Raw genomic sequence first — 1,153,433 nt, forward strand, 5'->3', positions numbered from 1 at the left:
GGAAGCATTGTTCTAAGTCAGCCGTAAAAATGTTGGCATACTGTGGGGCCAATGCTGGTACCCATAGCAGTGCCGCTGACTTGAAGGTATATATTGTCCCCAAATGTGAAATAGTTGTGGGTCACAAAGGTCAGCCACCAGGTTTGCCGTGACATTATCGGGGATACTGTTCCTGATAGCTTGTAGTCCATCTTTGTGTGGAATGTTGGTGTAGAGGGCTTCTACATCCATAGTGGCCAGGATGGTGTTTTCTGGAAGATCACCGATGGATTGTAGTTTCCTCAGGAAGTCAGTGGTGTCTCCAAGATAGCTGGGAGTGCTGGTAGCGTAGGACCTGAGGAGAGAGTCCACATAGCCAGACAATCTTGCTGTTAGGGTGGCAATGCCTGAGATGATGGGGCATCCAGGATTTCCAGGTTTATGGATCTTGAATAGCAAATAGAATACCCCTGGTCAGGGTTCTAGGCATGTGTCTGCACAGATCTGTTCCTGTGCTTTTTCAGGGAGTTTCTTGAGCAGATGGTGTAGTTAATTCTCAGTGGGATCAGAGGATAATGGCCTGTAGAATGTGGAGTTAGAGAGCTGCCTAGCAGCCTCTTGTTCATATTCCAACTTATTCATGATGACGACAGCACCTCCTTTGTATGGCAACTTCCTTATTCTCTGTATGTATATATATATATATATCTTCTTACTATATGTTCCATTCTATGCATCCGATGAAGTGGGTGGTAGCCCACGAAAGTTTATGCTCTAATAAGTTTGTTAGTCTCTAAGGGGCCACAAGTACTCCTGTTCTTTTTGTGGATACAGACTAACATGGCTGCTACTCTGAATCCTCCCTCAGGATTGCTCTTTCCACTAGAAAACCATTCCCACATCCTTTATATCAAAGTGGAATGACAGGTCACCTGCCTCAGGGAATCAGCAGAACCTACTTATCCCCAGTGTCAATGGTAGGTTTAGAACTCAGGAGTTCCTGGCTTCCACTCCCAAGTTTGGATCACAGCCCTCAAGAAATTGACTTCTCAATTTGTTTGTTACACGTGGGCCCATCCTTTATTCACAGTGCATCACAAACCTCCAGTGACCTAAGTGAGAGTTTTGCTCAGGCCCTAGCCCTACAAATAGTGTTTGATATTTTATTGTAGGAGGTCAACAATTTGAAGCAGAATGTGTATTTTCTCCTGGTACAGGATTAAGCACATGGAAGGCACTTAATAAATACTAATTATAAAGCAGCAGAAATGAGACACTGTCAAAGGCCTTCTCATAAATCATGTTAGTCACATAATAAACATGAGCAATGATTTACAACAAAACACCTCAGGGCTGATTGACGAAGCAGATACTGAATCATTCAAAATCCTCTTGTGATTTACTTCATTTCATGTACGGTATCACACGTGTATGTGATGTTCTTGTGTCATGTTCAATTTGCATAAGCAGCATCCCAAACCAAATTTTAAAAAAGCAGAGCCTGGCACAGATATTCAGCCCTGTTATTTTCAGTAGCTTAATATTCTAAAGGCAAGTTGAGATATGTCCATCCTCCAGGAGTTTGCCCTCATAATGCCTGAGCAGAGACTTTGGGACTTGGCCATGGTGTCTTAAATGCCCTAAATCCTTTGTAATGTGAATAAATTGGGATACAGGCTGTTATTTTGAAAGAGAAAATAGCTCCACCATAGCGGAATGATGAGTTAATTTGAGGTGTTAATTGAATGTATTCCTTGTTCATGACACCAAAAACAAAAAGGTGAGCAGTGATAATTTGTATCCAAACATGAGGAGAAAGTTTAAAATCTGGCAGTGCGAAGGGGACAGAATGCACAGCAGAGCCCTTTATTAACTACTAATTCATGCAGTAGCTGACAAATAGCTTCACATATCTTACATCTCGCTGGGAAATCAACAGAGCTAACCAAATGAGTTCAATTCTTTAAACTTTCAAACATTTAGGTTTGGCACTCTTGGGCAAGGGTGGGCAAACTATGGCCCGGGGGCTGCATCCTGCCCTTCAGATGTTTTAATCTGGCCCTTGAGCTCCAGCTGGGCAGTGAGGTCCGGTGCTTGCCCCGCTCCAGCTGGGGAGCGGGGTTGGGGGCTTACCCTGCTCCATGCATGCCAGGGCTCTGCGTGGCTTTCGGAAGCAGCAGCCTGTCCCCCCTCTGCCACTTATGCCTAGGGGCAGCCAGGAGGCTCCGCACACTGCCCCCACAGCTCCCATTCACTGTCAATCGCGGCCAATGGGAGCTTCAGGGGTGGTGCCTCAGGACGGGGCAGCACGCAGAGACACCTGGCTGTGCTTCCGCGTAGGAGCTGGAGAAGGGACATACTGCTCCTTCCAGGAGCCACTTGAGGTAAACACTGTCTGGAGCCTGCACCCCGACCCCCTCTTGTGCCCCAACCCCCGGGCCCAGCCCTGATTCCCCCCCTGCCCTCCAAACCCCTGGGGCCATCTTAATAAGGAAAAATACTAGAGATTTACTTTAAAAAAAATGAAAGCTGAGAGTCTTGTTACAAGCACCAAAGAATAATTCTATTAACAAGGGGCTCATATAACCCCCCAGAGTCCCTTTGTCAGTGTACCATCCTTCTGATAGCCATTATACACTGATAATTAATGTTCCCTTCAGAACATATTTAAGACTGAGGTTTTAATGAATTTATTAGATATGGACTGAGCCACAAAATTCAGATCCACATTTGTAGGTAGAAATATCCATTCCTCTTCCGCAGAAAGATTCCAGGTGTTTAGATCTGGGACTATGGTGGTTTGAAATGACCTGCCATAGTTACAAAACTTAGGTCTAGATTTGGACTCACCACACAAAGACTCAGGGTTTGCGTTCAGGCCCATCTCTGTGTTAAGCCCAGTTATTGAGTGTACAGTACAATTCAGTCAGCAAATACAGAACTGCTGACATGAAAATGATCTGGTTTGTGATTGCTTCAGGGACCTGGATCTGAGTGTAATTTTTGGACAGCTGGTTGTCTAGCAGGTGAGGATAACATTGAAGCAGCAGGTCACACTAGCTCACCGCTGGAAGAGTCTTTACATCCACAGTGTGGCCATGCCCCTGCTGTTTCAATGGTATCTATGGAACAAGGCAGGCAGCAAGATTAGAAAGCACAGTCCCTAAATTATGCAAAATGTGAGTATAATTAAATATGAGGCAAGAAAATCATCCTTTATATTTGGTGACTCTCTTCATCATTAGATATTTCAACAGAGCATATTCTGCATAACATTACAGTGCAGGTACATGTTAAATTTTCTAAGTAGATCTGTGCAGAACAGAACACAAACTATTGCATACAACCGGCAAAATGCAATATTTGCCTCCATTGTAATGCTGTTTGCATCTGAGTCATTCTATGAGTATAATATAGCAATGTATTTTATAGAAACAGGATTTAGCTAGTAGGCATTGGCCTGCATTGGGGGTGGTACAGAACTGCACATCCCCAGGAGACACAATGGCTCTTACAGCTCCCTAGCAAGCAGAGAGAGTGTGTTCACTGTACTACCCCTTAGGAGGGTGCAGCATGCATTCCCTTTCATGGCCAACCACCTGTGCTAGCTGATATGGCAGGAGAGTACAGGCTTAGAACTGTTTCCTCCCTGCTGCCTTTGGGGAGCCTAGTGTCCTAGGATGCTAGCAGAGTGCAGTCTCTACACAAAAGAAAGCACAGAGCTTGTAACTGTGCTTGACTCCTGGATGAATGGGGGTGTGGTTGTAAGGGTGGGAAGGTTCTGCATCCAGACAGACTACAGGAAAGAGAGATGGGTGTCAATTGGCTGGATGGGGGACTTTATACACTTTCAGTTCCAGATTGCTGGAAGATAGAGGCATGTGCTCTGTCCCCAGTGGCTGACTGTTGAAATGGGTTCCATCACTGAATGTCAGGGCATATGATCACATAGTGGGGATTTGCAGCAGCAGTGTCATGAAGAACAAGTTCTCCCAGTGTCTACTCATTCTTTCTTCAGATCCGAGTAAACCTGTAAAATCCATGTGGTGAAAACAAAAACAAAACCTGTAGCCCAGAAAATTCCTAACAACTAGAGAGCCAAGAGCCCAGATACCTACATGTGTTTTGTCCTTCTAATGCCAGATTGTTATCCTTTGATAACTAGCTTCTGGACAGTTACCACTAATGCTGCCTGATGCCTGAACTGGTGTATAAAACCTGCTCAGGAGTGACCCTTACAAAGTGATAGGAACTCCCAACTTACTGATTTGGTTAACAATGCTCATAACTGTTATTCTTTTTCTCTTCACCTGGTGGTACACTGCAGCTATATCTGCTCCTCATAATTGGTACTCAATGAGGACAGATGCAGTTGCCACTTCATTTTGACCTCTTTTCCTCTTAACTATTTAATCCCTGTAGAGTATAAGCAAAGTTCATCTCCAAAATAGAACAGAGTATCTTAGAAACTGTCTCCTGGTGTAGGTAATATAGTTCTGGCATATTTCCTGCTGGTCTCTTTGGATTTATGCAGTACTGCAATTAATATAACTGACAGAAGGCAGTATTTTAGCTGTTATACAATGCACTATTCATACATTTGCTGGTGTTCATTTTGTCCTCATTTCATTTTGTGACACAATGTGCTGCAGGAACAAACAGCAGTTAATACAAGTCAACACTGCATTACATTTTGATCATTTACTCTTTTGATCAACCTGGATATGTCTAAGCAAGGTCAGCTTAGATTGTCCTTGCCAGCATTTAAATTCCAGGGCATGCAGAAGCGAAGATCGGCTTTTGTAAATGTTTGTACTCTGAGTCATTGTTTTCATACATGGGTCTGCTTTGCTGTTACATTATATATTTCAATTAAAAATAAAGGAGAAATTAAATTTTGTTTAAAAATATTAAAGGAAATTAAATAATGGTTCAAACTGAACAGCGGTTACTTGCAAGAGTTAATTTACAGGAGCAATGAAACTACTCCAGTAAATAAGTGCTACTCAGTGTGAGTAGAAGTTGCAGGATCTGGCCTATTATATTACAGATGGGAGCCAAATGGAAATCTTGGGCCTGGTGTACACTTAAAAATGAAATTGACCTACTTTTGTGAAACATTTTGTGCACTGTGCGCCATAGTTAGGTTGCCCGATGTGGCTAGGTCAATGGAAAAATTCTTCCATCAACCTAACTAACGCCTCCAGGAGAGGTGGATTAACCCCATTGATGGAAAAACCCCTTCTGCCAATGTAGCTGTGCAGCAGCTGTAGTGTAGACATACCCTTGGATCCAAACATTGCTGAAATTTGAGGAAGTTATGGCTAGAGCCGATCTTTGTACTTTCCAAGCCAATATTGTTTGAGCTGTGAATGAGGCTAACATCATTATGAGACATTCAGGGTCAGAGCTTTGAGGAACATAACATATGATTGTAACAGAGCAGTTAGGTGCAGATGTGGCTAACACATCCGTTATGGGGACATAGTCCCTTTAGGACCAGGAGTTGCTGAGTGTTGTAATCTCTAGACAGGGAACAAAGTGGTCAGCTGATGAAGCATCATATGACTGCCTGCTGGGGAGTATATGTAAGGGGACTGTTGCCTTACATATACTAAAACTCAGTGGGGCTGTTTTGGTTGGCTAGCTCCTAGTACCAAAAAAATGGGGAAGGGTAAATGGTAAATCAGGACCCTGAGATCGACAGTCCCCAGAAACAATCTGGAGAGGCCAATGCTCCGGGTCAGCCTGATTGACAGGGCGGGCAGGCTAATCAAGGAGTCAGGAGGCCCGGGGGAGGGGGGGATCCCATCCTCCATGTGAGCTGGAATTGGCTGGGTCAGGCAGAGTGGGGCCAAGCTAAGGAAAAAGCAGGGGCCCAAGCTGAGCTGGGGAGCAGAGCTGTGCCAGATCCAGAGAGGCCAGAACAGCAGCCCAGGAAGCAGGTCAGTACTGGGAGCAGAGTCACAGAAGCAGCCCACAGAGCAGACGTGCGCTGGGAGCAGAGCTGCAGCAACCAGAGCCAGAGGGGCCAGAGAAGCAGCCCAGGGAGCTGGAGGCAGAGCAGCAGCAGCAGCTGTGCTGAGGCAGAGTGGTGGGGCTGGAGCTGGGGCTGGAACAGTCCGGAGCCGAGTGTCGTGAGCAGCTGGGGAGAGAGCGGGGGACCCTGGGCAGCAGGCCCAGTGCAGGGAGACGCCCCCAGCCAAGATGTCTGGCAGGCCAGACTTGGAGGGGGGTCGTAACCCCGGCGGGGCGGGGGTGACGCTGGGAAGAAGCGTCCTGCCATCTAAAGCCTGAGACTGTGTGGCCACTGCCAGAGCAAGTGTCCGACCTGCAGCATCCCTGCAGCACAGACATGGCCTGGGCAGGAGGCCTGAGACTTCTGCGGAACAGACTGTGAACTGTCCTTACGTTCCAGAGATGCTGGTTGTGACGTCCCCATGCCACAGAGTGGGGTGATGTGTTTTCCTTTAACCTTTCCCATTTTTTCCTTATTTTTTAAATTGATTGCTGTTTAATAAATTGTATTTGTTTTGAACTGTATGTAATGGTCAGTGGGTCAGAGAAGTGCCCAGTGCAGAGAGAGTACCCCGGAGTGGGGACACCCTAGCCCCTGTCCTAGGTGACCACAGCAGGGTTGGGGGTTGAGCCCCCCAGGAATCTTGGGCCCAGCCTTGTTGGGGTTATGAGGACTGTGCCACACAGGAGGGTGGAAGTGGAGCAGTTGAGGTCAGGCAGGCCTCTGGGTAAAGGAAGTGGGAGTGAGGACTCAGAGCCTTTCACTAGCCCACTTCACTGGGGTAGTGTATAAGCCAGGAAAGTTCCCCACAATAGTGGAACCATTCCCCCACTTACATATATAAAGGAATGTTCCTGGCCCAGTCATGGGAAAATGAGGATTGAGGTAAGACCCTGAGGGAAGTCTATACATGGAATCCTGGCAGGAAGCATAAGTGATATCCAGGAGCTATTACATAAGGGGAAGAATGTGTCTGATCCTGCTTGCTGAAATCTAGAAAAGCTGCTCCTTGCTTAGCAAGTCTTTTATGTTATTTTGATTCTATTTTTGGAATTTGTTTAAGAACTGCGGCAGAACCTGGACTTTGCTTTAGTTCCCCGACTGGTTTATCTGACCACTAGCTTACAATGACCATAACTCTATCCAGTTATGCTCTAATACACCAATGGGCTTTGCTGGACTGTCTGAGTTTGGCTTCTCCTTAGTGGGAATCAGCTGCTCTCCTTGGATGTGGCTCCTTGAATAGGGAAGAAAGCATGTGGCGTGTCTGCTAAGCACCATTCATGGTGCCATAATGAGCGGTCATCATAACATCACTCTCCCTCCCCTTTCTTCCATGCTTTAATCAGCAGTGAAGTAAGTTAAATATCAACACAGTTAACTGTAATAATTGCATATTGCACTTAACAACTCACTTAGATAAATGGGGCAGTTCACATGCTCTAAAGCTATTCTTTCAGGGTACCTACAGATGCAGTGTAAGTCTTCACTGCAGAGTTAACTCGAGTTATCTACACTCAAGTTACTCCTCTGACTTAACCGAGCTCAAATGAGAGCAGTCACACTGTGAAATAACAGTAGAGCTGTTGTCTAGCACTGCATTGACTTGTATGTAGTGCTAAGATGTCTGTCTTGGTTATAGTTTACCTTGATCTCCAGAACCTTAGGGGTTAGACACTTTTTTGTTTTAATGAAAGTGGAGAGTCTGCAGTGTAAGATGGCAGCTCAAAAGAGGTGCTGGTATGTGTAATCTCCAAATTCTGGTCCCATGCATGTACTTCAGTGCTTTGCTGGATCATGGCTTAAATGCAGGATTGCAAGTCTCAGTCCACTGTCTTAATCACAAGACTATCCTTCCTGTCATGCATGCTAGGAGACTGTTCCTGCAAGGTGCTATGCACCTACTGTAATATGTGGAATGCCTTCAACTTCCATTGAGTTCAATGAGAATTGGGGGTATCATAAATATAAAGGGAAGGGTAAACCCCTTTAAAATCCCTCCTGGCCAGAGGAAAAATCCTCTCACCTGTAAAGGGTTAAGAAGCTAAAGGTAACCTCGTTGGCACCTGACCAAAATGACCAATGAGGAGACAAGATACTTTCAAAAGCTGGGAGGAGGGAGAAAAACAAAGGGTCTGTGGCTGTCTGTATGCTGCTTTTGCCGGTGCAGAACAGGAATGGAGTCTTAGAACTTTTAGTAAGTAATCTAGCTAGGTATGTGTTAAATTATGATTTCTTTAAATGGCTGAGAAAAGAACTGTGCTGAATAGAATGACTATTCCTGTCTGTGTCTTTTTTTTGTAACTTAAGGTTTTGCCTAGAGGGATTCTCTATGTTTTGAATCTAATTACCCTGTAAGGCATCTACCATCCTGATTTTACAGAGGTGATTCCTTTACTTCTATTAAAAGTCTTCTTGTAAGAAAACTGAATGCTTTTCATTGTTCTAAGATCCAAGGGTTTGGGTCTGTGGTCACCTATGCAAATTGGTGAGGATTTTTACCAAACCTTGCCCAGGAAGTGGGGTGCAAGGGTTGGGAGGATTTTGGGGGGAAAGACATGTCCAAACTACGTTTCCCAGTAAACCCAGTTAAAGTTTGGTGGTGGCAGTGGAAATTCCAAGGGCAAAGGGTAAAATTAATTTGTACCTTGGGGAAGTTTTAACCTAAGCTGGTAAAAGTAAGCTTAGGAGGTTTTCATGCAGGTCCCCACATCTGTACCCTAGAGTTCAGAGTGGGGGAGGAACCTTGACAGGGGGCATTTAGCATATATCGGGAGTGCCAGAAGAAACTCAACATCTCACAGGACACCCAAACACTCACCAGCAGCCTAAAAATGCCCCCACCCCCGCTTGTTATAAGTTAATATTTTTATTATCCTGTTCATTTCTCATTCTCTTTCTTTTATGCTATTATCTTTTCCACCAATACAATGGGCAGTAGGCCAAGGAAGTGATTATTCTGAATGGATCTAAAATAAAAGAATTCTGGAGGATTCTCTGCACCTTGAAGTCTTTAAACCATGATTTGAGGGCTTCAGTAGCTCAGACATAAGTTAGGGGTTTGTTACAGGAGTTGGTGGGTGAGATTCCGTGGCCTGAGTTATGCAGGAGGTCAGACTAGATGATCATAATGGTCCCTTCTGACCTTAAAGTCTATGAAAAGCAAATCAAATATAATGCAGCTGCAATAAGATTTTTCCCCAGGCAATTAAGCTTAAGTGATTGATCAGAATATTCCAGTCTAATTCTCCTATAGTGTGTGCAATTTTGGATAACTAAACTCAGTGGAGAGGCACATACAGTTCAGAATGCCAATGCAATGCAGAAAAAAATTATATTAAAAAATAAATAGAGAAAAGTAATCATAGATTTTGATGGAGCCTGTCTGGAGATGTACCAGGAGATCTGATAAATTACTAATAAATTGCCTACTGTATGCTATTCAAAGGATCAATAAGATAAGGAAAGAAAAAATTATCCAATGTACAATAAGTGGTCAGTAATTTTTGCTTAGAGTATTATAAGTAAAATGTATAATGGATATTTCACAGTGTCTGGCAATGCTGCTGTACAGTAGTTCTGTTTCTGTTAGCATTTCCATAACTATTTTTCATCTGTTTTTTAAGAATTTTATAACTTTGCTGATTCTATTAATTATTAAATTTGTTTTCCAATTGTGGAAGTTTCTTTCTCGCTACCTATTGGTGGTCAGCAAAGGCCTCAGAAACAGCTTTGGGAACGGAGCTTGCCATAAAATGAGTGGGAGGATTGCACACACTTGACTGTTGGGTTTTTGGGTGTGTAGACCTGTTAGAACTTGTATTTATAGATGGTTAAAAGGCAATTGGATGCAGCAGTGTGAACTGACTGTAATGTTAGCAGAGAAACTAGACTCCAAGTGCTCAGGTGAAGAAGTAGAGACTGACCTCCAAAAAAAAAAAATAGGCAAGTAGATGACACAATGCTTGTGTACAGCATCTTTTTGATGCTATGTATACACTTGGGATTTGCTACAAATAGGCAGAATTGCTCCGGTAAATCAAGAAGTCAGGCACAGAGAGTGGTGCCCTCAGCACATGGGAAAAGCCACTGTGGAATGTGTGATGTTACAGGGTTATGGAATGAGGTAGGATCTGATTTGCCAGTGACCATGACACTTATTGTCTATTCTGTAAAATAACTGTGCCTGGACTCTTACAGCAGCCACACCCTGTGTCAGACGAGGCATCAACCAGCAGCAGTGGTAAATGGTAAAGATTCTCTATCCATTAAACAATTATTAACCATGCACTGTGTGAACATGAAATGTGTTTTTAGCCAACTATGTCTCTGCTCAGTTAGAGGGATTACTGTTTGGTGATGCAGAACAGGTGTGGGAAGGTTTAGGCAATCCAGCTTTTTAAGGTACAGAAAGAAGAAAAAGAAAGCAGGAAGGAGTATGTAAACAATGGTTATCCATATGGTTATCCAAGATTCTTTCAGCTTTCCAAAAAGGGAACAGCATGATGTGAATTACTCTTATTCTTGAAGCAGATGTGTAGCCTGTAGTAACGATACTTCAAGAGTGATTAGCAGATAATAAAGTAAATAGTAAAAGTTGTTAAGAAAGTACTAGTATTTCTATCGGGACTCTGACATACCGGATCTAGAGAACCCTGAGGGAAAACAAGAAGGAGCAGACCTATAAGGGTTTGGGGAGTGTATAAAGCAGATTACTAGAGGAAACAACTACAATAAAATGAGTCAGTCAGCTTTATACCTTATGGAGAAACTGTGCAACAGTCTGCTATGAATAGGGTTGCCAACTTTCTACTTGCACAAAACTGAACACCCTTGCCCTGCCCTGCCCCGCCCCTCCCCTCATCCGAGGCCCCGCCCATGCCCTGACCCTTCTCCAAGGCCCCACCCCCGCTCACTCCAATTCCCCCCTCCCTTTGTTGCTCACTCTCCCGACCCTCACTCACTCGCTCATTTTCACTGGGCTGGATCAGGGGCCTGGGGTGCGGGTGGTGATGAGGGCTCTGACTGGGGGTGCGGGCTCCAGGGTGGGGCCAGATATGAGGGGTTAGGGGTGCAGGAGGGGGCTCCGGGCTGGGGGATGGAGCCGAGCGGTTCAGGGTGTGGGAGGGGGCTCCGGCCTGGGGCAGGGGGTTGGGGTGTGTGTGGGGGGGTGAGGGCTCCAGCTGGGGGTGGGTGCTCCGATGTGGGGACGGGGATGAGGGATTTGGGGTGCAGCAGGGGTCTCTGATCTGGGGGTGAGGTGTTCAGAATGTGGGAGGGGGCTCTGGGCTCGGGCAGGGGGTTGGGATGAGGGGGGTCAGGGGTGCAGGCTCCAGGTGGCTCCAAGCAATTCCCGGAAGCAGAGGCATGTCCCTGCTTGGCTCCTACATGGAGGCGCGTCCAGGTGGCTCTGCGCACTGCCCCTTCCACAGGTGCCTCCCCCTCAGCTCCCATTGGCCATGGTTCCCGGCCAATCAGAGCTGCAGGGGAGGCACTAGGGGAGCGGGCAGGGTGTGGGGCCCCCCAGCTGCCGCTACGTGTAGGAGCCAGAGTGGGAACATGCCGGCTGCTTCCCGGGAGCCACATGGCGCAGACGCTAGCAGAGAGCCTGCCAGCCCCGCTGCGCGGCACCGCCAACCGGACAGTCAACAGCCCAGTCAGTGATGCTGACCGGAGCCACCAGGATCCCTTTTCGACCGGGTGTTCCAGTCGAAAACCGGATACCTGGTCACCCTCGCTATGAATCTGTAGTAGGGTTGGTTGTGTATGTGACTGACCTGAATGGAGTTAACTTCTGAAAGCAAAAAAAAAAAAAAGAAAAAAGAAAGAAAGAACAAAGGTGGCAGAATGTTTGTGGCAGAAGGGGAAATTACGTGTCAGAAGAGTTCTGATCAGAAGGAACTTGATGAATCAGAAATGGGGAGAATAAATGCCCTATTTATAAATAATATTGAAATATGAGTGTGAGGAAGCGGAGGGACTGCCGGCTAGCACAACAGGAGTTTGAGAGCCTTTGGGAAGGAAAGAACCTGTCTCAGTTTGACTGACTGGCAAAGAGGCAGGAGTTAGCTGCCTCACTAACTGAGAGAAAGGGTCACTAGCCTGCCCTCTGAGGCACCAGGAAGGAAGCACCATCTCCCTGGCTAAAGGAGACGGGGGAAGAGACTTAGGATCACCTGCCCTAAGAGGTAACCAGGTGAATGAAGCACTGAGATCTTGTGGGGTTCCAGCCCCACTGAATTTACAGCTGCCCCACCCAGAGGAATTTGGGACTGCAGCAGAACGCTGCCAAAGGTCCATGAGGGGGCACTCCTAGAGACAAGCCATAGCGACTTGGATTATAGGGGCCATGCCCCAAACTGAAGGGGCAACAGTAGAAAGTAGCCAGGGCAGTGGACATAGACTCCCCAGTGGGAGGTGCCCTTCGGGTGACCACTTGTCCCTAACTGTGTGGGACAGTCGCAAAATGTAGATTTCAAGTCCTGGCCCCGGGCTGAATGACTCTGGGACAGCATTTGTCCCTGATTCCCTTTACCACATTCACAGTGCTTACCCTGCCCCAAAATGACTGACACATTGTGTAGCCAATCAAAGACATAATTTATTGTCTCAGTATCACATGACTTGTTACACGTCTCAACTGTTCCCAAATGGATGAAACTAATCTGCTTTGGAGATGCAGATGGAAAACAAAATATACACAGCAGTATCATTATTTAAATTTCAAACCAGTCAGTATCAGGGGGTAGCTGTGTTAGTCTGTATCCACAAAAACAACGAGGAGTCTGATGGCACCTTAAAGACTCACAGATTTATTTGAGCATAAGCTTTGGTAAAAACCCCACTTTTTTTTTTCTTCCTGTGAAATGGCCGACTCCAAAAGTGGAAGAGGCACTAATAGTGATACATAAGACTCGGAGAAAGAAGGACCCTCTACCTCTACCACTCCATCAAAGAACAAAGGGTAAGTGACTGTGTAAATTCAGAGAGGAGTAAGGTAGGTCATCCATGTGGATTCAGAAAAATCCAAAAGATTCGACTACAGATTTTTGTGCCTTATGTAGAAAAGACGCTGGAATTGTACATGGAGGTGAAAATGATATAAAAAAGCATTTAAAGTCAGATGGACACAAAGTGAATGTTGTTTCTGATGCCAGGCAGATACTGATGACTCTATTTGCTGTGAAAACAAATGATGTAGCTCAGATAAAGGAATGTACGGCAGTGGAGATAACCATGGTTTATCACACAAACCAACATCACCATTCTTACAGAGCTTTAGACTGCACAAGCTAGTTTGCAGTATGTTTCGCGATTCAGATGTAGCAACGAAAATATTATGTGGACCCACAAAAGCTGTGGCCATAACCAAAAATATACTTGCTCCATACAGCATAGAGCTTATGCCCAACAAATTAAAGAAGCCCTACATGTTTTACAGTGTATCATCTGATGCATCAAATAAAGGAAACACTAAGCTCTTCTCTATTGCTCTGAGTTATTTTGTACCAGCACAGACAGGTCTGTAGGATTTTTACAGTGACCATGATGAGACAGCAGTTGATTTCAGAGATGATAAAATGCATGCTAGATTCTAGTGGTCTTGACTTATCCCTCATGTCTGCCTACTGTGCTGACAATGCCAGCATGAATTATGGAAAACACCATTTAGTATATCAGTTGCTTAAAAAAGAAAACAGCATGCTCATAGCTGCCAAGTGCCCAGCACACATAACCTGTCACTGTGAAAAATTTGCTGCTGATCAACTGGAATGTGATGTGGAGACTGTGATCATTAAAATTTTCAACCACTTTTCAGCAAAGAGAGCAGACTACTTAAGAGAGACTTTTGAATTTCTTGCGATAGAGTGGGTAGAGTTAGTAAGACACATTCCAACTCGATGGCTTTCCCTTCTACCAGAAGTAGACAGGATTTTAAAGTTCTGACCAGTGATCAGATTTTATTTCCAGTCTGGGAAAGGAAGAGTGCCCCATCGCTAGCTGGAAGTTCATACCAGATGAAATTGGTGATCAAATTGCTACATCCATTCCAGAGCGCTACATGCTGTGTCTGCAGAATGTGTTACAAATTTTCCAAGAAACCATTCTTAAACTTGAAAAATAGTTTGTACTATTTGCACCACTAGTTTGTACTGTACAAGGCTGTCATTAAGAAACAAACTACAGAGAAGGAAAGAGGACAAATTCTTCAGCTATTTGGTGAATACAGGTCTGAAAAAACTGGCGGATTATGATGCTAAAAAGATTAAACATGATCTGCTCGGTTTTTATGACAGAGTGCTAAGATCTCTTGAAAAGTGGTTTGTGTTCTCAGATGCCAATCTCTTAAAATTTGTTGAAGTACTGTCACTGGAAAAAGATTGCCTGTTGACCTAGGGAGGCTTGTGCAAAGTTGCAAAGACCCTGAATTTGACAGATTCCTTAAAGATTGATTTGGATGAACTTTAAGAAGGAATTTCAGGTATTGCTCCAATACTTAGCTGTGTTACAGAGACCAGTATGACCAGTGACCAAAAATGGAAGAATATCTTTGACAAGTTTGAGCAGAATTTGAAACATCTTTTAAAAATTGTTTCATTTGTACTCAGCACACCTTGCTTTAATGCGTACATTGCGGGAGTATTCAACTTGATGAACATGATATGGACGGATCAAAGAAACATGTTCTGTGGATCTGGTAAAAGCTGAACTGCAAGTGAAACTAAACTGTCGGTTCACTTGCTTTGCGTTCTATTGATTTGTCAGATCAAATACCAAACTCTTGAAATCTGCAAGTTCAGGTAGGAAATACACATTTAAAATTGAAATGAACGCTGCTGGTTTTATTTTTTATTTTATTTTATTACATTTTTCAGAGAACTGTAACATTTTTACTGCAGAAATTTTTGAAAAACAATCTGGTGGATTAAAGTCCAGTGAAGAACAAGACACACTGGTAAATTGATATTTAATTTTTAATTACCATTATGAAATATAGAATATAAAATGTGTACACATATAATACCCCTCCCCCCGATTTTTTTAAAATGGCATGTGTCCCGTATTTTGCACTTTGAAAAGGTCACTCTAGGTCCCCTTCTTGGGAGTTGATTCACCCAGGGCCCTGGGCTGGGATCTCATGGAGTGGGAGAACCCAGGTCCCCCTAGTCCCCTGCCTTAAAGACTGAGACACCTCAATCAAGCAGGAGACCAGAAGTCAAGAGCTCCAAACACCAGGCTGCCCAGCCCTCCAAGACACTGTGTTACAGGGAGTCTCATTTGTTTCTGACTAGATTGTGAAATAATCTCTCAAATGTGTAGCCTTTTTACGGACCTAGCTTAATTTCCCTCCTTAAAGTTAGTTTACTATAATTACATTTACACATGAACTATGAGTTCATGAGTATTAATATTCATTGACAAACTTAAATGAGATTTGCCAAATGTCTGTTTTAAGATTTGTAATGAGACTTGCCTTTCCCAGCTGCATTTGTAAAAGGGAATAACTTAGCAGTTGAAGTTAGACTTTTTTGGGGGGGAATTTTTTTATACACCGTTATTTTTTAAAGTCTATTATTAGCCATTTTAAAACACACGAGGAATATTTGTAATGGGTAAATTCTTACAGAGATCATTAAAATTGTGGTAAAAGAGGCTGAAACCTCAGGTGCAGCACTTGGTACATCTAAGAGGACAGCAAAGGTGTCTTGACATCTTTATGCTCCTCCCCTGCACTGATCCAGTAAGCAGGAATTGACTGGTTTTGTCCTGGATGAAATTTAGAGGCCTCAGGGCTGCTCTAAGTTTCACTGGTAGGAAACAGTCACCTAATATTCATTATAGCAGTAGGGATTGCCTGAATGCAGCATGCTTGAGGCCATGCCCCTTTACATCTCCAGCATGCTTCATATGATGGAGGCGGGGAATCTGGAGGGAGGAGGTATAGAACTGGATACACTGGTTCCTGACCAGATGAGGATTCTCCTACACTGGAAGACACTGTAGAATCCCTTTGCAGCATTGAAACAGTGCAAAAGGGAGTTAGCAAGGCCAAGGCTCTGGCTTATAATGTTCAGGATAGGTTAGATAATAAGGCTCCAGCAAAAGCAAATTAAACCACTAATTTCTGATGCACACGTTGATTCAAGTTGCGGTGTGGGCTTTTATGTACATTTCAAAGAATTCTCAGAAGTCTCACCGGCAATGCAGGGTTATTGTTTCCTTTTGCTTCTGGTGGGCTGTGAATGTTTATATCTGTGAGCAGGAGGAAAAAAACTCAATGCATTGCAATCACTGATCTGGTTCCTGTCATCATGTGGCCTAAATATTCCTGATGGAGGTTTTTTCCCCTCATCATAATTATATTAAAAGCTTTCAACAAGATCAACCGTTCTGTTTCTGTCGGGTGGAGATTATATAAGCATTGATTGGTGGCATATCTGTAAGGTGAAATATAAGTCAATTCCTTTAGAAGCAGAGGTAGTAGAGTACCAGGCCCTATTTCACTGAAGTTTCATAAGAAGATATATATCTTAGTCACTTAACTAATAGGCGGAGAGCACAGACTTAGATCAGTGAAGAAAAGACGCTCTGCAATACTTTCAGTCAAATTGATTCTCTGCTGGTTGTTTAGCATACCCAATGCCCCAGAGAGTTTAATCTTGCTCTCATATAATGGACTTTGTAGATAAGCAGCTCCATTACGTATTAACTTTTTGCTTCTCTTAACTCATTGAGCATGCATTCTGTTAAGGGGCAAGTATGTACTTTGGATGCTCATTGGGGCTATGGCACTCTCCAAAAACTATCAAGACTCTTTTAATAATAGCTTAGAGTTTAGCACCTTTCATTGAGAAGGATCCCAAAGTTCACTACAGACCTTATATCCTGGAATCAGTTGAAATGCAGCTGCCTCTGGCATGGAGCAGAGCAGTTCAATAGCACATAGCAGTGGTATACATCAGTTTAGGACAGGAAGTGAAGAATACTGTATTCAATGGACATTGTCAGGATTCAGGTAAGCAGAATGAGATTATCCAAAGGGGAATTCTGCTAGGATACTGGAGCTAACACTCAACCTGTATGGGACCTTTAATGAGCTCAAATAATGAAAGGATCTTAAGATCTGATTCTCTTCACCTACCAGCTTTACACTTGTGTAATTCCATTGATTTCAATGAAGTTACTCCTGATTTACACTGGGGTGACAGGTGAATCACATCCTCATTTTTTTGGTGGACCAAATCCAACTTCATTGATTCAATGGAATGACTCCTATGGACTTCAGGAAAGCTGGATCAGGCCCTCAATTCCATCTGAAAGATGTACCTCTAAAAGCATACTATAGCCTAATCCCAGGCTGGGACATTGGCGTATTAGTGACTCACAGGAAAGAGAGCCAATAAACGAATTACTCTGGCTTTTCTTTGAAGTATTCTCATCTAAATATTGACTTTGCTTAGTTCATGAGATCTGATGAGATCACAACCTGAACTGCTATGGCTGCAGACCATACATACCATGCAGCTGCATAGTACAGCCCAGATATGGAACTGCTAAACAGCCTGTTGAAAATGGACCTGGTTGCAGTTTCCAGCGTGGAAGAAGATGCAGACCTGTCAACTTCTCTGTACAGTGTAGTCTGCAGGGAGCTCAGGCCTGTAGGGAAAGCCCCAGCCTCTTGGGAAATTCCAGGTGATTGGCTACTTTCCCCAGTAGCCTTGCCCTTGGGGAATGGCAGCCAACCAGAGCTGCTGCATGTGCTGAAGCCCAGCCTCAGCATATGTAGCAGGGATTGCTCTCCCCACCGCCCCTTCTGGAAATACGGGGCTGCAGCATACCTGCAGCACTGAGCCCTGTGTGCTTGTAGTTGGCTAAGGAGCAGCTGCTCCCTGCCAACTCTGCAGCAACTCCTACCCCCCCTGCTGGTCTCCTCCCTGCAGGCTGCTGTGTGTATGAAGAATGTCCGAGGGGCAGAATCAATTATAGGGCATGTGGAAGTGTTGAGAATCAGAATTAACTGGGTGGGAGGCCCCAGAATTAACTGGGAACTTGGAGAATGCCAGAATCAAGTGCATGGGAAGTCCCCACTATCAAAATGTGTGGTTGCAGGGGAAGGAGTGCCAGAATCAATTAGTCTGTGTTGCTGGCAGAATAAATTGTTGGTGGGAGAGTTGTAAGGAGGCAAAATTAAATGGCCTGTGTTATGGGGGGGCAGATTAGACAGTTTTGGACAGGAAAGGATGAGAAAGTGGTGGGTGGGGAGGAAAGAAGGAAATATTTGGAATGAAGAAAAATCTCCCTTCTTCCCTCCGTCCTCCCACTCTCCCTTGTAAACTGCAATCACTAATCTCCCCCACATCCACTCCCTCGCCTCTTTCCCAGGCCACATTTCCCTACTTTTTACATAAGGAGAAAAAGATTGACAAGGTGCAAGGGGTCTAGAGGGAAAGCACATACCCTACCTTCATCCAGGGTGGGAAGAGCTGCTGTGGCACCAGGACCAACCATATCCACTTCCCGCCCTCAGCCCCCTGGAAAAGGAAGAGACATACACCCCATACCATTGAGAGCTCCACCCATGTTAAAGGAGGAGAGCTGGATGCCTCAATCATGAGCAAAGTCTTTAATTTGGTTATATATAAATGTATGCAAATTTGTACTCTACTGGACTTTTTGTCAGCTAGTGTTAGCATATATGTGATGGCAATGAAATATGTAATAACCTTTGGCCACCTCCTGTGAAGATGCCACCACCACACCCACCTGCTGCAAGACATCCTAGACATTAACTATTAACATTTGTCAGCTTGACAAGCTGTATGTGTCTAAGTCAGCTTCAAGGTCTGACTAAAAGCTCATATTGCCAGTTAGTAAAGTGGTGTGAGAATACAGAGAGCAAAGCACCTCTTCACCTCACTCTTACATAATAGGAACCATTGACTAACCTATTAATGACTGTACTTGCTGCAAGATGTGCTTTGTAGTGTAAGTGTGTGGGTAGAAACTGGTGTCCCCCCATAGTCAATGGCAGAAGATTTGACTGTAGCTTCTACTAAAGATTTTGGAAAAAGAAAAGGAGTACTTGTGGCACCTTAGAGACTAACCAATTTATTTGAGCATAAGCTTTCATGAGTTACAGCTCACTTCATCTGATGCATACTGTGGAAAGTGTAGAAGATCTTTTTATACACACAAAGCATGAAAAAATACCTCCCCCCACCCCACTCTCCTGCTGGTAATAGCTTATCTAAAGTGACCACTCTCCTTACAATGTGTATGATAATCAAGGTGGGCCATTTCCAGCACAAATCCAGGGTTTAACAAGAACGTCTGGGGGGCGGGGGGTAGGAAAAAACAAGGGGAAATAGGTTACCTTGCATAATGACTTAGCCACTCCCAGTCTCTATTCAAGCCTAAGTTAATTGTATACAATTATACAATGGCTGTTACTCTGAAACCTAAAGATTTTGGAAGAGCCTAGAGAAACACAGCCATCATGTTAAATGTCATGCATTAGCCTGGGGAGCATATAATAAAATGGTGACAGGTTTGAGTGGTAGCCATCTTAGTCTGTATCAGCAAAAACAATAAGGAGTCCTTGTGGCACCTTAGAGACTAACACATTTATTTGGGCATAAGCTTTTGTAGCTTATGCCTGTCATAAATATAAAGGCAAGGGTAACCACCTTTCTATATACAATGCTATAAAATCCCTCCTGGCCAGAGACAAAACCCTTTCACCTGTAAAGGGTTAGGAAGCTAAGGTAACCTCGCTGGCACCTGACCCAAAATGGCCAATGGGGGGACAAGATTCTTTCAAATATTGGGGCGGGGGGAACAAAGGGTTTGGTTTGTCTGTGTGATGCTTTTGCCGGGAACAGATCAGGCATGCAGCCTCACAACTCCTGTTACGTTAGTAAGTAATCTAGCTAGAAATGCGTTAGGTTTCTTTTGTTTAATGGCTGGTAAAATAAGCTGTGCTGAATGGAATGTATATTCCTGTTTTTGTGTCTTTTTGTAACTTAAGGTTTTGCCTAGAGGGATTCTCTATGTTTTGATTACCCTGTAAGATATTTACCATCCTGATTTTACAGAGGTGATTCTTTTACCTTTTCTTTAATTAAAATTCTTCTTTTAAGAACCTGATTGATTTTTCATTGTTCTTAAGATCCAAGGGTTTGGGTCTGTGTTCACCTGTACAAATTGGTGAGGATTCTTATCAAGCCTTCCCCAGGTAAGGGGGTGTAGGGCTTGGGGGGATATTTTGGGGAAGATGTCTCCAAGTGGTCCCTTTCCCTGTTCTTTGTTTAAAACGCTTGGTGGTGGCAGCATACGGTTCAAGGACAAGGCAAAGTTTGTACCTAGGGGAAGTTTTTAACCTAAGCTGGTAAGAATAAGCTTAGGGGGTCTTTCATGCAGGTCCCCACATCTGTACCCTAAAGTTCAAAGTGGGGAAGGAACCTTGACATGGTGGCAGAGCGGTGGGATCATTTTGAATCAAAGATCATTTTGAACCAGAAGCACAGCAGGATTTTAAAAGGTTTTGTAAAAGGTGATTGCAGCTGTAGATTCTGTCTCTGTGACTGAGGGACAGAGCAGCAAGCATAACAAAAGGATTTTTCTGTAGGCTGAAAACAGGTATCAGAGAAAAAAGTATGAGGTTACAGCACAGCAAAATTTTACAAGCCAGTTTTTTGTTTTGTTTTGTTTCTAACTCTCGGGTGTAAAGTTAGTTAAAAACAGAGAGGTTAGGATGACAGACTGCACTGTTCAACAGAAGCTGGAATTAGCCAGATTTGAGGCTGAGGAAAAACAAAAGGAACATGAAAGATGGGTAGAACTCAGACAGATGGAAATGGAGGCAAAAGAAAAAGAAATGACAGCCAAAGAAAAAGAAAGGGAGGCTGCCCACAGGAGAGAAATGGAGGCAAAGGAAAAAGAGAGGAAGTATGCTGAGGAGGCAAAGGCTAAAGAAATGGAGGAGAAGAAAAAAGAGAGGAAGCATGCACTGGAGATGGAGAAGGCAAAGGCTCAGCAGAATATACCGAATAACCCTAACAGTCCTTCCCCAACAATCCACAAATGGGAGCGACTATGTCCACAGTATGATGAATCCAGTGATATTGCTGAATATTTTCTCACCTTTGAGAGACTGTGCTCACTCCATCAAATTCCTGAAGCTCACAAGATGACCACACTGGTTGCAAAATTGACTGGAAGAGCTCTGGACATATTCAATAAGATGCCTACTGATGAGGCTTCTGACTATAATAAATTCAAGGATTTGGTTTTAAAACAATTTCAAGTTACATCTGAAACTTACAGAGTAAAATTTAGAGCCCTTAAGAGAGGACCTAGACTAAGTAATTTGGCTTATGTAAACCAGATGACAGATCTGTTTGATAAATGGCTTAACGGATGGGCTGTAACTAACTTTGGAGGAATGCAGGATTTGATGATACAGGAGCAATTCCTGAATATGTCCAAGGAGGATATAAAACAGTGTTTATGGGATAAGAAAATGGACTCAGCAGAAAGTCTTGCTTCTTATGCTGATCAATACGAGCAGTCCCAGACTGCCACAGAGGTGGGGCAAGCCGGAACAAAACCGGTGGAGGAAGGAGAGAGGAACAACCCTGGTCGCAGCTGGAGCGGATACCAGAAGGGACACCCTCAGACCACACCCTACTACCAGGGGCAGCCCAAGGCCCCAACTACACCCCAAGGAACACTCCAGACACCTTATTGTCCTGCCACACTGTTCTCTAGCAACCCTTGCCCCAGTGACTTGTCATGGCCCAGTGCATGTTTTAAATGTAACGAGCCAGGGCATGTAAAGGCCAACTGCCCCAAGAACCCCAACAGATTACAGTTCATTGCACTGGAATCACACCAGAGGTCCTCAGGCCCAGATGCCTCCCAGATACCCTCAGAGCAGAGGGAAACTGTGAGTGTGGGAGGGAAGAAGGTCATAACGTGGAGGGACACAGGAGCACAAGTGTCAGCTATTCATGCTTCCTTAGTGGACCCCAATTTAATTGACCCAGAGATCCAAGTGATGATCCAACCCTTCAAGTTAAACTCTTTTGACTTGCCTACAGCCAAGTTGCCGGTCCAGTACAAGGGCTGGTCAGGAATGTGGACTTTTGCAGTCTCTGATGATTATCCCCATGCTGTTGGGAGAAGACTTGGACAATCATGTGAAGCTAGCCAAGAGGGTGGGAATGGTCACCCGCAGCCAGGCTAAGCAAGCTGTCACACCTAGCTCTATTCCGGAAACTTCTACCAGGACCCGGTCAGGGGTGATGGAATTGGACCCCATTCCAACATCTGCAACAGCAGTAGTGGATCCAGTCCCAGAGACCCAGACAGAGCCAGTCTCAGAACCGGAACCGGTGGAACAACCAGCACCAGAACCATTGCCAGCACTGAATCCAGTACTTGCAACCCCAACACCAGAGGGCCCCAGCGAACCTGCACCAGCAGCAGCAGATAACCCTACACAAGAGGCTCAGCTGGAGCCTGAACCCCAACATAGTGCACCAGCGGAGAGCAGTTCACAGTCAACGGAAACAGCTCCATCACCTGCATTGCTTCCAGAGGGACCAAGCCCAGGTCCACAATCCAATGAGGAACTGATGTCTCCAGCACCAAGGGAACAGTTCCAGACCAAACAGGAAGCAGATGAAAGCCTCCAGAGAGCTTGGATGGCAGCACGGAGCAACCCACCACCTCTCAGCTCTTCTAATAGATCCAGGTTTGTTGTAGAAAGAGGACTTTTATACAAGGAAACTCTTTCTGGTGGACACCAGGAAGACTGGCATCCTCAGTGACAGTTGGTAGTTCCAACTAAGTACCGAGTAAAGCTATTAAGCTTAGCCCATGATCAGCCTAGCGGCCATGCTGGGGTGAACAGAACCAAAGACCATTTGGGAAAGTCATTCCACTGGGAGGGAATGGACAAGGATGTTTCTACCTATGTCCGGTCTTGTGAGGTGTGCCAAAGAGAGGGAAAACCCCAAGACCAGGTCAAAGCCCCTCTCCAGCCACTCCCCATCATTGAGGTTCCATTTCAGCAAGTAGCTGTGGATATTCTGGGTCTTTTTCCAAAAAAGACACCAAAAGAAAAGCAGTACATACTGACTTTCATGGATTTTGCCACCTGATGGCTGGAAGCAGTAGCTCTAAGCAACACTAGGGCTAAAAATGTGTGCCAGGCACTAGCAGACATTTTTGCCAGGGTAGGTTGGCCCTCCGACAGCCTTACAGATGCAAGAACTAATTTCCTGGCAGGAACTATGGAAAGCCTTTGGGAAGCTCATGGGGTGAACCACTTGGTTGCCACCCCTTACCATCATCAAACAAATGGCCTGGTGAAGAAGTTTAATGAAACTTTGCGGGCCATGATAGGTAAATTCGTAAATGAGCACTCCAATGATTGGGACCTAGTGTTGCAGCAGTTGCTCTTTGCCTACAGAGCTGTACCCCATCCCAGTTTAGGGTTTTCACCATTTGAACTTGTATATGGCCGCGAGGTTAAGGGGCCGTTACAGTTGGTGAAGCAGCAATGGGAGGGATTTACACCTTCTCCAGGAACTAACATTCTGGACTTTGTAACCAACCTACAAAACACCCTCCGAACCTCTTTAGCTCTTGCTAAAGAAAACCTACAGATGCTCAAAAAGAGCAAAAAGCCTGGTATGATAAACATGCCAGAGAGCGTTCCTTCAAAGTAGGGGACGAGGTCATGGTCTTAAAGGTGCTCCAGGCCCATAAAATGGAAGCTCCTGGGAAGGGCCATTCACGGTCCAAGAGCGCCTGGGAGCTGTTAATTATCTCATAGCATTCCCCACCTCAAACCAAAAGCCTAAGGTATACCAAATTAATTCTCTAAAGCCCTTTTATTCCAGAGAATTAAAGGTTTGTCAGTTTACAGCCCAGGGAGGAGATGATGCTGAGTGGCCTGAAGGTGTCTACTACGAAGGGAAAAGTGCTGGTGGTGTGGAAGAGGTAAACATCTCAATGACCTTTGATCTGCTGTCTCTGCATACGCCCAAGGAGCTGTGCACTAGCTACGCGCCGATGTTCTCAGCCACCCCAGGACTGACTGAACGGGCATACCACTCCATTGACACAAGTAATGCTCACCCAATTAAAGTCCAACCTTACCAGGTGTCTCCTCAAGCTAAAACTGCTATAGAACGGGAGATCCAGGATATGCTATAGATGGGTGTAATCTGCCCCTCTGGCAGTGCATGAGCATCTGCAGTGGTTCTAGTTCCCAAACCAGATGGGGAGATAAGTTTTTGCATGGAATACTGTAAGTTAATGCTGTAACTCGCCCAGACAACTATCCAATGCCATGCACAGATGAGCTATTGGAGAAACTGGGACGGGCTCATTTCATCTCTACCTTGGACTTAACCAAGGGGTACTGGCAGGTACCACTAGATGAATCCGCCAAGGAAAGGTCAGCCTTCATGACACGTCAGGCTGTATGAATTTAATGTGCTCCCTTTCGGGCTGCGGAATGCACCCGCCACCTTCCAAAAACTTGTAGATTGTCTCCTAGCGGGATTAGGAGAATATGCAGTCGCCTACCTTGACGATGTGGCCATATTTTTGGATTCCTGGGCAGAACCCCCAAAACATCTACAAAAAGTCTTCGAGTGCATAAAGAAGGCAGGACTAACTGTTAAGGCTAAAAAGTGTCATATAGACCTAAACAGAATAACTTACCTTGGACACCAGGTGGGTCAAGGAACTATCAACCCCCTACAGGCCAAAGTGGATGCTATCCAAAAGTGGCCTGTCCCAAAGTCAAAGAAACAGGTCCAATCCTTCTTAGGCTTGGCCGGATATTACAGGCGATTTGTACCGCAATATAGCCAAATTGCCACCCCACTGACAAACCGAACCAAAAAAAACCCAGCCAAATGCCGTTCAGTAAACCAAAAAGTGTCAGAAGGCCTTTAACCAGCTTAAAGCGACACTCATGTCTGACCCTGTACTAAGGGCCCCAGACTTTGACAAACCGTTCCTAGTAACCACAGATGCATCCGAACGTGGTGTGGGAGCAGCCTTAATGCAGGAAGGACCGAATTAAGAGTTCCATCCTGTTGTGTTTCTCAGCAAGAAGCTATCTGAGAGGGAAAGCCACTGGTCAATTAGTGAAAAGGAATGTTATGCCATTGTCTACACTCTGGAAAAGCTACGCCCATACATTTGGGGGACAGCGTTTCCACCTGCAAACCGACCATGCTGCGCTACAGTGGCTTCATACCACCAAGGGAAATAAAAAAAAACTTATTCGATGGAGTTTAGCTCTCCAAGATTTTGATTTCAACATACAACACATTTCAGGAGCTTCTAACAAAGTGGCTGATGCACTCTCCCGTGAAAGTTTTCCAGAACAACTGGTTAAAATCATCCTTGAGATGTGGAAAATATTGTTAGTCTTTATACAGTCAGTAGTATATTTAGAGATGCATGTGTCTGATTAACTCTGCTTTCTCCTAGAGCTCCAGGAAGAAATTACAGCCAGTGTTTCACCCTATCCGTGATTTGGGGGGAGGGGGGTGTCATAAATATAAAGGGAAGGGTAACTACCTTTCTGTATACAGTGCTATAAATCCCTCCTGGCCAGAGCAAAACCCTCTCACCTGTAAAGGGTTAGGAAGCTAAGGTAACCTCGCTGGCACCTGACCCAAAACAACCAATGAGGGGACAAGATTCTTTCAAATATGGAGGGGGGGGGGACAAAGGGTTTGGTCTGCCTGTGTGATGCTTTTGCCGGGAACAGATCAGGAATGCAGCCTCACAACTCCTGTTAAGTTAGTAAGTAATCTAGCTAGAAATGTGTTAGATTTCCTTTTGTTTAATGGCTCGTAAAATAAGCTGTGCTGGATGGAATGTATATTCCTGTTTTTGTGTCTTTTTGTAACTTAAGGTTTTGCCTAGAGGGATTCTCTGTGTTTTGATTACCCTGTAAGATATTTACCATCCTGATTTTACAGAGGTGATTCTTTTACCTTTTCTTTAATTAAAATTCTTCTTTGAAGAACCTGATTGATTTTTTCATTGTTCTTAAGATCCAAGGGTTTGGGTCTGTGTTCACCTGTACAAATTGGTGAGGATTCTTATCAAGCCTTCCCCAGGAAAGGGGGTATAGGGCTTGGGGGGGATATTTTGGGGTAAGACATCTCCAAGTGGTCTCTTTCCCTGTTCTTTGTTTAAAACACTTGGTGGTGGCAGCATACGGTTCAAGGACAAGGCAAAGTTTGTACCTAGGGGAAGTTTTTAACCTAAGCTGGTAAGAATAAGCTTAGGGGGTCTTTCATGTAGGTCCCCACATCTGTACCCTAAAGTTCAAAATGGAGAAGGAACCTTGACAATGCCCAAATAAATTTGTTAGTCTCTAAGGCACCACAAGGAGTCCTCATATAATAAAATGATATTTGTTGCTGTTTCCCACCTCACAATTATTTAAAAAAATAAATCTCTTTTGCCGCATCTTTTGGGTTTGTGATAATGCTTCTCAATATTGAATCGCAAAGGAGTTGCTTCATAATGTAGATAATTCACATTAATTCACTCTTTTGTGGCTCTTTGGTCCTGCTACTAGGTCAGGAAATGTATTTCACCAACCCTGAATTAGTTTAGTCACTGGTGACAGCTGTAATCATTTGTTAACCTAGACAGTGCAGAATTAAGCAATAAAACAGCACTATATTGCTTGGGGATTATAATAATTGCATAGAAATGTTTTTGTCTGAAGTGCCTTTTTTACTGTTATGTTGAAGTAGTCCATACAAATGGGGGTGGGTTTATGAATCACTGACAGCCAAGATCAAAGCTTCAGAGGTTACAGAACTTTCAATACTGTTTCCCTTGAAATCAGTGAAATCACAGCTACCATTGACTGGCAACCATTCAGTGAAATTGACACAAGATGTGAAACATTTCGGTGTCACCAAATGTACATTTTCACTAAAATGTTTCATATGAAAAAATTCACCTACCTGTAGTCAGGAGTTGGCATTTGCAGGTTAACTGATCCAACTGACACTGCTCCTTAATGGTTCTGTGGCTACAGGTTAACTTGGGCACTAAAGGTTTAAAAAGACTCCCAACCCACTGCTGCCACAGGACTGGTGGAAGTGAGGCAGGAGCCTTGTGGAAACCCTTAAAGTGCAGAGACATTGCAACTGAGCTTCCCTTGCACCTCCTTTCACAAAGCACTGATCTATGGCAACATGGGAGCTGGAAGGTGTAATTTCCAGCTTGAGTAGTCATACCTGCCCTCTCCCTGATTGAACTAGGGCACTAAAAATAGAATAGTAGCCATGGCTGCCCGAGTGGCTGGCAGCCCAGATGCTCAAATACAATCCTGTCCAAGACTCTAGGTAAACACTTCAGCGGCTAGCTCATCCTGCTGCTTGCACTGCCACGGCTAAACTTCTATTTCTAGTGTGCTGCTAACTCAGAGCAAGCAGAGGTATGTCTACTGGAGCGAGAAATTATGCCTTCCAGCTCCAGTGTAGATGTACCTTTTGTAACCCAGTCTAAACCAATGAGTCAATTGCAAAATAAAGCCAGATTCACCGGAACACTTTAGTTGTTTTTCACTGCTCTGGCGGTATGAGGCAGCAGTAAAACACAGCTTACCTGGACAGTGTTTGGTGCTGTTGTGACTCTGCCTGCTTTATGCTGCTCTGAATCTGGCCTTAAAAGTAAAATTTGTTTAGAAATGATTTAAGGTTGAGGCTGCATATCTTCAAATCATTAGAAATAGCATGTGATTCTCTTTGGGTGCCTTCTTCATATATGGACATTGTAATGATTTTTAAACCCAAGGAAATTCAGAAAACTACATTAAAATGGAGTTGAGGTTAAGAGTATTTATCACTATAAAAGTTAAAAAAAAAAAAATCCCCAAACTAAGCATAACATAGTAAACCCAGAAAATTCAGAGTTAAGGTTACACTTTAAAAAATCCAGTTATTAAGCTATCATAATAAACCATTAAGGCACCCAAACAATCTTGACTCTGCCCAGCAGAGACACCATGAAGGGGAAAAAATGGGTCTTCAAAAATAAATTTAATCTAATCTGGGATTACAAACATTAAAAATGCTATAATCAAAATAGTATGGTATCACTATAAGGAAGAGTTTAAGGTTATTTGTATTTCTTAATGGTGCATTTCCATTCCTCAACATATTTCCATTTCTTTAAGTACAAGCCTAATTCTAAATTTCCTGGGTTTATAATGCCTGGTTTGGGGATAATTATAATTTGACGGTAATGTTTTGTACCTTTAAGTTATTGATGCAGACTCTTCCTTAACTTCCTTAATATTAAATGTAGTTTTATGTCTGGAAAAATTCAGTAAGTATAAATTCCACTTCCAATTTTTGTTGAGTATATCCATAAACAAGTGTATTACAAACATATTGGGGGGGGTTCTGAATAAAGCTGCGCCAGCCTAATAGATATTTGATTTCTATAATCATTAATGGTTTTCAAAATATACCAGATTCTCACTGTTTGTGGAAATAAAATGTTTGCTTACTAAGACTGGAAATATGGGTGATTAAAAATTTACTGAAAGGAGGACAACAGTTAAAGAAAACTTCCTGTTTTCGGAATTAAAATTTTAGTTTTCCCCTGTAAAACTTTATACCGGTATTCCCTATAATTAGAATGGACGTTCGACACATTCTATGTTAAATTTTATGAGGTGTCCAGTTGGGAACAGTACACACTGCAGACTGATCCAAATGGACCTTTAAGTGAGCTGCTTCAGTAGCTGCTAAAGCAAAAACAAATACTTGAGAACATGAAATCTACAGTGCATGCGTGTCTTGTTTTAGGACCCATATATGACGAAAAGCAGTTAGCCAATGTCATGATGTACATTAGTGGGTTATTATCACTATAGACTATAAATGAAGGTGCATAGAAGAGGTAATCTCTCAATCTTTTTTCTCTGCAGATGTTAGGGTTCTGGATCCACAGGTAATCACCCCAAATGTTCCCTCATGATACTGATACATGACTGACCCCAGGGCCTCATTTGAGGCATCGGCATGCGAGGTGAACGAGTAGGCCATGATTGGACGATTGGACAGAACATCAATCAACTATTCGATTGATGTAGTTCTGTCCATGTCACTTGGTTGGCAGGTAATTGTCCTGTTCCCTTGGGAGTTCTTGTCTTTCTTTTTGAAGCCATGGTATTTGGGATTGGAAAGAAGATCGTACAGTGATTTTGACATCCTCCAGAATTCCTTTATAAATCCCTTGTAACAGCAAAGGATCCCAGCCAATTTATTAACTGCCCTCCCCATGGAAGGAGTACTTTCTTTCAAAGCCTGTACATCAGCAATGTCTTTTGGTACATTTCCTACGCCTCAGCTGACACCATCTATCCACAATAGCACACTGTCTTCTTGGAAAAAAAAATCACATTTAATTGGTTGCAGTTTGATACCCCATTTCTGCTGACTTTTGAGAATTTTCCTACATCCTCCACATGGTCCCTGAAATCTTTGCTGTAGATGAGTACATTATCAAGGTAGGGTATGCACATTTCACCCTCAAGTCTTCCAGGCATTCTTCCATGCAGTACTGGGATGCTGCAGGGGCATTAGTAAACCCAGAAGGAATGAAAACCCATTCCTATAAACCCCAGGGTGTGATGAGTGTGTGCACTTTGTTCACCTGAGGATGTTTTATTTTTATCAAGGACAGAGACCCAGGAGTTTTCCACCTAAGCAATTGAGGATCTCTTGAATTATGAGTATATGATGTCTTGTTTAACTTTGTATAGTCTAGACATAGTTGTAATGTACCATCCTTTTTTCTGACGCAAATCACAGATAATATGTTGACTTAGACCTTTTTATCCACCCTTTTGCAAGAAGATATTTTATGTAGCTCTTCCCTCCATTATACAATGGTCGGGGAATGGCATTAGCATGTTTTCTAGACAGGAGTCTTGTTAGCCAGTTTAATGTCCATTGGTAAAGTTTCAGTACACACTACATCTGAATTTTCCTTTTAAAGGTGTTGCATTCTTCATGCAGCATTTCTCTGATCACTTCCTGATCTTCCTCTGTGAGGTGTTGCAAGTTGACACAAGGGTCCCATACTTCACTAGGGGTTTGTAATGTATCTTTATGCTTGGCCAGCATTGTTGATTGGTTATTAAAATGTTCATGGGGAGGTTCATTCCAGTGTTTCAATGGGGGCCCACTTCCTGGCTCCTGTGGTAATTGGATAAGACAGATAGCAGTGATCAGCTGTAATCGTCCTATTATGGTTCTCCTTTTTAAATTGATACCATGTTTAGTGACATTCACTCCAATCTGATGAGAGTTTCCTTTTGGGACACATATTAGCTGTTCTGTAATATCTGGTCCTTCAGGCCAGGGTGCTGTTTCCTTTGGAATAAAAGTTTCCCTCTGTGCAATTGGTTCTTGCTATACACTTCACTTCAGCATCTTGTCCTCTCAGAAGAGTGGTATCTCCTGTTTCTTTCTTCATGTGCAAATATCCGCTGTCCTTTTGTCTTTCTGCTGTATGACATTAACTATAGTTTTTGCTTGATTTAACTCTGTCTGAAGTGCCAAGGTTAAGAGTTGCACACAAGGTGAGAAAGGGGCATTAGTCTTGATAATCTCTACAGTGACATGGAAACCTATTACAGGTTGCTCCATCTTCCCATGTCACCAGCATAGGGACATTTTTCTTAGTTGCATGATTGGTAGTAGATCTTGATAAGCAGAATTCTATTTCAAACCATTCTTCAAAAGGAACTTTGGTGTCATTCACTGCTTTTATATCTAGTCTCCCTTCAGTATCTAACAATTCTTCAGTGGGTCTTATGTCTAGCCTTGGGAGATGGTCCTCTTTCCATTTTTTTTTTTAATCAGTCATGGATACCTGGGCACCTGTGTCCCGTAATGCTGTTACTTTCTTGTCATTGAGATAACACCACACTAAATAGTTCTTTCAAACTAACTTGGCAAGTTTTCCTGGCTCTCTAGGAGCACCTACATTAAAGCTTTGATGAGCCTCAGGGTTCGATAACTTATTACTGTTCTCTGTGGAACCTTGCTGGATTTGACAGGTTATTTTATGTTTTCTCCAGTGCTGCATTTGACAGTCTCTTGAACAATACATTTCGTGAAAACACTTTGAACTGTCTTTCATTCCCTTATGTTGGCTAACGGAGCAAGTATACTGGAGCTTCTGTTTTGGATTGATCACGCCCTTTCCCTCTGGCTGTGACCCTCTCTCATTTCCTGATTGCTACTATTGACCTTACCCTTGCCATCTTCTCGGCCAGTGTGCACTGCTATAACACTTGTAGCAGCAATTGCATCTTTCAGTTGAGTTTCCCCAACTGGCAATTTTGACAGCATTTCTGAAAATTCTTTTGCATTTGTCCTCTCTGGTTAGCATAATTCGGGGAATTACTAGAGGTCTTCCCTGAGATCATGGTCTTTGTGAACACAACTATTTCAATTGCTATATGTTGGATTGCTTCATTGTTCTTTCCCACTTGAGTAACTAATGACTTTGGCAATTTATGTTCTTTGACAGCGGTGACATTTTCAGTTTCTCCTTTTCTCAAAAGAGATGGCATAGCATTTACCTATAATGGCCTCAGTTGCCCCAATCCACTTATTTTTTTTCCTGTTGTTCTACTTATAAGAAGGACACGGGATCTTTATAGCGAAGAAGGTAGCACACCACATTTATTGAGAATACAACAGTTAGCATATGCTTTTCAATCACACACACACACACACAGTCCTGCCAGTTGATGTTTATCGTTACCAGTCCAGAGTCTGGATCAATCTAGTGGCCAGCCAGATTGGACGCTGAGGGGAGCAGGGCTCTGTTGGTCGCGATCCGATGCTCCTGAAGTGTGGCAAGACGAACCCAAAGTCCCATGGCAAAGCACCCTGTTCTTATAGTCCTTTTTCTATGTTGAAGTCTATAGATTTTTGCTGTGTCAGTTTCTGACTGGTTACTCCTTGATTGGTGTTACCATTCCAAAACACCTCTGAGAGGGTCATCCTGTCCTGGTTTCAATTTAATCAATTGTCTTTAGGGGTGCCAGCCTTCAGCTCAGGGTTGTCAGTTTGCCCTTCCTCAATCATGGATACGCGTTGATGGTTCTTTGGTGACAACAAATCCCGATAAGTGTCTTTGCTCCTCCTTTCTTGACCACCTGGTTAACAATGGCCTTCAGACCTTATCTTTTCCTGATGCATGCATTCCTCATTCTCACAAGCAGTCTCTTACAGAGACCAAACAGTCTCTTTTACAGAGACTTTGAGAATACAAACAGTAGTATTTTATATCGAGCAAAAAGGCATTGCAAATTAAACCTTGCTAAGTTTTACAATCAATAACCAAGACAATTTACATTGAGACCCAGACCTTCAATGTTTCTCTAATTTACTTAACATAGACACAATACAGAATCCTGTCTCTTACTAACTGAACCTTAAAACAAAGAACTAAAGAGGGCCCAATTTGTAATGCATATGGGAAAACAGAATCTCATAGTCCCAGAGGGTCATTCCTTTCTGCTATTCAAATGGGGGTGACTAGCAGGATGAAATCAAATTATACATTAATTCTTATAGTGCAATTCTAAAATCCTGCCACTACACTGTCATATTCTCATTGTGCATACCCGTCCCTATAGACTATAGAAACTGACTTTGGACCAGTTCAGTTTATTTTAGTTAGATTTCATCTTCTTGATGTTTAAGATAATTTTGTGATGAAGATCCATGGCATATGCCAGGAAATCCAGTGGAGTCTTTTTGGGTTCTTGAACGGCCTTAATCAATTTCTGATAGAGATTGGTGGCTTTTTTTCCCACGATAATGTGCTCATAGAATCTGCCTTTGCTTGGGCAATGTGAGATCACATTTGCCCTCCAGATAACTTGGGAGTTTTAATCCTGGGCTGACTGTACATCTTCTATAATGTCTGGCTCTCAATAACCCTTCTTTAATCCATTTTCAATTTGGTATTCCAGACTTACTAAACTGAATTTGTCCTTTTGTGTGGAATCACCAATCTGTCCTGTAATTCTGAAATCTTTCCTAAATACTGATTGCAGATTTTGCTGGATCCGAGGGTGCGTTCCCATATTACCTCAATTTTCAATAGGTTGCACTGATTCAATTTTCATCAGTTTAGCTCCAAATTGCTCTGTTGTTTTTTTGATGCTGCAGCTCTACCTGTTTCCAGTTCTGATTTCCATGCCTGAGTGGGGTTTTCCTGTTTAGCCGTTTCTGGATCTGGTCTGCCCTTCTCTTTCTGAATCAGATCCTGTGATCATTCTGATGAAGTAATATAGACATTGCCTCATCTTCCAGTGAGCTAACAGATTCACCTGCTAAAGGCTGCAGATTATACTGGATCAAACCTCCGTGGCTTTTGCCCGGCAATTTGCAGCCATTTAGTCACAGTCGGGATCTCCCACATAGCCAGGAGACACAGGCAGCTCTCAGTCTCAAGCAGCAAGCTTTCAGTCACGGCCATTTTGTGGCCTGCTCAATAGCATTCCTTCAAAAGGGCCCCGAACAAATAAGCTTAGTAGGACGTTCAAATTTGTTACACCCTTAATGATAGGATTCAGTTTTTCAGAGAGAACATTAATTATTCTGGGAATTGAAGCCTTTTGCTTTAGGTGCTTCTTGCAGACAGAGACCTCCCCAATTTCCAGCGCCAGGCCAGCCTCCTCTTGCTGCCGCAGCAGCACGTTGTCTGAGTGCTCCAGCCTCTGCAGTAACCCAGTCAGCCTGCCGCTACACTTTAAGGGGCATCTCCCATTTCTCTTCTTATATAATTTATATCCCCATTAACGAAAATACATACAATGATAAACAAATATTGAAATTATTACTAAATACCAACAATGTGAACATATTTCTAAAATGTCTATTCCAGGGCCCACACATAGCCATGGGGATTCTTTTTTTGATCACTAGTGGAAGGCCATATTGAATTGTATTAAGGTGGATTCCGCTTAATAGCAATATTTCACTCCTGGTTGTTAAATACTGCCAGATTTCATGTTCTAAGAGCCTGACCCAAAGCCCATTGAAGTCAATGGGCTTTGGCCCAGGCCTAAGTATAGGAAATAATGGCAGTAATTTGGCAAGTCGCATGACGCACTGATTTTAATGATTTTTTTTTTTAATAGCGCCTATATAATAGTGGACATGCTTAACTCTTACAAATGTCTGCTAGACATGGCAGGCACAGTGTGGTAAATGAATCAGGGTGATGGTTCTATAGCACCTCACAACATTAAACACCAGTTCAGGACAGATAATGACTAATACCATTCTCAACTAAAACTTCATGGGGACTTTCAGAAGGGAGTATGTAATTATGTAAATTGAAATTTGTCCAGGGCACCACCAGGATTAACACGAGCACTCACACAGAGTGATGTAGACTGTTTAATTACCAAAAATGGCCAGGACTTCAATATGGTGTTGTGTCTAGAAACAAACAAGAACAACCACAACAAAAAACTCCAGCTCCTTCAGCTGAATAGTATGCCTATCTCCGTGCTCGGGCAGTGGTTCAATAATGATGTGGTGGAGAGCATACCATACACTACACCACCAGTGCCACTTTCCTGTACCATTGCTCAGAGCTCCCCTTCCATCCCATCCTTGGGCATCTCACTTGGCCTGACCCTGCTCATCTTGTGAGATCTGATGAAATCACAATGCAAGATAAGGCTACAGACAATCCACTGGCTGTGCTTTGCTGATAGCCGTGAGAGCTATATGGGAGCAGGCACGCACTGTTACAAAGGCTAGATCAGGAGCCACTATTATGCCATTAGTTGAACACTGGGAAGTAATACATTATATTTCTGAAAAGTGAACATTAACAAATGCATGCTGAAGAGAAGCCTGTTTCTGTTTCATACATTGTGGGAGTCTTAATGCCTACTTAGACACCTAAATAGATGGCTGACTTTTAAAGCTGCTGAGAACCCTAGCGTTCCCACTAAAGTCAATAGGGACTGGAGTTGCCTGGCTTCTCTGAAAATCAGACCACTTACAGTTAGGTGCCTAAATAAGGCTTTAGATGCATAACTTTGAGCACCCAAGTTTAAAAACCTTGGTCTGTATGTAACTGTTACCTTTGATCATGCTGAGACCAAGGGTGACCTGCTGCGTAAGTGTCGGGGCAGTTTGAATGCATGGATTCATTTCTGCCAGAACTTCAGTATAATTTGCAGAAGAGAATATGTATCTTGTTCATTTGAGCCTCATCCTGGGGAAGAAATACCTACCTCTCTAGGGGCCTAATCCACTTCCCATTCGGTGAATCAGAGAAAGACCCAAGTGATTTCAGTGGGAACAGGATCAGGTTCCAGATGTACAGTGCAGTTTCCTGTGTCAATCTGAAAGACACAAAAAAGGGCAAAAAAAAAAAAAATTGGGATGGTTGGGGTTTTGCAAATCTTTGTCAGATTACTTTGTAATACCATGAATAGTTCAGTTATTCTTAGCATTTTTGGGTCTGCCTGCAAAATGTTTGGTTTTAGCTGTGTTGATTTTCCCATTAAAACTAGTAGAGTTTGTGTTCAATGGTTACATTATTTTAGTCTTGTTATGTAAATGTATAAACACACAGGAACAAGAGCTTGCCCTTTAACTGCAGCTTGTAGCTCTTTGTTCTTCTCAGCAGCCACTGAGCTCCACCAGCCAACACAGCGAGGGTGACCTTTGCTCTCTTTAGTCATTTCCTACCTCCTTACACACTAGCAGCTGCTCTACATGATAGCAAATGCCTGTTGACCACAATCACAGCACAAAGAAAAGGCAGCCTAGGGAGTTTGGGGAAGGTTGGTGAAATAATTTGTTGGGATAGACCCATTTTACATAAAATGTGGGAAAGTGAGAGCAGATTTAGGTTCCTCAGAGCTCCTTCTGCATCAGTGTAGCTCACCTGCTTTTTCTTTTTCATCCTACCGATTGGTCTATAGTGGTTTCCACTTATCTCAACATGGCTGGATATGCATTACTCATAAAAAAACATTCTCCTTGACATTATGAGCTTGTGCCTTGTGGGCCCAAAGCCAGCATTAGCAGTTCAGATGCACGTTCCATGTTCTTTCTATGTTTCTTTTATCCATAACCTTTTGTGTTCCATACCTTGAGCACAGCCAGATTTCCTTACTATATTGTACAGTAAAATGCTTTCGGTTAGCTATGAAAGGCAGTGGTTGAAACACAACTCAGTGGAAGTCTTTGCAGTGAAGCACTATAATGGCTGAGCATGTGGACTGTCCACCACTTTTTATGGAGTGTTGCACTTGAAGAAAACAATAATCAAACCTGAAGCTCAATGCTGAGCTGCTCATCATGTGCCTGGGAGTGTGACTGCTGTGAATTGCCATATAGGGGCAGGGAAAGGAGGCTACGAGGATACACATGTTAGGAGAGAGGCTGCAGGTAGGCTGTGGTCTTTGTAGGTGCTATTGTGAGTTAATGACACTTAGTATAAGCATCTATTGGAGTGGGGTTTTGTTTTTTCTTTTTTTCTTTTAATCACGCTGAGATCTGCAGTGGTATGAACTAATCCTCACGTGCAAAACTCTGTCCTCTGCAAGGACAAACAGAGAGCTTAAGCACAAGCAGTGTAGTGCCCTCAGAACTAATTCTCAAGAAACAAAAAATAGAGATAAGTTGTAATTTTCCCTTTCCTGGGTGAGTGAAAAGGAAGAAGATCCAAAGCACCATTAAAAGAAGAATTTATTGTGAGGCGTCAGTAGGAAGTGGAAGGCATCTCCTGGAGATAAAACCATGTTTTGATTTCCTGCCACTGTACAGTGCATAACCCAGACACACTTTAAGCCTGTAATAACTCTCCCTTTCCCTTAAGCGCTGTAGGGCCCTTGCAGACTCAGGCAGCATGGTTCACACACTCAGTGCAAATATCCCACCATATCAATCACTGTCAGTCTTCTGCAGGGTAAAAGCTTCTCCAGGAGGCCTACTACTCTGCTGCTACTGCGCATCCAGTCTGGGAATCACGGGGATCTCCAAGGGACATTTCCTAAATTCTGAAGTAGTCCAATAGGCTTTAGTATAGAAAATAAATTGCACTCAGCCCCTGTTGTCAGCAGTGATTTAAAAGCAGGGTATAAAACTTTTATGGAAATACTTTACACTGCTCTGCCTTAAGCCAACAGAAACGATTTACGTGCTGTTTATAGTACACTGGGCCAGATCCCACTTGCTGATGTGACACCAGGGTGGCTTTGTGCCCATTGTGTTTGACATCCACGTGTATGGTTTGGGCCTCACTCCTGCAATTCTTCCTTTCACAAAAACTCCCCTGGATACAGTTACTGAAGTTGGGGGCAGAAGAGGGGGGGTTTGCCCATGAAAGGCAAGCAGGCAAAGCCCTCTTTTGTGGATCATAATAATAATAATAATTATAAAAAATAATTAATAAAATGACAAAAAATCCTTGTACATTTTTGCCCCTTCCAAATGTATACATCGGGGCTAGGCAACCTATGGCACGTGTGCCAAAGGTGGCACATGAGCTGGTTTTCAGTGGCATTCACACTGCCTGGGTCCTGGCCATTTAACTTAATTTTAAATGAATTTCTTAAACATTTTAAAAACCTTATTTACTTTACATACAACAATAGTTTAGTTATATATTAAAGACTTATAGAATGAGACCTTCTAAAAATGTTAAAATGTATTACTGGCATGCAAAACCTTAAATTAGAGTGAATAAAAATGAAGACTCAGCACACCACTTCTGAAAGGTTGCTGACCCCTAGTATACATGATTACTCTGGCCTAATAATGCTTAAAATTCAGTGTACAAAACCCAGCGAGTGAAGTCCTGTAATCAATAGGCATTTTGCCATTGACTTCAATGGGGCCAGGGTTTCACCCAGATATTTTCAAACTTGGCTCCTCAGGTACATATGTTAAATTGATTTCAATAATACAACACAACTTCAGGGCCTGCTCATGCTAGCTCTCTGTATTCATAGCTTGTGCTGAAATCAAAGGGACTGTTTGTAGGATCCACCCCCTTCTTATGCACAGTGTCTGTCAAACAAAAAATATGTGGCAGAGTTAAATAATACATTTCACCAGCTCAAATGAAAGGTAACAGCAGAGGAAGAGAGAAAATAGGCGAGAGAGATGTTTTGAGCTGATTTTAGAAGGTGGTGAGACAGAAAATATAGGAAGATATGGGAACTGACATTTCAGCCTAATCCACCAGCTTTATAAATAGTGTATATTTACATATGTGCAATCACACACACACAGAAATTACAATTAAAAAGTCATTGTTTACCAATATCTGTGCACAAAGGTGTTTGGAATACTGTAGTTATTTCCTGTAATTTTTCACTTTTCAATATGGATTAATAGATTTGAAGGTGAGAAGGTACCACTAAGATCATCAAGTCTTACCTCCTGTATAACACAGGCCATTAAACCCCCCCTCCCCTTCCTGGCTTCTGTTTGAACTATACTATGTCTTTACATGGACAGCTCATCCTGATTTAAAGACTTCAGGTGATGGAAAATCCAACATGGCCTTATGTAAAGTGGTCCAATGACTAATTATCCTCACTGTTAAAAATGTGTGCTGCATTTCAAGTCTGAATTATTCTAGCTTCAGCTTCCGGACATTGGAGCTTGTGATGCCTTTTTTTCCTGCTAGGTTAAAGAGGCATCTGCTATCAATCAGAAATTTCTTCCGCAGTGTAAGTACTTATAGATTGTGTTCATCACCGCTTAAATCTTGGGAGGGAACCTGAGGAACGATTGGTCATGTACAGGGCTTAAATTCAACCAGAGCCCAGCAGAGTGGAGCTCTGGTAAATATTTTCAAAGCTGTGGAAGCCTGGCTAAAGCTCCAAGCCCTGGAGTCCCCCCACCCCTGTGGGGCTAAAGCCCAAAGCCTTGGTACTCCCGTCCCTCCCCTGACCCCCCGCAGGGCTAAAGCCCTGAGCCCTAATGGGGGGCAGGAATCCGGGAAATAATCATTGAGAATTTAAGCCCTCGTAAGGTATAGAAGGAAACTGCAGAAGCTGTTGGGAAATGTTGACATTTTAGTGCTGACCACTGTCTGTAAACAACTATGCTTTCTAGACTGTGCCTTCAGGCACAATCCTGAGCAAGGGGCGGTGTGTAAACTGTACCACCTACAGCAGCTCAGGAAGCTCTGTGCCTCAGGGACAAAATTCCCACCCCCCTTCTCCCTCAACACTATGATAATGAAATATTCTGGTTCTACAAAATTAGGCTGGACTACACAGCCTTAACTTGGCCTGTCTCCGTGTGCAGATGTCTATCATGATAGTGTTTAATTCCATGATACTGTATCTCAAGCAATATCATGCCATACAGTTTTTGTCTACAGAGCAAGGTACTCACGGTTTAATCTATTTCAAACTAAATATGTTGTGGCTCATCCTGCATTGTTTACTCTAGCAGAGCTTTCCTGGGCATCAGTGAGTCCAGCACTGGGTTTGTGCCCAGGCGTGGGGGTATGACCTTTCAGGGAAAGATGATTCTGCCAGCATAACTCATGTGAGGGCTTGAGCACTCCTAAAGTTCAGCATGAGGCGTAAAACCAGGCATAAATACTGTATGTTAAATAGCAATGTTACACGGGCTTCTCTCGCTCCTATATTTGTGTGTGTATGTTTCTATAGGGTCTGCTTGGTAGGCCTTAGAAATTAAACTAGCTCTCTTGCAGTTTTTGAGACAGTTGGATGTGGAGGAAGTGGTGGTATTTTAGGCCGTGGCGGTACCGATGCAGCTGCGCCACTGTAAGATTGCTCGTGTAGCCACTCATAATAAAAGCGCCTCAATAAGCCGCAGTAGCTATGTTGGTGGGAGACGCTCCCCCACGGACATAGCACTGTGCACGCTACCATTTATGCCAGCGAAACTTATGTCACTCAGGGGGTGTTTTTTTCAAGTTTTTTTTTTGGTTATGTTTGATATAAGACATGGCCTTAGTCTCAAGCCTTATTTGCCATGCCAGTCTGGACTCTTTAGATACAAGTAAAGGGTCAAGGCCACTAGCAGACCCCTATGGGTATCTTTTAAAAATATGTAAATCTGTGAGCATGGGAGCAGAGTCCCCAGTTACTATTTAGAAATAAGCCCCACATTGTATGATGACATTTGCACTTTTAGACCAGAGGTGTTTGACTTCTCCATCCCCCATAACCATCCTTCCTACAGGGGCCCTCAAGTCCTCTTCACTCTGTCCTACGGCTGCTTAAAAACATTTTTGTTTGACAGTTGGACAGCTCCTCTAGCTGATGCCATGAAGGAGCCCTAGTTGTCATCTGGTGGAAGTTTCACTGGTTGTGGGGAAGGGGAGGTCAAAATCCTGACGCCTGCCAAAATTGTTTTAATTCATTTTTTTTAAACCAAGTGAGGATCAGAGAAAAGGTGATTCCAACTGTGTTTTAACTGTAGGAGGCATTTTTGAGGATGCAAAAGTCTGCTGTACTTGTTAGAGTTGATCTATTACCAAAGCATTAAAAATGCACATGCACAGGACACAACCTTTAAGGAAATGTAATAAGCCACTCATGAGTTAACAAAATAAACTCCAGCTACTCCTCTCAAAACCCATATTAGCCAGATGGATGAGCTCATGTGTTATAAATCTTTCTGTTCAGATGGGTTGTACTGAGCCTCTTGTTTGCATGTAAAACATTTTTTTGATTTGCCAAGAGTTCTTCATCCATATAGAAAAATAAAAGCGTATTTTAAAAGTGTAAATGCATGTATAATGATTTAAATTAAACTATATATCAGCCTTTAATAAGTATACATGTTTTGCATCTAACTTTCTCTGCTCAGAAGTGTTGCCTCTTCCATCCTCAAGGTGTCAGAGTTGCTGTTTCTCTCACACAGACTGTGACTTTCTTGAAAAGAGAAGAACTGTGAGAACTCCTTCACTCCTGATGCAAAACTGCAGTAGAAGGTTATTCCAGAGAATGTCTTTCATACCAGCCGCACCCAAAGTGTATCATGGAGATAAAATGATACGGTTTCAAAGTGAAAATAACACTCGAAAGCAGAGGGAGAAAGAAATGCTGAGATTTGGGCATGGTAGAAAAAATAAGATGAGATATGAGAGCAGCTTGTGTGCTCTAACAGACAGGGCACTGGACTGGGAACTAGGATGCCTGGGTTCTTCTTCCGGCTCTACCACTCATCTCCCATGTTACCGTGGAAAACTTATTTCACTTCTATTTTCCCTCCTAATCTTTGTCTTGCCTAATTGCACTGTAAGCTTTTAGGGGAGGAGCTGTCTCATGCTATGTTACAAACAGTGTTTCATTGTGGTTTCAGTGGTTAGAATGCTAGCCTGGGCTGCGCGACCTGGGTTCACAAATAGCCAGGATGGCCCGGAGTGAGTTTTAGTGCTTGTCTACACTACGGGGCTAAGTCAGCCTAAGTTACGCTATTCCAGCTGTGTGAATAACATATCTGGAGATGACATAACTTAGGTTGACTTACTGTGGTGTATGCACTGCACTGCATTGACTTACCTTACTCTTCTTGGGGAACTGGACTACCGGAGTCGACCAGAGAGTGCTTTGTGATCGACTTAGCGGGTCTTCACTAGCAGCCGTGTTAGTCTGTATCCACAAAAAGAAAAGGAGGACTTGTGGCACCTTAGAGGCAAATAGGAAGCTCAATAGAGGATATACACAGTAATAATAATATGTACGGGAGAGACAAGCTTCAGGGTAGCTGGGATCAGAATTAAAGACAGCAATATAGTCCGCCAGTGAGTGCAGGCCCAGCCCTGCTGCAGTCCTCAGGGGAGTGGGTGTGGGGTGGGGGCGGGAAGAGGCGGGGCGGAGCAGGAGAGGGGGCTTTGGGGAAGGGCTGGAGTGGGGGCGGGGCTGGGGAAGGGGCCATGGGGAAGAGGCGGAGCAGGGGCTAGAGTGGCACGCAGCTGCCCTACGTAGCTGCATACTTTGCGTATGGGTAAAGATGGCCCTGAGTGGCACAGAAGGCAGTAACAGAAGAAAAAAGAGAAAAGCGGCTAGTGCTACAGGAAGAGTCAATGGAGATAGACAGATTTTGGAGCCCCAGGAGGATGGAGGATGATTTGTAGAAGATTTCAAAAGAGAACAAAAGACAAAAGGACTTGCAGCCAGAAAGAACAGGAGGAAGACTGGAGAATCACACCACCACCAGGAAGAAGGTCTATATGACTGGTGACTTCCTACTAAGAAGAGCAGACAGGCCTGTCACCAGGGCTGATCCACAGAACAGAAGGGTGTTCTGTCTGCTGGGAGCTAAGATATGGGATGTGGATCTGATCGTCCTTCATGTGGGAACAAATGACACAGCTAGATTCTCACTGGAACACATCAAGGGAGACTATGCCAGGCTGCGGAAGACACTTAAAGACATGGAGGCTCTGGTGATCTTCAGTTAGATTCTACCTGTCCCCTTGAGAAGGAAGCTGACACTTCAGTTAGATTCTACCTGGAGAAGGAAGCTGACACGATTATGATCATCAAACTGTTCTCTATTAAACTTGGGCCCTGCACCTTTTCTACTATGAATATACATGCAATGGACCATACTCAACTGTGAAATAAGGAAATGAATGTGTCTAATATGCAAAAATATCTGATGTGATGGTATGTCAGTAGTGTGGAACTCCCAATTTTTTTTTTTTGCTGGCGCCTGGGGTTGGGGGGGTGGGGGTTGCATGACCCCTCTTGTCGCTTCCCTTTGCTTCCCCCATCAGAGAGTCATTTTTCTGCAGAGAAGCAAAGAAATCTGCGGGGGACATGAAGTCTCTGCATGCTCAGTGGCCCAGAATTCCCCCAGCAGTAGATGGGAGGAACTATTTTTGAAGTCAGATAGAACTAACTTCTTGCCTAAATTTTGTTTATAGTTGAAGTTAAGTCAAGACCACATTTAAACTTAAGTGTTGTGGAGGAGAACACTGTTGTAGAATAGTAACTGACATTTGTTGAGGCACTCCTGTTTCCTAACGTGCCTAAAGCAATTTCACAGTACCATTGCATTTTAATGCAAATATACGCTTCCTATAGTTTGTCTTGCTGCAGCCTAATCTTCAAAATGTGTGGTGTTTACTTCTAGCTATCTTGGGATAGATGACTTGATCCCCAATGCATTGTGGTTAGTCCTCTAGCACTGGTATATAATAACCCCACCACTTCTGCTTCTACTGCAAAAATAAATACCTTCTAGATGGAGGTACTGAAGAAAACGCACTAAATCTGTAGAAGCTGCCTTGAATAACTTTTTCACAACACTTGTTAAGTAGAAGTTAAGGAGTTCAACTTTACAATTCGTATTCTGAAGATATATCCATGTTAAAGTGAATATAATCACTCTGTTGGCCAGGATTCCCTGAAGGAAAAGAGGAGCACTAACCTTAAATCATGACACTTGCTACTGTGTCTACTTTGATACTTAAGGTTGTGGTTTTAAGGATTTGATTGGGTTTATTGTATTCAGTTTCTCTTATAACAGGGGTGGGCAAACTTTTTGGCCTGAGCGCCACATCGGGGTTCCAAAACTGTATGGAGGGCCCGTAGGGAAGGCTGACCCTATTAATCTTCATGGATGGTTGAGGGGTGAGCCTGGGTATGAGCAGGCAAGAAGAAAGGGGTGGGTAACACCAACTGTCAAGCTCAAACTGTTGGCTCAGGCAGTGGTGCTATAAGGAAGGCTTTGGGATGTTCAAAATGAAACAGTCAAATCAGTTTACAGCTTTTGCTATGTGGGTTCTATACTTAGCAGCTCCTCCAATTCTCACACGGAGGGTCTCCATCAGATTGGCATCACTGTTTACAATGGATATGGAATCAACATCACCTTAGTATGACAACCAAGTTCAGGATTTATTCGAGCTGTATCCTCTCCTTACTGTTGTACGGCTGTAAAACATGGCCACTATGCCGCGCAGACTGGACAAAGCTGGAAGGCTTTCCACACAAAATGGCAACGTTGTATATTGGGCATAAAGTGGAATGACTTCATCTGTAATGCAGATATTTATGGTTGTTCGGGTTTGCAGACTACTGGGGCCATTGTCCACAGGAGGTGCCTTACACTTTTCGGACATGTCGCAAAGATGCCACAAGACGTACCAGCCAACGCCAGTCTCCGGGCGGCTTGTAACATCCAGGATAAAATTCCACCAACCGAGGGGTGGAGGCGGCCCATAGGCAGACCACCCCATTACATGGGTTCATCAAGTCTGTTCCAGTGTTGGACTCTCAGGCCGTCAAGCCTTCGCAGTTGTGCAGGAACGCACCAAATGGCGAACGATCGCTACAGCTGACTGGCTGGCTAAGCGTTGAAGACGAAACAGCAGCATTTGAATGAATCATTTCTTCCAGTCCATGAAAGTGCCTGTGCGTTTACCAAAAGACGTTTAGATGAATCTGCTTCTGTCATCTGCAAGTTTAACCCTCCTTGGAGCGTCATCCTAATGGGTATCACTGAACCTAGTATCTCTGGCTCCTTCATCTACCCATTTCATCCTCAGCACATCACCAGTAGCAGTGCTAAGGAAATTTTAGGTCGAACGCTATAACCCAACTTTAGTTGCAGATGCTGTTATTAAGGACAGGCACTTCTGACTGTGCCTCCTTAGTCCTCTGTTATGGTTACAGGGCTTTTTACAGCATTGCAGGTGCCCTCCCTAAAGTCCAATGGTGTCTTTGTGACTTAGTAAAATGCTAAATACACATAAGGACACAACTGACTTGCCCAGAGCTTACACTGGCAAACTCTACATGGGTAAATTAATGGAGCTGAGTGAAGATACATTTATTTGATCGTGCTTTACTTTCCCTTTGTGTGTGTGGCTGGACTCAGGGAGGGGGCAGTGGTTCAGTGATTCCCAATGGTAGCCTTGCCACTGGCCCTTTCCTCATCAGTCAGTCGGTTACTAGTTGGTTGATACCATCAAAGTTAATAATGATACAGGCAGTTCAGATAGGACTTCTTCAGTTGAAGGATGTTTAAACTATGTAGGCAATTGCTGACAGGATCGTGGCTCCTTTACTCTATTAATAGTTACTAAATGTGGGATATCTCTTGCATGGCAAAATATATGCACCTTCTTCCTCCCTTAGCAATCTCTCCCTAAAGAAGGCCTGTTTATAAACCCTCACTAAGGAAAGGCCAGGGAAGATAGACACACGTGGATGAATGCGCGAGATTTTTAATTGTGCTTGGTATCTAGTTATTTTGGTGAGTGGAGCATTAGAAATACAGAGTTGTTGGACAGAATCATGGACAAACATGCCGCTTATGTAGGCTCCCTTAACTGAATTTGCAGAAATTCCCAAGGAATCTAGGAAATCTAAAGTTTTCCTTACTTTTATGCCAATTTAAACTTCATTCTCTTTCACCGTTACATGATTTATCTTCTATAAAATGCATTTTAACTTAATTTTAAAGTATACAAGTGTGAACAACTCTGTGACTGATTTGGTGACGATGGTAGGGCTCCGTTGGTCCAGAGGGGAATGTACTATTCTTTACCATTTTCATGCTACTTAATTGTCCTGATTGCTATAAGAATGCATTTAAAGCTGTAGTACATATACGTGTAATAGAGTAGCCACATAATTAATGTGACATTGCAGAAGGACAGTGCAGTGTAAATGCTAAGTGCTTTGCACACAACCTAACCATGCAAAGCACATGGCAGGTGGTCCAGTGTTTGTAAGAGAGTGTCACATGCCAATCCCATTAGCTGGATTATTAGGATTAAGATGGTGATATATGGTTTGGTTTGGTTTAATGGTAAGATGGAGGAGGGGAATGGGAAAGGCCACCGGGGAAAAGAGCAAGCCAATGGACACCCCTCACCCCCCAAAAATCAAATGCTGTGACCATGTAGCATATAGACAAGTGGTTCCATATTGTTGCCTCATTTGGTCTGAGTGGTTAGGCGATATTCAGGGCCTTGCAATTGTTTGTTAGGTGGAGAAACTGAAGACAGTCAGGTGGTTCCATGGTGCAGTCCTGCTTATTTAAAAAGAATGAATATAAGTTCCTGTTTCCCTGAAAACATAGGCACAAAAAACAGGAGGCAGTTTATTTGCTCACAAATCCAAGCCTGACTTTCCCACCAGCACTCTGCCCAAAAGCAGCTCTCTCTTGGCTTCCTCTCCGAGCCACGTTCACCAGTGTTTCTCTTGCTTTCTCCTGGCATTCTGCTTCTGATACAGACACACACACAACTGCAATCCAAGGAATGCCTTAGCCCCCTGCATTGCAATCAGTTCACAGGGAAACCCCTCTTATGTTCCGTGAGTTAGTCTGTGCTCAGGCCTTCCATGTAGCCTCTGATTTGGGCTTCGATTATTTCAGCCATCTTACTGTAAGCAGAGTCAGGATGAGCTCCACCCTGACAGCTGGTGGTGAGGTGTGGCAAGTTGTGGAAAAGAACATCAGGGGCCGATCTCATTTGCATAGGCACACCCACCCTGCCTAGAATGAGGCCATAGCTGCCCAAATGGTCACTTTGGCTGCTGTGGGATTCCCAGTGTCTCTGTTATTGGGGCAGGAAGAATAAATTTTTATTACCCTGATTATGGGAATCAAGGACAGTGGAACTGTACTTGGCCTTTTGTTATGATGGAGGGACTCGCCATCAACTAAGTAGCACTCGCTAGGCAAGGGTCATGGGTTCCAAAATGCCGTGAATTGAGAGAGGTTGGGGACAGGTATGAATACTTGGTGGCATGGGCCCCCTGATGAGGGCTTTACATGCTAATTGCACTTCTTTCTCTCTCCACTGTGCAATATCAGAGCTAATTTTGATTCCATTAGGAGTCTAGTTACAGGCTGTTGAGCTGACTTCACTCTGGGCTAATGGTGCACCAGCACTGAGGCTCCTCTACTACAAGATGAAATCACAAAAGAGCTAAACTTACTAAGAGCTGAAACCACTGAGAGTTGTGATAAGTAGTGGGGGAGCCTGAAGATATATGGTGGAGCAGTTTGTGGGATGGCGACCAGAGCGGCTTGTGGAGCAGAGCAGTTGGCGGGACGGCGAGCAGAGCAGAGTGGCTGGTGGAGCAGAGCAGTTTGTTGGATGCCTAGAGCAGCTCATGGGGCATCTGGCAGAGCGGAGCCCCATGGAGAGGTGGGGCCATCAGCTTTGGACCACATAAGGTGCCCCTTAACCCCCACTCCCCCCCCCCATCTCCACCCAGGTTGGGAGGTATAACTCTGCAGATAAACTTTTGAACTCTGGGGCTGCCCTGACCAGGGACAGAGACTTTTGGGTTGTTGGACTTTTGGGACTTTGGGTTGCTGGCCTCAAGAACCAAAGGGAAAGGGCATGCCCCAATTTGCTTGGGGTGGGTTTTTTGCTCATGGGTTGTGTTATGAATCCTGTTGGTGGTGTTTCCCCAGCATAATGCCACATTATTTCTCTCTGTTATTAAAAGGCTTTTTGCTACACTCAGACTATGTGCTTGCGAGAGGGGAAGTATTGCCTCTTGGAGGCGCCCAGCGGGGCTGGTATATATTTGTCCCAGGTCACTGGGTGGGGGCTCGAGCCAGTTTTGCATTGTGTTATTGGAATGGAACCCCTAGATACTTAACCCAGCCCTTGTTGCTGCCCACTTTGACAGGCAGAAGGGTTACATTACCTATTAAAGGAGCTTAATTGCTTTTTTTCCATTTAGCCAGAACGAAGGGTGGCAAGCACATGCCTCAGCTTCAGCAAGGTCTGTGATTGCCCATAAATCACACACACTTGCTGGCAGCTTCCAACACCCTCCGGCATAACAATATATATTCTTAATGTAGTGCTCACACTTCAAGAGATGTAGCCTGGAAACTAATGTATAAGTTCATAAAGATTTCATTGGTATTTATACCTACATAGTGTAGTGCCCAGTAAAGTGCAACATCATTCAGTTCCCACCAAACAATCTTTGCGAGGCATTCATGACCTCAAAGCTGGATGGATTCTTTACTGCTATATTGACTCTCCCTTTAGTCATTCATTAGTGAAAAGTAGCAGATACAGTACAGAGCTTGTTAGAGCAAAACACTTGAATTTTGGCCAAAGCCTGAACAAAAAGCCTTTTGTACTGTGGTTCTGTAAAGGGCTCCAGGAAGAGACCTCCTCTCTCCGCTGCCAGACCACACTCAGCGCTGCTCCAGTGTTACTACTGCAGGCTCAGGGCTGCAGTACTGTCCAGCTCAGCTCTATGCTTCCCCTTTTCAGAAGATTTTGGCCAATAGATCTACATACTGAAGGAAGCACTGGGAGCACTCTTCTCCCATTTCTCACACTGCTGCACGCTGCCACTCAGAGCCTGTGATGTGGCACAGAGAGTGTATGGGGCTCCTGCCAGGTTGACCTGTGCTGCCTCATCCCATGCTGCAAAACTGGGCTGGTTTTCTACTGCATTTAGGGGTGACGCAGAATGTTGTCCTGAGGGGTTTAATTTTTGACAGTGTAATATTACAGTACAATGACTGCCAGAAATAGAGGTTTTCTTCAATGAGAGCGCTGCCATATTGCTGCAGCATTAAGAATAGTATTTCATTTACATCGTTGCTGTTCGGAAAATAAAAGCTACATTATTCTTTTGTTTTCCTGTGTGATGCTCTATGAAGATCACAACTTCTTTTAAAGAATGGTGCAAGTCATTCCACTTAGTAAAGAAACGAAGCATCACGTACCAATTCTGTAAAGAAAATGTTTTATTTAAAGTGTTAAATACCATCACCAGAATGAATTTGATTTACATTAGTTGGTGGTCATTACAGGCCTAATCTGCCCTTTTTTCCCCAACTGTAATTCCCTTTCACTTTTAAAACGTACTATGTACAAGACAGCAGTGATCACTGGAATAGTGCTATTTACATGACTAAATCATAAGTAGAGTTGCAGATGTGTGAAAATTAAAAAAAATTAAATTTTAAAATAAATACTGCATAATGCAAGTATGTACAATCCTTCCATATGGTCGTGTCCTCCTTTTCAAAATTAGAAATAATTTATAGAGGAATATGCATAAAAGAATGTGTGACTGCATCTGATAGTATTAGGAAAACAGTTTTGTACTTTTTTTTTTAAATTCTAGGGGATATCGTAGACTGTATGTCTTTAGCATTTATCTGTTGCTGGTACACAGGTGTCTACATTATTTCAATAAACATAGTTTTAACGGTCTGTTCATTAACTTAACATTGACCCATCATATAATCTCAGAATGACAAGACACAGTCTTGATGTGTATCATATTGCACCACATAAAGGAAAAGGCATATAAAGTGATACTGTTGTTACTTTTATGAAACATGGACAGTTTTCTGATGGGCACCATTAATAGGTTTTCAAACAAAATCAGAATAATTCTGTGTGCATGGCCTTAATTTAAAGTTAAATGCAATGTATATTTCAAAAATTATTGCAAGTTTTCACCATTAAACAATAATTATGTATTAAAGGCATATAAAGACCCAGAAAAAGAGAGAAAGTTTATCATTAAATGTAAGCCAGTTACCTTCCCTTTAAATATGAGAAGTAAATGAGCGATCTGGACTTCCAGCACCACCCAATGGTAGGAAATGCCTACTACATGGAGACGGGCATTTTATCATCTGTTGACTTTGCATTTAGGCTTGTGGTGACGGTGTCAAATAACTGTTTGATGGTAAATGTTCTACTATCTTTAATGCAATTACAAATCAAAGTTTGGCAGACCGATCTTCACTAATTACATTGTTGCCATCACAAATATAGACCATGAAAAACCGAACTTTACAGCAGAAGAATTATGAAGAATTAATAATCTTTGTTGAAAGAAAAGGAGTTTCTTTCTTTCTTTGTTGAAAGAAAAGGAGTACTTGGGGCACCTTAAGGTGCCCCAAGTACTCCTTTTCTTTTTGCGAATACAGACTAACACGGCTGCTACTCTGAAACTAATCTTTGTTGGTTATTGTGACTCTAAATATGCAGCAATTTGTTTGGCTGAGTGCAAATGAAACCGCTGAAATTTAGTTCCTAAAAATCAAACATTTGGTTCATTTTTTTTCCTCTCTCCAAGACCTTCAAGAAATTATAGTTCAACCCTTGAATGAATGATGCCGGTGCTGAAAACAAATTTATTGAAGACATCTTACAATGGCCACATGATTCCAGTATTTTGCTGTAGAATTCAATTTGAAGGTGAGAAAAAAATGAAAATAAGTTACCATGCACTGTACAATTAATTGCAAAAAGTTCAAATATCTTCTTTATCAAATACATGCTGAATTACTTTAATGAACTCTCAAGCCATGTTGCAAAATCCTTTTCAACATGCTTGAAAAAAGTAAGCTCTTAAACAATATTTTTGTCCAAGAATTCAGAAATGCAAAACAATCTGCAACCCTGAACCAAATATGGGGCATAAGAAAGCAATAAGTCAAAAGGTAGCAGTTTTAGGATATAATGGATCATTCTGGAAAATAAGAGGGGGGGAAAAGAGCCAAAGGAAGATTCAGAAGAGAGAAAAAGGAGGAAGAAGTGTACAATTTGCACATAATGTTGACCTTTACAAGGCTTGTACCTTTTACATTTAATAAATTTAATATAGTACACTTATTTCTTGTCACATAAACAGAATTTTAAATATTAGCTAGAAATTATCATCTTTTATTTTTAATATATGTCTGCAAAAACACAGATCATGATTGGTTTAAAGAATGATAAACGTGGTGTCTTTGTATCACCCTGTTGCATTCTCTCCCCTTTAAAACCATGCACTAGTGAAATTTACTTTTAAAAATAATATAAATTGTTGAAAATGGCTGATTTATTCTTTTTTTTGCAAGTTGCAGCCCCAAGAAAATAATTTAAGTGTTCAGCTAAATCTGTGTCCATGCAAAAAAGTTTCTTTAATTTCATACAGTACAGTATATCCAAAGAATTTTATTTTTCAGAGAGTCCATCATATCTGGGGTTTCACTGTAGCGATAGCTGGAGTTATGAAGCCTGCCACTATAACTTTTAAAGCATTCTAGTACGAAGAGTTTTCTCTGGTCTTTGTTCCATATCACAGCTGACTTTTCTTTTTCGATGGTCTTACGTTCTTCTGTTGTTCTTCTGACATCTACTGTTCCACTGACTTGTAACATGGCTTCATGGGGGAGAGGGGTAGCTCCATTTCTGTGGCATAAACAGGCTTTGGGGGGCAGTTAAAAGGGAGCAACAAAATAGATATGCCATTGAAAAGGACTTTTGTTGCATGAAACACATTGATCTTTTAGTTTAATCCATGGCTTCAGATTGGACCAAAACTTAAGCGTCACTGAACTCCAAACCTGTTAGTTCTTTACAGCTCCACTCTTTCACCTGAGGGCCTTCCTTAGTGCACAATGTGTGCAACTTCCTCTGAGAACACAGGATCGCTTGGTAGCCCTAGAAACAGGCTCAGAAGACACAACATTAAGCATGCAGTGTTACCAGGGTTTGCGACCTGTAATTTTTTTTTTGTAACGCTGGTTGCTATGACAACAGTTTCACAGCTGCTATGAGCGAGCATAAGAAGGTCCTGTTGAACTTTCAAGGGATGACTGGGAAGCTCTTCTAGTCAGAGGAGCCAAAGTTGGATCTACTAAGGAGGAAGGGGGGAAAAGTTTGAACCATCCAATCACCATATTTGACAGGTCCAGTTCATCTAAAAGTATCTGAGCCACTCCCATAAAAGATTTGTGATCCATACGTCCATAGTCTCCCCAAACAATTATCTGTTGGTAAAGGAAACAAAAGATAGAGAAGTTTCAGCAACAAATTCGAAAGTTGTGATCTGATGCAATCAATTCTTCAGATGTAACCAGTTACCTATTCACAAACCAACAATCCTAAAGAAAAATGGCCTATTTGACTTTTGGCGTGGGCTAATCCTGGTTCTGCTATAGTGGAGCAGCCACAGAAGTCCCCTGGGCTGTAAACCTATTTAATCATGTTAAATAAGAACTAAAAGATTGAGGCCCAGTGTGAAATGGAGCCCATATATTACAGACACAATATGACTGTAAGAATGCTACCCACACAGTTTGATGGATGGGAGACTTGACTGAATCCACAAAGTGCTTGACAGCTTTGGAATGAAAGGGGGAATATACCCAGGGCTAGACCCCTCCTCTCCCTGAGTGCTCCACCACCTACTGCCCAGCCAAAGGGAGATGGGAGTAGACTGGCTCCTTGCTCCCCACAATCGTTAATCTCAACAAGAGTTCAGGGTTTCCTGAGCCTCTTGCTCCATTTTAGCTGAACCCACCCTCTCTCCCAGTAGTTATATAATACAGGAACTGTGTTTCTAGGGCGCCATGAAACTGGTTTAGAGGGTCAGGAAGGATTTGTTTCCCCATCGGTGTCAAACTGGCTGAGGCTTATTAGATTTTTTTCAATTTCCTGGTAGCATCATGGAGACACAGTCTGGTTACACAGGAACAGGAATTAGGAATTTAACATTAGGAATTTGTGTGAATGTTTAGTTCATCATAACTTGCAACCACTGTACAGTGCAGATAAAAGGCCAAAAGGGCCAATGACCAGAAACCAGAGAACTGGGATTTTGCTGGTGGATCTCAGACCTACGGGAAAAGGGGAGACCTGAAGTCTTTGCAGACTGAGGTCCCTTTTTGATACCTTCGGTCTCCTTTACAAGCGGGGAGGATGAGATGATTCAGCAAAGTGAGCTGAATCATAGGGGTAAGCAGTGGAAAGTCTACCCGATGTTAAGGAATATCTGATAGGAGCCCTCTAAACCCCGTACTGGACCCAAAGGCCTAGTACAGGGAGATGGGGCAGATGACACCCCACCTGGGTATTAAGTTTAATGAAGTTGTGGCCTTACAATTAAATCCATCCCTGTGCCTGTTCTCATTTGCCTGCGTGTCCGAATCAATGTTCATGCAGCACCTCTTACTGGCTAATCATCAATAGAGCATAAGGCATTGCTATGGTAGCCATCTGCTCAGCAAGGCTTTGAAATAACAGGACTTGTAGAATGAGGCGTGGAAGGAAGTCTTGGGCTCATTCAGTGAGAATTGTACAAGTGAAACATTTTCAGATAGACAAGAATATTGATTTAAATTACCTGTAAAACTTTTCCTTGGGGGCTTTCTTCAAATGACAAAAGTTGCTGATAAAGAGGTTCAAGTGTTTTTCTTGCTACCTTTGTTTTCTTTTTGGCTATGCAGGCTCCATTTTCTAATAGATACACCTTTACATATGGTGCTTAGAGGGGAAGAAAATGAAAAAAAGTAAGTGAAAGGCTAATCCAGATTTTGCAAGCTAGCTGCAACGTTCTATCACCATTTGCTGAGTCCTGTCATTTAGTAGATAAATAATTAAACAAGTGCTCGAATACAGTATTCAGTAACTATGAACCTTTATCCTTACGTATCATATTCATGTATATCAGATTACAAACCTTCGCTATATTTCTCTCTCTTTTGGTATTGTCTACTTTATGAATCAATTCAGTTTTTGAACTGAAAAAAAATCAAATATTTCTTCAAAGAACAGTATGTGCCACAAAACTAGGGTCTGATCCACAGCCCATTAAGTAAATAAAGGACACAGACTTCAATGGGCTTTGGATCAAGCCTCAAATATTTTATGCTCTCAAATTATCTGCAAGACAAAAAGCTGCAGAAAGAAAGATTCTAAACTGATTTCTATTTTGACAGAAGAACTTGCTAAACATGTCACTGTATTGTCCCCTTCATTCAACACTGTATACTAACATAGTAAGACAATATATTGTGAAAAGAGAAGAAAATAAACATCAGGTACCTGTCTTCTTTCTAAGTTATGTATCTATTCCAAGCATTTTGTTAACTTCCTCCTCTCCCTTAAATTACTTATGTCACATCTTCAACACATGCTTCCTTTCCCTTTCCAAGGAGGCATTTGTTGTTATTAAAATAGCTGTTGCCCTTCAATGGGAGCCCAGAGCACAGCACCACCAAAGACATTCGCTGTTAACATTTACTGCTGACGTTGGGGTTGAAACGAAATCTTTACATGTACATGTAGGCTTTCATACTGGGTCAGTACATTTTTACTTTTCAATGTACAACAAATGCTATAACCGACTGCTATTAGCTATCTGTTAATAGATTTCACTCAACTTCAACAGTGAAGCCTCAGAAATTTTTCTGCAGACAGAACTTAGTGTGTTAGCAAGGTATTCCTATTCACAAAAGTATGTTGTTCTTTTCTTACCTGGCAGTGTCTTTGAACCTGGTTTTACAACAAGGCCACGGGCTCGTATTATTTCTACCTCCAACTGTCCTTTTTTGTCCATCATTCCTATCTGGATATCGCCTGGGAGAGGAAAACGTTGAGACATTGCTATTCAAGAATATCCAATCATGTTTAAACTAGTGGCATGTTATGGAATTAATGTATGACATCTTGTTTCTTTCACATAACACCAACAAAGTCAATAAGGAATTAACTATAATAGATACGTTTTAAAGATTTTTTCCCACTGCTATTTGAGGTCCTGTACAGTACAAAACCCACTAAGATAATATTCTCATCTTGGTTTCTCTCCCCTAATCTACATTACATTTCTTTTTTTCCTTTACATACCCTTCAGTGAGCTAAGAGTCACTACAAGAGCTATTAAAATACATTTGTAAAGCTGTTGCAAACTATTTCCACCATGCTTCTAGTTTAAAAAAATATGCATCAAAAGATGTTTGTACATTTAAAGATTATATGAACAATAACTACACGTTTTTGCATTTAAATAGCACTTTTCACTTGACAATCTCCAGCTGCTCATACCAGTGGGTAAGTAATATTATCCCCATTTTACAGATGGGAAACTTAGGTACAGAGAGATTAAGGACCAAATTTTCAAAACCGGCCCTCTAGTTTTGAGCGTCTGAATATTTCGATGAGCAACTTTAGTCACCTAGGTCCTGATTTCAGAGCTGTTGAGAATTCACAACAATCATCAATTTCAGCTGAAGATGAGGTACTGATAGTTAGAAGACACTTTTGAAAATTTGGCCCTTGGCGACTTGTTCAAGATCATACAACAAGTCAATGGCATGGCCAGAACTAGAACTCAGCTCTCTTGACTCCTAGTACTATTCTTTAATTACTAGACCACAAAGATTATGCTGAAACTGCAAGACATGAATTCTTACCCATAGATGGTGTTGCCAGCGTTTGCCGTCCTACTAGCTGCGCAGGGCCAAGTCCATCCAGAAAATCACTGAACTGACTGTCAGAGGCCAACCGCACACCTGGGAAAATCAGACTAAGGAAACAAAGGAAACAGAACAGTTTAAATTACCAATTGCAAGCTCTTTTTAACAACCTCAAACAATGGCAACTCAGGCACCGGAAGACAGTTGATTAGGGTGATCTAATTCCCATGTTCTTTCCTCCCATTATGACATTTCTCCATCTTGCTGCTTTTTTGTTGCATCAAAGATATTGTCAATTCCTGCGGTATTAATAAGGGCCTGGATTCCACAAGGTACTTAAGCACATATTTGACCTGAAGGACGCGAGCAGTTGCACTGAAGTAAAGTTTTTGGCAAATATTTGTTTACATTTTTAAGTGAACTCACTTTGACTGCGATTGCTCTCTACAAATACTCAACCAAATGAATGCCAGTAATGGCAGAAATGTTTGGTGAAATAGTGAACTTTAATTGAGCGTGCAGATATTCATAGAAACAAATTTCAGAATCACATGCATGTGTATTTGCACCCGAAAACTCTTCTAAGAGTTACACTTATCTAATCAGAGAAGAGAAATGAACCATAAGGCATATATAATTAAACAAAAGAACTCAAATTTCATATATTAAAATTTGCCTGTGAACAACTACAGACCAAAAATTAGTCTAAAAAATTATCTGGTTAATAACTAATACTTTTGACACAATCTTTCTATGGATGATTTATAAACAGAAAAAGAGGCAAAATGGGTCACATTAATTATCCATTACACATTATTTTCACAGCTCTAGCCACATAAAAATTATGTGCTTTGATACAACAAGCTCTGTAGAGTATATTGCTTGGTAGAGTATACCACGCTAGTATAAACCATACTTTGTGAGACATTTGTGTAAACTGTTTGTGCAGATTTTATTTAAAGAATTATTTAACTTGGGCCCTCTTGAAAAAGCCTAGTGTAGGAAGTTTAAAAACATAGGGCCAAATCTTTACTCTTGCCCATGCCAAAACACACCAAGGGTCACCTTGAGGACTTTCTAACAGGTTGTGTCAGTACAGGCAGGAGTATTTGGAAAAAGAAGTAGGTTCAGATTACAGAGCTTATGGATCACGGGAGATCTGCTAGAGGTCCTCTGCCTGAAGTAGGCTTCACAGAATAGAAAGACTCCTGATGGCAGATTCTCCACCAGGTTACAAGAGGTATGATGCACTTACTCCACCCATTTGTATCCCTCCCAACCTGTACACTCGGAGCCTAGACCCACTGAGAACTCTCTGCAGGTCGTGGTGATGGTGCTGCAAAAGTGACACTAACAACTGCAACATAGGCAGTAGGAAATCCCTCCATATACAGATCACAGAAGAACATTTTAGCCATTGGTTTTACTTGAAAAACCTCCCGCAGGCAAACTGATTTAAATGGGAGTTCTGCCCTGAGTAGGGACTTTAGGATTCAACTCCTGTTTTTTTATAGGACTAGTTTAGTGGAGAAACATAAAACAAGAACATCATAACCAGTCAATCTTACTCACTTTCCCTCAGAACTGTAGCTGTTCATGCTGCCATCTGTAGATTCCCGGCTGGCCTGACGTGTCATCCAGTTTCTCATTTCCACAGCTAGCCCAGTTTCTGTGCTTCTCTGGACAGTGCTCCGCAGCTTCTTACCACCCGCTTCTGTAAAAACAGACCAGAACACTTACGGTATCTCACTATAATAACAGGTTTCAGAGTAGCAGCCATGTTAGTCAGTATTCACAAAAAGAAAAGGAGGACTTGTGGCACCTTAGAGACTAACCAATTTATTTGAGCATAAGCTTTCGTGAGCTACAGCTCACTTCATCGGATTATGCATCCGATGAAGTGAACTGTAGCTCACGAAAGCTTATGCTCAAATAAATTGGTTAGTCTCTAAGGTGCCACAAGTCCTCCTTTTTGTTTCACTATAGTAAACAGATCTACTTAGAAGGCAATAATATAGACAATGAACATTATAGAAGGATGCCAAAGTAGGAATATACAAATATGTATTGAAAATACTGTGCACATATATTTGAGCAACAGACACTTTGACACAACAATCAGCAGACTGTGATATTGTAGATCTTTTAAAATATATTGGTTCTATGAGTTGCTGGTTTTTTATGACAGCATTGAGAGAACGAGAACATAAAAACCCTTGAAATATATTCAACTCACAAAGGTACTTAGATTTAGTGTACTTAAAAATATTTTGTCCTGTGATAAATGCACTCTTCTCCGGCGATTCTGTTGAAATGTCACTATTAAACTAAAGCCTACACTATTTCAGAAATGCTCTGATTCGGGCTGAAAAGCATTTGGTTATCATTTGCTAAATGAAGTTATAGATATCTATTAGCGAGGAAGGTGAACAACAAAATACAATCCCTATTTCAAATCTTTCCTTTTCCTTTCCTATTATTTTTAGTTAGTTAGCTTTATCTATGTATTGCAGAAGAAATACAGCTTGTGCTTAGTTTTATGCACAATAATATGGAAATTCTATCTCTATACCTAAAAGTAGACATCAGTGCTTACATATGTTCTATTTTAATTTTAGATACTGAGACAGACAGATGAAGAAAAATTGAAGTAGAATTTGGGAGTAGTGATTTGACTAGGGATTATGATCTATTCCCCGGGTGGCACACTTGTTGACAGCCTTGACAAAAAAGCTAAGTACTGAACTGGCATAGAGACTGAACTTCCCTCTTTCATGACTAGAGATAGTCACTCCAGGTTGTGTCTGAGGTGTTATGGTATCTCTAAATCCAGCGAATGGAGTAGGGAAGCTTGAATTCCAGTTGCTTGGCCCTGTTCTATGGATAAATAGCTGACTTCAGCCTGTATACTGCCCAAGGCTTTTACTTTTAATCACTACAGTGATATGATGAATAATAGGACGATTAACTTTGCTGCAAAATTTTGGCCACTCATATGAATTTATCATCCAATAAACAAAATCAGTTTTTGTTACATCAAAACTAACTACGTCCATCAATATCAATAAACATAAATGCAAGAACTAAGAGCTTTGTATTAGCTATGAAAAATGAAGGGCAAAGGGTGACAATTTCATTTGTATCTACTTATACTGTTCCAAGTGTCTACTTGTTTTATTATTTAGATTAAACTAATGGAAGTTGACAGCTGACGTCCAACATTGGTCCAGAATGATCTAAAATCCAGTTACTATGACAGGAACAAAAGAATATTCTTACACAGCTACGTGGACAAACAGGCATTACAGTGGAGGCCACATAAAAGGTTCACAATACCGGAAGCTCCATACTCTTCACATTAAGAGACTTGTGATATTACACTTTTTAAAAAATGTTCTTTGCCCCATTCAGTGTTAGTTTTTGTTCAGTTTATATTTAAGTACGGATCGTTCCCAAGTCAGTGTTGTTATACTCTCTAATGCAAACACGATAGAACACTTCCACTGTGCATGATTCTAAAAGGTCACTATAATACACCTTCAGAATGGTCTTTTGGTCTTGTCCTTAACTGTTGTTAATCATGTAAGGAAGAGTGAGAATTCTAAATCTATTTGCCTTGACGCTTCAACTAAACGTACATTAAGAATGAACACATATGTTGCAACTTGATTTACTGCGAAATTATGGAAGAGGCATAAGAAACAGCAGAGCAACAGCTGCTCAAGGCTCAGCGCATGTGCACCTATTTCACTAGCTGTTCTGAGTGTGGCTATTGTGGTTTCTCATTTTAAAATATTCTTCTTTTCCCATATTCATTTTATCTGAAACAAGTGATTCAGTTCAGATGAGAGGCCAGAGTGATGGCTAAGTAGAAGAAGGAACATTGCTGTTGCATGGATGTTACCAGTCCAAAGCTAACCTAAACCTTTATGTGTATGTATAAATTCCTAATCTGGAATAATTTAAAACACCCTCATCATCCCCAGCCCTTGACTGGGATTGAAAGAAAGTTGTATGAGGAATCATTGGTAAGCGCTCAACAGAAGTCAATTTAGAGTTGTCTTATGGTCTCAAAAGAGACTGTCTGCCTTTTTAACTGCACAATACCACACCTTTATTTTTTCTGGGTATTTCTGAGCAGCTTCTTTTTCTCTTTTCCTCTCTGTACTCACTTGTATTTGCATTAGTATTAGTGACAGTTATGCCTGTGCACCCATAAGGAGAATATAAGGGTTGAATTATCAAACTGTTATTGTTGTTAAGTGACTCATTGTAAAATACAACAAATATAAAAACCATAATAGTTGAAATTCACATTTCATGTGATCATCATTTATCGAAGAAAATCTAAGTGGAACAGTTAATCAACCAAGAATGCAGTTTTATAGTTGTACAGAAAAAGTATTTCTGACATTAAGGCAGAAATATATACTACAAAAAAACCGTAACTTGTGCTAAATCTTTAGTTGCTTATTTGGCCAAAATGAAACAAGGATAGACCCACAATGCTTATGATGGAACACTTTCTGAAATTTTTGCCCATAGCTAAAAGGAGTAAACCTCAATTCATCACTCTGCAAAGTAAATTACAGTACAGTTGCTGATTTGGGAATATAAAAACACACTAAATATAATCACAACTTCTGATCTTTTATCTTTAACTAACTCCTAAACACTTTAACCTAGCTATGGCTAACTTTATTGATATTGTTACAGCACTGAGTGGTTCATGCACTGGAACCCAAGAAGTGGGTTATTTCTGTTAGGAGAGAAAAATAAGTAGATGGCAAATGTAGGCTTATTAAATTATCCTAATCTACTTTTCTTCACAAATGTACAATTCCTTAGAATAGGATATGAACACACAGCAACTCTCCCTGGCTATTTTCCAGAGTCACAGTAATGTTCTCAAACCTCATACCTCATGGGCCTGATTCACAACTGCCTTGTACTTTGCATAGTCATCTACACCTGTGCAGAGTGAGTATAAAATGCTACCATATTAGAATGGTACCATTTTACATCCACCTTGAACTGTGTATGCACAGACTACACAAAGTACAAAGCAGTGGTGAATCATGCCCACCCCAAACTATTAAAATCCCTAAAAAATTAGAGCAAGTAATTTTGTTGAATAAAACTCTTATTTTATATAATCTATATGAGGATTAGAGAAGGAGATATATATCCCCATCACTCAAACCATTCAACTCCAAGACTTTAATTTTGTTAGTTAGAGCGGTCAACAGCTGATCATCTTTAGAGACAGTCTATGTCAAAACTACTAAGATCATGGTATTTCTGGGTTATGCTGTTAAATGCATTCATATAATTTTAGGTGGTATACTCTCTTCATGTGCTCATCAATGTTAACAGGAATTCTGCAGTGTCCTGGATAGAATACACTTCCGTAAATTGTAAATGTTGTATATATTTAGGAGAAATCCTACCTTTTAAAAAATTGTTTTTATTGCAGTTTTATTACTATTTACATATATTAGAAAAGTAAACATTTGAAACATGCAGTAATCATCATAAAACCAATCTCTACCCAACTCTTGTTTATTGTTAGAGTTGCGAAGGACCATTATACACATTATCAGCAGGATCTGTGTAACATTTTTGAGCAATGTAGAGAGTGTTTAAATAACTCACTACCCTCTGGTAGGACTTAATGAGAGAAATCTTGCCAAAATAGTTGGATGACATTACTGACATTACACAAATTAGACACAATCCTAAAGCCTATTTTTGCAGGTGAGATATAACAGATGAATATCTATACGATCCCAGGCAGCAAAAAGAACATTATTTAAACAGACCCCTTCTGCCAAGGTTTAGTCCCAAACACTCTCCTAGATATAGTGCAAGTTTCACAATATAGTGGGGACTGCAGGTGTTTTCAAACCGTTCTGCTACACATTTGTAACTCCAGCTGAAACAATGGTGCTATGGAGTTTTACTATTCTGACTATATGGAAACATCATCAAAGTCAAAAGTTTTAAAGCTCTCTCCAGTCACTAATGTCAAATATTCAGGTTGCGTTATGCTCTGACGCTAATAGGTCTAATAAATGTCAGTCAGCCAGCAGATCTTTTCTAATTTTCTCCCTTGGTTTTCCTGGTAGACTTGGGTCCCAGAATATGCAAGTTATGTTTCAGTCACATTTTTAGTTTTGCTCAAACTGTTTCGGCATTTTTAAAAGAAGATCTAGACATCTATGTCGCCTTCATCACCATGGTATCTGAGTGTAGTTGGTTAAGTCCACTTGGGGGTGGGGACAGAGGTACAAGCTGCCTGAAATCACCTCCAGCTCTGCCAGAACAGCTGAAAAAAGCAGGTGACGCTGGTCAGGGAGGAGCTAGGTCCAGGGCAACTGAGGGCTTTGCTGATTCAGTGCATCTTCTAGGCGGCTTTGCCAAGCTGCTGTTTAACATCATACACCAATATCACAATACCATTTAGCAGAGGAAGTAAAAGTGTTATGAAAAAAGCCAAACTGCAAAAACCTGGGAGTCCAGAGTGCAGGGGTCTGGGTGGGGTGTTTTTATGACCAACTGCAAGGGACTGGGTGGGGTGTTTTTATGAAAAAAAAAACAAACCCCAAGCTGAATCCCTTATACTCCGACTGGGGGTCTGGCATGTGGGGAAGGGTGGGAGGCAGGGAGAGACCCTTTCCTGGGTCCTCTGGGAAAGGTTGCAAGGGGAGGAGGTCCCCAGTCCAAAGGGGTGTAGGATGAGAAGACCAAGGGAGGGCTGCTGCGGGGCAAATGGGGAGCAGCCCCTAATCAGAATTAATCTCTTTTCACTATGTTAGAATGTGTTTCTCTTAACCAGGGTAGATTCACTGGTGCACTCCAGCTCCTATGCCACATTTTGGCAATCAAAACATGGTTTGATCAGCCAGTTAAATTGGGGGCTTGTCTACACTACAGACACTACTGCAACACATTTACGGTGCTGTAGCTGTTCTGCTGGAGTGCAGTAGCTTAGATGTGTTAAGTGGCGGAAGGTGTTTTTCTGTCGCTGTAGTTAATCCACCCCCCGAATGAATTCTTCCTTTGAGCTAGCAGTGTCTCTAGTGGGGTTTAGGTCGGCTTAACTAGTTCACAGCCCTGACCAACATAATTAGATCAACCTAAGTGTTAGCTGTAGACCTAATTTGCTAATGTTAATGAAATGGCAAAAATTAGCTGGAGTATACCAATGAACATGTCCTTATATGGGGAAGGATCAAATCTTATCCAAACACTGTGTGTATCTCAGTAGTATTTAGAAGATGTTTCAGTTGTCGGTGATGGCTGGCTTTGTATCTAGGTCAGGTAACATTTCTATGATATGGAAGCACACATACCATCAGTGCCTGACTTAGGCCTTGGGAACCACTTAGACCAGTGGTTCCCAAACTTTAATAACCTGTGAAACCCTTTCAATAAAATGTCAAGTCTCACAAGCCCCCTCCTAAAAATGAATATTTCCAGGGATTTTCTCCTTTACCTGAATATAAATTATAAAAGCAGTGATCTTGGAAACATAAAATTTGTTTTTATGACATGCTTATTACACACTATTTGTTAATTATTATTTATCATTACAGTATTTTTATTACATTATGAAAACTGCAACACTCTTCCAAGATCTCACTTTCGTAGCTTGTATCACTTTGAATAAGCCTGTTATAAGACAAGGCTCCTATGTTTCATCAAGGAGTATCAGATGTGAAACAGCATGAAGGTATTTAAGAAGCCAACTCAAAGAGTTCCTCCTACGCAAGCATTTAGGTCTTGAGCAGTCCAGGCAAACAACGCACGTTACAACAAAGCTTAAACTTGTTCTTCATAATAATTTTAAAAACAACACTAGCTGCCTATTTAATTTTAAAAACGGCAAAAAATATCCACCTCCCTTTCCATTTCTTATAAGGAGTCTTGAAGTTTAAATCTCCTCAGTGTGATAGATATGCTTGCTTCGATCTGTTTAGCTCTTGGAAGTCCAGGGGCTCCGGGCTGCCGGCCCCGTGCTGCCTGGGGTCCCTAGGGACAGCTCTGTCCGCCATTAAAGAATTTTTTCCCGAGAACCCCCGTAACATTTTGCAAACCCCAGTTTGGGAACCACTGGTCTAGACTGATGGTGGCATTGCTGGCATGTAAGATGTGTGAAGTTACACACTGCAGTGAAAATCAGGCTGTGTCCACACTGTGGTGTGGACGTACTTGTGAAAATCAGGCCTTCGTTCTGCCAGAGCCCAGAAAAAGCTCAGCAAACTCAAACTCACCATTTTTACATCATGGAACAAGCTCGCACTGTGGAAGTGTGGCCATCTAAAAAGGTTTCTAACAAACTCAGGTCACAGGGTGAATTCCTGCGTTCTATGAAATCAGTGTCAAAATTCCCATTCATTTCAGTGGGGCCAGGATTTCATATTCAAAAATGGCTGGATTAGACAGGTGGAGATTGTCACCCAAACTTTTCTCCATGCTAAATGTGATTTCATTTTGTTCCAAATATCAAACACTTCTTTCAGTAGGGGCTAAACTTTTAACTTTCAGTTAATGTGACACATTAATGCTAAAAAAAAATCCTTTGATAGCATCTATATGTGACTCAAGCTTTGCTCTAATACCATATGGATGTCTACTGGGGTGTGCGCGCGTGTGTGTCCACCATACACTTCTCTCTGGCTGTCTAATCTAGAATTAGCTTTAATAATGTTTTTTTTACTATACATACCATAGATAAAAATAATAATGAAATAAAATGTTATTCAGAATAAATAACTGGCTGAAACGTCAGTGTCCACATAGATTCTTCAACAGAGAGGCAACTAGGAAACATAAAGCACTCTGTGTACTGTAAAAGTTGCTCAATTTCTTAGCTCTTATTCGTGATTGTTACAATCATTATATCCCAGCAATACAATGTGTTTGATAAATACTGACTAAAGGCTAGCTTTTCCAGTCTGCTAAGTGGCGCAAAGTAGTCTTAAAGTGGCTGGAGATTGCCAGTGGGGAATTCTCCCTGTGCAGGGGAACTCTGAGTTACCTCTGCCACCTTCTATGCCCAACCGCCACCCCCTGGGGGCATTCTTGAAGACAGGCTGAGGAGGGGACGTGGTGAAGTAGAGCAAGCTTTGTTACACCCAATTGGCCACTGTCATAAATTCTCTCTGACATAAGTTAAGACTGCCTATGGGCAGGACCTAACTTACACTGAGGGTCAGGTGATTTTGAATCAGGGAGCTCCCTGTGTCCATCCTTTTCCACTATATTTGAGCACAACTTGGATGTAGTGGGGAGTCAGGACCTAAATCTTTCTATAATCAATTTCCCTTGGGCTATGTTCTCTCAAACATGGGATTAAAAATAGTAGCTTAACTCTTAATAAATTTGATTGACTTACACTTTGCTCACTTCTAAAATAAAGATTATTATCCACATTGTATCTTTTCAGATGTAAAAATACATATATGTGTATTCAATTCAATGGTTTATGGACCAAAGGTCCTCTAGTCAGTTTCACAAATCCACACTAAAGTCTGGAAAGACAGATTTTCCTTTTGTACTAGTATGTCTCATTTAGCTGAAAATTTTTGTAAAAGCTCATACGGTGAGACATCTATCTTTTCCCTACGCATCACATGCAGCAGTTATTCCACCTTGGGGCTGGAACAGTTTACTCATGAAATGAATTTGGGATCTGCCCTTTCAGATGACTGCATACAAAGATCGTGGAGGGGAGAGGTTGTTTGTGTATACTGCTCACTTAAGCTCAAACCATACCTACTTATGGGATCTGACAACACATCAAAGTCATGATATAAAATGTTTCAGAATATGGCAGATCCTGATCTGTGTGCGGAGGCTACTTGGAGTCCATCATAGACATCTAATGTCTATTTTCACAGATTCACTGAGTGTGTTTGAGAGATGAATTTGACTTCCACGCCTTTTCACTCCCTTTATCTCCTCATGTGTATCCAAAATATTAGGCAGCAGAAACCCAAATTCACACAAAGTACATGGGAAACATATTTCAATGGTCTCATTTAAATTACATGAGAATCATTGTCGTATATGGTTGAACTCAGAATATGGTTAGTTACTAGAGGTTAACAAAATACTGAAAAGTGTACATACATCTCTTTTTTGTTCTGATACAGAGTCAAAAACAACCAGGATGGGAAAATATACAAACTGATATTACAAAGTAAGTAAAGGAAGGATTATATATATGTCAATTGATTTTTAATTAGATATTCTAGTTGTTCCTCTACTGACTTACTATCCATTCATTGGAAAAGTTCTTTAAGGTGGTTGAAATTTCATGAAATTACCAATCCTCAGTTCTTAACATACAAAGGCACCTGCTGAATAGTAATTATTAGTAAGAGAAACAAAGTAAGTAAAAATAAATAAAATAACTAGGTGCACCAATACCATGGTGATGAGACAGGATACATATAATAATTGTAACCCATGCTAGAAAATGAAAGAACTGTTCTGAAATGTACGGAGATGTTCTCTTAACAGAAAATCTAAATACATTTAGCATAATTGATGGTAATTTAATTGCTTTAAAAACAGCATGTTTTTAACAGAAATTTTTGGAGCATATTTTAATTCCTATTTCTTTAAACATAAACCTTAAATTCCTTGTGATAAATGCCAATGAAATTTAAAATAGTTCTACCTGTAAAATTATGAAAATGCCAATTTATTTTTTTTTGAAGTCAATTTTCAAAACATAAGCTGAAGAAAAGTCGTTTGTAGCCAAGCAAGAATTTGGTATTATGCATAAGTACATACATTTTCTATGCGTACACTCCAAATGGAAAATGATAAAGATACAATTTTGTTTTTCAGGTTCTGTGTTCATTGGGTAGCTCAGTATTCCTAATTTTCCATTATAATCATCTATTTTAACTACAGTCAAATCTGACTTGAATTAATTTACTACTGTTATTTGGGAAAATATATTTCCATTATTTTTCTGGTAAGGGTCTGATCCTGTAACTCACATAAGTAATTCATATTTATGCTAATAGTCCTACTGAATTGACTGGGGCTACTTTCATGAACGGAGATTATTTACATGAGCCAGGATTTACAGGATCTGGCTCTAAAACTAGGTCTTCTGCCTATATTCATAAAATGAATTACTAAGGAAGTGTTAAATAGGGACAGTATTTAATTATTCAAAACGGATTGTAACTGTTTTGGAACTGGTGTGTTAACTACAGAGTAAGAACTGTTGGCAAGCTCAACATTGAGACTGTATTTACTGCTCTCCAGACAGTTTACTAAAGAAAATGAAACCGAAAAACCCAGAAACATTTTACAGTATAAATAATGCTTAGCAAATGATCTAATATCAAAATTACTCTTAACGGTTTCATTGACCATGTAAAAGGCTCCTTCTAAATTACAGCTCAGTTCTGATTTACAAAACAGCGTGTCATTAATTACACTGAACACAAAGAATTCCTAGCGTATTATTAGTTGTAATAACACACAACAGATTCAATTCTATATACCTGGGGCGTTCAGAACGTAAACAAGAAGCAATTTAAAAACGGAAAACAATCTACCGTCGAGGTCCTCAGCACTGTTCTCTTCTAAATGGGGAAAAGCGAAGCCTGACAGTAAAGCACTGAGCTGGTTTTGCACGTTAGTCGCCTCATCCTATAAGAAGCCAACCGCGGCTTTAAACAGCAAAAGTGACACTTTTGACCACTTGCTTGAGGATTCCCGGGACAACGCCCACCACCGGCCCGGCGCCCCCAGGCCAGCACGGGGCCCGGCGCAGCGCGCTCTCCAGCCGGGCAGCCCGGAGCGGAGCCCCCGGCACACAGGGAGGGCTGCGCGCTTTCTGCTCTCACTCCTGCCCTGTGTCACCCCAGCGTTCAAGGCCCCCGCCGCCCCGCACAGCTCCTGGGAGTTGGCTAAACCGCACGGGGCATCCCCGCCGCCTCCTTCCAGCCGAGCTCCCCCTGCAGCGCCCATCCCCGAGCCCCGCGCCGCCCGGCTCCTCACCGCCATCGTCCTCCTCCTCCAGGGAGCCCATGCAGGGGAAGTAGACGGCGAGCGCCTCGAAAGAGGCGGAGAGGCTGCTCCGGCTCGGGGACCTCTCCACGCTGCGCCCCGCGCGCGGCCCCTGCCGGCCCATCCTGGACGAGCCGGACCTGCCTTTGGCGCGGTACAAGAAGCGAGGCGTCTTGGCGGCTTGCGCAGCCCGGCAGCAGGTGCCGCCGGAGCCTGGGCAGCGGGGAGGGGGCAGGCGGCCCCTTTCCCCGGGCTACGGGGAGCGGCCGGCCCCGACAGTCAGCAGGCGGCCGCGCTCCCGGGCTCGGCGCTAGACCCAGCTCTTCTCTGCCCTCTGCGGCTGGCTCAGGGGAGAGCGAGCGGCGGCGGCGTCCAGCCGAGCCCGGGAATTAGCCGTCAGCGAGCCCGGCCTCCGGGACTGCTGCCGCGGGTCGCAGCCAAAGCCATGTCGTGTGCAGCTCGCCTGCGGACCGCCCAGATCGCAGCTGGGAGTCGATACTGACTGCTCGGTGTGACGGCAGGAGACCAGCCAGCCCCTGATCCGCCGGCGCTCACAAAGCGCTCAGCAGACTCTCTGACGACTCCTCTCTCTGTTCATAGTTAAGCCAGCGAGTGAGTCCCCCCCCCCCCCAAACCAGAACTTGGAGCAGAGGGAAAAGGGCCGCAGGCTAAGAGAGGAGACAGTGCTCGAGAGAGCAGCGGGTGTCAAGGTTTTCTTTTATCACATTTGTCGGTCTACTTTACTTTTTCGATAGGGGGCTCCAAGGGAGCAGCACTACTGCCGCTGCTCAGTCCCTAAATGTCAAGTGTCTTGTCAGCACTTCTGTTGGACTTCATAGTTGGTGCTTTGTCCACACTTTTCACCCAAACCTTGCTAAATGGTATCAGAACATTTAGAATCACTGTCTCCTTGGTGGTGCAATCTGTTAGCATTATTAATAGAATAGGTAGTACTTGGATATTAAGCACAAAACAACCCAAAGAACTGGCTATCCTCAAAAAGGGCTAGTTTTTACTGTTGTAAAACTATTTAATGAAAAAAGACAAGGAGTACTTGTGGCACCTTAGAGACTAACAAAGTTATTTTTGTTCATCTCTAAGGTGCCACAAGTACTCCTTTTCTTTTTGCGAATACAGACTAACAGGGCTGCTACTCTGAAACCTGTATTTAATGAATTGTTCTACAACAGTCTGTGACAATGCAAAAAAGGCAGCAAGCTGACAAAACTGCTTTAGAACTCATACAAGTGCATCTTTCTGACTGGCTCTTTTATGCCCATATATATCATGCCGAGTAAATGAAACATTAAGTGTTTTTAATGTTATGTATTAACTCCTCAGTAATAAATTATTATTATGTAGGGTTTGAATGCAAAATGTCTAACGTCTGACGTTCATGCAGGATCTGGTCATTGGAGCAAATTTTTATTGAGTTGGTCTCTTCAAAGGAATATTCATTTCTAGATAATAAGAAGTTATAAATGCTCAATATTATCCGATGAAGTGAGCTGTAGCTCACGAAAGCTTATGCTCAAATAAATTTGTTAGTCTCTAAGGTGCCACAAGTACTCCTTTTCTTTTTGCGAATACAGACTAACACGGCTGCTACTCTGAAACCAATATTATTATTCTTCCACTATGGTAAAGAATCACATTTGGATGGAACATATGATCCTCTGCACTTATAAAAAGTGATTCTTGTGTATTTGTAATCCGCTAGCTATTTTTAGAGTGTGCATCACATTTTTTATTTCCAAATCATTATAATCTAGTATTCCTAATAAGTTATGTTAGATATGACTAAATGAAAAAAGAGAACGAGCCAAATAAATGGAGAAACCCTCTCTCTTCTTCCGTGAGCAACTAAACAAGAAAAAACTGACATTAAAATTTCCACAAGAAAGTACACAATTGAATGTTAAAATGAGTCTAGGGGTATGTCTACCCTGCAATATAAGCCTAGGGTTCGAAATCAGGCTCAAGCCTAACTTCTGTCTACACACAAATCGCACTAACCAAGGGTTTGGACCCAGGATCCTACAGAGGTGGAGGATCTGCACCTGACTCAAGTCCTGTTGCTTTGCAGTGTGGATACAGCCCCACTGCACTCATGCTTTGGAAGTCCGCCAAAACTATTGAGTTTACTAACCCTGTGCTTGCATTGCAGTGAAGACATACCCTGTGGCAAATTTTGTCTGTAACAGCACATGCTGCATTAATATTCAGCCACTCATATTACATCATTTTGCTTATATTTCACAAGGCTATGTATCACTGTATTTTTATTAGAACAAAAAACCAGATATTCCATACAGTACATTTTAAATTATGCATATTCCTTGTCAATGATAAACCTACTTGAGCCTGTTTGTCATTTAGGCTTAGACACCTCCGCCTCCCGCCCCCTGTACACCACTGGGGCAGCATAAAGGGGCTTTAAAGTGGATGTAAATGTAATTTATGCCACTTCAAAGCCCCTTTTCACTGCCAGAGCTGTGTAAAGGGGCCACATATATTAGTTTCTGTTATAAAATCATCAATAACAGTTAAGGGCTAAATTCCACCAGAAGTGTGTGTGTGTGGGGGGGTGGACAGCAAAGTAACACATTGTGCACATTATTGGTTCTTTCTATATAAGTGGGATAACAGGTCCAGTTTACCAAATAATGGATTCATCAGAGCTAACAGTGACGGAATTCTCTCTAATTAATCCTCTCCACCTTGGACTATTCTGCATCATATTCAGTTACTTGCAAACTACAGATAAACTTGGTTTCAAGCTAAGGATGGAATGCAAGTCAACATTTTTTGTTTGCAGCTCACTCTAAAATTTAAATCTATCCTAAAATACAAAAATAAACTCTAAAATACAGTATGAAATAAGTGGCTAAAAGGCTTGTGGGTCAAGTTTTCTACACTTTTACACCTGTCTTCAAATAAATGGTTGAAGCAGAGATGTAAAATGGCTTTTGCGTTTGCAGATCATTCCGCCTATTAATATAAACTAAAGTGCACTAAAAATAAAATATTTGATATGTGCAAATACTGCAAAATTCTGAACAGAATTGTCCATGGTTTGATTTATTTTAGTTTTCACTAAAGAGTCCTTTTGGGATATGGAATGTAAAAAACTGTAAATCTTAGTTGAACTATCACTGATTTCCATAAAAAACTGTTGCATAAAAATTAAAAGAAATATGACAGGGACACAGAGGGAAAAAGAAAAGGAGGACTTGTGGCACCTTAGAGACTAACAAATTTATTTGAGCATGAGCTTTCGTGAGCTACAGCTCACTTCATCAGATGCATGCAGTGGAAAATACAGTAGGGGGATTTTATATACACAGAGAACATGAAACGATGGGTGTTACCATACGCACTGTAACGAGAGTGATCAGGAAAGGTGAGCTATTACCAGCAGGAGAGAAAAAAACATAAAACACGGGTTGAGCAACTACAACTGTGACTTTTACAGAAGCCTGGACAAACAATAGAATCTGCTTTCAAGCATGCCACAAGATTTACACCATTTTAAAATCTATTTCTGCCATTTTCCCTAAAGCCTTATCAGGATTGTAGCACACCTTTTGTATTACAAAAAAGAGGCAATATAAGCTACTGGACTAAGAGTATGGAGTTGTGAGATAAGAATTCCAGAGTTCTAATACTGGTTCTAGCACTGACTTACTGTGTGCAATGGGCAAATTGCGTGTCTTCTCTATGAACAAATCTCCTCTTCTGTGAAATGGGTATATTATTAATATTTAAGTATTATCTCCATCTCACAGAAGAGATGGAATTGGAAAGATTATAACTAGTGCTTGTACTGAACTTGGAAAATATTTAACACAATTTTTTCAGTCTTTCCTTGTAGGTCAAGTTTTCTACACCTTTAATCATTTTTGTTGCACTCTGCTGGACTTTTTGCAATTTGTCCACACCTTTCCCAAAATGTGATGCCCAGAACTGGACACAGTACTCCAGTGGAGGCCCTACGAGTGCTCAGCAGAGTAGAAGAATTACTTCTAGTGTCTTGCCTACACCACTTCTCTTAATACAGCCCAGAATGATTGGATTTTTTTGGCAACAGTATTACATTGTTGACTCATATTTAGTTTATGACCCATTATAACCCCAGATCTCTTTCCTAGACAGTCATTTCCCATTTTGTATTTGTGCTCAGGAACATAAGAATGGCCATACTGGGTCAGACCAAAGGTCCATCTAGCCCAGTATCCTGTCTTCCGACAGCAGCCAATACCAGGTGCTTCAGAGGGAATGAACAGCATAGACAATCATCAAATGATCCATTTCCTGCTATTGCTATTGATTATTCCTTCCTGTGTGTAGTACTTTGTATTGTCCATATTTAATTTCATCCTATTTATTTCAGACCATTTCTCCAGTTTCTCAAGATCCTTTTGAATTTTAATCCTGTCCTCCAAAGTGCTTGCAACCCCCTCCCAGCGTGGTATTGTCTGCAAGCTTTAGAAGAGTACTCTCTATGCCATTACCCAAATCATTTATGAAGATATTGATTAGAACCAGACCCAGGACAGATCCCATGTAGTTCTGGGACAGACTATTAAATTTCCTTACTTTGGACCACATCCACCCTTCCCATGCTTAAAACCACTGGGAGGAGGTCTGGGGGAGGAAATCTCTGCAAGGAACCTTCCCTCCATCCCCGCTCCAAAATCCTTCCAAATGATCTCATTAGGGAAGCCACTGCAAAACCTTTTGTCTCCTGTGGGAGCCTACCCCACACACTTTGCAGATTTTAGGAAACCATCTGTGCTTTCCTCTCACAGTCTATGCCCCTCAATATTTCCCTACCCGTCTCGCTGGCAGTGGGGTTCCATTGGAGCTGCAATATGAAAGATTTCTCTTGACCATGGTTGCCTCCAGTGGTCTACATAGAGGATATAGCTGCCTAGATAATACTGTTATATGAGAAAGATAATTATGCCTAAGCCCTCTGGGACTTGAGAGAGTTCAGTGTAACTCCACCCCTGGCCTGCCCCACCTCCACAAATTTCCATGGCAGAGGACTCAACATTCATGGAACACCCTCCACGGGGTTTGTCAGGAGGAGACGCTGTAGTACTGTAGAAGAGACCAAGTCGCCTTCCATATGTAATGGGCCTCTTTCCACATGTAGGAGGGTCCCATCTATGCATGGATCTTACAGACACAGTCCAGGCCTCAGTTTATATGTTTTAACTGAGTTTTGCCCTGTAACCTGTTTGTCATTCCAGCCTCAGCCTTCACTAAGCAGCAGGGGCTGGTCTGACTATAGACAAACTAGGCAGTTGCCTAGGGCATCAGATTTCTGGGAAGCTGCCCAGAGCAGCAGAGTTGACCCAGCTCACCCTCCATGACATAGGCTAAATTTGAGTGGATTTGTGTGTCAGGTCACAGTGCCATTCACTAAAATTTGGGACAGAGGGGCAGCCAGGCCAAATCTGCTGCAGGAGGCCCAGACCGCGACAGATTGTCCTGAGTGGCTTCAGACTGGCAATGCAGTTACAGAAGGAGAAAAGCATTTGTTTCTTACCATAAAGAAACTATTTGATAAAGGTCTAGAAGGGGGTTCACAGGCTGCTATAATAAGCTAATAAGAAAACAAAAAGAGAATATGGGAAGCGAGCATTACCTTATTCTCGAATGTTAGAACTAAGGACTAACAAATATTCACTGGAAAAAAACATTATCTGTGGTAATATTGTTTTAATTATAAACACAGTTAAATGTAGGAACAGCTAGATTTTGCCTGTAGCCTATTCACATTCAGTATCACGCTTACTTAGATGTAAACAAATTCTTACATTTGAAAGAGAAAAAACAGTCTTTCGCACAAAGAGTCCATAAAATGTTGCCCACGTCATGTGGAATAGTGTTTGATGTGAACTGAATCTAACAGCATACACAGTGACTCACACCACTGAAGACTTTTCTTCAGATTTTAGTCTGAGGAAAATAGTGCCGGACATACCACTGAAAGCAATGAATGGCAGAACATTCATAATAGAAGTCAAAAACACTGACCAAATTCTTCCAATATATGAATACTGATAATCACTGGACAAAATGTAAAAGCTTTCTTTGATAACTTTACTTTGGAACTCCACAAAGGACTTTGTGAAGTCAGAGTTTCAGTGTGTGCTATTTGATAGTCTGTTTCATTTGTATTTGGAGTGACAGAGGAAGTGTTTTTTGCTAACTGGTCAAGTGAGAGATTGTGTGGTTCCGAATATCCTATGACTCATACATTTATTTTCATAATATCATATCAAATCAATTGATAATTTCAGAATAAAACTGTTATCTTGCTAAATGTGACTTTTAAGCTCAGCTAGACTAAGAGAATAAAACAGTGGGCCACCCAAAACCAGATTCCTTAAGACCCTGCACCACACTGCCCTTGGAACTTGCATGGAATAAATATATTTTAGAAACACTGTCAAAGGACTATTCTGAATCTCAAAGAGCTTCAGAAGAGGAGTTTTTCCCATCCCAGAGGAGACTATCATGTGCTGAAGCAATCAGAACATTATCCAGACCAGGATCTCAAAAACCTGGAATAGCAAAAACTTTATAAAAGGCATTCCACGTGCCATATCATATGGACTATACTGTGCACTTATTTTAGTCCTCAAATTTACATTCGGTAAAGGAGATGCCAAATATGAGATACATATGGTCTAAGTTTTAAACGTTCTGAGCACCCACAGCTATCACTACTATGCATTGCTCGTCTGATTTTCAGAGATGCTGACCAGTGGGAATTGGAGATGCCTTGCACCTCTGAGACCTAAAGTGCAATAATTATATACTGGTTTACATATGTAGTAGAAAGAGTAACGGATACAGCTCTCTGTTTGTTGTGAATCTAAGATGATTCCTACTTTAAACAACTGTGATTTTTATCCCTCAAACACATTTAGTTTTGACTTTTTTTCTGTATGGATCCATACATGTTTGATGTTTAAAGCCAAAGGTGGCACACAAGCTGATTTTCAGTGGCACTCACACTGCCCAGGTCCTGGCCACCGGTCCGGGGGGCTCTGCATTTTAATTTAATTTTAAATGAAGCTTCTTAAACATTTAAAAACCCTTATTTACTTTACATACAACAATAATTTAGTTATATATTAAAGACTTATAGAAAGAGACCTTCTAAAACGTTAAAATGTATTACTGGCACGCGAAACCCTAAATTAGAGTGAATAAATGAAGACTCGGCACACCACTTCTGAAAGGCTGCCGACCCCTGTTTTAAAGTATGTCACACTCAGCTAAAAAGTTTTGTTTTTACTTAAATATAAAATGTTTATTGACTTAAAAATGCTGTTTAGAAAATTATATACAGTTAATAGACTAATCTTGAATTAGTAAATAAATAAATTTAAAAATTACAAATTAAAGGTACATTAGGTACAGGATTAGCCTTCAGTGGTTAGCTACTGTCCTCCTGTCTCCATATAGTTTCCCAATACAAGGACCTCTCCCACAGTATTCCTTGAGTAATTGCATAGCAATTGGTTTGATGTCATTTTTCTGGCTTTCATTCTTTTTTCAATATTTTCTGAGCATCCAGTGTTTAGTAATTTGATATCAATCCTTAAATATTTTTGCTATTATACAACTGAAAGCAGTTGATTTCTATTCTCTTGATTCTCATGCATTTCCTACTTTGAGGATCAACTTCATCCCAAGTGTTAGCCTACTGCAGTTAATGGATGACTTTAGCCCTGATAACTATAAGCTGAAAATCCTGATTAATGAATGATTGAACCAGCAATTATTTGAAGATCTCACAGTGATCTTCACTGCTTCTCTTTTGAACACATAAGTCTCAACCACTAAAGGTGAACTTTTTAGAGATGTAAAAAAAAAAAAATCTCAAAAACCTAAGATGGAAAAATAATTAAAATAGTTTGATTTTTCTTTATGAAAAAAACCAAACAGAAACAACAAAAAGAACACTCTAAATTAGACATTTTAAGATCCAAGTAGGTGTTAGATGTTCAGATTTTTAAAAAACAACACAGCAGAATTAGCTTTGCACATGACCCTTCCTCCTTTATTATGCCTTAATGACCATCAAGGAGCTTTGAAAAAAAAATCCCTTTGGATTAATTTTAACCTTTGCAAAACTTGAAGGCTTTTTGTCTTATTTAAATAAAATATCCTCACCATTTTCTTCTGTTGTTTATAATGAAACTACAAAGTAGGGTAAGTCACACTCCGTATAATTAGACCATGTGAATGGTCTATCCATGTATTGGCACACTCTATATAGTTCAGCAGTAATTAATTAAGGCTTCTGAACCAGAGCAGACTACTTAAGTCAGTTAAAGTAATGCTGTTTTGATTAAAATAATATTGCACCTTGAAGATCACAGAACAATTTGCAAACTGGGGAGGAGATCAGCAAAATATGTTAATTCATAATGTTTTCAGTAAGGATGAGAAAAGAAGGTGCATAGAAATCAAAGCACATACCTTTTTAAAAAGAAATATATTTGAGAAAAAATGTACACTAAACAATATAAATAAATATATAGATAATATTTAGTGATTTTAAAGAACTGAAAATTCACACAACCTATCCATTCACTTCATTCTACCCTTGTCTGCCCTTCTTACTTAGCACATGAATCTAGATAGTCTAAAGTATTCTATAACCTCTCAGAGCCCTCAAATAAAAAATAAACAGAAGGAATTCACAAAATAAAAATTCCTATTTCTTTCCTTATAACTGCATGTATACCATACTGTAGGGATCCAACACATATTAGATTACTACAGTGTAATTGAATTTGGTTCCTGAAACCATGTCTTTATGAGACATGACTTGTCTCCACCCATAATTCAGACTTCACTTCATAAATGGCAGAAGCTGTCTAAAAATGTTGACTATGATGCATGCTGCATAGAGTTATTGTAGCTGTGTTAATGCAGCAGTCTTCTGGCATTATTTAATTAGACTGTGGAAAAGCTCTTTCTGATCTATATGCTGGTATTTCTGCCAGTAGTTGGCCACAGAAACAGATTCCAGTATAATGCTGTTACAAGTTGCATAAGAAAATAACAAATAGAAACAACGTGGCAAGAAAAAGAAGTCACAGAAAACAAAATAATTTAGGTACCACACCCTGCTTCCGATTAAGACAAGCACTGTATCTATCAAGAAAAACATACAAGGTTTGCTGATAATTTTGTTGTTGGAGTTCATGTTCAGTCAGCCATGGCAGTCATTTACCAAGTTAAGAAAAATTCACTGTGATAAAACAATGAAGGCTTTTGGAGCATCTGGTTGTCAGCACTTAAATGAGACATTTGAATGCGAAAGTCTATGCCCTAATTTTGACATCACCTTTAGAAACTTAAAAGTCCTCTAAATGCTAATCATGGAAGCAACTCTATTTCAGGCACCTTTATGCATAATGAAATGGTCTGTTTTCTTTACATGACAGATAATGTGTGTTGAATACGTTATACTATAGAGTGTATTGCTTCACTGACTAGCCATCAAATGGCCCTGAGATTTCTTTTGGTGTATAGGGCCTTGCCCAGCCCCTCAGCACTACAGCAAATTTCACTTAGGGCTCGATCTTGTAAAGTGCCTGCACTGACTTCAGCGGGTGTTGAGGGCATTCAGGACCTCATAGGAGTGTTTCACACTATTAGCCCTTAATTTTTTTACCCACTGACTTCAGTGGGACTCCATGTGGGTGCAGAAGTCCATAGTGTGGAACCAGATGCAGGACTGGGGTGTTAATATGGGGCTGAAAGGACAAAGGGCCTTGTATGGCACATAGGACTGTCTGCACACGGGGGTGGGGGTGGGGGTGGGGGTGTGGATTTCATCTCCAAAGAGTTCACTTCCCCAAAGGGTCACTTTAATATAAAAAGGCATCCATTAACTCACTGACTACAGGAACTGGAGTTTATAAAGCTGCCAGTGTAGATCAGGACCCATCCAAAATTGATCAGTTTTTCCTACCAATTTAATTTTTAACTGACAGAATCCCAAATTTTAGTTTTATTTTATAGATATTACAATTGTTGATCTGTTCTATTTAGATACTTATACTGCACTCATCATTAGGAGCTAAGTCCTGAAAGCATCTTGCAGCCTGGTTCCCAAAAGGACTTTTCACCTTAAGAGTAGCACTCACAATATTGACACCCCTTCTTCTGCTCAAAATCTTCAACCAACTGATACACAAACAACCTCCTCCATCCAAAACAAACAAAAATTCCGGATACAAATCAACCTAAATAAACCCCCAATAAATGTAAATTAATCAAATAAAAAATCACAAGCCCTCCCCTAAGCAGAGTTTTAACCCCGAAAAGGTAGAAGTGCCAGAAGTGCCATTAAGTCCACTATGGACTTCACTATTGCTACAGATTTTACATGGAAAGTCTCAGATATTATAGTAATGTGAAGCAGTATAATATCCTAAGGCAGGGTATCTATCGAAGGTCCAATGACCACTGAAGACAGTGGGAAGAATCTCATTAACTTTAATGGACTTTGGATCAGATCTTCTAAAATTAAAGGTCCATTTCCATTAAAAATCTGCTTTTAAACAGCATTAACACAACAGAAGTGTAAAGAATGAGGCTATACGGCATGTGAGGAAAATCTTACACTATTCTGGCAATCAGTTTGCCCTCAGAAGTCAGACACTACCACAGGTTTGAAACTGCTGAGCTAGAAAAGGATTATGGGTACTGAAATGTAAAAAATAGCATACGGCAAGCACCGGTTTTTTTGTTTCAGAACTCCTATATGCAGTACACCACAAATAACTTCTGAACAGAGTTAAGCATTATGAAGGCTAGGTGTAGTATCATACCTCATTGTGTTCCTGAACTCAAAGGTGATTTGAAAGTTTAATTCTGAATTTTGTTGATTCGGTTGCTACTGTCAGATCACTGACAATTATTTTTAAAGTACTTCTGTGCATTTAATATAGTCAAGGACAAAGGTATGCTTTCAGTTACTCTGGTGTAAATCCAGACTAGCCCTATTGAAGTCAATGGAGTTACTCTATACTTGACACCAAAATTAATAGGAGCACAGTATGGCTAAAGAGCTCTGTGTTTAAAGGTTTAATAGTTTGCAGCCAAATTCTACCATTAGATGCCAGCCAAAACGAAGTACTTTTTTTACTGAAATGTATAACTTGGAATCTATAGAAACAATTCCCACTCTAGATAGAATTGTGCACCAAATCCACACTGCTACTGGTTGGAACTGAGTGGTCACCACAGGGTATATGGTTTGGCCAAAAGGGGACATTTTCAGCATCATCAGACATCACGAAAATAAGTTGTTCCATCCAAACATTATAGCCTTTAGGTGGAATAATTAATACACTGTCGCATCTTCAAATGTGAAGCCACTAAGCAGATGGCAGGTACATATCTTCACACATATATCTGTTAATTTAAAGGTTACATCACACAATCATTATCACACAAACATTATGTAGATTTAAAATGCTCCCCAAAGAATTTCAGTTTTGTTTAAACAAACCTTGGCAGTTTAAGATTAAACTTGCCACCCTAGATTTCATGTAAGTTAAAGGGAAACTACCCCTTTTTCTTAGATCAGCACTACAGTTTATAAAGATACAATGCACTTTTATGCATAAATAATCTCTAGAATATATAAGAAGCCTAATTTTGTCATTTCAGATTTCTGGGATGAGAAAAATTGATACGTGTAAATACTAACAGTTGTTATTATTTGTATTACCATAGCATCTAGGAGCCCTAGCAATAGACCAGCTGGTGTGTATCTGGCCTTTTGTGTTCACGTATCTGGGCTCAGTCTTGTGCAATGTGCTGAGCACTCTCAGCTCCCACTGAAGGCACCCTACAGAATCAGGCCTATAGCTAAGGAAATGTACGTCTATATCTAATAATGTATATAGTGTCGTTGTAGCCACGTGGGTGAGGTAGTTGGTCCAATAAAAGATGTTACCTCACCTACCTTGTCTCTCTTATATCTAATAATGTCTTTCAGTATAGCAAGCCATATGTGACAAGTGGTCTGAAAAGATCTCAAACACCAAGTGCCTGAAAAATGCATTAATAGTTTAGAATAATGTAATAAAAGTGGAATTTGTAACAGGAAACATCATACAAAATGCTTTAAGCATTTACGACTGAAATGTTGAGGTAAGTGCCTTAGAGTTTTTATATAATGTACTGAATGATTTATTAAATGTTCTATACTATATAAACCAGGTAAAAATTAAAATGTTCTATATCTTCTTATACATAAATTATTGTATAAGGTATAGGTGCTCTTTTCAAAGAGGTCAATTTCAGGTCTAAAAACTCAGCACATAACACATATGACAGCTGCATTTACTCTTTCTGAGGTCATTCATGTAGAAATAAAATCAAGCCAGGCAACAATTAATATAACTCCTCAAGCAGAAATCAGACATTTTTGACTGTCATTTTGAACTAAATGTAGGGATCTGATTATCACACAGAGAATAAAAATAGACTGACCATATTTCCATGATATTCAGCCAGTGCAGTGAACTTTGACAGCTCAGTTATAGATATCAAAGAAATAATGGAACCAACTGTCCTACAACACAACAATGAGGACAGGGGAAATTTTGGCCATGTACAGTTGGGCAAACCTCTACTCTTGTGAAAAGTGCCATGGAATTGCAAATATCTCTATACCACAGACAGGTACTCAGTTTATTAAGGTTTCTTTCAAAGACCTCCATACAGTAAATTGCATGACACTCCTTTTAGCTGATTCAAAAGGATAATGCGCTGAATGGACCTTGCTGAGGATTGATCATTTGATTCAAAAGACCTAAGGTGTTCAAATTTCATGCTTCTGGCACTAAATTATCCCCTCTCAGATATTTATCCTTTTAAAAAATGCTACCGGAATACATTTGATATTAAGCTAAACTACAAAATGGTAAAATACTTATAAAGTGTTTTTCAGAACTGCATTGTGCTGTCTGCTGACCTCACTAAAGAAAAACCCACCAGCTACCCAGCTCCAAATCTGGGTTTTTCTAGAAGAGACTGTCAGAGAGGAAGAGAATGTCTGTAAATTGCCCTCTTTTAGCTACCTAAATACCTTAATGTTAGAGGATATTCTTTAATTGGGTTTATTTGCTGGTCTCCTTGTGCCCAAGCCCCCATACAATGCACCAACACATAGTTTATATCAGGGTCACCACCTTTCAGAAGCAGTGTGCCGAGTCTTCATTTATTCACTCTAATTTAAGGAATCGCATGCCAGTAATACATTTTAATGTTTTTAGAAGGTCTCTTTCTATAAGTCTTTAATATATAACTAAACTATTGTTGTACGTAAAATAAATAAGGGTTTTAAAATGTTTAAGAAGCTTCATTTAAAATTAAGTTAAAATGCAGAGCCCCCCGGACCGGTGGCCAGGACCCGGGCAGTGTGAGTGCCACTGAAAATCAGCTCACGTGCCGCCTTTGGCACGCGTGCCATAGGTTGCCCACCCCTGGTTTACATTAACTGTCTAAACCCCAAATTGACATGCAAGCTGAATTTCAAAAGCACTGATAGTTGGTACAAAATCTTTCAGATATAATTTAGGTTGTTCCCTGCAGTGTAACCAAAAGAATGTGAGAGGAAAAAAAGAGAGAAGTGTCACTGATGCACTTCAGGTCTAGATACATTTTCAACCTCCAGCCTCCATTTGTACATGTGCAAGACTGTGCATCTGTGTATGCAGCTGAACAATTTTAACACTTACACAAATGCATTATTTGCCATGTTATTTGCATTTTAATTAGTTTTCATAGTGTTGTATTGTATTGTAAATTGATTGTATTTTAAAAGGTTGAACAATGCCCCATGTGCTTCAGCTGGGTTAGGAGTGCTTTTATTATTATCATTATTCAATATTTATATTGTGATAAAGCCTAAAGGCCACAACAAGGCTGGGCCCCATTGTGCTATAAACTCTACAAAGGCATAATAAAGTCCAATTCTGCTCCAAAAGCATACAGACTAAATGATAAGACATAACAGGTGGACAAATCAAACAAGTGGGTCACAGAAACAGGGTAACAAATTTAATAGGATGTGCACAATTCTTAGGGCTTATCTGTATAGAGAGTTAGTTCTCGGCAAGCCGGAGTGTAAATCTACAGCACATCAGCCTGCCATGCACTAAGTTTTCATGTGGACCTTTCTACCACGCACTAGAAGTTCCATAATGCTCTATGACCAACTGCTGTTCCAAACGGCTGCAAGTCAAAACACACTGTGGAACGAGTAGTTCACTGTACCAAGGAGGCAGGTTAGGGTGAGGCAGGTTAGAATGCTGGAGATTTATACCCTAGCTTGCTGAGCCCTAACTCTCTGTACAGACAAGCCCTTAGCTAGTCAGAAGCAGCGATCACTACCTGCCATCTGCCTAGCCACTATCAGGTTGCAGTTTTCTGTGTGCATTAGCAGTAACATTTGTGTAGCAAAATTCTTGTCATTTTTTAATATTTAATATTTTATGAGCCAGAGTATATTGATCTAAATGTCACCAGTGCCAATCTGGAATAGTGCCACTAAAGTCAGCAGAATTACTTCAGATTTCCTCCAGTAAAATGGAAATCAAAATTTGCTTCTTTTTTAAAATTAAAAATAAAGAATAGCACTCCGCAAGTGTTACTAAGGGGGCTAGGATTTATAGCAACACCTGCTGAGGACAGCGATTAATTCAAGATTTTTGGAATAGCAATACATATGATCCCTGGTAAAAGGATCAGACTAAGTACTACAGTACTTTCCCCAGGTTAAAGATCAAAGCAGAAAAAAGGTCTTATTTCACAAGTGGTATATCCTGCATGACACACATGGAAACTTTTTTTAAAGTGCCTAAGAGACTTAGGAGACGAACTCCCTCTAATTTCTATGGGACTTGGGCTCCTGAATCAAGTAGTATTTTTGAAAATGTTACCCACAATATCACTGTGCTGGAAATCAACTCTAGTGTTGGAGCATTGGTTATGGTAAATGAAAGACATTTCAGTTAACTGCTGGTATCAACTGGAAAAGGGAAAGCCATAATTTTACCGAGACCCCATTATGGGACTTCATGCAGTCACATAAATAAGAACCAAACCCAGAAAATAAAAGAGGACCCAAGACTATACCAATAGTAGATAGAACAGAGTGAAAACTGCATTTAGGACTGTAGCTCTTATCTTTGTGATATCTCGAGGTGATGTATATTTTTGTAGGTACCTTCCAACACCAGCAAGTAAAACAGTATGTTTAAAAAATTAAAATCATAAATGAAAATAATATTTTAATAAAACTATATTACTGTTAAATTCTCAAACTACAAAACAACAAGCATTTTGGGAACAAAAGAAGACAAGCATTTTGTAAATTAAAATGCCGTTTTTGCTGAATGAACTCTCTGGCAATTGTTACTTTCTGAAAAAATGTTTTGCAGATTTAACAAATGCCAGACACTTATCAGCATTCTGAGCCAGCATTCACGTATAGTCTTCTAATAATGCTGAGAAACCTCTACAAAATCCAATTAAAGAATAGATACAGCTCACTAATGCAAATTGATTATTTGAATATAACTTTCCTGCATCTGCCTGTTATGAAGTGTATCAAGAGTTCTCAACTCTCGTCTCATTGCCTTAAATTTACAAATCTGGATTCTTAGCTAAGTGAATTCTTAGCTAAGTTTCTACTATAGCTTAGTGAATTACAAAAAAAGCTCACTTAACTTTCACTACATATGGTTCAAACCCAGTCTGCTACATATGGTTCAAACTGCCATGTGCTATTAAACAACTTGGGATATGCCGCCAGTCTCTGGGTCATATAATACATGGATTAATTCAATATTGTATGTATGAAAATAGAGGGAAGATATTCTCTATATTTGAATGTGACAAATGAACTAACATTATTTCAGTCCCTGCAATGTGACAATAGCACAGTATACTGAAGTAAACGTACTCTTATGATAGTTTTCAGAGCCCCAGTTCCAGTTCTTGTTGGAGCAACAAGAAAGACATGTAGTTTTCCTCCCCAGTACGCAATCCCCCAATAATACGGACAAAAACTAATCAAATCATTTAGCTTGAAACTCATCTGAATGAAAGGGAGAAATTCAATTTTATACAAAAGCTACCCAGCCACTCGGCCCAAGACAGGGATACGCTGCAGATGTGAGGCCGGCTTCTGACAGGGTTACATATATTTAAGCCTGGAGTCACTCCATGGACTTCAGTGGACTGCAGAAGAGCTCTGTGTAAGCTCGAATGCTTATCTCTCTCACCAACAGAAGTAGGTCCAATAAAAGATATTACCTCACCCACCTTGTCTCTCCATACTAGGATGGTGATTTTCAAAGGAGCCTAATGTAATTTGGTGCCCAATTATATCGAATTTCAGTAGGAGTTGTGTGCCTAATGCCTTCAGGCTGCTTTGAAAATCAACCTTACATTGGTGTAACCAAGGTCAGAATCAGCTTGTGGGGATAAGAATGAAATCTTAAGCCTGTCTAACTGGAGTGATGAAAAATCAGCTTAAGATAAGGTGGTTAAACTTCTATACAGAATCAAATAAAACCCAGCATGGGCCAATGCAAAATTTAGAATAAGAAAACAGAAAAGGTCCTTTAGAAACTAGAATAATCTTTAATGAATAAACCATATATAAACTTCTGATTTCCAGAATCCATGGAGTTGGATGCTGAAGAGCATTGAAGGTGAGGACAAGCAGCTTGAATGTGATGCACTAGGAAACAGGGAGCCAGAAAGGTGATATAGTCAGATCAGTGGTCAAGGAAGGTGGTTTTAGCAGTAGCATTTTGCATGGCCTGGAGAAAAGGTGATGTAGCTATACAGCAAAATAAAGTAGTGAAGTGAACAAAACAAAATGGGAAACTGAAGTATGCCATGTAGAATTATACAGTAAGAAAGACTCTTTTATTTTCCTTTTTTCGTGCTAAAAAAGCCCTCTCTTTACAATTTCAGACATAGGTAGGGCAAGAGTCTGCTCTCGGTTACATTTACCTAAGTAGCATCATTGACTTCTTTGGAGTTACATCTGAACTGATGTAACTAAGAAGAATCTGAACCAGTGTCCACAGCAACTGCACCTGCTTTACACATGATGTTTCTTTCCTATACCTATTAAATGGTGACTGGAATTAAAGGGCTGAAGTGATTTTCATGGATGAATTAAGTCATTTGACAAAACAAACACATTTTTAACCACATCACTGCCTCAGCTTCACTCGCTCCTGCCTGGATATATTTCACTTGTATTATTACTATGGTAATAATACCTAGTTCTTATATAGTGCTTTTCCTCAGGTATCAAAGGACTTGACAAAGGAGGGGAATTGTGGGTGCTCAGCACCATTACTCACGCTGACTTTAAAACATTTTTAATAACATTCCTGCTTCTCCTTCGTCAGTATGCAGTGCCTCTTCTGAAAGGGGCTCAAAGAGTTTTACAAACAGCGAGGGCCAAAGTATGATTTGCTGAGCATCTAGAGCACTCTGGTGTGGGCAGCAGCTCTAGCAGTAGCGAAGGGGCATTCTGGGATGCTAGAGCTAATGCAATAAAGGGCAGGTCTTTTTAGATATCTAAAAAGCTGTAGCCTGAATTTCTCCCTGAATTCCACTGCCAGCATTGTCTGTTCTCAGGTGGGTCTATGGCTCCACACCTAACTAGGCTGATACACTCTGTCAGCAGCGCTACCCAGCCTCCACCTTCTGTGCTCCCAAGCATAGCCAGTCAAATTATGGCTGCCTTCTGAACAGGTTGTGTATGTGAGAAAGGGGCTCACTGCACCCTCTATCTACTCTGTTGTACCCATGACAGCAAGCTATAATTTGGTTCTAATTTATTAAACCTATCAATCCCCTAATTTACAGATTAAGAATCCGAGAAAAGGAGGTCTCCTGACTGCCTGGCTTCTATCCTAACAACTGGACCCCTATCCATCTACCAAAAATATATCCCAGATAAGAATCATTAGTAGAAACCTTTGCCCCAAAACATTCAATTATAAAGATCCAAATAGAGTACAAGCAAATACAGCTCAGATAATAATTAATAATGACTTCCTCATGCTGTCACTTTTTCCTTCCTTCTTCCTAGGGCTCACAGCTTAACAAATGGGGACCGCTGTGTATTTCCAACCCTATAATAACTAGGTGGGAGATCATTCCCTAAGAACGTATGCTCACAGGATCATATCTGCACATGGATCTCATCCTTCCTCCATGGAATGAGTCAGCAGCATCCACAGCACCTATGTCCCTGGACCCATGGAGGTTTGCTTGCGGATTCTGATCTGCGTGTGGGAGAGAGATCAGCTGAAGTCCCCTATAAACAGGCCAAAGAAGCACAACCCTATTTCCTGCTTAGTGAAAGTGTATTACAAAACAGATTGCATAATCAACACAGTACATACAAAAATATCAGCCAAAATTATTATACAAATCGCACTGCTGCCTGGCTCTTGGATGGCAGAATCTGTTAGCCTAGACACTCAGATTTGACAAAGTGGTGTCTTTCCTGTTGTGAACTATTCAATTCGAAAGAAATAGATAAGGGTGGAAAATTAAAGCAGAATAGTATGTATCCATAAATATGTATCATGCAATATTTCAGAAGGCAGAATTATAAAAATTAGGAATAGAAAAAAGCCTATTAGGTCAGCTAGTCCACTGCCAATGCAAGATTGTTCACTACAGGATGTAACGTCTTTGCAATACAGAACAGAGAATACTCACAGTGCAAGTGACAGTCCCAGGGCACGGTGCTGGAGATGCTGCTATACGTCACATGAATTGTACTTTTCTTAAATAATTCAACTTGACTACAACTTGACTATAATGCAGCAGTAAAAAGTGGCCTAGGAAGTAAAGTGGATAATAGACTAGATTTTCCCCCTCTGGAGAGCTGGGTTTAAATCTGGTTTAGGGCACAAGTGAAGTGAATTCAGTGTTCTCAGTTTAATCCCTAAGAAAAAATAATAAACACAATGACTAGCAAATCTCCAGTTGGCAGTCTCTGCTCAGCAAAGGCTCAGAAGTGGAACAACAGGAGACTCCCAAGTCAGAACAGAAATATACCAAATAGGATAATATTAGCATGAATATATTATTTATTACTTGTATTGCAGTAGTGCTCAGATGCCCAGCCCTATTGTGCTAGGCACTGTGCAAACATATAACAAAAAGATGGTTTTTCCTCCGAAAAGCACACAGTTTAACTAGGTACGTGAAGAAGCTTGTACGAGGTCTTTAATTACTGCTATGAGTTCCCATTGTTATAAACACTGAACTCTATCTTAGGTATTTACTCTATAAAGTACCTTTCATCTGGACATCTCAAGTGCTCAGATAATAGGGTGATGGACAGCAGTGTAAAACCCTAAGATCTATCTACTACAAGAAATGCTTTAAGAGGGAACAAAGTTAAATGAAAAGGGCTATTAAAATATACAGTAAAAGATATAAAATGAGGGCTGATTCTCTGCTCTGAAGTACCTTAGAACTCAGCTTATACTGGCTACTGACCATCTGCAGAAAGGTCGTAGCAAACAGTTCATGGATAGGAAATTTTTTCAGTCCAAAAATTTAGACCAGTTCTAATCACTAAAGCACCATAAGCATTTATAAGGCCATACTGTCCTTTACAATAAGGCTCCTTTACACTGCTCTGGCAATGTAAGGGAGTGTCATAAATATAAAGTGAAGGGTAATCACCTTTAAAATCCCTCCTGGCCAGAGGAAAAATCCTTTCACCTGTAAAGGGTTAAGAAGCTAAAGGTAACCTCGCTGGCACCTGACCAAAATGACCAATGAGGAGACAAGATACTTTCAAAAGCTGGGAGGAGGGAGAAAAACAAAGGGTCTGTGTCTGTCTGGGTGATACTTTTGCTGGGGACAGAACAGGAATGGAGTCTTAGAACTTAGTAAGTAATCTAGCTAGGTATGCGTTAGATTATGATTTCTTTAAATGGCTGAGAAAATAGCTGTGCTGAATAGAATGAATATTCCTGTCTGTGTGTCTTTTTTGTAACTTAAGGTTTTGCCTAGAGGGATTCTCTATGTTTTGAATCTAATTACCCTGTAAGGTATTCACCATCCTGATTTTACAGAGGTGATTCTTTTTTACTTCTATTAAAAGTCTTCTTGTAAGAAAACTGAATGCTTTTTCATTGTTCTAGGATCCAAGGGTTTGGGTCTGTGGTCACCTATGCAAATTGGTGAGGATTTTTACCAAACCTTCCCCAGGAAGTGGGGTGCAAGGGTTGGGAGGATTTTGGGGGGAAAGACGTTTCCAAACAACGTTTTCTCAGGAACCCAGATAAAGTTTGGTGGTGGCAGTGGAAGTCCAAGGGCAAAGGGTAAAATAGTTTGTACCTTGGGGAAGTTTTTAACCTAAGCTGGTAAAAGTAAGCTTAGGAGGTTTTACATCTGTACCCTAGAGTTCAGAGTGGGGAAGGAACCTTGACAAGGAGTCTTACAATTTTTATACCTGTTTTATACTCCTGGGGGATTTCACTAAGAACAAAGGGAACAATTCACTAAGCAGGTAGGCTGCTACATTCTGTTCTGCCTGAGGGAACAGAGCCTGCCCCATGCCTACCTCTTCAGAAACACCCCAAAACCCTGTCCCTCCATGCCGAGGGTGCCACAATAGCAAGCGAGAAGGACAAAGTGTCTCTCTTACCCACACACATGACCACCATGGGGAGGGGATGGGCACTGGGTAATTTACATATCTACTGGCTGCTCTGGGTGCCCACACTGAATTGACTGCAAGGTGCATGACTGCTCTTGTGGCTTCCCTTTGCTTCCCCGTTTAAGTAGCTCATGCTGAAGACCACGATGCTGCAGCTTAACTGCTTTTAGAGAGGTTTGGTTTCCCAGGTACAGACCCACATGAGCTAAGTGAGTCTGGGAGCAGTCTCTCTAAGAAGGATTCTGGGGTGATTTGTAGAGACTGTAACCAGAGCCCAGGAACAATGCAGCTTTTGCTCTGTCATTCCTCAGAGACTTGTTCTCCTGAATTTAACATTGTTTAATTACATTCACAGTATAATCATAGAATCCCAGGGTTGGAAGGGACCTCAGGAGGTCATCTAGTCCAACCCCCTGCTCAAAGCAGGACCAATCCCCAATTTTTGTCCCAGATCCCAAATGGCCCCCTCAAGGATTGAACTCACAACCCTGAGTTTAGCAGGCCAATGCTCAAACCACTGAGCTATGTTTATGTTAATCTCCCCATTGAACAGAGACAGCAAACCCTTATTTTAAATAGTTGCTAAGAAGCAACTTCCTGATATGGTAATGTCCAACATGTTGCAGAATCTCACAATACACAGCATCAAAGCAGCTAGTAAATGGAATAGTAGAAAGTGCACAGTGTACTCCACTGTATACAGATGTTTTCCCTAAGAAAGGCAGTTACCTACTTGTTTAAATTGCATTCTGCAGACTGTTCATTACTCATCATAACCATTACTCAAACTTACCTTTGTTTTGCTGCTTTTGCTGTCATCTGGCTGTTCTGAGTGTGTTCAGTGAAGCAGCAAAATATCTTGGCTTGAATACTACCTAAGCAGTATTGTCTTCAAGAGTCACTCCAGAGCTAATGTTTGCATTGAGCCAGCAGGTAGGTACAGTGATGACATGGTGAACTGTTGCTGTTACCTAGGCAGGATGGTCTCCTTTGACAATCTGAATTTGTCTTACTAGTTTTGCCCATGAGAGTTTTATTAGTTCCTTGGACAATGTTTACCCCATATACAAAACTTCAGTTTAAACTATCTCTTAATTTTTCTTTATGGGCCAAGTCCAGATGCGTCGGCTCAGGCAAAACTCCTAATGAAGTAAACAGCCTAAGTGAAGACCTTACAATTTGGCCCTTCCAACAGTGAGCCTTGGCTGATCATTTAAAGGACTAGCAAGAGAATAGATATCCTTCACCATTGGTACCCAATGGTGAGTCTGGCATTCACCATCAACTTATACATTGTTGCCCACTATCAAATACAAGAGAACATCTTCCATCCTACATAACTCAAGAGCCAATTTACTATTAACCAACAGAGGCCCAACCTTGAACTCCTCACTAATTACTGCTTACATGTAGTGAATGGAAGTTTGGTCCACAGTTTCCCCCTTATTAGAATAATTGAGGATTGAGTAACTTTGCCCGTAACTTTCCATTTTTTAAAAGAAGAATTTGCAACTGTTTGTTTTGCATGCCTTAAGAACTGTGCAATGACATTCTATGAATACTTATCTAAACAGGAAGATGCTCACCGAATAGCTGCTCTGAAAGATACTATCCTCTCAAGTTTTACACCATTTTTGTTCCATAATTTCAAGGTATGGGGCATATATCACATTGGTTATGAAAAAGTTTTCCTTTCTGTATTCATGGGGGGAGGTGGCATACTACCAATATGTTATTCATGTTTCTTGGACTCTCCCTCTGCCCTGGGTCCAGATATGGAATAGATTCAGCTACATCATCTCCCTCTTAATTTCACCATCTCTTTTTAATTCTTGTGGAGAAACATTGGTGTGAAGTTCTCTGCTTGAGAACATTGGTATTGGTGTGAAGTTCTCTGCTTGATGAAAACTCTGTCTTTTCATGGAGGATGGTACATCCTCCGTTGCTGCTTCAAGCTATCATTTATAAAGTATTAATTGTGGGAAATGGTATCAAAAGTTGCCAAAATATTCTGAAGAAACATCATGGACACTATCAATAGTCTCAGTTCCATATTTAACTCGGATGTATAGGGAAGAAATAAAGCAGAGGAATCCAGGTGCAGTCAGAACTGACTTTCTCAATTACTTTCCATAAAAATGGGAGGTTCAAAACAGAGTAATTCTTGAGTGAGTATTTGTTGTACACCTACTAACCAAATAGCCAACCTGTGTTGTGCTTAACCTGTTGATTACACAAGATCAATGACTGGCACTTACTTCAGTTCCTCACCCCTCCTACACTGCTTTATTCCCCCTTAACCTAACTTTTTTCCTTTAACTTCCCCTCACTGCTTACTCAGTTCCTCCTGGACGTTAAAAATATTTTATTCTAAAGATAAGACATGATATATTAATTTACAAAGCTGACTGAAACCGCTCCTGAAGCAATGAGATCTGTAGCATGACTGTTTCTATAACTAATTTATTTACTCAGAAAATCAGAGCTTAATCACAGTGTCTGGTTTTCAGTGAGGTCTTGCTCTTTAGCCACTATCATTCTGATATCAATCTGTTTCTAAAAGGGCTAGCAGCAAACACAAACAAACAAACAAACAAAAAACCCCAGCAACAACAACAACAGCAACAAAACAAAAACTAAAACAAACCACCGCTGCTTTACCTAGGTCCTAGGCCTCGGAAAACTGCATTGTGTATATATATATAATATTCATAATTGCTTTGTCAGCAGATCTTCAGAAAAAATCCTATCTCAGTCAGCCCTACTCTACTGTATTCAGAATTCAAGATCAGCTGAAGCAAGACTGGCAAACATGATTCCTTTCTTCCTTAGTGTTTAAATCTTTCAAATATTTGTAACTGGTATGTCCCCCTTAGTGGTCTCTTAGACATGTTATACATAGCAGATGAGCTGAATAAATATTTGCTAAACACAGTCAACCTATTCCAAGTCAACATCAGTTATTTTAGCTTTTTTCATCTTTCCCCATAAGTCAGAATCTTCAGCCCCTAATTGTCTTTTACTCTTCTCTAACTTTTCAATTTGTTAAAAATTTTTCTCTTACCATAGTATCCAGAATCAAAAACTATTTGCCAAGTGTGGTCACACCAGAGATGAATGGAAAGGGAAAATATTGGTTTCCATCTTTATCACGCCTCTAACTATGCAGCCCCAAATTGCACTGGACCTTTCTGATGTCATGTCACATTGCAAACTCAAATTTAGAAGCGGCGCCATGGCTCTGGGAAGGGGGGATGCAGACTGGGTAAGAAGGCCCGAGGCTGGGGCCATAACTGGGGGCAAGGGTGCGAACAGAGGCTTGGCTGGGGGCCAAGGCCGGCAGCTGGTGCCCTAGGCACAGGGCTGGTGGCTGCGGCCAGAAGTCGAGCACCAGGCATGGGGCAGGCAGCCACAGCTGGCAGCTGGATCCCCAGGCGTGGGGCCGGTAGCCACGTCTGGCAGTGGGAGCCGGGACCAGGAGCAGAGCTGGGTGGTGCTCCCTCCATGTGCCCTGTGGCAGCTGGCCTGGGCCCCAGCCATGCCCCCCCGAATGTTCCTCCATGCCCCTCAAGCGAGGCACGCCCCACAGATTGCGGACCTCTGAGCTAAATGCTGAGTATGATGCCGATATACATGCACAGTTTGCAAGCAGAAGAAGAACCATCAAAGATTGTTGTTCAGCTGAATGAAAACCAACTCCTCTAAACCATTGAATTTTAACACCCTTGCTGCTAGCAGTAGCTTTGCCCCTCTCTTCCTGCAAGGATAGGATGGAATATTAAAAAAATATTCTGATTCAAACAGTAAAGCTTCCCTGAACAGAAAAGAAAGGATCATTTTAAAATCAAAGTTAGCTCCCAGTTCAGGAAAGCATTTAAGCATATGCTTCACTTTAAATACCTGCTTAAGTCACTTTGAAGTGTTAAGGTTAAGCCCGTGCTTAAGTGCTTTCCCTAATCAGGGCCTTGCAGACAATGGTCTTCAAGGAACGGTTGAAAATTTAGTTTCTTCCTTATATAGGGAGGGTGGAAGATGCAAATACACTGGTTGTAATGACATAAGTCTTAGGTAAAGAATTAGAAACTCTGCAGTCTGAAATAAAATGTATCTTAGCCCTAACTTTGTTTTATTCTATTTATTAATTTAATAGACATTTTTATGGTGCTCAACACCAGAGTCCCTGAGTGCTTATACAGATTGAAAAAATGAGGTGATCCTCAACTGGGTAGACATAAGGAATCTTTGTCAGATAGCAGAATGTATTTAATTAAAGATGTATAACTTTACACTGTGCAGAACATTATTTAATATATTTTAATTATGTGAAGAAAAACTAGACAGTGTCACCACAGATTTTTTCCATTAAATTAATTTTTAATTAAATTGAAGAAGAAAATCATGGATGAGAGATCTGATAATAGAAGGAGCCAAAATTCCCACCTGATTTCTTCGAGAAATAAGATGAATGACTGGGAAAACTTTCTCACATTTTTAATTTTGAGGTCACATTAGCAGGAGAGGCCTTTTCCTCTGAATAGCCAAGAAAACATTACTCAGTTGTAGTAAAGGAGCTAGTGAGGAGAAGTATACAGACAGATTCCCATAAAGTATTACTGTATATAGCTTACAGCAAAATTTGTGTGAAATGAACCACAGCCCAGAAACCTTTGGCTCTTTTGTGATATGCATTAGAACAGTGTTTTTTCGATGTTGTGACCCCATACGATACAAGCAAAAGGCTTCAGAACCCTTCTCCCATAGTTTTGGGACCCTCCCCTTCCACCTGACTATAGAGAAAAAGAGGGTGGTTGTGGCCCTTTAGACCTGTTAAAGTCCACCATGACGTAAATGACTCTCAGGCTGAGAATCCACATGGAGGTGAGTACAACCCACTGGAATTTATGGTATATATAAAAATGAAACATATATTTGTTTTATTTTCAAGTTGCTGAAACTAAACATGGGTGAGTATGCCAAAGTAATTATAAAAACAAATATAATTGGCTAAAATTGCAATCCTCTAAGATAAATCACGCCTATCACCTATTACCAGTGTGTGTGTGTGTGTGTGTGTGTGTGTACACCAAGAGATCTCCAGAACTCCCCCTGACGTAAAGAGAATCCCATCTCTTTCTACTGCCACCCATCACCTTAGTATCTGAATGCCTTTCCTGTAAAATCAATAGCAATAACGAAATCCCTAGTAGACTTCTCAGACTTTCTGGCTCTTCTCCCTTTTGGGGACAACAAATCTGCTTGGCATACATGCTGGAGTTTAACCTTGTTTTTTGGCTAGCTGATATGTTTATTTCAGGTTTTTTGGGGCGGGAAGAGCATTGGAGAAGAAGGGGTTGTCAGTGTTGTGAGTGGCATTCCTGCTATGGCAGAAAGGCTTTTTCAAAGAGAGGTTTTGCAGCATATCCTCAAGATAGTCAGAGTCTGGATTTTCCTCATCACCTCTGGAATTCCCTCCCTTCCAAATGATCAGCTGTTCTCTGGCATTTTAAAACGGTTATGGAACTACATGCAGCATTTACCAAGAAGTTTCTGTCTGATTATTGACAAGCATGCAGACTGAAATGTATGTTTGTCATAATAACAGGTTCACACTTTAAGATACAAAGTTTACTTATAAAGTCTATGGAAGACCATTTTATGGGAAAACATATTTCTGATTATTTTGACAAGTATACAGAATAGCCTTGTTCAAAATAACTAATATTTTATAAAAATATTAAAAATCATTCATAGAATAATTCAGTTGGGTAGGCGTTTCTAGAGGTTTATCAATAACTAGCCAATCTCCCCACATTATGGAATGATAGCTGTAATGATTTATGTCACTTTTAATCACTTTTTTAATAGATGGTTGCCTAACTTTGAATAGCCTTGAAAATGCTTCATCAGTCTCCATCGGCAGTTTGTCCTACTGCCCATTTGGTGTTATAATTATTCATGTTTTCTAATATTAAACCTGAAGTCTCTTTGCTACATCTTAAATCCATTACTTTTTGTTCTGTTCTTGTAGATTAATAAGAATTGATCCCTTTTCTCCACAGAACATCTCTTTTTACTTCAATCATTTTTGGAAGCTGCTTAGAAATAGAAGACCCCTATTTAAAAAAAAAAAACCTCAAGATTTTTTGTTCCACTAACGATAATTGTTAGTATGGCTGAGTTAATACTTACTTTATAATACTTTAATACTACTTTGCACTTCTATAGTGCCTTCTATCCAACGATGACTGGTTGCTTTACAAACATGAATGAATTAAGTCTGACAACATGCATTTTACAGATGGGGAAACCAAGGCACTGAGCAACTAATGCCACCATTTTTACTCTTGGGTTTCAATATACAATATTGATTGTACAATACAATATACAATATATATACAGACTATATTACATATGGACTTTTATAAGTAGCTATATTTTTGTGCATCTCTTGCTAAGGGAAGAAAAAGCCAATGATAATGGAAAGAAATATGGACCAAGCCTGGATAACCTTAACGTGCCTTAGTTACTCGAAATGTACAGAGGCATCTTCAGACATCTGACATTTGAAATATGGGGCATTTCACCTCAGAAAAACCCCCGTGTAAAAGGTCTAGCATGGGTAGGGCAATTATCAGCGTTGCCCCCGTTATTTTTCCTGTACCACTTTGTTTCTATTTCTGATAATCAGCAATGAACCAGATCAAGCATGAACATCTGCTTCTGCCTGTTTAGTCTGAGTATACTTGGTATGATCTTGTGGGAATCTTGCCAGAAACAGCCACACATCCCTAAAATAACAGGTGCAAAACAACCTTAAGAAACAGATTTTCTATGGTCATTTCCCTAGGAGAAGATGAGTCCTGCATGTAGCCAAGCAGCCAGACAGTGAGATAAGAATCAGAAGCTACAAGAAAAGGAGCATCTCTGTTCATGTCCTTTTTCTTTGTATTTCTATTGTTTTCTGTGTTTCAAAGTAATGTGCATTACTGTTTGTGTAAGTAACTGATGAGATATGACTCATTCTGGATACTGCCAGTAATTAAACCCAGGAGTATTTTCTATACCTCTTGTGCTTGGGTAGCTGAATCTCTTCACCAATAAAGAACTGATCTAGCATATAAAATATGATGGGAAGAGTTAAACTACAAGTCACAGTAATTGCTGTAATGGAGTATTTTGAGGCTGCACAAAGAGGTAGTGAAGCTCAAGGGCTGTAGTCACTCTCAATCCCTATGTGGCCCTAGCAGAGAGAGAAAGGGAGTTGAAAATAGTGAATAGGGCTGCCTTTGAGTAGGACATGAATTTACATTAGTTCCCCACTTCTTCAGTAACTCTGCATCTCCCTGCTGTGCAGCAAGTACCATTGACTTCAATGCAACTGTTCAGGTGCCTGAAGCTAAGCATGTGCCCAAATGCTTTGCTGGATCAGGGCCAGAGTGTTCAGCACCTTTCAGGACTGAGCAGCTCATAAATAATATCAGAGTGCCTCTATCACACCTCCATAATAACACAGTTCAGCTCTAAATCCCCTCAACTTCCTTCATTTTCAACAGTGCTACTTATTCATAAAAGCTATTAGACCAGGAGAAAGGGTAGTGGATCTATTCTATGTCACGTAAAGTACAATAATCCAGTATGCAGATCACAGTGCCTCAAGCATCTCTCAAACCTCAACAAGCAAAATGCTGAAATTCCTTCAAAGATACTACTGCAGATTTGCACCCAGAACAGTGAAAACTCAGTCCAGATCAGACCTATCTTATCTGAGAAACAGACAGAAATTTCCTAATTCTGAGCAATACCTGACTGCATCTGAGTGGATGCAGCCTGGAGGAGTCTGATGCAACAAAGAAATGCAGCTGGCATCAAGAAAGCAGTCTCTCTACAAAATCAGTTTCCTTGTCTTAGTGCAGAAGCCACGTATATTTTTTGTTAAATTACAGGCAATGCTATTAACTAGAACTTCAAGTTCAATAGTGGTTTTACTTTAGCTTTAAAGATCTTTTCAGAGTGTACAAATTTTAACATGATAAATTATTCCAATTACTGGATACGGAGCTTGAAAAACATTAACTAATCTTGCTCAATCTTGACATTACTAAAAAAAATTAAAAGACTATTAATTGATTTCAAATTATAAAATGTTGACATTTAAACCAAGTGGGTACTGTATTGTAAGTATGCTTATTACAAGAGAACTTGTTCTCATGACTAATATACTGAATATATCAATGGGTAAATACATGTAATATAAAACAAATCTACAGAAAATAATTCTAATTCTTATGTACCATAGCACAGATTGATGCTATATAAGAACACAGAGAGACAATCAGCTTGTTAAAACAGAAAATATTTTAACGCTACTTAAAAATCTATACAATAAAGAGTATCTGAAAAAAATCATAACTCTAATAATGACATGCAAATGTAATCTAATTTACTTGATTATTTAGATGTCATTTTCTAAACAATATCAGGTTTCACAAAAATACTGCATGAGTTTTAAATTTAGTAATATATTCAAGATAGCCATGAAAGTTGAGCAATTAAGAGAAAAAATGGTTCGGGGGGTCAGTTAGATTGTTTAAAACTCTGGTTTTGTTTATTTTTGTTATCAGCTATTGATCTTTAATAACTAATTAACATTCTGGATAAAACACCTTTATTAAAGTTGCCAGAAAACCTCCGGTTCAACAATGAATGTCTTAGAGCTCACTATAAACATGTTCTGAGTCTTCAGTTAGATCCTTCAGCAAAACCAGAGAAGACTAGACTAAGGCCATGTCTACACTACAGAGTTTTGTCGATACAAGTTATGCCAATGTACATCCACTGCTGTAATTAAACCGCTGTTGCATGTCCACACAATTTTCCTTGTGTCGGTGGAGTGCATCCACAATAGCAGCTCTTGCATGAACACAGAGAGCAGTGCACTGTGGGTAGCTATCCCACTGTGCAACTGGCCACAGGGTAGGGAAGGGTTTGCAGTGCCTCATGGGGGCAGGTACAGCATCACATGATGAAGATTTCTCAGTCCCATCGTTCCATGGGCATCTTACTAGAGTGTCACCTGCTTTTCAACTGCCCTGATAACCTGCAACCCAGCCATCTCTGTCAGAAAGCATGGATGGGATCTGCTCTTCAGTATTGTGCTGTGCGTTATGAACACAAGGCTATCAGAGGAGCCCAACAGGGGGCTATATGGCTGGGGAATGCCTTGAAGGAGCATATTAACACTGAGCCACAGTAATGTGGTGATGCTCTAGTGTGCTGAGCCTGGCATTGCTTGTTTGCACCATGCTATGAGGCTTGTAATGGTTGTGGTATGTGCCCGTAAAGTAACATATTTTAAATCACTATTTAAAGTAGCACTTGGTAATATGACCAAACTGACATTGGTGAACACTAACATAAGAAGCCCATAGAAGGGGCAGGGTGGGAGGGGAGACTGTGTGTGTGTGTGTGCGCGTGTGTGTGTGTGCGCGAGAGAGAGACAGAGACAGAGACAGAGTGTGTGTTGGGGAAGTGTGTGAGTTGGGGGAGAGTGAGTGTATCAGCATGCTGTCTCTAAGTTCAGACAGCAGCCAGAAGCAACCAATCCTTAGGCAGAAGGTAGTGCACAGATAGTTGGTGTCCCCCAGTCTCCCCACACCAGTTCACCAGCCCCCCACCCTCCAGCAGCAGCCCACCCTGCCTGCCTGCCACTGTGATCCTAGTACCAGGGAGAGCAGAATTCTGCATTAATGTTTTGATTCCATGATTTCCCTCAGAGTTCTTCCACAGCTTCTTCTCCCCACAGACCAAGGAGATCCACCCCCTCCCTTGTAGTCCAGGCAGGAGAGCATTTGCTGCTGTGAGCCAGCATGCTCAACTGGGCAATGGCTATGTGAGCTCTCCACACTGAGCAATTTCAAAAACTTCCTGGGGTTTTGAAAGGGGATAGGCGAATGGCTGCATAGCTGGATGCAGGACAGTGGAGTTAAAAATGGTGAGCAGAGCAGTTACATTGTGGGATACCTCCTGGAGGCCAGTTACAGTGACATAACAAACTCAGTGTCTACACCGATGCTTTGTCAATCTAACTTTGCCCCAAAAAGTTCTACGCCGCTCGCGTAGGTCATTTATTTTGTGGGCAGGAGAGTTTTGTTGGTGGGAGGAGCATTGTAGGGTGTACAAACCTCCACGGGTTTTTCAACAAAAGCAGTCTTTTGCTGACAAAACTGTGTCGTGTAGACAAGGCCTATATTCCTGATATTTCTAAGGTAAAAAAAAAAAGCAGAAAAAAAGTTTTAAAAAGCTTTCAGGATTCCTTTATACATCATTAAAAAAGGGGGGAAGGACATTAAAAAAACACCTGTGCAAGATCTGAGAGTAAAGAACAGGGGATGACCATGGTCTTGAACAGCCAGTGGACAGCTAGGGCCAGGACAGCAAAATCAGGCTGGGAAACCAGGCTTGGTGTAGTTACAAAGGAAATAAATCCTGCTAAGGTCTGACCTGTGCTCCAGCTGTAATATGACATTCCAATTTCAGCAGGAATGCTACTTAGATTCCATTCTTCCTCAGTAGATTTAAATCTACGTTATGAAGTAACATAGTTTACATTTTACAGACAGGGAAATGAGGGATAGACAGGTTAAATGACTTTCCCCAGGTCACTCAGCAAGTATGACAGAGATGGGAACAGAACCTTGATTTATTGCAGCTCAATCCAGTGCTCTTAGACGACAGAATCACAGTAAATGTAAGGCTTAAGGAGTCATTGTTTTAAAAAAATGATATTAAAGTAACTAAATGTTAACGTTTCTTGGGTAATGCAAAGCAGTTGCCAAACCAGATATGTTGAATTCTGTACTTAAATAGTTATAATCAAGCCCCCAACTGATGTGATAATACTGATATTTGAATGCACTGTGTGATGTCAACCCTGACATGTCATCTGGTTTTTCCCACACACTGTATTAAATGTTCTTGAATGACCTTTTCCTGCTGCCTGATAGGCACAGGGCTTAGAAACAGACGAAACACACCCATGTGCCATACTGGCAAGTTTCTGAAGCTATCATCTTATTCTCCAGAAGAAAACCTCAAAAACATGAAGCAAGTGTGAAGCAGATATGAGTCTGCAGACACCTTGGAACAACAGATCTGAGAGGAGACGTGCAAACTGACCCATTCATCTCAGGGAAATGATAACTCAGGGGCCCAGTGATGATAATTTAAATGTCAAAATTATTAACTATTTCATTCCTCCTGTAAGAGAGGAAAGGAAGAATCACCAATCTGTACAATTTACTGGGAGCAAGTCTCATTTTGGTGCCCCAAGTGGGTGGCATTTGGGAGATACCACAATTATTCTTTCCCCAATTAAGAGAGAGCCAAGGCCAAGGAGTCTGGCAGCATCTATGAATATATTCAAGCCATACTGAGGGTTTGTCTATACTGCAATAAAACACCTGTGGCTGGCTCATGTCAGATGACTCAGGTTCATCGGGCTCAGGCTGCAGGGCTATAATTGCAGTGTAGACATCCAGGCTTTGGCTGGAACCTGGGTTCTGAGGCCCCACAAGTAGAGAGGGTCCCACAGCCTGGGTTGCATCCTGAGCCTGCGCGTCTACACTGCAATTTTATAGCTCCACAGGCTGAGCCTTGTGAGCCCAAGTCAGCTGACATGGTCCAGTCATGGGTGTTTTATTGCAGTGTAGACGTACCCTAAGAGGGAATCAAGCTCAAGGATCTCAGTGGAGTCAGTGAGCACACACAATCATATTTTGAATATCTGCACAAACTACAGTAAGTAGCATGTCATGGATACAGCTTTGGAGGGTGGAGTTTAGAAGAGTAATATTAATACTTTTTGCCCTCAGATCTGGATGAGGGGGGCGTCAATGTAAAATCCCATTTACTACAGTGGTTTATTTTCAGCAGACAGAAGGCCTACTCAAAGCTGCAATATTTTACATGCTATGCTAGCAAAAAGGTAACAGGAAAGTTTTTATTTTGTAACCATTGTATAGTATACAAGGTTGAGTCTGCAGCACTGTCTTGAATTATTCTGCAAAGGATGTTTGTTAACATGGGCTTTACTTTTTTGGATTACCCTTATTATTGTCTGTTGAGACCAATTAGTTTACAAATTACTTTTTGTCCTTAGAAACATATCCCCATTTACCATAAGAGCATTATTGTATTGCTGATTGCATGGATGATGGTTGAATGTAATGTCACTAGTAAGATTTCACTTGCTAAAGAGCACTGCACATCTCCTTCTTTGAAAGTACAACAACTTCTACAGTAATAGAAAATTACTGAATTGAAAATATACAGCCCTATAAAACTCTAGTGTTTCAATGATCACAATAACTCCATAAAATAATATCACAGAGAATGTAACTCAAATTTTGAGCACTATTCAAAATATGAATTGAATCAAAGTTCAAATGCTGTAATTTTTTGTAGTTAGAACAAGTTTCCGATTATTCACACACACAAATAGACCCAGTAGCCTTCCCTTTGGCCAGGCCTAATAGCCCTCTCCTCATTAGCCTATTTGCAGCTAGCGCAGTGTCTCCCTCCATAGCACACAGCCAGCTGGTCTGCCCCCAATCCTCCTGGTGTCCTATAGCAACATTTCTGTGGTGGAGAAGGCTTTGTGCAGGCATTCTGTGGGTGCATAAATGTCACCCTTTATGGATAACTGAGGTTATTTTATACAAGCCTTGACTTTTGGGAATGGCCATGTAAACCCGTGGCAATACTAGAAATATTGCTCCATCTGGAAACAAGAAAAACTAAAAGCCTATTCACTAAAATGTAAACTATGTACTTAATATATACACAGTGTAGTGATCTGGAATTCAAGTATCTTGGGAATATTAGCAGATTGCAGAAGTGAATAATTACTGGAAGAAAAGTATGAAAGTAGCTTACAAACATATTTATTATGCTCTCAAGCTTTTTTAGAGTTTCCTTCTGCAGAACATCCATCAAGAAATTCATATGTACTAAATCAAGTTAGCAGGAGACTTAGAAAATCAGCAATGGGATGGCCTGCCCAGCCCCTTTCAGTTCAAAATGCAGCTTCTGTACAGGAAGCCAAAACTGGTTTTATAGAATAGAGCTCAGCTGACATAAACAAAAAAAAAATGGGGCCATATCCTCAGCTGATATAAATCAACATCTGAGGATCTAGGCACTGGTCCCAGCTGAATTAGATTATAAGGGATTGTCACAGACTTATGTAACACAATTTAGTAAAACCTGTTTTATTGTGAAAACAGATATCAAAAAAGCTGAAGACTTATTATGATAAGGTGTGTATATTTTTTTAAGCACAGATTTCTTGAGAATTCATATGCTCTGAATAAAAACAAGCTAATTTAGCAATACTCTTGCCAACAAATATCACACTACATTTATCTCACTGCTCACACTGCTAATTACAAAACAAAAAGAAGACTGGTAGAAGAAGGTCAAGCTAGAGTTTATATTTTACTCACATCTTTTTCCACATTTCAATTTTGTCTTGATAATAAAATAGATGACCTGGCGTAAGAATATAGATTGTATTTGTTTTTTTAAGGAAGAGGCTGACAACATTGAAAATCATTTGCGGAAAATATTGCTCAGGTTTATTAGTCGATACCATCCTGATCCTGCAAACATGTATGCCTGGGTTAACTTTACGACCATTGAAGTCAAAGGGAAGATTCATATGCATACATTAAACATGTGCCTAAGTGGATTGGGCCCTAAGTACTACAGGGCACATTTTTAAACAAATTAGGGCCTGATCCAAAGCGGGCTGAAGTCATTGGAAACACTCCTACTGACATCAGTGTACTTTGGAACTGGCCTTTAGTGAGACTAGAATCATAGGTCTAGAAGGGACTGCCTGGGTCATCTAGTCTAACCCCCAACCAAGATGTAGGATTAGAAGTTAGTTAATAGAACAGATCTTTTCTATAGCTAACTTTTATAATTCTAGAAAATAAATAAATAATAAAAAACTATGGCACTTTTAAGAAAAAAATATATTGGTCCAGGAGGTACCAAGTTGAACTGCGTCCATGGAACTCTTTGATTTGGCACCTCTGTTTGGAAGAAAGCATCAAACTACACAGAACACAAAATGAACTCTAAGAATACCGATATTTTCCAGATTGCCAATTATGTAAACGCTTAGTTTGATATATGAGATATATATACACCTTGTTCAAAGAGCAATCCTTTTATTTTTCTTCCCACTCCCTTCAGAAAACATTCTTCTGATACACCTGCATCTTCAACCCATATATGGCATACAGAATGTCCAGTATTTTATATGAGGGAAGGGCCTCTAAAGGCTGATTGGCCACAAACCACTGTTGTTCAACAATAGTTGCTCTTTTTTAAAGTCAGCATGAGTTTTGCCTAAGTATAGAGTTCAGCATGGAGCCCTGAGCCATGTATTTCCTTTTACTGTAGGCATCCCTTATAGGAAGTGCAACCACTGAGAGGCAAATATGTCCTGTTCAAAATAACTGTTAGGCACGAATCCATTAATTTCCTATTTTATTTCCTCTTTTTCTACTCCAAAGAGACATCTTATTTGTAATTTTTCTACTTACAGGTTAAAAAAATGAAATCAAATAAAAATCAACCACACAGGGCAGGGATGGGGGATATAGCTGCCCCAAAATTTGCTTTAATCACCTTATAGCTACCCCTTTCAGCAAAAAGGTCAACCATTATGTAGAAGTGAGGGTGGCGTGGTATGGTATTGTCATCCTTACTTCTGCTCTGCTGCTGGCGGCAGTGTGACCTTCAGAGCTGGGTGCCCGGCCCGCAGCTGCCGCTCTCTGGCCAGGCACCCAGCTCTGACGGCAGTGCCGCTGCCAGCAGCAGTGCAGAAGTAAGGGTGGCATGGTATGGTATGTGTGTGTGTATGGGGGGGGGTGATGTGTTATATGTATAGTACAGACCCCCCCAATTTTCTGTCTAGCTCACCTCAACTCCCCACTGGGAAGAGGCTGGCACAGCTCCTACAACCACAGACTATGCTGACAGCTTGTGCCACACACTCTCAAAGAAACTGTGGAATCACCTGATCAACATCCTCTACAGCAAACAGGGAAAGATTAAGAATGAGTTCTCAAAACTGGATACTCTCATAAAAAACCAACCTTCCACACAAACTTCCTCGTGGCTGGACTTTACTAAAACTAGACAAGCCATTTACAACGCACACTTTGCTTCTCTACAAAAGAAAAAGGACACTAAACTATCTAAACTACTGCATGCCACAAGAGGCCACAGCAATCGTTCCCTTAACCCACCCAGCAATATTGTTAATCTATCCAACTATACTCTTAGCCCAGCAGAAGAATCTGTCCTATCTCGGGGCCTCTCCTTCTGCCCCTCCCCCCCCATGAACATGATACAGTTCTGTGGTGACCTAGAATCCTATTTTCGACGTCTCCGACTCAAGGAATATTTCCAACACACCTCTGAACAACATACTAATCCACAGAGACCTTCCTACCAACACTACAAATAGAAGGATTCTAGGTGGACTCCTCCTGAAGGTCGAAACAACAGACTGGACTTCCACATAGAGTGCTTCCGCCGACGTGCACGGGCTGAAATTGTGGAAAAGCAGCATCACTTGCCCCATAACCTCAGCCGTGCAGAACACAATGCCATCCACAGCCTCAGAAACAACTCTGACATCATAATCAAAAAGGCTGACAAAGGAGGTGCTATCGTCATCATGAACAGGTCGGAATAAGAACAAGAGGCTGCTAGGCAGCTCTCCAACACCACTTTCTACAAGCCATTACCCTCTGATCCCACTGAGGGTTACCAAAAGAAACTACAGAATTTGCTCAAGAAACTCCCTGAAAAAGCACAAGAACAAATCCGCACAGACACACCCCTGGAACCCCGACCTGGGGTATTCTATCTGCTACCCAAGATCCACAAACCTGGAAATCCTGGGCACCCCATCATCTCAGGCATTGGCACCCTGACAGCAGGACTGTCTGGCTATGTAGACTCCCTCCTCAGGCCCTACGCTACCAGCACTCTCAGCTATCTTCGAGAAACCACTGACTTCCTGAGGAAACCACAATCCGTCGGTGATCTTCCTGAAAAAACCATCCTGGCCACTCTGGATGTAGAAGCCCTCTACACCAACATTCCACACAAAGATGGACTACAAGCCGTCAGGAACACTATCCCTGATAATGTCACGGCAAACCTGGTGGCTGAACTTTGTGACTTCGTCCTCACCCATAACTATTTCACATTTGGGGACAATATATACCTTCAAATCAGCGGCACTGCTATGGGTACCCGCATGGCCCCACAGTATGCCAACATTTTTATGGCTGACTTAGAACAACGCTTCCTCAGCTCTTGTCCCCTAATGCCCCTACTCTACTTACGCTACATTGATGACATCTTCATCATCTGGACCCATGGAAAAGAAGCCCTTGAGGAATTCCACCATAATTTCAACAATTTCCATCCCACCATCAACCTCAGCCTGGACCAGTCCACAAAAGAGATCCACTTCCTGGACACTACGGTGCTAATAAGCGATGGTCACATCAACACCACCCTATACCGGAAACCTACTGACCGCTATTCCTACCTACATGCCTCCAGCTTTCACCCAGACCACACCACACGATCCACTGTCTACAGCCAAGCTCTACGATACAACCGCATTTGCTCCAACCCCTCAGACAGAGACAAACGCCTACAAGATCTCTATCAAGCATTCTTACAACTACAATACCCACCTACTGAAGTGAAGAAACAGATTGACAGAGCCAGAAGAGTACTGAGAAGTCACCTACTACAGGACAGGCCGAACAAAGAAAATAACAGAACGCCACTAGCCGTCACCTTCAGCCCCCAACTAAAACCTCTCCAATGCATCATCAAGGATCTACAACCTATCCTGAAGGACGACCCATCGCGCTCACAAATCTTGGGAGACAGGCCAGTCCTTGCTTACAGACAGACCCCCAACCTGAAGCAAATACTCACCTCCAACCACACACCACACAACAGAACCACTAACCCAGGAACCTATTCTTGCAACAAAGCCCGTTGCCAACTGTGTCCACATATCTATTCAGGGGACACCATCATAGGGCCTAATCACATCAGCCACACTATCAGAGGCTCGTTCACCTGCACATCTACCAATGTGATAGATGCCATCATGTGCCAGCAATGCCCCTCTGCCATATACATTGGTCAAACTGGACAGTCTCTATGTAAAAGAATAAATGGACACAAATCAGATGTCAAGAATTATAACATTCACAAACCAGTTGGAGAACACTTCAATCTCTCTGGTCACTCAATTTCTGATTTAAAAGTGGCAATTCTGCAACAAAAAGACTTCAGGAACAGACTCCAACTAGAGACTGCTGAATTGGAATTAATTTGCAAATTGGATACAATTAACTTAGGCTTGAATAGAGACTGGGAGTGGTTGAGTCATTACACAAAGTAAAACTATTTCCCCTTGTTTATTCCCCCTGCCCTCCACTGTTCCTCAGACGTTCTTGTTAACTGCTGGAAATGGCCCACCTTGATTATCACTACAAAGGGTTTTCTCCCCCCCGCCACTCTCCTGCTGGTAATAGCTCATCTTAAGTGATCACTCTCCTTACAGTGTGCATGATAACACCCATTTTTTCATGTTCTGTGTGTATATAAATCTCCTCACTGTATTTTCCACTGAATGCATCCGATGAAGTGAGCTGTAGCTCACGAAAGCTTATGCTCAAATAAATTGGTTAGTCTCTAAGGTGCCACAAGTACTCCTTTTCTTTTTGGATATCTGAAAATATACAGACAAAAATCCTGTCTTACTAGCCCTTGAACTTTGCTATTAAACAAGTATATGCTTTTATTATGGCACTCCCTGCATGTTGTTTAGTAACAGCTGATTACTCTTTTTGGTAACATTATTTATTATAATAATATTTTCTAGCTGATAAAGGATCCAAGTCACATTTCACAAGTAAAAATTGGAAATTTAGGCCCTAATCCAGGGATAGGCAACCTATGATACGCATGCTGAAAGCGGCATGTGAGCTGATTTCCAGTGGCACTCACGCTGCCCGGGTCCTGGCCACCGGGCCAGGGGGATCTGCATTTTAATTTAATTTTAAATGAAGCTTCTTAAACATTTTAAAAACCTTATTTACTTTACATACAACAATAGTTTAGTTATATATTATGGACTTATAGAAAGAGACCTTCTAAAAATGTTAAAATGTATTACTGGCGTGCGAAACCTTAAATTAGAGTGAATAAATGAAGACTCGGCACACCACTTCTGAAAGGTTACCAACTCCTGCCCTAATCTCCTATCAGTATTTAAGTTGATATTTCTTATTCTCAACATGTGTGGTTTATTTTGAAATTAACTCAGAATAAACTTTAGAAATACTTATAAAAGTGCAATGTTATAAGAAAATATAATTTACTAATCTTACCTACCTTTCTTTGGGAAAAAAGAACTTTGTTTAAATTCCTTTAACGATTTCTTTAAGAATGTAAAAGGTACACAGTTAAAAAATCATGGGTCAACTCCTCAGCCTTATATTATTGTACCTATGTTACCAAGAACAGTTTAGATTATAAAATCCAATTTGCTTTTCCCTATATAAACTCTGGGTTGTTTTTTTTTAATTTCCCTCATTTTGGACAATGACAGTCTATTGAAATCAGACTCACTTTCAGTTTCAATGTTACCATTGCTAACCTTGCAGGACAGTGAACAAACATTTGTTTAAAAACAACCGTGTCAGCTGGAAATGGGGGAGGGGGGAGGATGGGAAAGGAAAGAACACAGAAACATTTCTGATGCGCATTTGGTAAAAGCTTGTTTTTACAAAATCTGAAGTCTCATATAAATTTGAGATGAGAAATTTAAGATCCAGGACATGACTGTGCCCAGTACTTGACTGATTCCCTACAATTATTTCAATGATTGTGAAACGGGATCCAGATATACTGTACATTTTATTCAGGACAGATATCATCATAACTAAAAATATCAGAGCAACAACTACTATACAGGGCCCAAACTTTCCAGTTTCCTGCAGTTTGGCATTATTAGCGCAGAAAGTTACAGTTAGATAAAATTCAGCTCAAACCTTCTCCCGAATGCTTCATTGTTCCTAGGATTCCTCCCTCTGGGTCCCTCATCCCACAGTCTACATCCTCTTCATCTAAATAACCATTCCCACTTCCCTCATGCCCAAGTGCTATAAAGAACATAAAATACGTTTACATATTTGACAAATTAAAATTGCAAAAGGCTTCTGTCTAGTTTTGCTAAGTTTGCATGCTGGGTCTCCTGAAAAGCTGTGTAAAAGTAACCGACTATAACGGAAGTGCTTCTTTGCATGCACTATGTAGGACACAAAAGTAAGTCAACTTTTTTTCATTTGCAATGGATTGATCTTATTTTCCTTTTTACAAACCAGTATTTCATTGGTATAATTTCATGAGTATCATTATGACTTTCATAATTTAACAGGAATATTTGTAAAAAGTAACACCTGTTTTGAAATGTTACCAGGTCAGAATGGTAGTACTTTACACACATCTTTCACTGGTGTAAATGATTACACAGGATGGATGGCATCAGACAAACAGATTCTCTTTCTCCAACTGGAGTCTCACCACCTTATACAGCTGCTGTCCCTTCTGACTTGCATCTCAGCTACAACATGGCACACCTTCTACCTCTGACCTCCTTAGGTAAGTATCCGACCTACTTGCTACACTTGAGGGCCAATTCACTGTCACCAACCCCACTTGTAGGTTGCTGGCCTCCATATTGTTCCTCTCTGGCTCATTGCCTCAAATTCCCAAAATAATCTGTTTTTACCCTAGGGACTGATTCTAAGGTCACTTCCAGGGAAAGTGGGATGCATCAAACACACAGAGGTGGTCTGTTTCTTGTAGTAGTCAGGTAGTATGGGACTCAGGGTTAAAGCCAGTCCTCACTCACCTTGTTTCTCCACTGGAAGATATCCTGTCTCATACCTTGGCCTGCACACATTAGCCACCTCCTCACAACCTGCCAAAATTAGCTAGTTCCCAAGTGTCATCCAACCATTAGCTCAGTTCCTAACGGTTAAAGGAACTGCAAAACTCTGCAGTCTCTTTTATGCATTGCTTTGTCACAAATCACGTCAGGAAACTGGATGTTCCCTGTATATTCAGTGATATTAAATGTTTGTTAAATCTATTAACAGTTATGGAATAACACACTGAATTTGCACATTTGTACAAGTAGACAATGTAACAAACTTTCTAAAAATAAACTGCGGTTATTCTTTAAGCACATATTGAAACCAGTAAGTATACAAAGAAGTATCCTCCTCTGTTTGTCTTCATATTTTCTGTACTGTCATCAACTTCCTTTTGGCTACTGTTCAATTTCCTTTTACACACGGGACAGTCTGGCACTATCTCAGGTCTTATGTATATGTGCTCAAATGTCACTCATATTTACTGCACATACAGTGCCGTGTCCTATGATCAACTGAAAAGAAGGTCAGTGCTTACTAGTTGTTTCAGTTAGGTTAGCTCCCAGATCTCTCAGAGTTTCCTGAGTCCTAATGTTGCACTGGCAAGTTACTTTTGATGAGCTTGGTCAGCAGGGTTAAGCAGGTTGGCAATTTATCATCTCCTATGCATTGCAAGTTTGTGTTATTACTGCTCCCAGGAGACCACAGCATTGCTTATCTAGGCCTTTGTTACATTTCAGATGGATTTGCACAACTCTCTCTTTGGAGTCCTTCCAGCCCAGAACACACACTGGCTACAACTGAACTAATTCAAACTGCCTATGCCGAGATTTAACATTGACTAAATAACGTCTCACACTTTACTTGTATTGATAAATATGCACTAGCTTCTAATTAAATACTGTATTAATTTTTAAATGTTTGTGAGTGTATTTAAGATATTACATTAACTCAATTCATCTTATTTTAAAGAATTTAGCATGCTTTACTGTGGTACCACATCCTGTCTGCTGCTGATTTATCTGTTCATGAAGATCATCATGACTATATGCAGAGCATATATGCCCTGACCTTTAAAATTTTCAGCTGTGGATAGTCGGCTTGATGACTATTTGTAGTTTTTAAATTAAATTTTTAACTTTAACTAATTTTAAACAAGCTGTAGCCTAAAATATTTATTTGTATCTTTTAGCTGAATTTGGGAACATGAGCAGGCGTTTCAGTGCTGGAAACTACAGTCCTGAACAGACACTTTCTTGCACAAAAGTCTAATTAAAGTGAATGGGATTCCACTCAGGAGTAAGGACTCACACTAGAAGACCCTTTGGGAACATCAAGCTCTGTATCAGTATGTTGACTATTGCTCTGTCTAGGAACTTACAGTATTTCATATACCATGCTAGGTAAGACATTCGGAGAACTCCTTTTTTATTCAACTAAAATGGTTCTTTATTAAAGCAACTATTTAAACAGCTGGTCAACTGGAGTTCAACATTCCTACAGACTGACTTCCTTGTGCCTCCTTCAAATACTTCCTCCGTGCAACCCATGCTGCTCCCTCCAGGTTCCATGCAGCACTTATCTGAGCACTTATTAGATTGCAATGTAAGCTACTTCTAATATTGACACAGAAATAAAGATGGTTTTATTTTTGTATTTTAGGGATAACATGGAGATCACAATAAAATATGTAATGCTAATAACAAGGCTTCAGTAGCCACATTTGCTTATATTGCATGTCCAAATACTGATTATGATATTATGTTCCATCTAAGCTGCCAAAGGAAATACTTTGTGAAAAGGTGGCTGAAGCGTCGGGCTGTGAGTCAAGAGTTTTGGGTACCATTTTCAGACTTGCTGTGTGAGCTTGAGTAAATCACTTAATCTCCCTGTCCCTCTAGAACAGAATGACAATAACGATAATACTAGACTGCCACAATAATTTGAAGATGCATCTTCATTGAAATTGGTTTTAACTATAGTAAATATATGCAGAGAACGTATAAGGTGCATGTTAAATATATGAATGGTTATACCATGTGCCATTTAAAAAATAAACATACACATAGGATGTGTGCTGCTGGACATCTATCAGGGGAGGTGTACTGGGTAGTGGTGGTGGTGGAGTGTTTGTTGAGGCATGCCAGATGAGACTGGTGGTGGGTGGATGTGCTTCGTGATGATGCTAGATATTGCTGGTTGGGGACTGGGAAGAATGCTAGATGCAGAGAGTGGAAAGATTAGTGTTTGGTGGGGTACTTAGAACTGGGTGCTGCTAGGATGTGTGCTTGTGAGCTGGATGGGGAGTAACAACCTAGACTCTTCTTTCTTCTCCCTCCACCCCAAACTATCCTAATCTTTTGGGGAATGTACCATTTAAGGATGGCATTTGATCAACTCTGGGGCTGAGTGCTTTTGAGCAGTATGGGCCATGAGGCCCAGGCAGCTGCCCTTGAGAAAGTTCCACACCGTCTTTAAACTCAGGATTTGAATACGGTACAGAGGCTATGGGAGAAGTGAAGATCTGCCGTGGAGGGCAGCAGTAGCTGAAAGAGGGTTCTTCTCCTTCCCTCCAGTTCTCTCATCCTAGGCCCTAGCAACCACTTCTAATCAGTAGGATAATTAAAAAAAAATAGGGGTATGTTGATTTTGTACTCATTACCTTTCCCCTCTTGATCTACTCTGAGGTCATGATCCCAGTGATGAGGACTGTTGACTGTGGGGCAATAAATGGATCTCCTTCTCATGGTGGATCAGTGTAGCATGCACACAATGCTGTATTTACAAAAACATACCCAGACTAGTACCACTAAATATTCTAATTTGAAAGACTGTCAGTCACAGGGCCACATTACTAACTTTCTTCAGTGGGCATTCTGTCTGAGTAACAACTGACTAAGATTGGTCCTGGCCTATTGGTCTTGGGATACCTGAGTTCAATTCCCTGCTCCACCACAGGTTTTCTGTGTGACCTTGGAGTTCTCTGTGCTTCAGTTTCCCATCAGTAAAATGGGGATAATAGTGCTTCTCTATCGAACAGGGGTGCTGTGAGGATTAATATATTAAAGATTGTGAGGTGCTCATTTAATTCAGTGATGGGGGGCATATAATTACCTAAAATAGATACATATCCTTCAGGATATGGCATGTAGTGTAAGAAATCTTTCTAAACTTGCAAGAAAGTTGTCAAGATTCCTTCCCCACTCTGAACTCCGGGGTACATATGTGGGGACCCGCATGAAAGACCCCCTAAGCTTATTTCTACCAGCGTAGGTTAAAACTTCCCCAAGGCACAAAGTCTTTGCCCTTGGGTTAGATAAAACGCTGCCACCACCAAGTGTTTTAGACAAAGAACAGGGAAAGGACCACTTGGAGTTCCTATTTCCCCAAAATATCCCCCCAAGCCCTTACACCCCCTTTCCTGGGGAGGCTTGAGAATAAACAAGATGAGCACAAACCCCTTGTGAGAACATTCGTATAATGGAGAAGCAGTGCACATGGAGGAACAATAGCAATAATGTTAAAAGGCAACACTGTTAAATCTGTTTTTAACAAGAACATTAAAAAAGGTGACATTGAAATTAAGAATGAATGAAAATATTGACTGTAGACAGGAGTTGGTAATGAAAAGTAGGTAGAGTAATACTTGGAAAAAACTGAACACTCACACACACACTCACTCACAAAGCAGCAGGCCCAGACATTATGAATCCAGAGTTTTAAGATATTCACTAATGAACTTAATGAACCATTGGCAAATGTCTTTGAAAACTTACAGAGAGTCAAGGTGATACTAGAGAACTGGAAAAAAATAACGTTGGACCAATCTTTAAAAAGATACTAACTGATAAGTCTTACTTGAATCTCTACTTAAACTATTACAGATATTCAGAGAAGTAATCTTCACAGACAAAGGAACTGTTGGATTCTGAGCAGGACCGGCCCTAGGCACCAGCAAAGCAACCACGTGCTTGGGGCGGCACATTTCAAGGGGTGGCATGTTCATAGGTGCCGACTTTACCCGGAACCGGTGGGTGCTCGCGACCCCCCACCCCTGGCCCTGCCCCAACTCCGCCCCTTCCCCGCCCCCATTCCAACCCCTTCCCCAAATCCCCAGGCCCGCCTCCTCCCCCGGGCGTGCCGCATTTCACCTCCTCCCCCCTCCCTCCCAGGCTTGCCATGCGAGACAGCTGTTTTGCACGGCAAGCCTGGGAGGGATGGGGGAGAAGTGAAGCGGTGGCGTGCTCAGGGGAGGAGGCAGAGCAGAGGTGAGCTGGGGCGGGGGAGCGCACAGGGAGGGCTGCAAGAAGTAACCCTCGGCGGGGGGCAGAGGAACTGCTCCCTGCCCCAGCTCACCTCCGTTCCTCCTCCGCTTCCTCCCCTGAGCACACTGCTGCTCCGCTTCTCCTGAAGCAGCTGTTTCACAGCAAGCCCGGGGCGGAGGGAGAAGCAGAGCGGTGGCAGCGCACTCAAGGAAGGAGGCAGAGGCGGAGGTGAGCTGGGGGGGGGGGGGGCGCAGGGAGGTGCCGGTGGGAGCAAAGCACCCACCAATTTTTCCCTGGGGGTGCTCCAGCCCCAGAGCACCCACAGAGTCAGTGCCTATGGGCACATTTCCAGAGGCGGCACATTTCAGGGGCGGCATTTCAGCCAAAAAGGAGGGGCAGCCAAAAACTTTTTTGCTTGGGGTGGCAAAAAACCTAGAGCTGGCCCTGATTCTGAGTATGGCTGGTTGAAAATTATCCGTCAATATTTCTGACATAAAATTGAGTTTTTCACTAAATGAAAATTTGCATGTAAAGGGTTCACTTTCCTTGAAAATATTGGATTATTTGTTTTCTTCATTTTTTGGAAGTTTTCAGACAAAAAATATCTGGTTTTATGTTTTTGATTTTTTGGGAGGGGGACAAAAAGTAGAAATTTTCCATAGGAAAGTTCTGTTTGCAACCAGGTTTAATTCTGAGAGCCTCAACTCTGAAGTTTGTCAGTGTATTGAGCTTGCTAAAATCTCCTATAATACTTTGTACTTATGCTAAGTTTGTCAAAACGTACTAAGAGATAAATTGTTGTAACCTTTGTTCTTTGAAAATGAAGAATTTGTCTCAAGCAAGTAGTACATTCTGTTGAGGTTTGCCAAATATGAATTGTATGCTTGGTACAGTTAGTGTAGATGTCTCTATGGCAGTGGTGATCAAACTTTTCAGGGTCATGTCCCCACCTTACCCGTGTCCGCACCACCACCCCCTCCCTGAGCCAGGGCCAGAAGTGGGGCCACAGCTCAGGTGGAGGAAACACAGACAGAGGTAAGGGGGTGGAAGCTGTGGCTGCAGCTGGGAGCGGGACGGGAGCAGGGCTGGGGCCAGGAATAGAGCCATGGCCAGGTGCCAAGGCTCGGGGCAGGGCCAGGCACTGAGGCCGCGGGTGGGGCCACAGCAGAGCTGGAAGCTGAGCGGGGCTAGGTAGTGCTCCCTCCCTCCCAGACCCGCACCGTGCCTCCTGAATGTTCCTCTGTGCCCCTCTAGTGGGGTGCGCCCCATAGTTTGGGGACCTCTGCTCTATGGTTTACTGACCTTTGGAATGTTGTATACAAAACCTTGATAAGAAAAGGTGTGTAAGGTCTATTGAATCTGTGGAATGTTCTACCTGTCACAAACAAGGGGAGTGTAAATATGAGCAAAATTGAGCTCATAATTTGGAACCGAGTGAAGATGTAACCACTAAAAGACTGTTCTCCAGATTGGTAACATATTGACCTTTCTGTATTATGCTGATTTTACTTTTGCTAAATAAATCCACTAAGCCTGGTTATCTGACATCTTGACTCACTTAATATCGAACCCCAGTAGCTGATAAGTTTATTGCCAGCATGTAAAGAGTGTGTATCACCATGGTATCTGTGTGTTTTTACAATGCTTCAACTAAGTTATTAAAAAGCCAAATTGGAGCAACAAAACACCATGGTCCTGATTTTAAGGGGTGCTTCAAAGAGAGTTGTGTGCACTACCATCCTGGAAAATTAGGTTCCATGTTGCCTGATGCCAACATCCCACATCTTTTAATCTGATCAGTGAAGTAGGAACTAGATTTACTTTAGTCAAACACAAAATACTGGGCTCAATACAGGGCTAATTTGATGAAATTAGTGGCCTGTGATATACAGCTCAGACGAAATGATGGTCTCTTCTGCCCTTAGAATATGGACCCAAGATGTCATTGTTGGATCAGTGGGAAGACCTATGGAAAAAGGTGACAGCTCTTTCTAAATATGACCAGGGTTCATGCTTAATTGTATTTCTGGATGATGCAAGTTTAAGAGGGCCAGGCCTAATAACAAAAATGTCCGGTCTCTAGCATCTAGGTGGGCATTGCATTCTCACCTACCCACAACTTCTGAATAGAGAGCATGAGTCCAGCCAAGTACTTACAAAGAGTGGATGATCAGTGAAAAATCCACATATGACTGAAAGTAACACAGTCTACACGCAGATAGGATTCTTGTAAGGCCCCAGATTGTGAACTGTATGGAGAAAGGCCAAACAGATACTTGCAGCTGATGGAGAAGCTATAGATTTTGCCAGGCCCTCAAAGCAATTTTCCCTGCCCGTCAGCAACACCTCCAACTTTCCCATGCCAAGCTATAGCCAGCTGGCTTTCTTTCAACTTCTAACTTCTGCCAGGCATTGAGAAAGCCTAGAAATAAAAGTGCCTAGGTCAGAATAGGAGAAACAGAATTGGGTGTTATCAGCAAACAGATTACGCTGCAACCCATATTTTCTCAGTCTCCTTTGATGGATGTTGTAGAGGTGATAGGACTAATCTATGCAGCACCTCACAGATGAAAACCCTTGTGTGGAGGAACTAGCAATTACCCAACATCACTCTCAAGGAACAATCAGAAAGAAATGTGCAGAATCATTCTGTAGCAATCTGTCCACATCAGGTAGGTCATAAAATATCAGCAACACCTTATGATCAGTAGTGATGAAGGTAGCTGGAAGACCAGTCTGAGAGCCCTTATTGGCAATTCAGTACTCTCAGAACTTACCTGAAGGCATTCAGCTTCTGTAGGAGCAAGCACTTAGAGAATAACAAAACTGTAAACAAACAGCATTAGATGATAAAGGACAAACTGGTCAAAAGACCATACACAAAAGATGATAATAAAAGGTACCATGTCAAGTTGGGTGGAGAGGAGATATGCACTGGGATAAGTGTTTTGCCTTGTTTTATTTAAAGTATTTATTAATGATATTGCAAAAGAGGTAACTAGCACATAGAACACTCAGAACACACGTACTTGGGAGGTACTGCAAGTACAAATGAGGACATAAAAATAAGGGGAGCTAGAGAGATGAGATCTAAAGACAGAAGACAACAGAACTACTCATGAGATGCAAAAATTCATCCTGGGGAAAGAAATCTAACAGAGGTTCAGTGGGAGGCTGATACTTGGAAAGCAGTAAAGCAGAAGACAGCAAATTGAATATGAGCTTGCAATATAATATGTTGGCAAAAATTCAGTCTGAGTTTGGTCTGTATACACAGAGGCATTGTGTCAAGGACTTGTTAGAAATATTTCTTTTATATAGTAGCGAGTTCTTTAATAAACTTAATGTTAAAATTATATAATACACAGATTAAGGAAAGAGTGTCTGTACATTTGGATATAGTGCTTAAATTATTCAAAGTTCAAAGGTTGGCTTAAAAGTAATACAATATATACAGACAGTTCTGGGCCAATTCAACATCAGAAAAACATCAACAATAAGCTTACAAATAGTTACTAAGGGCCTAGGAAGGGACTGATTTTGAATGAAAGACTAAACAACTCAAACTGTACAGCATAGCTAAATAATGACTACAAGTATTTGAAGGGTGTAAGTACCAAGGGGAAGAAGAATTGTTTAGGTACAGGTTTCAGAGTAGCAGCCGTGTTAGTCTGTATTCGCAAAAAGAAAAGGAGTACTTGTGGCACTTTAGAGATTAACAAATTTATTTGAGCATAAGCTTTCATGAGCTACAGCTCACTTCATTGGATGCATTCAGTGGAAAATACAATGGGGAGATTTATATACATAGATAACATGAAACAATGGGTGTTACCATACACAATGTAATGAGTGTGATCACTTAAGGTGAGCTATTACCAGCCGGAGAGCGGGGGGCGGGGAAAAACCTTTTGTAGTGATAATCAAGGTGGGCCATTTCCAGTAGTTGACAAGAACATCTGAGGAACAGTGGGGGGTGAGGGGGGAATAAACATGGGGAAATAGTTCTACTTTGTGTAATGACCCATCCACTCCCAGTCTCTATTCAAGCTTAAGTTAATTATATCCAGTTTGCAAATTAATTCCAATTCAGCAGTCTCTCGTTGGAGTCTGTTTTTGAAGTTTTTTTGTTGAAGAATTGCCACTTTTAGGTCTGTAATCGAGTGACCAAAGAGACTGAAGTGTTCTCCAACTGGTTTTTGAATGTTATAATTCTTGACGTCTGATTTGTGTCCATTTATTCTTTTACGTAGAGACTGTTCAGTTTGACCAATGTACCTGGCAGAGGGGCATTGCTGGCACATGATGGCATCTATCATATTGGTAGATGTGCAGGTGAACAAGCCTCTGATAGTGTGGCTGATGTGATTAGGCCCTATGATGGTGTCCCCTGAATAGATATGTGGACACAGTTGGCAACGGGCTTTGTTGCAAGGATAGGTTCCTGGGTTAGTGTTTTTGTTGTGTGGTGCGTGGTTGCTGATGAGTATTTGCTTCAGGTTGGGGGTCTGTCTGTAAGCAAGGACTGGCCTGTCTCCCAAGATCTGTGAGAGTGATGGGTCGTCCTTCAGGATAGGTTGTAGATCCTTGATGATGCGTTGGAGAGGTTTTAATTGGGGGCTGAAGGTGATGGCGAGTGGCATTCTGTTATTTTCTTTGTTGGGCCTGTCCTGTAGTAGGTGACTTCTGGGTACTCTTCTGGCTCTTCCCCCCCCCTTCCCCCCCACACTCTCCTGCTGGTAATAGCTCACCTCTAAGTGATCGCTCTCGTTACAGTGTGTATGGTAACACCCATTGTTTCATGTTATCTATGTATATAAATCGCCACACTGTATTTTCCACTGAATGCATCCGATGAAGTGAGCTGTAGCTCACGAAAGCTTACACTCAAATAAATTTGTTAGTCTCTAAGGTGCCACAAGTACTCCTTTTCTGTTTAGGTATAGCACAGTTTCATATGACCTATCGGGAAAACTTACAGTGCCTTGTTAGATAACTATTCCCTCCCCATTATTTCTTTCCCCTTCTTCCTCACACCTCACATCCTCTGAATGGACAATCAGTCGGGGAAAGGAGAAGACAATAGGAATAGTTCTGCACAAACCCAAATCCAATCTTCTAGATTTACCATCCTAGGGGTGGTAAAGTTTTTGTTGTTATCATGACCAGCGCCAGGGTTGTCAACTTTCTAATCACACAAAACTGAACACCCTTGCCCGGTCCACTGCCCCACCCCTTCGCCAAGGCCCTGCCCATGCCCTGCCCCTTCTCCAAGGCCCCACCCTCACTCACTCCCTCCCCCCTCCCTCCGTCGCTCGCTCTTCCCCACCCTCACTCACTTTCATTAGGCTGGGGGAGGGGATTGGGATAAGAGGGGGTATGGGCTCTGGGCTGGAGGTGCAGGCTTTGGGGTGGGCTCAGGGGATGAAAGGTTTGGGGTGCAGGGGGGGAGCTCTAGACTGGGGCAGGAAATTGGGGTGTGGGGGGGTGAGGCTCTGGCTTGGTGTAGGGGAGGAATGAGGGGTTTGGGATGTAGGAGGGGGCTGTGGGCTGCGTTAGGGGTTGGGGGGATGAGGGCTCTGACTGGGGGTGGGGCCGGGGCTAAGGGTTTTGGTGTGCAGAAGGGGACTCTGGGCTGGGGCAGGGGGCTGGGGTGCAGAAGGGAGTGCAGGGTCCCAGCGGTGCTTACCGCAGTGCCCGCAGGTCCCGCCTGCCGCAGCACCCATTGGCTGCGGTTCCCAGCCAATGGGAGCTGCAGGACCGGCACTGGGGCGGGGGCAGTGCATGGAGCCTCCCAGCTCCTGGCCACCCCAGCGCATAGGGGCTGCAGGAAGTTGTCAGCCACTTCCAGGATCCGCGCGGAACCATGCCAATCAGTGGTTAAAATCTGGGCTAAATCCAACTTCAGACTTTGGGAAGTGGTACTCCACAGGAGGGAATTAATTTCATTGTTATAAAGCACTCAGATGCTATGGGGATGGATGTGATATAAAGACGTAGATGATATCACAATTTGATTAGATAGAAACAATTCATTTATTCAAAATAGATAAATTGGAGACCAAGAAAAAATTGAATCCTCCTATTGTAAACTTACTGCAACATCGCTATTACAAAATCATTGTAAATCTACTACAGGATCACTACGCTTTTTGGTGTCCTCTGATGTATTTAGTTCAATTCACATCTGGCACTTTGACAATCTCAGCAAAAAGGCCAAGGATCAAAGTAGCCTGTTGACAAATATGTCCTTTCACGACTGAAGGTGGATCTTCAGAATATGTCTGAAGTAGGGGAGTATGAAGAAGCATAGTCCCTGTGTTGTATTTGTTCTGTGGAGATAGGTTTCCAGTGCTGTCAAACTATCGAGATAGCACCTTTCAGGAGCACTGAAAAGTCACTTTAAAACTAAATATAGCAAAACATTTTAAATCAAATTCAGTCCTCTCTGCTTGCTTTGCCTTCATGGCTGTACATCCTAGATCTGCTCTACTTTAATGTTGCCCCCTGCCCTCTCCACTTAACCTACGATGTAGCCTTGACAACCTCAGACATCTCTGTGCCTTCTTCCATGCTTGGAATTCCCTTCTCCAACCTATTCATGAAGCCACCTGCCTTGCCACATTCAAATCCTTCCTGAGTACTCACATCTGCTACAAAGCCTATTGGGAGACACACACACACAGACACACAGAACCATAAAGATTATGATGTGTACATGCTTTATCGAGTAGCAATATGATATTATAATTGTCTCCTTGCCCCCTTTTCTTCCCTCTTGTTGATCTGTTCACTCACTTGTTATGTCTTGGTGAATTAATCTTTTCAGGGCAGGGACTGTTTTCATGTGTATCTAACACAATTTTGGGACTCAAAAAAAAACCAATAACAAAAACATCTGAATGCATTAAACAAATGTTAAAGATTAGAATACAGAGTACATTAATTTATTCATCCCGAGAGTTGAAAATTGCCAATTCTACATCTACTAACAACAAAGAATGCATTAAATTTGCCTGTAACACGAAGTTAAATTCAAATGACAATAGAAATTAGCTCTTTTATCAAATTATATCACGAATATACAGGATGTTTGACTCATAGCCACAAAAACGGTCATGAGATGAACTCAGCTTTTTAAACAAAGCCACATTCTGTAACAGTTTTTAGCCATTAAATATAAACAAAGACAACTACAACATATAACTGGGAGGCATCAGAAGGCAATTTTATAGCGACACTAATATACCGCTATGTAACGACTTAAATTGGCCAACATGATTTGGACAGTAAAAGTTAAGTACTTGTAAGTGTGATGGCAATTTCAACAAATGCTGTATTGTTATTTCATAATTGTTGTTTCAGCCTTGGCATACCAATTTAAGAGACACTTAGCTGACAGCGTAAGCATGATACCCGTTGAACTATGTTGGTATTGCTGGAAATTAATTTCCTACTCCCTTTATTTCAGGCAGTTTCTATATCATGATAGTGCTTTGCTATTTTAATAGGATCCATTGCTTCCTAGTTATACTAAAATTTACTTACAAGTAATTTACAGCACGTTTCGTGTTTTATCATTAGGTCTTATAGTCTAAGGACTGGAAAATGACCCAGTGGATAAAATAGATGGAACTTACCTATAAGTAAATTCAATTTGAAAAGTTTAACAATCTGTTCTTAACTTAGGCCCTCACTCCAACTACATGAGGGGAAAAGCTGAGCAAAAGTCTGCCTGTCTGTCATTACTGTACTGTCTTTAATTGGTTTCTTTCACAACTCTAATAGTGAAATGAATTTGTTTATATTTGGGGATTATTTAAAATACCACCTGCTTCTCAGTCCAGGAAAATCAATGGCAGTCAGGCTCCTACTTCAATGAGGCAACTCTGAAAATTTTACCCCTAGTTTTTGTTTATAACTACAGGATACAAAATAGCGACCAACTGATTTTAAAAAGTAGTGATGGAGATACTTCATATTAAAAATATTGTGCCACACAAATATCTCAACATGATATTTAGTCTGATCCTGTCTTACTTTGGATCCAGGCTATGGCAATCTTCCGACTCTTCCAAGAGAACAATATAGTATGAACTGAACATCCACCCTGAAATCATTTGATGCCTCTCATAGTAAGGGAGTCCTGACAGACTATCCCTAATCATATAGCACCTTATTTTCAGCTCTGAAATCCACACACATCTGCACATTTACATTACAAGAACATTATTGCATGTGCAAATCCTTGATTTGCTTGCACACCATGTCTAGGTGGACATGCATCTAGCCATGGGCAAACTGCACACCCAGTTAGAGGTTTTCCAGAATTGTGCAAGGGAGAGCTTCCATAAGGTGGCACCTTTGTAACCCCATCCTTTCCCACTCAGACATGTGAGCTTGGGGAAGAGAGAAACATCAGAAAGCACTGCAGTTTCTGCAGCCAGAAACTGAGCTGGCAGGAGCTGAGACAACTAACTGCAGCAGGGATCTTAGGGTGCTGATGATATCACCAGTGTCTGACTGTTTTTACAGCTTTCGCTCTGACTATGTTTTCCCCTCTGGTGATTGGGCTGTTTGGTACAACAGCCTCCCAACTCCCACAGTCTCTTCATTAAACCTCACTCCATGCTCCTCTCCTCCCGCATATTCTGTTTTTTCCTATCCCCTTCTTCATTGTCCCCGCTCAATTCCATTGTTCTCCCTTTCTCAGTTCAGCTAATCTACTCCCAACAAACACCATCCAAAAAAGTTTACAAACAAAACAACAAAAATTTATGACACCTGGAAATCATTCCATTGTTCACTCTGTTATATTCCTTCTCTCCTTCCCTTTGTCTGTAATTTCTATGTAGATTATGAACTCTTCAGGGCAGGGACTGTCTCTAATTGCATCTCTAAACAGTGCTTAGTACAATGGGGGCCTGATCTCAGTTGGGAATTCTAGGTGCTACCATAATACAAATAATAAATAATAATTTCTCCATGCATGTATGAACAGAAGAGAGTGAGCTGCTTTTTACTGTATTTAGTATAAACCACATACCAACATAACACGCTACTTTTGTATGAATATTAATGAGCATACACTATATACTGCATACCACACACACACATTTTAATATAAAATATCCAATTTCCTTTGTAAGAAACAGTAGTTTTACTCAACTTCCTTAATTGCTAATGACAGCTTTTCAGAGTGAATTATATATAAATGATTTTTTCCAGATGTAAGGTGTGAAATAAACAAAGTACCTAACACTGATTCTGGATGTCCTGGTATTAAGTCAGAATATAACTCTATCCCTATTTATGTAGAATATTTCGGTATTGAATTTTAACTGGTAAATGTAAAAAGCAATGACAAATGCAAATTGAAAAGAAGGGGAGTACTGATCAATAAAATGGTTATACTAATCCAATAAAATACAAGATACCTTCTTGGTAATGAAAACTGTTCCACATCAAATAAATTTTGCAAGTTCAAATGTGAGAAAAAGAGGACTGAAATATACAAAGAATGTTTATAACAAAAGACAGACAATTCTGCAACTGCATTTTAGTGATCCTTCACAAATCATTAATAACAATCCCCAAAACATAAGCACAACTCACATTGGTTCCTGAAAAGGAAAGGATTATTGCATTAGGTGTGCTCTAGTAAGCATAAAAACACAAGCCACAGTCCAATCGGTAGGAGGATCTTTGCTAAAGAAACAAAACAGTTTGGTAAATGTTCAGCCAGGTAAAAAGTTTCCACTCTCCTCTTTTCCCCTAGAATACTGTTAATTAGGCAACTGCAGCATTACATTCAAATGACTACATTGTAATATATACATATTATACATATTTAAATCGCAAAGAAAAAAAATCTGATTCCTACCAGTTTGGCTGAGTTGAGAAGTGCTGCGGCTTTTTCGTGACAGCCCCACAATCGCTACCATCTTTGCGCCGATACTGGAGCGTCGTTTTTTGCCACTAGTGCCCACAGTGCCCACTGCTGTGTCAGACTGGCTGCCGTCGTTCTTCTCTAGCGTGTACATGTCCCCGCCGATGCTGGTGCTCTTAGTCATGTTCTTTCCTGAGGCGCCCATCTGTCTGCTTTGCATTTTGGATGTAAAGACACTGTCAGCCGATGGACGGACAAACAACATAGACAACAGAAGAGTAAAAAGGGGAAGACAGAAAAGGACAGGTTTCAGATGAAAAGTTTTGGGAGATTGTAGGAGCAAAGCAGCTAATTCACACAGGTAGGGTTTTGCTTTTGTTAGAGGTAGAGAGGAACAACTTTAATTGTCAAGTTCCTGCTAGCACTTTATTGGTTTTCTCTCTTTAATCATATACTTCACTTGTTAAACTTTTTTTTTCATTAAAAGGCTTTCCTTCTACTTATGAAAGTTCTTAAAAGTATATTATCTACATATAGCATAATGGTAAATACACTTGTATAGCATTTGTAAATGTAGTGAAAACATCATGTATTTTCATATTTAATATACAATTTATTAGTTCAGTATTTCCTTTCCATGTTTAACTCTTGGCCAGTCAAATTACACACATCTGTTCCTCCGGTCTGCCACTCGGCAGATTCTGCAAATCAGTTAAGCAAAGATTGCCTAGGCCAGGCAAAAGAGGCAAAGCAAATAAAGGATCAAAAGTGTCATCTGTAATGTCATTTTTTTTTAACTAAAAATCTAATGCTGCAGAATCCCTGAGTAGATGAGTAGTTTTTTTGCACTGGATTCTTTTTCCTGAGTAGGCTCTTTCTTGATTCTAAAACTTATTTGCACTATATTGACATTTGGGTATATTATCTTATAATTGCAAGTGATCAGCCTCTCATACAGATCAGTGATTCCCAAACCATTGCACAGTGCAGACTTCTTGGTAAGAAAGACTTGCTCACAGTCACTTCCCAATGATCATGAACAAGTTACTCCCCAACCTCCCAGTCCTGATCCCTCACCTTCCCTGCAGGAACTATGGTGCTTGATTACATGTAAAAGCGATATGAGGGCAGGCTTAGAGAGACTAAATAAAAATAAGCTTGCTTCAACATGGCGGACAGGGCTAATTGCTTATTTTCCTCCCCTGCATTTTGTATCTGTGTTGTGCCCAGGGCCGGCTCCAGGCACAAGCAAACCAAGCAGGTGCCTGGGGCAGCAAATGTAAAGGGGCGGCAGGACTGGCTCCGTGTTCTGCGGCAAGGTTTTTTGTTTTGTTTTTTTGCCGCTTGAGGTGGCAAAAACGCTGGAGCCGGCCCTGGCTGTGCCATACGTTTATTACTACCATGTTCCTATTGCTGTCTGCATCTCCCACTATACTGCTTAGGTGACACTGCAATTTGATTCTCTCCTTTTGTATGTTTGCTGCCACTCCAACATAGCTGTCATCCACAAATTTATGATTTACACTAAAGAAACACCCTACACAGAACACACAAAGTGGCTACACGGCAGGGTGCAGATAGGTACTTCTTTTTGCTGGAGTCACAGGGGGGTATTTATTTTGGTTTGTTTAGTTTACTTGGTCAAAAAATCCTCTGGAAACCCTAATCATCCGTGACTGGGGGACAATTAACATGAAGTATCACAACTTGAAAATTGGTAAATGGCAAAGCACTGTGACAGAAGCAGCTCCACGCTCACCTATAAGTGTTCCATGAATCATGATGTGAGAGCTACATAGATCAGTGTTATACCATTTGGTGAAAAAGGGCTGTCTGAGACACATGATGTGGACAGTTTGGGAAAAAGTTAAAGTCCTCCCTTCAGAAAGACAGAAATATATGCAACACTTTACAGTACTGCACTTTTGTGTTAACTTTGAGCCTGCTGCTACAAGGTCTCCATGTTGACTTCCATGGAAACTCCTTGCATAGGATTCGGCCCTTTATTAGTTCGATTTGGTAGGCGCCTACTCTTGGTAACTCTGCTTTAGACACAATGCTGGATAGTAAAAATAGAACAAAGTGGAATATTTTAGTGAGGCAAAGAAAATAATTAACACAGTTTTGCTTACAAGTAGTGATACCACAAAGATTAACAAAGGCTTTTTGTTTGTTTGTTTTAAACACAGAACTGGGACAGGGAGTGAGTGATTTCCGCCAGCATAGGGCTCCAGTGTGGCTTTTAGCCACAGTCCTATGAAGTCAATCCTCCTGGAGCTCCTGCTACTCAAGACGAGTGGATCCACTTCGGGGGATCCAGCATGTGCTCCCTGTAGAGCCAGCCAGCTCTGTTAGTTAGTGCAGAGGAGGACTGGGGCCATAACCTTGCCTCTTACTGTCTTTGGAGTGAATATTGGGGCTGCAAATGTCCTCACCCCTGCACAGACTAATGCTGTGACTCTCTCACTTGTGCCTCTGCACAGGCAACAGCAGCCCTCTGGCCCATTGTTATTTCGTTCCACATCCATTTGAAAAAGCAGGGATGGTGTCTTTGATCCTTGCAGTTTCCACAGTAGATGTTATGCAGTTATAAACATATTCACTGAGTGTATGTGGTGCCCTCCAGAGTGCACACATTCCGCCATTATTATACACTCATATATACACAAATATAGTGTCCACTGTACTGGGTGGCTGAGTCTGTTCCCCCCTTTCTGGAAAGGGAAGGAAAAATCCAGCATGAACAAAGCAATTGGTACGTCAGTTCACATTACTGGAAGTCTGCTTTTCTGTTTGGGTACCTACTTTACAAGCTAATCAGCAGTAGTGGCCTGACTAGGCATCCCTAGGCACTATCTATAAATAGTAAAGTGCAAACATCTGGAAAAATACTGCATACTTGAATAACTTTAATTGTGAAAAATAAAGACAATTATGCTGACTTTCAGAGCAGATCTACGTCTTCTATGTCTAGAGACACCACAGAGATGGTGGGGGCTGTTAGTGGGCCTGAGGTCAGGGAAACCCAATCCCCTAATGGACAGGAGTACTTGTGGCACCTTAGAGACTAACAAATTTATTTGAGCATAAGCTTTTGTCAGCTACAGCTCACTTCATCGGATGCATGTAGTCTAATGGACAGGGTTCCCCATTTTAGGAAAACTCTTCCCTTGATGATGCCTATAAAAGCAGAGTCAGACTTCATCTACCCCAGGGTGCCAGCCGGACTGGGCAGAGGAAGTACAATAACAAGTCTCTTGACAGTTTTAGAGAGTGCCCCCTTCATTGATCTGGCTCCTTGAATAAGGAGGTGGGCTAGCCACTCACTTCAACATGATAACTACGGAGAAAGGGAGAATGAAAGTCAGAGATCTCCATCCCAAAGATTCCAAGGATAAGTCATGAGTGGCCAGGATTACCTAATTAAGTGGGTTTATTAGCCAAAGGGAACATAGGAAATATACGGAGATTAAGAGGTGGGGAATCTGGATCACTGCAAATCTCTGGGATTATCTTGGCCAAATTTGGGGGGAGAGTAAACATATTCCTCTTCAGTATCAAGGAAATGTTACTTCTCATTCTTCTGTGAATCCTTGAATTATTTTCAAGGTCTGGGAAGCTTATTGGAGTATCAATATGATTTGATTAATGAACACTATTCAGAACTGAAGAATCCAGCAAGGTCAGGCTCTTCCGAGGAGCAAAATGATAGAAGAAGAAGAAGATACTTCCTTTTGTGTGTGTGTGGGGGGGGGGGGGAGAGAAGTGAAGGGATATGGGGTGTGAGGAGAGACAGAATTTGCAAATTACAGAGCTTTTCCTTTTCGATCCTGACTCACATTTACAGTGTCTGATTGAGGAACAGAAGATGAATCAGACAATTAAAAGGGGTGATGAGTAACTGTATAGAAACAGGGTAGCCTCATTAGTGAGAGAAGCCTTAGACTCTTAGACAGCTTGACCCATTAAGGGTAAGATTTCAGGGTAGAACTCCTCCAGAAAAAAAATATCTTATTGCTTGAAATTCACTCTCTCTCAGCTGAAGGCCCATGCTTTAGGAGTAATGGCCTCAGACAATGTTCCCTGTTGCCCCACCGAGGGGAGGTAGAACTGGAGTGCTCACATGACCCGAGCCTGAGAGAAACTTTCTTATAGGTGACTGTCCCTAAGATGCCAGCAGAGGTGCTCTGTCCCTGCAGAAAGAGAAAGGTTGGTGTACTGGATCCTGTCAGACTGCTCAGCAAATAAATAGTAAGGCCTCTTTAATGCACCACTCACCCTGAAGAGGAAGAAAAATTGCTGAGGACCAGAGCAGTTTGGAAAACTTGTGGAATACGTTGTCTGCCCTGAAGTGGGAGGAGAAGCAGGAGCCTGAGGTCTGAACATTTGCTGCCTGATGAGGTGAGCATAAGAGGGTGGACACAAAACCTCGGTCCTGAGATGAGCCTGGTGGTCTGCCAACACTGCTATGGCCTTTGTTATAATAGTGATGGGAGACTGTGAGACTGGGTTTCTTCCACATGGTCTCAAGGGAAAATGAGAAGAGGCATTAAATTTGGCACCAAGAACCTTCCACTAAAGAAATTTGGGGACCTATAACTTTCTGTTGTCTGGCTGATTGCTACATGAGGAGGCAAAGGTCTCTACCTGCAGCCAAGGCAGAGTTTAAGCAGAGGAAAGTGCAGGAGCTAGTCTGTAGAGGAAATACAACTGTGGGGCGAGAAAAAAAATCTTGGAGGCCAATGACTGGTCAGTCAGTTTAGCAAGTGTCATAAATATAAAGGGAAGGGTAAACACCTTTAAATCCCTCCTGGCCAGAGGAAAAACCCTTTCACCCACAAAAGGTTAAGAAGCTAAGACAACCTCGCTGGCACCTGACCAAAATGACAAAAGTGGAGACAAGATACTTTCAAAGCTGAAGGGGGAGGAAACAAAGGGTTCTCTCTCGGTCTGTGTGTTGTTTTTTTTCCAGGACCAGAGCAGGAATGCAGGTCAGAACTCCTGTAAAAAGTCAGCAAGCAATCTAGTTAGATATGCATTAGATTCTGTTTTGTTTAAATGGCTGATAAAATAAGTTGTGCTGAATGGAATGTATATTCTTGTTTTTGTGTCTTTTTGTAACTTAAGGTTTAGCCTAGAGGGATTCGCTATGTTTTGAATCTGATTACCCTGTAAGGTATTTACCATCCTGATTTTACAGAGGTGATTCTTTTACTTTTTTTTCAATTAAAATTCTTCTTTTAAGAACCTGATTGATTTTTCCTTGTTCTTAAGATCCAAGGGTTTGGGTCTGTGTTCACCTATGCAAATTGATGAGGATTTTTATAAAGCCTTCCCCAGAAAGGGGGTGTAGGGCTTGGGGGGATTTTGGGAGGAAAGACATTTCCAAGTGGGCTCTTTCCCTGTTATATTTGCTAGACGCTTGGCGGTGGCAGCAAAAAAGTCCAGGGAGAAAAGGTAAAATAGTTTGTACCTTGGGGAAGTTTTAACCTAAGCTGGTAAAAATAAGCTTAGGGAGTTTTTCATGCAGGTCCCCACATCTGTACCCTAGAGTTCAGAGTGGGGAAGGAACCTTGACAGCAGGTCTGTAAAACAGGAGGGATACCCATTAGTCCAGATTGTCAAATAAGTAGGTACAGAAAAGGAGCCATAGAAATGTTAGGCAATTTGGGAAAATAAAGAGCCATCTTTGAGTCTTTTAATTTCCAATGAGATTTACACCAGGAGATTATGAAGCAATTAGGGTTTTTCTATTTTTTAAATGTAAAAGGCATCCATAATCACCCTTCGAGTAAGACCTTGGCTGCACCTTAGCTATAGAGAGGCTGCTGCCTCTCTATATTACATAAAAAATGGAGATTAAGTAGGAAGGAGCAGCTAAAAGCTCAGGGCGAAGCCACATCCTATGCAGGAAAATCCCATGGTTGGCTTAAGAAACTCTGAGTGTTAACTTGCAGTATCCTGTTCAGAATTCTATCGTTGGTGCCAAGTGTGACTTGCCCTGAGAGCAAATAGGGCTGTGGTCTCAAAAGGCCATTCCAGGTTTAGCACATGTGTAAAATGTTCTCCAAGAACTGAACAGAAACCTAAGAGGTGTTGAAATAGGATGGGATAGGGAAGGAAAGAAGCGGTTGTCTACTACCAGGGTCTTTCACCCGTGGCAGCATATTCTCTTAAAAACTGCCCTGGCAACTGTTATGAGAACCCAGCTGTGTCTATCTTGGACACCTTTAGGGGTTACAGCACAGAGGGGCAATTCCAGTCAACACGAAGTAATACGCAGTGTCAGCATCATTTGCATGATAAAATCCTTGTAAGATCAGAGAAGGTTGATACCGGGAAGAGCAACTATCTTCATGACTACCTTACAGTAAAATCCTTGCAGGACTCAGAAAGTGGTACTTACATCCTGTAAGAAAGTGATACTTACATACAAATTGTGTGATAAAAACTGTTCATTTCCTAGGAGCAAATAAAACTTGCATTATTTAATACATGATTGTAATGCTGGGGAAAGGAAAGGCCCTAGAGTGATAGCACTCCAAACTAAAGTCTTCTGTTTACCCACAAAATATGTAGAGCAGTGAATGCTCCCACATGGTTCAGAAATATGCCATTACTAATCCTTAGGCTGAGCTGTTCCGTTCCCCCTAAATGAAAGAGGTTCAAACAGTCATCCCCATTAAATAAATCTGTAGCAAGGTGCTTAAAATGGCTGTCAAACAAAGTTACTATAATTCCATTAGACACAGAGTACTGTAGCTCATTATTAAAGAACTACATATTAGAAAAGTCAGCTAGTTCACTACAGTTAGGTAACTGGAAGCATAAGATCATGTTCTGCTTTGTCTACCTTAGACAATGAAGTAGATTTCATTCAGGCAAGTTCTGTCAACCAAACTAGTGTAGAAGGAAAGGGCTTCAGCTTCTGAAATGTGTGTAAAATCTCAAACTTTCCTTTGTGTGAAAAGTAAAAATTAGTAATTCTGAAAGTTTACTTGGGTCACAAAATGTAGGACAAATTCAGATTTTTTGAGTGCTAAATTAAACTGTAAATAAGGGTGTGATAGATTATGTGATGGAGACAATGTTTTCGAGCTGGTTGAGATAACTGGGAACACCGTGAATTGATAAGCTTGAAATGTAGGTAAGGTGAGGACATAAGTCATTGGGCCTTACATGATCCATGCAATATTCAAACCAATTAGATATAAGAAAAATAGATGTTAATAGCTAGGAAAAATGTATATAAACTGTGTATTGTGTGACTTGATTTGGAATTGTGGTTTCACTTTGTACTTAACACCCCTGCATCTAAGCCTGTATAAGATGGGCATAGAGCTGTATAATAAAATAACTTATTTGATGAGCAGGAGTTGAACTGAATATTTTGATCTTATAAAACTGGATAAAGCATTCTCCAGAACTAGACAAGGTGTTCTGGATAAGCTGAGTGGAAAAGGTCTCGGAGGGAATCACAATGCCTGGGATGACTGATTGAGAAAGGGCTTGCTTACCAAAGAAGATCAGTCTTGAACCACCTAGATTTCACCAAAGCTTTCAACTGTATTCATAGAGAATTGCTATGGAAGATCTTGTGACAACATGGACTTCCTAGAAAGATAGTGGCAGAGGCTAAGATGCTGTATGAAGGTTCAAAATGCTGTATAAAGAGAGAAAGTGCAGAGACCAACTGGCTCGATATTGTCTCTGGAGTAAGACAGCAATGCACCTTATCACCTCTCCTCTTCTGCATTGTGATAGATTACATAATGCAAAAATCAACATCAAAGGAAGATACAGGAATTACGTGGAGGAATGAAAACTTCAAGATCTCTACTTTGCCGATGACATTGTTCTGTTGGACACAGATGATGATGTTAGGAAAAAGGCCATTATCAATGTCAAATGTGAGGCTGCCAAAGTAAGATTAAGAATCAGCTGAAAGACAGCAAAAGTCATGAACGTTGAAAGAGGAGTCAGCAATGATGATGTACATGTGATCGATAATGAAGAATACAGCATGGTTAACAAGTTTTTATATTGTGGAAGCAGAATTTAGTGCTGATGGCTAACTCCATAAGGAGATGAAAGCAAAAATTGGAAAGACAAGTGGTTCCTTTTCAAGACTGGCAAATATCTGGAAAAATAAGGAGATTCACACAAGAAGCAGGATAAAGTTATACAATGCCATTGTGATCTCCACATTGTTACATTGTTCTGAAACTTGGCAAGTGCTAGAAACCCACATAAAAATTTAATGTATTCCATCAGAGATGCTTGTGAAGAATAGTTGGTAGGATAAAGTAACCAACGCTGATAAGTTACAAAGGACTGTCCAGTAGACTGTAGAGACAATGATTGGAGAAACAACTGTGAAAATGTAAATCAAGTACAATAAAAAAATGCTTAAACCCCATGCCATAAATATAAAGGGAAGGGTAACCACCTTTCTGTATACAGAACTATAAAATCCCTCCCGGCCAGAGGCAAAACCCTTTCACCTGTAAAGGGTTAAGAAGCTAAGATAACCTTGCTGGCACCTGACCAAAATGACCAATGAGGAGACAAGATACTTTCAAAGCTGGGGGAGGGGTCGGGGGGCAAAGGGTCTGTCTGTCTGTGTGATGCTTTTGCCGAGAACAGATCAGGAATGCAGCTCAGAACTCCTGCAAAAAGTTAGTAAGCAATCTAGCTAGAAATGCGTTAGCTTTTCTTTTGTTTAATGGCTGGTAAAATAGCTGTGCTGAATGGAATGTATATTCTTGTTTTTGTGTCTTTTTGTGATTTGCCTAGAGGGATTCTCTGTGTTTTGAATCTGATCACCCTGTAAGGTATTTACCATCCTGATTTTACAGAGGTGATTCTTTTACTTTTTCTTTAATTAAAATTCTTCTTTTAAGAACCTGATTGCTTTTTCATTGTTCTTAAGATCCAAGGGTTTGGATCTGTGTTCACCTATGCAAATTGGTGAGGATTTTTATCAAGCCTTCCCCAGAAAGGGGGTGTAGGGCTTCGGGGGATATTTGGGTGGGGCGGAGATGTCTCCAAGTGGGCTCTTTCCCTGTTCTTTGTTTAATACGCTTGGTGGTGGCAGCATAGAGTTCAAGGATATGGCAAAGTTTGTACCTTGAGGAAGTTTTTAACCTAAGCTGGTAAGAATAAGCTTAGGGGGTCTTTCATGCAGGTCCCCACATCTGTACCCTAGAGTTCAGAGTGGGGAAGGAACCTTGACACCCCATAATTTTAAACTGTGAAAATTTAAAATCAAGAACAATATTAAAAAAGCTTAAATAAATATTGATATTGTCTGTCAAAATTATAAAAAATAAAAATTGAATTCTGCCAAGCCTACATATAAGGGTAAGTGTTAGTTATGTAATTTCTTTCTCTGTGTAATTCAAGATGATGTTGCTAAAGTCCAGATTCTGAATATTGCCGACTTAATGGTTGGAGACAGATTGTGGACACCTGACTCACATGAAATAGTACCTTGCCCCCAGGGTAGTTTCTCTGAGGTCATTATGACTACTTTTTGAGTACGGTGCTACTAAATGTAACTAAAAGTATGTATCAGAATCTGGTCCTGAATCAAGGATATCTGTTGCAGGAAACAACATAGTTCACTTCACATAGGTTACAGAGCCACAACTGAGAAAATGGAATTTTACAGTTCAGTAACTGCATAATCAGTGATAAGTTACTTACATAAGTATCTAATTTAATTTTCTTTTACTCAGAAAAAGTAAAAAAAAATTATCACTTGTGTTCCCCAGTATAACTGAAAGCCAACTATTCATGTGTGTATATCAAATATTTTACTGTTTATTACTTACTTGTGAAATACGCTTTAATAAAAACTTTATGACCAAACATTGCCTCTTTCTTATATTTACAATATTGTTAATATAAATAGTTTTTAGAGAATCAAAAGATAGATCTAGATTATCATTTTTTATCTAGTGATATAATCTAAAAAACTGTATCTCACTTATTGGATATCTTGTAGAACTTTGTTACTGTTTTTTTTTTATTTTTTAAAGCCTGAATTGCAAATTAATTTGCAAAATTAATTTGGGCCAGCAATACTTTCTTGTCTTTATACTAAAGATGTAAATATCAGAATCTGATTTACATTGAAATCATTTGTTTTTCTCCAATAAAAATGCCAATATTAATACCTCCTTGTGATTTTTCTTACTTCTTTAATGAATGATTCTTTATTAAAATGAAGCATTTATAACTAAGGCTGTGAGTTTGTTATGGAGGTCATGGAAGTAATGGATTCTGTGATTTTCCGTGACCTCTGCCCATGACTTTTGCAGCAGCAGGTGCGCCTGGCTCAGGGGCAGCTCAGGCAGTCTCTGGTGCAGTCTCCCACACCCACAGCAGAAGAGTTTGGGTGTGAGTTGGGGCAGGGGGTTGGGGCAAGACATGGGGTGAGGTGGGTTCTGGGCAGCGCTTACTTGGGGGGCTCTCTGGATGTGGTGACATACCCCTCACTCAGCTGCTAGGCGGAGGCATGGCCAGGCAGCTCTGAGCACTGCTTCTGCCCAGGGCACCACCTCTGCAACTCCCATTGGCCACCTGCCAGCCAATGGGAGTTGCAGGAGCGCTGCCCATCCCCCCTTCAGCAACTGGGCTGCCCTCCCCCAGCAACCGTGGGGCCGCTGGGTAGCCCCTGCCATGTTTTAGTCATGGGTATTGTCATAAATATAAAGGGAAGGGTAAACCCCTTTAAAATCCCTCCTGGCCAGAGGAAAACTCCTCTCACCTGTAAAGGGTTAAGAAGCTAAAGGTAACCTCGCTGGCACCTGACCAAAATGACCAATGAGGAGACAAGATACTTTCAAAAGCTGGGAGGAGGGAGAGAAACAAAGGGTCTCTGTCTGGCTATATGCTGCTTTTGTCGGGGATAGAACAGGAATGGAGTCTTAGAACTTTTAGTAAGTAATCTAGCTAGGTATGCGTTAGATTATGATTTCTTTAAATGGCTGAGAAAAGAATTGTGCTGAATAGAATAACTATTTCTGTCTGTGTATCTTTTTTGTAACTTAAGGTTTTGCCTAGAGGGATTCTCTATGTTTTGAATCTAATTACCCTGTAAGGTATCTACCATCCTGATTTTACAGAGGGGATTTCTTTACTTCTATTTACTCCTATTTCTATTAAAAGTCTTCTTGTAAGAAAACTGAATGCTTTTTCATTGTTCTCAGATCCAAGGGTTTGGGTCTGTGGTCACCTATGCAAATTGGTGAGGCTTTTTATCCAACATTTCCCAGAAAAGGGGGGGGGTGCAAGTGTTGGGAGGATTGTTCATTGTTCTTAAGATCCAAGGGTCTGGGTCTGTAGTCACCTAGGCAAATTGGTGAGGCTTTGTACCAAACCTTGTCCAGGAAGTGGGGTGCAAGGGTTTGGGAAGTATTTTGGGGGGAAAGACGTTTCCAAACAGCTCTTCCCCAGTAACCAGTATTTGTTTGGTGGTGGTAGCGGCCAATCCAAGGACAAAGGGTGGAATATTTTGTACCTTGGGGAAGTTTTTGACCGAAGCTGGTAAAGATAAGCTTAGGAGGTTTTCATGCAGGTCCCCACATCTGTACCCTAGCGTTCAGAGTGGGGGAGGAACCTTGACAGGTATTTTTAGTAAAAGTCATCAAGAGGCCATGTGCCTGTGACTTGTCTGTGACTTTTACTAAAAAACCCGTGATTAAAATGTAGCCTTATTTATAACTCTAACATTTCATTTTGCCATAGAATGGATATTGTAATGAACTAACATACTATGACGTTTTAGGGGGGAAATGATTTCTTAAGTGCTCCAGAAAGATCTTTCATCATAGTTGTCTCTCATGAGGTTAGTAGACCCCTCAAGATTTTCTTACACACCTTTTTTACAACTGAGAAAGGAATTTAAATGTTAATAGATGTTTTATATTCAAAGATGCTTTCATTCCATTGATTTGCTGAAGAAATTGAACAATAACAGCATTTTTGGAACAACGATGAGGTAGAAAGTAACATTTCCATGGGAACTATGCTTCAGGCTAATACGTGTATTCATCTGTCAATTCACATCAGAGAGAGACACTACAATGGGAAATTATAATGAATTATAATTATAATGACTGGTCCCTAGAGTCCTCATTTGGCCAAAAAAATATTGTATTGACTCATTCTTACCTATTTATACAACTGATGTAAACTTCTAACAGCTACCCTCCTTTAAACCATAATTATTAGATTTATTTAATTGAACTTATAATTAGTAGGTTGACTGAAAACAATTGAGCAAATAATGAGTATGGTTTGTTTAAAAGAATGCTCGCAACATGCAATATTTCTCTGAAGAGAAATTAATCAGTGAATACATAGGTGACTTCAATTTACTCTCTTATATATAAACATTATTCAAGCAAAGCATGTGTGTATAAAAATAGAAACAATAGGCAACACACAAAGTGCACTCTGGGACTGTTAGACTTTATCTATACTTGCCTACACCTGTGGTGGCCTGGAGGGTAAATGTAGCTACACACCACAGCGAAAGGCAGAGTGGGTCCACACTCACTGTAGTGTGTAGCTACATGCGACAGTGAAAGGCTCCAGTGGGGGACAGGCAGCAGGGATATGCTCCAGCAGCTCCCTGCTACCAGAGCCTCTCACTGCAGCAAGAAAGGGCTCTGGCAGGAGGGAGGCGGCAAGGAAAGTCTATATCAGCTCCCTGCTGCCAAAGGCACTGCTTGGGCATTTAAAGAGCTGTCTATGGTATACCCTAGGGTTCAGGGGTGTACCCTAGCCAATGCCTCATTACTATTTATACCCATTGTAGCTGGGTGTGCAGTGATGTTACTGCATGGCAAACTACTGTGCTGTAGATTCATACCGTGGCTTGCTGGGCAGTAAAGTTCCATGTAGTCAGGCCCCATGAGATCCCGCATTACAATGTTATCACATATGTATCTGTACTGACACCCTTTGCTGGGATAAACTTGTATGAATTCCATAGACCTGATTCTGTGTTATAATCTTTCCCTCACTTTGGCATTTCAAGACAATAATTCAGTACTAACGTATCTTGGCACAAGTTTCTATTTGATAAAATTACACTATATAAGGATTTCAGATATGCAAATTCCTATCTCAGATATTTATTTTTCTATTCTTCAGGACATTATATTTCAATACCTTGTAAAATTTCTAACAAAGACAAAATCTGAGTGCCAAATTGCATGATAATAGTTTTCTCTTATTTGTAGAACCTTCCTGTAAATGAATTCTCCTCTTGCTTTAACATACTTTTATCACTATACAACTATTAAGAACAGGTTTGACCAAGTGAACTAAGTATAAGATTGGAAGTAAATAATACTTAATTATCTAGCTCCCAGAAATGTAGCAAAGATGAGTTAGTTAGTACTATTATATTTTTTTAGTTTCATATAAATCTGTAAATATGGGGGGTCAATCAGAGATCAGGGTTAGGACATAAATTAAAGTGTGACTGAATCAGTGGAACAGAACTCATGAGGCTGAAACATCTAGCAGTTATCCACATCTTTCAGCTAAGAAGGTGAACAGCCTGTCTGCCTAAACCTGTCAACCAAACAACAACATTTGTCAATAGTGCGTTAACAATGAAGTTTCCACCTTTAAAAAGGGCAGTTCGCCTTCTACAAGCCTGCACATTATGGCCCTGAAAGCATCCCTATTAAAAATGCACTTAAGACACAGGTTTAAATTTGAAGTGAACGTTAAGCACACTTTAAATACTTTTTTGAATTGTAGCCTACTTTACTGACGGTGGAAAGTCAGAGAGGAATGCTTTTTGTTTTCAGATCTGACAATGCTTATTAAATCCAAGAATACAACTAAGCTGCAAGGTTGCTTGAGAGGTTTATTCGTGGAAGAATTGGAAAGTTAATTTTGAAATGAAGAGAATGTAGTGAGCTGATCAACCACATCCTGAATCTACCTTGTGTCCCAGAGCTAAAACTACCAGAGACAGAATTTTAAATCAAGCCAGAAAAGTGAGAAAAATCTTGTAGAAAAAAAGATCTTTTCATATCCTTTCAGACTTGAGGTTATAAACTGTCAAAATATACAGAGATGATACTGTCTCACATGACCTTCTCATAAACAAACTACAGAAAAATAGCCTAGACAAACCTACCATAATGTGGGTGCACAACTGGTTGGAAAACTGTACTCGGAGAATAGTTATCAATGGTTCACAATCAAGCTGGATGGGCATACTGAGTGGGGTGCTGCAGGGACCTGTCCTGGGTATGCGTCAATATCTTCATAAATGATTTGGATAATGGCATAGAGAGTACTCTTGTAAAGTCTGAGAATGATACCAAGCTGGGACGGGTTGAAAGCACTTTGGAGGACAGGATTAGAATTTAAAATGACCTTGACAAACTGGAGATATGGTTGGAAATAAATAGGATGAAATTCAATAAGAACAAATGCAAAGTACTACACTCAGGAATAACCAATTGCGCAAATACAAAATCAGAAATGACTGCCTAGGAAGGACTACTCCAGAAAAGAATCTGTGGGTTATAGTGGATCACACTAAATATGAGTCAACAATTGTAATAAGGTTGCAAAAAAATGATCATCATTCTGTGATGTATTAGCGGGAGTGTTGTACACAAGACACATGAAGTAATTCTTCCACTCTACTCAGCACTGTTAAGGCCTCTACTGTAGTAGTGGGTCCACATCTGGGCATCAGACTTTGAAAAAGATGTGGACAAATTGGAGACAGTCCAGAGAAGAGCAACAACATTAATCCAAGTTCTAGAAAACATGACCAATGAGGAAAGATTGAAAAAACTGGGTTTGTTTAATCTGGAGAAGAGAAGAGTGAGGGGGGATATGATAACACTCTTCAAGTATGTAAAAGGTTGTTATAAAGATGAGGGTGAAGCTTTTATTGCTTCAAAGGACATTTAGGTTAGCCATTAGGAAAAACTTCCTGTCAGGGTAATTAAGCATTGGAGCAAATTATCTAGGGAGGTTGTGGAATCTCCATCATTGGAGGTTTTAAAGAAAAGTTTAGACAAACACCTGTCAGAGATGGTCTAGATAATATTTAGTCCTGCCTTAGTGCAGGGGACTGAACTAGATGACCTATCTGAGGTCCCTTCCAGTCCTACACTTCTATGAGTCTATGAGAAAAATCATGTACAGCTTCAGGGTAAGACAAGCCACAATTTATCATCTTTACTTGAGTAAACACATTATCTATAAGGAAGCGTTCTCCTAATTAGCAAACACACCAGAAGCTAAACAACTTGTTAATTAAATTATGCAAGAATCAAATGGCAATGGCTACTGGAATTAGATTATTTAATATCTGATATAGACTCTAAAGAACAGATACTTGCCCTACAGTAACTGTGGTTCTTCAAGATGTTGTAGTCAGTGTGGATCCCACTATAGGTTTGCAATCATAGATGCAAGATTGGAGTCTTTCAAATAGCTATGTCCATCAAGGCTACACAGGTGCTTCATGCCTTCCTGTGAACACATATAAGGGCATAAAATGTGGGGTGGTCACCGCCCTTCTTCAATTGCTTCGCAATTCAAAGCGTAACGGTATGTCTACACTGTCCATGTTATAAGGTGGCTGCGGCAGCACTGTGATGTGAGCAGCATAGACACGCTTTATTGCAAGAGCTCTCCCGGAGATAAAAAATAACCACCCTGAATGAGCGGTGGTAGCTTTATCACTGGGAGTGCGGCTCCCAAAGATAAAGCACTGTCTATACTGGTGCTTTTCAGCGCTAAAACTTTTGTCGGTGAGGGGTGTGTTTTTCACACCCCTGAATGACTAAAGTTTTGGCACTGAAAGTGGCCGTGTAGACACAGCGTGAGTTGCTGAGGACTCTGAAAAGCCAGGATGAAGGGCAGGTTGTGGGATCCACATTGATGGCAACATCTGAAAAAATACACAGCTACTCTAGGGTAGCCATTCTCTTTTCTTCATGCCTCAGTGTGGAGTCCACTGTAGGTGACTGACAAACAGTATTCCCTCTGGACCGTGGGAATGAGCAGTACCAGCTACATCTGTCCAATAATGATTGGAATACTACTCTCCCAAACATCAGATCTAGCCACCACGTCAAGGGCGTAATACTTGAGGGGCATAGTACAGAGGGTTGTTCCACATTGCTGCTTTAGAGAGCTCAGATACTGGCACATTTCTGAAGCAGACTGAAGATGCTGTATGTACATTGGGGGAGTGTGCCATGATGTTCGGAGGGAGTGGCTCACTAGCTAACTAATACATTACTTGATCCACTTAGAAAGTCTCTATGATGTGACAAGTTGGCCTTTCAATGAGCTGGATACTGCCACAAAGAAACGAAGAGACAATTTAAAGGAGTTGGTCCTATCCAGGTAATAGAGCTAGGCTCTGGACACATCCAACTTCTCCTCTACTAGTGTTGCATATGCTTTTGGAAAGAACACTGAAAGATTAAATCAACTGATTCAGGTGAAAATCAGGACCACCTTAGAGATGAACTTAGGGTGCAGTTTCAGAACCACCTTGTCCTTGTGAAAGCATCAATATGGAGGTCTGGCCATAAGGGCTTGGAAATTCCTTACCCTTTACATCAAGCTGATAGCCACCAGACAGGCTTTATTAAGGGTAAAGTGATGTATCAAACAATCCAATAGCATCTTGAACAGAGGCTCCATGACCTTTGAGGAGGAGGATGTTGAGATCCCATATAGGAGTCAGATCTCTAACAGGTGTGTAAGTATGCAGGAAGTCCGTGAGGAATCTTGATACCATTAGATGTTGAAAGAATGAGTATGACCATATCAGAGCATGACATACTGTTATTGCTACAAGGTGGACTTTGAGCAAAATAAAGAACCAATCCAGCCTGTTTTAAATGCAGCATGAAGTGGAGGATCTGTGGTATCGGAACCTCAACTGGGATCAGCTTATGCTGAGCTGTCCATATAGAGAACTGTTTCTATTTGGAGAAGTAGTCTTCCTAGTAGACAACTTCCTGTATTGGATGAGAATTTCTTGAACCTTCCAAAAACAGTCTGTCAATGGTGCTCAACCAGCCAAAATCCAGACTGTAAGATGTCACTGTCATAACTATACAGCTAAGGGTAGCCTAGAGCTCCTCTTTACCTGTAAGGGGTTAAGAAGCTCAAATAACCTGGTTGGCACCTGACCAAAAGGACCAATGGGGAAAGAAGATACTTTCAAATCGTAGGGCGGGGACGGGGGGGAGAGGCTTTTTGTGTGTGTGTTCTCTTGGGAAGCAGAGAAGCATCAGGTCAGAAAACTCCTTCTATAAACCATCCTAAAAGTCTCTCATATTACAAAAATTGTAAGTAAAAGCCAGGCAAGGCATGTTAGATTATCTTTTGTTCTGCTTGTGAATTTTTCCTTTGCTGGAGGGAGGTTTATTCCTGTTTTTTGTAACTTTGAAACTAAGCCTAGAGGAAGTTCTGTTGTGTTTTTGAATCTTTTGTTTCCCTGTAAAGTTATTTTCCATTCTGATTTTACAGAGGTGATTTTTACCTTTTTTAAAAAAAATAAAATCCTTCTTTTAAGAACCTGACTGATTTCTCTATTTTCCTAAGACCCAGGGGTTTGAGTCTGTGATCACTGTGATCCCAATTGGTTAGGATATTATTCTCAAGCCTCCCCAGGAAAGGGGGTAGAAGGGCTTGGGGGATATTTTGGGGGAATAGGAACTCCAAGTGGTCCTTTCCCTGATTCTTTATTAAATCACTTGGTGGTGGCAGCATACCTTCCAAGGGCAAAGAATTTGTGCCTTGGGGAAGTTTTAACCTAAGCTGGTAGAAATATGCATAGGGGGTCTTTCATGAGGTCCCCACATTTGTACCCTAGAGTTCAGAGTGGGGAGGGAACCCTGACAGTCACGACTGCAGGTCTGGATGCAACATCTCTCTGTGGTTCTGGAAGACAATGTTTTGCAGATTAGGAGATGGATGGGGTGCAAGAGGTCTGCCAGCCAAAATTCCCATGGTCAATAGTTTAGCAATTCTTAGCTAATCACTGGTGGACAGCATGCTATGAAGCAGCAAAACAGCCCATTAGGAAGAGAGTCTTAAAGTATACAAACAGACCCTGACATTTCACTGTGTATTTGGACAGAACCAAGCAGGAAGTATGACCCTGATTGGATCTACCATAATACAAACCATAAATAATCATTTTTATCACTCTGCACCCTTCACGCTAACAACAATTTTATTAATATAGTTTCTTACTTTCTTTGGGTTTGGGTCTATGAAATCTTGCCAAGTTCTTTCACAGTCATATTGTACATTGCCAGGCAGGATATATTTGCAGAATTTTAATCAAATGCACAAACCTTCAAAGAACATATAGCAGTTCAGTGAAGGAACTGAAGAATGAGGTACTACAAGAGATGACGGTGGATCTAAGTTGCTCATTTTTCAGAGAAGTGTCATTGCTTTGAGACAAAAATAATTAGTGTAGGAGGGAGCATTCTCTACGAGACCTAGTATTATGCATCACAAGGCTGGCATGACAAACTGAACTATGATTCACTGAAGCAACACTAGAAACAGTTCAAACAATACACTAAACTTCTGATCAGACACAAAAAGTATTATCCTTTCATAACATGAGGACTGAATTGTTTAATTAACTATGAAGTCCAAATAAAGTTTTAAACTAGAAGCTATTGAACAAAGTGTAACCCACACACCTCCTGGGTGTGGTGTTCTGTCCCACCTAGTGGCATTGAGACCACTTAGAGAGAGAGTGTGCAATTAATAAGTCTGCTCTACAGCCTTAGCTAACAGCCAGGTAGGTTTTAGTTCATGCGGTGGAGGCTCTTGCAATAAATTCCCGAGATCCCAGGTTCGATCCCACCCACCGACGACCGGGGTCTGTTTGTTTTACATAAGGATTCTTCCAGTTACTTTATTCTCAGAGTATTATTTATAAGGGACTTTAAAATGAGTTAGTATTAGAAACAATTGTTTTTGATACAAACAAAAGGACACAGCAGCATGGATACAGAATAGCTTCAAATAAGAAAAATTATTTAAGAAGTTTGATCTATGCTGTGATTTTACTAACATGCATTACACAAAAAACACGCAGTTGTGTTTTAGCTATATATCAAACAGATGGCCAATTTTTAGTGTCATAATGCTTAATCCAGGCAAAAATTTACTCCAGCTCTATTTCTCCCAGGAAGATTTATTGACTTTCACTTCTCTAAAAATGTGGGGGCTAACTGCAGTTCTCTGGGGGAAACCTGCTTTCTTCAGCAGGCATGGACCATAATTAGCCATCCCATACTCCCACCTTTCTCCATAGCAGTCTGAGTTTGTGTCCGATCAGGGTCCCCATAATAAACAAGATTTTGATTTCTGAGGCCCTCCTTCTACAGTTCTAAAGTTTGTGCATCTTAGCTGCTTATAGCAAGTAGTCTGTGTTGCCATTATTCATGAGTATCATCAGCGCTTTGCTTAGGTGTGTGTGGGAGGGAGGGGTCTCTAACATTCTAAAATCTGGAGGTCTGACAACTTCTCAAGAAACCAATTTTTGATGCTGACTAGGGCTCCATGTCTTTCGGTGACCTTTGCGACTTCTGCAGCTGCCAGCGTGGGTGAGCCCAGGGCCACCTGTCAAGGTTCCTCCCCCACTCTGAACTCTAGGGTACAGATGTGGGGACCTGTATGAAAAACCTCCTAAGCTTATCTTTACCAGCTTAGGTCAAAACTTCCCCAAGGTACAAAATATTCCACCCTTTTGTCCTTGGATTGGCCGCTACCACCACCAAACAAATACTGGTTACTGGGGAAGAGCTGTTTGGACACGTCTTTCCCCCCAAAATACTTCCCAAAAACCTTGCACCCTACTTCCTGGACAAGGTTTGGTAAAAAGCCTCACCAATTTGCCTAGGTGACTACAGACCCAGACCCTTGGATCTTAAGAACAATGAACAATCCTCCCAACACTTGCACCCTCCCTTTTCTGGGAAATGTTGGATAAAAAGCCTCACCAATTTGCATAGGTGACCACAGACCCAAACCCCTGGATCTGAGAACAATGAAAAAGCATTCAGTTTTCTTACAAGAAGACTTTTAATAAAAATAGAATTAGAAATAAGAAATCCCCCCTGTAAAATCAGGATGGTAAATACCTTACAGGGTAATTAGATTCAAAACATAGAGAACCCCTCTAGGCAAAAACCTTAAGTTACAAAAAAGATACACAGACAGAAATAGTTATTCTATTCAGCACAAGTCTTTTCTCAGCCATTTAAAGAAATCATAATCTAACACATACCTAGCTAGATTACTTACTAAAAGTTCTAAGGCTTCATTCCTGGTCTATCCCCGGCAAAGACAAAATGTAGACAGACCCACAAACCCTTTGTTTCTCTCCCTCCTACCAGCTTTTGAAAGTATCTTGTCTCCTCATTGGTCATTTTGGTCAGGTGCCAGCGAGGTTACCTTTAGCTTCTTAACCCTTTACAGGTGAGAGGAGATTTCCTCTGGCCAGGAGGGATTTTAAAGGGGTTTACCCTTCCCTTTCTATTTATGACACCACCCAAGCAGCCAGCTCCGGGGCCAGTGCTCAAGTGGCCCTGGGGACAGCCACACTGGCTGCTGCTGGAGTGGCTCTGCAGCCAGCCGCTCAGGTGGCCCTGCAGCCAGCTGCAGTGGCCACTGCTCAGGCAGTCCCCCTCCCCCTGAGCAGTGGTCCTCTGGTTCCTCCCCTCCCCGACAGCAGCGGTCCATGGGGCGGCCAGGGGAGCTGCTGCTTGGTGGGCCCCAGCAGCTGGTGCCACTGGCCCAGTCCCCCATGAGCATCATCACCCCGAGCAATGCCACACTGGGGTTTCCCCCAGGAGCGGCCCCCTGCAGCAGTGCCCCCCCCCCCCCCCGATTTAGTCAGGGGTGGTTATAGTATAAGTCACGGACAGGTAATGGGCCGTGAATTTTTGTTTATTGCCCGTGACCTGTCCATGACTTTTACTAAAAATACCCATGACTAAATTGTAGCCCTAATGATGACATGTTTGCTAACAGTCACTTGGCCTCCAAATGCCCTTTTTTGGAAAGGTGATTTAGAAGGTGGTGGCTATTGAATCAAAGGTGCACTTGTGTACCAATAATATCCTTGGTAGATTCCAGTCTAGGTTCAAACCTTTCTTAAGGGCTGAGAGCATAATAGCCAGAGTCCCAAATGATTTCCTGCTGCTTTTGAAGTAGAGCCAATTGGCTAGTTTGGTTATGTTAGACCTCTCAAGCAGGTTTTGATATGACTGAACATTGAGTGTTGCTTTGGGACTAGCAAATATTGGCAGTGTGTCAGAAACTTCTCTTGGTTGGTTCAAGTTGCCAAGCTGTGATGATAGGCTAATGTGTATCAACACTTTATTTATGAAAACCCCAATCCCGCAAACACTTCTGTGAAACTACTTTTGTGCACAAAGATAAGCACATATGCAAATGTTTATAGAATTGCGGCCTTATATATTGATGGATTTAAATTTATAAAAATAAAAAAGGTTCCTATCTGAGAAATATGAGCACCTCAACATGTCACCAGAAAATATCTGCAATGAGGGATTTGATTTGTCGTGTCTCTCAAGGATCTATCCTGACTTTCATTTTGCTCAATTCTGGAAAGTTTTGTTTCAATAGGCTACCATTTGGCATGCCATCTACCCCGAACTCTTCAAGAGGAAAATGTCACAGCTCCCAGAGAGTCTGGAAGGGGTTCTCAGCCAAATGCACGGTATCCTTAGCTATGGATCAACAGAAACCCAACATCTCATTGCAGTCCTGGAAAAACTGGAGAAAGCAGGCCTAAACTTAACAAGTGTGAATTCTCAAAGACAGAATCAAGTTTCTAGGCCCATTGATGGACCAAGGGTCAGACAAGATCCAAAAGAAAGTACAAGTGATTAGCTACATGAAGGAGCCACAGAGTGGCAGTGAAGTGACACATGTGGGAAAATTCCTACCTCACCTGGCATAGAAGTCAAAGCCATTATGAGATCTCTTCTGTCCAGAAAATTCCTGGTATTGGGGAACTACACAAGCCAGTCATTCAGAAAAATATAGCAAGACAACTGTCTTGGATGGTTTAGACACAAAAACCCGTGCATCTTAGCTGGGGGTTACACTAGATAACCCTTGCAGTCCCTTCTAACCCTATGATTCTATGACAAATGAGACCAGGTCAGAAACCTCTATAAAACCATATTGGGTGGTTTCTTGGAATCTTACCATAAAACAAAATCTGTTTATGAAGGAATCCAGATAGGTTATACCTACATCAATGCAACAGGAAATTATTGACAGACCGCATGAATGGCACCAAGGCATTACCAAAGTCAGGGAGAGAGCTCAAAAGTCTATTTGGTGGCCTGAGCTGAGCAAACAACTACACCAGAGTGCTGAGAAATATAATATTTGTGCTTGCATGAGAACCAACCCATCAGAACCATTGTTACTATCTGCTCTTCCAGACAGGCCACGACAGAAATTCAGGAGTGATCTTTTCTATCTTTTGATGACTGATTAATTCTCAAGATTAACTGAAGCTGCCAGGTAGCTCAAAATGACATCAAGTGCCATGGAAAGGATAGAACACTTATTTGCTAATTTTAGGATTCCAGGGCAAGTCATCTCTGATCCTGGTCCTCAGTTTTTTTGAGAGATTTAAGAGGTTTGAAGATACCTATGGTTTTATTCACGTCACATCCAGGCACAATTTTCTCAGAATAATGCTGAAGCAGAATGTGCAGTAAAGATAATAAAACTCTTCTAGCAAATGGACTCTGCCCTATGGAACTGTTGATATGAAAAAAGTTGAGGTCCACTATCCCAGCCATCCCTGCTCAACTAGACTCTTGCTGGCCTGACTTCCCGAGACTACAGAAGAAGGAAGATCCATATAAAGCCCATCAGAAGAGAGACTTTGGCAGGCTCTATGGAGTCAAATCCTTGGTAGTACTGAATCCAGGAGATCATGTTTGGGTGAAAGATTTTCAAGAAAAGCGGACAATGCAGGGATGTACCAGGACACTTGATTCTACTTTTTAGGGTGCTAGTAGGAATCATTTTTCAGAACCAGTGTCATCTTGTCACCTCCCCAGGCAGACTTCCAATACACAGTGATCACTACCCCGAGACTGAACCTGTGAAGACCCCACCTGCCTTCGTACTAGTGATTCCTCCAGCTCCTCTCCCTGCAAGGAGATAGCCAGTAAGAAAAAGACAGCTTCCTGTAGTATGGAGGATTACACAGGACTTGAGAATTCAGAAAAGTCAGAGGACTAGTAGAGAACGTCTTAAAAGGGCAGAATAAATCCCTGACACAAGTTCAGGCAGCCTACTCTATCCTTTATAGGGCTGTTTATTCTTGTTTTGCTGTGATATTTTATTCCTGTTAACTGTTGTTTAATGTAAAGTTTGGATAAAAGTTGTATCACCCTTCACAAGGAATATGGTGCTACCTGTGAATATTTAAAGCAGTCACTAGGGGGCATAGAGCTAGGAAGTAAGCGCCTGTATAAACAGGAAATACATCAGTCTTGCATTCACCGCAGCCATGCTGTGCTGGATCTCTGTAATCTCTACCAAGAGAAAATCAAGAGCAAAGGGAAGAATGCTGGACCAGCTGGCTGCCCCAGAGGTTATAATAGTATATTGAACCTCAAGAGATCAAGAAAAAAAATTACAAGACTGTCCCCACAAACCATGAGATTTAAAAAAAACATAATCAAACCATGTTTTGTAGTCTGTCTCCTGAGTTTTTAACTCCCATCTGCTCCTCTGGCAATGTGTCTGTAATAAATTTCAGGTTGAAAAGTTGGTCTTTAACATACATATGCCTCTCCCTGGCTTCTGAGAGTGGGAAAGATGTATAATATTTAAGTCGTTGCTTTATTTGGGCTAGTCCTACGTAGCAAGAAACTCAAATTTCCATGTAATTGTAATGCTTCTGTTAGTGGTATCTCAATATTTGGATAGATGTCCCCTCAAAAATATCCCTACAAAAATGGAGAGATGGACTGGAGGGAAGACATCCGTGCTGGTGGGAAAAAGGGGGAGTACTTATGCTCTAGGCTGTTGTACACACATATAACATACATACTCAGTGGAGAGCTCTACAGTGTGAAAAAAACGAATTTGTGCATATTTAGAAATATACTGTAAAAATCCTATAAAATGGAGCTGGAAAATGAACAATGAACAGCCAAGGATGACACAGCACTTTATGTATCAAGCTTTCCAATTCTATTTTTCAATTAAGACTTTGGGGAGCTGCAAAGATCTTTACATGCAAGAACATCTTTACATTAACCACCTTTTAGAGCTTTCTATATTTCAGTTCAGTTATTATATTGATAATCCTAAATATTATTTTTAAAATAATCAATTCAGTCACATTCAAATTATTTGAAAAAAACATAAATCATTCTTCTTCTGTCTATAATTTTGATAACTACATAAATGATGCAAATAATTCATTTTTGTTTTAATTATTCTTCCCTCCCACAGCCTCCAGGGGTTCTCCCTTTTCCTGAATCCATGAACATCCCCTCATCAGTCCCCACCTACTTCACCTCTGCTCCTGCTAGAGTTCTTCATTCCCCTTTCCCAGGCCTGGGGATTGCAACAGGGTCCCCTTTCCCTGGCTGGGGGTGGCCGTTTCAGAAGCAGAGGCAACATCCTGTATGTGTTTCTCACAGGAGGGGCCAGGGTTGAGGGAGTGGAGCTATAATGGGTTGCTGGGCTCTTTGCTCCCTCCTTCCCTCACCCCTGCTGTGAGAACTCCAGGAGTGAGTAGAGGTGAGAGACTCTGCTTATGGCAGCACTGGGGGCTGGAGCTTCCCATGTCATTGTGAGATGGGCTTCAACACCCTCTAAAATCCCATTACTCGTGATAAAATAGCAAGAGTTGGCAATACTGTTATAAGAAAGAAAAAATCCCCTCTACCATGTACAACGGAGCAGTTCACAGATGGTTGCACATCCTATTGCATGAGGACACCTTTCTATTGCAACAAAGGTGACATTGATTCTGTTTCTTTAAATCAATAGCAAGGCAGGAGGGGTCTGACCTAGGTCCTAAGCAGAAGCTCTGCAGTGAAGCAGAGAAAGTGTGAGAGAGTAGCCGTTAAGATAAAACTGCTTTTCTCATTCTAAAAGAGTTCCTTGTTCAGCATTAAAAGAAAGTGACTCTGATTTTTTTCCCTATTGTCACATGACAAAAAGAGGGGCAGAAGCATTCAGCCAATCAAGAAATCCAAATGTTTTATCAATGAGTAAATCAGATAAGGAATATTGCATTTTCCCATTATAAACTAAGTGGAAAACACAGCAAATGTAATAATTGTATATTAAATATCACAATTCCAGACTATTTAATTGTAGCTATAGTGTAACTCTGAGTGTGTTGAAGTAGAAACTACATTGGTAAAAGCATATCACAGACCTGATTAAGCCTATGGGTGTTGCATGAAATGAGCTTGTTGAATTTCAGAAGTGTAATAAATGTCTAACTCAGTCTCTCCCTGACTTACATGCAAAGTGCACTCAGAATTAGGTGCTGACCAGGACTGGCTTCTTGGGCTAAGGCAGAGGGAGGATCTTTCTTCCCTCCCCTTTCCTGGCTTCACCCAGAACTGCCACAAGATAGAAGCAGCCAGTCCTTTTTATCTGGCCTCCAGAGGCCTCAGTGGCTTCTGCCTGCTCCCAATCCTTCTAGCACGCTGGAGTACAAAGTCTCACTTGTTCTACCAGCAGCTGACCCTGGGAGGCCTTTCTAGACAACTCCTGAAAGTCCAAACTCTTCTGCCCTTCTTTTCTTAAAAGGCTGTTTCCTAGGGCATGGCTCACCAAGATAGCAGGGTCTCCAGCAGAGGGCAGCAAATGCATAGGACACCCAGTCACAGGCACCTAAAATATTTTAGGCTTACTACAGTCGCAGACCTATACAACGCTACCACTTCACACCACACTAACCCATTAATGCAAATGGGTGAAAGAACCATTTTTGATTATCCATGTCCACAATTGATCCACACACATATTTATCAGCCTACACAAAAGTAATTTCAGTACAGAGAAGTCTTGACGTTCTCTCTGAAGTTGGGCTCAGCTAGTTCTATTCCTCCCAACCAGCACTGCCTTCTTGTGCCTTTGTATCAGTCCTCAGCTAATGGGTTAATTAGCCCTTTAGCACCCCCAGACTGCTAGCTTGGTTAGATAAAATTACATCCCAATATCCAATCAGACGTCTCTAGGGGACCTAAATACAGTAGAACCTCAGAGTTACGAACACCTCGGGAATGGAGTTTGCTCATAACTCTGAAATGTTGATAACTCTGAACAAAGCGTTATGATTGGTTTTTCAGAAGTTACAAATGAACATTGACTTAATAGAGCTTTGAAACTTTACTATGCAGAAGAAAAATGCTGCTTTTAACCATCTTAATTTAAATGCAACAAGCACAGAAACAGTTTCCTTACCTTGTCAAATCTTTTTTTTAAACTTTCCCTTTATTTTTTCAGTAGTTTACATTTAACACAGTACTGTACTGTACTTGTTTTGTCTCTGCTGCTACCTGATTGCGTACTTCCGGTTCCATATGAGATGTGTGGTCGACCGATCGATTTGTAACTTTGGTGTTCGTAACTCTGTGGTTCTACTGTAGTGCTCACCTGCTAGCTCCCCAGCAGTATGTCATACAGTCAAATGCAAACTATAAACCAGTTCAAAAGGAACAAAAGGCTGTGGCTGCCTGCATCCTAAGGGGTAAAGTTAAGGTGTTTAATTATTCTGTTTGCAGAACCATTCCATTAAAATCAAGAGATAAATTTGTTCACTATTGAAGAATTATGGCTGAAAATGAAGAAGGATTCAAGGGAACATGAACAACAAGCTATGTCAAATAAAATACAAATGGGAAAACAAACAGGGTCCAGGCATTGGAAAAAGAGCTACAGGACCATAGGGAACTACCTACAAACAGTAATATATTTTACCTGACATCATCTTGTGAGAATTGCCTTTGTAAATCCTCTTTTTTCCTCTGGTTTTTCTCTTTCCCTTCCTCACTTTGATCATCATGGGTCTTTTCATCATTTCCTGATTCTTTGCTTTCCTCCTTATCACAGTTTTCTGACACCTCTTGCTCTTCCCCCTTTTCATTAACTTGTTCTTGCTTCACTTTTTCCTCAAGCTCCTCCTCCTCAGGAAATATCTCCTCATGCTCATCCCCTTCCTGCCCTCCCTCTTTTTTTCCTTCTAAATCCCTTGACCTTCTGAAGTCAACACAAGTTGAGGAAGGCATGCAAACAAAAAAGAAGGCAAAGTGTAGTTAGGGTTGCAGAGAAGAAGCATGCATGCAGTACACAAAAAGAAATTTAAAAGAAAAGAAATAAATTAGAAGGGAAAATGTAGTGACGGGTAAAAGCATGCTGGCCAACTTCCAGCACAGGCTAGACAAAGATTAAGATGCAAACATTTTTCCTGACAGTCTGTAATGCACATATTTTGTATACAAAGTTACACGCTGATAAATCACACAAAACGGTGCTTAAATACACGGAATGCACACTTCTGTGTTCCAGACAATATCAATTATGCAAAATCAGAGATATTTAAACCTACCCTTTTTTTAAAATATAATTTCTCTTGGGAGGGGAAATTTCCCAAAATAAGGAATACTAGTGCCAAAATATTTAAGGCCCGATCTTACATTCCTTTCATCGGTGTTTTGAGTGTTCAAGGAATGGAAGTTGAGCCCATTTCTGCTTTCAGATATACTGTGCAACTCTTATTAAAGACTAGACAATGAGTGTTGCACAGCAATATATTTAAATAGAACTGGGTCCAGTATCTATAGAAGCACTTTACAAGAGGTTTTAAGAGTCCGGCAATTCAAGTAGGGCTGTCAAGTGATTAAAAAATTAATCGCGATTAATCACATGATTAATTCCACTGTTAAACAATATTAGAATACCATTTATTTAAATATTTTTGGATGTTTTCTACATTTTTAAATATATTGATTTCAATACAACACAGAATCCAAAGTGTACAGTGCTCACTTTATATTTATTTGATTACAAATATTTGCACTGTAAAAAACAAAGGAAACAGTATTTTTCAATTTCCCCCATTACATGTACTGTAGTCCAATCCCTTTATCATGAAAGTTGAATTGACGGGAGATAATGCTGCCGAATGATGAAGGGGCATAGAAATGTTTACCATATCTGGCACATAAATACCTTTCAATGCCGGCTACAAAAGTGCCATGTAAACCCCTTTTCTCACTTTCAGGTGACACTGTAAATAAGAAGCAGGCAGCATTATCTCCCGTAAATGTAAACAAACTTGTTTGTCTGAGCGATTGACTGAACAAGAAGTATGACTGAGTGGACTTGTAGGCTTTAAAATTTTACCTTGTTTTGTTTTTGACTGCAGTTATGTAATAAAAAAAAATCTACATTTGTAAATTGCACTTTCATGATAAAGAGATTGCACTATAGCACTTGTATGAGATTAATTGAAAAATAGTATTTCTTTTATCATTTTACAGTGCAAACATTTGTAATAAAAATAATAGTATAAAGTGAGCACTGTACACTTTGTATTCTATGTTGTAATTGAAATCAATATATTAGAAAATATAGAAAAACATCCAAAAACATTTAATACATTTCAATTGGTATTCTATTATTGTTTAACAGTACGATTAAAGTTGTGAATAATCACGATTAATTTTTTTAATCACAATTAATTTTTTTGAGTTAATAGCATGAGTTAACTGCAATTAATTGACAGCCCTAAATTCAAGCACAGAAGTTGTGGAGATGCAGGAGGATAGTCTCTGCTCCAATTTGTAAAGAATGTTGTAATGACTCTGAGACTACTGGCAAGTATTTTGTAAATAAAATGATCATTTAAATTGTTCAATATTTTTCAAGAGTCTTTTTTCAAAAGATGCAAGTCTAAGTGTAACAAATGCCTTCTGATAGCAGCGTCATCTCAAGATGCTAAAGTCTGCATGCAAGAAAATCCCTTTATTCACTTACAAAAAATATCTAGCATAAGGAACCAAAAGGGCAGTAGAAACACAAAAATAAACTAAAACCTATATTTTGGAAAGCCCTGTAAGTTTTATTAAAATTATATATGTTAAAAGTTTAGCAAAATATTCACATGCACTCACCTGAAAAGTGTTCTAAAAGCATATAAGTGACCAACTTCCTAGTTCTGTTACTCACCTTATTTTCTTGTTCCCTCTCAGTCGTTCTGATTGGACAGACATGTAGCTTGTGCTGCTGAAACGAGAAGCACTGCTTGTCCTTGATACAGCTGACACATCACTGACATCACTGTCTGAAGACTTATTGGAAATATTGTCTGAGCCTCGCTGAGGATCCCGTCCTGACCGATACTATAAAAACAGAATGAAAAAGACACAGACGTAGTCAGTGAAACCACCATAAATCAGCTGTTGGGGCTTTCCCATAACAGTATGTTAATTGACTCCATCACCAAATTCTGTCTGCATTATTACAGTGAAGTTCTTAATTGGTCATACTGTATGGAAAACAAATCTTGTTTTTGTATATCTCAGTTATAACCTAACTGCACTACCCAACTAAAGATATTATATTAAGGTCCTTACCATGGGCCACATGTTCAGTAACTTGTACAACACCTTTCGTCTGACAATTTTCAAGGGCTTTGCAAATTTTAGTGAAGACTCCCAACATCACTGTGAAGGATTTAATGATTATACCTATTTTACAAATGGGTAAATAGAGTCATAGAGCCAAGTGACTTCCCCAGACTTGTTCAGCTAGCAAAAAGCAGAGCTAGGGATAGAACTCATGTTCTGATGGTTAAATAACACTGGTATTCTAGGGAACTATACTGTTTGCCTTCAAAAGATTTTCTAACAGATATTAACTCTTGTTTACTTAAAAGAAAGGGGAAAATGAGATTATTAAACTAAAACTGGGAACGAGATTGGGAATTTTAAAAGGTCTTAGGGGAGCTAGTGGCCAGATTCTTTTAAAGTCAGTAAGCACATAAAGATGCAGAGAAACATCATACCTTTAAAAATCTGGGCCTAAGCATTTAACTCACACTGACATTCAAGGAGATGCAGAAAGCCTGCGACCGACCCAGAAATTGAACATGGGTTTCCTGAGCCCCAGACCAGTGCGCAGTCTGCTAAATCAGCCTTCCCACACAGTCATGCTAGGCTGTGGCACAAAGGCCAGGGCACAGCCCCAACTCTACATTAGGTATAATCTGCATGATTCTTAAATATAACCCAACTAGTTCAGATAAGAGTTAAGATGTTTTGTGAAATTTAGGATGCAGAACCAAAAATAGGAACAGTGTCATTTCTACCCACATAGATTCCAGGCTTTGACAGCTCTGTCCCCTCAGACCTTATAAGAAGAGGTTATATGTATTGAGCCATAAGTTTAGGAGTACACCATACATTTGAATGTCACAGCATTTCTTGACTTGTGTTGTAGCCACATAGTCAAACTTTTTTGCCTGATAGAATAAAATAAATTCCTCTTTACATCCCAGTGGAAACAGAAATATGACAATTAAGCAACTGTCCAGATCTTCAGAGTTACAGGAACACATCATACAAGGAGATTCTGTTTATTTTAGAGCTTATTAAAACAGGGAATGTAAAACACATTAACATAAGAAAGGTGACTATAAAAATGGTACATTCTTACTAAGATCTCTTCTCTGTGTACACTTAGTCATATCTACTCCATTTGATTTCTCTTAGCATTCTAGACCCAATGCAGCTATACTATGGTGAAGTAAATTGGATTATATTTTGGAATTTAAATAATCAACAGAGTTGTTAACTAAATTCCAATGACAGGATATTTAATTACTTGTGGTAATGAATGCATTAATACAACTTGAGTAGCAGATTCCATATCAAGCTTGCACCATCAGCAGGAAAAAAAAAGTATAAAATGAACAAATGAGAATAGCATTAAGTGTAAAGCAGTGCCCGAATTTTGAGAGAGTCACTTTACAGAGTATAACTGCACTTCAAAAATGTTTTTAAAAAACTGTATTAAGGTCATGTGACTTTTTGTGGCGGCCATAATCAAGCCAGAGAGAAGCATAAAGTGAAAATGGGACACTCAGTTAACAGGGTTGCAGACAACATTCAGCAAACCATTCAAAGTGAATTTATATAATTTGGTGTACCTTCAATCCACTGCTCAGAGGCATCAAAAAGAGTTGCCCTGGTTCTGTTCCCTGGTTATCAGCCCAATTTATCAGGGTGCTGATGAAGATCTAAACCGTGGCAGGCCCTAAGCATCTGGCAATATGGGAGAGAAAGGAGTGAGGACATTTACCCAGCCTTGTGCAGCCAGTATAGGGGCTGCCCTGAACTGCAGCCCCCATGCCTCCTAGATATCTGCTCTGGGAAGTACTGTACTTTTCTGAAGCAGAATGTTCTCTGATACTCTACCCTGGTGGTGAGGCTTTGCAGTGCACCCAGCACAGAGCTGTGCCTAAATGCCACAATTCAGCCCTAGTATATTTTACTGCTTGTTTTTATTATTTTTTTATAAAATCCCTTACAAAGTTTACGAGATACACAGTTCTGTAGTGCACTTATATACACACACACATACATGCATGCACACCGAAGGAGAAACGGGTGGACAGATATTAAATATGCCCCAAATGTTCACCTCCTTTTTCAAAATGATTATAAATCCTCGATTATCTTTTATCATTTGTTATTCCAACGGCCAATAACTGCTCCTGTAATGCATTTAGGTATAAATTTATAATTGATTCAAGCATGTAAGTCCCACTAGTGTTTATTTTATTTTGATTTATAATAATATATACTAAAAGATACTTCAGGCATCTTTGCAAAATATATTATTATTATAATCCCTCAGTATTACATCATGGGGATTATTTTTTTTAAAACAGCCGTCACAGCATAAAAGATCTTTAAGCACAGAAAGGAGAGAGCTACTGCTTAAAATTTATCTGCATGAGTCACCAATAAATCCTGACCACGAACTGACTCCACATGTTTGGGGAGTCAGGAGTTTCATTAAATTCTCTACAGAATTTCTGCATTTTAGGTGCTCAAATGCATTTGTTCTCCTCTGACTTTCATTAAAATTCTTGCAGTGCCTAAGAGTGCTGACTTCTGGAGGTCACTGATTGTGATGTCTTGCATTCCTAACAAGTTCTTGCATTGCTCAATCATACCCTTAGCGATTGCGCCAAGTTCTCCAGTAATCATTGAGATCATCTTTGTTTTAGTTTTCCATAATCTTTCCACTGCATGACAGAGTTCTTCATGCTTCTCTTGTTTCTTTTTTATGTTTCTATCTGCTGGTATTTCAATATCAATTAACACAGTTTTGTTTCTCCTCTTTTCTGCATCAACCATGGCCAGCCTGTTTCCCTGCACCATTCAGTCTTGACAATTGCCAGATTAAATAAAATTTTACACTTTTCATTCGCTAGAGCATTTTCAATTTGGTGGCTGTAATTAAATCGTTTAAATCTGTACTTGCCACAGGGGCTTCAATGCAGGCACTTGGCAACCTCATTGTGTCTGTTCATATGTTCCCTCCCAGCCAGGCTCCTGCAGGTGCTCAATACATTTTCCACCCTCTCTTTCTTTCTGGAACACATTCTGCAGTTTGGGAAGCAGTTCTATTGGTCAGTTTTGTTTTAAATGTAATGAAGCCTTTAAGGACTGCTCTTGTGTACTCATAATGAAGCTTTCTCTCTCTCTGTTGAGGAATCCTTCTACAAGCCATGAGTTTGTTAATCTTCGATATAATGGGTTTGATCTCTCTCCCACAGTGTCTGTGCACTGATTCTATGTAAATCTTTCAAGTCTTTCTTTAGTGGTTTGCTTTTTCCTTTCTTTTATGCTTCTGGGATACATGTTCGGTCATCACTTGTTATCATGACCGGTCATCTTTTATTCTGGTTGACTCCTCATATAGTTTGATGTTATAGACTTTATTGTCAATTGCTTCCTCCACAGATAGCAGACCTTTTCCTCCAACGCATAATCGGATGTACATCCTGTTCACATCTTGATTGATATTTATTACTCTATGTATTGCCAGAAGCTTTCTTGTGTGGATGTCAAATTTTGTTCTTCTTTTCTTGATTCCACTTGATCACTCCAGCAGTGTACCATACTATCACAAATTGCTCACATATTAATGGCTGGGATCAAATTCCTTAAGTTCTGTACTTAAAGAAGTTCTTATTCAGCTGTAATATTCTTCCTCACTTCTTCTTTGACTTCCTTATATTGTAACTCTGACAATTCCCTGATTCCTAGGTATTTGGGGGTGTCATGTTGAGAGATATCTTTGCTAGTACCTTTGTTAATTGTATGCCATCTCATTGTACCAGTTTGCTCCTCTTTACAGATGCTGACACACATTTAGCCAAGCCAACTCACAGTTTTATACCTTCACCAAACTTGTCTACCATTGTCATCAATCTCTATCTCCTTTGTGACCATCCATATAGTTTCAAATCATCCACATATAAAAAAATAGTTAACTGGTTGTTGCTCTTTGCTGATAAGATCACCACAATTCTTCTCATGGAGCATCCAGGTCAGCAGCAGCATTGCTATCATGTTAAGGAATACCCATTATTACTATTATTAATTATTTGTATTGCAGCACCTTGGAATCCTAGTCATGGATCAGGACAGCCCTGTGTTAGGTACATACAAACACAGGACAAAATGGGGCTTACCTACAAGCCTACCTCCCAAAATGGGGCTTACCTACTACAAGGGGAACATACCCCGCAGCTTTATTTTTTCTGCCACTGCTGGTTATGTAAACTAACTTTTTGTCTTAGAAGTCCTTAGAAATGTTTTGGGAGGAATCTGCATATACCTAATTAGACATTTTCCTAAACTTTAGTGCTTCTATCTAGAGCTGAGCAAATCATGGATTTTTCGATTTGGGGGCTGAACTGAAAAATCCAAAAATATTTCAGTTTGGCTAAAATGGTTTTTCTTGATAAAATTAAAAACTGGGGGGAACCTGTTTCGGGTTGAATGAAATGTTTCATTTGACCCAGTAATTTTTTTCCAAGTTTTTGTTTCATTTTGTGTTGGTTTTGCGGTGTTTTCCATCCCTTACAGTAGCTAAATTGTTAAACAATTTTTGCCTAATTCAGTTTCTATCTTTCTAAAATATCTAAATCACTTGTGCACAATGTGGATCAAGAACAGCAATAATTTCAATTTTAAACAGCCATACTTTAAATATAAGAACACTGAAGGAAACCATCATCTGATCTTTCTTCTCTTAATCATGGTTTTATTCAAATTATGTTAAAATAACTCTCTGCTCTTGTATTTTATGTGTTAACCCCAATAAAATATTTTATGATTGAGTTAGAACATACATAAATGTAAAGGGGATAAATATTTATCATTTTAGGATAATGTGAGTTTGGGATGAAGGCTGTTTTTAGCAGAAATAACATTTTGTACTCCCTATGAAAGTTTTAATATACAATACCTCTTTCATTAAAAAAGGCAAAATATCAGTAACAGGTTCCACTACATAGTCACACATATCCTCTTGAATCTAAGATATCAGCCTCTCTAAATTATGTTCCATAGTAATATCTAGACTCTGCAACTTTGCTGCCTCCATGGACTAAGTTCAAATACCTCAGTCAAGGCATGCACAACTCTGCTCTGAGTTACTGTTCAGACTTTGTTTTCCCATAGTACAGATCTCAAAAATTATGCTCTCCTGCTAACTTCCATCCTTCAGAAATCTATTTCCGCTCTTGTATCTGACCCCTTGATTAGGGCAAGTATCACAGTAGTCAGTGTGTTGCGTGTTAGGGTTTAAAGGCCTGATTTGCACTACTGAAGTCAACAGAAGTCTTGCCATTGACTTGAAAGGGGCAGTATTGGGCCCTAAGTTCACTATGATTTCAATACAGGGAAGCTTCCAAAGTGCCCCTCTGTATTATGCTTAGACATTAAATTAGTCCTTCCGTTTTATGAGTAATGTTAAAAAAAGATATGGGCAACATTTTTCTTCTTGTGGTGAAGCCTTATTTTAAATGTATATATTTGCATTATTCAATTTGTGGAAGGTTTAGACATTAGCCTGAAGATGCCAAATAAAAGCATTCCCTCATCCAGAGCTTCCTATTTCAACTTGTTCAGAATCTTCTCAAGGTTTGTTGTTGGGGGTTTTTTTTGGTTTGTTTGGTTTTTTTTACTGTTTTTACTTTATGGATTACAAGTACTACAGTGGCCTTTAGAAGTAGCAGTGTCCACACTTTAGGAAAGTTGTGGACAAATTGGACAGAGTCTAGAGGGAAGCAGCAAACATGATAAAAGGTTTTAGAAAACTTGGCCTATGAGGAAAGGTTAAAAAAACTGGACATGTTTAGTCTTGAGCAAAGAAGGCTGAGAGGGGACCTGGTAGTAGTCTTCAAATATATTAAAGAGGACAGTGATCAATTGTTATCCATGTTCACTGAAGGTAGGACAAAAAGCAATGGGCTTAATCTTCAGCAAGGGAGAATTAAGCTAGATATCTGGGAAATTTTTCCAACTATAAGGATATTTAAGCACTGGAATAGGCTTCCAAGGGAGTTGAAAATCTTCCAGTGTTGGGGATTCCACAAACACCTGTCAGGGATGGTTTACCTGAGCTAATGTCAATGCAGGGGACTAGATGACCTCCAGCCCCACAGTTCTATGATTTACCAGCAGCTATCATGTCTTGATATCTGAGAGACATTAGTTATTTCTCATCTCAGACATGTTGTGGGAACTGCTGTTAAGTACTGACATCTCTATTTATTTAGGACATTTTAACAGGATAACAAATCAGTGCCATGTAAGTATCAGAGACAAAATGATAATCAAATATTGCCTTTTTAATTACAACTACTGTACTGAAAGAAGCTGCGCTTTACTTTCCTTCATTTGGAAGTAGATATATTTTAAAAATTTTATTATTTACGGTAAAATTTTCAAAAATACTTAGGTGAATTAGAAGTCTAAGTCCCACTGACTTTCAATGAGACTTAGGCTGCTCAGACACTTGAGCGCATTTGAAAATTTTACCCTTCGTCAGATACACGTAGGCTGCAGAAAGGAACCAAGCTCTGCTGTCACTTCAGTTTCAGCTATTGCAACATTATTGCAGCTGACAAGAACGACTCCTGATATGCCTATCAGGAACCAGGTTAACACTGCATGGTTATACTAGTAACAAGTACTGTATCTAACAACAAGCTTTTGTGGACTCTTAAAATCCTATCCTCCGTGGTAGAGAAAGTACTCGTAAGAGGCTCTAACAAACTGATATTGAAGTACTTTTGTGATATCTGATTTCTTGCACTGACAAGGGAATATTTTTCTGTGGTGACAAATCTTACAAGAGTATTACACCTGAAAAAGGAATAGTTATTCTGTTTTCTATTACAATGGGCTTTTAAGTGCAAGCACAATTTCTGATTGATTGGCAAACTGCCATTACATGAGCAATTGATTGTGTGTAAATCTGAAACCTTCTTACACTCATTTCTTGAAGTTAACTACCCTGGAGCACTCTACACACAGTTAAAGAAATTGCTATTGCTCAGTTTTAATATAGTGTTACTGACCTTCCAGGTTGAACTAGATAATTCGGCTGCCAGATAATCGCTCAACTCCCAGACAACTGAAATTTGCAGGGATTTCCAACTCCCTTCCTATTTGATTAATATGGTTTCTTTCTCGTGTTTTTGTCATCAGTGTTCATGTGTTAGCATTTATATTGGAACATATTGATCTGGTCAATCCTTCTACTTTCTTACTAATGGATCAGATTGTTGTGGGGTTGTTGCAGACTACAGTACTTTGCTCCACCATACCACGATCTAGGAACTGTCTCAACCTCTTTAGGGCTTTATACTTGCTAAATTTGTTTGTGACTGCAGAATCTACAGAATCTCCATGAGCAGCCAGGGCTCAGCAATTGCAGGGGCTCCTTCTTGATGTGAAGGGAAACTTCTGGACCAGTTTACAGCCTCAAAGGGCTGTGCAACTTTCAGCTGCAATACCGCATTATACTTATTCTCATTAGATTGTTGTTTTTTATTTAATACCTTGATAATGGCTGCACCACACACCAAGCCAATAAAATAAATACAAATGACAATCATGATAAATAGCAAGACTACTAATAATATTACTTTTGTATTGTATCATTGACCACAAAAGATTCCAAACCTCTTTACTAACATATACAGGTAAGGGATACACATATAAGATACATGTTTGTATGTATACTATATACTCACAAAATACATGCAAAAAGCTACATAAATGATGTGATAAGGTTGCACGCTGCACGTATATCTTATATTATGTTATCTATTTTAATATAAAATATTTTCAGCTACACATTTAAGAAGGGATATGGAAATAAAAATAATAAAAATGTTTAATGTAGCTCAGTTGTAATTTTAATTGGAACCTTAGGCTAAAAATTTCAAATGGAGATGCCTAAATAAGCACCTAAATCCATATTTAGACATCTAAATAAGTGATCTGATTTTCAGATGTTCTGAGCACCCCCAGGTACTGTTAACACTAATGGTAACACCACTTGCAAAGCCACTCTGAAAATAAGGCCACTAATTTAGATGCCAAAAGAAGCTTCCCACTGAACAAATCCTGTGTGTGTATAACACCCAACCACTTGGAAAAAATACTATTCACTTTCAAGGGCCCTTGTTCATTCTTACTTGGGGTTTGGAGCGTAAGACTTATCAGTTCTGCTCCCTCTCATGAATCAGAGAGGCGTATAAGTATTATGTGTAGGATTGTCTTGTATGAGAGGTCCTAAACCAAGGGGGAGGTCTAAGGAACATGCCTCCATTACCTGATCTAGGCTATCTTGTGGACAGCATCCTAGTGCCAGGTCTGGGAGCAACTGAAACCTGAACACTGAGAAATAGCAAGTGAGTCAGGAAATTCTGAAAGCTGAAGGAGAAACTGCAAGCTCAGCAGCTTATATTGAAGCCACCCTTGGTACACTGTCTGAGAAGAAAAAAACCTAGAAGGAAACAGTCTGGAGGTGAGCCAGAAAAGCACCATCTGCTTCAGATATGCAAGCAGATGGTGCAGTTCTTTAAGGACTTCCTGGATACAAATGGCAATTTGAAACAAAGATAATACCGCACTATAAAGGACTCTTACATTAAGCAGAAGATCCAGAGCCTGAAAATAGATGTTAAAGTGGGAGAGGACTAGGAAGACTCAAGAGGGTATTCAGTGAGTTTGAGAATTAACTTGTCAATACCCAAATCTGGTTGCTCACAGTCAGTTTTAGGAAACTGAGTAGTCTCTTGCCCTAGCTGTTCATTAGAGGGAGGCAAATAATGGATTTTTCAGTTCACTGGCAGTTTCAAAAAACTTGAAAACAAACATTCATTTTGGGTCAAACCAAAATGACATTTTTTTAAATGTATCAGCAAATCAAAAATTTGAAGGAAAAAAAAGTCAAGTCAAAACTAATTGACATGTTTCAACATTACTGACGTGAAAATTTTTGAGTTAAAACATTTTGACTTTCAAGCATTTTGATGAAAGCAAATAAAAGATTCACATAACATCTGGAGCAGGAGGAGGTGATGGCTCTGCCGCTACTGCATCCCTCTACAGACTTTAGCTCAGTCATTCATAGTGGCAGTTCATAGTCATTCATGATAACAATAAACATAAGAACGGCCATACTGGGTCAGACCAAAGATCCATCCAGCCCAGTATCCTCTGACAGCGGCCAATGCCAGGTGCCCCAGAGGGAATGAACAGAACATGTAATTGTCAAATGATCCATTCCCTGTCGCTCATTCCCAGCTTCTGGCAAACAGAGGCTAGGGACACCATCCCTGCCCATCCTGGCCAATAGCTATTAATGGACCTACCCTCCATGAATTTATCTAGTTCTTTTTTGAATTCTGTTATAGTCTTGGCCTTCACAACATCCTCTGGCAAAGAGTTCCACAGGTTGTCTGTGCGTTGTGTGAAGAAATACTTCCTTTTGTTTGTTTTAAACCTGCTGCCTATTAATTTCATTTCGTGACCCCTAGTTCTTGTGTTATGAGAAGGAATAAATAACACTTCCTTATCTACTTTATCCACATCAGTCATGATTTTATAGACCTAAATCATATGCCCCCTCAGTCGTCTCTTTTCCAAGGTGAAAAGTCCCAGTCTTATTAATCTCTCCTCATACGGAAGCTGTTCCTGTCTCCTAATCATTTTTGTTGCCCTTCTCAGAACCTTTTCCTGGAGGAATGCAGTGTAGTTGTAGCCACTTCAGTCCCAGGACTGAACCTTTTCCAAGTCCAATATATCTTTTTTGAAATGGGGTGACCACATCTGCATGCAGTATTCAAGATGTGCGCATACCATGGATATATATAGAGGCAATATGATATTTTCTGTCTTATTATTTATTCCTTTCTTAATGATTGCCAACATTCTGTTCGCTTTTTTGACTGCCGCTGCACATTGAGGGGATGTTTTCAGAGAACTATCAATAATGACTCCAAGATCTCTTTCTTGTGTGGTAACAGATAATTTAGACCCCATCATTTTATATGTACAGTTGGGATTCTGTTTTCCAATGTACATTTTCCAATGTGCATGAATGATCATTGGGCCAGGGAAAGAGAGGAAGAATGACTCTATAGACTGTTAGTTAGGCGTTCATCTAGGATGAGTGAGATCCAGATCAGATCTGTGCTCCAATAACTATTTAATTGTTGATAAAAAGTGGAACAGCCTCAAGAGGAGAGATTGAGAAAGCCCCATACAAGGACATCTAACAACCAGGACACTCTCCTACAATGGGGAATGGCTGAGTTTAAATTCCTTCTCAACAACAGGCAGAAAGGGGACTTGAACCTCAGTTTCCCAAAGCCCAGGGACTTGCCAAACCACTGGGCTAAAGCTCACATGGGAAGGGATGATGGCAGCATTGTCTCCTCCTTCTCTTGCCATTTTGTGAAGCCTGAAAGTCAAAACTAATTTTTGGGGGTCAAAACAAAACAAAAAACATTTTGTGTCGACATCAGTGAAATGTTTCTACTTTTTCAGTTTGGACAAAAGTATTCAGTGAACTTGACATAAATTTGCAAAGAGTTCTGGTGGACTTGACAATGCATTTTTTGAAGAACATACAATTTGATCAAAAATTTTTCCCAGCTCTACTGTTAATTTCCAAAAGAGATGAACAAAAATAAAAGACAATCCCTAATTCCAGCTGTAGAAGCACCTGTATTTGCCCAGAAGAAATCTAAAATCTGTGGCCCTGATGTAGATTTCATTCAGACAAGTTTTTCAACAGTGTAATTTCACAGATGTCAGTGGAGTTGCTCCTTTTGACATCACTGTGACCTAGATAAGAGATCACTGAGAATTTTCTCTTGAGATTTGAGACGTTAGAACATGGTTGCCAAAAGAGGAATGGACAGGAGCTTCAGAAGAAGAATTCTTTATGGAGTAGCATTAGGTAGAAGACTGGGCACCCTCTGTCCAACCCAAATTTAATTTAATTTCCCAAATTAAAAATTAATGAGGAAAGGCAGGAGAAAAGGAAAAGAAACAAAACTAGTTCTTGAAGCTATTTGGTACAGGTGGCATATCAATTTTCCCCATTCACACTACTGGCTCATTTCCTGGCTTGTCAACTGCCATTTAAGAGAGATTGGGTAGTCTACCATCTAATTTCACTGACAAGATTGATTAAAAATAACAGGTAAATATACCACCAAGTAAGTATGGCATTCTGTTTATTCATCAAGTGAAGCTATCAGAGTGCCTGATGAACTCTACCCCTAGAAGATAATTCTTCAACCCATCCAGCATCCTTTTGACACATATTAACTTTTTGACTCAAACATAACTGGTCTCTGGAGGAAATTGCTTTTGTTTAAAGGAGGAGATAAGCAGTTCTTTATTCTTCTGGGACAACACTGTTCCAAATTCTACTGGAAATGTATCATCTTGAACACAGTATTAGCTGCTGAAAATCTGAGTTGTTCAAGCCAGGACAATCACACACAAGTTGTTCTCCTAGGCTTGAAAGTCACTTCACAGTCCACAATCTACTTCTCTTTATTAGATTTTGCTTCCAGAACAGGTCTCTTAGGGAAATTGCAAAAGCGGAAAATGCGGGCTAAATTGTCTAATTCAATTTAAAAATCCCTGGAAATCTCTGACCTTCATCATCATCATCCTTTGGTCTGTTGTTCAATGGATGGGTTAAGATTTTACATTTGTGGTTTAACTTTCTCATTATGTATCCCAAGTACTTTACCTCCTGGTGAACCCAAGCATACACATTAGGGTTTACTGTCAAACCCACCTCTCAGATATTTTCTGGCACAATCTGTAGTAAAACCACTAGTTAACTGGGTTAATTCTTGTTGATGATCAGCAGTTCCATTTCTGGTTCCTTTTGGCCTTTCACCACCTATAAGTAGGCTTGGGATAAATATCTTCAAATGCAGCTCTTGCATTCTCTCCTTTCCATCTCTCAGAAAGTTCACATGCCATATTTGTTGCCTCTTAAATCTGTTCAGCATAAACCTTTAATAGATGATGGTGCTCACCTTCTTCTGGACTTTACAAAGCTTGCCACTTTGCTAGCAGTTCACTCTATGATCTTCTGCTCTGCTTTAAAGTCCCTCTTCTGGCTATGATCTTCTGGATGGAATGGATTTCTTCCAGATGTTTCTGGGCAAGTTCCCTTATCAGAGTCACACAAGTTGAGCATCTTCAGGACGTATGAGGCCACACTCCCCAGAGGCTTGTTTTTGACCAGTGGTTTCCATGATTACATCTCTTGGCCCTTTCACCTGTCACAAAATGTGAAAAACCTTTCAAGGCCTGTCAGTGAAGCAAAAGGAAGGCAGGAAAATCATCTTTCCTTGTCACATCAACACTTTCCTTTAAAGAAAAACACATTTCCCTTGAGGCCCCGGTAAAACTTCCAACAAGCCAGTTGGTTGAGACAGCAGGGTGAGGTTTTAATCACCTTAATCCTCAATTCTTTATATAAAAGTTTAATCATGCTTTTCATAAAATGTGTACCTGGACTTGTCAGCAACTCCAATGGCATTCCTGCCTAAGAGAACAGCTGGACCAACACAGACACCATCTGGTAACCTTTTTACTCCCCTAAGCAAAAATGCTGTTGTGAAATGTGTGGAATAATTGTGCAAGAACAAGATATAAATTCATGTTTACATGACTCTACCCCAAGGGTCCTCTAATGGCCACACCACAGATATTCTATCAAGCAGGGCTTCCAAAATGGGTAGGATTACAAATCTTTTTTTCCTGAGTGCTTGTTTTTATTAACACTCAGGACAAACCTTGAAAAAGTCCTGCACAAAATAGTATGCACCAGGTCAAGATTGCTCTTTGGCTACAGGTTTTGTGATGACTCATATGTCTAAGGAAGGGGATGAAATCAGCAGGAGGAAATCTGCTAATTTGGGACCCCTCAATGAGTAAAATGTAGTTTCCTAAAATAAATGTTGCTCCCTTCAGGCAGATTTCCTTAGCACCATTACACCATTTACTTTGAGAACTTGGGGGGAAAGTGTCTACAGGGATAGATCTTCTGACTGCAGTCTCTCTTATCTAGGGATTGGAAAAAATATGTCACTCTCTCTATACCTTGAACTCCACCTCTGGAGGAGAGAGAAACTAGAGAGAAATAGACTGTTTACCCTTAGGCTGGTGAAAGCCACCTAGCACTTTCTAAATATTCTAATTTGATTGTTTTACTCACTCTCAAGCTGAAACTGTAGTCACTTTTTAAATTAACCTGAACAAGCAGCATATGTTGTAACTAACCAACTGGAGGAATACAGTGTAGTAGCCATGTAGATTATTGGACCAAATTCTGGGAAAGAAGAAGAACTCTGTGTGCCTCAAAAGCTTTCTCTCTCACGAACAGAAGTAGGTCCAATAAAAGACATTACTTCACCCACCTTGTCTCTCAGCTAGAGGAATGAGTATTACTTACAGCCTCTCCTCCAGATTACACAAACCAGCATGACAATACAGACCAAAAATATGTAACATTTTAGGACAAGAAATGTCCCAACCAGTTGAAATTACAGGAGGAATTTATGCCATTTCAGAAAATAGTTTACCCACATTAGAATTTGACTAGGTATTGGGGTTGATGCCTTTACACCTGTGAAAATGTTTTGAGATCTTTCATGACTAAAAGGGGAGAGAATCTTGTTTTACATCTCATTTAAAATATAGCATCTCCCTTAGCACAACATTACATAACACCATTCTAGGGTATTGGTTTAGTACTGACAAAGAAAGAAGAATGTCACCAACACCATTTCCTATATATTTACCAGCTTTTTACCATTCTTGAAAAACTTTGATTCTGCAGATTTTTAAGTAATCAATTAAAGTTGTCACTTCTGAGTTTTAGGTAACTGTAAATCAAGAAAATGTGGGAGTTTTCTGTTTGTTTTTGGAAAATCTGTTCAGAGTAAAAATATGTAGAAATTAAGCATTAATAAGAGGGTTCTGTTGTGGGAATCTAAAAACTGATAGATTTGGTCTTTCAATAATAAATGTGATTTACCATTCTAAACAAACAAAAAAAAGATTTCAGGATGACAAACCAAACTCCTAATTCTGAAAAATGTAACTGGTCTAAAATACTGAACACAAAGAACATGAATATAATTTGTTGTCAATATTTGACAAAGTTTTAAGTAGAAAAATACAATTTTAATTTTTTGCTTATGAGTGAATCTGTGTTGAACTACAGAACAAAGGTAATGTAGGTATGACTATTTGATCGATTATTTTTCCTAACATGGCTTACATGGGGACAAGTTCTTTCAAAATCATTTGTTTTCAATTTATGTTGCACAAAGGTTTTAGATGAAAAATCATGTATTCTCCAAGATAAGGGAAAAAAAGTTTTAATTTTAATTTTGAGTATTACTTATAATCTATATTGATTGATTATTACTTATGAGGAAATATTGACTCCAAAGTAAATTTCACTTTACACACTTGGAATTCTACTAATAGAATTAAGTTTGTTTCAATAATCTAACCATTTCAAAATCTAATTTATAAAAAGATTTATATCTCATGAATAGGAATTAATGGTGATGCTGTAACAGCTCCCTACATCTGTAAATATGCTTGAGGATGAGAAGAAGAAGATATCTCTTGGGAATTTTTTGTGTGTGATAATTATTACCTCCGTCTACAACTGGGACTTAGACTTTCAGCATGACTTGTGAGGTAGTCTTATTCTTCTTATTCTCCTCATTGGTCCAAGTCTGCTCCCACCAAAGTCAATGGAAAAACTATGTTTCATTTCAATAGGAGTAGGATTGTGCTCTTTCTGATGTACTATTATCTAACAATAAATTAATACATTTTTTTAAAAAGTGAAACTTTCTTTCACATTGGCAGATAGTGCAAGCAGGCAAGAAGTGCTGTATTTCACATCTCATGTTTTAATGGTGTTCTCAATACAAGTGCTGCTAGGGGGAGAAAGGTTTTTTTGAAGGAAAGCTATGTGGAACAGGGCTCCTAAAGTCTGATCCTGCTTCCATTGACTTCAATAATGCAGGATCTGGATCCAATGGAACAAAGGCAATATATGACTATTTTCATTATTGATTAGCTCTGTTACATGTTCAAGTTAATTCTACACATGCCTTGGTTTCAATACATATGCTAAAAGTCAGTATAATAGTCCCTCGGATTAACTGTAATATATATAGTTTGGAATATCCTATATATAGGGATATTCCAACACATGAGATAAAATGTGGAGTGCTTTGGAAAATCTGATGCAATACCACAGCTTAAATTATTGTATAACAGATGGCAAAGATTTATAGAAAACTATAAAATCTGCTCTCTGGAAAGAACCTAGAAATGGCCAGACTTCCACTGATTTAAATGGAAGCACAGAAAATCAACTTCATTGTATTTTATGTTATTTTTACCTTAAATGAGGACTGTTTTTTATAAAATTAATCAATTACATATGTTCCACTCTTATAGTCAAGCTGTCTTTTGTGAACCAGCATGCTGGGGGCCCAGTTCTGCCCTTTCTTAAATCAGGAGTAACTCCACTGAAGTAAGTGTAGTTACACAGTGGTAAAACTGATGTATAGAAGAAGAAAAAGCCCATGGTATTACATGTTGTTAATGTAACTGTGTACATAATTCTATACACACGTATAAGTAAAATATGCCTCACAATAGTTTTTTGGCATAACATATCTAGACTTGGGGCTAAAATCTCAGCTGCACCTAAGAGCTGCTCTAACTTACCCCAGCTTGGCCCCAGCTCACTAGTGGCTATTATGCCAGTAAGCACTGCAGAGTACTGTGCACTCTGGCTCTGACATCCCAGGGCAAGGGGAAAGGAATAAGAAGCTGGCACAGAACCAGCTACACAGGCTTTGCACCAGCTGAGGATTCCCCTCACATCCTCTGCTACCTAATTTGGGCAACTGTAGGGTCCTTTTTGAATCACCTGGCATGGGCCAAATATCCTGGTCCTTCACTTTTCAATCCCACACACTTTGGCATATTCCATGTAATCACTGTACAATGACTTCACACACTACATTTTATACTTTTGCTGACGTGAATTAATGCTTGATTTGACATTTTCAAATGGAAAAAAAGTACTGGATTCAGGCAAATATGTTTCTGACTTATCTAGTAGTTTGGGAATACACTCAACCATTGCTTTGCCATTGCTGACCTTCATCAGATGTCCATAATCTGTTCTGGCTGTCACAGAAACTAATTAGTACTAAAAGTCTCTGGACTGGATACACAACATTCATGTTTCCTTTCTTGACATGTTCACCCCTCCATCAATTAAATTAACTCATTAAACTGTTAATTTACTAACTGTTTATGAGTGTTTCACTTCAGCACTCAGATATTTATCTAAATTATACCCAGCTAATTCTAGTCCTGGCTTTTCCCAGATTTTATTAATACATATAGGGCACCATTTTATTAAAAACAGGGAACATAACTGTGGTTTTTGTGTGCCTTAGACAAGTGAAACAAGTTACTTTAACAGTGCTGTTTTATGTAATGATAGCAAATTATTTGTATATAGCACTTGATATCGCCAAGAATTTTACAGATTAAACTAACATAAACTATATAGAGAGATCATTTACTTCACCATGAAAATATAGCCATGTCTGATCTAAAATACACTAATAGTAAATCAGTTCATAACAACAGAATAGCTTTGGACACAAAATGAAGGTATTATATTTAATGAAAATTGTGAGAAGAAATCGAGTAGACAGAGTATGATTGCCCTTGTTGGAATTTGGCTAGGACAATAGCATTAACACCCTTATCTTTTTTGATCATTAGTAGGGCTGACTGAAATTTTAAACTAAAACTGTTTTTCAATGGGAAATTGGGTTTTTTACTAAATGACATTTTCCATGGAAAACAGCTGCATAATATTTAGCAGTATCCTCACTAAACCTATAATACAGGAAACACAAATTAGAAAATTAAAAACAAAATAAAAAGGAGTGGAAGCAAAATAAATAAACAGAACAATACCAGAGTTTGAACTTCAGCAGTGAAGAAGAAACTACAGCTAAGCAGATTAGTGCCACAGATGCAACATAAATGCTTATCTCATAATTTGGATTTCAACAATCCCAGAAGAAAAACTAAAGCTATTGGGGGAAAAATAAACAATTATATTAGATTGCATTTTTATCCAAACACATTTGATTAATATCATAAAAACTGAAAATGGCCTTGGATATAATACATCAATGGAAAGAGAGAAATTTCCCAAACCATCTTCATCATCATCATCTTGCCCTTGAAACTCAAATCTAGAATTCTGAAAAATGCTTCGCCTCAGGTAAATCTTGAAAACTACATGTTTGGGTCCTTCCACATTAAACAAGATTTAGCAGAAAACAGATCTGCAATATCAGCACCCTGGTCCACAAACTTTACTGTTTATAATAAGTACTCTTGACTGGAAGTTTGCATGTCATAAGCAACACCAGAAAAGGGATGAATCCATTTCTAGACGTATAATTTTTTGCTCTATTGATGTTATCACATGCCATTTGTCATCAATCAATTAAAAGTCCTAATATATATCAAGAATCAAAACAATTGTGTTGAGTACCTTTAGTGCTCACAGACTTGATGGGGACATAGGAATTGCCACACTGGATCAGAGCCATGGTGCATCTAGTCCAGTACCATGCCTGACAGTGGGACCAGATACTTCACAGGAAGTTACAAGAAACCTTGTAATGGACAGTTACCAAATAGCCTACTCATGGGGAAAGTTCCTTCCTAATCCTAATAAGTGGTTGGCTTATGTTCTGAAGCACAGGGGTTTATTATATCTCTTCTAAACATACTTCATATAATGTAACTGTGGATGTCTCATTCATCTAAATGTCTAATCTTATTATGAATCCTACTAGAAATGTAGCTTTCCCGTAGCTATGAGTTCCACAGGGTAATTATGTGTTGTGTTATCAGTGTCAATTTTTCCCCCTCTCAATTATTCTTCAATGAACCATTGCATGCCTCCATTTGAATTATTTAGCCCTTTCGAGCTCAGTCCATATACTTAGAAGTTTACTCCTTAAGTTTGGAATTTTAAAAGGCGTCTAAGGACTTACATGTTTACATGGTGCCTTAGTCTGCACCAGCATCCCAAGCATTATCTGGCCCATGTGGATCCTGCTGAAGTATATTAAAAGTTCCCTTATGTGTGTTTGAAATCGGAATACATTAATAGGCACACGGGAACTTTTAGTGCATGCCAGCAGGGTCCACAAGGGCAAGTTAGTGTGCAACATGCTGGTGCAGACTAAATATTTAAACCTCACTGGTGTGGTCTAGCACACTGTGTAGACAAGCCCCTAAGGATGATACATTTCCAAATTCCATTGAATTCATTGGAATTTGGTGCCTAACTCCCTTAGGTGCCCTTGAAAATCCCAGCCTAAAGTTTTAGGTTCTGTTTTGGATGTTTCTAACTGGATCTAACAGTTAGTCGGGAGCTGTGAGAGACAATTATAGATGCAAAGAGGCAGAATCTCGGCTCATGTAAATTTTCATTGCTCCATGGAAGACCAGCTGAAGATCTGCCCCAGAATTCCTGACAGCCTGGAGGATTGAGCCCACACATCTGCAGAAGGTGCTACCAGTCTCTGGAACACAGGCCACAAATCACCAACTTTTGGTATGGTATGTGGGGATGGGAGCAAGAGTCTTAAACTACTCCTTTGATTGAGTGTTCCTTCTCCCCTCCAGCTCTGAGGGCTTAAAGGCAAAGAATGTTTTCAATACTCTAATAGTAGTTTCTGTGGTTCTTATGGCTGCCATTTGCAAGATATGCAAAATATTGAACAACAAAGAGAGGTGACAAACTCTTCTCTGGTACAGCATTTAATCAAATGTTTTAATAGATTATAATGGTACAAATCAGAAGGGCAGCACAGACAAAAGCATCACTGAAGCAAATATCTCAAGGAGTGCACAAAAAATAGATAAGAACGACATTTCCAGAGAGTGGGATGAAAGAACAAATTGTGGCCAGATTGGCAGCTAAAGAGAACCAGTAATGTGTGTGTGTGTGTGTGTGTGTGTGTGACACACACACACACACACACACACACACACACACACACTCACTAACTCTGTTCCTCATTGAATGTTCACTCAAAGGGAAGTGTCATACTGAAGCCTAGGTATTCCAAAGAAGTCTTTTGTCCACAGTTTAATTTGGCTTGACCCAGTTACCTTATAAATTCTAATGGGATCACAAAGTAAATATGGCCTTAGCTTTTTTACTACCTTTCTCCCAAATCAAATACAGCGCATTCCTGGTTATACATGTATTTTGCACTCAATATTTAGCAATTGTGAGACTTGGACTGTCATTATAGATTAAACAGAATTACAGTGTCATACAAAATTCAATATATAGAAGGTTTTTGTTAAAATATATACATCAGTTATATCATCAGTCTAATAAAAGATTGTTCTCTATACTAAGAATTTGAGTTCCATGAACATGAAGAATTTTTCCTCTTTTCTTTCTTCCTATTTTGAATCCAGCCTCTTCTTTCTCAATAATAACAAAGGATTAAACTTCTCTTTTGTTATAGAATGCCTCAATGGCCCCATCTTGACCTTTCCCTCTTCTCCATTTACCTTCTCTTCTACTGGTTCAAAACACTATAGTCCTCTTTCTAGGTAACAAGTCCTTGTGATAGAGTATACTGGACCTAGGAATACTCTACGTGAAAATACCATAAACCACGTAAGCATTGTAGAGATCTGTAGAGCATTGTATAGCCACTGGCTGTTATCTTGGAAGATAACTGTTGGAACACTTGTGTGGAACTGTGGTGCTGTTCCACAATACCAAAGTTCTTACTGAGCCACTCAGATCCCAAACCACCACCCACCACCTGGGTGCAGATCCATCAGATTGGCAGTGGGAGTAGAAGGTGGTAGTCAGTGGGGAGACATTCATTTGATGGAGAGATACTGGGACTGCTAAGACTATAGTTAAGCTCCATGCCATTAAACCCCATCAAATACTCCCAGCATGTGAAATCCAGGTTAAAGTTGCTAGTGTAAAAGTGTTTGCTCTACCTACAGCACAGATTTCATTAGATCCAAGAACAGTCAGGGCTGCTGGTTGTAGGTGTATTGTCAGATATTCCATAGTATTTGCTTTTGAGGAATGATTTTATGGCTTTAAAAGCAGAAGGGGTGAATCAGACCTTCTCAGTTAGCTCCAGATCTACAAGAGACTGTGTTAGCCAAAATGCAAATAGAGTAGCTCACAGGAAGGAGTGGGAGGTATATCCCCTCTGACAGTATCCAAGAGAAATCAAGTTACCTCCCCAGTGTATGCAAACCAGTATCTGAGGAGGGTGTGTATGTGGTGTGTGTGTGACAGACAGCATCCTACTCCAGGGGAGTAAGGAGACCTAATGACTTGAAGGGAAATTCTCCGAGTCTTGTAGCACAGGCCAGGGAAATAATCTCTCTGACTACCCTGACCAGGGGACCAGAGGCAGTACAGAGCACGGTTACTCACACGTCTAATCCTTTTTTGAATTCTACTAAGCATTTTACTTCAATACTGTCCTGTGGTAGTAAGTGTCACAGTTTCAGGGTAACTACACTTATATTTCCTCCTCCATGGTCCCTCCAGTGCAACCACTTAAAGGTTTCCAGCTCCCAGCCATCACTTCTCCTGGGCAGAGCCCCACGTCTCACTCCCTTCTTCCCTGGGGATTTGAAGTCTGCACAGCTCCCTATCTTACTGTGACATCCCCAGCCAGCTGGTCTCCCTAAAAAGCCAGCTCCTGCGGTTTGATTTCTTTCTCAGGGCTATGACCAATGTATTGCCAGCAGTTACAAGTTACCACATAGCTCCTTCTGAGCAAGCACATTTATTCTTAAGGAAAAAGTGTTAAAGAGAAAGCATATAAAATAATAAAAGATCCTACATGCCTGCTGAAAAGCATACCAGAGGTCACCCTTGACTTTAAGGCTGCAACAACACTGGATAGATAGATAGATAGATAGATAGATAGATAGATAGATAGATAGATAGATAGATAGATAGATCGATCATCTGCACTCACACCAGCTAAAAGAAAATTTTATAAAGAAAAGTCAACTTCATACTTCAGCCAACAGCTAAAAGCCCTGGGGTTAGGAAAAATCTTCTTCCACAGACTTATTATTGCATAATTAGCTATTTGGGGCAGAGGGGTTGTAGCTTCCTCTGAAGCATCTGTTCCTGGCAGCTGGCAGCGATGGAACAATACTAGATAGACCATTCGTCTAATCCAATATGGCTAGCCCTGTTGTTGTTGGTACACCTTTCCACTTCCTTAGCAATCATAATAGGAGGGTTATTTCCCCCCAGCAAATAGTAATTATGTTTATTTCCACCAAAATTAAAAATAGAATGGAGATACAACAGAAAATTCCACCTGCTAAACTCCACTTGCATGCCATCTACAGCTTAGTTAAAGAAACTTGTTCTCAGGTGAGGGGCTGCAGTAAACAAATTGTCTTCCCAGAAAACAGCAAACTTGACCTTATGCTAGTTGACAAATTTAGAAAATCAAAGCCACTTGCAATAGATATAGACTAGGAGTTTTCAGTTAGTATCTGACATACCCAGATCAGTTCATCAATATAAAAGATACTTGGCAAAAACCAGGTATATCATATGTATTTATTTATTTTCCTAACTCTATGTAATATTAATATTTAATTAAGAAAAATGGAACCAACAGGGAAATGGTGAGAAAGTGAAGACTGAACTCTCTGGGTATGACTTTATAAGATCTTAGGGATTCTATGAGATTCTATTGATGCACACTCAGTGATGCTTGTGAATGTGCCATTGCCTGTCTTCCTGGGCTAACTGGTAAGGCAAATCATTACCTTTCCAATGGTAAAGTGGATCCTGGCAGGGAAATAAATCTGAAAGTATACTTCTAGAGATAGTTTGCATAATTAAGAAGTGATTATTTTTAAAAATCAATCCGATATCAGACTTCCCATCCTCAACGCAGGAGGATAATGATGAAGATAAACTCATATACAGGGGGAGACAGCAGAAATGATGAGATGGTGGGGTCAAGGGGAAGAAGTGTTTCTTTGGAGCTACTGTGTTCTATGTGGTTTTCTTTGAAAAACACTTTTGAGGACCTAAAGATGCACCTTTCTGCATGTGTAGTCCCAGTGCTGTCTTATGGAGTCAGGAACTACACAGAATCAAGGGGACAGAATCAAACAGTGAGGGAGCAACTGAATTGGCTGAATAACTGCAGATCTATTTATATATTCACCATCCTTACATGGTACATAGAATTATAGCAGCTATTTATGGGGAAGTCTGGTCACAGCACCAAGTCCATTCCTGTACAAGAAAAGATAATGCCCTTCAAGAAAGGATATAACTGATAAACGTAAGAGTGATGTTTCCATATAAAATAAACATGAAAACATTTTCTGACCCAAACCCCCTTATACATGTTATTACATTACATTAAGTACTATGAGTGAACACATCCTTAAGTCATACAATACATCTACTGGTCTAAATGTTCAGAGCATAACTATATAGTTTGCCCATTTGTTCCAATGAATTCTAAATCTTTTCAGTTATAGACTCTTCCATTTTGTCTAGGACCTCTCACGAGGCTTTCATGTAATACTCCCACAATATCATGTACATTTTTTACTATGAGGAATTATGTTTTTAGAAAGCAATTCACTAAATTAACCAGAATTCTCTACAAAACTAATAGCACTTAATACAATTAATGGCTTCTTTATTTTCACATATTAGATAACCTAGTTTTACCTTATCTTCCCCATTACTTTGAGTAATGAACTGCACAATTAACATACAATGTCTGCAACAGAGTTTTTCTCCTCAGCAAGATTGTATAGCTAAGAAGTCTTATGTTTACCATTTACAGTCTCAAATTGATTTATCAGGTCTCAGAGAGGTCACTTAATTATTTTGTATAATGGAATTTTAAAATAATCAAGATATTTTCAATTCAATTAACATATAATAGATGACATGACCCAGTTCCAGATAACAGGAAATTTGGATCATAAATTTAGAACTGCATTGCTACATAGCCAACCTGATTACTTGCAAATTGCCACAATTACGTTGGAATCTTGTGTACTGATTTGACTGGTAAGGTTATCTATCCAAAGGCTAAACTTTCACTACCAGAATAAATAAAAACGATTATGTCTGTGCTGCAGAAGTCTTTAGAAGGCCAAGAAAACAATAACAAAAAAAGTTTGGAGGTCTATATGACTATTTGCTCCATAGCATGGAATTCAGGCACAGGTTTTAGTGGATCTCATTCTGAATTAGGACTCTAGGTACTTCCTGAGGCCTTATCTACACCTCAGGAGAAATTCAATCTAAGCTACGCAATTTGAGTTACATGAATAGCATGGATCTACTTACCGTGGGGTCCACACTATGCGATGCTCTCCCTTCGACTCCCCCTACTCTTCCTGATCCGGTGGAGTACAGGAGTTGACGGGAGAGTGATCTGCGGCCGATTTAGCAGGTCTTCACTAGACCTGTTAAATTGACCGTTGAGGCATCAATCTCTGCTCGTTGATCCCCTGGTAAGTGTAGACAAGCCCTGAGTCTATCGCTCCCTCTTTATCTTTTCTAAACTTGGGTCTTAATTGCTCATTCCACTAGACAACTAAATGGTCATTTCTCACTTTTTGAAGCAGATGAACACTACATTTAATCAATTAACTCCTATATCTTAAACTTTAGTAATCAAGAATGTTCTATATTATAAGGGTTTGTATGGTTGCTGCACTTATTTTAATTACTTTGCAACAGACATGCAAGAACCCCATGCAAGGTTCACTTGTCTACATCACCCTAAAAGAATATCAAATGTTTCAGATTAGCATATTTTGCTGCTTTTCAAAACAAAACTCCCTTGCCTTAGAATGATAATCTTGCTCCAGCCTGGAGTCTGATCCTGCTGCCTGTTTGTACTTGCTTATTTTCATTTGACGATTTCTTTCTTCTACATCCATACCACCTGTTAAATAGAAGAAATAAATAAATAATCAATTAATTTTGAATCCTGAGTTTAAAGTGGTGCTCATACAATTTCTTACAGAAGGGATATAATCTGACTTTTGCTTAAATTACTGTATCTGTGTTTCCAGGTAAATTAAAAACATGTCAAAATTATCCTTTTGTGGAAAAATTGGGAGAAAAGCCATAATTGCAAGAAATAGTAGTAAAGAATTAAGTATTTTAACTGTACCTTGACAAATATTTTATTCTCCACAGTTAATATGAAGAAAACTTTCAAATGAGGAGAGAATGTAAATGGAATAGAATGTTTCACTGAATAATTTATTGCTGCTATAGAAGAAATCAAGACTTTTATTTAAAGAAAATAAAGAGTAATGCAAAGGCAACATGTTTATTTCCAAAGGAGATATTGATCTTGTGATATGTTCTATTATGGTGATTTTAGCTCTTTTATATGAAATGACTGATTTTAGTTTCTATCAGTAAATAAGGATCACTGGAAATAGTCTGATTGGTTGGCATAGCTTTGATTTACCATAATTTAATATATTCATAACAATTTTTTAAAAATAATTTTGGAAAGGAATGCTAACAAGCTGCCCAGTGGTGTTGCTGTATCACTCTACAATGACATTCAGCCTCAAGAGTGATTTCAGGATTCATTCTTCCTGGACCACAGGAGACTAAGCACATAGTTAGCCTCAGTATGGGAAAAGGATGCTTGCTATGTCACTCAGGCAGCAGCCCTTTTCAGCCAACCTGCAGTGGCTGAAAGTACTAAAAGTGCCAAAAGAAAGTACCAAAACAAATGTGTGAGAGAGAACACTGGAGGTGGAAGGTTGCAGCCCCCAAACAAAATGGTAGGCAAATGTCCAAGCAAAAAGGGCATCTCTCCAATCAAGCAAAATATAGATATTTACTGGGTACATAAATGGTCTGATTCTTCTCCCACTTATTCTGATGTAAATCAGGAATAACTCCATTGCAGTCAATTGAGTTATACCAGTGTAAACAAAAACAAGGGAGTGGAGAATCAGGCCCAAAGTTTCTAGCTGAAGCAATGTAACTAATAGCATTACTTTTCATACAGTATTGTGGCTAAGTCACATTAATTTTGACTGATATATTTCGCATACTATACATTTTTCTGAGGAAGATGAAGATTTGCAAAGGAAAATTTCATTTCTGAATGGAAGCTGCTGTGTATTCAGCATTGTTGAAAATCTGTCCATTTATTTAGGCACCTAAATATAGGATTGGGGGGGAGCCTAACTTTATTTCCCCGGTACCACTGAAGTCACACACAAACCCTAAACATGGGTCTTAAGGAGAAATCTAAGTGGTAAAACAGGTCCATGTGCAGGCCCTCTGAACTATGCTTTGAATATCCTCTAGCGATAGTTCTACTGATGGCACTACTTGGTACCCGCAAAACCTGCAACTCTAACAGGAAATTGTGGGTGAGGAAGGGTGTGGAAAAGAAAAAATAAATGTGATGCACTATCAGCAGCATGCCCTTATGGTCTCTGCTTTTCCTTAAAAAACCCTAAAATAACCTAAACGAAAACAGTACATCCCAAATACTAACTGGAATGAAAATCAATGGGGGAAATGAATGAACAAGAAGAAAATGCTGTTAGAGGGATAGAGGCAGCTAATAAATAAAGCATACAGTGAAAAACCCTAAAAGAAGATAAATCTAATGTATCCCACGTTTAAATCAGCTACTGTATAAACCTGAACCAATAGTTGGCAAGCATCAAGGGACCACACTGATTCTTTGGTAATTTTCTATTTAATTAAAGTGCTTTTGATAGCGATTAACTTTATTTTTCAATAATTATTTTATTTCCTACTCTGAAAAGGGAGATGCAAGTGCTTTGATTAATAGATTGAAAGATAGTTGAATTTCTCGATAGCTTCTAAAAAGCACAGCTAAATGAATCCTTACTTGGAATATTTTTCTTCTTTTCAATGACAGAAATAACACAACAGTGTCACTGAAGATTAATGAAAATACTCCAACCCATAGTTAAAAAAAATAGATTTCCATGAAAACAGAATATTTTGAAGATTAATCCATACTTTTGGTGTTTTTAATGAAAAGAGAAAGGGATGAAGGGTAAAATATAAGCATTTTGGTTTTGCCCTGGTATGAAATAATCACTTCTGTTAAACTTGGAAAAGTTCATATTCTGTCATTTTTGTCATGAAAAGCTGAGGAAATTGTAAGAAATGGAGAAATATTAACTCTTGTATATGGAAAATCTCACAAATAGTTGTGAGAAAGCTGTTTTTATACATGTGGCAAAGTGAAAGCTGATACTTTGCATAGCTCCAGTTCTACACCCTCTACTGTGATACAGGTCTTGCACCTATAGCAAATATCAGCCACATGCAGAGACCCTGCTCAAGGCGCAATACTTCACTAAAGCCCTTTATTACAGTGGCAGAAGAATCTCTTCTGTTGCTGCAGTACATGTCCATACTGCAGTAGTGCAGCTGCAACTCTGTTGCTGAAGTATTTCTAGTATAGACATGTCCATATATAGCACCCTCTACTGAATCTCCAGGGTGAATGTCACTCCTAATTTACCTGAATAAGTAAGATTATTAATATAAACATATGTTAAAAGTTTTTGTTTTTGTTATATTCATAGTTAGCCCAATTTATAGACTCAGAGTTGATTTAATTATGCTGGGATACTTTCTGTTTATTGCAGAGAGAACTTTGGAGACCTACATTGTTTATAGATCCTCCCTTAAGTTTTAGCATTATTATTGAATTTTTGAATTCCTTCTTCCAAGAAATCTTCAACCCTACTAGCAAATCAATGAAAACTCTACAACTTTACACTGCCCCCTATTTCTGAATCACAGCTAGAGGGAAGATGGTGAGAACTGACAGCCATTTTGATACATATCCTGGTTGGGAACAGGAAGGGAATTCAGGATGGCTGAATCGCCCATATGTCAAAAACAAAAAGCCAAAGTTGGCTCACTGTGCTCTCAATAAGAAGAAATATATTTTAAAAAATTCAGACCGGTAACATGGAGAAAAAAATTAACCAAAATTCACAAAATGTAGGTTCTTCAGGACTGTTATAAGATTGCATTAATCAAAATCTGACTTCTTATAATATATTTTATCTCATATTAAAACATCTTCAACAAATAAATTGGATGCACAAAGGGGAAATCCTGGGGGTGGTGGGAAGTTCATGATGCAGCAGATCAGGTGTGATTCCGTTGTGCACAGAACTGACACATATAAAGGCTTTGCAGGGGTCACTGACAGCTATAGGCTAAGTTCACCAGTGACCCAATGTGTGGGAATACAGTAGAGAAAAGGTGTGGCTAGAGTGTCAAGATCTACAGGTGTAGAAAGTTTTGTGCAGGGAGAGAAGCATCTATCATCTGAGCTGTTACTTCTGAACATAGCCTGCAGTATTGGGCATGAATCAGCTCCATGTAAGCTATTATAGGCTAAGGTCCCAAACAGACGGAGTTGATCGCTCCAACAATTTTCTTATGCTTTGAACCTCGTCTCAGAATTTTATTAATAGATAATATTCTATACGTAACAGATCCAACATGGTTGGTGAAGAGCCACAATAGCTGGTACTGTGTACCTCCTTCCCAACCCTGGCAGAGAACATGTGTCATGGGGAAGCAGGCGTGGCTGTAGTGCTGCTAAAATTCAGCATGCCAGGCTGCAGAATGGCTGCTTGGAGGTGCTGGAACATGGCCACAATTTAGAGCAGTCCTGATAACACGCTGGGTGGTGGTGGTTATGTTTTCTACTCCTGATTTTGTATTAATCAGAGGAAATACAACACTGTATACCAGCTGTATAATACACGTTCTGGCTAAATATTGTAGTTGTACATCGTCTAAGGATGAGAGATTTTTAATAAGCTGCCCTACCTGCATTCCCATTCTCTGGATCTGCTTTCTTTTCTTCTATAAACAAATGAAAGCAATGTGTAAACCAAAAACAAAAGGAGAGAAAGAATGCAGAAAATAATAATAAAAGTAATAGGAATCATGCATTAAAGGAGTAAAATCCATCAAATTCATTTAAATTCATGACTTTTGTTAACCAACCAAGTAAAGTGTTCTACATTCCGAAGGTTATTCACTGCATACTAGCATGTACATTTTTGCACCCTTATTAGAGATTTACTGGAGGGAACCCATGGGATCCCTCACTCTCACAGATCTTGGGAGACAGACCAGTCCCGGCTTACAGACAGCCCCCCAACCTGAAGCAAATACTCTCCAGCAACCACACACCACACAACAAAAACACTAACCCAGGAACCTATCCTTGCAACAAAGCCCGATGCCAACTCTGTCCACATATTTATTCAAGTGACACCATCATAAGACCTAATCACATCAGCCACACTGTCAGAGGCTCGTTCACCTGCACATCTACCAATGTGATATATGCCATCATGTGCCAGTAATGCTCCTCTGCCATGTACATTGGCCAAACCGGACAGTCTCTACACAGAAGAATAAATGGACACAAATCTGACATCAGGAATCATAACATTCAAAAACTGGTAGGAGAACACTTCAACCTCTCTGGCCACTCAGTAACAGATTTAAAGGTGGCAATTTTTGCAACAGAAAAGCTTCAAAAACAGACTCCAATGAGAAACTGCTGAGCTTAAATTAATATGCAAACTAGACACCATTAACTTGGGTTTGAATAGAGACTGGGAGTGGCTGGGTCATTACACAGATTGAATCTATTTCCCCATGTTAAGTATCCTCACGCCCTCTTGTCAACTGTCTAAATGGGCCATCTTGATTATCACTACAAAAGTTTTTTTCTCCTGCTGATAATAGCTCATCTTAATTAATTAGCCTCTTACTCCACCTTTTCATGTTCTCTGTATGTATATATATATATATCTTCTTACTATATGTTCCATTCTATGCATCCGATGAAGTGGGCTGTAGCCCACGAAAGCTTATGCTCAAATAAATTTGTTAGTCTCAAAGGTGCCACAAGTACTCCTGTTCTTTTTGTGGATACAGACTAACATGACTGCTACTCTGAAACCTGTCATGGGTGTTTATGCACTTTCAGTCTCATTAACACAGTCCATACAAAAGACAGCAAGGCAGGTGTCAAACACAGTTAGCCTATCGTTCTCATGAATAGTGCGTCATATAAAGAAAAGCCAAAAACATACTTGTGCTGTATGATTTAAGAAGCAAATACAGGATTCAGTCAAGCGGTTCAAGCAGGAATATTAAATGTCTCAATTTTTTCCCCAGTAACTACTTTAAATCTTTTTTTAGATAACCAATTCTTGTAGCTCCCATAGGTCACCAGATTTAACAACAATGCTACTGTAGTTTTGTCTTCAAGCTGGGGTATGATGAAAAATAAAACAAAAGATAATAAAGGCAATACACAGCCCTGTTTTTGCACATAATTCCTACTGACTGATGTCAACAGATATTTTGAATGCAGATCAAGGGCTGTATATAGACCTAAGTGTTTCTCTGGAAACAGGAAATGAAAATTAACTGAATCCCTATCCAAAAAATTTGCCAGCATATACACTATACTTTGAAATCTAAGTTTGGCAATTAATGTATAAGCATTCAATGTCAAAAGGAAATTTACTTTTAATTAGAATTATAAGTATATTTATTCTTCAACTCAGTCTCTCTCTTTCTCATCATAAGCCAAAATAAGATTAATTAAAAACAAAACAAAACCAAAACCAACCAAACAAAAATGACTGAAATGTTGATGGAACAAAAAACTCCTGCAAGTCACAAATCCAAAATACATTGTATTATTCAAATTATTAAACCTTTTATTTCAGAATTGCCACTTATTAGGGGATCTTTTCCACATTATTATTATTTATAGTGCACAGACCACCTCTGTCCTAGTGGAATAATACAAAAGATAAATCTTAAATAAATATCACAAATCTGACTTCATCTATAATTTGTAGTTAGCTACCAAAGGAAAGGGCCAAATTGTGCCTAAAGAACAACTCACAGCAGGGTCAGGGTATATGTGCATCATACAAATATAGGCTCTTGGAATGCAGAGAAAGCATGGATAGTGCATCATCCTTTGATGTAGTACAGCTTTCATTCACCTTCCTGTGGGGAACCAGCTCTGCTGGTCAATGTGGAGGGGAACATGGTAAGCCATCATTCTACCCCCTCTCTGCTCACTTGGGGAAGTCAGTATAGTGTAAGGCATATTAATATGCTTGGTTCCTGGGTATATATGCAGGCTTTGTGGGATGTTCTTTACACCTCCTATCCAGCCTTGTGCTCTCATATAAAGAGGTCTTCATATAACCTACAGCATGAATGGTATTAGAGAGACAGGTGGGTGAGGTAATATTTTTTATTGGACCAACTTCTGTTTGTGGGAGAGACAAGCTTTCAAGCTACACAGAGTTCCTTTTAGAAGTAGGTCCAATAAAAGATATTACCTCACTCACCTTGTCTCTCTAATATCCTGGGACTGGCACAGCTACAACACTGCATGCATCATCATCTGGTAGTGAGTAATGATAATTAGATATTTAGAAACAGACTATTTTTGCTCTTGCAAGTACTTTATTATTTGCAGTTAACTTTATTTGTATTCTCTTGCCTTATGTTATGGTATGTTGCCCCGGCAAACTCATTTCATCTTCTTAATTAAACAAATTGCTAAACCTTTTGAGTTTTCTCTATGTTTTCTTTTACACCACTCGGACTCACCAATATGATGGCTAGGAATACAATACTTTATCACATTACGTCCTCAAAAGTATAGCTATGCTTTTCACTGACTAAAAATAATTGTACACAAGGAATTATTGTTATTGGTTCAATCTAAAGTTTGTGAGAGTTAAGTGGCATCCATCATGATAATACCCTTGATTTGGGGCACAGATTATGATTAAATATTGAGAAGAAATCTCTGTTCAGTCTGCAACAGCATCTAAAAATGTGGAAATATATTTCTGCTATGATGTAGGATAAACTTATTTTCCTGATACGCTGGTATGATTCAACGGACATATTTGTCCAACTGCCTAAATTACAAGATTTTTCTGCAGTACATCTTTATATGAGTACGTGGTTGCTAAAAAGAAGGGAGCTTGAAAGGGGCCTGATATTTAGAAAGTGTTCAACACCAACCCAGTGACAATCAGCCATTTTAAATTGACTCAGATTGGACACCTTACATTTGAGGAACCCCAAATCATTAGTCACTTCTGAAAATTCCGGCTCATATCTCATCTGGTTGTATTATCTTTCTGCCCTTCAGTGTGTGAGTCTGGTCAGGGGCCGGTCTCTATGACTTCAGTAAACTACACCAGTTTATGCTAGCCAGGAATCTGACCCCCATTCTTAATAAGCTCAAGAAAATTCCCTGAAGATTAATTTAGTGTTTTGAAAATGGAGTGACTTATTCTATGTGTATATTTGGTAAGAAAATAAGACTAGCTGAGCCTTAATTTGAAATATGACCTATAAGCACAGCTTACATATTTACAGCAATGCTTCAAGAGAAGCAATTAAATAAGCTTGCGTATTTCAGTATTTATGATTACTTAATTAGGCTTTTATTTCCTTTCTATATCCTTCATATTAACCAATATTTTTCCTTTTTTACTTTGCTGTGTCTTGAATTAACCTTGATATATAGACTGAAATCCTGATATTGTATCCTGTGTATGACCAGCTGAACTGAATAAAGTATTGAACTCTAACTGTATCAAAGTTATCCAATTTGTCTGGAAAAGAAACAATACACTTCACATAAGTGGATTTCTGTACATTGCTGAAATGATCTGTTTTGGGCCGCAGCTAGATCAGACTGTAGGTCTGTATATCTGTGTTTCTCTTTCAATAGTCACATATTCCTCACTTTGCTACAAAACAGAATCGCCCCTGTATTTGACCTTTGTAATCACAATGATCCCTAAGCCTGCATTTAATAGTTAACCACTGCATATGTTCCCCACAGATCTTGTAGGGGCCTTTTTTTCAGTTAGATCTATATGTCTATTTAGGAGATGGAATGAAGAGGACAGGATGCTAATTAAATTCATAGCTGATTTTAAAGCTCAATGAAATCTTCATTTCAAGTGTTTTTGACAAAATGTATTAGTATGAATGTGCACAGTGCAGCAAAAATTGCAACAAAAATAATATGAATTGTTGAGGGATATTAATATAAAACATTATGGCAGTGGTGCTCAATTCAGGGGCAACATGATTTAGAGAAATGTGCACAGGGCTAGAATCCCAGAGCTCCTGACTTGCATTCTGTGTTTTCTGTTAAAAAAAAAAAATAGAAAGAGAAAATTCTGTCAAAATTAGTATTGTGTTTTATGGAAAGAGTTTTTATGTGTGATTTTTGTTCAAAGGGATAATATCAGACATAATGGGCGCAAATAATAAAAAAACTAATATGTTTATTTTCATGTAGTAAAAAACAAATGACACTAATTTTTAACTATTTTGTTGCTTTTTAAATGTTGATAGTTGATGAATATATATTGTTATAGAAAACTTGTATTTGGAAAATTGCATTCTTTGATATTAATGAAGTTTTGATTTTCTATAAATGGGTAGATCTAGACTATAGCAATGAGTGCAACTGTCAAAGAAAAGAATAAGAAGCTGGTTAAAATGTCTGAGTTGTGTGTATATATTGTACTTGGTGAATATGAATGAATCCCTGAAATGCTCTGTTTTATTTCTTTTTTAGATTGACTTTATATTAATATATCAATTAAAACATTCTGGGAATGTCAGACCATTTACCAATAGCAAATAAAACACATATTACTAAAACACCTACTATGACTATCCCAACTCATGCCAGTACACAGTACTCCATGTTTTCCAAGGGTTGTGGTGGATTCTCAATCACTGGCAATTGTTAAATCAAGATTGGACGTTTTCTAAAAGATGTGCCCTAGGAATCATTTGGGGGAAAATTCTCTGGCCTGTGTTATACAGGAGGACTAGATGACCACAATGGTTCTTTCCTATCACTAGCTACTGCAATACAAATGTTTTTTTTCCTCCCAAACTTATACAAACATACAGCATTAGATAGGTGGGTGCGACTTTTCTTTATGAATGTTGTTGAATCATATTAATCAATATCATGCTGATAAGCAGAAAATACAAACTTTTAATTCCAAAGGAAATGACAGTGATTAAAATGTAAAAAATGATTAAAAAATAAAAATAAACTAGAAGCACTTCAGCATTATGAATTATGGCCAACCAATAGAAGCAACCTCCTCAACAGATGCCCGAATCTTCTTTGTGATAAGAAACACTTTTCCAACCCCAAAAGATAAAAAATATATATTGTTTACATCATATAACATATTTTTTTCTAAATCTTTAGGCTGAAATAAATGGTATAACCATAGTAATGGTGGTCAACTTAGACCCTAAATCCATATTTAGGTGCCTATTTTTGTTTTATAAAAGGGTAGGAGGCTGATTTTCTGAGGTGCTGAGTACCCACAACTTCCATTTAATTGAGATGCCTCAATATGGGTTTAGCAACCTAACTTTAGGTACCTACTTTATAAAATGTTAGCCAAAACTACTATAAGTTACCACACTGATTTCCATACAATGTAGAAAAGGAGGTAACCTTCTTGTAATTTGCTTTATAAAGCGTATAATAGCAACTTTGTGTTAAAACTCACTAAAATAATACTCTTCTCAAAACAAACATTTTACAAGAGTATTTTTGGTCTCATTTTTTTAAAGTGTTTGGTTTCAAATAGCAAAACTAGGACATATCAACAGCTCTGTACTCCTCTTACATGCAATAACAAAGAGTTAAGATTCCTTGAATTTTTCAAAGCTTTCTAACTAATTCAGTTTCCACTTCTATTTCTACCCCTTCCTTCCCCCCCCCCCCCCAAAAACCCCTATCACTTCTTTTGTGTTCCGAAAAAAATATTTTACTGTATGCCTTACCTCCTGATTCAAGAGAGAGACTGGCTGGGTATTTGCCACTACTTTTATTCATATCCCATGAATAGCATATATTTAACAAAGTAAAACTCTTCCTAAGAGTAGGCCAACCTGTGGTGTAACTGAGGAAAAGCCTATGTTTACCACCTGTTTCCACAGGATCAGCTAATACAGATTGCATTTGAGGCCTTTAAGGACAGCCTCCAAGTTTAGTTTCTAGCACTGCTATTCCTGGAACAAGCATATTGGCTAAACTGTCCATTCTACCTGAATGAGGAGGATGCTGGGGTAAGAAGACTGGCAAGCCTTAGTCATACTCCACCTTGCATTATGAGTCTGTCCTGATGCCCTTTATTCTTGCTCTCCATAGTTCCAAAGAAACTGCTGGTGGTGGCTGTTTTTCATGATTGTTGTACTACAGTCAGGGGCTGTACAGCCAAAGTAGACAAATGTGTAAAAGCCACCTTCAGTGCCACCTGCAGGACCTACAGATATCTGACCCCTTACCTCTGGAGAGACACTGTATGCAGCCATTCTTTCCAGGGGGGTTATATTATTATCATCTATCTCTGACCCACACACAGCCTGAGTGTAGAGAACTTGAGTAGCTGTTGTGGAAAGAAGTTAAATGTTTCTGTACAAGAAACAAAATATTTTTTTTCAGAAAAGATCTCCTTTATTATTTTTAAAGGAAATTTAAAGGAGATTGAAGAGTCAATCACAGTACTCACAGGGGAAGGGTCGGATGAAAACTCTTCAAGTCAGTGGAGTTCCTCAGGGAGGAGTATGTCTTTACTGTTTTCTATTTGAGAACTAGCCATCATGTTTTTTCTTGGCCTCAGACTGATACATTAAAAAAAGACTCCGAGGATATTTCTCATCAATTACACCAATTTCTATCACAGTGCCTAAAACATATTAATGACGTTACTTTAAATTGACTGTAATTTGCAAAATAAATAACACTGCTTAGTAAAACCACTGAAGGAGATGACTTGGTGATCTAAGCCTTAGGAAGGAAAGACCAAGACTCACTAGAACCATAGGTTCAAAAAATGATAGGGTCAACTCAGTTCGATATTCTTCTGCGCTAGACACATTGAGGTGGTAAATTTGCATACATTTTTTGGAGGAGGCCTTAAAAATGAGGTTCTGACTGACCTAAGTACAGTAGGAAGGCACAATCCTTGCTCAGAAGAGCTTACAGACTAATTTAAAACAGGACCCAAAGGAGTGTAACAAACATTAGGGTGAAGTAGGAGAGGAAAGACAAAGGTAACTAATAGGAGTGTGCAGTTATAGAGGCTTGTAATATGCAAGACTGGATGATTCAGAATTATTTAAATGTTATATTTTTAAACAAAACAAATAGTCATTGTGTGTGAGAGAGATTAGGATGCGGTAGGGGACGAGTGGTAGCAGACACTCTGGAAGGTTCATACTTGCATCAGTGAAAGTGCCAGTAGTGGCAGATCATACTGCTCCCCATTTCAGGGATGGCAAGAATCAGTGCAGCCTCATGCTCAGGCTTGGGAAGCTCTGAGTATTTTGTGGAGGCAGAGAACCAGCTCAGGTCCTCCTTCCTCCTATTCTTGTTCTGTCCCTGTTTCAACCAACCTCTGAGATGTGACATAAAATCATTGTTGGCAGAGTTGGGAATAGAATCTACATCCCTTAATACAGCAGATCCAATTCTCATCCACTTTGATGGACTGCCTCTTCTAAAGGACCTGTAAAATCTCCATGGTTGGCCATGATGTCTGAAAAATGGAGCAACTTCAGTATACTAACTATTTCAAAATGTTATATTCCTCCTGTAGTGGCTGGTCCAAAGAGGATAACAGCCTACTCTAGCTGCTAGCCATTGCAATTACTCCTTTATTCAAGTAGTAGAGGCTTAAGCTGTATTGCTGAAAGGCTAGGGTTCACTTTCTCTTGATGACCCTGAAGGAAGTATTACAACTGCACATTACTTAATTTGTTTTTTTAAACAAACTAACAAACCAAACAACACTAGGAAATTACATACAGAATCTAATTTAGTAGAATGTTATTAAATTTGCAAAATCAAGCTCTCAAAAGTTATGAAATGCCAGAAGTGAGGTTGCCCATGCAACCTAAGTTCCATCTCTTGTTCATCATGGTTCAGTCTTTAATTACATGATCACATACTATTTTGTCCACAGGACCCTTGCCTCATTCAGTCCACAGGATGGACAGTGCTCAGGCAACTGTTCAGTATTTCTTGTGTATTCTCATCATTAAGTTGTGTCCCCACACCGAATGTAGTACTCATCATCCAAACTCTGCACTGAATATGGAATTATTAATTTCCTTAAGGGGTTTTCTATGGTACTCATCAGTGAAGTATCTGAGTGCCTCACAAATGTTAATTTATATTCACAACTCTCCTTTGAGATACAAAACTATTATCATCACTATTTCACAGATGAGTACAAAGAGCATAAGAACAAAATTTGCATATGTTGACCAATTATGGTGCATAATTTTTCAAATACTTAGCATTTTACAGTTTTACATGAATAATAAATGAATCTTCACAACACTCCTGCCTGAGAGGTAGCTGGGTAACTATTGCAGATGGGGAAATGAGATAGAGCGGCACAGTGAACTACTTAAAGCTACACAGTGAGTCACTATCAGAGTCAGGATTAGGCGTAGGGGTCTCCTGAGTCCCAGCTCTGGCCAGAGGTTTCACAGCTGCCAATTACTTTAGCTGCAATTGTGAGTGCTCAGCACTTGTGAAAATCAGGCCCTTCTCATGTTGGGTTCCCAGAACATGGGGAACACACAGCAAAAATCTGGTTCCAGTAACTCACCTAGAAAGTGTGTGGCAGAGGCAGGGAGAGAATCAAGTTCTCCTAAGTAGCATTCACCTGCTTTAACCACAAAATCATCCTTTCTCTGCCCTATTCTTTACACTCCTCCTACACCTTCTACAGTAAATAGGACACATTGCTACACATTTCTGCCTCACTCACCACACAGCCCTAATTCATTTAGTGAGCTCAGTGCATTCTGTGCACTGAATAATGCTGGGTCCTTTAGAAAAGGTAGTATGTGATCATGTAAATAAAGACTGTATCATAATGCATACACACAATGGAGCAGAATGAAGGTTGCATAACCTACCTCAATTCTGTCTTTTCCTAAGTTTTGAGAGCTTAATTTTGCAACCTTCATAAAAGTATTTAAATGTAGCTTTATTATCAGCAATATACTGCACAGCTGGAGTGATAGATATAGTTAAAACTGGCCAAGAATTTCTACCCTAGATCATTTCCATTCATACTTTTCTGAAAAATAAAATTTTCCAGACCTTGTCTCTGACTTTGATGAATGTTGAGATATGGAGGTGCTAAGTCATTTACTCATGCATTATGGGTGGTATATCCACATCTGAGTATGTGAAAATAGTGTTGTTAATTAAGAAGATACCATACAATTACAATATATGCCCATGTACTATACCTGACCTTGTTCCTGCAAAAATTAATATGTTTACCTTGGCATAAATAAGTAATTGAGGAAAACTACAATCATGCATGTTTCACAGAATCATAGGACTGGAAGGGACCTCAAGAGGTCTTCTAGTCCAGTCCTCTGCACTCAAGACAGAACTAATATTATCTAAGGTGTTTATCTAACCTGCTCTTAAAAACATCCAATGATGGAAATTCCACAACCTTTCTAGGAAATTTATTCCAGTGCTTAACTACCCTGACAGTTAGGAATTTTTTCTTAATGTCCAACCTAAACATCCCTTGCTGCATTTCAAGCCCATTGCTTAAATGGGCTTGTTTGTAGGATTATGACCTCTCTGGGCATATACACTGCAGCAGGCATTGTGGTTCTATTGTACACTTATTTAAAATATTTTCAAAAAATATGAGATGCTGTTTTTGGCTGCACATTCCTAAATGTTTTATTCATTCATTCCTTACACAGACATTATTAACATATTTAAACATTCCCTGGTTTGAACTGTATGCTCAATTAGATATGTTCATATTCGTATTAAAATAAGTTAGCATTATATGTTGCATTACATATAGTGGACCCAACGTGTGATTAAAGAAACAGAAGAGAACATCTTAAATAAATCCAGGTCTCTCTGCTCCCCCCCTTTGACAAGTATAATTTGGGCTTCCCTCTTTCTACTCCGAATGATTGAGTCCTTGGTTCTCCTGCTACCCTCTCTCCCAACTAATGAACTATGGGTTCTTCTATTTCTCCTCACTGGTCCATTAATTCTGTGCACTTCCCTCCTCCCCACATTTCTTTGCAGGCGCCTCTATTGCAGTCAGTGTTGCTGACACTTCCAAACTTGATCACAAGTCTCACAATATTTGTTTTGGGTTTTTTTGAGCCCCAACCGCAGTGGTCACCTTATTACATAAAAACCTCCGGTTTTAGCCATCATAGCTGCAAAGAAAAACTTGAAAATGTGAACTTTGAACTAGTTCAAAAAACTAGAATGCAACATCTTTTATCTTTAAAGTATCATGATTTTTATTCAGTGTTGTGATTTCAGAACCTGACTCATGATTTTTGAATCCTCAGAGTTGACAATACTGCTGCTTATACTGGGCTCTCACTTTCCTAGGTCTTCCTCTCCACCTAACTCCTTCTCCGTCCTCACTAAGGAGAGTCACAAGGACTCCAGTCACTCCTTCCCTGCTCCTTTTATAGGATAAGTGGCCATTCAGCTGTTATACGTCCTGTAAAAGAACTCTGCTTCCTGTCCTCCATTCCCCTCCTGAAAAATGGGGTGAGTGGTGGGCTGCTCAGTAGTTATCCTCCCTCATCACCTACTACTAAAAACAGCAGCAATGATATGAAGGATGAAATCTCCAGAAGAAATAAGAAGTACACAGCCTTGAGAAAAGCACTGAACAACATAGATATTAATCACTACCCAAACAGCTCTCCAATGTTTAGTCATTACATCCTTATATTCTTATCACACCCTTTTTGGTATGGGAGAACAGTGCTTGAACTCTAACAAGTTTTTCTTCCAAAATCAATCACAGAATCACAGAATATCAGGGTTGGAAGGGACCTCAGGAGATCATCTAGTCCAAACCCCTGCTCAAAGCAGGACCAATCCCCATTTTTTGCCACAGATCAACTTAACAGCCCCCTCAAGGATTAAACTCACAACCCTGGGTTTATCATCATGGTGCATTTGATTAAGCTAAGATCAGGATCTCAGAGCATCAAATGCAACCCAATGAAAATCTTCAATTTTGAAACTACCTCTTCCCCAAGAAAAAAAAAGAATGCTAAAATATTTGAGTTTCTGTAACTTCTGGAACAGTTTTTGAATGTAGTGATAAACCAGACCTCACCAGTAGGCAATGTGAGTTGACAGGGATCTTAAAAGCTAACATGGAAAGAAAATGGATATGGGGAATAAACAGTGAGTTGGAAAAACTATAATAGGTAGTTTGAAATGAGTAAGATAAGGTATTTTTTTTTATGTGTAGGGCACCATTTCATTTACTTTAACACTTCATATTTTTTGTGCAGTATATAGTTTATATGCACTGGTAAAAATAATTATCTATACACAAATGATAAACATCTAAAATTCATTTTTTACAATCATAAAGTGTTTAAGTTTAAGAGGGGAAAGTATGTGAGACGGGGTATGATAAAATGTACAGGACAAGCAAGATGATAAAATCCACAGGACAAGTAAAATGAAAAAATAACAGAGAGATAAGCACTATAAGAGACAGACCTGAGTTTCTTCTCCTTGATGATTCCGCTTCTTCTGTGATCACATCATATAATGGATAGACATAGACAAAGGAGATGGGCGTGAGTGGATGTACTCAGAAGGTAAAAACCGACACTGAGGGAAAGGGCTGAAAATTGTTTTAGAGAGAGGCTTGTAGTGCAGAGTTAGAAAAGGGGGTAAAGTAACACAACAGACACCAAAAGGAAAAAGAAAGCCAAGAAAGAGCTGATTAAACTACTGTTGGAGAAAAAGAACCAGAAATACAGAGTTAGTGTAAGAGATAAGGAAATAACAAATGTTACAGTTGACTGCAATGCCAGTCCTGGCAGCGAAGCCGAGGAAAGACTTGGTTAGTAAAAGGCAGGCTAATTAGCAGTTACCACTTTGTTCATGACATGGATTATTCAGCTTCTTGAAACAATATCTACTTAAAACCAAGTAACTTTTTTTTTCTTTAAATGAACCTTAAAGATAACAAACCCTGATTTCATTCTTAAATTGCCAACATCCGGAACTGTATTATTAAAGTATTTTAATTATTTCTTTTCCTTTCTTATTTATGCTGAACCAAAGTTCCACATATCCAGAATTACAGATTAATAACTGGAAAAGGACAAAAAAGTCCAATATTTTCCAGAATCCACATAACACATTCTGCAAATGATCTGTGTTATCATAACATTGTGCTACTGCAATATTCTCCAGCCCAAACTGTAGAACAAGACCAGACAATAAAAAAACAGAATATATAATTATTTTCTCTTGCATTCAAATGAGTAGATAATATTCTAGTTCCCTCACTTGTAAACCAATTATATATGACTTACAGTACAGGATATTTATACAAGTCAAGTGCATGAAGCAACCGTGTCCTGTACCTTACATTAAAATGTAGCATTCAAAACCATGCACTGCCATTTAAGACATGAGTATATTTTGGGGAGAGTTTCACTCAGTGTACCATATGTCTATTTCCAAATACAGGGTGGAGGGAAGTCATCTTCAAAGGAAGTGGAAATTACACAAATGTTGGTGACCTGCCAACATCAGCAACATAAATATATTCTTGTCTTCCAAAACATAAGCAGAGCCAAATTATGGCCTAGCTTTAACTTGCAATCCATACTGATCCTGAGACTTCCCTCATATATTCAACCCCCAATCAGAATTCATTTGCAGGCACTATATAAAGAATCCCAGAAAAGTTTGGGCAGTTGTTTTGCAATCAGTGTTGTGATTCCAAAAAAAATTATATAAATTAGAACACATCTGCATAAGTCAATACATTGAAAATGATGCTAAAGACAAAACTTAATGTTATCTGTTACCAATTTAATGTTGTCTATTCTAAGAATGACATTTCTAACTTTATTCCATGTTAAACTACAGCTGGCATATTGTAACCTATTGCATACTGACAAATGCCAAGATTCTGCAAATCTTCTGTAATAAATCAACTTGTAAAAGACACATCTGATATTTATTTGTGCTAATTGAATAGGAATTTGTTTACAATATGGGTGCTAATCAATGAGCATATATGAAAGCAGTAAAAAGTTAAACAAAAAAAACAAAAAAAAAGACCAGAGCAGCTGAAAGCTTTGATAAGGACTGTTATGTACCTACACTCTGAAAAGGTAAAATGTTAGGATGAGTACATATCCTTTTAGATAGGCAAGACATATATGTCATAAACCAAGATATGAACAAGTGAATACGAAAGCTCAGCTTTTCCTAGGTACTGTATATCCTGTATTGGCAATATGTGAAAATAATTGCCACAAACATATTAAAAAGTCCAACTTTGTTAAGTTCTTTGAACATGTTTTATGTTGTATTCACATATCCCTGAAACCCACACTATTACCTCAACTAAAAGTATTATTAGAAAGTGTTAAAATGAACATGGAAAAATATAATCTCTCTCTTTCTCTCGACCGCCTTATATTTTTCATTGGTTATTTTTAATATCCAGCCATTTGCTTATCTTAGAAAAAGACACTTGCAGTTGGCCAAATCTCTCTTTAAGAGGTCGTGAAGGGGAGTTTGGCCTGAGAAAGGAATAAAGCCCCAGTTTTGCGATGGGATCTACCCATGAGGAGTTCCAGCAAACAGGACTCTGTGTGAGCGAAAGAGTCCATGAGGGAAGCTCCTTTGCAGGATCAGGTATATGATTTAGGCCCAAATGATCAATATCTAGCTTCAATAATATAAGTAACATGTCACAATATTTACTACCAATTTGCTACCTCGTGCAACACTTGTCATGAAAATTCAAGTGTATTTTATTTAAATTTTAACAATCCAACAGTGTCATTATCAATTAAATGAAACAATTTTTAACAGTACAAATGCACTGTTATTCTTCTGCTTCTGTTACCAGACAGAATGTATTAGAAGCCCAATATTAACACGAGCCAGGCAGGAAAATATGAAAAAGTTACTTGTTTACTTGATAGGTTTCAGAGTAGCAGCTGTGTTAGTCCGTATTCACAAAAAGAAAAGGAGTACTAGTGGCACCTTAGAGACTAACCAACTTATTTGAGCATAAGCTTTCGTGAGCTACAGCTCACTTCATCGAATGTAGCTCCCGAAAGCTTATGCTCAAATAAATTGGTTAGTCTCTAAGGTGCCACTAGTACTCCTTTTCTTTTTGTTTAGTTGAGGACATCTGTCAGCTTGTGTCTCAAGAACTCAGAAAATTTTGCCATTGGTAATATTTTACTTTTTGATAATGACTGATTCATAAAAGTTCTGTAGCAGCTAAATTAATAGTGCTATTAGGACTTCCTTCTACTGATGGTTAACTGAAAGGGGTTGGTGTGTTGCCATGTCATAACTTTTAGTGAGTAATCCATGAATATTTATAGCAGTTTCCTTTTGACTAAGAAGCTATGCCATACATCCCAAAAAGTAGAGTTTTAAAACTCTCTCTCTCTATTTCTTTTAATCTAATGAATTAAATCTTTGTTGATACAATTTATTAGCATCTGAAAGCAAAATTATGGGGTGAAAGGCTGTTAAATTTGCATGGTAGTAATAGGCAGTCGGCTCATTTACGTAGTCATTGCTTTGGTAAGGAACTAGCATTTATTTGGATCTATTGTTCGTTCTGATGTGGAACAATGCTAAGTATAAATGCCTATTGCACAGAAATTAGGAAATGTGAGTGTCTTCTACTGCATACATTTATAAAGAAAACTAATGCCAATTATTGTACCATACAGTTGAGTAAAACAGAAGTTAATTGATTATTCTTTTATCTTGTTCTGACACAAAATTCTGTAATGTTTTTCATGACAAATAAAATGTGAATTACTACAGAAACGTGTTTAATTAAAGGTATCAATCTCAGTGCACAAACAACTCTATCTGAAACTTTGCATATTACTGAGGTCAAACTTTGCTTTAACCTGCCACAAGGCAGGATAATTACACTAATCAGATATGCCCATATTAAACACTAATGGTAGTACAGGGCATAGAAGTAAAGGGCAAACATCTTCCTCTCCTGGCAGATTTTGATTCCAATATTCTTTGCTCCTCACATACACAGATCTTCCATTATATCTTGATGCTCAGCAGCCTCTATGGATCCTAGCTCTGCAGTGCTTCATTGCTGTCCTCAAAATATAATTAATTGTGTGTAGAAGCACAGTGTCCTGTTCAAAATCCTACAACATGGAGAAAATTCTAGGACAGGGATGATCCAGGATTTTGTATGTCTCATAAATACATTTGACTAGAACACACATAACTGGATCAGGAGAATAGAGGCAAGTGGCACCTCACCTCCAGGACTCAAGAAAGGCAGCTGTTCCCTGAGGCTAGGTGAACAGTGAAAGGGTGGGGATAGTGTAGGTGATCTGGGAGTAGATAAGAGCAGGGAGATAATTATTAGAGGAGGAGTTTGGAGAACAGCAGTCAATTTATAATGAAGAGGAAATAAAAATCACGTTTCAGCATAATCTCCCTGTCAAACAGAGAGAAAACCAAATAATAATGATTTTAGCCCTCCTTATAGGTATACTAAATCTCAGACTCAGACTTCCAGTTCTTTCCCCAAGTATATAAGATCCCTACTACTAAAGGCTAGTTCTTTAAAGTTCAGAATCATCCATCGACAATCATTACAGCAGACTGGACAGTGACAGAGATTTTTTGCACAAAACAATAGTCAGAGGACTGTGATGTAAAAATCCCCACAGAGATCAAAGAATTGGAATACTGTATTTTGTAGTTTGATCTTTCAGAGTAAATATATGACTAGATAAAAAGAGAATAGGAATATGGAGAACCTACAGACACTCCTTTACATAGATAAGGGCAATAGATAGAAAGGAGGTTGGGAAACACATAAAAGAACAACCTTTAGATAATTTGGGCAGCATTGTCTCTGTATTGCATGAAAAATATCCAGTGTGCATCAAACTTACTGCTTTACAAATCTCAAGAGATATAACTGATCACAGAATATAAGAAATACAAATGAGAAATGCAGATAGATTGCAGTTATGATTTTGTTCCTTTAAACCAAATTCAGATTATATGTTTATATAAAAAAACAGAAAGAATTTTCAAACAGTCTTTTGCCATTACACACTGAAGGGCTTTTTGAAATCCAGTTAATAAAAAGTATATCATTAATCTATGCTGAGAAGATGGTAGATAACTCCCATCAACAGGTCATCTAATTTAAGTTATTAAAACTCTAATTCTGCCTCAGAAAATAAATTTTTCAGGGTATGTTACCACATTTATATACAATCTACTTGCAGTATAGGGTATAGAGTGGCTATTTGAAATTGAAGTAATTGCTGTCAGACGGTTGATCTTTCTGGTCTAATCCTACTCCCAAAGATGTCAGTGGTTTCAATTTGGGATAGAATCAGGCCTTCCATAGGCCTATGATAAGAGAGTTCACAAGAATTCTGTCCAAAGTAGCAGTCAGAAATGGAATTAGGAATAACTACACACAAAAAGTAGTATGAAAAAGGATGCTACATCAGACAGTTGGTCTGCATGCATACAGAATCCAACAAGCCATATGTGTGGTATGCTGTAAAGTTCCTTCCTGACCTCTGTACAAGTTCCGTTTCAACTCAGAAGCCCAAGATTTCATTATAACTGCCACCTATGCAATAGCACTACAGCAGCAATCAGCATACAGACCCCTGATTTAAAAGGAGACACAGAGATGGCAGGACTTTTTCCTATGAGAAGTCCTTATACTCCCTGTCAAGTCTACTAGAGCCTGAATTTGTTTCCATTCATAGAGGCCATGAAAAGTAAACCTTTTCATGTGGACTTTTGACAAGGATGTGTATTAAGGGCTGCAGGTGGTTAGATTTAGGAGAGGGTCTTATATTGATTTTACTCAACTGTTATTCTAGTCTGAATGATTTGGGCTGGGCAGTTCATTTGCATTTCATATTTGATTTTTGTTGCTGCCCATTTGAAGTACTATAACTTAGAGCTGTGGGTTATTAAGAAATCTAAATAAACATAAAAATCAATAAATTAATGGAGTAATTGTTTTAAGTTTGTTGCCCTGGAGCAGAAAGGAATCACTGAGTGTTTTTTGATAATGGGCAAACAATTGATTTTTTAGTTCATTGGCAATTCTGAAACATTGAAAAAATAAGTGTTGGTGAATATAACAAGTAAATTTCATGTTGAATTGAACATTTTGCTTGACACAAAACACTTAATTTCTAAGCATTGTTAAAGGATTGATTCACAAACTGACCGGACGAATGGGTGGCATTGCTCCTGCCCTTACGAGCTTTAGCCCTCCCCAGGGATGGGGGAGACCCAGGTTCAATTCCCCCAGTCTGCTTAATGTGGAAAAGGATTTGAACAGGGATCTCCCATCTTGCAGAAAAGTACTCTACATACTGAGCTAGTCTGATGTGGATTCCTCTCAATCTCTCCTGTGGTAGCTGTTCCACTATTTATAAATAAACAAATAGCCATTGGAACAGGGACATGAAGTTAGGTCTCTCACCTCCCAGGTCAGCTGCCTTAACCAGCAAGCTATAGAGTCATTCTCAGACCCTTTCTTTCTCTGGCCCCCAGTGACTAATTATTTATACAAAGTGGAACAGTTCAACGGGAAAGATTAAGAGAGACCCATATCAGAATATCCCATATCCCAGTGGCTAGGGCACTTTCCTGTAATATGGCAGACCCATAGTCAAAATCCTTCTCCACATCAGACAGACAGCGGGAACTGAACCTGACTCCCACATTCTTGGTGGATGACCTAATCAATGGGCTGACACTAATCAGGGGGCTGCTGCTACCACCTCCTCTGGCTGTTTTGTGAATGGTGCCTCAGTCCTGAAATATATATAGGCCAAAACTATTCAGCATGTCAAATTTGGGAATAGGTTTGGTGTCTGGAAAAATGCATTTTTGGTGAATTTACTATTGGCCAAAAAAAGTCGCCAGCTGTAATTCTGAGTACTTTAGTCGAGCCAGCTCTTACTCTTCCCATGTTAAATAATCCTAGTTTTTGAAATCGCTCCTAACATGTAAATCCTGCTATAAATTTTAACCACCTTTACTTTCTTTCATGACCTTTTCAATCTTTGCTGTACCTTCATAGCCTCCTCTATCCATAACTTCTCCTCTCTTTCCCCTGTCATGACCCAGTCGGCATGGTGTTAGCAATGAACTCTTTTCCCCTTACAATTTCTGTTTCCTACCTCTTCTCTTTCCCACCCATTTCCTTTGAATCCCAATCCATTGTGTTTTCCTTTATCCTCTCTAAGTGGACATTATCTGCTCCCCACCTTCCTTCCTGTCAAGCTTTAATGGCTGGTGCTCTTTCTTCTTATTACTCTAAGCTGCTATCTTAGTACTAGGTAATTTCAGTTTCAGTATCAGTTACCCTTTTGATTCTCCTGCCTCTTCACTTTCTTTCACTAACCTCCATGTTTAATCACCAATTTTGGATGGGATTTTTTCCCCCAAACACTGTTCTCTCTTTGTTTAAATTTCTTCTGATCACCATTTGCTCTTTCTCAATATTGCTCACTTCCAATCACATCCACCATTTGTATTCTTTGGTCTAGCAAACTTTCTGACTTTTCTGCTGCTCTGTCCTTGTCCCACTCACTGCTACTGATGCCACTGTTTCTACTTTCAAACTCTATGCTCTTCACTCTCCTCTCACAGCAATCTTCCAATTGTTTTAATCCCTAACCTTGACTTTTTCCCATCATTCAATACCTCCACACTTTTCTGAGTTCTCTGCGCCTTTGTACAAAGTCCTGTAACTACACTGACTTCCTCCTCTCTTCTCTCAATTTCAATTTCCTCTATTCTAAACAAATTGATGTCATCTCTCTGATGGACTTCCATGACACGAATTTCCACTTAGAGTTGTATTCTTACATGGATTCTCTGTGCAGTCTGTTGGGAAATATGTATGTCCCTCTCTGGATCAGAGCCTGCTCCCCACACGTGGCTCTGGTACTCCACAGAGGGCTTTCTGTGAGAGCCCAAGAAGGGGAGATGGTGCCACAGAGGCACAGATCTTCTCCTTCTATATGTGAAGAACTTCCACATGGCTGGATCATGGGGATGACTAAGGACATCAGAATTTAGTCAAATAAAAATAATAAACTTTCTTAATTCAAATAATTAAAATTTGGACACTATATTTCAGATAGGTGATAAAATGTTAGGATGATACCATTGTATTATTTTCCATTTTGTTTTCACAAATCCAAGCATCCTATTTTCTATTTTAACTGTTGCTACACAATGGACAGATAAACGGAGGTCTCATTTTAAAATCCTTCTGCACGATATTTTCTATACACAATTGGGAAAAACATCCAAACCAGAAGAAACATTTTAAACACAATCACTAAATGTACTGAGCTATCCATGACTCCTAAGATTTCTGTCCCTCATGATCCTCTAAGTTTAGACATTCAACATATACGAATTTAGACTATTTTTGTGAATGTTCATTATCTTTCTCTTATTCTAGCTAACTTCACTCTAACATTGTGCTACCTCTTCTAAATCATTAAAAATACATTGAACAATATTGCTCCCCAAAAATGACAATTGGGACTCTCAAATTTTAACTTCTTTGTACTCTGAAAGGCAGAAATCCACGTCAATTACTCTCTTTGTCTTCAATTGTTAATTGCTTTTTAATAAATGCTAAGACTTTCCCTCTCACCCGGGGGTTATTCATGTTCCTTAATTGTGGCTTGTAAACTATGAGTGAGTGTGGCAAGGTCTGCATTTTTGATTAAATAATGCTATTTCCTTGACAGAGAAAGATGAAGGAAACCAGTCCTGGTTATTGCTGTACATTACCATATAATAGCAGGTAGAGATACAAGAGGACCCTGATTGCCCACCTTACTAATAAAAACAGGGAGAAACCCAAATATCAGCTTTGTCATCTCATCTGGATATTTTCTGAATCACTTTTATCATGTCTGGATTGAGCTTTAATGAGCTAGACCTCATTAAATCCCCAATTTTTTCTGGACACTGTGAAATCTGAAAGACTGCACAATCCATATAATCGTTTCTGTGTCACATGTTACTCATGTCTCTGACATATTACTGGCTTGGTAATCTAAACACTTCAATCTCTCCTCCAGTTGCTTCTCATACACATTGAACAAAAAAGATGAAATGATGTGGACCTGCAGTATCAGCCCAAGAGAGCTGCTGGGATTGGATGTTATCCTTTGGTCTCTTTCACAGAGTACATACGCCCATCACCCTTGCACAACTCTTCATCTATCCTTGCCAGAAAGTACAACACTATCAACTATACATCATGAGATATAGTATTAAAGGCAACTGACAGATCTAAAGTAAACAACTGGCCACTTAGTTTTTGTCCATTGTCAAGAGATTATTGACAGATGATCATCGATAGATCAGTGCTGTGTCTGTATCATTATTAGTTCTAAAACCAGGGGATCTAGGAAATCTGAGAACCAAGAGCTTCTTCAGCACAACTTTACCAATTACCTTCTCGAAGAATGGAACAGTAGAGACAGGGTGATACTGGCAAGATTACCAGCATCAAGATAGACCAATCCTGGCATCTTGCCCTATCTTATTTCCATCAACATAGGGTATACCTATTCTCTGCCCACATACAATTACCTTTTACCTCACACTCTTGAGAGTAATAAATCAGGCATAAGTTACTAGCTCTCAATGCAGAGGACTATGCCCAGTGTTTAACATTGCTCCCGAACGTGATCTCCACTCATTGTTACAGTAGAGAGCAAGAGACTGAAGCTCTGTCCCTTTCCTTGCACTGCATAAGAAAACAGAAGATTCAAGGCCTCAGAATGTGATTCCTGACACTGAAACTCTAACCCACCTGCCTTCATGCTTCATCCATCATAGCTCAGAGGGAAGCAGTGTTTACAGCAGAAGCCACTATATCAACAGTTAAGGACAAAAGGTGAATACTGTATTGCATCAGGTTGTTGACACAGTGGTGCACTGACTGTGGAACATTCTCTCACAGAGCCATGAAACCATTTAAAATAAGGCACCACACTAGCCTTGAGTTGTTATGGTTCTTAAGGATATATTGCTTACCTATATCAATATTTCTGCCATTCTGCACTTAATTTCTTTCAAAACCCATAGATAAATACTATCTACTCTTCGTGATTTACTGAACAATAGCCACCAAATTACCCCAAAACTTAGAGATTTCAATTTATGTTAAAAAAACGCCATTGATTTACCATTAGGAATACCTTAGATATACGAATTTCCCTGTCGTCTTCTATGGCAGACACTGATCATTTAATTCCTTTAATTTCTCCACATCTTTATTATCATCTTCACTTGTCCACAAATACCCTTGATAAACTCTAAAGCATTTCTAGTCAAACATGCATCTGGGTTCTAATGCTTTTGTAGGCTTTCTAAAATTATATTTCTTGTGATTCTGAGCTATTTCTTTTTATTTTCATCTCTTTACCTTTTTACTTCCAATTTGCCCTCACCTGACCCAATTCATGAGTCACTATATATATATATTTAAAATTCAACTGGGATTTATAGTTTTAAAAAAGATGCTTTATAAACTACAACAATACCATGTTCCATGTGACCACGTAGGTTATATTGTCAACTGCATCCTGCACAAATTGGTCTAGATTCATTATGCCAGAGCTGGCTATGGCAGAGGGTCCTTAGCACTGGAATGTCCATCAGGAGGGGGCTGCAGCAGTGCAAGGTGCCCACAATCTTCCCAGTGCCAACAGTCCTGCAGATAGTCCAATGCAGCCTCAAAAGCAGATGGCCTGGCCAGGGACTGTGCTGAATTAGTGGCTCCCTGTCGCAGCCTGTGCAGCCTCGGTTCCTAAAGTGTTCTTGGTAAAAATTAAAGCCACTCCTACCTAGAGGCTGAATCCCATCTTGGAAAGTTTCAGGAAATCTGTGTCCCTTCTGCAGTACAGGGGATTTTGGCAAGATTACCCCACTGTATGTATATATGGCGGGGTTGGTGATTCTCTAATGGCATACAGCCTCTACAGGGGCTTCTACACCACCTCTCCTCTCAGCTGTAGTGCACAGAGGGTGGGCCGAAAAAGGGGGATAGTTACAGTGCTCCTATGCTGCCCCTGTGCCAATACTGGGCTGTAGCTGTGGTCCATTGTAGCCATTAGCAGTAATGTAAATTAGAACAGACTTTAGGTTATTTTACCTTGTCTCTTTAAGGTTCTGACACACTACAATATTTTGCATAATAATTAATTTAAATCAGGTTTTAAAGATTCTGTAATATCATGGTGATATGTGTAGAATCAGATCCTAAATAGATTAGATAGAATAGATAAGATAAAATAGATAGCCACTCCTTGGGAAATAATACATAGGGGATGTTATCCAGATTAATTTAGTGAATATTGTTTAATCTCTTCATACAAAACAATATTATTCAGGTTAATTCTATCAGCCCATTTTATAAAAAATCTATGAAAAATAATGAAAGTGTTTAAGTTTAGGTCATTACAAAATTAGTCCCTTTTCTTCAATGATACTTTCAGAATTTGATACTTACATCTTGGCTATGACAAAGACCTGGCTGAGATCAGGTAAAGAGTTTGTGTTACTTAATGGTTATGGTTAACTAGTTGGTTATGTTCCAACTAGTTATATTTTCTTTCATTATCCTAGAAATAAGGCCACTTCAGTTGTACAGCACAGTTTGCTCTACATCATTTCCATCTCCATTACTGTATTTTATCATCTTTGGTAAAGTTTGTTTAGATTTCTGACTGATTTTCTGCCAAAATCTCTATTTCTCAAATGTTATGTGCTATACAAGGTGCAGATCATCCTTATTGTTATTTATTTCAGTTACCTGAAATAGTTATCTATTTTTTCAAACATTTTTATATACACATGCAGATATATTCTGTGAACAACATGCAGATGTTATCATTTTAAAATTTAATTCAAAATATTTCTACTTAAAACACACTAGAGATCATTCTTGTCCTGGTTATTTCTGTAGGTTTTATCTTATTTTCTGATTACTTTTTGCAATATATCAAATCTTTTATTTTAAAAAAGTTTCTAGCATTTATTTATTTGTGCAGAAAACAATCGGAATGTGAACTAAGTGTAAACTGATGCACTGCAGTGTTATTGAGTCTACAAAAAGAAAACCTGAAAAAATATCTTTCAGAGAAGTGTGAACTGTCTCATTCATCAGAATAAATTGTTGATTCTGAAATCTAGTTTTTGGCAATGTAGTAATTTTTCAGTGCTGATCAAAAAAAAACATTCTGCTCATGTGCTTATCCAAAATTTCTGGATGCAGAAATGGGTGTTGAATGGGAGATCAGGGAAAGTTATTACTGTTAATTATTAAGATGGGGAATTAACAATTCAAGGCTCCCCAAAAATTCAAGTGAAGTCTTCTCTGACCCACAAGGGGAAGGAGAGAAAAAGTATCTCTTCCCGAGTACAAAAAGCCTCAATCATTTCCTGGATTCAAAAACCCAAACTGCATCCCACCATTCTTAATGTATGTCCCTTAATGAAACTACTCTATATGCAGCTGCAAAATCCTCCTGCTTCCCCCTGACATATACTACAATGCAATTATGTGTAATCAATAAAAATTCTGTGTCATACTGAAATGAAAATTGGAGGCAATTAAAAACTGGAAAACATTTCATAATTCTGTAATTGTACTGATTTTCATATCAACCAAATTATACAAGGAATAACATACTGACTGAATTATTAATTTTTATATTTAACTAAATCTCCCTGGTTTTCAATTTACTGGGAGTTGACCTATGATCAAAAGGTTGTATGAGCAAGGAATATGTATGGCTAACTGGCTTCCCCTTCAGCAAACTCCCTGAATACAAATTCTCTTACATCATTTGTTTCTCACTCAGCATCTCCCCTGCATATCTCAAATTTGTTGCATTCCTCCTCAAGAAATCAGAAGACTGGGACCCTCTCTCAACTAATTTTTATCACCAAAATCTCAGAGTTAATCCCAGTCATTAGCCAATAGCAACACAGTTACTTGCAATACTATTTAATTCAACCAAACAGTCAGCAGATTATCGTAGTCCTCCAGCTTGGTCATGTGACCACCCAAGTTGGAGGACTGAAACAATCTGCTGAGAGCTTGGTTGAGTAACAGTGTCTAATGTAACTGCTTTGTTATTCATAGGGGGAATCCCCCCAGTGATTGGCTAAACTAGCTTTAGAGCATTGTTGCAATAACAGAATAGTGCAGAGCTGCTCAAATGTAGCCCAGAATCTGCTATTGATTTCTCTTAATGTCTAACTTCTGATGCTATTAATTAAAATTTGATTCCGCAAGTGCAAAGAGTTTTGAGATACAGTATGTTCAAAAGATGGTATGTGATGTCATATATTGAATTATATTAATAAGGTAACCCACTATTTTCTCATATAGCATCTTTTTTAACATACTGTATCTCAAAATGCTCTCTTGATTGCAGAACTAAATGGTTAAGCATCCATTTCATTTATTAATTTAAAACCTTTACCAGAAGATATATAAAGTGTACATCATGTTCAGAATATTTAGCAGGCTCATACATTTAAAATTATAAAAAAAATTAGGATTATTTTCCTAAAAATGTGTATGTTTTTACCCAGCTAATTTATTTTAGAATGTATATTTTATATTTGGGAAAAGTACTCAGTTAGAAAATGCATAGGACTCACTTTGATGGGTCTTAGTAAATCCTTACAATGACAAATCCTCCACTGATAAGTAAGGACTAAATAAAAATGGAGTAAAACTCTCCCAACCGGCTCTTAGCAGTCACCCAACAGACAGCAACAACTCTGTTGCACAAAGGCCAATCCTACAAACCTTTACTTGCATGAGTAGTGATGTGACTGACACCTGCCACATGTTGTTTGTTCTCTCATGCTCTCCCCAAGGGAGAATTGTGTTCTACATAGTGTCTTGTTTGGGTAGGGTGTTTTTGTTTAGAAATGTGCCAGTGAGGTTTGCAATAGTCATTAGTTCCTGGGGTAGTTCATTCTACAGTCTTAGATTAGCTCCTGAGAAAGTTCTGTCTTCTGCACAGAGGAGCTTTATTCATATTGCAGGTTAGGGTACACAGACTTAAGTACATTCTAAACTTTAAGTATGTGAGTAGACCCATTGAGCTCAATGCTATGCACATCTCTGTAGGATAGGGGCTACATTTCCAAACCCAGATTTAAGAGTTCCTATCTTGGATACATGCAAAGAGTGGCACTGGAAAGACAGGGATGGTTGAGCCTTTTTATGCTTTAAGCGACATCTGACATAGCAGGAAGGATTCTGTTTCAGATCTTGGGAGGTGAGTGTCCCACCTCCTTATATGCAGTGTATACCTTGGTTGGGATTAACCAAGATAAGGATTAGCAGAACTCAGACTTGGATTCCTGAGACTCACACACATATATAAATCAAAATAGAATTGAAACTGAAAAGCAAGCTAATGCTAATATTATGCCAAATTATATCTATGTCTAATGCATGTGCAGTCTAACACAATTGCTTACACAAGTGGATCTACTTTTGCTAATCTAAAACAGAACTGTGTACAACACTAAACTAAATGGTCTCTACATACTAAAAATTTCACACCAAAGTGAAAAAATAAGGTACATCAAGCACACACTCATTATAAAAGCATGAAATGTAATGCAATGCTTCTATAGTCTCATGCTTTCATGTGGTTTTCCAAACCCTGACAAACCTGGCTCAGAATGGTGTTTCTTTTTCGGCAATGGTTTGTCATCAGTTATTGTACCATTCACCTTTTTCTGCTGGTCCTCCCATGTAACTTCTAGCATAAACCAAAAGAAATCAGAGCTTGTCAGAAACATTATGTAACTTCCATTATAAGACACCTAACATCATTTGGAACAGCTTAATCTAAACAGGTAAACTGTAACTGGCAGGCCAAAACTTGAGTTCTTTCATTACTTTTCTTTATCAAATGTCTTAAAATACAGAATAGGACATACAATGTATATTAATATCCATACAATCTACCAAATATTTTAGTTGCTGTCTCTGCTATACTTAACATTTTGAATAGGAAAAAAGTGTATATTATAGTGCAGTGGTTCTCAACCAGGGGCTAGGGGGCCGCAATCAGGAGTCAGGGGGTGCGCCAAGCAGGGATGGTATTAGACTTAATGGAGCCCAGGGCAGAAAGCCAAAGCCTTCCTGTATGGGACTGAAGCCCAGGGCCCCCTGTGTTGTGGGGCCATGACAAATTGCCCTACTTGTTACCCCTAACACTGAGCCTGGCTTTTATACGCAGAAAAACAGCTGTTGTGGCACATGTGGGCTGTGGAGTTTTTATAGCATGTTGGGCGGGCCTCAGAAGGAAAAAGGTTGTGAACCCCTGATATAGTGCACAGTGATCAGTTTTTAAAGATTAGTGTGTTTCTAATCTAAAGAGTTTTAGTATATTTTTATATTTCTGCAAGTTAAAAAGACCTTTACCAACAATATTTTGGTAAAAAAGGCTTTGCAAATTTATAATTCAAACAAACAAAGAAAAAATGAAACCATCAACTGTGTATGTTTCTTTTCAAATCAACAGCCTATTTTTAACAAATACATTATCTGAGTTACCCGCAGTTTCTATTAAAATATTTATGCCAACTATAGTTGAGGTTGCCATTTTAAAAAATCATAAATATTCAGTTTTAACTTACAGTTTATGATAAAGTTTTGGGTTTGGTTTTCTTTCATTTGGTATATTAAGGGTAATATATCACTCAATTAGCACTCTCATAATGTGTAAATAGCCTCCAGACTCCTATACCGTGTAAATGAGCATATCTGACCTCAACACCAAGATAAATTCTCAACAGAAACTTATGTACCCTCCGCCATCCAGGACACCATTTTCTTGATTCAGAAGGATTCTGAAATTTCTTTCTTTGGCTGTTACAATATTCTGGGCCTAAAGATTTACTCTCCATCTTTTGCTAGGGTTAAACTGGCCTCAGCAATCTCCTTTTTAGGTTTTAAAGCTTTTTTAACCTAATCTCTTACTAAAGGGGAATTTAGACTCATAGACTTTAAGGCCAGAAGGGACCATCCTGATCATCTAGTCTCATTTCCTGCACATCACAGACCACAGAACCTCACCCACCCACTCCTGTAATAGACCTATAATTTCTGGCTGAGTTACTGAAGTCCACAAATCTTGTTTTAAGTCTCAAGTTACAGAGAATTCACTCTAGTTTAAACCAGCAAGTGACTCATGCTGCAGAGTAACATGAAAAAAAGCAGGGTCTCTGCCAATCCGACCAGGGGGAAATTTCCTTCCCAACTCCAAAAATGGCAATCAGTTAGACCCTGAGCACATTGGCAAGATCCACCACCTAGACACCTGGGAAGGAATTAACTGCAGTAACTCAGAGCCCTGCCTATCAAGTGTCCCATCACCAGCCGTTGGGGATACTTGCTACTAGCAGTCGCAGATAGGCCACAAACTATTGTAAGCAATCTCACCACACCATCCCCTCCATAAAGCTCAGTCTTGAAACCAGTTAGTTTTCTGCCTCCGCTACTCCCCTTGGAAGGCTGTTGCAGAACTTCACTCCTCTGATGGTTAGAAATCTTTGTCTAATTTCAAGCCCAAACTTGTTGATGGCCAGTTTATATCCATTTGTTTTTGTGTCAGCACTGGCGCTCCTTCTTCCCTGGTATTTATCCCCCTGTTGTATTTACCGAGAGCAAACATTTGTTTGCCTCAGCCTTCGTTTGGTTAGGTTAAACAAGTAAAGCTCCTTGAGTCTTCTCTCATAAAGTATGTTTTTCAGTCCTCTGTTTATCCTAGAAGCCCTTCTCTGCACCTGTTCCAGTTTGAATTCATCTTTCTTAAACATGGGAGAATTGCACACAGTATTCCAGATGAGTGCTCACCAATGCCTTGTATAATGGTAACAAGACTTCCTCACCTCTACTGGAAAATTCATTACCTGATGCATCCTAAGACTGTGTTATCCTTTTTCATGGCTGCATCACATTGGTGGCTCAGTCATCCTGTGATTGACCAATACACCAAGGTGTTTCTTCTCCTCTGCCACTTCCATCTGCTACACCCCCATCTTACAGCAAAATTTCTTGTTAGTCCCTAAGTGCATGAACTTGCACTTTACACTATTAAATATCATCCCATTTCTATTATTCCAGTTTTCAAGGCCATCCAGATTTTCTTGTATGTTATTCTGGTCCTCCTCAGTATTTAGGTCAATACCTCCCAACTTTGTCATCTGCAAATTTTATTAGCACAATCCCACTTTTTGTGCCAAGAGCATTGATGCAAATGTTATATAAGATTAGTCCCAAAACTGATCCCTGAGGAACTCCACTACTAACTTCCCACCAACCTGACCATTCAGTTCACCATTCAGTATGACCTATTGTAATCTCCCCTCTAACCAGTCCCTTACCCACCTTTCAATTTAATATTAATACTTTAGGGAGCCAGGGTGGCTTCCCTCCGAACCAGAGGGTAAAGAGCCACCCTCTCAGCCTGAGTGGGGGGGCCAGACCAAGCTTACGCCAATCCCCAGAAGGGGAGGGGTGGGACAGGAAGTACAAAGGGTGGGGCCCTTTGCCCAGTGAAGAGAGCACCAGGGAGGAAGGCAGACACAGGCTGCTGGCTGCTCCCTCGCGATCCTGCTGCCGCCCCAGGGGAGGCCCGGGGCCAGGAGGAACCTGACCGGGAGGAAGGCCTGTGGCGACCAGGACTGCCCGCCGCTGAGTACCCGGAGGACCTGGAGGGGCCCGGCTGTAGCCTGGGCCAGCGTGAGCCCGACACAGAGGGGGAGCTGGAGCTGCCAGCAGCGGAATACCCGGACGAGCTGGAGGGACCGGAGAGACCCGCTTGAGAGACCGGGTAGGAAGTAGCCCAGGGGCAGAATTGCACCATGGGGTGGGTGTGTTTGGTCAGCGGGCACGGATGGCCCCCTGCTGACCAAGCGGCGGGACCTTCACCTCCCGCCACTGTCAGGGCCCTGGGCTGGAACGCAGTGGAGTTGGGTGGGCCTGCGTTCCCCAACCCCGGCCAACCTGCCTTTGGGTGTGCGCTACCAACCCATACCGGTGCTCCCCTGCCTGAGGGGTGCACTGCCGACTCGTGCCAGCACACCTTTCCCGCTAATTCCCCAGTGCCCGAAAGGTGTGACTAAGGCCTGCCAGTGGGACCATAGCTCTCCATCGCCCCCTAGGAGCTTGGAGGACCGACTGAAACCTGTCACAAATACTCATCTTCTCCGATTTAACTAATAATTTCCCACAGAGAACTGTATCAAATGCCTTACTGGAATCCATGTAGATTAGATCTATTTAATTTCCTTTGTCTAACAAATCAGTTATCTTTGCAAAGAAAGAGAGTAGGTTGCTCTGGCACAATTTACCTTTTGTAAAATCATGTTTATTTTATTTCAATTACTGTTTATATCTATATCATTAACTACTTTCTGTTTCAAAATTTATTCCAAGGCCTTGCATACAATTGAGGTCAAACTAATGGACTTCTTATTTCCTGGATCTCTTTTTCCCCCTTTCTTAAACAGGTTCCCCCAAGTTTACAGATTCATTAAAAATCCTTGCTATTAGGCTTGCAATTTCATGTGCTAGTTTCTTTAATATCAGCCTAAACAGTTGGATAGTACTATGCCCCTGATAAATCTTTGTCTTAATTTTGGACTATTTGGGCATTTGCTTTGCTGACCCAGCAAACCATTTGGACTACTCACAAATGGGCATGTTTACAGGATCACACCCACAATCACCAGTGGGGAAAAATCATGAGAGTAGTGAAGCACATTTCCCACTGTGTAATCACAAAGTCAATTTGCCATAAATGGATATTATTCGACACTCTTCCATTGTTATTATAAAGGAGGATGAATACACCTTTGTGTTAAAATGTAGAAAAGCACCTGTATACATCCTTCAAGCCTTCTGAGCTGATGCTACTCCATTTCACTTTTCAATATCAGAAAAGCAACCCAAGCCCATTATGACGACTATATTACTAAACAGATGCTGTAACTCTATGGTGATATAATACCTAAATTTAACTTCTGAAAATTCTGGAAGTATTAATTTAATGAAATGATCTTCCCCAGTTCTATCTATTTCTGTCCTATAAACAAATAGTGACTTAATCTCACAAGTTAGAGTACATGCACATCATCTGTAGTGCCACTGAACTATCAATGCAATGCTGAAAAAAAACTAATACCACTGATATCTATACTGATCATTGGACACATCAAGGAATGAAGGATAAAGTGTCATGTAATCTGACATTATCAAAAAGACTGGTCACTATGGAAGTCACATTACAACACATATTTTTATGTTATACACATAACACTGAGGATGTTGGGAAGGCCAAGACTATAACAGGGTTCAAAAAAAGAACTAGATAAGTTCATTGAGTATCCTATTAGCCAGGACGGGCAGAGATGCAAAAGCATGCTTTGAAGTGTCCCTAGCATCTGTTTGCCAGAAGCTGGGAATGGGCGACAGGGGACGGATCACTTGATGATTACCTGTTCTGTTCATTCCCTCTGGGGCACCTGGCATGGGCCACTGTCAGAAGACAGGATCCTGGGCTAGATGGACCCTTGGTCTGATCCAGTATGGCCGTTCTTATGTTCTTAATTTATGATATTTTGGTGTAGAAAAAAATCAGTATAGGCAACAACTTACAAATTGACATTAAGGCCATATCTAGACTAGCAAAACTGGTTGCTTTCTAAAATGTATTAGCCAACACGCTTTAACTAACACGATTTTAAACAGTCCTCTGTACCTCCTATGAACAGGACAAGTCATGTTTAAATATGTGTTAGCCTGTCATGGTCAACATCAGGGAGGGAGCCTACTTTCTTAGTGCAGAAGATGATGCAAAATGTATAATGCCACGTTCCATAACGACTGGCATTTCAATTTTAAAGCTATTGCATTGCATTTATGATCAACTGTTTCAAACCCAAGTAATTCTGAAATGATTCTCTAAGATCAGATAAGCAGAGATTCTCAGAGGCATTAAGAATAGATTTTTTTTCAACAGTGCTGAGCATTTACAGCAGCACTAGTTGGACTCATTGCCCTCATTAGGAGCTGTAGGCATGGAACACCTATGAAAATCAGGTCATTTATCAAAGTGCCTAACTTTATGCACCTTAGTCTGAAAATGTTATCAGAAGCCTCTAGTCCCCATGGACTTGGATAGCACATTTCACTTCTCACAGGGGACCACTAAAATCCCAGACTACTGTGTTTATGAAGTGCAATAATGTTAGATATTTAACCAGACAAAATAAAAAAGAAGAAAGTACCACATAGAATCATAGAATAGAATCATAGAATATCAGGGTTGGAAGGGACCTCAGGAGGTCATCTAGTCCAACCCCCTGCTCAGAGCAGGACCAATCCCCAACTAAATCATCCCAGCCAGGGCTTTGTCAAGCTGGGCCTTAAAAACATCTAAGAAAGGAGATTCCACCACCTCTCTAAGTAACACATTCCAGTGCTTCAACACCCTCCTAGTGAAAAAGTTTTTCCTAATATCCAACCTAAACCTCCCCCGCTGCAACTTGAGACCATTACTCCTTGTTCTGTCATGGCCAAGTTAACTTGGATGGGGAAACTTTAGTGTTTCCATTTTCTTTCATTTTAAATTTGTAACGTTGTTAAGTTCAATCCAAATCTTCGGAGGCACTGCAGTCCACCATGCCAAAGGTGGTGTAACAATGATGGATCCAGCCAATGAAGGATTTCCTTTGCTTAGGGGAATTCATAGCAACTCCTATGCCACTGGGCTAGAGGATGTGGTTATTAAGGGGGAATGGGTAAGATATCCCTGACCTTCAGACACTGGACTAGTTTTGGGGGCCTTATGACAGCTTGTGTAAAGTAGACCAACCTAGAGGGTTCTCTTGTTCATGCTAAGGACAGGACTGGTAGACAGTCAGTTCCAGGAGAGGGAAGGACATAAAGATTGCATACAATGACCTTTGTTCCCACCTTGACTTACACCAAATGCAGCTCAGATGCACCCCAGCATCTGGCCCTTAACCCTGCATTATGGAGGTTTTTGCATTTAGGACCAAATCCAGAATCAAGTTCCCACACCAGCTAATTGAACTGAGCATTGGACAGAGGGCTAAGGAAAATATGGGAGGCATCTTCCCCTAAGTCTGGAATGGCTACAGAGCTACTATTCAGTCACTCTGTTCAGCTATTTCATACCAATAATATAGTCATGCACAAACACCCAACATGTCCCCCCCTGTAGGCACTGAAGGATGCACATAGCAGCAGATCACCTGTCCTCTTCTTCCTGTGGAGCTGAGCTACGTGCTATATAAGGGGGGTGCAACCCCTGCACATTTCTCCAGAATCATACCCACCTCTTATGGAGCAAAGTAATACCAGTTCTGCTACCATATGAGCCTCTATGCACAGAGTAGCAGAATTTTTCCTCAGGTGAGTAATACGTTGGTTGTTAGCAGCAACACTACTACTATGAATGAAGAGCCCATTTTAGCTGTTTTTGGTTTGAAAAAACGGTATAAGTAGGTTCTCACTGAACCATTTCCTGGACTACTGTGAAGCTCTACAAAACATGTCAATAAAATACTAAAAGCTTCTAGTGCTCTTTCTTCTGTCTAATACTATCATTAGTCATGCCACAACTAATGATAAACTGAACTATTTTATTCAGCTAACTAGGCAATGGCTCCTTGACTATTCTCCTCCTCTCTTCTCCAATGAGTGCACATGAAGTATCATAGAATCACAGAATCACTGAATATCAGGGTTGGAAGGGACCTCAGGAGGTCATCTAGTCCAACCCCCTGCTCAAACCAGGACCAATCCCCATCTAAATCATCCCAGCCAGGGCTTTGTCAAGCCTGACCTTAAAAACCTCAAAGAAAGGAGATTCCACCACCTCCCTAGGTAACACATTCCAGTGCTTCAACACCCTCCTAGTGAAAAAGTTTTTCCAATCTAAACCTCCCCCACTGCAACTTGAGACCATTCCTCCTCGTTCTGTCATCTGCTACCACTGAGAACAGTCTAGATCCATCCTCTTTGGAACCCCCTTTCAGGTAGTTGAAAGCAGCTATCAAATCCCCCCTCATTCTTCTCTTCTGCAGACTAAACAATCCCAGTTCCCTCAGCCTCTCCTCATAAGTCATGTGTTCCAGTCCCCTAATCATTTTTGTTGACCTCCACTGGACACTTTCAGCTGGACGGATTCTGCACTTGTCCTTGTTGAACCTCATATAATTTCTTTTGGCCCAATCCTCTAATTTGTCTAGGTCCCTCTGTATCCTATCCCTACCCTCCAGTGTATCTACCTCTCCTCCCAGTTTAGTGTCATCTGCAAACTTGCTGAGGGTGCAATCCACGCCATCCTCCAGATCATTAATGAAGATATTGGACAAAACCGGCCCCAGGACAGACCCTTGGGGCACTCCCCTTAATACCGGCTGCCAACTAGACATGGAGTCATTGATCACTACCTGTTGAGTCCAATGATCTAGTCAGCTTTCTATCCACCTTATAGTCCATTCATTCAGCCCATACTTCTTTAACTTGCTGGCAGGAATACTGTGGGAGACTGTGTCAAAAGCTTTGCTAAAGTCAAGGAATAAGTAAAGTCAAGTACAGACAGCATATAACATAATATGATCATTTAGTCTCTCCTGTATCAAGTGTTTGATTTATGTTTACAGAAGATCTAAGAGCAATGAAAAAACACACAACAGAGCCAACTTAGATTTTGTGGGGCCCTGCACCAAGTAGAAGATAAAATCTTCATGCAGAGTTCTATAGCCTTCAAAAGCAACTCTGGGGCTAAGAAGATTTGACAGCTGGATAGATCCAGATGCAGATATGGGGGATGCAATCACTGACCTTAGTATTCACTGGGTTTCCCATGTCTTTACTCAATATGCAGTGTATAACACTCTCTTGGCAATATCAAAATAATAAATGATAATAACATGTAGATTCTCAGACTTTGTGACCGCCCTTGTCCATGCCCTTGGCTACTTCTTAACCCCCACCAATCCTTCACATGAATTGGGATGATGCAAAACTGCAGTGCTAGTGATGATGCAGCAAAATTGCAGGGTTACTGAAGCTCTGGATCTTTCCTATGTAAGTTCTCCCCTTTCCATGTGTTTTTCTGTAGTAGGGGAGGAAACGTCCCTCAGTAAGCTAAAATTATACGTTATTTACCCTGTGCATCAAACCCTGTTTCATGCACTTTCCATTTTATCCAAATTTCCAATATTTTAGATTAAATCCACTCTCTCTGAATCTGTTTTTATCAATTCAGTTCCAAATTTCTAAAATTTCAATTAAATCACCAGAAAGTCTTCGCTTTTCGAATTAGAACAAACTTAATGTAGCGACCTTTCCTTATAGATGAAAACTCTGAGAACTTCTTTCTATTCCTCACACTATAAATGAATCCCCAAAAAGCAGTTATAGTCTTACTAATGTCTGGAGACAACTACTGTAAAAATTAATCAAGGGTGGCTCTGACTAGTGACTTATGAAATACAAAGCAGCACACTGAAATACTGTTAATCCTATTACATAAATTGTCAAAGGCAGAGAAATTACATGTAACATCAAATGCTCATGCACTAATAGAGTAAGAAAGATGAATGATGTGAAGTAGGGATAGATTTATTAGGCCATCGAAAAGGCCTGGTCCACATTATACAAATTTTTACTTTACGATGAAAAGTCCTCTTTTGAGCGTTAAGAGAATGAAAAAAGACAGTGTGGTCAATACATATGCACACTTTAGGCCAGATTCTCAGTTGTGCCAGAGCACCACTTGGCATAGGAATGGGAGGAGGGCAAAGGTGGCTTTAAAACATTGTTGCGCTTCCCTCATATCTGAGCCAGCCAGAACCTATTATATTATCTGGAACAACTCCAGTCCCACCTTCCATCTTAACATGCTGCTCATGTCATGAAGGCCAGGAAGGAATGGCATAGACCCAGCTGTGTTGGCTTTATGCCAGTGTAGGACTTCCTCACACCAGAAGAATCTACAGCTGCCCATCAGGACAGCTTTCCAGACCCTTTGTACTCAATATGTTACATAAATAAAATTTCTACGGTATATCTTATAAAAATCCAATTATATCAACATTTAGTAACGATAACACCATTTCTCTGGGCTGTGTCATACACCAGCTTGTATTCAGTCATGTATAAACTCTGAAAATAGGATCTTATAATGGAAATCCTATCACACTCTTACCCAGAGCATTTCACCCAAGCAATACATTCACCCAGCAATACTCAAATATTTTTATCTCTTACAGTGCCCATCAACAGTTGATAATTTGGCCACAAGTTTTTATGGATTATTCAATAACTCTTCAATGTCTATCCTAGGTAGTATAATACACACATACTGTATATATTGATTTGCTATACATTTCATTTTGCTATCAATTTATTACCATGTTCTTTGTTTAGAGATGATTACACAACTGATATTACAAAACTTATCGTAACTCATCTACGTAACTATTTTTAATCTTAGTAAGCCAGATTCCTAGAATTAATTCCAGAATGGCACAGCCTGTGTAAAGCTTCAGTTTGATACCACCTCAAGAAACTGGTTTTCTTTCTTATTAAAGACTCATCATAGATCAGTGGTTCGCAAACTTTTGTACTGGTGACCCCTTTCACATAGCAAGCCCCTCAGTGCGACCCCCCTAATACATTAAAAACACTTTTTTATATATTTAACACCAGTATAAATGCAGGAGGCACAGTGAGGTTTGGGGTGGAGTCTGACAGCTCATGACCCCCATGTAATAACCTCGCGACCCACTAAGGGGTCCCAACCCCCAGTTTGAGAACCCGTCATCGATCTTGTATTATCAACTAGTGCCTTTTGCAGGAGTTCATTGTTTTGACAAAATGTGACTTTGAGTGTCAAATAATTTTTCATTAAAAGAGATCATTCCATACGTTTCAGATATTAAGAGCCCTTCTTCCTACTCTCTTTATGTGTGTAAATAATTCTGTGTTCATTTTTAAATCTTTTCTTGCATATTAGTTTTAACTATCTTTAATGTTATAGAAAAATATATACAATACATGCTCTCCCAATTGTTTATTGTTCTGGCTTGAACTTCCTTGTTGAGTCTACATGTTCTGAAAACAACTTGTACTTTGTTCCTCCCTGTGACTGCAGTGGAAATGTATATGAACAACACTTACTAGGGCTCATGAAGAGTTTTAGTGTACATCCTTTGGGCACTGATAAAAATAGAGCCAGCTGTCTATATTTTATATTACTATAGCTAGTATGTATTCTAATACAGTTTAGTTTAATTTTTTCCTCCAGTTATATTTTCTTTCACAGACTTTTGGTAATTCAATTATTTGTAGTAGCAAATCACTTAGGGGAATGGAATGGGAATCCTTATTGCAATACTCTCTAAATGCAAATACCATCCATGTCTGGTTATTTTTTTTTTTAAATAATGTACTGTACTGGTGGTTTCTTCCATTTTTTTGCGGGGGCGGGGGAGTGTATATAGACTCCTATTCCTTGAGAATTTAAAAGAAATTACTTATGTACCATCACTCAAACAAAATACTTAGCTGAACACTACTTGCATCACTGCTTAATTGATATCACCTCTTCCCAAAACCAAAATACATCGCTATTGTTAGTATAAATATTATTGATTTTGCCAAATATTAAGAATACTAGTTACATTTCATAAAACTATAAAATCAATAGATTTGAAGTACTAATTTAATGGGTAAATGGAACTTTCAAATTGTATGAATATATTTAAATAACAATGAGCAAATATTAGAGAGATAAGTTGGGTGAGGTAATATCTTTTATTCAACCAAGATCTGTTGGTCAAAGAGACACTGCAAATGAGCAAATGTGTTGTTTTTAAGCCAGCACTGAGATTTTTCCTTACAGCTGGGTAGGTTTTTTGGGTTTCTAAATATTATGACTCTGTTTTTAAAAGATGGAAGTTTTGCTCCCTCTTCTGGTTACATGCACATAACACATTAGAAGCAAGTATGGTACAACAGGCCTAATGGCCTGATCCTGTAGGCCTTACTTAAATGAGTAGTCCTGTTAAGGTAACATGAGTCACTTCAGTAGGTGAGGGCTGCAGGATCGGGCCCCAAATCAAAATGACTCTTTAATGGCTTTTGGTTTGGTTTTGGTTTTTGTGGGGGGTTTTGGAGGAAGAGGGAGGGAAAAAAACAAAACATCTTCAGAGTCCAACACTGCAGCCCTAACTCCTACTGAATTCACAGAGAGGCTTGCCTGAATCTGGACAGAAGGACTGGGCCAACAGTCTCAATCAGAATGGAGTTTAATAAAACATCTGACAGTTAGTAGTCAAGGAGTTTTGCAAACATTGTAATAAAGAAATTTAGAGGATTATGGACAATGCAAATGTGGAACAAAATTCTCCCTTTTGCTCTGCACTACTTCAGATCTCTGTTGCTACATTCATTTTTCATTCAGCACTCTCACAAATGTAAGTGAAAGTTCCATGCATAGACTGAAATCAGAATACTGATAGACTCACACTGCAGAAAAGACCCACACTGCAGAATGCAGAGGTTAAGTTTCTACTTGGTGCAGATAGTTGTTAAAGTTATACTTCAAAGATCCACATTATACATTGCCTATACATTAAACAATGTAATACCTAAGTGGAATCTGTATAAAAGACCTTCTCTTACAAATTCTGAAAATATAACATTGTGATTCATCTATCTATATTTCTTGGCACATTTGAGGAACTATTTCTGCTACACAACACAATTCTGCATCTTTAGTGTTTATGATTAATCTGTTTCTTCATTAATTTTTTGCATAGCTTCATCTACAACCAGAAAACTAGATTTTGTTCAAACTATTTAAAATACAATAGTTTATACATGTTATTTCTTATATTTACAAGGTTATTAAGACTTTATGTAGCTATCATACAGTATATGGTAATGATTACAAGATCTCATTTAAAGCTACATTAAGCAAGACAACAAGTCTTGTCATCTATAATGCATACTTTCCTAGCTGAATAATACTTTCATACAGTAAGCTGTTCCTACTTTACTGAAAAAGGTGTGTTCTTAATAAAGCAGTCAAGTTGAGCAAATTATTTGAGAATTTGTTAATCAAAAGGACAATTAAAATTAATCATTACATGATAATGCAGCATGACACAACCTGGAAAAACCTGGATGGGAGGGAGATTCCCACACCTGAGCCATTTTTAAGTGACAAATCAGAGGAAATGTCCCCTATTGAGGTGTCATTGGAGGAGGTTTTGGAACAAATGGATCCATTAAACAGTAATAAGTCACCAGGACAAAATAGTATTCACCCAAGAGTTCTGAAGAAACTCAAATATGACATTGCAGAGGTACTAACTGTGGAATGTAACCTATCACTTAAATCAGCCTCTGTACCAGATGACGGGAAGATAACTAATGTAATGCCAATTTTTAAAAAAGGCTTCACAGGTAATCCCAGCAATTACAGGCCTGTAAACCTAACTTCCGTACCAGGCAAACTGGTTGAAACTATAGTAAAGAACAGAACTATCAGACACATAGATGAACATCATTTGTTGGGGAAGAGTCAACATGGCTTGTGTAAAGGGAAATCAAGTCTCACCAATCTATTAGAATTCCTTGAGGGTGTCAACAAACATGTGGATGGGGGTGGGGGATCCAGTGGATATAGTGTAATTCGACTTTCAGAAAGCCTTTGACAAGGTCGTCACCAAAGGCTTTTAAGCAAAGTGAGCTGTCATGGGATAAGAGGGAAGGTCCTCTTATGGATCAGTAACTGGTTAAAAGATAGGAAACACAAGGTAGGAATAAATGGTCAGTTTTCAGAATGGAGAGAGGTAAATAGTGGTGTCCCTGTACTGGAACCAGTACTGTTCAACATATTCATAAATGATCTGGAAAAGGGCTAAACAGTGAGGTGGTCTGAGTGACCAAATTCTATGACAGAGAAAACCCCTTTTCCTTATAAATTGATTAGTAGGCAACTCTGTGAGCTGAAATTTGTTCTTGTTCCCAAGAAACATATACAGGCATAAAAAGATTTCCATTAGTATTAGATATTTCATAGAGGCAGTGAGTGACATTTCAGAGCTCTACGTTGAGCCTCTTCCTAGTGGGTATCTGCACTCTCATACCTTTAAAAAATTTTAATGGCTATATGAGATATGTGATTTTTTGAGGTTTACTTTGTGATACTCTTCCTGATGCAATACAGAATCTTTTGTAAAATCTATTCTGTGAATTCCTCTTAATTTATATCAGATCTCACCATACTTCCCAATTGATATCATATTACTCCATCCCAAGGCTCAAATATCAGAGTAAAAGTTGACAGAGACATTCAAATCCAAATTAAGTAAAACTTTATAAAGAACAAGGGAAGAGAAAACAGAAAGGTTTTCAGGTTCCACAGCTCTAAATATGTCATCTATTATGAGCCCTAATTAGCACATACAAAAGAAGGAGAACAATACCAGCAGCCTTCTCTCAGAATCCCAAACCATTATCCAACAGTGTCACATAAGAGAAATGAAAAGGCAACAATTTACACAGGAATGGAACAGAGTCCAGGGGGACTTAATATTTTTGGGAATCGGCTGTTTGGGCCCAAGAATCAGACACAAACTCTGTTGCTTTGGAGGCAAGGAGCTCTGAGGTGCAACAAGAGCTTTCGACAGAAACAAAATGTAAACTGGTCCCTTTAGACAGATGACTAAATACATAAAAGTGAACTATTCTGAATACAGTTTAGCAATATACTAAATATACAGTTCACTGTATAGAGTAAGCTATTTGATCTATATGAGTATGCAAAGGACAGGTTTGTAGTTCAATTTATGAAGACAAATTGTGCTTGAAATCAAACTATATACACTATAAACTTAATCAATGAGAACCAATTTCTAGTCCTACTGAAGCCAATGGCAAAAACCCCAGAACTTCAATAGGACCAGGACTTGGCCCTACAATGCAATATAATCAGTGAACTATCTGGTAATTACCACTGAAGCACAGAATCTGATCAATAACGTTTACACAATAGAATTCAGTCAGGGCTAGATTATGCTTTAGCATGGAGTATACAGTAACAGATTGGTGCGAGGTACACTGCCCCATTGTGTGTAATATGACAACCTGGCTGCACTGGGGTGGGGAGAGAGAAATAATTGATTACCCACCTCTAAAAAGACTCCACACAACATGCACACAATGAGCCAGCGTAGGGGAAGGTAGCGCCATGGCTCTCCCTAATGCCTACTGTAATCCTCCCTGCCAACCTGTTCTTGGAAGGAGCCTGTGGGCTCCCCAAAGTTGTGGACTTGAAATTGTGGCTAGCCCTTTCATGGGCTGTAGGGAGAGAAGGAGGGTAAGGGGAATATTTACTCTTGCTTCTGTGCCGCTGCATAAAGACAGGGCACTATCTAGTCCTTAATCAGCCCTCTGATAAAAGAAAGCCTTCTTAATGGATGAAATAGGGTCAATGTAATGCATTTTTCAGTATCGCTAAAAGCTGGATAAATGGCACACATGATGTATTCAAAGCTATCATAGTAATTTACAAACATGAATTGCTATTTTCTAGTATAAAAATCTTGTTGTTAAGCCCTGTGGGTGCTTCATTCTGCTTTCCTGTTCCAATTATGACTAAGTCAACCTATATGTTTGAATGTCTGAGTGCTTTATACTATACTTGTTTTCATGAAACAGAAGTGAGTATTTACAAGAAAAATGTATTCCTATGAGGCCCAGATAATTGGGAAGATTGTCTAATGGCATGAGCCTATTTCCACCAGGATGTACCAATTAAGAGGATTCCACTGTAATGTGATTAGTAAAAATGTGCCAAACTTGCAAAATATATAGCCTGATTAGGTAAATGACTGGTAAAAACTGGATGACAATGCAGTCTTATCTGTAAATTATTATAAAGTTTACTCAGTCCCTTCGGACTCAGCAGATTGGGACCTTGTGCATCTGGACTAATGGAAAGCATCAAGATGGAAAAACTTGACCCCTCTGCAGTTAACTTAGTTAACTTAACTACACATATAACTAATAGTTAACTTAACTACACATTAAGAAGGTGTAAATTCTAACTTCAGTATTGTGTCATAAATAAGGGTCAAAAATGTTGGAACTACTAGTTCCAAGAAAGATTAAAAATCACACAGATTTTTGCAAATCTGCAAACAAAATGTTGCATTTAGAAGTGAATTAAGATCTATGCTAGTACTTGTTTTATTCTTTTTTTTAGTACCTGTATATTTTTAGATAATGGTAGATATCTATAAGGAACAGGGTGGAGCATTTAAATTATAGAGTTTGTCTGAAAAACAGCAAGAACAATAATTTTAAAAGAGGTTCAAGAAAGTAAGACAGAACATAAAAGCTAAACATGAATGGAGTTACTTATTTTAAACTAATATAACTAAGAAACACAGAGATGTGCAATACAAAATACAAGTGATGAATCTCCAGATACCCCAAAATCCACTATGTTATAAACTTGCCTTTTCTCCCATTAATCGATGGATTTTGTTGTTTTTCCTCATAATCTTTATGATATTAAAAACAGACAATGATGATTAATAATTAAGACTAATGATAACATGAACAACTTAAGCATAACACACCAGAGGAAAGTGGAAACTATGAAAATACAAATCCATGCACTACGTTTGAACTATCACAAAACTGCAAATGACTGCACAATACACATGCAGAGACACAACAACACAAACAACAATGTAAAATGTGCAACTTAATAAAAATAGCAAGTGTCTATGATCACAAAGGCACAACTACATTGCTCTACTAATTCCACTCTGAAAATAAATAAATGCTGTAGGTCAAAGACTACACCCACAGATCAAATTATTTGTGAGATGAGCTTTAACCTGAAAATTGTAACAGATAAACTGTCTTTGACCTACTTAAGTTGTAATATGTGTAACTATACATTTATGTCTTTTCAACATTCTTCCTTTAAGGAAGAATTTTGAGAGCAAGGCTGCAAATTTTGAGAGCTAGACGACCAAATAAATCCTTTTGAGCTCTGTGTGTTATTGTAACTGTAGGAAGCATGTTTTCTGCTATTAGAATAAGCTATCCTAAACATTTTGAGCACACTAGTATTTGGGACAATTTAAAAAAAATTATTTACCATTTGCCTTTCTATTTGATTTACAAGGGACAGTGTCTATTATAAAAGAGTTTCAAATTTTGTTTTTTTAGCCTCTAGGGGGCCTGATTTCCCTCAGCCCTCCTCATACTTGACCTCCCATTTGTATCAACTAAAATTTTTTGCAAGCAGGATCAGGGCCATTGCTTGAAATACATACTTAGGAGCTTTAAAATAACAATCTTCTCTGCTCATTTTGTACTTTCTACCCAGCTGTATTTTTTATGGACAATAGAGCAATATGACAAAGTCTTTACTTCCTTGCTTGTCAAAAGCACTGTGACTAATGTTAGCACGGTTCTGTGACAGGGCTTGTTAATTAACCTGGGCTTATTCTGATCATTGGATGGCTAACTCTGCAGCAACACAAGAAAAATATTGCAAGACTATGCATTTAATAAATGGTGAGATTTGTTCTTGGTGACAGAACAGAGGATTTTTATGAAAATGGATCTCTAGAATCCAGATGACAAGATTATAACAATTTTGTATGTTCAACATTTGATTGAGAAATGCTTGACAGTGTCCCTGTAAGCATTTTAAATAATCCATGATGCACTGGTTTTGTTTGCTTTCAACTTAAATGTAATGAAATTATTACTGTCTGGCTTTTGCATCTTAATATATTTCCAAGCTATCTAGAGAAGTTTGTATATGTGCTCATAGGGAAATATATCTAAAGGGGATATGCAGATGTGGTCTGACAGACCTGCCTCAACCTCTGACCCCTGCTCTCCAATATGCTTGTTTTCTTCATCTCCTTCTGCATTCATATAAGCAAAACAGAAAAAAAAAGTGAGACAAAAACATGTATACGTCGTTACAAGCTGATCAAATAAACAATAAATGACAAACACATAATATACAATTCCTCACTATTTGGAACAAATTATTTTTTTTTGAGTGAATCAAGGGTGAAATAAATCTTGTGTATGTGGTCGTACCTAATTCTAGTAGCACCAAATCCTGTTTTGCTTTTTTATGCATGACTTTCATTTAGTTCAATGAAAGCTTTGTGCAAGGAAAGAAGGTCGGATGTGGCCCTTAATATTCCTGACCTGGTGGTTTCTGAATTATTTAGTGATGCATATAAAAGCGGACAATAATTATTGAAGCAGAGAAAAGCAGACACAGCATAAGCTTTAAAGATCTAAAGTAAAAGCATCCACTCTGGTTTTGTTTTGTTTTTTCTTGCAACAATCTTCCAACCAGTGAACAGCTGATTTAAATATGTGGGCAAATCATCAGTAAGAATTTGAGAGTTACCTGCATATGCCCCCAAAGAGCAATGTGAAAATAATGTCCCCCTCCCCCAAGTTCAGTCACTTGCAAAGAAAAAAAAAAAGGAAGAAGATGATCAATTTGTAACTTAAACAGCAAGTTAGCTTAATTTCGGAAAACCTAGAATTCAACAAAACATTAACTCAATTGACTTTTCTTTAGGAACTACAATTAAAATGAAAGTGCTAGTATAAGTACATGTAGATTTTACTGTCATCTGAAAAAGTTCACAAGATTCAGTAACAACAACATCAGGTGGTACATTATTATAAGATAAACAAAATAAATCTTATTTGATCTATTTAATGTACCAATGAGTACATATAAAAAAAGAACCAGAACTCTTCCTATATAACATATCTGTGACCATAGTAACTACAGTAGACAGAGAAAAAGCATGTTGAGTTGGACACTTATCCTTCTATAAACCCACATTTTTGAATGCAATTAATTTATTTGGTTGTTTTAACTTATTTTTAACATTGCATTTTTTCTGGTACTTATTGACAGTTTCTCACAGAATTTTAAAAGAAATATTTGTATTTTTGCTTCTTCACTGAGTGTGATGTTCTGTTTCTAATTCTTTGTTAATGATTCCACTACTACATAGGTTTATTATAATTTTACTTGTAAACATATTGTGCAACTAACCAGTATACTGAATATCTAGATATTGGGATTTTCTAGTTTGTACTCACAACTTAAAATTACTGATACCAAGCCATTAATATTAATATTTAGACAACAAGTAGTGTCAGTAAAATGGAAATAGATGGGTGCTTAGATTTTTCTCTAGATTTCTACAATAAACTTATGGTATTTCAGATTATTAATAGCACATTGTAGTCAGTAGAAAAACTGATTGAAATGGGAGCAGGATTAGATCTGCTATGGCTGTGTTAATGGAAATACAAGATTGGTTCCACTAAAAGTTTGCAGAACTGAGCTAGAATGTTATTGGTACCCAGGGTTACTAATACAGGACTCAACTGTGGCTGTCACAAGCTCCAAGCAAGGGGCAGTGCATTGTTGCACTGCCACAGGAGCAGACTGGAAGCATATAACTGAGCTACTCTCCTCTTTCAGCTTCTGCCAGTCAAGGTAGCCAGTGCAAGGAAGTAAGGCGGTGTAAACTGGGCAACAGTGATGTGCACATTATCCCAGATTAACTCTATGTGGAATGAGAATGTCCACACATGGAGTTAATTAAGAATGGTTAATCAGAAATAACTACATATGTAGACAAGCCCTAAGTGACTTCTCCAAGGAGAGACAGGGTGGCAGAATGGTATGTAATTAAAGGCTGTATCACAGTTCATATGTGCAAGGAAAACAAATTAAGGTTACACGGACAACCTTAACATGTCTTTTTCCTAACGTCTGAGTACTGACTTTGCAACCTTAATGTTCTTTTAAAATTATTTTTCAACTTTATAGGTAATTTCCCCCTTTTTCCCACCCTTATTTTTAAGATCAACTGAAAAACCAGAAATTCCATCATATGGACCCATATTGATTATCACTGGTCATCAGTAGGGAACCCACCACCTTTGGATTCACAGCACAGACTTCTAGAGACTGCATTAAAGTAGTAAGCAACACTGCAGGGAAATGCAACACACTCTTTGCCAGTAGTTTATACAACTAATTGATAGCAGAGAAATACTGGGAATTGGGAATCCAGGGTTTAATTCCCAGCCTGGAGTAGAGCCTACAACCCACCCTGAACCCAAAAGAACCCAACTACAAGTGTTTGGGTTGGCTTGGGTGGGAAAACAAATGGACTGTCTGAGGCTTGGGTTCGCTTCCCTCCTTCTGCCTTTGGGGCTGTCACCACCTTAGCTGCATGCCCCATCCCTGCAAGCCATCGCCACCTTAATATGTTGTGTGCGCTCTGGAGACAGTGTGCTGGTGAGTCAGAGCACCTCTCACTCTACAGCATGCACAGCGCAGCAGGATGTGGCAGACAGCAGAAGCAGGGCACACAGCCACTGTCTCGCCACCTCCTGGGCAGGAGGAGGAGAGCTGACCCCATAGGCAGGAGATGGCAGCTGTGGAGCTGACTCAGGTTCAGGGGGAAGGCTCCGGATTGGGTCAGAAAACAACCTGACCCTCTTAGGTTGTGTGAGCTTGGGTCTAAGTTGGGTCCATGTCAAAAACTTAGGCCCAAGCAGACCTCTACTCTGGAGGGTCATGTGGTCTAATGGTTACAGACAGCACAGATACACATATAGATTTGGTATATTCATTCTTTAACGCTGTGTGAACTCCCAGTTCTACCAGAAATGACCCTGGACAACCTCTTAGTTACCCTGTCTGTAAAACAGGTGGGGTATGCTATGCTACAGTAGGAATACAAGGCTTTGATAGCTTATAAAGTCTGTAAAATGAACAGAAATAACCCCCGTCAGTGGAAGGGCTGAGGCTAGAATCTGAGGCTGAGGTCACCTCCTGACTCCCAATCTATGGTACAGTTCCCTAGGATAGAGGATTGCCTAAATCTATTGCATCTCCCATCTGGTGTTCTTGCACTATGCTTAACACATAGCAGGTTCAGCAGAGGATGTGCGTATACACAGTGCAATTGGCATGTAATGAGCTCATATTGGGCTGGGAAAGGTTTAAGACACATGGAACGTTTAGACATTTTAGCACTCCCACGCTAAAGGCTATACTGAACACATGTAAAGGATGATGCTCACAGACTTAGAACTTGGACAAATCTGAGTGGGTTTTCATAAGAACAGAAAAAGGAATTGGCCTCACACTATCCCTCTGCTAAATTTCAAGTCCCTGCTCTATAGCATGGAGGTGTTAGAGCTCTTCAAAGAAACAGTTGGACGGTGGTTTTTGCAAGTCAGCTGAGACAGAGAGCAAACATGGAAAATTTCAGCCCCAACACTTAAAGTTTGGTGAAGTTATTAGCAATTGAAAATGGGGTCTTACAACAGAAAGTATTATGCAACTTTAACTACAGATATTACCAGTTCTATTATAATTTCAATATAGTATAGATCTTAATAAACAATTATTTACAAATTAAAACACAGAAGATTATCAATAATTTGTGATTTCTTTGGAGAATAATGAGTGAAGCATCGATCACTTCAAAGCGCCTCAAAATCTTGTGAAGTGGAAAGTCTTATTGTTATAATTAAATGTAGCAGATAGGGTTAAAATATGGGAAGTCAAGAAGTCCAATATTTGAAATAGTTTTAAGAGTAATTTCATGGGGTTTATATTTAAAATATAGACTGCAGGCAGTTACTGAATTTAGCCTTGTTCTTAAAGCCAAGTAGGACCAAGACTTGCATTTCAGCAACCTATAAAGTAAAACCTCTTATTTTCCTCCTATTAGATTAGCAATAGTTATAAACATTCACTGGTAATAAGTTTTTGATGCCTCTAACACCGTTATAAAATTGTAGGAGGTGTATTTTCAGCTCAGTACACACAGTTTTAGCTGTGTAGCTCCACTTAATGCTAAAAGGAGTTGTATAGCTAAAGCCCAGAACAAAATATTGAAAATATTCCTAAAAAATGAGAAGAAAGAAAGAAAGAAAGAAAGAAAGAAAGAAAGAAAGAAAGAAAGAAAGAAAGAAAGAAAGAAAGAAAGAAATTCTCCAAGCCTCTAAGAAGTACCATACCATATGCAGGATCCAACATAAAAAATAAGTGTTTTCTGGTCTGAAAATGCCCTTGAAATATTATATACTTAAAAAGCACACACACAAACAAACCAACCACCTTCTAGAGCCAGACACTTCACTGCAGTACACCACTTTTGTACTGGTTCATCAACACAAAGAGGTCATAAATGTGGCAGATCTAGCCAACTGTGGATTCCCTACTATGCCCTTGAGAATGGATCGGCCCCTTGCTGCCACAAGCAGTCACCATAGTTTAAAGCAAGCTTTCGCGCTGTTACACACTAAAAGCTGAGTACTCAGCTACAACAAAAGGGGACCCAGATTGGGGAGCTGTGAATAGCTCAATTTGTTCCCTCCTAGAATCACAGCATTTTACTATTTTTCTTCAGACATGTGTAATAAGTGTCTGACCCTGAAATAAGTACAGATTATTCATGTCACTAAGGGTCAACAGATCATGTTATTTTTAAACCTTTTTCCTTCTAGTACAATACAGAGATGACATGGACTAACTCCTGTTTGTAATCCTTTGATAATTTTTTAATTATCTCTTTTGTTACATTAACATCTGAACTTCAACTGGTCCAAGCTAAAATGTTGGTTTTTAAAATGCAAGAAAGTTATATAATACAGCATATTCTACATACAGTACTCAATCCTATATTTTACAGTCATTTTCTTTAAATCATGGAAAACTTTGCCCTCTTTGTTGCCCACATTTACATCACTCTTACAGAGCATTTCTTAGCACGTGTTAGTACAATGCCTAGCATGAGCAGCTGAGCCTGACTGGGGCTTCTGCATACTATCGCGCTACTCATAATGATAACTAATAATCTGCAGAATGCCTGACAACTTTCAGTTTTACTTGCTATTGCCTTTAATGCTGTTCTCTTTGCCTCAATGTTCTACTTAGTTTTTTAAATTATTTATTAATTAAATAACTCTTCCATTGTGGTCAATGTTCTGGGTTCCACTGGTTTTCGGTCAGAATCTTCATGCTTTTTTTGTTGTTGTAACAACAGTAATATTTTGGGACATAATCCACATTCTTAAAATTATATCAATTTTTTCTGTAAAATGCAATCTTCCTTTGCAATCAAGCTACACAGAATAACAGCATAGTAATCATAATTTCATTGAGTCGCTGTCAGAGGTTACTTACCAGTAACTGCATAAAACGAGTTACAAAATGGAGTTACCTGGCTCCTGAATTACCACATGAAAAAAACTATGTAGAATATTGAGACAAAGATTGCATAGCTGCAGGTTATGGCAGATAAGCTAGGGTATATAAAAGTAAAATATTTATATTTATTCTACATATTCTCTTTAATTACATTTGTACTTTTTCTTCACATATTATAGAAAAAATATATATACAAAATTTAAAATGCCATAGGTCAAGCCACTGAGGCCTGAACGTATGATCATACTTTGATTATATATTGATCTCCAATATCTATGTACTTTACAGTTCTCTGTAACCCAAATCTTCAGAAAAATCTAATTTTTAGATTGATATTCAGTAATAACAAAATACCACTTCATTCTTTGAAACCATCAGTGTAGTGTCTCATGCAACATCAGGACAGCCAACAACTCTTTAGATTTCTCATAAACAAATATTACAATCTTTAAAAATGTATTTATTATGGTAGTGCCTAGGAACTGACTGAGTACAGGGCCCCATTGTGGTAGGCCCTGTACAAACTCAGCGTAATAGCCAGTCTCAGCCACAAAAGCTTACAATCTAAATAGATAACACAGACAAAGGGTAGGGAAAAAGGATAGAATATACAAACATAATGAACAATGGCACAGAAGTCATGTTAGTATATTATTTCCTGACATAGCTAGACTACATTTAACTGTGATATAAACATTTTCACAACGCAAAAGACACTGCAGAAAAGTACACATAGGGTAATGATCTGGAGAGTCTGATTCCAAAACTGAAATAAACACCATAAACACTAAATAAAAAGTCTGTTGAGACAGATATGTATAGACCCTCAGTGACGTAAAAAAGGACTGCAATTGATATCTTCTGGTTTGCCATTAAGCAAATTGAGTATCAAAACTGGCATTAATTCTATGAAATATTTTTCACTTCTGTGGGGAGATTAATTTTTAGGAAAAATCTTACCGCTTTTTGTTTTAAGTCTACCTTGATTCAGGGAATTTTTACTTCTCGGTCCAATGGGTGTGACTTAAAATCCAGTAATTGCTTTAGACAACAAAATAATGTTACATGTGTACTTGTAGTGAACACTAATGCTCCAATCCCATAAAGATGTACGTACAGGCTTAACATTAAGCATGCTGAGAAGCCCAATTGAAATTAATGGTACTACTGTAGTGCTTAAATTTAAATACACACCTAAGGTCTTGATACTGCAAACAGTAATACATGTGTTTAACTTCATGCACATGATAGTCCAACTGACTTCAGTAGGACAACTCATGAAAGTTTGTGCAGGATCAGGGCCTAAATATTTCTAGGAAATATACAGTCTGAGGAATCATATATCTATGGAATCATATACAGTCTGATTCTGTAAGGTACTAAAGTATGTGTCTAACTTTAAGCACATGAAGTGGTCTCATTTAATGCAATCTAACTACTTATGTGTTTAAAGTTAGGCACATGCTTAATTACTTTGCTCAATTGGGGCCATATTTAGGTAGTTATCTAAAGAAAAATTCTACATTTTTAGGGCTGACCACTGTACAATTTATGAACTACAAATGGGGAAAAATACATGAGTGAATAATTATCACAAAAATTCTTCCACTGACCTAATAAAAGTCTATGCAATCAAGCAACATCAATTGCAGTTGGGTTTATTTTTGCTTATACAGCCTCCCAAAAAGACTTTCAAGCAGAAAACAAACCCTCCTTTATGTACAGACCTTCATAAGGTTCTATCTCCTTGTCTCCATTGTCTAGGGAGAATAAAAATAAAACAAAAAAGGGAACCAAAGAATAGGGTTTAAAAACAACAGCACTTTTACAAAAGGTATAACATACATCTTCATAAGGGAAAAAAAAAAGAGAGCACATGGGCATTTAGACTGATTTTGCAAAGCATGTTTATATACTATCAATAGAAAAGCTGAAAATATATTTGATGCCAAAAATGTAGTTTTATTCCTATGATTTTGAAGTTTCCTGAAAATGTCTTGTCTACTGAACAACACTTTCATGAGGCATTCAAAGGAACAGTATTGACAGTATCCATAAAATATGCATCACCAAGCATCTTGCTGGTATTTATTTTTGTTGTTAAAGACGATGCCCTTTTTTTTTGTTCCTTCTGTGTCAAGAGTGATATCTATACTTATGCATGAGCTAATCATCCTTTGTACTTGTGAGATTTTTTCCTTTATTGTTGTTAGCATAGGAGCTTTGTGCTACTATTCTACCACACATTGATCCTGATCCTAGAAAGGATGCTACATTCTCAACACCCAGGGAAGACAGTGGGCACTCTGAATCTTTCAGAATTGGACATTTTATGAAACACATTCATTACGCCATAGTTTTATCAATAAAATGCTAAGCAACTGATACAGGACCTTCTGCTCCTGTTGAAGTCAGTGCAAAATGCTCATCGACTTCAATGGGAACAGAATTGAGTCAATGCATAGTCCACTTTGGTCTCTGTTTATTGAATTATTTTGATGATATAGATTAGTTTAATTCAAGTGGCAGTAGATGTTAGTCAGATTTTGAAAGAAATGGCGGATGGTACAAAACACAAAACTATTGGCAAATACTGGTTTGACACAGGAAAAACTCAAGACCTTTAGGTTCTAATTTCAAGGAATAAATAATAACCATTATTAATAAATAATAACCTCCTTCATTTTAGCAATCCACAAACAATTCTGAAGTCACATAAAAAATAACACTTACTTCTTTCCAATGTCCCCTTTGGTGGGAGCTGTGGTAACTGCCTGCCCCTTCGTCCTGCTACTGGAGTACTTGATGGGCTTGTTTGGACAGACCCAGTTCGAGGATGTGACCTACAGAACACACATCAAAACAAAACATGCCCTTTAAAAGTCACTTTCATCCTTCGATACCTACAGAGCTAATACAATGACTAAGAAAATTTTGGTGCGCTTAGAACCCTTGAGGTACTGTAGTGGTACTGCTGTCTTTTTTCACAGAAGGACTAGTTAACAATTAAACAGAGAAAACTCTATCTAAAGAAAAAAGCCAAAATAAGGCTAAATATTGACATGTAATATGTTTGCGTAGCTGACTCCACATATTTTCTATGTGTATGTATTCATGTATGTGTGTGTGCTCTTTTATTAAATACACACATACATACAAAACCATCTAGGGGCTACATGCTAAGATCCTTATTCCATTTATATTCAGTTAAGCTTTTCTGACTAAGTAAAAATGAAGTAAAATAGTGAGAAATGATATCAGGAATTGATTCTTGATATAATTAGCTTTCACTATCGGAAAGCCAAGAAATATATTCTACAATCCTAAAATAAGGTGATGTTTCATTCAACTTCCTACTCGGCCAAATTGGCTCCACATATAGTCATACTTTCTTTACTGTAGTTGCACTAAAGGGAGTTTACATAAATTGGTAAAATTCTGCATCAGTACTAATATAATGTACTTTAACAGGAACTATACAGACTATGGGACAGTAAAATGTAGTCAGAGAAAACAGTGGTTAATACACAACGTTAGTACAATCCATTTAAAGAAACTTTTTTTTTTAAAAAAAAATAGTTTCATTTGATGTTATGATGGTTGTTCCATAAGCGATGTCTGATGAACACAAAAAAATTCTCATTCTGTAAGAGAAGAACATGATAGTTATGAGGTGCTTTATGTGGGAAATCTCCCAGGATTCCTGATAAATGAGAAATCACAAAACAAATGTAGTTAAATACGTTAGTAAACAAATTACAATGGCAGCCACACCATTATATCCACAATAGAATATAAATAGTGTGTTGGCACTGACAGGGTTAGTATCTACTGCTACTAGTGATCAGCCAAAGATGGAAGGCGATACCAATTAGCTACTGGGAAAATAAAATGTGAGTTGGTGGGGCAAAAGGAATTAGTCTGATTGATTTGTCTGTTTCACCTCGATAAGGCAGGTGAAGGAGGGGCAGATCTTCCAGTCATTAATGAAGGCATCGACCTCATGAGGTTTGAGTCAGGACGCTCTGTGGATCGGGAGCGGGAGTTGGTCCGCTCTAGCACAGGACGCTGTTCTGTTGATCTGGATCTTTGATATGGCTGTCTATCTGCTGCTTCACAATTCCTGTAATGTTAGTCAAAAAGCAGCTCAGTTGACCTTTAACTGTTCTGTTAGTTATAAAATATGCTGCTTGGTATTGATTTGGAGAAAAATCATTGTTAAATACATTTTGGTAACTTTTCTGAGTTCGCTTCTTGATAACATACAGTATTTATAGATGTATGCAGTCTCTTATGCAAAACTCTGGATAAATAGGCTAAAATGTTTTCTGTGTCTCAGTAATGACTTCCCATGCTATAATCTGTTTCCAGGCAATTTCTCAGTAAAACTATTTTGTTAACCAACTACACCAGTACACCAAACGTTGAAGGAAAAATCAATTTGATTAGAGAATATTAAACCTAGTTGGTGTTTATAAGTTGTCTGGTTCTGCATTCTCACTCATATAAGTAGTTCTTACCGATTACATTAACTTCATTAGCACTACTCATATGAACAAGGGTTTGCAGGATAAGGTCCATAGTAAATATTTACAAGCTATATCTGATCTAATTACAGTACGTTGACGTCAGCTGTAAGATTCAGCTTTAGAAACAAAGGACAATATATACGCCATGCATTAAGAATGGCTCATACAGTTAGAGTACTCGATGTTCTGGTTAATAGAGACCTCTAGTACCACTAGCACAGTACACATTCAGATGACCCACAGGGGAACACAAGATTTGTCTCTGATAAAAGTTAGCTTCTTGTTTTCTTGATCTAATGTATGGTGCCAATGTAATGACAGAAAGGGGAAAACACTGAGATGTGAAAGGAAAAAGATGGGCAGAGGAAAATAAGAGGTTCCATAACAACTGACTAAATTAAGATATAGTACAAAATAATTTGTGGGGTTCAGCTTCATTTGTTCTGAAATAATTATTGGATTTCTGCGGTACTTTTCTATCTCAGGTCATAGTCTGATCCTTTTGCTTGCAAACAGAAATACAAAGGGGGAAAGTTGGCTAGCAACTTCCTTAAATATACACATCCATTTTAAATTTTAAAACTAAGTTGTACATATTAGTTGGGCTGATTCTGTAATAATTTGTACCTCACACCTCCAATGGAGTAAATGGAATCTCCACATAATTACAAACTCTTCACCTAATAGTACCTTTTAAGGCTTTTCCTATAGCTAAGTCCTGTATTTTACAATGAAGTTGGTTAATAAGAGTGTGTGGTTGGTTGGTTGGTTGGTTAATAAGAAGAGTGACTGGATGGTGATTAAATGTAACAAAAAGTCAAGTTTTAATTAGTATTTTAAATAGAGAGAGACACTGCAGGCAGCCTCATTATGAAGAGTCTTACGTTATTAACGGCATTATTTTTATAAAAGACTGTACTGAGACAGAGCAAAGTTTTCTCTAGGGCTGCTAACTTTGCTGAGTGCTTTGATAAAAGAGTCATTAAAATGAATGTCTGTTCACGCCTTCCATGAGGTAGTAATTGGATTCGTAGAAAACAAAATGAAATTCCCCCAGACAGGTCTAGAATAATGCCAGCCACCATTACCCTACTTCTAAAGCTCCTAACAAACAAACACACCACAATGAGACACACAATGGTAATTATAAACTAAAGGCACTGACAATCAGGGGAGAAGTAAAACTAGCCTGGCACAAAACCACAAAGATTACCTCATGTCTTCTTCTGGCTCTATCAATTCTGTTTCTGAATGGGAAGCTTGATCAGCCAAAACATCCACTGTCTCGCTTCTTTAACATTGTGGATAAACAAAGAAGTGTAACCTTAGCTTTGTAATAGATGTTGCTTAGCTTAGATAGCCATTTAAAGAAGGGTCTCAGTGCTACAGATGATGAGTAAGGGAGTCAAGCATCCACATGGTGGTGAAGAAATAAGCTTTCTCTGGTTACAGAAATAAATTCTGAAGAAAGCAATTCACCCCGAGACCTGAATTCTAAAAACAGTGCATGACTAAAGCCAGACTGTGCCTAGTCCTTGTGCAGGTGGGAAAGAGAAGGAGTTGGCACAAGGAACATCTTTCTCTCTTCCTTCTGCCTTCCACAGAGGGGTCAAGCACAACAGAAGTTCTTATACTAAAGGAATGCGAAAATCCTTGTAGGACTAGTGCTGCTTTCCTGTGCTCATCTCTGTAAGAGAGGCAGTCTCTGCACACTGTAGGAGTTTGGTTTGCTATCTGGGGTCAGGCAGGGCTTGGTCCTTGCACCCTCTTCAGACGGGGTGCACATGCTGTAATCTGCAGAAGAGATGCAATGCCAACCAAAGAACCAGCTGCAGAAATGCAGCTTCACATCACCTATAATACGTGGCTGTATTGGTCACAATCTGGCCATAACAGTGGATGGATGAAATTTGTAAAACCCCTAAGTGACTAAGGGGCATACATCCTACTCTCAATTGACTTTCAGTAGGACACGAGTGCCTGAGTCACTAAGGTGCTTTTGAAAATCCCATCCAATATGAATATAACTTATTGCATATGACTACTGAAAGCCATTTTAAAGGGGAAAAATAGATAGTCAAAGTTAAAGCTATCCAACACCCACAGCTTTACTTAAAGTGTTTTGCTCCTTTGCATTACCAACAGCCTTTGTGCAAAGGTTTTCATTTTTAAATCTAATGAAATGTCAGTATGGCCTCCCACTTCTCCTTTAGTACTACCTACTTCACCATCCTTCTATATCTACTGGCAAAGAACATTCACTTTAGGTGGTCTATTCTCTTATCAGTGTGTGGGAGATTTGCGCACATAATTCTCCCACGCACTGACGGAAGAATGGATCAGTAGGTGTTTACATCTTAACCAAGCATATCGATCACACTGACAAAGTTTCAGCTTTCAGTAAGCCACCATGTAGAACAGCACTCTGGCTATTCTACATTTAAAATAAACATTTTAAAAGGCCAAAATTTAGAATTACCAAGATGTTATAAGAAAGTCACCTCTAGTATACAGTAATAATTGTAATTTCTGTTCACTACCATCTAACCTGAGGGGCTATAAGCCTTGAGTTAAGTACTAACTTATGTGCATTGGTTCATGCTCATATTCTGGGAATGTCCAAAGTTAATAATTTTTTCGACGCACAAAGTGAGCATTTCTCATTTTTAATTATTCAAAAATTAATGTTACTTTTTTTAACAAGTAAAAAGGAGAATTTTCATCAAATGAATAAATAGTAGTTTATCTAAGTGCATTCATACAGAAAGACTTTTAGGAGGCAAACAATAGTGAATAATCATAAAAGCTGTCAGTGCAAGCACACAAGCATCTCACTACTTCCCAAAACAATTGGATGTTCTTCCCATATTTCAGCTGCCATCCCATGTGCAATATTCATTTTACTGTGCACAATACATAAAAGTAGATTATAGCAGCAGGCCAGTTAAAATCACAGTTTGTTAAAATTTCAAAAGTAGTTAATATGTCCTCATAACAAAGAACTGAAGAAACAGCAGTATAAATGTACACTATGCAAGGGATTTTAATGCAACTTTTGTGATCATATCAGGCTTTCACTACTTCTAGAAACACTTAGCAAATAACAAGAGAAATACAAAAGGTACAATATCTAATAGTCACTACTTCAAGAATAGGCCAGCTACTATCCAATGGGATACCTGTCAGTGTCCGTGGAAGGTTGCTGGATTTCAATCCTTGGACATGCTGTTCTTCTACTAGCTATAGGAACTTTGCTGTTTAGTCACAGACACAAGATCCTCTGTTAGCATAACATAAATAAGCATGTCTGCAAAAAGTGAGATTTCTAGTAATAACCATTGATTCATGAATATTGTAACAGGAAGTGTGTGAAGATGTGAAGAAGCAGTTCATTGTAACCACACAGAGATAGAGAAATAACTAGTTAGCAGCTGCAGGGTAATTTCATTTTTACGAGGATCAAAAGCAAATACCTATGAAGAAGCTTAACATAATATAAAAGTATGTTCTCAAATAATACTTAGTGCAGAAAAGAATTCAATGCTTGCATCAACTCCAGTAAATAAAATATAAATAAAGTAATGTACGTGAATAGTCAATCATATATTAATGTCATATACTATGGTATCTGTGTGATAACTATAAAGAGAATAAGTGATGATATAGTATAAAGATTTTCAGTGGAACTACACTCATTATCTGACTCTTCATTGACATCAGTTTGGGATGGGTGCATTACATATGAACAATGCCATGAGTGAATTACACTAGTCATGCCAATAAAACCTTTATGCCACACCATGGTCTCATGTCATCTGTTCATGTTAGAAATACTATTACAGAAATATTTTAGGAAGTTTTTAAAAATTGATTTGGTCCATTTTTTCCTATCTTTTCTTCCTATAAATTCACTTAATACTGTTGTCCATCTTTGACCTGAGCGGCTAGTCAAATTTCAGGGCCCTGGGGACATTCTATTTGGAAGCAGAAATTGATGGAGACTGGTATTCTTTGATGCAATTTTGTTTATTTACAAGGAATATACAAAGTCCTGCTTCAACATATGAAGGAGGAATCAAAAGAAAGAGGAGCAGTTTCTTAGCTTACAGCCCCAAGTCTCTTTAGCCAACATGCTGAGAATCTCTCTCTCTAACTTTTCCCAGGGTCACCCTGTGCTCACAGGCTCCTGCTGGACTTGCTTGCTTTTTGACTCTTCCTCTTTCTCTAGTCTCATGTGTTCTCAGCTTGTGTGTGTTCTGCTTTCCCTCACACACATCCACACACTTGATCACAATACCAAGTGGAATCTCCCACACACATGGTGCTAGTTTCCAAGCACACACTATTTGGTCTTGTTTTAGGTGTGCCCCTTAAATATCTCTTACAACTACCTTAAATGAAAGGCACATTCACACATCAGTTTGATGAAGTTTTAACCCATTGCAAGGCTTTACCCAGTTCTTAATAATTTCATGAGTTCAACAACATAGGTCTTGGAAGAAAAGAGAAAAAATAACTAATACATTTTTAAAATACTTCTAAAAGTTACCTGAATAGCTTTTTCTTACATTATATCTCAGTTTAAATATTTCAAAAAAATCTCACTATCTTCCAAGATTTAGTACAAGTAGTGTGTGTACTGTTCAGAAAGGGGATTCAGGACTTTCTAATTATTAATAAATCTTTCTAAATAAATCTCCAGTTGTCGCAGATCATATTTAATACTACTTTAAATGAAAGCAGACACAGCACCATGAGGTGATGACACTGTTAGCTTAATTTAAAGGATCCCACTTTCCACTTTTAGACTTTAAGGGCTTGTCCACAGCAAGGATCTTGATGCACAGCAAGCTGGGTATAAATCTGCGCACACTAGCCTGCTGTTCACTAACTGGCCATATGGACCCTGATACAGTGCACTAAGGGTGTGTCTTCATAGCACAGTTAGCTTGAGTTATAACTGGAGTTTTACCCCTAATTTGACTCCTGTCCACACAAAAATCTCTAGCTTGAGTGAAGTGGTGCTTTGGCCTTGAGCTAGCTGACTGGTCAGGAGTGGGTAGGTTGAGACCTGAGTGATGCTGATGCTCCAGCTACTAATGCGGTGAGGCTGCAACAGCTCAAGTTACAGCAACTCAGCAGCAGCTAATCCAATCACTCTTCTAATCCAATCAGTGTGCTGCTAATCAAATCACTGTGTAACTCCAGTGCTGTTTTGAAGTGTGGTCCCTCTCATTCAAGCTATGGTATCTTGAAAGCAGTAACCTCAGTGTACTAACTCAAGCTAACTGTTGCAGTGAAGACAAGACCTAACAGTGCTGCAGTGCACTTTGACTTACTGCTGTTTCAAACAGCAGACGTCAGAGTGCACTACAGAACTTTTAGTGCACAGTAGTGGGGTCCACAGGGCCAGTTGGTACTCAGCAGGCTACTGCACAGTAGATTTACACCCCGTCTTGCCATGCACTATGTCTCTGTGTGGACAAGACCTAAGATTATTTTTCAAAAAATAAGGATACCAATCTCACATGCATACAATGGCATGGTTTGACTTATTTTTATTTTGGCATGGCACCTTAATTTTAAATTTTAATATAAAAAAATCTTTGAAAAACCAATTTGAGCAGTCGGACATTTATGCAAGGTATCCTTTCACTATGAATGTGAACAAATGTAAACACCTTTTCTTATAATTTTGAATCCATTAATTGTAAAAAAAATCACCCCAGGTTTCTTGTACTCATGGGACCTCTTCTCCCTCCTCCCATCACCTACAGGATCACAGCTGCCTTTCAGCAGTGCTTTGTATCTCAACAACCACTTTTGAATCTCACCCTCTAATCTTGCTTCTCTTCTGCTGCCTTCTCCTCTTGCATAGCCCATTCCCTACAACTGAGTATACTATACCTCTTAAAAAAATAATCACACCAATGTTAATGGAAATACTAAAACTATTCAAGCATGCAAATCCACAACTAAGTCTTATATGTTTAAAATGTTATTTTCCCCTAGGTAATTCAGTGTATATGTAAATTCACCCACTCACTGAAAAGCTCTGAAATATTTAATAAAAATGGCACCTTAAAATGGAAAGATGTATATGCACAGTAGCAATTTTCAAAATTCCCTACTGAACATGTAATTTAATGAATGAGAATTAAGGGATATATCAGGCAATACAAACAGAAATAATGTCCAATAAGGGCTCATTCCTTAAAGGTGCTGAACACTCTAGTCCAATCCAGCAAAACACTTAACCACATGAGTATTACCACTGATGTCAATGGGACTGTTCTCAGGCTCAGAATTAAACTTGAGTGTTTTGCTGGACTGGGTTTGCGTGCACAGAATCTTTCAGGGTTGAACACTACATTTGGATAAACACATGATATATAATTCAGCCCACAAGTAGTTAGTGACAAAGGTTCAACCTCTGCTCTGAATTTCCTTGCTTCTGGGATTTTGTTTTAAATCTTACATGCTACTAATAACACAATTTCTGATTTAATTTTCCTTTATTTTTGGTAGTAATTTGCTGACTGATACCCCGGCAGATCTTTAACTATAATTGTAAGAGTCCACACAAAAGCTCTAATTCTGGAAAGGTTTATGCATCTGCTTAACTTTATGCACCAGACCATACTGCCATATCTCAATGGGACCACTTGCAGGGTGAAAATTTGGCCCCATTGAAGTCAATGGGAGTTTTGCCATTGACTTTAAAAAAGGTCAAGATTTGACTCAAAGTCCAAAATCCCTTGTTTAATTCCTCTGATAATAATGGAATTTGTTTCATAATTATTAAGGATTTTTAAAATATTCAAAATATTCTTTATGGTCTGCTTAAATGTCAAATTGAACCATATATGTCCCAAACCAACTTTTGCTTTTTTGTAACAGCCGTGCTGATCTTAATTTAAATTGGTACACAGAGTACCAACACAAATTGTTTCTTGAATTATAAACTGTGGTTATTTTTTCCTCTCTACCTACCATATTAACCTCTATTATGAGCTGAGCCTAAGAAATATCAGATAAATAATAAAGGTATTTTAAGTTTCTAGTGCAACAAAACAGCTTAGACCTACAACTTTTTTTTTTTTGCACTACAGAGCTTTAGTTTAAATTGACCAAATTAATATTTTTTATAATATGGAGTTAAGAAAAACAAGAAGGAGCTAGGACCTGGTATGTCAATTTTCAATGCAAATATATTTTTATACTACAACTGCTGATTTAATTACAGATGTGCTGATGGAAGCTTGTCTTGAAGGGAAACTGCCAAATTGGAAAACAATCAGTGGAACATTTTGTACCTAATACTGTCACAAGGAATATCTTATATATCTAGACAGAAAAAGATAATAGAAAGCATTCAATTTTTCTCTCTCATTTCAGCTTGTTTACTTTGTGCATTTGAAAGCATCTTGTTTGACTGTTTTGTTGATGATCATCTGCATGCTACTCATGCACTGTTCCAGGGGGATCTCACATACATGCTCTACCCCAGGCTCTGCAAGAGGATGTTCCCCACTACCAGTAAAACTGAAATTGAAGAGTCAGCAGGCAGGTGAGTGCACAGAAAGAAAAGGGACCTGAAAGTACATTGGGTGATGTTGCTCTGGGGCCCATCCAAAAGTCTGTTACAAACATAGCTGCGGAGTAGGAACACTGATTAATTTTTTTTACTTTTGTCATAATTCTCAGAGTGGGTGGTGTTGGGGGCCTGTGATATACAAGGATGCCAGACTAGATGGCTAACAAACAAAAAATTTCTCATTAACAGTGGAACACACAGAGCAAATACAAATTACTATTTTAGTAAAATCTTTAGTCTTAAAGATATTAAAATAAGTGATCATGTATCTACAATTTCTTTCAATATATCGGGTCAATCATTCACACTTGTACAGTCTATAATATTCTGATCAGCACAGCTTGAGTCTTGCACATCTGTTTTATACAGGCAAACATACATTTGACTAAATAGTTCTGCAAAGTTAAATGTCTACTTTGTGCTGCTATAGAAAAATGAGTAAATACACCATTTCCATACTAGAGACACAAATAATGTTACTAATGAAACAAAATGAAAATATAACTTTGTACTCTTTCAATGGTTATGGAATTTTTTCTACACTACTTTATATTTGAAAAATTGGCACAATACATATTGCATTTCAAATATCCATTTATATTTACAGGCTTTATTTTGTGTAATTTAAAACATATTTTTGATATTTAAAATATTATAGGACAGAGACAGATGAGTGGTTATTATTTTTACATAATTAATTCATATTTATCCTAAAATAAATATAAGGAGTTTTACATAAAAGAAAAGAAAAGAAAAGAAACACTGCAGGTCCACTGATGAAGACCTTAACCAGCTCTCACTATAGAAAAATTCCCAGTAAATCAATGGGAGTAAGGACTTCAGAACTGACCACTATATGCATCACACTCTGTGCTTGATCCTCCAAGATCCCACTCAACCAGTACCCAATGGGGCTGCTCACTGCAGTAAGGGCTGGTAGGATCAGGTCCAAATTCTTTAAGCTAAATTCAATATTGGACTTTAATTTATCTTGTTCCAAATTGTATGTGTCCTTCGTCCACCATAATCCTTTTTCTCAAGAACAACCCAACATATTAAAAAGATTCACATAAAGTAGTTCAAGCATCATCACTGTTTTTTCTGTCCTCATAATGGAAACCTTGGAAAGAGACAAGCCAACAAATATGCCTTTTTTGGGATCAATAGAGAAAGAAATGGAGGATGATTTACATGACATCAGAAATAAAATTGGTTACTACAGTTAGTCAACTCTACAAGCAGATTAGGAACACATATTCAGTATCACTACACTCTTTACTTACCCATAGTTTTCAGCTGAACCATTGACTACATGATCTGCCCATGAACTTGCACCATTGTACCACCTTTACAATGCAGTTAAAATAAAGAGGTGTTATAAATAAATATAGGTAGTATTAAAAACACTATAATTCATGTGTCATATTTGCTTCTCACTAATCTGGAGATTTTTTTCAATTGCTTCCAATATGTTTTCTGCATTTCCTCTTCTTTGCTAAGAGGTATTAAGAAAAACAGGCACTTTCTGGCAACAGTTATGTATATTTTTTTCCAGATCTAATTCCCAATATATTTCAGTAAGTGAATTCTATCATTTTCAGCAAGTTTGCCTAACTATTAACTTCTTTCTTTAAGGCTTGATCCTTCAATGCCTTTGCATGCAATACTTCCATTGTCTTTGAGTGTGTGTGGAATACTTTTAAGATTAGACCATAGAGAGATAGTGTCAAACTTAAAAGCCATATACTGTAAGCCAAACCATTTTTTTACCTATGTCCTAAAAACACCTCTAAATAGTAAAGCAATTTTTAAAATTCTGTTTACTGTTATGTATTGAAGGGTTTTTTTTTGGTGGGATTTTTTATTTGTTTTGGAGGGAGGCGGGAGGGGGGTGTTGCATTCTATTCAGCCTCCACAATGAAAAATCAATGAAATGACAATCATTATTACTCTGCACTGCTCTAGCTGGGCTAAATGATTTAAACATGTGTAACATGACATCAGCAACATCAGTCAAAACAACATCAAGCGGTTTGCAGAAAGGTTATGTTTGAACGGAAGCAGAACGGGAAAAAGAGATTCTGGGCAGATGGAGTCACAACCTCTAAGTTAAAAACCTGTCCTTCTTCCAGAAACCACATGATAATCTTCTTATCATTCATTACCCTAAAACTCTGGAAACATGTGCAATTCATATAACTCTGGGTTAGAGAAATGGTGATGCAAATCAACTTTGGTACTACATGGAATCCTCAGATCTCCTGCAAGTGGCCTGGGTATGTAACATTGAGACTACAGTGGTTTCATGGATCACTGATCCAATTAAGTCTCTGGGATCCTTGAAAGTCAAAGGGAGTTGGATACCTAACTTCTCTAGGCTCCATTGAAAATTCCAGACCAAGTGTCCATGCTGAACCTCTTAGTGATTTTGATACTGATGAACACAAGGTTTTTGCTGAAACTATTGCAAACCATGGCAAGGATGGATGGAGTAGTTCTTGAGTGACACAGTTGTTTCCTCTGAGGTCTCAGGGTATAGTACTGGAGCAACCTCATGTGGGGTATCACATAATTTTGCCGTCACCCTTCCTGATTAATGTGTGTATTCGGTAGTTGCGGGAAGACAATGAAGTGGTATGGGCTTTACTTGCGTCTTTACTATATGGATGTCACTCAGCAGTTCATCTCCTTTTCATATCAAACTGGGCTGGAGCAGTTGATGGGGTTATGTAGTATCTGGCCAGGACCAAGACTTGAATGAGGGCAATTTACACAGGACCCACCAGCTTCTGGATTATCAGGATATAGCAGAATGCAAGAGTGCTCCTGATCATGTGTGCTTGACCAACATGTTGCAAACTTTTGTTTCAGGTTCAAAATTTGTATCTGCTATTTTGTCAACTCAGGTTTGGATTACTGCAATGCATGCTACAGGAAGCTACTTCTTAGGACTGCTCTGAAACCATCGAACACGATGGTCCATTCATTAAAGGGTGTTTCTCAGAGGAGGTGAGTTATCCTTGGTGATCTTCACTGGTTTTCAATCCATTTCTGGGTGAAATTCAAAATTGCTGATTTTAATCTGTAAATCCCTAACTGGGTTGGATCTTTGGTTACCTTTGAGATTCCATCTCTTTTCATATTTTAACATGACAATTGAGATCATCTTCGGTACTCAATATCTTAGTTAAATTGGGAGAATGCTAGGGGTGGGGGAGAGGTGCATTTTCAGTTAGGGGTCCTCAACTGTGAAATCTGATTCTCATATCAGTTTGCTAAACTGAGAATTTGTTTACTTCCAGGTCATACTGAAATGCCCATTTGTTCCTTCAGCCTTTTCCTTAGGGATAGGAGTAAGATGATGGGTTAGGGTGTGGTAAAGTTCTAGTTGCCTTGATCGCAGGGATTTGGTGCAACTGAGTTGGTCTGATCTTTGGCTTTCTTTTTATTGGGGATATTTTGGACTGGATGTAGATGCATCCAGAGCAGTGGATGAGACCATTTGGTAAAAATTGCAATACATAAATAAAATACAATAAACTTATGTTGTCTGCATCATGACTCCATGGCCTTGGAATGGTTCATATTCCATTCTAACTCAATGACCTTGCCTAATAAGTAATTTGCATTATTATGATTATTATGCTTACATTTATTTTTAATTATTTATAATATAATAATTTTAGGAAGAGAACTGGCATTTCTTGAAAGAAATCTAGCTGAAGTTCTACACCATATCGTAAAAACAAAGTAAGGAGTGGATGTCACTCAGCAGGGAAAAAAGGAGATGGAACACCTGGATACTCAGAGAACAAGAGTTTTTCTAACTGAGTTAAATTCAACCCTTTTTGTGTCTTTATTTTTATTAATAACAGCATTTAAAACTAAATCAGTGCTGTATTAATTATAAAGTTGTAATGGTGGCTATTTATGAAATGATCAAGACTATCTTGATTTTAGGAAATTAATTGTTTGTATTAATTATATTTTAATAAATATATTCAATAAAACATCAAACCTCTATTTTAAAATATTGTAGAGGTCTTTTACTGTAGACAATTGTAATGTATAAATATGAAACTAAATTTTACAAAAGGGATATAAATATGATTGTATTTGTGTATGAGGTTTGAATGTAGACTAAATAAATTGCTTGTGGTTAATGAGTTATCAATTCTCTCAACTCTTCTCACACTTTTGAGCTGACTAGATGTAGTCTCAGAATTGTGCAAATTTTCAGATACACTCCAAAATTTAGGAGGGACAATACTGACTTAGTCTCCAATTCAGCAAAGAACTCAAGCATGTGCTTAATCACACCGAAATCAATGCAACTACTTGCATGCTTAAAGTTAAGCACATGCTTAAGCACTTTGCTGGATCAGAGCCTTAAAATAATACAACTGAGAAAACTACACTGCCCTTTTAACAATAAAATTACTTTAAAATCCTAGCTATGGGAGGCATATTGTAATTAAGGGGGAAACCACCTAACTCACCTAAATTGTTGGTATTTTCCCCCACTCCTCCCTACCAATAAACATGTTTCCTGGTAACATTTTTAGTTAAAATACAGAAAGTAGTTCATGTAGTGCTAAAATAACATTTAGCATTTCAAACCATGAAGCCTGATTGCTCCAAATTTAAACAATACTCCATGAAATGCATTGTAAATTTCAGTATCATGATTCTTGGCCAATTCATAATTCTACAGTACACTGCTCACAAAATGTTATATTACTGAAACTTATCTATTTCTACTATATAAATGAAAATACCTTTCAGGAGTATGGGTAGTGTCGTCATAATATGTATTAGGCACTCTTCTCTCCTGCCTAGTCCTCCTGAATATGAAATAAATAGCACAGATATTTAGACATTTTAATAGTGCCTTATAATTGAGTGTTTATCCTTGTTGTATCATAGAGATGATGCACATACAGTATGCTAGTCCACTTCCTGTACAGCAATATCTACTAAAAACATAAATATTCAAAGCCAAATTAATTTTTTTCACATTCAATTAGTATTCAGCCATGATTAATAATGTATTCAGGCCTTGTGAGCTATACAAAGATTTTTCCTAACAGCTCAGTCATATCAGCATGTAAGTGGTGTTTAAGCAGGTGAGTATTTCAGGAAATATAAGATATGGATGTTGTGAAATTCCATGATTGGTAACAGAAATCAAAAGTTAATTTCCTTATTGTAAAGTGAATCAATAAATAGCTGAATGGATGAGAAATACATCTCCTGCACCTACATGCATAAATCAGCTTCCATTGTTCTCCAAGCACAAGCCCTTTGATGTAAACAAAAAGGATGAAAATAAAAGAGTCATGAAGGCATCTTAAAAGAATAAAAAACACTGTGGTCTCTTAAGTGATGAAGCTGGGCTTTGAGATGCCAGATGAGAAGGGAAGCGTTCAACAGAGTCCACCCAAAACTCAAGTTTGATATGAGTGTGACTAGTGAATATTGGCATAGCTAGACTACATACACAGAATGTTTTCCTTTTAAAATGAATTTGTAATAAAAATGTTGAGACCATTCATTATGCTACACTTTTGAGTTCATCTGAGTCTCTTTAAAGGGAGTGACTGTGGAAGTGTGAACTGTGATCTGAACCAAAATCATTGTATTGAATTTGTGAATAAGGAAAGAAATATAGGAGGAAAGCAGCTGAATGATTTCCCAAGTATTTATAAAAGGGCAAGTAAAACTCTGAAAGGCCAGCTGGGATGATGGCTAAAATGACTTTGATCTGAGTAGAAATTAGGTGCTGTGTGGTAAACTGGGGTACCAACTAGTGCAACCATCTGGGCTATTACATTAAAAGAGGTCAACTACAAGTTGGAAACAGGGAGTTCATGAATTAACAGCCACAAGGACTCCTCATTGTTAATTCATGTTTCAGCGTGGTATCCATGTTAGTCTGTATCAGCAAAAACAGAGTATCCTGATATTAATGGGTTCCAAACAAAAGACAACCTGCAGTAATAGCAAACTGCCATAAAGAATGGCTATTGAAAGATCTAAGACAGTTTCATGGCATAGGTTCCTTTTTTGTTTGTGAACAAAGATCAAGAAAGCTATAGATGAAGTGCAAGTATATTTTTACTCTGGAGACACAGGTGGACTCAAATGGCAGCTAAATCACTGAAAGACATACAGAAAACTGAAATGGTTAGAGATTAAATGAAATGATTATCAAGAGAGTTATGAAAAACTGAAAACCTGTATGGAATGGAGACATGATATAAAGGAAGGCTGAAGAATACAACATCTAGAAAGACTAGAAACTAAAGGAAGAGCAAAAGAGAAATGCGCAGGCAGCCATCTCACACTGATATCCACAATGTCTAGTCTAATTGACAAGAAAGAAGAAAATTCCAATGATGAGAGCCCACGGGAGGTAAGTAGCTGGCCCTAAATAGTTAACAACAAGCACTGCATGGCAACCATCAAACAGAAAGAAGCAGCAAGTAGTCCTGATTAATGAATCCATCGTGAGAAATATGCCACAAGATATCTTTGGGCCAGATGAAAACAGGATTGCCTGCCTTTTCCTGGATGTCAGCACAAAATATGTTATAAAATAATGTTTGATATCCTCATGAACTATAGAAAATTCCCAGTGATTGTAATCCATGTGAGAATAAATGACACCTGTGAAGGAATATTAGTATAATCAAGAATGATTTCAGGAACTGAATTTGGAATTGATGTAGCTTATCTTCTCAGACATTCAGTGTTAAGTAAAAGTGAAAGAGGTATGAGACTGATAGTAAAGACTAACAGTATAAAAAAGTGGTGTTTGGATTTAAGGAACAGTTCTTGATGAGAGGTGATTGAATGAATTAGCTGGTCTTCACATGGGTTGTAAATTGGATTCAGATGTGGTATATTGCTTGTTAGACAGGTGTTAAACTAGGTATATGAGAAGAACAGGGAAGGTTTTGCATAACTGAAGAAATTTTTCATGTATTCCCAAAACACAAACTCAAAACAAGAAAGAAGATTTAAACTATTTGATTTTTTGTAACTGATACTGAAGAATAAGATAAGTACTGTGCATTAATTAGCACTCAAGTGTCTATGAACAACTGTCAGAATATGGGATAAAAACAAGAAAAAGTAGGAGAAATGATGGAGACTATAATCTATTAGATTTAACTAAAACTTGGTGAGATGATTCTCATAACTGGAATGTCAACATAGATAGATACATACCACTTGGATTGAAGAGATCAAAACATTCCTTAAATCTGAAGGCACTCTGAACCTCAACAGACCATTTTAATAGTTGAATTAAGCCTGCACAGCACTATTTTTGCTTTACTAGATTTCTTTTCTGACTCCAGCTGAAGTTTGTTACAACTACTTTGAGCAGGGGATTAGATTTGATGACCTCCTGAGGTCTCTTCCAAGCCTAATATTCTATGATTCTGTACTCAGGGCTTTGTGCAAAGTTACAAACTATCCCACAATTCACATATGGCTTTTCAGTTATACATATACACACGTTCATGTTCTGGCATTACTGATCAAAATTTTTCTCTTTTAGGTGACTAGCACAGGTGCTAAAATGAGAACTCTGAGAGTGAGATCCTGAGCTAGTATAAATTGGTATAGCTCCATTCTTCAGTTATGTTGATTCATAGCATCTGAAGATCTGGCCCACAGTCTGAAACCAGACTCAGACAAACCAGGGTAACTGCTTTTTTATTATGTAAAAATTAACTAATTAATTAAGATCGCTATTTTAATTGGCTAATTTCTTTTCATGCTTTCAAGAAATGCTTTACATATGCAGCAATTTGGTTGAATTGTCTCTGTCTTCTTGAATCACAAGACTGTGATTCAGAAGATCTGGAGCCAGATCCTCATCTGTTATATGTCAGCGTAGCTCCAGTGACTTTCTACCAACTGAGGCTCTGGCCCCAGGAATATATTTCCTGCTCTGCTGTGAAATTGTTATATGATCTCTGGCAAGCTGCATACCCTCTTTCTCTCTGTGCCTTTGTTTCCCCATTTGTAAACTGGGAATAATCACACACACAGGAGGCTTGAATTATATTTGTAAGCAATCTTGAGGGCTTTAAATTGAAGGTACTTTGGAAGTTGTAATCTGAATGTTATTTTTCTCTTTTTGGTCACACAGCAGTGACTGAGGTACCTTTTGAATGTTCTGTGTAATTTGGAGATAACACTAATGTGTCTGTTGCTTAACTTATTTACATGTTGACCTACACTGCAAAAAGCACTATATCTTCATATTAATATATAGCTATGCAGGATTTAATGAACAAGATTGCTTTAGGCTAACAAGTAAGATAGAAGATTCAAGCAGAGAAGAATGCATCTGGATCATCTGCTTATGAGTAAGGGGGGACTAATAGAGAATGTGGGAATAATGAGGAAGCTTAGTACCATTGGCCGTTAATTACTTGCATACACCATAATAATCAACGGGTTCAAAGGCTACAGAAGTACAACACTGAATTAGATAATAAACACAGCAGATTTGAGAAATCTAGTGAGTAAATTACAATAGAAGGTAAAATGCAACAATGGGGAAGAATACTAAAATACTTCATCGAGATACAACAGGGCACAATAACCTATGAAGAATCCAAAGTACAAGATGTGGCTAATTTAGCTTCAAGAAGGACTGCTCAATGATCTGAGGTTAAAAAAACCCTACTTGTAACAGCTTACATTCTCTGCTGTATAAATCTCTCTAAATTCTGATTGACCACTTTATGTTCTCCAGGAGCTTTACCAAAATTCCCTGATAAAAATATGCATATAAATCCAAAAAAAATTTTTTTAAAGGAACCATAATCCTCAGATTAGGCAAAATAAATGGTATAAAGCTTGCCAAGTAATAGCTATTTATACACACACACACACACACACACATGAAGAAAACATTATAAAGGAAATAAAGTAGCTATATTAAAAATTCATGATCGTTCAAAATGTTCATGAAGGAGTCAGATTCTAATCTCAGATGTACAGAGCATATTGCCATTTATATTAATACATATTCTGTTTTGTTCCTGGGCAAGAGAAGATATTTAGTTGCACAGTGAAATTGCTTTATTAGTGCCATGCTCCCTAGAAACAGAAAACAGGACAATTTTTTCTGTCAGGACAATGATCCCCGAGAACATTTCCATGCCAAGAATGACCTGCTCTACTTGCTTTGACTCATACACCCACCAACAACAGCTAATATACAAACCTAACTGTGAAAATTTAAGCAACTTAACAATACATATCTTATGCTCTTGCACCTACAAGTGCAAGTCTTATCATTATCACAACCACTATACACCACAGACCAGACACCATAACTTCTGCACACAGCCCTTTACCAGATTACCTCCCTCACCCTGCACCTACACAAGGAGTTGTGAATGCTGGGTGTAGTAATTGGTTTGGTTTGGAGACCATAGGTTGGTAAAGTGGTGAAGTGATCCAGTTAAAGTGGATGATGGAAGACTGGCATCCCCAGCGGGGACAGAGTTCATACTGTGGTACATTGTTGTGGTGACAGAGAGGGACAGTCTCCATGCTCTCCGTTCCAGTTGTTCATACCACAGTAGCTGGTGGTAGCCAGGAGGAGTAGGTTTGGAGCCCTGGCAGGTCCATACTTAGTGCAGTGTTTTTGGAGACAAATGAACCATTGTATCTTAAACTTAAATAATAGTAATAATAATATAATCTGCCTGAGGCTAACAATCATCATGGAAAGTTTTAGCCCAAATGATTGAGGTTTGGCAAAGTTATAACCAGCTGAAAACAGAGTCTTGTAATAGAAAGTGTTAGGAAAGTTTCTTCTTAGCATGTGTGCAATGTGCCTCAGGTGGCATGTGACCAGGATTAATCACTGAATTTTGTCCACTGGTTGGATCATCAGCTTCCCCAGTCAGGGCCGGGACTGACAGGGAGTGTGACATGAACACATGCAGCACTGCCTTGAGAAGTGTGTCTGCACAGTTATGGCAGAATTAACCTACTGTTAATTCACTCAGGGAAGGTGGCACAAGCCACAAAAACAAAAAAATCTATGGTGATGATTTGTTAATCATTCAGTTTAGAATAACCAAACTCTACTGTAGGTAGCTTCCTAGGTAACAGCATTTATGGGTGTTCAGTCTCATAACTCACAGACTTTAAAGCCAAAAGGAACCATCATGATCATCTAGTCTGACCTCCTGCACATTTCAGGCCACAGAACCTCTCCCACCCACTCCTGTAATAGAGCCATAACCTCTGGATGACTTACTGAAATCCTCAAATCATGATTTAAAGACTTAAAGTTACAGATAATCCACCTTTTCCACTAGTTTAAACCTGCAAGTGACCCATGCCCCATGCTGCAGAGGAAGGCAAACCACCCCCAACCCCACCCCCAGGGTCTCTGCAATCTGATCTGGGGGAAATTCCTTCCCAACCCCGAAAATGGTGATCAGTTAGATCCTGAGCATGTGGGCAAGACCCACCAGCCAGATACCTGGGAAAGAATTCTCTGCACTAATTCAGAGTTCTCCCCAATTATTGTCCTATCACCGGCCAATTAAACTTTACATCATCAGGCAGCCAGGCAGAGCTTGTCAAACTGTCCTGACATGGAAGAGTCCTCAGAGGAATTGTCATGCCAAGGAAATGTATGAGAAGGAATTTTTGAACAAGGTACCTTTAGGATTTGAAGAGTTCTGTGGGAATGTAAAAATTCTGGCTACCATTTTATTTTTGTTTTTATCTCTGTCAAGGTTCCTCCCCCACTCTGAACTCTAGGGTACAGATGTGGGGACCTGCATGAAAAACCTCCTAAGCTTATCTTTACCAGCTTAGGTCAAAACTTCCCCAAGGTACAAAATATTCCACCCTTTTGTCCTTGGATTGGCCGCTACCACCACCAAACAAATACTGGTTACTGGGGAAGAGCTGTTTGGACACGTCTTTCCCCCCAAAATACTTCCCAAAAACCTTGCACCCTACTTCCTGGACAAGGTTTGGTAAAAAGCCTCACCAATTTGCCTAGGTGACTACAGACCCAGACCCTTGGATCTTAAGAACAATGAACAATCCTCCCAACACTTGCACCCTCCCTTTCCTGGGAAATGTTGGATAAAAAGCCTCACCAATTTGCATAGGTGACCACAGACCCAAACCCCTGGATCTGAGAACAATGAAAAAGCATTCAGTTTTCTTACAAGAAGACTTTTAATAAAAATAGAATTAGAATTCTATTCTAATGAAATCAAGGATGGTAAATACCTTACAGGGTAATTAGATTCAAAACATAGAGAACCCCTCTAGGCAAAAACCTTAAGTTACAAAAAAGATACACAGACAGAAATAGTTATTCTATTCAGCACAATTCTTTTCTCAGCCATTTAAAGAAATCATAATCTAACACATACCTAGCTAGATTACTTACTAAAAGTTCTAAGGCTTCATTCCTGGTCTATCCCCGGCAAAGACAAAATGTAGACAGACACACAAACCCTTTGTTTCTCTCCCTCCTACCAGCTTTTGAAAGTATCTTGTCTCCTCATTGGTCATTTTGGTCAGGTGCCAGCGAGGTTACCTTTAGCTTCTTAACCCTTTACAGGTGAGAGGAGATTTCCTCTGGCCAGGAGGGATTTTAAAGGGGTTTACCCTTCCCTTTCTATTTATGACACGCCCCCCAAATCTCAGCTAGGGTGAAACACTGGCTGGGATTTCTTCCTGGAGCTCTAGGAAAACAGAGTTAATAAGACACATGCATCTCTAAATATGCTACCAAGTACATAAAGACTAACAATATTTTCCACATCTCAAGGACGATTTTAACCAGTTGAGTCTGGGAAACTTTCACGTGAGAGTGCATCAGCCACTTTGTTAGAAGCTCCTGAGATGTGTTGGATGTCGAAATCAAAATCTTGGAGAGCTAAACTCCACCGAAGAAGTTTTTTGTTATTTTCTTTGACGGTGTGAAGCCACTTCAGTGCAGCATGGTCGGTTTGCAGGTGGAAACGCCGTCCCCAAACATATGGGCGTAGCTTTTCCAGAGCGTAGACAATGGCGTAACATTCTTTTTCAGTGATTGACCAGTTGCTTTCCCTCTCAGACAGTTTTTTGCTGAGGAACACTACAGGGTGGAATTCTTGATCAGGTCCTTTCTGCATTAAAACTGCTCCCACACCACGCTCGGACGCATCTGTGGTTACTAGGAACGGTTTGTCAAAGTCTGGGGCCCTTAGTACAGGGTCAGACATGAGGGTCGCTTTTAGCTTGTTAAAGGCCTTCTGACACTTTTCGGTCCACTGAACAGCATTTGGCTGTTTCTTTTTGGTTAGGTCTGTCAGTGGGGCGGCGATTTGGCTGTAGTGCGGTACAAATCGTCTGTAATAACCGGCCAAGCCTAAGAAGGATTGAACCTGTTTCTTTGACTTTGGGACAGGCCACCTTTGGATAGCATCCACTTTGGCCTGTAGGGGGCTGATAGTTCCTTGACCCACCTGGTGTCCAAGGTAAGTCACTCTGTTTAGGCCTATTTGACACTTCTTAGCCTTAACAGTTAGTCCTGCCTCCCTTATGCGCTCAAGGACTTTTTGTAGATGTTCCAGGTGGTCTGCCCAGGAATCCGAAAATATGGCCACATCGTCAAGGTAGGCGACTGCATATTCTCCTAATCCCGCTAGGAGACCATCTACAAGTCTTTGGAAGGTGGCGGGTGCATTTCGCAGCCCGAAAGGGAGTACATTAAATTCATACAGCCCGAGATGTGTGGTGAAGGCTGACCTTTCCTTGGCAGATTCATCTAGCGGTACCTGCCAGTACCCCTTGGTTAAGTCCAAGGTAGAGATGAACTGGGCCCGTCCCAGTTTCTCTTATAGTTCATCTGTGCGTGGCATTGGATAGTTGTCTGGGCGAGTTACAGCATTTAGCTTACGGTAGTCCACGCAAAAATGTATTTCCCCATCTGGTTTGGGAACTAGAACCACTGGAGATGCCCATGCACTGTCAGAGGGGCGGATTACACCCATCTGTAACATATCCCGGATCTCCCGTTCTATAGCAGTTCTAGCTTGAGGAGACACCCGGTAAGGTTGGACTCTAATTGGGCGAGCATTACCTGTGTCAATGGAGTGATATGCCCGTTCAGTCAGTCCTGGGGTGGCTGAGAACGTTGGCGCGTAGCTAGTGCACAGCTCCTGGATCTGCTGTCGCTGCATACGCCCAAGGGTCATGGAGAGGTTCACCTCTTCCACACCACCAGCACATTTCCCTTCGTAGTAGACACCTTCAGGCCACTCAGCGTCGTCTCCTCCCTGGGCTGTAAACTGACAAACCTTTAATTCTCTGGAATAAAAGGGCTTTAGAGAATTAATATGGTACACCTTAGGCTTTCGGTTGGAGGTGGGGAATGCTATGAGATAATTAACAGCTCCCAGGCGCTCCTGGACCGTGAACGGCCCTTCCCACGATGCTTCCATTTTATGGGCCTGGAGCGCCTTTAAGACCATGACCTGGTCCCCTACTTTGAAGGAACGCTCTCTGGCATGTTTATCATACCAGGCTTTTTGCTCTTTTTGAGCATCCTGTAAGTTTTCTTTAGCAAGGGCTAAAGAGGTTCGGAGGGTGTTTTGTAGGTTGGTTACAAAGTCCAGAATGTTAGTTCCTGGTGAAGGTGTAAATCCCTCCCATTGCTGCTTCACCAACTGCAATGGCCCCTTAACCTCACGGCCATATACAAGTTCAAATGGGGAAAACCCTAAACTGGGGTGTGGTACAGCTCTGTAGGCAAAGAGCAACTGCTGCAACACTAGGTCCCAATCATTGGAGTGCTCATTTACGAATTTACATATCATGGCCCCCAAAGTTCCATTAAACTTCTCCACCATGCCATTTGTTTGATGGTGGTAAGGAGTGGCAACCAAGTGATTTACCCCATGAGCTTCCCAAAGGTTTTTCATAGTTCCTGCCAGGAAATTAGTCCCTGCATCTGTGAGGATGTCGGAGGGCCAACCTACCCTGGCAAAAATGTCTGCTAGTGCCTGGCACACACTGTTAGCCCTGGTGTTGCTTAGAGCTACTGCTTCCGGCCATCGGGTGGCAAAATCCATGAAAGTCAGTATGTACTGCTTTCCTCTGGGTGTCTTTTTCGGAAAAGGACCCAGAATATCCACAGCTACTCGCTGAAATGGAACTTCAATGATGGGGAGTGGCTGGAGAGGGGCTTTGACCTGGTCTTGGGGCTTTCCCACTCTTTGGCACACCTCACAAGACTGGACATAGGTAGAAACATCCTTGCCCATTCCCTCCCAGTGGAATGACCCCCCCAAACGGTCTTTGGTCCTGTTCACCCCAGCATGGCCACTAGGGTGATCATGGGCTAAGCTCAAGAGCTTGGCCCGGTATTTAGTTGGAACTACCAACTGTCTCTGAGGATGCCAGTCTTCCTGGTGTCCACCAGAAAGAGTTTCCTTGTATAAAAGTCCTCTTTCTACAACAAACCTGGATCGATTAGAAGAGCTGAGAGGCGGTGGGTTGCTCCGTGCCGCCGTCCAAGCTCTCTGGAGGCTTTCATCTGCTTCCTGTTCGGTCTGGAACTGTTCCCTTGATGCTGGAGACATCAGTTCCTCATTGGATTGTGGATCTAGGCTTGGTCCCTCTGGAAGCGATATAGGGGATGGAGCTGTTTCCGTTGACTGTGAACCGCTCTCCGCTGGTGCACTATGTTGGGGTTCAGGCTCCGGCTGAGCCTCTTGTGTCGGGTTATCGGCTGCTGCCAGTTCAGGGTCGGTGGGGCCCTCTGGTGTTGAGGTTGCAAGTACTGGATTCAGTGCTGGCAATCGGTCTGGTGTTGGTTGTTCGGCTGGTTCCGGTTCTGGGACTGGTTCCGTCTGGGTCTCTGGGACTGGATCCACTACTGCTGTTGCAGACATTGGTCTGGGGTCCGGGTCCATCACCTCTGACCTGGTCCTGATAGAAGTTTTCGGAACAGAGCTAGGCCTCACGGCTTGTTTAGCCTGGCTGCGGGTGACTGTTCCCACCCTCTTGGCCTGCTTCACATGATTGGCCAAGTCTTCCCCCAACAGCATGGGGATGGGATAATCATCATAGACTGCAAAAGTCCACATTCCTGACCAGCCCTTGTACTGGACAGGCAACTTGGCTGTAGGCAAATCGAAAGAGTTGGACTTGAAGGGTTGAATCGTCACTTGGATCTCTGGGTTGATTAAATTGGGGTCCACTAAGGAAGCATGGACTTGTGCTCCGGTGTCCCTCCACGCAGTGACCTTCTTCCCGCCCACACTCACAGTTTCCCTCCGCTCCAAGGGTATCTGGGAGGTATCTGGGCCTGTGGACCTCTGGTGTGATTCCGGTGCAATGAACTGTAATCTGTTGGGGTTCTTGGGGCAGTTGGCCTTTACATGCCCCAGCTCGTTACATTTAAAACATCGTCCAGCTGATGGGTCACTGGGGTGAGGAGGGTTGCTGGAGAACGGGGTGGTGGGACGATAAGGGGTCTGGAGGGTTCTTTGGGAGGTAGGTGGGGCTTTGGGCGGCCCCCGGTAATAGGGTGTGGTCTGGGGTTGTCCCTTCTGGTCTCCGCTCCAACTGCGACCAGTTTTTTTCTTCTCTGCCACCTCCACCCATCTGGCTCCAATCTCTCCTGCCTCGATTACAGTTTTGGGCTTCCCATCTAGGATGTATCTTTCTATTTCCTCAGGAACACCCTCTAAGAACTGTTCCATTTGCATTAGGAAGGGCACATCTACTGGAGATTCAACACTTGCTCCTGATATCCAGGCATCCCAATGTTTCACAATGTGGTAGGCATGTCGGGTAAATGACACGTCTGGTTTCCACCTTAGGGCTCTGAACCTCCGACGAGACTGCTCGGGTGTTATCCCCATTCTGACTCTCGCCTTGGATTTAAACAGTTCATACTCGTTCATGTGTTCTCTAGGCATTTCAGCCGCCACCTCAGCTAAGGGTCCACTGAGCTGTGGCCTCAGCTCTACCATGTATTGGTCGGTAGAGATGCTGTACCCAAGGCAGGCCCTTTCGAAGTTTTCTAAGAAGGCCTCAGTATCATCACCTGCCTTGTAGGTGGGGAACTTTCTGGGATGGGAAGTGGTACCTGGAGAAGGATTGCTAGGGTTTGTTGGTATATTCTGCTGAGCCTTTATCTTCTCTACCTCCTCCACATGCTTCCTCTCTTTTTCCTTCTCCTCCTCCACATGCTTCCTTGCCTCCATTTCCCTCTTGTGGGCAGCCTCCTGTACCTCCTTCTCCAGCCGCATGAGTTCTATCTGTCTTTCATGTTCCCTTTGTTTTTTCTCAGCCTGAAATTTGGCTAATTCCAGCTGTAGTCTAGCCGCAGATTTTGTCATTCTAACCTCTCTGTTTTTAACTAACTTTACACCCGAGGTTTAGAAATAAACAAACAAAACTTGGCTGTAAAATTTTGCTGTGCTGGAATAGAATACCTATTCTCTGATAGTGATTGTCAGCCTACAGAAAAAGACAATTCCCTTGTCTCTGCTCTGGGCCCAAATCAAAGCAAAAACTTCCAACTACTTGGAAACCTGTTTACCCAGCCCAAAGAAAAAACAAGTTTCCTTTTTAAACTTGTGCTCCTTGTAAAAAATCAAAATCCAAAAAAAAAAACCCTGCCACTTTTGTCTCCAGGCAAATGGGTAGAACACCCCTCCTTCTATTTACTTTTAGGGAACAAAAAACTCTGGGTTGGAAGACTGTGAATTTCCCTGCAGGAGTTAAGTACCCTGCCTCCAGGCAAAGAAAACCTGTAATTCACAAAGATAATCCCCTTTTGTCTCTGCTTGGCCACAAAGCAGAGAAAAACAAGCTGCTTTCAGTTTCAGCTGCTTCTGGACTTCCTTTTTTTTTTAAAATCTGTATTTCTAGTTCAAAAAAAAATCTCAACTGGATCTCAAAATGATTTCAGGTTAATCCCACCACTCTGCCACCATGTCAAGGTTCCTCCCCCACTCTGAACTCTAGGGTACAGATGTGGGGACCTGCATGAAAAACCTCCTAAACTTATCTTTACCAGCTTAGGTCAAAACTTCCCCAAGGTACAAAATATTCCACCCTTTTGTCCTTGGATTGGCCGCTACCACCACCAAACAAATACTGGTTACTGGGGAAGAGCTGTTTGGACACGTCTTTCCCCCCAAAATACTTCCCAAAAACCTTGCACCCTACTTCCTGGACAAGGTTTGGTAAAAAGCCTCACCAATTTGCCTAGGTGACTACAGACCCAGACCCTTGGATCTTAAGAACAATGAACAATCCTCCCAACACTTGCACCCTCCCTTTCCTGGGAAATGTTGGATAAAAAGCCTCACCAATTTGCATAGGTGACCACAGACCCAAACCCCTGGATCTGAGAACAATGAAAAAGCATTCAGTTTTCTTACAAGAAGACTTTTAATAAAAATAGAATTAGAAATAAGAAATCCCCCCTATAAAATCAGGATGGTAAATACCTTACAGGGTAATTAGATTCAAAACATAGAGAACCCCTCTAGGCAAAAACCTTAAGTTACAAAAAAAATACACAGACAGAAATAGTTATTCTATTCAGCACAATTCTTTTCTCAGCCATTTAAAGAAATCATAATCTAACACATACCTAGCTAGATTACTTACTAAAAGTTCTAAGGCTTCATTCCTGGTCTATCCCCGGCAAAGACAAAATGTAGACAGACACACAAACCCTTTGTTTCTCTCCCTCCTACCAGCTTTTGAAAGTATCTTGTCTCCTCATTGGTCATTTTGGTCAGGTGCCAGCGAGGTTACCTTTAGCTTCTTAACCCTTTACAGGTGAGAGGAGATTTCCTCTGGCCAGGAGGGATTTTAAAGGGGTTTACCCTTCCCTTTCTATTTATGACAATCTCTGAATCCAGTTCTACAGATACTAAAGGGATTTTATGCTGTTTTAATACAAAACAAAGCTTTAAAAATGCTATGAGGATTTGTCCTTCTGATTGAGTGAGATCAAGATGGCAACCATGAGTGAGTGTAGGAGGAATTTTTCAGTTCCTGCAATGGACAAATGCAGAAGAGCTACATATCAGCTCCTCCTTTAAAGAAATGGCAATATCTACTATTAAGTATACTAAATGAGATTAGAATCTGGCCTTAATAATTTCATAGCATATTGGAGTGATATCTTCATATTGTAGCATTCCCACAAAACCATTCAGACATTTTTCTTACATTTAGTGTTTTGCTGAAAGAACTGCACGCTAATAATCTCTTCCAAATGCAGCACCATACTAGCACTTCTTGTTACTTACTACAAGGTAGTGCAAAATATGCTATGTGAATTTAAAGTGTAATAGTTATTCTCCAGAAAATACATGTCAACACTCTTATTCTGCACAAAGAGTGCCTTTTTTGCAGTTTAGCTTAATCCACTTCCAAATGCACTAGCTATGCCTGGCTATTTCCCCATGTAGACAAGCCTTAGATGTAACTATATTCCACATGGAATATTTTATATTCCCTGATATTGCTAAATAATAAATTAGGTACTATGGGCTAAACTTCTTTCTGCCTCATCTTTGGCATCTATAAAACAGAGTGAATAATGTTCCCTACTACAGATGAGTGTTGTGAAACTAAATTAATTAATGCATGTGAGGTACTCAGAAACTATTGAATGAGAACTTTAGAAATACCTATAACTAAAATGAATGAATAATAAATACATACTTTACAAGTATTAAAAAGAATCTCTGCCAGAATTTTTCAAACAAAGGATTTTCAAGAATTTAACCTTTGTCTCCAATAGAAGCAGAGTTCGGACAGCAGTGAGCACTTTTAAAAATCCCAGCCAAAAATTATGAGCTATTAAAAACCCCTTATATTTATTAATATACTCTGCTTTCTAAATATGACTGTTTCTTTTAGGAAACCGTTCCGTTTTTCTTAGTATTTAAAGATATAAATATACTTCTAGGTAATAAATCTTAGATTAATATATTTGCAAATAATCACAGTATATTGTACAGTATCTTTAATGTATAAATGTACTGCTGAAAAATATACATTGTTTAGTTCTGAACTTGAATGGATTACTGTCTACCTAAGTATAAATGGGAGAATAAATAATATACTGCACACCAATTATACCTCTCAAGATCATAGTAAGCACCCTCAGAATAAGTACGACACATCTTATGGGAACGGAGTAACCTGATTGCATCTTCGCAAAAGAGAGGATACATTGTGTGATCCTTTCTGCCAAAACATAAAGGGTGAACACAATGAAAAGCAACACAAAAATGAGATGAAGACAAACAAACATGAAAAGCAGGAAACTTTCAGCAAATGAGGTAATCATCAGAAATAGAACTCAGCGTATACAAACTGAAATGAGAAACAGAGCACTGGTCAACTTAGAAAAATTACTGGAAATAAGAATATGTAAAATAAATTAACATGCAGGTAAGAATATAAAAATATAATTATCACACTTAGGATTTGTCTGTTGTAACCCTAGAGCGAAAAGGCTTATACAGTTTAAATACTGTATGTGGCAGATATATTTCTATTTAGTGTTTATGTTGACTGATTTTAAATAGTTGTCTTTAATAACTTTATTGGAGAGAGACCACTGCAACTATAAAAATGTAGTTTCATTTTTATGTGGTACCAATTTTCAGACTTTTGGGCCTGAAAAATACATCTTATAAAAATATTATCCTATCCAATTGTCTACCAACTAATAATCCAGACATCAAATTTTTCTAAAAATACATTATTTATTTTGGTACTAAGCACGGTTCTCTGGAATTTTATCTTCTACCACTATACAATGTTGGTACACCCAGGTACATGCAGTTATTCACATAGTATCACACAGAGGAAAATATATACCTGGCATCTCTGTGGTGGTGGTCAAAGGACTGAGTATATCGAGAGCCAGGTAGCGTGAGACAATGACTGAAAGCATGACAGAAACAAAAATACAAATATGAAACAATAAAACAAAGAGGGAATAATTTACATCACACAACAGAAACATGAAGGTCAGACAGCTTGTGGATAGAGCATCCATAAAAATATTGCCTGGAAGTACTGAAATAATTACCAACTTTTAAATCTGAAGTATCAAAACTGGGTAAAATACTTAAACATTTTCAAGGAAAAGTTATTAATATTTTGAGAAAACTAGGTTACTTTCCTGTAATGAAAGTTTTCAGTTTGTTTCTTCCACAGATTACTCCATATAATTGGATCATGCATAGCATGGCTATGTGGGACTTCAGAAGATGATAAAAAATAAGGTGTTTTTTAAAATGTTGATTGTTAAGGCTCTATGTGTAACATGGAAACAAAGCATTCACTATAAATCCAAAGTCCAACGAACCATCTTCCATTTCTCAGGTAGCTTCCACTTAAGAGAATAATGAAGATTCTCATACAAACAGAGATGCTGGAAGCAAATATTTAACTATAAAGGAGACAAGTTCTGAAAATTCCAGTTACAGACCAATAACCCAGTTTTCACTTTCATAACATCCATCCATAGATAGCAAATCTAAGAGGCTAAAAAGCAATACCCACTAGTATATAATGGTATTTCTAGTTAAAGAGAAATGAAAGAGTAGCCCTACCAAAGTAGGTGTGCTAATCTAGATAATATTGTTTTTAAAAGTTGGTCCAAAGACTGTGTGGAAATCTTTTACAAATTATATGACTGGAATCTAATGAACACAGCTTCCAAAAAGGGAGAAGAATCCAAGAAGCATCCAAGCCTTCTAAAATCTTCCTGATTCTAATGCAGCCCAGATCTAGGTCCTGACATTTCTCTTTAGAAAGAGAATCAATGATCAGGATGAAAGATTTCTTCCAAAACTACAATCTGACTGCCATTAAAGTTTGTAGTTCACAATGTGAAGAGTTACATTGACAAAAAAGTAAATCTTTCATTCAAATGATTCCGAGTACTGCAAGATGAGGATTCTGGGCAGAGAACTTTAGCTATGGCTGGCCTTCCCTCTAGCCATAGCTACCTCCACTTCGTACTTCTAATGTGAAGTGTGGGAGGAGTTGGCATGGTCTTTAAAGTAGTTATACTTTTTCTTTATCAACTTAGAAGCAGCTGGTCAAAAATAGGCTGCAAGGACACGGCAACTCTACTTGGTCAGGGATTCCTTGCCCAGGTATCTTTTGGTTGTAGCCTTTGTACATTCCTGTACAAAATTTAACTCAATATCAGCTGCCTTGGATGGCTTCTGCAAAAACTGGAGTAAAGTAGAAACATCCTCTTTGCCATTGCTATGTTGGTGTTTCCCACAGAAAACGTGAATTTAGTATCAGATGAGTCCTGCAGACCAGTGGATCTCAATCTTTTCAAACTACTATACCCCTTTCAGGAGTCTGATTTGTCTTGTGTACCCCCAAGTTTCATCTCACTTAAAAACTACTTGCTTACAAAATCAGGCATAAAAATACAAAAGTGTCACGCACACTATTACTGAAAAATAGCTTACTTTCTCATTTTTACCATATCATTATAAAATGAATCAATCGGAATATAAATATTGTACTTACATTTCAGTGTATAGTATATAGAGCAGTACAAACAAGTCATTGTATGACATTTTAGTTGTACCGACGTTGCTAGTGCTTTTTATGTAGCCTATTGTAAAACTAGGCAGATATCTAGATGAGATACATCTAGATGATGTATCTGCTGGAAGACCTTTGCATACCTCCAGGGGTCCACATACCTGTGATTGAGAACCACTGCCCCAGACCATCAGTCCCAAGCAGCAGCTCTGGTCATCTAATCCTCAGCCTGCCCCCTCCAAACCATCTGGAAGTGTCATCTGGATGGGGAGGCATAGTGTGTCACCAGACCTTTGGAAACTGGCTATGCTGCAGTCTTTGGCATAAGAAGCACTGACATGAAGTCCTGAATTTCCTATCCCAAGAGCACCAACTTTTAAGACACAATCATTAGTCTTGGTGCAAAGAGCACTCTCTTTTCTGAGAGACATCCCTGTAGAGACAGGGAGAGAACAATGCCTTACTGTGGCCATCATGGCAGTCTCACAGAGAACTAGGAGTAGGCACTGACCAGAATCCTCCTCTTCCTCCTCTCTACTTTGAGCACATGGGTGGTAGGAAGGGAAATGCTTCATTCTCAGTACAAAACTGTGGATTCAAGGCCTCCAACAGGGGAATGTCTCTGTCTTATCCAATGAGCTGGGGCCCTACTACTGAGAAGCCAAATGCTTCATGGTGTCTGTAGCTCAGCGTGTTACTCCACCTGGTACTTCAATAAGCAAGTTGCCCACCTGGTCTTATGAGAAGAGAGTGTGGTCTGCATCAGTATAAGTAATACCTTACACTAGACTTACATGAATATCCAATGTGTTCTTCAAAGTGGGTATGAAAACGCTGCTCACATTGGTGGACATCTGCAAGCAAACTTGCCGACCCTACACACCATGGTCAATTCAAAGACAGATGACACACAGAACATGGCTGTCCATCTTGGACACAGTTCTGCTGCACTAACATGATTCAAAGTTTCTTTCTTTCTTTCTTGACATATATTAAAAGGAAAAGTTGAGTGGTGGAAATGAACAACAAAAATCTTTCATACCAAGAATATGTAGTAGGAGTCAATGTTCCAAGAAGCCTACTAAACACAAGGTGCTGGAAAACCATAACTTAGGTGCTAGTAGGTTGATAAAAATAAACGGGTACATTGACACACTAACAGGAAATTGCATTTTTAAACAATTCAAGAAGATGCAAAAGCATGGAGGCTAGTACTGAAACATCTGGGCAGGTGCAGATGCACAGAGGAAAAGCAAATAGTTGAGCAAGCACCAAAATGCTGAGGTGGAAGCTGAAGCACCAAGACACAAATGTTGAAGTGCCACAAAATGCTCTTGACAATTTAGGCAACTGACCAGACTGGCTGGAATCTAGGGAGTCATTTGCAAAGGATACTAGAGAATGTATGGAAGAGCTGGAGCAATGCAGGGGCACAGTGACAGGAAGGTCCTTTGCTGACTCCCAGTCAAGAAGAAACCCACTGGAATGTTCAGAAGGAAGCACTGATGCCCAGCAGGGGATGATGTGCAACAGTAGGGGCATGTCTCATTCTTTCCCTGCTACTGCTGTCTGCAGCAGGAGTAAAACTTCTTTAAGAACTAAAGAAGAACCACTGGTCTTAGGTAAGGTGCTAAGACTCAGGACTGAGAATCCTCACAGATAGTCTGTTTAGAGAAGATAATTTACAGTAGAACTTCAGAGTTACAAACAGCTGAGTTACAAACCGATCAGCCAACCACACACCTCATTTGGAAGCAGAAGTATCCAATCGGACAGCAGCAGAGACAAAAAATAAAAAAGCAAATAAACTACAGTATCGTGGTAACACAGTACTAAAAGTGAAATAAGAAAAAAGATTTGACAAAAAAGATTTGTGCTTCTTTCATTTAAATTAAAATGGTTAAAAGTAGCATTTTCTTCTGCTACTAATTATGAGCAACCTCCATTTCCAAGGTGATCGTAACTCTGAGGTTTTACTGTACTTTCGCATGCTGAAGAGCTGACTTCAGTAATTGCTGACAAAGAATAAGACAGGATGCTTGTAATCATCTTACCCCATTTCGAGGTTATGTATGGGTTATGACATATTGGAGAATTGTCTGAAATCAGCAAGATGAAAATCAATAAAGACAAGTGCAAAATACTGTACTTAAGAAGGAAAAATCACATGTACAAATACAAAAAAGAGAATAACTGCCTAGGCAGTTGTACTGCTGAAAAGGCTCCGGGGGTTATAGTGAATCACAAACTGACAATAAGCCAACAATGTGACTCAGTTACAAGGAAGGCTAATATCATTCTGGGGTGTACTAACAGGAGTGTTACATAAGACAAGGGAGGTAACTGTCCCACTCTACTCAGCAATGGTGAGTCCTCAGTTAAGTACTGTGTCCAGTTCTGGGTGGCCAAGTTTTAGGAAGGATGTGGACAAGTTGGAAAGAGTCCAGAGGATAGATATAAAAGTGATAAAAGGTTTAGAAAACCCAACCTACGAGGAAAGGTTAAAAAATGGCATGTTTAGTCTTGAGAAAAGACTGACTGAACAGACATTCTAGGCTTGAAAGTGACACAGAGAGAGACTGACAATCCTGGAATTTTCTTGACTGGAGGAGAGTGATCAATCAGCAACATGAATAAATATGTTATGCTACCACAATGACCATGGTGAACACATGTTGACACCGTCAGGCTAAGTCTAAAAAAAAATTGGCTTGATTGTATGGCAGCATGACAGCCAAAAATGGTATTTATGAACATTTGGTTAAACTAGTATAAAAATGCACAGAAGTGATGTATTAAATACACTAGTCAACACCTGAAGTCTAATATGCTCACAGATCCTTTACAAATGACTAATGATCACATTTGAAGAATAAATGGTCAGTAAAAAACATTTAAAGAAATTAACTTTGTGAATAACTTGTTTCTAATAAATCTTCCTTAGTTCTACCATAAATAGGCAAGGGTAACTTTAACTGATTCTACTCTTTCGAAGTTTTATACTCTCTTATAAAAATTAAAATACTTAAAAACTGTTTGAGTACAGTCTGAAACATCATACAGCAACTTCACAGATGAATAAAATAAAGATAGAAAAAGAGAAAAAAAGAGATGTGGCTGGCAATGAATAATTAAATACTTGCTGTGGTACATGTTTTGAATTTTAATATTTTTCTCTGGAAAAAAGAACAAAAAATGCAGAATAATTCCTAGGTTTGATTTTAGAGGCATAAAGGATAAGCAAGACAGCAATAACTGTTGTTACATAACAGTCGGGTTGATTTATGGGTAACGTTGAGAAAAAAAAGGAAAAATAGCATTAAATATGGTCATGCCCTCCAGAATCAGTTTAAGCAAACATCCCTTTATGCTTTTTTGCTACAAGATCTTTCCAGTGAGTGCCTGTGTTTTCACTCAGACCAGAGCACTAACTGTTCAGATGTCTATTTCAATTTCTGAAGGCCAGAGTGGATAAAACTCGATTTTTCCAGTTCAGTACCAGTCTTATCAAGGTGACTTTTTTTTTCCAGTAACACTGTTCGGAAGCATGGACAAAGTCATACATCAGGCACTAGTCTTTCATCTCAGGAATCTCATTTTGGCAGTTTTACCTTACTTTGAAACAGGCAATAACCCACATCACAAACTTACTACATATAATATAGTGCAATGCAGCATGATTTGCAAGTCTCAGGAGAGACTCATGACTAACCCTGCATAAAAACTAAACTGTCTTTCACCTCACAGGACTTGGTTTGTCTGCCAGGAGAATGCCACATCATTATATCTTATTTTTATCAAGATGGAGTATACTGCAGGCTACTATCCCATTAGAAAGTGACATGAAATAGATTTTGCAGATTTTCAAAATCATGTTCCCATATCAGTAAAAACATAGTGCGCACTAACATTGTAAAAGCCCACCCTAGACATGCAGGCCAATTTGATCAGAAATACAGAAAAATAAATACCTTTGGAACTGTTTTTTTGTCTAAATATATGTATTTCTCACTTGTTATGTTTCTAATAATTAGTGATTGGGCATTAATCAGACAGACATCCATTGAAGCAGGCCCTTGCAGTACCATAGGATATTTTACACAAATATTTGCCAGGTTCCCATTCTGATAAAGTACAAGGATACAATATGCTATCAGCCACAACGTAAGCTTTAAAAAGTAGATGCTCCTCAGCTATATGAGGTTAGCTGAAATAATGCATGAGATCTTTGTGCTCACTACTTTCTAAACACATATGAATGCATAGTCATCAACCAAAAGAGCTTAGAATCTAAGGCCCCAATCCTGAAAATTACAATTGCTGCATCCATGCAGAGCCCTACCATTGTCTGGCTATGCTGAAAGAATGACAGGAGACATTAGATATGGGTTTAAACTTCATTATTAGACAGATGTTTGGGACTAACCCAGCAGATAAAATGTGTACAGTGCAGGTACAAAATGTATGTCCCTCCAGCAGATTCACTGCCAGGACCTTACCAATTCCAGCCAATTTCCGGGGGGAGGAGAGCTTCCACAGCTCCTATTTATCCAGGTCCCTCCAGCAATTCCCTTGCCGGGAGCTTACCGACCATCCCCCCTTGTAGGAGAGGTTAAGATGGACTATAATGATGGGGGGGTTGGCTCCCTGCTGTACCAATCATAGGAGTCCCCAACTGCCCCCAGCTTGCTCAATTACCAAGCACCTCTCCTTAATTCCTTTTCCAAGCCATTTTTCCGTTCTTTTGTGCCTTAATTTATGGATTACCTGCACTGAACATCCGCTATACACTTAAATAAGGAGTTGTGACATATGGCCTACCGCCCGTAATGCTATGCATGAACAGAGCCCACCTGAACCTGCTGCAAGGAAGGCAAAAAATCCCCTACTGCACCTGGCCAATATGGTGGTAATGGAAAAATTCCTTCCCAGCCCCCCTTAGTGGAGTGGCTACCGTAATGTCCACAGCAGATATAGCTAAACACCTGGAATATTTGTGATCTAATTAGGGAGGGAAGGTGGGTGCTGCCCAGCCTGCTCCAAGTGATGAGGGGAGGGGCCAGGCCCAGACTGACCTTTTTAAACCCCTCTTAGGTGGTGAGTCATCCACCACGCTGACTGCTCTTCCAGCAGTTTTACATCTCCCCTCCTCCCCCAAGCCAGAAAGCATTGCCTTCTTCTCCCGGCCAGCCAGACAAACCCCTCCCTGCTTAAAGTGCAGGGTGGTGAGTTTCAATGGGGCTATGCTTGGGTGCAGTAAATTGCAGGACAGGGCCCTAACAGAAAATTAACAATTAAAATAACTTACAGTGGAGGATGAGACTAAAACACACATGCAGATTTCTCAGGGTGATGGCCAGCATACATCTGAGTGGTTCATGCTCTCAATTTAGCGGTGGGGATGTTTATTACGCAGTCTATCTCCTTCTACCAAGCAATTACTAGTTGGCTCTATCATTAAATGTTAGGCATTCTAATTTTACGGTCACTGATAACTTCTAACTATTTGTAATAGATAGATACACCGGAATGTGTTTCTGATTTTTTTCAGGGCATCATTACATAAATTAAAATGTCTTTTTCCTCACTTGCCACATCACAGTCATCATCTTGACAGTCCTCCTTCTGAGGAAGTCAAGCAGATTACTGGCTTTCTCCAACCCATATAATAAACTGCTGTTAAAACATTATCAATGAAATGTACATAGTAACTTGGAAGGATAATGAAATTCATTGTGCATTGTTCATTTATTAGATGGTTGTGCTTTATACTATTAAAACATGGTATTAGATTAAGGAGAATACAATATTTAAAGGTTTAAAAGTGGTAGCTGTGTTAGTCTGTATCAGCAAAAAGAATGAGGAGTACTTGTGGCACCTTAGAGACTAAGGTCATCAAATTTAATTATAGTTTAACTCTGTCATCAAGACTACATGCCAGTGTGTCTATTAAAATTCAGTAAATCAAAGAAGGAATATTGGCCTTTAATTAAGATATATAAACATGCCTTTTATAATAATTAATGTTTTAAAGGATTAATCATAGAATCATAGAACCACAGGAGGGATCGCAAGCATCATCTAGTCCATTCCTCTGCCAAGATGCAGGATTTGTTGTGTCTAAACCAGCCAAGACAGATGGCTATCCAGCCTATGGTGACCAGATGTCCCGATTTTATAGGGGCAGTCCTGATATTTGGGGATTTTTCTTATATTGGTGCCTATTACCCCCCACACTCTGTCCCAATTTTTCATACTTGCTACCTGGGCACCCTAATTCCAGCCTCCTTTTGAAAACCTCCAGTGAAGGAGCTTCCACAACCTCCGTATGCAGTCTGTTTCATTGTCTTACTGTTCTTACACTTAGGAAGTTTTTCCTGAGATTTAATTTAAATCTGCTATGCTGTAGTTTGAACCCATTGCCTCTTGTCTTGCCTTCTGTGGCAAGAGAGAACAACTTTTCTCCATCTTTCTTATGGCAGCCTTTCAAGTATTTGAAGATCATGATCATGTCCCCCCTTAATTTCCTCTTTTCCAAACTAAACATACTCAGTTCCTTCAGCCTATGCTCATATGGCTTCCATTCCATCCCTTTGATCATTTTCGTTGATCCTTTCCAGTTTCTTACATCTTTTTTATACAGCGGTGACCAAAATTGGACACAGTATTCCAGCTAAGGCCTAACCAGCCCCAAGTAGAGTGGACTATTACCTCCTGTGACTTGCATGCTATTCCTCTGTTAATGCAACCTAAACTGGCATTTGCTTTTTTTGCAACAGCATCACATTGTTGACTCATGTTCAAGTTGTAATAAAATAAATCACATTTCAGTGGTTGAGCACTAAGGATTCAGACTACATCCAGGCAGAAAAAAGTCTATGTCTTCTTTGGTGCTTTGTTGGTATTTTGTTTTTCAGTTCTGAGTATTAATTTTTCAGGGAACATTTACACTGCCATTAGACTTGAAAGTGGTAAGAGAGTCTTGTCTGTGGTGTCAGCTAGGAAGATGTTCCTTCTGCATCACTAACAGTGAAGAATGTCAAAATTACTGCATTTTATGAAAAATATATATGACTTGGTTTCCCTACTCACTTTTGTATTGTGTTCTACTAGGACTGATTGGGTTAATTTCTTCTTTGCGGCAGAGGAATAAGAGATGGATGTTGGTCATGTAGGCATGTCTAGGTAAGTATGAACGAACTACCAAGAACTGTCAACATATGAATGGAGTTACCCTCAGACATACAATAGAAGATCAGGGACCAGACATTAACTTGTAACACCTGGCAGCTGAGGGAGACAAAATATGTGAAAATAATATGACTAGATCTTGAAATAAATGAGTAAGGTGTCAGAAAACTGTTGTAAAAACTCTGCTTCCCAGTGTAGAGAGAGAGATGGCATTCTGGATATTTTGGGCCAGAGTGGCAGGTAGTTCTGCCACCATGGGTGTAGTGGATCCACTACAAAAAGTGAAGGCCTTAGGCCTTGCACTAAAGAGGTATACTCTCTGAGAGTCTGTATAAAAGCCGTACATAAGCTCTCAGTGTGGATCCATGACACAAGCATTCTTATATTCCTTAGGGCTGCCAGTAGCTCCAAGGAGAAAACCACAGTACTATGATGTTCTTGTCTTAGCTTCATGGAATACAGCAAAGAGTATATTATTTTACATTCTCTTAGGAAGTTTTCTGTCCTCAGAACTCTCATCTACATCACTTACAATCTGGGTTGAACGAGATGTGGGAAGTGTTTTAGAAGGTGAGAGATTCTACCAGGCATACTTAAGTATATTTTCTTTATCTCTGATTCAGGAAGTGAAAGATGACAGTTCTGGGGAAGTGGTCTTGAGAGGTGTTTTGTAGATTTTGGGTGAAGTCTTTAAATATGCATTTTAATATGGCCAAATGTAAAACTATATATTTAGGAACAAAGAACGTAGTCCATACTTACAGGATGGGGGACTCTATCCTGGAAAGCAGTTACTCTGAATAAGATTTGGGGGTCATGCTGGATAAGCAGCTGAACATGTGATCCCAGTGTGATGCTGTATCCAAAAGAGCTAATGCAATCTTGGGATATATAAACAGGGGAATCTTGAGTAGGAATAGAAAAGTTATTTTATATTTGTATTTGGCACTAATGTGTTTGCTGCTGGAATATTGTGTCCTGTTCTTGTGCCCACAATTCAGTAAGGATGTTGATAAATTGAAGATGGTTCAGAGAAGAGCGGTGAGAATTACTAAACGTTTAGAAAACATGATTTATAGTGATAGACTCAAAGAGCTCAATCTATCTAGCTTAACAAAGAGAAGGTAAAGAGGTGACTTGATTACAGTCTATAAGTATCTACATGGAAAACCAATAATCAGCTCTTCAGTCTGGCAGAGAAAGGTACAACATGACCCAATGGCTGGAGGTGGAAGCTAGACAAATTCAGACTGGAAATAAGGCTTAAGTTATAAATGGTGAGAGTAATTAATCACTGGAACAATTTATCAAAGGTTGAGGGGGATTCTCCATCACTGACCATTTTTAACTTTACATTTGGATGTTTTTCTAAAAGATATGCTCTAGAACAGAGGTGCGCAAACTACGGCCCGTGGGACCGTCCTGCCTGCCTCTTGAGCTCCCAGTCGGGGAGGCTAGCCAGCTCCCGGCTCCTCCCCTGTTGTCCCCCCTCCCCTGCAGCCACGTGGGCAGTGCTCTGGGCAGTGGGGTAGCACGCTCCTGCCAAGCAGAGCAGCAGCATGTGTAGCTCTGGCCGGGCGGAGTGGCTGCCAGAAATGCTGCTCTGAGCGGCATGGTAAGGGGCCAGGGCCTGGGGTTGGATAAAGGGTGGGGGTTCCCAGGTGGCAGTCAGGGGACAGGGGGCAGTTGGATGGGGCGGAGGTTCTGCCAGGGGGGGCGGTCAGGGGACAGGGAACAGGGGGGGTTGGATAGGCATGGGGTCCCGGGGGGCCTGTCAGGGGGAGGGGGTGTGATGGGGTCGGGGGACTGGAAGCAGGGGGGGTGGATAGGGGGTGGGGTCCCGGGGGGGGCAGTTAGAGGTGGGGAGTCCCGGGAAGGGGCGGTTAGGGGACAAGGCGCAGGGGAGGTTGGATGGGTCGGGAGTTCAGAGGGAGGCAGTCAAGGGACGAGAAGTGGGGGGGGGTGGATGGGGGTGGGGCCAGGCTGTCTGGGGAGGCACAGCCTTCCCTACCCAGCCCTCCATACAGTTTTGCCACCCCAGTGTGGCCCTCGGGCCAAAAAGTTTGCCCACCCCTGCTCTAAAACATCAGTTCTCAAACTATGGGGCAGGCCTCCCAAAGGGGGCGTGGAAATGTGTCAAGGGAGGTGCGATGTTTTTGACGTGAACTATGACTGTATAGATCATTGTTGCAACCAGGATCCTATGGTTGCACCAGGTCTTGTACAGAGGAGGTCAAGTGGGGTATCTATGGAAAGATTGTAGTTTGCTTGTTATGATTATGCTGTCTGTATGTGTGTATCATTTTTGTATTTGAAGTTATGAATATTGCCTATGTACTTGTATCGCAATGTGTTTGATTCTAAGTAGCCTCAGTGAAGCATTTGGTCAGCTTCTTGAGAAAGGACTATTCTCAGTAAGTGCCCAGTCAAGAAACACTTAACTGACAATGGACTTTGAGAGATGCCAATCCACATTTGAGCTCTTCTGGGAACGTTCAAACTAACATGTAAACAATGGTGTCGGCCTGAAAAAAGCTGAATCATTCATGGACATGGGACTTGCCCAGGTGGCTACAAACTCCATCTTGTTGCTGTGATTTTGCACAGGAGAACAAAGGGGTTTCCGTCCACAAGAGAAAGAATATAAAAGGCCCAGGAAACCCCTCCATTTTGTCTTCAGCTGGCTCAAGAGATGGCCTCTCCACCCCCAAGAGATGCCTGAAAGAAACTCTAACAAAGGTCAGTAACTATGGGGCAGTGAGTGATTCATAGAATCATAGAATAATAGAATATCAGTGTTGGAAAGGACCTCAGGAGGTCATCTAGTCCAACCCCCTGCTCAAAGCAGGACCAATCCCCAACTAAATCATCCCAGCCAGGGCTTTGTCAAGCCTGACCTTAAAAACTTTGAAAGAAGGAGATTCCACCACCTACCTAGGTAACACATTCCAGTGCTTCACCACCCTCCTAGTGAAAAAGTTTTTCCTAATATCAAACCTAAACCTCCCCCACTGCAACTTGAGACCATTGATTGCTGGACCCAGACTAGGAAGGAGTCCAGTCTGTGAAAGAAGCTTATTGGAACATCTCTGAGAGTGAGATTTTATCTATAATCAGTTTCTTAATGTTTTAGGCTTAGACTTGCATGTTTTGTTTTATTTTGCTTGGTAACTTACTTTGTTCTGTCTGCTATTACTTGGAACCACTTAAATCCTACTTTTTATGTTTCAAAATATATGGTCATCTCATGCTCTGGGGGTCTCTAAACCTATGACTGCTAGAAGCTGGACTGCATGACATGGGATGGATCACTCGATAAATTGCCCTGTTCTTTTCACTCCCACGGAAGCATCTGGCACCAGCATCTAGGCTAGATGGACCATTGGTTTGACACAGTATGGACTTTCTTATGTTCTTAATACACTGTATTTCATATGATTTTTTTAACTGCTCAGCCTGGGCTAAAAAACATTCCAATTCATGTTTTCCTTCCAATCAGTAAGTCAGCTTGTCTTATACAGTGACAGAAAGGATGTGGACAAATTGGAGAGTCCAGTGGAGGGCAACAAAAATGATTAGGGGCACATGATTTATGAGGAGAGGCTGAGGGAACTGGGCTTATTTAATCTGCAGAAAAGAAGAGTGAGGGGGGGGGATTTGATAGCAGCCTTCAACTACCTGAAGGGAGGTACAAAGAGGATGGAGCTCAGTGGTGGCAGATGACAGAACAAGGAGCAGTAGTCTCAAATTGCACTGGGGCAGTCTAGGTTGGCTATTAGGAAAAACTATTTCACTAGGAGGGTGGTGAAGCACTGGAATCGGTTACCTAGGGAGGTGGCGGAATCTCCATCCTTAGAGGTTTTTAAGGCCTGGCTTGACAATGCCCTGGCTGGGATGGTTTAGTTGGGGTTGGTCCTGGTTTGAGCAGGGGGTTGGACTAGATCACCTCCTTAGGTCTCTTCCAACTCTAATCTTCTATGATTCTATGACAGTAGCAGTGTAGCCCCTTAATGTCAGATATGCTAGCTCAACTCTAAGATGAACCAGAAAATGAGCAAGCCACATGGAGGGAAGAGTGTTCACACCCACAGTTTAGCCAGGTAATGAAGAGTAGCTTGAGATGGGGAGACGAACTTATGCAGATGAATCCCATTTCCCAAGCAGTCCTAAACAGACCACAATCCCCACAGATCTATGCAGGTAAATGCAGCCCTACGCATTCATATTTTTTCAAAACAATAGTAGTGCAAAGTATGCGTTTAGCTATTTACAGTTATATGTGAGACAAACTCAGGACAATTTTGGCATCAAGAAGAAAGGTTATAACTGTACAAAAATATAGCAATTTTCCTTCCTCTGAACTTTACCCTACTACTCAGCATGGTCAGGAGCTGATCACACTCATGAATTCTATGAGGGACTTTGAAACAGACACTTCCCTGCTATATCTGGCAAAGTTGTATATTATTCAAAAGTAAATAAGCATTTCCAGCAGGAGTAGTGCAATACCAAGAAAGTAAGAAATCAGATCCAGGAATGAAATCCTGGCTCCTCTGAAGTCAGTGGGAGTTTTGCCACTGACTTCAGTGGAACCAAGATTTCACCCCAGGAATTTAGTGTGAACAGATAAAGACGATAGGAGACAAGGAGAACATCTGAAATATGTTCAATACTATTGTTTTGATTCTTTAATTACCTTCCCATTCACATTCCTGCTGCTAGGTATGCAAAAGAATATAAACTGTGAAAGGTTTTGGACTATTCTTTTTCTTCCCCTATATAATAGCTCACAGCCAATAATACTTTAGAGAATGTATTTCACAACAGAAACTTCAATGGTTGAAAGTTTGGGTTATACTGCTAACAACACATGCTGGGATACATTTATGGTTGGTTGGTTTGTTTTTAAATACAGAACAGTATATAAAGTATTTGTTTGGAGAGGGAAAAAACAAGAAAAATAATTCTTCAAGTATTGCCACATATGAAAGTTCAAGAAAGTCATAAAAATAAGCATAAAATAAAAAAATCATTAATCTTCAACCTTACAGATCTAATGAGCCACTCTGTCAGCTACTGAAGTTCCAGAGTGCCATAAACTAAGAAACATCATCCTGGGTATCTACTGCCATGTTTGCATCGTGATATTGCATGATCACAGTACAGAGTACCATTGTACTGATACAACACTATACTACTGCTGCAAACATCCCAGTGCAGTACCAAAACATAGTATCACAACGCGTGTATTTTTCTGATACACTTGTTAACAAAATGTCCATTTTCTAATTAATGCTCCCCCACACAAACTTGATTGGAGCAGGATGTATTTGCTTGAAGTGATGAGGAGGGATTCTAGTGGTTCTGTTCAGCACTCCCTGCACTGTTGTGTGTGCGTGGATGTTTGTACAGTAGCAAGGAGAGCAGTCTGCCTGAGATCAAACTCAAGCATGAAAACAGTTTCTATAAGACCTATATGTGGTGCTTCAAAGAGCCAGAGCTTCATGACTATTGATTATATAACAACACCCAAGAGCACTCTGGGTGTTCTCCCCCCATTTCAAAAAAAGACATTTATCAGTTACAATCCTGAGTTAATTGCTTTAGGACATCAAAATTAAACAAACTGGCCTCAACACCCAGCTAAGTTATGTTTCTCCTGGCGATGGCATAATTACAAAACCCAGGCAAAGATTCCAATACAAGAAATCTGTTAAGATATATACACAACCTATGTATATTTCTAACAAATACAGTTAGAAATCTAGAACAAAAAAATTTGTTTGCTTTTCAGTATTTCACTTTTATGCATTTGCTCTGTTTTGTCAAAAATTTTCTGATACACATTTTTTCCTAATATTTTTACATGGATTATATATAAAATAACTACGATTGCAATTTGCCTGGGGATTGTGTGCCTCACGTTTATGGACCATAGCATTAATGCCCTTTACGAACACAATGGTCTTTTCTGTTCAATATACTTACGATAAGATAACTTGGTTTCCTAAATTCTTAATTGTATTATAGTTAACAACTTCAGTTATGTAATTTTGATGTCACTTATTAGATAATCCGTCTTTACTAATAATCTGCAAAAATATTAATTTGGCATACAGCAACTACATAAATGCCCACAACGTATGATAAGTGAAGATGGGAAAATATATCTGTATTGCTCATTGGTACCTGAAAAAAACAAATTCTACAGTATTTAGCAATATTGCCTGTATAATTGTGATGGGTATATTGCCATCTTGATGCACAAAACGTAGTCAAGCGCAGGAGTATTTTAAAACTAAGGGAGACAAATGCTTTCTCTTTTTGTTTTATGACCCAAAGTCGTGGTGGCAAGCACCTCGTCCTTTTTTCTTTTTTTTTTAACTGAAGGCAGAAGATACCTCAGGTAATATAGCAAAATGAGCTACACTAGCCAACTATAAACTGTATCTCACTTCTAATTCATTAAAATTCAGATAGGTTGATATGTCTATGCTCATGATTTATGAAGCCCTGTTCGGCAGAAATCTTTCTGTCATGGTGAGATGTGCATTCTAAACACACAAGGCCCAATTCTGATCTCAAAGAATGGCAAAGCAGTTTATTTTAAGGGTAAATGGCTCATAAAGTTAAGAACAGGTAAGAACTGTGCCATATTCTACTTTTGCTATATGCATGCTACTCCCACTGTACCCAATGGGAGTTTTGCACAAACACTGAGTACAAAATGTGGACTTTTATGTAATTTTCATACAGCAGTGAAAATTATCAACTAAGAATACTGCTACATATTTTTCAACATATTCACCAGTCTGGAGACCTTACAAACACAGTAAACAACAAACATTGTTTAAAAAATTGAAAATAGTCAAAATCAAATCAAATACACAGAGAATCAGTCTTGCTGCTAGTGTAACAGATACACCTCAAAGATTTTTTTGTTTTCTTTCTTTTGAAGAGGATACAAGATGGCAGTTCAGGCAGCCCTGTACACACTGTGAATTTTAAACATTAAACCACTAAAAAGAACAGCAGAGTTATCATCATCTACGGAATTCTGAGGCTATGTAGGTTTCTGTGGGTTTTTTGTTTACTTTAGTGACCTGAATTTAGGGTTAATACATCACACTGATATAATTCACTTGTGATGACTGTAGACTAAAGGTGTTTCTAATTCCTATATGATTTTTACCTCTCTCTGTCTGGGGAGTAGTGGTCATCTATTGCACGATGTCTATCCATTCGGTTCATGGTATTATAATGTGCAGGAGTAGATCGAGTCCCTCGAGGTCCCTGTTCCACATTCCTACTGAGGACATAAAAGCCATCAAAGTCTTAGGGTGAGTAGTGCACCATGTCCTTATACTGATTTGTAAAATTAGTTCTGTTAATGAAAATGTCAGCTATAAAAAAAGCTTTAAGAGGTTTATCTTTCACATACTTGTACTGTTACATAATTATAAATCTCATGGTGAATTGTTGATGTAGTGGCTATCTTTATTTCAAAGAGAAAAGGCACCACCTTCATGCCACAGATACTGTGACTTTAGCACAGGAGGGAATCTGAGCCATTGTACTTATAGAGTGATGCATTGTAGCAGAAGTCTGCTTTCTAACTGAGGGATTATTGTAGAGAACTAGAATGTTCCAGGGTCCATCAAATACAGGGCTGGTGTTTTGCCATATTAGGTAGAGGCAATCTACTATGGAGTGAAATGAGGACTACTAAGGGAAAATTCAGCCTGCCAAGCAAATTATCACCTGTACAAATCACTAGATATCAGTTTTGCAATGAAGCAGCAGCACAATAATTTGCATAATTTAGGAGTTTAAAGGAAGAAGATTTATTTTAATCAAACATTTTCTATATTCCAGTAGCAACAAGTAATTATTATAGTGGGTGAAATCCTGGCTACACTGAAGTTTTACCACTGACTTCAGTGGGGCCAAACTTTCACCTATATTTTATTCAACATAAACTTTGATAACCATTGGTATTCAATGACCCCCCTTTGCCTGCAGAACCATAGAACAAAGCAATCATAAGTACGAAGAAAGGAAGGTAGTACTATCAACTGCAAAGTTTGTCAGGTAAATACAATATTTTCACTTGTATGTTCACAGAGTTTATTAGGAAAGATATTTAAAGACTATCATGCAATGAAGGAAATGCATATATTTATTACAATTGTGTTATAATTTTAATGATGCAAACAAGATCAATCAGAATAATAAAGTATTTCCATATTCTTGGCATTTATGGTCCATACTATGAAATCATGATGTATGCAGTGACAGAAATCTTCATAGAAGTTGTATATACATTAAACATTTATTCAAGTATATTTTTTTTACATACGCATGTGTGCATTCATGCACACGTAAATACATATGTGCATACAAAATTATGTTAACAAAATGATAAGGTTATAAAGTCAAACACTCAAATGTTAGGAAGTGCCAGAATTAAGGCTTCCTTGTATTACTCCTGGGAGAATTCTGTGCCAAAAAATTAAAAATTCTGCGACAAACAAAAAAATTTGTCACACAATATTTTACAATTCTGCAAAATTCTGCATATTTTCTTTGTCAAAATAACACTATATAGTCACATTTAAATAAATTACAAAAATAATTGAAACTAACTACAATACAATGGATGGAGAATGGGAGTAGGGAGCATTGGAGGAAATCCCCAACCCCCCACTGTCTAATAGTAATGTAGCTAGTATTGACCCTTTACATCTAGTTATTAGTTAACAAATACATACAGTCATATGCTCAGTGTTACATCATAGGCAACTAAAGAGCAAGTGAGGGCTAGGGACTCAAACTCATAATTTATATTGGCTACTGACCATCTCTAGAAAGGTCAGTAGCAAACAGCTCATGGAGCCCATTTTGATAGGAAATTTTTTCAGTCCAAAAATTTAGACCAGTTCTAATACCTAAAACATCATAAGCATTTATAAAGCCAAACTGTCCTTTACAATAAGGCTCCTTTACACCACTCTGGCAAGGTAAAGGAGCCTTAAAATGTTTACACCTGTGTTATACTCCTGGGGAAATTCACTAAAAACAATGGAAACAATTTACTAAGCAGGCAGGCTGCTACATTCTGCTCTGCCTGAGGGGACAGAGCCTGCTCCACAACTACCTCCTCAGAAACACCCCAAAGCCCTGTCCCCTCCCTGCCGAGCGTGCTGCAATAGTGAGCGAGAGGGATGGAGTGTCTCTCTCTCACTTGCACAACTGTGCAGCCCCACTCCCGATGGTGATTTACATCTCTACCAGCTGCTCCAAGTGCCCAAATTGACCTGCCTGCACTGCCGGGGAGGGGCACATGACCGCTTTTGCAACTTCCCTTTGCTTCCCCATCAGAAGACATTTTTCTGCGGGGAAACAAAGAAATCCGTGGGGCCATGAATTCTGAGCACATGCAGTGATGCAGAATTCTCCTCGGGGTATGGTATGTATGAATTATGATAACCTAACTCAGCATCACATAGAAAGCCTGTGGCAGAGCCAGGAATAGAACCCAGTTCTCTCCTGTGTCCCAGTCCAGGGCCGCAAACATGAGAAAACATCCTTTCTCTTCTTGCAGTCTTCTTTCTCATTAACTGTTCATCCTGTGCACTGAATAAGGCACAAATAGTACGAGAGCACATAATTAAAGACAGTATACTAATGCCATGCAAGGGGACTGAAGAAGGTTGTATAGGTAACCTTAATTCTGGCATTTCCTAAGTTTTGAGTGCTTGAGACTGTCACCTTAATGTTATTTTAACATTTTAAAAAATGGTATTTCCTAGATATACTAAACGCAAACTGAAAAAAAAATCCTATCTTGCTAAATTATTTTCTAATCGTGTCATATGTTCATAGATTTTAAGGCCAGAAGATACCATTGTGATCATCTTACCTGACTTCTGACATAACACAGGCCATATGACTTTCCCGTATTAATCCCTGCTTCAAGTTCAATAGCTATGCTTGACCTAGAACATATCTTTTAGAAAAATATCCAATCTTGATTTAAGTAAATGAGATCAGAATAAGCCCCTCTGTGTGTTCTATTTAGCTACTTCCTAAGTAGGTTTTTATTTATAGAAGGGTTGTATTTATTTATTTTACTGGATTTTTAGGTAGGAACCTATCATCAGTTACCTGTATGTGATGAATTATGATAATGTGTGTGATGTTACCTGTGCATAAGTAATAAAAATTAATAAAAATATGTTGTTACTGAGAAAATAGCACATGAGTGAGTAAGTAAGTAAGTAAGTAAATAAATAAATAATAGGACCAATAAGTTAACAGTTTAATCTAAAAAAAGAACAAAAGGGAAAACAAAAGAGAGAGAGACAGAGAGAGAGAAGCAAAATTGTTATGGAAGAGCATGCAGACATGTACTTGATTCAGAATATTTGACACTGTGCACTCAAAGTTTAATAGGCAATATTAACATTATGGCCGGATCGTGAGCTGGTATTAAATCAGTGCAACTGCACTGATTTCAGTGTAGCTACCCTGAATTACAGCAGCTGAGGACCTACCCCTCGAAAGTGACACTAAACACCAAGAAGAAACCCGTTCTACTCTATATTTCTATTTTTGCATCCTCTTGAAGAAAAACATTTCCACGAGGGCAATGTCTGTCCATGCTTAACAAGATTGTTCATAAATAGTATTTTCAGTCCTGTAGTAATCATTATCTTATGTAGTTGGGGTGTAAGGAAGATGTCCTGATCTTTGTTTCACAGGATCAGAGGCTGCTTGAGGAAAAGGAGGTATATTCTTTTCTATATAAAAAGTTGTTGCTTCCAAAACGTGTTTAAAAATGTACTCATGTACAGAATCTTTGGATTTCCCAAGGCTTGGTCATTTACAGACATAGTGGTAGAAAACAGCCATTGACAAACTGATTAAAAACAAAAACAAGAACACCACATATCATAATACCTTTAACCTTGTAAATCTCTCTTTAGAAGAATGGGGATAAAAATTTCTATTGCTTTTGTGTCAGACTGATGCAAAAAAAGTGAAGGAATAATTTACACATGGCTATATTATTAAAAACTCATTTTTCATTATTTCATAAAGAGCAAACCAATTACTCTGTGTTTCTACCATTCACTAATTTTTCTTGGGGTCATAGTTATTTCAGACATCCTCATGGATTTCAACAGCACTTAATTTCATACCCTCACAGGCACTGAATCCATATAAGTGATTTACCTTTGTGGAGGAGGGACACTGGGAGACCAAGATCTAGTCCGTCCTATACTATCTGTATGGTGAGAGGACCCTGATCGAGAGCAGTGATTGGATGACATCACTTGTTCTGGCACTGATAACGTTGAGCTCTGAAGATCTCTTCCATTATGTCGGTAATCTAAAGAAAATACAAAAGATGAGCAAAACTAAAATCACATTTGGGTTTGTTTGTTTGTTTATTTTCTATTTTATTAAGTATGTAGCACTTGTTAAAGATGCCATAAAACATGAAGAATAGGGCAATGTTGTTTTGACTGTTGACAGACTTATGTCTGTTTTCAAATGCATATAACATAAAATATGTGTATAGATATGTTTCCTACATTTATGACTAGCACTTAAATTGCCATGTATCCAAACAGTAATTTAGAGTAAAAAGATCTGTGAAGAGTATGATACATTAATTACATTCATTTAAAATATATTTTATTAGAACAATAAGATATACAAAATTAGTTAATGCAATTTCTAACAAATGGTGTAATGTCATGATCCATCACTTTCCATAATTCAAAATCCTTCAAAAATTGGTGATCCTAAAATAAAAGTAAAGTTCTGCTTTTACAGATGGGGGGCAGATGGGGAGGCAGATGGGGAGGTTTGGGAACTCCTACTTCAGAAACAGGTAGAGCAGCACTGACATACTGAAATGGGATTCCACTCTTGGGATCAAATTTAAGCAATAGTGATTGCTTTGTAAATGTATATAAGAAGGAAAATGTGGATGTCCTGAAGTTAACATCCTTGATGTTTAGATAGTATGACTCATGAAAAGTCTTAACAGAAAACCTACCAAGTTATAGAAGTACAAAATGCAATCAGATGGCAAAATGCAAACAAATGGTCCTTTTTATGACAGCTGTACCCATTGTACAGACATCAACAGAAAGAAATGGAATCAAAGGGGAAAAAAGAGATGGACAGACTTTTAAGATATTTCATATACACAAAGTAGAAACTCATTTAATATCAAGTTTATGGAGAAGAGACTCAGCAGGATGAGCATATGAATATGAGATAAATGTTGGTAGGATGATAGACTCATTTAGGTGGAAATATATCTCCAGCTTTGGAAGGAATTGCAGATAAGTAAATACCACCATTTTGTCCATGGAATTGGTTTTTCATCCAGAAGAAGGTAGTTAAACAGTTTGGTGAGGGGTTCCTTAAAGGGGTCCACAATGGCCTGATGGCACAACACTGAAAAATGTTGCCACTTAAAGTTATAAATCCTTCTGGCAGACAGCTGAGATAGCAGGAGGACTTGAGACAGAACACCTATGGAACTCTACCCTGTCAAGAACCAAACTTTTCAAAGTTAGGGTTCTCAGCATAGGAGAGAGCAAGACAGTCTGGTTCTGAGCAATTATCTGTGGGAACAGTCACTGCTAGCTGCAACAATGTGGAGAATCGTACAAGTCTGAGCCTATATCGGACTACTAGGATACTCAAACCCTTACATCTAAGCTTGTCAGGACCTTTGCTAACAGAAAGGTACCGACAGAGAGGCATGCAGGCACCACCATCACCAGTGATGTCCTTTAATAGTCTGGTCTCTTCCTGGCATCATGAGCAGAAGAGTAGTAGTTTCTTGTTTAGGTAAAAGGGAAAGAGATTCATAGCTGTTGTCCCTGAAAGCCTTGCTGGATGTCTCTAGGCACACTTGAATCTAGTCAGTGTGTACAACGGCATGCAAGGTAGTGTCTTCTGCTTCTGTCTTCACCTCTCATGGGGAGAAAAACGGGGTGATCCCAGAGACAGCAGAGTGACCTCATGTTCCTTTGCATTCTGTAGAGATGTTCCACTAATTCTGAAGTTACCCTTTCCAGTGAATGGAAGATCTTGAAGCTTTGTGGACCCCCATGTGGAATTCAGATACCTACAGAAAGCAGACCTTCAGGTATTCACTCTTCAGCCAATAATTCTTGGCAATGTACCATATACATCAAAGGCTGTCTGCACCTTATACTGGGTCAGGTCCATAACTTCATGCACAAAATTGATAATCTATCCTGGCATTCCCTGCTTGGAGAAGAAATTCAACTAAAGCATGAGCATTCATCCACACCCAAATTTTCTCTCTGGCCTTATAGACTGCAGTCCATAAGAGAGTAGCCACAAAACAGTAGATCCACTTCCAAAAGGACTGCAGCATTGAAACTCTGTTCTGGGGTCCAGTTTCATGGATTCGGATGGTTTTCTGTTAGCCACAGCAGGTCTCTGTCATGTCTTCATTAACTCACCAGGAATAGGACACTGCCATATTATTCCAATGTGCTCCTAGTCCAGGTACTTCTCAGTCTTGGCCCTTGGTAACAAACTAAACCAAACCCAACTGACTTAGAGTCATGGTTCCAATGAAGCAAGACCTCGTCAAGCAAATCTAGTACCCATATACATCATGCTTGACTCCAAAACAAAGGATGCAGCAATCATGTTAATCTGCAAGCAACTTCTTCCTGCTACATACACACTTCTTCAATTCTTAAGATTCTTTCTTTCCTCCTTTGTGTGGATCAAGGGAGAGAGATGCCATCCTGTAAAAGAAAACAGTATAAATACTAGCTGCTTTTATTGACAAAGATGTATCAACGCAAAAAACACCAAAACACTCAGTGTAGCAGATGTCCAACAGGATGCTCATAGAATGCGTCAAGAGATACAAGCCTTAAAATGTTGAGAGTTGACGGACATATCTATGTGTGGAAGACCACTGGAGCAAAGTCTTGACATGTCAAAGCCTTGATACCAATGTGCTGATACAACTCCTTGTAACAACAATAGGGTTTTCAGAACTTGAGTCTAATGTTTAATTCACATTCCTTTAATTAAGGTTGTGTTTTCCTCAACACCATTTAATCAGATAAAACCAATTTGGTGTGTTTTTACTGCTTTTATTCAAGAGCATAAACAATTAGAAGGTTAACTAATTTATTATACTTCCATAAAATACTAAAAAAAATGAAAATCTGATTGATCCTACAGTGTAACTCAAGATAGCCAAATCAAGGAATTAACAATAATACAAATCAGAATTGAAGAGAACAACTTGAGATCAACAACTGGTCAAATCATTGCATGAGCACAACCACTAATCAAATCACAAAGTTAACAAAACACCAAAGATTAAATGGTTTACTTGGTCTTTCTTTCTCTATGCAATTTACTTAGCAGTTTATACTTTCCCTTATTGAAACAATGGGTTAAGTTTTAATGTGTTAAATACCACAGGTGACCTCTAGTGCTCTGTGGTAAAGTTTTCTTTCAACCTAGGTTAACCAATGTCCAATGGTAATTTGCATTATGGGCTTATATGCATGCACTATTACTGGCCATACACATGCATTCATGCATGCCTAAAAAGGGTAGGATATGAAGTCTTTTCCTGGCAGGTGTCTCTGCACAGATATTCAAGTATCCTGTTAAGGAAAAGAACAAAACATGAAAGTTACTAAGAAAAAGATAAAGGATCTGCTCTTCACCTTGCTTGGTCTGTGGAGCTTTACAGTCAGCCAGAAACTGCAGTTTGGAGAATTAGGTGATGTCTTGTGGCTCAGGTATTGTCAAGCTAGCAAGCACCATCCTCTGGTCAACTGGCCATTCTACAATGCCTCGGTCTCTACTTTCCTTTGGAGGGAAAGTAGGAGTATCAGCCATCTCATTGTCACCGTGGTGACCTCAGGAGGAACACACTCTCTTTCACATTTACTAGGTCTTTTAAGGGAGAAACCCAGGCTGGTGTTGTCCCAAAGGATCTCCTCAGCAATCTTCTGATCAGAGGATCACAGACTTTGGACTCCAACTGCATTGTCCAATCCTGGTCAAGTGAGATCAGTCTGACCTTTGGTCACCTTTTGGGGCCATACATCCTAGGATACTGGTTCTTTGTCACATGCACAAATCTGGGTGTTTGTCTCAAGCAAGCAATGTTAGGGGAACAATAGGAGGTAATGATTCCACCAGAATTATCTCAGCTCCCCTTATCTGGGTCAACAGTCAGAGCTCCTAAACAGCTTCTTGACCATTTGGTCCTGGCCACTTTTTTGGTCCTAATTTATGACCCACCATCCTTTGACTTAGAAAAATTCTTCCTTTCCCATTCATATGTCTCATGCATATACTTTCACAAGGTCTATGAGGCCTAATGAGCCCAATAAGAAATTGCAGAACTGTTGCACAGTATGGGAAACTGGTAAACTGTGTGATAGGTTATTTCACTCTATCAAGTTTCTGCTTCATGTCTTCATTCCTATAGGCCTATATGTCCTACATTCAGAAACAATCTAAGTCAAAATAGAAGACACACTGGTGCTCAGATTAAAAGATTAGTGGAAAAGATAGTTTAAGGCAGTTTGAGGCACAGACCTCAAGAAAGTTATATTGTGTGGCCACATACCTCAAAGCATCAACAAAAACAAACTATAATTTATTACTTAAGTAGTGCCATAGAAACACATGCTGCTTTACAAAACAAGGAAAGATTCTTCTGCACAAAGAAGTAATGTTCAGAAACTAATTTCTTATTGATGAAATTGGTATTTGTAGATGTCATAAATATAAAGGGAAGGGTAAACACCTTTAAAATCCCTCCTGGCCAGAGGAAAAACCCTTTCATCTATAAGGTTAAGAAGCTAGGATAACCTCGCTGGCACCTGACCAAAATGACCAATGAGGAGACAAGATACTTTCAAAAGCTGGGGGGAGGGAGAAACAAAGCCTCTATCTCTGTCTGTGTGATGCTTTTGCCGGGGACAGAACAGGAATGGAGTCTTAGAACTTAGTAAGTAATCTAGCTAGATATGCGTTAGATTATGATTTCTTTAAATGGCTGAGAAAATAAGCTGTGCTGAATGGAATGGATATTCCTGTTTTTGTGTCTTTTTGTAACTTAAGGTTTTGCCTAGAGGGATTCTCTATGTTTTGAATCTAATTACCCTGTAAGGTATTTACCATCCTGATTTTACAGAGGTGATTCTTTTTACTTTTTCTTCTATTAAAATACTTCTTTTAAGAAACTGAATGCTTTTTCATTGTTCTTAAGATCCAAGGGTTTGGGTCTCTGGTCACCTACGCAAATTGGTGAGGATTTTTATCAAACCTTCCCCAGGAAATGGGGTGTAAGTTTTAGGAGGATTTTGGGGGAAAGACGTTTCCAAACGGACTCTTTCCTAATAATAATAATAATACCGGTTAGACGTTTGGTGGTGGCAGCGAAAGTCCAAGGGCAAAAGGTAAAATAGTTTGTACCTTGGGGAAGTTTTAACCTAAGCTGGTAAAAGTAAACTAAGGAGATTTTCATGCAGGTCCCCACATCTGTACCCTAGAGTTCAGAGTGGGGAAGGAACCTTGACAGTAGAGAATGCAGGAAAAAGGGAAGGTTGGTATATGAAGGATGCCATGTACATGAGGTTTTTATTAGGGCTTTCTGGAAGTCAGCAAAACCAGAAAGCATATAACTGAGCACTGATAGGCAGATAAGATAAGCTAGCGAGACAAATGGTCAGGTATTGAGCAAAGGTCTTTATATGACTGGGATAAAGAAGAGTGGAAAGTTCTATAGGTGAGATAGGGCCAACTCGTGGCATATGACTGACTAGTGAGAGGTTTTGCAGGCCTCAGAGAACGAAAAAAACTATGAGCACGTTGGGAACATAAGATACAAGAGTGAGAATTCCATTCAGATAGTATCTTGGATAGTTTATATGTCATGGCAGATGCTCTAATAAAATATTTTTTATATTTTAAATTGTTATATAAAATTAAGAAATTAAGCTATGTTGCTCAACAAATCGATTGTAGGCACAAAATGGCATTGTGAACATAACTCAAAATATGTTTTAAAGGTCTAGGAATTTTAAGAAGTGTTTAATGTTATCATGCCACATTTGAAATAAAATGATACCTGTAAATCAGGTTTATAAAGAAATGCAAGACTGAGCTACAGAAATTGAAATAATTAGAAATGCACTGTGTCTTAAAAATATTAATTTGTGATGTATTATAGCCCGTATGCTCACAATGCACTTTGTTTAGTTCCACAGGGGAACCTGTTAGCTCTGGTAATATTTAAAATCTTCATAAAAAATCTTAAGAAGGAGTAAACTGTATGCTAATTCAATTTGCTGATTATATTAAATTGAGAGTTGTTGCAGTCCCTAGGGAAGACAGAAAAATAATATACTTTGTCAGAGGAGAGGCTATAGATATGGACAGCATTAGATTTAATGTGGAAAACACAAGTTAATACGTATGGGGAAGAATAATATCAGAGATTCAGAATATTCAGTGGATGGCAGAAAGCTGGGAAGTCATAACGCCAAGAGAGGCCTAGCAATGATTGTGAACAGCAAATTAGATACAAGCTTACAATGCAATGTGGTACCAAAAATATCAATAAGCTTTTCTCTGCATATGCACAGGCAGAGTGTTATGTATCATAAATATGACAATTCCCTTTTATACAGCATTGAAGAGATGGTAGTTAAGACACTGCCTACACCTATGGACAGTATTTAAAATTTGGGGAATACAAAGAAGGGCAATGAAAATGAGTAAAAGCACAAAGTATTGATTTACAATGAAAGATTTAAAAAGCTGAATATTTGAAGGGTGCCCAGAAATATTACTAAAGCAATCATTTTATATCAACCTGATCTCTTTCTTTGAGAAGATAACTGATTTTCTAGGCAAAGAAAACGCAGTAGATCTAATCTACCTAGAGTTCAATAAAGTATTTGACACAGTTCTACACTGGAAATTATTAAATTAGAGAAGATGGTGATTAATATGAGAATGAAAAGGTGGGTAAGTAACTGCTTAAAGTGGAGACTTCAATGGGTCGTGCGGAAGGTGAAAGGTCAGTCTAGAGCAGTGGTTCTCAAACTAGGGCCGCCACTTGTCCAGGGAAAGCCCCTGGCGGGCCGGGCCGGTTTGTTTACTTGCCGCATCCGCAGGTTCAGACGATCATGGCTCCCATTGGCCACAGTTTGCCGCTCCAGGCCAATGGGGTTGCAGGAAGCAGTGCGGGCCGAGGGATGTGCTGGCCGCCCTTCCTGCAGCCCCCATTGGCCTGGAGCGGCAAACCGCGGCCAGTGGGAGCCGCGAATGGCCGAACCTGTGGACGCGGCAGGTAAACAAACCAGCCCAGCCCGCCAGGGGCTTTCCCTGAACAAGCGGTGGCCCTAGTTTGAGAACCACTGGTCTAGAGGGAGGTTACTAGCGGAGTTTCTCAGGGATCGATTTTGGGACCAATATTATTTAATATTTTCATTAATGAGGCCCTGAACCAGGCTAATGCACTCCTAGGATACATCAGGTTAGGTATTTCCAGTAGAGATAGGGAAATGTTATTACCATTATACAAGGCACTGATGAGACCTCATCTGGAATACTGTATGGAATTCAGATCTCCCATATTAAAGAAAGATGAATTCAAACTGGAACAGGTGCAGAGAAGGGCTATTAGGATGATCAGAGGAATGAAAAACCTACTTTATGAGAGGAGACTTGTTTCGCCTAATAAAATGAAGACTGAGGGGAGATATGGTTGCTTTCTATAAATACATCAGAGGGATAAACATCAGGGAGGTAGAGGAGTTACTGAAGCTACGGACCAATGTAGGCACAAAAACAAATGGATATAAATTGGTGATCAACAAGTTTAGGGACTTAGTATCTATTGTTTGTAGGTATTCTTCAGAGTAGGAGGCAGGGACGCTGGCATGTGCCATAGGGACTTTGCCAGATCCAAGAAAGCATCGTTTATAGGAAGCGCTACTCTCCCTGGGGATGAAGGTTGCAGTATTTCCACTAATTTATGGGCATTCTCTTCTCTAGGAAGCTCGGAGGACTCCATTCTTCTGCTCTTTTCCTGGGCTCGGGAGTGGTAGAATCATGAGTACCTCCAGCATGGGGCTTTCAGGCCTAGTACGCCCTGTCACAGTTGAGAACAGGAAGGCAGAGTAAATCAGTTTCTGTCTGATAAGCAAGCAGAGTTGAGATTGTCAGTGCTGAAACCAAGGTTGGTACCAGACTCACCTGATGGGCATTGCTGGAGTAAACAGTACAATGCCACTCTGATCCTGCTTTGATAATGAAGAGCATCCCTGGCTCTATCTTGGGCACTTGGAGAGCCATGGTGATTTTCCCAACTCTTCCTACAACAGGAGGACGAGTCTCTCTGAGCCCTGGAATGGCTCCAATTAGTCTTCTGAGGTCTTTTCTTAGAGCGACCAAAGGAAGGAGAATGGTCCCTCTCTTTCCAGGGAGAAGAGTCTGAAACCAGTGGCATGTCAGGAGGCCTCATTGGCTGTGTCCTTTTCTTAAAGGAGCAACAAATGGAGCACTTTTCCCTAATGTGCTCCTTGCCTAAACACAATAAACACTGAGTGTGGGCTTCATTATTCGGCATACTTACCCCACACGGTGGGCAGTGTTTGAAACCTGGTGAGGGAATAACTCTGTACAAAAGCTGACAAAGATCTCTGTGTTCTCAAAAACCGTGAGGTAAAATCTGCAGTTTGACTCAGGCCATGTGTGATGAGAAGGAACTGAGGGTGATGCCATTCTTATATAGCCATGGGATAGGCTATAAGGGCTAGAGTGTGCAAGTGCCACCCCTATAGATACCACTAAGCAAAATTCTCTGACGTCAGTGCTCTGGGCCCAGGCACACCTGAGTGGAATATACATTTGCAACCACCTAAAGAAGAAAAGATTGATCTGGAATGTTGTACATTCAAATATAAGTAAACTTTGTAATGCTTCTTAATAAAATTCCTGTATAATAATTTAAAAAGCAACCACTTCAAGCACATCAATTCATTCAATTTAGTATCAACACAAATAACTAACAGATATCAGATAGTGTTCTAGAGCTGGATTAAAATGCTCTATGCCTTGTTGCCAGAAAATAATCCTAGCAAATTTGTAATTAATTCACTCAAAGGAATAATGACTGTATGTGTAAACACCTAATAATTTAATAATTGGCAAAATTGTGACATTTTACACAGTAGCAACACCTGTTACATTTTATATTAACATAAGCTAGTACCAAAGTAGTCCCTCAATTATGTAGGAGTTAATGCATCTATCTGCCATTATTTCCTATTAAAAAAATACCTGTGCCTACAAGTCCTGTGTCTACAACATGGCATGCAAAATTGTATGCCATGTCGTACTGGAAAAAACATGTGGTTGGCTTCAACTGTATGTACAGTTAGCTTTCTGCCAGCATTTGTAGCAGGTAAAATTATTATTCCATTAAAATGGGTATTCTGTATGTTGCCAAAACACAGCACGTTAAAATGTATTTGAATTTTAATGTGGAGATATAGGGTTTAGAGATTAGCTAATAACTGGACTTATGATATAGTTGGGGTGGGATGACTGTACATAGCTATCATTTAGCGGCATGTTCTATTTGTTGGGAAAACATTAATTTTTTTAAATATCCCCAATTTTGTGGGCATCTCTATTTAAGACATCACTGAAATCTGATTTCCATGTGACTTTTGGTTTTAAAGTGAGAGAAGTCAACTCAAATTTACTTTAAAAAATCTGTATTTTCACATGGATTCTTCATTGTATATTAGTGCATTCTCACTTTGTATAATAGGGTGCAAAAGTCTAAAAGGGGGTTAAGAATGAGGAACGAAATAATAATCTATCTCAAAGTAATACAGAACACTGATTCTTAAATAAACATTTACTGCTTAACAATTTAAACTGGCTCCACACATCTTTAGTACATGTGACTGGCACTTTTATATCATATAACTCAAGATCCCTACGTGGATAATCCTTATGAGAGAATGAATTATTCCTTACAAATACATTTACTGTACCAAGCACAGAAACACTGGTGCCCAATATCAGATATCTGACACAAGTTTTTCTGGTTCTCTATGTTTCCTCCTTACAGTCCCCTCCTTTTTTTTCTTAAATAGTTGTATAGAGTTTTTATGGTAATTGTAAGGCAATTCCTACTCTACATCCTTGGAGGAATTTTCCTATGATTATTAGAATATCACAACATGTTAACGGTGTGAAAGACCATGTTTCATGCGCATGTATTTTATGACTCAAAGATGTCTCTTAAATCTCAAAAAAAATGTATACAAAAAACAAGAGAGGCAGAAATAGCTAATAAAGACTTAACAATACAGGCTTCCCTTAAGTAAAATGTTTGCACACAAGTTTATATAAAGACTATTTCTTTACACTACATTTTAACACAGGTCTTATTTAAGATTGTGAAGATATATGAAAAAAAATTTTAAAAATCATTTTTAAATTTGAGATAACAGTATTGTTATTTAGCATTTGTTTTACGTAGAAGTCTTCTTTCATATCTCATTACAATAGTAATGATTAATGCATCTTCTGCATCTAGAGTTCTAGGTCCGGGCAAGGGAGAGGTGTGATTTAAATTAAGTCCACTCACTTTAGCATATGAAAATTCTGCATGTCACATTTGTCTTGTTATCTTAGGGTGAAATCTTGGCCTCATTGAAGTCAATAGTGAAACTGCCATTGACTTCAATGGGGCCAGGATTTCATCCCAAAATTATAGCATTTGAAGCATTGTAAGTGGCAGCTCTATAAATATTACCGAGTAAATTGTTTACAAGCAATGGAACCCACTTAAAGTGAACTCCAATGTAGCAAAATTCTGCTGATAATGTAGTAATGGAATAGTATGAAAGTCTTTAATTGATTCAATCATCTTTCATTCTGCTTACAGTTTCAATCCACTATTAGTTGGTTTCATTGGCATTTGCTGCAATTAACATCTAACGGGTAAAATACTTTGGCATGTAGGAAATGTGTGTCTTTCACTGATCCCCTTGAAACTGCAGAGGGAGAAGTTAGGATGTCCCTGGCTCCTCTGTGGACTTCAAGCTTGGGAGTAGTTACGGTAGCACAAGGCATCCCACCCCCTGATTTGCTGGGAAGTTTGGTAGGGGGCTTGGAGTTAACCAGAGTAGCTTCAAAAGTGGGCAGTACTGGCACGGGTGCCCAAGGAATAATTAGATTCAGCACAGTTTGGGCGCAGCAGCCATTGGGGACTCCTACAATGTCCCAATTGTACTTCAAAGAATCCCTCCCTGACAAAAGTGTTCATGGAGGAAGGAGCTGCAAACACTGCCTGCCTGCCTTCTCTGGGGGAATGAATCCCCTCCAGAATACAACTGCATTCCAGCATTGTCCAGGGGGTACAACAGTCAATCCTCTATGCCAACAGAGGTGACATTTCTAAAAAATGTTATTTTAAGCCTGTCAATTTAAAAATATGCTAATTGTCTTCAAAGATTAAAAAAAATATTGTAGTGTAGACTGAAAATAAAACGTGGCACGGGGGGATGGAGAACAGGAGATCCAAAATTATCAGGGCACTGAAAATAAGGCTTAAAATATAAGCATCCCAAAACAACAGAGAGAACATAGGCCGTGACCCAGGAAAGCACCAAGTCTCAAATCCTACATATATTTACACATGTTTAATATTAACCACCTGAACAACCTCAGCAAAGTAACTGATTTCAGTGGGATTGCTCACATGCTTAAAGTAAAGTGTATGCATAAGTGTTTGCAGGAGTGGGGCCTCAGTGTTGTGGGCTGGGTGAAAACATTGTTTTAAGTTGGTGGGTGTACCCCTCATTCAGGGTGAATGTAAGAAAAAATAAGGGCCTCAAACAAAAACACTGGGATATGTCTCTGCCCAGAACAAAAGCACATGTGAATCTGCTCAAGAATTAGCACTTTGTGGGGAAAAGGGTTTTTTGCTGAATATTGTTTGATGTGTGGGCGGGTGTCTGTGTGAGAGGGAGAAGGGGAGAAACACCAGACAAGAAGACAGAAGGCAACAAGAAAGCTCCAGACACAGAGAGAATAAGCATGGCCCTGAGAAAAGCCTAGGGAGAACTTTTGGACCGAGTGCTGACTGAAAGGGGCTTGGAGCTGTAAGCATAGAAACTATCTCCTGTTGTTTGATTTCTCCTGTGTCCAAGGAAACAGGTCTTTGTACATTGTAAATATGATTGCATCAAAGATGCCTGACTCCATCTCAGCTTCTTCGACTCGCTGCTCAGGTGAAAAAGGGTAACAATAACTTGCATAACTTTACACATATGAGCATTTCCAATTAAATCAATTGAAAAATCTTCGAACTCTTGGAAGTCAATGGGAATACTGGCGTACTTAAAGTCATGCACATGTTAAGTGCTTTGCTGGATGAGGGCTTTACTCTTTTCATTTTTCATTCCTACCTATTTTTAAATTCTCTATACATTTCTGGTATCCTATTTGCATATTATTCTCAAAGAGCAAAACTAGCTGTGACAATGTTTGATCCTTTTTAATATACACTTGTTATTAAATAATTAGCCTAGATAAACAAATAGCTATTGAGGGCACTCATTGCTTGTCTACACACAGAATTTTTCCTGATCAACTCTAGGTGTGGCTGCTCTCATTCTGAAACAAAGGTTCCAAGTTCCTGTTTAGGTTAAGCCACTTTGGGTAAGTCTACACTTCAATTAAAAACTGGTGGCTGGCCTGTGCAAGCTGACTTGGGCTCGCAGGGCTTGGGCTCACGGGCTCTTTAGTTATGCTGTAGACATTTGGGCTCAAGCTGGAGCCCAGATTCTAGGACCCTGAGATGCGGGAGGATCCCAGAGCTCAGGCTGTTGCCCAAGCCCAAATGCCTACACAGCAATTTCACAGCCCTGCAGCTCAAGCCCCGCGAGCAGAAGTCAGCTGCCATGGGCTGGCTGTAGATGTCTAATTGCAGTGTAGACATACCCTTTTTTGAAAGGCACTCTTGTTTCAGCGTAATCTGCATTAACTTTCAAGTGTAGGCCAGTCCTTAGAAGGGACACAGGAAAAGGGTATCTGCAACTTTTCTTCATTGTTCGGTTTCATTAACCAAAATTAATTTTAAAAGACAGCAGGGATCAAATTAAAGCACAGTTTCAAAAACATACTTAGGTCCAAATGCATGAGGTGGGGAATATTTCCTGTAAGGTGCTGAATGTCCTCAACTCTCATTGAAACAAACTTCAATGGTAGTTGAGAGTAATCTCACCTTGCAGGATTGGTTCCTGAAAATCACTAAATTACTAACAGAATCAGTAACATTTTCCCATGAAACTTGGTTTAAAGTTAGAAAATATTACTAGCTACCAATATTTTATATTGCATTAGAAAGTAATGTAGTTTAATTTTCCTTCACATATGCATACTGCCATTGTACAGTATGATCATATTTGCCATGACTCCTGTAATTATTTGTCCTGAAGTGCTTTGTAATCTAATTTGTACTCCTCAGGGTCCATGATGAAATTTAAAGTGAGTCACCTTTTTAATTGGCTTTCAGAGGCACATGCAAAAATGACTTTGCTAGCTACATAATTTCATGAAAATGACTTCATTCATATTTAATTATCCCTAGTGGAACTCCAAATTAAATACAGGCATAAGAGTACTATATCAACTCTTATATAAATGTTTGGTTCTAACAGAAATGTGTGTGTGTGTGTGTGTGTGTGTGTGTGTGTGTGTGTGTGTGTGTGTGTGTGTATGGCAGCCTTCTTGATGCTTACAATATGTGTTCTGGATTTCATATTCTTCTCCTGAGGGAATTCTACATCACTGCCCATGCGCAGAATTCATGACCCCCCACAGATTTTTTTACTTCCTCACAGAAAAATGACTTCTGCCGAGGAAGCAAAGGGAAGCTACAAGAGTGATCACGCGCCCCTCTCTGGCAGTTCAGGCATGTTGATTTGGGCACCCAGAGCCGCCGGTAGAGAGGTAAATCACTGTCAGGGGGTGGGGCTGGGCAACTGTGCAAGTGAGAGGGACACACTCTGTCCCTCTTGCTCGCTATTGTAGCACGTTTGGTGTGGAGGAGCAGGGCTTTCCAGTGTTTCTGAGGAGGTAGGCGTGGAGCAGGCTCTGTCCCCTCAGGCAGAGCAGAATGTAGCAGCCTGCCTGCTTAGTAAATTGTTCCCATTGTTCTCAGTGAATTCCCCTAGGAGTATAAAACAGGTATAAAAGTTTTAAGGCGCCTTTACATTGCCAGAATGTTGTAAAGGAGCTTTATTGTAAAGAACAGTGTGACCTTATAAATGCTTATGGTGCTTTAGGGATTAGAACTGGTCTAAATTTTTGGACTGAAAAAATTTCCTATCAAAACGTGCTCCTTGAACTGTTTGCGACTGACCTTTCTGGAGATGGTCAGTAGCCAATATATATTGTGAGTCTGAGTCCCCAGCCGTCACTTGCTCTTCAGTTGCCTATGATGTAACACTGAGCATATGACTGCATATATTTGTTAACTGATAACTAGAAGTAAAGGGTCAAAACTAGCTACATTACTATTAGATAGAGGGGGTTTGGGGATTTCCTCCTATGCTCCCCACTCCCGTTCTCCATTTACTGTATTGTAGTTTAAATAAATTACCAAAATAATTGAAACTAGCGTGACTATATTGTGTTATTTTGATGAAGAAAATATGCAGAATTTTGCAGAATTGTAAAATCTTGTGTGCAGAATTTTTATTTTTTTGGTGCAGAATTTTTAAATTTTGGCGCAGCATTCCCCCAGGAGTAGTATTCATAACATATGTGAGTGCATGCTTACTAGAAAGAAAAAGGGAGAAATCAATAACATCCAGTTGTATAGTTTTGACAATTACCAGTATCTCCTTTTTTCTCATTAGTCTATGTGAAGGGGAGCAAGTGAAAAACATGACTGGGGAGAATAATTTGGGGGTTTAGAAGACATCCATCATATCTAACCCAAAGTTTGTGAAAAGGGCATTTTATTTTACCATTCCACAAGCCAGAATTCATTTCCCCACAGATATTCTATATTCCAGTTCCAGTTCCTGGTATTGTCTAAACCACAAATAAGTTCCCTTACTTAAAGGTTTGGGTAAAGCTAAAGAAATGGTTTCAGAGTAGCAGCCGTGTTAGTCTGTATTCGCAAAAAGAAAAGGAGTACTTGTGGCACCTTAGAGACTAACAAATTTATTTGATCATAAGCTTTCGTGAGCTACAGCTCACTTCATCGGATGCATTCATCTCAGGGTACTTAACCACGATTGGACTGAAGCTATAGATAATTATTAAAACACAATAAAAATATTACCTGGTGGGAATCATTAAAGGGAAGAGATGCTTGGTTGATCAGCACAGGAAAGACAACACCTGTGGTTCTAAGAGGATGAGGAAGGAAGAGGCAGATTTGTCTTTGTTGCTCTGGAGCCTTTCTCCTTCTCCCCCACCCAGAATGCAGGTAAAGATTGGAACATGGGCAGGGTGAGGGTCCTGAGAGAGGAAAGAATGCTCCCTCTCTCTCTGCTTCCATTGGTTAGGCTGCATGTGTTTGGGGGAGGGGTAGAGGGAGAGTTGATTGTCTTTTGTGCTCTCTCCCCTCCCCTTCCTGCATGTGAAACCCTGGGCCATGCACCAGTCATTCTGCTGGGGTTGCTGCCCCACCCACTCTGCCCTAAAATGGAAGTATAGTTTGAACTGTGCTTCCAAGATGCTGTAGGTCTGACCAATCACCACTTTTTTTGGATAAAGAAGAAAGTTTTCCATTAGAGCAACACTGACAAGCTATCTGATGGGTCTTTCTTCTTCTTTGAAGCTTCCTGGTTTTAGGTAAAGAGAGCTTGTCAGGATTTTAAAGTTGTTAATTTATGAGGGAATTTGAAAGTTTGTTACAACTTGCAGTCAGTGTCCAGTGAGGGTGAAAGTTTCAAAGGGGCCAGTTCCTAGAAGTAAACAGGAGGAGGGTAAGAGGATTCAGAGGTAGCCTGGATCCTATGGGTTAGGCTGAAGAGGGACAGCCCCAAATACTGGTTATTTGGCATGGAGCTAATTTAACATGCACTGGACCTAAGTAAATGGTTGGTATTTTGGGAGGGAAGGCGAGGGGATGTTAGCCCCTCTCCTCATTAATGTTTGAAGTTAATAATGTTGCAGACTTCCTTTTAAAAATCCATCCCTATTTCTTTCTCCTCTCTGTCCTGAGCAATGTTTGTTACTCTCACTGGTTACACCTTGCCTTAAATTACATTGTAAACTCTTTGGGGGCAGGGAACATGACTTCTGCTGTATTTGCAGAATGCCTAACATAATGAAGCCCAGTCACAACTGGGGGCGTTTCGGCATTATCACAATTCATACCAATAATACACAATATTAAATAATAACAACAATCACCTTGAAATGAAGAAAATAAAGCAAAAGCCTACATGCCCCACGGAATATTGTTGCACATGCAGAAAAAAGACCACTGCTCTCTTTGGACATATGTTACGAAGTGTGTTCCCTATCTTTGAACTTAAAAGTTTGATTACCGGTTTTTTTAACCTTTGCTCAGAATATTGAAATTTTTATTTCTAGCCACGGAAACAGCTCCCTAGTGTTTTAAATAATTCTCTCTCCCTCTCTCTCTCTCTCTTTTAGATTACTAAGTGGCTTAATGAAGGGAAGTTAATTCACAAAGGAACACAGGAGGGTTTTTTCTCATACTTGTTCTTGTACAGCACCAAATATAGTGTCAGTGTTCACCCATTTATATTATTAATAACTGTTTCATATATTTTATATTTGAGCCAGCATACAACTGTAATTCGCAAACCTTAAAATGTGTGAAGTTCACATCAATATCTCTAGAATAAACCAGCAAACACCAGTGGAAGAGCCTTTATGAACCTCTAAAGTGAATTACAAAATGTCTTGTTGTTTGCTTGTCTATAGGAAAAACATAGCTTTCAGACGTGTAAAAAACTCATTAACTTTACTATACTTCTGCATAGCAAAGATACCATAATTGACTTATTTCAGATTGTGATGCTAAATGTCATTTCCTGCTTTAACATCTGTACTGTCTGAGGCTTCGAGCATTATCTTTATATGCTATTTCATTTTTAACACTTCACTGTTAAAATTAGTAGAGCAAGTACCAATTAAAAGCAATAATGTAATCAAGTTGCCAAAAATATTTAACATATCAAAATTCCATGAGCATATCATGGAAAATCAAATCCCATATTTGGACATCCATGTAGGTATTTACATCCACATGCATGCCCCTGCTTACATTCTGATTTGTGCATCCAAATGCAGGCTTTGGATGTCCTATTTTAAAGAACTGTGATTGACACTAGTTAGAGAGACAAGATGGGTGAGGTAATATCTTTTACTGACCACTTCTGTTGGTGAGAGAGAGACAAGCTTACACAGAACTCTTCTTCAGGTATTACTTCACCCATCTTGTCTCTGTAACATCCTAGGACCAACACAGCTACAACAACATTCAGATACTAATCAAACATAACTGAACTTTATACGTAGGTACATTATATGTTTTATTTATTGTGCTTAAATATAGTATACATAGAAAAAAAAGAATAAATAGGGAAAAAAGCAGGAGGTTAGTTCAACAGAAATTAAAAGGTACAGTGACTAGAATGAAATCCCTGCAAGCTGCATGGACACTTTTCAAAGACACCATAATAGAGGCTCAACTTAAATGTATACCCCAAATTAAAAAACACAGTAAAAGAACTAAAAAAGAGCCACCATGGCTTAACGACCATGTAAAAGAAGCAGTGAGAGATAAAAAGGCATCTTTTAAAAAGTGGAAGGCAAATCCTAGTGAGGTAAATAGAAAGGAGCATAAACACTGCCAAATTAAATGTAAAAATGTAATAAGAAAAGCCAAAAAGGAGTTTGAAGAACAGCTAGCCAAAAACTCAAAAGGTAATGACCACAATGTTTTTAAGTACTTGAGGAGGAAGCCTTCTAAATAACCAGTGGGGCCCCTGGACGATCGAGATACAAAAGGAGCACTTAAAGATTATAAAGACATCGCAGAGAAACTAAATGAATTCTTTGCTTCAGTCTTCATGGCTGAGGATGTTAGCCAGATTCTCAAACCTGAGCCGTCTTTTGTAGGTGACAAATCTGAGGATTTGTCACCGATTGAAGTGTCACTAGAGGAGGTTTTGGAATTAATTGAGAAACTTAACAGTAACAAGGAGCAGGAGCTCACCAGGAGCAGATGGCATTCACCCAAGAGTTCTGAAAGAACTCAAATGTGAAATTGCAGAACTATTAACTATGGTTTCAGAGTAACAGCCGTGTTAGTCTGTATTCGTAAAAAGAAAAAAGAAAAGGAGTACTTGTGGCACCTTAGAGACTAACCAGTTTATTTGAGCATGAGCTTTCGTGAGCTACAGCTCACTTCATCGGATGCATAGCATATCGTGGAAACTGCAGAAGACATTATATACACACAGAGACCATGAAACAAAACTTCCTCCCACCCCACTGTCCTGCTGCTAACAGCTTATCTAAAGTGATCATCAAGTGATCATCAAGGAAGGCCATTTCCAGCACAAATCAAGGTTTTCTCACTCTTCCCCCCCCACACACACACACACAGACACACATACAAACTCACTCTCCTGCTGGTAATAGTTTTGTTTCATGGTCTCTGTGTGTATATAATGTCTTCTGCAGTTTCCACGATATGCTATGCATCCGATGAAGTGAGCTGTAGCTCACGAAAGCTCATGCTCAAATAAACCGGTTAGTCTCTAAGGTGCCACAAGTACTCCTTTTCTTTTTTCTTTTTAACTATGGTTTGTAACCTGTCCTTTAAATCAGCTACTGTACCCAATGACCAGAAGATAGCTAATGTAACGCCAATATTTAAGAAGGGCTCTAGAGGTGATCTTGGCAATTACAGACCGGTAAGTCTAACGTCAGTACCGGGCAAATTAGTTGAAACAATAGAAAAGAATAAAATTGTCAGACACATAGAAGAACATAAACTGTTGGGCAAAAGTCAACATGGTTTCTGTAAAGGGAGATCATGTCTTACTAATCTATTAGAGTTCATTGAGGGGGTCAACAGACATGTGGACAAGGAGGATCCAGTGGACATAGTGTACTTAGATTTCCAGAAAGCCTTTGACAAGGTCCCTCACCAAAGGCTCTTAGGTAAATTAAGTTGTCATGGGATAAGAGGGAAGATCCTTTCATGGATTGAGAACTGGTTAAAAGACAGGGAACAAAGGGTAGGAATAAATGGTAAATTTTCAGAATGGAGAGGGGTAACTAGTGGTGTTCCCCAAGGGTCAGTCCTAGGACCAATCCTATTCAACTTATTCATAAATGATCTGGAGAAAGGGGTAACAGTGAGGTGGCAAAGTTTGCAGATAATACTAAACTGCTCAAGATAGTTAAGACCAAAGCAGACTGTGAAGAACTTCAAAAAGATCTTACAAAACTAAGTGATTGGGTAACAAAATGGCAAATGAAATTTAATGTGGATAAATGTAAAGTAATGCACATTGGAAAAAATAACCCCAACTATACATACAATATGATGGGGGCTAATTTAGCTACAACTAATCAGGAGAAAGATCTTGGAGTCATCATGCATAATTCTCTGAAGATGTCCATGCAGTGTGCAGGGGCAGTCAAAAAAACAAACGGAATGTTAGGAATAATTAAAAAAGGGATAGAGAATAAGACGGAGAATATCTTATTGCCCTTATATAAATCCATGGTACTCCCACATCTTGAATACTGCATAGAGATGTGGTCCCCTCATCTCAAAAAAGATATACTGGCATTAGCAAAGGTTCAGAAAAGGGCAATTAAAATGATTAGGGATTTGGAACGGGTCCCATATGAGGAGAGATTAAAGAGGCTAGGACTTTTCAGCTTGGAAAAGAGGAGACTAAGGGGGGATATGATAGAGATATATAAAATCATGAGTGGTGTGGAGAAAGTGAATAAAGAAAAGTTATGTACTTGTTCCCATAATATAAAAACTAGGGGCCACCAAATGAAATTAATGGGCAGCAGGTTTAAAACAAATAAATGTAAGTTCCTCATGCAGCACACAGTCAACCTGTGGAACTCCTTGCCTGAGGAGGCTGTGAAGGCTAGGACTATGACAGGGTTTAAAAGAGAACAGGATAAAATCATGAAGGTTAAGTCTATTAATGGCTATTAGCCAGGATGGGTAAGGAATGGTGTCCCTAGCCTCTGTTTGTCAGAGTGTGGAGAATAATGGCAGGAGAGAGATCACTTGATCACTACCTGTTAGGTTCACTCCCTCTGGGGCACCTGGCATTGGCCACTGTCGGTAGACAGGATACTGGGCTGGATGGACCTTTGGTCTGACCCAGTATGGACATTCTTATGTTCTTATGTTAAGCAGAAATGATTTTTAGTGGTGAGGAACTACTGATGGTAAATGTTTTGCAAACAATGTGAGTTTCTCTTTTAAAGATAAATTGTTTGTAATTGGCTATGTTTTGTTGAAAGTTCAACTGAACAATTGCCACTAACAGAGAGAGTGAGTCTAATTTTTCCTTTTGCTTTTCTTATGCTTTATAGAAAAAAGAAGAGAATGTTCTTGATAATTTTGGAAAGTAACAAGTTTAATAAAATAAGTTTTTGAGAGTATAAATTAAAGTGAAATTTTATTTGTGTTTTGGTTTTGTACATTTTATATTTATCAAATTAAAGGTTGTTTTAAGATATATAATAACTTAATATATTCAAGTTAAAGATATTACTCGAGGTTTGAAGTAAGAGAAATTCTCTTTTGAAAAGAACTGCTGTGCAGACTTGAAAAAAAGCAAACACAATTAAAGCTCCCTTGTATAAAGAGATGAATGCAGTTGGCAGAGATCTTAGAACACATACCCTAAACATTGATGAAAAAAGTATGAATGTTTATAAAATTGAAATTATGTAAGTTTTACAATAAAAACTGCTAAAAAGCTACAGCAGTGACATCTATGGATGATGAAAGGACTGTAAAGCACCTTTGCATTGTTTTAACATTAAAAAGGGAAGTATCGTTAGTGTTCAAGCCTTATCAACATACATGCATGAGAAATAATGGAAATAAGATTATTAAGCTAATGCCTTCAAGATAATACCATCTAAAGCAAGTAAAATCAAGGGAAAAAACATTTTAAAAAATGGCCCCCAAATGTTTGTGGTTTGGCATAAAAATGACAATCACAAGAGGAGCAGGGATAGAAAGAACTCTTGGCTGCAGAATCTGCAGCCAAGACAACCTGAAATTAATTTTTTCTGGGGGATTGCTTGTTGAGGTAACCAGTCTCCAGGGAGAACCCATCAAGGACAAATATTCAAGAAAGAAGCAAGAACTCTCTTGAAGAAGCATCGCAGCTTCATTAGCCAAGAAGATTAGCTGACAGTTTGTGGATGACAATTTAAGCTTGCTGAAACATCACAAAGAAAGTTAGTTACATTGTTTCTGCCTCTCTCAATAATAGACAGACACATGAATCTGGAAAACCAGTTATTTCTGACTTAGAGACAAGAAAAGGTATCTGTTATAGATGATAAGTTACTCTGGCCATAGACCGATTTCTAAAACAATTTTTATGGGACTTGTAAGTTATAAAGACTTTAGTCTATTGATACTTTAGTAATTTACCTTTCTGGACTCTCTAAGCCTTTTGCTTCACAGATGCAAACACATAAAAAAGCTGATCCTCTTATGGAAAACATAAAGCCCATTTTGAATCAAAAGCTTAGCATAATTATATACCCATGAATTATGTGTTGTTAAAATCTGCAGATAAGATTTATTCAGAAACTGATAAGTACTAAACAAGTAATTGTAAGCAATAAATATTAACTGTGTATCCAATAACTGTTGAGTAATAATAAAATAAATATTAATCATTACACCAACATATACTGTGTTAATAACTGCATTTTGAGAGTTGTGAATGAAAGACATTTAAAAGTCACTCTTGTTTCATATGAAGAATATAAGATGAAACTCACCCAAGTATAAAAATCCAGCATATGACCTCTGCACCATTTACGTTTCACTTCAGAAGTATTTTGGGTGGTTTAAGTAGTATATAGGCTCGGACTGGCCCTTTACACAGAGGTGAGTTACCTCCATCGAGACCAGCCCAAGAATTCACATAGAACAGTATTAGATTATGGACATGGACTCTAAGAATTAGGGGAATGTTTGTATTGGTAATTATTGGGCTTTCTGAGTGACAAAGGCTCTTACTCAGGGACAAACCAGAGATCTAATTTGAAATCTTGGCCCCACTGAAGTCAGAGGCAAAACTCCAATTGACATCAATGGGCCCAAGACTGCATCCATTCTGTACATTTATATTTTGCTTTAAAATAACTTTCAAACTGCACTTGGTTTCAAGCAGTGACCAAAGCACTCTAGTGTTTTATAGCTGCAAAGTAATTTCCCTACAGAACCCACATATGAAAACTCAGACCTCATTGTCAGCAATTTAAAATGTCTAAGGTAACTACTGAAAATCAAATGCTACTAGAAAACAAGCCTTTTGCTTCAATTACAGAGAAGGATGCAATGTTAAAAAGAAAGGATGCCAATTTTTTGAACAAAAGGACAAGATAGGTTTTTAAAAAAGTGAGGAAAAGAGAAAAAAGTGGCTTTCATTTTCTTTTGGAAACAGAGTAGTTTTGTGAGCTAGAGAAGAGTTTTACCTGTTCTTACTTTTGCTAATCTAGATAATTCTGAACACCTGCTGAGTAATACCTCATTTGTATTCTCATTTTGCTCCTCAAGCATCTCATTATCTTTTACACAGTGAAAAATACTTAGTGTCCCTGATAAATGCTGCTGTCTTCTCAAGACTGAACTAACACAATCCTCTACTTGCAGGAACTCCTGAATATAAAGTGTCCAGAACACAGATGTTCAAAATGTATCTTGTCTTTCATTGGCACTCCATAAAATTCTGTAGTATTGATTATAGAGTTTAAAACATTTATAAGCCACTTAATAGCTGAGAGCCATTATAAATAACTCATCTTTTGTCCCTGTTTCTTGATTCTGACCTCCATAAGCAGGTTACTTATCTAGTCCAAAATACACCCTACTGTAAAATACCATGGGAGGGATGGTCTTTAGCAACCATGTGCCACAATTTTTTGAACTTACTTAATATTTCTAATTGCAGTGCCAGTCAGATTTGGTATTTAAAATAGAGCTAAAGAAAAATGTATTAGCTTTCCATTCAATCACTTTTAATATTAGGATAATTTAAATAGTATCTTATTATAAAGCACTCTCAGATTCTTTCAGAAGAACACAATGTAAAAGGCATTGTATTGATGTTATCCAATAAAAACATTATACAGATGTGGAGAGAGAAACAAACATAAATTGTCCAGATTCCCTTTTGCAATCCGTCTTCTTTGCCACACTCTGATGTCACAAAAGAGCCAGAAACTAGACAAATCTCCTCAGCTAAGAATTCCCTGCCATTGAAGAGACTTCAGCTGATGTACAGTAGGCATAGACGGCTCCTTTACCATCCTCTCTGCCATCTCTGCCCTGCATGGGAATCTTTCTAGAGACAGGAGGGGCATGACAAGATGCTATTCACTAGCTATTGTCTGATGCCAGTCAGCTCCTTAAGGGCCAGTATCAATTGGTGTAGTTTAGGACTGCTCTGAACTACACCGGGACCAATGAACAGCTAATCTGAGACTCAGGGAGCTGCAAGTGGCTTCTCTGTAGCTACTCCCACACTGCACCCAGCAGAGACTGGATGCAGCAGAGAATCTGGCCCAGTGTTTCTAGTTTCCCAAGCATGAACTCTATATTATAAGTATTGCATATGAAGGGAAAAAATTATCAAACATCACTATAACAACATTTGTTATTTTAATTGCTGTAGTCCTCTCTGTGGTAGGTAGCTCAGAATAGATAAACAGGCAGAAAAACTAATTTGAAAAAGATTTCTGAAGTGCAGTAATTTTTCCAAGTCTGATTTATAATTATTTTCTTTGATTGTTATGAAAGATATGCTTTTCTTGTTGAGGTACAGGATAAAGCAACACTTTCCTTAATAAACTGAAGAATACATATTTGTCTAAATATGACTACAGGTGTGTCATAAATATAAAGGGAAGGGTAAACCCCTTTAAAATCCCTCCTGGCCAGAGGAAAAATCCTCTCACCTGTAAAGGGTTAAGAAGCTAAAGGTAACCTCGCTGGCACCTGACCAAAATGACCAATGAGGAGACAAGATACTTTCAAAAGCTGGGAGGAGGGAGAGAAACAAAGGGTCTGTGGGTCTGTCTATATGCTGCTTTTGCCGGGGATAGAACAGGAATGGAGTCTTAGAACTTTTAGTAAGTAATCTAGCTAGGTATGCATTAGATTATGATTTCTTTAAATGGCTGAGAAAAGAATTGTGCTGAATAGAATGACTATTTCTGTCTGTGTGTCTTTTTTGTAACTTAAGGTTTTGCCTAGAGGGATTCTCTATGTTTTGAATCTAATTACCCTGTAAGGTATCTACCATCCTGATTTTACAGGGGTGATTCCTTTACTTCTATCTACTTCTATTTCTATTAAAAGTCTTCTTGTAAGAAAACTGAATGCTTTTTCATTGTTCTCAGATCCAAGGGTTTGGGTCTGTGGTCACCTATGCAAATTGGTGAGGATTTTTACCAAACCTTTCCCAGGAAGTGGGGTGCAAGGGTTGGGAGGATTTTGGGGGGAAAGACATGTCCAAACTGTGTTTCCCAGTAAACCCAGTTAGCGTTTGGTGGTGGCAGTGGATATTCCAAGGACAAAGGATAAAATTAATTTGTACCTTGGGGAAGTTTTAACCTAAGCTGGTAAAAGTAAGCTTAGGAGGTTTTTCATGCAGGTCCCCACATCTGTACCCTAGAGTTCAGAGTGGGGGAGGAACCTTGACAAGGTGCAAACCATCAAAAGAGACAGCTTTGTAAACAGCTCTCACCAGATATCTTTGAACTTCGTAATGCTCAAAAACTAGAGAGGGCAGGAAACTAAGAAAGGATCAAATATAAAGGGAGTTTAAGAATCATTTCTTTATAGAGTGTGTAATTAAATATGTGGATCAAATTACCATAGGCAGCGGCAGAATCAGCATTTGTGAACATATTGAAAAAGGAGTTAAAAAGGCAGTTCGAGGAATTATCATTTGCAAGGTTCCTGCCATTTCATTTTCAAGCAGATATGAATGGATATAATTTTGCTTACATATGTGCACTAAAAATTGCTTTAAGAGCCTCCCATGCCAATAACTGATTTCTAGTCACAACCAGTTTAGCCAGACAGATGGGTTACTCACAAGGTCCCATGATTTTATGAGACCAGTAACAGGGTACACAAATATTAAGAGGTGGGTATGGCTAAAGAAGTGCAACTAAAATGATATAAGGAGTAACTACAGTAGATGAAAGACCAACTGTCATTTGATAGAAAATAAGTAGATGCATAATGGACTCAACAAGGTGCCTCATGCCTTTTCTCATGTTCACATATGGTATTTGAATAAAAATGAAACATAGAGCAACCCACAGGAGGCTCTTGTCCTTAACAGGTGGAAGAATGTCTTGCCAAATGGAAATTAGATTGGACAGTAGGTTAAGAAAATCATCCATGTGGAGGACGGACAAGTATAACTGTTTCTTAAGCATAAGTATGGAAACATGACAAGTCAAAGCCTAAAGGTTTCTGGGGGGCTTAGGTTGCATGTGCAATACTTTAAATAAGCAATGCCATGGAAAGGATCAAGATAAATACTTGACAGATGTTAGCAAACTTATTTGAGGCGATATCGTACTTATATGACAGAAGGAACAAAGAGCAAAGTGAGCTGTCATGTTAAATAAAACCTGCTGTTAAATAAAAACCAAGAACACAAAATGAAAGAATTGGGATAAGGAGGAAAAGAAGCAAAAAATAAGAGGTAACACTTGATGAAATGAAGGCAAATATTTAAATCAAGATGACATTGTGATGAGTTTGCAAACTGAGTATAAGAACCGTAAATGAGAGATGTATGTGGATGATGAGACAAGACAACAAGGAATACATTTAAAAAAAAAGTACACAGAGTGACAGCAGTACTAAAAAAGAGAGGCAATTAAATAGATTTTTTCAAGGCCACAGGAACATTATACCTTTCCCACCCACACAACCAGCCCCAATTACAATGCAACCAAGGTAGCAGAAAAATCAAAGTTAAAAAGCCCCAAAAGAAATGTGCTGAGGCATATTGCAAACTCTGTTAAGAGCAGGAAACTTATCCACAGAATTGTGCAGACTCTCCAATTGTACAGTCATATATCAAAACAGAAGTCAAATAAAGGTAAACTTCATACAATCTATGAAGACATTTAGGTCTTGGAGAATGGACAGAAAATGCCAATCGATTCTTAACCCATTATCTTAAATAGGAGACTCATACAACTGAAAGAAATTAAGAACAATCTCATTAATCTTGTATGGAACATGATGGCTCAACATACTGTCTGCTACTCTGTGTCAGGAAAAAGAGGATATCATAAGAGGAGATCAGAACAAATTCAGATGAAGTAGATGAATAGTCATTATCAGCTTTATTTAAGAATCAACACTCAAAATGAACAACAGGGATAGTTTAACGTTTTGAAAGAGTTAACTTGTTTTCAAATAATGTACAAAAGAAGGGAGGAAATCACAAATGCTATCCACTCACCTAGAAAAAAACTCATTTAGGTGAGATAAAAGTATGATCCCAACTTTGCCTCCCAAACTCTTAATACTATAAAATGGACTGCTACTATGTTGAAGGATTTCAAAATGAAATTATGCACTTTTCATCACATAGAGTATGCGGTCATAGTACTCTTCTTAACTAACACAAAAGGATTAAGAAAACAAGCTAAATAAAGGAGACTTTGGTCTTTCTTGCAAACTGAAATTCTTCCAGTGTGGGGGGGGCCCACCATTTTGGACTGGACTATTTAAATATAAGTAATTCTATCCCTTATTTAGCTAGATTTTTCACACCCAGCTATCCTTCTTTGCTCCATCTTTCAGCCCATACTGATAACTTTTTTAGCACCTTCCATTACTACTGTAATTGAACTGAATGAACTCTGAAAAAATCACAGCCTGGATAAAATTAACTGGTGTGCTCAAAACATAAATCACAAAGCAATAATAAAGGGTTGTTATGTGCCACACAATGAATTTAAACTGGCCAGAGATGTCCAGTGGAAAATCCCCCCTTTTGTAGCTGAAAGATCACAGAGGTGGCTCCTTTGCTTCCTGCACCAGCTGCCCCTCCGGCTAGTGGTGAATAGAGAGGGAGGAGACTGTCATGGCCTGAATGGGGCAGACTGTTTCCTTGAAGATGTAACTTGCACTGGAGCCAAGTAACTGGGGCTCAGGGAGTTGCAGCTGGCTCCCCGTGTCCCCGACACAACAACTGTATGCAAACAGAGCTTAGACAGTTGAAAACCAGGTCCAAAATGTCCTTTTCTGTGATGAAGTCCCTCAAAGTTGGACAGGTGTATGCATAGCAATACATCTAACCAACATCAGGAGGGACTAACTAAAGAGATTACCAAGGCTATGCTGCTCTGCACTATGAGTCCTAAAACTCTCAGGGCCAAATTTTCAAATGTATTTAGGTGCCCTAAGATGCAGAGGGGCATCTTTTGTGATATTCAAAGATATCTAAGCAGGTTAGGATCTAACTCCCATTTTTAGGCACTTACATACCTTTGAAAATCTAGCCTTTAGTCTAGCAGCTATGTCTGTAGGCACACAAACATCTCCTCTGAATGAAGCATGAAAGTGCTGCTTGGCAAATCTCATCCACAAAAGCAGACTCTTTCTGGCCAGGAGGCACTCATCCGTCTGACTGACTTTTGACTCCATAAGGACAAACTTCAGTCTAATTACTTGATACAACAGACTAACCATTCTAGTTATGACTGAAATATAGCATTTCCCGCCTTTGGCCCTTGAGGAGTACATATAGGAAATCTGATTTCCAAAGGTCTGGAGTTCTGTGTGAACAGAATGTAACAGCTATAACTATGCCTAGTGCAGTGGTTCTCAAACTTTTTTTTTGGCAGACCACTTGAAAATTGCCAAGGGTCTCAGCCGACCACTTAATGATTTTTCCAAATGTTGTTTATACCGTTAGCTAACTACTGTAAAGCGCTTTGGATAAAAGCACTATATTAAAAAAAAACCCTAAATAATTAACGTTTTTTTGTTCTACAAATAAAAGCACACAACTCATATTTTAAAATCAGTAGTCTTACCTTTCTAATGCGATAGATGTGCCCTCTCTCCCATGCCACAGCAGCCCCTGAGCTGGGCTGGGAAGGAGGGGGGTCTCTCCCCTGCCACAGCAGACACGGAGCTGAGGCTGGGAAGGAGGACCATCTCTCCACGGCAGCCGCAGCCCCGGAGCTTGGGAAAGTCTGGCCACCACAGCCCTGCATGTCCCAAAATCCCCCCACCCCCTCTTCTCACCCCACTGCCCTCTCCCACCTACCCCATATTCCCCCAAGGCCACGACCTCACCTCACATGTGAGTCTTCTCCAGGGTCCAGGCACCTAATTATTGGAGCCACGCCTGCGCAGCTCCACTAATTAGGCAGATGGCTGCCCAGGCACGCACCTTAGAGGGAACTATCCACAGACCACCTGAACGGAGCTCGTGGACCACTGGTGGTCTGCGGACCACAGTTTGAGAACCTCTGGCCTAGTGTATGCTATAAGGGCTCCTTTGGGGATGCTGGCTGAAAGCAAAAGGAAGGGAGATTAATGGCTTGATTTCAGAGGAATCTAGAGCTAATTTCAGGAGTAAAACTTGTAACTCTCTGAGGCATACCTTGTCATTATGCATGATCAGGAAAGCAGCTAGCTCCGTATATTCATAATTGAAGTAATGGCCCCCAAGAATAGAAGTAACAGACAGCTTAACAGAAAACCAAAAGAAGAGAACTAACACTACTAATGACTTGAAGAGAGGAAAACACCTTATGAAAAACTAAGTTAACCACTGGTTCTATAGAATGAGGCTTTGCTGAAATAATTTCACTGTCCTCAGACGTCTGTTCACTAAGAGTATAAACCTCTGGTAAATGGAAACGGCACAGGAAATGGAACAGGATTTCAGATTCATTCTCCAATCCTTTCCTACACACCAATAAAACTTATCCCAACTTTTGTGGTAAATTCTAGAGGGGGATATTTATCTGGACTATAGTAACCTGTCTGAAGCCCCTATAGTTTCAGGTCTTTCCTTTCATAAGCCAGACGTTTACATGAGGTTTACCCGGTGCACTGTATGACTCCAGTTCATGCAAAAGTAGACCTGTGTTTCTACTTTCCTGGAGAAAAATCAGATCTGTGGGTGAGAGCATCAGCAGCCTTGAATCCTTTGACCAGTAAGGGCAGTCTGGGGTTTATTAGAATGAGTACTCCTTTGTCCATCTTGTCCTTTACAGGACTCCCTTTCCTTCATGGCGAAAGGAGAAACAGCATACATCAGCAGGCCTCTTTAGTTGAGAGAGAAGGTTTGCTTTGCCCAGGTTTGAGATTTCATGTACCAATCAAAGAATCTAGGGATCTTGGTGGTCACAAGAGGTCCACTGCTGGGGTGATCCATTGATTGCTTACTGATTGGAAGTCCTGCAGATTCAATGCCCAGTACCTGTTGGCTCAGCCGATTAACCTGCAACTCTAGAAAGTCTGCCCATTGCATTGCCATGTTGAACAGCAGGTGATCTTCTGCACACAGAACTAGGGTCAATGCTTCCTGTATCAGTCTTCTACTGCTGATGCCCCCTTGCTTATTAATATACGTAACTACAGTGGGTGTTGTCCATACACAACAGGCCTATGAGATTCAGGATTTCATTTCTGAAGGGCAAACCCCACTGCCTTGTGTTCCAGTAGGCTGACTTGGAGACACTTCTCCTGATGGGACCAAGTGTCTTCACGTAACTAGGACCAGACAGCTACACATCTTTGCAGGCTTGTATCGGATGTTGTTAGGACTGTCTGAAAATCGTGCAGCAGTACGACTTTCCAATCACAACAAGGACTGCCTGACCACTGGTGAGAGTAAGATTGTGGCTGGCAGATCATTCTTTGGGTTCCATTGCTCCAACATGGTACCATGATGCATATTAGCAGATTTTTGTGTCCCAAATTACTAGATCTATGGATGACATTTCTAGTATGTGTTTGACTGAATTATTCAGGTGTCTCCTGACATGGACTATCACCTTTGAAAATTCTTTTCTGAAAGCATTAAAGCAAGCTTTAGCACCCCTAAAGCGATGTCAACACATGCTTTAGCAGCTAATAAAGAATTGGCTAGATTCTGTCATTGTATTATAAAGCCCAAGTGTTTCACAGCAAGTCCATCAATTGTCAAACAGTAGTGAGAGAGTCTGTGAGCACTGGGGTGCTGGCATTAGGCCAGATGGACTGATTTTCCCCACAAGTTAAATGGGGTATTTCTGAGGCAACTGAGCAATGGGAATATGAAAGCATTCATCTTTAGAATCTACAGAGGCAAGAGCAATCCCCCAGGCCTTACTATGGTGATGACTGAGCATACACTAGAAGTTGAGCCACTTCAGATCTAAACTAAGATAAACTCATATTGACATCTTTGGCACAGCAATTAGGAGCAATCAGATCTCCAAGAATCACTGTCTCTCTGTTATGGATTGAATATGTCAGAAGGACTGTGGTGCTGCTTCCTCTCCTCACTGTTTTCTAGGTAGAGAGATTGGGGCAAGCAGGGCAGAGACCTGGATATTCACTAAATCCACAAACTAATCTAAAGAACTCACCAAATGAACCTAATGGTCTTCTGAGATCTGTACCAAGTGCTGTCTGAAGAAGGGAAGTAGAAAACTTCTCTTAAAAGGAGAGGAGGAAGTTTCAGAGCCCTGGGATCAAAAGCTCTCCATGGCTTGGCCTGCAAACTCTTCCGGTTTTGATTTGTTCCTGAGAATTATTTCATGGTGAGATATTTGGAACCTTGGTCTTTAGTGAGACTTGAAGGGAAACTAACAGCAACCTGAGTGTTCTTTAGGCTAGGAGGAGGAATATGATACTTTGGTCATTCTGGAGCAGAATTTTTCTCATCCTGGACAGTCTACAGGGTTTGATCTTCCCTAAATAGCTTTTTTCCTAAAAGGGGCAGGCTATAAGGCACTGTTCAGTTTGGAATTGTGCTTTTCATAAAATTCTTCTGCCCATAAGATTATTGGTAAGCAGAAGAGAAGAAAAAGCCACCAGGTCCAAGGAGGCAACAAGAAAAGCTATCTTCAAGTCATGTTTCTCCCAGGATTCCTCCACAGTTTCTTTGTGATCTGGGAAACAGGCTTAGGGCAGGGAAAATCTATGGCCTCTTTGGCCACTGAGAATGGTGCCAGGAAAGGAGAAGGGTGAAGGAACTCCTAAAGAACACCTTGCAGAGTGAGGAGAAGTACCCTACAACTATCCTTCCCGTACTCTCAAACATACAGAAGCTTATGGGGAGGTGGAAACAATGACTGGTTGCATCCTGGAAAGCTGAATGTAAATGAATTATGGCACAGTTAAACTTGGATGAAACCAACTGTTTTCAGATCACCCTCCTTGTACACAGTTTTGTGAACCTTGGCTCAGGCCTGGTGCTCACTATGGAGGTTGGACTATCTGTTTGATGCCTGCCCATGAATGCAAAGGAACCAGAATGAAATCTCCTCTCAGGAGACAGAATTGGAGCCAGGAGACAAAAGATAAAAAAGGGGCCAGCCACATGGAACCATATCTCAGCTGCAATCCCTACACCATCAAACATGCTTCTTCAAAGGCACAACTGCCAGCTGGATGTGTCTACTATGCAGCAGAATTCCCTCTTAGCGCTTGTGTAGACCAGGAAGATGCATCGTGTTAGAAATGTGTTAACTAATATGATGTGTAGCAACTAGTATTGACAAGGACAAGTTTTAAAATGTATTATCTGGTTATGGTAATGAGGACCCTCCAGTTACTCATAATTAGTGAACACATTAGGTACTAAATTGTGTTTTACATTCTGTTAGTTAGATGTGTTAGTTAATAATGATTTCTAACATAATTCCTTTCTCCACTGTAGACAAGGCCTACGACCATAAGGTAGTGATAGATATGGGGCCAAAGGTGGGTTGCAACAAAAAGGGGGAATTAGGTGTGAAAAAAACTAGAAATGTTGGGGACTGAGCTAACAATCCAGAGAACTACAAAGCGCACCCCAGTCCAGAATGGTGCCTCTTGCAAAAGAAAGAATTAAACATGACTGGCATAAGGATTTTTTCCTGTCACAGGATGTCCCTTTTTGTTTCTGTGGGATGTTTAAAGACTCAAAAGGATAGTGTATGGGTTTTATTACTGTTATTTTTTCTTTATAAAAACAATTGTTGTTTTTTTTTCTATTTATTATCTTAGAAATATCCAGAAATGCAAAATGTAGTCTCTTCTGGTTTTACTGATGGATGTCTTGGAGAACTAAGAGTTCTATATTGTGAGCTCTTTGCATCTTATTAGAAGAGGTTGGATCTTTGCCAATAACATTTTTTGTCTTAAATACTCATGAAACACCAAAATTAAATGCCTGTTAACAAAACAAATACACTTTTAAAAACATATGGCTAAAATTCCCTTCCTCTCTCAAATGTTCAGCTTTCTGAGCCCTTGACTCCAGTGTTTTCACTATTTCACTATGATTTCACCATAGAGTCTTCCAGATAACATGAATTCTGAGTTAAAAAGAAAGCACAACAAAATAAAACTCTTTTTTCATTCTTTTGGACAAAATACATTATAAAGAAGCCAAAAAGGAAAAGGTATCATTGCTTTTCCCCTTTGCAAGTCATTTTTGTAGTTAATGCATTAAGAAAAGCTAGCTCACAGCATTCTGCGTGTTTGTTAGAAAAATGTGTATTGAGTGCCGATTTATTTTCTACCAGGAGAAAAGCAACATTAAATTAATCATAGTAAATTATAAATAAGAAAGCTCTTTACTGAAACTAGAAGAATGCATTTAGAAATTCATACCTGAAACTACACCAATTCCATCATCACAGTCATAGTCAGAGACTTCACTATCACTGATTCTTTTGGACCCTGCAGAAAAAGAATGGTCACAAACATACCATTGTTATTACTGTAAGTCAGAACTGCTCAGGCAATAATAATAACCAAATGAAATGCATTTCAGACTACACAACTTGGCAAAAATATATAGATAAATACAAGGAGAATCAATACAGGATCCTTGGAACAGAAAGATATGTATATTATTGTAATGGTTATTAATTAGTGGCACATTATTTTCCTTGAAATCCATAAAGTAATAGTTCAAAAGTGAAAGAGTGAAATCCAGCTGCAAAATACCGACGTTATGCTATGTTTTTTTCTTGTTTGCAATATAGCTAAACTCATATATAAACACTTGGAAGATGAATTATAGCTATTATGTTAAATGAATGCTACATTTTCTAAAAGATAATGATAATCATTATTAGAGCTTGGCAGCTTCATATGCATAGTTTGCATCCTGCAAGACAAATTATAGCTGTGAAAAATCAGAGGAAAAGACGTATTTTAATTGTACCACAGCAACCACAACACTTGTTAAAATAGCTAGAGCTTAGTTGGCAAAAGCAGATTCTAAATCCATAATTAGACCTAAAATGTAGGTCATGTATGACAAATAAATGTGTTAGCCTCTGTTTGGCTTAATTTTACTTACACACACTTATCTCTTTCTTCTTTGGCATCTTATAAGTACAGCTCTGCCCAACTTGTTTTATTGCTGATATTGGAATGTTCAAATCTGTATCCTAACGTGTCGGTGATACTCACCCATTAATAAAAGAGAATGTACTTTTTGAAATGAGGACAAGGAAATCCGTATTTTTTAGCATTCTGTAGTAATACATATTAACAAATGATTACATGGTCACAACTGTGTGTCAGCTCAGACTGTTTGCAATCATCCAATAGGTCACTAGCTATGAGACTCAACCTACTTGCCACCAGTCCTTGACATGTGTGCAAGGTTTCTGATGGGTAGGAAAGGGACAATTAATCTTCCTGGAAGATGCAGAAAAAATAGTAGTTTTGAGGGGTAAAACCAAGACATAGAGACTAAGAAGAATCACTACTCAGGGGAATGGAGATTATTCACATATCTCTTAGGGTGGATCCTAGCCCCCTCCTCCACAGTAGGGGAGAACCCTATTGTAATAGAATCAGGGGCATATAGCCAGATTGGGGATCCCATGAAGAGGATGTGCCCCCCTGGTGCATAGTGCATGCCACTTTACAGTGGGGAATTTTCATTGAGGAGTATGAACTGATCACTATATTTGATGGATGCTCATTCCCCTCCAGCTCAAAGCCCACAATCTACAATTCAGCCCTTCATTGCTCAAATAAAGCTGTTTAACTTGGAAATACTTGGAAACGTAATTTTTACTCTTTAAGTGTTATAACAGTTAACTTGTTTTGTTACTAAATTAATTCTGCAATTGCATTAGAAAGATGTTAATTGTTATTGTTTATATGATATACCAATTTTTAAGCACAGTTAAGAACCTGAAAATTATCAATGCAAGGAAAGCCAGGCCTACTCTTACTGTAATGTATAACTTTAAGATAGACTGACTATGATTAGTTTAATAGGTTATGTAAATAATTTTAAATTTCCATGCATGTGGTTTGTTGCTTTTCTTTTGAAGTCCATTGGTTGGATTAACACAAGGAGAAAGAACAATTTACCGCTAGGGAAGACCCAGAGAATCAGGGCGAGAGTGAAGGAGCAGGTTCCATACTCATACAGGACATACTGTAAACAGGGTAATTAAGGAGAATACTTAAATTTGACTTAAAGGCAATTCTGGATCTGATTATTCCCTAATTATAGAGCTCCTGAGGGGACCTTCCATAGAAATCTAGCCTAACCCACTGGGAAAGAGAATCAGCCACACTTGTAATATTGTCCCTGATGTTCTAGACCCAGTAGAGAGCCTTCCATATGGTACTGATAATAACACCAGGGTGGAAGATGGACAGGGGTACATGCTTCCATCCCCCCTGGCACCAGCACAAAAACCAAACTGTAACACACCTTAACCCCAAGCTACTTTGTGACCCAGGGACCCCTTTATGCCAATTTGCAGAGGACACATCATCTGAATAGGGTTTTATATGGATCCTCTGGGTCAGATAGCTGTATAATAGTTCACTGAAGGCAGCATGTGAGGTCTACACTAAGAGGCAGTAGCCTACTGGTCACTGTAATCATTGTGAAATGTGTGTATGGATAATATTTAAGGTGTTATATATCTATACTGAAAATTATGTTCTTAACGTCTTAGAATTAAGACAGGTCACCAGGAGGTGACATACCTCAGAAATGTTACTTTCAGGCAAGAGGTAACTGATACCTATTTCCCTGTCTGGTCATTTATGCATTGTATGCCTCACAGTGCATGCCTATTTGCATACTGAGTCAGCTGCATGTTTAGATATTGTGCAATATACAAGAGAGGAAATCTACAGAAGAAAAACAGCAGGGGGTGTCCGATTTATGAATAAAGACAAAGGATTGGTCTAGTATATCTTGGAGTACAAAGAAACACCCAGAATCCTTCACCCAGGAGGAAAACTGACAGTGTCTCTTTCTCATGAAAGAAGGGTCACAGCCAGTCTGGCTGTGAAGCGCTGCAGTGATTTTCAGTAAGCAATATTTTATTAGACATGAGCATATCTTGCTAATTAATTATTAGAATATTACTTTTATATGTTTTATAATTGCAATTAACAGAGCTGTTTTAATATATTTTAGAATGTTATGTTAAATATTCTAGAGACAAGATATGCATTTTTAATGATGAAAATAAAATGTTTTTATTAACTTTTAAAGAATCATCAAAATATCAAGTGTAGAGTAAGTGTTTTTTTGGGTTTGGTGGTTTTTTTGGGGGGTGTTATTTTAACAAGATAAGAAAATTTTCACTTAAAAAAATTCCCTTTGGACATTAATGTTTTTAGGTAGGATGGAGGAAATAAAGTGTCTGTCTGAACAGAGCGATGTGCAAAAATACTGCCTGGAACTGGTAAGTTTTGTGAAGTAGTCAGACCAAACTGAGTGTTTATTTAAAATGTCTCTCATTAGCCCCAGAAACAGAAAAAGTTTGAAAGGTTCAGATCCCTCATTGGAATCAATGTATAAGATACTACTGTAAATGGTAGCTGCAGACTTTAAAACTTCTTGTAAGTTTTGCGAGTGTGGTATTATTTAGTAATTCCGATGGTTTTTTCCTTTATAGCCCATTGAAGATGCAATTCTGGAATCACACATCAGAGCTCTGAAGACGTAGATTTCTATCTTTTCTTACCTGTGCCCTGTAAAATTACCCCTTTTTAATCTGAGCAACTAGAATAAATGCCACAGGGCAAAAAAAAATCAATCTCAGGTTTATCTGGCACTATTGAAAATGAAACATGTTCACAAATAAATTATTCCCAAGGAATAATAATAAATAATAAATAAAATAATAATAATAATAATAATAAGTTCTTATTTAGCACTTTTCATATGTATGTTTCAAGATGTTTTATAAAAGAAGGTATGTATTACGTAAGTGCAAAAAGGGAGTCATTCTCCGCTCTGAAACCAGTTCAAACTTCATTAGTATGGTGTATGTGACAGCCATGTTGTGACAGACCTAGGGTGGACTCTCAAGACTGATAGCCTTACAGAATATAAATGGATCATTGCCTCTATCCTTCAATTCTATCTTGGCTCTATTTTAATGTAAGGAATAGCACTAATTAAGTGTCCTAGAATATAATTTATTAACAAATCATCCCAGTCTAGGGTGAATATTGTCTTTCATTATGACTTATTACATTTGTGTGTTGAAAACAAAATACACACCATGCTATATGATTATCCAGTCTAAAACTTAAAAATTACCTCAAGGAATAACTGGCCTCCTCCAAAGCCCATTGAAGTCAATGAAAATACTCTCATTGGGTTCAGTAATCTCTGGGTCAGGTCGAATAGGAATAAATTACCCAAAATCACAATCCATTTTTAAAAAGAGAAGGATAGGGATAAAAATAACTCTGTAAATATGGCAACTTACTGGTGTAAATACTGTATGTGTTTCCTATGTTTCTTCCAAGACATCTCTCTTTATCTTACTGCAAGTAATACAGTATCAAATTGAACAAAAGCAAAACTAAGTTATTCTGCTTTACACATCAAACGCATACAAGTTTCTTTTTGGTTGGCTGTGGTAGAATGAGCCTGTGACACTGCACCCCATATTCTTCAGTGATATTATTATGATATGATTATGGCATAATTCTGAGGTATTTTATGCAAGATAGATCATGTGAGATATCATTTGAAAGGTTTACTGTAATATCATTATCCTATTTGTACCTATGTATCATTTTTGTATCTGAAGTTAGGAATATTGACTATATATCTGTATTACAAATGTGTTTACACCTGGGGAACACCAACTAGGCAAAAGATTGTCAGTCTAGATGGCTGGTTGGGAAGGGCCCATTCAGGTTAAAGGGCCATTAGGAGAAAACAATAGGCCTTAGAAGCAGCTAATCTCTCTTCCTGAGGACACTGTAAACAGCCTCTGACTCATGGCTGCTATGACACTATCAGGTCACCTGGTACTGGACTCCATCTTGGAATACCAGTGTTTTTCCACCGACCAGGCATGGGAACCCAGCTTTGAGACAAAGGGTTCCTGCCATATGCAAAAGCTACTTAAGCCAGGGGAGTGACATCATCGTGGTTCTTCACTGACTCCCTACCCAAAGAGGCTCCTGGAAACACCTGAGGAACAAAGACTGAACTGGAGGGAAGTGCTGGACCCAGGCCAAAAGGGATTTTTAACCTGTGAAAGGAACACCTGGGGTTTTTTAAGCTGTAAGCAAGTGCAGCTGGCCCCTTAAGAATCTCTGCAGCCTGCTTGAATCATCATTTAGGGTGAGCATTTGCTACTCATATCCAATCCCTTTAGTATACTAAGCTTAGTTTGCGTATTTTGTTTGTTTGCTAGGTAATCTGTTTTAATATGTTTGCTATCCATTATAATCACTTTTGTAGTTAATAAACTCATTCTGGCTTTGTCTAAAACCAGTTTGTGGGAGTCATAACTTAGATATGCAACAGCTTTCTGCTTCTTCTCCACATTGAGGGAGGGGGCGAATGTCATGAGCTTATGCTGTGAAATAAAAGACAGTATAATTTGGGGTTTACACTTAAGGGGAGATGTGTGCCTTAGGAAATGGGAGGTGCCTTAGCTATGCCTCCCCGTGCAGGGGCTGGTTAAAGAACCTGTGTGTATGTAACTGCAGCTGGGTGTGTCCCTACCTCTATGTGTGCTGGAGCCTAGAAGAGGGCTTGGCAGGCTGCTCACAGCAATACAGTTATAGGGAGCCCAGGCTAATGGGGCCTCAGTGCAGGTGGCACCCCAGCTGGGGGAAATCCATCACAGAGTCCACAGTCCTGGTAGCTAGTGAAACCTTTTCTGACTTGAATGACTAACTGAGTGAACATGATTAAGACTGCGATTTAGTCACAGAAGTCACAAAATCTGTAACTTCCAAAGACCACCAGGTTTCAGCCAGCGCTGGCTGGGAGCTGCAGGATCCCCTGCAGAGGCAGTAAACTGCAGGGTACCCCTGCCACCCCAGGCGGCGGGAGCTGCCCGCAGCTCACAGCCACCATGAGTGGCAGGCAGGACCCTCTGCCACTCCCGGTTACTGTGGGTCGCTGGGGGACCCCCAGAGCTCTCCGCCTCCGCAGATGCCAGAGCGGGACCCCCAGAGCTCAGAGCCACCAGTGGACGGGGACCCTGAAGCTCCAAGCCCCCACGGGTGGTGGGGACCCCAGGAGCTCCCAGCCCCCCAGCACCTGCCCAGGCTCTCCATTTTGTCATGGATATTTTTAGTAATGGTCAGGGACAGTTCATGGCTTCCGTGAATTTTTCATAATTGCCCATGACCTGTCCATGAATTTTACTAAAAATATTTGTGACAAAATCTTAGCCTTAAACATGATATGTAAGTCATTGGAGAAGAATGAATATGTCATATCCAAAAAGCATGTTTTCAGAATTACATTTCGGGGCATTACCAAACTTTATAAGACTGCAGTTCATAGAAACGTAAGGTTAGAAGGGACCACAAGGGTCATCTAGTCTAACCCTCCATGCCAAGATACAGGATTTGTTGTGTCTAAACCATCCAAGAGAGATGGCTATCCAGCCTCTTCCAAATCATGAATGAAACACTCTGTATTTATAAATGTTTTGAAGACAGACAGCTTTAGCATGCAGAGAAGACCTGCTGAAACTACTTTCCACATTGGACCAGATATTAGACAGTGATGTAGAGACCTGTGCATAGTTCTGCCATCAATATCCCAGGGAGATATTGTTTTTACATGCAAGGTAGCACAGACGTCTCCCAGGTTTACCACCTCTCAGGTGAGTGCCTTAACCACTGGACTACGGACTCATTTCTCACTGTCTCAGGCTCAATGTAAATTTAATTACATGTAAAAAGTGGAATAAATTCAACAGGAGAGACTAAGACAGACATCAGAATGACATATTGTCCAGTGGTTAGAGGTATCTCAAGATGGTAGATGGCCTTTCGGTGGCTTAGTCAGTTGGGACTGGATTCACAAAAGGACTTAGGTGGCTAACTGACACTTTAGGCACCTAAATCCGAGAATCAGGCCCCACTATGAATCACCAGACCTTCCCCGCCCCCTCTCCCTTGGCTTCCACCAAACCCTGAAGGTGCCTAAGCTCACTTGGCACCTAAAATTTTGCAATAAAGTTCCCAAGGCATCTATGTTTCTGCCTCTGATCATGTGCAGAGCAGCTCCACACCAGGTGACCAAACACATATGTCCCAGAGCAATGCAAGAACCAGGGGAAGACGTGGTCCTCTGCCTAACTCGCCTGCAGAGCATGATCTGGTAAGCGGACTCAGCGCTCGCCTACCAGATTGGGCCTCTATAGGCAATCTTACACATGAGGAGGAGGAGGAGAAGGAGGAGAAGTGAATGTAGCCCCTGGTCTGGTTTAGTGCAGCCCTTAAATTATTCTAATTTATGCCAGGCTTGAAACAGAAACAGTCTTAGACTTAGGAAGCCACAACTGACTACCATGCAGCTCTCTCTCTCAGTTTCATTCAGAGAACCTGATTATCAGTGGCTGAAGAGATTTTTGTGGGCATAGTATTAGCTTTAATTTCTTGGTATTACATTTATTAAACATAATTAAAATATAATTAGGTGAACCAAATCTCAATGAAGTTCATGTAATTAAAACTGTTTGACCTGGAAAAGTCCCACATGAAATGTGTGACAGAATTTAAGTTTGTATTAGGAAGGCTTTACATTATTGGGTTATTTATATTTAATTAAGGAAAGCTAAGAGCATCACTTTTCTCTCTCAGATATAGCAAAATGATTTGCAACTGGGACGGTATAATATAGCTATATACAAAGACACTTATGCTGATATTAACAGTATCTTACTTACCACATTTCTGCATTCTTTAACTATTTAAAACAGTTTACAAAGTAGCTTCAATACAAGTTTTCAATTTTAATAAATCTCTGACCAAAATAACTTAATATTTCCCCAGTATAATTAGTAAAGCATACTACAACTTATCTATCAAATCTCTATGTCCCTTCAAATAGAGACAGACAAAACAAATATTATACTTTCAGCAAGGTGTTCCCAATACTAAGATGCTGAAAAAATAAAGCCAGTACAAAGGACATAACTGAAAAGCACACAGGAAAGCCAAGGAACTCTTTAGCAATTTAAAATATGCACAGTATGTAGCATAAGCACATCAATAAAATGTCAACTTAAACTGTGCATATATATGCAAGCAATAAACACTTCAGGCATGCTGAAGATTTACCTGAATTATATGAATATAAGCCTTTATCTGCAAAACAAATATTAAAATGAAGTGATGTCAAGAAAAAATACATGAAATCTATACATGTAACAGGGATGCTTAGAACCTGTGAATTTGCAAACACTTTTCTGTTTAGAGTGGAGGAGTTATGACTGGCCATATTAATGCTTAAAGATTTCCATAAAGGTATATATTTCAAACTAAATTAAATACAAAAGAGGAAAACCACAGTAATTAGCAGAAATTAAACCACAACAATGATACTTTGGTCACCAATAGAAAGTCAACTTTTATTGCCAGTAACTGAACAATGTTGGCAAAGATACTCCAGTTGTTGCCTATTCTGAACTATAACTGTGAATAAATGTTTACTTTTTAATGGCAACCAGTCTGCTCAAATAATATTCAGTTATGTGAATTTTAATATAATAAAACAATAAATTACTATCCTTAAGTGATTGTGCAGTGCTTTTGAATTGAAGGGGTCTCCAGCAGAATATTATCAGCAGCATTCACTTGTGGCAATTCTGCATGCTATTATGGGCTGGCACCTAAAAGTCCTGTTCCTGATTTACCACACCAAAAAAGGAAGTCTCTGTCAATCTTCCCCTCCTTCCACTAACTCTCTGCCCCTAATTCTGCAAGCATTTACATATATGAATAACTCCATTCCTCCCAATAGCCCCACTGAGTTTGAGATTACTGACATGAACAAAGTTATTCATGTGGGTACCAGCTTGCAGGATTTAGTTTAGTATTTGTATTCCTCCTGTGCTTCCTCACCTAACAGCTAAGCAGACAAAAACATTTATTTTGTTTCGTGGACTCTTTTAAATAAAGTTTGCCTCTTTTCCAGGTCTCTAATTCTTATGCAATTGGACAAATTTTCCAAAACTTCAATTTTTTGGGACAAAATTCATTATTTGAACATTTGTGAAAAAGTGAAAAATCACTTTTGCATTTGCAAATTTGTAAAGCTACCACAGGAGGAGCTGATGCTACTGTCTTCACAACGCAATGAGAACATGGTTGGAAGTCCCTAGTTCTATTTGGCCATTAAGAGGCTCTAATAATATTTTGCACAAGTAACAGCTTACTAATATTATTTAGACTTTGCAACAACTTTATAATGTTGTTAAATATAATTTCCCCCTTTTTAAAAATGAGGAAACTGAAATTCAGTGAGGATGTGATCTGTCCAAGGTCACACAGCACGTCAGTGTCACAATCTATACTGGAACCCAAGTCTCCAGACAACTAGTTTTAGCAGTAATCTGCTAGATCAGTGTGCCGCCGAAGGCAAGTCACTTAATCTCTGTGAGCCTCAGTTTCCCACTGTGTAAAGTGTATATGATGCTACTAATCTACCTACAAATGGCAATTCTGTATATTATCAAATTTTGTTGTTGGTAAATATAATTAAAATTAGAAGAGCCCTTTTCTCTTTCCACTTGACAATATAGTTTCCAGGGACCCATAATCACTATATTCGCTGATTCCTCCAGCAGGGAATTAGGCACCTAAATACTTTTGTGAATCTGGGCCAAAGCTACATGATGTAATTAGAGAGGAATGGACTTTCTAAGGCTTTAGTTCTGCAAAGAGCTGTACAGAGGCAGATCTCCTGGAAGGCACAGGCCTATACCCATGTGGAGATCATTGCAATATTGCGGCCTATGACTATTGAGCAGCCACCTTTGCCTTTACATAGTTACAAGATAGAAACTGTACCATTAGAATAATGTTAAACTTTTAAACATTCTTCCAGAAATTATTGTAAAATTATATATGATAGTTTATTATGCATAATCATTATATCAAGACTCTATTACCCTCAGCCAAAACAGAATGCCCCCTTCTGGAACCAGATACTTTAAAACCTTATTAAACTTTTTTAAAGGCAACCTAATCTGCTATATATATGCTGTTTAGCAAAGTAAATTTTGCCTCCAAATGGTTTAATTTGCTATGAAAGCATTTTTTTCTCTCACGATTTCTGTTTTTGGCCCTCTTGAATCAGAGGGAGGAGAATAGTTTACTAACTTGATTATGTAAAGTAGCCAGACTTAGAGAACTATAAAAATACCCAAATTCCCTTTCACTGCTTTTGGAAATTTTTGCTGGGCCTTCAAATGTTTTTGTGGTTCAATCACACTTTACTGTAGCCTCTTTTTAATTATCCAAAACAGCAGAAAATTCATAGCAAAACAGTTTTCTTTTAATAAGGAAAAATATTGGTAGTTTAAAGGCTTTCAGACACCCCTGTATCATGTTAAATACCTTTTTGTTAAAGGATTTAATAACTCATCCTTGTATAATAAGAATATAATACTGGTATTGATATTCATATCCTATGAACAAAACACTCATACATGCAAACCAAGATAACATGCCCAAGACCTGTGTTCCACAAAAGAACGGGGAAAATTATGTAAAAAGCATGAAAGAAAAAAGTTATTCTTGCTCACCAGAGTTAAATATGTGTAATACATTCTCCACTTGTGGGTCTGTGCTACTGCACATAAAATGCAAATAAAATGCTCCATATTATAATATTAAAAAATCATATGCCTCTCCATGAAGTGCCCCATGCCTATTGACTCGTGAGATAGAATGGTTATAATTACCTCAACTTAGGTTTGATGATGGTGGCGTTGATTTAAAATTATATTATTGGCTTTCCATATTCACAGCACAGTGAAAGGAAACTATTGAGAAATACATGATACGGAAGGTCCTGATCCAGCAGGGTAAAATCGCAACACATTGCAATACTTATCTCAGTTATTATTGAACTTTTCAAATTTCAGCAATACCAATAAAAAGTCTCCTGTTTTTCACAAGTCGCAACATTACTGATTTGCAAACTTTAACAGTACAATGCAATAGGAGGGATGGCTTGAATCTTCACTATAAAATTCCATTCATCCCCAGTTTGCTGAAGATAGAGAAAAAGTATTGCCTCTAAACTCCAAAGAATTGAATCCAGGATCTCAAATCCAGTTAGTGAAGTTTCTCAGAAATTAACTAACAGAGGAAACATCTTCAGGTTAATTACCTGTGAACTGAGACTTCTAGTTTGTTAAATTCCCCATGTTTCTGGTTGGACCTGAAGGTTTCTAGTAATTTCAAATTTGAAGCTTAGCCCCAGAAAAGATAGCCAGTCTCCTGGTAAATGGCCCAACACTTAGCCATGAAGTGGACTGCAGAATTTATACCCTCATCTAGACCTTTTTTTAGGGATACCAAATCTTTTCTTGTCATCCAAATTAATCAGGTTAGATTTGGAAAAGGAATGTTTTGTTTTCATATACTATATGCAGATTTCTTTTGTCGCATATGCTGCATTCAGTCTTTGTCTCTTTGTTCTGAAATGCTGACGACCACAATTTCTCCCTTATCAGAGTTCTTTTCAGTCTCTCACTTTGGAATTATGTAGGTTAGTAAATGAGGTTCTTATTGACATTAATTCTAAGAACAAACAATATAAGATTCTTCATGTAATAAAACCAGTTAGGAATTTTCTTATTTTCAGATATTTTGAGGACTCTAATTTGATTTTCTAGCTACTGCTTTTTTATTTTTTTGGCAATTACATTCACTTTTATCTTTTCAGGATAATGCAGTTTGTCCATTATTTGTTGATTCTCACAGTCAATTTCCAAATGCTGTTATTTCTGAAAACTGCTAAGTCTTTCTTTGAAGGTCACAGTTTGACATGAATTCATTTTTCCCCCTAGTGAAAGTGCTCATAATCTAAAACTTTTCTCTTTCAGGATCTCAGCCATATTATGTCTCCTTATGTCTGCAGGTTTCCACTCCTGTGAAAGTGCTAGAGAAGCTGTGTTCCAGAGGGACTAAAAAATTCTGTTTTGTACATATTTTTCTTTTTTGGCATCTCACCACTATCAGTGCTGTCCACCCACACTCTGTGGTTAACGGATCAATAATGCAGGGCAGAGTGTGGTTCTAAAGCTGTAAGAACTGACTTTGAAAAATGAATCTGTTGCTTTTTAACACTAAGTAAAAATAAATAACAATAATTCAATTATTTTAAAAATATCTAAAACAAGTTTCAATAAACAAAGGGCATATGTCTCTATAAAAAAAGCAGAATTAGTACAGAATTAGTGCCTCAAAATATTCAATAATCTTACACCTTCACCCATCACTCAATATCAACCCACATGACTCAGATATAAACACTGTCCACGCCGCATACCTACAACTGCAAATAATTGTAAAATGTGAAACAAATCTATCTTGCTTTTCAATGTGAAGAATACTACATATGTACCCTGGGAAACAGAGAGAGGAAAAACCTTCCAGATTTGAAGGCCCACAATACAGAAGACCTTGTCTCTCAACCTCTTGAGTTTAAACTGTAGAACTACTCGTAGTCTCAGTCCCATTGATTTGAACTGCTGTAGTGCATAAATGTGATACCACACCACAATATTTACTTTGACTTACTTTACTTATTAACTTTTCCATGGAATTTGGGTATTTTCTACATCTTCTATGAGAAATGTCACAAATACCACAATATAATGATCAACTACAGGGGGTAAATGCCAATTTTTTTTCAATTACCTATAATTTTGTGTCTACAATCAGTTGTCAGAAGGAAAATAATGCAAATAACTCCCTAGTTACACTATAAAATTGTCAATAACTTTGATTATTTTGCCTGGATTTTTTTATGCACCGCTGATTTTGGGGGCATAACTGGAAGCTGGGTTGAGGCTGTAGTAAAAATGTAGCCCAAAAGTCCAGTTATGATCAGTGAGATGGACTATTTACATTTTATGTTGCCATAGACCTTATATGCTATATGAAAAAGCTTAAAACATAGTCATTGTATAAGAGCCAAACAGTGTCATTAGCGTAGTATGGCACCATGAATTCCCTTTGCTGATATATTTAGAAGATAAATTTTTATGTTTTTAATGTTGTATATTTGAGTGTTCTGCAGTAGCTGTACTCTATCAGTGTATATATGAGATACCCCCAGATAAAATGCTCTGCATTTCTCAATAGAAAGTCCAGGGATTGGATAGTGTGGGAGGATCAGTTAAGGATACAAAGTCCTTCATCTGCACCAATTCAAATCCAGCACAGGCTGGAGATGACTGAAACTTGTTACCACCTGTTGTATGTTTAGTGACATAAGTGAAAACCAATGATAGACTAATTCTTACTGGACATGTCTGTATCACAAAATCTGTCTATTCAGAGATAATCGAGGGATAAATGGGTATGGAAACTGAACTACTCTCTGCTACAGCTGGCCACTGCAAACCAGCATATGGGGTGCTGTGGAAAGCTTGCTCTACATCACTGGCTGTGCATAAATACAGAAATGCATTCTTCAGGGCTGACAATCTGGCAATTTTTGTTATCACAAAAATTCACTGCAGCTAAAAAGAGAATTGAAGGTGCCACAAGTAAAACACCATATCCCTGACTCTAGCAAGAAAAGAAAGTGGGTGAGTGTAGGTGATTCTTTTATACTACCTTCAGAGAACAAAAATTAAGTAAATTTCTCTCCTTTCTCTCCTAATCTGGACACTATAAAGCCCAAATATGTCTGCATATGAAAAGAAAAACAAATATCCTTGTAATTCAAAATCTCTTTTTTTGAGAGATATACAGTACCTCTAATACAGTAAAAATATCTATTTTTTTTAAATGAGGAATAAGATATTTCTAACAGCAACAACTTTTGTATACATGAACTAAGACAGGTCTTATTTTACAAAGTAACAATAATATACTGAGAGTCATTCCAAAATACAAAAGTGGGAGGGTTGAACTACTCCTGTCTCAACCTGGAAACAGCTTCTGTAACCCCAGTCGCTGAAAGCAAGATTAGTGCCATATGAAAGAAAATAGCTGGACTGACTTTCTAAGGGATTTTGTCTGCACCAAAACAAACACTGGGGACTTTTAAAACTCTGTGCATGTAGAAGTACAGCAGGACAGAGCTTAGGAAATGGAAAAAATATAAATGGGATGACTGTGGTGGAACTCTGAGACCAGCTTGGAAGGTATCTGCATATCTAACACAACATCATTGTCTCTTCATAAAATCATAGTCACTAAAGCCTGGAACTCAGTCGCCCTATAGGATGAATTCACTGACACCAGACATAACATCTTCTGTTGAAGAAACTTGATTTTACAAGCATCTCTTTGCTCAAAATAAAGTTTCATAATCTGAGAACAACATTCATATTCCATTATACAAAAGACTTTTTAACACAGGATTCAGTAAGACCTTCATAAGTCAAAAGACATGATGAGGCCTTCAGTTTAGCTGAATCTTCTCTTGAAACCGCCAGCAAAAAGAACAAGAATCAAATATTTCTTCACCATTATGGTGCTAACAGTAGAATTTAAACACTCTCTTCTTGGAGAAGTCAGAGGGATATGCAAGTCTGTTCCCCAAGCACTCCCATGACTTTCCCACTTTCTTCTGCAAGAAACTGATACTTATAATTTTAAACTCGGAGATGCGACAAATAAATTTAATTTAGGCATACTCCAGTTCAAGAAATATATAATTTTCCAATTCCTGATGCAGGAATAACTCATGAGATTTACCACTGTTCAATTGAATTGCTTAGTTATCACATAGTCCTTTTCCTACAGGAATTCCTAGTGAATACTAAATTTCAGTTTGGACATCTTCCCAGTCCCAAATCTGGAGAATTTCAGTTCCAAAAGTCATTGTTCTGTATTTCTGTGCTTGCAAAACTGTGTCAATTTGAATTGGGAATAATTTATGGGACACCAGGTTTCAAAATCTTGAAGTACATACAGTCTAGCAGAGTGAGGAGAAGTTTGGACTACGAGAAGGATCATGTTTCTGAAATCCTTCTGAATGGACTTCTCATCTCAATTTGGACATACATATTATTACTGCAATTTAGACAGCTTTGTGTCATAAAGAGAAATGTATAAAGGTTCCAACAATTATAATGAGCACTTTAAACTTCTTCTTTGGCTCTAATTCTTTGGAACTTGTGGCACATTTTGAGGATGTCAAACTACTGCTTGGGGGCCAATTGGGTCAAAGCTACATTGAAATGGAGAAGGATTTCTGCACTAAGTCCTGACCTCCAACCAGAGCAAATATTTGACACCATGCAACCTTTGATAAGGTTTTCCACACTTGCTTTCATACAGGCTTAAAAGATTTCAGAGTAACAGCCGTGTTAGTCTGTATTCGTAAAAAGAAAAAAGAAAAGGAGTACTTGTGGCACCTTAGAGACTAACCAGTTTATTTGAGCATGAGCTTTCGTGAGCTACAGCTCACTTCATCGGATGCATAGTCTCTAAGGTGCCACAAGTACTCCTTTTCTTTTTTCTTTTTGCTTAAAAGATTGTTCAGGTGCAGCCAGGAAGACAGAATATACTCCTTAGATCTGAAGGTATGAGGCAAAATATTTGATCAGATCTTGAATCTAGCATCACTATGAGCTTCCCCCTGTGATATTATCTGATTAAAATATGACCATATAGATCATTGTTGCTACCACTGTTATATAATTGCAACAAATCTTGTACAAAGTAAGGTGTCTATGGAAAGGCTATGATTTGCTGAATGCGATTATGCTATTTGTATGCATGTATCATTTTGTATTTGAAGTTATAAATATTGGCTCTATGCCTGGACTTCAAATGTTTGCTCCTTGGGTAATGCCCATAAGGTATTTAGCCTACACATCTTGAAGGAACTATTCAAATTAAGTGGCTCATTAAGAAACACTTAACTCACAATGGACCATGGAAGACACCTATCTACACTTAATGGACTTTCCTGCTATGACTAAGTGAAATCATGCATGGACATGTGAGTTGCCCAGGTGACTATTTTACCTGTAATTTTTCATTAGCTGTGTTGAGGGCTTTCTTTGAAACAATGGATTTCCCTCCACATGGCAGAAGCTATAAAAGGCTGGAAACATCTCCATTTTGCCTCTTTCCTGCTCAAAACTCTGGACTATGGATTTATACTAATGGGAGCATTCTAACCAAGGGACTGAGGTCCTTCCAATGATTTGTAAGCAACTGGAGACTTGATTTAAGCCAGCAGTTTATGCCATCGCTGCTACAAGCCTGAACCAAGAACTTTGCAATTATTGTACATATTTGATTCCTTTAACCAATTTTAACTCTCATCTTTCTTTCTTTCTTTTTATAAATAAACCTTAGATTTTACATACTAAAGGATTGGCAACAGCATGATTATTGGGTAAGATCTGAGTTATATATTGACCTGGGTTTGTGGCTGATCCTTTGGGATAAGAGGAACCTTTCATTTGATGAAATTGGTTGTAAAGAACCACTCATCTTAAAGTCTAGTGTTTTTGGTGATGATACAAGGACTGGAATGCCTAAGGAAACTGCTGTTCTGACTTCTTCTCAACCAGTGTGGTGAAACAGAAGTTTACTTTTGTTGCTGGTTTGGTATATCTTAAGGGAGAATAACTGCCAGTTTGGGGTGTATCTGCCCTATTTCTCAACAGTTTGTCCTGAATTTGGTATTCTCAGTTGTGACCCATGGAGGCACGGTTACACCCCCAAAACAAAGCAATTAGCTGTTATGGTTATCCACAATGGCCAACATTTGAATGTATGTATGTCATATGCTAAAAACAAATGGGCTTGCTACTCAGGGTTTAAATATTTTCTGAAAGCTAGAAAAAGAAATAAAATAAAATAAATGCCAAATAGAAAATTACTCTCACACACCAAAAAAGTTGAGTTTAAATTTAAAAAAAAATTTACAGAAAAATTAACTGTAGGAAATGAAGAAGGAACAAAATACTTTAAAACCATAAGAATTTGTCAAAAACAACAACATAGCTACTGAGAAGCATACTGGATTGAAAAGGAGATCCTCACCTGTCAGTCAGAAAAAGAAAATCTGACTAAGTATAATGATAATCTCATGAGTAGAAAGTTATGCACCACAATTTGGTGCAGTAGTTTATCAATTTCAGAATATTATGATATGGAGCATTCCAATCCCTCTCATAATCAGTTGCACGACCTCAAAGTAGACAACTATTACAAATACTTATGTTTATGAACGTAATTACTGGAGAATCCATGTGGAGTTTATAATATATGAATGTTGTTTGGGCTCCACTGTCAAAAACAAAATTTAAAAAATAATTATCTTTTCAAGGTGCGCATAAATGTGCATGTAGAGAGAGAGAGAGAGAGAGAGAGAGAGAGAGAGAGAGCGTGAACAAAAAAAATCTTATAAATTGATTTACAATTTTTTTACAAAAATATCTGTAGGACTCACAAAGGATACTTCACAATGCCTACAGAAATTTTGTAATGATAATCAGAAAACACTGACTCAATAAAGTAATTTAAATGGTAAAAAGAAAGAAGGCGATTAAACAAGATTTGGTCATACACTACCACTTATTTTCTGTCTTAAGTACCAAATTACATTTTCCTTTACCAACTCAGCGTAAGTTCTTTTGTTAACACTTCTGCTATTTACTGCAACCTACCATTAACCTCTAATACTGTACTATACAAATAGAGTTATGAAGCACCCCTTTACTTGCAAAATCAAACAAAAACGTTTGCAAATGGTCTGACAATTCAGAGTTGTCAGAATTTAACAAAATGTTGAACATGCTCTTTTTACTGTAGTGATAGTATCAAAAGGCAGTAACAAACAATTGTATTAAATTCAATACATGCAAAGTTACATACACGTCATTGTGCTTCATTTTTTTAAAATGTTTAGGCTGAAGACAAAGTTACTGTGCTTTCAGTTTGGGTGTACAATCAGATTACAAGGTCCTCAGCTGGTGCAAACTGGCATAACTTCATTAACTAAATTAATTTCCTTCAGCTGAGGATCTGGCCCATATATTTTAAGAAAGAATGCATTGTCATGCACTATTCGGCATTAGCGTTTTGAGTACTTCAGAAGCTCATTGGCAATCACAAAAGGCACTGATTAATGGCAATGAAAAACAAACACACAATGTCAACTCCTGCTTTTACAAATCTTTAGCTTAGAATGTAACATACTGTACACACTAATTTAGATGAGATATACACAGCATTAGTAATATTAATAACCTACTTTGTAACCTCCGTGTAGGGCTTTCACCATGTAGCTGTCTGCGAGGCAAATATGGCGAGGGATGGGGAAGTGGCAATGAGGAAACATCATGTGTCTGAAGTTTGTACCAGTGAGGTTCATCATCTAATAGTGCTGTCTCTAGCTCAATAAGAATCTACAAATGAAACAAGCACAGGTGTTACAGTGGAACACTATTTTAAAATAGGTATTTCTACACATTTTATTCTATTCATTCTTCTAATGTTAACATTCACATTTGAAATTAAAGAGTTCTTGCATTCACTCAAAAATGAGCCATCAAGACACTTACGAATATAGTACTTGTAACAAATCTTGACACCGAATAAGACAAACACTTCTAACTTTAATAGCAACCATAGCACCTTAATGACAATCTGAACAGCATCTAAACATCTTGGGACAAATTAATAAACTATCATATTTCAACATCTTCAGTAAAGTTACACCAGGGACAAATTTGGACCATTATCAACAATCCTCAAAGAATATGACTTTTTGAAACTATGTTCATGTTGTTATTAAGACAGAACAACTAAAGAAGGTATCTGATACCAACATTACATCGTAAATTTCAGGTAACTTTTAGGAAGAGTTACTATTAAGCAGTCAAATATGTGCAAAAGTGTCAGCTTTTTTTTTTACATCAGATAAAAATATGTTATTCACAAGAGCCAAGGAAATCATCAGTCATCCATGTACTATTGACAAAGTCCCCAAACTACTGACTGATTATGAAGAGTCAAAACAGTTCCAAATACCTCTCCTAAAAATTCACTTTCTTCCTCACGAACTCGTGCTTGGTCCCAAAGGGTAATCTCCAACATTCGTTCTCTAAATTCTCTCCGATGAACTGGAGAATAAATGAATGTTTGGTTCCATTTCGGTTCCAATGTTTTCTTTACTGTTTTTGTTCTTCTTTTGTTTTTATCACTGCAAAGAGCAATTTAAACATTAAAGACTTCCAAAACCTACTACATTGTACTAAGCATTTTGTTAAATGCATGATCTCTTAGAACAGTGGTAATTTGTGTATAGTTTGAAAGATTAACAATAAACCAGAAGGACACCAGAATTAGGAGTTTCTGATGAAATAAAGATTAGGACCTGGGATTGGTCATAATTTACAGTTTTGTATTCATGAAGCATGTTTACAAAGTTCATTAGTTTAAAACTAGCTGGGTTCTTTGCATCATTCAACTGCAGTACTAATTTATATATATTTTAACAATATAATGAAGACACTGGCACATTTGCAAATACTCTAAGTATAACATACTAATCCACACTATATGGATAACAACTGCATTATTTGTAAACTCCTGGTAGCTAGATGTCAGAACAACATGTTCACTATGTAGTTGCATTTTATTCATATTGTTAAAATAAAGAACTTAATTGCATATTTCAACACTCAAGATTTGTTCACCATAGAGAACTAAGTTACATTGGACATGTTTTTCAGTGAAATTTGTTTAGTCAGGACTTCACATGCTCACCTAATTAAATGCTTGAGTTGTCTAACTGCACTTTTCCTCTTGCAGGTTACTTTTTCACGCACAAGAGATTTATTTTAGCCTACTAGGTTTATTCTTCAGAGGAAAGAAAAAGCAGTTTGGCTGTCAGAAGAAAACTAATTCAATAAGACAAACTGCTGTTTCTTTTATATATGAGAGGAAATACCAGGAATAATTAAAGGAAAAATTCTACACTCCTCACATAAAAGAAAATAAAAAAAACCCACAAAGTATTTCTTGTAAAACATTACCAAATCATAATAAAATTCCAAAATATATCATTATTGGTATTGTATACATTATTTTATTTTAATAATATATTTCTATTTATTTTATATTATATTTGGGGATTTTTTCTTCTTTTCATCACCTGACCATCCTTTTCCAACCTAGGGTACAGGGGTCTTTCTGCCCATATCCCATTGCATTATAAGAGCTCTAATTATCTAACAATATGAATACAGAAATTATTGGTGGGCATATTGATCTTCAAAAAAGTGGACAAGATAAATATAATAAAACAATTAATCTGATCCCCAGCTCGTGCAGATTGTTGCCTACTCCGTTGTCTTCAATGCCACTATGCCAATTTGCACGAGCTGAGGATCTAGATCACTGTATTTTATTAGGCCAATGGTTTTAAAACTTTTAAGGCAAAGAGGCCCAACAGGGACCTTTTTGTAAAAAAGCTTTTGAAATACAGCAATGCATATGATGATGGCATAAAAGATATCACAGTATCCAAGTTGACATAAAATGGATAAACCATTCTTCTTTGGCTAACTTCACCATTTTATCCTATTTCAGGTTACTTTACCATACTGTATAGCGTGAAGGTGAAAAGGACAATCTTGCAAGGAGTTGAGCACCCTCAATTCCTGTTGAAATCAATGGAAACTGAAGGTACTTAGCACCTTTCACGATTAGACAATTCTTTCTAATTAAATATTTAAGGTTAACTGGCTCTGCCCCAGACAGGGCTGAGGAGAGATGCATAGGAAGGCAGAATCTCCAGGCTGGGAAACATTTATGCATAGTATAACAAACAAATGCAGTAAAAATACTTATTTTAAAGATGCACATTATTCTATAGCTCCATCAATCGGTTTTTCATATACTGATTCCTCAATTTACAACAAACCTCTGCTACATTTCGCAACATGCCACAAAATAAAGCCAAACATTCCCCTCTGCCAACATGAGCAGAGGAAACACAGATGAGCAGATCCAGTCAGAGAGACTCCTCTAGCTGTTCCCCTTCCCTCTTACCCAATGGAAACAACTACATTCACAGAATCAAGCACTGAGATAAAAGGGGCCAGGGGAGGTAAAGGCCCCATCACACCATCATCTTCCCCTAAATGCCATGGGGATTACTGGTGTAAATTAATATCAATACTGTGTAGTGAGAAAGGCCTACAGTTAGAGCTGAGGGTTCTCAGCATGTCACAGGTTCGGGTCTTATTCAGCATTAATTTTTCAGTACCACAATTTGACACCCATGGTTTTTGGATGCCAAACCCTCTTCCTGTTTTACTGTGGGGAAGGGAATAGGGGGACAATGAATGCCTTGAAGAAATTATCAGAAACTCAATGAATCTATATCTGTGGAATTTCCTGTCCCCCACACAAGAATTACCTAGCAGATAATATGGCCTTAAAATATTAACAACAGTATTTGCAAACAACATCTCATCATGCAATGCAGACAGGTTTATCTTTAGTTTGCCATCCAATAGTTGATAAAATAATCCAATTGAAGTTAATTTGTTTAATAGAAAATAGTATTAAAATAAATGTAAAACCTGTTCTTCATCATTGCATAACATGTTCAATCGCTAAATTCCATTCTTTAAGACTATTCTATAAGATCTCATGTATGACCAGTACTAGCTAGCAATCTCTTCTCAACTCTGCATGCCATCTGAATATCTTTTTGAATGTCTACTAAAATATTCCTTACTTTTCCCTTGACCCTACCTTCTGTCTGGAAGAAAGTAAATTTTAACATAAGGATTCCTTGGCCTCCCATCTTCCCTTGAAGGAAGATCCTTTGCTCCCAATATTGTGACTATCAACTGATGACCAACCTTGTCATACCACAGCTTTATCTGTAACGAGAAAATATGCATTAGTCAGCTCATTTCTTTAACAATCTAGCACACTATTCCTCCTCCCAAGATGCATTTTACTCTTCAGCCCCTCAACTGTGATGGTTTTTATTGATTATTACAACCCAGATAATTTGTATTCCATTTTGTAAATTGTAGTGAGGCAGAAAAATGAAAGGATACACTGTAATAAAGTCAATGTGTATCAAAAGTTATTTCATAAAAAAAACCCACACATATATGCATATTATTTCTTTCTCATTGATTTCCAAATAGTGAACTGTTTAAAATTATGTTCCTTTTGTAGTTTTGGGTTCTGCTGTATGGTATTTAGCTACATGGGGTCTTTAAATATTTTGCCATTTCTAAGGGCTCTATTCACAATGAATGAAAGTTTCATAACCTGTTGGGGAAAAAAAGACTATGGAATGAAGCCCTAGGCATTATGGATCTGTTCAAATGATATTCAGAATAGTTTTGGAGGCATGTTTATGTTCAATTCTCAGGAGCTTTCCACAAACAGATGAAAGGGTGGATGAATGTTTCATTATGATGATTCCCTCCTCAATCCAACTCAGCATAATAACCAAACCAACAGGCCAAAAAAAATCTTATTTAGGTGTACAAGTTGTTTTTATTATTAATTAATCTCAGAACTAGATTAGCCATGGAGTATCCTTTTAACTACAGGTATTAGAAGCTCATAACAAACTGCTATTTAGACATTCCAGCCTAAACATTATGCTTCCAAATATATATTGCTCACATACAGAGCATATCTACATTAGACCATTGAATTCTTTCAGGGGTAAATGGTGTAGCCATAGCAGGATTAAGTATTAAAAATTATCAGGGTATCACATGATAGTGTGATAACATCACTGACACATCATTACAGACAGGCTGACAGAACAGACTATCTGTACAAGAAAGTCTGCTCCAGAGAGAGGAAGAACTAGAGATTTTAGAGGAAGCAGCAGCTACTAATGGCACCTACTAGAGCCAGGGAGGGGAGTGCTCAGTCCTGTCAATCCATGCCTACCAAAGCAGCCCATCTCCATGCACAGACACATCCCAGCAGAGGTAAATCTTGTGATGGGAGCTGCCAACACTACAACTCCTGATGGGCAGGAGGTTGGGGGTTGACACCACCTCTCCTGATTCTAATTCACACTCTTTGGTTAGGCCAGGGGAAGGGGCACATCAGCTAGCACCACAGCTTCTAGTCTTCAGGCAACCAGAGACAGGCCTTGGCAGCTGGCACACTTCTCAGGTCATATGACAAAAACACAAAAAGCTGGCTCAGGCTTCTGTAGTTCCCAGTACTTCAGTGACTTTGGTAGAACATGACCACAAACACTCGGCTTCATTTTCTGGTGGCCCAGGGCCTCTCTCCTCCCCAGTCCATCACTATGGTGCCTAACATCAGCCAGTGATATTCAAATGGATGCTCAAAGGAAGGAGGCGGCCTCTCTTCCCCGTTATCACTTCCTCTAAAATTTCTCTTCAGGAGAAGAATGGGCCTCTAGCTCACTAAGAAGCTTTGTGGAGACAACTCTGTACTCCCAGTTAGGTGGCTCTATAACTACTCCAAACAGAAGATGGAGGGAGTGGTGCTACCCTCGACATCTTGAACTCACACAGAGAGCTCTAGAGGGCTGTTCCCCCAACCACTCAATTCAGAGGGCTTTGGCAACCTTCCCCCAAACTGAGGATTGATGTTCATTGAAGTTGGGTGGGGAGGGCTGCATTGACCACCCATATGTCTTGGGCACCCCCACCCACTCACAGAGAGGTCACTAGGGACTGTTCTACCTCACCACATCACTCCCAGTCAGAGAGCTCTGTGGGTGGGGGCACTGTCAATATCACCCCTGCCTAATCAAAGAGTACTGTATGGGTTGCCCCTGCTGCTATCACCAACACACCTGAGCAGGATTTTCCCTGCACTGGGCTGTTGCAGGCCAGAACAGACACCAGAACTGAGAGCAAGGAGCTGGTTTCGCATGTGTTCTCAAAGCCCCCTCTGCTGGGCCCAGACAGCATGGAGGAGGAAGGTGCCTGATTCGAATGCTGAGGGAGAAGAGAAAGACTGAGAGGGGCAGGTTACGGGAATAGATTGGGACAAGGAGCCTGGATGGGGGAGGCTGGAATGGGGGAGAGGGGAAGTGGAACTAGGATTTGAGGTTGAGGTGGGGAGATTGGGACTGGCTGGGCAAGGAGACTGGCAGTATGAGCCCAGGAGAGAAACACAACGAGACTGGTTCCGGTAGGTGGTGAGGGAAAGAAGACTGTGATTATATGAGGAGCAGAGAGGGAGGCAGGGTCTGGAAGAGAAGGAGACTGGTAACTAGTGGGGAGGTTGGGAGAGGTGTGGGAAAGGGGAGACAGAGCATATGAGGAGCCACGAGCGTAATAAAGGTAGCTATTGTATGCATGATCTCTGCCTCTGCTGTTGCAGAAGTTGGACAGTGTATGGTGAATGAGGCAGGGAATTACAGGAAGAAAAAGGAGGGTCTCATTTTTAAGGCACTAGAATACTCTTCTCAGGAACTGGATTCTATCCCTGCCTTGTCAACGAGTTCCTATGCAACGCTGGGCAAGTCACTTAAACCAAACTTCTTATAGGTGGTCACTAATTCTGTGTTCTACGGGTGCCCAACTTGAGGTCCAGCGGTCTTATTTGTAGAAGGGCTGAGCACTCACAGCTGGAATTGCAGTCAATGTGAGCTGTGCTTTGAACATATTAATTGTTATATAATGCTAAGTAGTATGAAAAATCAGACATGCTAGGCATCTCAAAGTGGACACCCAAAACTAGTGGATTATTTTGACCTTAATCTCTTCGTGCCTCAGTTCTGCTCATTAATGTCCATTTTATGCACTGAATGAGGCCGGGGTCCCATTGAAAATACAGTATGTGATAATGTCATAAAAGACTGTAGCATAATGCATATGCATAACGGGACTGGATTAAGATTGCACAGACAACCTTAATTCTCGCATTTCATAATTTTTGAGTGCTTGACTTTGCAACCTTGATAATGCTATTTTAATATTAGGGAGGAGCACATGTCGTGTGTGTAATATATGATATACTTTACTTAGACAGTTGTATCTTACAGATGTAAAAACAGACTGTATTTATACCTGTTAACATTATGGTATCTTTGATTTCTTTATTGATTTGTTCCACTCATCTGTACATATGTCTCGAGGTGGGGAGATGCACTCTCACATAACTGCATGCAGAGGTCAATGTTGAGGTGACCACAAGCTTTACTGACATCCTCTGCCATACAAACTTTGGCTCTGAGGTGACTATGGTTAGCCCCACCGACCTTAGGTGGTATTGAGCTTTGCTTTTTTCTCCTTTTATATATAATGTGCATACTTATTTTTATGCATTATAATTATTTTTATAATTATAATGTTTTATAGCTGAAATAATATGTTCTTTTCTATTTTGTGTCATTTTTGAGCAAATGATACCTCAGCGGGATGGTTTTGTTTAAAATTTTATTTAGATTAAGCTTCTACAAATGCAGATGTTACTCCTCAGGTGGGGAAGTTTGTGGTGTAGCTGACATGAAATGTTGACTACCTTCCCAAAATAAAGAGTGGCTCCTGAGCGTAGCCAAAACCAGACTAATGCTGCCTTGGCTGCTCTCTGGCCTGCTGGGAACAAGTATGGGAGGAGTGCTAACAGGCAATAGTGGGTGCAGATGTTACTGAGGGTGGGAAAGAGTATTGTAGGGCTCAGCTGGGAGGACCAACTTCACCTATATTTCCTGTCTACATGCACAATGGAACATCATGAACTGATCTGCTATGGAAATGTATTTATTTAAAAATGTTACTGTTCCTAGTAACACTTGTGAACAAGAAATACCAAATCTCTATGGAGATTTCTGGCAAACTACACACATGAATGACTGTTAATATAATACCCAATCACTCACAAATTAGGGCTGGTCTACACTACAGGGGGGCAGGGGCGGAATCGATCTAAGTTTCGCAACTTAGCTGAAGTCGACATACTTACATCTACTTACTGTGGTGTCTTCACTGCAATGTGTCGATGGGAGACACTCTCCCATTGATTCCCCTTGCGCTTCTCATTGAGGTGGAGTACCGGAGTTGATGCTAGAGCGATCAGTGGTTAATTTATCACATCTATACTAGACACGATAAATCGACCCCAGCTGGATGGATCGCTGCCTATCAATCCAGCTGGTAGTGTAGACAAGCCCTTAGATTGATCCTAGTTTAAAGGCACAACTTCCAGGAAATCATAGCTATTCAAGGTGCCTACCTACACATACATGTTTCCTCTAGCAGGCTCATCCTGTTTGCCAGCACTGATACATTGGCAGTGCATACATTGTTATACTTGATTAAACTTGTTGATATTTGTGTGACAAATTGAAACTGCAAGGTAAGGAAGAACAGGAGTTCACAGCCAATTCTGGCTGTCAGGCTAATTAAAGATGGTGAATGGAAAATATGTTTAAGACTATATAATTTCCCAGGAGAATGTTGCCTAATAGCACTCGGTATGCATTAAAAAACTTCACTGGGAGTTAAACTGAAACACAAAGATGTGAATACATCAGTGTTCAAGATACAGGCTTGTACTTTTCCAAAAATGGTATAACCAGCACAGATCAAGAAGGAGGATGCAAGCACAAGAGAAACAAGAACCTTTCTGTGCAGTGAAAAAAATAATAATGAACAAAAATTCTGATTGTTGGGAGCATAAATAAAGGTTACTTACCTGAAACTGGCGGTTCTTCAAAATGTGTATACTACACCTGTGTATGCATGCACACACCACACCAGAAATTTTAAGTAAGCAGTGCCTGTTGGACTGTACATGTGCAGTTCTCTTCATGCTCCAAACTGAGAGTATAAAGGGCAGTGTGGACCGATGCCTCTCCAGTTCATCTGCTTATCACAAATCTGGCTATGATCCACAGCAGAAGGGACAGAGGTTGGGTATTAGAATAGGGACCACACTAGCAATAAGGGATCACAAAGCAAGAAGAAGTCTAAGTGTCTTTCTAATTGCTTTTGTTCTCTGTAGATAAAAGGCCAGTGCACATCAGATGTCTAGGGAGTGAAGCCTTCTTTCCTCAGCAGCAGCATGTGGTTTTGGAAAAAATACCAGTACGAGGATGATTTGATTCACAGGAAACTACAAAACTACTTTAGGGGTGACTTTTGGGTGGCGGCAAAGAGACACCTTCTCTTTATAAAAGGTGGCATATGGCAGATTTGCCATGAGCATTGCAAGCTCACTCATCCTTCTGGCTGACTAGGAAGGCAACTTTCACCAAGAGATGGGACATAGAGCAAGTGGCTAATGGTCTGAATGGAGGTTTGGTGGGAACTGAAAGAGCAATGTTGAGGGCCTACTGAGATGTTGGCTTCACCACCGATAAAAAAGATCTAAGAAGTTCATTTAGCAGTCTAGTGATTGCAGGATGAGTGCAGACAATGTGGTCCTTGACAGGAGGAAAAGCTCTGATTGTTGCCAGATGGATCCATACGGAACTGATAGAGAAACTCGATGTCTTAAGGGTAAATAGGTAATCTACAATATCAGGGATCCCAGTAGACTCTGAAGACTGTCATGAGCAAAAGGAGAAATGTTTCCATTTGGCTGAATAATATTTCCTGGTAGAATCCTTCCTGCTCTGGTTGAGAACGGATTGAACTGCTATTTAACTTGAGCACTCCATCCAAATACCAGGCCTTGAGCTGGAGTGGCCCAGAATTATAATGTTTGATTATACCATTGTGCTGCATCAGCAGATCCAGAAATGGGCAGATTTTGGTATACAGACAGGATGAAATCCTCAGGAGGCCTGAGAACCAGAACTGTATCTGCTATTTGGGCACAATGAGCATGACCCAAGCCCTGTCATGAGGGATATTTTGCAGGACTATAGTATCAGTGGGATGGGAGGGAAGCTGTACCTGAGGTGGTCAGTCCAGGGTAACAGAAGGGCATTGTTCTTCAAGCCTTGGCCCAGAGCTGTTCTGGAGCAGTATGGGTGAGTTTACTGTTCCCTTGTGAGGCAAAACAATCCCAGGACAGAGTTTCCATTGATTGAAGATCTCATTGAGAACAGAATCATGAATCTTCTATTCCTGGTCTGTTGAAAAATGTTTGTTGAAACTGTCTGCTAGTGAGTTCTGAGTGCCTGGTAAATATACTGCTGAGAGAGTTATGTGATGTCTGATATACCAGTTCTAGAGGTCAACCGTCCTTACACACAGGGGGAGGGATCTTGTCCCCAACTATTGTTTACGTATAGCACATTAGTCATATTTTCTGACATTACTTGGCTATGTCAGGATCAGATGAGTGGGAGGAATACATTGCAGACCCGACAGACTGCCCTTAATTCCAGTAAGTTGATGTGCATCCTGGCCTCTTAAGGGGTCCGGGTGCCTTGTGCAGTGTGATTGTTCATATGAGCTCCACAATCTCATAGAGAGACATCTGTGATTATAGTTACCTTGGGTGTAGGTGTGAGAAAAAGAATACCCACCCAAACTTTCTCCAACTTTGCCCACCAGGCAAGAGAAGCCAAAACCTTGGTGGAATTGTTACTTTGGCATTGATGTTGTCTTTTTCTGATGAGTAGATGGACTAATGCCAGGTTTATAGGCAGCTTAGATGGAACCCGGCAAATGGTATAATGTGGGTGCATAAGGCCACGTGGCTGAGGAAGAGAAAGGCAAGCCCTGACTGAGGTCAACAGTTTGAGGGTGACTTGTTTTATTAGATCACCCATAACATGTAATCTCTTGATGGGAAGATAGGCTCTTCCTGTAGTCGAGTTCAGTGTTCCTCCTACGAAGTCTATCAACCTTGTAGGGGTTAAAGTAGACTTTTGATGGTTGACCCAGACTCCTAAGGAAGAGAAAAGATGGAGTAGGAATGCTACTGCTGACTGGACTTCCCTGCTGGATCTGCCCATCAGGAGCCAGTCTCTGAGCTATGGAAAGATGGTGAAACTGTTTTGTCTCATCCAAGCTGCCACTGCTGAAAGGACTTTTGTGAAGACTCTGGGTGCTGCAGCTAGCCCAAATGGAAGAACTCTGAATTATAAGTGGTCCTCCCTAATGAGGAATCTGAGGAACCTTCTGTGGGAAGAGTCAATGTCTATATGAAAGACCCCAAACCAAGTGCCCTCTTCCAGAAAAAGGACTATTGATGCCACTGTGGCCATGCAGAATTTTAATTTTTGGATGAAAACATTAAGTTGCTGTAGGCCAAGAATCGGTCTCCATCCACCAGATTTCTTGGGGACCAAGAAATATGGGGAGTAGAACTCCTTCCCCTCATATCGAGGGGGCATCAGTTCTATGGCCACTTTCTGGAGAACAAAATTTTCCTCTTAACATAGAATCTGCTCATGAGAGTGATCCCTGAAAAGGAGGCAGTAAGGGGGTTTGTGATGAAGAGGTCAGATAAACTCAATTACACAGCCTTGGTGGATGTCATCTAGTACCCACTTGTCTGTAGTTATTGTTGCCCAGCTCAGAGCAAAGTGTATAAAAAAGCCACCAAAGGTTCAGGCTGCAATGAGGCATGCCATCCATGGTGGTACACAGTCCCTGAGCATACCAGCAGAAGAACTGCTTGGATGGTGGGTGGAGTTGGAGGTGGTTGTGAAAGTAGAAGAAAGCATACATCTGGGTCTTTGAGCCCTTTGTTTCTTACATGGGGGTTCATATGGGCATTGATGCCTGAGGAGGAGGTCTGAGTCTATAGTGTTGCTTGTGATGGTTCCTCTTCAGGGCCAGGGTGTAAATTCCCAGAGAGAAGAGGGTGGTTCTAGAGTCTTTTTGAGTGTGTAAAGACTCATTGGTCTTCTCACTAAAGAGGTTAGACTCATCAAAGGTTCCTCAATGGTATTCTGGACCTCCCTGGGGAACACTGAAGATTGCAACCATGACTCATACCTCATGACTAGAGCAGTGATGATGGCTCTAGAGGCAGTATCTTCTGTGTCTACTATCATTTGACATGATGTCTTCACCACCGGCCTGCCTTCATCAATAAGGGCTTGAAACTGGGCCTAGGGAAGTCTTGTCTACCTAGGGAAGTCTGTCTTTAAAGTCTGAAAATTTGGCATAATTCAGGAAATTGTATTTTGCTAGCAATGCCTGGTATTTAGCAACTGTAAATTGGAGACTAGACAATGAATACTTTCCTACTCAAAAGGTTGAAGCATTTAGCACCTTTATCAGTAGGGGCACGCTTGGAGAACTGCTTCTGGACCTTTCTTTAGCCACTCGCACCACTATGGAGTTGGGCGCTGGATGAGTGAATAAAAACGCTGCCCCTTCAGCTGGCATGAACTTTTGTTTCTCAGCTTTCTTCAGGTTTGGGGCACAAAAGGCTGGGGTGTGCCACAGCGAAATGTCAAGTTCCAAAATGGCTTGTTTAACTGGAAAGGCCACCCTTGAAGGGCTAGAAAGCTGGAGGGTGTTTTGTAATCTCTGCTGTGTGCCCTGGACCTCTTCAAGAGGAATCTGGACTTCAGTAGCCACCCTCCGCAAGAACTCCTGGTGCTGCTCATGGTCATTGGGTGGAGAGGGAGATGATGGAACAACTACCTCAACAGTGAGGAGGGTGGCATACCCATTGGAAACATTGGATCTGGCTCAAACTCCTCCTCCACAGATTCTGACATGAAGGGTCAGAAGGAGAGGGTCAGAAGGAAGGGAGAAGAGGGTCAGTGTGATTCTCGCCTGGATCCAGGGTGCCTCTATATGATCCCATGGGACGCAGTAAGAATTGATGGGAGAGATCAATAAAAGCTCTGCTGGTGAAAATCGATGTTTCAAAGGAGTTGCCCTATAATTTAGTAATGCCAGATAAGGGTCTGTATAAGACTCCTCTGCTGTCTTTAGTAGTCTTTTTATTCTCTTAACACCATTTTCCATAAGCCCATTAGACTGTGGACATCTTGGACTAGATATAATGGGCTTAAACTCAGATTTTCTTGCAAAACATGAGAATTTATAATCATCAAATTGGTCCATTGGCTGACATGACCACTTCTGGTATGCCATGTCTGGCAAAGATAGATTTGATACTCACAGTAACATGTTTTGCACTAGTGTTCTCAAATCCTGTTATTTCTGGAAAATGAGAATAATAATCCAGAACCAATATATAATTCTTGCCAGCAGTAAACAGACCCATGCCTACTTTGGACCAGGATGACAAAATTTCTTCATTTACCATCATAGGCCATTTTATTTGGTTATCTCTGTATTGTTGGCATGTTTCACAAGCTTTAATGGATTTTACTCTATCTGTATTAATTTGTGGCCAGTATAGAACATTTCTAGCCCTTCTTTTGCATTTTTCAATACCCATGTGGCCTTCATGTATCCTACGTCGTACACATCTTTAACCCTAACAGACTCCCTAAGCCTAAGTTGTTCCAGCCTTGCTCTTGCTCCAGCCCTGTTCCTAGTCCTGCTCCAGCCCTGCTCTCACTCCAGCCTCACTCTGGATTCATAATCCCAGTTCTGACCCTGGCTCTGACCACTAGGCCCAATGGCCATGGCTCTGACCAGTAGGCATGATCATCCCCATTACAGTTGTACAGGCAGGTCTTCCCAGTCTGAATCTGAATGGGGTCTCATGGGCTGCTCCATGAGTGCTTCTGCAGACCAAGCTCTGGTCCCTCATGAGTTCAGAGAGGGAAGGCACTGCAGATACTGCAAACTGGAGGTGATATGAGCCTCCGCAAGGCAATAGAGGCAGTGCAGGAGATTGTCGTTGATAGAGAAGGAACAGAAGCAGGAGACACAGTTCTTGAACCCTTGAACTCTTGGAAAAGTCCCTCTTCGAAGAGAGAAGCTCCCTGGAGCAGGAAGAACAAAAGTAACTATGCTAGTGTGCTAAACACAAGAAAATACTAATTTGTCAAAAACTATTTACAGATTGTATTCATAGGTTCACAGTAAAGGAAGATCAAAGTAGACATGGAGGGTTCCAACTCAGGCCATGTGGTGATAAGAAGGAACTGGAGAGGTGTCTATCCACACTGCCCTTTATACTCTTATTTTGGAAAATAACTGTGCATGTGCAGACCAATGGAAACTGCTTACCAAAAATTTCCAGACTCAGGTGCATGGTGTGCATACATACATACCCATGTGTGGCATACATTGAAGTAGTAGGTTTCAGAGTAGCAGCCGTGTTAGTCTGTATCCGCAAAAAGAACAGGAGTACTTGTGGCATCTTAGAGACTAACAAATTTATTTGAGCATAAGCTTTCATGAGTGAGCTGTAGTTCACGAAAGCTTATGCTCAAATAAATTTGTTAGTCTCTCAGGTGCCACAAGTACTCCTTTTCTTTTTATTGAAGTAGTAGTGAAGGTTAAAAATATACCCAGGGACTCAGGGGATAGAGAGGGAGTGTGGCTGTGGTGAGAGGTGGGAGGGTGTGGGGGAAACAGTGGGGAAGCTGACAGTGGAATCAGGGGCAAACCCAATCTTTCAGAATGATTAAATGAATAGGTATTGACAGTGATGTGTGAACATCCCTGAGATCTGTACACTAATCCAGATTAATCCATCTACCTTCCTACTGAATATGGGCATATTGGGAGGCATGATTTGGTTTCTCATGTTAGTTAGGGTGATGTTGTCAAAGCCATGAGTATAAGCTTCCTGAGAACCATGCCAAGCAACATTTGACTCTTTGACCAGAATTATACTCTGTAGAAGGATACGCAGAGAGGTCTGTAAAGGCTCCATGGACAATGTGCAAAAATAAAATTTCATCTGAATAGAGCCCTTGAGTAGTAGAACTGTAATAAATAATCAGTGTTGGAGATGCTTATTCCTTACACTCTCATGTAATTTGCAGTGTATGCTGTATACAGAATTATTGTTATTTTTACTCTCTTAATCATGAGTAACACGATCATTTGATCAAATGAAGATACCTTTCATTCTTCAATGAAATAAATTATTTTAAATGGGATTTATATCAGGATTTTTGTCATATTTAATGTAATTTAAAATGATGGGCTACCACATGTGCTTCTAAATACTTCATAAAATCATGGAATTTAGGATGATTTTTGCTTTTCAATTGAACACTTGCTTGTCAGATGAAATTGCTAATTCATAGTTTCTTTTGAAAATATCTAAGCAGAAGAGAAATATAAATGAATCATTTAAATTATACATAAGGTAGTGGCCAGTACTTGGCCTTCCTGGGCTTTTAACAATTTGTGTTTGAATTTGTATACAACTTTTGTTTTCCATTTTGATTGCCAACTTCATAAACCATCAACATCAGTCACATATTAAAGGATCTGCACTGAAGTTCTTACTAGATACCCACTACATATCAGTAGCACATCAGTAGCACATAATATTTTAAACAATATTACCAAGCTTTTAACCTTTTGCTCCAAATTTTTCTCACATTTTTATTCTGAACTTATAATCAGGCATTTGTATATACCACTTTAGGGAAATCATAAATTGTTGGGAAAAAATTAGTCAGTATGCTTTGCTTATTAAACCTTAATCCCAGCCAAACCATTTTCTGCTGTCTAACCTATCTCATGTAACGTTTCCCTTCAAGTTAATACTATGAGCACTTTTCCATTTCACTATGAAAATTAAAAATCTCACTCTCATCATTTGGAACCTTTCATTTTCACCTTTCCTTGGGCAGTAACTGAGCAATATATGTAAAAATTATACAATTCTCAAACAAAAAGTGAACATTTCCATAAAAATATTTTGTAACAAAATCAGGTAATATTCTACATATAAAAAACTGAAAAAACATGCAGCAAAACAACCGAAGCGTTGTAACATATTAGTACAACCTACATTTGAGTTAATCTACAGTACCTTAAGGGTTTCCTAATGAAAAAAGGCAAACAACTTGTACCCAAATAGGACTGTAAAACTCAATAAACTCAATGATCAGAGGCAGACAGAAATTATTTTTTAATTAAATCAGGTTTTGATTAAATCAACCTACTTTTCAAAATGCAAGCACTGAGTATAATATACACAAAATTCATTTCTTTAGACAAGGTACAAATTTATTTGCCAATCTTCCACTGAAGGAACTACTATTAATTGGAAAATGCAAAAAAGGATGTGTTAAGTAATGATAATGAATGATTTAAAGAGACATCAACCTTGGTATAATGAGATCAAACATCCACAGCACAAGATTATTTACTACTTGTACAATATATGTATGTATGTATGTATGTATGCAGAACACATAGCCATTATCACTGCTGAAACCTGTGTGAGTTTAAATATATATCACAAAAGTAGCAAAACTAAAGCTAATTGTCTCTTTAAATTTTAATTTAATATTTAACCCTCATGCAAAATTTTACAAGCTGCTCACAAGATGGTATGAAATTTGTTAATATGGTTTGAAACAACACATTAAAACAATGGGAAAACAGACCAAAACGTAACGTTTTCCTACTATGCATTTTCCAAAATAATCAAAAGAAAAGAACACAACTTTAGTTTCTATCAGGCAGACGAGGCCTTTACCTGAACCCTAGGAACAAAAGGCGTTGTTCTTCTACTAAGGCTTTGGCTCTGGTAAGCAAAATTAAAGAAAAAGCAATAAAACAAAACCAAAAAAGACAACACTCTGGAAACTAAAAGACCAAAAGTAAAAACAAAGACACACAACTATTACTTTAAACACAGCTTTACACCAAAGACATAGTTATCCAAAACAAACTATTTTAATGCAGTGCATAAATTAAATCTGCACATATGTTACTGAAGCATGTCAAAACTCTGTGGTGAAATTCTGGCCCCACTGAAGTCAATGGAAGTTTTGACATTGACTTCAACAAAGCCAAGATTCACCCTGTATGTCTGTCTACTGATTACGCTTTCAACAGATTAAGAAATAATATTAACTAAAGCAAAAAATGAGTACAGTGGGCATTAAAAGTGGAATAGAAAATATTAATTCAGCCTGAATATCTCTGTCAGAAAGCTTAAAGTATGCACTGAGAGGCTAGAAACTAATACAGCAATACCAGGTTTTATTCCCCTTTTCCACAGTTTAAAGTAGCATTTGTACCAGCAGCCCTCATACACGCTGTAGCAACCCTTAAACTGAAGTTGGAGCAGTTGGATATTAACACTGGGGAAAAGGTGTGATAATGTATTTCCATTCCCTACCAGTCATGACAGGAATGACATATGGTGTATACAGAAAACTCTTGCACGAAATGAGTCCTGAAAAATTTAGCAATAGTTAGGAATCACACTCTGTACAATTTGACCATTCTGTCACCTTATTGACACCTTACGCTGCAGGTAATCCCAAGGATTTCAGTGTGACTATTCACAGAGTAAGGTATTATCCAATAGGCTAGATACGGCTGTGCAGGGAAGTACGAAAGTCCCATTCACTCCACCGGCATAGATGCTGGAAGTAGGGGTGCTGGGGGTGCTGCTGCACCCTCTGGATTGAAGTGGTTTCCATCATATACAGGGTTTACAGTTTGGTTCAATGGTTCTCAGCATCCCATCTATAAAAATTGTTTCACCACCCCTGTTCATCGGTTGGCCCAGCTAAGACTGTTGCTCTACCACAGGGTGAAGAAAGAAGGGACTACTTGCCCAGCACTCCCTCCTGTAAGGGCAGAGAAGGTGTGGAGAGGGGCTGGGACTGCAAACGTGGCTTTTCTTGCTAGAATAAGCTGCTCCATGAAAAGGGGAGAAGAAACTCACACCAAAGCAAGGGGGAGTCTGAGAAGAGTTGTGACTCTCTCAGGTTACATCTACACTGGAACTGGTGGTGTAATTTCCAGCTTGAGTAGACATACACACACTAGCTTTGGTTGAGCTGCCATGCTAAAAATAGAAGTGGCAACATGAGTGATGGGCTTTTACTCCCCGTGTACAAACCCAGCTGGGACACTGGATATTTACTCGGAAGGCTAGCCCATACTGCCACCCACACCACTTGTTCTTTTAGCACACTAGTACAATCAAAGCTAGCGCACATACATCTATCTGAGCTGGAAATTACACCTCCAGCTCCAGTGTAGACATACCCTCTGTCACAGTTTGTCCCGTGGTCCGCTCCTGCAGTGGCACAGCTGCATACTGTCCCTTACCCAAGATAGACTGTATGTAGCCCAACGTGAGCGAATGTGTCAAATCTGGCTCCAAAGTAAAAAATAGGATTTCAAGGTCTTCATGATTCTCCCATATTGTAACAACTTTAAAAAAATACAGAGTTCCTCTATTCCAGGTCTACTGCAATGTCTTTAGCCTCACAGACTGGTCACAATCCTAAGAGATTGAATCGCTCCTACAATGAACTGAACACCCTCGACTCTCACTCACTGCAGTGGGAACTGAGAGCTGGGGTGCTTATCACAGGTTTGGTTGGGCTCTAGGTTAACAATGGTAATCCATCACAGATTCTCCTAAAACAATCTTAGACATTACCATATGCCATTAAAGAACAATTCTAAAACACAGAGACAGCCTTTGTTAAAACAGGTTTTGTTTTTTAAAGCAATGCCACCTCCACAAATAAACCAACCAATAATAAATACCAACTTGTTCCAGTTTTTTTCCCTTCTTTCACTGAACCAATCAAATCTCATCTCCCTCAACAAACATACAGTCTATGCACATCATTATGACTAGTGCATCTATCAATCCCCTTTCCAGTATCCCACAGAAATTAATTTGTGATTAAATATATTTTTGTTATAATGTTTTTAACTGCTGAATATACATGGTAGATATAATGAGATGCATAGAGATATACTGGGGTTCAATTGTATAGGCAAATAATCATATCCTTTATATCTTCTCTGCAGGGCTTCTCTATCTGGTGCAAAAGTGAGTAATTGTGATTTTACATATCTACTCATTTGTGAGTTCTAAAGAGCATTTTTTTCAGTCTTTAATTCTAACCACCTCAGGACTGTCTCCAAGTTATTCTTTTCATGCAGCACTGAAGAAATAGCCAGAATGTAGTAATGAAACAAACAACACCAAGGCTCAAATGCTGCTTTTTTGGAGCAAATGAAAGCAAATACATTTAAAGGAAAATAAGTAAGTGAAATGTAAAGAGAAAGGCAGCAAGTAAAGCAAATAATAATGAAAAAAAATAACTACAACACATGTTACTTCCTGCAAAGAGGCCAAACCTCTGCAAAACATGGACAATAAATTATTCAAATTAAATTAGCAAATGATAACATACACATTTTTTGTGTAACTACACAGAATTTGCCTATATGAAATATGCATTTGAACATGGTAAATATTTATGGAGATAGGAGTTTTTTATTAGGCAAGATGATCTGCTGATTCTCTCAGCCTTTTGGTGGAAAAGTGAGGCTGGTAACAAATTCCATTACTCCCTAATGGTCAATTCTGGATTTACAGTATATCCCCAGAGGACACAGCCTGTCTTTCCCGTTACAGAATAAGTATAGAGACATTAACTGCAACAAAGGGAAAATGAGAGAGGACCAAGAATACACAGGGAAAGGGAATGCAAAATATAGGGTTACTGCATCACACTCGAAGTGTCTAAATAACACTTATATTACAGCCCTTGAGAGATGAGAATCAATTCAGTAAACATTGCCATCCAAAAACACACATTAAATTTTTTCTTACTTTTGTTTGGGGCATTGGGGAAAACTGAAATGCATAAAGTTAGGAACCTAACTCCACATTTAGACACCTAAATAATTGGCCCTTTTTTCTAAGGTGCCAAGTAGTCCGGGCTTTTATTAACTTTAATGGGAGTTGTGGATACACAGCCTTTTTGAAAATCTTGGGTACTTACTTTTAGGTACTGTGACAGGGTCGGGCTAGATGGCTACAGGAGAGTAATAGAAGGCAGATATATTAGCCCCAGGGTAAGTCTTCCCTGGGTAAGGTAACAGGGAAGGTTCCAGAACAATCAGAAATCTTCTGAAGACAATTAAGACAGGCTGATAAGAACACCTGCAGCCAATCAAGAAGCTGCTAGAATCAATTAAGGCAGGCCCAAGAGACCCCGATCCAGGGAAATAATATGCAGGAGCAGATCAGGATATCCACTGATCTGACACCAAACCAGAAGAAGGAGGTAACTGAGGTGATCAACCAATACCAGGACGTGTTTTCAAACAAACCAGACCGGACCACCGAAGCATATCACCACATTATCACAGACCCTGCGGCAAAGGTAACTTTAAGGCCTTATCAGGTCCTAGCAGCAAAAAGGGAGGAGATCAAGGCAGAGGTAAAAAGGATGTTGGAGCTGGGAGTCATCGAAGAGTCCCACAGTCAGTGGTCAAGCCCGATTGTGTTGGTGCCCAAACCCGATGGCACCACTAGGTTTTGTAATGACTTTCACCGGCTGAATGAGATATCCAAATTCGATGCATACCCCATACCCTGTATCAATGAGTTAGTTGACCGCCTGGGCAATGCCCGATTTTTGACTACCCTTGATTTAACAAAGGGATACTGGCAGATTCCCCTTGCCAAAGATGTGAAAGAAAAGACAGCATTCTCTACACCAGAGGGTCTGTTTCAATATACTGTTCTTCCTTTTGGACTACATGGGGCACCTGCCACCTTCCAGCGTCTTATGGACAAGCTCCTTCGGCCCCATACCAGTTATGCAGCGGCATACCTGGATGATGTGATTATTCACACCCCCAACTGGGAAACCCACTTAGGAAAGGTGGAAGCGGTTCTGGACATGCTAAGACAGGCTGGCCTCACAGCCAACCCAGCCAAGTGTGCTATAGGGCTAGCCGAGGCTAAATACTTTGGCTACATCGTAGGAAGGGGCATGGTCAAGCCCCAACTGAACAAACTAGAGGCTATCCAAAATTGGCCCTGGCCGAATCGGAAAAAGCAAGTCCGGGCATTCCTCGGTGTGGTGGGGTACTACCGACGACGTATTCCCCATTTTGCTATCAGAGCGAGTCCCCTGACAGATCTGATAAAAGCCTGGGGTCCAGACATGGTGAAGTGGACAGATGCCGCAGAGAAAGCATTCTCTACTATGGATCTACGGACAGCCCTCTGCAGTAACCCCATGCTTATAGCCCCAGACTTCAACAAAGAATTCATTTTACAAACAGATGCATCTGAAGTAGGATTGGGAGCTGTCCTATCGCAGATGGCCGGAGATGAAGAACACCCAATCCTCTACCTCAGCAGGAAACTCCTCCCGAGAGAGCAGAAGTATGCCGCAGTTGAAAGAGAGTGCCTAGCTGTGAAATGGGCCATGGAAACACTACGTTATTACCTTCTGGGAAGACAGTTTACCCTTGTGACCGAACATGCACCCTTCCAGTGGATGCAGCAAAATAAAGAGAAGAACGCAAGGGTGACCAGATGGTTCCTGTCCCTACAACCTTTCCAATTCATCATACAACACTGGGCTGGAAGCCACCATAGCAATGCAGATGGCTTGTCACGAGTACACTGCCTGACGTCCCAAGTTGCCCAACCCCGTAGTGTTGAGCAGAGCGGGGGGATATGTGACAGGGTTGGGCTAGATGGCTATATGAGAGTAATAGAAGGCAGATATTTTAGCGCCAGGCTAAGTAGGTCCCTTTTCCCTGGGTAAGGTAACAGGGAAGGTTCCAGAACAATCAGGAACCTTCTGGAGACAATTAAGATAGGCTGATTAGAACATCTGCAGCCAATCAAGAAGCTGCTAGAATCAATCAGGCTAATCAGGGCACCTGGGTTTTAAAAAGGAGCTCACTTCAGTTTGTGATGTGTGTGTGAGGAGCTGGGAGCAAGAGATACTAGGAGCTGAGAGTGAGAACGCAGACTCTGGGAGGACTGAGGTGTACAAGCATTATCAGACACCAGGAGAAAGGTCCTACGGTGAGGATAAAGAAGGTGTTGGGAAGAGGCCCTGGGGAAGTAGCCCAGGAGTTGTAGCTGTCGCACAGCTGTTCCAGGAGACACTCTAGACAGCTGCATTCCACAGGGCCCTGGGCTGGAACCCGGAGTAGAGGGCGGGCCCGGGCTCCCACCCCAAATCCTCCCAACTCCTAGTCAGACACAGGAGGAGTCGACCTGGACTGTGAATTCAGAAAAACGGTCAAACTGAGGGCTGCCGTGAAGCTCCAAGGCGAGCAAATCCGCCAATAAGAGCAAGACCCACCAAGGTAGAGCAGGAACTTTGTCACAATACCAAAGTCTGAACATTTTGGCCAAGGAATATAGCAAGTTATGGGCTCAGGCAGCCTTCTTTGGTTTTATGTTTCTAAGGCCAAAATAAACCTCCAGACTCTTGGCACTGCCCAGTTACACAAACATATACACAACATCTCATCCACGCTGATGCCAAAATACAGGTGAGAGCACACAAGATTTCACCCTCAGCATTTTAAAAACATTGTACACATAGAAGCATGCAGGACGCCAGCATCAGGCATAGCCAAAGTATGTATGAGGAAAATGAAATCCTGTCCATAGCACTGCCAAAATACATACAGTAGCATGCAGGAAATCAACCCCATATCAGTACTTTTGCTTTGTTGGGGCTGGTTTAATGTGTGCAGTTATGAACATTTTTTGCTGAAAGAGCAAGCAATAAACCAGCCTGAAGATAGCAAAAATATATACTGTAGTCCCAAAATACTACCAATAAAAACTTTTAAAAATGGGTAGTGGAGTTTGGATAAGCACACACAAATGCAGACATGTATCCACACTATGCACACGTCTAACAGAACTACAGAGGCCTCCATCAATCCCAGCAGCCCTCTGTTACAGCACATCCTACAACACACTAACTACCCTGACAATATCTGATAGTGTCTACTGGTATGGGAAGCCAGGCAGCGTTCTATATCCTCCAAGAATTTTCCAAGAGCAGACAGGAAGCCGTCACCACTTTTCCTTTGGCCTTCTCTCCTACCCAGACCAGCACTATCCCTTGCACTTATCCACACACACACTCCTCTCACAATGCTCACACCTCCAACAGCATCTTCATATATCCTCCTTCCCATATAGACCCTGGATTCTGCAGTATTTTCCTTCCCAACCAGACACCATGCCAAACTCATTCCGAGTGGTTTTGGAATATTAGTCTTTCCCTCCCTCTCCAACATCTCAGTCTCTCCTGAGAGGAGTCAGATGGCTGCTCACCAACCTCAAGATCTTCAGAGCACAGCTGATGGAAAAAATAATTTCACAAAAAATGTTGAAGTTGTTTCCATTTCTCAGAATTCAAAATGGAACAATTTTTCATTTTTTTGCCAAAAAATAGCAAATATTTTATCAGAATTTTCAAAATTTCAAAAATTTGAATTTTGTTGCCACTTGCTCCAACTTTGGAAAAATTACCGAAAAAAAGAAAGAAAGAAAGAAAGACAAGGTGAGTGAGGTAATATCTCTTATTGGATCAACTTACGTTGGTGAGAGAAGTCGGTCCAATAAAAGATATTACTTCACGCACCTTGTTTCTCTAGTATCTTGGGACCAACACAGCTACAACAACACGGATTACAACAGAGAAAGAAAGATGCCAACTCTGTAACTGATCGAAATTTCCTCAACTTCTGACAAGTCAATTTAGAGTGTCTCATTTCTCTTTTTGCCACTCTTTCACATTTCCAAAATTAAGTAACTTTTGGAAAGCTATGGTGGGAAAGATGAAAAAAAGAAAAAAAAAAGAAAAGAAAAAGTGTGTGTAAAGGGGAATCCAATTGATACCACTGCTTTCAGTGGCAAAAGGGACAAAGGAGGCTGAAGGGGAAAAAACAAAAATTTTGACATTTCAATAATTTTAGTTTTCAAAAAACCAAAATTAAATTACAATTTCAATACAAAATAAAATTAAGCATATTTCCATAAAGTTTTTTACTCTCAAAAATGAAAATTTCCCATAAAATATTTTTTTTTCTGGGAACATTTTTCAGTAGAAAAATTTTGACCAGCTCTATTTCAGACTAGGACAGCTGCCTGGTAAGTGCCACGCCTCTTCCCATGCATTGAATCTTCTAGGGTGACAGCAGACATCCCTATGTTCCAGGAAGCAGGGACTAAGCACAACCCACTACATTCATCACTGAAATATAAGGCCCCTGTGGCAGCTGCAGCAAAAAGTGGGCTGCGCAGGTAGCAACAAATAGGCTCTGCCAATCCATGATGATCGGAGTTGTGGCTGCCTAATACAACCCCAGAATACTTTATGGATAGACATACTCTACTTACATCTTTTTGAAGGAAAGTAAACTGAGGGCTGTAAGTATTTTCAGGTAGGGAGTGATCAAGAGAAATTTGAAGAAATAATAATTTTCATACCAATCATCTCCCTACCTTAACTTTATTTCTGCTGGTAGCAAAAGATATCTGCCTTTCAGAAGTGTCCACTAATTTTAGGTGCCCAGCTTAAGAGAGCTAGAGCTTGATTTGTAGAGATACTGAACACTTGCAGCTTCCATTTCAGTCAACTGGAGTTGTGGATGCTCAGTACTCTGAAAATCAGCTGCTTTATGGATTAAAGCAGGGAAACAGTTCATCACTAGACAAAGAAAAAGTAAACTAAACTTATGGATGAAAACAAAAGACAGGAAAGAAGACTCTGTGTGACTCAGAGCATTGTCTATCACAAAGAAGGAAGAATTAAGTGGTTCCAGAAAAGGTTCTGTGAAAAATATTTGTGAAAGAAAACTCATTTTTGCTTGATGCATGATAGTACATAAGTCAGTCCCAAGAGTGCAAAGATTTCTCTGAATTCCTCCTAATGCCATTTGGTTTTCTTTGAGGGGAAGACATTTTAAAAAGAAAATATTTAAAAGACATTTAAATGTAGAGACTGAAAATAAAATTCATTAAAAATAGGCAAACATCAACCCTCAGTAATATAGCTTTTTGACATTTATTTTTCTTTTGGTGATTTCTGCAATTGCAGTGACTAAATCAGACCATTCCTCCAGATCCCCTAATATTATCTCATAAGCATCCTGAGTTTTCATTATCTCAAAGTGTGACATCACAACAACCTGGAGAATATACTCCCTCATCTAAAAAATCTCACCTTAAAGCTTTGCAAATTTTGTATTTAGCTACAGAGGGGGATGTTTCTGGAGTTAGGAAAGCCAGGAGGTCACTCTTGTCTTGTCCCCTGCTTTGAGGCCGTAGCTATGGCCATATTTTTTCTCTTTTACATATGATTGGCTAAGTCCTTTTTTATTTATATTTTCATTATGTTTTGCTGTACTTGAAAAGTTATTCTATATATTAATCCTTAAATAAAGAAACTTTAATGTTTGTATCTTTGATAACCCAAGTTTGTGTCTCCTTGTTCTTGTATTTTAAACTAGCGCAAATATTTTTGCAGTCTCCACACCTACTAGTTACTCTACATTGAGGATATCTAAATCTCACTTTTCCAAATAATACAGTCTTGCAAAGTAGTTCAACAGCAGAGCAGTACAGGAAATTAAAGAAAAATAGTTACAGATGGCTGTGCTGATAAGCAAAACAAATAATGTCTCATCCACAGCTAAAAAGTAGCAGAAAAGACTACTGACTTCACTGGAAAAAAATATTCACTTCCCTTATCTCTACATACCATTGCATCAGTTGTGAGAATTTTATGAACACTTTCTCTAGATTCTGTACGTATTTTTATATCACACTGATCATGTACCTATAAACATTTTTTAAAAAATATAATGGTGAGATTTTCAAATGTGTTCAACAGCGGCCTAACTCTGCTCCCAGTGAAATCACCAATAGCTTCACCATTGACTTCAATGGGTATAGAGTTAGGCGAATGCTGAGCACTTTTGAAAATCCCACCCTAGAGTTCTAAATATCATTTGAGAGCATAAAAAGCCCCCAAACCTTTAGCTTAGTCCAAAAATCATCATTTCAGAGGATGTATTTGTGGATTTTTTGGATGAGCTTTGGTCACAGTGAGGATGGGGAGAATGAAAGTGAGCACCATGAGGAATCAGTGGAGAGAACAGTACTCTTTAAATTGGTGAAAACATGGGCCAAATTTTTCACAGAGTGGATAGATGAGTATCGGCAACTTTTTACACATAAGCACCTATGTGTGGATTTTTCAAGTATTAACATCCATGCATGCGGTGAAAAATTTTGTCAAATGCATGGGTAAGAATTATTGCTCAAAAAGTGTGGGCACTCAATTGCACATATACAGCTGGAGGCAAGATTCAGGCACATTTGAAAATTTGGCCCTATACGTCTCAGAATATCACTCTTATAGCTTAATGGATATATTTAAATTCCCAATAGATGATGAAAAGGCTACACTTTAAAAGGTATGCCCTGCCTATACTGAGAAACATGGCACTAAAGAAGAGAATCAGGTTCTTACAAGAACTTTATTTTACAGCTAGCTGGCATTTTGCATAAAAATTGTGTACGTTATAAAAAGCAATATGAGGGGATTAAACAAATGTTTACATACTGAAAGTTGTCCAGACAAGAACTGTGGAACATCTCTCAACATGCCAGGACTCATGGGAGAAGTCACTGAAATAGATGGTCGGTCCATTTTTTGAGATTCAAATGAACTAGAACCTGAAATTACAAATAAATATAATGTATAAAAATAATAACAATTAGTTCTTGTATTGTGCTTTATAGTCTCAGAGGTCTATAAAAACATTATTTCTGACATATTACAGAACACAATTATAGCCACAAATACAATAAACATGGAGTATACAGTGGTGAAAACTGGAACCTTATTTTAATGTGTTCAGGATGACCGAATAGCTTGCAAGGAGAAAAGCAAAATGTAATAAAAACTAAGCTGTCAGCATTCATGTCAAGCACATAGCATAAATAGAAAATTCCACTACTTATGACTGTGTGTTATGCTTCTCTGCTGAACATCCTCAATTCCCATTGACTTCACCGGAAGTTCAGGGTCCTCAGCACATTGCACAAGTGCTTGGCTCCTAATAGAATCAGACTCTAAATGTTGTTGCAAATTTTTTAAAAATAGCAGAATGAAGATGCTAGAGTTTGGGGATTTTAATCTGGAGGTTGCAATGACTTCTGCAAAATGGGAGATGACATGTTTGTGATGTTACAAGTACAGTAAAAGGAAGATATCAAGTTCTTATACAATACAGAACACTGGATATTAATATCCCACATCTTACAAAAAAACATAATGGATTTTATTGTAAGACTTAACTCACCAGTGAAGTGTTATTGTAGAAGCTTGTTCACATTAATACAATTAAATTTGTGCCACCACTTCAATTGGTGGTGTTTATTATAACAGCACAGTAAAACAGCCATAAAAAAGAACTCCAGCTGAAATCTGATACACAACGTCTAAGCCAAGCCACAATTTCTTTTTTCCCCAAAATACTGGTTCGGTCAGTTATACTGAATGGTCTAAATAAAACAGAAGTGTGCTTATTTCAAAATATCCATCTCCTAGGCCCGAGGTAACAAAAATGCCATCAAAATTGTTTTGTTTAATGAGGTTACAGTTGAAATGCAAAACAACAAAATACAGGAAATTAAACATTAGAATTGACATTCAACTCTTTATGCACACTATTTACCACTATGTTTTTCTTTTCCTTTTCTTAAAGAGCAGCATGAGTTTATAAGAAAATGTCAACCTTAACTTTAAATTTCCTGACTTTTGACAGTTCATTATTAAACAGAGAGAGATAAAAAAGGCAGATGGGACAGATACGTAGACAGACAAAGAGACAAGAGTTACACTGAAAATAGATAACATCTTTTCAATTTGTGTTCACATAAGGGAGATTTAAGTTTTTCCTACTCAGTATATGAAACTTACTGGATTCCAGTTGTGCATGTGTACTGTCAGGTATTCTGGGAATATCCCTGTAAGTATGAAAAGCAAGACAGTTGGATCCTTTATCTAACAATAGTATTAAAACTTCTGTCAACTATAACACATTTCAAATCACCACATAGTACTTTGAGAAAACCATACATCTACTGGCTATTGTCAGCCACAGGGAATATTTACCTCCGCCCATTTATACATATCTATCTAGTTCAAAGTAAAGGTCTATGTAATCACTGTTTAATTAATGTAGCTGAGAATCCATAAAGTCACAGATACAGTGGCTGAGTAAATAAAATGAAAGAAAAAATACAATAATTCCAAAGTTAAGCACAAATTAGAACTGTGAGTTTGTTGTTTTGATATAAACCATCTTAAACAAGTTGGGTCCTTAACACTGGTTGTCTCAGTGTGTCCATTACTAGCAATGGTTATGGCACTGATAAAATATTACTGTAAAAGTGCGTAATTTTGTTTGACAACAGGACAAATAGACAGGAACAGCCTGAATATATTATCTTCTAATATGTGATAACTATTCGCAATCAGTCTGGGTGTGAACACAGTTGACAAAAAACATACAGATCATAAATAAATTTACGCCCAAGTAAGGGTAAGGATTTGACTTGAATCCCCAAACCAGGATCTTCATTGTGCAGGCTAACACAGCAGACATAACTACTTAATACTGTTGCATGTACCTACTATTATATGAGGCAAAACGTCATGTCAGATGCAGCTCCATGTACCAACTATGTCATTTTGAAGCACTGATGTTCCAATGATTAAGTACCTCATTATGCCTACGGAACACAGATGTCTGTTTTCCCCAAGATGTGCGTGTATAACTTGCATTATATGTTGGTAAGAACAAATACTTTCAAAAGAACTATATGGCTATTTGGACAAAACAGGGTCAAATAAAGAGCTTCAGCTGTGAGTCAGACTAAAAACAACATTAAAATTAATTATTTGTGTTTAAATATGCTTGGTTTTGTGTATATAAAAGGGAAAGTGCAGCATTAAAAAATATCGTTCTCGAAACATCTGGCATCTGACACAGTAAAACAAGTCTATAGTATGATTATCAAACACCCAATCTAGTAAAAAAAAAAATTGTACAGCCTTACCAAATGCTTCTTGAAGTATTACAAATAATTAGAAAGATACCCTTATTTAATGATGCAGGGATCTTTCTAAGCTCAGTGGTGCTGCAGTATCCTATAATCCAAATGCATCACAAGAGATGCAGCTGGCACAATAAATCATGTCTAAGGAAATGTTGCAGTCTATCATGTTAGTAAGTAAATGCATGCAAGGTACTTATTAAGGCTATTATATAAAAACATATTCAGGCTTTCACATATTCCACAGCCAAAAAATTTACAGCGTAATCTGCTCCTTGCCCTTTGGCTCTGATTTGTGGTACAAAATCTAACCTGTCTTTTTAGCACACAGGGTTGTGAATAAAACCTTGAAAATATGAACCAGCGTGAACAGATGAAGTAATGTCTTCCTGAGTCTGCAGATAGCTGAAACAAGAAATCTGAAAAATATGAGTCTTCCATTCAGCCTCCCAAAATCTATAGCTTCCATGTTCTGCGCAGCTACATATGTGACATTCCTTATGGATGAGAATCACCGATGTTCCTCACCCATCCTGCCCACCAGTGGTGGGGTTAGGACACAGAGCTGCAAAAAAGTTGGCAGCTTTGACTGGGGTAGGTATGTGTTGTTGGAGAGTGTCTAGGTATCACAATTTAGGTGGGTGGTTATTTGGGTATTTCTGGAGTTGGTGAAAGGGTGGGTCTGAAGGTTGTTGGAGTAAGTAAGTGTTGTCTGGAAGGGGGTAATGAGGGCAATGTGGTTAGCAAGTGTTGGGGGATATCTGAGATGTTGGGAGTCTGTTGAGGATTAGGAAGGTTGAGAAGAAGTTAGCTGGGGTCACTAATGGGCCCTTAAACATTTGTCTCCACCAGCCGCTCCTTTCCTATTTGGATCCAGCAGGGAGAACAGTGAGTGGAGAAGCTAAAAGGATAGTTTGCTGCATGCAGAGCAGGCAGAATAGCAGCCCCCTACAGCTGGAAAAAGCAACTGTGGGGATATTCCGGAAGCCCAGCTGGCTATATGAGAATCCAGCTAGGCTGCAAGAATGCATCACAGGGCTGCCTGATGTAACATGTAAGATATGTGACACCTGGCAGCCCCAGAAACCAAAAGTGACCAATTTAAATTATCAGCATTATTAACTGCTGCGTTGCTCACAATTTCAGTAGAAACATGAAGCCAATGTGCTTATCCCAAACTGTCTCCTATGCCTCCTCAGATTCCAAAAGCTCCAACTCTCCCTTACCAACTTTCCAAAACCTTCATCTGACAACTTCTACAATACCGTTAAACGTGTTGTGAATTCAAAAGCTTGTGGCATATTGCAAATTGAAAATGAAGGACCAGTTTAAAATAAATTGAATTTCATATAAATCAACACGGTACTGTACTGATTGTTCTCTCAGTTTCATATTGAGCTAAACAGACTTTTGTTAATTTAAATGAAGCTGGTGTATAATTACTACTCTACTGTACCAGGATGCCACAGACTCTAGGGACCTAAATAGCAACCTCCATTCTAGGAGACCACCCTAGAGTATCTCCAGTACAATTTAGTGTAATTCAGCTATATATTTATTAGAACACTATCTTTAGTAGGCAATCAATTTTCCTTTTTTATTCAGCTCTTAATTTGCCGTTTAAGGTGTGTTTCACTGTATGCACATTTGATAGGATACTTAATAAAATATATCATGTTAGGCCTTGGTTTAGACAGTAGTTCTCAAACTTTGGTACTGCTGACCGCTTTCACAAAGGAAGCCTTTGAGTGCGACCCCCCCCCTTATAAATTAAAAACACTTTTTTATACATTTAACATATAACATCGTTACAAATGCTGGAGGCAAAGCACGGTTTGGGGTGGAGACTGACAGCTTGTGACCCCCCCCATGTAATAACCTCACAACCCCCTGAGAGGTCCCAACCCACAGTTTGAGAACCCTTGGTTTAGAGCTCTCACCTGCGTTAATACCAGGTACATATATTAACATTTTAAAAAACTGAAAAAAGCTTCTGTGCTTGAGCAATAGCCAATTATCACTCAATAGCAGCTCATCCATTAGTATTCATTTTGAGAGAGTGAGAGGGACAAGCCACATGCAGAACTTATTAATTCATTTCATTTGTGGAAGATCTTCCTGAATCTACCATTTCCCTCTCCTTTACTACCCTAACCTATTATCTTAAGCCTCCATATTAGGCAACCCATTGTCCAGTGAAGGAGAACTGAATATAGCTCTCACTGGAATATGTCAATACACTTTGAATGTCAGAGTGGGTCACTTAAGAGTTCCACAAGATGCTCACTTTCTCACACAAGCTAATTCCCAGGCTCTGCCAGTCTGGACAGCTCTGGCAAAAGGCAAGGTCTGAACTTGAATTTATCACATGGCTGAACAATGCACTGCCATGAGAATGCCAAAAGAAGCCCCACAGACTATCTTAATAAACAAACTGAGAGATAGACCTTGGGGTCAGTGTAGTTAGAAAGGTCCTGCAGGTACAATATGAGATATTGGTGATTTTAACTGAATTAATGGCCTTTTAAAAGACTTGGTCAGGTCTGGAACCTCAACTCTGAATCCTTCCTAATTCTGCATTGATTATGATTTGACTCCCATTAACAGAACCTGGCCTTATAGATTTGTGTCTGCTTGGATTCAACCCAGTAAGACGCATGTTGTCCAGTCACAATCTGGCTATGACTGGAAATCTTCCAATACCACCTGACAGAATGATATTTCCAACACATTAGCTGGAATCTAGTAAGAAAAGTTTGTCAGATTTAAGTACAACCAAAACTGAACTATAATACAGTTTTAGTCTCAAATTCCAAACACTACCTAAATCTAATCTGGATCTAGATCCCAAAACAGTCTCCTTGGCCTACCTGTAGATGAGACAGAGAATTAATCATGTGAGGGCCAAGTAAGTACCTGAAAAGGGAAACCAATCATTCTGAATTAGGACCTCACCTATAAACCCACTCAGATTAGCCACTGGAGTACTGGGGATGAAATACCCCATCTCCTCTGACAGGCCTGCAGCAACACACCCTGCCAGGGGAAAGTGAATAGGAGTCTGGAACGCAGAACAGGCACCTCAGCTCTGCCCCTGCTCAGTTCTTCGGCCAATGTAGCACACTGTTGTTGACATGGGGAATGAGAAAAAGGAAAAGGAATACTTGTGGCACCTTAGAGACTAACAAATTTATTTGAGCAAATAAATGTGTTAGTCTCTAAGGTGCCACAAGTATTCCTTTTCTTTTTGCGGATACAGACTAACACGGCTGCTACTCTGAAAGCTGTCATCATGGGGAATGAGGGTATCGTGAGAACTTACATCATCTTCCTAATGCAATTACAGAAAAATTGTTCTGGTGACAGCGTATGTGGTGTCAGGGTCAATAAGGGGACATCATGGGGAGGGGGAACAACAGCAGAGAGGAGATGGAGCACGGGGGAAAGAGGTCACACAATGATGGGAGAGCACAAAAAGAAAAGAATGAAATGAATGACTTAAGTTTGGGGTGGGGATTGTATTTTAGCTTCTTTAGACTGCCACCATGAACTATAATGCTAGCTGAAAGAAACTGAGATATAAAACTTACTCCTATCTGAAAAAATGTGAATCCTCCCCATCTGAAAAAGTGTGCATGTTAGTGTGTGCCTTATCATTATTAATGATCATTTTTACAGCTTCCCAAAGTGTCCTAGGTTTTTTACGGAACAAACAGAAAGATCTAGTCCTTGCCTTTTGCAATCTAACATATATGTAAGAGACATTCTCCCACCCTACAGACCAGACAGACATTAAAATCTTTGATCGTTATTAAATTAAGCTTTAACACAAAATATCCTCAAATTAAACCCATACAAATACTGTTACATGAAACTGAACCCACATGGAAATATCCCAACTGAAATATCAAACCATATTACATTTTTTCTTTGGAATTTTGGTTATTCATCCCCATGACATTCAAAGATCACTAATCTGTAGTTTGAAGCTAGAGGAATTTTGTAATTAGAAATTCAAAACCAAAGAGATATCATCAGATACACAGAGCTATATGAAACAACATTAGATTCAATACAAATTATGCAAAGTCATACACCTAGGGAGAGGAAATAAATTAGGGAAGTAATAATGCCGCTCTTCCCAGCCATGTGGAATAATTCATATACTACTGGGACCCACAGGCTAGGAAAAATATAAACATAATAGAGAAGATAAAAAGGGCAAAGAAAATGATATAAGCATGGAAGAAGAAAACATATAAGGAGAAAATGAGGGAGCAGGAAAAGGAGGACATGACCACCATCTGTAAATACCTTTAAGGAATTGTATAAATGAAGGAAAGGAGTTATTCACAGTCTCTAAAGACAAAGCAAAGAGAAATGGCCTGAAGCTAAGAAAGAAAATGTTTAGGCTAGATATTAGGAAATAAGTCTCAAAGGTAAGAGCAATTGGGCAATGCAATACATTAAATAGGAGGTGGGAGAACAGTTTAGATAAGACATTAGAGTTAATTATGTACTGAGTTGTACTAATGCTTCACTGAGGTATCTCATGTGCTAGATGCTAACCAATCATTTATTAGACCATCTATTCACAGCTGAGCAAGAAGAAATCTGGTTTCACTACATGAGAGAATACTTCCTATGCATTATATCATTGTACACATTCTGGCAAAAACTCTACATTGTAGCATATCAGGAAATGGGTCCGGATTCGTTATGGGTCATACTTCGACCGATCCATGTGTGGATACAAAAGTGTGGAGCAGAGACAAGGAACAAGTTGCTTCTCCTAAGGAGGAGCCAACAATAATTGCAGTGCCTGTACTGCCCTGGGCAGGGATTTGCCATCCATTGAGGAGAGCATATTCTGGATCCTCTCAAGAGGTGATGTAGCAGGTATGTCCAACTTGTGCATGAAGAAGCTCCAAAACACCTCCTGGAGCTCTCTCGACCACCTCCCATTTGAACCCATGCCTAACAGGGACAATTTGGCCCTACACTCAAGCTTTTTGATTATAGAATGTTGGGTACCATTTTATAATCTGTATAAAATCTGCACAATATGTGTTGGGTCTAAAGTGAAATGTAACAGCACTTTATTTTAATCAGTAAGAAAATTTAGAAAACAACTCACCCAATTGGCCTTGAAACGACAAGCTCCACTTGTGGTTCAGGCTTGGATTCTAAAATGATGTTATATACCTCCTCAAAGGTGGCTCCTTGCAATAGCCTTCCATTCCATTCTAACACTTCATCGCCTGCAATTGCAGTAATAATTATCTTCTTAGGAAAAAAAGCTAATCCTATGAACTGCACTGGTAGTGACAACCTCCCTACTCTACCAGAAGCTTTCTGAATTGTGCAATCTGTACTGTAGAACAAGTCTAGTGTCTTAAATATAAGAGAGGTCTGGAGAACTAAAAGCTTCCCATACATCATCTTTGTTTGGATAAATACCAGCAAAATATTAATATTACAACTAAGACAACTACTGCCTAGTAAAACTAACACAGTTATTCACCAGATATGGCATGTTGTGGTGGCGTTTTTTTTTAAAGTTAGTTGCTTTTTTGGAAAAATGTGAGAGTTGAGAGAGCCTGTAAAAGTGGCAACATGGATAATCTAGTGACTGAATGTAGGGCTTGATTTGAACTTTCAAATTTATCAGCTGCACTACTGTTGCTCATCACATTTAGTATGTATGATTACTTCAAACTAAACTTATAAGAACTTATTCTCTTGCTTATTGTCTCCTGTACAGTAGCTCATTTCTAAAGCAGACACATACCTGGTCTAAGATGTCCCACTGTATCAGCTAAACTTCCTTTTTTAACTTTGGCGATAAATGCACACAGCCTACCAGTTTCGGTCATCTTTCCTCCTACGACCTGTTTGGAAGAGAAGGGTTTTCACATAAATAGAATTATTTGTAACAATTCAGACTTTATGGCAATATAAACAAAATAATTAGTTGATTTATTTTTTTAAAATGCAGCCTAGGTGAGATGGATACTGGTATACATGTAAGAAAAACCAAACCCCTCAGAATATTGGCTGACTGGCTCAGTTGACATCTACTCTGGATATTTAAGTGGTTTAAAGATAATGCAATGCAAATATAGAATTTTAAAGTTTATAAACTGTATGGTTCATGTAAACAGAATAAGCTTATAGTCTCACAGCACTGGAAACTGCTATCCCCCTCCCCCCGCAACATTTAATGTACCAGTGGCTAGACTGTTTACATCAATAAAAAATATATGGAAATCCTAGTGTATGCTGTTCTAACTGCATGCATACAGCTCAGACTGGTATTACACGGTTTTGGTTGCAGGTATTCAGAGAGACTATACTTCTTAATTTGTAGCTGGAAGGCACAAAATTCATTGCTATTAACTGAAGATGTAATATTCATTTGAAATCATTTAGTTACAAAAAGAAGCATTTTTGTAAGGTCTATTTTACATTATATTTCTCTTCCAGGGGAAATATCATAAACGTTGACTATCACTAAAATTAAATGTCTCCAAATATTTAATATTTTTATGAAACTTTCCCTTCTTCCAAAGTCGTTTTTCATACACATACCTTCTTCCCCCCTTTTTCTGCTTCTTCTCTCTCCCCCACACTCAGTAAAAATATATTTAATCAATAAATGACTGTTTTAACCTCTCACAGTTTTAAAAAAACCACCCACCAATCTTTTAGTGCCTCATTTCATGAAAAATATAATATTCTGTAATGTTGACTTTTTTTTTCTTTGTTTGATTTTCTTTGGCTCTAAGGTGGAGCATTTTCTTGATGAAGAAAAATGTTTGTTCAAGCAAAAGTGGATGGGAACCTGGGAGGCAGTGACCATGAGATGGTCGAGTTCAGGATCCTGACACAGGGAAGAAAGGAGAACAGCAGAATACGGACCCTGGACTTCAGAAAAGCAGACTTTGACTCCTTCAGGGAACTGATGGGCAGGAGCCCCTGGGAGAATAACATGAGGGGGAAAGGAGTCCAGGAGAGCTGGCTGTATTTTAAAGAATCCTTATTGAGGTTACAGGGACAAACCATCCCGATGTGTAGAAAGAACAGTAAATATGGCAGGCGACCAGCTTGGCTTAACAGTGAAATCCTTGCTGAACTTAAACACAAAAAAAAGCTTACAAGAAGTGGAAGATTGGACAAATGACCAGGGAAGAGTATAAAAATATTGCTCGGGGATGCAGGAGTGAAATCAGGAAGGCCAAATCACACCTGGAGTTGGAGCTAGCAAGAGATGTTAAGAGTAACAAGAAGGGTTTCTTCAGGTATGTTAGCAACAAGAAGAAAGTCAAGGAAAGTGTGGGCCCCTTACTGAATGAGGGAGGCAACCTAGTGACAGAGGATGTAGAAAAAGCTAATGTACTCAATGCTTTTTTTGCCTCTGTCTTCACGAACAAGGTCAGCTCCCAGACTATTGCACTGGGCAGTACAGCATGGGGAGGAGGTGACCAGCCCTCTGTGGAGAAAGAAGTGGTTTGGAACTATTTAGAAAAGCTGGAAGAGCACAAGTCTATGGGGCCGGATGCGCTGCATCCGAGAGTGCTAAAGGGGTTGGCGGATGTGACTGCAGAGCCATTGGCCATTATCTTTGAAAACTCATGGCGATTGGAGGAAGTCCCGGACAACTGGAAAAAGGCTAATGTAGTGCCCATCTTTAAAAAAGGGAAGAAGGAGGATCCTGGGAACTACAGGCCAGTCAGCCTCACCTCAGTCCCTGGAAAAATCATGGAGCAGGTCCTCAAGGAATCAATTCTGAAGCACTTAGAGGAGAGGAAAGTGATCAGGAACAGTAAGCATGGATTCACCAAGGGCAAGTCATGCCTGACTAATCTAATTGCCTTCTATGACGAGATAACTGGCTGTGTGGATGAGGGGAAAGCAGTGAACGTGTTGTTCCTTGACTTTAGCAAAGCTTTTGACACTGTCTCCCACAGTATTCTTGCCAGCAAGTTAAAGAAGTATGGGCTGGATGAATGGACGATAAGGTGGATAGAAAGCTGGCTAGATTGTCGGGCTCAAAGGGTAGTGATCAATGGCTCCATGTCTAGTTGGCAGCCGGTATCAAGTGGAGTGCCCCAAGGGTCGGTCCTCGGGCCGGTTTTGTTCAATATCTTCAGAAAAGATCTGGAGGATGGTGTGGATTGCACCATCAGCAAGTTAGCAGATGACACTAAACTGGGAGGAGAGGTAGATACGCTGGAGGGCAGGGATAGGATACAGAGGGACCTAGACAAATTAGAGAATTGGGCCAAAAGAAATCTGATGAGGTTCAACAAGGACAAGTGCAGAGTCTTGCACTTAGGACGGAAGAATCCCATGCACCGCTACAGACTAGGGACTGAATGGCTAGGCAGCAGTTCTGCAGAAAAGGACCTAGGGGTTACAGTGAACGAGAAGCTGGATATGAGTCAACAGTGTGCCCTTGTTGCCAAGAAGGCCAATGGCATTTTGGGATGTATAAGTAGGGGCATTGCCAGCAGATCGAGGGACGTGATCGTTCCCCTCTATTCAACATTGGTGAGGCTGCATCTGGAGTATGGAAAACGTCCAGCGGAGAGCAATAAAAATGATTAGGGGACTGGAGCACATGACTTATGAGGAGAGGCTGAGGGAACTGGGATTGTTTAGTCTGCGGAAGAGAAGAATGAGGGGGGATTTGATAGCTGCTTTCAACTACCTGAAAGGGGGTTCCAAAGAGGATGGATCTAGACTGTTCTCAGTGGTAGCAGATGACAGAACAAGGAGGAATGGTCTCAAGTTGCAGTGGGGGAGGTTTAGGTTGGAGATTAGGAAAAACTTTTTCACTAGGAGGGTGGTGAAACACTGGAATGCGTTACCTAGGGAAGTGGTGGAATCTCCTTCCTTAGAAGTTTTTAAGGTCAGGCTTGACAAAGCCCTGGCTGGGATGATTTAGTTGGGGATTGGTCCTGCTTTGAGCAGGGCGTTGGACTAGATGACCTCCTGAGGTCCCGTCCAACCCTGATATTCTATGATTCTATGATTTTAAAGCGATGTGAACTTTTAATTGCATAACAATAGAATTTGTGCTTATAACTCTATTTTCTGCTTCTATTATTTATCTTTAATATAAACCTCTACCTTTAAGGTACAAGTAATTTGCAAAATAATATTACTAAGCAGAGGAGTTTATTCAAAGGGATTAATTAATTAATTAATTACTCAACCAAATCTAATTTGGTTCATTAAGTTTATTAAAAATACTTGTTGTATTAAGGATTTCTCTCTGTCTGGAGACGAGGCACATTGACTTTACTATGTATCTCTGAGAATCAGGAAAGAATGTATTATATAGTATAATCTTCTAATTCTATACCTTAGATTTTTTAGCATTCTTTATGCAGCAATAAAATAATAATATCAAATCTGTTTTAAGGTTAGTTTCACAGCTTAAAGAAACAACCTGATAAAATTAAAATCCATGACAGCAAAACTGTTTAAAACAAATAGTACATCAGTATAACAGAATGCAAAGTATTTAATAATTATTGACAGAGTGATATTATTATCCCCTTGTCTTAAGTTTTCTGATCCTTAAGCAGTGCAATACATACCAAACCAATGATTCAAGCTTGTATTTTCACTGACCTTGTCCTCTCACAATGTAAACATTTTTCAATTAAATAAAAATTTCAAAAAATTCTAAAGCAGATTAATATTGCTCATAATGAACTGTGCTGACATAATCCCTATTTACAGTATCCCAAACTACAGACTAATCTGTGCACTTGAACTGAAGCCAGTACTATGTTAAATGAAGAATATTAGATTAATCAAACTTGTTGACAATTTACCATAAATAAAGAAGTTCAAACCACATTTACAGGTTTCTTTGCATTCTTTTTTACAAAATTTTATTCATTCTTCTTCTTGTGCTAGTATTCTGTTAGAATTACAACCCATTATCTCAAAGTCCACAAGATATACATGAAATGAGTTAAAACATGAGATATACATATGTAAGTTATAAGCTAACAGATGTGTACTAGACATGAAACCATAATAAAGCAGAAAACATATTGCTTATCATATAGAATACATAAATACAAATTAAATCACAACTCAGTTTATTTAAAACATAGAAGTCCATAAATGCAATTCAAAACAACATAGCATTAAGATAAACAAAGTTCCAACACCTTTCTAGTATACATTTTATTAAGCACATCTAAGTAATCATTGAAAAGTAATTGAAAATTGAAAAATTGAAAATTACATTGAAAAGTAATCATTTTGGTAATTGAAGAAAAAATGTCATTATACTGTATTTCTCAGTGTAATGGCAACATTTAAAATAATGTTTTTTCTTGCATATTAACCTAGTTTACTTAACTTTAAATGTGATTACTTAACATTTAGCTAACAAAGTAATACATATTTTCAAAATTGTTCATTACTAACCTTCAGTCCAAGCACTGCTCCCGAGTCTCTAGGCACGCTTCCATCTTTTAGTCGTTTATTTAACAAAATCCGTCCAATTAGACGGTCTCCATCTTTGGATGGCTGCCAGGTCACAGGATGCTATGATGAAGTGTTAATGGAAAACATAGTGAACATACTTTCTCAGAAAAAAATCTCAATATTATTTTTCATTTCCAGGAAGTTTACAATTTTTAAAAGCAGTATGATTACACCATTATTAGTTTAATAGAATCATAGAAATAAGCCCCAGAAAAGACATATTAAGTCATTCATTCTATCCCTAAGTCATTTAAAGAATGAATAAAATCTCTACCTCACAAATGTATTCCTACACCCAATTTGTAGAATATCCATAACTATCTTTATACAGAACATGTTTGTTTACAATGTAGTTTTAGCTGTATTAGCCCGAGGACATGAAAGATGCAAGGAGAGTGAGGTAATATCTTTTACTGGACTAACTTCTGTTGGTGGAACGGACAAGATTTTGAGCTTCACACAGCTCTCCTTCCAGGCTGGAGAAGGAAACTAGAATGTTTAAGTTAAATAGAAGGTGGGACAGATTGTTAAGCATAAGGGTTCACAGATGTTATTGGAAAATACTTTAAATGACTTGGGCAATTAACACCTCTGCAGTCACAGACAATGGGAAGTTGTATGCAGCAGGGTGTGTCACAAAGTTGTTGTAATGGGTGATACAATCAGTGTCAGACTTGATGAGGACCCATCCTGAATGAAATCTTTCCCAAATCCCTTCTTCTATCCTTCAAACAACATCCTAACCTCACCAACCACATCAGAAGAAGCAAGCTCCCCACAGACCAGGACACACCAACTCAAAACAGCACCAGACAATGCCAAAACAGAAGATAAAAAACCCGAAGACGTATCTCCACCCCTACAATAATCAACACCTCCCCCACAACATACCTTTGGGGTCCTACACATGCCTATCATAATATGTGGTGTACCTCATTCTGTGCATCAGATGCCCCACCAACAACTATGTAAGTGAAATGGTACAACAGAACTTGACTTTACTGCATGTAGCCCAGATGGGACAGTACTGCAGTCATCAATTTTGTATGTGCAGCCACTGCCAGCTGAAAACCAAACATCACATAGCTAGGAAAATCTTAGGCCCTGAACAGCAAGGCCACGCAGCTACATGTCTGCAGCTTTGCTTTCAGAATGGGAGGATGGGACAGTAAGTTAACAGATTATAAGTATGGAAGACAGTGAGTGAATAGCGACCATGATTTTAAGTGCCCCAACACGTTGTTATGATGAGAAATGTTTTGATGATAAGAGATAATGAGTAGTTTTGCTGAAATTAGAAAAATTGGTGACTCACTAGGTGTTACTACAATTGACCACAAGGAGTCACTATAGGTTATGTGCCTTGTTTGAGGTTAGTTATAAAAAATCAGGTGAAAACACTGTGCTTGTGCCAATTATTTATCAGACAGGTGAGCTGTGCCCCCACTGATTTATTTCTGATGCTGCCTGGAGAGAAACAGTCAAATTACCACTACTTTGGGTTCTGAAAACCTGGGTTACAAATTTGGCAAGCCAGTTGCCAGGAGTGGTGGAGAGGAAGGTAACGATTGGTACAAACGGTTTGCCATGCACTGCAAGAATGGAGGACGTAGGACAGGGTTTGAACCTGGAATTTCCCCATGTGTGGGCCGTGAGTCAATTTTTCGTTATTGGGACTCAGGGCCCCAGGCTGGTGGCCTGGTCGAGGGATTATGTCAAAAGGAAAGGGAACATCTAGAAAGAAAGAACAGCTGGAAATGATTTTGGGAAGCATCTTGACTGATTTTGTACAGGAGCATGGTAATGGTCTCTGGAAGCTTTACCAGTCCCAGAACGTTCCTGCTGCTCTGTAAGCAGATGGTAGCGATGGTAGATAAAGAGAAAAATCAGTTAAAGGCAAGAGTGGAGGAATTAGAGAAAGATAAAATTGAGAAAGAGAAAGAGATATACAGCTTGAAGGCTAACTCAGTCACCCTCTGGACTGAGATAGTGGCAACGCAAAAGCAAGTGTGTAATAGTGACAGTGAGAGAGTAAGTGAGAACATGGAACAGGAAGTCTGTGGATTGAAAGAGCAGACAATGGAGAGTAAAGGAATTGTTAGAGCGTTACTGAAGGATTCTCAGGATAAGACCTCGGCAGATTACGGGTAATGTAAGAGACAAAGTTGTACTCTTAGAGCCATGTTGCGAGATCAGAAGGTAATAATGGCTGCGCTTTGAGGGAATAGTAGTTTGGGAAGGAGGGATGGGTCAGAGGAGGACCCTGATTTGTATCCTTCTTATTATATTGAGAGGGATGGTCCTTTTCCCTTGGGCCCTTCTCAGTCCTCGTATGGTCACTGGAAGACCTGAAGATGCCAACACCTATAGCTCCCATGGTGAGGAAGATTGGTCTCCAAGGGGTAACCAAGAAGGAGAAGAATGGGTAGAGATTCGGTCCTTCTCCCCTGACCAGGTTAAAGCCACAGAGAGATTGGCTGGCCCATTAAACCGGAGAACAGCATTGGCATGGCTGGCAAGGATAGCTGGCACTCTCGATCTCACTCTGGCGGATGTGACAGCAACTGCCACTCTCCTCTCAGACCTAGGATAGTGGCCAGAGGTACGGGTTCCCAGATGCTTTGGCCCATAGAGCCCCAATTTTAGATTAGTTGTTTCTGTCTGTAGTTTTTCTTGTCTTAAGTTTTCCTTTCTTCCTAAGTCGCTCTTCCACACACACTCTTCCTCTCTTTTGCTGCTTCTTCTCTCTTCCCCGCACTGACTCTTGCTTCCCCCAGCCCCCCACCAACCATGGTGTTTTTTTCTTTTGTGTGTATTTGTTTTGAAAGTTAAGGGTTAAAGCCACAACTGGTTTTACTTTACTGAAAGTATTTTACTGTCCCTGAAGATATGGTTGCCAAGCAACAGAAATGTTTGCTTTGCTAATGATTCTAATTATTGAAAACAATTTTGAGAAAAACTGTAAATTAACAAAAGAAGGATCAGGCCCAGAACCATTTGTTTTATGGCCACAAGAGGATTTGTGGTTGCACATGAAGCAACCCTGTTTAAAGCAATAGCCCTCTCAGATAATACTCTAAAGGAAGGCAAGGGATAAAGGGGAGAGAGGAAAGAGAAAGGCCCTACAAAAGTTGGGGTAGAGCTCCTCATCTCTGGCAGGTGGAAATTTGGAGACAGCTCCCAAGGTACAAGCCAAAGGAAGACATAAATGAATTGTCCACCCTGGAACTTTTGTTAACACTGGCTGAGCACGAAGGGAAGACCCCAAGTGTGCCTCCCGCTGCTGCCCTTAGGAAGGCTGGGCACCCTCTAGATCTCCCGATTTGGACACTGATGGGTGGGGGAGGTTCACAGTTTATGTTGAGGGGCATTCAGAGGGGGCATTCAGAATTGTTACAGGTGCCACTTATTCCTTGATGAGTACCCAGAATGAAACCCTGTTTGAATCTCCAACTGGAGTTAAAACCTTACCGGGTATTAATGAGGTACAGAGTGTTGTTCCCTTTTGCAGGGACATCCTGTATTGGGGAGGAGGAGAAATAAAAGGGCAATTTGGCTTAATGGATTTGGGAGGAGAAGGGATCCTGGGATTGATGTCTTGAGAGAATTAAGAGTGTTAGTTGATTTTGCTAACAGGGTCCTATGGGAAATGCCTCCTGGCCCATCCTGGGAACCAGTGGAGATTTCAGCAAGCTACTGGCTAGCAGCCCTTAAGGCTTCTGAAGAACTGGAGTGGCCAACGTAGCCTCCCAGAAGTTCTGGCAATTGCAGAAAAATATTGGGAGGCCTGGGCCAAGAATAAAATAGAATGTGATAAAATTGAGGCAGAAATCCTAATTACAGGCCCCGATTCCCCAAGTCCAGAGCAGGATAGGTATCCAAAGGAGGCAGAAGCCAGGCGGAAAGAAATAACTGATGGGCTTTTAAGACAAGGGGGTTTAATGAAATAATCAAGCCCCAATCATGCTGACCTCTAGCCGGTCCTTAAAAGTGATGGCAGGACTTGGAGGCTGGTAGTGGATTTTTGCCATCTTAATCAGGTGACCCAGCTGATGGCCCCCATAGTGGCTAAGTATCAGGAAGTACTGGCCTCCATTATAGGAGGGGCCCAGTGGCTTTCAGTTTTGGATTTGGCCTTTTTTTTCTTTTTCCTTTTAGCTATCTCTTTACATTGGGACAGCTATTATAAATTTGCTTTTACCTTTCAAGGGAAGCAGTTGTGTTTTGCCAGGGTCCCCATGGCCTGAAACAATGCCCCTCTTATTTGTCATGCCTGTGTAGTTAAGATGTCAGATGAGATGCCTGAAAGAGACAGTGTGATTTCTTATGTGAATAATATCCTGGTTTGCACTCAGACCAGGGAAGAGAATTTGGAAGTATTGGATAGGGTGTTACAAAAGATTCAGGAAATTGTATTTAAAGTAAGCCCAAAGAAAGCCCAGTTGTACTCCCAACAAGTAAATTACTTTAGAGTGAATTTGGAGCAGAAGGGGCATTCCCCTGGTCAACAGAGAGTGGAGCAGATTCTTAAACTTCCAGCTCTTACAGACATAAGAGCTCTTAGATCCTTTTTTGGAAATGGTTAATTTCTTCCAAGATTTTATTGAGGGATTCTCAGAGAAAGCAGCCCTGCTGCATGACTTGTTAAAGGAGGGAACAGGGTGAAACAGCGGTTTGTGCTGTGGCTGGCAATTAAGAAAGGGGGGGTGAGAGTTGTGCTGAGTCAGAGTCATGGAGCAGGGCATGGCCCTTTGTCTTATGCCTCCAAAATATTAAGTGAAGTCAAGAGGGGATTCACCCCCTGTGAAAAGGAGATTTTGGCACTAGTATGGGCTTTGCAGCGGGAATATCTGGTGGGGCTGTCTCCTGTGTTACTGAAAACTGTCTACTCTCCAGTGAAATATGTGCTCACTGTGAAGATTAATAAAATGTATGTGTCTAGCCCCAGCAAGCCCTAAGCAAATTAGGGTTGATGAATTTGCTGAGCCCCAAGGTGTGCTAAAAGCCTAGTTAAAAGTTTAAGAGCCCCCTCCTGGGGAAAAAGAAACTCAGGCCCAGATGGGTCTCAGTAAAAGTTAGTAAGTTCAGCTTAAATGTTTAGTGATACGTCCCCTATATAGGAAGGGGAAAAGTTTGTTTTGCTTTGTGTTTTAGATTATTAACTGCTTTTGCTGGTTTTGGATTGCAGACCTGCTCCTTTGGTGGCGTGAATCTGGAATTTGTTGTGTTCAAGGCAGGGGATGACCATGGAGTGTAAAGTGAACAATGCAAAAGAAATGAATGTCAATTTGAGGACCCAGGAAGCAGAGAACAATGCTGCCAACATCTTTTTGACATGTTTCACCACCATTGGGACAAAATGAATGCTCACATCTACCTCCCTCCTCCAGACTTTTCAAGAGCAAATTTCATGTGAGTTGAGGGAAGACACAACAATAACACAGGAATCTGGGAGTACAGATGGGTAACAAACAAATTCAAATTCTTTCCTCCCCTGTGAAAGCCAGTGCATTCACTTGTGGACTGGCATCCCTAAGCAGGCAGCTCCAGGAGAAAAGACAATTCATTTTAGGCTGAAACACTCCCTTTTATTCCCAAACACTGGACAAGAAGATCTGGGGAGGCAAAACTGCAGATAGTGATAACAAGATGGGAATGGGAGGTTATTTTACCCTGTACTTTGGAGGTCCCAGGTCCTCAGGAAATTTATAACAGAGACAAAAAACAGTTACTTATCTCTTGTAACTGTTGTTCTTTGAGATGTTGCTCATGTCCTTTCCAATTAGATGTGCACATGCCACGTGCACGGCAGCCGGAAAGATTTTCCCTTATTAGTAGCCATTGAGTCAATCTAGGCGCCACCTGGAGTTGCACCTTCATGGCACGGAATATAGGGCACTGTTGACCCACTGCCACCTCAGTTCCTTCTTGCCAGTTTACTCTGACAGAGGGGTAGGTGGGTGGGTATTGGAATAGACATGAGCAACACATCTCGAAAAACAACAGTTACGAAAGGTAGGTAACCGTTTTTTGTTCTTCGAGTGATTGCTAATGTCAATTCCAATTAGGTGATTACCACACTGACATTTTGGAGGCGGGGTCAGAGCTCAAAGGTTTGTTGATGGTAGCACCGGTCTGGCAAAGGCTGTGTCATTTCTAGCCTGCTGAGTGATGGCCAAATGCGAGGTAAAAGTGTGGATTGAGGACCACGTCGCAGCTCTGCAGATTTCCTGGGTTGAAACCTGGGCCAGGAACTCTGCAGACCATGCCTGTGCTCTTGTAGAGTGCGCTGTAAGCAGAGGGGCAGGTATCTGCGCCAGATTGTAGCATGCCCGGATACAGACGTGATCCATGACGAAATTCTTTGGGAGGAGACTGTAAGACCTTTCATTCTGTCTGCTACTGTGACAAACAGCTGAATAGACTTCCAAAATGGTTTCGTCCGCTCAATATAGAAAACTAACGCCCGGCCAACATCCAATGACTTAAGTTTTTGCTCCCTGCTGCTTGCATGTGGCTTGGAGAAGAAAACTGGAAGAAAGATATCCTGGTTAACATGAAACTGGGAGACAACTTTAGGAAGAAAGGCTGGATGCGGTCTAAGCTGAACCTTGTCCTTATAGAACACAGTGTAAGGAGGCTCAGATGTTCGAACCTTGAGCTCAGACACCTTCCTGGCTACCAGGAATGCCACCTTATATGAGAGGTACAGCAGAGAACATGTTGCAAGTGGTTCAAAAGGTGGCCCCATTAGCTTGGAAAAGACCAGGTTAAGGTCCCAAGCGGGGATTGGCTGTCATATGTAAGGATATAGTCTGTCAAGACCTTTAAGAAAATGGCCTACTATCAGGTTGGCAAAGACTGACCAGCCCTCCAGGCCTGGATGGCAGGTGGAAATGGCAGCCAAGTGTACCTTTACTGAAGACATAGAAAGCTTTTGCAGCTTTAGGTGGAGGAGGCAGTCCAATATCATAGGTATGGATGAAAGTCTTGGAGACGGGAGATATTGCGAAGACCAAATTGTGAATCTTTTCCATTTTGCCAGATAGGTAGCCCGAGTGGAGGGTTTTTTACTGCCAAGGAGGACTTCCCTGACTGGATCCGAACAGGCGAGCTCCATCAGGTCCAGCCATAGAGCTTCCACACCGTGAGGTTACGAGATTCGTGCTGGAGGCGGCGGTGATCCTGGGTTATCAGATCCAGGAGCAGCGGTAAGGTGATTGGGTTTTCCATGGACATATCCAGGAGAGACATGTACCAGTGCTTGCGGAGCTATCATTATCACCGAGGCCTTGTCCCTTCGAACCTTGAGCAGGACCTTGTGAACGAGGGGTATGGGTGGAAATGCATACAAGAGGTGTCCCTCCCAGGGAAGAAGGAGCACGTCCATGATGGAGCCCTGGCTGTGATTTGGAAAGAAGCAGAACTGCAGGCACTTCCTGTTGTGTCGCGTGGTGAACAAGTCTATCTGGGGAAATCCCCAATGCTGGACGATGGTATTTGCGATATCTGGGCGGATAGACCACTTGTGGCTGTGAAACGACCTGTTGAGATAGTCCACCCACTCGTTCTGGACTCTGGGAAGGTACAACGCCTCCAGGTGTATTGAGTGAGCTATGCAAAAGTCCCACAGTTTGAGGGCTTCCTGGCACAGGGGAGAGGAGTGTGCACATCCCTGTCTGTTTGTATAAAACATCACTGTTGTATTGTCCACCATGGCCGATTCATTTGGAAGGGAAATGTGTGCTTGGAATGTCTGGCACACTAGACCGACTGCTCTCAGCTCTCTGACATTGATGTGAAGTGAGAGCTTCGCTTGGGACCAGAGGCCCTGAGTCCTGAGGTCTCCCAGGTGCACTCTCCAACCCATCGCTAACATGTCCATCACCAGCAAAAGGTGAAGAGGACACCTGCAAACACCGCTTGAGGGTCGAGCCACCATAGGAAGGATGTGAGAACCGGTCAAGCTAGAGTGACAATTTTGTCTAGACAGTCCCAAATAGGCCAATACCCTGAAGCCAGCCATTCCTGAAGAGGTCAGAGTCTCAGTCTGGCATGCTGTACTACATAGGTAACAAGCAGCCATGTGGGCCAGAAGCTTTAGGCAATTCCTTGCTGTGGTGGTAGGGAACTGCCTAAGACTCTGTATGATGCCCTCTTGCCTATGTAGAATCCAATACCGCCCCTATGAACTCTATCCGCTGAACGGGGGATAGGGTTGACTTCTGTATGTTCAGTAGAAGGCCCAGGTCATCGAAAGTAGCCCTTATGAAGCTCACTTGCACCTCCACTTGCGCCCTGGAGCAGCCCTTGATTAGTCAATCGACGAGGTACAGAAACACCTGCAACTGATGCTTGCACAAGAATGCAGCCATGACTGCCATGCACTTGTTAAACACTCGAGGAGTCACTGATGGGCCGAATGGAAGGACTGTCAAGTGATAATGATTGTGGTTCACCACGAACCTGAGGTACCTTCTGTGGGATGGCATTATTGAAATATGAAAGTAAGTCTCCTTCAAGTTGAGGGTGGCATACCAGTCCCCCAGATCCAAAGGAAGGGATAATGGAGGCCAAAGAGGCCATGCAGAACTTCAGTTTCTTTATGAACTTTTTGAGGTCTCACAAGTCTAGGATGGGCCTGAGGCTGCCTTTGGCTTTCGGTATTAGGAACCATTGGGAATAGAACCCATTGCCCTTCAGCTCTTGAGGAACCTCTTCCACTGCCCCCACCATTAGGAGCATGTGCACCTCCTGCATGAGGAGATGCTTGTGAAAAGGGTCCCTGAAGAGGGTCAAGGAGAGGGGGCGGGAGGAGAACTGGAGGGAGTATCCCCTTTCTACCATGTGGAGTGCCGAGCAATCGGATGTAATTCGGGGCCATGCAGGGTAGAAAAGGGACAGTCAGCACAGGGATGGATCCAGAGTCTGGACTGGTGTGTCACCCCTGGGCACACCTTTAAAAGTTCTGCTTCTGGCCTGAGGACTGTTTCACCTGCCCAGAGACCTGGGTTGATGAGAGGGGAGGCCCCTTTCTATTGTTCCTGTTACACCTCTTAGAAAAATCCTTCCTGTTCTGTGGGTGGTAGAAACTGGGGTTGAGGCTTAAAGTGCCTCCATTGTGTAGCTGGAGTATGCAGGCCAATGGACTTGAGGGTAACCCTTGAAGCCTTGAGTCTATGAAGCCATGAGACAGTTTTCTCTGAAAAGAGGGCTGAGCCTTCAAAGGGAAGGTCCTGTATGGTCTGCTAGACCTCATATGGGAGCCCTGATACTTGCTGCCAGGAGCTGCTCCTCATTGCTACCCCAGAGACCATGGTGCAGGTGGCCAAATCAGCCACATCGAGGGCTGCCTGGAGTGAAGCACTGGCAATTAGCTTACCCTCCTCCACCAAGGAAGAGAACTCTGTCCTGGAGTCCTTGGCAGAAGCTCTATGAACTTCGCCATACCTCCGCATGAGTTGTAGTTGTACTTGCTGAGGACAGCCTTGTGGTTAGAAATTCGGAGCTGGAGCCCCTCGGTGGAATAAATTTTCCTCCCAAAGAGGTTCAGCTTCTTAGCCTCCCGGTTTTTAGGGGATGGGCTCTGGTACCCTTTGCGCTCCTGCTCATTTTCCGCCACTACCACTAGGGAGTCCAGCGGCGGATACGTATAAAAATGCACAAACCCCTTAGAGGGAACGAAGTACTTTAAATCAGTCCTCTTTGCCGTCAGTGGTAAGGAGGCGGGGGTCTGCCACAGTGTCATAGTGGTGTCCTGAATAGTATTTATAAGTTGCAGGGCAATACGGGAGGGCCCAGCGGGGGCAAGTATGTCCACTATCAGATCCGATGTTTCAGCAACCTCCTCAACCTGGATCCCCAGGTTCTGCACCACTCTTCTCAGCAGCTGCTGGAGCACCTTGCTGTCCTCCAGGGCAGGGCTGTCGAAGTTCCTGCGACTGCCTCATCAGGCGAGGATGAGAACACGGCCCTAGCGGGGAGTGGGTCCTGCTCTCTGCCCTTGGCACCAGTGCCTGGTCTTCTGGTGTGACCATTGCCAGTGCGGCCGGTGCAGTTGGTGCCGGTGCAGTCGGTGCCAGTGCAGTGTGGTGCGATCTGTCCTGACCCGGGTGAGGTGCCAGAGGCACATTTGATGTCAAGGCCACCGACGCCGACCTCTGCAAATGGGACTCTTGGTTTTGGCCCTGACTCTGATGGAACGCCCAGGGATCCAGAAAGGCCACTGGGCTGGAGCCTGCCATTGTCCAGGCCACAGTGCTGGATAGAACTGTTGCCTGTGTCTGCTGGACCTGGACCACCCGCTTCACCTCAACTATAGGATTCCGACTCTGACTGGGAGGACTCACTGTAGGATGACCACAGAGGGGCAGTGCCCACTGGTGCCGGGGAGCGGTGCCGGGAACTTGGGGACCGGTGTGGCTCTCCTATCCATCCGCTGGTGGAAGGTACTGGTAACCGGTGCCAAGGGAATGGTGATCAGCATGATACCATTTCCAGCTTGCCCCTTGATGGCATCGAGGGTTTCACAGGCACCTGTGAGATGGAGCTCGGTGTCCTGTTGCACCTAGGAGGGGAAGACGGCACCATGAAGGCTATGAGGTCCCTGGCAGCCTTGAACATCTCTGGCATGGAAGGCAACTGCAGGTGGTCGCAACCTTCCTGGAAAGGGGAGTGCTGGGGGCCCAGACTCAATTGGTCCCATGGTGGGGCAGGAGTTGACGGAACCCTAGACAGCCATGCCAAGCTTACGTGGCCCAACATGGGTCTCACAACGGTGGACTCCTCCTGCGCCAGTCTGGGCGTGGGTAAGCAACCCCTTTTGAGTCTCCTCTTCTTGTAGGGAACCAGGGATTGTGAACAGTGCCACCCACTGCCCTGCACAGGGCCCCTATGTGGGAAATTTTGCTGGTGCCGACTCATGCTGCAATGATGCTGGAGCACTGCACAGTGATGTAGAGGTGCTCGGCATCGGCTCAGCTGACCCTGGGTCCAAGTGGGGATGGAGGGCAGCTTCCATCAGAAGGATTTTGAGGCGCTGGTCAAGCTCCTTCTGAGTCCTAGGGCGAAATCCTGGTGGGCTTCCCCCAAACACTTCAAGGAGGAAGTGTGGTCACTTCTGGGCACAGACGTGCCACAGGCTGCACAGGGTTTAAACCCCGGGGACCAAGGCATGCCCCGGTAAGGGGGGAGAAGGGGAGGATGGGGAGTACCCCCAGACAAACTTCTAGAGAGAGATAACTAACTAACAACTACTAAGACTAACTATATCAAACTAACTATTTACAGGAAAAATCTGCTAAGAGACAGAGAAGGCTTGCTGAAGCTAGAGATAACAAGCATTCCAGCTAACCATCACAGGGCCCCATGCCATGAAGGCATGACTCCAGGGGGTACCTGGATCGACCCAAATGGTGCTGCTAAGGGATCTTTCCAGCTGCTGTGCATGTGGTACGCTCACACCTATTTGGAATTGACATGAGCAATCACTCGAAGAAGAAAGGATGTTTGGATATTGAAGCTAAATGGTGCCGTGATAAAATGGATATTAATTTGAAGCCCAATATGACAGGAAAATGGCTCCTTCAGGGACCCCATGGAGTAAAAGGTATAGAAATGTGAATTCTGGAATTACCTGTAATTAATTTGATCAGAGCATATGTGGTTCAAAGCAATGTAAAGAAACAATTGGTGATTAAACCAACCCACACCCTGAATAAGGTTATTGTGAACCTCATTTTAGCAAATATCTCAACAATAGAACCCCATTTTGGAAAGTTTGTCCAGCCATTATATGAGGGCTGGAAAAATTGGATTAATCTTCATGATGTCCCCAGACCATGCAAGGAATGAGTAAAAAGGGACATACTGGAAGCATTTGGCACAGGGGTAGGGGTTCTTAATAGTATAAAGGAGGAAGAGGTTGTGAATAAAATGAATTCAGTGGGGCAACACCTAAAGGATTTAGTAACATCTCTGAGGGTATCCTTTGATCAGCTAAACTCCATACAGAATAGGGTGGCGCAGTTATTAGAGGAATGGGAGCAATCCCAAGAAAAAGATCATCTCCGCCTCTTGCAGGCTGTTGGTACCCTCCAGAGTAATGTTTCCTTAGCCCTGGCATGCATGCAAATGGAGATGTGAATTAGTGATGCGGTAAAGGACATGGTTTGAGACGGTATGTGAGGGATACTCCCATTGGAAATTAGGAGCATTATTAGGAAAAATTCCATCCAGATTGAGAGGGATTTACAATCCTATTGGAAAATGGTAAATTTTGCATATGATAAAAGATCTTGAGCGATTATTGTTTTACTAGTGTCAGAAGCAGAGATAAAGTGAGTCTTAATGCTAATCAGATAGTGATAGAGCCCTTGGATCATAGGGTATGGGTACAGAAGAGGCCCAAGGGTTGAAGAAAGTACAATTGGGAGTCTGCTTAGAAGAACCTGGCATTGCATATGAATTCACCACAAATACCTAGCAGCCACAGAATATATGTTTAGAAGTAATAGAGGGAAAATGTCATTATGCTGTTAATCCATTTGTAAATGAATCTGTGATTATGTATATGGGTGATAATTGTATATGTCTTAGAAGTTAGTGCCCAGTTCTTATCATTAAATATGTGCATCATGTATCTCATGGTCCCCATGAGAATAGATGATTTTGCCATGTTCTAGTTATTGAAGGATATGATTTTAAATTTCAAGTGCCTGAGTTGAAATACAGCCAATTAAAAATGAAATACACGTATTCAAATGTAATAACTGCACCCATTGGAATGAACTGCTTTTACAGATATTGCTTCAACATCCCCTTTTGAGGAATTATTTACATGCTGCTAAACAAGAGGCATGTATGGTCTTGGTTATGGTCACGGTCCATCATTCTACCCATGAAATTAAACATGTAAACAGGGTTAGCAAAAACTCAGAACACAAATGGTGGGAGACATTGTTGGGATGGTCCCCCACGGCAACAGGGATTTTTAATCTGGCTTTACCAATTGTGGTGATTTTGGTGTTTCAAATGGTGTTGGTTGTTTTGTTCCTGGTGCTGACATGCTGGATTCAAAGGAAGATAAATTCAAAGCCCATGCTTTTGCAAACCCTGGGTATCCCCCGAGGGAACCTACACGGGGTCTGGTCTATAATGAGGCAGAATCAGGGGTGAAAATTGAGAGTGCCAGCAGGAAGATTATTGCTCAGTCTCGGTCAAGAGTTTTGAGCCTATGCTGGGCCTCTTTAGTAACCGATTGAACTCATTGTGTATGTGTGTGCAGATCTTCATATTAAAGATATACAACCTGCAAAGAGGGGAGTGTTACCCAAGAATTTGTCATTCTTGCATGTACCCCAGATGGGACAGTACTGCAGTGAGCAATTCTGTATATTCATCTACTACCAGCTGAAAACCAAACATCACATAGCTAGAAAAATCTTAGGCCCTGAGAGGCAAGGCCACACAGCTGCATGTTTGCAGCTTTGCTATCACAATGGGAGGATGGGACAGAAAGTTAACAGATTATAAGTATGGAAGAGAGTCAGTGAATAGCAACATTGGTTTTAAGTGTCTTGACACATTGTTGTTATGACTACAAATGATAAGAGATAATGAGTAGCTGTGCTGAAATTAGGAAAATAGGTGACCTACTAGGAGTCACTGTAGGTTATGTGCTTTGTTTGAAGTTAGCTATAAAAGATTAGGTGAAAGTACTCCTTTGTGCCAATTATTTATCAGATGGATGAGCTGTGCCCACAATGATTTATTCCTGACATTCCCTGGAGAGAAACAGTAAAGTTACCTCTGTTTTGGGTTCTGAAAATCCTGGGTAACAAAACCAGACAATCACTACACTATGAAATAAACTCAAACAGGAAAATAATAAAAGAGAAAAACACCCTACCACCAGTGGGTCAACACTTTTCACTAAGTGATCATTCTACATATGACCTCTCAGTCCTCATCCTCCATGGAAACCTGCATAACACCTTCAAAAGGCAAGCCTGGAAACTTAAATTCATAAGTCTGCTGGACACTAAAAACCATGGACTTAACAGAGACACTGGTTTTATGGCCCATTACAACAATTTGCAACACATCCTGATGCCTACTAACCCTCCCTTGTCCTACAAGTGCAGAGATTCTAATTGCCCATTTCATTTTAAGTGGTCTCCTACAACTTGTCTGAACCCTTATACTTAACAATCTGTCCCACCTTGTATTTAGCTTGGAAACTCTAGTTTCATTCTCCAGACCTGAAGAAGAGTTGTGTGAAGCTTGTCCCTTCCAATAACAGAAGTGGAAGATATTTCTTCACCCACCTTGTCTCTTTTGTACACGGTAGAAAAGTACAGATATTTAGATATACATGATATATGTGATCATTACATTTGAGTTGAAACAAAAATGGATGTTGAAGTCTAACACAATAATCCTGATGCTGAATAGGAAGTACAGCAGAACCTCAGAGTTACAAACTCCTTGGGAATGAGGTTGCTCATAACTCTGAAATGTTCATAACTCTGAATAAAACGTTATAGTTGTACTTTCAATAGTTTACAGCTTTGAACATTAATTTAATACAGCTTTGAAACTTTACTATGCAGAAGAAAATTCTGCTTTTAACCCTCTTAATTTAAATGAAACAAGCACAGAAACAGTTTCCTTGCCTTGTCAAAAAAATTTTAAATTTTCCCTTTATTTTTTTTTAGTAATTCCTGTTTAACACAGTACTGTACTGTATTTGATTTTTTTTTTTCAGTGTCTCTGCTTCTGTTTGATTGCATACTTCCGGTTCCAAATTAGGTGTGTGGTTGACCGGTCAGTTCCTAACTCTGGTGTTCGTAACTCTGAGGTTCTACTGTAGAAATCAAAACTGAAACCTGATATATTGAGACTCAAACTTATTCTCTTTTCCACCATTTTAACCATCTCAGTTTTCCTCTCTGAATATGTAAAGCCTTTCGGACACCTTTACATTCTCTCAGTGCTCCAAAATTATCAAAAGGACAAATTAAATGTAAAGGTATAAAGTAGTAACTCCCCATTCTGATGTATTTATTGACATAACATTATCGTTTATAATAGTTCATACGTATTAAACATATTCAGAACAGCTACGTTTGAATATTCCATCATCCCACTACAGTGTGTGTCTGTGTGTGTACACACACACACACACACACATAGACACACTCATACATATTATTACTTTATATTATTATAACATGCTGAATAAAACTCTAAATAAACTTATCATTTATTTGGTGTAATCATAGTACTTTTTCACAACTATACACTAGTTTCATGCTCCTCTCCATGCAAAATTAACTGGCACAGGACATCTCCTCTCCCGTTACATCTAATAACTCTAAAAAGATTTATCACAATCCCCACCAAACGAAAGGCAATACTAACAAATATCAAAGCAGATGGCAAAGACTCTAATACTACACAATACTCCACAAAAATGGCATGACAACAAAACAAAAGAACAAACATGACAGTGAAAGGGAAAAAAGAAAAACAACTTTTCTGTGCAAATGGACCAATTTTTCTCCCTTTTTTACCTGGAATTTAAACTATTAATTTTATTTTAGCCCCAGGAGCACATATGCAGGAAATCATATAAGCCAATCCAACAGAATCCTCATTGTTAATAACTTTATAATTGAAGGTAACATCACCAAGTACTATCATGCGACCATAAGACCAAACATTCCTTTGTGCCTGAATATTTTTTTCTTGTGCTACCAAATAGTAAAGTGACAAAGCAAGCAGGAATTTTTGGTTTTGTTTTTCTTTTCTGCACCTTAAGAAATACTACATTGTCTCTAAAAACTCCCTGTCTTTTTATTAAACGCACTGTTTTAATGAGTGACACAGAGCAAACGAAGACCAAATGAGAAGTTTAAAATGCAGGCTCCACAATCTCAGTACCTTCTCGCTATGGCTATGCTCTTCATTTAGAGTTGTGCTACTACACGTATCTACCCCAGAGTCTTTAACTTGAGGCTCAGACCATTCCAAGTCCTCTTCCAAAGAGTGGCCACCAAAGCACACCATTTTCTTGTGTCTCTCAGATAAGGTGTTAGAATCCGACAAAACTGCCTGCTCACTAGTTTTTCTTTTTCCCCTTTGACTGTCCCCTATAAGTGTGGGATAAAAAAAAAGGGATACAAAAAAGAAAACGTGCAAAGGTGTAAATAAAACAAAGGAAAAGTGAAATGATAAAGTAAACTGAATGGTAAGGCTCCACATGTCTCACCAAAGACATTGGGGATGCCTCACTGCTATGCCAAGACGTATGGTCCACCCAGTTGTAATCCATGTCTCCTGTGAGAATCAGACAGACAAGATAGTGCAAGTAAAGGAAAAGCGAAAGAAAGGACAGACACAGATATAATAAACTTTTAAAAAATTGTGGTTATCCTGCCTGATTCATAACCTTTGTCTGTAACACTGGCTACAATGGTTTCAAGAGAAAGCTGAGACTCTAAAACAATGGAACACATGGAATGTGGAAAACTGCACGTTTGTGTGTGTGTGTGTGTGTGTATATACATATTCAATATATGTAACATATAAAGACAGATTCAATACCATTAACAGTTCTTTGAAATTCTTATGAAAATACCTACAAATATCACAAAAAGATGCGACAACTTAATGTGTACACATTTGAAACTTTCTGGACGCTGACGACAGTAAGTGTAACTTGCATCAGCTTTGTCAATATTGACCTAATAATGGGTTTGTCTGGTTGGAAAGACCTTCTTGCCTTTTTCAGATCAAAATAATGATTTTTCTCTAATAGCTATAACAAAACATCTAAACAGTGCAATTCTATATCTCACTTTATTGTAATAAGCTTCAGAATGTTGAAACACCTGTCAAGAGATTATAAATCATTAAGAAAAATAAAAGGTACAAAATACTCAGAATTGATTGATATTAATTTTGCATAAAATTCATAGAAAAATTTAACATTCATGAATTAATGCAGGCAAAATTATTGCTATTGTATTGTTATCTCAAAACATGGAATCAATGGACTGTATTTTGATACATAACAAACTTTTAAAATATTTTCATACAATATAAATGTAATTTTTATACCAGAAAGTTGACTTCTTAGATAAACTGAGAGATACTCATACTTTTGAACAGTTGTTCCAAAGGATTAATGCTATTGTCAATAAAAATGAGTGATAATACATGACTATGTGCTATATAAATATTTTCCCATTTATCTAGGTTCTGTAAATTGTAGAATATACCTAAGTCTTTTGGCCTTATAACATTTTCCTTGTACTTTAGAACCATAAATGTCATGTTACTATATGTGAAAATTTTTATTTTATCTTTATTTTCTTATTCAAGACCAACTCCTGCCTCCTGCATCTAACTGCAAGTGTAGGGTCCAATAGGCAACAGAACCCATGTGGTTCTGTAATCCATGGTACAGGCCCCTGAGACACCTCGCCTGTATCTGCCTTGTACTTCAAACCATTGCTCTGTGGGGGGGTCAATGTGTGCTATTGAAACAGCTCAGAGAAGTTTGGGATAGTTCACATCAGGTGACAGGGTAGAGTATGACTAGTGAGTCTGATATCACTCTGATCCACTGACCAAAACATATTGCATATGGGATGCACAGATACAGATCCCACAGAACTAACTACCCTACACAAAGCTTATTCATGGTTTTGCAGGGTGATCGGGTTTAACTCTCAGTGGGGCTATTAGCTGAGCTTACAAAGCCCTTTCACTTTACTCAGTGGCATTTCTCTATCTGTAACATGATAACTTTTGAACAATGCATCCTATCAATTCCAAAATTTCAGAGAATGATGTAGGCATCAATGGTCAAAACTCTATTGATTTTAGTGAAATCAGAAAACCGAAAATGGGAGACAAATGGAGCCCCAGACATCTCTTTAGAGCAGCAAAAGCCTCTAGCACCACTGCAATTGTCTATGGATCACAGAACTGGTAGATAGTATCCATTCTGCCTTTCAACAAAACAATTCCACTGTTCATCTCCGCTTATCCTTCCAATAGTATAACATATTGGCATGTTGAAAGACTTCTCTCCGAGACAGAAGGAAGAATAATGGTGGAAGAAAAGGAAAAGAAGAGCATAGGGGCCCCACAGCCCATGGAATGTGCGGGGAAAATGGGGGAGCCTGATATAAAGGGGGGAGAATAGGGGATGCTGCAACAGATGGAGGGAGAAAAGGGAGCACACAGAATCCCAGGTAGGGGAGAAGAATGGAGGGTCCTGATATGGGGGATATAGGATTGTAAGTAGCCCCTGTGACGGGGTGGAGAGTGGGGTACCCTGGTATGCAGTGGAATTGTTTGTGGGGGAGGGGGAACAGAACCCCTGGTGAGGGGATTGGAGGATACTGGTATGGGGAAAAGGGTGGAATGGGGGCCATGGAAGAAAAGGGGAGGAGGGCACATACCACTCCTGGCATTGGGGGGCAATGGGAGATGCTGGTATGGCAGAAGGAAGGAATGGGGAAGACAGAGTTCTTGTCACGGAGGGGAATAGAGGACATGGGGAGAAATGGAAAAGGAGGTACATACAATGCAGCTGCTTTAGGGAAAGAATGGGAGAACTTGTTATGGGAGTTGGAGAGGGATACACAAAGAATCTGGAAGATAAAAGATTATGGGGACTGGTAGAGAGACCTTGAAAAGGAGGGGATCAGAAGCTGGCACACAGGAAGCTCATATAGTGGAATGGAGGAATGCAAGGAGCATCTTGCATGTGCAACAAGCTCAGCCCACACAAGCTATGAAATGTGTGACTCCCTAATATACAATAAGCACTGCATGAAAAACAGAAAGCTTGAAATGTATGTACACTCTTCAGTATCAATCCCTTAGCCCTGCAAACGTCTTCAAATTAAAATAAACCTCTTTATGTATACATAAAAATGGCACTGAAATAAGCCTTAACAAAGGCTTGGTTTTAAGATCCCAATGGGACAAAATTCAGGGGGAAAATATGAAAATCTTTCCTTAACTCCGTCTATACATTATATAGTCCATATAGTGTATAAGATCCCCCATTATTCTGAGGTTCTCTGAAAAAAAGTCTTAATCAGTTCTTCTTGTATTTCTGGTCATATTTAAGATACTCAATGATTCCCAATCATATCTGCTCAGATTACAAATAAGAAAGACTGGGGGGAGTTGGGGGGTGGGAAATTCGGATATAACTGACAACCTTACAGACTTAACTGGAATTTGAAAGTCCAGCTAAGCTCTGTTTAACATGTACATTGTGGAGATACTAATGTTGGACCCATGGTTAAAGTCAGAGTTAAACTGCCCTTAGAGCAACAGGACTACTAAATATGTGAGTGGCAATACTACAACAAAAAAACCCTTCGAAAACAGACTCCAACGGGGAACTGCTGAATTGGAATTAATTTGCAAACTGGTCACCATTAAATTAGGCTTGAATAAAGACTGGGAGTGGATGGATCATTACACAAAGTAAAACTATTTCCCCATGCTTATTTTTTCCCCTACTGTTATTCACACCTTCTTGTCAACTGTTGAAATGGGCCATCCTGATTATCACTACAAAAGGTTTTTTTTTCTCCTGCTGATAATAGCTCACCTTAACTGATCACTCTCATTATAGTGGGTATGGCAACACCCATTTTTTCATGTTCTCTGTGTATATATGTATATATATATCTTCCTACTGTATTTTCCACTGCATGCATCCAACGAAGTGGGTTTTAGCCCACGAAAGCATATGCGCAAATAAATTTGTTAGTCTCTTCGGTGCCACAAGTACTCCTCATATTTTTTGCTGATACAGACGAACACAGCTACCACTCTGAAATCTCATGAAAGTATCTAGAAGTTTACATATTCTAAATATTTATTATTTAAAGGTCTGAACCTGCTGTCATTCAAATCAATAGGAGTTTTGCTTGATTTCACTGAAAACAGGATTAGACCCTACTATGAAAGGACTTCTTCAAAGCCATGGTCATCTATCATAGGAAGAATAGTAAAAGACCACTATGGCTCCAGCAACAGCTCTTTAATGACCTGAAAATCAAAAAGAAGCCACCAAAAAGTGGAAACATGGACAAATTGCTATGGAGTACAAAATAGCAGGTCAAGCACATAGGAATAAAATCAGAAAGGCAAAGGCATAAAATGAGTTACACTTAGCAAGGCACACAAAAGACAATAAGAAGAGTTTCTTTTAACAGAGAAAGATGTAGACGTAGGTCCTCTACTTGGTGAGGAAGGAGAGCTAATAACTGATTACATCAATAAAGCTGGGGTGTTTAATGTCTATTTTGCTTCAGTCTTCACTAAAAAGGTCAATGGTGACCAGATACTCAACACAATTATTGTTAACAACAAGAGGGAAGGAATGCAAGCCAAAATAGTGAAAGAACAGGTTAAAGAAGATTTAGATAAGTTAGATGTATTCAAGTCAGTGGGACCCAATGAAATTCATCCTAGGGTACTTAACGAACTAGTTGAAGCATTACCACAACCTTTATCAACTATCTTTGAGAATTCCTGGAGGATGGGTGACGTCCCAAAAGATTGGAGAAGAGCAAACATAGTACCTGTCTTTATAAAGGGGAACAAAGACAACTTGGGGAATCATAGACCAGTCAGCCTGACTTCAATACCTGGAAAGATACTGGAACAAATTATTAAGCAATTTGTAGAGAATCTGGAGGATAATAGGATTATAAGGAATAACCAACATGGATTTGTCAAGAACAGTCATGCCAAATGAACCTAATTTCCTTCTTTGACAGGGTTACTAGTCTAGTGGACGGGGGGAAGCAGTAGACGTGATATACCTTGATTTTAGTAAGATTTTCAACTCAGTTCCCAGTGACATTCTTATAAACAAACTAGGGAAATGTGGTCTAGATTAAATTACGATAAGGTGGGTACACAACTGGTTGAAAGATCATATTCAAAGAATAGTTTTCAATGGTTCGCTGACAAACTGGGAGGATGTATCTAGTGAGGTCCCGCAGGGGTCAGTTCTGGGTCCAGTACTGTTCAATATTTTAATTAATGACTTGAATAATGGAGTGGAGAGTATGCTTATAAAATCTGCAGATGACACCAAGCTGGGGGAGGAGGGGAATTGCAAGCACCTTGGAGAGCAGGATTAGAATTCAAAATGACCTTGACAAATTGGAGAATTGGTCTGAATTCAACAAGATGAAATTCAATAAAGATAAATGCAAAGCATTTCACTTAGGAAGGAAAAATCAAATGTACAACTACAAAATGGGGAAAAACTGGTGAGATTATAGTACTGCTGAAACAATGCGACACAGCTGCGAAAAAGGCTAATGTCATTTTGGGGTATCTTAACAGGGGTGTTGTATATAAGACCCAGGAGGCAACAGTCCTCCTCCATTTGGCACTAGTGAGGTCTCAGCTGAAGTACTGTGTCCAATTCTGGGTGCCACATTTTAGGAAAGATGTACACAAATTGGAGTGAGTCCAGAGGAGAGCAATAAAAATGATAAAAGGTTTAGAAAATCTGATTTAAGAGGAAAGGGTAAATAAACTGAACACACTAAGTCATGAGAAAAGAAGACTCAGCAGGTGACCTGATAACAGTCTTCAAATATTGCGATACAGCATGGCCAGAAGGCAGCAGGAGAGTGATATAGGAGAGAGATGTAAGTCCCAGGATGAGGACAAGCCTTATTCCCTGTAGAGGGAAGAAAGGTTTCTATAGATTAATTAAAAGCACCTGAAGCCAGTCACCTGATAAAACCCCCCTGCTTCAATCAGCCAGGGGAAGGAGTTGGAGCAGAAGCAGAGAGCAGTTTGGAGAAGTGCCATGGCTGGCTAGGAGACCAAGACCCTAGGTAAAGAGACACCCGGCTTGCGCAGAGAGAGGGCAGGAAGCCCCACAAGCTGAAGAGCAGGAGAGGGAAGTAGCCCAGGGGAAGGAAGCACTAGTTCAAGTGGTTTGCCACCATCCCTAGGGCCCCTGGGCTGGGACCCGGAGTAGAGGGCGGGCCGGGGTCCCTCCCTCTCCACTACCCTTCTCTGGGTTACTAGTGGGACAGTAGATACCCTAGTTCAGGGGCAGGAAACTGCGCCCTGAATCCCCTCTTCCCTCCCCCCCCAAAAAAAAAGAGAAAGTGCAGGACCCATCATAATCATGCCAGCAATTTGCCACAATATGTAAAAAGTTGTTATAAAGAGGACGGTGATTAATTGTTCTCCGTGTCCACTGATGGTAAGACAAGAAGTAATGGGCTTAATCTGCAGCCAGGTTAGATATTAGAAAAAACTTTCCAACTATAAGGGTAGTTAAGATCTGGAATAACCTTCTAAGAAAGATAGTGTAATCCCCATCATTGGAGGTTTTTAAAAATAGGATGGACAAACACCTGTCAGAGGTGGTCTAGGTCTACCTGGTCCTGCCATAGCACAGAAGGCTGGATTTGATAACCTCTTGAGCTCCCTTCCAGCCTTACATTTCTATGATTCTATGTTCACGTAAAGTAGTTAAGTTTTAAATTACCTAAAATGTTTCCTTTTAATTTATTACCGTTAAATACGATATTTCCAATATTTCTGGTATTCCTACAAATGGGAATACAGCTAAAACTGTAAATATTTTAATGGGAAAAAGGAATTTTCATAAGAGCATCCACTGTATTATACATAAATTATTTCCTGAGTAGCCACATACGGTGGAATTTTCTAAAGCATTACATTTGCACCCTCCTGATGAGGCTTCAATGGGAGCAGAGTTATGCCATCAGTGACCAGTGGAGAATTTCACCCATACCATATAAATATATATTTAGGGCTCTCTAGAAATTAATTTTTATTTTCCTTAATAAATGGCGAGACTCCCTTGTAGCGATATGATCTATCTTGTAAATCCCTGTTTAGACACAGGTCAAAAGAGAATTTCTATATGAAAGGGAAATGTATTCCATGATTCTCAATTCCATGACTTAAGACTCTTTAGTACATGAACTAAAGGCATAATAAAGTATAATTTTCAAAACAATTATTATTTGTGTCATCTATATAACTGCTGTGCCCCATATCTAGATTCTGGTCAAATTTTTCTAATTTAGTTGCTTACATTTAGACACCTCAATGCGGATGTAAGCATTCAAATAAAACTGGCCTTGTTTTCAAAGGCTCTAAGCACCTGTAGTTCCAAAGGGCTCCAAAGGGAGCTGCAGCTACTCAGCACCTCAGAAAACCAGTCCACTTTCATTTAGATGCCTAAACATAGATTTAGGTATGGTATCTAACATTAAACACTGAGGTTTGATACTTTTGGCCAAAGTGTGGTTTTAAAATTCTAGGCACCGAATCCTGGCTTTGGTTTATGAATACGCCCCAAAAGATGCAGCCTGAAGAAGAACCAAGAGGCAGAGCTGTTGGGTCTTCTTCCTAGCTCCACCAAAACCAACAGTTTACACACGCACACAAACTTTTGAATGTAAGACCCCTGTGGAGTGTTCTAGAGCAGAGTGTCATCCTCATGCTTTTATAAGTATACCTCTGACTTCTCACAGCTCAAAAAATCCCCCCTGCACTTTGAATACTCATACTCATACTAAAGGTATCATTTGTGGTGATTATACAGGCAATCCTGAAGTAGCCAGAACACAAACACAAAATAATACAAGATAATACTGCTTTTACAGCCTATATTTGCCCATTTTCAGGGTAAAACCAAAACAACTCAGGATGTTTAGCTATATGACCTTTTGTACTTGTAAAAAGAATTTTATTTCCTTTTAAACTTGAAAGAACTTTTTACAGTCAACTTTTGAACACCTGAAACCAGAAGTTATTATTGACGGAGCCTCAACTACTTGTGTATATATAGCTTTGAAGACTCCACAATTATCATGAAAAGCACTCAAGTGTAGTAGGCCTAAAAAACACCAAACTTAAATCCTGTATAGAAGGATTAAGAACAGCTACAAAAATGGCAAAAGAGAAAATCAAAGATTTTACTCAAATGTTTTAGTATAATCAGAAAAACCTGGTGCTCATTTATGATATCTTATTTGAACATGCATACTTTATTTTTATTTTAGAAGACCGGATTTTGTAAGATGTAAGCACAGATATGCCTAAATTGGCACTGATTTCTACCACGTGTACTTCCACTAAAATCAGTGAGATTACATTGGGTGTAAAATCAGCAAAGAATATGGTTCAGTCTTCCCAGAGTTGAGCAGGGTTTTATCCATTAGTCTCCCAGTAAAGTCAATGGAAATCACAGCTGAAACTACACATTTCAAAATTTATTTCTATATACCCCGTTAAGAAAATATTTTTATTTTTTCATTGCAGCAAGCAACAATTCCAGGAAAGCCAAAGATTGTTCTGTCCATTACATATGCTCTGTTCCTTCATGCTCTCCTTTCATTTAAAATATAAAGCTCTAAATTAGGTTCTGAAAAAATTATCATAGAAATTGACCTTTTCCATGAAAAAGACCATTTAGGTCATCCATATTTTGCCCTTACCAGTGCAATATGATGCATCCAAACAAATACCCTAAACACTATGCAAGTTAATGAAATAGAGCACAATTATTATTTATTAAAACATATAAACCAATAATATCCCCTGGGAGACTACACAGCGATCAGGTGGTCATTAATGCATCCCCAGAATACCAGACATGGCAGGTACTGCCAGAACAGCATGACACCAACCTCAATCCCACCTCACTGGCATGACCTTGCACACACAGTACATGTGAGGCCATGCTGCACAGAGGACGCCATTTTGCAGAGCGTGCCCCTCCCCCCCCCCGCTGCCATGATGTCGCACACACACCACGTATGTGAGATCAGGACAGTGGGGGCAAAGCAGAGTGCTCTGATACCAGACAAAACCATGTCTGGTACTGTGTACAAGGAAAAATCTTACCAAAACAGGACTGTATGGCTTACAAGTGGACAAATGGCCTGCCCACGAAGAGAATAATTGCCCATTGTCATGGGAGACATTTATTGCCTTGTACATCAGTAGTATTTTGAGATGCAATGAATAACTTCAACGAAATGACTAAGCATTAAACATTAAAATCTTGAGTGGGTTTATAATGTGTGAATCTTGAAATTAAGAATAATGCATGAAAATATATAATTCTTTGCTTCCTACAGATAAAACTTGTATATCGCAAATCTTTGTATATTAAGACAAAATATGTTCAATTGTCAATTCTGACTAGTGGAGAGCACCATTACTGGTCTTTGCTCAGAAACTTCTCTATCCTAACAGCAGGCTCTTTATTACTGAGAATACTGTAAGTGCATTTCATGGCTAAGTATAGTACCCAGCAGAAATGAGTCAGGTAAAAGTGTCAGGCTATCAGATACATTATATGCTTCTTTACCAACTATTTGTTATGTAAAAATGTATAGCAAGCTTTCCATACTAATTCCCAAAATCAACCAGTATATTATCAAGGACAATACAATGTTAGTTAGTATCATTATCGTAATATTCAAACTGTAACTAAATAAGTTCAGGGTTAGGAATGGGGGAGGAGGTTAATCATCTCATTGATATGCAAGTTCAGTTCCTAATAATGCCAGTAGAAGAAGAGCAGAAGAAACTTGGCATGGACAAATCAGTTTGGAAAAAATAAGCAAACCTATGAATTATCCTATGTTCTTTTCAGTGGAAACCAAACCAAATAGTTTTGGAGGTTATAAATTGTTTCCGTGTATTTTTCCCCATGTTATATTTTTCCACTCTGAGTTTTGGCCAGAACTGGAGTTGCTAGAATAGCAAAAAAAAATTTTTTACAACATTTCCACCCCAACAGGAAGCTAAAAGTAGTGAAAGTCTCAAAAGAAAGTGCTCTGGTCATGTGGTTCAGATCGGCTTCCAATTTTTTTTGTTTTAAAGTTTGATTGTACAATGTTTGCCACTGGAATAGCCTCCTAGGAGATGCATCTCATTTTCACAATGTTCTTATCCAAACCACACTCCAATCTTTTTCTGGTTTGCCCATTAACAGTCTGTACCATTGAGAAAAAAAAATATTTCACTTGGTGAAAAAACTCTTGTTTAGTTTCCTCTCACAGAATGCTATACATTTTAATGGTCTTCTATAAGAGCAGATTTGTATCAAAATGACCTTTCAACAGTGAGGTATTATAATTATTAGCTATTTCCACAATATATTCTATTCTATTGAGATGTGTATATCATACCCAGACTGTGGTATCTGAATACCTTCAAGTGAGGCATTAATTAATGACTGATATAGTGTTACCCTTTTAGCACAACTGGTTAGCCAACTCTGGAGTACTTGTGGGTTGTTTCCATTAGAAGGAGAAATTGATTAGAATGGAATCAGGTATTTATTTGAAGCAATCCTATTTACATACAAAGAATGTACATGAAGTCTTGCTTTCCTGAACAGAGTAGGAATCAACCAGCAGGAGACAGTTTTTCTGCTCACAGATCCAAGTCTCTTTCCAGTCAGCGCTCTACCCAGAAGTACTGTCTCTTGATTTTTCTCACTGTCATTCCACAAGTGTTTCTCTACAAGTTCACCTCATACATTTTCAATGTATGCTTCTCTCTAAGGGGAACAGAGCATAAGTAGGCTATGAAGAATAGTGGGGTATGGTCTCCAAATCCTGAAGAGACCCCAAAATCCTCAAGCAATTAAGTTGAAAGGCTGCAGAGGATCCATTCCTCCACAATGTTGAAAAACTATAATCTTTAATGTCTACACACACCACGTACTACGCTTAACCAGAATACACGGATACTATACTACAAGCATAGTATAGAGTATATTCCTGCTAAAATCTTAAGGAACAGCAGTTAAGCGCCCAAAATCAAATAGTCTGTACAGACTGGGACGTTGCCTGAGGAAGTTAGGCACTCAACTCCCTTTTAAGCAGGCTCCTATGAAAATCTCAGCCATAATGAACAAATACACTTTACCTATTGTTACCTTTTCATATGAGGCTGTTTTTAAACTATGGGAGTGCAAATAAAAATAGGGTCAATAGCTGCTTTCACTGAAGCCAGTGACAAAACTTCCAGTGACTTCTGGGAAATAGGATTGAGGTCTATCTGACCTGGCAAAGCTTTTTTAATTCTTCTTTTTCTTGTTTGCCCTTCTACAAATCAAAAATGATCAAACCAAGTTAAATCAAATATAGCAAAAGACAAACAAATTATGGGTTTTCTCTCAAGCTCAAAATTTACTGCCAAGTTTCTGTCAAGAAGAATATTTTATGGTTGTTAGAAGCCCCTGAAAAACAAGGTTTATAATGAAAACACGGGCAAACTCTGAGCTAGGGTAGCTCTAGATTGTGTCACTGTATTAGAGAAAGATGATATATCAACAGAGGCCTAAGCTAGAGAAGTTAACTAACGGTTTAAATGTCTATGAAAAGGTTACCCAGCAGTACCTATGACTTCCAAGTTCTGTTTTCTGCTGGATTTTTCATGTCACAGTAAGAATTAAAAAAATCCCTTGATTTACATTTGATAATCTTTATTAATTTAAAAAGAATAGGTGGTTGCTTGAGGAAGAAATATTATAAGAAAATGAGCTCCTTAGTTTATCCTCAAGCCAAATGTTTCCACACACTACTCATTTAGCTCAACCTTAATATAAAGGATGACCCTCCAGTACAGTAAAAGGGTTTCAACCTGAATGTTCACATTAGCCATGCTCTCTCTGTCAATTAGGGATTCTCAGCATCATTGTTCAGAGTTCAAACACAGCCTAATGAAACTACTTTCTCAAGTGTGCTTCCCCAGGAGGGCTTAAACAGTAGGAAATACATTTACATACACATTCCCACAACCAGACTCAATCCATCAATCTTGTACATTTTGATAAAAGCCTTTATTAGAGAAAGGGAAGGAGGGAAAGCACATCAATATGGCAACCACATTTTGGGTGACTGAATGTCCACTCACAATTGAATGTTGATAGTTATTTGAGCCAATGGGCTGGAGTTAAAAAAAGGAGGGCTTCTTCAAAGTAAGGACAATAAGGGAGTATCTTACAGAAAGAAATAATAATTGCGTATGGTTTTATGTTTGTTTGCTTTTCATTTTAAGAGAAAAAGCAGTTAGTGTCAGAAAGGCATGGGAGGCAATCAGGCATTATGTATGAGGTAACCAAGTTACCCTGTACACTTGATATTTGGTTCAACTGCAAGTTTTTTTGTGATTGATTTATATATACTGTATTTTCAAATGACTTGTCTAGACTAAAATATTAAATGGAAATCTGCTGAAATTTTAGGCACAGTAGGAGAACATAAGAATGGCCATACTCGATCAGGCCAATGTTCCACCTAGCCAGTATCCTGTCTTCTGACAGTTGTCAATGCCAGATGCTTCATAGAAAATGAATAGAACAGTGCAATTATCGAGTGATCCATTCCCTGTAGTCCAGTCCCAGCATCTGGCAGTCAGAGGCTTAGGGACACCCACAGCACAGCATGGGGTATATCCCTGAACATCTGGGCTAAAAGGCATTGATGAACCTATCCTCCATGAACTTCTCTAGTTCTTTTTTAACCCAGTTATACTTTTGGCCTTCACAACATCCCCTGGCAATGAGTTCCACTGGTTGACTGTGCATGGTGTGAAGAAGTATGTCCTTTTGTTTGTTTTAAACCTGCTCTCTATGAACTTCTTTGGTTCTCCTTTTGTGAAGGGATAAATAACAGTTCATTATTCACTTTCTCCACTCGTGATTTTATAAACCTCTATCATATCTTCCCTTAGTCAATTCTTTTCCAAGATGAACAGTCCCACTCTTTTTAATCTCTCCTATGGAAGCTGTTTCGTACCTCTAACATTTTTGTTGTCCTTCTCTGTATCTTTTCCAATTCTAATATATCTTTTTTAAGATGGAGTGATCAGAACTGCACACAGTATTCAAGGTGTGGGCATACCATGAATTTATATAGTGGCATTATGATATTTTCCATCCTATTATCTATCCCTTTCCTAATGCTTCCTGACATTCTGTTAGCTTTTTTGACTGCCGCTGCACATTGAGCAGATGTTTTCAGTGCGCGGCCCCCTCAAACAGACCACACTATAAACTTCAGTCAATCTGGCATACAGCAAGCACACAACAAACTAACAGACAATAAACCCATCTCAAGGAGTCACATAGTCACTCCTCCTTCACATGGAAAAGTCCCTCACAAAACTCCTCTGTTTGCTGCTCCTGTTCACTAGTTCCTCAGAAACTACACATTTAGTGTTCAGTACTAAGGTATGGAAGACAATTTGTCTTTAGTACTTCTGTCAAGGTTCCTTCCCCACTCTGACCTCTAGGGTACAGATGTGGGGACCTGCATGAAAGACCCCCTAAGCTTATTCTTACCAGCTTAGGTTAAAAACAGTACAAACTTTGCCTTGTCCTTGAACCCTATGCTGCCACCACCAAGCGTGTTAAACAAAGAACAGGGAAAGAGCCCACTTGGAGACGTCTTCCCCCAAAATATACCCCCAACCCCTACACCCCCTTTCTGGGGAAGGCTTGATAAAAATCCTCATCAATTTGCATAGGTGAACACAGACCCAAACCCTTGGATCTTAAGAACAATGAAAAAGCAATCAGGATCTTAAAAGAAAAATTTTAATTAAAGAAAAAGTAAAAGAATCACCTCTGTAAAATCAGGATGGTAAATACCTTACAGGGTAATCAGATTCAAAACATAGAGAATCCTTCTAGGCAAAACCTTAAGTTACAAAAAGACACCAAAAACAGGAATATACATTCCATTCAGCACAACCTATTTTACCAGCCATTTAACAAAAGGAAATCTAATGCATTTCTAGATAGATTACTTACTAACTTAACAGAATTTCTGAAGAGCATTCCTGACCTGGTACCAGCAAAAGCATCTCACAGACAGACAGACCTTTGTCCTCCCCCCCACCCCGACACTCCAGCTTTGAAAGTATCTTTTCTCCTCATTGGTCATTTTGGTCAGGTGCCAGTGAGGTTATCTTAGCTCCTTAACCCTTTACAGGTGAAAGGGTTTTGCCTCTGGCCAGGAGGGATTTTATAGTTCTGTATACAGAAAGGTGGTTACCCTTCCCTTTATATTTATGACAACTTCCTTTCTTTCTCTCTTCTCCAACCCATGCAGGAGGCCCAGATTTCTCCTTCTCCTTTTTTCTTCCTCTCTTGAGCACACTCTTTTTCTCTTCTGTCCCCATCTAGCAGCTGGAACTCACACACATATTTGGGCTCACAGCCTCACACGTCTTCCCTGCCACCTATACTACCATCCCAGTTTCCTCATGGTTGGCTTCCATGCTAGTTCTTCCCAGCCCTTGGCTTCACCTAATGCAATTCCAGCCTCTCCTTAATACTTCCCGGCCCAGAGAAGGACCAGGAATTGCAAGCTGTGGGAAACGAGTCATATCGGGAGTGCAGCCAAAGAACATGTCTGGTAGAGAGAAAGACCACCAAAGATTCAGTCCCATATCCAGCCTTTATCTCAGCAGCTACTTTCTATACATCATAGCGTCCCCCCTAAAAGTTAACAAGTTCTCCGATGTCATCTACTTGGAATTAGCTAGTTTCTTGAGGGCTGAAAAACCCCACTTCATAAATGGATTTGCATACAAATTTGTGAGAAACATCTGAAATGTTTGAGAAATGGGAATATATGATTAATGTTAAATTACTATGTATACCCCACCTACCTATCTCCCTGGGGTGATGCAAGGCTAGATTAACTAACTAATATTTATAAAGTCCACAGAGAGATTCAGATGGATTGTTGTGACTCCCTGGTGGGTTTGGCAGCCAGAAGCTATTAACCCTTTCCATCAGATGCAAACTTTCCTGCAGTTATATATGCATACAGTTTTCTTCATGAGGCTACCCCAGACACCTGGCGGTTTCAGTTGGTGCAGAATGTGGCAGCCCAACTTACTAGGATTGGTAAAGGAAGCCCATCACACCAATGTTCAATGGATTGCACTGGCTTCCTGTTTGCTTTCACATGCAATTCTACATGTGTGTTTGGATGCTAGCTATCAGAACAAACACCTCTGCCTAGTCACAGTCATGACAACTGGGACTGGTTAATCTGCTCTTGCACAGGTGATGGTCACTAGCATTTTCAGTGAGAGGTTCTCTGCTTTGGGATTATCACCCCTTGTCAAGGTTCCTTCCCCACTCTGAACTCTAGGGTACAGATGTGGGGACCTCCATGAAAGACGCCCTAAACTTATTCTTACCAGCTTAGATTAAAAACTTCCTCAAGGTACAAACTTTGCCTTGTCCTTGAACCCTATGCTGCCACCACCAAGAGTGTTAAACAAAGAACAGGGAAAGAGCCCACTTGGAGACATCTTCCCCCAAAATATTGCCCCAAGCCCTATGCCCCCTTTCCTGGGGAAGGCTTGATAAAAATCCTCACCAATTTGTACAGGTGAATACAGACCCAAACCTTGGATCTTAAGAACAATGAAAAAACAATCAGGTTCTTAAAAGAAGAATTTTCATTAAAGAAAAAGTAAAAGAATCACTTCTGTAAAATCAGGATGGTAAATATCTTACAGGGTAATCAGATTCAAAACATAGAGAATCCTTCTAGGCAAAACCTTAAGTTACAAAAAGACACAAAAACAGGAATATACATTCCATTCAGCACAGCTATTTTACCAGCCATTAAACAAAAGAAATCTAAAGCATATCTAACTAGATTGCTTATTAACACTTTACAGGAGTTCTGACCTGCATTCCTGCTCTGGTCCCAGCAAAAACAACACACAGACAGAGAGAACCCTTTGTTCCCCCCAGCTTTGAAAGTATCTTGTCTCCTCATTGGTCATTTTGGTCAGGTGCCAGCGAGGTTATCTTAGCTTCTTAACCCTTTACAGGTGAAAGGGTTTTGCCTCTGGCCAGGAGGGATTTTATAGCACTGTGGACAGAAAGGTGGTTACCCTTCCCTTTATATTTATGACACCCCTACTTGATAATACTGAACTATGCCAGTGGCAGATGATGGCTAACAAAAAAAGATTAGAGGCTGCACATCAAAAATGGCTGAGGAAGATATTTTACATTTCATGGAAAGAAAACAGTAAATGTGAGAGGAAGGAACAGATAGAGCAGGACATGTTAGAAAATGTCATCAAAGAAAGAAGCCTGAGGTGGTTGGGACATGTACACTGTATGGAAGATTGGAGACATGCTAAGCAAGCATTACATTGAGTAGGCAATGGAGGAAAGAGGAAGCAAGGAAGGCCAAGGAAGAACTAGCAGAAAATAGGTTTCAGAGTAGCAGCTGTGTTAGTCTGTATCCGCCAAAAAAAAAAAATTCTTTTAGCAGAAGATAGTGACAGAGGACACTGAATGCGCTGGCAACACCTGGAAAGAAGTACCACAATTAGAGAATGACTGTAATAAATGGAAGAAGTGGATAGCCAGATGTGTCAGTAGCACTGGAGGAACTAAGATCTAAGGTAAAAAGTATATTAACCAACAAGACATGATGCAAAGTTAACCTGTTTGTTCAGACGTTTGTTTATATGTTAGGTTATGTAGTGAATGTTTTGTGCAATTTTAATTTTTATGTTATTTGGATTCCTATATGTACCAAGAAATATCTGAAAATTGAAAAATAAAATTTTAATGATGGGTCTTTATAGACTTGGAATTGACAAAGAACGGATTCACCAGCTGTACTCTAGCCAGCATGAACTCCTTGGCTACCAGCGAAGATACAGGCATCAGGAAAGGATGGAGAATAATGCACTCATTAAAGAGTGCTGTTTTGGACCCCAAGGGCATACTTGCATCATAGACTCTTTGACTACAGAGATATATTTATCGTCAGTTACGGTAGAGGGTGCGACAGGGTTGTAGAGCTGTTAGACTTGATCTGAGAGGCTGAGAATGGATCGTGTGTGTTGCATATCACCTATTTTCCTCTTTCTCATATTTATTAGCAATTTTCTGTGCCTACTGTGGAGTCCTGATTAAACTGAGGAAGAAACAATTAGCTTTAGGAAAATTCTGAATAGCAACAGTTGAGCTAGCCATTTGTACTGTTTACTCTGAGATGCTCAGTGTAACTGGAGAAGCTAACGGAAACCTCGAGACTACCTTTTCCAGAACTCGGTGCTTAGTACTACTATGCTTCTGTTGTTCCTTTTGTCATTTGTGCCTGTTGAAGTCTGATGCAAGTGAAATTCACCTAGTTTGAAACTGACATGCACATCTGTAGCTAAACTATGGCAATTTTTTCTCCTATTAATGAATTATAAGCTATTACAATAGACAGAGCCAATGCAAATAAACATTAAAGACCTACTTTTCTATAACACACACACATCTCATATTAATAGTAATAGGGCTTGAGTATACACATCAAATGTACAGTAGGCTCCTTTTGGCTATTTGTCTAGTTCCAAGTTTGTAGTGTGTTAAAATCAGTGCTAATTAGTTAAACAAATCCTAAACCACACTGAACCAGTACATCCTAAATGTAAATGAAACTTTAAGTCAAAAGCCCCAGATGGGAGAGGATCAGCACAGAGTGAGGGAATGGACTGTGTCTCCTTTATAAGATATGACATCAGATGCAAAACCAAGAATTCAGGTTGTGAATTATATTAATAACAGAGTTGTACTAGAGCTGTGGTGCCTAACTGGTCTGATTTTTGGCCCCTGAATATGAAATTTTGATATTTTTACTTAGAAGTTATAAGGTAATGATACAATGAAATAGCTCACCCTTGAATCATATATACTTGCATTAAACTCTCACAAAGGCCTGATTGCAGACCACGGTACCTTCAATTGAACCCTGAGATATTTTAAACGGTCTCATTTTCTTTTTCCTGCATCCTGAGCTAACAGTCCTTTCTAACTATACAAATGTTATCTTGTACCTTCAAGAGGAAATATATGGCTGTAAGGGAAGAAATAAACAAAGGCCTCTCAACTTTCGCACACATTCCTTCTATCCCTTCTTCCTCCTTTTCTTCATTTAGATTTCTATTTAACACTTTGAATAAGCCCATATTAGCTAGAATGTTAATAATAATTGGACTTAAAACAAAATACACCAAAAAGTCTAAAACTGTAGTTAATATCAAAACAGATGTTTCAATTAATTTCCTAATACGTGACACAGAAGCCTACACAAATGATTCTGCAATTTGTTTTCTCTGTGTCATTGCAAGCAATATATCCTTGCTAAAAGGACCAAGGTCCCACATAAAAAAGCTGTACAATTAAAGCTTAGCCAGGAAAATGAGACCATAAACCTGAGTGTATTTAAAATAAACATCTTCAAAATTGTTTGGGGAAAATTTCTTATCTTTGAATGAATTAGGTACTACGGGTTCATCACAACCATTAATGCACATCTTCTCAATGTGCAGAGGAATGCATTAATTTAAGAAGTAATCTCACAACAGTCTCTAATTCATAATATTCAGAAAATTGCACAATCAATGTTTTAGCCATCTAGAGAACAAATAAAACTTTAAAGCCAAACACATTTTATAACATTTCTATTAAAAATCAAGGTGTTCAAACAAAGGCTCTTTGTAATACAATAGGTATTTGTGGGAATATATACTTGGATAAATTCATTTACGTATGAGATGATGTTTTTACTAAAAGCACTTAAAGATGTTGGTGTATAAAATTGTTGTGTATGCTCATATATTAGTAAATCTAGAAATGTTGTATAAATGTGAGGGGACTGTTGCCCCCTAACTAACATTCAGTGGGGGTGTTTTAGTTGCTAGCTCCCAGTACTAAAAAGGGGGAAGGGTCAATGGGGAATCAGGACCCTAAGACTGACAGCCCCCAGGAACAATGGGGAGAGGCCAATGCTCCACATCAGCCTGAATGAAAGGGCGGGCAGGCTAATCAGGGAGTCAGGAGGCCAGGGAGGTCCCGTCCTCTGTGTGAGCTGGAATTGCCTGGGTCAGACAGAGTGGGGCCAAGCTAAGGAAAAAGCTGGGGCCTGAGCTGAGCTGGGGAGCAGAGCTGTGCCAGATCCAGAGGGACCAGAAAAGCAGCCCAGAGAGAGCAGACCCTGTCCTGGGAGGAGAGCTGCAGCAACCAGAGCCAGAAGGGCCAGAAAAGCAGCCCATGAAGCAGGTCAGTGCTGGGAGCAGAGTCACAGAAGCAGCCTGCAGAGCAGACCTGTCCTGGGAGCAGAGCTGTAGCAACCAGAGCCAGAGGGGCCAGAGAAGCAGCCCAGGGAGCTGGAGGCAGAGCAGCAGCCGTGCTGAGGTAGAGTGAAGCTGGAGCTAAGGCAGAGTGGAGCTGGAGCTAGAGCTGGGGCTGGAGCAGTCTGGAGCCGGGTGTCGTGAGCAGCTGGGGAGAGCGAGGGGGGACCCTGGGCAGTGGGCCCAACACAGGGAGACACCTCAGCCAGGAGGCTCTGCAGGCCAGACTCCAAGGGGGATTGGTAAGCCCAACAGGGCGGGGGCGACGCTGGGAAGAAGGGCCCTGCCACCTAGAGCCTGTGGCCTCCACCAGAGCGAGTGTCCAACCCACAGCATCCCTGCAGCACAGCCAGAGCCTGAGAAGAAGGCCAGCGACTTACAAGGAACAGACTGTGAATTGCCCTGACATTCCAGAGACACTGTTTGTGATGTTCCCTGCCACAGAGTAGGTTGATGTGTTACCTTTAACCTTTCCCATTTCCCCTTATTCTTTTTAAAATTAATTGTTGATTAAATAACTTGCATTTGCTTCAAATTGTATGTAATGGTCAGTGGGTCAGAGAAGTGCCCAGTGCAGAGAGAGTACCCCGGAGTGAGGACACCCTAGCCCCTGTCCTAGGTGACCACAGCAGGGTTGGGGGTTGAGCCCCCCAGGAATCCTGGGCCCAGTCTTGTTGGGGTTACGAGGACTCTGCCAGACAGGAGAGTGGAAGGGGAGTCCTCAAGGGTAGGGAGGCCACTGGGTAAAGGAAGTGGGAGCGAGGACTCAGATCCTTTCGCTAGCCCACTTCACTGGGGTAGTGCAGAAGCCAGGAAAGTTCCCCACAATAGCGGGACTATTCCCCCGCTTACATAAAGATCAAAGAGTAGCAAGAGTGAAGTTATATTAGGATGTGGTGTTAGTAAGAATTAGCACTCTTGTGTCACTACTGTTTTGAAACATCTAGGACAATGCTTAAAATAAGATAGAATATTCCAACTATTTGGAGTTAAGAGATTGATTTTACAATTGAACTGGAAGTTGTTTAACATTTGAATCAAATAAGGGAAAACTCTCCCTACTCTTAAGAGAAAGAAGAGAGGAACTCTCCTCAAATTAAGTGTAAGAAGAAAGAAGAATAAAGTTTTAAACCTTGAAATTAAGTAAAACTTTCAGAAGATAATTACCTACTTATAACAAAGCATGTGAAAACTTTTATCCTGTTGTTCAATAGCTCAGGAGCTAGCAACAGAAAGTTGAGCCAAAAGACTTTTAAACAACTCTGTTAGTGCAATGACACTTTGGCCTATGCAGTTGGTAAATTTACATCCTGCAACATCTGCATACATACCAAAATCTTGGACTGCCCAACAGGAAGATGTTAGAGGCATCAAAACTTCCTTTTTTGGAATCAGTCTAGTCCCTCAGTACAACTGAATGAAGAGACAACTCATAAAAGTGTTGCAAAATCACAACTCGTTATTCTCTCATTATTCTCTCTCCAATAAGCCATCAGATTTGCTTAACCTGAAAAATCAAGACTTCATTTCAGGGCTTAAGGTTCCAAACTCTGTTCTGTTCATGTAAGCCGTGTTAGGTGACTTTGTTCTTCCAAGACAGAGATTCTTTTATCTAAATTTCATTTACAGACAAGAACCTAGGTATTGGAAATTTAGAGGTCCAAAGTAGCAAATGTAAGATGCCTTAGGAAAGAAGGTGCCTTTCTGAAGACCACAGATACCAAGCAGATACCATCACAACACCAGAAAACTCCCTGAACAAAAAAAGGAAGGGTGAGATAAATCCCACTTTGCTTTAAAGCATAGGGAGTTTTAAAAGTCAGTATTTACTCCTAAGTTTCTGTAGGGAATTACTCATTTATTTACCTTTACTGTATTCATTTGCATACTCATTATTGATTATTTTGTGTATTGATTTTCTCTTGTTATTGTAGTTACTTGAATAAACATTTTCTTTATTTCAAAGTCAAATTCAGTTGTTGATTTTGAGGCATCATGTAGTGCATTAAAAGAACCCCTAAAACAGTGGGAGTCACATCCATTGATATAGTCTCATGACCAGCCTGTATCAATCATTCCATCTTTTTATTTTGGTTTCCACTTAACTAGTCACACGAGAAACAGTTAGTTAACAATTCCATCTATTTAACTGTTGTTTCTCCCGGTTATCAATTTTGATAATTTGATTTATTTTCTTTACATAATTTTTAGATAAAATTACTTGATGTTCAAATATTCCTTTTCAACCCACATAATGAAACAATCATGAGCAGAGGTAAATGGTAAAGAGCAGACTTACTATCAGCAGTGAAAATAAAATGTTGAACTACTTAAAAAAGTATTAATTCATAAGGGCATTGTATATAATTATCCCTGAAATCCTAGAGAAACAATTCTCATGAAAGGTGACACTCCTAACATGAAGATGTCTGCTACTGTAGCAACACAGTAGTAGTACTGTAGGAACACAGTAGCAGACTGTGATTAATTGATCTCGAATCAATTCCCATCTGTACATTACAGCCCGCCTACAATGTGACAGAAGAGCAGCTAGTTGTTTTACTGATCAAACCTGGTTTCCCCTCTACCCGTATTCTAGTCAAGCTCAGTGATATTTTGCACCCCAAAACTGGAATTGAGAACATAACATTGATCTCCGGGCTTGGTTGTCAGCATGAGGTAACCAACTAACAAATTAAAAGATATTTGCATTTCAAGCACATTAATGCAATAAAGAACTATGGTAAAATATACTTTTACTAATAATCAATATGAATGTTAATAAATTTCCAAAGTGAAACAATCGCTTTGCACAATTTCTCATATAAAATACTAGAACCAATATGTGGCTACCACCTCATCTCAGCCATTGCTGGCTCCGTTGTTTGCGACTTGGGGATTAGAAAGGTCCTATACTTTTAGCTTTGGATGTAGAGATAATGGTGTGAGGCCAACTACTGGATGGAGATCTCAACAAACTGGCAAAGGGCCCAGTTCTACAGCTTTGTACATAGTATTCCCAATGAACTCAGTGAGAGTTCCTCATGCTGAGAGTGGCCACATAATAGGACTCTAAATTTGCTCCGAATGTCTTGATTATTGATTAGAAAACACAAATTCTATTATTATAGAAATATAAAATAAACTTAGAAATTAAACATTGCATAATGCATGTTTTAACTGCTAAGTATACTGAATAGTAATATGCTGCTTAGGAGTTAAGTTGACTTATTATTTTCCTGTCTATAATTTGTGATTTGCATTATACAGAAAGCTGGGGCAAGTTTAAAGTTCTACCTAAGAAGTAGGATGGAAATACAGACACAATGGTATAATCATCTGTCTAAAGGGAAGCGATTAATTACAGGAAAAATACAGCATTCAACTACAAATCACAGCTACTCTTTTCTCTCTAAGGCTGTTTAACATTACACATACTGAATACTAACAATAGCCTTCCTAACGGCCTAAACAAATATAATGTTTAATTAACATAAGTTGCCAGATTATCAAAATGTGGTTATAATGGCAGTTTCCACAAACTAGGCTCACTGTTGAAATGGTGTGGTTTGAGAGGCAGGAAACACATCAGAGCAGATTTCAGAGTGGCAGCCGTGTTAGTCTGTATCAGCAAAAAGAACGAGGAGTACTTGTGGCACCTTAGAGACTAACAAATTTATCTGAGCATAAGCTTTTGTGGGCTAAAACCCACTTCATCGGATGGATGCAGTAGAAAATACAGTAGGAAGATATATATATATACACACAGAGAACATGAAAAAATGGGTGTTGCCATACACACTATAATGAGAGTGATTAATTAAGGTGAGCTATTATCAGCAGGAGAAAAAAACCTTTTGTAGTGATAATCAGGATGGCCCATTTCCAACACTTGACAAGGAGGTGAGAGTAACAGTGGGGGAGGGGGAATAAAAATGGGGAAATAGTTTTATTTTGTGTAATGACACATCCACTCCCAGTCTTTATTCAAGCCTAATTTAATGGTGTCCAGCTTGCAAATTAATTCCAATTCAGCAGTCTCTCGTTGGAGTCTGTTTTTGAAGCTTTTTTATAGTAATATTGCGACTTTTAGGTCTGTAATCGAGTGACCAGGAACGTTGAAGTGTTCTCCGACTGGTTTTTGAATGTTATAATTCTTGACGTCTGATTTGTGTCCATTTATTCTTTTACATAGAGACTGTCCGGTTTGGCCAATGTACATGGCAGAGGGGCATTGCTGGAACATGATGGCATATATCACATTGGTAGATGTGCAAGTGAACGAGCCTCTGACAGTGTGGCTGATGTGATTAGGTCCTGTGATGGTGTCCCCTGAATATATATGTGGACAGAGTTGGCAATGGGCTTTGTTGCAAGGATAGGTTCCTGGGTTAGTGTTTTTGTTGTGTGGTGCGTGGTTGCTGGTGAGTATTTGCTTCAGGCTGGGGGCTGTCTGTAGGCAAGGACTGGCCTGTCTCCCAAGATCTGTGAGAGTGAGGGATCATCCTTCAGGATAGGTTGTAGATCCCTGATGATGTGCTGGAGACGTTTTAGTTGGGGGCTGAAGGTGACGGCTAGTGGCGTTCTGTTATTTTCTTTGTTGGGCCTGTCCTGTAGTAGGTGACTTCTCAGTACTCTTCTGGCTCTGTCAATCTGTTTCTTCACTTCAGCAGGTGGGTATTGTAGTTGTAAGAACATTTGATAGAGATCTTGTAGGCGTTTGTCTCTGTCTGAGGGGTTGGAGCAAATGCGGTTGTATCGTAGAGCTTGGCTGTAGATAATGGATCGTGTGGTGTGTTCTGGATGGAAGCTGGAGGCATGTAGGTAAGTATAGTGGTCAATAGGTTTCCGGTATAGGGTGGTGTTTATGTGACCATCGCTTATAGGTACTTTAGTGTCCAGGTAGTGGATCTCTTGTGTGGACTGGTCCAGGCTGAGGTTGATGGTGGGATAGATATTGTTGAAATCATGGTGGAATTCCTCAAGGGCTTCTTTTCCATGGGTCCAGATGATGAAAATGTCATCAATGTAGTGCAAGTAGAGTAGGGGAGTTAGGGGACGAGAGCTGAGGAAGCATTGTTCTAAGTCAGCCATAAAAATGTTGGCATACTGTGTGGCCATGCGGGTACCCATAGCAGTGCTGCTGACTTGAAGGTATACATTGTCCCCAAATGTGAAATAGTTATGGGTGAGGACAAAATCACAAAGTTCAGCCACCAGGTTTGCCATGACATTATTGGGGATACTGTTCCTGACGGCTTGTAGTCCATCTTTGTGTGGAATGTTGGTGTAGAGCGCTTCTACATCCATAGTGGCCAGGATGGTGTTTTCTGGAAGATCACCAATGAACTGTAGTTTCCTCAGGAAGTCAGTGGTGTCTCGAAGATAGCTAGGCGTGCTGGTAGCGTAGGGCCTGAGGACGAAGTCTACATAGCCAGACAATCCTGCTGTCAGGGTGCCGATTACAGACCTAAAAGTCACAATATTACAATAAAAAACCTTCAAAAACAGACTCCAACAAGAGACTGCTGAATTGGAATTAATTTGCAAACTGGACACCATTTAATTAGGCTTGAATAAAGACTGAGAGTGGATGGGTCATTACACAAAGTAAAACTATTTCCCCATGCTTATTTTCCCCCCTACTGTTACTCTCACTTTTTTGTCAACTGTTGGAAATGGGCCATCCTGATTATCACTACAAAAGCTTTTTTTCTCCTGCTGATAATAGCTCACCTTAATTGATCACTCTCATTATAGTGTGTATGGTAACACCCATTGTTTCATGTTCTCTATGTATATAAATCTCCCCACTGTATTTTCCACTGAATGCATCCGATGAAGTGAGCTGTAGCTCAAGAAAGCTTATGCTCAAATAAATTTGTTAGTCTCTAAGGTGCCACAAGTACTCCTTGTTCTTTTTACATTAGAGCAGTAACTTCAAAGCAATATTAATCCCTGGCAGCACACATACCACACACTGTGCAGTGGATCTGCTGTTTCAGTAAACTGGAGTGGCAGCAGAAAGGTTCAGTGCCAAAGTTCATCACTTTGACACCTCAATATAAACTTCTGTAAACTAGTAATTGGATCAATAATTATTGATGTCCCTTTTGCTAGTTGCGGTAACAGGAGCAATCTGATATATTTAAACAACAGTTCTTCTTTTGACTTTGGTCACATGTTATTTTTGTCTAACCAGTTCATCTGAAGGTAATTAAGCAGCAACACTGAAAATGAAGTTACCACGAATTCCAATAATAATAATCATTGTAAGTTTTCAAATGTAGCTTTACCCTTGTTGTTTCTGATCATTTTAGAAAAAAATATTACTACCAAAGCAAATTAATTAACATGGGCCATGATTAAAGCTACTATTTAGACATGGGTATTTTTAGTAAAAGTCATGGACAGGTCATGAGCAATAAACAAAAATTCACAGCCTGTGACTTATCCACCAGATTGGATGGGAACCTTAAGTCTCATATTTTTCATAGCTTCTGAGTGCTTAAGTTTCCATCCTTAACATTTTTATAATCCACTGCAGAGTCTGAGGTATGTGTGCTGCCAGGGATTAATTCTGCTTCGAAGTTACTGCTCTAATGTAAAAAGAACAAGGAGTACTTGTGGCATCTGAAGCATTCTGCCATTCTGCCTGTGTCTGCATCAGAGCATTTTGGTTCAGCTGTGAAACCACTGCAGTCTTTCTCCCCCAACTCAAGACGACTTGAAAGGAGCAAGGGCCTAATGAACTTATAAATTATTACAGTTTGTAAAAAAGTATTTTCTATTTTGTGCTTGGTCCCAGGTCCCACACTAAGGGTTCTGATATGTACTTTAATGTATTTATTTTGCTCAGATTTTAAGTCACTGTATCCACACTATCCTTTTGCTGGTATTTTCATGTATGAAAGCAAAACTGGATTGTTTAGATCTTTCCAAGAAATATAAAATTGTCTCTAAAAAAAGAACTTGATGATTCATTGTGCCACTAAAAGAGAAAATGGAACCATTAATGTTTGTTACTCAGCATTTCAGAACAGATCATGATTTATAATATTTTATATTTTTTTAGCATTGCAGTTTCTCCAATACGGGAACACCACAAGTTTTTAGCAAATCTAAGCTCAGCAATGTTCACCACGATACTAATGTAAACAACACATTGAGCAGTTAATGACCTTTGAGTGTGATACTGCTGCCTGTGCCTGTTTTTTTAGATGAGGAGCTTCACCCTCTGTCACACCCAATGGGAAACCTGGCAAGTATGACATGCTTTAGGAATAACAACTTTGGCAAGCAGCATGTCTCAACTGAAACTGTTGAATGTAACCATTTCTCTGCCACAGTTCAATCACATTTTCTTTTATCTGGTTCTTTTCAAATGAGACCCTATTTAAAAGACGTTCATATATGGTTCTCTGTTTACAAGGACAATGTCCTGTGATTGTTTTCTATAACCCATTTTTAAAGGCTATGGTGTTGTTAGCCAAAAAAATTTTAAAATGTATTGGCAGCAGCAACTGGCAGTTATAAAACAAGGATTTCCAACCGCCGCACCCGTATCGCTACACGGGAGACAGCCCTGACTAGATGAGGGTGGGAGGGGGAACTCCCAGTACGGATAAGAGGATCCCAGAACAGATATGATTGAGAACTACTACACTCCTCCTTCCGCCTCTGTCATGTCTATCTGCCACAAGGGTGATGTGTCTACTCTGCCTTATACTACTCTACCCTTGGGTAATTTCCCAGGGAACTGTTCCAACCCTTTAAAAGTCCTTTTTAAATGCCAGAGCAGCATAAAGGGTCTCAGCAAGGGCTAGATTGTGGCCCATAAAATGTTATTCACCCATAGAAAGATGTGTGTCTTGGCTTTCCAACAAGGTTTACAAGGTGTCAGACTTTAAAATAATCATCTTGTTTTTTCCCCACTTCAGTTTTGACTCAATTTTAATTCTTTCCATATTGAAAACTGTTTGAGCTGAAATGAATGAGGAACAGAATATCATCTGAAAAGCCTTAGTATCCTACCTTTCAAGTGGTATAAAACATTAATCTGTAAGCCTAGAAGTTTATGAAAATACTGTTAAAGACATACTTCTATCGGTGTTAAGAAAGCAAGAGGATATATCCAAACAATGAGTTTAAAGGGTCAGATCATCATCTAGTATATGAGATAAGTACATTGACTTCAACAGAGCTACGATGATTTATGCAAGGTGAAGATCTGGCCCAAAGAGTGGATGTTGTCTAGTTTATTAAATTATTTTCAGTACTGTTGTACTTATTAAATATGAACTATGTAACATGTCTCTGTATCTTTACTAAACTTGACAAAGAATAAATATTTGTGCTTGGGTTGTGATTTTCTCCCAGTAAACTCTGATAATCCATTTGAATGCTAGCTCACTGATGCTGTCACAAGCAGTTCCTGTTTCCACATTCATGGGAACTACAATGACAATTAAACGAAATTAAGAAAATATCAAACTTTACATTTTTTCGTCCAAAGTCTAATAATTTCTCCACTTAATTAGATAGGATAACAACAGTGATTTTGGAATGTGGAAATAGGAATGCTTATGACACCAGCTGCAACATGATTTTCAGACTGAGATGGAAAATAGAAAGGACAAATGTTAAAACTATTGAAGGTTATGTCTACACTACAGACTTCTCTGCCAGCATACCTGTGTTGGTCGGAGTGAAGAGATCTGATCGCAGCATCACTGTGCTGGCAAAAGGCCCTAGACACATTATACTGGCAAAACTGTGCTTTTACTGGTATTGTTTGTTTCACTCAGGACGTGTGTGTGTAATAAGTTAAAAATGCAGCTTAGCCAATATAAACTGTGTCCACTCTAGAAGTGCTTTGCCAGTACAATATTCTGGCATTCCTACAGTCCTATGCCAGTACAACACTTTTAGTGTAGATATGGCCAAAGTCTTACATAATTAACTGTCAGAAATGTAAACATACATACTGAGAAAAAAAATAAAGTAAGTGGCAGACACACTTTTGGTCCAATATTATCAGACTTGCCAGGGCACAAAAACACTGTAGCTATAAGTAATTGGAGGAAGGAGAAGCCTCTACACAGACCAGACCATAAAAGGAGACACACTTTGCCAGTGCACTAGATAACTATTTGTGAGACAACACTGAAATGCTGGTTATCAGGATTCCTGAGTTCTAATCCTGGTTATGAGACCAGTGTATCGAGAGGTTAGAGACAGCACACCCCACTACCTAATTTGGTGCATTTCTTCTGAAAGATAGAGTGGAGTGACTTAGCTCTGTCATACTGGAGACTGGGATTCGATTTCCAGCTCTGACTGAAGGGACCTTGCGCAACTTCTCAGTTATCTTATCTGTAAAAAGAAAAGGAGTACTTGTGGCACCTTAGAAACTAACAAATTTATTTGAGCATAAGCTTTCGTGAGCTACAGCTCATTTCATCACGAAAGCTTATGCTCAAATAAATTTGTTAGTCTCTAAGGTGCCACAAGTACTCCTTTTCTTTTTGCGAATACAGACTAACACGGCTGCTACTCTGAAACTTATCTGTAAAATACATAGTGAATAGTTGCCTCTTCTAGAACAGTGGTATTAGTCCTTGCTTAATAATAAGGGTTGTGAAATGCATGAAAATATTAATATCTATCAGTGGAAGAGCAGGGACTAAAACTCATAGTCTTGTAGCTTGCAGATCAGTACACCTTTCCCTAAACTACAGAGGATTTTTTGTGGGAGTCACTCTGAAATTGTGTGACATTTTTACCTGAGATGCAGGTAGGTGAGACAGACCTGAAAAATGCACATCATATGTGCTGCATCACACTTGGCAGATCTGGTAGTTGTCAGTTTTCCTTGGAGGCAACACATCCAGTAGTGATCTGTGCTTGTAGCATAGCATCCTGGCTTGGACTTTGCCAGTCTCTCTGTCTTCAAACTATTTTAAATACTTTATCTTGCTAGCAAGGAACTAAAAGCAACACAACCAACGGGTTAAATTTATATACCACCAGCAGTGTTCATGGTGCTTTACAGGTTAATAAAATTCAAGATCCCTGCTCCATGGAGTTTAAAAGCTAAATTAGATGGAAAACATGACAAAAAAATAACAAGCCATGCCAAGTAGAGTAACAAAAGTAAATAAGAAGGGATACTGATCTTTCAAGAGCAGAGTTTACTATAAAGTAGATTATACACTATGACCCAGATCGTCAAAGGTATTTAGGTGTTTAAATACCATTGATGATCTGGGCCTATGTGCTTCCCTTTCTCCGTGACCACCCTCCCCCACACAAACACACACCTACTTCTTTTTAGTTACATTTTAATATTTAGAATTATTTTTAAATGTAAAATGTATTTATTTGATAGGTTATCAGTTCAATGATTACTTGTATTTTATGAGGGATTTATGTACAGACAGGTTATTCAGTGGGCTCATAAGAAGTGGAAGAGTGTTCTCAACGTGAAAAAACACATGGAGGAAGGATTGGCAGCTATCCTACTGAACGTATTGTACACCTGTCTTGTTGCATGGCCTCTGGATTCTGATGTACCAGCAAGTGCCCAGACCCCAAAGGCACTGAAAGTGGGGGTGCTGAAGATGATGGTACCACAGGTTGTGTGGCAGGAACAGTGGCCTGAAACTCATCTTGCATCAATGGTGAATCTGGAACTGAGAGATAAAGGAGATCTCTGGTCACAGGCATTGTTGGACCAAGAGCATAGGGTACATCACAGACCAAAACTACGCTATAAAAGGTCACAGCAATGGAGTTGGTCTCAATGGTATCACAAGCGGAGCTGAAGTCCATGCCTCTACATTGGTAGATGATGAATGCAGTACTACGGAGCTCCTAGCTGGGCCTAGCTTAGCTCTGACTTCAGCACCTTATTTCTTTTTGCGAGTCTCTGTTGGAGACCTATCTTTCAAGGAGGAAAAGGGCCTCTTCTGGCTGGAGGAATTTAAAGTGCCTGATTTCTTCTGGTGTTTATGTGGTACTGGGAGAAGGAGAATGACATCTTCTCTTGGGTTTCCTCTGACAAGAGGTACCGCCAATTCTGGCGTGCATTCCAAGATGGAGTAGTGCATAAACTCCTGCATATAGAGTGGCTCGGTTCCAAGTGAGGGCACAAAGTGACCTCCATCAGAATATGCCACAGCTGAACCTCCTTCAACTTCTTAGACCTAGTTTTAAACCCTCTACAGACGAGGCACTTATATCTTACGTGTCCCTCTCCTAAACACTTTAAACGGCTAGAATTAGGGTTGCTGATTCACGTGGATTTATTACAGCCAGAACAGTGCCTAATTCCCAGGGATTTACGCAGGCCACAGTACAGAGTTTAAAGCTCAAAGAATATATATAAAACAAATTACTAAAACAAGTTATCTAACTAACACCATAATCAATGTACCAATCCCACTAAAAGAGTAGAATAACTTTCTCTAAAGAGAAGAAAGGGACAGAGTGTGACAACACACACAAATTCCGATTATCAACTCTAGGTGGTGAGAAGGAACTGAGAGGGAGGGGTGAGTGCAGCTCCGCCCCTTTATGCTCTTGGCTAGCAGCACAAGCATACAGAGGACACATGCACCACCCTGATGAGTACTACTGCTATGGGAGAAGTTCTCTGATGGTGCACTGGGATGCACACACCTGAAGTGGAATGAACTTGTCCAAGCACTCGAAGAACCTAATTTTCATAAGAGGGGAGGGGGAAAGGAGGGAGCAGGCACAGGGCCTCCCTGAGTTTCAGAGCTCTTTCTGCTTCTTCCTGCCACTCTCCCTCTTGCAAAAATGGCATTAGCTGTCCCCTCTCCAAAAATGTCTGATGGTCTCTGAGGGAGATGGGCTTTGCCTGTCTCCTGGAGCAGCTGTGATTTACAATTTGTCTCCAGGAAGCAGAGAAGGCAGACAATCAGGCAGCATTTTCCTGTTCTCAGGGTTGAACATGAGGGCTGGAGCCTTTCACATTCTCACAAGTCTGCCTGGAGCAGGACAAAAAATGTATTATTCAGGATGAAACAGAGTTGGCAACAGTGTACACTACAGACTGTGTGTATGACTTCTAAGAGGGGGTACCAAGTAGCACACCCTATCTTTAGATTGCCAGACACTTTCAATTACAAATTATTCTTGCAACTTCTTTGTGAGAATCTGTAACACTTTCATCGTTTGCAGCAGACACAAATTTGGCACAGTGAAAGCTTTGGGACAAGCAAAATGACTTTTTTTTTTTTTTTGATCCATGATATTCCATTCAGGTCTGACTAAGAGATAAACTTGCATTGTCATCAAAACGTGGCAGCGTGCCACTACGTTAACTGAAGACAAGTATTCTAATGAGCCCAGGTAACACGACTACCGAAACAGCAGCAGCACACGCACTGCAGTGGAGTCCAGACTATTTAGGATGGGGGAGAGAAAGCTGAGCTGGGTTTCCCCAAAAACCTACCCTCCGTCAACACTAGCACAAGTTCCCAGTTGCCCATCCACCCCTTCCGGAGAGAGAGAGATAAGTTGGGCCAGTCTCACTCTGACAACCCTCACCCCTGGATGCAGCACAGAATCCCAATGGCCTATTTGCACCAAAAATAACAGTCTTGTCTTGCTGCCAGCCAAATATAGTAAGTCCTGTAATTCAAGCTGCACTGCAGCACTGAAGGTTCAGCAATCAAACTCTGCCAATGATGCATGACACTAAAGTTATCACAGTAGCACATAATAGAATTTGATTTTACTTAAAAAAACAACTTAGGCAGTACTTTAAAAGAACATTATTTAAATTGTAAAGTCAAGTACTCAAAAATTAGAGAATGCCAGAATTAAGGTTGCATGGGCAACCTTAATTGGTCCCCCTGTGTATATACATTATGACACAGTCTTTAATTACACGATCACATACTAGATTTTTTTCACCGGACCCCTGTCTCATTCCATGCACAGGATCAATGGTGCTCAGGGAATGAATCAGGGCTGTGTAGGGAATGAGTTTGTAGGATCTTTATCTCATTCGCTCTAGCAATTCAAAGGTACATAGAGTGCAAGGAAGGTCCTGCAGGAAGAGAAAAGTTGGTTGGATTGTCTTCTAGAGAAAGCAAGTGAAAGTCACACAGCAGCACTCAGTTCTGTTACTGCCTCTTTTCACAGTCTTCCAGTGTAATGCTGAGAAAGAAACAAGCCAAAAATTTAGCAGGTGGCCACAAATTGTGTGTTCCTTATTTTCTGCATGCCCAACTTGAGTCATCCAAACCTCGATATGGAGAAGTGCTAAGTACTAACACCTGCAACTGAAATTGAAGAAGCTGTGGTTGCTCGGCTCCTTGGGCAGCGTAGCCTGGAGGAATGGGCAGAAGGGTTGGAAGTCTGGAAAACCTGAGTGCTAAGCGTAACTCTATCACTGATTCACTGTGTGACCCCAGACAGACATCTAAGTTTTCTATCTGTAAAATTGAGATAAAGCTCTCACCTCACCATGGAGATTAATTGATGTTTGTGAGGCACTCAGACTACAGTGAAGAGCACCCTAGAAAAGAACTTGAGGATAGTATAGTTCTGTATTCAGTGTAGGGTTTGGATGTCTGCAGTAAATAAGGCAATAACTGAATGATGAGGATGAAAAGATTGACTAGCTACCTCATTTTTTGAGCACCACCTATCCTATACACTGGCTCAGGCAGGAGCCCTGCTAAAAAAAAGTACTATATGATCATGTAATTAAGAGAGTATCATAACACATATGTACAAGGAGGCAGAATTAAGATTGCATATGCAACCTAAATTCTGGCATTTCCTAACTTTAGAATGCTTGATTCTGAAACCTAAATAATATCCTTTTAATATAATTTTATGTATTATTATAATATACTGTGATTTGAGATACTGATTCTGATCAGTATCACAAGTACTGTAATTAGGGGACTGGATAACTTTAGGAATTAGGACACTGAGCTTTTCGCTTCTTAGTCACCAGCTCAGAACCATTATAGGTTCCTGAAAGCTTTTATCCTCTGATGACTGTTTTGTGACCTGTGTAAAATTAGTCAGTGGCCTCAGTTCAGTTTCTAGAAGACTATTGCAATAAGCACTCTCACTAACAGTCTGAGAAGAGAGCAAAGATTGAATGGGAATGGGAAACAGAACTACAGTCTCACTCCCAGAGGCAGATGCTTACAGTTGAGACACCTTGGGGCGGCATGGTGAAGCTTACTTTGCCATTACCAGTGTTTAATCTGGTAAGTGAAAAAAGAGAAGACTAGTGGGCAGGTTTGTCACAACAGCTCTTTTCACAAAATTAAATTTACATTCAAGGTCTGATTTCTGAGTCTAACCACATTCCAAAGGGATAATTTATACTAGTGATGAAAGGCACAACTTGCAAATATCATCCCAGCTCAACTGTTGCCGCCATGTCTTTCAAATTTGTTACAAAAATTAGCCAACGTCCATTATTATTTATTTACAAACATATGTGGTATCTAAAAGTGTTTACAGTAGAGAGCTCTGAAGTTTACGCATACCTAATTATCTGACTCAAATTGGGACATTATTTGCTCCAATATAAAGAAATTGTTATTAGGCCCAAGAGGAGGTCATGTTTTATTTAACAACAAAAAACTGTTTTCCATATATGTTGGACATCAGCCAGAACATACTCAGCTGGCATTGCAAACATTAACGTAAGCTGAAATTTCATTAGCATTTCTCAACATATAGAGTCTTTATTTGTTTAACATTTGTCTAAGGAGTATTCCTGATAATGCTTTGTATAAATATACATTTTTCTCATATGCAAAGATACAAATATTGCTTATTTTCCAGTACTGATAGCTTTTTTGATTGATTGTTTTGTATTATATATATATAAAACAATTACAAAAAAGGAAGACTGAATCATAAATATATATCATATATATCATATTATATATGAGTGTCCATAAATATATATCATATTATATATTACAAAAAACAAAAGACTCCGAATCATAAAAACAAAAGATTCGTATTTTAACTGGTTAAAGCCATGGAATATTTCAACAGTTTTTTGGTGCGATAACTGTGTCTCTGACAGACCAGGTATTAGAGATTTATAAAAATGTGTAGCATTTAGACCTGATGAAATGCTTGCAAGCTGCTGCATGCATTCATCTCATTTATGATATCTGTATCCCATGTTGTAAGGTAATTGTGACACAGGGCCAGAAAGGGTTACACAACTAGCAGGCTAATTGACCCAGATTCAACCTTTAGAGACATATTACTAGATAATGTTTGTGACTTTGTGTATTTACATACATATTGTTAGAGGTTAACAATGTAACCAAACATTTCCTGCCTATGGCTGTATTCTGTTAATTCAGAGATCAAAAGAAGAGGTTAACATTTAAATGAACTGTTTATGTAGTAATATCACTGTCTTACTTTCTTTTGCAAGTCTATAGCAAACAACCTGCAAATGGCGGGGAATAGGCAATTGCCTTATGTTAATCCATGTAGCTAATTACTGGTGATGTTTAGGAAATAGGAGGTTACTTCAAGGACACTATTGTTCACCAGAGGACTGGTGCTGTCAAGAGGCTGCCCAGGAAATGTATAAAGGGCTTTTGGACCTGATCCTTTCATCTCAAATCTGCTTATGCTTCATCAGGGGAAACTTGAGCCACAAGATTGAGCTCTCCACTTCCATTCTGGATCACCCTGATATTGAACATTGGACTGAACCTATGGATTAATTCTGAAAGGGCTCTTTGCAACTCTAAAGCTCACCATCACACTATTCATATCTATATGAATCTTTTTAAGTAATACTCTCTCTCTTTTCTTTTTTAATAAATGTTAGTTTAGTTAACAAGGATTGGCTGTAAGCATGTATTCGGGTAAGTTCTGAAATATTAATTGACCTGGGCGGTAATCTGTCCGATCCTTTGAGATTGGTAGAACTTTTCATATAAGGAAGAAGATTTTCAATAATCCTCATCATATTTGACTTGACTGTCTGGGTGGAATCTGGTTTGCTTTAAGGGAACTGTATTGTTGGCTTCTGGGTAACCAATAAGGTATTATAAAAGCTATTTTGTTGCTAGTTCGGTGCATCTAAGTATTAGAATAACCACTAGTTTTGGGGATTGTTTGCCCCATTCTTTACAGTTTGTCCTAACTGAGCAATCTCAGTGTGGCCCCCCTGGGACCGCAGTCACAGTAATATTTAAGTGTTTGCTCTAAAACTGTAAACCCCCACCATCAGGAGTAAAGCATTACCAAGTGGGAAATACTAGTTGACAACAGGAGGTGTCATCTTTCCAACAAAAGAAGGCCCATAGACACCAGACAACCCATCATAGAACATCAGAGGACAAAATATTTTGTTGATTGCTCCCCCGACACCCATGGAGAAGAGATGTGCACAAACACTCTTCCCATCAGCTCAAGCTCTGGGGGAAGGGAATAAAAATCCTTGTCCAGAAGAAATTGTTATCTCTATGCTGCTTTAACTTCAGTGAAAGGGCAAAACTTCTAAGCATAAGCAAGGGATTTCTGGCTGTTTAGCTTAGGTTAGCCCTAAAAGGATACACAGAGCTTGCACACTATAGCAGCTTCTATTTTTTATTTTTATTTTTTGGAAACCTAAGACTATCTCATTTGTGTGTGTGTGTTTACCTGTTTAACCTTGTAAGGTGCTCATTTCTTTTTCCTACTTAATAAACCTTTAGATAGTTTACTAGGATTCGCTACAAGTGTTGTCTTTGGTGTGAGATCTGAGATACAATTGAACTGGGGTAAGTGACCGGTCCTTTGGTACTGAGAATAACCTGAATATTATTACGCTTTTTTGTGTAAGGGCCCATCTATCACAAAGGTAAGTTTGCCTGGGTGGCAAGATAGCCCGAGTACCCAAGAGGACTGTCTGTGACTCCAGGTTAAGGCTGTTACAGTGCTTGAGGAGTTCACACTTGACACTTGGTTGGTGAAGTATAGAACCCACAACATCTTTGGGGTTTGTGAGCTGGTTTCTTCCCTGAGGTTGCCACTCACATTCGTGAGTAGGGTAATCAGGTGTCTGGTTTTCGACCGGAACACCCGGTCAAAAAGGGACCCTGGTGGCACCGGTGAGCACCACCAACCGGGCCTTTAAAAGTCTGGTCGGCGGTGCTGCGGCATGAAGGCAGGCTAGTCCCTACCTGTCCTGGCTCTGCACTGCATCCCAGAAGTGGCCAGCAGATCCAGCTCCTAGGCAGGGGGGCCATGGGGCTCCGTGCACTGCCCTCACCCGGAGCACTGGCTCCGCACTTCCATTGACCAGGAACGAGCCAATGGGAGCGATGCCTATGGGCGAGAATGGCACGTGGATCCTCCTGCCCCATCCCCCAGGACCCAGACCTGTTGGCTGCTTCCAGGGCCCGTGCAACATGGTGCCAGGACAGGCAGGCAGCCTGCCTTAGCCCCCCGCCCCTGCACCACTGACTGGGAGCTGCCCGAGCCCCAACCTCCTGCTCCAGCCCTGAGCCCCCCACCAACCCGAAGCACCCTTCTGCACTCCAAACCCTTCATCCCTGGCCCCAACCCAGAGCCCACACCCCCAGCCCAGAGCCCTCACTCCCCCTACACCCCAACACCCTGCCTCAACCTGATGCCCCCTCCTGCACTCCAAATCCCACATCCCCAGCCCCACCCCAGAGCCCGCACCCTCTCCCACACTCCAACTTCCTGCCCCAGCCCAGAGTCCCCTCCTGCACCCTGAACCCCTCATTACTGAACCCCTCATTTCTGGAGCCTGCGCCCCCAATTAGAGCCCCTCATCCTCTCCCGCACCCCCATCCCCACCCCCACCCCGTGCCCCAGCCCAGTGAAAGTGAGTGATGGTGTGGGAGGGCGAGCCACCGCAGGAGGGGGAATGTAGTGCGCAGTGGGTGGGGCCTTGGGGAAGAGGCAGGGTCAGGGCCATGGGGAAGGGGTGGGGCCAGGGTTTTCAATTTTGTGCTACTACAAAGTTGGCCTATTCGTGAGCCACTCCAGACAGCTTGACAATAATAATAGAAGTGTATTTCATCATACTTCCAAAGAAAGTGTAAAGGTAGAATTTAAGAAAAAATCACTACCATACTATCAGGTTAAAAATTAGAGTTTGAAAAATTATGCCACAGGGAAACAATACTATGGTTATTAAAAATGTAAAATGATATAATTACAAAAAACTATGTTCACATTAGCAATCCTTTTTTATCTTGTTACACAGCATATGTTATTTCATGGATGCTAAAATTGATTCTCTATTTCTCTCAAGCAAAAGTCCAGGTTTAAAGTTAAAAACCTACCTATCTTACAAAAAATTAGTACAACTTTATTTGCAGGTCAAATTACTATTATTCTCCTCTCAGATTGCTAATGCATTCTATGTCTGTTTTTTCTTCAGATGTTTGTTTCATTAGTATGCATTCATGTGCTCCTAAAGGCAACCGCTGAACTAAGGGCAGGACAAATAAATTCACAAACTATTGCAAGGCCTGGATTTGTCAATACACAAGAAAAATAACAAACATTATACATCATCGAGTTTACTGAGCGATAGATGTCTACTGTACAGTAAGTGTTGATTTACACTATTTTTAATACATCCAAAATTAACATTCCTTAACTTTTAGTTATTCCATATAATGTGCAGAAAACTCCTCAAGTCTGGACTTTATTTATTAATTTAAGATGTATCCATACTGTATTGTATAGCTTCTGCAGAATGTAATAAAACTGATCAATAAAAAAGACTGATATTATCTTCACATCACTACCAATATTCAGTACTTACAGACATTCTCCCTTCTATCTCACCCTCTCTTTGTGAGCATATATTTATATTATGATGTATATGTTTGTAGGGGAAGAAGGGTGTCTGTGGTAAATTATGGGTACAAATCTGTTAATCACTTAAAACTCAGGATTTTATGGCACATCAACACTGTACTTACTGAGAAATATCCATGTTAAATGTCTCCAAAGGACACACAGAAACTTCCAGTTAAGATCTAAATATATGATTTACACATTGTACCCTTTGGTATGCCATGTTCTTTATTCATGACTCAAATTAATGAACTCTAATTCACATTAGCATTTCCAACTGAAAGGTGAATTCAAATTTTCGTATTTCCTTCTGCCAGCGATGATATTTTGCAATACAGGCAAAATTTGTCACTGTATACGCTTGCTAAAATTAAGAGACTTTTCTCAAAAGTGGGCCCCTCATTTTTAACAAAATATTTTCCACAAGAAGATATTAATTAAAATATGGATTTCCATTTTTGATTTGGAAGCACTTTGATTTACAGCCACTTTGCTGTAGGGAAACAGAAAATAAGCCATTTAATCTCCTAGAATCTGGTTGGAAGAATTATAGTGAAAACATTACACAATTCCTGCTCTCCAGGCCAGAACAGCAACTAACCAGGACCCTTGAAATGGAGGGAAAGTGACTGTCCTAGCCAAAAAAGGAATGCCGGCAACTATGACACACCAAGGAGTCAATTTTCAAGTGCAGTTCTCATTTGAACAGCAACTGTATAAGAACAGCTTTGTGGGGTTCCACATTTATTGACTCAATGATTCGCAGACCAAATCTGCCCAGTTTCTAAGATTATTTTTTTCTAAGTATTTACATTGCAAACTCAGTCTGCAATCTGAAAGTCAAGCAGAGTCCTTTCTGGCTCTCGCATCTCCAACAATAAATTATTCTGTGAGTAGAACTTTAACAGAATTGTGAATAAAGATGTGTGAGCCAGAACGACTCCTGTACATTCTTCCAGAACTCTGGTAGCTATGCAGTGCTACAAGTGTAGTAAATATGTATTTTAGTCAGCACACTGAGGATATCTGACTATGATCAGCAGGTCTCTTGAGTAAGAAGGTTTCTGTTTTACACAGACATTTTTTAGAGGAGAACTACATTTTCAGTTGCATACAGAGAAGATATCCAACTTTTGAAAATATTATAACAACAGACTGTGTTGATGAAACACCCACATGAGCTTTATGAACACGCTGTTTTTTTTATTGAAATCTCTACACTGAACTGGGAAGGAAGAACTTCAGAGTCTGGCTTTGCTCATTGTTCTGGGTCACCCATCATACCATAATAATTCTAAAAATAAATGGCTTACTGTAACATATTAAAGCATCAAAGCCCTGTAGACATATTAATTATTTGAAAAAATAGTGCTAAGGCACCATTAAGGTTGAGAAACCAGTTAATAAAAAACCAGGAAATATAGTGTTGAATGCTCAATCTCACCTCAGTCTCTTTGTGCACATTCCTTTAAAACATGCACTACATATGTATAGTCAAATAACAGACTATGTAGTGCAAACAGAGAATTGTACACAACAGTACTGAACACTACTACTGTGTAATAAAAATTGAATCTTGCCTGATAGTAGATCAGAAATACAATTTCTGTAAACTAGTAACATGTAAACTTGATCCTATTACTGTCTTACAACTTTCAGTGTTTCATCACCTTCTCTTTTGAAACAAAGAGAAGTGTATTTGTATTGAGGACCCAACATTTTAAATACCTTACTAATAGAATGATTACATATATTAAAACTTCACTGTTCACGGAGTATGTCACATCATACATTAGATACCCTTAACTGACAGTGCTTTCATCTCCCCATTTTCACAATACATAAAAACACAGAGCTTAGAAATAATTAGCACAGTATTTCCATCACTAAATATACTGTGCTCATTTACCAAAATCAATGAGGAATAACACTTTTGTTACCTTTTTTCATTACTTCTCGAAATAATACAGTCTGAAATGTTTAATGGAAAGCACTAAAACACTTTTCAGATGTGCATTTTTGCAACATTTGCTTTCAAATTGTACTGATTTTAGAATTTGTGAAGCATTGAAGACATATGTGTCACTTATATCTTTTTTTATTTCAAATGCTTGCTGATTTCCTCTTATTTATTTATTTTTTTCATGTCAGCTTCATTATTTTAGTTTGCATAGTTGAAAATACAGTTAAAACAGTAGTTTTTATATTTAATAAATAGTTATGGATTCATCAGTACTGCTACTGCCTGACAATTTTCTTCATCTTATCTTACTAAAGATTATAAATGTATATAATCAGGACCATTCAATCGTAACTCTTTATTTCCTGACTTTGTAAGACTTGGTTTCTGAACCTAGATGTAATATTAAAGCTAGATTTTTTTAAAAAATAGAATTTTCAAAGAAGCCTCATACTTTTTAGATCAGCCAAAAAATGGTTGCAAAATTGTACACCACAATAACAATAATAAAAACCTCAGTTCTATACACACACACATTCATTTTGATTTCCCACCAGTTTGTTTTGCAGTGTACTTTTCTGAAACATATGTATGTTATAGAAGCACATGATGACAGATTTGTATAGGTGAATATCTATTTGTTTTTCCTTCCTTCTATTTTAAAGTCATATGTTCAAGTGGTTTATATCTAGGCTTGGCAGAATTCAAATTTTTTTCTTTTTTCTATTTGATAATCTCAATGGATAATATCAATGGTTATTTTTAAGAATTATTTTATTTTTATTTATTTAAATTTTAATAGTTGCATGAAATTATGCATTTTAAGCATTTTTCTTTATTTTTGCAGATTTAAATGTTCACAGTGGAGGAAATTAAACAGGGTCAGACAGTAGAGGAGGCCAGAATAATAGTAAAGATTGAGATTCAAAAAGGTAAAGCTTTATAACCGTTAAAACACAAATTATCAACATTACATGCCAAAATATACAAGTAAATACCCTTACATCAAACTAAGAAGTTCTTAAGCAGCATTTTCTTACTTTGCCTATCTGTAAATTTTGATCATCATCAATGGAAATTAGGGTTGCCAACTTTCTAACTGCACAAAACCAAACACCCTTGCCCCGCCCCCTACCCCTTCCCTGAGAACCTGCCCCTGACCCGCCCCTTCTCCAAGGTCCCACCCCCCGCTCACTCCATCCCCCCTCCCTCCATCGCTTGCTCTCCCCCACCCTCCCTCACTTTCACCGGGCCAGGGCTGAGGGTTGGGGTGCGGGAGGGGGTGAGGGCTCCGGGGTGGGGCCAGAAATGAGGAGTTCAGGGTGCGGGACAGGGCTCCAGGCTGGGGAATGGGCTTGGGGTGTGGGAGGGGGTGAGGACTCCAGCTGGGAGTGCAGGCTCTGGGGTGGGCCGAGGAGGAGGGGTTTGAGATGCAAGAAGGGACTCTGGGCTGGGGCTGAGGGTTCGGCGTGTGGGAGGAGGCTCAGGGGTGGGCAGGCAGTTGGGGTGCGGGCTTGGGCTGGGAGTGCAGGCTCTGAGGTGTGGCTGAGGATGAGGTGTTTGGGGTGTGGGAGGGGGCTTAGGGCTGAAGCAGGGGAGTTTGGAGTGTGGGAGGAGGCTCTGGGATAGGGCCAAGAGGTTCGGCGTGCAGGAGGGAGTGTGGGGTGCAGGCTATGGGAGGGAGTTTGTGTGCAGGAGGGAGCTCAGGGCTGGATGTTTGGGTGTGGGAGGGGGTGAGGGGTGCAGGCTCCGGCCAGGTGGCGCTTACCTCAGGCAGCTCCCGGAAATGACAGGCATGTCCGGCTCCTAGGCAGAGGGGCCAGGGGGCTCTGCGCACTACCCGCACCCACAGGCACTGCCTCCGCAGCTCCCATTGCTGTGGTTCCCAGGCAATGGGAGCTGTGGAGCTGGCGTTTGGGGCGGGGGCAGCACGTGGAACCCCCCTGGCTGCCTCTGCATCTAGGAGCCAGACATGCCGTCCGCTTCTGGGAACCCCGTGCAGTCAGGTCAGGCAGGGAGTCTGCCTTAGCCCCGCTGCATCACCAACTGGACTTTTAGCGGCCCGGTCAGCAGTTCTTGTTATTTTTAGAGGGAGATTGTTTTGTTTTTTATATAATTAAAATGCATATAAACAAAAGGATAAAGTTCAGAATAGACAAACAAGCCTTTTTATATCAAGTGTCTTCCACTAGATCTCCCTATAAATCACAATTTGTCCCATCCAGCATCACATACACCTAACCCTCACCAAATGTCCAGGAAAATAGCCTGGAATTCAACAAGTTCAAGCTCTGATATATATTGGGATAGAGCAAAGTTTAAAAAATCAATATATAATTTCAAAATTCAGCTTGACATAATCCCATTAAGTGATACCATGAGGGAAAAATAAAGATGATGAATTGTAGCACAATTTTTTAAAAATAATTCAGGATGTTAGCAGAAATTTATTAGGATAAAGCAATGGTGAGAAGGGAGGATATGAAAACTGTTTTAAGAATAATATTTGGACAATGTTTACAGTCGGTGTAAAAAGTCAAACTTTTTTGGAGAAGTGAAAAGGAACCTGTGCATAAAACTTACTGGATGTTAAAAAATTAATACAGTATCACAGAGAAAAATGTCTATGAAGTCAGCAGTTGTGAGTGTGGGAAGTAAGCAGAGGAGTACCACAAGGATTAGCGTTAGGACTGGTTTTGTTCAGTTTAAGGGCCAAAACCTGCTCCCACTAAGGTCAGTGGCAATGCCTCAGCATCACCTATCCATTTACCTCATGTTAATTCTATATGATAAAACCTGGATTACACACAGGATTTACTGGCCTTCTTTCCTAATATGCAGAAGCCCCACTCATATTACCGCTCTGGCCTTGTCATGATACCATTTTCCCCCCCACATCTGCTCTTTCCCATTGCTCCACACTCCTCATGTTGCTCTCCCTGACCCCTGCTGTCTCTTTTTTCCTCTCTGCTCTCCATTTCACCTCTTTTTGCCCTTTTCTTCTAATAGAATGTCAGGGTGGCTAAAGGCCTCCTCGAGGCATCAATCATGTCTACTCATGCTGGCAGAGGCACTGTATGATGATTTCATTAGCCAGAGCTGTGGACAGGATTGGCCCACACTAGCTCCTTTTCAAAGAAAGCATCTGTCAGACCTCTTACTACTGCTGCTACTGAACTGACATCCATTGTGCTGTTCAGCACAGCAACCCAGACCAGCTGATGGGAATGCTGACAGCCATAACACACACACACACACACACACACACACACACTTACTTCAAGCCATGGCTTAGGATAACTGCCACAGCTATGGCCTATGGCTCCTTATTTTCAACTCCTCCTATAGGTTGCAGAGTGTATGCTGGTAATTTACCTTCTTTGCAAATGGGAAGAGTTTGCTTCAGTCAATCTTATCCAGTACTTTTATCAACTTTGAAAGTTCAATCAGGTTACAATCACATCGCTTATTTTACAGGGACAGCAAACTCCAGTTTCTCCATCTCCCTTTGCAATTTAAATATTTGAAGAAGCTCAGAATATAATCTTTTTGACATTAATACATAAATCCTACAAGATGGCTGTTATATTAAAAAGACTGTCTTCTTGCAGATCTTTATGGCAATATTGACACTAAAAATAGAAGGAGACAAAGAGAGAGGAAAGCATAGTAATGACTAAAAAATAGATTCAGGAACTTGTTCAAATGAAATGTGGTTAATTCCAAACAGTAGGTTACATAGCATCATGGGGATCGCGTAGGACAGGTAGTTTGTTATTCATGCCACACAGCATGGAAAGCAAACAGAGAAGAAAGTGCATAGCTCTGTAGGGACTACAAATTAGAAATCCCCCAATTGCTAGTAAAACATGAAAGGTTTCAGAGTATGAAGATACTGTACATCAAAATTGCAAGGTGCTTAGTAAATGTAAGTGTGAGAGTACAATGGGGGCCCTATTTATTTATCAACTTTGTTTATCAACCCAAAGTACATTTATATTATATAAGTATTTTAGTGTAATTGTGGTCTACAGCAATTCTTTGTGGTTTGAATTGATAACAAGAAACATAAGGACCCAAAGAAGAATAGGACAGAAAAAAGGTCATCAGACCAAACAAGCCTGTCCTCTAAGTTCATCTTGATGCCTGCTCCCTGCTTTTCATTGTATATCCTTCAATCCTCACTGCTCTCCCCAAAAGGTCTAACTGTCTTGTGCTATTTGCCTCAGTGACTTAACTTGACAACCTATTCAAAAAAAAAATCTGCTAATGTGAAAATGAATAATATCAAGCAAAGGATAATAATACATAGTAAGTGTATTAATTAGGTGAATTAAAATACTGGTTAAGGGAAATAAACGGATAAATAAATAAATACTGGTTAAGGGAAATGTCCCTCATAGACATAAGTATCGAAAATTGCAATCTATTTTAGGGCAGAAAATGAAATGAAATAGATTTCTACTACAATGCAGTGTTTTCATTATATTTTTGACTGAGCATGACGTAATATTTAAAGTCTAAAATACCATTTAATGCTGGTTTTATTTATCCTACTCAATTTGTTGATGTAAAACAATTATTTTTATTCAAAGACTTCTAGCTAGTTATATACAAAGTAAAACAGATCATTTACCTTTTTTCCCCTCTAACACTTATCCAAATCGTGAGGTGGTAGAGGAGCATTTTGTCCTACGTGTAATGCATGTCAAGGAAGTTGGAGGCATGTTGTCCACACACCTTTTAACTATAGTGTGGATGACACCTAAGTTGAATCATGCCATAAACCAGCAGTGTTATGCCATAGCATACTACAGCTAAAAGACTGTGTGTGACAGACCTCTAACTTCATAGACATACAGGATATGACACAAAATGCTGCAAATTTTACAACTTCTTATCAGACAGGTACCATATATTGTACTGTTGGCCTCCATCATTCAATGTAGATTTTCCTGTCCTTCATATTAAATTGTTATAGACAGACTTCCAATTACATCCTTTTAGCTGATTTTTGTCATTTTTGCTAAATTCCGCCTGTAATCCTCTAACAATAATTGGGAATACCCATTAGAACCCTGGTCTTGCAGCACAAACATAAATGTGCTTCAGGGATTATCAGTTATGACGAATATCAACGTACTTTCATGTAAAAAAATGACTATGGATATCATTCCATGTTGCATTCCTTGCATCTGAAGAAGTGGTTTTTTACCCACGAAATCTTATGCCTAAATAAATCTGTTAGTCTTTAAGGTGCCACTGGACTCCTCATTGTTTTTGTGGATACAGACTAACACTGCCTCTCTGACCCTTGACATCATTCCATGTTGAAGCCAAAAAGAAGAACCCTGAATTTACACACAAGAAAAGTTAGCTAAAGAAGGAATTAACAGTGATGTTTTACAAGTAGAGAGCTGCAAGTACCTCACTTAGCCACATCTGCACATCTTTGTGAAAAGACAATTTGGTACTGTCAAATTTCTTCCATTATAGTGAGCAGAGAAGTCAGCTTGTCTGCTTTTTTTCTCACAACGGAAATTATTACAGTTTGTCCAAAAAATGTTGATAATTGTTTTCACTGAAAATTGGGGGTTAACTGAAAACAATTTTTTTGAAAAACAATTCAAAACAAAATTTTGGGAAAAATGAAAATTTTCACAAAAAATGCAGTAAAAAATCTTTTATTTTTTCAAAATTTTCTGCAGGGAAAAAAAGATTAGTTTCAACAACTTCTAGGCATCACATGGACCCTGTATGTAAAATTAACAGCTGCTATATAACCAGATTCTTATCTGGTCCTCATCACATTCTAAACTTTCAAATTTATTCAGCTCTCTCTCTAGCATAACATTCAAAAACCAGACGGAGAACACTTCAACCTCCCTGGTCACTCAATTTCAGACCTAAAAGTCGCAATTCTCCAACAAAAAAACTTCAAAAACAGACTCCAACGAGAAACTGCAGAATTGGAATTAATTTGCAAACTGGACACCATTAAATTAGGCTTCAATAAAGACTGGGAGTGGATGGGTCATTACACAAAGTAAAACTATTTCCCCATGCTAATTTTTCCCCTGCTGTTACTCACACCTTCTTGTCAACTGTTTGAAATGGGCCATCCTGATTATCACTACAAAAGTTTTTTTTTTCTCCTGCTGATAATAGCCCACCTTAATTGATTAGTCTCATTACAGTTGGTATGGCAACACCCATTTTTTCATGTTCTCTGTATATATATATATATATATATATCTTCCTACTGTATTTTCCACTGCATGCATCCGATGCAGTGGGTTTTAGCCCATGAAAGCTTATGCCCAAATAAATTTGTTAGTCTCTAAAGTGCCGCAAGTATGCCTCATTTTTTTTCCGAAGTTTCTGTTAGTAAAAAAGATCTGTTCTAAAATCTGATTAAAGCATCCAATAATGGTTTCACCAATAACGTTGCTTTCATTTCTCAGGTTCTACTGGCTTCTGCCAGAAGAAGCCAGGCTGTGGACATCCAGCCGTGCAAGGTCTGGGGGCTGAGCCAGCTTTACTTTGTTAAAGACGATTGATTTGGGGGGAGGTAAATATTTTGTTAGCTTTTAAAAAAAAAATTTTTGAGCCAAAGGGAGTCAATGGGTGTTTTGGAGTCAATGGGAGTTTTTCCTACTGACTTTAATGGAGCAAAATTTTACCCAAAGTGGGTAAAGTTGGAAGAAGGGCATCTTACCTTGTAAACATGTTGTATAAATAAGTTTAATGAAAGGAAGCATAAAATTGACTCAAATTCTGTGAAATTAGCTTCTTTACACTAAAATATGGTAGCAAGATGGCCTCAAAGGAGTGGAGGCTACAAGGAATAGTAATAAACTTCAAATTATTGGAAACAAAAAGATATGCCAATATTTGGGATACAAAGGCCTTCTACAGTGGACATTTTGATGGGGGAAATGAGGGCCGACCAGGCCCCCTCTAGACATTTAGAGTTAAATCTGACTCCATTGTAGTCAATGGCAAAACTCACACTGATTCAAAGGAAAGAGGAGTTTGCCCAGAGAGAAAAACAGAGGTATTGCCAGGTCCTCAGAGATGTTGAGATCTAATCTCATTATCCAGCAGTCATTTGGACTGCCTTTGGACTGTTTTCACCTCCCATATGTACCACTGTACAACTACAAAGACCAGAAGAGAAACCAGTGAGGATGTTAATTTGATTGAATCCTAAACCATCGTTAGGATGTTAGGCTGACAATAATCATTGCATACTTCTCTTTATCAGATTCTATTTTCTGTCTTTTTCCTTTCTGTCTAACTAGTCCCAAAGTTGACCAGTTTTGGAATTAACTTAATTTTATGATACTACTACCATAACCACCAGGATAAGTTAAAACATACAAAGGAGTCTTGTCCCAGCATGTAGGGGAACAGATGGTGGGCGGGGGTAGAGGAGAAAAGAGCATGCCAGCTAGGTGTTATCCCAGATGGGGAAGAAGGCTGAGGTCCAGCAGCTAACATACACCTATACCTGAATGACCTGTCTATGTATTTATCGAGTCTACAGCACATGCCAAAGCAAGCACCAGCAAGACAGAATTTTCCAATGCCAATGGGAGCTGCGGAGCCAGCACTCGGGCCGGGGGGCAGCGCGCAGAGCCCCCATGGCTGTCCCTCCACCTAAGAGCCGGACATGCCGACCACTTCCGGGAGCTGCACAGAGCCAGGTAGGGAGCCTACCAGCCCTGCTGTGCCGGCACTGCCACCAACCGGACTTTTAACAGCCCGGTCAGCAGTGCTGACCAGAGCCACCAGGTTCCATTTTCAACCGAGTGTTCTGGTCGAAAACTGGACACTTGGCAACCCTAGTACTAGTCAACAACTGAACTATCTGAGAAAAAAATGAAGCAAAGTGACATGAACTGAGAATAAAACAAATGACTGATTATATAGTGATTCATATAAAAATGACTGGTTTATATACTGATAGGTTCTTTACTACTGCTTATAAAAATTACACACACATAAACTATGTTAAAAAAACATTAAGAAGATTGATAACTCAAGCAATGAAAAGTTGGGAAATGCCAGAATTCAGGTTCCTTGTGCAACCTAAACTCAGCTCTCTGGTGCATGTGCATTATGATAGTCTTTAATTACATGATTACATAGTATTTTTTCCTTGGGATCTCGGCCTCATTCAGTGCACAGGATGGAGAGTGCTTTATTAATTAGAAGCTAATCAATATTTTGTTTTCTCCTTATTTATCAATGTATGGCCCTAGGCTTTATATACTGCACACTATTCAAAACCTGCTACAAAGAAAGAATTATTAATTTTTTTCATAGCTTTTTCTATGGCGCTCTTCACAAACATTAGTTAATTTATTTTCACAACACCCAGTGATATGAGGGCACGATAGTACCCCTACTTAACAGATGGAAAACTGAGGCACAAGAAGTATCCACTAACTTTTGGTGGGTTCCCAATTTGAAATACCTATGACCTAATCTTTCAAAGTACTTAGCATTATATAGCACTTTAAATATTCAATCAGAGCTACCACAGACTTCCGTTCCAGCTGTGAATGCTCAGCACTTCTGCAAACCAGAACCCAGGGTCTGACATTGGACACCCAGAAAATGAGGAACACACAATTAATGACCACCTGTGAAAAGTTTGGTTTGAATGACTTACTTAGCATCACACAGGAATTCTGTGGCAGAGGCAGAGATAAAATCCAATTCTCCAGGACATCAGTCAATTGTCTTTGTCATGAGACCCTCCTTTCTCTTTCTGAAATCCCCTGCCTCATTCAGTACACTCCTTCTCACTTCTGTAATAAATGAGGCCTGGTCCTACAGACAATAGCGTCCTTCACTACACAGCCCTGATTCATCCCCAGAGTATTTCCATACAGTGCACTGAATGAAGCAGGGGTCCTGTGGGAAAAAAAATTATGTGATCATGTAATTAAAAACTAAATCATAATTCATACACACGAGGGCACTGATTTAAGGATGCACAGGCTACCTTAATTCTGGCATTTCCCTATTTTTACATACTTGACTTTGCAACCTTAATACCATTCTTTTAACAAAACAAAAATCTGGTGTGTAATTTCTTATATTTTTTAAAAAGCAGACAAACAAGAGATATTCCATCATGGGCATCATACTGATACCTACATGGCTCAAGCAGCAGAGGTGGAACATTTAGGTCCACCACACAGACCTCTTCCACTTGAACTAAAGCACTAAGTAATAGTAGTATTATGTTGTCATCCTCTATGTGGACAAACAGGAGAGGAGGAGAAGACACACACTTTGCCAGTGGATTTCACAGATATTTGCTAACAGCAGAGGAATGGTGAGACATCAGAATCTTGGGTTCCACTCCATGCTCTGAAGGGGACTGTGCTCTAGCGGGCACAGACTCTTTTTTCCATTTCCCCCAAGCTTGACCGTTCTGTTCTGTCCCAGTCCTGACTCTTCCCAACCCCTGGTTTCTTGTCCCAATCCCAGTTTCCACTCCTCAGACTTCTTATCCCAGTCCCCATCTCATTCCTCAGTCTCCCCATCAGGGCTTGCTGTCCAAATCCCAGTTGAACCCTCTCCAAACCCAGTTCCTGATCTCCTTGCCCAGCCAATCTCAGTTCCCCTCCTCCTACCTGCTCATCCTCTCTCTCTCTCTCCTCCTTGCCTCCACTGGCTCCCAGTCACCCTCTCCAGGCTCTTCATCCAACTTCAGTCTCCCCCAGTCCCATCTCTGGCTCCTCATCTCAGTCTGTTTGCTCAGCCACTCCCAGTTTCCTATTTTCCCTCCAGCTCCTTGACAGATCTGTCTACCCTCCACCCTCATCCCCATCCCCCCTTCCCTCCACTTGTTCCTTTTCCCAACCTCCCTGTCCAGCCAGTCCAATCTCCTCTTCTCATTTCAGTGTTCTATCCAGTCAACCAGTTCCCAGTCCTCCCATTTCCCTCACCTGCTCCCATTCCCAGTCTCCTCCCAAAGCTTCCCAGACCCAGTCTCTCCTTTCCCCCATTTCCCAGTCCCTCTCACCCACTCAACCAGGTCCAGCCTCCCTGCCCAATCAGTCCTAGCCACTTTGCCACAGCTCTGAGTCCCAGTCTCCTTGTCCAGCCAGTCCCAGCTTCCCTATCTTCATCTCCCAGTTCCAGTTTCTCTCTCCCACTCTCCAGTCCCCATCTCACCACACTCATTGTCTCCATCTACTCCTTTTCCTCCCCTGGTCTGGCTTTTGTCCCCTCTGCATTCAAATCAGAGGGCTTACTCTTCTATGGTGCCAGGGTGCCAGCAGGGATATCACAGGCTATGTTTACACTTATGGAGGCCTGTAGAGTACAGACACTGCATACCCGTAGCATGGGTAAACAAAGTGTAGATGGTGAGGCACTGCCTAGGTGTGTAAAGACACACCAGATCCATAGGGTATATACTCCACAAGGCTCTCTACACCCCCAAGCAGTGCCTCCTATACTGCTATTTTTAGAAGTGTAGTGTCCCACTGCCCCCTTACTGCAGGAGTCATTCTCCACCACAAAGGGCTGCCAGTAACTGCCTTCCTCCTGCCAGAGCCTTTCCCCACTGCTGGAGCCTTTCCCTGTGATTGGGAAAGGCTCCAACAGCAGTGAGGCAGTGGGACAATACAGTGATATCCATCACTGTGCATGTAGCTACACACTGCAATGCTGGCAGAAGCCTGCTTTTCACTGTGGTTTGCAGCTAGATACACCCTACGTGCCACTGCAAGTGTAGAGAAGGCTGTAGAGAGCACAAGACAGATAGGCTCCCTGATCTCAGTTTCAGTGCTCAGATCTATACTGGCTCAGAGAAGCTGGGAGCATCAGTTACAAGAAAGTCCCTGGGAGCCCCTGTAGCATTGTGCTAGAGCATGCTCAGTTGCTCTGTGGTGATGTCACACGTGCAGTGCAGTCGCACATCAGAGCTATCAGAGGCTGGAGAATGATCAGTGAGGATGCAATCTTCAGAGATTTTAGCTGCTAAAATTGAAGAAGTCTCTAAAATGGAAGAAAGTTTATAATTTGGCCAAATTTGGATGGATTTTCACCAGGAAAGAAAAATGCACATACCTGACCCAAAGGCCACCCCCTTCCAAATTTCAAGTCCCTGCTCCAAAGCATGAGGATGCTACAGCATTTCAAAGAAACGATCCCAACAATTTCTTAACATGAGCAAAAAAATACTGTTCACAATTGCGTTTACCTATAAGTAGTAACTAACATATTATTTTAAAGTACTTTTATTTTTATAACTGTGAATAAACAGAAACAAATCAGGCTTGATTCACCACAGCCATGCAGCTAATTCAGTGATTTATACCTGTGCAAAGTTAATGTAAAACACTACCATATCAGGCCGGTGGCATTTCACACTCACATTGCACAAGTGTAAAGGACTATGCAGAGGGCAAGAGAATGGAGAATTGGGTCTACAGTTTGCTTCTACACTGTAAAGTTTGCTTTAACTTCTTCAAGATATTTGAACAAAAATGAAACTGTTGGCTAAGCACCATCATTAAATTTAATTAGAATTTGAAACTTCTGCACTTGTGAAAAATCAGGCCTATATTCGCCATTGTCTTGTACCATGTGCACCCATTTACACCCTGTTAAGTGAATACAAAATAGATGTAAAATGTTACCAAATCAGAATGGTAGTGTTGTATATCCACTTTGTAATCACGTTGCACACATGAACAGGTTGTATGGTAATACAGAATCAGGCTTGAGCAGTTTTTGATTGGAACAAATATATGGTCACTTTGTATTTCAAATATCAGGTAAACAACATATTCTAACCTTAGCAATTCTCAGAATAATAATCTAATTTGAATTTCATCTTGAATATACACAGAGTGTATCACCTTTAATATGAATATCCAATGACTGGGCTTCCATGAGCCATTTATCCAGAGTGGACCACCCCTAACATTTATATCCAATAAATTAGGAAAGAAGTATTCTGTAAAAGCAATTATATTAGAAGATTATTTCCTGGTAGTTTCATTTTAGTAGCAGACCTAGTTCTCAAGGAACACCGGATATCACTCCACAGTCATACAGTTCTTAACAAAAATTTTGTTTTGTGAGAGTTACCAAGGTTAGGAGTGAAAAAAATCCTCAGAATTAGTTTGCTTCACTCCATGCCAACTAGTTTGCTTTATTAATTCTATAGCCAGTGCTTCCAATTTCACCACCAGAGAGGTTACTGAAAGTTGCAGTTTATCCTAATGTGTTCAGATTTGCTCAAATACACAGTTTATGGAAGGCTCATCATTCTCCTTATGCCATGGGCCAAAACATGCTTCTTTGTTATTTATTTTCATTTTACGAAAATGTTGTTTCAGAGTGGCAATAATCTTCCACACATCCTCTCCGAGACATGTGGCTCCACTGTCTTTGTAAATTTATATTTTTGCCTATACCGCCCAGTAGTGCTTGTAAGTGGTACTATAACACCAGCAGACACTGGTTGTTGGCGGGCGGGCTTGAACCTGGGACCTCTGGAGCTAAATGCATAAGCCTCTACTACATCAGCTAAAAGCCATATATAGCTTTTAGCTAATGCTGTAGAGCAGACTCATTAATCTCTCTCTAAGTGGTCTCAGTGCCACTCTATGGGACAGAGCACCACACCCAGGAGGTGTGTGGGCTACATTAACATTATCTACTAGTTCGCACAGAGAACTCTGAATAGATCCTGATGGGTTCTGTTATTTGCTCTGCCTCCTCTGGCAAGTCACTTAAAAAGGACACCATCAAATTGACATCTAGTCAGTTAAAAAAAAAAAAGTTAAAAAGCAGTTTCAGGCACTCCACCTGGCTTGATTTTCCCTGACAATTTTGGTGGATTTACAAGCAAAATTCCTGTTTATAAAATGTGTTTCACTCCTCTGTTAAAGACCCACACAAATAACAGGAAACAAACCTGGCTAATCATAAAGGGGAAAGGAAACTGACTATATATAAAGTGCACAAAGTAAACAAATGGAAAAACAGAGAAAAATCTAATTTTTCTCTAATCTCTTTTAGCTATAGTAATCTTAGATTATTCTTGCAACAACAAGTTGTAAAATATTTTCAGACAGAAGTTTTATTTTTATGCTGATGGTCTCCCTTTAGCTTCTCTGTGTCTCAGTCTGCTCCTCTGTAAAACTGATAACATTTACCCACATCACAAAAAGTTTTAACCAAGTCAGTAAAATGCAATGTAGCCCTTAAGGAAAGGTAGCAGAAATTAGAAAGGAGGATTATTGTATCTGCTGCAGTAGCAAAAGAGAAGCCTCCACAGAAGATCTGTTCTATTCAGCCTTAATTATAGTGGATACATTTGAGAGGATCTTTATTATTGACCAACCTTGGGTCTATGTAAATGGGCATAGTATTTGATCTGAAGCAACTGATTAGATAATTATCCAAAAATAAGCACTTTTCAGAATCACAAAATATGCTTTCCATGCTGTAAGGAGTGCGGTTTTGTATCCTATTAATATAGATTTAGTTAATCAGTCTTAAATTTAGTTATATATCTTTAGTCATAAACATCCAAGAAACAAATTTCAACTCTCACAATTCAGCAATATATTTGTTTGAAAAATTAAATTATACATCCTGCTGTAGTTTGCTTTTTTCAAGTATGTCAGATTTGCAGGGTAAAGCCTCGAGGTCCATATTTTCAAAAGTGTTTGGCATTCAACATGTTGAGAACATTTGAAAATTTTCCCCTAAATGTACTGAAATGCTAAAAACCCAAATAATTCTAGAACTCCTGGAATCTGTAGCATGAAAGCATTTCTGTTATTGGTAGTGTATCATCTATCATCTGGTCAGCACACATAGATGGCCCAATGTCACACAATTCTTTTAAGAGAGTTGGATGTAGAGGGGCCTTTCTTGTTGTTATAGAAATACACTGATGTATATAAATATGGTCAAGGAACATGCAGTAGAAAATAGTCATGGAGCATTGTGATGAAAACTGCAGTTTGACTTTAATTCATATTATATAACTGATGTCCACATATTCTCGTTTCCAAGTAAACAGATTATATAACTAAAGCCCTCAAAGAGAATCATAATCTAAATGTTCATTACAGCATCCAATGTGTCAGTGGAACTATTTTTAATGAAATTTTTCTGAAGAATATTATTGAACTATAAATGTTCATTAAGAATTACTATGTGACTCCAGTCTGGACAAAGTTTCAATGTGGAACTCAAGTTATTTTCATATCCACTAATTTAATTTATCTTTATAAATCTACAACAGTCAGTCACTACATCTTCACACACAGAACACTGAATTAATACAGGTTGTTTGATGAAATTTTCCATTGACACCAGATTAAAAAAGTAATCCAGGAACTGCGCCACAATGTGCTCTAGAATAACCTGTAAATCTCTGTGCTGGCAAGTGGTGCTCACTATGTACTTGGCAATGAACTATTAAATACAAAATGTGAAGCGGTGGAGTCAAATACATTTGATAGAGTAACTGATTACCAATATAACAGCAGATTCCAGCACACATGGCAATTCACCAGGTTAATCTGAAGTGTGTAAAGTATTTTCTTAATAATCTCTTAAAATGTGGAATCTTGAAGTTGCACCAGTCACATTATTGCCTAAACTAAATGTCTTTATAATGGGACTATGAAGGAGAGCAACAAGAGAGAGAGCAAACACAAATTCTGTAGAGGAAAAAGAAATATTGAACAGTGCCAAGATCTGAATAAGTAATACTAAGTGGAAGCACACTGCTATGCAAGTAATGCAAATCTCTCTTTAAGGACCTCAAACAATTTTTTTATCCTCTCTCTTTAATCTTGTGACAGCTTCAAATACAATGCCCAAACATAATCACCTAGTGTTTATGACAGACACAGCACCTGTACTTTATACTCCATACCTCTGGATTTACTGTAATATGACTATTTTACATCAGAAGCTGATAAATTTTATCACAAACACTTCCAGAAATAAAACAAATTATAGCTGTCAAGTGCATTCACCTTTTCAATTTCAAATCGATTTGAAGAACAGTGCTACAACTGAGATGAGGACTGGATTTATATCTTATTCCACCATAAAATCTCATCTGAAGACACCATTTAAGCAAACAAAAACACAAAAGCAGAAGTTTAACAAAAAGAGAATATAATACCAAAGACATTCCTCTCATTCTTGAAGGTGTCTTTATTTGCTCTCTGCTACAGTACACTACCCTGTCCTTAACCTTTCTGTGACAAACAGGATTAGTTCAGAAGCATATCAGGAAAATGTTAGCATATCACATTTAAAATTTCACACTCAGGGGAAACGTCTGTTCTGATGTAGTTGGTGTATAATACATGTCAAAATATATTTCTCCACAACATAACTGCTAACTACCAATTTGACAAACTGCAACATCTCAATTTTATCCACACAGATTTGGTAATTACTTTATGTAATATTTTTTTTCCTTTTATTGAAAAAAACATTGCAATTACTGCAAGACTTGTACTTTACCCCCCAAAACTGGAGTTTTTCTATCAAATGAAAATACTGAACCAGAGTGGAGAAAAAAGTGTACTGATCATATGAAATATATTACCCTCCCACAAAAAAACCACCTCCTCCCCCCAAAAAAATAAAACTGAAATCAAGAAGCACAAGAAATCACTACAAATATTTCTCTCAGTTGAAAACACAAATTTGTAAAAGAAAAACAAAACTTCAAAACATGTGTGTTTTGTTTTCTGCTGAAGAAAATACTACTGCTGATTACAATATAGGACAAGATTTTCATAAATAGGTGCCATATTAACACACCTAAAATGCATGGCCTGACTTTCAAAATTACTGAACATCCTGCAGCTCCCATTGACTGCTGGATACTCAGCACTTTGGAAACATGTTATTTTATTACTTTACAGTAGTTGAAACTGAGGCATGGTTAAGAGATTTCCCCAAGGTCATACAAAGAATCTGTGGCAAAGACAGAAATAGAATCCCGATCTCCACACTTCCAGTCCTAGATTTTAACCACTACACCATATTTTCATGTAGTGCAGAGTCAGGGTACTCAGCATGCAAAGGAGCATCCCTTCGCCGATGCAAAGCACTCTGCATTTTGGATCATTGCAAGATTAAGCAAAAATTGAAATTAATTGTTAGTCAGCCTCTTTTAAATTAGTTAATTAAAATGAAAATATACCTGCAAGATTTCTGAGGGCTTTGGTTGGGTAAAACAATTATACTGCCTCACATTCCTTCATAATTTAATATCTTTACCACTTAAATGTCCTACCGAGGCACTTGAGACGCTACACAATTTTCAAAACCACAGGTGCTCAAGACACTCTCTTGCAATTTTCCCTGTTGCAATTCATAGCTGTTGCATGGATGTTAGCCTTGTTGCAAAGAACTGAAACAATAGGCCTGATTCTGAATCTAATTTAAATCAGTGTAAATAAAGAATAACTCCTTTGAAGCTGGTGCTACACAGATGTAAAACTGGTATAAGTGCTATCAAAATCAGGCCCATTGTCACTTAAAATTTTGAAGTGAGATCATTGGCAAGAACATTGCCACAGAGAATAATATTCCATTTTTGCTTCCCACCTTTCAAACAAGGAAAACATTCACTGCTCTTGTAGTAGCACTCAGCAATATAAAGTAAGCTTTTTTCTCCTCAAGCAATGAGCAAAACTATCAGTTTTAAAATGACAAAAATAAATTGTTTCCAAGTGGATATTAGTCTACTGAAAATTAAAGATTGCCTGCACTTCACAAGCTGTTTTGTTTTAATTTTGCAAATGTAGAGAATTGCAGTAGAAAATTAGGCCCTAATTCTGCAGTCAGTTCTGCACATTTGTGCACCTTTGCATATCCACAGAACCCCACTGACACCAATGTAATGCAATTCACCTCACAACTTTTAGTGAGGCAAGCATTGTTAGTTAAATTTTGGAAATAGGCACAGTGAGGCAATAGTAGGTTAAGTGACTTGTCCAAGGTCACAGTGCAAATCACTGGCAAAGCTAGGAAAAGAACTGAGTCCTGGGTTTTTCCCCATATGCGTGTGTGCACATGCACACACACACACACAACCACCTGTGTTCTGTAGCCTTCACCCAATTTTCTTTTAATAATTAAAATGTTATTAAAATATTATGATGTAACAATATAAAGAGTTCATAGCAAGAAGTATATTTGTCTTCTTTTTTTTTTTTTTTTTTGGATTTCTACAATAATAAAAAGGGCACTTATCCAGAGCTCTATGAGATCCTCATACAGTTTAAAAATAATTAAATTAAACAGCAGTCAACAGAACTCAACCCCCTACAAAATATAAAACACAAACCTCACCTCTGTGACACCTCCACAGCAACCTATGCAAATAGATGCAGCCTCCATCATGCTCTGAGAGCTAACAATTTCAAACAAAAAAAAAAGACATGGACCATTGCAACAGGTGCCTCAGCCCAACCTAAAGATGCAAAAGATAATTGTCAGTCCATGTCAAAGGCCTCGTTTTTAATTGTCTCACTTCCAGTCCTATCATATCCCAAACACTAGATCCAAAGCATGGCCAGCTACGTGAGTTGAGCCAGTACCCAAGTAGGATAGCTCATGGTCATCATGATGGTGACCATGAGATCCTTAGCCAGTTCTAAGGATTCCTCATCCACGTGGCTGTTGAAGTCATTAAGCACTATCAGCCTCAATCTAGGGTTGCCAGGCGTAGTTTTCGACCAGAATGCCTGGTCAAAATGGGACCCTGGCAGTACAGGTCAGCACAGCTGACCAGGGTGCTAAAAATCCGGTTCGCAGAAGTGGGGCAGGCAGGCTCCATGCCCAGCTCCACGTGCCTCCTGGGAAGTGGTGGCATGTCTCTCCAGCTCCTAGGCACAGGGGCAGCCATGGGGGGCTCTGCATGCTGCCCCCGCCTGCAGACACCATCCGTAGTGCTGGCTCCACAGCTCCCATTGGCCATGAACTGCACCCTGAACTTCCTCCAGCACACCTCACACCATCCCTGAGACCCCTCCCACACTCCAAACCCCTCGGCCCCAGACCGGAGCTCCCTCCTGCACCTAAACCCCACATCCCTGGCCCCACCCAGAGCCAGAGCCCCCTCCCACAGACCAACCCCTGCCCCAGCCCTGAGCCCCCTCCAACACCCTGAACCCATCATTTCTGGCCCCACCTCAGAGCCTGCGCCCCCAGACCAGAGCCCACACCCCCTCTAACACTCCAACCTCCTGCCCCAGCCTGGAGAGCCCTCCCACACTCTGAACCCCTCGGCCCCACCACCCAGCCCAGAGCCTCCTCTTGCACTCCAAACCCCTCATCCCTGGCCCCACGCCAGAGCCCATAACCCCAGCCAGAGCCCTGCCACCCTCCCACATCCCAACCGCCTGCCCCAGCCCAGTGAAGATGAGCAAGTCAGTGAGGGTGGGGAAGAGTGAGCGACAGAGGGAAAGGGACAGAGTGAGTGGGGGCAGGGCCTCGGAAAAGCGACGGGGTAGGGGCAAAAAGAAAAGGAGTACTTGTGGCACCTTAGAGACTAACCAATTTATTTGAGCATAAGCTTTCGTGAGCTACAGCTCACTTCGACTCAGGGAAGGGGCAGGGCAAGCTGTTTGGTTTTCTGCAATTAGAAAGTTGGCAACCCTACCTCTGTCCCTTCAATGACACCATGATAATGAACACAATCAGCTCACTTAGGATTTAGTGCAGCAGAGTGATTAGCATGCCAAAATTTCAATCCCATCCTGGAACACGCACACACACGACAAACACACTGTATCCCATCTAAAATTGGAGTGGGCAGCCTCCTGCATTTCAGGTTGGATGCAAACAGCAGAGTCAACAGATGCCCAACAATCAGACCAGCCTATGGAAGGTCTGGTCCCTTGTTCTGAATTATACTATGGATAGTGGATACTTTATTGGCCAACAATCTTACATTAAACAGCATGACCCTAAAACTGGGTTGTTGGTTAACCAATTCCCTGACTTTACAGGAGCTGACTGCTGGTGAAATGAGTGGTATTGAGATTAAAAATCTTGATTCTGGTTTCTGCCAATGGCACTCTTCCTTTCCACCTGTCTCCCCTCATCCACTACCACAGGGATAGAAGGACCCTTATTCCCACTGCCACCCCAACTCTCTATATCCCCATCATCTGGCAGCTGTAAAACACCTCGCACACTGAACACACTACCACACTGGAGTTTATATGCGAGGTTACTATAGCAATTAAACATTGGTTTGATTTCACTATCTGAATTTTTGTAATTAAATAGAATATTTGGAACTACAATACACCCTTTATTTGCTTTCATGCTGTGATGTTGCACCCCATAATGCTTTATGAAAATATGCTTATAAAAGTAAATAAGACATAACTGGAATATGTTTTAGGCTAGATATGCCATGTAACATATCTCTGCAAAGGTTATGATCTACTGGATATATTTATCCTATTTGTATGCATGTATCATTTATTTATTCAAAGTTATGAATATTGGCTATGTACTTGTTTAATTTTAAGTAGCCTTGGTGAAGCAGTTGGTCAGCTTCCTGAGAAAAGACTGTTCTCAGTAAGTGCCCAATCAAGAAACACTTGAGCTAACAATGAACTTGGAGATGCCAATCCACATCTGAGCTTTCCCAGGAATGTGGCCTGGCTGGTAAGGGACTCAGTCATGCATGTGCATGTGACTTGCCCATGTGACTCCAAAACTCCATCTTGGAGCTGAATTCTGGATAGGACAGAGGAGGGGGGTCTCCACCCACAAGAGAAAGTCTATTTAAGCCCCTGGGATACCCCTCCATTTTGTCTTCAGCTGGTTTAAGAGATAGCCTCTCCACCCCAAAAAAGGATACCTGAAAGAAACTGAAACAAACGACAGTAACCACAGGGGTGTGAGTGATCACTGGACCCAGACTAGAAGGAGATAAGTCTGTAAAAGAAGCTTACTGGAACATCTCTGAGGGTGAGATTTGGTCTGTAATCATTTCCTTACTGTATTAGGTTTAGACTTGGGTGTTTTATTTTATTTTGCCTGATAATTCACTTTATTCTGTCTGTTATTACTTGCAACCACTTAAATCCTACTTTTTGTATTTAATAAAATAACTTTTTACTTATGAATTAACCCAGAGTAAGCATTAATACCTGGGGGGGGGGGGCAGCTGTGCATAGCTCTCTATCAGTGTTATAGAGGGCAAACAATTTATGAGTAAAATGGATTTATTTGGGGTTTGGACCCCATTGCAAGCTGGGCATCTGAATGTTGGAGGCTGGAACATTTCTAAAGTTGTTTTCATTTAAGCCTGAAGCTTTTGGGGGATGTTGTTCAGACCTGATTCTGTGTTTGTAGCAGGCTAGCATGTCTAGCTCAAACAAGGCAAGGTTCTGAGGCACCAAGCCACCAGGAAAAACGGGCTCAGAGATAGTCTCGGCACATCAGTTGGCAGTCCCAAGGGGGTTTCTGTGATCCAGCCCGTCACACATACATCAAAACATAACAAACGATGTGTTTGTACATGCTTTGCTATTATGTGGCTGTGTTTGTGTGTTCTATTTAAATTTATTATGCACATCAAAACTGATGCAATGATTTTATTAAAATATTGTTTTATCTTGCTCATTTTAACAAGGTAACTATTCATATCACAGAGTGCTAGAAGCAGATGAATACTCACTTTCTTTAAGGGCCATCTTGCTCTTCTGTGGGATCACTATGTGTATGGGATAGGAAACTGAGTGAGTTCTCATATATGGAGTTCCCATTACATTATTTCACTAAAGAGGATTATGTAGTGATAAGGGATCCTGGCACCGCTGACTGGGCCGTTAAATGTCCAGTTGGCGGTCCTGTGGGTCTAAGGCTGGGTAGTCCCTATCTATCCTGGCACTGTGCTATGCCCTGGAAGCGGCCAGCAGGTCCAGCTCCTAAGCAGGGGGGAGCCACAGGGCTCAGTGCACTGCTCCCACCCCAAACACTGGCTCCGCACTCCCATTGGCCAGGAACTGTGGCCAAAAGGAGCTGGGGGGGGCAGTGCCTACAGACCTGCTGGCCACTTCCGAGGTGCAGCATGGGGGCCAGGACTGGCAGGGAAACTGCCTTACCTCTGCTGTGCTGCTGACCTGGTAAGCCCACCCCCAACCCCCTGACCTGAGCACCTCCCCCAAAACCCAGAGCCCCTTCCTGTACCCCAAACCCCTCATCCCCAACCTCACCCCAGAGCCTGCACCCCCAGCCCAGAGCCTGGACCTCCTCCCACACCCCAACCCCCTGCCTCAACCCACAGCCCCCTCCCACATTCCAAATCCATTGGCCTTCCCCCCCCCAGCCTGGAGCCCCCTCCTACACCCCAAACTCCTTATCCCCAACCCCACCCCAGAGCCCACACCTCCAACTGGAGCTCTCACCCCCGCCACACCCCAACTTCCTGTCCCAGCCCAGAGCCCCCTCCTGCACCCTGAAACCATTTCTGGCCCCACCCCGGAGCCCGCACCTCCAGTTACAGCCCTCACCCCCTCCCGCACCCCAATCCCCTGCCCCAGCCCAGTAAAAGTGAATGAGGGTGGGGGATAGTGAGCCACCAAGAGAGGAGGAATGTAGTGAGCGGCGGGCCTGGCCTCGGGGAAGGGGTGGGGCTAGGGTGTTCAGTTTTGTGCGATTAGAAAGATGGCAACCCTATGCCTCCTTGCAAAAATGGCAAAGTATTTAGCATATGGAACCCACAGATCTTTCTAGATCCCTGTGAATCTTGGGGGATCTAACTGGGGCTAGCACCAAACACACAGAAGCCCTGTACCACTGCACTGACTCCCAGCCCCTTCAGCCTCTTTAACAGCGTGGCCTAATTTCCAAGAGTGGTCATTGCCCTAAGAATTTGTCTCCCCACCCCCTGAGGGTTTTAACATTGCAAGATAGAAGCCACTTAAGTTAATGCTGACATAGACAGTCAACATAACTTAGCCTGGGAATCACTTTATGTGAGGTTGGAATGGATACTTCTGCAGAGACTGTCCATATCTTGGCCCAGCTCTAACTCCTTCCAGGCACAGATTTTGAGCTCCTCACTTTGGAGGATTATGGGAATCATATCTGCAGCAATAGTGGAAAATCCCATTCCACTGAATGCAAACGGAATGGTAAATTTGTCCCAAAAGCTACTATTAGGGCCTATATTATTTTTTACAAATGTTACAAATAAATAGTACTATGTTCGTTCTAGGACTGAACATTAGGGAAGTAGTGAGAGTCTCATTGTTCGCTTTGCCACAGTGACAACTTTTAATTTTATGAACATTGTCTCTCAGGGGCTTGTAACTAGGCTCTAAAAACTGGTGTAAACTTGAAAGCTTTCTTTGGGTTTCTGGCTTTTTAAAACCAATTTAAAGTACATCTAAAAGCACATCTAAACATTCAGCTTGTTAAAGAGACAAAGTGGGTGAGGTAATATCTTTCATTGGACCAACTTCTGTTGGTGACAGAGACAAGCTTTCTAGCCACACAGAGCTCTTCATTTCTTCATGTTGTGGAAAAAGGAAGCAAAACTTAAAAGCGACATCTACTTTCTGAACAAATTCAAGAAACAAAATAGCATCCCCTGAGGTCTTACTATCTATAACCCTCTGACATCCACCTTGTCTCTCTAATATCCTGGGACCAATATGGCTACAGCTACCCTCCATTCACCTTGTTGTAAAACCATACAATTAAAAAAAAATAGTTTAGTGGTTTAGGATCTTTTTTTTACAACTCACATATGATTTGATAAGAACACTGACATCCGAGGAACTGTTTTTATCTAACTAGCTAATAGCTTTTGCTCCTGTAATTTAGGGAAAATATAAATGTGTGTAAAATTTAGGTTCCAAATATTGTTACTGTACATATTCTAAATCTTTTCTATCTGAAATGGCACATGTATTTCCTATTTAAAGTTCCCATTTAGAACTGCACAGAAGGGAAGTCTGCCCTCCAGATATGGCCTTTTGACAGCAGACAGTCTGCTACATCATCCCCTCAGGACTGACAGCAGTGTTGAAAAGGGAGGCATGACCTAGCAATCTCACAGACCTGAGATGTGCAGAAAATGAAAGTGAAGGCTCCATGAATCTCAGACCCTGTCCTCAGTTGGATCCCACTGCTCCTGACCAGTCCTCCCAATTAATGGTAGCAGCTGACCAGCTCTTACCTTCACTCTACGATTTGTTAAAGCCGCAGAATGGAAGTTGCAGCTTCTTGTGCTGACAGTAACTTAAAAGGCAAATTGCACTGAAAGCTCTAATGCCCTGTCAGGGAAGTTACTGTATTCAGCAACTTTGTATTCCCCACAAATCTACCCTACTCTAGTTGAATTTGACATATCCCACCTGGCAGTAATGGAGTTGAACTTCTATATGGGAGCTGGATAAATAGGGGCTAGAAGCAGTGGTACACTGGTGGAGAACACTACCACCTATTCCCCGCACATATTCTCTAACTTCTCACCTTCCTCTATATAATTAGGTCACAATTATGATCCCCTGCCCCAGTTCGGAACTCCCTATCGCACCCTAACTCCCTCCCGGACCCCACACCCCCACCCCAACCCCAACCCCTTACCCCAGGATGGAACTCTCTCCTGCACCCAAATTCCCCCCCAAAGCCCGCACCTCCTCCCGCACTCCAACCCCCCACCCCAGCCCTGAGCCCCCTTCCACACTCTGAACCCCTCAGTACCAGCCCGGAGCCCCCTCCTGCACCCCAAACCCCTCAGCCCTGGTCCAGGATTGGTTTCAGCCTACCTGTTTAGCTCTGGACCAAACAGCTGATGCAGAAGCAGACTTAGAGAAACAGGCTGAGACCAGGGCATATGTGGTGCTGCTTCTTCTGGGAGAAGCAGGCCCAAAGACACCCCAGACCTGGGGCTGTGGACTGGTCTAGGGAGCAGACTGAGGCATGGCCACAGCCAGGTTGGGAGAGTGGTCCAGACCCAGCAGTGGAGCCTTGACCATCATAGTAACTATAGAGACAGATACCAGAGAATGTAGCAGAGACCTTGGTTCATGAAAGATTTTAAATTTTCTTATTTGACCATTTTTGTAATTACTTTTATGAAAAAGGAAAAATAATGCTAAGGCAATAATCAGTATAAGCCGTGGAATTCTAAAGGAAAGGCTGATGTCCTCACCTTAATTTATACCATGATACTCGATCAGCTTTAAGTTTAAAAGTGGGGTGGGGAAACAAATGCAATGCCTGATTTAAATCATACAATTTACCATTATTTATATAATTTGACATCTAGTTAGAAAGTGAAGCATATTGATAAATCTAACACATACTCTAGTAGTATACATAGACACTATACTTACTTCATTGCCAGAATATTAACATAGATTAAGTTCTATAAAATATGTTTTATATTTGTATATTCCCTTCCCCCCATTGACTGAGATTAAACCGAATACTGAAAACCAAAGACATTCAATACTCCTTTAAACACTCATCCTTCAGCTGTTACATGCACACAGAGCCAACCTTTCAGGCCTATGGCTGCAGGTCATAACTGCTTTTGGGCCTAAAATGGCAATGCTAATTTCAGGTTTTTCTCAAAAAAATAAAAAAGTCAGTTTCTAGCCCCTTCCCATAAAAGGACTGCTCTGAAAATGTAAAATGACTGAAAGAGTTGAATGTTTGTCAGTGCAACTTTTCCTAACGTTGCGGATTATTCACAGACTTCACTGGCAGATGTTTGGGGCCTGTAAAAACTCTCAGCCACAGATCACTCAATTCTGAGAGGACACTGGAACAATTCATAGATATAAGAGGCTGCTACAGCAAGCTCTGTCATAGCAAGATTCTGACCTCTGAGCAGGTTCTTCTGTTCAGTTTTCAATATTGCCTGTGGTGAAAAAACAGGGAAGCTCAGCAACGCAAGAGATGGCCTTATGCAATGCACCAAGCATACAACTCTGAGACCAAAGTACTACTGCGTTCTAATCCTAGTGCTGACACCACCTGCCTCTGTGGTCTCAATCAAGTCACTTAAATGTTCTGCCTTTTGGTTTGATGATCCTTGTACAAAAGGACATAAAATCCGTCCTAATGGAATGGTTGAGGATTTCCCTGGTGTGGGGGATCCTCAGAGAGCATATAGCGAGCATATTTTATTTGGGGCTCATTTTGTTGGAGCAGCCAAGACATCTGGAAAACTTGCAATAGAAGGGGTATGTACATATGAGCTTGGGTTTTAGCTAGGTTTTTATGGAGAATTCTCTGTGACAGATGCTTGCATAAGATTCGGAGTCAAGGCTTTAAGTCCAAAGAGAATGCTTGCTGTTCATGAAAATGAAAATAATTACTCAAGTAGTATGTGCTATACAGTATGTGAATTGTGTATATTAACTCACTCAAAGTCAACTCAGAAAACATTTTTTTTCTCATGGCATTTTTGTAGGAATTAGTGCACATATATATTAAATGGATGCATTATTTAGCTTCACTTATTACCTGAATGTCAGATTAAGTAGGCCATTTTTAATAATATAATTCAGTTTCTTTGATAGCTAAGACCTTTTGATTCCAGAGAATTCTAGTATTATTTTATATCATATTTCCCAAGATACACTAAGTGCACATGTCATTAATATTTTCATTCTAGACACTAGATTGGGTCATCTCCCTGTTAGGTTAAGTCATAAACATTAGGGGTGAAATCTTGACCCCACTGAAGTCAACAGGAGTGTTGCTATTGATTTAAAGGGGGCCAGGCTTTCACTCTAGGAATTTAAATGTAAACCCTACTGTACCTAACTGAGTCATTTGATTCTTGGAAACAGAATTTGTGTAAGCCCCAGAGCTAGACGTAGAGGGATGGAACTGTCTGTTTCCCCCTGTAACCTAGCCCTGGTTGCCACCATCAACACCTGTCGGAGGGGCTACATGTATAAATGTCATTGACTTCATTGGGTAAGTTCAGCTGAGTTATTCAGGTCCTTACTGTCATAACTGAGATAAGATTTAGAACCTCAATATCTGTAAAGCTATTTGTATCATAAGATTGTACGATTGTCACTCTGTGTGTCACTCTGAAGCCTAGAATGTCTATTGAGTCAGAGTGAAGCTGCAAGCATAGTTTAGAGATCTTTTTGTTCAAAATATCACCGAGTTCAGTCATCACTGGACTCTGCAGTCAGTTACTGTCCAGTTTTTAAGTTCTCAGCCATTTTGACTTCACAAATTACATCCCTGCAGTGTACAGCTTCAGTAAGCATGTATCTATGCATGCCAAGAGTTCTAGACTATTGTGACATCAAAGGTAACTCAACCAACCACCACCCTTACTCTACCACTAATTTGCAGGCAACAATTGCATTGGCTGTATGAAGGAGACTGCACAGATGGGGGATTACTTGGTCCAATTGCGACACCTGTGCGACAGCATGGGCTTTCAGCTTTCTGGATAATAATATTAGCAAAAAGTTTCCTGATCTCAACTCACAAAACTGGCTAGGTGTTGCCATTCTATAAAAGGCAAACTGAAATGAATGTTCTGGTTTCCTATTCCTAGCAGTTAATATATTGAACACTACTATTAAAGAACCCAAAATATTTATGAGCAGTTAGGTGAAGATAAAATTACAACTCATTGAAATAATATTAATAAAAAGTAAGTTACAAAGGTAATACAACCATTATATTTTATACCAATACAGAAAATGTATGAAGTTACGTAATATAAATATTAGCTTGACTCTTCTCTTACACTAGTTTTGTATTTGTGTATTATATTGGTTTCTGTGGAGTTCCTCCTGTTTACACCAAAGTAATGTCAGACCCTCTTTCTACCAAAGACAAAACATCTGTCAGTGTGGCAGGGATAGAAAAAACAATCTGTGGAAAGAAAAATGGTAATTTTTTATGCTGGACAATATTTAGCACTATGATCCAACTTAACAACAGGAATTCTGGCCTAAGTATTCAAAAGTGCCTATGTGATTTGTGTGTGTGGAATATCTGATGTTCATGTGTAAATCTTGTGAAATGTACCTAACTGTCTCTCTAGAGACTTGTGCAACCATTAGAATCCTAACAACTTTTGCACATGCATCCAGTATGGATGAAGTGTCTGTTGGGTGCGTCAAAAAATATTCACACAATTTTGAAAATCTAGATCTGTATATATAATTCTTCATACAGCCAGCTAAATATTTAATTAAAAATACTTGTCTGTTTTAAGGTCTTTCCTCTCAGAGCCCTGGAGGTTCCCTTTTTCTTCCCCTCCTTCATAAACTCTATTCTCAAGACTCCACATTATGGTCATCATTCTTCTGACTGAGAGCTGGATACTTTTATTTAGAAACTGCTCCTTAATTTTCCATAAATGTTGCTCCTGAACAACACAAAGCACTTCTCTTCCTGAAATAAGCGCCACCCAGGGCCCGCACCCGCTCACATACCCCAACCCCCTGTCCCAGACTGAGTCCCCTCCCACGGTCCAAACCTCTCGGCCCCAGCCCAGAGCCCCCTTGTGCACCCCAAACCCTTCAGCCCCAGCCCCACCCCCAGCTGGAGCCCTCACCCCTCAACACCTCAACCTCCTGCCCCAGCCCAGAGCCCCCTCCTGCACCCTGGACCTCTCATTTCTGGCCCAAGCCCAGAGCCTGCACCCCATCCCACACTCCAAAACCATTGGCCACACCCCGCAGCATGGAGCCCCCTCCTGAACCCCAAACCCTTCATCCCTGGCCCCATTCCGGAGCCTGCACCCCCATCCGGAGCCCTCACCTTCTCCTGCCTCACCCAGCCCCCTACCCCATCCCAGTGAAAATGAGCAAGTGAGCAAGGGTGGTAGAGAGCAAGTGACAGAGGTATGGGGGATGGAATGAGTGGAGGCAGGGCCTTTGAGAAGGGGCGGGGCAGGGATGGAGCCTTGGGAAAGGGGTATGGCAGCGGTGTTCAGTTTTCTGCAATCAGAAAGTTGGCAACTGTAAGCACTACTGAGACTCCCCGACCAGTTGTGCTGTTCTGACTTTTCATCTGCTTTTTACCTCAGCATATTCAAACCATTCTAGTCTGTAATGGGGAAGAAATGTTATTTTTGTAACATTAGATAAGTAGAGTCATTTTTGCATTTGCCTAACAGACAAATTTACTTCCTGACACACAGAGTGGTCAGATAAGCATTTCTGCTACAGAAACATAAAATTTGTGTGTATGTCTTCTCTGAAACACAGTCCATACCAACCACTAATCTTCACCTCCTCGCCTCTCAGCTAAATAGATTCACATATTTAACAAACAGAGGTCATATTCTTCCCTCTCTTTCCTCTATGCAACCACACTGATATCACTCAGCTTTCACAAGCATAACTGAAGGAAGAATTTGGTCCTAAATATTTTACTGTTTCAGCCAACATCATTAAAAATGTAGCCTTTTGACAGGTTTGTGATTTCATTCAATCATTTGACCAAGAAAATCTTATGTGACAACACTACCCAGATACTTGAAAGAGTTAATCAAGTTTTCAACAGGCACAGTTGTCCCTGTCAAAAATGAGTAGCATATCCAAATTAATTTATAAACTGTAATGTTCTTCTCCATGTTACCCTTACTGCAATTTGTCATTAAACATATTTCAAAATAAAAAACAAAGCAAAAAAAAACCCCACCATGTGAAACTGAAAACCACATGGGAACAGCTATAGATCACATGATTCAATCAAGTATATTAAATAAGATAAAATACAATGGAATAAACAATGACCCATATTAAATACTGAAATGGTAAAAAAAAATGGTCTTACCTTTTTCACTAACACTTTCACTTTCAATCTCTACATCGTCACAGCTCGTATAGTCTGGAGTAGAAGCCAATTCTTCTTCTGAGCTGCTCAGTGAAACCTGACGCATTTTACCTCCCTTTTTTGTTTTATGTGGCTTTGGTGGTGGAGGCCTGACTGACTCAGATTGATCTGAGCTGAGTGAGTCATTCCTTAACATTGTTTCCATTTTTTCACGTTTTGTTTTTCGTACAGCAGAACTGGGATCCAAATGGTGCTGTTTCCTTAATGAATCAGTGCGCCTCATTTCTGGCCTATCCAGAGGAACTGGACTCCTCCTAGGTGTTGGAGGGCTATGATTTGTTGTCCTCTGACGATTGGGACTTGGTCCCTGAGCCTCTCGAGTTCTTTCCACAGAATATGAACGTTGGTTTTCCATGGCAGCTCTGCGCTCAGATATAGATCTTTGCCTTGATGGTCGTTCCATCCTCAGCATAGATATCCGGGACTCCTCCAGTTCAGTGTTTGCCAACGAGGCATCACTGTGTCTTCGTTCATGGCGTGCTCGGGATACTTCAGCATGGATACGCATTTGTTCCTCATATGGTTGTGGTTTGACAGGATAACGAGCCAAATTAGGATCACTTCGGTATCGTGCCTGGTACTCCTCTTCTCGCCTCTGCCTCTCATATTCCTCTCTGTTCTGCACATCATCTTCCTCTACAGAATACTCTTTGGAACGTCTGCGACTTCTTCTGTTAGAATCTCTGTAGTCACCATGTTCAGGTTCTTCGTACAGCTGAGACCCACGTTGTGATCGCCTATCTGTATAATCTGATGGTGACCTTGGCATTGCACTGTCTGATGTAGCATACTGTGAATATTCGTCTCTCTCGTCCCTTTGGTCGTATCTTCTGTTCTGATCTCTCGATACTGATGGGCTTCTTTTCCTAAGTAAACAAAGACAAACAACAAGTAAGAAAATTCTGTCGATACTTCCAATAGCATAAATATATCTGTTACTTTAAATGGATTAAGAAGGTACTGTGGTCAACAGATTCAAACACAATCATTCCACTGACTTCTTTTCTGATTGCAAGTGTGCTCGCACCTTTTATTTATTTTTATTTTTTTGCAGAAACTTAACAAAAGTATGTCACGTTGTATATTTATTGAAGGTTCATAATTCACTGAAGCCAAAAACATTACAAAGAAAAATGTTAATGTCATAATAATTAAACATTTAAAAAATAGAATGTAAGTACTTACACTACTTGTACAGCATGGCAACCATCTTACGAACGTCTATATTTCCTGATGTAAATTACAAGTCAACAAGATTTCACACCTACCTCAGTAATTTGTTCTAGTGTTCAACTACTCTTACAGTTAAGAAGTTTCTTCTAACAGTTAACCTGAATCTCCCTTTCTGAAATTTAAGCCCATTACTTCTTGTTCTGTCCTCAGGGGTAAAGAAGAACAATTTATCACCCTCCTCTGTATAACAACCTTTTACGTACCTGAAGACTGTTATGTCCCCCCTCAGTCTTCTCTTCTCCAGTCTAAAGAAACATATTTTTTTCCAATCTTTCCTTGAAGGTCATGTTTTCTAGATCTTTAATCATTTTTGTTGCTCTATTCTGGAGTTTCTCCAATTTATCCACAACTTTACTGAAGAGTGGTGCTCATAACTGGACACAATACTCCAGCTGAGGCCTTATCAGTGCTGAGTAGCACAGAAGAATTACTTCTTGTGTCTTACTTATGCCACTCCTGCTAATACATCCCAGAATTATATTTGATTTTTTTGCAACAGTATTATGTTGTTGACCCATACTTAGTTTGTGATCCACTGTAATCCCCACATCCTTTTCTGCAATACTCCTTTCTACGCAGTTATTTCCTGTTTCATATTTGTACAATTGATTATTCCTTCCCTACTACAGTATATTTTATTTTTCCTTATTGAACTTCATCCTGTTTATTTCTCCATTTTGTACAGTTTGTCAGGATCATTTTGAATTTTACTCCTGTCTTCCAAAGTGCTTGCGATCCCTCCTAGCTTGATATCATCTGAAAACTTTACAAGTATACTCTCTAGGCCATTATCCAAATCATTTATGAAGATATTGAATAGCATCAGACCCAGAACTGATGCCTGTAGGACCCACACAATATGCCCTTCCAGCTTGATTGTGAGCAACTGATAACTACTCTCCGAGTGTGGTTTTCCAGCCAGTTGTGCACCCACTTTGTAGTAGATTCATCTAGGCTACATTTATCTAGTTTATGAGAAGGTTATGAGAGGCAGTATCAAAAGCCCTACTAAAGTCAAGATGTACCACATCTATCACTCCTTCCCTATCCACAAGGCTTGTTACCCTGTCAAAGAAGGATATTAGGTTGGCTTGACACAATTTGTTCTTGACAAATCCTTGTTGACTCTTATTACCTTATTTTCTTCTAGGTGCTTACAAACTGATTGTTTGATTATTCGCTCCATTATTTTTCTGGGTACCGAAGCTAAGCTGCCTGGTCTATAATTCTCCGGATTGTCCTTATTCCCCTTTTTAAAGATAGGTACTATATTTGCCCTTTTCCAGTCCTCAGTTATGTCTCCCATCCTCCATTAGTTCTCAAAGATAACGGCTAATGCTCAAGGATTTCTTCAGCCAGTTCCTTCAGTATTCTGGGACGTATTTCCTCAAACCCTGCCAACTTGAAGACATCTAACTTGTCTTAGAAATTCTTAACTTGTTCTTCCTATTTTAGCTTTAGATCCTACCCCATTTACACTGCTGTTCTCTATGTTAGTCATCCGATCAATTCTAATTTTTTAGGTGAAAATGAAACAAAAAAGGCATTTAAAACTTCAGTCATCACTGTGTTTTCTGTTACTGTCTTTCCCTCCTCATTTAGTAATGGGCCTACCCTGTGCCTGGTCTTCCTCTTGCTTCCCATGCATTTGTAAAATGCTTTCTTGTTATCCTTTATATCCTTAACTAGTTTAATCTCATTTTGTGCTTTGGCCTTTTAAATTTTGTCCCTACATGCGTGGTGTTGTTTTTTTATATTCATCCTTTTTAATTTGAACTAGTTTCCATTTCTTGCATGACTCTTTTCTGAGTTTCAGGTCATTGAAGATCTCTTGTTTAAGCCAGGGTGGCCTCTTACCATACTTCCTATCTTTCCTATTCATAGGTGTAGTTTGCTCTTGTGCCCTTAATAATGTCTCTCTTAAAAAATTGCCAACTCTCCTGAACTCTTTTTTCCCCTTAGACTTGCTTCTCAGGGGATCTTTCCTACCAAATCTTTGAATTTGCTAAAGCCTGTGTTCTTGAAGTCCATTGTCTTTATTTTGCTGTTTTTCCTCCTACCATTCATAATCTTTGATCCCTTCCTGGTCTCCCAGTGAACCCACACATGTGCCGAGCCCTGTGACTTCACCTCTCTCAGGGTGGAATCTCACCTTATCTCTCTAATATCCTGGGACCAATATGGCTACAACACCACCTTATATATCTGTTGTTATTTTTAGATTAAAAGCTAATTCCCACTGATCATTATGAGCTTCTGTCTAATCCATTCTTTGCCGTTAACTACTTTTAAGGTGTCTTATAAAAACCCTTCATTTTGGTCCCCCAGCTAGATGCACTAAGGGAAATCATTACTGCTGTGTTTACAGAAGTACACTGGCACATTCAAAGCTAATATGGCCTTGAGAATGTGTCAATAATTCTGATGTGCAACATCCAACTATCAGGTCAAAAAGGCAATATTTGTGGTAATTTTTCTGAAAATTAACACATTTTTTGAAAAGGTCATCCTTTGATTGTAAAGTGAGCACAGACAGCTTGATTTCTGCTCCTTTTAATTAATAAAAATAAATAAAAATATATATAGTATTTTTCAACTTCCAAGTACTTCACAAATATTATATTTAAACATGTATGTGAGGCATATTACATAAATATTATCCCAATTTAATTACAGATCTGAAAGCTGAAACAGATTGAAGATGAACTGTAAAGAAAAAAAAATCCTAACAACCTTCACATATGTTTGCTATTAATTCATACTAACATATTTTTAAAGCTTTCCTTTTTTTCAGATCCATGACATTTAGTGTGTGTCTCATCCTTACCTTCATATCGGGGGAAATCTTGTTTACAGTGTGGTAGTGATATCACTAGTACCATAGAAATTCAAATAGCTCAGCTGTAATCTGAGCTCCTTCTGCTCAAACAGTCAATTTACTTGATTCCCTTCCCCACACCATGCTGGAAAAGTTGGAGGATAAGTACTTAAAGCAAAGTAGAGAAGGAATAATCACCCTCCCTTCTCTGATGGCACTGATTTCAGGGGCTGGAGCCTAAGCCTGATGAGACTCTCATTCATTTGGACTTTTCGCTGAAAGGAAAATCCACAGTTGTATTTTGTTTTTAAATCAGTTCAAGAGTTTTGTGAAGAAACAAAATAGGCTGAGGTAAGTTTCCATTAAATTTTTAAAAGTGACTACACTCAAAAATCCCTTGCAATTCACCAGTGCTGCAGTAGAAAGGGTATCTATATCACATTCAGAATTTGTTCTCAACACTCCCTGGCTCCCAGTTCTGTGTTCAGACCATTAACATACAGCTTAATTCATTGGTTATGATCTTATTTTGTACTACATACACTATGTACAGAAAGTGTTGAAAAAATTATGCTTGTACCCCATGTAAAAACAACAGTTTGGGCACTAAATTTATCTGCACAGGCTTACAGTTTTCACACAAGTGAGATGTTATTGCGTAGCTAAACATAAAAAGATATACTTGGTTTAGCCTGGACCATAGTCATCTATTTACAAATACAAAAATTAGTTGCCTTGTTGCATAGTCTAGTTATGATTTACCAAAAAGTTTGCTCTTCATTTCCTACAAACCAGATTACTGAGAAACAAATATAATTTTAAAAATCAATTTAAAAATGTTTGCATCATACATAATATAACAGAATTAGAAAGATGATGGATTTATCTTGTTGAGGTTTTTGTGTGTATGTTTATTGTTGTGAAAAAGATTATTTTTTCTGGATTTTCAAAGATACAAATATTTCAGTGTTATAGATCTGACAAATTATCCTTAATATCTATAAAGAATTAAAAGGAATTTCTTGAGAAGATTATTTGTGTTCCCAGCATTAGAAAAACTAGGTTCACTTTTTAATTGCAGGTGCCATTGTTTTGGTAAAGGGAAATTGCATTTCAATACTGTCATAAATGAGCATGTAACCAGGAGAAGATATTTATAATAATGAGCACTGACTAATATGCAATGTGTACAAAAAAACATTTACTTAAATGTTTTCCAAATATATTTTCCATACACAAATGAGTTACTTTGAAGTGATATGAAAACTGTACATGCTAAGTACTATTTTAACATTAGCATTGCCAACCTCAAGAGATCAAAAATTACATCAGCTCCTCAAAAACAATATGATTTTTTTTAATTGTGGTTTTAGTCTGTCTTTTTACTTTTTAATTCCCCTCTATTCCTCTACCAACATGTGTGATAATTTCAGGTTGAAAAGTCAGGCTTTAATGCACACAAAAATGTACACCTCTCCTTGGCTGCCCAGATGGTGACATCATTTACCTTATCCTCATCCCTGAGATAGGGAAACTGTAATCCATTTTCTATTACTGTTTCGACCCAGCAGCAATCTTCTCTACTTCCTGCTGTCCAAGGACTTCTCTAGCTGGGACCAAGGAATACCACTTCTCTGGCCACGACTTCTCCTGCCTTCTACTGCCTCTCTGTGTTATAAGGCCATACGTGAAGGCAGGTCTCAGTGGCAAAGCAGGCGTGTGTCCTTAGTCACGAGGCTCACACAGATTTCTGGCCTTGTGCTCAGCCCTGGAAACTGTAGGATTGCAAAAGTTTCTCCTTCAGGCAATAAAATCCCATGACTCACAATCAGTTTGTGAGAACTGGCAACACTGCCTTCCCCTTACTGCTCAGAGAGACTCTCCTTACCCACCACTACCATCAGGCTGAGGGAACTGCCATTCTGTGACCTCCATCTCCCACCCCCAACATTGCACGCTCTCAGCTTCCCTCCTGCCCCCACATTCTTCTGCACCCCATTACCCTGCAATCCCTAAATCTTCCTTCTGCTCCCCCCAGTGCCCTGCAGTCCTCCTCACAGTGTCCCATTACCTGCTGCTCCCCGCTAGGGTTGCCAGTTTTGGTTGGATGTATTCCTGGAAGTTTCATCATATGATATAATCTTTAATTAAAGATTAATCTTTAATTTCTGGAGATTCCAGGACAATCCTGGAGGGTTGGCAACCCGAACACAGCCCCTGTGTCCTCTTCAGGTTCCTGAACCATAGAATGACACCATTTTCCTTATGGGCATGCTTCAATCTCACTGAAAACAGGAGGTGACAGCCAACTTTATTAAGGGCAGCCTCACTTTCACATGCAGATACAGTAAAACCTGCCTTAGCAACAATCTCTGAAGAGAAACTACCTGTCCCAAACGACTACTTGCAGAGGCCATAGAACTTTTCCGCCTATAATTCAACTGTGAAGAAATTGTGAAGAGTGACCACCCATCATCTGCGACCATAGACCACATTTTCTTACTCCCTTCAGAGCTGGGCAGAGCCAGCAGCCACCGTTCTCCAGCCACCCAGCTCTGAAGGCACCACACCATCAGCAGCAGCACGGAAGTAAGGGTGACAATACTATACCTTTGAAGAGAGACAACCTCTTACAAGTGACTGTTTTTGCTAACTCCATGAGTGGTCATCTTGCAGGCTTCAGCCCCATGGACATCATAGGAGATGGTGGCCATGAATAAGGGAAAATTTGTGAGTTGGCACCTTTCATCATGATTTCATGAGGCAGGTAAAAACAAACATCCCAAAAATCACTATCACAGAATCATGACAAAAATCACACAAGTTGGCACTACTGTAATCCTCAGAGTGACAAACTACACTTTAGAAACAATGCATGCCTCTGGTTCTCTCCACTTTCCCCTGGAAATCTACAAGGAAAGCTGTACAAGACACCGCGTTATTATGCAACTACTTGTAAGAGACCACCCCAAAAAATCTCCAAATATATGGAGCAAATTTTGCTCCTCCTTTATGAGATGATCACTTTTATTTGGTTACCAATATTTCGGTTCCTTTGAGAGATTGCTTAAGAATGGTTCCAATGCATATAGGTTTTAAGGACCATATTTTAAAGGTATCTAGGCGCTTAAAGATAAAGACAGGCACCAAGTGGGATTTTCAGAAATGTTTAGGTTCCTAACCTCCAGTAAGATGTAGGGAAGTAGTTGAGAAACCATCCCTTACAGATGTGCAAAAATAAGTGCCTGGACCTGAGCTGGAGACATTCAGGACCTTGCACGTTTGGATCCTAAAAGGATGCATAAGACATTTGGGCCCAAGTGACCAGGTGCTAATCAGTGCACTTGCACCTGTATGCGCAGATCAGGAAAGAGAAGCAGGGTAGGCCATCCTATTGCCCACTCATGTTTAGACCTGCTGTCCCTCTGTCAACATGGGCGGTGGCAGGATCAAAACTCAGTGAGTGGTATTGCAACATGGTACACATGGGGTGCAGCACTGCTCAGATTTGGCTTTGCACCATAGGGCCAAACCTGAGCAGTGCTGCAACCCCTGTGAATCAGGTTGCAATGCCACTCACTAAGTTTTGGCCCCACAGTGCCCCAGCATCTTGATGGAGAGCTGGTGGGGCCTAACCTGAGTGGTCAGTGGGTTAGCTGTAGGACAGCTCTTTCACCAGGGCTACCCCCAGGGCATCTGCCCAGACTTGCCCCACTTCCAGCAGCCTGTGTCACCTATCAGAGATGGGGAAGGTGAGCTGGAAGGCAGGGGCTGAGCATTGCATGGACTTGGCAAGTGAGGCACTGGGGCCACTGGTTGCAGCAGGAATGACTCCACAGAAATTGATGGTCTATTCTGGGGTTCCCCGATTTTAGTTATTCTCCTGTGTAGGGTATGGAATCCTCAAATGCAACTGAGAGTAGAAACTGAATGCTCAGAACAACACAGATTTTCGACCTAAAGAGAGAGAATCCTGCAGCGTGTAGGAGATCAGGCTGAAATATCCAAGGTCTTTTCTGTGCTTCTACAATGAGATTCTTTCATTAAAATATTTCCTTATATTTTCTTTTCCACAGTAATGAATCCAGCCAAATTTTAGCTGTTTTGTAAATGTTACGAATGCTGTATCTGTATTAATTTCAGTCATTTTCTCATTCTGTGTACATAATGTTCCTGACGCAGTATTGCTGAATCATATTCTACATAAGCGACCATTTGCACACATTTCAAAAAACAGATATTGCTCCAGCTTATTGAGAATATTAACCTTTTCCTGTAAAAATGCTTTAAACTACTTTCACTTTCTCCCTAGACCTCCCTTTTTCCAATTCTCACATACTGTACAGTGCTATATTGCATGGAATCTTTCCTGTATCTGTGCTTTTTACTTGGTTTCTCACTCCACTGGGAAATGGGACATATACAGCTGATCCCGTGTTTTTTGTGCTGAGCCAATTCAGCAGCCTAGTGTGATACACAACAAATATATTCATTTTACAGGCTAATTTCACTAATCCTTTGAACAGACAGTGCTGCAGTTGGTCCAGTATTGAATTGTGTAACCAAATCACTAAATAAAATTTATCTGAAATATCACTTAATTTCTCAATTCAACAATCTCCTTACAAATTACATTTTATAACAATACCTTGTATCTCTGTAATGCTTTCTATCTAAGAATTTCCAGGCAATACTGAGTTAAGCCTGCAATGAGGGTTATAAAATTTACTGAAGCATGAAAAAAATCACACTGCAGTTGCTGATCTGTTAGCTTTAACTGGAATATAGAAAAACACTCACTATGGGCTCAATCTGGTATCAACAGAGTGAAAGGACATTTGTGGTAACAAATTCATTAACATAATGACATTTATCACTGATAACCTCATTTTGAACAGGATGTGATTGCAGAGATATACAAAACAACCTGGACTTTCATTTTGAAATCATATACACCTTATAAAAAATGCAGCATCCAATACATGTTTATTCCACAATACCACTGATTCTAGGATATTTTAACTTGTGTAGGAAACTGGCTACACTAAGAGAGAGAAGCTGCTGCCTGTAACCAAAATAATAAAATATTCTGCCATTTTAAGTTAAAGAACCAAAATGATTTTAGACACGCCTTTGTTTGTTGGCAAAGCTTCTAATCAATTATTCCTTTGTTTAAAAAAATCACAATTTTCAAGTACAAAAATAATATATTTTCTTTATTGCATCAAGAGCATTGCATGTGGGAAAATGATACTGATAATGAAAGATGCTCTAATCATTTTATTATGACTGATATTTACAACAAATATTATTAATGTTTAACTATTTAACTTAGAGAAATATAAACAGAATTAGCCTCAACAAATGAGCAGAATTACTTTTATAGTTATAAAATATGAAGTTTATAAAATGTGCTCTTCGAAGATCATGTAATAATTTTGAACTGTAGCCCCAAAATATATACTTAGTTTTATTTGAAAGTTCACTAATTTACGATGATTTAGAAAGTAACTGGAAACAACACAAACACACACACACACTTTTGAGAATTCATTATTGTAGCAAATAACTGAAAATAATAACAGACAAATTAATAATTTAGATACTTCAATCTCGTAGTCTTTTTAGTCAACTTCACAGATGAACACTTACCCCTAATAAGATAGGTAAAATATTCCAGAACTTTTCTTTGTTTTTTAGTTATTTGCGAACATTTTCAAAGTTACTGATTTCTATGTTTTATAGCTTTGTTAACTGTAGTTGACCTACTTTTCCCAGAAAACAATTTATTTAATGTGTTGAATATAACACTAAAATGCTAAATTCCTTTTATTAAATTAACTAGTCACAATGCACATTGAAATTATTAGGTTCAATCCTGCTCCGATTGCAATCCATGGGAGAAGAATGGGGCCCCCTACCAATTATAATACAGTGGTAAAATAAAAGATGGAGAGTGAGGTAAACAATAATGGAGTGCTCAACGTAAAGGAGATCACATGAATAAAAAGGAAGGATGTCCACAACCTATGTAATGAACTGTTAAGAAATGGCATTCGAGATACAGAAAAACACTAATATTATTAGTAGAATTCTACAAGTTTGCATAAATTACAATTAAAAGAAATGCAGTATTGTAAGGAAATTCTATACGCTGCAGATGTCATTCAAGTTAAAATACTGAATTAAAAAATCAGCAAGGGTATGAGACCTTGCTAAAGACACAACAGCTACACTCCTGTGCCTAATGCTCAGTACATTATCTTCCAATCCCTGAAATAAATCTTTTGTTTAAAATAATAAATATTTTCCTAATTCCCCCCAAAAGGACAACAAATACTGAGCATAATACATTGTTTTCACAAAGCACATTCAGCACCTTTCTTCCTGGCATTACCTTCTGATCAGCCACTGCACATCTGGGAAGTAGGAAGCATCATGATAATGAGAATACATCAATTTCTGTGCTGACTAGCACTTTCATTTAATCCTTCTAGCTTCAGTGTAATCATATGAACAGCTTCTTAATTAGTAGATACAACTTGCTGGATATTTCTTTACAATCCTTTTCCCTCCAAAATACAACTAAAAGATATACGGCATCTAGAAAAAGGTACAGTGCATAAAACAAAACTAATACTAATAATTCAAGACAGAGAGTTGACCCAATGGGGAAGCCTTTGAGAGTATGAGAGGAGGGTTCTAGTTAATACTGTTACCATGTGCTGTATATAGCTGGAGGTCAAGTAAGAATTTACCCTATAAGGAGGATTATGGTACTTAGCTGATTAGTGCCTTGCTACAGTTGTACTGCCTGCAACATGTACACTCCAGGCCCAGGCATATTTTAAAAACTACTCTTACAATTGCCTAATTCTAGTATTTGTATTTAATGGTACATCTGTTCAACTTCTTCTATTGTGTTATGATATTTCTCAGATAATAAATAGATAATATTCATTATTTTAAAATAATTGTTGGACAAATCTTGATATACCTTTTGAAAACTTAGGTTAAAACCAGCTACAGGATCTACTTCAGTTTCATGTGCTGAACATATTATAGAACTGAAAACATTCACTTTGAATTATTTTTGCTCTATTCACCAATTTGAAAAATCAGTGAAAATGAATGTATAGTATTTATTTCTAGCAACTGGCAAGCATCAGAACATACCTTCAGAAGCAGATGGGAATGTGACAAGAATATCATGCAAACACATGGCTACCCTCATTTGCATTAAAATAAAGAGTTCTGCAGTACCTTCTGAACAAGTACTTTGACCCATACCAATTTCTTATTATTTCCTAATTAAGGCTCCCTCTGTCTACTAAAAACAGACTCAATCTTAACAGAATTTGTGGATTGAAAGCACCACCTCTCAGTTTAAATGTGATTTAGAAAATATAGTAGTCATGACAATGTGGTATCTCATGGGAAAACTCAAATTAAGAAACAACTTAGACTCTCCCCACTTTGGATGGGAGAGTGGTGAGGAAAAGGAGCATGAAGAGATGACATTCTCATGGCTCAGTTCGGTTCTCAGATTTAAGGGGAAGTATATCATCATATATATTGCAGCTAATTTTCAACCTGAAAGGTAAAAAGTGTTTAGTTATCTTACCACCAGCGCCATTTAGCATGTAGATTTTTCTCAACATTTTGAAGCATTTGTATTTTGGCATGAATGTTGCAGAGAAAGCCTTAATGGTTGGTGAAGAGGGTAACTGTCCCTCTAAAGAAATAATCCATTGTTTCAAGGAAGTTTTCACAGTTAAAAAAATGACAAGCCAAAACAAAAATGCAAAGAACAACTTCCACAATTATAAATCAAATGATTTATAATAAGCTAAGATACCTTTTATTAGAGTATGATTCTCCTCTCCATATTCGCAAGAACCATAGTCGCAAGAACTGATCAACTTTGCTTCATGGTACTCTAAACCCAGACTTGTCACAAGATAATACACATAACCAAAAGGTGCAGCTACATATGACAGTATGATGTGAACACAACTAAGGAAAGTTGAAGTGGGTATGTATTAAAAATAGGAACAGACCGCAGTTAAGAATGAAAGAATGAGTAAAGCCACAAGGACCCCACTCAGAGCGCATAGGGGGCTGAAGTATTGCATGTATAAGACCATGAGTGAAGGAGAATGTGTAATCTGATGTTTTGGTGTTCTGCTGGGGAAAAAGAAAAGGTTCAACATTCCTCAACCTGGCCTAAAGAAAAAAGGAGTGACCTGGATTTTCTCATACAGTGGGAGTACAGAATACACATTTTGTAAACTTGTTTGTACATCTGAGTAATTATAAATAGCATGCACCATACATAAAAATTAATTCCATCTTCACAACCCAGTGACAAACATGCATTTATCTGACAGACTGGATTTTTCAGGATCATCCAAAGTCAGGATATGCAGAATGAGCTTGTGACTAAAGCCCAAGAATGGGTATTAGAATAGCTGGCATCTATTCTTTGTTCTCAGTCATTTCTTCGATGAACTAAGACAAATTACTGAAAACCCTCTGTGTCTCAATTTCTCTATCTGAAAAGTAGAGCTAATGTTTGATCTACCTCTCTGAGAGCTGCTCTTAGGCATAATTCATTAATATCTGTAAGAGCTTTCAGAGTCTTGGATGAAAGGCATTATGGAAATGAAAAGTAGTTTTTATTATTATAACTTGTTATGGTGCAAGATTTACATCTGATATTCAGTAAATTGACAGGAGTACAAGCAGGATGAACAATACTAAAGAAGGAAAGTAGAAGACAAGTTGAACTGTGGATATTGAAAGATGCACAGTAAGAGGAGGAGGAAGTAGACAGTACATTTTCAATCCAGATTCCCAACTATTTGAATTTGATATTCTAATTCTAATGTCATGTTTTGGGTGAAAAATACTGGGGGAACTTGAGGCATAACCACTGAGTGATTTGTGCCTATCTGAAGGATGAGAGTTAGCCCGTTAAGCTGCTGGTTTGTAGGAATGGTTGGGGGACAAAGAATGGAACACTTGAGTATTTATTCATAGACTAATAGACTTTAAGGTCAGAAGGGACCATTATGATTGTCTAGTCTGACCTCCTGCACAACACAGGCCACGGAATCTCACCCACCAACTCCTGTAACAAACCCCTAACTTATGTCTGAGCTACTGAAGTCCTCAAATCATGGTTTAAAGACTTCAAGGTGCAGAGAATCCTCCAGCAAGTGACCTATGCCCCACGCTGCAGAGGAAGGAGAAAACCCCCCAGGGCCTCTGCCAATCTGCCCTGGGGGAAAATTCCTTCCCGACTCCAAATATGGCAATCAGCTAAACCCTGAGCATGTGGGCAAGACTCACCAGCCAGACACCCAGGAGAGAATTCTCTGTAGTAACTCAGATCCCACCCCATCTAACATCCCATCACAGGCCATTGGGCATATCTACCGCTAATAGTCGAAGAACAATTAATTGCCAAAATTAGGCTATGCCATCACATCATCTCCTCCATAAACTTATCAAGCTTAGTCTTGAAGCCAGATATGTCTTTTTCCCCCCACTGCTTCCCTTGGAAGGCTGTTCCAGAACTTCACTCCTCTGATGGTTAGAAACCTTCGTCTAATTTCAAGTCTAAACTTCCTGATGGCCAGTTTATATCCATTTGTTTTTGTGTCCACATTGGTACTGAGCTTAAATAATTCTTCTCCCTCCATGGTATTTAACCCTCTGATATATTTATAGACAGCAATCATATCTCCTCTCAGCCTTCTTTTGGTTAGGCTAAACAAGCCAAGCTCTTTGAGTCTCCTTTCATAAGACAGGTTTTCCATTCCTCAGATCATCCTACTAGCCCTTCTCTGTACCTGTTCCAGTTTGAATTCATCCTTCTTAAACATGGGAGACCAGAACTGCACATAGTATTCCAGATGAGGTCTCACCAGTGCCTCATATAATGGTATTAACACCTCCTTATCTCTACTGGAAATACCTTGCCTGATGCATCCCAAGACTACATTAGCTTTTTGCACGGCCATATCACATTGGCGGCTCATAGGCATCTTGTGATCAACCAATACTCCGAGGTCCTTCTCCTCCTCTGTTACTTCCAAATGATGCATCCCCAGTTTATAATAGAAATTCTTGTTATTAATCCCTAAATGCATGACCTTGCACTTTTCACTATTAAATTTCATCCTATTACAATTACTCCAGTTTACAATGTCATCCAGATTTTCCAGTATGATATCCTGTCCTTCTCTGTATTGGGAATACCTCCCAGCTTTGTGTTATCTGCAAACTTTATTAGCACGTTCCTGCTTTTTGCGCCAGGGTCAGTAATAAAAAGATTAAATAAGATTGGTCCCAAAACTGATCCCTGAGGAGCTGCACTAGTAACCTCCTTCCAGCCTGACAGTTCACCTTTCAGTGTGACCCACTGTAGTCTCCCCTTTAACGAGTTCCTTATCCACCTTTCAATTTTCATATTGATCCCCATCTTTTCCAATTTAGCTAATAATTCTCCATGTGGAACCGTATCAAATGCCTTACTGAAATCGAGGTAAATTAGATCCACTGCATTCCCTTTGTCTAAAAAATCTGTTACCTTCTCAAAGAATGAGATCAGGTTGGTTTGACACGATCTACCTTTTGTAAAGCCATGTTGTTATTTTGTCCTAATTACCATTGACCTCAATGTCCTTAACTACTTTCTCCTTCAAAATTTTTTCCAAAACCTTGCATACCACAGATGTCAAACTAACAGGCCTGTAGTTACCTGGATCACTTTTTTTACCATTCTTAAAAATAGGAACTATGTTAGCAATTCTCCAGTCATATGATACAACCCCTGAGTTTACAGATTGATTAAAAATTCTTGCTAATGGGCTTGCAATTTCATGTGCCAGTTCCTTTAATATTCTTGGATGAAGATTATCCAGGCCCCCTGATTTAGTCCCATTAAGCTGTTCGAGTTTGGATCTTCTACCTTGGATGTGGTAATAACTACCTCCATATCCTCATTCCCATTTGTCGTCCTACCATTTTCCCTAAGCTCCTCATTAAAGACTGAGGCAAAGTATTTGTTTAGATATTGGGCCATGCCTAGATTATCCTTAACCTCCACTCCATACTCAGTGTTAAGCGGTCCCACTTCTTCTTTCTTTGTTTTCTTCTTATTTATATGGCTATAGAACCTTTTACTATTGGTTTTAATTCTCTTTGCAAGGTCCAACTCTACATGGCTTTTGGCCTTTCTCACTTTATCCTTACATGTTCTGACCTCAGTAAGGTAGCTTTCCTTGCTAAACCCTCCCATCTTTCACTCCCAGTAGGCTTTCTGCTTTTTCTTAATCACCTCTATGAGATGCTTGCTCATCCAGCTTGGTCTACAACTCCTGCCTATGATTTTTTCCCCCTTTCTTGGGATACAGGCTTCTGATAGTTTCTGCAGCTTTGACCTGAAGTAATTCCAGGCCTCCTCTGCCTTTAGATCCACAAGTTTTTCAGTCCAATCCACTTCCCTAACTAATTTCCTTAATTTTTTTAAGTTAGCCTTTTTGAAATAAAAAACCCTAGTCACAGATCTATTTTTGTTTATCCTTCCATTTAGTTTGAACTGAATTAGCTCATGATCACTCGAACCAAGGTTGTCCCCTACAACCATTTCTTCTATGAGGTTCTCACTGCTCACCAAAACCAAATCTAAAATGGCATCCCGTCTTGTCAGTTCAGCAACTACTTGGTGAAGGAATCCATCAGCTATCGTATCCAGGAAAATCTGAGCCCTATTATTATTACTAGCATTTGTCCTCCAGTCTATATCTGGGAAGTTAAAGTCTCCCATGATCACACAATTCCCATTAGTATTTACTTCTTTAAAAACATTAAAGAGGTCTCTATCCATATCCAAATCGGATCCTGGCGGTCTATAGCACACCCCAAGCACTATCCCAGGGGAGGCTCTAGTAGCTTTCTTCCCCAATGTGATTTTTGCCCAGACAGACTCTGTCTTATCCATTCCATCACTTCTTATTTCTTTACAGTCTACCTCATCATTGATATACAATGTTACTCCACCACCTTTGCCTTTATTTCTGTCTTTCCTAAACAGCACATACCCTTCAATACCCATACTCCAATCATGACTACTATTCCACCATGTTTCTGTTATCCCTATAATATCTGGTTTCACTTCCTGCACCAGTAGCTCTAGTTCCTCCATTTTGTTACCTAGGCTCCTCGCATTCATGTACAAACATCTTAATTTTTGCTGTTTGGCCTCGCTCACATTCTTTACCCGATTGAGCACAGACATTCTACTGCCAATATTACCTATTAGATTGGTATGTACACTGCCCTTCTGCCATGTGTCCATTCTCCTAACCACAGCTGTATCCTTTCTTACTTCATTTTCTTCCCTCTCAAAGAGAAAATCTGGCGTGGTGATTACCTGGACATCTCCCAACCATCTCCCCTGAATTCCTAGTTTAAAGCTCTCTTGATCAGTTGTGCCATCCACCATCCTAGAAGTCTATTTCCCTCCTTACTCAGGTGAAGTCCATCCCGAGAGAACAGTCCTCTGTCCATGAATGCTTACCAGTGGCCACACATCCCAAAGCCCTCCTTATCGCACCACTGCCTGAGCCATCTGTTGATAGTCATAATCTTTTCACACCTTTGTTGCCCTTCTCTAGGAACAGGCAGAATCCCACTGAAGATCATCTGAGCCTGGATTTCCTTAAGCGTCTTCCCCAGCCTGGCATAGTCTCCCTTGATACGTTCCAGCAAGAATCTGGCTGTATTATTTGTTCCCAAATGAAGGATAATTAGGGGATTCTTTCCCGCTCCCGTTAGGATCCTCTTCAGCCTCAGATCCACATCCTGTATCTTAGCACCCAGCAGACAGCACACCCTTCTGTTCTCTGGATCAGCTCTTGTTACAGGCCTGTCTATTCTTCTCAGTAATGAGTCCCCAATCACGTAGACCTGCCTTTTCCTGGAGATGGTGCGATTCTCCAGTCTATCCCCTGTTCCATCTGGCTGCAAGTCCTCTCGATTCCTATTGTCCCTTGCAATTCTCTGCAACCCATCCCGTATCCTCATGGGGTTCATATTTGGTGTTATCTCCATTGACTCTTGCCCTCTTCCAATAGAACTATCTGCTTTTCTCTTCTTCCTTGCCTTCTCACCTTCAGTGGCCACCTTCTGTGCCCCTTTTTCATTTTCTAACTCCGCAAACCTGTTCCTGAGCTCTATTTCTCCTTCACCGCCCCGTCTTTTCCTCTGCCTGGTTCTCTTAGTCACACGCTTCCACTGTCCACTTTCCTCATCCAGCAGTATCCCCTCAGAGTTCTTCGGTCCTGCTTCCATCTGCAAGTCTGAGCTTTTCCCTCATGCCTCCTCATGTCTTTTCTCAGCCTCCTCATGTCTTTGCTCCATCATCCGCTCGAACCCCCTTCTAAACTCAACCAGAGCCTCCACCTGCATCTCCAATCCTCAGATCTTCTCTTCCATCAGCTCTATCAGGCAGCACTTCGTGCAGACGAAATTCTTTTCAGGTGCCCCCTCCAGGATCATGTACATGTCACAGCTTCTACATTCAGTCATCTTCATTGTGTCTTCCACTACTTGGGTCACTCCCACTGCTGCCTCTGTATCTATCCTAGCCTTCCCACCTAAGTCCTGTTAGTCTGGGAAACACAAACCAAACCAAAACACCACCACCCACAGCAAAACAAACCCCCAACGAGCACCAAAACATGACCAGAACACCCCACACTCCCTTCACTAGCCTGTCTGTTCCTTTGCCTGGCTCTTATTCTTCCCCCCCAGACAAACTCCCACTCAAACTCCCCTGTTTACAGCTCTGTTTGCTGGCTCCTGTGCCACTGCAGCTGTCTGTGCTGCTGCCTGACTGGCTGGTTACCTTCATAGGACCCTTAGTCAGAGAAGCCCCGCCCCCTAATCAGGGCTCAGCTTCTCTCCCAGCACACTGCCCCTACAAGCATCTATAAATACCAATACAAATACCTTCTCCTCTAACAGAACTCCCACTCAAACACCCCTGTTTATTTAATCTCTAGAAATGTTCTAAACTAATCAAAGAGGACAACCCAAGCCATCCAGAAGCCCAAATGGCAGCTGGTGGAAAAACATGGGTTGCAATTGTTCAGTGGTGTGACAGCTGGGTGCCTTACACAACACCAAATTACCAAACGAAAGTGCAGTAGAATGAGTAGAACCATTCGCCATGATTCAGTCTCCCAGTAGAAAGTGAGCCATCAGTTAACAGAAAATGATACATTCTGATAAGGGAAGAGACGTGTTAAAACATGTTGTGAAGATGCCGATAACAGTTTTTAAAATACTAGCAGTACTACACCAGCACAACTACGGGCATATTTCTGGAAGGTATAATCATTTAGAAGAATTTAGAGTCACTATATACATTGTTACCTTAGGCAGCAAGAAGGGCTAAATATATATTTCATGGAAGCCTTTTTCAAGTATGAGAGCCTCTGGGTGCTTCATTAGACAAGGAGTCCAGGTCAACGTCGAGAGAGGAGATAAAAGACCATGTGACGTCTGGGATGTTTGAGTTGACAGACGAAGAAAGTGGGGAACAAGAATCTCTTGAAACACCCTCTTTACAGTAAAGAAAGTCTCAGGGGAGTGTGCAGCCATGTTGATTTTTAATAATTTAAATGCTTTTTAAAGAATCAAAACATTCAGAATGGATAGCTTGAAAGATTTGAAGGTTGCAACCTGCAATTGAATAATTAATGGCCTACACAATTTTTTTTAAATGCATAGCCAAGTGTACCAATGCATGACAGGTACAAGATATAGCTGAGACTTTGCTGGGAGGGGAAGAAGTATCAAATTAAATTAATTACATGTGGCCTATCAGTGGCACTGAGGTTGTTTACCTTACTCATGAGGGTGATGTCTCCGCAAGCAATGGAATTAGATTACTGGTTTATTTAGCTGATATGCTATTAATAGCATAGTCTCAAGAACGCTTATCTTTCCATTACAAAGTAGTCGGCTACTTCCTTACAGCTTTAGGGCTTGTGATAAATCAAGAAAAATCAATGCTGCTTAGAGAGTTGGAATTTTGAAGATTAACTATCAATTTGGTTTACACAGCAACAGAATTTCCCTCCGGAAAGAGAGGAAAAACTATAGCTGTGTCAAAAAATCATGACCACAGAAACAGACATGTAATGAAAGTTAGCCCCTCTCCAAAGATTTTATCTATCATCACTACCTGTATTTTAGATGACAACTTTTATTACTTGGACTGAAAGCATGTATGCTCCAGGAGAGGAATAAACAGAAAAATTGGGATCACAAGGTTAGTCTAACAGAAGAGAATTGGAGAATATCTACTGTGCGGGAGGTCATTAATGATACTTCTTCAGCTTCATTCTTTTCTGCCACTTGCACCACCCACTGTTTTGGACACAGCTTTCCAAGGATGTGTTGGAGAGCATCTCTAAATGGACAATTCAAGCAAGGTTATTGGTCTGCAGTGAAGAGAAATAGAGTATACACTAATTAGCATTAATAATTTGGAAGCCATTCGCAGCTTTCAACATTCTACAAATGATTCGTATGTGGCTTCTGAAAGATTCTAATAGCATATACAGACCTTATCTGAATAAGAAAGAAAAATCCAAGTCTGCATTGATGAGAAATCTATCATTACAAATATCCAAAGAATTGTGAACAAGAATCTGTATTTGCAAGCAGGGTATGTCCCAGGGAGAAAGAATGTGGTAGCAGATTACATTAACAATTACTAGCTATATGTGCAAAAACATAGGTCTGAATCTCGATATTTTCCAGAAACTGGCAGAGGTATGGGGAGAATAGGAAACGGATCTGTTTGCCAGCAGAGAGAGCCAGTAATTATCTCTTTGTAACAAGGCTTCTGTGGTAGGAAATATAAGATGATGATACAGACTCTCTTTTGCGGAATACTTACCTTCCCTTCTTTCTCACTCATTTAGACTGTGATACATTGAATGGTCCTCTGCTTTATCTTATATTTTCTTGCTGGTTGCTTTTTCTAGTACAGTCTTGCCCTTCTGCCCTGTCAGGGAGCATCTATGCTAGAGATGGTACCATTAGTAAGTGAATTAGTCAGACTGCACCAGTACAAATAACAGCAGTACAGTGCCTCCAGACTAACCATCCTGTTTTGGGTGCAGTACTGCCTCATGTCCATGCATAGCACTCTTGTCAAGCATCAAAGTTGTACTGCTCTCTGTATACTTATCATCCAGCTCCAAGTACACCTCCTTGCAGCAATGACTTGTGGGAATTTTGAAAGCAATTCTAGGGAAATGTGAGAAAAGAGGTCAAACTCCCATAAGTCACTAGGATATACTCACAGTTTTGCAACACAATGGCAACCAACCAAAACAATTAGGTTGCTCATAGCTCAGAGACCCAATTTTTTGCTGCAGCTCCTGAAAATGCTTTACCGAGTGCCATTAAAGGTCCAGGATCCCGGGCAATAAAGGCTGTTCCAGATATGCAGCTGGAAAGCCAGAGACAAAGACCATCAATAAATGGAATTTGCGCTGCAACTCCAGTGAGGAGCTGTTGCCCACTCTATTGCCTTCATCAATTATCTGAAAAGGACATTTGCTTGGTGCAATGCCATTTTTGAGTCAAGACTTCAACGCCACACTGGTGGGCCTTTATTGTTCTCAAGACCTTGGAAAAGTAGCAGTGGCTGCCGAAGTTCTGGATGAGGAAGGAAACCTTTATCTATATAGGGAGCTGGGCCTGAAGTTTCAGTGCCAGACTAGCAGGGATGTGAGCTCCACTCATAAGGGAAAAGGAAGTGGCAAGATAATTGTAGAAATGTGGCAGCACCTGCTGACACACGACAGTGCAATCCACATAAGGTTATCATAGTATCTCCTGCGTATAGCCGACACAACGTTCATGAAAGCAAGGGTAAGGTGTTTAAAAGACTGTGGAAGCCACAGAATTTGATACAAATTTTGCACAGCCAGAGAGACAAGCAGAGGAGCCTGATACTTTAAATGCTGCTAGCACCAAGTGTGTAGACCTAAACAGAAATACTATGCTGTTTAGTTGTAAATACAGGGGAATGTGAGGGGACAAAGAGGGGCACCTATAAATGTACCAGATTGTAATATATTCATTGGTTATTGTTATTAGGATTGTTTTATTTGCAGGTGGCAGGATTAACTATGGATATTCAGTAATAATTTGATTATATAACAATTGCGTAAGGAAGCTTATGGAGTAGTGAAGAGTAAAGTAATCAGGTGCTGAATATAATTTAATGAGATGCTTGGGGGGGTTAATAAAATCTGCTTACTGACATCTTGATAAAGACAAAGGCTGAGAACCAACTTTCTTTAATACAAAGTATGCAGAACATCTTCAATAAATAATAAAGACTGAAGTGATCAGAACAAAACAATGCAAGAAAATCACACACAAAAACAAAACATGGTCTGCCACTATGGCTAGGCACTATGGGAAAGAAATGCTGTATGGATTCCTGATTTCCATTCTCTGTAAGTCTGGGGTGGAGTTCCATGATTATGGCCCTTGGGAGGAAACAGGTGAAAACCCACAGGGTGTAGTATGCACTGCTACTGGCCTGTGCCGTGGTACTGAATTCAGAAGCTGGTACATGCTGCATATGTGAATGGACTTGTGCAGGGACAGCTGGGGTCCTCTAGTTTGTCTTGATGTCTGTATATGGTCTCTGAAGAGTTCATTGTAGAACTGCTGCTACAAAAACCTCATTTCCCCCTCATGATTGATTTGCTCCATCATAGCATCCATTGCTGTCCTCAGACCTGAATTTCTCCTGGTGTTCAAAGGAAGCCTTTTGTTTCTCCTCAAACTTTTAAACTTGCCCCCCTTCTGATAGGCTGTCATTAACTCCTTTTGTATTCTTCTTAAACTCAAGAATGATTTTGCCATTGTTCTCTTCTTGGCATGGATATTGGTCAAACATTCTGCCACTTGAGCTCCTGAATGCCCATTTAATCTCCTGGTCTGAGATAGGCTGGCATTTCTTGACTCTGGCATTGATGCAGCAATGCGCTGTAAACTGAGAAAGAAGAACAGGGTTAGCAAGAGGTATGAATGCACTACCCACACCTGGAATAGCAAATAATACAGTAAAACTTATTTTATGTTCACTTTTGAATTCCAAATACTTTTAGAAAGGTGGTGTGATGAAGGATTCAAGATAACACAGGCATTATCACCTACTTTCCTTATTTCATGTCATTAATTCCCCTTATGGAGATTGGGGAGATGTGAAGTGTTAAGAGTTTGGAGATGTGGTACTACCATGTTTACTTACTGCAGGCTAAAACAGCTTTTCTCAGATGTGTAAGGAAGGAATGACCCTCTTAGACTGAATGGGGGAAAGACCAATATGTTTGCTCTATAGTTGCTTTTAACATGAAACAGCCTTGGGAGGTGAAGAGTCACAAGTGAATTTCAAGGGGACATGGGGAAAGTAAATTTGATCACCCAATTTAATCGCCAAACTGGAGTTCTAATTTAACCAGAGATTACCTCCAAATACTGAGGACACATTAGTCCACGACATTGCTGTCCTAGGCTTGCAGGCTGACAAAAAGGAGCTTGGACAGATTCATGGTTCCCACCGCCCCCATCCCTGTTTCCTCTGCTTGTTACTAAATAGGTGGCTATTACACATGTTTCATGAGATTAACAGAAAGCAGCATGAAAGGTGATTCCATTAGTCAAGTGTCCTGGACTGCTTGCTGACAGAAGCCTATGGACTGGCTCAAACAACATAATCTACAAACCAACCTTATTGAAATAAATATATATCTTGCCATTTTCAATGCTTCTATGTTGTTCTCCCTTTTACAAACACTTACATTTACCCTTTTTGTCCCCATATTGAGGCTGGTCATGTAGCACGACTCATCCAATCAATCTTACAAAACAAGCTGTGAATATGTGGGGGGAAATGCTGTCAAATATCCTACAGTGGTGAAGTCAGTAGAGGAAGTGGATAGCATCTCCACCTTCTTGTAAGGACGCACCTGCCCATTTAACAAAACAACAAGAGTGGTGACAAGACAGATATAGATAGATATATGCAGAAAAAGCCAAAATCTGCAAAAATAATAAAAAGCAACATACCTTATGTAGAGGGACAGAGCATCTCCTCAGTCCTCTTCTTTCTGAACCTTTCACATCCCCTTTCTGTGCCATTTACCTGAGAAGGTGTCTTGTGATCATGGCATAATCTCAGCCACATACTCAGTTTTGCTCCTAGTACCCACCTGAGACATCTTCCTCCCTCCCGATCTCTCAACAACATAGTGTAGGGTGCTGTAGTGCTGTCCACAATTAAATCCAGCTCCTGTGTGCCATGAATCAGCTTTAAATTTTCAGAAAAGGATAAAGCTTTCCTCCTTTCATCAGAGCAGCTTTGCAGTAAAACACAGCCTGAAAGTCTTTATCTTCTCCTGGGGCACTTTCACAGTGGCCATGATACCCTGGGAGGGGCCAGCTTCTAAGATACTCAGTTATGAAGCGGTATATACGGGATTGTATTTCTTCACCAAGCCAGGCGTATGGAAGCTTCTCCTGAGTTATGATCCAAAACCAGCATGGGAGGCTAGCACTGAAACACAGGGATCACACAGAAGTAGAGACAATACACACAGTGAGATTTAAGAGGCGCAGTTTGTACAAGTGGAGGCTCCCAGAATATTTGATTGCAGATGATGGTCAGTAGACTACAGAAAATCAACCAGTGAGGCCACTGCAGGAGAGACTGGTACACTGAGAGACGCTGGTGGAAACTGAAACAGCTACTATGTCAGTTTGCTATACACGCTATCATTAAACCAGTGCAAATTGACAGTGTTGAATGACAGGGTAGTTAGCCTTTTACCACAAGAGAAATCCCAACAGTTATGTGAACACTTATGTACCAGTGGTATTAACTCAGCATGTAGTAACAGTGTATTAGAGACATATGAGGATGTTTCAATTATGCCTACAGAATGCCTACATTCAGCAAATTAGACAAGGCCGTGGTATGTAAGTTATACCAATTTACACTTCTGCTGACTCACCAATGTAATTTACAATGCCATCTGTATCACCTTTAATTTTCCTTGTATATTGGAATGGAGAAAGAGGGAGTGGCTCCTTGGTGAAGGATAAAATCTTTATTTTAGATTTAATTGCATAATGCAAAGGAGGGAAAAGTAAGGTTGCCAACTTTCCAGTCGCACAAAACCAAACACCTTGCCCTGCCCCTGTCCCACCCCTCCTCCGAGTGTCAGTCCAGCCAACCGTTGCTCGCTCTCCCCACTCTCACTCAGTTGCTCATTTTCACCGGGCTGGCTCAGGGGGCTAGGGTGCAGGAGGGGAAGAGGGCTCCAGCTGGGGGTACAGACAGAAATGAGGAGTTCAGTGTGCAGGAGGGGGCTCCAGGTTGAGGCAGTGAGTTGTGATGTGAGAGAGCATGAGGGGTCTGGCTGGTGGTGCGGGCTCTGGGGTGGGGCCAGGGATGAGAGGTTTGGGGTGCAGGAGGGGGCTCCAGGCTGGGGGGGTGGAGTCGAGGGGATCAGAGTATGGAAGGGGGTATGGGCTCTGGGCTGGGGGTGCAGGTTCTGGGGTGGGGCCTGAAATGAAGGGCTCAGGTTGCAGTAGGGGGCTCCAGGCTGGGGTAGGTGGTTGGGTTGCAGGCTCTGGCTGGGGCTGGGCATGAGGGATTTGGGGTGCAGGAGGGGGCTCCGGGCTGAGATCGAGGGGTTCAGAGGGTGGGAGGGGGATCAGGGCGGGGGCCCAGAAGGGAGTCAGGGGTGCAGGCTGCGGGCAGAGCTTACCTCAGGCAGCTCCCGGAAGCAGCAGCATATCCCCTCTCCGGCTCCTACGCGGAGGCATGGCCAGGTGGCTCTGTGCACTGCCCTGTCTCCAGGCTCCACCCCCAGAACCATTGGCCGTGGTTCCCGGCCAATAGGAGCTGCAAGGGCGGCACTTGGGATGGGGGCAGCATGCAGAGCCCCCTGGCTTCTCCTATACATAGGAACCAGGGGGGGGCATGCCGGCTGCTTCCCGGGGGCCGCACAGAGGCTAGCAGGGAGCCTGCCAATCTCACTGCGCGGCATGGCCAACCGAACAGTCAACGGCCCAGTCAGCAGTGCTGACCGGAGCCACCAGGATCCCTTTTTGACCGGGTGTTCCGGTTGAAAACCAGACACCTGGTTACCCTAGGGAAAAGAACCCTTCCCCAAGTAACTCATGTCATTCAACCATAACTGATACTTCTACATATATCTCTGAGAAGAGAATACAGTTAATAAAAGCAGTAGTTTTCCTTTGGGCAGTCCATTTTAAGCATTCAAGCTGAAATTAGACGTGGATGCAGAAACAATGAGACAAAGACACAGTAACATGGTTAAATGCAAAGGCCACAACTTTATTTAAAACTATCACCTAACAGGGATAATCACCCCCAAATTATTTGGCAGGGTTGTTCTATTGTGGTTCTCAGTGGGCACAAAGGCCCCATGGTGAACTGTAAGCTGACAGCGAGCATGAACTTCCTCCCCTGCATGTTGGATGGAAGGTAAAAAAAACACCCAGAAGGTTGACAGTTTTGCCACATGTGAAATTCTTTCCAAACCCCAAAACTGGTGATCAGCCTAGCCCCAGCAACAGCAGAGACCCAGGAACTAGATTAAGGGTGAGAAAGGGCTGAAACAGGAAACCCACAATGGCTAGGTGGCAAACTGTATCAACCCACCTCCTGTTCCACCCCTCAAAATGGGAGCAGACCCCCCACCATCATTACCTCACCACTCAATGGTGGCAGCAGTGGGCAGGACAAGTCCCAGAGCCTGGGCCCTATGTGCATCATATGGCACCCCCCCATACACTTCTCTCTGCATCCTGAACATGACTAAAATGGGGGATTGCGGGAAGAGAAAAGCAACCCCCAGACACTGAAGCCAAAGAGTGGGGGAGAGAAAAGAAAGGAGCACGACTCACCTGCTCCTAGTTGAGGTCTCTCCCCCACCTCTGGCCCCTGAAAATATCTCCACTGCTCCTGGCCCCATCAAAGCTGCATCCTGGTGAGCAAGGTGAGCACTTCAAAAGCTGCCTCAAATCTGTGTCCAAATTTCATGGCTTTTCCCACTGTAGAATGAGTTTCTTGCTGTCCTAATTTCAGACATTTCCTGCCATTTAAACTGGAAGTGGCAGCCTTCACAAAGTCAGTTTGATTTTTTTTCTTTTCTTCATTATTATATTTTAAAAAATAAATTCTGTTATTCTTTTATACAAAAGTTTTGATCATTTTGAAAACACTGGTGTTTTCCTTTAAGGGTGTCAGAAAGTTGGTGTGACAGGGAGCAGGGGCAATACATGGACCTCAGTGAGCAAGTGGTTAACTCCAACTCAGTTTCCCCTTCATCTTGCACTGGCACTCAGCTAAAGAACTTTTCCAGTTGCTGCATCGGAGACTGAAGGAAAGGAGTACTCCTGAGCAGGTGGGGATCCAGTCCCCAGAGCTGAATCTCAGACTGGAAACTTTGTTTTCTCTGTTTCGCTTACAGTGTGTCATCTTATTTCTAGCTATGAAACTCATTCCTTAAGAAAATGACAGACTTTTTTTTTGTACTGATTCATTCTACCACATTTGTTTAAAGATTAATCCATGAGGATATGATGATTCTCCCATGAAACAGTTCTTATCTTCATCGTTAGAAACAAAGGGAAGAAAATGGTTTCTATACAGTACCTTCCTGTATGGAGTCCTATATTAGATGTTCTAGGAATAAATTCGGCACTGCTATAACCTGCTGAAACCCTGGAAATGTAAGTGTGAAATAAACATTTTGGAGTATTTAATTAAAACATTTGGAGGCACGAGGTGTAGGGAGAAGGGGGCAGGTCTTCCTAGAAAAGGAAGAGTAGTTTCCAGAAACCCTGACTCTCTAACGGAATATTTGGGGGGTGGGGTGGGAGCAGAGGGACAGTTGTTTAGGGTCTGGTGTTGAAAGAAGTCTGTTTATCAGCTCTTCACATACTTCTTTTATTTGATATGTTCAGTTATTCCCATATTATTATTTACATGTGGGGAATCTACTAGAATTAACAGTTTAAAGATTTACTTTCTTCTCAACCGCAATATGTGATGGGGTGGCTCAACCCCACACCTCATCGCAGGACCTAGTAGAGACAAAATGGCACTCCCTCACAATGGGTACATTTTTGGGCATGTTATTGAAAGACTGCTTCATAAATGTCTGCTGGAGACAGCAGTGTGCACAAAGGGGGCAAGCCCCCAATAATTGTCATAGGGCACAGAACTTCTCTGGCCCCAGAGCCATGGAGGCTGGAAAGAGCCAGGGCCAGGTGGGCAGGGGCAGAGCAAGTTCCTGCCAGGGATCGGGTAGGAAGGGAGGGAACAGTGAGCTCCTACCAGTGTGGGGGAAAGAGTGAGCTCCTGCCAGGATGGGGGAAAGAGCGAGCTCTTGCCAGGGCCTGGGCGGTGGGGGGCAGCGAGTTCCTCCAAGGGCCGGTGTTGGAGGAAGAAGAGAGAGCTGCACAGAATGTGCCCCTCCAAAAGGGGTCAAACTTAAATTCGTGCGCACACCCCTGGTTGGAGAATATTCAGGCTGACAGTGTCCCTTTCATATATTTTTAGGCTGTTCAAATTACTTTTCTAGGTTTCTTGAGCCTACCAATATTGCCCTGGTAAAATGTAATATTTAACTACAACATTCTGCTTAAAACTTTGCTAAGTAGTAGGTGTTTTTTCATTTGTTTTCTTTTATTATTGTTTGTGAACATTTTTAGGTGGGTCTTTGGGTAAACTATGATAATTATTATCTATTAAATAATAAGAATTATTGAGATTCTACTAGGAAAATCCTCTGAGGAAGCAAATATAGTGTATTCACAACATTCATGACAAAATGTAGAAAACGTTCGAAAAGGAAAAATACATATTTTCTCCTTCTACAGGTCTGGGAAAGTTATTATTTTTAAAAGATTACTCTCAACAGGTAAGGTATTTTAATTTCATTATTTGTATCTCTGGGGGCGGGATGCTGTTCTTGTTGGGGCCTTTCAAAAACCAATTGAGATCCTTCCTAGCAAACCAAGGCAAATCACTGTCAGGAGCTCTGAAATCTAATTGAAATTATTGCTTTTAATGAAACGTCTCTTAAAAAATTAGCTATGGTATAATTAATCCTCTTCTTGCAAAAATCCTCACATGGTCAAATACTATTAAAATTGCCTGAATTATCATTCTCTTGTGAAAACCTCAATGTTAGGTAATATAAAAACTAGGGGGGCAAAGGGAGAAATGTAATACAGTTGATCTTACCCTGCTAAGTATATGGCTAATATGATTAATGTCTCAATATATTGTTAAAGATTTTCTCCTTTCTTAATATAGAGAGTGATATCTGTTCTGATCTCACGTGCCTGGATTACAAAATAGCTACTACCCTGAACACAACCTTGAAGGTGTCACACAGTTCCCTTCAGAGAAAATATCCCACATTCCAGTATTTGGTAATGCAATACATGCTGACACAAGAGCTAACCAAATACCTTCAAGGGACCTATTAAGATTTGTTCATAGAACCAAACAGAAAACATCCAGGAGACACAATCTCTTTAAACTTTAAAGAAACTGGGACTATTTTTTCAACAGCAAAAACTGAGTGAATTGGAAATAATTATTCCATGGATCACTGGATTCTTTGCCCTCCTTACAAGAGCTTCCAATTTAGTTGATTTTGTTGCTGGAAGTAAAAGGAGACTGAAAATTAAAGATACTAGGGCAAATATAACTCTGGTATAATTAGAGTGACCAAATAGCCAGTGTGAAAAATCGGGACAAGTGATGGGGGGTAATAGGCGCCTTTATAATGGGTGCCTGAATACTGGGACTGTCCCTATAAAAATCGGGACATCTGGTCACCACAGGTATAATTCAGTTCAAAACAATATAGTGGAATTACACCACAACTTAATTTGACCCACTTTATCTCTGAACACCTTCTCTAGGATCACTGCTACAGTGACAATTGTTAAAGATATTCAGCTTCCTAGATATCTAATCCTTTTCTATGCAATTATCGTGGTATTTTTTAAAAAAATGAGTAAGGCTAATCTATTGCTGAATCCTTTGCTATACTAAGTTTCCTGCAGAGAATCACAGAGCCAAGAAAAATATAAACTTGTAAAGGCCCTGCCGCTCCCCTGTCCCTTTCTTCAACAAGGCTTAAATTTAGCTGATGTGGAGAGCCAGATTTTTAGAAGTGTTTAGATGTCCAAGTAGGCATAACCCTTTTTGTAAGTCCAGAAACAATCAAAGATACTGCCAAATTTTCAGGATATCACAAGAGGTATGACAGGGAGATAAAAACAGGCTGAGACCAATGGGTAATTATGCCTATACAGCAGAACCTCAGAGTTACGAACACCAGAGTTACAAACTAACTGGTCAACCACACATCTCATTTGGAATGGGAAGTACACAATCAGGGAGCAGCAGAGACAAAAAAAAAAGAAAAGAAAAACACACATACAGTACAGTACAGGGATGGAGACCTAAGCCATCCCATGTGCAGAAAGAATAGCAAATATGGCAGGCAACCAGCTTGGCTTAACAGAGAAATCTTCGGTGACCTTAAACACAAAAAGGAAGTTTACAAGAAGTGGCAAGTCAGACAGATGACTAGGGAAGAGTATAAAAAAATTGCTCGCGCATGCAGGGGTATAATCAGGAAGGCCAAAGCACAATTGGAGTTGCAGCTAGCAAGGGATGTGAAGGGTAACAAGAAGAGTGTCTACAGGTATGTCAGCAACAAGAAGAAGGTCAGGGAAAGCATGGGATCCTTACTGAATGCGGGAGACAACCTAGTGACAGATGATGCAGAAAAAGCTGAGGTACTCAATGCTTTTTTTACCTTGGTCTTCACAGACAAGGTCAACTCCCAGACTGCTGTACTGGACAGCACAGTATGGGGAGAAGGTGAACAGCCCTCAGTGGTGAAAGAACTATTTCATAGAATCATAGAATAACAGAGTTGGAAGGGACCTCTGGAGGCCATCTAGGACAACCCCCTGCCCAGAGCAGGACCAATCCCAACTAAATCATCCCAGCCAGGGCTTTGTCAAGCCTGACCTTAAAAACTTCTAAGGAAGGGGATTCCACCACCTCCCTAGGTAATGCATTCCAGTGTTTCACCACCCTCCTAGTGAAAGTTTTTCCTAATATCCAACCTAAATCTCCCCCACTGCAACTTGAGACCATTACTCCTTGTCCTGTCATCTGCTATCACTGAGAATAGTCTAGATCCATCCTCTTTGGATCCACCTTTCAGGTAGTTAAAAGCAGCTATCAAATCCCCCCTCATTCTTCTCTTCCGTAGATGAAACAATCCCAGTTCCCTCAGCCTCTCCTCATAAGTCATGTGTTCCAGACCCCTAATGATTTTTGTTGCCCTTCGCTGGACTCTCTCCAATTTCTCCACATCCTTCTTGTAGTGTGGGGCCCAAAACTGGACACTGTACTCCAGATGAGGCCTCACCAGTGTCGAATAGAGGGGAACGATCACGTCCCTCGATCTGCTGGCAATGCCCCTACTTATACACCCCAAAATGCCATTGGCCTTCTTGGCAACAAAGGCACACTGTTGACTCATATCCAGCTTCTCGTCCACTGTCACCCCTAGGTCCTTCTCTGCAGAACTGCTGCCTCGCCATTCGGTCTCTAGTCTGTGCATTGGATTCTTCCGTCCTAAGTGCAGGACTCTGCACTTGTCCTTGTTGAACCTCATCAGATTTCTTTTGGCCCAAATCCTCCAATTTGCCTAGGTCCCTCTGTATCCTATCCCTACCCTCCAGCGTATCTACCACTCCTCCAAGTTTAGTGTCATCCGCAAACTTGCTGAGGGTGCAATCCACACCATCCTCCAGATCATTAATGAAGATATTGAACAAAGCCGGTCCCAGGACCAACCCTTGGGGCACTCCGCTAGATACCGGCTGCCAACTAGACATGGAGCCATTGTTCACTACCCGTTGAGCCCGACAATCTAGCCAACTTTCTACCCACCTTGTCGTGCATCCATCCAGCCCATACTTCTTTAACTTGCTGACAAGTATTCAGAAAAGCTAAACATGCACAAGTCCATGGGGCTGGATGCAATGCATCTGAGGGTGCTGATGTGATTGCACAGCCATTGGCCATTATCTCTGAAAATTCGTGGCAATTGGGGGAGGTCCCGGATGACTGGAAAGAGACAAATATAGTGCCCATCTTTTAAAAAGGGAAGAAGGAGAGTCCGGGGAACTACGGACTGGTCAGCCTCACCTCAGTCCCCAGAAAAATCATGGAACAGATCCTCAAGGAATCCATTTTGAAGCACTTGGAGGAGAGGAAGGTGATCAGGAACAGTTAACATGGATTCACCAAGGGCAAGTCATGCCTGACCAACCTGATTGCCTTCTATGATGAGCTAACTGGCTCTGTGGATAGGGGGAAATCAGTGGACATGATATATCTTGACTTTAGCAAAGCTTTCGATACAGTCTCCCACAGTATTCTTGCCAGTAAGTTTAAAAAAGTATGGATTGGATGAATGGACTATAAGGTGGATAGAAAGCTGGCTAGATTGTCAGGCTCAATGGGTAGTGATCAACGGCTTGATGTCTAGTTGGCAGCCAGTATCAAGCCGAGTGACCCATGGGTCGGTCCCGGAGCCGGTTTTGTTCAATATTTTCATTAATGATCTGGATGATGGGATGGATTGCATCCTCAGCAAGTTCTCAGATGACACTAAGATGGGGGGAGTGGTAGATAAGCTGGAGGGTAGGGATAGGGTCCAGAGTGACCTAGACAAATTGGAGGATTGGGCCAAAAGAAATCTGATGAGGTTCAACAAGGACAAGTGCAGAGTCCTGCACTTAGGATGGAAAAATCCATGAACTGCTACAGGCTGGGGACCAACTGGCTAAGTGGCAGTTCTGCAGAAAAGGACCTGGGGATTACAGTAGACAAGAAGCTGGATATGAGTCAACAGTGTGCCCTTGTTGCCAAGAAGGCTAACGGCATATTGGGCTGTGTAACGGGTTGCAGACTCACCACCGTGGCCCCTCCTTCTGGCTTCTCTGAGAATTAACTCTGTCCAATTGTGGAGCGCCCTCTGCAGGTGGTGTCTCACCCATTGTCTGCTCTGCTGTTTGGGACCCGCATTGCTCCCTGGCTTGCGGCGTCCTCTTCTGGACACAGCCCTCCAGCTATGCTCCACTCGGTTCTCTCCCCTTCCAGGGGTATCCGCAGTCCTCAGTCTGCACTTGTCTCATGGCCAACTGCAGCCCCAAATTCTAGCCCCTTGCCTCAGGGGCAAGCTACAGTCTGTATTGGGCCACGCTCCTCCACAGCCATGTGCAGTGTAAGGGGGGAGGGAGGGGACCCAGGCCCGCCCACTACTCTGGGTCCTGGCCCAGGGACCCTCTGGCGGCAGCCAGGTCCTACCCTCCTTCTTTCCCCTCTACTGCTCACGCTCCCTTTGGCCCTTGCACCTTCTCGGCCCTTTCTTTCAGGGGCCTCAGCCTGGCAGGTATCAGGCTGGAGCTTCCCTCTGCTCCCCTAAGACTGCCCAGTGCTACTCTATCCAAGTACTATCCCTGGGAGCCAGTCCTCCTCCCTTGCTGGTCAGGGAGAGACTCCTGTCTCTTCTGTTTTGCAGCCTTTATATAGGGCCCAGCCTGGTCCTGATTGGCTGCCTTTAAGCCTTCTCTGATTGGCTTGGTTCTGCGCAGCTGCTCCAAGGGCTGCTATTAACCCTTTGTTTGCCAAAGTGGGGCAATTGCCCCACTACAACCTGCATTAGTAGGAGCATTGCCAGCAGAACAAGGGAAGTGATTATTCCCCTTTGTTTGGCACTGGTGAGGCCACATCCAGAGTATTGTGTCCAGTTTTGGGGCCCCCACTACAGAAAGGATGTGGACAAATTGGAGAGAGTCCAGCAGAGGGTAACCAAAATGATTAGGGGGTTGGGGCACATGACTTATGAGAAAAGGCTGAGGGAACTGGCCTTATTTAGTCTGCAGAAGAGAAGAGTGAGGGGGGATTTGATAGCAGCCTTCCACTACCTGAAGGGGGGTTCCAAGAAGGATGGAGCTAGGCTGTTCTCAGTAATGGCAGATGACAGAACAAGGAGAAATGGTCTCAAGTTGCAGTGAGCGAGGTCTAGGTTGGATACTAGGAAAAACTATTTCACTAGAGGGTGGTGAAGCACTGGAATGGGTTACCTAGGGAGGTGGTGGAATCTCCATCCTCACAGGTTTTCATGGCCCAGCTTGACAAAGCCCGGGCTGGGATGATTTATTTGGTGTTGGTCCTGCTTTGAGCAGGGGGTAGGACTAGATGACCACCTGAAGTCTCTTCCAACCCTAAGCTCTTATGATTCTATGATGCTGTGTTAAACATTAACTACTAAAACAATAAAGGGAAAGTTTAAAAAAAGATTTGACAAGGAAAGGAAACTATTTCTGTGCTTGTTTCATTTAAATTCAGATGGTTAAAAACAGCATTTTTCTTCTACATAGTAAAGTCTAAAAGCTTAATAGTCAATATTCAGCTGTAAACTTTTGAAAGAACAACCAATGTTTTGTTCTGAGTTCTGAACATTTCAGAGTTACGATCAAACAACCTCCATTCCCAAGGTGTTCATAACTTTGAGATTCTACTGTAAATACAAATGAAAATTACAAACCTTTTAACTGGTAGACTGTTGGCAATTCAGCTCAGTAGTAGCATTTTAAGATAATTTTCAGTTGTTAAATATCTAAGATCCCAAACTGGCAATGCCATCAGTATGGGTGGAACCTTATGCCCACAAAGGTTCCCATTGTAATTAGTGGAACTCCATGTCAATAGAAGGATTCACAAGAATAGATCTTGTTGAAGGATTGAGACCTAATTTTTTAGATACAGTAAAAGATATACCATTGGATATGTTGGGAATTATTAAGAAAGGGATACATAATGAGACAGAAAATATCATATTGCCTCTATATAAATCCATGGTACGCCCACATCTTAAAGAAAAAAGAAAAGGAGTACTTGTGGCACCTTAGAGACTAACCAGTTTATTTGAGCATGAGCTTTCGTGAGCTACAGTTCACTTCATCGGATACATCTTAAAGATATATTGAAATTGGAAAAGGTTCTGAAAAGGGAAACAAAAATGATTCAGAGTATGGCACAGCTGCCATATGAGGAGAGATTAATAAAACTGGGACTTTTCAGCTTGGAAAAGAGACAACTAAGTGGGATATGACAGAGGTCTATAAAATCATGACTGATGTGGAGCAAGTAAATAAGGAAGTGTTATTTACTCCTTCTCATAACACAAGAACTAGGGGTCACCAAATGAAATTAATAGGCAGCAGGTTTAAAACAAACAAAAGGAAGTATTTTTTCACACAACATACAGTCAACCTGTGGAACTCCTTGCCAGAGGATGTTGTGAAGGCCAAGACTATAACAGGGTTCAAAAAAGAACTACTTAAGTTCATGGAGGATAGGTCCATAAATGGCTATTAGCCAGGATGGACAGGGATCCTTAGCCTCTGTTTGCCAGAAGCTGGGAATGGGCGATGGAGGGGTGGATCACCTGATGATTAGCTGTTCTGTTTATTCCCTAGCATTGGCCACTGTTAGAAGATAGGATACTGTAGATGGACCTTTGGTCTGACCCAGTATGGTGGTCTTATGTTCTTACCATTCTACCACTAACCACTTCCTTTCTCAGAAGACACTATTGCAGCAGGGATAGTCCTAACTAACAAGCTCCAAGAAGAACGGCAACAGAGATGGAAAGAATTGATCGAAGGAACAGACATGACTTACACTCGTAGGAAAGCATGATTGATCATTTGTAAGCTGAATAATGACCTGAAGACAGGAGAGCAACACCACAACATCACAGCCAATCAGGTGGTACACCAGCTTCTGGTCAATAGAAAAGCTCTGAATAAGCAGCCTAAAATACTAATCAGATAGCAAACTGACCTGGAAGAAAATAATTTCAGCACACCATATATCAGATGAATTCAATGCCAGAATAAGTCACTTGAAGAACAATAAAGCAGCTGGACTCAAACACATAAGAAGGGAGCAGATTAAGCACTTGTGTCCTGCATCCAAGGTATGGGTATGATACCTTTTTAACAATTGCACATCAACCCTTAGAATACCTAAATTATGGCAACAAGCCTGTTTCATAGCCCTATTGAAGCCAGGGAAGGGTGCCTCTGACCCAAAGAACTTTAGACCAATATCACTCTTATGCCACCGCTATAAACTTTATAAACGTCTCATTCTCAATCGCCTCTCACCTTATATGTAACAGCATATAATACAAGAACAAGCCAGATTTAGACCAGAAAGTCTTGTACTGGCCAAATACCAACTACCACCCAGCATATATAAGATGAATTTGAGAGAAGGATGATGATAACAGGTGCTGTTGTAGACCTATCAGTGGCATACAACACAGTCAGCTACCAAAACCTACTTGCCAAAGACTATGATACGATGCATGTCTTCCACCTTGTTCAACTCATCCGATCTCTTCTGGAGAACAGACCTTTTTATGTAAAACTGTGCAAGAAATGGAGCCACTTGAGACAACAACGAAATGGCTTCCCACTGAGCAGTGTGCTAGTGCCACTCCTCTTCAACATATATACCAATCACCAGCCCATACAGAGCAACACAATACATGCCGATAACCTATGCATCATGTCACAAGAGAAGGACTTCACCACTGTCGAGACCAGACTGCCATGTGCATTGAGCAACCTCTCAGCTTATTGCAGTAAGAACCACCTTCACTCTAACCCAACCAAGATGCAGGTGGCGGTCTTTCAACTACGCCATCCAGAAGCTACACAGAAACTAAGCATCACCTGGTATGGAATCCCGCTGGCTGATCACCCAAACCCTGTCTATCTGGGGATGACATTGGACAGAGTACTTTCCTTCAAAGCACATGTAGAAAAGATGAATGGGAAAGTTAGTGTCCACAACAACATCCTCTTAAAGTTAGTCACTTCGAAGTGGAGAGCCAACTCAGCGACTCTGCAGACCACTGCTACTGGCTTGTGCTACTCCATAGCAGAATATGCATAACCAGTGTGGGAATAATTCATCCATGCAAAGAAACTAGACTCTGTTCTAAATGACAGCTGTTGTGGAATAACGGGATGTCTGAAGCCAACACCAAAGGATAGCTTGTACTTACTGGCTGGCATTGCACCACTTAATATCAGGAGGAACGTATCAGGCCAAAGGGAAAGATCATGGCAGATGGAAAATCCAAGGCATCCACTATATAGTCACACAGGAGTAACCAAATTCATTAAATCGCGAAAGAGTTTTGTATCCAAGGGCACAACACTGGTCATAACAGCTGGCAAGGCATGACTGAGTTTATGGAATGAAAGACCACACACAGTTGGACACACTGAAATAAATCTGGAACCCCAGGAAGACTTTCTCAGAGGGGCCGATACAAACTGGTCAATATGGTGATGCCTGAACTGTCTGTGCATGCAAACCAGCAGATGAAAGACTAACATGATCAAATGAGTCTATTATAAAGACACATATGCACGTGACTGCAGTGAAGTGCAGACCATGGAGCACCTGCTTGTTTGCTGACTCCTTGGGGAGACCTGTACTAAGGAGGACCTCGCTGCAGTGACAGAAAGCCATCGCTTGTGCACGGTTCTGGAAAAACATCTAATTTGTGACAAGGACACATTAAGAAGAAGACTAACATCTGCAAAGTAAAGACTTCTGTTATGTGCTTTAAAATGGGTATATAAGGCAGGACATATGAATTTCAATGGCCTTTAGATCCCAAATGTCTTCTATTGCATCTCAGGTCAATTTTTTTCTAGTGGAGCAAATCAAATCTTCTGTGTCTCTGTGGAGGTTACTCTGTGTACAATGGTGAAACACAAGGATTAGACAGAATTGCTTGAGTAGCACTCTTAATTGAATCCATATGAAAATCTATTAATTACCAAAACTCAATATACCCCCCAATTAACATTCCTGTTGAAAACAATGTTTAAATATGTTCAAAAGAGGAGTTGTTGGGGCCATGGTAGTTATCTAAGAGCTATCTAGCCATTGCATCCATCTCATCAAGGCAAATTATATGAGGCAACCTTTCTCCTATTATCAGGTAAGAACAAAAACCAGATTGTTGAAGGAACAATCTAGTTGAAAAAAAATAAAGTTTTCGAATATTTAGAAACAAATTGTTTTTGGAATAAAATTTGTTAAAAAAGCTGTAGCAATATTATTATGATCTTAATATCCTTGGCATAGATTATTTAACCCATTTTACGTAGTTTTTCTTAAATATCAGCACCCCCTCAGGAAAACCACATGTGGTAGTTTCAGTATCAGAGTATTTTTATAGTCTATTAATGCACATATTTTTGGAAAAGTTCAAAGACTTTTTTACTGGGGAAGGGATAAAGTTTTTCAAATAAGACTGCATTTAGTCAGTTGTCTCTGACTCTCCATACTTTTCATGTCATTATCAAAACTGCAGAGTACATGCTGGGACTGCATTGTACTTTAACAGTTGAAAGAACAACAACAAAAAGAACTTCAGATTTACTCTGATTTTCACTATAAAAAAACCACCTTAAAAATCTATGAAAAAAACCATGTATTTAAAAAGCTTCACTCTAAGGGATACAATAAAAATGTGAACATAAATATCCTTCGAGCAAATAATCCATGCATTTAGTCTTTGTTGATTTTCTCTTACCGCACATATAAATATAACAAAATACTGGGTCACTGAATACACAAAATGTAAAGGCATGTGTACTGTTACAAAGGTGTCCTCTTTTAGCAAATCTTTTAAAAATACGAAGTAGCTAATCCAATGAAAATATGCAATGCATTGTACTGGATATGCCACTTTAATCCAAGAACATAAAATGATATGCCTCAGTCTATATTTGTGTCTATCTTTTTTTTTAATGTAAGCAATTGGACAAGAAAATGATCAATCCAGTCATGGCTGGATTGTTTGGGAGTGTTCTGTGTACTGTAGAACAAAACAGTGTTTCAGTGGAGGCTCAGAGTGACCCAATGAAAATAAATACATCAGAGAAAAAAATATTGTAGAATATAAGCAGTCTGTTTTGGTCTTATTTTCCAAATTGCAGGCAGTGAAACAGAAGTGCTGGCTACAGGAATAAGGGAAATTTTCTTCATGTGTTTAATACAAAATTAAGGTATAATATGTGATAGTGATAGTGGGGCACTATATTCCAAAATATGATTAATGGTACCCTGGATTTCAAAGCTTAAAAATAAATTTGAGGGCTTTTGAAAGCTGTTGCTTTTTACCATTTCTGTAAGCCTCCAAAAATTTTACAACAGCACTGGGGACTCTTCTACTCATGTCAAATAAAATAATAAATAATAAATAATAATAATAATATTTATTTAGTACTTAGATACTACAGATATGGGAGATGTAGAAAAATCTAAGAGAAAGCCAAACAGATTTTTTTGGTTTGTTTTTAAAAAAAAGAAAATACTCTAATGAGAAAATGAGTGTTTATTTTAAACTAGAAGAATCTGATTTTTGCTACAACTTAAAAGCTTTTTTAAAAAGTTATTACTGAGTTGCTATGTGCTGTTGTGATACACAACACAGAAGAACTTACTGTCATGCCACAAGTCATGCACTTCGGAATATAGCAGTTGACCAGAACACAGAGCCATCACAAACTGGTTCTATTTTGGTATTTTAATAATAGACAGGATTGTATTTCTTAGCAGAGCGATCAACACGGATAGGCTACATGAAAGACTATTACAGTAGGACAAAAGCTTTAAAAGGGACACCTCTTAACCACACTTCTGTTTGACTTTTTTATCTGGTACAGTTACAAGTAATGCCTAAAATTACTATAAATGAAAGGGATTAGAGAGAGAATTATTTTCCTCTTCCTTCATTAGTTAATTTTTGCATTTGTCAGTACTTCGTGTACAGTCAGTTTCCCCTGTATGGACAATTAGTGAGTTTCCCTTGTTTATTGGGGTCTTTCACACTGCAACAGAGACAAGGCGGTGGGAAATGTAAGAAATGGGAAAGAATGGTTACTTACCTTACAGTAACAGTGGTTTGTCAAGATAGCTTGTCCACATGTATTTCATTCTTGTGCATATGCACCCCATGCACTTGAGATCAGAATCTTTTGGCCAGCAGTGTCCCTGGGCTGAATGCTCCACACCATCACCTCTCTCTCTCTCTTAGGGTGACCAGACAGCAAGTGTGAAAAATCGGGACAGGGGGTGGAGGGTAATAGGAGCCTATATAAGAAAAAGATCCAAAAATCGGGACTGTCCCTATCAAATTGAGACATCTGGTCACCCTACCCTCTCACTCACACACACACACATGATGGTGGACTATGGCAAAGCATCTCTCAGCTCCTTCACCAATATGGAATCCACACATTAGAATCCACAGTGGCAGGGAAGGAGGTTGGGTCATAAATACATAAGTACAACACATCTGGTAGAACCACAGTTCCTGTAAGATATGTAACCTTTTTTCTTCAAGTGGTTGTCCATATGTATCCACTCTTGGTGACTCACAAGCAGTAACCTGATGCTAGATGCCTCTAAAAGGGAACACTGTATTGTAAATGTATGTGCTGGCCCTAGGTAGCTACCCTACAGCTTTTAGTGATGGGAAACTCTCTCAGAGAAGTCACAGATGCTGTCTGCAGTTTAGTCAAATAAGCTCTAACCTGATTTGTGGGTCTAAACTAGCTAGCTGCTAACAGCTAATGCAGAGACCCATTCTGACAGTCTTTGGGACAATATAGCTTGACCCTTAACCCTACCTGCAAAAACAATAAGAAACCTAGGTGAGACCTTGACCATTTTGGTTCTATCAAGGCAAAAAGGAGATAGCCCTGTGTACATCTAAAATATGGAGCCTAGCCTCCCCTTGATTGTCATGTGGTTCAGGGAAGAAAATGGGTAGGTGGATCATCTTGTTTAGAGGGAAGTCAGAGATCATTTTAGGTAAACCTTTTGGATGGGGCCTAAAGGGTAACTTTGCCTTTGAGGAAGACTGTGTATGATGAACCTGCCACAAATGCCTGAATCTCTACTATCCTTCAGGCTGATACGACTGCCACTCAAAAATACGTTCTTCATTGAAGGATGGTACAGAGAGCATGATGCCAAAGACTCAAAGGGGAAATCCAACAATCTAGGTAAAACCACATTAAGATCCCAGTAAGGATGGGGCACCCAGACTCGAGGAAATCCATGAATTTGCCCTTTGAGAAACCTATTATCAGGAGTAAGTATATCATATGACTCTGGGTCAGAGGATGATGGGCTGATATTGCTGCTGGGTGCACTACGTTAGAACTAACAGATAGTCCAGACTTCTTCAAAAAGATAACAAACAGACCAAACTAAAAGGGATATTAACCTCCAAAGGAAAACAGTGATGCTGCTCTGACCAAATTGAGCATCTTTTCTACTTTGCTGTATATGTCAGTCAGTCTGTGGAGTCTTTTCTGCTTTGAGTTAGAATGTTGAGAACATCCACAAAACAGCCTCTTTCCACCTTGGTTAGCCAGCCAGTATCCCTGCTGTGAGATGCAGTGGGGTTGGGGTCAGATGAAGAATATTCCTATTGTTTTGGGAAATTATGCCTGGAATCTGAGGTAGTGTTACTAATGGAGGGATAGGCAGTCTCAGTAGATCTGCGCAGCTAAACTGTCTAGGTCAGGCTGGTGCTCTCAGGACCATTACCACCATGACTTGCCTGAGTTTCCTTAACACCCTTGGTATTGCAGGGATTGGTGGGTACACATACATTATCCCCTCAACCCAGAGGACAAAAACAAAAAGCACCTGATTAAGAGCCAGGACTCTGACTTCCTCCTCCATCCCAACCCCCACTCCTGAGCAGAAATTGACATTTTGTGTGCACTTCTGTGGCAAATAAAGCCATGACTAGTTGATCCCATTTTCAAAAAATGTTTTTGAGGACAAAATCCTTGATGGACCAAGGGTTATCTTATTGTTGACGCAGTCAAATTGCTTCTGGCACAGGCAGATGATCAGGCTTCCCCATGTCTGTTTACATGAAACAGCCCCGTGGTATTGTCTATCATAACCTGAATCATCACACCTCATAACCTGACCTGAGATCAAGGGCAGAAGTGCCAGACAGGGTAATCAGATTGCTTTTAGCTCTAAGCCACTCATCTGCATGTGCTTCTTGAGGCCAGCGTTCCTGGGATTGATAGTGATCCAAATTCACTCCCTAGCCAAGGCTGAAAGTGTTGATAACTGGAGTTTTTGTGGGCAGAGGTAGTGTAAATTGTTCTCCGTTGCATACCAGAATAGGGTTCTTCCATCAATTTCATGATAAGGACATCCTGAGGAATTGCATTGCCATATGGATGTAATGTCTGCTTGAGAAGTAGAGAGATTTCAACCATGCTTGAATGGAACAAAGGTGAAGTCTGGCATGCTGAGTTACATTCATGGACAAGGCTATTTTTGTCTGAGGAACTGGAGACATGTTCTTACTTGACGTCAGTAGGCTATTTTAGAGGTCTGTCATGAATCTGTTTTGAGAGATATATGTGGTCATCGACATTGAGAATAGGATTGGCCCTATACATTTAATTATCTGGGTTGGCATCAGGGAATATTTCTCCTTGCTAATTCTCAGTCCTGAAGTGATGTGAAGAGCTGAATGATTTGATGATTAGAATTCTGTGCCTCCTAAGGTGCTCCCTCAAATAAACCAATAATTTAGGTAGGGATAAACTTGGACTGCCTGCCTTCTTATTTGGCTGTCCACCACAGTGAGACATTTTGTGAAGATTCTTGAAGCAGTCAATAACCTGATAACCATGACTCTGTGCTGGAAATAAGTGCTCTCCACTCAGTATCTTAGCTATTTCCTGTGAGCAGCATGAATGGATATATGGAAATACGTGTTCTGAAAGTCAAGGACTAGTGGATCAAGGGATGGGATGATATTGGCCAAGATTACTATCCTGAACTTGAATTGATGACTGAAGGTATAGAGTCTTCTGAAGTCCGGATCATTTCTTTTGGGGAATTAAAAAATAATAGGGGTAAAAAAACTCATTCCCCTCAACGGAAGCAGAATCTCTTCTATTGCGCCTCGAGCCAGAAGTGACTGCACTGTCTGTTGTAATAGGGACGGGGAAGCACTGGGGGGCATAGATGGGTTGTGGAACTGTATAGAATATCCCACCTCAGTGATTTCCGAGACTCAGTGGTCCAAGGTGATTTGCATCCAGAAAATGAAATAAGTGGTCTCCAAAATGGTGCAGGAATGGGGTAAAGATACATCAGAAGGGGGTCCATGTTGTCCACAACCACACAATTAAACCAGATATCTGGAGATGGGCACTGAATGCACTGCTATAGATAAAGTAGCTGAAGGTGGGTTGTCAGAGTTGGGCCTACAAATTTATCTGAATTGTGAGCTCAACTGTAAAAAGTTCTTAAACTGTCACAATAACATATAAGAAACGTTATAAGGACTAAGGACTATGTTGAAACTATGCTTGTTAAAAACAGGAGATGTAGAACCGGAAGTTAATGAACCAAAACTGGTATGTTGGACATCGAGCCTAACTGGTGGACAAACTCATGAGGAGAAGGGCTTTTACACCCATCACTCCCTTTTGGGGTCCTTAAAGAAAGATTTTGTGGGGAAAGTTCTAAAGAACAAAAAAGAAGAACAGACAAAGGCTACTGGAGCAAGCTTCACAATCATGACTGCCACACTCACCATTTCCTGGATCCCCAGGCCTTTCTCGTTCTAAACCTGAATAGGGTCCTGACCAGAACAGAACAGAGAGTGAGGGACCCAGATGATATCGTCACCCCTACGGGCTCCAGCTGAATCCCAGCCACACCTGGGATTACAATTATTACCATCATTGATTCTATCTCAGACTGTGAAAAAGGGGCTTTTTCATATAAACACTGTCTACAGCTAAAGGGAAAGGGAATAAGTAATGTTAAAATGAATGCCTTACTTAGTAATTTACATTTCAAATGCATTAACTGTTTTTTCTTCTTTGTTCTATCTTTAATAAAAGGTTAAAAATGACTTTAAATGGTGTGTTTGCCATGATACTAAGCAGACTGAGGTCTCTGCATACCAAAGCCAGATCTTATAACACTTTTTAATGTTGGACAGTGACTGGGTTAGCACCTTTAGCCCAATCTAAATTGCTACAACAGATCTTCTTTTGTGAAAACTTTGTTTCTTTCTCTGGAGTTCTATCAGTTTTTGAGGAGGGTAATAAGGAGGCTGAGGAGCCTGACTATAGGTGTCTACTGTCTAGACTGTCTTTTTCTAGGCCATGGAGAATAAATGCCTAGAGACTGGAGAGTTGCCCAGATATCCTTAAGGAGTGCAAAGCCTCATCCATTTTATTGCTGAACGAGTCCACACCCTGGAGTGGGAGATCTTCTATAGTTGTCTTTGCCTCCCTGGTGTCATGGCTCCAGGTTTCCTACACCCTGGGTTTGAGCACTGCTGCCAACACCAAGCTTCACACTTGGAAATTTTATATGGTGTCACCACTCACTCTACTCTATTTTTCCAAGGACCCTGAGAGTAAGATGCTCACTGAAAAATATGGCATATGCTGTTCGAAGGCCACTGAAGGAAAACCCAGTCACATAGCTCCACTCCAGACTTGGTTAATGAACTCTTTATTGCTTACTAGTAAACTCATGAATGAGCCCATTTAGTCTTCATCGACAGGTGCCCTCTCACACACAGGAAAGTCTTTTAAAAGATCCCAGAAGCTGGGTTCTTCTTTCTTCCTTCTCAGAAGCTGCTGGGTTCTAGGGCCTCCAAACTTGGTCTCTTCCCAGTAGGCCAAAATTCTACAGTCCCCGGCCAGACTAGTCTCTAGTGCTTTAAGGGTCTGGTCCTGGCATCTTCATTGAGATCCCCCAAAATCCCCACCTCTCGCCAGCAAATCTCAATTCTCTCTTCCAACAGTCTTCGTCCACACAGACAGGACTAACTGGTCCACACAGACAGTTAGTGCAGGGCCCACTGCAGCAGTGTAGATTCACACCAGAGCCTGCCTCATACTGACTGTTCATCTAGACAAACCCTCAGGTGTAAGTGATATTGATGTCAGTGTACACCATAGAGGTTGTGCTGGCTCCAGCAGGCCCTCATTCATTGGCAGTCACTGATGCTGAGGATGCTAGCTCTCTCTCTTTAGATTCTCCCCCACCCCCCATCTGCAAAAGTAACATGACCTAGAATCTAATGGATATGTATGGGTTATAAACAATGTGGGATTTGGGGGAGTATCCAGGAAAAGCCCCCCTACTATTCTCTGAGGCTGATGAGTAGAAAGACTAGTACTCCAGTGGTTGTGTAATTTTCATAGGGATCCCTGGCTATGTTATGCAGAGTTCCCTCATCTGTGCTGCACAAATACACAACACCAATGTCAAGCTAGTGGCCAGTATCAAGGGGGTACCTTCACCACAGATAACAGTGGTGAATCAAGAGTGGACTCATGGTATCACCACTTCAGAACCATAAACTTCAGTGGCAAGAAGGTTGATACTGGGAGCAACATGTTCAAAACCATTGGCATCAAAGCGGAAGGTGCCAAAGAAGTGAATACTGAAAGGGCTAGTGCTGGTACTGGGAGTCCCAGAGTTGGTACCAAGAACACCATTGAAAGGACAGCAATTCCAAAAATACATGCAGCTTAAAGCTGCTACTTAGCAGGTATCATAGTTGGGTGACTGGAGTTCTTCAGGGTGCCAGAAGGACCCATCTCATGACACATGCTACCCTTTGAGGGCATGAAATGAGCTGATTTCTGCCTCTTCTTTTTACTCAGTCCTTTGGAAGGTGACTATGCTTGTGCTTTTTTGTAAAGAGATGCTCTGTTATATCCCCTCTCAGTAGTCAGTGAGGAAGACTTGAGGGCAGGAACAGCAGAAAAGTTGTTTTTAGAAGAAGGCACTCAGGAGTTAACAGCAGACTCAGATCTTAACAGATCTGTTTGGTGAAGACTACTCTTTTCTGGGGGGATCTTGTTGTCCCTGGGTCTGAAGCAGATTTCATTGATCTGTCTGATAAGAAAAGTTTCAGGTAAGTTTCTCTCACCTTTTTCATGTTTTTTGAAAATGTCCTGCAGATCAAACACTTTTTCAGTAATATGCCCCACTCACAGACAAAACAAACATCTGGTATACCCATTATTGAGGGCACTGCTGCCTCATATATGTAAACCTGGGGCTGAAGTCTGGTACTGGGCATAAAAGAAATAGCTGAACAAAAACCTATTGAAAAAACTCCAAAGTTACACCACGCTTCAAAGCTAACAATTGAGTTACATGGTCTTTGAGTTTTTTGTGATGAAATCTTTGATATTCTTTGGCATACTCTATTGTGAAAGAATCTTTCTGATTAGCTGTTGTGAACCTGGTCATCCAGCGAAAAGATAAAATACACTTCAAGTAATGTTAATTCCAATTAGACTAATACATGTTTAAATAGTCAATCAGGTGAAAAATAATATATTTTTGAAGACAGATTACATAATCAGTAAAAAGAAAAGGAGGACTTGTGGCACCTTAGAGACTAACAAATTTATTTGAGCATAAGCTTCGTGAGCTACAGCTCACTTCATCGGATGCATTCAGTGGAAAATACAGTGGAAAATAACACAAAAACAATGAGGAGTCCAGTGGCACCTTAAAGACTAACAGATTTATTTGGGCATAAGCTTTCATGCGTAAAAAACCCACTTCACGAAAGCTTATGCCCAAATAAATCTGTTAGTCTTTAAGGTGCCACCGGACTCCTCGTTGTTTTTGTGGATACAGACTAACACGGCTACCCTTTTGATACTAATAACACACTAAGTTAATAAACTTGGAAGAGTTTTAAAAATTTTAATCATTTATCAGGTTTGTTTCCTTTTTGCACCACTTTCAGTTTTCACAATAAAAATAAACTAGCCAGTTTCAGACACTTTCACATTCTGTTTGTCATGCTCTTAAACAATAATGCAATGTTTGGGGATGCAGATATTTGAAGGGTAAATGGTCAAATCCAAACAAACTGTTTTCATTGTAATTATTAAAAATAACAAAAACATTTTAATAGATTTAGTTTAAAAAACAAATATCAAATGCCTACCTTTTTAATCTACCTCAATATCAGGGGCTGTGTGATGAGGTTTACAGACTCCAGACAGAGACTAAGGGAACGAAGGAGCAGTACTAGCAAAAAAAGCACCTTTCCTCAGCAGCCATTGAGCATGCTTCAAATGGTGAATCTGCTCAAAAGGATTCTGACAGTCAAGCAAGGGAAGAGAGAGAAGGAGAGGCAGTCTGTAGGGAGGAAGCCAGTTTGCAGCTTCTGAGGAAAAAGCAATCCACAGGAGAAGGGTCTGGACTGTTGGTAAGACTCCAACCAGGAGGCAAGGGCCTGACCCTTTTCCCTTCCCCATTCCCTGCTCAGGAGAGTATAACTGAACATTGGGAAGAGAGCTGGGGAATACTTATTTGACAAATGGAGCTTCTAAAGCTGATTGGGAGTTCCTCGCTGGAGGGGAAATGGTGGCTACAACCACACCCCAAGCTGAAGAGAGCGGCGGGAACATACAAAGTGACCCACAGAAGGCTAGTCAGATGCACCTGGAAGAGGCAACTGAGACACTCCTTGCCTCCCTCGCTTAGGCCCTGGGCAGTGACCTGGTGGAGTGGGAGGGCCTGGGTCCTCCTACCTCCCCATCTTCCTCCATCTGTCCTGGGAATGACAGATTGCAGTTTGACCACTGGGTCTGCTGATTCCAGGCAAGCCCATCCCAGGACTTTGGGGCTGGAAAAAGTGTTGAGTCACAGCCTCCCCATTATGCGCGTTGGCCTTGAGTAGAATCTGCTACAACCTGGTGGGAAGGACTGCTGAGCCACTGCCAACCCCTAGGCCTGATAGTGTCCGAGTGAAACCTGCTACAGACTGGTTATGACCTAAAAATGAACTAGTGTATGTTTTTTGGAATAATACAGATTTTGAAACCTTTTGCACAGTGATATTTGTGCTGCATGTTACAGTAACTCCTCGCTTAACGTTGTAGCTATGTTTCTGAAAAATACGACTTTAAGCGAAATGATATTAAGCAAATCCAATTTCCCCATAAGAATTAATGTAAATGGGGGGGGGGGTTAGGTTCCAGGGAAATTTTTTTCACCAGACAAAAGACTCTCTCTATATATATATATATACACACACACACACACACACACAGAGTACAAGTTTTAAACAAACAATTTAATACTGGTACACAGCGATGATGATTGTGAAGCTTGGTTGAGGTGAAGTCAGAGGGTAGGATATTTCATAGGGGATGCCTTACTGCTAAATGATGAACTAGCAATTGGCTGAGCCCTCAAAGGTTAACTCATTGCTGTTAATGTAGCCTCACACTCCACAAGGCAGCACTAATGGAGGGAGAGGAGACACCATGGCAGACAGAGACAGAGACACATACCATGTGTGAGAGAGAGAGATGCGCATTGCCCCTTTAAGTACTCTGATCCCACTCTAAGTACACTGCCTTTTTAAGTAGAGCAGCAAGTTGAGACAGAAGCTGCTGCCAGGAAGCTCCCTCCATCCTGAGCCCTGTCGTGTCCTCCCCCTGCTCTATGGAAATGGGAGTAAGCGGGGTGCAGGAGCAGGGGGGAGGGGGACACGCTGACATTAGCCCCCCTTTTCCCCTCCTCCCCCCTGCACAGCAAGCAGGAGGCTCCGGGGAGCAGCTCCAAGGCAGAGGCCAGGAGCAGCACATGGCAGTGGGGTGAGGGAAAGCTGAACTGCTGGCAACTGATAGCCTGCTGGGCGGCTGCTGCCCTCTGAACTTAGGGGAACAGGGGGCTGCCGGTCCACCCTTGTTCCAAGCCCCCACGAGCTAGCTCCAACAGGCTGCTCTTCCTGCAAGCAGTGGGCAAAGCAGGCAGCTGCCAAACGACGTTATAAGGGAGCATTGCGCAACTTTAAACGAGCATGTTCTCTAATTCATCAGCAACGTAACAACAAAACATCACTAACTGGGACGACTTTAAGTGAGGAGTTACTGTACATGGGAATTACAGGGAATTTATATGCAGATATTAATACACAGACACAATTAGGAAATGTTAATCTCCTTGACAATAGAATTTTGTTTTAAGAAATGTTCATGATCAAACTGAAAGCTAGCAAAGCCAGTGCTGCACTGGAGGGGACTTTCTGAAACCTGTGATTAAAGTTATGCAAGCAAAGTGAGGGGAGGCTGGGAGCGATTTCTTTGCTTTTGAAAAAGCTCATCCTCTCTCTGTATGCTGCTAAATCATCTCAGCCAGAGATATCTTTTATATATGGGGCTCATCATATTACTTCTGAAAAGCATCTTATTTACCTTTGGAATTCACTAGATTGCACCATTAAATCCAAATGATCTGTTACATTCCATAGAGCCTTCTACCTCAAAATGCTACACACAGAAATGGAGGAATTTCTCTATTTTGGCTGGAGAAAAAAGGCTTATTATCTGATTTGTCATCACTTTCCCCATATTGAACTATTTACTACACTTTAAGAATCTGGGTCCATCAAAATCCATTTGGCTGCTATATTGATTGAAAGATTTTAAGGCTTGAAAAGACCATTGTGATAATCTAGTCTGACCTCTTGCATAACACATGCATAGGTGTTGCCTGAATTAATTCCTGCTTCAACTCCAATAGCTGTTGTTCAACTAGAGCATATCTTTGAGAAAAACATTCAGTCTTGATTTAAAAATTGCGAGTGATGGAGAATCTACCACAACCCTTAGTAACAGGTTACAGAGTAGCAGCCATGTTAGTCTGTAGCTGCAAAAAGAAAAGGAGTACTTGTGGCACCTTAGAGACTAACAAATTTATTTGAGCATAAGCTTTCGTGAGCTACAGCTCACTTCATCCGATGCATCCGATGAAGTGAGCTGTAGCTCACGAAAGCTTATGCTCAAATAAATTTGTTAGTCTCTCAGGTGCCACAAGTCCCCCTTTTCTTTTAACCCTTAGTAAGTTGTTCCAATGGCTAATTTCTCTTGCTTTTAAAATAAATTGCCTCTTCTTTCTAGTCAGAATTTGTCTAATGTAAATTTCTAGCTATTAGATTTTGTTATACCTTCGTCTACCAGACTGACAAGCCCTCATCAATTTTCTGTTCCCCATGTAAGTATTTATAGATTGTGATAAAGTCACCCTTCAATTGTCTCTTTGGTAAGCTATATAGACGGAGCTCTTTGACGGTATGGTGTTTTTTCTAATCCTTTAACCATTCTCATGGCTCTTCTCTGAATCCTCTCCAATTTCTCAACATGCTTCTTAAAGCATGGTCATCAGAAGTGGATACATTATTCAGCAAGGGTCACACAAGTGCCACATACAGAGGTAATGTAACTTCTCTCTTCCTTCTCACTGTTCCCCCGTTTTTTATACAAGGATCCCATCACCCCTTTTGTCCACTGGGAGCTCATGTTCAGCTTATTGTTCACCATGACCCCCAGATCTTTTCAGAGTCACTGCTTCCCAGAGTCCATCATCCTTTAAGTATAGCCTATGTTCTTTCATCTTTGATGAGTGACCTTACATTTGGCCATATCAAAAGACATGTTGTTTGCTTGTGCCCAGTTTACGAAGTGATCCAGATCACTCTGTATCAGTGAGCTGTACCCTTTTATTATTTACCACTTCCCCAGTCTTTAGTCACCTATAGCCTTTACCTCTGATGATCTTATGTTTTCTTCCAGGTCATTGATAAAAATGTTAAATAGGGTAGAATCAACAACTGAACCCTGCAGGATCAAATTAGAAATATATCCATTTGATGAGGATTGACTTCCCATCTCAGTTACATTTTGAGACCTATGAGCTAGCCAGTTTTTTAATCCATTTAATGTGTGCCATGTTGATTTTATATCATTCTAGTTTCTTAATCAAAGTTTCATACAATACCAAGTGAAATGCCTTATAGAAATCTAAGTATATTACATTGGCATTATTGCTTTTATCAACCAAACCTATAATCTCATAAAAAAATAAAGTTAATTTGACAGGATCTATCCATAAACTCACATTGTCTGTCATTAATTGTTACCTTCCTATAATTCTTTACTAATTGAGTCTCATGTTGGTCATTCCATTATTTTGCCTGGGATCAATGTCAAGCTGACATTACCTCAGTCATCCCACTTACCTTTATAAAATATTGACACACCATTAGCTTTCTGTCAGCCTTCTGGAACATCCCCAGTGTTCCAAAAGTTATTGGAAAATCAACATTAATGGTCCTGTGAGCTCCTCAGACCATTCTTTTAAAACTCTTGTATACAAGTTATCCAATCCTGCTGATTGTAAAATGTTTAAATTTGGTAACTGCTGTTTAAGACTCTCCTGCGTTATCTTTGGAATGGAAATAATTTTATCATATGATATGAATACATCTCACTTTTTTCCAAACACAGAACATAAATATGTTGAATACTACTGTTGTATGTATTATTGACAATCTACCGTTTCCATCTGGTAGTGGACCAGTACTATTGTTAAAATTCCTTTTGTTCCTCATAGGTTTAATAAGCTCTTCCTTATTGTCCTTAACTCTGCTGGTCATAGATTTCTCTTGTCCTTTTATTTCCTTTATCAATTTTTTACAATTATTAGCTTCTAATTAGGGCTGTCGATTAATCGCAGTTAACTCATGCGATTAACGAAAAAAATTAATCGCAATTAATCGCAGTTTTAATCGCACTGTTAACCAGTAGAATACCAACTGAAATTTATTAAATATTTTTCTACATTTTCATATATATTGTATTGTGTTGTAATTGAAATCAAAGTGTATATCGTTTTTATTACAAATATTTGCACTGTCAAAATGATAAACAAAAGAAATAGTATTTTTCAGTTCATCTCATACAAGTACTGTAGTGCAATCTCTTTGTCGTGAAAGTGCAACTTACAAATGTAGGTTTTTTTGTTATATAACTGCACTCAAAAACAAAACAATGTAAAACTTCAGAGTCTACAAATCCTACTTCTTCTTCAGCCAATCGCTAAGACAAACAAGTTTGTTTACTTTTCCGGGAGATAAAGCTGCCCACTTCTTATTTACAATGTCACCAGAAAGTGAGAACAGGCATTTGCATGGCACTTTTGTAGCTGGCACTGCAAGGTGTTTACATGCCAGATATGCTAAACATTTGTATGCCCCTTCATGCTTCGGCCACCATTCTGGAGGACATGCTTCCATGCTGATGATGCTCATTAAAAAAAAAAAAAGGTTAATTAAATTTGTGACTGAACTCCTTGGGGGAAAATTGTATGTCCCTTGCTCTGTTTTACCTGCATTCTGCCATATATTTCATATTATAGTAGTCTCAGATGATGACCCAGCACATGTTGTTCATTTTAAGAACACTTTCACTGCAGATTTGACAAAAAACAAAGAAGGTACCAATGTGAGATTTCTAAAGATAGCTACAGAACTCAACCCAAGGTTTAAGAATCTGAAGTCCCTTCCAAAATCTGAGAGGGACGAGGTGGGGAGCATGCTTTCAGAAGTCTTAAAAGAGCAACACTCCAATGCGGAAACTACAGAACCCAAACCACCAAAAAAGAAAATCAGCCTTCTGCTGTTGGCATCTGACTCAGATAATGGAAATGAACATATGTCAGTCCACACTGCTTTGGATTGTTATCGAGCAAAACCCATCATCAGCATGAACACATGTCCTCTGGAATGGTAGTTGAAGCATGAAGGGACATATGAATCTTTAGTGCATTTGGATGTAAATATCTTGTGACGCTGGCTACAACAGTGCCATGAGAACACCTGTTCTCACTTTCAGGTGACATTGTAAACAAGAAGCAGGCAGCATTGTCTCCTGAAAATGTAAACAAACTTCTTTGTCTGAGTGATTGGCTGAACAAGAAGTAGGACTGAGTGGATTTGCAGGCTCTAAAATTTTACATTTTTTTTAATGCAGTTTTTTTTACATAATTCTACATTTGTAAATTCAACTTTCATGATAAAGAGATTGCACTACAGTACTTGTATTAGGTGAATTGAAAGATACCATTTCTTTTGTTTTTATACAGTGCAAATACTTGTAATCAAAAATAAATATAAGGTGAGCACTGTACACTTTGTATTCTGTGTTGTAATTTAAATCAATATATTTTAAAATGTAGAAAACATCCAAAAATATTTAAATAAATGGTATTCTATTATTGTTTAACAGTGCGATTACTTCTAATTTATATTCATTCCTATCACCTTTTCTTTTTTCCAATTTGTTATATATTGCTTTTTTATAGTTACTTTCACTTCCCTACTAAGCTAGCTTTTCGTTTTCATTTTGTTTTTTAACTAATGTACCCTTCTCTCTTGATTGTGTGATTGTGGCTTTTGGGGGTACCTGGTAAAGTATTCTGAAACAGTTCACAATTATAATTCACTTTTTTCTGTTTAAATTCTTTTTCCCAGTAGATTAGGCTCACAGTTGTTTTCAGCTTTGTGAAATTGGCCCTTTTAAAGCACCAAGTACTAACATGATTGGCTTACACATAACAAATGTAATCAAGGTTTGAATGCTTGAACTTAAGCAACCAAACTCACTTTAATTATGATTAATTTAACAATTCCTCTTTATCTGTCAACATGAGGTCTAATATAGAATCCCCCTGTGCCGGATGCAATACTTTTTGAGTTAAGAAATTGACGTCTATAAGTTTTCAAAATTCCAAGTGATGTGTTAGTACTGGCACCCTGAGGCCTCCAGCATAATTTAGTAAGATTGAAATCTCTTGTGATAATGCAGCCATTTTCCTATATAATGTAGATAGGTGCTTAAGGAGTTGGTGGTCCTGTTCTCTCATGTGAGTTAATGGTCTTTAGCATACACCAACTAGTAATCCTTCTTTTACTTTATCTATTAGAATTTTCATCCATAAACATTCAAGATCATTTGCTTCTTAGTTTCTTAATCAGCTTCTTGTCAGTGACTTGGAATAGATAATGCCATTTTTGACAGTGATGCTTCCCCTTACCTTTTTACCCACTCAATCCTTCCTTAATTGGTTATAACTAGTGATTTTAGCATCCAGTCATATATATCTTCCCACAAGGTTTCAGTGATACCAGCTTGGTCAAATTCATGCTCATAAATGAGAAATTCTAACTGTTCTTGTTTATTACCCAGGCTCCTAGCATTAGTGCATAGGCAATTAAGGAATTTATTCTCCGAACGTTCCTTGGTTAATTTAATTCTCAACATCTTGATTTTTGTGTTAAATGAGTGCTCATTGATTTCCCCTTTTCACCCTCCCCCTTTGTTATTAGCTGAATGCCTTCCTAAAGAATTTAGCTAGCCTGTCTTCTAGAAGATTGGTTCCCCTTCTACTGAGATAGAGGCCACACAAAATCAAACTTTTCTACATTGCACCAAGTACCTAGCCAGTGGTTCACTTCCAAAATCTTAAGCTTTCTGTATTCCTTCACATGCAAGACAAGAAGAATCTCAGAGAATATCACTTGGACATTCTTTTCCTTCAATACCCTTCTGATTTCCCTGAAGTCATATATAATCTGTGAGGTGTCATGTGAAGCAGTCTCATTAGTGCTAACATGCACCATCAATAGTGGGTCCTTGCTCAGTGACTTCAGAAGCCTCTCCAGTTTTAGTTACATCTCATATCTTGGCTCTGGAAAGACAGCACACCATCCTGTTATCCCTCTGCCCATTGCAAAATGTTCTTTTAATTCTGCTTAGCAAAGAATGCTCAACAAGGATCCTCTGTCTTCCTTGGACAGTTGAAGATATTTGTGGGCATGCTTGATTGTCTTTAGGATTGGGCTGAGCAATCACCCACAGGTATGTCCTGTAGAGCTGACCCGATAGATCTTCAGAGATATTTTCTGCAGTTTCCATTATCAGCATGCTCAAGGAACAACAGTGTTCACTCAAACCGCAGTTTCCAGATTTCTAAAAGGCCTTGCCTACGCCTTTTCACTAGTGAAAGAACCAGTCTCTTCTTAGGATTTAATTTTGATGCTGAAAAAGCTGATGGAAACAGCATTTGGATCCCCAGAAGTTTGGTTGCATTGCACATTTATCATGTATAACTGCCTTTCTCAGAGCATTTGGTGACCTCTCACAGATGGATTGACGAACTGCAAGCATTGATGACTAGTCTACCATACACCAGTGCACACAAAGACAAAGTAGCTCTTAGGTTACATCCTAACTTAATTCCCAAATATTTACACACTTCTACATGAACCAGTGTATTTTTCCCCTTGTCTCTTTCCCTAATGCCCAGGCCCACACAGAAGAAGCTCATTTGCATATCCTTGAATTGAAAAAGACTCTCTGTTTCTACATTGGACACTTGTAGAGCCCTCAAATTCTACATCCATTGCATGCCCTGAGAGATTGCACCTGGGAGATCTTATGCACCAAATGATGAAATCTGCAGGGGAGCAATTGGTCATCCATTCATACCTTCTTAAAATGGATATGATCGACATTCAGGAATCAGTCAGATTATGGTTATGACGAAGTGTTTTGTTTAAATAGGAAGGCACATTAATGGATTCCCAATTCTGTATCCCCCACCCAATATAAGTACATGCACTCTTAATAAATGGGGTTTATCATAAGCTTAGGGAAGATATTTTTGTAAGAGTTCCTTGTTTAAAATATTGGCAGCACATCAGTGTGTCACACTTTTTGCCAAGCAGGCATTGAAGAGCTACATGCCATCCACCTCCAAAAGTTGGGGAGAGAGAATGGGAGAAGTAAAAGAAAGGAGAGAGACAGATTAGGATAAAGAGAACACCGGAAAACACAAACTGTGTTGAACTGTGATGATTCAAAAGTGTTTATTCTTTCTTTGGGAACAAATGTGTGTATACCACAAAATATACGTACCTGATGTAAATGGATGCAACTTCATTTATTTCAGTGGAGTTCCCTCCACAGAATGGAATTTCAATTTGGCCCACCTTGTTCTATCTGTATGCTATTTTCTTTACAATCTTTTTTTCCTTTCTGTACTTTTCACTTTTCTTTCTCCTTCTTCTTCCTTTATACGCTCAATGCTTTGTCTTCTAACTACATAAGAAGGCAGAACATGACTATATGACTCAAAGGCACTAGTGTATCTTTTCCAGTGCTTGCAACTTTCTCCTTTTATATTTAGGTAGTTATCTGGAGCCCATCACCATAGTAACTGAGTGCCTCCCAAATCAAACAAAACCAAGGAAGACGTCAACTAGAGAAGTAGGTGGACTAAAGTACTTTCTAATGTGTTTTTGTTGTACTGTAGCTGTTTGTATCCATTGGCTCAGAGTGCACAAAGCCACAAGGTGAGTTTGATCCATCGTAATTTAGTTAGCCATCATCTAAGTTCTACACAAAACAGAATTGAGTAATAACAATCTGAACCCAGTAGGTTTTCCCTGGTCCTGTTGTCTTGTGCGTAACATCTTTAAAAATACAGACTAATTCATTTTTTTCAGAGTACTTGATTCCGTGAGTGTCTGTTGCCTTTGAAAGCCCCTTTCTTTCCTTCAGATTTTCCATCATTTCTTTGTGCTAAAATAAATTCCTTCTGACACTGGGGATCATATGAACCAGGTAATTTAAATTTTTAATCGGGAAGAAAGGCAGATATATTTTCTTGCTCTTTAAGTGCTTCCCTAACCCAATTCCTTAAATATAACCTCTCTGTTTGAGGTCCATTACCTTTTCTATTCAACTTAACTACCTCTGCTGACTTGAATAACAAGATTCAGTTTCCACTGAAATCAATAGAAAGACTCTAATTGACTTCACTGTAAGCTGGGTCAGGCCCCATAATCCTATCCTCCAGGTCCATTCCCTCGCTCCCATCTTCAGTTACTCTAATGTATTTCTGACAATTTCAGATCTCTAAAGAGAGTTCCAGTGAAACAACCTCTCAGTTTTACTCAGCCAGTTGCTTATATTTGAGTCTTTATAATTTTAAAAAGTCATGGAGAACTTGTGGTGAAGTGGGAAAGGATGTGATATGAATCTTCAAAACTAAAAGGTGTCAACCTGTCACTTGCTGTCTGTTAAATCCAATTTCACTTCCTAGCAAAATAATAGAACAAATATTGACAGAATATCTGTAAGCATCTAGAGATTAATGGAACAAAGACAAATAACCAGCCTGAATTTATAGAGACTAAGGGTATGTCTTCACTACCCGCCGGATCAGCGGGCAGCGACTGATCCAGCGGGGATCGATTTATCGCATTTAGTCTAGACTCGATAAATCAATCCCCGAGCGCTCTCCCGTCGACTCCTGTACTCCAGCACCACAAGAGGTGCAGGCAGAGTCGACAGGGGAGTGGCAGCAGTTGACTCACTGCGGTGAAGACACCACAGTAATTCAATATAAGTATGTAGACTTCAGCTACGTTATTCACGTAGCTGAAGTTGCGTAACTTAGTTCGAACTACCCCCTCCCCCAGTCTAGACAAGCTCTATTGGTATTTTGATAAAATTACATTAATGAATGAAGAGAATGCAGTAGTTAACTGTGCTCTAAAAATTGTTTGGTACTTTAAAAATTAATTCAAATCCATTTGGATATGAGCTCTATCACATGTATTGAAAAGTGACTGAAGGACTGTTAACTGTAGGTAAGGATATATGGCAGTGCATGGAATGGGAATGCCACAGAGATTAGCATAGGGCTTGATCTAAATCAAATCAACATCTTTATTAACGAACAACAAAGAGGGGTAAATATGTTAATTAAATTCAGAGATGATACTAATTGGGATTGCTGCCAACAGCGGAGAGAAAAGAAATAATTAATAGAATGAAACCTAGAAAAGTTAGATGTATAGCTCAGAAAAAAAATGAGATATAACCTGGAAAAATGGAGGTTAAGACCCCAGTTCAGTAAGCTTGTAATACCTGAGCATGTGCCTTGCTTTAAACATGGGAATAGTCCCACTGAAGTCAATGAAACTACTACAACGGGGATGGAGTATTTGACGATTGCCTATTCTGTTCGTTCCCTCTGAAGCACCTCGCATTGTCACTGGCCCCTGTCAGAAGACAGGGTACTGGGCTAGATGGACCATTGGTCTGACCCACTATGGCTGTTTTATATTCTAATGGGTCTAGTCATGTGTAAAATAGACAGGTGATGAAATAGCTTGTTGAATCAGAGCCTAAGGCCCGTGGGGGGAAAAAACTGGGAACACAGCAATTCAGTGGTAGAGTCAGATTTGGTGCTAGATGGTGCCTTGCTCCTATGCAAGTATGCAAATGAGGGACAGAAGATTTTTTTCCCTCCATTGTGCCCCCTCCACACACACACCTGTGGCTGGGCGTGGGGGGTTTATTGTTCTCAGCAACTGCAAGGATTGGCTAAGCAACACTAGTTTCTGGAAAGGTCTCCAAGAAGAGGTAGGCCAATGACTTCACTCCTTCCACCCCCCTGTCTGTACTGCATGGAGGAGTACGTGCTCTGCTCTTTAAGGGTGGTAAAGTAGCTTTAGTGTCCAGTTTCTTTAGGAGGCATGACTCTTTGAGCTTATTTTGGTTTCATGAATCTCTGCAGGGCAATGGCTCTAGTCCATAATTTAACCTTTGTAAAGCAGTAATACCAAAAGAGAGCTAGGGTACGGATGATGACCTTGTAATGTTACACGGCAGCAAAACAGGCAATACAGTATTGGGTTGGATATGAAGATGGTTGAAGGATGGGTTGTCCTATATATGTCAGTGTTTCTCCAGAAATGCTGGATACAGCTCCAATGAGTACTAGAAAAAAATGTCATGTCTGAAGGGATTTCAGATAATACCAACAAAAATGAGTGTGGGACTAAAGGATTGACTTTTATGAGGAGAAATTAAAAATGCTAAGCCTACTTTTCTCATTCAGTGGTAGACTTTCAGCCAGCATTTGTTCAAGGTTGTCCAACAGAATAAAACTAAGGGAAATGGGATGAAATGAAGCAAAGGAAAATATTTGGCTGAATAGCAAAATAAAATAAAATTAAAAAATAGTGCCCCTCCCCATGAAAAACGCTAAATAGGCTGGGATCTGGCTATCTGAAATCATCTCTTCCTCTACATCTGCTTGGGACAGTTAGAATTGGTTGGGCATGATTGTTGTCTGTTGTGGTTAGATGTGTTTAGTACTAACAGGAAAGCACAATTAACAGGAGATAATGAAGTCTTAATTTACAAAATTTATTTCCTCTGATACCCTGTGGGAACCCATGATCTTCAGAGCTGGTGTACAGATTATCTGTTAAATCAGGCTTTGAAGTGACAACACCATGTCAGGGTAACAGTGTAGGGTATTTTGCATGGCCGATACATGATAGTAATTGTGTTGACCCACGTGTACGCTGATTTTTGTGGCAGAAGAGTGTGTGTGGGGGGGTGTGTGTGTTTAGTTTATTGGATACTATGGTGATGGATATTGAAGGATGCATGAGTAAGTATGTGAAATACATACTTAAATTTAAAACTAGACTACATAAAACAATGGTAAATATTGTAAATGACAATCCTGCTTTGGCAGGAAAATACACCAGATGACCAGCTAGATCTTTCCCACCTCTTGCATGTGTTATTTCTTTTTATGCTCTGTGATCGAGTATGCTTTCAGATTCAACGGGTGATCTCTTCTAAGAGAGGGACATGCCACTTCTTTTTATATTTAAAACAAGATTTTTAAAAATAGCTAGTGATTTGGGGAGTGTCCATTTTTGGTTGCCCAACTTGAGATAACGTAAAGCACCTATTCTCTGAAAATCAGGCAACTTAAAGATGTCTCAAGTTGGGCATTCAAGAGCAGGGGCACCCAAAATCACTAGTCAGGTTTGAAAATCTTGTCCTTTCATGCTAGACAAAGTTTCCATTGTTAGTGTATAAGGTGCTGGAATATGCAATGGCATCCAATGATGGTATGACTGGTACTGGGAACTTGGAGAGTGCTTCCAAACCCTCATAATCCTAGCTAGATTTTGCAGATACGTATCTTTGATGTAGTTGCAGAAAGACAGCTCAGCCTTGTTAACAAATCTGAAAGGCAATGCTTATTAAAAAGAGGTATTTGAAAGACAACGATGCTGGAAAGTAGAAAGGAGAGAAAGCAGCAAACTTGGTGGTAGGAGCTGTAACAGAAGTACCACATTACAAAGGTTCAGTAGTACCATATACTACAATAAGGCTACTACATGTAGACTGTTATAATACTGGGCATTGTGATATGTCTGTTCTGCTGTTCTTTACTGACCCTGGTTCTTCCACATACTGCCGATCAGGAGTATACCTGGCCACTTTAGCTCCTAGCTAATTGCCTTTTCCTACATCTGAAATCATCTGTCCATGAACAGGAAGCACTCCAAACAAGATCACCTTTTTCCTCACCAATTTTAGGTGTTTCTCATAAGGTACTTCTCAACTCCAAAAGTGACCAACCTCCCAAATGCCCACACACTGAACTACATGTACCTAAGATTTTTGTATCCTCAGAACAGAAGTGGAAAAAGACCGCTCACAGAAAAGAGATTTCTGATGTGTCTGGACACTATTCCTTACACTAGTACCAACTGGGCATTTAAAATGGAAACCTAAAAGAGACTTTGTTAGTAAAAGGCTAACAGACAAGTATAGAAAATCATTTTTATCTTACATTCAAGTATTTATTTCTTTATGCTGTATTTGTGTGTGTATGTGTAGATGACACATAGCCAATTTATATTTATAAATAAATTTAAGAGGAAGGGTCTCCTGGCTGGCTGCATGAGCTGCAAGGGCCAAGGCAGGTAGTTGCTGGCAGGGACCAGGGACCAGAGCAAGAAAGGTCCTACTGGCTGGCTGCTAGGACTCAACAAAGATAAGGGCTGCAGGAAGTGGCCCAGGGAAACGCAGTTAGTTAAAAAGACATGGCACATGGCTGCTACTGAGAGAGTCCCTGAGTTGGGACCTGGAGTAGTGGGAGGGCTCGGGTCCCTTCCAACAGCCACTGGTGAAATGGCTATACCCTGAGAGAAGGGAATTTAGATAGGCCCAGGAAAGAAACTGTACCTGGAATTGTTACTGCTCCCCGCTCCCCCCAGAAGAGGGCTGAACTGAGACTGACCGAGCTGGAGAGCTGGGGTCAGAGGACTAAATGACACATGAAGATTCTTCACGGAGGAAGCCCTGTGGGTGCTGCTCCACCACAGAGCAAGAACCTTTGCACATAAGCTGGCCAACTAAGATACTGAGATAGGCCCTGTTGGTCAGATTAAGGACTGAGCCCAGGACAGGCTGCAGGGACACACCAACTGAAGGTATCGTGATGGGCCCTGTTGGACTGTGAAGGGACTGAGCCCAGTAGGAGCTGCAGGACATTACTGAGGTCTTTGAGATAGGCCTGGTTGGACAGCATAGCCTGGAAGGGGTTTGTTTCGCACGTGGACAGAGTGTGATTCGGCCACAGGGCTGAGTCACGGAAGGCCTACCTGATGAGTACAGCAGCCAACAGAAGGCACCGTGAGCAGAGGAAATCAAGAAAAACTGCAGGCACGCACACACTCGACCAAGGGGCACATGCGATAGGGTGCATGACACCCCGTTACAAGGAGCTGCTGTACTGAGCACATTCAAAAATCTGTCCCGTTCAATGTGGCCCACTTGTGGGTGCTGAGCTCTTGAAATATTGGGTCATCATGTGAAGATGCCAGTACATCAATAAGATAAATTAGAGCAATTTTCTCAGAGCTACAGAATTGGGGATTATCACCCTTCAACCCTGCCTTAAAAGTCAATTAATAATGAAAATGAGGGGCAAGTGGTGTGAATGAATGTAACATATACCTACTCTAATGCTCCCTGCCATATGGTTCTTGGCTACTTGCTAGTTGTTCCATAAATGTGGTATCTAGAGAAGTAAAGGTGATAGAACCTTCTTACTGGATGTTAAGATGATATAGCCAGCATTTGAAATGGCTATGCTTAGTGAATACAGTAGTCCAGTCTTCATTTAAATGTACTTGGTGTTTGAATGTTCAGAACACAATCACTGTTAATGAAATTCAAAAGTTAATAAGCCTCATTTTCCACTGTGCTACTTCACTTTTATATCACTGCAAGTCCATTGGTTCCAATGAAGTCTCCTGAGTGTAAGAGAGTATAGAATCAGGCCTAATATTGTTACTTCTGGCGCACGTGACCTACTATATATTTACTTAAAAAATGAGTACTAATTACGGACATTAACAATTTTCTTTCTTTAAAGAAGCTGTAGTTATGTTCTTACGGGTAGATAATGCTTTTGTCCTATAAGAAAAGAAAATCAATCAGAGCTGCAACCAGTTTATAAACTGGATTTTTGTAACTTTTTCAGAAACGTATTTTTATTCTAAATGCCCTTAAACATGTACATGAACTGTCTTCGTAGGCCACATAATTAGCTTCCATAGGCAGCTTGAAAGAAATTCACTGTTGTGGCATTGTACACTTTACTTCAAGTACTGGGCTGAGTCGTGACATGTCATGCATATATGATGTCATACGTAGGTACAGGATGTACATAATATCTTCCACTGTCTTTTTGTTATTGTTTGTGAAATTACTCAAAGGCACATGGTTCTAATAGAAGATGGATCAATAGTCAGTGCTTGCTCTGCTAGTTTTCAGAGTAGCAGCCGTGTTACTCTGTATCCGCAAAAAGAAAAGGAGTACTTGTGGCACCTTAGAGACTAACAAATTTATTTGAGCATAAGCTTTCTTATGCTCAAATAAATTTGTTAGTCTCTAAGGTGCCACAAGTACTCCTTTTCCTTTTGCTCTGCTAGTGTTTCTATGAATTCATTTTATAAATGAGATCACACTGTACATTAATTAGTTCATCATGTTTTCTGCTTGGTAAGATATTCATTTAGCCTCTGGTTTTAACATGAGTATTTCTATAGATGAAAACACTGTTTACAGAGACAAAAATAAGTCAAGTATAATTTTAATTTTATCTTTTAGCATTTACATTTTTATATCACAAAGCAAAATTGTTCACTTGACAAACCATGGTATGAAGGACAAAAAAGATTAAATGTCTTCATGCAGTACATTTAACCTTAAACCCTTACACTATTTTTGAATGCTTGAATGGTTGAGTAGAATTTTCAACCAGCAGCAGAGGTATGCTAAACTAAAAGGGTTATATAGTACTCTGTTTAAGTCTGCTAAAGAACAAAGTGCCTTTTTCTAATTAGAGAACAAGGACGTTATTCAGGTTTGACTGTGTTTTAAGTGCTCTATTAGTTATTTATAGGCTGCTACAAGAAGCATTATTCTCCTGCTAATTTCAAAAGATGTTTTGAAGACTCCATAAAAATGTCAGCTGAAACTGATAGTGTTTTAAGGTGGAAAAGCTGACCTTAAAATTAAGTGTGTACTAAGTAGTCATAGTATGATAAGATGAGAAAGCACAATGGTATTCAGGTAATGAGAATAATCAGAACTTGAAATATTTCATATCTGTATATATTTCAGTTAACAGTCTCCAAATCATTCAACCAGCCCTAATTAGATCAACTAATCTGGATTATCACATTTAAATAGGTTTGTATTTTCTTAATAGACGCACTTCTTTCTAAATGGACTTTGTTCAGTTGTGATCACCAAAATATTCACTTAACCATTTGGAAATCTAACTATCATTGCATCAGGTGATCATTTCTAGAAAATGATTTATTGATATAGTGTACATATTAATTGTTGATTATACAGTTTATTTGCAGTGTTGAGCCTTGGTTTCTCTTTAAATAAATGAATTAATAACAAAGCATTTGTTATTTGAATCAGTCAGTCATTTTGTAAAATCATTTCCTTCATTTTTTTTTACCATTTTGCTGTAAATAGCTGCAGTTTCCATAGATTTACATGAGAAGTTATTAAAAATGTCATTCTGTATTCTGTTTTCCTTCTAATATATTACACACTAAAATGGAATGAAATTATATATGCATATTCTTTGCAGCTTTTCAATGTATATGTGCCAATGGCCTTCATGGCTTCAGATTCTTTCCTCACTGTAGTAATCCAAATGTAATAATAAGATTTTGATGGGGGAAAAGGAAAGGTTAAGCAGGGCGTTGCCCAAATATCTGAGTGGGCACTTCCAACACTGCCCTTGGAAGTTCAGTAAAGGTAGGGTCCTTTTAATATCTCCTGCAACTCATATTCTGAGCCCAAATATTTCAATCTAGAGTTCAAGAGACCTATAAAAGAAAGCAGGAACCAAGTTCCAATATAATTATTCTTGGGAAATTGAGTATTTCCATTCTTCGCTAATATCAGTCTTTTCATTTTATAGGATCTATTAATATTAGTGAAGAGAGGGCTGGAGTCCAGATGTGCAGATGCACAAAATCCTTTTTGTGACATTGGTCTGTTGCTGCCAGTGGAGAAAAAGGAAAAATATAGTAGGTTCATTAGTATTCTGTTCCTGCTGGAATCTCAGGAATGTCTCTTGTGATTCATTTAAGGTGTATTGCCTTGCTCTAAATAATATTTCAGACAGAAAAAATAGACAGATATGGAAAAGCCGCAGTGAAACTAGAAAACTTCAGCACATTGTGAAGTGAATGAAGTTATTGTATAACATAACTACTGATAATACTTCTATCTTATTTACTATGCTCCTTTTTTAAGAGTAGACCAAAACGCACTTTATAGTGAGCAAGTGTTATTCCCATGTTGCAGCTGAGCTAACTGAGTTACAAAGAGCTTATGGTCAAGACATTCAAAAGTGACTTAAGTTCTGAGTGCTTCAGATTTGTGTTTCTCCGCTTTGGGACACCTAGGGCCTGACTCTCGTAAGTGCTGAGCATCCACAACTCTAACTGAAATGAATGGTTAATGAAGACGACCTCTTAACAGGAGCTCATCCGTTCTATTTAAAGGGAATGTGGGGGACCAGGGATTTGAAACATCCCTCTTGAATCATGAGCTGTGACACTGAGTTGGCAGGCTAAGAGTTTCACAGTGCAATTCAATCCTGTTATAGACTATCAGAACAATACAAATTCTATGGCAATTAAAAAGCTATACAACAAAAACCGTTGGAGTTAAACCATGACTAGCTGACACAGTGCTAACATGTCTTGCTTGTACTTGCTTACGCCCACCAGCCAGTCACAGCTAACTCAATCCCTTCCAATCATGCTTAAACACAATAAGATTGCGTAGTGAAGTCACATGACAGCTAGAATGCCTGATCGTGTTAGAGGATGGGACCTTCAAGTTTGGTTGACTGCAAAAGATAATCTTCTAAGTAAGTTGATGGCAGCTGTTATCTGGCTGTCTTTTGGAGGATGAAGTAGTTCATATTTCACAAGTAGTTTCTTAGTCAAATAAAATTGTTACACTCCATACCATTTAATATTATTCCAGTGGATTGATTGAAATGACTCTCAGGTTCTGGAGAGCCTGCCAATACTTGAAACTATAATATAGTACAATATCTGTACAATACAAGATTTGAAAATGCGTATCAAGGGAAAAATAAACTCTGCCATTATCTAAAAACTTAACTTTTTATATAGTTTTGCTGGTTTGTGCCTTGAGAAACCAGTAGCATCAGGTATAACAATAATGTACTGGGTACAGTGGAACTGTGCATAAACTCTTAATAGCATGTATTTGTTAGGATATAGATATTCAGGCCTGCCGGTGAAGGCCTGTACTCGAAGAATTTAGGTGTATTCTTATCACTTGGCTAGTTATAGAGGTATAAAAGAAAGAATCAAAATCACTGTCTGCCGGTGTAAGGGCCTTCTCTTACTGTGACAGTCTGAGGCCCTGTTCTTAGGCTAAGGCCTTTGGCTAAGCAGCAGAGGAAGCCATAAGCTGGGAAGCGACCGGTCACATCCTCACATTCCAAACTAGTCCCATTGAAATAAGGTGCTATTGGGCTGTTAGGAATACAATCCTGTCCTGATAGTGCCTATCACCTCCAGAGAAAGGGAAGTGCCTAGAAAATGTAAAAGGAACTTAGTTTGATAGCATCCTGTCTGGCAAGAACTCACTTATCAATAGCTGGGATGTGAAATCCTCACTTCTGTATTGTTTTGTCATTATAGTTCCCACTTTGCTATTGTTTGTCTGTATAATTTCTGTCTGGTTCTGTGATTGTTTCTGTCTGCTGTATAATTAATTTTGCTGGGTGTAAACTAATTAAGATGGTGGGATATAATTGGTTACATAATCATGTTACAATATGTTAGGACTGGTTAGTTAAATTTCAGGAAAATGATTGGTTAAGGCATAGCTAAGCAGAACTCAGGTTTTACTATATAGTCTGCAGTCAATCCGGAAGTGAGGGGGTAGATGTGTGGCTGGGGGAGATGGGAACAGGGAATGGGGGTAAGGAAATTGGAATCATGTTTTGCTAAAGGGGGAAATGGGAACAGGGGTAAGGAAATTGGAATCATGTTTGGCTCAGGGCAGAAATGGGAACAGGGACACAGGTGTAAGGCTCTGTGGTGTCAGAGCTGCGAAGGGAGACACTAAGGAAGGAAACTGGAATCATGCTTGCTGGAAGTTCACCCCAATAAACATCGAATTGTTTGCACCTTTGGACTTTGGGTATTGTTGCTCTCTGTTCATGCGAGAAGGACCAGGGAAGTAAGTGGGTGAAAGAATAAGCCCCCTAACAGTATCCCCTTCTATTTAACACTTTAAAATTTACCTTCACCAGAATAATTGGGTAACAGGAAATTTCCAGGGCCTGCTGCACTATTTCACAGACCAAAGACCCTTCCTGGAAATCTCGGTTTTGTTAGCATTCATTTTGAATTAAGACTCTAACACATGTGGAAGGTTCTTAAAACAAATTTCTGAGCAATTTAAATGGAATTATTCTAATACCTTTTCATCAAAAGTCTTGCAGTGTTCCTATTTCAATGGTATTGAAACAAAGCTAATATATATCCAAAGCATTTTATTAATAAAAAGTTACAAACAGAAAAACAGAACAGACCAGAGACATTTGCCGATGCCCTCTTCTATCCCTCCTTCTTTTTTTCTTTTTTCTTTCTGGTTTACTGAATATTCATGTTTAGGCAAACTTTTTGAATACTGGATAAAAAAATAAAAGGGGAACAAATTACTGGGTACTATGCAGTCTTAAAGCTTGACTTATATGGAATGTGAAGCCATTGTCAAGTTTTGGAAACCATTAATTAATCCTACAAAGACTTTTTGTCAAGATCTGTGGTTCAGTTTCACAGTTAAATTATTCTGCAGATGATAGTGATTCTAAAACCATAAGAGAATTTGTAAAATATCTTCTGTTGAGGAATCTATCCAGTTACCAGTAGAGGGGACTCTTCAATAATGTGGTGTATCACAAACCGCAATGTCTGAGCCAGTCATCTTTCTTTTTGGAAGTTCAAGGTAGGCATTTGGAAGGCAGTAAATCTTCCTATTTGTCACTCACCATAGACTGAGCAAAGACATTCATGCCACATGGCTTCATTCTCTTCATCTGATATGCACCGGTGATAGGCAGTATCTGAATTAGCAGGAAAGAAGGGGAGTGTGAAGAAGGAGGAAAGAAACTAAGATGGATGTCAAACAGCTACTCTAGTCAGCTTTTCTGCAGAATAGTGGATTAGGTGCCAATGTGGTGAGAAAGGATCTCTCATTCCTTAGACCAAGCAGTTTACATGTGAAAAAACCTTCCAGGGCAAAAAGGCCTACTACCAGGTTAATAGTTAATCAGAAATGTAATCTGTTCTATCAAATCAGGTTTCTTTTCTACAATAGAGTCTTATACATTCTCCTAAAATTAAATAATATATCAGATCATACAGGAAAGGGCATCTTTTAGTTCCAGGCCTTCTTGAAAGAAATCAGTTCTGTGGGAAGAATTACAGACTTCACAAAAACATAGTGCTTTCATGTTACCAGGACGCCTATCCTAAATTAGTTTTTGTTTGACAGCCTGGCAGATGTCATTGTTTTGGAACATCACTTACTATGGATAAAATATTATTATTGTGATTTAGATTACAAAATGCACTGCCCTCAAAATGGTTTAAAAATAATTGGTTGCTTTAACAAAATAATTTGTTCTTTGATCCTTTGCTGTGTTGCCATATAACTCTTCATTCTTTTATCTCAACTGCCAAAGATGGCTATCCCAACATTTACATGGGAGTTGGTGAGATTGAGAAAATTTGCTAGACTTTTTGGATGCCACTTTGATTGTCCTCTCCTGAGGCATGGTCAAACTGTTAAATTCTAATGCGTAGATTGCTCTGATCTGATTACTACACTTACCCTGCTTCAGTGACAAGCACACAGTCTGTGAAACCCTTTACTGTCAAGGCCAGGTAAGAGACAACTGATCTTGTTGGTGGCAGAAATGATTTCACCAGACTGAGAAAAGCTAGTTGGGGTTATCAACCTTCTTGTATAATGGAAAGGATGTCAAAGCAGAGGGGAAACTGCATATGTCTTCGGTTGACACTCTAGGGCTGGGAGTCTGTGGCTCCTTTTAGTAGATTGTATTGATGTCAGTTCAAACCGATAAAAGCAGAGAAGAGTGAAGGGAGATTTGATAGCAGCCTTCAACTACCTGAAGGGGGTTTCCAAAGAGGATGGAGCTCAGCAGTTCTCAGGGGTGGCAGATGACAGAACAAGGAGCAATGGTCTCAAGTTGCAGTGGGGGAGGTCGAGCTTGGATATTAGGAAACACTATTTCACTTGGAGGGTGGTGAAGCACTGGAATGGGTTACCTAGGGAGGTGGTTGAATCTCCATCCTTAGAGGTTTTTAAGGCCCAGCTTGACAAAGCCCTGGCTGGGATGATTTAGTTGGTATTTGTCTGGCTTTGAGCAAGGGGTTGGACTAGATGACCTCCTGAGGTCTCTTCCAACCCTAATCTTCTATGATTCTAAAAACCATTATGCCATGAGAACCCATACAAGTGTTGCCAAACTGTAAGCAAGAGACAGATCCCAAAGTATAGGGGCTACCCAGGATAGGGCTACACAGTGTCTGGGAAGTTCAATCCCCTGTGTCCATTTATTATTACTGTCCATTTCTGACACAGTGGCAAACTGTTACACAGTGCTTAGTCCACTTATGCCATCTCAGTCCCAGGTTTGAGCACAGTTTTTTCTCATCACCTTTTCCTAAGTGTTTTATGATTCCCCCACATTTCACAAATTGCAGCAGAAAGTGCCACTCAAACTCAATCTGCCCTCTGTCACACTGGTTGTAGTTGTGCTTCTTTGCATTTGGACTATGTTTTCTTTGTGTCTCCCAGTTTTCACCTCTAGTTTCTGTTCCCTGAATCTGTATTTGGTGAGTTTGTCTTAGTTTTGCATATTAAGTGAATAAGATTGTTAGCATATTTTGCACCATTGGTGTCAATGAAGGCAGCCTTTCTGTAAAAAACTGAAATGATGATGTCTTCATACTAATATTGTTTTCAAGGCTGTCAGCTGAAGCTCAAAGGATCATATGATTTGACTGGTTGTAATAATGGTAGCTAGTCTGAGTGTTTTACCATGTAAAATTTCAAGGTCAGATATATGAAGTTTGGAATTTTTCAAATTCATTTTGTGCCTTCAGAGAATTCCATATATAAGTGAATAATTCTTTTCTGATCTGATTTTTAGGAAATATCCAGTTATAGAAGTAGATTAGGAGCCCATACTTTCCAAGTATGGGGACTATAACAGGCTGTCTAAATTTAGCAGTTTGATGCTATGAGTACACAGACATATAAATGGCTTTTTTTGTGCACAAGTGTCAGTTTGGACATCCTGTTAAGGTCTATAGATTTTGAAAATTAGACCCCTGCCCTCCAGTTTACTGCATGTAAGTAGATAATTTCCACATACTCTATTTCCTCTTGTATAATGGTGTGAAAATTATAGAGTATCATGTCAAATATAGTGTTGTATTCATTCATCTGTAATGAAAATGTATACTTTTTAACAAACTAAGTTAATTCGAATGGTAAATAAGCTATAAGGCCTTACTACCTATGGTTATTTAATTTATCATTACAAGTTTTTTCAACTTTCCTTCCCAAGCATAGTTCAAAATTAGGAAGGTTACCAACTGTGAGGTGTATTGTGGGCATGTTGTAATTCAAAGCCAAGTAAAAAAAAAGCTATTATTCCAGTCTACTAGAACTAAACTTGCTGTGCAATCTTGGGTTTTGTCTTGACAATAGCAAACTTAGAAGGTTTTATTTTGTTTTATTTTGTTTTGTACAGATCTAATAATTCTAACAATTTTAAAAATAAATTCAGTAGATGCCTCATTTATGTGGAAACAGTTTAGATCTATCTAAAAAAAGTCTTTGTGTATATGTATTTACATATATTTCACGGGAATAAAACTTTGATATTTGAAAGCAAAATAGATATTTAAAAATAACTTAAAATGAGTGAGAATGCTAAATAGACACAACTACTGCATGACAGGCCAAGCTTGGATAAATCATATGGAAAACCATTCTGTTTGCTGTTAAGAGTGATGAAAAATAATCTTCACAGCTCTATCATCCATGTCAAATCTGCTTTTGTGTAAAGAAGAAGACAAAAGTTGGTAATTACCGTTAACCTTTTCTTGTATAATTATGGATTCTGTTTGAGTTACGAGATGCACTCTGATGTTTCCCTCCAATTAACTTCTAAACTAGTGCATACGGTCATTAGAATTAATTCTGCTACTGTTTGTCTTTTATTTTTTTAAGTGAAATAAATAGGGAGGAGGGGCCCAGACCAAGATAACTAAGCTCCCAGCATCTCACTATTCTTTATCTTCAACTGGATTATACTTTGAATATTCCAGTCTATATCTTAATCTGAAACATGTGAATTCACATTAATGAAAGATAAACATATTTTGATTTAAATCTTCAGATTACTAGGTTAATTTTTATATTTTGCTTTTATGATGTTCCCTAGGATTGTGAAGTTCCTCGCCCGTACCTGCCTTTAGCATGAAGAAGTCTTGTCTCTGCCTGCTTTGGATCAGGTCCCTGAAACCAACAGCCTCTGGCAGCATAGCCACAACCTCCCAGGCCTCCGCAGGCCTTGCTCTCTCCCCGTAGATAACGATAGGCACTCACCAACCCTGAGTGCTCAGAACATTCCCTGCAGTGTCCAATCCCTTATCGACTGGACACTCACAACTGGGGTTCTGCTATTTCCAAGGGAACAGTACATACCGGTTGGTAAGATTCAGCTCTGGACCAGCACTTCACTTAATGCCACAGCTCTTAGAGATATTTATAGTGAAAACAAGAATACGTTTTTTTTTAAATCAAGGATTCAAGTCATAGTGAGTAAGAATATTGGAAACAAATGGTTACATATAAAACAAAATCATAACACTCTTTCTAGAGACTAAACTTAACTTGCAGGTTAACCTCCTGTCTAAAGAAGTTTCTCACCCAAAGTCCTCTGCCGAGTTCTCAACCAAGGTTGGCTGAGACCCTGTTTTCATGAATGCATACTGTCCGTTTTCTTCCTAGGTGCAGGGTACCAGGATGTCATCTTTGCCTCCTAGAAATTTCCCCAAGTTCATTGTCTTTATTTATAGACAGAATAACCCCGTCTCTTGCTTTTCTGGTGTGCTCCTTTCCTGTTATCTTCATTAACATTTCACTTCATAGTGATAGAAAAAGCTGCTGCTGCTGGATAGGAGGCTGGTAGCAAGGATGGCCTGCATGGCTGGCTTAGCTCCTCTCCAAGCTCTCAGATTTTCTAAGCCTGGAGGAGTATAGTTTAGGGAGGGAGCTGAGTCAGTGGCATACAGTCACAATGCACCCTCTTGCCTGCCCAGCAGGAGGTACTTTTGCTGGTGGGAAGCTGCAGTAAGTAAGAGTGCTGTTGAGCCAAGCAGCAGAAAAGGCCAGGTGAAGGAGAGGGAGAAGAGACTTGGGTAAGTTGCTGTTCAAAATAGCAGCCTCATCCTGCTATTTGTCTGCTGCCTTAGGCAGCTAAAACGTTGGAGGAAAAAATTGATTGTCTTCTCCAAGCTGAAATGTGAAGTGGTGAGGTCAGCTATAATAATGCTGATGTACAGAGTCTGTGCAGAGGGATCTGGCCTCCCAGAAACTGCCAGGGGATTCTGGTCTGGTCTGATCTAGTCCCCTCTTGTTCTGGAGTGGGTGAAATCAGACTTGAGACTCTACCTGCTCCCTGGAGTGCCCCCATAGTAGCCAGTTGTTGAGGTAGGGATATACCTGCACCTGCCTCCGCCAAAGGAAGGATGCTACCACCAACATGCACTTGGTGAATACTTGGGGGGTCGTCAATAGACCGAACGGGAGGACCGCGAACTGATAACGTTTGTGGTCAACCACAAACCATAGAAATTGTCTGTGCATGGGGCAAATGGCTATGTGAAAGTACATGTCTTTCATGTTGAGGATGGCGTACCAGTCTCCTGGCTCCAGGGAAGGGATGATTGTGCTGACTGAGATCATGCGGAACTTCAACTTCAGCCTGAACTGGTTGAGTCCTCAGAGGTCTAAAATAGGCCTGAGACCCCCTTTTGCCTTGGGAATTACGAAATAATGGGAGTAAAATCCCTTGTCCCTTAGCTCCTGAAGAACCTCCTCAACTGCTCCTATGGAGAGGAGCGACTGCACCTCCTGGATAAGGAGCTGCTTGTGAGAAGTGTTCCTGAAGAGGGATGAGGAAGGGCAGTGGGATGGTGGGGAAGAGCAGAATTTGAGAGAATATCCCACTTCTACTGTGCGAAGAACCCAGCGGTCCGATGTTATTTGTAGAAGTGGGAGAGCCGATCCATGAAGGAAAGGGAAGGATCCAGTATCATGGAGGGTATGCCGTCCTCAGGCGCACCTTCAAAAGGCCTGCTTTGAACCCTAACCTGGAGGGATCCTCCAGCATTAGGATATCGACTATGGGGTCCTCTGGCTCGATAACCTCTTCCGCCTGTAATCCCATGTTACGGGCGATTCTGCACAGGAGGTCCTTGTGTGCACAGTGATCTATCGGAGGAGGACCCGAGGCCGAAGTCCCTGCAACACCTTGTCCGGGGACCAGGATGAGGAGGCTAGAGGCGGTACAGAGTCCTCCTGACCTTCCAGCTCTCTACTGTCCTCCTGGTCTGTGCCTGGGGCCTCTGCGCTGATTGTTGTTGCAGCAGCGGCAGTCTGGCCAGCTGTTGGGGCTGGTTGTTTCAGTGGTGACCTGGATGGGCTGTGAACCCTTTGCTGTTGTCATTTCCGATCCCCGAGGCACTGGGCGACCTTTAGGTGGCTGAGGTTCTCAGGTTTCAGAGACCACCGACCTAGAGCTCCTGGAAAATGAGCCCTGGACCTCGTGATAAGCCCAGGGAGTCAAAAAGGGACATTGAAGCTACAGTTGCCAATGTGGAGGCCATGCCGCCGGTGCCTCACTTCTGCGCCTATCCGATCTTTGCCTGCTACGATGGGAATAAAATGAGTCCCCGTCTGAGTCAGATGACAACGATCTGGATCGTGACAACCACAGCGGCACCGGTGCGCACCACAGTACCAGTCAGCACCGATGTGCCCACACCAGGGATTGGTGCTGGGAGACCGATTTTGGGAACCGATACTGGTGCCACTTCGCAGGTGCCAGACACCGGTGCTGCTCCGCCAGTGCCGGAGATCGAGATTTTTGTCTTGTTGGTGCCAGGGAACCACACACAGGGTCTGGAGCTGATGATCGGTTCCTTGGTGATGTCAAACCCAAGCGGTGCCGAAGTGAGCAGTACTGGACCAGAGAAGATGATCACCACATCAGGGCCGGCTTGCCTCTCAGTGGTGCCGGATGCGGTGAAATTGGAGGCTTGTCTCTGATAGCCAAAGGTTGAAGGGCCGTCATCTCTATTAAATCCCTGGTGGCTTCAAAAGTGTCCAGGATGGAGGGGAACTCCAACTCCTCCACTTGGCACTGACTGTCCAGGGAGTCACTGGGCGCTGGACTCAACGGTCCCCTCCGGGGAACCAAAGTCAATGGCACCAACTCCTGCTCCTTGGCTGCCGAATGCTCCTTCAAAGGATGCGCTGCTGTTGCGCCTGGCAGCTGGCTGCCTTCGGCAGTGGGGAATGAAGCTGGAGCACTCCGCACTGGCACGGTCGGTCCCTGATCCTGGTGCTCCATGGCGGGCTGGGGATGGAGAGCGGACTCCATCAGAAGTTGTTTCAGACAGAAATCCTGCTCTTTCTTCGTCCTAGGGTGGAAAAACCTGCCGATTTTGCACCTATCTCTTTGGTACTCTTCCCCCAGACACTTCAGACACATTTGGGGGTTGCCAGTTGGCACGGGCTTACTGCAGGTCCCGCAAGGTTTAAAACCTTGGCCTGGAGGCATGCCCCAGAGCTGAGGGAAAGGTAAGGGATGGGGAGGACCCCGCTCCTTAACCTTAACTACTATATACACTATGTACACTAAAACTATAATAACTGAAACCTAGTCTAAAACTACGAACTAGAGAAGAAAGCTAAGGGAAACACTTGCTAGGCAAGCAAACGCAGTTCCAACAGCTGTCACGGGTGGTAAGAAGGAACTGAAGGGGTGTCGGGTCGGCAGGGTCATATATTGAGACCATGAAGGCACCACTCCAGGGGGATCCACAGCCAACCCAATGGGAGCTTCTAAGAGAAAAACTTTCCGATGACCGTGCACGCAGTGCATGCACACCTGATTGGAATTGACGTGGACAAGCACTTGAAGAAGGAAAAAAAAGTACTGGTTTGCCAATTCACTGTGAACTAATCCAGGATGACCCCTGGACTACTTTTTCATCGTCTCTTTATCTGAATTGTCGTGGCAAGGTTTTATTTTGTATGCAATAAGTTTTAGGATAGGGCTGCCTATCTCCACTATATTTTCAGAATGATGTATGTATTTTTAAAACCTTACACTAATTGGATTCTGGTCTGTGTTTAAACCTGTGCAACTACAGTTAGTAGGGCTGAACAGGATGTAAATCATGGTGTAATTGTGCTCTAAACACTTAATAAAATAATCTAGTTCTTCAAAAAAGTAACATTAAAATTAACTTTTACATGGGATACATATAGCACTAATTAATTTTCAAAATGATACTTTCATATAAAATTCTCACTTTGCTTGTATTCAGCTCTAATGCACAAGGGGGCTTAGATATAAGAACATAAGAATGGCCATATGGGGTTAGACCAAAGGTCCATCTAGCCCAGTATCCTGTCTTCTGACAGTGGCCATATGCAAGGTGCTTCAGAGGGAATGAACTGAACAGGTAATCAAGTGATCCATCCCCTGTTACCCATTCCCAGCTTCTGCCAAACAGAGGCTAGGGACACCATTCCAGCCCATGCTGGCTAATAGCCACTGATTGACCTATCCTCCATGAATTTATCTGGTTGTTTTTTTTAACCTTGTTATAGTCTTCACCTTCACAACATCCTCTGGCAAAGATTCCAGAGGCTGACTGTGCATTGTATGAAAAATACTTCCTTTTGTTTGTTTTAAATGTACTGCCTATTAATTTCATTGGGTGACCCCTAGTTCTTGTGTTATGAGGAGGAGTAAATAACTTCCTTATTTACTTTCTCCACACCAGTCATGATTTTATAGACCTCAATCATATCTCCCCTTAGCCATCTCTTTTCCAAGCTGAAAAGTCCCAGTCTTATTAAGCTCTCCTCATAGGGAAGCTGTTCCATACCCCTAATAATTTCCGTTGCCTTTTTCTGAACCTTTTTGAATTCCAATATATCCTTTTTGTGATGGGGCAACCAGATCCGCATGCAGAATTCAAGATGTGGGTGTACCATGAGTTTATATAGAGGCAATATGATATTTTCTGTCTTCTTATCGATCCCTTTCTTAATTATTCCCAGCATTCTGTTCATTTTTTTGACTACCACTGCACATTGAGTGGATGTTTTCAGAGAACTATCCACAATGACTCCAAGATCGCTTTCTTGAGTGGTAACAGCTATTTTAGACCCCATCATTTTATATTTATAGTTGGGATTGAGTTTTCCAATGTGCATTACTTTGCATTTATCAACATTGAATTTCATCTGCCATTTTGTTGCCCAGTCACCCAGTTTTGTGAGATTCCTTTGTAATTCTTCACAGTCTGTTTTGGACTTAACTATCTTGAGTAGTTTTGTATCAACTGCAAATTTTGCCACCTCACTGATTACTTCTTTTTCCAGATCATTTATGAATATGTTGAACAGTACTGGTCCCACTACAGACCCCTGGGGGACACCACTATTTACCTCTTTCCTTTCTGAAAACTGACAATAATAATTCCAAGCTAATTCAAAGGTTGCAGATTAAGTTTCTAAAAGTGAAAATGGAGACGCTTAATCCCTTTTATATCAGAAATTCTATGTAAAGGATGTCTATTTTTGTTTGTTATCCCAGGATATCAGAGAGAGAAAGTGGGTGAAGTAATATCTTTTATTGGACCAACTTCTGTTATCAAGAGAGACAAGCTTCTGAGCCACACAGAACTCTTCTTCAAGTCTGGGAAAGGCACACCTACTGGCACAACTAAATGCAAGCATAAATAGTTAGCTCATATTACATTCAAGGGTCCATTGCTGCACAGACAGTGTCACCAGGAGGGCTTTGGCTTCCTTGACCACAGCATGCTGCTCTGTAAAGGCCTGCTGAGCGGAGATGGGGGTCCAACTATTGAGGAAGAGGAAGGGGGAAGAATATCTTTTGATACAGACTGGCTAACCTAGTGAGAAGGGCTTTAAAGAAGATTTGATGGGGGCAGGAGACTATGAACAAACAACACAAGCACGTAGGGACAGAATTAAAAAGGCCAAAGCACAAATGAGATTAAAATAAGTAGAGACATAAAGGATAACTAGAAAACATTCTACAAATACATTAGAAGCCAAAGGAAGACTAAGGACAGGGTACGCCCATTAATCAATGAGGAGGAAAGACAAGAACAGAAAATGTAGAAAAGATTAGTAGTGATCGGACATCTAACATAGTGAATGTCAATGAAAATGAGGTAGGATCTGAGGCTAAAATAAGGAAAGAACAAATTAAAAATTACTTAGACAAGTTACATGTCTTCAAATCAGAAGGGCCTGATGAAGCACATCCTAGAATATTCAAGGAGCTGACTGAAGAGATATCTGAGCCATTAGCAATTATCTTCGAAAACTCATGGAAGACAGGAGAGATTCCAGAGGACAGGGAGAGGGCAAATATACTGTTCATCTATAGAAAGTGGAATAAGGAAAACCCAGAGAATTACAGGCCAGTCAACTTCAGTACCCAGAAAGATAATGGAACAAATGGTCGATCAAGCAATCAATTTGCAGACACCTAGAAGATAAGGTGATAAATAACAGCCAACATGGATTTGTCAAGAACAAATCATGTCAACCCAATCTAATATCCTTCTTTGACAGAGTACCAAGCCTTGTGGATGGGGAGAAGCAGTAGATGTGGTATATCTTAATTTTAGTACGTCTTTTCATACTGTTTCGCAGGACTTTCTCATAAACAAACTAGGGAAATGTGGCTTAGATGGAGCTACTATAAGGTGGATGCATAATTGATTGGAAAACTGTTCCCAGAAAGTAGTTATCAGTGGTTCACAGTCAAACTGGAAGGGCATATATAGCAGGGTCCAGCAGGGATCAGTCCGGGGTCCAGTTCTGTTCAATATCTTCATCAATGATATGGATAATGGCAGAGAGTACACTTATAAATTTTGCAGACCATGCCAAGCTAGGAGGGGTTGCAAGTGCTTTGGAGGGTAGGAATAAAATTCCCAACCATTTGGAAAAATTGCCAAAATGGTCTGAAGTAAATAAGATAAAATTTGATAAGGACAAATGCTAAGTACTCCACTTAGGAAGGAACAATCAGTTGCACACATACAAAACAGGAAATGACTACCTCGGAAGGAGTGCTGTGGAAAGGAATCTGGGAGTTATAGTAGATTACAAACTGTTCTCCTTAACCTCAGAGGATAGGACAAGAAGCAGTGGGTAAACTGAAGGAAAGTAACTTGCCCAACATTACACAAGAAGTACTGGCAGAGGCAGGAACTCCTGGCGCCCAGCCCTGTGCCTCAACAACAACATACTCTTTCTTCCCTTGAATTATTTAAAAATATAGATTTGGGTTACCAACTACAGATAATCCATGCACACAGTTGTTTTGCCTTACTCTGTGAATGGACTTACTTTCCAATCAAAACGTATGTTAAGAACATCAGTTTGTGTGTGAACAAATAATTAGATTTTGAAATAAACTCCTCTCTCCAGTTATGTTTGAAACCCTCTCTGTCCTTCTTGCCATTATCACAGCTCTCACAAGTATGAAGGGCTAGGTAAAGCCAATACCTAAAAAGAAAAATGTTCAGGGAAATCCAGGTTCTATAGAAAGTGGTTTTGGTGACAGAGTAATTAGAGCCATATACTGTAAGTCAGATCTGAAACCCATGACCCAGCATAGTGTCAGGGGCACAGTGCTGTTGGACATACTTTCTTTCAGAGGACTTGTGAAACACTGCTCCTGATTACTTGAGCCTTGTCTACACAACATATATTTCTTAAAATTTTACACCAGTAGCAGTAACAGTGGAGGCTATTGTGTAAATAAAGCATTGTTGGCCACCAGCATTTTAACCACCTACACCTGCTCTGAGAAGGATTTTGAAAACATGGAAGTAAAAACACCCATGGCAGGTCTACTCAAGCATTCTCATCAATACTAGCAACAGTTAGAAACTGAAAGGAAAAACCTCTCATGCGGATAAGATGAAGTGTTTACATCAAGATATCTTTTAGTCTTCTCACAAATGAGGATACCATACGTGTTCACATCCAAAATAATTTTGAATTCTTCAAGACAAAACTCCACATAGCCCTCACCCCAAAACTTGAAAATTCTGGTTTCAACAAGTAAAATCCGTGAGCCGAGTCACATATCCAGGACATATGAACACAGTACTCTCAAACCAGAGAATATTTATTTCCTTCATCATTCTCAAAATTTCTCTCTTCTCTTCTCAGCTAAAGAAAGGAAACAAAGAGCCTATAGCAGAGGTCAGAGAGTGACCTTTTGCACTGGTTACAAAGCACACCCTGAGGAGAGGCCAAAAAACTGAAATACTGTTGTGACTTCTGCATCAAACTTCATATCTAATATTTCCTCAAAGGGTATCAAGCCACTGTTAACAGTGTCACCATTCTCTGATTACTCTGGTTAACCAAGTATCCATAGATTTTGGACCCTAGACTTATTCTGCAATATTTACACCTCTCTTTGTATTCCTTCTATTAAAGCCCTGGAAGTCACATTAAGACTTTAATGTGAGGAAGTAAGTGACGTCAATTTCTTTGATCTTTGTTCATCATTTGTATTTTGTTTAGGAAAGCTTCTGAATTTTCATATTTTTCAAACCAAGAGCATCCAAATTGCCTTATTTATTTGTATAGCCTCTTTCTGAGCCCAAGTAGTGGCTGAGGGGTTTTTGCTCTGTTTTGCTTTTTGCTTTTGCAGTGTTTCCTGTGCAGTTTTATCTTCTTATGCAGTATCACCACTGCCCAAGTAGATCAAAAGTGAAAAAAGCCTGTAAATCAAGAAATCAATACCAGGAGAGCCCACACTGTAGGAAGTATCCCTTCTGCATCTCACTGACTGCTTCAACAAGCCAGTAATGGAAGCAGGATCAATTGTGCAGCTTTCTCCACCCAGGCTGCACACCCTAGAATAGTTTTGAGGACAATATTTTGCTTAGCTTCTGTTTGAAAAAACAGGCAGCACTTGCTTTGTAACACTTTTATATTAATAAGAAGTATGTATGCTTACTTTTGTGTATTGAACATCTTGTTCTTTTAAAGCACTGTCAGTATAAGCATGTTTAATGATCTAGTGCCTCCTTTTGGGAATTACCATAGGTGCTGGAATTAGGCATGCGGGGAGTGCTGCTGCACCCCCTGGCTTGCAGTAGTTCCCATCATATACAGGGTTTACAGTTTGATTCAATGGCTGTCAGCACCCCCCCATATGCAAATTGTTTCAGCGCTTAACAGAAAATAGTACCCAACTATTTTAAGGACACATTTTTACCTGTTTGGGATGACATAACAGAATAAAAGAGAAAAGAAGCAGTTTTAGATCTGTTAGGACAGAAAGGAACAGCCACAAAACACTAAGTTTTCCCCTATTTTACTGTTCAGCTAAGGAAAATTTTACTTCTTGGACGATCATGCTCCTACGATGCATTACAACTATTATTCCTGAGGGGGGAAATAATTATTATCATTATCATCTATATAGTGCCATACATTTTCACAGAGCGCTGCGGACATAGAATCAGTCATGACCCTGAAAAGGAGATGAAAGGATAAAGAAGGGGTAAGAATGAAATGGTGAAAGACAACATGAGTTTTAATACCAACTCTGCCACTGACTTTTTGTCTGACCCTGGACACAGCAAGTATCCTTTAAGCTCTCTGACCAAGATTTTCAGAAGTGATTGGTAATTCTGAATGCCTCAGTTTCTGGAAGCCCAACTTGAAACACCTTAAAGGGGCCTGTGATGGGATTTGACTCAACACTGTGGCGCCTCCTGCTGGCTGTCCTGGGGATTAGCTGTGTATGCCAGTGCACCCTCCTCTGCTGGTGTCTTGTCACTGTCACTTCTGCTCCAGGGACCCACGTCACCCCCATGACCACGGCATTCTCTTTATGACACAGCTCTCCAGCTGTGCTGCACTCTATCCTCCCCTCTTCTGGAAGAATGTCACAGTCCTTTAGTCCAGCCACTTCCTCAGTGGAGAGTGACGGTGGGGGGGACCCGGGCCCGCCCACTACTCCGGGTCCTGGCCCAGGGACCCTGTAGATGGCCGCTGCTTGCAGTGCCCCCTCCGACTCCTCAGTAGATTTCCCAGGGCCACTTCCCCAGGGTCCCAGCACCCTCTTTGCCCTTGCCTCAGGGCCTCAGCCTGAAAATCCCTGCAGCTTGCCAGGAGCTGCCTTTAGCTCCCCAGGTCTCTGCCTGCAGCATTGCTCTGTCCAGGGTGCTTGCTGCCTTCAGCCTCCAAGGCAGGTAGTCAACCTCTGTCCTCAAGTTCCTGGGTGTGACTGAAGCTGCTCTGCTCTGCAGCCCTTCTTATATGGGCCATCCCAGCCCTGATTGGCTGCCTCCTATAAGCCCTTCTGTGATTGGCTGCCTCCTGCGCAGCCTCCCGAGGGCTCTATTAACCCCTAAGAACCCAGGGTGGGGCAGGCACCCTATCACAGGGCCTCATTTTCAGAAACTACTGAGCACCTGCCCTCAGAAAGTCACACTTCTTTAAAATGTTTCAAATTGGGCACCCAATTCACTAGTCACCTCTGAATATCTTGACCTCTGTCTTTTCCATATCTGGAGAAAAGAGATAATACTTACTTACATCATGAGGACATTGTGAGACATTATAGGAATTATCTGAGTTATTGAAGAGTGCATTGAGGAAAATGTTCTTATCAGAAATGTACTTGGATAACTCAAAAATTGTTAAACATTTGTGGATCTCACCAACACTTAAAAATCACATCAAATCTGAAGAAATATTTTAGCAGTTTTAAAATTACAAGCATTTAAAGTTGTTAATGTAATATATTATATGCCTTATGGACATGATAGTAAGCTACCTCTCTTCTTTTTCTTCCTGATGGGATGGAGAAGCCCAGGGAGACTTTTATGTGGTCAACAAAGAGCAGCAGCTGTTCCCTGAAGAGTACATTGAGAAACCTGCTGCTGCAAAGACCCTCAGTTCTAACAGACTCAAAGAGCGAGAGCCTCTCATGAACTCTGTAGCTGCTGGGGCAAAAGACAGAGAGGGACGTTCACCTGAGAACTGCAAGAGACAGAAAGCGGGGTGGGTTCTGGAAGGAGCTCTCCTGCCCCTTCCCCCTCTCATTTAAAAAAAAAACTATGGCAGGACAGAGGATCCTCTTCTCAATGATGGACCAGACAGTAGGTAAGAGGGAACAGAGCAACTGGGAAGAAGAACCTCTCCTAAAATCTAGTAGCCTGAGGATAGATAATTGGGTGGCAGCTCCACACTCTTGTTCTTTCCAAGAAAACAGAAAGCTTGGGAGGCCTGGGGGAAAGCACTTGTGCTGCTTGCAACCTGTCGTATGTGCCCTAAAAGTACCATGCTGATAGTGGGAAATCAGTGGAGAACATACCATTGGCTCAAAGATGACAGAGTGCTCTGGTACAGAAATGCAGGAGAGAGCTGCAGCCTGCAGAAGAGATCAGAAGGCTGGTTACTGAGCCCAGCCCTGAGCAACCTACTCTCCTGTCCTGCTAGCCCTTTGTTCTGCTGTTAAGAGGGAGAGGGGATGCAAATGTGTTCCTCCCTGCATTGTTCCAAGGTGTGTCTTCTCTGGGTCACTTAAAACTGCAGCAACAAGAGTTTCTCTCTTCTCTTCAGGTGTCTGCTCCTGGCCTTTAGGAGTTTACTTGAGCAGAACATCTGCCACACTTTTGTCCGTCCATGCTGGAAGACAGACAGGAGGCAATGGATGTGGTTTAATTAGGCTTTAACTTTATTCATTTAAAATATCTGGGAATACCCAGCAACAGATTGTACAGAGCAGGCCATCATCATTTCCACATAATCCTCAACTTGGTTCCAGCCATACTACTGCTGGGACCCCACTGCCCTGCCTTGTTCCAGACATAGAAGCCCCAACCTCCCCTCCTCCACTCCCTTAAGGGATGCTTTCCTTTGGATCCTTTTGCAGTCCATTTTATCCAGTGACCATATCCCTTTTAGCTACACTGGACATCTGCCACATGTTTTACATACTAAGTTGTAAACTTATAACCTAAACCCATACTCCACTTCCCCAGGTCCCAGACCTGCTGTGGGGATGGAAGGTGAAAAAAACTTACACCATCTCAGCCAATCTGGAGGTGAAGGAAAAATTCTTGCCCAGCCCCGCAAGGAAAAGGGCAATTAGCATAATGCCCACAGTGGATCAAGAGAGAACCCAGTCCTTTTGCCAAGTTCATGGGTAGGTGATGCCAGCCCTATCCCAGTAAAAGAGGACCTCTCCAGGCTGCATGGGCCATAAAGCCCCTCCACCCCCGCAACACACACACTCTTCCCATCAGTGGGAAGAGCAGTGACCTTCCCCTGACCTTGCCCCAACTGTTTCCTGTCCATCCCTATAAACTCCCCCCTCACTCCTCACCCATTGTAAGAAGCCCTTAAAGGGGCAATGCTCCTTTTCTTCCAGTTAACCAGACAAAGATCCCCTTGCATGAAGATTGCAGTGGGTATAGTAGAAAACTGCTCTGAAAAGATCATTCAGAGTAGCTCCTAAAATTCCAAAAATCACAATTTTTTAGGGTCAGTGTTGGCGATTTACAAATCTTCATCATTCATCTTCTTCATCTTCTTCCAAAGTAACTTCTTTTAAGTAGAACTTTGATTCCAGAATGTTTGTGTGCGTGTAATAATTAGTTACTATTTATACAGCTTTTTGTAAAATGCTATGCAAATGCTAAGTGCTGTTATTTCTTTAATCAAGAAATCATCTTCTGAATTCTTCAACATTCTGTGTTGCCTTTAAAATTATCCACACATCTTTATGTAAACTCAGGTTGTAAATCAATATTAATGGTGCTCTACTAGCATTGTGAAACTCTGAGAACCAGTCACAACAATAAGAATAACCAATAATCTGGTGCATAACATGCGCGCAGGCTGCTGCTTTGCAAATGTTGTACTGAAGCAAAATGGAAATGATATTACTGGTCTTAACTTAGAGCCCTGTTTACCATGTAAGACACAACCTGACAAAAGAATGAAAAACATAATAAAATTTTATATGCACTAATCCTATCAATCATTAAAAATTATCTACATTTTAAGACAGAGACAATTCAAATAAATGTTTTGTCCAACACTGCAGGTTTTTGTATATGATTAAGCTGATCATTCACAACTGTCATGAAATGGTTGATCCAGTAAAAAAAATAAAAAACTAGGAAGATATGAAAATCTCAGCAATAAAATCTTTAAGGAGGGTAGGCATGCTAGATTTCTAAAGTAAGGGGAGGCAGGATCTAGTTGTTGCTCATTACTGTATGTCACTATAATCAGAATGGGCAATATTCTCAGTTCTAATGCTAGCAGCATGTTTTTCTCTTTGTCTCTTGGAATCATAGATTATATCAAGACAATATATCCTTAGAGTTATATCACACAAGTTATATCACACACATAGCTATGTTGCAATGATAGAGAGTCCCAATCACACAAATTGTGCATATTGTGCACATATAACTACAAAAGTGTTTCCAAATAAATAAAAGAAAAGAAAGCAAGCACTCTTGTTCCTTCAATGTCAAAGTAATCGTTAGTGCACCATGATGAATAACAAATGTCTGTGCCAATAAACCCGGACATCACATGACAGCTTTGTTATAAGACAAAGCGATAGTAAATTATAGTTGGAAGACAAAAGGTATGGGCCAAAATACTCTTTTGTAAAATAAATAACACTTTACTGCCAGAATTACTGTATTTTCAGTGTAAAATCTGATTTCATCTGCAGGCTAATATTTTAGAGCTGGTAGTAATCCTCTTCTGAAAAAATGTGTAAATAATCATTAATATCACATCCAAACATGCTTATCATCCAGTTCCTCTTTCAAAAAGCACATAATCCTAAGAATCTCCAAGCCAGTTTGTTTTTAGTTAAAAAAAACATATTTTACTTTTTGAAGCTAAAGTCCTTCTAATTTTATAGCATCAGAATACAGACCATTACTGTGCCTATGTGATAAAATCAACCTTTCTACTATCTATTCTGGGAAATTGTTAGATGTCTTATGCCCCTGTGTGGCCAACCTGCACAACAAATTTGCCTTCACATTGCTAGTAACAAAGAAGCAATAAAATAGAAGGGGGAGTATTCTCCATTTCCATTCCTCAAAAAAAGCTATTAATATACACGGCAAATGGTAAATTGGACTGATATTGTGTTGTGCAGTTTATATCAATTTTGGTCAGAAAGATACTCATTATGCGGTGGTGTGTTAATCTGAATATTGCCCAAAGCAACTGTGAACTCCAATGCAGTGCAAAGTATGCTGCTACAAATAGAGCATCTGACAGTACAATATTTGTGATTCAGCTCTAAATGCAGAATCACAACCTGAAAATCCAGTAAATATATCCAATAATTAAGGGCTTTTAGTAGACATAAGTACCACTTTACTTTGGTGTTCTTAGTACTTCAAATTTAAAAATAAAGGAGTTCAATCATCAAAAATATTTAGAGGCCAAAAATCAAAGGGCTCTTAGACTCTGCCTTTAAAATTGGACTGGACTAAATACAAGCATTTAATTATAAAGACATCAAATGAGTTTTTAAAAACAAGATAAAAGATGTACTGATTTCTGTTTCTGCACTTTTTATTTCAACTGCAAGATAAAAATCATAAACAAGGGGAGTTTATTCCCTACACTAGCTACTCACCAGGTGGAGAGCAAACACATATTCTATGCAGAAAAAATCTGCTTTCACAATAATAATCACAGTTAGATAAAAAGAGCCTATGTAACCCAATGCACAAGTACATATCACCATGATCCATAATTCAGAAGACCAGAGTTTCTGAAGTAAACTCGTGGGTCTTGCTGCTTCAGCTAGCTGGAGTTGGGAATGTCAGGGAAGTGACACTCAGCATCTGGGGGAGGGCACAGCATACAGAACATCGAATGTTTGCACACCACTACAGCAGCTTATGGAGTGTTTCAGTTTATTTAGCAGAGACTAACTAAACTCCTATCTAAATGATAGCATCATTCTACCACAACAGGAGTCCAATTTCAGTTGAGACTTCTAGATGCTACTATAATATAAATAATAAATATTAAAAAGACAGCCAGACCAAGTAGGGTTCCTAACTGGGGGAGATAAAAAACAGCTTGATATACATCCTTGCTAGTAGTTGGTGGTGGGTTTGGGAAACCAATGCTAGGATACTCAGTGTCTCTCGGAACAAAACACCAGCACTCCTTATGCCCCCCAAAAAAGACTAAAGTCCCCTAGATTAAGAACCTAGATCATGTTAACATATTAATAGTGATGTGTCTCTTACTACGATTATATGTACGTACTTTCTCTCCCTCTGATCCTTAGTTTGCATTTTATATTGTATTTTATACTATATTAGTATGCTTGCTGCGCTGTGCTAGTCTATGCACTAACAGATTAATTTTATGCTTAATATGTCAGTAGTTATCTTTCTATAGTCTGACTGTTTCAAATATAACCACCAAAAACTGAATGGAAAAAAAATAATTGAAAAAGCACGAGAACTATTATTGTTTAAACCCATGAATTGACAATTAACTTCAGGTCTTGGGAGACAGATCACATTTGTACATCTCAAAAGCACAAGTTGTTATTTTTAAAAATAATTATGTGCTTGCCTATCCATAGTTCTGAAAAATTAACTTGATGTTAGAGCAATTAGTTTAGAGCAATAGTTTTACACTGCTAATCAAAGTTTTCAGTGAAAATCTACATAAAGAAGAGAAAGATGCCCATTATAATGATTTAATTAGAAAATTTAAATTGCTTTTTAAAAATCATAAAATAAATAACATAGGTAAGTAACCTCCAAAACAAATTTAGGGAAGACCTCTTACTTTCGGTGACCATTAAATAAATGACTTCTATAGAGCCCTACCATCAAGGTGCAAATTTAAAATACTGATACCTATCCAGAAGACAGGAAAAAAACTACTTACACAATAGCCTTAAATAACTTTCAATTAATCACACAGTTTAAATTTAATTACCACAGCAAACATGGCTTAGTCTCTCTATGCTGTTAAAAACAGCACAACAGCAAGGCTTTCTGAAGCCCAAAATCACTAGCTTGAAAAAACACCAAATTACTGTCTAAAGAGGTAGAAATATCCTCAGCCTAAAATTATAAACAATATTGAGTTTGAGATTGAGCTTCCGGGTAATCCTCTTTCATTAACCAGTCCCCTGGAATAAACAATTTTAAGTCTCAGCCATATTAAATGCGATAAAATATTTCTCTGAATGTCTTTATGATTTGAAACTGTTATCATTTGCAGCTGCTCTCTTACACACACACACACACACACACACACACCTACCTAAAAGCATTACATTTTCCTTTTTACAAGGAGCATGCACTCTGATTACTGCAAAAGCAGAAATGAGCAAATCAGGAATAGGTTCATGGATGCTGAGAACAGCTGCTTAGGCAGTGTTGGTAGCTGCAGGCCTAAGACTATGCACTTGGAGATGTGCACTATTTTACAAGCACAGTTGATAATATACAAAATTATTGCTCCATTTTGTAGATCTTCAAAGATGTCAAAGCATGCAAAAAAGCCATGTTAGGAGAAAATCTTACCTTTGACTACAGATTTTCATTTATGTTTGAAAGGATACCTAAATTCCTTAAATGGATTAACTTTACTTTGCAATTGTCGCTAAATTAAACATGATTACAATCACCAGCTTCATAAATTTGCATGACTAATTAGAAAATTATCTCTAAGATAGTAAAACTTGTGAAGAACTACATTAAATAAATATAATGATTGTATGTAAAAGAAATAGCAGCAGTAATGGAAATCCTTAGAATAACAGTCTGGTGAAATAAACAGATAATAGTTTTCTGATTTTTTAAAGTGGAAATGTGATTGTATTTAAGAGAAAGAAAATCCCCTTTAACAATGGCCTTTCTTACAGATAGAGAGGGGAAGATTAAAATGTTATTTATATGTTCTGTACACTATTACTTCCCCCTTTTTCCAGAATGTTTCCATTAATGCATTATCATTATACAAAACTACAGAATTCTCTCTTCTTCCTCTGCCTTCACTCATTCTTTTAGATAAAACTCTTTATTTCTTTCACCTTTAATATTTAATAATCATATGAAAAAAGTTCTAGACATCACTTATACAGCATGTGTTTACTGAATAAATGTAATAAAAGTAATAAGTAATATTTAATAGAGTTCACTACAAAAAATGAATTCCAAACCAGTATTTTAGCTTCAACTACCCCATCACAACTATAAGCAACACTACTCTTTGCCATCTCCACTTCCCACAAAACAATAGCTGTTCATAACAAAATAGCCTTCAGAACTGACTGACCTACTGCAAAGCATCTACTGATCTTCTGTAATATGGCCAGTTAAAAGATTATTGAAAAGCACTATACACATATATAAGTCTTCTGAAAACAATAAAGTGTTCTCTGCATATTTTGCAAATTGTATGCAGGACTGCTCATTTATATCTTCCAACAAATTATTTATGATTGAATAGCCACATCCTTGTACCTTTAATCCTTTCACTGCCATATCCACATAAAATTGTTTTCTCAGACATGTTTGTCTGTGAATATTTAATATGTTTTTAGGATTACACCTAATAATGCTGCCTGGTAATGGTAGCTAATAGGTTTGAAAGAGACATATACATCTTAAATATTTTATTTTAGTTAAGCTGTTTTTATTTCTGCAGAACAAGTTTCATTTAAATCCTGATATAAAACATGAAATTACCAATAGGAGGAACTCTCTGCTACAATAAAATATTAATATTTCAAAGTCTAATTACAGAGGTTCTCTACCAGAAAATATACATATAGATAAACTCTTGTCATGAGCATAGAAATGCTACAGGAAAAATGCTTTATTTCTACTTACCTAATGTTGTTCAATGTTTGTCCAAAAAGATCATTTTGTAAAACATTTGGAGGGGATGAGAAAACCCCATGAAAATGAGATAAAACAGAATTGCAGACCTGGCGCAATGTCTCAAATTGCATTTTCTTTCTTTCTTTCGCTTTTATTTTTCCTCCCCACCTGTCTTAAAAGTCATCTATTTTGCAGACACCATCAAATACAAATATGCCAGTCAAGTTCCATATTTCTCCTGATCTCTGTAAAAACTGTGCCTAAATGAGCAGAGGTTGGTAGTTAATTGTACAGTCATTATTCTTCTAATTCAGTCGTAGAAGATTTAGTACCCGTGCGGCTTTCTCCTGACTGTAGCAAGAATTCTAAACAGCAGTAAGCTTTTTGGGCATTCCCAGCTGAAGTGTGAAGCTGAGCTGCTTTCATGTACTCTACTCATATTTCTCTAAGCCTATTAAAAACACGCAGTGAATAGATGCTGTCGTCAGGAGTTTCAGCACATCTGGCTGCCAGCAATAAAATCTCAGAAGTAATAAAAATGAGGACAAGGCATCCTCACAGTGTTACTACTGTCTAAGAGGAGGAAGATTTCTGCATCTTTCCCTCCCCTGTAAAAATGGCCAAACCCAGTGACCAAGTATATAGGTCTTTTTTCTAATGTGGAGGCAGCTGTACAGGACAGACAGACCATGCTAAAAATAGCTATTGTATTCTTCATACAATAATATGTAGTGATGAGAATGTAACAATAGGCCTTTTGTCTCTTGTATTTGAAAAGGTATGCTGTACCTTGCATGAGATAATAGGAGATTCATCTCTTAACTATTTTAATTGAGTTCTATTCTGTAATACTATTCAGTTACATACTATACATGTAGTATTGAGGCACTGATTTGTCACAGATATTTAAAAAATAATCCAAAATGAATGTCACTGATCTATACAATATACTCCAAAATAAGAAGCCTTCAGCACCTTTTCAAAGTTTATTGCACATAATCAACCATTTTAATAGTGATCAAAACAATCATTACATCAACTATTCCATACCTGTCTAACCCCAAGGAAAGCTATAGGCTTGGAAACCTATTGCTTTGGTGCATGTGCAGTACAGTAAGTCAATGAGTAGGAGACAAAACTGTTCATTTGATAGAATACAGTGTAATGTGCTCAGTGAACACTGTTTAAAATCTGACAAATAACTGTCCATGAATGCAAATTATTTTTTTCCTTTTTCTTTCAATACTCAGGCCAAATTATAGCATAATATTACAATATATCCAATTACTGTCAAACTGAAGAATATCAATTAATAAGATTTTCCTTAGAATCTCTTATTGTCTATGTACTGCTTTAAACATCTCACCAACTAATTACAAAATCCCCAAATAAACTATCATAAAATGAGGGTTATTATTAAAGCCTCAGCACGAAAAGCGATTTTAACCCTCAAGGAAAAGGAAATAAGCAACCTTCCAACTAATTAAAAACCTGCATTGATGGGCTCAGAAGGGAGTCCCTATCCAGTCTTCCCAGGCCAAAAGGACGGCAGCCACAACACAGAGCTTTCACAGGAGAAGGTGGATAATGGGGATGGGAAGTGGGAAACATTTCCAAGTTTGTGAAAGGGAGACAGAGGATTCCCTACTGACACCTGTGTTAAATAATCTTTCAAAAAATATAATGGAGAAATATTATGAATTAAATCAAAACAAATATTATCAAAGTCCATACTAGAGAATACTGGGAGAAGCAATCTTTAGCTGAATTGCTATTGCTAATTCAGGCAATAGCAAGATACCATGCATTATTGAAATATATTTATATCTGAGAAACATATGGAGGAGGCAAGCTTGAAGCACAGCTATATAGGGCAACTGTAGTAACTCATTACTACAGAGCACATTCTTTATGGATAGTTTACTGTAAGAGAAAGAATGAGAACTTGACTCCTGAAACTAGCTAACCCAGATGAAGCGGGAAACGACATTTTTATATAATGCATTGAAATTAGTCTGTCTAAATTCCGTCACAAAGATATACAGCTAAAGATTCCATTGCATCAGTCAAGATGTATAACTGCTTCCTGTTAAATGTGGTCCCAAGCCTCTTACAATTACTAGGCTTGTGACAGTCTGTTAATAGTACTGAGGCAATGTGGTCCTGTGATAAGATACAAGACTGGTAGTCTGGAGACCTCTGTTTTATTCCCAATTCCAGCTACATAATTACACTGCTGGGTGACTTTGTTCACATCACCAAAGCCAAAATGCTCACAGTTGGCACCCAAATATGAACATCTTGGTTTTAGCCACTCGGTGCTTTTGTTTTCATATCTGTAAAGGTAATGATACGTACCCTCCTTTGTAAAACAATTTGAGAACTACTGATTAAAATGTAGTACATACTTTAAAAATTTCCTGTTATATTTTTACTCTTGGATAAGGAATCAACAGTTAGCTTCTCGAAGTGTAGAAAATACCTACTCATTCAAGTAATACCATTCCTAATGGTAAAAAAGTAAAAGGAAACCTATTAAAATCACCCACCTACCGTAACTGCTATTAGAAGACAGATAGGTAATTGGTTCTATTTGTGCAAACACACATAAATATACTTTTTCTTAATTTTATTCCTTTGTCCCTAATCCATATAATAAGATTCTAGGAATGTCACTGTGTGTGTCACGCCGAAGCCTAAAATGCCTGTTGGATGAGTGTGAAGCCATGGATGCAGCTACAAGCATGGTTTAGAGCTCTTTTTCTTCAGAATATTACCAGGTTGAATCATCACTGGGTTTTGTGGTCTGTTACCATCCAATTTTTAAGTTCTCAGCCATCTTGACTTACAAATTACACTTGTGAGGTGTACAGACATAGTAAGTCATGTACTATACCATGCCAAGATAACATTGTGAGATCAGAGGTAACTCAACCAATCACCACCCTTACTCTACAGTGAATTTGCATGCAACAAGTTCATTGGTGTATGTGGGAGACTGCACAGATGGTAAACTACTTGGCCCAACTGCCACCTGCACAAATCAACACAAATCTCCCAGCTCAACTCCCCACCCACATAATACCACAACCAGCATACACAATAACCCCAAACACACATAGGCCCTCAGCACAGCACACCACCCTCATTCTCTGCCCACACAAATCCACACAACTCCCCCAACAGAACACAACCCACACAAAAATCAACCCAGCCACTCACACAACACCACAACCAGCACACACACTAACCACAAACAGCACTCTGAAACCTACAATTTTTGTTGAGTCAGTATGAAATGATGGAACTAGCTAGAAGCATGGTTGGGAGCTCTTTTTGTTTAGAATATCACCAGGTTCACTCACCACTGGGATCTGCAGTCTGTTACCATCCAATTTTTTTGTTCTCAGCCATTTTCAGTGTTTTTATACGCATGGCTTAAGAATTACACCCATGCAATAGCACGGGCTGTCAATTACTAATACTTATTATCACTGTATTACAAAAATGGTAGAGCAAAGTTGAGCTTACCCAGTGCTAACAGAAATTTTATTGATAAAAGGAAATAATTAAGTAAGCCACCCCATCTACTCTTCTTATTATAAACGCCTTAAGGTTAAGACCTTACTACTGGCCTCAAACGCTTTCATACAGTACATGCTCTTGAGTTTCTTATGTATTACAGAATCACCATTTTTTTTCAGTTTTAGGGCACACTACAAGACCTATCTATTTACACAGGGGGTCCTGAGAAGGAGGGTGGAGTGAGGAGAGTTTTCTTACATAGTAGTGGAAGAGAGAAGTAGTATGTCCTTTTTCTATTATGATTCACATTACATCCATGTGGAACTGAGGCAGTGTGGAGGAGGAAGCCATCTGATTTGAATGTAGAGAGCACAAAATCTGGACCAGGGCAAGGAAGAAATAAGTATATTGGGACAAAGAGGCAGGTGAGACTGAGATGGGAGAGAAGAGAAAATGGGGCTGAGACTGGTGGGGCAAGGAGACTGGGACTGGCTGGACAAGGAGAGTGGGACTGGTAGCCAGAGGGGAGGATGAGACTAGTTGGGCCAGAAGGCTGGGAGCCAGTGAGGGATACATGGGGATACTGGGAGCCAGCTGGATGGGAGTGAACACTGAGATTGGATGAGCAGCTGGGGCAATGGGGGAGATTGTGACTGGTTGGACAAGGAAACTGTGACTAAGAATCAGTATCGGGGGAAATGAAGGCAGATGAAAGGGGAACAGATCTGACAAAACACAGGGAGAAACAGATCAGAAGAAGAGCTCTGAGGGAGGAACTGGCACTGGTTGGGCAAGGAGACTAAGTGTGGGAAGAATGAAAGACTTGGAGTAGGTGGAGAGATTGGGATTCAGACAGCAAGCCCAGAAAGGGTGGCTAGAACTTGGCTGTGCAAGAACACTGGGACTAGAATTAGAAGTCTGAGGGGTTCAGACTGGGTCTGAGAAGGTGAGGAGAACAGGACTGGGACAAGGAGCCAGAGATGGGGAAGACACAGTACTGGGAAAGGGACAAGTTGGGGAGGATGGGGCATAAGGGGTCAAAACTTGTAGCGAATGGGCAGACATGTCTGTGCCTGCTAGATAACACTCCCCTTCACAGCCTGAAATGGATCCCAAGACTCTTGAATCTCACAATTCCTCTGTTGTCAGCAAATATCTATGAAACCCTCTGGTAAAATGTGTTTCATTCTTCTCTACTCTTGGTCCACATAAAGCATGAGCCGAGTATTGCTATCAGTTATTTCATTAGCTCAAGTAGTAAAGGTCTGTGTGGTGGATCTAAAGACTCCAACCCTGCGGATTCATAGAGTTCAAGGCCACAAGGGACCATGGTGATCATCTAGTCTGACCTCCTGTATAACATAGGCCATACAACTTCCCCAAAATAATTCCTAGAGCATATCACTAGAAAATCTCCGAACTTGATATAAAAGTGGTTAGTGATAGAGAATCCACCACAACTCCCCTGTAAACTGTTCCAATGGTTAATTACCCTCACTGTTAATAATGTTATTTCCGGTCTGAATTTGTCTAGCATCTACTTTCAGCCATTGGATTGTGTCATACACCTTTCACCACTATACTGAAGAGCCTACTATTAAATATTTATTCCCCATGTATTTACTTATAGACTGTAAGCAAGTCACCCTTTTAACCTTCTCTTTGTTAAACTAAATAAATTGAGCTTCTTGAGTCCATAAAGGCATGTTTTGTAATCACTCTCGTCACGCCCAAGCAGTAGACCAGTGCAATGGAGATAGGAGCTTGGAGTCTTAGGAGAATAAGCCCTGGTCTACACTACGAGTTTAGGTCGAATTTAGCAGCGTTAGGTCGATTTAACCCTGCACCCGTCCACATGACAAAGCTATTTTTGTTGACTTAAAGGGCTCTTAAAATCGATTTTGGTACTCCTCTCCGACAAGGGGACTAGCGCTAAAATCGACATCACTGGGTCGAATTTGGGGTAGTGTGGACGCAATTCAACGGTATTGGCCTCCAGGAGCTATCCCAGAGTGCTCCATTGTGACCACTCTGGACAGCACTTTCAACTCAGATGCACTAGTCAGGTACACAGGAAAAGCCCCGGGAGCTTTTGAATTTCATTTCCTGTTTGGCCAGCATGGCGAGCTCATCAGCACAGGTGACCAGGCAGTCCCCCGAAAGCAGGGGGAACTGGATCTGATCGCTGTATGGGAAGATGAATCCGTGCTATCAGAACTCCGTTCCAAAAGACGTAATGCCAATATATATGCCAAAATCTCCCAGGGCAAATGTGAGGTGTTTACAATGCTCACAACTGCAGCGGTGAGCAGAGCAGGCTCCCGCTTGCAATGCTATGGTGTATGCGCGGGCAATCCAGGAAAAAGGGCGAGAAATGATTGTCTGCTGTTGCTTTCAGGGAGGGAGAGAGCGAGGGAATGGTCACTGACGACATGTACCCAAAACCAATGGCGGTTTCCTTGTCTATTATCTCAATTTTTTTTTTAATTAATAAAGAATGCATGGTTTCAAAACAATAGTTACTTGATTTTGAAGGGGGGAGGGTGGTTGGCTTACAGGGAATTAAAATCAACAAAGGGGGCGGGTTTGCATCAAGGAGAAACACGCACAACTGTCACACCGTAGCCTGGCCAGTCATGAAACTAGTTTTCAAAGTCTCTTGTGATACGCAGTGTGCCTTGCTGTGCTCTTCTAATCAGTGTCTGGCTGCTCAAAATCAGATGCCAGGCAATTTGCCTCAACCTCCCACCCCGCCATAAACGTCCCCCCCTTACTCTCACAGATATTATGGAGCACACAGCAAGCAGCAATAACAATGGGAATGTTGGTTGCGCTGGGGTCTGACCAACAATGCAAGCGAGCTTTTAAACGTCCAAAGGCACATTCTACCACCATTCTGCACTTGCTCAGCCTATAGTTGAACTGCTCCTTACTACTGTCCAGGGTTCATGAGCCATGGGAGCAAGGGGTAGGCTGGGGTAGGTGAAACTGCATGGGAGAGCAGCCTGAGGCAGAAGCCTCCAGCTCGCAGGAGATCAGGATAGCAGAGTTGCAGCGGAAGCGGTGGAGCAAGCAAAACACCATTGATGAGGACAGCTAGCAGTCCTACTGCACCATCTGCTGCAGAGTTGCAGCGGAAGCAGTGGAGCCGTTCACCATTGATGTGAAGGCACCCGGGAGCTGCTGCTGTGTGGCCAAAGCAAAAGAGCAGAAGCCCTGGAGCTGTTTCATGTGGAATGTGCGCCTGCAAGATTTCTTCATTAGTGACAAAGGACAGGAATATGATGCACCTAAAATCTAAAAAGGCCTGCACATTTCCCAGAGTCACTACCCTTGATAACAGAATGTCAATGATAGCATTGGCTACTTGGATCACAGCAGCCCTCACAGTAGACTTGCCCACAACAGCAGCGGTGACGGTGAGCTGAGTGGGCTCCCGCTTGCAGTGCTATGGTGTCTGTGCGGTTCACCCAGGAAAAAGTCACGAAACGATTGTCTGCCGTTGCTTTCATGGAGGGAGGGAGAGAGGGAGGGGCGACTGACATGTACCCAAAACCACCCGTGACAATGTTTTTGCCCCATCAGGCATTGGGAGCTCAACCCAAAATTCCAATGGGCAATGGAGACTGCGGGAACTGTGGGATAGCTACCCACAGTACACTGCTCCGAAAGTCTACGCTAGCCACAGTACTGTGGATGCACTCTGCCGACTTAATGCACTTAGTGGGGACGCACGCAATCGACTGTATAAAACCGCTTCCAAAAAATCGACTTCTATAAAATCGACCTAATTTCATAGTGTAAGCATACCCTAAGGATTGCAGCACAGCCTTGGACCTTCAGACTTCAATAACAGAGTAATGCTTGGTAAGTGTATGAATATAACTTCCCAGATGGCTGGCACACAAATGTCTGAGACAGACTCATTCTTCAATGACACCACGGAAGCTGCTTGAGCTCTGGTAGAGCTGGCCCTGAGAATAGTAGATGGTTCTAGTTTGGCTAACTCAGAAAGTTCTTACACTGCCAGAAATCTATTTTGATAGTCTCTGAACTGAGATTGCCTTGTCTTTCAGTCTTTCCATTACAGCAACAAAGAGTCTTGATAAAGTCATGAACTGCTCTCTATTTGAAGACGGAATGATAGAGAATGTCTGATGTGGACAGTTACTTCTATCTTGGAAGCATGCCCCTTGAGAAAGAAAATGCACAGGTGATTTTGTTGATTCAGATGGAATTCTGTGACCACCTCATGTAGAAACTATGGATGAGTTCTTAGAGACACCTTGTCGGGATAGAAGACCATATTAGGAGGGTCAGACATTAGGGCTTGAATCTCACTTCTCTCAGAGATTCTCGAAGAGCAAGGTCAAAGGACAGGATTGTTGGTAGAAATGACAATTCCTCACCAGCAGCAAGGGTGGCTGGATTTCTCACAAGGGCTCTGCACCTAGGGCTCGCAGATAGACCCCATCTCCCTCGTCATCTTTCATATCTACCTCTTGCTAATAGATTTAGTTCATTGACTAATAGGTGTCTGGTAAGTTTTTTAAAATTTTGTCTGTGTGTGTTGCCATGACATGGTGAAAGATTTTTCTTTTTTTCACCAATATCCAGCTACTGTTTCTCCGACTGCCTCTAAATACTGGATTTTCTCTGTCTTCCTCCTTCTTTCATGTTGCAGCTGCTTCCTGTAGCCAAGACCAGAACTGAACTTAACTTTCATTCCACTCCCAACTTCAGAGAGCTAATAAACCCAGCTTGCATGAGGGAAGAAGAACATTGACAGCATTAAAAAACTGTGGGAGTAGCCATAAGGATAATAGGGAAACAGATCCAAACTATTATATATGTCTAAAAGTGGGGTTGAGATTCTATTAGAGCTGTTCTAACATCATTATCTCTAGAGACATATGGCACCCTAGAGTTGAGATGCAGACAGAGAAGTACTGAAACAGCAATCTGCATATAGATATAGATTTTATTTCAGAATTCTTAAAAGGGGATTCCTTTTGAGCTAATTGTAGGGATAAAGCAGCAAGGTAGATAGCCGGGGATGTAAATTGATGGAATAGAAGCAGAGAGACAGGGCCAAATTTAATCCTCAGAAACAGGTATGAAAGTCGCACCAAATTCAGTCTTAAACTAGATGCTGAGACTATTGGTAGTGTTCCTCTGATACTGTGCATTTTTTCCTCCTGTTCTAGCACTTAAGTCAATGGGAGGGGAAGGATTGTCCAGTGGCTCAGCACGGGCCTAGGATGTGGAAGATCTGGGTTCACCTCCTGCTCTGCACCTTAGACTTCCTGTGTAACCAGTTATTTAGCCTCTCTGTGCCTCAGTCCCCCATCTTTAAAATGGGGACAATAATGCTTCCCCACCTGTCGTGAGGATAAACATATTAAAGATTGTGAAGCTCTTTGAAATCTACTGATGAAAAGTGCTATCAAATAGGCATTTTATTTTTAATGGGAGCTCTGTGCCCTCATCCAAGGACAGAATTCAGCCCTAAGACTTAATTTCAAACTTACCTATACAAATTGCCTAAATACTTGTGCTAATTTCATGAAAATTCAGCATTTAGAATACATTTTTCTGTTTACCTGACAAATGATTTATTATTTATTATTATGGTCAACAATGTCCATAACAAGAAGACATTCTTACATATGCAAAGTAACAGATCTACAGATTGCAAAAACTGTATTTGAGTACCAGTTTCTTTACATGATAGCGCTCATAATTGTCAATGTCATGAACTATAAATATGAGGAAATGTGCATGATGCATTGTCAGTTAGATTCTTGAATAATATTTCTATAGTCATCTGAACCAAAAAACTGAAAATATTTCACTGCTGCTTCAAGAAAAGTTAAGGCAAAAATGTTAAAATGTAGCCTCTGAGTTTGTGTGCCTCTCAACTTGAGACCCCTTGGTCCTCATTGTCAAATGCGCTTAGAACCACAACTCCAAATGAAGTAAATGAGGGCTTCGGTTCAGTATGTTGGAAATTAAGGGCAAAGATCTCTCATGTCAGGTAACCAAAATCAGAGGCCTCATTTCAATATTTTGGCCCAAATGTTTAGGTGAAAATATGAAAATATGGATAATTTTGGTAGGTAAACAGCTTTCATTTTTTTAAAAAAGAAATTTAACTGATCAACTCGTGTTAGGATTTCATGGTTTAAGGTAAAATAAATTGAAATCATAATATTTAGTGAACGTCCTTAAGTCTTATACTATAATAACTGTCCAGAGTATTTGGAGAATCACCTCATTGCCTGCCATTCCAAATTACTTTATGTAAACTCAAAGGCATAAAAACAAATAGTGATGCAATGTCATGTTGTATGTATTTGTGTATACAAATGTTTGTATAGCACTAAGCACACCGATAGTACATAATAAATAATAGATGGGTGGTTTATTGCAGCATAAATACTTATGAAATTTTAATGCTCCCTTACTCAACTACTGCTTGGAAGCCACCCTCAGAATAATATTACTCCAAAATCTTCATTAATTCACTGTAAAAAACTCAGCAGCTTGCATTTGACAGTTTGTATTTTCATGTAGTTTATGTTTTGGCATCTTGATTTTGGAAGGTTTTCTTTTCACACAACTAATTATCCTGTAAAGGTACATTTTAGTTCATCTGTATTTTTTAACCTTAACTACTGTTCCTGATTTTTCTGCAGCAGATGCTCTTTCTTACTGGATTGTTTTTCATATCAATAGCTTTACTTAGACTTGGTGTTACACATTCCTTACACCTATGGAACACATTTCTGACCTTGTCAATTTTGAATTTGAAGTCACATAGGTGAAGACATTTGTTTTGGCCCACTCAAAGACAATTCCCACTAGTGACAAACTAGAAACAGAACTACATTGGAATTCCTCTTTTGGTCCCACTGACTTTTTTTTCCACTGGAGCTATTTATAAATTAGGATTATTTGGGGGGGGGATGGGTTTTTGTTTGGTTCGTTGTTCAGGTCAATACAGATCAAAACTGAACTAGCAATGGCATATCTCCCTTATAGTCAACTAATTCTGAGAACAAATAACCATTTCAGCATGCTCATGTGGAGATTCTTCCCACAAGACCATATTCCTTGCATATACATGCACTCTGGGCTCCCAGTATTCATGTCCATCTGTTATGATGGACCTTTGCCTGCTTAATCATAATGAGGTCTTGCTTAAAGGCGTAAGTGCCAGGCAACAATGACTTTGCATGAGCAGCCTGCATAATATTGAAAATGGCATCTCATCAGCAGGAAGTCCTTCCTCTCTGCCAACACTGAAGAATTGGCAGCACATTTGCTTACACTTGCTAACATCTGTTCATATATACAGTATATGCCTAAAATAGAATACCTGAACAGTGAAAGAAGGAAAAACATTGAACTCATTAATACTTGTGGCTGATTAGATCCTTTTTGAGACCAGGCAAAAAAAGTCTGCAAATATTATACTACTGACATGTGAAAATTAAGGTTCAGATTGCCCCAAATTAGGGTGCTAATTATTATTCTAGAGCTTCCTCCTCCAGCCTTCTCTATAATTACTCTTATTTTTCCCTTTCTTCTTTCAGATCAGCCAGATCCTTCACCCAAGTTCCTTGACCTGATCTACGACCCTGATATGTTCTTCAAAATACATTTTGCATTCTGACCCTTAACCCTCCCCCATACACACACACTCTCTCTTTCACCATAAACCTATTTACTGTCATTCTCTATTCTGTTGCTCCCATGGTCCCTTTCTTCTTCCACATTCCCTTTTCTCTCCCCTTATCATCTCCCTCTCTCTTTCTCTGCCAATATGACCACTGTTTAAGTTCATTAGACCGCATAGTAACTGTTGGGCTATGGGAGTCTGCAGTCTTCAAATCTTGCATTCTTTGTATCTTTCCTAGGTCAAAGGTGAGCTAAAATGTATTGTATCTATCTGCCTCTAGAGAAATCGCAGGGAAAAAGATTTTAAAACAGCAGTTAGCTCAGCAGAGTCTGACATACCTGCTGACACCCAGAAATGGAAAAAGAAAAAACTTGGATTTTGGGTGGAGGTTGGGGGGGTGGGGTTGTTGGGTTTTGCTGTTTTTTTTGGGGGGGGGGTTATATTTTTGTTTTGTTTAAGTAACAGAATGTGCTTATCAGAGCACTCAAAGGGTATGTTTACACTGCACATGAAGCCTGGGATTTGAGTCAGGTTTGAACCCGAGCCCAATTTACATCCACACATAAATCAATATGACTCAGGTCAGCAAGTACTCAGTATCTAGGTCTTACGACCCTGGTAGAGGGGTGGGTCAGCGCCCAAGTCCAGTCCTGCCATTTTGCAATGTGGATGCAGGTCAAACTGCAGATCCGAGTCAGAAGGTCTGCATAATGCAGTATGGACACATTAGCACAGTTGTGAGACCCAAGTCCAGCAATTACAAACCCAGGTTTACAATGCAGTGTGGACACTCAAGCAGGGGCTTGGAAACACCAAGTCCACAAGCCCAAGTCCCACAGACCCGGATTTAGTGTGCAGGGTAGACATACCCTACATGATCGAACAATACTGCTTTTAAAATGTAGACAGAAAACCTCTTTAAAGGTTTGTATCAGTTTACAGTTTAATCAGTTGTTGTTTTTCCTGAACTGGTTTGCCAAGTCCTAGAAGAGTCACCCCTAAGCATATTGGATATATTAAAAGTTATGGGCACACAAGAAAGGTAGGTCAGCTGACTTTCAGCCACAAAAGCAGACTGACACAGCACATTGTGACCACTATGAATCAGAGTCCAAAAATTCCATTTAGGAGAAGAAATATCTATATTTGTCTTTAAATTCAAATCACTCGTGGAGTTGTTCTTACGTCTGCTTCTGACTAAGGTTTTTCATGAGACTGAGAAGCCATCTCGCATCTACCAATGGTGTTCTCTTAGAATCTATCATTGCTCATCATTTAATGGCTAGAGGAAGGTCACTTGAGAATGATACAATACAAAACAGATAAGGACAGTGCCATTCTCATCAATGTAATTCATGCTGCTCCCTGCTGTCTCTCAGCCTCCTCTTGTACCCTTTTCCTCCCACCTTATTTCTGGCCTCTTTTCCTCCCTCCTCGCTTTTCTGTTTCTTTACTCCCTCCCTGACAACCCCAGTTGCAATCCCAAAAGACTGTACCTAATTGCCTGCACATTACTGCTGCTCCTTCAGAAGCACTGAATGAAGGTGAGAAGTATCAGTTTCACTCTGCTGCCTGTGCTGGTGTTATGGAAAAAAATGTATAGGACGCACATGTCTATACTGACCAAATATCCCATTTTGGCTAGAAATTCCCCAGGTTTATCAATCCAGTGTTAGATGTTTTAAACACATATCCTGTTAAAGACTCAGGCCACTTGTATGGAAGGAAACAAATGTTAGACTATGGAGAGCTAGTAGGAGTTCTTATCGGTCTCCACTTCCCCTCTCCATGACTCAGCTACTCTGCTCTCTGCTGGAGCACCTAGATAGGAGCACCTGTTACCTAGATAGAAGCATAGAATATCAGGGTTGGAAGGGACCCCAGAAGGTCATCTAGTCCAACCCCCTGCTCGAAGCAGGACCAATTCCCAGTTAAATCATCCCAGCCAGGGCTTTGTCAAGCCTGACCTTAAAAACCTCTAAGGAAGGAGATTCTACCACCTCCCTAGGTAACGCATTCCAGTGTTTCACCACCCTCTTAGTGAAAAAGTTTTTCCTAATATCCAATCTAAACCTCCCCCATTGCAACTTGAGACCATTACTCCTCGTTCTGTCATCTGCTATCATTGAGAACAGTCTAGAGCCATCCTCTTTGGAACCCCCTTTCAGGTAGTTGAAAGCAGCTATCAAATCCCCCCTCATTCTTCTCTTCTGCAGACTAAACAATCCCAGCTCCCTCAGCCTCTCTTCATAAGTCATGTGCTCTAGACCCCTAATCATTTTTGTTGCCCTTCGCTGGACTCTCTCCAATTTATCCACATCCTTCTTGTAGTGTGGGGCCCAAAACTGGACACAGTACTCCAGATGAGGCCTCACCAGTGTCGAATAGAGGGGAACGATCACATCCCTCGATCTGCTCGCTATGCCCCTACTTATACATCCCAAAATGCCATTGGCCTTCTTGGCAACAAGGGCACACTGTTGACTCATATCCAGCTTCTCGTCCACTGTCACCCCTAGGTCCTTTTCCGCAGAACTGCTGCCTAGCCATTCGGTCTCTAGTCTGTAGCGGTGCATTGGATTCTTCCATCCTAAGTGCAGGACCCTGCACTTATCCTTATTGAACCTCATCAGATTTCTTTTGGCCCAATCCTCCAATTTGTCTAGGTCCTTCTGTATCCTATCCCTCCCCTCCAGCGTATCTACCACTCCTCCCAGTTTAGTATCATCTGCAAATTTGCTGAGAGTGCAATCCACACCATCCTCCAGATCATTTATGAAGATATTGAACAAAACCGGCCCCAGGACCGACCCCTGGGGCACTCCACTTGACACCGGCTGCCAACTAGACATGGAGCCATTGATCACTACCCGTTGAGCCCGACAATCTAGCCAGCTTTCTACCCACCTTATAGTGCATTCATCTAGCCCATACTTCCTTAACTTGCTGACAAGAATACTGTGGGAGACCGTGTCAAAAGCTTTGCTAAAGTCAAGAAACAATACATCCACTGCTTTCCCTTCATCCACAGAACCAGTAATCTCATCATAAAAGGCGATTAGATTAGTCAGGCATGACCTTCCCTTGGTGAATCCATGCTGACTGTTCCTGATCACTTTCCTCTCATGTAAGTGCTTCAGGATTGATTCTTTGAGGACCTGCTCCATGATTTTTCCAGGGACTGAGGTGAGGCTGACTGGCCTGTAGTTCCCAGGATCCTCCTTCTTCCCTTTTTTAAAGATTGGCACTACATTAGCCTTTTTCCAGTCATCCGGGACTTCCCCCGTTCGCCACGAGTTTTCAAAGATAATGGCCAAGGGCTCTGCAATCACAGCCGCCAATTCCTTCAGCACTCTCGGATGTAACTCGTCCGGCCCCATGGACTTGTGCACGTCCAGCTTTTCTAAATAGTCCCTAACCACCTCTATCTCCACAGAGGGCTGGCCATCTCTTCCCCATTCTGTGATGCCCAGCGCAGCAGTCTGGGAGCTGACCTTGTTAGTGAAAACAGAGGCAAAAAAAGCATTGAGTACATTAGCTTTTTCCACATCCTCTGTCACTAGGTTGCCTCCCTCATTCAGTAAGGGGCCCACACTTTCCTTGGCTTTCTTCTTGTTGCCAACATACCTGAAGAAACCCTTCTTGTTACTCTTGACATCTCTTGCTAGCTGCAGCTCCAGGTGCGATTTGGCCCTCCTGATATCTTTCCTACATGCCCGAGCAATATTTTTATACTCTTCCCTGGTCATATGTCCAACCTTCCACTTCTTGTAAGCTTCTTTTTTATGTTTAAGATCCGCTAGGATTTCACCATTAAGCCAAGCTGGTCGCTTGCCATGTTTACTATTCTTTCGACTCATCGGGATGGTTTGTCCCTGTAACCTCAACAGGGATTCCTTGAAATACAGCCAGCTCTCCTGGACTCCCTTCCCCTTCATGTTAGTCCCCCAGGGGATCCTGGCCATCTGTTCCCTGAGGGAGTTGAAGTCTGCTTTCCTGAAGTCCAGGGTCCGTATCCTGCTGCTTACCTTTCTTCCCTGAGTCAGGATCCTGAACTCAACCAACTCATGGTAGGTAGGTAACAGAGAGCAATCAAACAGATCTCAGCTGACCGACTTCACACCTCAGCCCCTGCAGTGAGTAAAGAAGGAGGAAATTTTCCATTTCTTCCTCAGAACCCATCTCTTTGGAGATTTTTTCATGGAAAAACATCTGCATTATTAACAATATGCTCCTTTGACTGTGGAGAGGAATAGAGTGGCAGGGAAAGGGACAATCTCTATTCCCTCCTATTTTCATATCATCCCACTCATAGAGCACTCATGAAGGAGCAGAGGATTGTTCCTGTATCCTAGATATAGCACAGCACTTCCCTACGGCACCAGCGGGAACAGCATAACTATAAGAATTGTGCTGTCCTCATCAGTTTCCTTTTGCTCCTCTTGGTGACACCTGAGAGAAACAGAAGCACAAATTCTCTTCAAACAGAATTTTTTCTAGAATACCTTTTGAGGTGACAAAGGATCATCTCTAGGGCCCTACCAAATTCACAACCGTGAAAAACACATCACGGACCATGAAATCAAACCTCCCCAGTGAAATCTAGCTAATGGAGAGAAGGGGGAGGTGCATGGCTGGGGGCTTCTACCATTCACCGAACTCCAGCTGCTAGTCCACCGGGCTGGGGAGGGCTGGGACTTCCTCTTCACCTGCACGGCCACTCTTGGGGGGCAGATCAGACCCACCTCTGGATACCCCTGGCTGCAGGAAGCTCCACAGCTGCACTGCCTTCAGAGCCCAGCTCCGAAGGCAGCACAGAAGTGAGGGGTGCAATCCCGTGACCTCCCCAGTGGCTTTGCGACCCTCCCACCCACAGTCCCCTTTTGGGTTGGGACCCCCATGGTTACAGCACCATGACATTTCAAATGTAAACATCTGAAAACATGAAATTGATCAATTTTAAAATCCTCTGGCTGTGAAATTGATCAAAATGGACCCTGAATTTGGTAGGGCCCTAGTCAAGTGACAGCAGCTCAGAGGCAGAACGTCCTACAAGATGGGCTGCCTGTTCATAATACACTTGCAGGGCAGGGCGCTGTTTTAAATTTTGTTTAATTTTTTTTTTACTTTTTACCATAATCCAGCACACATGAAGACTTGACAAGTTCCATGGCTGCTGAGCCTCTCAGCTGTAGAGATGGGTGAATAATTGATCTTTTTGATTCGCTGGCAGTTACAAAAAATTGAAATACTGAAAAATTTTTGCAAATCAAAAAAGTCCATTTCTACTCAAATAAAACATGTTTTTGGATGCTTTCCCTTTATAACCTGTAGCCCAGAGGTAAGGGCGCTCACTTGAGCTGTAGAAGACTGAGGTTCAATTCCCCCAGCTGCCTGATGTAGATGAGGGATTTGAACATTGGTCTCCCCCATTGCAGAGGTGTGCACTGGGGTATGGCATTTTCTTTCTTGTGGCTCTTTCAATCTCTCCTGTTGAAGCTGTTCCATTCTATATAAGTAATTAAACAGTTATTGGAGCAGGGACATGAACTTGGGTCTTCCCCTCCCCTCAAGTGCATGGCCTAACCACAAAGCTATGGTCATTATCACTTACTCTCTCTTTCTCTTATCCAATGACTAAAGCTTACAGGGGTGGCTGCACAACCATCTTCTTTTCTGTGGATGGTGCCTCAGTCCTGAAAACAGAATAGCTGAAACTATTCAGCAAATCAGCGTCAAATTTGCAAACACTTTCAGTGTGCCAAAAAATGCATTTCTGGTGAATTTATTATTCACTGAAAAAAAATCACCCTGCTCTACTCAGGAGCAACAAAACTGTTTTGACCACACCCTGCTTACCAGAGCTATGTTACTTTGACCTCAATACTGTATAGGCAAGAGGGAACAGGAAAATACAGCCCTGGCTTTCCATGTAGTTTTTACACAACCCCCTTACATTTACAAGAATACTCTAACAAGTATATTCTAACTTATGAATATAACAGGAAGACGACCTGCAGGTAGTACGGCTCTCCTGCAGTGCAGCTAAGAAGGTGGCAAGCAAGATATAAAATGTACCTGTATGGAGAGACGTGCAAAGAGCAGAAAGTGGAGAGATAGGAGGTTGTCCGTAGTAGACCAAACAGAAGGTCTAGGACAGGGTTCTCAATCAGGGGTTCGGGACCCCCTGGGGGTCCACAAGCAGGTTTAAGGGGGGCCACCAAGCAGGGCTGGCATCAGACTTTCTGGGGCCCAAGGCAGAATGCAGTATCCTCACCACATGGGGCTGAAGCCCAGGGGCCCAAGCCCAGTCAACCGGGACTGAAGCCAAAGCCTGAGCAACTTAGCTTAATGGGGCCCCCTGTGGCATGGGTCCTGGGCAATTGACATATTTGCTACCCCTTAACACTGGCCGTGGCTTTTATATGCAGAAAAAACATTCTTGTGGCACAGGAGGACCGTGGAGTTTTTATAGCATGTAGGGGAGTCTCAGAAAGAAAAAAGGTTGAGAACCTCTGGTCTAGGAGAGCTAGGAAGCCCTCAGCTGGAGTCCAAAAGGGCCAAAATGACTGTTTGAGTCAAGCAGAAAGTTGACAAATTACAAAGATCAGAGGGGGCTGTGAAACCCTGCTCCAAGGTGAGAGAGAAGATTAAGCCTTAAGGGACAGACTGTTGGTGAACCTCCTGTTATCCCATGGTAGGAAGTGCTTGTGCTTATATTTAGTGTGCGTGCCAGCCCACAAGAACAACATGGGTGCGTGTGCAGTCACTGGGGAGCCAAGAAGGAACAACTGAGATTGCAGACAGGTAATCTGTTGGGCAAATTATTATTATTAATTTGTATTACAATAGCACCTAGGACCCTAGTCCTGGACCAGGACCCTATTGTGTTAGGTGCTGTACAAACACAAAACAGAAACTAAAAAACAAAAAGGTAACCTGGTTACATTTCTCATCATATAGTGTCAAATTTAAACTCCCTAATTCTGACAGTAAGTAGTATCTTTCTATGGAACACTCTTACTGAAATTGATTAATTGTAAAACAAAAAATGCCCTTACACTGGCTTGTATGAGGAAGTGGAGTGAATTAGGGTGCTGCAGAATACACATGAAATCCTTGATGATTTTCCTTGCATGGCACCCTTCCTATTCAAGAAACATTTGCACAGAAAGTGAACTGCCACAACCTCCTCACCCCAAAAAATAGTTCTTCCACTGCCTTGTTTGCAGTTCTTGCCCAGAACTTCGGATTTTTGTCCTTTGGCCCCTAATAAAGGAAGCCAATTTGAGCAACCCATTTTTATTGCAGAAGAACAAAAAGGAGGAGAGAATACCCTGAGAATACATCTGCATCTTTTTGTATGTGGAGGGGAAAGAGTACAGGTTTTGTGCTATGTCTGCTGCCTGGAAAGCAGATACTACTGTTATGATGCTACTTGATCACTCAAGAATTTTTTTTAGTTTTGGCTTACTCATTTAATTTTGTTTCCCTTCTTTTAGGTTGAAAAGGGACAGAGAGCCCAATCTACTAGTCTTGCTCCAAATCAATTCACCATGATGCTGACAACTCCCCACTTCATCCAGAGAATAAGTACCCTCTCTCTCTGTAACATGGCAGACTGTTAAATAGATGCAGCAAAAGCAAACTAAACTCAGCACTGGAAATTTCATGGAAACAAGATTTCCTGCAATATTTTCACTACTTCATGCATTGGACCTGGTAGGATATACTCTGAGAATAGCCTTCCCTATAGTATATTGGCCAAATACAAGTACACATGTATGAAAAATAATTTTTTTAAAAGTTAACCAAACTTATTCAAATCTCTGAAAGGGTTTGGGGTTTGTATGGGATGAACAATGGATGAACAAGAATGTAGCCAATTCTTATTTGTCTGAATTGAATAACCCACTCCTACTGCTTAGCTGAGTCCCTCTTATGTCATCCCTGAGTGTCATACTTTCTATATTGGCATAGGGGGAGACATGACTTTGTATTTCATGCTCATGGCATTATTCAAACATGGTAACATCTGTTATTCACTCCACATGACTATTCCACAGCTGCACTCCAGACAAATAGTGTGGTGCTGTGCAAACAGCTTGAGTCTGGGAGCAATCATAAGGATCCCGTTCCCTTCTCTTTAATTGCAGAGTATTGTCTTGATTTGTCTTGGATTTGGATGAGGAGAGGGAAGACTGAGAGTCCTCTACATAATGATTAATGAAGGAATATTACAGGTAGCTTCAGAAAAGACAATATTTCTATCCAGATAGTATTAAGATCACAGTTGTTGCAAGGATGGAAATGTAATGTATTAGAAAACAGCAACAGAGTTGGTTTTGAGGACAATGACAGACTGTATGGTGCTGTTAATAACAGTAAAATAAAAAGGACCCTTTTGAGTGATCCAGGAAAAAAACAGATTGGATAGTACAAATCAAAGAACTGCAATGCGCAGCAGCATAAATAACCCATCTGTGCACAGCAGATCTCAAAATGGACCTTCTGCATCTACTGTTTAGATTGTATTAAATGTTTTAGATTACTTTTCTTGGATTCACATTGCTCACCAGTTTTCAGAGGCCCTGGCACTGTGTCCCCATCAACATCTATACTTTGTTCAAAAACTGATTAAATCTTTCAACAATACTATATATTTCCTGTCTGTCTGTAGGATAAAATCTCTGCATTATACAAACAATGTCAGTGTAGCATCTATCAATGCCAGATATAAGTAGGTTTCAGAGTAGCAGCCATGTTAGTCTGTATTCGCAAAAAGAAAAGGAGTACTTGTGGCACCTTAGAGACTAACAAATTTATTTGAGCATAAGCTTTCGTGAGATACAGCTCACTTCATATATAGGTAGGTCACTAACCCAAATCACTGTCACGCTGGGTCCAATCATAAACCTTCTGGCTCTGACTTCTCCATAGATTTATTTCACAAACAGCAATATAAAAATACTTTAAGGCATATTATAACTACCATATATATACTAGAAACATATTCAGTAATGGAAGACTGATCTGGTGGTGACAAGTACACTTTTCTGTTAAGTAGATTTTGACTTCTGTTTTTAGTAGACATGGACTCAAACTGAAACCTCTTTTTCAAACAGCCTTGAGGAAGGTCAGGTCTAAATTTGGCAGTTCAAACCCATCTCAAGAGTTATAAGGCAAATTTCTGCTCTTAGGTCAATAAAACAGGATCTCCACTCCAATACCTTGCTCTTCCTACAGCCACAGTGTTCACACTGATATCAAAAGGGAGTTCTGTACATGTAGCAGAAACAGAATATTAGTCAAGATATTGTTAATATTGAATATTATGCTAATCAAGATTATTACTATTGCAGTAGCAGCCAAAACATGTTAGATGATACTCAGATATTCAAGAAGATATGGTGCCTGCTCCAAAGAACTTACAATCAAAGGAGACAGACAAAGAGAGGAAAGGTGGGAGAAAGGGACAAACAGGGCAGTGGTAGAGAATAATGCAGGGACAGCAAGTATAGTTTCATGATTAAGGAGGTGAATGCTACCCACAACAGCTCAGTTCTATTCTTAACTCAGCTACAGATTTCCCATATGATGCTGGGCAAGTGACTTACACCAATATTTTCTCAAGTGCCCACTAATTGTGTGTTCCTCATTTTCTGGGTGCCCAAATTGAGACATCTGGAGCCTGATATGCCAAAGTGCTAAGTGCTGACTACTGCAATTAAGGTTAATGGAAGCTGTGGGTGCTCAGTAAGCAAAAGCTCAAAACAAATTAAAGACACCAATTTTCAAATTTTACTGGAAAAATATATTAATCTGTAAACATACTTATTCTTTCTTATATGCTATGAAAAAAGCAGACAGTATGCAATTCATATCCTCAGCCATACTGTACAAGCCACTTACTGTAGATAAAGCAAAAATAATGAACCAAATAACCCACACAAACTCAAATCAGTACTTGAGACTTCAAAATTATAGCAAAATTACATGCAATACATCAGTACTATACACTATATATATGCTAATGTAAGTAAATTAATATATTTTAAGAAAATTAAAACAATATACAGGTATGTATATAGCCTTTTGGATGTATATTGTCGGGTAAATTTTGAAAGGGACCTATAAATCTCATGCAGCATTTGGAAAATAGTTCAGCACACTATGTCCTGGGGATATATTCATGGTCACAAGAAAACAACAATACACCACAGCCCTGGAGATAATGAATGAGCTCTCTCACACATGAGAATAAATTATTTTATTTTACTGCTTTAATTTTCCAAAATTAAGTCTGGTGTAAATACACTAATAAACCTGGGGACACTGAAAAAGCCTGGAAACATGTTATTATATCATGTTATTTTTTATATTCTTACTCACTTTCTGATTACTTACTGTGCTCTGGATATAAGTCCCCTTCTCAAAACTTTGGCTGCACTATTGCTACTTCACTGTCAGTGGGGTTATTTTGATTTGTCATCTTTCTCTTTTGGATTTATCTTATGCAGAAAAGTGAAAGGAACAAAATGGCCTCCCATACTAGTCACAAAAAACTCACTCCCTTGATTGAGCGCTTTTATAATAAAATTCTATCAAGGTGATATCACATCCAACATGCTTATCTAGTGGCTGGTCATTTTAATCCTTCAGTTGCACTTAAAGAGATACATCTGCATTATTAGAGATTCTAATTTATATTTTTAAATAGAAGATACAAAATCAAGTCTCACACTCTTTCAGATGCTTTGGATATGCTACTTTGATCAAAGCTGGAGGGATTAGAAGATGGAAAGAGGTTCTTAGAGCACGATCAGCAATCAAAAAGAAAAAATAATACTTATAGACTAATAGGTACTGCTCCATTAGCCTAAGAGAATACTACAAAATACTTTATAATTTAAAAAAGAAAACATTTTATTATTAATAAAATACTATGTACTATTTTAATAAAGGGGTAAATGTAATAAAATGAAAGCCTTCACTTTTAAAATTTTGTTTTAAGTACAATTATAATTCCTTTTAAAAATATTGCTACTGTTAAGACTACCACATTGGTATGCAACACACTGTCATATAATGATTCATGTTTGAGACTTAGCTCAGTCCTTGAATTTTAGCGCAGCACCTCTTAGAGACCCTGAGGTAGGGAGAGTCTGGCATCCTTCTCTAATAGACACTATGGCCAGCTTAGAAAAGAGATGGTCATGCATCAGGAGGTATCCTATTTCAAGCTCTCCTTCAGTGGAAGGAAGATTGGCTCAATGAACATTAAGACAGGGTATTATAACCATAGAAAAATTAAGAGAGATTTTCTCAGTACTAGAGGCTCCTCTAAACCTCAAGGATGTGCAGCACTTACCATAGATACAATTTTAGGTGTGGTTGTTACACAAGATTGTATTTATGTTAGTTAAGAGACAATAGGATGAGTAAGTACAGTATACAAATAAAACTGAAAGAGGAGACTGGGTCTGAAGGAGCCAGTGTTTGTTTGCTACCCAAGACACATACGTTAGGTTAGTATATATCACATTATGTGAATGCCTGACAGTAATAAGAGCTGAATAGGCTTATGTTTTTCTGAGAGTTCTGTTCACTTATGCTAAGCTACATCCCACAATACCCTGCAATAGTATAGCTCAGTATTTGGCATAAGGGAGGGGGAACTCAAAAATCAAGCTACATTTGTTCTATACCTTGGTAAAAGCAGTACCTTCACGGACCAGGACCTGGAATGCTAGTATCCAAAACAAGATAAGGAAAGGTACATAAAAGTTAAGAGATTAGGAGGAACTGATGGGCTGGATTTCATAAACACTCCTAACTGAAATGGGTAACTTTGGAGAACATCTTCTGTATAAGATGAATGTAACAGCCCTGTGTGAGACAGCTTCCCGGAGACTGGTATAGTACTGAACCTTTTTCCTACACTATATTATTAATGGCTTTTAGCAATAAACATGACTGATTGATTATTTGGTCTCTTGAATATATTTCAGAATGAACCAAGTGTAGTCAAGCAATTGACCATACAGTTTATCAACAAGTTGGATATTGATGATCTTAACGGGAATGGATGGAATTCAAGGACAGAGTATTTTTTCCTGTTGGTCTATTTTATTTTGAACTGTGTATATTTATATTATATCTGTAGTTAGAGTTTTAGAAAATAGCATTTTAAAAATCTATCTATCTAGCCTTTATACAAGAATTGAAATACTGCTGAGGAGATGGGGCATTATCATTATAATACTATAGGGGATGTATGATTCCATTTTCTAGACATAATTAAGAAAAAATGAGAAGTAGAATAAGTCTTTTTTTCTCCCATTGTGCCTGCTGCTCTTTAGCAATGAGTTCAACTGCCAACTTCAGTACTGTGTAGCTCAGAGACAGTGAATATAATTAAGAAGCACTTGGAGCCACTCCGCACTGAACCTGTCAACTGAAATCAGAGCAAAGGGCAGCAGGCAGAATAGGTGAAGCAAAAAGGTCTGGTTAATTACATTCAACTTTTTTCCAACCAGAGCAGGAAATATGAATTAGAATTTTGTGAGACAGGTGGAAGGAAAGTTACAATTATATTAATTTAAAAAATAGTTGTAATTTCAGCCTGTGATAGGTGACACTAAGATGACAGGGTTAAGAATTTTTTTTTATTATTATTGACAAAGGGAACTGAGGTTTAAACCTGAGGTTGGAAACTCTGAGGAAGATGCAGTACTGACGTCATCACTCAAAGATATTACAATCTTTCATTCAAAATACAGCAGGTATTATGCAAAGTAACATTCTGACAGTCTGAACGACTACTAACTTCCAACAACACACCTTGCCATGTCTCATTTTTTAAGTACTGGCAGTAATCACAATAATTATGCCAGAAAGTTAGTGATCACACAACATTGCAGACTACATATTTTATAAAGAGTATACAAAGAGTGTTTTGAAAGGGGCAAATGATCTAAGCACAACGTACACTTTCAGCATCACATTTTCAGGTACATCATATCATCATCATTTTTGGCTAATACCTTTTTTGAGAAAGAGAGGATGAAGAAGAGAGTATGCTGTCTGCAACTTTCTGAACACAATGAAAGGCTCCTCAGCTGCTTATCAATTAGAACTGTTTAAAAAAAACAACCTAAAATACATATAATTAGAAGATGCAAAAGTCTCATATAGGATTTGTAGAATAAGGTCAACTTCAACAAACTCTCTTATCAGTATAAAGATGAAATAGTTCCTTACCTGTCTGAAGTTGTGTCACTTGCAACCTGGTGCTTCACTCCTGAACCATTTTTAATTGAGTCTTGTCTTGTGAGCACTTGAGATCTATTTTTGTCCAAAGCTGGTGTGGATATGTCACCTGAGGGTCCTTGGTACTGGGACTGCTCCTGCAGCTTTGCCTTTTTCTCCTGAGGTGCTTCCTCGTTCCGCAATCCTCTAATATGTTCTTGATCAGGCTGCTGAGGTGTATTTAATCCACTGTTGTAGAACCAGGCTCCTGATTTTGTGAGGATTTCTTGTTGTTTTCGGCACAAGTTACATACCCACATTACCTGTGCATAGATTTAAATGAAAAACAAATTAGTTTTGTCAAATAATACAAAGATAAAGAAGTTTTAGTTAAGCATGTGTCAGTTGGGGTGCTAGTTCTGGAGGTACAAACAAGAGTATACTTCGCTTCTTTAAAATAAAGTTACAGACAGGGTATTAATAAGCATAATAAAATATGTCTAGGCAAATGTGGAAAGAAAAGTTTCTTTAGTAAAATATAATGCAAGAAAGTATTTTTGCTTCCATTCTTGCTTTTGCATTTACAGTAATTGGAAAAATGGTAGATGGATTTGCAAGATGTAGAAATAGAAGGGAAAAGATTATTATTAAGAGATAAGGGTAACATGATAGAAGCAATACGAGGGAGTAAAAAATATAAGAAAATGGATTAAATTAAAGAAAAATCAGGGTTAGAAACTTTGGATCAGATCTTCAGCTGGTGCAGATAAACATAATTCTACTGACTTCAACTTTGATATGCTGATTTCACCAGCTTAGTATCTGGACCTCTATATTTAATTGTAGGGCTAAATGGGGCATCTGACTTGATTTTTTAAACTGCTGTAAATTAAATTAAACTGCTGTCAATTAAATTAAATTGATTTAATAAACACAAAGGTAAAAATTCAATATTTATGGGAATGATTTTTAACAATGAAGTGGGGAGATTATTTAACTCTTGTTTTGTGTTAATAACTGATTATTCAAAAATTTATTGCAACTTCCCAATTATGTAACTATTACATATTTTGTACTTAGTTATTTTTATTATAATAAAATGTGCTCATCTACAGGGTCTTGAGATTGTAATTGATTACATTAGTGCAGGTCATTTCCAGCACTAGGTAATTTGGAACTTAATTATGTAGCTAATCTTACCACAATACAAAGTAAATATATACATCTATATGCCAGAACATGTCCAAAGGGTAAAAACAATAGTAATACTTTATAAAGTCATTATAATAAAACAATACATCTGTTTCAGTTTGTTTTGAAACAATTAATTTATATAGTACTCATTCACTAATCTAGTCTTTTAATTCCTTCCTCTTTTCATATGTCTTAGCTTGTCTCCTTTTGTATACTTCCTTCTACTATTTTGTGGTCTGTGTGCTGACATTTTTATACAGCTTATGTACATATTTTTCAGGAGAACCACACCCAGCCGTAGGTAGGGCTAATCATCCCCACAGCTTGACCATCCCCCCATAACCACAGCTTGATCAGCCATTCATTTTTTTTATTTTGCACTACAAAACACTCAACCAGAACTTGCTTAATGCTCCTGACCAGTTTTTCAGTAAATGTAACTAACTAGATGATCAGGCTATGGAGGTATAACACTCAATGTCTTAGTCAAGAAGAGAGTTCCAGTACAGAGAAAGATATCACACTGAAAATGTAGTACCTGTCTCTTAACACAGCAGCTCAAACCACCAAAAAATATCCAGTATGAAGAAGCTACAAACTGTACGGTTCTTTTAATCTCCAATGAGTTACCCAGTTGAAACCTTGGGCCAGGCTGCCTAATCATTTCTGACCAAAAATATTTCTATGGAAGCTTCATTTGGAAGGTGACTTAAAAGAGAGAGGTCCTGCTAAAGCTGGACTGAGTGGCTTCCTCATTTGAAAACCGCCAGGATGATGACTGTTTCTCTTATGTTATGAGGGGGTGTCCTTTTCATTTTTACTGTGGAAATATCCTCATCATTAATACTCAAGCTTTGAGAACTCATTTCAGTTCAATTCAGTGAGATTTTATTGACATGACAACCTAAATAAGCTTATCAAAGTGTCAAAAAGAGACAGACCCCCTCAGGTATCTGTATGAGGTAGCATGATCTCCTCACAATGAACATCAGTGAACCACTTGACTATCTTCTATATATAAATATCCTGAAGACAGGAATGCTATGCATCCCACAGATAAGTCAGAGCATAGACCAAAGCTCCAAGTTGAAATTTTAGAACCAAAGCAGGGAGAGCGTTTTGCCTTCTGAAACAGGATTAGGTTTTGTGATGGGTGACCACTGAAACTTGTAATTAGAGTTGGTCAGGAATTTTTCAAGGATTTAAAAAAAAAATCAGAAAAACCCCCCAATTCATCAAAAACCACAACTTTTTGTGGGAAAATGTTGATGAAACTTTTGTCCAGAAGGTTTCTCAAGTCCAAGATAGAATTTCTAGTCAAAATGAGCTAGAAAGCAAGAGACTCCCTAGAACAGTGGTTTTATAATTATATGATAAAATGAGAAAGCAAGCTATCTTTCAGTAATAGCGTGTTGTGACACTTATATTTGTATGTCTGATTTTGTAAGCAGGTAGGTTTTAGACAAATCAGACTCCTGAAAAGGGTGCAATTGCCTGAAAAGACTGAGAGTCACTGCCCTAGAAGAGCTAAATAGTTACAGAATAAGGAAGAGCAGAGGCTTGAAGCTAGGTCTTACACAACCCAGTTGAGTACACTGTTTGGTTATTATGGGATCTTTCTTGTTCTCTCTCTGTTTTTTCATGAAAAACTTAGAAATTCTCCATTTTGTTCCAATGTGAAGGGGGGGGGAGGAGTGGAGGAGGGGACTGAAAATTTTCCTGGGATGGGAAAACCATTTTCCAACCAGAAATAGATGTAATGTCTCTAGCTGCCTTCTGCACAGGCAGAGTTTCCACTGAAGGAAGTGGTAAACTTTTCACATATATGACACTATACTTAAAGACCCAATCCTGCAATCACTACTCAGGCACAGAAGTCAGTGGCAATTTTGAACGAGTAACCCACTGCAGTATCAGATCCCTAAAAGTCTTTCTTACAGTATTTTTCTGGTATTGTTAGAGATTTTAAATGATTCACTGAAACCAAGCCGCACAAGCTGAACCACTCAGTGTATAACTCCTTAGTCCCCAGCTACATTTTTCCCTTGAAGAGAAGCACTTCAGGATGCCTAGCATTTTCACCTTTGCCACAAAGCAATGTGGTACAGTGATCAGTCCTTCCAACAGAAGATGGTTGGAGGTTTCCCCTGCCAGGAGTCATGAACTTGCTCCTGGGTTACCCACAGTGAGCTGTCAGAGAGAAATATACCAATTTCCTTCCCTTATAGCCCTGTGTGATTTAATGAGCTACTTCTGCAGTAATACCAGCCTCTGCTGGGCTGAGTAGCTGAAAAGCTAGCTCAGCACATGGCAGCACAGTTGCCAATGCCACTAGACAACTGAGGAAACAGATATGTTTATGATAGAAGTTGGATCAACATCTGTCCCTTTCTTTAAAGGCACTACCCAATCTTAAAGGGATAGGAATCTGTGGTATCCTGGTTTGTCATTTCATTTCCACTCTAAAGTTTGGAATCTGTTTCTCATAGACTGCCACTGAGATTGGATCAGCTCCTTTGTTTCTGATCACACGCCAGAGAAGTAATCATAGAATATCCAACTGACTCTCAGAAAAATCAGATTGGCTCTAAAGATAATTCATTATATTTCTTATAGACTTTCACAGCAAAATGGATCAGATCTGAATGAAATTATACTATAAATGTTAAAAAAACCAACCCTACAAAACATGAAAATAAATGAAATTGAAAACAGAAAGCTATATTAAAGTGTTCTGTGCTAGAGTGACTTTTAAATATAGCATGCGAAAAATATATAGCCCTTTGCTTTTCATATTTTTTCATCATTTTACCTGTTTGCTAATATCAGAAATATCAGCTATAACTCACACTTATTTTCAAATACATTGCATATTTATTCATGAGGAAAACTGCTTCTTACATTTAGATGTTCAGATTGTTGAGATAAGCAGTTACTGTTTTCTTTTAAAGTAACATTAAAGAACTAACAAAATGCCACTGTCACATACATAGGCAAATTAATTAATGTACACAAAGATATTCAGGCTCTGATTTATTAGAGGTCAGAGTTGATTTCTACATCTTATTCCTCAGTCTCTAGTAGCATTCCTGTTATAAAAAATATTTATTTCCAGTAGCACACACAATATGCTTAGGTTATATTTTGTTTTAAAACTGAGAAGGACTGATTCATGCTCTGACAAAATCATAATCTAAAGACAATTTTCAAATTGCATTTGCATTTAACTCCTCTATCCACTGTTTAACAGCAACGTGGAAAAAATATATATATAAGAAAACAATGTGTGCCTATACCAACATGGAAGATTCTGTGTGTGAATTATTTTAAAAACTAGTACAGTGTCCATCTTAAATGGAGAAAAATGCAAAATTCTGCTCTCTTAACACCTCTAATAATCTTCATTTTCTGAAGTTACCAAAAAATTTGCATCCTAAAAGGTTGCCAGTATCTTTTGAAACACACAAATGTTCATTAATTCACAGTAAAGGCTGAAACACCATCTAGTGCCTATAGTAGGTATTGCTGATGTTCAAAAAAATTAAATGTTCTTTACTAATATGTCACAATAACTACATAAGATATATCAAAGATGACATTTCAGTATTAACTCTGAATTTAGTTTATTTTTCAAAACACATTTTCTTCCTTTTTTTTTAAGTAGCTCTCTGTTTTTAGCCAAGTACTGACCCAAATTGAAGATATAGATTTACCTAAATCTTCACCTTATTTTGACTCTACACAATCCTAATCTGTACAAGAAACAGAGAAGTTCCTAATGTTTTAGCATGGGCTTTCCTTTACTCTATCATCACTTAATGGACATAATATGATAAGCTTCTGACTACTACCACCACCTCCGAAGACCACTGGTGGCTAGTACCTCTGCATTTGAAGCAAGCTTTTTGAATAAATAATTATATCCCCTACTTTCACAGCTACTATCTTAATATAGTTGGAAAGATAAGCAGACTCCTCAAAGACAGAAATGTCAGTCTAATCAGCCAGTGTCTGGAGAAGGGCAATGAACATTTACATAGAGGATAAGAGCGACACATCTGTAACAGTCTCAGACACAGCTAGACTAAGTAGTATGATCTGTGTACATTCTTACACACCAATTTACTACTTCACAGTATGTAATTCTTCTTAACAATAGAACAAAACTTATCCACTATTTTAAATCCATTTGTAATTGCAATGTATAAAGTATTGCTTATTTATAAATAATTTTTGCCTGCAGATTTCTTGTAAAGTAAAAATACATCTTAAATTTAATCAAATGGATTGAAATTCCAAGTCATTTTTATTTTACACCTTTACAATAAATTATATGAAAAGTAAGACTGCTATATCTTGCAAAAAAATTACCATTTGCTAAACTTCTGTATAATATTAAAAATACAGGATGTATCACATTAAATTATATGAAAAATATAGGTCTTATAATAATTTCAAAATGCTTGAGATTATCAATAGAGGGGCATAACCAAAACCACAGATCATGTATTTGATTGCATACTAGTTACAAGTTTGATTGTGATCACAGGTGCCCTATATTCCAAGAAAAATAAGACTAGACCACCTGCTTATATTTAACTAAGAGACGAAAGGTTATTTTAAAAAAGGCCCAACACATGTTCCATTTGCCACTTGCCTTGTACATTTGTAGCAGAAAATAAGTACCTAAATAAAACTAAACCAAAGTTAACAAAAACTGTTTTGGATCTATTTAACCAGCATCACTTTGTACCTTTTATTTGGTATGATTCTTTGTTATAACTTTGAAACCTGTTATAACATTGTTGCAGTAACTAGGCTATTTAGCTGTAATAATAAAAAGTATGTTAAGAGTGGATTTTAGGCCACAAAACTGCTGAAATGGCATCGAGGCTCTTGGAGCAAAGTCAGTGCCTATTATTACAATGCTGTCAATTCTCTGGAGATCCCAGGTGCCAGGAGCAGGTTGAAACATTAGTGTGATGTTTATTGCTTATGCACCCTGGAGTTTCCCAGAATGTGACAGTGTTTCTTTAAACATTTTATTTTTTCTTTATATTCCAGACAGATAAAATGCTTTAAACAGTAAATCCTGGCCTGAATCCAGATTGTGGCAGGTCTAGAATGTTAGTTTCAATGAGATGAGTTTATAGTTGGCCAGTCACCAACTTCATTAATCACGTTTACTAACTCAGTCCTTTTTACCATTTATTGATGCTAAAGGAGTCAGTGCCATCTTGGAACAGCGCAATAACTGAAGTCATCCTGTGCAAAATAGGCTTCTTTGAGAAGTTCTTCAATCTCTGTTTTGGTCACTGCTGGAGATTTGTAATATAACCTGCTGAAACAGCTGCTTCAGGACAGTCCTTAGAGGACATAAGAAAAATCTCTTAATAAATTAGGATTATGCATATGGTCAAATCTGTTATGTTGCACAATTTGGCCATATTTGCTTTTTCCTAGTGAAAACTGGGGTCAACTTTACGATCCTTCTCTCTGGCTCCAAACTGTGCTGGGCCTTCCTCATTTTGCAAAATAGCAATAAGGGATTTCAGTGAGCTATTAGTTTAACCTCTGTTTCTCTTGGCAGGAGTCACTTCTGGACATAATCTAACTCAGAAAATGAGAGACTGATCTACCTTTTTTGAGAAGGTTATTTTGCTTAGTCATCAGTTTCTTTCTAAGACTGAAGCTTCCAAGAGCTTTTCAGCAGCATACCAGCAACTCTGGATAATCTAATATTAGTGGCGCAAGACAGAGGTCAAACTCTTCAGTATTCTTCCTGTTACACACAAGCATATACCTTAAGAAGCCCTTCAAATCGAAAGAATATTCTTTGGGACTAGCCAAAGGTATTTATTCCCATCCTACTTGGTTGCGTAAAAGGTTAAAATACAGGCTTTCATCAGATTTCTAAACAAAAATTTTCTTCTTTTTCTTGCCCTCAAGTTTGGATACTCTAATGGTTGAGGCAACTAATTCCAGAATTCACTGTACATAGCATGCTGAAAAAAATTAAAAGCTTGGATTATTGGGGAAACAAATATTACTTTTTACTGGGCACACTCTGATTAACGCCAACCAATGGCTTATGATTGCTAAAGCATCATACTGAACCATATCAAAGGTCACTATCCACGTTTCACAGGGCAGCTGATAAAGAGAACAACCCAACCCAGATCCACCTCGGAGTAGTTAATTTACTTAGGAGGAGACAACAACCTTCACACAGTCTTCCCCATTATGTGCAGCCAAACATCCTTAGAGGACCTCCTGGTCAGAAAAGCAATGGCAAAATGGCCCATGTAAGGGACAAACCTTTCTTCAAATCAGTCCATCACTGCACATTATGGAGTTCAACCTCGAGGGCCATCCAATGCAAAGTGTGATTACATCACAATGATCCTGCAGACTCAAAATATCAGTGTCCTTGTGCTACAACACACCTGGAGATTGAAGGCCACCAATCAAAGATCAACAGATATGTCCTGATATCTGCAAGCCATCATCCCAAATATGGACTCATGATGTACATAAAACATGACCTTAATATTCCATCCAGGTCATGCCTATCACAAACCCCAGCTCAATTGCCATTAAAATCAGCAATCTGACAGTTATAAATGGGTACAAGCCACCATCAATGGAATGGCCATGTCTAGCATTACTAGCGCCAAGCCATCCTACCATCCATGTCAGTGATTTCAATATCCACAACAGCCTATGGGGCTATCACAAGAACAACTCTGCTGGAGAACAGCTGACATCCTGAGCTTTCATTGAAGACCAGCACCTCCTCTACGATACCAAAGACTTTGGCACATTCAAGTCGGCCTAATGGGGGTAATGCTACACTTCTGACCTTTGTTTTGTGTCACGTGACATCAGCAGCCACCCCATGCCATCCAAAAGGTCAGTTCTCAATGACATTACCAACAGCCAACACTACCTATTGTGATTTGTATAGGCCTACAAGTTCCACTCATTCAATCCTTCCTGAAACCGTGCTGGAATCTACAATCTGTTGATTGGTCCTTCTATGTGGTGATAACAGCAAGGGTTCAATAAACCAGATCCCACCACATACAGCTCAATTACCACTGCTTTGTAGGCCTACTAGTATCAGCTGTGAAATCAAACATTGCAAGGGGCTTTAGAAAAGCATTCACTCCTTGCTCAACAGAAGAGAATGAGGTACTCTTCTGACAATATCAAGCCGACAAAAGCCCAAAACCACAATAGTATTGCTTGAGTTTTTGAACTCAGCTAGAAGAAAAAGTTTGTGCAAAACCATGATGGTGCTTGACTTGAAGCTGCAAAGCCTGGAAGTTCCTCAAACTTTTAGGCAGTCCAGCTCCAGCAGCCTACAAACCATATCAGTAAGTGCAGGTACCATCTCTGCTCAGTTAATTACCAATTCCCATGTGCCAATGGATAAAAAAATCAGGCGGCAAGTCCACAACCAACTTTACCACACACTGAATCAGTACCAGTTGTCTTCATCCCTTTATGCCCCCTACACAGTAGATGAATCATGACTGGTATAAAGTAGATAAGGAAATGTTGTTTACTACTTCTCATAACACAAGAACTAAGGGTCACCAAATGAAATGAAGAGGCAGCAGGTTTAAAACAAAAGAAAGTATTTCATCACACAATGCACAATCAATCTGTGGAACTCCTTCCAGAGGATGTTGGGAAGGCCAAGACCATAACAGGGTTCAAAAAAGAACTAGATAAATTCATGGAGGATAGGTCCATCAATGGCTATTAGCCAGGATGGGCAGGAATGGTGTCCCTAGCCTCTGTTTGCCAGAAACTGGGAATGAGTGACAGGGGATGGATCACTTGATGATTACCTGTTCTGTTCATTCCCTCTGGGGCACCTGGCACTGGCCAGTCGGAAAACAGGATTTTGGGCTAGATGGACCTTTGGTCTGACACAGTATGGCCATTCTTATGTTCTTATGAAGTGGACAAGGTTCTGTCCAACACTAAGTCCAGGAAAGCAGCAGGAATGGATTGAATATATCCAAAATTCCTGAAGAACTTTGGTCTGAAGGCAAGAAGGTGGCTGCCAGACTTCTTCAGCAACATCATCTCTTCATGCATAATACCAAAAGAGTGGAAGGTAGCCAAGATCATAGCCATTTTGAAGCCTGGAAAAGAAGCCACTGACCCAAAAAGCTATCAGACCCATCTCCCTATAAACTGTTGGAATGGCTCTTACTTCAAAGATTACAGCTAATCCTGGAGCAACCGGTTCCTAAAGAGCAGGCGAGATTTAGAACTGGTCACAACTGCTGTGACCAGGTGTTGGCCTTAGCCAAGTACATAGAATCTGGCTACCAGCAACAATTAAAAACAGCAGCAGCATTCATTGATCTTTCTTCTGCATCTGATACGTATGGTGCAAAGGGTCTTCAACTGAAGTTAGCATTAGCTTTCCCATGCCAATCAACCGTCAGATTCAAGATGCTGAGTAACAGAAAATTCACCATACACCTATGTGCAAATTATGGAGATTGAACATGGCCTCTCAGAGGGATCCGTTTTAGTGGCTGCACTATACCAGCGATATTCTGGTCCCATCATCCTGTAAATTTATCTACACAAATGACATTGTGCTAGCAATGCAAGCATCGTCTCTGGAGGCCATAGAAAAATTCATGAACAACCACCTCTGGACAGTTCAGATATATTTCAAAAAGTTTGGTGACTGAAACCCAGTGCTTTGAAAACACTTGTCTCTGCCTTCCACTTGAAAAACTGTGAGGTCAAAGTGCAGCGGAAAGTGAACTTTTGTGGTCTGCTTCTTTCACATGACCACAGTCCCCAGTATTTTGGAAAAACAACGAGGAGTCCTTGTGGCACCTTAGAGACTAACAAATTTATTTGGGCATAAGCTTTCATGGGCTAGAACCCACTTGGAGTTACCCTTGATCAGACGTTAAACTATTGCCAACACCTTGACAACACAAAAAGGAAGAAAAAGACAAGAGTTAACATCATCCAGAAGCTTGCTTGAATATCCTGGGGATGTGATACATGCATGCTTCAAACATCAGTACAGCCTTGGTCTTGCAAACAGTGGCATATTGTTTGCCACTTTGGTGCAACAGCTCCCACATCAGTCTTGTTGATATTGAAATCAATACCATGCTCAGTATTACTAGTGGCTCTCTCAAATCAATCCCGATACTATGGCTCCCATCATACCAGCCAACATCAGACAAGATGTTCTGGGAGTGCAAGATCCTGGCTGCGCCAGACCTGCCAATACACCGAGACTCAATTCACTGCCACGCCCCCATCTCAAATCGAGGAAGCCTTTCTGGATCCATGTGACAGTGCTGCAGGCCAACAGAAAGGACACCAGTACTTGCTGGCTTGAATCAAGGCCCTCTTGTGAAATCCTAAACAAAGACCTGATTGAAGAGCCAACAAAAAAAATCCCAGGATTCTGCCTTCCCCATAGGCAATGGACTGCACTCAACCACTTTTGGGCAATTCATGGAAGGTGTGGTTATCTCCTCCCCAAATAGATAATCAAGGAATCATAAAATTGTGACTGTAGTGAGGTACAAACCCTATGTGACATGTCATGGACAACTGCCCCATTCATGCTTACAGCGATGGCACAGGGGCAGGGTGGCACCTAGCTACCCCAGAAGCATTAGAATGGCTTTCAAATATTAAGATTCAATTATAATCCCAGCGTGTTACTTTTCAAATGCCATATGAAAGAAGAATTACCTAGAAGGCTGGGCAGCAGTTAATTAACTAAGGAAAAATTGGGCATAATAAAGGTTTAGGAGTGCTCAGTCAGGAGGCCTACAGAAGACAGAAAGCTTCTGAGGAGTGGGACTTCTCAGAGGAGCTAGTGAGAGAGCTCACCAGGAAAGGTACGGTCAGTGACTGTGATATGGGTGGTCGTGCACAGTGATTAGAACAGGAACCAGGACTTGTGCTAAGAGCAGGAGTCAATAGTAAGGAATAGGAGCCCAGGGTCAGAGCCAGAATCAGAGGCCAGATGCCAAAACTAAGTGTCAGAGCTGAAGTCAGGAATCAGAGCCAAGGGTCAGAACCGGGTTCCTGAAGTGAGGCAATGCAGGTGCAGGACTGAGGCCAAAGCAGAAGCAGGGCTGAAACAAGGATGGGAAGAAGCAAGCACACAAGCTATCACATCCTTGGGCCAATACTTTGAACAGCCATTAACCCATTGCTGCTGCTGGGCTTAAGATCCAGTATGCTGACTCTTCCAATCAATCAGGCGGTATAGTCAACCAGGCAGCCTACTACAGGGCCAGCTGTGCCCATTAGGTTGCCCGGAGACTGGCTCTGCTGCAGGCCCTGCTTCCAGACAGTACCCACACCTTCAAGAGCACCTCCTAGGGGCCTTGGAGCCTGGTATCTTGGGTTACTTCTGATGGAACTCTCACAACATGCCCAGGGGATAGATGTTCTCCACTGGTTCCCAAGACCACTCATCTGGACTGTAGTTTTTCCAGTTGACCAGATACTGGAGCCTTCCCCTACTTGCTAAGAGTTGAACTGTAGGGAACCAAGTAGTCCGCCTGTCTGTATAGCAGGTGGCAGTAGCAGGTTGGAGCAGTTTGGGTATGGGTTCTCAATGCAGGGCTTTAAAAGTGAGATTTGAAAGACAGGGTGGATCTTCAAGGACTTGGGCAGCTGTAACTTGAAACTTGAAAGGGTTTACCCATTCTATAATCTTGAAGGGGCCCAGGTATTCGTAGTCTACTGTGGCGGATGCGCAGCTCAATCTAAGGTTCTGGGAAGAGAGCCGCATCTTCTCCCCCTTGGTCAGATCGGGGGCAGCCTGACAATCTTGGTCTGCATGGAGTTTATAGGCTTTTTTGGCAGAATGCAAGACTTCCTTGAGCTCCCAGTGCACCTGGTATAGGTGGGAGGCTAAATCTGCAGCGGCCAGTACTGGGGAACTCACAGGTAAGTCTGAGTGGAAGTAGGGGTGAAAGTCATAGCTTGCAAAGAAAAGGCTACACTGGTTTGTGGTGTGGATTGCATTGTTGTATGTGAATTCAGCATAGCACAGCAGGGGAAGCCAATTGTCCTGGTGGTAACTCAAAAAGAAGCGAAGATACTGCTCCAAGATTTCATTGACCTTCTCTGTTTTCCCTTAGTCAGCTGCTGACAGGTGGATGAGGTGCGGGGCTCAATGCCAAGGAGTCTGAGAAATTCCTGCCAGAATCAGGAGATGAACTAGAGATCCTGGACCAATACAATGGTAACCTGTGGTACCGGAAGACATTTTCCAGGAAAAGCGAAGATGTCTCCCATGCAGTAGGAACAGTACAAAATGGAAAGAAGTGCACCATCTTTGTTAGGAGGTCAATGACAACCAAGATTACCAAGTGTTCCTGGAAGCATGGCAGTTCTATGATGAAGTCTAATTGATACTGTAGACCAAGGATGTGGAGGCATGGACAGAGATTGGAGGAGACATAGGGGTTTTGTTCATGGGTTCTCGGTATGGCTGAAAAGGCTGTAGGACCTTATATACTCCTTGATGTAAGCTCATACGTCTGGCCACCAGAAGCTTCTTGAGACTGGATTCCAAGTCTTGAACTGGCCAAAATGGCCCACAAGTGGCAAATCGTGGCATAATTTCAATACCTGAAGCCTAAACTGTCTCTCCAGAATATAAATACAACTCTTGGAATAAAGGAGGCCATTCTGTAGTAAGAACACAAAGTTGGACTGGATACCATCATCATTCAGGGTCTGGTGGATCTGGCTTGTGAAAGGGAGCAGATAGCAGATGGAGCACATCAGACTGCTATCAATCATGCTGTTGACAAAGGTGGATACATTGAGTACTGTGGCAGAGGGTTCTTCGCCAGGCTAGAAATATTCCGCCTTGTGGGATAGGACATCCATCTTCCTGTTTCTCGCCCCGGGCAATGAAGTCAAATCAAGTAAAGAAAAGGGAGCTGTTGTTTAAGGCATCTAGCAGTTCACAGGCACTCCAGGTTCTTGTCATCTGTCAGGACTTGGATTGGGAAATTCGGGCTCCTTTTAGGAGGGGATTCCAATCCTCAAAAACCGCATTGATAGCCAGTATCTCCTTGTCCTAAATATCATAATATTTTTCTGCTGGAGTTATCTTCCAGGAGTGAAAGGCACAGGGATGGAGAAGGTTGCGGGAGCCCACATGTGGAGATAATACTACACCAATGGCAAATTTTGAGGCATCGGCCTCAATTGTTAATGGCTTTATGGGAGCTGAATGAATCAGGATGGATGCTAAGGTGAATGCTCTCTTCAGTTGATTGAAGGCTGACTGAGCCTCCGTGGACCAGGTGAACCAGGCTCCTTTTGCAAGAATATTGTTACAGGTGCTAGTAAGCTAGAGAACCCTTTAATAGATTGCCTGTAGAAACTGGTGAACCCCAGGAATCATTGGACCCCTATGTATGTCAGATATTGCTGCCAGTTTATGTGGCCTGGTCAGATATTGCCACCACCTTTTGCGGGTCCACTGTGAGTCCCTTGAGCAAGATGATATATCCCAAGAATTCCACTGTGTTCTTATAGAACTCTCATTTCTCAAAATTCACATAAAGGTGGGTTTGGCAGAGTCTCTCCAAGACACATGCATGATTGTGGAGGTCCTGACTTTTGGAGAAAATTAGGATGTCCTCATTGATTCAGCATGTACCTAAAGTTGTTATTTATGGCATGCTGGAAGTTCGCAGGGACATTGCACAACACAATTGGTATGACAATATATTCTAAATGACTATACCTGGTATGGAAAGTGGTCTCCCAGTTGTCTCCTTCCCAGATCCTCACTAGGTTTTAAACTTGGTGGAGGTCCAACTTTGTGAAGACTTTGGCAGAGCAGAGTCTTTCAAACAGCTGGAATGTGCAGGGGCAAATGAACCCCTTCTGTAGGTTTTCCCTGAGATAGCTTTTCAGTGCCTGTAGTTCAGGTTACGAGAGGGAGTAAGTGAGCCCAAAGGGAATGTCTGCTCCTGGCTGGACGTTGATGGGACAGTCATTGCGGCAATGGGTTGGCAGGGTGTTGGCTTTCTTTTTGTTGAACACATTGACATAGCATTGATATTTAACAGGAATCCCTGGAGCCATTGGAATGTCCCCGGGATTGCTGGATTTACTTTTGGATGTTCCATTCATATCTCTGAATTCTTTAGAAGATCAAATACAGTAGAACCTCAGACTTCTGAACACCTCGGGAATGGAGATTGTTTGTAACACTGAAATGTTCGTAACTCTGAAAATATTATGGCTGTTCTTTCAAAAGTTTATAGCTGAACACTAACATAATACAGCTTTGAAACTTTACTATGCAGAAGAAAAAAAGCTGCTTTTAACTATCTTAATTTAAACGAAACAAGCACAGAAAGTTTCCTTATCTTGTCAAATCCTTTTTTTTTTAAACTTTCCCTTTATTTTTTAATAGTTTACATTTAACACAGTACTGTACTGTATTTGCTTTTTATTTTATTTTATTTTTGGTCTCTGATGCTGCCTGATTGTGTACTTCCAGATCCAAATGGGGTGTGTGGTTGACCAGTCAGTTCATCACTCTGAGGTTCTACTATACATTGCAAATGGTTTCTGGTCCCAGGTCAGCTTTTGGGAAATAGGATTGTCTGCAGAGATCTTGGGTGACGTGCTAGGGGATGCCAAGGACAACTGATGAATGTGGTGCACAAATTAGTCCAAACTGGAGAACTTCTCAGTGGTCTCAAAGGATAGTTACCTCTAGGAGAGCTGCCTGGTGGATGGCCAGTCCTGATGAAAGGAGTGACCCATATATGGACTTTACTAACTCAGGGCAATCCTTGGTGGGGATATTGTGCACTCAGGCAAACTCCAGGTCCATGGAACTGCCTGAAGCACTTGAGTCCACCAGCAGCTCTATGCTGATGTCAGGCATCACAGGATGCCAGAGCTAGAGAGGGAGTTGGAGATATGTAGGATGCGGATTGGCCATCACCAAGGTACCCGCAGACAAGAGTTGGTGTGGGTTGTCGGGGAGAAAGGAAGAGCACCACTCGGCCCAATCCCTCCCTCCCAGTCAGGGCTTGGGTATGGCATTTCCTGACCAGGGCACAGATTGGACTTTGTCATGGAAGCTTTATGCAAAGTGTTCTGGCTCCCTGCAATATATGCATAGACCTAATGCCCAGCATCATTTTTTCTCCACATTACAGAGGTGGAGTTGGACCTGATAGACTTGCATTGGTTTGGGCAATGGAGGGAGAACTGGGTCAGAGCTCGCAGGATCCGGGAAGGCCATCATTTTTCTTGGGGGCATTTGGTCAAGCAGTTGATCTTGATGCACAGGTGATTAAGGCATACAATCCAGATGGGGATTCCACCTCAAGTTGTCCCAGGAGCAAAGACAAAGACCTCCCAAGTAAGCAGGTTAATAATCAATCCCACTTGGGCTTGCATCTCATTCTGGGATGCAATCCAGACTAGTGAGGGGTTGTACCACCACCTGCCCTGCAACCTTGGGTGTTTCACAATGCTTTACTGCTGTAGCTCCCAACCTGGGCCCCTCATGAACACCCAAACACCATGCAGGTCAGACCCTGAGTAGCTGTTGCCTGCCAGCTGTACGTTAGCTACACTCTAGCTTCCAGCAGCCTTGGTTACTGCTTGCAGCTTGACCCCAACACACTCCCAGTCCTGAATTTTCCCCAAAGCGTGTGTTCTGAGCTGTCCAGCCCTCCCTTAGACAATTTGGATATCAGAGGTCTGTTGCCTGTGTAAGGGGTCAAAGTACAAGTGTTTGCTACTTTAAACTGAATTGTTTGGCAACTCCAATTAAACAGAACACTGGATTAGTTTTGATTAAAGAATAAAATAAGTTTATTTAACTACAAAGATTTTCAGTGAGTACAAGTATAAGGCATTAAAGTCAGAAACGGTTATAAGAGAAATAAATATAAAATGCTTTCTGGTGCTAAAACTTAAACTAGACTTGGATTCAAGATAAAATCTCTTATGCCAGATTCCCAGGAACACTGCTGACCAAATTCTCAAGTCAGGATCTGTCCTCAAAGTACAAAGGGCTGGTTACTTTGTCTGCTTAGTTGAAAGAACAAGAGTGAAAGAGAAAGAAGAAGGACAGAATACCTGGGGTGGTTTGGCCCTCACTGTTTTAGTCCAGTCACCCTTTGAGATGCATTTTCCTGAGAGTTACCCAAGATAGTTACTTCCAGCTGTGAGGATGGAGACATGGAGTCTCGTGGTGAAAGAGTTCCATGTTGTTGTTTGTTAAAATCCAGGTTCCTGCCCCCTTTGCTGCCAAAGAATGGCCACTTGACCGGTGACTGCCAATCAGCTTTGATGACACCTGGCTAGATCAGCTTGTCTTTTGTCTTTGAGTAAAAGGTTTACCCACTCTCCAGACTTCTCTGGTAAATACATTTCAGACATAATTTCTGCTTATGGTCATAACTTTACATTTAATGATTCTACACACATTTCACCATGATATTACTGACCAGCAAGTTATTAGTTTTCAAATGATGCCTCAAAAGGCATGGGTGCAGTTGGTCACAGCTTGGTCAATAGGGTACAACTGTGGATATAGCAGAAATAGGAGCCAACACTGATTTAGGACCCCACAAAATTTGTCATAATCACCATTGTGCTGGTCTGGTAGAAGAAGAGGGGGCTGGCAGGGAGCGGGGGTCGGAGCTGAAGGTGGTGCAGCTTGAGCGTGTAGGACCACATTCTGTGCCTGCAAGGTAGAAACCTGGGCCTGAAAGGTCTGTAGGGTTTCCACTATCAAATTTGTCAAATTGTCAAATTGTCTGTCAAATTTCTTCTTTAAAAATTTTATTCTGTCAAGCTCTTCAATGGAGAACCACCAAAGTAAGATCAGGAAAAAAACACAAAAAAATATGTTCTGCACTAGTTGGAGACTGGATTCTCATCCAATGCTGTGTGTGTGTGTGTGTGTCTGAACTGTACTGCCTGTTAGAAGGTAAACTCTATGTGGTAGAGAACATATTTTCTTCTAAAGTGTGCACAAATTGACAATGTTCAAATAAGAATTTCCCACAACTAGATGCAGTTCTGGTACATTGGTATAAATCCCAGCTAATTGTTCTGTTGGTTTTGAAGTCAATAGAATTATTCTGGATTTACACTATTGTAACTGAGGACAGACTTTCCCCACAGTGAGTATTATACTTAAATTTTTAGTTTTACTTTAAAAATAATTTAGTTTACATTCAATATCAAGTGATTTTATTTATTCTGTTTTAAAACAGAATAAATGTACATGATTTAATATTCTTTATTAAAAAAATTACCTCAACACTTACTGCAAGATGGATTTTCCTGCTCTTGTACAAAATAAAATATAACCTCTATTTGATAATGTATTCATTCAGTCATATCTTAACACACCCAGGCCAAACTCACCATTGGTGTAATACCACTTACTTCAATTAAGTTATACCAGGGATGAATTTTGCCCATTAAATCAATTAAAGGAACAAAGCCATCTCTTATAATTGTAATTATTCCTTGTAAAATAGCTGATAAAAATGATTGTTTAATGATTTTGCTATGCCACTAATCTTTGCTGCAATATTTTCTTTCATGTAGAAATGAAGATGCAATCAGTTTGGCTAAATGTCATAACTGTTTCAGTGCTTACTTGTCCTACATCCATATTGATGCATTTGGCTGTTTATGCTTGCCCCCAAAAACTAAAAAAGAAAAAAAAACCTCCTAAGTAACCACAAGGATTCCAATTGCTGCTGTTAAGCAAAAGATGAAAAAGGTCATTACATGAGAGGTTAGTGTCTTAATATGTATTGGAAAGTGTGTGTGTATTGATGTACATAAGAACATATGATTGGCCTTCCTGGGTCAGACCAATGATCCATCTAGCCCAGAATCCTGTCTCTGATAGTGGCCAGTGCCAGATGCTTCAGAGGGAATGACCAGAACAGGGCAATTTCAAGTGATCCATCCATTATCATCCAGTCCATTTGTGGCAGTTGGAGGTTTAGTGACACCTGGAGCATGGGATTGCGTCCCTGACCATCTTGGCTAATAGCCATTGATGGACCTACCCTCCTTGAACTTATCTAATACTTTTTTGAACCCAGTTATACTTTTGGCCTTCACAACATCCCATAGCAATGAGTTCCATGGGTCAACTGTGCATTGTGTGAAGAGGTACGTCCTTTTGTTTGTTTTAAACCCGCTGCCTATTAATTTCATTGGGTTATGTAAAGGGGTAAATAACACTTCCCTATTCACTTTCTCCATATCATTCAAGATTTGATAGACTTCCATTATATCCCCTCTTATTCATTTGTTCTCTAAGCTGAATAGTCCCAGTCTTTTTATTCTCTCCTTGTATGGAAGCTGTTCCATACCTCAATCATTTTCTCTGGCCTTCTCCAATTGTAATATATCTTTCCAGAACTGCATGCAGTATTCAAGGTATGGGGGTATCACGTTTTGAGGGAGGGAGAGGGAGGGAGAGAGAGAGAACATGACTATGGAATGTAGCATAAAGGGCTTAGTGCGTCAGTTTTGGGGGAGTGGTTATTTACGAGGACATAGACATGTTAGAAGTCACTCAGATCACCCCAGACAAATCAGCGAATTCCAAAGTTTGTAACCTCAAACTTCTAACCCTTTCTATATATGTACTATGACACAGTCTATAATTATATACTATTTCTCTAATAATAAAATATCAGAACTTTTTCCTACAATCTTAGATACATACACAGCATTTTGTAATTTTGTAGGAACAGTCTTCTCTTCCTCACCATATCTACAAACATGGAGGGAACACTGTCCCAAGCTATCTGAATGCTTGATAAAAATGGATAACTGCAGAGAAAGGATGTTACATTGACTGGTAGAAGGCGGCACATTGGGAGATTGGCTGGGACTCTAATCACACTCTCTGTTAAGGACATCAGTGCTCATATAGTGGAAGTGAAGCAGAATATCTGAGTCCTATTGGATTCATCACGACAATGGTAGCCAGAAATACTATTTTCTATCTTCAGCTGGTCCAAACACCAAATACTTTCAAATCAGATGTGTACTTTATCTGAGTCATTTGCATGCTGGTCATCGGCAGGGAAAGCTACTATAATGATCTCTACCAGTGAATGACCTTGAAAAATTCTGAAAACTATAGTTGGTATAACCTGAAGACCACCATCTCTTGCGTTAAACTCATCAAGGAGAGCACTGTACAGCAGTGTTCCAGATTCTATGTTGGTTCCCAATACACCACAGTGTCTATTGCAAGGTTTTTTCCTTTATCATTAAAGCCCTAAATGGGTTAGGGCCAGTTCTCTCAGTGACTATTTCAAGATTTGCTCATCAACATGTCAACTGTGCTCAACAGGGATGTTCCAGGTGATAGAATCCAGGTTTAGCTTCCTGCAAATCAGGAGCAGGACATTTCTGGAGGAAGGCATACACCTATAGATTAGATATCATGAGACATATGACTGAATCCAAGTCTCCTCACCTTTACTACGCAGGTTAAAATGCACCTTCTTACATAGGTTAAAATGCACCTTCTTACATGACATTTCCTAAATGACCTCTTGATAATTGATCCTGACAGTGCTGCACTAAAATGGGAAGCAGAGATGACGTGGCCATTTTAAAAAATGCAGTTTTCTTCTTAAATTTGTGAGGCACCCAGATACCACAGTGGAAGGGCATACTAAAAATTATTAATACATGATCATAAATAATTAAAAGTAATAATAAAAGGAAATTTATTAAAAGTTTTTAAATTGTTATAGTTTAAGGCAATTTAAAATTCATAATGCAACCACAGTATACTTGCCTCAATATTGTTCTTCGTAAAGTGGTTTAAGTGTACTGTCCAAAATTAACCTTTGGCATAATTAAATTAAAATAAGTCTAAAGATCCTGAGTACAGGGCTTTTTTTTTTAAATGATAGAGTCTCCTATGATTAAACAACTACACATGCAATTAAGGTAAATAAGTTAAGAAACTAGCAGACCATGGTAACCATCACGTTCATTTAGAAAAAAAACTGCAAGATCGGATTATTGCAAAAAATAAATCTTGTGTGCCTTTTGTTCAACAACAACAGTACAACTCTGTCCTGTGGAGGAAAAGTAAACTAACTCTGCTTTGCAGTTCTCTTTAAAATGTACTATAGAATGGTGTGCTTGATGGACCTATAGGATAAATGGCAAGCTGATTTTATTTGTTCCCTTAAAAGCATGTATGTTTGCAATACCCATTCAGTAGCAATGTTCCTTTACTGAAACAATTAAGGCCAGTATATCTGATATGCAAAAGTTTTTCCTTCCTTTCCCAGTTCTGTCTGCCAAGTAATGTAGGATTACATATTACCAAAAAAAAACAAAAACAAAAACAAAAACCCACAGCTGAGGAACACTTAGGATGGAATTCAATTTTCCTATTCATATAAGAATATAAAAAACAGTTATTAGTGAGTACATAGGTTTCCCCACATGGTTTACAGTTATAAAGATGAACTAAAACCCAACATCAATAAACTATTGTACAAACCTTGAAAAAGTTATTTAAACTGGAGCCCCAAAAACATTGTAGGAGCTGATACGATCTTTGGGAAAGATACTATGGATAATTTACACTTTCCCCATCTAAAAACTATATGAAAGCTATGCAAAAATTTGGTAATAACACTCAATATAGTCCTTGATACTCACATGATGGAAATGTTTGGGATCAGGAATTAGTTAACCAGTCACAAGTCTAAAGGTATGTGTCTACTGAGGTGAAGTTGAAAAATGAGCAGATAAAAGAAGGATGTCGATGAATGGTGCCCAAGATGTTCAAAACATGTAAAGATATGTGGTAGATACATCTACATATTGATGGCAAATTCATCACATTCATAGTTAATATTTTAATTTCAGTTAACAAGATGACATTTATGACTCTCTCATAATTACAAACTGTTCAGCAATTTTTATATTTAAGGTGCTTTGTATTACTCCCAGCCTGATTCAAGATTTTTATTAATCTTATGCATATTGTTTTAAAAATTTATGTAATTAATTTATTAAAGACCTACGTGACAAAAAGATCTTAACTATGTTGAAATTATGTTCACAAGAATCCATAAATATTAGAACATATCAATTGACTGAAATTCAATTTAACTACCTGAAATCCAGGCTTCTCCGTTGAGCTCCTTTATTCTGAATGAAGGCATCTTTATAATTATGAAAGCCAAGGAATGTGTAGGTTTCAAATCCTTATTTTTTAAACTTTGGTGAAACCTTGTTAAAGCACAGTATTTTCTCAGTTTACATAATCTCTCACCATAAACTCATTAAAGTCCAAGGTCTGCAAAAGCTGTCTTCATAAAGCCACTTGTATTAGCTTGGTAACAACTGTCAGGCTTGCATCTCCACTATATAATGTGCTTGACACATAAATTAGGAACGTTATTGCAGGTGTAAGTCAGGCCTTTTTCATTTAATTCCTCAGGCTATCGGTAAAGAACTCCTTGTAGACATTATCCAAATAAAGCTCTAAGCAAACAGCTCAGAAAAAAGAGAAAACCTGACTATGTTCTCTACTTTATTACTAGTAATGACTTCATCATTTATATATATAGGTGCTGGTTTCCAGCCGCTGAAGCCAAATTTAGCTGATTAAATATTCATAGAGTCTCCTGCTGTGCCGTAATGCCTAAACTGTGCTCGAAGAATCCTAGGTGTGCAGTTACACACCTGTGACTGAAACAAGGGATTTGCTGAACTAACTTTGATAAAGGTCTATGCCTGGAACTTAAGAGCACTTGATATGGTTTCTGAATACTGTAACAGGTTGCAGATATAACTTAATGTTCGAGAACTGTTTAGTCTTCTGGCTCTGTAATTGCAAAGATCTCTATATTTGAAAAAAATGAAGTGCAACTTTACTGTATATGTTCTTCTGATACACTTATTTTTAAGTAACAAGGCAACATTTTAAAACAACTTGAACAAATATGGAAGAGACAAACATTTATTTTTTGTAACTTGGTAATTAAAGAAAAAAATCTCTCAGTGCCTAGAATTTATTTTTCCATCAGTATAATTGCCTTTAATATTAATAACTAAGCTATCATTTTGTTTATAGGAGGCTTTGCATTAATTCCTTATTTACTTGTTTGTTTCAGTTCCCTACATGATCAGGCAAATTATTACTGATGTCTTTGCTATCAAAAATGCATAATGTAAGTATCTGTATCTGGCTGTGAAAGGATATTCACATCTGCACACTATTTAATCACTTCAGTTTTCAACCAAAAATTAGCATCATATGTGGGAGTCCGGAATATGCATAAATATGTTTTCCATGTTCAGAACTCATTAACAAGAATGTTATGGGCTGATGCCACTTGCAGTAATAACTAATAAGGTGAAATCAGAACTTTATAACTTACAGTAATTGTACTTATAATGCCTATCTTGAAGCTACTGTCATATCAAGTTTACCTACCCATTAATCTTCCAGAAATAACAGAGGCAGGAAAACATCATAATGAGAATATCAGCCACCTCCATGGCTACATTATCACTTGCCCTGGAGTCTGTAGAGTGCACTCCGTGAGTCCAGCAATCCATGAGTGGAGAGGGGATATGCCAAAAAAAATGTTGAATGTGGGGAAGAAAATTCTTTACTAGAAAACTAGAATATTCTCCTCAAATCTCCCTCCTGGCAACTCCACAGAAATTGATACAGATTCAAGCTGTAATGACTGACTAGTCCCCACTCCATGATGGTGATCTCCATTGAAAAGGGGTTCTATGGGCAGCCACAGGCTGAGGAAGCCATGGCAGTGTAGCTCCAGTACAGCACTCTGGGGATACAGAGCCAATACAGAATCAGAAAGACTCCGCCCAGATGGTTTAGCCTTTGCAGGATCTGCGGGGTATGTGAACAGGCTCCATGAATTGTTTTGATAAGGGAAAAGGAAGGGGAAACCTTTAACAATTCAGGCAAAATCTCCACCAGGAAAACCTTGTGAACATTTCCTCCTTCCTAGTACCTCCTGTGAATGTTCCCAAATGGTATGGCAGGGGGAAATGGGAGGGAAGGAAAGAAGATCAGGCTCTATCTTCATGTGCTCTTTTATTTTTATTTGTAGTTTCTAGACTACTTTTATTCAAAGAATTTGCTAAAAAATATCTTTCATTATATAAGCAGTCTATGTCTTGGAATCGAAAAGAATTCAGTGTTCATACAGAACTCAGGAGTCAACCAAGTTATTATGGGGATTGACCTGAGAAACTACCCAAGCAATACCTTCTGTTCAAAATTTGTTTAGAGGAATGTTTGAAAGGAGTTTTCTAGTAAAGAATCCCAGGATTCCTGAAAATAGCAAAGGTTAAAGACTAAACTTTGACAGACATGTTATTTGCCTTTTTCTTAAATATTTCAGAATGCATAACATTACTGAGACAAAGGATCTACTTCAAAGAAAGTGTTGAATGTTTTATCAACTTTTGACAGGAGATAAAGGAAGAAAGGGGAGGAAGTTTCCTGACATGGCTCTGCATGGGTTTATTCTGTATAGAATTCTAAATTACTCTATTGAAAGCTTTGATTTACCTAGAGCAGTTTAAAAACAATTCACTAAAAGCAACTTCCTGAACCCTACTAAAAGAGATTAAAGAGCAAAGAAAATACCAGCCTCTCTTATGGCAGCAACTGAAGTGCCCGATTTTGTCACACTTTTTAATTAACTGATTAGGAAGAAATCCAGGTATCAAAAGAGAAATATTTTTTCCTTTTTTAATTACAGCTGTAGGTTAGACTCTAAGGGACTGACCCTAAACCTGGTTGAAGTCAATGAGAGTCTTTCCATTTACTTTGATGGAGTTTTGATCAGGCTCTAAGTTCTCCAATGGTTGCTCTTCTTCTATGAAAGAAAAAAGAAAAAAGGAAAACCAACCCTTGAAAGGCATGGACTGACATAGCCAGACCTGGAATATCCAAAACTATGTATTTTATTGTGGCCATTATTACAGTAGCTAAATGTCATATCATAATCAGAAAAATCTCATTTCTGCCCAGTGTGACCACATTCTTCCCATCCCTCCATTTGTTTTCACAGATTTTGAGAGGCTGCTTGCTCACTTGCCTTTTACCAGAAGTGTTCATGGCTACTTTGAAGCCATTAATATTAAAGAAGAAATATACATATCAATTCAAATTAGGTTGAATCCAAGCAAGAGAAAGTGATGTCTTGAATCTTAATCTATTTAAATAATTTCAGTTCAATTTAAACTTAAAAATTAGACTTTGATTTCTCACTTCACTTAGTTATCATTCTAATAATCAAAGTATGATAATACTAACAGAAATCCAGAGAATTTAAAAATTCAGTGAAGTACTTTCATCGTTTAAAAAAACCTAAGCAGTTTGAAAACCTTTAACTAAATAAACTATTTTTAATTAAGTAACTTTGCCAACTACTTTTACTTGGTTGTGTAAGGTTGTCGTGCAGTTTTAGAACCTCAAAGAGGAGGTTACTTGTCTATAATTGGAGGTTCTTTGTGATGTGTTGTCCCTAATTGGATTCCAGCGTGGGTGTGCATGAGTGCCATGTGCCAGAGCCAGAAGGTTTTGTCCATGTATCCCCTCATGCTTGGAGCCAAGGTTATAATAGGCCTCGCAGGTGGATGCCTCTCCAGATCCCTCTTACTGCTAAGTAGCAGAAGCTGCAGCAAAGGGGGATGGAGGACGGATATTGGAATCCAAATAGGGACCACACACATCGAAGAACCTCCAGTTACAGGTACGTAACCTCCTCTTCTTCTTTGAGGAATGGTACCTATAAGGATTCCAATGCGGGTGAGTAGCAAGCAGTGATCAATGTAGAGGTGGGTGCGAGGATGTGCGTGGGAGCACAGTCTGTAGCACAGCATGGCCCATAGCGATGTGTGCAGTCATTGCATGGGTGATACTTTAGTGCGTAGTGAAAGTGTGTATGAAGCACCACATCGTGGTATGACAAATGTCCTGCCAGGGGACATCAGCTAGGGATGATGATGTGGCCGCTTGAGCCTGGGTGGAGTGTGACGTGATGTCGTCAGTTGGCATGAGGTTGGAAAGTGTGTAGCATTCAAGAATGCACCCAGAGACCATTCGGAAATGCACTGGGAGGAGAAGGCATGCTGGTTACAACAGTCAACAATGGAGACGAAGAGTCATAGCAAGTCATGGAAGGAGATAGAACACCAGGATACGGCAGATGTCAAGGACTTGTCCATGATGGATCTGTGATGTTTGGGGTAGAAGACTGGGAGGAGAATACACTGATTCAAGTGGAACTCTACACCACCTTGGGGGGAATTTAGGGTGGAGACGCAGGGAAACTTTCATCTCTGTTGAAGATCATGTAGTGGGGGTCAGCCATCATGGCTGTCAATTCACTGACTTGTCTAGCTGAGGTGATGGCTACTAAGATCATCACTTTCACGGAGAGATGAGATGAGAAAGGAAGGACATTTGCCATGGGCATGAAGGCAGGTTTCGTCTGAGCAGAGAGAACAAGATTGAGGTCTCAGGAGGCCTTGGGTTGGAGTATAGATGGGAAGATATTGAGTAACCCTTTCAGGAAGGAGTGTGAAAACAGAAGTGCCATCCACCAGGGGAAGAAAGGCATGGAGTGCTGCGAGGTGGACTTGAATGGAGCTAAGGGCTAAGTCCAAAGTTTTGAGTTTGAGCAGACAGGTGAGGACAGTAAGTATGGACATCATAGATAAGCAGGTACTGGTGGCTGTGAACCCAGGAGGTGAAGCACTTCCATTTCACTTGGTAGCACTCTCTGGTGGAGGCCTGTCTGCTTTGGTTAAGGATATGTCAAAGGTGGGTGGAGCACACCCTATCTCCGAGCTCCATCCAAAAACTACACTGTGAGGTGAAGTGGGGTTGGGATGACGCAGGTGGCCTTGGTCTTGCATGCGGAGATCCAGTAGAGTGCAGAGGCAGAATGGTGCAAGGACAGAGAGGGTCAGAAGGTCTGTAAACCAAAACCGGCAGGACCAAAATGGGGCTATGAGGATTACCGTTGCATGATCCTGGCAAATTTTGCAGAGAATTTGCAGCAGGAGCATGGGAGGAAATGTGTCATGGAGAGAGTCCGATCAGGTGAGAAGAAGGACATCACCCAGCAAGTCCCACCCTACTGCCCCACAGGAGCAGTACAGCGGAGATTTGTGGCTCTTGCGAGTGGCAAAGAGGTCCCATTGCAGCATGCCTCACTTGCAGACGAGGCACCAGAGTGTGGTATCATGCAGTTCCCTCTCATGGCTCAGGCAGAGTGTCTTGCTGAGCACATCTGCCAGTGAGTTCTGGGTGCTCAGGAGGTATGTGGGCTGAAGCGTAATCTGATGCTTGACGCATCAGTTACAGAGATGGATAGACTCCCCACAGGGGTGGGGGGACCTGGTCCCACCCTGTTTGTTGATATAAGTTACTGCAGTGGTGTCTTTATGCTCTGTCTGGGACACCTTAGGAGCTGGAGAAGCAAGGTTAACACAAAACTTCACTCCTGACCAGCCATAGCTTGGGGAGACAATGCTGCATTTGTGGGGAGTCCTGGATGGGGACCTGCCCTTATACGCATGGCCATGCTTCTTGTGCTCAGGGAGGGATTTCATCAGCACTGATGGATCTGCCAGCTGGAAGGTAGCCAGAGTGGCGCTCGCTGCTGGCAAAGGTTGCCACACCAGTGGTTCTGCCAGTCCTGGATCCGACTGCAGACATGGACGCATAGTTTGCTCCATGAGGAACTTTTGGAGACTAAGTTCCCTGGCCTTCCACATCTGGGGTGGGAATGAGAGGAAGATGGAACAGCGGGGGGCAATGTGAGTTTCACCGAGGAAGTACAGCTCATCACGCACAGAGAAGTAGTCCAGGCACAAGGCACAGTTTTTAAATCTGGCTTCTGAGGCTTCTGAGGCATACTTCCCAGGAGGGGGAAGAATTCTGAGACTGAGATAAGAGAGGGTTACTCACTCTGTGCAGTAACTAAGGGTCTTCAAGATGTGTCCCCCTATGGGTGCTCCCCTGTAGGTGTGGTAGTGTTCCTGCACCAGGGTTCAGAAATCTTCATTAGCAGTGCCTGTTGGGCCATACATGCGCTACTCCCAGTCTCATGCTGTGAGCCACAGCTATATAGCACTGTGTGGTCCAACCACCCTGAGTTTCTTCTGTACTGCAGAGTCTACATTTGAACTCTGAAGTAGAGGTGAGGAGGGCGGGTAGTAGAGCACTCATAGGGACACACATCTCAAAGAACCTCATTTACTGCACAGGGTGAGTAACCCTCTCTTCTTCTTCAAGTAGTGTACCTCTGGGTGCTCCACTTTAGGTGACTCTAGAGCAGTGCCCCTACTTGGAAGGCTGGGGCTTCAGAGTGACATCTACTAAGGAGGATAAGACACTGTGTCCTAGTAGGATGTCTGAGGCCCTGTCGTGGGTGATCGTGTAATGTTGGCAGAAGGTGTCCATTGATGCCTAGTTAGCTGCCTTACAAATGTCCATAATAGGTATATTATTCGGAAAAGCTATCAAGATGGACAGTGATCAAGTGGAATGCCTCTGAATTCCAGGTGGGGGCTGAAGTTTGTTTCATCAGTAGCAAAGGTGGATGCACTCTGAGATCCATTTAGAAATATGTTGTTTGGATACAGTTGATCCCTTTGATCTTTTGGCAACAGAGAGGAATAAGCATTGTGACTGTCTGAACAATTAGGTTCTGTCAATGTAAAAGGCTTGTGGTTGTCTAATATCTTAGGTGTGTAGTGTGGCCTCATCCTGGTTGTCATGTGGTTTGGGGAAGAAGGAGGGAAAGTGAATGTGAAGAGCTACAAAAGGATCTCTCAAAACTGTGTGACTGGGCAACAAAATAGCAGATGAAATTTAATGTTGATAAATGCGAAGTAATGCACATTAGAAAGCATAATCCCAACTATACATACAAAATGATGGGGTCTAAATTAGCTGTTACCACTCAAGAAAGATCTTGAAGTCACTGTGGATAGTTCTCTGAAAAAATCCACTCAATGTGCAGTGGCAGTCAAAAAAGTGAACAGAATGCTGGGAATAATTAAGAAAGGGACAGATAATAGGACAGAAAATATCATATTGCCTCTATGTAAATCCACAGTACACCCACATCTTGAAAACTGTGTGCAGATGTGGTTGCCGCATCTCAAAAAAAGATATATTGGAATTGCAAAAGGTTCAGAAAAGGGGAACAAAAATTATTAGGGGTATGGAACGTATGAGGAGAGATTAATAAGACTGGGACTTTTCAGCTTGGAAAAGAAACAGCAAAGGGGAGTTATGATTGACATCTATAAAATCATGACCTGGTGTAGAGAAAGTAGATAAGGAAGTGTCATTTTCTACTGCTCATAACACAAGAACTAGGGGTCACCAAATGAAATTAATAGACAGCAGGTTTAAAACTAATAAAAGGAAGCATTTCTTCACACAACACACGGTCAACCTGTGAAACTCCTTGCCAGAGGATGTTGTGATGGCCAAGACCATAACAGGGTTCAAAAAAGAACTAGATAAATTCATGGAGGATAGGTCCATCAATGGCTATTAGCCAGGATGGGCAGGAATGGTGTCCCTAGCCTCTGTTTGCCAGAATGAGCGACAGGGGATGGATCACTTGATGATTACCTGTTCTGTTCATTCCCTCTGGGGCACCTGGCATGGGCCACTGTCAGAAGACAGGATACTGGGCTAGATGGACCTTTGGTGTGACCCAGTAGCGCCGTTCTTATGTTCTTATGTGAATAGGTTGCTTTAGATGGAAAGAGGACAGTATCTGGAGTAAGAACTTTGGGTGTGATTATAACTAGGGCTGTCAATTAATCACAGTTAACTCAAGCGATTAACTCAAAACAAATTAACTCAGTTAAAAAAATTAATTGCTATTACTTGCAGTTTTAAATGCACTGTTAAACAATAATAGAATATTAATTTAAATTTATAAATATTTTGGATGTTTTTCTACATTTTCAAATATATTGATTTCAATTACAACATGGAATACAAAAGGTACATTGCTCACTTTATATTATTTTTATTACAAATATTTGCATTAAAAAAAGAGAAAAAAGATATAGTATTTTTCAGCTCACCTCATACAAACACTAGAGTAGTGAAAGTGCAACTTACAAATATAGAATTAACATAACTGCACTCAAAAACAAACAATGTAAAACTTTAGAGCCTACATGTCCACTCAGTCCTACTTCTTCTTCAGCCAATCGCTAAGACAAACAAGTTTGCTTACATTTATGGGAGATAATGCTGCCCGCTTTCTTATTTACATGTCACCTGAAAGTGGGAACAAGCATTCACATGACACTTTTGCATCCAACGTTGCAAGGTATTTATGTGCCAGATATGCTAAACATTCATATGCCCCTTAATGCTTCGGCCACCATTCCAGAGGACCTGCTTCCATGCTGACGATGGGTTCTGCTCAATAACTATTCAAAGCAGTGCAGAGTCAGATGCCACTAACAGAAAGTTTATTTTCTTTTTTGGTGGTTTGGGTTCTGTAGTTTCTGCATCAGAGTTTTGCTCTTTTAAGACTTCTGACAGAAAGTTCCACACCTCATCCTTCTCAGATTTTGGAAGGCACTTCAGATTCTTAAACTTTGGGTTGAGTGCTGTAGCTATCTTTAGAAATCTCACACTGGTACCTTCTGTGTCTTGTCAAATCTGTAGTGAAAAGGTTTTTTTAAATGAACATGTGAGTTGTCATCTGAGACTGCCATCACACAAAATATATGGCAGAATGCAGGTAAAACCGTAGAGCAGGAGACATACAATTCTCCCCCCAAGAGTTCAGTCACAAATTTAAATTAACTAATTTTTTAAAACGAGTGTCATCAGCATGGAAGCATGTCCTATTTTTGAGTGCAATTATGTAAAAAAAAATTTTACGTTTGTAGGATGCACTTTCATGATAAAGAGATTTATCTTTTTTACAGTGTAAATATTTGTAATAAAAAATAATAATATAAAGTGAGCACTGTATACTTTGTATTGTGTTGTAATTGAAATCAATATATTTGAAAATATAGAAAACATACAAAAATATTTAAATAAATGGCATTCTATTGTTTAACAGTGCGAGTAAAACTGAAATTAATCGCAATTTTTTTTTAACGTTTGATGGCCCTATTTGTAACATGACCTTATCTTTGTAGAAAATTGTGACTGGGGGATACACCATGAGGACACCTATTTCTCCTACCCTCCGAGGAGATGTGATAGCTATGAGAGGCTGCTTTCAATGATAGATGCGTGTAGCAGCAGGTTGCCATAGGTTCAAACAGGGGGCTGGGGAGACAGTGTAAAATTAGGCTGAGATCCCAAGGTGGGATGGGGTCTAATACTTCAGAGTAAAGGTTTTGAAGGCCCTTAAGGAATCTTTTTGTAATTGATTGGTTAAATACCAAATGACCTTCTATCTTGGAGTGGAATGCAGTAATGGTGGCCGGAAGTATGCGATCCTAGCTTATGATAGCCCTGATCTTCTGAGCTCTAGAATGTAATCCAGAATGAGTGGCAAAGGAGCGTTCATTGCTGAGACACATTTGGTGTCATACCAAGTCCGGAATCTTTTTCACTTATGATAGCATGTTGCTGAACATCTGCTATTTAAAAGAATCTCCTTTACCTCTTTTGAACAGGTCATCTCCGGATCCTGGAACCATGAAGGAGGCAGGCCTTAAGATGGAGAAGTTTTAGATTCAGATTGAAAACTTGGCCTGCATCCAGCAAGAGGAGGTGTGGCGTCAACTGAAGCGTGGTCAGTGGACAGACTGTCATGCACAAGAGGTAAGGACGCTCTACCTGTCATGGCCATTTTGGGGCTATGAGAATTACTCTGGCTCATTCCAATTGTATCTTGTGAATCATTTTGAATAGTAGGTGAAAGGGGGGAGAGGTGTAGAGGAGGGGTGCATCCCATGTAACAAGGAAGGAGTCCCCCAGATATTGGTGACCCAGACCTGCTCTTGAGCAAAATTGTGGGGATTTGGTGTTTTCGGGTGTGGCGAACAGATCTATGTTCGGGAATCCCCAGCAGCTGAATACGTGCTGTAGGGTTCTTGAGTCTATCTCCCACTCGTGTTCTTGTGAGAACCTCCTGCTCAGTGAGTCTGCCATGGTGTCCAGGTGTCCAGATAGGTATGCTGGCACAGATGTTGATGTCATGTTGGATGCATCAGTTCCACAATTTTAGCGCTCCCCCTTGTCGATCTAAAACAAGCAAGCAATGTTGTCCATCATTACTCTTATCGTCTTTTGTCTGATTATTGGGAGAAAGTGAAGGCATGCATTGCAGACTGAACATAATTCTAGGAAGCTGATGTGCAACACGGATTCCGATGGGGACCACTTGCCCTGTAACATGTGGATCTGTAAGTGTGCTCCCTAACTGAGTAGCGAGGCATCAGTCATCAGTATCAAGGACGGTGGTGGCTGGAGGAAGGGAATCCCCATGCAGACATTCTGGGGTTGTGTCCACCATTCTAATGATTGCTTGACCTTGAGTGGTAATGAGAGAAGTTTGTTCAAGCTGTGTCTGTGGGGTACGGATACTGTTCATGGCCATCCCTGGAGACAGTGCATATGTAATCTGGCATGTTTTATCACAAATGTGGTTGCTGCCATATAAGTGAGCAACTGTAGGCAAGTTCTTATGAGATCTGTGGGCTGGTCCTTACAGTGGAGATGAAACTGACTATTGTAAAGAATCTGAGTTGGGAAGAAATTTATGGCCTCTATAGCATCTAGTTGGGGGCCTCAATAAACTCTAGTTGTTGGACTGGTGTCAGCATTGATTTTTGTATGTTTATCTGGAGGCCGAGTTTCTGGAAAAGGTCCAAAATTTTTGTTATGGCTTTGAGCACATCGACTCTGGATGGAGCCATGATGAGGCAGTCTTTTAGGTATGGGAATATTATAATCCCTTGTTTGCAGAGCTGCATTGCAATCTCTGCCAGGACTTTGGAAAATACCTTGGGTGCTGTAGAGGGGCCAAAGGGTTGTACCTTGTATTGATAATGGTCAGACCCCAGGTCAAATCTGAGGAACTTCCTGTGGGAAGGGTGTATGATAATTTGAAAGTACATGTCTTGGAGGTCGAGGGCTGAGAACCAGTCCCCCTGTTCCAGAGCTGGGATTACTGTTGATAATGTGATCATCTTGAACTGTTGTAGTTTGACAAACTTTTTGGAGGTTCCTCAAGTCTAGGATAGGTCTCCACCCACCAGATTTTTTCCTCTGGATTACAAAATAATGGGAATAAAAGCCTTTCCCTCTGTGTTAGAATGGGACTAGTTCTACAGCTCTCAGTTGCAGAAGGTGCTTTATTTCTTGTCATAGAAGGTGCTTGTAAGAAGGATCCATGAAGTGGGATGTGGAGGTTTAAGAAGAGGTCTCTGTCACCTGCATTGTGGAACATAATGCCATTGAGGGGAGGAAGAGGAAGGTTGAAATCTCGAAGTAGGTTGATATCTACCCTGTCTTTTCTTTGGTTCTGGTGTATAGATGCCAAGTGAGTGCAATGTACTTGGCATATCCCCAAGTAGGGAGACCTTCTCAGTAGAAAAGAGCATAGAAAAGGAAACCTATGATAATCTAAAGAGTAACAGGGAGGAAACAGCAAAAGGAAAAAAATTGAGAGAGAAGGGGTAAAGGGAAGAAAAAAATAAAGGAAACACGTGCTTACTAAGAACTTGCAACAGTTCTTAGTATGAAGGCCTTAGTTCTTCTTGTATGAAGGCCTCTGCTAGGGATTCCATCCCCAGCCAAGGGTGCTTGAGAAGGAACTGAGGATGGTTGGACCACACAGCGCTATACAGCCACAGCTCACAGTGAGAGACGGGGAGATGCACATGTGCAGCCCAACAGGCAGTGCAATCAAAGATCCCCAATCCCAGGTGCAGGGGCACTATCGCACTACAGTGGAGCACCCATAGGGACACTCCTTGAAGAACCTAACTAAATAGAACTCTAAAAACAAACTACAAAACAAGAAACTACTATAACTATATACAAGAAAGGAAGAACGGACAAATTCACTCACTTAGCTAAGCTAACAGCGTGAAGGAACAGGGGTTCCAACTCAAGCCATGCAGTGGTAAGAAGGAACTGGAGAGGCGTTGACCCACAAAACCTTTTATAACCTGAGCTGCAAACATGAGGGGACACATGGCTCACATGTGGGTCAACAGACACAGCTACTAAAACCTTCCAGCTCCGGTGCAAGCGCACCTATCTTGGAATCCATATAGGGACCATCCCTTAAAGAAGAATAGATTATTTCTTTCCTTACAGATTTGGTCCTCCATTTGGCAAACATATTTTGCTATATCCAATTATGCAAGACTGAGGCATGCCTGGGATTTGTTTTTGCTTTTTAATTTGTTCTCACTATACCATCATCATCATCATCATCAACATCAGCAGAAATGTACACATGAAGTACAATATGTGGAAACAATGGTTTAAAGCAGGAGTGCTGTAAGAAAAGAAAATAGGAGTGCATAGAAAGCCTCTTCCCGCCACATGAACAGCAAAGAAGGAATCCTCTAATGTATGTGAGTGCCTTACTAGGTGCATCTAACTAAATCCCAACCATACATGTTCAATAACAGAATGGGCACCATATTCTGACAGTCAGAGGCTATGTGCAGCTCCCATCTAAACTGCTGCATATGCTCCCATCAACAGCATACATTGACTGGCAGCTAACTTCTACACACATTGCATGCTGAGCAGTGCCCCAGCCCTTCTCTTGAAATCCTGTCCTAACTGACAGGATCCCTATGGCACAAGGCATGGTAGAATGTTTCTCTGTTTCTCATCTCTGCATGGATCTGAATGCTGCAGATTAAACTATGGGAGGGGTTTCCTGATCCACATTGCTCAGCCATATGGTCAGTGTTCAACCATTAGCCGAGGCCCGCCAGGGATATCAGTTGGCAGCTCCTTCATGGACCCATGAGCACGGGCATGTACTTGGCACAGTTCACCCCTATCCCAGACACCTTCCCCTTTTGCAGTGTGAGGGAAACCCTGGCACACATATACTTGGAGTGTGCCAGGCTGCAGCCCCTATTCCAGCTCCTCACAAATATTTTGTTACGCTTTTGGTTGCACTTTTCCCCTCACCTTCTTATTTATGCACTCCCTATCCATGGCCCCACAAAGTCACGGGACCTCCTGGTCAACCTCCTCCTGGTCCTGGCTAAAGTGATCATCTATAAAACCAGGGTGAGGAGGTTGGCCGATGGAGTATCCTGTGACTATGGGGCCTATTTCAGATTTTCTGTCCATTCACGTATCCAGGCAGAGTTCCTCTGGGCGGGGTCCACTGACTCCCTTGATGCCTGTGAGGAGCAGTGGGCGCTGTTCGGGGTTCTCTGCTCGGTGTCCACGTCTGGTTCCCTTCATTTGACCCTTTGACTGCACTCCTGTCCCTGTTATTTCATTAGTTGTCCCCTGTACTTATTTGGTTTCCAGGTCCTGTGGACCCCCCTCTTAGGCTAGGAGGGGGGAATCCTTTAGCAGTGGGTGGGCTTTGCCCACCCACTTCCTGGATCCCAATAGGATCAGTCTCCTGTAGCCATCTGGCCTGACTCTGTCACAATATGTATTCGGCTCTCTATCTTCGTTATTACTGAACATGCAATTCTAAATCAGTAGAACTGGGTACTACCTAAAGCAATCTGAGACGCAATTATTAACCATTAAAAGGTAATCTAAACACTAATAGCTTCCAAGATTTGCACCCCCCACCCGCCCCCAAGAAATGTAACCAACATAATACATACATCATAAATCCAGGTATTTGTGTTTTCCCTTCACTGCATTGTTTAACTGAGGGCTTACTATCTTACTAAATTTAGAGCTTGATACTGTAAACATATAGACAAAAGTACCTTTATAGAGACGAGTGGTTCTGTTGACCACAATGATACTACTTATGTGTAAGTACTTTCAAGACCACTCTTAGATTCTAAGCTCTTTGGGGTGGCGGACAGTTTCTTTTATTGATCTGTTACATACCTAGCACACCTTGGGTGCTACATAAATAATAAACAAAAGTGATCATGTGCCACATGGACTATGTTTGAAGAAATGTATTTCTAAACCACACTAAAATACAGTTTGTCACAGCAATTAAAAACCTGTGGCTGTCCTGAGTCAGCTGACTTGGGATCACAGGGCTTGGGCCGTGTGACACTGTATGACTGAAACATGACCCATTATATCATTAATATTGCCACTGTTAGTCAATTGCAACAAATCTTGTACAAAGTAGATCATTTAAGGTGTCAATGGAAAAGTTATAATCGATCAAATATGATTATCCTGTTTGTATGCATGTATCATCTTTGTATCTAAAGTTATGAATATTGACTATGTACCAGTAATTCAAATGTGTGTGCTTCTGAGGTAATGCCCACAAGGTAATTTACATCAAGTCTGACCAGCACATAGTGAATGGACTATTCAAGTTGATTCCCATTAAAGGACATTTAGTTCGCACAATAGACCATAGAAGAAGCCTATCCCTGCCTGATGGATGTTTTAGCCAAAATATGCAGCTCCTATGACTCATCAAAGCATGCAAGGCCATGTGACCTGTTCAGGTGAGCCTGGATTCCACCTTGTGCCTGTAATTTTCCATAAACTAAAACCAAGAGAATTCCCTCCACATGGTAGAACATATAAAATGTCCTGGAAGCATCTCCATTTTGCCTCTTTCCTGATCTGATCTCTGGACTTACACTAAAAGGAGCATTCCAACCAACTGACTGCAGACCTTCCAATCTTTTGGAAGTTACAAGAGACTTTACAAGCCAGCAGTTTATTCCATCATAAGCCTGATCCAAGAACTTTGCAATGAGTATATGTATTTGTTTTCCTTGACCATCATAACACTCTCCTCTTTCTTTTCTCTTAGATGTAAGCAGGGTCTGACTGAACTCTCCTTTGACAGCTAGTTGGGGAGGAGGAGAGACTTCAGGAGAAAACTGTATTTACATAAACACACCTACTCTGTGTAGGTATCTAGCAGACAGGAGCTGTGTAGCCCCAAGTGATCAACTTTGGTTGGCGCTGGGTTACAAAGCACTTTAGTACTGAATGCAAGGGTAGTGAAATGTTTTCAATGTTGTCTTTATTGTCTGAGTAAAGGGGGCAGAACTGTGCTTAACCTGTCCCAAATGTAGTGGTCACCCTCAGCTGAAAGGACCTAGTTAAGCCAGGGACTCAAATGCCAGACCCCCGTGAAAGCAGAGAGGGGTGGGGACAGATGTCCCAGCCAGGAGATGTGGACTCTCCCTAAGGGTCCCCAGTCTGGTTTAACCTGTTCTTCCCCACTGTTCAAACATAGAGCTAAACAGGCTTCATTAGGAGCCTTTTGTTATTTTAAGTGCTGAAATCACTTGTGGTGGGACAGTGTTTCTGCCCAGCCTGCTGAGAGCTAAAAATCACTAAGAGCTGACAACCACTAAGGGACTGACCTACAGAGGTCACAACAGAGAAGCTGGTGGCAGCAGAAAGTGACCGGTGGGAGCGGCTGGCAAAAGTGGCGAGCAGTCAGCTGGCGGGAACAGCCGGCGAAAGTGGTGAGCAGTCGGCTGGCAGGAATAGCCAGTGGGAGGCAGTGAGGAACAGTGGCTGGTAGGGCATCCAAGTGGCAAGGAACAGGACTGGTGAGGTGGCCAGCCAGAAAAACTGCTCAGATGACAGAGCAAGCCAGGAGCTGTCTTCCCTGGCTTGGAGGTGAACTCACACAGATGTACTTCTGAACCCTGGGTCCTCACTGACCAAGGACAACCACTGTGAGTGAGGTATGATGAGGGAGCAGAGGGAGGCCAGCTCCACCTAACAGAAGGGTTACATATAAATAAATCTTTAGATATTAGATACTAAAGGATTGGCAACAGTGTAATTATTAGGTAAAATCTGAGTAATATATTGGCGTGGCTGTGTGGCTGATCTCTTGGGATTAGAAGAACCTTTGTTTGATTAAATTGGTATTAAATAACCACTCATCAAGTGTAGTGTCTGGGTAGTGAAACAAGGGCTGGGATGCCAAAGGAGACTACAGTTTGGACTTCCTGTTAACCAGCATGGTGAGACAGAAGTTTACTTTTGTAACTTGCTTGGTATATTCTTATGGAAGAATAACCACCAGTTTATGTTGGATCTGCCTCATTTATTAGCAGTTTGTCCTTAATCTGGTATTCTTTGCTGTGTAAATGTTTGGGCCCAGGCTGGAGCCCAAAATCTGGGACCTTGCAAAGGGAGAATTTCTCAGAGCCCGGGCTCCAGCCTGAGCCCGGGCTCCAGCCTGAGCCCGAACATCTATGCCGCAATTAAACTGCCCCATAGCCCAAGACCATCACCCTGAGTCAGCTGACATAGGACAGTGAGGGTTTTTTCATTGCTGTGTAGACATAACCTGTGAGGCCTGAAACAGCTCCCAATGAAAAGTGGTAGAAAACTCCCATTTATTTAAATGGGAGTGTTTGTTCTATGTGTACCCCATTTGGACATATGTAAACTGTAAAAAAACTTTTTAGTCTGCAAGTGACAGAGATTTAATTGCTAAGCACTAGAGGACAAGAGCTTTTATATTAGCAGTTGATTTTAGAATGTTTTCAGTCACTTTCATGGAAAAGTAGATTTAGTTTAGCCAGGATATTTTGTTGTTTGTATTTTTTTTAAATGAAATTTAATTCCTTTCAATAAATGCTTAAAGTTGTCCAGGCATATTCATATTCTCTTACACATCCTCTCCTAAACATAGCTAGAATAAAATCAGTATTTTAAGAGAATATTTTAGGTTTAGTATTCACAAAACAAACTAGAAAATATTAGTAGCATGCATAATTTTTAACATTCTTTCAACATTATGCTCAATATAATATGTGCACCAGGACTTATGGATGACAAACATATGCTTACAATTTAGTTTAAAGAATAAAAATAAGTTAAATACTAATTTTTAACTCCACAATATTATAGGGATTAAATAGTATCTAGTAAATTGTTCGTTCTTAAAAGTTTAGGATAGACACATTTTCTTGATGATATTTGATGATTAATGTTTTGAATTACTGTGAAAAAAACTCAAACTACTGAGGTGTCATTCCATCAAAATCAGAAGGATAAAATGTAATAAAAAATTAAATTTGAACCATGTGGATGTTCATAATACAGTCAGAGGTATCACTGTGAATAAACCTGAGATTACCAAATTTGTGCCACTTAAGTTGTAAAATTGCTGTCAAATACTTTTGGAAGAAAAACATTAGTATTGCATCAATTATCCATTTTCTTTTCTTTTTTAAACTGCACATATAGAATATGACAAAATTAAAGAAGGAAAAACAAGTGCATGCTCACAAGTTTCTTAACAAAAGAATTTTCATGCATAATATCTACAACACTTTAAAGTTTTATGGTTTTTAAGATGAATAATTATGAAACATATAAGGCCCATTCCTGCTCTCACTTAAACAAGAGCAAATCCTTTTGATTTCAGTGGGAATTCCATCTGTATAAGTGAGGGCAAAATCTAGCCTTTAACATTAAGAATACTCATCAAAATAAATAATGTTAGACAGAAAAAGGCTCTAACCACTTTGTCTTCCTGGAGATCATATCCATGAAAGCAAGAAAGAAAGGACAGAAAAAGACAAAGAAGGAAAGACAGTTATTTCCATACTGAAACCAAGAACTAGTATTTGTTAGTAAAAATAAACAAATTTCAAGGAAATTGATTCACATATAGCTTTTTGTTTCTTCTAATTATGAAAAGTATATGGTGAAAGGGATGTTATTTTATTGGTTTTCTTCAAGTTGTTTATGAATTACATTTTCAAAAAAAGTCAAAGTACAAATACATGCACAAAGAAAATTATTTTAATAAAAACAATTTAACAGTCAAATCCCACCTGCCTTATTAAAACAAATAGTCAGTGGAGCTCATGTGAATAAAGAATGCAGGATTTGGCCCGGGTGTGATAGGTCCTAATCCTACTAATGATTGCACGGATGGAACCCTTGCACACTTGCACAGAAGCCCACTGGCTTGATGTCAATGGGATTCTGGGTGGGCAGATCTCTTTGAAGGATTATAGACTAATGCAATTGGAAATAAGAGACTGATAGTGACATAGCTCATACAAAATATCAGAGTTTGAATCATAGATGTAAATTAAGACAAATTTGCCCCAACTGTTTATTATATGTTATGTAGGATATACTTTATTCTGTATTTGTCTTGTGCTTTTTTCCTTTGCATGTTTATGAAAATATATGGTTGTATTAATATTGCCATACTATTTTTCTTGGCGAGAAGGTTGTCTTTTTAGCTGCCTAAAAATGTAACAGGAAGCACATTTTAGAAAACAAAAAATATTCAAAATTATTTCAATCAAAACTATCCCTCAGTCAACCAATTTGGTATCAATGGAGAACAAAGCTTTATAAATGGAAAGATTTTTGATAACTCAGTTACTTACACTTGCCAATACACTGACTATACTTAGGTATGCTATTAAGAACTTAATTGCACACTTAAGTAAATGAGCTCTCTCCATTTGTTTTACTGCTCTCATTCACGTATCTGTATACAAACAGTTTGTGCTCTTACAGACTAGCTATTGAAAATGTCAAAGTACAGTGGGTTAAATTTTAAGCATTTTGAAAGATGTTACCATTTCTAATGGTATCCCCCATTATATAAGTAGGGAGTATCACTGAAAATCATAAAGTCTTTTAAATCACAGAATTTTTGAAGTGTACCACTGTACATGCAAGTACATTTTTTAACCGTACTGCACCAGGCCATCTTTGCCCCTTGATCTGGACTCATAGCAAGGCTCCCTGGCCCACAGGAGCAAAAGTGGAGAGATTTAGACTGGGAATGGAGGAGCCATGTGGATGTCCTATGCCCCTGACTCCCCACTTTATAAGTAGCATGAGCAATGCCAGGAGCTTCTAACAAAGAGATTCAGGGTGGGTGGGAGAGGCCATGCATACCTTCGGACACATGGAACCTTGAAGTGCCTACCTGTTTTGCTGCTTTCTCTGTGACTGCCTCTCAGCCACTAGTGAGATGTTCTGGGTAGACAAGTGACAGTGAAGGAGAATAATAGGGTGGGAATAGATCAAATCCCCAAAATGGTTGGAAATAGACAGGAGTGAGGGAGGTGGGTTTAATTTTAAAATAATAGAAACCTGACAAGACTAAATTACCTAAAAGGTTAATTTTAAAAATATAGAACATAAGGAAGGTTAAAGATAAAATATATACAAAAACAGAAAAAAGGAAGGGCAAAAGGTAATATACAAAAATGTAAAATAGATATTAATGTTTAAAAAAGAAGACAGTTAATGGTTTTAAAACTTAAAATAAAATAAAAGACAGGGGCTAGGCAATAAAAAATAATTAATAGATAAGATTTAAAATTAAGTAAAATTAATAAGGAGGCAAGAAGTTAAGAAACAAGATGCTTGAGGTCATGTTTACTCACATATACCTGCTTGTTTTCCATCTACTACTGTCTGTTCTATCTGTTCAGACTGTTAACACTTTGAGGTAGAACTGTTTATTCCTAGTAAATTATTATTGCTACTTAAAAATAAAATAAATAACTTTTAATATCTGGTTTTGTACATTATCTTTTCATATTTGCCACGACAAAGGACTCTTCTCTCCTACAGTATATGAACTCTATTCCTGAGATTCAGGAAAATGTACTGCTATTATAATAATAATATTTCCAGGAACTGACTGGAAATTATGCTGTTTAACAGTTTTGCAGGTATTTTCTCTTTAAGAGAATGAAGGGCCCACACTACCTATGATTCGCACACACAATTCATTGATGTAGCCTGGCATCATGCCCTTAGTTTTTAAGAAAATATGCCCTTTAGACTATCAGGTTTTTTTAAATAATTCTCTGAGTCTGATCACCTACATCCATTTATGAATTCTGCTCTTATGACCCATCTGGATTATTTTCCTATTCTTACCTGAGTTTATTTTAAAAGTTACAGCCAATATAAATTATATCCAGTGGCCTAAATAAGTTTATGTCAATCTTGGATACTCATTTAAAAAAAATTGGTTATTAATGTATTTATAGTTTATTTTCTAGTCTTTAACTGTGAAATATTTTAATAGTCTTCTATATATACCAACATAACTGCAGAAATAGAAGACTGTTGCTTTTCACAGTTTTGGCTGTTTTGTTGATCTGTGTTTCACACTTAATAGTTCTTACCTTTAGCGAAAATTTTTTTTTAATTTCACCTTCAAGAAAAATGAATCAAAATACACAATGAGGAGGAGAAAAGTCACTCCAATTCAGCCAACATAGCATTACTGTATATAGACCAAACCAGAGACAGAAAAGATTCATAAACAGGCATGACATGTTTAATTCTTTCAAAAAAATGCACAATCAACTATTCATGATTAACCTGACTGACACAGAAAGATAACATATTAAATAGTGTAATATTTGTTTAAAGTTCAAATTAGTGGTAGAAGTGACCTGCCAAGCAGTCTCGTTTTGTTTTTGTAGCTTCCAGCATGAAACTTCCCCAGCTCAAAAATGTTGACCCTCTTAATGACAGTGGTAAGTCTACAAAAGGTGCACATCAACAACTGCATGTACTTTGGTGACCAGATCCTTCCACCAGATCCTGAACTGCGTTAGAATCAAGAAGTCACAACAATGGCCAACTCTTATTTTAAATAAAGGAAGCTGGACATAATGCATAGCAAAATAGCAAGGGATGTAAGCAAATAGAATCCAAACCCGCCCCCCCCCCCCACACACACACCATCTCACAAACATCCCTCCAAACTCAGAATGTGGTGGGTTAGTGAGAATCCTGTGTGAAGTATAGGATTCAGAGGAAGGAGATCAAATAAATAAATAAACAGAATACATTTGGGGGAAAAACATCCCTTCCTGACCCCTAAAGGTGGTTTGCTGAAACTTTGAAGTACATCATCTCTGCAGTAGTCTTATTCTTTCATAGTAAATAGCTTGAATAATGTCCCAAAGTAACAACAAACACTGCAACAGGCACTGTACAAAAATTAAAACATTTTTGTATTACACATATAATGGTAAACACACACACTTGTATCTACATACAAGTTAAATATGTATGTTATATATGTAATACATATATATTTTTCCTCTCTCTAAAAGAGAAGGGGTAGAAAAACAAAACACTGATCCTGCCTCACTGAGTTGGCACTTTGTGCTGTTGAAAATATCAATTGGGCACCAACTTATCAATGCATGAAAGCTGTGTGTCAGCACTTAATTTTTCAGTTGCACAAGGCTATGCGCCTGTTGGCACTGCCTCTTTCAATGTGCAGTTCACTGTGCAGAGTACCAGTCAATATACATTTTACTGTGTAGCCCAACCTCATTCAATGTGCAATTTACACATCTACAGTCACTACTCAGTTCTCTGAACATATGTGAAGAGTGGACCCTCATGTTAGCAGATCGTTGTTAAAAATGCTCTGCATATTTGCAAAGTGTAATTTACAAAGCTTCTTAACTTTGACAAATCAAATCCATTGTCGTCTGAATACTCAAAGGCACTTCTAAGTGAGTGAGCGTTCTCTGTCAAATTACTTTCCGCCACTCAGGCTGCAAAAGGGTTTACATAAAAATTTTAGAAACTTAACAGTACTCTTATAAGAAAAAAACCAACGTGTTTTACCCCAATCATTTTATCCCATCAGTAGTAAAAAAAAAAAATTAAAAATCAAATAAATATTGCATGGCCTGATTTTCCTCTCACACTAATATTAGTCAGGAGTAACTCCATTTAAATGAATGAAGTTTATGAGAGTGTAAGTGATATTAAAATTATGACCAATAAATCCAAGTCACCTGGTCATTGCCAATACCACAGACTACAAAATGTCTCAAGCAATCATGCGAGATGCCCAGAAAAATTGATTATCAGAGGTAGTCTCATAATAAGATGCAAAAAATGTATATTCAGTTGGCCAGATTCTCTTTTTCACAAAGTTTGCAGTTGGCAAAGCAGAGGGGGAGGCTGTCAGGGAACCAGTTACAGCATTCTGATTTTTTAGAGAGTCTTTGGCTAAAGCACAGTTTACAGCAGCCCTGGAACTGCTCTAACCTGAGGCAGCAGGCAACTGTCCCCAAAGGACTTTCCACCGAGGCAGCCAGAATACAACACACTCCAGCCACTCCTCTTCCCCACCCCCAACTAAGACCTGACACTGAAGCCCGTGAGAAGGATGGTATAAGAGCCATCTCTATATCTAGTGGATACTCCAACATCAATGAAATCCCCAGTTAGGAGGATGTGGCCACCCAGTCAGTATAAAGAATTTAACTCACTATGGCTGTGGATGCTTTGAGATGTCTCTTAAAACAGGAAGTTACCTAAAAATTGTTGCTTCTCTTACATTTTCCCAAATGTCTTGAAAATTAAAATCTTGCTCTGGCCCTGTTATGCTCTAAAAATCATTGTGGGGAAGTTCCATGGCCTGTGTTATACAGGAGGGCTGACTAGACGATCACAGTTGACCCTTTTGGCCTTGTAATCTGTGAATCTGCCGTTAAAAATATTTTTATTGTTACTTAGTATTTGTATTGTGGTAGTGCCCAAAAAGCCACAATTAGAATAGGAGTCTTTTTGTACATGGTGTTGTATGCACACATAGGAAGACAATCCCTTCCCTGAAAAGCTTACAATCTACATTAAGACAACCAGGGAGCATGACAATGACTAGAAGAATGAAGGCAACAGTAATAAAATTACACAGATACAAAGACTAACAATATGCATAACTTAATGATTTCAAGTCATGTTTTTATGTACTCAGAGTGTCTCAGCTAAATACAAGATCAACCATATAACATATAATTTAGTATAACTTAGTTAGCACATATTCTAAGGGATCAGTTGAGCTGATGTGGCCCTTTAACACCCCTGTAGTCACAGGATAAAAAGGGGGGGTTAACTGGTTACCAATTGTTGTAATAAGCCATAAATCCAGTTTCTTTATTAAGACCATGATTTTTAGTGTCTAGCAAAGTTATGAATTTAAGGCTCCTCTTTGGAAGGTGTTGTGAAGATGTCCTTTGAGGACGAGGACTAAGAGATCAGATATAGAGGGTTGGTTTTGTGAAAAGTGTTCATCCACTAGTCATAAGGTACTTTTGTCTTGTATCATTGTCCCGTGACAACTAGGCGTATGTGATCGGAGCGGGTTTTGCTTCAATATAGAAATAAACCCCTCTCCAACTGCATGCCTTTAGTTGTCATCTACCACCCCACACTGGAACCCCTGCAGGGTAACACTGAACAACTATAACCCGTACTCGACGGGGACCCCATCCTGAAAGAAATCTTTCCTGATCCCCCTCTTCTGGTCTTCAAACAACCCCCCAACCTCTCCAAGCTCATCATCAGAAGCAAGCTGCCCATAGACCAAGACACACCAGCTCAAAGCAGCACCAGACACTGCCAGAACAACAGATGCAAAACCTGATGACATATCTCCACTGCTTCAATGATCAATACCCCCCACAACACACCTTTCAAGAGGCATGTATAGGACCATTGATATCACGTGTTGTACCTCATCCAGTGCACTAAATGTCCCATAGCAACCATGTGGGTGAAACCAGCCAATCACTATGCTCTCGAATGAACGTAAACAGGAAAATGATAAAAGATAAAAACACCATATCACCTGTGGGTGAACACTTCTCACAAAACGACCACTCCGTATCTGACCTCTCAGTCCTCATCCTCAAAGGAAATATGTACAACACCTTCAAAAGAGGAGACTGGGAGCTTAAATTCATAACTTTACTAGACACTAAAAATCATGGTCTTTATAAAGACACTGGATTTATGGCTTATTACAAGGATTTGTAACCCACTAATCCCCTTTTTTGTCCTCTGACTACCATGGTATTAAAGGGCCACATCACACTTAATGATCCCTTAGAATGTGCGTTAATTACTTATGCTGAACTATATGTTTGATCTTATATTTAGCTGTGACACTCTGAGTACCTTTACCAGGCCTGAGGATACAGCTGCGCCACTGCAGCATATCTGGTGAAGATACTGTATGCCGTCAGGGCATAATAAAACCATCTCAGAGAGGCAATAGGTATGTCAGCGGGTGAAGCTCTCCCGCCAACATAGTGGTGTGCACGCGAGTGCTTATGTCGGTGTAACTTATGTCGCTCAGGGGGGTGGATTTTTCACACCCCTGAGCGACATAAGTTATACCAACATAGGTTATAGCGTAAACATAGCCTAAGAGAAGGGCAATTGTGGCTGCTTTGCACTTCAGCAACTTCCTTTTCCAATGCTTGCTGCCTCTACATGACCTGCACTGATGTGTATAGCAGCAAAAGCTGACATAAACCTGGATGAATTTGGAATTATGGAAAGAGATCAAACAGGTCCATCAATGATCTTATTTTAGACACAGGAAATAAAAGCAACCCAGTCTTAGAATGAACCATCACAAGGCTGTGTTTCAATCGTTTGTCATCTACTCCACGGTTGTAAGTACAGCTTCCCTCTTCTTATATCTTAAATGATCAATCTGATGGACTTTGAGGATACAGGTAAAAAAAGAGGCAAGTATTGATCAAAAATTTTATATCAGAAATTTTTTCTGATGAAAAACTACCTTTTTTGCATAACTGAAATTTTCAGTGGGGAAATTTCAGTTTTTCTGTACAATTTTGAGCCTGGCAGGCTCTTGTCAATTTCACTTTCTGCCAGTAAAATTGATTTCCTTCAACAGAGTAATTGACAAAACGTGCAGGTAGCATCCCCACATTTCAGAGCATTTTTCTGGGTGCCAATTGGTGACACTTTCCCATCACGGAGGTGTCTTCTCATGATGTTTGAGTGTACAGCAATAAAGACTGTCCAATTTTGCCTTTGATAACTAGATAAAATTATTACAGTACTGATTGTATTTCCTATACCAAAAATATTGTTGTAAACTTATTTAGTTATCAAAAGTAATAATTGTATGTGAGATCCTTCAGGATAAAAGGCTCTACAAAAACTTTAAAAATATATTTTAATTGACTTTCATTATGTTCAACATAACCTGGGAGATGTATATACTCTCAGCTACTTTTAGCCACCAGTGAGCAGATTTCTGTGTACTCTGATTTATAACTTGCATTGCTGACATACATATTAAACCTTATTTGCCCTGTTTTTCAGCCTGATGATATGATAAAGAAAGCAACTTCCTGTAAAGTACATACCAATTTCTCTTACTCTGCATACTATGTGCATGTTGTGCCAATTTACTGAAAATAATCATGCATGTTCCCATAAAGACTCACATAAAAAAGGAAGAGTTCAGAACAGTGTCCTGAATATCTGAATCTGTCTGAATCTGAGACAGACTTCTATGCTGAATGTGATTTACATTGTTATTCCCTATTTTATGTCAAGTCATCACTTTGGGAATTTTATTTAAAATTTTTAGTAAACTAATTTCTCTACTAAACTCAAATATTTTGTTAATTACTTGACTTCTGCTGTAGTTGTTTTAATTAAGTATTTTTTTAAATTCAACCTGGCAGTCCACTTGATTTCTCATAATACAAATCATTATGATAGCTCTGAGTATTATTTCTTAGCACACTAATCTTTTTTAAATGAAGCATACATTCTCAAAAGCAAAAAAAAAAAAAGTGATTTCTTTTCCCTGTACATACTTTGCATTTTGTGTTGCTTTGTATAAGAAAAAAGCAGTTTACAAGCATTGTTTAATTAGCTCCCTCAAATGACACTATGGAGGTAGGTAAACATTATAATACCCATTACTAAACTGAGGTAAAATAAAGCTAAAAGACGTCCAAGTGAGCCTGGGACAGGCAAAGCCAGGAACAATTCCTTGCTCTAACTTCTAACTCCCCCAACATGATTGTCACTAAATAAATTCCTTTCCTTCCATATTTAGGGGCTAATCTTGTAATTGGATCCACACAGGCACAAGGATCCACTTACATGGATCCTGCAGCAGAACTGTGGTATGTGTTAAATTAAAAGCAATATTCACTGGTCCACAGGTAGACCAGAGTTCTAATGAAGATTCTTTGTCAAATGGACAACGGCCTAAATAGACCTAAAACAGTTTCCTCCTTGAAGGAAAAATTGTTTGAGTAATAACCATAAGGCATTACTAGTGATTCTGAACAACAGATACCGAACTTGTGGACAGGCACAGGTATGTCCTAGGAGATCCATTTTTTCAGTAGATATATTCCCAGTAACTAAAGTAACTAACTGTGGACAAATTACAATAATAATCTTCACAGAACTTCTGTACCAAATTACATCACACTTCACATTCAGCAACATCAATATGAAAATTCAGTGATATTTATTTTAAACAAATTCCATACCTTATTTGAGCGTAAAGACACTCTTCCTCCACAACGTGCACAGAATTTAGTTTGGCAATATGAACAGTTATGGCCACAGCCATCGGCAAATTTTGTTTTGTGGCAGATACCACAGGTCGGGGCATCACTCTTCTGCTCCTGCTGCTGCTGTGATTCTTCACCCATCTTCTTCACCTGCTCCTTATACATTTCAAATTGTTGATGCAATTTCCTGCAGAAGAAAACAAATCAATGAAAGTTGCTTTATTCAGGTTCATGCATAAATTTGTTCATCAATTTTCAAAACAAATTTAAATAAGAAATACCACAGTAAAGAGAAAGCTGAAAAAACTTAATTGATTGCATACATAATGCACTTACTTCATATGTTACATGAAGTTCTACCTTTTACCATCCATTTTAACAGGACTAAACATAAGGCGCTTAGGTTGAGTCTTGGATGTGATCATGTGCAAATCACATACACAGTAAGTCCAGCTACTATAAAGGGGACTTCACTAATTAGTTAATGCTTCTCTAGTGTGTAACCCACTATTGGCAGACATAACAGTAATTATATACTGTGTTATACCGCTGTCTCTTTGATTTTTGAATGTTAGCAAAATTGTCACTTATTTCCCCTTCAGGGTGCCCTAGAACAGTGGGAAGGGCACAGATAGAGACATTAGACTATCCCTTATAACTTTCAGAAATGGAGCTTGGAAATAGACAGCGGTGACTGGGGAATGTGGAGACTTTACTAGAAGCTAAAGAGAGTCAGGTTGCTGTCTCCACTCTGCTCCTCATCCTCCTGCACTCATGTCATGCTGTTTCCTTCATTGCCCCTTCACTCCCTGGGGACCAGCAGAAGCTGCCCTGAAAGTACAGGAAAGACTACAGAAGACTACAGATATTTGTTCAATATCTTCATAAATGATCTGGAGGATGGTGTGGATTGCACCCTCAGCACGTTTGCAGATGACACTAAACTGGGAGGAGAGGTAGATACACTGGAGGGTAGGAAAAGGATACAGAGGGCCCTAGACAAATTAGAGGATTGGGCCAAAAGAAATCTCATGAGGTTCAACAAGGAGAAGTGCAGAGTCCTGCACTTAGGACAGAAGAATCCCATGTACCGCTACAGACCAGGGACTGAATGGCTAGGCAGCAGTTCTGCAGAAAAGGACCTAGGGGTTACAGTAAATGAGAAGCTGGATATGAGTCAACAATGTGCCCTTGTTGCCAAGAAGGCCAATAGCATTTTGGGATGTATATGTAGGGGCATTGCCAGCAGATTGAGGGACGTGATCGTTCCCCTCTATTCTACATTGGTGAGGCCTCATCTGGAGTACTGTGTCCAGTTTTGGGCCCCACACTACAAGGAGGATGTGGAAAAATTGGAAAACGTCCAGCGGAGGGCAACAAAAATGATTAGTGGACTGGAACACATGACTTATGAGGAGAGGCTGAGGGAACTGGGATTGTTTAGTCTGCGGAAGAGAAGAATGAGGGGGGATTTGATAGCTGCTTTCAACTACCTGAAAGGGGGTTCCAAAGAGGATGGATCTAGACTGTTCTCAGTGGTAGCAGATGACAGAACAAGGAGTAATGGTCTCAAGTTGCAATGGGGGAGGTTTAAGTTGGATATTTGGAAAAACTTTTTCACTGGGAGGGTGGTGAAGCACTAGAATGTGTTACCTAGGGAGGTGCTGGAATCTCCTTCCTTTGAGGTTTTTAAGGTCAGGCTTGACAAAGCCCTGGCTGGGATGATTTAGTTGGGGATTGGTCCTGCTTTGAGCAGGGGATTGGACTAGATGACCTCCTGAGGTCCCTTCCAACCCTGATATTCTATGATTCTATGATTCGAAGAGTGCACTGCTCTCAGTGCTGGTACCCAGCACCACAGCCACCTCCAATAGACACAAGCAGTAATTGCAGGAAGATTCTTATTCATTCTCTGAATCTGGCTGCGGGGAGCAAATATGATACAATAGCTTATATCATCCCTTCCTTTGGAAAACCTGCAGCAGAGGAAAAGTTATTACGAAAATGCTATGGAGTCAATGACATGGAATTCCCAGAACATCCTTTTTGGGGTCATGTTGATCATGGTTCTGAGAAGGTAAAAGGGAGCATACCACTATAAAAAGTATATATCACAAGATACACTGAGAAATCCCACAGAAATCCTCAAAAAGAAAAGGAGTACTTGTGGCACCTTAGAGACTAACAAATTTATTTGAGCATAAGCTTTCATGAGCTACAGCTCGCTTCATCGGATATATCATCGGATGAAGCGAGCTGTAGCTCACAAAAGCTTATGCTCAAATAAATTTGTTAGTCTCTAAGGTGCCACAAGTACTCCTTTTTTTTTTGCAGATACAGACTAACATGGCTGCTACTCTGAAACCACAGAACTCCTGTGACTCTCTAGGCATGAGTGAGAATGACCTGCTCCACTTCACTGCTTCCTGCTCCCTGGCAATACGTTCACTCAAGAACTCTCTGATGTAGGCGTAGGAAGCACATACCAGGAGATAATGTCAGGCCATCATCATTAACTCCCACTGGAATTTCCAATGAAAACATAGCAGATTTGCTAGCATCTGAAGCAAAAGCCACAAACATTTGAAATGAGGGGTGCCTCCATCATATCCTAGAGTTGACAAGGCTAACCAGACTAAGAAACGATGACACCTGTTAAAGAGTGAATGTGCAGTGACTATAATCTTTAAAAAGGTGCCAACTATAATAGTTTGGCCATGTTGCTAGTATGACCCTATACTGACTACCTAAAATAGTTCTCTATGGAAGAGTGCACAGTGAGAGAGGCTGTGGATGTCCAAAGAGACAGCGGTATAACACAGTATATAAAACCATCTAGCCAACCCTCCAACAGGCTCAAATGGTGGCTCAATGGATAGAATTTGCTATTACTTCAACCTTACCTAACCCTGATGTGGGAAAAAGGAGGTGATGATCATGATTGATACACAATCTTGCTGAGTCAGCAAGTAAATCAATACCCTACCGAAAACTGTTAAAAATTAATATTTTTATTTTTTTTAAAAACAGGATTTTAAAGACGTGGATAGTGGAAGCACCCCCGAGGAGGTGACAGCTTATTCAGATCTGCTCCCCTCCTGTAACTCACAACACTCCAATGATGTTGCTATACATTTATGTACATTATATATGGGCAGTGTAAGGGGAGGGGCAATTGTGTGAGTGTCACACCCATGCATAAATACTGGATAGTTTTACTACATAAAATTACCGTATAGATAATGCATTATACACAATCTCATACAAACGGACATACTGAAACAAGAATTTGATTTAATTGGCTTTATGACTAGGTATCTGACATACATGCTGAGGCTGCATATTGTAGATTGGAACTCGCATATATCTCAGTTGATATCCAACAGCTGGAAGGGATTCTAGCTAAGAGGTCGGATGCTTATAAAAAAGAAAAAATAACCCTCTGGAATTCTACAGGAGTACCTCTCTACTGCTCCTCAGCCTTCCCACCTGTACAACACTCATCTTCACAACAAAGAAAAAGCATGTTTACCAGACGCCCCCAGCAGCTTTTTCTACCCACTCAGCAACACTATCACCTGACAGCAGAAGAAGCTGTCCCACTCCAAGCACCCAAAAGCCTCCCATGGCTTATTCCCATAACCTATACCCCACAGACTTGTGGAATATGGTGCATCGCAGGATGATTTATTTTTTTTTATTTTTATTTTTGCATTCTGGGAGTTGCAAACCCAGAAAAAGTCGTTAACCATTGTTCTACAGTACTGCTCCAACACACTACACTACACTACAATCACAATACCAATACAGTTACAATGGTATTTTTACTAAGATGGTCTGAGCCATTACTATGAAATATTGTGGGTCTACTGAACTATGATTAATCTTTCTCTCCATTCACCCTCCCTCCTCCTGGAATCACTTTCACGCTCTGACTCTTTCCATATTAGGCTCAAACTCCTTGTCCTCACCATTAAGGCTCTGCACAGCTCCACTCCTACCAACTTTCAGCAATCATTTTCTCTGCCAACCCTCTCTCCTTAGTATCCTCACACTTTCATCTTCATGTCTCTTCTGACACTCGTTCTTTCTTCCTATAAATTCACTTCTTTTGGCTAAACACTAATGTCCCAGTGTAGCCTGTTCCTTAGTTATTTGTACTATAACTAAACTAAATCCTAAGGGATAAATCTGTGCTCACTTACACAAGTGCAGCTCACTTTGAAGAAAATGGGAACTGCAGGTTTGCAGTGATTCTAAAAGTGATTCAGAAGCCTAACTTTTGGCACTCAGGTTTGGAAACTCTGGCCCTTGTCTACTCTGGGTTTATAAAGTGCCAAACAAGGCCTACTTATTGCATTATGTAAACAACAACAACAGCTGGCAAGCAGGGGCCTTTCCAATGAGGGAAATAATAAACAAACAAAACAAGATATTAACAATAAGAAATGTGCAGTTTTTACTTTGTTTACCATTTCGATTCATACACCAAACTTATTAGCAAATCTCAAAATGAACGTACTTAAAATGGGAAAGAGTCCTGTGGCACCTTATAGACTAACAGACGTATTGGAGCATAAGTGCATCCAACGAAGTGGGTATTCACCCACGAAAGCTTATGCTCCAATATGTCTGTTAGTCTATAAGGTGCCACAGGACTCTTTGCCGCTTTTACAGATCCAGACTAACACAGCTACCCCTCTGATACTTGTACTTAAAATGATCACTTTCATATAGGCCCCAACTCAGCAAGATACTAAAGCATGTGCCTAACTTCCAGCACACAAGTAATCCCCTTGAAGCCGAAAGCCTTTCGGTGCTCAAGCCAGTGATCATAAAAAGCAAGAATAGATAGACTCTGGCTCTGTTAGACCAAGGAAAAGGGAAAGAAATCAGAGATGGGCATGTGCTTAAGTGATGATGCTACCTGCTCTAGTGGAATGAGTTTTGTCTCTAGCCTCTAAAGATGTCGGTAATCTATTAGTATTTATTTTATGTATTCCTGTAGGGCCCACATTGTGTCAGGCACAATCACATGCACAAGAAGACATAGTTCCTGTCCCACACAGTTTACAATCTAAAATAGTACAAACATGGTACACTTAAAGCAAAATGAAAAATGTGTATGAGGGTTTCACATTTGTTTGATTCTTTATCTTTCCCAGACGTTTTGCAGATTGGATTATTAAAAACAATACACATGAAGCATAATACAGTGTAATACAACCAATCTCCAAAAGGAAATTAAATCTGGGAGTCCAATTTCCTTGATTATTTTTGAATACTGAGATACAAAATACTTTAATTCAAAATGTTCCAATCCCTTTCCAAAATAAATAGTTTTTTTATCATACCACTTCAGTTAAAAAAATTTCTGAAGGTGTCTCAGCTATACACATGGCTATCCCATCCACTCTGGGCTGGATAAGAGACCTTCAGATCCAACTCTAGCTGCTGCTTTCATTGTCCCAAAAACATTAGCACTCTGGTGAGTCTGAACTACACTGACTCACAAGCTTTCTAGCTACTTAAATATATGATCCAATTTTCAGAGGGATCTCAAGCTGAATTTTAGGGGTGAAATCTTAGCTCCATTTAACTCAACAGCAAAACTCCATTATTTTAAATGGAGCCAGGATTTCACCCCCGATCTTGAGTGGTATAACAGATTACTCTTAGTGGGTTATCAACTTGCTATTATGCAATTTACCAGGAAATAATTACAATGTCAATATCTCAGTTTATACTTTTTATGCCTTACAAAACTTAACACTATGGACCTTATCTTGAATTTCTCATGCACTCAGAACTCCCACTGGATTCCTCAGGAGTTTTTAGTGCACAAGGAATGGTCTCTAAATGTTCTTCATGTTAACATGTTTAATGTTTATGATAACAATAACTTACAATTATATCATTATATACCATCCCTCCTTCAAATACAGACAAACAATTGTTGTAGCAACCCTAAAGCAAACAACATTTCAGTGCCTGTGTCTTTTTCACTATCTCAGCGGAATGAAAGGAATACACAAACTTATTCTGTACTCAAGCCACTTTTAGAGATTTTCAAAGCCATCAAGTGTAGTTCTTCTCCAGTAATTCTGTTTTTGTGGAAAAATTAAGATTGGCTGTCTCTTTCTTGGCCATATGAAGACTAAGAAAGGGCAAATTACTTCAAAAAATATATATAAAAACTGAACTTCCCAAAAGCTTGAACTACATTTTTGAAATCCAAATTTATTTTGATAACTGTTTTCACTTATTATTTTTCATTTTTGCACACTTCCAGTCCTGGAAGCAGAATACATTATAGTTTCACTTTTCCTATGACACCCAATACTCCTTGAGAGGGGAAAAATAAAATATGAAAAATTTTAAATCCCCAAAGCCAGAAAATAATGGTTCTTGTTGTTAAATATATAATTCATAGGGTGTGCCTGTTCACAAGCACATTAAACCCCAAGATATACAGGTTGCACTAAGAATTTTAATAGCAATGTCCTTTTTGTATTGTAATGATAGTAAATGAATAAAATTGTCATAGGTGGTTGCTCTAGCACTTTATATCAACTAAATTCTGCTCATTTGCTGTTATAAAATATGAAAGAGGGAAATGTAGTCTACACGCACAGAGAGAGTAATACAGGCTATGGAACACTGGATTTCAGTGGAGCTGCATGAGTGTAAATGAAAGCAGAATTTGACTCTGGAAAATGTTTGGAATCTGGCACATTTCCACATGTTATATACACTATAGTATATAAACATACCAGCAGTATGGCACATTTCCATATAATACATGTAATCTTTGAGAGCTTGCTTGCCTCTTTATTCCTGCCAAACATTGTATTCTCGATTTAAAATGTGTTGTCTGTAATGAACCTCGAGTGTAGGTTTTAGTCCATTAAGCATTGTGCTTCTTTGTAAACTAAAGCTTCTATTATTATTATTATTATTATTTATTTTGTCACTGGTCTCATTAATTTATACTTATCTACATAAAAAGCACAAACCCTTTGCCTTTCCATAAGCCAAATATATTCAAATAGCTTTCTCATTGCCATACACGAGTACTTTGTTTTACTAGTAGCTTCTGACTCTTTTTCAAGGTCATATACAAAACTAAAACTATATGCACTTTTAACAACCTATGTATTGCCTCTCTCCTTTATTAATATTTTCTATTTGAAGGAATATACTACATAGATTATTGTATTGACAGTTGTCAGAGGGCAAAAAAACAACATCATAGGACAAAATTTCATACAGATACTTCTAAAACACGTCGTATGCATTCACTTAATTAACAGAGCAACCCAGGTTAAATAATCATAGCTGAACAAAAACTGTAAAGTCCTCAGTTTAGGAAACTCATAAAATTACTTGAACCACTTTATTTTATACTTCAATATCTACTATTTCTCATAGGTCTCACAGACAGTGGCTTAAAACAAAAACTAAATGTCTAATGTCACCTCATGATAATAAAGTTTGCTTTTTTATAATAGCACAGAATTTAATAAGAATTTTGTAACACTGAATTTTCATAAAATATTGTGCAAATAAAATTATAGCTTGTTCATATTATCTGTATTCAGGTCTCTACACACAATATTTCTGTCTGAAAGTTCTCAGGAGCTTGGTGCCAACACACTAGAAGTAATCACTTTATAATTTGGCATCAATGTTGTCCCAATATCAGGACAAAGAACAGCAGAAATAACCTCAATGAACACTTCAGGCTGCTGTACAAGGGTTATATCAGTTCACTGAGTCCACATCTTCATATGTTCACCTAAGAATGTTTAGCTTGGTCATAGAGACAAGGTGGGTGAGGTAATATTTTTTATTGGACCAACTTCTGTTGGTGAAAGTTCTTCAGGTCTAGGAAAGGTACTCCCAGTGTCACAGCTAAATATAAGATGAAACAGACTTTCTAGTATAAGTAGTTAACACATATTCTAAGGGACTATACAAGGTGAAGTGGATCATTAACACCACTACAGTCAGAGAACAAAAAAGGGCAGATAGTGGGTTATGGATTGTTGTAATAAGCCATAAATCTAGTGTCTTTGTTAAGACCATGATTTTTAGTGTCTAGCAAAGATATTAATTTAAATTTCCAGGCTCTTCTTTTTAATGTATTGTGTAGGTTTCTTCTGAGGATGAGGACTGAGAGCTCTGATATGGAGCAATCATTTTGTGAAAAGTGTTCGCCCAGAGGTGATATGGTGCTTTTGTCTTCTATCATTTTTCTCTGTGAATTCATTTGAGAGTATAGTGATTGTCTGGTTTCACCCATATAGTTGTTATTCAGGCATTTAGTGCACTGGATGAGGTACAACACGTTGTTATAGGCATGAGTAGGACTCCTGGATCTTGAAAGGTGTTGTGGTGTATATTTGATCATTGTAGTAGTGGAGAGACATCTTCAGGTTTTGTATCCATTGTGCCGCTTTAAGTTGGTGGGTCTGATCTGTGAGGAGCTTCCTTCTGATGATGAGTATGGTGAGACTGGGAATGAGGGCTGTGTGAAGGCCAGAAGAGTCAAATCACAGTTTGATCATATTCAGAAAATGTATTTCTTTTCCACAAAGGACTAACTTTTGCAGGGTACAACCATGAAGCTTGTATATCTTGTTCTTGAAACTCAGAATTGAATTCATATTCTTTTGTCTTAGTTTTGTGCCAATTAGAAAATGTATAGTATATACTTCTGCAGGGAAAAAAAGCACTCTCTCCCTCTCCCCTTCCCCCACATGTGCATGCAAACACGGATGTGCGCATGCGCACGCACACACACACACACACACACACAAAGACAAAAATAATGTTACAAGGCATATTTTCTCCACATCTCCATCAGGTATTTAACTTTTTTTTTTCATTTCAACAGTTCCTCACACAATTCTTTCTGATTTTGTAAATTAATTTGCTGTGTAGAACAGAATCTGAAGCTTTTCTACATACTATTTCACCCTTGTCTATCATTTTAGCAAAGTATTCAAAAAAATTCAAGCAAATTTGTCAGACAAAAGATCAAATGCCATTTATCTATTCACTTGAGAAGTCTTATTGACTTTAATGGGACTAATTGTATGGATAAGAGGAGCAGAATTTAGCTCACTATTTTTGTTTTAAAATTAATGTGGTTTTCAAAATAAGCATTACTAAAATACTTTGCAAGCTAGCCTTTTTCAATTTTCTATTACCTATCCCACAATAAAGTCTTTCTTATCAGTCTGTAGACTGGAAGTCTAATATCAGCTTTATAGTTTATCATCAACTCACAGGTCTTTGAATAGCATTGATTAAATCTCCCAAAAGATTAGCTCATACCTTCTGATGAACAAAAAAGAGGAGTTGATAGCACCACCTATACTTAAAGTTGCTCAACACCTCCCATTATAATACTCTGTTTTTAATTGCTTAAAACTTTGCCTATGTTTAATGATTTGGAAAGAAATTTTCCATGCTCAGGCTGAATTTTGGGGGGAGGATTCAGCAAAACTGGTTCTGCTATTTCCAAGAATGAGACTAGGGGAAAATGCTTTTATTATACCCATGTTTTTAAAAATGTATAATTTGTTTTGCTGAAAGGTCTAGCATCTCCACACTTTGGCGCATGGACTTCAAATTTAGCAGAGGGTCATCCTGGTGTCAGGGATTAGCCTTTTCCCATCCCTGGAAAAATCTGCCCAAATCTGGCCAAGATATGAGACTTTGAAAAATCTCAGCAAGCACATATTCAGCAGACATATGTTAAGAGTTTGGCAGCTAAATTCTCTGAAGACTCCCTCTGCACTGAACATGCTCCATTCCAGGACTGTAGGGGCTGAGCAGGACTTTACCTGTTATTGTTCCTCCAGGTGGCCAGGGGCCATGGTAGTGTCAGGCACAGGAACTGAGAGCAGGGAAACTGTCTCTCTTGTATTCTTGATACTCCTCCTGAAGGCACCAAGAGAGCAGGGAAGAGACAGAGGCAGAAACTGCCTGATTTGAATACAGAGAGATGAGAAATGACATGGGAAAGGGAGTTTGCAAGATCAAGTGAAAGGGGAAAGGGTTGTATAGGTGTAGTAACCCTTGCCCTGGCACTAGCACCTGCTGCAGTTTTGACCAAGAGGTGTAATGTTAGGGCCTACAGATGTGATGCAGCAGCATAGAATGCTGTCCTTGGGAGAGATAAGATGGCAGCTCAAGCTGGGAAGGGGTCTCAGAATCTGCCCAAAGTGGATAGCAAGAAGGTGGTTAGGGCAAAAGGAGGTGAAAGAAGCAGTGCTGGGGTAAAAAGAGGATTTGTGATGAAGCTGGGGAGAGGAAGCTTGACTTTGAAGGGCAATGTGCAAGGAGCCAGGCCGCAACGTATATGATCAGTGAGGTTGACCACTGGGACACCATCATAAGAAATACAGTTTGGGTTCCTGGTGAACATGCGTGGCCCTCGTTTGAAGGTGGAGTTGTTGGAAAGAGGTGCAGTCATTACAGCCTTGAAGCAAAGGAACATTGCAAGCCAGAAAGAGGCGAAGGCAGGACAGCTGGGATGAAACTGGACTTTGCAGCCAGGGAAACTTTGCAGCACCTCCTGGCATGACACAACATATTGTTGAAAAACGTACTTTGATTGTGATGGTAATTTATAGTTTATTATGTTTGTAAGTATTTAATGTTACCTTATATTATTATATTATAATATTACTCTATTATTTATATTACTGTTCCTGTCAAATTTCTGACCTTTTCCTTTTTACAATTTAAAATTTAAGGCTATTTCCATTATGTTTGCTTACCTCTGCCTCTCCTCACAGTAGGCATAGCCTAGCTGAGGGTTGGGTCATGGCATAGATGTAGAGGGAGAAGGAGGCAGGAGCTGGGGGTGGGAGTAGTGGCTAGGCAGAGTGGGAGGCAGGAACTGACAAAGTGTGTGTTTCATCATTATGTAGTGGCTGGTACACACAGAGGATACCAGCCTACTCCTGCTATCAGTTACTCTGTTAGTTCAAATGGAAGAAGTCTATGCTGTGCATACAAGGTCCAGACCCTTCTGATGACCCATGTGGGGGGGAAATGTACTTCCATGATAGAATTGCTATTGTTTTTTTTTCAGTTTTTTATAAAAATAGAATATTACATCCAAAAAGATCACATTACAAGAATATTACAATTGTAAAGTCAAATGTTCAAAAGTTAGTAGATGTCAGAATTAAGTTTGCCTGCGCAACCTTAATTTGGCCTCTTTGTGCATATGCATTATGATAGTCTTGAATTATATGACCACATCACTGTAGTATCTAAAATTTCATCCACATCTGACTTTAGTTCTTTTATCAGTTCAAGGAGAAGTTTATTGAATTCTGAATCTGAAAGTGCTTATGTACCATTTTTAGGTAAGGTTTGAGTAAAAAGAATGGGAGACATGTAGAGTGGAAGCATATTCCCAGAAGGACAATTGAAAGGGACAATAAAAATGAATAGAAGTCTTCCCCAAAACAGATCATTACCCATCTATGATGATGGGGCAGTATAAGTACCTAGTGTCTGACCACTTCCCAAGTGTTGAGTAATAACAAAATTTTCTCACTCTCCCACTCCCATGTTTTCAACACACATAAGAGTAAGTGTGAATAATAATAGAATTTTTGTAAGGGAGAAGAGGGATTGTCATGTGTAGGATTCATAAAGGTTTATGCGCTTGGCAACATTCAGGGCACACCCGGAGTGTTGTGTAGGAGTAGTGCACACACTGCTCCATCCAAGGGCATCAACCTTGGAATCTCGCCAAGATGATATGTATCGTGGGAAGCCTCTCAGGACTGGGCTCAAGGCCCGAGAGCAAGGAATGCGGTAGACAGAAATTGGTAAATAAGAATGTTAAACAAAGCCAGTGTATTCCTTTTATCTGTTGGAGAATGTAATGCGCGGGGGGAGAGAGAGAGAATAAAGGGGAAGGTGAAAAGCTGACAGGAGAAGCCCGTTAGCAGAGACCAGCCTGCTTGCTTGCTAAAAGCTGTGTTCTGTCTCATCATTGAACCGCCACAACTGGCGCCCAAACGTGGGGCCCTCAGCACTCACCTCGCCCGGCAAGGGTTTCAGACGCGTCACTCATCCGCTTCGTGGATCCCAGTGAGTATTTTTCGTTGTGGTAAGTATGGGAAGCTCCCTCTCTGCTTTGCAAGTGCAACACCGCAATGAGCTACAGTATTTGCTGCGTAAGGCTCAGCATGACTGCCCCACTCGAGAACTCACTCTCCTGCTACAGGAGGTGAGTGCCCAATGCCCGTGGTACCCTGAAGCCGGAACCCTTAAGCTAGCGGACTGGGACCGGTTGGGCCAGACATTGCACAAAGAGCCTCGGGCGTCCGTGCAGGCTTTACATGCCTGGCACCTCTGCCGCGACGCGATACAGCGTGTCGCCCCGGACAGGCCCTCCCTCGCGAGGCTGGTGATCTCGCCACGCCCGTCCGCTCCTGCAGCCACCCCCCCTCCTACCGATGCAACACGGTGTGTCACCTCAGAAAGACCCTCTCCCGCGCCAACAGAGGGGCTGCCGATCCCGCCACCCCCGTCCGCTCCTGCAACCATCCCTCCCCCTGCTTCGCCCCCAGTGCCTCTATTACCACCGCCTCCCTGGCCTTCCCCACCGGAGCCGGTGTGTGATCGCCCTCCGCCCGTGGGGCCCCATGCTCCGGGGCCCCCCGGGGGGTCGTCTGCGTCTGCTCAGAGGCTTTCGCTGGTGCAACAAATGGTTCACGCAGCGAAGACTCGCTCAGATCTTACAGCAGAGGAGCTGGCTGATCTGGTCTCAGTTTGTCCTGTGACCTGGCAGGATGATGGCCAGGGCAACCAGGTTGCAGACTGGGTCAGTTTGCCTTACTCGGTGATCAGAGAGGTAAAGAAAGCAATTCGCGAGTTCGGCCTGACTAGCACGTATGTGCGTGGTCTCATTGAAGGGCTAGGTAGTGGGTACTCCCTGATCCCTGAAGACTGGAAGGCGCTGTTGCGCATGATGCTGACGCCCAGTCAGTATGTTATTTGGCTTAGTGAGTATCGGCAGATGGCGGAACGCCAAGCCCAGGTATATAGAGAGCAAGGTGTCATTTATGAGCAGTTGGCAGGGGAGGGCCAGTTTGCTACCGTGCAGCTGCAGTCTCAACTCCCTCAGGCCGTCTTCCCCATTATTTCCACCTGCGCCCAGCATGCTTTCCGGAAGGTCCCGGATTCGGGCAGGCCTACTAAAAGCTTTGCCAGTATCCGTCAGGGTGCATCAGAGTCCTTTATGGATTTTACCAACAGATTGCAGGAGGCTATCCTCCGACAGGTGGATAACCCTGCGGCAGCTCAGGAGATCCTGTTAAAAATGGCGGTTGAAAATGCAAACGAGGATTGCCGCTGTGCTCTCCAGGCTGCACAAGCCTCTGGAATTCTAGAGCTGTCGGACATGCTGCGGGCGTGCCAAAACATCGGAACCCAAGCACATAAGGCTGGAGTTCTGGCTGCCGCCCTGCGAAAAACCGGGAAGGAGGGGAAGCGTTGTTACCGCTGTGGTAAGGAGGGTCACTTTCAGCAGGAGTGCCGCTCATCGACGGCGCCCGCCCGCCCCTCAAAGAAGTGCCCCAAGTGTCGGAAGGGCTATCACTGGGCTAATCAGTGTCGTAGCGGGTCGGGAAACCGCACAACGGGTCCCCCCCGAACCCAGGGCCAAACGGGGGTGTTTCCCACTCAGACAACTGTTCCTCTGCCTTACAATCCATAGATTCCATGAGGGCGGCGACTGCCGGAAGTACAGGGCTTGATTTGATTATGCAGGAGGACGCTGATTTTCAGTTGCCAGGGGAGGTTTGCGCCATACCTACACAGGTGACGGGACCTCTCCCTGCCGGATTTGTGGGTCTGGTTCTCCCTCGCTCACACGCTGGGAAACAGGGTTTTTTTGTCATCCCAGGAGTCATCGATGCTGATTACACTGGTGTTATTAAGGTTCAGGTGTGGACCCATCTTCCGCAATCGCTCCCGCGTGGACAGTCAATTGCACAATTGATTTTAGTCCCCTATCAGGTGCCAGCCGCAGAGGATCGAACCCGGGGCGGGAACGGCTTTGGATCGACGCTGTCTCAGTCGCCGTCTCACAATACGTCCTCTCCACTTGTTGCTCTGACAATGTCGGTCCGCCCCTCAAAACCTCAGTTAACACTTCTCTTAAATAATGTTCCTTTTACAGGGTTGGTGGACACTGGAGCTGATGTTACGGTGATTCGTGATCCGGAGTGGCCGGTCGGTTGGCCAACAGTTCCTTCTAAAGAGTTGTGGGGGATCGAGGGTAGCAAACCCGGGCGCCAAAGTTTGTCTTGGGTCACGGTCTCTAAACCAGGAGGCTGTGCCCTTGCTACAATCCGCCCTTTTGTACTCCCTGTCCACCTCAATATTTGGGGCCATGATTTACTTACAAAGCTGGACACCACCCTCGATATTAATATATAATGGCCCAAAATCCTCCCTCACCCACCTTGCCATCCGCATTACCATTGGTATGGCAATCCTTAGAGCCCGTATGGATTGACCAGTGGCCGCTCCCTCTAGAAAAGCTGAAAGCGCTTCATTCACTTGTACAACAATATTTGCATGCACAGCGCTTGGAGAGCTTTACTAGTCCTTGGAATTAGCTGCTGTTATTTTGGCCTTTCAATTTTTTGCTGATTGTTCCTTTAATTTGATCATGGACACGCATTATGTTTATCAGGTAATTGATCATTTACCCCTTGCCCTCATTACCCCTCAGGTCGATGCGGACCTTCTTCGCCTGTTTTTGTCCTTACAGTATTTCATCACCACTCGTAATTTCCCTTATTTTGTTGCTCACATTCGCAGTCATACCCCTCTGCCTGGGTCACTCACTGAGGGCAATGCACGCGCTGATCGCGCGTTACGTGGTCAGGTAAATTCCCTTTTTTCTGACCCCACTGAAAGCCATTCCTTTTTTCATCAGTCTGCCTCTGTTTTGGCCCGACAGTTTCATATTCCTGCTGATCATGCACGTTCTATTGTTCATTCCTGCCCCCACTGTGCCGCTGCTGCCCCTACCTTTTTTTATGCCGTTAACCCTAGAGGTACCGCAGCGAATCAGCTGTGGCAAATGGACGTCACTCACGTGCCACAATTCCACCCCTATTCGTTTTTACATGTTTTCATTGATACCTATTTGGGATTCCTTTGGGCGACCCCAGAGCGTGGGGAAGCCACTCCCAAAGTTATTCACCATTTGCTAGCCTGTTTTGCTGTTATGGGTCACCCGAGCCAGATAAAAATGGATAATGCCCCAGCCTATTGCTCCACAGCACTTTTCATCTTTTGTGCCCAATGGGACATCCGTCTCAAACACGGGATCCCTTATAATTCCACAGGCCAAGCTATTGTTGAACGTGCAAATCGCATGCTAAAAATCTTGCTCGACAAACAATTAAAACAAGGGGAGCTGCGTCTCCGAATCTTAGGAGACATTCAGCAACAATTGCATATCCTTTTGTTTACTTTAAATAATTTAACGCTGAACGCAGATCAGCAGACCCCCGCGGATCGGCATTTTCACAAATGGAAAGACCGCGTGTCTATTACCATCAGCTGCCCGATCCGCAATGGTTGGGCCCAGTGCCTTTAATCACTTGGGGTCGGGGATATGCTGCTGTGTTTCTCCCTGCAGGACCGTTGTGGGCTCCGGCCTGGTGTGTGCGACCGGCACTGAAACAGCATGGCGTGGCACCAGGGCTGTCGAACCCCATACCGGATTTTCAGCTGACCTTGGAGGAGACTGCGGTGCCTCCCGGGTCGACAACGGCGGGACGGAAACAGAAGAGGCGTAGCGTCCCAAGCCAGCCCGTGACATGGGGAGCAGTAAAAGCATTGGTCGCCGCGGCTCAACGAAGACTGGCAGCAAACCAACAGCCAGAGACTCTTGAGACTTTGTTTGTGGCAATTCTCGCCCAAATTACTGCTAATTCTGTACTGATTGTATGCCTTTTGTACCTGCTATTTCCTGGAGGGGTTGATTCGGGAGCGCTTTCTCCGTTACAGGCCCGAATGACATATAACCTATGGGAAAGATTGGCTTCAATAGCAAATGTTACCCACTTTTGTTTATTTGATTTTGTAGCAGCTGAAGAATTGTTAGGTACGTGCCTTATTCCAGTATGTCATCACCCTGAGGAAATTGGGAATGAGATGATGCTCGCCGCTTACTCGAACCTCTCTTCCCAGTACTCTAGCATGGCTAATCGGGGCCAGGCCAATCACACTTTACCTTTTTAAGCTTATTTTTTGCTGCTGCTGTGTACAATGTATTCCTTTTTGTTAAGGCTTTGTCGAGACCCGCCCTGGCAGGCTCCACGAGTTATGACCTTGTCTGTCTGGGAGTTAATTGGCTTGCAAATGCAAATTGATGGCTACCATGAGATGGCCGAGCACAAATAAACAAAAAAGGAGGGGATGTAGGATTCATAAAGGTTTATGCGCTTGGCAACATTCAGGGCACACCCGGAGTGTTGTGTAGGAGTAGTGCACACACTGCTCCATCCAAGGGCATCAACCTTGGAATCTCGCCAAGATGATATGTATCGTGGGAAGCCTCTCAGGACTGGGCTCAAGGCCCGAGAGCAAGGAATGCGGTAGACAGAAATTGGTAAATAAGAATGTTAAACAAAGCCAGTGTATTCCTTTTATCTGTTGGAGAATGTAATGCGCGGGGGGAGAGAGAGAGAATAAAGGGGAAGGTGAAAAGCTGACAGGAGAAGCCCGTTAGCAGAGACCAGCCTGCTTGCTTGCTAAAAGCTGTGTTCTGTCTCATCATTGAACCGCCACAGTCATGTGTCTGTGTGAAGAATCAATTGTGTGAAAGCTAAGTTCAAGAGGTGAGATTTGCATTAAGTTGTGACCATTCTTCTCTCTTGTGTTTCATAGTTTAGAACCAGCTTCTGTAAAGTTCATGAGCTCCATCTGACTGGTCAACAGTTTTTTTGGCTTCAGTGGAATGTAACTACAAAAGGTCATGGTTGTGGCTGTGAAGGAAGATGCTATCTTAGGTTGGCTGGTCCATGCCCACAGAGGGCTTTTGAATATCCGGAGAGAGACCTTGAAAGATGGAAGACAGGACGGAATGATTACTTCTGGATTCCAGAAGGTGAAGGCTCTTAAGGCAGAGGAAGAGTTACCTATTGAGACCCTCAGTTTGGTCTAAGAGAAGGACTTGAGCCATTTCTGCATGTTTTCAGAGACCCCTTGGAGAGAGAATTCAGTGATCAGCAGTATCAAATGTCATAAAGAGATCCAGTGGAATGAATACAGATTTATTCGATCAAGACCAGTAAGTGCTATAACAATCCCAGACCTTGGCAGGAAGCCTGACTGGGAGACATCCAAGATGCTGACCCCCAACTTGGTAAGGCAAATCCTATCTTTTCATGTACTATGTATATATATATATACACACACCTGCTATTGTATTTTCCACTCCATGCATCTGATGAAGTGGGTTCTAGCCCACGAAAGCTTATGCCCAAATAAATTTGTTAGTCTCTAAGGTGCCGCAAGGACTCCTCGTTTTTTTTAGAGCTAACTGGTGGTTTTAGGACTATTTTTCCTAGCTTTTGGAGTTAATTGTTTAGAACAGTTTGGTTATACACCAGACAGTAACTGGCAAGGTTAGAAGTGTCAAGTGATGGTCTCTGTATTATTGGTTGGACTACTGCACTTTGGAAGTTAAAACAAATACTATGCAGGATTTTGCCTGAAAGATAGAATAAGTCTTCCCTAACAAGTTGGCTATAGGAATTAGGCTCTGAATTCTTCAGCTTAAGATATAATGATGAAATCTTCTCTTCTTCTGAATGAGCTGTTTCATGAGCAGAGACTTAGTAGGGCACTGAGTGGGAAACATGGAAGTAATGGCCTTCTCACACTAACAGTTCCTTAGTGACCTTTGATCTACTCCTGTTTCAAAGTGGGCAGTAATGTAGTAGAGGGTAAATGTAGGTAAACAAAGTTTATCCACTTCTCATTTGGTGAATATGGAGATTAGTATAAATTAGTTTACCCATTTCCTTTTGTTACTACTACACTACTGAAAGCGCGGTACATCAAAGCACACTAAGGAACTGTTAGTGTGAATCAGCAGGGTCCACATGGTCAGTCAGTGCATTGTAGATTCACACTGTAGCTTGTTTTGAATACAATGTTTCTGGAGACAAGCCCTGAACTACAGTAGTCCAGACTTGAGATGACAAAGTACATGGATCGCTTTGGCCAGATCCTCCTCTAGGAAGAAGGATTAGAGTTTCCTAGCAAACTGGCAAGTGGAAAAAGTCTTTATACTTATATTACAACTGAAAATGGCTTATATTACAACTGAATGCTAACTGATTGTCACAATTCAGGTCAACTGCATCTGTACTCACCCTCTATGGTACAGCAAGGGCACCCACTCTCAGGCTTCTGGCTCCCCTGGCCATCACCTCTCTTAGGTGGAGACAAACATCTCACTCCCTCCAGATGAGGGTATTTCTGGGCTGAACAGTTCCCTGTCCTCACTGTGTTATTCCCAGCAGAGATAAGCTGCCCAAGTGGGATAACTCAGTGGTTTGAGCATTGGCCTGTTAAACCTAGGATTGTGAGTTCAATCCCTGAGGGGGCCATTTAGGGAGCTGGGGCAAAAATTGGGGATTGGTCCTGCTTTGAGCAGGGGGTTGGACTAGGTCCCTTCCAACCCTGATCTCCTAAGAAGGCAGATTGCTATTCTTCTTCAGAGATTGTTAACAGTGTGACTGCCCATAGTTACAGTTACCACACAGCTCTTTTTAAAAAAGCGTATTTTATTGTTAAGGTAAGTGCACTACACAGAAAATATATTAAAAACAATAAAAGAACCTACATGCAAGCTACTACACTTACCAGAGATCACCCCAATCCTAACATTGGCTCTGGAAGGAGCAGTCCTTCAACACATCACACAAGGGGTTTCTTTGTGATATCAAGTTCATCACGGCTTTAGCTCAGAGCAAGCACGGGGCCTTATGGGGCTTCTGTAGCCCAAGTCATTCCAACCCATCTCTAAGGGCTGGGGTCCCCCATGGACAAGAAGTCCTGTCCATTTGCTGGATTAGGAATGAGGTCCTGAGACTGATTAAAACCAGGCTATTTCTTTGTCTGTTGGTCCCTGGAGTTTGAACTAGTATATACCAACCTCTGAAAGGGCTGATAAATTGAGGAATTACATGCGCACCCCCTCCTCCTAGAGGAGTTACAGACAATGCCACGATAGGTACATAATTGCATTTTTAACACAATGTACCCTAAATGTATTAAACCTAATTCTGTATGGTTTAACTAAATTCAATAAAGTTTATCTTAATCCCATAAGGTTTGTCCAGGATATTGTCAGTCTGTCACCCTGATAATCTAGATTTAGAGATAAAGTTGGACAGAATGCCAAGGCTTAACACCACTTTCATTACTTGGGAAGGGAGGGCTGATGCCTTCAATAGAAGTGCAGTACAGAATCCTATCCAACTATTCAAAGCATTTTCTCCTTCTAAACAGTCTCACCTCAATTTTGCATGGATTTAATTTGAGCCAGCTATTCTTAATCCAAGATCTGATGCTTTGTAGTCATTCTGACAACTTTATGATGTTATTGGTTTGTCTGGGCAAAATGAGACATACAGCTGGGTATCATCCATGTAGTGTGACCACTGGTGTGTGCAACATCTCACCACCTCTCCAAGGCTCTCATGTGGTGAATGGATCCTTCTGGAATACATCAGGTAAAAGGCCCTTCCTTCGGTTTTTTCTATTTTCTATGTCTTTTTTGAGATGGGGTCTCCAGAACAGAACACAGATGAGGACACACTTATGGCATCAATATGTTTTCAGTATTGTTTCCTACCTATTTTTATAAATCCTAACTTTGCTTACTTCTATGACCACTTCTGTATATCCTCCCCAACCCCGCACACACAGACACTTTGCCAGTCACATTTAAGTGTTTTATAATAAAAACATTATGCAGTAGTAAAAGCTGTAAAAGTATAATTTTACATCTGTCTGATCCTTTTATATGTTATTCACCCTATTGAATTCAGTAATCACATGAATATTGGCAATCAAGAAAGCAGGGCCTTAACTGCACAGGCTTTAGAAGGTCTTAGCCTGTGTTGGTGAATTTCACACTGACCTTCTCTTTAAACAATCAAACTTTATTTCAGATAAAGAGAGTGAGCTGGCATCATGCAACAATTTCTCCCTTGGCAGGTTTAAGTGGCTAGACCTTCCTTTTTAAAACTTCAGCCTCACTACTTACAACTATACGGTTTACTGCTTTATTATCAGAGGTCTGAAAGCTTCCCCATATAAAAGGGCCACAGTTAGTTGTACATTTTACTTGTTTCGGTAAGTTATATTTTTGATTTACTTTGCACAATGGTTAAAGTAACAGTTACTTTTAAGAGGCATACAATATTTACAAAATGTATTTTTAAGAATAACTAGCTCAGTCACTGGCTGTTAAGTACTTTGAAACATTATTACATTTATGAAGTCTCTCTACCAGATATAATATTTCTGACAAGTCACTCAAGTTACTTTATTTGCATCATGAGTAGCTGTACATTAGCTAATTATAACCTTTATGACCATGTTATTAGAAGAACAAAAATATTACAAAGTTGCTGTGTTAAAGATTTTTTTGCTCTTATTATTGGATGCAAAATTAACTTTCTGTAATACTTTATTTGACACAACTAAAATAAATGCGTACAAAATAGGTCACTCTATTTTAGCTCTGAAACTTAACACTTGTTGACATTACAGTATCATGATTAGAATGAGTTCATTCCACTTCATTTACAACATTCATGAGAGTTTTCAATTATTAAGTAACCCCTATCCTTTTACTACTGTGACAGCATTGTTCTTATCTGGATGGTTTTCCTTTTAATGAACAGGAGATAAGTGTGGGCAACGTTATGAGTCCTAGTGTAGACATGGCTCAGGAGTATTTATCACTTTATTGTTTAACCCTGCCCAGAGCAGGTTGTGATGACTCCAAATTTAAAAAGGTCTGAGCTTTGTCTACACCAGAACTCCTACTGTTGCACTGTCACCAGTGGAGCTGGTGGTAGTGCAATAGTGGGAGATCTCCTGAAACAGACAAGGCTTTAAAGTGCCCAGGGGGTTGTCAGTTTTCATACTTTTAAATAGGAAGTATGCACATAAACACAACATTTGTTTTTATAGCATAAGATCTTCCAGAAATTCAAAAGGAATAGACCTTTAGAAATAAAGTGAAAATGCAATTCAAACCATTTCTTTTGCCATTAAAATTAAAGGAATTACATTTTTGAATTAGCAAAGGATTCCCTACTGACTATGGGGGAAATCCTACTCACATTATTCTAATTCAGTGGGACTATTTGCATGACTAAGGATAGGAACAATTCGTCCTATGTTATTAACTTCTAAGGCTGGCCCTTTTTACACCTTCCTTTTACCTAAAAAATTATCCCTCGCTCACAACTTTAGTCAGCACAATGAACGCATTAATATAAATTGAAGATATGTGACAGTTTCCCTCTTTTAGCTCAATCAAAATATGTAATATTTGAATAGATACAAATAGTAATTATGCTTTAATCTTCATAGCACCGTATAAACACTAACTAATCTCACAATGTTTCTGAGAAGTATCATCTCAGTTTTTCAAATACAAACCTAGACATAATGGTTAAATGACTTGTCCAAACCACACCCAAGAAAATGGTAGCAGAGATAGAACTCGCAAAAAGAAAAGGAGTACTTGTGGCACCTTAGAGACTAACCAATTTATTTGAGCATGAGCTTTCGTGAGCTACAGCTCACTTCACAGTATGCATCCGATGAAGTGAGCTGTAGCTCATGAAAGCTCATGCTCAAATAAATTGGTTAGTCTCTAAGATGCCACAAGTACTCCTTTTCTTTTTGCGAATACAGACTAACACGGCTGTTACTCTGAAACCAGAGATAGGATTAAAATCCAGTCCTATACTTAATCCATTTACTTCTCAATTAAAGTTCATCAATTAATCAGTAAGGACTTGGTCCTACAGGGATGTAAGTGAGGATTGTAAGACTGCAATAATGAGTGACCACTAAGGCTGTTGAACATGCTTTGTTACCCAGGATCCATTAAAATGAATAAGCAGATAATAGCAGGCACTGTATGCATGTGGGGGAATCAAGAACACTGTGCCGAGTATATATCATGAGACACTGAATAGACGACTGTGTAAAATTCTGTTTTCCCACAACCCTTGGACATTTTTCTATGTTAAGAGCTGGTCTCAATATCAGTTTATTCTAAATGCCTCTCTTAAAGCACCCTCTAGTGAGCTACAATTATCTCGAATCAGATAACTGAACATTCCAAAAAGAGAAGCTACTCATAAAAGCTTGTATTGACTAGGCTGCATTTAAACACTATCAGTAAGACCCTACCCTATCTTTGCCTGAAATCATAACCATTTTCCTTCTTGCTTTACAGTTCTCATTTCAGTATGGTATAGAAATTTGCTCACATAGTCAAACACCTTTCATATTTCTCTGTATTATATGCACAATCCTGCAACACGCTGAATAGGAAAATGTACCTGTGCTTACCTGAAAAATTAATTCCTTCAAGTAATAAGGCCCACAGACCCATAACTATGGGTACTTCCACATGCTTGCAGCTTGGGGGTCAGAACTAGACCTGCCAGTCATTGGCAGGAGGAAAATGCCCCCCCTTCTAAAATTCCCTCCAGTTAAAATAACTTCCATACCCAGGATAGTTCAAATCTATGTTCCTAAATTACAGATTGTGTTAAATATACTATGAGGAAAAAGCATAGCAATTTCTCCTGCCACAAAGCATTATAAACTCCACCTGATAACAAATCCTCGGATGTCAATTTCCAACTGTTTTGGGCCATCCATTTGTCTCCAGGGTGGGCCAGATCCACAGGTGCTGGAAGTGGGGGTGCAGGAGATGCTGCCGCACCCCCGGGCTTGAAGTAGTTTCCATCATATACAGGATTTACAGTTTGGTTCAATGGCTCTCAGCACCCCCACTATACAAATTGTTCCAGCAGCCCTGGCAAGATCTATGGATATTATTCCTCAAAATAAAGCAAATTTTCAGATAAGCACAGATATATTTTGCTATTCTTCTTCATGCTAAGCTCCACATATCCATTACAATGGGATATTCACAAAAATATGACTCTAGAATAGGAAGCAGGATCATCCTTTAAATGTGGATATCCAAAAATGAAGTAGATTATATATAAATATAATCTTCTATCTTTCTCTGAGCACTAAAGTATGGTGAAGACTTCTGCCAAAAGAAAGGAACTGGCATTGGCTAAGGCTGGATGCCCAATATGTAGAACATGATGAACTTAGGAATTGATTGCCATGTGGTTCTCTACTGATATCTACACAGGAGATATGACACTCTGCCCTGGGATCGTCAGTGCTCCTCAGGACGACTTTCATGCTTCACTGAAGGAATTTACTTAGGGAACGAGTGCTATGGCTGTTGTGGGGACTACCTGCCTGAATTAAAAGTACAATACAGGATCTCATTACAGAAAGCTCCCAGCTTCAAAAAAGAGCTCACCTGAGTGGGAATAGTGGCCACCAGGTTAGGATAGGATAGGATAGGATAGGATAGGATAGGATAGTAATGGATATGAAGTATTATGACATCTCCAACAGAGGTTCAATCTGGGTAGTGCTGTAAGGAACACAATGAAGTTCCAAGGTAGTGTACTATGACCTTGCAGGGTTGAAATAAGGTTGATGCCCTAAGGAAACATTTACTGTTAGGAATTGTACAAAAATTTCTTTTCTTGAACAGGCTGAGCACATTATACTACAGAGACTTGACCTTTTTGTTTGGACACTATTATACACCCACAAAAAAATCCTCCTAGAGGAACTCAAGCCTATGTTTCATTGGTTTAACATGGTTGTTAAACAATGGACTTTGTCTCAGCCAATAGAATAAGCTCTATTTGTTGATTTCTTTGGCGGTCCAGGACAGTGATAATCACTTCATCCAAGTATTAATTGTATACCTTTCTGATCCCAAATGGAGAATTGGTTTTACAATAGCAGTTTTCTTCTGCAAAATAACTACATCTGAAGATCCAGTGCTAGGTAAATCAGGCCTAAAAGTCATAGCCTCTATATCCAGAAAGATATAAACATTATCACTGCCACTCTCATAGGCCTATCTTTTGTATTGTCCTGGAAAAGGTGGGAAGACATATCTCAAGGACCTTGACCAGCTTTGTAAGATGTCATTCATCACCTCATATCCTGGGTCCTGACATACAGAGAGGCTACAGGGTACTTTATTTACTGTCTCAAGATGCAAAGTGGTTTACTGTCTCAAAATGCAAAGACCACTAGCCTACCATATTGACTTACTGGGAGAGAGATATTTCTGGGCATAGGAGCCATTCTCCAAATCCAACTTCTGCTATGCAAGTCTTGCTGTTCATCTCCCTCTTGATGGGCAGTGCACGTAGAGATGGGAACTCTTGTTCCACCCACAACAGGAAAATATCTCTCTGGAGTAGGGCTGACCGTGGTCTTCCCAGTTATTATGAAAATCCTGTCAGACATGTACACTGTCATAACCAAAACAGGCCTGTTATCCATTAAAGGAGAAGTGCGCTAAGACCTCAATGAATTGTGGGTGGATGCAGTGATCTTTTTCTGGTACCCCTTTCCCTGAACTGAATTAGGACGATGCTTTTAAAAGTTAAAAAAAAAAATTCTGTGTTCACCAGTTGTTGGAATGCAGAATATACATTTGGAGCTAGATCTCTGCCAAAGGAGGAGATGGAAGAGGTATGAAGGGGATATCCAGAACTATAGGATAGGTATCATATGAAATCTGGGTCACTGAAATATAGCTGTGTATGACATGAGAATTGCTAATAGGTTCCGAAAAAGACTTAGACTTTTATTTTTGTGATGCCATTTGTTTTCCATTATGGACATCTTTATTTTCTGTTACTATTTTTCTGAGTTATTACCTTGTATCTGATGGTATTTATCCTCAGCCGAGGTCTATGATTGGCTTCCCTGACACCACGTGTCTGTGTTTTTCCTGAATCCAAAATATTCCAGGAACCATGCCACCATGCGTTTACATCAACTTTCTCTCTGCACAGAACCCTGATCAGAAAAAATTGTCTAGGAAGAGATTTCCTTCTTCCCTAAAGCCAATATAATTGCTACTATGATATTAAAACATGACCCTGCAAGATCAAATGGTAATGCTCAAAGCTGGGAAAAGAAATAGCCATCCATTCATCTGAAAATGTAAGAATTGTCTGAGGATAGTAAAATGTGAACACTTTGAAGACAAGCCTCCTTTAGGGAATTATTCAGGTGATTCAGACAGGACCCTTCTCTGCCTGTCCCCAGTTCTCTGAGACAAGAAATAGGATGGAGAGGGGATTGTGATGCTCTGATCTGAAACAGATAATGGATGATTTTATGGACTCTCAATAGGTTGCTGAGATTGGGAATGGAACAAAGCTTCTTCCTGAAATTCTTGCTTAACTCTGGACAAAGTCCAGTGACCACATTTAATCAAAGCTGTAGGCAGCCCTTTTGCTCTCAAATTGAAAGAACTTGGCACCAGTCAGAGTTCTAATGCCAGATATGCCTGCTGGGAAATCTGCTGGCAGCTCTGAGGCAATAGACCAGGGGTGGGCAAACTACAGCCCGTGAGTCATTTTAAGCTGGCCTGTGAGCTCCTGCTGGGGAGCTGGGTCAGGAGCCTATGAAGGGTCCATATATTGAGGATACCACTCTTTCGGGTACAAATTTCCTCGAGCAAGAAACGCTGAATCCATGACCACCAGGGAAAGTAGCCACATGCACCTTTGATAGAGATACTAGATTAAATTTTGACTGCTGCACACTGAGGAACTTTCTGGGCCAGAAAGTCTTTAAACCTGCAGTGGCGGTCAGGCGGATGGTAAGAAAGATAGAAAGAAAGAAATGGTGGGTAAGAGGTCACTTAATGCATGCTAGTTCTTCAATATCTGGTCTGCTGTCCTTCCCATAACTCCATAGCCATCGTGTGGGGGGAGGATGTGGAGACATGCAACCTGTGACAGAAGCTTGAGGCAATAATATGGACATTACATTAGGTGGTAACGACAGCCCAAAAAGTAGTCCCCTTGCCTGCAGAGGTCAGAGCTTCATGTTCAGGTTCCATAACCAGAGGACAGCCTTTGAACACAGGGAGGGCTAGACACTGTAAACTGCCCTCCAAATGTTGAGTTGGGCACTATTCCAAGATGGAAGTTATTGTTTTCAATGCTGTCCCATAGTCACAGAGTAGGGAGGAAACCAAGCCAAGTTGGTGCATACCTGTGGTACCTGTTCCAATATCTGCAATCAAGTGGACAAGGAGTCAGGTGCGGTGACGGAATCCTGATTACTTAGTGGGTTAGACTCTCTTTCTCTTTCCCACTGATGCCTCCACTCTGTAAGGTCATAGTTTTCAGCTCCTTGGTGGTGCTGATCATCCATGCATAGTAAAGGGCCTGTAGCTGATCTGGACACCTCTTTGCTGTTGTGTCACATGCCAGTCCACCGGAGTGGGATACCTCCCCTGAGTATGAGCAGACTTTTGACTTGGCACTGTGTTTCCTGTCTGAGACTGGGGAATCAGTCAGCCAGAGATAAAATGGATTTGTTTCATTTGTCACAGGTCTCCAGAGAGACAACAGCAATGGCCTCTCATCAAAGGTCTGATGGAGCTCTGTGTGCTAGCACATATAGACTGGAACTTGGTGTATAATTCAAGCAGTCACTAATAATATGAGTAGCCAAATTCAACACTGTGTTGACAAGCTGAGTGTGGGGATTGCAATCCCAGATGTCAAAGCAATATTCAGCTGGAGCAAACACCAGGGCAAATATGAATGTACAAAGGGGGAAAGGGTCTGCTCCCCGTTCTCCCCAGTTTTCAGACCAAAGCAGTGTGGGAATAGATCTTTGTTTTCAGATGTTCCAAGTAAAACTGGTGTGTCAGGCTATGGTTGCATATTACTACCAAGTATGTGACAACTGGATGAAATGTCAGTAGCCATCCTTGGACAGGGATCAAAATAGGTTGATTGACAAGCAATTGTTTAGATGGAAAGTAGTTGTCATGGTCTTGGTGTCAGTGAGCATTAGTCTCTGCTGCTGGAAGTAAGTGGTCAAGGTATCCATGTCTTGTCTAAGATTCCCTTCAATCCTGTGGAATTAGTTTCCAGTATCAGCAATAGAGATGCCTTTAGCATACACCTACTTGTCAGCCTGCATTTCAGGAAGATCATATATGTATATATCAAACAAAAGAGGAGCCAAAACTGACCCTTGTGCAAGGCCATAAGGAGACATTTTAGGTGACTGATTTTTCTCCCCAACTTGCAGGATATAGCCTCAGCGGCTAATCATGTCTTGAGTGAATTGCATCATCGACCTACAAGGAATAACTTGCAGCAGTTGGCAGTCAGCCTGACATGCCACACAGTTGTTGTAGGTTGTCATCAGATAATAGGAACTGCACCAACTTTCTTTCCTGATTCAAATGAGTTTTCTATATCTTGCCTCTGAGAAGAATACCTGATTTTGGGTGCATCATCCCCTCCTGAGTCCAGCCTGAATGTGAGACAGCTGAGGAACGACTAGCTCATTAATCCACATCAAGATTAATTTCTCCATCAGCTTGTAGATGACACTCAGCAAAGAAACTGGTCGGTAGCTCTTTGGGTCTATCAGTGGTTTCACCCTTTTTCCATTTTTCTTAATACTGTCTTCGCTTTCTTTAATTTAATCAAACACTCATTATAAATGTTGAATAAAGTAGGTGACATTACACTACCTTGTCTCACTCCTCTCTTGATCTCTATTAAATTTTCATTTTCAAATCCCATTTATAATTGCCTTCCGATTCCAATACAAATGTTTCATTACTCAGTATTCGTATCCATCAATCCCTACTGATCTTAATATGTTGAGCAATTTGTAGTGGCAGGTTTTGTCAACTGCTTTTTGAAAGTCAGTGAAACACAAGTATACTGTTTTCCCCATTTCAGCTGATCTTTCTAATATGAGCTACAAGTTCCTAATAGCATTTACCATGCCCTAATCATGTTTGAAAGCCTCTTGTCATTTGCTTATTTCTTTAACAATCTTTCCTTGTATGTGGTCTTGAACAAATTGCAAAAGTTTCTTAGAGGCATGTGATACTAGGCTGATTGTTCTGCAGTCTTAACAATCCATAGCATTGTTCTTTTGGGGGATTTGGATACACAGCGACGTTATAAAGTCTTCTGGCGATTCTCCTGTCTCAAATATATTCTTCATTACCTCTGATAGGGCTTTTAAGCCTTCATCGTCTATATTTTTTTTAACAATTCTGCTCGTATTCTATAAGCCTAGTGCTTTTCCATTCTGAACACTTTTTACTGCTACCATGATTTCTTCATCAGTTATTGGCATCATATATGACATATTCTCACTATCTCTTGTTTTTGTCTTTAGGATCTGTCATATATTTTCCACGTTTGTGGTTAAGAGTCATATTGATCACCTTCCTTCTGTAATTGAAGTGTCTTATATTTTGATAATCTCACTTGGTTTGTTCTCTTTATCCAGTTGTTCAATTCCTTTGCATTTCTCATTCAGCCATTTAGTCTTTACTAATCTGCATTTATTCTTTATCATTGTATTTTTACTTCAGTAATACTCTTTCTCTTGTCAATCTTTGTGCTTTTAATTTCCTTCTTTTGTCCATCAGAACAATGATTTCAATGAGGTTTTTTTAGCGAATAACTTCTTCCTTACATGTTTATCTGCAGCTTCTTTGATAACACTTCTTCTTGGTAGTGACTTTGTATCTCATGATTCCTCAGAGCATCAAGTTTCAGTCCTAGATAGTGTCTGATTTTCTGTAACTTTTTCAATTTGATATTCACTCTCATCAACACCAATCTGTGATTTGATCCATAATCTTCACTTGGCATAACCTTAATCTTCCTAACACTGTTTCTGTACCCACAGCTGATTGTGAATAAATATATTTGGGTTTTATACATACAAACTGGTGATTCCCATGTATACCTTGAGCTTTCTTTTCATTCAAAATAAGTATTGCAGATAATGAGGTCATGTTTCTTGCAAAATTCTATGAATCTCTATCCTCTGGTGTTTCTTTCCCCACGGCCAAATGGGCCCACTGCCACAGATGTTCTCTCCCTTCCTACTTTTCTGTTCCAATCTCCCATAAGAATTACCTCTGTCTTTCTTTCCAACACCGATTTCCAGTGTTTTCACAGAATTTTTTGACATCCTCATCAGAACCTGAAGTTGTTGTGGCATATTCTTGAATAATCCCTGGCAGTGTCTTCTGCCACTGAGTGTGTCCACAAGTTATGGATAGTGGAACAGTTTTCAAATATGGAGGTTAGACACAATATAAGCAGGGAAACCTGTTTGAATAAGCAGTTGAGGGCAATTTAATGAGAATACTAACAGGATGTGGTGCAACAGCAGATGGTGCTGTTGCACCTATAAAATGCCACAAAATGTCCAAAATTGGTACTGTGATATGGCAAGTGTAGACCACCATTCAGTAAGCCTGCTGCCAAAATCCCTGATGCCTTGTGGGTTAAGCCTTCTGGCTAAAGGCTAGGGTTTCCAACACAAAAAACTGGCTGCTCTTGATTCTTGGGGCCCTTGTATGGCATTAGTCCCAAAGTTATACCATGATAACCCAACTTAGTATTCCTCAACTGCTGTGAAATCCGACTAGGCCTCTGTGCGAATCAGTGCCCCAGTAGGCTGGAAGATTGAAACTGGCAACTACAAGGATTGCCACATGGAATGTAAGGGGAATGAATCAACCCAGGAAGCTAGCCAATATATTCAGAAAAATGGAGAGACTAGATATTACAATGTTGGGACTAAGTGACACATTCTAGACAGGTCAAAATGACTTTTTCAAAAGCCTTTTAGAGCAGCAGAGTTATCAGTGTAGGTGGACGTCAAAAGTATACACCCCTAACAGATGCCTGATGAGGATGCCTTCCTTCCCTAAGGAGGAAAAATTCCCTTTATATGTGTGCGGATGTTGGGGAGGAAGGGTATGCACACCTAGAGCAATTAGCATGTGTCTATGGCTTATCGCTTTTCTGCACTGATCTGCCATGCAGCACATCTGAGGTAGAGCAGGGGAACAGACACTGGGGATTATATGCCCTGGTGCACTCTGTTAAGGTGAGAAAGAGAAAACACCACCAATTAATTATTTATTTACTTCCCCTTTGGGAGTTTGTCCCTGTAATCATGCCTCAGAGAGGGGAGCAAAACTGGGTTCAGAGATTACTCCAAAAATATTTCAAGTGACTAGCACGCCCCCTCCCCTCAAAGAGGCTGGATTTATTTGTCTCCTTTCTCCCTCATGGACTCCTTCTGGGTCTCTCAGGGAAGATACTGGCCTGAGGTTCAAGATGGACTACCCAGAAGCTCCACTTCTCTTCACTGTATGGGAGCTACAAGGGCCAGATGGATGTGTGTTTCTCCTAGAGGTCTCCTGTCAGTAGGGATCCCCTGAGGTGGGGGTACCTGTTAGGGAGATGGGAGATGCAGTAGGGAGAGGGAGCTAGGCCTGAAGGCCCTTACCATACACTTTGGCCCTGGCAGTGTCTGTGCTGTGTCCTCCATCCACTATCCCTGGGGAAGTGAAGGAGGAGGGACGAGATGGCTGAGCTCTGCAGTTAGGAGCGACTGCTGGTGCAGGCTATAGGGACTCAGGCATTCATCTGGTGCGATGCCCTCCTGGCTTCAGTGACTTCATGGAGATGGGAAGGGGGGCAATTCCACTCCTGCCTGGCTCCTTTCCAGCTGGTGGAAGAGGAAGCTGAGGTGACCCCAGCCAGCTGGGCTGTGAGCAAAGCTATATCCTGACCACAGAGCTGATTTAGCTCCCCAGCAAGATACTCGATAAGGCAGGAGGGCAGGAGATACAGCCCTTTCTTTTTGTCTCTGTTTTTTCTCATCCCAGTTAAATCCCTGAAGCCTGTAGGACACCAGCCAGTGCAAACTTCTCTGAAGGGGAAGTGAAGCCAAGGAGGCATTCTCCCCAAAAGGCAACACAGCTCTGGGACACAGCTGGCAATTGGACAGACATGTCGTTGAACTGAACTGTAAGTCAGAAATTTTAACTAAAGTTTGTGATTTCCCTGTGAAAACTCTGCAGCAGGGAGGGCTGGCTGAGCAGCTGGCCAATGGGAAGCAGAGAAAACGGTGAGGAAGTGAGGGGGGGCAGTGAGTGACAGGTCTGGTTCTGCCCCCAACCTGCAAGTAGGCCACAGCACCCACTGTAACAGGACTGTGGACCTTAGAACAAAGACTGATGCCTTCTATTTCCACTGAAGTAATTAACAGTTGAGGATGATTAATTCATCACAGGAGCACAAAGCACCTCACAAAATTGGGTCCTAAGCAGAAGCTGTTCCTCGTAGGTGCTGAGCCTTAGCACTTTGGTTATGTCCATTTCTTTCAAAAGCAGTCATCAACATGTAGGGCTTAGATCTTAGGTCCAGTCCTTGTGAGGTGCTGTTGATCCTTCAACTCCTGAAGAAATCAGTTGCAGCTGAAGGGCACTCAGCACCTCACAGGATCTATCCCTTAGTAGGTATTACTTTTAAATACTCTAAAGTTATGGCCTACAAGTTGTAAAATTGTTTGCTAGTTTAAACACCAGAATTTTATTTATAGGATTTCATCAAATTTACCAAAGTTATGAATAGAAAGTTAGCAGCCCCAGATTTTTAAAGGTATTTAGATGTTATGCTTTTGAAAATGAGATTTAGTCTCTTAAATCAGTTATGCATTGTTACACTGATACCTTTAAAAATCTTGGCCTAGGAGACTTGTGAAGTTTGAATTGTCTATAGCTAAGGCTATGTTTTAGTCACAGGTATTTTTAGTAAAAGTCATGGACAGGTTACAGCCAGTAAACAAAAATTCACAGCCCATGACCTGTCCATGACTTGTCTTATATACCCCTGACTAAATCTTGGGAGGGGCAGCCCACGGGTGCTTGGGGGGATGGCCCGGGGGGGCAACACAGGTCCTCGGAGGGGGCACTGCAGGTGCTCGGGAGGGGAGCAACCCAGGACCCTGCTGGTACTGGGGGGAGCAGGCAGCAGTGTATAGTCCGGGACCCCTGCTGGTGCTGGGGGCAGGGGTTGGCGGGGCTGGCTTCCTCCCTATCTGGCTGCTTGTGGCTCCCCAGAAGCGGCAACATGTTCCTCCCTCAGCTCCTAGCTCTGCGCACTGCCCCAAGTGCTGGCTCCGCAGCTCCCATTGGCCAAGAAGCCCAAGCCCTGACCCCATCCCCACACGCACCCAAACTCCTGCTGCTGCTGGGGTGGGGGACAGTGTCCCAAGACTGCCCCAGCGGCGGCCGGTGCAGCTGGATCAGGAGCTGCCCAAACTCCTCAGGCGGCCCCCAGGACAGTTGTACGGGCCACTGCAGAAGTCATGGAGATCCCAGAAAGCCACAGAATCCGTGAATTCCCTGACCTCCATGACAAACTCGCAGCCTTGGCTATAGCCATCTGACCATGATAGCTAAAGCCTTCCCCAAAAACTTTTATTTTGAGATGCTGATTATGCTCTTTTTAGGTTTTAAATATTATTCTCAGGAAAAGTCAAGTCACACACAATATTAAAAGTTCCAAGTGACTCAACTTTAAAACTGAACAACTTTTTTTTTAAAGATGATAATTTAGAATACTTGTTACCAAAAATTACTGTTCAATAAAACTGATGTTTGAAAGACCCTTTAGTACGTGTAAAAATAACTCTTGGTTTTCAGAGGATTAATATACATCTACATAGATTATATAAACCTGATCCCAAATCTTTAATTTGCAATCTAAAAATTGTCTCCCTATCACTGTTTTTTCTTTAAAAAATACAGATTATTTCAGGAAAGGTGACTGCAATTTTTAACTATTAATATTTATGACTCTTCCAGTTCCATGAACATAAAATCTTCTTTGTGTTCAGCTACTCAAACCCTTTGTCAATGTCCATCCAAAATAATCTGATTTCATTTAAAACGTAGTTCCTATTAATCTACAAATTTTCAGAGACTTTATTGTTTTAAAAAGATACATGATATGTCAATCAAATTTCACTGCATCATTAACTAATACAACAAAGGAATACACCTACTTTTTTTTCATGTTTTTCCTTGTTATATTATAAACATGTGGATAACAAAAACAGGATGGAACAAAGCTATGGGTTTCACCCAGGTGTGAACTGCCACAACGCAAAGCCATGCTCAAGTTACTGTGTCCTCACTGGCGCTGCACTCACCTGTGAATGTCTCTAGGACTTCTGGGGACATATCCCATGGTACTTTGTGCTGCAGTAAACTGAGTCACTCTAATTATTTCCCAATGAATTGCAAAATAAATTGTCTGTCTTTCTGGGCACCTGGGGGGGAATTGTGGGAAGGCAATGGAGGACTATCAGCACTTGAGTGCTTTAGCCTGCATCCTCACTGCAAACTGGAATGGGTACCAGCTTGAATGAAAGTGGCACACAGGCTTTAGCCTATAGCTCCAAATGAGCCAGCTAGCCCAGGTTGAAAACACCACCACATTCATTTTCTTGGGCGAGTGATTGCTACACACACCTTTTATGTTTGCAAAGTAGGATTAGGGTTTACAGAGGTCACAAAAAAAGCATGTTTTGAAGAGGGACTTGAAGGAGGAATTCTATTAATCAATTCTACAAAAATCACTAGTTCAAACATCCTTAAATTTGCGGGTCTGTTAGACACTTATTAATCCCTCCTCCAAACCCCAACCAAAATGATTATTTTAAGGAGATCATGTTTAGATTTATTTTTAAACTCAGTCTATGGGGTCTGAACTTGTAAGGTGCTTGTCGTGCCAAAAATATGCTCAATGTCCTCAACTCCTGCTGACATTAATGGGAGCTGAAGATGATTAGCACATAACAGGAAGCACAGTTCTAGCCTAATGTTTGTGGATTTAATATTTTCCTCAGGAAGCCAATTTTTTGGAAAGACTATGTTATTTCAGTACAATTCCATTTACATTTCAGTCAGGGTCCATGTTCCAACATGATGTAAATAAGCCACTGGCACTGCGGAAAGATATAACTTTTGTGAATTGAGTGTTACAGATAGTATTCCCTCCTGTGAATCACATCTCTACATGAATATGCCACAGGCACTATGGACAACATCAGGGAAAATTATGGTGAGCAATGGTGTCCTCGGGGTTTAAAACAGAAAATTGATATCTCAGGCCTGAGAGCCAAAAGAGAGCCACTATGGGAGAGACCTCTTGGCAGAGTGAAATGGCCATAGGAGTCTGACCTAGAAAGAGAGAAAGCCAAGCCAGAAAAATGTGGCCTATGAGAATAGTTTTGTATTACACTGAATGAATTGCCCCAACTAATCAGAGCACAATGATTCTGACCAGTTACTGACCTGCAACTATATGGTTACAAATCTCTGCTTCCTGCGTAGCTGAGAGGATTTGATTTACAGACTTACTGTACAATACATAAGTCTCTTCACACTAGATTCTGTTGTCAGAACTCCATAAGATGAACACAATAAACAGTTGGTTCGTGTTCTGTGCGTGCATGTGCTCTCTCTCTCTCTCTCTCTCACACAGACACACACACATACTTAACCCCAGATACCCCTGATCCTTTCAAACTGCTCCTCTTTCCATGCTTCTCCTTGCTCCTGAGGAAAGCTACAACTCTCTTTCACACACACACACACACACACACACACACGTAATTACATTATCTGTATATATTAACAGCTCTCTTCATTTCATAGAACCAAAGGAATGGAAGGGACTTTGAGAGGTCATCTACTCCAGACCCCTATACTGAGGCAGGACCAAGTATACATAAGCCATCCCCAACACGTGTTTGTCTAATCTGTTCTTAAAAACCTCCAATGATGGGAATTCTACAACCTACTTTGGATCTTATCCAGTAATTATCTATCCTTATTGGCTAGGTCTACACTACAAGTTAGGAGTGTGATTCCCCTGTTCATGCACATATATTTGCACTAGTTCTCATCAAGCTAACGGAAGTATAGATAGCCATATAGCTGCAGTAGCACAGGTAGGAGCAGCAGAGGCACAGCGTAGCCATGTCAAGTATAAACCTGTCTGAAACAAGTGGGTATGTATTCGGCATGGCTAGGCCATGCTGCTGCTGCCACTACCTGTCCTATTGTGGTTACACCACTATTTATACTTGTGCTAGCTCAGTGAGAGCTAGCATATGTGTACATAAGTAGGAGATTCACAGCGCTAGTTCATAGTGTAGATGTAGCCGTAGTTAGAAAAGTTGTCCTAATATTGAACCTAAATCTCCCTTTCAGCAGATTAAGCCCATCTTCCTACCTCCAAGGGATGTGGAAAACAATTGATCACCGACCTCTTTATAACAGCCATTAACGTATTTGAAGATTGTTATCAGGTTCCCGCCTCAGTCTTCTTTTCTCAAGACTAAACATGCCCAGGTTTTTTAACCTTTCTTTGTAGGTCAAACTTTCTAAACATTTTATCATTTCCAATGGTCTATTCTGAACTCTCTCCTACTTGTCTACATCTTTCTTAAAATGTGGTGCCTAGATCTGGACACTATACACCAGTGTCGAGTAGAGCAGGAGTTACTTCCTGTGTCTTACATATGACGTGCCTGTTAATATTAGCCTTTTTCACAACTGCATCACCTTGTTGACTCATACAATTTGTGATCCACTACCCCTGACATGGTTTTCAGTAGTAGTACTGCCTATCAAGTTATTCCCCATTTTGTAGTTGTGCATTTGATTTTTTTCCTTACTCAGCGAAATACTTTGCACTTGTCTTTATTGAATTTCATCTTGTTGATTTCAAAAAAATTCTCCTGTTTGTCAAAGTTATTTTGAACTCTAATTCTTTCCCCCAAAGTGCTATCAACCACTCCCAACTTGGTGCCACCCACAAATTTTATATGTATACTCTCTAGTTGAGTATCCAAATCATTAATGAAAATATTGAACAGTACTGTACCCAGGATTGACCCCATGGGACCCCACTAGACATGCCCTCCCAGCTAGACAGCAAACCATTGATCACTATTCTTTGAATATGGTCTTTCAACCAGTTAAGCACCCACCTTATGGTAATTTCATTTAGCTCACATTTCCCTAGTTCGCTTATGAAAATATCATGTGGGACTGTGCCAAAAGCCTTACTAAAATCAAGACATGTCACATCTATAGCTTCCCCCTTAAACTAAGCCAGTAACACTATCAAAAAAGGAAATTAAACTGATTTGGCATGATTTATTCTTGACAAATCCATGTTGGGTATTATAACCCTATTGATAAGTTTAGGAGGGGATGGTATGATGGGACTGCCTACAATGGCATGTGGCCCATCAGTGACTGCCAGTAGTAAATATCCACAACAATCGGAGACAGGACACTAGATGGGGAGGGCTCTGAGTTACTACAGAGAATTCTTTCCCAGGTATCTGCCTGGTGCGTCTTGCCCACATGCTTAGAGTCTAACGGATAGCCATATTTGGGGTCAGGAAGGAATTTTCCCCCGGGTCAGATTGGCAGAGACCCTGCGGGAGGCTGCCTTCCTCTGCAGCATGGGGCAGGGGTCACTTACAGGTTTAAACTAGTGTCAATGGTGAATTCTCTGTAACTTAAAATCTTTAAACCATGATTTGAAGACTTCAGTAACTCAGCCAGAGGTTATGGCTCTATTACAGGAGTGGGTGGGTGAGGTTCTGTGGCCTGCAATGTGCAAGAGGTCAGACTAGATGATCACAATGTCTCTTCTGACCTTAAAGTCTGAGTCTGTTATTGTCTAGATGTTTATAAATTGATTGCTTAATAATTTGTTCCAGTATCTTTCCGGGTATCGAAGTTAGACTGACCAGCCTATAATTCCCCAGGTCCTTTTTCTTTCCAGTTTTAAAGAAAGGCACTGTGTTTGCTTTCTCCAGTCTCCTGGGACCTCACCCATCCTCCATTTCCTTACAGATTCAGTAACAGCAACTATGGTCGGGGAAAGAAAGAGACACACTATTCTACCCTTTAACCCATTTAGCATCTCAATAGCATTGAATGGGGAAAGTAATATTGTATTTCTGAGGAGATAAAAGAAATGGTGAAGGAAGAAAAAAGATCAGAAGAAAGAGACATGGGGAAGGAGAGGGAAAAGAAAAAAGATAAGAAGAGGTAATTAGGGACACTGAAAGGAAAAAAAATGAATAGAGGATCAGTATTTAAAATAAATATAATGTAAAAAAATTATTGATAGGAATAAGGACTAAGGTTGCATGGTGCTGTGGGAAAAGCATATTTCATCATAAGAACTTGAGGGCCTCTTACATCATTAATTACTATACCCTGGGCTGATAATCCTAAAAGTTTCTTAAATTGCTCTGGGAGCTAAGCAGGCCCTCAGGTAGTCCCAGGATTTGGGAGCCATGAAGCCACTTTTGTCCACCCTTCCAGTCCTGCATCAAGCACAGTTTGGCTGGATCAAAGATTTATATTTTAAGTTCTATAATATGTTAGAACCAAGCAGCTTTTAAGACTTTCCCATACCTTAAGAGATGGTAATTATATATTTATTCTAAATCTTTCTTTGCGCACCAACAATTCTTCTTCCAAACACAAAACTGCTGAAGTAATTAGCACAAAGGAATAACACACAGTACATGATAATCAACATTTTTCCTGGTAAAATATTATTTACTGACAATTTCAGATCCACTCATTTGTCTTCAGAGATTCTAGTTTCATAGGTTTAAGGGCCAAAAAGGACCATTGTTATCATCTCATCTGACCGTCTGTGTAACACAGGCCATAGAACTCCCACAAAATTATTCCTAGAGAACATCTAGGGGAGAACATCCCTCCCCACTCTGAACTCTAGGGCACAGATGTGGGGACCCACATGAAAGACCCCCCTAAGCTTATTTCTACCAGGTTAGGTTAAAAACTTTCCCAAGGCACAAATCTCTATTTGTCCTTGAACTGAGGTATCCTGCCACCACCAAGTGATTTAGACAAAAAATCAGGGAACAGACCACTTGGAGTTCCTATTCCCACAAAATATCCCCCCAAGCCTACATCTCCTTTCCTGGGGAGACTTGAAAAATAAACAAGGTGAGCACAAACCAGACCCTTGGGTTTGTAGGACACTAAAAACCCAATCACATTCTTAAAAAACAGAACTTTATAATAAAGAAAAAAAAAGGAAAAGAAGCACCTCTGTAAAATCAGGATGGAAGATAATTTTACAGGACAATCACATTCAAAACACAGAGGATTTCCCTCTAGGCAAAACTTAAAAGTTACAAAAAAACAGAGATAAACCTCCCTCTAGCACAGGGAAAATTCACAAGCTAAAACAAAAGATAAACTAACGCATTTCCTTGCTTTACTTACAATTTTTGTAATGTAGATGCTTAGTTCAAGTAGGGCTTTCAAAGATGTATTTTTTCTGTCCTGATTCTTCGCTGACCCAGAAAGAACCAACAAAGAGAACAAAGCAAAAACCTTACCCCCCCCCCAGATTTAAAAGTATCTTCTCCCCTTATTGGTCCTTTTGGTCAAGTGCCAACCAGGTTACCTGAGTTCTTAACCCTTTACAGGTAAGGAGGGATTTTATAATACCCTTAGCTGTATGTTTATGACAACATCCAATCTTGATTTAGAAAAGACCAGTGATGGAAGATCCACCATGACCCTTTACACCTTATTTCCCATCTGAATGTGTCTAGCTTCAACTTCTAGCCAGTGGATTTTGTTATATCCTTCTCTCTTAGACTGAAGAGCTCATTATTAAATATTTGTTCCCCATGTAGGTACTTATAGACTCATGACTCTTCTCTGATCCATCTCCAATTTATCAACATCTTTCTTAAATTGTGACACAATATTGCAGTGCCAAATAAAGACATGAAAGTGCCAAATAAAGACACAAAATAATCTCTGTACTACTACTTGATATTCCCCTGTTTATGCATCCAAAGATCACAATTAGCTCTTTTGGCTACAGCATCACACTGAGAGCTCATGTTCCACTGATTATCCATGTAATTGGCTCACCCTCAGGCCTGGGTTTGGCTATAGTCTCTTCCAGTCTCTTCCCCATGATCCCCTACAGGAGCCCCCACTTCTGGGCAAGCTCACTGTTCCTGCAGGGGTTGATCTCACTTCCGGGATTCTTTCTCAGTCTAATTACCTCCAATCCCTGGAGCTGCTCCTCAAGTCCTGCTACAGAACCCTTATGGAGAGCAGACACCCAGAGCCCCTCTCAGGGCTGCAGTGTCTGTTTTCCCTAAAAAAGAGGTGTGGGGAGGGAAGGCTAGTCACTGCCACAGGCCGGGCTCCCTTGCCTACTGGGGTCCCTAGCAGTCCCTAGCAACCTCTACTCTTGACCAAACTCCCCCACTTTGTTGCCAGCTTCACCTTTTTAACTTCCCCTTCTTCAGAAAGGGCATGCTCTGCAGGTGCACCTTACTGGCCCTGCCTGAGTGCAGGGACACTTGTTAGGTTTGCTGCCAGTGGGATTAGGACATGTCCCATCACAATCCACCACTACCCCCAAATCTTTTTCAGAGTCACTGCTTCCCAGGATATTGTCCCCCCATCCTGTAAGTATGGCCTATAGTCTTTGTTCCTAGGTGTATACATTTACATCTAGCCATATTAAAATGTATATTGTTTGCTTGCTCCCAGTTTACCAAGCAATCCAGATTGTTCTGTATCAGTGACCTATCCTGATCCTTTTTTTTTACCACTTCCCCCAGTTTTTGCTGTTTCTGCAGTGTTTCTGGCTCAAAGAGCAAAAGACCAGACTCAGACATCAAATCCAGGTCTAGCACTAAGATACCAGCACAGCTGCCCCTCCACTCATTCTGTTCATGTTGGTTAATTTCAAGAAATTGAGATGATTAGAGAGGGAGAACTAGCTAGAGTCAGTCATAGTTTAGCAGGGACTGGGAGAACATTTCTCACTCACCACTCATTTTTTGTCTTGTTCTGAGCTCCCCAAGTAACACCGACAAACTTCGGTAATTGGCGGGCGGGATTGAACATAGGACCTCTAAAGCTTAGTGCATGAGACTCTACTGCAGTGGTTCTCAAACTTTAGCAACCCAAGGACCCCCATTTTTATTTAAAAATTTTGGGGGATCCCCAAGACTCCCACTCAGCCCTTGCCCCGCCCCTTCCCCCGGGGCCCTGCCCCCTTCTCTGCCCCTTCCCTAGGGTCCCGCTCCCCACTCACACCATCCCCCCTCCCTCCATTGCTTGCTCCCTTCCACCCTCCCTCACTTTCACAGTTTGGGGCAGGGGGTTGGGGTGCGGAGGGGGTGCAGGCTCTGGGAGGGAGTTTGGGTGCAGGAGGGGGTGAGGGGTGCAGGCTCTGGGAGGGAGTTTGGGTGCGGACTCTGGGCTGGGGCAGGGGAGCAGGGTGTGGGAGGGGGGCAGCGCTTACCTTGGGATGCTCCCGAAAGCATCCGTCACATCCCTCTGCCTGCAGCTCCTAGGCGGGGGAGCCGGGGGTCTCCACACACTGCTCCTGCCCTCAGACACTGCCCCCACAGCTCTCATTAGCCACAGTTCCCAGCCAATGGGAACTGCAGAGTCAGCACTTGCGCTGGGGGCAGCACGTGGAGACTCCATGGCCTCCCCCGCCCCCCAACAGCGTATGTGCCTGCTGCTTCTGGGAGCAGCTGGGAGCCAGGACAGGTAAGCCTGTTCCCCAGTATGTTGGAGGCATACCAGGAGGTGTATGGGCTACATACTTCACCTAGCTGAGAAAGCACGTCCTGAGCTTCAGAGACTTTCCAGTTGAAATCCCGGACAAGCCCCCACTTGTAACACCGACAGACCCCGGTCATCAGTGGGCGGGATCGAACCTAAGACCTCTGAAGCTTAATGCATGAGCCTCTACTGCATGATCTAAAAGCCACATGGTGCTTAGCTAATGCTGTAACAGAATCATTCATTTCTAAGTGGTCCTGGTGCCAGTAGAGGGGACAGAACACCACACCCAGGAGGTGTGTGGGTTACACCCAGACTGCTCAGCCAATATACCTCAATGACTTACACAATTCTTGGTGACAGGGTCTTCTATCATATCTAAAACTAGACTTGGTTAAGTTAAACTGTAATGAACTCCTTTGCAATTTTGTCACATAGATCACTATTAGCCTGTAAGCTCTTTGATGTTTAGGTACTGCACCTAGCACAACCAGGCCCTGGTCCATGATTGGGGCTCCAAAGCACCACTGTAATACAAATAACACATTATAATAATAATAATTTAACAGCAATTAGACTGAGAACCATCCAAAGTCATTTGCCCTTGCAATTCCATACAGGATTTGAATCTAGCTCACAAGTAGTAGTGCTCTCACACTAGCCGTTAACTCAGTCAGGGTTCATTACATAAAGTAAAACAAAACAAAAAACAAAAAGGTTAACTGAATCTGTATCATGTTATAAAAACACCTGTGGAGCTTGACAGCATTGGATAAACCTGCAGTCAGGTAGCAGGGATTGATGCAGTGCAGAATAATCTCTTAGATAGCCCTTGTGAAACCAAGAATAAATAAATGGAATGGATACAAAGCAGTGACTATCCTGGTAATAGTATATTTATATAACTATTTATATACATAAAGTATGGTATATTTATATAACTAAATTCTAACAACCAGCTGAAAAGAAAAAGTTTACTGCATCTGTACTATAACCACAGAAGATAGCTTCATGCAACCATCTGAATACACTAGTGTTTTCCACAGAGCTTCCAGCTGCCAAGTTGGAACGGTTATTCTAAAATAACGGAATTGCTTCATTGCCTTAGTTGGGCATTTTCTTGTACAATTATATAGGAATTTCAGCCTCATATTTTCTAGAACGATGTGCTAATAAGTCCTATCATGCACATGGCAAAACTTTTTAAAATATTGTTAATATATTTTCTGGAGGATTTTTATTTTCAGAGATAAGAGAAATCAAAGAATGGGATGAAGAGGTAAAAAAATACTATTAACAGTTGCTAGTTGTGACTAGAGTTAATCCCTTTGACTATGTAAAACCACAATTTAACTTACATTGCAAACAATTTTAATCAATATTTCCAAATTTATCCCTCAATCACATATCCATAACTACTTCACACAGCATATAAAAGATTATGCTGATAAATGTGAAAGTAATCACTGGGAACATTTTAATATACCATCATACTGAAAGGCCACAACAGGAACAGCCATGAAAAAAATTCACACTGCTATATCCTAGAAGTAATAGGTAAACTCTGAGGAATGACTAGAAAACATACTTCACAATATGGTATCCAGTGTCTAAATATATGTAGAGAAAGGAATGTACTTTTGTTTAAACCCTTGAAATATCTGCATTTATTTCTCACTTTAATATCAACTCCTTTTCATCTGTTCATGCTCTCCAACCTGACCTTATTCTCTCAAAATGGAAAAGGAGTTAAGAGTAAGAATTAAGTAAAGTATAGTTTTCCCAGAACTGGAAAAATAAGTATGCACAACATACAATACAAAATACATATCACTAAAGTCACTTACCCTATTCAGACTAAGGAAAAGCCTATGAATGTTGGGAACTTTGTTTTGAAAACTGAACTTGTTAAAAATATACTTTGAGACTGTGATCAAGGACACTGTGTATACAAAATTGGGTTAAAAAACTACAGAAGAACTCTGAAAAGAGCTGCTATGCACAACCTCTGTACTTTTCATAGACTAGTGAAGTATAAAGTGTGTGAATCAGAGTGAATAACCCTGAATGAGGAACTTACTCTTCACTTTTTATTCCTTTATGTCCGTCTCTTTTTTAAATCTTCTCTAATTTAGATCTCTAGTCAATGTAAAGCCCATTGGAATTCAGGCCATGGTGTTTCTTAGGTTATAGAATATACCCTAGACAGTCCTGAATTTGGTCTTTGCCTGTGTGTCTGATACCACCTTTGTTGGTGCCGCCCAGAGGATTCAGGGAGCCTGGGGCAAAGCAATTTCGGGGGCCCCTTCCATAAAAAAAAAAGGTGCAATACTATAGTATTCTGCGGGGTCAGGGCAAATTGCCCCACTTGCCCCCACCGTGGGCGGCCCTGGTTCCTATTTGACAACTGGATCTTGCACTTCAGGATCCAGCTTTCCAACTAGACCTCAGATAGATATGGGGCTCTCCCAGCCTGAGGAAAAAGTCACAGCTAGCTTGAAGCTGACAACAATCACCACATACCACCAACTTATATAAAGAATCTTTTCCCCTTCCCCAGTTTTCATTAATCTGAGTTTGTCTCCCTGTGATTGGAGAAATTTAAATTTAAAAACTAACAATTTGTTAGGACATTTTGGATGTAATATTTCCACCATTAAAAAAAAAAGAGTAAATCAAAAGAACAGGTTTTATAGCTTGCAAGTTTTTCTGCATGCTTAAATTAATAAAATAGATTTACATTATGCGTGACTATTGAAAAATTAAGATTTAATCCATGAAAAGAATCCTAAATTTAGCACTAGCCATGGGGTACATTAAGTAATGGCATCTAAGTAATTATCCATAAACCATGATGTATCTCACTTATTTTCCAAAGGTTGGAAATCAGGCTGCCTTCAATTAAGATAGCCCACATTTCCTTGCAATCTCGACACTGAACGCAAGGCTGCCTTTACTAGAAGCCAGACTGCCCTCAACCAAGACAGCCACCCTCATTTCTCTTTGAGCTGCGACTTGGACAGGAGACAGAGGTGATAGAGTGCAGGGAAAAGGATCCGGAATGGGCAGGAGATAGTGAGGAAAGGGAGGTAGGAATATGTTCAGAGAGAGGAACAGAAAGGGGAAAAATGAAGTTCCCTTAACTTCTGAGATGTGTAAATTAAGAGTAGTCCTTCTTCTAGCAGCTGGGATAGGACAAGAACCATACTGATGTCTGCACATTGCACATACATTTAAAGATTATATTTCAACCTAAAATTATCACACACAAATTAGGGAGGGCAGGGCTCAAAAAATCAGTAGGCAAGTCAAAAAATCTTGTTTTCTTTTTAAAAGCAGTTATTTCCTTTTCCCCCCATAAAGTTGGAAATCTTTGGCGCTAACAATACTGAAAGTACAGAATAAAGACTGACAAAGTTTATCCACAAAATATTCATGCTATGGCTTGGCTAATCATCTTCAAGATGAGGACTAGGACCAGGAACTATTTGGAAATTAATGGGTAAGCTAGTGAGTGTGCCATACTTGGTGTGATCTTCTCTATGCAGTTTTTCCTTGCTCAAGACATGGGATGCTACATATTGGACAAACTGAGCTTTCCGTGTGGTGTTCATCTTCAGCCTCTCACAGAATGACTTACACAAGTCTCTCATATTTACTCTCAACTTTACCTTCATATTAATATAGTTTTTGTTTGCAAATACAAACATTGGATTTGAACAAGAGCTCATGTTTGTAGTACCATGTGTGTCAGTTGAAAGTACACATTTTTGTCTTAAGAAAAGTGTCACTGCAGTGTGAGTACATAGGCTTATGAAGTACTATTTAAAATTCACTGCTATTGAAAAAAGTTTACTCACCCTGTGCAGTAACTGAGGTTCTTCGAGATGGCTGTCCCTGTGGGTGCTCCACTTTAGGTGGCTTGGCACCCTGCGCTTGTAATCGGAGATTTGTAGTAGCAGTGCTCCAGCTGGCCGTACATGCCATCTCATGCCGCTCCAAGCGGCTACCTAGCACGCACAGCCAACCAACCCCCAGGTCCTTCTCTACCCCAGAGGATCACCATGAAACTCCGAAGTAGAGGGAAGGAGCGGGGGTAGTTGAGGACCCACAGGGACAACCATCTCGAAGAACCTCAGTTACTGCACAGGGAGAGTAACTCTCTTCTTTGAGGGGTGTCTCTGTGGGTGCTCCACTTTAGATGACTATGGAGCAGTAACAAATGGAGGGGGGACTTCGGAGTTGGTTTATTTACGGTGGCTAGCACTGAGAGTCCAAACTATGCGTCTGCAGCTGATTGTTGCTCGAGAGTGTAGTGCTTACTAAAAGTGGGCGGAGGCCCAGGTAGCTGCTCTGCAAATGTCCGTGATGGGTATGTCATTGAGAAATGCTACTGGTGTTGATAACACTCTAGTGGAGTGCATGTGAACTCCTGGTGAAGCAGGGAGGTTGTTCTGCTGGTAACACAAATGGATACAGCTGAGATCCATTTTTAGAGATGGTCTGACCTTTTGATCGTTCTCTTATGGAGAGAAAGAGATGAGACAATTTTCTAAATGTTTGTTCTTTCTAGGTAAAAAGCTAGTGCTTTGTGGACATCAAGTTTGTGAAGAGAAGCCTCCCTGTTCTTGGCATGTGGTTTTGGGAAAAACCACAGGTAAGTATATTGGTTGATTTAGATGAAAGGGTGAGGCTACCTTAGGTATGAACTTGGAATGCAGCTGTAGGATCATTTTGTCTTTATAGAATATTGTATATAATGGGTGTGCCATTAAGGTACCTAGCTCTCCTACCCTTCTTGCCAAAGTGATGGCAATGAGGAAGGCCATCGATAGATGTAGCAATGAACAAGTCGCTAAGGGTTCCAATATTTTCCCCATGAGGCTACAGAGGATGAGGTTAAGATCCCACATGGGTGTAAGGTCTTTTAGCATTGGGTAGGTATTCATCATGCCTTTTAGAAAATGCTTTGTCGTTGGATGAGCAAAGATAGTGGCTCCATCCACATTATTATGGAACGAGATGATTGCAGCGAGGTGTACTGTGACGGAGCTGTTAGATAGCCCTGATTTTTTAAGACCCAATATATAATCGAGGACCCTGGGCAGCGGGGCTGATCGTGGAGAAATATGGCTAGCCTCGCATCAGGTGCAGAATCGTGTACTCTTTTGTGTATATGTTTTCTGTGAGCTTAGTCTGCGGCTGTTCAAGAGTATGTCTTTAACTTTGTCGGAATAGTCTTTGTCAATACCCATCAGCCATGGAGAAGCCAGGTCTTGAGATGGAGAAGAGCTAGGTTGGGGTGATTGACACGTCCTGTGTCAGGAGGTGAGGTATTAAAGGAAGGGTTCAAGTTGATTTCACTGTCATCTGTCTCAGATATGGGAACCGTGTTTTTCAGGGCCACATAGGGGCAATGAGAATGACCCTGGACTTGTCTTGCCTCATCTTGTGTATAACCTGACTCAGAAGTGGAATCAGAGGGAATGCATACATTAGTGGTACCTCCCATTTGATGAGGAGGGTGTCGCCCAGGGAGTGGCGTCCCAGCCCCGCTTGGGAGCAGTATTGAGGACACTTTGCGTTGTGAGCTGTGGCATATAGGTCTACAGCTGGGAACCCCCAGAGGTTGAATATGGTGGTGAGGGTTGCATAGTCCATCTCCCACTTGTGGGTTTGTGAGAAGACTCTGCTCAGTTGGTCCACCATGGTGTTCTGGTGACCTGGCAGGTAGGATGCTGAGATGTCTACATTGTGGGAGTTGCACCAATTCCAAAGGTGTATAACCCTCTATGCATAGAGGGTATGATAGGGCTCCCCCTTGGCAGTTTATGTAGAATATGTGTGCTGTGTTGTCCGTAAGGACTTTGATAGTTGTGTTGTGGATTAGAGGAAGGAAATGCTCGTATGCATTTCTGACTGCTCTTAGTTCTAGTATGTTTATATGCAAGGTGGCTTCCGTTGAGGACCATTGACCCTGGATCGCGTTGTCGCCCAGGTGAACTCCCCATCCCATGAGGGAGGAACCGTGGTGATAGTTATTGTAGGAGCTTTCTGTTGAAAAAGGATGCCCGAGCAGACGTTTTGTGGGTGTGTCCACCACTCGAGGGAATCCTTTACCTTGTGGAGCATGGTGAGCTGCCTGTTGAGGGAGTGCTTGTGTGGTATATAGCATGTGCAAAGCCAGACTTGTAGGCATCTCATATGTAGTCTGGCATGTTTGACAAAAGTCGTAGCGGCCATGTGTTCCAAAAGTTGTAAGCACGTCCTGGCAGACCTTTGTGGGCTGAGCATCACTGTAGTAATCAGATTGGTTAAATTGAGGAAGCATTATTGAGGTAACCTCGCTGTTGCTGTGAGGCAGTCAAGATAGGTCCCTATAAATTACAGTTGTTGGACAGGGACCAAAGTGGACTTCTGAAGATTTATTTGGCCTCTGAGGTTTGTAAAGAGGGCCATTGCGGTCTGTGTGACCTCTAGTGCTGCCCAGTGTGTTGATGCTCTTAACAGGCTGTTGTCTAGATATGGAAAAATCATGACACCTAGTCTGTGAAGGTGAGCTGCAGCAACAGCGAGGACTTTGGAAAAAGACTCTTGGGGCAGTCCGAAGGGTAGCACTTTGTACTGGTAATGTTGATGTCCTAGGGTGAAAGCGCAAGAATCTTCTCTGCACTGGATGAATGGGGACATGAAAATAAGTGTCTTTGGCTCTCATCCCTCGACCTACAATCTCCTTTCACTAATGCCGGAATTATTGTCGATAGGGTCACCATTTTGAATCACTGTGTTTTCACAAACCTGTTGAGTTTGCGTAAATCCAGAATGAATCTCCATCCGTCGTTCTTTTTCTGAGTGAGGAAATAGGAATAAAATTCTCTTCCTCTGTGTTGAGGTGGTACTGGTTCCATAGCCCCTAATTGCAGGAGGTGGTTTATTTCCTGTTGTAATAGGGGCTCGTGAGAGGGGTCCCTGAAGAGGGACAGGGAAGCGGGATGGGTAGGTGGGATAGAAATAAAGGGGATGGAGTAACCCTGCTGGATAATTTTCAGGACCCATCTGTCTGTGGTGATATTGTTCCAGACTGGGTAATATGGTGACAGGGAGTCCCCAAAAAGGTGTTCAAGTGGGGTTGAGATCCGGAATTAGAGAGTGTAGAGGTATCAGGCCCTTGACCAGACCTTCAAAACACAATTGCTTAAAAGTGGAAGGCTGGGACGTGGAAGGCTGGTCTTGATTATGCCTTCATCCCGTCTGCCTCTGTTTGCAGCGTTGGGTATAGTGTCTTTGAGGCAGGGAGTATGGTGCAACCTGGAATTTTTGGTTATAAAACCTGCCCTGCTTTTTCTTGTTTACAAGGACATAGATGCCAAGAGTCCTTTGGAGTATGCCAGAACACATTGGTGGATTCAGAAAACAGTTTCTGACCCTCAAAAGGTAGGTCCTCAACTATAGCCTGTACCTTTCTCAGAAATCCTGATAGGTGGAGCCAAGATGCCTGATGCATGACCACGGAGATCACGGTGGAGCGTGCTGGAATCGAGAGAGGCTTGGAGGGCCATCCTTGTGATGAGAGAGCTTCAGAGATGTTGGACTTATATGCTTCTCTCGTCCTCTGGGAATGTTCAATAAAAGATTACATTGTAGAAAACAGGTTCTGTGTGTATTTTGTGAGCAGTGCAGAGTAATTTGCGATGCGGAATTGCAAGGTGGCGGAAGAATAGGCTTTGCGCCCAAAGAGGTCTAGCCTTTTCCAGTCCTTGTTGTAAGGGGTGGATCTAGACTGTTGCTGTTAGCCCCTCTGATTTACTGCCTCCACGACCAGTGAATTAGGAGTGGGGTGGGTAAAGAGAAATTCAGCCCCTTTTGCCAGCACGTAGTATTTTTTGTCCGACAGGAAGGAGGGGCTGTGGCTGGTGTCTGCCTGATGATTTTGGCAGGGTCCATTATGGCAGCGTTAATTGGCAGTGCTATTTTTGCCGATGGGGAGGCCTGGAGAATGTCAGTGAGCTTATGTTGGGTCTCAGGGAGCTCAGACAAGGTGATGTCGAGGGAGTACACCACCCTCTTGAAAAGATCCCGAAAGGACTTGAAGTCATCCCCAGATGTGGTGGTGGGGGGTGGGTGGCATGATCGTTTTATCTGAAGACAAAGATGAGATATGCATAGGTGGCAAGGTGTCTCCTTCAGGTGCGTCCTGCTGTTCTTCAGTCTCCTCATCCTGGGCCTCTGAAGGTGCTGGGTCCATTGGTGAGGGAGAGCAGGGTGTTCTGGAGACTGGTGGGTTAGGTAGTCTAATGTTCTGGGCCCTATAAATGGCCCATGGGTCCCAATATGGCCAGTTGGGTGGGAGGGCCATAGGAGGTGGCAGCCAGGATTGGGGCTTCCAAGCTTGCGTGTCTACTAGTGGCTGGTGATGTGAGGGACCAGCTTTTGCAGAGGAGTGGCAAAGGTGTATAGTCCTGGGTTGTTCTCCTCATCATCATCACTGGAGATCATCATCATCGTGCTGAAGCCCCTGGGGTGATGATCTGACTTCGGCCACACTGGGGTACCGTCAGTACTGAATGTGGAGGGTCCCTGGCGTCGAAGAAACTGCCAGGTCTGCCTGTCTAGTGAAAAGTTGCAGTACTGGGAAGCTCGGTGCCAAGGATGGCAGAGCAGCCTGAGAGGAGAGGGTCAGAACTGTCGGTGCTGAGGTCTTGCTGAGCTGTGTAGATGCAGTAGGTGGCACCATTACAGTGGTCAGTGCCGGGACGTTCTTCGGCATGGTCCATGCCGAGCTAGGGATTGCGCATTTGACTGAGAGCCTGCCCTTACCGGATCCTTGGCTCCTCAGGAAGTCTCAGTAGCCTCTCGCGCCAAGGCTCTCGGTACCGTTGGTACTGGGGCAGATTTTTTGCCAGGAGACCATTTCTTTTTTGGTGGATCTCGCTGTGGCAATGACTCAGACTGGTGTTTGATCACCTTTTAGGGGCAAGGTCCTTGGAAACAGTGTTGGTAGTGGAACCCTTCTCTGAGGCTGCTGCTGGCAAGCATTGGCCAGGAGGAATCCTGGACTCTGGGTTGGAGGCTGGCTTAAGGGATTTCTCCATCATGAGTAATTTAAGTTGGAGGTCCCTGGCTTTTAGTGCCTGACAGTCTGTTTTTTACGGTGAAGACACTTTTGAGGAATATGGGTCTCTCGGAGACAGCAGACACACTGAGCATGACTGTCTGAAACAGGTATTGATAGCCTGCAGTTCAGGCAGCATTTAAATCCAGGGGAACCAGGCATGCCTGAGGAAGGTCCAGCTCTGCAGAAAAATGGGGTAGCCCGTGTTTAAGCAGTCATTGGAGGAGGCCCACTGGGGGCAGGAGAGGAAAAAACTACCCTAAAAAAAATTTTATTTTAAATATGGAAGAAATTAAAAGTAACGTTAACTGAAGTTAACTAGAATAGAGGGGATAAAAGAAAAAGGAAGGAATATGAACTTTCTACAAAGTTGAAGGGGCATTGCTGGTGCTCCGACTCAAACCAAGCGTGGTAGAGAAGGAACTGGGGGTCGGTTGGTGCGCATGCTAGGTAGCCGCTTGGAGTGGCGCGAGAGGGTTGCCGCACGTGCGCGGCCAACTGGGACACTGCTACTACAAATCTCTGATTACAAGCGCAGGGTGCTAAGATACCTAAAGTGGAGCACCCACAGGGACACTCCTCGAAGAGCAACCATTTTTTCCAGGAACTAAACATATTGTAAATAGACTGCAATAACTTAATAATTTTCCTGTGTTCATTTATTTCTGTGCTTTAAGTAAATAATCTACTGGTGGACTTCCCAATTATCTGAAAGCCATGACAATGTTTATGCATCATGTCCAAAATTCAAACAATAATCAACCATTTAATTGTTTGAGACATTAATTTATTTTTCTTGATATATTTTATTTTAACTATCAATGTGGCGATTTTAAAGAATTTTTATTCAGATACTGATAAATATATCCACTATCATTTCCTTTAATGACCATTTTATGTAGAAAATAACGTACATCATATCAAAAACCTCTACTTGTCAAGTGTTCTCCTACGGGGTTAATGGCACAGAGGTCATAAACTAAAGCAATGTTATATCTTGATACTGTTTTACAATTGATTTCACTCCTTTGTTCTATTTTAGGCAACAGTGCCTTGAGGGAAGATGAGCTGAACAATGACATTGTTTGCTGTATAGATACAGTGCATGATGGTTATAACAGAAACTTCTATAATTCCAAATTTTGCCCACTATAACCAGAGGCCACTCTATTCCAATGGGGTAGGACACTTGACAAAAATGTAGGGATGTGAGCAGGAGAGCACAGTGAATGAGTATATATGGTAGAAATCAAATATTACTCAAAAACTTGCATAGCAAAAATTTTATATCATTCTTGAGTGACTGAAGATCAGTTTATTTCAAGGTTTGCCTCTAGAAATAAACTAAAATTAATAAACAATCTGCTAGCAGTTTATTTGAGGTTCTTGGCCAGAGAGAACACAGATGTTTAATAAATTAGCATTTTACTGAAAATATTTCTTTTAGAATATATTGGGTTTGGCTAATAATAGAAAAGTTACCTTGGTTGTGGAGATTTATCTTGCAGAAAAATTAAGATTCTGTAACATCTCATTTTGTAACAAATATTATCCATCATCTCCCCTACAAAAGTAACAATAGCCTCATAAAAAACACAAGATAGCTATTAACACACTATTGTTATAAGCAGAGAGAAAGCACTGAATTTAACATGCTTGATTTGAGAAATCTTTTTCCATGTGTGGTCACTATGTTGTGATAAATAGTGTACTTTTATTATGTCTGGCTCCCCTCTCCCACTCAAAACTAATCTTACAAGTACAAGAAAATACTTTCTTGATTCTAATTATTTAAATAAATAAATAATCCATAACACCCTCTGACACAGGCTGCATTTGTAACAAGTACCTGAAAGTCTGTGCTGTCACAGATATAATTCATGAAATCATGTGTGTAAAAAGCCAAAAATGGCTGAGAACTTAAAAATCTGACAGCAACACACCATGAACCCCAGTGATGATTAAACCTAGTGATATTCTAAACAAAAAGAACTCTCAACTTTGCTTGTAGCTGTTTTCATCACTTCACACTGACTCATCATGCATTCTAGGATATTTGGGGTTACTGTTTGTGCTGGTTGTGTTGATTTGTGTGTGGATTGTATAGTGCTGGGAGACTTGGGTGTATTTGTGCAGCTGGTGGATCAGGGGTGTATGCTGTAGTGTGGTGTGTTTGGGATTATTGTGTGTGCTATTTTATAGGTAGTTTTGAAGAACTGTGGCAGTTGGGCCAAAGAAACCACCATCTGTGCAGTCTCCTTAACAGAACCAATAAAATAGTAGCATGAAAATTAGCTGTAAAGTAAGGATGTTGATTGGCTGAGTTACTTGTGATATATACCACAGTGGTCTAGGATTTATGGCATGGCATAGATACATGCCTGGCTGTCGTGGGGGGCGGGGGGGGGGAGGAATGACAGAACCTGGTAATATTCTGAACAAAAACATCTCCCAACCATGCTTGTAGTAATTTCTATAGCTTCACACTGACACAACAGACTTTTGAAGCTACAGAGTGACACACTCTGGAATCTTATTATATTAAGGATACCATCCTCCTGATAAATTATCAAAAGCCAGGAAAGAAGGCTTGCTCCTTTTCTCATTGTAGGCAATGAGAGTTCTACTAGGATCATCAGCAGGAGCCTAAGGTGACTTTAAAAATTCTACCAGCCACTGATGAAGTGAATTACGTATATTCTCTCTGCTGTAAATACATAACTTTCTTTAGTAATAGTGGGTGTTACACATGTGCACCAAAAGAAAAAAATTGTTTACGTATTTCAAAAAATAGTTTTGCAACTGGCTAGAAAAATTTATGTATTTCTTTAATCTTAAATGTTATTTAGGGCACCTTGATATGTTTAAAATATGGTATTACTATATTCTTAAATTATCTTTAACAGCTCAAGTTGCATTAGTATAGTAATAATGAATATATTATGCAACACTTCAAAAAATAAACCAACATGTCCACATGCAGAAATAAAATATTTATATTCTGGACATTTCTTTAAGCAAATTTTATAAACCTTGTTCTTTTGAAGGGAGCTTACTATAGAATACAATTGCACGATTTTTCAACTTGTTTACAAGACAAAATATTATAAACTCAGGCCCAAATCCTGAGGTACACTGAGCACCTGCAACTCCCAGTGAAGTCAAATAATATGAATCTACTTTTTACAGAAAATATACTAAACCTATTTGCATCAATCAAAAATGATGGGCCAAAGGCTGATGGTGAAAAGGGGCCATAAAGCTGCATATGCTGGGCAGCTGAGGATGTCTTCAGTGTGAGGAATCTTTGGCTGACATACAAACATCCAGGACAGTAATGAAGATGAAGCATGTGAGAGCTGGGGGACAAAACATTCTAAGTCAAGAGGCTATGCAATAAACTCCAAGGGGAAAGCAGACAAATTCACAATCTATGTTTGGAAAATGCTATGAAACCTTCCTCTTAGAAAAAGCCTTTCCAACATAACAAGAATGACATTCACAGGATTACCACCACCACTATATATTCCCAAAAAAACCAGTACCACAAGCTAAGTTTTTACCCCTAAAAGGGAAGAGAGCAAGAGACATGTAGTCCACTACAGACTCCATTATTGCTATTGATTTTATGTGGAAGATGCTCAGATACTATAGTGGCAAGCACTAGTATAAAACTCTAGACAGAATGAGCAGCTTCATGCTATTTCCCAGTCTCCCCCCGCAATCCCCAGCTGCAACAGCCATCTGCAGACCATAAATAAGCAGAAAAAAGTTAGGGAACCCAGCTAAATTATACCAGTGGCAAAATGAATTGAAATGCTAGCATTACTACTTAGGCTTCAGAACTGAAAAGTGAAGTGAAAGCTGCTTCATGGTGAGAATTTTGCAGTGTTAATAATTAGAGTCCCCTCAGGAATCAGGATGTCTCCCCTTTTATCAAAGTCCTAACTGGGAAAACACTGCAGGTTCTGTCTCCTCCTGTTTATCGAGACATTTCCATACAGGATTACATTAACTTTTTCACAAATGTACCAATTCTGAACACATCATCTATTTCTTCTCCTCCGCCGCCTCTCCCTGCTGGCATGACAGAGCAGTTTGGGACATATCTTAGGGAGAAGATAGCACACTGGATGGCCCAAGTCAATCATTTTGATGGGGGGGGTTCTGAGTTTTTTCTTGAGCCAGCCTTCACAGAGAAGACATATTGCCCCAAGAAACTTTTGTCAACTCAAAAAATCAGTTTAAAAACAAAAACCAAAACACTTTAACTTACTTATGTTACCACTAATAAATGAGAAAAGTAAACTTTCAACTGGATTTTTCTTCTCCAAGTTTATCCGCTAATTCTTATTCAAATGAGAAAGTTTGTTCGTAGGCTATGGTACTTCTAGTTCATAAACAGCAGCATAGCAAAAATCATCATGTTCATGTACTGGTCTATCTAGAAGTTCTTGTATGTTATTTCCCATATGCTCTAGATTAGAAGACCAGTATGCAGCAGCTCTTCAAATCTGTATATTAGAGATGTGAATGTATAGCACTGCTAAATTAATGGTCAGTTAAAGAGTATTTTACAAGTGTGTAGATTTCTTTTTTTTTTTCTTTTTTTTTTTTTTGCTTGTAATAGACACCTAACATCATGGTTATGCACCAACAGGGAATGCCTTACTGCCTTCTTCACCTAGTTTGCATTTCTCCCACATACACAGTCCCCTCTGTATGTTTCCAGTAGACATGCAGGTGGAATTCTGACCCTACTGAAATCAATAACAAAATTCCCGTCCTCAATTCCTTCAGCACCCCTGCCACACCTTCCCCCACTGATTTCATCTTGGGAACTTTAGAAACAGATCTAACCACCTAACTCTCCCTCTTCTCATCTGCACACACCCCCTATTTGCCAAAGACAACAGATCAATTGTAGTATCTTTATACACAGGTTTTAGACATTGTAGGTATTGATGTGATGTATCTGAAATAATACAAAATACAGTACTTTTATGTCGTGAAAAATATCACACTAGACTTTTTGTGTGAAGTTTTTTTCATATTGCCTGTTAATAGTGAAAAAGCATTACAATCAAACTGGTAACCCTAATTCATCCAAGTAGTCCCATTAACCTCAGATGAATAAAGGTTGAAGGATCAGACCCTTCGATGACTTCTGAATAATTCTAACTGAATGTCTGAAGAAACCACATAAATGAGTTTTCTTCCAATAACTGAATTTTATAGATGTTTATCTTCAGACAAAAATAAGCTTACAAAATCTAATAGAGAATACTTGTCAATATCAAAAGAACTTTTTTTAAATAATGAAAAAAAATGTAATATTAAATATTTTACCACTTCGTTTACAGATTGTCACCAAATTTTAAGCTCAATTAAAGGTGGTTAAAGTTTTTCACTAAAACTTTTTTGCTGAAAAATGGCCTTTTTTCCAAAACATAAAACTTTCTTAAGAAGTTTTGTTTTCCACTTTTTCATTGAAACTGAAAATTGCAAAATTTTGCATTTGTTTCACACATTTATCCTCCTTCCTTTTCATTACTGAATACAACAGAATGAATGATGTTTTGTTTCCCCACACCCACTTTTTCATTCTTCTCCTCCTCCATTAGCGATTTTGTAACTTTTCAAAATTTCCTCACCTTTGAAAAGTTGCAGAGTCGACAAAACACACACACACACACACACACACAAAACCTGGACACCATTTTATTGTACTCATTGACAAAAAAGAAAAATAGAGGAGAAAGGAGAAAAAAATAAAAATTTTGAAATTTTTCAAAATATATTTTGGCCAAAAAGCAATTTTAAAAGGAAAAAATTTTGAACCCTGCAAAACAGAAACAACTTTGAAATTTCAAAATTTTTCCAGAAATTGTTTTTCCACTTTTTGACCAGCTGTCTCCCCTGATCTAGGAGCCCTGCTATCATGACTTCAGTGGGAATTGTACATATACCAGAGCAGAATTTGGCTCATGTTCACTATGACAAATATCTCAGTGTTTTACGTAATCTCGTAGCATAGTGAGCTGAATGTAAGCAGTAACTAACACAGTTGTATTTCATGAAGAAAAAAAATGCATCTTCTATAAATTTTACCAGAAATCTATGATTTTAGGATTACAAATTATACACTATCCTGTAGAAATTTTTAAAAGGATGAAATCATAGTTGGATTATGATGACTACTCTTCAATTTTTCCCCTTCCTTTTCTGATTCTAATTGCCACATAATAAGTCATGCTAATTATTAGACAGCTATTATAATGTTAGAAGTGAATACTCCTCATAGTAGATCACTGGAAAATACAGCCTACAATACAATTAAGTGAAATTAGATACTTTAGGTATCATAAAAAAGTATGAATAAAACTGAAATAATGTGTGTGTGTGGAAAAATATAAGTAATACAAATATATAACTTTATAGCTAAACATTTCTGCTGCTGTAGTTTAATTGTCAACATTTCCATTATTAACTCTTTTCAGGAGGTTATTGCTTTCCTTTAAAAAAATTCTGGCTGAAAGGTTTAAAAGTTTCACATGAAATTTTGCATATATGTATGTCTGACAAAAAAATTACAGTATAGATTTTATCAAATTTATTTTTTAGCCTTTAAGTGTATAAAAAAACTAGTTGAGTGCAAAATTGTCAACTCAATTGTCTGGTAAAAGTGGGCCCTCACTTAATTTACATATTTCTCTTTGCCAATCAGAGCTCTGAAAGCAAAGGCAGTGTCAGCTTGTAAAATGCTCTTATAAGGATGTTATGAATGGGAAAGTATTTTACACACACTCTCCAGTATGTTTTAATGCTATAGAGACATGAATTAGTCTATAGAGAGCAGCTTACTTACGTCTGGGGCTCCTTTTCATTTTGTTGTTTTTGCTGTGGCTGAAGAATGTTATTTACCAGCTCAGTGATCCCACTAAAGGGATCATACATATATATATATATATATATATATATATATATATATATAAGTAGTTATGAGCCAAATCATACAGCCTTTTCTAAAGAACGTTTGCAAGGATTGCAAAATTCAGGGCTTAGTATACCCAATCCCACAAATTGTTCTCCTGTGCAATTTTTTAAAGATTCTTATGTTTCTAAATATATATTTTCACAATAAACTAAAACTGCCATTGCCTATAATAACTAAAAGAAACTCAGCTAAATATATATTTAACAAAGTGACCGGACAGGTCTCTGAAAAATATATAAAAAGGAAATAATAAAAATGCATGTTTTAAAACCACCTAAGCATGTGCCCAAAAAGATTTTAAAAATTAATTATATAAACCAACAAGACTTTTTCCCATAAAATAAGTAAATAAATAAAATAAAACTCCATAAATTAAAAAGCTATAACATTAGGCTGTAACACTTAGAAAAGTCTAGGAAATTTGAAATTAAAGTTATTCTTAACTTTCTTCTCTTTTTATTTGTGGCTGCATGGTTTAAGTTCAACCGTAAGTCTGAATCTCCTAGCTTTGCCAGGTTCTGTTCAACCTTAACATTTTCAAATGGCAAAAACAGTTAATTTCTCATATGGTTCTCCTTAAAGGAAATCCATCGTGGCATGGCACTGTAAAAAGATCATCGGTGAAATCCTGGCTGCAGTGAAGTCAACTGCAAGACTCCCATTGACTACAATAGGACCAGGATTTCACCTCATATCTGTCAAAGCTCAGAAACTTTACAGATATTTCAACGTCATGAAAAAAATGAAATGGAAAATTCCCAGCTCTTCAGATGTATGATGTATATTTTATAGCATTCTATGTATGACCCATATCATAAATACTGTGTATCTACATAGATATGCTACATATAATACTACATATCTGATCATTCAACCTTCCCATGCGTAGAACTCATGTTAACTTCAATGGAAGTTTTTCAAAAAGAGTACTTGCAAGGAAAGGCATTAAATGGAGCAGTGAGAGTTCCTAAGATTCTCTCCCTCCCTCCCCCATCTAATCAACTCAATTGTCTGGTAAAAGTGGGCCCTCACTTAATTTGCATATTTCTCTTTGCCAATCAAAGCTCTGAAAGCAAAGGCAGTGTCAGCTTGTAAAATGCTCTTATAAGGATGTTATGAATGGGAAAGTATTTTACACATACTCTCCAGTATGTTTTAATGCTATAGAGACATGAATTAGTCTACAGAGAGCAGCTTACTTACGTCTGGGGCTCCTTTTCATTTTGTTGTTTTTGCTGTGGCTGAAGAACGTTATTTACCAGCTCAGTGATCCCGCTAAAGGGAAACCACCTGTTTAAATAAGCAAATAATGTGACTGAATAACCAAATAAATCATACTAGTTTAAGTGTTTTCTTACCCAATAATAATAGAAATATACAGGTGGAAAAGCTACAGCCAATGGGAATGTTAGCTGCAATAATAAGTCAGCCACTAAGGATGTACGGGAAATAAAGTTTTACACTTAACCAGGCCACAAGCAGGCAGCAAGAAACTACATCCAGCTAACATGTGGATGAAGTAAGAAGCTGCAGGCAGCTCTCTTACAAGCCAATCAGGAAGCAGATGACAAACTAGCTGCAGCCTATCAGGTATTAGTGAAAGCTAATACCATCAAAGGTGCAGAAAGCAGAACATGGCAAAGGTAGAAAAGTCAAGCCTACTGTACTTTTAAGATATTTTACTTACTGTGTCGGTTGTGGTTTTTGTTCTTCTTTGACCCTAAAAAAATAAGTTTGCACAACTGAGTGCAGTGTACTGGAAAACAGTTTCTATCTGCAGTTCTATAATCTACATCCAATGGGGAAAAATAGTTTAATTTTGTATTAAACTAGATTTACTTAATACTTGTCCATATAGTTGTAGTGAACCGTATTCTTTTTTAACTTCCACTAAGACTAAAAAATGAGGTAGCGTAACATTAATATCTAAAATTGAGTAGAGGGATGTACTGTGATTGATTTCTAATCTTTAGACAGAATAGTTTAGCATATTAGAATATTTTTAGAAATATATTAACCTACAAAATGGAAAAAGGTAGTGTTTTAATCATAAGTTAATATATTAATATTTTATACTTTTATATTTCTGATAGAGAAAAATTTTCAGGGTCTACATGTATAGTTAAATTCTCACTGATTGTAATTCAAAGTGAAGTGAATCTAGTTTCTTGAACCAGTAGGTTAAATTAGAAGATAAACCTTGATTTCACTTTCTAAATTACATTTCTATTTCATAAGCATCAGTGTACAGTACAGCTATGAAAATTAAACAAGTCAGTTTTGTTTGAATAAACCTTACTAGGACTTGAAAAAGGCTGACAGCTATTTATTACCCACAATAGCTATTGAACAATTCTAGTAAGGTCAAATGTCTTTAAGAAAACATTTCAGCTGAAGTACATGCTTAGCTTTGTGCATGCTATCCAGTGCTCTAACACCACCTAATTACACTCGCATCTCACACAGCAAGGACCACATATACACACAGGGTCCCATGTAGTGAAGTACAGAAAGTCATAGAAGTTTACTGTAACCTGCGCCAAAAATTCAAGCAGTAGCCAAGTGTTTTCTGCTTTCTATGATGCCATAGTGAATTACTACTGTGAAAAGGTTCAATGAACATCCACAAAAAGCAAAACTAGGAGAGCGGTCTGTGAAAAGAGTCAGTGACACAGCAGGTAGAATATGATATCCTGAAAATATTTCATAATTTACTACATCAGAGACAAAACATACAGCACAGAATCAATAACTTCCTATCACTGCTTTGCCTCTTTAGTATATTACAATATCACACACACACACACACACACACCCCACTATGTTAAAAATAAGTTACAGTTGAAAAATCAAGCACACAGATGCAAAAGTTAGGAAATGTCTAAATTAAGTTTCCTTGTGCAACCTTAATTCAGCCCATATATTTGTATGAATTGTACCTATGCATTATAATTAAGTCTTTAATCACATGATCAAATACTATTTTTTCCATATGACCTCTACCTCATTCAGTGCCCATAACAGACAGTGCCCCTGAATGGGTAGCTATTCAATAGTTCTTTGTATCCTTCTTGTTCAATGTAAGGTCCAAGCCTTATTTACCATATGCCATCTCTGCATTGAATACAACATAATTACTTTCCACATGGACTGTTCTATGGTCCTCAAAACAAATATTAATGAAATATTCTTCACCTCACACTTGTAAAGTAAAATCATCATCTTCATTTTACAGATGGTCAAACGAAGCACCGAGCAATTAAAACCAACATTGACATAAATGGATACTAATTTTGAGTACACAATTTGAGTCTCCTAGGAACTGATTTTTCAAAGTATTTAACATTTTATATATTCAATGCACAGCCCTGACGGACTTCAATGCAGTTGTAAGAACACTTCTTCAAATCTGACACCAGGTGGCTCTAGTTGGGCATTCATAAAATAAAGGATACACAATTAGTGATCACCTCTGAAAAGTTTTGGTTAAAGAGATGGGCACTCTGTGGCAGAATCTGGGATAGAATCCAGTTCTGCAGGGCACCATTCAACTACCTAAACCACGAGGCCATTCTTTCTCTTCCTGCAATCCCCTGCCTCATTCACTAGACACCATCCAACCCTCTACAAGAAATGAGGCGGGGTGTCTGTTTTGATAATGAGGCCTACAAATTTACCCTAATGTGAGCTCAACTGTTAAAATTGAGTGAAAGTTCATAAAGTATTTGAGATGGGGTATACAAACCCCACACCAGGCTAAAAGGGATTAAAGAACATTACAGGCCCCATAACCCCACCCCTCCAACCCTGAAGAGCATGCTCCAGATGGAGAAAGGATTGAATAGGGAGCAATGGAGCTCAGAAAGAGGGAGGCTGGGCAGGAGGGCAGACCTATCCTGAAGCCTCCCCAAGGGAATAAGACCATGTGCTGAGCTCAGATGCAGCTGATGGTTTGGTTGCCTTTTCTTTTTCTTTTCACCTTATACTGGACTGGAAGCTGGGGGAGAAAGGCAGATGGTAGGAAGTGACCCAGGGAGGGAACCTGGAGGCCACTTTTGGGGGCTAGACACTGTTGACCCTCCTAGGACCCTGGCTCAGAGCCTGGTGGAGTGGGTGGGCCTAAGTTCCCGTACTACTGTCCCTACTACTACCCAAGCTGCCTGCCCACCTCATTGCACCTTTGATTAAAAGAGGACCTGGACTGCAAGACACATCCAGACAGGGAGGTGGCACTAAGTGCACTAACTAGAAGGATACCTAACCCTTTGAGGACTCCGTTACAGTATTAAAATAACCTATAACAACAAATATTGATGAGAAAAGGTGCAAAAGGAAGACAGAAAAACTGGTCTAAACAAAAAGGCCTATTGATATAATTCAAGGCTGTGTTAAGATCATATCTAGCACACAAGAACAGTGTGGGACCATAAATTAATGAACCAAAATTGGAAATTGTGTTGGAAATTAGGCCTAATTAGCAAACAAAATGATGAGGGAATGAGCTATTCCACCCACCACTCCCTTTTGGAGTTCTTAAAAAGAGAAACTTTGGAAGGAAAATATGGACAAGAAAAAAACTGCAAATATTGTCTGTCTGAAAAACAAGAGAAGGGGAAGGTGCGAGCTACACCATGATGGTTGCCACCCAACTGCCTGCTGTCACCACTGTGCCTTCATGATCCTGATACTGGCCAAAAAGATGTCCTGACCAGACTGAGCCAGAGAGAGAGGGACCTATATGATATCTCCCTCTTCACTGGCTCCAGCAAAATCCCAAAGGCCACCCAGAATGTGAGACTTTGTCACACTCCTCTCCCACATGTGTTTTCCTTCCCCACCATACTTCTTCTCTTTACTATCCTTCTCTTTTGACTTCTGTTCAATAAAAGTCTGACTTAGCCAGGCAACACTGCGTATTTTGCAACACTGCTGTAAGAGAGACAACTAAAAGTAATGCCCTTGAACAGCCCAATGTTGGTACAAATTTGCCAGGTCTCTGAGTGGCTGATAAGACCATTTTCTGTGCCTGTGTTTTTCCAGCAGAAAAAATGTAGTAAGAGTCAACATCAGAGACAAAAGCAGTATTTTCCATATTTACTATATTTTCTTTCCCTTTCTATGTATTTTTGTTTTGTTTTGTCTTCTAGGAAATAGGACAGGACTTTAACAACAACAGCAACAATGACAGCTCCAGCCCATCTCAGCTAACTTATCTTTTCCCCAAAAAAGACACTTATTACCATCTAAGAGACTGTCAAACAGGTGGTGGGGCTGGCTTCCTTCTGAAGACTCTCTGCAGGGAAAGGGACAGGGAACAACGAATGTCGTTAAAATGAAAGCCTCTCTTAAAATTTTACATTTCAAATGCCTTAACTGTTTTTCCTGCTTTTCTGTATCTTAAGTAGAAGAAAGATTTTCATGGTGTGTTTGCCATGGTACTAAGCATGCTGAGGTCTCTATATCAAACTCTCTAAAGCTTGTTTAACACTGTTCAATGTTGAACAGTGATAGGGTCATGTTAATACTTAACTCTTTGGGCCCATGTATTCCATCTAAATTAAGACAAGAGGTCCTACAGACAACAGACTCATTCACTACACAGATCTAATAGATTCCTTGAGCGCCATTCATCCTCTGCACTGAATGAGGGAAAGGTCTTCCTTGACTTTACAACCTTAACTTTTTAATATAATTTCCTAGGTTTAACAACAATAATAATAATCCTGGAAAAAAATTAAATGCTACCATACCAACCCTTTACAAGAGTCATCACCAGAATTGGAATCTTTAGATCCAGAGCACAGAGTTCTCTACAACTTGAACTAATGGAGTAATTGATAACAGTAGAAGGCTTTTATCCTCCATGTGAACAAGCCACTAAATGAGGATCTGACACAAACTTTTTCAGCAGGTTTCAGAGCTATTTGCTAGACAGCAGAGGAATGCTGAGATTCAAGGTTCCTGAGTTCAATTCATATTCTTGAAGAGAACGTGCTTTTGTGGTTACAAACCAATATCCACATATTGCCTCTGTCCCCTCTTCTCTTTCCTCACCTTGCAGCCTGTTTCTGCCCCCCACATCTCCCCGTATGCCTCCCTGCTGCTTACCCCTCTTTATGCCAGAAACGATTCTTCCTTCTCCTGTGTGCCAGCAGTGGAACCCTTCAGAGCACAGAAGAGACATGCTCAGTGCAGCTGTAATCTGAGAATTTAGCTGCCAAATTCCATCAAGGCTCAGTTGAGTGTGTGTGAATTATGATTTTTCAGATGCTAAGTACTTGTTGAAATTTGGGCAGATTTTCATGGTCCACCTGCCAAATTTGAAGCCCATATTCCATATTTTATTCAATTATTATAAAAATTTAACATAGGCAAAACAAAGTATTTTCCCTAACCCCATTTTGAGAAATGGCTAACCCATTTTTCCCTCAAACATTCAAAAAAAAAATGGAGTCAGCCACTTAGCATGGAAAATTTCAAACCAAACAGCTGAACTTTGGCAAAATTATAATCAGCTAAAAACAAGATCTTATGATGGGAAGTATTAGACACCCTTAAGAACAGTGGTCCTGCCTACAATCTACAGAAACAATGATTACCCACTACTGAGAGATTATTTGCAAATGGAGGGGGCTCAGACAGCAGAGATAAAAAATGGCTAGTGCTACTTCACTTGCAGGAACATGTAAAGGAATACCCAATACTCTATTATCCTCAACACAGGGTCTGTTGTTTTTAGCTTTCTAAAATAGATTTTCAAAGCCACCAATTTTGTCTTTGCACCCCCCTATGAAGCAATCCAAATGCTCTGTATATGTGACCTATTCTCTTCATTATTTACTACTCCCCCTATTTTTGTGTCAACCGTAAATTTTATCAGTAATGATTTTATGTTTTCTTCCAGGTAATTGATAAAAAGGTTAAATAGTATAGGGGCAAGAACCAATCCCTGTGGGACCCCAGTAGAAACACACCCAATTACAATTACATTGTGAGACATATCAGTTAGCCAGTTTTTAATGTGTACCATGTTAATTTTGTATCATTCTAGTTTTTTAGTCAAATTGTTGGGCAGTACCAAGTCAAATGCTTTACAGAAGCCCTAGTATATTACATCAATGCTACCTCTTTATCAACCAAACTTGTAATCTCATAAAAAAATAAAATTACTTTGATGGAATCTATTTTCTATAAACCCAAGTTGATTTGCATTAATTATACTAACCTCCTTTAATTCTTAAGTTCCATTTCTACCACTCCTTTATCTTGCCTGGTATTGATATCAGGCTGGCAGGCCTATCATTAGTCGGGTCATCCCATTTATCCATTTAAATACTGGCACAACATTCACTTTATTGCAGTCTTCTGGAACTTCCCCAGTGTTCCAAGAGTTATTCAAAATCAACAGTATCAAAATAGTGAGCTCCTCAGTCAGCTCTTTTAAACTTCTTGCATGCAAGATATGTGGACCTGCTCTTTTTAAAATTTTAAAAGTTTTTAAAATGTTTTAGAAAGTCAGTGGTTCCTGACTTACCATCCTATTATTAGATCATTAGAACTTCCCCTAAACAAGTAAACCATTATGTCATCGGCATCCACTGCATTTTGCAACTTGAACAGCCTGAAAAAATCTGCTATATCAAGCACTTACATACAAAATTATATTTCAAAAGTTAATAAACTGGGAAGATAAATAGATAGGTAAGTAGATGAGCTGCACAGCTTCCTTCAGTCTTAAAATGTTCATAAAAATATTTACCTTTACATAGTTTTTGTAATCTTCAAAGTGATGCACAAATATCAACCTGTTTTCAAAATATCACTAGGACTTATCATTATCTTTATTTTACAGAAGAGAAAAATTGAGACACACAGGAGTCAAGTGACTTGACCTAGGGCACAAAGCAAAGCAAATCAAGACTGCTACTCCAGTACTAATTCCTGTAGACTGCCCTGATTCCCATGCATTACTTTTATTCAATAGTGTTATTATTGTATGTGCGGGTGGAGGTATTTTTCCCATTTAAAAATTAGTTTAATTAACTGTTCATGAAAGGGGTTGGATTGACCACTTTGGAAAGAGAAATATTCTGTTTACCCAAAGAACAAGTACAGCCTGGGAGTATGGTAGTGCAATCTCCTCCCATATTACCCTGCCAACATGACTTTGCTCTGACAGACTAGTTAGAGTCCATGTCTATTCAATCTTATCCTCTCTAGGGACATTGCTAGCAAGAATGCCAGTTGTAATGAGGAAACTGAAATTGGACTGAGATCACCAACTCATTTAACTTAGGCCAGTGAACAGATGGCACATGATAGTAAATTTTGATTACCAAAGACTAGGACTCAGTTCATCCCAGCAATCTAAAAGGTGAAAGAGTCTGCATCCCATTTCCAGTCTCATGAGACATCTAGCTCCACTTATGGCAAGTTTTAGATCTCATCCAAAATAACAGCTGGAACATCAGCCTCACATTTCTATTTTCTCAATTAGACCCTGATCCTGCAAATGTTTACCCATATGTTTAAATTTGAATATGTGAGTGATTCCACTGAAAAGGCTCTGACTACTCAGATCAGTGTTTGTAGGATCAGAACCATTTGTCAGAAGATTTCGGTCTCCACAACACCTACCTAGCTCCTTTCACAAGCCCAAGATTCACTGTAAAATATTAAAAGAAGAAATCGAGGCCTTTCGTACTTCCATGGCAATTTTTGCAGGTGTGGTAATACTATTTTGCATGTATTCTGCATCTTTTATTCATGTGTCTCAAATCACTTTACAAACATTAATTAAGCCTCCAAACTCTTTTCTGGGTTACTTTTAGTTATGTATTTTTTACAGCCATTACAGAGAAGTAAACTGAGGAAAGAAGGCCAGATAGGCCTTATGTAATGTAGCATCTTACTTCACGAAAGGTCCCATTGACTTCAGTGAGACTAGTCATGAGCAAGATTACACGACAAGTTAGTAACAGGAAAGAATAGAACCTATTAGTCTCAACTCCCAAGTGTCTGAGATTAATCCCTTGACAACACTGTTCCCTGGTGTACTGAATAAATTCTACCGTGGATTCATTCTCCCTACTTAAATTTTCTCTGTAGTTTTAAATAGATAAGTTGGGATGACCAAACATTTTCCTCCAGTGATAAAAAGTCAAATATGCATGCAGTGAGAGACCACATTCCCCATTCACCCTCCAGAGAATGAAAAGGCAGAGGCAGAAAGAAAAGGAAAAAAGGAAAAACAAAAACGGGGGGAGGGGGGGAAAGGACTTAGAAACAAAAAAAGGATGTAGGGAAAACAACCTGTACTGCCCAGAACACTTACTCTGCTGCACAAATATCTGATATAAAAAACTACAGAAGCTAACATAGAATTATAAGTATTATGAGTCAGTGTGTTTTTTCTATTAAATGTTTTTTCTTTTTAGAATTTTCTATATTTCAGTTCCTTTCCTCTTTTCTTCAGTTCCTCATGCCTTACTCAAAGTGGCTTTACAGAACATATGTAAAGGGAACACAAACACTGGGAAAGCAGTTCAATTGTTTATTTAGATTTCTAGAAGTGTGCCTAGCCCATGCGCCAGATACACATACAAATATTTTTATACAAGAAGAGACCATTATAATCCTCTAGTCTGACTTCCTGCATAACACATTTTCACCAAGTGATCCCTGCATCAAGCCCATAATTTCTGGTTCAGATGTAGTATATCTTCTAGAAAGACATCCAATCTTGATTTTAAAACTTCAAATGACAAAGGATCCACCACAACCCTAGGTAGGATTTTCAATTTCCAACTACTGGATCATTTTAAGTTTTTGTCTGCTAGATTAAAGAGCACTCTACTACCATAAGAAATCTTCCCATGCAAGTATTTATCTTGAAGAAACTACATAGGTTGAGTGTCTTTAAGTCTCTTACAGCATGGCAAGTTTTTCAGACCTCAGATCACACTTGTAGCTCTTCTGACCCTTTCTAATTTATCAACATCCTTTTGAAAGCGGGCACAGTACCAGAACGCATATACCAGTAGTGGCCTCACTGCCATATACAGTAATAAAACCACCTCCCTACTTCCACTGAATATTCTCCTGCTTACACATCCATGGATTACATTTGCTCTCTTAGCCACTGCACTGCAAGATCATGTTCAACCAGTTGTCCACCACAATCCCTAAGTTCTTTTTGGAGTCACTGCTTTCCATATACAGGTCCCCACATGTAAGTGCGACCCATGTCCTTGGTTTCTAGATGTGTGACCTTGCATCTAGCTGTATTACAGCTAGAGTTCACCAGAAAAAAAAGTCAATGAAACATGTTTTTTCTTTTAGTGGAAACAGAAAAATTTCCAAAAAGTTCCGACAGTGCCCTGCCTGTTTCCTGTCAGCTCACCCTCTCAGCTCTGCAGCAGCCTGCTGGGTTGCTGCTGGGGAGCCCAGGCTTTCAGTTTCTCAGCAGCCATGCTCCAAGGGTCCCCTGCTCTGGGACAGCCCACCAGGCAGATCAACCTAGAGGGACCCCAGAGCTTCCAGACTCTGTGATTCCAGGGCAGTCCACCAAATGGACTGTCTTGGAATCAGGGACCCCAGGGTTTCTACGGTCCATGGCTTCAGGGCAGCCTACCAGATGGATTGCCGCTGAGCTTGGGACCCCAGAGAACCCAGGATCTGAGGCTCAGGGGTACACTGGTACACTGCTCCATTCCCTTTTGTGGAACATTTTGAAATATTTGGGTTTTGTTCCAAATTGTAATGAAATCTAATTTCAAAATCTTGCACAAAACAGAATTACTTTTCTCTATCCAACTCTAATAAAGATGCATGTTATTCAAGTGAGCCCAGTTTACCATGCAATCTAGATCACTCTATGTAACTGACTTGTCCTTACCATTAATTACCATTCTACCGCCAATTTTTGTGTCATCTGCAGACATTGCCAGTATTGATTTTATATTTTCCTCCAGATCATTGACAAGGATATTGAATAGCACTGGGCCAAGAACATATCCCTATGGGGACCCTATTAGAAATGCCTCCGCTGGTTGATGAACCCCCATTTACAGTTACTTATTGAAATCTATCATTTAGTCTGCTTTTAATTCATTTTATATATGCTATTTTTTAATCAGAATATTATGTGGTCCTAAGTTAAATGCCTTACAGAAGTCTCAGAATATTTTATCAGCAGTTACTTTGATGAACCATACTTGTAGTCTGTGACAGTGCAGAGAGGCCCCACACCATGAGAAGGGGTTCAGGCAAGCCTATGGGTCCAGCTAGCCTTGCCCCACTATACCTGCAGCCAATACCAAACCTGCAGGGGAAATAAAACAAAAGAGCCTGGCTCCATTCAGGGCTGACCAGCCAGGAAGGAGAACGGAGCTCTGCCTGAAAGGAGCTTTGTCTGCAGAGTTGCAGAGAGATGGGTCTGCTAACCAGTGGGGAGCAGCAGTTAGACCCCAAGCAGCAGGTTGTATGAGTAAGAAACTGTTTGGGTACCAGGCACAAAGAAATAGGCAGGGACACCACCTGGGAATACTAGTGGGCAGCCCAGTATTGAATTGTGCTTGCTTTTTGTTTAGAACATTTCAGAGGTAGGCCTCTCCAACACCCTATCCCCAAAGGGGAAAGGACACAAAGGGACAATTAGCTGGTAGACCGGAGTCTGCATTAGTGGACACCCGAGACAGAGACTTCTTCCCCCTGGGGAGATCTCTGGGCACGTTGGAGCACCTGGTAGGTCCACAAAGGGGGTGCTACTCCAGCCATGCCACTACATGGTCTCATAAAAAATTATAGTATTTGTTAGAAATTAAATGTTAAGTATTAGTGCAGAAAGGTTATAACGCTACACACCAAAGTTTGCATTTTAGTAGTCACATGATCACTGTATATGAAACCTGTAAACTTTCTGAACTCCTTTATGGTGAAAGGTGCTGTTATTAATTTGCTTTATTATTCATGTCATGATTTGTTTTATTGTTCAATCAGGTGAACGAACAGCAAAATGATTTATCAACTGACATTTCTGACTTTTTTGATTGGCTTCACAATCCCAACCTCAACTACCTAACAAATGTCTGTGGGGAGAAGTGACTGTTTTTCCTCAGTTTGGTGTCAGCATAGAAAATTAGACCTTCCCATTCTCCCCCGCAAAACAAAAAAACCCCACTACGTAAAGATTAAATTGTATCCCTTTGAAGCACCTGTACTTTGTAGGGGATGAGGATAAAAGGTGAATTAGCCACATTCACACTAATCAGTTCAGAAATAGCCTTCAGCACAGACTAATTGTCAGCTTCCTATGGCATCCTCTTTAAGGGTTTCCTGGAACTGGACTGGAATCACAATCTGGAAGGTTCCTGTGTGCCTTGGTCCCTGCCCCTCTCTACATGGAGTCTTTTTTTCTGTTCAACTTTTGTCAGAAAATATCTTTCACTTCCCAAATGCTCCTCAGAATTCTCTATACTGGCTACTATAGCACCTATTTCAAAGATCTGCTGAAGTCAATACATAAGATTCAGAGACATTTTGAGGAACTTAAACATGTTCACTTCTTATGAAGGAGCAGAAACAGACATATTCTGTAAGAAGGGGTGGGGCACCAGTTAGTTGCCTAAGAGGACTAGGGAATACTAAGTCATATTTTTGTTTGGGATACCAATACCTGGAGGATGAAACTGTAATCACTAGCAGCCAGAATGGATTTACTAAGAAGAAATCATGCCAAACCAGTTTGATTTACTTCTTTGACAGGATAATTGGTTGGTGGATAGGGTAAATGTGATGGACATAATATACCTGGACTTTAGCAAGGCTTTTGACACAGTCCCACGTGACATTCTGATAAGTAAGCTGGAGAAATTCAGGCTTGGTGGAACTACAATTAAGTGGATACATAATTGGTTAAACAACCACAAACAAAAAGTAGCTATTAATGGAATGATGTCAGATTAGAAGGAGGTCTCAAGTGGAGTCCCATAGGAATTTATTCTGGGTCTGGTGTTATTTAACACCTTTATTAATGACCTAGATGTTGGAATAGAGAGCATACTGATCAATTCTGCGGATGACACAAAGTGTGGGGGATGAGAGTTTTGAACTCTTCAGAGCATAGAGCTAAAATTCAAAGGGATCTTGATAAATTGGAGAACTGGGCTATAGACAAAAAATGAAATTCAACCAAGACAAATGTAAGGTGCTACACTTAGGAAAGAAAACCCAAATGCACAAATACAGAATGCAGGATAACTGTCTTGACAACAGCACTGCTGAGAAGGATCTGGGAGTGGTGGCAGATCACAACCTCAATATGAATCAATCATGTGAAGCCATTGCAAAAAAACGAACAAAACAAATGCAATTTGAGGTTGCATTAACGGAGGCATAGCATGCAAGTCACAAAAGGTGATAGTACCACTCTATTCGGCGTTGGTTAGGCCTCCACTGGAGTACTGTGTCCAATTTTGGTCACCAATGTATAGAATGGATGTAGAGAAACTGGAAAGGATCCAGAGGTGTGTGACAAAGATGATCAAAGGGATGGAATGCAAGCCATATAACCAAAGGCTGAAAGAACTGGGTATGTTTAGTTTGGAAAAGAGGAGATTAAGGGGGGGACATGATAGCGGTCTTCAAATAGTTGAAAGGCTGCCATAAAAAAGATGGAGAAAAGATGTTCTCTCTTGCCACAGAGGGCAGGACAAAAGGCAATGGATTCAAACTACAGAATAGCAGATTTAGATTAAATCTTAGGAAAAACTTCCTAACTGTAAGAACTGTAAGACAATGGAGCAGACTGCCTACAGAGGTTGTAGAAGCTCCTTCACTAGAGATGCTCAAAAGAAGACTGGATAGCCATCTGTCCTGAATGGTTTAGACATAACAAATCCTACATCTTGACAGAGGGTTAGATTAGATGACCTTTGAAGTCCCTTGTAACCTTATGGTTCTGTGATACTATGATTCTAGAGCTGTCCATAAATGAAGACACACAGTGCATTTAATCGCTGGTTACAATCAGCCTGCAATGCTCCAAGTATTCCAAAGACAACAAAACTGCCCTTAACAGCCTAATGTAATATGGCCACTGAGGCAAACAAGTTGAAGTTCAGGGTGCCAGAAGAACTAGTAATATACTGAAAATAAAGAATTGTACAGCAAGTTTCAGCATGCCACAATGCAAATTTTAAATGATTTGATGAAAATGCAATGTTAGCTTGTTACATCACCACAATAGCAACACTAGTTTAGGGAGTCATTAATACAACACTCAGAACATTAACTTTGAGGCTGAAGTTTTTCATGCTTATGCTCTGCCCAAATATCAATGCATCTGAAAACTAAAATGATTTGACAGATTTTCTTGAAAAGTAATTTTATTTTGAAATTTGATAAAATAAAAAAACAACATTTTACAAAGTAGAACTTTTTTCACCTTAAAAAATAATTCCCAAATACTTTGGAGGTCCTTCCCCCATTTAATAACAAGTGCAGACTAGACAGCATGCTTCCTTCAAATCCTGCTGTGTGTCTAATTGAAAAACATCCAAAACACAACTACTACCCTTTCATCCATTGTGAGGAGCAGAGGTTGAATGCAGCTGCTGTGGAACAGTGGTATCAAGATATAAGAAAAGAACTTTGATCTGTATTCAGTTGCTCTGCCCTCAAAAATGTCTCGAGAACTTCTGAACACCCATCTTTCTAAGGGAATTAGAAAATGTGGGAAACTCTGCCTCTCCAGCCCCACTTCTTGTGGAATAATTTGGATGAAACTGCAAGTTTGGGGAGTTTGTTAGCCTCATGGCCCAAAAACTTTAATGTGGCATTTATGTATAGTAGTCCTCAATGAGAAATGCATGTTTTGCTAAAGTTTAAATAATTTGGTTGAGAAATAAAGAGATTACATATTGCATACAGTGCATGAGGAGTACTGTTTATTGCCTCTACAGAAAGAAGCACAGAACAATGAGGGAAAATTCTTAGATCAATATAAGAAGAATCTTGATATTTTGCTTTCTCTACAGGCACAATACCAACTCTGACCACAAACAGCATTCACAAAAAAGGAGTAGAGACTTTTTTTGATGAGAGCCAAATAATGCAGATCTGAGAAAAGAATTTTGTCCCAAATGTTGATTACCATTTAAAAACTTGTAAAAGTGTGCCTGCAGAAGTGCTACCCTTGTAATAAACATAACTGCATGTATTCCAATTATTTGACATACATATGCATTACAAAGCTGATTAAATTCAGCACTCTCCTCAGGATTTGTAATTTGCACTGCATCACACTCCAGGTTCCCCAAACACAGATGGTAATGAAGAACCAGCATGAAGCTGAAGAGGAGGGATGCCAGCATGAAAGCTCTGAGGGAAAACTTCATTCTGGCTTTCCTAATTAACCAAGTCCATAATTATCTGGTATTTTCAACTATTCCAAGACCTTTTTATAATCAGGTTTGTAATGTCTGTGTAAAGATAATGAGAAGCATGGTCTAAGCACAACTCTGGAGTTTTAAACTTGGTGCTGCCATCTCCTAAATAACCTTGAGTGTCACTTACTCTCTGCCTCTGGTTTCCATCTATAAAATGGGGGTAATAACTTAACTAATTCACAGAAACACTAACTATCAGGCATTTGTAGGAAACTTTGAAAATAAAGAGCTACACAAGGGCGAAGTATTACTATTTATTTAGATTTATAAACAGTGAAAAAGAACATATCCCCTTGCTCAATTTTTTTTCTTAAAAAAAAAATATACAACTCTTATAACAGTTCTACAGCTAAAAAATGGCCTGGCAACTAGAAATGTTTTTTAAGACTATCCCTCCTGCCACATTCTGACATTACCACTCCCTGACCTCACAAGTCTCCCAACTCTCCAAAATCCAGGAAAGAGAGATGGACCTCAAAGTAATCAGTTTCAAGCTACTTCAGTCTAGAGAAAACTAAACAAAGTGGAGAGGGCCCCACAGAGAATGTCCTGCCAATGGATTCTTCTTTTATCCAGGGGACTCCAGCTCAAGCACCTTTACTATGACCATATCAGCATGGCATGGGGAAAGAGACTATCTTTCAGATAGTTGGATCCTGGATTATCTTACCCATCTAGGTCAAAACCAACTCTTCAAGATCCACACTGAACCAAGAGGTAGTCAGTACAGACTGAAGAATGTATTTGTAAAATGCTCATAGAAAGAGAACTTTGTAAATATTCTTTGATAATGCTCAAATAAATTGGTTAGTCTCTAAGGTGCCACAAGTACTCCTTTTCTTTTTGATAATACTGTGCAAGAAAAGAATGGTGACACCCAAGAGCAGTCTTGTCCACACATGCTGAGGCTTGCAAGCAAGTCAACATGACCTCAGGACCAATGGTATCAAAGGCAGCTGGTAGCTTAACAGCAGCATGGACAAATAGTTTTTATCACCAACAGGATATCTACTGCCAATTCAACTAGAATAATCTGTAAAGGCAAGATTGACAAGGTTCAAGGAGATCTGTGGCAACAAAATATTCAAGAGTTCTTACACACAGCCTTTTTAATAAACTTAACCAAATAGGGAAGATTAAATATGGGGTTATAATTAGCCAGTCAGTAACCGTTAAATTACACACCCACAGGACACACATCTAAAAGAACTCCAGTTATTGCACAGGGCGAGTAACCTCTCCCCTTCTTCAAGTAGTGCCTCTGTGGTGACTTTAGGTGACTCCCTAAAAATAACCCTTGAAGGAGGTGGGAGTTTTGGATGAACATGTGGTCTCTAATCCGAAGAACCACTGAAGAACCAAGCTTGTAGTTACAGAACAGTCAGATCAGGGTGAAGAGTCTGACCAACATCCTGAGACAACAGTTGAGGTGCAAATTGGGAGCGATTCTGGAGGGTAAGAAGTGAGATTGATGAGGTAAGGAAACCGAACTTGTCTTGGCCAAGTTGGTGTAATCACTATGACTTTGGCTTGATCCTGTCTGATCTTGATAAAAACCTTTAGGAACAATGGAGTTGGAGGATATGCACTGAAAAGACCCTTTGTCCATGTATTGAGGAAAGTATCTTCTAGAGATTAGGGATTGAGCCCCCCACCAAGAGCAGAATTTCCTACACTTTGTGTTGGCTGCCGTGGCAAAAAGGTCAACTTCTAGAAATCCCCAACCTAGGAATATTTTGTTGAAGACTCAAGAGTCCAACTCCGATTCGTAATTTAGGAAGAAATGTCTGTTCAGGTCATCCACCACAGTGTTCTGTGTATCTGGGAAGTAAGAAGCTAAGATGACTATCTGATTGGCTATGCACCAGTTCCAACACTTTATCATTTCCGTGCAGAATGAGGGGGAACATGGTCCACGCTGACAATTGATGTAACACATCCAAACTATATTGTCTGTCATGATCTTGATGTACTTGTTTTTGAATAGGGGAAGAATGTGGAAGCAAGCATTTATGACAACAGACTGATGTGGAAGTGCTGTTCCTGTTGTAACCATTTGCCTTGGACTGTATGAGCACCCAAATGTGCTCCTCATCCCAAAAGGGGTATTCTGGTTGAACAGGATTTCTGCACAAACTTTGGATGGATTCATCCACTAGGTGAGTGACTATAGGACCTGACTGGGTACAGATGCTTGTTGAGACTGTTTGTTGGGTATATAAGCAGTCCTGAGCCACCTGTGGAGACGTTGAAGATGCAACCTGCATTTTGTGTCACAAAAATGCAAGCTGCCATGTGTCCCAGAAGTTGCAGACAGGTCCCTGCTGGAAATTGAGGGCTGAGTTGTGCTGTTTGTATACAAGATTCTTTAGAGCAAGGAACCGTGAACAGGGAGATAAGCTCTGCCCATTATCAAATCCAGAAGCATTCCTATAAATAGAATTCATTGCATAGGGGTCAAGACAGTTTCTTAAGATTTAACAGCAGGCCTAGACTTCAGCATAGTGAAGTTGTTGTTTGAACTGCAGACCATACCTCCTGAACTGACCAACCCTTGAGGAACCAGTTGTTGAGTAGGGAAAAACAGTTGTTCCTACATGACAGAGGTAGACAGCTACAATTGCCATGACTTTTGAGAACACCCTTGGGGTGGATGACAGGCCGAAAGTTAGGACCCAGTACTAGTAATGATTATGATTGAAAGTGAAACAAAAGACATTTTTTTGTGAGAAGGATGATTCGCTACATGGAAGTAGGCATCCTTGAGGTAGAGGGTCAGAAAACAGTGCCTTAATTCCAAGTGGGGAAATTATAGATGCTAGGGACACCATCCTGAATAGCAGATGTCTGACATGCTTGTTCAATTGTCTGAGATCTAGTAATGGCCTCCAGTCCCCCGGGTATCAGAAAATATCTTGAATAGAACACTTTTCCTCTGTGTTGAAGTGGGACTGGCTCTATGGCTCCTAGACATAGGAGTGATGAGTTCGCTTACGTCAGCAATTGCTCGGGAGAGGAGTCCCTGAAGAGGGAGGGGGAAGGAGGCTGAAAGGGTGGGATAGAGGTAAATTATATAGTATAACCCCAGGTAATGGCCTTCAGTACCCATTTGTCTGATGTTATAGCTGCCTATGTGTAGCAAAGAATAAAAGGCATCAGGTATATTTAAGATACAGAGGTGAAATACAAGTGCAATGACTGGGGCATAGGCAGTCATGCCTAGTGGTCAGAGCCAAAGCCAGGCTTAGTGGTCAAAGTCAAGGGTCAAAACTGAAGACAGCCTCAGGTACCAAGCCAAAGGTCAGAGTCAGGTGCCAAACCAGGGGTCAAAGCTGGGTATGGTGCTGGGTGCCAAGCCAGAGGTCAGAGCTGGAGACAGCATCAGAGATAAGGCTGAGGAGCAGGGACCTGGAATAGGCAGGACAGCAGGAACTGGGAGTGGACAGGAGTCTGGGATAGGAGGATAGGAATCAGGAGCAGGTGGGAAGCAGAATCTGGGAGCAGGCAAGAATGTAGGGCGCAGGAATCGAGTAAACAGGAGGAGTCCATAGTAGCTGTAGTTGTTACTTCCTGGTTTATACAGAGTCCCTCAGCCAATTGCGGGGCTGGATGTTTCCCCCAATCAGGAGCTTTGGGGACAGGGCTCTCTGTGAACTAACCCTTCACTGGACCATTTCCTGGTTACTCAGTTCAGGGCTGGGTGGCAGTCACACGGCCAAGTTTGAGGCCCATGATCCCCCACAATAAGTATTAAGTAATGCTGTAACACAGGGCCTTCAGACCTGTAAAATATTAGCTTAGTCAAATTAGGATTTAGGATAAATTAGCATAAGTAACGGGTAAATCTGCTGATCTTGTATCTATATTTGTGATGTGCTGATGTTTTGAAAATAACTGCTGAGTTTGCATAACAATGTCTATGAGAGATCAACAGACACCACAAGATGATTGTTGGTAGCCAGTGTGAAATGTTAGAGACTTCCTTAAGGTAACTGTCTGTAACTATGGCGATAAGATAACAAATATTAATGAGTACAAGAGGAATGAGTTAGCCTATGAAAAATGGGGCATCCCAAAAGTAATGGGATATGGAAGTTCAAATAAGGAAAAGGAGTTAAAACTTCCATAAATATGTATGAACCTGAGTGGACATCGGAGTAACACATTATAAAAGCTGTATCCCAGCCTGCATGCCTTGATGGTGGGGGAGCACCATTATGACAACCAAGAGTGATGATGATGGTGAAGATGAGGATGAAGACTAGCACTTTGGGTTTTTCCACAAAGCATTGTGTAAATAATGCAAATATTATGCATTCTATATTGGTCTCTCTCTCCTTTATCAGACTGCAGTGTGTGTATTGTTTGGTTGGTAAATAAAAATAATTATTTTAGAAAGAGCACTATGTAGTCTCTGTTGTGCACTGTGGGGTCCCCCTTCCATTGATAACCTCTCTACTCTAGTTGATGTGTGAACGAGGGCTGAACTCTCACAGATTAAAGTAGATGTAAACCCTCACCGGGGATGGCTAATTGGTTAAAGTAACCCATAACTACAGATAAGGCTATACACCCTTGATGAAATAGAGAGAGGTAGTGTCCAAATTGAGGAAGGGGGGTTGTGTCATGTGGCTGATAAAATCTGGTCTTTGGGTGGTCTGGACTCTTGACCAAACCATCAAAACTGGCATCTGTGTGATGCTGAAGGCTGCACTGAAGCAGTGGAAATAGCTGCACGCTTTCTCTTTGAAAACCTCGACCTCTTAGCATGTGGTTCCAGTGACCTACGGAAGGCGGAAAATTGAGCATCTTTGTGCTGATTGAGACCTGCTAAACTTCCTTTTATTTACGGGCATATATCTCCCTAAAGACCTAAGCATTGCTCTAGAGCCCTTTAGGGTATGAAGTAAATCATCCATGCAATCTGCGAAAAGCTTCTGGCCAACAAAAGATAAATCTTTCATAGTGTAGCCTATGGCCTTTTATTTTACTTGGCAGTAATGCCAGGAACCTACAGAATTATACCCTGTAAGACATTGGCATAAGTAAAGAAGGCCTATGACCTTTAGCATAGATAAAATGGCCTGAAAATTACTCTAGATTTTAGGGAATTGGGAATAGCTTGCTCAAGAGGGGAGTTGGTATATAACAATATCAGGCAACCGCAGGAATACTGAACTGCCAGTAGGCTTGGCTACTTTAAGATAAAATTGCTGGCAGATGTTGAATCACAAACTTGCTTTAGCAATAGTTAATGTATAAGATAATGAACTAAAAGGTATTAATATGCTAACCTATAGGATAAAGGCACTCTGGTATTATTAGGGTTAGGAAATTAGACATGGGGGGACTAGGCATCTGAATGAATGTTCATGATAGTCCTAATCTCTATAATAAACCAGACCACCATGTAGCAGGGGCGAGCTTTCCATCACTGACTCTTCAGCTCTTCATTTATTATCTACCACTGATGGTCAGGCATTGGTATCTGAACCATTAGACTCATTTGGCATGCCAGGGACTGGGGTGGTCCTTTGTCTCATAACATCAGATCCCCAAGGAAGGTTGTGAGTATGTAAGTACAGGAGCCTATGCAAGAGATGATACTGAAGATCTCCCCAATACAATATTACTGCTATTTGTTTATGCGGTTTGGAGTTTTCTTGTCTTTACTGATTGTGTTAATAAAAGTGGCTAAGGCTTTGCTTTGCCCTCAGTGCGACTGTCTTTGCCATCTTGTTCCCTACAAGATATTGAACTAGTTAGTTAATTCTGTTGTGTCTGATTCTGGGACTAGAACCATATTACACCCAGCTCATTAAATTACTATCAGTTGGAAAACAATACAATTATAAACCATTAAAGAATCAGGCTACAACAGTTGATTGTACTTCCCATGGAAACCCAGGCAACTGAAGCCATGAAGCTTGTCTCATCACTACTGTGGTGGAAATAGACCTGGTTGCAGTGTCCAGCGCACCGAGTGAAGCCTGCACTGTAGTTTTTGCCAAACATTGGCCCTCCTCTATTATGGCACTGAACTGTTCTCAATGTTCCTGTGGTAAATGGTCAACAAAAGCATTAAACTTTTCAGAGTTAAGGTAGTCTTATTTTGACATCAGCGCCTGGTGGTTAGCTACCCTGAACTGAAGTGTTGCTGATGAATAGCTCTTACAACCAAACAGGTCCAGATGTTTCTGGTCCTTATTATAAAGGAGTGATATGCTGCCTGCCCCTTTCCTTGACTGGATCCAGGACCAGAGGGTTTGTGCTGGATGAAAAAATAAAAACCACAGAATCACTGTGCGGACATATTATTTATCAGCTCTCTTGCATGTAAAGGGGGCCATTGCTGGAGTTTGCCAAATGGACTTGGCTGGATCCAAGAGGTCTTCATTAATTGGTAGTGACACCCATGCTGAGGTAGAGGTATGCAATATGTCCAGGGGATTATGGTGGGAATCCTGGACTTCTTCCAAGGGAATTTGCAGGGTGTCATCAACTTGCTTCTTCAGGTCCTGGAACTGTCTAAACTCATCAGCTAATAACGTCCGTGATGTCATATATCAGAGGGGTAGCTGTGTTAGTCTGTATCCACAAAAACAAGGAGTCTAGTGGCACCTTAAAGACTAACAGATTTATTTGGGCATAAGTGTTCGTGGGTAAAAACCCCACTTCTTCACATGCAACTTTGGGTGCATCTGAAGAAGTGGGTTTTTTACCCATGAAAGCTTATGCCCAAATAAATCGGTTAGTCTTTAAGTGAAAGTGATACCATAAATGCTTCATCCAGTGACAACAGCAAGGTGTTTCTAAGGGGGGTTAACCTCCTTGTCTTCCCTTGCCTCTTATACCTCAAAGGTCTTCTCAGGCTCAGAATGGGGAGGCGGGATGAACAGTACCAGAGAACAAGGTCTTCTGTGTTCCCTGTGGGACTGAGTTGTGGACCCTTGGAATTGCTGGTGGTACTTTGCCCATGCATCCCAGACAGGCCAGTGAAGGAGACCATATGGCAAAGGGGGAGGAATCCAACGCTGGTCATCCCAAGTGTTGGAAGGCAGCAATCTGGTGTCTGTTGCATCTGCAATGGGAAATAACTTCTCCTGCAGTAAAGTGGAGCTCCTTGTATAGAAAGTTCAGAGTCTGAGTCAGAATGCTCCTCCACATATTGTTGCAGTAGTGTGGGCAGCTGTATCCACCATGTCTAGAGATGCTTGTAGGGCGTTCTGGAGACCAACTGGCCCTCGACAAGGACTGAGTTAAAGTCTGCTCTCCTGTCCTCTGGAATATGGGAGGTAAAAATCAACGAGTTTATTGTAGTTATCATAGTCGTAGCTTGCAAGTAGGGCAGAATAGTTTGCAATTCTGAATTGCAGAATGGAGGAGGTATAAACCTTGCAGCCCAAGATGTCAAGGCATTTGAGGTCCTTGTCTTGTGGGATGGGCCGGTAGTGCGGCTGTTTCATCTGTGAGTTGCTACATCCACTACAAGAGAATTTGGTTGTGGATGAGAGAATAAGAAGTCTACGTCCTTAGCAGGAACATAATATTTACGTTCAGTCTTTTTGCAAGTTGGTAAGATAGAGGCTGGGGTCTGCCAGAGAGTGTCAGCTGGTTCAAAGAGCGCTTCACGATGGGAAGCTCGATCTTTGAGGGTGCAGAGGGTTGGAGGATTTTGAGGCATTTGTGTTGTGTCTCCTGGACCTTCTCTGAAGGGATGTCTTAGCTGAGTGCCACCCTCTTGAAAAGTTCCTGGAACTGTTTGAAGTCGTCCACATTCTGTGGAGGCGGCGGCATGAGGGCTCCGTCTGGAGCTGATGGAGAGTTAGGAGTTGGCGAATCAGGGTATGGTCCACAGCCCACCTCTTCAGAGGGGGGGTTCAGGCGCTCTAGAAGTAGATGGAGCTGGAGATAGAGGCTCAGAAGAAGCTTGTGGTCTGGTGGAAGAAGCATGAGGGTGAGTGGCAGTAGGAGCTGGGCAAGGGTACCAATGAGGCCAAGGCATCGGATAAGAAAAGTTAGGTGCTGCCCACGGGGGGACAAAGTAGGGAAACTGAGCCTGTTTGTTGTGAGCCATGACCTGAGGTGCAAAAGGTTCAGGTGGAGGAGGAGAGGCAGGTGGGGAGAACTCCTCCTGCTGCTGCATATCAGGCTCGCTGTCAGTAAAGATAGCCAAGTCAGGTGGGGAGAGCGGCTGGTCAAAGAGTGAGCACTGTGTGTCCAGGAGTGGAGAGTTAGGCTCAGGTGCCACTGAAAGGTTGTCCTGACTTAGGAACTGTTGTTCCTGTTCCCTAGGGTCTGACTCCACTGCGCGTGACCTGTGTTCAGAGGCGTGCACAGACTTTTGTTTGGCTTTTCCTGATGCTGCGGGTCTCTTGTAGGTGCCCTGTGGGAGGTCCACTGCTGCTATCTGAGTGGCAGGTAGGTTCGGTGCCTACGTTCTTTTCGGCACCGGAGTAGAGTGCACTGTCAGTACTAGGTCTATTTTCGGTGCCGAGGGGACCTGTGCCGAGGAGACCTTCCCGGCATGGGAAGTTGGGTCCCTGCCTCTGCACTCCACGGGAACCGTGGCTGAGGTGCTGGGACAGTTGGAGGCGCCTGCCTTCGGCGCTGTCAGCACTGAGGGTGAGGATCTCGCAGGAGATCCTTTACCGTTGTGAAAGTCTCTGCTTGGAGACAGTTGGGCTTCTTGCCTCTTCGCCTGAGAGGGTGAAGCCATGCTCCCAATTGGTTCGGACCTGGCCGCGGAGCATGAGGGAGAGGGTTTGACATTGCCCGTCTCCAGAGGTGGCTGCAGAGATTTCTGCATGAGAAGCATTTTCAGCCGCAGGTCCCTGTCACAACAAGCCCTGGTTTTGAGGCTTGTGCAATGGACACACTTGGCAGGGACGTGTGTCTTGCTGAGGCACTTCACACAACGTGAGTGTCCATCGGACCTTGGCATAGAGTCCTGACAGGAAGCACATTTCTTGAATCCTGAAGCTCTGGCATTATTGAACTAGGAATGACAGGGGAAAGTGTCTCCGCAGGAGACAAGCTTAAAGAAAAAAAGGGGGGGGGGGTTTGTTTGTTTGTTTTTAAACTAAGTAACTATTCTAAGGGAAGGGAAACAACTGGGATGTTACAAACTAACTATTCTATATTCTTTGTAATTGTTTCCTTCAGAGACCAGGGAAGAGGATCAGCACTGCCCCGAGTCCCGTCTTCAACCAAGGATGGTTGAGAAGGAACTGAAGGGGGCACGGGACGCACGCGCTCAGGCAAACTCTAAGGAGACCGTGAGACAGCAGCTGAGCGCGCACGTCCCAACCAGGCACTGCTACCGAAGATCTCCGATCAATGGTGCTGGGATGCACCGTCACCTGGAGTGGAGCACCCACAGGGACAGCACTCCAAGTAGAACAAACGTTCCAACTATATGGTTCTAAACCTACTAAGAACTAACTATAAAGCTAAAACACTAATAAAAGGGGCAAACAAACAGGCACACGCTAGACTCCATCTCTGGTGGAAGGTGGTTAAAAAGGAACTGAGGGCAGTTTGACTGTACAGCCCTATAGAGCCTCGGTACAGGGCACGAGGATATGTGGGAAGCCTCTGTGGGCAGAACGGGCACTCCTACCTAAAATCTCCAATCAAAGGCGGAAGGGGGCATACACATCTAGAGTGGGGCACCCACAGGGACACTACTCGAAAAAGAATGATTGTTGTAGTAATTTAAAATGTCATACTCTTATATTTTTCTTCTTGGAAAGATCACGTAGATTTTTTAAAAACTATGAAAACCTTAATGGAGGCCACCTCTATTAGCCTGATTTTATCAATGCAGGCTATCACATTGCAGAAAAGAGCTGAGTGGAATTAAGACAGTAGAGGAAATCCATTTCTTTGGTTGCTGATCTGCCTGACTGACTAGGTGAGCGAGAATTTACCCATCACTATACACTAATGGCAATTTAGTCATGGAAAGAAAGGTTGAAGATTGCACAGGATGGAAATAAAGAAAGAACATCGGAGCAAAGAAATAACCTTACAAATAATCTTTGGCATTTTTAAGTTGTTTTTTTTAATACTCTCGTTTAGGTACTTATGGGGCCCCCAGCACCATAGTATCTGGGCACCTTACAATCTTTTAGAAATATTTACCTTCAAAACACACTTGTGAAGTAGGGAAGTACTTATTCCCATTTCATAGATGGGGTATTAAATCACAGAGAAAATTATATGCCCAAGGTCACATAGGAAATCTCTGGTAGAGCAAGGACTTGAATCCAGGTCTTCTGAATCACAGGCTTACATCCCAACCACTGAATAATACTTTACCTTTGTGGGGAGAAATTATAAATGTATTACTCCAAAAGGGGCTAGAACCACTACAAATCAATTATTCAAGACATCTGGAAAGGTCTATGGGAATAGTTAATGGTACCCCACTGATTATGGCCCCTTCTAAGTCCCTTTTCCTCTATGGTCTATACAAGAAGATTATGAAAACCCTCTTAGCACAGAGTGTACTAAATCAAGGAATTTGCCAGCCCAAGTCGGAATATTATGTCCTTTTCCCACCTGTACACTCCTGAACTTTTTTTTCTTTCTTCCATATTTGCATAATATCAATCTACTGGCATTCACCCAATGACTGGGAAACAGAGAAATACAGTTTTGTCTGAGGATTAAGCCATAGTGACTAGCTTCTTAGAGGTCTGAAGATTAAACGTATGTTGTGCATACTGTATGTAACTTTTCACACACACAGGGCTTGGACAACATAACAGAAGTTTTCCTAGTGGCATTTAATACCTCCTCTACGTAACGTTGCTTGTTTATTTTTATGTCCAAAAGCTGTCTTCAGAAATTAACAAGCAAAATGCACACATTGCACAGTTTGTACTAGAATCTGACAGATTGGCACAACTATTTTTACTTAAGTAACAGAAGGCAAACAGTCAAACCTGATGCTATCTTCTGGACAGAGGAGACTTCTTCAGTTGAAAAGATAGCCAGGAAAAGATACAGAATATCAAAGGAGCACTTGAGTATTGCCATGGGTAAGAAGTTGTAATTAAAAGTATTTAATAAACTATGTTTGATTCCTAGACTACAGAATGAAGTAGATTAAGTGTAATTGGCACATTAATTGGATATTTAAATCTTAAAGACAAACTGAATTGATTATCCTAATTATGTGAGAGAGAACAATTGAGGTCATCATATAACTAATTAATTTTCTAATTGATTTTTGTTCATTTTTCATGACTATATTCAACTCTAAATTATATTTTAATCAAGTCAGCATCTTTATATTACACAATTGTTGCTTCTATTGCTTAATAGATAAGTCGGCATGAGAAGATGGAATACAGTCCAAGAATCTTATATTTGGAAATCCTGTTAGTGACCACTTTAAAGAGAAGGTCTTGTTCACAAAAAGCTTCCTCAGAGTGGAGTGATTTTCACATAAATCAATATAAATACAAAAAAAGGAGCCACCGTAAAACCACATCTTCGATAAGGAACAAAGATATCCATAGATATTTGGGGAAGTTCCAGAAGACTGAAAGAAATCTAATGTTGTGCTAATAATTAAATGGGTAAACAGGATGACCTAATTATAGGCCTGTCAGCCTGACATCGATCCCAGGTAAGATAATGGAGTGATTGATATGGGACTTGATTTATTAAGAATTAAAGGACTGTAGTATACTTAATGCCCACCAACATGAGTTTATGGAAAATAGATGCTATCGAAGTAACCAGATATCTTTTTTATGAGATTACAAGTTTGGTTGATAAAGGTAATAGTGTTGACATAATAGACTTCTGTAAGGAGTTTGACTTGGAGTTGAACGACATTTTGATTAAAAAACTAGAATTATATAAATTAACTTGGCACACATTAAATGAATTAAAAACTGGCTGATAGGTCTCAAAATGTAATTTTAAATGGGTCTGTTTCCAGTGGGGTCCCACAAAGATCAGTTCTTGGTCCAAAGCTATTTAATATTTTTATCAATGACCTGGAAGAAAACCTAAAATCGTCTCTGATAAAGTTTGCAGATAACACACAAATTGAGGGAATAGTAAATAATGAAGAGGACAGGTCACTGATTCAGAGTGATCTAGATCACTTGATAAACTGGGCACAATCAAACAATATGTGTTTTAATGAGCCTAGATGTATACATCTGGCCACAAAGAACTTAGGCCATACTTACAGGAAGGAAAACTCTATCCTCAGAGGTAATAACTCTGAAAAAGATTTGGGGGTCATGGTGGATAATCATCTGAATATGAGTTCTCAGTGTGGTGCTGTGGCCAAAAGAGCTAATACTATTCAGGGATGCATAAATAGGGGAATCTTGAGTAGGAATAAAGAGGTTATTTTACCTCTGTATTTGACACTGGTGCTGCTGCTGTTGGACTACTGTGTCCAGTTCTGGTGTCCACAATTCAAGAAGAATGTTGATAAACTGGAGAGGGTTCAAAGAAGAGGCACATGAATGATTAAAGGATTAGAAAACATGCTTTATAGTGATAAACTCAAGGAGCTCAATCTTGTTAGCTTAATAAAGAGAAGGTTAAGGGGTGACTTGATTACAGTCTACAAGTACCTGTATGGGGAACAAATATTTAATAATGGACTCTTCAATCTAACAGAGAAAGGTATAACATGATCCAATGTCTGGAAGTTGAATCTAGACAAATTCAGACAGAAAATAAGGCATAAATTTTTAATGATGAGAATAAGTAATCATTGGAACAATTTACCAAGGGTCGGGGTGGATTCTCCATCACTGACAATGTTTAACTCTAGATTGGATGTTTTTCTAAAAGATATGCTCTAGGAATTATTTTGGTGAAGTTCTATGGCCTATGTTATACAGGAGGTCAGACTAGATCACAATGGTCCTTTCTGGCCTTAGATTCTATGATGCTAATAAACAAGCAGGAGGGTAAAGTTAAGTTCTCCGGCTTGGAATAGTATCCGTAACATATTCATAATGAATTTAAAATGCTTCTGAGCATAAACTAAGGCAGGAATATTTATGAAAAACATAAAGAACACCAAGTGAACACCACATAGCATTCAAGAGACAGTATTAACCTAAGGTTGGTTCTCATCATTGCTGCTGTACAGTACTGCTGGTTGAATGAGTTCCAAATGGACCCTCAAAGAACAACCGTCTCATGACAATAACTATAAGAAATGTAGGACAACTATTTCAACAAAATCTCTGAGATCAAGGCTGTTCTGATATGCAGGTGATAAAAACTGGATAACTTTACCAAAGACTTAATATTCTTCAGATAAAATTCAGTTTAGGACAATCAATTCACAAGATGGAATTTTCACACCAATATTTTTAGCAAGTATATACTAAAAGGGGTCATTTTATCTTAAGACATAATAAAATAAAGATATTGCCAGCAAGTAAGCAGCCCCATATATACTTTTTAAAATTCTCAGACTATGGAGACTGACAAGAAGCCTTCATTATTTCAGTACCAGATTAACAATTCAAAATTTGTTTGCAGTGCTTTTGTAGCCATGTTGGTCCCAGAATTCGGCAAAGAAAAGGTCAGTGAATTAGTCCATTAAAAGATATCAACTCAAAATTTGTCTGTCTTAGAATGTAAATTCTTTGGGACAAGAAATGCTTTTTATTCTATGTTTATAGATCAATATGTACATTTAACATGTTGAATGAATGATTTATACTACTTCCATTGTAGGGTTGCAAATTACAGCTCTTCCCTACTGCAAAAGTACTATTAATTTATAACTTTTTTAAAAGTTGGGGCTTTGTAATAGTCTGGTGAAAAGGTAGTTTGGTACATGATAATCATTGGGACTTCATAGTTCTTCCATTTAGGAACCAGGACATATTTTTCTCTAGAACTCATGGCAGAGAATTGTGGAGGAGCATGATGGGGCACAAAAACCCCACACTGAAGAGCAAGGTGGGAAGGAACAGCTCTAGGGCCAGGTGGTCCTGCCCAACCACAACTGCAAAGCCTGCACAAGCAGGAGGCAGGCCATAAAAAGGGAAGCAGAGCTGCTCAGAGGCAGGCAGACAGTGGAAGGGAACAGAGTGCTGCTCTGAGCTCTGGGGGGAAGTGCTGACCAGGAGCTCATTGCCTGAGACCTGACAATGTAAACCTGAGAAAACCTACACAGGAGAGGCAGGTGACTGATTCTGATTGTGCAGGTCAAAGACTTCAGTTGAGACTCTTTGATTTACTCTGTGGGGAAAAGGAGACTTGGGTAGGAAGTGGTCCAGGGGGCAGCTGCTGAGCACCGAACCGTGCAGAGCATAGCTGCCCACTATTGGGCCCTCAACCAGAGCCCAGTGGAAGGGGTGGGCCCAGGCTCACCTACGCACTCCAAGAAGATGTGATAACAGAAGCCTTCAGCTCAGGGGAGAACCCATCTGTGGAAGACACTGACTGTTCAAGGACCAGACCCCAAAGTCCCCATGCTAAAGGGAAGGACCAGCAACCATTGCAGGACTGTATTTGCAACTGGGAAATCACCTGCCATACTCCCACCTGACCAGTAGATGGCACTATTGATGGTTGTTTACCTTCTACAAGGAGTTATTGAGCTCCTCTTATTTCTTAATGCTGAGTTGCTCCCCTTCTTCTCACTTACAAGTCTTCTAGCATGGTCAGATTTTCTCCTTCACAATTGTGGTTTTGATATTTAACCTACAGAATGTGAGCCAAACTCAGAAATCAACAAATAAGGATGAGAAACCAGTGCAATAACAATAAGAAGCAAGATCCACATCAAATGTTAACCACATTATGTGAGGTTTCAGAAAAATTAATTCAGGGACCAGGTAAATGGAGGACTAACATCAATCCTCTGTTTTGGTGATGATCCAAAACTGGGAGTAAGAAGACTCAGTCAGGAAAGTGAGACAGAGGTCACCATTAAAAAAAAAAATCTTGCACTTGCCAAAAAATTACCACATTAATCAATATGAGATACTGCAGATTTCCCTATATTTAGCAAATAACAATGGTATTTCAGATGCCACAATTACAATATCGTAATTGGTCACCATGTGGGATATGCCAGCTGCTTCACACTTGGGCATCTTGTGTCTGCTGAGGGAATCATGAAACAAAAAGAAACAAAAATTAGCAGCAGTAACTTGAGTCTATTAAGTTACTTAACTATTGTTCCTCCCGACAGAAGATGGAGACACAGAGGCTCTGTCTACACAACACAGCTTTTAGCAACACGGCCGTGTCACTACAGCCATGCCGCTAAAAGTCGCACCGTGTAGCCGCTGTTTGTCGGCCCTCCTGCAGACAAAAAACTCCACCCCCAACGAATGGCTTTTGCATTGTCGGCAGGTGCACTCCTGCCGACAAAGTGCTGTTCACACTGGTGCTTGTCATCAGCAAAACTTCTGTCTTTCGAGCGGGGAGGGTTTAACATCTCTGAAAGAGAAAAGTTTTATCGTTCAGTTGCCAGTGTAGACATAGCCTGATAGACTTTGGAGGGTAGCTAGCTCCAGAACTCAGCTGAATCTTCAAAAGCAGTTCACGTTATTTACAAAGCAAAATATATCTCAAATTTTGAGCCTTTGAAATTGTAACATAAAACTCTGAAACTTTGTAAAAGAGTGCTAGTCTCCAAAGGAAGAGGTGTGGACTGTCTAGAAGACCTCAAATACAGTAAACTAAACAGATAAGGAAAACCCCAACCTGCCCTTTCAATTTTCTGTGCCAGCCTTGAGGCTTGGAACGTCCCAAAACAATGAAGTACCATGCAGTCAGAAAGGATTAATGTCTCACACTCATCTACCTCATTCTCTCACCAAATGATGCATTAGCTCATAAATGCATATTAACCTGTAGTGTTTAGAGAATGTAAGCAAGGAAGAATGTAACCTAGGAGGCTACCTTATATATCTCTAATAGCAAATACGTACACCTTCTCAGACCATGATGCAGCTAATATTTTAACGTAATAGACTGAGAACATATAGGACTTCTTTGCCTGCATGGAAGCAAAACTGCACTGATTAGAAGTTTTATTCACTTAGAAAGAATTAATTTGAATGCTGTGCAGTGTTTCTTTTCCTCTCTTCTCTTTTCACTCTTTTTATAGACACCCTGACCGACCTGTTTACAAGTACTGCTTTAAGAGGTATGTGTGAATATTTATTGTAGTGTCTGGACTATTTTTTCCCAATGTAACTTTCCACCTGAAAAAGACATGGAAGATATTTCAATTTTTTTTTCCTGTTTCTGTCTAGGTCTTTTTTAGACTGGCTGAAATTCTTAATAAACTCTGTATAAAAAAATTAAAACAAACCTTTTTTTAAAATCATGCCAAAACTAGTATATTGAAATTAATAGTTAAAACCTCCGAGTATTACCTGTAGTGAAATATAAAATATACAATAACTATTAAAGATGTACTACAAAGCTGATTTTTTAAATGATCTCTCAAGGACTATCTGTTTAGGCTTAGACATTACAAGTACATTTCTTAACAAAATATTTAAAAAGCAATTCTTGCTATGTAGCTTCCATGATCTGAGTTCAGTGTTCTGTGCCTCTCCTTCAACAGCAGATGGCATCCCAACCATATACTGCGGGAAGTACTTTCCGATGTGCTTGGTAATGTCACTGGTTGCTTCAGGGCATCCAGTTAACCCTGAATTCAATTCTTAACATTAATTTTCAAACTATATAATTGATTTAAACTTTGTAATTTTTATAAGTCTTCATATGCTAGGTATTCTGTTACTATTATAGGATTTTTTGCAGTATCCTATTAAAATAAGTTTGAAAATAGATCAATTTAAGTTACTTGCTAAATCATAGTATTCAGCAGTTTGGAATTATACATGCTAATTGTAATATCACAACAGTTATAAGTAGACATTAAATCAATGTTTCTCAAACAGCAAGGCTGAACTGCCTGAGCATGATCTAACCATCTTCCATATGAGGTCTCCCAGCTCTGTCTTGGTAAAGTTTCCCCTTTTTCCGCCTCTGCTACCAGCTGCAGAGGGAGCCCGTAATGCGGCAACCCTTTTCTTCTGGCCAGCCGAACAAAGGCCCACCACATAAGCTGCAGTGAGCATATTGTCGTATGTCCCAACAACTGCTCTGTTTCCACTGCCTCAGGGTTATAGGAGCAATGACACCACTGTTTGATCATTTTCTCCACTGAAAATGCGTTATAAGAAATGGTAGTATTGCCAGTATTGTTACATAATAATTAAGGATAGCCCAATAATTATACTGCATTGAAAACAAAACCACACGACAGAACAAACAGACAGTTTTTGCCCTGAAAGTAAGATTACAATCTAGAATTTAGACATGAAATGACAAAGTGAGGGGGGAAAACAGATGAGAAGGGAGAAATGGAATGTGGCTGCATTGTGTTACAAAAATAAGCTCAAGCAGTGACTCAGCTGATCTATATACAATTTGTGAAATAAGTTTAATTACATTTTTGGACGTTTGCTTTGTAAGTCAGGGTTCAGGGATATTATACAGTTATTTTAAATTATGTATATTGAAACAACATTTTCAGTTTTTCCCAATTATATACTTTTCTCAACTCTTATTGTGAATATCCAAGCGTGTGGTTATTTCTGTGTCTATATAATATGCAAATCCCTGTGTTGATTTAGCTAATAATAAAGTTCTTCAAAATTTTTCTAAATTTCAAATTTGAGTAAATATTTTAATCAAAAATTGATTTTTATTAAAAAACAAACAATAAAATGTTTGAACACTTTGGGGCGGGGGGTTATTTTAACCAGCTCTACCTAATAACTGCATGACTTTACATACTTACTGTATAGCTATTTTTTCAGTAATTGTATTTTGAATACAAAACTCCTTCTAGTCTTTTGTGCTACTCAGCATTTGCAAATTTTTTTGAAAAGATGCTGCGTAATTTCCATTTGAATTTGAAAAATCCTAATGTGACATAAAATTAACTTTTAAAAAATATTTTAAAGTCCATCAACTTTGTTCATCAGGCCCAATCCTACTCCCATTTAACTCCAGCAGGAGTTTTGTCACTGCCCGCAATGCCCACTTTCCCTTCCTACACATTATCAGGGCTTGCCCCCCCCAGACACTTTCAAAGATTTGTGTTTACGCTGTTTGTTTATATTAGAATAACTCAAGCCTATTCCTCCAAATTCAGTCTTGAATTGATATATAAACTTGTAGGGTAAGAAAAGGAGGAAGAAAAGAAGGAATATTAGGCAAGGGCAGGAGAGAGGCCAATTTGTTTCCTTCAAATTATTTTTTATTTAAAATTTAAAAATTTAAATTTAGAATGTCAGATAATACTAATTTAGGGACGCTTCCTCCTAACTCTGTGTTACCTGAATATTGTTAAGCTAAACTCCAGTGATGATGATGCTAATTTTTTTAATATAACTTCTGTCTATTACTTTAAATAAAAAAGTTTGCATTTTGAACTAAACTGGTTAATCAAGTCTTTGATTAAGCCTCAGTTTAACAGCCACATTCAAGGCTGACTCTCTCACGAGCAGCAAACATCCACAAGTTTGATCCAATTCCACTCTTCTTTGGTCCCCGACTATTGTAAAGATATTCTGGATGCAGGCAGGTATAAAGCAACAGGCTAATGAGTGTGAAAACTAAGCATCACATGGACAAAAATAGCAGACATGCCGGGGTGATAGAATAGAGAGAACGTCATATGTCTTTCTAACTGTGGCTCTGATTAGTAAAGTATCTTTTCCTGCCACTCAAAGTGATATAATTTCTGCACCTGCTGCAGTATCTTCATCCTTTGTTATATGTACAAAAGCTATGTTATTTAGCATATAACTGTGAACATTTCTTTTACACATTTTCAATGTTAATAAAAGCAAAGTAATGCACACTAATCATAATCCCAACTATACATATAAAATGATGGGGTCTAAATTAGTTGTTACCACTCAAGAAAGATATCTTGGAGTCATTGTGGATAGTTCTCTGAAAACATGCATCCAATGTGCAGCAGCAGTCAAAAAAGCAAACAGAATGCTGGGAATCATTAAGAAAGGGACAGGACAGAAAATATCATATTGCCTCTATAAAAATCCATGGTACCCCCACATTTGGAATACCGTGTGCAGATGTGGTCGCCCCATCTCAAAAAAGATATCTTGGAATTGGAATAGGTTCAGAAAAGGGCAACAAAATGATTAGGGGTATGGAACGTCTGCCATATGAGAAGAGATTAATAAGACTGGGACTTTTCAGCTGGAAAAAGAGACGACTAAAGGGGGATATGACAGAGGTCTATAAAATCATGACTGGTGTGGAGAAAGTAGATAAGGAAGTGTTATTTACTTCCTATCATAACACAAGAACTAGGGGTCACGAAATGAAATTAATGGGCAGCAGGTTTAAAACAAACACAAGGAAGTATTTTTTCACACAACACACAGTCAACCTGTGGAACTCCTTGCCAGAGGCTGTTGTGTAGGCCAAGACTATAATAGGGTTCAAAAAAGAACTAGATAAATTCATGGAGGATACTCCATCAATAGCTATTAGCCAGGATGGTAGGGATGGTGTCCCTAGCCTGTTTGCCAGAAGTTGGGAATAGGCGAACAGGAATGGATCACTTGATGATTACCTGTTCTGTTCATTCCATCTGGAGCACCTGGAATTGGCTACTGTTGGAACACAGGATACTGGGCTAGATCGATCTTTGGTCTGACCCAGTTTATCCGTTCTTATGTAGTTTATTTGAACATTGCTCAGAGAATACAGGACTGATATTAGAATATAGATGTTAGTGTGGGCCAATGGAAAAGTAATGGACTGTAATTAGAGGACCTGGGTTCTAGCCTCATCACTGCCATTAGCCTGCTGGATGCCTTGGGCAAGTCACTTCACCTCTGTGCCTCAGTTTACCCATCTTTAAAATAAGAATAATACTTACCTTCTTTGTAAAATATTTTGATATCAGTAGCTGAAAAGTGCTATATAAGAGTTAAGTATGATTAGTGCTCTTTAAAGGTCCCAATCCAGCAAAGCACTTTAAGCTAGTGAGTAGTCCTACTGGGGACAAAAAGTTAAAGCAACATGCTTCAGTGCTTTGCTGGTTCATGGCATTAGAATCTGTCTATGCAACAGAAAATGTCATGCTTAAAAATGGTTTCCGCTAGAACAGTTTTTCCATCAGTTCAAGCAAAGTACAACTTTGTCAAAATTGATTTTAGTCTTAAGGTTTTAAAAAAACAAAATTTAACAAAGTTATGCACCTTCCATGCTGATGGTAAAATTATGTTAGCTGAAATGGTTTTTGAAATGGTTGTTTCTCTAGTATAGATGCAACATGATTAAATTCCTATATTCTTTGCTCCCCACTCCACTTTATTTAACTCAGTAAGCAAGGCACTAAAAAGGACTCTGTCATTCAGAGGGTGAAATCTATGGGCCTATTTCCAAATTCCTATGGAATTTATCTGTGTATGGAAATAGAAGTTCCATGACATTTCCTCTTTGGAAGTTTCCCTGGTATCTTTTCCTAAGGGTGTGTCTACACTGCAAATGAAGGTGTGATTGCAGCACAGGTAGTTATACTGTGCTAGCTTTAATTTAGCTAGCACAGGTAACAATGGCAGTTAAGACCCAATAGCATGGACCCTCAAGTGGGCCAGCAACTCAACTATGTGCCAGAATGCCTTGCCAGGCTTGCACTGGGATGGTTAGCCTGTGCTGAAACCCATGCCACTATCTCTTCACTACCACTATAACCCATGCCAGCAATCACACCTTCATTTATAGTGTAAACATAATCTTTAGAGTGGGGTTTGCACTTTGTCATGAAAAGAAATGGAGCACCTTAAACCAGTAGATCCTTGGAAACCCATAGAAGCCCATGACCAATGATACAGAGGTCCTGTTCTTCTCCCATTGATTCCTGGATCCTGCTGGCAGCATAATCTCTTCAACAGCTGCACTGTCAAGTACCTCCCCCATGGAGGATCAATACTAACTCACCTTTAAATGACTTGGTTGAGAGGCGGATAATGCTAGTTTTTCATTTCTTAAAGGACATTAAAATATAGTTGTATGTTAACTGATCGTATGCATATTTTACTTAATGTACATTTTAGTGCAAATTCAGTACAATTATCACTGTGAAGAGAATTGGACTAAACAGAGCTGTGATGGTCTCTGAGAGCTGGTTCAGATGCCTGAAATCAAAGTCCCATGTCTTTTTGGTTTTTTGTGCATAATTAGATAGAGTTTGATATTTAATTTAAAGAGATATCAGTCTCTTTTTGCTTACTGATTTCCTACAGCTGTCCACTTGCGTGTGGACAAGTGTAAAAAAATATTATATTATTGGAAGATCTATTTTAAAAGACTTTTGCAAGGAATAACTAGTATTTTGGAGTCTCCAAGTTAAGAAAATAGCACATGTACAAATTTATAGTTTCAGAGAAATCTTCTGTATATATAAGGAAACAATAAAAGCATAAATGGGAAACTATTTTGGCTTCAGCATCTCAAGTTCTCTACTTAAAACCTTCTTTGAAAGTTATTAGTTTATGACTAAATAAAATGTAGTTATCTGGTAGGTCATTGAAGTATGGTCTAATCTCATTTGGAGAACAACACTAATTGAAACATGAGATACTTGGAGTAGATATGATGTCTATTCAGACTGTAGAAAGATGGCACAAATTATTAGGTCAGATCATCCTGCCTTTGGGCTGATTGCCCTTTTAAAAGCAGCCTTCTTTGGGCTATTAATTCGAAAGATAAATATAATCTGATGCCTGAAGGAGTTAAAATTGGTGAAAATAGTATTGCAACCTACAGATGAAAAATGGGCATGTAGTTCTATTTAATACATAACACTATATAATTATACAAATATATATATAATTTATATAATTACATAATTATATTAACACAAAAAAAATATTGTGCTAAAGAACCTATTTCCCTTGGCTATACAAGTCTGCTTTGATGTTCAATTTAGAGAAGATAAATCAGTGTCTTTTTGTTGATTGATTTGCTTTTGCTGTCCACTTATCTTATTTGATCATCACTTAGCTCTTTTTAAAGTGAATTAGGGATATACAAGACTCTGAACTCTACAGGATTTTTCTGGGCTTTTGATTCCTTTATAAGCCCATGTGCCTTGTGTTAAATGCTGTAGGAGTAAAGTTCTCCTTACCTGAAAAGCTGGAGTTTTTTTGTAATTAGTGGATTTTGAGGAGCCTACATTACTCTTGCCTGAAAAGTTTCCTTCTCTATAACTAGGAAAGGAAGTGTTGAAAATGCTAACATTCCAGATGCAATATAAATCAAAAGAATTGATAGCTTATAATTATTTTTGTCCAGTCACTGGACAATGCATTAGACTCAAGAAATGAATACAATACAATGCTATCAACATATTCAGAACCTGAAATTTTTGCTGTCAATTCCTTTTAACTAGGGCTGTCAATTAATTGCAGTTAACCCATGTGATTAACTCAAAAAAATTAATCGCAATTAAAAAAATTAATCACACTGTTAAACAATAGAATACCAATAGACATTTATTAAATATTTTGGATGTTTTTCTACATTTTCATATACATTGTATTCTGTGTTGTAACTGAAATCAAAGTGTATATTATTTTTTATTACAAATATTTGCACTGTAAAAATGATAAACAAAAGAAATAGCATTTTTCAATTCACCTCATATAAGTAGTGTAGTGCAAACTCTTTGTCGTGAAAGTCCAACTTACAAATGTAGGTTTTTTTCTTACAATCCACTCAAAAACAAAACAATGTAAAACTTCAGAGCCTACTAGTCCACTCAGTCCTACTTCTTTTTCAGCTAATCGCTAAGACACAGAAGTTTGTTTCCTTTTACGGGATATAATGCTGCCCACTTTTTATTCACAATGTCACCAGAAAGTGAGAACAGGTATTTATTTACATAGGACTTTTGTAGCTGGCATTGCAAGGTATTTACATGCCAGATATGCTAAACATTTGTATGCCCCTTCATGCTTCGGCCACCATTCCAGAGGACATGCTTCCATGTTGATGACACTCGTTAAAAAAATAATGCATTCATTAAATTTGTGACTGAACTCCTTGGGGGAGAATTGTATGTCCCTTGCTCTGTTTTACCTGCATTCTGCCATACATTTCATGTTATAGCAGTCTCGGATGATGACCCAGCACATGTTGTTTCTTTTAAGAACACTTTCACTGCAGATTTGACAAAACGCAAAGAAGATATCAATGTGAGATTTCTAAACATAGCTACAGCACTCAACCCAAGGTTTAAGAATTTGAACTGCCTTCCAAAATCTGAGAGGGACAAGGTACGGAGCATGCTTTCAGAAGGCTTAAAAGAGCAACACTCCAATGCGGAAACTACAGAACATGAACCACCAAAAAAGAAAATCAGCCTTCTGCTGTTGGCATCTGACTCAGATAATGAAAATGAACATGAACATGCATCGGTGCGCACTGCTTTGGATCATTATTGAGCAGACCCCATCATCAGCACGAACGCATGTCCTCTAGAATGGTAGTTGAAGCATGAAAGGACATATGAATGTTTAGCGCATCTGGCACATAAATGTCTTGCAACACCCACTACAAAGTGCCATGAGAACACCTGTTCTCATTTTCAGGTGATATTGTAAACAAGCGGGCAGCATTGTCTCCTGCAAATGTAAACAAACTTCTTTGTCTGAGCGATGGGCTGAACAGGAAGTAGGACTGAGTGGATTTGCAGGCTCTAAAATTTTACATTGTTTTATTTTTGAATGCAGTTTTTTGTACATAATTCTACATTTGTAAGTTCAACTTTCATGATAAAGAGATTGCACTACAGTAGTTGTATTAGGTGAATTGAAAAATACTATTTATTTTGTTTTTATACAGTTCAAATACTTATCAAAAATAAATATAAAGTGAGCACTGCAACACTTTGTATTCTGTGTTGTAATTGAAATTACTATATTTTAAAATGTAGAAAACATCCACAAATATTTAAATAAATGGTATTCTATTATTATTTAACAGCGCGATTAATCGTGATTAATTTTGTTAATCACTTGACAGCCTTACTTTTAACCCTATAGATACATTCATCTATAGGATATAAACCTTGATGTTCAGTGGCCATAGATCCTATTTTGATCTCTGCTCAAAGCATTCTAAGACAATACTGACTCATCCTGTCTAATTCTTCAAGAGAATACAATTTAACCAAAAGTTTTTTTATAAAAACATATTTGGGAGCCTATGTTTTAAGCTCAATATGGTACCAACAAACTCTTTGCAAATATCAAGCTTTGTGAGGACATTGAAGTAGTAGAGTGACATATCAAATTACAAAGGTTTCAGCTAGTTGTAAAGCAATTAAATCTCGTTGACCTGTTCAGGCCCTCATCTCCAATCTTACTTATTGTATCTTCCTCCTTGGCCTCTTCTACACCTACATCATGCCCCCTCACTTTCCAGGCCATGAAAAATACACCACTAAGACCATCATCTTTGCCTGACAATCTGATCATACCACATACACCTCTTTGATTCTCTCCACTGTTTCCCCATTCTCCTCTCCATCAAACTTGGGTCTTTTGTGATCATCTTCAAGGCCATTTATAACTGTCCCTTCATAGTTATCCACCCTTCTTTCTCATTGCAACAGCCCAAACAAGACAGTTTTGTCACTGATTTGCCCATTTCCTCCAAAACTGTTTGGAAGCTTTCTTCTCCTCTGGCTACTAAACATGAAAAGCCACTCCTAAACTGGTCTACATAACCATTTTCCTGTCCTATTTATGCCCAAACTTGCCCAGGCAGGGCTCCTCATTGATTTCAATGGAACTCCATGCAGACGTGCATGTGGATTCACTTGCAGGATCAGGGCCTACTGAAGATCCATTTCTTCCATGAAGCAAGCCTACAAAAAAGTAGGTGACTAAAGTCATCTACTTACCTATTTCATTTATTTGTTTCATGAGAAAAACACTCATCTGTATGGAGAGATGAGTTGAAGGACACTAGAAGTGAAGCTGGGAATTTCCTTTGGAGGAAGACTACAGAGGAGGAGAAATTAATGTTCTTTCCTTTTTAAAAAAAACCAGTGACAACAAAGGTGTAGTTAGTAAGATGTGCACTTTAGTAAAAAATTTTCTTGTACATTACAATCCCATTCCCCCTCTTCATCTTTGTCATTTAAGGCTGTAATGCTCTTTAGCACACGGGCTGTTTTTGGAAACGGCCTACCATATTTTGAATATTAACACAAAAAATAAATAATTTAAAGACCCAGATCATCTAGCCTGTTAGGAATAAAATCCTGTACCCACGTAAAGTGAAATCTCAAATTACATCAGTGGGACTACTTACAAGTAAGGTAAACGAGATTTTCTCGTGTAGCACATACAAATAGAAACTTTTCACAACCAGATTATTTTTTAATCTACAGGTTCCACAAGGAAAAAAGGAAATCCTTTCATTATACAGGCCTTCTCTTTATCAGAAATGACATTTACAGAATTAATATAATTTTTTTCTAACTTTTCTTTTGGCAGCTTATAAACATGCTTAATTCCCCTGAATAGCTAAATATTTCAAGGGAAAGATCAATTTCTGGGTACTGTACTTACTTATCTAAGAGTCAGATAACCTGGAAAAAATGTGGTTTAGATAATCTAGAAATATTTGGTTTGGACAATTAAAAGGTGAGCTAATGGAAATACATATGTTTGTAAATTCCAGGAAAAGAAAGTGTTACATATCTAGTTATTTAAAATGTATTCAGCACTGGACTTTAAACAAATCTGAAATGACAAGCACTTCTCATATAGCACCATGAGATTGAGATGCAGATTGTTCTTATGTTTTAGTCACCATACGTATGGATGAAGTGCTGGGCAGATAAAAAGAACTGAAATTGATGAAATAAATAAAAAATGAATCCAAATGGATGCTAAATGCTGAGGAAGAATCCAAAAGTTAATCACATCTAAAATAATGTAGGATTTTTATGGAAACACTATGTTTTGTTCTAAAATGAAAGATTCTAACAGCAGCAGTGATTAGCATAGCAAACTCACGTACACAAGACTAACTATATATTCCAAGACAGAAAATATCCTTGGCAGGGATCCTTCATAGATACCGGCTAATAGAAATGGGCAAAAAAAAATTTGCAAAGGAAAAAAGTTACATACCCTGTGCAGTAACTGTAGTTCTTTGAGATGTGTCTCTCTATGGGTGCTCCCCTTCAGGTGTGCATGCTCCTCTCAAGCCCTTGATCAGAGATTTCTAGCTAGCAGTGTCCATTCGGCCCTTGCATGCACCCTCTGCCTCCTCATGGCAGACATGGAGGCCATAAAGGGGTGCATGGGTGAACCAACCCCAGTTCTTTCTCTACTCAGTAATCCCCTAAGGAACAACTCAAGCAGAGGGGGAGCAGATACAACCACGGACACTGACTTTCCAAAGTGCCGGGGGGCGCTCAAGCCCCAGCTCTGCCCCAGGGCCAGCCCCCACTCCTCCCCTTCCCCCAATGCCCCACCCCCACCCCGCCCCTCCCGCTCCGCCCTGCCCCAAGAACTGAGTGGGGCGTGACCTCTGGGCAGTCTATGACCTACTGAAATACTTCTTGCTCATAGGTGTATAAATGTCCAAGGATAGCCCTGAAGTGCTTGAATATGTGCAGGGAGTCATTTGTGGTCACTGACAGAAGTTTGTGACCATCAAAGGGCAAGTCCTCTACAGTATTTTGGACCTCTCTCGGACGCCCTGTACATAACTACCACCATGGAGATGGATCTAGCAGCAGTATCCACAGTATCTAGGTGCAGTGTTTCTCAAATGTGACCACTGTGGCCGCATGCGGCCATCAGAGGGTTTCCCTGTGGCCACGACAGCTTCCTGAGTGGTGATGTGGGGGGAGAGAGGCAAAGCATCAGCCTCTCCCCCATCCCTCCCAGTTCCTCCTGGATACACAGCCCTGCACAACCCCTGGAAACAGGTGGGACACAATGCTGCAGGAGCACGGTTTGTTCTCTACCGGGGCGGGGTGGGGGCCAATGAGGCTCGGGCTTCAGCCCTGGGGTGGTTGGGAGCCTGGCTGCGCAGACCAGAGCTCCAGTCATGGGGCTTCAGGTGCCAACACCCGGCTCCAGCTGCAAGGTTTTGGGTGCTGATCCCCAGCTCTGGCCACGTGACCCTGGCCTTTGGCCATGGGGCTTCAGTTCAGGCTCCAACCCCTGACCACACGGCAGCAGGCTCCAATCCCCGTCTCTGGCCATGTGGTGCCCGCCTCAGGCCCCGACCCTGATGGCAGCTGCTGGTCCTGGGCACCAACCCCCAGCCGCATGCTCTGATCCCCAGTCCTGGCCGCTGACCCCGGGTGCCAACATGTAGTCCCAGCTGTGTGGCAGCAGGCACCAGCACCGGGCACCGATCCCCAGCTTCAGGTGCGTGGTAGCAGGTGCTGGTTTCAGCCTCATGGCGGCGGGCACTGACCCCCAGAACCGGCCATGCGGGCTCCAGCGCCCAGCTCCAGGCTCTGGCTGCGTGGCAGGGGGCACTGGCCCTGGGCTCCAACTCCCTGCCCTGGCCATGCAGCTCCTGCTCTGGCCACGGGCACTGACCCCCGGCCACATGGCAGCGGGTGCTAATCCCCAGCTCCAGCCGCACAGCTGCTGGGCTCACCACCCACCCTCCTCTCTCTTGGCTCTACATCCATGTCCCCCTCCCCATCACCCCTGGACCCCACTGCCTTCCTGGCCCCATATCCACCCCTCCATTGCCTCAGGGCCCCACTGCCTCCCCCAGCCCACATCTATCCCACCATGTCCCCCACTGCTTCCGTCTCCATCTCCCTCCTGCCCGCCATCCAGAGCTTAATTTGTCATGGGACTTGCTGAGAAAAGTGATATCAACAAACATGCAAGTATCACTTTTCACAGCCTTCCAGATAACTACTAAGTGTACTGTGAAAAGTGATTGATATTAACAAACATACAAATATTACTTTTCACAGTAATATTTTTACTATTGAGTCTGCAAAAAAACCCTCTACATAAATAAATTACAATGACGTGGATGTATATATGTGCTATTTATTTGTTTTTCCTAAAGTTCATCAAGTATGTCAGTGCGGCCACCAGCAAGAGTTGGTGGTCGCACTCTGAGGCCACCAAAAAATGATGTGAGTAACCCTGATTTAGGGACACTTTGACAGCCATGAGCGTGTTGTAGTTAGTAAAATTATATTTGCTCCTGAGCACCTGATAGTTCACAATCTGGAACAGCCAGGTTGTGGACGAATAAGACTTTTGTCCAAAGAAATGCATTTGTTTTTAATCTTTGTCATGGGGGTAGTTCTCAAAAAGTGCTACTTACGCCATTCATTCACAGCATTCACCATGCGGGAGTTAAGTGGGGAATGGAAAAATAAAAAGTCAGAGTCCTTAGGGGTCCATCAGCCATACCAGCTGGATCCAGGAGAGCCTCATTAATAGGTAATGCCACTCTGGGAGGTGTTGCTGACTGCAAAATATCTAGCAGCCTGTGCTGCTGCTCTTTGACCTCCTTCAGAGGGATCTGCAGAGAGTGTCATCTACCCTTCTAATGAGGTCATGGAATTGTCTGAAGTCATCAGCAATGGAAGGAGGGGGAGGCATAATTGCCTCATCCAGTGACAACAAAATGGGAGTGTCAGGGGTGACTTCCTAATCTGTCCTAGTCTCTAACTCCTCAAAGTCTCCTCCTGCCTTGGAAGGGTAGGGGGAGGATGTGAAACCCGTTTCCCTAAGAGAGGGTACTGGTGGTTTATTGAATTGTTGCCAATAGGCAGCCCACAGGCCCCAGTATGGCAAGTGCAGAAGCCCATAAGGGAGCAGGGTGGCATATAGGCTGATTCCACCATCCTTGAAACACTGCCAAGTCCCCCCTGTGCATGGGTGGATTCTCAAATGGGTATGTAGGAAAACCCCTAACAGATATCAAGAAGACCCACTGGGAGTCCCCCTCTTCTTCCTCCATGTGTTCCCATGGGGGCAGCCAGTGAGGATGGAGGACAGTCCAGTGCCACAGAGTGGCCACTCAAAGATGGAGGTTTTGGTACCATGAGACTCTTGATACCGGACAGCAATGGGGACTCCCATGTAAGTGACACTGAGGGATCCCTCAATTATTGGAACTCCTGCAGTACTGGAAAGTACCAGTACCAATACCATAGCCAAAGTCACTGTAGCTGGGGCCAACAGTACCAGTCACAATGAGCACACTGTATGCTTTGTCAGACGTCAATGCTTGCTCAGTACTGAGGGTACCACTTGTACAGGCACCAGCGGCTGAGCTACTTGCATCGGTACCAATGGCTGGGTTAATGCATGTGACAGCACCAGTGGCTGAGCAGGATGCTTCAGTGGCAATGATGGGGCCAACTCAATAATATCCTGTGCTTTCTCTCCTTATTAGCAGAGAGTACAGGTACCCTATCAGAGCTGTGCTTCTTCTCCTTGCAGCTCGGGGGCTTGCAGGCCCACCAATACTGGAGGAATAGTCCTTGGTCTGAACGGTATCCTCAGAGACTGAGTACCTCGACAGGGACCTGGTCTGTTTTGGAGCCAGCTTCTTAGATTTAGAGTTCATGCTCCTATTTTTGGGAGTGTTCCCAAGGTGCTCCAAAGGCTTCCCTTTCACAGGAGAAGCATGCCCCTATGTTGACAGGATGCTGGATCTGCCTGGGGACAGATGTACAAAGGGGATCTTCTGACCTGGCTCAGAGGGTGGTTATAGGGAATGTTCCATCGCCAACAATCTGAACTTTATCTTCCTGTTTTTCCTCGCCCTGGATTCTGGGCTAAACGAAAGAAGCACTCCTGGGAGATGTGGGACTCCCCCAGGCAACGGACAAACTTGGAGTATCTGTTGCTCACCATTATAGCCTCCCAGCAGGAGAAGCACCACTTGAAGCCTGGAGAAGCAGGCATACCACATCAGGAGAAGACAAGTCTCCCACGGCAAAAGAAAGGAAAAAACAGCCCTCTCATCTAAACTAACACTAACAACTCTAAACTAACTTTGATAGAAAAAGGTAAAGAGAAAACGCCAAGTATGCTCTATGCCAGTGGTCTCAAACTCAATTTACCTTAGGGCCAGTGCCAGTCCTCAAATCCTCCCAGCGGGCCAATAATGTCACTCATGCCACTCAGAACCTGCCCCCCCCAAACACCGCTCCCACAAACTCCACCCCCCACCTGCCTAAGGCTCTGGGAGGGAGTTTGGGTGGGGGAGGAGATCTGGGGTAGGGGATTGGGGTGCAGAAGGAGAAGGTGGGGGTGCAGGCTCTGTGAGGGAGTTGAGGGGGGAAGGAGGTAGGGGTGCAGGCTCTGGGAAGGGGTCGGGGGGTGCAGCACTTACTTGGGGCTCCAAGGTGGGCGGGCTGGGGGGCCTCCGCACGCTGCTGCCCCCAGGCACCGTCCCCGCAGCTTCTCGTTGGCCGCAGGGGCACTTGGGGCAGGGGCAGTGCGTGGAGGCACAGGCCCGCCCTGCCCCGGGGCCATAGGGAGGGGCCGACAGACATTTGGAGCGAGCAGGCAGACGCCGCTCAGCTCCGCTGCGCTGCCGGGGCCCCCAGTCATTTTAAATCTCCTGGGGGAGGGGAGGAGCGCCCGGGGGCTGCAGGTGGGACCAAGGGAGAGACGCAGCCCGAAAACTGCAGGAGCCACACAGGCCACACTGGGGAGGTCTGCGGGCTGCGAGTTTGAGACCCCTGCTCTATGTGGACATGCTAGAGTTCCATTCCAGGAACAGGGGGTAGGGCAGGAACTGGGAGTGGTTCACCCGTGTATCCCTATATAACTTCGGTGTCTGCCACAAGAAGGCACAGGGCACATGTGTGGGCCAAACAGGCCCTGCTGGCTAGAAATCTCTGATCAAGGGCTTGAGAGGTGCATGCACCCTGAACTGGAGCCACCATAGGGACACTGCTTGAAGAAGAATGGTACCTGCACCAAAAAATGCATTTTGGGGGACATCAAAGTTGTTCACAAATTTGGGTACAATTTTTGTAGTTCTGGCCAGAAAAATGACTTTTTTTTTCAAAAACGTCAAAACTGTTTGTTTCGACAATTTCAAAAATGAAATGTTTTGACATTTCATTTCAAAGCATTTTATTTCTAATATTAACTATGTTAAAAAAAAAAAGTGAAACCCACCCAAAAGCTGAACAAAAAAAAAAAAACATTTGGGATCAAAAATAAAAACAAAAACAATTATAAGTATTCATTTTGTTTCTGATTCCGCTACCACCACCACCCCTTCCACTTTTTCACGTCAGCTCCTCGGCTTTTCATTTCTGCTGCTCTTCAGGCATGGAGAAATCGCAATGGTCTTCATTGCCATTCCAAACATAGCTCTCTGTTTCACTGGTACTGCAGAGTCATACTATATCTTCAGTAAAAATATGAATCTTCTATATTTGTATTTTATTTGTTTATTTGCCATTCAGATTATTTTTGACTTGATTTTAGTTTTAAAATATAGTAATAAATCCACAGTCACCTAAGAACTTTACATTTATTTCTAATCCACAAGCACTGGCCTCATGACAACGAGGAAAGAATTTAAATCCTTGTTCCCCAAAAACAATGACACCTGCCAGTTAAACTAAAGGAGACTCTCCACTACTTGATAAGAGAACAACAATGTAGTATCCGGTGGCATTTCTGCTCTTTCTGCTAGATTTCCCCTCTTCAGCCAGGCCTCTCACTGTATGTTATTGGCACTTTTGCTGACATTTCTTATGTGTCCTTCTCCGTCAGGATGTGCCCTTCTGCCTAATTTCCCAATCCCTTCCTTTCCAGCTGTTCTTAGATGGTTAAAATACCATGCCAAATGTATGTTAAAACAGATATATATATTTATTTCACTTTTGGAATCTTCTAAGTGCCAGTTGCTTTTTTACAAAACCTTTTCAAGTCACCTTTAACATCTAAATCCAATACAAAGGCAAAAAACTCAACATTGATAGCTCATTATTCAGCATAATATGTTCTTGCAATAGACAAAATGAGCTTATGGAAGTTTAACTGCTCTTTAAGGAAGGTTTACTATTTCTGTAGACCGCTCTTAAAAAAAAAAAGATTGTGAATAATGTTACATAAGACAAATAAAATACACTTAAATACTGTGATGGTGTGCACATTGTAAAATACCTGTATTGAAAATTATCCTTTTGATCTGTTGAACAATCTTGTGTCCATAAACAGAATTCTTTGGCCTCTGTATAATTGTTACGAAGAATTTTGGCAAGGGAAGTCATAATTTTAAATGTAAAACCTACATATAATAGTCTCAGTAGCTCCACTGGAATATGAGCCTCGGTAATATCAATGGTTGTATCTAATTGAAATGTATTTGTGGCTCCAGTGAGCCATGTTTCTTATTCATTCTGCTATAACCTTGTAGTACCAAAGCTGGCAAGGAAGAGTATTTTGGTTCTAATTGATCTGATATTCTGGAACATAATTCAGGCAAATGAAACAAGCACTGCTGAGTTTCAAAGGGTGTATTGCCCTTCGTGCATTTCTCTCCTGTTTGAATTTTCATTTTATTCACATCTATGCATACTTAGAGATACCCAATAAATTGATGAAGTAGTCACAAGAGCAAATTAACTCATTTAAACCTACACCATGGACACATAATACGGGAAAAGGAATTGACCTGGATTAGCTCCTATGACCTAACACCAGGATAAAACACGCAGTACATATATAGGTCTCAGGCAAAGGGTCAGATGACCAAATTGGACAGCACTGACTGCTGTAAAGCAGAGATTTAACAACCATGCACCAAATTCTGTGCTAATTTACATCCCATCCAATGGATTTGCCTTGGCATATACCCTCCCAGTTTTTGACCTCATAGATGTCTTTTCCTGGTTGCAAACTATACCTCTAACACCTCCTGTGTGTATGTTAATTAGTCTCAAAGAAAGGAAGAGGTTTTCAAACATCTCCACTTGAGAAACACATAATAAGGGTAAGGAGGCCAGGCCCTTGAAAATAGTGGATGTTTTGTTCTGTACATACAGCTGTCCTTCTATAAGAAGCCATTCCAAGTTTAGAAAAAATGGGGAAAAGAGGGACTCTGTGAGACATGAAAATCAATACATCATTTAGAGGGAAAAATATAGCTTTAAAAACTAATTATATTTTTAGTTTGTTTTATTCTCTTATTTTCTGTTGAGCTTTGAATAATTTTCATATTTACTATCACTTTTTCTTCCAATGTGTGATAAACAAACTCTCTACAGGATTGCACTGAAAATTTATGGATGTGTTGGTTTGTTTTAATGTTCGTTGTCTCCAAGATAGCATCACCTAGATCATTATCCATATGAAAAGGCCAAAAATTAAAATAGCAGAGGATGTTATCACTCAGAACTCAGGTTCATTTCTGGAGCAGTGTTTAGAAACTTGTACACCTGCCTTGTACTATTAATCTATCACTTTCTTCTTCAAACACTTAACTCAGCCACAAAATTTAAATAAAAATGAATACTCTTTTGATTGTTTACTATATAACTGCAAAAAACCGCTAAAGAATATAATTATAAAAATCAGCCTATTGATGGCTAACTCTACTATACCTATTTGGGCTGCGGGTTGCTTCCCCAGTAAATCCTACTGGAGAGGAGGAGTAAGAGGCAATGCCAGGGGCTTACCCCCATCAGCATCATCCTTTTCTGGAAGAATTTGTAGCCCTCTGTGGCCTCTACTAATAGTAGCATAGGACTGGAAGGTATGTCCTTGATCATCAAGTCCCATCCCTTTCTATCATAGGGAACATCATGTAAACCCATTCATACATATATCAGATTTGATCATAAAACTAGTTATGTTGTTTGCCCCTCTGCTGCTCACTCCTCTGATGGGTTAAGAATCCTCTTCTAATTTCTACTCTACATTTATTAGTGGCCAGTTTATATCCATCTGTTCTTGTGCCAACATTGTCCTTTAGCTTACATAGCTGTTCTCCCTCCCTAGTGTTTGCCCTCCTGATGTATTTATAGTGAGCAGTCGTAACCCCTCTCAGCTTTCATTTTGCTAGACTAAACAAGCAAAGCTCCTTTAGCCTCCTCCAAGTTTTAATTAATCTTTGCTGAAGATTGATGACCAGAACTGTACACATTATTTCAGATGAAGTCTTATTAGTACCTTGTACAACAGCATTAATACCCTTTAATTTAATCCCTATATCTACTGGAAATACCACACTTGCGACAGCCTACAACTGCATTTTCCTTTTCTATGGACACACTATGCTGGTGGATCGTAGACATTCTGTGATTGATTAATACACCAGGGTCTCTCTCCTCCTATGTTGTTTCCAACTGATGAACTCCCATCGTATAGCAGAAATTCTTGATATTAGTTCCTAAATTCATGGACCTTCAACACTGTACTACTAAAGTTCATCCCATTTCTACTTCTACAGTCCTGTAGGTCATCCAGTTCTTCTTGTATAATATTCCAGTCCTCTATATTGACAACCAATATCTCTCAACTTTGTGCCATCAGCAAATTTTATTAGCACATTCCTACTTTTTATGCCAAGGTCATTAATGAAAATATTAAATAAGATTGCTCCCAAGACCGATCCTTGAGAACTCCACTAGTACCCTCCCTCCAGCCCGACAGTTCTCCTTTCAGCATAACCCATTGTTGTCTCATTAGCCAGTTTCTTAATCACTCTACAATTTCTGTACTAATCCCCCATCTACTCTAATTTAACTAATAATTTCCAATATGATACTGTGTCCAATGCTTTAGTAAAGTCCAGATAGATTAGATCTACTGCATGTCCTTTGTTTAATAAATCAGCTTTACCTCTAGTGTTTACTTCCATTCCACAATCAGAATAGAAATGTAATGCCATCTATACAATATTTACCTTTGTGTGTGTCACTCTGTATCAAGATGGGTTGGTTATTCAAACTGTTCTTTGAAGGGAAATGCTGAATGTTTAATAACTGAGTCCTGAGTCACAGCTTCAGACCATTTAATCCATAAATCATTATTGTAAAGCAGGGACTCACTGTTCTTGTTACGAGCTAATTAGAAGCATTCATTCATGTCTATTTGCAGTTGGTGTGCATTTAAAATGAATCGGACTATCATTCATGAAGAAACAATATGCAAATGAAAGGCAGTAAATACAAAATGACATCAACAGCAGCTAGATAAATAGTTCATTGCAGCTGTAAGAAAGTGGACATCAGCAGTGTCTTACTAAAATCACTGGTAATGAACACTATTTTACAGAGTGACAAACATGATTATAATTACTCCCAATGCTCATTTCAAATAAATGCACATCAGGAGAAAATTAAAGTTTGCACTTCAGTGTTTTCTTTAACACACACCACTAGTATAAATGAAAAATATAAGAGATTGGATGAGAACTTACTTTTTTATAATCTTAAAAATCACTTTTTTTAAAAAAACAAATGTAGGAAACTTGTCTGGATTGACTCTATTAAAAAATGCCAACTCCACATTCAAGCGGAGATAGTGCAGATTGTAAATTCCTGGAGAAAAGAGCTCCTCTTTGTTCTGCAAACCTCTGTGCATGCTGTTGGCACACAACGAATAACACCGTTTGTTGTGTTCTTTCCTACCAGCAAGGAAAAATACATTTCTGCTTTGAGAAATGGAAATATTAAATACTTGTAAAAACCTACATTAATTCAACATTAAAGGTGGAGTTTTCAAAAGTATCTAAATGATTTATGAGGACAAGTTTCATTTCCTTTCAGTAATACTTGTGCTCTTAAGTCATTTACAAGCTCTTGAAAACTCCACCCTAAGATTATAAATTAAACACATATACAACCACATAATAAGGTAAATGAGAAAGTTATAGTTTCCATTACATCCTTAACTTGCTCATGTTGAACATTAAGTATATCAAATACTACAAATATGACATCTGCTCAAGTTATTGTTGCAATAAGAAGTTTATCATTTTTATTTCCTTAGTCATGCATGTGTTTACATTTACAGCTTTAGGGCCAAATCCTAATCTCACAAGATAGATGAAAGTTTCATGGGCCACCAAGAATAAGTCAAGCCAAGAACCAGAACCAGAAAATTCCTTCAAAGAATTTGGTCCATTCACACAAGCGGTAGTCAGGGAAGTACTGATGGCAGTAGTGGCCACCATCCACAAGTCTGACCCTGTCCTTCCTGAATAGACAGAGATAGAGAATAGCTGGAATCCTTGGTAAAAGATTTTCAGTACCTCCTTAACTATACAAGTCTGCCCCCCATACACCTGAAAATATGCAATAATCTGACACTACTAAAGACCTTGCAGACTATCCCTTATAGTCTAGTCTAAAGTCCATTTTATGAACAAACTACCCATGAAATTATCAGAACAAAATACTCCTGCAGCCAAGAGGCTGAAGAGGTGGATGGTAATAAGTCTTAAATGGCTCAGGTTCTTCTCCTAAAACTGAATTCAATGGGCAACTGCTCGTTCAGGTCTAAAACTCTAAACTCTGGCATCTCACAAACCTCAATCTTCTTTTCCACATTATTCAGCTGATACAACACAGGATGAAGTGGCACTGATGTTGCTCAACTCTTTATCTCGCATAGGTCAAACAGTACCATCTCCCAGCTTCCTCAAATCCTAGCTAAAATCAGCAGCACAATTAGCAACTGAATCTGAACCCAGGCAAGACTAAAGTAATGCTAGTGGAACAGAGCCTTGTAGTACGTGTAGATTGTTTTATCTGAGAGCCACCTCTTCCTGGTATATTTACATTCGATTTTTGCCAATTAGTTTTCTCCCTCTATTTTACAATTACATTCAGTTTATCAAACATTTTTATCATTACGTGTCTATGAATTTCGTAGCAAATGTTTCTGGGATTTTTTTATGCAATATTATGTTTTACTACATGTTGTATTCCTAGCACTGACATGCTGGATAAAGAGGAAGATTGATAGGCTGCAAAGCTAGTGGTTCTATAGACCATGGGTACTCCCTGAACATAAGTACATGAGGTCTGGTCTTTAACGAGGCAAAATCAGGGGTAAAATCTGAGAGTGCCAGCGAGAAGATTCTTTTCTTGCTCTCGGTTGACAGCCTTGAGCCTAATGCCGGGCCTTCACGAGTAACCTACTGAACTCCTTATACATATATAAAGGTCTTAATAGTAAAGATATAGGACCTTTAAGAAGGGGAGTGTTACCCCAGAATTGAGGGGCGTTACCCCAGAACTTGAGCAAGCTAATCGCAGACATATTGTGTGCATTCAGCCACCCTTAATTAATAAAATAGAACACCACATAGTTAAGGGTTAATTTGAACAAGCAGGGCTTTTGGGGACAAGGTCAAACATTAGCTGCAGGCTTGCAGTTTCTACTAGTCAGAATGGGGGTGGGGGGAGGGGAAGAGTCAACAAATTATGAGACTGAAAGAAAATAAGTGGATGGAGACCTTGAGTTTGGGTGCTTGTGGTATAGAAGCTTATTATGGCTAAGATTGTTAGGAATGTATTATTGATAGTTTATTTAAGTTAGGAGAAGTAAGGACCCAGTAGGGATCACTATGAACTATGTGTTTTGTAAAAGTTAGCTATAAAAAGACTAAATAATAGAGGGTACTTGGAACAGTTCTCTGATGCTACCCTGAGAGACTTTTTATCCTAACACCCTACTCCCTGGCAGGGAAGCTGCTAATCAGTGGATATCTCAGATTCTAGGTAATTATTTGGGATGTCCTAAACCTATTGCTTATCTGTGTGTGATCAAAATGTAATAAACAGTAGTTTTAGAAAAGAGCACGCTTATTTGTATTAATCTTTCATCAGTTGGAAGAGCTGCATTCCCATTGATTTATTTCTGATACTGCCTGGAGTGAAACAGTTAAGTTACCACTGCTTTGGGTTTAAGACCCTGGGTAACAATAAGGCCTAGAGCCAGGCTGGTGCCCTGGCAAAAGACTTCCAGACTGTTAATAAACTGGACTTTGACTTACTCTGAAAGGGGTGAGCTTAAAAGTGACCTAGCTGGAAGGCAAAGTCACAAGCCAACAGGAACCACCAGTGGACCTGAATGGATAGTCAGTGAGGCTACAAAGAAGGAAAACCTAACAATTCCCCATCCAGTCATAAAGCGGTACGCTGGCTGATGTGTCACTTTGTCACAGTGAGACTTAAGGAGCTCAATCTATTTAGCTTATTGACAAGAAGATAAGCTAGCAAACAGTGTCATAAGATCCAATTACTCAAAGTTGGAGCTGGAAAACAAATTCAGAGTAGAAATAAGATGCAAAATTTTAACAGAGAGGGTAATTAACCACTGGAACAATTTTTCAGGGCTGTGGTGGATTCTCCACCACTGGAAATCTTTTAATCATGATTGGATGTCTTTCTAAAAAATATGCTCTAGTTCAGCCACAAATGATTGGGCTTGATGCAGGAGTTAAAGAGTGAAGTTACAAGGCCTGAGTTATTCAGGAAGTCAGACTAGATGATAATAGTGGTTCCTTCTGGCTTTAAAATCTATGAAGAAAGCCATTACTGCATTTAATGCTGTATTTTAATACACTAGTAAATATGCCACTGGCAAAGTAAAAGATTAATATCAGCTTCATTTATGTGACGTTGATATGAAACATGAACAAGATTGATTGTAACTTATACTGTTATCTGGCTATGTTTTCTTTTTTATTCAGAGATCAGAATTACTTCACATCACTATTTTTCTCCTATACTCTACCCCACTTTAAATGTATTCCCTTTTCTCACTCCATCACTGCAAGGATAGTCTTCTGAAAGAGTTTCTCATTCCTTATAGTAATGGAGACTCAAGTGGCTTGGGGATCTTCTGGTGGGCCCAGAAGACTCTCTGCAGTAGTTGGGTTACAGGCAGTTGAGGGAACTAGCACAACACATGCTTCTGAGAGCTTAATTCAGATTAGGCCCATTAAATCAGGGTATGGAACCTCCTACACATGGTCCCTTCTACCTCTGCTCCAGGTAAAGATTATGGCTAGAAAATATAAGGATTCCTAACTCACAGAAGCAGGAAAATAATTCCCAAGATCTTCAGAGAAGAGCAAGTAGACAGTTCACCAAAGACACCAGAAACAAATGATGCACTAACATTAGTAAAACATTTTACAGTGTCAGTTTTAAGCTGCAAACAAACCAAGACAGTGGAGAGAATCTCATGACACACACGCTACTAGCTCTGCCTTGATAAAGACCAGTAGCATATTTGTGCAAGACATGTATGAAAACAGTGATGATTATTATTAATATTGAATTGAAATTATTCAGCTTTCTCCAACTGGAGTTCCTACTTCAGTGGTGCTATTATAATTAAGTTGAAAAATATCTTTATCAATGATTAGATGACCAAATCTTGCAATGGTCCATAATTCTCTGCAAATCTTCTCTCAATGAATTTCATATATGTGACTTTAATCATGTTACTTCATGCCCAGTGAAAATACTGGAAAATGCTGGCTTTTTAATGGCAACCATTAAGCTATGCACACTAAAGCTAGTTCACTTACAAGCTGGATGTGTGTAAATTCTTGATGTGTTTTGACCAAAAGTAAACCAGCACATGTCGCAGTTTCCTCCTTCATTTGGAAATTATTTCATGGAATTCACTGTACTTCCCTAAGGGTTTTTTTTTTCTTTTTTGGTGAATGAACAAGAGCTTAATGCAATTTTTCTTTTTTCCCCTCTTAAAATTTAGTTTATGCAAAATGTAATTAATCCATAAAATTAGATCTCAGAAATCATCAATCATCTGACAAGTATCTAGTTTAAAAATTAGATATTTTGACATATAATCAGTTTATCGGGACATTTTGTAGTTATATAAGCATGTTAAATCAGAATCAAATATTTGAATAGACATTAAAAAACTAAATATTCTATTAACATCGAAGCTCCCACAATGAATATTCTAAAGCAACAATTAATATGCTACTCCTCCACAAGTTTAATTATTTTTCCCTCCAATCTGAAGAGTTACTTCAAGGCTACACTATATTTTGAGACAGTAAATAGTCAATAGATATTCAATAGTGAGCAGTTTTACTGTCTAAAAAAAGATGCACTTGGTTTTTTTCCCCAAGTGTCCATTTTGTTTTATGCTTTACCTACACACAGTATTGTAAATCATAGAAGCATTATAGTGCTTGCTGCTTTCAATTTTGCCTTTACTATCTTTACCTCAATGCTTCTTATACTATTCTATTCTTCCTGCAAATATGCAAATACTGAAATAATATTTTGTTATCTAAGATAACTAAAAAGTTCTAAGCACCATCACTGTATATGCAGAAAGAATAAGGCTGAATTCAACAAGACCAAATGAAACTGGACCCTTAAACTACCCCCAATCCCACTTCTTACAGTAAACTTTATCTTTAAATCTCCCTTTGAAGTACTTCTGTGCACTAAGACTCAGATAGGAAGCAGTGGTTTTCCTTTGAAGAACCATCACGAAGAGCATATGCTCAGGGTTTAGCTAATTGCCATATTTGGGGTTGGGAAGGAATTTTCCTCCAGGGCAGATTGGAAGAGGCCCTGGAGGTTTTTCGCCTTCCTCTGTAGCATGGGGCACGGGTCACTTGCTGGAGGATTCTCTGCTCCTTGAAGTCTTTAAACCACGATTTGAGGACTTCAATAGCTCAGACATAGGTGAGAGGTTTTTCGCAGGAGTGGGTAGGTGAAATTCTGTGGCCTGCGTTGTGCAGGAGGTCAGACTAGATGATCATAATGGTCCCTTCTGACCTTAGTATCTATGAATCACTAGTGCTCCTCAAAGCATATTTCAACAGGAAATAACTGCTTCTGCTCCCAGACGACTAGTACTCATTTCTTTTTAATATTCCATTTTGTTCATGTCACATTAATTATATTCTCTGTGCAATTACAATGCTTCACACAGTATATAGTAGCAGTAAATATACTGTAGTGTGTTTTGTACAGATAATCAAATGTTAGCATTTTAAGACTCAGTCAATGAATCTTTTCTGAGAAATTGGATGAGGATGCTAGGCAGTTTTCTGGGAGAATTAAAGGGATTTGCAGATTAACAATTCTTGCTTTCAAAAAGGAGGTGTAGTATGAAGTTACTTTTGGAATTGTAAATGTGGAAACATTAAAATTATATTTGAAAAGTTAATGTCACCATTTTTTGTGATTGAACATATCATAAATGTATTGGCTGTGGAAATTTATTCAAATAGGACAATAAATATTTGTACTAAAACTTGCAACATACTGCTGATAAGTGTGTTCTTACCTAAAGCAAAACACATCTAAACAATCAGCAATACCAAGCAACCAGACAGGTGGTCTGTGACAGTTGCCATTGATCTTTCTTTGTTTAATATGGAACAAGCTGTTACTGAGTAACATAGTGAACAAAACATTCCCAACATTTGCTTTTCACAAAATTAACTGAAAATGGCAACTAGTGTGCAGGCTGACCTAATTCTGAAATTATTTCTTCTGATAGCAGTTATATAACACAGTTGTAAAATACTCTCTCTCACCTGATCATTAACAAGTAGTAAAAGCTGTCATGTGAAGATTCCTCAGCAACACCTTAAAATACCTTTTGCAAGAGGTGCAAAAATACTAATCCATCATTTTAATGTTCATGGATGTCAAATGGGTATTTCCACCTCTTCAAGCTGCAGTACTGGCAATAACCATCTATAATGGTCTTGTCTATAGATCTGCACGTGGAAGGTGCCTTCACATGTGGCTATCTGACTTTCTGCCTGAAAACAAGAGAGTTCTGCCTCTGTACCACCTTCCCCACAATGGGAACTCCTAGGAGCTTGGTATAGGTGAGTAGGGAAAACGCTATTGTCCATGGTGCTGTCCCCTGCTTTTCTCAATTCCAACAAAGAAATACACATGGGGTAATACAACTGGGGATAGCATTACATCCCCCTACCAAAACTCTCTGACAGTACTGTTGTGCAGCAGCAAAGAGGCTCATGGCCCAATTCATCGTTGCTCTATGGTCTATTTGTGCAAATTATCCCAGTCATAGGGCAGGTGAAAGCCCCTGCAACTATGCCCCCTGTAGTGAATAGTACCAATGCAGAGGGGAGGGGGGAATTCTAAGAAGGATGAGAGTGGATTGGAGATAGATTGGGACCAGAAGACAGCGTGGCTGGGATGAACCAGCATCTCAGAATTAGTCCACTGAGACCTCTGAAGCAGGTTGGCCTTCACCACTTCCCAGAAGCCCCTTAACAGGGGAGGGATAATTCATCTCCCTTCTGATGCTACATCAACACAGCAGTGAATCTGGCTCAAAGTCTACAAAAAAAAACAGTTCCTGCTAGAGCTTCAGTAAACTAACAATGATCTAATTCACTCTGCTAGGAGCTAACTCAAAAAAAAACCCCTCTAAGTAATGGTTATGACTTAGCAAGTTATGATTTAGCAATTTGTTATAGCTGTCAGAGCAGTTACTTTTACTTAGTAAATTATTTAGTTAGTTAAAAATTGCTGTTAGTGTTATGTTTTTATTAGTTTCAAGTTAAAATATTATGTGTGACCTTTCCCAGTAAAATATCTATTTCAACACTTTCACTTGCTGATTATTAGTATTAGAGTAACACCTGGAGATCCCAGCCAAGATTGGGGCCCCATTGTGCTGGGCAATGTACATACAGCAAGAGATTAACCCTTCCTCCAAAGAGTAGGAGAAAGGATTATTGCACCTCAATTTGAGGGACACGGACCTCATGGCTTCAAAAGTGGCAGGGTAAATATGGCTGAACATGAAGGGTAGTATGGGGGGAAAAAAACGTTTACTCACCTTCTCGTAACTGTTGTTCTTCGAGATGTGTTGTTCATGTCCATTCCAATCAGGTGTGTGTGTGTGTGTGCGCGTGTGCACAGCAGCCAGAATATTTTCCCCCAGCAGTATCCATCGGGTTGATCCAGGTGCCCTCTGGAGTGGCACCTTCATGGTGCCCAATATAGGGCCCTACTGACTCGCCACCCCCCCAGTTCCTTCTTGCCAGCTAGTCTGACACAGGGGTCAATGGGTGGGTATTGGAATGGACATGAACAACACATCTCGAAGAACAACAGTTACGAGAAGGTGAGTAACTGTTTTTTCCTTCTTCTTTCCTTCTTTCTTCCTTCCTTCCTTCTTTGTTCGTGTCAATTCAGGTGATTCCCAAGCCTCAGTTCCAGAGGAGGGGTCAGAGTTCAGAAGTCTACTGACTGGAGCACTGCTCTACCAAAGGCCGCTTCGTCTCTGGCCTGCTGGGTGATAGCATAATGCGATGTGAAGGTATTTATGGAGGACCACGTCACCGCTCTGCATATTTTCTCTGTGTGTGGAAACATGCACCAGGAAGGCTGTTGAAGAAGCCTGTGCCCTGGTGGAGTGCACGGTGAGCAGTGGGGTCGGCACCGGCACCAGGTTATAGCACTCATGGATGCAGGAAGTGATCCACATCGAAATTTGTTATGAGGAGACTGGAAGACCTTTCATCCTGACTGCCATGGCCACAAACAGCTGAATGGACTTTTGGAATGGTTTCGTTCTTTCTATGTAAAAAGCTAAAGCTCTGCAGATATCCAGTGAGTGAAGCCTCTGCTCCCTGCCGCTTGTGTGCGGCTTAGGATAGAACACTGGGAGGAAGATATCCTGGTTGATATGAAATTGGAAGACAACCATCGGAAGGATTGCAGGATGTGGCCTGAGCTGATCCTTGTCTTTATAGAACACTGTGTAAGGACACTTTGCTGTTAGGGCCTTGAGCACAGACACCCTCCTGGCTGAGGTTATCGCTACCAGAAACGCCACCTTGTACGACAGGAAGAGCAGGGAACAAGTCACCAGCGGTTCAAAGGGCGGACCAATCAATTTGGAAAGGACCAGATTGAGGTCCCAGGTCTGGACCGGTTAGAATCATAGACTTTAACGTCAGAAGGGACCATTATGATCGTCTAGTCTGATCTCCTGCATAACACAGGCTACAGAATCTCACCCACCCACTCCTGTAACAGACCCCTGACCTACGTCTGAGCTATTGAAGTCCTCAAATCATGGTTTAAAGACTTCAAAGTGCAGAGAATCCTCCAGCAAGTGACCCATGCCCCATGCTGCAGAGGAAGGTGAAAAAACCCCAGGGCCTTTGCCAATCTGCCCTGGAGGAAAATTCCTTCCTGACCCCAAATATGGCCATCAGCTAAACCCTGAGCATGTGGGCAAGACTCACCTGCCAGACGCCCAGGAAAGAATTCTCTGTAGTAACTCAGATCTCACCCTATCTAGCAGCCCATCACAGGCCATTGGGCTTATTTACCACTAATAGTCAAAGATCAATTAATTGCCAAAATTAGGCTATCCCATCATACCATCCCCTCCATAAACTTATCAAGCTTGGTCTTGAAGCCAGATAGGTCTTTTGCCTCCACTGTTCCCCTTGGAAGGCTATTCCAGAACTTCACTGCTCCAATGGTTAGAAACCTTTGTCTAATTTCAAGTCTAAACTTCCTGATGGCCAGTTTATATCCATTTGTTCTTGTGTCCACATTGGTACGGAGCTTAAATAAAATTACTCTCCCTCCCTGGTATTTATCCCTCTGATATATTTATAGAGAGCTATCTATATATCTGATATATTTATAGAGAGTTGTCAGACATGTGGGTATAGCCTGTCGAGACTTTTCGGGAAATGGCCAACCATAGGGTTGGCAAAGATCGACTGGCCCTCTGCGCCTGGATGGAAGGCCAAAATGGTGGCCAAGTGAACCTTTATTGATGACATGGACAGCCCCTGCTGCTTAAGATGGAAAAGGTAGTCCAATATAAGTGGTATGGAAGCGAGCATCGGAGATGGACAGTGTTGTGCTGATTCTTCCATTTGGCCAGGTAGATGGCCCTGGTAGAGAGGTTCCTACTGCTAAGAGGGACTTGTTTAACTGGGTCTGAGAAGGAGAGGTCCATCGGGTTCAGCCACGGAGCTTCCACGCCGTCAGGTGCAGTGACTCCAGGTTTGGGTGTTGGAGACGGCCGTGATCCTGAGTTATTAAGTCCGGGAAGAGTGGCAAGGTGACTGGAGCTTCCATGGACATCTCAAGGAGGGATGTGTACTCGTGTTGGCGGGGCCAGGCTGGAGTTATCAATATCACCGAAATTTCTTCCCTCCGTATCTTGAGGAGCACCTTGTGAACGAGAGGGAAGGGCGGAAATGCATACAGGAGATGGTCTCCGCACAGGCGATGGAGCCCAGACTTTGATTCGGGAAGGAGCAAAACTGCTGGCACTTCCTGTTGTGTCGCATGGTGAAGAGGTCTATTTGGGTAAAGCCCCACCATTGGAAGATGTCATTCATGACATCCAGGTGTAGGGACCACTCATGGCTGTGAAATGACCTGCTAAAATGGTCCACCAACTTGTTCTGTAATCCCAAGAGGTACGATGCTTGCAGATGTATTGAATGAGCTACACAAAAGTCCCACAGCATGAGGGCTTCCTGGCACATAGGACAGGAGTATGCACACCCTGTTTGTTGATATAGACCATTGCCGTGGTATTGTCTGTCATAACTGATACATATCTCACCGTCAAGTGGACTCCAAAAGTCTGGCATGCCAGGCGCACCGCTCTCAGCTTTCTGACATTGATATGGAGAGCAACTTCCACCCGATACCAGAGGCCTTGTGTCCTGAGTTCTCCCAAATGTGCTCCCCAGACCAAGGCTGATGCGCCTGTCACCAGCGAGAGGGATGGCTGAACACTGGTGAAGGGGACCACTGCAGACACTACCTGAGTCTGGCGTGTTGCACCGCATAGGTACAAGCGGCCATGTGTCCAAGAAGTTTCAGGCAATTCCTTGCTGCGGTGGTGGGAAACTGCCTGAGACTTCGAATGATGTCATCCAGGACCCAAAAGCTCAGTTCCAGGAGGTATGCCCTGGCCTGTGTCGAGTCCAATGCTGCCCCTATGAACTCTAGCCGCTGAACAGGGTACAGAATTGATTTCCCCATGTTCAGTTTGTCAAATGTCATTCTTATGAAGTTGACTTGTGCCTCCACCTGAGCCCTGGAGCAGTCCTTGATCAGCCTGTCATCAAGGTACGGGAATACCTGTACCTATCATCTGAGCAGGAATGCAGCCACAAGCGCCATGCATTTGGTAAAACTCGAGGAACCACCGACAGGCCGAACAGGAGGACTGTGAACGGATAGTGGTTGTCCGTCACCACAAACCTGAGGTATTTTCTGTGGGACGATGTGATTGAAGTATGAAAGTACGCGTCCTTCAAGTCCCCTGGATCCAAGAAGGGAATGATGGAGGCCAAAGAGATCATGTGGAACTTGGGTTTCTTCATGAACTTCTTGAGCTCTCACAGGTCTAGAATGGGGCAGAGCCCACCTTTGGCTTTCAGCATTATGAAATACTGGGAATAAAAACCCTTGCCTTCAGCTCCTGAGGAACCTCTTCCACTGCCCCCAGCGATAGGAGTGATTGCACCTCCTGTACAAGGAGTTGCTTGCAAGAAGAGTCCCTGAAGGACGGGGAAGGGGGTGGAAGGATAGAGAATTGGAGGGAGTATCCCCTCTCTACCATGCAGAGCACCCAATGGTCTGATGTAATACAGCCCCAGACAGGGTAGAAAGGGGATAGTTGGGACGAAAAGGTTAAGCAGGTGGATCCAGTCTTTGTTCTGGTGCACCGTCCCCATGCACACCTTCAAAAAGCCAGTTTTTGGCCTGAGGTGAGTTTAGACTGGCCAGAGGCTTGGCCAGAGGAGGGATGAGGTCTCTTTCTAGAGTTCCTGTTCCTCCTGCAAGACCCCTCCTGCCTACTCTGAGGCTGATAATTCCTCGGTGGACTCACGGAAGTCTGGGTCCTGTGCGTGCTACCACTGACAAGTCTAGCTCCATCCTCTTTGGAACCCCCTTTCAGGTAGTTGAAAGCAGCTATCAAATCCCCTCTCATTCTTCTCTTCTGCAGACTAAACAATCCCAGTTCCCTCAGCCTCTCCTCATAAGTCATGTGCTCCAGCCCCCTAATCATTTTTGTTGCCCTCTGCTGGACTCTTTCCAATTTTTCCACATCACTTTTGTAGTGTGGGGCCCAAAACTGGGCACAGTACTCCAGATGAGGCCTCACCAATGCCAAATAGAGCGGAATGATCATGTGCCTTGATCTGCTTGCAATGCTCCTACTTATACAGCCCAAAATGCCATTAGCCTTCTTGGCAACAAGGGCACTCATATCCAGCTTCTCATCCACTGTAACCCCTAGATCCTTTTCTGCAGAACTGCTGCCTAGCCACTCGGTCCCTAGTCTGTAGCAGTGCATGGGATTCTTCCATCCTAAGTGCAGGACTCTGCACTTGTCCTTGTTCAACCTCATCAGATCTCTCTTGGCTCAATCCTCGAATTAGTCTGGGTCCCTCTGTATCCTATCCCTATCCTCCAGCATATCTACCAGTCCTCCCAGTTTAGTGCCATCTGCAAACTTGCTGAGGGTGCAATCCATGCCATCCTCCAGATCATTAAATGAAGATATTGAACAAAACCAGCCCCAGGAACGAACGACCCTTGGGGCATTCCACTTGATACCAGCTGCCAACTAGACATGGAGCCACTGATCACTACCTGTTGAACCCAATGATCTAGCCAGCTTTCTATCCACCTTATAGTCCATTCATCCAGCCCATACTTCTTTAACTTGCTAGCAAGAATACTATGTGAGACAGTATCAAAAGCTTTGCTTAAGTCAAGGAATAACACATCCACTGCTTTCCCCTCATCCACAGAGCCAGTTATCTCGTCATAGAAAGCAATTAGGTTAGTCAGGCATGACTTGCCCTTGGTGAATCCATGCTGACTGTTCCCGATTACTTTCCTCTCCTCTAAGTGTTTCAAAATTGATTCCTTGAAGACCTGCTCCATGATTTTTCCAGGGACTGAGGTGAGGCTGACTGGCCTGTAGCTTTCCAGATCCTCCTCCTTCCCTTTTTTAAAGATGGGCACTACATTAGCCTTTTTCCAGTCATCTGGGACCTCCCCTGATTGCCATGAATTTTCAAAGATAATGGCCAATGGCTCTGCAATCACATCCGCCAACTCCTTTAGCACCCTCGGATGCAGTATAACCGGCCCAATGGACTTGTACTCGTCCAGCTTTTAGATGAGCACAAAGTACTTTAAGTAATTACACTAGGCATGAAAAATAAAGGAAAACCTACAGTGGCCACCACATACAAGGAGGAAGGCACCTGGAAAAGAGTGTTTCTAAAAGAAACTGGGAGTTGATAATGGAGAGCAAATTAGATACTAGTACTCAAAGGAAACCTGCACACTTTCAAAAGGTGAGCCTGAGAACTTAAATTCATAACTCTGCTAGACACTAAAAATCATGGACTCAGAGACACTGGTTTTATGGCTCATTACAACAATTTGTCACACACCCCCATTGCATGTTAATCCTTAATTGCCCACTTCATTTTAAGTGGTCTCCTATGGCATGTGTTAACCCACTAATGCTTAACAATCTATCCCAACTTGTATTTAGCTCAGAGACTCTGGTTTCCTTACCCAGACCTGAAGAAGAGCTCTGTAACGCTTGAAAGCTTGTAGCTTCTACCAAAAGAAGTTGGTCCAATAAAAGATATTACCTCATCTATCTTGTCTCTCTCATATCCTGAGACCAACACTGCAAACAGTAAATTAGTTATCAATTTATGGTACAATATGGCAGCAAAACACACCAATGTGATTTTGGGTTTCATAAGTAGAGCCAACACAACACAGAGGGATAGTTCATCTCCATAGGCCTAAACCTACTTGTACATTTTTTAACTCCAGATATTCTCTGCCTGTACTGATTGGCTATTTTCTCCAAAATCCTCCTGCCTTCTCTCTCACTTTCTCTTCACCTCAGCCTAACTCCACCTGCCCTTCATACCCTTCTTCTTCCTTCTATGTTCCCTCTGACTTCCTTTGTTTTTAGTCTAGTGATTCCCTTTCCAACAAAACCGCATAGAATAAAAACAAAAACCAACACCACTACCCCTAAAAGGGGCAGGAAAAAAATTGTGGCACTAATATAACATTTGCAGGCCATCACATGGATCACATTGCTTGTATATTGCATCAGTATACCCTGTCCTTAATTTGTCTTGTAAGATCTTTGGGACAGGGACAGTCTATTATTATACGGGTATGTCTACACAGTGCTGAGGGTATGATCCCAGACAGAGGAGACATACTCACACCACCTTTTATCAAGCTAGCATGCTAAAAATAGTAGTATAGTCACAGTAGCATGGGCGGCGGTGAGCAGCAGGAGGGACTAGATGCCTCTCATACAAACCTGTCAGGACCCCATGGATACATATTCAGGCAGTTAGCCCAAGTTGCTGCCAGTGCAACTGGGAGCCCATTCTTAGTTGGTGCCCAGGCACTACTCTAAGACTACTACTACCACCATCAGCAGCACCAGGAGTTAAGCAGCAAGATCATCATGCAACACTAGAATTTAATGGGGTTAAAGCAGGAGAGAGAAAGTTTTATCTATTCTCTGGCTACCAGTTTGGAGGCAAGGAGAGGGGTCTTCTTCTTTCCCTACAGTGTACATACACAAGAGTTATTATAACAAGTCTAACTAATACTTTCTTAAGTAATATAAAGATTTGATCTGAGATTTGCATACTGTCACAATCAATATACATTCAAATTTAGCCTTATGAAACAGCAGCAATCACTTACTATAGAAAAAAAAAAGAGCTCAGGTGAGAAATATCAATATTATATAAACTAATCTTTATCAACAATACTGTTTGGGAATTCAAACAGTGAGTTGTATGTGAAAAATGTAGCACAAAAACCAAAAAGGTGTCAAACAAGTATTAACTAAAGTTAAATAGTTCTTGCTTCTCAAACTTTTACACAAGAAATGAGAAATGTAACTTTACATAAAGTTATTTGATAAGTTTTACATCTGAACTCTAATCACAGTTTTCATCCAACATCCAACTGAACAACTCATAAAAAAGTAGATTGTAAAATGTTAGGAAAAATTATAGCAAAAACTAAAAATTTACAATTCTGCATATTTTGTATGTGTTTAAAAAATTAAGTATCATGCTTAATATCATGAAGAACTTGATCCCAGCTCCACACAGAAATCCAGATTTTGCAGAGTCCTCTAATTGGTTAGCAACAATTCAGACACAAAAAAGGTAAACTCAAAAGGTGGCACTAAGACAACCACAGTTTATTTACCAAAATTTGTATAATCATGCATATTGTTAAAAACTGTTAGCGTCTCCATGATGTAAGAAGTAGGCACCATGACTATTTCAGTCTCAACATCTCTTTAATTTTGTTTGAATCTTTTAATCAATTGCCTTGGATATCTGAGCTGCTTAATGATTCTTCTGACAAGGCTATATTACAGAACTCTAACTATTTTACTTGTTTGTATACAAAGTAATAGTTTTTAGAGAGGTCCATCTTGGAAAAAAAATGTAAATATGATGATCCTCAAAGAGTAGGGTGACCAGATGACCCGATTTTAGAGGGACAGTCCTGATTTTGGGGGCTTTTTCTTATATAGGCACCTATTACCCCCAACCCACTGTACCGATTTTTTTACACTTGCTATCTGGTCACCCTGTCAAAGAGCCAAATAATTAAATATATTTCTAGACTCTTCTTGGAAGAAATATTGGCAAATTGCTTAATGTAACACTGGCTTGCTCCATGGGCTTGAGAGCCGAGGGCTAAGCCAGCCCTGATTACAAGATGAGCCACACTTGGGTTGAATCAGGTGATCCCAGAATAAAAAGGGCAGGAAGTTGCATTAAATGGGGGAAGCTGAGAAGGCTTCAGTTGTATCTGAGGACACTGTAGAGAGGAAGAAGGCTCCAGCAAGGCTCTGAATCACCAAGTGAAAAGCTTAAGAAGCAGGAGAGAATCATAGAATCAGAATATCAGGGTTGGAAGGGACCCCAGAAGGTCATCTAGTCCAACCCCCTGCTCGAAGCAGGACCAACTCCCAGTTAAATCATCCCAGCCAGGGCCTTGTCAAGCCTGACCTTAAAAACCTCTAAGGAAGGAGATTCTACCACCTCCCTAGGTAACGCATTCCAGTGTTTCACCACCCTCTTAGTGAAAAAGTTTTTCCTAATATCCAATCTAAACCTCCCCCATTGCAACTTGAGACCATTACTCCTCGTTCTGTCATCTGCTACCATTGAGAACAGTCTAGAGCCATCCTCTTTGGAACCCCCTTTCAGGTAGTTGAAAGCAGCTATCAAATCCCCCCTCATTCTTCTCTTCTGCAGACTAAACAATCCCAGCTCCCTCAGCCTCTCCTCATAAGTCATGTGCTCTAGACCCCTAATCATTTTTGTTGCCCTTCGCTGGACTCTCTCCAATTTATCCACATCCTTCTTGTAGTGTGGAGCCCAAAACTGGACACAGTACTCCAGATGAGGCCTCACCAGTGTCGAATAGAGGGGAACGATCACGTCCCTCAATCTGCTCGCTATGCCCCTACTTATACATCCCAAAATGCCATTGGCCTTCTTGGCAACAAGGGCACACTGCTGACTCATATCCAGCTTCTCGTCCACTGTCACCCTTAGGTCCTTTTCCGCAGAACTGCTGCCTAGCCATTTGGTCCCTAGTCTGTAGCGGTGCATTGGATTCTTCCATCCTAAGTGTAGGACCCTGCACTTATCCTTATTGAACCTAAGAGAGAGTAGGAGAAAGTTCTCTAGGCAGGGAGACCTGGAAGAGACCCTGTACAAGCAGTACAGGAACTTAAAAGGTCAGCTGGGATGAAGACTCTGTGAGTTTTTCTTTTGTGTTATTTTGAATTAATTAGGAGAGAGACACTGAACTGAGCTTGAGGCCTAGAGGGCCAGTATGTACCAGAGGACTAAATAAATGGGGCTCCTTTTGGGGATTATTTCAAACAGCTTTGACCTAAGAGTTCTTAAAGGGCCCTAAAGGAGGAGAAGGGAAAGAATGACCTCTGGCCCTGTGGGGGTGTTTGGCTGGTGGCCAATCCAGGTAAAATTTCTGAAGTGTGTTCTAGATCACTGCAGCTTAATCAATAATTTCCCTATTTATAAACAGGCCTAGTATTATGAACAGCAATGCATTCAGTGCTAAAGCACTAGAGCTATTTCATAGGATTAAAATAAAATAACTCAAATAAATGGACTTCAGTACTTAGTTTCCTGATACAAAATAATAATGATTCCAGATTCATTAACATTCTGCACAGTAGACAGCAAGATACCTGTGCTATTCTTAGCCCAGAACAGGTTTTATAAGGAGGGATTTTTCCACTGGATCAAAAATTTCAACAACTAAATTTATGCAACAGTATTTTTGTGAGGGCTAGGTAGGGGGAAGGGATCATGTGATGTGCTGATTTCAGTAGCAGAGGGTCCTGTGAATACCCTCTTTCCTTCTAGTTTCTATAATAAAAATCCTGCTAAAAATTCTGCTGACGTACCACCTCCTCACTCCCACCACCAGAAAAAAAGATCTAAAAGTCAGGAGAAGATAGTCCTATCTGATTTGGGGGAGGGAGGGTTGGGTTAAATATTCCTTACAGAAAACTGCTAGAAAAGAAAGAAAGAAAGAAAGAAAGAAAGAAAGAAAGAAAGAAAGAAAGAAAGAAAGAAAGAAAGAAAGAAAGAAAGAAAGAAAGAAAGAAAGAAAGAAGTGGGCCAAGCACCAGCTAATACTAAAGCTGCTGCAGCACAGACATACCCAGTGAGGAAATAAATTATACTGCTAACTTAACTTTTGTCCTGGAGGGTAATGGAAAGTAAAATGGAAACACTGGACACCAAAATTACTACAGATCTAAAGTCATGGAAGAGGAATATAAAAAACTCTCAGCTACAGAAAATAACCTGGGGGTTTGTACAACAAAATGTGATCATTATGAATGAACTATAAAATTCTAGAACATAAAATAAAAGACCTTGAACAGATAGATGTAAAAATATATGTATAATAAGTTTCCTGGAAGGCCAGGATGGTCATGATTCTGTGGAATATTTTGAAAAATGGTTCTCCGACACATTAAAAATTAGTATTCTGCTAACTGAAAGAGCACACAGAACTATAGGGGTGATAAGCAACATCAGACGCAAAACTATAATTGTCAGATTCCAAACACCAGGATCAGAGGGTCCTCCTAGCATCCAAACATGCAGGAGAGATCATGAAATCTGGGAGCCAAGTGTTCTAGAATTTTTCAGCTAAAATATAGAATCACAGGGAGAAACATAACCTGGGGAGGCAACAACTCCGTGCTAAATAGATTCAAGTTGCATTGGATTTACTCAGCTACCATGAAGATTTTATTTAAAAACATGCTACACACACACACACACACACCTTTGCCATGTTGGCAGGAACACTGAGCTTCATCAAGAAACTTCCCAATGTATCAGATAAGTGAATATTCTAATGAGGAATGTTACACAAACCATTTTATTTTTTTATCTGATTTTTCTATTTTAATAAGTCTTATTTTCTAAGAATATTGTTGTGTGGATGTTTCACACAGATTGCCTCTACAGACAGCAAAGTCCTTCAACTGGTAAGAGGAAACAGAGAAGACAAATGGAGTTTCTGGAGCTGAATCTGGCATTGACCTCAATCTCAATCAAAAGGGCCCCCAAAAAAGGTGTCGTTTCTCAGTGGTGTGTGTTGCAAGGGGCTGTATGAGGGGGAAAACCCAAGTGATGGTTTTTCACAATGCAAAACACTTACACCTAAATAGTCTTTTTTGGCACAAACTTGACAAAATAATCCATATCAAAATTGGAAAAGTGGCATTATCAGACCAATTTTAACGGGTTACTAGAAACTGCTGCCACAATCTGGAAATTTTAATCATTTATCATAGTTTATTCCATCTAAAATCTGTCAAATTCAACTTGTTCCTGTGAAATGTTTAGATTTTGACTAAACTACCTTTTACAATGAAAAACTGCTCTGCTGAAAACTTTTCAATCAGCTCCATTAATAACTTTCAGCTTCCATAAAAGCATGTATAGCACTAATACCAAAGCCAGGCAGAGATCCTAATCCATGTGCATCACATAGGCCTGTATCATTAATGCATGTGGCTGCAAAGAATCTAGTTAAAGAAATTACATTATCTGGGAAGGCTTTTAACATCTCTTGTAGATCTTGATCAAGCAGGATTTGTCACAATGGGAGAGCCTGCTAGTAAATTAAAAGGGTTATTGAATATATTTCACCATGTGAAATGCTATGCTAACCAAATTTCTAATTATACCTATGGATGCTGAAATGGGTTTTGACATAGTGGAATGGGCTTTTATGAGGACTGGACTGTACAAATTTAATGTAGAAGACTCTCAGACTGCATAAGAACTCTGTATCCCAAGCATTTTTATTAAATAATGGAATTAATATAATCCTTTTTGCAGCTAACCCCACTCAACACATGACCAGCCACTATATCCCTTTCTAGTTGGTAAGAGAAGTATTAGCCATATCTTCCTAAAAAGTCAGATATCAGTATAAATGTGGAAGGATGCAAACTGTTACTCTGTGCTGATGAGTTGTTAGTTTTCACTATGCAATCAGAGCACTCTGTCTCAGGATTAATGGAAATCAGATATTTTTGCATCATACTTCAGGTATAAAATTAAGTAGTCTGACTCTTAATAGCTCACACTGGACATATATTCCCATCCCATTCATTTTGCTTTTAAAAAAGCAAATGAGAAAACTAGACACTAGGAAAAATGAACCTTCATGGAATTAAAAGATATGTATAAATAATCTATGGCAACTATAATGGCACCAGTTAAGAAATAACTTCTTAGATAGAAAAAGCCCTCTCTGTTACTATTAGGTAAAGAGTACAATAAAAGAATACTCTGCTAAGAATACGATATCCTATCCAGATGCCTCACTTTAATGTAAATAGTTTCCTTTAGCCTTGTCAAGGTTCCTTCCCCACTCTGAACTCTAGGGTACAGATGTGGGGACCTGCATGAAAGACCCCCTAAGCTTATTCTTACCAGCTTAGGTTAAAAACTTCCTCAAGGTACAAACTTTGCCTTGTCCTTGAACCACATGCTGCCACCACCAAGCGTTTTAAACAAAGAACAGGGAAAGAGCCCACTTGGAGACATCTTCCCCCAAGCCTTACACCCCCTTTCCTGGGGAAGGCTGGATAAGAATCCTCACCAATTGGTACAGGTGAACACAGACCCAAACCCTTGGATCTTAAGAACAATGAAAAATCAATCGGGTTCTTAAAAGAAGAATTTTAATTAAAGAAAAGGTAAAAGAATCACCTCTGTAAAATCAGGATGGTAAATACCTTACAGGGTAATCAGATTCAGAACATAGAGAATCCATCTAGGCAAAACCTTAAGTTACAAAAAGACACAAAAACAGGAATATACATTCCATCCAGCACAGCTTATTTTACCAGCCATTAAACAAAAGGAAATCTAACACATTTCTAGCTAGATTAGTAACTAACTTAACAGGAGTTGGAAGGCTGCATTCCTGATCTGTTCCTGGCAAAAGCATCACACAGACAGATGAACCCTTTGTTCCCCTTCCCCTCCAGATCTGAAAGTATCTTGTCCCATCATTGGTCATTTTGGGTCAGGTGCCAGCGAGGTTATCTTAGCTTCTTAACCCTTAACAGGTGAAAGGGTTTTGCCTCTGGCCAGGAAGGATTTTATAGCACTGTATACAGAAAGGTGGTTACCCTTCCCTTTATTTTTATGACAAGCCTAAATGAAATTGTCACTCCTTTCTTATGGGAGGAAGGGATGGGGAATACATCACATATTGATTTACATAGACTCAGATGCCCAAAAAGGAGGAAGATACTAGGCTGTCTGTCTTCAAAAATGTACTTTGGGCTATCAAACTAAAATATGTTTCACACTGGGCCCAGGAGTCCATGGATAGCATTTGGCTGGAAATTATTAAAACAATTTTTTAAAGTGACAAAGGCAATGTATTTCTTAAAAATAAGTGATTATTTCCATGGTCCACCTATGGGTAAAAAAGGTACAGTAAACACCTGGCAGAAGACTGGAAAACACAATAAAACACAAAACTTCATGTATACAGTCAGTAACAGGAGATCTGATTTTTCCCCAAGGAGTAATAGATCCCATATTCCAGTCATGGCAAGTTTGAGCCTGAAATTTCAATATACAAAAGAAAACCCCAAACAAATAGCAGCTTTTAATGAAAGGCAGGACTATTTAAATTTGGGGCTTGATTCTGATCTCGCACTATTATAAATGGGAAGTAACTTTGCTGAAGTCAACAAAAAGGAGTTTCAAACAAATACAGGCTGCACTACTTCCAGCTCAAACTACATTTTTAAATACTTCAGCACCATCAAAGGTCTGTGGGAATTGCATCCCACTGAAAAGCTGAGGATCTACTAAGGCTGTGAAGTACAAAGGAACTTTGTACACAATTGCAGACTTTAGAATTTAAATATTTTAAACAAAAGATATTAGTCAAAAGTGATGGTGTGAAGCTATAAAGTATTACATTACCAGAAATAACATTTATACAAACATAGATCTTTATAGAGGTTTATTTCTCCAGAATGACTGTACCACAACTAAAGCGGGGCAGAATTTGTCTGGGCTTACCCAAAGAAGGGCAGCTCTACTTTGTAGTTGGGTGGGCGGGGGGGGGTGGGGGAGAGGAAGGTCAGAAACTGCTGTAAAAGGTGCTTGGTGGTCAGCTTTGCAGCAATGACCCCCCCCCCAGGAATGTGCATAAAAGGTACAAAACCTGGGTAGGGCAAGCCTCACTGTCCAAGCAGTGAGGAAGCCAGTACCCACCCTCCCTCCCCTTGTGGAGGCGAATGGCAGGCTGGGTTAGGACCTGCTATGGGCATTACGTTAGTTGCCCCTTTTAAAGGGGGGCTGGGAAGGAATTTTTCCCACACCACCAGAATTGGCTTCGGTGAAGTGTAGTTTTTTCGCCTCCCCCACAACGGGTATGATGCTGGACCTTTTCTGGTGAATAGAAAAGGTGGTAGGCCATATGTCAACTTAATTTGTAAGGTTTGGTGGATGTTCAGTGCAGGTACTCCATAGGGAGGGCAGCCAGTCACCAGATAAATGGCCTGTAAAGGACTTAAAAGGAGGTACTAGATAAAAGAACAGAACAGGGGAGAGGGTTCAGGTACTCCTATGATTGGTACGGCAGGGAGCCAAACCTCCCCCCCCCCCCAGTTCTCATAGCCCTCCTTAAACCTCTTACGAGGCTGGTGAATGGTAAGGTCCAAGCCTTGTAAGAGGTTTAAGGAGGTCCCAGGGTCAGCTGGGAGACCTGGATGAAAACAAAAGGGGGGCTGGTGGAAGCCCCAGAAAATTGATTTGAATAAGCATGGATTAAACAAAGGGGGGCTGGTGGAAGCCCTGGAGGATTGATTTGAATAAGCATGGATTTGCCTGTACTGTACACTTTATCTGCCAGGTAGTCCCAGACATCTATATAATAAAGTTGCAGCCTGATTAAAACCCATAACAAGTCTCCTGTCCTTCTTGCGGTATACCCAGACAATTAAATGAAATAATATGCAAAAAATACCAACAGCATTTGCAGTGAATGAAAATTTCAAGACGACTCCTCCTTTCACATCAACACACACAAACTCTTTGGGTAGAAGTAATATAAACAAAGGTTGGAAATTGTTGTTCCCAAAATACCACAATTGCATTTCTTGACATTAACATGCTAAAACATCATTCATTATATATAAAGGCTCTTTTACTAGTGTTAATGCTGGCCAAAGAAAGCAATCCTGATAGTCTGGAGGAATCCAGCAGGACCACACCTCAAGACCTATAGCTCAAGCTGTAAACATTATGGAGCAAATCTTAGCAAGAGCAACACAAAACTCAGACCATTTTTAAAATAAATGGGAAAGAACAATCACTTTTAAAAAAAACTGTATGGCTTTGTATTTGATATTATTATACAGATAATGTGCTAGCCTGACAAACTTGAATTTGCTAGTGGGGAAGTTTGGGAAGGGAGGGAGTGGGAGAATATGTACATGCATACCCTTGCTGCATTTTCAATTACACTTTTAACAATAAATGGCTAATTCAATTTCTGAATTTACTTCATTTTATTTGAGAGATGCATTTAGACTAAGATTATTTCCTCATAATTTAGCTTCTTCTGATTAACCAAAAGTGAAACCATAATCCTGTCGTCGTTGCATCAGTCTTTTCCAATTACCTTGACTGATTTCAGTACAGTGTTGAGTACAAAGTCAAGATGGACTGGGAAGGAGCAAATCTTTCTTTAAACCAAGGTACAGTATCTTTAATCATCAAATGTGTCAGTAAAAATTATGAAAAAAATTTCTAACATGATAGATGTAACTATGAAGGACCATGTTTTTGCTTTATTGACTGTAATTGTTTTCCTCATAGTTAACAATCATATACAATACTGTCTCTAGGAGCACCTACACACTTTCCTTAATTATTAAGCACATACAGGGCCCAACTGATTTCATTTACCCTTTATTAGCCCCACAGACTTCAGCAAAGTCACTCCCAGTTTATACTAGTGCGAGATCAGCATCAAGCCCAAAATTTAAATAGTCCTGGCCTTAGAATCTAAGAATACGTACACAGAAGAGGTGGGTGGAGGAGAAATTGTAGTAAAATGTTAACTGCCAATTAGAAGCACTATTCAAGATACCGTAGATTTATCTGTGCCAGAAGTAGGTTACTATGGTGTCTTATATGCCAATGTAATAACTATGGGTAAAAGGACAGCTCTTCAGTGCTGAACATTATAGTTCAGGGGTCCTTAACCAGGGGTACATGTACCTCTGGGGCTACACAGAGGTCTTCCAGGGAGTATATCAACTTATCTAGATATTTGCCTAGTTTTACAACAGGCTACATAAAAAGCACTAGTGGAGTCAGTACAAACTAAAATTTCATACAGACAATGACTTGTTTATCCTGCTCTATATACTATACATTGAAATTTAAGCATAGGAGCCAAATTTCTGATGCGCTGGGGGTGTTCCCCCTGGCTCCACCCCAGGCCACCTTGTCCCCGATCACGCACCACCCTTGTTGCTCCCTCCGCCCCCCCACCAGCTCCTGCACACTGCGGAACAGCTGATCGCGGCAGGTGGGAGGCACTGGGGGAAAAGGGGAGATGCTGATAGGGGGGCTGCTGGTGGGTGCTAAACACCCACCATGTTTTTCCATGGGTGCTCCAGCCCTGGAGCACCCATGGAGTTGGCACCTATGAATGTAAGTACAATATTTATATTCCAATTGATTTTTTATAATTATATGGTAAAATGAAAATAAGCAATTTTTCAGTAAGTGTGCTGCAACACTTGTATTTTTAGGTCTGATTTTGTAAGTAAATAGTTTTTAAATGGAGATGAAACTTGGGGTACACAAGACAAATCAGACTTCTGAAAGGGGTACAGTAGTCTGAAAAGTATGAATACCACTGCTATAGTGTACAATAGACAGACATTTTTAAGGTTAAATAGCCTCAAATAGACCTACAGTACCTGATGTTTTTCTTTTGGAAAGTGTGCATTTTACAGTGTCCCTTAGCTTTGCCCATCTGATGCATTCATATCAGCATGTGCAGGATATTGAAATGCTCAGGAATCTTGCCCTTCTACAGGAACAACATTCTTGCATATTTCATTTCAATACCCTTCCTGGTCATGAGAACTGAGTAGGTACTCTGAGCACAGTAACAGCACAATAGCATATAGACAACCTCCTGGTCACACTTTGATTATTTTATTATTATTTTTAGTTATTTGTATTGTGATACAGCCTCAGATGTTTTACGTACTGTGCAAAACATAAGACAGCCTCTGCCCCAGAGTTCAGAATCTGCAAAGCCAGAAAACAGATTGAAGGGCAGGGGTAAGAAATACAATATACTAGCTAGATAATTAAAGTGAGGTTCAGCACACAACTTGTTAGCTTCAGGTTCTTATAAGGTCACCCAAATTAACTACATTTTCACAGTACTCGTGTGGGGAAATGCATCTATTTCAATATATATGACTTTGGTGGGGGGTTTTTTTGGTAGGATACATTTTTGATCTGGATCCATCTCAAAAAGAAAGAAAAACCCATGAACAAGTTATTTAATTTCTCATTTTACCAGCTACTATAATGCTGAAACTACATTTCAAAAAATCACCTTTAAAACAGATCTAAAGTCCTAAAGTAAAAGGCATTTGGTGCTAGATATAAAGCGTTTCATTATGCATATACATATAAGGTATAGAGGGCTAAAAAGAACTACTGCTCCTTGAGTTGAAAAAGGAGGTGGGGGGGGTTGTTTTGCTTTGGTTTGGGTTGTTTGTTTGTTTGTTTTTTTGGCAAAAATTTTCCTTACATGTATGTTAACCAAATTTCCTGCTAAGCCATAGCAACCAACATCTACAAGGCTCTAAAATGCCCCTATATCCTTTTTATAGGGCACTGTGACACTTCAAAAGGAGACGCCATTGGTATGGCATTTCTTAAACTAGAAGATGCCCACGATCCTTTTTGCAATACAGGAAGCTTTTGGAAGAAGGTACTGTGCTGCATCCAGGAATCTCTTCTTGAGTATTCAGTCTCCCTCCTAGCCTTATCAAATCTCTTGCTCCACTCATATGCTCCCTCTAAGCACTACTAAAGTCTCACCCATATCAGCCACCTATATTCACCTAACCTCATACTTCCCTCCTTTTCTAATCAGTCTCCTACTTTCAACATTCTCCCTTGGTATCCCTATTCCCTTGCAATCCTTCAGTCTCTCTCGTGTACCTCCTATGCCCATGTCCTTCCTCAGTTTCCTACATGCATCCTATATTCCTTTGTATAGCCCCTTTTTCACTCTTCCAGTGCCCATAGAGAAACTATTTTTCCTAACTATAGAGTCTAGGAGGTCACAACCTGTTCTGACAGCATTCTGATTTCAGATGCACTGAAAATGATGGGAGGGAGATAGTGGCATCTATAATAAGGGCTGCCCCACTTCAACATGCAATGACTGTAGGAAAGCAGCAGCTATCTTGACTGACAAGCAGCCTGTGGCTTCAGTCCCATTAAAGTAATCTGAGATGGTGGCTGTTTGGATTTAGTTGCTGCTGGGGAAATTTTGCACTACTGTGCAATTCAGAATTTGCGCACAATTAATGTTCTGTGCAGAATTTCATTTTTCCCAGCAGAATTGGTGCTGCAGAGAGACTGGCCACCATTATAGAATGCTGGACCCTGCAGAGCCTAGCTCTCCAGCTTGCAAATACTGGACACTGCCAAGGGGCAGGGGGAGCTGAATGGTTCTGGGCAGCTGCGGTTCCCAGCACATGCTGAAGGAAGGAGATAGCATGCAGTGAACACCTGGGACCCAGCATCAGGCTGTTTCTCTCCGGATTCCTGGGATCCGGGGAACTAAGAGGTGCAGGTGTCTGGGCAAGGGGGTGCCCAGTGGCTAGGCTCTGGGGGATAGGGGGTGGGTGCCTGGGCTGGGGGGTATCTTGCAGCTGGGCTCTGGAGGGTGAGGTGTCTGGGCTGGGAGATGCCCAACAACTGGGCTCTGGGGGGAGGGTGGCTGTGCTGGGGCGTGTCTTGTGGCTGGGCTCTGGGGGGTAGGTGGTGTGGGTGTTTGTTTGAGACCGGAGGGACTGAGCTTTCCCCCAAGATGTACGCAGCCAGCATGTGACACACATCCAGACTGAGGCAACAACAAAAGCATAACAGAGAAGCAGAAACTGGGTGGTCATAGGGGTTTCCTTAAAACAAACACTTTTATTCTCAAACACAGGACTTTCAGCATTTAAGAACACCACAACTTTATCTGCATCAAATGCACACTAATGTTAGAATGTGTTAGTAGCATTGATACTTTGTCATTTCATAACTAAAATGCAGACAAATACTGTACCATTCCAACAGCATTCAACCTAGTAAATCATCATACTGAACACTTATTCTATTGCACATTTGTAGAATTTCTAAGTAACACAAATTGTAGAGTCACATAGAATGTCTGATGAGAATGGCATTGATACATGTTGGAAAAGTGTGTGAGATCCATTTGTTTTTATGAAATCGATTTACAACAGATAGGTCATTAACAACTGAATTACTTTCTCCCATTATGTTGTTATTTCAACAGAGCTAGCAGCTCTTCAATGTGAGGTCAGTAGATTTACTCCTAACTTGTCTAGTGTTTTTGTAAAAATAAATACTGCCAAGTTCTATTAGCCATGTCCAAAAATCCTTCATTCCTTTATATTCCTAAATAATATGAAACTATGTACTGTGCCATCTGTTACACCAAACATCAGTTTTAGATGTACAAATAATGTTTTGGATACAGAAGTAATAGCAAACTACTCACACTCAGAGAAAAATCCCTTCAGTATGTGGGGGGGGGGGGGAAAGAGAACACCGAAGCAAAATTAAAAGGAAAATGAAACTATGTATACACACACTAAATATTTCTCTTCATATGTAGATAATGTGTTACATAATATCCTATTAATGCACCTATACAGACTACTAGATATTGTTCTATGTATGATTTAACTGCAAAATGTATTTTATAACTTTTTTAAAAACACTCTTCCATGCCTGTCTTCAAACATTCTGGTGTTCTGTGCTATTGTACTCCATGAAATATGATAGAACAACTTTGTTTAAAAAGTGATTATGATCAGAAACAGAACTAGGTAAAATGGACATATTCTTATTTAAACACAATCTGCTCCTTTTGTGTATTCCAAGTCATATTTGTTACTTTAGTGACAATATTTTTGCTAAAAAGCCAACAGAGCTGTGTGAGAATGAACTGAATTCTACCCTGGTTTGTGCACTTTCAACAGAATAGTTAGCTAAGTTCCTATTTGCAATATCTTTATTATTAGTGGTGATGGGTAAGCCAGGAAAAATTAAAGGTCTAGTACTTTTTTACTTGTAAACTAAGCAAATTTTATATGGAATCAATGAGATGCAACAAACATGGAACCCCATGTTGCCACTTTCACATACTCACTTTTCAGAGTATAATCACACTCTACATGGTCTTTTCCTTCTGTTGATCTCACATACTGTACTAGAGGCATGCTATTACAGATTGCAGAGAGCTAGACTGTATGTGATTTTGACAAATATCAAATGAACCAGTTTATTTTTGTGAATCCAAATCTTCTTTGTGGCAGTATATCACACACAAACTTAATATCTGTGCTTGCTATATTTCCCCAGAAATGATCTGCTTTTCATGGCAAACCAAATGAATCAGTAAGGATTTAATAACTTCACTGAAACCATATTCTTGATACTGATCGTTTTTATGAGAGGAGACTATAATACTACACAACTACAATAGCCAAATACCAACCAAACATAAGACATCTGTAAACAGGACCACTATAATACTGGTGCTGAAAGGGAAAACAAAATCAAGGGTCTAAGCTCTCAAGTGCTGTAATCTAATTACATTTCTTGATCTGTACTGAAATGTGTGCTTGTCTAAAAGTTGCATACTTAGTCTGGGTCAGTTACCACCATCAATTTCTTCAAAATCATAAATAGCTTTGAAATAAAGCCATTTGTAACATGAGTAAAAACTTGGTTTACTTAAAATCACCAGTTAATATTGTTTTAAAGAGATTTTTACCAAATATAAATATTGTTCATTGCAGTAAACATTAACATGTTTAGCCTCTGCAATCCAATTACATCTATATAGCAGATTTTAAAGAGATTCTCATTTAAATACTTCATATCAGCTTCATGTAAAAATACCACCTGACTCCATAGAATAATTCCAGTATTATAGGATGAGCATCTTTGAGATATATCACAGAAAATTTTAGAAAAACAACAGATTTCAAACCCCAAACTGCATACCAGTAAAACAAAAATCTTTTTTGTGTATATATAATTATAGGAGAGACCAGTAGCAGCGTATTAAGTTTACAAGACACAGTTTTCAGTTGCTTACATCTTTGCTAAACTTCATCCATTTGGCCAGATATTTTCCATGCTGGGTGTCTGCCTTAGAGTGGCTTTTTTTATTTATATATTTCAGCCAAAATGGTTCACTTAACTAGGGCTGTCGATTAATCGCAGTTAACTCATGCAATTAACTCAAAAGTAATGGCAATTAAAAAAATTAATCGTGATTAATCACAGTTTTAATCACACTGATAAATAATAAAATACCAATCAAAATGTATTAAATATATTTGGATGTTTTCTACATTTTCAAATATATTGATTTGAATTACAACACAGTATACAAAGTAGACAGTGCTCACTTTATATTGTTATTTTTTATTACAAATCTTTGCACTGTAAAATGGCAAACAAGAAATAGTATTTTTCAATTCACCTCATACAAGTACTGTACTGCAATCTCTTTATGGTGAAAGTACAACTTACAAAGGCAGATTTTTTTCTTGTTGCATAACTGTACTCAAAAACAAAACAATGTAAAACTTTAGAGTCCTACTTGTTGTTCAGCTAACCATTAAAAAAAAAAAGTTTGTTTACTTTTACGGGATATAATGCTGCCCACTTCTTATTTACAGTGTCACCAGAAAGTGAGAACAGGCATCTACATAGGACTTTTATAGCTTGCATTGCAAGGTATTTACATGCCAGATAGGCTAAACATTTGTATGCCCCTTCATGCTTCAGCAACCATTCCAGAGGACATGCTTTCATGTTGAGGATGCTCGTTAAAAAAAATAATGCATTAATTACATTTGTGGCTGAACTCCTTGGGGGAGAATTATATGTCTCCTACTCTTTTTTACCCGCATTCTATCATATATTTCATGTTACAGCAATCTCCGATGATGCGCCAGTACATGTTCCTTTTAAGAACACTTTCACTGCAGATTTGACAAAATGCAAAGAAGGTACCAATGTGAGATTTCTAAACATAGCTACAGCACTCGACCCAAGGTTTAAGAATCTGAAATGCCTTCCAAAATCTGAGTGGGACGAGGTGTAGAGCATGCTTTCAGAAGTCTTAGAAGAGCAACACTCCAATGAGAAAACTACAGAACTTGAACCTCCAAAAAAGAAAATCAAACTTATGCTGATGGCATTGACTCAGACAATGAAAATGAACATGTGTTGGTCTGCACTGCTTTGGATGGTTACCAAGCAGAACCAGTTATCAGCATGGACACATGTCCTCTAGAATGGTGGTTGAAGCATGAAAGGACATATGAATCTTTAGTGCATCTGGCACATAAATATCTTGCGATGCTGGCTACAATAGTGCCATGAGAACGCCTGTTCTCACTTTCAGGTGATATTGTAAACAACCAAGCAGCATTATCTCCTGCAAATGTAAATAAACTTGTTTGTCTGAGTGATTGCCTGAACAAGAAGTAGGACTGAGTGGACTTGTAGGCTCTAAAGTTTTACATTGTTTTATTTTTGAATGCAGTTATTTTTGTACATAATTCTACATTTGTAAGTTCAACTTTCATGATAAAGATATTTCACTACAGTACTTGTATTAGGTGAATTGAAAAATACTATTTCTTTTGTTTATTACAGTGCAATTATTTGTAATAAAAATATAAGTTGAGCACTGTACACTTTGTATTCTGTGTTGAAATTGAAATCAATATATTTGAAAATGTAGAAAATATCCAACACTGTTTAAATACATGGTATTCAATAATTGTTTAACAGTGCGATTAATTGCACTATTAATTTTTTAATCATGTGATTGCGATAAATTTTTTTAATCGCCTGATTAAGCGCGATAAATTTTTTAATTGTGCAATTAATCACAATTAATTTTTGATCATTTGACAGCCCTATACTTAACCAATGAGTGTTTAATTCTATATTTAGTCTCTTTTTCTCACGTTTTACAACAGGAGTTTTCAAAGCTTTTGATAGTGTAGATTACATCTTAACAGAAAGAGAGTCTTATGGATCACTTCCCCTCTCATTCACAGTCAAATAACATCCCTGACACAAATACAGCAATTGCATAAATGGGAAAAAGTAAACTGGCAACATAAACTATCCTGGAATGCTATTTAGAAGGTAGAAACCAAGAGGAGGGCTAACACCATGTGGTAGGCTAGCACTCTGCAGACCAGTACCACATGCTCTGCGAACATTCCTGGTTTATACAGATCAATAACTGGGAAGATAACCAGAAAGCGCTCTCAACCCTTTACTGGCACACCAGCAGTTGAATTTTTTTTAAGGTTAGATTCCATTTGCAGAAGTCTTTCTGGACTTCAGCAAGTAGAGTACCCTGTTTAACAACACCTAGAATGCTGGGGGTTTATCTTTAAGGAGGCAGGCTTTTAAATATAACTTTTCCGAGGACCTAAGGCACTGGGATGGGGACAGGAATCTTTCACCACTAGGGTCAGCTGTCTGAAAAATTACTACCAGTAGGACCAATCTTGAGGAATCTGAAGGAATACATCTGGCAAATGCTAAGTGTCAGGAAATGCGTCGGTCACCCAGGCCACTTCCTCTTTGTACCAACTGTAAAATCGGGGAAGCTTGGCCCTGTTGGTTGTCAAAAACAGATCAAGTGATAGTTTTCCCCAACATTTGCAGAAACTCCACTTGGTTCAATTCCCATTTCGGAGGAGATAGGATATTGACTCAGCCAGTCAATTTGAAGATGGAGCATACCAAACCAGTACTATACCAGACTGCATTGTGTTCAGTTCCTCAGGAACACAGATTTTTGTACACTAGCCTCTTGTTCTTGGTGCTGACCTGATTGTTCATTCATAACACTACCTCGGTGTTCTCAGCTGAAATTGCCGCCTGTGATTTGAAACCTTGTGGGGGGAGGGGGACAATCTCACATCTCACAGTTTGAAAAGTTGTATGTAAAGGGCTGATTCCCTTATAGATCAGAATCCTTGGTCTGAGAGAGGTCCCATGGAATTCCCAACCCATAAAGACTAGAGTCTGTGGTAATTATTGGTCTCAGAGGATCCCAGAAAAGAGGCATCTTTCTGGAGAGATTTATAAAGGTCTTTCCACCATAATAGGGCATGGACTGCCAGAGTTAGGATTATCTTGGTCTGTAGGTCTCTCATGTACAGAGTCCACTGAACCAGAAGGTAGTGGAGCAAGAGTAAAACATACTGCCCAAACCACAGGACCAGATCTATGAAAGATAATGTGATGCCATGTATCTGGAGGATTCACCTGGCCACATAGACATCAGTTTTCCCAAACTAAGCTACTAAAAACACTGCTTTGTTAATCTGCTCCTGAGAGGGGAGGCATGCCTCTGGGAAGTGTTGAAAACTGCTCCATAAGGGGACAGTTTCTTTAGAGAGCTTGTTCTCTCCTCACAATAGCAAAAGCTAGGAGAGTAAGCAGTTTCATATACCCCTAAACCACCCTCTAGATCTAATGGGGCCTTCACAAGCCAGTTGTTGAGACAAGGAAGGCTGTGCAGCTCAGGTATCCAATGCAAGCCAAAGGACTGACTTGATGCATAATTCAAGTATTCCTGTTGGGTATATGCAAGCTCCAGGTTCTATAATAATTTAGGGTGCCTCTATCTTGATTTTTCAGTAGACCACGGAGAGAATGAAAATAGATTCTATCAAACTAACATGATATCTTCTTTTTTGATGAGATTACAAGTTTGATTGATAAAGGTAGTAGAGTTGATGTAATATACTTAGATTTATGTAAGGTGTTTGATTTGGTAGCACATATTTTGATTAAAAAACTACAATGATATAAAATTAACATGGCATACATTAAATGGATTAAAAACTGGCTCACTGATACATCTCAAAATATAACTAAGTGGGGAATTGTCATTGAGTGGGTCTGTTTCCATTGGGGCCCCACAGGGACTGGTTCTTGGCCCTACACTATTTAACATCTTTATCAAGGGCCTGGAAGAAAACTTAAAATTTTTACTGATAAAATTTGCAGACAACACAAAAATTGGAGGAGTGGTAAATAATGAAGACAACAAGTCGTGATTTAAAGTGATCGAGGTTGCTTGGTAAACTGGGCGTAAACAAACAATATACATTTTAATATGGCTAAATGTATACATCTACGAACAAAGAATGTAGGCCATACTTACAGGAAGGGAGGTTCTATCCTGGGAAGAAGTGACTCTGAAAAAGATTTAGGAGTCGTGGTGGACAATCAGCTTGTATGCAGAGATTTTGACAGACCAGTAAAAGGCCAGGGATAACTACCAATAGTGTAATATTGTTTTTCAGACTTGTTGCTAACAGCAGCCAAAACTAACAGGCCTTTTGGAAGGCCTGTGCAGCTTAGCATGACTAAGCCAGGAGAGGAGGGGATTTGGGTGACCACAGGAAGGGAGCCTCTTGCTTAACTTTTGCCTGCCCCTGTGCCCCTCCCTGATGAAGGCTCTTTTGGATGTGCTGGGGTCTGTGTTTTAGGAGAAAAGCAAGAACCTTATTTTTGCCTTCTGAGATGTGTCTGTCAGGGTCTCAAAACATGCAGACCCTGGCTTTGAAACTGCTTGCCTAACAATGACATATCAAAGAAAAAACAAAAAAACTTGTCCACTAACAAGGATAAATAAGGGGGGAGAGGTTTGGACTCTTTCAGATCTTTTCTTAGACACAGTTTGGGTTCCCCAATGGCAGCTGAAAGATGAGTCAATCGGAAGGCTGCCGCTGTACAACTTGAGAGCCACACCAAACTTCAGTAATTATTGAGGATTGGGGTGTTTTACTAACCTGTTGCGGACATGTGTAAGTGCTTGAGACTAGGAAAAGTATAGCTTTAAGTGAGAGAAACCTTGTGTTGTACTGTTTGTGCCAGCCATCTATTAGTCGTACACCCGTGTCTTCATTGATTTGTTTCCTGACACCACCCCACACAGAGTAAAGTTACCAAGAGCTTTGGGTTGAAAGAACCACAGGTAACAAGCTGACCGTGATCTCCCACTCTACCACTGTAGCCAAAAGAATTAATGCAAATTTGGGATACATAAATAGGGGAATCTCAAGTAGAAATAGAGAGGTTGTTTTACCGCTATATTTGGCACTAGTGCAACCACTGCTGGATTATTGTGTCCAGTTCTGGTGCCTGCAATTCAAGAAGATAAATTGATAAATTGGAGAGGGTTCAGAGAAGAGCCACAAGAATGATTACAGAATTAGGAAAAATGCCTTATAGCAATAGACTCAAAGAGGACAATCTTGTTAGTTTAACAAAGAGACAGTTAATGGGTCTCTTGATTACAATCTATAAGTACCTACAAGTGGAACAAATATTTAAAAATGGGCTCTTCAATCTAGCAAACAAAAGCCTAATACAATCCAATAGCTGAAAGTTAAAGCTAGACAAATTCAGACTGGAAATAAGGCACAACTTTTTAAGTGAGGGTAATTAGCCATTGGAACAATTTACCATAGGGTTGTGGTAGCTTCTCCATTATTAGCAATTTTTAAATAAAGATTGGATGTTTTTTCTAAAGATAAGTTCTAGGAATTATTTTGGATAAGTTCTATGATCTATGTAATACAGAAGGTCAGCTACATGATTACAGTGGACCCTTCTGGCCTTGGAATCTATGAATGAGTCACATCAAGACTATGGACAGATATAGTCATGAATTCCTCATCTCCAACACCACAAAATACACCCCCAAAAAGTTCTCCAGTTCTGGCACTTGAGACAAAGTTGAGGTCCAGGAGATGACACCCTATTACTTCCTGCTTATGTAACAGGAAATAAGAATTGGAACAAATCTGCAGGAACCAGAAAGAAACTAGAACACAAAGTATACTGGAGAGATCACAGAGAGCACCCAATTGTCCTTCATGATCTTTTCCATTGCTGCTAGAAGAAACAGAGTCTGCTCCTCAAAGTGAGGAGGCTGGGAATGGTTTCCTTTCCTAGTCTAATAAACTGTTCCAGCTTGGGTCCATTCCTTCAGACTTGCATAATAGGCCCTCTGCAACCCTGTCTTGTAGAAAAAGTTAAAGATGCATCTCTGTGGACTTAAACAAACCAGGAGAAAAAAGAACAGCTAAGAAAATTTCCTGGGTTCCAGCATGATATTCTTCTACATACAGAAGCTCTAAAAAGTTTGATCGAAGAACTCCTTGATAAGCTTCCCATCTTTAAAAGGGGTGATGATGATTTATTCTTGATCAGGAATATTTGGCACTAGGGCCTTGACCAGAGGGTCCACCTCTTTGTGAATTTGCTCATTAGTAGAGGGAGGCCAAGGTGACAGTAAGGCATCAAACAAGAAGCTGGAAACCAGACAAAGGTTAGCCTTGACGGCTTTCATCTATTTGTGATTTGCCTGAGAGACCAGATACAGAGGCTGGAGTCAAATGGTTAATATCATAGAGTATAAGGCCATGATGAAACCCAATCCCCACCCACAAAAATGCTTTCTAAAACAGCACACAATTCCTCCTGAGCTTTTACCAGAAGGAACTTTCAGTGAAACAGGTTGACTTTTTCAACAAAGTGACTGCTTCATTATATGTAGGATGCATCCCTTAGATCTTGCAGCATCTCTTAGGTAAACTGTTTAAAAAATAGTCTAAGGAAAAGACAACCATATGGCTTTTCTCATGACACCTTGACAACCTCCTCAGTACCAGTATGGAAAGGGGAAACAGAGTGCAGGCTTTTCCCAGAGCTTGAACAGTTTCCTCGTAAGGGAACAGAACCAGATCTTCAGCAGGGGTAGTAAGTCAGCATCTTCCAACAGACCCTTTTTGGCCAGGACAGGCTCAAGTTTTCAATATCTAACCCAGGGTACTGCTGTTTCAGCCAACACTCCAGGACTGTACAGTAGAAAGTTTCTTCTTCACCAAGTTATCTATCTCCCATTAGCTAAGCAGCCTTCTCCTTTATGCCCCTGGCTACTTCTCTCTTTCCCTATCACACACACAGAGCTGCCAACTCCATTCCCTCCCCCTGCAGCCACTTGTTGACTGTTCATAAGAGAAGAGAAGAGGCAGAACTAGAATTGATGCTACTGATAGTGAGGGGACATCCAGTAGGGACTGTGGGATAGGCCATTGAGCTATTAATAGGAGAGAGCCTGAATGGACATCAAGGTCAGTCCAGAGGGGCAGAGGAAGCTGTAAGAGAGGGGACAGAAGGAATTGGTCCTCTGACCTCAGCTTGTTTGGAAAACTGTCCCAGATTAAAATTTTCAAATATTGGTAACTATGCTACAATGACAAAAGTATTTTCATTTAAAAATAAAATCAAAGAAAAATTATGTCCTCATCTTAATCTGTTTGAATTCTAGTCAGTGATAAATGAAAAAACAAATATGTCTTGGCTCGGTAATCAGCATTAATTCTATTTAAAGACATTGATTTATAAAACTTGCTGTTCTTTGAAAGAATATTAGTCTTAAGTGGCTGTTAGTCCTAAGAACATATTTAATTTACTGTTCCTTTATTCAATTGTAATGTTTACTGATGCTTTTTCTTATGTTCTCAATGAATCTGTTCACTCTGGTTGGTTTAAAAATTAATGGGAGCAGACACACACGAGACCAGTTCCCTCTGAGTTTTTAAATCACAAAAGGAAGGAAGTTAGTGTTACATTTTAAACCATCAGAAATGTAAACTACTAGAATTGTACCCACAGAAGACATAAAAAGATTCTGTCCTTGTCCCAAAGAGCTCACAATCTAAATTAAATCAGGTGGAGTGGCACAAGGGAATGCCAGCTTAATTTCATCTCTTTATTCTTGTGTGAACGTGGGAATAACTAATTAGTTTTCTATGGGTTTTAAATAGGATTCTTATTCCAAATGAGATATTGGGGGTTATTTGTTACAGGTACAAACAGCTAGAAATGTCTACGTTATTAAATAGTTGTGTGACTAGAAATGGAAAAGAATATTTAAATATTGTAGGTTTTAGATAATAAATCAGATTCCATACCTGAGGATCTGGCCCAATCTCTTGTCATTTTCACATGCTGACAAAGTGTTGATTTCAGCAAGTGATTTTAGCAGCAGAAATGATAGCTAGCTAGGTAGAATGAACAAAAACCATCTGAAACCATATGCTTAGTCTGGATGGAAGTTTTTATCTCTTTTACACATGCATGATTTAGTAGATGGCTGGAGGTTTTCTAACCCCACTGTCAGACAATACACCAGACAATGAATAATAATCTGTTGCTGGATAGACTGATTGGATTTAATTGTTTTACTAAACCAATGAAAAAGTGTTAGATTATGCATACAGTGGGACAAATTGTGCTCTGTTACGTACACTTTACCACACTGAATTCACTGGAGCTGCACAGGAAAAGAGCAAAATTTGGTCTTTAGTCTCTATGTGTACAGGATATTAAAGCATTATGCAAGTATCCAATACCTGAGGGATACTTTTTAGATCATAAATGGGACAAGCAATAGTTTTCCAAGAGGTGACTGGAGAAATACTACACCTCTACTCTTTCCACCAGGACTGTTAGATTTTAAATGGGTAAAATTTCAGAGGGCTTATTAGCTTGATAATCAAATTGTAGTGTAGAGGAAATGAAAGGATGCTGGAAAAATCTGGACAGGATGCACATACACTAGTTCATACCACAGCTATATACTAAAATGAGATATAATCATTAGGCTGTGGTCCACTACTGAGTCATAAACACAATTTTTGATTCTTCATGATTTTGTTGCCCTCAAAAAATTGCACGCAACTTATTGATGCTATTGACTAAAAAGAAGCCAATTTGATATGTAGTGTTTTGAATGAAACTAGTCTTCCAAACCTTTAGATGTTATGCCCTCTTCCTCATCTCCATTTAAGACCTGCTTCCTCAAAACAAAAATTCTGATTTGCCATCCTGTGAACTTGATAGACATTAGAGAAATTTCTCTATTTCTCAAAGTAAGACTTTATATTATATAATCTCACCCACACTCCAATTTTCTCAAATTGTAGACTTTAAACAATTATTTTTCCAGCTTTATTTGTATTTTTTCTTGTTACTACATGGATATCTAAATTTTTACTGGACACCGTTTAAATATATTTTCAAATATACAAATACTAATGTGTTGTACGTTTCTATCATGTCCATACACTGGCACATGTCACTGCCCAATCAATTTCACATTTCTCATCTGAAAATTATTTAGCTGAAAAGAAGTTTGAAAAGGCATCTTTCTTGTTGGTATTTTGTACGTACATGCCTTCCTCCAAACAGCACAATGCTTCTAGAGAGCAAGACATAGAGACGTCTGGGAACTGTAGTTATGGTTCGTGTTTATTTGGAGGCGGGGAAAACTGTTTCCAGCCACTGGGAACTACTACCACATTCTAATTCTCAACAGCAGAATAGGTTTGTGCTGAATTCAGGTAACACTGTATTCTGTTACACACTTTACTGAGCTGCTGGGAATAGATTTTGTTTGTTTTGTTTTTTTGTTTCTTTTGTTTTTATGTAAACATGAACTACAAGTACAATTCCCAGAAGTCTCCATTTTTTGTTCTTTGGACACATACACTTAATGGTTTGGAGAAGGCATGTGCCTGCAACACAAAAGGAAGAATAGGTTTCCCTTTGAAACTGCTTCGAGATGAGAAAATTCAGTTAAATAATTTTCACATCAGAAATGTAACTCTGAGGGAAGAATTAGGTTGCTAAGTCAATATATAAGTCAGAGTGGAAACTGCGATTTCTGAGGAATTTCTTGTTGGAAAGGATGAGCCCAATTACTGGCATTAACTTTTCAGAAACTTTAAAACAACCGAAATGTTTTCAATGAAATACAAATGCAGAAAAGTAAAAGTAAGTATTCAAATCCACTCCTGAAAAGTGTAGGTAATACACAAAAAAATTGTGACTACAGTATATTTGACTGCAGATATTATTGAAACTGATGTTTCTTTTTATTTATTTTGCAGTGGGTGCACAGTTTTGCAATGCCCCCAGATTGCACTGCAATTTTAAAAAAAAATTGCAATACTATATTTTATATATTACTTAAGCCTTTTGGCAAATTTTGTTTTTCTCTATTCCAGACCTGTCTCCTTCTTTCCAAATTAAAACCTCAGCCTGCCTCTCTGCCATCTCCTCATGGATTTCTAGCCATTAGCTCAAGCTCAACATGGGTAAAGGAGAGTTCTTAATCTTATCCTCAAGCTTTCCCTACTACTTCCTTTCTCAGTCATTGTGGGCAACACCACCATCCTGCCTGTAACTCAGGCCCATAAACTGGACTTCATCTTTGACATGGACCTCTTTCTAGGTACACATATCCACACTATGTCTAAATCTGGATGATTCTTTCTGCATATCATCTCTAAGATATGACAGTTCCTATCCATCCACACAGCAAAAACTCCTGTCCAGGCTCTCAACATATGTTTCAGTTACGCAATATCCTTCTCTCTGGCCTGAACAAATGCAACCTTGCCCCCTCATGTTCATTCAGATTGCTGCTCCAAAGATCATTTTGCTTTGACCATGTCATCCCTCTCCTTGCATTCCTCCATTGGCTCCTCCTTCAAACAGAAAACATAAAATCCTAAAATAAAATCAAACATAAAATTACTTAGAAAAGTTAGATGTCTTCAGGTTACCAAGGCATGATGAAATACATTCTAGAATATGCAAGAAACTGAGGCGCTATCTTCAAAAAGTCATAGAAGACAGGAGAGATTCCAGAGGACTGGAAAAGGGCAAATGTAGTCCCCAACTGTAAAAATGGAAATAAGGACAAACTGGGGCATCATAGACAAGTCAGCTTTACTTCAGTACCCGGAAAGATAATGGAGCAAATAATTAAGCAATCTATTTGCAAACACCTAGAAGATAATAAGGTGATAAGTAACAGCATGGATTTGTCAAGAATAAAATGTGTCAAATCAACCTAATAGCTTTCTTTGACAGGGTAACAAGTCTTGTGGATAGGGAGGAAGTGGTAGATGTGGTATATCTGGTCTTTAGTAAGGCTTTTGATACGGTCTTACATGACCTTCTCACAAACAAGCTAGAGAAATACAACCTAGATGGAGCTACTATAAGGTGGGTGCATAACTGGTTGGAAAACCATTCCCAGAGAGTAATTATTAGTGGTTCACAGTCAAGTTGGAAGGGCATATCAAGTAGGGTCCGACAGGGATCAGTCTTGGGTCCAGTTCTGTTCAGTATCTTCATCAATTATTTGGCTAATGGCAGAAAGTATGCTTATAAAATGTGCACACAATACCAAGCTGGGAGGGGTTGAAAGGGCTTTGGAGAACAGGATTAAAACTCAAAATGATCTGGACAAACTGGAGAAATAGTCTAAATTAAATGGGATGAAATTCAATAAGGACAAATGCAAACTACTCCACTTAGGAAGGAACATTCAATTGCACACATACAAAATGGGAAATGTCTGCCAAAAAAGGAGTACTGAAGAAAAAGATCTGGGGGGTCATAGTGGATCAGAAGCTAAATATGAGTCAACAATGTAACACTGTTGCGAAAAAAGCAGACATTGTTCTGGAGTGTAGTAGCAAGAGTGTTGTAAGCAAGACATAAGAAGTAATTCTTCTGCTCTACTCAGCACTGATATGGCCTCAACTGGAGTATTGTGTCAAGTTCTGGGTGCCACATTTCATGGACAAATTTGAGAAAGTCAGAGGAGCACAACAAAAATGATTAAAGATATAGAAAACGTGACGTATGAGGGAAGATTGAAAAAAATTGGTTTGTTTAGTCTGGAGAAGAGAAGACTGAGGGGGGACTTAACTGTTTTCAAGTACATAAAAGGTTGTTACAAGGAGGAGGGAGAAAATCGTTCTTGTTAACAAAGCAAGACGCAATGGGCTTAAATTGCAGCACAGAAGGTTTAGGTTGGATTGTCAGGGTATTTAAACACTGGAATAAACTGTCTAGGGAGGTTGTGGAATGTCCATCACTGATAAGAGCAGATTAAACAATCACCTGTCACGGATGGTCTAGATAATAGTTAGTCCTGCCTTGAGTGCAGGGGACTGGACTAGAAAACCTGTTGAGGTCCCTTCTAGTCCTACAATACTATAAGCTATTTGTCTTCATTTTCTACGCCCTTCATAGGCTATCCCCATCCTACCTGTCATCTCTCATTCATTATCAAGATGTTGGCTTCCATCTCCAATCAGTCCACCTGTCAAACTTTCAAACAAGTATCTTCATGCTTTCTGCCATGCTTTCCCTCATACTTGAGAAGATCTCCCCAGGAACATTCACAAAACTAATATATTTTTCTCCTTCAAACCCTCTTTTTCCATTATGCCTACAGAAAACTTGACAATAGACGGTATACTGACACCACCAGCCATCATGCTGACCAACATTGTCTAATTTTTTCCTTGTATTCCTTCCTCTGTCTGTCTATCGCCATCTGTCTCTATTTCTTGTCTTATATTTAGTTTGTAAGCTCTTTGGGACAAGGACCATCTTTGGACTTGTTCTCTGTACCAGCTAGAGATGTGGGGAGTTCTAGGAACTGCAGTTTTCCTGTGTTCAATACAGCTAAATATACTTAACTCTCTTGGTTGAGAGCCAGGATGAGAGAGTTGTTGGGAATGGTTTATTTTCTTTTTCCTTCTGTGTACACAGTACTGAACCATATTCAAAGAGTTATCAATGGGTCACTGTCAAACTGGGAGGATGTATCTAGTAGTGTGCCACAAGGATCTGTCCTGGACCCAATACTATTCAATATTGTCATTAAAGACTTGGATATTAGAATGGAGAGTATGCTTATAAAATGTACAAAAGATGGCAAGAAACAAGAGTTTGCAAGCATCTTGGAGGACAGGATTAGAATTCAAAAGGACCCTTATAAATTTGAGAACCGATCTGAAATCAAGAAGATGAAATTCAATAAAGTGCTTACAAAGGAAAAATAAAATGCATGAATAGAAAATGGAGAATAACTAGTTAGGCAGTAATTCTGTGGAAAAGTATCTGGGTGTTATAGTAGATCACAAATTGAATACGAGTTACCAATGTGATGCAGTTGCAAAAAAGGTTAATATTCTGTGGTGTATTAACAGGAGTATTGTATGCAAGACACAGGAGGAAATTGTTCTTCTCTGCTCAGCACTGGTCGAGCCTCAGCTGGAGTACTGGGTCCAGTTTTGGGGGCCACACTTTAAGAAAGATGTAGAAAAACTGGAAAGAATCCAGAGGAGAGCAACAAAAATGATAAAGGGTTTAGACAACATGACCTATGAGGAAAGGTTTTAAAAAAAAACAAAAAAACAAAAAAAAAAAACCCGCACACCTGGGCATGTTTAGTCTTGAGACTGAGCGAGGACCTCATAACAGTCTTCAGATATGTGAAAGACTGTTATAAAGGGGATGGTGATCAATTGTTTTCCATGTCCATCAGGTAGGACAAGAAGTAATTGGCTTAATCTGTAGCAAGGGAGATTTAGAAAGTTTTCCTATTATCTAATCTGGGGTGGGCAAACTTTCTGGCCTGAGGGTCACATCGGGGTGCGAAACTATATGGAGGGGCGGGTAGGAAAGGCTGTGCCTCCCCAAACAGCCTGGCCCGCACCCCATATCCACCCCCTCCCACTTCCTGACCCCTGTCTGCCCCGCTCAGAACTACTGACCCATCCAACCCCCCTGCTCCTTGTCTCCTGACCGCCCCCCACATAACCCCCCCTGCTCTCTGTCCCCTGACTGCCCCCCTCGACACCTATCCACACCCCTGGGGACCCCACCTCCTATCCAATGCCCCGTTCCCCATCCCCTGACCGCCCCAACCCCTATCCACACCCCTGCCCCCTGACTGGCCCTCCAGGACTCCCACACCTATCCAACCACCCCCTGCTCTCTGACTGCCCACCCCTGCAGAACCTCTGCCCCATCCAACCGCCCCCTGCTCCCTGTCCCCTAACTGCCCTGCCGGAACCCCCTGCCATTTATCCAACCCCCACCCCCTTGTCATGCAGCTCAGAGCAGCAGGAGCTTGCAGCCCCACCTCCCAGCCAGAGCCAGCCACACGGCCCATGCAGCAGCGTGGCTGCGGGGGAGGGAGGACAGCAGGGGAGGGGCCAGGGGCTAGCTTCCCCAGCCAGGAGCTCAAGGGCTGGGCAGGACGGTCCCGTGGGCTGGGTGTGGCCTGCGGGCCGTAGTTTGCCCACCTCTGATCTAAACTAACTATGAAGATAGTTAAGTTGTGGAATCCCTGACAGGGAGGTTTTTAAGAACAGGTTAAAACACCTGTCAGGGTTGGTCTAGGTATACTTGGTCCTGCCCCAAGGGTGATGGATGAGATGATCTCTGGAGGTCCCTTTCAGCCCTACATTGCTATGATTCTATGCATAGCATAGAACTACAGTTCCCAGAATTCTCCATTTCTTGTATTCTAAGGAAATTACATAGACTTGGATAGATTTCAGGTCTTCATAATTTAATTATTTCTTTTCATGTGTAGTTGTATATACCAAATGCACAATGTGACACTCAGCACCTCAAAGTAGCACCCTGGAACTCCCATATTCACCACTGTGATCATTATGATACGTTTTGTACAATGCATGCATGTATTCAGGTCTGCTCTTTGTATACCCGTGCGCAAGCGCCACACAGGAGCAGACTATAAAGGGGTTGGAAGAACAAATCTGCTATTACGGATCCCCCCTTGAGGTGCAAAGTGATCAGGGAACCCATTTTATGGGAATGGAAGTAAGAGAATGGGCTAGGGGATGGGGGATTGCGTGGGTGTTCCACATCGCATACTACCCGCAAGGCATCGGGCTCATTGAACGCATGAACAGCTTGCTTAAAGAACAGTTAAGCAAACTATCTCCCACAGAATCCCTGACCAGGTGGAGCCGTAATCTTCACCAAGCCACGGCTGCGCTCAATGACCGCCCTCTGTATGGCTCCACCCTGTATGCTAGATTCAAGGGGGAGGTCATTGAGCGACCCCGTGTGTTGCGAGTGCACCATCTGCACCTGCAAGCCCACCTCCCCATTCAGGCCACCCCGGGAAGTGCTGGTCTCAATCTGCAGGTCCCTCAAGAGAGCCTCACTCTACAACCCAATAGCTGAAACCTCGTAAGTACTGGCCTAGCCATTGGGATCCCACAGGGCTATCATGGGCACATTGCTCCATGCAGCAGTCTAGCCCTTAAGGGCATAGATGTTGCAGCAGGAGTAATCGACGCTGACTATACTGGGGAGGTTAAAGGTGCTTTTGGTTCATAATGGCCAGCAGGCAATAACTCTCCTCCAAGGCGAACGTATTGCACAGCTGATTTGCGAGTGCATTGGGTTGCCTGATGTGCAGGAAGTGGATGCGCTTGCACCCACCATTCGAGTGGGGGGGTTCAGCACAACTGGACATGCAGTTTGGGTTCACAACCCCACCAAACATAACCCACTCGAAGGGGAAATCCTAACTGATGGCCCCGGGGACGCTCATCTCGTGCTGCTAAAAGGGGAAGATGCCCCAATTTATGTGCCCGCTAAGCGTCTTTCTTCCAGGCAACCATAACTGCCGCATTGCGGTTTGGGCAGCTCCGTGGAGTGTCCCGGTCACACCACCCGAAGACCGACACCTGCGTGATGTCTCTACGACGTGTTCCCCACAGCAAAATCCTCAAACTAATTTTAGTTACAACTGGTGTCCAAGCCACATGGCATCACAACTCTGCTGTCCAGTGGATGCAATCGGTGGCACTATCAGGTAACAAATAGGACTGTTGGTACTGCGCGCACGCCCCGCAATTGGCAAGCGCTTGCATTCCATGGGCTGCAGTACCATGAAATGAATCCTGGGCCCTTAACGACACCACCTTTCTCACCAAGTGTCATAAATATAAAGGGAAGGGTAATCACCTTTAAAATCCCTCCTGGCCAGAGGAAAAATCCTTTCACCTGTAAAGGGTTAAGAAGCTAAAGGTAACCTCGCTGGCACCTGACCAAAATGACCAATGAGGAGACAAGATACTTTCAAAAGCTGGGAGGAGGGAGTAAAACAAAGGGTCTGTGTCTGTCTAGGTGATGCTTTTGCCAGGGACAGAACAGGAATGGAGTCTTAGAACTTAGTAAGTAATCTAGCTAGGTATGTGTTAGGTTATGATTTCTTTAAATGGCTGAGAAAATAGCTGTGCTGAATAGAATGAATATTCCTGTCTGTGTGTCTTTTTTGTAACTTAAGGTTTTGCCTAGAGGGATTCTCTCTGTTTTGAATCTAATTACCCTGTAAGGTATTTACCATCCTGATTTTACAGAGGTGATTCTTTTTTACTTCTATTAAAAGTCTTCTTGTAAGAAAACTGAATGCTTTTTCATTGTTCTTAAGATCCAAGGGTTTGGGTCTGTGGTCACCTATGCAAATTGGTGAGGATTTTTACCAAACCTTCCCCAGGAAGTGGGGTGCAAGGGTTGGGAGGATTTTTGGGGGAAAAGACATTTCCAAACGACGCTTTTCTAATAAAAATAAACCCAGATAAATGTTTGGTGGTGGCAGTGGAAGTCCAAGGGCAAAGAGTAAAATAGTTTGTACCTTGGGGAAGTTTTAACCTAAGCTGGTAAAAGTAAGCTTAGGAGGTTTTCATGCAGGTCCCCACATCTGTACCCTAGAGTTCAGCGTGGGGAAGAAACCTTGACACCAAGTATAATGAAATGCCCCCTTACCGGCGCCAAGGGACACCGGTAGTGGTACTGGGGGATGCTTCTTGGTGTGTTCAGCAACCTTCGGTGACGGACACCGTTCATCCCATTGGAGAACTTCCCCCGTCCTCGTGTGCAGTGATAGCAGAATACCTGCCAGATGCCAGGCAATTTAACGTTACTGCCGGCCCACCGGAATTGCACAATAAGAGGATGGCTGGAGAGACGTGGGTCTCAAGTGAGAATTGTTCCAGTTCTTCTGAAACCAGTTTGACTTATACCAATGGCACCACCCTTTGCCATTGGTGGTGGCGTTGGGGAGAGCGGGGACTACATACCTGTGATTTTCTGTATTATTTCAATGCCAGTGCCCCCTTATAGAGAACACCCCTCAGTACAATTAGACGTGGGCAAATCCTGCATGCGCATTACTGGTCTCAGCGTAACCAAAAGCTCCAACAGGTGGTGTCGCAACACCTCAGATAGCACATGGCTCCCCACAGCAGGATTGCCGGGGCTGTACTGGCTATGCGGCCGTTGTGGTGGGGGAGTGCCCCACCCCCATGCCAGATTGGGCTACAACAGGCCAGAGCGGCTGCGCAAGGTGGCAGCCAATCAGGGAGGGCCTGTTAGAGAGCCAGTCAGGGCCAGTATTACAGCCAGCCAATCAGGACAATGCTAGGCCCTATAAACAGGCTGCCCAGGAAGGGAGCAGGTAGTCTCTCCCAGACTTTCAAAGGAGAAGGTCTGTCTCCTGAGCACAGCACAGCGCAGGCTTGGGGGAGCTGAGGAGAGCTCCAGCCCAATACCTGCCAGGCTGCAGGCCCTGATAGAAGGGCTCGCAAGGGGGCTGAAGGGGAAGCAGCCCAGGGAGGGGAGGTGAACAAGGGGAGCGAAGGAGAGCAGGGAGGCTGCTGCCAGAGGGTGGGCCTGGGTCCCCCCCTTCCCCCTTGTACTACACTCGGCCGTTAGGAGTGGCCATAGCAGACTGCACCCGACCCCTGATAGAAGGGGTTAGACTTTGGGGATATGGTTGGCCTCTGCAGCTGGGGTGAAGAGAAAAGACTGCTGTTAACCACAACCACCCCACCCCCGGAAGGGGGTGACAGTGGACTTGGGGGCACTGCCGGAGGGCAGTGTGCTGAAGAGGACTCCATGAGCAATGTGGGTCGAGAAGCCAATCGAGGGTGAGAGACAAATGGGACACCACCAGTGGAGGGCACTCCACATGGACTGAGCTAATTCCCGGAGAGTTACCAACAGGAGGCGCCATGGTGGTGAGTCCCAACCCCATCACAGGCAATAAAACCCTACCCAACCAATGGTGTGGATGGTGCACATTGGGACAGCTCCTCCCCTGGATGTATGGAATGCAAATCATGCATGCTCGTGCAGTGCATAATTACATATTGGTGGCACGTCCACGACGAAGCCCAAACCCCATTGTGCAGAGACCCATGGGCTTTCATCAGTTTGATTGGGCTTTCCTCCCCTGGCTAGGGGTGGCCAAATTGGAGTGCGCTATAGTAAATATTTCAGCCACATTAGAGGTTACAGAAAATACCATAGATGCAATCCAAGCCCTGCAATTAGAGGTAGCCTCTTTATGGCGAATTACAAAATTGTATGGCGTTAGATTATCTATTAGCTGCGCAAGGTGGCATTTGTGCCTTAATTAATGAAAGTTGTTTTTACTCAAATCAGGAGGTGTTACATAACATGGTTCTGAGACTTCTGTATGGGATGACCCTTGGCGGTGGCTAACCTCCTGGCTTCTGGATCTCGGTGCCTGGGAGAGACGCATCGGGCTCCTACTATTGATTGAACTAGGGGTTTTTTGTGTGTTTGTCCTTCTTGAATGTTGTGTGAATTGCTCCTCCACCTTCCTGGCCTGACTAGCAACCCCCAAACCAGTGTGCATGCTCGCCATGTACTGGTGGCAGTAACAAACACACCACAGTCCGCCAAGGGGTGGAGTGTAGGGGCAAGGTTGAGGAAGATTGGCGAGGAGCTAAGTGGCGGACCACGTACGTGACTGAATGTAAGCAGAGGATGCAGGCAGTTCAATGAACTTTGTCAGACAGACCCTGCCAAAATAGTTTAACATAGTTCAGCATATTTTTTTCCTGTAAACAAGTTTTTTTTTAAAAAAAAGCATAAATCATGAATGTAATGGATGTAACCAGCTGTTGACCCCATGTAACCTCGAGGTAAGTGTGGAGAACAACACTGCAGAGGACTCCCCCAGCGGAGTCCTGCCTGGTCAGCTATCCTGAATGGCCAGAGTCCCCTGCAGCCCCTCCGCGCATCCTAAGGACTCACCGTGCAGATTGGAGCGTAAGTTCATCCTTCAATAAATTGTAGCTTGCTATTCTTAGGCCTGAGTGTCATCCTTTCGCTGGTATCTTTCTCTCCCCCCACCCCGCTTGCGGGCACACTAGGTTTGTGAATATTTTTCGGATATACAAGTAGCAGCATGTTTTAGACAAGAACCCACAGACATACTACAGTAAACTATGTGGATAACATAAATGCAGAAGTACAATATGGAGTTAAGCGCCAAATTCCACAACCCTGTCTAAATATATCTGAATAGGTACAAATATATACTGCCAAAGAACTATCCTTGTTCCTCTATAATCCATTCAGCTATGACCACCTGTGCAGGCCCATCTATAAATACTAATTATTTTTGTCTGTAACATGAATAATCAGCACAGAGGAGATGCCTCACTACCACTGCTGTGTCAGAGGATGTAGTGCCCCACATATTAGAGCATTGTTTCTGAGCTCTTGGATGAATGCCTGCAAAGCACCCTCTCTAAAATGTGTGTTGGAAAAGCCAGTACCAGGGCATAAAACTGCCAGCCCTTTCCTCTCAGGTGTTCTGTCATGCACTTTTGACTCTGGAAGACATAATTTGGCCAAAATCATAGACTCACAGAATTGTAGGCCTGGAAGGGACCTCAACAGGTCTTCTAGCCAAGTTCCTTGCACTCAAGGCAGGACTAAGCATAATCTAGACTATCCCTGCCAGGTGTTTGTCTAACCTGCTCTTAAAAATCTCCAATGATGGATATCTATGACCTCCCTGTGCAATTTATTCTAGTGCTTAGCTACCCCATCAGTTAGGAAGCTCTTCCTAATGGCCAACCTAAACCGCCCTTGCTGCAAATTAAGCCCACTGCTTCTTGTCCCATCCTCAGAGGGGACATTTTTTCTCCTTTTTCCTTGTAACAACCTTTTATGTACTTGAAAATTATGTCCCCTGTCAGTCTCCTCTTCTCCAGGAGAAACCAACTCAATTTTTTTTCAAATCTTCCCTCATCAGAGATGTCTTATAGACCTTTAATCATTGTTGTTGCTCTTCTCTGGACTTTCTCCAATTTGTCCACTTATTTCCTGAAATATGGCACCCAGAACCAGACACAATACTCCAGCAGAGGCCTAATCAGTTTGGAGTAGAGCCGAAGAATTACTTTGTCTTGCTTACAAGACTCCGGCTAATGCATCCCAGAATGATGTTTTGCTTCTTTTGCAACAGTGTTACACTCTTGACTCATATTTAGCTTGTGATCAACTATGATCCCCAGATCCATTTCCACAGGGGTCTGCAATACATAGATACTAGGGAGAAATATAGCTTTTTTCAAATAAGAGGAGGGGTTGGCTTATTTTAAAGCTTCTTAACCACTGATTCTCCATACATTCCTTAATCTGTATTTACAATTAATATTTTCAAACATCTATTTAAGGTGATAGGTAACAGAATTACTCTGACAATGCTCTTCCAATGCCAGATAGACAGACTTCAGAAAATATGACTGCTGAGAGAAGGTCTCCTATTCTGGTATATTTAGATCTGTGAATCTGCAGCTTGTATTGTATGTGAAACAAATTATTAGCAATGCCCCTGCAGATACTGATATAATTTTACAAGTCAATTAATGAGAGATTGCAAAAAGCAGTGAAAATATTCCAAAGCAAAATCAAATATTCTCTGCACAAAAATAAAAGGTAATATTTATTCTTGAATAGCTTAGACTCTTTGTAGCTATCTTTCACGTCTATTATATCATCACTCATGAGAAAAATAAAAATTATTAATGAAAATCCTTGTTGATTCAAGACATCAGTGTTCAGTAGAATGTAATTCTCAGCCTTCTTAATATGATAGGATGCTATTTTTCTAACTCTTAGGTAATGTATAATTCAACTGTCACTTACTGTGCAGCAGTTGGTTACACAGAATGAAGTGAATCATAATCACGACTAACCAAATTAATGAAAGCACTCTGAATTTAAAAAAAAAAAAAAACCAACCAGCTGTCTGATGGCCTGATCTGGCAAAAATTCATTTTATTTCCATGCCACACAAGACAGCAGATACAAGTTTTTCTAAATGTCCACAGTGCTGAATTCAGCCTTTAGATGATGCAGATATTAGAATCAATTCAGAAATATTCATGTTAAATTTACAGAAACAGACTGTCAAAAGCTGTGTATAGGTAATATAGATAAATAACTACATAAATAATGTTAAGGTAGTGTTAAGGCAATGACCAACTTATAAAAAGCAAGCCATTCACATCCAAAGTTTAAATCTCTATCACATTAGAGGCTGGGGGGGGGGGGGAAGAGAATGACAATATGTGAGCTAAGGAGAGAAATGACAGTCTTAATTGAACTGCTGGTTGTTGTAAATTTGTGTCACAATCTTAACAAACTGTTTCCTTAATGTTATTGGAGGAGGAGGAGGAGGAGGAGGAATCGAAATGAAAAGTTATCTCCTGTATTTATAACATTTAACCTAGAGATGGGACTAGCTTCATCCGTATTATTCTAGCCTATGGCTTGAAATATCCACTCACCACTCTCTAATGGTGAGTAGGCGGCTTTCCTTAGCAAGACAGAACTGTGAGCGTGGTCCCAGGGAGTTACTCCGAGATTACTCAGTTAGGGCAAACTGCGAAAAATGGGGTAGACAATCCCCAAAGCTGGTGGATATTCCAATACTTAGATTCACCAAGCCAGCACAAAACAGCTTTTTCTAATACCTTACTGGTTATCCAGAAGCCAACAACACAGTTCCCATAAAGCAATCCAGCCTTAGGCTTCCACCCAGACACCCAAGTCAAATATGATGAGGATTACTGAAAATCTTAATCGTATAAGAAAGTTCTACCAATCCCAAAGGATTGGACGCATTACTTTCCAGGTTAATGAATATTCCAAATCTTACCCAAATACAAGCTTACAGCCAGTCCTTATTAACTAAACTAAAATTTATTAAAAAAAAGAAGTGTATTGGTCAAAAGATCAGTACACATACAGACAAGGGTACAGTTATGAGATCAGATTCATAGTAGAGATGGTGAGCTTTGTAGTTGCAAAGAGTTCTTTCAGCATTAATTATAGTCCAACGTCCATATTCAGGGTGATCCAGATGGGACTGGAAATCTCAGATCTTACGACTCAAGCTTCCCCCTCAAACCCAAACTGAAGCCATCTAGGAGGAATTCCAAGTTCTCTCTGGTAGAGATGCATAGTCATACACATCAAAAGGATCACAGTCTCCAAATCTCCTTACAAGCATGATTCATTGAAGGTTTTTAGAATTTGAGCAAGAAATATACTAGTATTAGGAACAGACCTGGTCTAGAAAGGGAGAACATTCAGATTCTAGGCAGTAGATCTCAGATGCTGAAGGTCTCCATGAGTGAAAGTGCCCTGATGAATCAAGTCTTGAAAGACTGGCAGGAACCAGGGTTGATGAACAGGAATCAGAAGAAATCTGGGGAACCACGGGAGTCAAGGCCAGTATGGAGGGAGACCATTATTACTTTTGTTCAGGCCTGGTATATCTTCCTTCCATCTAGCCCAGTATCCTGTCTTCTGACAGTGGCCAATGCCAGCTGCCCCAGATGGAATGAACAGCTAATCCTCAAGTGATCCATTCCCTGTTGCTCATTCCCAGCTTCTGGCAAACAGAGGCTAGGGACACCATCCCTGCCCATCCTGGCTAATAGCCATTGATGATCTATCCTCCATGAATTTATTTAGTTCTTTTTTTAACCCTGTTGTAGTCTTGGCCTTCACAACATCCTCTGGCAAAGAGTTCCACAGGTTGACTGTGTGTTGTATGAAGAAATATTTTGTTGTTTGTTTTAAACCTGCTGCCTATTAATTTCATTTGGTGACCCCTGGGTCTTGTGTTAGGAGAAGGAATACATAACACTTCCTTATCTACTTTCTCCACACCAGTCATGATTTCATAGACCTCTATCATATTCCCCCTTAGTCGTCTCTTTTCCTAGCTGAAAAGTCCCAGTCTTATTGATCTCTCTTCATAGGGAAGCCTTTCCATACCCCTAATAATTTTTGTTGCCCTTTTCTGCACCTTTTCCAAGATATCTTTTTTTGAGATAGGACAACCACATCTGCATGCAGTATGCAAGATATGGGCATACCATGGATTTATATAGAGACTGAGATATTTTCTGTCTTATTATCTATTCCTAGTTTAATGATTCCCAACATTCTGTTCCTTTTTTTTTTTTGACTGCTGCTGCACATTGTGGATAGTTCTCTGAAAATATCCACTCAATGACTCCAAGATCTCTTTCTTGAGTGGTAACAGCTAATTTAGCCCCCATCATTTTATATGTGTAGTTGGGATTATGTTTTCCAATGTGCATCACTTTGTATTTAGCAACATTAAATTTCATCTGCTATTTTGTTTCCCAGTCACTCAGTTTTGAGAGATCGTTTTGTAGCTCTTTGCAGTCTGCCTGGGTCTATCTGAGTATTCATTAATTTAATTTAATATTCATTAATTTGTCCATCTGAAGACTACTTTTCATGGTTTCTTTTAAGTAACCAATTTAAATTCTTTTTTTGGGGGGGGGGGGGTTTCATAGTACTTATTTAAGAACACTCACCTTTACCCATTTATAAACTGTTTATATTACCCATGATAAATCAAACAGGATTCAACAACCTTTAAATGACATTCCTTTGCCTACATATAAACTGTTTTTGTTATCTATGAGACAACTGAGACTCACTGAGACTGGACTCACTACTGATTTTGGTCTTATCTTACCTAGAGAAGAGTGTCCCCACCAGAAGAGGTTCCACTCTTAAGGTGTAATCTCTGCTGAAAGCTCTCCACAGAAAGAAATACAGAAGAGATTGTATCTGAAGTAACCACTGTTTACTGCTTGTATTGTTTGTTTTGTCTTTATATTTTTTCTGTCTTTCTTTCCCAGATGCTTTGTCACTGCAGCCATTGAGACCTGAAGCTGCTCTAAATTACATCAGAGCTGTTTCAGCCTCCAGCTGGCCCCAGAATCAGGGAAATGAAAAGACGGCATAGAAGCATTTTCCGTCACCTCTCCATATGTGTAAAGCTAGCTTCTACTTTAAAAACCAACCCCTAATCTCCTCAAATAGCCTTTACCAGTACTACTGATGAGGGAGGGAGTAGCTGCACACATGTTGAGCACAGTCGGTGCAAAGGCTCATTTTATTTGAATCCTGGGCCCCACTTCAACAGCTGGAAGCAAAAGAAAACAACAACAAAAAAAAACCACCACACCACTAAAAAACAGGAAAATTCTCCAGTTCCTCTAAAATCATTCTGACAGACCCTCCCAGTGTCAGAACGGCAGTTGAGTTAGAGGGGAGAGAAACAGACAAAGGCAAACAGCCTTTCAGAAAAGGAGAGCTAACAAAAGTGCACCAAGGAACATTCACCTTCTTTATGTGACTCTGCTCTCAATATTCTGTAATACTTCAAGCATGCCAGAAGGGGGTGCTGGCACCCAGTCTGGGGGAAAAAAACAAAAAACACACCAGGAAGCTCTTGTGCCTGCCTTTGAAGTGCAGAATGAAGGTTTATGCACATGAATAACTTTACACATAAGTAATCCCACTGTCTTAAAATTCAAAGTTAGAACCCTTTTATTACTTTTTTCTTCTCATTATGGAAAGAAAATGGAAAGCTCACTGCAAATATTTTAAAAGTGGTCTGGGGAAAAATACTCTTTTTAAATCAGGTTAGACTGACAGTTTTGTTCTGTACAATTTAGAACTTACAATATATACTGTAATTAGGCTTTAGTTTCAATGCAAAAAATCAAGCTTTCAACGTTTTCATAGGTTTTAAATTATCTTACTCATAGATTCATAGAGTTTAAGGCCAGAAGGGGCCATGAGATCAAGTAGTCTGACCTCCTGTATATCACAGCCCAGTACATTTCACCCAGTTCCCCCTGTATTGAACCCAATAACTTGGGTTTGACTAAGTATAATGTGCAGAAAGACGTCTGGTCTTAATCTGAAGACATCATATGGCGGAGAATCCATCACTTCCCTTGGTAGTTTGTTTCCATGGTTAATCATCCTCACTATTAAAAATTTGTACCTTATTTCTCATTTGAATTTGTCTGGCTTAAGCTTCCAGCCACTTGTTCTTGTTATGCCTTTCTCTGTTGGAATAAAGAGCCCTTTACTACCTGGTATTTTCTCCCTATGAAGGTACATACTCACTGTAATCAAGCACCTCTCAATCTTCTCTTTGATAAACTAAACAGATTTAACTCTAAGTTTCTCATTATAAGGCATTTTCTACAGCTCTCAAAAAATTGCCGTGGTTCTTTTCTGTATCCTCTCCAATTTTTTAACTTAAAAATGTGGACATTAGAACTGTACACATTATTCCAGTACTGGTCTCACCAACACTGTATAGAGAGGTAAAATCAACTCCCTATTCCTATTCACTACTACCCGTTTGGAGTCTGCCTTCATCTACAAACACATTCTGCTTAGTCACTGACAGGAAGTAACCCCACTACTACTACTATTTATCCAGCATCCAAAAGGGGGATAGTAACTTTACAGAAAGAAGGAAGAGGTGGCACAGGCAAGTGGAATAATCAAACAGAAAAGAAGCAGAGAGTAAAAGAAACAAAAAAGACAGGAGAAAAAGAGTGTCAGGTCCTTCATCACTCAAGTTTCTTCTTCCTATACTTTCTATTTTCCACTGTTTCAAGACACTACATTTAAATTAATCTTCATATGTTGTACGGCACAAGTAAACAAAAACAAAACTGTATGCTCCATCCTTCACTCTATATTCGGCAAAACACATAATGAAATCATAGGAATACTGCCTGAATAAGAAATGTTGACTATAGTCCGAGGTTATTATTTACCTCAAAAAATCTGATCGTCTAGTCTGATCTCCTATAGAACACAGGCCAAAGAAATTCTCCAAAATAATTCCTAGAGCATATCTTTTAGAAAAAAAGGAAGAGAGTAGACAAGAATATTCCAGAGAAAGAGTATCCAGTCCCATCTGCAATATCTTCATCTTCTTTTGGTGAGGCAGCAAATCCATCTACATCTGTCTTTGCAGATTAATAAAGTTTTCAAGTACTTAAAGTGCACGTAAAATCTTAGACATTCCCCTGGAGACTATTCAAGAAAAACACCACAAGCTCTTAAACATATTGCATTAACACAGACCCGGGAAATTAGCCATGCCAATAAACAATGGCCCGCTGGAACCTGCCAAATCCATCTGGCATAGGCCTACTTCCATCTCAGCTACCTCTAAGACAGCAGACAGAAGGTCAAGTCCCTGCAAAGGATTTGAACACTTACTCTCATCCTTCATCTGGCTCTCTTGCTGTGCAAGTAGTACAGGAGAGAACAAAATATCAAAGTCCACAAAAGTCACCCCAAAGAAAAAAGATCCCCAAAAAACTGGATCTTTTCAGCAAGCCTTCAAATGAAAGCAGCAAATTATCAAGTACTGCTCAACATGTGTTTTTAATTTGGGATAAACTGTCTAATTTTGTTGATCAGTTACTCAAGGAGCAACAAGAGTTGCTGAAATAACTTACGGCCAACTGGTTGCTCAAACATCTCAGCAGACTGCACTGGACACATGATACAGCAGGTCACACCATGGCTACTGAAATAAGCCGGACAAGATAGTTCTGGCTTCAGTCCTCTGGAATTTCAACACAGATTCAGGCAATAATTGAGGACCTCCCATTTGAGGGAAAGCCTCTTCAGCAGTGGGACAGACAAAGCCCTCCATATTTTAAAGGATGACAGAGCAACTCTGTCCTTCCAGGGCTCTGTATCCCAACTCCTAAAAGGAAGCAGCCATGACAGCACCCATATTTCAGACAGTGCTCAGTTACATTCAACTCAAGATCTTTAGAGCCACTGAGAAAGAGGCAGAGATTCCACCAGAGGCAACCCTCTGCCTCCTCCTTGGCTGCCCCACAGTCTGAGGTTTTGAATAGTCAGGAAGTCTGATGCATGCTTGGACCAAAGGATCTTTGTTCTACCCTTTGGCAACCAGTTTTATTTTCAAGAATCGTGAGCTAGCATTACTCAGATCAGTGGGCCCTCAAGATTTACATCATCTTAAAAATTTTGAATCCCTCATACTTGCACTTCAGAAAAAACATACAAAGAGTGATCACTTTATACGTATACACCCCAACAACAATCAAAACACCGAGCATTTCGTGTTTTTTATCTTTAAAAAAAATAGTATAAATCCTAACTAATCAATTTGCATAGTGAGGTAGGGAAGCTTTAATCATATTTTATATAGCAGTAACACATACAAATAGTTTGTGTAACTTTAAAGACCACAAACTGGCAAATCAGGATTAGAACTCTCAGGGAACAGTCTCCTCCCACATCAACACTACTGCTAAATCCTAAGTATTTTTTCCTTTACTTCTCCAAAGTCACTTCATTCCTGCCATTAAACACTTTATCATCTTTCCTCATGACTACTGAGAACTCCTCTTCTCTGACCTCCTTAGCTGTCACTTCACTGCATCAAAAAAACACAGCTGTGAAAATCATCTTTTGTCCACTGTGCTAGTCATACCTACTTCCTCTTCCAATCCCTTCATCGTGCCCACACCCCACTCAGCACCATGTGAATGAACACCTAATTTCAGTTTATTTATAAAATAGGATTACAATATGTCTCTGAAACAATGAAATGTACATTGTTTTCAGAGCCTGTTCCTGTTGGTTTTACAGAGAACAGCATTTTATCCTAGTTTTTATAGACATAACAGACTGGTCACCTGAAATAACTGCCAACCTCTGGTGACATTGAAGGTAAGCTGGACACACACATATGCGCCTAAAGGACCATTCCCTAGTCTGTCATGCAATAATGCTGCCACCTTACTACGCTTTATGAGATCTCCCAGTAAGCACTCCCCTCAAGCCAGCCCTCCCACACAAAAGTCAGATTCATACAGAGACTTAAGTTAATTTGCATTTTTTTCTAACATAGGGCCCAATCCTGCAAAGTGCACTCAATGCCAATCAAATCAGTGGACGTTGGAGCACACTCAGGACCTTGCAAGACTGGGATCATAAATTCATTTATATAGAGACAACATGACCTGAAAATCTGTTAGGAAGCTTACATGGATAAAACTAGAAAAAAGATGCAGAACATACGTATTTTAAATGAAAAATCATGCAAATTCTACACAAAGTCCCTAAAACAACAGAGGTTCAAAACATTCGCATTTTTGTAGTTTAATTGGGATGAACTTGTATAAATTGTAGAGGTAAAATTTATTGCATCTGGAGTACATTATGTATATTAAATATTGCTCAAAATCTTTTTCTGTCAATTAAATAACTTTGTATCTTTTTAACCACACTACATTTACTTTGCCTGTTAATTGAAATACTTTTGTTAAATCACAGCAAAATGTTTTTTCTATGGAAGGAACATTTTTAAAATGTGCAGTTTTCCAGATTAGAAAATGACAGTCCAATATTAAAACATTACTCTAGTTTCTAGTAAAGATAAATTGCCTCACAAATAAATTACAATAATATATGTTTAAATAGCTTTAGGTTGAAACACAAATCAGCAAAAGCAAAGAATCTCAAATTTAGGCCTATAGCTGATTTAGGAAAAAACAAACAACACAGTTAGCTAAGTATAGAATGATAGCCTTAATGAAGGGCCAGCTGCAGCAACTCTTACACTGAACCAAATCAACATTCAAGAAAGCAGGGAAGAAAGAAACAAAAACCCAACTCCAGTAGTACCAAAACTTCCAGAGGAGAGGCTCAGAGTAGAAGTAGCACAGTATCCTGACCCCTCCTCCTCCATGAGAGCACTGCATGGCTACAGCTGTGTGCTTTTAGGAGACAGAGCCTGCCAGAAGGGAGCAGATCTGGTAAACAGCCACTTTACATGTCATCTTCTCCCAACAAATCTCAGCAGGAGTTCATGCTGACCTTATCAAAATTAACTCCTGCAGATTCAAACTCTATAGCATCTACCTTCACTTTCCAAAAAAGATTAGCGCATGTAGAGAGAAGAAAAATTATATATCTATATTTTTAATAGACATACACATTTCCCCCTGGAGATAGAAAGGGGGAGGAATAAAAATAAATAGCCCACATAACAGATACGAATCACGTTATTTAATGAACTTCTGGAAAGTGCTAAAATATCACAGTGATGGGCACCATGCAAGAACTTGAAATGGAATGGAAGAAAGCAGCAGAGTGGAGGGAGGGGCTAGCCCCTCAGACTGACATTCAGTCATCATAAGTTCCCCCAAAGTTTACAGGAAATCCATTCATATCCCCTTGATTCTCTAATAAGAATGTTATCACAAGACCTCTCCAAGTGTCAGCTCAGACTTTCCAGCATAATTTTACCCTCCCATGTTATATTTTCATGGAATGGAATGATACAGCCCATAATTCTTACTCAGACAAAAGTCCATTTCACTTCAAAAGAAGTTTGCCTTCAATGGAAATTTTGCTTGAATAAGGAGTGTAGAATTTGGCTCTATCTGCATAATATCAATAAGAACAGTTAAATGTATATGTTGTATTAATGTTCTTGTTTTCTTTTAGAAATTGGGGAACATACCTGTCAAGAAGGTTAAACTGCAAAATATTTACTTAAGAGAGCACAACAAGTTTTTGTATGGTATTTTTTTCTAGTAAATATAGAAAAAGAACATTTTTAGAATAAACAGTGCTTTAAAACTGTCAAGTGCATATTTCACATTAAATAAAGTAAATAAAATGTCTTTAGAAAATAACATTGACAAGTTGTTTACCTGAAACCATATCACTTCTCAAGGTCTTGTAAATTATTATTAACTCCCATTGACAACAATACTTCTATAAAATAGTTGTTTCAGTCTATCCTGTATATACATATTTTTGCAATATAGTCTTTCCAATACCCTATACACAATTCTCAGCCTCTAGCACACCATCCCCCCACTGCTGTGTCAAGTGAAAAGCTGAAATTACAGCAATAACACTCCTTAATGGGAAGACATTGGGTCAGCGCTTCAGCTGATATAAATTGACAGAGCTCCAGCAATAGGAGGTTTGCATGTGAAAACAATGAGAAACTAAGCCTCATAGAATGCATATAGCTTCTCTCAAAGTTCTAATGAAGGGTGTGGTATCACCTTACTTTATTTTTTAACTGCATGCATTCTCCCCCCCCCCCCAAACTTCCTTCTGTGCTGATTGTGTTCTCAGATAATAACAGAGCAAACTTAAATTAAAAAAAAATAGAAAATCTGTTTACACTTATAATCCTTACACTTAAACCATTTGATGTTAGTCGGAGCCTCTCCCTTTCTTAAAATACTGGGAAATTACTCTGCCTATAATATGCACATTAGTGATCATTTATGAAATTCTTAGCCTTGTAACAACCTTACTCCTAAAAAATTAGATGACCCCTCATGCATATAGATCACAATCACATTTAAAATACACATAACATGTTTAGATTTTAGAATTATACATGATTTTTCACTATAAAAAAGTGATATTCTTACTTTCTTACAGTGAATGTAATTTTTAAAATCACAAATATTATCGAATCCAAAACAAAGTTGCCAGCATTATTTGTTAATCTTTAATGCTACTCTCATATATTGAAGCTATACTTCTGATTAATAACTTGTAATTTCATTTCTTGTTAATGTTTTTAAACACACAAAACTTTTAAGTTAAAAATGTATATTCTTTTATTTTGATTCTCCATATTATTCAGAAATGTAACAAATCTTTTAAGTACTTTAAAATTTGGGTGCCACAATTGTGTGAAATATATAATATTAAAATGTCAGCTATTTAATACTCTGAATTACTTTTGATTATTTAGAATTAGAATGACAAAATTAGATATGTAATTTGATTTCCAGTGTATAATTCACACTGGTATTCTTCAAAATGTTGACATATTAAAGCATTTTTTAAAGCAGAAGGACAATGAAAAGGATTTAAGAAGTGGAGCACTCTTCTGCCTTCTATAACTGTTATTTAAAGAATATCCATAGTTTAAATTTCCACTAACATATTCCTAATTAAACAATGACTGGAACACACACACTTCCGACCAAGAGTTAAGGCCCAGAGATAGCTTTTAGCTACAGATTTTGAAGGAACAGTTGAAGACCACAATGGTCAAGAGACAGTGTTGACTCATGCAGTTCTCTCTTTTTTGCCTTAACTGCTGATACTGTGAAAAATATTATGCTGCCTCTTTTCTGGCTTTTTCATATTTCCACACACAATACTGTATATAATAGTGTGGTTTTATACTTCTAAATCATTAGAGGTGAATGTGGTGTTTTCACCAGATAGGGAAGCAGTTCTCATGAGTGTTTACATGTGTTTGGTAAGTAGACATATGGGACAACCGTACGGATCGAGATTACAAACCCAGTGTCTTCACGTTAACCTGCAAGCAATAGATCTGAATCCCTCCCCAAGTGCCGTAGATAGGTAAAAATCACCGAAGACTACAAGAAAAAGTTTGCATTTCCTTAGCACCCTTCACTTCCCGCTGCACTTCGAAGAAACAAAAATGCGTTAAAATGTAGAGCCTTCCGAGACAAGTGCCCCCATCCCTGACAACTGCTGAGAGCTGGACCCGTCTGCAGACTGAAGGGAGGCGATGGAGAGACGAGGAGGGACAGCAGGGCCATAAACGGCCCCCACCTCCACCCCCGGGTCTGGACAGCTCCCTGGTGCTGAAGTTACAGAGCCGCTGTAAAAACGTGCTTCCCTCCTCAGCGTCTCGGCCGCTGGCAGCCTGCAGGCCCCGCCCGGCGTGTGGCTAGCGGGACAGGGTGTTAGGGAACCACAGGTGCCGGGGGCTGAGTCCCCACCCCGCGGAGACGCTTTCTCAGCTAGGAGAGAGGCGCGGAGCCGGGGCGGGCGGGCGACGCTGGTGGAGGAAGATGGCGGCTCTTGCAAACCCACTTGGAGACAGTTAGAGCCTAGGCCCCGGCCCCACATCTCCGGCCCGGGGTGTGCGGGCGAGCGGCCCCGACGCCGCGCCACAGGCTCGGAGCCCGGCACACAAGCCAGGACCGAGCCCGCCCCCGCCCTCCGGCAGCTCCCCCGCTGCCTAGACCCTTTTCCTTGCACACGCCGGGTTAGAACAGCAGCACCTGTGCGGCCATGTTGGGTACCTAGCCCCAGTCTCTGCCCGGTGCCAGCCGCCTCCCCCTGCCCCCAGAGAGCTGGGGGGAGAGGGCAAGGCACCAGGGACATGGAGCAAATACCACAGCCGAGCGGCCTCACCTCCACACCCCCATCAGCATCCCCCTCCCCACGGCAGCTAGGGCCCCGACAGAATCGAGCCCCCAGTCCCCGAAACACCACCGGGGCTGGGGTCGAGACCGCCACCCCGGCCCTCTCTGCGGCCCTGAGCGGGTAGGAAAGGAGGGGGCTGCCCTTACTTGAGCACGGACTGCTCCTTCTCTTCCTCCTTCTTCTGCCGCTCCATGACGGCCAGGATGATCTTCCGCTCTTCCTCCGTGAGGTGGCTGAGGTCGGGCATCTCCGGCTGCGGGGCCTGAGGTGGAGGAGGCGGAGGAGGAGCAGGGCCGCCCCGCGGCCCGACAGGAGCCGACATGTTTGGTGGAGCTCAGCCACGCGACGGGAGACGCGGGGCTCGCCCGGGAGGCAGCGGCAGGAGCAGCGGCCGCTGGCGCGGGGAGCGATACATACAAGTCAGTGCACGCGGATCAATGGGCTGCCGGATGAATCAACAGCGCCCCGGGGAGGGGGCTGGCCGGGGAAGCCCGGCCTCACCCACACACACTCTGCCCACTCGTGAGGGCAGCCGCGGGGGGAGAAGGGAGGAAGGAGAGTGACGCGCGGGAAGGGGGCCGAAGCGCAATGAACAGGGAGCTGGGGGACCAGGGACTTTGGGAGGGGGCAGCGGAACGGGCGGAGACCTGAGGGGGTGGCCAGACAGAGAGCCGGGGGCCGGGACTGACCCTAGGAGAAGGAGCCAGGCCAGATTACGCTAACCCCGGTGCCAGGGGAAGAGTCCGAGCCCGGAAACCAGCGGCCGCAGGGACGCCAGGGGCAGGAGGCCGGCTGCAGGGAGACAAGCTGGGTGTGTGGGACGGGAGCCCCGCCGCCCACGAGCGCCGAGCGGGGGCAAACCCTTTAGGGTGCGCGCGAGCCCCAGCCGCTGGCAGCTGTAGCCGGCTCATACTTCCAGCCCGAGGTCCATGGCGGGGGCTGTGTGTGGGGCGCCGCCGCCGCCGCCTCCTGCTGCAGGTGCTGCCGCGCGGGCCTCGCCGCCGCCGCGCTCGACTGCTCTTCTCTCGGCTGCTGGATACAATCCGCCTACCCCATCGCCGCGCTAAGAGCTGGAGTCACGGGTGGGGGCTCGGCGTCTTCCTGCCGGGCCCCCGCCTGGCCCGGAGCGGCGCTTCTGCCTGCCGCGGGGGTGGCGGGGCTCCACTTCTCGCGGGCGATCGACGCCCAGCCGGGGTGGGAAGGAGATTTTTTATTATTATTGTTATTTATTTATAAAGGCACAAAAATGGGTGCGATAAAAATCACGCGAGGAAGGACAAGGAGGAGCCAAGCGCCAGGGACGCGCTGGGAGGACCGAGCCCAGCTGCTCAAGGGGCGGACGCACCGAGGGAGGGGGGCGGAGAGAGACGGCGCACAGCAGCCGCTGCCGGGGCTCTCCCGAGAGGCGGGGGTAGAGAGGAGCCAGGGGAAGGGGGTGGGGAGAGCAGAGAGTGAGAGTGGGAAAGGCGGCCAGAGAAATCGGATGAGGGAGAAGGGGGTTACGAGGGGGCGAAGTGGCTGGGAAAGGAGCCCCTGGGGAAAGAGGAGACGGGGTCGGCCGTGGAGGCGAACTGGAGCAGAAAGTGCGATGGAGCAAAGGTACATAGGGGATGGGAGCTAACCGGGTGCAGTGCACCGCTGGATGTAAGAGGGGAAAGCCGTGCACGCCAATATCTTTAGTCACACCCAATAACCAATAACAGGAGAGGAGTCACTACAGTACAGTTACTAAAAGCAGCTGAGCTGAGCTCTGCCCTGACCTGAGTGAGGGGTTCTGGGAGGGCACCGGCGGCATCCCGGCTGCTATCGGCTGGAGAGCTCAGTCCTTAGGGAGAGGGCTCAGGTTCTTCTTGACTTCATTTTTTCGCCTTCGGAAGCTGAAGAAAGTACAGGGCCCCGCCCCTTAGATCCAACCCAAAGTATAGGAGACAGTGAATAAAATACCACCCACCCACAATCCGAACTCTGGTCACAGAGAAGGAAAAGTCAAATTTGTACATAGCCACGTACCTTACGGATGTTTGGAATCAGAGTAACCTACTGAAAAGATAACAGCAAGGGTGAGTCCTAAAGAAACGAAACAAACATATACTCTTTGAATAATGTAAGTCTTCTGAGTTTTCTTTTTTACTCTTCTAACTACTATCTTAATACTCTCCTTCAATTAATATATCTAACGTCTATTTTCTGTCTCTTACTTATCTAATTTACTCAAATGAATTTCCTGTCTTTTTTGCTTCCCGTTCTGTAATATAGTACTTTTCTTCTTACTACTTTTCAGTTTATTTCTTTCCCTTGTTCCTTTTAATTACTTGGCTTTCTCTGTAGCCATCAGAGATTCTTTATCTCAGTTTACCTAAACTCCATTACCTGACATGCATCCGGCGAAGTGGGTATTCACCCAGGAAAGCTTATGCTCCAATACCTCTGTTAGTCTATAAGGTGCCACAGGACTCTTTGCCGCTATTACCTGTCACAGACTCAACTGGAGCATCATTCCACAGATGCAAAGGGTAAGATTTGCCCAGAGGTGTTTGTGCTGGGGTTGGGGTTCTTTTGAGCCTCAGAAGCAGAAACTCAGTGGCGCATTACAGTGGAAAAGAAAGGGAAAGGAGGAGAAAGTTTTCATGCACAACTGAATCTTTCTTCTACAATAGGGACCAGGTTGCACTGGAGAAAGCATCTCAAAGCTCACCTACTCATCCTGCTTTCCCTCCTCCTCCCCCCCCCCCATTTCAATAGGAAGTAATCACACCTGGGAAAAGAACCAATGGGTGCCAAAAAATGCCATTTAGCAACAATAAATGACAAATAACATATCTGGATGCAGAACCACATTTAGTCCAAATCTGTTGGTTTTCAATGTATTTATTAAAAGTACATTAAGATAGACACCTGACATTCTTTTACATGATGTGTAATAGAAGATATTTCTAGTCAGCTTTATTATTACTACACACTTTATTTGGTGTCCATCAACATATTACAAAACTTACACTGAGAGATTCAAATTCCCAGTACGAGACCAAATAGCATACTCTGCTGATGCCAGCACCCTTTCACCTGGGCTAGGAAACAAAGATTTAACCATACTGAAAAGCCTGAGCAAAGTGATGCCTCTTCTAAAAGTGGCCAGATTTATCCACAGTTGTGTTTCCACAAGGCATGAATTCTAAGGAACAGCCTAAATTTCAAAAACACTCTGCCACCAGCACTCATAAGTGTTAAGTCTTTGGGAGAATAAGTTCCAGTGTACTGGAGGAACACAGACTACTTGTAAGTTAGATATGGTGAAGCAGTGCTTTCAGTACCATATGCCTAGACCATTCAAGTGTAACTGTTTAAAAAAGATAACCAGTGACTTGAATTTCATCTAGTAAGTCTGTTTGTCAGCCTTAGGTGAAAGAAGGTTATTCTGTTACCTGATGTGACTTGTACATACAGGAATAATGAGGAGTCTAGTAAGATCCCCCTTGATTGTGAACCATTTTGATACCAGTTGAGCAGATGCAGTCAAATGGTAGAACAATTATAGCTTTCACCAGGTCCTCAAAGCATTTTCATCTGCCAATGAACATTACCTTTGTCTTGCCAGATTGGACTCCAACCAAATGGCTTTCATGTAGTGTCCAATTTTTGCCAGACACTGGGTAAGTTTCTGGGTCAGAAGAGAGAAAATGTAGAGCTAGGTGTCATGAGCATAGGGAATATGTTATAGCCCATATCATCTCATGATCTCTACTTATGGGATAACAGATGTTGAACAGAAAGGTCAACAGGACTGCTCCCTGTGGGATTCCACACGTTAGCATTCAGGAAGGAGACTAATCACTCATCACCACTCTCTAAGAATTATCAGAAAAATTAGCAGAACCCCACTCTATGACAACTCTCTTCACTCTGCCAGGTCATGAAACTGTGTCAGTAACTGCCAATGCCACAAGGTGGAAGGGATATGAAAAAAAAGTCTATAAAAATAAATGTAATCTAATCTGGGACCACAAACACTAAAATTGCTTTAATCATAGCTGTGTTTATGACTATAAACTATATAGGGCAGAGTTAAGGTTGTTTGTGTGCATTACATAAAATACATTTAAACGTGTTCACTGAATTTTCTAAGTTTATAATAATTGGTTTTGAAAATGTCAAAATGCCTACTTTTTTTTTACCCTTAAATTACTGATACGTATTCTCAGCCTTAATTTAAAATATCATATTTTCCCTCTCCCTTCCATATCCTCTGTCAATAAAATTATAATTATAAATAAATCTGAGAATAAGAGCCAAAATCACACACACCTTCAGAGCCTTATCCAGGTATTTAATTTGCAAGTGAAGCAAGATCCAGAGCAGAAAATATTCTATGACTCATTGAAGAAATGGTCCCACTTGACTTCTCTAGGCTCCATAGATCTCAAAAAATCTACCTTCTCTCTCTCTCATCAGATCTAGCCATTATTATGCTCATTTTCCTGTAATTAAAGGGAAACATTACCTATTTATGTCCATGTCACCTTGCATACAATTTTCTCTCATGCTGTTACTGATATCTACATTAGATGGATGACTTACTGTTGAAAATGTACTTGAAGCAAACTTCTTCCCACACAGTCCAGAATAACTGCAGCAATAGCAATCCATAGTTAAACAAACAAAATATCAATACTGGGTTTTATCAGCTATGGAACTCATTTTCAAGAAACAGTAATTAGTTATTCTCTCACTAGTGACATTTCTAAAAATGCTGAGCTTGATTTCCAGAGGTCCTGAGCACCTGCAGCTCCTGTTTACTTCAGCTGGATTTGTGGGTGCTCAGCACTTTTGAAAATCAGATTCCCAGTTTTTAATCCTCTTCCAATATTCTGTTAGATTTGTTCTCCTGCTGCACAGCCCTCAGCCTAAATTCACCCCAGATGACTTTTGTCAGATACATCCTCCAGTTTCTTTTGGGTGGCCTCCAGAAAGGATTAAATCCCAGTTGCCTAAAGGTATACTCTTATATACTCTTGAGGTTATTAATCCAAGTTTTCTGGTCTCATCCTTCTCCTCCAATGTCATGCTGCTGTCTCCAGTTTCTTAAACGTTGCTGCACAAGAGGAGCTCCTAGTGAAATAGCAGCACTTAATTTTGAAAACTCTCACAAACCTCCTTTATTAGAGGCCTAACTATATTTGTTTCCATTTCCTACCTTGTAGCAGAAGTTTCAGCTAACAGTAAATGAGTTGGTAGCTTTGTCAATTAAAGAATTCTATCTCCAATTCTTCCTTGAAAAGATGGAGCTTAGTCCATCTTTTGGTTTTATATACAAGCAAAATGAACATTTCCATTTTATCAATTTCTTTCTCCTAGTTTTGCCTTAACTCCAACATCCATTTGAAAATCACCTTCATATATTTGATGTGAAAAAGAGTTTTAAAATCTATCTATATTGGACCAAGAATAGAGAAAAGTCAGATATCCTCATTGTTGCTTGAAGGCCTCCAATCTACAGTCTCTCGATGGATCAAATCAGACAGATACTAAGCTTTCAAAGCATACAGTAAGACCCTTCCTAGAGGCATCAAAGTACATTTTACAAGGGGCTCCTCAAAGTTCTGGGCTGAGAAGCAAAAATAGTTGCATAATGAAATTTGCAATACAACAATTTGAGATTTGCAATTCCTTCACCAAGCACTACAATACTGATATTCATTCCTTGGCTGATACAGCCTTGGGGCCTTCCAGGCTGCCCTCAGTTTACATTAAGCAAGCAAATAAAATTAAAATTACAACAAGTAAAAAGATCAAACCAGATAAGAATAATAAAGTAAACATTTCCATTGCTTCTCTTAGAGGGATTTAGATTGCTTTGTATTTGAAGTTACTTTCCATCCAAGAAATTGCATCTTACTGATGGATATTTCCCATAATGTCAAGACCTCCGGATACTTTGAATGAGAAAGAGAAAATCAATTTCCTTATTTCATTTCTTGTAAAAGAGGGCCACCCACTAGTCTGCAAAGATACCCCCACACTCATATTTATATATCAAACTCTTCTGGACAAAATTCTCTCCCAGCCTCAGAGATGAGGAGTCTTTGTCTGAGCCAGAAGGAGAAAGAAAAGCCTTGGCCACTTTAAGAATTGCCCTCCCCACTTTTTCCCCTTGTGGGGACTCAGCCTCCTCATGGGCTTGAGAAGAAGGGGGGGCGTGAGGACTCCTTGGCTGACTGGATGGACAGAATGTTGCAGTGTAATCCTATTAGAACCTGTGCACTCAAAGGGAAGATTTATAATCCCTTCCCACTGCCTAGGGTGCCATTCTGCACTGGGAGAAACAGTTCCCACCCACCCCCCTTGGGATTAGAGTATGACCAAGGTTTTGGGCCTCTTTGTGTGTATCACGCTAGTTGTCTTTTGGGGCTAGGAAAGTTTTTCTGCCCGCTTTACTAGATTGGCCTATGCAGTGTGGGATTTTTCATCTTCAACTCTCCAGCCCAGGGATCTGGTGAATAGGTTAGCTTGTTGAAATATAGAAGGTGCCCAGTACAGGTAATCATTCAATAGGAGGTCCCGTTCCCTGATAAACTAGAATAGAAGTAGATTAGGAGACAGCATTTCCTAAAGAAGGTGGGGGAAAGGGTTGGGGCTCCTAATGTCCGGTAGAGTGAGGGAAAACCACTTTCCTCTTTATCTCAACTCTTGTCTAAGGGGAGGATGATGGGTCCCCATAATGGTGCTGGGACTAGGTTAAACATGTGGGGCAGTGAGGGCAGCCCTTCCCCCCAGTGCTACAGCTTTTGAAGGGAAGAATGACCTGTACTGAACAAGTTATTGCCACATAGTTTCCCAAATGTTTTAGAGCAGAGCACCAGTTTTATGAATGACCAGTTCTATGAACCATTTTTCCCTGACAGAAAAAACAAATCACATAAGAAAAATGATGTTGATGAAGAACACATCAACATCCCTTCTCATTCCAATGCCTTCAATGCATTGGAAACCACTTTGCAGTGGTTTGAAAGACAAGAAGAAATTGATGTAGTGCACCATGCTGCAATTATGCACTGTACCTACTGTAATTTTGAGATGTTCAATTTTATGAATGCCTCAGGCCCAATTGTTTCATAAAATAGGGGTTCTATTGTACTTAGTAAAGTTGCAGCCTAGATGAACCACATTTCTGATGATCTGTCTTTCTTCCTGGGGTGTCTGGAATAATTGAATGTATGTATATTGTACTCTAAATGTTGTTAATTTTATCAACAGTATCATGCTCCAATCCTGCAAAGATTTATGCACATGCTTAATTTTAAGTACAAGTAGTCCCCTTGAACTCAATGTGACTGCTCATATGCTTAAAGTTAAGAATGTGTGTAAGTTTTTGCAAATCAGCGACTTACTCATATTTTCTACCTTTAGCTTATGGAACTCATTTCCTGGAGTCAGAGTGTGATGCTGCAGTAGTTCAGCAGAGTCAGTCTGAACTCAATGGAGAATTAAAAAAAAAAAAAAAATCTAAAACAGCCTTTGTTGTAATAATCAAGTTTAGTGGGCAAAAGTTGGTATCTAGTGCCATCCATTACAAAACATAAAAATTACAGGTATGGAAACTAAATTTCTCTTCTACGCAAATCACAAAATCTTTTGTATTTTACATGGCAAATTAGTGCTTGGCAACAAGGGTGTAAGTCTACAGCACACCTGCTTGAAAAGTGCAGTGGGCTAAGCTGCAATCTGGGACTTTCACTGTGCTTTAACAGAGTACACATGGTGAGATAGTATGCACCAAACTGGTGTGCTGTAGATTCACACCCTGGCTTGCCACACACTAATTCACCATGTAGACAAGCCCTATACTTCATCTGCCACTGCATTACCCACTTATCAAGCTTTGGGAGGTCTTTCTAAAGTTTCCTGCAGTCATCCCTAGACTTTACTAACCTAAGTAATTTTGCATCATCAAAAATTTTTGCTATTTAAATGCTCAACCCCATTTAATTGGTGAATTTCCAGACAAAAATGACTTTAAGGTTGAGAATACGCATCAGTAAACTAGGATAATATTAGTTATCTATATAACATCACACACATGTTATAATTGTACCCAAATCAAGCGATGCACAATTAGAGAACCCAAATGCATAGTTAGGGCACCCAAACAACTTTATCTGCCCTGTAGTGGCAGCATGCAATAACCATATTATGTTTGTGGATTATGATTAAGGCATTTTAATGTTTGTAGTCCCAGATTAGATTAAACTGATTTTTAAAGAAATATTAGAGTTTTTCCTTCAACCCGGTATCACTTCAGGGCAGAGTTCAAAAGGTGTTAAGTATCCACAACTACCAATGAAGTCAGTGGGAACTATGGAGCCTCAGCAGCTGTGAAAATCAGTCGCTGTGAAAATCAGTTATTTAGGCACCTAATATGGGGGTTGTGTTGGTGCCTAATTTATGTATCCACTTTTAAAATATTGGCCTGTGGGTGAGTGAGAGTAGACATTTTTCAACTTGAGTTTGCCCATTGTAGTTCAAACCCCAGAACCAATTCTGATTAATGCATCTAAGGTTTTCAAGTAAGGTTAACTCTCTTGGAACTGGCATATGGTTTCCTTTGCAATGAGAATATGCCTGAGAGAGATGGTCATAAAACCTTTTTGTAAGTAAATTTCTAGATAGAAAATGTTATTTCTGCCTGGGCTCCACATCTGCCAAGTGGCCACAAAAATCTTTCATGAACCTCATTTAATTCAGATGATTGGTAGAGTCAGAGATGGAAACACTGCTAAACTGCTACTGGAGGCAGATCTGTGAGGAAAACAATCAACTCCATTGTATTTAAAGAAATAGAATCTTCCATTACAATTTTAGCATGGTGTACCATGAGGAAAGGAGTCAGTATCTTATACAAGTTCATTTTATATTCCAAAGGCAGAGCCACTAGAATTATAAAGGCTAATATCTAATTGGACAACAATTTTCTCATTGTGCACTGAGATCATTAGCACTCATCTGACACTTTCTGGTACCTTTTACTGAAGATGGTCCCTGTGGTGCTCACTGACATACCTCAGATTAAAATTAAATATACAAGTGCAGTGTGAAAGTTTATAAAGATCAGCATTAATCAAATCTGGCATTTTACTATGCTAAGGGGAAAATTGCACTCGACAAAATTAGAGTCAGCAAATGCATGGTAATACTACAGTCACTTCTCTCTAGAAGAGTGTCCTGCCAGATAGTAATGGAAAGACTCACACAAGATTTCACTGTATGGTTATATTTTAATACTATTTCCATTGAAACATTTGCATTCATTATAAGAAAGTTAATAAATACAGATGAGAAGTCAAAACATTCTTTACTGTATGTTGTTCATTGGAATCTCATAAAAGATAATGAGAGAAATATACTTCAGGATTTGTGGATTGTTAAAAAATTAATATCTATTCGTTTTGATAGTTGAAAGGTTTAAGAGTTTGCCTTTTCCTCCAGCTTTTCCTGATTGTACAGGGGTTGAATAAAATGTAACTTGAATAAATTATTTATATCTGCAAGAGGTGAAGTAATGTACACATGGTTGTTTTGGGAAGTTGGGAAAAGGGATGATAAAATATCAGTTTCCATCTTTGTGATTGCCACTTGCACCTTAAAAAAAAAAAGTTTAAGTGAACTTTCTTCCATTAGAGGTGAAGGGAGTTCCTTCAGTCTTAATGAGACTCAAGTATCTATCATCGAGAGATTACATTAGACAGAATGCCAGCTTTCAAAGCCTGCCTTGTACTTTTTGCATCTTACATAAAATAGTGGGTCATGCTTTCAAAATCAGTTTTCCCTGAGATGGAAAGAAAATGAGTAACTGTACTAATACTTATAGCTATTCCAATACACTTATGTAGGCTTTATAAGGCACACATTTCTTTAAGCAGGATATTACAAAGGAAGTTAAAAGTCTGATGTGGTAGGAGGCCAAAATAGGACACATTGCACAGTCAGACTCTACAGCTCCCCGTGTACCATGGAGAAAATATTCATTGCAAGTTTCATGGTTTACAACAAGAAAAAAGTGGAATGTAGATAGGCTTTGAAGACTAGGGCATGGCCAGTGGATCTATTCTGTTGTGGGCCAAAACCTACTGGCCCACAAAACATGTTGTATATGTAGTTGGTTCCATCCACTTGTAAATCCTAGACCCCATAGGCTGCTGCAGTGATGTGATTCAGATGCTCATAGGTACATTGGGGACAAGATTCCCCTAACCCTCACAGTGTCCACAAAATTACTGTAGTATCTCAGATGCCTTAATACTAGCCCACATCACTAGCTCTTTCTGCCCTAATATTACATTAGAAAGAAAGAAAGAAAGAAAGAAAGAAAGAAAGAAAGAAAGAAAGAAAGAAAGAAAGAAAGAAAGAAAGAGAAAGAAAGAAAGAAATCTCTTTACACCTCCTTTCTTTGGTTCTGCCAGTGTGCATTATCTTCTCTTTGTCTTTTAGACTGTATGTTCTTTTAAGGAGGGACTGTCTTTTTTACTGTTTCATAAAGTGATCAGCATGTTGGTGGTGGTGAACAACTTATAAACTAGCAATTATAATTGTTGGCATTTTAATAGTGAGTGTTGTGGATTCCACCAGGACTCATCCTTCACAGACTTCTATTGTCAATGGTATTGCAGGCCTGTGACAGATATAAAAGAACATCTGATTTTTGTCTATCTTTAGATATTCATCCACACAGACCAACATAGTCTCTGCACAACAGCCAGGCCTAAAAATTGACTAAAAAGATAAAGGAAATTTGAAGATTATAGATAACAGTGCTGCTTTGCTACAAGTTTTACAATCACTGAGCCCAGAAATGAAAGGTTGGGACAGGTTGAAAATTAGCAAGATCATACCAACAAATATGGTTTCTCCTAACACCACCTTGTTTCAATGAAGCTGGAAACCTTCTCTCTCTAAGGAAACATTAATGATCTAAAGGAACATTGGAACTAATACTCCCTGCTTTCTTTCACTAATCATGGATCCAACTTGCTGGTGGCAGGCTGAAGTTCTCCCAGCATCATCTCTGGCACCTCAAGTAAGCAACACTCAACCAAAAATGGCAGGACATTTGTCTCCTATGTTCTGCCTTAAAAGAGACAGCTAATGTACTCCAAATCCAAATTATGTAATCTATGAAGATAAAGATTGCTTACAACAGGAAATATTCCACTCCATTTCAAGGTGGAAGCAGCTACAGCCAGGGTTTGCCAAGCCGTTACTCAAAGTAGTTCAGTTGGCCAACACTCCATAGTTTCTATCATGGAGGAGAAAGGTGCCTTCTTCACTTACCCCAGTAGCCATGGCATAAGATTTCAGAAGCTTTCAGTGCTGCAAATGATAGCCAGAGTGGATCTTTGTAACAGATGGCTGTGTGACCCTCCAAGGATTATCATCAATGGGCTCATACATCTAGATAGCAATGAGGGAGGTCTGGGTACATGGCTAAATGTCTCCCTCACATAGCTTTATTCATTCATCATCTTAATTCTGTTTGATATATTATTTGGTGTGACTTTGGTTACCTGGCATAACCTTCTTTTCCTCTTATATTCCCCGGTGGCCTGCATGTGTATTCAACACTTGGATCCTGCATTTTTAATGCAATGGCTTTATGGATTGTGCTAACTATCATATAGGCTGGCTTCCCTTGTTTTTGTTTCTTCCTACACTGGTACATATACTGGGAAGTAACTTTTGTTGTTGCTGTTTTGAGTGATTGTCCACACTGATTCCACTCGGTGACCAGCAAGTAGTTCTCTAGAGACTCCTCTCTCTCCTCCAGCTGAAAGAGTGACTTCAGGACAGCTCTATTGAATCTGGCATCTGATCTGGAAGCCTGGACCAAGGAGTAATGGAAGGTGAATGTGTGAAATGAATTCCAAGTAGCAGCTCTGCATATTGCAGATATTGGGAAATACCTAGGGAAGCTGCTGGGGCTTCATGCACCCTAGTGGAATGGGCCCTGACATTAGTCTGTAGGGTTCTTTTTGGCCATCTGATAGCAAGTTTTAATACAGTTGGAGACTCTCTTTGATAGCCTCTGGGTGGAAATAGATTATTCTCTATCTCTTTCTCTGAAATCATACGGTATGGGAGATGTTCTAAATTACTTTGTTCTGACCAAATAAAGGATAAAGCTCTCACCACATCTAGAGTATGCAATTTCATTTTACCTAGGTTGAAGTGAACCTTCAGAAAAAAGATCAGAAGGTGGATTACTGCATGAGCTGAAAACCTGAAACATCGGATGACACCTAAGGATGGACCATGTCCATATGGAATATAGTCAAAGAGGACCCATCCTGAAGGCTGGTAGGAAAAGGATAGATAGTAAGACAGAAAATATCATAATGCCACTATATAAATCCATGGTACACCCACACCTTCAATACTGCATGCAGTTCTGGCTGCCCCTCTCAAAAAAGATATATTAGAATTGGAAAAGGTACAGAGAAGGGCAACAAAAATTATTAGCTATATGGAACAATTTCTATATGAGGAGAGATTAAAAAGATTGGGACTTTTCAGCTCGCAAAAGAGACAACTATGCGGGGGGTGGGGGTGGTATGATAGAAGTCTATAAAACATGAATGCTGTGGAAAAAGTAAATAGGAAATGTGGTTTACTGCTTCCCATAACACAAGAACTAGGGGTCACCCACTTAAATTAATAGAAAGGAGGTTTAAAACAAACAAAAGTAAGTACTTCTTCACACAATACAAAGTCAATCTGTGGAACTTATTGCCAGGGAGTTGTGAAGGCCAAAGTATAATGGGGTTCAAAAAAGAATTACCAGTAGATAAGTTCATGAGGAAAGGTCCATCAATGGCTATTAGCCAAGATGGTCAAGGATGCAATCCCATGCTCTGGGTGTCCCTAGCCTCTGATTGCTAGAAACTAGGAGTGGATGTCAGGGGATGGATCACTTGATAATTGACCACTTCTGTTTATTCCCTCTGAAGCACCTGGCATTGACCTTTGTCAGAGGACAGGATATTGGCTAGATGGACTATTGGTCTGATACAGTATAACCATTCCTATATTCTTATGTACTTTGCTGACTCTTCTGGCCAAGGTAATGGCTCCCAGGAATGACATCTTCATGGACAGGTATTAAAGGGAACAGGTTGCTATGAGTTTGATGGGGCAATCCCAGTAAGCCAGTTAGAACAAAATTGAGGTCCTAGGAATGGGAAGGCTCCTCACCTTGGAGAAAATGTAAGAGAGGCCCTTCAGGAATTTCAGTACTGTAGAAAGAGGGAATATGGGATAACTCTGTACTGGCGGGTGATATGCACAAATGGCCACTGAGTGCACTCTAAGCAAGCTGATAGAGCCTAGATTGCTTCAGGCAGAGTAGATAATCCAAGACATTTGGGACTGAAGTGGATATGATGAAAATTGTTATTACATCACCTAGATTGAGAATCTCTTCCATTTTGCAGCATCTCTCAGCTCAGGTGGAAGTCTTTCTGCCTTGCAATAACATATCTCTCACCTCTGATGAACTGTGTCACTCCAGATTCTTTCTGAACAGCTGGATCCCTCGTGGTTGTGCCTGTGGCCCTCATGCCTGCCTGACTCTTGTAGCCAAGGGCATAATGGGTGAGATGGCTTCACCTGCCATTCAGTTACTTTGGCCATAAGACTCCCCAGGTGTTGGGTCTCTGATTAGGAGGCATAGACAGTGGGTCATGGAATCTGTGTGGACAATATATCTTGGTGGGGAGAGGCACAGAGAGTGGAACTCTGTTGCACACTTGTCTAAAGGGGATATGTGGCTCCGTTCACAACCCTAAAGAGGCTAGCACTCCTGAAAGAACTATGACCAGCTGGTCCATGCTGTGTCTGTTGAGTAGATATACTGAGCTCAACCAATCTTGCAGAGGCCAAATGTGAAGATCTGGCATGCTGTGTCATAGGTGCACACTGCTAAGTGCCCCATGGGTTTCAGACTCATCCTCATGGGTGTTTTGCGGTTGGTGCAAAGCTGATTAATGACATCTACCATCATCTGGAATGATTGTTGAGGCAGGTATCACCTTGCTGATTTGTAATCTAACACTGCCCTGATAAACTCTATGGCATGAGCAGGGTCAGAGTAGATTTGTTGCTGTTGACCCTGAGTGAAGAGATGAAGAACTGTGTGAATTGAGTCAGTAGCTTGTTGTGGGACTTTCCTCCAAACGAGTCAATCATCTGGACTTGGTATACTTGTATTCCCATCCTGCATGGATGGACATGCACTAAGGCTAGAACCTTTGGAAGACTTAAGGGACCGTCAAGAGGCTGAAAGGTATGACTCTGATGACACTTTGTGGGTACGTATACACAGCAAAGTAAAACCCGCAGCTGGCCCATGCCACCCTACTCAGGCTGTGGGGCCGTTTCATTGCTGTGTGGACTTCTGGGCTCAGGCTGAATCCTGAGCTCTGGGACCTTGACACCCCGGAGGGTCTTAGAGCCCAGGCTCTAGGCTGAGCCCATAAGTCTACACAGCAATGAAACAGCCCCACAGCCTGAGCTGCATGAGCCCGAATTGACCAGCACTGGCCAGTTACAGGTGTCTAGTTGCTGCGTAGACATACCCTGTGAATGGAAATATGCAAGTACACATCTTGAAGGTTGAGAGCTGTGAACCAGTACAAAGGATCCTGGGAAGCAGTAAGGAGGCTAGGCTGAGCAAACCAAATTTGAAATGAGAGAGGGACATGTCGAGATGTCAAAGATCAAGGATGGGTCGCCAGCCCCTTTATTCATTAGAACTAGAAAGTGGCAGGAAAAGAGAAGCCCCTCCCTCTAAACTTCAAGGGTACTTTTACCACAGCTCCACATTGTATTAGGGAATTCATTTGTTCCAAAAAGGTCTCTCATGAGAGGGTTCCATGGAAAGGGACCGAAAAAGGAGGGAGGGAGTAGGTGAAGACTGAAACCACAGGGGATACCCTTTGCTTACTATCTCAAAGATCCACTAGTCTGAGGTTATCCTCAACCAAGGTTCTAGGAAAAATCAAAGGTGATTCCCAAAGAGAGGAGGAGGTGTAAAAAAAAAAAAGATCCATAGGATCTTGAAACTCATGTCAAAACTGGTTTTTGGAAGAAGGTCCATACTATGGGGCAGGGAGGGAGCAGATGGTCAATGTCTGTGGTACCTCAGCTTTTTTCTTGGAGGCTTAGAAGAGCACTGTTTGGGGATAGTACTGAGGCTGAAGCCTGTAGTTATAGTATTCAGAGTAACAGCCGTGTTAGTCTGTATTCGCAAAAAGAAAAGGAGGACTTGTGGCACCTTAGAATAAACCAATTTATTTGAGCATGAGCTTTCGTGAGCTACAGCTCACTTCATCGGATGCATACTGTGGAAATTGCAGAAGACATTATATACACAGACACCATGAAACAATACCTCCTCCCACCCCACTCTCCTGCTGGTAATAGCTTATCTAAAGTGATCATCAAGTTGGGCCATTTCCAGCACAAATCCAGGTTTTCTCACCCTCCGCCCCCCCACAGACAAACTCACTCTCTTGCTGGTAATAGCCCATCAAAAGTGACCACTGTCTTCACAATGTGTATGATAATCAAGGTGGGCCATTTCCTGCAGAAATCCAGGTTCTCTCACCCCCTCACCCCCCTCCAAAAACCACACACACAAACTCACTCTCCTGCTGGTAATAGCCTATCCAAAGTGACCACTCTCCTTACAACCTGCATGAAAATCAAAGTGGGCCATTTCCAGCACAAATCCAGGTTTTCTCACTCCCCCACCCCCATACACACACAAACTCACTCTCCTGCTGGTAATAGCTCATCCGAAGTGACCACTCCCCCTACAATGTGCATGATAATCAAGGTGGGCCATTTCCAGCACAAATCTAGGTTTTCTCACCCCCCCCCACCCCACACACACAAACTCACTCTCCTGCTGGCAATAGCTCATCCAAACTGACCACTCTCCCCACACTGTGCATGACAATCAAGGTGAGCCACTTCCAGCATAAATCCAAGTTTAACCAGAACGTCTGGGGGGGGGGGGGGGGAACAAGGGGAAATAGGCTACCTTGCATAATGACTTAGCCACTCCCAGTCTCTATTTAAGCCTAAATTAATAGTATCCAATTTGCAAATGAATTCCAATTCAGCAGTTTCTCGCTGGACTCTGGATTTGAAGTTTTTTTGTTGTAAGATAGCAACCTTCATGTCTCTGATTGCGTGACCAGAGAGATTGAAGTGTTCTCCGACTGGTTTATGAATGTTATAATTCTTGACATCTGATTTGTGTCCATTTATTCTTTTACGTAGAGACTGTCCAGTTTGACCAATGTACATGGCAGAGGGGCATTGCTGGCACATGATGGCATATATCACATTGGTGGATGTGCAGGTGAACGAGCCTCTGATAGTGTGGCTGATGTTATTAGGCCCTGTGATAGTGTCCCCTGAATAGATATGTGGGCACAGTTGGCAACGGGCTTTGTTGCAAGGATAGGTTCCTGGGTTAGTGGTTCTGTTGTGTGGTATGTGGTTGTTGGTGAGTATTCACTTCAGGTTGGGGGGTTGTCTGTAGGCAAGGACTGGCCTGTCTCCCAAGATTTGTGAGTGTGTTGGGTCATCCTTCAGGATAGGTTGTAGATCCTTAATAATGCGTTGGAGGGGTTTTAGTTGGGGGCTGAAGGTGACGGCTAGTGGCGTTCTGTTATTTTCTTTGTTAGGCCTGTCCTGTAGTAGGTGACTTCTGGGAACTCTTCTGGCTCTATCAATCTGTTTCTTCACTTCCACAGGTGGGTATTGTAGTTGTAAGAATGCTTGATAGAGATCTTGTAGGTGTTTGTCTCTGTCTGAGGGATTGGAGCAAATGCGGTTGTATCGCAGAGCTTGGCTGTAGACGATGGATCGTGTGGTGTGGTCAGGGTGAAAGCTGGAGGCATGTAGGTAGGAATAGCAGTCAGTAGGTTTCCGGTATAGGGTGGTGTTTATGTGACCATTGTTTATTAGCACTGTAGTGTCCAGGAAGTGGATCTCTTGTGTGGACTGGACCAGGCTGAGGTTGATGGTGGGATGGAAATTGTTGAAATCATGGTGGAATTCCTCAAGGGCTTCTTTTCCATGGGTCCAGATGATGAAGATGTCATCAATATAGCGCAAGTAGAGTAGGGGCGTTAGGGGACGAGAGCTGAGGAGAGTGAGTTTGTGTGTGTATGGGGGTGGGGGAGTGAGAAAACCTGGATTTGTGCTGGAAATGGCCCACTTTGATTTTCATGCAGGTTGTAAGGAGAGTGGTCACTTTGGATAGGCTATTACCAGCAGGAGAGTGAGTTTGTGTGTGTGGTTTTTGGAGGGGGGTGAGGGGGTGAGAGAACCTGGATTTCTGCAGGAAATGGCCCACCTTGATTATCATACACATTGTGAAGACAGTGGTCACTTTTGATGGGCTATTACCAGCAAGAGAGTGAGTTTGTCTGTGGGGGGGCGGAGGGTGAGAAAACCTGGATTTGTGCTGGAAATGGCCCAATTTGATGATCACTTTAGATAAGCTATTACCAGCAGGAGAGTGGGGTGGGAGGAGGTATTGTTTCATGGTGTCTGTGTATATAATGTCTTCTGCAATTTCCACAGTATGCATCCGATGAAGTGAGCTGTAGCTCATGAAAGCTCATGCTCAAATAAATTGGTTAGTCTCTAAGGTGCCACAAGTCCTCCTTTTCTTTTTAGTTATAGTATGACTGTTAGTTTCTCTGCATTGTGGGGATGTATAGATCCAGGGATAGAAGAGTAGCTTTAATGTCCTGGAGACTGTGGAGTGTTGGTGGTGGTGTTGAATAGCTTGGTTTTCTAAAAACAGGTTTTCTATGATTGTTTGGACCTCATGTGGAATCCCAGATGCCTGGAGCCAGGAAAAACACCTTATGGCAATAGTAGATGCCATAGTCTATGCCGCCATGTCAGTAGTGTCAAGGGCAGCCTGTAGAGAGGTCCTGGCTGTAAGCTGGCTCTCTGCCATAAATGTCTTTTATTCCTTATAGTGTTTTTTCAGTCATTTATCCATCATGCTGGACATTCTATCCCAAAATAAAAAGTCATACTCCAGGGGCAAGGCTTGGTAGTTGGCCACTCTCATTTGGCATAGACCTTATGGTTATGGCTGAAAAGAACTAGCCTCTTTGGAATCTTCTCACAAAGTCAGGTGCTGATAGAAATATTCAGAGCCTTTCTTGGGACCTGGTACTTTCTATCCCCTCTCTTTGTAGTGGGTGAAATAGAGACAGGAGTATGTTAGAACACCTTAGCAGGCTGGAGGAGACCCTCATTGATGGCCACTGCTATTTGGCCCAGTGTCACCTTCCAGAAAGAATATTAAGGTTTTTATCTAACTTCTCTGTGAGTATGCTGTGAGCATAACATTAGGAACCAAGAGTCTTGGAGCCACAGATGATGCTGGAGTGCTTCACAACAGTGCAGTACCAAGGGCAGAATGACCCCTGTGGGACAAAGGAAGAGTCAGTCAATTTGCTCTTCAGTGCCAAGGCACTGGGAAGTGATTCAGAGCCAGCGGTCTTAGTTGTAGCCTGAGGAGAAGTCTTGAGTCTTTTACTCAGAGTTGGGGTAAGAGTAAGTGCTCCGCACCTCGATTCTTGATTGGAACACCACTTTTTTCTCCCCCTTTCTGAAGGCATAGAAACTGTTGAGGAATGTGGTCTATAGGAAGAGACCGCTTGAGAGGTAGAGGAGGAAATGCAGCTGGCTGGTGTTAAGGTGAGATGAGGCTGATCCTTTCCAGGTGGGAACTGGAGCTCTATGGTTCTTTCCAGCAGGAATAACTTTAGTTCTCTGTTCTTGACGGTTCTCTTGGAGAATGAGCAACATGGAGAGCAGCACTCTGTTATGTGTCCCACTCCTAGGCAGATGAGACATTGGGAGTGGCCATCATTAATGGGCATGGCACAATCAAATGAGCCGTTCTTAAAGCTGGATCGAGTGCACCATGCTGGAGGAGTACCCTCCTGGAGGGCGATGAAGGAGTATCTCACTACACATACCCCTTAAAAGGTTTGTGTTTATTTTAAGCCAACAGGCAGAAAAACAGTAACTAATACTAAAAATAAAAATAAACTAGGACCAAAGATTCCAAAACAACATGAACTAGAAGTAGCAGCTATGTCACACAGGAATATGAATACTGCTGGTGTTCCATCTTTTCCCATGGGTGGCAAAAAGAAACTGAGTGGCAGCTGAGGCCACTCTGCCCTTTATGCCCTCTGCTTTGGTGGCTTGGAGGATTTGAGGGGTGCAGCTGCAACCACAATGGATACTGCTATTCAAAAATAATCCAATCTCATGTGCTGAGCCCCCAAGGGTGGACAATCACTCAAAGAAGAATCTACAGTCCATTAGCTTTTTCCTGCAGAATCTGTAATGTCTCAAACAAAATGTCAAGCTTCTCAAGTGACACTTAAACCAGACTGGATGACCTGGAGTTCCATATGTTAATCATGGCTGTGACCCCAAGTCCCAAACCATAATCTTAAATTTCTTAGTAAATGTATTGTTATCCCCAGAATCAATTTATTCTTCATGAGAACAGATTACTTAAAGATAAACCATCCACTGGAGAAAAAGAAATAGTTTATATTTTTGTGTTTAAATTAAACACAGATCAATGAGCGAGTCAAACTCCTATGCAGTGAGAGAGAATAACCAAGGACTCACATTTTCAGGTAGCCTCTTTGTTTGCTTTCACTTTCTTCATCTTTGGGTTGGGTTCCTCTTTTGTTCTCTCTGCCCTTCCTTTTTTTTTCACTTCACTCGTACTGCTCTTTTCAACCATTTATTCTGGTTGAAATGTATAAGAGATGATGAGTAGGGCAGAGAGGGATAGATAGGACATTTTTGCCTTAATTTTCTGTGTTTGTTGCTTTCTCAAGGGGGTTCAGCAGTTGTTACTATGTTTTCTTCAGTAATCATGAATGAATAAATAAATAAATACATACATAAATAAATAAATAAATAAATATTCACATCAACCTCTCTCCCTAACTACCCACTCCTAACTTAGGGAATGGCAACTTTGGGAAGGTCTATCTGGCCCTCTCCCAGCCTCCGTCTTCCCAAAACTCACTCCCAATCTGCCCCTCAATCTTCCCACCAGTGCCAACTGTCCAGTTCTACAGGACATTCCAGAACATGGATTGAAATGTTGGAATCAATCTCCTGATTAAAAGGGCTGCACCTTGGGTTTGCTGTTGGACCAGTAGTAAGGAGACAGTTACAACACCAGCAAAAAGCAGAAAGGGGAAGGCAATGGCCTGGCCCGGGCAGCAATGCAAAAGGAAGGCAGTAGAGGACAAGAGTAACAATAGAAGGGAAAGGATAGGGGGACGAGGGGTGATAATAGCAGCGGAGGGAAGGGAGTTAGACAGTGAAGAAGAACATGGAGACGCTGGAGAAAGCAACATGACTGGAGAAGGAATGGAAAACTGTGCAGGACATACATGGGTGACTCAAATCTGTATATAGAAAATAAGCAAACAGGCAATTTTGATTTATGGGCCTAGATTTCCATTGAGAGTTTCTAATAACTGTACAAATAAACCATTTGAACTTTACTCTTGTGGTTTTTGACATCACTGCAACTTCTTGTTATAGCCACATTATGCATAATAGCCTGATATTTATTCTGTTTCATGTGTTTGTGGTTGACTTTATTGTTGTTACTGAAAATCTTTAGGAACTTCTTGAAGGATCAGTTGGGATACCAAAATGTTCCAATTTACAAAATTAGTAATCACACATCCTGCAGCTGTAAAAATTGCAGAGATTTATTTCATAGTCAGAATTTTCTTTTACTTCAGAAGAGTACAGAGAATGTATGAAAAAAGAAAAAGGTTTGCAAAATAAAGCAACGTTTAAAATGTCTACAAGGCAAGACACAAAAGTTGCTTCCTATGTAAATTAAACCAAATGAAGACAGACTAGGAATTTAGACATTCTTTTTATATTAGATATATGAGCAAATAATAGGAGGAGCTAAAATAACCAACTTAATTCTGGGGTTTTATATATAGTAAAAAATGAGAGCTTGAATGATTTGCAAGTTCTTTCTTGTGGTGCTCTCTCAATAAAAGATTTAACTAGTTATTTTAGCATTCTAATATGACATGTTAACTCTTTCCAAATTGGGTATCAATTTCTTGGTTATTGAGCAAAATTTTAGCAGAAACCTTTTTTCACAAACTTTCTTATACTGCATTTAGTGAACACTATTTCTAATCTAGTCTGTCTGCGTTTTATGCCATTACCATGATATCTGAGCTAGTTGGTATCTCTATCCCATTACATTTTGGCCCAGCCCCATCTTCATTATAAGGATATGTCTGCTGTACATGCAGCTCAGTAAAGTTACAGGTCTAACATACAATTTGGGGGGATAAAATAAAGCTGGGGAAAAAAAGTCATATTCTTGATGTAGCAAATTAGCATATGCTGCTTCATAATTCTAAAAATTCTATAAAATGGTCCAGAGTTTTGCTTTTTACTATTTTCATTCCTGAAAGAAAAAAAATCTTGGCTAAACCTTAGTTTGAAGTCACACACAGACTTTTCCAACAGTTGTATTAAATTTATTCCACAATTTGACATAAATATCCTAATCCAATTATCTACTCCATGCTTCTTTAATTTTGGATAGTGAACAGTTACTGCTCAAGATATTTGTATTGAAGCAGCTGGATTCTTATGGAGAGCCATAACAGCTAGGATTATTTAAAAGCAGTGGCTTATATTTCCTGATTTTAAATTCTCTATTGAGAATGACGCAACTGCAAATATTGCTAGTGGTTTTCTTTGCCAAGGTTACATTTTGCCTTAAGTGATACAAAAGAACACAGGCTCTATTCCTGAAATAGGTGGTCTATAAATACAACACCTTTAGTTATCCAGATGAACTATTGAATCTTTTTACCATCACCCTTAAATGCTGGATCATGCCCTTTTCAAAATAAATAAATAAATGTAGATTTTTTTTAAAAAAAAAAGATTATTTTACCTTAGATGGCAATAAGAAAATCTGTACTGATTTTTCCTGTCATCACTGCTCAAATTTAGGGAGGAAAACTGCTGGTATGCTCCTTCTCCACCCCTCTGTGACTTGATACTCCCATCTCCCTACAATACCAAATCTCTGCCTTGTGGCCACCTCAGTGCCTGCCTAAAAACCCCTGCTGCACTCTGGTAATCCACCCATAAGGCTCTCCTCTCCTCTGATCCTCCAGCACTTTAGATGCCAGATCTTGTCTCCCCTGATGCCCTCCCCTGGCACTACAGATACCAGACTCCCTTTGGTGTAGACTTGCAGACCAGTAACCCCACTCTCAATTAGAAATAATTACCCAGAAGAAGCTCCTTATGGCTCTCTCTGCCTCGAAACAGGGAAGCAGTAGTGACTGGTGACATCTGAAAGTGCATAGACAAGACCAAACGCATGGTGGAATATGCAGGAATCATTCATTTCAGAGCTCAAAGATCATCATTTCTTAGGGGAATGTTCCACCAGAGAATATTTTATGGCAGAATTGTCAGTAATAATGCTGAAAAAGCAGAAATGTTCTATACATATTTCTGTCCTATATTTGGGGAAAAGCCAGATGATGTAGTCATATCATATGATGATGATGATGACAAAATACTTTCCTTTCCAACAGTCAAGAGGATGTTAAACAGCAGCTGCTAAAGTTAGACATTTTTAAATCAGCAGGTCCAGATAACTTACATCCAGGAGTTTTAAGAGCTGGCTAAGGAGCAATAATGTTGATTTTCAATAAGTCTTGGATCACAGAAGACTGGAAGAAAGCTAATGTTTTGCCAATATTTAAATTAAAAGGTAAATAGGATTACCCAGGTAATTATAGGCCTATCAGCCTAACATCAATCCTAGACAAATGGAATGGCTAATACAGGACTCAAATAATGAATTAAAAGAAGGAAACATAATAAATGCCAGTCAACATGGATTTAATGGAAAACAGGCCTCATCAACATAACTCTTTTTAAAAAAAATGAGATGAGCTGTTTGGTTGATAAAGGTAATAGTATTGATATAATATACTTAGATTTCTGTAAAGCCTTTGACTTGGTACCATATGACATTTTGATTAAGAAACAGGAAAGATACAAAACCAACATTCCACACATTACATGGATTAAAAACTGGCTAAGAGGTCTCAAAATGTAATTGTAAAATGGGAAATCATCATTAAGCAGGTGTGTTTCAAATGGGGTCCTGCAGAGGTCAGTTCTTAGCCCTGTGCTATTTTACATTTTTATCAATGACTTGGAAGAAAACATAAAATCATCTCAGTTAAAATTTGCAGATGACAAAAACTGGGGGAGTGGTAAATAATGAAGAGGGCAGGTCATTGGATCGCTTGCTAGCAATTTTGGCCTATCTGTCAATGCACCACTTCAAAGAATCAGAGGGGTAGCCGTGTTAGTCTGTATCCTCAAAAACAATGAGGAATCTGGTGGCTCCTTAAAGATTAACAGATTTATTTGGGCATAAGCTTTTGTGAGTAAAAAACCCCACTTCTTTAGACGCATTTAAAGAATGTATCTGCCACTTTGGACTCCAGTCTCCTCAGCAGGCCTGTCTACTGCTAGGAGTTTAAAGGCAGTTTAAGAGATTTTGTGCACCTGGGTTTGGAGGACTGATAATAGATCCAGCACATGATTTTAGGAAGAGCTTGAAGGAGGAGAGATCTAAAGTAACCAAAAGACAAATGGAGGAAAAACCCAACAGATGAGGGATCTGCACTTCCTTGAGGAGACCAATTTACAGGTAAGGACAAAACTGCCTTGGCTTCAGATGGATTGCATCCTCCAGTCCTGATCCCACACTGCTGGAAGGCAACAAAATCGTAGCTCCTCAAGAAAGGAAGGCTGGGAAAAAGAAAGTGAAATCAACCAGGAGAAACCTGCTAGCTATTTCGCCAAGGTGCCACTAAGTCCAGTGACAGCAGCTATTTTTTCCCTATTATCCCTATTTTTTCCCTTATCCAGCGTTTACCAGATTGGATCTCCTGGTGTAAGCTTTAGGCAGCATTCTGACAATTGAATAAGAAAGCTCTTAGATCTGGCATCTTTAAACTTCACATGCTTTAAGCAGAACCACTTAGGATGAATATTTACCACTAACATTGACATTTTGCTCTGTCAACCCATAAGAAGGTGAACTGGTCTTACTCTGGTGACTACTGAGGTGGTTACCCTCAGTAGAGCTAGTACATATTTTTTTCTTTTAGTTATGTTCTTCTTGTCATTCTGCCTCACACCGTGCCACCACATCAACATTTAGGCTCACCACCAGGATTTTGTAAGTTCCTGACATCTCACGTGTCCAGTCAATGTCACCCCACAAGAACTGTGGTACTAACTACAGTATGATTGCCATATGTAATGAGACTTTCACCTTCAGAGTCCCCTGCTCCTTCAAAAGAAATCACAGGTAGGAAGGATGAGACACCCCTCATAAATATATGGGTCAACCATGTCATATAAACCCTGACAGAGTCTGTAGTTGTCCATCAGCAATAATGACACTTTAAAATCAGTTTTATTAATGAGGCTGGGAGGCCATTTCAAATGGCACCCATCTGTGTTTTGATATCTTAAAATTCTGGAGAATCTGGGTAATCAACAGAACTCCTAGATCTAAGATGAGATCTAAACTGGTCTCTTTAGGTTCCTTAAAAGGAGCAGGCAATGTGGAAGACAGCTGTACGATTACATGACAAGGACCCCCTCACAAGCCCTGGAGTATGGCACATGCCAGGGACAGGGCTGGGGGTTTGAAAGGTGTGCCATGGGCAGAGCACAGTAAACAGTGCTGAGGGGACTCTGCACCAACTACAGCTCATAGGGCTGCCCAAGGCTGGCCAGGCCAGGCCAACACTTAAAACATTTGCTGGTATAATAATGTCAGTTAAGAGTGTGATTTTTTGTTTTTAACCAACATTTTTAGATAAGGAAAAGCCCTAGTGTAGATTGAGGGATACCACCAAAAAAGTTCTTTCATTGGTGTAAACTTTGTCTGCACTAGGAGGGTTTGTTAGTATCTCTATATAGGTAAAGCTATTTTGGTGTAGATTAGGCTTCAGTTATGCTGGAGGGGGGTTTCTTCAGCCCTCAGAGCAACCCAGGGTTGGAGGAACACAGTTATCATGAAGCCACTTTAACCCCCCTTCCCTTTGGGCTGTAAGTTCTGTGCTGCCCCTATGCGCTATGAACAATCTCTGGCATTGAAACCAGAGTATGATGCGGATCTATAACAACGGATTGTTTATATCTACAAAACATATTTCTGTACTCTATCCCAGATCCACACAAGCAGCCTGAATTTCTAAGGTGCTGAGAACCTGTAACTTTTGTTAAGTCAATGAGAGCTTGTGTGGGTGCTCAACATCTTCAAAAGTAAAACCCAGGGTCTGTTTTAAATTGTTCATAAAGAGCTGGCATTGTGAAGACAGGGCAAGTATGAATTTCCACCAAAATTTTTATCATACTGCTGAACATCAGTTCTGATATATTTTTAGTGGGTGGCACTTGAACTATGGCTTGGACTTTTTCTAGATTTCTGTGTATTTCCTCTGTACAGCCTTGTGGCCAAGATCGATAGTTGAGTTTGTTCTTGAATACGTCTATTTAATTTCAGTCCAGCAGCCTCAATTACCTTCACAACTTGTTTTAACCTTATATTGTGCTCGTCTTCAAACTCCCCACAAACAGTCATCACTGAAAACTTCCACTCCTTCCTTACAGAACCTAATTTATTTCCTTTTGGAAGATTTTTGGGGAGTTTGTGATGATGGATGGAAAGTGACAAAAGCAATAGCTTCCAAATGGAATTATAAAAGTTGTTGGCTTGACACTGTCAGGGCAGAGTGAAATTTACCAGAATCCACTATGCTCAGGGTTTCCTACACTTTAAACAATAAGTAAATAAATAAATAAATAAATAACAGTGTAGACCACATCTTGATAAAGAATCGATTCCCCTCCCACTCACAATTACACTGGCCACCCTCTTTCCATTCACAATTACATAAGATAACTGGGACAAACACAGCTAACAACTGCTTACATGGAAAAATAATTCTAGGAAAATATACTTTTAACAGTCTTTAATGCAATTTTGCAGCTGGAAACAAGTGGAGAAGCCAACATCATGTAACCAGCTTTTTGCACCTTCTCAGCAATTAATCCACGGAGCACAATTTTGGAACCTCTGATATAAGTGGTTGGTTGTGGTGACCCCAATAATTATTTACAAAGATGTCAAACATACACTCTTTGACTTTGTAGCTAGTACAGGCTTTGAATTGTCTCAGGCAATTTACCCACTACATTGGGCCATTCTAACCTGGGTCACTTCATCTATGCCTTTCTTTTCCTTTTCCCATCACCATCATAGCCTCTGCTTTTTGCCCTGTTATTCTATTTGCCCTGTCTCACTCATGTCCTTCTCACAAAAGACGCTGAATCCTTTTCCCTCTAGAAGCTTCCTCTAGGGATACAGAAGGGCCTGGAGAGGAGTTTCTAAATCTCAGTCTACACAATGTGTCTGGAAACATCCTTTTAAAATACGTCAAACTTCTGGTGGGGTTTCATTAATCTTATTTGAGATTTTGCCATATTCCCCAATTAGATATAGAATGGCATTTACTGTCTTTTGAGACTCCCTATCACAGTATTAGCCACACATCAGATCTTTTCATTCCTTCTCACTCAACTTTCATTCCCTTGATGATATTATTACTTCCCAAAACAACTGTTTGGCTGTACAGCCAAATTCAATAATAACTGGGATAATAGATATCTCTAGATAGTTATTTTATGTAATGAAAAAGCCTGTAGATTGTGTCCCCACATGAGGCTACAAATGTTATCTGTTTAGAGAAGCCTTTAAATATGTTATTTCCAAACCCAGATCTATGCTTAGGATAAAATATTTTAAATTTATGCTGTGAATTACTTCCTCCACATCAAGGATTATTGCTACCACTTGATCCAGGCTACGTTGGTCTGTGTGAAGTCAATCAATAATCTTGTGTTATTAAGTTCCTATACAACCTAAATAGAATGCATTATGATGGGTAGAATATGCTTAGTCTTTCTGGCTAATGCTTTCAATTAAAAAATATAAATACATGCTCATTAATTTTAAATTGTGTTAATATATATTAATGTTTTGTAAATTAATCAAATATGTGAAATGACAAAGTAATCAGATTGTGAAGAGGCTCTGTAGTCCCAGTGTGGGCATTTGCTAAAGAACAATTAAATTGGATGGAAACCACTTCCATCGATCAGTTCTTTCATCCCCTTCCTTTTATTATACGTACTACACACATAATATTAAAAGGGATGCATATACATATATGATGTATGTGTATTGTACAAAGTCTAGAGATCATTTCACCACACAAAACATAATACATCTAGTTTAGATAACTCCACCTATCTTTCTTATGTAATTACTGTAACATCATCCATTTCAAGCTGGACCCATTTCTAAGCAGCATAGCCGACACTAATTATTCAGCAATCTAAATTAATCCGAGTTTCCTCATAAACCAATTCTACACAGAAACTCACATCTAAGCCTTCATCATATTAAGCAATAATAGCTCTACAAAAATAAAGTAATTTTAAAATTGACTATTTGAATATTAATTTCTGAGCTCTGATTCAGTAGATTTGCCTCTGATTTAATATTGTTTTATGTGTGCAAAAGAAATATCTTCACATAAAATAAATAAAAAACATTAACATAGGGACACTGGAAAAAATTAAAAGAAAGTTTACTTTACCTTGACTTCCACTGATTTATGTTATTTTCAGAGTCTTCTGTAGCAATGTATTTGGTTCTGGAAATGCAGAACATCATAACACATGCATCAACAGTGAAAAATCTATTTGGTTTAAATTTTTAAAAATATTTTAAAAATCAGCATATTTTAAAGGTGTATGATTTATTTAATCTGACTAGGATAAAATAGGTATAAAATTTGAAGACAGCTGGAAGTGTGTGCATGATGATATGGATCTAACTTGCTTGCAAAGTCCTCATCACAGTTCCTTTAATATAGGACTATTTACATTCATTTCCCTGTTGAAACAGTGTATGGAAGATTGCTCTGTCTAAGTAGGATTCAGCCAAGACCTATGTTTGGCTTAACCAATATTCGTCTATTTCCCCTTCACCACACCTTCTGCCATTCTGCCTATTTACAAGCATTATATAATCATGTATAGCAAAATCCTGGGAACAGGATATCAGCATTTTCTTTTAGTTCAAAAAAAATACAAAAATATTTAAGCTGATATGTATACAAACTATATATATATATAGAGAGAGAGAGAGAGAGAGAGTTTATATGCATGCACACAGGTTCTATTTTCTTAAGTTGTAAATTCTATAAATCCCTACATTTATAAATTCCCCTACATCCCTCCTTTAGCTAGTGTAGATTTTCATATATGTTTGGAAAAAAGTCATTTTTAATTCCTGGAATATCATTTAACGGAATTGTGCATAAAAGAATAATTGGTGAACAAAGCCAAGTCCTTCTCAGAATAAACAGCCACTAGTTTAATATCCTCCATTTCTATTGGAACATTAGCTTAAGGTGACCTTTGTACCACTGAGCAAGGTACTGAAAATAAGCTGCCAGATAACACTCTGTCAGAATAGCTGTGATGAAATAAAGAGCTGCAGCCCCGGAGCTTTCTAAAAAGGATGTCAGTGGTGCTCAAGATAAAATACTAAATATGCATCCTGGATTTAATTGAATGAAACTAGAGTTCAAGGCCCCTAAACGCAATCTTTGCCACAATTTTTCCACCTGTAAGAACAGACCACATTTCAGGTGTCTGATGACAAACTGGATTTTAAGACTACTTCTTAGAAGTACAATTTTTTTAAGCCTTTGCTCTTGGGGGTAGATATAGTTTTTAAAGTTTTGATATGTAGGAAGAAAGGGTCACCAGATTGTTAAAGGAGTGAGGGGAGTTGACCAAGTTAATAAAGGCCAAAACCCAACATCCTTATTCCTCTAGTTTGAAAATTGTGTGGGAAGAATCCAACAAAGCAAAAATGCACTGTACAACACATCATCCCAGTCCTTCTGCTTTAGTCATTGAGGCCCTGATCCTGCCCCATTAAAATCAATGAAAGCTTTGCCATTGACTTCAATGAGAATAGGATAAAACTCTGAAATAATTAGCTGACAGGCAGCAATAGAATATAGTCTTCACTGGCTTTTTTCTTCTATCAGCTTCCATGATAGAGAATCACATGTTGTTTTCAAAAAGTTTCAGAAGTATTTTTTCTAGTCTTTTAAAAACAACATCATGCATGAACCAATGACAAAATCTACCTCTGTTTTAAGTTGTGGTTTTGGAGGAAGGAGAGAGACAAACTATTTGACGCTTCTGTTGTAAACTCTTTGGGCAGGGACTACCTTTTTGTTCTGTTTGTATAGGAGCAGGATTTAGGAGCAGGATTTTATAATTGTATTATGAGAATTAATGTATGATTTGATTTCATCCTGCCAACCACCTTATTTGAATAGCAGAAAGGAATGACACTCTGGGACTATGGGATTCCGTTTCCCATATGCATTACAAATTGGGCCCTTTTAGTTCTTTGTTTTAAGGTATAGTTAGTAAGAGACAGGATCCTGTATTGTGTCTATGTTAAGCAGATTAGAGGAACGTTGAAGGCCTGGGCCTCAATGTGAATTGTTTTGGTTATAAAATTTAGCAAGGTTTAATTTACAATGTCTTTTTGCTCGATATAAAATACTGCTGTTTGTATTCTCAGAGGTCTCTGTAAAAGACTGTTTGTGTGAATGAGGAATGCATGCATCAGGAAAAGATAAGGTGTGAAGGCCATTGTTAACCAGATGGTCAAGAAAGGAGGAGCGAAGACACTTAGAGACTTATTGATGCCAGAGAACCATCAATGCACATCCATGATTGAAGGAGGACAGATTGACGACCCTGATGTGGAGGCTGGCACCCCTAAAGACAATTGATGACCCTCTCGGAGGTGTTTTGGAATGTTAACATCAAAAGATAACACCAATTAAGAAGTAACCGGTCATAAACTGACACAGCAAAATCCATAGACTTCAACAGAGAAAAAAAAGACTATAAGAACAGGGTGCTTTGCCATGGGACTTCGGGTTCGTCTTGCCACTACTCCAGGAGCATCGGATTGCGACTGACAGAGCCCGGCTCCCCTCTGTGACCAATCTGGCTGGCCACTAGATAGTCCAGAGTCTGGACTGGTAACTATAAACACAGACTGGCGGGACTGTGTGCATGGTGTGTGTGGGTGTGTGTGACTGAAAAGTATATGCTAACTGCTGTATTCTCAATAAATGTGGTGTTTTGCCTTCTCCCCTATAAAAGATCTTGTGTGCTTTGTATAGCATGACACAATGCCTAGCAGAATGGGGTCTATAGTAACTTTGCAGGAATTTCAAAGAGGAGCTATTTTAACTTTAATCTAGAAGAGGACTTGTATTACCACATCTGTTAAAAACGGTCAGTGATATCTCCATAATGAACCATACAACTGAGCGGTTGGACTAGAAGCCTGGACAGAGATCCAAACGCACAAGCCTCCACCACTGAGCTGGATGAAAACTTGTTATAGTTAGTAGCTGGAGTAGGACCTCTAAATATCTTAAGTTACAACCAGCCAAAATACAACTCCCCTGTCCCACCCCAAAAGCTGCCAAATGTCATAAGTCTATGGATATGTCTTCACAACCTGTTGCAGCGAGCCTCCCAGCCCCAGTTGTCAGATTTGGGGTTGCAGGGCTTGCACTAGTACTCTAAAAATAGCTGGGTAGATGATGCTTTGACTCAGGCTAGAGCTCAGGCTCTGACACCCACCCTCCTGCCTTGGCTTCAGAGCCTGAGCTCCAACCTGAGCTGCAACTTCGAAGTGCTGTCTACGCAGCTAATTTTAGAGCACTAGTGCGAGCTGAACAATCCCAAGTCCGATGACCTGGATTGGGAGGCTCACTGCCTCTACACAGGTTCAGGGGCTGTGTAGATTCAGAAGTACCCTAAATTGCCCTTGCATCAAAGGCACTAAATTTATTTAAGTTGCAAGGTACAACCCTCCAAATCTGGCATTTCCTAACTTTTAGGTTGCTCATACAACCTTGATTCTGTTCCCTTCAATATCCAACCTGTGCAACAAATAAGGCAGGAGTTCTGCAAGGGGAAAAACAGGATGTGATCATGTAATTAAAGACTGTCATAATGCACAGGCATGTTAGACCTTTTCAAAAAAGGCTGCAAAAACTTTTATAACAGAAAGTGTTTGGCAGTCTAACATGGGGGTTGCTATCAGCTCCCCCGTAATTTGACGTTTGTAAAAGTCATGATGTAGAAATTACTCTATAGAGATTGCAGCCTTGCTTTGAAAGACTCTCTTTACTTAGTCCTGAGAAAAACAGTAATCTCTATACCATCCCGTCAGACATTTCTTAACAGCAACTGCTTTTCATCTTCATGTGACAAATGCTTTGCCCATATAGTTAAATAAAGGGGAAGTATAAGGAGAACAAAATATAATTACCCCAAATTGGGGTTTGGGCAGGATCTGAAGGCTAATTCCTCTGACTTTCAGTAAAAAGTGTCATGAGGGCATAAAGTTTTCAAAGGTGCCTATAGTCCCATTTTAAAAAGTGGCAGGCATTTTGTGGAATTTTCAAAAGCGCTTAGCACCGAACTCCTATTGAAATTAATTGACGTTTGGTAACTATATGCTTTTGAAAATCCCTCTGGACCAGTGGTCCCCGAACTGTGGGGCGCACCCCCCTAGGGGGCACAGAGGAACACTCGGGGGGGTGCATGGCGGAGCCCAGGCCAGTCCCCATGGGGGGATGGGGAGGGAGCACCACCCAGCCCCCATGTGGGGTGGGAAGGGAGTGCCACCCAGCCCCCAGTCTAGCTTCGGCCCCAGCCACAGCTTTACTTTTCCCCTTACTCTACCCACAGCCCAGCCCCACTCCACCCCGTTCTGCCCGCAGCCCAACCCAGCCCCAGCCCCACTCTCCACCCCGTGTTCCGCCGCCAGCCCCTGCTCCACTCCACCCCCAGCCCTGCCCTCATCCCCTCTCCGCCTCCAAGCCACCCTTCCTCTATCCCTAGCTCCGCCCCCACCCCAGTTCAGGCCCCAGCTCTGCCTTCAGCCCAAGCTCCTCTGCTGAGCCAACTATGCAGTAATGGGGCGGGGGCGCGGCACGCAGACAGATTCAATTACTGGCAATGGGGGGATGCAAGAGAAGTTTGGGCACCACTGCTCTAGACACCTTTCTGTATCTTTAGACACCTGACTATCTGTAAAAATCTGACCATGAGGCACTTAAGAGCCTAAGCTTCATTGAAAGTCAATGATATTTAAGAGTTTAGGGCGCTGCTGAAAATGGGACTTGTGTGCTTTTGAAAATTTTACCCAGGATTTTTAATAATCAAAAGCGATTAGGGCCTGAGTTAATACTCACCCTAAAGGAAGTATCTCCAGCAGCACAGTGCTTCTTAACACCATGTTTTTAACTAAGACACCAGACTAAAGCTCTGAATATTTATGGTCATTAAATATCTCAAAATTTCTGCAAGGACAGAGGTATTAGACCAAGTAGCCTTGTTGAATTCCAGTGTGGATAATTACAATCTGCCCAACTAAATTACTCTGTCATTTCAATAGGAAGCCACTTCCATTTCACTGCTGGGGGTGAAGTGATATCTGCATACAAATTAGAGAACTTTGGGATGAAAGGTATGGTATCAGAGTGGGGGATTTTATGCAATCTTAAACAAGAGGCTTACAACATCTCTCACATGAAGGGAAATTTCAAGATTTTCTAAGACCTAAATATGAAAGAGAGAGAGAGAGACTGAATAATTTTAAGACGTTTTAATTAAGTTGAGAAGTAAAGACATTTATTCAACAACTCTATTAATATTATCAGGATACAACAGCCCTTGAAGGTGTTGACTGGGTACACTGGGAAAAAAACCAATAAAATCCTATTATTTACATTGGTCAGAGTCCTGTTGAAGCCCTTCTAATCAAAGAGAAACAAGAGTATGTTTCATGGTAACAAGTATAGTGCAATGTATAGTTATTGAGCATAATCCTGGTTTACCTCATTGTATGCAATATTCATTTTCTTCACTTCTACCAAAAATGTTTTTCCTCTTTCATAATTGCCATTTTAAAAAACAATGTAGTTTGTAATTTTTAACACCAGGGAAAGTCTATTTGCCACAAGCAATGCTGAAGCACGTTCACCCTTTTTTTGATAGGGAAGGTGGCAGGGGAGAGGGCTGATCCACTGAGGTACCACCACCACAGCAAATTCTCTCCTTGTATTAAAAATGAAGTTCCACTGGGATATATAGGGGTGGATCACTTTACACTCTCTGCAAGTTTGATTAGAGGACTTTAAAGGGGCCAATTCTTCTCACTTCCCAAACTGGATGATGACCTGAGAAATGAAGGGGGAATATACAAAGAAGAAAAGTGAGCCGCACCACTTGTGGCAGGGTCTGCAGCAGATCCTCAAACTTTTGTACAGTGTAGCTAATTAATTAAATAAAAAATTACACACAATGCTGTAAGCCAGCAAAAAATTATTTCACTACAGCCACAACGTGCTTCTTCTTTTCTGGCACAAATGGTGAGGATCCTGGTTTGCTGTGTTTACGGCGATTCAGTTCCCTGGAAACAGACAAGAAAAAGAGAAAAAAGTGAGACTGAGAATGTCAGCAGTAGGTGTGTTCAAGTTCAGAAATACTAGCTTCTTGCTTAGGGTACTACAGCAAGTGTTCCACCGCTCCTAAAAATTCATGTCTTCAGAGTCAAAATCAATTGAGGTGGCTGAAATTTATTAAATTTTTCCCTTAAAAAAGGAACACTGTCCATATGAAAACCCTTTAAACTGCAAATTTAGAAGAGTTCACATTTTTAAGAGCCTTCTTTCTAGAGCATGCACAGTTTGACCTGCCAGTATCTTGCAGAGCAAAGGATTTGCCCTCAAAGTAGGGGAGAATGTGGAGCATATAAGAGCAAACAGGGAAAAAAATATTCCTAACTCCCAGCTAGTGAGGAGCTTTTCCAATGAAACAAAGTTATTTTTAATTATTTATTCTTAATTGTAGATAAATATCTGCTCCCTGCAGATAATCCTATAGGGGTCTTTCAACTGGGAAGTGTGGCCAAACCAGAGTGTAACAAACATGTTCAGCCCCACCACTTCCCATTTCCTCTCCATGCATGTGTCAGCCAACTTCTCCTCTTTCAATACCACGGCACCAGCCATGCACAGATGCTTTCAGTTCCCCATCCCTTTCTGCTCCCAAGGACCTGAAGAGATGTCCTGGGGAACTGAAAAACCTCTCACACTGATCCTGAGGCCTAGCACCTACAAGGAGCCAGAAGACCCTCATCTTCCCACATCAAGACTAATCCCTCTGATATGACTACACATAAGGCTGGGAGGGGGTGTTGCCTCCCCCTATAACCTTATGTCCTTTCCCACCCTTTCAGAAGGCCTGGGAAGGAAACTAGTTCTTGCTACTACTGGCAGCTTAGTCTGCACTTACCACTCCATAGAGTCCAAAACAACCAGTCTAATAATTGATTTATCCACTTGACTAAATCAATACCAGTCATTCATAAGAGCTGTTCCCTTGTTAGAGGCCCCATGCATTGATGCCACAGCAATGGGACAGCATATGTTTTACTAAGACAAAATGAAAACAAAAGGAAGAGTCGTACTTTCGCCGACGAGCTTCTCGCATGATGCGCAGCTCCTTGGCCTGGCTATAGATGGCTTTGGGCAGGTGACGGTGACGAGCTATGCGTTTGATCTGTGGGTGGTGTTGGAACTTCTCCTTCAACTTTTGGTTGTAATTCATAGCTGCTCTCTCTCGTGGTACAAGCTACAGAAGACACAAGTGTGTTATAAACAGCACCGGTTGCAATGACATCACCGTCTCTAAAAGCAAACTACAAGTTTAGACAGCTTCAGTGGTTTCTTCTGGCCATTTCTCTCTAGGTGTTATAAACCTAAAAGCAGAGTCTTTAAGACTAGTAAATATTTTTTTCTAAAAAAATGTTACATTTTGTCACCCCACTGCTCAAATATAGTACCATAATTTTAAGTTTCACAAAAGTTACAACGTAAGTTCATTTTTCTAAGAGCAGACTTTATTCTGCCACGGGGGGGGGGGGGGGGGGGGGCGGGAGGATATGGAAACTGGTGACCTGCTAGTATCTTGCAGAGCAAAGGATTTGCCCTCAGAGTAGAATGTGGAGCATATAACTGCAAACAGGGAAAAAAACATTCCTAACTCCCAGCTAGTGAGGAGCTTTTCCTATGAAACAAAAGATTCACAGGCTTTTCAGTTTTTATCTACTGTAACTAGAGATGCTGCTAAGGACGTGTCTAGCTATACCGAGGTGGCCAACTTGAGCCTGAGAAGGAGCGAGAATTTACCAATGTACACTGCCAAAGAGCAACAGTAATACATCAGCAGCCCCCCCCCCCCCCCATTAGCTCCCCCACCCCACTCCCAGCACCTCCCACCCACCGGCAGCCCCACCGATCAGTGCCTCCTGCCGCTCCCTCCCCCACCTCCCGATCAGCTGTTTCATGTGCAGGAGGCGGGGCGGGGGGAAGGAGTGAGGGTATGGCAGGCTCAGGGAGGGGGCGGGAAGGGTGGAGTGCGGTCAGGGCCTGTGGCAGAGCCAGGGGTTGAGCAGTGAGCACCCCCGCATCGCCCCCCGGCACATTGGAAAGTTGGCGCTTGTAGCTCCAGCCCCGGAGTTTGTGCCTATACGAGGAGCCGCATATTAACTTCTGAAGAGCCGCATGTGGCTCCCGAGCCAAAGGTTGGCCACCCCGAGCTACAGCCTCTCCCTACAGAAGGAATATTCTCTTCACTGGGTCGGGGGCATGCTCCAAGCTTACCCAGCATCTTCATCCACTTTAATGGAATTAGTCCATTGGGAATTGCAATGTGCACATGAGAACTGTAAGCTTTACCTTGCCAATATTGCACATATGGAGTAATTTTTATTTCTCATTAAGCAGTCAAATTGATACCTTATCACAGAGAGTACAGACATTACAAGTGCATTAAAATTACTATGAGCACTTTAATTTTTTGCATTATGTCTATTTAAAAAGTATAACCAAAATGCTGTTAACAGCTTTTTTTCTTTTGGCGCTTATTATTAGAAATCGACTATCCCATCACCTTACAAATGACCTGCAGAAAGGGTGTTTGTTAAATGGGGTTTGTGCCCTTTTATTGCCTATGTTGTATAAGAAAGGTTGGTAAATGGTTGCTTTGAGTGTGTGCTTTTAAACACACAGCTTATTTAGAACTCAAACGTTTGGTCTTCTATGGTTTTGCTGGAAGTTATATATGTCCTCCATTTTCCCACATGTCGTGCCTTCCATGTTCTCCGCCCTCCCCACAAAAAACAGTTTGATTAAAAACCCTTCCCATTCTTAGGAGGCACCTACGTTAGCCGTTCCCCCCCCCGTAAATATTTCAACTGCTGCTACAACCAGTGGGAAATTTTAGAAAAATAAGGATAGTGTAGACAGCTTTCAATTTGACTCAATTTCACTAGTGCTTTAGTTACTATAGAGCAGGAGTGGCCAAATGGTGGCTCCTGGGCTGCATGTGGCTCTTTTACGGTTAAGTGCCACTCCCGGAGCATCCCATACAGCTCCTCCCCCCATTCTTTGCCTACAAGACTGAAGCTCGGGGCTTTTGCCCTGCGGTGGCGTGGTGGGACTAGGGGTTTCTGCCCTGCAGCGAGGGGGATCTAAGGGAGTTAGTCCAGCCAGGGGGAGAGGGGGGGCATTGGGGCAGAAGTCCTGCACCCCAGCAGGTGCTGCCCCACAGGGCAGGTTGTACGTGTCTTGCGGATCTAGAACTTCTGAAGATTAGTGTATGCGGCTCAGAAAGTTTGGCCATCCCCGCTATAGAGCCTTCCAGGGTGAACAAGATCGGAATTTCCAACGTAAGAGAACAAGAAGAAACTCTCCCCTTCATGTACAAAGTTTTAAAAAACCCCAAAACATGGTTTGGTTTTGCTTTTAAAAGGGCCATCCTTAACCCCTCCCAATTATTTTCCCTTTTAGAGGTCACCTTTAATAGAAGTTTTCAGACAGAAATATTTCATAAATTCTGGAAATATACTTCACCTACAGACTCAGACCAAAAGGAAGCAAGATATTTAACACACAAGTCCTTAATTAAGAAAACAAACAAAAAACCCCTCTCCCTTCGGTGCAACAGAGAAACTAGAGTGCCACATGTGCAGTTGCCAGTTATCCATCACTTAAATAGAAAACATGTTTTCAAACATCAAAGTAGTAAAAATATTCTAAAATTTGGTTTCTAGATCTTCTAATCCATTAAAACACATCTTCCATTCTACTTACATCTGCGATCATCTCCTAAATTTCAATCAGTGAGCAACCCTAGCAACCATTACTGGTTAATTCTCCCCCCACCCTCCGCAGTCAAGTTCATTATACTGAGCCAGCCTAAATAGCTGGTTCAGTTGCAATCAATCCCAGGCATTCTCACTGTGCCACAAACTGCCAACATAATCCAAATTAAAGGGCTTTTGTTTTAATTCAAATCAATGATTTTCTTAAATTCAATTAAAGAAGAACAAATTGCTGCTGATTTAGTGTAACCTTGCTGACAAAAAAGATCCTGTAAATTAACATATGAAACATCCAGGATGTCATGTTAAAAACTGATAGATATCAACACAGGGTCAGTTATTTTAAAGTCTGTTGCATCTTTTTCAGGTAATTTTTATGCGCCTTTCATATACCTGGTTATATTTGGATATTTACTGCCTAATTGTGAAGAGTGGATGATTATAGCCCAGTATGCATAGCTACCTTATCCAAAGGGCTATCAAAGATAATTTTGGCCATTTGGACATCATTATTGACTAAATGACTATCAAAGATGAAAACACAACATACCATAGAAAAGAGACAGCAAGAGAGAGGCAAACAGACTCCCATCCTGCAAGCAGCTTTACAATGGTGGACTAAGCACCTGTACAGAATTCCATTGACTTCCATAGTGCTTTCTGCAAGCGGGAGGGAGAGGGAGGGTCACCCATGCACAACAGGCTTGCAGGACCAGGTCCATAGAGTTGAGAGACTAAAACATTTTACACTTTAATACATTAGGATTTATACAATTATGTGGGTGGTTGACAAGTCCTGCCTAAGGCACTTAACCTATGTGCACATTCCTAACCAGCACAAGGGCATAGACAGCTTTGGCAAATCCAAGATCAATTTTCATCAAAACAAACTCCACTCCTCTTCATAAAAGAAGTGTTTAATACTACCATGCAAAAGAACTCAAGTTGATTGACCATAAAAATCTTTTCAATCCCTAGACTGATAGGAACTAGAAATAAGGGATAAAAATATAAGGGATAAAAAATAAGAGGTGATGTAGGGAAGGAAGGAGTGGTTGCTGGGAACAGAAGTCTGGAGAGAGAAATAAGGAAAGAAACTCTAAAAATGGCACCTATATTGTCAGTACTGGTAAAATCTGCCCTTGAATCAACTCTCTCGATTGTTGTATCTTAGGCCTGATCTACACTTAAAAATTAGATGGACCTCACGGCTGTGAAAAATGTCATGCTCTGAATGCTGTAGTTAAATTGATCTAACCCCTGGTGTAGACGCAGCTAGGTCAACAGAAGAATTCTTCCATTGATCTAGCTACCGCCTCTTGGAGAGATGAATTAACTGCATCAACTGAAAAACTCCTTCCGTCAACGTGGGAAACATCTGTCCTACAGCGCTACAGGGGCACAGCTGCAACACTGTAGCTGTGTTGCTACAGTACAGACGTGGCCTTAGTAGGAGAGGTACAGCCCAACCATTTTCAGTGCCCTCTCCACTGTACATAGAATTTAGAGAAGCAGTTCTCAAAGGAGTCCTTATCCAAAGGACTGTCTGTTGAATGGGAATAACTAAGAAGCTGAAATCATGCTCCTTTTAAATCAGACTGCATTTGTACTGCACTTAAGCTCAAAAACACAGTAGCAGGACTTCAGCAACTCAGCTGCTGCTATCTATCCTGCCCAGAGAATGCCTTTTAGGTTAGGGAAGCTAAATCCCCAATGCAACATTTATCAGAATTCAGACATATTCTGCCAATGCCTCTGTCAAGGTTCCTCCCCCACTCTGAACGCTAGGATACAGATGTGGGGACCTGCATGAAAACCTCCTAAGCTTATCTTTACCAGCTTAGGTCAAAACTTCCCCAAGGTACAAAATATTCCACCCTTTGTCCTTGGATTGGCCGCTACCACCACCAAACAAATACTGGTTACAGGGGAAGAGCTGTTTGGAAACGTCTTTCCCCCCAAATACTTCCAAAAACCTTGCACCCCACTTCCTGGACAAGGTTTGGTAAAAAGCCTCACCAATTTGCCTAGGTGACTACAGACCCAGACCCTTGGATCTTAAGAACAATGAACAATCCTCCCAACACTTGCACCCCCCCCCCCCCCCTTTCCTGGGAAATGTTGGATAAAAAGCCTCACCAATTTGCATAGGTGACCACAGACCCAAACCCTTGGATCTGAGAACAATGAAAAAGCATTCAGTTTTCTTACAAGAAGACTTTTAATAGAAATAGGAGTAAATAGAAGTAAAGAAATCCCCTCTGTAAAATCAGGATGGTAGATACCTTACAGGGTAATTAGATTCAAAACACAGAGAATCCCTCTAGGCAAAACCTTAAGTTACAAAAAAGATACACAGACAGAAATAGTGATTCTATTCAGCACAATTCTTTTCTCAGCCATTTAAAGAAATCATCATCTAACACATACCTAGCTAGATTACTTACTAAAAGCTCTAAGACTCCATTCCTGGTCTATCCCCAGCAAAAACAGCATATAGACAGACAGAGACCCTTTGTTTCTCTCCCTCCTCCCAGCTTTTGAAAGTATCTTGTCTCCTCATTGGTCATTTTGGTCAGGTGCCAGCGAGGTTACCTTTAGCTTCTTAACCCTTTACAGGTGAGAGGAGTTTTCCTCTGGCCAGGAGGGATTTTAAAGGGGTTTACCCTTCCCTTTATATTTATGACAGCCTCTTACTGCAGCTCACTTTTATTTACACATATTCCCTACTGTAGCAGGGCAGTTACCCTGCTCCTGGGATAAAAGGAGTGAGAGCAGCTGGGGGAGCCTGGCTGAGTGGCTGGACACAGGTGTGGCCAGCTCAATTAGGGCTCAGCTGGCCCTGATAGAGGGCTGAGAGTAAGGAGTGGGGAGTCTCACTCCAGGGCTGGAGTGAGAAGGACCTAGCTGCCTGGGAGAGACATGGTACCTTTGACAGAGCAGTGCTGGGGAAGGGGCAGGCTGAACTGGGGAGCTCAGGTCTGGCGACCTCCCAGGCTAAGGCCTGGCAGGAAAGCGGTCCTGGGGCTACAGGAAGACAGCTAGGACTAGGAAGGCAGCAAGTCCAACCCCCTTGCCAATGATGAGTGCCATTACAGACTGCAGTTTGCCACAGGGAAACGGGGCTAGATGACAACTGGCAACAGCCACTGAGGCAAGGTGGGCATAGGGGGAGGGGGTTCCCCTGGGAGGGGAGACCCAGAGTGTGGAGGCGCTGTTGCGGGGCAGCACCCAAGAGAAAGGGGCCTGAAGTACAGTGGTGGAGACTGACGAGGAAGCAGGTATAGGCAGGGAGATACTGGCCAGCAGGAAGCGCTCTGAGACTGGACTGAGCTAATTCCTGGACTGACCAGCAGGAGGCACTACGGCAGTGAGTGCTCGACCTGATACACCTGTCCCTAATGAAACTAACTGGATACTAAATTTACTGCTACTAACTATTACCTCGAAACTTAATTTACATCCTACTTACATCTAAGGGCTTGTCTGAACCAGTGTAGCGCTTACTGAACACACTAACTATAACAATGGGAGAGATTTTTCCATTGGTGTAGATACACCACCTCCCCCAAGAGGTGGTAGCTATGTCAATGTGAAGCCCTCCTGTTGATATAGTGCTGTATACAGCAGGGGTTAGGTCAGCATAACTACGTTGCTCAGGGTTGTCGGTAGTTATACCGACGTAAGTTTGTAGTGTAGACCAAGCCCTAGTTGATAACATTAACAATAAAGAAAAAACCCTAAGCACAAAGGCCGAATTGCATTAGAAACCTATACACTAATAATTTAGAAAGGGCAGGCTCAGCATCCAAATATAACTAAGTAAAACAAAAAAGACACTAAGCTCAAGGACTACGGTTACCTACAACATTTTGTTTCTTTAGTTTGGCTCAGATTTAGTTACAAGTTAAGTGATGGAAGGACCTAGCTAGCAGGTGCTTTGTACCATTAGACAAGATAAGAACTTTGGCTCAAGATGCGTCTTCTTGGTCCCATCTCAAGTGGGCAAGGGGCCATGCAAACACACCTCACCAGTAATGGGGATGGGGGAGGAGGTGAAGTCCCTCCCAAATAGTGAACTCAAGTCAATGATGAAGCAATGTTCATGATCGCTGCAACACAAAGCCAGGATACTCAAATTGACCATAATGCCTATAGCAAACTGCCAAATGGTTACAACTAGTTGGTAGCCAGTAGGCATTTCTAGCAGCAAGTTGGATTTTTTTTTTTAAATGTTTAAGACTCCACCTACCCACCGTGCACACAGATAGTCAATGTGTTTCTATTATTGCTACTCTTGCGTTCCCTGTACCACAAGCTATTCCATTGGTTGGTGACACCTATTCTTACATCTTGTGTCAATTTAGATTGCAAACTCTCTGGGTGAAGGGACTGTCTCCTACTATGTTTGTACAGCGCCTAGCATAATGAGGCCTGATCCAGATTAGCTGGGGTACAAAAAAACCCAATGGTGGAAAAAAAAACAAAAAACAAAACAAATAACGCTTCTGCAGAAACAAATTTGACCTTAGAGATATAATGCAAAGTAAACATGCATATGTATATGGATAATGCTTCTATGTAAAGCTTATTTACAATTTAGCAAAGTGTCCTCCTTCTGTCAGAGGACAATTCAATAACAGAGTAAATTCACACAGAGTTGTTAAACAGGAGCATGAAGTGGATAAGTCGCATTCACATTTCATCACAAGCTCTAGAAAGCACTCCTAAACCAATGCCATGTCTCACATACTACCCATGTGTTCGCCTTATGTCGCAGAATGGAAATTTTTGATACTGTAGATTGAAAGCACACATCTATTTAGACAACCTCAATGTTCTCTTGCTAATGTGGTTTGCTAGATCAACATACAAGGGGCTGTAAATGCACTTTCCTTTAACTCTCACTCAATACTTAAATCAAAAGCTTTTGCTCTTTTCGTATCTCCTATAGGATAGCAACGGTAAACAGCAACCCTAAGTGCGACCAGGCTTCCAGTTTCTCCTCACACTAATGGTTTACTTTTACACTTACAGGAATACAAACCATTCCTTACTAAAAAAGCATTTTAATTGGTCAGTCTCCTGCTCCATTTTCGGTCCATTCCTTACTTTTCTAGGAGAGGAAACAGAACCAACTATTGGCCAGTTCTGCAGCTTTTACTTAGGTGAGTAATCCTATTAAGGATTCATCATGTATAGGTTGCTGAATCAGAAGTTACTAAATGTCTTAACAATTCCAAGTTTAGTAAAGATCTTCAAAGCCTTGGTGTAGGTTCAGTGTATCCTGTTTTCTGCAAGTCAAAAAAAACCAGACCTTTTCCAAGATATATTTAGAGGAGACTTACTTGTTTTATTCCATCAGTGCTGCCTTCTCCACTTTTCACTTTAAATGCTTGTTTCCTCCAAATCAAACTAAAATTTTAGTCCCCTTTTAAATTCCTAGACCTCTACAAAACTAAGGTATGTGTGCATTAGAAGTACTTGAGGTACTCCAGATTATACATTAATAGGACTCTAAAGTACCTGAATTGTAAGTTGCAGTTTTTATGAAGCCCATGGTGAATGTTTTTTTACGCTACTAAGTCCCATTTTAAAATTTACTTTTATGTAGCTACTGAAAAGAGTTTAACTTCTATTTTGATGTGTTAGAGTGCTAAAATTGTATGTAAAAGGCCCATCTCTCCTGTGGATCTAAGGACTAGGTTTAGTTTAACTCCAATCCTTACACAGAATCATATAGGATTTAATTGTCAGTGGAGTGTAGACATGGTATGCCTCTGGCTCCTGCAGAGACTTGATTCTTGAACGTTTCACTGATTTTGCGTAATGAGAGCAATGCCAAATGCATTAACAAAACAAAGGAAACATGGATGTCAGAACTGATGAATACTTGGGCAGCCACAGTGCTGCAAGTACAACTTTCCAGTCAGACGAACATTCATCAGCCACAAGACACAAAATAAGCAGCTCACTTTTAGTCTCATTTCTATTGTGCCTGAATGGGAAGTAAAAGACTATGCACAAGCCAAAGAAGAATTCTCTAATTAGAAAAAACCCCTAAATTGCTATTAGCAATAATAAAACATCACGATGATCCAGGTCTCCCCAGCATAAGTAAATCTTAATTCAACAAAGTACCTCATTTTACAAGGTGCTGGTGTACTAGAAATGCAATGATATTTGTATGCATCATTCAATCAAATCTTCCCACCTAAGAAAATACTGCAGCCTAAACACCCCCAGCTTTTATTACAAATACTCAGACTTTTTTACAGAATCGAGTTCCACAGCCTATTTCCTTTTACTGGTTATGAATTGACCTCCTTTCAGTTTCACCGAGGATCCCTTTGTGCTTGTGTTATGAGACAAGAATAGAAGCTCCCAATCTAACTTCTCTGTCCCATTCCTTATGTCCCCTCTTATTTTTCTCCATTCTAAGGTAAACAATACCATCCTTTCCAATTTTTCTTTATGAGTTTTTTCATGCCTCTAGTCATTTTCATTGTCCTTCTCTGAATACCTTCTACATTTTGCAATATCCTTTTGTGAGATAGGGAGACCAGCACCGCACACAATATTCCAGATGAGGGCACACCACTGATTTTCTGATTGATATACAACAGCATTATATTTTCCTTATTGTTCTTGGTTCTGTTCCTCATGCATTTTAGCAGATACATCTATGCACCGAACTGACAAAGAACCTCAAACTCAATTATATAGCAGCTGATGGGGCCAAATTCTGGTTAGCATACATCCCCACAAACAGTCATGCATACATGCCACAAAAGCTGTATGAATAAGAACCCATAGTGGATTGGAGACCCACAAACAGCCTCCAATTTCAACATATTACAATGCTTAGATACCATGCAGAGAGGCACATTAGGTACTAAACATCTAATCTAAATAGGAAAAAAACCTGTGCAGGGCGTTTTGCACACAAGTTGTTGCTGGGTCAGGAGCATAACTGCACTAAGTATGCAGACCACAGCCCAAAACCCCTTAGCCAGACTTGGTGATGCCCCTTTTATAAAAGCAGCTTCTCTACAGTGTTTGGGAAGCCAAAACTGGGAAAGCCAGCTTCCACATGTACTTCTGCTAACTAGCCTTGTGTTCTTTGACATGTATCTATGCAGTACACTGGCTAGAATTTAGCATTGTATTCCGTCTTCAGAATTTAACTTCATCTCTCTGACTTGTATACACATAATACACTAGGATAAAGAGGGAAACATTTTCAAAAAAGTGTCTAAGTGACTCAGGTTCCTAAGTCTCACTGAAAGTCAATGGGTTTATGCTTTTTAAGACATTTAGGCACTTTTGAAAATTTTCCCCAGAAGTATGCTCTTATACAATCATAGAAACATAGAGCTGGAAGAGACTTTGACAGGTCATCCAGTCCAGCCCCCTGCACTGAGGCAGGACCGAGTAAACCTAGACCATCCCTGGCAGGTGTGTCTCTAACCTGCAATGATGGTGATTCCACAGGCTCTTTGGAAGCCTATTCGAGTACTTAACTATCTTTATAGTTAGAAAGTTTTTCCCAATATCTAACCTACATCTCCCTGGCTACAAATTAAGCCCATTACTTCTTGTCCTATTTTCAGTGGACAATGGGAGAACGATCAGTGACCTCTTTATAAAAGTCCTTAACAAATCTGAAAAAGGTTAGTGGGTCCCCCTTCAATCTTTTTATCTCAAGACTAAATATGCCCCTTTTTAAATCTTTCATCACAGGTCAGGGTTTTTTAAACCTTTTATAATTTTGTTGCTCGGACTCCAATTTTTCCACATCTTTCTTAAAGTACGGTGCCCAGAACTGAACACACTACTTCAGCTGAAGTCTCACCATTGCCAAGTAGGGGGAACAATTATCTCCTGTGTCTTACATATGACTCTCCTGTTAATATGCCACAGAATACTAGCCCTTTTTGCTACTGCATCACACTGATGACTCATTCACTTTATGATTCACTATAACTGCTAGATCCTTTTCCGCAATACTGCCTCGCCACTTATTTCCTATTTTGTACTCGGGCATTTGATTTCCACCCCATTCTAAGTGTAATACTTTAGCTTGTCTTTAATGAATGTCATCTTGTTGATTTCAGGCTAATGCTCCAATTTTTCAAGGTTGTTTTGAATTCTAATCCTGTCTTCCAAAGTGCTTGCAAACTTTCCCAGCTTGGTGTCATTTAAAATTTTTATAAGCATACTCTCCATTCCATTTAAAAGTCATTAATGAAAATGTTGAAGCATACTACACCCAGGACAGACCCTGGGGGGGGGGGGGGGGGGGCACACCACGAGATACGTTCTCCCAGTTTGACAGTGAACCATTGATAACTGTTCTTTGGGTACTGTGTTTCCAATCAGTTGTGTGTCCACCTTATGTTATTATTAGGGTCCTACCAAATTCATGCTCCATTTTGGTCAGTTGCACGGTCATACGATTTTTAAATTCATAAATTTCATTATTTCAGCTATTTAAATCTGAAATTTCAGTGTTGTAATTGTAGGGCTTCTGACCCAAAAAGGAGCTGGGGGTCACAAGGTTATTGCAGGGGAGGTTGTGGTACAGCTACCCTTAATTCAGCTCTGAAGGCAGCACCGCTGCCAGCAGCACTGCAAAAGTAAGGATGGCATGACATGGTATTGCCACTCTTCTGTACTACTGCCTGCTGAGCTGGGCACCCAGTCAGCAGCTGCCACTCTCTGGCCACCCAGCTCTGAAGGCAGCAGGGCAGAAGTAAGGATGACATGGTTTGGTACTGCCACCCCTACTTCTGTGCTGCTGCTGGCGGGGCACTGCCTTCAGAGCGGGGGGCTCGGCTGACAGCTGCTGCTCTCTGGCTGCTGAGCTGTGAAGGCAGTGTAGAAGTTAGGATGGCAATACAACAAGCCCTCTAAAATAACCTTGTGCCCCTCTGCAGTTCCCTTTTGGTTCGGGACCCCAATTTGAGAAACACTAGTCTCCCTTGTGAAATCTGTATAGTATAGGGTAAAAAGCACACAAAATACTAGATTGTATACCAAGCTTACAACTTAACTATTTTTAAATAGTTCAGAATACAGTAAAAGCTTTGTTAACTGGCATGTTGGAGGAATGGGGGGTGCCGGTAAGTCAAAAATTCCAATTAACAAGAGGGAGGGAGTTTGCGTGCAGGAGGAGGCTCAGGGCTGGGGTACGGGAGGGGGTGTGGGGCATGGGCTCTGGGAGGAGGTTGAGGAACAGGAGGGGGCTTGGGGCAGGGGCAGGGGCATGGAAGGGAGTGCGGTGTGCCGGTTCCTGGCCAATAGGAGCTGTGGAGCCAGCGCTTGAGGAAGGGGCAGCGTGCAAAGCTGTTGCTCTGCCTAGGAGGCAGCAGGGACATGTTGCCACTTGCGGGGAGCCGCCTGAGATCCAGAACCCCAAAACCCATCCTGTACCCCAAACCCTTGCCCCAAGCACCCTCCCACACCCAAACTCCCTCAGAGCCCGTGCCCCGCACCCCCTCCCACACTTCAAACCCCTCGTCGCTGTTCCTCCACCTAGAAGCAGCAGGGACATGTCTCCGCTTCCAGGGAGCCATGCGGAGCCAGGTAGGGAGCCTGCCTGCCCCGCACCAACCAGACTTTCAATGAAAATTAGAAATGTGGTTTACAGAGCTTTCCAGCCGGATAACACAGCTTTTACTGTACTTAGTGTTAAGTAGCAATGTTCATTACATGCAAAAGGTATGCTGCCTTTGTCCATAACTTCCTAAAACCAAGTACCCATCCTATTAAACTCAAAGCAGCAGTTCTTAGACTAATTCACTGCCACCAGTAGTTAATAAAATGAAACTTCAGGAAGCTACACCTAAAGATTCGCAAAACAACCTAACTCCAGATCATGTATTCTGCCTCTGTCCACCTAACAGGGATAATGGAATATTCTACGTTCTGCAACAAAAATACCACATCATCCTACATATAGAATTACTAACATTTGATATGAATATCAGCATGCTTTAGATCAGTGGTTCTCAACCAGGGGTACGTAGAGATGTTCCAGGGGATACAGCAACCCATCTAGATATTTGCATGGTTTTATTACAGGCTACATAAAAAGCACTAGCAAACTCAGTACAAACTAACATTTCATATAGTCTATGATTTGTCTATACTGTTCTATACACTATATCAGCAGTTCTCAAACTGTGGGCAAGTTCATTTTAATGGGGTCGCCAGCGCCAGGGTTAGACCCACTGGAGGCCAGGACAGAGAGCCCATGCCCTGTGATATGGGGCTGAAGCCAAAGCCCAAGTTTTTAAGTTAAGTAAAACTTGGCATAGGCAAGACAAATCAGACTCCTGAAAGGGGTGCAGCAGTCTGGAAGGGTTGCGAACAACTGCTTTAGATACTCATCTGTGTCCACTGTGTGAAGAGTGTGCAGAGTAAAGGTGCACATCAAACCTGTTTCTGGACAGCATCTGTTTTAGAACCATATGGGGGATGGAGACAACATAGTGCTTTTCTCAGTCAGTATACAGAGGATGAATGAAGCAGATGGAGTTTTGGCTCGTACCCTCTCACATCTGGCATCACAGTATATCTGTATCGTATATGATGAGCAACCAGTGGGATAAACTAATTATTCTTATCGTGTTATACTGCTGTCCATCACTGCAGTAGCTGAGCCCCTTCCACACAAAATCAGCAGCAACAGAGAAGTACACAGTGGATGTCACACAGTCTCTAGAACTAGAGGTGTTTTTGTCTGATACTTACAAAAAACACTTATCTGGACCGCTACATATAAAACTCCTTATAAATACAGCCAAAATGCAGACCAAAATGACTACTGCAGCAGCCTAAATAAAGAAAGTGGCCAATCAACATTTTACAGAAATTTAAATTTCAATGATAATTTGTTACTATATAAAAGTTCATAGGCTACATATATTTTGCCAGTCAGATTACAGTTTAAAATTCCTCCCTTCCTCTCTTTTACAAAAGAAAAATGCATTACTGTGAAAGATATCAGACTGACAGCTCTGCAGACTAATATAGAATAAACAGTAGCAGTGCAAGCAACTCCCAACTGTCCTACTGATATGCCTCCACCATGACCTGAAGGGACTACTCCAAGAGAGGGAGAGGGTAATTTCACTGTCCATGCCCATTCAGAACTTGATCTTCTTACTAAGTCTGCTCAGGAGGGTACAAATTAGCACGAATCATATCATCAGATTTTACCCTTTACTGTATTATACAACTTGCACTGAGGTTAATAAAAAGTCTGTCGAGTTATGCTGGTATAAACCCCTAACAGACATGCTTAAATCAGTTCTAAGTCACACTTAAAATAGATATGTTTATTACACTGAACAGAATTACACACATCTATATTAGGGGTTTGCATAGACTAACTAGACAAATATTCAGTTTTACCAGAGCAAGTTGTTCAGTATATGAAGATCTACCCCACTAGGAACTATACAAAGAGCACCAACTTATTTCAAACAGATCACAGAACAGTTTTTGGCAAATAATGACACTGCGCTCCAATGGAGTTGCACTGGACATAGGTCATGCCAGAATGTGTATGCAGTGTTGTTGTAGCCATGCTGGTCCCATGATATTAGCGACAAGGTGGGTCAGGTAATATCTTTTATTGGACCAACTTCTGTTGGTGAGAGACAGAATTTGTTTTGTCGTCACTACCGCTCAGACCTGAATTCACACCTGCATCGTAGACGTGGAAGGCTCAAATCCTATTCAGACTGGTACAAGCTGAACAGTATACTTTGTCATATTGGTTAAAGAAATACTTTACTGGGCAAAAATGCATGATTCTAATATTATAAACAATGGAGGTAGCACTAAAGGTTACAATGAGTGAAATATTTGCCAATACTGATATGCTGATTTGCATATTATCTCAAAATTTTCAAAATAAATTTTCAATTATGTTTTCCTTTTAGAAAGTTCTGAATTTTTAGAAGTTTATTTTTAATTTTGGAAAAATACTGTTTGTATCTTAATCAGTCTTGAGATAACTGGTGAAGCTAGCACAAAAATCTTACCACGCCCAGTTTTTCAGAAGCATTAGCTTTCCACAGACGAATGTTCATCTCATCTGAGCCACACAGAATGTACTTGTTGTCAGAGGTCCACTTGACAGTGATGACATGCTGCATTCGCTTTGTATGATATACCTCTCTAAAAGAAGCCGAAAGAATCATTAGAAAATGTGTTATAGTTACCTTCCTAATCATTGCTGCCTTTCACCTATCATAATGTTCTCTCTTCAAAGTCTGAATATTTGTTCTACAATAACCATAACTGATTAAAATGGTTTTGTTTACAGGGGAATAGTCTCTAAACTGATACATGAAAAGTTCTCCAATTAAATTCTGCCTAAAATATACTGACAAAACATTATCTAGATAATACTTTAAAAAAAACCTCTCATCTTTTCCATGGCATCTAACTAGCAGAAGAATTGTTCTCCTTAGATTACCAAAGTCAGTCATACAGACATACACTATCTACAAATCCTAGACAGCTATTTCTTTATACTAACAAATATTGTGAGTGAAATTTATAATGTCTTGAGTAAGCATTACAGATATGGGAATTGTAGAGCTAAACTTAGTCTGTCTGGCACCAATGCTGTGAATGAGTGAGAAGATGTTTGAAACCTAAGAGCATCAATATGAATTTGGAGATGTGTCAGTTACTGTTCACTGCAATTTTCCTCCTTTACCCCCAGAAAAATAGCCTCCTCCTCTGTCAGAGAATGAGGAATTTGCAAGCCATATGAGAAAACAGCTTAAAATAAAAATGCTTCAGCACACACTGGGGAGTGACCATTGCTGACAAGCAGGTGAAGGATTTAGAACAGTAATGTTGCTTTTAAACCAATAACTAATAATTTCTGCCGATAGACAATACATCAACCTTTTGTTCAACAATGCTAGCAATATTTGAAAAATAAATTTGCACTGACCTTCAGAAATGCTTCATTCGTGTGTTCAACAAACTATGAATTTGTCAGCTAAATTATGAGTGAATGCTTCTAAATGTTATATTTAAATCACTATTTAAAACAAACTCCTATTTGGATTTCATTCAATATTTACCACGCAAACAAGTGGATCAATAACATTCACGTAAAGCAATAACTTGGTTTCAGCTACATAAACAAACAAAAATTTACTACATCTTATATATTTACCAATGTTCTAAAGTTTTGAACATTTTTAGTTTAATCAAACTTCATGTTTTAAACTTTAATTTTTGTATTATTTATTTGTATTATTCGATTAATAAACCAGATAGAAAATAGTTTTAACAGATAATTAGCACATATAGTGCCTTTTACACAAACATGAGGGGGTGGGGTGTGTCTAGTGACCTCAGTGGACTTTAGATCAATCCCAAAATACATTACAGTGGTGGCCAAGTATCATTGCTGCTATTTTAGAGTTGGCAAAATACAGGCTTATGTACACTTGAAAATTAATTCAGATTAAGTTAGGGTATGATTTAAAAACACAAAAACTATTCCTGGCCAATTCCATTTGTGCGCACACTTATTCCAAAGGAAAAGTGCCTTTTTTTTTTGCTGTTTAGCTTAATCCACTGGGCTAAGCTAAATAAAACCAAGGCACACTTATTATGGAATAAGAGGACACAAGGAGCTAGTCCTGAATAACTCCATCTATAGATAAGCCCTAAGGCACACACAAGTTAAGTGATTTGACCTGGCTACACAGGAAAGCAATTGCAGAGCCAATAATATGCCTAGGTCTTTTGTCTTATTGCAGCATCCAATACACTGGATCAGGCTGCCTCCATTAAAGTCCAAACTACTGGTCTTGTAAAACAAGTCAAGAACTACAGAGAGTTAGTTAGTATCATCTATCAGGGGCTACAACCTCACCTGGTGTAAACAGACATAGCTCCATAAACTTCAAAAGAAATACACCAATTTACATCAGCTTAGAATCTGGCCATAAATTCTGCCTTTTCATATCTGTGTACAATGGGAGTTGTGTGTACCTTTGAGGGCATGTGCCTTCAAGGCTGAACTTTGGAATACCAATGAGAGTGTTTACAGCTTCCTCATAACATGTAAGGTCTTCCACAAAGACTCCCCTCCCCACTTAGGGTATGTTTACACTATAAGTGGAAGTGTGATGGGTAGACAATCTACTGTTAGTTTTAATTTAGCTAGCAAAGGTAATAACTATAGTGTAGATATGGCGGCACAGGCTTCAGCGTAGGCTAGCAACCAGAGTATGTACACAGGCTCCCTGGCGGGCTTGTACTAGGCATCTAGCTGTGCTGAAGCCCGTACTACCACATCTACCCTGTCACTGTTACCCATGCTCGCTAAATTAAAACCAGCACAGCTATGCCTGCTCATGCTACAACCACACCTTCACTTGCACTATAGACATACCCAAAAAGGCACGTTCCCTCCATACCCCAAGGAGGAATAATCAGGTCTGTGTCTTCCCTACAGTTTCAAGTTTCAAATTTAAGCTTTCCTTAAAAACAAAGAGAACAAGTTCCTAACCCACCTGACTGCGAATAAAGTCTTCTGAATTAACTGTGACAAGATTGTGTTCCTCGTTTAAAGAGGTACTTAAGTCAAGTCGTTCAGTTCTCAGAGCTACTAGTGCACCAGGGACAGACAGTCAGACAGACAAACCCCCGCCCCCGCCCCCCCCCCCATACATCTGGATACACAAGTGGATACCATCAGCTCAGACTTCTTTTTGGCAAGCTTCCTGGTAGTTTGCACTTACGCTTTCCCTCTTCCCCCCTTCAGCGCTACACAGTTCTACCTCTTTTCCCCTTCTATGGATCAAAAATATTTACAAAAAACAATTAAAATAGTTATCTGATCGACATAAGAGGAACAGCTACCACTTTGCTTAGCAATACAAAAATAAAAAATAGTCAAGGAACTACAGTGGGTATCTGCAACACAATTCCAGGATTGAAGGAAAACTAAAAGTTTTGTAGATCAATTATTAAGGACTCAGGAAAAAAAAAAGTTGGCCTTTAATAAGACAAAGGGGCATATGAACAGTTTGGAGAGTACACTAAGGAAGCTGTCAATAATAAAATGGACTCCACACAATCAGCCGGTCTGATTAATATGCATTCCAACATCCTAGAGGAAATAATTAATAAACTTAAACCACTGGCAACTATTTTTGAGAAAAGGCATCTCTTAAGAAAAAGAGCAAGTCTTGCAAATGCTATTTGGCAAGTCTTCCAGTAAAATAAAGCAGCAAGAATAAAAAACTGGAAGAACCTACAACAGTAGAGAATAATGGAACCAGACACAACAAACAGTACAGGTTTATGGAGAACAAATAATGCCAGACAAACCTGATAACTTTCTTTGATTTTGATCAAATTGAAAAAATAATGAAGGGAGTGCACAGTCGATGAAATCTAAACTTTAGTGTAGTACTTAATATGCTTATGAAAAAAGAAAAAAGAAAAGGAGTACTTGTGGCACCTTAGAGACTAACCAGTTTATTTGAGCATGAGCTTTCGTGAGCTAAAGCTCACTTCATCGGATGCAAACCTGTCATTATGCTTATGAAATCTTACATGAAAAAAATAATTCAAACTGTGGTGGATATAAACATTGTCACATGGATAAAACCTGGTTAGAGAAGCATGAACAAAAAGATAATAAGTGAAAATTAATTAGATCAGCGAAGTGTCCAGAATGTTTCCACAGGAATCTTTTACATCCTGTTGTATGTAATCATTCAAAAGGAGGAGAAAAAACAGCCCATAAAAAGACAAATGCTACAAAACTGTAGGTGTTGTACACATCAGTGGTGACAGAGATATACAAAGGGACCTACACAGATCAGAAATAAAGGCAGGAAATAAAATGAGATAAAATGGACAAATGCAAACTAATACATCTAGGAATAATAATTCAGAATTAATATTCAATCTAAGACATATTTGGAAAGCAATAGTGTCAAGAGAGGTCTGAGGTGACAGCAGAAATCAAAGGTGTGTTTGTAACAAGATATACTGCTTGACAGGGAAGTAACATTCGGCTGCCTTCCCAAAGGACATCACGTCATGAAACAAGGAGTATATCTATCCCCTGTTCTATATGAAATGGTCAATGTTTCACTTAGACTACTACTACTGTCCTTGGCACCTTAGTACCAGAAATATCAGTAAGAGGAGAAAAAAAAATGATTTAACAGGCTAGAGAAATTTCATCCCTGGATTCCACTTACAATTTTCACTCAAAACTAGAACACAAAATTCACCGCTCATTAAATAGGAGTTTTACTCTAATATATTTAATAAAAATTTAGACAGTGATTTAGTATTTACATTCATTCATATGATGAGACCCTATAGGCACGCAATGGGAATCTATTGATTATATAGGTTAATGAGAGAGCTAAGCATTTTTTTTGGGGGGGGCCCCCCCGCGGGGGAGACCTAAGAGGTAGATTTGGGGGAAAGAAAAAAAAATCACTGACCTGCTGTGACCTTTGTCTACAGGAAAAATGCGAATAGATTTATCAAAGCTGGCAGATACAAATTCTTTCCCAGTGGGGGAGTAATCCACATCAAGAACTGCAGACACATGATCAGTGTGAACCATTACAGGTGACTCAAGAAAACGCATATCAAATGTATATAAGCTGTAAAAGAAATTTGCTAATTAAAAGAAGGCACCATGCTTTAAATACCATCTCATATAAACACTTATGTGAAAAAGATTAGTGCTTTTCAGATACCAATTTCCAAATGAACTGAATTATCAAATGCATGTTATATCACCATACATTTCTTTGAAGTATGTGATTATATGCACCCACAAAGCTCAGCTTTTAGATCCTAGGACCTAAAACTGTTTATTTCAAGTCAGACAACTGCTAATAAAGCATGAAAAGAATCGTAGGACTTGAAAAAAGGTACAGAACACATACTAGCTGGTAAGTTTAGCTGTATTGCTAGAGTTAGGATTCCTTCCCTGTTCGTACAGGAAAAGGGAGTCTCCTTTACTCTACTTCTCCCTCAGCCTGTTTTTGGTTCTCTGGCTCAACCTGCTTCATAAGCTACCACATCGTCGTCCTTCATTCCTCCCACCTCCAGCCTCAAATGTACCATCTACAACTGCTGAGTGTTTCTCAGATTCCATTTGGCACACCCTTTGCCCTGCCTGCCACCCTCTCTTCTCTGCTACACTGCCCTCATTAAAGTCAGGTCTACACTATAAACTTACATCAGTATAACTAAGTCACTCAGGGGTGTAAAAATCCAAACCCCTAAGCCACGGAGTTAATCCAACCTAACTCCTGGTGTGGATAGCGCTATGTCGATAGGAGGGCTTCTCCCATCAACATAGTTACCGCCTCTCGCAGAGGTGGATTAACTGCGCCAAAAGGAGAAGCTCTCCCGTTGGTGTAGTAGCATCTTCACTGAAGGCAGGCCAGCCAACTCCAGAGGTTTTCCCAGTAGGAGCTTATAGGGAAATCCTTGCCTGCTTGGGGAATGGGGAAGGGAACCAAACTCCTTCAGAATGCAGGACCTCCTTCTCCCACTCGCACCTGCTACTCCACCATTTAATTAACTAATGCATGTACAATGTGTTGAAGATATACAACAGTACACAAGTATTGTTACTTTTTTTTTAAACTATTTTTTTTAAACACAAATTAGAGGAATTAATAGTGGTTGCCAACTTCATAAAGTTTTGATCACTTCAGTGGTGCTACAAGCTATGAGTTGTACTAAACTGCTTAGGAGGCTTTACTTTTCCCATCACGCAAATAAGGAATAAACAGAGCATCCAGTGTATTCCCCTTTTCAACGACATAGCCAGTTACCAGTTCTTTGGAAGAGTATCCTCAAGAAGAGTCACTATATTAATGTATTATAGAAGAAAGCGGTGATCTCTGTTTTTGGACCACTGGCTCCTTGGAAAGAAAGGTATGAAGTGTATCCTGAGTGCTTCTGGGTTTAAACACCATTAGAGAGAGAGAAGGCTTTTTTCCAACACTAGCTTGACTGTTCAAGTGGCCAATGCCATCCCCCCCAAAAAAGTGCTTTAGGAGACAGGAAGAGCTAGCAAAGGTTAAGTACTAAAACCTTTTGTGGAAAAAGAAATCAAGAGGCTTTTTATTTTTTTTAAAAAGAAATGTTCATGCCAAAATAGCTGATTAGCATACTATGCCAGGATTCATGATCGCTGGCAAGTAAATAAGCACTTTCATTGCTCTTGTGGCCGGATCAATGGTGTTTAATTTCCAAGTGCCATTGTAGGTTACACTTACATCAATTCATTTTTTCTTATTGTGAGCTAAAATGGTGACCGAAGAGCTGTCATCTTATATACCCATTTCCTCCTCCTACAGAAATAGTTACTCTGATTTTGATGATTATGCATAACTTTCAGTGCAGATAAGTGACACAGGCATATCAAGGACAGATAGACCTTGTAAATATATGAACAGCAGATTTAGTTTGAGAAAGCTAGTTGGGAGTACAACAGTAGCTGGTGGGTACATAGTACTACAGCCCTCCTTAGTAGCACTATCTTTGGTCTTGCAAAGGTAGGTCATGAGGTCTTTCAAACACTCTCATTGACTTTAAGGCCAAAGAAGGACTGCTTCACTAGGCCTTTAGAGAACAAAATGGTGGCTAATTTTTAGTAAAAGACAATGTATTAATTCCAGCTATTGATTCATGTGGAAAGAGTGGTCTGCTACTTAATACAACAATGTATCCAACAAACCTAGGATTTTCTAATTAGTCATTTACTTAAGTTACTCAAATATAAAATGTGAAGTGATTTTATAAAAATACTGTAGAATAAAGGATGAATAAATAAGATTTAGGTAAGTAAACTAACAGGGATCACCAAAAAGCGATAGCATGCTTACTTGTGGTCCTCATTTGCTGAAGTGAAAATAAAAGCTTCCATGGGGTTCCAACAGAGCGTATTTGTCCTCATGTCCAAGATAACCTGAGAAAAAAATACATTGTTATAGGTAATAAATAGTGGCCATTCTCCACACACACACCAAATCTCCCAACACCTCCGGGAAGCAGGTAAACAACTCCATTCTACAGATGCAGAAACTGAGGCAGAAGGGTGAAGTGACATACCCAAGGCCACAGAGCATTTCAGTGGCAGTGCAAGGATTAGGACTCAGGACTTCCTGTCCCAAATTGTGAGGTCTTTCCTTCAGATTATGCTGCAATTAAGTTCTCTGTGGAGACATGTCATGTAACAAGGGCTTTATGCCATGCCATGCTGCCCTTTACCCAGGGAATACCATTCCTGAGCTGGTCCACCAAGCTACTTTTACATCTCCCCTGAAGGTCCATTTCTTCCATAACACCAAAAGTAACCTTTCAAATCTACTTATCTATTTGACATATTTCTTTAAAAGATATCTTTGATGGATGATGCAATGGATTAGTCTTTGCTAAGTAACCACATTTAAAATTAATACTGCCCCGTCCTTTCTGCAACTATGCCCCACCCCAGCTATTATCTTCTTACTATGTCAGAAATTATTGTTTATTAATTCCTCAGGCCAAGATGATATCTTGTCTGCTTTGAGAAGTGCCTAGCAGTTTTTGGGTGGGTGTAGTTAGTATAATACCACAGATATACTAAGGGCTTGTCTACACTATCGCGCAGGGTCGATCTAAGATATGCAACTTCAGCTATGTGAATAGTGTAGCTGAAGTCGACGTACTTAGATCTACTTACCGCGGTGTCTTCACTGCAGTATATCACAGCAGACGCTCTCCCATCGACTCCACTTGCGCTCCCTTGTTCTGCTGGCGTACCAAAGTCGACAGGAGTGCTCAGCGGTTGATTTATCGCGTCCATTCTAGACGCGATAAATTGACCTCCCGCTGGATTGATCGCTGCCCACCGATCCGGTGGGTAGTGTAGACAAGCCCGAAGTAAAAATGGGACCTGTACCACTGGCAGTAAGTTGCTTATGAGTCAGGAATTTTGCATCCTGAACTTGTGAAAACCAGATGGCCACATAAAAAACCAGCTTCATCTTAAAGTAGTCGAGATGGAGCTGACAACCCCCCTAGTAAGACAACCCACACATTTTGCTAATAGTCGATTAGATGAAAGGTATTAGGAAGCCATATGTTCTATTCTCCCACCCTAAAGAGGAGTCCTGTAATCGTAATGACAGCTGGGGAATTGTTGGGGGAGGAGGAAAAAAAATCATCTGTCATCTATTAACAGAGTAGCTCTGGTCTCTCCTGAGGCATGGAGGAGTTTCCAACCACCATATCAAGAGAGTTATTTGCACACAGTGATTCTTCCTGCCACATATTAGATGGATAACGACACAGAAGTTATTAATAAGTGAGCAATTCAAACAGACTGTTGTCAACTCTAATCCTAGCCAAAGTTTTGTATTTAATCTTTATTCTACTCAACTCTCTCTCTCAGCTTATTATACGTGGATGAAAATTTAATTTTAAACTGGTTAACAGTAAGTGAACACTGCACGGATTACACCAAAGCCACAAAAATAAACTTATAGCCAAGTTTTATTACATATATGATCAATATTCTAAATTTAAATTTTGGTAAAAAGTAACTATTTGGTATTATAGGTTTCAGAGTAGCAGCCGTGTTAGTCTGTATCCGCAAAAAGAAAAAGGAGGACTTGTGGCACCTTAGAGAGTAACAAAATTTATTTGAGCATAAGCTTTCGTGAGCTACAGCTCACTTCATCGGATGCATTCAGTGGAAAATACAGTGGGGAGATTTATATACGCACAGAGAACATGAAACAATGGGTGTTACCATACACACTGTAACGAGAGTGATCAGGTAAGGTGAGCTATTACCAGCAGGAGAGTGGGGGGCGGGGAGGGGGGGGACCTTTTGTAGTGATAATCAAGGTGGGCCATTTCCAGCAGTTGACAAGAACGTCTGAGGAACAGCGGGGGGTGGGGCGGGGGAATAAACATGGGGAAATAGTTTTACTTTGTGTAATGACCCATCCACTCCCAGTCTTGATTCAAGCCTAAGTTAATTGTATCCAGTTTGCAAATTAATTCCAATTCAGCAGTCTCTCGTTGGAGTCTGTTTTTGAAGTTTTTTTGTTGAAGAATTGCCACTTTTAGGTCTGTAATCGAGTGACCAAAGAGACTGACGTGTTCTCCGACTCGTTTTTGAACGTTATAATTCTTGACGTCTGATTTGTGTCCATTTATTCTTTTACGTAGAGACTGTCCAGTTTGGCCAAGGTACATGGCAGAGGGGCATTGCTGGCACATGACTGTATATATCACATTGGTAGATGTGCAGGTGAACGAGCCTCTGATAGTGTGGCTGATGTGATCCGGCCTTATGATGGTGTCCCCTGAATAGACATGTGGACACAGTTGGCAACGGGCTTTGTTGCAAGGATAGGTTCCTGGGTTAGTGGTTCTGTTGTGTGGTGTGTGGATGATGGTGAGTATTTGCTTCAGGTTGGGGGGCTGTCTGTAAGCAAGGACTGGCCTGTCTCCCAAGATCTGGGAGAGTGATGGGTCGTCCTTCAGGATAGGTTGTAGATCCTTGATGATGCGTTGGAGAGGTTTTAGTTGGGGGCTGAAGGTGATGGCTAGTGGCGTTCTGTTATTACCTTTGTTGGTCCTGTCCTGTAGTAGGTGACTTCTGGGTACTCTTCTGGCTCTGTCAAACTGTTTCTTCACTTCAGCAGGTGGGTATTGTATTTGTAAGAACGCTTGATAGAGATCTTACAGGTGTTTGTCTCTGTCTGAGGGGTTGGAGCAAATGCGGTTGTATCGTAGAGCTTGGCTGTAGACAATGGATTGTGTGGTGTGGTCTAGATGAAAGCTGGAGGCATGTAGGTAGGCATAGCGGTCAGTAGGTTTCCGGTATAGGGTGGTGTTGATGTGACCATCGCTTATCAGCACCGTAGGGTCCAGGAAGTGGATCTCTTGTGTGGACTGGTCCAGGCTGAGGTTGATGGTGGGATGAGGAATTCCACCATGATTTCAACAATTTCCAAGGGCTTCTTTTCCATGGGTCCAGATGATGAAGATGTCATCAATGTAGTGCAAGTAGAATAGGGGCATTAGGGGACAAGAGCTGAGGAAGCGTTGTTCTAAGTCAGCCATAAAAATGTTGGCATACTGTGGGGCCATTCGGGTACCCATGGCAGTGCCACTGATTTGAAGGTATACATTGTCCCCAATGTGAAATAGTTATGGGTGAGGACAAAGTCACAAAGTTCAGCCAGCAGGTTTGCCGTGACATTATCGGGGATACTGTTCCTGACGGCTTGTAGTCCATCTTTGTGTGGAATGTTGGTGTAGAGGGCTTCTACATCCATCATGGCTAGGATAGTGTTTTCAGGAAGATCACTGATGGATTGTAGTTTCCTCAGGAAGTCAGTGGTGTCTCGAAGATAGCTGGGAGTGCTGGTAGCGTAGGGCCTGACGAGGGAGTCCACATAGCCAGACAATCCTGCTGTCAGGGTGCCAATGCCTGAGATGATGGGGCATCCAGGATTTCCAGGTTTATGGATCTTGGGTAGCAGATAGAATACTCCTGGTCGGGGTTCCAAGGGTGTGTCTGTGCAGATTTGTTCTTGTGCTTTTTTAGGGAGTTTCTTGACCAAATGCTGTAGTTTCTTTTGGTAACACGAAGTAAAACTATTTCCCCAAGTTTATTCCTCCCCCCCGCTGTTCCTCAGACGTTCTTGTCAACTGCTGGAAACGGCCCACCTTGATTACCACTACAAAAGGTCCCGTCCCCCCCCCGCCTCCTGCTGGTAATAGCTCACCTTACCTGATCACTCTCATTACAGTGTGTATGGTAACACCCATTGTTTCATGTTCTCTATGTATATAAATCTCCCCACTGTATTTTCCACTGAATGCATCCGATGAAGTGAGCTGTAGCTCACCAAAGCTTATGCTCAAATAAATTTGTTAGTCTCTAAGGTGCCACAAGTCCTCCTTTTCTTTTATTTGGTATTACTGGTGAATCAGAAGTGGCTAAGCATTTGTTGTTTTTGATTTGGGTCTTAGTATGGGTAGCTCCCACTCAGAAGGAGCCAGTTTTGGTCAAATCTATGCCTTCACCTCTTGTTTCATAATAGCTCTTTTCCAACTGAATGATGTCTACTATATCTTGAGTCCATTGTTTCACACATGGACTCATTCTACATTTTTCAAGTAAAAACACCAACTGAACCAATAATGTTACCATACATATCTAATATTATGCCTGACAGCAGTTGTAGAATTCAGCCTGGGGCTTGAAGAGATTTGAGTTACCGTGGGTGTGATTTTTTACACAGCCACTACAGCAACTTTTAAATTTCTAACAGAGACCACTTCATGATCTCTATTTTTAATTATAGAAATGTCCAGACATTTAACGAGGAGAACTCTTTACTAGGGCAAGTTTCAGGTAAGAAGTCTTTGGGGACACTGGTTTTGTTTATTTTTAAACCATGAACACTTGCTAGAGGTTTCCTATGTGAAGAGTCAATAAGGAGACCTGCAGATTAAAAGTAACACAAACACACATTGTCCATGTACAGTGAGATTTTACTAATCTCTCCCACTTTAGTATGTATTGAGTTTTTGGCCTATTTGATCAGCTAAGGTTTTTATTAGTATTGCAAACAATGGGAACACCATTTGGTCCTCTAGGCAGTTCAAATACAAGAATGATTGCCTTTTTACAGTTTTAAGTTGATTACTTTTTAATTTCACTGAATGTCTTCCTGTTCTTGAATTATGGGTGCTCCCATTTACCCTTTCTATCTTCTCTACACCATTCATTTTTTTACACATTTAAAATGGTCCCAATCTTTTCATGTGGAAGGTTTTCCATGCCTGTAGTCCTTTTCATCACCATTTCTGAATACATTCTGCTTGTGCCATATGTGTTTTCAGGTGCGGGGGGACCAGAACTGATCAGAGTATTCCAATTAGGTGTTCTACTGATTTATTTCATGGCATTAATACTTTCAGTGTTGTTTTCTATTCCATTTGTTAAACACCAGAACACCGTTTGCATTTTTTTTTAAAATTAAATTAACTACCACAAATTAAGCAAGTGTTTTCCTCAAGCTGTCTGTAATGACCCTTAGGACTACTCCACGGCAAGTGGTCACAGTTCATTTAGAGCCCAGGAATATTCATGTGTAGTTCAAGTAATACCTTCCAGTATAGATTACCTTGCATTTGGAATTGCTTCTGCCATAATGCTGCCCATTTATCCAAATTTGTTAAGTCCCTATGAAGTTTTTCGCAGTCTTTAATGGCCTTGACTATCCTAAATAATGGTGTCATCTGCAAGTTTTACCATCTAACAGTTTGCTTCCTCCCCCATAATAAATATCTTTTCAATTATGTTGGCTAATATTTGTATGTTTATCTTTAGTACAGACTCTGTAGAGGTTATAGAATTCATTTTTTATATTTATAGGGTTTGCATTAAAAATATGTGCCACATATAACAGTTGTGGAATCGAATGCAAGTGGAGAAAGTAATGGTAATGTATATACCAAGAATTGTCAAAATTAATGTACACACTTAAATAGAACAATTTGCACTAGACAAAAGAAAAACAAAGGGCTTTATTTTGCAGAGCTGCAGTTCCCTCCTGAACACTGCCATGGTATCTCATCTCCTAAATTAAAGCTAGTACATCTGAAAGGAAAGAGATCTCTGCTCTTTTTTAGGGAGTCATTAGCTTTGTGAAGGTCTGCGATTAGGGTGATTGCACATAGGTTTTTATAAATACTGCAGAATCGTTATTTAATAATGGTGTGATTGATGGTTATCAGTTCTAATTAAGTGATAAATCTTGCATCTTTGTCTGATAATCAGGCCAGGAGTTTTCCATTCTCGTCACCCATTCACAGCCACTTTGTTTTAAACATAGCACAGATTTTTCTACTGATTATTTCTCTCTTAAAAATAAATCATTTTCAAAGACTTCCAGATACACTAATGATACAATGGAAGTCTATCATTTATCTTTCTTCAGCAGCAGTGCTTCTAGTTTCCAATTCCTTTTTTTTTTTTTCCGTTTTTAAACTGCTTTACTATAAGAAAACAGCACCTCATTACAGTTGCTTTAAAAGCTTCTCATCTGCAAGCCAGGGTTTGGTGGTGGAGGTTTTTTAAATTTTACCTCCTATCATAGTTTTATATTTACTATTGCTAAAATAGTTGGACTATGGCAATTCACAGCATAGCTCTCTGTTTCCACTGGTGGTTAGACTATCTATATATTAATGTTTAATTGAACAAAGGTCCCCTTGGGCCTCTTCACAAGATTGCATGGCAGTAACCCAAAGAACAACAGATCACCAATGCAGAAGTGCATAGAACAGCGAGAAAATTGTTGAATGGGGATTCCTACATCTCCACACAGCTTACATTCCTAACTTTGACAGGCTCCTTTAAACTGCATGGAAGTCTATTTTTACATTTATCTGTGTGTTATGGCTAGCACATCATCACCAATGAGAGATTTTGTGGGCCAAATTCTGCCCTCAACTATAGAGAAGTGCAACTCCATTGTCTTCGGAAAAAGATGAGTCCAGAATTTGGTTCTTGAACTGGAGCTTTAACAACAGTTCTGTTGATAAGTGAAACAGAGGAGAATCCAGCTCACTCACTCAGTTACATTAGTAATACTACCAGGACTAACAACTTATTTTAAGTACGAAAAATAAACAATAATGATGGCTTGGAATAGAGTGAATGTAGAGCTATAGTTGCATCCCACCGAAAGCACTTTCTCACATACTAAAAATCTTGAAGTATTTCCATTCTCTTACAAGAGACCTATGCTGCTGTCAGATTTTTTAAAATTTATTAATTTATTTTAAATCAAAGAGCAGATATACTGTTCGGTTAAGCCTTTCTAGGCACATTATTTTGGATCATCACTGAGGCTCTACTGATGTTTGGTGCTTGTTTCCCCACACAAGGCTCCCACTCACATCAAAGACAGATTTTTTGTGTGGGAACAGACTGCATAATACACCATAGGGACTCTCAGTGCGTAACAAAGAGCCAGAACACTGCGCTCCCATAGAAACAAATGTCATCAAGCTGAGTCAGTCCTTGAACCCAATAACCAGATTATTGTTCATAAATACTCAACTGTGAATTATCTTACATTTAATGGTTTGCCTAAAATGTTTATGGAAAGACAAGTGACAACTCACATGTTGTGTACAAAATAATTTATATAAATATAAATGTTATTCGACAAAGTATTTATTCAGTTTTAACTAGAAATGTATCGATCACATCATTTAACTCAAGCAAGCTCAAGAAAAGCTTGTCATTTCCATTTGTAAATATGTGTAAGCTCAATTTTTCAGCACAGCCTAAACTGGAACTCCTTTTTTGAGAGTGAAAGTCTTTTAAGAGTTAAAAAAAAATTACTTTGCCTCCCCCTCTGGCAAGAAAAAACATCACACGTGTAGGAACACTACATTAAATGAACATAACTAAGGGCTTGTCTACACTACTGTGCAGGGTTGACTAAGATATGCAACTTCAGCTATGTGATAGCGTAGCTGAAGTCGACATACTTAGATCTACTTATCACGGTGTCTTCACTGCGGTAAGTTGACAGCTGACGCTCTCCCGTCGACTCTGCTGGCTCTTCTCGTTCTGGTGGAGTACCAGAGTCGACTGCAGAGCACTCAGTGGTCGATTTATTGTATCTATATTAGACATGATAAGTCGACCCCTGCTGGATCTATCTCTGCCCACCAATCTGGCGGGTAGTGTAGACAAGCCTTAAGACTCTTATATCCAGTCTGACACACATTTACAATGAATTACAGAGAGAGTATGACAGCCAATTTGAAATGAAAAGAGGGCCCTTTTTAAACCCTTTGCATGGCTTAAATCACAAAAATTCACACCCCAGATTAGTTTAAATTAAAGAGATGACACTCACAGAACTCCCACTTGGTCCAAAATCCCCAGTGCTTACTATGTCAGGGACTAACTTTAAATTGTCCGGGGCCTCTCCATGTTAACATGCTACTTAAGTGTTGCTGTATTACCAAAACTGCTATCAACATTTTATGAACAAATCATTAAAACAGCAAGAAAACAAAGTTACCTTCTTTAATGGAGTTGATTGCCTCATGTCATACAGCACAATATTTCTGTCTGAAGCACAGCTTCCCAAAAGATATGTCTAAAAAATAATCATGCCATTATATCAGGTACCACCTTCTAAAGTTATGAAAACAAAAAAAACAGGACACTGAGTACTGTATATACTTGTTCATTAGCCTGTTCGTTTATAAGCCGACCCCCCAAGATGGATAGGTAAGAATAGTAAAAACTGTATGACCCTTTCATAAGCCGACCCTATATTTCAGGGGTTGGCAAACTTTGGCTCCCAGCCCATCAGGGTAAGCTACTGCTGGGTCGGGACGTTTTGTTTACCTGGTGCGTTCACAGACGCCCCAAGCTCTGGATGAATGCAGTACACCGCAAGTAAACAAAACGCCCCGACCTGCCAGCGGCTTACCCTGACGGGCCAGGAGCCAAAGTCTGCCAACCCCTCCTATATTTTAAAAGCTGGCGTCACAAGAAAACGCTCAAAAGTTTTGCTAGAATTATTTTAATGTAATCTAACGAAAAACCTGTTGTTGTTATAATAACTGAACAAATATGTATTCACCTTCAAAATTACAGTCAATATTTAAAATCAGTAAATGGATATTTAAAACAAGTAACTTAGAACAATATGAGACTTTAAAAAGTCTTAAAATGCTTCAAAGTCTGAATCAGTCTCCAATTCTCCAAACAGTTCATTGAAACTTAGCTTCAGTCACAGCTGCACCTGCATCATCATCGTAGATGTCGGTAGTGTCGTCCTCAGACTCAGATTCCTTATCATCAACCTCTATTGTGTCATCATGAAATATGGCATCTTCTGACCCGCCGAGTGCATTGCTGATACAGCATTTCCTGAATGATTTTTCTATTATTTCCGAGGGAATGGACACCCACGCGTGCTTGATCCACTCGGTGACCAGACTGATTTCGGGCTTCATAAGATTCCTGCCTTTTGTCAACTTCGCCATGCCTGAGAACATCCATTCAGACCACATTTTCCATAGCCTGTCTTTAAAGGGTTTGTTCAGGCAGACATCAAGCGGTTGTAGAACTGAAGTTAAGCCTCCAGGTATTACAACCAAAGTAGTTTTTATATTTTTGGCCACATTTTTCACCTCATCCGTCTTTGTGTGCCCTGAACACATCCCAAACGAGCATAGCAGGTTTCTTGAAAAATGCTCCTGGTCTCTTATTCCACACTTTTTCCAGCCATTTAATAGTCCCACTTTCATCCATCCATCCCTTTTCGTGTGCACGTATGATGACACCAGCAGGAAATTTCAAGGTTTTAGGCAAGGTTTTTCTTTTAAAAAGAACAACAGTAGGAAGCTTTGATCCATTTGCCAAAGATAAAACCACTGTAAAATGGATTTTTTCGTGGCCAGTGGTTTTAATTAAAACTGTTTTTTCACCAACACCGGTTACCGTTCTGTTGCTCGGGAGATCGAATGTCATCGGTGTTTCATCCATATTTCCTATTTGTAACAGTTCAAATGCATATTCCTTTCGATATTTTATAATAAACCTTTGGAAAGAATCAATTTTTTCTTCCAGATCTGTCAGCAGCTTTTGCGCTATCTTTGTTCGCTGATGAAGACAGAGACTATGATGGCTCATGAAGTGACTACACCAACCCACTGATGTGACACACATTGATGGTTTAATGACTTGTATTTGTCACCTTTCAACATTTGCAGAGCATGCAGACAAATTCCCGTTCTAGTGACAATGTACCCATTTTGTCGACATTCAACAACCCAATTATTGAGATCTTTCTCCAGCTCAGGAAATGAAGCACACCTTGTTGGACATTTTTTCTTGCTTCTTGGCATGTCTTTTAGTATTGTTTTATTTTTTCACCATTCTCTTACTTGCTTCTCATTGATACAGAATTCACGAGCAGCGGCACAATTATTGTTTGCTTCTGTATATTCAACAACTTTAATTTGAACACTGCGTGATAAGCAGATCTTTTTCTTTTGATTTCACCGTTGTTCATTTTAAATACTAGCATGAAAATAGTATATTATTATTGTAGTTATAGATTTTGTAGGATTTTATATAGGAATGTCACCTGCTTTATCACTATCAAATTATTATTGTTCTTTGTTTATTTCAAAGCAGCCCTGTAGATTGGCATGTCTGTGGGGATAACGGGCTATTTCAATTTTATTAGCGATTCCATCGATTCTGCACGTTATATTTTCATATTGGCTCAAGACTTATGAGGTCCATTGGTAGAAAAATTCATGAAGAGATCAAATTACACAGTAGCAGACTGACACCAGTGCTATAGTACTATCGTTCATTGTATTTTTCTGATTGGCTTGTAAGGCATAGCATTTTGTGAAAATGCATGGGTCAAATGTCATGCAGATCTGCAGCACTGCTCTTTTAGTATTCTTTCCAAGCCAATCTAGTCCACTAAACAAAGACTTTGCAATTTTAAAAGGCTGCAGTATTGACATCAATAAATGTGTCGGCAAACTTTGGCTCCCGGCCTGTCAGGGTAAGCCACTGGCGGGTTGGGACATTTTGTTTACCTGAAGCGTCTGCAGGCATGGAGCTCCTCAGTTCTCTGTGGCCGCGGTTCGCTGTTCCCAGCCAATGGGAGCTGTGGGAAGTGACGCACCACTTCCCGCAGCTCCCATTGGCTGGGAACGGCGAACCGCGGCCACAGAGAACTGAGGGGCTCCATGCCTGCAGACGCTCCAGGTAAACAAAACAACAATGTATTAGATATTCAATTCAATGATTTCATAGAGTTTAAAATCATCAAATTTTGGTGTAGACCCGTTTATAACCCGACGCCCGCTCTTTGATGCGTCACTTTTTTACCAAAAATATTCGGCTCATGAACGAATAGATATGGTATATATTTTACACTAAATATTTAAGCAACTGCTATTTTGCTAATTTAAGTACAGACATAACCACTTTCTTCTAATATATGACTCTTAAAATTTTAAGAAAACTGTTTGAATAAAAGCAATCACAGAACAGGAACATGATCTTGAATCTCCTTTGACAAAACAAAATTTTGGTGTCAAATGTGTTCTATTTGCTTTAACCATTAGTAAATGGGTTCGCTATTCTTTATGTACAGCTGAACAGTCAATTCGAGGGCTTTTTTCAGAAATAGCTTTGTTTTCACCAAACAGAAATCAATCCGTTTTTCCCCACTTGTGAAGTGGTAATTCTCTCACATGTTCACCAGCTAATCTAAAGGACAGTACATCCCATCACAAAATTCCCCTCAACACGATGTTGGTAATTGATTTAGTATGTATACAAAAGACTATCTTCAGTATTACCTACTGAAGCAACGTCACCACTTTCATAAAAATAAATAAATAAAAAACACATGCTATATAACGGTGTTAAAAATACGGTTTTGGAAATTTACAGTTGGAACAAACAGTTGAAGAGAGTTTAATATGAATCTCTAAATGTTAACATGATTTAGTCCTCGTACTGATCAAATAAAATATTGACATACAGTATGTATAAAGAAAACATTACCTCAATTGGATTAAATTTAACACTGCTGATGCTATCAACACCCCATGTCAAAGAGCATATGGGACTGGTCCTTTGTTCATCCCAGATGTCTACTTGATGCCCACAAGTTGCAAATACAGCTTCCTTCCAGTGGTGATCAATTCCTGTGTACACTGACTTTAAAAGGCAAAAGAACTTAGTTACAGGAATGTTCAACTCAACTTTGTGTAACAACTTGAAAAACTTGTTACATTTATTATTTAAATTACTGATGACGCCCTGCTGACCATCACGCCCTGCTGACCATGTTTTAGTCTTTCACATTTAGCTATTTTAAGAATATTGTAGCCTTTCATTTTCTGTTTGCAAGTTCTTTTTTGTAAATTTTTATTGATTATATTTATAGTGAAACCTGTATTAACTGTCACTCAGACAGTTTGAAACCAGTCTGACTGAACATTTTACTTTGACGTACAACATATTAAAAAGTGTGGTAACATAGCCTACATGAAAAAAAACTTTAAAATGTTTAATGTATTTCCAGAGGCAGTCAAATAGATCCCATATGTTACACAAAAATGTATAGCTGAATCTTGTTAGCAATTTTCCTTATGGAAGTACCATAATTAATTTTAAAATCTCTCCCTAGCTCACATACAAAAAAAACGCATCAAAATATGTGCACTGTGGTGGAGGATGCCATAAAAATCAGCTTTTTTTTTAAGTTACTTAAAACAAAACCACTATCACATCTCACAGATGCAGGCCAGAAGGAACCATCATCATGTAGTCTGATCTCCTGAATAATGACCTATGATAATTTCACCCAGTTAACACAGTATTGAGCCCAATAACTTCCATTTAACTAAAAAATAACTTGTATTTGACTAAGACTATCTTCCAGAAAGGCATCCAGTCAATAAGATGACATCAAGAGATGGAGAATCCACCACTTGCATAGGCAGTTTGTTCTAACGGTTAACCACCTTCACTGTTAAAAATCTGTCCTAATTCCTAATTTGAATTTGTCTGGCTTCAGTTTACAGCCACTGGTTCTTGCTATGCCTTTCTCTGTTAGAATAAAGAGACCTTTAGTCCGGTATTTTCTCCCCATGGAGGTACTTATACACTCTATTCAAGTCACCTCTCAATCTTTTTAATAAGCCAAACAGATGGAGCACTTTAAGGGCTTGTTTTCACAGCAATATTAACGAGAGGTATAACTCAAGAGTCGCCTCTAACCTAACTCCTGTCCACACATGCATAAGAACAGCCCTACTTGGTCAGACCAAAGGTCCATCTAGCCCAGTATCCTGTCTTCCAACAGTGACCAGTGCCAGGTGCCTTAGAGGGAATGAAGAGAACAGGTAATCATCAAGCGATCCATCCCCTGTCGCTCATTCCCAGCTTCTGGCAAACAGAAGTTAGGGACACCACTCCTGCCCACCCTGGCTAATAGACATTGATGGACCTATCCTCCATGAATTTATCTAGTTCTTTTTTGAACCTGTTATGGTCTTGGCCTTCGCAACATCCTCTGGCAAGGAGTTCCACAGGTTGACTGTGTGTTCTGTGAAGAAATACTTTCTTTTATTTGTTTTAAACCTGCTGCCTGTTAATTTCATTTGGTGACCTCCTAGTTCTTGTGTTATGAGAAGGAATACATAACACTTCCTTATCTACTTTCTCCACACCAGTCATGATTTTACAGATCTCAATCATGTCTCCCCTTAGCCATCTCTTTTCCAAGCTGAAAAGTCCCGGTCTTATTAATCTCTCTTCATACGGAAGCTGTTCCGTTCCCCTAATCATTTTTGTTGCCCCTTTTCTGAACCTTTTTCAATTCCAATATATCTTTTTTGAGATGGGAAGACCACTTCTGCACACAGTATTCAAGATGTGGCGTACCATGGATTTATACAGAGGCAACATGATATTTTCTGTCCTATTATCGATCCCTTTCTTAATTTTTCCCAGCATTCTGTTTGCTTTTTTGACTACTGCTGCACATTGAGTGGATGTTTTCAGAGAACTATCCACAATGACTCCAAGATCTCTTTCTTGAGTGGTAACAGCTAATTTAGACCCCATCATTTTATATGTATAGTTGGGATTAAGTTTTCCGAAGCGTATCACTTTGTATTTATCACCATTAAATTTTATCTGCCATTTTGTTGCCTAGTCACCCAGTTTTGAGAGATCCTTTTATAGCTCTTCGCAGTCTGCCTGGGTCTTAACTATCTTGAGTAATTTTGTATCATCTGCAAATTTTGCAACATCTGCAAATTTTGCCACCTCACTGTTTGCCCCCTTTTCCAGATCATTTATGAGTATGTTGAATAGGACTGGTCCCAGAACAGACCCCTGCGGAACACCCTATTTACCTCTCTCCATTCTGAAAACTGACCATTTATACCTACCTTTTGTTTCCTATCTTTTAGCCAGTTACCAATCCATGAGAGCACCTTCCCTCTTACTTTGCATAAGAGCCTTTGGTGAGGGACCTTGTCAAAGGCTTTCTGAAAATCTAAGTATACTATATCCACTGGATCCCCTTGGTCCACATGCTTGTTGACCCCCCGCAAAGAATTCAGTAGGTTGGTGAGGTAGGATTTCCCTTTACTAAAACCATGTTGACTCTTCCTCAATAAATTATGTTCATCTATATGTCTGACAATACTGTTCGTTATAGTTTCAACCAGTTTGCTCGGTACTTGAAGTCAGGCTTACAGGCCTGTAATTGCCAGGATCACCTCTGGAGACCTTTTTAAAAATAGGTGTCACATTACCAGATGACTGGAGGATAGCTACAGAAGCTGATTTAAAATGACAGGTGACAGACTAGAAATTCTGCAATTTCACATTTGAGTTCCTTCAGAACTCTTGGGTGAATACCATCTGGTCCTGGTGACTTATTACTGTTTAATTTATCAGTTTGTTCCAAAACCTCCTCTAACGATACCTCAATCTGGGACAGTTCCTCAGATCGGTCACCTAAAAAGAATGGCTTAGGTTTGGGAATCTCCCTCACATTCTCAGCCGTGAAGACCAACACAAAGAATTCATTTAGTTTCTTTGCAATGGCCTTATCGTCCTTGAGTGCTCCTTCAGCACCTCGATCGTCCAGTTGCCCCACTGGCTGTTAAGCAGGCTTCCTGCTTCTGATGTACTTAAAAAAAATTTGTTATTACTTTTTGAGTCTTTGAAAAACATAAAACATTCCCAGGAGAAAATGCAGAAATATAAATCCCAGATCCACAATCAATCACCTTCCACCCCACTAGTCCATGCTTAACTAACTTAAGTAGTAACAAGAGAATAGTCATTTTTATACCTTTCCAAGAATTGTATGCAGTGGTTCTTCTTCTCCCCCATATCCTGGGCCATCCATTTTCCAGTGCTTCACAGTTTTATCATCACCAACCTAGAAGCATTGGAGAAAATGTATACAGCTAGCTCTTTGAGTATTTAACACACATTTATTCTATTTACACAATTCAAGCTCCTATGTTATGCAACTACCCAAACCTTTCCCCCCCGCCCCATGACACTTATCTAGTGTCCACTTCAGAGCAGCGGATACACATTCCATTGTCGGTAGATGGACATACAAGATTTTTGTTAACAAGAGGACCCATCAACTCATTCTGTCCTCCATACTTCATGCTTTTCACTGTTAGATGTTAGTCCTGTTTTCATCTGAACACCAAAACACTGATATTTTATCACAGTCAGTTTATGTGCACTTAAACCCATTATACTTGATATAAAGTGACAATGAAAGGATGTTTACTGACAGAACTTTGACTTTAATTACTCAACTGAAACCATCTTGAATCATTGTAACTATTCATAGTGTTTTTCAATGAACACAGTTTGCCATACAAAACGAGTAGGTAAAATAACGTACTCAAATTAATTGAGTTGCCCTTATTAAAGGGAGAACACCAGAAAATTCCTAGTCTTGGTTAACAAATGCGTTGTAGCACCAAACATTTTTGTTCAGAAACAGAAAAGGCTAGGTTTGCAATATAAATGGAGTTTAGTGGACATTATTCCTAAAAACTACTGACATTTTAAACATGCTACCACAGAGAAGCTCACCAAATGATTACACTAAGTTTCTGATTGGAAAACCAATGGTGGAAGTATGCTCTATATGTCATACCAACATTATACTTACGGTGAAGAAAGAAGTACCACAAAAGCGGGCACATATCCCTCGTACAAAGCCCTCATGTGCTTGTAAAGTACGGATGCATTCTCGCTTGGTCAAGTTCCAAATTTTAACCTGTTAAAAGAATACCAAAACATTTTTCCATTTAGTAGTTTTCTAGCTATAAGATGTCATGAAAAGTCATGTCAAATGGACAACAGCAGCCTGAAATCTAGCTAGTTTTAGAAAATGTGTTCCAAGGAGTTCAAAACAAACCTTCCCCTGAATAGCCATGTCTATTTTTTGTGGGCTTACAATCACATTTCCCTTATATTTTTTAAAAATTTCTTTATTGAAGTGAGTGTCACTGCTACCACCAGCAAGAATTCGATTTTACAAACCCAATACTGGAAGCTGCTCCACATGGCTTAGACCTGCTTGCAGGATAGGGACCATAGAAAGTGCAGTGAAAGGAATTATTGTATTAGCCAGGATGGTCAGGGAGGAAACCCCATGCTCTAGGTACCCCTAAACTTCTGACTGACCAATTCTGGGACTGAACAACAGGGGATGGATCATTCTATAATGCCCTGTTCTATACATTCCTCTGAAGCATCTGGCACTGGATATCAGGCTAGATGGACCACTGGTCTGACCCAGTATGGCCATTCTTATATTTTTTTTAAAAAGTTTGTATTCATTTTTTTTCGGGGGGGGGGAGGGGGCAAATTCACTTACCTCTCCATCACAGGCCCCAGAAAGTATTGTAGACAAACTATGTGGATGCTTAGCCATACAATTAACTCCATCCCTGTGACCATCCAGTGAAGCAAGAAAAGGTTTTGCAAACACACGTTCTAATTTTGTTGCATTCAGGGCTCGCATATACTCTCGTGGAACCTCAAATGGATGCAATGCAGGATCATAGTTTCTTGGAACTGGAATAAGATGGATAATCGTAAGAACCCATGACATCCTCTGTGGTGCAAGTTAAGTTGAATTAAGATAAATTTCCCTTTGATTTTTCCTGCCATGATGGAAAGAATATATTTTCCCACAACACTGGGATTTCTGTCACGTTGATAACTGCAAAGTGATCTGCGGGATCACCAGCTACTGAAATATTTAAGTTTAGAGTTAGTCCTACTAGCTTTTTTTAAATTAAGAAGTTAAAAGGACAGTGTCAAGTAATTTGTAAAAGATTTTACTTTTAGATTAGACTTCTAGCTATCAACACTTGTCTTATATTTCAAAAAGAGCTGAAACTAAAATGCCCATAATTTAACTAAACATTGGATTTATACTAGTCATGTGAGCAGGCTGGGAACTGAAAGTTAAAAGGCTCTTGCCTGTCAAGAGACATCACCTGCTCAAAGAACCAAAACAAAGCCAGTATTGAGAATGCCAATGGACAAGGATATTTTGTAATTATTTTGTTTCTTCCACACTTTTGTGGGTGGGAGGGAATACACACATACATACATACACACACACATCCCCCACCACATAACCATCAATGCTCAGAGATCAATCCACCGGTGATTGATTTAGCGGGTCTAGTGAAGACCCACCAAATTGACAGCCGCTTGCTCTACAGTCGACCCCTGTACTCTACCCCCGATGAGAAGAGTAAGGTAAGTCGACAGGAGAGTTTCTCCCGTAGGAACTCGACCTAAGGTACGTCGACTCCAGCTATGTTATTCACATTACCGGAGTTGCGTAGCGTAGGTTGACTTACCGTGGTAGTGTAGACATAGCCTATTTATGACATCTTTTCTTCTGCACAACCAAAATAGCCTCTGGTCTAGTGGAGTTAGGAGACCATGAGTTCTACTCCCACCTCTTCCAATGAGGAACAATATTTCCCTGCATTTCGTAACACTCATTACTGAGCAAGGTACCATATCCCTACGTTATGAAACTTAGTTTCTTCCTTACCCTATTACACAATTGAGATAACTGTGGGACAAAGAGTTTACATACATTCATATCTGACAAAGCTGGGAAAAGCATACAAATAGACTAGGAAGTGGAAGACCCAAATCTCATCCACTAGACCACTGGTTGAAAACCACTGGTCTGGGGCCCTTTGGGGGTCCACGAGAAGATTCAGGGGGTCTGCCAAGCAGGACCAGTGTTAGACTCGCTGGGGCCCAGGGCTGAAAGCCCTGCTATGTAGGACTGAAGCCCTGAGCCCTGCCACCCGGGGCTGAAGCAGAAGCCTGAGCAACTTAGCTTCAAGGGGCACCCTGTGGCGTGGGATCCTGGGCAATTGCCCTCCTTGCTACCCATTAATGTGAGCTCTGGCTTTTATATTACTCCTGAGGGCATTCTGTGCCGAAAAATTAAAAATTCTGCACAAAATATTTTAAAATTGTGCAAATTTTGTCAAATAAACGTAGAGGTTCCAGCATGGAATTGGGGAGCACAGACCACTGCCTGCAGAGAGGTGGGAAATCACTGTGCAGCTCCCCCCGGGACACTGACTCAGCAGTAAGAAAAGGAGTATTTGTTAGTCTCTAAGGTGCCACAAGTACTCCTTTTCTTTTTGCGGATACAGACTAACACGGCTGCTGCTCTGAAATCTGACTCAGCAGTGAGGCTACACCCAACCCTGACACAGCATAAGAACGTGGCCTGCCCCAGAAACACCTCAGGGTTCTGCCCCTCTGTGCCAGGTGCGGGCAAGCTGGCTCAGCAAGGCAGGATCCGAGTGTGAAGGGGCTTAGTGTGGGGGGAATCTAGGTGTGGGTTGAGAGGGTTCTGTGTGGGGGCAGTTCAGTGGGGGAGGGGAGATCTGGATGCACAGGGACTTGTTGGGGGGTTCTGCAGGCAACAATAATGGGACTCCACAGGGGGGTCCAGGTGCAGCTGGTCAGGGCTCAGTAGGGTGGGGATCCAGGTACAGGTGACTTGCCGAGGTGGTCCAGGGGAAGTGGGGCTCATCAGGGGGGTTCTGGTTGTGTGTGGGGGGGCTCATCAGGGAGTGTCTGGTTGCACGGGTATTGGGCAAATGGGGGAGCAGCTCCCTGTACAGAGATCCCTCCCCCTGCAGCTGAGGAGAAATAGGTGCAGGAAGCGCAGAAGGTGGAGTTTGCAGAGCTTCCTACAGCCAGGGGAGAAATCCGGTGGGGGTCGGTCTGACACAGCCCCGGATGCAGTGCAGGGGAAAAGGAAGTTCCATCCTCCTCAGCCCAGCTGGGACTAGCAACTGAGCCTGGTGCTGGGCAGGAGCCACCAGCCAGGTCTTCCCCAGTCCCACCCCCTGCCCCACAGTAATTTACCTCTCTGCCAGCTGCCCCAGGCACCCAAAATATACTGCTGGGGAGGGTCACATGACTGCTCTTATAGCTTCCCTTTGCTTCCCCATCAGAAAATCATTCTTCTGGGGGGAAGCAAAGAAATCTGTTGGGGACAAATTCTGTGCATTGCAGTGACGCAAAATTCTCCCAAAAGTATCATATGTAGAAAACCAGTTGTGGCGGCACAGGTGGGTGATGGAGTTTTTTACAGCATGTTGGCGGGGCCTCAGAAACAAAAAGGTTTAGAACCCCTACGTTAGAGCACGATCACATCATCTCTCAAAAAGAATGTGCCAAATCTGATCAGGACGAGACTGTTCGTAATGTGGTACTATTCTGACACACCCATCTTTACTAGATGCCATTGGATCCAGAGATGAACAAGCGCTACATAAGGGCAAAACATCACTGAAAAATAAGTAGCAGGCTAGAGTCATAACTCCCAGACCCTTTCTCTAACCCAGGGGTTCTCAAACTGGAGGTCAGGACCCCTCAGGGGGTTGCAAGGTTATTACATGGGGAGTCATGAGCTGCCAGCCTCCACCCCAGACCCCGATTTGCCTCCAGCATTTATAATGGTGTTGTAAATTAAAAACACTTTTTTACATATTTAAGGGTGGAGTCACACTCAGAGGCTTGCTATGTGAAAGGGCTCACCAGTACAAAAGTTTGAGAACCACTGAGTCTAACCTCAGGGTAGTCAATTATTTTTTGTCAAGGTCCAAATTTCTTGGTCAAGGTATAGTCAAGGTCCGGACTCCAGAGAAAATAATAAATAATAATAGGTAAATGAAAAGATTTGAGGGTCCATTCAAAGCATCTGGGGGTCCAGATTTGACCTGCAGTCCGCCTATTGACTACCTCACCTAGATCATGATCCATATCCAGAGTCAGAAACAGAACCCTGCATTCCCAACTCCCAATACATTATTGGGGCATGTCCTTATATAGAAAGAGGCAGTCTTTTTCTTATTGTGTAATGCAAAACATTATTCTAGTGTCTAAAAAAATAAATGCACAAGATGAAAACTCAGCCTGGGAAGTTTCAAAGAAAAATACATCCCTACACTAAAAGAACACTGAGGCTGCAAAATGAAGCAGTCAATTGTTCAACAATGTCAAAATTAAGCTAGCACACATATCCTTAATTCTGATACCTTATTCACTAGCATTATGATACCATCATTGATACCATGATCACAACCATTTTTTCCATAGGACCCCTGACTTATTCAGAACACAGTTTCAGTGGTGAATGAATTCTTGTTGGGAGTAAATTGAACAGTGGATAGTGGCACAGACTGCAAAAAGGGAATGAAGTGTGTTCTGGCGAAAGACATAGGTGCCTCGGGCATCGAGTTACTGAGATATCCAAAATCAGCAGACACTTCTGTAGGTGTTGGCTTTAATCTCCCTGACCGTCTTTTACTAATCTGTAAAGCCTGCACCCCACGACAGTGTTATCGTTACTTACTTGCAGCCTGGGATGGCGCCACACAGGGGACCAAGACGCTGGTGTGCTAGGCGCTGTACACACCTGTCCAAGGGGCTCGCAGGCCGGACCCTCTCCTAGCCCAGTCTGCCAGGCCCATGCTCCCTCTTCTCTGGCGGGTGGCCCCAGCACAAGGCGGGCCCCGGGGAACGGGGCTCAGGACACCCGCACAGCCATTACGCCAGGTTCGCCCCCAAGCACCTGTCCGTCGCGCGCACCGAAGATTCCTCCCCAACCAACCAACCGCCTCCGCCTGCCCGCGCGCTCACCGCGCTGGAGATCCTGCTTGGTCTCGCGGATGTAATCATCCGGGTTCCGGCTCAGCACCTTCACCCTCATCCCGCCGCCACGCTCCGCTCCTCGCGGCTGCACAGACCGGAACCAGCCCGGAATGCTTCCGGGTCAAGTCAGAGCGCACAGCAACGACCGGAAGAGCTGACGTCAGGCTCACGTGACACCCTCCCCAATCCCAACGTGTTGCCCGGCTCCACCCACCAGCGAGGGAGCTTGGCCGGCGCCGGGGGCTAGCCCGCCCCTACCCTCTGTCTCTGCCACGGGGCTGGTGGTGCGGTGGACGAGGGCTGATGAGTGCGGCTCAGGGCACGCGGGGGCCGGTGCGCGCGGTGGAGTCTCCGCCAGCCCCGCCCTTGCGGCCCCTGTTCAGACACGTGCGGTACGAGAGCCTTGTGGCGGGTCTGAGCGGCGGGGTCGTCTCCACCCTGGTGCTGCATCCGCTGGACCTGGTGAAGATCCGCTTCGCAGGTGAGGCGGGCCCCCTGCTCTCCCCGTTCCCCTGCAGAGGGGGCACCCTCCCTGGACGGGCCACTACGCCTGCTGGAGCCACTCCCACTGGGGAAACTGAGGCACAATGCGTAGCGCAGCCTGGCTTCCAGTCTGCCTCTTCCCACCTTCGCTTCAGAGCATAGATTTGTCATGCTGCCGGAAGGTTAGAGCGGGCTGCGCAGGGGCGTGGTGCGTGCGGTGCCCGCTCTCCTTCCCCGGCGCCTGCGGCTCTCCGAAACCAGCCACGACTCGAGACTTCTAGTGGGAACAAAGGTCGAGGGGACCGGGGGGGCTGCGATTACAGCAAAGCCTGGGATTGCGAATCTACTGTAAGCACGATCCAGCACAATACTGAGTAACGCTAAACTTTAACTCAGGTGTTTTCTGGGGGTCGGGACCCCTCAGGGGGTCACGAGGTTATGACATGGGGGATCGCGAGCTGTCAGCCCCCACCCCAAACCCTGCTTTGCCTCTAGCATTTATAATGGTGTTAAATGTATTGAAAGGTGTTTTTAATTTATAAGGGGGAGTTTCACTCAGAGGCTTGCTATGTGAAAGGGGTCAGCAGTATAAAAGTTTAAGACCCATTGCAATTTTGTTACATTGACTGGATCTAAGCACCTGCCAAAATACACTTAACCTTAATACACTATTATAACAAGTATTCGGTTATCTTGTTCAGATGTGACATGCAATATTAAAGTCCTTATGTGTTAGATTAACTTCTCCCATGGTACATAACTGGGGAGTTTTACTGACTTTAGATCAAATAAATTAAATAGTAGAGGCAAAAGAGTATTTAATTTAATCATAGAATTATAGAATATCGGGGTTGGAAGGGACCTCAGGAGGTCATCTAGTCCAACCCCCTGCTCAAAGTAGGACCAATCCCCAACTAAATTTAGCCCCATTATTGTAGGCTGTGATGCTGGTCAGCAGAGAATGAAGTTGGAATTGCAGTTTCTCTGCAGGGAAGGGTGTCCTCTTCTTTCCGATGAGCTACTGTTGATGTGGCTGATGAGTTGTTCTTTTGAAGCCTCTATTTTATCACATCCGTTTATATATAGGTTAAAGAACTGCCTAATTTCTTTACATTTATTTCAAATGGATTTTTGGATAATTTAGCCTCCAAAATTAAATGTTGTGAATTTTTGAATTTACAAAATATGTTTTCTGTAACATTTAAAGATTCAAGTAGAATTGTACTTTTTTGGTGAGGATTTAAACACTTTTTCTTACAGTTACAGATGGAGCATTGTGTCAAGCATATGGACACCTGGAAAATGCAACTGACTAAGTAGAAGAAAAATTGACTAGATTTCTTTTTATTATGAAAATCTTATTGATATATTAGCAGCAGATAGAATAGGTGGTGAAAAATAAACTAGTTTCAGTAGTCTTAAAGGTCTGGTAACCCAAGATATTTTTTTAACAGGACAGTGTCCCTTCCTCTAAATCTTACTTTTCCTGACATCTAATACCACATTTTTGCCTTATTTTGGCAGTGATAGCTAGCTAAACTTCTCTATACCTCAGCGCAGCCCAGTTTTGCATTCCAACTTTGTTCTTGGGCTTTGACAGTTCCATTTTAGATTGTATTTGTGATTTCCCACGCCTTGGATGCTGGCTGTTTCTCAGGAGCTTTATGGTATGACTAGACAAAAGTCTGTATTCCAAACCACTGAGACTTGGACTCCTTCCCTCACCAGAATGGGCCCTTCACATGCTCTTTTCTGATTCCCAGAAATAATTTGGGGGGGGGGGTGCGCATGCTGATGCCTCAGGTTTTTTTCTGCGCCAAGACCTCATTCAAGCATAAAACCTCTTCTTCTCTGCTCCATGTGATTCCTGCTGCTCGTGGCCTCAGGTGATAGGTTTTAGCCCACAACATCACCGTCAACCAGTGGGTTTTAAGCTGTCCCCCTGAATTGTTGGTTGGAACTCTGATGCCAAATATGTGTCCACCCCACCAAGATGGATTCTCACCAAACAGCATAGATGGGATTTAATTTTTCATTTACCTGAGCCAGGGTTGAACCCAGAAGAGTCTCCAGCCTCTGCCTTCAACCAGGAAGTGGAATTAGGGACTGAGAAATCAGGATCGTGATTAAAAAAAACCTAAACTATTCATTAAAGAGAAAGTTTAAAAACAAGTTTAGGGTAGGAGCTCCTACACGATCTCACTAGATTTAATTAGGGTGGTTAAGAAACCGTTAAAGTGAAATGAAATTGATAACCTGAGATTAAGATTATATTGGTAAACAACAACTTCACTGACCACCCTAATGTAAGTTCCAGGCTCTGACTTCCCTGTTGTTTTGAGGTCCTGCTGATCCATTTCTTTTTTCAAACTTGGTCTTTGTCAGAACATATTATGTACATGAGGCGGGTCAGAGAATGGATGTAATAAACAGAAAATGCTGTCTGTGTTTTAGTTACCAAACTACCATTTCTGATGGGGGCATAGTTTCTCTGCATAAGCAGGCCAGGAAGCCACTCTGGTGGCAAAATTTTGAGCTGACTTCCTAGTTGTGACACAGGCTTAACAGAGTTGGGAAAGTTTGCTTGAGTTTGAAGTTTAGGTCACTCTGAACCCCACCTCTGGTTCCTGCTTTCGAGGTAAATTCCTTGTATCGCAAATACTGTAGCCATTAATTTTACAGTCTTATAGTAAGAGCAGAAGCAACTGCTATAGTGGCTATAGTCAAGGCTACACAAACATTTCTGTTCCATCGGAAATCTATCGGGCTAAAACTTCCCATACTTCCATCTTGTCTTAAGGTGAATGTCTTTGAAAGTTTGGGCAAAAACAGTTCAGCTGTTGAATAGAAAAGGGCCAAAGATACACTTTGTTTTAATTTTAAAAAAAAATGCAATGCAGCCCAAGTAGTGAGGAGCAGCAGAGCAAAAGTTAGAATTTAGCATGGAAATAGCCTTTGATTGTTCTGGTGAAAACTGATTTTGAATTGACCGGATCATGACCTGTTGAAAATCATACATCAAACATGGATGATACATTTTAAAAGGGGAATTTCTTGCTAAAGTCATAATAAAAATTCCAAGGGACGAAAATCGTTTGGGGGAGAAAAGTAGTATTTGTAGAGGACCACAAAAATGTCAAAGATTATAGGTTAGATGTAGCATAAAACTCTTAGGGCATTAATAAGACAAACTCCATCCTCTGTAAAACTGACAAAATGCTTTAAGTCAAGGACACTACTCATCTAAGGTACACTGCAGCAGAGTTACCTTCTCAGTGAGAGGCGCTTCCATCCTATTGACCTTAGGAATTCTGCAGAACAACTGCATCAATCCATTGTAAAGTTCCCCAAACCTTAACTCACATTCACCTTCGGAATACAGCTATGGTAGAACCTCAGAGTTACAAACACCAGAGTTACGAACTGACCAATCAACCACACACCTCATTTGGAACCAGACGTATGCAATCAGGCAGCAGCGGGGGGGTAGGGGGGAACAAATACAGTGCAGTAGTGTGTTAAATGTAAACTGCTAAAAATATAAAGGGAAAGTTTAAAAAAAAATAATTTGACAAGGTAAGGAAAATGTTTCTGTGCTTGCTTCATTTAAATTAAGGTGGTTAAAAGCAGCATTTTTCTTCTGCATACTAAGTTGCAAAGCTGTATTAAGTCAATGTTCAGTTGTAAACTTTTGAAAGAACAACCATAACGTTTTGTTTACAGTTATAAACAAAACCTCCATTCATGAACTGTTTGTAACTCTGAGGTTCTAGTGTAAATAGTTATGCCAGCGGGTTCACTACAACTTTAACACTGCACATTTCCCTGCTCAGCCTAGAGAAAAAGGTATTTGCTTTGTAGTTTTTATACCGCACGCTTTTACTCTTTATGGAATGTTGGGGTTTTTTTCAGTGTAATCTCTTTTTTAAATAGTGAGTGACGGGTTGGAATTGAGACCAAAATACAATGGGATTCTACACTGTTTGACCACTGTCTGGAAGCATGAAGGACTACGTGGCCTGTACAAAGGGGTAACTCCAAACATGTGGGGTGCAGGTGCCTCCTGGGGACTCTACTTTTTCTTGTAAGTGGATCTGTAGAATATTTATATTCTATGCAAAGTGATCCTTGAATGTAGGTTGCACTTTGATTTTGGGGAGATGGTGAGGGTGCATAAATATAAATGTTTCCCTTTGTCATCACTTGATATTTTAAGTCTTATTTAGACTGTAAGCAGTTTAGGACAGGGATCTGTAACTGTTGTAAAGTATAGTGCATGCCTAGGAGGGTAGTGTGGCCTAATGAATAGAGTACTGGATTGGAACCAGGGTGGATTGATTTAAATCAGTTTTAATCATCCTTTAACCAACTGTACTCATGATTTATTTTAACTTAATCACTTTTAATGTTGTCTTGCGTTTGTACTTTAGTTATTTTCCTAAAGAAAGATTCATTCTCACTGGTTGGTATAACCATTCAAAAATGTTGATTTACAACTAGATAAAGTCTTGACATGAAATATGGTATGTTTTTGCTAATCAGGAGAATGCACTATGTCTATACACTTACTTAGCAATTATTTAGTGTAAAACACATTGAGTCTTGGGTTTCTTACATTTTTATTAGAAAATTGTGAACGATGCATTTTATTTATTAGATTATTAATTTTTATTTGCATCTTTTCTAAGTATTTGAATAGAAATTGAAATTCAAGTACACAAAAACAACATTTTAAAATAGTTTTTATTGGTTAAATAAAACTACCTTAAATGTACTGGATACATAAGAAAAATTATCAAAACATGCTTTGTATTTAAAACTTATTGCTTTTTTAAGGAAATACTACAGTGAATTGACACAATTATTTCTGGTCACCATGTGCTTCAAGATTTTAGAAGTAGTAGATCTCATCCTCACACCCCATTTTTATTCATGGATTGGAAGAGGGAAAACAAGTTTTCCTGTTTGTTTTTCCAACTTCCAATCAGATTCTTTACTTTGATTGAACTATTTGAATAGACTAAAATTAAAAAAAAAAGTCTCTGCACCTGCAGAAGAGGGTACTGCTGTCAATAGCTGGTTTATCACTTCAGCAAATTCTGGTTTCAGGTGCTTAGCCAGTGACTTTGACCAGGTCAGTGGTTCAACTTTCTTTAAAACTTTGTCAGCAAACATAGAAAACATAGTAGTGTAGGTCTATTAGGGTCCTCAAGGTGAGGTAGTCCATCCCTTCACAGTGAGGTAGGAGCAAGTATACCTAGACCATCCCTAATAGTTGTTGGTCTAACCTGTTCTTAAAATCTTTCCATTGCAAGGATTCCATAAATTCCCTTGTAACCTATTCTAATATTTAATTTCCTTATAGTTAGAAAGTTTTTCTTAATTCTTAATATCTAACCTAAATCTTCCTTGCTATAGCTTAAGCTGATTAGTACTTGTCCTACCATCAGTGGATATGGAGAACAATTGATCACTGTCCTCTTTATAATGGCACTTAACATTATTTGAAGACTGTTACTTATTCATGTGCTCTCCCCTCTCCCCCTGCTGTGTCAGGACTAAACGTATTCAGTTTTTTAAAACATTCCTCATAGGTCAGGTTTTCTAAACCTTTCATTATTTTGTTGCTCTCCACTGTCCAATTTGTCCATGTTTTCTTAATGCCTGGTGAACACAACTGGACACAATACTCCAGCTGAGGTCCCCAGTGCTAAGTAGAGCAGAACAATTACCTCCTATGTCATACATACCACATTCCTTTTAATACACCCCAGAATAATATTAGCCTTTTTCACAACTGCATCACATTGCTGGCTCATATTCAATTTGTGATCCACTATGCCCCAGAGTGTCTTTTCAGCAGTACTGCTGCCTAGCCAGTTATTTCCATTTGATTTTTCCTTCCAAAGTGTAGTACTTTGCACTTGCCTTTACTGACTTTCATCTTGTTGATGTCATAAAAATTCTCCAATTTGTCAAGGTCATTTTGAATTTTAATCCTGTCCTCCATAGTTCTTGCTACCCTTCTCAGCTTGGATTTTATAAGCATTCTCTCTGTTCCATTATCCAAGTCATCATCAATGAAAATGTTGAGGAGTTCTGTACCCAGGACAGAACTGCAGCGCCCCACTAGGTACATTCTCCTGGTTTGACAGTGAGCCATTGATAATTACTTTTTGAGTACAGTCTTTCAACCAGTTGTGCACTCACCTTATATTTATTTCATCTAGACTATATTTCCCTAGTTTGCTTATAAGAATGTCATGTGGGAGAAGCCTTATTAAAATGAAGGTATAGCACATCTATAGCTGTCCCCAACCAGTAGGCCAATAACTGTTAAAGAAGGAAATTAGGTTGGTTTGGCATGATTTGTTCCTGACAAATCTACATTGGCTATAGCGTATTACCCTATTATCCTCTAGGTGCTTACAAATTGATAGTTTAACAATTTTATTCCAGTATCTTTCTAGGTATCAAAGTTAGGGTGACTGGTCTATAATTCATTGGGTCCTCTTTGTTTCCTTTTTAAAGTTAGGTACTAGGTTTGCCCTTTTCTAGTCCATTGTGATCTCACCTGTCTCCAATAAGTCCTTGAAGATATTCACTAACGGTTCTGAGATTGCTTCAGCTAGTTCCTTAAATACTCTAGGGTGAATTTCATAAGGCCCTGCTAACCTGAACAAATTTAACTTGTTCTTTTCCTGTTCTGGCTTGTGTGCCTTCCCCTGTTGTAAATGTTATGTTAAGTGTCTGGTCACAATTAACCTTTCTAGTGAAGACAGGAGCAAAATAAGCATTAAAAAGTTCAGCCTCCTCAGTGTCATCCATTATTAGCTCTCCTTCACTGGTAAGTTGTGGACATATGCTTGCCTTCTTCTTTTTCTTGCTCCTACTGTATTTATGGAACCTCTTCTTATTGCCTTTTATGTCCCTTGCTAGGTGTAATTCATATTGTGGCTTAGCCTTTCTGATTTTGTCCTTGCATGCTTGCACTAATCTGTTGTACTCATCCTGTGCAATTTTTTCATGTTTCTACTTTTTGTCGATTCCCTTTTGATTTTCAGTCATTAAAGAGCTCCAGATGGAGCCATATTGGCCTCCTAATATTCTGTTTAGCTTTCCTTGGCATTAGGATAGTTTGTTGTGCCTTTAATATTGTCTCTTTGAGAAATCGACAGGTCTCAGGAATTCCTTTAACATGTATTACTTACATTAAAAAGTATGTTTTATTTAGTTTTTGTTGTTATAATTTCAAGTTTAATTTTTTTAAAATCCAATTTTTAATCTAAATCAGATTTTTCTTTTTCTTTTTTTTTTATTATTGATTTTTATTCACTCTGCCTGGGATTCAGGAGACCTGGATTCTATTCATGGCTCTGCTACTGGCCTACTGGGTGACCTTGGGCTAATTATTGCCTCTATGTGCCTCAGTTTCCCCATCTGTAAAATGGGGAGGATAATGATATTGACCTCCCTTGTAAAAGGCTTTGAGATCTGATGGAAAGTACTGTATAAGAGCTAGGTTTTATTATTATGATGCTGCAGAAATATTAAATAACTTTACTTGTAGCTTGTCTGTCTTCAGTGGAAAATGGTGAACAGCAGATTCCCCAGGATCTGTAGTGGTACCTGTGCTGTTCAACACATTAATTAATGATCTGGAAAAGGGAGTGAACCGTGAAGCAGCAAAATTTGCTGCTGATAGAAAATTATTCAAGATAATTCAGCCCAAAGCAGACTTTGAGGAGTTACAGAGGAATCTTACAAAACTGGGTAAGAAAATGGCAAATTAAGTGAGATCTTGGAGTAACTGTGGATAGTTCTCTGAAAACTTCCACTTCATGCCCAGCAGCAATCTAAAAGTCTCTCAGTATGTTAGGAACTATTAGGAAGGGGATAGAAAATAAGGCAGAAGATACAATACCACTTTATAAATCCATGATGTGCCCACACCTGGGATACTGTGTCCAGTTCTGTTTGTCCCCTCTCAAAAAGGATATAGTGGAACTGGAAAGGTTCAGAGAAGAGCAACAAAGATAATCAAGGGTATGGAATGGCTTCCATATGAGGAGAGACTAAACAGATAGGGGGTGTTCAGCTTGGAAAGGAGATTTCTAAGGAGAGAGATGAGAGGGGTCTATAAAATCATGAATGGTGTGAAGAAAGTGAATAGAAAAGTGAAACCCTTTCCAAAAACTAGGGGTCACCCTATGAAATTGATAAGTTTACAAACGAGGAAGTACTTTTCACACAACATGCAATTAACCTGTGGAACTTATTGCCATGGGATGTTGTGATGGCCAGAAGTATAACGGTTCGAAAAAGAACTGGATTGGTTCATGGAGAATAGGTCCATCAATGACTATTAGCCAAGCTCCCCGTGCCCCTCCACCCGCGTCGCCTACCTCTGGGCCAGGGGTGGGCAAACTACAGCCTGCAGGCCAAGATTGCCCCCCCTGGTGCCGCGAACGCCGCACTGCTTCTGGCACCACGTCCCTGCGGGGGTTGGGGTGGCACAGAGGGCTCCGTGCGTTGCTTCCAGGCACTGCCCCCTGCAGCTCCCATTGGCCGGGAACGGGGAACCGCAGCCAATGGGAGCTTCAGAGAAGGTACCTGGAGGAGCAGCAAAAGCAGCGCATGGAGCCCTGTGCCCCACCCCTCCTCCAGGGGCCACAGGGATGTGGTTCTGGCTGCTGAGCGGAGCGGGGCCAGGGCAGGCAGGCAGGGTAAGCGGCGCCAGGCCGGAGCCTACACCCCTCCTGCACCCCAACCCCCCGCCCTGAGCCCCCTGCCGCACCCTGCACACCTCCTGCACCTCAACTCCCTGCCCTGAGCCCCCTGCTGCACCCTGCACACCTCCTGCACCTCAACTCCCTGCCCTGAGTCCCTGTTGCACCCCTCCTGCACCCCCTGGGGGCAGGGAGGGAGCAGAGTTGGGTTGGGGACTTCAGGGAAGGGGTTGGAATGAGGGCGGGGCCTCATGGAAGGGGTTGGAATGTGGGTGGGGCCAGGGGCAGTGAGGGGGGTGTCAGTGATGCGACCCTCAGGCCAATGCTCTAGTCCTCATGTGGCCCTCGTGGTCATTTGAGTTTGAGACCCCTGATCTAGAGCTTATTCTCTTCTGACTTCCACCTGTTCACCTCCCAGTGAAAGTTCACTCAAAATCCAGAATGCAGACCAGAGGGCATGAGGTCAATCCAGCAGATAAAGATTGATGTAATGTAGTGCTAGAAAATAAATACCTACCACCTAGGTTTTATGAAGAGGCAGTCTTTTGTCTTATAAGCATCTTATACAAACTAATTCTTCGCTTAAGATAAAAATTACAGGGTGCAGTCCCATTGTTGTCATCTAGGAATATTCTGTCACTTTAAAGAGTACTGTTGTAAAAGATATTTAAATAGCCTAAAGCTACAATTCAGCAATTTGTATTGCATCTGACTGAGACAGGTTAATCTCTGACTCTGTCTGCTCTCTAATGGGCAATGGTGCATAAAGTAATCTTTAAAAACCTTTTCCTAAATGATCTGTATTTCTTCCATCTAAATATGTTTTACCTCTTCCAGCTATAATGCCATCAAAGCCTACAAGGAGGAAAGAAAGCTGGAAGGTCTTGGTGCAACCGAACACCTAGTGTCAGCTGCTGAGGCTGGTGAGGAAAATGCAAGCGAGATTAATGTTTACCTTCAGCCTGTCCATATGCTGTTTTTGCCTTTGTCTGTCAATGTTGCTTTTTCTTCCAGATGGCAAGTGCAAGTGTTTCAGTCCAGCTGCATTCACTTATAAAGTAATAAATAATTTAATACTGTTTGGTTGGACAGCTGTGTGTTCTACATTTTTATTCATAAATAGCAACCACTAAAATGTTTTATGGCTGCCTAGCCCTCTTTTCTTAATATTTTATACAAATTCTAGTGCATAAACTATATGCAGCTGTTCAATAAAAGGCCAAAATTTATTAAACACATCCTTGTAATATAATGTATTAGTGTTAATTTTGAGCACTTAGAATGACACACAAAAGCAGATATAGGACCCAATCAGGCACCCATTGAAGGCAGTGCAATAACTTGATTGGCTTTAATAAGCATTGGATTGGACCTGTAGTGTCAATAAGATCTTGAATTCAGATACATTTAATTCTTAAAGAATAAAATGGATCTGAATTCCAGAACTTATCGACACTACAGGTCCCATCCAATGCTCAAAATATCTTACCTACAAAATACAAATATCTGATCTCTGCAATTTTTAATCTAAGTCATTTCTAATGTTCTTGTGTTCTTGTACACATTTCTCTGATATAGATGGTAATCTTGGAGCTTTGGAAGAGGTCTTGTTGCAGTATTACACATTAAATTGTATCCTTAGTTTGTCATTACTTTACAGTCCTACGACTTAAAGTAATCTGTAAAGCTACATCAGGTCAATCATTCTGACAGAGCAAGGTGGTTCATTACATGGACACTTTATTTCTGTGCCCCCTTGTTTAATTTTGAAATTTTGTGTACCATAAGGCTAAATTGAGATAATTAAAGCACAAATAAAATAAAACTAGCTGCTTATGTCCAGATTCCACCATTTGGACCCTGGTGGAGTAAAGGAGGAGATATCCACTAGCCCCAATGTAAAGGATACACAGGGAGCCCTGTGGTCTGCAGCATGCACTTCTGCATAGACTCCCCAAATTGTACCAGTTTCCCCTCCCACCCTCTGTTCAGCAGAACTGTTGCGGCAGGATTTGGCTCTCAAAGTTAGGAGGAAAAGAGTGGGATGCCTACATTTTTCTTGTTTAGTGCTCTTGTAGGATGGGGGTGTGTGTGTTTTGTACTGAATTGAACAAAGGGTACAAACTTTCAGAGTGGCATTCATAATATTAGTCTAACTTCCATCTGTTCTTAGGAGTCATGACCCTCTGTATCACAAACCCAATATGGGTAACGAAGACGCGGCTTGTGTTACAATATGATGCTGGCATTGATTCATCAAAGCGCCAGTACAAAGGAATGTTTGATGCTCTTATAAAGATATACAAGCTCGAGGGTATACGTGGCTTATACAAGGTAATATAATTTGACATAATGGAGAAGAATTCTGGAATTTATCATGGGTGTAATAGCACTGTGGTCTTGTGGAATTAGAAAGTTGTTACATGTTACTATAAAAGCTACCTTTCATCATCTCATAAGTCTATTTCTACCACACCAGAGGATTGCAGCAAAAAAAGCTCATAATGGTAAGTAAAGGTTGCAGAAGGATAAGCAGTAGTGAAACTGGAAGAGGGAAGACTATGGGGTACATGGACAAAAGCATTGTGGGCTGAAACTCAGATGAGAGGAATATGACTAAAATAGAAAAGTTGAATCAAGAACTGCTTTTGTTTAATAATCATGAATTTTTCTTCTGTAGTATTCTCTTCTAGTCGTTGGAGGAGAGAGGTGGCGGCAACAGGGCATAATTTCTAGGGCAGATTGGTGCTGTTACTGATCAAACTGTTCCCCGTCATCCAATCCCATCTCTCTGCCTGTCTTTCTGACATCTCATGAATGTCCAACCATCATCTTAAATGCAGTGTGACTGAAACAGAGTTATTAATCTTCCCTCCATTACTATGGACAATACTGCAGTCACCTCCCACATCCCATTCCCAGGCATTTAGGCCTGTAATGTGTCATCTTCAGCTCTGGATCCACACATTTTGTAAGATTTTAAATTTGGTACAACTACTAGCTACACAACTGCAAATGTGGCTTTTATTCTTTTAGTGTGAGAATTTATTTAGGGAAACAAAATAACAGCTTGATTTGAACTTCGTTCTGCCTTCCTTCCTTCAGGCCATGACATTTAGGACAGTCATGGATACCTTGGAGACCTGAAGAACTCTGGTTCTTCTAATCCAGCTAATGTGGAGGAACAGGCTTACTGGCTCTTAGCAACTATGGGTAGGTTACTGAATGTTAATCTCCCTTATTTGCTGCGGGAAACCTGATCCCAGTCTCTGAGATTGTTGTAGCAGGTACCAATGAATGCCAAGTTCTGATAACTCTGAAACAAAATATTTCACTTACTCCTTAACCTGAAGTTGCTGGGATTCTTTGGTGTGCCTGGATAAATGTTTGTTCTGTTCCATGTAGATCAGTTCTAATTTCTTGCATCTGTTAGGACTTCTTAAATTCTGTTCCATTGGATTGCTTTTCAGATTTTCCATGTGTTTAGTGTGTGTCTTCGCCCTGGATGCTTCTCTCTAATGCTAATCTTACCTGCAAGAGTAGGCATCCAAGCTAGGTATTTCCTTTGAAAGAGCCTATAATAGCTGTTATCTAAAGAAGGTTACCCACATAACTATCCACATCAAGCAACTTTTGCTTGAGATTAGGCCTGTTTCAGCCTGTTATATTCTTGTCTAGAGTATTTAAGGCCTTTTTTTTTTTTTTTTTTTTTTTTTTTTTTAAGAAATTAAAGCATGGAATGACTTTCCCTGCTGCTTCATCCTCTGTGTGCCATGTTTGAAGCTTTGTGAAGTTTTGTTTAGTATGAACTAGAGATTCTGTGACCTACGAACACAAAGCTTCAGAGTAACAGCCGTGTTAGTCTTTATTCTCAAAAAGAAAAGGAGTACTTGTGGCACCTTAGAGACTAACTAATAGCTTACCAGCAGGAGAGTGGGGTAGGGGGAGAGAGAACCTTTTGTAGTGGTAAACACCCATTTTTTCATGGTTTGTATGTATATAAACATCTTCTGTATTTTCCACAGTATGCATCCGATGAAGTGAGCTGTAGCTCACGAAAGCTTATGCTCAAATAAATTGGTTAGTCTCTAAGGTGCCACAAGTACTCCTTTTCTTTTTGAGAACACAAAGCTGTATTCAGTATTCTCTTCAGATAACCATTTTTGCAGATGAATAAGGTACACTTCCTCATTCTCCACAGTTGTGTCTAACTGGTTCTTATCTCTCATATTTCACTGCCTATGTTTCTCTTCTTTAGCTTGTGGGCTGCAGTCTTCCTCTGGTGGATGAGTGACTTGGAATCTAGCCCTCCAGCCAAACCACAGTAAAGAGTTCTCCCATGTGGACTCTAATTATCCCAAAAGCAAAATGCATCTCTTTCGCACCCCACTGACGCAAGGTTGCCCTCTCTGAACTGAACAGTTTCTTTTGCAATCCCTGAAAAAGCTTTCTCTTTAGCCTGTTGTGCACATGGCCTTGAATCCACAATTTTCAGGCCTGCCTGGGATTGGTAGTTCGTTTGCCCTGTTGATACAGGGTTCCTCAATAACTTGCCTTTCCTGAATTAAGCAGTTTTTTTTTCTTGATCCTCCCCAGGCCAAATCAGTAGTCATTCTATTGATGCGGGGTGAAGGAGGCTTCATTCAACCCAGCTTGTGGTCCCAAAATAAGCACAAGTGCCCAGTGCCAGGTCTCAAGCCTGCACCCTTACTATATTGCCTCAGGCCTTTTCCTTCAGATACTTGATGCTCGAGTTCTGTTCTCTTCACCTGCCTGTTTCTTTAGTCCATCCACAAGGTTGTTTCTTTGGTGAGGAGACCAGAGAGAGAGGCTCTGCCAAACTGAGGCAAGAACAGTTCTCTGTTTATAGCCTAGCTGTCACATGATATGCCCTGTCCATCATTGCCTCCTGGAGACTTCATCTGCCAGAATTCCCTTGTTTGAAAGGGTTGAGGCCCAGTAAACAGCAAGGTGGTCTTACCAGGTCTTAAAAGAGCCAGCACAGTAATCCCAGGCCTGAGCATGCCAAATCATGATTTAGGCCCCAAAAATATCATGAGGTTGGCTTAAAAATAATGAGATTTAAAATATACTAATTTTTTTGGTTCTCTATTTGACTTGGTGACTTCAAGGTTCATGTTCTCTAGCTTTTCTCCATACCCATTAGGGCTAAAATCTTAAATTAAAAAATAAACAGATTCTCATATAATCACAAGACCCCAGGTGCTGGGGTTTTAAGAAAAACGCCAAATATTGTGAAACTCATAATAAAATCACTTGAGTTAGCATGTCAGCTATATAGTCCATTTTGTGTTTTTCCTTAGATTAAAGCTACTGATTAACAATAAATCCTTTGAGCGGATATGTAAACATATCTTGAAAGGGACTATAGCAGAGATTTTTTTTTTTTTAAGTATCATGCCTTGGCTACTGCAGTCTCCTTCTCAGATGCCTCCAAACCTGCATCCTTCGAGATCATCCGAGTTCAGGGTGAAGTGACAGCAGCGATTAGAAATAAAAAAGCAAAATGTAACACATGGAAAAGGAGGGAGTAGATAGCTTCCCTTATCAATTTTTTGCACTTCATAATTTGTAATTCATTGATTCCAAAGAATACAAGGGAAAAATCCATGGTTGGCAGGGCTAAGGACAATAAGTAGACGTTTTTAGTTATATTAGGAACAAAATCCTAGCAATGATATAGACCCATTGAAATGGTATAATTGTTGATTATGGAGAAAAGGAAGAAGTGTTCAATAAATATTTCTGTTCTGTATTTGGAAAGAAGCAGGATGATGCTCTCATCATATGACAATGATAATACATTCCAGTCCATCAGTAACTGAGAAGGATGTTAAACAACATCTGCTAGTGATAAATTTGTCTGAGTGCAAGTTATCCAGGCCTGCTGATGTGAGAGTCCTAAAAGAGTTGGCTGAATAAGGGAAAAGCTGACATTGAATTCAGCTGGTCAAGTAGTAAAAGATGGGAATATAATTTATGCTAGTCAACATGTGTTTAGGGAAAATAGGTCTTGTCAAGCTTGATATTCATCATCTTTGAGATTAAAAGTTTGATAAAGGTAATTGCGTAGATATAATATACATAGTACAGCGCAACATTCTCATTAAAAAATTAGCATTATATAGTCTCTCTAGAATTCACAGTAAATGGATTAAGAAGTGGATAACTGGTAGATCTCAAAAAGTAGTCGTCAGTGAGGAATTGTTGAATGTAGGGGTGTTTCTAGTGGGGTTCTACAGGGATTGGTAGTAGGCCCGATGCTATTCAGCATTTTCATCAGCAATAAATAAATAATATAAAATCACTACTGATAAAACTTGCAGAATTGCTGGGCCCAGCTTCCCTTAAAGGGCCAGCCATCCTGTGATGTATTCACAAGAACGGAACCTGGCGACTGGCAAGTAGTGATCACTGCTAATAACTGGCTAAGAACCTGAACTCATTCTGTTGGATTTGTTACCTTGTCTCCCCTAGCCAATTATTTGTCTTGTCCGCTTGTAGCATAGTCTAAAAGACATGACTTCTCCCCGTCCTGCATTCCCCCAAGCACCTCAGAGGGTACACACTCAGGAGAGGTTGGGTGTGCTTGACCTCTTGAGGTCCAGGGTCATTCTGCCATTGTGGGTCTCTGTATTGAACTCACAACTCCCTGCACTGGAGATCTGGATGATTCAAACTGCTACTCCATCAGCGGTGGCCTTCTGGGAAATAATGGGTAACCCACCCTAACGGGATACCGTACTCCATTCATAAATAAGTACACAATTCTCAAATTACCAAACTTCAATAAGCTTTATATAAACAATAGAAATTATAAACACAAAAAATGTCAAGAACAAAATATACTAAATAAATATATATGAACATGGATAGATTTTTTTAAATATATACAAAGCCGTCTGTAGAGTATGCTATAAACCTCTTTTTATATCTCTTTTGGTCACTTAAAACAACCACCCACAAAGTCTCCCTGACTCTAATTATTATTTCAGCCCTCTAACACAGGGGTTCTCAAACTGGGGGTCAGGACCCCTCAGGGGGTCATGAGATTATTACATGGGGGTGGGGTCGCGAGCTGTCAGCCTCCACCCCAAACCCTACTTTGCCTCCAGCATTTATAATGGTGTTAAATATGTTAAAAAGTGTCTTTAATTTATTGGGGGGGGGGGTCTCGCTCAGAGGCTTGCTATGTAAAAGGGCTCACCAGTACAAAGAACCACTGCTCTAACGTGTCAGTCCCAAGTCCAGGTACCTATCAGTGGTGCACTTGTAGACATTGCAGGCACTGTGGCCTGGTATCTTGTCTGAGGAGGTCCAGTGATCCACAGAGCAATCTGAATCTCGGAAATAGCTTTTCAGCTCCAAGGGATGATCTGAATCCTTCTCTTCTGGGGTAAAAATCTTAGACACCAGCTTTTTGCTTTTCCTCCTGGGTGAGGTAACTGTTCGTGATCAGGCTGTTGGCAGTGGCAGCCAGGTGAACTGTCCATCAGGCAGTCACTGCCCTCAGAGTGGCATGGCAGACCCTGTGGGAGCCCAGTTTGATGGAGTTTCCCAACTGAGGATTGGGAAAATTGACTTTTTTTTTTTCCAATCTGTGAGGGGAGCTGGATGCTCCCTTCCTGTCTGGTGCTCTCCGCCACCATCTCGCTCACCCTTTCCTATGTCGCCTCAAAGGAGGGGCTATCTCCTCCTTGTCTCTTTCTCAGCTATTTGTAGTGTTTTAGCCATGCTGGTCCCAGGATATTAGAGACACGAGGTGGGTGAGGTAATAGCTTTCATTTTATTTTATTTAGAAGAGCTCTGTGTAGCTGGAAAGTTTGTCTCTCTCTCCAACACAAGTTGATGCAATAAAAGATATTGTCTCACCCACCTTGTCTATCTACACTGTCACCCAGAGGGATACAGAATCATCTTCTCTCTCCCAGATCCCTGGGGTAGAGAACCAATCAGAGGTCCCCTGTGTCAGGACATCTGGAGCTGCTGGTTTAGTTCCCTCCCTCCAGCCTCCTCTCTGCTTAAGAGAGGGTTGCCTGACAACAGAGCAGCAATGCTTCTGGGATGCAGTCTTCAGCCCTGGCTGGCCCAGATAAGTTTCACCCCCTTATGGCAAGGGGGCGGGGGGGTTTACAGCTGTAAACTCTTTGTGGCAGGGGCTGATGTTTAGATAGACGTGTTTCTATGGTATGTAGCACAACAGGGCCGAACCTGGTTGTAGTCTTTAGGTTTTACAACAATATAAATGAGTTGTGTGTATTGGGAGGGGAGTGCAGAGCATATGTTGGAATAAGCAGATGCAAGCAGGTTGTCTAGCTTTCAAGGGTTACAGATTAACCTGTTTTTTTTGTTTGTTTGTTTTGTTTGTTTGTTTTTTTTTAATAAAAATGTTTTAGGGATTTGTGCCTGGTCTGTTTGGAACTTCACATGGAGCACTTCAGTTCATGGCATATGAAAATCTGAAATTGAGATACAATAAGCATAGAAACAGACTATTGGATACAAAATTGGTAAGTTGCCTAAAATGGAAACATTTATCTTTTTATAGTATGTGAGTATATGGAAACCAGAACTGTATATCTAGAACATAGATCAGATGAGATTGTACTGTTTGTGCAATTGCCACAAACTACCAATTTGTTAGCTATTCATGTTATGTTAACTTTTGGCAGATCACATAAGAAAAATAAGGAAAATACTCATTGTTTTTTCACTTTCGGTACAAATTATCTCATCACAAGACAGTTAGCACTGTTTTTTTACATGTTGGAGTAATCCACTTTTCATTTGAGAACTTGGGAAATCTTGTTTGTTTTTGTTTTGTTGTTAAATTAACTTTTGGGAGAATGCTTGTAGTTCCACAAATATAAACAAATAAAAAAGTAGCTATACCAAAAAAGTAATTTATAATATACTTTTTAGGATATTACTTAAGTATGCTATTGAACTTGTGATATAAATGAGAGCATCCAGTATAACCAGGTTTTACACTAAAATAAGTACATCTAATGCTAGTATTAATGTGTAATAAACATCAGCACTTCTTGGAACCTGTATACCCTTCTTAGAGAAAAAAAATCTAGAGTACTGCTCCGTTCATGCTTTAAAAAGCAGTGTGATAGTTCCCAGCATTTTTAGTTGTCTGTAATTTGACTTAAACTAACATTGGTAACTTTCTTACAATTTTAGACTGCTTTAGAATACATTACCATGGCAGCACTATCCAAAATATTTGCTGTATCAGCAACATACCCATATCAAGTAGTGCGAGCTCGTCTTCAGGATCAACACAATCGGTACTCTGGAATGGTTGATGTTATTCGCAGGACATGGAGGTAGGCATAGAGAAGTAAAAATGCAATTCTGTGAAAATGACCTCGTCTTAATCAACAGATCTGCTCCCGGTGTGTAGTCAGTGTTGTGTCTGCTGACTTCAGTGACACATTTTTATTACTGTTTTTTTTTTCTGTTAGCTGTGTTGGTTCTGCAGGGCCAAGTGTGAATTGGATTCTGTTCCTCCTAGTACATCACCTGCTCAACGGAGTTATTTACTTAGGGCTTGTCTTCACATACAGCACATCATTAGCACAGCTGCACTGGTGCGCCATTGCAGCACTTTAGTGAAGACGCTAACATACTACTGGGAGAGCTTCTCTCCTCAGCGTAGTTAATTCACCTCCCCAAGAGGCGGTACGTATGTCAATGGGAGAAGGTCTCGCGTTGACATAGCAGTTTCTACGAGGAGGGTTAGATCAGTGTAACTACATCGCTCAGGGGTGTGGTTTTTTCAAACCCCTGAGCGATGTGGTTATACTGCTATAGATCTGTAGTGCAGACCTGGACTTAGTTAAATGTGTACAAACTCTTTGTAGTCAGTGGGGTTGCACAGATGCAAGGGCTAGAATTTGAAGACAATGGATAGGTGTAAAACTGTATATTGGGGACGAGGAGAGACATCCTGGGCTTCCATGTTTGTTTGTCTCAGTGATTTTTCATTCAAATCTGCTTAAAAATGTTCTTTTCCCCTCCCCAACCCCCCAAAGGAAAGAAGGAGTTCATGGATTTTACAAAGGAATCGTCCCCAATGTGATCAGAGTGACTCCTGCCTGCTGCATTACCTTTGTAGTGTATGAAAATGTATCAAATTTTTTGCTTAATTTTAGAAAAGAGAATAATTAAATTAAAGCTAGAAGTTTGCATCCAGTGGAGTTTACTGTCCTTTATTTTTTGAAACTTGTAATCCGAGAGAAATATTGTACAACTGTTTGTTTAGCTTGAGATTGTGAACTGCTCCAGTAATCAATGCAAGAATTTGGAGATCAGAACAACCCAAACTGCCTTCTCTTCTATTGGAGCTCTCCTGACCCCTCTATTTCCGTCTTCTCTGTGAATCAGCAGCCTCTGCCTGAAACAGCTGTTCCCACCCCAACCTTAAAACAGCACAGTGACTGGAAAAAGCCAGACTTGCAACAGCCATGTCCTTCAATGAACTGATCTCTCTAAATCAGCTTTTCCTATACAAGAGCAAGAAGCTGATGATGTCCAGGGTTAATTGAGTGGGTTTGTAAGGACATCAAAAGTTGTGACAGGTTCCAGATGTATCAAACACAGAGCCTCTCTTTGGCTGTGACCCAACAGAACTGTGTACATGCTCGTCCTCATGGTGGTCTGGAGTTTTCTAAATCCCATCTATGTGTAATTTGTCAGGTTTCAGAATGACGAATGCCCTGATTGCAGTGTGTGTGCAGTGCAAACCCTGACTCACTGGAGGAGACTGTGCGGGGGACAGCACAAACATTTAATTGGGGATTGGTCCTGCTTTGAGCAGGGGGTTGGACTAGATGACCTCCTGAGGTCCCTTCCAACCCTGATATTCTATGATTCTATGATTTAGAGTACCTTTAAGGTACAGTGTGGCTGGAGACAGTAAGGAGGAGGGCTGTTCACCCAGCCCATTATAATAAAATCTGCTAGACCTCCAGTTTTAGTATAATGTCCAAGGCATCTTGCAAAATGTTTGCAGCATCAGACCTAAATCAGCGGTTAATGTGTCACTGTCCACTTCTCCAGTTTTTCCTTTTAGAGGGAAAGATAAAGTCCCTCTTAGTTACAGAGATTACATGTAAACTCCAGGTTGAGTTTACGTTGAAGTAAAAGGACATGTTCAGACACATAGACATGTTTAATAAATAGCTTGATGCTTTTGCACTAGTTTTTGTAAATAACAGTAGTTTTCAAAGTCTTATTTTAAAGATGGATATTTCAAAATGTTGGTCTTATTTATTCAGGTTATTGCTTAATACCACAGCAGAAATGCATGAGTCCACATGTAGTCTTCCACCATAAGCACCATTTGAAACAGCGGTGGCATCCCAGGGGTCAGGATCAAGGGTACATGCTTTTCAGACTTTAGTTATTTTTAATTCTGCATCAGGAAAATTCTTTAATTACAATGAAAGCATTCAATTGTTTTGTATAAAGTATCAAATGAGAGTCAGGAGTTAATAAATGTAAATACAAGAATTATTCAGCCTGCAAGTTAAATAACTTGGAGCCAGGCAACTGGTTTACCTTTTTTATTGCTTAGGAAATTGATTATTCCGAAAGCTCATCCTTTCATAGCAAGCTAACGTAACCTATGACAAGTTCCTTATACATAAGAATTAATTTGGAGCGGAGGAATTGATTTCATTTTATGACCCTGGAATTTAGGACATTGCAAACGTTAAAATGTTGAGCATTCTTAATTCAACCATTTGAAGAGTAGCTTGATATTGAGAGGAATGTTTGTTTCAATTGACTAATCTGACTGCCTTCTTGGGTAATCTTTTGTGCATGTTTAAGTCTTTAATAACTAAGCTTCTTGGGGCAGGGACTATCTTTGTTCTGTGTTTGTACAGCACATAGCATTGTGGGGTCCAGGTCTGTGACTAGAGCTCCCAGGTGCTCCAGTAATACAAATAATAAATAACCCATTCCTACTCCCACTCACACAGACCTGAGAACATAAATGTCTAAATTATGAAATTGTTGGCATTCAGCAGAGATGGGATACTGTTAGGGTTCCATTAGCTGGCCTTCTTTATTATATAGGCATTTTTTATATTTACATTTGAATGATAACTGAACTTACTCTAAGGCCACCATGTGAATTACGAAGCTTACCATCTCTGTATAATGCAGTTGTTAACTTTGTGTGCCTTATGAGGTTTTTATTTAAGAACATATCAAGTACATAATATGTAGGACTAATTCAATAGGGCATCGTGGTGTTAACCACTCGAAGATCAGAATATACTTTGAAACCCCATGAAGACCGTGGCAATGAACAAAGTTCTGGGGAGATCTATCAGCTGTATAGCTTGCTGGACTTCAGCAGCAGCACTGATATTATTTCCAGGTAGAAGAGCCTGACAGCCCTCCTAGCTTTAGGTTTGTTTATATAGTACCAACTTACTGCAAAATGGAGGTAGAAATTTGAGAGGGAAATGCTGTGACAATCTTAAAGAAATATGTATTGCATATTCTCTTCAGAACCTGGCTGAGTCAAAGTATTTCTTTTAAAAAAGTTAAAACCTGAATCTAAGCTGTGCAGGATTTTTTTCTTTTTAATTCTAGGGAAAACTAGTCATTACACTTTCGCATGTTATACATGCTTTGTGACTTTTCCTTTGGTTTGGCTCTTCAGTGCAAAATCTGAGTTCTTTCTAACCACTTAACTTTTTTTTACGTTGTAAAAATTTAAGAGCCCTACTTTTGTGGGTACTGTCACTTGACAGCTGTATTTTGGAGTGAATACTTAAAATGCTACAGTTAGCTATGAGACATGCTGAATGATCAACATGATCATTTTCTTTATCTAGTCTTATGAGACTGAACACATCACCTTTGTAGCGTGATTGCTTCCAACCCTTGCAAACTATTCTGAAGGCCATACAGAGTGAGGCATTTGAGCCTACCCTTATTTATTTTCTCCATTTCTATTAATGTGTAACGCACTTCATACTTTTGTGCTGCTGATTTATAATTATCTTAGCACCAAGGTGATACATGGTGACTGGCTAAGAAGACTCTGAAATAAACTAGTTTGTTAGGGAAATGAAATACCTTAATTATTAAGGTAAATCAACATTTGTTGTAGTAAAATTATCCAATATATTCACCATTATTAGTCTTCTTCAGTGAAACTGACTTTCATACTAAAAATAAATTGGGTGTTGAGAACCTCTTAATGAGTTATTTAACTTAGTGGGGAAAAAGCCAAAATGGTATGCTAAAAACTTAATCTTTTAAAATGAGATATTTTATGCTTATTATTGTCCTGGATCCAACTCTCAACTCCCATTGATGTTAGTGAATCTATAGTAGAACTATAGTAAAGTTGAATAATCTAGTGCTACAGTAATACAATCAGGTTCATATAATATGATTTGATGCTTTTAAATAATGCTCTTGAAATCTAAAATGAATAAAGTATAGTGTTTTCTCCACAAATGTTACTTTCATGTCTGTCAAGCTACTCTAATACACCTGTTTCATAATAGCCATGTAAAAAGTAAAACCCTTTGCAATTTGCTGACAATAAAATAGCCTAGATTTTTGCCTCTTTTTGTAAAAGGTCTTATTTATTCAACAGATATAAAAAGATTTAAGCTACAGTTTTTACAAGGGTGATAAATATTCAGTCCAAATGATAAAACTGGACAAACTTGTTTCTAATATTTGTTCTAAAATTATATGGTAGAAGAACTTGCCAGGTGTGTTTAACAGTGATGTGGCTACATGTTAAACAGTTCAGCTGGAAAAATTCAACTAGGGTGCTTGTAAGCAAGCTTGTGTATTCTGGTCAGATGCTTACAAAGCTCCAGAGAACTATTCAATTTCAAAGTAAATTGTACAAAATGTGTATAAAAAATTGATATGGGGGCTCGGGAACGATGGGTTATAAGGAGGTTTGGAAAAAACTTTTATTTCGGCAGCTCTTCAATGACGATACGAGAGACTGAATTCCATCCAGTAGAAGCATCACCTCTTGGGTAATCTGCACAAGTACCAACCCAGATAGCAACATCCACCAACCCAGCGCTGATTCCTTCACAAAGTCCTTCCACTGTTTAAAGACAAACATTGTATCTTATTTCAAATAATCAGTATCACTTATTTCACTGATTTTTTTTTTCCATATCCTGATTTATATAGTTAACATGCCAAAGAACAGCAGTTCAGTGCAACTCTCTCTACAGAAACTGCATTAGGTAGGGTTACTATGTTGTTAATGTTTAAATCTTTAGGGGGGGAGAACATTGTCTTCCAGGGTACCATGGCCTCGGTAGAAACTATCTGCAGCCAAATGTTTTTTAAACCATAATACAAAGTTTTAAAAGTAATTTAATTTTATGATCATCTATAGGAATAGTTTTTAACCATACGCAGTTCCTTATTTCTGTTCATTTTTTTCAACAGTCTCCACTGTAGTGGCAGTACTAATGGGAGACATGAGTAGAGTGGTGGAAAACCCATTCTGATACTTCATGGAAAGGCCTACTATGGCCACACAAGTGAGATTTCATGGATTTTCTTGTTACTTTAGAGAAATATTACCCCAGGGGGAAGAGAGACAGAGTCAGAGACCTTCTGTCATAGGCAAAAAGCTGAGCTGCTAGCTTCCCATAACCTTAGGCCTGTTACAAGCAGCAGTTGTTCTCCTGTGAAATCTTCTAGCCTATTCTGCTGCACTGTGGTGAATATTCTCTATGCTGCAACATCTGGTAAGTTAGATGTTGCAAGCCTTTGGTTTTATATACAATTTCTCTCAGCATATGTCTATAATTCAAGGTATTAAGGGGGACATATGGTGTAAGTATATTTTAGTTGTTACTCCCATTTTCCCTATATCATCATCTTTTGATATTGAACAAGAACTGTTGTTGTGATTTGCCCTTTTCCTAGAAGAGGGCATCATATAAGATGTGGACAACTAATTGTTCCGAATATGATTTGGTTTAGCTTTTAATGTGATAGGTCTCACTGGTGAAGATGGGTTTGTGTTGGAAACTCCAGCAGAAATTAGTCTGCCCAAGAATATTGCATGCAATTCCATACCTGATGCAAATAACTGCACAAAAGACAATACAGGTCCAATACATAAACTGCCTGCTTAGAAGGTGGTATCCCAGTTTCACCAAAGCACTAGTGCTATTTAGTTATACTGCAGTTGGGCATAGTGTCACACGTGCCATTTTTTATCCTAATTTGAAGCAGCAGTAGTTGTTTAATAGAAACCTATTAAAGCTCAATGGGTTGGGCTGGATAAGGTAAGTTCTTCATCTCTAACTTCTTGAATTTACTTAAAGTATGACTAAAGCTAGTAAAACCGTAAAAATGGAGTGGCAGTAAACCCAAATCCACAAGAAAAACTGCAGTTACTGTATTTTTAATACTGATACTGAATTTTGACACAGGTGGGAAAAATCAGCTAGCAACTGTCCCTCTCTGCCTCCCCTTTATGGACCCTAGACTTCTAAATAGATGTCCTTATGAGGTTCCCCATGTCACTTATTAACTGCATCCTTATCTTGAACTCCATTCCTAAGCACATGGCTTTGACATACATACCTGAAGAAGTGCGATGTATATTAATAGTTGAATTCAGCTCTGGGCTTCCTTGGTCTAAATAAATTATGGCTTCAATAGGAAGTGGCCCAGAGCATTCCGCTCCATTAAATGTAAAATACCACCGCTGGCAGCATGCATTTTTGCATTTGAGTCGAAGTGATCCACTGAAGAGAACTCTTAGAGCACTGTTAGAGCGCATCTTTGTGAATGTACATTCCTAAGGAAAATAAGAATAAATTGTTGGCTGTAGCTTTTGAATCCACTTCACTAATTCTTTTGAGAATACATTAATCACCTTCTCTGTTCTCCCCATTCATTCCCCTGATCCTTTTATTAAAAACTAGCACCTGACAAGTAAGTCAGTGCCCCAAAATACTGATCGGTGTTTCAAACACACCAGAGGATGGGGGAATGTTGAGATCCTATATTTTAATATGAGACAATGTATGCTGTCAAGTTAGGTATCTAAATATCTTTGGGGTTTTCCTTTCTCTCTTCTTTCTTTCCCAACACTCTCCTTCCTTGCAGGTAAGGAGAGTGTTACCAGCTCTCTCAAGCCAGTCCATACTCCACACAAAATGTTAGCCAGAAGAGGTTGATGGAAAGATGCAGGGTTATCTTGGTGCTGTACAAGGTGGATAAATTAGGTTTTTTTAAAAAAGTTTTAATAGGGATTAAAAAGAAAAAAGAAAAGGAGTATTTGTGGCACCTTAGAGACTAACCAGTTTATTTGAGCATGAGCTTTCGTGAGCTACAGCTCACTTCATCGGATGCATAGCATATTGTGGAAACTGCAGAAGACGTGTGTATATAATGTCTTCTGCAGTTTCCACGATATGCTATGCATCCGATGAAGTGAGCTGTAGCTCACGAAAGCTCATGCTCAAATAAACTGGTTAGTCTCTAAGGTGCCACAAATACTCCTTTTCTTTTTTCTTTTTACGAATACAGACTAACACGGCTGTTACTCTGAAACCTGTCATTAATAGGGATTATTTATTTAAACCAGATTTTCTAAATTTTAAATATTTGCTTTTTAAAATACATTTAAAATGACAAGTTATGTTAAAGCCTTCATTAACTATATTTATTTAAGTGATTTTAATAAGTTCTACATGTTTGCTACCAAAGTTTTAAAGAACATCAAACCACTGGCTCAGCACATGGACACGAGAGTTTCCTGAGGTGTTAAACAAGCCTGACACAAGAGTAGCCTCTTCTGCAGGTGCAGAGAGAATATTTTCTTCATTATAGTTTATTCAATTAGTTCAATGACTTGTTCATTCAAAGTTAAGAAACTGTTTGGGAGTTGAAAAAGCTTCATGAAACCTGTTTTCCTTTTCCAATCTATGAATAAAAACTAGACGTGAGAGGATGAGATCTCCTAGTTCTAAAATCTTGAAGGACGGGGTGACCAGAAACAATCACTTCAATTCAACAACTACAGATAATTTCGTAACTCAGTTTTAAATGCAAATCATGTTTTGATAATTTTTTTTCCTCATGTACCCTCCACATTTTAGTTTTATTTAACTAATAAAACATTAAAATGCTGTGTATGTATTTTTACTTGAACTCCCATTTCCATTCAAGTCAAGCTTAAAATAAATCACAAGTAAAAAAAACCCACAATCATCTAGTAAATAAATACACCATTCATTATTTTCTGATGTAAAAATTAAAAATCTGAATAAATGTAAATTATGCAGAATAATTTCTTAAATAAATATATATAGATGTGGTTAGCAAAAAGAAGTATCAAATTTCATGTAAATGCTACATTTAGTTGCCAATCAACATGTTTTATGGTTACCCACCAATGGGAATCAACTTTTCTTTAGGAAAGTAACTCAGAAGTATAAATGCAAAACAAGACTCAAATCAATTCTTGAAATCAAAGTTTCCTGCTTGCTGGTTAAAATCATGATTAAAACCGGTGACTTAAAATCAGTCCATCCTATTGCAGTACACTGATGCAAGGTAACAAGGGATGTGTTTGAAACCTGAATCCCTACATAATATAATTTTATGATTTCTCTCTTCATCACTTAGGGGCTTTCTGGATTTAGCAGTCACAAGACACTGTTTTCATGAAAACTGCAAGACTCTTAATATGATAGTCTATAAAATTTAGTAGAAAACATTTTCAGTTGAATTTTTAAGTGTGCCCCTCCACCTACCCAATGCTGAATAACTTGCTGCTTGGGCCCGTTAAGGGGCCGTTCTAAAGTAAATGGAAATTAGATATTTATTGTATCTATTGAATTGGTTCTCACACTGTGACTGCAACTATATTACTTAAACAAAGTAGGCCTACCAATCTCAGGCTTGATGTGTAGCTCCTATGGGGTTGGGAATTTTTTTTTCTTTCTGGTCATCTTCCATACCTATTAATGTTTTGTTTTTTTCTTATTTTAAAATCTCATACTCAGAGGCCTGAACTAAGGATACAGTATTTTTGTTGAACTGGTTAGGACTTGTTGATGCTGCACAAGTCTCACCAGTCGGTTAGCCAGTTATCTCTGTAATCCATGCACCCAAAACCTTGGCTTCCAGTTCTACTACTTCAAAAGGGAAAACTGAATATGGTTCTGCTGTATGTACCTAGAACAACCCAGCTCTCTCACCTGTAGCTTTATTACTGAAATAAGACACCTGGAGTGTTCAATCAGTTATTAAACATAATAGAAATGGGCCCGAACTAAAACTCTAGCTGGGATCAACCTTGAATGTTGAAGAAAGTTTCCATCAACAGCTGCTGTGGTGTTGCTTTAACATCAGACTACAACATCACGTGTGCTTACTTACTGCAATTTTCCCAAGATCTATGCCATAATTCAGCGCACTCCATGAACACTGTTTAAAGTTGGGTGTCCAAGACTCCTCAATGCTTTCTCGCATACATTCTCCTTTTTCTCCTTTCAACCCGTCCCGACCAGGGATTCCAGGTGTCCCAGGAATTCCATTGATTCCAGGGTTTCCATCTCGTCCAGGAACACCACCAGGTCCTTGTAAACACATTCCATTATACTGAAAAACATAACCTTTTTTCACACTTTGCTTATTGATTCTAAGGCTGAAAAATAGTGTTGCTTACTTTGTACAAGATAGGAGTCTGTTATAGAAGACCATGGAAATTCCTCTATTAGTGAGGAAAGAGGGGCAAGAAATGGCATTGCCTCTCAAATACTGAAAATTAAATGAATATGTTAAAACTGGCAGCTGAGTTTGCTGTTACTGGGGTATCAAAGATAGATGAAGGGTGGTAGTTTCATTAATAGGAAATATTCATATATGTTAACTACAAAACTGCATGGAAAAGTGTACATGCCCCTTACCTTCCAAAAAAGTTTCCCCAGATTACAATATTAATATGGTCAATTGCTGGCCTCAAACTATGATTGTACACCTTGCTTTCACATTTTAACCAACTAGACTGTGATAGTAATAGTGTAAATTTAACATTTGGGAGAGAGGAAGATGAAACTCAGATGGGGCTCTCTCTTCTTCTCTGCCCTCAATCCCCAAACTATTTGGACCCAGAGCTGTGCAGGGTGGACCCCAGGCAGTTCCACCTGTCCCCACCCATGCAAGCTCCAGGGAATAACTCCAGGGAGGAGACAATTTGGGGGTGCAGACAAAGCCAGGAGAAGGAGACATAGAAGAAGCTGCAACAGGAACCTTTGGACACTGCTGATGTCCACTACATTTTTTATCTTGAACATTCGGTCCCATCTGCTGACTGGGTGCTTATTCCAATCCTCACCCGTTCATCGAGTCTCTTCACCTCCTACTGCCCTGCTCTTTTCTTGCCTTCTGTCTCATGCTTATCTCCTTCCCTTGTGTCCTTTTGTTCAATTATTCCCCACCCACCAAACCCTAATCAAAAACAAAAAACAAAAAAAATTGAAAGAGAATTATGCAACTAACATGACACTTTCAAATCATAACATTGCTCCTGCTTGTATGTTATTTTCCTTCTTCCCTTCCCTTTGACTGACTTGTCTATTTAGATTATAAACTCTTCAGGGCAGGGACTGTCTCTTAACCTATATTTGGATAGTGCTCGGCATAACAGGGCTGCCCCACTGTGATACAAATAATAAATAAATAAAATGAAAAGTCCTACTAAGGAAGTAAATTGAGATCCAGAATAATGAACTTTTGACATTTCCTACAATATTCAAAAAGAAAGAATCACTGTTGGCAAATACAGTAACAAGAACATGCCAGTGAAACATTTGATCAAGGAGCAGATCCTTAAAAAGGCTCAATGAATATTAGTATGGTCTCAGAGACACCTACAAAACTAATAAGCCAGACAGTTATGTGAAGACATTTTCATTTCTTACAGTACTACTTGTACCAATTTATTTGATACATTTTGCCTTTAATATTGAAACTGGTTGTAATGTTGCCTAGTTCTGATTTCTTTAATATGACAGATGAATAGAAAAATATTAAGAAAGTTGAACTCAGTAGAAGTTGGGGGCACTCATCTCTTTACAGGATCAGGCCCACTATCTGGAACATGTGAGAAGCATGCTCTTACAAATAAAATATGCTATTTAGCTATTCTTTGCTTTAACTTAACTTTTCTCAACTTTTCCTGACTACTGTATCCCTTTCAGGTGTCTGATTTGTCTTGTGTACCCCCCAAGTTTCACCTCAATCTCAATTAAAAAACTACTTGATTACAAAATCAGACATAAAAATACAAAACTGTCACAGCACACTTACTGAAAAATTGCTTACTTTCTCATTTTTACCATATAATTATAAAATAAATCAACTGGAATATAAATATTGTGCTTACATTTCAGTGTACAGTATAAAGAGCAGTATAAACAAGTCATTGCTGTACAAAAGTTTAGTTTGTACTGACTTTGCTAGTGTTTTTTACATAGCCTGTTGTAAATCTAGGCAAATATCTAGATGAGTTGATGTACCCTGTGGAAAACCTCTGCATATCTACGGGGTACATGTACCTCTGGTTGAGAACCACCGCTTTAGCTGACCTGGACATTTTAGTTTTAGATTCCACCAGGGGGCAGAGCTAGCCAAAAAGAGGGTGCTCCAGACTGATCTAACATTAAAGAAATGTTGAATATTTCCAGAGAGGGAGGTTTAAACTGTTGCAGACCCAGAAACTCACGTATGCAAAAGAATTACATGGACTTTGGTCTCCTCTTCAGCCAAACCGATCTGTACTCACCAGATCAATTATTTTCACATATGGTATGCTGCTTTTGAAGTGGAATGAGCATCTGGTTGTAAAATGACAATGTTGTGTCTGTTGAAGCAAGCCGACCCCTTGTCATGTTTTTGGTTCTATTTTTGAAGGAGTTTGTGTCAAAGTTATTTTAGCTGACACAGTTAGTATACATCTACTTAAGTATGTTTCCTTAACTTCCACTAATTTATCTGTGTTGTAGATCTCAGCCTGCCAAGCTGAAAAATGGGATGCAGTGTCGGGCAAATATTCAAGATGAGGGACACAAAAATATTTGTTCATACAGAAAACTTAAACTGTGGGATTCACTCCTTTAATTTCCCATAACCTCAGATTCATTATTCCTTATTTTTTTATAAAAAATGTTCAACAATGACAGTGAGATGGCACCAAAGCTGTGTGGAACACAGGTGGCTTTGGGACTGAAACTAGTGATAGCCCTCAAACTGAAGTACATTTGAAGGGTATGATCTAGGTACATCTGCTGACAATGCCGTCTACATACCAAAACCAGCAGCACCCTCTCCATCCTAAAAAAATATAATTGTTAGTGAATACAAGTGCGGGATCCCTGCAAAGACTTGCCTTTGTCTGGAGGGAAGAAAAATCCATGCTACTGGTTTTCTATGGCTCAATAGCCTTCAGTGCATTTGTAGTTGCAATGAAACAGCATCTGGAAACGTGCCATGTATAAGCACCAGTGTGAATTTGTTTACACATGGGAAAGTGGGATTTAATAAAATGAGAGTTTTGCAGCTTTTTGTGGCTCTTTACTTTAAAAGTAACCTTTTTTCTTTATCTTGTCCTTTATTTACTCTTCTAGTTTAGTTAATAAGGGCTTTAAAAAATCAGTTTTGCCTAGGCGATGTCTTAGTAAGGAAGGATAGCAGTTCACAGTCCACTCTTTTTTATAGAAACAATCCAGCCACATTAACTTGGCCTTGCTTCCTCATGCGGACATGACTGGAGAGAAGGGTATGTATTACTTTAACCACAGACTCCAGACTCTGCTATGTGAAAATCTGAGGAAACACAGTCTGCATCTGGAAAGAAATAGCTTCCATGAAGACAAATCCATTCTAAACATTTCCCTGCATCATCACAATCAGTGAGCAATAAAATGTAAAGAAGATAAATCAAATTACTCATCCTTCCTGCAAAAATGACCCAGCATAATTGAGTCTATGGTCAGGTCTTCAAGTTATAACTGGGTTTGGGACAGGGGAACTGTCCTGGCTGGCAGAAGGGAGCTGTTCTCCCAACAATAGACACTTTGCAGAGACTGGCCCCTAGAGCTGCTCTAGCCTCTTCCTGGGATAAAGCAAAGGAGAGGATTGGGTGGTTCCAACCCTTTGAATGAGAAAGCAGCAAGGAAGATTCTCCAGCAGCTCCTCACTTGTTACTGTAACCTCAAATCCACATCACTCGCAACCTTGTCCACCAGCTCCCCCTACATCAGATCCCTCTGCCCCCAGACTCCCACTCTAACCCTCCTAACCCTTTTCAGACCCCCCAGACTCCCACTCCAGCCCTCCTAACCCCTCTCCAGGCCCCCCCTGCCCCCAGACTCCCACTCCAACCCTCCTAACCCCTCTCTAGGCCCCCCCTGCCCCCAGACTCCCACTACAACCCTCCTAACCCCTCTCCAGGCCCCCCCTTGCCCCCAGACTCCCACTCCAGCCCTCTTAAGCCCTCTCCAAGGCCCCCCTGCCCCCAGACTCCCACTTCATCCCTCCTTACCCCTCTCCAGGCCCCCCCTGCCCCATCATCTACTCGTAGCCCCACTGCAGCCCCTCCCTCGCCCCCTCTGCTCTGCCCCTCTCTCCCGACCCCTTGCTCCACAGTCTTCCGCTGCTCCCGACCCCTCCATTCCCATCGCCTATTTCCGCGGCGCGCGCAGACTCACCACGTCCACCACCTCCCTCTGGCGCAGCGGCTTGTGCTTCCCCTTCGGGCTCTCGGACTCCCCGAGCGGCGGGGCAACCAGCAACAGCAGCGCGGCCAGGAGCAGCGAGGCGGCGGCGGGCGGAGAGCGCATGGTGCGGGGCTGCCGGGGGCGCGGGGCCGGGCTGGCTGGGAGCTGAGCGAGCGTGCGGGGGGATTAGTCAGTGTCTGCAGCGCCCCGCAGCAGCGCGCTGGATAAATGCGCCTTTCACAGCCCGGAGCCTGAGCTCCCTCCCTGGGGACGCCAGGAATTTCCATCCTGTAACAGGGCAGCAGCTCCGCGCCTGAGCCGTCCGGCCACAGCCACAGGCCCGCCGGGGCTTCCCGCCCCCGCATCGCCCGGCACCGCCACCCCAGCCTCAGGCACCCTGCAGCCGGCGCTCACGGGGCAAGTGTGCTGGGGCTGTGTGCCACGGACCCTTAGCACGGGCAACGTACAACCTTACCGCCTGTGCCACTGGCCCTTAGCACGGGCAACGTACAACCGTGCTGCCTGTGCCACGGGCCCTTAGCACGGGCAACGTACAACCGTGCCGCCTGTGCCACGGGCCCTTAGCACGGGCAACGTACAACCGTGCCGCCTGTGCCACTGAGCCTTAGCACGGGCAACGTACAACCGTGCCGCCTGTGCCACGGGCCCTTAGCACGGGCAACGTACAACCGTGCCGCCTGTGCCACTGAGCCTTAGCACGGGCAACGTACAACCGTGCCGCCTGTGCCACGGGCCCTTAGCACGGGCAACGTACAACCGTGCTGCCTGTGCCACGGGCCCTTAGCACGGGCAACATACAACCGTGCCGCCTGTGCCACTGAGCCTTAGCACGGGCAACGTACAACCGTGCCGCCTGTGCCACTGAGCCTTAGCACGGGCAACGTACATCTGTACTGCCTGTGCCATGCATCCCCCTTCCCTGGGGTCAACTGTACCGCCTGTTCCACTGACCCTTAGCACTGGCAACATACAACTGTCCTGCCTGTGCCACACAGCCACCTTCCCTGGGGTCAGACAACTGTACCACCAGTGCCATGCAGCCGCCTTCCCTGAGATCAGACAACAGTATCACCTCAGCCACAGAACCCCCTTCCCTGCAGTCAACTGTATCGCCTGTGCCATGCATCCCCCTTCACGGGAGTCAACTGTACCGCCTGTGCCACTGACCCTTCACGCTGACAACATACAACTGTACTGCCTGTGCCATACAGCTTCCTTCCCTGGAGTCAGACAACTGTTTCACCTGTGCCACACAGCCCCCTTCCCTGGAGTCAACTGTACTGCCTGTGGCACTGACCCTTAGCATTGACAACATACAACTCTACCGCCTGTGCCACTGACCCTTAGCACTGACAACATACAACTGTACTGCCTGTGCCATGCAGTCCCCTTCCCTGGGGTCAGACAACTGTACCACCTGTGCCATGCAGCCCCCTTCCCTGGGGTCAGACAACTGTACCACCTGTGCCATGCAGCCCCCTTTCCTGAAGTCAGACAACCACAGACACGGTACCAGCAGTGCCACACAGCCCCTTCCCTGAGGTCAACTGTAATGCCCATGCCTCAAAGCCCCCTTCCCAGGAGTCAGACAACTGTACTGCCTGTGCCACACAGGCCCCTTCCTTGGGGTCATACAACTGTATTGACTGTGCCGTGCAACCTCCTTCCCTAGGGCCAGACAACTGTACCGCCTGTGCCATGCAGCCCCCTTCCCTGGAGTCAGACAACTGTTCCACCTGTGCCATGCAACAGACAGCCGCCTCACGTGGAATCAGACAGCTGACCCGTTTGCACCACACAACCAAAACCCTTCATATGGAGTCCTACAACTGTCCCATCGGTGCCACACACAGGCACCCCCCCCTCACGGAGTCAGGTAACTGCACTGTTTGTGCCACACAACTAGAAGTCCTTCACATGGAATCATGCAACTGTACCAGCTGTGCCATAAAACCTACAGCCCCTCACATGAAATCAGACAACTGTATCGTCTGTGCCCAGTGGAGCCGGAATAAGGGGTGCCAGGAGGCTGTGGCCCTCCCACTTTTTGAAAGTGGACGGGCCTGGCGTGTCCATTTTTTGGCAGGGGCTCTGCCCCTGCCCCTCTTCTTCCCCCGTGAACCCCTGCCCCACCCCACCCCTCCGGCCAGGCCGGCAGCTGTGGGGCGCAGCGGACCCTCCACCTGCCCGGGGTAGAGTGTGGTCGAGAGCAGCCTCCAGCCACAGCTGCTCACATGCAGCTCTTACCTGGAACCGACTGCGGCTGGGGGGGCCACAGCATTGCCATGATGAGAGCCACGTGGGCAGGTGTGGGGCTACACTGTGAGGGCCCATGGGGCAGGGACATGGGCCAGGGGCTGCTCTCAACCCTCCCCACCCCAGGCAGATGGAGAGTCCGCAGCTCCTGGCCTGCTCTGGCTTCTGGCTTGGCCGGGGGTGTTGCCCTGGATTTAAGGGTTGTGTATACTCCAGAATGTAATTAAGCGAATTGCACCCATATTATGTGCATTCAGCCACCATGTAGCAGTGAAACAAAACACCACATAGTTAAGGGTTAATTTAAAGACAGGCTTTCAGAAGCAAGGTCAAAACTAGTTAACAGCTTCTGCTAATCAGAATGGGAGGAGGGAACAGACAAGTAAACAAGTGAAACGAAAAACCTTGGTGGTTGGAAAACCTTGAGTCTGGGCTCCTCTGATACGAGAAGTTTACTGAAAGTTAGGAAAAGTAATAACTCAGTGGGGGTCCTTATAACTAAAGCTTAGATTTTGTCACAGATATTTTCAGTAAAAATCATGGACAGGTCACAGGCAATAAACAAAAATTCACTGAAGCCCGTGACCTGTCCATAATTTTTATTAAAATTATCCCTGACAAAATGGGAAGAGATGGGGGTCCAGCACCCACAGTGGCTGGGCTGCTGCAGGCTCCAATCCCTGCCCTGGTGACTGGGCTGCAGCAGGGTCCTCCTGCCCTCCCCCGCTGCTTGCCACGGGTGGGCTGCTGGGGAGGGGGGGGGCTCCTGCCAACTGCTGCAGCTAAGTAGCTGCGGGGAGCCCAGCTGAAATTTCCCTACTACATGGTGGCTGGGGGCCTCTGACAGCAGCAGCAGCTGAGAACTGCGGGGCTGCCTACTGACAGCAGTCCAGCCCCAAGGCAGAAAATGTCACGGAGGTCTCTGGAAGTCATGGATTCCGTGACATCCATGGCCTTGGTGACATAACTGTATCCCTAATTATAATCTATGTGTTTTGCAGAAGTTAATCATAAAAAATTAGCTAATATAGTGTACTTTGGAGCAGTCCTCTGAAGCCATTTTGAAAGACATTTTTCCTGACACCTTTTCTCCCTGGTGGGTGAGCAACTGGCCACTGCAAACCTGTTGTTAATTACTCAGGACCATTCCAGATGTTAGATAAATATCTGGGATGTTCTAAACCTATTGCTTATGTCTGTGTGTGCTTAAATATGATAAACTGCAGTATTAGACAAAAGCACACTTACTTGCATTTAATCCTTAATCAGACAGAATTGCTGTGTTCCTATTGATTTATTCCTGACACCGCCTGGAGTGAAACAGTTAAGTTACCACTGTTGGGGGTTCTGAAAACCCCAGGGGCAGAAGAGGGGGGGCAGGGGTGGGGAACCCTCCCCCACCCCCCAAATTTTGGTCAGGCTCTGCCGCCCTTGTCTGTGCCACTCAACTAAAAACATACAATGGTATTAATGAACTAATTCTGAAAATAGGAATGGCCTACCAAAGATAATGTCAAAAATCTTATGCAAATTCATATTTAGACACCATTTTAAAAATAGATTTATGGAGTTGTTACTGTCCTGTGAGTCAATACGGCTGCCATACAGAAAATAGATTAATACAGAAAATTGTCAAGTAGGCCTATATTTGGAAGATGCTTTATACTTTTCATATCTCATCCATTATTCATCATTCGTCTGACAACCCTAGAGATCCCTCTATTATAACCCTCCTTTTAAACCTTTGAGGCCCTGTTTTACAGTTAGTATCTTTCTGGTTAAGGAGCTTTTTTTCCAGGAACTCACAGAACAATTTTACAGAAGGCGGAATGATGCTATTTTAGCTACAGCAAAGATTCCCAACTGTGGTATGAGTATCATTACTTTTGAAAATACTATCTAAATATAAATGTATAGATGACAGGATCTATTTCATTTTAACAGGTGTGGAGCGTAGAGGACACAAAATTCTTTTTCCCAGCAGTAGAAAATTAGACTTTTATGAGATAACATTATACTGCCTCCCACTGAGTACTTTTGATCTCGTCTCAAGGAAATGCCAAAATACTAAGAACTACAACCAATATAATTAATCTCACATTGCATTAATTAAAATAATACTTTATTATGAAGTCATATTAGAAATAAAATCAATCCAAAATAAATTATGTTATATGTTGCCACTCATTAGGACTGGAAGAGTCAGACAGTTACTTGAGAGCTAACCCATGCAGACATCAGCCTGAGTAGGATTATAGAGGTAAGGTTTCCGCAAGGATGAAATATTCCATATTACTATTTTGTATTTATATGTGTGAATGCCTGTGTGCAAGACTTTTGAAGTGAGAAGACCGTTGCATCTCACTCTCTCAGCTGCTGAAGTCAAAGACCAGCAGCATGAAAGGTCACAAAGACTGGGAACTTCATTAGCTGCCGTGGATAGCCATTGACGTCTTTTGTGCCTTGTCAAGCCTTACGTACTCAACAGTATGTTGTTGCAGTGCCTTTCCAACCATTGGTCAAGAAGTCTCCTCCACACAGTCTGCCAAAGCGGATTTAGTATGTTGGGGGTAGGCATTTCCCCTCAGGGCTACCCTCTACCTGGTTTATCCCACCAGTTGAAATTCATTTAGATACTCAGTGCCCCCTGTGTTTGGATATTGCTCCTGGGAGTCTCTGTACTTTATTTTCATGCAAGAACAACCATCACAAAGAGAGAGAGTGAGTGAGTATGTGTTTGTGTGTGTGTGTCACTCAGTCATTCTCCCAGGGTCCATGCTGGCTGAAATGTCTCCAGGAAGCATCAGCTTGTCAGGGGCTCCAGTGAAGAAACAAAGCTGGGACCTCATATGACAGTCTGCATAGTCTCTCTCAGCACACCTTGTATTTATATAGTGCCCTGCTAATTACAGCCAGTGCCAAATGGGGTGGTGATTTCGTGATGTATGGTCCACTGGGAAGTGGACTGAAACTTCCAACTCACTTCACAATGGCCAAACAACAGCTAACAGATAGTAATGACTTGGGACTACTACTTACCTGGACCAGCTATGTATATTTATGGCATTAAATAATGCTTAATAATATTTCCATCCATGGTTGAAGTAAATGTTTCCATTGTGAACTGTGTTATCCTCATCTATTTTTGAGACCCTTGAGATCTAAAACCACTAACTCTTACAGAAACTTTTCCTTACTATGAGGACAGCCCTGAGAACTTTTTTCTAGTGAAGGAATTGACTGTTTTGATACGTTGTAGCATGCACTCTATTTATTTAATGACCTTTGGATGTTTTTGAGCATTGAGCAAGAAAAGTGAGTCAGCAAGGAATAGTGTAGGAGATGCTGCAAGTTCCGATAAGTATGTCTGCTGCAAAATCCACAGTACTCATTTATCTGCCATTCTGGATTACCATCTGGAAGAAATGAAGGTAGACATACTCCCAAACCTAATCCAGTCTGACCCCTATTCTCTGTCATTCTGCATGGGATGTGATTTTTTACTTATTTAAATGCTCTCTATTTGCACATCTGAGGACAGTCATCATTGTGCAGGGTTAGCTGTAATACTCCGATTGCATGAAATTCAATCAAGTAATATAGATAGATTTTAAGGCCAAAGAGAACTATTCTCACCATCATTCTAGGATGACCTCTTTCATATCACAACCCACAGAATTTCACCAAGTGATTCCTGCATCAAGCCTATAATTTCTGGTTGAGGTAGAGGATAGGGACCACTTCTGTTCAACATCTTCATTAATGATCTGGATGATGGGATGCATTGCACTCTCAGCAAGTTTGTGGATGACATTAACCTTTGGGGAGAGGTAAATACGCTGGAGGGTAGGGATAGGGTCCAGAGTGACCTAGACAAATTGGAGGATTGGGCCAAAAGAAATCTGATGAGGTTCAACAAGGACAAGTGCAGAGTCCTGCACTTAGGACAGAAGAATCCCATGCACTGCTACAAGCTGGGGACTGAGTGGCTAAGTGGCAGGCTTGCAGAAAAGGGCCTGGCAATTACAGTGGACGAGAAGCTGGAGATGAGTCAACCGTGTGCCCTAGTTGCCAAGAAGGCTAACGACATATTGGGCTGCATTAGTAGGAGCATTGCCAGCAGATCGAAGGAAATGATTATTCCTCTCTATTCGGCACTGTGGATCTGGACTACTGTGTCCAGTTTTGGGCCCCCCACTACAGAAAGGATGTGGAAAAATTGGAGACTGTCCAACGGAGGGCAACAAAAATGATTACAGGCACGTGACTTATGAGGAGAGGCTGAGGGAGCTGGGCTTATTTAGTCTGCAGAAGAGAAGAGTGAGGGGGGATTTGATAGCAGCGTTTAACTACCTGAAGAGGGGTTCCAAAGAGGATGGAGCTAGGCTGTTCTCAGTGGTGGCAGATGACAGAACAAGGAGCAATGGTCTCAAGTTGCAGTGGGGGAGGTCTAGGTTGAATATAAGGAAAAACTATTTCACTAGGAGCATGGTGAAACACTGGAATGAGTTACCTAGGTGGATGGTGGAATCTCCATCCTTAGAGGTTTTTAAGACCTGGCTTGACAAAGCCCTGGCTGGGATGATTTAGTTGTTGGATCATATTAAAGAAGTTCTGTATTAAAATCACAAAGGAGTTTGATTCCCCATAGTTTAAATTCCAGGGTATTATTAATTAAAAGGTCTCTTGGTTTTTGGTACTGTTTCTCTCCCTCTCTGTGTGAAACTTGCAAGCTGCTAATTGTGTTAGTATATTCTAAGACCGAGTCTGTTCTCAAAGCAATTCTTTGTAACAACAACTACTCACACAGAGAGAGACTCAAAGCAATACTCTGTAACAACAGAAACAGCACCCAGAGACTCCCTGCCCTTTTGTTGTATTCATCTCGCTTTGTTAACAATTGTGATTAAAATAGAGATAGAGGATGTATGTGGATGGATGCTTGGTGGGGATAATAACTGAATGATCAGGGAGGTGCCAGCCTAAGAATCCAGTGTCCATCGGCTGAAGAAGGCATCAAGTGGAAATAACCAGAGGACCCCCGGAGAGCAGACTGGAATCCACCCAACAGCCTCAAGAATGAGAGAACCAAAGAACAAGATAACATCTGGCAGCACGGAGCTGACAGGAATGTGCCATCTGCTGATTGATTCAGCAACCGCATGATGAAGCAATTCCCATAGACTGGCATAGGAAGAAATTCCTATAAAAATGGACTCTAGAAAGTGAGAACTTTGCGGTCTGATTCTGCAAACCAACTTCCAGGGGCATCAGATGACCATCTGACAAGGCCTTGCTCCCTCCTCATGTCCAGGCCACCTGGCCAGTGGCTTGGCATGAGCAACTCTAAGGCTGTAACTATGATAACAACCTTGCAGAACCTCTGTGTGTGTGTGTGTGTGTGTGTGTGTGTATGAATGAATGTGTGAATAAATATGAAATTGAATGGAACGTTATAGCTATAACTAACTGCTTACTATGATTCTTTCTGTATTCACAATAAATGTGGCATTTTGCCTTTTCCCTTTTAATAAGATCCTGCTGGTTTTTATTTTATTGGTATAACATAGTTGGGGTTGGTCCTGCTTTGAGCAGGGGGTTGGACTAGATGACCTCCAGAGGTCTCTTCCAACCCTAATCTTCTATGATTCTATGATATCATGTAGATAGGAATTTAGTGAACGCTTTTAATTTCAGTGATCATATGTTTTAGCTTTGTTTAAATTTTTTTGCTGATATTCTGGGCTGTGTTGTAGTTGGACTGTGGGAGAATCTTGTTTCTCTCTTCATTATGTTCTGTATGTCTAAAGTAAGTAGTATGTGAAAATGTGTACAAGTTAGTTTGTTTTTTTAAAAGGTTGTGATCAGAGAAGACGGTTGGGTATTTCAAATGGTACTGTGCAGCCTGTGTGTCTGATTCAAGAAAGAAAGAACAGTCTGTTCTGCAGTAGTGGAAAGCCAAAATACAAGTTTTCTAGGAACTAAAACTTACTGCAGGTTAGGAAATATATTTAATTTTCTTACAAAGATCCTAAGAACAATATAAGAAAATGACTGTGCTCTTCATGGGTGAAAACTTTCTTTTCAATAGCTATATTTGAAATTTTAATTAAATACATTTCATTTGTGCACTTGATTTGAATAAAACACATGGAATAGTATTTTAAAGGACACTAGAAAACTGTTTCTCTGTTGGTTACTTCTACTGGCAGGGTTAAACTGTGTTAGATATTTGTTGACTAAAAGAGGTTGATTCCTGGCCCAGCTTGCCATTTAGGGGGTGTAGTATGTACAGTAGTTCTTTGTAAGACATGTAACCTTTTAAGACTTGACTCTAAAACTAGTTCTGAGGGCAGATGTAATGGTTTTATAAAATGTGTCAGTTCATGTTGCTCATTAGAATGTGATTTTTGTCTTCGAAAAAATCTGAAATTGTAAAATATAATATCTTCCCTTTCTGAGCAAGCAAAGCGTAAGATAAATTCACATCTGGTGAAAATCACCCCTGGGCAGAGAGCTTTCTCTAAGCCTATGCACTACGTAAGTCCTCAAAATACATACCTGGAGGATAGGCCTAGTGCTGGCTGTCTGCACAGTGGTGAATTTCACCCTTTGTGAATTTGAAATTTGCTTTACTTGCTTGGAAGGGTAGGATATTACTATAGTTTACACTTTTACATTAAAGTAATTTAGAATCATAGGACTGGAAGGGACCTTGAGAGGTCATCTAGTCCAGTACCCTGTACTCATGGCAGGACTAAGTATTATCTAGAACATCCCTGACAGATATTTGTCCAACCTACTCTTAAAAATCTCCAATGATGGTGATGCCACAACCTCCCTGGGCAATTTAGTATAGTAAATCAGTACCAAGTAATTCAGGATAATATCTAAAAGCAATATGCCTGGCAGCTGTTAAAAAGAATATGCCTGGCAGCTGTTAAAAAGAACAACCACAGCCCTGAACAGTCGCTAGTTTTCTCCTTTTTGAGCTATTTAAATACTGATCGCCCTAACAGTTCAAAGCCAAATAAGCTCACCTGATCCTAAAGCACAGATGCTCCTGCACACAGTCCCACAAAAGTTATGATGCTAGCTAGGAAAACCACCAAACATTGCATGGGAAACTTGGGTGTTCCTGTGGGTCTATCCCTCCGTTGGCATGAGAACAGGTATTGATGCTTGAGAAAGAATGGTTAGGTACCTTATAGTAAGTGGTTCTTCGAGTTGTTTTGTCCACTCAGAGCCCGCTGTAGGTGTGCATATGCCCCATGCACACAAGATCAGATTCTACTGAAGCTGCACATGCACCCTGCATGCCCTAAGACTCTTCTCCAACAGTTAAAATGTAGAGCAGCCCCAACTGCCTCACAGTTCCTTCACCAATGCAGAATCCCCAAGGCTAAAAATTCTACATTTGAGGGAAGAAAGGCATTGTGGGGTCCGTGTGGACAAACCATCTCAAAGATCACAATTACTGCAAGGTAAGTAATGGTTCCCTCTTCTTTGAGAATTTGTCCACACACATGGGCAGCGGGTACAATAGGCCAGGAGAGGCTAAACCTCCCCTGGCCCAGCCACCGCCAACCCGCTGCTGGACGCCTAGGCCGTGTCCCCTGCCTGCTCCGCTCCTTCCCCAAGGTCCCCACTGCTTGCTGCTGCTGCCTAGTGAGTCTTCCTCCGCTCCTCCACTCCACCTCCCCCTCCCCCGGAGGTCCCTGCCACTAACCGCATCCCTCCTCTCCTCCACCCCTCTCCCCCAAGAAGGCGAGGGAGGCGAGGAGGCAAGTGGGGGTGTGTGTGTCTTGCAGCAGGCAGGAGGGTGAGGAGGGACACGGTGGGCGGGGGGGGGGGAGCGGGTGAGGAGCGACACAACGAGTGGCCAGCAGGGGAGTGAGGCAGGACATGATGGGCAAAGAGGGACATGGCGGGCGAGGGGCTGAGGAGGTATGTGACGAGCGGGGGAATCTCGCGGCAGGCAGGGGCTGAGGAGGGACATGGCGAGTGACGGTGGGGGGGCGCTGAGCGGGGAGGGGGTGGAGCTCGGAGCCAAGTGGGGGCAGACTGTGGGCAGGGCCATGGGCAGAAGAGGTGGAACAAGGAGCTAGTCTCCCCCAGCGGAAGCTTCACCAGCTGCCCATGTTCATACTGATCCCACTGTAGGTAGGATCTTTATTAGATAGGAAAGGAAACTATTAATACGTCTAGACCCATGGTCACATTTTGTGACTTTGTTTTGTATTGGAACCATTTGTTTTACCCCTCTCTCATTTTTTGTTAAACCTTTTTTCTTTCTTAAATAAACCTATTTTTGTTTTATTATAAATGCTCACAAGTGCTGTGTGGTTTAAAGGAGCAGTGATTTACGATAAAATTGGTAAACTGGGGTACACTGTACTTTTGTGGGCAGAAAATTACTGGGAATAGCCAGTGTCAGGGACTGGATATCACAGGGGAATGGTTCTAACGGACGCAGGGACCTGCAAGGTGAATTTAGGGCTGGAAGCGCCCAGAGGAGAGTGCTTGAATGGCCGAAAGGCTGGTGGTGTGAGAAAGCTGATACTGGCTACCACTTGCTGGAGGCAGAGGGACACAAGATGACTCACAGACCTGGGTACCCTAAGAATCATCACAAGGACTGGTGCAATGCAGCCGCTGCTGCTCACCACTGCCGCGGCTGTCTCTACTGCCACTTGCTGCTCACCACTGCTGCTGTGTGTTGCTACCATCTTTGCTGTGTGCTGCCCTAGCTGTTATCTCTGCCACTGCTTGCCGCTGCTGCTACTCCCTGTTGCCTCTTTCTCCAGATGCACTGCTGTATCCTGAGGTTCCCCCCGAACTTAGCCCATTTTCTAGTGATTTTACCAAGGAATGGGGAATATCACTGCTGTTGCATTCTCCTTCACTGCCGCACTGTCCCCACACCAGGTCTAAGGTTCGGCCCCTTAGACCGGCTCATCAGCGATTTCAGCTCCTGTTCACTCAGCAGAAACAAGGCATCTCAACCAGTCCCCTCTTTTACTTGGAGCTGACATCACTACCTCCCCCCACCCCAAGCAAGTGAGGTTTCAGTTGGGTGACCCCTTCCACAGTAGGGCATATTAACTACAGTTCTGCTGCCCTTTAGTTATACAATAACGATAACAACATTTCATTTCCCCTGCATTCAACCTAAAGTTGATTTTAACCCAGAACAGCTGAAATTGATCACTTTCAAAAAGCAGGCTTGTCTGCTGATCATCTAAGCAGAGTAGGTGTGTTCATGCAAATCTAATACCAACAGACCCCAGTTGTCAGCAGGGGGGATTGAACCTGGGACTTCTGAAGCCTAGTGCATAAGCCTCTACTGCATGAGCTCAAAGTCACACGGCATTTAGCCAATGCTGTAGTAGGCTCAACAATCTCTATCTGGGCTAGGTGCCACTAGAAAGCAACAGAGTGCCATACCAAGCAGGCATGGGTTACACAAATACAGTCTGGTCCTGAGGTCTTTCTCCTCAGCTTATCAATAGATGGGTGGGGAGAGGTCAGTCAGATGCTGGCTGGTAGATATGCTAAAGCAGACTGACACCCATTTTGAGAGTTTTTGGGTTGGATTTATTAGCAAAAGATACAAATAGTTTTGGTGATTTATGAAATGTTTTTGTCCTATTGAGGTACTACAAGATAGCTATTAAATCATCCAAAGTGTGGAGTTTAGCCTCTGCAGAGGACAAGTGAGGTCTTGGAAAGAACACAGGTAAGTGAATACATTGATTTAAGTGGAAGTCTGAGACCACTTCAGGCAGAAGTTTAGGATGAGGATGAAAAGTAACTACTTATGGAAGGTGGCATAAATAGTCCTGCCATCAATGCTTGGATTTTTCTCATTCTGAGACTAGAGGTAGTAGCTGAATAGATCAAAAATGATGTCTTAATAGACAAATGATGCACAGAATATGAGGGCATGGATTCAAACAGATTTCATCAGAGATAGGACTATGCTTAAGTCCCAAGAAGGGGAAACATTCTTATCTGGCAGGAAATAAGGCATTAGCCCCTTCAAAACTTTGGTTACTGTAGGATGGGATGGTAGAAATAGATATGTCCAGAGAGTGAGAAGCTGTGATGTTTTGGGGTTCACCTAGGCCAGTAAGGTTTGTGGAGGCATGAGTTGTCTACGACTTGGTGAATTCTCTTGGAACTGTAGAAAGGCCAAAGGGTAACAGTCTCAATGGCTAACAAGTGTCTTTCACTATGAATCTTAGGTTCTTCCTTGGGACAGAAGGATGGAAATATGGAAGTACACATCCTGAAAATCAAGAGTTGCAAACTAATCCATGGGACCCAGGGAGGGGATTATAGAAGCAAGGGTACCCATTGTGAACCAAAACCAATGAATGCACTTGTTTAGTCACCTGAGGTCCAGTATAGGATGCTGTGACAGGGTGGCTCTCCAGCAACAGGCATGCTCACCTCAGGTTCCCCTTGAGTGGTTCCCAGGAATAGTACGCAAATGCTTTTCAAGTACAAATAGCCTTTGAAAGGCAATTTACTCCACACCTACCTTCAGAGCCAGTAACCACCCCAAACACACCAAGAAATCTGCTATCTACAGCAATAGTTCTCAACCAGGGACACGTGTAGCCCTGGGAGTACGCAGAGGTCCTCCAGGGGGTACTCAACTCATCTAGATCAGTGTTTCTCAACCTGGGGGTTGTGAGCCCCAAGGGAGTCACGAGCCCCAAGGGAGTCACAGGATGGGTTTAGGGGGTCACAAGTTCAGGACCAGCATTAGGGGATGGCAAGCAGGGAAACTGCCAAGGGCCCCATGCCACAAGGAGCCCTGCGAAGCTAAGTTACATGCTTCAGCCCGAGGTGGCGGGCCTCGGGCTTCAGCCCTGCTGCCTGGGGCTCTTGCTTCAGAAGAGGCTCACAAGTAAAAAATCAGGCTCAAGTATCACACTGAAGTGTAAGTACAATAGTTATATTCCAATTGTTTTTTTAATAATTATATGGTAAAAATGAGAAAGTAAGCATTTTTTCTGTAATGGTGTGCTGTGACACTTTTGTATTTTTATGTCTGATTTTGTAAGCAAGTAGTTTTTAAGTAAGGTGAAACTTGGGGTACACAAGGCAAATCAGACTCCTCAAGGGGGTACAGTAGTCTGGAAAAGTTGAGAACCACTGATCTGTAGCCAGGTACTCAGATGCCACAGAATATGCACCAAGGAAAAAGTCTGGGATATAAATTTTAACACACTTTAGTTGTGTGGCAGTTGAGAATAGTTCATGTTATTCATTTATTTATTTTAATTAAGATGATTTGGATATATCAGGTTCCATTAAATTACACAATAGCTGATCAATATGTAACCAACTGATCTTATTTTTGTTATTCTGATCTCCCCCCTCCAATGCCCTCCATTTATTTATCACAGTCACTTGTTAAATTTGGTCTCAAATTAAACAAAGCAGGGACTGTACCTATGATTTGTACAGCACCAAACATAACAAGGCTCCAATCTTGACTGGAGCTTCTGGGCACTAAGGCAATATAAACAATTACTACTCTTAATAGTGCTCAAAACATATTAGAATCTTTGTTAGATGTAGGATCTAAAAAAAAAGTAAAGTAAAACAAAAACCGTTGCCTTATTATATGCATTCCTTTTTTATAGGCTTGCTGGTTTTTAGGTTTGGTTCTTGAACAAAGTTGAAATGCAGAGAGCAAACATAGTGAAGTATTCCGATTTAGTTGTCATTGCCAAAAATTCAGTATTCCAATTTTAAATGTGATTAATGCTCCAGTTAGTGATCGAGAATAAACTCGGGTCAATACACTGAAGCATTTGCAGCGTGCAGAAAATTGCTCCTACATTTACTAATGTGATTTGTGTTTCACTTTTCTATAGTTTTGCATCAAAAAGTAACTCCTAATTCAGCTTCCAGATGTACAAAGCAGGCAGCGCATTAAGGGGAGGTGTAGGGAGCAGGACTTCTTTGATTTTTAAATACAATTATGTTAAGGCTAAAAAAGTTCAAGGCTTGTATAATGAGTCTTTTATTCTATCTGAAAAAATAAAATAAGAAAGAGGGTGAACGTGATGAAGGGGAAACAAGAAAGCAAGCATAAATGCAAAAACAGCTACAGCAGAAAGGAACATTTTATCCTGTGAGATTCTAAACCATGAATCATCTTGGTGCCAGTCCTCTAAGTTTTTGCTAATACCAGCGGCTAGCATTGGCAAAGATTTTTACTAATAAACACAGCCAAACAAAAAGCAGCTTGACACCTTCAAAGCACTATTGAGCACAGCAGCTAGTGCCAGTCAAAAGATGTAGCATTTTCCTGTGATGTGTGGCCTTATGAGATGGTCTGGTGAGAGTGGGTGGTCAAACTTCAAAGAGAAATGATTCCTCATTCCATTCAGCTCCTGCAGTCTTCAGTGCTTTGTAGAAAGCTGGGTTTGCTTTTTTAGTTTTACTTAGGAAGTTGAATTGGGAACATTTAAATAATTCCTGGTTTAGTTTCTTATTCAACTAAAAGGTGACCTGGCTGCCTATGAAGCACTCGTGAGTTCGGTGGCTATGAAAGAGGAAGGACCTGTATTTCCCTGTGAAGCAACTGACCAAATTTCAAACTAAAAACATGCAATGATGTCTCAACTGTCTCTTCCCACCTCAGCCCAGGAGTGCTTTGCAATGGTCAGGCTCCTTGTAAATTTAAAAGGATAGTATAAAACTACAGATCATATGCAGTTGTTTTTCTTACCAAATTCACTAACATCACCTTAAAAGTATTACAAGTCGGAGAATTCAAAAACTATTTAATTTATTTTTTGCCATTTGCTGGTTTACTTTTTGCATTTCACCACTAAATTGGCTCCAAGACTAGATGATTTCCAGTTAGTTGATATATCCTACAGCTTTATTTTGTACTGCAACTTTTTGGTAAACTGCAGCCCAAAACTCTCTAAAACGATAAATAAAAAAGGAAAGTAAAATAGATTATACGGAAAACACATTGTTGCAAAACTAACTGGAGGACTCCTAATTTAGCAGACAGGTTCTCTCACACAAGGTTTATGACAGTATTCTCTTTTTAAGTCTTGGCCTTTGAAATTTATTTCACATGTGACCTGGGAGCTAATTGTAATGCACTTTTAAAGATCCACTTTGCGTAAACTAAAAAAAATAGAGAGCGGCATTGTGCTGTATTGCAGGGGGCTTATAGATTATAAAACCAGATGGGATCATCATCATCTAGTCCGGGGTGGGCAAAAGTTTTGGCCCAAAAGCCACATTTGGGTATGGAAATTGTATGGTGAGCCATGAATGCTCATGAAATGGGGGTTGGGGTGCAGGAGGGTGCTCCGGGCAGGGACTGAGGGGTTCAAAGGATGAGAGAGGGAATCAGGGCTGGGGTAGGGGTAGGGGCAGGGGTGCAGGCTCCGGGCAGTGCTTACCTCAAGAAGCTCCCTGAAGCAGCAGCAGCAGCAGCAGCAGCATGTCCCCCCCTTCTGGCTCCTACGCGGAGGCACGGCCAGGCAGTTCTGCACGCTGCCCCATCCGCAAGCACTGCCCCTGCAGCTCCCATGGGCTGCAGTCCCCAGCCAATGGGAGCTGCGGGGGCAGCACCTGCAGACAGGGTAATGCACAGAGCCCCCTGGCTGCCCCTAAACATAGGAGTCAGAGCAGGGACATGCCGCTGCTTCTGGTAGTTGTGGCACGTGCGGGCGGAGCGGCCCCCAAGCCCATGACCCAGCTGGAGTGTGGGAGCAGGGCAAGCCCCAGACCCCACCCCCCAGTGGAAACTCAAGGGCCAGATTAGATCAGCTGGCCAGCCAGATGTGGCCTAGGGGCCATAGTTTGCTCACCCCTGATGTAGTTTGACCTACTTAATATAGGCCAAGGGTTCTCAACCTTTTTCTTTCTGAACCCCACCCCCCATGTGCTAGAAAAGCTCCAGGGCCCAATGTGGGCGGGGGCCGGGGGAGCTTGGGGCTTTAGCCCTGCAGGGTGCTGGGGGGGGGGGGCTCCACAGGTGTAGTTTGACTTCTATTTTGCAGGTCAGATCTGCATGGTGGGGCCCGGGGAGGGACCACCACCTCCACCCCCTGACTAACCTCAGCAGGCCATCCAGCTTGTCTCGGTTGGGGAGCGGCGCGCAACCAAAAATTGTAACAAAGTGGGGGGTGCTCAGCTCAAACTTTGAAAGCTGCTCAGGGTGCAGGGAGGGGTTGGCTAGGGGCTGTGCACAGTGAGGGGTATAGCTCAGGGTGCAGGGAGAGAGTAGCTAGGAGCTGTGTGCAGGCAGGGGGTAGCTCGGGATGCAGGCAGGGGAATAGCTAGGAGCTGTGTGCTGGGAGGAAACCTCTCACGGTGAGGTAGGTTTTCCAGACCTTGAATCATTCTTGTAGCTCTTTTCTGAAGCCTTTCCAATTTTTCAACATCCTTTTCGAAGCATGGAGACCAGACATGGACACAGTATTCCAGTAATAGTCTCACTAATGTCATAATACTACCTCCCTACCGCTATTTGATATTCCCCTGCTTATATATCCCAGGATCATGTTCACCATCTTAGCTACGGTATTGCACTAGAAGCCCATGATCAATTGATTGTGTCATGGGAGGTATAAAATATGGCTCTACTATTGACTTGCTGAGATTCTATCTTGAGCAAGTCACTTACTTTCTGTGTCTGGTTCTCCATCTGTAAAATAAGAATACTTACAATACCTCAAAAGGGTGTAACAATTAATTAGTTAACATTGGTACAGTGCTTTGAAAATGCAGTGTAATACAAATCCAACGTATTTATTGTACTCAACTTTTTAGTGCTCTTGTACTCCTTTTTCTAATTTTTTTAAATGAGTTTTAAAAGAAAAGCATCTCAAGTCAAACTACTGACATGTACTTGTGCACTGACAGAACATTACGTCGAGATGACACTATGTAAGGACATATATACTGTACTCTAAAGGAGGTCTTTGATTAGGACCAGAGAGAGGAAGAATGGTCCAGTGGTTAGGACCACACATTTACAGTTAACTTGGGCAAGTCACTTTGTTTCTCTATGCCTCATTTCCCCACCTACAAAATGGGAATAATAGTACTTCCCTATCTCACAGAAGTGTTGTAAGGACAAACATTACTGTGAGGTGCTCAGATACTATGACAATAGGGGAAATTGGAAAGCCAATTAATGAGAACTAAGTATTAACAATAAAATCAACTCAGGAGCTCCTATTGTACAATATAATATTTTATTACTAACAAAGATAGTAAAAACAAAACTATTAAAAATACATATAAAGTTTTCAGTTTACAAATAGGAGAACAAGAGAATGAAGAATATTTAGTGTGTTTCTTCACAGAGGATATTTCAGATTTTTCTCATTCTCTATCTCAGCAGCAAGAATATTGTGTGCTAAAAATAAAAAGGGAACCTAAAAAAAACGAACATCCCTTATTTAAGGCAATAAATTACAAATTATAAAATGCAGAAGACACAGTACAACAAACAATCAAATTTCAATAGATGTTGGATAAAACAAGTAACTTTGGTTTATCAGAACTACAATTTCTTATTCAGTATTTACATGGACCTTTCAGTTATGTGATTTTGCTTGAGTGTTCAAACCACCACCCAAAAAAGCTGTTCAAAGTGGAATGTAATAGCCTCACTGTATCATATATCAATGTGGATGTGTCACACTAAGAGCCCTCCAGTTACCAGTAAGGCAAAATGCAGAAGAGCCCTATAGAATGTATCAACATTAGTGTTCCAGATGGAAGGTGAAATCCTGGCTCCACTGAAACAGCAAAACTCCCATTGACTTCATTGGAGACAGAATTTCACCCAAAGGGCCCTGTCCTGCAACCTTTATCCACACCAGTCATCTTACTCATGTGCATTGTCCCATTGAAAACAATGGGACTCCTCCATTAGTAAGGACTACTCTGAGCTGGGTAATTGGGCCCTAATACCAAAAAATCTAAAGAAAAGGTGGCATTTCTATATAAACACACAGACCATTAAAGCATGTAAAAATTATGGCACATGGAAAATGCATTATTGTCCTGTTTTAAGTGAAAACCTCATCTGATGAATTTGCATGTTAATATTCAAAAGTTGCTTTTTCTGCAAGATCATAATTCTCTACAGAGTCTTTAACATTGGATTTTTAGAAATATGTGCTTCAGAACATGCTGTCCTTGTGTACTGAGAGCTTTGTTGTGCCTCCTCATTGGGGATGAGTGGAACACCACTCCAGCAGAAGCTCTGGGAAGCATCCTTTCTGAAGTGGAGCTGCACCTCATGCACCCCTCCTGTACAGAATGCACAAAGGCTGCATCTTTTTGAGGAGAACAGTCAGTGAAGAAGTTAGGCAGGGTTATATCTCTGCCACTTCTCTGCCCCATCTCTTTGCACTGATGCTGACACTAATCTCTCCCAGTCTTGCTATCCCTTAGCTCAACCCTTGTGTAGAGATATCAGAGATTTTTGAACTACTCTATTCTGTTTTCTCAGCACAACCCTGGGTGGACATCATTTTGCCACCATTAGCTGAAAATAGGGGGAAAAATTAGGTAGGATTAACTAAATTGGCAGGGAAATAGAGTGGCAATAGCAGACCATAATATTGAAGTTAATAAACTGACAATTGGAATGTGTTCATGCAAACTGAAATCTGGGGGTGGGTGTGGCCCGGCCCCGGATTCCTTGCAGGGGAAGAGGAAGTCCCATCCTCCCCAGCCCAGCCAGGCCTAGCAGCTGAGCCCAGTGCAGGGTAGGAGCCACAACCGTGTCTTCCCCAGTCCTGCCTCCACCCCACAGTGATTTACCTCTCTGCCGGCTGCCCAGGGCACTCCGAAACACACTGCTGGGGAGGGTCGCATGACTGCTTTTGTGGCTTCCCTTTGCTTCTCTGTCAGAAAGTTATTTTTCTGTGGGGAAACAAAGAAATCTGCAGAGGACATAAATGCTGCGCATGCACAGTGGTGCAGAATTCCCCCAGGAGTAATTATTGTAATAAAAAATACTTTGTTTTAGAAAAAGTACTGCCTGTGTGTCGATCAGTTATAACGGAAGGCCGTATCTATGTCCTCCCAGGGATAACAGGTCTAAGCTATTCTGGGGAGTCTCTTGAAGAGAACCTGGTAAACCCAAGTAGTTCCTCTAGGGTGGGCCCAATTTTTACCTTGCATAAATAGATTAATAGGTTACCTTGAAAGGAACCTCTGGTAAACCCGGTAGTGGGATAATAGAGAAGCTATTCTGTGGATACCCTGGGTCTGTTTTGGGGGTAACAGCAGGTGTGCAAAAGCAAAGGGTGTCTCTCCTTTCTCACTTGTGGAGGGACCAGACACAATTTTGCCTTAGATGTGGAGGTTATATTAGTGCTTATATTATCCTGTAGTGACTATTGCTCAGCAGGAAATGATGTCATCTTATTGGTACTAGAAGGAAGCACCTTAGTTATCAGATTTGGGCAACAAACAAACAAAACAGTAGTTCTTAATGTTGAGTTTATAAAAATAAGTTATTTACCAGATTCATTTTTAACTACAAAATAAATCACTATAATTCCAGAGTCCTTTTCAGATTCAGTGTAGAAACTACCATAATACAGTGCTAAGATTAGTACATCATGAGACATTTACACATTAAAGATATCTATAGATTTGTATAACTTCTAATTATTCTAAATGACACAGCTGTTTAAGATGCAGTTACTTTAAAAAGAAAAAGAAATGTTAATAGGAAGATTGAAAGACACCAGTGAAGCAAATTAAATTTTTATGCTTCAAAATAACACAACTGTCTTCCATAAATTATTTTTACTGTAATTTAACAGTATGTTCATGTATTAGAAGAGAAAGATTTCTCTCATCTCTTTTTCTCTTAAATTACTGCTGACCTGCCCAGTCGAGTGCTATTAGAACTCCAGTTTCCGTTACTCTCCTATGAGGTTAAATACAGTGGTTATTGCTAGACCTCCCCACTATTGCAGTGTAACTTTTAAGTGCAAAACAAGGGATATGTATGTGGTATTTTTACAAGGCACAGAGTATCAGTAATCTCCAGTGTAATACAAACCCATAACAGTTTCATAAACTGAAATCATTCATATAGAAATTCTAATCTTTCAAGGATTTGAACTGTTTCCAAAATCCTGATCTTTTCTAGTGTCTGAAGCTGAGTGGACAAGCATTGATATGGAGCCGCTGGTACTGCCTGGTTGTGAAACATTGGGTAGCTGTGAATTACTGACTTGTAGTGGATGAGTTTCAGTAAAGTCACTTTTAGGAGATACCCTATATGTAATTAAAAACAAAAACAAAACACACTGAAACAATTTTAAGCATATAATGTTTTAGACTGAAACACAAACATATTTAGCAACAAAATGGCAATATACACTGAACTTACAACATTCCTTTTAAAAGACAATAATATAGTTCTGAATACTCTTTCCTTAGCCATTTAATAGGCCTGTGTGTTCCTGAGTCCAGAGGGTCATCAGTAATGTTTTTTTATACCAGCCACCTATCCAAAGAAGCTGTATGGCAGCCACAGATGTCTTGGCAAGCATTGGATAGGGAATGCTTTTCACAGCCTTTCAGTGCTGTTCCTTTATTTGTCTTAGAGGTCACTATTCAGCAATATAAGTAGGGCCCTACCAAATTCATGGTCCATTCTGGTCAATTTCATGGTCACAGGATTTGAAATTTAGTAAATTTCACATTTTCAGATGTTTAAATCTGAAATTTTTCAGTGTTGTAACCACAGGGGTCCTGACTCAAAAGGGCGTTGTGGGAGGTCACAAACCTGTAATAGGGGGGGTCATAGGATTGCCACCCTCACTTCTGCGCTGATGTCAGCAGCTACAGAGCTTCCTGCAGCTGCAGGAGTCATCCAGAGGTGGAGGTGGGTCCGATCGCCCCCTTGCTGCTGGGAGTGTCCCAGCCAGGGGCTCCTAGCTGTGAGTCTCGGCTGGGCTGAAGAGGAACAGGACTTGTCCTTCCCCTACACAGTAGCTCTCAGTGGGAGATCAGACCAACCTCCACAAGTCTCCTCTGGCTGCAGGAACCTCCGGGGCTACTGCCCAGTCCCAGCAGGAGGCCCTCAGAGGTGGGTCTGATCTCCCCCCCCCCGAGAGCGGCTATGCAGGGAAAGGACAAGTCCTGTTCCTCCCCAGCCGTGCTGGAACTCGCAGCTAGGAGCCCCTGGTTGGGGTGCTTCCAGCAGCACGGGGGAGATCAGATTTCAAGGGGAAGGGCTTAGTTCACAGTCCATGACATGTTTTTCATGGCCGTGAAATTGGTAGGGCCCTAAATATAAGGCACATCCTATCCCAAGATAAAAGCTCTAGTACTTCAAACCTCTACTAGAAAAAATCCCCAAATCATATATCCTCATTTAGAAACACATCATCTGCATGGTCATCTGGAAAGTACCATATATACTCGTTCAGAAGCTGAATTTTTTTAGTAAAAAAGGGAAGCGTCAGAGAAGGGGGTCGGCTTATGAATGGGTATAGAGGGGGGAGAGGTGGGACACAGCCCCTCCCCCCAACAGAGGAGGCAAGGAGAGGGAGCACAGCCAGCAGAGCCAGAAGGGAAGAGGCAGGGCCAGAGTCTCTCCGCTTTTGGCCACGCTGCTCTCCCCCCAGCCTCCGAAGCAGCTGCAGCTTCAGGGCTGGCAGGCTGCGGCCATACCGCTCCGGCCCTGCAGCCGTGCCACCCAGTCTGGCCCGCTGGAGCACGCTGCAGCCGCACCGCCCAGCCTGCTGGAGCAGCTCCAGCCAGGCCAGAGACATCCTCCCCTGGCCCGCCCTAGCTAAGGTGGGAAGGAATGGGATGGGGAGAGTGTGGGGGTCCCGCGCTAGGGGTGGGGTCATGTGGGAGGTGGTCACAGGGGTTACTCCCCTGACCCCCAGCTTCTCACTCCTCCCCCCCCCAAAAAAAAAAATTCCCCGCCAGTTGCTGTCCCAGCCCGTCAGGGTAAGCAGCTGGTGTAACGGGACACTGTTTACTTAGGCGTACCTCCCTGCCTGCAGATGCTCAAGGTAAACAAACTGTCTCGGCCCACCAGCAGCTTATCCTGATGGCCTGGGAGCCAAAGTTTGCCAACCCCTGAATTATAGGGTCGGCTTATGAATGGGTCATAAAAATTTTCTATTTTTACTTATCCATCTTGGGGGGGGGGGGGGGGTCAGCTTACAAACGAACCGGCTTATGATCAAGTATATATGGTAGTTTATAAGAATTACTTTTTTCTTGCAGCTACTGTTATTGGACAATCTGTCTTCAAAGGAAAAGGACACAAAAATATACCATAGTATTGGTAGTATGAACATACACCAGAAAACTGAAGTCCAAACTTAGATTAAAAAAAATAAGCATCTTACCTTCCTCCACCCTTTCTTTTCATACTCTCAGATAAGCTAATCATATCAAACGAGTTGTCTGCCTTGCTGCTCTTTTCCACCTGTTCCATAGCCAGTTTAGAAGTAGATAATATTTGTAGTACATGTTCACCACCAGCATTCTCCCCCCCTTCCTCCACTTTCTGGGTGGATGTTCCATCTGCCTCCATCTCTTTCTCAGATGTTTCTCGAGGGGTTTTAATTTCTGGAAAGTTCTCTTGGCTTAAGTAATCAGGGTTAGTAATGGCCACTGCAGAAGTTCCGTGATTTGTTGTGGCACCTGTACTAGTCCCCATAGACTTCGAAATCACCTTCAGTTTGTGTGAACTGGATTTGTAGTGCTTCTTTTTATGGTTAACTTTAGAATTGTGCTTCAAGAAAAAGTCACATGATTCTTGCAACACTCTTCGGCTTTCACTGATTGGACTGAAAAACAAAGGCATATGACTAGTTCATCAAAGATCATTTAGACTCAGCGGAAGATTGCTTCTTATTCCAAAATGCGAAGGAAGTAACAAAGGGGGTGGCTCTAATGTACCAAACCTGGCTCCAATGTTAACCAATACTGAGGAAATGATAACCTCTGATGATTGGGAAGAAATCTGGGGGTAGTGGCTACTAAGTAATTATATATGTGGAGCAATTAAATTTACAGAAATAGAGCAAAATCCTACATGCCTCATTCTTGCAAATAGTTCCAATAACTTGAATGAGATTAACCATGTGAGAAAGGACAGCAGGATTAGCTCATAGGTAGCTATGTCACCAAATTAAGTTTTCCTAAAGCAAACTTGTTAAAGTGAAAAAAATGGTAAATAGTATAAAATGGGCAACATTTTTTTAATCACTTAGCTGAAAGTAGTTTACAGCTGAAACATAAGAAAGACTTATACAGGAAATGGAAAAGTAGGGAGATGGAAAGGAAGCTATAAGCTCACCATCCAGGAATGCAGACTTAAAATAAAAGGAGCTAAAGAAAACCAAAGTAATGTTGGCTGGGCAAGTCCAAGGAAATAAAGAGTTCTAAAAATACATCCACAGTTTAGGAAGAATATAGGAAATCTAAAGAAAAATATATCAGGGGAAAAGAAAAGGATACAATAATTACAAGGGATGGGACCTAAACTTCCAGTCTGCTTATACTGAAAAGGATATGGCCCATGCATCTCCTACAAAAGAGAACTCTAGGTAAGTTTAAATAAAGGAACGGAATTACTCTTGTGCAGAAGGGGATAGAACAAGAAACAGTAGTCTGAAACAACAGAAGAAAAAATTAAGGTAGGACATTAGAAATAGTAAGAGAATTAGGGCAGCAGAGTAAGCTACTAAGAAAAGTGGTGGATGGACCATCACTGCAAGATACGGTTAAAGCATGAGTGCAAATGATGTAAGCAGCAGACCTGGAAAATGAAAGGAGTCAGAGTTGATGGGGCCAAACAGTCTTCCCCGTTGATTGAAAGTTACAGCCATGTTAGTCAGTGTTAAGAGCAACAAAATCCCTTTTGCTCAATTTAAAGGACCAGATCAGTAGGGAAGTATGTTTTCTACCTTATTAGGGCCCAATCATGTAGTCATTGCACAGGTAAAACTTGAATTGACTCCAGTGGGAATTTTACCGATGTCTAACTGCAGGATTGGGCCCTGAGAGAGTAAACAACAATACTTTTTCTATATTGCCTGACATATATTTAAAGGGACACATGTTACAAATACATTTTTTTAAAGCTTATCAGTACCACATACAAAGAGTTGCTCTTACTCTCTCTTGCGATTTCTGTTGAAGAAACTGGCCCATTCAGAACAGGTCTTTTTACTTCCCACCCAGAATACTGGAGAGATGCCAACAATTAACGTCATCAGGTACTTCATCAGAAACAAAAATATTTCTGGTCTAGCTAATGCCTTTGCCTGAAAGATAACAAAGTTCAATAAACAAACACGCACACACAGACGCACACTGACTCTTGACAAAGTGCATAAAATGAACAGAAACCATGTACAAGAGCATACTGAGGTACTTTCTATTTTACACCAGCTATCCTATACTGCATTCAGACACACTATGGACTGAACTAAAACACGCACAGTCAAGTCAGATCTGGTTAATCTTTGCTTATGGAGATGTAGCTGAAGGTGTGGACAGGAGGTGAGGCATCAAGGGAGATTTTTTAAAAAACTGGAAGAAAAAGATTATTTGGAGGGGAGAAAAGTATTATTAAGCAGTTTCTCCAGTGAAACACTGCATATTTGGGAGCTTCCTCTGGATACAGAGGAGATGGAGTGGATGAATTAGATTTAATTACATGAATCAGGATCTTCAGGACAGTATACAGAGGTCAAAGTAAGCTGGTCCGGTCCGGTCCATAGCCAACCGTACTGGCAGGGGGCCGCTTCCCCAGGCCAGCAATTTAAAAGGGCCCTGGGCTCCTGGCACTGGCTGGAGCCCCTGGCCCTTTAAATCGCCACCAGAGCCCCTGGGCTCCCAGCCGCCGCCACAGCTACCCCTACCATGGGGCTCCGGTGGTGATTTAAAGGGCTTGGGGCTCCCAGCCGCCACTACCGCAGCCAGAGCCCCGGGCCCTTTAAATTGCTGCCGGAGCCCCAGGGTAGTGGCAGCGATTTAAAGGCCCCGCCCCTTCCGCCTGAGGTCCCACCCTTTTCGGTTGAGCCCCCCCTTGCTCAGGTCCCCGGCCCTGCGTACCGGTAAGTCCCTTAAGTTACTTTCACCCTTGCCAGTATACCAGTGTTTTCTGCTGTTTATTGCAAAATTAATCCACCTATGTGCAGAACAGGGTCACAGTTGTTGAGACATTTAACTCATTAAGTGGTTATTTAACTTCCTCTCCCATGCCCCAAATGTAATTTATGTTTTCTTGGTTAATCCACTTGTCTCTGTATTCTGGCCTTCAAAGCACTAGTCACTCTTTTTGTTAGCTAGGTACCCATAATTGTTGAAGCTGAAGTTTTTGTTTCGTTTTGAACTAATCAGAGTAAAAAGAGAAGCCACTCTGTAGTTAATAGGTTTTTGTCACTGGAAAACAACAAGTACAACACAAAGGAACAGATCCAGTTGTAATATTTCTTGGTATAATATTTGATTGCATAGGTTTGTTCTGTTGCTATTTACTCTCTCCAATAAACTAAATAATCCTTGAGAATTATGTCATTAATTTCTTATTACCTGTGCTGCAAGGTAAACATTGCAAGGCAAATTTGTTAAAGAAGGAATAGATATCTCAACTTTCTTACTTTGGAGGGTTTAAGTTGATAAAGGGCTCAATGCTGTATCCCCTGAAGTGGATATTTTGTCACTGACTTTAAACAGGAGCAAGAATAAGTATTAAGGACCCAGTCCTATGAGGGGCTGTACTCAACTGTCATTGACGTCAATCAGAGTAGAGGGTACTCAGAAACTTGCAGGATCAAGCCCTAACATTCTATGAATTCTGTGTTTATTTTCCTTGTTTTTATGGTAGCTCATTGCAGTATAAACATTAATGGTGGGATGCAAGGCAACTGAAGTTTGTAACTGGACATGAAAAACTAACAGTTCCCTTACTGTTATTTCCTTCTTAAACACCAGCTCATAAATAGCGAGACATAAACCAAAAATTACTTGATATGACAGAGAATTTTATGCATTAAAACAAAATGTAATACATAGAGAGTACTGCATATGTGCAGTTGGTATGCATATTAAAGTCTTTCTGAAGACAATTTTTTAATCAAAAGTCAAATTTTAAACCTGAACATCTCAGCAATTTAAGATATATATTTTTAAAATTTCTAAAACTTAAGTCCACATTACCAAAAATCAGTTTGCAAATATGCAATCATAGTTGTGAGAAATAAAGAGTGAAAAGCTCAGTATTTTGTACTTGTACAATTTAAGAAAAGAAAACTGATTTTAATCAAATGTGGTTCTGACCAAAATGTTCAAATTCGAATGGCTAAAATTAGTTGCTTAAATACTTAGGTACATATTTCAAGGCAGCCTCATTTTCAGAAATGCTGAGTAACTTTAGGCACCTAAATTAGAAAATTTGGGGCAATAGTTTTTAGGAATAGCTGCCTATTATGTAGAAAGTTTCCACCATGAACCATTTTTTTTTTTTAAGTTCAAATAACTTAAAAATTTAAACTCATGACTCTAAAAAGATTTTAAGTGCCACCAATCTGATTAGCTGGAGATTTCAACATAAATATTGGTTCAGTCAATTTATTTAAATGTTTAACTGGTCTATAAATATTACATTGTGTGTATTTCATTGGCTTCCCTAACGTCAGTCTACCCACTAAATGTTGTTACAAATATCATAATGCATTTCGGTGCCTTTTTTATGTTAACATTACAATATGACAGGTTTCAGAGCAGCAGCCGTGTTAGTCTGTATCTGCAAAAAGAAAAGGAGGACTTGTGGCACCTTAGAGACTAACAAATTTATTTGAGCATAAGCTTTCATGAGCTACAGCTCACTTCATCAGATGCATGCAGGGGAAAATACAGTGGGGAGATTTTATATACACAGAGAACATGAAACAATGGGTGTTACCATACACACTGTAACGAGACTGATCAGGTAAGGTGAGCTATTACCAGCAGGAGAGTGGGGGAGAAATTCTTCTTCTGTTGAAGAATTGCCACTTTTAGGTCTGTAATCGAGTGACCAGAGAGATTGAAGTGTTCTCCAACTGGTTTTTGAATGTTATAATTCTTGACGTCTGATGTGTGTCCATTTCTTCTTTTACATATAGAGACTGTCCAGTTTGGCCAATGTACATGGCAGAGGGACATTGCTGGCACATGATGGCATATATCACATTGGTAGATGTGCAGGTGAACGAGCCTCTGATAGTGTGACTGATGTGATTAGGCCCTATGATGGTGTCCCCGAATAGCTATGTGGACACAGTTGGCAACGGGCTTTGTTGCAAGGATAGGTTCCTGGGTTAGTGTTTTAATTGGAATTAATTTGCAAACTGGACATCATTAACTTAGGCTTGAATAAAGACTGGGAGTGGATGTGTCATTATACAAAGTAAAACTATTTCCCTGTGTTTATTTCCCCCCCCTACTGTTCCTCTCACATTCTTGTTAACTGCTGGAAATGGCCCACCTTGATTATCACTACAAAAGGTTTTTTTTTACCCCCCCTCTCTCCTGCTGGTAATAGCTCACCTTACCTGATCAGTCTCGTTACAGTGTGTATGGTAACACCCATTGTTTCATGTTCTCTGTGTATATAAAATCTCCCCACTGTATTTTCCACTGCATGCATCTGATGTAGCTCACAAAAGCTTATGCTCAAATAAATTTGTTAGTCTAAGGTGCCACAAGTCCTCCTTTTCTTATTACAATATGAATTATACAAAACATTACTCCTTACCTGGTAAGGACAGGGAATATGGTACTGATCACAATGGTCAAAGACCCAAGTGGTCTCCCAGATTCTCCTATACATCTGCTCATAAACATAACATCCAAGAAGTGCCACCAGTGGTACCAGGTATAAGCCACTAAAGACTCCAATTCGAATCATAAATTTCTTCAGCTTCTCTTGGTTTCTGCCATCATGCTGTATGACTTGCCGCACATGATTTAAAGAAATAATTCCAGATAAAAGGAGAGAGAGACCAACAAAAACACAAAAGCACAAAGGCAAAAGGACAAAGTATCGAGATGCATCCAGGTCATAGAGACCAACAAAGCAAACTCCACTGATATTGTCCCCTTCAACTTTGTTCATTGCAAGGAGCATAATGGTGAGAAAACCAGGTATGCCCCATGCAACTGCATGGAACCAAATTGCCTTTTGTTCAATAGCTTCACAGCTCCATTTTCTTCCTGCTGCTAGGAACCAAGTGATCGTAAGAATCACCCACCATATTGTTCCTGCCATAGTGAAAAAATACAAAACCATAAAAAAGACAGTGCAGGCTTTGTTTTGAGAGCCAAGAACAACTGTTTCACCAATTTCTAACTTTTCATCTGCCTTGTTACAAGCAGTTCTATTTCCCAGCAAAAAGCCAATGAAGTATATCAGAGACACTATACTGTAACAGACTGAATAATATATGATTGGCCTCTCTGGGTATCTGAACCTTTTAACGTCAATCAGAAAAGTCAGGAATGTGAACAGAGTAGCACAAAGGCAAAAAATTGAAACTATTCCAATGAAGCTTTTGGCAACATCCAGCTCATAATTTTTGAAGTACATATTGGGACATGGGGGTGCACACTGATCAATTCCCAAAAACTTGTAGCCTTGTCCATTGGAGGTCTGCAGATGCCGCGGACACCAAAATCCATAGTCTCTTCGAGCCTGCCCTGGGGTCTTCTGTGTTCCATGGACCTTTGTGGTTACAGCGGCAGTGACAGGAGCAGTTTCATCACAATCCTCCAGTCTACAAAGATTAAGAAAAGTGCATGTACATTAACACTCTTCCACTGTCAAGTGTTCCCTTATTTTACTGCTATTCTTCCTAAGTGTGAAAAAGCTGTTTGAGTAATATATTTTATACATGATCCAAAAATTAGTTTATGAGAACAAAATCAGGTAGCCTTTAGAAAAAATTTTGAGTAGAGTCAAATAAAATCTTTAATGTTAAGTTTAGAAGAACAGTTGAACACAAGCTGTTTAACTATTCTTTACAAAACCTTGGTTTTGTATTCAGTTGGTTATGAAACACTTCAAATTCTTAAATTAAAAAAGAGACATTTTGCAGTTGTTTCTTTACTGGTCTTATTCCACATCAAAACTATTTATATACATGTAAACTTGTGAAAAAACACCCATCATAGATTTTTATATCTGGTTGACAAATTGTTGTTTGAGATTCACTAGAGATAATGCAAGCTCCAATCCAAATATAGGAGTGAAATGTTGAACATCTGGGATATACAGATGGAAATATCTTTGCTTTTATTGGACCAGGTCAATGTTTAACTGCTGACAATAGTGATTTGATTGTGTTTCAAATCACCTACTCTCAGAAAGCTCTCTTCCCAGGGTACCCACTGCTCTTGTTCTCAGCTCTGCAAGGCCCCTTACAGTGCTAATTAATTTGAAATAGAGAGATCAAGACTATGAGATCAAAGAAGGGATAAACAATTGAGGCCAGTGGGAATTTAGAACATTTTGTAGAAGTCTCACAATAATAGCAGTGTAAATCCATTCAAAAAGGAAAAGACTCATTATTAGAAATGGAGAGATGACCTTTTTAACATTAAATCTGCCTTCACTAATGGATCTGCTTGGTTTCATATCAGCTGATAACACTTTACCTTAGGGGAAAAATATTTACAGAAGCAGTCAGATGGTGAGGACTGTCTGTCATAGAACTGATAAGGACTTTGATATCCATAATATATTACTGGAAATTACCTAACAGACAGGAAAAATAAAAGGAGAGCTAGTATAAAAGTTGAACACAATTGTAATTATTTTTTCTTTAACTTTTAAAAAAAGTTAATTAACTATAGCTTGTGACATTTAGAATTTGATTGGACAAAATAACTTAATCTGTTTTATAATGACCATTTCTGCATTAGCAGGTGATGGACTTGTTATCTTATGGCTAGATTACACAATCTTTACTTGAGTAGGAGCATACTTACTCACAATGAGATTACTAATGTGTGCAACTACTCACCAATGAGTCTGAGTTCTACAATTTATCCATGAGAGTGAGAATAGATTAAGAGTGCCTCTGTAAAAATGGCATGGCGGAGTTCCATCATCATGATTTCTCACTGATTTCCATAACAAATATGCTCAGTTTAAAAGTAGAAAGGTTTTTTTCCCCCTAAATGCCAGATGGACAAACTCAACTTGGGCTCTCTGTTTCATCACCACCATTAATAAAGGTTCTTCTGGACAAATTGGGCTGGCCTGAGAATTCTAGAAGCTAAAGTTCTTTTTAACCATACAGCAGGAACATCATGCACTGCACCAGTACAAGCTTATCTCACCAATTTACCAACTTGCTTTATCCTCGTTCTGTTGGGGTCATCTCTAAGGAGTCAGGAGTGTCCATCTTAGGGTTCTCATTAGTGCCTCTCTCTTAACACTCTCTAGGCTCATTCAGTCTTTGGCCTTTCTGAGGCTGCCAACAACAGTGCCAGTTACTGCTGACTCCAAGGGTATTTTTTGTGCTATGGACTATGTTAAGAACTGGACAGAGAATACCACCTCACTTCACATATGAGCAGTAGATAGTGTTAACTTTAAGTCATTATTGTCAGTAGTAGAATAATTTAGAGATGCAACGGTTCCTGGAAAAAACTGAGTATTTTATTTTAAAATATATTTTAGAAAATATACTGAATATCTGAATAAGCTTCTAAGATGGCTAATTCTACAGAACAATTCTGAGACAGGTTTGTAGCTCTGCAGAGGGGCAGGGGTGAGAGTGTGAAATGCTGCAGAGCCTGAACATCCCATGGGCCTCCATACTGTGTTTCCATGTTGCTGCTCAACCTGTCCCCTGCCCTTGGGTCTGTACTATCAGACTCTTTTCCCTGTGGCTATGCACAGTGAAGAGGTGACTTATCATGGTCTACAAGTGCCTAAATGGGGAAGAGATTTCGGATAGTAGATGGCCCTTTAATCTAGTAGAAAAAGGCATAACGATCCAATGACTGGAAACTGAATCTAGATAATTCAGACTAGAAATAAAACGTGCACCTTATTTAACAGTGAGAGTAATTAACCATTGGAACATCTTACCTAAGGATGTGGTGCATTCTCAAATCACTTGAAGTCCTAACTGAAAACTGGATACCTTTCAAAAACAAATGCTACAGTTGCCAACAGAAATTACTGGGTGAGGTTCGATTTCCTGTGTTATGCAGGAGGTCAGACTAAATTATAATAATGATCCCTTCACACCCTAAAAATCTATGAATTTTTGATTCTCTCTCTGGGGGCTAGAAGAAACAGACAAAGATAAGATTTTTGTGAAATACTGAATCTTGGCATGCAGCATAGATAAAGTAAAGTAATGGGAGGTTTAATTTGTTCAGCTAAGTGGTTAAGATTAAAATAAAAGCCTTCTGGTACTTAGTGATGTATAGACAGAGTGCCTTATATTTCACAGTACCGTTCAGTTACTCTTTCGGGGCTGGAATACTTTGGTCTAAGAGTGTGTGTGTGTGTCAGTGCCATCTGGGATATACAAGAGGTTAAGCCTGGGGAATTCTGCACCACTGTGTGTGTGCAGAATTCATATCCCCCTCAGATTTCTTTGACTTTCTAACAGGGAAGCATTTTTCTGCAGGGAAGCAAAGGGAAGCTGCAAGAGTGGTCACATGCCCCTCTCCAGCAGAGCGGGCGTGTTGTTTCAGGCACTCAGAGCAGCTGGCGAAGAGATAAATCACTGCAGGGGGTGGGACTGGGTACACCCTGACCAGTGGCGCCTACCCTGTGCTGGGCCCAGCTGTTAGTCCCAGCTGGGCTGGGGGAGGATGGGACTCTCTCTTCCCCTGCAAGGAGCAGCCAGAGCCGGGTCAAACTCACCCCCAAAAACCTCCCCCGGCTACAGGAAACTCCGTGTACACACCCTGTTTCCTGCCACATTGCTCCTCAGCTGTGGGGGTGGGGATCACTGTATGGGGAGCTATTCCCACTGCCCACAACCTGTGCATCTGGAACCCTCCCATACACAGAACCCTGTCGAGCCTCACCTGCCCGCATCCAAATCCCCACCCTGCCAAGCCTCACCCCCTGCATCCAGATCCCCACCCCTGCTCCCAGATCACCCCTTGCTGAGCCCCCCGCACTCGAACCACCACTCTCCTGCACCTGGACCACCCCTCACTGAGCCCCAAACTCCCATCCTACCAAGCCCCACTCCCCCAGCACCCAGACACCCCCCAATGAGCTCCCTACATCTGACCCCCCCCCCGGCTGAGCTCCATCCCCCGACACCCAGACCCCCCATGCTGAACTTCAACCACCTTCACCTGGACCCCTCTGCAGAGTTCCATTACCCCTGAACCTGGAACCCCCCCCAACAAGCTCCTGTGCATCCAATCCCCCCACACCTGGACCCTCCCCAAGCTGCCTGCACACAAATTGCCCCACACAGAACCCTCTCAATCCACACCTGGATCCCCCCCCCCACACTAAGCCCCTCCACATTTGGATCCTGCCAGGCTGAACCTGCCTGCCCCACACCTGGTGCGTCTTGCATGGAGAGGCAGGGCCCTGTGGTGTTTCTGGGGCAGACCTGGCCCTTGCATTGTGTCAGCGTCAGGTGCTGCCTCACTGATGAGTCCGTGTCCTGGGGAGGGGCTGCCGGGTGATCTTCCACCTCTGTGCAGCCAGTGGTCTATGCTGGAGCCTCCACATTTATTTATTGACAAATAAAATTTGCAGAACTGTATCTAATTTTAAAATATTGTATGCAGAATTTTTAATTTTTTTGATGCAGAATTCCCTCAGGAGTAAGGAGGTCACACTGGATGATATGGTGGTCCCTTTTGACCTTAAACTCTATAATTCTTCATAAAATCTCTGTGAAGCAGATAAGTACTGTTATCCCATTTTACAGATAAGGAAGCAGACAGAAATATATGGTTTTAAGCATTTTGTACTGAGACAAAATCACTAACAGGAAATCCAGGAGATCAGTTTAAGTTTCTTGAAGAGAAATTTCTCTCTTGCTCAGGTAACCTTTCAGGGTCCCCACTGATGTGGGGACTACTCTGAAACAGATATTAACACATTCTCCATCTCAGACTTTCAGTTCAGCTGTGGGTCAAATCAGGAGTGTTTGAAAATGTGACCTTCATTGCATGTCAGATTAAAAGGTACTACACCTGTTACATTCCAGTTCTTCTGGCCAGGTGATCCCAAAAGTGTCTATTAACTGTTTACAGTCGGAGTATACTCTCTCACAAAGTCTTCGACAGGGGTGAATCACATGAATTTGCTTCATGCAGGCAGGCACAAATGCTTTACACAGAAATGTGTGGACATCTGGAGAACAGTGGAGATTCACAAGAGGAAGAAAAGGCTTTACAAAAAGAAAAAGATTTTGATTAGTAATTTTTAAAAGAAAAAAAAATCAGCAAACTTAAAAACCATGGACTTAACGGAGACACTGGTTTTATGGATTTGTAACACACCTTATTTACAGCGGGGTAGTCAAATATTTTTTGTGACAGTCCAAATTTCTTGGTCAAGGTATAGTCAAGGTCTAAACTCCAGTGGCAGGGGCTCCAGCCTGGCGGAGCTCCATTTAGGGAAGGCAGGTGCGGGGGGTGCACATTCCCCCCGCCCCAAGTTGTGTGTCAGCCACCCCCTGAATTATGTGTCAATCCTGGCTGCCTGCTGGGGCTTCCACTGTCTGCTTCGGGTACTTGCCAGGGCTCCTGCTGTCAGCCCTGGGCACCGGCCGGGGCTCCATTTAGGCAGGGCGGGGGGGGGGGGGGGAGGGGGAAGGGCATCTGCCCCCCTCGGTTACATGTCTGTCCCAGGCACCTTCTGGGGCAGTGGGAGCCCCGGCCACCCAGGGGGTGTCATGAAACCCAGGGGGCAGGTGCGCCCCCTGCCCTCCCTAAATGGCACCCCCTTTGACCAGGGGCACACAAAGCATGGTTGCCACAGTTGGGCTAAACTGCAGGCAGGACTGAGCTGTGCCTTCTGGCCACTTGAGCATGCTGTGGCCCCTGTGGAGCAGGCAGTCAGGTGCCTTGACTCCTGCTCCTCAGTCGCAGGCCGATGGTGGAAGTGGCAGCAGCAGCAGCAGGGTGAGTGTTGGTGCCAGGCTCCTCCACCTTACCCCGCAACCCCAGCTCCCCCAGGCTCAAGCACATGGCCCACCACTCCTCTACTCACACTCCTCCTCCCCCCCGCCACCCCACATTAACTGCCCATGGCCCCCCAGCGTTGCACAGTCCAGTTAAAAGCCTTTGGCAATCTGGATTTGTCCCGCAGTCCACCTATTGACTACTCCTGCCCTACAGCCTGCTAACCCTTAACTGTCCACTTCATTGTAAGTGGTCTCCTACAGAATGTGTGAGCCCCTGGTGTTTAACAATCTGTCCCACCTTGTATTTTAGCTCAGACACTCTGGTTACCTTTTCCAGACCTGAAGAAGAGCTATGTGTAGCTTGAAAGCTTATCCCTTCCACCAACAGAAGTTGGTCTAATAAAATATATTACCTCACCTACTTGGTCTCTCTCATATCCTGGAACCAGCACGGCTACAACAATACTGCAAATAATTTTAATCACTATGGTTCACATTTTACTTTCATGTGGATTTGAAAAGATATTATGAAAAAAGACTACTTGTTTGACAGTTATAAAAAAAGGATTGTAACTAGTGATCTGAATGACTGGAACGAAGGACTTCTGAGTTCTATTAACATTGCTAACCGTAACTCTGCTCTGATATCTTAGCCCAAGGCCAACCTCTCTAATTCAATTTCCCCATCTGTGAAATGAGGATAGTACTATACACCTACAAGTTTTTTCTAAGACTAAGATTTTCAAAAATGGGTGCCTAATGTTAGGATCCTAATTTAATAGTTAGGCACCTAAATAAGTGGCCTGGTTTTAAGAACTGCTGACAACCTAGCAGCCCAGCATTTACTTAAACACCTAGCATTTACAACCTAGCAGCTCCCATTTACTTAAAAATCTTGGCCAAGATACATCACATTCATCACCATGAGATCTGAATGTCTGAGAATTGTTATGATTAATGTAATTAAGGAACATTATTGATTTTCTGTATAATATATTCCAAAACTCAAAAACAGGCCAGCGTTCCTCTGTCAAAGTATTCCTAGTTTATATCTTCACTACAAAAAGACAGACACTGAATTACTGGTAACCACTTCTACCTGGCAACTACTAGCATAAAATTAAATACAACTTTAGTAATAGCTTAATGCACTGTTTTCAGGCAGACGGGCCTACTAGAGGAAAAAATAAACTTGTTATTTATGGTATACCAAATTGATTACTAGGTAAAAACATGGTTTAGCTTAACAGACTGCAGTCCCATCCACTAGTTACTGCTAATTTTTGAGAGCCCATTTGCCATTATATTGACAATATATTCCGAGTGATATACCTAGACTAGGACAGCTACTTGATTAAATACGTCTCTTTGGATTACTGGAAGAAAAAAAAAAAAAACCACACCACACCCTCCAAGATTCAGGTAATATTTGTACTAAGTTATGTCTCCAACTAGTAGTCAAATATGTATAGCAGGAAAGTTGAAATAATATATGACCCATATGAAAATCTGTAGATAAACAGGAAGAATATGAGGAGTTCTCACAGTGGAGCAGAATGTATGGTATAAGCAAATGTGGACAAAGGAAAAATGGTTACCTAGCTATTTCTTTCCAATTAATGGATATGTCTCCCAATCCTTATTATACCTTCTGGCAACTAGAAACAATTCTAAAGCTGTCAGTCAGTGATTGGGAGAGGGAGGAGAAGTCAATTTTTGACTCTAGAATGGAAACTTTTAACATAAACAAGCTGTTTTTCAAACCAAGATGCTTTAACCTTCAACAGTAAAGATCCCGAGGGAGAGTGGGATTCGTGGACATGCTATTTAAGAGAAAATAAATTGACAAATTACTACTTTTTTTCCTCACAAAGTTACATGTCCAACCATCTTCATGGTACATAAGTAATAAAATTTAGATGTGTGTTTGGGATGGGGAAGATAAAACAAACAGAAAAGCCCCTCATGAAAAATCAAAAATATGTTAAGTTGGCACTACGCCATGGAACATTGTGGCTATGCACTTCATCTGCAGATTCCATTACAGAAAGTAATGCTTTATGAAAGTATGTGCGCTTGACCAGCTGTCTTTGCGATTGTCTTCTGTTGGAACCCTAAGACTTGAGTACTTTCTGCTGAGGAGGCAGGCACAACTCTGGGATAATGTGCAGCAAGCAAAAGACCCCAGAATATCCAATAGCCTGGTGGAATGCTGGAGACCCAGGTTCAAGTCACTGCTCCAGATCAGTGTCTCCCACGTCCTAGTGGAGTACCCTAATCACCAGGCTATTGGATTTTCTTGGGTTTCTCTTAATTTCGTCAAAAACATCAAAAGGTCTCGATTTTGTCCCAATGCAAGGGACAGAGAAAAATCATTTCCCATCCAGCTCTAGTCCTAATGTTCAGTTTATCCTGGCTCATTTCTTTATTGCACGAGGACATAAAGTAATTAGCGCTGCCAACTTTTTAATGGCACAAAACCAAAAACCCCTGCCCTGCCCCTTCCCTGAGGCTCCATCCCCTTCCCTCCATCGCTTGCTCTCCCCCAACCTCACCTACTTTCACTGGGCTTAGGCTCGGGGTTGGGGTACGAGAGGGAGGTGAATGCTCCAGCTGGGGGTGCGGGCTCTGGGGTTGGGCCAGGGATGAGGAATTTGGGGTGTGGGAGAGGGCTCTGGAATGGGGCAGAGGGTAGGGTGCGGGGTGGGTATGGGCTTGGGGTGTGCGCTCTGGGTGGCGCCAGAAATGAGGGGTTCAGGGTGTGGGAGAGGGCTCCGCGCTGGGACAGGGGTTTGGGTGTTGCGGGGGGCAGGCTCTGGGAGGGAGTTTGGGTGCAGGAGGGGACTCCAGGCTGGGGCAGAGGGTTGGGGTGCAGGAGAGGGTTCGGAGTGCAGGGTCCTGGCGGTGCTTATCATGGTTCTGAGGAAGCAGCCACCAGGCTCCTCTGGCCCCATGACTCATGAGGGAGGCTCCGCTCGCTGCCCTGGTGCCCGCAGACGCTGCCTTCGCAGCTCCCATTGGTTGCGGTTCCCAGCCAATGGGAGCTGCGGACCCGTCCTTGGGAGCGGGGGCAGCACACAGCACCTCCCTGGCTGCTCATGCATCAAGGGCTGCAGGGACCTGGTGGCCACTTCTGGGAGCCACATGGAGCTAGGGCAGGCAAGGAGCCTGCCTTAGCCACAGGGCCCCACTGCACCACCAACTGGACTTTTAATGGCCCAGTCAGCAGTGCTGACCAGAGCTGCCAGGGTCCCTTTTCGACCAGGTGTTCCGGTCAAAAACCAGACTACTAATAGCTGGCTCCTATGGAAACTGAATTTACTTTTGAAGTGGTTCTATTGAAATATTTACTGTATTTCCTAATGAAAGAGTATTATACCATTCCATAAAAATATAGAGCTCAAAAATTCTCCTTGTGTAGGTAAGCCTATTAGAGATGTAAAAGAAGGTCTCTCTTTGGATAAGACAGAGTGAAAGCTTCAACTGACAGGTAAAACTTCAGGAATGTGTGAAATTAATACATATTCTACATTGGTCATATAGCTAGTTTATGTAAAAATGTTATTTTTACCTAATCCTTCATCCTTTCCACCCCCAAGTTTTCTGTTTCCTCCACCAGTCACATCTTGTCATTAACCTAGCTTGTAGAATTTTTAGGGCAGGGGCTCTCTCTTTACTTATATATGGTATTTCCTATTTGTACAGTGCCTAACACAATGGGGTTTACATTAGGACCTCTAGGTGCCACTATTAAAGCTAGTGGGAGATTTTTTACCCCACAGAAAATTTCAACAAAAAAAGTGGAAAAAATAATTGGTCAAAATTTTGACATTTCATTGAAAAAACAGAAACTGAAAGTTTTAATTTTTTGGCTGCAAACTGAAAACTTTTGGGTTTTCAGCAAAGAGTCTAAGGCCTGGGCTACACTGGGGGGGGGGGAGGTACAGGTACGCTATTCACATAGCTGAAGTCGAAGTATCTTAGTTCGAGTTACCTGGCCGTCCTCACGGCGGCGAGTCAACCGCGGCGGCTCCCCTGTCGACTCTGCTTACTCCTCCTGCCAAGGTGGAGTACAGGCATCAATTCGGGGAATCGATTTATCGCGTCTCATCTAGATGCGATAAATCGATCCCCAATAGACTGATCACTACCCGCCGAGCTGGTAGGTAGTGAAGACGTACCCTAATTTTTCCTACTGAAAGCAGACACTTTCCATAAAACCTTTCATTTTGTCAAAAACCCAATTTTTTGCAGATAAATAATATTACACACACACACACACACACACACACACACAGTACAAGTTTTAAACAAACAATTTAATACTGGTATACAGTGATGATGATTGTGAAGCTTGGTTGAGGTGGTGGAGTCAGAGGGTGGGATATTTCCCAGGGAATGCCTTACTGCTAAATGATGAACTAGCAATTGGCTGAGCCCTCAAGGGTTAACCCATTGTTGTTAATGTAGCCTCACACTCTACAAGGCAGCACGAATGGAGGGACAGGAGACAGCATGGCAGACAGAAACAGAGACACACACCATGTGTGTGAGAGAGAGAGAGATGCGCATTGATCCTTTACGCTGACCCCACTCTAAGTACACTGCCTTTTTAAGTAGATCAGCAAGCCGAGATGGCAGCTACTGCCAGGAAGCTCCCTCTGTCCTGAGCCCTGTCGTGTGTCCCCCCTGCTCTATGGAAAATGGGGTAAGTGGGGTGCAGGAGCAGGGGGGACACCCTGACACTAGCCCTCCTCTCCCCCCTGCCCCACACAGGAAGCAGGAGGCTCCCAGGAGCAGCACATGGCAGTGGGGGGAGGGAAAGCTGAACTGCCGGCAATTGATAGCCTGCTGGGCGGCTGCCACACAGGGAACTTAGGGGAACGGGGAGCTGATGGGGGGCTGCCGGTCCACCCTGGTTCCAAGCCCCACCAGCTAGCTCCAATGGGCTGCTCTTCCTGCAAGCAGTGAACAAAGCAGGCAACTGCAAAACGACATAAGGGAGCATTGCACAACTTTAAACGACCATGTTCTCCAATTGATTAGCAACATAACAACGAAACAATGTTAACCGGGATGACTAAGTGACGAATTGCTGTAGATCCCTCCAGTTAGAACGTTTCCAATTTGGCTATTACAGAAAATAAGCAGTCTGCATTTTCTGGAGGATCATTAAAACAAAAGCTCACCAAGAGTTAAAGGAGAAGTATTCTCCTCCTGTAGGCCTGTTTGTGGGGAAGGAAATGTAAAACAGAGGTCAAAAGTCCACTGGAAATGAGAGTTAATCGCTTCAAGACATGGCTGTCCTGAGCCACGTCATGGGGCTCAACTGTTTCTGTAGTCCAGTCCCATGATTGTTCTCTCCAAGCACAGCACTGGCAAGACAGATGTAATTCCTCTGCTTCCCATAAATTCAAAACATCCTAAACTCTCTCAGCAGTGGGAGTGAAATTTTTTGGGCTAGTCAGAGGGAATGATCTCCTGAGCCTGGACAAAAACATTAGCACCTGACTTACTATATTTTTAGATTCTCTGAGACATCGTGACAGACCAGTTCCTCTGCCCTTTTGCTTAGCAGGGCTACCAAACTCTGGAACATGACAGAAACAAGGTCACAGTATCTAGGGTAGTGACACTGCTCTGCATCATGTAGCCAAGGATAAAAGATATCAGGTATATTGAAGATATAGAGGTGAAGTATTAATTTAAGTTTTAACAGTGCCAACAGGCCTCAGGCCTGTGAAATATTTAGCTTAGTGTTCTAGTAGCCAGACAAAGTACTAACAAACTAACAAACTTCAACAGGACTTTAAAAAATAAAGTGGAAACCTCTTTTCCAAGCTGCTGCTGCACCCTCAGTAGCTCTCCCTCAGGCTCTTCAACTCCTCACCCCTCCTTCCTGTTTCCTGTCCTTTCAGACTCCCACCAGCCAGTGCTCCAATTCTAATAATTACAAGCAACATCTAAACTCCACACTTAGCCAAAGAAGGCCTCAGGTTATCCTGAAGGACGAGGTTATCCTGAAGAACAATCCTGCAACAAACCCCGGTGCCAACTCTGTCCACATATCTATTCAAGGGACATCATCACAGGACCTAACCACATCCTGAAGGACGATCCCTCACTCTCAGAGACCCTGGGGAACAGGCCAGTCCTCGCTTACAGATAGCCCCCCAACCTGAAGCAAATACTCATCAGCAACTATACACCACACAACAAAAACACCAACCCAGGAACCCAATCCTGCAACAAACCCCAGTGCCAACTCTGTCCACATATCTATTCAAGGGACACCATCATAGGACCTAACCACATCAGCCACACCATCAGGGGCTCTGTCAAGGTTCCTTCCCCACTCTGAACTCTAGGGTACAGATGTGGGGACCTGCATGAAAGACCCCCTAAGCTTATTCTTACCAGCTTAGGTTAAAAACTTCCCCAAGGTACAAACTTTGCCTTGTCCTTAAACAGTATGCTGCCACCACCAAGCGTTTTAAACAAAGAACAGGGAAAGAGACCACTTGGAGATGTCTTCCCTCAAAATATACCTTCCCCCTCCCCCCAAGCCCTATACCCCCATTCCTGGGGAAGGCTTGATAATAATCCTCACCAATTGGTACAGGTGAACACAGACCCGAACCCTTGAATCTTAAAAACAATGAAAAAATCAATCAGGTTCTTAAGAAGAATTTTAATTAAAGAAAAAAGGTAAAAATCACCTCTGTAAAATCAGGATGGTAAATACCCAACAGGGTAATCAGATCCAAAACATATAGAGAATTCCTCTAGGCAAAACCTTAAGTTACAAAAAGACAAAACCAGGAATATACATTCCCTCCAGCACAGCTGTTTTACCAGCCATTAAACAAAAGAAAATCTAACGCATTTTCTAGCTAGATTACTTACTAACTTAACAGGAGTTGGAAGGTTTGCATTTCTGATCTGTTCCCGACACAAACATCACACAGACAGACCAACCCCTTTGTTCCCCCCACCCCCTCCCCTCCAGATTTGGAAGTATCTTGTCCCCTCATTGGTCATTTGGGGTCAGGTGCCAGCAAGGTTACCTTAGCTTCTTAACCCTTTACAGGTGAAAGGGTTTTTGCTCTGGCCAGGAGGGATTTTATAGTTCTGTATACAGAAAGGTGGTTACCCTTCCCTTTATATTTATGACAGGCTCGTTTACCTGCACATCTACCAATGTGATATGTGCTAGCAATGCCCCTCTGATATGTACATGGGCCAAACTGGACAGTCTCTATGCAAAAGAATAAATGGACACAAATCTGATATCAGGAATCATAACATTCAAATACCAGTAGGAGAACACTTCAACCTAAAAGTTGCAATTCTTCAACAAAAAAACCCTTCAAAAACAGATTCCAACATGAAATTGCAGAACTGGAATTAATTTGCAAACTGGACACCATCAGATTAGGCCTGAATAAAGACTGGGAGTGGTTGGGTCATTACAAAACAAACCTAATTTCCCCAATACTAATTTCCCCCTACTGTTACTCACACCTTCTTGTCAACTGTCTGAAATGGGCCACTCATTACCACTTCAAAAGTTATTTTTCCTTACTTGGTATCCTGCTGTCAATTAGACTGACCTCACACTTGGTAAGGCAACTCGCATCTTTTCATGTATTTATACCTGCTCCTGTATTTTCCACTCCATGCATCTGATGAAGTGGGTTCTAGCCCACGAAAGCTTATGCCCAAATAAATTTGTTAGTCTCTAAGGTGCTACAAGGACTCCTCATTTTTATGAAAAACAGGGCACCCCAAATTTAGTGGGGTGCAGAGGTATAGGAGGAAAAGGGGCTGAAACCTTCCTAAATATATACAAACCCCAGTGGGCATCAGTGTAACACATTATAAAAGCTGTATACCAGCCTGCATCCCTTGGGAGATGCCAGATGATACCCACTGGTGGTGGTGGTGGTGGTATTGATGGATGACGACGACGACAACTGATACTCCGGAGTTGCCCAGCAGGGAATGTGAATGAAGGCTGAACACTTTATATTATCTCTATCTGCTGTTGTATTTCAGAGTTTGTGAGATAGTTCATTTGTTAATAAAAGGAATTGGGTTAAATTGCAATTGTTTCTCATGTGCTCCTCGGGTCTCTTATTCTAATATTGGTAATAATCTTCCTGATGCGGTAGCAGTTCAGAAGACCAAACCTTTACCAACCACTGGGGTCTAAGAGATCAATCAACTGGGTGACAATAACCTCTAGCATCCCTCAAGAGTAACATTACAGGAGACTATTAACCATCTCAATTTCTCCCGCTAAAGCTGTTTCACTTTGTATAAATATTCAATGGGCCAGAGAGAAAGAGTGAGAACGACTGCCATTTTCCAGTGGATAGAGGACACTACCCTAGGATGCAAGAGAGGTAGATTGCAGTCCTTGCTTCCTTTGAGGAGCAAGGCTTAGACCCAGGACAGGATTTAGGGGAAGGCAGTCGCCTGGGGTGCCGGGCATGGGGGGTGCCGTTTTTGTTGATAGCAACAAAAGGGAAAATAGAATGTTTGAAGTACACAACAATATAAAAGAAATTCTTACTTCTTTTGCCATGCTTAACACGTAATGTTTGATGACTTTCTAAGGGTATGTCTACACTTAGATTTTATAGCACTCTAACTTGCTGGCTCAGGGGTCTGAAATCACCTCTCTGAGCACAACAAGTCTGAGAGCTTTAAAGCACTAGTGTAGACAGGCTCCATCCGCTGGAGAGTGGAGGTGGATTACCAGGAGCGCTGGGAGAGCTCTCACCCAGCGCTCACGCAAGACCACACTCACACTTCAAAATGCTGCCGTGAGGTCCAGGGCAGCCAGCCACCCCACGGGGTCCAGGCAGCCGCAGGAGGTCTGGGATCTGGGGGAGCAGTGTGGTGGGGTCCAGGGCAACTGGCCAGCCCCGCAGCGTCCTGGCAGGCAGCTGGCTGCCCCACGCAGCAAGGGGTGGGGCTGCTCCTGCCCTGCCACCCAGCCCCTGTGACCCAGGTAACATATGCGGCCCACAATGCGTAATCAATTGAGAACCACTGGCTTAGAGGAAATGGATTTTTTTTCTTTGCTTATATATGGCATGAATAAATACAGATTTACAGATCCTAGTGTGCAAATTCATGGTCTTCTATGACAGGGATAAATCATGCATGCAAATCATGTATCAAAGTCATGAAATGGGCTATAAATGAAATAAAAAATAAGGTATTCTAAAGTTTAACAAATGGAGGGGTGCACCAAAGACGCTCCTTGCCTGTAATGGTCTAGGGCCAGCCTTGCTTAGATCTCACCTCTCTACTCAGCATTTCCTATTGGCTAGCCTAGGCAGCTCCCCACTCAGAGTCCTGGCTTTTGTGAATCCCATTCTTAGGTGCCTACCTCTGACTCTACATTGTCTAGGTAGCCTCGGTGCTTAACCCAGGGCTGTAGATTCCACTAGGACAGCAAGGCACCTAATAGTTAGGCATTGCAACACTGAATCGAAGTCCCCTTTGTGGATCTATCCCTACCTGTTGAGCAGGATATAAATCTTGTGACTTAAAGTGAAAACACTAACTCCTTTACTATCATGTCAAAAATATGCCCTTGCTCCAAAATATAAAATACAACATAGTCTGAGAATAATTTATAACCTATACCGTATTTAAAATTAAGCAAGCATATCTCAGAATGTTACTTTGTAGAATTCTTTACATTTCACTTTTGGAAGCATCAAAGGAGTTTGTACTTGAATTTGTATAAACACATTGCGTTGTAACCATAAATTCAAATCTACATTACCGATATTATTGACTTTAGTTCACCAGTCTCTCTCTTGCTTGGAGCAAAGGAGATCTCATCTGAAAGGAACTCTTTATGTAAAATAGTTTATAGCCGCAGCAGCAAACACAAATATCTTTCAGTAGGCATCACTCTAGAACTAAAATTTATCCTCAGAATCTAAACTCAAATAATTTTTGTGATCTGCTTTAACTCCTAGTATGTGGCCAACAAGGACTGAGACTCCTTCAGCCAATTGTATTTAAGTAATGAATACAATTTTCTCAAAAGCCCAGGCAATAACCAGTTTTTGGGTACTTATGGTGCTATACAAACCATGAATCCTCACAACACCTCGGTAAAGGTAGAAAAGTGTAATTTCCCCCAAAATAACAAACACAGCAGGCTTGAATCTAATATCAGATCACTGCTTCAATGGAGTTACCCCAGATTTGATGTAAAGAAGATCAGAATCAGGCCCCAGAGATTAGCAGCTCTATCTAACTCCCACTGAGGTCAATGAGGGTTGGATTGAGCTCTGTGTGACTTGTCCAAGGCTCTACAGTGAGTCAATGGCAGAGAAACTCCCTGATTCCTCGTCCATGCACATTAATCTATTACATGGGCGGGCAAAATTTTTGGCCTGATGGCTGCGTCACTACTCCAGGACAGCTGCTCCAGGGCCACACCCAGGACTGCAGCTGCTCCGGCAGCCCCTGGGGCTGGCACCGCCAGCTGCTGCAACTGCAGAAGTCATGGAGGTTCTGGAAAGTCATGGAATATGCGTTTATGGAAAACAGATCCTGTCAAACTAACCTGCTATCTTTTTTTCCCCATAAGATTACAAGTTTGGCTGATAAAGGCAACAGTGTTGATGTAATATCTCTAACATACAATTTTTCCTATCCACCCACACAGCTAAAGCTCTTGCCCAGCCACCATCTTGCATCTTGATTACCACAATATTTTCTCTGGCCCTGACAAATGCAATCTGGCCCCACTGAGATCCATTCAGAATATTGTTGCAAAGATAATTTTCCTACCCATAGCTTTGACCATGCCTTGAACCCTCTCTTTGCATCAGTCCACTAGCTCCCTCTTCTCTATCGCACCCCAGGATTTGATCAAGCTAACTGCATACTATGTGTATTCAGCCACCATGAACTAATAAATAGACCACCACACAGTTAAGGGTTAATTTGAAAGCAGGCTTTTAGAAACAAGGTCAAAACTAACTGGCAGTTTCTGCTAATCAGAATGGGAGGAGGGAAAAAGAAGAGTCAACAACTGAGACTGAAAACCTTGGTGGATGAAAATCTTGGATTTGGGTGCCTTTGATACAGAAGTTTATGATGATTAACATTGTTAGGGATGTTTGTTGATAAGTAGTTTATTGAAAGTTAGGAAAAATGCTGATTTAGTAGGGGTCACGATGACCTATGTGTTTTGTAGAAGTTAGTTATAAAAGACTAGCTAATGCAGTGTACTTTGGAGCAGTCCTCTGAAGCCATCTTAAGAGACATTTTTCCTGACACCTTTTCTCCCCAGCAGGTGAGCAACTGGCCACTGCGAACCTGCTATTAATTACTCAATACTGGTCTAAATTTTAGGTAAATATTTGGGATGTTCTAAACCTATTTTTTATGTCTGTGTGTATTAAATCTAATAAGCTGCAGTATTAGATAGAGCATGCTTTTTTGCATTCATCTTTTATCAGACGGAATTGCTGTGTTCCCACTGATTTATTCCTGACACTACCAGGAGTGAAACAGTTAAGTTGCCACAGTTGTGGATTCTGAAAAATCCTGGGTAACACTCAAGCTGGGAATCACAGCCCCAGCTCAAAGTGTAGACCTACCCATTGTTTCCTTGTATTTTCCTGTTGGTCTGTCTGTATCCATCTGTTGTCTCTGGTCTTATACTTACATTGTAAATTCTTTTGGGCAGGGACTTTTTGTTCGCTGTCTGTACAGCGCCTAACACAATGGGTCCTGATCCTTGACAGGGTCTCCTACGCGCTGTAGTCATACTAATAAATAATAATAGACTTCTGTAAGGCATTTGAGTTGGTCCAGTACAACTTTCTGATTAAAAATTAGAATGATACAAATGATCATGACACATTAAATGGATTAAAAACTATCTGGACAGTCTCAAAATGTAAAATAGATGCACTAGTTCAAACAAGAGTTAATTCAGAGAAGTGCTATGGCTTGTGTTAAATAGGAGGTCAGACAGCATTATTATAGTGGTCCCTTTTGGTCCTGTAACTTATGACTAGGGTTGCCAACTTTCTAATTGCACAAAACGAACACTCCTTCCCCGAAGTCCCGCCCCTTTTCTGAGGCCAGCCCCTGCTTGCTCCATACCCCCCCCCAGTCACTCGCTCTCCCCCACCCTCACTCACTTTCACTGTGCTGTGGCAGGGTGTTGGGGTGCATGAGAAGGGTGAGGGCTCTGGCTGGGGGTGCAGGCTCTGGTGTGGGGCCAGCAATGAGGGGTTTGGGATGCAGGAGAGGGTTCTGGGCTGGGGCAAGGGTGTGAGGCAGGTATGGGCTCTGGGCTGAGGGTGTGGGCTCCAGGTGGGGCCAGAAATGAGGGGTTCAGGGTGCAGGAGAGGGCTCCGGGCTGGGGATGAGGGATTTGAGGTGCAGGCGGGGGCACAGGGCTAGGTCAGGGTGTTGGGGGGTTTTGGAGGGAGTTTGGGGTGCAGGACAGCGTTCAGGGTCCCGGCTGTGCTTTCTGTGGCTCCCAGGTTCCTGCAGCCCCATGGCACATGGGTGGCCACGGAGACTCCACACGCTGCCTCCAGGGTCCCTTTTCAACTGGGCATTCCAGTCGAAAACCAGACGTCTGGCAACCCTACCTATAAACTCTATCACACTGGTTCTCAAACTTTTGTGCTGGTGACCCCTTTCACAAAGCAAGCCTCTGAGTGTGAACGCCCCTATAAATTAAAATAACTTTTTAATATATTTAAACACTATTATAAATGCTGGAGGCAAAGCACGGTTTGGGGTAGAGGCTGACAGCTTGCGACCCCCTCATGTAATAACCTCGTGACCCCCTGAGGGGTCTCGACCCCCAATTTGAGAGCCCTTGCTCTATCATTACTGTAGCTATGAGTGTTAACAATTCCGTTCAAACCCCATCTTTCATTAGTCAGAATTCCAGGCAGGATGGGAACAAAGCACCTGGAAAAAAATTTTCAAAACCACAAAGGGTAGTTAGATGCTTAACTCCAATTGAAGGCCAACAGGAGTTGGCCACTTAACTGCCTTGAGCTTCTGAAAACACGCATGCACACGCACGCACGCAGTAGAGAAGGCAGGTTGTTTTGCTTTAGATTTCTCTAGGCTTTGGCACGTTGCAGTTATTTTACACACATAGTAGTAAGAGTAGGAGCTTTAAAATAATTTAACTATTGTAAAGATGCCCTATTATACTTCTTCCAAAGTTCAAAATTAAAAAAAAAAATTATAAAAACTGTCAAAGTTTAGAAACAGTATAAATATGAAATCATTTAAATCTTAATAAAAGTAGCTGCTGTGAAACAAACTGAAGTACAGTGATTTAAAAATCCCAGCTTTCCCAAATGGCTTACCAAAAAAGCCACACAGCATTTTGAGATGTGAACCTAAATTATAGATGTCACTATCTGTAATTTACAATTCAAAACCATCATAACAAAATGCTTCTATTCTAAGCACTACAGATCTGAAATCTTTGTGAAAAACTGTTATATATAGTTCTCTCCCTGTACATTATACAGAGCATAAATGTGAGACAAAAATAAAAATACACTGTAGACCTTCAAATAACTTTACTATATACCCTAGATTCACAGATTTTAAGGCTCGAAGGGACCACTATGATCACCTAATCTGACCTCCTGCATAACACAGTCCATAGGACTTCGTTGAATTAATTCCTGCTTCAAGTCCAATGCCTATGGTTGAACTAGAGCACATTTTTTAGAAAAACATCCAATTGCAATTCAAAAGTTTCCAGTGACCCATCACAACTTTGTAAATTGTTCTAATGGAAGGGCAAACCTCAACTAGCTGATGATAAAACTAACTCAGGGTTCAGATGCTATGTCCTCCTTCATATATTTATATCCATACTATAATAAATGGATATAAATGGTCGAGCTCTACGCTTTTTGCGAACATAAAACAATGTATAAAATAAAATATAATTCTGGCACGCAAGGTCAGAGCACCACTCAAGTTTGACCAGGCCAAATCTCAGTGAGTGGCATTGCAACCTGATGCAAAGGGTTGTAGCACAACTCACTCAAATTTGGCCTAGCTGCCCCCATACTTATTGTGACGGAGGGGTGGCCAGGCCAAACCTGTATAGTACTGCAGCCCCATGTGTGCCAAGTCACAACGTCCAGAGTGGGGAGCCAGGCCCAGTTCCACAGAACAGGAACCACTGCTGTGAAATGAGCATGGAATGGGCTTGCTCTTGAGGGTAAGCTAGCTCTCCAGCTCTGCCTCCCACCACCTGGGGACAGGGCCCAACCTCACCTCCCTCCACCCCAGGGAACAAGACAAAATAATACTCAAATATGAAATTGCACAACTGTGCTATTAACCTACTGCTTAAATCACCCTCTGTATCAAATGACTGGAGAGTAGCTAATATAATACAAATTTTTTTTAAAAGGCTCCAGAGTCAATCTTGGCAATTACAGCCTGGTAAGCCTAACTTCAACACCAGGCAAATTGGTTGAAACTACAGTAAAACACAGAATCAGACACATAGATGAATATGATATGCTGAGGAAGAGTGAACACTGCTTTTGTAAAGGGAAATCATGCCTCACTAATCTATTGGAATTCAACAAGCATGCGGACAAAGATGATCCAGCCCCAGACTCAGACTATAAGGCCAGAAGGGACCATCACGATCTAGTCCAGGGGTTCTCAAATTGGGGGTCGTGACTCTCAGGGGGTCATAAGGTGGTTATATCTGGGTCAGGAGCTGTCAGTTCCATGGGGCTGATAGCCCCGAGCCTCCATTAAATCAAATCAACTCTCCCCATCCCGTTTTTAATTTATAAGGGGGGGGGGGTCGTCACATTCTGAAGCTTGCTGTGTGAAAGGGGGTCACCAAAACAAAAAGTTTGAAAACCACTGATTTGCCTGACCTTCTGCACATTGTAGGCCACAGAACCTCACCCACCCACTTCTTTAATAGACCCATAACCTCTGGCTGAGTTGCTGAAGTCCTCAAATCACAAATGGTGTGGAGAAAGTGAGAGCGTCATTTATCCCTTTGCATAACACAAGACCCAGGGGTCACCTAGTGAAATTAAAAGCCATCAGGTTTAAAACAAAACAAGAGGAAGTACATCTTCCACAGGCTGACTGCAGCGTGTGAACTCATTGTCATGGATGTTGTGAAGGCCAGACCTATAATGGGGCTCAAAAAAGAATTAGATAAGTTCATGGAAGATTGGTTCATCAATGGCTATTAGCCAAAATGGTCAGGATGCAACCCCATGCTCTGGGTGTCCCTAAACCTCCAACTGCCAGAACCTAAGACTGGATAATGGAGTTGGATAACTCAAAGTTACCTTGTTCTGTTCATTTCCCCTGAAGCATCTGGCACTGACCATTGTCAGACGCCAGGATACTGGGCTAGATGGACCAGTGGTCTGACCCAGCATGGCCATTCTTATATTCTAACACTAAATTCAAGAGAAACAAAAATTATAGAAAATAAAAAGAATTTCACAGGACTCTAATAATTGAATTTCTGAATTTATTTTGCTATGTGGCACACACTTATTTTTTAAATATCTGGTATACTGGATTGCTGGTATACAAAGAAATCTCACTTGCGGGGTCTTACAGAAGAAGTAGTAGTTAACCTTACAGTCCTAATATACTGAAGAGCCATTAATCTTCCATCTGCCTCTGTGAGTAGAGAGGTGTATGCTGGTGGGATGGCACAGGATGAGGCTTGGGGGAAAGAGGAGCTCTGGCTTCACCAGTATGTTTCCCTTCTGCCCCCCACCACACACAGACATGCTCATTAGTATTCAATGAAAGCTTATCCAGCAGAGTTACGTGGGGTTGGCCCTTCCCCGGAATTCTGAGGTAGCAGGTAGAGGAACTGAGGAACAGCTGCACGCCATGATATACTCTACTCCACCTGCCACGGTCCTTGGAGTTCCTGGGACTGAGAGTCACCTTGTTACCTCCGGCCTCTAGCAAGAAGTAGCCTTGCCCGTGGTGGCTGTTAACCACTCAAGCACTCTCCTCTGGGCTATGCCAACCCTATCTTCGCCTAGGTGCCTAACAATAGATGCACCTCAGCCCTGAGTTCCTTTGAAGCATTTCCTTGTGATATCCAGCCCGTGACTCTGATTACTCACATAAATCCCAGGTCTTCTGCCCCCAAAGAAGCAGTGTACCCCAGTTTACTAGTTTTACCTTAAATCACCACTCCTACATAACCTTCATTTATTTTATTACAAGTGCTGTATGTTTATTTAAGAAAGAACAGAGATTCAGCTAGAAACAAGAGAGTGATGGAAACAAATGATAATAATACAACACAAAACAACAAAATGCGAACTAGGACCTACATTATTAATAGTTTCCTTTCCTATCTAATAAAGTAGATTTTACCTCAAAGTTCAGTCTGTTACAGAGCTTGCTGGCTTCACAGGAACCAAGATTCAAACAATTATGAAAATACCCCCACATGATAAGATATTTCCTCAGTGAATGGATAAAGAGTGCCTCTCCCCATCTTGTTAACTAAAACAGTCTTTTGTCTTTATTCATAGGCAGGGCAAGAATGAATTAGAGAGCTGGAAATCAACGTTCCTTTTTTGTCTGAAAGTGGTTTCATTTATTTGCAGCTGTGTCTGATGGTTTTCCATTGACAGTCGTGGGATGGAGCAAAGCTAGAAAATTGAGAGGAAGCTAACCAAGGAGAGATGACAACTTAGTCCTGCTTGAATGGGCCATCACCAAGATATATTATCCCCAGGTGACTAACTTTTACTCCAAGTCCATAAAGCATACCTTCAATATACTTACATACATCTTGTAATGATTACGAGTCTTGATAAGTTATGAGTTTTCAACAGATACCATATGTTACCCTTCACAGGTAAATACCCTACAAGAGGTGTGGCATAGTGAGTTTGTCAGGTTTGAGACAAGAGTTGTTTGAAAAGAACATGGGACCTTTTACCAAGGGGCCTACTTGTCACATACACACCCTAACAAAACTGAACACTAATACCCTCACCTTCACTGCTGCCCAGATGAGGAAAGGGTATGAACAGGTGCAGGGGGACGGAGGGGGGGAAAAAAATCAGGCATTGGTGGGAAGTAGTACTGAACCCCATATATAATCTGGAAGATCCTCTGGTTTAGGAGGCTGAATCCCATCACTGATCAAGTACAGAGATAAATGCTGAAACCTGTCCTCGACCCACACAACAAAGACGACCAGAAATCACAAGAGTTGAAATTCAAGGAATTTCCGACCCTCTATAGAAAAAAATTCATGAGAGAACATGGACCTTAGGTTAATTAAGAGTCTGTCATGTCACAAAGTAAAACTGGCTGGGTTAGCTACAAGTCTACAAAAACTCTGATCAATCTAGAAAGAATACACACAAAGCATCTCACAGCCACAATGCAATTTGCATAACAAAGATTATTTGACTCTTATTTTGTTTCATACAAAGAGAATAACCTAACTGGTCTTGATAAAAGTATAGGAATTTAATAACCAGTTTTCTGGAGATATATAGTTAATTTTACTCAAACTGTGAAGTAACTTTAAAAGAATCCAATTAGAGAGCTGGCAATCAAGTTACGCTGAAGATAATTTCCATTGCTGATCAGAGAGATGAGGGACAAAATCAATTTTTCTAAAATTCATGAAATACTTAAAGTTGGCACAGAAGTTTTCAATGTTAGGTTTCAGAGTTAATTTAGATCAAAACAAATGGCTACTTTAGCAGAATGATAATGAAAAATTTCTCATGCTCTGTTCCCTTAAATGAAAGAATATTATCTAGCCTAAAAGTACATCTTTCTAATTCAGCAGCACTGCTTAAGTAAGGGTAAGTAAAAAGGTCTTACCAAATCAACTTTCAGGAAATGAAGCACTAACAGGGACCAACCTATTTGGAAGATGTAACACCCCAGCATGATGGCCTACTTAATAATAAGGAAACTTGGTGTTCACTAATTAGCAAAATATGTACAGATCTTACAGAGTATGTCTACATAGCAAGCCTCCTAGCATGGGTCAACAGATTCAGGCTAGTAGGGTTTGCACTAGCACTGTAAAAATACTTGTTTAGATCGCGCTTTGAAGTTGCGGCTTCGGCTGGAATCTGGGCTCTGAAGCCCACCCACCTCCCTAAGCTTCAGAGCTCGAGTTACTGAAACCTTTAAGGGACAACACCCCTTTCTTTGTCCAGCTATCTGGAAGGAGTTTCCTTTTCTTTACTTCTGACTATCTGACGAACTAGTTTTAGGAGAACCCTCCAGAAAAATCAGTACCTTAGTAAGATATAAAATCCTTTGTTATGCCTAAAATCTTTGGAAACATTTTTTAAAAGTATCAGAGAGGTAGCCATGTTAGTCTGGATCTGTAAAAGCGGCAGAGAGTCCTGTGGCACCTCATAGACTAACAGACATATTGGAGCATAAGCTTTTGTATTCACCCACGAAAGCTTATGCTCCAATACGTCTGTTAGCCTATAAGGTGCCACAGGACTCTTTGCCATATTTTTTAAAGTTCGTGAAGTTTCATAAACCTGTTTCTTGTTATGGAGATCACACAAAGTAAATTAGTGTTCCCTTTTTCTAAAAGCAATGAACATTGTTATGAACACAGTAAACCTCTGTCACTGATTTAATACAATCTCTTTGTTTCAGTGAGTTAAATATGTAGTAATCTGGAATGATTACTTTAAGAAGGCTTAAGAGTACATTTAAAATATAAAATCAATTTAGAAATACTGATTAAGAAAATGTAAAACAAAGAAGAGCTGCATCATGTATTCCATAGTATTTAATGTTGTATTCAGCAAGACAGCTGATTCAACCTTACTACAAAGTTTTTGCAAATAAATGTCTTACAAACTTCAGGGCGTATCAAAAAACCTGTGACTGACATTTTTTATTCCCAAATTTAGTGCTTTTAATTAGGTACCTTCTGCATGTCCATTCTTCAGGGAGAGGGTACAGAGACGGGCCGGGTATTTTGTTATCCTTTGCTGCCTCCCCCCTGCCACCGGGTTGCAAGCTCAGGCTGTCATCGGGCATAGAGGCACCAGTTTAATAATACTGCTTAGGGCCCCATAAATCTTAAGGAAGGCCCTGCTTCTGGGATGAGAGTTTACATTACAGTGATAGCAGACACAAACACAAAAACAGGTCTTTTCTTCGGCTTTAAGTATATTTTCTCTGTAATTAATGTTTGTATAGGGTTTTGAAAACTTAAAATATGTGGTTAAGTACTGTTACTGCATCAGAGTGCACCACTGAATTACTTTACTTCAAAAAATCCATTTGGGGTTAGATTCAAAAGAGGGACTTGGGCACTGAAATGCTGAAAGTTACAGCACCTAATCTTTAGGTTCGCACATAGTGGAATTCGCAGCAGCAAGTTCGGGGCTCAGGCTTCCCTCACAATGCATGAGGAAAGCTAGGTGCCAAAAAAGAGATTCACAAAAGTCAGCAAGCTGAATTGAGAACCATCTAAACAAGCAGTAGGAAATGCCAATGAGAAGAGTTTCAGAATAGCAGCCATGTTAGTCTGTATTCGCAAAAAGAAAAGGTGTACTAGTGGCACCTTAGAGACTAACCAATTGGTTAGTCTCTAAGGTGCCACTAGTACACCTTTTCTTTTGAATGAGAGGAGTGTGGCCTAAGCCCCATCCCTCAAAGGCAATTATGCACTTGCCTTTGGCCTGGAGTTAGTGCCTATCTCTATTCAGGATTCCAGCCATTAACCCATTCATGGAGTTAGGCGCCAAAGTCAGCCCTTTCTCAAGAAAAAAAAAAAAAACAAAACAGAGGGGAAGGAAGAGGCCTGCCCCCAACAGCCCAGTAGTTAGAGCACTCACTCAAGATGTGGGAGACCCCCCTTTCAATTCCCCAGTCTACCCGATTTGGAGCAGGAAACTGAACCCAGGTCTCCCCTACTCCCAGGTGAGTGCCCTGGGCTATAAGGTAGTTGTGGGTGAGGAGGGAGGAGTTGTGTCTCTCCTTTTGAAGCTGTTCCACTTTGTATAAAATACTTATATATCCATTGGAGCGGGGACTGGAACCTGGGTCTCCCAGGAGAGTGTATTAACCACAGAGGCTATAGAGTCATTCTCACTCTCTCATTGAAGCCATTCCACTTTATATAAATAAGTATTCATTGGGCAAGAGAGAGACCCACCCCAGAACACTTAACACTCATTGGTTAGGCCACTCACCTATGGGGACAGGGGAGACCTGAGTTCAAGTCCCTTCTCCAAAACAAGCAACTTGGGGATTTGAACACCAAAGCCTGGGTGACTGCTCTAACTACTGGGTTATTGGGTAAAAAGGGCCTGATCTGCTAGGCATGCTCTTAGGCAGACTTTGAGCACAGCTAACAGATCAGTCCCTGCAGGCAAGATAGGTAGGGGAACTTTCACTGGGGCTTAGGTGAGAGCTAAGCCCTGAGCTGCTTGGTGCTGTCAGGACTTAGGCTGCGTGCATGCCCCAGCACAGAAACGTAGGCAACTGGGGGACTTTAACAGTGGAAACTTAGGCACTTACAGGGGTAGGCAGAAGCTCACCAGTGATTTTGTGAATGCCAATAGCACCTAAATGTTAAACTTAGGTTCCTCACGTGGCAGTTAAGTGTTTAAACCCCCCTTGTGAATCTGTGTGTGTCCTTAAAGTTTGACAAAAGTTACATAAAAGTTTTTGCTTGAGAGAAAAATAGTGCTACTTATGTCTCAATTATGTGAAAGATGTGAACAATTTTCCTATGGGTATTTTTAAATAGTTTGTGAGATCAGAATTTTCCCACACAAGACATGTCTAAAATTGCATTTTAACATGACTGGCTGGGAATTTTTGCTATATAGACATACACACATAGTAATTAAACTTCTTCTATGATTCTAGACACACCCCAATCCTAAGAAACAGGAAGGCAAGGAAACACCATTCTGATTCCAATCTTCATTTTAAAATACAAGCACAGTTAAGTATACCAAGACTTCTAAACTAATTTACAAAAAGAAAAGGAGCACTAGTGGCACCTTAGAGACTAACCAATTTATTTGAGCATAAGCTTTCGTGAGCTACAGTTCACTTCATCGGATGCATTCAGTGGAAAATACAGTGAGGAGATTTATATACACACAGATCATACACACTGTAAGGAGAGTGATCACTTAAGATGAGCTATTACCAGCAGGAGAGCAGGGGGAGAAAACCTTTTGTAGCGATAATCAAGGTGGGCCATTTCCAGCAGTAAACAGGAATGTCCGAGGAGTGGGGGGGGGGGGGAAATAAACATGGGGAAATAGTTTTACTTTGTGTAATGACACATCCATTCCCAGTCTCTATTCAAGCCTAAAGTTAATTGTATCCAGTTTGCAAATTAATTCCAATTCAGCAGTCTCTCGTCGGAGTCTGTTTTTGAAGTCTTTTTCTTTTAATATTGCAACCTTTATGTCTGAAATCGAGTTCTAGAAGCACCAACATTCCACACAAAGATGGACTACAAGCCATCAGGAACAGTATCCCCGATAATGTCACGGCAAACCTGGTGGCTGAATTTTGTGACTTTGTCCTCACCCATAACTATTTCACATTTGGGGACAATATATACCTTCAAATCAGTAGCACTGCTATAGGTACCCGCATGGCCCCACAGTATGCCAACATTTTTATGGCTGACTTAGAACAACATTTCCTCAGCTCTCGTCCCCTAATGCCCCTACTATACTTGCGCTACATTGATGACATCATCATCTGGACCCATGGAAAAGAAGCCCTTGAGGAATTCCACCATGATTTCAACAATTTCCATCCCAACATCAACCTCGGCCTGGACCAGTCCATACAAGAGATCCACTTCCTGGACACTACGGTGCTAATAAATGATGGTCACATAACCACCACCCTATACCGGAAACCTACTGACCGCTATGCCTACCTACATGCCTCCAGCTTTCACCCAGACCACACCACACAATCCATCGTCTACAGCCAAGTTCTACGATACAACCGCATTTACTCCAACCCCTCAGACAGAGACAAACACCTACAAGATCTCTATCAAGCATTCTTACAACTACAATAGCCACCTGCTGATGTGAAGAAACAAATTGACAGAGCCAGAAGAGTACCCAGAAGTCACCCACTACAGGACAGGCCCAACAGAACGCCACTAGCCATCACCTTCAGCCCCCAACTAAAACCTCTCCAACGCATCATCAACGATCTACAACCTATCCTGAAGGACGACCCATCACTCTCACAAATCTTGGGAGACAGGCCAGTCCTTGCCTACAGACAGCCCCCCAACCTGAAGCAAATACTCATCATCCTCCACACACCACACAACAGAACCACTAACCCAGGAACCTATCCTTGCAACAAAGCCCATTGCCAACTGTGTCCACATATCTATTCAGGGGACACCATCATAGGGCCTAATCACATCAGCCTCACTATCAGAGGCTCGTTCACCTGCACATCTACCAATGTGATATATGCCATCATGTGCCAGCAATGCCCCTCTGCCATGTACATTGGTCAAACTGGACAGTCTCTACGTAAAAGAATAAATGGACACAAATCAGATGTCAAGAATTATAACATTCATAAACCAGTCGGAGAACACTTCAATCTCTCTGGTCACTCAATTTCAGACCTAAAGGTTGCAATATTAAAGGTCACCCATTCCCAGCTTTTGGCAAACAGAGGCCAGGGACACTTCAGAGCATGGTTTTGCATCCCTGCCCATCCTGGCTAATAGTCATTGATGGACCTATCCTCCATGAGCATATCTAGTTATTTTTTTAACCTTGTTATAGTCTTGGCTTTCACAACATCCTGTGGCAGAGTTCCACAGGTTGACTCTGTGCTGTGTGAAGAAGTCCTTCCTTTTGTTTGAAACCTGCTGCCTATTTCATTTGTGACCCTTAGGTCTTGAGTTATAAGGAGTAAACAACACTTCCTTATTTACCTTCTGCATACCGGTCATGATTTTACAGACCTCTATCATACCCCCCCTTAGTCATCTCTTTTCTAAGATGAAAAGTCCTAGTCTTATTAATCTCTCCTTATATAGAAACTGTTCCACACCCCTAATCATTTTTGTTGCCCTTTTCTGTACCTTTTCCAATTCCATTATATCTTTTTTGAGAAGGGGCAACCAGATCTCATCAGATCCTACCAGTATTTTATCATCTTCCATGTCCTCCTTCTTACTTGGACATATAGAATCTCCATGAATAGATCCTCCAAGGGATGTCTCAGTCCAAAACACATACTCCTCTGTACCTGTCAGCTTTCCCAGAGCCCTCACTTTAAAAACTGCTTTTACATGCCAGCAATCTGGTTACATTTTGGTTTAGGTGGAGCCCATCCTTCCTGTATAGGCTCCCCCTTTCCCAAAAGATTCCCCAGTTCCTAATAAATCTAAACCCCTCCTCCCTTCACCATCATCTCATCCATGCATTCAGACCCTGCAGTTTTGCCTGTCTAACTGGCCCCGTGCATGGAACTTGAAGCATTTCAGAGAATGCTACCATAGAGGTCCTGTACTTCAATCTCTTACCTAAATTTGGCCTCCAGGACCTCTCCCCTATCCTTCCCTATGCCATTGGTACCTACTGTAATACAGCATGGCCAGAAGGCAGCAGGAGAGTGATATAGGAGAGATATGTAAGTCCCAGGATGAGGAGAAGCCTTATTCCCTGTAGAGGGAAGAATGGCTTCAGGTGCTTTTAATTAATCTATAGAAACCTATTAGAGCACCTGAAGCTAGTCACCTGATAAAAGCCTCCTGCTTCAATCAGCCAGGGGAAGGAGTTGGAGCAGAGAGCCATCTGAAGAAGTGCCGTGGCTGGCTAGAAGACCAAGACCCTAGGTAGAGAGAGGGGGAAGCCCCACAAGCTGAAGAGCAGGAGAGGGAAGTAGCCCAGGGGAAGGAAGCACTAGTTGAAGCGGTTTACCACTATCCCTAGGGCCCCTGGGCTGGGACCCCGAGTAGAGGGCGGTCCCAGGTCCCTCCCTCTCCACTACCCTTCTCTGGGTTACTAGTGGGACAGTAAATACCCTAGTTCAGGAGCAGGAAACTGTGCCCTGAACCCCACCCCACCCTCCAAGAAGAGGAAGCGTGGGACCCATCATAATCGTACCAGCAATTTGCCATGCTACATGTACCATGACCATCTCCGCAGCACTACACATAAATCTGTCTAGATCAGGGGTTCTCAAACTGGGGGTTGGGACCCCTCGGGGGTCACAACGTTATTACATGGGTCATGAGCGGTCAGCCTCCACCCCAAACCCTGCTTTGCATCCAGCATTTTAATGGGGTTAAATATATTGAAAAGTGTTTTTAATTTATAAGGGGCGGGGGAGTGTCACACTCAGAATTGCTATGTGAAAGGGGTCCCACCAGTACAATAGTTTGAGGACTACTAGTCTAGATGTCTCAAGAGATCTGCAAGTTTTGCACCTGGCAGGCAAGTCACCATGCTGTTCTCCCATTCGTTGCAAACCTAGCTATTTATGTTTCTAATAATTGAATCTGCCATTACTATTACCCGTCTCTTCCTAATAACGGGAGTTCCCTCCCGCACAGAGGTATCCTCAATGGGGAAGGATACCATGACATCTGGAAGGAGGGTCTCAACTATGGGATTATTTCCCTCTGCTACATACATGCTTAACTTCAAGTACATGAATAGCCATACTGACCTGAGGTTAAATAAAGGCATAGTACTTTTCCTACTGACATGCTTACCACTACTAATACCAAAACTGGTGGATTAATCTTCACTATGTACTGTACACAAGAAGTTATCCCTTATGCACTTCTGTATAATGGTTAAAACAAATACACCTGAAACCACCACCTAAAGGGCCAGCAAAAGCCAGCATAGCCATCACATCATGCAAATAAATGCTTCCTAACAAACAATTTCCCATCTTCTACCTGAATTGCTGTTAAATGAAAATTACATTATAAAACTCTACACTAAAGAGAAAAATTAACTACCCTTCATGCTGGTGCTCATATATATATTTGCTCATCTCCTGAACTTTCAGAGTGATTCTAAGGAGATACAGCCAACAACTCTTTCCTGGAGAAAGCAAACCACTTTGCCATACTAATAGTGGTCTAGTCTTAAAGCTAGCCTTATTAGAAGCATGTAGGATAATTTGGATACTATGTCTGAATTATAAATATAAAACTGTTTCTCACCTTCTGCTGAAGCTTCACCTTATTACATTAATGTCTTAAATTACAAGTATACTAAAGAACTTATATAGGCATCTTACCTGGGTGGTGTGCCACTATTATTTGTGAGCACTATGCTATATTGTTCTTTAAAGACAAGATGTACAGGATACCATGCCACCATCCACAAAATCTTTCTATTTTAGTCCATGATCTCCTTTGTCTTCTTCCAGATAATTTTCACTTAAAATTTTAGAAGAACATCTATCCACATTTCAGTGTGTTAGTATTCTGAGCCAGTCATCTTACAGAATTCCTGACACTCCGCATTTGTAGCCGCTGCATTTCTTTTCTCCTACCAACACCCTCCATGTGCTGAAGATATACGGTAACTTAAACAATGTCAATGTTTCCCAGTTGCAAGGGTTTGTTGTTTAATGCTGAACTAATTATGAAAGATTTATTTCTCCCAACTCCACTGTTTGCTTCATTTTACAATCTATTATGTCAATAGAGAAATTAAATTGATTCAATCTACAGAAGGGGAAAAATACAGAAGTGTTTTTTGGTACAGAAGTGTTATTTTATTTTCTACCGCTGCTTCAATAATTCAAGTGATACTATTTTTGGTACATCCTTGACAGTGACTTTAATTCTTCTATTTATTTTTTCCTGCTGCTGTAGCTAGATTCATTTCGTTCTCCACTGTAAGCATAGATAACAGACACAAGAACACCTGTCTCAGAATTTAGAAATGGAAAATACAAGATCAGATCTTTTTTTCCATTCCTCAACAGGGCAGGATTTTTCTCTTCACAAAACAGTAGAAAATATCCTGTAATCTAATTTTAAAATACTTTGGAAATGGCCTTACATTTCCTTCTATAAAACTATTAAAATCTAATGAATCTTACAGCCAGGAAGTTTTCCAGATATTGAGCCTAAGGATTATATTGGAATTGGAAAAGGTACAGAAAAGGGCAACAAAAATGATTAGGGGTATGGAACAGCTTCCAGATGAGGAGAGATTAATAAAACTGGGACTTTTCAGCTTAGACGAGATGACTAAGGGGGGATACGACAGAGGTCTATAAAATCATGACTGGTCTGGAGAAAGTAAATAAGGAAGTGTTAGTTGCTCCTCATAACACAAGAGCCAGGGGTCACCCAATGAAATTAATAGGCAGCAGGTTTAAAACAAAAGGAAGGACTTCTTCACACAACGCACAGTCAACTTGTGGAACTCTTTGCCAGAGAAGACTATAACAGGGTTCAAAAAAGAACTAGATAAATTCATGGAGGATAGGTCCATCAATGGCTACTAGCCAGGATAAGCAGTGATTGTGTCCCTAGCCTCTGTTTGCCAGAGGCTGGGAATGGGTGACTGGATGGATCACTTGATGATTACCTGTTCTGTTCATTCCCTCTGATGCTCCTAGCATTGGACACTGTCAGAAGATAGGATACTGGGCTGGATGGACTTGTCTGACCCAGTATGGCCGTTCTTATGTTGTTTTAGCATAAGCAGTTAACACACATTTCAATGGACCATTCAAGGAGAAGGGGAAATGGGGGGAAAGCATAACTGGGCTATACAGATTGCTATAGTAAGCAATAAATCCAGTGTATCTGTTGTCCATGATGTTCAGTATCTAACAAAGTTATTAATTTAAGCTTGTCTTTTGTCACAACACCAAACCACCTGTGGGTGAACATTCTTCACAAAGCCATCACTCTATATATGACCTCTGTTCTCCTCCTCAAAGGAAACCTGCACAACACTTTTGAAAGATGAGTCTAGGAGCTTAAATTTATAAATTTGCTAGATACTAAAAATCATGGACTGAATAGAGACACTGGATTTATTGCTTATTACATCTATGACCCACTTAACCCCACTTCCCAGCTTCCCCCCCCCTTAAATCCTTTCAAATCATGGGGGCGGGGGGGGGGGGGAGGGACTGCAGCCCACTATCAGCACACAGACATTGACAAACAAAAGGGAGTTCAAAGAAAAACAAAAGAGTGACGGATCAGTAGGAAGGACTGATTTACATATATCTCAACTTACCAACAAATAAAGACTAGAAATAAAATTTATAGATATCTTAAGGATGTGCATACTACGAAGGCTGAAAAATTGTGCAGGCTATTGCCAGTAATCAGGTGACCTGGGGAAACTGAAGATATAGGGCTTGTCTAGACAGGGAACTTGACCATTACAGCTGTAGTAGAGTAGTTTATTCCATCTTTAAAATAGTTTACTCTGGCTATATAATGTATTCTGCTATAGCTATTATGGACAATTTCCCTGATACTGACAAGTCATAATAACGGCCATACTCTGTCAGAACAAAGATCCACCTAGCCCAGTATCCTGTCTTCTGACAGTAGCCAATGCCAGATACATCCGAGGGAATGAACAGAACAGGTAATCATCAAGTGATCCAACCCGTTGCCCATTCCCAGCTTCTTGCAAACAGAAGCTAGGGACATCATCACTGCCGATCCTGGCTAATAGCCATTGATGGACCTATCCTCCATGCATTTATCTAGTTCTTTTGAACCCTGTTATAGGCTTGGCCTTCACAACATCCTGTGACAAAGAGCTCCACAGGTTGACTGTCCTTCCTTTTGTTTTAAACCTGCTGCCTATTAATTTAATTGGGTGACCCCTGGTTCTTGTGTTATGAGTAACTAACACGTCCTTATTTACTTTCTCTACACCAGTCATGATTTTACAGATCTCTATCATATCCTCCCTTAGTCATCTCTTTTCTAAGCTGAAAAGTCCTAGTCTTATTAATCTCTCCTCATATGGAAGCTGTTCCATACCCCCAATCATTTTTGTTGGGCTTTTCTAATTTCAATATATCTTTTTTGAGAGGGGGTGACCAGATCTGCACACAGCATTAAAGAGGTGGTGTACCATGAATTTATAGAGGCAATATGATAATTTGTCTTTTAATATTAAGATGCCATGTCTGTCACAGAGGTCGCAGAAGTCATGGATACTGTGACTTTCCACGACCTTTGTGACTTCTCCACGGGCCAGTGTGGCTGACTCAAGGACCGCCCTAGCAGATGGCTCCAGGGCCAGCTGGTCGGTGGCCCCCGCGACAGCCACACCAGCCGCTGGTGCCACTGGCCCCAGTGCCACCCCAAACAGCAATGTCCCTTTGCCCCTCCCAACAACCCCCCCACCTTCCAGCACCCCCTCCAAGATTTTAATCACAGGTATTTTTAGTAAAAGTCATGGACAGGCCATGAGCTATGAATTTTTGTTTATTGCCCGTGACCTGTCCATGACTTTTACTAAAAATACCAGTGACTAAATCCTAGCCTTACTATCTACCCCTTTCTTAATGATTCCCAACACTGTTAGCTTCTTTGACTGCCACTGCAAATTGAGTGGATGTTTTCAGAGAACTATCCCCATAGACTTCAAGATCTTTCTTGAGTGGTAACAGCTAATTTAGACCCCATCATTTGATGAATGCAATGTAATGCATATATAAACACTGAATTTAATCTGCCACTTTGTTGCCAACTCACCCAGTTTTGTGAGATCCCTTTGTAACTCTTCATGGTCTGCAGTGGATATAACTATCGTGAGTAGTTTTGTGTCATCTGCAGATTTTGCCACCTCACTGTTCACCCCTTTTTCCAGATTAGAGTACGTTGAACAGTACTGGTCCCAGCACAGACCCCTGCGGGCCACACTATTTACTTCTCTCCATTCTGAGAATGGACCATTTATTCCTTTGTTTCCTGTGTCTTAACCAGTTACTGATCCAGGAGAGGACCATCCTTTCCCTCTTATTCTATGACAGCTTACTTTGCTTAAGAACCTTTGGCGAGGAAGGCTTTCTGAAAATTTAAGTACACTATATCCACTGGATCATCCATGTCCACATTCTTGTTGGCTCCCCCTCAAAGAATTCTATTAGATGAGTGAGGCATCATTTCCCTTTACAAAAACCACATAGACTCTTCCACAAAAATCACGTTCATCTATGTGTCTCACAATTTTGTTCTTTAGTATAGTTTCAACTAGTTTGCTCCGTACTGACATTAGGCTTACTGGCCTATAATTGCTAGGATCACCTCTGAAGCCTTTTTTGTTCCACGTTGTACTCAGAGTCCCAGCTAAATACAATTTCCAGACGCAGAAAAGGATCTCTGTGTAAGCTAGAAAGCTTGTCTTTCAACAGAAGTTGGTCCATTACCTTACCTGCCTTGATTCTCTAATATCCTGGGACCAACATAGCTATAATACCACAGTATAGAACATTCTTACAAAAACGTTTTATTATTTTCTCCACTGAGTCTGAGCTGAAGCAACTTCATTTGTTTCAACAAACCTCCCCCACTGCAACTTGAGACCATTACTCCTTGTTCTGTCATCTGCTACCCCTGAGAACAGTCTAGATCCATCCTCTTTGGAACCCCCTTTCAGGTAGTTGAAAGCAACTATCAAGTCCCCCCTCATTCTTCTCTTCTGCAGACTAAACAACCCCAGTTCCCTCAGCCTCTCCTCATAAGTCATGTGCTCCAGTCCCTAATAATTTTCACTGCCCTCCGCTGGAAGCCCTCAGAGTTACAAACACCAGTGTTATGAACTGACCTGTCAGTCACACCCCTCATTTGGAACCAAAGTACATAATCAGGCAGCAGCACAGTCACCAAACCCACCCCCACCCCCCAATACAGTAAGGTACTGTGTTAAACTACTAAAAAAAGGAAAGCAGCATTTTCTTCTGCATAGTAAAGTTTCAAAGCTGTATTAAGTCAATATTCAGTTGTAAACTTTTGAAAGAACAGTTTAGTCTGTTTTCACAGTAATTTAAGAAAGCAGGGAATCTTTAGGGCCCAATTCTGTATCAGTTTATTAATAGGCTTTGCTATGTCACCTGTCACAGTATAGAAACTCCTCACATATATTAATAAACTTAGCCATACAACTCTGTTGCAAACCAGGGAAGTGGCATCCCCATTTACAGATGGTGAACTGAGGCAGAGCACCCTCACATCTTCTCTTTTGGGAGAAAGGTCTGAAGAAAGAATACCACCAATACCCCAAATCACCCTGTCAAAGGAGAGGATAAGACAAAGGGGAAAGGTAGAGCCACCGGTACAGAGGCCCTGTGCCTCAGCATTAGCTTTGCGCCCCCCCCCCCCCCCCCAGCACATCTCCCTGGCTCCAGTGAAGCTATACAAGAAGCTTCCTCTCCCCCTGTAGATGGCCATGGAAAAGTCAAGGTGGGCTATATAGATACAGTAATATCGCCTGTGGCTCTATCATCTGTACCACAGATTTTTCACAAAACCAGAGAGGATGATATGCACCCTTGGACCACCCCACTCCTCCCTAGTGGCCTGCCAAGTCTCCATTCATTATTCTCAAGCGGGACCCTGCGTGGAGGCCTCCACAAGGTCAAAAGCAATGAGACAAAAGAAAATGGTGCCAACAAAGGAGACCAGACCCCCCTTCTGCACACAAAGCTGGGGACAGCTGCATACAGAGGGTCCCCTCCACGCACAAATTTATCCAAGGTCACACAAGTCTATGGCAAAGTCAGGATTAGACCCTGAATCACCTTAATTTAGACCCAGTGCCTTAAACATTCCTGCTTTCTGTGTCTTGAAAAATCCAAATAGCTACGCACAATGATAAGGATTATTTTCATGGCAAGTGGTGATTGTAAGGACGAAGACGAGTTCCTGCAGAACTTAAGCTTTAATTTAAAATAAATTGTTTCTACCTCTTATGGTTGCAACGATAACCATCCAAGCATTAACTTATTCTCAATTCCAGGGCCCCTGCCACTAGACAAAGCTGTCCCAAGCAGCAGCAGAATCAACCTTAAACAACTCTGGTCAGTTTCACAGCTGCCACACAGACCTACTGGCAGCTGTTGAGGGACTGGGGCTCTGCTGCTCTATCCTTCTTCCAGCATCCATTATTGTGTCTTCATCCTGCGAAAAGCTCCAGTGCCTAGCACCAGTAAGTGATTGGCATGACTGGGCAGCAGTGGAACTGACAAGGGGTTCAACATAGCAGTGAAACGGACTAGAGGATGGTCATTGTCTCAAATGTACTGGAAAAACAAAAGAGCTTTTTCTTCCCTTCTTATTGCTTTACTCACTCAATCCCTCAATCAGCCTGCTGGTAGCATCATTACTGGGTCCTCAGCCCCTGATAAAAGCACTCAAGTTTTTCCTTGTGCCCCTCCCATCTTTTGCATTAGCCTCTGGCAAGTACATGTCTAAGTACTTCAAGCCCTGTATTTTCCCTCCCGTTTAAAAATAGCTTTGAAACTTGTTTTACAAGTCTCTCAACAAGAGGGCTTTCCTACCACTATAACAACTAACAAGGTTTTTCTGCAGATGGCAAGCTCCCAGAAAAAACGAAGTGTATTATAGATTTTCAGAAACAATTTGTGTGTATGAAATGCTTCTCTTGTCAACTTTCAAAACAGATGCAGTTTTCTTTTTAAAAAGTTCAGTCAGGAGACCTCAGGAAACAAAGAATGGGAAGTAGGGATGAGACTATGTGCTCAGTCTCCTCGATGCACAGCACACAACAAAGCATCTCGGTAGGGGTGGGAAAGGCAACTTTAAACTACTTTTATACCCTTTGGATTCTGGCCTGATAAAGGTTCTGCTTGCCACTGGACATAATTTAGGCATTTCAGGGAGTTGCTCTAAATCCTGGCTCTGCAACCTAGAGAGGCCCAGAATAGCCAAAGTAATGTGTGCTATTGGCTTGCAAGGGTCTGCATAGGACAGCATACAGCCGTCATACACCTTATCTGCACATCCAGGAGGCTGCAACAGGGAGGAAAAGCACTTTCTAGGTGTTCAAATGGGCAGCTAGTTGTTTCACATTACCTACCTTCCCTTCCAAGTATTACAGGATGACAGAAAGATTTATCTGTTTATAAATCATTCCTTTCCAATTGTTCCCAGTTATATTACTTGAATGCAACAAATATTACAAAACAAGGAGGGTCAACTCACCTCCATTTGGACAGCAGCAGTGTCCTGGTCATAATGTCCCATCATATTTGGAAAAAATGTCATATTGTATGTCAGTCCTGTACACCTGGAAACAGTAATTGGTTCACAGGTGAACAGACTGTGCCCTTGTATCAGGGTTAAGATTAGACTGTAAATCACAAAAAACACAAATATTCCCATTTTTGTCAAGATTTCTGATTTTAGCACATAATTTTGGTCAGTGGTTACAGAGATTATTTTTTTCATATGAAGTCAATCTTCATCTTTTCTTCCAGAAGAACATGGACAAAGAGCAGTGAAAAGCTGATCAAGCTCCTTGCTTCTCATGGGACTTTCCCAATCTGTACAATCTTGATTCCTTGAAAAATCTTTTTCTCCTTATTTGTGAACTGTAAAAACAAAAAGACATCGCAGCTCAGCGGTAGTTATCTGTACAAAAGCCAGTAAATGACATGAAACAGTAGACTTTCCAGCAGAGAAAGCAGGTTTCTATAAATCTGTAAAATGAAAAGACAACTTTTCCCAGGCCTCATTCTCTTCTCACTTGACGCTGGTGTAAATGAAGAGTAACTCCACAGAATCACAGAAATGTAGGGCTGGAAGGGAGACCTCAAGAAGTCATCAAGTCCAGCCCCTATGCTGTCGCAGGACAAAAATCAAGCTAGATCATCCCTGACAACAAGTGTTTGCCTCCTCTTCTTTTGTCAACACTAAGCACACCCAGTTTTTTTACTCTTTCACAATGGGTCAGGTTTGCTAAATCTGAAGTCAAGAGCCACCAACGTTAGCGGAGTGGGGAGGTCAAGCGGCAGCTTAACCTTCAATCACACCTGGTACCTGTCCAATGGCTCTAAGCAGGCAAGGGGACTTTCCGGACAAGAAATCAGTTTCCCCCACCACCACGCAGCCGCTGAGGTTACAGCGGGGAATACGTACAGCAGACCGGCGACCCGGCGCGGGCTCTCCACTCGCACCGCTCCGCGCTCCCGTGCCGGGACTGGCTGAGCGTAACCCCCCAGATCGGTTCGCTCGGACACCGCTCAGCTACCGCCTTGCCCCGGAGCTCCAGCTGCGGCCTCCGCCCCGCGCCGGGGCTTGGTTTCCAGCCCCTCCCTGGGAAGTGGCGCCTGGGGCGGGACCACGGAACTCGCTCCATGGCCCCGCTCCAGGCTGCCCCAGCCGGCGTGAACACGGCTCCGCCCAGGGACAAGGCACAACCCACCCTGCCCCCAAGCCGTCCGCGGGCCCCGGGCCCCTCAGGCGGCCTCCCCCGGGCCCCGCCGCAGCGTTGCGGGGAAGGGGCCACTCTCCCCGGTACGTGCCGCGGCACGGGCGGAAGTCCCCCCACGGCAGCGCAGCCACCCCCCGCCCCAGGAGAAAACCGGCGGGGCGGCTCAGCCCTTGAGGGCGCAGAAGCCCGGTCTTCACCTCAGCCGCGGGGGGGCGGCAGCGACTCCTCCCCCCTCCAATGGCCGCTCCGCTCCGACTGCGATTCCTGCGAAGCACCAACAGAACGTAACATCTCCCCCACCTGGCCGCAGAATCCCGCGATATTTGAAAGCCGGCGGGCAGGAGCGTGAGGGGGCGGTGCCCGCACGGCCGCGTGGCACCACAGCCAGCCGCGAGGCGGCCCGCCCGCCCGTCGCGAGCCGCGGCCTGTCAGCGCCGGGCCGGCCCAGGCCCAGGCCCATCCCCGTTGCGGGGCAGTACTGGGCCTTGCTACCTGGGAACCGGCGATGCAGAGGGATAATTTAAATCGGATTTTAAACCTATAATAGTTGAACCAGTGCAAGCTCCCGGGTGAACACCGCAATTGGGTGTGAGGATGGCTTACTGCCCTGTAGTTCCGTTAAACCTGCCCCCTACGCTACCCAGAAATGAGCCACACTTTAACTGAACTAAGAATGTCCGTAATCTTTTGCACCGGTTTAACTGCCCACTGTAAATTATACCAGTGCAAGTTTCTCGTGGCAATAAACCCTAATATTGGAAATCAGGACTCCTGGGTTCCATTTCCTCATGTGCCACTGACCTGTTGCATGGCTTTGGGCAAATCACATAACCACTTGTTGCATTTGTAAAATGGGGATAAAAATACATTACAGGTGTCTTGTGAAGCTTGCTTCGTTTGCGTACTGAAAGTGCATTGAGACATCAAATAGAGGGCCTGAAAGAAGATCATTACAAAGTGGAGTGTGATGCTGATAACTGAGAAAAAGGAAAGGTGCTTATAGGATGACCAGATGTCCCGATTTTATAGGGACAGTCCCGATATTTGGGGTTTTGTCTTGTATAGGCGCCTATTACCCCCCATCTCCTGTCCTGATTTTTCACACTTGCTGTCTGGTCACCCTGGGTGATCATGTCATGCCAGTCTTTTGTGAGTCAGTTCAGGATACTGCACTGAACACATGTAAATTAATTTGTAAGTGTCAAATGCATACAGGAAATTTCCTAACTGCAAAGTATTCTCTCCCTCAGAAGGTTTTTCATGCCTATATGAAAATGGAAAAAAGAATAATTTGCCCATATACTGCATGTGCAACTCTATGTCCTGGAACAGTATATGGGTGTGTCCCTACCCCAAACAACTTAGAATATGAAATACCATGTATAACATTTGTAAACCTGAATTAGGCTCCAGTCCTGCAAAGTCTTATGCACATGTTTAACTTTGTGCATCGTGAGTAGTCGCGTTCCAGTGCATTAGTCTACTCTCAGCACTTAAAGTTATGCACATGCTTAAGTCTTTGCGGGATCAGGGCCTTAGATATTGGCCTGGATCCACAAAGGGACTTAGACATCTAGAAAATCACTGAGATGAACACAGCCTGAGTTAGGCACCTAGGCTCCCAATATATGGCAAGAGATAAACACCTGAGAATGAGATTCACAAAAGCCAGCATGCAAGGCAATGAGCTACCTAAGCTGACTAATAGCAGATGGCGATGACAGAGGTGTGTCCTAAACCCTGCCCCCTCTGGGATTTAGGTGCCTAAATGCAGGTGGAGGGCAGTGTTCCCTCTAATTTTTTGCACCCATGTGCAGAATGAATTTTGTTATTTGCACCGATATGGAGGTGATGCTGAGGGGTTTGGAATGTGGGAAGTGGCTCAGGGCTGGGGCAGAGGGTTGGGATGCAGGGATGTGAGTACTCCAGCTGGGGGTGCAGGCTCTGGGGTGGGGCCAGGTATGAGGGGCTCATGGCTGGGCCAGAGGGTTGGGGTGCAGGAGTGTGAGTACTCCAGCTGAAGGTGCGGGCTCTGGGGTGGGTCCAGAGATGAGGGGCTTGGGGTGCAGGAGGGTGCTCCATGGCTACAGTGGGGAGAGAGGACTCCCCACAGCTCTCTCTCCCTGCAGCAGCACCTGGGCTGGGGGGATAGGCGCCTGTCCCTCAGCTGCGACAGCTCTGGGACGGGCTGCGTTCAGGGAGGGGCGCCCTGGCTGTGACAGGTCTGGGCTGGGTTCGGGGAGGGGCACCCCGCAACAGGTTTGGGCCAGGCCTCCACAGCTGGGTCCAGGCAGGGTTGCCTGGGTTTGGGCCAGGCCGCCCCAGCCGCAGCTGGGTACAGGCCACACCGCGCTGCCCTGGCTGGGTCTGGTGGGCTGCGCTGCTCTGGCTGCATCTGGGTTTGGGCCGCGCCTCGCTGCCCCGGCCGGGTCCGGGCCACACTGTGCTTCCCCAGCTGGGTCTGGTTTGGGCCGCCCAGGTTCAGGCCAGGCCACCCCAGCTGTGGCTGCGGTTGAGGCGGGCCACCCGGGGTCGGGGTAGGGATGCCCTGGCCGCTGCAGCTCTGGGCCGCAGTATAGTTGGGGCTGGGGGGCTACCCCGGCTAAAACAGGTTGAAGGCTGGGCTAGGTTGGGGCCGGGGGGAGGGTGACCTGCCCCGGCTGCGGCAGGTCCCCAGGCGGGTTCCCTGAGCGGTTGCGCGGTGCTACATAGGCGGCTGCACGGCTTACAGGGAACTTAGGTCGAGGGAGACACCTCCCTCTGCTTGGGATCCACAACCATGAACACTCTCTTGGAGTTAGTCACCTCAGCTGCTTTTTGAGCTGGAAGAGAAAGGAGTGGTGACTCCCTTATAACTTTTAGCCCAGTGATTACAGCACTCACCTGGTATGTGGTAGACCTGGGTTCAGTTCTCATGATGGGGAGAAGGAGTTTGAACATGGTTCTCTAACTTCTCAGGAGAGTGTGCTAACCACTGGAGGGGCACCTATCTTCTTCTGCTTGAGGAGCTCACAGGGGATAAGGTATAAGATAGGCATGTGGACGCCGGCTCTAGAGTGAGGAGTTCAGCCAGAAACACTAAGGGACTTTCACAGCAAAATATAGGTGCTGAGTCAGTTTAGTACCTACAGAGTTAAGTGGCAGCTAAGCAAAGTGCCTAAATTTTGGCCTTAGGTGGCAAAAGTCAGGAGTTATGCTCCTAAATCCTTTTGTGGATCTGGTCCATTAAGACTGCCAAGGAACAATTTTAAAGCCTCAATCCTGAAAAATGTGTATGCTTTACTACAATGAGTGTAGTAAAGTTAAGCATGTGCATAAGTATTTGAAGCATTGAGGCCTAAGTGTGCAACATTCAGAATTTAACAACAGAGGGAGTAGTGTGGAAACCATATATATTGCTTTATATGGGTATAGCAGAAGGGTGGTCGTTGTTTTTGATAATAGCTTTTGAAATAAAGTCTATATTGGATTATTTGTTACTCCTTCAAAAGTTAATTAGTACAGGGAGTTGGTAACATAATATTTTAATGTCTGCCGTAGTCAGAACAGAAATAATTAAAGGTGGCTGTATGTAATTATGATTACGTCATCCAAAAACTATGTTAAAAGAACATTAAATTTGCAAAATCAAGCACTCAAAAATAGTAAAAGACAAAATTAAGATTGCCTGTTCAGTCCCTTGTGCATATGCATTATGATACAGTTTTTAATTATATGATCACGTACTGCATTTCCCAGAGGATCCTTTCCTCAATTCATTGCATGGGATGGATGGTGCCTAATTTAAGATGCCTATGGCCTGATTTTTCAGAATATTTAACATTTATACATTCAGAGCAGAGATCGCAGAATACTGTGTTCAGATGTGGTTGCCCCATCTCAAAAAAGATATATTGGAATTGGAAAAAGTTCAGAAAAGGACAACAAAAATGATTAGGGGTATGGAACAGCTTCCGTATTAGGAGAGATTAATAAGATTGGGACTTTTCAGCTTGGAAAAGAGACAACTAAGTGGGGATATAATAGAGTTCTATAAAATCATGACTGGTGTGGAGAAAGTAAATAAGGAAGTGTTATTTACTCCTTATAATACAAGAACTATGGGTCACCAAATAAATTAATAGACAGCAGGTTTAAAACAAACCAAAGGAAGTACAGCTTCACACAACGCATAGTCAAGCTGTGGAACGCTTTGCTAGAGGATGTTGTGAAGGCCAAAACTATAACAGGGTTCAAAAAAAAACCCTAGATAAATTCATGGAGGGGAGACAGCAGGCTGGGGCATAGCCGGAGGGCTGTGTCCCAAAGAGGACACTGGTCTGGGAGCGATGCAGGTCCAGATGGTGGAGACGGTGGAGGAAGTGGAAGTAACGGCGAATGAGGCATCGCTAGTAAAAGGCGCTATGGTGGTCCAAGAGAGCTAATTCCCAGCACGACCAGCAGGATGCGTCACGGCAATGAGTCGGCACTGCTACATTGTGGTGGACAGTGTGGGCATGTGGTCGCCCCTGATACAAGGGGCAGGACAAGGACTGTAGGACTATTGCCCGATCCGAGACTTGAGAAAAGGAGGGTAGAGAAAATAGCGGACTACTACTGGAGAGCCTGTGTGGCCCAGCTAGCCGAGCAGCAATGGGGGTTGGTTAAGCTGCTGCAGGCGAGGGCCAATAGACAGTACGAGCCAGGGGTGGAAGGCCGGTGTTGTGGCCTAGACAATGTTTCACCTGTGAGTGACAGGGACACTTCAGGAGGAAGTGCCCCTACCAGGATGGGGAATGGAGATCACCCCAGAAAATAGACAAGAAGAACCTAAGAGAGTCTCCCTGGGAAGAGAGCAGGGAGGTGGTGCACTTGTTGGGCCTGTGGGGAACTGGGGCATGAGAAGAGGGAGTGCCCAAATGGGACTTGCAAGACCCAGGCTAGTCTGGAGGGAAGGGCTAAGCCAGAAATAAACTGCGGGAGGGTCGTGGCCAAGAGAAGTACTTCTGGTGCCACAAAGAGGACCATATAAGGCGGCATTTCCCCCAGAGATGGAGGGGGACACTGGATAATTGGGATCAGTCAGAAACTGCTCAGAAGGAGGGGGTGGTGAAGATTGAGGCTCTAGCAGAGGGCATGTCTGGGGCAGAGGGGCCCCAGATAAAGAGGGGAACTCACATGAGAGTGAGACAAGGTATGGTGGGGACCCAAAAGAAAAAGGGACCCCACGCAGGAGCCAAGCAGGCTACAGTGGGTACCCAAACCCTTGAGGAGGGAAGCCAGTTGTTCCTCATGCTGGAGAGCCTGCGGCAGGAAAGGGATGTCCTGAAGGCCCACCAGCTGAGGAAGAAACTGGAGAGATAGAACCCCCACAGTGTGTGGTCTTAAGGGGGAGGGTGTGTGGTGGGGCACCTACCCCACACAGGCAGGAGAAGGGTAAGGCAGCCTTGGAGAGACTGCGCAAAATCCCTCTGCGCAGAACTCTGCCAATCAGGAAAGGGCTTATTGGGAGAGCCAATCAGGAGAAGGCTTGCTGGAGCAGCCCATATATAAAGGGCTGCTCAGCAGAACAAAAGGCAGTCTCTCCCTGAGGGCGAGGGGGAAGGATTGTCTGCTGAGGAGCACTGGAGAGACTACAGTGCTGGGCAGGGTAGCGGAGCAATAGGGGAGCTCTTGGCTGACCATGGCCAGACTGAGGTCCTGAAGCAAGGGCAGGGAAGGTGCTAGGGCTACAGGGGAAGTGGCCCATGGAAACTAGGCAGCAGGAATAGGAGGAGGGGCAGTAAGTGGCTGCCAGCTATAGGGTCCCTGGGCTGGGACCCACCTCCCCCTTTTCTCTTACTTGCCAAAGAGGAGAGTGGCCTAAATTCAGGCTGCAGTTTGGCCCTAAAGCCAGGGGCTAGACTAAAGACTGCAGTTGACCGCTGAGACAAGTGGGAGGACTGCCTGTCTCTCGAAAGCTGGGGGGCACCATGGTCTGGGAGCGACATGGGTCCAGATGGTTGAGATGATGGAGGAAGTGAAAATAAGGGCGAGTGAGACACTGTTAGTAAAAGGTGCTCTGGTGGTCCAAGAGAGCTAATTCCCAGCATGACCAGCAGGCGGTGCCGTGGCGGTGAGTCGGCACTGCTACAGTTAGATGTTGTAAAATTGCTATAACCCTACTGTGATGGATTTGATCACAGAAATCCCCTTGGGACTGCCACTTGATGTGCTGGGACTACCTCTGAGTCCATTTTCCCTGGCAGCTTGGGACTTCAGAACCCTGTCTTGTTGAGCCAGACATGCTATCCTGCTGCAAACACAGACCCAGGTCTGAACCATGTCCTCCAAAACTGCAGACTTAACTGAAAATAGCTTAAGAAGTGCTCCTGTCTCTAGCACCCAGACACCCAACTCCCAATGCGATCCAAACCCCAAATAAATCCATTTTACTCTGTATAAAGCTTTTACAGGGTAAACTCATAAATTGTCCACCCTCTATAACACTGTTAGAGAGATGTGCACAGCTGTTTGCTTCCCCAGGTATTAATTGCTTACTCTGAGTTAATTAAAAAGCAAAAGTGATTTTATTAAGTATAAAAAGTAGGATTTAAGTGGTTCCAAGTAATAACAGACAGAACAAAGTAAGTTACCAAGCAAAATAAAACAGAACACACAAGTCTAAAGGTATGTCTACACTACGGAATAAGGTCGAATTTATAGAAGTCGGTTTTTTAGAAATCAGTTTTATATATTCGAGTGTGTGTGTCCCCACAGAAGTGCATTAAGTGCATTAACTCGGCGGAGTGCTTCCACAGTACCGAGGCTAGAGTCGACTTCCGGAGCGTTGCACTGTGGGTAGCTATCCCACAGTTCCCGCAGTCTCCGCTGCCCATTGGAATTCTGGGTTGAGATCCCAATGCCTGATGGGGCTGAAACATTGTCGTGGGTGGTTCTGGGTACATATCGTCAGTCCCCCCTTCCCTCCCTCCCTCCCTCCATGAAAGCAAGGGCAGACAATCGTTTCGCGCCTTTTTTCCTGAGTTACCTGTGCGGACGCCATACCACCGCAAGCATGGAGCCCGCTCAGGTAACCGTCACCGTATGTCTCCTGGGTGCTGGCAGACGCAGTACGGCATTGCTACACAGTAGCAGCAACCCATTGCCTTGTAGCAGCAGACGGTACAATACGACTGGTAGCTGTCCTCGTCATGTCCGAGGTACTCCTGGTCGCCTGTGTGAGGTCGATCAGGAGCGCCTGCGCAGACATGGGCCCAGGGACTAAATTTTTAGTGACTTGACCAGGTCATTCTCTTAAGTCCGGCAGTCAGTCCTATTGAACCGTCTTATGGTGAGCAGGTAGGCAATATGTCCTTCTGCACCGTCTGCTGCCAGCCAAAGATGTAAAAGATAGATGGAGTGGATCAAAACAAGAAATAGACCAGATTTGTTTTGTACTCATTTGCCTCCTCTCCTGTCTAGGGGACTCATTCCTCTAGATCACACTGCAGTCACTCACAGAGAAGGTGCAGCGAGGTAAATCTAGCCATGTATCAATCAGAGGCCAGGCTAACCTCCTTGTTCCAATAAGAACAATAACTTAGGTGCACCATTTCTTATTGGAACCCTCCGTGAAGTCCTGCCTGAAATACTCCTTGATGTAAAGCCACCCCCTTTGTGGATTTTAGCCCCCTGAAGCCAACCCTGTAAGCCGTGTCGTCAGTCGCCCCTCCCTCCGTCAGAGCAACGGCAGACAATCATTCCGCGCCTTTTTTCTGTGCGGACGCCATACCAAGGCAAGCATGGAGTCCGCTCAGCTCACTTTGGCAATTAGGAGCACATTAAACACCACACGCATTATCCAGCAGTATATGCAGCACCAGAACCTGGCAAAGCGCTACCGGGCGAGGAGGCGACGTCAGCGCGGTCACGTGAGTGATCAGGACATGGACACAGATTTCTCTGAAAGCATGGGCCCTGCCAATGCATGCATGATGGTGCTAATGGGGCAGGTTCATGCTGTGGAACGCCGATTCTGGGCTCGGGAAACAAGCACAGACTGGTGGGACCACACAGTGTTGCAGGTCTGGGACGATTCCCAGTGGCTGCGAAACTTTCGCATGCGTAAGGGCACTTTCATGGAACTTTGTGACTTGCTTTCCCCTGCCCTGAAGCGCATGAATACCAAGATGAGAGCAGCCATCACAGTTGAGAAGCGAGTGGCGATAGCCCTGTGGAAGCTTGCAACGCCAGACAGCTACCGGTCAGTTGGGAATCAATTTGGAGTGGGCAAATCTACTGTTGGGGCTGCTGTGATGCAAGTAGCCCACGCAATCAAAGATCTGCTGATATCAAGGGTAGTGACCATGGGAAATGTGCAGGTCATAGTGGATGGCTTTGCTGCAATGGGATTCCCTAACTGTGGTGGGGCCATAGACGGAACCCATATCCCTATCTTGGCACCGGAGCACCAAGCCGGCGAGTACATAAACCGCAAGGGGTACTTTTCAATAGTGCTGCAAGCTCTGGTGGATCACAAGGGACGTTTCACTAACATCAACATGGGATGGCCGGGCAAGGTACATGAAGCTTGCATCTTCAGGAACTCTGGTCTGTTTCAAAAGCTTCAAGAAGGGACTTTATTCCCAGACCAGAAAATAACTATTGGTGATGTTGAAATGCCTATATGTATCCTTGGGGACCCAGCCTACCCCTTAATGCCATGGCTCATGAAGCCGTACACAGGCATCCTAGACAGTAGTCAGGAGCTGTTCAACTACAGGCTGAGCAAGTGCAGAATGGTGGTAGAATGTGCATTTGGACGTTTAAAGGCGCGCTGGCGCAGTTTACTGACTTGCTTAGACCTCAGCGAAACCAATATTCCCACTGTTATTACTGCTTGCTGTGTGCTCCACAATATCTGTGAGAGTAAGGGGGAGACGTTTATGGCGGGGTGGGAGGTTGAGGCAAATCGCCTGGCTGCTGGTTACACGCAGCCAGACACCAGGGCAGTTAGAAGAGCACAGGAGGGCGCGGTACGCATCAGAGAGGCTTTGAAAACCAGTTTCATGACTGGCCAGGCTACGGTGTGAAAGTTCTGTTTGTTTCTCCTTGATGAAACCCCCCGCCCCTTGGTTCACTCTACTTCCCTGTAAGCTAACTACCCTCTCCTCCTCCCTTCGATCACCGCTTGCAGAGGCAATAAAGTCATTGTTGCTTCACATTCATGCATTCTTTATTCATTCATCACACAAATAGGGGGATGACTACCAAGGTAGCCCAGGAGGGGTGGTGGAGGAGGGAAGGAAAATGCCACACAGCACTTTAAAAGTTTACAACTTTAAAATTTATTGAATGACAGCCTTCTTTTTTTTGGGCAATCCTCTGTGGTGGAGTGGCTGGTTGGCCGGAGGCCCCCCCACCGCGTTCTTGGGCGTCTGGGTGTGGAGGCTATGGAACTTGGGGAGGAGGGCGGTTGGTTACACAGGGGCTGTAGTGGCAGTCTGTGCTCCAGCTGCCTTTGCTGCAGCTCAACCATACACTGGAGCATACTGGTTTGATCCTCCAGCAGCCCCAGCATTGAATCCTGCCTCCTCTCATCACGCTGCCGCCACATTTGAGCTTCAGCCCTGTCTTCAGCGCGCCACTTACTCTCTTCAGCCCGCCACTTACTCTCTTCAGCCCGCCACCTCTCCTCCTGGTCATTTTGTGCTTTCCTGCAGTCTGACATTATTTGCCTCCACACATTCGTCTGTGCTCTGTCAGTGTGGGAGGACAGCATGAGCTCGGAGAACATTTCATCTCGAGTGCGTTTTTTTTTCTTTCTAATCTTCACTAGCCTCTGGGAAGGAGAAGATCCTGTGATCATTGAAACACATGCAGCTGGTGGAGAAAAAAAAAGGGACAGCGGTATTTAAAAAGGCACATTTTATAAAACAGTGGCTACACTCTTTCAGGGTAAACCTTGCTGTTAACATTACATACATAGCACATGTGCTTTCGTTACAAGGTCGCATTTTGCCTCCCCCCACCGCGTGGCTACCCCCTCAACCCTCCCCCCTCCCTGTGGCTAACAGCGGGGAACATTTCTGTTCAGCCACAGGCAAACAGCCCAGCAGGAATGGGCTCCTCTGAGTGTCCCCTGAAGAAAAGCACCCTATTTCAACCAGGTGACCATGGATTATATCTCACTCTCCTGAGGATAACACAGAGAGATAAAGAACGGATGTTGCTTGAACGCCAGCAAACATACACTGCAATGCTTTGTTGTACAATGATTCCCGAGTACGTGTTACCGGCCTGGAGTGGTAAAGTGTCCTACCATGAAGGACGCAATAAGGCTGCCCTCCCCAGAAACCTTTTGCAAAGGCTTTGGGAGTATATCCAGGAGAGCCGCGAATGCCAGGGCAAAGTAATCCTTTCACATGCTTGCTTTTAAACCATGTATAGTATTTTAAAAGATACACTCACCGGAGGTCCCTTCTCCGCCTGCTGGGTCCAGGAGGCAGCCTTGGGTGGGTTCAGGGGGTACTGGCTCCAGGTCCAGGGTGAGAAACAGTTCCTGGCTGTCGGGAAAACCGGTTTCTTCGCTTGCTTGCTGTGAGCTATCTACAACCTCGTCATCATCATCATCTTCTTCGTCCCCAAAACCTGCTTCCGTATTGCCTCCATCTCCATTGAAGGAGTCAAACAACACGGCTGGGGTAGTGGTGGCTGAACCCCCTAAAATGGCATGCAGCTCATCATAGAAGCGGCATGTTTGGGGCTCTGACCCGGAGCGGCCGTTCGCCTCTCTGGTTTTCTGGTAGGCTTGCCTCAGCTCCTTCAGTTTCATGCGGCACTGCTTCGGGTCCCTGTTATGGCCTCTGTCCTTCATGCCCTGGGAGATTTTGACAAAGGTTTTGGCATTTCGAAAACTGGAACGGAGTTCTGATAGCACGGATTCCTCTCCCCATACAGCGATCAGATCCCATACCTCCCGTTCGGTCCATGCTGGAGCTCTTTTGCGATTCTGAGACTCCATCATGGTCACCTCTGCTGATGAGCTCTGCATGGTCACCTGCAGCTTGCCACGCTGGCCAAACAGGAAATGAGATTCAAAAGTTCGCGGTTCTTTTCCTGTCTACCTGGCCAGTGCATCTGAGTTGAGAGTGCTGTCCAGAGCGGTCAAAATGGACCACTCTGGGATAGCTCCCGGAGGCCAATACCGTCGAATTGTGTCCACAGTACCCCAAATTCGACCCGGCAAGGCCGATTTAAGCGCTAATCCACTTGTCAGGGGTGGAGTAAGGAAATCGATTTTAAGAGCCCTTTAAGTCGAAATAAAGGGCTTCATCGTGTGGACGGGTGCAGGTTTACATCGATTTAATGCTGCTAAATTCGACCTAAAGTCCTAGTGTAGACCAGGGCTAAGCCTAATACATTTAAGAGACTTTATGCAGGTAAAGCTCACCCTCAGAGATGTTCCAATAAGCTTCTTTCACAGACTAGACTCCTTTCAAGTCTGGGCCCAATCTTTTCCCCTGGTACAGTCCTTGTTCCAGCTCAGGTGGTAGCTAGGGAATTTCTCATGACTGCAGCCTCCTTTGTTCTGTTCCACCCCCTTATATAGCTTTGGCACAAGGTGGGAATCTTATGTCTCTCTGGGTCCCCACCCCTCCTTCTAAATGGAAAAGCACCAGGTTTAAGATGGATTCCAGTACCAGATGACATGGTCACATGTCCTGTGAGACCCCAAGCCTTCATTCTTCCTGGCCTGACTCACAGACAGGCTTGCAAGTAAACAGAGCCATTTACAACCAATTGTCCTAGTTGATGGGAGCCATCAAGATTCCAAACCACCATTAGTGGCCCACACTGCATAATTACAATAGGACCTCAGAATTATATTTCATATTTCTAGTTTTAGATACAAGTATGATACATTTATGCAAATAGGATGACCATGCTCAGTAGATTATAAGCTTTGTAATGATACCTTGCAGAGACCTTTTGCATGAAGCATATTCCAGTTACATTATATTCACACTCATTAGCATATTTTCATAAAATCATATGGAGTGCAACATCACACCTACTTTCTGCCCTCTTTTCTTTTTGTGCTCAGGACATCACTTTCCATTATTTGTAGTGTCTCCAATATTTAACTGGCCAATTGTTTCAATCATTTAACACCCCCGTCTTCTCAATAGTCTAGTGAAGCACCCCGATTTAGGCTCTGATCCTGAAATTCATTAAACCCATGCAGAGCCCCAGTGAAATCAATGGGGCTCCAGGTAAACACAGTGGTTCACTTGTGCAGCTCCATTTTCAGGATCTAGTCCTTAATAATATTTTCAATGGCAATTGCTGGAGTAATTTAAAATCCCCTTTTGTAGTGTACTTGTACTTATACATACTTGTAAAGGCTTCCCTCATTCCCTCAGGTGAATTTTTATACATAATTAACCCTTTTTATGGTCTAAGGCAAGAACATGTAGGTTTTTTTACCAGGATTCTTGTGTTTCATATAGCATAATCATCTACCAGAAAGATCAGACCATAAACCATTGTTCTGTCAGGTTATTATATTTCATTTAACCAAAACCTAATAATTTAGAAAACTATTAACTAAGGAGTCAAGATTCTCAGAGTCATGATCTAAGAGGTTTGGGTTCTAGCTATTTTAGGCTAAGCTAAGCATGTGAGTAATCTCATCTTTTTTCTGTAAAGCCCTTAAGTATGTACTTAAATTTAATGCACTTAAGTGCTTTGCTGAATTGGATCCTAAATTAGTGTAATGTTTCAGCCAGTGTAATATTGCTGTACATTGCCTCACATACTTATACTAAAACAATTTATGCTACAGAGAGCTTAAGTGAAACATAGGGCATTACATGGTTATTATGCACGGGGGAGGAGCTGTAATAGTCACACTAGTTCCAAGGACCAGCACAAAGTCCTCAAGGTCGGACTTAAGTGAGATTTAAGTAGGTGTAGAGGCCTCGTGTTTGCCTTCTGCATAATATCAAATTTCACTCTGGGCAGTAGTAAAAATTGCATAACTGTATTTTTCCACTGATGTACTGTACTGAAACCTGGAATAATTTACTTTGGCTATTACAGATTTACCAATTAAATACATTTTATTGTTGGCTAATTCATTTATAAGTGTCATAATGTTCTTGTTATACCGTTGAGACACACTGTTTGTCATTTTATTCATTTAAAAACAACAAGCATTATAAAATAACCAGTAGGTGCCACCAGTAAATCTTGATGTGAGACTTCAAACTAAAAAAAATATAGTCATCCTTGTATTTTCAAAATGTATTTGGAAAAAAAAAAAGACAAGAAGAAAGTACAGAGTGTTAAGACCATTTACTTTAATTAAGATACAAAAATAGTCAAGGATGAAAACATTTCAGTTTATAAATAATTTTTCTTCCAAGACCTGATAGTGAGTAGAAGCTCTACTACTTTAATCCAGCTGCTGGGAATTTGTGTCAATTGCACAGAGAAATCCTGAAACATATTTGAAACAAGCAAAGCAAAACCCAAGACAGTTATCCTTGGGGACCCAGCCTACCTCTGAATGCCATGGCTCATGAAGCCATACACAGGCAGCCTGGACAGTAGTCAGGAGCTGTTCAACTACAGGCTGAGCAAGTGCAGAATGGTGGTAGAATGTGCATTAGGACATTTAAAAGTACGCTGGTGCAGTTTACTGACTCGCTTAGACCTCAGCAAAACCAATATTCCCATTGTTATTACTGCTTGCTGTGCGCTCCACAATATCTGTGAGAGTAAGGGGGAGACGTTTATGGCAGGGTGGGAGGTTGAGGCAAATTGTCTGGCCGCTGGTTACGCGCAGCCAGACACCAGGGTGGTTAGAAGAGCACATGAGGGTGCGCTGCGCATCAGAGAAGCTTTGAGAACCAGTTTCATGACTGGCCAGGCTACGGTGTGAAAGTTCTGTTTGTTTCTCCCCACTTGGTTCACTCTACTTCCCTGTAAGCTAACCACCCGCCCGTCCCCTCCTTTGATCACTGCTTGCGGACGCAATAAAGTCATTGTTGCTTCACATTCATGCATTCTTTATTTATTCATCACACAAATAGGGGGATAACTGCCAAGGTAGCCCGGGAGAGGTGGGGGAGGAGGGAAGGACAAGGCCACACTGCACTTTAAAACTTAAAAACTTTAAAACTTATTGAATGCCATCCTTCTGTTGCTTGGGCAATCCTCTGGGGTGGAGTGGCTGGGTGGCCGGAGGCCCCCACACCGCGTTCTTGGGCTTCTGGGTAAGGAGGCTATGGAACTTGGGGAGGAGGGCGGTTGGTTACAGAGGGGCTGTAGCGGCGGTCTGTGCTCCTGCTGCCTTTCCTGCAGCTCAACCATACGCTAGAGCATATAAGTTTGATCCTCCAGCAGCCTCAGCATTGAATCCTGCCTCCTCTCATCACGCTGCCACCACCTTTCAGCTTCAGCCCTCTCTTCAGCCTGCCACTTACTCTCTTCAGCCCGTCACCTCTCCTCACATTCATGTTGTGCTTTCCTGCACTCTGACATTGTCTGCCTCCACGCATTCATCTGTGCTCTGTCAGTGTGGGAGGACAGCATGAGCTCAGAGAACATTTCATCACGAGTGCATTTTTTTCGCCTTCTAATCTTTGCTAGCCTCTGAGAAGGAGAAGATTCTGTGATCCTTGAAACACATGCAGCTGGTGGAGAAAAAAAAGGGACAGTGGTATTTTAAAAGACACATTTTATAGAACAATGGGTACACTCTTTCACGGTAAACCTTGCTGTTAACATTACACACATAGCACATGTGCTTTTGTTACAAGGTCGCATTTTGCCTCCCCCCACCACGTGGCTAACCCCTCCCCCTTCCCCCCACAGCGTGGCTAGCAGCAGGGAACATTTCTGTTCAGCCACAGGCAAACAGCCCAGCAGGAACAGGCCCCTCTGCATGTCCCCTTAAGAAAAGCACCCTATTTCAACCAGGTGACCATGAATGATATCACTCTCCTGAGGATAACACAGAGAGATAAAGAACGGATGTTGTTTGAACGCCAGCAAACATACACTGCAATGCTTTGTTCTGCAATGGTTCCCGACTATGTGCTACTGGCCTGGAGTGGTGAAGTGTCCTACCATGGTGGATGGAATAAGGCTGCCCTCCCCAGAAACCTTTTGCAAAGGCTTTGGGAGTACATCCAGGACAGCTTCATTGAGATGTCCCTGGAGGATTTCCGCCCCATCCCCAGACACGTTAACAGATTTTTTGAGTAGCTGTAGTGGGTGCGAATGCCAGGGCAAATTAATCATTAAACACGCTTGCTTTTAAACCATGTATACTATTTAAAAAGGTACACTCACCAGAGGTCTCTTCTCCATCTGGTGGGTCCGGGAGGCAGCCTTGGGTGGGTTTGGGGGGTACTGGCTCCAGGTCCAGGGTGAGAAACAGTTCCTGGTTGTCGGGAAAACCGGTTTCTCAGTTTGCTTGCTGTGAGCTATCTTCAACCTCCTCCTCCTCATCTTCCTCGTCCCCACAGGCTTCTGTGTTGCCTCCCACTCCATTGACTGAGTCAAAGCACAGCATTGGGGTAGTGGTGGCTGAACCTCCTAAAATGGCATGCAGCTCATCATAGAAGCGACATGTTTGGGACTCTGACCCGGAGAGGCCGTTTGCCTCTCTGGTTTTCTGGTCGGCTTGCCTCAGCTCCTTAAGTTTCATGCAGCACTGCTTCGGGTCCCTGTTATGGCCTCTGTCCTTCATGCCCTGGGAGATTTTGACAAATGTTTTGGCATTTCGAAAACTGGAACGGAGTTCTGATAGCACGGATTCCTCTCCCCATACAGCGATCAGATCCCGTACCTCCCGTTCGGTCCATGCTGGAGCTCTTTTGCGATTCTGGGACTCCATCATGGTCACCTCTGCTGATGAGCTCTGCATGGTCACCTCTGCTGATGAGCTCTGCACTCACCTGCTGCTTCCCACGCTGGCCAAACAGGAAATGAGATTCAAAAGTTCGCGGGCCTTTTCCTGTCTACCTGGCTAGTGCATCTGAGTTGAGAGTGCTGTCTAGAGCGGTCACAATGGAGCACTCTGGGATAGCTCCCGGAGGCCAATACCGTCGAATTGCATCCACACTACCCCAAATTCAACCCGGCAAGGCTGATTTCAGCGCTAATCCCCTTGTCAGAGGTGGAGTAAAGAAATCGATTTTAAGAGCCCTTTAAGTAAAAAAAAAGGGCTTCGTTGTGTGGACAGGTGCAGGGTTAAATTGATTTAACGCTGCTAAATTCGACCTCAACTGCTAATGTAGACCAGGCCTCAGAAGAAATACAGCTAAGCCTTCTAAGCCAACGTTACATTAGAAAAGAAGAAGATGTGAGGAGCATAAGTGAAAAGAAGCGGCCAAAACCCAGGGAAGGGATAGCAGGGGTATAGAGAAGTTCCCACTCTACCTCTGGTACTTACATGGCCCCATCACTGTAGTATCTGAGCGCCTCACATCACAGCCCCTCGGTGAGGTAGAGCAGTGCTGTTATCCCCATTGTACAGATGGGGCACCGAGGCACAGAGAGACTAACTGTCAGATTTTCAAAGGTATTTAGGCACCTAGTGGGATTTTCAAAATCGCCTAGAAGGTTAGGTGCTTTGCAAAGCCCACTAGATGCCTAAGTACATCTTTGGGTGCCTAAAACCCTTTGAAACTCTGACCTCAGGGACATACAGGAAGTCCATGGGAGGAGTAGAACTCAGGTCTCTCAGGGCAAGCTCCCTATCCAGTGGACCAGCCTTCCTCTCTGCTGCATGCTGCAAAAAAGAGGCCTCTGATGGATAGGAGCAAAACCAAGAAGGCCAGTTCTCTGAGACTCCAGCACCCAATCCCAGATGATTGGGAACAATGTCATGGTTGACAGTATCAAAAGCAGCACAGAGATCAGGAAGGATGAAGAAAGAAAGAGAATGAGAGTCAGATCAGAGGAGAGCACTTTACTACCAATGCATGGCAGGTTCTGCCACAAGCTGAGTTGTACAGCAATGCCTGCTGTGCAATTTTAGATTTTAACTGAAAACCATTTTGTTTTTGTCATTTTTTGTTCTGAGTTTGAGAAAAGGAAGGAATGAGAGAGTGTGGTATGAGTATCAGATGTGATCATACATCAAATTCTTAGGGTTTCAGCTGTATTCAGGCCAATTCCAGAACAAAGAACAGAAATTGCATCCACAGAGTCCATAAAAGTCAACCATTATTGTCGTGATTTGTGTTATTCATTGGGCATGATCTGTGTGCTCAGCACTGTTCAGAATATGCCAGAAAATGTAATCCCTGAGCCAATGCATATAAGATGTGTAACTCGGGATAAGACGGCTCAGCTATTTAAGTATGAAGTGAACATGTGCGGTCAATAACTATAATTGCATGTTTACTGTGATGTTTATATCTATGAGTGGAGGCACTGATGGCAATAGAAGTTTTACTTGACTAAGGACTAGAAGATTTGACCCTCCAACTTTCTTTCAAGAGGAAGAGTTGCCCAGAGCTCCTGTGCCTGTTTATTTTGCTTTCCTGCCTGCAGTGGCCCTCATATACCTCAGAAGTCTCAATTTTTACCCAACTTTAAAATGTTGAATTTTCTTGGTGTTTGATTTAAAATATTCTCCTGTGAAAACTGCAACTCAGTCGCTGTAGTGTTGTGTTTAAGAGCCTTCTGGAAAGTAACTAGCCTTTAAACAGAAGTGCAGTGTTGCCAACTCTCATGATCTTGTCATGAGTCTCATGATAATTATTGTTTTCCTTAAAGCCCCAGCTCCTAGAGTCAAGTGGATATGTGATGATTTCGGCCTTCATTCTTCAAGAAAAATGAAGTTTCTAGCCCGTGTGGCTGGGGAGAAAGCTTCAAAATGTGACCCCAGTGCACTTAAAGGCTCAAAAAGCAGAATATGAAAAAAAGAACACCAAATCTATGGCTTTAAAATAATGAGATTATGTAAAAATAAGTCTCATGCTTTTTGGTGAGCCTGATTCTTGATTTTTGAACATTTGGGGTTTGCAATACTATGGAAGTGATCTGAAAGTATCAGTTTCACTCTTGTTTAAAGTCATTTTCTAGTCTATTATCTGTAGTGGGGTAACACCCCTAGAGCCCCAGGCAGGTGCAGTATAGACTCACGGGGCCTTGCCCTAATAGGATGTTTCTAAAAGTTTGATGAACTGCAAAAAAGTGAAAGAAAGTAATCTAGGTTTTTCTACAGTTGTTTCAATTGTTGAATTCAAGAGTTAGTAACAAAGTAAGAATATACATTAATTTTTTAAACCTAACCAGTGTCCCTTAAGTGAATTGACACAAGATGTCAGAACAAGTATTAGAGCTGAGTGGGTCTAATATTTATTTATTTTTCTTTCTTTATACAGGAATTAGAAATTATTATCTCACAAGAGCACTGTGTCTAAGTTATTATCTGCTAAAAAACAAGAACATTTTCAGGTGCCCAACTAGCCTTTGGAATCACAGTTAAAGTCCCTGTCCCCCTCCCCCCACCAAAATCTGAAATGGTGCCCCTGGAATCAGGCTTGGGTTTTTTAATTTAGCCACTTTAAACAGTTTAGAGTTGCAGGTTGCTTCTGCTTCCCCCTTCCCCCCCTTTTTTTTTAATTTCCTGGATTCCCGCCCACACTGCTGATTAGTTGTCCTGCCTCACTCTGTGCATGCGCAGTGAGAAGGAGGCCATAGCCGCAGCTGGGCATGCATGCGTGCACACACACACACATAGGTGGGGAGACAACGAGCACGCACTTGCCACGCGCTGCAGCAAGGGGGCAGGGTGCGGGACAGGAGGCTGAAGAGGAGAAAGAACAACAAAGTAAGACGGGGGGCAGGAAGGAGGAGCTAGCTGACGGAGCTCCAGCTCCGGAGCACCCACAGAGTTGGCACCTATGCCTCGCTGCTGAAGCACATTGCAGTTCTGCATTTTAAGGACTTTTTATTAAGTGTTAATAATAGCTGCTAGTCAGCCTCTGAGAGAGAGAGTGTCATACAATTTCTTAGTGAACAAACATTAAGTACATACACATTGGCAAACAGTATTTGGAATACTTTTTAATAACTTCTTCAACGAAACTACTAGGTGGCATATCTATTGGTGTTCCTTATACAGACTTCCTCACTTTGTTGCTGTTATACATTTTACAGTGCAAGCTTTCAGTCAAACACACGTACTTTTATACCTCAGTGCACGCATACAGACACAATCCCTTCTGATCATCTCACAGGGATGACTTCTCAACCTCTGTAGTGTGACCTCAAAATGTATGTGTGTCACCCGAATTCTCCAGAACCCAAGGAGAACTGCAGCCTCTCAGGGTATGTCACTCTACACACTGCAGCTGGGAGTGAGCCTCCAAGTGCAGATAAACAGACTTGCACTAGAGGGACTTGAGTTAGCGTGCTAAAAATAAGAGAGTGTATGTTGCAGCCCAAGCTGCAACTTGGAGTCTAAAGCCCAACCTATCCCATATAGTATGATGAGTGCATTCCCAGTGGACAGTGCCTAAGGTACACCAACCGAACAATCATTAACATTATATTATGAGCAGTACAGGGTACAGATGAAGGGCAAGAACAGAGAGAACAAACCTTGAGTTAATGGAGTACATCTGTACACAGTTCCCTTTGCCATGTTGATCCATTAGCTTTGGGTTAAATTGTCTCTCCCAGCATTATGTCTGAACAGGTGATTACACTTTCCCTTATTTATTTTTTTGCTGAGCAAGACTGTCTTTGTGCAGATTTCACTCACCATTTTTTTTAAGCTGACACTTTTCTTAAATAGTATGTTTGTCAAAACATCAAAATACCAGGGATACAACATTTCAAAGCTCAGGAACTGACAGAGCTTCTTGGTTCTGTTTCACAGCTTGGCAGATGTTAAGGAATTTCTAAAGTAACCAATCAGCATTTTAAACTAATCAGACTAAGTCAGTATCCACAGCAAAGCTCCAGGATATTGATAATAACATTGAACACAGACAGAGTTAATGGATAGGGACTACCTTTTTGTTCTGTGTTTGTACAACACCTGTGCACAATGGGGTCCTGGTCCATGACCAGGGCTCCTAGGCACTACAGTAATACAAATAATAATCATTTGTCTTTACATCAGATATAACAATACAGCAGTGATCTCTCAAGTTCAGGAAACTTACCAAAGAACAAAGCAGAGTACCTGACATACAAAAGGCAGCTCTATCAGTATCTGGTATCTCTCCACTCTCTCTGTCCTAATAGAAGAACATTAATTCACTATACCGCAGGCAGGGAAGGAAAAGGAAGGCTACAACATCGAAGTACAGGGTTTTGGGTTTGCAGTGCATAATAGTTTCATCTTGTTTGAAAAAAATCATGAGTCATGCATAGTTAAGATATTTGCTGTGTTAACAATAACTATCAGAACTCAGCAGAAAAAGATCATGATATCCATCTCGTTGGACGTATAGATCAATGTAAGCAGGCAGGCCATCACTTGCATGCCCCCTGGTGGCCTGAGGTCACTCTGCAAGTGGCCTGCCTCAGTCTCCCCCTTCAAGATGCTTCTAAAATAGACTCCATGCAGGCTTTCACGAGTCTAGTGCCAGCAGCCCTCCTAAGGGTCTGGTGTATGAACCTGAAATTCAGTAATAAACACAAAAGTCTTCCCACCAGCCTGAAGCTGGGCACAGGCCCAAACTCTCCTGGTCTCAGGACTTCAAGCAGGAGCCTTTCTTACTCCCTGCAGTCTCTCTACAGCTTGCTTTGTTGACCTGAGCAATGCAAACTTTCCCACCCTCCACAGCATCTTTATAGGGAATCAGGTGATCCCTGTTCCGATATGCCTCCTTAGTAACTAGGGTTATCTGGCCCCGGCCTCTAGCCCTTAAAGATATGTCTACACAGTGTTTTGGAGCCTGCAGCAGTGAGTCTCCTAAATGGGGGGCAGCCAGACAAGGGCTAGCAGGGGCTCATGCTAGCACTCTAAAATAGCTGCATAGACAGTGCTTTGAAGTTGCAGCTTGGGCTGGATCTTGATCCCTGAAGCCCACCCCCTCTCCAGGCTTCAGAGCTTGAGGCCCAGCCCGAGCCGCAAGTTCAAAGCGCTGTCTACACAGAAACTTTTAGAGCGCACTAGGCCAAGTCTGTCGATCTGGGCTGGGAGGCTCACTCCTACAAGCTCCAAAACGCTATGTAAACATACCCTAAGGGGCAAACCACCTTACTACAAGCAGTGAGTCACTTTCTACCCTTGTGATCTTTCCAGCTATTTTTCCTCTTTATGGTGATGACAACATAAATTCTCTGATTCTTACAATTTTAATATCCAACAAGCAACAAACTGAAAAAAATGCATTTGCTTTTTCTGAACAATTTGAAGGGTACCCTTGACCTTGACAAGAGTGAAACAGCATATTAACCATGTTTTCAGGTAGGGATTTCGGTGCAGTTCTTCTGGAGATCATTATAGAATACAAAAATGAGACCCAGTAGACACCCCTAGGGTAACTGCAATCACATAACAGCTGACCTGCTGGGTTGATGACATTTTGCTGCACTCCCAAGATTTATATCAATTTTACTGCTTTAGGCTAAAATCTGTAAAATGTGTTGACCATGTATGCTGTTGCCTAGGAGAGAGTGCTGATCACTGTTAACAGTTCTAAGTCTCTCTCTCTCTTCATCCTTGGTGGTTAGGATCAACCATTGTTTCACTGTTTTCCTATTTTGTAATCTATGGGGGGAAAAGCAATATCCAGAGTAGAAACACTTGCAATTAAGAATTTCTAGAAAAAGTTGTTCATAATGTTTAGCCCAAACCACCCGTGCAGTGAGAAACAGTTTCAGAACAGAAATTGGGTCAGAGGGAAAAAAAAGTGAAGCACTGTTAGACAGAAGCCAGTGAAAGAGAGTGAATAATGAGTGTGAAAGGAAAGGCTGTAGGTTATGTCAGTAGTGTTTTCAGAAGCTTTTGAACAGAAAAAATGTATTTCACTTGCAAGGAATTGCATCAAAGCAAGAAATGCCAAATATTTTAGATAAGTTCTTAAAAGCATGTGCATTCAAGGTTCATGTTTCCTGAACTAGCTGAAGCATACCACCGATCTAATCAAATAATTCAGCCCTACACAGAATACCCAACATGTTATCAAGCAATTGTCTCAGGGTGCTTCTACAGACCAAGTGAGATAAATAAAAAGTCGTAGTTGAGTCCTTAGGGTATCTGCTATTATTTATTAGCCAAATGTAACTTTTAGAACTGAGTGGGTAATAAAAACTATTTTCCACAAATATTTTTTCAATATTTGTAATGGATTTGCTTTCCCCCATTCTCATGCCCTTTGTGTTCCCATTTCATGAACACTGGAATGATCTAGTTTGCTGCCACTGGGCCAGGGTGGGAGGAGGAACAAGGGGGGAATTGTTTAGCTGCATGAAACAATAAAATTTCAGCCCCTAATTTCCGTGGGTATGGGTGCAGGGCAACGGCACTGAGCACTGGCCCTATTTTCCACATGCAGTGGTGATTTTAGCTGATATCTCGCTCCTGAGGGTAACAAAGGCACAGCACAGCTGCTGCTGGTGTTGCAAAGCTGCTTGAGCCAATGTGCTGCTAGGCTGTTTACAGCAATGGTGCCTGCCTAGGTCATCGCGGAGTGGAATGGGAAAGGGGCCTATAACAGAGGAAGAAATAAGGCTGCCACCCCCAGAAACTACCAGGAGGAGAGGATTGCAAGTACCTGCATGGAAGGTTCGTCAGGCTCTCTCAAGATCTATTCAAGGGACATCCCTATGTTTGTACACAAACAAATTGCTCTGCCTCCCGCCATTCCCCACCTCACTCTACAGGAGAATGAAAAGCAGATGACAACTCTACCTTTGCCTGTTGTACCACTACCTCTACTAGTACAAGTAAAACAATGAAAAGTTGATACCTGTGTCCTGCTAAGTTGGGGTCGGGTACCATCTGTACATTTAAACACTGTAATGCAAAATGCATTCATACATTTACCCAAGGTCCACCTCCCCCCACCCCCACATCGGGCTCCTCCGTGCTCGGCTGGCAGGATTGGCTAGACTGCAGTGAAGTCTCAAAAAGTCTTGACTCGTGGCATAGCTGGACCTCTCCCATTATATGTCCCCCGTCCTCTTCTTCTTCATTGCTCCTGGCAGAAGTCCCTGTCTCGGGCTCCTTTAAGGTATCTTTGGTGCCCTGCAGTGTGCTGGTGGGGTCTCTGCCAAGTACGGTATGCAGCTTATTGTAAAAGCGGCGGATCTGTGCTCAGCATCAGATCTATTGTTGACTTCCCTGACCTTATGGCAAGCCTGGCACAGTTCTCTCACTTTCATGCAGCACTGCTGCTGCTGCTCCCTGTTCTATCCCTTCGCCTGCATCCCTTGTGCAATCTTTCCATAGAGGTGCACATGTCTATGGCTGGTCTGTAGCTGTGCCTGCACAGCCTCTTCTCCACACAGGTGCAGGAGACCTAATGCCCCCTGTCTACTCCAGTCAGGAGCGAGTCTAGAGTGCGTAACCAGCATGGTTGGCTTCGCAGTTGCACCCAACAAGGGAGAGCTGCTAGGTGTGCTCACCAAGCTGGGGAACCACGATAAGGCATTTCAAAAATATGTGAGGTTTTCAAAGGTAGGAGTAACTTCTGGACTCTGTGTAGCCTGGGCAGTGGAGTTCACAACTGTGACCAGAGCAGTCAGTGCTGGGCATTGTGGCACATAAGCCATGCAGGTTCTATGCTTGAACTGCGTCAACCTCAGCTCAATGCCATTCGGGGAGGTGGTGTTACTCTCACTGTAATGGGGCGCTTATGGCTGCCAGCAACACATTTGAGTGTAGATACATGATGTCAAGGTTCCTTCCCCACTCTGAACTCTAGGGTGCAGATGTGGGGACCTGCATGAAAAACCCCTTAAGCTTATTTTTACCAGCTTAGGTTAAAACTTCACCAAGGTACAAACTATTTTACCTTTTGTCCCTGGACCTTATTGCTGCCACCACCAAGCATCTAACAAATATAACAGGGAAAGAGCCCACTTGGAAACGTCTTTCCCCCACAAAATCCCCCCAAGTCCTACACCCCCTTTCCTGGGGAAGGCTTGATAAAAATCCTCACCAATTTCCATAGGTGAACACAGACCCAAACCCTTCGATCTTAAGAACAATGAAAAAGCAATCAGGTTCTTAAAAGAAGAATTTTAATTAAAGAAAAAGTAAAAGAATCACCTCTGTAAAATCAGGATGGTAAATACCTTACAGGGTAATCAGATTCAAAACCTAGAGAATTCCTCTAGGCAAAACCTTAAGTTACAAAAAGACACAAAAACAGGAATATACATTCCATTCAGCAGAGCCTATTTTACCAGCCATTAAACAAAAGGCAATCTAACGCATTTCTAGCTAGATTACTTACTAACTTTTTACAGGAGTTCTGAGTTGCATTCCTGATCTGTTCCCGGCAAGAGCATCACGCAGACAGACAGACCCTTTGTTCCCCCCCCCCCCCGCCCAGCTTTGAAAGTATCTTGTCTCCTCATTGGTCATTTTGGTCAGGTGCCAGCGAGGTTATCTTAGCTTCTTAACCCTTTACAGGTGAAAGGGTTTTTCCTCTGACCAGGAGGGATTTAAAGGTGTTTACCCTTCCCTTTATATTTATGACACATGACAACTAGGTCAACTCAAGGAGACTTATATTAACCTAACTTTTGAGTATAGCCCAGGCCTAAGAGCCTACTATAAATAGGTTAAGGCCTAATTCTCCACTGCTTTGCACCTTGCGCAATTATTTATGTCTGTGCTAAGTGAGTACAAAATAGGTGTAAATACCAAATAAGAATATTGTTATACCAATACAATAAAAACCAGCAGGATCTTGTTAAAGGGGAAAAGGCAAAATGCCACATTTATTGTGAATACAGAAAGAATCCTAGTAAGCAGTTAGTTATAGCTATAACGTTCCATTCAATTTCATATTTATTCACACATTCATTCATACACACACACACACACAGGTTCTGCAAGGTTGTTATCATAGTTACCAGCCTGAGAGTTGCTCATGCCAAGCCACTGGCCAGGTGGCCTGGACATGAGGAGGGAGCAGGGCCTTGTCAGATGCTCAGCTGATGCTCCTGGAAGTTGGTTTGCAGAATCAGACCCCAAAGTTCTCACTTTCTAGAGTCCATTTTTATCGGAATTTCTTCCTATGCCAGTCTATGGGAATTGCTTCATCACGCTGTTGCTGAATCAATCAGCAGATGGCACATTCCTGACAGCTCCGTGCTGCCAGATGTTATCTTGTTCTTTGGTTCTCCCATTCTTGAGGCTCTTGGGTGGATTCCAGTCTGCCCTCCGGGGGGTCCTCTGGTTGTTTCCACTTGACGCCTTCTTCAGCCGATGGACACTGGATTCTTAGTCTGGCACCTCCCTGATCATTCAGTTATTATCCACACCAAGCATCCATCCACATACATCCTCGATCTCTATTTTAATCACAATTGTTAACAAAGCGAGATGAATACAACAAAAGGGCGGAGAGTCTGTGGGTGCTGTTTCTGTTGTTACAGAGTATTGCTTTGAGTCTCTCTCTGTGTGAGTAGTTGTTGTTACAAAGAATTGCTTTGACAACAGACTTTGTCTTGGAATGTACTAACACAATTAGCAGCTTGCAAGTTTCACACAGAGAGGGAGAGAAACAGTACCAAAAACCAAGAGACCTCTTAATTAGTAATACCCTGGAATTTAAACTATGGGGAATCAAACTCATTTGTGATTTTAATACAGAACTTCTTTAATATGATCCAACAATATTAGTGTTTGACACCTACTTTGCACTAGAGTAAATTCTACACAAGGTGCAAAGCAGAAGAAACTTCTGCACATAGTCTCCTGAGCTATACAGCCCTGGAGGCTGCTTCCTGCTCTGAGTGGGAGCTTGAGTAGGCCAACTAATGCCACAAGGAGCCATACAGTACCTTCTGTGACTTGCATACCCAAAAGTGAACATATCTAGTTTGCTGTGATAGGGAGCTTGGAGAGCCAAGTGGCCTAGTGGTTAGTGCATCCAACTTCCAGCCCTGTGCCTCTCAGAGCAGTAAAAGTACCTGTTCCTGACCTTTAGATGAGGATTTTTGGCTTTCCATATCTGGGTTTAGATCCTTAAGATGGTGTGGTAGGGAAACCTGGGCCCTCCCTCTCCACTGGGTCCCAGCCCAGCACTCTGTGGGAAGTGACCCCAGCAGGTTCCTCCCTGCAGTGAGTCTAAGTTGCTTCCCTGGGCTACTTTCTACCTATAGATCCCTTCAGTTTGGGGCATGGGCCCTATTGTCCAAACAGTCAATCACCTTACAACAAAAGTGTCCATCACAGCAGGGCTCTGCTGGACTTTCAAGTTCTCAAAGAGGTGGTGTTTAGAGAAGCCTCTGCCTGAGGGCCTTACCCACTCTAGGGCCCCTTCTCAGAGCTGGTCTACACAGAAAATTTACATAGACATAGCTATGTCTCTCAGGGGTGTGAAAAATCCACACCTGTATGAGACAGAGCTATGCCAACCTAGCCCTCAATGTAGACAGTGCTAGTTTGACAGAAGAATTCTTCTGTCAACCTAGCTCCACCTCTCAGGGAGTTGGATTGACTACAGTGGTAGGAGAATCCCTTCCATCACCGTAGTGAGTGTCTACACTGAAGGTCTACAGCTGCGTCACTGTAGCAGTTTAAGTGTAGATACACCCTCAGGCTTGCTCTTCTGTCTGGCTTCCAGAAGAAGAATTCCTCCCTGATGCAGCCTGTCCACGCTCTTTGCCTGGGCTTCTGAGTTCTTTTTAACCTGCTCCTCTAGTTGGAGCATGCTCAGCAGGTCTGGAGGGGCGGGGCTGTCTAGTCCTAGCATTGCCTTTTAACGCCTTCAGGCCCAGTGTGGGGTTTGTATACCCCATCACAAAACCCAGATTATTTTCCAAAGTCTCCAATTTTCTGAACAAATAACCTTTTCCTTAACCAGCAAGGGAATAACCACACTAGTTCATTCAGCTAACAGCTTGAAAAGTTTGTTGGGTACTTAGAGTTTGTAGGCCCTCTTGCAAAAGTTCTCTAGTCTTGACTCCAGAACAGTTTTAGGGGAAATCTCAATAAACTGCAGAACTGCTGCACACTCTATGGAAGGACAGCTGGATTATGAGAAGTGCAAGCCACTCCGTGCAACCCTTTTCTCACCACACAGTGCCTGCTTTTGAAAAAGTGTTTGCCTTGTTTATTTGGGCTCCTCAGGGAGGATTTTTTTCAGTGTTACAATGGTTACAACAAGGATTCCCCTAAGAAGAAAAAACCCCGCTGAGAGGAAAGGAAAATCTAAACACAACCCACACCACGATGACAAGCCAATGAAGTGATCACGATAGCAAGAATAGACCACACAGAGCTGTTTTGTGAAAGGTAGAAGACATATCCTATCAGACTGTTAGAAAATAGATTTCAGAGTGGTAGCCGTGTTAGTCTGTATCAACAAAAAAACAATGAGAAGTACCTGTGGCACCTTAGAGACTAACAAATTTATTTGGGCATAAGCTTTCATGGGCTAAATCCCACTTCATCAGATGCATGCAGTGGAAAATACAGTAGGAAGATGTATATATACAGAGAACATGAAAAAATGGGTGTTGCCATACCAACTCTAATAAGACTAATCAATTAAGGTGGGCTATTATCAGCAGAAGAAAAAAAAAACTTTTGTAGTGATAATCAGGATGGCCCATTTTAAACAGTTGACAAGAAGGTGTGAGTAACAGCAGGGGAAAAATTAGCATGGGGAAATAGCTTTTAGTTTGTGTAATAACTCATCCACTCCCAGTCTTTATTCAAGCCTAATTTAATGGTGTCCAGTTTGCAAATTAATTCCCGTTGTGCAGTTTCTCGTTGGAGTCTGTTTTTGAAGTTTTTTTGTTGAAGAATTGCTACTTTTAGGTCTGTAATTGAGTGTCCAGGGAGGTTGAAGTGTTCTCCGACTGGTTTTTGAATGTTATAATTCTTGACGTCTGATTTGTGTCCATTTATTCTTTTGCGTAGAGACTGTCCAGTTTGGCCAGTGTACATGGCAGAGGGGCATTGCTGGCACATGATGGCATATATCACATTGGTAGATGTGCAGGTGAATGAGCCCCTGATGATGTGGCTAATGTGATTAGGTCCTATAATGGTGTCTCTTGAATAGATATGTGGACAGAGTTGGCAATGGGCTTTGTTGCAAGGATATTTTCCTGGGTTAGTATTTTTGTTGTGTGGGGTGTGGTTCCTGGTGAGTGTTTGCTTCAGGTTGCGGGGCTGTCTGTAAGCGAGGACTGGCCTGTCTCCCAAAATCTGTGAGATCTGTGAGATCGTCCTTTGTTTTTTTGTTTTTGGGGTTTTTTTTAAAAAAATTTTTTCCCTCCTGCTGATAATAGTGCACCTTAATTGATTAATCTCATTAGAGTTGGTATGGCAACACCCATTTTTTCATGTTCTCTGTATAAATATATCTTCCTACTGTATTTTCCACTGAATGCATCTGATGAAGGGGGTTTTAGCCCACGAAAGCTTATGCCCAAATAAATTTGTTAGTCTCTAAGGTGCCACAAGTACTCCTCATTCTTTTTTTTTTTTTTTGGAAAATAGATTGTTAGTATATAAAGATCACTGACAGATTACTCAGCCTTGTACAAACATAGGAGGAAGAAACATTACCTATCTCACAAAGCTTAAATTCTGATAGACAAAACAGTTCAGGTGCATAATACACTGGATTACCATGGAATGATTTTAACTAGAGTGGTACCAATTTGTCTACAGAGTGTTACATGTACTACATGTCTTTACAGTCACTTTGTTCTAGACTAATTTATCCTTTTCTACAAAACTCATCTGCAGACATGTAGTGCAGCAGCCATTGAACAGCTTGTATTGACACAATGCTACTGGACTGATTCTTCAAAAGACAGGCAATGTTTTTATTAAAACATAAAGACCAAGTTCTTCTCTCATTTATACCAGCATAATGTACATCTGGAGTAACATCACTGACTTCATTGATTTACTTGTGTATAACTGACAGCAGAGTTTGGCCCAAAGGACTGATGTTTCTATAATTCATATCTGTTTTTCTGTTTCCATTCTCCTCCTTTGTGCCTCTTTTGGCAAGAAGTACCTCTGAGCATTTCTGCCAATTGTATTTTTTCTGTTTGTTTTTTTTGTTTGTTTTTTTGGGCCACCTGCAGATCCAGTAGGTCTCTACACTCCTGGGAGCAAAGAGAATAATTCAGCTAAGCTTTTGTTCCTGCTCCATGTGAATTATGTGAGTGAAATTGTGAGGTGCCATAAAAGAGTTCTCAAATCTAAACCAATTTAGAAGAATCTATGTTTACCCTCATTCCGGCTGTGACACTCGAAGGGCCATTTTTAATTTGTTACTGAACTTGAAAGCAAAAAGACTGAAGAAAATAATCTGCTTTAGTGGGGATGACTGTATCACCATAACGTAATTCATTCTAGAATAGCGTGATTGCATGAGGACAGCAGGCGCATAATTCATGTTGCCCCTGTAAAGAAAATAACTATTTGCACTTGTCAATACTCAGAAAAGTAATTTATTTTTAAATGGTCTAAAATTATATAAACCGATCTGCCCTAAAAACCAGGAATAAATACATAGACCCTTAGAGTAAATGAAATTTATGAAAACTTCAAGGTCATTTTACACCGCCAGTGTGGTGTAGTGTAAATGAGAATCGGGGTCACAGAGATGAGTTCTCAGCTCTTGCTTGGTGCTGCTAAAAGGTGGGGGAAGGGAGAAAGACGGCTCTGAGATCTAATTCACACTGGATTTTTATTATTGTTTTAGCTGCCTGAGGAAAAGTCCAGGTGTCAGCTCTCAATTTACACTGATTTGTGCTAGTGTATCTTACCCAGCATGAATGTCATTTATGATGTGATGAAGGAAATGATTAATTTGCTTCATCACTTTATAGATTAGGCTCAAATTAATACTGACCTATGTAAAGCACTGTGATATCTATGGAGGAAAAGGGCTATATAATAGTTAGGTATTAATTAATTTATTATTAATTATTAGTATTATTATTATTACCTTTAACATATTAAAAAGGGATAATCAGATAGAAGAAATAGTGGCAGATGCTTGTTACTTTTTTAAGCTCTGGCAGTTGAAGTCTGATATGAAAGTGCAAAGATATGTATACTTATTACATGGTTTAAGAACATAAGACTGGCCAAACTGGGTCAGACCAATGGTCCATCTGGCCCAGTTATCCTGTCTTCCGACATTGACCAGCATTTCAGGTGCTTCAGAGGGAGTGAACCGAACAGAGCAATTTATCGAGTGATCCATCCCCTGTCATCCAGTCCCAGATTCTAGCAGCCAGAGCTTTAGGGTTTGATTATAAAGATTACCATTTGGTATCAGTTCAGCAGAGTAAATATTTCGCAGAACCCCAGAGCATGTTCTTGAAGGCATACAAACATACTGATGATATTATTTGAAGCCCAGTGGATAAGAGCACAATACTAGGTTTATGAAAGAGCTTCCAAGAATTCAGTTGTAGGGGCTGTCATTTAACTGGAGAAAATGTCAGTAACACTCTTACGAGAAACCGTTTACACTGCTAGCAAACAGCTGAACAGAAATACCATACATGGCGATACATACCAGAGTGCACGGAACTAGAAATAGAGGAAGACCGAGGATGCGTTGGACAGACACAGTGAAGAATAACATTGAACAAAAAGGTTTAGATGTGAACAAAGCTGTGAAATTGATACAAAATAGAAAGCGGTGGCCAGGCTTCTGTGATGTATTCCTAGGGCATGCAGACATAAGCCACTGTGTTACCCCTCTGCCTCAGCAAGAGTGAGTTTTGCTGGGGTTTGAACCATGTGTCAGCTCCCTGCCACACCAGTCTATCCACCTCACCAGCAAATTCTTTGAGACTCTGCCAGTCTTAACCTTCTTTTGCAGGTAACAATGAGTGAACCCCAGTTCCTGAGGTCCCCAGAGATGTCTTTCTGCAGTGGCCAGTCCCTCTCACTGGACACTCACAGAAATTATTAAATTCACTGTCTCCAAAGACAGGGTGTTTTTTTATGTTCCAGTGTTTTGGAAGGGCCAGACTGCACATAGGTCTGCATGGGGGCCCAAGGTGAGGGAGAAGACATGTTCCCTCTTATGCCTTTGTGCAGGGGCTAGCTACAATGTATCTGAGGAGTGGACATGCTGTTCCATTAGGGTTGCCAACCCTCCAGAATTGGCCTGGAGTTTCCAGGAATTAAAGATTGATCTTTAATTAAAGATTATGTCATGTGATTAAATCTCCAGGAATATGTCCAACCAAGATTGACAACCCTATGTTCCGTGCTGTCTTCCCCTAAAGGGGGCAAAGAGGGGTAGAGGGGCACCAGGTTCCCTTCTGACCCTACATTTCTATGATTCTATGTTGCTCTCATTTAATGTGTACACAGAGCTGCTAATGCTCCATGCTCTCCCTGGGAGACATCGGAGGAATTCCAAACAGAATCCGTTCAAGTAGACTTCCGCTGGGATTCCCACGGCTGTGGGTCCCCCTCTGTCGCTCCACACCACACTCTTAGGGCACAGTCTAACCCCAGATATTCAGAACATTCTGTTCTCAGGATCCCATGTGCTACTATGTGTCCGGCTGCTGACGCTGGTTTCATTGTGCCCCCCAAATTCTTTATTTTTTGGCACATCTGAAAGACATTTCTTTCTACTGTTATTTCTTTTCAACAGGAAACAAACCAGTTGCTGTGTCAGCATCTTGGCTATGAATCAAAAAGGAAAAAGCTACTTGTCAAAGTGCACACTAGGCATAGACAATTAGGTTGGGGATGATATTTGAGCCACAGAAGCTCTTTCAGGCAGTAGGGGAAAAAATCTCAACAACTCTCAGTTTAATTAAAAGGAGACAAAAGTAGGAGTCACCATCAAGAGTTCTGGGGTAATTTCTATAGCAAGGGTAAAGCAATTCAATACCGCGTTCTCATCAAATCTACAGCATCAGTACTATTTCTTCTGGGTGAATTGATTCTGTATTTCATTGGCTGTTGTATCTATTTGCCTTATTAATTTTAAATGCAGACACAAAAATAAACAACACAAACCCCACAATATCTGTTCTGGAGTTGGACATAGACGAGCCTCATTTTGGAATCTTTCATCCCTTGGTGCAGGAAGTTTGGAAAATATATAGGTCCTTTTTTGTTAGAGATCAGGAGCTCTAATGACAACCATGCAGTTTCAGGATAATGAACTCTCGTATTTCTTTAGCATCCTGCTTGGCTAACTGACTTTCCCCAACACGAGGATACACACCTAAACACACTTAAAACCACTGGCAATAAGTAAGGACAGACCACCAGAGAAATAGATCACATCATGGAACAGGCTAACCAAATACACTGGGAGAATCTGCTTCAATACAGAAAAAAAACCCTCACAAAACCCTGACTGCATACCCCTAATTGTCACCTTCCACCCCACACTGGAACTCATTTTGGGTATCATAAAACAATTACAATCCATGCTTGATGAGGACCACAGCCTGAAAGAAATCTTTCCTGAACTCCCTATTTCGGACCTTCAAACACCCCCTCCTTCCCCCAGTCTCACCAAGCTCATTATCAAAAGCAAGTTCCCCACAGACCTGGACACACTAACTCCAGGCAGCCCCAGACCCTGCCAGAACAACAGATGAAAAACCTGTCTCCGCTGCTATGATGATCAATACCCCTCCACAACACACCTTTCAAGATCCATGCCTATTACAACATGTGGTGTACCTTGCCTTGTGCATCAAATGCCCCAACAACAACTACATGGATGAAACTAAACAACCACTATGCTTTCAAAAGAAATGTGCACAAAAAAATTATAAAAGACAAAAACACCATATCACCTATAGGTGAATACTTTTCACAGGGTGATAATTCCATATCTGAGCTTTTAGTCCTCATCCTCAAAGGAAACCTGCATAACATTTTCAAAAGACAAATCTAGGAACTTAAATTCATAACTTTGCTGGACACTAAAAATCATGGACTTAACAGAGATACTGGTTTTATGGCTCATTACAACAATTTGTGATACACCCCACTGCCTACTAAACCTTAATTGCCCACAACACACTTTATTTTAAGTGGTCTTCTATCGCACGTGTAACCCCTTATGCTTAACAATCTGTCTCATCTTGTATTTAGCTCAGACACTCTGGTTACTTTCCCCAGACTTGAGGAAGAGCTTTGTGTAGCTCAAATCTTGTCTCTTCCATGAACAGAAGTTGGTCCAATAACAGATATTACCTTACTTTGTCTGTCTAATATCTTGGGACCAACACGGCAAAGGTAAATTTTGTCTTTCTGTAGTAGAACTCACATTCTTTCCATTTTCTAATGAGGCCTGTAGTTCCTTTGTTCACAGCAACTTTTGCACAGGCTTTCTCTGAGGTTTCAGTGATGGTACTTGCACAAGAAACCATCATATTGTACAGATGGCTAACTTATGCAACCACATTATCTTATCCTCATCCTCATCCTCTTCCTTCCCCACTTTCCTGCTACTATTTGCTACACTCACTTGTTGTATCTTGTTTCAGAGTAAATTGTATACTCTTTGGGACAAGGACTGTGTCTACTTGTATGTTTATGCAGCACCTAGCACAATGGCTCGCTGATCCTGATTGAGGCTACTGCAAAAGAGATATCAATAGCACAGAACTAACGCTATGGAAATCTAATGTCAAATATAGTCTTTCATTCACAAAGGAATGAAGTCATTCACTTGTTATTTCAGGGAAGAGCCATTCAGAACATGGCAATAAAATAACCTTTTCTTGTAATTAGAAAATTCTTCAACCCTCTAGAAAATTGAATAGAACAGGGTGTGACACTGCACCCCACATTCTTCATAGTGATATTATGATATGATTATGACATAGTTATGATGTACTTTATGCAAGATAAGACATGTGTGATGTCATTGAAAAGGTTATGCTTTGCTGAATATGATTATCCTATTTGTATGCATGTATCACTTTTGTATCTCGAGTTATGAATATTAACTATGTATCTGTATTTCAAATGTAGTTACATCTAGGTATTGCCCACTAGAGAAGTTTTCATTCTAGACAGTGGGTAGGGAATGGGCCATTAGGAATACAATAGGCCTTAGAAGAAGCTAATCTCCCACCTGGGGAGCATACAGAAAGCCTCTGAGTAATGGCTGCTAAGACTCTGCAAAGACTGTGATAAGACCACATGTCTCTAGACTCCATCTTGGGATGTCAATAATTTTCCACAGATGGGTCTGGGAACTAGGAACCAAGCTTTGAAACAAAGGGTTCCCACCATATGCCAAAGCAGCGAGTGACATAATCTGGTGTTCTTCGCTCCCCACACAGAGAGACTCCTGAAAACACCTGAGGAACAAAGACTGAACTTGGGGGAAGTGCTGGACCCAGACTAAAGGGATTTTAGCCTGTGAATAGAGCACCTGGGGATTCTGAGCTGTAAACAAGTGCAGCTTTCCCCTTAAGAATCTGCAGCCTGCTTGTATCATCCCTTAGGGTGAGAATCTGCTATTCATATCCAATCTCTTTAGTGTATTAAGTTTACTTTGCATTTTTTGTTCATTTGCTAGGTAATTTGCTTTGATCTGTTTGCTATTACTTATAATCACTTACATTCTATTTTTTATAGTTAATAAACTTGGTTTTGCTTCATCTAAACCAGTGTGTGGGAATCATAACTCAGGGTCAGAAGGTTGTTGCACATGTCTCTCCACATTGAGGGAGGGGGTGAATTTTATGAGCTTATGCTGTACAGTTCCCTGTGCAGTGCAAGATGGTATAATTTTGGGTTTATACTCCAGAGCGGGTCCGTGCCTGAGGAGCTGGTCAGAGCGCCTGCATGTAACTGCAGCTGGGTGTGTCCCAACCTGTGTGTATGCTGGGTTAAAGTGCAGGCTGGAAGGCTTTGTAGCTTGTCACACCAGTACATGTTAAAGAGAGCCCAGGCTGGTGGGTGGGGACTCAGTGGTACCTCAGTTCCAGGTGGCACCCCGGGGGGAACCTGTCACACAGGGTTTCTCAAACTTTGCCATATCATGGATAACAATTTTCTCAGGGGTCTCCTGCCTTCCCAGTTTGCCATCACAGGGACCACCCACCCTCCATCTACCAATCCTGTGAGCCACTTCCCCTCTCACTGGCAACAGCATAGCATCTCTGTGGCAACTACTGCAACTGCCTATGTGGAAAAGTATTATTAGGAAAACATTTTATTTATTTTAGTTGGTTTAAACGTGAGTGGTCCATGGATCACAGTTTGAGAACCTCTGAAATAGAGTATTCCAATTTTATAAGAGGGGAGGGACTATTTGTACATCCCCAGTCATTAATTCTACTTCTGTAGTATCTATCTGCCAGAAACTATATTACTGTACACATTATATATATATATATATATATATATATATATATATATATATATATATATATATTGTATACAAATGTGTATTAAATACTTATATTGAATTTGAAAACAAAAATAGACTAATTATCTGTTATGTAACAGATAAATTAGTCTATTTTTGTTTTCAAATTCAATTTCAAAGCTCAGTCCTTTACAAATAAAATGCAAGTACAAAAATGCTCCTTTTATTCTAGTTTACATTGCTGTTTAACTAGATTTTTCATTATTTCCAAATAAATCAAAGCCTTCTTCTTCAAACAATATTTATGTGCACAAATTATACATCTCACCTTTTCATATGGCATGTTAAACAGATTTCAGTTCAAACATTAAAACATATTAGACTGGTGTCTCAGATTTAAGAACTCACAACTAAAAGGTTCACAAAAACAGGTATGTTCTGCAGAAAATAGCTGCACATTAAAGACACTGCAATATACATACACAACATATTATATATATATATATAAACAAACATACTTGGAATATCAACATTTCTTATTTTATATGAGGCCTTAGTCAACCAATTTAAAAAATGCAAGTTAGCCCTAGAACCTGTATATTGCTTACAAAACAATCATACTTTCCTCCCTTTTCTATGAATGTTCAGCTTTGCTGTACTGTAAAAGTGTGTGTCTGCCAATCAGCAGGGTTAATGGTGATGAAATTACTAAGTATGTTGAGAAAGCATATGCCTAAATGGAGCAATGATGCAACTGAGCACAACCCCACTTACAGCAGGGCTGAATTTTGCTACTGGTAACTGTGAGATCTCTCTTTCTGCATTATCTTGATGCAAATTCTACTGCAAATTATAGTTTTGAAATTTTCTCTGAGTAACTCTATTTCACTGTTCAGAAAAATGTAAATCTGCATCTTGGGTAAAACTGCAGAAGACAATCCTATCCGCATGTTTTCTCTGGATCACGCAGTTCTATAACTCACAGACCAACTTGAGCTAATTTCCATGGGAAATTAAACCTGAATTAATGCAAGTAATAAAAACCCATCCCAGAGATGGGAAAGTAATTTCTTCAGAAGGGATGTTCCAGTGTGATTTGATTCTCCTGTACAGCTGCAGATTGGGGAACAAACTAAATGGCATGATTCCTTGCACTTAGAGTGAAAGAGAGGTGTTGGTAGAATTAAATTTGAAGCTTCCTATCACCGGAGAAACAGAAGTATTGGTGGCAAGATAGGGGAAGTTCTTTTATCTTAGAGGAGAATTCCCTCTACCACAATCATTTTGTTTTATAAATTTGACCTAGTTAACATTTTAAAGACCCCCTTTGATGAACACATTTGGTGAGAATGTTCATTCATGGAAATGATACCTCTGAGTAAGGATGGCAGGATGTCTTTCTGAGCATGCTCACTGCAATCACCTCTCATCATTGGCAGTTGAGCTCAATGGCTGTAGAAATAGGAACTCCATAAGGACCCAGGTTTTGTGGGCAGGTGGGGAGAAAATGGCACAGAAGACTGAAGCCATTATGGTGTGGCCACCAATAACTTGTTTATGCTAATGACCCAGTATTAGCCACTGTGGCATATCTGAAAGTAGTGAAGCAAAACCAACATGCAAAGGCATTCTCAGAGTCAGAGCAATTGGCAATGGAGGATAAAGTTTATTCTATATCTGAATCACAAGAAGATAAGCAATGCCAAACCTGAGGAACCTCCAGTGCATGGCTATGAAGTCATACACTGTTCAGCAGTTGCCAAACATTGCTCTCAGTTGCAGGGATATGAATCCAGAGGAACCTTTTTGAAATTACTGGCCCCAATAACTTCTCCCACTGGAGCCAGTGGAAATTTTGTTATTGGATCCAGTGGGACCAGGATCAGACCCATGGAGTTTCACTGATTTATAGAGGTGCAGTTGAGAGGAGAGTTTATCCCTAAAGTTGAGATTTAAGCCAAAAATCCATTGTGCTAAACCTGTCATGATTTACACCCCATGTAACCCTATTGACTTCATGGACAATGCCACCGAAGTCAGTAAGGCTGCGTAGAGTGTGTATCAGTGAAGCATATGGACTTCCACACATTATTTAATGCTGATTGCACAGTAGTCTGAGTTAATGATGCAGTGTTGGCAGGAACTCTGAATTTCTTGTCACATAATTTATATACAGCCTTTTTGTATTACAAATTTAGAAAATAAATGATGAAACTATAGTGTAGTGATATCCTAAGGTGTCTGTTGGGCAAAAGAGGGGGTGGGGGAAAGGATGAGAAAGTCAGAAGCCAGTTTATGGAGTAAAGGCTGATATGCAGTTCTCAATAAAACAGTGATAATTTAGGATTGCATGGAAAACATTTAAATGGAAAGAGAATAACAGAATGCAGGTATAACAGGAACTGAATGGGGTGGGGAGAAGCAGATCACAAAGGTCCCGATTATGGTCTGTGAATGCTAACTATAATATTAATATTTACTCCCAATAATAACAATAACTGAAACACAGTGTTCATTTTTTTAGTTTAAAAAAGTACAGATCTGTTTTCTGATCTTTTAAAAAATTGACATGCTGCCTCTGAACATGTTGCTGACCATTGTGTACTATTGGTGGTTGTATGTTATTAAGCTTTCTGGAGTTTCTATGTGCTCTGATTAAAGTGCGTCTATTTTTCTTCTTGTCAATATCAAATGCTTATTTATAGGGCAGCAGGAAGACAATAATTAATCTGACTATTGGCTACTGTAGTCAGTGCTATGGTAATTCATTTAGATTTTATTGAGTGCATGGTTTTTAAATACTTTAGTTATATCATTTGCATACCCACTGTAAGCTAAAAACAAAACAAACATAAAGCACCTTTCATTTATGTTCATTTATATGAACTATTTCTGAAAGTCAGAATTTTTACTTGATAAATATTTAAGCGGGCTATCAAAATATATTAAGTGTTTCATTTAAATATGCTCTTTCTGTGTAAAGTTACCTGCAATAAGAGACACAAGAGATTGTCTCTGCCCTTTCAGAAATACCAGTGAAATAATATAAGGGAAATGTTACTTTTAGGACTTCATTTGTATTTATCAATATGGGCTGGACTCTACCATCTTTACACACATTGAGTAGTACCTTACTTCACAAGTAGCCCCATTGTCCTCAATGGGGCCACTCCTACAGTAAGGTATTACTCCACATTAGTAAAGCCAACAGAATCCTGCCCTATGTGAGCAAAAATGCAGTAACTCATGTAATACTCATCAAGAGCCCAGTTTTATTCCTTTTGAAGTCAATAGGAGTACGACTACATCAATAAAGAACAAAACTTTTGCATCAAATTTCACTAAAATTAATGCAGCTAGCTTAGGAAAGCAAACGTATACTGTAGGTTCTTTTCAAGTTACCCGTTACATTCATGAGAAGTGTAATATGCTACAGGAAGAGATTTTACAAGTTGCTTGTAATTAGACATGGATTCAGACCACACAATTTGGATCCAATCTTCTAACCTCCTAAAGTTGAGATTCAGGGTTTGATTTGGTTCATGAGATCTTGAACTAACCTAAACAAGTCATCATCAGTAGGGATGCTGAAGTCACGCAGAACAATCAGTCTTGATGACTCCTCCACTACCACAGTGAAGAACTTGGTCAGCTTTAACAGGGACTCCAGGATGCTGTAGGAATAGCAATAAACTAACAAAAGTCCCATCTTAGCTCTGTCCCAGGACTTGCACACTGATCCCTGGTCTACACTAGGACTTTAGATCAAATTTAGTAGCGTTAAATCGATGTAAACCTGCACCTGTCCACATGATGAAGCCCTTTATTTCGACTTAAAGGGCTCTTAAAATCAATTTCTTTACTCCACCCCTGACAAGTGGATTAGCGCTTAAATCGGCCTTGCCGGGTCAAATTTGGGGTACTGTGGACACAATTCGATGGTATTGGCCTCCGGGAGCTATCCCAAGGTGCTCCATTGTGACCACTCTGGACAGCACTCTCAACTCAGATGCACTGGCCAGGTAGACAGGAAAAGAACCGCGAACTTTTGAATCTCATTTCCTGTTTGGCCAGCGTGGCAAGCTGCAGGTGACCATGCAGAGCTCATCAGCAGAGGTGACCATGATGGAGTCCCAGAATCGCAAAAGAGCTCCAGCATGGACTGAACGGGAGGTACGGGATCTGATCGCTGTATGGGGAGAGGAATCCGTGCTATCAGAACTCCGTTCCAGTTTTCGAAATGCCAAAACCTTTATCAAAATCTCCCAGGGCATGAAGGACAGAGGCCATAACAGTGACCTGAAGCAGTGCCTTAAGTGAAACTTAAGGAGCTGAGGCAAGCCTACCAGAAAACCAGAGAGGCAAACGGCCGCTCCGGGTCAGAGCCCCAAACATGCCGCTTCTATGATGAGCTGCATGCCATTTTAGGGGGTTCAGCCACCACTACCCCAGCCGTGTTGTTTGACTCCTTCAATGGAGATGGAGGAAACACGGAAGCAGGTTTTGGGGACGAAGAAGATGATGATGATGATGAGGTTGTAGATAGCTCACAGCAAGCAAGCGGAGAAACCGGTTTTCCCGACAGCCAGGAACTGTTTCTCACCCTGGACCTGGAGCCAGTACCCCCCGAACCCACCCAAGGCTGCCTCCTGGACCCAGCAGGCGGAGAAGGGACCTCTGGTGAGTGTACCTTTTAAAATACTATACATGGTTTAAAAGCAAGCATGTGAAAGGATTAATTTGCCCTGGCATTCGCGGCTCTCCTGGATGTACTCCCAAAGCCTTTGCCAAAGGTTTCTGGGGAGGGCAGCCTTATTGCGTCCTTCATGGTAGGACACTTTACCACTCCAGGCCGGTAACAAGTACTCGGGAATCATTGTACAACAAAGCATTGCAGTGTATGTTTGCTGGCGTTCAAACAACATCCGTTCTTTATCTCTCTGTGTTATCCTCAGGAGAGTGAGATATCATTCATGGTCACCTGGTTGAAATAGGGTGCTTTTCTTCAGGGGACACTCAGAGGAGCCCGTTCCTGCTGGGCTGTTTGCCTGTGGCTGAACAGAAATGTTCCCCGCTGTTAGCCACGGGGAGGGGGGAGGGTCAAGGGGGTAGCCACCTGGTGGGGGGAGGCAAAATGCAACCTTGTAACGAAAGCACATGTGCTATGTATGTAATGTTAACAGCAAGGTTTACCCTGAAAGAGTGTAGCCACTGTCTTTTTAAATACCGCTGTCCCTTTTTTTTTTCTCCACCAGCTGCATGTGTTTCAAGGATCACAGGATCTTCTCCTTCCCAGAGGCTAGTGAAGATTAGAAAGAAAAAAAAACGCACTCGTGATGAAATGTTCTCTGAGCTCATGCTGTCCTCCCACACTGACAGAGCACAGACGAATGCATGGAGGCAAATAATGTCAGAGTGCAGGAAAGCACAAAATGACCGGGAGGAGAGATGGTGGGCTGAAGAGAGTAAGTGGCAGGCTGAAGACAGGGCTGAAGCTCAAATGTGGCGGCAGCATGATGAGAGGAGGCAGGATTCAATGCTGAGGCTGCTGGAGGATCAAACCAGTATGCTCCAGTGTATGGTTGACTGCAGCAAAGGCAGCTGGAGCACAGACTGCCACTACAGCCCCTGTGTAACCAACCGCCCTCCTCCCCAGGTTCCATAGCCTCCACACCCAGATGCCCAAGAATGCGGTGGGGGGGCCACCGGCCAACCAGCCACTCCGCCACAGGGGATTGCCCAAAAAAAAGAAGGCTGGCATTCAATAAATTTTAAAGTTGTAAACTTTTAAAGTGCTGTGTGGCATTTTTCCTTCCCTCCTCCACCACCCCTCCTGGGCTACCTTGGTAGTCATCCCCCTATTTGTGTGATGAATGAATAAAGAATGCATGAATGTGAAGCAACAATGACTTTATTGCCTCTGCAAGCGGTGATCGAAGGAAGGAGGGGAGGGTGGTTAGCTTACAGGGAAGTAGAGTGAACCAAGGGGCGGGGGGTTTCATCAAGGAGAAACAAAGAGAACTTTCACACCGTAGCCTGGCCAGTCATGAAACTGGTTTTCAAAGCTTCTCTGATGCGTACCGCGCCCTCCTGTGCTCTTCTAACTGCCCTGGTGTCTGGCTGCGCGTAACCAGCAGCCAGGCGATTTGCCTTAACCTCCCACCCCGCCATAAACATCTCCCCCTTACTCTCACAGATATTGTGGAGCGCACAGCAAGCAGTAATAACAGTGGGAATATTGGTTTCACTGAGGTCTAAGCGAGTCAGTAAACTGCGCCAGTGCGCCTTTAAACGTCCAAATGCACATTGTACCACCATTCTGCACTTGCTCAGCCTGTAGTTGAACAGCTCCTGACTACTGTCCAGGCTGCCTGTGTACGGCTTCATAAGCCATGGCATTAAGGGGTAGGCTGGGTCCCCAAGGATAACTATAGGCATTTCAACATCCCCAACAGTTATTTTCTGGTCTGGGAATAAAGTCCCTTCCTGCAGCTTTTGAAACAGACCAGAGTTCCTGAAGATGCGAGCGTCATGTACCTTTCCCAGCCATCCCATGTTGATGTTGGTGAAACGTCCCTTGTGATCCACCAGAGCTTGCAGCACTATTGAAAAGTACCCCTTGCGGTTTATGTACTCGCAGGCTTGGTGCTCCGGTGCCAAGATAGGGATATGGGTTCCGTCTATGGCCCCACCACAGTTAGAGAATCCCATTGCAGCAAAGCCATCCACTATGACCTGCACATTTCCCAGGGTCACTACCATTAATATCAGCAGATCTTTGACTGCGTGGGCTACTTGCGTCTCAGCAGCCTCCACAGTAGATTTGCCCACTCCAAATTGATTCCCAACTGACCGGTAGCTGTCTAGCGTTGCAAACTTCCACAGGGCTATCGCCACTCGCTTCTCAACTATGAGGGCTGCTCTCATCTTGGTATTCATGCACTTCAGGGCAGGGGAAAGCAAGTCACAAAGTTCCATGAAAGTGTCCTTACACATGCGAAAGTTTCGCAGCCACTGGGAATCGTCCCAGACCTGCAACACTATGCGGTCCCACTAGTCTGTGCTTGTTTCCCGAGTGTAGGATTCATACAAGGTTCATGCGCTTGGCAACATTCAGGGCACACCCGGAGTGTTGTGTAGGAGCTGTGCATACACAGCTCCTCTCAAGGGCATGAACCCTGGAATCTCGCCCAGATGACATGAACCGTGGGAAGCCTCCCAGGACTGGGCTCAAGGCCCGAGAGCAAGGAATGTGGTAGACAGAAATTGGTAAATAAAAATGTTAAACAAAGCCAGTGTATTCCTTTTATCTGTTGGAGAATGTAATGCGCGGGGGGAGAGAAAGAATAAAGGGGAAGGTGGAAAGCTGACAGGCAGAAGTCCGTTGGCAGACCAGCTCGCTTGCTTGCTTAAAGCTGTGCTGTCTTGTATTTGAACCGCCACACCCGAGCCTAGAATCGGCGTTCCACAGCATGAACCTGCCCCATTAGCACCATGATGCATGCATTGGCAGGGCCCATGCTTTCAGAGAAATCTGTGCCCATGTCCTGATCAGTCACGCGACCGCGCTGACATTGCCTACTCGCCCGGTATCGCTTTGCCAGGTTCTGGTGCTGCATATACTGCTGGATAATGCGTGTGGTGTTTAATGTGCTCCTAATTGCCAAAGTGAGCTGAGCGGCCTCCATGCTTGCCTTCGTATGGCGTCCGCACAGAAAAAAGGCGCGGAACGACTGTCTGCCGTTGCTCTGACGGAGGGAGGGGCGACTGACGACACGGCTTACAGGTTTGGCTTCAGGGAGCTAAAATCAACAAAGGGGGTGGCTTTACATCAATGAGTATTTCAGGCAGGACTTCACGGAGGGTTCCAATAAGAAATGGTGCACCTAAGTTATTGTTCTTATTGGAACAAGGAGGTTGGTCTGGCCTCTGATTGATACATGGCTAGATTTAACTCGCTGCACCTTCTCTGTGAGTGACTGCAGTGTGACCTAGAGGAATGAGTTCCCTAGACGGGGGAGGGGGAGAAGCAAATGAGTACAAAACAAATCTGGTCTATTTCTTGTTTTGATCCACTCCATCTATCTTTTACATCTTTGGCCGGCAGCAGACGGTGCAGAAGGACTGCATGCCATCCACATCTCATGGCTGCCCGGCAGAAGATGATGCAATAGGACTGCTAGCCATACTCATCTCTTGCCTGCCTGGCGGAAGATGGTACAGTAGGACTGACTGCAGGACTAAAGAGAATGACTTGATAAAGTCACTCCAACTTTAGTCCCTAGGCCCATGTCTGCCCAGGCGCTCCTGATCGACCTCACACAGGCGACCAGGAGCACCTCGGACATGACGATGACGGCTACCAGTCCTATTGCACCATCTCCTGCCACAAGGCAAGGGGTTGCTGCTGCTGTGTAGCAATGCAGTACCACGTCTGCCAGCACCCAGGAGACATAGGGTGACAGTGAGCTGAGCGGGGTCCATGCTTGCCGTGGTATGGCGTCTGCACAGGTAACTCAGGAAAAAAGGCGCGAAACGATTGTCTGCCCTTGCTTTCACGGAGGGAGGGAGGGAAGGGGGGCCTGATGATATGTACCCAGAAACACCCGTGACAATGTTTTAGCCCCATCAGGCATTGGGATCTCAACCCAGAATTCCAATGGGCAGCAGAGACTGCGGGAACTGTGGGATAGCTACCCACAGTGCAACACTCCGGAAGTCGACTCTAGCCTCGGTACTGTGGAAGCACTCCGCCGAGTTAATGCACTTAATGCACTTAGAGCATTTTCTGTGGGGACACACACACTCGAATATATAAAAACGATTTCTAAAAAAACGAATTCTATAAATTCGACCTAATTTCGTAGTGTAGACATACCCTAAAGGGGTGAAGACTCTTAGATTTAAGTTTGGAGTAGAAGCACTCCTACATTTGAGGAAAGCAACCAACATGGCTACATTGTCTTCTCCACTCAACATATCTGTTTCTTATGCCAATTCAGTGGCATATCTGCTTATTTTTTTGAAAAAATGTGCTTTGACTATTTTTCACTCATATTAACACTGCAGAACCAACATAGTTCAAGAAGAGTGAGCTGAGTTACATTCTAGGGTGTACAATATCAACAAAATTGTTAACTGAGTTCTGGTTGCAGAATGTTATCATTGACAGTGATCTATGTACTAGGAAAAACACACCCTGACTTTCAAATCCCAGGTCTGACTGTGACAGATTGACAAATAAGAGAAAAAAGATTTTTACCTGTAAACTGTTTAAATTTGATATGGAATCATTGAAACACAATGCAGAAATCCAATGACATCGTCACATGATCATTTTTCAGAGTGTAATTGCACTTTAGCCATTGAGGTTGTCCCGATTACAGACTGATCAAATCTGGATTCTCTTCTGGATGCAGTTTCTAAGCAGTAATATTTGACTGCAATTCTCATGTGACAGAACTAAGCTGAGTTTAACCACTGTTGCTGTCATAGGTTTGATTGAATATGCTTTTCTGTTGCACAGCTTCTCTCCTCATTCGTTACTCCATGGGTGAACATCAAGGCTTTTCTCCTACACAGTCTCTCTCTCTGTGCTTTTGTATCATTACTGCTCCACCTCCAGCATGTCTGGACCTGCTCTAGAGGCCTGTTCCTCTTGCACAGCCCTGCCTCAGGCTACAGCCTACTAACAATTGAGCCTATGTCTGCCTTTCTGCCCAAGGACCCTTGCTCAGCCAGATCTGAGGCAGCAGCAGCATAGGATATGTTCCTTTTGATCATCAGCCATAAACCCCTGCCCTGCCAGGGAAAGGGGCTCAGGCTCTGAAAGGCAGGAAATGGGTCTCTCTCCACCCCTCCCCCACTCCACAGGCTGGCTCCATGTTAAAGTCTTAGGAGCACTTCAGGAAGTCTGTGACAAGAACAGAGGCACATGGGGATTCTACTCCCCATGAAGGTGCGCCATTATGGGATTAGAGAGAGGTAAGTGAGAAATCCCTACCTAGGTTCAAAATTCAAAATTATCCTGATTTATTGAGTAAAACCCTGGATGGTACTAGTTGCTCTGACTATATTTAATTGGGTGCTAGCCAGCCTCAGGGAGCAGGCAGGTAGCCTTTCAGGGACATCTAACAAGCTACTCCCAAAATCAAGTTATGTGTAGCAGGACCCTTCCTCTATTGTGTGGTCCCCATGCCAGGTGAGTAGTGTACTACCTCCCCCTGTAAACAGCTGGGAGAAGAAGTACCACACACACATCACAACAAACAAAAGCAACCTACAGGATTCTTTCAGGACAGGATGTCAGTGAATGGCTTGCAAGGAACTCATTAATATTAATAAAATATCTTCCCCTTCAAGCATTATTAGATACAAAGGTGCCTCCTTTGAGGGCATCATAAGATTCCAATAAGGACATCAGATTAAACTAAATGTTGATCTAAAATGTTTATATAAAATAAAGAACTTTCATAAATTGGGGCAGCCTAAGGTTGGTGCCACGGTAGCTCCACCAGGCAAAGACATCGTCTCACCTTCAGAAGGGAAATTCCTTCCAAAATGCCCCATAGACATGATGACACACTGCACAGGAATTCCAAAGCCTCAGCTATAGCCTTTCAGACCAAACATTTTTCATATATTAAATAAGGCAAAGCCTACTTTGTGGCAAACAAGTGGCTCATTGTCTAGAGATATAATCCTTGCTTGTAGTGAGGTGTCTTGGGTTCTGTCCTGGTGAAAACCTTGATGTGATTTGTGAGCAATGGATTCCAACTTGGCGACTACAAGGAAGCCATGTTACACCCATGGATATGCATTGCTCATCCTAAATGATTAGCTTGTCTGTGTGCAAATTTGCTGATGAGGAGCTACTGGAAGAAACATTGGAGAAATTACTGGGATTGCAAACCTCACTGTCAAAGCCAGCATAGCAACCCATTGGTTGCTACCAACACCAAGATATCCAATGGACTATTGCCCTAGTAGAGGGAAAAATCTGGAGCAGAAACTTCCAAGGAAACATTGATAAATTTTCCTCCAAACCAACATAATCCTCAGCGTAACAGAGTATTTGGGTTTGAGATCTTACAGTGCCTGTACAAGACTCTTCCTTTGGATCCACCCTCTGCACCCAGAGTCTTATATGGCTGGTGGTAGTCACAGCAAGGCTCAGGTCACATGTTACGTTGTCTGTACCAGAAATAGTCAATTATTTTTTGTCAAGGTCCAAATTTCTTGGTCAAGGTATAGTCAAGGTCCAGACTCCAGAGAAAATAATTTAAAAAAACAAATAATGATAAGTAAATACAAAGATTTCATGGTCCATTCAAAAGCATCTGGTGGTCTGGATTTGGCACATGGTCTGCCTATTCACTACCCTGGTCTATACACATGCATAGACAATATGCCAGTCACTCGCCGGTCCAGAGAAACAGTCCCATTCATAAATGAATAGCTTCTGGAGAGGACTTATAACCACCAGTTCTTCAAAATCAAGAGAAGCTTTTAATCCCAATGTAGAGAATTGCTCACTCAGAGGCCAAAACTGACCTGACTGGCTGTAATTTTACCATAATGTTAAAGGTTTGCAAAGATCGAAAACTAGAATTCTGGTGCCTTTCATCAACTTCATCTCAAGTGGGTTTCTCAATATGCACCTGCTGAAATTCCTTCAAAGGCTATAGAACCGTGCACTTCATGAATGACATCTAATTTTGCATTGCATCTAGTTGCACTTTAACCATTAAGGTTGTTTTAACTACAGATTGGGCAAATTTGGATTCTCTTCCCGATACAGTTTCTAAGCAGTAATGTATGTAAATTTATTTTATGAGCTCTGTGACTGCAAGTCTCTTGTGACAGAACCATGCTGAGTTTGGCCACTGTTGCTGTCACACGTCTGACTGAATATGCTTTTGTACCTCTTCTAAAGAACAGCAATGAAAAATTCAAGGGGATAACCTCGATACAATTCCTTAGACACAGACTAACCCCATGTGCTTCTGTCAAATGAAACAAAAATGGCAGATGAAATTTATTGTTGATAAATGCAAAGTAATGCACATTGGAAAGCATAATCCGAACTATACATATAGATTGGGTCTAAATAAGCTGTTACTACTCAGGAAAGAGATCTTGGAGTCATTGTGGATAGTTCTCTGAAAACATCTAGTCAATGTGCAGAAGCAGTCAAAAAAGCCAACAGAATGCTGGGAATAATTAAGAAAGGGATAGATAATAGGACAAAAAATATCATGTTGCCTCTATATAAATCCATGGTACGCCCACCTCTTGAATAGAGTGCACGTGTGGTCGCCACATCTCAAAAAAGATATATTGGAATTGGAAAAGGTTCAGAAAATGGCAACAAAAGTGATTAGGGGTATGGAAAGGCTTCTGTATGAGGAGAGATTAATAAGACTGGGACTTTTCAGCTTAGAAAAGAGATGGCTAAGGGGAGATATGATTGAGGTCTATAAAATCATGACTGGTATAAAGAAAGTAGATAAGGAAGTGTTGCTTACTACTTCTCATAACACAAGAACTAGGGGTCACCAAATGAAATTAATAGACAACAGGTTTAAAACAAATAAAAGGAAGTATTTCTTCACACAATGCACAGTCAACCTCTGGAACTCCTTGCCAGAGGATGTTGTGAAGGCCAAGACCATAACAGGGTTCAGAAAAGAACTAGATAAATTCATGGAGGATAGGTCCACCAATGGCTATTAGCCAAGATGGGCAGGAATGGTGTCCTTAGCCTCTGTTTGCCAGAAGCTGGGAATGAGCGACAGGGGATGGATCACTTGATTAACTGTTCTGTTTATTCCCCTTGGGGCACCTGGCTCTGGCCACTGTCGGAAGACAGGACACTGGGCTAGATGGACCTTTGGTCTGGCCTAGTAGGATCATTCTTATGTTCTTGTGCTAGTACAATTTTCAATGAGCTTTGGCCAGAACCTAGCACTTCCCACCCTGAATAATTTTATATCTAATGTGTAATGTTTTCATGAGCTTACCAGAACCTAGAAGTACATTAATAATAGCACAGCCCAGTGCTGGTACCCTGGCTGAAGGTTTACATTTATCAAAGCTTTCTACATACATGCCAAAAACAAAAATAAACTCCTCCTGGACTAATAGACTAGATATAAATTATTTTCTTTCACAGTTTCTTGACAGGCTGAATAATCTGCTGAATGAACCATTGGTAAAATGGTTTGACTTTCTCTCTTTCATCTATAGAAAATATGCAACCTGCTTTTACATGACAGAATATAGGCAGATGGATCCAATCCTGGGCATTCAGAACAGAGGCAAAACTCCTCCATCTGATACTTTAAACTTCCCTACCAGGGACAATGTATCTAGTAGACTGCTTTCTCTTCTCCCATCAACAAAAATCCTATCATACTATGTAGGTGGTGTAAAATAAAGCAGTTAAAAACAAAGTATCTGACAGAGTTCAGCTCAACTCACATTGTCAGAAAGTGAATGGACTGTTAGGGGCTGTAATCTACTACCTTATACCATTTGAAAGTCACACATGGACTGAATGAAGATTTCTGAGACCCCCATTTGAGCATTTATAGTAGTTGTCTTTCTAAGTAATAACCATAAGAGTGTATGAGCCAAAGGGTATCCAGCCTTTAGAGAAATAGGTTTTTTTCCATAGGCCTTTATCAAACAGTCATAACTTAGTGATTGGCACAAGACACAGAATTTGAATCTGGATTTCAAAAGCCATAAAATTCATGGGTGTTTGGATCAAATGTTTTAATTTGGGCCCATCTCTAGAGGAAAAGATGTGTGGAACAGTTTACACATAGCACTTTCCCAATATGTATACAAGGTCACAAAAGTCAGGTAATGCTTGTGGTAGGATCTTCACACAACACCTAGATTGCAACCTTTCTTTTCCATGTCTTGATTTCCTGTTACACTGGGTTTAACCATTAGTAAGTTACACATTTAAATTGTAGTACTGTGAGTATCTCCAGTTATTTAATACAAAAAGTTCCTCTGAACTCAGTTTACATTATTGGACAGTAGATCTTCAGTTTCTGAGTTTGGTTAACACAAACTATAAAAACTAAAAAAAAAAAATCAAAATAACAAAAGCAATGTTTCCATTGAAATTATTAGTTTACAAATTATCTCGCTACCTGAACTCCTTCTGCCCACGTTGTCTCCTTTGCTCATGCCCCACTCCTTACCTTCTTCCATACCGCCCTAAAGGTGGAACAGCCTCCCAACAAACGTATGTAAAGCAACCTCTCTCTTCTTCAAAAGACACTCTAAAATCTATTTGTTCCCTGATGCATCCTGGCTACATGGGCCACCCACTGCTTCTTTGCTGGATTGTACTGTACCGTCTCTGACTGTAAGCCCTGTGGGTCAAGAATGTTATTGGTTTGGCACAGCTGTCCATGGACAATACCATCTATACTTTATGCTCTACATAAATAACACAGAATCATTAATTTGTACTTTCCGTTAGATTTGTATACTGCCAAAGACGACAATGGCCACCCATTGCTAAGGAAGAATATTGAACAGCCACTGCTTATTTTATAGAGCGAGTCTAAGAGGTGCAGCAAGTTGGCAGGTTCCATTAAGTAGGTGAGATAAATGTGGGTAGCAGCTGTTTTCACCTACTCCACTCAACTTTCAATGCTGCTTCGTTACTGTACATAAATGCACAGCTCAGGTAAAAAAATTAGAATTGCTAAGAATGGGATCTTTGGCCCCCGCCTTTGAAAATCTACGTATTATAAATGGTTTTAAAACTATACAAACTCTACTGCATGCAAAATATTTCTGGCAAAGACTGGACTTTACTTTGTCTTTGTGTAAGAATTATAAAAACAATTACTTATTTAAACAATTCTTTGCTGCATATATTTGCTGTATTCCAAGTAAAGTAATAAATACTCATAAACCTGATGTTGATTTCTTAAAAGAATTCTCATGTGGAATACATTAGGGTGCCGTTCCAGGAATCTATTTATGGTTGTGTCTATAAAAAAGAAGCACCTCATGCAGCTCAGACATAGATCAGTTTCTGCCCACTTCCACCTATTATAAGTCATGAGCGTTAATGGTAGCTGAATAGTTACTGTAAATGACACCTTAAGGATGCTCATAGGTGTATAATGGGTAAGTCAAATGATTTTACTGCTCTTATCTCCATGAAAGTCCAAATTCAAAACCACAGTGGGTTTATATCAAACTCATGACTTTGTTGTTAACAGGGTCCTGTATTAATTAGTGGTCTGTACAAACGTTTACATTGATTTCTTGGGAATATACTTATGATAAATATACAGAACAGTGACACAATATAATGCAATTAAAATGTATGTTCTGCCCATTTCTATATACTGGAAGAACAAGAATATATAGCCAAATTAAATTAAATTTAATTATCAAATAAAGATCATCTTCTTGCAGTTGTCAGCATTAAGAAATTATTTAGGAAAGTCTGATTATTTATATATAAAGTTGGAAAGTGAAGGGTGTCTTACAAAATCTTGTAAAACAGTTCTCAGTTTGGAGTTTCTGAAGGGAGAATTGAGCAAGAGCCAAGACAGAATGTAAACTGAACACTACCTATGAGCTTAAACTGGGTACTTCAGATTCATTAGACTGATAACAACATGAGTATTATTGCTTTCAAGACCTAAACTCTTCTGCTATAGAAACTAACTTAAAACAAGGTAATTTAACCAGAAGACAATATGACTCATGGATCACGTATATAGTCAAAAATTGGAAGCCATTTGTGTTTCTTTACTTCTGAGATATCTGGGTTTGAGTTTTTATGAAAGTCAGATCTTTAACTTTGTAAAACAGAAAGTAACACATTTCAGGCTACTTACTAATAACACAGATTAGTTATTCTTTCTCTGTTTTAAAGTGAGATGAACTGCAGCTCTAATTGTCCAATCTCATCCTAACAGCAATGCAGCATAGAAAATCTACAATTAGATAGCATAGGACTTGGAGAAAAAAATGGTACATATTTTGTTATATTTTTGTACAGTGCCATTGCAATAGATAAATACACGTCTGAACATCCAACAGTGTTTGCAGCTATTTACTGCTAGTTAAGACAACGTTTCTCAAGGCACTCAGCAGCCGCTGCCCATTGCATTCAACACAGAACACCTTGAGATCTTCAAATCTTAAGTGATCAGTCACAGTTAAAGTGCAGCAAAGTATTGTCAGGTCCATCTTCGCTTTTGCTTTACTCCTTTAATTGACACAATTCTTTCTGATTCTTCTGTCGCTGTCAATTTGTCTGATGCTTTTTGTAACATTAATGGTGACTTCTTTTGTGGGCACTTTCTTGGTGTCCCATTTAGCCTGTTAAAAAGTTTAAAACAATATCATGAGTTTGACATTGGCAGCAAATTGTGAGACATTTACAACAGCTATCAGAGGTCTGTCAAAATAAATATGCTAAATACACAGAAAGACCAAGTGTTCTCCACCCATTTTAGTGATTTGGGGTAAATTTTTTAGTTAATCACAATAGATATCTATCCAGCCTCATCCAAAGCCTGTTGTCATCAAGGGAAAGACTCCCATAGATGCCAGTGGGCATTGGACCAGGCCAATAAATCCTTTTGACCGCCATTAACACTGCTATGCATGCACCTCTGTACACAGATTGAAAAAGTTTTGTACAAGAAGAAAACCCATACACTTGTTACTCAAAACCAGCACAATTTCTCCGACACTTTTCTTGATCTCCACTTAAGTAAATATATAAAAAATGTCATGAGAAACTGGGGTGTTCTATCACTGTGATGTAGGAGATGTGTCGCTTCCTTCTGAATTACTCTATTCTTAGTTAGAGAGTGGTCACTTTGGATGGGCTATTACCAGCAAGAGAGTGAGTTTGTCTGTGGGGGAGCGGGGGGTGAGAAAACCTGGATTTGTGCTGGAAATGGCCCAACTTGATGATCACTTTAGATAAGCTATTACCAGCAGGAGAGTTGGGTGGGAGGAGGTATTGTTTCATGGTGTCTGTGTATATAAGGTCTTCTGCAATTTCCACAGTATGCATCCGATGAACTGAGCTGTAGCTCACGAAAGCTCATGCTCAAATAAATTGGTTAGTCTCTAAGGTGCCACAAGTCCTCCTTTTCTATTCTTAGTAATCATCAAGAAGTCCCTGGGCAGTTCTGTTTAAAACAAGATGTAGTGACGTAGCCCTGGCTATTTACTCCCTGAAGCAAAATTCATAATGCAATATATTGTCCTGTGGCTATTGTGAAATACAGGAAACAGAGGGCCAAATCCTTGTTACCCTGTGGGCCAACCTGGGGCAAGTAGAGCCAGGAGGATTTGTCCCAGAATGTATGTGCCATCATGTAAATAATAGCTCAGATGGTCCATTTTAAAATGAGGTTGTGACAGAGTGCTGAGGCCTAATAGATGGGACAGCACTCTGATCACTGTTGTCTCAGTTAGTTTCCCCAGCAGTCCTTGATTTCGGAAATAGGGAGGAATTAGCTAATCAGATGGGAAACTGGGTGAGTTAAGGAACTAATTGGCTCATCAGATGACTAACTTGATAAAAGGCAGGAAGGAAGTGTTATTGGGGCAGGGCAGCTGTGCCCAAACTGAAGAAGATCCCAAGGAAGGGAGATCTCTTTTCCTTCCAGGGCCCTGATGAACAGGGGTCTGATGGTAATAGAGCTACAGGAATTAGAATTGTTGTACTGAACTGTACAGGTGTTGGTTGAAGGGACTTGAATAAATTATATGGAGTGGACACTAAAAGAAGAGAGTCTGAGCACTTTCTGTAGCAAACAAGGAAAGGTGAGGCATATGTCCCATACAGATGTGAACTCTCCTTCGCCATTAACCTCTGCTCATACATATTAATCTGATTATTTTAACAGGAGAAGCTATGTTTTTCCTCAAGTTTAGCTTTAAATACAGTGCATATTGGGGACATGTACAGTATATATAGTCCCCATGCAAAATAGAGATTTACCTTTTAGAAATCTAGCGATAGCAATTGCCTCAGTGACCTACTGCAGTAGTCGATTCCACAGGCTGACTGTACACTATCTAAAGTTATATTTATTGTAATTATCTAAAATTTACTGCCCTTTATTTTCAATGATTGCCTCCTTCTTGTGAAATCTTCAATCTCCCCTTGATAATTTTAATAATTCCTTCAAGTCTTTTTCTGCCTTTCCAGACTAAATAATTATTGCACAGTTTATATCTATACATGTCTTCTCTGGACCTTCCCAGTCCTCACTCTACTTTTCTTAAAGTGTGCTAACCATATCTGGACAAGATAAATGAGTGCACACCAGTGTTTGAAATGGTCTTATAATATTATCTCTCTATTTTAATTCACTTATTTGCCTTTTCAAATGTTGCTATGTACCTGGCAAACATTTCATTAGCCATTCACAATGGCTCTGAAATCTTTTTCCTGCAGATTATCTAGATTATAGAGCCAATGCTGCCTTCACTTCCACAAGTGTAACTCCCACTGAAGCCAGTGGGAGTTACACCCCTGCAACTAAGGGCAGAATTGGGCCCCTACATTTGCCAACGTACATTATATTTATGGAAGTTGAATTACATCTGCCATTGTGCTGCCTAATGATCCAAAGTGTTCATATCGATCTGGTGTTTCTCACAGTTCTCCACAGATTTTGTTAATCAAAATAATTTAATGTCAGTCAGCAAACTTCAACTCCCAGTGCACCTCCTCCGTCAGATCTTTCATACAATATAACCAATAATCCTGGACCCAACATTAACCCCTTGAGTGTCCAACCGTATTTCCTTCATTATTTTATGAATTGTTTTTATTATCAATTTCTTTTAGGCCCATATCCTTTTCACCTTACTGACATACACCTTTGCTGGCATTACAGTTTGATTCAGCAAGACAACGGAGGAATAGATATTGTAATAAATAATAATACCTAGTTTAGATAGCTATATAGATAAATAGATAGCACTTGTCATCAATAGATCTCAAAGAGCTTTATTCCCATTTTACAGATGGGGAAACTGAGGCACAGCACGAACAAGTGACTTCCCCATGGTCACCCACCAGGCCATTGGCAGACCCAGCAATATAACCCAGGTCTCCTGAGCCCCAGTCCTGTGTGCTGTGCACTAGGCAACACTGACTCCCAATAAAGATAGAAGGCAAAGTGAAGTCAGTGAGAATACTCACATAAATCACATAACCAAGATTTGACTTAGTGTCAACCAAGTTCTCTGTGCACATGGATATAACAATTGATTGCATGCGTCTTTGTTTGACAGAAGAAGTTGGAAGAATGCATTCCAAGCCAATGATAGAGGGCCCAATTAAGTAATCCATACTCATGTGAGTAGCCCCATTGCAGTCAATGGTCACATGATTTAAGGATTGCAAGAATTGGTCCATCATCTCTAGTAACACCAAATAAAATGAAAGACAAGAAGAGTGGGATAATATCTTTTACTGGACCAACTTCTGTTGGTGAGAGAGACAAGCTTTCGAGCTTACACAGAGCTCTTCTTAAAATGTTTGTATTCTTGTTGCTAAAAAAATAAGAATAATAGATTAGAGCTATCATTTGTAGAATCTAATTCTGAAATGCTGCCAAGTCTCTTACAAATTGGATTTTATAATTACATTGATTCTGTTACACCATATTCAATTTGACTGATTAAATTTCTCCATGGACTCATGATTATGACATGCATTTGCACTTTTTCATTTTCAGCAATCCCCCTATGGCTCTTGAAGTCATGTTGACGTGGAATGTGCCCCTGTACTCCTGCTACTGCAGTACTTAAATGGAAAGACACAACTGGGTGTAGGTCACAGGGGAAATATTTCCATGCTGCAGAAGCAATGAAGGATGAATAATACAGTACAAGGAGGTTTAAAATAAACACACACATACTATTGTGTTTGCTATTAATGAACATTAGAGGTAAGGTTGAGATGTGGCTTCCATTCTAAACTCCCTTTTCCAGTTGCTCTCTGTTTTCTCAGACAAATTCCTTTTGGGCTCAAATTTCCCATGCTTGTTCTCCCATCCCAGAGGTAAATGTTTGAGAGAACCTGTCTGATGATCCTACTGTGCAGTTGGGTAGGGGCCTTTGGGTCTGTCCCTTGTCAGCACTTAATCATCAGTCAGAAGACGTAGATTCAAAGTCTGCCTCTGCCCAGATCTGCAGCTTCTCATGCAATATGCTGTGGCTGCAGTGTAAGTATTTTATTTGTATTTCAAGATGCTAAATGGGGTTTGACTGTAAAATGGAGAATTGTCACAAAAATAATTGTAGTCCCATTGAAGCTAGTCCTGAGAGTCACAGAAAATAATTATAAACCTACCTCTGCTGTTCTGAAGTTATTGTGTTTCTGTGTCATAGTTCCAGAGGGATGGACTGCAGGTTTTGTGCATTGAGTACCACAGCTAGTTTTCTTCTCAGTGTTAATTATTCCACTTGCAGTCGAGGACATGGTAACACAGGTCTGAGTTGACTTTTCATCCTCCAGCATACCTAATAAGAACACACGAAATCACATTCCAACAACATTTGACACTAATGGCCATTGTTCCTTTACATTGTATCACTATTTTGTAACTTTTAACTAAAGAACACTGTAGGGTGACCAGATATCCCAATTTTATAGGGACAGTCCCGATTTTTGGGTCTTTTTCTTATATAGGCTCCTGTTACCCGCCCACCCCCGCCCGATTTTTCACATTCGCTGCCTGGTCACCCTAGAACACTGTCAACTTGAAACCTAGTTTATATAAAACAAGGAATTAAAAGTAAGTTTCAGATAGTAAAGTTGCCTCTGTGTCTCCTGCCTATTTTTGTGATTTTTACCTTCACATTTCCCTGTCTTAAAAATGCCTCTCCTGTCATTGTCCTACACAAACAAAATGGGATATGAGTTATGGTGGGCCCAGGTCCTGTAAGCCACTGAACATGAGCAGACCTTTTCTCTACCTCAGAGGCCTGTTGACTTCATGGGTACAGGAGTTTGCCAATGCAGAGCGGCTTGGAGGATCTTGGCCTAACTGACTATACAAGGAAACAGTGACACTGACTGCATAGAAAGTACGATCAAATTCATACAAAGGAAGACACTGGAAAATAACTAGAGACACCTCTCCCCTTGAATCCCTTCTAACCTTAGTAATCTTAGGGGTTACTTATAAAAATGGTAGGTAAGAAATATTCTGATAAAAATATGATTTTTATTTAGAAGGGTACCCTTAATTTTTATGAGGATTTGTTGCATAATAGACACAAACAAACGTATTTTATCAAAACATTGTGTCCATCAATAGTCAAATTATTAAGGAATCATTTTTTTTCAGCTCTGGTTGAATGTACTGCAAGGCAAACATAGAGCAATATGATATGGGTGAGCCTAAAAAAGTTTCCTCATCTTATTGCATTAACTGAACTAAGCTATCATTTACAATAAGCCTACTTCATTAAACTTCTAGTTGTAATTCTGGGTCTCAAATCTGAGTTGTGGATCTGGCCAAAGTTATAACAACAATGAAAAAAAAGAACAAGGCTGGATGTGTCACTTTGGCTACTGTAGCTTTCGTTGTTCAAAAATGCTTAACAAGTTCTATTTATAAAGAGGCTTGCTTACATGCCAACAGAAAAAATGTATAATCTTATTTTATGGCTGTACAAGTGCTGTGATCACTGGATGGAGAAGTAAGGGTGTGTATATAGATACAAAGGGGAAATAAATGTGAAGAGGAACTATACGGAAAACATTTATTGCTGTTTGAACTGTGCATTGCATCACGAAACCCATTCTCATAAATCAGATATGAATACAAGTGTAGCATTAAGGACACAACAAATGAAAGAGAAGTAGCTCTGTATTCTCGCCCAGAAATCTGCAGGGAATACACCTGGCAGGAAAAGCTGCCTTATCAATAGAAAGAATTTTCAGTAGCAGGTTTCCAAAGGAAATGACTGAGAAAAGTAAAGACAACAGAAATAGCAACTGGGGACATACCAAAACAGCTGTCCAAACTGCAAGAAAAGGTCCACCCAAATTTCCAGTCTTGATGCTGAAAGTGATGAAGGTGACTTAACGCGTGAGAAATGTGAATAAAAATATATTATTGCATTTTCCTAAACTGTCAACAGATGGTGACAGAGCTTCCATGTGCCAGTTTCTCTGTAGGACTATCAGGTGAAAAGAAATTAAAAAAAAAAAGTCCAGACAATCTTGGTTTGTATAAATAAAAAATGGAATTAGCTTTTTTTTAACATCAATATTGCATTTTATGTAAAAAATATGTTTTAAAGTCCTTAATGCTTGGAAGTTGTCATTTTCTGTGAGAGGAAAAAACTGATGTTTCTCTCATCTCTTTATCTGCCTCTAACAAAGAGCTTCAGAGGAGATCCTGGCAATTACAGGCAGGTGAGCCTGACTTCACTGGGCAAAGTGATAGACACAACAGTAAAGAACAGAATTATCAGACACATAGATAAACATGATTTGTCAGGGAAGAGTCAACACAGATTTTGTAAAGGGAAATCATGCCTCTTAGAATTCGTTGAGGGAGTCAACAAGCATGTGGATAAGAGTGATCCACTCGGTATAGTGTACTTGGATTTTGAGAAAGCCTTTGATGAGGTCCTCAACAAAGGCTCTTAAGGAAACTACGTAGCAATTGAGATAAGAGGGAAGGCCCTCTCATGGATCAGAAACTAGTTGAAAGACAGGAAACAAAGGGCAGGAGGAATAAATGGTCAGTTTTAAGGCTGACCATTCAGAGAGGTGAACAGTGGACTGCCCCCACAGGGATCTGTATTGGGACCTGTGCTGTTAGGCATCTTTGTTAAAGATCTGAAAAGGGGAAACGAACAATGAAGTGGCAAAGTTTGCAGACAACACAAATTATTCAAGATAGTTACATCCAAAGCAGATTGCGAGGAATTACAGAGGGATCTCACAAAACGGAGTGACTGGGCAACAAAATGGCATACGAAATTCAACATAGATAAGTGCAAAGTAATACACATTTGAAAAAATAATCTCCAATATACATTTACAATGATAGGTTCTAAATTAGCTGTTACCACCAACAAAGAGATCTTGGAGTCATCACCAGGATAGTTCTCTGAAAACTTCCTCTGAATGTGCAAGTGGTCAAAAAGGCTAACAGTGTGCCAGGAACTATTAGGAAAGGGATAGAAAATAAGACAGAAAATATCATAATGCCACTAATAAATCCCTGGTACACCCACACCTTGAACCAGTTATGGTTCCCTTCTCTCAAAAAGGATATTGTGGAGATGGGAAAAGTTCAGGGAAGGGCAACAAAGATGCTAAAGGGCTTCCATACAAGGAAAGATTCAAAAGATTAGGGAGGTTCATCTTAGAAAAGAGATGACTAAGGGGGATATGATAGAAGTCTATGAAATCATGAATGGTGTGGAAAAAGTTAATAGAAAAGTGTTATTTACCCTTTCACACAATACAAAAAGCTGATGAAATTAACAGGCAGCAGGTTTATTACAAACAAGAGGAAATACTTTTCATACAACACACAACTAACTTGGGGAATGCATTGCCATGGGATGCTGTGATGACCAGAAGTATAACTGGGTTCATAAAAGAACTGGATAAGTCCATCAATGGCTATTAGCCAAGATGGTCAAGGATACAACCCCATGTTCAGAACAACCCTACATTTCCGACCCCCAAGCGGAAGATGGGGTGGATCCAAGCGGAAGATGGGGTGGATCACTCCATAGTTGCCCTGTTCTGTATACTCCCTGTGAACCTTTGGTATGAGCCACTGTCGGAGTAAAGATACTGGGCAAGATGAACCATCTTCTGATCCAGTGTGGTAGCTCTTATATTCTTATTCCACAGCACTGACACCTCCCCTCATTCAGCAGTAAACATCTCCTCTCCTGCACCTCCATGAAGTCTACTCAAGCAGCTTACATTTTAAATCTCACACCTCCCTGCCGCTTTCCAGACTAAGGTGTGCAGCAGAGTAGTAAAACATTTATTAAAGCTAATGTTAAAAAAACTACATAATACATAGTTTGGGAAAAGAGTGTCTGTACATCTGGGTATAGTGCTTAGATTATCCACAAGTATAAAGCTGGTTTTTAAAAGTCATATGATACTTTTTTTCTTGGTCCCAGTCACCTGGAATGGGTCAGGGTTACAAAGGATTCTAGACTACTGTTGCACACTCAGATGATTTGCGAGAAGGGACATGAGGAGCCAGTTAGTTATTTAGGAACAAGGGCTCAAGAACTGTTTATGTATTTATGGCATAGCCTATGGAAACAAATGCAGGCTTGGTAGCCAGGAACTCCTAAGTTCTATGCCCCACTCTGGTACTGACTTAGTGTGGTCTTGTGTATATTGGTTCTACTCCCGGATTCAGTTTCCCCATCTGAAAACAGAGATAAGGATACTTACTTATTTATCTCACAGGGGTGTTGTAAGCATGTGTTACTACAGGTCTTTGAAGATGCACAGTGCTATAAGTGTTAAGTATTAATACCTACATTTGGACATTTCAAACATATGGTGTGATGGGGTGTCCACCCCACACAAGGCCTGAAGGAGTTAAGGTAGCTAGGTGGCACAGTGGCTGCACCTGGAGGAGGAGCCAGGGAGTAAAGAGAGTTAATTAAAGAGGAAGCTTAGCTGGACAGGAACAAGAGGGGCCGGCATAAGCCCAGGACCTGAGAGTAGAAGGAGGCTGCAGAGAGAGAAGCTGCAGTCACTCTCAGGATGAGAGAAGGCAAGGTAGGAAGTACCTGAGGGAGACAGGTGCAAGGTTCAGGACAGTGCAGACCTTGACTGCTTGTTATAGGATCCCTGGGCTGGAACCCAGGGTTGAGAGTGGGCTTGGGTTCCCCTACCAGCCCCTGGGGAGTGGGCGTTAAGAGGCAGCGAGAGGGAAGAATGCCTGGGACTGTAGGTCCTTTGATACCCCAGAAGGTGAGGACTACAGTGACCTGGCTGGAGGGCCAAGCCATGAAGCAAGAGTAGTTGAGTCCCAAGACAGAGAGGCTGAGAGAGTGATGGCGTGAGCAACTGCAGGAAGGGTATCAGACTGGCAGAGCTAATTCCCAGATACAGCCAGAAGGAGGTGCTCCAGTGATGAGTGGAGTGTCCCATGACCCAGAGGTTATCAGTTTTTTCTTCTGTGGGTTCATCCTCCTGCACTACTTTCACCATGCAGCTCTTTGGAGGTTGAGCCCATAACAATACTATTTTATTGTGTTAGTACTATTATGAAAAGCACAGTTGTATTGATTTGTATTACTGTAGCACTATTAGGTACAGTTGTTTTATCCATTCATTGGCTGATTGTGCTGCCGCTTTCTGTCTTTCACGGAACAGATTTATTGGAATAGATGTATCTTTCTTGGGATTGTGGAAAACCATAAACACTGGAAATGGTAGATTTGGTTCATTTGTGTCCTCTGCTAATTTGCTGCTTAAGTGCCACACTCTGCTGAGATTAGACATTTTGTCCAATACTTATCTGAAACTAACCACTTATCAGCATCTGGGACTGCAAATATCAGTTCCATTCTCTCTTTCCATTGAGCCCAGTTATCAGTTACATTGCCATTATTAGGGTCTATTGATGTACTGCAAGCTTTATCCTTATTTTAGTCTGACGCTATTATGTTTGCTTTTCTAAAAGTAAGAAACTGTTTTAGAACCCTTGTTCATCAACAAGGGAGTGATTTACTGAGCCGGCTGTAACAATATGAAAGACACTTTCAGGCAGCATGGTGTTTCCTGGGAGGAACTGTTTGGAAGCAACAGTTGCTGGAGAACTGTCTGAGAACTCAGGAGGCTGAAGAAGCCATGTTGTAAGTAGCCACAACAAACCCTGAGTGAGACCTTATGTGGCAGAAGACCCAGACACAACAAAGCATAAAACACTCACAAGACTAGAGAAAAAATGACTCTTGGAAATTCTAGCACAATCCACAGCAAGTTTAGGAACTTATTGTATTCACTTCCCTCTTCATATATCACTGGTGTGAAGTCAGAACAACAATTCATTATCCATGGAAGCTAGAGCACAAGATTCTGTTGACAAATCAGAAAATGAAACATAATTTAGATGCTAGCTATTTCATGAATTCATATATGAATCCTAATTAGAGAACAGACAAGGTCTTAAAGAAAGGACTAGGCACAAAACTTCTTGCTCTCCAGATGGCAAGCATTTGGCAGTGTTATAAGAGAAGCAGAATACTGCCATGTCACAAATAAAGGAATGACTGGTTAGATATTTTTCCTTTCACCATCTGGAAGTTGCAAGCTGTTAAGGTAGAAACATCCTGTATCTGAGTCTTGCCTAAGTATAATTTAAACCAAACTGCCTAGGCATTTATGTCATGATCATCATGTTGATAAATGCGAAGTAATGCACATTGGAAAACATAATCCAAACTATATATACAAAATGATGGGGTCTAAATTAGCTGCTACAACTCTAGAAAGAGATCTTGGAGTCACTGTGTCTCTGAAAACATCTGCTCAATATGCAGCAGCAGCCAAAAAAAGCTAACAGAATGTTAGGAAAGGGATAGATAACAAGACAAAAATAATATAATGACAATATATAAAGCCCTATACCCACGGCTTGGATACTGTGTGCAGTTCTGGGCACCCCATCTCAAAATAGATATTAGAATTAGAAAAAGTACAGAGAAGGGCAACAACAACGATTAGGGGTGTGGAACAGCTCCCGTATAGGGAGAGATTAAAAAGACTGAAAATGTTCAGCTTGGAAAAGAGATGACTATGGGGGATATGACAGAGGTCTATAAAACCATGAATGGTGTGGAGAAAGTGAATAATGAATTATTATTTGCCCCTTCACATAACAAAGAACTAGGGGTCACCCAATGAAACTAATAGGCAGCAGGTTTAAAACAAACAAAAGGAAGTATTTCTTCACAGTCAACCTGTGGAACTCATTAGCAGGGGATGTTGTGAAGGCCAAAAGTATAACTGGGCTCAAAAAAGAATTAGATAAGTTCATGGAGGATAGGTCCAGGGGTGTCCCTAAACCTATGACTGCCACATGCTCAGACTAGATGACAGGTGGTGGATCACTCAACGAATTGCCATGTTCTGTTCATTCCCTCTGAAGCATCTGGCACTGTCCACTGTCAGAAGACAGGATATGGGGCTAGATGCACCATTGGTCTGACCCAGTATGGCCATTGTTATGTCCTTATCATAGTAATATCAGAGTGCCTGTTTTCACACACCCCTTCCTCTCTGTAAGCTTGCAAAGCTCTCAAAGCAGGAACTGAAGCATAATTATGCTTTCCTTATCACCCTCCAATTCTCTCTCTCAGGACAAGCCCACTCAAATTATCTGAGGACCTCCCAGGGCCTGGATAAGTAGTATAGTCCATAACATGCTCTTTGAAGCTCATCTATTTTATTAAGTGAATTAGCATGCTTGACAGACTCTGTAGCTCTTCTCCCAAATCCTGACCCCTTGACAGACTATCAAACCTCAGATAATGTAATGTTGCTCCTTTTATCCTGACAAATATCCAATATTTGGGGCCTTGCTGAGTTGTTTCCATTAGAAGCAGAAATCAATGATAGTCAAGTATTTCTTTTGGTACAATCCAGTTTATTTGCAAAAAATGTATGCAAAATCTAGGTTCTCTGTTCACAGTATGAACCAACAGCAGCCACATCTGCCTTTCCAGCAAGTACTGTGCCCAAAAGAAGTTCTATCTCTCGACTTTCTCCCAGGACCATGCTCACCACTGCTTCTCTCATTTACCGGTAACTTTTTGAGTCTCTCTCATACACAGACACACATCAGACAATCCTTTAGCCCCTGCATTTGCAATCAGTCCCAGAGAATCCCGAGACCATATGGCTTAACTCCTGACCTTAACCTTGCCATGTGGCCAGTTGCCTTGGGTGGTGGTTTTCTATTGTTTCTACAAAAAGAAAAGGAGCACTTGTGGCACCTTAGAGACTAACAAAAGTTATTGTTAGTCTCTAAGGTGCCACAAGTACTCCTTTTCTTTTTGCGGATACAGACTAACACGACTGCTACTCTGAAACCTGTCACTATTGTTTCTAGTTATCATTATATAAAGTGGTTTTTAATTGCTCTTTCCACTTAGCCTGAATGAAGGATGGTTCACTCACCCATCAGCTTTAATGAGGTCTGTGATCGTCTATAAATAAAAGACCTTCTTGATGGCAGCACAACACAGCATAATAGAAACAACACTATGGCCCAAATCACCTTCTAACATGTTTCTGGTCCAGATTATAAATCTCCAGGAATATTTAGAGCACTAGTCATGACCAGTATTGGTTCTGATTACAGATACATCAAAAAATAACCTTTTATCTAAAACTTCCCTCACAGCTAAAAACAGGACCAAATGGGGCCTGTTTGCAAACTATCCCTTGTTTTGGTATTTACAAACTGAAAACTTGAATTATGTTTTGCAGAACCAAGGCCCCCATCCCCTCCCAGATTTGTCTCTAGTAGAGATAGGACGAACCTAGACCCTTTTATCCAAACCTCCCAAATTTTGGTGGATTGGAAAAACTAGAACATGGATTCAAACCAATTCTGGCCAGTGATTTTTTTTTTTTTTTTGCAAAACCAAAACTAAAACCTGTCCTCCTTAGCACTACTTTAGTTCTTATAGAACTTCAGAAAGAACCTCAGCTCTGGGTAATGTTTCAATAATTCCACATGTAAGCAGTGTCAGGATGAGCTGCACCCTGACATCTGGTGGTGAGGTAAAGCAAGTTGTGGAAAAGAACTTCAGGGGCCGATCTCATTTGCATAGGCACACCCACCCCGCCTAGAATGAGGCCAGAGCTGCCCAAATGGTCACTTTGGCTGCTGTGGGATCCCCAGTGTCTCTGTTATTGGGGCAGGAAGAATAAATTGTTATTACCCTGATTATGGGAACTGTGCTTGGAACTGTACTTGGCCTTTTGTTATGATGGAGGGACTCACCATCAACTAAGTAGCACTCGCTAGGCAAGGGTCATGGGTTCCAAAACTCTGTGAATTGAGAGAGGCTGGGGACAAGTATGAATACTTGGTGGTATGGGCCCCTTGGTGAGGGCCTTACATGCTAATTGCACTTCCTCCTCTCTCCACTGTAGAATATCAGAGCTAATTTTGATTCTATTAGGAGTCTAGTTACAGGCTGCTGAGCTCACTTTGGGCTAATGGTGCACCAGCACTGAGGCTCCCCTACTACAAGCTGAATTCACCAAAGAGCTGAACTGACTAAGAGCTGAAATCACTGAGTGTTGTGTTAAGTAGTGGGGGAGCCTGAAGATATATTGTGGAGCAGTTTGCGGGATGGCTGGAGTGCCTTGTGGACAGGCTGGTGGAGCAGTTCATGGGATGGCGGGAGCTGCTTGTGGGCTGCAGAGCTGAGCCGAGCGAAGCAGTTTGTGGGGCAGCTGGTGGGGTGGGGTGGAGCGGAGCGAAGGCCTATGGAGCTGTGGGGCGGTCAGCTTCAGATCATGTAAGGTGCCCCTTATCTCTCTCTTCCCCCCCCCCCATCTCCACCCAGGTTGGGAGGTAAAGCTCTGCAGATAAACTTTCGAACTCTGGGGCCGCCCTGACCAGGGACAGAGACTTTTGGGTCATTGGACTTTTGGGACTTTGGGTGATTTGGGGTTGCTGGACTCAAGAACCAAAGGGAAAGGGCATGCCCCAATTTGCTTGGGGTGGATTTTTTGCTCATGGGTTGTGTTATGAATCCTGTTGGTGGTGTTTCCCCAACATAATGCCACATTGTTTCTCTCTGTTATTAAAAAGCTTTTTGCTACACTCAGACTATGTGCTTGCGAGAGGGGAAGTATTGCCTCTTGGAGGCGCCCAGCGGGGAGGGGGGATATATATTTGTCCCAGGTCACTGGGTGGGGGCTCGAGCCGGTTTGCATTGTGTCATTGGAATGGAACCCCTAGATACTGAACCCGGCCCTTGTTGCTGCCAACTCTGACGGGCAGAAGGATTACACACAATTTTAAAAAAGCATACCACTGTACTAGTTTTACAAATGTGCTCATGTGCTATAGACAGAGAAATCTGCTTAGAATCTAATGTGCTTCAACATGAAGACCAAGAACAGCAAGATATTGGCCCTTCTAAAATGTCTATTGTTTTTTCCCTATGATATATACATTAAAATAGTATAATCTAATAAGAACAAAAACCTAAAGCAAACACAAATGTGAAACTCAAGTTATCAATATATTTGTAAAGGTGTCAAGAGCATATTCAAATAGTTTATGTAAATAGTGTGAATAGCATAGAAAGGGGAAGTTTTTTAATGTAATAGTCTCTCCAAAAACATCTGCCATTCATAACCAATGCTTGATCATAATGTTGACTGTTTCACAATCCCGTGGCTGGAAGCTGCAGCTAGACAAATTCAGATTGGAAATAAGGTGTAAATTTTAACAGTGAGACTAATTAACCATTGGACCAACTTACAAAGGGTCATGGTGGATTTTCTATCACTGTCCATTTGTCAATCAAGATTGGACATTTTTCTAAAAGATGTGTCTAGGAATTATTTTGGAGAAGTTCTCTGGCCTGTGTTATAAAGGAGGTCAGACTAGATGATCACAATGCTCCCTTCTGGCTTTGGAATCTATGAAAACTTCCAGTAGGACTTCAAACTTTTCTGTTTTCTGGGATAGTCACATATCTGTGTTACAAGCTGAATGAAAAAAATAAATCTCAAAATTATGCCGAGTATCTTTGGCTTATTATAGGCATGTGGTCATTTTGTTATCATTTCCTAGCAGGAATCACTAAATACAACCCCAGTCCACAAAATTTAGAGTGCACAGTATAATGCCCATATCAGTCAGCTGTTGTATTGAGTTCATTCTCTGCCCTGCCTAGAAAGCTATCCAAAAAAAAAAAAAAGAGGAAAAAAAAAGAGCTTTTAAGGGGAGGAATCCTAATACATAGACCATGGTGCATTCTTAGTTGTATCTCTACTTTAAAAGTCTTTATTGATTAACCACAGTCATTGTCATCAAGATCCTTTGTGTTTCAGACTAAAAAGAAATGTATCAGTGACAAGTGGAACATCCCATTTTCTAAGAGCACAAAAGACTTCTCTTTTACAAAATTCTAAGCAGCAAATAATCCCACTCATAGAATTCATCAAATGCCATCTGAATGTGTTATGGAAATTCTCAGACGTCTCCAGAGTGGAGCACTGCCCATCTCACACTTACTGCTCTGTATACTGCCAGTGACCTTCTGTTCCGATTGCTCCCTTCACCCTGTCCAACTGCTACGCTCATCTCTTCTTTCATGCTGCACTTTAAACTTGGAACAGCGATGTACGCCAAGTCCCTTTCCCCACTCTGTCATGTGAGACATCCTTAAAGATGCTTAGGATGGGACTTTACTATATAAATCCTAATTAAAAAAAAAAAAAAAGCTCTCTGAAATTCCAAAGCAGCAGTGTCCCACCCTCACATATCTGACCAAGAACCAGTTGATATAATTTATTTAGACTTTCAAAAGACAGTTGCCAATACACCTTACAAGATGCTGCAAAAGCAGTAAAGTAACCATCAGGTGAGAAGCAAAGTATTGTCATGGATGATACCGGCTAAAAGACAAGAAACAAAGAGTAGGAATAAAGAGTCAATTTTCATCATGTCAAAAGGTTAACAGCAGGTTGCCTCAAGGTTCTATACTAGGTCCAGTGTTGTTTAATATATTTATTAATGACCTGGAAAAGGAGGTGAACAGTGAGATAGCAAAGCTTGCAGATGACACTTCCTTAGGCTGGTCAAGTCCACAAAAGATATGAGGAACTTCAGAGGGCCTGACAAACTAGGTGATGGGGCAACATGATGGCAGATGAAGTTCAAAGTTGATGAATGCAAAGTAATGCACATTGGAGAGAAACATTTGAATTATTAATACACTTTACAGGGTTATAAATTATCTGTATCAACTAAGGAAAGTGACCTGGGCATCACTATGTACAGCTCAATGAAGACCATGGCTCTATGTTCAGCTATGGGCAAAAAGCAAATAAGGCTACATAAGAAATGGAATGGAGAATTGTGGCAAGATTGACTAGGTCTGAGGCCCCCTGCTGGAGGCTCACGGCTGTGTATCACCTTGTCCCAGAATAGAGCAGCGAGAAGTCCTCCAGGCAGCCTAGCGTGGCTGCAGAAGAGTGGCCAATCAGAGGGGCTGCTGGAGTGACCAATAAGGGGCCAGAAGGGCCAGATAAAAGGCAAGCAGCAGCAGAGCAGAGCCTTCGGTTGCTGTGTGGAGCTTGATGAGGGAGGACCCAGTGCCTGGTGGGCTAGACAAGCAGCCAGCCATGGACAGCTCACTGCAGAGAGCTCACCCAGCAGAACTGAGCCCAGGGAAGGCTGCCAAGACCAAGTGCCTGGATGGCTGGATAGAACAGCAGCAGGACAACAAAAAGGTCAGTGAGAGCAGGCTAAGCCCAGGGGACTGAGTCCAGGACCTGGCCAGACCAGGCGAGGGTACAGAGATGGGCGCTGCTGGTCTGGTTGCAGACTGAGCCAAGGAAGGGCTCTGAAAAGGACACCAGCTGACTCGAGGGTACTGAGGTGGGCCCCAGCTAGGCGGTTGAAGAAGGCGGTCCCTCAGGGAAGAAGCCTTAGAGCTACGGCCCCATACCAGGGTTATGATAAGAACTTGGGACTGTATACCCCAGAAGGGGGACAGCATGTGTGGCTCAGCTGAGGACTGAGCTGCTGAAGACCAGCTGAGAGAACCAGTGGCTGGGGGTGTGCTTGCGAGAGGTGGGCGCCACCCTGATGTATCACCAGAAAAGAAAAGCAGGCTCACACGTGACCGAGAGAAAGGGGGCCATCCATGAGAGGTGGGTGTTGTCTGCCCCTCCCCCGTGAAAAGAACTGTGTTTGCAGGCACTATTGGCCAGAGAAAAGGGGGCACACATGAGAAACGGGTGCTGACCCCATTACAAGAATACTGAAAATATTATACCACCATCATATAAACCAATGATGTACCCTCATCTTGAATACCATATGCAGTACTGGTCACCTCATCTCAAAAAGGATAACGCAGAAGAAGAGAAGGGGAATGAGAATAATTAGATTGAAAGGATTAGGATTGTTTATCTTAAAAAAGAGAAATAACAGGAGACATGGTAAAAGTATATAACATAATTAATGGTCTAGAGAAACGAAATCAGGCGCTTCTATCCTCCTCCTCTTATCACACAAGAACAAGAGGACATGCAATGGAACTGAAAGGGAAAATTCAAAACTGGCAGAAGAAAATACCTTTTCATGCAACACAAAATTTGACTGTGGAACTCATTGACTGCAAGATGTCATGGAGGCCAAGAATTTAGCAAGGTTCAAAAAGGGATTGAATGTTTGTATGGATATCAAGAATAGTCAGAGTTATAAAAGTTAATGTTAACAAAACATTGAGAAGGCATTTACAAATTTATGCTTTGGGGTTTAAATCTCTAATCTCTAACTATTAGAGATTAGGATGAGAACTTCTTAAGGGCAGATTATCTCACATCTGCCAACTGCAAGGTTCTTAAACCTTTCTCTGAAGTATCTGGTGCTGGCCATGGAGACAGGATACTGGAGTAGATGGACCATAGGTCAGATCCAGTACAGCAATTCTTATGATCCTATATAATCAAGCAATGATATCATAAACATGATAATATAATACTGAATTACAGGCATACCTGTGTTTAAAGTGACTGAATATTGGCATATGTGCCACCTAGCATGCTTTAATTCCAGATGATGGGAAGCGTGGAGTTATTTAATTAACAATGCTATATTTTTGGAACTGACTGTGGTACAGTCTGGTTAGGTTAAATTCTTCTGGTTCAGCAGCACCTCTTATTTATTGTGGTTGATGTCTCATGAACAATGTATAAGCTTTTGTGTCATGCTGTGTAGTCATAAAAAGGTATTGTAGAGCATTAGACATTAGAGATGAACATTTTGAGTAATATTTCACAGCTAAGAAGGAATAGCTAGCTTTGTTGCCACAGGCAGTTCCTACCAGAGAAAGTATTTATCTGTGACTTCAGTTAAGTTTCTTTCTTCTAGTCTTAAAATATTTTTTAGTGACATAAGCAAAGTTTATGTATTACAAGTTGGAATTCCTATTTCTCCCCCTCTGCTTCTCCAAGAAGCTATTGGTGTTTGGGAAAACTTTACAGAGCTGCTGAAATGAGGACTGGTACATACATATTATATGCTTCTCCTGTTCAAAGTAAAATGAACTGTGGATCATACTCCCACCCTTAATTTAATGAGTATAGGTGGGGATGCAAGGAGAGGTAAATTTAGAAGCATCAGGTCACTTCTTACCATGGACAAACCTAAGGGAAGGGGGCAGAAAGGCAGGAACATTCCATGAGGATAACATCAGAGATTTTCCTGGAAAGCATCCTCTAAGGGGGCAGAATTTGAGGGCTCGCTGACTTGGCAGCAGGTGAAGCTTCTCAATCTGGGATCCAGAAGGAAAGGACCCATGAGATCCACAGAGATAGGACCCATCCAGAAGGACAGCTGTGCCTCCATGTGACTTTGTTAGGAACCCTGCTGCAGTTTGCTGGATCCTTTGATTGTGGAAATCAAACTGATCTGTATGAAATGCTGAAGCGCCATTTGCACCTTCTCCTGTCCCAAACCCTTGAGGAGTCCCTTCTGTACAGAGCCCCATTGGAAGGGCTTCCACTACATGCCAGGGAGAAGGCATTCTGTGCAGACAGAGGGAGATTTGCCTGGGGTTGTGCCCCTTCATATATATTCACGGAGGGGAGACTCCACCTACCTTTGCAAACATTTAGGGCTCAGTGCTGCTTTCTGACTGGCAGCATCATACCACAAAGCTTGGAAAGCAGCAGGAAGCTACATAACTTGTGTGTATACAAAATAACTAACTTATAAAGATATGGCCAATCACCACACTTCTTGTGTGTCATACCCTTTGGACTAACCTCTGTATGTTTGTCTGACATTAATTTGTCTCCAGAGCATGGACAGGGCCACCTTTTCTGTTTGGAAAGTAGCTCATGCATTTTCAGCACGAGTCATATGAAGTGTATGCATCCCCTGCAGTGCAATTGGTGATTTTTCAATATAGTATGACAGGTGATACCTAATGAATGACCGACGACAGGATCAAGCACGTATAGACTCTGATCTTGCAGTGAGCTCCATGTGGATTCATCCCTGTGCTTTTGCAGGTACAGGCATCTACAACATGGAGCTCTTTGCAAATTTTTGGGACCGGGTGCTCCCCCACTGATATGTCTGGATACAGAATAATGCCTTGATACTGATATGTTTGGTGTTGCACCCTGTGATGGGGTGTACCAGGCCCAGAGGCCCTTTCTGGAGGCCTCAGGATACTACCACACACCATCCCAGAAAGAAGCAGTAAAGAAGTCCTACAGGCTGCCTAGAGTGACTGCAAGGAGCAGTCAATCGGGGCCCAGGTAGGCCGTATAAAAAGAGCTGCAACGCTCAAGACAAGCACTTGCTGCCTGGAGCTGGAGGAGAGTGGATGGCATTCTTAGATGGCTGAGGGAACTACAGGACTGCAGACAGAACAGTTGCTGGCAGGGACCAGGGGATCAAGGAGGAGCTCTTGGCTGGCTGCTGGACTGAGTACAAGACTTCCACCCTACAGTAAGAATGAAGCATTTGTGAAGGTGCTGGGGCTGTGGAGAAGCTTCCCAGGGAATTGAAGCAGCATAGTGAAGAGTTAAAGAGGACACAGTGGCACATAACTGCTATTCAGAGGGTCCTGGGCTGAGACCAGGAGTAGTGGGTGGGTCTGGGTTCCTTCCCCTGCATTAGCCATGGGGAAGTGGCCTGAATATTGAAATGTGATACACTCTCAGAAGGGGAACTGAACTGCTTAGTGGCTCAGCTGGCGAGCTGGGGCCAGAAGGATCCAGAGAGAGCAAAGCCATTGCCTCCATGGAGGAAGCCTTGGGATATGGCTCAATACCCAGGCCAGGTAAAGACTGTCATACTATTAAAGGACTGAGCCTGAGGAGGGCTGCAGGACATTATGGAGGGCCCTGAAATAGACCCAGTTGGACTGTATGCTGCAGAAGGGATTTGTTTTGTTTGCACACCAACAGTGCGTGACTCGGTCGGAGGGCTGAGTCTCAAAAGAACTGCCTGAAAAACCACTGACAGGGGTTACCACAGACTGAGAGTGGAGCAGATGCACACCTGCCCTGGGATGCTCGCGAGAGGTGGGTGCCACCCTGTTACACACCGCATGCACTGATATACCATCAAGAAATAGAGGCAAATATCATGGCTATATTTGTTCTGGAAGGAAAATACAGATGGTACCGAACTTAACAACTTGCCTGTGATCACAGCCCCACACACACTACACACAAAATAACAGGCTTAAAACTTGTCTAATCATCTAGCACATAAATTTGAATTTAAGTTGTGATCTTCATTTTAAGGAGTGGAACAACTTTCCAGGTCCAGGAGAGCAGTAAAATAAAAACAATTTCAAAGTTAAATTGAGGCCAGTCAGCCTTGACAATAACCCTTTTATTAGGCCTTAAATAATAAATACTTAGTACATAGAGAGGTTTATGTCATTAAAGAACTCTGCAAACACTCACAACACTTCTGGGAGGTTGGTAAACATTACTACCTTCACTGATTTTCCCAAAGCCACAGAGGAATCCAGTGCCAGACAGGGCTAGATCCCAGCATGACTTTCCGGCTCCTGGTCCCTCACTCTGGCTCTTATTTACTGGATACAGTAGTCATCTAAGACCTAGACCCCTTTCTTCTGCTGATATGCCCACAGGAGGAGGGCAAGGAAGAATGAAACAAAAACAGTTCCCTCCTAATTCTTCCATTTTGGGGTGGCATTTGCCTTCCCTTTTAGCTCCTGGAAGAGCAGGGGTTCAATCTCTCACCCTCTGTGGATCCTCTGAGAGCCACACTCAGAAAGCCAGGGCCCCCTGTATGGCAGCCCGGTGTCTCTTTGCTGTCTCCCCGTCCTCTGTGGCTTTCTTCTCTGGAGAGTGTCCTCTGGAAGCACCTTAAGAGTGAAAAGGGATTCCACAGTGCAGGGAGAGGTAGCAGAAACATTAAACAGTGTTAGGTTTCATTAACTTTTCTGAGTACTCCCACAGGGTTTGGGCAATGTTGTTCTCATAGCCTTAAATATAGCAACACAAATGGTTCTGCAATAATAAGTCAATTAGTGATGAAAAATTACACGGTTTTGAATGAGAGAAAGTGCTTCTGAATCACTCCACTGACATGTTCCTTGGTTGCTATGGTGAAAATGTATTTGTTTAAACCAGTTAAAGAAATACTAGGGATTCAGTATTCCCTCGGTATTATCAAAGGGTTAAAACAATAATATTAATGTAACTTTGGGGATGATTGTTTTTCTTGTTTCTGGTTATAAAAGTACTAGAATATAACATTAATTTTCATTTATCTTGCTGAAATCCTTTTAGCTGTAACACTTCAATCAACAACTCTTATCACGGATTTCCTATTGTGCACCTTGGAAATAATCCAGAGGCAAACAAAATAGAGTCCATTTTCATTATTCAGCCACTGGAAAAATGTATTTACATTATCAGAGATATCAGATCTCCACTTGCTACCACAGCAAAGTCTTCCAATAGTAACATACATATAATCCTGGGTTAATGTTGCATTTATGTTCTGCACATCCATATGTCAAATCAATTATTTTACTCTGGTAAAGAACAGCAAATAGGGATTAATTCCTCTTTAGAGAGGGAGGTAAACAATTATTTTCAGTTCGAATGTCTTAACTTACAAAACAATGAGTTTTTTTTTATCTGAGAGGTTATACAAGACCTGCTCTGACCTGTAAGAGTCACCATAGCATCCCCTCACAACATTCCCCCTTTCTGACTCTCCTCCTCACCTTCAACCATGTGTTGGACTCTTTTCTGACTGACGAGGATTGGATCTCACTTCTTCTGGAGCCCATAAATACAATTTCTGAGTGTTTTGGAATCACTAGAAATCTCTGCAGGGTGTTTGTAGCCTTTTATGTTATTTAAAATGAATTTAGTAATGTGGTATTATGCCACTGTAGGTTTGGCTCTGGTGGCTAGTTTCAAGCTTAACAGAGTGAAAGTCACCTCTGCTACTTGCTTCAGATTTAGAGTCTCTAGGAACACATAAAGACCAAGGCTAGTGGCCATGCATACATTCACAAGTACAAGGTCTAGTCTGTTTTACAAGTTTTATTAAAGGTTATTAAGGTTATGATTACCCATGCATATAGAAATTATATAAAGACCTATGCACAAGTTACAAATATAGTCATACTCGCATGCTTAACAATATTTCTAGGGTCTGATGGATGCCTTGCCAATTGATCATCAGTAGAGGGATAGTTCCTATTGGAGTTTTCCTGTAGGGAACTCATTTTACCCAGTCTGGGAGCCCTCTGTTATCTCGTGATTCTGACTACACCTACACTCTGCACAAGTGTGTGATGGTGTCCTCCCTCTTTTTCCTTATTTGTATTTGTTCCCCCAAGAATAATGGTGTACCCCATTTTTCATAGGTTGGTTATTCTCATTAGCATTTATGCATAATGTATACCCTGCAGTTAGGGCCCGTGTTAGAACAATGTGACTACCAGGTATCTTGTAGTCAAAATTACTCTTGTGGTTAATTTTTAAGCCATTGGCACATCTTTTCCTGTAATCTTGTAGCACAGGGTCATTCTTTGGTCACTTATTTATGTCAAGCATTTCTTAGGCCTAAGTCCTAGTATGGTTAAGCTGACATTTTACATGTCTCGGCCTGTAGGCCTTGCATTTCAGCCCTACTTACTTAGATACCTAATGCATTCTTATCCCTTTTGACTACTGATCAATTTTATACTTCTATAATCCTACAATTTAAATCTATTTAGCATACAATGATTATACATTATGTAACCCTTCTGCCCATCAGAGCTGGCAGCAACAAGGGCCGGGTTCAGTATCTAGGGGTTCCGTTTCAATAACACAATGCAAAACCGGCTTGAGCCCCCACCCAGTGACCTTTATGACAATTACATACCACCCCCCTGGGCACCTCTAAGAGGCAATACTTCCCCTCTCGCAAGCACGGAGTCTGAGTGAAGCAAAAGCCTTTTAATAAAGGAGGGAAACAATGCGGCATTATGTTGGGGAAACACCACAAACAGGATTCATAACACCAACCATGAGCAAAAAACCCCCACCCCCAAGTAAGTTTGGCAGTGTCCTTTTCCTCTCAAGGTCTTAAGTCCAGCAACCCAATAGTCACCCCACACACACACACAGTTTCTGTCCTTGGTCAGTGCAGCCCCCACAGAGTTCAGAAGTTCATCTGCAGAGTTTACCTCCCAGCCTGGGTGGAAGTGGAGGGAGGTATGGGGGACATCTTACATGCTCCTGTCCGCTCCTCTCTGCCAGCTGCCCAGCTAGCCACTCTGCCCCGCTCTCCAAGCTAGCCGTCCTGATGTCCACTCACCAACTTGTCTTCAGACCCCCCCATGCACACTTAACACAGCTCTCAGTGATCTCAGCTCTTAGTAACTTCAGCTCTTTAGTGATTTCAGCTATCAGTGATTTTGAGCTGGTAGTAGGGGAGCCTTAGTGCTTGTGCACCACTAGCCCAAAGTAGGTCTAATACTTAGACCTAGGTATCAGTGATTTCAGCTCTGCAGCATGTAATGAGACTCCTAATAGGGCCAAAATTAGCTCTGCTATTACACAGTGGAGAGAGGAGGGGTCAAAATAGTGTTTCAGGCCCTCAGAAGAGTCCCAAACTACCAGGTACACATACCTGTCCCCAGTCTCTCTCAATTCACTGGGTTTTGGAACCCATGTTCGTTGCCTAGTGAGGGCTACTTAGTTGAGGGCGAGTCCCTCTTTCATAAAATGCCAAGTATAGTTCTACTGTCCTTGATTCACATAACCATGATAACAATGCTTTATTACTTCTGCCCCAATAACAAAGAGACTGGGGATCCCACAGCAGCCAAAGTGACCATTTGGGCAAGCAGTCCATCATTCTAGGCAGGGTGGGTGTGCCCATGCAAACAAGATCAGCCCTTGAAGTCCTTTTCCACAGCTCATCATCCCGATGAGTCGAAAGAATAGTAAATATGGCAGGCGACCAGCTTGGCTTAACGGTGAAATCCTAGCGGATCTTAAACATAAAAAAGAAGCTTACAAGAAGTGGAAGGTTGGACATATGACCAGGGATGAGTATAAAAATATTGCTCGGGCGTGTAGGAATTAAATCAGGAGGGCCAAATCGCACCTGGAGCTGCAGCTAGCAAGAGATGTCAAGAGTAACAAGAAGGGTTTCTTCAGGTATGTTGGCAACAAGAAGAAAGCCAAGGAAAGTGTGGGCCCCTTACTGAATGAGGGAGGCAACCTAGTGACAGAGGATATGGAAAAAGCTAATGTACTCAATGCTTTTTTTGCCTCTGTCTTCACGAACAAGGTCAGCTCCCAGACTGCTGCGCTGGGCGTCACAGCATGGGGAGTAGATGGCCAGCCCTCAGTGGAGAAAGACGTGGTGAGGGACTATTTAGAAAAGCTGGACGTGCACAAGTCCATGGGGCCGGACGAGTTGCACCCGAGAGTGCTAAAGGAATTGGCGAATGTGATTGCAGAGCCATTGGCCGTTATCTTTGAAAACTCGTGGTGAACGGGGGAAGTCCCGGATCACTGGAAAAAGGCTAATGTAGTGCCCATCTTTAAAAAAGGGAAGGAGGAGGATCCTGGGAACTACAGGCCAGTCAGCCTCACCTCAGTCCCCGGAAAAATCATGGAGCAGGTCCTCAAGGAATCAATCCTGAAGCACTTACACGAGAGGAAAGTGATCAGGAACAGTCAGCATGGATTCATCAAGGGTAGGTCATGCCTGACTAATCTAATCACCTTCTATGATGAGATTACTGATTCTGTGGATGAAGGGAAAGCAGTGGATGTATTGTTTCTTGACTTTAGCAAAGCTTTTGACACGGTCTCCCACAGTATTCTTGTCAGCAAGTTAAAGAAGTATGGGCTGGATGAATGCACTATAAGGTGGGTAGAAAGTTGGCTAGATTGTCGGGCTCAACGGGTAGTGATCAATGGCTCCATGTCTAGTTGGCAGCCGGTGTCAAGTGGAGTGCCCCAGGGGTTGGTCCTGGGGCCGGTTTTGTTCAATATCTTCATAAATGATCTGGAGGATGGTGTGGATTGCACTCTCAGCAAATTTGCGGATGATACTAAACTGGGAGGAGTGGTAGATACGCTGGAGGGCAGGGATAGAATACAGAGAGACCTAGACAAATTGGAGGATTGGGCCAAAAGAAACCTGATGAGGTTCAATAAGGATAAGTGCAGGGTCCTGCACTTAGGACAGAAGAACCCAATGCACAGCTACAGACTAGGGACCGAATGGCTAGGCAGCAGTTCTGCGGAAAAGGACCTAGGGGTTACAGTGGACGAGAAGCTGGATATGAGTCAGCAGTGTGCCCTTGTTGCCAAGAAGGCCAATGGCATTTTGGGATGTATAAGTAGGGGCATAGCGAGCAGATCGAGGGATGTGATCGTTCCCCTCTATTCGACATTGGTGAGGCCTCATCTGGAGTACTGTGTCCAGTTTTGGGCCCCCCACTACAAGAAGGATGTGGATAAATTGGAGAGAGTCCAGCGAAGGGCAACAAAAATGATTAGGGGTCTGGAACACATGACTTATGAGGAGAGGCTGAGGGAACTGGGAATGTTTAGTCTACAGAAGAGAAGAATGAGGGGGGATTTGATAGCTGCTTTCAACTACCTGAGAGGTGGTTCCAGAGAGGATGGTTCTAGACTATTCTCAGTGGTAGAAGAGGACAGGACAAGGAGTAATGGTCTCAAGTTGCAGTGGGGGAGGTTTAGGTTGGATATTAGGAAAAACTTTTTCACTAGGAGGGTGGTGAAACACTGGAATGCGTTACCTAGGGAGGTGGTAGAATCTCCTTCCTTGGAAGTTTTTAAGGTCAGGCTTGACAAAGCCCTGGCTAGGATGATTTGATTGGGGATTGGTCCTGCTTTGAGCAGGGGGTTGGACTAGATGACCTCCTGAGGTCGGTCCCTTCCAACCCTGATATTCTATGATTCTATGTCAGGGTAGAGCTCATTCTGACTCTGCTTACAATTACATGACATGTTAGTTAATAACATTACACAATAAATGAATGATAAAATGAAGTAATTGGCTAAAGCAGTCCATCTTCCCAGAAGCTGAATGTGTTGTTCAGGTATCAGAGAACTTGTCTGAATCCTGATTCATTGCACAGTAGTACACTATGCTACCCCTATACCATTAGGCTAGTCCCAACCACCTTATTGTGCTGGAAGTTTGCGAGATCTAGAGTGCTTTAATTTTTCTTTGATGCTGAGAGTCAGATCTTCCTGATATGAAGTCCTGATATGGTGCAATAGAGGCAGTGTGAAAGGACTGGTAAAAGGAAGGCAACTGATGTGGGTTAAGGTTTGTGGGAATTCCAGAAGTGAGACTTTAGGAAGGATTTGAATGAGAAGAGATTGTAGGCTTTGGGGTGCTGGGAGTGAGAAGTCATTCTGTAGGATCAGCAGGGTGGGAGGCACAGAGCTGGGAATGGAAGGACACGAATGGGATGTTAAGGTTGGTAGCTGCAGGAACTGAAACACAATAAAATGTATTGCTGGAAAAATGGAGGGCTGTAGCCAGACAGCCAGCCCCCCCTCAGACCAGCATTGCTGGAAACACACGGGAGCCAAAACACCAGGGCACTCCAGCACAGCCTTTGAAGCTGTGAGAAGCACAGGTGTGCTGCGACAATGTGCCTCTGGGAACGTATACAACAATTGGGCTCACAGCAGGCAGAGGCGCTGTGACAGACATGGCTCTTAGCCCCTACTAAACAGCATGATGCACACACACCAACATCCTAGGTGGGAAAATATTTACCCTAATAAAAGGAATGTCCAGTAGTTGACACTTATTGTTTCTCTCCCTTGCAAGTGTAAACTACTCTTGCGAGAGCTGGCGTCACCCAGATAGACCAGCCCCAATTTGGTAAAGAAAGGAGAAAGAGAATAAAGGAGTACAGAGGTATAAGTAGGGGACCTACAGCACCATGATTTTTGAGTGCTTTTCACTATCTATCTGCTGGTCAGATAAGTGACAGCCTCCCAAGGCTTCTGCAGCTAAGAGGGTCCCTAAGCCTTGTCCCTTATTCGTCTTTCCGCGGAATTGAGTGACCGATCCTGGCTTGGCACCGCTGGAATCGAGAGATGCAAGGAGGGTAAGAAGCACCCACACCTGATCTCCTATCTTTAGTGTACACATATTTTGAAATAGAGCTCTATACTTTGTTTTCTTTCTTTGGGATTGTAGCTTCAGTTTTATAACTTGTTTGTGTGTGTAACATCTCTACATTTAAATAAGTAGGCACTAGCAATTTTGTAACCACATGATTAGAATCTAGTTTAATAAATTTTGGTAACCATTTGTGCATAAGCCTGACTTGTTTCTCTGGTTTACTGTAAAGCAGCCAACACAATTAAAGAACCTCAGCCGTTTTGGCTATAAAGCCTGGCCATTAGGTGAGAGTACTAAGAGCCTAGCGTTGAGTTGTGCCGCCTCCACGGGGCAAACTCTTGGGGCACCTGTCAGTCAATCCTGACTGCCCGCTGCGAAGGAGCTCTGAGCTCTAGCAGTTAAAGTCACGGGTGTGGAGAGGCTCTTAGTGCTGCCATTGGGGCACCTGTCAGTCAGTGTTGACTGCCCGCTGCGAAGGAGCTCTGAGCTCTAGCAGTTAAAGTCACGGGTGGTTAGGACCTTGGGGCATCTGTCAGCCTAGCCCGGGCTGCCCGCCGCGAAGGGACAGTGCGTCCTAGCGGTTAAAGTCACGGATGGTATAAACGGGCATAGCTGGCACCTCACCAAACATCCTGGCCATCGGCTAACAAGGGCCAAAAATCAAAATGAGAGGGATTGGAAAATTATTTTCTCTTCTGCAGATGGCCAGTCTTTCTCCTGGATAGGTTGCCCTGCAACTCAGTCAGAATCCATGATCTTCTGGGAAGACAGAAAGGCTCAAGATAACTTTTGCTTGATGAGGTACATAAGATTTTAAGAGTCAACCAGCAGAGGGCAAAGCAGAGAACTTGACTCTTCAATCAACTGACTAGAGGGATTTAAAAATAAATCCAACAACTTTAAAAAAAAAACAAACCCAACCTTACCTCCTGCAGTGAAGCTCACAGTTACAAACTCCCTCAGTACAAAACTGCACCTTCATTTACCCATTTCCTTTTTTAAAAGCATACAGTGTTACTGATCATAATAGAAAAAAAGGCAAAATAGGTTTTTGATACTAAACAAATAATAAGTACTTAAGCCAATAGCCAAGAAAATTGTTGGAGAAGAGCGCACTACTGATTACGGTACAAAACAGGGACAAGCCATTGTTTCCATGCAAGTCCATTGGTGGGAAATATACATACTCACGCAGCATGTAGCATCATTGGCTTAATCACTGAGAATGCTATGTTTAGCTGTCGACAATCCCTCAGTGTTGAGCTGTAGTATTCTCAGGGCTAGTTCAAAGGCTTAAATGTTCGGGGGGTAGGAAGAATTACATCACGAATGTTGGCTGGCAAGTGACCAAGATTCAATCCTAGAAAGGACTTCAAATGCTGTCTGCTGGTTGGATCATCAGTTTCCCTGGTATGAACCGGGTACTCATGGGTTCACAAAAAAATGCTGATCATCTTTCTCATCACTTGAAATATGAATCCCAGCCAAACTACCTCAGCATAATCCTTGACAGATTTCTTACATATCTTAACCAACTGAGGAAAAGGCACCTAACGTGAGGACTCAGAACATATCTTCTAAGCAAAATGACCAGGACTTCATGGGGAGCAAACACTCAAATTCTCTGATCATCTGAGTTAGCTCTCTGTTACTCTGCAGCTGTACTCTGGTCTGGCTCCATCTGTCTCACAACAAGTTGGTTGACACACAAATACATTCAACCATGCACATCGTAACTGGGATGATTTCATCCACCCCAGCACTATGGCTCCCCGAGGTAAGCCACTCATCCACACATCTGTTGTGAGGATGCTACAGCCTCAATGGGTGAGAAGATCAGGGCAAACCCAAACCTGCCACCATCCAGTCCTCTTTGACTACCCAAAAGCACACCTGTCTTCAAAGCACCCATTGCAGGCCTACTTGCCGTGCCCAGATTTCTCTGTAACATTGATGTGGCATGAAGAATAGTCTGGAGCTGATGTCAGAAACCACTCTCCTATAACTGACCTGACTGTGCATGTACCCAGCTTTGATTTGCCATGCTGCTCATGGGTCCTTCTGAACAGATTTTGAATGGACATGGGTCAATGTGCAGCCAGTCTTCACCCCTAAGCACAGGTGCTGGAACTAGGGGTGGTTGGGGTGCTACTGCACCCCCTGGCTTGAAGTGGTTTCCATCATATACAGGGTTTACAGTTTGGTTCAATGGCCCTCAGCACCCCCACTATACAAATTGTTCCAGCACCCCTGCACCTGAGGCCAATGAGAGGATCTCACATACAGCTGTGGCCAAAGACAGACAACGTCACACAGCACTGACAACTGCCCTCTGACCAGATTTGAGGGTGGTCTGAGGGCTCTGCACTTTGCTGATGAGGGTGCCGCAAACTGGCTTGGCAAGCTCTGCATTTGATAAGAAGAACTGGCATAATCCAACAAAATAGCACTGCTCCATCTCTGCCAAACATGAGGCCTGGTGTAAAAGAAAAATTAGCAGGATTGCTGCACAGCTTTTCAGTCCTGACATTAACTGAATCTGAGCTTAAAATAAGAAACAACTTTGAACCTCAGAATTTCTTACACTGCAATTAAGTTCCCTTGCCTTTAAGGTGTGCATTACACCGAAAGTGGGACTGGCATGATTATTTTGACTGTTCTGTGTCTATAATGCTGTTCTTGTTACAGGTATCCAAACCTCTGTCACCTTGAGACTGGATTACAATTATGTGCTCAACATGAGGCTATCCCTAAACACCATTAGGAAGTTTCAGTAATGCAGAATGCAGCAGCCTGCGTTCTTAGCAGTGTTTACATATGAAACACGTTACACCTGTACTCTGTGATTGGGACTAACTTCCATTGCATTTCCAAGTTCAATTTTATGGGTTTTTTTTGTTTGTTTGTTTTTGTTTTTTCAATCTGTATATCCCAAGTGGTTCAGTACCCACTAGACTCTCTCCTGGAGATACCAAGACAGCTAGGGAGACCTTCTGCTGAGGGCCTATGCACAAGGCACATTAAATGAATTTGTTTTACCCACGTGCAAATGACTACACAAGGTGGAAAATCATGTGGAATCAGTCCCACTCCATCTACTTTGAAATGCAGGGGGAATTTAGGGAGACAGATTGTAATTATACAAATTGGAATTCATCTGGGATTTTGTGAAAAATGGTATGGTCTGTTGATAAACCACAAATGATGAGGATACTGATTATACAACACATCCTAAAGTCCCCACCTCTATCATCACAGTAGCTCAAAACAAGAACACTGATTTAGGGAAGAGTACCACCTCCTGACCTGTAAACCTCACTTAGTGTGACCCATACTTACAGGGTAGAGGACTCTATCCTGGGAAGCAGAGACTCTGAAGAAGACTTGGGGGACATGATGAATAATCAGCTGAACATGAGCTCCCAATGTGATGCTCTGAACAAAAGAGCTAATGCAATCCTGGGATGCATAAACAGTGGAATCTTGAGTTGGAATAGAAAAGTTATTTTACCTCTAAACTTGGCACTGGTGCAACCAGAGTTTAAATACTTCATCTAGTTCTGGTGCCTGCAATTCAAGAATGATGTTGGTAAATTGGAGAGGGTTCAGAGAAGAGCCACAAGAATGATTAATGGATTAGAAACATGCCTTACAATGATAGAAGCAAGGAGCTCAATCTATTTAATAGACAGAAGGTTAAAGGCTGGAAGTTGAAGCTAGCTAAATTCAAACAGTAAACAAAGTATAACTTTTTAACAGTGAGGGTAATTAACCACTGGAACAATTTACAAGGGTTGTGGTGGATTCTTGATCACTGACCACTTTTAAATCAAGATTGGATGTTTTTCTGAAAGATCTGTTCTAGGAATTATTTTGGGGAAGCTCTATGGCCTGTGTTACACCGGGCGTCAGAATAGATGATCACAGTGGTCCTTTCTGGCCTTGAAATCTATGAAGCTATAAATAAATCAAACCAATATAAAAGCTTTTCAGAAAAATCAGATTTACCAAGTAAATATTGCTTAAATACTGTCCCTGCTCCTCAACGCAGACATTACTATTACTTCTCCTGATCTACACATTTCCAGCTTCTAATATAGGTCATTAACATAATGCCATCTTAATTTCACAGAGATGTTGGAGTCAGTATGATCGCTGAAGAGATACAACTGAGAGTGGCATGAAAAATTGCTGTACAGTATATGGAGAATTGGATGGATGTTTTACATTTATGGCCCTGAGCCATCAAAACGTTGAATCTAGCCACATGCTTAATATATTGCAAGACCAGAAGAAACCATTGTGAATGTTTAGTCTGACCTCTTGTACACAACAGACCACAGAACTTCTCCAGAATAATTCCTGGAGCATATATCTTTAGAGGTTTTTTTATCTTGATTGAAAAATTGTCAGTGATCGAGAATCCGCCACGATCCTTGTAAGTTGTTCCAAAGGTTAATTACCCTCACTGTTAAAAAGTCATGCTTATTTCCAGCCATTGGATTGTGTTATACCTTTCTCTGCTAGATTGAAGAGCCCATTATTAAATATTGGTTTCCCATGTAGTTAGTAATAGACTGGAATCAAGTCATCCCTTAACTGTCTCTTTGTTAAGTTAAATAGACTGAGCTCTCTGAGTCCTTAACCTCCAACTGCCAAATGCTGGGACCGGACAACAGAGTATGGATCGCTCAAAATTGCCCTGTTCTGTTCATTGCCTCTGAAGCATCTGGCACTGGCAACTGTCAGAAGACAGGATACTCACTAGATGGAGAATTAGTTTGACCCCATATGGCCATTCTTATTTTCTTAGTCTATCCTTTAATCATTCTCATGGCTATTCAATGAACTGTCTCCAATTTATCAACATCATTCTTGAATTGCAGGCACCAGAACGGGACACCGTATTCCAGCTCTGGTTGCAACAGAGCCAAATATAGAGATAAAATAACTTTTTTAATCCTACTCGAGATTCCCCTGATTATGTGTTGCCTGACTACATTAGTTCTTTTGGTCAGAGCATCAAGTGGGAGCTCATGTTCAGATGATTATCCATCATGGCCCCCAAATCTTCTTCAGTCATTGCTTCTCAGGATAGAGTCCCCAATCCTATAAGTACGGCGTACAATATTGTTCCTAGATATATACATTTTCATTTAGTTGTACTAAAATACATATTGTTTGCTTGTGTTCAGTTTACCATGTGATCCTGATTATTCTGAATAAGTGACCTTCTCCTCCCAAATTTGTGTGTCATCTGCAAACTTTATCAGTGATCATTTTATGTTTTCTTGTAGGTCATTATTAAAATTGTTACATAGCACAGGGCCAAGAACTGATCTGTGCAGAATCCCAATGGAAACACACCTTCTCAATGACTATTCCCCATTCACAGTTACATTTTGAGATCTATCAGTTAGCCAGTTTTTAATCCATTTAATGTGTGCCATGTTGCTTTTATATCATTCTAATTTTTTAATCAGAATGTCGTGCGGAACCAAGTCAAACACATTACAGAAGTCTAAGTACATTACAGCAACACTATTACCTTTACCAACCAAACTTGTAATCTCATCAAAAAAAGATATCCTAGTAGTTTGACAGGATTGATTTCCATAAACCCATGTTGATTTGTTTTAATTACATTAATCCCCTTTAATTCTTTATTAATCTATTCCCATATCAGCTGCTCTATTATCATGTCCAGGATTGATATCAGAATGACAGGCCCATCATTACCTGGGTTATCCCATTTACTTCCCCAGTGCTCCATGACTTATTGAAAATTAACCTTATCAATCAAGTGAGCTCCTCAGCCAGCTCTTTTAAAACTCTTGGGATGCAAATTATCTAGACCTGCTGATTTTAAAATATCTAACTTTAGTAGCTTCTGTTTAACATTCTCTAGAGATACTGGTGGAATGGCAAGAGTATTATCATATGATGAGACCACATCATCTGTTTTTTCCCCAAATAGAGAATATAAATGACTATTTCTGCCTTTTCTGCATTATTATTGATGATTCTACCATTTCCATTTGCTAATGGACCAATACCATTGTCAGAATTCTGTTTGTTCCTAATACATTTTAAAAACTTTTAAAAATTGTCCTTACCTCGGCTGGCCATAAATTTCTTTTTGTCCCGTTGTTTCCCTTATTTTCTACAATGCCTAACTTCTGATTTATATTCCTTACTATCAACTTTCCCTTTTTTCCATTTGTTGTATAGCTACCTTCATTTCCCTGTAAACTTGGTCATGTTTGTTTTGGTTTTTTAACTAGCATGGCCATCTTCCTCAATTGTGGCTCTTTGGGCATCTAGTAAGGTGTTTTTAAGTGATTCCCAAATTATCTTTCATATTTTTTCTAATTAAATTATTTCTCCCAGCTGATTTGGCTCATACTTGTTTTCAGCTTTGTGAAATCGGTCCTATTAAAGTACTGTGTGTGTGTGTGTGTGTGTGCGCGCGTGCGTGCGTGCGTGCCGGGGGTGAGGTGGGGGGATGACATTACATTACTGGTCTAAACTTTATTCTGTTTGCACATTATAAATGTAATGAAGTTGTGATCATTTGCACCTAAGCTACCATTAACTTTTACGTCTGTGATCAGTTCCTCTTTATCTGCTAGGACAACATCTAATTTAAAACTGATGTGTTGTAAATATAAGTTTAGGCTACAAAGAGGAAACCTTAACTGGATTCCAAGTTGAATACAATATAATATATATAGATATAGATATATATGAATGAAGAATGCAAATGTTCAATGTAGTGTCAATTCCGGTTGGTTTGCGCCCATCAGTTATTACACGCTATATCCAGTTAACTATTCTTTTCATCTACTGCCATTTAAGGTTATTTATAATTCCCTGATTCATGGGCTGAACTAAAGATGTGATTTGTTCTTGGCAGGAAAACTGAGGGAGAAAGGTGGTTATGCTGTGCATCAGTGTTATTTCTTTTCAGTCCATGCAGTACTTCCCATCAATCTTTAGTGGACAGTCTGTGAAAAATTGAATTTGCTGTCACTGAACGATGAGGTATATATGTGAATGACATGTTCAGATTAATTCCTCTGAAGCAGCAGGGTCTTGTACTCTTTCAGATTGCTTTTGGCTTGCTTTTATGTTTAATACAGTTTTTGTACTTACAGTACTGGCAGCACAGAGGTTTATTTATATGTTCTTCCCTGGGTGCTAAGTATTCTGTAAACCCTGGTGCCATTCATGCCAATCTGGAGAACATCCCCATCAAATTATGATTTAAGGGACTGATTTGCAAAGGGGTCTCAACCCATGCATTATCGCAACCCATCCTTTTATGCATGCACAAACATCTGTACTAACCCACTGTACAAATGAAATTTACTGAGGTTTTGCATATCACCTGCATGTATACATATTAATGCTTGAAAAGTGTGTCTGCTCAACTTTGCGTACACATAAATGGCCACTTTCTGAAACTAGACACTATTTTCCTGCCATCTCTTCTTCCTTTCTTCCTCCTCCCTTTTGCTCTCTTCTTCATTGCTGAGAACTGGGCCTGTTCAACACAATATATTCCCAGCAGAAGTTATGGGGAATGGAAGTTGAAAGTGTGTAGAATAAAATACATTGACAATAAAAAATGGGCCACATTATCTAGTAATTTAATCGAACAGTAATGTTTATACTAAAGTTCTGGAACACATTTACACTCAGTAAGGATGTCCTAATTATCCACTGGTCACTACAACACTTGACTGTAATAAAGTCACCCCTTCTTATTTAGCGATTAAACATCAGAGTAATTATTATGACACATTCCTTATATATTCCAGAGTTTAAATGATCTTATGGGGGGGGGGGGAGGAAAAGGCAGGTATAAGAACATAGAGCGCGGCATGGATATACCCTTATTATGCATTACTGAACTGGACATTGCATTAATGGGCTCTCCAGCAGAAATTGTTTATTGTAAAGTATATTTAAAGATATAATGATTTAATAAAGCATCTTTCTTTTTCACAAGATGAGATTTTCATTTGCAACCTCATGGTTGTTTACTCACGTTAAACTTTTAATTTCATGTTTACCTGGTCAATGGAACAGCAGATGACTGCAGCTGTGGTTATAACCAATACTGCTCTCTGTTGTTATAGCAACTAGTGTTCAAACAGCCCTGGTTTTCTACAACTCCTTTCAGTTTCTCCTACTGTAAAGCAACACACAAGGGAAGGGCAACTTTCAGAAACTTTCATAAAAAAATTGTCCAGTGCTTTGAACCCCTTTATTTGATTTCAAGTATGCTGATTCTTGAGCAGGAATCCTCAGCCTAAGTGCCAAGGTGATATCTATCAGCCTTTCCTGGCGCTGTGAGTGATCACACATTTGTAGAACAACTACATCATTCTCAGTTGGTATTTTACTTAAGTAAATGCAGCAGAACAAAAATATTTTTTCATAAACACACACAAATGCATCTAAATAGAGACAATTATGCCAAATATCAGCCTGATATTGTTGATTAGCTGATCTTAATTTATTAATTTTTTTGTGTCACTGTTGAGTTTTCCCTCCTATTATTCTGGTGGAATTTCCGTAACAAGTTCATGAAGGGCCCCATCCTGATCCTGCTTAATGGACATTTTGCCAATGATTTCAGAAGAAGGATTTGGCCCATGGTATATACTTTTTTCTGCTAATAAGTCTATTTTTTGTGGCTGCCCACTGAGAGTAGGCACCTTTGCTAACATCATGAATATGTTTTCCTCTACAGCAGAGGTTCTCAAACTGTAGTCCGTGGACCACCGGTGGTCCGTGAGCTCCATTCAGGTGGTCCGCAGATAGTTCCTTCTAAGGTGCACACCTGGGTGGCCGCACACAAGAGAATGAAGGGCCACCCACCTAATTAGTGGAGCCGCACCAGCTTGGCTTCACTAATTAGGTGGCTGGACCCTGGAGAAGATGCACATGTAAGGTGAGGTGGTGGTCTTGGGCGGAATAGGTGGGAGGGGGCAGTAGGGTGAGAAGAGGGGGTGGGGGGAATTTGGGATGTGCAGGGCTGCAGCAGCTAGAGAAAGAGGCAACTTTCCCCAGCTCCAGGGCTGCAGCTGCTAGGGAGAGATGGCCCTCCTTCCCAGACCCAGCTCCAGGGCTGCTGCAGAGGGGGAGAGAGGGCACATCCATCGCATTAGAAAGGTAAGACTACTGATATTAATATGAGTTGTGTGCTTTTATTTGTAGAACAAAAAAACCGTTAATTAAGGGGGGGTTTATATAGCGCATTTATCCAAAGCGCTTTACAATAGTTAGCTAATGGTACAAACAACATTTGGAAAGATCATTATGTGGTCCGCTGAGACCCTCAGCGATTTTCAAGTGGTCCATGAAAAAAAAAGTTTGAGAACCACTGCTCTACAGTATGTCAGGCTGATTTGCATAAAATATACTGATTTGCATAAAATATAATGTTCTTTGATAGGTTACAACTGTAAAGTATACAAAAACTAATACAGAAAGGTTTATTTGTTTTTTCAAGTCAAACAACAAAATTACTCACGTAATTAAAAAGAAGTCTTACTTGATGTGCTCTTAAGTTAAATTTTTTGATCAATTAAAGATGAATTATTATTTATAATTCAGCAGCACCCTCGGACAAAATTTGGGCCCGTTGGTGATAGATGCTGTAAAAATACATAGTAAGAGCCAGTATCTGCTCTGAGGAGCTGTCAATCAAAAGGGACAGATCATGACTATATGACCTTTTGAGCAAGAAGCAGCATTTTGTTTTATTAGTCAAAGTCATTTTCCGGAATAAGCAAAAACTGAGTTTAACACGGCTGCTGATTTAGGAGAGAGTGGGAATAGAATGACTTAAAAGGAGCTACTTCTGAGCAATAATACTGAGTTTGGTTTCAGCTGTAATTGAGTTAATGGAACTCTTAAGGGTTTTTGATAGAGGTTTGTGTTTTGCAGTTAAGAGACTGTTTACATTCCCACTAGATGTTTATCATAGTTTTTGCAGCAAGTTATACATAAATATGAACTGAGACATTACAGTTTTGGTGGTTATTCAAAAATTATTTACCTGGTGGTTTTCTTGTGGGGGATTAGCCTATTGGTGACTGAGTCTGATCCTGTAAACCCTTACTCATGCTAGTAGTTCTACTGAAGTCAATGAGGCAACTCAAGAGAGAAGAACCAAGTGTAATGAGTTGCATGATGAAGCCCTATGTGCTTCTATGGGAAAACAGTACTATTATTATGCCCAACTGTAGACTGAGCATTGGCGGAGGTTTGGGAAACCAAGATTCTGTGACAAGTCCTTAGCTTACAATTAAATGGAGGCTCTTATCAGTATTCTGCTAGAAACTCCTGGAAACCACACACCCTAAGTTTAGACAAGTTTGTCTTTTAAAAGGTTTCTTTCAATTTCACCACCTGCAATGCTTCATAATGTTACCTGTATTTTTATCTCTCTCTCCCTCTTCAATATGTGAGGCTGTTTAGTGCTATCAAAAGCTCAGCTTTGGACTTTCATGAATGGCAACCAAGTATATTTTACTTCTGTTATGATCCTGGTCAGAGGACAGAGGATCTGTTCTTTTACAGTTTTCAGTATTTCACTTACTGGTTTTTAACAATGAATATTGTTCTGTATTTACTCTTCGGAAAAATACAGAGATGTTGAAATTTTGTTAGTTTATTTAAACATTCATGTTAAAAAGATGTAAAAAGACTGATAAATAATCTAAAGAAAAAAAACTAAAACAGGAAGAAAGGAAAGATGAAATATGGAGGGGGACAGAAGATAAAAAAAGACATACAGTAATGAATTGTAATTTTATTTAATAAAAAGTTATGCCAAAATGTTATGAAATATCATAGGTTTGGCTACACACACATTTATCTACAGTGCAAGTACATAAACAGAGCTAAATATACTGGCAGAGAGAAAGAAAGATGTACTAGCATTCTGAAAATATTTTTAACAGGTATTATTAATACCAAGGATGGGGTTGATTATTTATTGTGGTACATGGGAGTATTACCAGGAATGACAGGATAACCAGGAAAGGGAAAATCAAGGTTTGAATATTAGGAAAAATTCCTGACAGTGAGATATAGCTGAGGAATAGTCTCCCAATAGAATTAAGTTAACTATTATTATTATTATTGCGGTATTTATACTGTGATAATACCTAAAATGTATTAGGAGCAGCAACCAGCAACCCTGTCTCATAGTGGCACATCACCCCAAGAACTTACCATCAAGTAGTGGTAGTTCCATCATCTGGAGCATTTAAAACTTGAGTGGACAAAACACTAGACTATATATATTAGAGAGACAAGGTGTATGAAGTTATAGCTGACCTGAAGAAGAGCTCCAGGAGCTAGAAAGCCTGTTTCTCCCACCAACAGAAGTTAGTCCAATACGAGGTATTACCTCACCTATCTTGTCTCTCTAACATCCTGGGACCAACAGAGCTCCAACAATACAAAAAAATGTATTCTAAGAACAATCCCAAACTGACAGAAAAACAGAAAAATAACTTGTGTTTTTTCTCTCTCGTCTCTGATTCCACAGGCAGATTGAAATGCCCTCAGAATCTAATTTATCTAACGCTTGCATATTGAATCTCTCCTCCCCTTTCTCCCTCACCCTGTCTTTCCCCACTGTAAATTCTTAGATCCACTGCCAGTTAACAATGTGACAAACCTTAAACATAAAAAGTCAAATTGTAGGCCAACTGCCTTATTTCACACTGTTGGGTCAATTTGCTTTTCTGCAATGTCATGGTCCATGGAATTTTATTTTCATGGGGGTTTTAAGGAAGGGAGGGTTGGCTGATTTGTGCCACTTTTAAAATATACTCCTTACTGCCTTTTTTTGCATGGTCATTTATTCTGCACCAAGAGACCATACAGTCACATTCTCTTCCAGTGAGATTATCACAAAACTAATGCCATTTATATGTTCTCCCTCAAAAAATTAAGCATCATTATCAAAGTGTGGTAGGTAGAAAACAAGCCTTTTCTAATAAAAGCATAGGAATGTGAAAGTTCCTCCTTTTCCATGTCCACTGGAAACTACAAGAAATTATGAGACCAGTGAAAGGTTTTTTTGATACACGATGCAGTGCTGCTGTAGCAAACACGAAGTTTTTAAAGTGCAGACTTAGATGCCTGCATAGGCGTAAAAAAGCATCTTTTCCCAAGGGAAAAAAGAGAAATAGACTCTATAGAATACCGCTTTGGTGCTAGTTGCAAACCCGTGTCCACGCATTTGATTAAACTCTTAACAGAACAATAAAAGAGATTCAGACAGTTCGTCCGTCCAGCCTGGGGATGCTGGATTCAAATGTGGTGTTTCACATAAGTGAGGACATTTTCTATGTGCCCGATGTTAGGGTTCAGGGGGAATTTCCAATACCTGGGGCTAGGTGAATTGGGGAGCACCGTGGTATACTCATGAGAGACAGAAACGGCCCACACTTCACAGATCGCTAGGAGTAAGCCTAAACCGGCGATCTCCCCGACCCCTCGCATTTGTCTCAGCGCGATGTACAGACGCTGTTCACCGGCCAGGTTCCCGGCGGATCAGCCGGAGCCGCTTGTCCTGCCGGTCCGCCCGGGGTCTGCGGCTGGCGAACACGGAGCTCCCCCGGGGCAGATGCGACGGAGCTGTCCCCGCTCCTAGGCTCCGGAGGGACGATAGCTGGGCAGCCCACCCGCCCCAGCTCGCCCCGGGGACCGAGCCGGAGGGAGGGGAGCGGGACAGGAGATGAGGGGCTTTGGCGGCAGCCCCGGGGACCCCCCGTCCAGCCCAGCCCAGCACTCACCCGGGTGCGGCGCGCCCTGCTCCCGCAGTCCGGCCTCGGCGCGGGCGCTCTCATGGCCGCAGGCCGGCGGCGGAGGCTCGGTGTCGGTGTTCGTCAGCCAGGTGGACTCGGTCTCGCGGGTCCAGCTCTCGTAGTAGCGCGGCTCGATGGCATCGGCTCGGCTCCCCCCGCAGCCCATCCTGCCGGCCCTGGGACCGGCCGGCTGCAGCCCAGCGCCCGCCGCTCAGTGCCAGTGCCCCGGGCGCGGCCAGCACCGCATCCCGCCTCCGCCCGCCAGCCCGGGGGCCGAGACCCGCCGGAGCAGCGCTCCGGTCCTCGCCGCTGTGCCCTCTGCCAGGCAGCCGCCCCTCCCTTCCTCGCCTCCCCCTCCGGCTGCTCGGCCTTGCGGTCTCCCGCCTCCCCGCCGTCTGCACCGCCTCGCTCCCCGGGAGTTCCTGGCGGGAGACTCGCTCTGCGCAGCCCCGGCCCACGCGGCACAGCCTGCGGCGACGCCTCTGGAAGAGGCTCCTCAGCGAGCTGTCTGACCTCCGCAACTCCTCAGCCTCCAGCCCATGAAGAGGCGGGGATGGGAGAAAGCGGCCGCCCAGAGATGCTGGTTCCCTACATTAACCGGTGATCCATTGTTAATATTTGGGATGGGCAAACCTGGCAGGCACTAGCCATAACAAACCTTGGGCGCCCTATTTCATAAATCCACCCTTCCTTTTCCTAGCATGCGAGGGCAACAGCGACTGGCTCTGGATTGCTGCATTAACTCTGTTGCTGCTGTTAAATGGGCAACACGTGTAATTCAGCCCTTTAACACCAGCTCCTTCCTGCGCTGGAATGTGCACTTCAACCTGTTTCTCTCAGAGCAACAGACAACGAGTCACTCCATTCATGAGTAAGGGTCATTAAGACTTTCACTGATAGCAACCAGCAATCATATCTGCCATAGTGAATAGTGACAGAGGAGGGAACCGCTGAAATGAATATGGTTCTGACTCGTTATTGTTATTTGATGTTTATATTACCACAACTCTCAGAGGCCCCATTTTCTGGGGAGCTGTAGGAGAGAAAGGTTTTTCCCCAGATAATTTCTCTCTTGTATAATCATTCATCAGTACAGGGCTGCAAACCAGGTATAGGATACTCATATTTAAAGAAAAAAGAAAAGGAGTACTTGTGGCACCTTAGAGACTAACAAATTTATTTGAGCATGAGCTTTCGTGAGCCACTAAATGCATCTGTAGCTCACGAAAGCTTATGCTCAAATAAATTGGTTAGTCTCTACGGTGCCACAAGTACTCCTTTTCTTTTTGCGAATACAGACTAACACGGCTGCTACTCTGAAACCTGTCATATTTAAAGATCATCTTTCCTCCTAAAGCCCTTTATAAAAGGGAATACAAATTTATTCACAGGGATCACTTCATCCACTACTGAAATGCAGGAGCAGCACACAGCAAAGCTACACAATTGTAGGCAAGGGAATATATCCAATAAGAACCGTGGGGAAATTTAGATCACCAGAATATAATTAACAGTTAGAATTAAACACACTAAGTCACCTATGTCAGCAGCCCTCAAACTGTGGTATGAGATCTTTAATAAACAAAGGGCTTCAGTTTTACATCTCATCCAATAGTGCCTTCTGCTTCAAAAGTGACTCAGAATGAAGAGTGCCACCCGTATTGCTGAATCACACAACTGTTCCAGTAGCAGCCAACCACTTAGCAAGCTCTCATCCAAGTATTGACTCACTACAGTTCTGCTTAACTCATGAGATCTGACACATGGTGCCATTGCAGACATTTCTGTTCCCCGTGGGTACAATTAAAGAGGACCCCTTCTGACTCTTTACCTTACCCAGTGGGTCAGATTAGCTAAGCAGAACAGTGGAGTCTAGTGGCACCCTATATGCCTCTAACCAGGAGGTTCTAGGGAAAGGCTCCTCGGGGAAATGTTTAAGATTTTGAATGAAAATTTGTGCACTACTGTGGATTTTAATCATGTTTCAAATCTAAGTACATTGTACTCATAGGGAACTACTTTCTAGACAGCAGTAGAGTGCTGGGTCCTGAAGAGGGTGCACACTCAGGTAAAACCTTTTGTAAGCTCTGCCTTATTCCATATTCACCTTCAAACATCAAAGGCTTCCTATGTGGCCCTGGCTCATTCCATAGGTGTCTTCAGTCATCATATAGAATGCTGTTCCATATGTTCCTTCAAAGACTGAAGTTTCCATTCAGTTTTCTAGGACAAAAGAAAGAAGCAGTGACAGAACAGTGGGAAGGTTATTTAAAAACAAAAAGATTGTGTTAGAGTAGAATTAGTGTACATAGGTGAAATAGGTTTTTAACCATTATGACTTGCTCATATCAAAATTAATTTTCACTGGATCGGACCACTTAAAGGTGCTATCTCACTCTGTGACAGATTTCTACCAACTGTTATTGAGTCTCTGAAGCTATTTTTAAAAACCTCTGCATTTTTCTTCTGTAATATAAAAGTGTATTTTCCCCTCACTGCCTTCAGACTCAAATGGCTAAATAGTTTTATGCCAACTTTAAAAAAGAGAAAGAAAAGAAGACAGACAAGACCTGCTAACTTTCAGACTCAAAGATGAAAGTTTGACTAAGATCATAAACAGTTAAAAATATTGGAATGGAAAAGCTTAGACAACCTTAGCTAACAACCTACATTCACTAACTCTACTAAATAATATAAACAACATGTTAAATTTTGTACCTTCAGCAGTACCCTTCTTTTAATAAAACTGCCCTATAGGAATCAAAGATACCTCCACATCAAAACCAGACTTCTGGCCCACGGGGTGGTACTAAAACAGAACTTCCAATATGTGCACTTCTCATTTAGTCCCCAAGCTAACAAGGGACTTCTGGGACAAATACAGCTTTCTGAGTGGTCCATGACCATGTCTGGAAAGCACAACAACATGTCAAAAGCAAATGCAGTCTTTTAGTTGGTTGAGACAAACATAAAGGCAAAGTGTAATGATACTTAATAAGACAACACAATAGCATTTATTTTATTCCAGCCTGAAAAACAAGTAGTAAAATAAACCTAACTGTATCTTGAGAAGTGTGGGGAAAAGAACTTATGTATTACATAAAGAAAGAGAGAGGTTATAGTGTGATAAATGGGACAAGTGAGTTAGTCTTCTAGAATTACATTGTACATTCTAACTAGCACTTCTGAAATAAGAGCATTGATCACAATTGTACTGATGGAGAAAGGAGATGTAATGTCATCATAAAAAGAAAGTTTATGCTTGCATATAAAGGCAAATTCATCCCTGGAGTGAACCATTGACCCACTGTGAAGAGAGGTAGGCAGCATTCAGTGAGAAGCAAGAAAGAATGGGAGCTACATGTGACTATAGAAGAGCAATCTGAATAGATTGTGGTGGAGAAAGCTCACAGCTTGTTTTCTCTCCTTGCTTCAATGCCCCAGGTGTTTTAGCAGACCAGAAAGTGAGATTGAGAATGTAAAATTTTCTCATTGTCACCTTTCATTTGTCATGCTGTTGCCACAATGCTAGGAAGCTACCATGGAAGTAAATTGTGATTTCTCTCTTTGAGCCATTAACACAAGTACAATCGCATACTGCACACTAATGTGATCTGCATAGCTTTTTAGCTATTTTATGTTTATGCTGCCTGTTCAGTTCTCTGGTGTAGTATGGGTGCCATTTCCCAGGCACCACCTTATGGCCAGAGGTGTCTTAGCAGGGTCCTTCCTCTCCTCAGGAGCCCTTGGGAACAGCATATAGTCTCTCTAAGGACTATCACCAGCACTCCACTGACACTAGGTCAATAGCCCTAACTGAAAATAGTCCTCAGTGCCCCAAATACAAAGTCCACCATAGTAGCCCCATAGTTCATACCCATCTCCAACACTCCTGTCAGCCACAGAGACCTTATTCCACTCAGCAGCTGTCTAACACTCAATCTCCCCTCCTCTGTCCCTACCCACCCCTACAGCTTCCTGCTGCCTTTTATATTGGCAACCTCTGATTCCTACCAGGTGAGTCACATTGTGTAATCAGTGCTGGCTTAGCCCCAGGCTGTCCAGTTCATGGGCAAGCCATCCTGTTACATGGGGCAAATGTTTCACCTGAGTAAAGATGGTCAGTAAAGGCTGTTCTGTAGATGTTGTTTGTTATCATTGTCTTTTGAGGAAGGGACATTTACCTCCAAACAGTTCACAAGGCTCAGGGTAAGGGGAGGGAAACAACCAACCAAAAAAAACCCCTCAATCATTTCATATTTTGAATTTTTCAAAATGGGTTTTAATTGGATTTTATGGAGGGGGGGGTGTTTCTGTAAAGCACCATGCACAATTACAATAAGTCTCATTAATAATAATTTTCTCCCAAATTATTGGATCAGATTCATCACTTTGTAACTCCACTGAAGTCAAATGAGTTATACTATGGATGAAATTGACCTTTTATATTTCCCTTGATAATTATGTTCTGAAGAAACAGTAGTTACTGAAATAAGGTACAAGATGTTACATGTTCTCTTTAAAAAGAAAAGGAGTACTTGTGGCACCTTAGAGACTAACAAATTTATTTGAGCATAAGCTTTCATGAGCTACAGCTCACTTCATCGGATGCATGCAGTGGAAAATACAGTGGGGAGATTAGTGAGCTGTAGCTCACAAAAGCTTATGCTCAAATAAATTTTTTAGTCTCTAAGGTGCCCCAAGTACTCCTTTTCTTTTTGAGGATACAGACTAACAGGGCTGCTACTCTGAAACCTGTCATGTTCTCTTTAGAATTTCTAGATTATATGTTTCCTCATTCAGTTACATAGTGTTTAACATACACATCTTTTTTTATATGTAGCCCCCAGATCTCGCCTATAATCAGTGTGCTTTGTAATGGAAAGCAGTCAGAAAGCCAGTTAATCAGTTACTTGAGGATTCCTTTGGGGGAATATAGACACTTTCTCTCTTCTAGTCCACTGGTATAGAGGGTGTGGTCAAAGCACCACTACACTCCCAACTGTTCCCAGCTGTTGGAGTGGTCTGTTGGGGCTATAAACAGCTAGGTATAATTAAAAGCAGTCCCCAGACACAGCCCAGGATTGGGGTAGCTTAAAGCCACTATTGCAATTACTCTGTACTTCTCAGTAACAGCTGTGTCAACATATTCCAAATATGAGATCACTTGAGAACCAGGTGTTTTTTTCCTACAACATTTTCTGTGCATTCTAAGCAGATGTCATTTGAGTACCCTACTTCTCTTCACTACACTGTTAAAAGTATATTTCTTTCCCTTCACTACTGTACAGTGATGTGGGATGAGGCACATAAGAACCTAGACAGGTATATGGAATGGCATTTGCAGGGTGATGGACTGCATCTTTCCATTTCTTACTTTTGTGATTCTAAGCTAGTCTGTGGGTTAGAAGTATGTCATACACCAGGACTGTGATTTTGGAGCTGAATGACTTGAATTCAAATCCGGTTACCTTTGCATTTTGTAGCATTTATATAGGCAACCAATTGTTTGTTTGTTTTCTTTTATTTCTTCTTCTTGATCTAACAGGCAAATGAGCTTAACCTGAGCATCGTCTCTTGGCTCAAATACCTATTAGCACAGAGAAGGTTGCCATTACAAATACTGTATCCTGCTTTATTGTTCATAGCTGTGGATAATCTCTTTTTTCCCTGTGGAAAGAAACATGGAAAAAAGAAAGATGGGAACGAAAGGAACCAATAAATGTAATTGCCTTGACTGGAAATTCAAGCACCATAGCATGCCATGGATACTTGTGAAGTGTTTTGTGTTTTTTTTTAACTTGATTGCTCAAATATTTCCCTAAAATGAATTTCAATTTGTGTAATTTGCAATTTACAATTTGTCCTATGTTAGATATGCATGTTTTTAAACCAGGAAACAGCACCGATACCATGTGACTTATGGAGCTAATCAAAAGACGGTGAATTTCAAATTGTGACTATTGGCAACCAACTCTTTGCAAATTGCCAAAAATTAGTTGCAGAAGAAATTTGCAAGTTTTGACTAATGAATAAGTCAGAGAATTTTGTAATCTGTCAGCAGACATTTAATATACAGAAGAGAAAGTTAAAGTTATCAAATAATTAATTCACCCTTTTCACTTCATAGTTTCCCGTTTAGAGATCAGACTGAAACAGAATTTCAAATCCCAACACCGAGATGTTTAGGGAGAAGGAATCTGAATTCCCAGATCTGGGCCTGCCACACTGCTTTTGATTCCAAGTTGAATCCAAAACAAAAAAGGGACTATTTTTCACATCCAGTTAAAGTTTAGCCCAGCATGGTGGAAATCTCATGAGAATGGCTAATAACATGGAAATCCCACCAATTTGGGCTAATCTCTCACAAGGACAGCTCAGGAGATTTCTGAAACATAGCTCTGGACCAGATTTGAATTTAAATTCTGATCCCTAGTTCTGGTCACCAACTTTCTGGCCCATCTCTTCTTCCATTAAGTATTACAAATAATTATAATATTGATGGCAGTGGAAGTTTTGGATACACAAGGAGTACAGAATCAGGACCCTAGGTGATGGAAGTTGCTAGAGACAATACATACCCTGTTGAATTATATGGAAATAATCACAACTTTCTGTGCAAATAATACAAAACTGATGTGCAGAAGCCTTAAAAGTTCCATCACTATGGGATATTTTGCCAAAGATTTTTATCAATATGTTTGTCTGCCATTGGGTTTGGAACGCATATTTTGCATGGAGTTGCATATCACTTTTTTCAGTGCTATCTGTAGGGAAATGTCCAGTATTGGCAGGTGGAAGGATAAGGCCTAAAAGGTATTTTTCCATCTCTAACTTCTATGCATAAAGTTGGGAGTTTAAATGGTTTAAAGAGAACAAGAAGAAATGCTTTATGTAGAAAGAAAATTCAATGTGCTTTTTCTGCATTACAAATACAATATATTTACTCAGAGCTGTAATTCAATTTGTTTTCAACCACTAAAAGAGATTTGCAAATGATGAGCTGCATTTTGGCTTCATAGCCAGAACACTCACTCATTCACTCTCTCCCCCACACCCCAGTAGTGAGGAGGAGGGAGTGGCAGTAGCCGGACGCATTCTGCCTGTGAAAGACAGATGAAGGTTCTTAAAAGAAGAATTTTAATTAAAGAAAAAGTAAAAGAATCACCTCTGTAAAATCAGGATGGTAAATACCTTACAGGGTAATCAGATTCAAAACACAGAGAATCCCTCTAGGCAAAACCTTAAGTTACAAAAAGACACAAAAACAGGAATATACATTCCATTCAGCACAGCTATTTTACCAGCCATTTAACAAAAGGAAATCCAATGCACTTCTAGCTAGATTACTTACTAACAACAGAAGTTCTGAGAAGTTATGAAGAGCATTCCTGATCTGTTCCCAGCAAAAGCATCACACAGACAGACAGATCCTTTGTTCCCTGCCCCCCTCCCCAGCTTTGAAAGTATCTTGTCTCCTCATTGGTCATTTTGGTCAGGTGCCAGCGAGGTTATCTTAGCTTCTTAACCCTTTACAGGTGAAAGGGTTTTGCTTCTGGCCAGGAGGGATTTTATAGTTCTGTATACAGAAAGGCGGTTACCTGTCCCAGCCCTGGAGCACCCAAGGGGAAAATTTGGTGGGTGCAGAGCACCCACCAGCAGCTCCCCATCCCAAGCTCACCTCTGCTCCACCTCCACCTCCTTCCCTGAAAGCACCGCCCCGCTCTGCTTCTCTGCCCCCCCCCTTTCCCCGCGAATCAGCTGTTTGCGTGGGAAGCCGGGGCGGGCTGAGAAGCAAGCAGCGGCATCGCACTCAGGCCCAGGGAGGGGGAGGTGAGCTGGGGCATGAGGAGGGCCGCCCGTACCGCAGCAGGTAAGCCGGGGTGGGGGGCGTGCAGGGGAACCACTCCCCGCCCCAGCTCACCTCCGCCACCCTCGGCCTGAGCGGGAAGCCATCACTTGCTTCTCAGCCCTCCCCGGCTTCCCGCCGAACAGCTGATTCGTGGGAAGCTGGGGGGGGGGGGCGGCGGAGAAGCAGAGCAAGACGGCGCGTTCAGGAGAGGAGGCGGAGCGGAGGTGAGGTGAGCTGGGGCTGGGGTGGGGAGCTGCCGGTGGGTGCTCTGCACCCACCAAATTTTCCACTTGGGTACTCCAGCCCTGGAGCACCCAAGGAGTCAGTGCCTAAGGCGCCATTTTTGATGTGATCAGTGGGGGAGCGGCCGCTCCCCCTGCTCCCCCCCAGCTATGTTCCCCCGCCCCTAGGAGCCAGAGGGACATGCCAGATGCTTCCTGGGAGCTGCCCCAGGTAAGCACCTCCGGGACTCCCCACCTCGCCCCCCGGCAGGTGCCTCTGGCTCTTAGGGGTGGGGTGGGGTGGGCACCGACTATGGTGGCCTACGAGACCCTCCTGCCTGGTTCTGGGGGCAGTCAGGGGACAGGGAAGGGGGTGGATGGGGCAGGGGTCCTGGGGTGGGGGCATCAAGGAATGCAGGGGGGTTGGATGGGACAGGAGTCCTGGGGGGTGGGGATGGGCAACAACCCCCTCGAGGGGTGAGGAGGGAACCCGTTGTTAAGATTTTGGCAGCTCATCACTGGAGGGGGATAAATGGAATTGGGGATTTACCATACTGTAGTTATTCTGGCTCCTGTTAAAAAACAAAAACAAAACCTAACTCAGGAAAAGCCTTTGTTTCCCCAAAGCCTCAATAATTTCTCCTTCTTTCTCTGTCTGACACTGGCTGAATCCACAGCATCTTTTCTGTTAGATTACCACAAAAGTTCTGGCTGCTGTGTGGTCAGCTGCTAGGGAAGCAGGAGGTAGTGGTCCCAGTAATTCTTTACTGTATAAAATATAACGAATGTAACTGTAAATATTTTGGTTTCATCCATGTCAGTTTGGTACACAGGATCTGACTCATTGGTTGCTGTGCAGTGCCTGTGTTTGCTGCTGTGTGACACTGCAGTAGAAGAGAAAAGATGATACTGTTATTATATAAAAATCACTTCCACCCTGATTCATCAGAGTGTCACTGATTAGGATTTATTTACATCAGTATCAAAATATATCTCCGTTATCCATTCCTGTCCCAGAAAATTATTTATTCCTCCCTCCTAATCCTTCTCTGTATGATGATGCTGGGTGTATGTTTTAATATCAGATCAGATGTACTGTAAGTCTGAGGGCTATGAACTTTCTGAATGTGGTTTCATTCAGTAAAACCAAGCGTGTGTCAGTTACATCACGAAAGCTTATGCTCAAATAATTTTGTTAGTCTCTAACGTGCCACAAGTACTCCTGTTCTAGTTACATCATTGTATTTCTGGCCCATCAGTATCAGCAAAGATAATTTCCTTTCTCTTCACTGTCTGGCTAAATCCTTTTCCTGTGAAGGGAGTTTTTTCCCACCTGTGCTGCCATTTTTGTCTGTACTGACTGACAGCCCAAACGTGAGAGCCTGAGTCAAGCAAACCTCAATGGGAGGTTTCATAGATTCATAAATTCCAAGGCCAGAAAGGACCATTATGATCATCTAGTCTGACCTACTGGATAGCACAGGCCATAGAACTTCCCCAAAATAATTCCTAGAATAGATCTTTTAGAAAAACACAATCTTGATATAAAAATTGTCTGCCATGGAGAGTTCACCACAAACCTTGGTAAATTGTTCCAATGGTTAATTACCTTCACTGTTAAAAACGTCCACCATATTTCCAGTCTGAACTTGCAGCCATTGGATTGTGTATACCTTTTGCTGTTAGATTGAAGAACCCATTATTAAGTATTTGTTCCCTACATAGTTACTTATAGATTATGATCAAGTCACCCCTTCTCTTTGTTAAACTAAATAGATTGAGCTCCTTGAGCCTATCCCTTCAGGTTATGTTTTCTAATCCTTTAATCATTCCCATGGCTCTTCTCTGAACCTTCTCCAATTTATTAAAATCCTTCTTGAGTTGTGGTCACCAGAACTGGATACAGTATTCCAGCAGCGGTCACATCAGTGCCAAATACAGAGGTAAATATACCCTTTCTACTTCTACTCAAGATTCCACTGCACCCCAGATTGCATCAGTTAGCTTTGCATCCATTAGCTGCAACGCCATGTTCGGCTGATTATTCACCACAACCCCCAAATCTTTTTCGGAGTCACTGCTTCCCAGGATAATCCCCCATCATGTAAGTAATGGCCTACATTCTTAGTTCCTAGGTGTATACATTTACATTTAGCTGTATTAAAACGCATATTGTTTGCTTGCGCCCAGTGGCGCTGGAACAATTTCTATAGTGGGGGTGCTGAAAGCGGAAACCATGTATTTGGGTTTGTAGCGAGGCAGTGTGGCCCTCACCACCCCAGAGAGAGACGTGCCCCTCCAGACACCAAAGTTGGTGGAGACAGTGAGTCCTGTGCCTGCCCCCTAGAGATCAAAGTGCAGAACTGGAAATATAAAAGCCCAATCCAAGAGCTCACTGGAGGAGCAGCCGCTGGACAGGCCAGATGCCTGCGGCCTTGCTGCTGGTTGGGAGACCCCGGCAACCAGTGGTGGACCCGAAGACGGGCCCGCCCAACCAACACCTGACGCTGACCAGAGCCTGGAGGAGCTGCCAAACCTACCCCTCGCCAGTTACCCAGAGGAGCCCATGGGGCTTGACCCCCCAGAGGACACTGTCCAGACCCAGGTACCTCTAGAGGGGGAGTTAGGAAGTAGCCTGCGGGTGGCCAACCCTAGTCTGGCTGTAGCACTGCCAGAGCCTATGTTAGTGTGTCACGGCCAAGATCCCCACTGATTCAGGCTGGGGCACAGTGGAGCAGGTGGGCCTGCATCCCCCCTGCCACCCAACTTGCGGATAGCAGTCTCCTCCTCTCCCAGGCCCCTCTGAGTTGAGAGCTTGGGCTGGTGGTTTACCTGTGTTTGCTCAGCCCTGCCTGAGGACCTGAGCCATTGACTCTGCTGCCCTGCCCTGAACCAGGGCCTGGGCCTGCTAATTATATAACTATTGCTCAGCTCCTGCCTGAGGACCTGAGCCCTGGACTCACTATTGCCTGCCGACCACGGGCCGGGCGTGAATAACTATCTTGTTTGCCTCTACTGCTGCCGCGGCAAGAGACTCCCGCGGCTAGGCTAATTCCCCATCAACAACTGGAAGGATGTACCGAGACAGTGTGGTCCCCCACCACCCCGGAGCAGAACAAGCCCCGGCCAAACCCCTCTACTGGGTTGTTATTACTACTTCAAGCCAGGAGCTGCGGCAGCACCCCAGCACCTATGCTTGCACCTCGTTTACCAAGCAATCCAGATTTTTCTGAATGGATGACCTGTCCTCTTCACTATTTAAAACTTCCCCAATTTTTGTGTCACCTACAAACTTTTTCAGTCATGATTTGAAGTTTCCTTCCAGATCGCTGATAAAAATGTTAAACAGCATAGGGCCAAGACCTGATCCCTGCAGGATGCCACTGAAAACACACTCGCTTGATGATGATTCCCTGTTTATAGTAACATTTTGAGACCTATCCATTAGCCAGAGGCTGGAAGCTTACGCTATAAAAATGCAGACTAGAAATAAGGGGCAAATTTTTAAAAGTGAGGTAATTAACCAATGGAAAAATTATAGCGGTGTATGGTCTCTGTTACTTGAAATCTGTAAAACTGGATATTTATTTTTAAAAGTCTACATTAACTTAACTAGAAGTTATGGACTCTGACTCTTCACCAGGTGCGTGAAAATGTATATGAAAATTTCAAAGACCTTTCTGGTCTTAATCTGTGAACCCTCCAGTCCTTACTGAAACAAAATTTCCACTGTCCTCCGAGGGTTTTGTCTGAGTAAGGACTGCATAATCACAGGTAAACAATTCCAATGACAATATAACTATGGACATGAAAGGGACAATTCAAAAATTAGATTTCCATAGAAAGGTGAGATAGCTAGTATTAATACTCATCTTAAAAAAAGAACATTGCACTCCCAGTGTACAAGATGCATGAAATCTCTCTCTCTATTTTACTCACCTGGTGCCTCTTTTTCACTGCAGAGCTCAGGAGGAAGGGCTGAAGCTCCCAATATTTTTCAGTAGCGGAAGCCCTGTAGGAGGTGGATCTGACAGAGCACAATTCTGCCCCCAGTGTCTTCCCTCCTTCTCTGACACCTTTCACATAAGGACAATACAAGGATGTGGACAAATTGGAGAGAGTCCAGCGGAGGGCAATGAAAATTATTAGAGGGCTGGGGCACATGACTTATGAGGAGAGGCTGACAGAACTGGGTTTATTTAGTCTGCAGAAGAGAAGAGTGAGGGGTGATTTGATAGCAGCCTTCAACTACCTGAAGTGGGGTTCCAAAGGGGATGGAGCTAGGCTGTTCTCAGTGGTAGCAGATGACAGAACAAGGAGCAATGGTGTCAAGTTGCAATGGGGGAGGCCTAAGTTGGATATTAGGAAAAACTATTTCACTAGAAGCGTGGTGAAGCAGTGGAATGGGTTACCTAGGGACGTGGTGGAATCTCCATCCTTAGAGGTTTTTAAGGCCTGTCTTGACAAAGCCCTGGGTGGGATGATTTAGCTGGGGATTGGCCCTGCTCTGAGCAGGGGGTTGGACTAGATGACCTTCTGAGGTCTCTTCCAATCCTAATCTTCTATAATTCTAAGTTCTCACTCACATGAGGGGGTGGGACAGTAGGCAGGAACATAGGTCTTGTTTCATAAGAAACCTGTCAAGTGGTAGGTAGGCAGTCGCCGTCTCCATGTTGAGAACCTGATGAATTCTATGTACTACATAGAGGTCAGTGTGGATTTCTTCTCATTCGCCAGCAGGCCCAGACATGTGAACAGCTGGAGGATGGACACACTGATGGCTTGGACCTGAGATTGTGAGGGACCCCCGACCAGCCAGTTACCAAAGCACAAGAAAACCCGAATGCCCATCCTTCTGAGGTGCACCGCCACAACTGCAAGGCACTTTGTGAATACCCAGCGTGCTGTAAAAAGTCTGAAGGGCAAAACACAATATTGGTAGTAGTTGTTCAACACAAACTTTGGGAAGCATTTGTGTGCTGAGTTTATCACAATATGGAATATTTATCACTGAAAACAGCATACCAGTCTTTCTGGTCCAGGGAGGATATGATGGAGGTGAAGGAGACCAGCTTGGATTGGAGTTTCTTGAAATAGGTGTTGAGGGGTCTATATACAGGGTGAAGTCCCCTAATCTTTTTCAGGGTGAGGAAATGCGTTTAATAGAAACTCCTCTCCTCCTTTGCTGGGGGGGAACCTCCTTTACAATGCCTAAAAGCAAGGAGAGACTGCCTTTCTTGTTGAAGCAGAATCTTGTGGGAGTGGTCCCTAAAGAGGGACAAGGAAGGTGGATGGTGCAAAGAGAGAGGAATTGGATAGCATAGACTCTCTACTCCATGTCTAAGACCCAGCAGTCTGAGGTGATGTTGGACCAGGTCCATAGGCACTGACTCCGTGGGTGCTCTGGGGCTGAAGTACCCATTGGGGAAAATGGTGGGTGCTGAACACCCACTTGCAGCTCCCTATCAGCACCTTCCCCTCCCCCAGCACTTTCTGCCCACTGGCAGGCCCTGCCAATTAGCACCTCTCCCTCCCTCCCCCCGCGCTTCCCACCCACCACGATCAGCTGTTCCACGGTGTGCAGGAGGCTCTGGGGAGGAGGAGCGAGGACGCAGCACCTTCAGGAGAGGGGCCGAATGGGGCAGTGTTAGCCGATGGCCAGGGATGTTTGGTGAGGTGCCAGCTATGCCCGTTTATACCATCTGTGACTTTAACTGCTAGAGCTCAGAGCTCCTTCGCAGCGGGCAGTCAACACTGACTGACAGGTGCCCCAATGGCAGCACTAAGAGCCTCTCCACACCCGTGACTTTAACTGCTAGAACTCAGAGCTCCTTCGCAGCGGGCAGTCAGGATTGACTGACAGGTGCCCCAAGAGTTTGCCCCGTGGAGGCGGCACAACTCAACGCTAGGCTCTTAGTACTCTCACCTAATGGCCAGGCTTTATAGCCAAAACGGCTGAGGTTCTTTAATTGTGTTGGCTGCTTCACAGTAAACCAGAGAAACAAGTCAGGCTTATGCATAAATGGTTACCAAAATTTATTAAACTAGATTCTAATCATGTGGTTACAAAATTGCTAGTGCCTACTTATTTAAGTGTAGAGATGTTACACACACAAACAAGTTACAAAACTGAAGCTACAATCCCAAAGAAAGAAAACAAAGTATAGAGCTCTATTTCAAAATATGTGTACACTAAAGATAGGAGATCAGGTGTGGGTGCTTCTTACCCTCCTTGCATCTCTCGATTCCAGCGGTGCCAAGCCAGGATCGGTCACTCAATTCCGCGGAAAGACGAATAAGGGACAAGGCTTAGGGACCCTCTTAGCTGCAGAAGCCTTGGGAGGCTGTCACTTATCTGACCAGCAGATAGATAGTGAAAAGCACTCAAAAATCATGGTGCTGTAGGTCCCCTACTTATACCTCTGTACTCCTTTATTCTCTTTCTCCTTCCTATGCTAAATTGGGGCTGGTCTGTCGGGGTGACGCCAGCTCTCGCAAGAGTAGTTCACACTTGCAAGGGAGAAACAATAAGTTTCGACTACTGGACACTTCTTTTATCAGGGTAAATATTTTCCCACCTAGGATGTTGGTGTGTGTGCATCATGCTGTTTTAGTAGGGGCTAAGAGCCATGTCTGTCACAGCGCCTCTGCCTGCTGTGAGCCCAATTGTTGTATACGTTCCCAGAGGCACATTGTCGCAGCACACCTGCGCTTCTCTCAGCTTCAAAGGCTGTGCTGGAATTCATGTTAAGTGCCCTGTGGTTTTTGGCTCCCGTGTGTTTCCAGCAATGCTGGTCTGAGAGGGGGGGGGGGGGGCTGGCTGTCTGGCTACAAGCAGGAATAGGCAGGGTGGGGCCTTGGGTCAAGGGGTGGAATGGGGGTGGGGCCTGGGGCACAGCCAGGGGTCGAGCACCCTCTGGCACATTGGAAAGTCAGCACCTATGACCAGGTCCACTGGAAGTGAGCCAGACAGTTGCCAGAAAAGAAGGGGAGGGTGAAGAACATGGAATGAAAGGTATTCTGCCTTGGGTGATAAGTCAGATTTGCTGCCTGGTCAAAGCCAAAGCAGAGGTATGACCGAGAAGTAGACCCTCCCCCCTTGCATTTTCTTCTCTGCCCGGGACCTATGGGCTTGGGCAGTTTTTAGTGGAAGAATGATCACTGTTGGTAGAGATGGGGTCTGAAGTACCTTTATCTGGAGAGAGTAGATCCCGAGGGATCTGAATGTTGCTCTGGAATTTTTGAGGGATCTCATGGAAAAGTGAGCAGTCCTCACAAGGGAGGTCCCTCCAGTGTCATTTGTAATTCTTTAGATATGCCTACCAAAGCCAGCCAGGAAGAGCAGTGACCAGAGGTGATGGAAAGCCTGTAGCAAAATGTGGAGGTGACCATACTGTAGCTGGCATGGAGGTAATAGGATGGCTAGTAATAGAGTCAGGCTTCTGGCCAGTACCATGTCAGCCAGCAGTCTCTCTGGTTGCTTTCATCCCAAAGACATGGGGTGTGAAGCCTCTTTAACGTGCAGGTCTACTTGGCTGGCACCAGGTCTAGTGTCAGGGGAACTTTTTCTATGTTTTGAGGCACCTCTAGTGTCTGAGAGCCTGGTGGTTTTATGCAGCCTCAGAGCTGGAGAGGGCTATGTTTGTTTTTGAGGACTTCCGATCAGAGTCTGATCTGTCCTTGTACTTCCCACACAAGGGAGACACAGGCCTAAATGACCCTTCATCCTGTTTTGACATTGAAGCTGGGGCATTTCTACAGCCTCTGGTCTCCTGCGGGTCCAGATGCTTGGAGGCTAGGGTCAGAAACTGACCTCATTGCCTGCTCCTTAAGGATAGCTCTCAGGCATACCTCTCTCAAGAGCTGGGTCCACTTCAAGAAGGACTTGCAGATTTCACAGCACTCTGGGACATGTCTCTCCCTAAGACAGAAGAGATACCTTATGTGTCTTGTATCAGAAGGGTAGCCATGTTAGTCTGGATCTGTAACCACCACAAAGAGTCCTGTTACACCTGTGATACAGAGAGCAGTAGGAGAGTGCTAGAGGGGAAATATATAAGCTCAAGACTAATTAAGGCATGGTTCCCTGTAGACTAGGGAAGGTGGCTGCAGGTTAATTGGAGCACCTGCAGTCAATTAAGGCCCCAATTAAGGAAGACCTAAAAATTGAAGTAAGGGAGATCCTGCCTAGCAGGACAGGGAGACTTCTTTCCCTCCAGCATCTAAGGACTGAGGGTAACCCCACCTAAGGGGGATGAGGGTAAGAAACCCACTGGAGTTGAGAGGGGCTGGGACTCAGAGCAAGGAGCAAACCCAAACCCCTTCCCCTGCTTCCCTCCTCTACCACCTTCCCGGGATAGTAGTGGGGCCCTTGGCACCCAAGAGCAGGGGTAAAGGGTAGCATCTTAGCTCCCTGCCAAGAAAAGTGCAGAACCCACCAGACTAAAATTGGCCATCTTGCCACACACCTTATAGACTAACAGATGTATTGGTGCATAAGCTTTTGTGGGTGAATACCCACTTCGTTGGATGTGTGTGTGTCTTATCATTCAGAGGCATAACTACCTCACAGAAAGGGCAGTTCTTAAAGCCAGGCATTTCCATGCTCTGCCACAGTGGCTGACACTGCCAGCAACCACAGAGGGAACAAAGTCTTTCCCCCTGAAGCATTCAGAGACCTAAGTGAACTGTTAACTAAGCAGAGGTAAATCCCAAAGAGAGTTATTCCGACACCTACCATGGGCAGTAGAGAAGGAACTGGGTGTGGTGGGGCAGCTCAGGCCCTTATACCCTTACATAGCACATGAGGAAGGGAAGGGTGCATCTGCTGCCCTGATGGTTGCTACTGACTAGAAAATTCTCAGATGCACGCACACTGGATGTGCATTCACCTAATGAGGAATATGCATATGGACTAGCATGTGAAGAACTGGATCTTTGAGATGGCTGCTAACAGCTGCTCCTCCCAGTAAAGATGACTTGTCATAATTAAGCACCTTGGGGCATTGCTATGCTAAGCATTGCATTGCCTAACTTTTAGGCATGTAGCTACCCAGTGGAATCCACAAAGTCTGAATAAGGTGCCCAGGCTCCATATGCGACACTTGGGGAGAGATTGGTGCTTAAGAATGGGATCCATAAAAGCCAGCATCCTAGGCAGGGAGCTGCCTAAGCTAGTCAATAGCTGGAGCCAAGAAGAGGGGTTGGGGTGCTGCCCTGCCCTTCTCAGGAAGTTAGGCACTTAAGTCCTAGCTGGAGGGAGGCACCTATACTCCACTTGCAAACCATAGCCAAGAACCCACTCCTGAAGTCAGGTGCATAAGTTGTTTCTTAAAAGAATGGCAGCAGTACATGCCTGAATCTGCACAAGACAGGGTGAGAGGGAGGATTGTTCCTATAAGCTTTAGCCTAGTGGTTGGGAAACTCACCTGGGCTGTGAGACACACTGCTTCAATTTCCACCTCTGCCTGATGTGAAGGGATTTGAACATGGGTTTCCCATCTTTCAGGTGATTGCCCTAACCACTGGACTATAGGATGTTCTGATGTGGGGAGCTCTCAGTCTTTCCTGTTGAAGCCATTCCACTGTGCCTAAATCAAATAGGCACTGAGCTAGAGAGAGAGAGAGACTCTATAGTTCAACGTAGAACTACTTTTGGAAACTTTACAGGGAGTTAGAAGGCAACAGAAAGTAAGCATTCATTAACAGAACAACTTTCACATAGAGATTTCTCAGCTAACATGGACTTACGATGTAACATGAAATGGATGGCTTCTTAGACTAAAGAAATTAAAAGTAGATTTGAATATGTGTGAAAAGATGGATGGTTATGAATTTGCATTGGCTGGGAAGCTAATTTTAAAAATGGCAGTTTCCATAGCAAAGCAGTTGTTTACATTTCTAACTTCAGAATTACTTGTGTTGAACTGCCACAGACAGTCTCATAACTCAATGTGCACACTACTTAATTGGCAAGCTGATAAGGACCTGCATTATAGGATCCAATTCTATCCATACTCTAGCTTTTTATAGAAATAATTGAATAGAGAGTGGTATCCTAGGTGTTTTTAAAGGTAGTTTATTTAGAACCAAGTTTTTCTTCTTCCCATTAAATTTTCCACAAGGAAATATTTCCTTTCCTCAAATACCTGTGTAATCCTTTTTTAAAAGCTACAGGGCTTTGGAGATGTCCTTGATAGTTCATTCTATACAACTCCTGTTTCAATAAAACAATTACACTAGAAGTCTTTTACTCTCTTTGACCCTATTTATAAAGGTTATGTCTCTCATTAGGTGGCATGTTGCTTATTCCATAGTGTGAAGCCACCTGTCTTTCCTTGCTCTGCTAGACAGACTGTCCTCCTTGGTTTCTGAAAGTCTATTTCCTCATACAATTAGAAACTGAACCTTTCCTGCACACACATAGCAGTTTTTGAGTGGGTCTGCAGAATGACATTTTACCAACTTTCACCCCATGTAACTAATTTCTGTGTACCATGGTGTCACTCCTATGCACAAGGCAGCATGAAGATTCTGGGGATAATTCTTTAGGACAAACCCTAAACATAAGGGACTTATTTTACTGAGGTAGGGATTCCTCAGTAGACGTTGGGGACTAGGGCTCGTCAAATTTGCAAATATTTTATCTAGATTTAAGTTTCCCCTCTCCCCATTTGTAAACACGTAATTTTGAACAATGGAAAATAATGATCAGATTGGTAAAATAGTTTGTCAATAAATTCTGGCATATGCTCCCCTAGGAGTTTACTATTTGTGCAGTATGACTTGTATCTTAAATCACATGTTTAGTGTCTTTCCTGATCAGATTGCCTATGTTTTGTAAACAAGAGTCTCCTCTTTCTGGTCACAAGTTGTCTGTGAACAGTTAATTGTTTGACAAACCTATCGTGCAACCCAAAAGAACTTTTTTTTTTTTTATTTTAAGAGCTGAAAAAGTATTTCCAGTGCAAATACTTGCAGAGAGATTTGTACTAATGTTCATGGCATGTTTGCTTTCTCTGAAGACTCTTATGAAGTCACCCAGCCCAATGTCTGCGCATAAGAGCCACAAAACTGAATCAGGAACATAAGTGAAAATCTTTTCCCCCCATATTCTCACCCAGCTCTACTGATACCATCTGAAAATGAGCTGGTGAAATTGGCATGTAAGACTGCCACGTAACTAGGAGAGGAGCATGGACCATGATTCAACACAGAGTGCTTATATGGAAAGTAGACTGCATTGAAAGGCAGGTTGTTGCTTAGCAACATAATCTGTTCTAAACTGCAACCTTTGCTAAAGTGTTTGTTTTTAAATTCAGGAAAAAAGGAGAAACAAGCAATGACCAAGGGAAACTGAATGAGAGTACAGGTGTAGATTGTGAAGAAAAGAGAAAAATCTGTGAATAATAAAAGGCAGAAAAGATTCAATCAAGGGTATACAATGAGTTACTGAAAGATAAAACAGATAAAAACTATATTAGGAAACTGTCGTTCTGTCCTTGGTTGCTCTAACATGAAAACGGGTCTTGGCTCTTATAGAGAGGGGCTGTCCCATATTGTGAGAAGCTCTCCCGCCAACATAGCGCTGTCCACACTGGTACTTCTGTCGGCATAATTTGTGTCTTTCGGGTGTGATTTTTTTCAAAAGTGGTAGTGTAGACATGCCCTTAGGAGTAAACTTAAATAACTGATATTTTCATATTGTCTCCATATTTCCCTCCACCCATGGATCTAGCTGAGAGAACAGTAGCTGTTCAGCATGCCTCGCTCTCTTTGAAACCCTCCACTGTGGGGCTGCCAAGAAGCGCCTGTTCTGGGGGAGGGATCAGCAGGCCTGATGGATTCTATCCACCCCAACAAACAGAACTGACCTATCTAGATTTTGAATATTTACATTGGATTGCAAGTTCTTTGGGGCAGGGAACTTGTTTTCTTGTATTTGTCTCTATAAAGTACCACAAACACCTCTGGCACTGTAGAAATAATTACAGTAATATTAAAGGTGCAGTGATTTTTCCCATCCTGGAAAGATTTTTAATTTCAAAAAATTTCCTATTTTGCAGCAGGACAAACTAACACCTTTCAAAGTTTTTTCTACAAAAAAGTTGAGAGACTGTATAACCCAGTGATTAGGGCACTCACCTATGATGTGGGAGATGTAGCTTCAAGTCCCAAACCATGCTGTGTTGGAGGTGTCTCTCCCCTCTTCCCCCTGAAAATCCATCCTGGCTCTGAGAAGCCTTTCCTGACTAAAGTTTCACTGAAATTGGTATGTTCCCATGAAAAGTTTCCATTTAAACAAATCAGCATTTTCTGATGAAAAACTTCAAAATTTTCCACACCAGTTTTATTTGTGACTCCATTAGATTGATTTTTAAAGATATTTGATTTTTTTAAATATATTTTTCCCTCCTGATGGCATCACTACAGGTGGAGTTAAGGATGTTAGGGTAAGAAATGCACAGGTGAGGCACCCAAACATGTCTGGATTTCCTTTAATTCTTAATTAATTCCTTAATTCTGAATCTCCTGAGTTTGTAATGGTTTGGGAAGAACTACAACATCCCCAAAAAGAAAAGGAGTACTTGTGGCACCTTAGAGACTAAGTGAGTTTGTGTGTGTGGTTTTTAGAGGGGGGTGGGGAGGTGAGAAAACCTGGATTTGTGCTGGAAATGGCCCACCTTGATTATCATACACATTGTAAAGAGAGTGGTCACTTTGGATGGGCTATTACCAGCAGGAGAGTGAGTTTTTGGGGGTGGGGGCGGAGGGTGAGAAAACCTGGATTTGTGCTGGAAATGGCCCAACTTGATGATCACTTTAGATAAGCTATTACCAGCAGGAGAGTGGGGTGGGAGGAGGTATTGTTTCATGGTCTCTGTGTATATAATGTCTTCTGCAGTTTCCACAGTATGCATCCGATGAAGTGAGCTGTAGCTCACGAAAGCTCATGCTCAAATAAATTGGTTAGTCTCTAAGGTGCCACAAGTCCTCCTTTTCTTTTTGCGAATACAGACTAACATGGCTGTTACTCTGAAACCTACAACATCCCCATAATTCTTTAACTCAAATTTCTGAATCACACTTTCAACCTTACCTTTATCTTAATGTAGTTTGGGAATTTCTTTAAGTTTTAATTAAAAGTGTAATACACAAACACTGAGCAAGACATCTAAAAAGAATGTGACCATACAATTTTTAAATTATTAGAATAGATGTCATGTAATCCTTAACAGCTGACTTCCAGCACTAAAGCAGCAGAAGGCTGCCAAAAAGTAGTGGCGAATCTGGCCCTAATTTGCAATTGACTTATTGGTTTACAGAGTTGTGTTAGTGAGACTGGCACTATGTGCAGGAGGAGCAAAGAGAGCCAAGACCACAAGTCCCAGTGGCTCTGCATTTTAAGGGCTCCCTCCTGCACGTCTGCCTCCAGCAGTGCTCTTGCAATACGCAGCAGAGCCCAGAGAGCAGTGCGGTATGGAGCTTTCCAAGCACTGATGCCCATGCTAGTGTACAGCCACAGGATCTTTAAAGAGCAATGACATTTGGGCAAGATAATCTACTAGTGACGTGTCCAGTGTCTCTCATACCATTGAGTCATTACAACCATATTTTGCATACAAATTAGCTCTAAAGAAGTGTAGTGATTGGTTGAGTTCTAATGTCACAATTGGCACACTTGAGAATTATCTGAGCCTCTCAGACTGATTTTTTTTTTTTAATAGGCTAAAAATATTCCCGTGGTTTCTGTGACTCTGTCCTCTTCTGATTCTCCTGCTACCTCTCTAATTGCACCTTCCCAGGATCCTCCTCATCTCCCCTCCAGCTTTCTGTGGGGTTTCCACAGGGCTTATTGATCTTGATCCCTTTCTCTTCTCCCTCTACACCTTATCTCTGGGTAATTGGCAAACACAAATTCAACTACTCAGGATATCGACCTATACTCTAGACCTGCCTTCTTCTGTCCAAAGTAAAATCTAGGTCTCTCTCTCTCTCTCTGACACCTCCCTGTGGACATCTAGCAGCCAGCTCAAGCTCAACATGGCTAAAACCTTAACCTTGTCCCCATGCCCCAACCCCAAAAGACCTTTACCTCTCTCACCCCAACCTCTCTCTATCACTGTGGACAATACCACCATTCCACCTATCTCCTGGGCCCATAAGTTGGGCATCTTTGACTCAGACCTCTGTAGGTTCTCACACTAAAGTTATATCTAAATCTTGCTGATTCCTTCAGCATGACATCTGAGATATGATCTTTCCTATCCATCCATGCAGCTAAAACTCTTTCAGGTTCTCATCCTCTCATGTCTTAATTACTGCAATATCCTTTTCTTTGGGCTTGACAGATGCCATCTTGTGCTGCTCACATCCATTCAGAATGCTGCTGCAAAGATCATTTTCCTAGCCCCTTGTTTTGACCTTGTCACCTCTCCCTTCACTGGCTCCCCTTTCTCTATTGCATCGACCATAAGCTATTCCCACCTTACCTATCATCTTGATAGTGAATGAGAGATGTCAGCTCTTGATTCTGATCAACCCATGACTCCAGCCTCCATTGCCAACTTGTTAAATTTTCAAACTTTCTCCCATGCTGCCCCTCACACTTAGGAGAAGCTCTACACAAACATCTGCAAAGCTTCATTCAAATTTCTCCTTTTCTGTGATACTTACAAAAAACACTTAACAGTTAAGCTGCCAGTGTGCTGTACCACTGCCTATCATGCTGGCCAATATTGTTTCATTATCTTGTACTCCCTCCGCCTGCCTGTATCCATTTGTTGTCTCTCATCTTAGACTGTAAATTCCTCGGGGCAGGGATTGTCTTTGTGTTCTGTGTTTGTACAACACCTAGCACAATGGAATCCTGGTTCGTGACCAGGGCTCCTACACAATATGGTAATACAAATAAGCAATTAGATACAATAAATTAGATTAATTACAACCTAGTTTTTTCAAATATAGTCTATGCAGAAGATTTCAGTTAACTGCATTTTAACTATATGGAAAGTGTGAAGTGTATGTGTTGTTCTGTTCAGATCATTTGGAACAGACTGACAGATGTATGTATTAAAGGAGTTGGTTTTAATTAATTTTAACCTAAACTAAGATTTATGTGTAAATTATCAATATTTATTTTGTTCCCAAAGAAGTACCGCAAATTTTGGGAAAGTATTTTTTTTTCAACAAAACAAAGACATTGAATCCCTGTTTTTTAAATAAAAGATGGAATTATGGAGTCATAATTGACACCTCAGTAACACCACTGAACTGCAAAAATGTATAACACTGCCACGTGCGTACCATCTCCAGTCAAACATAACACTGTTTTGAATGAGTAAATATAACAATCCCCTAATTCAATGTTTTGTGAAATCACTTGAAACAGTAATAGCGTATTCTAAAAAGGTGAATCCTTCGGACATGAGTGTGCTGTGGGATGCCTTCTATTTACATTTCAAACTTTAAAGGTAACAATTTGTAAATCAGAACTCTAGTTTTTCTTGAGCAACAAGTAAGTATCAATTGTCACAGCAACGAATACTCCTCTCTGGTTGGTTAGAGGGAAAAACAACCTGCACAAAATTTAGAAGAAGAGTAATTTTTATAAAATTGATCTTTTGTTCTTGAAATATCAAATCATTAGGGAAACAAAGCTGTAAAAAGAAAAGGAGTACTTGTGGCACCTTAGAGACTAAGTACTCCTTTTCTTTTTGCAAATACAGACTAACACGGCTGTTACTCTGAAAGCTGTAAAGTATCAATTTAATTCAAATAATTTAACCAGTTACATACCCAATTAATGCTTCATCCTGAAATTATTTGAAAATAGCACTGGAGTACCCTCTAGTGTTTTAAAAGCAAAGATTCTGTTCCTGAGATTTAAGAATCTTAAAACAGTAAGTGAACCAAATTGCTGCTGCTTTTTACTTAATGGAGAACACTGAAACAGGTGGGTTTATTTTTATCGCTACACAGTACAAGTATTAGCCTTCTTTCTGTGTAGACTTGTTCAAAAGAACATGTAAGGTGTATATTAGCTCTTAAAAAACAAAAAACTCTTTTGGGTTGCACAATAGGTTTGCCAAACAATTAACTGTTCAGAAGCAACTTGTGACCAGAAAGAGGAGACTCCTGTTTACAAAACATAGGCAGTCTGATCAGGAAAGACACTAAACCATGTGATTTAAGGTACCAGTTATACTGCACAAATAGTGAAAACTCCTAGGGGAGCATAGGCCAGAATTTATTGTGACAAACTATTTTACCAATATGATTATTATTCTCCATTGTTCAAAATTACATGTTTACAAATGGGGAGAGGGGAAACTTAAATGGAGATAAAATATTTGCAAATTTGACAAGTTCTAGTCACCAATGTCTGAGGAATCCCTATCTCAGTAAAATACGTAAAATGAGTCCCTTATGTTTAGGGTTTGTCCCAAAGAATTATCCCCAGAATCCTCATTTTGCCTTGTGCATAGGAGTGTGACCATGGTACACAGGAATTAGTTACATGAGGTGAGAATTAGTAAAATATCATTTTGCAGACCCACTCAAACTCCTGTATGGGTGCAGGAAAGGTTCAGTTTCTAATCGTTTGAGGAAACACTTTCTATCAGAAACAAAGGAGGAAAATCTGTGTAGCTGGAGTAGGGAGACAGGTGGCTTCACACTATGTAATAAGTAACATCTCCCTTGCAGCTCTACCTTTTCTATGATTCTGTATAGAAGAGTCCACTGCATCGTCTTCATGTGATATTAGGTGTTTTCTAAATAGAACTTCCTTGGGGGGCCTTAGCATCTGAAAGGAAATGTACTGTTTTTTTCAATCCATAGTAGGAAGGCAGATGGAAAGGAGGCTGCAGAAGCTTCTACAGAAAAGCGTCTAGTGAAGTTCAGGGAAGAATGAACAGTAGCCGCTGGTAGCGTGTTGGGCTCAGGGCCAGCTCTAGGTTTTTTTGCCGCCCCAAGTGCAAAAAGAAAAGAAAAAAAAAGGGTGGCCGGAATGCCCCCCCTGGAATTGTGCCGCCCACGCACGTGTTTGCTTTGCTGGTGCCTACAGCCAGTCCTGGTTGGGCTATGGTTGCCAACCCTTCAGGACTGCCCTGGAGTCTCCAGGAATTAAAAATTAATCTTTCATTAAAGATTGTGTCATGTGATATCTCTAGGAATATGTTTAACCAAAATTTGGCAACCTGATGAATTGTTCTCCATGTCCACTGAAGGTAGAACAAAAAATGAGCTTAACTTACAGCAAGGAGATTCAGGTTAGATCAGAGGAGGGCAAACTACAGCACGTGGGCCACATCCAGCCCACGGGACCCTCCTGCCCGGCCCCTGAGCTCCTGGCCAGGGAGGCTAGCCCCCGGCTCCTTCCCCGCTATTCCCTCTCCCCCGCAGCCTCAGCTCACTGCACCACTGGTGCAATGCTCTGGGCGGCGGGGCTGTGAGCTCCTGGGGCAGCGTAGCTCAGAGCCCGGCCCAACCCGGTGCTCTGTGCTGCGCGGTGCGTGGCTGGCTCCAGCCGGGCGGTGCGGCTGTAGCACTGCCAGCCACCGGTGCTCCAGGCAACGCGGTAAGGGGGCAGGGAGGGTTGGATAGAGGGCAGGGGAGTTCTGGGGTGGTGGTCAGGAGTGTGGACAGGGGTCAGGGTGGTCAGAGGGCAGGGAACAGGGGGGTTGAATGGGGGCAGGGGTACTGGGGGGCAGTCAGGAAGGAGGGGGGATTGAATGGGGCAGTCAGGGGGCAGTGAGAAGGGGTGGTTGGATGGGGCAGGGGTTCCGGGGGGGGCAGTCAGGAAGGAGGGGGGGTTGGATGGGGCAGGGGTCCCGGGGAGGCCCCCATCAGGGAATGGGGGGGGGAGGGCCACGCCTGGCTGTTTGGGGAGACACAGCCTCCGCTAAGTAGCCCTCCATACAATTTCTGAAACCCGATGCAGCCTTCAGGCCAAAAAGTTTGCCCGCTCCTGGGTTAGACATTAGGAAAAACTTTATCAGGGTAGTTAACTTCTAGCATAGGCTTCCAAGGGAGATTGTGGAATCCCAATAATTGGAGGTTTTTAAGAACAGGTTGGACAAACACCTGTCAGGGATGCTCTAGGCTGACTTTGTCCTGCCTCAGCACAGGGGGCTGCAGGCATTAAAGATTAATCTTTTTAACTAAAGATGGTCATGTGATGAAACCTCCAGGAATACATCCAACCAAAACTGGCAACCCTAATCACCATCCTCTTTATAACAGCTCTTAACATATTTGAAGACTTACCAGGTTTCCTACCACCACCCAGTCGTCTTTGTCAACACTAAACATGCCTAGTTTTTTTAACCCTTCCTCAGGTCAGGTTTTCTGAAACTTTTATCATTTTTTTTGTTTTTCTCTGGACTGTCTCTCCCAATTTATCCATATTGTTCCTAAAGTGTGGCACCCAGAATTGGACACAGTTCTCCATCTGAGGCCTTACCGTGTTAAGTAGAGCATAACAAATTGCCTCCTGAATCTTATACAGCACTCCTGTTAATACAACCCAGAATATTAGCCTTTCCACACAATTGCATCACATTGTTGACTCATTCAATGCGAACCACTATAACCCCTAGACCCTTCTTACTATTCTTTCTTTTGCAGCCGGATAGCTTACAGTTTTGCCTCTAATAGTGTCTCCTTGAGAAACTGCCAGCTTTCCTGAACTCCATTGTGCATTAGATTTTCTTTCCATGGGACCTTATGTACTAGTTCTCTGAGGCCTGGTCTATGTTAGAAAATTAAGTCTGCTTAACTAATCGCTCAGAATATGAAAAATTCACACCTGTGAGTGGCATAGTTAACCAGACCTATCTTCCAGTGTAGACAGCACCAGGCTGACAGAAAAATTCTTCTGTCGACCTAGCTACCAGGCCTCTCAGGGAGGTCAATTACCTCTGCCAACAAGAGAAGTCCCTCCCATCAGCATAGACAGTATCTATGCTAAAGCACTGTGCCACTGTAGTGTTTTAAGTATATACATACCCCAAGTTTGTTATGGTCTGCTTTTCAAAAATCCACTGTCCTCATTCTGCAGCTCTCATTCCTTCCTTTCCTTAGAATCATGAAATCTTTTCATTTTCATTCAATTGCCTTCCACCTTCAGATTCACAACCAATTCCTCCCTGTTGGTTAGAATCAAGCCGGAAATAGCTGTCCCCCTCGTTACTTTCTCCACTTTCTGAAACAAAAAAGTTGTTCCTAATATATTCCAAAAACTTACTGGAAATTTTGTGTTTTGCCCTATTTTTCCAACAGAAGTATACATAAGATTAAAGCAGTCGGCCTGACCCCCAAGACAATTAAAGTCAATAATGATTGTATTGAAAGGAAAGGAATTGGACCTAACTAGTTTTATTCAAATGTTCCACTTATTTTTTTGGATTATTCTGGATACTAACAGTGCAACCATATAAATCCCTGGTGTGGCTCCACCTTGAATGCTGTGTTCAGTTCTGTTTACTCTATCTCAAAATAGGATATAGGAGAACTGGAAAAGATTCAAAGCAAGGCAACAACGATCAAAGGTATAGAACCGATTCCACACGAGGAGAGACTACAAAGATTAGGGCTGTTCCACGTAGAAAAAGAAATGACTAAGGGGGATATGATAGAGGCCTATAAAATCATGTATGGTGTCCAAAAAGTGTATCACACAGTAACAAAAATCAGTGGTCACTCACAATTATTAGGCAGTAGGTTTAATATAAAGAGGAAGTACTTTTTCCAGACAACTAACTTGTGGAACTCATTGCCATGTGATAGGATGTTTTGGTGGCCAAAAATATAACTGGGTTCAAGGAGAACAGGTCCATGAATGGCCCCATGCTCAGGGTGATGCTAAACCTCTATCAGAAGCCAACATTGGAAGACTGGGTGGATCACTCCATAGTCTCTGTTCTGTATGCTTCCACTGAAGGCTACTGTCAAATACAGGATACTAGCCAAGATGGACCATGGTCTGACCCAGTAGGGCAGTTCTTATATTATCCTACAAGGTACTGAGCCCTTTCAACTTTCCTTGGTGATCTATCAGCACCTGAACTTTGCAGGCTTCCCCATCTACGTCATTAGTTCATTGAGGCCTTAAACTGAATGGCATATAATTAGGGCATCATATGTGGGTTCAGCTATTTGTACTGCAAGGAGTACTTGGAGGCCAGAGTCAGAGACCAAGACCCATCGAGCAAGGTACTGCATATTTTATTGGTGGGGTGTGTGTGTGTAATTCGTATTAAGTTTTTGTAGCAGATAAACACCTGTTGTCTCAGTAGTTATCAACCAAATAAATCAAGCTTGTCCTGTTTATTGTCTCCATTAGGGGGCAATGACAGACTTACAAGTCAGTACATGAAACTATATTCCATCTCCTTAGGTATATGCTCTGTTCTTGATGAGTGACAATTTGACTCACTTTAAGAATTACATCTAGAGTATTGTGTTGCTGATTCCTCACAACATGTAAGGAAAAAAGATGTGTACTTTTAATAAATCTCAGTTCTTGCAAAATATAAGTGCTGCCCAAGTCATTCAGTCCATAATATGCGAATGCTTCCCAATGATCCAAGGTTAGTACAGGAGTCTCTAATCAGAAGTGTCCTCCCAGGTCTACCCCTCAAGGAAATAGATGAAGTACAAGTCAATGAATGGTCTATATTTAAACTACTAAGCAGAACAAAAGAAAGGAAAAACATATCTTTAGAAGTTTTCAAGCCCTTTGACTACATCTTAATGAACAGGAAAACAGTTGCAAAGGAGAAAGTTACGAGTTTAATGTCTTGATCATATTCTAAAAGACTGACTCATGTGTCATCATGGGATACTGGTCACTAGATTTCTCATTGGGGGAGCACTCCTTGGGGTGAGTCCTTGAATGTGCCAAGAGTGCTCAAATCCAGTGTTTCCTCTCAATAAGGCTCCTGAGTAACACCTCCATGGCATCAAACTAGAGATCAAAAATTCAGTGATTGGACATATCACCATGTACTCTATGTTCACAGTCTTCTTTCTTTGTCAACTCTTTCACCTTATTTGCTTTGAGCTCTTTTATATGCCTCATCACCATTTACTCACCTTCAGTACACAAATGGAGCAAGGTCTGTTGTCACTGCTTGCATAACTTAGATCCTTCACAAGGGTTCTTTTTTGCCTCACTTCCCCAGGACCTTGTGCTATTTACCTATACCCAACATCTGTTCTTATCCAGTCTTAATTCTACCCTTCTATCTTTCCTACTCCCCTATGATCCATCATCTCTTCTGCTCTCATGGTCTCTTCTCCCCTTGCTCTAAAACCATCTACAGTTCATTACTGTTTAATTTCCCACTCCTTCCACATTCTTGCCCCTATCACTGAAACTTGCATCTCATCTCTCACTCAGCCTCATACCTATGTTGGTCTCTCCTCTCACTCCACACTGAACAGTGACCTAGTCAGCTTGCTTTTAATTCATGCTGCTCTGTGCTCTGAAGTATTGACCCACCCAGCTCTGCTTTCCCCCTTTGGGAGGGGTTGTCTTCCATCCTCCCAGTTCTCTCTTTCACTCTTTCCAGTACACTACTTGCCTCCTTAGAACCCTCCAGCTCTCCTCCACTTCAGATGGTCTGGAAAAGGGCCACTGCAACTTTTGTTTTTCCATTCCTTATATCTTTTCTAAATAATTTAATTAGGAAACTATTTTATCTATCATAGGGTTTTCTACAGTATCAATCACCATTTTAGTTAAGTCCTTGGATTCTTTCTTATATGGATTTTTAAATACATTACAATTGTTGATACTTTTGCTGTGCAGTGTCACTAACTATTCTTGCCTTTCCCTAAAATTTTGTCCATTGATATGAAAGTCATCCCATGTTTGTTTTTCCCATTAGCTCAGTTACCCTTTAGGCTGTTATTAGTTCTTCTTTCTAGAATTCCCATGCGGTTTACAAGCCAGTATATATACTTGGGTCATTAATATGCTGTCTACTTCAAAAAAAATTCCGCCTTACTTTGCAGGATGCATGCAAAACTCTGAGTTAAGTAATAACTTTCCCCTTCTTACATGTTTTAAATCCAGTTTAAAAGAAGGCCTGCCCATTCTGAACTCAAGGTTGGCTTCCCTAACCCTTCCATGTAGAAAAGAGACTATCTAATCCAACCTCTCTTCTCAACGCAGAAAGCATTCTGCTTCATGTATCCAAAATCTTCCTCTGCACTAGTGGCACATTCATCTTCTAGTGTCCCATACTGGTCTCTTTCTTTGTTTGTGGTTGAAACTAGAAGTATCCAAGATTGCTTGCGTTGACTCTGGAGATCTAGGAGAACAGAACCTAAGACCTTTAGTATTACACAGTATTCAACTCATGCTATTTGTTCCCAATGTTATTTGGGTAATGATTAGAAGAAATTAGCATTTAACATATACTGCCTATGCAGGATGCTGCACCCTAGCTGTCTCAGAGTAGGTTCTTTAACAGTAAAGTTAGTTTACATTAAGATATTACACAGTAAAATTAATTTTGCCTGGACATTCCATACTTAAGGTACCTCAGGTTCAGATGCTACTTATATTAGCATGCACGAATTCAAGACCTATACAGTAGTAGGTACCATACAATGGGGATTTACAGGTCTTAACTTTAAACTACATTGCTTTTGCCAGTTTCTCAACTGTAAAGTTTTTTTTTAATTGAAAACAGTTTTAAGATAGTACAAAACTTAGCACTTCAAACACTTTTCATTCTCAATGCCTTCCTAAAATTGTTAGTTCTGTTACCAAATATTTGAAGTGTACTTGTTCTGTATGTTGCGGATGTATCTAAGATATGTAATATGGATGTTTAAAGACCGATCTTTCGCTTATCTTTGCAGTCAAGTTCAGAACTCCACATTTCTCCCTGTAACACTTGATGACAAGTATATAATACAATGATCTGCACAAGCCTGTGCAAGTTTCTTTGTAAGCAATAAATGTCATTTAATAATCTTGGTCTTCCCTCGCATTACACAGATTTTGAGAAAGAAACAAAGCTTGACTACCTGCTGTTTAACCTTTCTTTGCTCAAGCGGATAGTAGGGTCTATATGTTCAAATAAGATTCAATTTTTACTTGAATGCTCTTATTCCAGGGGATAGAGTTGGAGGCAAGGAAGTCTGAGTTCCTATATATCCAACCTAGTCTCCTATCAGGAAAGTCCCAACGCCCTTTGTTCTAAGAATGCCAGCCAGTATACTAATCCTTACTGCCAAACACCTTCATGCCTTTTCCCATGCTACCTCTATGCTCAGAATATCCCGCAAAGTCCAAGCTTCAAAGCCACTCTCTCTCCCCTCCCTACACCCACAATCTTTCCATAAGGATTCACTTCTTCCATACTGCCTGCAAGTGAGACAATAGCTATTTAACAGAATTACTTCCATTTCCTGCTGATTTGTTACCACCACTTGTTGCATCTTATCTAAAACTAGACTGCAAGCTCTTCAGGGCAGGGATCATTTCTTTGTTGGTACTGTAAAGTGCCAAATACTTGTGTGCAATAATATATGAAAGTAGTAACCAAGCCCTGCTCTAGATAATATGAAAGGTAAGGCAAGAGATGAGGTGGAAAAGTCTCCATTTTAACAAGAAACCCTCTGCTTTCCCCTCCACTACAACACAACTGCCTCCCCTCTCACTGCTTTATCTATTCCACACCTTCAAGTCACAGCTTAACACCTTTCCCCTTTGCCAGTGCACATTAAAATCAACATGAGAAATAGTCACAAGGTCTAGGAAATAAATTTCTTATTTATTTGTGTCCAGCTCAGGGCCCATAATTCAAGGACACTGATAAATTGACGTGAGATCAGAGAAGAGTCAGGAGAATGATTAAAGGATTAAAAAAAACATCCCTTTTAGTGATTGAGCTCTTTGAGTCTATCTGTTCAGTTTAACAAAGAGAAGGCTAAGGAGTGACTTGATTCTGGTCTATAAGTACCTACACTATGAACAAATATTTAATAATATGTTCTTCAAGCTATCAGAGAAAGGACTAACATGATTCAAGGGCTGAAAGTTGAAGCTAGACAAATTCAGACTGGAAATAAGCCATAAGTTTTTAAATGGTGAGAGTAATTAGTCATTGGAACAATTTACCAAGTGATGGAGTCTCTATCACTGGCAATTTTAAAATCAAGATTGGATGTTTTTCTAAAAGATCTGCTCTAGGAATTATTTTGGGGGGGAAGTTCTCTGGTCTGCACCAATCAGGTGTTCAAGCTGGACCACAATAGTCCCTTCTGGTCTTAGAATCTATGAATGATTTTGTTTTGGAGTTTTGCTACTTTAGCTCAGAACTCCTTGGAAGTTCTTATACACAAGCAGGTCCTTCCTTTAAATGGGCCGGGAGTTTCAATGAAAGCTGCTGCCAAGTCTGCCAGACATATGCCTGCAAGAGTGTTTATGCTAAGCAATTAGAAGTCACACTACTGATCTTCCTTGAGCCTTTCAACATTGCTTAGATCCTGATTATAGGGGAAACAACTGACTGGGGGAAACAATTCCAAAAGACTACAACACTCCAGAGAGGCACTGATTTACCAAACATTATTTCAAAGCTCAGAACTTGTCCGGATGACTACAATAAGCTTTAGTGTTATAAATCCAGTACTTGGAATCCATCAGTGTTGAAGTAGTGATTGGAAGATACATTTTCAAATGCAAATGTCTTGAGAACAGTTACCGGAAATGTTAAACTCTTTCCGACAAGCATTAAAAGGATGCTGTCTTGTGTGATGAGGATATAGGGTAAGTAGCAGCTCTTTCTCTAGAATTTTGCATGCTACGTTATAAGAGTAGCCACCATTGCAAATAAGTGAAAACAGAGTAATACATATATATAAGTAGAAATACTGACTAGGCCCAGGGCGTAAGAAGCCTATATCTCTCCCACTCCTCCAGAGAGTAAGGCCATGATTGTCACCTTAACAGAAGTTGTGTACGTATATTCACACATGGAACTTTAAATTATAGAAATGAAATCTGCTCCAGTATTTCTCACAACAATGCAGGTGTTTATTTTAGTTTACCTCGCATCAAATATTTATGTTAAACTGAAAACTTCATTTTTATATGGTCAGATACAGCATATATCACATCTTTACATTACCTGTATTAATGTTTGGCTGGAGATTTTTACAGTTCTATGCATCACAATAAGACAGACCATACATTTGCACAGGTATTTTTATTTTCTTCGACAGTGCTTATGGATTGTAATTTAAAATATTCTGAAAGCACAGACTGTATATCAATCTCACATACTTTACATCACAATTCAACAATGTTAACATCTGTATCTACTAAATACAGAGAACAAAATGGCATGTTTACACTATCTTCCTTTGTAAACAAGGTCTTTATGAACAATGGTAAATGAAATTAATGCAATCACCATATGAAAGAGGAATTATCCTTTTCTTTAAATAAATGACTGTTTATAAATACTCTCATTCTCTCAATATACATTTACAGACTTGATTGATTAAAAGCAGTAATACCTACACTTTTCTTTAAAAGAAAATGTCAAGAGATGGACCACCATGGGGAAAATTCACCTAAGTAAAGGGAGTAAGAAGCAAGCATAGGATTAACAGAGTTAAAAGTATCATTGTACTTCAACCTCACTTCTGTTTGTTTACACCAACACTATCAGAGGATTGTCAGGATAAGAAAAGGTTTACTTGAAGTCCAGCAAATTGCAATCAATCTTGTAATACACATATGGGTAGTACTCCTGTTGACTGAGGTTTAAGCCTGGAATATCCATAGTTGCCTGTGAAAAAGTTTTAAAAAAAAAATTACTATACATTTTACAATATAATTTGTCAGTGTCCCATTCAGGAGATTACATGACATAGTCAAACATTTAAGATGCACAAAAGTCATGCCAGACCTCAAACTTAAAAAAAAAAAAAAAAAACTATTTGAATTTTAAACTTTGGGTGATGTTTTATCTGGTAATGTAAACGTTAAGGGAAGAAAAGGATAATATGCCATCAGGCTTCTCAAAATGGAGTAAGATGAATAGAGGAAAAAAGATCTTTCCTTACAAAATATTAGTAGGTTAGCATCAGTAATACATGCCATATTTCATATGAAATGACATTTGGCTTTAACATATCACTATATGGAGCAAAACTGTAGTTACTTGTTTCTTTTTTTCAGTTTCTCAGCTTAATACAATCTTCAGCAAATCACATGCGTTACTGCTACTCCTCTACAATAGTTTGTATTAAAGGATTTTCCTTTACATAGCAACATTTAAGTAATGCAGTTTTGTCTAACTATTTTCAAGTGTGGAAATCTAAAGGAGACCCTGAAGAATCAGTATAAATGAAATTTAGATTTGTTTATTTACATCCCTATTTCATTAAACTATTGTATTTAATGTTTATGCAAATTTAAAAATTGTACTGGAGGACAATTCAGCTGATCCAGAAGTCTGAACGTTAGTCCGCAGGATTAAATGATTTTTCATTCCCTATTTCTGATCAACATTGACTTCTTACATTAAAAGAATTTTTGAAACATTTTCAGAAGGAACCTTCATGATTATTTGGCTGGACTCCACATTTCACCTGCATTTTCCTCTGAAGACATTGGCTTGTTTTAAGGTCAACTGCTCATGAAAGGTAACAGCTATGGACACTGAAGTTTTATCTAGACACAGAACAAGTACAGTATTGGCAGCAGCAGTGCAAGCTTTCCTTGCACTGAGGACCTCTAGAGGTGGAAAGGGTAATTCTGACTTCATGTCCATTCACTCCTTCGCATCTCTGCTGCAACTGCCAAGTAAAGTATGCTTTTCTTGTTTTTAATAAACAGAAGCAATCCCTCAGATTGGAGATGGCAAATACTATCTCCTGAATTATTTGTACTTAAAAGTTATGAAATGCCTAGAGATGAATTCTAAACTAAGTTTAAACTTGACTGAAGGCATTTTTCTCAATCCATTTGACTTAAAGTTCTATTTTCTTCTTACTGTGCCACCATGGTACATTGGCCATGGAAAGGTGCTTTAAAAATTGTACAGTGTCTGTTGGACCCACGGCAGTCCCCAAGAACACAGAAACAGCTCTTCAGATGACTTGGTTGTAAATTGAGTACTTCCTCCTTTGCAAAAACCCATGCAGAAGGCGTCTGGAGAACTCCACTGAATTAATTCCAATAAGAAAAAATGGGCTCTGCACTAGAGGAGAGCAATGAGGAACGGTTGTACTTAATGGAGAGGATGAGCTTTAAACAAAACAAAACAGCTCCTGAAACATGTTTTGTGACCTGCCCCAAGACAATCCATGGAGCATATTTCTTGTTAAACAGCATCCAGAAGAGCCTAGAAGCCTGAGTCTCTCTCTTTCTTTCTTTCTCATGGAGCAATTCCTTTCAGAGGATTAACACTGTACAGTGAGGCAGACCATTCCCACTTGGTTTTAAGAAAAGACTAATCAATGTAGGATTGAATGTGGGTGGCAACTGGACACCATAAACACTAGTTATAAAAATTACACAAGTTACTTACATCAATGATAGCTGCTGCACTGCTATCAAGGTGTTTGTATAAATCATTCAAAACCTCTCTCAGTTTCTTCATTGTTTTCTTATTGGGTTGAAGGAGCATTGCCTGGAAATTAACTGGCAAACCATACCTGAGGGAGCAAGCAGAAAGCTGTGACAGATGCTAATGAGATTTTTTTAAAGTGGCATAAGAGTTTATTCATTCTTACTTCAAACAGTGCTATACCACTTTTTAGGGAGAAGAGACCTTGCTAAAGGTTTCTGGTTCCTAAGAATAAAACATCTGCTTATTTTTTAATTTTGGGAAGACCATATTGTTATGACTGTTTCATCATATTGAGAACCTTGGAAAAGAATTTTATTTCATGTTAAAGAAGAGCAGATATCTAATATTTAGACACCTGTTTTTTTATTCCTTCCATGGTCAATATTGAACTCCTATATTCATTCTTACCAAGCTTCATCCCCCACTTTATTATTGTTATTATTTATTATTATTTTAAGTTTTGAAGACTTCAATTAGCTTACTTCTAAGTCTTGGGGTAGCAACAAAATAATTTACCTAGGTTGAAAGATCTCATTTGTGTGGAAAGGCTAGCCCCCTTTCTTATCAATCCCTTCTCACAGCCACCTTTTAACTTCTCTAGGTGCATATTCATTTTCAACACTTTTCATTCTAGTCTCTCATCTTACTTTCCTTACCCGCATTATCTCCCAAAGTAATAAGTCTGCATAGTTGTGGGATGGGATAGCTGTGGAAAAGACCTATCAAATTAATTTAAGATTCTATTATCAATCCCTACCATCCTTTCAACACTGCTCCTTCACTTACCTCATTTTATTCTTTACACTGGTCCATTACTGTACATGTAGTATCAAGAAGGTTTCAGTAACTGTCTAATTTAGAGAGCTGCAAACTTCAACTGAGAACCAGATGTTGCTACCCCAACAATCCACCTTCTTCGCAGAATTCATCCAGTTATTTTAATCAACTTATTAGCTATGCTTCTTGTTCACTTATGAACAAGAGAAAAGAGAGCATGAGCAAATAGTAAAGCCACATGCTGGGGAAAAAATAAATCTAGTGGTTACTGCTACGCAGAGTCTTGGGTTGCTTTGTATGCCTCAAAGCCTGAGCAATTTTGTATTAAACTGTGTTTACCTAATAATATGACTGAGTGCTTTGTCTTCTGTGTACAGTAACTCCTCGCTTAACGTTGTAGTTATGTTCCTGAAAAATGCGACTTTAAGCAAAATGATGTTAAGTGAATCCAATTTCCCCATAAGAATTAATGTAAGGGGGGGGGGGGAGAGGGTTAGGTTCTAGGGACATTTTTTTCACTAGACAAAAGATTATATTTTATATTATACACACACACAGAGTATAAGTTTTAAACAAACAATTTAATACTATACACAGCAATGAAGATTGTGAAGCTTGGTTGAGGTGGTGAAGTCAGAGGGTGGAATATTTCCCAGGGAATGCCTTTCTGCTAAATGATGAACTAGCACTCGGCTGAGCCCTGAAGGGTTAACACATTGTTGTTAATGTAGCCTCACAAGCTACAAGGCAGCGCAAATGGAGGGAGGCATGGCAGACAGTGACAGAGACACACACCGTGTGTGAGTGTGAGGCGCATTGCCCCTTTAAGTACACTGACCCCACTCTAAGTACATTGCCTTTTTAAGTAGATCCGCAAGTTGAGACAGCAGCTGCTGCCAGCAAGTTCCCTCCATCCTGAGCCCTGTCGTGTCCCCCCCTGCTCTATGGAGATGCGGTAAGCGGGGGCCAGGAGCAGGGGGGAGGGGGACACCCTGACATTAGCTCCCCACCCTTCCCACCCCCTGTACAGCAAGCAGGAGGCTCCCAGGAGCAACTCCAAGGCAGAAGGCAGGAGCAGCACATGGCAGTGGGGGGAGGGAAAGCTGAACTGCCGGCAATTGATAGCCTGCTGGGTGGCTGCCACACAGGGAACTTAGGGGAATGGGGAGCTGATAGGGAGGCTGCTGGTCCACCCTGGTGCCAAGCCCCCACCAGCTAGCTCCAATGGGCTGCTCTTCCTGCAAGCAGTGGACAAAGCAGGCGGCTGCCAAACAATGTTATAAGGGAGCATTGCGAAACTTTAAAAGAGCATGTTCCCTAACTGATCAGCAACGAAACAACATTAACCGGGACGACTTTAAGTAAGGAGTTACTGTATCTTGAATAGATCACTTTATTTATTGCTTGCATTTCTAAGTCTAGAAAGTTTTCTTCTACAAGCCATTCAATTAAAGCAAACCATTAACAGTCAGTGAGGACGTCTTGCTCTAATATACAGAAAGCCCAAGATGCTTAAAGGAGTAGGGCAAGAGCACCTCCAAGAACACTACAGAATGAGCTGAGCCAGATGGTGCATGGATTAAGATCCTCAGTTATCTACATGTCGCTCCAGATAGGTTTTTTAAAATCTAGGAAAAACAGTGACACTCAGCTCCAGATCTATTTACCTTAGAACAGATTCAACAAAAACTCGTAATGCTTTCACATGAATCCATGCAATGAATGCTTCACTGAAATTCACTTTCAGCCACCGAACCAGAGGTCCCTGTTAGAGGGGGAGGAGAGAGGGGAGAAGAGACAGGAAGTTATTCACAAGCATCAATAAAGATTCAGCCTTATTAAAATTTGTTTAAACAGATACTCAGTGTTAAAAACGGTATTACTACAGACACAGAAAATGGATGGATTGAGTAGGCGACGCTGGACAGCTAACTCCAAAATGTTTTAGTATAGAGAAAGTACAGTAGGGATCTCATATGAAAACTGCACTTGGGTTTACTGAGACTACACTGGACTTTAAGAATACCCAAATATCTATTAGTGAAGTTCATAATCACTCTGCTACTGTACTTTTAGCCCATAGAAATCTGTTAACTCTGAAAATTAGGGCAACAATCCTGTGTCATGCCTCAACTACTTTGCTCCACTCCAACGGTGTGAAGCAGCCCTAAACCCAGAAACCATACTGTTAAGATCTTCTTTGCATAGGGAGATCCCTGGATAGGATAGAGTCCCCACAGAGAATCAATGTCACTCCTCTTAGCTGCTGGTATAGGGGATGTGGACAGGGCTCTTGTGCACTGGGAATGCCTAGAGCCATAATGGCCCCTTAGGTCAGCTGGCAGCAGGCACAGGTTAGATCAGTGATACTGAGACCTCAGTGGTTTAGGAGCCAAATTAGCAATCAACATTATTGAAAAGAGAAACAGTAGTGTGAATTCATTGTTTAATTTACTATAGCGCTATATATTCATAGAGTTTTATATATATACATACACACACATTATTCTCAGAGCAAAATAATTGACCAATTATCATCATCTTATCAACTACAATTAACAGTAAAAATGCATCCTGATTGGTTAATAACTTAGATCAAGTAAAAACTAAATCACACAGTGTTTTAATATGTGCTTTAAAGAGCCACAGGAGACTCACTAAAGAGCCACTTGTGGCTCTTGAGCCTCAGTCTGCCTAGCATTGGGTTAGACTGACCCACTACACAGCAGCCCCAAGATCAGGGGAACACAGAGAGCACCACTTCAACCCCCATCCTCATTTACCTTAGCCAGAGCTAAGGATCTGGCTGGGTATATTGTACCACTGAAGGAGGACAACTTAATGTGTGTTTTTACTTCTATTTAGAAGGAGAGAATTGAGTTTTAGCTTTCTGCTTGGACACCATAGTCTTTCTGAGTGTTTTTGGACTAGAGACATAGTTGTATATTTTATAGAAGACTTTGTAATGTTATGAGCTACCATCTGTAATGTTCCCAGGCAAGCTACAATGCCTTTAACTGGTGTTCATAGCCAGGATCCACCATATTTCAAGCATGAGTGTAATGGAAACAACTTACATATTATCCAAGTCCTTTTGGGACTGAGTTACCATTTTGGTGAGTTTATTCAACATCAAAAAGACATTCAACAGTTCACATGCAACTGAGTATACCCTTACCTCAAGGATTATCATCTCTGAGCATTATGTCTCAAACCAAAAGCAGATATAACAGAGAAAAGGACTCTTGTTGTGAGCTTTGTAGTTGGAGGATGATTGCAACAGTGACCTTTTCATGCCTAAATGCTCAGTTATAGTAATTTCTGTTCAAAATAATATTTAGTTTATGCCAACTTACAAACTGTTTCTTTTTGTCAGTAGATAGCCTGTTCATTTCTTCTTTGTCTGCTTTCATCTCCTCTTCATTATACTGGAAATCACGGACCATAAACCTACATTTGGAGAGGAACAAGAACACTGCAAGTGGCTGTGTAGAGTACTCTTAAATAGGAAATCAATCTGAAGAAGTGATCTTACTTGTATTCCCTGGCTTTGTGTCTGAAGTCATCCACTGCCTTCCTGAACAAGGTGACATTACACAGGTAACTATCTTGGTCCTCAGAAAGAACACTGTAAAGGAAAAAAAAAGTGTTACAATTCTCAGGTTTAGAACCTTTATGGGGCTTAAGCATCACAATCAAAATTCTAGTCTGTGGTCACTCAGAACTAGTAAGATCAAATTAGTTGCTTATGAATGGTTCTAGAACAACCCCACCACACCCAGAATACTTAATTTCCAGAGTTTAACTACATTAGAGAAGAGTAATTGTAGCTCAAACATGTGCCTTTGTCATCCTTGAGCAAGAGAGGAACTGTTTACATTTCACATTCACATGCTTTCTGGAGTAAAACTGTTAGCTGTGCTAAACCAGATATTTCTCCAATTTAAAGCCATATTTTACTGGAAATGAACTTGAGTTGATTTCATTTCAATGTACGTAGTCATGAGACTTTTCAGCAGTGACATTTATTTTGGTGTCTTTCAGGTGAAAGGAAATGGGTGCAAGTACGGAGGGACAGGAGTTGAGGTAGCAGCGAACTAAGAGTAGGTGATTGGGTGGCATGGAGCTGTGTTAGCCATCTTGGAAAGGGAGTTCTTTAAAGAAGTCCAGCTAACGTCCCAATACAATGTGGCTTTCTTCACAAAAGTTAATCTTTCCAAAAGCCCAAATGCTAAAATGTCTGTAGTGAACAATTAAAGGGATCTAGCTTGTTCCCCACTGCCATGAAATCCATCACCCAACCCACCTGATTTACACCACCCACCCATCTAAGAGCAAAGTGTGCAATATACCTAAATTATCAAAATAATCTACGAGGAAACTACTGAAAAATGATGCCTCAAATAGAAAATGACAATTTTGCCTCGGTAATTATAATGCTTTTAACACTTGGAACAGACTGTTTGCCTAGCCATCTCCCTTGCCACATTCAAATCCCTCTAAAAAATCATTTCTATCTCCAAGTAAGATAGGGGCAAAAATAGTAACAAAACAGAAAGGACTGGAAGTTAGGCATCAAGCTTGCATGTGCTCGAGTTACCACGTTATATTACTGTTGCCCTTGTTCTCTCTCCCACTACTGCTATCACATTTGTCTTTACGAACATTTGTTGTGTTAAATTTACATTGTAAGCTCTTGAGGGAAAGGATCATGTTTTTACCACATATCTAGGCACTCTTAAAAAAATCCAGTGTTGCTTAATATGACTTGCAGACAAAGGAAAATGCATTTGCCCATGCCCCCTTCCTGCAGGAATTTTTTTTTTTTTTTAAATAGTAAAGTTCACTGGATTTCCCCCAGCCAATCCTCTGGCATGTTCCCAAATATTCTCCCCACCAAAAAAACCCAATCCAACACCCACACTCCCCACTCCCATCAAGGATTTGCACTTACACGGATCCATCCTGTTTCTCTGGAACCCCCCCAAAACACTACACAATAGTCACCTCCACACCATCACACAGAGGCACACGTGTGTGCCTCCTCACACATTTTTTCTAGGTAATGTGCTGACCTCCATGGTTATAGAGTGCCAAAACACACATTACTCATCTCCACATCTCCATCCTATCCCCTGCCCAGAACCATCTGCATCAGGTTTCCAGTGATATAACTTATTTGTTTCTAGCCCTTCTAGTAATGGCAACACAGTTACCACTATCAAGCACTGTTTTGTAGAGGGGGGTTTTGTTGTTGTTGTTTTTTAAAAGAAGACACTGGGGCCCAGGACTAACGCAGCACATCTGGACTAGTTTAATTTTCCTGCTTCAATTCTTCAGTCCATGCCTTATAAACACTGGGGCTGACTGACACCTTTGTGAACTACAGAATTTAGAGAGAATCTTAAAGTTTAGAATATTGTACTTGGAGTTGAATTCAGATGAACTATTTAATAAGAACATAGGTAATGACTTTATAATCAATTACTAATCAGCAATTAAAACCCAATTACAAATAAAAGGTCCCAAAGATTTAGGGTGAAGGGGTACTCTTATGCATCACTAAAACCCAATTCAAGCAAATCAAAGATTTACTTCTGAAAAAGCTGAATCATAAAAAAGCCACTTACTTGCTGGATCGTGGAACTACCATCTCCGATAATGTTTCATATTGCTTAACCCAGTCATTGTAATTTGACCTACAGAATAAATAGGTTATAATTCAAGTTTAGTACTACAACAATAAAACCATGGTAAAAATCAAATGGGCACAAGAAGCTGGCAGAGAACCCCTGAATATTAAGATACCCACAGGAGTATTTCAAAATTCTTTCTTCCTCTTGCTAATCAAGTTTCCTTCCCATCATTGGAGGACATCAGAAAGTATATGAAATAGGGAATTTGGTCCCCTGTCCTATTTTTCAGGGCACGAAATATTGCAAAGAAAACACTCTGAAATGAGAACTCAGAGAAATTGAGAAATAGTATCTGATTTTTAAAAATATTGTTTATAAGTTTACATGTGTATTGTATGAGGTGGGCTATTTTTTAAAGTGAAAAGCAAAGTTTTTCTTAAATCCGGCACAGCTACACAATGAAGTTAATAATTACATGTTTAACACCTCTCAGAGGATCTCCAAATGTCTGACAGACATTGTTCAATGAAGTCTCTCAACACTCCTATGAGATATTTACACCCCTTTTAGGAGTTGGATAAATGTAAGTACAGAGATTAAGAACCAGCTTTTCAGAGACATTATGCACCCCAGCACTCAAAATTAATATGATGCAGTTGTGGGTGTTTTACTCCTGTTTATGGGAATGGAACCCATCCCTACGCAACCTGCCCAAAGTCAAAACAAGTCAAATGCAGAAGGAAAAATATGATCCATGAGTCTTCACTCTCACTCCCTTGCTACTGCCACTAGAATAGATAATATTGCCTTTCCTATGGTGTTACACTTAATTCTTACTGAATACTGAACTACTATTTAGTAATGTTGTGTGTATATATTGTAAATTAGAAGCCCACCATCTGCTCCCCGCCCCAAAGGGATAGCCTGGTGACATAAAGGCAGCACAACAAAATGCCTGGAGTTTACTCAGTTTTTGAATCAAGAAATAGTCAGTCTGCTATTTTCCACCCCATTTGCTCTAAAAAAAGATTTGGGTTTCTAGGTTAGCACTTTTTGGCAGAGGGGCAGATTTTCAATTTGAAGCTAATACTTCAAAAGTTATCTATACAGTACTTAGCATGTACCTGACAATTCCTCTTGACCCTCATGCCAGTCAGAGCATTCCTTTAGAAGACTTAATGAGATTACAAGACTACTGAAAGGAATATTCCTTAAATTGCTAGAGGTTGTACATGATTCTAAAGGCAATGCTCAAGCTCTTTGAGAAGATGGGATAAAGAAACTAAACAGAACCTTAATGTATTAAAATTAATGTATGAAAAAAAAGCTTAAGTTAAGTGGTACAAGCTAATACTGAAATTACAAGGCAAATCAGTGACTAGTTCTTTTAGGAAAATTAGGAAAGAAATCCTGGCTTTCATCCAGTATTTTGCTTGGATTTTATTATTTTATATGGACAACTTTTGTAACATTAACAAGGGGAATCACCTTTCCATACAAAACATTAAGGGCCTAATTCCAAATTTTCTCCAAGGGGATTTGTGGATAGTGAGCACCCCCTATGATAAAGCCAAAAAATAGCAACAGTGAGAAAATATCCACACAGGCTTATTATGCCATGGGTGAGCATCCAAAAGTTTGGGTACATTGTTTTCAGTCTCAAAATTGTCTAAAAGCCATGCTATAAATGGTCCTTTCCTACTTCTAACAAAACATATTGTATAAAACTTACATTTTTGCTTGCATTTTGGTTATATTTGTATTCAGTATTTGGTACCATGAGATTACTTACTTTGGTACAACCACCACCAATGTAATTAAGTATTCTGAATCAAGTACAAAGTCCTCTTTCTTTACAATATCAGCCAAACTTCTAGTTAGCAAGCTTCCCCTGTAGAGGAACAAAAACTGCTATAGTAAGTGTATAGTTCAAATCTTAAACTTGGTCTGGATAACTTCTAGTGTTTGGTTAATAACATTTTAGAAAGTACTTCACTGAAGAACTAATTACTAGTATGCAGAGTGCACTTACTACTCTTTCTGTAACTGAAGTTTTTGTAATACAAGAGTTATCAGTGGTTCCACTGTCACTACTATAGCCCATGTGGCGTGGCAGCAGCTGAGGCTCCTGACCAGTGATGAGCTGCCAAAATCTTAACAACGGGTTCCCTCCTCACCCCACGAGGGGGTCGTTGCCCGCCCCTGCCCCCAGGGACTCCTGCCCCATCCAACCCCCCCGTGTTCCTTGACGCCCCCCCCAGAACCCCTGCCCCCTGACTGCCCCCAGAACTGGGCAGGAGGGTCTCGTGGGCCACCGTAGTGGGTGCCCACTCCTAAGAGCCAGAGGCACCCGCCGGGGGGTGAGGTGGGGAGTCCCAGAGGTGCTTACCTGGGGCAGCTCCCAGGAAGCATCCGGCAGGTCCCTCTGGCTCCTAGGGGCGGGGGAGCATAGCTGGGGGGGAACAGGGGGAGTGGCCGCTCCCCCACTGATCACATCAAAAGTGGCGCCTTAGGTGCTGATTCCCTGGATGCTCCGGGGCTGGAGCACCCAAGTGGAAAATTTGGTGGGTGCAGAGCACCCACTGGCAGCTCCCCGCCCTACCCCCAGCCCCAACTCACCTCCGCCTCCTCCCCTGAACACGCCACCCCACCCTGCTTCTCCACTCCCTCACCCGGCTTCCCGTGAATCAGCTGTTCGGCGGGAAGCCTGGGAGGGTTGAGAAGCAGGCGGCAGCTTCCCACTCAGGCCGAGGGTGGCGGAGGTGAGCTGGGGCGGGGAGCGGTTCCCCTGCGGCCCCCCCCCCCCCGGTTTACCTGTCTGCAGCGCGGGTGGCCCTCCTCGCGCCCCAGCTCACCTCCGCCTCCCTGGGCCTGAGCAGGAAGCCATGGCCTGCTTCTCAGCCCACCCCGGCTTCCCGCGCGAACAGCTGATTCACAGGATGCCTGGGGGCAGGGGGTGGAGAAGCAGGGCGGGGCAGCGCATTCAGGGGAGGAGGAGGAGGCGGAGGGGAGGTGAGCTGGGGCTGGGAGTAGGGCGGGGAGCTGCCGGTGGGTGCTCTGCACCCACCAAATTTTCTACTTGGGTGCTCCAGGGCTGGAGCACCCATGGAGTTGGCGCCTAAGGTGCCACTTTTGGCCACTTAAATTTAGAAGCCCTTTTAGAACCGGTTGTCCCTCGTGGAACGACCGGTTCTAAAAGGGCTTCTAAATTTAACAACTGGTTCTAGCAAACCAGTGAGAACCGGCTCCAGCTCACCACTGCTCCTGACCAATCCATATGTGAGGGTTTGCGATAAAAGTTCCTAAGTCAATTACGTGTTTTTAAGTCCCATTTTAAAAAATGACTTTAAGAGGCAAAACTACAATTGACTATCAGAGAGACTTAGGAGCCCAAATCACTTCTGAATAATGTATCCTTAGGGCTTGTATATAGCCACTGGGCATACCCTCCCATAGTGCATGCCTCCACACAGGAAACACCATAGTCTGGTTACATTAAGGACCTTTCACACACAGAGAGGAAGGACAGAATGTTACCCTCAGTTACTCCAATTCCCTATTTTCATTACGTTTTATCTTTACCCATTTAAGACATTGTATCTACATTGCTCAACTAATCTGGGTTTTTGGGGACAAGTCACCTATTACTGGAGGAATATATCAAGTTCAATATTAAATTGGTTTCTTCAGACAGTAATAATAAAAGGAGAAACTTCCTCAAGAGAAGTTTAGGTAGATACTTAAATTATAAGGAAACCAATAGCAACAGAATCAGGTAATTAGTAGCATTATTCAAGTAGAAAATACTGTTTGCGTATAACTATAGTGAAGTAAAAATTGCTATTTTAGGCCTGTGCACCCCCGTAAACAAGCTAATTATCATGACACACCAGAATTCTGAAACATAGGCACCTCTAAAAACCTACCAAGCTGAAATATAGTATATTCACATTACCAACACTTTGCAGTTAAACTGCCATTTTTTTGTGCTGCATTAGCAAGGTCTAAGATCACTTACGCATTCTTTCTTTCCAAGTTCTGAAGGTTGCCTTTCAGATTGTTATATGCTGATGCTCTTGATTTTAAGTCATTATCAATCTGGGTTACTCCCTTTAAAACACAAGATTCAAAAATCAAATTGTTCAGTTTAAGTCTCATAAAAGGGTAAATTTAGCAAACAAATTATTTTTTAAATTGTCTCTAAGAAAAAGTTAGAAATTTCATTATTTGTAAGCAGAAATTTGACAAAATTGGAAAAACAAAGCACTGAACAAGTTGTATTGCTACACAATTCTAAAACTGGGAACACATTGTAATCATCTCTAAGGAAATCCAGTGAGTAATGTAGACTGGAACTTGCCATTTATGAACCACAAGTTCTATGCTGACATGCGGTTTTTGTTTTCAGAAGTGGCATGAAGTGATGCACACTTCACTCACCTCCCCCTTACCAAATAATATTTCATCTGTATTTTCATGTCAACTATCTTTACAAGATATTTAATTTATTCCAGAAACTTTCAGAGACCCCACAATCGAAACTGTTCATCCATTTTTCTTTGTGCTTCTATAGTGCATTACATGTCCAAAAACACTATACAAAATATAGTCGCAGAAACAGTTTACCACAACTCTTCTGCCATAAAACACTCTCATTCATTTAAGTGGAACTGACCAACTGCCAGTAATGAACAGACTATTTTCTAATGCATGATCTTCACTTGTATCATAAAAAAAAGTGAATTGTGACCATATTTCATCCCCTTCCCAATATATCTCCATATACTCTTCTGTACACTAATGGGAGTTCAAACATGTTGCTCTGTATTAATATTAGATCCTCCAAGTTTAGTTTCCAGACTTCAAAAGGAGTACAGATTTTGAATCTTTAAAGCAGGCTCTCTCTTTACTACTACACACTAAGCTATTTACTAAGTACACTTTTAACTTCCTCCCTCTTGACCTCGATTTCTAATCATATTATTATTCCTTCTATCAAGCCATTTCTTGGCCAAAGGATGTCACTGAGGCCAAGAATTTAGTATGATTCAAAAAGGGAATGGATGTTTACATGGATACAGACTTACACTAGTTAACAACAGTATTTTAGGAAGCAATATAGAACTTCATGCTTCAGGGTTTAAGCCAGTCTGTATCAAGAAGAGACATGAATGGGGGCAGATTACACTGCCTATTGCATGGTTTCTTATACCTTCCTCTGAAGTATATGGCACTGGACACTGTCAGACAAGATACTGGACTAGATGCACTGGGTCTAAATCCAGTATGAAAATTCCTATGTTCCAATTCTAAATATTGTCGTGTTTATACTACACCATTTTTTTTTTGAACTAAGCAGTTCCCTGATTGTATACTTTGAAGGGAAGATGTAGCAAAGTTTGCGTCAGAAAGTCACTTGCCAATTCCATTTAGGAAGTTTCAGTCCTGTTTTATATCTTGGCATAACACCAAGCTATCTCTGCTGCAGGTCTGTAGCAGTTTGTTATAACTAAAATGGTGGGGTGGGGGGAGGGCTGTTTCAGCATGTTTTATGAGAGTTTTCTTCATTTAGTAAAGAGTGCCATGAGATATTTTGGCTTGTGCTGAAATTGCACTGGGCCACATCCAATGTAATTATTGCTGGTTAAAAATCAAAGCATTTCAAAATTAAAAATCAGAGCCTGACTTATTTTATTAGCTACAGATAATTGGGTACGTCTTAACTCCTTTCTTTCTTTCCTCCAGACTATTTTGCCCCCCTTATTCATTCACTGTTTTGGGTCTGATTATTTCCAATTATATTTGAAACTAGCATGTAGGCTAATGTAAGGTATCTTTGGCATTACAGACAGATTCTCTGCCCATGTCAGAGCCATCTTGTTATAAGATTCTATTAAAGATTTACATCTAACTAGAAGTCTAGTCTCTTAGAATTGCCTACTTCCTCCATGGCTACTCAAGCCAAGTATAACTTGTACTCCACCTTTAAGATTTAGGGGGTCACTGTGAACCTTTAATGATCTTCTGAGCTTTGATAAAGAGATGGTAAAACAGATATTCCTTTATCACATGGAATTTAGGAAGGCTCTACATGCTGGCTGCCTGTTAAGCATATTGATTTAAAAATGTTATATATATATATATATATATATATATATACATATATACGCACACACACTAAAAGGACTTAGTACAGTGTACCTCTCTGGTCTTATAATTAAACTTAAAACCCACCTCTACTGCTTTTATCTCAAGTATCTAGGTACATATACATTACACAATAATATATGAATGCCTTATTAATAGACAATAGCAGCAAAGAGTCCTATGGCACCTTATAGACTAACAAATGTACTGGAGCATAAGCTTTCGTGGGTGAATACCCAGTTTGTCGGATACATGTCAGATCCAGACTAACACAGCTACCCTTCTGATTATTAATAGGTAGTGCCTTTATTTGGGCCTACGTTGTTGTCAGAGAGTTTTTCAGTATTTTTTACCATGACTGCTTCCAAGGTTAGGTTTTTTAGTTACTGGCAACAGGTGTCCCAGACCCAGTCCCAGCTCCCAGGATTATGTCTGGGGGGACTCAGCTCAGAACCTTTTTCTCCCTATGTGCCAGAGAAAACGGGAGCTTGTAGCCAGCTTCAGTTGCTTATCTTACTGGCTCCCCAGGCCTCAGCTGCTAAGCTGGTCTTCAGGTTGCCTAGTTTGCCAGTCTACACTTCTGTTTCCTTTGCTCCCTGGCTGCGGGTTGGACTTGGGCTCTTTCTCAAGTCCCTGCTCCATGACTCCAGGGAACAGTGAAGGGAACATGCACTGTGATGAAATTAACTCCCCCTTGTGGGGAAAGCATCAGAGTTTTTTTAGGACAATAATATGGTAGACGAGAGCCACCAGAGTTATATTTAATGCAAAAGGTATTTTGGAAGTGATCTAAAAACCTCATGCTTCAGGGTTTAAGCTAATCTTTAACTATTAGGAATCAGCAAGAAACTTTCATGTGGGGCAGATTATACCACATCTGCCTACAGCGAGGTTTCATGCATCTGGTGTTGGCCATTCTCAGACAGGAGACTGGCTAGATGAACCATGTTGTGATCTAGTATGGCAATTCCTGTGCAGTAAGAGGCAGCTGTAGGCAGGTCCTGGAAGGGTAAGACAACAGATAGAAACAAGATGTCTGGCCCTGGCTGCAGCAAAATGGCAAAATTTCATGCCATCTTGAAAATTCCCAGGTATGCACAGTTGCAGAATTGCAAAGTGAATTGAGATCAATGTGGCTGGTCACCCCTCAGGGCTATTGTTTCAGGTTCTCTACAGACTCAAACAGATGACACTATCAGTTTACACTGTTCATTTCAGGTTCTCCGCAACTCTCAATGGCTAGAAACAGGTGGCTTTAAAAAATAAAAATAATCAAAAGTAAGGTTCTGGTGCACAGTTTTGTGGCAGGTGGGCAAGAGCTTTAACAACTTCCAAGGCTGGGAGGGAGCGGGGAGAGAAGTCACGGAGTACACTGTCCTGCTTATGTTTGAGCTATTTGAAATGCAATTAAATTACACTTACGTTTGTGTAGTTCTCTAAGTGATTTCCATCCTCTACCTCTGGACAGATAAATTACTATAATTATGATTGTTTCTATAGCTAATTTCCATTGCAGGACGAATAATGAGAGAAGATATAGTGGCAAAATCTTCTGTTACTTGTCCAAGTACTCCATACTCTCTTACTTATTAAACAAAACCAGATTTCAGAGACTGTTCATTTCCTCAAGTATCAGCTCAATAAGACTTTCACAAATCTACCAGTGAAGTTACTGTAAAACTTTTTCCAGAGTTTAAATTCTAGGAGTGGATGAACATTTTACAACTGATCAATTGCCAAAAACAAATCTCTTCATTTCTTCTGCTTTCTTCAAGATTACAAAGAACTCATGACCTTACATAGTTTCACATTTTAACACAAACACATTTCACATAAGAAATATTAAGGTCATGCAGTTTTTATCAAAGCCAGAAGTCAGCCTTCATACTTCCAGTAGGACAAAAGTACTGCAGACACAAAATATATGAAAGTTTAATTACCAAGCCTAGGAACATGATTATTGATAAAGAGGTGATCTTAAGCTATTTATCTAATTTAAGAAATGACAGTTACTACAGCTTGAATTTAGTCTTCCATAACACTGCATCAAACTAAGTGTCAGTTACAATTTGGATCAGCTACATGGTGTATACTGGTATAACAAACTTAGCAAGAAGTTCAAACCAGAGGATGCAATCTGTAAACAGCTGGGGCATGCACCCTAATTGCAGAGCACATGTCAGCATTCTAGCACTGATCCTTCCTTTTACCTGCAACCTACTTTCATGATTCTCAGTTTTGATCAACTGAACTAAAGAAGAAAAGGAGTACTTGTGGCACCTTAGAGACTAAAATTAATTTGTTAGTCTCTAAGGTGCCACAAGTACTCCTTTTCTTTTTGCGAATACAGACTAACGCGGCTGCTACTCTGAAACCTGAACTAAAGAAGGTACTTCTATGTGCCCTGTGCAGCTGCTTCATGGTTCTCTGGATTTTCTTTTGTGCAAATTCCACCATTAGCCAGTTCAGACACCACACAGGAGAACAGAAACAAACCGTAAAGTACCCTGGAGCTATTAACGCAGTGGAAGAATATACTGAAATCTCTTGTTGCTTTAACACAAGAAGCAATAACTCAAGGGGTCATATCTGGCCTAACCTGTGTAATCCCACAGAAATCCATGAGATTATACACGGTGAGAGAACAGATTTTGTTTTAGGAAGAAAAAAAGAGCACAGATACCAAATGAAAGACATAACCAACCTGCCAAACCAGAAGCAAGTTTTGTTTACATATGGTGTTAATATTGAATTTTTTGCTGTAGCCAAATACTACAGTTGTCACAGAACTGGTGATAGGTGGAAAGAAGGTGACCCTTAAGAAAATCTCTCGTTTCATAAGTAGTCCAGAGTGGAAAAAATTGAGAATCATTGTCAAACTAAGTTCTTGTATCAAGGATGAAAGCAACACAATATATATGTAGTTTGAATTAGATGTCATCTTACCTTTGCAATTATTTCTGAAATATTCTTCAGGGACTGTTTGATTGGATACTTGGCCATATCCCACTGGAACCTTATTATATAGGTAACCAAGTCAACTAAAAATGTGAAGGAATGAATGTGTTAAATTTGGTAATAAAGAATATAGACTTTAATACTTTACTTGTTTGCTATAGTATTGTTTATGATGCCATGGAAGGTACTGAGAAAGACTGCAGACTTTCAGATATATTGGCCCTATTACTAAGGCTGTGTCTACACTGCCACTTTCAGCGCTAAAACTTTAGTTGTTCAGGGGTGTGAAAAAGTGACAAAAAATTTAGCGCTGAAAAGCACCAGCACGCTCTTGGCAATAAAGCTATCACCCCCCATTTGCGGTGGGTTTTGGTTGTTGTTTTTTTAAAAATCGCCAGGAGAGCTCTCCCCTGGTGATAAAGCGTGACTACACTGCCCACATCACAGCGCTGCCGTGGCTGCGCTGTAATGTGGGCAGTGTAGACATACCCTTAGACTTATGGTATTAGAATTTCTGATGCTAAAAAGTTATAGGTGCATTAATTGAGATTCTTGCTTTCAGATATTGACTGCTGTAGACCCTTAAAATTGAAGAAATATTAACCTGGAGAACATGGCAGTGATATCTCTTGAGAAGCAGCAAAGCGATGAAGACAAAAACAGTATGTCTGCCTACCACCTATGACAGGCCCAACTGCAGCTTGCGGGCCGCGTGTGGCTGTTTTACAGTTAAAGTGTGGCTCACTAAGCCCCTCACACCTCTCCCCCATTCTCCAGCTGCCAAACTGGGGCAGGGGGCTTGTGGCTTCTGCCCTGTGGCAGGATGGTGGGACTTGGGGCTTCTGCCCTGCTGGGGAGGTACCTGCTGGGGCTCCAGAAGGAGCAGGGCTGAGGCCCTTACCCCCGGCAGGCACGCCCGGCTCTCAAACCTTTGAAGATTATTGTGTGTGGCTGGGAGGGTCAGTAAGTTTGGCCACCCTGACCTATGGCATTCAAGTCTTGGATTTGCACAAAGCTGTTTTTTAATTTAAAAGTTAATTTGGCTCTCAGAATAGCAGCTTCATGCACAGGTGCTGGGAGCAGTTTCTATATAGGTATGTATGTATCAGATTTCCTTTTTGTTGAGCACTACTTCAGCAGTTATTTTAACTGAATTTTGTATCTATCTTTAATATCAATACCAGGCAATAGTAAACTCAGTTTGAATTTGCCAGATTACTTGGTGACAGAATGCTGACATGAGGGATCAGTGCTGTGTTCCACCATAGCCAGTCTTCTGTTTCTAAGAGAAAACTAACTTGATAAAATGCCACTTGACAACTTGGGGGAAGGCAGAGATTCTCAGCTAGCTTATGTGAAGAACTTAGTAAGTAAAATTTGGACACCCTTTTATATGAACATCATTTATTGATGGAGTATTGGATCCTAAACAAAATCTTTAAAAATGTATAAAAAGTAAAGAAAAAAATTGGACTTTAAACTGGTGGAGGTATCAAACCACAGTACCCAAAAGGAACTCAAGGCTTTTCTTGGAAGTGGACATTTACTATACAGATCTGTACCTATATTTTCTACCCACAATTGGAGATATCATCCCCTCCGATATAAGTGACTTATGTAAGACTGGTATAAATGACTTATGCAAGAGACATATGAAAGCATTTTCATGTTTAAACTAAGTTCTCAGTCTGATTCTTTACATGATCTGTTAAGTCAGTAGGAAAAAAAGCAGAAAATCCTGAAACACTTGAGAGAATAAAGTTAACACTTTACCTCCATTAGCCAATAGATTTTCCTGAACTTTATCTTTACTGTCTTCCAGAACATCAGCCATGTATTGGGCCACCTTCTTGACCACTCTGGAGAACCAAGATAGAGCAACAAAACATGAACTGCTTTGAGGATGAAGAAAGCACTGCCATCTTATAAGAGAATCTGTTACATTAGTCCACTGAGTCAAAGACAATTTGGCCCAATCTTTTTTAATACTGTTTTCCAAACAGTTTCAGATCAGTTACATCAAACTTAATTTTTAAATTGCGTTCCTGGAAGCCTCACCTTACAGAATTTTTCCATTTGCAGGAAGCCATCTCCCCAACAACTGCAGACATATCTGTTTTGTTTTTAGGCTTTCATAGGTGCTTGTCATTGTGATGTGACTATCTTCCAGAGTTCCACAGTATTTATATGCTATTTATATTCAGTGGGATTTGGGTGCCTGCCTCCCTTAGGCTCTTCTGAAAAATCCCAGCCCAATGAGGTTGGGAGCATGATTATCCCTATTTAACACAAAGGAAACTGAGACACAGACTGATTAAAGCCATGTCTACTATGCTGCTGTAACTCCGTAGCATAGACGCAGATACCGTGACAGAAGGGGTTTTTCCGTCGCTATCAGAACTCCACCTTCCTGAGCATAACTATGGCGCTAAGGGGTGTGCTTTTTCACACACCTAAGCACTGTAGATATGCTAACCTAAGTGTTAAGTGTAGACCAAAGTGTTAAGTGAGTTACCAAAGGCACAAAGACAGACTGTGGATGAGCCAGCAAGAGAACCCAAGTCTCCTGAGTAACAGTCCAGTGCCTTAAACACAAGGCCATCCTTCCTGTCTAGGAAAGTAGAATGCTCTTTTAACAGTATTTCAATCATTTACATGTACAAACCTAAAAGATTATTTGCTTTGTCTGAAAGCTTTACAACAAAGTTACCTCACCATTAATCATTTCGCTTTCCCTCCCTTTAAGACTATGTCATCAAACTGTTAACTAACAATTTTAGATTTGGATAAGACAATGGTCATCTATATTGAATGCCTCACTATGTCTGTATCAGTAAGATACACATTGGTTTAGCAGGGACACTGTGAACATAATGCTCTGAAAGGAAAAGGAGTTGTGTTTATTTAGCTCTTCATTTTAAAAAGCAGTTATGTTGCCCAGGCTACAGATACTTTCCCCAACACAAACCTCCTCAGACAACAATGAACAAACTCACGTAAGGCTATACCTAGCAATTTGTAAAATATACTACCACAAGCAACTGACTGCAGATTTGCTAAGGAAAATGTCAGCACCACTACTAGTCGGCCATTTGATTAGCTGAGCTTGAAGGCCTTACTCAAGGAAATTTGTTAGTCTAAGGTGCTACAAGTACTCCTCATTCTTTTTGCTGATACAGACTAACACGGCTACCACTCTGAAACCTGTCAAGAACATCTGTTTCTTATGCAGTAACTTTTGAATGTCACGTCTGATCAATTCCAAAATTTCAGGGAATGTTCTAGGCATCAGTGGCCAAAATCCTACTTATTTGGGAGAAAATTGGAAAACCAAAAGGGGAAAAGTGGGGAAACATAAGAATGGCCATACAGGGTCAGAGCAAAGGTCCATCTAGCCCAGTATCCTGTCTTCCAACAGTGGCCAATGCCAGATGCCCCAGAGGGAATGAACAGAACAGGTAATCATCATCAAGTGATCCATCCCCTGTTGCCCATTCCCAGTTTCTGGCACATGGAGCTCCTGCCACCTGATTAACACAGTCACAGCTTCAAGCACCTCTACAATTGTCCACAGATCAAGCAGGTTGATGGCATTCATTAATGCCTTCCACCATAACTATAGCCTCTCATATTTCTGCTTATCCTCCCAACAGTTTAAACTTGTTGGCACTCTGAATAACTCATCTTCTAGACAGAAAGAATAATGCTGAATAATGTCGGTGCCGGGGCAGAGGCATGGTGCCTGAGGAGAAGCTTGGTGTCGAGTCCCCTACTGGTGCACTCAGTGCCATGGAGGAGGCATGTCTTTGTGCCTCAACTCCATCTCCTTCGCATGGACCTCGGTGGTGCCAGAGGTGCCTGGAGCGCCATAGACGCTCACCCAAGCATATATTGGCATCAGGGGCAGCGACCTGGCAGGAGACCGCCTCTGTTTTCAAAGTGTTCTCTATGAAGAAGTCTGAGCCCTCTTTTTTCATTTTTCAGAGGGTATGTCTCCTTTCCCATTTGGAGGAGTGCCCAGAGAGGCAGTCTGCTTGTCCGACTCTGGTTGGAGGGATCTCTCCATTAAAATAATTTTTAGCCGGAGATCCCTGTCACATTGGGCTCTGGCTTTCAAATTGCTGCAGTGGGGGCATTTTTGGCAGATATGCCCCTCACCCAGGCAGCGTACATGCAACGAGCATAAGGAGCCGCAGCATTTGAAGCCTGAAGAACCAAGCATCTTAGCAGGTAACCATCCCCTGAGGGGAGGTAGCTAACAAAAGAAAACTTTTCTTTTTTTTCCCCCAATAAACTAAAACTAACTTTCTATCTATCTAATTAACTATTTTTCTAACGGTTTTAGAGAGAAGAGTGCTAACACTGCCCCAGAGCTCCATCTTCAGCCGAGGACATTTGAGAAGGAACTGGAGGGCTCAGATCATGCACACGCTACATGCAGCACCAACAGCACGTGCAAGAAGGCTACTGGGCACGTGCAACCAGTGTGGACACTGCTACTGTAAATCCCCGATCAACGGCGCTGGGACACACCGACACCTGAAGTGGAGCACCCACAGGAACAGCACTAGAAGAAGAATTATAGCATTAAATGGAAAGATCCTCTAATCTCTTCCTTTTCTTCCCCACCTAAAGAAAGACCAAACCCTTGCCCTTGAAGATAATGAGTCTTTTTTGGAATTGGTAAACTCCATACCAGACAACCCTGTAGAACAGAAAAGATGCATTCTGTTGAAACAATGGCCCTACAGCAAAATTAATTTCTTTGTAATCCTATATACTTTCCATCAGAGTTAATTAAGAAGGTATTAACTACTCCTGGGGGAATTCTGCGCCACTGTGTGCCTGAAGAAACATCTCCCCCGGCCCTGCAGATTCCCTTTGCCTCCCCCCACTAGTGCTCACTCACCCCTCCCCAGCAGCCTGGAACCATCTGTTAGGGCACCTGGAGCAGCTGTGGGAGAGAAGTCACCGCAACGGGGGGGGGGGGGGGGGAGGACAGACAGAATTCCCTCTACCTTGCATGGAGCAGCCAGGGCTGGGTCAGATCAACCCCCAGAAACCTTTCCCCCTGCTGCAGGAAGCGCTGCACAGCAGGGGGGGCGTCTGGGTGCAGGGGGTAAGACTCAGCATAGGGGAGCAGGGGTCCAGATGCACTGGTGTCAGGTGGATGGGAGAGCAGCTCCCCATACAGTGACCCCTTCCCCCACTTCCTGGCCCCATCACACCTCGGCCATTGGGGGAGGGGTCACTGTATGGGAAGCTGCTCCCCCTGTCCACCCGACCCCTGTGCATCTGGACCCCCACCCACACCAAAAACCCCTTTCCCCACTGAGAAGTACAAAGTTTTGCTGTGTCTGCGTTACTGAAATATGTTGTGAGGTTGGGAACACTCACAACCAGCCTTTCAGGTGCAACAATGGAGGAGCTAGACATGCTGATGGCCCATTAAAGGGAATCCACGCTCCCAAGGACTATCCCGAGAACTGTATACAATGGAGACTTCTCAGGGATAGCATGTAGACAATGGAGACTGCTTGACCCACGTCATAGCAAAGGATCTTTCCAGCAAGGTGGAAGAAGCTTTGAAAGGAGGGGAAGTGATATCATCACTTGGCCTCATGCTCCCCACAATTCACCACCTGGAAACATGTTTGGTGGACAAAGACTTTGAACTGGGGAAGTAGTCCTGGGCTGGAGGAGAATTCCAGCCTGTGTACTGAAGATCTGTAACCTGCTTACATTATCAGGGTGAGACACGACTTGATTCAAATCTTGTTTAACTTATAGAACTTACATTGTGCACTTATTTTAATTTTCTTTGGTAACCATCTCTATCCTTTATTCCTACCACTTATAACTTCCCGTAGTTAATAAACCTGTTTCATATTTTACCTAAAACAGCGTATTGTGCTTGAAGTGCTGGGGAAACCTCTGCTCAGTGTATAAAAGCTAGTTCAGGTCCTCTCCACATTGGGCAATAAACTTACACTGGTCAGGCTTCTGACCAGGGCAGGACGGTACATCCCTGGGGTCCTAGGCTGGGGAGCTGGGGGAATTGGCTAGAGTCTCTCTACTGTTAGTTCATGAGTGGCTAGGAGAAGCATTTATGTAACTCAGCTGCATGTGTCCCTGCCTGTGGATGTCACACAGACAGTATCTGGAGAGGTTTGTAGCTTGTCATAGCATAACAGTGTGAGAGGGAGCCCAAGTTGGTAAGCCAGGGGGCTCAGCAGTATTCCAATTCCAGTTGCACCCCAGGAAAACCCATCATACTCACCATCACTTCCTGTGATTCTTAAGCCAAGATCTGAACACATTTCTCCTGAATCTGGCAGCACAGAGCACTTTTTTTTTTAAAATTAATGAAGGTAACCTTAAGCCTGTTTAGATCTCTCTTCTTATAAAAAGTATGCGTACTACTAAACAATAGGTCAATCTGCTGAAAGGTTGACTATGGAGTTTGACATTGTGAAGGTTGACATGAAGCCTGAACAACATCAATTATACAATATATACATATATATATTTATATTACCCCTCCACAAATGCGTCCAACTTAGCCAATTCATCTGACAAACCAACTAAAATATCCAGTGTGCCAACCTAGAAGAGAAAAAATAATTAAAGTTTATTAATGGATTTTAGGTTCAAGTCAAGACTTAGAGACCAAGCACTTAACAAAAAAAGCTTTACACACTCCACACAAACCCAGACCTTAAGGATTCAAAGCAGTACAAGATGTCTGAATTTGATCATTACCACAGACTTTAATAGGAGTCACACAAATCAAACTTTAAACATTAAATTGCTTCCTGAAACTACTGTCTTAGACTTGACTTAATGTAGCTTGCTACAACAGGGCTTTCTGCACTATACTCATTCAAAATCCTTTGATACTGTCCATCGATACTGAAAAATCAATTGTGATTTGCTGCAGTCTTTTTGAGTTCTGTATGTAGAAATTGCCAGTGGCTAGTTCCAGATGCTTCAATGGAAGTTATAAGAACACTGAAGTAGGCAGATGTGGGATAATTTGCCACCCATATTAGGTCTCACTCTTATCTAATAATTAGAGATTGGTTTAAGCCCTGAAGCATGAGATTTAACATCCCTTCCAAGATTTGTTGCTATTAATTATAACAACTCTGGATACTCATTATTCATATAAGTGTCCAAAGTACAGTAATGAAGTGTAGTTTTTTAGCATTGGTTCTTACTTTTGCCACCCTCCAAAAGCAGTCATCTTCCTTTCCTTTTTATATATATGTAAGATATTTGCAGCTACTTTTGAACATTTACTTTCAGGAGACTAAAATGTAACCATTTTAGATTCAAATATTGTGTAATAAAGTGTGGATTATATGAAATATTTTGGGTGCTAGTTATTTGATGTTTAAGTCACAGGAAGGTCTTGGAACCTCATATATGGTTAGACTTCCTCAAATATACAGACAAAAATTGAAGGGTTTTCTTTTGGGGTGGGGGGAGAGGACATGTAAAATAAGATTTTTCTGAGCTCTCTTGACATGTGCTGGTACATGTTCACATAAAGAAACAAATGTTTTACAAAAAACAAGCACTAAGTCTACAACCTTTAAAAGCCATTTAAATGCCGTGATTATGTTACACTGAAAATTAAATAAAGGTGCGTTACAAACCTTTATGTAGACACAACCGTTAACCTAAGCTGTTGAAGACTCCAAATCTAACAGATTTCTGTTCTATGCACTCACATGTACATAAAAATGTGCCTCAGGTTGCAGTTTTGAATACAATCCCTGGGCCCTTTTCTTGCCTTGAGGGCTAGGGAGGGAAAGAGGATGTTTCACATTCTAATCCCTGGTAGTGGCCTACTTACAGGTTCATATACAGCCAAAAATCCTAAAGTGAATGATTTATGAGATTTTGGTCTCAACAGGGAGAAATCTCAAGAACATCTTGTGATATTTTGATGCCATCCAAACCTTAACCTAAGCTCCCTCTGCACCTGAATACAGCCTCTTTGTCCACACAATGTTTAAGCACAGCACAAAAAGTCTTGACTCTATGAGGAAAGAGTCTTACTTCAGCAAAATCAGAGATAAAGGAAAAAGGGAAGAAATACCTGCTTAGGTCCCCAATGAGGGGTACAATAGTAAAACCCACAGGGAGCTGTCCTTGGTAAGTATTGGCCTCACCCCTGCAGACAGACAATTATTTGATTCTGTGCCAGATCCACAGATGCATTAAGCTTGTGCTTGACACAACTGAAGAGAAGGAGAGGGAAGATTGTTTTAATCTACCTTCTACTCTCAGGATGCTGGGTCTGAAACTTCTACCAGCATAATATAGAGTATTTCCAGGGGTGCTTTAAATTATACCAGCTGGAGACGACTCCGAAGAACCTCACCACCCGCTGAGAATAAACTGGAGCATTGTGCTTTCTCACACTCGCTCCCAAGGACAGCGACAGGTAGCCGGTGGTAGGTAGCCGGTGGCCTCCTATTTAGGAATCATTCCAATGACAGGCAGATTTTCCTACCTTCTTCCTTTTCTCCTTCCCCTTTGGTAGATTTTTCTTCTTTTAAAAGTTGATCTGGACTTATAATTTCTTATTGTTTCTGAGACCAGGATGTGCCTTTTCTTATTTAATGCACTGGCTCCCAACTGTGACTGACAGGAAGAAGTAAACCAATTCAAGAGAAACTGCTTTTCAGATTTCCTTTTCCTTGCAATGGTATCCACTGTCTCTTACTACTTTTTTACTCTTGGGGGAATTCTGCACCATTGCACATGTGCAGAAGGCATGTTCCCTCCATAGTTTGTTTTTTTCTATGCAAAATACAGATTCTGCTGGAGAGGTGTTGCTATTACACCTTTTGCCCAACCAGGGGTTGCTGTGGCACCAGAAGAGAGGGAAGTCAGCTGGCAGAGAAGCTGAGCTCCTCACAGCAGGGCCGGGTGACAAACCATGGGATGGACAGAGTGGGGCACACAGGGCTGCTGGGGGGGTGGGGGCATCACAGACTGGGGTTCAGAAGGGCTAGTAGGGTGACAGATTGGGGCACAGGCTCAAGAGCTAGTGGGTGACAGCACTGAGCCAGGGGCTGAATGGGAGGGGGGCTGCAGGAACTCATGGGAACAGGGGCACATGCGCCTGACTGAATGGGAGAGGGTAGGGGTCTGACAGGGTCTGCATGGGGGAGGCTTCCCAACAATCCTTTCCCCCCCTTCCCAAAAACAAACAAAACAAAAACACAACCAACCTTGTTCCATACATCTCCCACTCACATCCAACAACCCTCCAGATTCACTCTCAGACTCCTTCTCAGCAATTACTTCCCCTCCCTCAGTTCCTCCATTACCCCTGACCACCACCCAAACCTTTGCTCTGATTCTGAGGTAAATACATTTCTGTATTGTAGTGTAAATTAATAACTCAACGTTCTGTATTAATATGCCTAGTAAGGTATCTATTTGTCCTGAATTCTTTTTTGTCTGTATTGTTAGAAATACTTGCTGACAGGTATTTCAAAATAGATTACCAAAATAATTGAAACTGGTGTGATTCTGTTTTATTTTGACCAAAAAAAAATGCAGAATTTTAAAATATTGTGTGCAGAGTTGTTGGTTTTTTTTGCCACAGAATTCCCCCAGAAGTCATTTTTCCATGCAATAACTTGGCAAGACACACTGAGGCAGCACCATTTGCACTGAAGGAGGAAGTGCTGTGTCTGGATATAGGTTCTGTCTCTGACAAAGACTCTGATTTTAATCAAGCCATTTCATGGTATCTCATGTGAAAAAGGAGAAGCAGACAATTCAGAAGTGGACCATAGAAAACCCTACCACAGACAGCTCATATTACAAATCTTAGTTGATCAAAATACATTTATATCTTCTCCTCCATTTAACTACTAACTCATGGTTTCAACATTCTTTTTTTTCTTATGCAGCAGTTGCCAGATCTAGAAGAATGCAGTGAGTGCGGTTTATTGAATCTTCAAGCCTTGCAGAGTAAATAGAACCCAGAACTCAGAATATGTTAAGTAGAATAATTGATTTTTCAGTTATTTTCTTTAAGTGAATTTATTTCTGGAGTTCCGGTCTACATAAACTTCTAATTATCTGCAATTTTCTTCATTAAAATTAAAGTTTCACAGTTCAAACCACCAATAACTATCTAACTAGAAACATAAGTTCACTGAGTTTTTGCAGCAGAAGAATCCTGAATTAGATAAAGAAAATATGCACATTTTAGGAAATATGAGAGAGTATTTACGTACCTTTAAGTCAGGAATATTGAACTTTGAATTGGTGGAGAGATTATTATTTTTTGTAGTTGCAGCATGTAGTTTCTCCCATGTCTGTTGACATGTTTTCTCCCCAGGAGCAGAAATAAGCCAGAACTCTGTCATTTTTGTCACTTTATCTTTACACTTAATACGTCTGAAGATAGATGCGAGACACTGGAGAGAAAAAGGATCTATACTTAGCCACAGATCAGTGTCCCTCAAAGTAGTACTGTAACTTTAAAAAAAGTCTACTGTGTTTTCAGAGTACAGTTCAACACACTGCAAAAAGACTGCTAAAATACCCCGTAATGTTGTTACATTTGTTTTTTTCATTACTTGCCATTTTACTTTTAAATTACCAGCCCTGCAAACTCAACCTAGAAATTGCAAGTTAAGGTGGGTTCTTTCAACTATATAGATTCTCCAATAGGACATAATTTACAAGTCTACTGAAGGTGCACAAGTGATAACAGAATTCAGCTCAAACTCCCATAGCCATATTTACTCTGCAGTGCCAATATAAAGAAGGGTTTTTTTAAAAAGCCCAGACAGCAAGCAAATACATCTGAATATATAAGGAGAACAAATTGGCTCAGTAAGGTGGCGATAAGTTTTACCTGACCACTTTTCAGAGTAGAATCACACTTGAAGAGCTATTGCTTGACAATGTAGTAATTTTTAGACGTTTACTGCTCTGAAGTTAAGAGTGTTTTCCAAGTGGCTAACATGAATAGGGAATTTGTTACACATAATCTAATAGTCACTGAATCTCTGATCTCATCATGGTACTTTACAAAACTGTACACATAATGGACAATTGTTCATTACAACAATGCAAGTACTGAAAGAAAATTACAGTGAGACAAGTAAACTTTTCAAAGAAGATCAAAGAGGAAGTATTTAGGCACTGTTCTAGACATGAAAAACAGAACCAAGCCTATTGAGAGTTACTGGACTTTTTGAATTAGTAAATGAATTTAAAAAAAATCAAGTTTAACACATCACTAAGTGTGCTTTGTTCATTTGACAATTATGGCTTAGTTCTGTTAATTCCTAATATTTTTTTCTATAGTATATTTTGGAAAAGTTGTGAAGTTTTAATGAGACCTCACTAAAGCACTTATAATCTTTCCTGAGAAAGGGGGCCGTATCTTTAAGATAAAAAGTGTGTGGGTTAGCAAAGCTCTACTGTACTTTAAAACACATGTATCCCCTTGATTGTATGACTTCCAAATTAATGCAAGTCTCTTCCAATTAGAAGATAAACAGGATGAGGCTTATATTACTAAACTCTACTGTCTGCCCACATAGAAGATTTCCTCAAATGACAACTGCCAATTTATTTCCTCCCTTAATAATATGCCCTTTCACCACCACCAAGATCCCTCTTATAAAGGAAGCTACTTAATGCAATAACAGAATGTGGCACATGACTGCAAAGATTTTATGCCCATGAGTGTGATGTCTATGCAGGGGAAGGAGGGGGTATAATTTTCTGGTACGTAAAGCCTAGACATCTACATGAAAAAATGCTAGCTATATTATCTCACATCATTTGACTTCCATAGAATTTGATCTGCTAAATGTCCCATGTTTCTGGAGAAAATGAGACTTACACCCTTCCCTTCCCATGACTTAGAAGCACTCTTTCGCTTAATATATGACAAAAATCCAGTGTTCCAGGTGCAACGCTAGACGCCTCTTCCACTACCTTCACTCTTAGCTTCTATATACACAAAGTACTGATGTTGCTTGGTGCGTGCGTTGTGGGTTCCCTACTCCAATCACCTTTCACATCATTTGTATATTTTATCTGAAAACAGTGGCAGAATGGCTTTGGTTTACTGTAAAGCACTTGAGCCTTTTACAGCTAACATTTGCTCACAATCTCTTCTGAGTGGAAACTCCCAATCAGCTTTTGGTTCTGCCACTGCATGAGATGGAGCTCCACTCTTCCCCTGCCTCCTAACCCTATCCACAGGAAAAGACCAGAGTTCAGTTTAGAGACACACACCCTGACATCTGAAATGCTAAAGTCATTTGTGCTATTTTCAATTTGCCACACTTAAGGTTTGACTAGAATTCGAAAGTACTAAAACTTATTTTTAAAACTGATTTTGTGGGAAGATGGAGGAACTAAAAAACAGGCCTCACTGCAAAATGAGGAAGTAGTTCTTCTGAGAGCATAACAGTGCAAGCAAATATCCTAGCAAAACCAAATCTGACTCATTCACTCCAATAAGTGGAACATTACATGTTTCCACTTAGATCTGAAAGGCTCCTCATGCACGTGTTATAAAGTATTTCCAAAAGATGTCTCAGATATGATCAATAAGAGAACAGTTACATTTTCAAGGTGACATGGTCTCACATTCTTTGCATTACAAATAATGATGTTGTGAAAGGTAGCTTCTCTGAACAGAACATGCAGTAATCATTAATAAATTCTTTTAAATACTTAAAACTTTTTTCTGAAGAAAACAGTGAATACAGACTGACTTCAGAATGTCAAGTTTTAGGGATTTTTACAGATAGTACAGAACACCTTTGAAAACTATTTTAACATAGTTCAACATTTAGTCTATGGTAAAAAATTATAAACTATTGAAAAGAGGGACTTGTAGCAAATCTTTAATTCGGCTGGTACAATAAAAAATACAGGAGGCTGCATTGTAGCCTTATATTGTTATATTCAATTCCTCTTTCTGATAACCAAGACTGGTTTTGACTTAGACTATCTTTACACTAAAAACACAGGAGTGGCACAACTGCAGCTGTGCCTCTGTAATACTTTACTATAGATTTCAGAGTAGCAGCCGTGTTAGTCTGTATTCGCAAAAAGAAAAGGAGGACTTGTGGCACCTTAGAGACTAACCAATTTATTTGAGCATAAGCTTTTGTGAGCTACAGCTCACTTCATCGGATGCATTCAGTGGAAAATACAGTGGGGAGATTTATATACCCAGAGAACATGAAACAATGGGTGTTATACACACTGTAAGGAGAGTGATCACTTAAGATGAGCTATTACCAGCAGGAGAGTGGGGGGGAAAAAACCTTTTGTAGTGATAATCAAGGTGGGCCATTTCCAGCAGTTGACAAGAATGTCTGAGGAACGGTTGGGGGATAGGGGGGAAGACAAGAGGAAATAGTTTTACTTTGTGTAATGACCCATCCACTCCCAGTCTCTATTCAAGCCTAAGTTAATTGTATCCAGTTTGCAAATTAATTCCAATTCAGCAGTTTCTCGTTGGAGTCTGTTTTTGAAGTTTTTTTGTTGAAGACTTGCCACTTTTAAGTCTGTAATCGAGTAACCAAAGAGATTGAAGCGTTCTCTGACCGGTTTTTGAATGTTATAATTCTTGACATCTGATTTGTGTCCATTTATTCTTTTACGTAGAGACTGTCCAGTTTGGCCAATGTACATAGCAGAGGGGCATTGCTGGCACATGATGGCATATATCACATTGGTAGATGTGCAGGTGAACGAGCTTCTGATAGTGTGGCTGATGTGATTAGGCCCTCTGATGGTGTCCCCTGAATAGATATGCGGACACAGTTGGCAACGGGCTTTGTTGCAAGGATAGGTTCCTGGGTTAGCGGTTCTGTTGTGTGGTTGCTGGTGAGTATTTGCTTCAGGTTGGGGGGCTGTCTGTAAGCAAGGACTGGCCTGTCTCCCAAGATCTGTGAGAGTGATGAGTCGTCCTTCAGGATAGGTTGTAGATCCTTGATGATGCGTTGGAGAGGTTTTAGTTGGGGGCTGAAGGTGATGGTTAGTGGCGTTCTGTTATTTTCTTTGTTGGGCCTGTCCTATAGTAGGCGACTTCTGGGTACTCTTTAGTGTAGACTATGTTTACACTAAAAACACTAGAGTGGCACAACTGCAGCTGTGCCGCTGTAATACTTTACTATAGATGTTTACTATAGCAATGGAAGGGGTTCTTCCATCACTGTTGTAAATCCACCTCCCCCAGAGGCAGTAGCTAAATTAATGGAAGAATTCTATCAACCTAGCACCATCTACACTAGGGCTTAGGTTAGTTTAACAACATCTCTCGGGGTTGTGAATTTTCCATACCCCTGAGTGACACCACTGAGTCGACCTAACATTCTAGCGTAGACCAGCCCTAATAATACTGTCATAACTAGCAATAGAAAAAGTATGTGGCTATGTCAGCTGCTCAAATCAGGATCCTAACTAAAACAATTATTTCATTTCCTTGCAGACTGCAGTAACAGTTGCATTTAAACTGTCACCGCTCAGGGCTTGCAAAATTAACTTGCCATCTTGCCCTGTGATGAGAAGGAAGCTTTCCCAGGCAAGGCCCATTAACATCTCCATTTTTAAAAATAGTTTGTTTCTAGTCCTTTGATAGAAAGATATCCTTCCAAACATGGAATGTAAGCCAGTGCAGTGCTCTCATCTGAAATGTGCAGACAGAGCTCAGTGCCTCTGCTGCTGCTCAAAGCAGACCTGAGCTGCAGTAGAGTGAAAACTGATAATTCAGACTATTGTGGGCAACAATGAAAGTGAAAAGAATCTGATCAGTTTCATTCTACCACTACTGCTTGGGAAATCATGGAGCTATTCACTGGGAAGCAGACTGAGGGTTTGTCTTCACGTACAGAAGCACAGGTGCACTTTAAGTGAAGACACTACTACACCAATGGGAGAGCGTCTCCGTTGGTGTAGTTAATCCACCTCCCTGAGAGGTGGTAGCTATGTTGAAGGTAGAAGCGGTCTCCATGAGGGGGTTAAGCCAGTATAACGATTTCATTCGGGTGTGAAAAATCCACACCCAAGTGATGTAGTGACACCAATATAGGCGTGTAGTGCAGACCCGGCCTGAAAAACAAAGGCTGGCGGAGGGGTTGAGTAGTAGAGAAATACTCCATTACCATCCTCAGAGAAGACTGAAAGCTGAGGGAAAAGGAAAAGCAGAGGAGACCCACGCACATGTTCATTAGCAGCCAAGTGTGTTTACCCTAGTCAAACAACATAAATCAAGCATTCCTCCTCTTTTTCAGTAGCCAGAAGAGAACAGCACCACTTCAAGTTTCTCAGGCACCTACAAGCTGGTTTATATGGAGGTTTATATGAAACTGAAGCCTCCACGCAGGGTAGGAATTCCAGAACCCTTCCATTTCTCATCAGTTGCAAGAAGAGGTTAGCTTCTTACTTGGGCATTGCCCCACACAGTTCCATCAGCCTTTGACGAGTAGTATAGCTATTGTATATATCATATAAAGATATGCAATAATCTATTATAGGAAAGAAAATATGGCAGAACAAAAAGAGGAGATCGTTGTTTTTACTTAAAACTCACTAGGAGTCTGGTGGCACCTTACAGACTAACAGATTTATTTGGGCATAAGCTTTCGTGGGTAAAAAACCCACAAGAAGTGGGTTTTTTACCCACAAAAGCTTATGCCCAAATAAATCTGTTAGTCTGTAAGGTGCCACCGGACTCCTCGTTGTTTTTGTGGATACAGACTAACACAGTTACCCCTCTTATACTAAGTTAAGTGACTTTTTCTTCAAAATACATCAATAGAGTTGCAATTAAACAGTAAGCCACTGTTTTGTTCCTTTAAATTGCATGGGAGTGTTGATTCAGACTCTTCTCCCGCCACTGCAAACTGTTAGATTTTGTCTTTAGGCTAATAGGTGTTGGGTACATTTTGAAGTCCTGGCATCACAAATAGTATCTGCTGATATTAGCCCAAGCATTGTGATAGCTGAGACTAATATCTGTCAGTTTCTAGGGCAAGGGGTCTCAGATTTGGGAGGAAATATAGATATGGTTTTGCAGACAATTACTTTTAAATACTGGAAAACAATTATATAAACAAATACCAACTTCCATCCATGTAAACAAAACTAGAATCATCAGGCCTTTACACCAATGCTGGCAGCAGTTATACCAAAGATTAGTACAATCCTCATTTCAAATTCTAGCGCATAGTATTTCAAAGATACTAGTAAATTTTGAAAACTGGGCAGCTTATGAATTAGCAAAACAAGCAGAGTATATAAAGCAAAGTTCCTTGCAGACTTATTACCCCCAATTTCTTATTCAGACTGTTTTAAATTCTATAGCACAATAACTGAGATCTTGTTTAACTGTCCAATGAACTGGCCAATTCTATCAAAAAAGTATGAAAAACCGCTCTCCGTTTAATTACTTAGTAACAAGTAGTCTGACCTAAATTCAGCTGTTCAGTTTTAGTGTTGCAAGTCAGAGAAAAAATGATCTCTTTTACAGAAAGACCAAATTCCTTACTGTATTCAGTTTAGAGTCATAAAATTCATATTTTAAAATCTTACTTCAGAAATACATTGACTGTAAATACAGGTTGCCTACAAGGACAGTCAACGTTTTTCCTGCAAAGAGGTTTATCCAATGCTGTTAAAAATAACACTGAAGATTAAACTACTACTATTGCAATAAATAGGTTTATACACTGTGCACGATAACACCCAGAAACTCCAGTCAAGATTGGGTCCTATTGTGCTAGGTGCTATACAAATAAATATAAGGATGCAGTCCCTGATCTGTAGAATCTGCAATCTAAGAGAGTGCAATTATTATTACATTTTTATTGCAAGTAGTTTTCAAGTTGTGTCAGATTAAGATTCTAAGTATAATTTAAGAGTATTACAAGAAACTATTGTAACAATATTCAAAAACTGAATAAAACTGAAGACACTAAGAGCAGCTTAATTGTACATTTTAAAAGTGCCTCTCAGAAGTTTTCAGAGCATGTTTCTAATAAGTGAAAGATTAGAAAAGAGATCCGTCAAATTAGTTTGCATTCCACATCTGACAGCACTTTGTGTCCCGAGTTTCACTCAGTTTCCCTTATTTGTGAGGTTTCACAACAACAACTGGGGCTTGGGGGGTGAACAACTTTGAAGAGAAATGATTGACAGGGCAGTAGAGGACAAGTGCAATACTGAAGACTACTTTTCACTCATTTTAAGAAAAGCTGATTATATTATGAAAGAATGTCAAAGGAACATAGTATCTGAACCCCCTTAGGTAGTATTCTTTATAGAATTTAGGGTTCAATGAAAACTGGTACTGCTAGCGATTTCTCCCCATTGCAATTATTTCTGATATACATTCATAACAAATCAGAGGTATCCGTATTATGTAATGGAATTCTGCCTGCAATAGGGAAATATATCAATTTCTTCCAAGTCATTGATTTCACAGTGAAATGAAAACAATTTGGCAGATATAGTCTTAAGCGACAAGCCAAACAAAAGGCAAAATTTCTCATTTGCTAGTATAGTTGACACAGAGTAAATAATTCTGAAGTTTCTACTTGCTTGTGGAAAACTAGACACCACTGTTAATTTTGAAAAACAGATGCAGATGCAGATAGTTCAGTCAAGTTGTTTGATTCCTCTAAAGGCTGATTTTTTTATGTTGTTATTCTGTTTCAAGACATTCTGTTACATTGAATGGGCAGAAACAATGGCCTGAATCCTGTTGCGTATGAGCAGACCCATGTGCTTATGTAGAGACCCCAGTGAAATCATTAAAAGTAACCCCTCCACAATATATTGCAGGAGTGGGACAAAAGTTCTCTCGTCTTCTGAAATGTCACTATGAAAAATTAATCAACTTTTACAAGAAGTATTTGTATACAATTTAAAAACAAAAAGTCACTAAGCTAAGCAAGTTACATAAAAACCTCTCATTGGTTAAGCCTGTGAAAGGATGTCTGGAACTTCTTCAATATTTTCTGAAACTCTGCTTCTTATCTAACTAAAATATTTTAGAGAGACAAGGTGGGAGAGGTAATATGTTTTACTGGATCAACTTCCATTGGTGAGAGACACAAGCTTCTGAGCTGACAGAGCTCTTCTTCAGGTCTGGGAAACTGCACTAGATACCTTACAGTGACATAGCTGTACCAATGCAGCTGCATCACTATAAGATTTCCCACGTAGCCGCTCTATGGCGACAGGAGAGAGCTCTCATGTCGACATAATTAAACCACCCCCAAGAGCGGCGGTAGCTATGTCGGCAGGAGAATGTCTCCTGCTGACATAGTGCTGTCCACACCGGTGCTGCTGTCGGTGTAACTTATATCACTCAGGGGGCTGCACCCGTGAGCAACGTAAGTTATACGGACAAAAGTGCTAATGTAGACATAGCCTAACTAGAGTGTCACTGCTAAATACAAGATGGAACAGATTGTTTAACATAAGTAGTCAGCACATATTTCAAGGGACCACTCAAGAAGCCCACTGACACCCCCTCCAGTCACAGGGAAGAAAAGTGAGGGGGAAGATGGATAGTTAGTGGGTTTCAGATTGTTGTAATAAGCCATAAATCCAGTGTCTCTATTCAGTCCATGATTTTTAGTGTCTAGCCAAGATATGAATTTAAGCTTCCAGGCTCATCTTTTGAAGGTGTTGTGCAGGTTTTCTTTCAGGATGAGGACTGATAGGTAAGATACAGAGTGACCTATAGCTGCTGCAGTACAGCTGTGCTGCTGTAAGGTCCACAGTTTAGACACAGTCTTCATTTCCCAGACCTGAAGAAAAGTTCTGTGTAAACTCAAACGCTTGTCTCTCTCACCAGCAGAAGTCAGTCCAATAAAAAGATATTACCTCACCCACCTTGTCTCTCTAATATCCTTGGACCAACACAGCTACAACATTGCATAAAGTATTATTAGTCATTTAATGTTAAGGGGCATAGATAGGATGCTGCAGGCTTGTAGATTATTAGTTATAGGATTGACCAACTGAAGTCTAACACTTCACATGAATCATTTTGCTCCAATTGTCTGACAAGAAAATGGAATGTTTTAGCCGGTCTTCATATGGAAAATTTTAAAATCTTTCCACTATTAGAATACAGGATACTGGGCTACATGGACCATTAGTCTGACTCAGTAGGGCCACTCTTTTAAAATGATGCATTATTTAACACTTCAGTACTACTGATAGAGAATGTCTATTCTTGTTTATAATAAAAAGGATCAGTAGAGTTTTAATGGAATACACTTACAACTTAGTTTTCATTTTAGTGTCACTGACTAAGCAGCACATTACACTGAATTTTCCTTGATACTCCTTTATAAACATGCCTGTAAGGGATTTCAAGATAAGACTTAATAGCAACTGCTAAACTACAAAAGCAGTCACAGAAACACACAGATGTTTCCTGGTTTTCAAAATACAAGTTTATATATATATTATATATATCGAAAGATTATATTAACTCTGACTGAACTAATGGGGAAAAAAAACTATTTTTGGCATCACAATAATTGGATGCTGAAATATGCTTAAAACAACTACACTACGTACAAGGGGTGGAACTTAATGTACAAAACCTCTTAGAAACATGGAAGTTAAGCCTCAAAGAATTTTTCATCAGGTGATGTTTACTAATGTTTTGGAACATGCCTGCTGCCACATCTATATAGATCTTTCTCCATTATTATGAATATTTTCATGAAAGCCCTCATGCGGTATCAAGTGAAGAATGGACAGTGGGGAAGATGCATGTCTGTAGAGCCAGCTTTCATGCAATGTGCCATGCATAAGCACAAGCATCCCTAAACAGAAGTTAGAAAGTTCACTAGTAGACCAGTGAGTGTAACTATAATAATGCCAAAACAGGATCTTAACTAGTACGCATTTTATATTGCATTTTTCTAGACTAATTCAGAGGTTTTTATATTCAGCTCTCATCTTTACTAAGGTGACTGTAAGGTTTCCAGTACCTCAGAGTGTAACTGTGTTGTATATACTTCTTCATTATTGTCTCCAGAAATCACTTCTGGTATGTATTGCTTTGCTATTAATATCCCTACATTTCATAAAGGGAAGTCTGCCATAGCAAGGAAGTGATATTTGTACTGGGAAGAATTTGAGGAAACGTAAGCTTCGTACAAACACACTGGGGTGGGGGGGGAAGGACATGTTTATACATCATAAGACAATATCACAAGAAGTAGACTACAGTGCTCCATTTGACTGAGCATTCAGTGCCCATCACTACAGAATCTCAGTCATTTCCAGGTTTTCACAAAAGCTTCACTTAAATTTACAAGGGACAAAGACATGCCAAAGTTTTTATCTTCAACCCTTGACATTTCAGGTCAGATGAAGTTTGTGTCCTTGAACCAGGTGCTAGAAGCAGCAATTCTCAGGATATAATCCTGCACACATACAGCTTCTGCATTTAGAGCTGACTGACTCAGGCAGGATAGATGGGGTCCTGTAATGATCCCTGATAACTGAGACCTTTGGTGGCTTAGAGAGCCTAGGAGAGGCTGTTATTATCTCACTAAACAAAATTTTAAAAGCAAGGAGTTGTTAAGTGTTTCATTAGACAATAAAACACTTTAGGACCAGAAATCACTAATTCTAGAGTTTGGTTTCCCATGGGCCCCACAGAGCCCAAGTTTACTGACCAGAAGGCCTCTTTACACAGCTTTGGGGAGGGGGGTTGTTTTTTGCACTTTAGGGACAAAGGCAAAGTTTTTTTGATTTAACATTGGGTCAATGGTTAGCCAACATGGTTTTTAAAAGGATGCATGAGAAAAAGAGGTACATTGGCAGCACACACCCTACACCCAATTTCAGCATCAGCTTCACCCCCTATTCAGCGGGAGGCCGGGGCCCGGACTACCCGGTGGAATCTCTCTTTTCCCCACCGCCTCCCCTCCCCCAATCCCCTGAGTGAGAGGTCGGGGACCAGGCCCGCCCGGGAGAGTCTCTCTGCTACCCCTCCCGCAAGCCAATGAGTCAGGGGCCGGGGCCAGGCCTGCCCGGGCGTGTCTCATGCGCTGAGGGGTGACCCGCTCCCAGCCCTGACACCGCAGTGGCCCTCACTCGCGGGGGCCTGTCAGCCCCGTTCACCCGGGCCGAGTCTCACCCCCCGAGCTGGGCCCTTCAACGCTGCTGCTGCTTCGGGACAACGTCTCCCCGCACTCTCTGCACTCACCGGTGTCCCCGGAGTGGCCGGGCCGGCGCAGGGAGGGAGAGAGGGAGCGGGACGGATCCCGCTGTCGCGCCCGGTGGGTATTTACCCGTCACTGCTCCATCCCCCCGTGACAGCAGCGCTCGGCACCCCCGCAGCAGCCAGTGAGTCACGTGAGGCGCCAGTCAGCTGATCCCTGCGGCAGCTTCACCGAGGGGGACCGGGAGAGGAAGGGGCGGGGCGAAGACCGGAAAGGGCTGTTGATTGGTGGGCTGGAGAGCGAGCGGGCGGGGGGGGCAGGTGAGGCCCCGAGAAGGGTTGGTGGCGCGGATTGTGAAAGCAGGTAGCTGAGGGGGGCGGGGCTGATGGCCGTGAGGGGAGGGCGGTTAGGACGGGTGCCGGGAGGGATGCCGCCCTCTCCAGGTTTCGCTGTGGAGCGGCCTGCACGACGGGGGAAGAGACGCGAGCAGCCCCCAGCCTGGGCCCCTGTGAGCCTCCCTGTTGTTGAACCCAGTGGGGTACTAGGGGCCGGTTCCAAGCGGCCTGGCCTGGCCTGTCAACCCGCTGGGAGTCACGGTGAGTTGTCCAAGCTTTGCCCCCGCCCACAGGGCACCACATCGCTGCTGTCTCATCTCTTCCCCGTCCTTGCATTGTAGTAGATGGGTAGGACAGGGTGAGAGCTTGCATGAAACACACTTGCGCCCTTGGGGCCCCAGAGATTAGCCCTTGTACCTAGGGTGGAAGGAGCTCATGCGCTCAGTCTCCACAGCAGTCACGTCTGCCCTTTCCTCCCTACTAATTCAACAACGATCTTCTTGGAGACATAAAAAACAATAGATTAAAAAAAAAAAAAAAAAGAAATAGGCCTGACAAAGGTAAGGAAAGGCCCCATAAAGGGGGCCCTTCAAATGGGCAGTTTAGGGTTATTTATAGCTCTAGTATTGCCTGCATATAAGAAACTAAACTGAATAAAATAAAGAGACCAAAAGAGGTCCAATACATTATATTAGCTCACCCACCTTGTCTCTCTAATATCCTGAGACGGACACAGCTACAACTGCACTGAATAAAATAGTCAGTTGCTGACAGGTTCCATGCCCTGGGTGTTTGGCTTGAAGTTAGTGGTCTGTTATATGTGTGGAAAAATTATCAGCCCTGCAAAACAAGGCTTAAAATCCTAGCTAATGAGCTTTGAGTGGAAGAATTACAAATACAGTACACTGGGTGGGAGCATGTAGTCTGCCTTCTATTATTTGCTGTTCAGTTGTTTTTGTGAGACAGCAAGGTTTTAAAATTTACAACAGTCTTTAAGTGTACGGTATTTTATGTTTGGCATTTTAAGACTCTCCCAACTCTGATTTTTTTCAAGGATGGGGGGGGGGGATTTTGCTTTGTAAGAATCACCCTTTCAGCCTGTTAATTTTACCTTTCTCAATGTGTTCAGATACTCTGAACGTGGCATGAGCATGGCATAGAAGTTAGATAGATTTATTGTCCCTTTAACTTATCTGTTGTGCCTATTCCAGAGTCCTTTAAAGAGCTACTGCAGTAGCAAGAAGAGAAAATAGGGAGCCTTAGCTCATGGTTTCCTTGTTTTGCTGACCTAAAGGGGGACCTTTTATTCTTGGAGAGTGGTAGTAATTTTAAAAAAAGGGGAGGGGAGAAGTACTCTTCCAAGGTAATCTCCAGATCTGGACACATCCTAAACATGATCATCTGACTGGAAGAGAATTTAAGGAATAGAACTGACTGAAAATTTGCTGTTGAGAAATTTCAAAAGGAAATACTTGGACAGCAAAAAAAAAAAATTTGGAAAAAAAATGAGAAAAAGCCAATCCCCTCTCCCAAACCTACAAAATTTTAGTTGAAGTGTTTCATTAAAATAACCCAACAGTTGCCATTTCAAAAATGTTTGAAGTTTTAAAATTTTTGGTAGGATGAAAAAAAGTGCCATTTTATCTCACTGTCACCCCATCCCCTTTTGGCCAGTGGAGGAAAATAAGTCAAAGGAAAAAAATGGGTATTTTAACCATTAAAACCAATTTTTAAAATTGTGTGTAGTTTATTGGAAAAAAATCCCAAGTGTTGAAACAAAATGAATTACCTGAAATACTTATTTTTTTCATCCGTCTGTAACAGTAAACATAAAAATAATTCCCCTAACCTGGATAGATTATTACCTCATCCAGTCAGATCAGCACTTGGGTTCCAAGCTCAACAATCCACTGTCTGCCCTTATAAGATTGTGGATCAAGCTAAATTCTAGAGCATTCTTGAAGAAATCACACACAATCAGTGGGCCAAAGATGCCTTGTCTACACTTGGAAAATAGATCATGCTAAATGTCATATACTGTTTTGCTTTTAGTAGACAATGACAGTGTTTAAAAATGTGTGGTTGTGGTTTTAACTACAGTTGGCTAAAGCTTTTTGACAGCAACTTGTCTTTCTACACTAGGCACTAAGTCTTGGTTAACATCCTATTAATATAGTGTTAGAAAACATGTTTTAACATTTTTCTGGTGTAGACATAGGGTTCATAATGTTGGGAAATTTAATGATAATACACTGAGCAAAGCCACTAATACACACTTGTGCCTAAATGTACCCTCCCTATGCTGGTTTTTTAATGACCTGCAGTGAATTTCCTGCTCTCCCACTCCATTCAAGTGATGGTGATGGGCAGAAGAAGATTAAGTCTGCCACAGTTATAGTCCAGAATGTGTAGCACTGAAGCTAGCGTTGAGGTAAATGGCGCTGCGCCAACCAGATTGAAAATCTCTTCCACTTGGCAAGGTATGTGGTCCTCGTTGAGGGTTTCCTACTGCCAAGGAGGACCTGTCTAACCTGGTCTGAACAGGAAAGCTCCAACGGACTTAACCATGGATCTTCCACGCCATGAGATGGAGCGACTGAAGGTTCAGGTGCTAGAGATATCTGTGATCTTGTGTGAGAAGGTCCAGAGAGAGCGGCAAGGTAATCGGGGCTCCCACAGACATGTCTAGGAGAGATGTGTACCAGTGTTGATGGGGCCAGGCCAGTGCTATCAGTATGACCCAAGCTTGATCCCTGCAGATCTTGAGCAGCACCTTGTGAACGAGCGGTATCGGTGGAAAGGTGTATAGGAGAGAACCTCCCCAATGAAGGAGGAATGCATCTGCGCTGGAGCTCGGGCTGTGATTTTGGAAGGAGCAGAACTGCTGGCACTTCCTGTTGCGTCGCGTGGCAAAGAGGTCTATCGGGGAAACCCCAACCTCTGGAAGACTGAAATTGTGATGTCTGGGCGAAGGGACCACTCATGGCTGTGGAACAACCTGCTGAGGTGGTCCGCCAGCTCGTTCTGAACCCTGGGGAGGTATGATGCCTGCAGGTGAATTGAATATTCTACACAGAAGTCCCACAGCATGAGGGCTTCATGGCACAGGGGAGAGGAATGTGCCCCCCCCGCCCCAGTTTGTTGATATAGAACATTGCTGTTGTATTGTCAGTCATGTCTGATACACATTGTCCAGTTAGGTAAGGACAGAATGTCTGACGTGCCAGGTGCACCGGTCTGACATTGATGTGGAGACGCAGATCTGCTTGCAACCAGAGGCCTTGAGTTCTGCGGTCTCCCAGATGAGCTCCCCAGCCCAAGTCTGATGCATCTGTCACCCACGACAGAGACAGCTGTGGGGCAGCAAAGGGGACCCCTGACCACACCTCCTGAGCGTCGATCCACCACCAGAGGGAGTCGAGGACCAGGCGAGGCAGGGTCATGAGCCTGTCCAAACTGTCCCGGGCTGGGCGATACACTGATACGAGCCACGACTGGAGCGGTCGAAGCCTGAGTCTGGTGTGCTGCACCATGTAGGTACAGGCAGCTATGTGTCCGAGGAGTTTCAGGCAGTTTCTCACTGTAGTGGTGGGGAACTGCATGGGGCCTCTTATGTCGTTGAGGGCCTGAAACCTCGCCTGCGGCAGGTATGCCCTGGCTTGGGTCGAGTCCAATACTGCCCTTATGTACTCCATCCTCTGGATGGGAGACAGTCTATTTTGCTTTGTTTAGGAGTAGACCCAGACTCTCGAAAGTGGCTCTGATAAATGTGACCTGAGTTTCCACTTGGGTCCTGGAGCAGCCGTTGATCAGCCAGTTGTTGAGGTACGGAAACACCTATATTTGGAGCCTCCGCAAGACCACTACCATGCAATTGGGGAATACTCGAGGTGCTGCTGACAGGTCGAACGGGAGGACAGTAAATTGATAGTGAGTACCGTTGACCACAAACCTGAGGTACTTCCTTTGGGTCTGAGTGATTGCGATGTGGAAATACACGTTCTTCAAGTCGAGGGCAGCATACCAATCTGCTGGATCTATTGAGGGGATGACGGAGGCCAAGGAGACCATGTGGAACTTGAGTTTCTTTATGAACTTGTTGAGTTCTCGCAGGTCCAGGATAGGTCTGAGGCCGCCTTTGGCTTTTGGTATTAGGAAGTACTGGGAATGGAAGCCCTCGCCTGTGTGCTGCTGAGGAACTTCCTCCACTGTCCCTAGTGATAGGAGCAACTGCACCTCCTGGACGAGGAGTTGCTCGTGAGAAAAGTCCCTGAAGAGGGACGGGGAAAGGGGGTGGAAGGGCGGGAGGGCACAGAATTAGATGGAATATCCCCTCTTTACCATTCAGAGCACCCAGTGGTCCAAAGTGATACGGGACCATGCACAGTAGAAAGGGGATAGTCAGCAGGAAAAGGTAAGGTGGCATAGATCTAGTCTCTGATCATAGAATAGAATATCAGGGTTGGAAGGGACCCCAGAAGGTCATCTAGTCCAACCCCCTGCTCGAAGCAGGACCAATTCCCAGTTAAATCATCCCAGCCAGGGCTTTGTCAAGCCTGACCTTAAAAACCTCTAAGGAAGGAGATTCTACCACCTCCCTAGGTAACGCATTCCAGTGTTTCACCACCCTCTTAGTGAAAAAGTTTTTCCTAATATCCAATCTAAACCTCCCCCATTGCAACTTGAGACCATTACTCCTCGTTCTGTCATCTGCTACCATTGAGAACAGTCTAGAGCCATCCTCTTTGGAACCCCCTTTCAGGTAGTTGAAAGCAGCTATCAAATCCCCCCTCATTCTTCTCTTCTGCAGACTAAACAATCCCAGCTCCCTCAGCCTCTCCTCATAAGTCATGTGCTCTAGACCCCTAATCATTTTTGTTGCCCTTCGCTGGACTCTCTCCAATTTATCCACATCCTTCTTGTAGTGTGGGGCCCAAAACTGGACACAGTACTCCAGATGAGGCCTCACCAGTGTCGAATAGAGGGGAACGATCACATCCCTCGATCTGCTGGCTATGCCCCTACTTATACATCCCAAAATGCCATTGGCCTTCTTGGCAACAAGGGCACACTGTTGACTCATATCCAGCTTCTCGTCCACTGTCACCCCTAGGTCCTTTTCCGCAGAACTGCTGCCTAGCCATTCGGTCCCTAGTCTGTAGCGGTGCATTGGATTCTTCCATCCTAAGTGCAGGACCCTGCACTTATCCTTATTGAACCTCATCAGATTTCTTTTGGCCCAATCCTCCAATTTGTCTAGGTCCTTCTGTATCCTATCCCTCCCCTCCAGCGTATCTACCACTCCTCCCAGTTTAGTATCATCTGCAAATTTGCTGAGAGTGCAATCCACACCATCCTCCAGATCATTTATGAAGATATTGAACAAAACCGGCCCCAGGACCGACCCCTGGGGCACTCCACTTGACACCGGCTGCCAACTAGACATGGAGCCATTTATCACTACCCGTTGAGCCCGACAATCTAGCCAGCTTTCTACCCACCTTATAGTGCATTCATCCAGCCCATACTTCTTTAACTTGCTGACAAGAATACTGTGGGAGACCGTGTCAAAAGCTTTGCTAAAGTCAAGAAACAATACATCCACTGCTTTCCCTTCATCAACAGAACCAGTAATCTCATCATAAAAGGCGATTAGATTAGTCAGGCATGACCTTCCCTTGGTGAATCCATGCTGACTGTTCCTGATCACTTTCCTCTCATGTAAGTGCTTCAGGATTGATTCTTTGAGGACCTGCTCCATGATTTTTCCAGGGACTGAGGTGAGGCTGACCGGCCTGTAGTTCCCAGGATCCTCCTTCTTCCCTTTTTTAAAGATTGGCACTACATTGACTGATCTGGTGCACCGTCCTTGACCGCACTTTCAAAAGACTGGTTTAGGGCCAGAGGGTGGCTTGGGCTGGCCAGAGCTCTGGCCTGAGGATGGGTGTTGCCTCCTCCTGCCACTCCTGTTCCTTCTCCGAGAACCGTCCTGTCGGTTCTGCTGCTGGAATCTGTGAGGAGGTTGTGGTCGGAAGTGTCTCCACTGTGTGGCGGGAGAGTGCAGGCCCAACAACTTGATGGTCGCTTGTGAGTCTTTGAGGCTGTGCAGCCTCTTGTCTGTCTTTTCAGAAAACAGAGTCACACCCTCAAATGGGAGATCCTGAATAGTCTGCTGGACCTCGTCAGGGAGCCCCGAGACTTGGAGCCAGGATCCCCTCCTCATGGCTACCCCAGTCGCCATGACCCTAGTTGCGGCATCTGTAGCGTCCAATGTGGCCTGGAGGGAAGCCTGGGAGGCTAGCTTCCCCTCCTCCACCAAGGTCGAGAACTCGGTTCGGGAGTCTGACGGGAGGAGCTCCGTAAATTTGGCCATCGCCGCACAGGTGTTTTATGAGTACCTACTGATGATGGCCTGTTGGTTTGAGATACGGAGCTGAAGACCCCCGGTGGAATAGACCTTTCTCCCAACAATGTCTAGACGCTTGGCCTCCCTGTTTTTTGGGGAGGGCTCTTGGAAACCCTGTCTCTCATGCTGGTTAGCAGCGTCCACAACAAGAGAGTGAAGGGGTGGGTGAGAGTATAAATGGTCGAACCCTCTGGAGGGCACAAAATAACTTCTCTCATTATGCTTGGCAGTGAGCGGCAAAGAAGCTGGGGTCTGCCACAGGGTCTTGGTGATGTCCACAATGGTTTTAATTAATGGAGAGGCAATATGGGAAGGTCCTGAGGGGGCGAGGATGTCCACCATGAGATCAGCCTCCTCGACTACTTCCTCAGCCTTAATGCCCAGACCATGAGCAGCCCTGCGCAGCAACTGCTGCAGCACCCTGTTGTCCTCGAGTGCTGGTGCTACGGCTGTACCTACCAATGCTTCCATCAGGTGACAAAGAAGAGGAAGCGCTTATAAGGAGCAGATGCTCCCTGCCATCTGCTCCCAGGGGGTCTCTAGGCTCTCGGGGCAGCATCGGTGCCAGTGGTGCGCTTGATGGTGCTAGGGCTGCAGACGCCAGACCATGTGTTGTCGCTGTCATCAGTACGATGAGAGGAACCTCGATGGAGCTGGTGCCGATCTGCACTGACAAAGATGGTGGGCCAGGCCATAGGTGCCTGTGTCATAGTCGACATTGACAATGGTGCTGGCATGGAAGTCGGGCGTGTCAGCGATGCCGAGGTTGTTGCCAAGGGTGGTGCTGGGGTCGGTGCCAAATCCGCTGCTGGAGTCAACGACGGTGCCGCTGTCAGAGGAATTGGTGTGTGGGCAGGTGCAGAGGGAAGATGCGTAGCTGATGGCAGGATAAAGGTGGCCGAGGCCACAGAAGATACAGCAGAGCTGTGACCTTGGATCCCTTCCTGTCCTTGGTGAAAGGCCCATAGGGTCCAGAAGGGCCACTGTGGTAGGTTCTGCCACTGCGGAGGCCATGCCTGGGGCTCCCTCCTGTCTCTCCCGGACCTCAATCTGCAGCTTCTGCTTCTCCTGGAGCGATAGGAGTTGGACTCTGACTCAGAGGTCTCCGAGACTGAAGACCACGGAGGAGCTGAGCGTCAAGAGCTCGGGGAGTGGGTAGGCTCTCTGTCCGAGTGGGCTGGTGCCGAGGGACATGGAGAGGGGGAGCGCCTGGACATCATAGCCGGCTTCCCTCTTGATTGCACCGGGGGGCGGGGTGGGTCTGCCAGTGCTGGAGGTTCTTCCCTCCTGGGGGGTAGAACGGCGCTGTAAGGTACAAGAGGTCCTGAGTGGCTTGGTAAGCTTCTGGCATCAAAGGGAGCTGTCACTGCTGTGTAGGAACCGGTGATTGAGGGGGGCCTGGACTCAACTACCTCGCCTGGGCAGGAGTTGACACGGCCCCGGTAGGGGATCTGGAGCTGTGGCCCGCCTGGGGTCTCACTTCTCTGGATTTAGCTGGAGGTGAGCGGCTGTCCGGCTTCTTTTTCTTCTGAGGCACCGGCGAGTGGGATTGGTGCCTGCTCTCAGCCGGGACTTGTGAAGTGCCCTGTCGGTGCTGAGCATCCTGGGACGAGTCCTTTCTTGGCTCCGACCTTGACGATGGTGCTGGGGCTCTCCATGTCGAGGATGAAGTGTTAGGAGCCGGGTCCTCTGACCTGGGTCGGAGTGGGGCCGTCGGGCTGCCTCCATGAGGATCACCTTAAGCTACTGTTCCCTTTCTTTAAGAGTTCTAGGGTGGAACTTGCTTCAGATTTTACAGCGATCCTTTTGGTGGCCCTCCCCTAGCTACCGTAGACACTAAGAGTGTGGATTGCTTTTCAGCATGCGCGTTGCACGGGCCACACAGTTTTTAAACCCCGAGGACTGCGGCATACCATGGTTCCAGGGAGGCGGAATGCGGGGGGGAACCCCCAACAACTTTATACTAAGAACTCTAATACTAAGAACAGATACTAAGGTAACTATACAAAGTAACTATAGAATGCGCTTGCTAAGCAAGGGCTGAGGGAAGTTCCAGCCAACTGTCACTGGCGGTAAGAAGGAACTGAAGGGGTGGCAGGTTGGCAGGGCTCTATATTGAGTGCCATGAAGGCACGGCTCCAGGGGGCGCCCAGGCCAGCCTGATGGATGCTGCTAGGGGAAAAAATCTTCTGGCCACTGTGCACGTGCATGCGCACACACCTGATTGGAATGGACACGAACAAGCACTCGAAGAACAGCTATTTCCCTGAATTTTGTTCAAGACTACAGAAATAGGTTTCAAAGTACTCAGCATATGTTCAACATTTCTCTTAAGCCCAATGTTGAGAACTTTGGCTATGACCATGCCATTTATTTTTTCACGATTTTGTTCACAAACTCATCAGATTAGGCCAGTTCTTGATATAGTGCTCAAAACAGTCCACTACTGAGTTCCATCGAACGTGTTGTGGGAGAGTTAGCTTGGTTCCTCCCACTTTTTTCAGAGCAGCTGCTGCAAAGTGGTTGTTATGGAAGTATTTTGCAATTTCAACATTAGCCTTTATTTCTGGAACACAGAAGTCTTTGGCTAGGAAGTGCATCAAATGAGCACTGCAACCGTATGTTATTAGCTTGGGACTCTCAATTTCTTCTCATCTTGGATTCATTTGCAGCATTGTCTGTGACCAAGCTGGGTACCAGACATTTGAATTTTTTTCACAGTTTTTGTTACAGCTTTTAATGCTACTTCTTGTAAGTATCATGCTGTGTGTGCATTTCCTGATGTATCAATTGTTTCTGTAAGGAAGACATTCCCTTCTCTTGCCACACAAGCACATACAATAGGATTATTGTGGACATTGCTCCACCCATCAAGACTCAGGTTATCCATTTTACCCTCCAAACCTTTTGCACACTGCTCAATTTCTCTTTCATATACTTTATCCAGCAATTTGCCTGCGGCATCTGCTCTGTTGGGTGGAATGTATCCTGGTCTTAATGACTGAACCATGTTAATGAAGTGTGGGTTCTCAATCATACGGAAAGATGAGTTTGTTGCATAAACAATCTGGGCAATTTTTTCATCAATTACCTCTTTTTGTAATCTGCTGGTTCTTATCACAAACTTATCTGCGGTTGTTTCTGGATGATTGTTGTTTTTTTTTTCTCCTTTTTGCTACAGGTGAAATACTGTGGCTTTGTGACATACATGATGTGACTGAAAAACTATTAGCAGATAACTCTGAAACTATAGAAAATTATGGTGACCTTGAAGGTGGATCATCTTCAGAATCCTGTATGTTGAAGATGGATTCTCCTAAACAAAATAAGTCAATGCAGTTATTATTATTACCATACTGCTCATTTAGTATTACTCATTGCATTCACTAACAGTCAGTACTACTTTAAAGGTGAAATTTGTAAAAGAAAGAGCTGCCTATTTCAGCTATTTGTGTTTTATCACAACTGCATCTAAAATGATAGTACCATAGAGTAACGAGTATATTTATTGCTCAAAATGAGAATTCAAGAATAGTCCAGAAGGAAGACAGGCAGTCCTTAAGAAAGAAGTTTGAAATAAAATTTACCAACCTGAAGATCCTGCATGTTCAAACATGTTCCTTTCATCATCTTCAGTGCAGCTTCCCCCTGAGAAGGAACACTTCTCATGATGTTGTTTCATTCGGGCAACCAAGCCTTGCATTTCTTTGTTGCACTGTTTGCATTTTGCACGCATGCCTGTCTTACCCACAGGTAGAGGAAGTTCATTAAAATATTCCCAAACTGGGTCTCTTTTATGGCCTGCTGCCATTATAGGTTTTCCCTTCTAGTGAGAGAATGGTATGGTGGATCTCAAATCAATGAAGGCTACACTCAGAAAGACCTCAAGACTTCTGGAATATGCTGCTCAAACAGTTTCACTTTTGTTTCTACTGCGTGTCCCTCCCTTCTCACATTTATCTCCAGACTTCTTCTCCTTGTCCAGATCTATTCCACAACAATTTTCTGTTCATTGAACTTTCTGAAACTTTGCACTTTTAGAGAGAGGTAAGGGATTGACTCTGTGTACACAAATTTGCAGGGGGACAATAGGGTTGAGGTCTGTTATTCTCACCTCTATATATTATTTATTTTAAAACATTTTTGCTATTAACAAGCATGTTATCTCTGGAGACACAAATCCACAGTTTGAGAACTGCAAAACTAAGCAACTCTGATGGTATCTTCTAGACCAGAGGTGGGCAAACTACGGCCCGCGGGACCGTCCTGCCCAGCCCCTGAGCTCCTGGCCCGGGAGGCTTGCCCCCAGCCCCTCTCACGCTGTTCCCCCTCCCGTGCAGCCCCGCAGGCAGTGGGCCTGCGAGCTCCTGCCGTTCTGAGCGGCATGGTAAGGGGGCGGTGGCAGCGTGCATGGCAGTGGGGGGAGGGGGGGGTTGGGTAGCAGGTCCCGGGGGGCAGTCAGGGGACAGGGAGCAGGGGGCGGTTAGGGGTGGGGAGTCCCAGGGGGGCAGTCAGGGGACAGGGAACAGGGGATGGTTGGATGGGGCAGAGGTTCTGGGGTGGTCAGGGGGTGGGGAACGGGGTGGGGGGGTTGGATAGGGTGTAGGAGTCCCAGGGGGGGTCTGTCAGGGGGCAGGGGTGTGGAAAGGTTGGGGCAGTCAGGGTACAGGGAGTGGGGGGGGTTGGATGGGGGCGGGAGATCCCAGGATGGGGGGCAGTTGGGGGCGGGAGATCCCAGGAGGGGGAAGTCAGGGGATGGGAAGTAGGAGGGGGCAAATTGGGGGCAGGGGCCAGGCTGTTTGGGAGGCCCATCCCTCCATACAGTTTCATACCCCGATGTGACCCTCAGGCCAAAACAGTTTGCCCACCCCTGTTCTAGACTGAGCACTGAGTCCCACTGGGTAGATAGAAAGAAAGATTAACCTAAATAATCTTTACAGAAGCCCCTGGAACTCCATAAGATTGGGTCCCTAATGCATGAAGTATTGGAACTCATTTCCAAAACTTTTCCTAAACATTACATGAATATATTGTCTCATACTATAGAATTTATAATCCCTATTCCGTGATGAGATATCTCAGAGCTATAATGTATCTTAATTAAAACTATCTTTAGATAAAATGCTTTTTGAGGAAAAAACTTATCAAAAAACTGTTTTTTTTTTAATCATTGATTTTTATCCACGCTGGCTTTTGCATATTGAGTTGGTATGCTACAGTATGAGTTTAATGTACTTATTTACTGATGTTTACAAACAATTCTGAGGATAAAAGGCATAATAGAGGGTTAAGTATTGTAAGTTCTAATTCAGGGCACCTGATATAAGCACTTTGACTAAGGATGAGGTGCCTCATCTCTTTGCACTGCAAGTGGTACCTTTGAACCCAGAGGCTGCTAGATACAACAGAAATAATACAGCTTACTGTTGGGTGTGCTTACAGATGTGCCTTTAATAACAAGAGGTTCTGGATCAAACAGGGCTATATACTGTATAACCAATCTAGAAAGATTTTCCTTTATTCAGAGAAAACTTTAGTAGTTGACCTTACTGTCCTAGTTTCCCACTCTTGTCTCATTTAAATTCCTCTTTTTCAGTGATGCCCACAAATCTAAAGCCATACCAAATACCCTCTCCACCTCATAGATTTAGATTCCAAGGCCAGAAGAGACCATTTGTGACCAGCTCACCTGACTTCCTGCCTAATGCAGATCATAGAACTTCCCCAAAATAATTCCTAGAGCAGATCTTTTTGAAAAATATCGAATCTTGATTAAAAATCCTCAGTGATGGAGAATCCACTATGATCTTTGGTAAATTGCTCCAAAATTCATTACCCAAATTGATAAAAATTTACACCTTATTTCCATTCTGAATTTATCTAGCTTCAGTTTTCAGCCATTCAATTGTTATACCTTGCGCTGCTAGACTGAACAGCCCATTAATATTTGTTCTCTATGTAAGTACTTAAAGACTATTATCAAGTAATCCATTAACTTTCTCTGTGTTAAAATGAATAGATTGAGCTCTTTGAGTCTATCACTATAAATAAAGCATTCTTTAATCATTCTTGTGGCTCTTCTCTGAATGCTCTCCAATTTTTCAACATCCTTCTTGAATTGTAGACACCAGAACTGGCCACAGTATTTCAGCAGCCGTTGCACCAGTGCCAAATACAGAGGTAAAGTAATCTCTCTGCTTCTACTCAAGATTCTCATTTATGCATCCAAGGATCACATTAGCCCTTTTGCCCGTAGGGTCACAGTGGGAGCTCATGTTCAGCTGCTTATCCGCCACAACCTCCAAATCTTTTTCAGTCACTGCTTCCCAGGATAGAGTTCCCCATTGTGTAACTATGACCTACATACTTTGTCCCTAGATGTATATATTTACATTTAGCCATATTAAAAGCACATATTACAGAAGGATAGGACCAGAGAAAAAGTAATAAAAATGAAACCCTCCAAGCTTGTACTTCATATTGGGCCTCTCAGGGCCTAATCCTGCAAGGTGCTGAGGGCCCTGACCTCCCAGAGGTTCAAATTCTCAACACCTTTGAGCTGTCCATGCTGAGGAATGTGAAAGCAGCACAGCAGTCATCCCCCCTGCCAGCAGCAGTCTGCCTGCTTCTGTGTTCCTTGGGCAGGGAAGAACACAAGCATTCCAATGATTTGCTCTTTGTTCCCCAAAGGGAGCAGCATTCTCAGTTGTCAGATATTTCCCTGAGCTTTGAAAGGGGAGGGTACATGCATGCAGGGCAGCAGAGATCAAAACAGTGAACAGGAGAGTGGTCAGGGCAGGCATTGTGGGATACTGGCGGAAGCCAGTTCTTTCGACAAAACAAACAGCAGTGTCTAAACTGAAGCTTTGTCTTTTTAACTTTGCCGCAAAAGGATTTATGCCTCTAGATGAGCGGAGTTTTGCCACCAAAAGTAGCTTTGTAGTGTATACACTTCCCCTGTTTTGTTGGCAAAAGGCAGCTTTTGCCGACAGAACTTTGTAGTGGAGACAAGGCCTCATGCTAGTGAAATAAATGGGAGTTTTGCCATGGACTTCAATGAGAACAGATTCAGAGTTCCTCCTGAAAAAACTTAAGCAAATTAATAACTCCTTAGCTTTCACTGGGGGCTTGGCTACACTTGCAAGTTACGGCGCAATAAAGGAGCCCCGGGTGCACTAGCTCACTACCCATCCACACTGGCAAGGCACATACAGCGCTCTGACTCCACGGCTACAGCGCTGCGACTCCACCTTGGCGAGTGGAATAATGTTTGCTGCACCCCCGCTGGAGCGTCGCAGCACCAGTGTGGACGCCCTGGTCCTATAGTGCGCTCTGATCGGCCTCCAGAAGTGTCCCACAATGCCTGTGTGCTGGTCACTCTGGTCATCACTTTGAACTCTACTGCCCTGCCCTCAGGTGACCAACTGTCAGACCCGCCCTTTAAATTCTCTGGGAATTTTGAAAATCCCCTTCCTGTTTGCTCAGCCAGGCATGGAGTGCTCTCAGCGAATCTTTCCAGGTGCCCATGCCTCCACGCACCAGGCGAGCCCCAGTATGGAGCAATGGCAAGGTGCTGGACCTCAGTCTTTGGGGGGAGGAAGCTGTCCAGTCCCAGCTGCGCTCCAGCTGTAGGAATTACAGTACCTTCGGGCAGATATCAAGGGACATGATGGAAAGGGGCCATGACTGGGATGCACTGCAGTGATAGCTCAGAGGTTTGAGCATTGGCCTGCTAACCCCAGGGTTGTGAGTTCAATCCTTAAGGGAGCCATTTAGGGATCTGGGGGAAAAAAATTAGGGATTGGTCCTGCTTTGAGTGGGGATTGGACTAGAAGACCTCCTGAGGTCCCTTCCAACTCTGATATTCTATGATTCTATGAGCTGCGGAATGCCTACCGCAAAGCCCATGAGGCAAACAGCCATTCCGGTGCTGCCCCTGTGACCTGCCGTTTCTACAAAGAGCTGGACGCGATACTTGGGGGCAACCCCACCTCCGCTCAGAGTACCACCATAGGCACTTCAGAGCCCAGTGCAACTAGGCAGGACAAGGAGGAGCAAAGTGGGAGCGAGGGTGGTAAGGCGCAGGAAGACGCCCCAGAATCCCTAGATGCATGCAGCCAGGAGCTGTTCTCAAGCCAGGAGGAAGGTAGCCAGTTGCGGCGGCCGGTGCTTGGGGAAGGACAAACACCAGAGGAGGTTCCCGGTAAGTGGCTTTTATTTTGGGAAGGAAGTTATTCGGTATGGACTCTTGGGGTGAGGAGGTTTAAGGCTGCATGCATGTCTAGATGCGGAATAGGGTATTGATGTCCTCTCTCACATCGTGGTAATCGGCTTCAGTGATCTCTTCAAAAGTCTCATCCAGAATTGGGCAATGTGCTTGCGCAGGTTTCTCGGTAGAGCCACTGTGTTCCTTGTCCCAGTAAGGTTAATTTGTCCACGCCACTGTGCCGCGAGGGGTGGGTGTACTATTGCTGCACACAGGCAAGCTGCCAGGGCGGAAGCCGCATTGCAGTAGAAGACCCTCCCTCGCTTCCCAGGTCACCCTCAGCAGCGAGATATCTTCCAGGACAAAGTCCTGTGGAAAATGTGGGGACGGTGTTCAGTATAGGGGTCCCCTACTGCTGTTGGCTCCCCACGGCACAGAAACCCAGAGGACAGTACAGCCGTGAAACAATCAGTCACGCTTGACCCTGTGCTTACTCACAATTTTGGGGCTCCCGTGGGTTATGTGCGCTTGCTTTGGGACAGGCAAATTATGCTATTGTGTAGACTGTGCTTGCCCTTAAGTACGGGGGAATCATTGCTCTGTCTGGTGTGAACAATGCTGCCTGCATTTTGCCTTTACAGATGCAACCTTGAGATCTCAGCTGTCCATGTTATCACCAGCCGAAAGACTCCAAAGAATCAGAAAGAGGCCCCGTAGAAGCAAGGAAGACATGTTGCATGAAGTAATGCAGCATTCAAGTAATGAAAATCAAAAAGTGCAGGAGTGGCGGGATAGTGAAAGGAAGATCTGCCAGCAGAATGAGGAGCGCCGGCGCAAAAGCACGGTGCTCCGGAAGCAAAGCACAGATCGGCTGATAAGCGTAATGGAACGCCAAGTGGACTCGATCCAGGCGCTCGTAGCCATGCAGGTGGAACTTTACCGTGCCTGACCCTCCCTCCCCTCCGCAGCCCTTGTCCCAAAATTATTTCTCTTGTGCCCCCATGTCACCTCCAACCCACTTTCCCCAACATCCGGGTTCTTACCGCCACCAGCTGCCTCCAACACCTGTAGCTTCACCACCCAGCCCTGAAAACTACGACCCTTACCTTCTGCACTCAACCCCCATCACCATGCAGTATAGCTATCCTGAAGTGCAGCACTCATTGCACCGCACTCCAGACAGGAAGGCTGAGTATGAGAATATGGAAATCTGTGATTGTACCATTCCCCACTCCCCCCACCCCCTTGCCCTTTCTGTTTCCCAAGCAGTTGTGTTTTTCAATAAATGGATTTTTTGGCTTTGAAAACATTCTTTATTATTGCATAAAGTAAAGGTACCTTAGCCCAGGAAAGAAACAGGCACTGCACGTCAGCGTAGCTGACACAGATTCCTACTAACATTGGAACCACTGCACTTCACTCCCGTACGAGGCACCAGACATTACTGGTGGCTTTCAGCCTCAAATTGCTCCCTCAAGGCATCCCTAATCCTTTCAGTCCCGCGCTGGGCCCCTCTAATAGCCCTGCTCTCTGGCTGTTGAAATTCAGCCTCCGGGTGTTGAACCTCCGAGTTCCATGCCTGAGCAAATCTTTCACCCTTCCCTTCACAAATGTTATGGAGGGTACAGGATGCGGATATAACCGTGGGGATGCTGTTATCAGCCAGGTCCAGCTTCCCATACAGAGAGTGCCAGCGGCCCTTTAAACGGCCAGAAGCATACTTCACAATCATTCTGCACCGGCTCAGCCTGTTGTTGAACCGCTCGTTGCTGCTGTCAGGGTTCCCTGTGTAGGGTTTCCTGAGCCACAGCATTAAAGGGTAAGCGGGGTCTCCAAGGATCACAATGGGCATTTCAACTTTCCCTACGGTGATCTTCTGGTCTGGGAAAAAAGTCCCGGCTTGCTGCTTCCTGAACAGGCCAGTGTTCTGAAAGACGCGTGTGTCATGCACCTTTCCAGGCCAGCCTGCGTTAATGTCAATGAAACGCCCACGGTGATCCACAAGCGCCTGGAGAAATACCCCTTCCAATGAATGTACTCAGAGGCTAGGTGGGCTAGTGCCAGAATTGGAATATGCGTGCCATGTATCGCCCCTCCGGAGTTAGGGAAACCCATTTGTGCAAAGTCAGCCACAATATCATGCATGTTAGCTAGAGTCATGGTTCTTCTGAGCAGTATGTGATTAATGGCCCTGCAAACTTGCATCAACACGATTCCAACAGTCGACTTCCCCACTTCAAACTGGTTAGCGACTGATCGGTAGCTGTCTGGAGTTGCCAGCTTCCAGATTGCAATAGCCACCTGCTTCTCCACCGTCAGAGCAGCTTTCAATTGTGTGTCCTTGCGCCACAGGGTGGGGACGAGCTCATCACTCAGTCCCATGAAAGTGGTTTTCCTCATGCGAAAGTTCTGCAGCCACTGCTCGTCATCCCAGACTTGCATGACAATGTGATCCCACCCCTCAGTGCTTGTTTCCCGAGCCCAAAAGCAGCGTTCCATGGCGGTGAGCATGTCCCTGAATGCCACAAGTAAACTTGTGTCATATGCGTTACTCACATCAATATCATCGGAGCCCTCACTGTCACTTTGGATCATAAGGAATAACTTGACTGCCAAACGTGACATGCTGGTGAGACTCGTCAGCATGCTCCTCAGAAGTTTGGGCTTCATTCCCACAGACGGAAAGGGAAGACAGAGTGCGCAGTACAAAAAACGTTGAAAGATGGCACCAAATGTGGACAGAAGCAAAGGAAATGCTGGGATGCGAACCAATGCATCACAGGGCATTGGGACAGGACACAGAATGCCCCGTACTCCCTGCCCGCTTCCCACAAGCCACAGCGCCAGAATGGGAAGAGGTGTTCTGTGGGATAGCTGCCCATAATACACCTCTCCCAATGCTGCTGCAAGTGCCGCAGATGTGGCCACACAGGTGCGCTTGCAGCTGTCAGTGTGGACAGACTGCAGTGCTTTCACTACTGCGCTCTATGAAGGCGGGTTTAACTCACAGCGCTCTACATCTGCAAGTGTAGCCATGCCCTGAGACTATTCACATGAGTAAGGTTACATGAGTGAGTGAGAGATGGACCTTGGTGATAAACAGATAGTAATGTATATGGTGTCACAGTGCAGGGACAACTGCACCTGTATTTCTCCCTCATGGTCCAGCAAGGGCAACTACTCTAAACTCCCAGCTACTCAGTCATCACCTCTCTTGGGCAAAAACCTGTCTCTCTCTTCCTCCTGAGGAGGATATTTCAGACTGCGTAGTATATCTACACTGTGAATTCCCCAACAAAGTCCTATTATCTAAGCAGGCCTGCTTTACTTTCCTCCTCAGATGACACACAGTGTTACTGCCACAGGTATAAGTTACCACACAACTCTTTCTAAGCAAGCACATTAATTCTTAAGGTAAAAACATTACAGAAAAAACATATTAAAAACAATAAAAGAACCTGCACACATGCTAAGAAGCTTACTAGTGATTACCCCCTGACTCCAACAAAGTTTCTGGCCTGTGAATAGCCCTTCAAACCCCACCCAGGGTTTTTCTGTAGTCACAAATTCCTAACAGCTTTTAGCTCGGCACAAGCACCCTCACGCCTTTATCTAGTTTGGGTCTTTGAAGAGATCCAGAATAGGTAATCAGCCAAACAGTGGGTTTCTCCTCAAGGTGGAGCACCAAAAGCTTGGATCTGGAGATGGGTCATTTGCATTCCCCTCCTCCCAAATATTTCCCAGGAAACCTACTCAACTAATAGTTCATTCTTGTCTTAGCCCATTGTTTTAAAGAGTCCTTTAAAGCTCATTAATGCTTCCCAAGTGTTAGTCAGATCTCCTAGACAAGTTACATACAATCCCACGATAACACAAACATTTGCATTTTAATACAGAGAGCTCCTAAAATACTTAATTCAATAAGGTTGGCCAGGATATTGCAGGAAATTGCCATCTTTGTCACATATGATACACTAACTTATTCTGCCAACATAAAATACTTTTACAAAGTATTTCATTTCTATCTCTATGCTTAGACTCTATCATAAAACCTCTGATATTGTGCAATATCTCAGTCTTCTCCAGCTTGCCTCCAAGACAGAGTTCATTGGCAGCCTGATGCTCCTACCTCATTGCCTATTTAATTGTTCATTTTCCTGTCTGGCAATGAACTCAGACACATTAAAAATGAATTCAGACACATAAAAATATTTTCTGAGGGCTCATGGAAAGTCGTTTCCCTCTTCTTAGGTGTGTGTGTTATGCAGGCAATGGGAGATAAGTTGAAAAAAAAAAAGTTACCAAAAATCTAGGCAAGACACTGCATCCTTTCAGTACAATAGGGACCAGCAAACTAATACTGGTCAAATTAAAACCAGCCCAAACCTGTGCCCCAAACCCAACCAAATCTATAATGAGGTTTAATAATAAATATAGCGGTCATGAGTGGTGAGTAAATTCTGTTTGTTTTACTCACCAAAAGAGAAATGCAAAGCTGTGTCTCTGTCTGAGGGAAAGCCCCAGGTGAAGGCAGCAAAAGTCATTGGATATGTCTACAGTACAAGTATAGTGGGATGGGAGGAGCCTACACAGGAAGGATGGGCTCCACCTAAACCAAAGTGAATCCAGACTGCTGGCACTTAACATTAAAAAGGTTGCAGAGCAGTTTTTAAACTAAGAGATGGGGGAAAGCCGATTGCTGCAGAGGCGCACGTGGATCGGACAGAGACTTCTCTTAGAGGAGAGTCTATTGATAGAGATTCTCTATGTTTTAGTCAGGAGGAGGGGATGAAAGAGGACAAAGTATGGGCCAGATCAGACGAGAAACATTCACATAAAGAATCTGACACATCAGAAAAGAGCAGACAAATAAACAGTGACAAGTTTTTAAAGTGCTTGTACACAAATGCTAGAAGTCTAAATAATAAGATGGGTGAACTAGAGTGCCTCCTGTTAAAGGAGGATGTTGATATAATAGGCATCACAGAAACCTGGTGGAGTGAGGACAATCAATGGGACACAATCATTCCGGGGTATAAAATATATCGGAAGGACAGAACAGGTAGTGCCGGGTTGGGGTGCGGAGTGGCACTATATGTGAAAGAAAATGTAGAATCAAATGAAATAAAAATCTTAAATGCATCCACATGCTCCATAGAATCTTTATGGATAGTAAGTCCATGCTCTAATAAGAATATAACAGTAGGGATCTATTATCGACCACCTGACCAGGACGGTGATAGTGACGATGAAATGCTAAGGGAGATTAGAGAGGCTAGCAAAATAAAGAACTCAATAATAGTGGGGGATTTCAATTATCCCCATATTGGCTGGGTACATGTCACCTCAGGATGAAATGCAGAGACAAAATTTCTCGATACTTTAAATGACTGCTTCTTGGAGCAGCTGGTACTGATCTAGTCCTGAGCGGAGCGCAGGATCTGGTCCAAGAGGTAACTATAACAGGACCACTTGGAAATAGTGACCATAATATAATAACATTTAACAGTTCTGTGGTGAAAAGAACACCGCAACAGCCCAACTCTGTGGCATTTAATTTCAGAAAGGGGAACTATGCAAAAATGAGGTTAGTTAAACAGAAATTAAAAGGTACAATGATTTGAGTGAAATCCCTGCAAGCTGCATGAACACTTTTCAAAGACACCATAATAGAGGCTCAACTTAAATGTATGCCCCAAATTAAAAAACACAGTAAAAGAACTAAAAAAGAGCCACTGTGTCTTAACAACCATGTAAAAGAAGCAGTGAGATAAAAAGGCATCTTTTAAAAAGTGGAAGTCAAATCCTAGTGAGGTAAATAGAAAGGAGCATAAACACTGCCAAATTAAGTGTAAAAATGTAATAAGAAAAGCCAAAAAGGAGTTTGATGAACAGCTAGCCAAAAACTCAATAGGTAACAACAAAATGTTTTTTAAGTACATCAGAAGCACGAAAGCCTGCTAAACCACCAGTGGGGCCCCTGGACGATCAAAATACAAAAAGGAGCATTTAAAGACGATAAAGTCATCACAGAGAAACTAAATTAATTCTTTGCTTCAGTCTTCATGACTGAGGATGTTAGGGAGATTCCCAAACCTGACCTGTCTTTTGTAGGTGAGAAATCTGAGGAATTGTCACAGATTGAAGTGTCGCTAGAGGAGGTTTTGGAATTAAATTTATCAATTAACAGTAACAAGTCACTGGGACCAGATGGCATACACCCAAGAGTTCTGAAAGAACTCAAATGTGAAATTGTGGAACTATTAACTATGGTTTGTAACCTGTCCTTTAAATCAGCTACTGTACCCAGTGACTGGAAGATAGCTAATGTAACGCCAATATTTAAGAAGGGCTCTAGAGGTGATCCTGGCAATTATAGACTGGTAAGTCTAATGTCAGTACCGGGCAAATTAGTTGAAACAATAGTAAAGAATAAAATGGTCAGACACATAGAAGAACATAAATTGTTGGGCAAAAGTCCACATGGTTTCTGTAAAGGGAAATCATGTCTTACTAATCTATTAGAGTTCTTTGAAGCGGTCAACAAACGTGGACAAGGGGGATCCAGTGGACATAGTGTACTTAGATTTCCAGAAAGCCTTTGACAAGGTCCCTCACCAAAGGCTCTTAGGTAAATTAAGTTGTCATGGGATAAGAGGGAAGATCCTTTCATGGATTGAGAACTGGTTAAAAGACAGGGAACAAAGGGTAGGAATAAATGGTAAATTTTTAGAATGGAGAGGGTTAACTAGTGGTGTTCCCCAAGGGTCAGTCCTAGGACCAATCCTATTCAGCTTATTCATAAATGATCTGGAGAAAGGGGTAAACAGTGAGGTGGCAAAGTTTGCAGATGATACTAAACTGCTCAAGATAGTCAAGATCAAAAGCAGGCTGAAAAGAACTTCAAAAAGATCTCACAAAACTAAGTGATTGGGCAACAAAATGGCAAATGAAATTTAATGTGGATATATGTAAAGTAATGCACATTGGAAAAAATAACCCCAACTATACATACAATATGATGGGGGCTAATTTAGCTACAACTAATCAGGAGAAAGATCTTGAAGTCATCATGCATAATTCTCTGAAGACGTCCATGCAGTGTGCAGCGGCAGTCAAAAAAGCAAACGGGATGTTAGGAATCATTCAAAAAGGGATAGAGAATAAGACGGAGAATATCTTATTACCCTTATATAAATCCAGGGTACACCAACAACTTGAATACTGCGTACTGATGTGGTCCCCTCATCTCAAAAAAGATATACTGTCATTAGCAAAGGTTCAGAAAAGGGCAACTAAAATGATTAGGGGTTTGGAACGGGTCCCATATGAGGAGAGATTAAAGAGGCTAGGACTTTTCAGCTTGGAAAAGAGGATACTAAGGGGGGATATGATAGAGGTATATAAAATCGTGAGTGGTATGGAGAAAGTGAATAAGGAAAAGTTATTTACTTGTTCCCATAATATAAGAACTAGGGGCCACCAAATGAAATTAATGGGTAGCAGGTTTAAAACAAATAAAAGGAAGTTCTTCTTCACTCAGCGCACAGTCAACCTGTGGAACTCCTTGCCTGAGGAGGTTGTGAAGGCTAGGACTATAACAGGGTTTAAAAGAGAACTGGATAAATTCATGGAGGTTAAGTCTATTAATGGCTATTAGCCAGGATGGGTAAGGAATGGTGTCCCTAGCCTCTGTTTGTCAGAGAGTGGAGATGGATGGCAGGAGAGAGATCACTTGATCATTACCTGTTAGGTTCACTTCCTCTGGGGCACCTGGTATTGGCCACTGTCGGCCGACAGGATACTGGGCTGGATGGACTTTTGGTCTGACCCAGTATGGCCATTCTTATGTTCTTAAGTGCTACAGCAGCACAGCTGAGGTGCTGCAGCTCCGCCAATGTACAACAACAGAAGAGGGGTTTTCATAGCTATAGTAAATCCACCCCTTGGAGAGGTGGTAGCTAGGTTTACAGAAGAATTCTTTTGCCAACCTAGCTGTCACCACAGTGGGAGCTAGGTTGACTTACCTATGTTGAACGGGGCATGAAATTTTTAGGTGTAGACTAGGACAGTGGTTTTCAAAGTTTGGGTCGCAACCCAGTATTGGGTTGCAGAATGCAAGGCACTGGGTCGCTTTGCTCAGCACCCAGGGACCCCGGCAGCCGGCCAGTAAAAACTAGTAGTCCCTATCTGTTCTGACACCACACTGTGCCCTGGACGCAGCCAGCAGCGGTCTGGCTCATAGGCAGGGGGGCCACGGGAATCGGCACGCTGCCGCTGCCCCAAGTACCAGCTCCAGCCAATGGGAGCTGGGAGGGGCGGTGCCTGTGGGCGAGAGCCGCACAGAGCCGCTTGTGTGCCTCCACCTAGGAGCCGGACCTCTTGCTGACCGCTTCTGGAGTGCGGCGCAGTCCGCGGTGCCAGGTCAGACGGGAAGCCTGCCTCTGCACCCCAGTTACGCTGTTGACCGGGAGCTGCCAGAGGTAAGCCCACACCCCAACCCCCTGCCCCAGCCCTGAGCCCCCTCCCACACCCCAAACCCCTCATCCCCAGCTCTGTTGAGTCATGGGCATCAACAATTTTCTTCAACTGGGTCACGAGAAAAAAAGTTTGAAAACCACTGGACTAGGGCATTGTATGGTTTATTAAAGGGATCAGTCAGCAAGCATACAAGAGAAGTCCTTGCTTTATCCAAAGCTAAAATGAACAATGCATGGACTCTGGTCTCTTTGTCTAGTTACTTATATACTCCTCCTCAGCATAGTATCTGAGCACGTAAATATAGAGGTTCTTCTGGCCTTTGCTAGGATAAGTAAATCAATTCCTGGAATTTCATTGCAGGATAATGTTAAGACTCCCAAGTGTGTTTTAAAATGAGCTCTAGTTAGGTCCTCATCCTGCACTGAGCTGTGTTTGGACAGTGGATTAGGGTTTTACTTTGGAAGGGAAATAGATTCTGGAAGACATCACAGGTGCCTTTGACAAGTTTGAAGATATTGGAGGTCAAATCCTGGCCCCACTGAAGTAAAATGACAAAACTCCCATTGAATTCAGTGAGCCAGGATTTTACTCTTGGTTTACAGACTTCTAAATATTTACAGTTGCAGTCTGTGTATGTGCAGAAGCTGATTTTCTAGTTTGCTTCTAATATAAAGGTGCACTACAAATAGTCAAACCTTCAGCATATATGCAGCTGGAGCTCCAAACAACCATGTAAATAATGGTGTAATCCCTAGGGCCTGATTCTCCACTGCCATGCATCTCATATAGCCAATTTCACCTGTGAAAAGTGGATGTAAAATACTACCAAATCAGAATTCTCCACTCAGCAACACCAGTAATAACACACTCACTTTTTACAAGTGCAGATGTACCAAGGGTGAGGTACAAAGTGATCAAAGCTCAAAAGCTGTAGGACATATTCTTTTCTCTGATGGAAAGAGGTGAAGTCATATCTTCACAACAGAGACCCCAAGTTTATTGTAGACATTTACTACTTGGATGAGGAAGTAAAGGAACACTTGCCAGTAGCATCCTGAATTACAGTGGCACTGGTACTCCACTGTAATTAAGGTTGTGTCATAACATCTGTTTAAAGGTCAAGCTTTCAAGTCCTCTAAAATGGACATGCTTAATCAGATTCCTTTGAAATGTAGTGTGCCTCAGGAAGGCAGAGGGTATGGTTAGTGACCCACTTTGGGAGTCCTTTGAACCAATGGTTTTGGAGATATAAGCCCTGGAAAAAATAGCAATTAAAAAAAAATCTGTTTTTTTGTTTTAGTTTGGGTTTTTTTGAGCAGAGCTAGTGATCAAACGATTGCTCTGATGGGGGTCAAAATGGTCTCAATCACTCAATTTTTACCCAGACTAGTCCAAAAATGTGAGCAGTATTTAAGAACACGTTCACTTCTTTGCCTACATACATGTGCAGTCTGGAAGGATTTCAGTGTGTATGCACCAATAAAGAAAAGAGAGTGAGAGCATTTCTGTGCTTCCACTTTATGTTTTCCTGGGTAGTGCAAGGGACTGTGCCAACACCATTGTCCCTGGTGAATATGTTACTACTGAGATTTCTAGTCCAAACCTTTGTAGATCTGTGCAGTTAAGATTTAATAACTCATGTTCAACAAGGAGTCCGGTGGCACCTTAAAGACTAACCAATTTATTTGGGCATAAGCTTTCATGGGTAAAAAACACTTCAGATGCATCTGAGGCAGAGAGAGAGAGGACTTTTTGTGTGGGGGGCACAGGGTCAGAGAGACAGGTTGAGGCTGCAGAGGGGTTGGGCAATGAGTACAGGTGGTAGGTAAGCCTTGGATTTGGTCTTGGATAAAATCTTTATTTACCTAGTCCCTGAGCAATTTCGGGAGGGTAGCAGGCAAGTGTTCAAATGGCTATGTGCTGATTTGGGGACAGATTTAATGTGGTGTTTCCAAAGACATAGTGCAGAGATTTGGAACTGACAGCACAAGTGCCTTAATCGCTGAGGGAAAAGAAGTGTGTGTGCTGCCAAGGTTGCCAAAGCGTGGATTCTGGGGGATTCCTAGATCATAAGGTTGCCGAAGTTTGCGAGAGAGCAAGGAATACACAATGACATTGGGATTGCTGACTACAAACACATGACTATTGCTGATATTTGGCTCAGTATGCAAACTGAGGTATATGATATATACAACTGTCTAAAAAACTACTAATTCCTGCCAATAACATATCTTTTCCTGTTAAAACTAGGAAACTCAGTGGCAAAAACCTACATTAATGCAGAGTTAAGGTAGCTTGGAGGTGTGCTGTCCCTTTGCAGAATGCTGCGTTGAACAGAACTCATGCCTCTGAAAACCAGGAAAGGCACGTGGGCAACCTTAACGCCGCCCTCTTTCAGCAATGCCCCAACACAAACCTTTAATCTGCCAACCCCACAGCTGTTGAAATGTACAAGCTCTTCACCTCCTTTTACAACCCATTCGCTCCCACCCATAGGATTCCAGCTAACATTATTAAAGGACAAAAGGGGGAAAAAAGTTGCCCACTCCACCTCTTCCCCCCCCCCCCATCTTCTTCAAGCAGTGCCTCAATATGCACATAGCAAATGCTCACGCTGGCCCTTGGCACTTTCAGATTCAGGAGGTTCCAGGTCATGGGGTACAGTCACCCACTTAGCTAGCTCCCCAGAAAGAACACCACTTGTGTACAATTTAAGAACCACTTCACAGCCTTTTACAACTCCCTTACACTTACTCACAGGATACCATCTCAGCATACACTTTCTCTTAACCATCATTAAAGCATTAGAGTCCTCTTATTCCACCTCACTGCTGACAATATCCTTTGTAATAAAAGTCCTATGCCCTGCTACTGACATAACCTACGGTACATTGCATCCTGAAGGTACACATGCATCTCT

General features: G+C 41.1%; 8 protein-coding genes across 40 annotated transcripts; 2 read left to right on the forward strand and 6 right to left on the reverse strand.

Annotated features, from left to right (window-relative positions):
• Positions 1-48,832: 48,832 nt before the first annotated feature.
• RIMS2 (regulating synaptic membrane exocytosis 2) lies at positions 48,833-786,770 on the reverse strand. 30 transcript variants are annotated; one of them, XM_074943965.1, is made up of 33 exons: positions 785,630-786,770; positions 675,287-675,319; positions 674,803-674,889; positions 616,522-616,732; positions 568,753-569,063; positions 456,168-457,093; positions 387,209-387,417; positions 371,204-371,323; positions 366,540-366,639; positions 365,886-366,009; positions 359,610-359,656; positions 358,248-358,360; positions 348,332-348,379; positions 335,615-335,745; positions 332,879-333,050; positions 332,100-332,253; positions 321,974-322,000; positions 314,036-314,104; positions 281,038-281,194; positions 276,992-277,108; positions 245,769-245,834; positions 242,274-242,336; positions 232,808-232,987; positions 231,598-231,707; positions 230,592-230,624; positions 176,022-176,122; positions 151,615-151,787; positions 122,302-122,543; positions 56,851-56,992; positions 55,276-55,388; positions 54,338-54,439; positions 53,205-53,344; positions 48,833-51,849 (listed from the first exon to the last, which is right to left on the reverse strand). In XM_074943965.1, exons 1-33 carry the CDS (start codon positions 785,803-785,805, stop codon positions 51,631-51,633), a joined length of 5,016 nt encoding a protein of 1,671 aa, XP_074800066.1. In that variant the 5' UTR covers positions 785,806-786,770; the 3' UTR covers positions 48,833-51,630. The 30 variants fall into 30 exon arrangements, with proteins under 30 accessions (XP_074800066.1, XP_074800068.1, XP_074800070.1 ...); XM_074943967.1 differs by lacking the exons at positions 230,592-230,624; positions 321,974-322,000; positions 348,332-348,379 and adding an exon at positions 191,891-191,923 and having other exon boundaries at positions 785,630-786,769; XM_074943969.1 differs by lacking the exons at positions 230,592-230,624; positions 242,274-242,336; positions 245,769-245,834 and adding an exon at positions 191,891-191,923 and having other exon boundaries at positions 276,992-277,105; positions 785,630-786,769.
• A 31,815-nt stretch (positions 786,771-818,585) lies between these two features.
• On the reverse strand, positions 818,586-863,094 carry DCAF13 (DDB1 and CUL4 associated factor 13). The gene is made up of 11 exons (XM_074942985.1): positions 862,955-863,094; positions 858,630-858,829; positions 857,919-858,026; positions 857,070-857,159; positions 853,757-853,912; positions 850,227-850,304; positions 841,995-842,077; positions 839,586-839,750; positions 835,125-835,260; positions 820,372-820,535; positions 818,586-819,312 (listed from the first exon to the last, which is right to left on the reverse strand). Exons 1-11 carry the CDS (start codon positions 863,022-863,024, stop codon positions 819,225-819,227), a joined length of 1,338 nt encoding a protein of 445 aa, XP_074799086.1. The 5' UTR covers positions 863,025-863,094; the 3' UTR covers positions 818,586-819,224.
• Positions 863,095-863,165: 71 nt separating this feature from the next.
• Positions 863,166-885,788, forward strand: SLC25A32 (solute carrier family 25 member 32). The gene is made up of 7 exons (XM_074943998.1): positions 863,166-863,447; positions 867,383-867,533; positions 873,016-873,101; positions 874,352-874,512; positions 880,596-880,709; positions 881,389-881,534; positions 882,243-885,788. The coding sequence occupies exons 1-7, from the start codon at positions 863,270-863,272 to the stop codon at positions 882,376-882,378; spliced, it is 972 nt and encodes a 323-aa protein (XP_074800099.1). The 5' UTR covers positions 863,166-863,269; the 3' UTR covers positions 882,379-885,788.
• A 36-nt stretch (positions 885,789-885,824) lies between these two features.
• Positions 885,825-895,174, reverse strand: CTHRC1 (collagen triple helix repeat containing 1). Its single transcript, XM_074943999.1, has 4 exons — positions 894,954-895,174; positions 890,623-890,844; positions 887,815-888,031; positions 885,825-886,309 (listed from the first exon to the last, which is right to left on the reverse strand). Exons 1-4 carry the CDS (start codon positions 895,083-895,085, stop codon positions 886,167-886,169), a joined length of 714 nt encoding a protein of 237 aa, XP_074800100.1. The 5' UTR covers positions 895,086-895,174; the 3' UTR covers positions 885,825-886,166.
• Positions 895,175-912,511: 17,337 nt separating this feature from the next.
• On the reverse strand, positions 912,512-963,229 carry FZD6 (frizzled class receptor 6). 3 transcript variants are annotated; one of them, XM_074944001.1, is made up of 7 exons: positions 963,111-963,229; positions 961,683-962,071; positions 928,482-928,678; positions 923,047-924,064; positions 919,419-919,567; positions 917,642-918,085; positions 912,513-915,545 (listed from the first exon to the last, which is right to left on the reverse strand). In XM_074944001.1, exons 2-7 carry the CDS (start codon positions 961,926-961,928, stop codon positions 915,377-915,379), a joined length of 2,223 nt encoding a protein of 740 aa, XP_074800102.1. In that variant the 5' UTR covers positions 961,929-962,071; positions 963,111-963,229; the 3' UTR covers positions 912,513-915,376. The 3 variants fall into 3 exon arrangements, with proteins under 3 accessions (XP_074800103.1, XP_074800102.1, XP_074800101.1); XM_074944000.1 differs by lacking the exon at positions 963,111-963,229 and adding an exon at positions 962,619-962,897; XM_074944002.1 differs by lacking the exons at positions 928,482-928,678; positions 963,111-963,229 and adding an exon at positions 962,619-962,897 and having other exon boundaries at positions 912,512-915,545.
• Positions 963,230-1,010,490: 47,261 nt separating this feature from the next.
• Positions 1,010,491-1,054,923, reverse strand: BAALC (BAALC binder of MAP3K1 and KLF4). Its single transcript, XM_074944003.1, has 3 exons — positions 1,054,663-1,054,923; positions 1,018,777-1,018,946; positions 1,010,491-1,014,767 (listed from the first exon to the last, which is right to left on the reverse strand). The coding sequence occupies exons 1-3, from the start codon at positions 1,054,838-1,054,840 to the stop codon at positions 1,014,657-1,014,659; spliced, it is 459 nt and encodes a 152-aa protein (XP_074800104.1). The 5' UTR covers positions 1,054,841-1,054,923; the 3' UTR covers positions 1,010,491-1,014,656.
• A 32,878-nt stretch (positions 1,054,924-1,087,801) lies between these two features.
• ATP6V1C1 (ATPase H+ transporting V1 subunit C1) lies at positions 1,087,802-1,127,345 on the reverse strand. Of its 2 annotated transcripts, none has more exons than XM_074944005.1 (13): positions 1,127,215-1,127,345; positions 1,116,142-1,116,324; positions 1,112,412-1,112,479; positions 1,107,647-1,107,732; positions 1,105,862-1,105,956; positions 1,100,787-1,100,878; positions 1,098,561-1,098,659; positions 1,096,763-1,096,831; positions 1,094,668-1,094,760; positions 1,094,489-1,094,582; positions 1,092,800-1,092,897; positions 1,090,314-1,090,440; positions 1,087,802-1,088,567 (listed from the first exon to the last, which is right to left on the reverse strand). In XM_074944005.1, the coding sequence occupies exons 2-13, from the start codon at positions 1,116,271-1,116,273 to the stop codon at positions 1,088,472-1,088,474; spliced, it is 1,149 nt and encodes a 382-aa protein (XP_074800106.1). In that variant the 5' UTR covers positions 1,116,274-1,116,324; positions 1,127,215-1,127,345; the 3' UTR covers positions 1,087,802-1,088,471. The 2 variants fall into 2 exon arrangements, with proteins under 2 accessions (XP_074800106.1, XP_074800105.1); XM_074944004.1 differs by having other exon boundaries at positions 1,127,130-1,127,313.
• A 114-nt stretch (positions 1,127,346-1,127,459) lies between these two features.
• LOC141982175 (uncharacterized) lies at positions 1,127,460-1,143,307 on the forward strand. The gene is made up of 4 exons (XM_074944006.1): positions 1,127,460-1,127,681; positions 1,139,951-1,140,006; positions 1,141,708-1,142,029; positions 1,142,674-1,143,307. The coding sequence occupies exons 1-4, from the start codon at positions 1,127,471-1,127,473 to the stop codon at positions 1,142,979-1,142,981; spliced, it is 897 nt and encodes a 298-aa protein (XP_074800107.1). The 5' UTR covers positions 1,127,460-1,127,470; the 3' UTR covers positions 1,142,982-1,143,307.
• The last annotated feature ends 10,126 nt before the right edge of the window (positions 1,143,308-1,153,433 follow it).

Source organism: Natator depressus, chromosome 2 (assembly GCF_965152275.1).
Source record: "Natator depressus isolate rNatDep1 chromosome 2, rNatDep2.hap1, whole genome shotgun sequence".
In the NCBI taxonomy this organism is placed as follows: Eukaryota; Metazoa; Chordata; order Testudines; family Cheloniidae; genus Natator; species Natator depressus.

Bases quoted from the DNA above. Each gene is read 5' to 3' on its own strand.
- RIMS2 (XM_074943965.1), bottom strand. From the start codon at position 785,805: ATGTCGGCTCCTGTCGGGCCGCGGGGCGGCCCTGCTCCTCCTCCGCCT. The intron at 245,835-276,991 runs GTAAAAATCATA...TTTCATATTCAG, and splicing joins TACTCCCCAGACAGAGAGAG to GAGGACTAGGCAGGAGAGAA. The intron at 53,345-54,337 runs GTAAGAAAAGAA...TTCCCCTCTAAG, and splicing joins AGGTTCAAAGACACTGCCAG to CACCATATGTAAAGGTGTAT.
- CTHRC1 (XM_074943999.1), bottom strand. From the start codon at position 895,085: ATGCGCTCTCCGCCCGCCGCCGCCTCGCTGCTCCTGGCCGCGCTGCTG. The intron at 890,845-894,953 runs GTGAGTCTGCGC...TATGTTTTTCAG, and splicing joins AGAGGGAGGTGGTGGACGTG to TATAATGGAATGTGTTTACA. The intron at 886,310-887,814 runs GTATGTATGTCA...GTCTTTAAACAG, and splicing joins TATACATCGCACTTCTTCAG to TGGAAGGACTTTGTGAAGGA.
- SLC25A32 (XM_074943998.1), top strand. From the start codon at position 863,270: ATGAGTGCGGCTCAGGGCACGCGGGGGCCGGTGCGCGCGGTGGAGTCT. The intron at 874,513-880,595 runs GTAATATAATTT...AAAATGTTTTAG, and splicing joins GTATACGTGGCTTATACAAG to GGATTTGTGCCTGGTCTGTT. The intron at 880,710-881,388 runs GTAAGTTGCCTA...TTACAATTTTAG, and splicing joins GACTATTGGATACAAAATTG to ACTGCTTTAGAATACATTAC.
- FZD6 (XM_074944001.1), bottom strand. From the start codon at position 961,928: ATGAAAAAAATAATCTCTGTAACCACTGACCAAAATTATGTGCTAAAA. The intron at 919,568-923,046 runs GTAAGGAGTAAT...GTTATCTTTCAG, and splicing joins ATATTCCCTGTCCTTACCAG to GCAAAGGCATTAGCTAGACC. The intron at 918,086-919,418 runs GTAAGAGCAACT...TTTGTTTTTCAG, and splicing joins AACAGAAATCGCAAGAGAGA to TCCAATCAGTGAAAGCCGAA.
- LOC141982175 (XM_074944006.1), top strand. From the start codon at position 1,127,471: ATGGCCGTGAGGGGAGGGCGGTTAGGACGGGTGCCGGGAGGGATGCCG. The intron at 1,127,682-1,139,950 runs GTGAGTTGTCCA...CTTGAATTGTAG, and splicing joins TCAACCCGCTGGGAGTCACG to ACACCAGAACTGGCCACAGT. The intron at 1,140,007-1,141,707 runs GTAAAGTAATCT...TGATTCTATGAG, and splicing joins CACCAGTGCCAAATACAGAG to CTGCGGAATGCCTACCGCAA.
- DCAF13 (XM_074942985.1), bottom strand. From the start codon at position 863,024: ATGAGGGTGAAGGTGCTGAGCCGGAACCCGGATGATTACATCCGCGAG. The intron at 857,160-857,918 runs GTAAGTATAATG...CAATGCTTCTAG, and splicing joins GTGGTACTTCTTTCTTCACC to GTTGGTGATGATAAAACTGT. The intron at 853,913-857,069 runs GTATAAAAATGA...TGCCTTTTAAAG, and splicing joins TGCATACAATTCTTGGAAAG to TCAGTGTACACAGGAATTGA.
- BAALC (XM_074944003.1), bottom strand. From the start codon at position 1,054,840: ATGGGCTGCGGGGGGAGCCGAGCCGATGCCATCGAGCCGCGCTACTAC. The intron at 1,018,947-1,054,662 runs GTGAGTGCTGGG...TGTTCTTATTAG, and splicing joins GCAGGGCGCGCCGCACCCGG to GTATGCTGGAGGATGAAAAG. The intron at 1,014,768-1,018,776 runs GTAGGTTTATAA...ACTTTTTAACAG, and splicing joins ATAACTTCAGAACAGCAGAG to GCTAAATGGGACACCAAGAA.
- ATP6V1C1 (XM_074944005.1), bottom strand. From the start codon at position 1,116,273: ATGACAGAGTTCTGGCTTATTTCTGCTCCTGGGGAGAAAACATGTCAA. The intron at 1,112,480-1,116,141 runs GTACGTAAATAC...TTTCTCTTCTAG, and splicing joins TCAATATTCCTGACTTAAAG to GTTGGCACACTGGATATTTT. The intron at 1,088,568-1,090,313 runs GTAAGTAACTTG...ACTTTTTCACAG, and splicing joins GTGCAGCAGCTATCATTGAT to GCAACTATGGATATTCCAGG.